The sequence below is a fragment of the Mauremys reevesii genome, linkage group 5 (assembly GCF_016161935.1).
Source record: "Mauremys reevesii isolate NIE-2019 linkage group 5, ASM1616193v1, whole genome shotgun sequence".
NCBI classification, from domain to species: domain Eukaryota; kingdom Metazoa; phylum Chordata; order Testudines; family Geoemydidae; genus Mauremys; species Mauremys reevesii.
In genome coordinates, this window is record NC_052627.1 from 79,672,140 (window position 1) to 80,753,518 (window position 1,081,379).

A 1,081,379-nucleotide genomic window follows, 5' to 3' on the forward strand; every position below is an offset into this window, starting at 1 on the left:
AGACTGGCTGCAGACTCAGACAACCATCTCTGGTTTGGTTACACTGGTCATTTTCAAGCTTTAAACTAGAAATGAGGACATTTTATTCAAAATGAAAGTTGAGGATTCTGACATTCTCAAATAAGTCTGGAAGCAGAGACCAGGTTTCATGTATTTGCACATTTTAATTTGCCTGATGCTATAGTTTATAAGCAACACTTGTTTCCCAAATGGTCAGATAGGTCTTCAGTTTTTGCAGGAGAGTATTAACAGGAAAGACTGAAGATACAGTCTTGAAAATATTCAGACTTCAAGGAGTGTATTCATAATTTTGGGAGGTGCTGTGAGTTCTGCATAGGTACCAAACAAAAAATGTTGTTTTGGCTTCTGTTGAATAAAAATGCATTGTGCATACAGTTCAAGTTTCAGATGCTCCACACTCCTACAGAAAAAGTCTAAAATTATTAGAATACTCACCTTTATGCTATATATAAACCAAATGGTAGTGGAGAGAAGCACATGTCTCAGGCACTTTACCTTTAATTCATATTTTGAGAACAAGACAGGAAATGTTTGGCAAGTGGTTTCTCACATTCTTAAAAGTAATAGGGAAAGAATCTGCTTTTGAAAGAAAAAACAGCTTTCTTCCAAAAGGAAAACAGGGAAGATTTTCTGTGGAGATAAAGTGAAAGAGACTATCTAATAAAGAACACTGAAAATGAGGTGAAAGTTTGAAGTGGGACTATTACTATAAATATCCCAAGGCAAAAGGATTTCAACCAATGACCCAGGGCAACAGATGTCTGGGTCATAGCTGAAGATTTCAAGTTTAAAAGAAAAATCCATAACAATCTCAGAGAAGTCTAAGCAGAACATATGGTTTCCTTCATCAATGAATGAAGGGAAGTTATATGGAGAGGTACTACTGAGAAAGTGTTCATCATGAGGAAAAATTCCCTTTAGGATAAAAAGGGAATTACATTTAAACTGCCTGACAGACTATTACCCAGGACCTGCCAATAAACCTGGTTTTAAAAACAATCATCCATGAGTGAAAGAAAGAATCACAAAGCTCACATTTGATGCATTTTTACACTCATTTCACTAGTTAAGCTGTGATAAACAGCCAATTTCTCTCAGTGTCCTTTACAGTTGCTGGATAATAAACGAACATAAAATGCTTTAAGAATCTTATGCAATGATGAACACACATAATTCATGTTAAATATTTTACTTCTTACAATTTACAAAAGGAGTGACATACAAAACTGACAAGTTCCCCATACCAAATTAAATCTAAGCAGCTGGGATGATTAAAACTAAGCCCATTTTGTTAGTATCTTCAGAAAAAAGAATTGCTATAGGAACACTCAAAAGTGCCTAGTGTAACCTTGATATTGTAGTTTAACTGTCTCTCATTCAAAAACAAAGACTTTAAATGGCGAATAATTTTAATCAGCACAGTTATACAAATAATTACAGCAATACTATTCAAAGAACACATTACAGTAACAATGAAAGAACAATAATTTCAATTATAGCTTTTTTCCATACTACTGTTTAAAGTTAAAAACTGTTAAAACATTGTCAAGCATATAAAAATTTAATCCACAAAAGTCAGCAGGTTCAGAGGTAAAACTTCTTTAACCCATACAGTTCTGTCAAGTTATCAGAGAGGACCAAAGAAACTAGATGATCCTGTGTGCCAAGTGTATCACAATATTAAATATTCAAAAACTTATGCCATTGTGCTAAACACGGAGGGAGAAAATGGATCTGACTTTTGTAGGTCTAGGTCTCAATACTATTTAACAAAGCTTTTTCTTTATGTTTAATAGAAAGACCCCCCAGTAGTTCTGCCATAAGGGAATCAGGACAACAAGCAGAAGTACAGTAGTAACTATGGATAGCAGATCATAATTCATGCTCTTTATGAAAGAAAATCCTGCGGCCAGTGACCAAAATGCCTGCTGCAGTTTAGATATGGAAATAAACAACATCACATACTGCCTTCCATTACCACTTACATAATAAATGTAAGATTTTTATGGAACTGGAAACTGGTGCTAAGGTTGGTCTGAAACTACTTAAGAGATCTAGTATAAAACATAATATTAAAAATATAAGTTAAAGATGCAAAACTTCAGATTTATCCTTATATACTCTACTTTGTCCTCTTTTCTAATCCTGGTTGACAGCATCTCTCAAAACTTGAATGTTATACTACTAAATTTGTGTCCCACAGCTCCATCTGTTCCCACCAGTGAGCCAGGGCAGAGGTCTGCAAGTAGTGCCATCACTAAAGGCAATGGCTATTAACCCAGTTTGGGGAATAGTTGAATTTTCTGTTTTTATTGGACCTCACATTAGAATTTCATTTCACATTTATTCTCCTATCCAACAAACATTTCCACCCAGTACAGCAGGTTCTTTTTTCCTCATGTGTAGGTTCATAAGTCAGGAAAAGACATCACCTCTGACCCAGAATGAACACCACTTCTTTATTCAGCTAGAATGCTCTGCAATAGTTGCAGAACAAGACACTTCCTGCATCCTCAACATTTTAGCTCACTCACATGAAAGGAAGTGCTACTGCTGTGCAACCAGAATGGCTTTGTTGCTGCTACAAGGTAGATTTCCTCCACTATTCTGCACAACATTCAGATATTTATATACCCTCTTCCTGCATCAATAAGAAAAACAAAACATATAGATCTACTTTTTATCAAAAACATTTCCACAAACTGTAATAAAAAGAAAACCCTTTGAGCCATTATTGCATGATCTAGAAGTTCTGAAGATCAAACAAGGATGAGAAATTAGGACCGTTTACAAACTAAGCACATGCTTGAAAGTTTATTGCAAATTAAAAAGATTTAATTAAAAACTTAAATTTTTACATCTTGGAACCAAAGCACAGCATTTCCATCCTTCACAAGTCTGAACTTCATTTGTGCTTTGCAAATAAAAATAATTTGCTATTTCAATTTTCACCTCTCTTTTATAAATACATCCTCTCTCAGGAAACACTGATTAAAGTGAAATTGTCCATTTAAAACCAAGTTACAAGAAATTACACCACATAGCAGTGCACTTTAATCAGCAAACAACGATGACAATATTCTTGCACAGAGATAATCTACAAAAGCAATAGAAATATAAGTCTGGCGATCAAGTAAGAACTTTGGGCAAAGTACAAACAATTTATAACCAAGCAGCACGAACATTAGTGGGCTTTGGTCTCCGTAACGCCCCACTAGATGCATCAGAAACTGGTCTCTCAGTCCTATGACTGACTGTACTGGATGCACTAGATGCTCTTGAAGCGCCTCCTATTAGAGAGTATAAGGAGAACATGTATTAACAAATGATCTTGTTATCTTGGATCAGGGGTCGGCAACCTTTCAGAAGTGGTGTGCCGAGTCTTCGTTTATTTACTCTAATTTAAGGTTTTGCGTGCCAGCAATACATTTTAACATTTGTAGAAGGTCTCTTTCTATAATCTATAATATATAACTAAACTATTGTTGTATGTAAAGTAAATAAGGTTTTTAAAATGTTTAAGAAGCTTCATTTAAAATTAAATTAAAATGCAGAGCCCCCCGGACTGGTGGCCAGGACCTGGGCAGTAAGAGTGCCACTGAAAATCAGCTCGCGGGCCGCCTTCAGCACTCGTGCCATAGGTTGCCTACCCCTGTCTTGGATGCTTGGATAAGGTAGGAGGCCCTATTGCTTCCTTTCCCCCCATACTATCCCAAAGAACTGTTGTCATGGTTGTTCTAGGGTTTGGGGGCCAATGCAGACCAATGAGGGGATGTGTCACTGCCTGGTCTGTAAACCTGGGTGCCTCAAAATGCTTTACTGCTGTAGCTCCAAACCTGGGCTGCTCACAGTCAGCCTACTAGCACGCAGATCACACCCTAAGTGTCTGTGTGCTATACAGCCCTAGTTCAGCAGCTCTGACCCCAGCAGCCTCTCTACAGCCCCACTCTGGCTTCCACCAGACTTGGTTACAACCAACAAGAATATGACCCCAATGTACTCCCAGTTCCAAATTTTCCCAAATTGCCCTTGCTTGGACAACTCAGAGAAATAATAAGGTTTGTTGCTCTTGTAAAGAGACAAAACTACATCATATCTTATTAACGTAACTAGGGCCAAGTATACTCCTTCCTTTAAAACACAGCACTATGTTGGTTTATGGTAAAAATGAAATACATTTATTAACAAAATATACATAGGATTAAGTGAGTTCAAGTAAAAGGAATGAAGATAGAAAGAGTTACAAGTAAAACAAAACAAACACACTTCTAACAGTCTAAAACTTAATCTGGCAAGATACACGCTTTCTTCAAGATGGTTTCTCTCATCAGTCATTCTTTTTCCCACCCACGGCTCACTTTCCCTCAGTCAGAACTTTCCATAAGAGTACAAGGTGCTGGCTTCCCTTGTTGTCTTAGGTAAAAGATCTTTGCTGAAGCAGGTTGCTTACCTATATTCAGTTTCCAGAGACTCAACTCCTTCACGATTGAAGGACCCATCTTTCTCAGATCACAAGAGCTCTGTTCCCTTGTGTTTGTTTAGTGATGGATGCCAAAGATGGCTTCTATCTTTGCTTATATCTTTCAAAATTCAATGACTATTTCAAGAGGCTGGATAACCTCATACGATTCATCCCTTCCTGTGGGCTTCCCATTCCCTTGTATGATTTCAATGAAAATGGACCTTCCATTGTTTCTGATTCCACCAGGCTTAATTTACATAAGATAAGTAAATATAACTGACATTTCCTCCTGTCTGGGCAGACTATACTGTTTAATATCAATGAGTACCCATAATTCCTTACACAGTGTTAATACATACCTTTCACAATGCTATTTATCACATGTGTAATTAGTTTTCAAGAAAAGACCTTGCTCTATACACTTTTATAATACAGTAATATTGTATGCAATCAGTTAGTTCAATTGCTTATCACTTGAGATTCAGCCCCCCTCTCTCTTCATAGCTCAGATAAAAGTTCCTCTTCCCTGCTGGGGGTGCAGCTATGCTGTCTCTTCCCCCACTTGTTAGCTTTGTTTATTTGGTATGCAAATGTGCCTCCATTGTGTTTGCCTGACAATCAATCTGGAATAGACATGCTGACCCCGAACCACCTGTGAGCTTTGATGGTTGTTTATTGCACATGTAAATTGCAATCCCACTGTCTCTGGTCAACCCTTCTTCATTTGTATTCAAGACCTGGGCAGACCTATTTCCAATTCCCCTGAACTGCCTCATTTAAACACACTTTAATCATAAATCCAGCAGCGATGCCAACCCTCACCACTGGAAAATCATGTGTCAGACCCCCTCCCCAAAATCATGAGATTAAAAAATATCCTCATGATTTTTAAGCCAATGAAATGCGGGTTCTCTTTATTTTCCTTTAACGTGCTCTCAGGTCACACATCTGGCTGACAGCAGGAGCCCCAACCACCGGGGTCTGAAAGCAGGAGCCTCTCCTTGCAGGAGTCCTGGGGTGGGCTGACAGTGGGAGCTCCGACTGCCCGGGGGGCGGGCTGGCAGCAATTTCTAAGTAAAATTATTAAGGCTGATTCATGATCTTGAGCTAGAACTCTCAAATGTCAGGGTTTTTTTTCTCTCCCCAGCTCTAGCTGACATCCCCCAAAAACAAAACAAAAAACACCCCTGACATTTGAGAGTTCTATTGCGAGATCATGAGTCAGGCTTAATTTTACTTAGAAATCACATCTCTTGCGATTAATTTGTGAGAGTTGGCATGTCTGATACCCATCCCATACATACACCAAAGAAAAGAATTAATGATCAGTAAGTTATTCGTTTTCAAATTATACTCCAACAAGCCATACTTTGTACAAAGATTATTACAAGCATGTGCAGGGTATGAATACAGGGGTTCTTAGTGTCACAAACGTCATTGCCATGTTTGCTGCAGACCCTCACAATAAATTAAAAACAAACCTAAAATGGTTTGAGTAGTTTAAAAGTAGTCTGGACAAACCATTCAAGAATAGTGTAGAACCTCAGGAGTTACAAACACCTCAGGAATGGAGGTTGTTTGTAATTCTGAAATGTTCATAACTGAACAAAACGTTATGGTTGTTCTTTTTGAAAATTTTATAATGGACCATTGACTTAATACAGATTTGAAACTCCACTATGCAGAAGAAAAATGCTGCTTTCCCTTTATTTTTTTAGAAGTTTATGTTTAACATAGCATTGTACTGTATTTGCCTTTTTTTTTTTTCTCTGCTGCTGCCTGATTGCATACTTCCAGTTCCAAAGGAGGTCTGCGGTTGACTGGTCAGTTCATAACTCTGGTGTTCATAACTCTGAGGTTCTACTGTGTTGTAGATAATCTTGTTAATGCAGAATTGTTTAACAAGATGAATTCTTAGAAATTAGATATGGTAAAGAGTAATCATACAGATAATGCATAGTTCATTTATTTTTATATATGAAGAAAATGATTTATTGTTCTTAAAGAAAACTACTAAGATTCTTCCATTCTAACACAAGGGAGAAAAATGGCTCTGGGTGCAAAAATGAAGTATAATGCACACAAATGCCATACCAGGTCCACTTACTTGAAGAGCTAAGCTGGCTTAGAGCAGACTTTCCTCGTCTTGTGGATGGTGAAGAATTTAGATAACCCATATGACGCTGATAGTCCATGAGCTGTTCAGAACGCTTCATACCAACTGTTGGTTTCACTGCTTCCAGTCTCTTTAGAAGAGCCTTAATTTAAAAAAGCCAGTTTTGGTTAAAGAAGCTATAAAGAAAATATTCACAAATTAATTTATATTTGTATAAATCACAACACCCCACAACTGAAGTGTGATCTACAGCTCTACACTCAATAAAAGTTAATTACCAGTGAAGTGATTCAATCTTATTCCACCCATGGGTCCATTCTTTCCCCCTCGCTCTTTTTGTTACGCATGTATTAAACTCAACTTATTTAAGTCCCTAAATTGTGTTTTTCACTGCACACTATATACAAAATGTGTGTCTGTATAGCCATTTAACTGTACTTTGTGTTTCTCAAAAACAAAATTAAATAAACCTATCCCTACATGGGGAGAGGGTAAAAAGAGTGTGATTTTCAGACTAGTTTTCCAGTGAGTGGCATAAGCAAATCATGGAATAAACTGACATACCTAACAAGTGCAATAAATCTATGAACATACTAGAGTTTGCATATGGGAACCTGGAAATGTGCATTGAGAGAGCACAAGAGAGAAAAGACAAGTAGTTTTGGCTTAGATGTAGTATGTCATGTGTTTGCATCAAGTGCCAGTCTGTTCATCATCAAATGGAAATACCTAGGTAAGCAAAAGTCATTGGAAGGACTTTGGCTCGAAATAGCAACTGCTTAAAGCCAGTTGCAAAACGTGAAATGTTAGACTAGTCTCTAAATGTTAGATCCAACTTTGTACATATGATTTTATCACCATCTCCTACACAGCTGCATAATTTTTGACCTGTGACAGGAATTATAAAATTGATCATTCACTAATCCTGAAACTTTGAACTGTAAATTCTCAAGACATTTAATGAAACAGACTACACAGGCAGGCTAATATAATGAACTGATATTCTTCTGTTAAAAGACAAACATATGAATTTACATTCCAATAACTGTATATGGTTTTTGTACAATTTAAAAACCAGGAACATCACAGTAACTTCAAGTATGCCTTACATTTCATAATGACTGTTTATCTACCGGATATGCCCACATTACTCACGAGTTAAGGGAAACATAGGTTTGTTTTTAACATTACATTTTTATGTGTCAAATGTATTTCAAGCTGTTATGCATGTGTTCAGACAGGGAGCAAAAAAGCTAACAATTTTAAAACATGCATCTTTCACAAGAAAGAAAGATGTTATTTTCCAAAAAAATTAAAATGAAGATAGATAAACATTATTGAAAATATTAACCCTTATTAATCTGTATCTGTATCTGAGAGATCAGATACAGATTTTAAAGTGGTACTGGCAGGTTCTACTCTGCCATAAGGGACCCTCCTGTAAGAGATGAGAGAGTAGCCTTCATCTCTATCCTTACTCTCTGCGGAGAATTTAATCAAGGGGCATTATCTGGGGTTTTACAATCTGGACAGCAGTCTTCTGCATATGAAAATGAACCCACCCAAACATTGGAAATGGCAGTCCTGACCTACTGAATCAATGAAGAACTAAGATTCCTTATATTTGATGACCAACAGTGTAAGCCTTCTAGCCCCTTACTAAACAGTTATTTCAAACAGTGATTTTAAGCTGAGTTTACTTTCAATTATTAATTTGAATATCTCCTGATTTTTAAAGTTAATATTTTCTTTAACACAATATCTTAAAATGTTCACTGAATAATGTTATTACTATTCTTACTTCTTCCCCACCCTTTAGTCTCTATGGCTCTGATCACACACCATTCAAGCCAATGGGAGTTTTACCATTCACGTCAATGGTTGTAAGATCAAACCCTATAAAATACGCTTTTGTTGGTATAAGAGATATTTCACTGAATAGGATTTGAGATAAAAACATGGGGCCACTTCATCCCTCATATTTTAAAATACATCAACACCACTCCTTACTCTTAAGAACTTGTATTGCAGCTATCACTTTAGCCAAGATGGACTTTAGAAACAAAGCTAAATCAATTTAAAATAAAATAAAATAAAAATTAGGTCAGTGCTCAGCAAATCAAGGCACCACGCTGTTTCCCCCTCATCTCTGAAAAACAATGTTAATGTAGTACATCTGTTACTGTCCCAGCCTGTACTAGCCCAGGAAGCAAGAGATCTGAAAAGGTTATAAAATGGAATTTTTTTCTTCCCCATCACCATGTAAGATTAAGTAGATTTCAGATACTGGATTTAACATAACAGGAGAAGAAAACAAGTGAAAGTTTTGTTATCTTCCAGCATTACTGCACCTTCCTGTTCACAAAGCCTTACACTGATGAGTAAGACTCTTCCCTTTAGGAACAAGGTCTAGAGATTTCTGAAGAATTTCAAAGCACAAACTGTAAACAGTGGAAGCAAGCACTGGATCACTGACATTTGGAAAAACGAAACAAAACGGAAGCAGTATAAAAGATTAGTGCTGCTTAGTGGCTTAAAATGAATGGTGTTAATTCAACTTCCACCACAGTAAGTGAGCACTAAAACTAGTCTGGGCACTTTCTTTTTTCAAAAATTCAGTATATGTTCTTCTAAAGCCATTCCGGAGTGGGGAGGGAGAAGTCACAAGTAAAATTGAGTATCTAGCTCCATAAAGTTCAGTTTAGAGGAAAGGTTAAGCTACTACTTTCCCTTGTCTTATGTTGCTCTTTGGATCTGTGTAGGCTTCAGTTTCACCATCCATTGAACTCCAAACAGCTGACTGTTGTGCCTCACCAGCTGTTCAAGTGTATTTATATTATGACGTCTCAAATTTCGTTCTTATTAGAACTACACTATTACTTTGCAGAGCAGAGAAAGAACAGAAGGTGCATTTGAGGACAGCTTCTTTTTGTTCCTCTGCGTAGACTAATTTCTAATTTTCTTCCATTGTTAAAGTGGCATTAATTGGCTCTATACTTGTCAGTTAGTTGTAAGTAACTGAACAGCTTCAGAGTTCTTTCATCTATGACAAAGACTTAACGGAACTTTGCTAATTATTTCTGTGAGTAGGAGCCACGTGCAGCTCAATGAAAGAAAGCTGAGAAGATAAACAGCAGCATGAGCGAAAAGGACACAGTTTGAATATCACAAGGAACCATTATTTACAGTATCTTCTCTAGCTTCAGTGAGTCTAGCCAGTCTATAATCATTGTTTTTATTACTGTAACATCTAGAATCCCCCATCCTGGACCAAAGACCCCGCTGTGCTAGACAGGCACTGTACATACACAGAACAAAAAGACAAGAGCCTACAATCTAAGTACATGCTATGATCACAGTTATCCTATTTCATGTCATACCTATTTGCATGGCACAAGCAATAGTGCTAATATCTGTGTAACAATCCAAGCAGCGCTGTAACTATGATATTTTAGCACCCAGGATGAACAAACATATTTGTCCCCCCCTCTGCTTCCCTCCCCTTCATTTCTCTGCCCCATTTTTCCACCCTCAGAGCTTTGCGCCCTGGGTGTCTGTCCCACCCTGGTTATGGCCCTGAATCCAAGAGCCTGATGTTCTCTCCTAGTGAGGGAAAAGTTACTACAGGAACTTCTCTATGTGGCAGGATTTCTAATGTTGGGAACTGCTGCCTGGATCTACACTTGACCTTGGGCTAGATCTGGACTCCTATCACAAGGTTGCCTTTAGACATAGGTTTTTATTACAGTACCAGATTAAAGGAAAACCTAAATATTTTATTTTAGAAAAACAACTGTGAAGCACAAAGCCCTAGGAAGTATCCCCCTTTGCTCCAGCCTCTGAGATTCTGTCTGCAGCTCAGCTTCTGAGCTCCTGCTGTATTCCACATTCCAGGAGACTTTGTCCTACAGCAATTGCATTCGGTTGATCTTTTTCCTTCAAATGGGCTAGTGAGTTAACAGAACACCCTCAGCATTGTTCCTGCTGCCCCTTAAATGTAATCACCAAGGCTAACACTAACAAACAGCCTTAAAAATCTACAGTCCTCTATTTGACATCTATTCCCTCTCCAGCCTACCCAAAATGCTGCTGCTAAAATCATCTCCCACTTCAACCCCATCACCTCAAGTCCTTTCACTAGTTTCCTATCTATTCCTTAGCAAAGGTCAAACTCTTCATCCCTACCTAAAGGGCTCTACACACCTCATCTCAGTTTCTAGCTTCTTGCACACCACATTTTGGTTGCTCCTCTCTAATACTCCTTATGACCTTGTGCCTTTTTCAGGATGCCCTCAGCAGCTGGGACTACCTCCTTCTTGTGCATCAAGCAATCCAACTTTCCTTCAGAAAACACTTCCTCAAAACTCAGTCTTCAGCTGGCTTTCCAACACTTTTCTGCTCTAGCACTATCTACTCACACTCTATCTACTAGAAAAAGTAAATAAAAAGTATCTTACCTGCCTTGTCTCTCTCATAAAGCAGTGCAGCATTTACAAAAAAAGCCAGATTGTATAAAAACACTCTCTCAGCACCTGCTTCTCAACGCCATCATTTCTCCTCACCTGCTCTACCTTCTAACCATCATAGACTATTGTCATCAAGTTATCTACAGTAGAACCTCAGCGTTATGAACACCCTGGGAATGGAGGGTGTTCGTAACTCTGAACAAAACGTTATGGGCTGTTCTTTCAAAAGTTCACAATTGAACATTGCATAGTAACATTTCAAAGCTGTATTAAGTCAGAAAAAAAATGATGTTTTTGATCATCTTAATTTAAATAAAACAAGCACAGAGACAGTTACCTGATCATCTTGTCAAATTTTTTTTTAAACTTTCCCTTTATTTTTTCAGTAGTTTACATTTAACACAGTACTGTATAGTATTTGCTTTTTTTCCTTTTGTCTCTGCTGCCTGATTGTGTACTTCTGGTTCCAAATGACATGTGTGGGTGACTGGTCAGGTCATAACTCTGACATTTGTAATTCTGAGGGTCTACTGTACCTAATTTAGACTGTAAGCATCTCAAGACAGGGACTCTGAGTTATGTGTTTATAAAGTGCTATGCACATTAACTGTACTGTAAAAATAAGGATTCTTACATATCAACAGTCAGCGTTAGTGCAAGCTTCCCTGAACTGCTCTCCTCACCCAATATACTGTAACTGTTCTGGAAGGCATCACCTCCAAAGCTGAGAGGATGGCTCTGACTAGGCCCATTCAGTTTCCTCCAAGGCTTCCAAATGGGCAAACTGATGCAAATTGTGATGGACATTTATCTACCAGGAACTGGGCTGAGTAAACCAGCTCATTTCATGCAGGTCACCTAACAAGTGCCAGATGGCCATGATTAGAAATCATGACCAAACAGAGACACATTTAAAGTAGCGAACTGTGTGTTTATCCCATTACTTTAGAGAACGTGAACTGATTCAGGGACTAGACAGTTAAGTATCTGTATGCTGGTGTTTTAAGTTCTCTGATTTATAGCAGGGGCTGGTAGCACTGCCTAGTAAGATTGCCCAACATTTCCCATTATAAGACCTTGTTCCAGTTGCACGTTGACAGATTTTAACCATTCAGGCTGAAATTTCCCATGACAGGAGTTGGTCTCTGGCTGAATCTTTTTGGAAACTTGCAGCCAAAATGTCTCAGCCATTTCTGAGAATGAGGCTCAGGAAAATACATATTTTTCCAGTGTTAAAAAAATGGGACCACCTTTTCTTTGGAAACCTTTAGCAATCTCCTGCTTTGGAGCAGGGATTTGAAATTTGGCAGGTGCTGGCCTTTGCGTCAGGGACAGACCTTGTGCTGTCCCTAAAAAAATCCACCAACATTTGGCCAAGTTATAAACTTTTTTTTGGGGGGGAGGGGAGAGAAAAATCAGTTTGAACATACTCAGAGACATGTTAGAGCTTAACAGCTAAAATCTGAAGATTTCATCTTCTGAGGATGCTCAAGCTTCTCACAGCTCCTAATGCTGACCAGACTGCAGCTGCACTATCCTCAGAGAGCCTGAAGATGCTCCCGTCAGTCAAGGGCTACAGGGACTCAGGACTTTTCTGTAATTGCTGCTCGAGGCCAGGGATGGGCCAGGCAGAAGAACCTAGAGCAGGGAACCTCTCAGTCCTGTGCACTCAGTGACCGCTGCCCCTCAGGCAACATGCAGGGAGAAGGCATCTGATTCAAATGCAGAGAGCCAGGAGCCAGATCTAGGCTATTGCAGGACAGCAGATTGGGACAACGCAGCTGTGTGGCAGAGTCTGGGACTTGCTAGGCAAGGAGACTAGTTCTAGGTACTGTGGTGGGAAATGGTAGAATCAGGAAACCAGCGAGTGGAGGGAAAACAGATCAGATGAAGAGCCATGGGGGAGACTGGGACTGGCAGGGCAAGATGCCTGAGGGGTGGAGGAGGGAAGGTTGGGCAAGGAGACTGGGAGCAGGAACAGAGGTGAAACCTGCACGAGGAGTGGGGGAGACTGGAGGAGTCAGATTAAGACAAAGGAGGCAAGGAGACTGATTGGGTTGAGAAGCCTGAAGACTGGGATGAACTAGGTGCAGAGAATGGGACTGGACTGAGGAGCAAGTGGTCTAGTAGAGACAGGACTGGGACAAGGAAGAAGGGATGTGTGTCAAGCTTGGCGGGGAAATGGGTAGAAAGAGAGTGTGCCTACTAGAGAACACTCCCTTCCAGAGCCTGGAATGGAACCAAACATTCCTGATTCATCATTTCTCTGCTGTCAGCAAATACCTGCGAAATCCACTGGTAAAAAAGGTGTCCCATCCCCCTCTGGTGCTGGTCCATATGAGTCTATGAGGTGAACCTATAGGTTCCAACCCTGCTGATGACCCATGTCAATATCAATATGATGCCACATGATGGAATCGGGGGGGAGGGGGGGCCGCGGATGTCTGCTTTTAAAGCCTAGGAAATTATATACAAAAAGCTATGTTAAAAGGGACATTATGAAGGTTACGAAGTCAAACACTCAAAAGTTAGGACGTGCCAGAATTAAGGTTGCCTGTGCAACCTTTATTTGGCTCCCATGTGCATATGCATTATGATACAGTCTTTAATTGCATGATCATATACTATTTTTCCCCCCACCTGCTCTAGGGATGAATCAGGGTTGTGTACTGAAGAAGACTGTCTGTGGGACCCCCGCAGAAGTTGGAAAATGTGTAGTGAATAAGGCAGGAGATTGCAGGGAGAGAGGGGATAGTCCCACGGTTAAGGCAGTTGAATGTGACCTGTAGAACTGGATTCTACCCCTGCCTCTGCCACACAGTAATGCTAGGCAAGTCACTTAAACCAAACTTTTCACAAGTGATCACTAGCTGTGTGTTCGTCATTTTCTGGGTGTCTGACTTGAGACCTGGGGTCTGATTTGCTTAAGTGCTGAGCTCTTACAGCTGCAACTGAAGTCAATGAGAGCAGTGCTGTGAATATCTGAAATGCTATATAATGCTAAACACTCTAAAAAATCTGGTCCTAGATATCTCAAATTGGGCACTCAAAATTAGTGGATACTTTAGACCTTAATCTCTTTATGATTCAGTTTGCCATTTGTAAAATGGAATAATAAACCCCCTCGACTCCAGCATGTGTTCTGAAAATAAATTCATTAATGCTTGTGAAGCATTCAGATGCGAGAGTGATGAGGACCATAGAAAAGCCTATGAGGAAATTAATAATTCGGTCTTCAGAGCAGGGTTTGAAAAATGTGCAGTAAGCACATGGGGCCAAACACCCCGAACAATGAGGAGAAAAAAAATATTGAAAAGTTGCTCATTAAGTGAGCACCATCCATTCTGTGCACTGATTGAGCTAAAGGTCCTGTACAAAAAGAAACCAAAACCAATATCTCATAATGCATACATATAAGGAGGCTGCATTAAGGTTGCACAGGCAACCTTGATTCTGGCATTTCCTAGTTTTTGATGCTTGACTTTGGAACCTTAAAAATGTTCCTTTAACATAGTTTATGCAGACTAGTAGTTTGCATAGTAAAATAAACTTCCAACTCATAAGGTACTTTAGGATACATTCCAGCCTATAAGCTTTAGCATGTTGACAATTGTGTACTATGATTATATTCATACCACATCTGGTTTAATCTGTGTCAATACAGACTGCGATATATGCCTTCAGAATTTAAAAAAAACAACAAAAAAAACCCCAAAAAACCCCACAACATAGCAGCAACATTTGTTCCACATTCCATTAGGAAAAAATAGGTTGGCAGAAAAAAGAATATGCCAGACTTATTTTAGAAGGATAAAACATTTTGTGACTCAATAGTATCCTCTACTGGTCAGTTACATTTTGTTCTTGCTATTCAGATAACAGCCTATAACCTAAACAAAATGATCAAACTTTCCTGCTTACAAAAACAAAAATTAAAAGAAATAGCCAATGGGAAAAGTTTGACATCTATGAAGAATCAAATTGGAAAGAGGTAGTCATAAAAATGTCCACAGTAAGAAAGATCAGAGGGCTGTATTAGTGACTGTGATGAAGTGGGACTGTTCTTAATGTTTCCTCTGACTACTGTGTGGGTGCCTCAATTTCCTCTATGCATTTCTTAAGTCTCTAGTGGGTGAGAGTGTTGCAGAGCAAAGGGTCAGTGCACATAAATGGCCGACACTATCTCCTGGCAACTAACGGCCGGGGCCCTTCCCCACAGCAAGGAGATAGCTAAAGATGTTGGAGAACAAAGATCAGGTGACCTCCTGGCCCAGGAAAGGAACAAAGCCCAGAGGAGTGGGGGCTGGAAGGTGCGTCAATTTGGAGCTAGCTGAGGACGAGGAGTGAGTGCAGACGTGGGTGTCTGGCTCGCTGCCCCCCAGGATGGACCCGGTTACAGGAAATTTTTTTTCGCCAGACAAAAGATTTTATTACATACATACACACATAGTACAAGTTTTAAACAAACAATTTAATACTATACACAGCAATGATGATTGTGTAGCTTGGTTGAGGTGGTGAAGTCAGAGGGTGGACTATTTCCCAGGGAATGCCTTACTGCTACATGATGAACTAGCACTCGTCTGAGCCCTCAAGGGTTAACACATTGTTGTTAATGTAGGCTCACACTCTACAAGGCAGCATGAATGGAGGGAGGGGAGACAGCATGGCAAAGAGAGACAGAGGCACGCACTGTGTGTGAAAGAGAGGCACATTGCCCCTTTAAGTATGCTGACTCCACTCTAAGTACATTGCTTTTTTAAGTAAATCAGCAAGTTGAGACAGGAGCTGCTGCCAGGAATCTCCCTCCATCCTGAACCCTGTTGTGTCCCCCACTTTCCCCCTGCTCTATCGAGATGGGATACAGGAGCAGGGGGGAGGAAGACATCCTGACATTAACCCTCCTCCTCCTCCTCCCCGTGCACAGCAAGCAGGAGACTCCCGGGAGCAGCTCTAAGGCAGAGGGCAGGAGCAGCACACGGCAGTGGGGGGAGGGACTGCTGAACTGCCCGGCAATTGATAGCCTGCTGGACGGCTGCCACACAAGAAACTTAGGGGAGCGGGGAGCTGATTAGGGGGCTGCCGGTCCACCCTGGTTTCAAGCCCCCACCAGCTAGCTCCAACAGACTGCTCTTTCTGCAAGCAGTGGACAAAGCGGGCGGCTGCCAAACAACATTATAAGAGAGCATTGCGCAACTTTAAACAAGCATGTTCTCTAATTGGTCAGCAACGTAAAAATGTTAACCGGGACAACTAAGTGAGGAGTTACTGTATATAGGTTCAACATAATGGGACAAGCCGAGAGCTACAAATATTGAAAGTGATGGCAGGTTATACACAAAGTTATTTCTGATTCAGTTTATGTCATACGATTTATTCTTTAAAAGCAGCAAAGAATCCTGTGGCACCTTATTCTTTGCTGCTTTTACAGATCCAGACTAACACGGCTATCCCTCTGATTTATTCTTTGTGTATGTCTGTGTAGATATGGTTTCCCCTCCTCTTAAAACCAGGCATGTAGAAAAACTAATATGTGCTGAGTTAGTTTAGTCTACTTAATATGTCACCCAGAATGGAGGGTACATTAACTAGATTTAAACAGAAGCTGTTTCCCTCAAGTGCAACATTTCTACAGGAAAGAAAAGCCATATCGTTTTAAGATGATATTTTTTCTTACAAATATATGTACATACTGTGTGTTCAGATACTACAGAGACTGAGGCATACAAGTACCTAGGATATTAAAGCTGTTTCCGTTTGACTGTTATCAGCACAAGCTAGGCTCCAGGCAGCCAAGAACCTGCTGCTCTGTACCTTTACATACATGCTCCTACACTCCCTTGTCCAGTGATAAAGTATATAGTCAGGGAAGTCCCTTGTGCCTAACTGCATAAGGCTGTCAGTTATTTCAAAAACATTAATTCTGGCCTTAATATAATAAAGTTTAAAAAACTAAAGAGACACTTCAAGTGCTGTCTTATCAGCTTGGCAACCATTCAATAGTGGCCCATCTGCTACCAAGCAGCCTTTCCCTCTATACTGATCCAAAACAATACTTTAAAAAAAAAAAACTTACCAGATTCTCTCTTTCAATCCTTTGCTGCTCCTTTTGCCTGTTGAGAGCACTATGGTACAACTTAGGTGGCAGGCCAGCAGGTTTCTTCAGAGTGGCACTTTTGCTCCTTGGCTTTGCAGATTGTCTGGACAATTCTTTTAATAGCCTTTGGTTTTCCCGATCAATTTGTCTTACTTCCTCATTTGTGAAAGAGTAATTTTTCCTTGACCCTGGAGCAGGCTGATCAATGACGAGTTGTTGCTGTTCCTTTTTCTCCAAATGTAGAAAAGCTTTAAAAACATAAAAGCACCACGTGCATATAATTTTATATTACTATGATTTATTGATAGAGCTAAAAAAATAAGTCAGAATTTTTGAACATGTGGGCCTGCAGTTCAGCATTTAGACACCTAAATAAGTGGCCTTATTTCCATTACTGTCAAGCACCATCAACATATTTTAATTGGAGCTGCCCGGTACCTCAGCAAATCATGCCACTTGTTTAGTTAGAAAATGTTAGCCATCATGTTTTCACCCCCTCTGTTTTAAACTGAAGAAGAGTCACACTTCGGACCTGTGCCTGAAAGTTGTTAAGCACCTGTGACTCCTACTGACATGGGGCTGAGGCATGCTGAGTACTGTAGTAAGTGCAGGCCCTGATAAAGGCCCAGTATGAGGCCTGAACTAAAGTAATGGTCAAGACTTTGCTAACATAAAGCAAAGTGAAGCTGTGAGCCAGAGGCAGGCCCTGCTCACAGGAGCTGGCAAGGAAAGAGCTGATGCTGCAAAAAGATACATACCTAAAAGGTACTGGACACCAGAGATCAGAACATTCACACACTTTCACATTCCACACAGATAACAAAGAACAGGCTGGCCCATCCCAATGACAGGGGCAAAAGGGTAAAATGATGGATAGAGTTGTTTTGATCGAACCAACATGTACAAGGTAAAAGGCGGCACCTAAATACGTAGAAAGGTTGAACCTTGCTACGTAGAGGGGTGGCCCCTCAATACCTCAGGTGTGATGTGTAACTTGTTTGTATCTGTGTATAAGAATGCATCCCTGGGGAGGTGTTTTTGTCCGGCCGTAGGGGGAGTGGAAAGTCTCGCCACTAAGCCGGGTCCTTGCCAAGAGGCACTTTCTTGTAGTATGCTCTGAGTTAGGCTAAGAAACCTACAGGGAACTGCAATTGTGTCCGAGGTCGCAATAAACCTAGCCGACGTGGCTTTGCATCTTACTGGACTCTGTGGTTATTGGGGATTCTTGTCGGGTCTGCTGTGTCAGCTATCTGCAGAGCTGGGGCAGCACACAGAGGGAACTCACACACGCAGCCGAGTGATATCAACAAGGAGAAAGCAGAGCACCACACCGGTACCGCTCTGACAACACTGGTGACCCCGACCGCTGATCTGGTGAGTAAGCGAACCTGCCGTGGTAAGAATCGCAATCCAACATGGCAGCAAACCTCGTGCTAGGGAGCCCCCTGACCCCCTCCCTTTTGAGCCCCACGGAGTTTGATAACTCTTGGACCCGATGGATTGCCAGTAAAGGGGGTCCATATGAATTGAAAAAAGAGAGTGGGGAAACATGGACTGGCATATGTAGAGCGACGGTACAGACCGAGACTCTGAGAAATAGTAATAAAAGTAAAAAAGCAGTGAAATGGCTTAAACAGCATGCTGGCCAAACAAGTAACAGTAACAAAGAAAGAGTTAAAAGAATCAAAAGAAGCTACACAGCCCTGGAATGCTCCCACCCCCCTTGCAGGGTGGCAAGCAGCCCAGAGACAACCAGTACAGGAACAGAGTGAAACACTGGAAACAGCTGTAAGGAACCTACAAAATATACCTGTGCCGTCCCCTGTTATAAATATAAATATTGGTGGTAAACAGCAGGCTTCAGGTAGCTACTCTCTGCCTGAAGAATGGGGACAGAAATGGAAAAAGGTGACCCTAGTAAAATTAAAACATGAAACAGGGTCCACTGCATTGCAACCATCACCTTATGATAAAAGCCAGGTTCCAGTTAAACTTAAACCGGAACCTAGACGGGTGCCTGTCAGAATGGGACAAGTAAGTGTACAGAAGGAAAGAGTAGGAAACAATACTCTCACTGAATTGGTAAATCAAATGAAGGAAAAAATGGAACAGTTCACAGAGCACATTAGGAGACAGGAGCTGCAACTCGATCGCAGGGGAGTAAATAAAAAAGAATTTCAAAGTAAAAAACTGAAATTAAGAGGGTTAACACCTAAAATTAATGCATTAACACATGGAGCTGCCCAGAACCAGTTAACTGCAGCAAAAAAGGGCACTCCCACTATCCATTTGGCATGCACACAAAAGCAACAAACACTGGGGGAACAATTATATCCATATAATTCATATATATTAATTAATTGGGAGTGCCTCTAAGGCTCAATCATAATATTACATTCCTCAGTCATGGTCCCGGGCCTAACATTCCCAGGTCCAACATAAGGGACTAAAATAATTGGATAATAAAGTCTGTCTAATAGTCGTACAAGGGAATGTGCAGACTAAATGGACAGATGGGGCATAAGTGTATGCATGGTAAAATAAGGTAACCACATAACAGTGTTTAGCCCACTGGGTTATCTTTAGTCCGTACATTATGCTTTTCCGGGACGATGGGTAAACATCCTCCCCATAAAAAGACAAAAAGCGGGGGAATGTAGTAAGTGCAGGCCCTGATAAAGGCCCAGTATGAGGCCTGAACTAAAGTAATGGTCAAGACTTTGCTAACATAAAGCAAAGTGAAGCTGTGAGCCAGAGGCAGGCCCTGCTCACAGGAGCTGGCAAGGAAAGAGCTGATGCTGCAAAAAGATACATACCTAAAAGGTACTGGACACCAGAGATCAGAACATTCACACACTTTCACATTTCACACAGATAACAAAGAACAGGCTGGCCCATCCCAATGACAGGGGCAAAAGGGTAAAATGATGGATAGAGTTGTTTTGATCGAACCAACATGTACAAGGTAAAAGGCGGCACCTAAATACGTAGAAAGGTTGAACCTTGCTATGTAGAGGGGTGGCCCCTCAATACCTCAGGTGTGATGTGTAACTTGTTTGTATCTGTGTATAAGAATGCATCCCTGGGGAGGTGTCTCTGTCCGGCCGTAGGGGGAGTGGAAAGTCCCGCCACTAAGCCGGGTCCTTGCCAAGAGGCACTTTCTCGTAGTATGCCCTGAGTTAGGCTAAGAAACCTACAGGGAACTGCAATTGTGTCCGAGGTCGCAATAAACCTAGCCGACGTGGCTTTGCATCTTACTGGACTCTGTGGTCATTGGGGATTCTTGTCGGGTCTGCTGTGTCAGCTATCTGCAGAGCTGGGGCAGCACACAGAGGGAACTCACACACGCAGCCGAGTGATATCAACAAGGAGAAAGCAGAACACCACACCGGTACCGCTCTGACAACAAGTACTTACCTCTCAGGTTCAGGCGTTAAAACATTACCTTAATATTCAAAAGAGCCAGCAGTATGCAAATACATGCAGTATATGCTGTAGATACTTTAACAAGGTAGAGCAAAGAGCAAAGTAGACTCTGTTATGGACACAAATCAGCTGTGTGCAAAGCTTTTTCCGTTTGACTGTTATCAGCACAAGTTAGGCTCCAGGCAGCCAAGAACCTGCTGCTCTGTACCTTCACATACATGCTCCTACACTCCCTTGTCCAGTGATAAAGTATATAGTCAGGGAAGACTTTAGCTAGAGGAACAACTATCTTCGCTTTAGTTATTGTGGCACCAACAATCATCACAGATGTCACAGTAATCACATATATGCATGTGTGTCTACTGTTAATAGCATACTACCATAGCACTGAACACAGGTGATTAGTGGCACAGCAGTGCAGTATCATTTGTGATACTAACATAAGCCTCACAGAATTTTCTAGCAGTTGTAATACAGTTTCAGGAAGGCGAGGGCTAGAAACTGCCCCATGGCACCACTGATTAAGCTAAAATGAAGTTTTAGTTGTTGACAGAGTGTTTGCTCCCAACATGTACAAAGTTCTGTAAAATCTCAGTCCCAAATGTGCAATTGGGCTAGAATCACATTTTGGATACAGGAGCAGTTGCCTTTGTGAGGAATACAGGAACTAAAGAACACAGCACTGGAACAAGGAGACAAAATGTATTTCCGAAGATTACTATGAATTTGGAACAGGATTCCCAAATAGAAGAGTTTTACAAAGGTTCCTTGTTGGAGAGAGAGAAATAAGTAAATAAATGTATGGCCATTTTAAAACAAATAATGGAGAAGAGAGATGAACCTGGCCTGGAAGTATTTAAATAGTCAATAAAGAATTATGGCAGCATAGAGCAAAAGTGAAGCTTGAAAACACACACAATTTACACCTCAGAGTACTTCAATATGCCAAGGCAGATTTGGCATTTTTAAAATAGGCAATTTCTTGGATGGGAAATATTTGGTTCCAGGTGAAAAGGTAATTAACATTAAAGGCCAAGCCTCTCAAAAGTGATTATTGGATGTCTGGTTCTTGGTGCCATTCCACACAGTTTCAAAGAGCATGATTTTCAGCAAATACTGAGCACCACCTTTGTAAAAAAAAAAATCAGGCTCCTTTAAGGTATTTCAAGTTAGGTTCTCAAAAACTAACGCACTCAAAATCCCTAGTCACTTTTGGAAAACTTGGCATAAGTGTTAACACTCGCAATGAGCCAGAAAAGCGTTCATTCAAATCCAAACAGTTCCCATAGGAACAACTGATCTTGACCAAGCCAGAAGAACCTCCGATAAATGTAAGAACTGAACTTTGGCAACACTAACTGCAAGACAGGTCACATCAGGAAAGACAGTTTAGTCAACTTGTCAAGATGGTATGCAAATGACCATGTAATATATACTACAATGCAAAACTAGTGAAGACCAAGTGTGCACATAACACATTAATAAGCTTTGAAAAACATCTTTGCAACTTAGTATTTCATTTATAAATAGAACAAAAGTACAATCATTTACTAAAGTCATTCAAAGATACAGATCTGGGATGTGACTCATCCAGACAAACCTACAGAAGACAAAAAGGAACAAACTAAGAATACCTAGGCTACATGATTCATGTGGAAAAATAAAGTGGCAGTGCTCTTCCTTAACACAACGATATCAAATATATCCCTGTAGGAACATGCAGCGCAAAGGCTGCAGAACATGAAGGTACTTGGAAGAGAGAGACACTAGTCACTTGGAAAATAGTTTGTAAAAGAGATTTGTTACATATCGTGCATGACAAACATACAGAATTGCTAACTTTATTATTCCAAAGCTGTTGAAGACAAATGATTTCACCTACTGCTCCTTATCCCCGACAGCCATACTTCTTATGATTTCATAAGGTAGGCAAGGTCAGCACTTGGATGGGATCCAAGAGGGAAAACCAGGTTACTGTGAGAAAAAAGTTTTCAACTGATTCCCAGAAGAGACCATTCAGCCCCTGAATACTTCTTACTGAAGATCCCACACACTTCTCACACAGGAAGGAAGTGTTGTTATTGGTCTACTGCTCAAATTCCACTTTGGTATTTTCAATTCCATCTCTTACCACACTGCTCCAATCATCCTTGCTCAGAGATGAGTGATTACACCTCTAGAGTTGCTGGATAGGGGACGCCTCACTGCTGCTGCTGCTTTCTCTGTGTTGTCTCTCACCACCACACTGTATTCAGCCATGTTGCAGACTCCAGGTTCTGAGGCTCCACTGTCCAGCCCAACTATTAGCAATTTTAGCCAACAGTTATTTTCACTGGGTAAGAGGGGAACTATGCCACAGCCGATTCCTTTGCATCATTTCTCATTGCAACCCCGCTCGTCTCTGATCAGCCCATGATGCTAGCCCAGTGGTCCCCAATCTTTGTGTGTCCAGTAGCACATTCATGTTGCCAGAAGAGTGTAGCAGGCGCCAACAATTTTTCAAGGCTTATTTTGTATTTGTACATTAAATAATATGGAAAACATATTTAATATTACATACTATATGAATCCATAAGATAAAAAGGGTAATTTTACATGTAAAAGGTATTAATTAAATTATTTGGCAATTACTCTTTCACCTTACCATGTGAATTTGCTCTTTTTTATCTACCTGTAAGAAAAATTAAGGAGGTTTTACTAAATAAATATCAAATAGTTTTCATCTTATGTATTTTAAAAAACATTGTTTTTTTTTAAAACATAAAAATGTATTTTTTAAAAACATTGTTGAACTGCTGGTCCAAATATATTTATTATTCTCACTTTAACATAGAATGAAGCCTGCAGCCCTCTGTCCCCAGCAGGCACAGGGCCGCGGTTTCTCTCCGGCTTAAGCCACAGCCCCGCACATGCCGGGGACAGAGAACACAGGTGCCCGCAGCCCCAGAGAAGCCGCGGCCCCATGCCTGCCAGGGACAGAGAACGCCGGCACGCACAGCCTGCAGCCCCGGAGTACTCTGTCCCCAGCAGACGCAGGGCCCCGGCTTCTCTCCTCTGCTGGACACTAGGTGGGCCCCGCGCCTGCCAGGGACAGAGAACACCGGCGCCCGCAGTATGAGTTCTCTGTCCCCGTCAGACGCGGGGCCGCGGCTTCTCTTCCGTGCTGGGCACTAGGTGGGCACACATAAATGCCCCGGCGGGCGCCATGGTGCCCACGGGCACTGCGTTGGGGACCACTGTGCTAGCCTCTATCACTCACTTGTTAAATTTTCAAAACAAATATCCTTGTGCTTTCTCTCACGCTGCCCCTCCTGCTTGGGAGGGGCTCCCTAAAAGTATCTGCAAAGCTACCTCATTATCAATCTTTAAAAAAAACTCTTCTCAAAACTCTCCTTTGCTGCAATGCCTATAACAAAACCTGACAACAGTTAGGCTCTTGGTGCGCTGAGACCACGACCTATCACGCCGACCAATACTGTTTCCTTGTACTCCCCTGTCTGTCTGTATCATTGTTTCCTTGTAATCCCCCACTTCTGTCTGTATCCATCTGTTGTCTCTTGTCTTATGTTTAGATTGTATGCTCTTTGAGGCAAGGACCATCTTTTTTTGCTCTGTTGTACACAGGGGCGGCTCTAGGCACCAGCGGGCCAAGCGCCCGCTTGGGGCGGCGTCCTGGGGAGGGCGGCATTTGGCTCCGGTGGAGCTCCCGCCGGCATGCCTGCGGCAGGTCCACCGGAGCCCGGGACGAGCGGACCTGCCGCAGGCGTGACTGCGGCGGGTCCCGTGTTCCCGCGGCTCCGGTTGAGCTCCCGCAGGCATGACTGCGGCAGGTCCGCTCGTCCCGGGCTCCGGTGGACCTGCCGCAGGCATGCCGGCGGGAGCTCAACCGGAGCCGCGGGAAGAGGGGACCCACCGCGGGACCGGGGAAGGGCGGCGCAGCGCTCCGCGCTGCTTGGGGCAGCCTACTTTGTAGAGCCGCCCCTGGTTGTACACCACCTAGCACAGTGTGATCCTGGCCCATGACTAGAGCTCCTATTATGATAAAACAAGTTATACCATAATTAAACACAGGACTCTTCACTTCATGTCCTAACTGGTATAGCAGAACACAGTAATGCTACATAACATTTGTCACAATTCACACCAAAGATGGCTGTACTCTAACGGAGAGTAAAGCAATTCCTACATATATAGTTAATAAATTTCATCAAGCTCTTTGAGATCAATATGCATAAGTCTCATTACTTCAGTAAAGAGATCTGTGAAGGCAGAAGATAAGTGCTCTGATAAATCGTTAAATGCATAAGGAATATAGTGGTGAAAAAAAGTAATGAAGGTATGAGGTGGCGCAAATACCAGTCTTGGTCCACTTAGTACTGGTCTGCAAATGCTTTCAGGATTGCCTTAGGGGATCCAAAAAGCCTCTCGACCAACAGTTTACATGGAAGTGGTATGCAGGAGCTGCATCACTCTGTATTTATTTCAGAAGTCCTATGGAGGCAATAGTGTGCAACTTCTACAGCACAGAGCTGGACTGGCATCTTGCTAGGAACCCTGGGGCAACTAATGCATATTTACATAAATGTACATGCATTGTACCAGTTTGATATCCTCCGATGGATTTATTCATCTCTGTTTCATTTACCGGTTCATTTTACAAACTATAAACCCGTTTTCTTCCTTTTCAGTTTTATTCTCTTTTCTCTTTCTGTCATTTTCTTTTTTGTGCCTTTTTCCCCTCCTCTTCTCTCCCTGCTTCTTCAGCTTCCAGTCACTCCCTGCCTCTTTTCTTCCATTCCTTCCACTGTATCCTCCTTTCATCCTTCTCCATTTACATCATCAATGCCTTGGCCACCATCACTACCTCACCATTAACATGAGCTATTCCACTTGCAACCTGAAGAGAAGCTCTGCTCCACTCCCCCAGGCTATTGGATCTAGGTGGTCTCACTATTACTACTGCTGTAATATGGAGCTCAATTCTGTTACCAGCCTGTTGATGACTCTTAAGGATAATAGGTGGCTGACAGTAGTATAGCAGGTGCACAAACACTGGAAAGGAACAGCTAGTGACCCAGAAAGGGGAAAAGCTGTGGAATCTCACTAGGGAAAAAAGTTCTGCTATGAAGTGCTAACTCAGTATTGCCTCTTAATGGCAGACTTTTGGGCTGCCAAAAACAAACCAACCATTTTCCACACCTTGACATGTTGAGCCGCACAAGGTCCATGAGTTTTGCACTAGGATTCAGAGCTGGTAGTGTCTGTGCTGCAATCAGACAAGATTTCCTCAAGGAAATCCCCTGTCTTAAAATCTTTTGCTACTCAGCCATCCTTTTTTCTGTGGAGGATATCATCACAAACTCATGGCTCTTAGTTGTCTATGACCAGTGTACATTTCTTCCCAGTATGGCTTATGGTGTGGCCTGCACAAAGAAACACAACTGGGTTAGAAATTTCAAAGTTAGTTCTCCCATTCATAGTTGCTAAAGAACAGCTTGAGTCACTGTCAGATTGAATGCACAATCTACTTAATTTATTGAGTAATAAAATAACTTCAGAGCTCTTTGCTAATGTAAATTTTGGAACCCACTAATACCATGATAAATGGCACTTACGCATCTCAACCCTTCATTGATTGAAGCCTCTACACAGAGAGCATCTTCTAACTGAGAGTGCCTTAGTTTCTTGAAATGGGTAAATAATCCCAGTCTTGTTCTATTATACAGTCCCTATGGAGCACAGTAAAGATTAAATATTTAGTCAAGGAAAAAATACATACATGTTTCCTCACGAGAGCAAAACATTAGCAACCTTAGCACTACAAATTAAATGGTTGTCCCTACCCAACCAGAAAATACAGCATAATCTCACTAAAAAACAAACAAAAAATACACACCTTACTAAACTACACTGAAAATCAATATGGGGAGGACCTATCTAGTGAAGTACAGGAGGAGGGTTGATAAAGGTGACACAATGTTCCCATGGGTCAACTGGGGTTAGAAGCAACATATCACACTTCCTTTCCCCTCTCCTGGTACCCTGTTCTGCTCTGCACACACTCCCTGAAGGTCTGGTACAGGCCAGACAGGATACTGTGCTAGATAGACTCTTGGTATTACCCTGGATGGCAGTTCTTATGACTGTTTATTCAACCAGCTGTATAACTGGTTGAATACATTTATCTGAATATTTAATAAGATATTTGCAGTTAACATTTAACCAGATAAGATTTCAATTTATTACAAGTTTGTGATATGCCCCGCTCACTACTCTTTTCCGTAACTTCATTCTTTGGATGATTAGAATGACAATCCACTATTTTATACTATACAGACCGGTGCAGTAAAGTCTGATATAGGGCTCAGATCCTTCACACCAATCAAATGGGTGAACCCCTACTTCAAATGGCATTTTGCAAGGCATAAGGGTTCAGTTGAACTAACTCCATTGCAAGATCAGGGCCTAGGTTATGACCAGAGTAATGTCCTCTGTTATATGACTACCAATAGGCAGAAACATGAAAACCAAGGCTTTGTTCCTTGGGGGTGGAGAGGAAAGAGAAAATATGAAGGGGGGCGGGAAGAAACATTATAGGGCAGATGACGGACTGGCAAGGAGAAATCTGTGGTTGTCAAGGGAGATTCTGACAGAAAAACAAAGGGGTGTTGATTATTATAGGTTTTTTATGGTGCTCATAAAACATAAATTTAATTAACCTTACAATAGTTCTGTGGGGTACTGAACAAAAAAACCCACAAATTAAATTATCTGATCAAGGTCATACAGAAAGTCTGTAGCAGACTCAAATATAGAAACCAGATCTCCTGAATCCCAGTACAGTGCCTTAACCACAAGAATACCCTGCTCTCCATGGGAAGGAGCTGAATGGAAAGGGTGCAAGAAAAGGGAATGCTGAAAAATAAATTACTAATGGTAGAGTGAAAGTGAAAAGGGGATTTAAGGGAAAGGATTTAATTTAAAGACAACACTGTGAAGGTTCATTGAGAGGCTGACATGAATGAGATCATTTTCTCCATAACATGATCCACAGGAAGATTTTTTGATAGGCCTGTTACTGATTAACAAAAAGTGAGCCTATCAAAAAGACATCTAGGTACCACAAGTGGCCAGTCAGCATGGCCTCAAAATGTCAGACTCTCTTCCAATCCCCTGCCAATTAACCAAAAGTTAGGTTAAACAAATTTGCCTTGCATGATGCCCCAAAGGTCATCAAATTTTGGCTTTGATGGACTGTAAACAGGCGTTCCAGAGATAGTATCCCTTTTCATTCACTTCCCTCTCCGAAGTTCACCTCTAGAGACTGACAGGGCTTATCCACAAACAGAAATTGTGCCAGTTTAACTACAGGTGCAATGTTGCATTGATTTAGTTAAATCACTGCAACTTTATTTGAAGATCAGGCTTTACAAAATAATACTAGTGCTCAGACATGAGAAACAGAGCTCCTTAGAGACAAGCCTACTCACCTGATTTCTTAATCTGAATAACTAATGATTGCTTTGAGACCTTTTCTAGACTGAAATGTATTTGTGTAAGATGTGTAAAGGTTAAGGTGGTCTGAAAAGATTTTTCAATTTCTGAAATTTTGATATACCCAGCGTAGTTTCTGATTAACAAATAGCAGTACTTGCATATATAGAGTCATGCAGAGTACATTTCTAATTTCCTCTTACAGGTGAAACACTGAAAGAGATGTTTTGGTAATAAGTGCCTTCAATGGTTTCCATGAAGAGAAGGCTGACTTTTAAACCTATAAGCACAGATAATGATCACGATAAACAATTCAGCAACTCTTAAACATTTAGATGATCTAGCAGAATAAAAATCCAACCTCTTAAATAAAATATAGGAAATAATTATTGAGTCTAGCGAGTTAGAGTAGGGTGGTAGGGTTGGATTTAGATGTCTTACGTGATTTAAATTGCCGCCTCAGCACAAGAAAGTAGCTCTCCAGTCCAAGTAGGGGATTACGTTGCATCAATGCTTGTACCAACACTTGTACCTCAGGACTTGCCAGGTATTCTATTTTACTCTGTTCCATTGTCATATGTATAATATAAATTAAAGGATATACAAAGATTAAATACATATCCTTCATAAACATTTGATCCTATCAGTCTAAATCCATACTTCTTGTAATAAATCAAACAAAAATATTTTCTAGACAATTGATTTTATATGGATTGTATCAATGAAAAAAGGAAATGTGTTCGAATGATAAACCTTGCATGATTAAACACCTTCAGAAACAAAGTTGATGTTTATTCATTTATCTTACAAGGAAGACAATAAAAACCCTTCAGACATCAGAAAATATGCATCTTTCCATAGATTTTTAGGGAAGTCTACATTTCCTTCTTTTAAAATTTAAGAAGAGATCCTAAAGTTCTTAGCTTTTCAAAATATTCATAATGTAACCTGATGAATGCCCTTTTGCCTCCAAGCCTGCACAAACCTGATCTGATGAAACTAGTGATTTTTAAATCTAAGAGTATATATTTTTTAATGGTCTGTTTTAATTTGGATGTAGGAATGCTACTCTTGCTTAACAGACTCAAACCACTAACATCCAGCAAATGTACTTGCTCAGCATGGCTGGGAACATCTATCATATACATGAATGGAGAAGCCCTAGGAATAGGTCTTGAACCTTTGATTATGCAAAGATAAATTCTGTTTTCTGGAGAAGAAACCACAGCAAAGAGTAAACACAGTTGCAATGTGTTCAGCGGAATGTAGTCAAGTTTGCACCACCTTAGTTTTCCATACTAGTTTGTTTGAAACTAGTGGGCTGTTTAGTTACGTAGTAATGATACTAAGATCAGATAGTGCATTATGAGTATTGTACATATAATCCCTATTTTACTGAGGCAGAGGAGAAATTAAATGACTTGCCAAAGGATATGTAGCAGATCAGTGGCAGTACCAAGGATAGAGTCCAGGTCTCCCAACTGCCAGTTCAATACCCTATTCACTGCATCATTCTGTGTCCCATACTAAGTTGATAGAGAATACACAAGAAGGAATTTCTTGATTAATCCTCACCACAACTCAGTTGGTATCAACCTGGTTTAGCAGATGAGGAAACAAAGGGTCAAATTCTGTAATGTTTTACCTCATTACTATTTCATTCATGAGATTTCAGTGGAGATACACCTGGCATAAGTCAGCACAAACTTTGGCCTATAGAGGATCAAGTGACTTGCCTCAGGCCATAGAGCAAGTCAGTAGTATAGTGGAGGTTAGAACTCTGAAGTTCCTAGCTCCCACTCCTGTGCTCAATTCATCTCTTATCTGTGGAATCTTAGTGCCTTTCACTGACAACTAACACTAGATATAAGTAGAGTCCAGAAAACTAGCACAAGATGATATAATAGGCATCACAGAAACCTGGTGGACTGAGAGCAATCAATGGGACACAATCATTTTGGGGTACAAAATATATCAGAAGGACAGAACAGGTCGTGCAGGGGGAGGAGTGGCACTATATGTGAAAGAAAATGTAGATTCAAATGAAGTAAAAATCTTAAGGGAATCCACATGTTCCATAGAATCTCTATGGATAGAAATGTCATGCTCTAATAAAAATACAACATTAGGGATCTATTATCGACCACCTGACCAGGACAGTAATAGTGATGATGAAATGCTAAGGGAAATTAGAGAGGCTACCAAAATTAAGAACCCAATAATAGTGGGGGATTTCAATTATCCCTATATTGACTGGGAACATTTCACTTCAGGACGAAATGCGGAGATAAAATTTCTCGATACTTTAAATGACTGCTTCATGGAGCAGCTGGTACGGGAACCCACAAGGGGAGAGGCAACTCTAGATTTAATCCTGAGTGGAGCGCAGGAGCTGGTCCAAGAGGTAACTATAGCGGGACCGCTTGGAAATAGTGACCATAATACAATAGCATTCAACATCCCTGTGGTGGGAAGAACACCTCAACAGCCCAACACTGTGGCATTTAATTTCAAAAGGGGGAACTATACAAAAATGAGGGGGGTTAGTTAAACAAAAGTTAAAAGGTACAGTGACTAAAGTGAAATCCCTGCAAGTTGCGTGGGCCCTTTTTAAAGATACCATAATAGAGGCTCAACTTCAATGTATACACCAAATTAAGAAACACAATAAAAGAACTAAAAAAGAGCCACCGTGGCTTAACAACCATGTAAAAGAAGTGGTGAGAGATAAAAAGACTTCCTTTAAAAAGTGGAAGTCAAATCCTAGTGAGGCAAATAGAAAGGACCACAAACACTGCCAACTTAAGTGCAAGAGTGTAATAAGAAAAGCCAAAGAAGAGTTTGAAAAATGGCTAGCCAAAAACTCCAAAGGTAATAACAAAATGTTTTTTAAGTACATCAGAAGCAGCTAAACAACCAGTGGGGCCCCTTGATGATCAAAATACAAAAGGAGCGCTTAAAGACAATAAAGTCATTGCGGAGAAACTAAATGGATTCTTTGCTTCAGTCTTCACGGCTGAGGATGTTAGGGAGATTCCCAAACCTGAGCTGGCTTTTGTAGGTGACAAATCTGAGGAACTGTCACAGATTGAAGTGTCACTAGAGGAGGTTTTGGAATTAATTGATAAACTCAACATTAACAATTCACCGGGACCAGATGGCATTCACCCAAGAGTTCTGAAAGAACTCAAACGTGAAGCTGCGGAACTATTCACTAAGGTTTGTAACCTGTCCTTTAAATCGGCTTCGGTACCCAATGATTGGAAGTTAGCTAATATAACGCCAATATTTAAAAAGGGCTCTAGAGGTGATCCCGGCAATTACAGACCGTTAAGTCTAACATTGGTACCGGGCAAATTAGTTGAAACAATAGTTAAGAATAAAATTGTCAGACACATAGAAAAACAAACTGTTGAGCAGTAGTCAACATGGTTTCTGTAAAGGGAAATCATGTCTTACTAATCTATTAGAGTTCTTTGAAGGGGTCAACAAACATGTGGACAAGGGGGATCCGGTGGACATAGTGTACTTAGATTTCCAGAAAGCCTTTGACAAGGTCCCTCACCAAAGACTCTTACGTAAATTAAGCTGTCATGGGATAAAAGGGAAAGTCCTTTCATGGATTGAGAACTGGTTAAAAGACAGGGAACAAAGGGTAGGAATTAATGGTAAATTCTCAGAATGGAGAGGGGTAACTAGTGGTGTTCCCCAAGGGTCAGTCCTAGGACCAATCCTATTCAATTTATTCATAAATGATCTGGAGAAAGGGGTAAACAGTGAGGTGGCAAAGTTTGCAGATGATACTAAACTACTCAAGATAGTTAAGACCAAAGCAGATTGTGAAGAACTTCAAAAAGATCTCACAAAACTAAGTGATTGGGCAACAAAATGGCAAATGAAATTTAATGTGGATAAATGTAAAGTAATGCATATTGGAAAAAATAACCCCATCTATACATACAATATGATGGGGGCTAATTTAGCTACAACGAGTCAGGAAAAAGATCTTGGCGTCATCGTGGATAGTTCTCTGAAGATGTCCACGCAGTGTGCAGAGGCAGTCAAAAAAGCAAACAGAATGTTAGGAATCATTAAAAAGGGGATAGAGAATAAGACTGAGAATATAGTATTGCCCTTATATAAATCCATGGTATGCCCACATCTCGAATACTATGTACAGATGTGGTCTCCTCACCTCAAAAAAGATATTCTAGCACTAGAAAAGGTTCAGAAAAGGGCAACTAAAATGATTAGGGGTTTGGAGAGGGTCCCATACGAGGAAAGATTAAAGAGGCTAGGACTCTTCAGCTTGGAAAAGATAAGACTAAAGGGGAATATGATAGAGGTATATAAAATCATGAATGATGTTGAGAAAGTGGATAAGGAAAAGTTATTTACTTATGCCCACAATACAAGAACTAGGAGTCACCAAATGAAATTAATAGGCAGCAGGTTTAAAACAAATAAAAGGAAGTTGTTCTTCACGCAGCGCACAGTCAACTTGTGGAACTCCTTACCTGAGGAGGTTGTGAAGGCTAGGACTATAACAATGTTTAAAAGGGAACTGGATAAATTCATGGTGGCTAAGTCCATAAATGGCTATTAGCCAGGATGGGTAAGAATGGTGTCCCTAGCCTCTGTTCGTCAGAGGATGGAGATGGATGGCAGGAGAGAGATCACTTGATCATTGCCTGTTAGGTTCACTCCCTCTGGGGCACCTGGCATTGGCCATTGTCAGTAGACAGATACTGGGCTAGATGGACCTTTGGTCTGACCCGGTACGGCCTTTCTTATGTTCTCATGTTCTAAGAAAAATCCCCCAAATTCCAGAGCTAGTTGGGGCATGGAGAGTAGATATGCAAATCCTTTTTCAGACAGACAATGCTGAAAGTATTCTTGCCTATCAATTTTGTCCACAGTGTATTTTATTATTTCTGTTTGATAAATTTGTTTACAGATTACTCAGACTACAACAGAAAAGATAATGCATCTCACACATTTATGGTTTCAAATTTTAAAAATTATAGTATTATACTTTACATCTTATTCTAATTTTCTATAAAATATTTAAGATTACAGTCTGATACATGAGCAAAACAGAAGTAAAGTCCATGTATGAAACTCTTATACAGGAAAACTATATGTACTATGCACTATGTAATGTTGGAGCGGCGTAACGCTATTTGCAGAATCACAAGCACTGTCACAGTGAATACTGCTTCCCCATGGAAAGTGAAGAAAATGACATACAAAGAAATTTACTAAGCTAAGATATTAAGTATTTATATCAAGTTAGCCTCAAAAGGCCTCATTCTTGAGTGGGTCCCTCTTGGGCTGGCCACTGTGCAAACAGAGGTTGAGAGTTCCTGCCACAGAGTTCACAACCTCTAAATTTGGCCCAAACAATCACAGCCCCATTTTATATTAACATGTAGATGAAGACCACCTGTTTGAACTCCCATATTTCCCCTCCTACCTAGGTTATGGGTTTATTTAAAAATTCTGAAATATGATCAATTTGCTCTCTCACTTATTCTCCTTCAGTAGCGAATGGCCTGGGATCTTCTTCATACCGATGTATTTAAAATCTCATACAGTATGGACATGATCTGTCCAGCACTGAAATGCTAATGGTGACTGTTACACTCAGCATGTCATAATGGATAATCCGCATAATGACATCAGCACTGCTTCATAATGGAATGCCATAAGTCATCTCAAATGTGAGCTGAATTTTTTATATTTATATGCTACTATTTAGCATTTATATAGTGCTTTAGAGAGGTGCTGCCAAGTGAAAGTGCACTTGGACTCACTGGAGGGCAGAAGGAGCGTCAAGAAAGGGGCAAAGACTGCCCAAAAAAGTCTTCTGACAAGGTTGGAGTCCTATGTCTCCTTCCACTCCCTGCCATATATAACTTGAGAAAGTGGGTGAGTCTTGAAATTTTACCCAGTTCATCCTTGAAGACATCAAGAAAAAATTTGTTTTTCTTATCAGAATTAATAATCCTGATTTTAGACAGATCCAGCCCTTATTTTTTATATTTATTTTACCCATTTCTATAGTACCTGCTGCAATGGTTACAGAGATTAACACACAAATCAGATGGGCTATCTAGAAAGAATAAAAAAACATTAGACCATACAAACAAGACTCACATAAGATCACTAGACTCTAAAGGCACAGGGTTCTCAAATGAGACAGCCCAGCAGCTAATCACATAGTGTTCATACTTTAAAAAATTAGCTAGAAGATCTTTGCTGACATAGAAATTGGGTACTGTCTCACATAACTGGATTCCACACCATTCAGGACTAAAGATCAATGACAGAATCTTGAATATAACCTGGAAACTAATAAGAAATTGATGCAGATATTAAGCACAGATTTTGAATTCACACCGGCCAGCACCACTCAGGAGGTGGACAAAAGCATTCTCCAAACTACAAACTGAAGGTAAGGAGTAGAAACGTAAAGGCAAATTTTATCCTTAGTTGTAACACCAAAATTTTTATTTTAAAAAAAGACTGGTTAAGATCTCTAACCAGTCTTGGTGATTGTAATAACATGAGTCTATTTTAAATTCCATGAGAGGAGCTAGAGGGGGACCAGAATTATTTCTTCTAACTTCTCAGATTTATTAGTATTCTCAGTCTGAGAACAAAGTGATGAACTCTAGTTTGAGCTTGGTTTGCTATTTAAGGTTACAAATTGTTTTGAGGAAAAATATATGTAGCAAGGATTCTTTAACTCTACTAAGAGCAGCACTGTTGGTCGAATGAAGCAAGGCCTCACACTCAACTTCATGGCACCTCTGTTTGTCTTTAAGGAATAACTTTGGAATACCACATCCAAGCAATTCCAGAATTTCATGGAATATTTCAGGCATCATGGAACCAGTTTGATTGAGAAGAAGGTCAGGACCCCCAACTACCTGGTGATGTCAGTGGAGGAGTTTTTCTGACACCCCCTACTACTGCTTAAACATAGCAAATTGAGCTGTCATCTCTGATGTGTGGGGAGATTGTCTTCTAGCCTGGAGTCTAACAGAAACAAGAGAGTCTTAGAAGAGGGGAAGGGGATGTGGGGAGACTGGAGAAGAGTGCAAGCATCAGGGACCACAGGGATGTGGCAGTTGTGGTGAGGGAAGCTGTTATAGCAGGGGTAGGCAACCTATGGCATGCGTGCCAAAGGCGGCACACGAACTGATTTTCAGTGGCCATCACACTGCCTTGGCCACTGGTCTGGGGGTTCTGCATTTTAATTTAATTTTAAATGAAGCTTCTTAAACATTTTAAAAACCTTATTTACTTTACATACAACAATAGTTTAGTTATATATTATAGACATAGAAAGAGACCTTCTAAAAACATTAAAATGTATTACTGGCACGCAAAACCTTAAATTAGAATGAATAAATGAAGACTCGGCACACCACTGCTGAAAGGTTGCCGACCCCCATGTTATAGCTAAGTTAAAGAAGAAACTGCCTGTTCCATCTGAAAAGGAAACTATTGTTAGGCTAGTCTGCACCGGGTGCTTTGGATTGCTAATGTACAGAAGCCTGGGTTTACTGAATTTGTTCATAGACTACTCCATTGGAGATGAGAGATAGATTGTCTGGGTTGGTCTTTTTACAGCTGCCAGTAAAATACCAAGATACCTTGCTATCATGAGATCTAATCCTTGCTAACGCATCTAGAATGAAAAATGCCCATCACACCTTTCTGTTGAAGACGACAGACCTTTCCAAGGGAAGTCTGGAACATGAAAAACAATTGAATTAAAGTCTAATTTATATTTGGGAGTGAGATGAAGCAGGAATGAACAACAGGACAAACTCAAAAAAAAAAAAGATTATGCACTAATACACAAAGGTTAAGGCTACATATATCAGAATATATACAATAAAAACTCTGACTGATGGGGCTTTAAACAGGCTACTTCATCTTGAATGGAACCTTGAAATATGTGTTATTTATGCATGTTAAACAATCTGTTTCATATTGTATTTAGCCGTGACACTGATTAAGTTTCCCAGACGTGAAGAAGAGCTTGTGAAAGCTCAAAACTTGTCTCTCTCACCAATAGAAGTTGGTCCAATAAAAGATGAGGTGGGTGAGGTAATAGGTCATTAACAATTTAAACATTTGGGAAATGTATGTTGCTTGGACAACACTTCTACCCAATTTCAAGTAAAATCTTGGTTTACTATAATCCTAATACTGCTGTGGCTTCCACTTATTTAGATCAATTCCATTCCTATCACTTGACAAGCAGCTGACCTTGTTATCCATATGACCACTAGAGGCCGTATCACAGCTTGCCTAGCCATAGGTAGTGCATTTGTCAGCAATAGACTATAGTACTGGAATAAAGTGACTTACAGGGTACATCTACACTGCAATTAAAAACCCATGGCTGGCCTGTACCAGGTGGCTCAGGCTCATGGGTCTCAGGCTAAGGGGCTCTTTAATTGCAGTGCAGATGTGCAAGCTCAGGTTATAGCATGAGCTCTGGCGCCCGAACATCTACAAAGCAATCAAATGGCACCTTAGCCTGAGCCCCAGGAGCATGAGTCAGCTGGCATGGGCCAGCAGCAGCTTTTTAATTGCACAGTAGACATACCCTTAGATGTAGTCACCTGTTATCATCCATCGTTCCGAAGTTCTCTCTCATTCATAATTCTGGCCTCTTATTAAACAACATTTTTTTTAAACCAGTCATAGAACTGCCCAATAGTACCTGCCTTAAAGTTCAAAAGCAATTGAAACAGGGAGAAAGTTGTATTTTCAGTACAAATTATTTTGTTCTGATTTAATTCCAAGTGCATACATTAAGTGGAAGAACTTAAATATTTAACTACTTAAACATTGAAAATTGTGTTCCTATAGCAAAAAACATTACAGATTTGAGAGACTCAAAAGATTTATTTTACTGGATAAATGTGCTTTAAATTAAAAATTATAAATATTTTTCCAAACTATAATAGTATGGAATGGTCTGCCTGTTTTATATAAGCACATACTAACTCCTCGCTTAACGTTGTAGTTGTGTTCCTGAAAAATGCGACTTTAAGCAAAACGATGTTAAGTGAATCCAATTTCCCCATAAGAATTAATGTAAATGCGGGGGCGAGGGGGTGTGTGTTAGGTTCCAGGGATTTTTTTTTTGCCAGACAAAAGACATTATATACATTTACAGTATAAGTTTAAAATTATTTTAAACAAACTATGTAATACTGTACTCACCAATGAAGATTGTGAAGCTTGGCTGAGGCAGGGCATAGTGGGGTCGGGCATGGGGGCTTGCCCCACTCCACCCATCCGCTCCCCAGCTGGAACGCCAGGTGGGCAGAATGGGGCAAGCTCCCATTCCCTGACCCCACTCCCTGGCTGGAACGCCGGGTGGGCGGAGCAGGACAAGCCCCCGCACCCCAGCCCTGCTCTCTGGCAAGAGTGCTGAGTGGGCGGGTGGAGCACGGCAAGTCAAACAACCTTATAATGGAACATTGTGCGACTTTAAACGAGCATATTCCTTAATAGATCATCAACCTAATAACGAAACAATGTTAACCGGGACGACTTTCAGTGAGGAGTTACTGTATGCTAAAAATCCTTGTCAGCGGCTATAAATTTGTGCCAATAAACACATTGTTCTATATGCTCAAACTGAAATAGAGTCATTTTAAACCATAAAAGTTATTTTACACTTTACATACACACACACACACACCACAGGATGTACACGCCACGCCACTCTCTTCACTTACCATCCAATACAGCTGTTTGTTTCAACACAGTTTACTCTTTGAACGTCATGTTCTTTTTATAGTTTTCTCCCACCTTTTCTCCTTTAGTACTATTACATGCCATTCTATCTTCATTTTCTCCCCATATCAAAAAAGATACTTTCAGGTTACCACTAGGCTCAGTTCTGCAAGGTGCACTGTTGAATGCCTCCAGTGAGAGGCAGATCACCCACAACTACAGTATGAGCTGGGGGTACATTCACCTCAGGGAACTGTACTCATGTAATTGTTACATACACTTACTCCCGGGTATACTTGTTTCCAATATTATAGCATCATCCTTTTTATGTTTTATTAGTAAGGTTTAATAAAATTGTATTAAAAGCATCTCTGATAGTCAGATGTCCGATAGTCACACAGCGCTCACATTATGCTCATAATAAAGCAATTCTTATGGTTAAACATTTGTGTTGTCCATTTCTGTTCTCTCAGAAAAATTATTTTCTCCTGCCCTCATTTTGTGCATACTGAAAAAGCTGAAAGGGTAAAAATTAATTATGGAATAAAAGTGTCTGTACTCCCAGAGAAGCCACTTTCCAAAGGTCAATATCTTATCTGCTTTAATTTTTGAATTACCCAAAGTAATCACAGCATCTTATGCTTGCCAGTTTAATTGTTCTAGACTGAAGTCATTTGGAAATTATGTAAGTGTTAATGAGCATCATTAACTGGTAAATATACCCAAATTCCACTTCTTGCCTCCTGATTTGTATTATTTAAAGATGGCAATGAGTAATTGCTTTTCAGTTTTGTGGAAACAAACTTGCTCCTTATATTCACGTCCTTGGAGAATATTTTTATTAAATTATAGTTCCTATTGTTTTATGCATGTGACAAAGTTTGGGCACCAAACAATTCCAAGGTCCCCTTCCCCATGAAAAATCCAGTTTGATTTGAACTGAAACAAGTTTTTTTGTTGTTGAATTGAAAAACAAAAGCCAAAAAAAATTGTTTCAAAAATTGACCAAAATGTTTTGAGTCAACCTGAAATTATTTTTTTCATTTTTTTTAAATTTTGAATTTTCCATTTGATTCAGCTATTCCAGGTGCATTTTACCTTTTTTTTTTTTAATTGGCCAAATTTGAAATAAAAAACACCATTTCAAATCGAAAAGCCTAAATGAAATGTTTCAACTGCTTTAAAAAAAGTTTTTTCAGCTGAAATATTTGCTCAATTTGATGAATAGTTTCATGCCCCTTTTGACCAACAAAAAACAAAAACAAAACAAAAAAAAAACCTAATGTTAAAAACATTTCACCCGGCTCTACCCAGAAGTTTAGTTACCTACCAATACTATGTACTAACATAATGCTTTGCCGAGTGCATGAAGTCACTATTAAGCAGAGCTGCTAGCGCATAGGAAATAACAGATAAGGGCTAGGGAAAGCCTTCTTTTCTTCCCCACAGTGCAGCTTCCAAGCATCTAAAAATTTGGTCCATTACACCATGAGAGGAAAGGGAAAAGGAATCACTGAGCAAAGAAGCAACTCCTAGTTTATATGTGCTCACTGCCTGATCATCTGATGCTCCCATCCCACTGAGGAATTTTGGGGATAGGACAGCAAATGGGACACCAGGCTCCTTCCCACCAACATTAAAAGACATTTCATAAAGTTACTGGGGAAGGAGACGCTACAGTTTAAATTAAAACCTCTCACTAAAGACTATTTGACTGTTCATTTTTTTGTTGTTAAAATATTTTCATCATTCAATATTTAGAAGGAATTTCAAGTTCATTTGATTTGTTCATTTATCATAAGGGCACCAGAAGTTAAAATGTATTTATAAAATGTTTGCTCTTTATAGCTGTGTTTAATTCTGAGTTGCATTTTAAAGTTGAGAATGTCCATAATTTGACATGCGTCTGACGAACGTATTCACCCACAAAAACTTATGCTCCAATACTTCTGTTAGTCTATAAGGTGCCACAGGACTCTTTGTCACTTTTTACAGATCCAGACTAACACAGCAGCTCCTGTGACACTTGACATAATTTGATAGATTTCCCATATTAAAAGTTTGGGGTTTTTAAAGAAAATTACTAGTATTTGCTATTTGAGTTATTAAATGGATCATGATTTGACAAATCAAAGTATGATGTCAGTGGATTTGTGAAAATATCAATCCCTATTTGGGGATTCATCACATGGCTACTTATCCCTTTACCTATAAGAGTTTATTAAAGGAGCACTTCCATTAGTCTACTGATGTACCAGCGTGTTATTGCATAAACAAACAAAACCACAAGGCAGGTTTAAAACTGATGCATCTTGGTCCGAAGCCAATTTTAAAAGAAAAAGCAGCTCACACAATGACCCCTAATTTCCATTTGTGCTCAATGCCATAGCCCCTCTCAACACAGAAAACGTCACACTTTGTAAATAAGTTTGTAAAAATTTTGTTTAAGAAAAATCACCTTTCAAAAGCTGATTCAGGTCCACAGCATCATGCAAGACCTTTTGATTATGTCTGCGATCAAACTCAGCATCTAGTGAGAAAGATACAGATGTAAGACTGGGTCTCAACTTTCCATTTTCTAGTCTGCTAGGCTTTACAAATTTTGTATTGTACTTCAATTCCTCAAAATTACCCTGTAATTCTTGGCTCACATGTTCTTGTCTTTTTACTTTCAGTTTCTTATCATTTGATGCTGCAAGTTCAAAAGATTGGATAGGACTGATGTCTGGTGTTGACAGAGGTGTTACATCAGTCACTGTATCTTCAGACTCCTCTGTGTATTCACCAAGCTTTGGTTTTACTTCCACTGACTTTATTCCTGGCCTGAATTTTTGTCTTGGAGATAGAAGAGCCAAGTTACATATACTTCTCTTTGAGGAAGAGTGTGATGAATCTGATATGCAGCTATCAGAATCCATATCTGAACCATCTGTATCTGAACTTGAGGAGGAAGAAGAGGATGAAGATGAGCTAATATTGGTATACTTTTTGTTAACTTTCTTTATGCTACTGGATTGCTTAGCTGATTTAGGTCTAACCCTTTGTTTTCTGCCATCATCACTACTGTCTTCTTCATCTGTATAATAATCCTCCTCACCTTCTCTAACTATTTTGGGGATCCCAGCTGGAATGTTTACACGTATTCTACTTAGAGCAGAATTTCTACCAGATGTACTTGCATTTTCTGAAACTGACTGTGATGAAGCATTCCCACTATGGTCAGTGCCACCATTTATGGAATGTTCCTTTGGTGACTCTCTCTTTTTCTCTTCACTTTCATCCTCAGCACAGTGTTCTTGCCTGAGTTTCGTTTCCGATTCTGAGTCTGATTTGGAGATGTGTATACCTCCTTTTTCTATGAGCTCACTATGTTCTTCGCCATTGGCTACAACAGGGTTTTCTTCTTTCTTTGGCTCTTCCTCAAAATCACTATCAAAGAAAGAGTGGTCCACTTCACCCTCTGACACATCTTCATACCGGTCCATCCCAAAAGTTATTGTATAAATTCCAACTCCTGGTCCTGCAGGTGTGAAAAAGGGTTTTCAAAATATTAACAAACAGCAGAGGAACATATACCCTCAGTATAATTCTAGGTTATATTATTATTATACTTCTATGATATAATTAAATAGGTTATGGACCAGGTAAGTTAAATATTTATTTATAATTATATATGGGCCAGATAATATGGTAAGAGGCTGCAGACTTAACAGAAACAAGCTCAAAGAAAGGAGAAGCGGCAGATAATTGGAACTAGGAGAGTGGGGGGGGGGGGGGGAAGGGAAGAATTTTGAAGTTCATAAATTAGCATAAGTTTGGGGCAAAACTGTACTGCTTCTGGACTCTGCAAGGCAGTTTAATGAGTAGGAGACCAGGGGAAACAATCAACTTTTCATAGTTCTTAAGCTGTGCAAGGCAACAGAACCACAGATCTTTATCGGGGAAACTTTTACACTTGGCATGACACTATTGATACTAGCACTGAGCGCACTCTTGCCTCAAGTACTTTTTGAAGCACAGAAATTCCACAGGGCCCATCGTTCCCAGTTCTCTCCCCACTTTTCAACTGCTCTGAAGCTTCAGAGTTTTCTAAATCATGCACCACTACATGAAGAGAAATGGACCACATGAAGTTCAAAAGCAACATACAGCAGCGTAAGTAGTAAGAAACCAGGGATTCTACTGAGATCCAAAGCTTCAAAGAGCCAATGAAGCAAAAGGAGACCTAGTGAGCTGGAAACCTTGCAAAGTTCCTAAGCACTGCAGGGCAACAGAAGTGGAAGGAAACCTGGGGAGCCATCAACTCTGCACATCTCCTAAATTCCTCCACAGCTGTAGATATAGGGACAGAGGGAAGCAGGACAAGACATGCTCCCCCCCCCGCCCTCCTCTTAAAAGTCCAGGGTGGAATTTGAGTTTTGCAGTATTTATCACTTCTTGTGTCAACTGGCTTCAAATATCCTGTAGAATCTGACACCCAGCTCTCAGAGGGATTCCTAAAAATAGCCTAAAAGGAAATGTAATGCTAAAAAAGCTTTAGTATACAACTTTATTATAAAGTAAATATTAAAAAGAATGAAAAAAGGCAAAGTTAAAAACATCTATATATTACATACACTTCCCTTTTTCTTAAAAATGTAAAACTTCTATTAGATATTCCCAGAACAATCTTTCTTGGATTCAGGGTGGATAAAAATCAATGATTTTTCTTTTAAAAAAATCCATTTTTTTAAATTTAAATCAGGTTTTTCCTCAAAAAGCATTTTATCAAAAAAAATCCATCTAAAGATAGTTTTAATTAAGATACATTATAGCTCAAAGATATCTCATCATGGAATAGGGATTATAAATTCTAATTCTATAGTATGAGACAACATATTCATGTAATGCCTAAGAAAAGTTTTGTAAATGAGTTCCAATAGTTCACGGATTACGGACCCAATTTTATGGGATTCCAGGGGCTTTTTTAAAAAATAGATTATTTAGGTTAATCTTTCTATCTACTCAATGGGGCTCAGTCTAGAAGTTACCAGAGATGCTTAGTTTTGCAGTTCTCAAACTGTGAATTTAGGTCTCCAGAGATAACATGCTTGTTAACAGGAAAAATGTTTTACATAAATATACAGAGGTGAGAAATAACAGACCTCAACTCTATTGTCCCCTCAGCAAATTTGTGTACACAGAGTCAATCCCTTACCTTTCTGTAAAAGTGCAAGTTTCAAAAAGTTCATTGAATAGAAGATTTTGGGGGCGGAACAGATCTGGACAAGGAGAAAAAGTCTGGATATAAATGTGAGAAGAGAGGGATAGATAGTAGAAACAAAAGTGAAACTGTTTGAGCAGCATATTCCAGAAGTCTTGAGGTCGTTCTGAGTGTAGCCTTCATTGATTTGAAAACTGCCATATCATTCTTTCACTAGAAGGGAAACCTATAATGGCAGCAGGCCATAAAAGAGACCCAGTTTGGGAATATCTGAATGAAGTTCCTCTACCAGTGGGTAAGAAAAGCATGCGTGCAAAATGCAAACAGTGCAACAAAGAAATGCAAGGCCTGGTTGCCCGAATGAAACAACAACAACAACAACATCATGAGAAGTGTTCCTTCTCAGGAGGAAGCCGCGTTGAAGATGATGAAAGGAACATGTCTGAACATGCAGGATCTTCAGGTTGGTAAACTTTTCTATTTCATACTTCTTTCTTAAGGACTGCCTGTCTTCCTTCTGGACTATTCTTGAATTCTCATGTTTGAGCAAAAAATATAGTTGTTACTCTATGGTACTATCATTTTAGATGCAGTTGTGATAAAAAATAAATAGCTAAAATAGGCAGATCTTAATTTTACAATTTCACCTTTAAAGTAGTACTGAGTGTCAGTGAATGCAATGAATACTACTAAATGAGTAGTATGGTAATAATTAAACAACTGCATTGACTTATTTTGTTTAGGAGAATCCATCCTAAACATACAGGATTCTGAAGACTATCCATCTTCAAGATCACCATCATTTTCTATAGGTTCAGCGTTATCTGCCAATGATAGCGTTTCAGTCACATCATGTATGTCACATAACCACAGTATATCACCTGTAGCAAAAAAAAAAAAAAAAAGTTCCATCATCCAGAAACAACCACAGATAAGTTTGTGATACGAACCAGCAGATTACAAAAAGAGGTAATTGATGAAAAAATTGCCCGGTTCCTTTATGCAACAAACTCTCCTGTCTGTATGACTGAGAACCCACACTTCATTAACATGGTTCAGTCATTAAGACCAGGATACAGTCCATCCAACAGAGCAGATGTCACAAGCAAATTGCTGGATAAAGTGTATGAAAGAGAAATTGAGCAGTGTGCAAAAGGTCTAAAGGGTGAAATTGTTAACCTGAGAGTCTTGATGGGTGGAGCAATGTCCACAATTATCCTGTTGTATATGCTTGTGTGACAACAGAAGAAGGGAATGTCTTCCTTACAGAAACAATTGATACATCAGGAAATGCACACACAGCAGAATACTTACAAGATGTAGCAGTAACAGCTATAAAAAACCTTTAGAAAAAAAATCAAATGTCTAGCATGCAGCTTGATCACAGACCATGTTGCAAATGTCACCAAGATGAGAAGAAATTTAGAAGAGAGTCCCAACTAATAACATATTGTTGCAGTGCTCATTTGATGCACCTCCTAGCCAAAGACTTCAGTGTTCCAGAAATAAAGGCTAATGATGTTGAAATTGCAAAATACTTCCATAACAACCACTTTGCAGCAGCTGCTCTGAAAAAAGTGGGAGGAACCAAGCTAACTCTCCCACAAGACGTGTGATGGAACTCCATAGTGGACTGTTTTGAGCACTAGATCAAGAACTGGCCTAATCTGATGACAGTTTGTGAACAAAACTGTGAAAAAACAGATGGCACTGTCACAGCCAAAGTTCTCAACATTGGGCTTAAGAGAAATGTTGAACACATGCTGAGTACCTTGAAGCCTATTTCTGTAGTCTTGAACATAATGCAGGGAAATAGCTGTTTTATTGCTGACGCTCTTGAGATTTGGAAGGGACTGAGTGAGATCTTAAAAAGGGAAATGTGCAATGACAGAATTAAATTACAAACATTAAAAGAACAAATGGGACAAGCACTATCTCCAACTCATTTTCTTGCAAATATTCTCAATACTCTGTACCAGCGTCAAACCTTAACTGCTGAAGAAGAAGAGTTGGCTCTGACAGGGACATCCAGCAATCATCCCTCCATAATGCCAACTATAATAAACTTCAGAATTATGTTTGCTCATGATGTTTTAAAGAAAGTCACACCAGTGAACTGGTGGAAGTCACTTAAGCACTTGGATTCAGAGACTGTTGAAGTGATAATCTCACTTTTAGCAGCAGTAGCTTCTTCTGCCGGTGTAGAAAGAATATTTTCTTCCTTTGGACTAATTCATTCCAAATTGAGAAATCGTTTGAGACCTGAAAGAGCAGGAAAGCTTGTTTTTCCTTTTCCAGATTATGAACAAACAGGAAAATGAAGGTGAAGACGACTGAGTTAGCTGCAGAAGCCAATATTTTAAGTTTCTTATGTTGACCTGGCTGACATAATTGATTTTTTTTAAATATTTCAGTTAAAAACAACTTTTAACAAAAACAAACCTGATTTTAAAAAACGTGAATGTTTAAGTCAAAAATTCATATTTTTTTGTTAAAATATTATATGTTTGTTGTTTAAGAAAAAAAATCCAGAATACATAACGTTGTTGTTTTAGCTAGAGAAAACAATTTAAATGTCTGTCTGGTGATGTTCTCCTCCTAATATAGCATGGCAAGAAAATCCTCCAAATATCAATAATTAACCTGTTGAACTGGAGATAGTTCACCTCTCAATGACTTCATAAATATTGGCTTCAGTTACCTTTGGTAAATGAAATAACCAAACAATCATTCATTTTCTGATATAGCTGTAAAACTAATCTGAAAAGTTTTCAAAATAAATCACTTAAAAAAAGTATAGTGTGTACCTTCTAAAAATGAAACCTACACCTATATCTGAGTTGTAAAAAATATGTATTAAGGTTATAACAATGAACAAGAATGCACTTTTCTGTAGAAATCCATGATTAAATCGAGTCTTCGTGACTAGCAATTTAAATAATTATTTAAATCTATTTGATTTAAATCAAATCCACTCTGCTTGGATTCCTCTTACCTTGGGTTCAGCTTTCATAAGACCCACAATTATGGAACTACCTGTTTAATAGTTGTCATGCATAGGACATCGGCTTTATAAAGCTAAGTAATAAACTTTAATACTATATGTGTTGTAACTATAAATCCTTTACATGACAGATATAGAAGAGGGTCTTTGTGTCAGTAGTTGGATGACTCTACTTTGTATCTAGATGCGAATGAACCAATAACTAAATGACAGAACAGTGTTCTTGCCCCTATTATCAGACCTCAGTATTGTTTGCCACATGGAATTTACTTACATCTGATTTTTTTTAATTGTCTTATATAAATGGAAGAGTGAAATTCTATAGGTCACAGTTAAAGTTGGTTTGGGGCAATTTTACACATTTTTTCTTAGATTAGTTAAAAATGTATATCTATATTACCTTTTCTGATCATTTTCATCCACTCACATTTAAGTGTTAACTGTAACATTCTTGCAAGTTTTTGTATCATTATGTTCTTAGCAACCAAGACTACATTAACAATATTTTAGTGTTACTGGTTATATTGTAACATATGGCCATGCTAGGTCTTCACAGCTATCACTATGCTGCACAGTAATGGCTAGTCACAACTAAGGCTATGGCTACACTTAGCGCTGCACAGCACTGCCGCAGGAGCGCTCCCACGGCAGCACTTTGAAGCGCGAGTGTGGTTGGAGCGCTAGCGCTGGGAGAGAGCTCTCTCAGCGCTGTCCGTACTCCACCTCCCTATGAGGATTAACGTACAGCGCTGGGAGCCGTGCTCCCAGCACTGGGGCTCTGATCACACTGGCGCTTTGCAGCGCCGCAACTTGCAGCACTGGAGGGGGTGTTTTTTCACACCCTGCTGCAGCGCTGCAAATCTGCAAGTGTAGCCAAGACCTTAATGGCAACAATGGAAACAGAATTCGAGCATCCAAAATACAGGTCTTTTTGAACTACAAAAGAATCATTTGTTAGCACTCTGTGGCCTCTCAACACACAGTTCAACAACTTTGATTCTGCGCAGCAGATAATGATGGTAACATTAGCCACTTCACTGCAATATTAATATTAATATTTTATTCATAACATTACCTCTTTCATTTTTCAGGCACAGTCCCTTCACTTTGTAATCTTTACATTATTAAAAAACAGATGTGCTGCTTTGGTCAATTTCTCTCAGTGACATTCTTGGTGCTTCACAAACTATACATTGTTTTAATAGTGAGTATGAAAAGAAATTAAACGAGAGGAATTTGAGTCTCAGTTGGTACTTTTGTATTTTATTCCCTTGTGTGTCTAGGACACGAGACATTTCTTTGAAAAGTGGGATTTGCCAAATTATTTGTAGTCAGGGATTTTTCAGGAGAATAGCACACTACATACATGTACAAAATCTTTTATTATACTGTCTGTAGAAAGTACAGATTTTTAGTATTTCAGTTCCTAGAATATGGAATCAACAAATGAGATCATGCAGTCTTAGTAAAAGCTGTCACTGATCCAAAATACCTATCCCTAACTTCTGATTTTAATAACCCTCTTATTTACACATTCAAAGAAAACATGTTTCCTGCTGTATACGCTAACAACTGTCCATCTAGAAAATTCTTACCAAGCATCAATTACTTACCTAAGCCCCTGTCTTTTCAACACTTACACATATGCTTAACTTTACTAAAATAAGTAATCCCACACTGAGGTCAACAGTAAATTATGAACATAAGTTTTTGCAGGACTGGGACTCTATGGAATATCCTCAAGAATACACTAGCTAGCTGGTGGTAGTAAAACAGTAACTATAGGTATACACTACCAGCTCCCAAGTTTATTATTATTTGTATTATCACAGCACCTAGTGCCACAGTCATGGACCAGGACTCCACTGTGCTAGGCGATATATAAACACAGAAAAGACAGTGTCTTTAAAGAATGAGGACCAAAACCTTGCCAGGCCTAAAGATTTCTTTAACAAAAACCAACAACAAGTCATAGTATAAACCACATAAACTTAAAAAAACACCCCACAAAGCTGCTACCAACAGTACCCCCCTGGAGATCAGTTTGGAGATGGGTTGTAGTTACAGGCCCTCTGGACATTATTGTAATATAAATATCAAATAATAAGACAAAGGTAGGATCCCCTACAAAAAAAAAAAACCTAGGGTGAAGGCACATATTAGTGGTTTGAATGGATGTTAGGATTCAATGTTAAGGTTAAAACAGAGTTAGAAACCCAAAGTATATAAAGTATGGAAGTACATAGTTAAAGCATCTAGACTAATTTAACCAGTCCCTGGAGTTGTCCTCCTACCATTTCATTGAACATGGAGCACTGAAGCAAACATGCATCCCCAATACCAAATGTGCTGATTTACCACCACACAAACGTCCCATCTTTCATTACAATTACTCCAATTTCATGATTGGGACATATGGTGTTTGTATATGTAGAGTTATTTAAGTTAAACCCCTATGTGGACACAAGAATAAATGGCCATAACTTGCTATCAACAAATTTAGGCTTGAAATTAGATGAAGGTTTCTAGCCATCAGAGAGTGAAGTTCTGGAACAGCTTTCCAAGGGGAGCAGTGGGGGCAAAAAAAACCACAACCTAACTGGCTTCAAGACTGAGCTTGATAAGTTTATGGGATTGCCTACAATGGCATGTAGCTGATCTGCAACTGCTAGCAGCAAATATCTCCAATGGCTAGTGATGGGATACTAGATGGGGAGGGCTCTGAGTTACTACAGAGAATTCTTTCCCAAGTGTCTGGCTAGTTGGTCTTGCTCACATGCTCAGGGCCTAACTGAACACCATATTTGGGGTTGGAAAGGAGTTTTCCCCCAGGTCAGATTGGCAGAGACCCTCAGACTCACAGACTTTAAGGTCAGAAGGGACCATTAAGATCATCTAGTCTGACCTCCTGCACAATGCAGGCCACAGAATCTCACCCACCCACTCCTGTAACAAACCCCTAACCTATGTCTGAGTCATTGAAGTCCTCAAATTGCGGTTTGAAGACCTCAAGCTGCAGAGAATCTTCCAGCAAGTGACCCGTGCCCCATGCTCTGGGGGTATCCTCTGCAGCATTGGGTACAGGTCTCTTGCAGGTTTAAACTAGTGTAAATGGTGGATTCTCTGTAACTTGAAGTCTTTAAAATCACGATTTGAGGACTTCAGTAAATCAGTCAGAGGTTAGGGATTGGTGGGTGAGGTTTCTGTGGCCTGAAATGTGCAGTCAGACTAGATTACACTAGATGTACAAGGAGACATGCTTTTTGTCTAATGACACTTGAAATAAATTACCAGCACGCAGAATGATTAGGTTTCATATTGTGAAGTGTCATGCACCTCCTGTAATGCACTGAGTGCTCTCAGTACCTCTCAATATTTGGGACTTTAAACAGAGTTGGGAATGAGTCCCTTCAGTATGTTGCCTGTCATATCAGGAATCTGTAAAATTGTTTTATGTCTATTATGCATCACTAGGCCACAAAGCAGCATAGCCAAGATTTTAGTTTTTGTGGTCCTTATTTAAAAAAAATGGATAAGGTAGTATAACTTTCTGATTTACTCAGGTCACTGCTAGGGGAAAAACAGTAAATACTGTGTTCGAAAGCTTGGTTGGTTTCTTTCAAGTTTAACTAAGAATTTCTACTGTTTGGATTTTTGGTGTGGCAGTGAGTGCAGGTTATTAAACTAAACCAATGTTCTTCAAGAGTAATATACACAAGCCACTGAACTGTGCCTGTAACGTTAATGGAGATTGTGTGGGAATCTCCTTAGTTTTTTAAATAGCACTAACATGAGACTAAAAAGCTAAGGGGGCTTTTGAAAGAGGGGGGCATGTGGAGTGCTGGGAAAATTACTTGGATAATACACAGTTCAAGGTACCTTAGGAGGGTACACACGAGTATGGCTTTGCTTGTGTAAGTGAATCAAGGCGAGCTAGGTTAGTTAGTTGGTTTATCAGGCCAAAGCCACCTCCAAGCTTAGTTTTCTTCTGACACAGAGGTCCCACAGCAAAGTCCCCTGTTCTTTGCAAACAACTCTCACCACCTCAGATCTCTCAAACTTACTACACCAGACACGTCCTCCAGAATATTTATCCATAAAGAGTAATATGTAAAGTATTTACAGAAAGCTTGTAACTTGTCAAAATTCATAATCATTGCAGGTAATATTTAAGGAATTATAGAGAAAGAATGCTTTATGGACTTGGAATAAAAGTCACCAGGGGCTAATGCATCTCAGTGATGGCCAATTTGGGTAGTGAGGGAGTTGTCATCCTGCCCTGTGTAGCCAATGACATAATGCAAGGCTCAGCTGTGTGGCCTTGCACAATACTAGGACTTCCAATGGAAAACAATCAGAGGCAACTGAAAAAAAAAATCAAATCCACTTGAAGGTAAAACAGGAACTTTACAACAAGACAGGGGTTTGCCCTGTCTGTGAATTGGGGTGGGGGTGGGTGGCTGTTTTCAGTATAACACAAAGGAGTGAGAAGCACTCTGGATCCATTCGCTGAAGGAACCCCTGTGGTGTGGGGATGTTTTCATGAACATTTGGATCCTGGTTCTGGTGAAACCAGTCTGCTCTGCAACACACTGAAATTTGAGGGGGAAACCTACTTTATTGGATAGGAAAGGTAACTATAAGTCTAGACCAAGGTTTGCATTTGGTGATTGTTTTGTATTGTTACCGTTGCCATCACTCCCTCGTTTCTACTTTAATCTTAATTATTTCTTAAATAAGCCTACTTTTGTTTTATTGTAAGGGCTCATAACTGCTGTGTGGTTTATGGGAGTGGGGGTTTAGGGTAACACCAGTAAAGTGGGGTACACTGCACCTTTGGGTGCAGAGGATTTGGATTTTCTGTGAGTAGTTAGTGTCAGCAGCTGGATATCACAGGGGACTAGGGTGCATCAATTGTTAACCTGCAAGGTGAATACTGGGCTGGTACAGTCCTAAGGAGAGTGCTTGAATGGCTAAAAGAATGGCAGAATTAGGTTGCTGATACCGCCCCACCCCACCCCAAACCAAGCAAAGGCAAGACTCCCTCATGCTGGAGGCATGGGGTTACAATGTGACTCTCAGTCCTGGTTGCCCCAAGAAAAGTCATAGGCTTCCCTGCTGTGTGGACTTTCAGAAGCTTGTGAAACCCCTCCTCACCGCTACATGTCTTAGAAGACTCTCTGGAAAACTTCTGAATGATCTTCCTGTTAAGCCCTAGATGGCAGCCCTTCCCCAACCATCTCTAGATCGGTCAGTCTTCTAATGAATCAAATAGGCTCAGAAGACTAAAAAAAAGCCTACTAAGACTCATGGGATGGAGTGTGTCAGGATGAACCTCCTAAAACGCATGAATGAGGAGGCAATGAGCCACCTAAAATTCACTGAGGGTTCTGCATGTCTCAGGAAATACACAACAAAGGAGAGGAACAGCCCTCTTTATCCCACAAATGCTCTCTTAAGTCCCCATATCTGCAGGTTTTCTAAGGTCCATAGTGAGGGAACCCTACTCCTGGAGACCTCAATGGAAGCACACCTGTGAAGAGAGAGAAGGAAATGGGTTTCTCATGGGCTGGGGCAGACAGCAGAGCAGGGAAACATTCCAAGAGCTGAATCCAAACAACTGAAGGTTTATTTCCCAGTCTCCATTCTGAAGCTAACATCTAGCAAGAAAATGCTTCTGATGTTTAGTATCTGTAACAACCATTTTAGTGCATCTTACCTTACAAGCAGCATATCTGATTAATTTCATTTTTGGTGGAAAGTGCCCCTTTCATATTGACAACTCTTCCTAGTTATTGATTAGCATTTTAAGGCTTTTCTATAGGAAAAGGGATTAGTTTCTCATGAAAGCATACATTTGCACCAGTTGTATGACACCCTATATATGCATCAGAACAGACCACAGAGACTGAAAATAAATAGCCAAAAGAGATTGCTCTGTTTTTTCACTCCATAACAAAATACTTCTCTTGTTGAGTAGTATGCTCTCATGGATACATACATTCAACACTTTATGGAACTATTTATATATCTTTCTATCCATGATTGTCCAAATAAGAACTCTGTACATGTCATAAGAGTGACTAAATTACAGTCTTTTTAAATAAATGTAATAAATATAAGTGTATATTTACCTTCTGGTTTGGATGTAGTCATCTTGTAAATGTTTACCTAGTTGATGTTGTGCTGTGGATTGTTTGACAAAGGACTAACAGTTCTGTGATGAGCCCTTTACATGTTACCATTAAGCCAGTTTCAGCAAAACTCTGTTTAACAGAACAACACTGAAGAGGAAAACTTCTAGCAAGGCCTACATGCTATTATGCAACATGCCATAAAACAGTTTCATAGATTCACAGATTCATACACTTAAGGTCAGAAGGGACCATTATGATCATCTAGTCCTGCACAATGCAAGCCACAGAATCTCACCCACCCACTCCTGTAACAAACCCCTAACCTATGTCTGAATTATTGAAGTCCTCAAATTGTGGTTTAAAGACCTCAAGGTGCAGGGAATCCTCCAGCAAGTGACCCAGACCCCATGCTGCAGAGGAAGGCGAAAAACCTCCAGGGCCTCTGCCAATCTGCCCTGGAGGAAAATTCCTTTCCCAACCCCAAACATGGTGATCAGTTAAACTCTGAGCATGTGGGCAAGACTCACCAGCCAGCACCCAGGAAAGAATTCTCTGTAGTAACTCAGATCCTACCTCATCTAAAATCCCATCACAGACCACTGGGCATATTTACCTGCTAATAATCAAAGATCAATTAATTGCCAAAATTAGGCTATCCCATCATACCATTCCCTCCATAAACTTATCAAGCTTAGTCTTGAAGCCAGATATGTCTTTTGCCCCCACTACTCACCTTGGAAAGCTGTTCCAGAACTTCACTCCTCTAATGGTTAGAAACCTAGTTGTTGCTGTGTGAATTCAAACCATGTTGACCATATTTAAACCATAATAGCTTCCTTAACAGGCTTTGAGAATGTATAGACAGTGCTTCATATGTGTGGTATGCACTGCCTTATATTATGTAATATCCCCTGAGATGCCCAGCAATGCATATCTAAGATCACAATTTGTATTGTTGTTCTTTATTTTGTTTGGTGCAGAAAGAGTATACATACTTCCAATGTATACAAAGTTTGAGCAGGTTACAACTTACTTTAATGGATTTATAGATCCCACACAAAACATGAGTAGTTAGTTGTCATACAGATTTGTATTAATATTGATAACAGGAAAGAAAATAGAATTATGTAAAACAAATGGCTAGAATTATTTAATTCCAAGGAAGACACTTTAAAGACCCTGGCCAAATGTATAATATTACTGAGATAGTATAATTCATTCATAAGTGTTATACTACAATTATGTTCTAGTTTGCTGAGTTAAGACATTTTTGCCAAATGTATAGTACTTGGACCCAATGACCAAACTCCATTACATACAAGCATAATGTTTTAATATCTTTACAACATATTTTACTAAGCACTATTAAAATGTCACTCTTCTGTATTTTCTATCCTATCACTCCTATCTCTTTTTCTAGACCAATTAATTCAGCAATACTGCAGTCCAGTGGTTGACACAAAAAACGGTCAACTATTACATAAAGAATCCTGTTACGGACATTAAACTGAGGTACCAGCAGATGAATAAGGTAGTTGGATGAAACATTATTTAAAGGAAAGGACTTTGATTTCCATACAAATACCTTGCTGATCAACACAGGTGGGGAGGGGGAGACACAGAAAGTTGGTTAATATGGATATTTAATTGAAACATGATTTAATTCAGGTTTTCAGTGAAGAAGAAACTCTCCAAATATAGTTCAACCAACCTCCACACTAAACAGACACCTACATAGGTGTCACTCAGGCAGGGACTCAAGTAGCAAACCAGTAAAATCCTTGTCGAGGGTGCAGGGGGGGAAAGCAACCTCACTAAAATATAATACAAAATATATAATTAAAATCTCCCATTTTCCAAGGCCTGCTAATTATACGGTGCCTTTGCCTGCCCACTCGGGGGTGCTGGAGTAGAGCACCGCCTGCAGCTATCGTTCGCCCCTGGCAGGGCAGGCACACCCGGAGGAACAGCCTGGGTGCATGGGGACAAGGGCAGGGGGGAGGCGGAGCGAGGCGAGGGCCCCCGGGGGCTCTAGCCGCAGGCATCGGCGAGGATGCTCGGGGGAGGGGGGCGTACAGGCGGCAGGTTTACCAGTCCCACACCGCCGCTAGGGCCGCCCCCGTCCGTGCACGCCAGCCCCGCCGCCTCCGGGGAACCTGACGCCAGGGTGCCCCGGGCAGTAGCCAAGCTCCCGTCGCCGTTACCCTGGGTCTGAGCTTTGTGGTCGGCACAGCCGGAGCCGCCCGTAGCGCCGGGCGGACGGTGCCCAGGAGCCTCCTCCCCCCGGCCCGGGCCCGCGGGCGGATACTCACGGAGACAGCTGCGCTGCAGCAGCTCAGCTCCGGGCCCCGCGCCTTTCGCCCGGCGCCAGCAACAAGCCCGGCCCCTGCGTCGCCGGGGAGGGGGTGGAGCTCCCGCTCGCTGGGCGCTAGGGGGCGGCCTGGAGCCCCTTACTGCTGCCTCCGGCGTGGGGAGAGCTGGGGCAGGGCAGGGCAGCTCCGCCCTTGGCAACGCGCCTTGTCAACGTGCTGCAAGGCCGGGCCCGGCGCCCTGCGGGGAGATGCTCGCGGGCGGGACTGGCGCTGTGTAAATACCGCGGGGCCCTACTGCGGCGCGGAGCCGCGGGGCCAGACTGGGCAGCGGCGCCCGTCAGTGCAGAGCGCTGGGAGCGACTTAGCACGAAGGGAATCGAGTCTTTTATTAGAGTAATTTTGGCCTTTGTCTTTGTAGCCAAGTAACTGAGAGCAAGGACTGGATTGACTTTCTGTGGCGCATGGCGCGGGGGTCGGTCCCCGGAGCGAGGGGCCGGCCAGGGGCATGGTAGGGGGCCCCGCAACACCAGCTGCGTCACGGGCGAGGGCACGATTTACAAGCGGGCAGTTGCCAGATGCACAATGGCCCATTCGGCCCTGCTGCCAGCACGTCCCTTTCCCTGGGAGTCGGGTTGCCAACTTTCTAACTGCACAAAATGGAACATCCTAGCCCCGCCCTTCCCTGAGGCCCTGCCCTCGCTCACTTTCACTGTGCTGTGGGCAGGAGCAGCACCAGGGTTTTTGGTGCCCTAGGCGGGGGTCCTTCCACGCTCCCAGTCTTTGGGGCACTTCGGTGGCGGGTCCCGGAGCGAGTGAAGGACCCGCCGCAGAATTGCCGCCAAAGAGCCGGAGTGCGGAAGGACCCCCCCCTGCTGCCAAATTTCCGCCAAGGGCAGCAAAATGCCCCCCCCCAAATCCTAGCACCCTAGGCGACCGCCTAGGCCTAGGTTGCCTAAATGGAAGTGCCAGCCCTGGCTGTGGGAGGGGGTGTGGGCTCTGGGGTGGGGCTGGGTATGAAGGGTTTGGGGTGCAGGAGAGGGCTCCAGGCTGGGGGGGGGGCAAAGGATTTGGAGTGCAGGTGGGGCTGTGGGTTGAGGCGGGGGTTGGGGTGCAGGAGGGGATGAAGACTCTGGGGTGGAACTGAAGATGATGGGTTCAGGATGTCGAGGGGCTCTGGGCTGGGGTAGGGGGTTGGAGTGCAGGGGGGTGAGGGCTCTGAGTGGGAGTCCGGGGTTTCGGATACAGGAGGGGGCTCCAGATTGGGGGGGCTCAGGGCTGGGGCAGCTCCAGGTCAGCGGCGCAGCTGCCTGTCCTGGCTCCATGCTGTACCTTGGAAGTGGCCAGCAGGTCCAGCACCTAAGCGAGGGAGCCAGAAGGCTCCGCACGCTGCTCTTGCCTGCAGGCGCCGCCCCCCAGCTCCCATTTCTCCCATTTGCAGGGACCTGCACCAGGACAGGTAGAGACTAGCCTGCCTTAGCCCCGCAGCACCACCATCCGGACTTTTATCAACCTGCTCTGCCGTGCTGCCAGGAGCTGCCAGGGTGTTCCCTGTCTTCATTGAGTCGCTTTCTGTTAGTGCATTGTACCATAAACTCACAGGTGATCTCACCCTTCTTCACAGTATTTTAGAACTAGAGAAGGGTAGGACTGCACTCAAGGCAGGACTAAGTATTATCTAGACCAGAGGTGGGCAAACTATGGCCTGCGGGCCACATCTGGCCCGTGGAACCCACCTGCCTGGTCAGTAGCGTAGCTGGGGGTGGGAGCAGGGGGAGCCGCAGCTCCCCCAATGAGCACAAGTGGCGCCTTTTTAATTTTTACTCTGAACAGGGGGGCGGACCTAAAAAAGCGCTTGGACCCACTGCGGCGCTTGTACTCACTGGGTGGCGCTTTGGATCTTCGGCGGCACTTCGGCGGCAGGTCCTTCAGTGCCACCAAAGACCCGGAGTGCATGAAGGACCCACCGCCGAAGTGCCCATTGAAGACCCAGAGTGCCGCCTGGTGAGTACAAGCGCTGCAGCGGGTGGCACCTTTTTTTATGTCCGCCTCCCCGTTCTCTCCACCTGGCTACGCCACTGCCGGGCCCCTGAGCTCCTGGCCCAGGAGGCTAGCCCCTGGTCCCTCCCCTGCTGTTCCCCATTCCCCGCAGCCTCAGCTCACTGTGCCACCAGCGCAATGCTCTGGGTGGTGGGGCTGCAAGCTCTTGCCAGGTAGCACAGCCGCAGAGCCACGGCCTGACCTGATGCTCTGTGCTGCGCAGGGGCATGGCTGGCTCCAGCTAGACAGAACGGCTGCCTGTCCTGGTGCTCTGGGCGGTGCGGCTGTATCGCCGCCAATCATCAGTGCTCCACGCAGCGTGGTAAGGGAGCACGGAGCAGGGGCCTGGCACAGCCTCCCCTAAGCAGCCCTCCATACAATTTCGTAAACCCAATGTGGCCAAAAAGTTTGCCCTCTCCTGATCTAGACCATTCCTGACAGGTGTTTAGCCACAGGCACCAGCTTCCTCCAGGCCCTGGGGGTGCTCAGCCCCGCCCCCACTCTTCCACAGGCCCTCCCCACTCCTTTCCTTCAAGACCTCATCCCTGGCCCACCTCTTCCTACCCCACTCTGCCCAGGCTTCGCCCCTACCCCTTCTCCCAAGCCCCCAACCCCACTTCTGCTGCACCCCATCCCACCTCTTCCTGCCCAGTTCCGCCCTACCCCCTAGTGTGCCCTGTCCCCACTCCAACCCCACAAGCACCTCCTGCAGGCTACGGAACAGCTGACTGCGGTGAGTAGGATGTGCTGGGAGAAAGAGGAAGAGTTGATCAGCAGGACAGCCAGCGGACAGGAGGTGCTGGTGGGGGAGAGAGGGAGCTGGTTGCCAGTGTGTGCTAATCACTCACTAATTTTTTTACGTGGCTGCTCTAGGCCTGGAGCACCCATGGAGTCGGCTCCTATGTGTTTATCTAACCTACTCTGAAAAACCTACGACAGAGATTCCATAACCTCCCTAGGCAATTTATTCCAGTGCTTAACTATCTTGATGGTTAGTAATTTTTTTCCTAACATCCAACCTAAACCACCCTTCCTGCGATTTAAGCCCATTGCTTCTTGTCGTATCCTCAAAGGTTAACGAGAACAATTTTTCTCCCTCCTTCTTGTAACAACCTTTTATATACTTGAAAACTGTTATCATGTCCCCCCATCTTCTCTTCTCCAGACTAAACAACCCCGTTTTTTTCAATCATCCCTCATAGGTCATGTTTTCTTGATCTTTAATCATTTTTGTTGCTCTTCTCTGGACTTTCTCCAGTTTGTCCACATCTTTCCTGAAATGTAGCACCCAGAACTGGACACAATACTCTAGTTGAGGCCTTATCAGTGGGGAGCAGAGCAGAAGAATTACTTCCCATGTCTTGCTTACAACACTCTTTCTAATGCATCCCAGAACGATGTTCACTTTTTTTTTTACAAGTGCTACACGATTGATTCATACTTAGCTTGTGATCCATTGTAACCTCCAGATCCCTTTCTGCAGTACTCTTTCCTAGGCAACCATTTCTCATTTTGTATGTGTGCAATTGATTGTTCTTTCCTAAATGGAGTACTTTTCATTTGTTCTTAGTGAATTTCATCCTATTTACTTCAGACCATTTCTCCAGTTTGTCCAGATCATTTTGAATTTTAATCCTATCCTCCAAAGCACTTGCAACCCCTCCCAGCTTGGTATTGTCTGCAAACTTTATAAGTCTACTTTCTATGCTATTATCTAAATATTGATGAAGATATTAAATAGAACTGGACCCAAGAATAATCCCTGTGGGATCTCACTCGATATGCTCTTTCAGCTTCACTGTGAACCACTGATACCTACTCTCTGGGAACGGTTTTCCAACCAGTTATGCATCCACCTTATAGTAGCTCCATCTAGGTTGTATTTCTCTAGCAAGTGAAAGACAAAAGTTTTGTCTTTCAGAGGTGTTAAAAAAACGCACCCCTCTGAAAGACAAAAGTTTTGTCACCGACAAGTGCTGATGTGAACAGCACTTTGTCAGCAGGAGTGCTGTCCTGCGGACAACGCTGACAACACTCGTTGAGGGTGGAAGATTTTTGTCATCAGGGAGCTCTCTCCTGCTGACAAACAGAGGCTACACTGCAATGCCTTTTAGCGGCATGGCTGCAGCGGCACAACCATGTTGCTAAAAGTTGGAACCATGAGAATGGTGAAGATTTAATGACAGTGACATTTTAAAAGGTTTAATGTTTTTTGCTGCTCAATTATATTAGGTCCAGATCCTGCAGGCAGAGTATGTCTTCACTACCAACAGCACTTTAATGTGGCTGTGTAGTTGAGGCACCAGAGTTGGGAGAGAGCTCTCCCAGTGCTGTAAAAAAACCACCCCCATGAGGGGAGTAGCTACCAGCACTTGGAGCTGGTGCATTGTCTACACTGCCACTTTATAGTGCTGAAACTTGTATCGGTCAAGGGGGTGTTTTTTCACACACTAGTCCCATGTGTTTACTCACAGTAGCAGAGTTAAGCATGTGCATGTTTGTAAAATAAGGGCTTAGATTATAAACCTTTTAGGGCAGGGATTGCCTTTTACTCTGTGTGTAACCTTTTTTAAAAACATTATTAGTGATTTATTTATGTTTTGTTTTATAACTTTATGATGATAATTAAGGGTGTGACAATAAGGAGACTATGTATTTTGTATTATAATCCTATTTATTGTACAGTGCCCAAAGTGTACTTGGTGGGTTCAGACCTGTAGGAAGTCAAGGTCCTTGCACTGAGTTTACAGACTAAGGGTATGGCTACACTTGCAGCTGTACAGCGCTGCTGCGGGAGCACTCCCACGGCAGCGCTTTGGAGTGCGAGTGTGGTCGCAGTGCCAGCGCTGGGAGAGAGCTCTCCCAGCGCTGCAGGTACTCCACCTCCCCATGGGATTAGTTTACAGCGCTGGGGCAATGTTTACACTGGCGCTTTGCAGCGCTGTAACTTGCTGCGCTCAGGGGTGTGTTTTTTCACACCCCTGAGTGAGAAAGTTACAGCGCTGTAAAGTGCCAGTGTAGCCAAGGTTTAAGACTCTAATTCTGCAATGAGATGCTCCAGGCTGGACTCCTGTGTCTTTGGTGGCGCTCTACGTCCTCCCTGCTGACAGAGCCATTTGCAGATTAGGGCATTAAGTGCCAAATGATGGCTGTAGTTATACAAATGTAAATCTGGAGTAACCCTACTGATTTCAGTGGATTTATATGAGTGTAAATGAGATCAAAGTAGAAAACAATTATGGTGGTGGGGGGAGAGAAATATTTTTCTTTTTGGTTCGATTTTATTCATGTATTTACTTACCTGAAAAGAGTTCCATTACAAACAGAGTGTTACGTAAACACCCCACTGAAACACACACACACAGCTGCCCAGAGGATTCAAGGGGCCTGGGGCAAAGCAAGTTTGGGGGCCCCTTCCATAAAAAAAGGTTGCAATACTATATTATGTGGAGGCCCCTGCAGGGCCTGGGGCAAATTGCCCCACTTGCCCCTCCCCCCCGGCGGCCCTGAACACACACAGTAAAATCCATCCCCAGCATAGGGCGATGCCTTAAAGCACTCCCCAGGGGGCGAGGCTTTCGGGCTGGGGGGGCCAGGCCGCGAGGCCTTGCTGCGTGGAAGCAAAGCGTTGAAGACAGACCCGCTCAGAGTGTGGCTGCCCCTCCTTGCCCGGCGAGAGCACATGGCCCCTGCAGCTGTCACTCAGGCGCCTCCTTCTCCTCCTCCTGCTGGACACGCGCGGGCACGGCGCGGCCTCCCCCTGCTCTCACCGAGCGCTGGGCCACCAGCGGGGAGGAGCTGCCGCTGCTGCCGCCGGAGTCGGCGGGGAGGGTTGGTGAAGAAGTGGCCGGCCCCGCTCCGCTCCTGTGCTGGTGCCGGGCATGAGCCCCGGCTCCCTCTCCTGCCGGTGCGGTGCCAGCAGCCGCGGGGCTCGGGGAGAGGCGACCTTCCGAGGAGGCCGCAGGGGCGGGAGATGCGCTTGTTCCCAGCGGCGCCAGGAGCACTATGTTCCCCGATGCCGACAGCACTAGCAGCAGCGGGCAGCCCGAGTCGGCGGGCGCCGCCCTCTCCGGCGCCCCGGGAGCGCACAGCCCCGGCGGCCAGTCCTGCCGCAGCAGCGCCCCCGCGGCAGCCGCCGTCGCCGGCGGGGAGGAGGAGGCGGACGACGAGGAAGAGGAGGAGGATCCCGGCTCGTCCCGCCTGATGCTGGCGGCCGGGCTGGGGCTGCTGGCGGTGTCCGTGTTCCACCTGGGGCGGGCGGAGGCGGGGGACGGGGGGCAGCCGTGCCTGGCCCTGCTGCTGTTGCGGCTGGCCCTCTACCTGGGCTGCGCGGCGGCCGCCTTCCTGCTTGGCACCTTGCTCGCCTTGAGCTGCCCGACGCGCGGCCGCCTCCGGCCCCCGCCGGACTTCCCCGCCGCCTGGAGCCGCGAGCCGAGGGGGGACAATCCGCTCCTGCGGGCAGCCACGGTAAGTGACACCCCAGCCTCTTCTGGCTGCTGGCCAGCCCCTCCCGCCGATCCCTTGCCTTGGGCCCGGCAGCACAGAGGCCCCGGGCACATTTTGAACTGCGATTTCTTGCTCCCTCCTGCTTTGGATTAAATCCCCTCAAAACGCAACAGGGAGGGGCTGCGATTCCTGTCCCCCTTCCCAGCGCAGACAGAGTCCCGGGGGGATTGTGTGTGCCCGAAACCACACGGGGGGGGGGGGCTGCTGTGGAGTTTGCTGGGTGTTAATCTTACGATTCGTCTCTGACAGATGTTACGTTGCAAATGCTCTGCGTTGACAGCGCTGCTGCAATTCAGTGTTGTTGGCTACAGCTCAGTCAGGGGCTTGCTCCTGATCATGCAAACTTGTCCCCGGTAAACGTTGTATGCTGACCCGTTTTCCTGCAACAGTTGAAAATGATGTTTATTCAGGTCAGTTTAGCTCTGCTTAACTGGCACAAGTTATGCAAGTTGCTAAAGGGTATATTTAAATCGAGAGTGCCCTTAGGTAGCCATCCAGCATTCAGGAACAAATTCGTGACAATGTATTAAAAACACTGGCGCACATGTCAGTCTTCTTGCCATTCCTTTATTTAAAAAAATATTAGGTGATGGGGGGGAATAAGATACAAGATATTCATGTTGCTTCAATGCAAATACAGCTGCAGGGAGTGCCAAAGAACTGTCCTTCAGTAAACTTTCTCATAATACCTCCTTGAACTCTTACACACCTGCAAGATGAACTTGGGAAAGACAGGTATCAGAGGGGTAGCCGTGTTAGTCTGGATCTGTAAAAGCAACAAAGAATCCTGTGGCACCTTATAGACTAACAGACGTTTTGCAGCATGAGCTTTCGTGGGTGAATACCGACTTGCATCCGAAGAAGTGGGTATTCACCCACGAAAGCTCATGCTGCAAAACGTCTGTTAGTCTATAAGGTGCCACAGGATTCTTTTTTGGGAAAGACATGCAGCTTTATATTCTGTTTACCCTCCAAGGTTAAGACCCCCAAATATAACAGTTTTCCCTGCTGAACTCCAAAGGCCAGTAGTGTAGAGGCAAATCCTGTGTTAACACATCTGTAGACTTGCAGACTTAGTGAGAAATGTTAGTCAAAGTAACTTATTTTAAGCATTTCCTGCCCCAAATAAAAAATCACAGGACTGAGAAAACTATTGCTTGACAAGAGGAATGTTTTCACTCCAATACTGCATACAGATATAAAGGATGTGTAGCCTGCATCTGACATTCCCAGGTAAGCTCAGTATAGCTGATAGGAGACGCATGTTTGTGAACTTCATATTTCCATGAAAATATAGTGTAGGTAAGTGAAATACCACAATAATAAATAATGCACTTTGATATAATGCATTTCATTAATAGATCTCAAAGTGCTTTACAAACGAAGGGTAAGCGTTATTAGCCGCATTTTGGTATAAAACGTAATCGTTAATAGGATCGTTAGTCATGTTTAATGCTTTAACTTTGGTGTTAATGGCAACTTGAAAGTGTTGTCATTTCTGAATTTCCAGGGTGATGTCTGATTCAGCTTTTGACACCAAGGGCCTTTGAAAGGGAGAGAGCAGAAAGCTTGTTATAATTCACTCAATAGCATAGTGTGCCATTCTTTCACCTTTCCCATCAAACAAGCTAACACAACTTTTGGGAGAGGACTTGTTTCTTCGACCTATTAGTCGTTAAAGAGGGAGTAGTAGGAAGGAGCTAGTCTGTGACTAGAAATAAATTACCAGGCCTTGTGAAGACAGTTTTTTTCCCCTTCTCCTGTACTCTCTTTCTATTTTCATTAACTTCCATAATGGATGAAAAAAACATGCAGACCATTCATGGCAGTAATACAATAAATAAAACCAATAGTAAACATTTAGTAATAAGAGCTAATATGTATAGACATACCGTCCTTTCTCACAAATTGTAACATGTATGGTTCTAGGCTGTATTTGGCTTTCAGTCCTTTTAACATAAATAGGAAATATTCCCAACACTTAGCAGGAATTGGTGCTAGACAAGATGCCAAAGGACAACAAAGAAATATAATGTCCTAATTGTACTCTCTTCTAATCAAGTACCGGTACGTATCAGAGGGGTAGCCGTGTTAGTCTGGATCCGTAAAAAGTGACAAAGAGTCCTGTGGCACCTTATAGACTAACAGACGTATTGGAGCATAAGCTTTTGTGAGTTTATGCTCCAATACGTCTGTTAGTCTGTAAGGTGCCACAGGACTCTGTGTCACTTTCTTCTAATCAAAACTCTTAAAATTCCCTGGGGATATTTACTTACCAAACACAAACATGCCCTGTATTTCGCAATGCCTTGGGTTAATCAGATGTACTAATTTGTGTTAATAGTGTAAGAGATAATTTTGACTGATTTTAAAAAAGTCCCTTGAATGGATAACTGAAAGGGGGAAAAATAAACTTGTGTGTTCACAGGTTTCTCTTAATGTAGCTCTGTGAACTATTTGCCAGGAACTGGGAGGCCACAGTAGTGCTCTTTTTCCTTTCTAAATTGTGTTTTGATACCGAGTCACTTTAATGACTCTTAATTAGTGGGTTGAGTTGCCACACTCACTTTGAGAAATACCAAAACTAAGATGGATGAGATGCTTATTAGAGTCAGTGACTGTACATTTAGTTGATATGAACGATCCTTTATAGAGAGTGGTTTATTTAATCTAACTTGAACTAACAGAAAGGAGAATAAAAATGTTTTCCAGCAAAAAATATGTATTGATCAGAACATCACCCCCAGATTCTGGAGATTAGTTGTTTTACAGTTTTAAAGCACATAAAAATATTCTCATGTACACACATGCCCAGCATTGAGCGTCTCTTGAAAATTTAAACCTGATATAGTTAGTCACTTTTTTTGTTTTGAACTTATTTTAGGAAAATATCGTTCACATATACTTAGCAGGATTTCCTTCTTCAAAACTATTTTCATACAGTTATTCTGGCTGAGATTTACATGGCTCTGTTTCACATTCTGAGGTGGTCAGCTTTTCTTTCAGTCCATATGGAATTTAGGTATAATGGATAATGTTATGCACATGCGTCCCTTGTGCAAGAAAAGAAGAATTGCATTTCTTCCTCCCCAGACTACCTAACTACCGCCCAGTCTTTGGAGCTTCTGGGGTCCGGGAAGATGAGTTTTATTACTTAAATTGTAGAAAAATCAGTAGAGAGATTATTGGAAAATAGCGAATAGTCCCTTGTGGATCAGACAGGATAGCTGGCAGCCGCCCTAGACCAATCATTTGATATGGTGTAGAAAGCTGAGCATTCTTCCCTCTTCTGATGGGGAGAATCAAATGTGGGGGTTGGAATGGTAAATGGCAGGAGCCACAGCAGCCATCAGAAGAGGTACACCTTTGCGTGTAGGTCTCTTTTCTAAAATGTGATCACAGTCACTAGATGGGGGAGGGAGAGCTGGGCACAATGTGGAATGGCAGGAACAGCATCCTATGCATCTTTTGGTTAGGTTCGTATATGTTATTCAGAAACATCCATACTTATCCTAAAAATTAGTTTTTTCTGCAAAATCTACCTGCTGAAGCCTAATTTATCCCCCCTCCCCCTGATCCTTCAGAGAGATATAGAAAATCACTGATCCTTAAGGTGTCCTTCTATCCACTTCTGTCCATATTGAGAATATGCCGTTTGCTGTTCTGTCACCACTGCTTTTTGATCATAGGACTTCTGATTTCAGAAACCAAGAATTCTGGACTGTCCTTGTTCAAGATTGCTCACCAGTTTCTCCTCTGCATTTTGACATCTGGAGATGTGCTAGTTTGTCCTTATTTAAGTGATTTGTTAATCTCCCTTTAATGATGCAGTCAGCTAACTTTCCTAATGCTGAAGTGAATCTTATTAATGCATAATTCATTAAATAAAAAAAAAAGCTGCCATCATACCATCTGCCAATCTTCAGAAGTATTTCTAGATTTCTAAGGTTATATTACATAGATCCAGTCCTGCAATGGGAGTTCCACTTGCAGAATTGGGGCTATGATTTTGATAGCTCTGCTAAGTAATAATTGTTATTATTTTCTTTTACAGCTCTGTTGAATACTCTTTGCCCTTGGGGATTTATGGCACTTTCCTTAGAACTAAAAATCTGACAGGATTATGCCTTGATGAGTTGCAAAATGTAACCTTGGGATCGTAACTTCTTCTTCAGTGAAGGCTGATGCAACGAAATTAAATTCTTTTGGAAACTCCATCTTATTTATTTGCTCCCATGACTCCTTGGTGATAGAGTGGCCTTCAGACTTGCATGCAGCTTTCTTGTGTTAGACACATTGAAAGACTTCCTTGTTGTCTTGCTTTGCCATCTCATGTATCCTCTTTTGTCATCTTTATCTCTGTCTCACAGCTTGCCTGGCAGTTCATTTGGATAATATTATTTAGACATTTAATATTTGTTTTCAGAAATCATGTTGGTTTTGGGGGTGTGTGTTCATTTTAAAAGAAGTATTTTATGACTGACAGAGAGAACATAAGGAAAGAGCAGCTTCTCTCTTGACAAGTGAAAGCCACATTGCTTCAGTAATTTAGGAGGCCAAGTGCTGGGATGGCCAGATTATCACTATCCAGATCTTTGGCAGGGAAGTCACAAACTTGGGACCAAAACTCTGTTGGAAGCCCAGTGAAAAACAATCCCCATTTGGATTGTGTATTCAGGATATGCCTTGGAATTTAGAATGCTCTCTCTGAAACACTTGATCAGTCATAAAGGTTCTAGAGAGAAACTTGTTTTGGGCCTCTTATTATTACTTGATTTTTGTCACCCTGTGATTTGCAAAGGGGAGCAAACCCACAGAAGAAATTACCAGCGGAAAAGACAATTACACACTTTCTCCCTCCTCCTTCTCCTCTGGTCTGGCTTGGCTGGCTATGTGTTATTCACAAAATAGCTGCATGGTCCATGGGTCATGTGGATAAAGAAGGTGTGATGATGGAAGCAGAGGATCCTAGGGGCAGCCATTCTGTACTGTATTTCCCCAAAGAGAATGCTCACCCAGCATAGTGGAAAAGGAGCAGAATTAATGCTGATTAAAGCAGAATTCCTTCTCTGTGTTCTTCTGTCCCTCCCATTAAAGGAATCAGAACACAGTGTCTTTGCTGTAGAAGGAGGCTTGAGGTCAAAAGGCTTGGAGATAAATGCAGAGGGATTTTCTCTGTAGTAGGTTAAGCTGGGGTCCATGATCTGTGGAGTTGAGGCCTGGGTTTTTCCCAAACCTTAACCTATTCAGATCCTTCAGGTCTTGAATTTGCTGGGACCTTTGGGTTTGAGGGCTGATCGTTTCTTTCCATACATTCTCATAAAGGAGGAGAGCATGGGCATAGGCGGCAGGTTTGTATAATTTTTGGTGGGGCCCAAAATGGTGGTGCCCCTCCCACTCCCGCCCTGTAAGCCGATATAAAATGAAGCTACAATGCGTCAGTGCCACAAGATTACAAGGTTGGAGAAGGGGTAGGTGGTTCCAGGGGCCAGTCAAGGGACAAGGAGCAGGGGGGGTTGGATGGGGCAGAGGTTCGGAGGGGCAGTCAGGGGACAGGCAGCAATTGGATAGGCATGGGAGTCCAGGGGGTTTATCAGGGGACAGGTAGGGGGTGGGGTCCTGGCGGGAAGTTGGGTGGGGTCTCAGGAGGGGGCAGTTGGGGACAAGGAGAAGGGAGGCTTAGATAGGGGCTGGGGTCCCAAGGGGCAGTTGTCTCGGGAGTGGGTAATGGCGGACAAGGACCAGTGGTACTTAGATAGGGGGTGGGGGTCCGGGGAGGGGGCAATCAGCAGCCAGGGGCTGGGATTCAAAGGGCTCTAAGCTGCTGGCAGCCGCGGGGAGCCCTGAGCCCTTTAAATCCCAGCCGCCGCGGCTGGGATTCAAAGGGCTCTGGGCTCTCTGCCCCTGCGGGCAGCCCAGAGCCCTCCGATTCCCAGCTGCGGCTGAGATTTAAAGGGCTCTGGGCTCCCCGCGGTTGCAGGCAGCCCAGAGCCCTCTGATTCCCAGCCGCGGCTGGGATTTAAAAGGCTCTGGGCTCCCCACCGCAGCGGGCAGCCCAGAGCCCTCTGATTCCCGGCCGCGGCTGGGATTTAAAAGGCTCTGGGCTCCCCGCAGCAGCGGGCAGCCCAGAGCCCTCTGATTCCCAGCCGCGGCTGAGATTTAAAGGGCTCTGGGCTCCCTGCCCCAGCGGGCAGCCCAGAGCCCTCTGATTCCCGGCCGCGGCTGGGATTTAAAGGGCTCTGGACTCCCCGCGGTTGCAGGCAGCCCAGAGCCCTCTGATTCCCAGCCGCGGCTGTGATTTAAAGGGCTCTGGGCGGCCTGCAACTGCGGGGAGCCCAGAGCCCTTTATCAGCCGTCCGGGAATCAGCGGGCTCTGGGCTCCCCGCCGCAGCGGGCAGCCCAGAGCCCTCTGATTCCCAGCCGCGGCTGAGATTTAAAGGGCTCTGGGCTCCCCGCTTCTGCCAGCAGCCCAGAACCCTCTGATTCCCAGCCGCGGCTGAGATTTAAAGGGCTCTGGGCTCCCCGCTGCTGCCAGCAGCCCAGAGCCCTCTGATTCCCAGCCGCGGCTGGGATTTAAAGGGCTCTGGGCTCCCTGCCGCAGCGGGCAACCCAGAGCCCTCTGATTCCCGGCTGCGGCTGGGATTTAAAAGGCTCTTGGCTCCCCGCCGCAGCGGGCAGCCCAGAGCCCTCTGATTCCCTGCCGCGGCTGGGATTTAAAAGGCTCTGGGCTCCCCGCGGTTGCAGGCAGCCCAGAGCCCTCTGATTCCCGGCGGCGGCTGGGATTTAAAGGGGCGAAACCTAGCTCCAAATATTGGTGGAGTAGAGCCCCTGATTTTGAATATTCCTGGGGCTTTAGCTCCACGAGCCCATATAAGTTGGCGCCCATGAGCATGGGGCTATTCTGTAGGCAGGGAATCCTCTGTTAACTCATCGTTATTCTTATGAAATTGTGCACAAACATTTGCTCTGATTCTGAGGGCTTTTTTTTTCATATTAAACATGTAATAGAACCACTAATGGATGAAAAAGGATTATTGCTTTGTAAACAAGCATTGAAATGCTAACATTACTTAGACAAATTAGAAATAATCACAGGATATGGGGAAAGATAGTACATTCAAAACATTTTTTTTTCTCAAACTGAGTAGTCCTGTCTGTCTAATTTGATACAATTTTAATTAAACTTTCTATAAAGTTGTTATTGTTGGAAACTCCTAGTTGTAGAAGCTAGGGCTTGGTTATCTGCTTTTATTTATTTATTTGTATCACTTCAGCTCCATCAGTTTAGAAACCAATACAGTTAAAACAGTACAGTCCCCTAGCATGGACACAGTTATGTTGTAAATGTATGGAAATAAGATATACCAATATAAGCACTCTTTTCCCTGGTATAGCTGTTCTCGGAGCACCCAGGCCTGTGATTCACTTTGTTACCTCCTGCCTCTATTGTGAGGGAGTCTTGCTTGTGTCTGGCTGGGTGTCAGCTCCCTAACACCAACAGCCTTTTGTGCCCTCTCCTTGGGGCTGTGGCAGCCCTGTCTTTGCCTTGCAGGTTAACAATAGGTGCACCCAATCCCTGAGTCCCTTTGAAATGTTCCCCTGTGATATGCAGCCCCTGATACTGGCTATTTACAGAAATCTCAGATCCTCTGCTCCCAAGGGGGCAGTGTAGCCCAGTTTACTAGTTTTACCTTAAACCACCATTCCAGTAAACCGCACAGCACTTAAAACATAAAACAAAAGTAGGTTTGTTTAAGAAAGAATAGAGCTTCAACCTGAAACAAGAGAGAGTGATGGAAACAAATGGTTACAACACAAAACAAAATCATATGATGCAAATCTGAATCTATACTTGTTAATAGTTACCTTTTCTGTCTAATAAAATAGGTCCCCTCCTCCCAAAGTTCAGTCTATTGCAGAGCTAGCTGGCTGGCTTTATAGGAACCAGGATCCAAATTTTCATGAGAATTCTTGAGGGGTGGGAACTGTCTCCCCAGTGAATGGATACAGAGTACATTTCCTCACTTGGTGTTATAGTGAAACAATCTGTTGTCTTTATTCACATGCAGGCCAATTCCCTGTCTGTTTTAATGTTCCTTTTGAACTTCTAAGTGGTTTCAATTATTTGCAATTGTCTATGAAGATTTTCCACTGAAAGTCATGGGATGGCACAAGGGTAGACAATTGAATCATGGATTACATCTCGGACTAACCAGGGTGGGGTGGTTTCCCCCTCTACTTGAGTGGGCCATCACTGAGGCATATTATCCCCTGGTGACTTAAGTTTTAGTCCAAGCCCATAAAGCATACTTTCCCTATAATTACATTATTTCTTAAATATTACCTGTACGTACATACATCTGGCAATGGTTATGAATCTTGACAAGTTACAAGTGTTCTGTAGATACCTTATATATTGCTCCTATGAATATCCTGCAAGACGTTTGTTTGGTGTAATGGGTTTATTGGGTCTGAGGCTAGAGTTGTTTGCAAAGAACAGGGGACCCTTTGTCAAATGGCCTCCGTGTCACAAACTGTGACCAAGCTAGGGGGTTACACTGTTTTAACTCTGTTTGTTTCTAAACTGAAAGTTAAAGTGATACAAAAACTGTGTGTAGACCAGTCCTTAGTGTGACTGATATATAACTTCTTTAACATCTAAAATTGATTTTAAAATATCTTAAGTTTCTTAGAAGTTTGTGTGCGTCTTTTGTGACTGAAAAAATGCTTCAGTACTGTTCATAAGGTATTTCTAGTAGGAAAATTATATATCCTTCTCAGTTAAAGCTGAACTCACGGAAAATCTACTAAAACATTATTAGAAGCAACAACTCTTGATTACCGCAGTTCAGTACTAGTGTAGTAATGTTCATGTACATCATGAGACTGACAACTAAGATTTGTTAATAGTTACAATATTGGATAGCACAAACAGGTATGAGTCATTTGATATTGGTTTTTGTGTATTAGTCTTTTGCCTCATAGATTAAAATTGAAAAATGCTTTGCACAAAGTATAGGTATATTATGTACATTGTATTCTGAGTTCTGTACTAGTTTTATTTTATTGCATGAGTGTAATAGAAAAAATTGCTAATTTTCCTGTGCGTGTGGTGTGGCACTGCTGCATTGTTGATGACCTTCTACACAGATTCCTGTGTCACTCTGCAGTATTTCTAAGAAAATTCAGCATACTGTGCAGCTTCCATACAATGTATCTACATTGCATCCTTTAATAGTTGTGTAGTGTGCCACCAAATAGATAATTTTTTAAAAGTTTTTTTATCATCCTTGTCACTTGTGATTTCTTACCCAGTTCCTCCTGATCACCCCTTTTGTTCAGACATTTTGCTGCTGAATATCGCTGTCTCTCAGTTCTTGTTGGCCATGTTTGATTCAACAAAGCACTCCTTACCATTTAGAAGATAAAACTTGCAAATTATAAACAATAACATTCTGTAAAATATATTTTTATGAATTAAACAGTGAGTTTGCAGTTGCTTCAGTAAAGTACCCCACAATAAGGGCTTTTGATTTCTAGGTTTTAACTCTAAACACAGATAGAACACCACAGTTTAATTAAAAAAAATCAAATTGATGTTTTATCCAATAAACACTGGAAAAACTTTGGAAATAGTTACTTGTATCTAAGTGCTTGTCTACGTGGAGCAGTAATGCAGACTACTAGGTGTGATTTCTAAAGTGCACTAACATGTTGGTCGGTGAAGACCCTGCTGGTGAACACTGAAGATTCCCTAAAGTGCTTTAACATAGTGCTATTTGAAACAGTACTATATTAAAGTGTACTAGGGAACATTACTCATTACTGTAATGAGTGAAGTACCAGTATATAATATGTTACTCTGTAAAGTACAGTCGAACCCATTTATCTCGACCTCGGTTAACTTGCCAATCCTATTAAGTCGACGTTTTAGAAGTGGAACCGCCAAACTCCCTCTTTGTCTTATGGGTTTCTCATCCGTTATGTCGATTCTTTAATCTCGCCGAACCCTAATATCTCGAGCCCGGCTCCCCGCGCCCCGACCCACCGTGTCCCCAGCCGCCCGCTCCCGGCCGCTCCCCCCAGCCGCCCGCTCCCGGCTCCCCAGCCGCGCGGCTCCCAGCCGCCCGCTCCCGGCTCCCCAGCCGCGGCTCCCAGCCGCCCGCTCCCGGGCGTCCCCAGCCGCGCGGCCCCCAGCCGCCCGCTCCCGCTGCCCCCAGCCGCGGCTCCCCAGCCGCCCGCTCCCCGCGTCCCCAGCCGCCCGGCTCCCCGCGTCCCCGACCCACCGCGTCCCCAGCCGCCCGCTCCCGGCTCCCAGCCCCGCGTTCCCAGCGTACCCGCCCGCCCGCCCCGCATACCCGGTCCCCGCTTCGCCTGCCACCCGCCCGCCCGGCCCCGCATACCCGGTCCCCGCCGCGTCCGCCCGCCCCGCCGCCTTGCCGCCCGCCCGCCCGCCCGCATACCCGGTCCCCGCCGCTTGCCGCCCGCCCGCCCGGCCCCGCTTACCCGGTCCCCACTTCGCCGTCCGCCCGGCCCCGCTTCGCCGGTCCCCGCTTCGCCTGCCGCCTGGCCCGCATACCCGGTCCCCGCTTCGCCTGGTTTTTGTTTATCTCGATCATCGGTTATCTCAACGCTTTTTGGCAAACCCCTAGGCCAGCGACATAACAGGGTTCAACTGTACATACAATGAGATCCTTTTTTTGGATATCTACATAAAGCTGAAAATTCTCCCCCCCCACCTAAATGAAATTAATAAACCCTGTCAAACAGAAGTCTTACCCTCAGTCAATAAGGAGGCACTGCTCTTTCTGTTTAAGCATAGGACTTTTAAGACTGAAATATGAAAGGATCAAATTGTGCAGTGAACTCACTTTGTAGAATTGTGTATATTGGATTATAGTGCCTGTGATACGGAGTAATTCGTGCTACAGGAAGGGATCTACTCTTAAAGTATTGAGCTGATGTCTTTTCCTCTCCTTGTTAAGGAGGCACTGAGTTGAAAAGAAGGAAAAAGTCCTATGATATGAGGCAAAAATAAGTGTTTAATATTTTTAGTTCCTTTGTTCTGGATTGCATTAAAACTAGTTTTGAATGTAGAAATTTGTGGCAAATGCTTCATTGGAATCCTTACTACTCTAGAACAGGGAAAAAGATACTCAATGCAAATATTTAATATAAGCAAGTATGTGTGTCAGAGAATGATCCTAGTGGAAGACTTGAATGGCTTTTGTTTGCAGAACCCTCTGAAGTATCACTCTGTTAAATTTCTTTAGAAATTTAAGTAGAATATTTTATGCAGTGGACTCTCTCCCCATTTCTTTTTAAATTGAGAGATTGTGCATAATTTTATTTCCCTCCTGTGAATAAGGCACAGAAATCCTGAAGTAATCCCATGACTGGCATTATGAATTTGCTGTGTGAAGCAAATGGTCTCAAAAGTGACAAGTCATAATCCTAAAAATATTTTTGTTAGTATTTTTCAGGCTCAGGAGAATGTCTGTCTAGAAAACCCTCAGCTGTCCAAAACTATCCTTTTTGCTTGAGGGGAAAGAGAAATCGTCTTATATATGGTGTTCCAAATCTGTGGAACGTCTTACCTGGTTATGATTCTAGCTTTTATGTGCTAGGAGACATTCATATGAAAGAACTCTATGAAATAGTGTAAGGTTAATTCATTGATGGTGCTATGATTTATATAATTATTACTACAGTAACTCCTCACTTAAAGTCAGTGGTCCCCAACCTTTTTGTGGCCAGTAGCACATTCATGTTTTCAGAAGAGTGTGGCAGCAACCAACAGTTTTTCAAGGCTTATTTTGTATTTGTACATTAAATAATATGAAAAACATCATATTTAATATTACATAATATATGAATCCATAAGATAAAAAGGGTAATTGTACATGCAAAAGGTATTAATTAAATTATTCAGCAATGACTCTTTCACCTTAGCATGTGAATTTGCTCTTTTTTATCTACCTGTAAGAAAAATTAAGGAGTTTTTACAAAATAAATATCATAAACAGTTTTCATCTTATTTATTTTAAAAAAGTAAAACATTGTTGAACTGCTGGTCCAAATATATTTATTATTCTTACTTTAATATAGAATGAAGCCTGCAGCCTTGGAGTTCTCTTTCCCCGGCAGGAGTGGGGCTGCGGTTTCTCTCCGGCTTAAGCTGTGGCCCTGCGCCTGCCGGGGACCGAGAACACCAGCGCCCGCAGTCTGCAGCCCCAGTGTTCTCTGTCCCTGGCAGGCGCGGGGCCACTGCTTCTCTCCGGCTTCGAAGCCAGAGAGAAGCCGCGGCCCGGCACCTGCCAGGGACAGAGAACACCAGCGCCTGCAGCCCCAGAGAAGCCGGAGAGAAGCCGCTTCTCTCCCATGCTGGGCACTAGGTGGTCCCCGCGCCTGCTGGGGACAGAGAACACCAGCGCCCGCAGCCTGCAGTCCTGCAGTTCTCTGTCTCCGGCAGGCGCGGGGCCGCAGCTTCTCTCCCCTGCTGGGCACTAGGCGGGTGCACATAAAAGCCCCGGCGGGCGCCATGGCACCTGCGGGCACCGCATCGGGGACCACTGCTTAAAGTCACCCCGGTTAACGTTTCATTGTTACGTTGCTGATCAGTTAGGGAACATGCTTGTTTAAAGTTGTGCAATGCTCCTTTCTAATGTCGTTTGGCAGCCACCTGCTTTGTCCACTGATTGCAGGAAGAGCAGCCTATTGCAGCTAGCTGGTGGGGGCTTGTAACCAGGGTGGACTGGCAGCCCCCCATCAGCTCCCCTTTCCCCTAAGTTCCCTGTGCTGCAGCCAACCAGCAGGCTATCGATCGGCAGTTCAACTGTTCCTCCCCCCATTGCCATGTGCTGCTCCTGCCCTCTGCCTTGGAGCTGCTCCCAGAGACTCCTGCTTGCTGTGTAGGGGGGAAGGGGTGTGTGTGTGTGACAGGTTAGATCACAGAACCCCCCTTGGGAGCTGCCACCTGATGTGCCAAGGCTACCTCTGCCCCTGCCTTCTTGCCCTGTCAGCTTAGGACTTCAGTGCCCTGCCTGGTTTGAGCCAGACTCGCTAGCCTGCTGCAGACCCAGACCCAGGTCTGAATCACATCCCCTAACCACTGTAGGCTTACCTGAAAGCAGCTAACAGAAGTGTTCTTGTCTTTAACACTCAGATGCCCAACTCCCAATGGGGTCTAAACCCAAATAAATCCATTTTACCCTGCATAAAGCGTATACGGGGTAAACTCATAAATTGTACGCCGTCTATAACACTGATAGAGAGAGATGCACAGCTGTTTGCCCCCCCCCCCAGGTATTAATACATACTCTGAGTTAATTAATAAGTAAAAAGTGATTTTACTAAATACAAAAAGTAGGATTTAAGTGGTTCCAAGTAGTAACAGACAGAACAAAGTGAATTACCAAGCAAAATAAAATAAAACACGCCAGTCTATGTCTAATACAGTAAGAAACTGAATACAGATAAGATCTTCACCAATTCCAGACTGCTTCCTTTTACAGACTAATCTCCTTTTAATCTGGGTCCAGCAATCACTCACACCCCTTGCAGTCACTGTCCTTTGTTCCAGTTTCTTTCAGGTATCTTTGGGGTTGGAGAGGCTCTCTCTTTAGCCAGCTGAAGACAAAATGGAGGGGGTCTCCCCTGGGCTTAAATAGACTTTCTCTTGTGCAAATTCCAGCTACAAAATGGAGTATTGGAGTCACCTGGGCAAGTCACCTGTCCATGCATGACTGAGTTCCTTACCAGCCAAGCCACATTCCTGGGAAAGTCCAGATGTGGACTGGTGTCTCCAAGTTAATTGTTGGCTTAATATTTCTTGATGGGGCACATACTGAGAATAGTCTTTTCTCAGGAAGCTGACCAACTGCTTCACTACAGCCTACTTAGTCAAACAAGAATGCAGCCAATATTCATAACTTCTAATACAAAAATGATACATGCATACAAATACGATTAATATATTCAGTAGATCAGGGCCTTTACAGAGATATGTTACATGGCATATGTAGTATAAAACACATTCTAGTTATGTTACTTACACACACACACACACACACACACACACACGTTTCCATAAAGCCTTATGGGTGGCACCGTCACAGGGGGGCTAATGTCAGGGTGTCCCCTTCCCCCCTGCTCCTGCACCCTGCTTGTTCTCCATATAGAGCAGGGAGGGGACACGGATGGAGAGAGACAGCGAGAACTTGAGGCAGCAGCTGCTGTCTCAACTTCCTGACCCACTTAAAAAAGACAATGCACTTAAGAGTGCATCAGCTTACTTAAAGGGGCAGTGTGCATTTCTCTCTCTCTCTCTCTCTCTCCTACGCACAAGGTGTGTGTCTGTCTCTGTCTACTATGCTGTCTCTCCTCCCTCCTGTTCGTGCTGCCTTCATGAGAGGCTACATTAACAACAATGTGTTAACCCTTGAGGGCTCAGCCAAGTGCTAGTTCATCATTTAGCAGCAAGGCAATCCCTGGGAAATATCCCTCCATCTTCCACCCTCTAACTTCACTACCTCAACTAAGTTTCACAATCATCATAGTTGTGAACAGTATTAAACTGTTTGTTTAAAACGTATACTGTGTGTATATCTATATAATATATAGTTTTTTGTCTGGTGAAATTTTTTTTCCTGGAACCTAACCCCCCTCTATTTACACTAATTATTATGGGGAAATTGGATTTGCTTAACATTGTTTTGCTTAAAGTTGCATTTTTCAGGACCATAACTACAATGTTAAGCGAGGAATTACTGTATAATGGTAGCACCTAAAGGCTCTGATTGGGGATCAAGAACCCATTAAAAGTGTGTTGTGCTAGACACGGTACATGCATCATAAGAAAAAAAGTGTATTAATTGCACTAAAATGCACTGACCTGTCGGACTCTTTTTTAAAATCAGGTTACAGTTTTGGCAGATAGAAGTTCTAATACTTCATTTGTGTTTGGAAGGGAGACTTCTCCCCAGATTCAGAGGAAAGATTTTAGCACATTTTCCCCCTTCCTTCAATAACTTTTACATTTACCAGTAGCACATTTTTAAAGAGCTATGTCTTCAGCAAGGGACTGAACCCTTTTCTGTATTTAAAAATTGTACTGGAATAACATGGGACTCAAATGCAAATATTTTGTCTTGCATCCGTGTACAAATTCTCTCCCATTAACAGATCTGTGCGCTTAAGTCAACATAATTAGTCTGGTTTGCAATCAATGCAACTCCATTTCTGTTGGAGTTAGGTCAGTTTGGCAGCAATGTGGCTGCATACCACTTCCAATGTAGTCAAGGCCTGAATTGCAGATCCTGCCTGCTCCTTCTGGACATACTTTTAGAATCACGCTCTAGTGAGGACGTCCTATTCCATCCCTGCTTTGGTGCTGTAGAGCAGGGATTGGCAACCTTTGGCACGTGGTTTGTGTACCTGCCATGTCTGCAGGTTCGGCCGATTGCAGCTCCCTCTGGCTGCGGTTCGCTGTTCCAGGCCAATGGGGATGCAGGAAGCACTGCAGGCCGAGGGATGTGCTGGCCGCCGCTTCCCGCAGCCCCCATTGGCCTGGGATGGCGAACCATGGCCAGTGAGAGCTGCGATCAGCCGAACTTGTGGACGCTGCATGTAAACAAACCGCTTGGCCCGCCGGGGGCTTACTCTGGTGGGCCGCGTGCCAAAGGTTGCCGATCCTTGCTATGGAGGCGAATATCTTAAAATTAAAAAAATGCCTATTTAGGTAAGCAGCTTAAAAATAAGTAGTCATGGATGCTCACGGCTAGCACTTTACTTAATTGTAAAGTGCTTTGGAAAATTTAAAGGGCTTACGTTTTAAAATGCTTCACAGGGCTGAGCAAAACCTGTTTGACAGAATGTTCTAATGATTTAATGTTTGCTACTGGCCTCTCACTGAGGTGTACCAAGGTGCAACATTTATCTTTGTATCCAAGGGAACTTCTGGTCCAGGAATTTTGCTTCCTGAGATTTTGTAAATCTATAAAAATGTTACACTGTTTACTAGAACATTTTTTTAGTTGCTTAGAGTGCTGGACCTGGCAAGTGTCCGACTGTTGACTGATGAGATTGTAAATAGGAGACAATTCCCTTTACCAAATATAATGGAATTATTGCAAATCAGAGAATTTAAACCCCAATATGTCATAAGATTCTCACTTCAAGCGCCCATTTCAACCTTTTAGGAAAATGCCATTGATTTTGTTTTAATAATTTGGATAGCAGGAGTGTCTTGTAAAAAGCCGGCAATTTTACTATTATCTTGGCTTTATTTTTTCTCTTCTTTCTTATGCAGCTTATTCCTCTATCTTTGGTAATAGATGTTCTTTTATTTCAGAGTCATTTGTCTGGAAATGCACATGAATCGCTCCAGTCTAGGAGGGTGGTCATTTCTCATAACATGGATAAAGCTCTGAAAGAAGGTAAGTCTTACCTGGGAGCATGAGTTGATAGATTGTGAACCTCTACTCAGATTGGAGAACAGTTACTTGCAAAAGTAATCCCATTTACATTTAGGGGACTTCTTGCAAAGTGAGATGCTACTCAACAGTGTGTAAAGATATCAGAATATGATGCAAAATTCTTCAGATACAACATATTTTGTCCTGGATTAAAATAATGGTGGAAGGAAGGGAATCTTCACAAGATGTAATAATTCTATAGACAGTAGTAAGTCGCATCATGTAAATGTTGCACTATAACTGGCAGCTCTTCATTTTAACCATTGTAAAAGACAAAGGAAAACTCAAATGTAGTTAATTTCAACAGGATTAGTAGATAGAAATGATCTAATATGATGATGTTTGAGGTTGTTATAGTCAATAATACATGTTGCTTTCTTGGTCTTTATACTTGCTTCCTTGTGTGCAATTGAGATACATCTGCTCTATTGACCAAAACAAGTTTCTACTATTATTGGTGCTGTTCAGCTATGGAGGAGCCCAAGAGCTAGATCAGGGGTCAGCAACCTTTCAGAAGTGGTGTGCAGAGTCTTCATTTATTCACTCTAATTTAAGGTTTCACGTGCCAGTAATACATTTTAATGTATTTAGAAGGTCTCTTTCTATAAGTTTATAATATATAACTAAACTATTGTTAAAGCAGCAAAGAATCCTGTGGCACCTTATAGACTAACAGACGTTTTGCAGCATGAGCTTTTCACCCACGAAAGCTCATGCTGCAAAACGTCTGTTAGTCTATAAGGTGCCACAGGTTCTTTGCTGCTTTTACAGATCCAGACTAACACGGCTACCCCTCTGATACTAAACTATTGTTGTATGTAAAGTAAATAAGGTTTTTAAAATGTTTAAGAAGCTTCATTTAAAATTAAATTAAAATGCAGAGCCTCCCGGACCGGTGGCCAGGACTCGGGCAGTGTGAGTACCACTGAAAATTAGCTCACATGCTGCCTTTGGCATGCGTGCCATAGGTTGCCTACTCTTGAACTAGATGCTACAGGTATTGGTTCATTAGAGTGCTTAGGTTGGTGGGAGTTAGCTGGATTTTATTCTGCATCTTCAGCAAACTTGTTGAAAATTAGAGTCGTAATTGATAGGTTTCAAAATGTAGTTGTAAACGGAATTGTCATCAAGGAGGGTGTGTTTCTAGTAGGATTATAAGGGATCGGTTCTTAGCCTTACACTGTTTAACATTTTTAACAATGAACTGGAAAAAACATATAATAATTGCTGATAAAGTTTGCAGATGACACACACATTGGCGGAGTGATAAATAGCCATGAGACCTGGTCACTGATACAGAGCGAATTGGATTACTTGGTAAGGTGAGCTCAAGCAAACAATATGCATTTCAATACAAGCAAATGTAAGATTACGCATCTGGGAACAAAACATGCAGGTCATAGTTAGAAGACTCAGGATTCTATCCTGGGAAGCAGTGACTCTGAAAAAGATTTGGAGGGTCATGGTGGACAATCAGCTGAACATAAACTCCTAGTGCGATCTTGTGGCCAAAAGAGATAATATGATCCTTGGATGCATATCAGGGGAATATTGAGTTGGAGTAAAGAGGTTATTTTACCTCAGTATTTGGCAGTGTTGTGACAGCTGCTGGAATACTGTGTCCTGTTTTGGTGTCAACAATTAAAGAAGGATGTAGGTAAATTTGAAAAGGTTCAGAAAAAATCCTAAAGGAATGGAAAACCTGCATTATATGACAGACTGAAAGAGCTCAATCTATTTAGTTTATCAAAGAGAAGGTTAAGGGGTGACTCAATCACAGTCTTTAGGTACTTTGAAGAGCCCTCTATTATCAAATTTCTGTTCTCCATTAAGCTAGCAAAGATATGACAAGATCCAATGTCTGGAAGTTTATGCTAGATAAATTTAGGTTGGAAATAAAGGTTAACCAACCATTGGAACAATTTACCAAGGGCTGTGGTGGATTTTCCATTACTGTAAATTTTTAAATCAAGAATAGATGTTTTTCTGAGAGAGATGCTGTAATTCAAACAGGAATTAATTACGCAAGAGGTCAGACTAGAAGATCACAGTGGTCCCTTTTGACCTTTAAAAGCAGCAAAGAATCCCGTGGCACCTTATAGACTAACAGATGTTTTGCAACATGAGCTTTCGTGGGTGAATACCCAAGTCTTGCATCCGACGAAGTGGGTATTCACCCACGAAAGCTCATGCTGCAAAACGTCTGTTAGTCTATAAGTTGCCACAGGATTCTTTGCTGCTTTTACAGATCCAGACTAACACGGCTACCCCTCTGATACTTGACACCTTTGACCTTGTAATCTATGAATGAAAAATTAAGGATTATTAATGCTCATTTTTATGCTGCCTGTTAATACGTATGCAGACAGCACATACAGTTGTTCATGAGCAATTGGAACACAAAGGACCAGGTCCTGGGAGGCACCAGGCATCAGCAACTTCCACTGATTGAAACAGGAGCTTTAGGTGTTCATAACATCTCAAGAAAGGCACAAAGATCTAGTGATATGATTGTACGCACAAAGGGTCTGAGCTGGCTTCATTACATTTAGTGGGAAAACAGTTGGAAGCAGTATTGGGCCCAATTCTGCAACATCCTGAGCAACCAGGATACTTAGCTGAATTACAGATTTGAGTGTTAGAGAGACAAGATGAGGGAGAGATAATATCTTATTGAACCAACTTCTGTTGGTGAGAGAGACAAGCTTTTGAGCTTACACAGAGTTCTTCTTCAGTGGTGTTAAACTAACTGTAATAAACCTCTAATGATCTCTGCTAGTGCTGACATTTGTTTACTACCTGTATCTGTATCGATACACAAACTTCAAATTTTAAGGATATTTGTAAGCAGATGTGATAGGTTCTGTCTTCAGGAAATGATTATGAGCTACCAAGAGCTATTATGCCCATGCTTTCTCTCCATCTTCCCCCAGAAATTAAACAGTGTCAGTGTTTGTTCTATTCCTTCCCCTCTCTCTCTCTTTCTCTTTGACAACATAATTCTGATGTGGAACCTTTGGGATTTGATCAGATGGATGCTTTTTAACTTCACATTGTAATGCCTGGAGGATTGTGCACTGTAGCTCAAAAATAGTACTAATTAATGGCTACCTATATATTAGGATTTAGGTTTTCTATACAAATGTTATTGTTATATATTGAATCATAAAAAAAATTGTTGAAAATTGAAAGGGGAAAATTGTGTAAGACAATTAGAGTGATAGGCTCTTGGGCTGTGGAGTAATGAGGAAGATTAGTTTAATTATTTCTTTTTAGTAATAATTTATTTGTATAACATCATAAATGTATTGTGTTTTTGCAAACCCAGAGTAAGATGTGCTCTTTATCCCAAAGAGCTCACAAGCTCAGATAGATGAATCAGGGCAGTAATGCAAATCAGGGAGGGATGTAGAGATGATTATGAGGAGAGCAAGATAGGATAAATGCCTTGGAGAAATAAGTTTCAAGGAGGGGAGGGCAGAAGGAGGGTGCTTAGCAGAGTAAAAGTGGGAGTTGGTTGCAGGCTGTAGGTGCAAAGACAACAATGGGAGAAGGAGAAGAAAGCAGTAAAGAGTGGGGATTAACAAGTGTGGGGGAAGGGGAGTGAGAGGCAATGAGAACAGAGGGGTAGACAGAGTTACTGTAACAGGGTGGCTTATCCTAAGGGAAAGAGGCCTGTCCTGGGGCCAGCCTATCCTGATTGGTAAAGAGAGCAATCAGGTGATTTCCATTATAAGAGCACCAGGAAGCTGCAGAGGGAGGGGGAATCTAGGAAGTTGTGGCAGAGACTAGAGAGAGAGCAAGGAAAGGCACCTGCTGGGAAGACCCTGGAACCAGAGGAGTTGCTGCAGGTAGGAGGAAACACCGGGGGAGTTTGGAAGTCAGAACCTGAAGGCTGAACTCCAGCCAGGTAAACCCTGTGGGTGGTGATGGAATTGGAATCTGGGGACCCCCTACCTCAGGAAGATGGACACTGAAGACTTTGTAAGGACTAAATAAATGGGACCCCAGGAGGAGAATGTTTTAAGTTCCCTTTGGATTGGTGGTGGTCAGTTCTGAAGAGGGGCACTGAAGTGGGGAAAAATAGAGACAGGGTACTGCAAAGTAATTTCTGGCCATGAGGGGGCATCAGAAAGTGGCCAACCCTGTTACCCTTATATTTATGTATGGCCTAAAAGGTGAGGCTGAGGCACTTTAATTAGAGAGAGGCAGTCTTGCAATTGTAAACTGATCATCAAACTTAAAACTAACAAGTAGCTGGTCTCTACTTCTGCAGCTGGAGATTGAAGGGGGAGTTAAATATGCTTTGCCTATCATCTATCCTTTCTTTGTAAAATTAGTGAGTTATGGTTGGGTATATCCTTAAGAACCCGGTTGATAACCTCAGAAATCCTTAGTCCAGTCCTTTGTATGACTGTGTGATAATGTTGAACAGAAAGCGGGTGCACTTGGGCTTGTGGGTGTGGCGCTGGTGTGAGCTAGATGGACTCTCTAGTTTGGGATGGAGAGTTTAATTTCATATCATCTTAGCATGATTCTCTGTAAAATTGGGCCAGAGACTGATTTCTTCTTTAAACACATCATGAAGTATTATAATTGAAAAGCAAACAGCAATAAATAAATCGCTCCAGTATCTGCAGTTTTCTTGAGACTGGATATACAGAATCTATAAAATTGTAAGGAACAAACTAATACAGTGACAGTAGAGCTGATAATTCCATCACTTTTCCACTTGCTCCCAAATAGTTCATTTTTGCTTCCCTTCTTACCTTTCCTCCCCATGCTCGATGTTAATAGTGCCTTGTAATGTACTAAATTATAATTTTATTCCCTAAGGTGAAATCACAAACAAAAGGCTCTTTTTGTCTATTACAAAGCAGTACACAATAAGGTACACTTTAATAAGTCATCTTTTCTTTGTTAGTGGTCAAGGTAACCCTTCTATTTCAAATTAATTTTGTTTCACTATGCTATATTTCAAAGCAAAATCTTGTTGCAGCCTTAACTATGGAGGCCATATCATTGCCTCCATAATAATTATCCCATTCATTTTAATGATTCCCAACTTAGTTTCATTTTAAAAATAATACTGACAACCTATTAGTTTAGTTTGTCTTAGTTAAAATATCATCGCTATTAGACAAATTATTCAGCTACTGTTCTATGAAATGAGTGTAAAGGTCAGAGTTAAGGCTGTATTGGGAATGTCTTTATCTGTGTTTGACTATGTTACCTACAGTATCAACTTTTTAAATTTAAAGTTGACCAAGACTTGTCAACTTTTGATGTGTTATTTCTAAGAAATATCTTATGGTATAATGAACATATCTAGACTTAAGCCATAAAATTTTACCCACATAAACCTCTATGCACTTGAAAGACTTATCTGGCAAGTTTCCAAATGACTAATTAGTCTTAATTCCTCTTTTTTTTTTTTTGGTAAAGGTATCTCTCATTGGGCACCCAAAAATTGAAGCACTCCCAATCACTAGTCATTTTTAAAAAATGAGGCTTTAATTGATTTGTGTTAGGCTTATAAGCAAAACTTAAAAGTTCTCTATTCACTCCCTCAGATCATACTAGTCCTACACTGACTCCTGTAAACGTTGGTCTTCCTATTTAGTGCATTTCATCCCATCAAAATGAAACCTGGAGTTATGGTTTCGCACTTCCTCCCAGCTGCTGTAATCTATATGAATTTGACTGTGGATCACAAAACACACTTACTAATATTTTAGTATATAAAATGTCAAATAAATAGTGATCATATATAAGCTGGGACCTTGAAATTACATTAATTGAATGAAAATATTTTTAAACTAGTTAGTTAATCTGTGCAAAATAAAGGAGGATAACTACATCTTTTTGCAAATAGTATAAGTAAGCACGTAAGGGTGGTGCAAAAATGTATTTTTGCAACTTTGTATATTGTCAGTGTCAGAAACAAAATGCTTTTGATGTGTCATTCAAAGTGGTATACTAGTCTGGAACGGGAGAAGGGAATCTTTTTTTCTTTTAAATATATATTTCTATAATATATAGAAAAGAATGTACTTAGAACATTGAACCATGCTAGCATACAAGTTCTAACAATTTTTTGGTAATCTGAAATGCCATGGGGACTGCATCCAATTTGTTAAGCGAAATAGTTTCACTGACATGACATCTTACCTATCTATTTTGTGCTTCTTCATTAGTTCTCTTTCATATACAATATTTTACAAAGTAGGGCCTGATCCTGCAAACACTTATGCACATACTTAAATTTATATGTGTTAATAGTCTTATCAAATTCACTTAGCACTACTTGAGCTTAAAGTTAAGCATGTGTATAAATGTTTGCAGAATAGGTGCCTAAAAATCTAAAATGGGTATATTTTACATGCAATAGCATATTCCCATTTCTGCTAAGGTGTATTCAAAGGATGTTACACAATATATTTATTTTCAGGCAACATTGCTACCATGAGACTGTTTAATGGTCTGTCAGATCCTAGGGTTTCCTAATGTCGCACAGTGGAACAAAGACCACAGCATGTACTGTACAAGCATGCCGAAATAATTTGGTTTGTTCCCTGAAATCTAAGGCCTTGATTCAATAAAGCACGTAAGTACCTCCTTAAGACCATTCCTGTTCAGCACAGCTGAATTAAAGGTAACCATGTGCTTAAATGTTTTGCTTCCTGATTCTGGACCGAATACTGTAACAACACCGCTTATGAAATTCACCAAGGGCAAGTCATGCCTGACTAACCTAATTGCCTTCTATGATGAGATAACTGGCTCTGTGGATGAGAGGAAAGCAGTGGATGTGCTATTTCTGGACTTCAGCAAAGCTTTTGATACAGTCTCCCACAGTATTCTTGCCAGCAAGTTAAAGAAGTATGGGCTGGATGAATGGACGGTAAGGTGGATAGAAAACTGGCTAGATGGTCGGGCTCAACGGGTAGTGATCAATGGTTCCATGTCTAGTTGGCAGCCGGTATCAAGTGGAGTGCCCCAAGGGTCGGTGCTGGGGCTGGTTTTGTTCAATATCTTCATTAACGATCTGGAGGATGGTGTGGACTGCACCCTTAGCAAGTTTGCAGATGACACTAAACTGGGAGGAGTGGTTGATACGCTGGAGGGTAGGGATAGGATACAGAGGGACCTAGACAAATTAGAGGATTGGGCCAAAAGAAATCTGATGAGGTTCAACAAGGACAAGTGCAGAGTCCTGCACTTAGGATGGAAGAATCCCATGCACTGCTACAGACTAGGGACCGAATGTCTGGGCAGCAGTTCTGCAGAAAAGGACCTAGGGGTTATGGTGGATGAAAAGCTGAATATGAGTCAACAGTGTGCCCTTGTTGCCAAGAAGGCTAATGGCATTTTGGGTTGTATAGGTAGGGGCATTTCCAGCAGATCGAGGGATGTGATCATTCCCCTCTACTCAGCACTGGTGAGGCCTCATTTGGAGTACTGTGTCCAGTTTTGGGCCCCACACTACAAGAAGGATGTGGATAAATTGGAGAGAGTCCAGCGGAGGGCAACAAAAATGATTAGGGGGCTGGAGCACATGACTTATGAGGAGAGGCTGAGGGAACTGGGATTGTTTAGTCTGCAGAAGAGAAGAACGAGGGGGGATTTGATAGCTGCTTTCAACTACCTGAAAGGGGGTTCCAAAGAGGATGGATCTAGACTGTTCTCAGTGGTAGAAGATGACAGAACAAGGAGTAATGGTCTCAAGTTGCAGAGGGGGAGGTTTAGGTTGGACATTAGGAAAAACTTTTTCACTAGTAGGGTGGTGAAGAACTGGAATGGGTTACCTAGGGAGGTAGTGGAATCTCCTTCCTTAGAGGTTTTTAAGGTCAGGCTTGACAAAGCCCTGGCTGGGATAATTTAGTTGGGTTTGGTCCTGCTTTGAGCAGGGGGTTGGACTAGATGACCTCCTGAGGTCCCTTCCAACCCTGAGATTCTATGATAGCTGTTAATTGAAAAAGTGTTCTGAATTTTGGAATGCAAATTTAGAATCATAGAATCATAGAATTCAAGATCAGAAGGGACCATTATGATCATCTAGTCTGACCTCCTGCAAGATGCAGGCCACATAAGCCGATCCACCCACTCCTTAGCAAGTGAACCCTGCCCCATGCTTCGGAGGAAGGCGAAAAACCTCCAGGGCCATAGCCAATCTTCCCTGGAGGAAAATTCCTTCCCGACCCCAAATATGGCGGTCAGCTGAACCCCGAGCATGCGGGCAAGACTCTACAGCCAAACCCTCTTGAAAAGGTTACATCATACCAGGCACATAATTGACCTATTGACTAAGCCCGTTATCCTATCATACCATCCCCTCCATAAACTTATCTAGCTTAATCTTAAAGTCGTGGAGGTCCTTCGCCCCCACTGTTTCCCTCGGTAGATTGTTCCAGTATTGCACTCCCCTGATGGTTAGAAACCTTCGTCTAATTTCAAGCCTGAATTTCCTGACTGACAGTTTATATCCGTTCGTCCTCGTGTCCACATTAGCACTGAGCTGAAATAATTCTTCTCCTTCCCTGGTATTTATACCTCTGATATATTTAAAGAGTGTAATCATATCTCCTCTCATCCTTCTTTTGGTTAAGGAAAACAAACCGAGCTCCTCAAGTCTCCTTTCATACGAAAGGCCTTCCATTCCTCGGATCATTCTAGTGGCCCTTCTTTGTACCTGTTCGAGTTTGAATTCATCCTTCTTAAACATGGGAGACCAAAACTGCACACAATACTCCAAATGAGGTCTCACCAGCGCCTTATATAACGGGACTAGCACCTCCTTATCCCTACTAGAAATACCTCGCCTAATGCAACCCAAGACCGCATTAGCTTTTTTAACGGCCACATCACATTGCCTACTCATAGTCATCTTGCGATCAACCAGGACTCCTAGGTCCTTCTCCTCCTCCGTTACTTCCAACTGGTGCGTCCCCAGCTTATAACTAAAGTTCTTGTTAGACATCCCTAAATGCATAACCTTACACTTCTCACTATTGAATTTCATCCTGTTACTAATACTCCAGTTTACAAGGTCATCTAAATCTCCCTGGAGAATATCCCGATCCTCTTCCGAATTGACAATACCCCCCAACTTGGTGTCATCCGCAAACTTTATCAGCCCACTCCTGCTCTTGGTTCCCAGGTCAGCAATAAATAGATTGAATAAAATCGACCCAAAACCGAGCCTTGAGGAACTCCACTGGTAACCCTCCAACCGGACAGTTCCCCTTCAATACTACCTCTGCAGTCTCCCTTTAACCAGCTCCTTATCCACCTCTGGATTTTCACCCGATCCCCATCTTTTCCAATTTAACCAGTAATTCTTCATGCGGTACCGTATCAAACGCCTTATTGAAATCCAGATATATGAGATCCACCGCATTTCCCTTGTCTAAAAATCTGTTACTCTCTCAAAGAAGGAGATCAAGTTGGTTTGGCACGATCTACCTTCGTAAATCCATGCTGTAATCTATCCCAGTTGCCATCGCCTCATGCTCCGAACCACTCTCTCTTTAAGATTTTTCCATGACTTTGCATACTACAGATGTTAGACTAACAGGCCTATAATTCCCGGTCACTTTTTTTCCCCTTCTTGAATATAGGAACTACATTAGCTAATCTCCAGTCAGTCGGTACAATCCCGAATTTAGGATTTATTAAAGATTATCGCTAACGGGCTAGCAATATCCCTCGCCAATTCCCTTAATATTCTAGGATGAAGATTATCCGGGCCCCCCGATTTACTTCCGTTAAGCTGTTCCAGTTTGGCTTCTACCTCAGCTACCGTAATGTCTACCCCCATATCTACATTCCCATCGGTCCCTCTATCACTATTCCTTAGCCCTTCATTAGCCTCATTAAAGACCGAGGCAAAGTATTCGTTCAGATATTGTGCCATTCCAAGATTATCCCTAATCTCCACTCCATTTAAAGTTTTAAGCGGTCCCACTTCTTCTTTCTTGGTTTTCTTCCTATTTATATGGCTAAAAACCGTTTGCTATTGGTTTTAATCCCCTTCGCTAGATCCATCTCCACTCGTCGCTTTGCCTTTCTCACAGCTTCCTGCACCCTCTGACCTCAATAAGGTAGGTTTCCTTGCTGATCCCTCCCATTTTCCACTCCTGGTACGCTTTCTGCTTTTTCTTAATGACCCCTCTAAGACGCTTGCTCATCCAGCTCGGTCTAAAACTGCTACCTACGAGCCGTTTCCTTCTCGGATACATGCCTCTGACAACTCCTGCAACTTCAACTTGAAGTAACCCCAGGCGCCATCTGCCCTTAGATCCCTAAATATGTTAGCCCAGTCCACTTCCTAACTAGTCGCCTTAATTTAGTAAAATTAGCCCTTTTGAAATCATACACCCTAGTCTCAGATGCACTATTGATTATCTTCCCATTTATTTGGAAACGAATTAGCTCATGATCACTCGAGCCAAGGTTGTCCCCTACAACAATGTCCTCAACAAGGTCCTCGTTACTCACCAAAATCAAATCTAAAATGGCATCCCCCCTCGTCGGTTCAGCAACCACTTGATGAAGGAATTCATTAGCTATCACGTCTAGGAAAAGCTGAGCCCTATTATTATTACTAGCATTTGTTTCCCAATCTATATCCGGGAAGTTAAAGTCCCCCATGATCAAGCAGTTCCTATTAGTGTTTACCTCCTTAAAAACATTAAAGAGCTCCCTATCCATCTCTAAGCTAGATCCCGGCGGTCTATAGCACACCCCAATCACTATCCTGGATGAGGCTCTGGTAGTTTTCTTCCCCAATGTGACCATTGCCCAAACAGACTCTGTATTGTCCATTGCAGCGCTAGTTATCTCATTACTTTTTACCTCATTATTGATATACAGTGCTACTCCCCCACCTTTACCTTTGCATCGGTCTTTCCTAAACAGCACATACCCTTCCATACCTGTACTCCAGTCATGGCTACCGTTCCACCATGTTTCTGTTATTCCTACGATATCCGGTTTCAATTCCCGGACCAGGAGCTCCAGTTCCTCCATTTTGTTACCTAAGCTTCGCATTGGTGAACAAACATCCTAATTTTTCCTGTTGGGCTCCTCTCACTCTTTTTACCCAACTCGGTAGGGACACAGTACTTCCAATATGACTTGTAGATCTAGAATCTGTCCCCCCACTCTTCCTTACATGTAACTGCCCCCCTCTGGCTATATCTGTTATCTTGTTGTCCTCACTCCCAATGTGAAAATTTGGCGTGGAGAGCACCAGGACCTCTCCCGACCGTCTCCCCCCAGTGTCTAGTTTAAAGCTCTTTTAATCAGATGAGCCAGCCTCCCTCCTAGAAGTCTACTTCCTTCCCTACTTAGGTGTAGCCCATCCCTTGAGAACAGTTGTCTGTCCCCAAAAGCCTCCCAGTGCCCATACATCCCAAAGCCCTCCTTGTAACACCACTCCCTCAGCCAACTATTAACCATCACGATCCTCTCACCCCTTTGGCGCCTTCCTAGGGACAGGTAGAATCCCACTGAAGATCACCTGAGCCTCAATTTCCTTGAGCGTCTTACCCAACCTGGCATAGTCTCCTTTGATCCTCTCTAGCGAGAATCTAGCTGTGTCATTCGTTCCCACATGAAGGATGATCAAAGGGTTCTTACCCGCTCCTCTTAGGATCCTTTTCAACCTCAGGTCCACATCCCGTATTTTAGCACCCGGTAGACAGCACACCCTTCTGTTCTCTGGATCGGCCCTGGTCACAGGCCTGTCCAACCTTCGCAGTATGGAATCCCCAATCACGTAGACCTGCCTTCGCCTGGGGACAGCACGGTCCTCTAACCTATCCCCCGTTCCCCCTGGTCGCAAGCTCCTTCCATTCCTATCGTCCCTTGTGGTTCCCCTTAAGCCATCCTGTATCTTCCCTGGGCCCAAACTCGGTGCTACTTCCATCGACTCCTCCCCTTTATCTATGGGACTGGCCGCTCGCCTCTTTTTCTTTGGCCTCTCACTGTCAGTTACCACTTGCTGTACCCCTTCCTCATTCTCCAAACCTTCAAACCTGTTCCTTAGCTCAATTTCCCCCTCACTGGCTCTCCTTTTCCTTGGCCTGCTTCTCACGGTCACATGCTTCCACCGCCCATCTTCCTCCTCTGGTGGTCCCCCTTCCTTGGCCTCAGCCCCTGCTTCCCCCTGTGCCCCTGGGCGTTCCCCCTCAGTTACTGCTTGCCATTGCTCCATCAGCCTCTCAAACCCCCTTCTATTCTCTATCAGGGTTTCTACCTGCAGCTCTAGGCCCTGGATCTTTTCCTCCAGCAGCTCTATTAGGCGACACTTCATGCATATATAGTACTGGTCAGGGTCCCCTGCTAGGACCAGGTACATACCGCAGCTGCTGCATGCTCTCATCCTTGGTGTGTCCTCCACAGCTTGGCTCATGGCTGCTGGCTGCTGCTGTCTTGGCTCCGCTTGGTGTTCTTCCCTGGGGGGCGCGGGACCTCCCCTTCCAACTCCCACGCTAACTCCCCTGTTGGCAGCCCTGTGCCGCTGCTCGCAGCTGTGCCGCTGCCTGGCTGGGCGGCCGCTTTTATAGGCCCCTCCTGGCCTGGCTCCTCCCCCTACTCAGGGCTCAGCCAATCCTGGCTCAGCTGCCCCTTCAGCAGCCTGCCCCTCTGGGCCTCTACAGCGAGATACAAACACTACACAAACAGACGCAAAGACACTCACCTGCTCCTCCAATGGCAACTCCCACGCTAACTCCCCTGTTTGCTGCCTCCTGTGCCGCTGCTCGCAGCTGTGCCGCTGCCTGGCTGGGCGGCCGCTTTTATAGGCCCCTCCTGGCCTGGCTCCTCCCCCTACTCAGGGCTCAGCCAATCCTGGCTCAGCTGCCCCTTCAGCAGCCTGCCCCTCTGGGCCTCTACAGCGAGATACAAACACTACACAAACAGACGCAAAGACACTCACCTGCTCCTCCAATGGCAACTCCCACGCTAACTCCCCTGTTTGCTGCCTCCTGTGCCGCTGCTCGCAGCTGTGCCGCTGCCTGGCTGGGCGGCCGCTTTTATAGGCCCCTCCTGGCCTGGCTCCTCCCCCTACTCAGGGCTCAGCCAATCCTGGCTCAGCTGCCCCTTCAGCAGCCTGCCCCTCTGGGCCTCTACAGCGAGATACAAACACTACACAAACAGACGCAAAGACACTCACCTGCTCCTCCAATGGCAACTCCCACGCTAACTCCCCTGTTTGCTGCCTCCTGTGCCGCTGCTCGCAGCTGTGCCGCTGCCTGGCTGGGCGGCCGCTTTTATAGGCCCCTCCTGGCCTGGCTCCTCCCCCTACTCAGGGCTCAGCCAATCCTGGCTCAGCTGCCCCTTCAGCTGAGCCAGGATTTATCATATTTTTATCATGCTTTCCTCAGACTTAGGTAAATTACTGACTAAGCCAACCTTCTTATCTTGTCACTTGCACTTCTCCCTCCAACGGTTCATTCCAACATGGATACATTTAAATGTAAGCATATCCCATCTCTGGAAAGTGCCTAAGTTTATCTAGAAAACCCAGAATATATGTGAGCAGGATGACTCAAACAAAAAATGTGCTTTTTTTTGTTGTGAGGAGGGGACTGATCTGTCATCTGAACATGGAAGAGACACAATCCTTGCCGTATGACATAATTATGAAATTTGGATTTCAGAATTAATCCCACTAACTCTGCATGTATTTTTTACATGTATAAGGTTTGTTCATTGACAAGTTATTTTAAACAAGACTACTGACAGTAATACAATTAAGATTGCTATATTTAAACTCCTGCGTAACCTCTCCCTCAAAAAACAACTTTGGGAACCAGTTTTCACTGAATGTTTCAGAGAATGTATTAACTCCAGATTCCAAATATGAAGTCATCACTTCTCCTGCTACCACATGTAGTTATTAAAATAAATATTCCTGCCTTTTTAAAAGGACTTAAAAAACCCTTGCTTTTCACTAAGCAATAGAAACTGGTGGGTTTTTTTCCTGATGGATTATTCTTAGTCCACAATACTTAAATAGGATCCTTGATTATAATCAGAGTAATGACACTGAAATACAGCAGTAGGTACAGTTCTAGAAACACTTTTGTTAAATACCAAATGTATATATTGTTCATTCAAAACAATATTTGAAAAAGATTAAAAATATTTTTTTAAAAGGAATTTAAGACATGCTTAAGGCTATTATGTCTTGTTCCACAAAAACAATATTTTGTATATAATGGACTCAAGATAGAAAGCCCCCTCTTTAAATTTCTATTTGCTTCTGTATAATATTGATAATGTGCCTGATGCTGTACAGTACCCCAAGACAGACTATCCTTGTCCCAAAGAATTTACAATCTGAAAGTAATAACATGTTGTTGTGTGCAGGTGCATGATGTAATATACATAGACTTATAATAGGGTGATAGATACACTTAACTTCCATGTATCAGGAGATAGCCATGTTAGTATCCACAAAAACAGCTAGGAGTCTGGTGGCACCTTAAAGACTAACAGATTTATTTGGGCATAAGCTTTTGTGGGTAAAAAAATCTCACTTCTTCAGCTCCATGTTTCACTGAGCTAGAATCATGACCTCTGATACAATTCTAAAACTTTAAGATCAACCTGTAGTGAAGGAGTGTATCAGTGTAACTTCAGTGAAACCACTCCTGGTTTACACTGATGTGAAAACAGAATCCAGCCTCTTCCTTTAATTTTGAGTATTTGATTCTACATGATTTATATTATATAAAGTTCATCCAAGGTATATTATGGTTTTAAATCACTCTACATGTGCTTTTCCCATTTTCTTTGTTTTGATTACACTATTGCCACTATTTCCTGAGCATCTCTTCTGTCTCGCATGACCACATATCCTGTGCAGCATTGTATTTTTTTAATCCACCCCCCAATTTATTCTAGCTTCTTCATTTAGGGTGACCAGACATCCCAATATTAGAGGCTTTTTCTTATATACACAACTATTACACCACTCTCCCCCAAAAAAGTATCCCGATTTTTCACATTTGCTAACTGGTCACCCTAACTTCATTCTTTCTTCTTTGATGGCTTTTTGTATAGTGTCCACTTATGTTTCCCTTACTTTGGCAACTAGCTTAAATTTCAACTCACAATTTTTTCTGTCCTCCCAACTAATACACCAGTGATGCTACTACTTGGTTGTAGTTCATTGTATTATTATTTTCAGTACCAGTTCAGGCATCAGTCTAATTTTAATATCTTTAAAAAAAAAAAGTCTTACAGTACTGAGATGTATCTTTTGCAATACTAACATGCTAATAACTAATAGTTACATTTGGCTTGGCCAGTGTCATCTCACCCCAAAGCCAAGCATAACAAAAGAACTAGGTATTTAATGTCTACACTGCCCCTGAAAGGTGTGATTCCCAGTGTGGGTAGACAGACTTGTGCTAGCTCAGCTTGAGCTAGTGCACTAAAAAGAACTGGTGTTGCAACATCCACATTGCTCTTTTTAGTGCGCTACCCTCAAGTGGAGCTATCACAAATCTGTCTACCTGCACTGGGAATCACACCTCCCAGCTTCAGTGTAGTCATATGCTGTCACAAACTAAATCTTGTTTTATTTATATTCAGTACTCAGGGCCAAGTTGTCTCCTGATCTCCCCTGACAAGTAGTAGCATGTGTGCAGCTCTGTAGCCATATTGGTCCCAGCATATTAGAGAGACAAGATGGGTGAGATATCTTTTATTGGACCAACTTCTGTTGATGAGAGAGGCAAGCTTTTGAGCTTACACAGAGCTCTTCTTCAGATCAGGACTACTGCAAGTTGGTCCAGTAAAAATTTTTACTTCACCCACCTTGTCTCTCTAATACAATAGCATGAAGACAAACTCTTCAGAATGCTTTCTTCCATCCTTAATTACAGATTATTGTTACAAGTAACAGAAACAAGGTGAGGGAAAATTACAAAACAAGCTTGTTAGATATTAAAATAAAATACTGTGTGCTAGGTGTTCAAAATGAGAACAAGAACTAAACTATATACATAATAACAAGGAAATTTACTGTCCTTGTTAACAGGAAAAATGCTCTTCAACCCCAAAATGCTGACCATTTTTGTAACTACGCCAATCTCTATAAGACTTTGTTAGTTAATAATACCTTGGATCATTAACGTTGAAATGATTTTTCAGCCTTTACCATTGATACTGATTGTTTTGTTTGCACTTCATTCATCTTATCAATGAAAAGACTAGTTTCACTACTAATTATAGACCTTTTTTTTTCTAGTCTCTTTCACTGGCTGATTCTCAACCACTAACACAACACTCCAAAATGTGGGCGAAAGACAATGCAAGTAGTTTAGAAACAACATTACAGCAAGACTCAACTGGGATAAACATGGTTTTCAGCTATTTGGGGTTTTCTTAAACCCACAACTAACAGCTCTTGGCTAGAAAAAGAGTACCTGGATCATCTTAATTATGTACACAATAGTCATATTTATAGTGCTGAAGAGAAACAATAACTTGGCAGAGTTTGATCAGTGCAGAATGTGAGCAAGCACAGAACCTTTGATAATTTTTGAGGCACAATTTTTTTTACAAGAGATAATCAAAATCTAACATCACTCTCGATGTCGCAGATAACTATGGACTGAATCCAAAGCCTGTAGAAGTCATTGTGAGTCTTTTCATTGAATTCAGTGGGCTTTGAATCAAGCTCTAGATGAAGATCCAATGTGCTTTAGAAACACTAAAAATTATAAGCCATTGCTTTTAGGCTATAGAACAGTGGTTCTCAACCAGGGGCCTGGGGCCCACTGAGGGGCCCCGAGCAAGTTTCAGGTGGTCTGCCAAGCAGGGCCGGCATTAGACTTGCTGTGACCCAGGGCAAAAAGCTGAAGCCCCACTGCATGGAGCTGAAGCCTGGGGTTCCAAGCCCCGTCCCAGGGCCGAAGCCTGAGCAACTTAGCTTCACAGTGCCCCCTGTGGCTTGGGGCCCTGGTTAGTTGCCCTGCTTGCTACCCCCTAATGCTGGCCCTGGCTTTTGTATGCAGAAAAACATTGTGGCACAGGTAGGCCATGGGGGCACGTTGGGGAGGATAGGGGGCTTAGAAAGTAAAAGGTTGAGAACCTCTGCTATAGAGGAACATACAATAAATTCTAACATACAATAAAAACAATATTAGAATGCACCCTTTTAAATGTAAAAATAAATCCTCTGGGAGGGTACAATTTTACATATTCAGAATTTTCCGCTATCCTCCTTGAGCATCTGTTTGATACAGATCTAACAGAGAAAAGAAAAAACAGAATGTTTTAATGTGACTTGAAGATGGTTTTAAACAGCTTATTTTGGGGGGAGAAATAGTGACAAATATCTAGTGTGTTACATATACTGTTGACTTATTTATTTCTATGTTCTTGTGAGTCATTTAGATAGTAATGTTTATAAAAATTCTGCTCTCAAAATACTGTAGAGCTCAGCATTGTTGTACATTTGAATGTTGTGCCAAATTGCTGTAAATAGAAGGAGAAAGTGAATGTTGTGGATTCTTATGATTGTGGAGAAAACTAGGATCCCAAGTTCATTTTAGAAAGGTTTTGCCATGAGGGTAATAGTGAACTAAGGACTAATGCACCCTTCTTTTTGAAAGCGGTTAGGGTATTAGAAGGAGATAGTGTTTCTCATATTTTATAGTTATGTATGTAGGGAAACTTAGCCATCGCTCTTCACTACTGCGACTCTGCCTCAAAGGCAGGTTCCTGAAGAATACAATACTTTGACCCATTGTGTTAATTTTGGGACAGAGAAATGCGTCAACAAGAGAATTCTCACACATGGTTCAGAACAAGAAGTAAGACATTGCCAGTTACAAACAATGACCACAAATATCATAACACGGTGCACTACTGTTATTTTGCAGCACCCTAAAAGTATTGGGTGTCTTACTTACTAGAAGAAAAGAAAAGAGCCCTGTCCTGAAGAGCTTACAATCTAATTTCAGAAATGACACTACAAAGAGGAATAACAAAACAGTAAGAGGAGGAAGGTTGAGGAACGAAAGAGGTGACAGTGAAACAAATATAGTTACTTATACAAGCGCACATTGTCATGGTAGAACAATGTATCTGAAATTACCCTATATCAGTCAGAATCCTGTTATATTACCCCAAATTATCCTCACATGTACTGAGGACAGTTCTTTACCACCTTTATCAGAAGGCCTCCATCTTTGAGTAACCATTGTTGTCATGCTCTGGAGTGGTTGTTTAAGGCAGGTTTCACTATAATATACTTTTTTTCTGTTTTTTCTTTTTGTTGTATTTGATGGGCCAGATACTAGTCAAGAATACTAGGTTTAAGTTTAATATCTTTCCATGAAAGTCTTTATTCCATATAAAATAGAGAGGATGGATTGTCTTGTGATTAAAACATAGGACTGTGTGACACAAGTTGTTCCTCAGACTTCCTGTCTGACCAGGGGAAAGACCTTTAATCTCCGTGCCTCAAATCCTACCTGTAAAATGGGAATAATAATAATAATACCTACCTCAGAAGGAGTGTGGCTAAATTCATTAATATATATAGTATGCTCAGATACTCAGAAAAGCCTCTTAAATAGAGCTGGTTAGAACTCTTTATGTTCTGTGCAATGGGAAATTCTGACACTTCAAAATTTCCTTTAATCTCAAATCACAACAAAAAGTCAAAATTTTGAAATTTCTTATAGAACAAAATTTCCATAAAATTTAATTTCACATACTCTTCTCTCCCATAAGAACATAAGAACGGCCATACCGGGTCAGACCAAAGGTCCATCTAGCTCAGTATCTGTCTACCGACAGTGGCCAATGCCAGGCGCCCCAGAGGGTGTGAACCTAACAGGCAACGATCAAGTGATTGCTCTCCTGCCATCCATCTCCATCCTCTGACGAACAGGCTAGGGACACCATTCTTTACCCATCCTTGCTAATAGCCATTTATGGACTTAACCACCATGAATTTATCCAGTTGTCTTTTAAACGCTGTTATAGTCCTAGCCTTCACAACCTCCTCAGGTAAGGAGTTCCACAAGTTGACTGTGCGCTGCGTGAAGAAGAACTTCCTTTTATTTGTTTTAAACCTGCTGCCTATTAATTTCATTTGGTGACCCCTAGTTCTTGTATTATGGGAATAAGTAAATAACTTTTCCTTATCCACTTTCTCAACATCACTCATGATTTTATATATACCTCTATCATATCCCCCCTTAGTCTCCTCTTTTCCAAGCTGAAGTGTCCTAGCCTCTTTAATCTTTCCTCGTATGGGACCCTCTCCAAACCTCTAATCATTTTAGTTGACCTTTTCTGAACCTTTTCTAGTGCTAGAATATCTTTTTGGAGGTGAGGAGACCACATCTGTACATAGTATTCAAGATGTGGGTGTACCATGGATTTATATAAGGGCAATAATATATTCTCAGTCTTATTCTCTATCCCCTTTTTAATGATTCCTAACATCCTGTTTGCTTTTTTGACCGCCTCTGCACACTGCGTGGACATCTTCAGAGAACTATCCACAATGACTCCAAGATCTTTTTCCTGACTTGTTGTAGCTAAATTAGCCCCCATCATATTGTATGTATAGTTGGGGTTATTTTTTTCAATATGCATTACTTTACATTTATTCACATTAAATTTCATTTGCCATTTTGTTGCCCAATCACTTAGTTTTGTGAGATCTTTTTGAAGTTCTTCACAATCTGCTTTGGTCTTAACTATCTTGAGTAGTTTAGTATCATCTGCAAACTTTGCCACCTCACTGTTTACCCCTTTCTCCAGATCATTTATGAATAAATTGAATAAAATTGGTCCTAGGACTGACCCTTGGGGAACCCCACTAGTTACCCTTCTCCATTCTGAGAATTTACCATTAGTTCGTACCCTTTGTTCCTTGTCTTTTAACCAGTTCTCAATCCATGAAAGGACCTTCCCTTTTATCCCATGACAGCTTAATTTACGTAAGAGCCTTTGGTGAGGGACCTTGTCAAAGGCTTTCTGGAAATCTAAGTACACTATGTCCAGTGGATCCCCCTTGTCCACATGTTTGTTGACCCCTTCAAAGAACTCTAATACATTTGTGAGACATGATTTCCCTTTACAGAAACCATGTTGACTATTGCTCAACAGTTTGTTTTTCTATGTGTCTGACAATTTTATTCTTAACTATTGTTTCGACTAATTTGCCCAGTACCGATGTTAGACTTACCGGTCTGTAATTGCCGGGATCACCCCTAGAGCCCTTTTTAAATATTGGCGTTACATTAGCTAACTTCCAGTCATTGGGTACCGAAGCTGATTTAAAGGACAGGTTACAAACCTTAGTTAATAGTTCCACAACTTCACATTTGAGTTCTTTCAGAACTCTTGAGTGAATGCCATCGGGTCCCGGTGACATGTTAATGTTAAGTTTATCAATTAATTCCAAAACCTCCTCTAGTGACACTTCAATCTGTGACAATTCCTCAGATTTGTCACCTACAAAAGCCAGCTCAGGTTTGGGAATCTCCCTAACATCCTCAGTCGTGAAGACTGAGGGCTTGTCTACACTACAGGACTATTTCGAATCTACTTAAGTCGAATTTGTGGATTCGACCTTAATAAGTCGAATTTGTGTATCCATACTAAATACACAAATTCGAACTTCTGAGTCCACATTCACGGGGCCAGCTTCGACTTTGGAAGCGGTGCACTGTGGGAAGCTATCCCACAGTTCCCGCACTCCCCGCTGCCCATTGGAATTGTGGGATTTCACCCCAATGCATGCTGGGGGGAAAAATGTGTCGTCATTGAACCGTCAATCCCGCCCTCCTCTCTTCCTTGAAAGCGCGGCGGAAATCTGTTCGCGCCCTTCTCTGGTCGGTTACAGCGCGGACGCCACAGCACTGCGAGCATGGAGCCCGCTGCGATCATCGCTGCACTTATGGCCGTTGTCAACTCCTCGCACGTTATCGTCCACCTCTTCCACAGTCAGATGCTGAGAAACCGGGCGAGGAGGCTCCGGCAGCACGGTGAGGAGAGTGGCGCAGACCTCTCACAAAGCAGGGTACGCCGGGCAGTGGAGATCATGGTGGCAATGGGTCAAGTTCATGGTGTGGAGCGGCGATTCTGGGCCCGGGAAACAAGCACAGACTGGTGGGACCGCATAGTGCTGCAGGTCTGGGATGACACAGAGTGGCTGCGAAACTTCAGGATGCGTAAGGACACTTTCCTTGAACTGTGTGACTTGCTGTCCCCTGCCCTGAAGCGCCAAGACACAAGGATGCGAGCAGCCCTGACTGTGCAGAAGCGAGTGGCCATAGCCCTCTGGAAACTTGCCACGCCAGACAGCTACCGGTCAGTAGCGAACCACTTTGGCGTGGGCAAATCTACCGTGGGGATTGCTGTCATTCAAGTAGCCCACGCAATCGTTGAGCAACTGCTCTCAAAGGTAGTGACTGTCGGAAATGTCCAGGCCATCATAGATGGCTTCGCGCGATGGGATTCCCAAACTGCGGTGGGGCTATAGATGGGACTCACATCCCTATCCTGGCACCAGCCCACCAGGCCAGCGAGTACATTAACCGAAGGGCTACTTTTCAATGGTGCTGCAAGCTGTGGTGGACCATAGGGGACGTTTACCAACATCAACGTCGGGTGGGCGGGCAAGGTTCATGACGCGTGTGTTCAGGAACTCTGGTCTGTTTAGACGCCTCCAGGCAGGCACTTTCTTCCCGGACCACAAAATAACGGTTGGGGATGTGCAGATGCCTACAGTGATCCTCGGGGACCCGGCCTACCCGCTAATGCCCTGGCTCATGAAGCCCTATACAGGCGCCTTGGACACTGAAAAGGAACTCTTCAACTACCGGCTGAGCAAGTGCAGAATGGTGGTGGAGTGTGCTTTCGGACGTCTCAAGGGAGATGGCGGACCTTACTGACTCGCTCGGACATCAGCGAAAAAGAATATCCCGTAGTTATTGCTGCTTGCTGTGTGCTCCACAATCTCTGTGAGAGCAAGGCGAGACCTTTTGGCCGCTTGGGAGGTTGAGGCAAATCGCCTGGCTGCTGTTTACGATCAGCCAGACACCCGTGCTGAGAGAATATCCCAGCGGAAGCGATATGCATCAGGAGGCTTTGAAAGCGAGTTTCCTGCAGAGCAGGGTAACCTGTGACTGTCCACTTGATTTTAAGAGAGCCTGATCATAAACCAAGTTTTCCCCACTTCCCAAGGACGTTTTAAAACTAAGGACATGTTTTAGTAATTAATAATAAATCTTTCGTTGACTTTTCATTTCTGTTTATTCGTTGAAACATGGAAGCATTCTGTGCTGGTTAAGGTGTGCACTGATGGGTGGGTTTGCAGGAAGGCGAGGGTGCCGTCCTTGGATAGGGGTTACCATGACGGCTGTGGGTTTGGGCGTTGGAAGGTGAGGGTGTGGGGAAGGGTGAGTATCTGCCCCTGGATGAGGTCTATTTTTGGGGCTCGGGGCACCGGGGAGGATCGTGACTACGGTCCAAATGCATGTGAAGGGAAGCCTGCCTTTACATTCGGGATGTCAGGCACCAGGACCCTGCACAAGCATACACCTCAAGGAAAGACCGGGGCAGCATACATCACACAGACTGTCCCTGGTGCCTAGTGACTGCAGTCTGTGTGTGCCCTGCAGTTGACCCTGCAGCCAAGTCTGTAGCATGGCACTGTGGGCTATGCAGTGACATTACAATTACCCCACAGAACAACAGAAAGTCTTCTGACACCAGAAACGTGACGGAAACAGTCAGTAACACCAAACCGCTTTTAATAATGTAATACACAGTGGGGTTTGAACTTGGAGTTGGTACTGGTTGATGCTGTAAAGAAAGAGCTTGTACAAATTTACAGCGCGACAGTTGTCTCTAACATTATCGGTGTGCTGCGGTGCAGGGACAGTTCTCACGGCCCCTACCTCCCCTCCGTCTTGTCACTTTGGGTGAGGGGACAGGACTTCTTGGCGTTGGAGGGCGGTTGCAGATGCACTGCAGGGGGCTCTCTCCTCCTGACTGCGGTCTTGCAGAACATCTACAAGGCGCGGAGCGTGTCCGTTTGCTCCTCATTAGACCAAGCAGCGTTTGAGTCGCCTGCTGGTCTTCCTGCCGCCACCTATCCTCCCGTTCCAGGTGTGTGCGATGCTGCTGACACAGGCTCTCCTCGACTGTCTCTGCTCTGCCGCCTCCGCTCTGGAGCTGGCCATCAGTTCCTGGAACATGTCGTCCCTTGTCTTTTTCTTTCTGCGTCTAATCCGAGCCAGCCTCTGCGAGGGGATGGCGGGCAGTCCGGGAAGGAGCGAAGCTGTGTGATGTGAAAAAGTAGGTGATTTCCTTGAACACATACATGTTTGCCAACAGTAAACACAGTCTAGTCAGTTTCAGTGAACAAGACCAAAGAGGGAACCAAGTCTCAGGAGATCTCAGAACTAGTCCGAGATTTCGAATACGCTCTCATTGGCGGCGCCATTGCACTGGAGAGCGCACAGCGAGAGAGACAGCTGCATCCCTCTTGCACAAAGTCCTGGTAAGCCTTACAGTACAGAGTGCTTATCAGTTAGTGCTTAGCTGTGCTCTCCTGCTGGAGGCAATGTGCAAAGCAGAAAAGATGAGCGTTATGCGGCATCTCCCGCCAGTGAACGGAAAGACCCTGTATGCTTTTCCTCTGAGGCCTGCCACAAGTGGCTGTTAAGCGAGGTCATTCTTATGCAAAGTAAAACTCTGTTAAGCGAGGTCATTCTTATGCAAAGTAAAACTCTGTTAGCGAGGTCATTCTTATGCAAAGTAAAAGTCTACCATGCACAATAGTAACAGTACACTAATTCCACTAATTAGATGCAGCACTTCCACAACGACATCACCCTGAGGCGTGTCAGGCGCACACAGAGAGCGGATGTTAATAGAAGCCCTGCACAGACCAAGACCCTACGCTGCCATGCTCGTAGGCGATGGTCCCCTCTACCTGAGGATGGCATGGCGCGGAAGAGTGTGCTTCAACGGAGCACCCAATAAAGCACCTCTCCCAAGAAACCTCTTGCTGAGGCTTTTCCAGCTGCTCTCTGAGATCTTTTTTGAAATATCCCCAGAGGACTATTGCTCCATTGCTGTTTGTGTAGACATGCTGTTTGTTTAGTTTCATATTTAAAAATGTTTATATAGTATTTCTATTTTTATATAAATCCCTGTTTCTTAAAAAATAAATGTTTCCCTGTTTGTAGCACTTACCGCCTGATCCTTCCCTGATTCCGAGTCCTGGTTAACGGGCGGGACGGTTGGTAGGGGATCTCTGTGAGGGTGATGAAGAGATCCTGGCTGTCAGGGAAAGCGGGAGTGGGTTCGATGTCGCCTGCGCCGTCCTCTAAAGACCCTTCCTCATCTTCCCCATCGGCGAACAGGGAGGGGGAACTGTCCCGGTACACTATTCCGTCCTCGGAGTCCACCGTCACTGGTGGGGCACTGGTGGCAGACCCACCTAGAATGGCATGCAGTGCCTCGTAGAAGCGGCATGTCTGGGGCTGGGCTCGGGCGTCCGTTTGCCGCTCTGACTTTTGATACCCTTGTCTTAGGTCCTTCACTTTCACGCGGCACTGCATCGCATCCCGGCTGTATCCTTTGTCTTTCATGGCTTTAGAGACCTTCTCGAAGGTCTTCGCGTTCCGCTTGTTGGAGCGCAGCTCCGAGAGCACAGACTCCTCGCCCCACACAGCGATCAGATCCTGGACTTCCCGGTCAGTCCATGCTGGGGACCTCTTTCTAGTCTGGGATTGCCCGGACTCCTCTGCTGGAGAGCTCTGCATCGTTGCAGGTGCTGCGGAGCTCGCCCCGATGTGCAACCAGAACGTCAGATTCAAACCGCCCAGACAGGAAAATGAATTCAAATTTTCGCGGGTCATTTCCTGTGTGGCTGGCCAGAGAATCCAAGCTCGGACTGCTGTCCAGAGCGTCAACAGAGTGGTGCACTGTGGGATAGCTCCCGGAGCTGCTAAGTTCGATTAGCATCCACACCAAGCCTAATTCGAGCTAGCAAGTGCGAATTTAGCGTTACTCCACCTGCCGGGGTGGAGTACCAAATTCGAACTAAAGAGCCCTCTAGTTCGAATTAAATGGCTTCCTGGTGTGGACGGTTGAGCGGTTAGTTCGAATTAACGCTGATAAATTCGAATTAAAGTCCTAGTGTAGACCAGGCCTCTAGCAAAGAATCCATTTAGTTTCTCTGCAATGACTTTATCGTCTTTAAGCGCTCCTTTAGTATTTTGATCGTCAAGGGGCCCCCCTGGTTGTTTAGCAGGCTTCCTGCTTCTGATGTACTTAAAAAACATTTTGTTATTACGTTTGGAGTTTTTGGCTAGTCGTTCTTCAAACTCCTCTTTGGCTTTTCTTATTACACTCTTGCACTTAAGTTGGCAGTGTTTATGCTCCTTTCTATTTGCCTCACTACGATTTGACTTCCTCTTTTTAAAGGAAGTCTTTTTATCTCTCACCGCTTCTTTTACGTGGTTGTTAAGCCACAGTGGCTCTTTTTTAGTTCTTTTACTGTGTTTCTTAATTTGGGGTATACATTGAAGTTGGGCCTCTATTATGGTGTCTTTAAAAAGCGCCCATGCAGCTTGCAGGGATTTCACTTTAGTCACTGTACCTTTTAACTTTTGTTTAACTAACCCCCTCATTTTTGCATAGTTCCCCCTTTTGAAATTAAATGCCACTGTGTTGGGCTGTTGAGATGTTCTTCCCACCACAGGGATGTTAAATGTTGTTATATTATGATCACTATTTCCAAGCGGTCCCGCTATAGTTACCTCTTGGACCAGCTCCTGCGCTCCACTCAGAATTAAATCTAGAGTTGCCTCTCCCCTTGTGGGTTCCCGTACCAGCTGCTCCATGAAGCAGTCATTTAAAGTATCGAGAAATTTTATCTTTGTATTTCGTCCTGAAGTGAAATGTTCCCAGTCAATATGGGAATAATTGAAATCCCTCACTATTATTGGGTTCTTAATTTTGATAGCCTCTCTAATTTCCCTTAGCATTTCATCATCACTATTACTGTCCTGCTCAGGTGATCGATAATAGATCCCTAATGTTATATTTTTATTAGAGCATGACATTTCTATCCATAGAGATTCTGTGGAACATGTGGATTCGATTCCCCTTTCCCCCTTGTTGTTTAGTTATCACTGTGACTGTTATGGACTTTTTTTGTATTTTGCTTACATCTGTGGTCACAGCTGATATGCAGGCTTCTTTGAGCTTCCTCCCGAGCAGTGATGACTAGTGTATAACACTTCAAGCCTAAATGACCATCAGCAAAATAGTGAAACTAGCTATACACAAAGTGCTGTCAAAATACTGACAATTTTTTTCCCTAATTACTTTCATTTATAGTAATCTTAGCTGTTGCTTATAACTATAGTTCAGACTAGGGATCGGCAACCTTTGGCCCGCAGCCCACCAGGGTAAGCGGGCCGGGCCGGTTTGTTTAACTGCCATGTCTGCAGGTTCGGCCAATTGCAGCTCCCACTCGCCGCGGTTTGCCATCCCAGGCCAATGGGGGCTGCTTGAAGCGGCGACCAGCACATCCCTCAGCCCGCGCCACTTCCCGCAGCCCCCATTGGCCTGGGATGGTGAACCGCTGCCAGTGGGAGCCACGATCAGCCGACCCTGCAGACGCGGTAGGTAAACAAACCGGCCCGCCAGGATCCTTACCCTGGCGGGCCACATGCCAAAGGTTGCCAATCCGTGGTTCAGACTTATGGAAATGTTTAATTTTTCAAGTTTATGGTGTCTCCTTAAAATATTGTAATAGTGATTTCCTTTCTCTAACTACTATGATGTTATAATGTGGTTCAAAACTGTCCTTCACCTAGGGGGGGAAAAATGCTGCCTCTACATGTTTTTTAAATGTGTCTTTGAAATCGAGTATCAGAGGGGTAGCCGTGTTAGTCTGGATCTGTAAAAGCAACAAAGAATCCTGTGGCACCTTATAGACTAACAGACGTTCTGCAGCATGAGCTTTCGTGGGTGAATACCCACTTCTTCAGATGCAAGTCTTGCATCTGAAGAAGTGGGTATTCACCCACGAAAGCTCATGCTGCAGAACGTCTGTTAGTCTATAAGGTGCCACAGGATTCTTTGTTGCTTTTGAAATCGAGGTTGTTTAGATGCATGTATAAAGAACAAATTGTGTCAGTCCTCAGCAGACTTGGGAGATGCAGATAATTTACTAGTTCATGTAATAAAATCCATGTTTTGTGATACAGGTATCTGTTTGAGATTTCTGTTTGACCAGTAACCTGACTGTCTGACCAAATCCACTTAAGGGTTTTGCATGGTGACCTCTGGTAATCTCCCTTAGGATCAGATTTCTTCAATATAACATTGCTACGCTTTCTTTCTTTGAAGAGAGAGAATTTAAAACCCAAAGGAGAAGATAGTTTTTGTACTATCCCTGTGTGTTTTCCCTGTATTAGACGTTGCTATTTATTGTTTTGTTTCTCCTTGTAGTGTTTGACTACGGCTACAGAGATTACATTCTGTCCTGGTATGGGCACCTCAGCAAAGATGAAGGACAGCTATACCACCTGCTATCTGAAGATTTCTGGGAAATCGCCAAGCAGCTGCGACAGAGGCTGAGTCACATTGATGTAGTGAAAGTTGTCTGCAGCGATGTAGTGAAAACTTTACTCACACACTTCTGTGACCTTAAAGCAGCCAATGCCAGGTAAAACAAACAAACATGAATGTTTATCCCCTGTCCTTCCAGTATTTTAGTAGAGTTTTCTGCTTGTTACTTTCTTTCCTTTTGGATGAACTGCCTTGAGGCAATAAAGAGCTTACAATTGAGAGAGAGAAGCAGTAAAGACAGGCAACATATAAGTAACATTTATAGTCCATACTGTTGATTGTGAGACACCCACTATGCTTTTGGGCACTTGGGGGAAAGGAAACACTCATGTTTCTTTTTCAGCTAAGTCAACTTCATCACTCTGTTTATACTCCTGTTCTTTAGTCACCATGCAGGAAGGTACGTGAGTAATCTCTGAGGGTGCCATGAGACTAGCAGGATTTGGAAATGACAACAAAAAGCTATGTACATTCTTTCCAGAAAAGTGCAAGTGTTAATTCCATAATTTCCCCCACCCCTCGCTTTCTCCTCTGGTATCAGGAAGCAAAGCCCCATGGTTCCTCTCTATCAAAAGTCTCTCTTAGTCAAGTTGTTGGGCCAGGTTTTTCTCCTATTACGAGTCTTTTCTTTTAGAGAGTTCTCTTTATACGCGCTGGGGACTATAAGGTATTCTCCTCTTAATACCTTGATTGCACTCAATCTGATACTTGAAAATGGCTAGCTGTACTTTTATCTGGCCATATGCATATACATTCCTTGATCTGAGTGTACAATATGAACTTGAAAATTAGGCACATTTGTGCCTGTCTACTTCAGAAAATTGCTTTTAAAATTACTCTAATTGAAATATTCTTTGGCTCGTGTGATGAGACTTTGTACCTTCAGGTTGTTTTGCTCACAGTGATATCCATTTGTGCTCTTTGCCCACAGTGACGTCCACAGGTCTGTTTCTGATATTGCTCCAGGGAAAAGACTTCTTTCTCTGTGTCCATGACCAGTCTATATATTACCACTTTCTCTGTCTCCCTGAGCAGACAGTCTTAGTGTTTTACTGGCAGGTGTCAGCCTGAATTTTCCCCAGTACATAACAAGCGAAGCCAAAGAGAGATTTACTGGTGGTCACTGTTGCAGGGGAAAAAAAAGAAAATAAACAGGTGATCGTTATGTACCTGCAGTGGGGCATATATAAAATTCTCTCAGTTGGCCTTTAATTTCAGTTCCAGAATATTTGCATGTTACTTGTTTCTCAATAATGGTCGATGTCTCTTGGCTATGTTCTCTGAGTGTGCTACTGTAGTTTGTCACTCTGACTTTTGAGCACAATGTGAGCTCTGTCTAGAAGAAAAGTTAGATATCAACTATCTTTCCTTTTAGTTCAGTTAAAAAGAAGTTGGAGACTTTTTTGTTACTATTTTTTAGGTATCACAATACTCAAGTTGTGATTAACAAAAGGCCTCCAATTTGAAATTGGGGAAATATTCAAAACTGTCATTTCCTCCTGTCTCTTTCTATAAAATTCTGACTTTTTTTTTTTGCTTTGGATGTCTTATTTCCTGTTTATAATTATGTCCATTTCAACTGGATCTTTGTTTTTGGGTTGGGTCATGGCATTTTTGCTCTCACTATACTCACTAAGAGAACCAGTAATAACTAAATCCTTTGCTTATTTTCCATTTACTTTTTTTGCTTTGAGTTGATCATGCATCTTTGAGAACACCTGTGAAGGTTGGGACATTAACATGCAAATGAAAGGGTCATCCCAGAAATCCATGTGCTCAATGATAATCACATTTCTTAATTTACAGATCAGTATTCCATGCAGATTTAAAAATTCCTAAATGCAGGTAACAAAAGATTAAAACTGGAGAGGTTGATTACTCTTGCCACAATATAAAATCCTGATACTGGTTCTTAGAAGATCCTTTTTGGTTTTAGGAGCATTCTGAGTTTTTTGTATTAAATTAATTGTCCAGGACTGTTGTGACTACTGTGAATCCCTTATACCTCAGTGGTCCCTTAACTTGGGGAGTATGAATTATCTCACTTCTCAATCTGAAGCTTGAGCACCACAAAAATCTTTCCAGCTCACAGAGACATTATAATTTTTAAAAAGCAACACCAAATTTGGGAACAAACTGTGTTACAGAATTTTGAATCGATATCTCTAATTGATATAGTATGGCTCAGAGTCTAAATTTTGAAAAGTATGATAAGTTTAGACTGAAACTTGGATGTTTTGTCTTTGTGTCTATGATACAAGCCTGTTAATTTGGGTGAGTGAAATCACGGAATCATTTCCTGTTGTGATACTCACACAAATGCCTCCCGTGCATTGTAGTGGCTCCATGTAATTTTGTTACATATTATGATAGCAAAGAGAGTTTCATCCTTTGGTCAAGTTCAGTAAGTGACCTAGAGAATTTTAAATACATTTTGTTCCATTTTTAGAGAGGATGTTATCCAGGTATCCGTGCGTAGGGGCTCCCTTACTCTGTGTGACAAGGCTAGTAAGGGTAGGAAGTGTTCTCATCTCCATGAGGCTAAAGACATTAATTTCTTCTATGTGAAGTTCATAGGGTTTTGCCACCCACTTCACTCTAGGTCACCTTTTAAACTCATCCCTTTCCACCTGCCTTGGCTAATAAAAGAAACAAGGATGGCTAATTCTTCCAGTCCCATATGGAGCCTTCTGAGATGCTACAGTGCGGGTAAAGGGGTAGAAAGAGCAATACAAGCTCTTCCCTTTCACATTACTCACCCAGAGAGTGACATTGGTCCAGCAGGAACTGGAAAAGATTCTGTCACTCTTAATTTCCCCTGTAAAATTTTTACAGTTTATTTGTCTGTTAATGTTTTCCCAGAGTATGAAAGGGGTTAGATAGTTTGATCGTGGCAGTTCTTGGTCACATGCATGTAGTTAACTGATTTCCACGTTTGAGATTTTGCCCAAGACATATTGGCTGAGGCCTTAGTGATTCCCCCCCCCCCCTTCTCTGAAGCATTGAGCATGAAGTGCCTGTTTACAGGATGAGATGAGTGTGTTCTTCATGATGGATTTGCTGTAACTGCAGGGGGTGGGAATTGGTGAACCTCAATTCTTCTTGTGTTCTGCTTGTTTTTGTGTGATTGTTCCCTTAATGTCTCATCCAAATAGCTGGTTTTGGTTTGAGTAAAGCATAGAAAAGCTGAATGCTAGCCACGCTCTTTTATTATCTTAGCTGGATCGTGAGCTGAAAAGGATGGTGAATAAATCACTGGAAATTTTCCTAATAGATCTGTTGGAGACACCATCTGTCATAGCAGCATACTTTAAATTCTGACTATGTTAGAGAACAAAAAGCACTCCAATGCCTGGAATTCATTCTTTGTGTCTCATAATATAAAATATTTGTTTCGCTTTAAAGTCAGAAAGGAAAAATGCCTTTAGATTAAATTACATAGTCTGAGATTGTAGGAGTTTGGCAGAGTAAGGCCAGATTCTAAGTTTGGAGATAGTTACCCCTCACCCACTCTTGGGCCTAATGAGAGCAGTGCCTTTTGAACAGGTGTAAATGCACTGTTAGTGTGATCGGAGGGAGTCTGCATTGTGGGCTTCTTATATTGTCTCCAGGCTGTGAGTAAACAGCAGACTTATTCTTACATAAAATTATAGATTAAAAGTGATGAATCTTGATTTAAGAGTAAAACATTTTTTCCCCAAATAGGAATAGAGCGCGACGGGCTGCTTTTTGGTAAAACAGTGTTGCAGGTTTTTGCCATTAGATCCACAAGGCCAGTCATGAATTAGTGACATTGATCCCTTGAAGCTGCTGAGCATGGAGTTTTAGGGCAGTGTCTAGCTCTTAGCAAACTTAAAGGGAAAACTGTCTTATGCATATTGCTGTCTCTTCCTGGAAACAAACAACACAGGAATTACATCAAGTTCTCATTACAAAGCTATTGGTTAGGTTTTTTCAGTAGTAATGTGTAGCTTGGTTCTCAACTGTGGTGGCTCTGTGTGTTTGTATATTACATATAATGTGTGTCCTTATGCTTGCTATACTTATTACAGTGTAAAATAGAAAGAATTGTTACCATGAAGTCAGCAGGAGCTGGTACAAAGAGAACTTGAGAACTAGATTGAACAAAGCCCCAAACACATCCAACTTTAAGGAATATAGCTCCCAATGTTTCCTTTTTCTTTTATAATTCCATTTATATCTCACAGTTTAAAAATGTCAAGAACTGCTTATCATACTAACCCTCTGAAAACTAATATCAAATAGATTAACGTGAATTTGAGAGGTTGTTGCAATGAGAGCAGATATTTGGAAAGGATGATAAAAAAAAGTTACAAAATAGCCTTTAAATAAGTATATTATTAAAGTACCTCTTGCTAGTGCCAGTCACTGAAGTGTTGGGCTTTTGTGAATGAAGCCTTTGCAAGAAGAATTCATGAAGTTCTAATTTTCTATTATTTGTAATACAGTAGACCTAGAGGCTTCAATCAGGATCAGGGTCTCATTGTGCTTGGTCCTCTACTAGCATAGTGTTTTTAATCCATTTCATACCATCTTTGATAACAGACCCAAAGTCCATTGTAGAGTTCTCAATCTTGCAAGACCAATGCATAAGCTAATAACTACACAGTGAAACACATTCGAACACATGTTTGAATAGTATGTCTTTGTTGAAACAACACATGCTGTTAAAGAGGTTCAAGACACTAGATGATGTGTCTTGATTAAATGGGTGCTATGAATATTTTGGGATTGACTTTCTTCTGACTGTGGATATATTTTTTATTGCCTGCTTTAAAAGACAGTTTACTTTTTGTCTTTACTGTGATGCTTTCATATACAAGTCTAAATCAACTTATTTCATTTCTTAGAAGTTTCAAACAGATCAAGCAATTTTAATTCTGCTACACTGTCAAGAAGTTTAGAGATCTCAGGGAGATGCAGGTAAAGAGATGCAGGCTGCATGTTGCCCCTGGTAGTTCCCAGGGCTGCTTTGTTGTAAATGTGTGCTGAATACAGAATGTGCTATGGAAATCTTTTATGATTTGTTGCATGCACACTTGAGCTCACCCATTTCACTGTCAAGATGATTAAGAACTAAATATAATTTTGTGGGACTTCTGGGATTGTAATTAAAGAAATAGGAAGACCAAAAGGAATGATTTTCCAGATTTCCATGGAAAAGGCTATTACTGATTTCTGTGGAAACTTTCTTACAGCCCCCACTTCCCATGCAAATAAACAAAACACTGTCTTATCTTTAAACTTGTCTCACACTGTAGGCTTTCTGATCTTTACAGTGTGAGTTTTCCAGTCAGCCCCTACAGGGTAGTTATGGGGTTCTCAGAAGTTTTCAAGCTTTTTGGGCTAGGAACACACGTATATAAAATGTGTGTGTGTATATATTTTAATGAAAATGGATTTTCACATAATCACATGTCAGGAGTTGGGGCTTAAAGACAAACCCCTAGTATTGCAAGACTTATGATAAAATAATGAGAGTTGGCAATACTGGAACCAGTGTCAGGAGGTCATGGCCACTGTGCCCTTGCCATATTGCTGTATAGGAGAGAGATCCTGATTAGATTCTGGCTAACTGGAAGTGGGGTGGGTCACAACCTAGTTGAATGACTCTCCTGGGCACTCACCAGTCTGCTGTGAGGAAGCCATCCACTGGATTCCGTGAGCTTTAAGCCTCCAAAGTCTGAACAGAGGTTAGGGGCTTGTCTCTAGGCATAGTCATAGGGTGAAAATCCTCTATCTAGCACCCTCTCCTGAGAGCTTAGACCGTGCAGTCCAACTGCCAAGCTCCTAGAATTAGTGCTGACCACTCAGACTTCCCTGTAGCTTAAAGAAACCTTCTTGCAGAACTCCAGCCATATGGATGCTCTGGTGTCACAGATTAACTCCTCAGGGGCATGTGATAGGTGTAACCCATGACCAGTAGCTACAAGCTCATGAACTCAGTTTTTGCACAGGATTTGAAAACACTATTGCTCTGTACTTGATACACAGATCTATTAAAAAACAAAAACAAGAAAACACACCCTCCATGCATTTCTCTGCCTTAGTTTCCGCACCACTCCAAAGCATTCTTTGGGCAGGGGTCAGATCCTCTGGGGCATCCAAGTTCCTTCTCCTGCAGTGCATGGCTTGTCTTCTCTGCCGTGCGGTCCCTCTCTCTCTCTCTAGATTGGGGTGGACAAACTTTCTGGCCTGTGAGCCACTTCGGGTTCCCAAACGGTATGGAGGGCTGGGTAGGGAAGGCTGTATCTCCCCAAACAGCCTGGCCTTTGGCCCCTGTCCCCTATCCACCCCCTCAGAATCCCTGACCCATCCAACCCCCCCTGCTCCCTGTCCCTTGACTGCTCCAATCCCTATCCACCCCCCCTCCCGCCCCCTGACAGGCTCCCCGGGACTCCCACGCCTATCCAACCACCCCCTGCTCCCTGTCCCCTGACTGCCCTGACCCCTATCCGCACCCCCACCCCCTGACAGTCACCCCCCGGGACTCCCATGCCTATCCAACTGCTCCCTGTCCCCTGACTGCCCCCCGAGACCCCCTGCTCCCTTACGATGCCGCTCAGAGCCTGGCCGGAGCCAGCCATGCCACTGCGCTCCCCGTCAGCAGCTCGCAGCCCCGCCGCCCAGAGCGCACAGTGAGCTGAGGCTGCGGGGGAGGGGGAACAGTAGGGGAGGGTCTGGGGGCTAGCCTCCCCTGCCGAGATCTCAACGGCTGACAGGATGGTCCAGCAGGCCAGATGTGGCCCGCAGACCGTAGTTTGTCCACCTGTGCCCTAGATCATCTTGTTTCTCTGGCCTGATGGTCTCACAGCTAAACTGGGTATCCCTTGCTACAAAAGCATGCTTGTACCTTCACATCTCCTACCCAAAACTTCCTGTATGGCTCTGTGGGCATGTCTACACAGCAAAGAAAAACCTGCGACTGGCTGTGCTAGCCATCTCGGGCTCGTGGGGCTCAGGCTGTGGGGCTGTTTCATTTCTGTGTAGATGTCTGGGGTCTGGCTGAAGCCTGGGCTCTAGGACCCTCTGGAGTGGGCGGGTCCCATAGCTCCAGAGCCCAGAAGTCCACAAACAGCAATGAAACAGCCCCTCAGCCAAAGCCCTGTGAGCCGGAGTTGGCTGGCATGGGCCAGCACGGATTTTTCTTTGCTGTGTAGACATATCCTGCGAGTCTTTCCTGACCCATGGAGCATTTGTAGTTTTTTAAATGCTAGCTAGTATCAGTACATTGATGTCTGTCTTTGTTCTGTATTTGGAGATTTTCCACTCTCTCCCCTTCACCAGCTCCCTGCAGAGAGGTAGGAAAAAATGGTTCTTGTAGGCTTGAGCTAACCTATTTTCCCAAGGTGCTTCCATCCGAATAGGCGGCCATTGAATTCTAATGACCTGCCATTGTACTTGGTATGAGAGAGACATGTCAGCCATTATCAGCAAAGGTGGAATTCACATATATAGAGAGGTATGCAGTGATACAGCAGTTTTCATAGTAAAAATGTCATAATATCAAACAGCATAAAATTGTACAGATAGATTCCCCAAAGTGTCACAGGGTCCTAGTATGGAGAAGGTTGAGACCCTTGTGTCAGATAATGGTCCAGTACTAGAGGATTGTGGTAGATGTTACATTTGCTAAAATGCCAGTGTTGTTAGTTTTGGGTTTACAATTATTTGTTCATAATTGGGAAAGAAAATTGTATTAGCTCCCTGCAAAAGTGGTTTTTAACCTTTTAACAGCCAAGAACACCTGTGGTAAGGTTGCTGAGTGTCCTGTACGTCCCCATCTACACACATCAAAAGAGATTCTGCAGTTATGCATAGTCATCTTTTTTCTTAAAAGTTTTTTGTTAAATTTTTTTAACGTAATGTTTTCCCCATTACAATCCTCTTAAGGAATGGGTGAACCAGTGGATTTGTAGCATCAGGTCATTGTGGTTGATGACAGACATTTGAATACAGATTCAATATTCGCACTGAATAGATGAATGCACCCTTAGACTGAGTATCACTTGCCACTATTGCGAGTACAACTTTAAAAAGTATTTCATTTGGGTCCAGAAATGATGAACCAATTGGAATAGGTTTGTTTTTGGTTTTTTTTAAATTGTTTTGCCTACCCATGCTTACTAATCTTTCCTCTAAAGGTTATATTTACTAATATTTCACTCATTTTGGGATAGCCAAAGAAAAGTCCCTTGCTTTCCTAAGCAATTGCACTGTTACTTATCTGCAGAGAATTGAATGCATGTTTGAAGAACTTGTAAGATGGAACAATGTCTGAAATGAAATTAATGAATGATTGATGTTGGTTTCACTTCACAAGGAAGAAAAAAGTAGTAATCTGTAATGCATGCTGTGCAATCCACAAATGTTACAAATACTGTCTGTATGAAATCACTTTTAAGTCAAATGCATCTTGATATACCAGTATATGTCACTGTCACTAAAATCCTAATTGTTGGCAAAGACACAAATGAGTTAAATTGCCACTTGTCACTGTTTGTGTGATTTGAAGCTTATGAAATAATGTGTTGGATTAAAAGGCTTGTGTGGTACCTATTTTGGGAGCTACTCACTACAGTTTGAGATTTATATTTCAGTTCACTGAACCACTGTTTTCAGAATTTATGGATAATCAGCTGAGTTTTCAAAAAAACATTATGCATAAATCATAGAATCATAGAAGATTAGGGTTGGAAGAGACCTCAGAAAGTCATCTAGTCCAACCCCCTGCTCAAAGCAGGACCCACACCAACTAAATCATCCCAGCCAGGGCTTTGTCAAGCCAGGCCTTAAAAACCTGTACAGATGGAGATTCCACCACCTCCCTGGGTAACACATTCCAGTGCTTCACCACCCTCCTAGTGAAATAGTGTTTCTTAATATACAACCTTGACCTCCCCCACTGCAACTTGAGACCATTGCTCCTTTTTCTGTCATCTGCCGCCACTGAAAACAGCCGAGCTCCATCCTCTTTGGAACCCCCTTTCAGGTAGTTGAAGGCTGCTATCAAATCCCCCCTCATTCTTCTCTTCTGCAGAGTAAATAAGCCCAGTTCCCTCAGCCTCTCCTCGTAAGTCACGTGCCCCTTGATCATTTTCATTGTCTTCTGCTGGACTTTCTCCTATTTGTCCACATCCTGTCTGTAGTGGGGGGCCAAAAACTGGACACAGTACTCCAGATATGTCCTCACCTGTGTTGAATAGAGGGGAATAATTACTTTCCTCGATCTGTTCGCAGTGCTTCTACTAATGCAGCCCAATATGCCATTAGCCTTTGTAGCAACAAGGGCACACTGCTGACTCATATCCAGCTTCTCATCCACTGTAATCCCCAGGTCCTTTTCTGTAGAACTGCTGCTTAGCCAGTCGGTTCCCAACCTGTAGCAGTGCATGGGATTCTTTTGTCCTAAGTGCAGGACTGTGCACTTGTCCTTGTTGAACCACATCAGATTTCTTTTGGCTCAATCCTCCAATTTGTCTAGGTCACTCTGGACCCTGTCCCTACCCTCCAGTGTATCTACCTCTCCCCACAGCTTAATGTCATCTGCGAACTCGCAGAGGGTGCAATCTATCCCATCATCTAGATCATTAATAAAGATGTTGAACAAAACCGGCCCCAGGACAGACCCCTGGGGCCCTCCACTTGATACTGGCTGCCAACTAGATATTGAGCTATTGATCACTGTCCATTGAGCCCAACAATCTAGCCAGCTGTCTATCCACCTTATAGTCCATTCATCCAATCCATACTTTTTTAACTTGCTGGTGAGAATACTGTGGGAAACCACATCAAAAGCTTTGCTAAAGTCAAGATCTATCATGTCCACTGCTTTTCCCTCATCCACAGAGCCAGTTATCTCCTCATAGAAGGTAATCAGGTTGGTCAGGAATGACTTGTCCTTGGTGAATCCATGTTGACTGTTCCTGATTACCTTCCTTTTCTCCAAATGCTTCAAAATGGTTTCCTTGAGGATCCGCTACATGATTTTTCCAGGGACTGAGGTGAGGCTGACAAGTCTGTAGTTCCCTGGGTTCTCCTTCTCTTTTTTTTTAAAGATGGGCACTACATTTGCTTTTTTCCAGTTGTCCAGGACCTCCCCTGATTGCCATGAGTTTTCAAAGATAATGGCCAATAGCTCTTCAGTCATATCAGCCAATTCCCTCAGCACCCTCAGATGCATTGGATCTGGACCCATGGACTTGTGCATGTCCAGCTTTTCTAAATAGTCCTTAACCTGTTCTTTCACCACTGAGGGCTGCTCACCTCCTCACCATACTATGTTGCCCAGGACAGCAGTTTGGGAGCTGACCTTGTCTGGGAAGACTGAGGCAATAAAAGCATTGAGTACGTCAGCTTTTTCCACATCATCTGTCGCTAGGTTGCCTCCTCCATTCATTAAGGATCCCACACTTTCCCTGACCTTTTTCTTGTTGCTAACATATCTGTAGAAACCCTTCTTGTTATCCTTCACATCCGTTGCTAGCTGCAACTCCAGTTGCGTTTTGGCCTTCCTGATTACACCCCTGCATGCTCGAGCAATATTTTTATATTCCACCCTAGTCATCTGACCAAATTTCCACTTCTTGTAAGCTTCCTCTTTGTGTTTAAGCTCACCGAAGATTTCACTTTTAAGTCAAGCTGGTCGTCTGCCATATTTGCTACTCTTTCTGCACATTAGGTTGGTTTGTTCCTGCGCCCTCAGTAAGGCTTCTTTAAAATACAGCCAGCTTTCCTGGACTCCTTTCCCCTTCATATTAGCCTCCTAGAGGATCCTACCCATCAGTTCCCTAAGGGAGTCAAAGTCTGCTTTTCTGAAGTCCAGGGTCCATATTTTGCTATCTCCTTTCTTCCTTTTGTGAGGATCCTGAACTCAACCATCTCATGGTCACTGCTGCATAGGTTGCCACCCACTTCTACTTCCCCTACCAATTCTTCCCTGTTTGTAAGCAGCAGGTCAAGAGGAGAACAGCCCCTGGTTGGTTTCTCCAGTAGTTGCAGCAGGAAGTTGTCCCCAACACTCTCCAAAAACTTCCTGGATTGTTTGTGCCCTGCTGTGTTGCTCTCCCAGCAGATGTCAGGGTGATTGAAGTCCCCCATTAGAAATATCTGTGTGTAGATTTAGTTAGGAATTTTCAAAGATCAGTTTGCCTTTCTGTTTGGAAAATCCAATCTCGTAGTCATAACAACAGATACTTGTGTGTTCAGAAGTTGAGACAAAGTGGGTGATGTAATATCTTTTATTGCACCAGCTTCTGTTGGTGAGAGAGAAAGAAAGCTTGTGAGATAACATAGAGCTCTCCTTCAGGTCTGAGAATTGTACAATGTTATAGCTAAATACAAGATGGAACAGGTCATTTACCATAAGTAGCTAACATATTTCCCGAGACCATCTGAAGTGAAGTTGCCAGTTAACAGCTCTCCTGACATGGGCTGCGGGGGGCGAAGCTGAGGGGAGGGAGAGAGGTAGTGGGTTTTAAGATTGTTGTAATAAGCCATAAATCCAGTGTTTCTATTCAGTCCATGATTTTTAGTGTTTAGCAAAGTTATGAATTTATGTTCCCAAACTCGTCTTTTGAAGGTGTTGTGCAGGTTTCCTTTGAGGATGAGGACTGAGAGGTCACATATAGAGTGATTGCTTCGTGAAAAGTGTTCATCCACAGGTGATGTGGTGTGTTTGGTTGTTTTTTTTGTCATTTTCCTGTGAGAATTCATTTGGGAGCACAGTGATTCTCTTCTTTCACTCATATAGCTGTTGTTGGGACATTTAGTGCACTGGATGAGGTACACCACCTGCTCTGATAGGCATGTGTATGACCCATGGATCTTGAAAAGTGTGTTGTGGGAGCTGAGTAGACTAGAGGGCTGCCTCATACATGTGCACCTAACGGGGATATTCAAAAGGTTTAAGGGAAGTAATTTATACAGCTATAAAAGTTGATGTTAGAAGAATTTAGTGGCACTCTGTTTATGTGTGCATGTGTGGGTGTGCATACTGCAGTTAAGTTGCCTGTTTTCTCTGATGGTTACTGCAAAATAAACAGTGCCTTTACTTTGTTCCAGTTTTGTTGCAAATGTAGGAAAGTGGCCTCAGATAACTTTCCTGCTAATTTTTATTTGCTGCCTAAAATGTTGTGTGTCATCAGACCTTCTTGATACCTTCCCAAAGTTCATTCTCACAAATCTTGTGGACGAGTTGCAAAAAGAACTCCAAATTTGGGCTCTGGGATCAACTGCCATTGTACAATGATGAGAATTTTATCCATCACTGCATGCATGCTTTTTGCTAAATTATTTTGTTGGTAGATTGGTGGGGGGGGGGGAGGGGAAGCAGGAGTGACACGGAATTCTGTTTGCTAGGCAGGCCTTGTGCTGATTCACTGTATGTTTCCCTACAGGCTAATGAATACTTCATAATGAGACTGACAGAAATGGAAACCCTCAGTTAATCAGTCCTCTTGCAACAAGAGAGATGCTGTTCAATATGTTTTATGGAAATCCTGAAAAGTATGCACTGGAGCTGTTTAAAAGAATAAATCCAGATGTACTTGCCACTTTGGAGAGGGATAGTAACATATAAAAGGGCAGTCACTACCAAGAAATAGGAGCATTCTTCTGGATGATAGGCTTATGGAAAAGTTTGCTGCTTTGCTACCTGAAGTTTGGAGGATGATCAAAGCCAGGATCAGTGTCTATATGATCATCAGCAAATTGGTTCACCCTTAGCTGATGTTCATTTTTCTTTTCCCCTCCTGTTTTCAGTCTCCCCCTTATCTTTCCTGGCTCTGTTGGAACAAGTTACTGGCACTGATACACAGATGCTTGCATAGGACTCCTGCAGAGAGAGACTTGGAAGATTTGTCCCTTAGACTTTTGCAAAGACATCCTCATCATGTTCTCCATGTATCTGCTGGAGGAAGGGTCTCCTCTTCTCAAGACCCAAATCGGGTTGAGTAATGGAGAGAACCCATCTCATTAGGTACATGTCAGAGTGTATGTAATCCCCACAAACAGCAACATACTGGATGAATTAGGATGGTGAGGGCCAAATATTTACCAATTGGTTTATTCTTTCCATTCTGTTTCGGTGATAGACCCATCTTGACTGTGTGCCATTAAACTCCTGGAACTGGCCCAACTCAGCTAAGCTGAATTTATTGGCTGAAACTGTGAATTCCAGATTTGTAAGAGACGAGATGCAGACAGACTATGCAACGACTTCCTCTGAAAGGATGTAACCGTAGGAACAGTTAATGCTCCAGAGAGATTAGGAATGTAGGCTGCAGTCCCAAACAGGGATGGGGTTCCTGTGGAGACTACACTGATCATGGATGGTATGGAGAGATAAAAGGCAAATTTAATCTCAGCCCAGTGGAGTCAGAATGCACTGTTGATCTGTGCTGTTCATCCCTTGCTTGTATCATGAAAGTATGCTCAGCCATAAATAACTGCATGGACATTCCTTAAAAGGAAAGTGGTTGAGGCCTGTGCTAATACTATCTGAAGCTATGCGCTTGAGTGCCCAGAAAGAGGGGGGTTTTTTGTGCGCGCATGTGTGTCTTCAGAGCCAGATCATCACTGTCTTGCCCAACTACTAACACAGTTTTTTGTTTTCTTTTATCAAAAAGAAGGTAGAGTTGGCCAGTGTTAGACTGATAGTGATTCCTTCTGGCTTTATAATCTATGATCATCTAGTGAGTCTGACCCCTGTATAACACAATAGGACTTCCCTGAATTAATTCCTGTTTGAACTAAAGTATTCATATTATGTGGTTCTGGCCCCATATATTACTGCCCTATACATGTTATAATCTATTAGTACAGGTGACTCGGGGGGAGGGGGAGGCATGCAGGTCACAAGCCCCCCAGATTTGCTGCTTGGCTTATACTGAGCATGCGCAATAACACCATTGAAGCTGGCTGCCCTCACTCTGCCCCCCCCACTGTTGGCAGGCACAGGTCATCTCTGGTTAGTATAAGATATTCTGCTCCCAATCTAGGATTTTTAAAAGATACTAGCTGATACTCGGCGTCAGCTGCTCTCAGGATGTTGACACTTAGCTCTGGGTGGCTGCTTCATCAGACCAGTCCAGAAGAGGAAGGCTAACTTTCACAAGAGAAGATCAAAATTCTTATCTAAATGACCCAGGACCTCTGCCAACCTGTCTGGGGGCAGGCTTATGTAGATAGATAATGATCACCTACAAGGAGAGCCCAGGCGGGGATCTGGAGTATACTAGTATGGAAATGCTCAGCAGTGCACTGCAGAAGACAGCGAAACATTCAGAGACCAGAGAGAAGAGGAGGTTTGACCCAAGAGGAGAGACACCTGCTCTAGCACAGGCTGCAGGAGGCCTTCCATTGTGATGGGGGCTTGGACACCACCCTCACGAGCCAGTGCTCTCCAGGTGAGTATGCAGGGTATCTGCATTCCCAGCCGTTAATCCCCACTATAAGGCAACTTTGCTTTGTGCACAAAGAGAAACAAGTATATTTCCTTGTGACTAGTGCATATAGCTGAAACCTCTGTTTGAATATGTATGGAGTTTGTGGGACTTTTGTCCATTTTTCTTACCCAGAAATGGCAGGACAGGAGCAGCCCCCTGAGTAATAGTTGGTTGCCGCCAGCCAGGACCTGCAACAGCAAACTATCCCTGGAGAGGAAATGGATGGTGGAGGATGAGGGAGAAAACATTTGTGTGAGGAATAAGCACAGCTGGGCCCTGACTCAAATCTGACAGGCTTCTACTGGACTATAATTCCTGCTTCCTGAGAAAATGACCATAACCCCCCCAACCCCAGGTGACACAACAACCCTTCCACTGTACCTGCCAAGAGGGGCACCTGGAACCAAGCTATGTACAGTCTCTTTCCTTCCAGACCAATGCTGGAAGCATGTGAGGCACCTGGTCCTGCATCCTAGAGCCGCTTGCTTACACAGAGGGGGAGCTGCTGACTTGCAACCAAGAGTCACTGGAGGAAGTAAGAATAATGGGATATGCACATGCTGCAAGGTCCAAAGAACAGTTGGCACTTGCCAGGGAAAGAACTGGGTCTCCTTGAGAACAGAATGTCAGAAAACGGAATCTAGCTCCCTGCATGCTTCAGCAGAGAACTGGCTAGAGTGGCTGATTCTGAGGGAGTCCGCAACAATACAGACTTCTTTGGCTGTTTGTTAGTATATCTGGATGTAATTATTACACCAGGCATAGCGTTGACTCCTAAGACATTTGGCAAGTGCTTCATGCTCTGGTGGCAGCACAACCTCCCAAATAACTAGCCGCCAGTGCAATTGTACAGCCTCTCTTTACCCCACCACCTCCACAAAATGAACCCCTACCACCAAGAGTGGGAGAGCCTAGTTGCCTGCCTGCCTGCCTGCCAGCAGGAGGAGGTTTGGTGGGGGTGGCGGGAACCTCACCATGGTACACCAGGGAATGATCAGAAGATGGCTAGGCTTTGTTACCCCTGTGATCTCTTTCTAATTCAAAGATCCATCTTTGCAGTTCTCCCCCCATTTTTCTTTGTGTACCCTTCCTCACACTTTTAATTAGATAAAACTGCATCAGCATCACATGCTTTTGATTGTGTTTCTTTGGCCAAAACTCTTTCCACTCTCTGCAGGTATCTGGCATTTCCTAACAGGCAGCCTCTGCAGAACTGACCCTGGCACCCAAGGTATGCCATGGGATGACCTAACATTTCTGTGGTCAACTCTTATGCATATGCACATAATTTGAAACTCCCTTCAATGTGGCTAGCCTTCTGGCCACACTAGCAATGGCCCCCAAAGGTGCACCCTCTCCTCAAGGTACATAGTTACCTTGTACACCCATCAGTCACCATTTGGAAACCCCCATGAGTGATTCTTTAACTAAGGTGAATAACTCAGTGTTTTGGTACCGATCAGGATTCGGAAGTCCCAGACGGGATGTTTTGGAATTGTCTTTATAGTTCTGATTGATTGAAGTGAAAATGGTAGTTTCTTTAATGAACTGGACGTGCATGATATTTTTCTTCTTCTTATAAGGTACATGAAATTTACAAATTTATGACTGGTTGAGAGAAATATGTGAGAAGAAGTCAATAACTTACAACATTTCATCATAAGTCAATTATTTTGATGAAGTGGCTGGTATCTAGAGTTCAGTGAAATTTTTCACTGCTGTGTCAAAGATCCTACATCAAATAGTTTATTCTGTAGTTGAGGTCAGGTAATTAGTTATTCTCGACAATAATGTTTTTATAAGGCATAAGGTTTAATCTCAGGCATAAGGTTTAATCTGTAAAAGATTGTTCCATGCTGAGCAGAATGTTCTTTATGTACTTGTTCTCTCTAGTAGACCTATAAGGGTGATGGAAAGGATGTTTCCATTTAGGAACATAGAAATTGCTATACTTCATCAAAGCAATGGTCCATCGAGTCCAGTGTTCTGTCTCTAAAGGTATGTCTGCACTATAGCAGGGAGTGTGCTTCCCAGCTCTGGTAGACAGAGGCACTAAAAATAGCAGTGTAGCCAGAGGCAGCATGTGTGACAGTTTGGGCAAGCCATCTGAGTGCATACCCAGGGGTTCTGGGTGGGTTTGTACTCAGGCAGCTCATCTGAGATCCTGCCCATGCTCCTCTGGGCTACATTGCTATGGTCTACCTGAGCTGGGAACCATACTCCCTGCTGTAGTCTACACATACCCTAAAAGTGGCCACCACCAGATGCTTCTGAGGAAGGTGTAAGAAACCTTTTATTGGAGAATTATGGAATAACCTGCCCATAGGGAATATTTCATCTAAACTCTCATCAGTAAAGTGTTTGGTTTAGACCATGAAACATGAGAATTTATGCTGTATTAAAATAATAAATTATTCTGTGTATTGTAACTGTGGATGTTCTCTCTGGATCTCCATGCTTTAATTGTATTATACTTTGGGGCTCAATGATATCTAGTGGCAATGAATTCCACAGAAGAACCATGCACTTTCATCTTTTTGTCAGTTTTAAAATTTGCCTTTCAATTTTGTTTCCCCTTGTCCTGGTATTATGAGAGAGGGTAAATAGGAGTCCATGTTTACCTTCTCAATACCATTCAGTATTTTGTTACACCTCTACCATGTCCCCCTTTCATTTGTCTCCTCTCAGAACTAAACAGACCAAGTCTTTCATATCTCTTCTCATATGGAAGTTTCCCCATGGCTAATTTTGCATTCCCTGTTTCTTTAGCCCATTCTGCTTCTGCTAACCTGTTTAAGACAAGGTGCTCAGAACTACAGTGTTCCAGATGAGAGAATTCCAGTGATTTATTTAATGGTATCATAACATTTTTTAGTATTTTCTATCACATTCTTCATACATACCACACTTGTTTGTTTGATTTTATTTTTTCCACTAGTTATATTGTAACACTGAAAATTCTCAGACGTCTAGCTATTAAGTGATTTTTTTGTCTGGAAGAATTCACTTGACCTTTCCTTGTTTGTTATTTTCTACAAAAAGTCAGAATAAAGAGGCTGGCAGTTTTCTGAGTGACAATTCAGTAGTTGATCACAGATGTAGAAGATCACATCTGTTCCACCTTCAGTGTCACAGCTAAATCCATTTCTCAGTAATATTCAGTCCCCTGCTTAAATAGTCATACAATTATAGTACAAGTCTACCAATTAGTCTGCAGCAGAAGGGTATGTTTGCATCTCAATCCTTTGCCTTCTCAATTATTTTGGAAAAAATGGATTAGGTTCCGTGTATGTCAAGGGAAATGACTAGAAAACAAGCTTTTTATTCAGCCTTCTCCCTAGGGGTGTGCTCTGAACTATAATAGCTTATTCTATATGGCTGTGGTTTAAAAATGTTGTATTTCTATTTGTACAGGTATAGAGAAAAGATAGGGCAAGGGATTGAAATGGGGAAAATGTAGGCTTTCCTTAATATAATTAAAAATAAACAATAGATGAAGCATAGTTTCTGTTTAAAATGTTTCTTTGCTGAACATTATGTCCCTGATATTTTATACATTTCTGGTATAGTAAGTAATGACTAAAGATGTATTGTAATTTCAACTGAAATGCTGGTACCCTTTTTAATAGGCAGGAGGAGCAGCCAAGACCATTTTTACTCCATCCATGCTTGAGGAACTCTGACGAAGAAGTAAGATTCCTGCAATCATGTTCTCAAATTCTGGTGTATTGTCTCCTACCCTCAAAGGATTCCCAGTCTCTCAGCTTGCGCATAGTCCTTGCTGACATACTTGCAACAAAAGGTAGATTATAGATCAGAGATAATTAATGACTTCTTTACTACAGTACTGAGATTACAAACCGTTTAATATACTTGTATTGATATCACATTTTAAGTTCTAAAGTTAAACTTCTGTCACAACCTGCACATGCAGAGACTGGTACAGTTAGTATCTTATAGACGTACGAGACACTTAAAAATTCATAGCATTAGCTAATTAAGGATAAGGCACTGAGCTCTCTTGTGCTGATTTAGCAAGGCATTTCATTATGTGTTTAAGCACATGAAGTCAATAGGGCTACTCGCCTGCTCAAAATTAAGCCTAAACTTACGTGCTTTCCTGAATCAGGGTCAGAGTGCTCAGCACCTTGCAGCATGGAGCCATTCCATCCTCTTATTCTGTCCTAGAGGAAACCAAACCTTTAGCCTTCTACACTGGAGGGACCATCTGGAGAGCATTTGAGTGGTCCTAGACTTTTATACCTTACTCAGCTAAGTAGAATTCTAGACTAAGGATGTGAACATGACTGAAGCATGGTATAAAATCTTTAAAAAACAACAACAACCCAATAACTATCCATTTATTTATTGAGAATTTTAGTTCTTTTTATAAAATGCACTTTTAATTGGATGATGAAACCACTAATCACTGTCCTTTTTTGAATTTGGAGTTGGGGACAGTTTTTGATGCTGCAAAGTCCCAAGTAATCTCAGTATAGTACAGTTCATTTTTAATTCGTAGTTCTGCACCTTCCTAGGCTCTAATGTGTAATGTTCTCTGAGATACACAGGAAGAAGAGCAGAAACAGACACTGGAAATGTTGCAATTTAGGTTCAGCTGCTTTAACATGTGTAAACTTTTTAATAACCTGGATTTCCAGTTTCCTGAATCCCAATGACAGTTTATAGTAATGAATAGAGAAAATAAAAAGTTTAGGAGAAGGATAAACTTCAGTCTAAAATGAGTGATACACTATGTGGTCTGGGAATTACATAGTAATTCCTTGGAATTTTATCAACCTACTTTGTTTCAATTTGTGTCCAAAATGTTACACTGAGTTTGTGTTTGAGTTTGAAGATGACATTTGCTCTTTTGCACAATGATTTTGTTCTTAAATTTCTTCTCCCAGTACTGAAGCCAATGGTGGAGCTGCTGAGTGATCCAGATTATGTCAACCAAATGCTGCTCAGCCAGATGGAGTACAGAGAACAGGTGAATGAGCATCACAAGAAAGCCTACACATATGCTCCTTCTTATGAGGAGTTCATCAAGCTCATTAACAGCAACTCTGACGTTGAATTCCTGAAACAACTAAGGTATCCGATGTTCAATTATAGAATGTTCAAAACTAAGCATGCTTCTCCTGCCAGTCCATTGCTGAGACCTGAGTGAAGTATGATTTCAGTGAAGCGCAGAGAGGAAATACAAGCCTTAACATTTAATAAAGCTGCAAAATAAGCTGCTTTCCCTTTAGTCAGCAGGAAATATTAAAATTACTCCATTATAACTGGCTGGTGTATACAGGGGCGGCTCTAGGAATTGCGCCGCCCCAAGCAGGGTGGCATGCCGCGGGGGCCGCTCTGGCGGTCGCCGGTCCCGCGGCTCCGGTGGACCTCCTGCAGACATGCCTGCGGAGGGTCCGCTGGTCCCGCGGCTTTGGTGGACCTCCCGCAGGCACGCCGCCCCAAGCACGCGCTTGGCGCGCTGGGATCTGGAGCCGGCCCTGGGTGTATATTAAAGTCTCCTCAATTATTTAAAGACATATAGGAACCTTCCACGCAGCATGCCCTGATCAAGGGAGTCAGAGAGAAATAATGTGTTGACTTTCCATCATTATGTAATGTCTTTTTAGTAAATTGCATCTCTAACAAATACATCAAGTCCTTCCTTTTGGGCTGGTCGATTCTGTAATGTGACATTTAGGGGCTGGGCTGTAGTGTGTGTGTGATGACCCCCTAGGAGGTTTTGAGGAATTCTTAGAAGCAGATGGCTCCCAATCATTCCCTCTTGAATATATCTCAGGTTTTGAGTTTGGAGGCCATCCTCTTACTCGTAAAGAATTAAATAAAATAAGATCTTATATGGAATGAATATTCCCTTTCTTAGTGTTCTGTGCTGTGATACTAAGGCATCTATGTAATGTTCATCTTTAATACCTCCCCATTTTTTTCTCTCCCTCTGCTTCCCAAAACTTGGAGCATGGCTTCTCTTTTCACCTATTCCTTCCCTCTTCCTTCATGATACAAGATAACTCCCATATTCCTAACCTGCTTGTAAGCACCAGAAGAGGGATCCCCAGAAAGAGCCAGCAGTCTCCCACTTGCCTAGAACAAATGTCTATTCCAGGTTTCGTGTTAGTTCTTCCCCATCTGATTTGCCTCCCTCTTGTTGCTTTCTGTTTTGAGGAAAGAGTTGAGAACCAACAGCAAGGGTAAATGGATTATGTTGGAACTGCCTGGTGTTCCTGGCATTGTGGAGGGCTGTGTTTCTGGCCTTTTTAGTGTTGCAACCTGTCACACCTTCCAGTGCCCAGATGTCTTTCCCAGCGTGGTGCTGTGTATCAGTATCTCCAGGTGTCGGAAATAAGCCAGTTCCCAGGTTTCATTCTACCAAGAATTAGCAAGTTTCCTAAGGGTGTCATCACTGTCATCGTTGCCGAAAATATTTTTTTTTTGAACACCCAGATTTTTAAACCAATTGTCACAACTTGTAGCCTACAAGTGATTCTCTGACTACGCCAATGAACAAGGATGATGGTAAAACTAGGTTAACGCAACAAATAGTCCTGCAAAGATGGAAAGAATATTATGAGTCCACATGTAACTATCCTGTAGCAACTCAATGTCCAGATCTATATGCATTAGCAATAGATGCAGTCCCTGGCCCTGAAACTTGTGGCGATGACCAGGTTGGAAGAGATTTGCTCAGCCATATAGAAACTGTGAAGTGGGCATGCTGCTGGACCTAACAGCATAACACCCAAACTTTTAAAGTGTACCATTGAGCCCATTATGCCAACTTTTTGTCCAGACTTGGACTCCTGGGAAGGTACCAGCGGAGTGGGAGGAAGGGATCATTATCCCGCTCTGTAAGGGGAAAGACCCATGCACTGAATATTGTAGTTATAAGCCATCTGATGGGTGCAGCCAGCCAGACATCCTAAGGAGAGCTGGTTTAGCTGTCTTAGCCATGAAGGACATGCATAGGGTCTGATGGCAAAAAAAACCAAACGTGAAACGGTACAAAAGTACGGATTTATCAAACCTGCGTAGTTTTGATTCTTTTATATGAATCTGAAATAATGGATGTTGCTTAAAACAAGACATCAGGAGGCTGGAGGCATTTCATATGCATTGTCCGTGACAGCTGCTGGGTATAAGATGGTTTGACTTTATCAGTAATAGGGATGTATCAGTGAGAACTGGCCACCAGAGTACTGAGGTCACCATTGGCTGCTGCTGGCTGGTCTTTTTGGTCATGTTGTATGTCTCAGAAGCAAAGTCCCAGCCCGTCTATCTTCAGAGTTCAGCTTCATGGTCAGGAGAGGACACCTCCCAGTCACTGACTGGCAGCAGTCATGCAGTCTGAAATTAACTTGGCTTCACCAGCTCAGCAATACCCTGTAGAGCTCCTAGATGCCTGGAATAAAATGTGTGGTCATGGACACTCGGTGCTACAGACCTCCTCTGTCTAAGCATGTTGTTGTTGATTATCTCCCCTTTCCTGTCGTTCTTGCACCCTTTTCTGCCCTAATTTGGATGTATTTTTTCTGAATTACTTTTGTTTAATATTGGGTAGCACATCTTTTCTTCTGCACTTGCAATGGTGCTCCTATAGCAGAAGCTAGCTGTTTTTGTTTGTGCTTTAGATTCTCTCTGCCATTTCTATTGACTGAGCAAACACTGTCTGCTTAAGATAAGGACATAGTTGTCATGTGACAACCACCGTGAATGGAAGCATTACTTTGAAAAGACTAAAGCAGGGTTATAAATGTACAAGGGGCGATGCCTCCAGAGGATATGGTCCTACTGGGCAAATACATTGCTTGACCCAATAGTAGGGCCAAGCTTGTGGGGAAATGAAATGTCTAGAGAGGCAGAGTTAACCCACTCTCTGCACACAGGCACCCATTTGCTTGCTGTACACATGCACGCACCCCTCATACTGGGTTTCTTGAAGGGATTCCCCCTCTCCTCTACTAGGGCTGTCAAATTTAGGGGGTTCCTCTCCCACTTCCCTTCTCTGCTGGGATTCTTGGGAGTTCCTCCATATACACACCATATGCCTTGTAGCAGTGGCTTCAGGAGAGTGGTGGATGGTTGCTGAAGAATCCAGCAAAGGCAGCTGTATCTTCCTGTGCCCACAGAACCCTCTGCAGGGGAAGAAGAACTAGTGTTTCTGTCTCTGGGCAGTGATCAAAAGTGGAGGTGAGCAAGGAGATTTGGCAGCAACTGAGGATGAGAGTGGGATGGAGATTGAGGTGTTAGGGAGCAGCCCCAGGGCAGGCTGTCTGGCTATCTTGGGTACTTCTGTGGCTCCCTGGTAAGGAAGCACTGTTATCTCCATTGTACAGATGCAGAGATGTTGCACAGAGAGACTAAGCTGTTTGCCCTGGTCACACAGGAAACATTTGGAGGAGTAGAAAATAGAACTTGGGTCTCCCACTTCCCAGGCCAGCATCCTAACCACTGAACCATCCTTCCTCTCTCTCTTATCTTCATAGCAGAGCCATCGTGAGAGCATTAAAGTGTTGGAACACTGCAGAAGCGGTTTCCATGAGGGTGTGGGTCCTGATTTGTGACTACTAAACACACCTCCTGTTAGATCCATCCCCATCAGTCCATGTGCTTGGGGCTGAATAAATAGCTTTTCTTTTTTGTTCTCGCTTCATTTCCACACCCTGCTCTGAAACAGCTTATATTTCCAAAGAGGAAAATGCATTAGGTGAGAGAGTGAAATGATTTTGTTGCTTGGCTACATATTGTTCATCTGCTGTAAAATTTGCTCTTTACTCCAGGCCAGCATGCTGTGCTACTGACAGTATAAATTACCCCTTATTAGACTGTTGGAAACCTAAATAGACATGAGGTTTATTAGCGTAATAACACTAACGGAGCTGCTTGCTTCAGTTGAAACGTAACCCTTTTGTTGTTGTTCTGGTACAATTAATGTGCACTGTATTCTCTTACTAGCTCTCTAGGTCTCTTTAAATTGTAATATTAGAAGGCAAACTCACTGTATGAAGTACTGTGTTTTTTGGCTACATTTATATCATTATGTTCACTTTCCAGTCTACAGAGTGGTGGACTTACCTCGAGCTGTGATATCGTAAGCCCCAAGCAATGTTGGGTCTGATCAGAACTTGAATGGAAAGTCTCCAGGGAAATCTCAGGATTCTTGCAGGGACATGGTGTTTGTGATTCAGCAGGTGATACTGTTTCCTCAGGATCTGTATAATACCAGTATCCCAGCTTGGTGTCCAGGTAGCGCTGTGCTGCTGGAAGTGCAGTCTCCTTGCTATGTTTAATTTATCTGTCTGTTCCCATCCTTGTGGTGTATGAGCATCTGTGGAAGAGACTCTTGTGGCCATGTAAAGATTCAGTGGCACATTTTTCAAAGTAGGGTAGTGATTTGTCTGTGAATGTACTAAGGGTTGAGGTTGGGGAAACCACACAAAGGTGTGTCTGTGGATGAACAAAGTAAATGACATTTCATGTTATATTTAGCGAGTAAACCACAGGAAAGTATAGAGGAGAAGGGAAAATAAGCTCTTGAATGCTTACAACTGGGAACAAGTTACTTTGCAGTGGGGAGAATTTTTCTGATTACCTCCCTCTTACAAATAAATCTCTGGCATACAGGTATCAACCCTAGTTTCCTGGTCAAATTCCAATCTGGGTAATAGCATTCTGCTTACCTAAAATTCCCTGTATCCCATAATTTTAGTTGGAGGACACTCTTCATTCCTTGTCCTAGAATGATGTGTAGCATTTCTGTGCACTTTTTTTTTTAGGCTGTTAATCCACAAAAGTCAAAAATGGCAAACTTTTTATTTTAATTTTGTTTATATTGAAAATAAGCTAACTGAGATCGCTTCTTGGTAACCTCTAAGCCATCTGATTTAGATAGTAACAGTTTTATAGTTCAGACTATTTGGCTATTGAGGAGAATTATCCTAAGAAATTATAGTTAATGTGAAACTCAGTATTCCTTTGAAACATCCAAATGGTGGTTTGTCATTGGAGAAGAATGTAATTACTTCCCATTTCTTGAGATCAAGATATTATATCACTGCACTGAAGGAAGTCTCCAGGTATTGATAGATAATTCCTCAGATTCTTGATTCTCACTGCAGTCAAAGTAGTTCCAATTCCTAAGAAAAGTGAAATCCTCCATAATATATATGGATACACAACTTTCTTTTTCTGAAATCTCTCTGGGCTTTCTATTAGACTGATTTTATTAACGAAGTTTTGATAGGACTTAAGGTGATTGGAACTGGGTACTTCTTGTTTGGGTAGGTGGAAGGATCAAGAGCTGGGAAGATAAAAAATGAGGCAAGCAGTTGGGAAGGGGATCATAGTGCCTGGGATGTGGTCTGACCCAGTAGAACCATTCTTATGTTCTTTGCAAGAGAGTTAAAAGCTGGGTGGGGGTTGGATGGGCTTGAAATCATTTACTGGTAAGTGTGCTAATCTTCATGGTTCCACATAGCTGATGGGATTTCCCTTGTAATAAATCAGTTTATGCTACTAGTATTTTCACTCCTTAATTATTCAACATGGACAATAGCATATGCACAAATTCATTCACAGCAAGGCCCCTTGAACCTTATTTTCTATCCAAAAAGACACAAGTCCATACAGAAATTGTGACTGGGCCTACATGCCCTAACCCAGAGCTGACTGGGAAAGTGTAACGTCCTTAGAGATGGGATCATAACTGTCTGCCCACACTGTGGAGATGTGCAGGATGATAGGGCTGGCCCCACTGTGGAGAGTTAATTTCCCGGGACACTAGAAAAAAAGCAAGTGTGGTTTGAAGGAGGTGGGGAGACAGACACTGAGGCCAGGTGCTTTTCTCCTTGTTCCTGCTGGAATTCTCTGAAGGTCATATAGCCATTTGGGATTATGTAGCTATAGAATGCCTAAAAATACTTATACGTGGCCATTAAAGAGTAGGGTATTTTTTTCTTTACAATAAAACGCATCTCCCAGATTTTCAAAATATCAGGGCATGAGAAACTTTGCACGTGCATCCCCTACTGGCCCACCCTTCATAGAGGCCTGTCAAAGTTCTTTTCTTGTGGTACACTTGGTCAGCCTCTGCCTAAAGAATGGATGGACAAAGAGAAATCCTTGATGGCCCCTCAGTGAAAGATATTACGGACAGTTTAAAACTAAGATGGGTCATTCCACATTCAAAACCTTCAGGATGGGATTTACCATCAAATGCCAAACAGACATACTTGCCAGGCCATTAGTAACCTGTTGGGACAAAAACAAAAGCCCAGAGAGCAGAGTGCAGTGTTATAATTCTATATAACTAGATTTATATATAATATAGCTAGATTTCATAAGAACTTATAAAAGCCTCTTAAAAAAATGTCTACCTCACGAGAGTGCTTGGGGGTAGGTAGACTGTTCAACTCTTCAAAAGGTTAAGAAGTGGCATTAAAAATATAACAGCAACTTTTAAAAATCTCTTAAAGAACAGTCACTTCCCTAATATTTACCAATGAGCACAGTAGTGCTAATATGAGGGTGGAAAGTAGTTGTTTAAATGTCTCATTTAGTGGGTTGTTTTTTTGGTTGGTTGGTTGGTTTGTTTGTTTTTTGTTTTGTTTTTTGGAGTTACATTGTTTTAAAGCCAAGTGTATAGACAAAGTTAGATATAATTTGTAGGGAGTGGTAGATTTCATGGCCATAGCCTTTTGCTTTTAAAGTGGGAGCGGGGTATCTTTTATTATTTATTTTATTTTATTATGTTAAAGGCAACTATGGATTTTGTGGATTAGGAAACTATCCAATTAGAACTGTTTGGACTGTTTCCTTAGTATTCTCCTGCACTGCCTACGTAAATTGGCCTTGATTTGGAAGGTTATGTTAAATCCTTCTCTATACGTGTGTAGTTGACAATAGCCAACACGACAAAGCCATGCCCTTCACAACATTTCCACATCCTCTATGTGAAATATCTATCATTCTTAAATCTTATTGCTGAGACTTCACATCTTGACAAGAATTCCTTATTGGCTTATCTTTGATAGAAGGAGTCTAAGTTGAGAAGGCCAACTCTCCCCTCCCCTGCTCCCTTCAACTTATCATCTGTCCTGTTTTAGGTCTTACATTATTCTGTGTGTTGTCTGTACATATTTTCTTTAGAGTTCTTTTTAAACAATAGAAGAACTTTGTTTCTTGTTGTTAGTGTTTGAGAGAGACTTTTCAAGTCATAGTTTATTAGTATTAATAATATAAATCCAATTAGTTCATAATTGGATCCCTAGTGAAAACTTGTTCTCTTGCTACCTTTCAGTGCTGTTTCGTTATTTTGGGGAAAGTTTTGACTCCTGTTTTTGTGAAGTAGTTACAATATTTATATCCTTATTTCCTTTCATCAAGGAAAAGGGTCTTACAGATTAAATTTTCTTCATAAGGATGTGAAAACCTTAAGAGAAAACTGTTTGCATTTTGCACATACGCCTGTCTTCTACCCACAGATAGAAGAACTTCATTCAAATATTCCCAAACTGGGTCTCCATTTATAATGGCAGCAGGCCATAGGTTTTATGTAGAAATCCATGACAAGAAAGTAGGCTATATGGACCATTGTTCTGACCTAGCATGGCCATTCTTACGTTTTTCACTTAGGGAAACCAAAGGGATGTGTCTGCCCAGCAAGAGAGAGGTAGCTATCCTTCGAAGGCCTTGAATTTCTTTGTTGTATAAAATGTGTACATACAGAGAGATCATGACAATGTGACCCGCAATCCTTGAACTTCCCTTCTTCCCAAATTTAAGGTATTGTGGAAAGTTGAATGAGATTGCAGAGAATAGGGAAGGAAAGGAGAATCCTTACATATGAGGTCTGAAACCAGAGGTAGTAGTTTTATATAGTGTCATAAGTTTTTGTGAGATAAAGAGGTTGAAATGGCTAAGAATGAAAGATGATAAAGAGAGGAAGCTGATGGTTAATTTTCCCTCTGATTAGCAGCTGTGATGTAGGTAGAGCAGTATCACAATTATTATTTTATTTATTTGTGTAGCACCACAGCTACTAGATGCTTCATTGTAAAACATAGACTACAACCCCTGCCACAAAGCTTATTTTCTTGCTTTAGAAGTGATGAGAAGAGTAAGGATAACAAACAGTAGGGAAAAGGGACTGGTGCAGGGAAAGACAGGGGTACCAGCAACATGAGCCTGTGTTCACACAGTTTACAACGTGTACAGCTCTTTTTAAAAAAAAATGAAATGGAGTAAGCTAAAAAGAACTGAAAAATAATGGACTCACTTATGCATTAGTTTATTTTATTCCCAATTACCCAGATAATTTAATTTTTTTCTTGCCACTTTAGTCCTATTAGGATTGCTTAAATGCGTTCACAGTTTAGATATTCTAGGCATCATAGCACTTCTAATAGTTAGGACTAGAGTGGCAAGAAATAAATAATTTATCTGGGTAATTGGGAACCAAGTATGTTATCTGTGGTACTAATTTGGCTACCTTTTACCATAGTATCTGAGCACTCACAATGCTTAATGTAATTATACTCACCACACCCCTGTGTGGTAGAGAAGTGCTATTACCTCCATTTTTATAGAGGAGGAGCTGAGGCACAGAGAGAGACTAAGTGACTTTCCCAGGGCACACAGGAAGTCTGTGTTTTATAGCAAGGAATTGACTCTAGTTCCAGGCTAGCACGGTGACCAGTGGGCCGTTCATCCTCATAGGTATTTTGAAAAGCATGTGCTGTTGGGTGAAATCAACTGGGATAAAGTAATGGCAGAAAAAGTCCAATGCAATATGGAAGGTGTTCAAAAACAAACGTATGCGTAAATTTACAGTAGCCATAAAAACTGGTTCGGCACATTTTCTGAGACTGTTAGAAAAGTTCAGAAACTATTAGTTAATCCTCATCTCCTCACTAATATATTCAGAGGAAAAGTGTTGAATATCTCTGTGTGACAGAATAATTAAAGTTTCAGTTAACCAAGGAGTTTATGAAAGCCATAAAGACGAATGAACAGTAGAAGTATCTTGAATAAAAATATCACCACTTCTTAACTATGTTATCTTCCAACTGCTGTTGCTGTGTGCAGTCTGTTTTTTGCTTTCTGTATAAATGTATCTACCTCCCAAGCTTCAGATATAGGTCTTGTGTAACTCAGGTCAGGAACAAGGACAAATGACCAAGCAGCCAGGTTATTAATTATAAGGACATAACTTTCAGTGACTGCTTCTTTTGGTTAACTGTGGTTCTTACTCTCTTGCTTTTTCTGGGGTAGGAAAAGGGATGGCAGAGGAAACCCCATCCTTCCCTTCCCTTACTCTGCCACTCTGAGCATGTCTGTCTCGGGAGGGGAGAGGGGGGAGGAGGGATGGACAGCACAGTGTATTTCCCTTTTCAGCAGGGTTTCTCAGGGACTTGCAGTTTACTCGCTGATTTGAGTAACCTTGAGTCTACTACACCTCATTCTGTACATTGACTTTGTACAAAGTAATGGATTTTGGTTTTAAAGCCTTAAAAGATACATACCCTGACTGCATCATCCTTACAGCTACCTGAATTCCTTCCCCTTTGAATACTACAGTTGCATGTTACATCAGCAAACAAGTCTGCCTTTGCTGTAGGAGACCATTGCACGTGGAACTCTCTCCTGAAATCTGTCTCAGTTTTACAATGAAGTCTTAATTATTCCCTCAGGCATGTTTTTAATTTCATCACTCTGCCAAGTTTATTACATTTCAATCTCACTCGGTTTGCCAACATTACTTTGTTTCACCTTTGAATTTTAAGACCATGGTTTTGTATTACACTTTCATTAATTTTATTGAGTTTTTTAAGAACCTGTCATACAGTATTCCAAGGGTTTCAGTGGAGACAAGGAGACATCCGAATTATTGCTGTTTTTTTGGATGATTTTCATTTTTTGTTTGTTCCATCTTTGAGAATTCTCCTCTCCCACTCTGTTTCCAGACATACTCTCCCTGTGAATGGGAATATGAGTTTGTTCTGCATTTTTACTTCTAAAAGTGTGCGATGTAAACAGCAAATTTATAAAAGACTATCTTTTATTTTTTTCTCCCCTCTTAAAACTAGGTATCAAATCGTAGTGGAAATAGTTCAAGCAACCACAATCAGCAACTTTCCCCAAATGAAGAGACAGAAAGGTAACAATGCATTCTGTTAAGAGTTTTAATATACTAAACATGATATCTGAATGTAAGACATATACATAGCTGAGTCTGTGTGCACAGCTTCTGGACAGATTTTGAGAATGTGCCTTCCAACGTTAGATTTTAATATTCCAGTTTGCACACTGTGATGGGTTGGATCTCTTGCTGAGCCAGACACGCCCGTCTGCTCCAATACAGACCCAGGGTCTGAACTGCTTGCCCCAAAGCTGCAGACTTAACTGAAAGCAGCTTACAGAAGTGTTCTTGTCTTTAACACTCAGATGCCCAACTCCCAATGGGGTCTAAAACTTAAATAAATCTGTTTTACCCAGTATAAAGCTTATACAGGGTAAACTCATAAATTGTTCGCCCTCTATAACACTGATAGAGAGATATGCACAGCTGTTTGCCCCCAAGTATGCAGCCAATATTCATAACTTCGAATACAAAAATGATACATGCCTACAAATGGGATTAATAGATTCAGTAGATCATAACCTTTACAGGGATATGTTATATGGCCTATGTTGCATACAACACATTCTAGTTATGTTATATAATACACACACACACGCGCACACACGCACACACGCGCGCACACACACACACACACACACACTTCCATAAAGCCTTATGGGGGGGCACTGACCATCACACACACACTTACCAAAGAAGTACTTAGTTTTGTTTTACTTGTTCAATTGTGGTTAAAATTTATTTGCCAAAATCTTACTGTTTCATTGTAGACAAGGTTCAGAAACTAAATAATATCTGTCCCTGGTACACCTACCCTTGTTCTTTTAAGGTTTTTGCAATAACATGGTATTTTACATGGTACAGTACAACCTCTTATATTACTGAATTTCACGTATTTGTTGGCTAATATTTGTCATTGTATAGCTGTTCAGAATTAACCCTCTAATCCAGTCTTATAAAAAAATTCTCCAGTATAAACTCCACTTGATACTCCCTTGCACCAATATTATTATGTAGGAGTTTGGGTTTCTCTGATCTAAATGACAGAGAGCACTGTGGGGTTGATCCTAATAAGCTTGCGAGAAAGGAGGACATTTCGAGGACACATTCAAAATATGTTATGATTCATGAAGCTGTGTCTCAGTCTCTGTGAAGCTGTCTGGTTTACCAGTTAAAAGTGAAAGGATTACAGTTCTGAGGAAGTGCATTACTGTATATTGAAAGGGTGGGGTGTGGGAAAAGGGGTAGGGACAGTGTAACACAGAATGAAAGGTCAGGTGAAGGGGCCAAAGTTTACACTGTCTGATTCCGATTTTCCTGCAGGTTCTCATCAATATACTGTGATGACAGGCCTCAGTACAATAGCTACTTTCCACACACAAGAATACACATACAATGAAAGCTGGCTGTAAACTTGCCCTGCTAAGTGTTTCAAAAGAGGCAGCTCCCCCCACCCCCATCATTCTTCACCTTCATTTTTGTGATAGATCAAAGAAAATTCCAGTTCTCACGCTAGAATGGCTGGGCTCATTCCCCATCATCTCTTCTAAATTTACTGAAATTGTGATCTTATAATTGTTGAGGCTTGTACTATATGAGCAGTTAAATTAATATTGTCCTTTTCTTTTTATATGCTTCAATACACCCCTTCTCCAATTTTTAAAATATCTATTTTATTATCCTTTCAAGATATATGCTGTCTATGTCTTAAAATATTTATATTCATGTACAATTTATGCTCCCACTTATGAGTATTTTATTTGACTTTGTTTACTTTTTCTCAATAAATGTTGATTTCTATGTCTGAAAGAAATTGTGGTGATAGTAAAGATACTGGACACAGTTATCATGTGGGCAAGGACATATATTTTTTAAGGTAACGGAAACAGAGAGTATTAGTTTATTTGTCTGTAATCTAATATGGAAGAGAGACTTCTAAAGTGTGTAGTGGAGATGTGTCTGAGTTTTCCTCCAGGCTTTTAAAATAAAATTCCAGTGTCGTTAATTCTTGCATTTTTTTATCGTGAGTCTTGCAATATTTGGTTTCTCAGAATCCCAGGTGCTGGAATCAAAAGATTGCATGAGAAACTGTTTTCATTTAAAGAAAATAAATTTCTAGTTCTAATGCATGCAGAGGAAAGCCTTAAAAAATTACTTGAATGCACCCTAAAGGTTCAGGAAACCCCCAACATTTATCATTAAACATTTTTTTTCAAGCCAGTCTTGTGTGTTTTGGAGCCTGACTCATACTTTTGAATGCTTGAAGTTGGCACCCCTGAAATTCCTTTCTTTTATAACATAAAGTAGAGCTAACTAGCTGCTGATTCATAACAAATTGCTTGTACTGTAACAAAGCAAAAGGAAACCTGAAAATCAGTGTTAGGCTCACTGTCCATTCGAGAAATGGAATATTTAATGTACTTCATATGAAAGGTTAATATACTGGAAAGAGTTTTCCTCTTTCTTATTTTATTACTTTATAAAATAAACTCATGAGTCCATTAAAAAAATCAATTTTTCCAAGTGTATGGTTGCCTACGGTTGCCAGTATTAAGGAGCTCTGTGCTTTGTTGTGACGACTTGATTTATGGGACAATTTGTACAAAAATATTGTATCCCGAAATGCTTTACAGAGATAGATACTATTAAAGTTTTTCTCAGGTCAGATTAAAAAAAACCTAACAAGCAAACTAGGGCTGTCAACCAATTAAAAAAATTAATCAGGATTAATCGAACAAGTCAGAAAATTAATTGGGATTAATCATGCTGTTAAACAATAATAGAATACTATTTATTTAAATATTTTTGATGTTTTCTGCATTTTCAAATACATTGATTTCAGTTGCAACACAGAATACAAAGTGTACAGTGCTCACTTTTTATTTATTTTTTATTACAAATATGTGCACTTTAAAAATCAAAAGAAATAGTATTTTTCACTTCACCTAATATAAGTACTGTAGTGGAATCTCTTTAACATGAAAGTTGAACTTACAAATGTAGAATTAGCTACAAAAAAACTGTGTTAAAAATAAAAATGTAAATCATTAGAGCCTGCAAGTCCACTCAGTCCTACTTCTTATTCAGCCAAAAGTTTTACATTGTTTTGTTTTTAAGTGCAGTTATGTAACAACAAAATTTCTACATTTGTAAGTTAAACTTTCACAATAAAGAGATTGCACTACAGTATGTGTATGAGGTTTTCTTTCTTTTGTTTATCATTTTTACAGTGTACGTATTCGTAATAAAAAATAATATAAAGCGAGCAGTGTACACTTTGTATTCTGTGTTGTAGTTGAAATCAGTATATTTGAAAATGTAGAAAAACATCCAAAATATTTAATAAATTTCAATTGGTATTCTGTTTAATAGTGTGATTAAGACTGTGATTAATCACAGTCTTAATTTTTTTGAGTTAATTGTAGTTAATCGACAGCCCTAAAACAAACCCTAACTCCCCATATAAATAATGAGATTCAGGAATGTGGTTCCTGATGGGAGGAATGTACATAATTACCAAGTTGTAATTTTGCCTTGGCCAATGCTCCTATTACTTTTCAGTTTATATAAATATATCTAATCTACCATTCTAGGGTCCCTTAATTGAGGAATTTACTGAAAATACCTATGCAAGTATTGTGGATTAGAACAACAATGATAAACTAAATAATAATTAAAACTTCTAAGGCTATGTCTACACTATGAAATTATTTCTAATTTATAGCAGTTGATTTTTAGGAAGCAATTTTATACAGTCGATTATGTGTGTCCCCACTAAGCGCATTAAGTCAGCGGAGTGCGTCCAGAGTACCGTGGCTAGCGTCAACTTTTGGAGCATTGCACTGTGGGTAACTATCACACAGTTTCCGCAGTCTCTGCTGCCCATTGGAATTCTGAGTTGAGCTCCCAATGCCTGATGCGGCAAAACCATTGTCACGGGTGGTTTTGGGTATATGTCATCAGTCGCCCCTCCCTCCATGAAAGCAAAGGCAGACAATTGTTTTGCGCCTTTTTTCCATGCGGACACCATACTGCTTTTAGCAGATGGTGCAGTAGGACAGCTAACCGCTTCCACTGCAACTCTGCTCTTCTGGTGCCATGAATCGATCTTGTAGGTCCTCTTGTTGTTCTTTATAAATATCTATTCTCGTGGCATCCCGTTGTCATCCACTGCTTCTGCTGCAACTCTGCTCTCCTGCTCGTGTCTTGATAGTGAATTTCTCCATGTTGTCTGTCATGGGCTCCCAGGAATGTGTGTTCTTCATCGGGAAATGTGTGTGGTGCTAACTGTCATCCTCCACCGCTTCCGCTGCAACTCTGCTCTTCTGCAGATGCCATACCATGGCAAGCATGGAGCCTGCTCAGCTCACCGCAGCTGTTGTGAGCATTGTATACACCTCGCGCATTATCCTGCAGTATGTGCAGAACCTGCAAAAGCAAGCGAGGAGGCGATGACAGTGCGATCACAATAGTGATGAGGACATGGACACAATTTGGACATCATGGTGGTAATGGGGCACTTAGGACAGAAGAATCCCATGCACTCTACAGACTAGGGACCGAATGGCTAGGCGGCAGTTCTGCGGAAAAGGACCTAGGAGTTGCAGTGGATGAGAAACTGGATATGAGTCAACAGTGTGCCCTTGTTGCCAAGAAGGCTAATGGCATTTTGGGCTGTATAAGTAGGAGCATTGCCAGCAGATCGAGGGATGTGATCATTCCCCTCTATTCGACATTGGTGAGGCCTCATCTGGAGTACTGTGTCCAGTTTTGGGCCCCACACTACAAGAAGGATGTGGAAAAATTGGAAAGAGTCCAGCAGAGGGCAACAAAAATGATTAGGGGGCTGGAGCACATGACATATGAGGAGAGGCTGAGGGAACTGGGATTGTTTAGTCTGCAGAAGAGAAGAATGAGGGGGGATTTGATAGCTGCTTTCAACTACCTGAAAGGGGGTTCCAGAGAGGATGGATCTAGACTGTTCTCAGTGGTACCTGATGACAGAACAAGGAGTAATGGTCTCAAGTTGCAGTGGGAGAGGTTTAGGTTGGATATTAGGAAAAACTTTTTCACTCAGAGAAAAACCTCAGTCAGGAAGCTCCTGGCTCTGTATTCACTCACAGCTCTTAACTCAGGTTCTGGTGGTGGTTTTAGTCCTGGCATCTGTGAACTCCCCTTCCCTCCTCTTCGGAAGACTGCCGCAGCCCTTATTGGAGATGGCTAGGTTTGCTTCTGCAGGAGCACAGTTTCTTTGCTACTTGGGCAGCTGTAAAGGCAGAGGATTGGAACAACTAGCACCACATGACCAGCAAATGCTCCACAGACCAATCAGTTGCAAGTGTTTTGTTAATACATAATGGCAGACACTTTGCTAATACATGACAACCAGAAAGAAAAATTGACCAGCCTGGTTTAATTATGCAGCTGATTGAATAGCAAAAATTAACAGACAGCATAACAAATGAAAAATGGGCATGAGACTTTTAAAATTCTTTTGTTGTTAATTATCTGCTGTTAGTATCATTTGTTGCCTAGATAGCTTGGTGACAGGGTGGTTTTATTAAATAGATACAGTACTGTAATTTTAAAAAGATTTTTATCCTGACATTGTTCCTACTGCTCTAAGCAGTGAAACATGGTCTGTAATATTATTTCTTTTCAGTTTCACATTTCTTGAATCTTCTGGACCATAGGGGCAAATATGTCATCGGTCTGAGATGTAGGAATACTTTGAGAGGTTCAGTGATTCACAGTAGTGATGCCTGTTGTGGATGATTTAATTTCTATGGCCAGGAGAGTTATTTGTGGTAATCACTAACATTTAAGTGACAAGAAACGTAATGTAGCATCAAATGCTTTCTGAGGTGTTGACTTTTTATTTTTGCATCGTGCAGCACACTGAATAGATACTCTAGTTTTAAACACTTGCATTGCAGGTTACTTTCCTCATTTTCCCAAAGGATTTCAACTATGACTGGTGGAGGAGGAGTGCTTTTTTGCTCATCTTGTGTTTTTGTATGCTGATTTTTGGACTATGCTCTTCTCCATTGCAGCTTGTGCTCAGGTCAAAGAATTCCCATCTTTCTACAGTTAGTATCCGTTGTAAAACTCTCTCATCATTTTGTCTTTCGATAAGAAGTGATTGTTTACTGAGAAAGCATCAGGTCTAATTTGGTCACAAATTTAGGTTTAGTAAAATTCAGTTTTTTAAAAAAACCTAAGACTGGTAGAAATCTTTCTGTGAAATTCTGCTTCTTTTATTCTAATCCTAGCAGAAACAGTTTGTAAGATGATATATATTCCTCTGCAGTATTTTAACATAGGCATTTTAGCATTATGTGAGTGGGAGAGAACCAGAAACTGAAATTGACTAGAAACTGGCAAGAGACAAAAATAAAACTAACTTGTATATTTTCATTGTCCAAATTAGAAGAGAGATTCAGAAAGTAAAGATAGAGTAAAATTGCAAATAGTAAACTTTTCAACTGATTTCTGTTAATAATCTAATGGGTGGTTCATAATCTAAAAATGTGTTGTTGTTTTTTTTAAAAGTACAACTCTTTTACTCTGCCAGTTCAGCATTTTTGTTCCGTTATTAATTATTATTATTGTAGTATTACATTAGTGCAAAGAGGCCCAAACCAGGACCTGGGGCACCTTTTTGCTAGATGGTGTACCAACCAATATGAAGATACAATCCTTGTGCCAAATAGCTTACAATTAACTGGATCTCTACTTACAGTTTTTGCCAACAGCCCAGCAAGGCTCGTAGCATCACCCACCAATTTTCAATTCCCTGCCTTCCACATAATTCTAGCATGAGCAGAAACATCCATCCTAGGAGGACTGGAAAAAACTCTCTCATTAGAGCTTTTCAGACACTGCATTTTAATTGTCCAAAAGGCATCACAGTTGACAAAATCACTCCCTTCCAAGCAGGGAGTGAGAAAGTTGGCCTGAAAGGGAACTGTGCCCAAGAAATCCTTGGTGCAGAACAAGATTTCTCAAGGTGAGCATTCCCATCTAGTACACCTCCACCTTGAAATAATGCTGTCCTCGGAAGCCAAAAAATCTTACCGCGTTATAGGGGAAACCGCGTTATATCGAACTTGCTTTGATCCGCCAGAGTGTGCAGTCCCCGTCCCCCCCGGAGCACTGCTTTACTGTGTTATATCCAAATTTGTATTATATTGGGTCACGTTATATTGAGGTAGAGGTGTATAAAGATATTTGTATTTATAGGCAGAACTGAAGACTAATGGAGAAGCAGAACTGTTGCAACAGAACTGTTTGTGGGGAGAATTCTTAAACAGCCAGCTATAAAAACATCTTTTAGACATCATTTACCCTGAAGCTCAGTCTTCAGTCTGACTTGAAGTATGTACTTTTTTTTTTTTTTTTTTAAAGCCAGTAGGTCAGCCGGTAATATCAGTACTCAGATAGCACTTTATATCTTCAGCACAGCATAGGCACTATTGGATTTTAATTCTAACAAAACTCTAGCATGAACCCCTCTTTGTTTCTGTATCGGTGATAGGCTGAGCTCAGAGAACTATGGTTGTGCTAGCACGGGTACTACTCTCAACGCTGTATGTAGAGAGAGAATAGTTCCTGCAGGTCAGGGTTTGGGTTATAGTGCATCTGACCTAGGCATACCCAGTGTTGGTTCTAATTCACATTTCCAAAAGCAGTTTCACTGAATCTTCTCTTTCTTCCTGACTGAGATCTTCCAAACATGCTAGTGGTGCTAATGGAACTTGCTTTTCACTGTTCAGTTGGACAGATGCCTGTCATTGGGCACATGCACACATAACTTCTGAGGTGAGGAGTTCCCACCGTGCTCCAGATGGAGGATATGCGTGTTGGATGCTCACTGGAGAATAGTGCAAACTCACTCCCTTTCAGAAGTTTGCCTTTATTGCTCACTTAAACAACAAAACTAATATTAACCTAAGTTTTCTCCCCTACAGTACCTCTCTCTGTGTTTTCACTGGAGTTACTTAGGTTAAATTGACAGGAGTGTCAGAAGATTCAATTAGAGTCCTGGAATTTGCCACCTTGTAGGGAATTGTACATCCTAAAAGCTATGTAAAAATCAAGAGTTTCACATTCACTTAATCCAATATCCTGTCTTTGATTGTGACATGTACCAGGTGCTTCAGGGGAAGGTGTAAGAATGCCTGTACTAAAATTCATATGAAATCCTGGAATTGCATCTAAGCAGGTTTTCTTCCTAATCCCGGTCAACTACAGGTGGTGGAATTTACTGGAGCATGAATACTTATATTACTTTAATAAGTCTCGTGCTGCTGTAAAAATGCTTTTTGGCTATATAAATCTGTCCAATCCTTTCTTGAATCCCACTAAACTCTTGGCCTTCATTATGGCTTGTGGCAGTTAGTTTTACAAGTTGGTTACGCATTAGGTCAGGGGTGGCCAACCTGAGCCTGAGAAGGAGCCGGAATTTACCAATGTACATTCCCAAAGAGCCACAGTAATATGTTAGCAGCTCCCCCTGCCCCACTCCCAGCGCCTCCCACCCACTGGCAGTCCCGCTGATCAGTGCCTTCCCCCTCCCTCCCTGCACCTCTTGATCAGCTGTTTTGTGGCGTGCAGGTGGCTTGGAGGAGGAGGAGCAAGGGCATAGTAGGCTCAGGGGAGGAGGCGGGAAGGGGTGGAGTGGGGGCAGGGCCTGTGGCAAAGCCAGGGGTTGAGCACTGAGCACCCGCTGGCACATTGGAAAGTTGGCGCCTGTAGCTCCAGCCCCAGAGTTGGTGCCTATACAAGGAGCCTCATATTAGTTTCTGAAGAGCCGCATGTGGCTCTGGAGTCACAGGTTGGCCACCCCTGCATTAGGTTTAAAATGTGAAAAATAGTGTTCCCACTTGTCAGTTTTAAATTTCCATCCCCATTCCCTTGTGAAATGTTTACTATGTATAGTGCCATTCTTGGAATCCTTGATTTGAAAATTCCCCTTATATAAGTATTTTCTATGATTAACCAACCAGTGGCAAGTGCTTATAAATAAGAGTAATTCTCTTCCTTAACCTCAAAATAATTAGTTTTACTTTTATTTTAGCTGTTTTGTCATGGGCTTGTGAAAGAACCCTGTTTACTGTACTTTCCAACTTGAGGTCAATTTGCATTTTCGGGATTAAGCAAATACTTTTCTAGGCCCAGACAGGCTTTAAAAATGTAAAGTTCAGTCTCAGAGAGTTTACAGAGGTTTATGATGATCCGTAAATGCTTCAGTGAGGGTTAGTCACTGTTGACCTTCATCTTAAAATGTTAAGCAGTTTTTTTGCCACTTATATATTTCAGCCTGGCATTAAGTAAGCACTGCGTGTGCTCAACTCTAGATGTCTTGCAAAAAATACATACAGTGCTGTGCGTATATGAAACTTCCAGATTAGCTAGTTGGGTTAATACCCCAGAAGCTGCAGCTGATGGTGTCAGTAACAAATCCACTAGTTTCACAAAGCACTGTTGTGAAAAGCAAGATTTTTTTTTCCTTTGGCAATATAATCTAGTAGTTGTATACAGACACACCTTTCCTTTATGCTATTTCTGTCAAGAGAAGCAAATATTCATTAAACAGTAGAATGCAGTTTAGTTAATGTTTTTGTAAGAACTACATATCTAATTTTATCTGTCTTTATCTAGGTCTTTATATTGCATCCATTGCTGTGGTATCTGAGTGGTGGTATTAATTGTCCAGATTTTACTTACAATATTATTGTTCTAAGGGAGAACACATAAGGAAATAACAGGAATGGTGGGAGTAAAGTCTGCTATTTGCTGACATAGCAGACTTGGACTTCTGTAAGGCGTTTGACTTAGGGCACATCAACACGAAGCCGCACTGCACGCTACAGGAGTGTGATTTCTGAAGTGCACTCACGTGTTGCACACTGACTGGTCCATGTAAACCCTGCTGGCATGAACTAAAAGTTCCCTAGTGTTCTTTTAATGTTTCCGCTGTTGGAAATGTTAATGGTAGGACTGTCTGACTTTAAGAATAAAAAATAATTTTGCCTAGGATGGGTAAAAAGAGTGGGGAGGGTGAGGTGGGAGAGAGGGAAGGAGGGGGAAGTGCCTCATTGGAATGGCAGCAGTGCCTGGAGTAGTGTATGGGAGCACTTTTCTGTGGTAGGGGCAGGGGATCCTGGCACCTCAGCAGGGGAGGGAGTCTGGGATCCGTGCCCTGTGGTCCACCTGAAGGAGGCAGCAGCCAGAGGTGGCAGGGAGTGCCTCGAAGGTCCTGTCCCTGAACTGCCAGCCCCATACTGCTATCCCAACATTGGGCTGACTCCACAGACCCGGCTTCCTTGTGTGCCCAGGTACAGCTGTCAGTACCTTGTTCAGGTCTTTTCCTGGAGGTGTGGTACTGGCTGTGGCTATGCCTGCAAGCTGGGAGGGAGCAGGTGAGTGAGCTTCTCTCAGTGGGGCAGGAGAGGGAGGAGCTGCAGGCTCACACTGGGGTACTGGGGGAGTAGGTGGTCGTAGTCCAAGAAAGTGGAGGCCCGGGAGCACTTCCACAGCCACTTCAGGAACAGCAGAAGAGGTTCCTGAAGTGATGGGCTGATGCTACAGCCAGCTGGTTCCCACGGCTAGTCTGGCTGAACAATCTTCCCCTGGTTCCACCCAGGGAAGAGGAGGAAATTTCCAGGCATCCTAGCCAATCTCCTTTTCTTAAAGTTGGTTGTTTGGTTTATATGTACCTCCACCCAACTCCTTCAGTCCCCAAAATAGTTGTTTGTTTACTGTTAGAATAACAACACAAAGTAATAAAGTAACTGTTTCTTTGTTACATGGGAGCCAGGGCCTATAACGCCACTTCCCTTACTACTACCGCGCAGTCCTCCCGGTTGCACATAGTACACATCTCCATGTGTTATATTACTGATACCGACAACACCACAGCTGTGCTTTGTTTAGCATTTCCTCCTTTTCCTGCTTTGGGTGCGCATGGGGTGTTCCTGATCAACAGACCTTTGTTACATTTCAAAAGAAACCCTTCTGGAGTCAGTTAATCATTTTTAACAAACTTATGAGGTCATGTAGATAAACTGAACTGATACGCACTCATTGAGAGAAAGAACATGTGCCAAGTGTGACCAGCACTTGTCCTGCACTGAAATGGAATTTTCCAGCATTAAGTAAAATGAAACAGGAAAGTCTAAATTAAATGAAATACGTTGTTTTTATTTTGCTTAGTTCCAAAATGGCTTCATTGAAATCAAAAGGACTCTGTAAGACATTTAGATTTTGATGAATTGGCAAAGTCTGATGAAAAAATACTTCGAAAATTTTCCAGCCACCTCCACTTCTTTTACTTTTAGTTCCTGCTCCACCACCCTTTGCATATAGAAACACGGCACACTTGTAATCCTGTAGAATTGACAACATTCACCCATATTTTCTAAAATAAAAAGCCTTCAATTCCTTTCACTTTCACACGCATTGTGTGCTGTTAGGGGCAGGGATGGGGCAAAAATCTTTCAAGAGGAGTACTTGAAACAAACATGTCTTTCTTTCCTTGATGTCCCCATGTGGTCATTGACCTTTTGCCTAATTATAGGCAAATTTTAAGTTGTTTCTTTTATGTTCAACTATATATACATTCTGGAGGAGGTAACTGACATTTTGTAATATGGGACTCTCACTTTCTGTATTTTAAACTTTTGAAAGGGGAAGTCTCCCTTTTTCTAGACTGCAGCATGAATTTTTGAGTGCTAGGTTCTCTCTGAATTGTTCCCAGAGAACCCCACAAGATCAAGATATCTGCCAATTGCCCCTAAATGATAGGGCAGAAGAGAAAAAGCACAAGCCACGAGCATATGGTGATAATGGCTTCATATCTTACTGTAGCCTACTTGGGTTTTGCCATCTGTATCCATTTTAATGTCTCTTTCTTTGGAATGTTCCACCATTCACATACAGACAGAATAGAATATCTCAGGCAAAACTGCAACTGTTCATATTAGTTATATCATCCATGCAAACTGTCTATATTAGTAATTATTTCAGACACATTTTTTCCATTTCCCCCATTTCCTATCCCTTCTTTAAAAATGGTAGATATCCATATAATAGGAATTTGTACCTTAGGGTACGTGAGCTTCCCTATCCCAGGCATAACTGTTCTTCTGTTCCTTCTGAATCTCTCATACTACTAACTTACACCTCTATTAATTAATGCTCCTTTTGTCACTTCCCATTCAGGACACCACTCCGCCTCTCCCTGGCTTACCCCAGTGCTCTGATCCACATTCTTCAAATCCTTCTTCAAAACACTACTTTCCACCACTTTTCTGCCACTCTTCATTCTGTCACTCTCCATTGAGTCTGTCTTCCAACCATGCTAATACTGTATTATGAAACTGAACATCCCAGGAAGTTAACCTAAGACAACTCAAGGTGAATGCACCCTCTGAATTCCTTTGTCTGTAACACATACACAAAATACAAGTATAGCTATTCCTGCAAGAACTTTCCTGTTTTTTCACCCCACTATTTCCTCCTCCTTTGCCCATTTATGCATTTACTCTGTATGTAACCTATATACATAGAATATAAGGACTTTGTTATCAAGTGTCAGGCAAATCTATGATGCCATGTAAATAGTAAATTATAGCGATGATACTCATTCAAGCAGAAGACAAAATGAGTTAACTCTCAAAAATGAGCCATCTGTCTCCTTGGTGTGCAATCTTATCTATGAGTCAACAGAGCATTTAATGTATTGTTTCACTCTCCTGGCTAAAAGTTGCTGCATATGTGAGAGAAAGGGAGAAGTGGAGGAGGGGAGGGGGGAAAAGACTTGAGGTACAATATGCCCCCCTACCCAAATTGCAAAATGTACAACGAACAAAGAATTTTGACAGGCATTGGGAGGTGCCAAATTAAAATCTATCATTTGCCATTCCCACCGCAAGTCATAAGATAAAACAAAAACATTCTGATAATGACAGTTTGAATGATTGCAGCCCACATTTTTTGTGTCAAACACCAAACCAACACCAATATTAAACAAAAATGCTTTCCCAAAAGGCTTCCTGCCACCCCGTTTATTAATGCTCTCCCTCCATGTGCGCGGGCCGCTCATTCTCACACCCTCCCCTCCCCATCCCTTTTATTAATGCTCTCCCTCTCTGTGTGTGTGTGTCTTCTCTCTTTCTCATGCACACAGTTACAGGGCTAGCTGCTCCTTTGTGGCCTCTCTGGTGCACCCTCTCATGAATTTAGCCTAATGTGTTTACCTATCCTATGGTGGAATTGCACAAGTCTCACACTCTTAGACTAGGCTCTGGGCTACAGTACTTAGTATCCAGCATTTTTACCAAGCAGATCCTTTGAGTTTGGACATGTGCATTTCTTCCCTTCGGGAGTCTGTGGCCAGGGGTATACTATGATCAGACAGCTTCCTTAAAGCCAAAGTATTATTTATCTTAGCAGTAGGAACAAAATATTAGAGGAAAAAAAGGATTTCAATCAGGCTACATGCAGGTCAATCTGACCTAGCACACTACCATTCCGTGATGGTGACCTAGACAATGGGTCCCTGTGTCTTTATCAGGTTCCCCGAAATAACTGATTTCTTGAGACAGCAGCCCTTTAAATCCCATTACAGTTATATGTTCCTGGGCCTCTTCCTGTCCTGGTCAAAATCAGCTTTGTAGGTTGGCTTGAGGTGGAGGCAAAATCATCAAAGCTAATAGTTCTCATGCTGTTCCTTAACAACTACTAAGGCCTTGGCTACACTTGCAAATTTGCAGTGCTGCAGCAGGGTGTGAAATCACACCCTCTCCAGCGCTGCAAATTGCGGCGCTGCAAAGCACCAGTGTGGTCAAAGCCCCAGCGCTGGGAGTGCGGCTCCCAGCACTGTCCGTTATTCCCCACAGGGAGGTGGAGTACGGACAGCGCTGGGAGAGCTCTCTCCCAGCGCTGGCGCTTTGACTACACTTAGCGCTTCAAAGCGCTGCCACGGCAGCGCTTTGAAATGCAAGTGTAGCCAAAGCCTAAGTGTTTGAGAGATGGCTGTCTTGAGCCATTCTTTTCCTTCCTGCTTGCTTGGTTTTTTCCCCAGAAAGACTCCTGCTGAGATTAAACCAACATAGTCAGACAGAAAACTCCCCAATAACCAGGCAACAGATAGTGTTCAGACAAATTATTATAGAGCAGCTCCAAATCTGTGGCTGCCTGTCTCTGTCACATACATGGATGCATATGTGTATATATGTTTGGTTAACCCACAAAAACAACAAGGAGTCGGGTGGCACCTTAAAGACTAACAGATTTATTTGGGCATAAGCTTTCGTGGGTAAAAAAACTCACTTCTTCAGATGCATGGAGTCCGGTTAACCCAGACAGCCTCCCATCCACCATCACTATGTGTATATGTAAATATTATTATATAATGAAGGTAGATGGAAGGCTTTCTTTAAAAAAAAAGTAGACAAAAATAGTACCCAGATTGTAAGATGAATCTTTAACATATTTGAAACCTAATTGAAAATGTGAGTTTAAAATCATTCATGTTGGCTTTCCCTGTAGCACACTTGCATGTATACGTATTCCCATGTGGTTATTTCTTTGAGGCAACTGTTTTTAAAAATAAAACACTATATTCATGTGCATAACTGGATTTTCTAATATTTGCACGTTATAAAAACATGGCTAAATGGGTAAAGATCTGACCATTCATCGCTGAATACTGGCTTAATCCGGAGTTCTGTACAACCTGAATTGTCCATGTAGCTTGCTTGCAGAGCTCATGTTACATGCCTGTACAAGTATAAGAAGTTTTGTGATTGAGCAACAGCATTGTACTACCTTTTAACAAACAGAATGGATTTGCAGGAGTTGTTCACGTTCAGGCATAGTACAGGAATAATTTTCAGTGCTGCGTCTTTTGGTTTTTATCTGTGTTTTTAACTAGGCATTTTTAAAACTATGGAGAAGGTCCAGTGGGGAAGTGTGGAAACTTGAAGCACTCTGATTGCCTATGTTTTATGCACAAGCCTCATTCTATTGAATTTTTAAAATATTTTTCTAATGTCATCACAAATTTAACAACATATTGTGCAGTCTTGGTATAGTCTTAAAGGACTGTTGTTTTGAGTGGATTTCATCTGGCTCAAGTCCATCTCTTAAGTAGATACTGGAATAACAGGGGCACAGTGCTGGACAAGGTCAGATGACAGATATGTGGGGAGCTGTGTTTAAATACTTTGTATATTTGCATGATTTTTCTCTTAACTATTTTATATGTACACTTGCTGTGTTAGTGGAGATATCCCAGATATCCCATACTCTATTTGCTTCCAGAACAGACTGGTGGCTTTTTTACTTCAATGTCCAGTTGTATGTTGAATGACAAACACTTCAGAAGCTTGTAATCTGAAGTTTTCCGTTGTGAAAGATAACTTCTTTCTTCTCTGCTGTTTATCATAGATACTAAAGGTAAAGAAACTGCTGCAATGAAAGCTGACCTCTTGAGGGCCCGCAATGTGAAAAGGTACATTAATCAGCTGACTGTGGCAAAGAAGCAGTGCGAGAAGAGAATAAGGCTTCTAGGAGGTCCGGCTTATGACCAGCAAGAGGATGGTATCTCTGATGAGGGGGATGGCCCTCAGAGCCAGAAGGTAAGTATTACATAGTGTGTATAAGGCTAGAATGAAAATTTTCCAGGTGTTAGTATTTGATCACTTTATACTTCACTTTTAATTATGAATGAGTATTATCCAAGAGAAACATGTTGGTGCAATTGTTTCTCATTCTATTCGGTTCAATGTTGGGAAATTATGGCAATAGTTACCTTGCAAAATACATTGTAATGTGTTAAATACACGGTACTGGTTTTGTCTGTGTATAGAACTTCATAAAGGGTTCTTCAACTCACGAGTTTGCTAAATTTTCAGACTTGCCATATATAGTAGACCGAGACACACTTACAGTGGTGGTCTTCATAAGATTACCTCCATATCTGCAATATTCCTTGGTCCTCCCTATATTTATTATAGGAAATATCGCAAATATTTTAGTTGTCTAAGGCAACTGGCATTTTTCAATGGCAACTACTATGGAAGAGGTTCAATAAGACTATTGACTAAATCAGTAGGTCTTGGAAATATATTGTTGCATTAGCCAACAGTTGCAAAAATGAAAATTCCAGTTAATTATCTAAGATAATAAAGTGTAATAGAGCTAATAATTTATGTACTCTACTTTCTGTGCCCTTTGGACTAAGCTCAGTAATTGGAATATTGCAGTTAAAAATAAAATGCTACATTTTTTACATAGGTGAGAGAGAAATGATAGTCTTTATGCAGGTGTCGTTTTTTAAGTTCATTAAATCGTTGTAATAATTGTAATGTGGTTGAGAATCAGAAAAAAAATTCCATTGCTGGAAAATAATTCTTACTGAAGATGGCAATATACCATTTTATAGTAAGTATAGAAAAGTAAAAAGCTAAAGTCTGAGAGGAAAAGGGTTTGTTTTCTTTTTCCTTCCTTTTTAAAATATGTTTATATAAAAGCATCTGTCATAGGAAGTGCTAGGCCAGTCTTGATCTATTTCAGAAGCAGAGAGATCCTGTTGTTAATGTAACCTGTCTTACAGGCCCACAAATCACTTCTATCTCTTCTAAGGGGGTGCCCTATCGACAGCTGGGTATTGTTAACTGTGAGTCAGCTCCTGCAAACAATGAACAATAAAATGAGACTGCTCACATGCATCATAGATTCTATGATGCATGAATTCATAGAATCTATGATGCATGTGAGCAGTCTCATTTTATATTAATGACTCTACTCACAGGAGTAAAGCTACTGTCAATCATAAGTATTTGCCATGTTGGTGGTGGCAGCAGCTGTACGAGAGGTGAACTAGAACTGCCCATCTCTAAGCCTTTGATATTCTGAAAGGACAAGATCCAACAATCTCTCATCTCCCACCCCCCCGTCTGTTTCTCCGAGAGCAGGGTTTGGAAAGCGCTTCCCAGCCTTACCCCCCATTCCCTGTGAGCGGAGAAGAAGAACACAAAGCTGGGCAGAAGAGAGGCATAGCATGAAATCGTTGATTGTAGATCAGATGCCCACTGGTGGGGTTAGACTGCGTAGCTCAGCTCTGGGAGGGAGCCCACTTTTATTGGCAGTGCTTCCCGGTATGCTCTCCCTGTTTTAGGGTACGTCTACACTACCCGCCGGATCGGCGGGTAGCGATCGATCTATCAGGGATCGATTTATTGCGTGTAATGTGGACGCGATAAATTGATCCCCGATCGCTCTCCTGTCAACTGCTGAACTCCAGCTCAGCAAGAGGCAGAAGCAAAGTCGACGGGGGAGCGGCAGCCGTCAATCCCGCGCCGCGAGGACGCGAAGTAAGTCAATCTAAATCGATCTAAGATTCATTGACTTCAGCTACGCTATTCTCGTAGCTGAAGTTGTGTGTGTTAGATCGATTCTCCCTCCCCCCCCCCGCAGTGTAGACCAGGCCTTAACAATAGCAGCAGTCCAAACTTGTATTTGCAAGTAGCCAGCACTACCCCAGATATTGGTCCAGCCTCTGCTGAGGACATAGGTAGAAATCTCCAACATGTGGCAGGGCTTCTCTTTGTTTTATTTTGTTTAACAAAATGAGTTAATATTGGCTTATTACTCCCTGTGGCCCTCACCTTTTCTTCAAAAAAAATAAAAATAAAAAAAATGAGGCTGGTCATTCCAGTAGCCCTTTAAGATACTACATTGTTTAAAGAATAGCTAATAAATGTATATGAAACACAATATTTGCTTTTCTCCTATTATAATGCATGAAGTATTTAAGAACAGACATTTATTGATGTATTTTGGGTAATACTGAAGTCTGTAGTAGATGCTTGAACTAGTCTAATGGATTTGAGGAGTATGTGGTACTATTTAAATGAATAGTGAGTTGACTAATAGCTTAGAATTATACTTTTGTCACCGCCACACATACTGCAACCTTCCTCTTTGGTTGGATAGAGGTGTCGTGTTTCCAGTAAATGTCCTCATTTTAATAAATACTTCAGTTATAGAATTAATTTGGAAGTGAAGTCAGGGTTCCTGTTCTCATATTATAGATTAAAGGCATGAAAAGCTAAGAGGAAAAAATTATGCTCAGTTCTTTCACAGCAAAAGCAATGCTGGTTATAAAACAGCTGCATCTTACTTTTAGGTCAATATACAAACTAGTTTTATTTTTTTTAAAATACTGTTGCATTTAATTTTCATCTTACTGCATGGACCTGAATCTGATTGCTCTGGGTAGGCCCTGAATTTAAAAGTAAACAGGTGTGTTTTTAACGAGATGTCTAATAAAACTGGCTATTGGCTGAATCAATATTTTGTAGTTAGCTGGGATACTGACTGTGACGGGTTGGACCCCTTGCAAAGCCACCTGATGTGCTGAGATACCACTGAGTCTACCTTTTCTGCCAGCCTGGGCCCCCTTTTACCTGTCTTGCGGAGCCAGGCTATTAAAGCCTCCTCTAACACATACACAGACAGGGCCACACCCAGCTGCAGATCAGCTCTGGAACAACTCAGCTTAAGGGACTTGCTCCAACACTGTGGTGCTCGCTCCTTTTAAGGGGTACAAACCCAAAGGTTTTGTGACATTCGCCCCCTCCCTAAATGCAGAGAGAGGTGTGCATAGTTCTTCCCTCCCCCCCAGTTAGAAATTACAGAAACTGTGTTTGTGTTTAAACCAAACACATTTTATTAACTATGAAAGGCAGATTTTAAGTGGTAAAAGGGGTAACAAACAGAACAAAGCAGATTGCTAAACTAATGAAATCAAACATGCACCACAGCTAGTTTCACCAAATAAATTGGTAACAAATAGTATTTTTCACCCCAGATATTGTTGCAAGTAGTCTGCAAAGTTTCTGTAGTTCAGCGTTCCAGTTATATTCCTTTTCAGACTAGACCCCTGTCTCAGTCTGGACTCCCCCTTGCCTTCCCTTCAGGTGGCTTTTGCAGTCTTTCTTCTTTGGCAGATCGGCTATGGAGAGTAGGAGTCCCCTTTGCATTGCTCCCACCCTTAAATAGGATTTATATAAGGCGGGAATCCTTTGTTTCTCAAACTTGACCCCCCTTCCCTTCCAGTGGAAAGTTACAAAAAGTCCCAGGTAATGTTTAGTATCAGGTGACAAGACCACCTGACTCTGTAGTATCACAGTGTCCGTGAGTCAGAGGCAGTATGGAGCATCTGCAGGAAGGCCAAGCCTTTTCACAGTCCATTGTCCTCGCTGATTGACCATGAGCCCTGTCTGGCTTTTTCATTGTTGTATCTGAAGTGTTAGCAGTGGGCGTCACCCAAAGTAGCATAGTTGAAATACAGATAAATAGTCAATATTCCTAACTTCAGATACAGAAATGATACAGGCATACAAATTGAATAATCACATTCAGTAAATCATAACCTTTCCAATGACACCTTACATGACTGATATTGCATAAAGTATATCTGTTAAGTTATATTCATATCATAAGCATATTTGCATAAAGAATATGGAGTGAAACATCACATTGATCCTTATGCTATATTGGTTATGATATTTGGTTCCAGAAAAGTATGCCCCTTGAATTAAGGTAGAATATAATGCACCCTTTCTAATCTATTTAAGATCTTTATGATTTTTCTTAAAAAAAGAATCACACCTGCACAGCAGTGCAGTAGCCTGATCAAGTTCCTGTTGTCTAGTATTCATTGAAGAAATTATTTACATAATCTGTAAGCTGGTGCAGTTACATTATCTTATCTATAAGGAATGTTGTACAGAGTCTTTAGCTGATTGGTTCCCAAACTGTGTTCTGTGAACAACCAGTAGTCCGTGGAGCACTTGCAGTCTTGATTTCAAAGGGAAAGGGCTTAAAACTCTTATCCCTTTCCCTCCCTCATTGCCGCTTGTATATGCTAAAGTAAAAAAGATCATGGCAGATAAGTAATGTGTTAGTCTGAAAGTATGCATTTTACTTGGATTTCTTCCCAGAGTAAATGGTAGGGAAAATAGCCAGAGCTCCTTAATGATAAATGCTCAGTAATCCTTGATTGCTAGTCAGTATGGTGGGTCTATCTATTGCCACAAAGCCAAAGGCCTTCCTAGGTTTTTAAGGTACTGATGATTTGTTTTTTTAAAAAATGCATTATTGTAATCAAGGTACAAACAGTATCCTTTACATGGGATCATGTCATGGGGATATCTTTCCAGTATCATTCACTTTCTGCTATTTTTCTGTTTCCCAAAAAAGGAAGGGTATCAAAACAGAAGTCCTCTTACCTGAATCTATAAATACCATCCTCCTATCAGAAAACCCTCATAGGAAATAGATTTCAGTTCACTAAACTCTCCTCTGGTAGCACTCTTTCCTGAGCTATAGCAGATTTTGTGCTTTAGAAAACAGTTACTAGCTATATATCAGTGTTTCATGAATAGGTCAGTGTGTATGTGGGGAAACCCTGGTCTATTATGTAATAGTACTTGTATTATAGATTAAAGGAATGAAAAAAATGAAGATCCAAAATTTATGCTCATTTCTCTGACAGCAAAAGCAACGCTGGTTATAAAACAGATGCTTTTTACTTGGAGGTCAATATACAAACTTCAGAGAATCTTAAAGGTTTCTAGTTTTATTTTATTTTTTAGATACTGTTGCATTTAATTCATAGTATAGAGCCCTACAAATAGCACTGGGCAGGCCATTGGTGTGTTGGATTAACAGTTCACAATAAAATAATGATTTCACATTTGTCTCACCCACTGTATAATCACCAGGGCTTGGATTGCTCAGAATTGTGAGGGACAAGAAGTTCTGTGTACTTTACTTTAACCATTGTCTTCAAGCAGATAAAGGTTGCTGCTTAGTTTTCTCCTCAACCTTGAAGCAGCTTCAGAGTTTAAAAAGGCTTAAAGGGTCACTGTTGAGGCCAACAGTTCTAAGATTAGATCTACTCAATGTATGTTGGTTTGAGGATGTGCACGTGATCCAAACGTGTATGTGTGCCAGAGTAACTTCCGTCTGTCCTCTAATCAGGGTTGATAGTGAGCAACAGTGATACTGAAACGTACAGGAATCCTTCAAAGAACATTTCAAAGCAGGGTTCAATATCCTGCCTCTTCAAAACAGAAGGGTAGTGTAGTGCGAACTCAGCAGTGTAGGTCTTGAATTGTATGTATGTTGCAGTCCAGTCCTGCAAAATAATCATGAACATTTAGGTCAGTCATAAAATATACTTCCTTGTCATTTATTGTGATGATGATTAAAATATTGATATTTTTGTTCACCTTTGACTTTTTTTAAAAAAGCTCCTTTACTGATGCCTTATGAAAAAATTGAATATCATTCATCAGTATCTCTTACCTTATTCTTTAATAAAGTGTGCATTTTCATGCGATCTGTTTCTTAAGATTTAAACTGTCAGTGGTTCTTTTTTTTGTTTTTGTTTTTTTTCTTGAAGTCCTAATTTTTTATGGCATCATGACTGATTTGCTGTAGAAATTATTATACCATGAAGGAATTACAATTTAGAGAGGTAACATGGTCCAGAGGATAGATGGGCCTGAACTGGGAGCCTAGTCCTTTGGATTCTAGTTCCAACTGTACCAGTGACTTCCTCAGTGACCCTAAACAAGTGACTTCATCCTCTTGGCCTCCGCTTCCCCATCTGTAAAATTTAAATCTTTGCAATCTATAGATAGAAACACTACGCCACAGGAGAGCTAACTGTTATAATTTAGTAAGAGACCAAGCGTATATAGAAACTGGTTCATTCTTAAGGAACAAAGGGTTTGGCTACACTTGCTGGTGTGCAGCGCTGGGAGTTACAGCTGTCTTCGTACAGCTGTGTAGGGAAAGCACTGGAGTGTGGCCACATTGACAGCTACCAGTGCTGCAGTGTGGCCACATTTGCAGCATTTGCAGCCCTGTTGGGAGTGATGCATTATGGGCAGCTATCCCAGCGTTCAAGTGGCTGCAACATGCTTTTCAAAAGAGGGGGATGGGGTGGAGTGTGACAGGGAGCGTGGGGGAGAGAGAGAGTGAGAGAGTGGATTTTTGGAGCAGACACTGTGTCAGCTCCCTGCCTTTCAAATTCCTACCACTTCCCCCACACTCTTAAATGCAAATAGCCTTCAGACCAAATAAGCAGCTGCTCCGTCGGACTCTCTCTCTCTTCCCCCCCCCCCCCCACCATGCTGTTTCTCTCCTCAAGCAAACACTAGCTGTGGACATTCATCCCCCTGCCTGCCTCATTCACAGCAAACAGTAGCTGTGTTTGTTTTTTAGATAAGCTGCTCCGGGAGCCCCGAGTTCACAACAAAACAAAGAGAGGCATCATAACAAAACAAAGAGAGTTCTTTAGTTAAAATCATTATGGGAAAATTCTGGAGGTCAGTTACAGCGTAGTAATATTAATCACTGTTTACACTGGCACTCCAGCGCTGCAGCACCAGCGCTGCAGTCGTTATTCCCCAGGCAGACATGGAGTACAGCCTGCGCTGTAGCCAGGGAGATACAGCGCTGTATGTGCCTTGCAAGTGTGGACAGTGAGTGAGTTGCAGCGCTGTAAAGCCACCACCAGCGCTGCAGCTCTCCAGTGTAGCCAAGCCCAAAGATTGTTCTTTCATTTGTATACCTTCTTTAATAAGGAATGAGAAAAGAGATCAAAAACACAATAGGCACATTGTTGGTTTGAAGTAGAATATGAGGTTTCATCAGATCTCTTAAACTTCAAGAATTTTCTCTAGTAGTTTTGATTATTAAAAACAAATAATGATCTTACCTTTGTGATGGAAGAAGTGACCATGTGTCTTACTTAACAATATTTAGCTCTTATGGCACCTTATATTTACAAAGCAGTTTGCAACTAATCTGCTGAACAATTGCTCTGAGGTTGGTTGGTAAGGATTATTCTTATTTTAAAGGTAGGTAAATAGAGGTAGCAAGATTAAGTGATTGTGATACAGAATGTCATTGATGGAGTGATTAGAACTGGGGAACGCTCATTCCCCTAGACCATATTTCTTATCAGTGAAATATTTGTAATGAAATCTAACAACGCACTGAAAATTTAAGACTGATCTGCTTTGGAGGATAATAATTTTTTGTGGTGTTAGGTTGCAGAAGTGCAAATCACAATCTAATATATAACGTTTGACTAGCTTTCTTCTGACATTAAATTATCCCCTTGGCTTGGATTATGCCCCAGAATACTTAGAAGGATCTAATCAGTTGGGACAGTAATGGATTACTGAATTATTTAAGTAGCAGATAAAATGCACAGTGTGTTGATTGCAGGATATTCCAGATGGTTAACCCCCAAAAAAAAAAGGAATTCTTGGAAAGGAAAAGTTATTTAAATATCTCCTCTTGCCACAGAAATAAAACCCGATAACTGACTTTTTCTAAGTAAACACAGTTAGATTGTATTAAACACACAGATGTCATTTTGCACTTTCAATTGCTAATTACAAAAGTGCAATCTTCATAAATAACTGAATAATTAGCACATTTAAGATGACAACAGCTGTGGAGTTGTATGCAAACTAGCAGCGGCGGCTCCAGGCACCAGTGCTCCAAGCATGTGCCTGGGGAGGCAAGCCGCGGGGGGTGCCTTGTCAGTCCCTGCAGGGGTGGCAGTCAGGCAGCCTTCAGCGGCTTGCCTGCGGGAGGTCCGCCGGTCCCGCGGATTCGACGGCAGTTCGGCAATGGGTACACCGAAGCTGTGGGACCAGCGGACCTCCCGCAGGTAAGCCACCGAATCTGCGGGACCGGGGACCTACCACAGGCAAGCCGCCGAAGGCAGCCTGCCTGCCATGCTTGGGGCGGCAAAAAAGCTAGAGCCGCCCCTGCAAACTAGTGTCAAGCTGACATAACTGCCACTGTGAAAGGATATTTATTACAACAGCCTGTCCCACTGCAGAGCTGTCAACTACTACTTTCAAGTTTTAATGTTTAATAATCAGCCCCATTGCTGTCAATTTTAGCAGACAGGCCAATGATTGGATGAACATACGAGACTGAATTACTCTTTCCCTCCAGAGGGGTTCCACCAGGTCAGGGTTGAGGCAGCATTCAGTGTAACTTGCTGCCTGTGCTGTACCGGTAGGGTGACCAGATGTCCTGATTTTATAGGGACAGTCCCAATTTTTGGATCTTTTTCTTATATAGGCTCCTATTACCCCCCACCGCCATCCTGATTTTTCACATTAGCTGTCTAGTCACCCTACGTACCAGCTTCTAGAAATAATTCTGGAGAGAGTGAAGTTCTGTTTATTTTTTCAGCTCAGCAGCTTCAAAAGCACCAAATTCACACACAATAGAAATAATAATTAAAAAAAATAGAGGGAATGAGTGTCTGTTTTAGGGACTCTAATAGAAGAGAACTTATTTTTTTTGGATGGCATTTTCTCCCCATTCACTTCTGAATTCTTGTTTACGTCCTGTAGGATTGCTTGCTTTTCATACCCACGTTCCTTGCTCTCCGATTGCAGCCACTGTCCGTCTAGATGAAAGAGATTGGAGGGGCATGCAATATGCCAATGCAGAGCACTACAGCTGAGCCCACGGACTAGTCTTAGAACTGTCATTTATGTCCTCCTGCTGGATACTCTGATCACCATTACTGTAATAAACGGTGTAATAATAAGCCTTTTTCGACAGAAGCAAATGAATTGTTGTGGATTTACAGTGTGACCTCAGAGACAGCAGCTCACTAAATACACAAGCAGGTTTTTTTTTAATGTAAGTAGAACTAGCCAATTCCAAAAGATTATGGTGTGAAAAATAGAGAGAAGCCATGGCACAGGCTTATCAGCTAGAAATTTTTTGAAAATGAGACTAAAAATAAACATTGCAACTAAGGCAAACATGAAACACTTGACTGTCACCCAAAACAAGTGGGCTTGGTCAGACAAAAAATTGGGCTGATACAGGGTACTACATTGCCTAAAGGACCTTTTTTTTTAATTATTTTTTATTTTTTAAGAGGGGAACCTTTTGATGCTGGAGGTGAGATGTGAAACAAAGATCCTGACTGCTTCTGATCATTAAAGAGCCCGATTATGCTCTTTTTTATGGGGAGCGCTGATAACCCCAGTACCCTGGCAAAATTCAACTCGCTCTACTTACGTTATTCTTCAGGTTTCAACTGGATTCAGTATTTTTAATGTCTCTAAATTGTGTGCTGCTAAACACATGCTACATTCACATCGGTGGGCTAAATGATTCCTATATAAATACAATTTAAGTGCTTTGGGATCCTTTCAGAAGAAAAGGTGATAACTAGCTTATCAGTAGTTTGCATGGTATTCCTCCAGGGCCCTGCTTAGGATGATGGCATGTACTGTACATATGTACAGGTGGTTGTTTTTTTTATCTCCTTTGTTGGTTTCCTTCCTCCCACTTCTCACCATGCAGCAGAAACACCTTTAAAAAGTCTTTTAAATCTTGTGACCCACACTCAGCTACTTGCCTCATTGGTGCCTTGAGGCAGCCAGGCTTCTTTTAAAGTTTAGATTTGACTTACACTGCTCCTTAAGTAGCTTTTTAAATGCTTCTTAAGTAAAGGGAAAATTTAAAAGTAGCTTGGTTGCCTGCATGTCACCGCTGAGGTCAGCGAATGAACTAGAAAAGGAATGTTGCTTTTCCCTTTGAAAAGCACTTCTCAGCTCTGTTCTTGTCAGATGGCATTCTTCAAGGAAGCAGCAAAGAATCCTGTGGCACCTTATAGACTAACAGACGTTTTGCAGCATGAGCTTTCGTGGGTGAATACCCACTTCTTCGGATGCAAAGAAGTGCTTTGGGATCCTTAGTTAGATTCATGTTAATCTACAAGGTGCCACAGGATTCTTTGCTGCTTCTACAGAACCAGACTAACACGGCTACCCCTCTGATACTATTCTTCAAGGAAGACTCCTGCGCTTCTTGCCCACTGTGGAGACAGCGCTCATGAATGCCCTGGGTGCAGATGGACTTGTTCTGAATCTCTCTGCAAAGCACCATGCACTGTGCAGGGTGGAAGGAGGAACACTGTGCACAGCCACTACTACGGTCTTCTTGGAAACAGGTAGCCAAATTTCAAAGGGAAAAAGCATCCTCCTTCTGATTCAAGGAGGTCTTACCATTGGGGATCTCAGACACAGCTGGGCCACTCTTTCATCTTACTTAAAAAGCTGAACTGAGGCGATTAAGTAGCTCCCAGGTGGTGTCATATGAACAATATGCATTTTAATACAGCCGAATGCGAGGTCACTACTAGGAACAAAGAATGTATTCACACTTGCCAAATGGGGGACTCTATCCTGGAATGCAGTGCAGCTGAAAGGGATTCAGGGGTCATGGTAGATAACCAACTGAGCATGAGCACCTAATGTGACGCAGTGGCTAAAAGAGTAAGTGACTGTTCCTGTAGACTAGCTATTCCTATTGTTACGTCTTTAAAAACGGCTTCTCAAAGAATTGCTGTCTAATGAAAATAAATATTTTAGCAATACTGTGTGAAGATGAAGAATAACATTCAATTAACTGCTGTATTTAAAGAATAGGTTAAGAATTATAACCCAGCCTAAAAGTGATTGCTTTTGTTCTGCTTATGAAAGGTATGAATATGTTTTTTGCTGAATGGCAAATTCAAGAAAGCCAAGAAAGTGAGCTGTGTATGAAGCACTCAGCATCCAAATTTAACACTTTTTCTGAGAAACTGGATTATGGATTATAAAATAAACTTCCTACAGACTAGCCAGCTATCAGAATATTTATTAAAGCTGATGTTAAATTATATAATACACAGGTTCAGAAAAGAGTGTCTGTACACCTGGGTATAGTGCTTAGATTATCCTAAATACAAAGTTTGTTTTTAAAAGTCATATGATACATATAGTACATAATCAGCAGTAACCCAAATTTAGATGAATAAATTTAAGAATACAGTTTAGATATTAGCATCCAAGTATTTAGGTACATTACTCATGAAAAGTTGTGCAGAGATTTGGTTGTGGAAAGCAAATATAGGAATGAGTGTAGATTGTCCCTCAGTAATTGAGCATTTTAGGGTAGATTGTCCATGAGGAAAGTATTTCAGTTACTTTCCCCAGTGTGCTTCTCATTGGCACTCCAGCTCATCCCTCCTGGTATTGCTGATGTCCGGTGATGTGTTCTATGTAGATGTCCCCCGACCACCTGATGGTGTCGGACCTCATGAGTTGCTGCATCAGCCAAGCGTAGCGTTGACTGATTCTGCATTCTCTCAGCACTTGCTCGTTACTGGGGTCCTTACTGAATGGGGGAGGCAACTAGTGACAGATGATGTGGAAAAGGCTGAAGTACTCCATGCTTTTTTTGCCTCAATCTTCACAGACAAGGTCAGCTCCTTGACTGCTTCACTGGGCAGCACAGTATGGGGAAGGAGGTGAGTAGCCCTCAGTGGTGAAAGAACAGGTTAAGGACTATTAGAAAAGCTGAACATGCACAAGTCTATGGGGCTGGATCTAATGGATCTGAGGGTGCTGATGTGATTGCAGAGCCATTGGCCATTATCTTTGAAAACTCATGGTGATTGGGAGAGGTCCCGGATGATTGGAAAAAGGCAAATATAGTGCCCATCTTTAAAAAAGGGAAGGAGGAGGATCCGGGGAACTACAGGCCAGTCAGCCTCACGTCAGTCTATGGAAAAATCATGGAGCAGGTCCTCAAGGAATTAATTTTGAAGCACTTAGAGGAAAGGAAAGTGATCAGGAACAGTCAGCATGGATTCACCAAGGGCAAGTCATGCCTGACTAACCTAATTGCCTTCTATGACGAGATATCTGGCTCTGTGGATGAGGGGAAAGCAGTGGACGTGTTATTCCTTGACTTTAGCAAAGCTTTTCATATGGTCTCCCAGAGTACTCTTGCCGGCATGTTTAAGAAGTATGGGCTGGATGAATGGACTATAAGGTGGATAGAAAGCTGGCTAGATCATCGGGCTCAACAGGTAGTGATCAATGGCTCCATGTCTAGTTGGCAGCCGGTATCAAGCGGAGTGCCCCAAGGGTTGGTCCTGGGGCCGGTTTTGTTCAGTATCTTCATTAATGATCTGGAGGATGGTATGGACTGCATCCTCAGCAAGTTTGCAGATGACACTAAACTGGGAGGAGTGGTAGATACACTGGAGGGTAGGGATAGGATACAGGGGGACCTAGACAAATTAGAGGATTGGGCCAAAAGAAATCTGATGAGGTTCAACAAGGACAAGTGCAGAGTCCTGCACTTAGGAAGGAAGAATCCCATGCACTGCTACAGAGTAGGGGCCGAGTGGCTAGGCAGCAGTTATGCAGAAAATGACCTTGGGGTTACAGTGGATGAGAAGCTGGATATGAGTCAACAGTTTGCCCTTGTTGCCAAGAAGGCTAACGGCATTTTGGGTGTATTAGTAGGAGCATTGCCAGCAGATCGAGGGACATGATCATTCCCCTCTATTCGGCATTGATGAGGCCTCATCTGGAGTACTGTATGCAGTTTCCACTACAAGAAGGATGTGGAAAAATTGGAAAGAGTCCAGCGGAGGGCAACAAAAATGATTAGGGGGTTGGCGCACATGATTTATGAGGAGAGACTGAGGGAGCTGGGTTTATTTAGTCTGCAGAAGAGAAGAGTGAGGGGGGATTTGATAGCAGCCTTCAACTACCTGAAGGGGATTCCAAGGATGATGGAGCTAAGCTGTTCTCAGTGGTGGCAGATGACAGAACAAGGACCAAAGGTCTCAAGTTGCAGTGGGGGAGGCCTAGGTTGGATATTAGGAAAAACTATTTCACTAGGAGCGTGGTGAAGCACTGGAATGGGTTCCCTAGGGATATAGTGGAATCTCCTTCCTTAGAGGTTTTAAAGGCCTGGCTTGACAAAGCCCTGGCTGGGATGATTTAGTTGGGGTTGGTCCTGCTAGGAGCAGGGGGTTGGACTAGATGACTTCCTGAGGTTTCTTCCAACCCTAATCTTCTGTTGTCAACAAGGGAGAATTCTGCTTGTGTAGACCAGGTTTGAGTGTGGCAGGCACACTAAAGAGTTCTGCAATACTGTAATTCAGCGTGACCATTTCAGCACGGGGATACATTAAACAGATTGCACTTTAACTGTTTACGTCAAGTGGTTTCAATATGAATAGTTGTTAAATCTCATTTAGTTACTTTTCTGGGTTCTATACTTGATTTCTCCTTTACAGATTCTTCAGTTTGAGGATATTTTGGCCAACCCATCCTACCGAGAGCACTTTCGACTGTACATGGAAAGGATGGACAAGAGGGCTTTGATTAGCCTTTGGGAGTCTGTGGAATATCTGAAGAATGCTAACAAGGTAGAAATAGTGTGAAGTATATGGGGGCTTGTTAATAAAACTGAATCTTTATATGGTGAATTTTGCTGCAGAATCAATATGTGAAAAAATTCTATATTAACATTTTCTTTTTATAGTCTAAAAAATGAGCACTCGTCCTTTAGCACAGAATGGTGCTAGACATTTCATTATTTCAACTTATTTATGTTGCCTTGGTCTTCTGATAACAGGGCAGAATTTAAAAATCATTTACTTTTTGAACAGAGAGGAGGAAAGAAAAGGAGTTATAAACTTAAATGATGATAAAATGAGACATTGGACCATTGATGCTTTTCCAACATCATCCCATACAACTGCCCATTTAAAAGAGGCAAAACCAGTATAGCGTTTTTTCTTAACCCACTGAGAAATAATTTTTAGTAATTCATTGACTTTTTAATAGCTACTCTTACCTTATTACCAAGTAAAATTACTGTGCAATCCCTCATCTTGCTGCTCGACACTTTTCAACTGGGTAGCTACTGCACCTGCACTGTTCCTTTTTTGCTACCCCTCCTGTTGGGATTGATGCAAAGCCCATTGAAGAGTATAAGGCGTCTTTCCTTTGATTTCAGTGAGCTTTGGATCACAAGTTAAAAATACTTAAGGAGATTTTTTTTCTTTAAGACCCCTCTTCTGCTAGTTCAGAACACCTTTTGGCTCCAGAGTGATACGAGTAAAGTCATTAAAATTTCTCATTGTAGAACACTGTACTTTATCTAGTGTGAGAAAACACTGCATGATAGGATCTGCCAAAACCAGATGGGTAAGTGGGTTCAGAAATGGGGGTAGAAAAGTATAATTTAAAGCTGCAAGAAACAGCTCTGAACACTGGAGGGGGTAAGCATGCTGCGGACACAGGGAGGACATATTTGTTGTTTGTGAATATTCGAGTAGCCAGAGGTTTATTTGTGAATATATTTGGTGAAACTTTCTGGATTTCCCTTAGAATGAAATCCCAATTTTCATATTGAACATCAGTTGTTATTCATGGATTGTCATTTATTCTCTTTTTTTAAAAAAAGAGAATATTTTCATCAAATCAGGGAACAGGAACAATACCTCGTCATGACTTAGATGACAAATTACACACTATGAATAGTGAGCAGTAGAAGATGTGGTCCAAGTGAATGATTAACAAACACCCACAGGCTCATATTTAGCTACTAATCACTCCATGACCTATTACTAGGGTTGCCCTTCGTATTTTCAAGAGTGATGAGTGTCCTGAGTCATGTTTGTCATTGTTTTAGCAGATGTTCTGTCATCTCATGCTTATACTGCTCCATGGAATTCTGCCCCTATCTGATAGACATGGGTCACTTGATATACTTTTCTGGGAGATTGTCACATATATTGAGCATTTTCCTTATTTTATTTAACCTTTTCCCTCATTTTTTGGGTGCAGATTTCATCCCTATGTCCTTTTTGTATACATGGTGAAATATGTGTGCATTTTTGTTTTGGTGTTGTCGCTCACTAAATTATTAGATTGGGTACAGTCCCATTTTATAAAACAAAAAATTTTCTGCAAAGAGAATTTGTACATCTGGTTAAAGCTGAGAAGCCTGACATAACTAATACTCCTCTGAAATTTCAATTTAGAATGGGGAGCAGAAAGCCACTATCATGTTCTCTTTCCGTCTCAATACAATACAAAAGCTGGTAAAGAAAGATCACATATTAGGCCTCAGTCATTTCCTTGGGTATGCAGACTTCCATCACTTTATATCTTGTAAAACTGACTATTATGCATGGCTGCACAAGCATGGTAGTTGATATTAACATGAGATATAGAGATGTGCACTCGCATATTCAGGCACAAGAGACAGCCAGTTCAACCTTTTTTAAATTAAATCCATGAGGATTGTGAGAAATGGTCCTTTTTTACATTTATTTTTCTTTTCTCTCACCCATCTCTACCGCCTTATTTTCCAGACTGAAATACCTCAACTAGTGAGTGAAATTTATCAGAATTTCTTTGTGGAAAGCAGAGAAATCCCTGTGGAAAAGTCACTTTACAAAGAAATACAGCAAAGTCTTGTGGGCAATAAAGGCATTGAAGTTTTCTACAAAATTCAGACTGATGTTTATGAAACACTAAAGGACAGGTTCTACCCCTCCTTCATTGTCAGTGATTTGTATGAGAGGCTGATCAAGAAGGAAGAAGAGAGAATTGCAGTTCAGTTGACTTCTGAGGACAAGGATGAAGTGGTGAGTCAAATCTACAATTCTTGCTGCTTTTATCACCGGAGGATGATCTGAGTGAAAAGCTAAAGGGCACTTCCTATTCTCAAGCTTTGTGCTTATTTTACTACTATCTCAGATCTTTGTTATTTACATCTCCTGAGCTATTCCACCAAACACCACAAAGCTGATCATATTCCATTTTTTCAGTTTTTACACAGGTCTCTAATAGTATGCATATAGCAAAGAGGCACTTTGTCGTCTTCGGTTCCAGGGATGCAAAGTGCTTGCTGTTGATGAAGGAAGGATTTTGCTCAGCTCTGCTAAACTATTGAGAAGCTGCTTAGTCTCTTCTGAGAAGACTTGAAATTTCAGAGTTATCTTTTTACTTCATAGTTACAAAGAACAATTTGCATTCTTTGATCCGAGAAGAGTAGCTGCAAGCATGTCTATGCTTGGATCATCACTAGAGTGCATGGCATTTTAAAACCAATGTACAAGTGCAATACGATTATTATAGTGGTAAACCTCGCCATTTAATTTTTAGCTTTCATTTTTACATATCTCCAGTTGCTTACATGTTGGGTGTTTGCTTTATTGTGTGATCATAATATGATGTTGAACGTATGATGGGGGGTTTAAAAAGATATTACCCTTAACTGATGCATGATTTCTTTAACATCAAATGGAGCAAAATGACTGATTGGTTGAACTTTGTTAAAGTAATTACGAGTTTATGAGGTTTGTAAAAGCTTTCAAATACCAAGCTTTACTCCATGGTGAGTATGTCTATCATTCTGCTCTTTAGATCCTGAGCATTTTGTTCTAGATATCAACTCATAAGCTTTGCCTTTTGGTAAAGGAAGTGGAAGATGATTTTTTTCAATTATTTATTTTGTTTTGTTTTCAGCTGTTTACAATTTAAATTGACTTAAACAATTATTATTTCAGTCTTGAGTTTGTACTTATCACATATATTGATAAAACTAAAATAAATTGAAATGAGAGGAGAAAACAATTATCTACATTTTCTGTAAACTAACTTCCGCCCCAGTGAGCTCTAATCTATAAAGCCTCAAACCCCTACTGAATATGTACTGAAAGCAGTATAAAAGGGAGTTGGGAATGATTTTCAAGAGCTTATACAGACCATTTCTTAGATGAAAAGAAAATATTATTGTGTATTCAGAATCTTAGTACTTTTTATTAATTTACCAAAGAAATTAACTTTTATGCTATATTGGAGGATAAAGCTGAAAAACAAAAAGTACAACTTGACATAGAGATATTAAAGATGAAGTTCAAAATATTATAAGAAGACTTTCCAAAGGGCAGCTCTCCAGGGCCAGATGTCTTTGCAGGCAAGTTCTATAAATCTTTTCAGGAGCTAGATCAGAGGCACTTATTTAGCTACCCTTTTAACTAAGGATCTCAAAGCACTCTACAGGCATTAATGAATAAAGCCTAACAACTCTCCAGCAAGACAGATAAGGACTAATATCTTTGTTCTACAAGTGGGTAAACTGAGACAAGGAGAAGTTCAGGGAATTGCAAAATGTCACACTGTGAGAGGCAGAACTGGAACTAGCACCCAGATATGCTGACTCACACTTTGCAGTCTTAAACACTAGGAAACAGTAACTCAGGATCTGAGGTTTTCAGATTTAATAGTTAAATATGATTGAAAGGTCTTCAAATGAAACTTTTTGGATTCTATCCATCCCTTGTTCTCCACAGATGGTTTTGAGAGGTGAACTAGCCTAGGGAAATACTTCAAACACACAGTTTTGTAGCATGTTTCCTCTTAATATTAGCTCTTCTGTTAAATGGTTTTTTTCTTGATAAGGGATTCCAGGATCCTACTTCTCTTTCTATTAGTCAGCTACATATATTCCAAATCATAAGGAGACAAAAGGCACCTCAAAAATTTGTCCTTCTGAGCCTTGCAATCAATAGGTCTTTCAGGAAACACTGACTTATTGCCCAGAAGTGGCAAACTATTAAAAAAAAAAAGTTGTGAGATTTTGATTTCCTTATATATGTTATCTAGAGCCTGACACAGATAACATTTTCCCTGAAGAAACTGATACAACATTTCAAGAATAGCTGTTGGGGATTTTTTTGGTCAAATAACATTTATCTTGGACTCTCCTACAGTCATCAGCACCGAATTCTTCAGCATTACCATCAGTTATCTTTCCTTTAAATCCTTGAGGGAATATGTGCAGATTTTGAAGGCTATACTTTGGTCTTTGCAGGTCTCATTCCATCTATCAACAACTCTGCAGTGTGGATAAAGATTTTTTTTAAACTGTTTATCACAAATTGCTAATGAAGAGTGTACAATTAGAGCACTTTTTTCTAATACAGCAATGCTAATTGCTCTATGTTGAACCTCAACGGGCTTTGAACTGAGCACAAGAAGAAGTGAATCTTGTCTGCAGAAGCTTTCATAGGCTTTCAGATATGGGGGGAAATAATACTGTTGGCTAATGGTCGTTCAGTTTCATATATAGCAAAAGATGCAACTAAGAAATCATTTTCCTCTGGCTTAGTTATATTTCTGGAGGGTTTGTTTTTGTTAGTAGAAAGGTATGGCTTGATTACCACCACAACAGCCTCCCCAGTGGTGCTCAGCACCCACAGTTCCCATGAGGGGGTGGGAGCCAGGGGTACTTGGCACTTCTGAAAAATCAGGCTAAAAGGTTTTGTTACCTATCTTTAGAGGCAGAGCTGTGAGGGGAGGGCAAGAGTTGCACCATCCAGCTGACCCATAATATCTCCGGAGATGCTGGCTGAGGGAGCTTGCTGGACAACGAAGCTTGTTATAGCTGTACAACGGATAGAGTGAGCACTCCCCTTCTTCCATAGTTTCCACTCTTGTGCACTAGTGCCAGCACATAGGGAGGAGTGGGGCAGTGGCCCTGCCTGTGTCACAACCAGACATGCTCCCTGGGGTTAGCCAGTGCTTCTGGTATCACTGCCTGGACTTCCCTTGCACTTCCCACCTGCAGTCATCTCGTATTTCCCCTTCCGAGAGCTTCTTGCTGACTCCCCAGTGCACCCGTGTTGGAGTGGCCATAAATGTATGGCCTGTAATATTCTATTCCTGACTTTTGGCCTACTCAGATAGGTTTCTGTCATAGGCCTCATCAGGATGCATGGTTTTTTTGTTTTGTTTTGAAACTCATCAAGGACTGAATCTTGCAGACCATACAAGACATTTTAGGCTGGTGAGAGCTTTTCCTGAATAAAGATTGGAGGATTTGGCCAGTTAGTAAAGGAGTTGATGCCAATATGTTAATATTTACTGTCAGACAGGCAAAATAGTTATAGTAAGACCTTTCCATAGGCCTTACTGACAACATTCCAGCAAAGATGACTGTAGTAATGCAGAGATCAGTGAAAGTACATTGTTAAAGAGCCATACAATGCTATTGTGTAGTTTGCAAATAAATGAAGGCATGAGTAGATTATTTTGAATTTATGGGGAGATTATTGTGTTTCTCTAAATCACTCAGGAATTACCATTTCTCTCCTTAAAGAAGACTTCCTTAAAAATGGAGTAAATCAAAAACTGAAGAGGAGAAGATGTTTGCTTTAACTCTTTGACAAAAATTGCTTTGTGCTTCAGGCTGCTACAGGCATTGTACTACTAAAATAAATCACAAGCCCAGGTTCTGGATTACTAATGTGCTAATAAGAACGTAACTGTTTTTAGCATTTGAAGTTAACAAGTTTACATGATCACTGTATTCTGATCAGCAATTAATTGTAGTCACCGTTTTGATTATCTTGTAATTTTTTAAAATTATTAATAGTCATAATTTTAATGTATTATGATGGACCTAATTATTCTAGCAGTGTTTTCTGTCTAAAAATGTCTCAAATGATAGGTAAACATAAATGCTGACAACATGCAAGGAATCTTACAGCATTTCCCTAAGAATGCAGCTGTTGGTTTTTAATTAAACACAATGCCTCAAAAATGCACTGATTACCAAACCAAAATTGATGACATGTTTTTTTGTTCATTTTTCAGTACTGAAATTGTTTCACTTGCTTACGTTCTCAGGCCTCTTCAATTCTTTTTCCTGTCCTTTCTGTACTTCCCAAATACTGCTTTACTTTATGGTAATGTTCAAGGGGCCCATAAATAACATTCTGTATTACTAGTATTTCTTATTGGTATTATTGTTGCAGCTCCTAGAGCAGGGCTGGGCAAACAATGGCCCGCAGGCCTGATCTGGCCCATGGGATTGTCACCCCCGTGGCGCTGTGGGACTAAGGCAGGCTCCCTGCCTGCCCCGGCCCTGCGCCACTCATGGAAGCGGCCAGCACCATGTCCCTGTGGCCGCTAGGAGAGGTGGGGGGCAGAGGGCTCTGCGCACTGCCTTCGCCTGCAGGCACTGCCCCCTGCAGCTCCCATTGGCTGGGAACGGGGAACCGCGGCCAGTGGGAGCTTCTGGGGAGGTACCCGCAGGGCTAGGGCAGTGCGTAGAGCCCTCTGCCTTCCACCCCCAAGGGCTGCAGGGACGTGGTGCCGGCCGCTTCTGGGAGCGGCGCAGGGCCAGAGCAGGCAGGGAGCCTGCCTTAGCCCCACTGCGCACCGCTGCCACCCTGGAGCCACTCAAAGTAAGTGGCGCTGAACCCTTCTTGCACCCCTGCCCTGAGCCCCTAACCCCCTGCTCTGAGCCCCCTCGTACACCCTGCACCCCTCCTGTGCCTTAACCCCTTGCCCTGAGCCCCTTCCTGCACACCGCACTCCCCCCACACTCCGCACTGCTTCCTGCACCCCAGCCCCTTGCTCCAGCCCTACATTCATGGCCCTGTATGCAATTTTCCCACTCAGATGTGGCCTTCGGGCCAAAAAGTTTGCCCACCCCATTCCTAGAGGAACCAGCCAGGCCTCACTGTGTTAGATGCTGTACAAATACATAGTAAGAGAGAGGCTCTGGCTCAGAGAGCTTACAATCTGCATGGACAAGAGGATGTGAAGAAAACGGGCACAGAGAGGTGAAGTTTATTTGCCCAACTTCACAGCAGGGGAGTGGCAGAGCTGGGGATAGAAATCAGGTCTCAGCTCAGAACCTCTAACCACAAGAGCATACAGAACAGCACACCCTATAGAAAGTGTTGCCTCTCATTTTAAGGATCAAATTAAGGATTGCTGATCAATTAATTATTGTTATTATTTTATCCTTTCTCATCCTTCTAAGACGGAAAAGTCCTGTAGAACTTAAGGATGAAAACAATGGTGTTCTGTAGAAATTCCTCCAAAAACCTATTGAATTTAATAGAGAATGACATGTTTTCTATAGTGTGTGTGTTTTTTTTAATTTTTTGTTTTAACCATACTTTCTGGAGACATAATTCTTTATTGAATTCAATAGGTTATTTTCTATTTCCAGTATCCATAAAGAGTCCATCTGCATTGCTCATGAAGTTACTTTCATCAGATCTGGCCACGAGTGAATTAAAATATATGGGGCCCAGACAAAGTTCTATATCCCCTCTAATAACTGGGCGGGGTATTGGGCCTCTTGGAGGGAGGATGTTAACAGCTGGCAAGGGGAGCTGATCTAGTTGCTTGCCTCTGTTGGATCTCAAGCCCATTTTTCAAGATGGGGACACCGCAGCAAACAAGGGAAGGTTGTAGGTGTGAGATTGAAAAGTGTATGAGTGGAACAGGTCTCCCAAAGGTGTGGGGTTGTTTTCCCACCTGTGCGCATTGGCGCAGAGGTTATTACCCTTGTACTGATTCATTAAAATAGCTAGGAAAAAACGAACCAGAAATTCGAGGTTATTTGTGTGTACTCAGCATTTGGTTGTCTTAAACTTTTAAGATAAAATAATTAACTTGTAAAACAGAAGTAAAATCCAGTCATAAAAATAAATGAAGTGAAAAGGTTTGATTTGGTTCAGTGTTTGAAAATCGATGTCTATAAAAAATGCAGCAATATATTTTTACCGTCTTCAAGACTCAGAGCTGCAGTGTTTACTCCGTGTGTGGCTTTTAATATTAATTATAACCACTAACTTGTATTCTGCTCTTATATTCCAAATGTTGAACCTTATTCTCACTTACAATAAAGTTCCATTTTAAAGTCTGTTTATACTACCAGAGCATGGGACACAGTGTAACTGAGAATAAGGCTCTTTGTCAGCTTACTGCTACATTACATGATAGATGTGGAAATAAAAATAAGAATCTATTATAACTTTTGCACCACATGCCTTTTTATTTCGGGATTTGTCTATACCAGCGGTTCTCAAACTGGGTCGGGACCCCAAAGTGGGTTGTGACCCCATTTTAATTGGCTCACCAAGGCTGGCTTAGACTTGCCGGGTCAGGGGCTGAAGCCAAAGCCCAAACCTACTGTCTGGGGACAAATATCAGGGGGTAGCCGTGTTAATCTGTATCCACAAAAACAACGAGGAGTCCGGTGGCACCTTAAAGACTAACACATTTATTTGGGCATAAGCTTTCATGGGTAAAAAAACCTTACCCTGAAGAAGTGATTTTTTTTTTTTACCCACAAAAGCTTATGCCCAAATAAATGTGTTAGTCTTTAAGGTGCCACTGGACTCCTCGTTGTTTGTCTGGAGACGCAGCCTGAGGGCTTCAGCCTTGGGCAGTGGGGCTGAGATTACAGGCCCCTGCTTGGAGCTGAAGCCTTGGGCTTTGGCTTTGCCCCCACCCCTGGGGCAGTGGGGCTTGGGCTTTGGCCCCTCCACACGGGGAGGCAGGGATGGGATGGGCTCAGACTTCAGTCCCCCCTTCTGGGGTCGTGTAGTAACTTTTGTTAGAAGAGAGTCGTGGTGCAGTGAAGTTTGAGAACCCCTGGTCTATACTGAGATTAATTGTACATAGACGTAAAGTGTAAATAATGAAGCATGCATAGCAAACAGGTAACAGATTTAACTTAGTTTGCATCAGTGACATAGACTTCTTAATAACTAACATTTTTATTTCTAGAGCCAAGGTTGCGAAGAAGTTATTGGTGAATGCAGCGCAAGAATTAATGAACAGGCCAATTATGCTGTAAATAAACTTCGCCAGCTAAATGACAAACTTGAATATAAGAGACAGGCTCTTAATTCCATATGTAATTCACCAAAACCTGACAAAAAGGTAATGCTTTCAGTAGTCTCAGTCTGAATTTATTTTACTTATTTGCGTCTGTGATACCAACAGGGCGTTAGCTATTTTCCAGACAGGTATAAAGACAAGGTCCCTGCTCTAAAGAATTTACAATTTAAAAGAGCATCAGAGCCACTTCCATAAATATTTCAAAAATGAATGTAAATGTCTCTTGTTCCTTATAATTTATAGTACCCTTTTAGAACCCTGGAAATGTTTCCCCAATAGTTTTTACCCTCTTCTGTTTTGCAAATACGATTTCTTCCCTACATCTGTATCTGCTTCTTCCAATTGAGTTGTTATAGCAACCCAAGCCAACAAGACTGCTCTGTATACTCTTCCTCATTGCTGCTTCAACGGCATTGCAGCTCTGGGGATCAGATCTGTCAGTAAACCTGCGCTCTCTCTGCTGGCCTTGCAGTTACAGAGCACAATGCCTTGTAGCTCCCGCAATGGTGATAGGTTTACTTAATTTTAAAAAAATTATCCAAGCGAGTGGCTAAATTTCTTTACGAGGAGCTATTTAGAATCCTAAGGGCATTATTTCACCAGACTGTAGTCATTCTAAGATAGGTGAAAATTTTAACCCTACAGTATTGGCAGGGCCGCCCAGAGGGGGGGGGAAGAGGGGCAATTTGCCCCAGGTCCCGAGCCCCACAGGGGCCCCCACCAGAGTTTTTCGGGGCCCCTGGAGCGGGGTCCCTCACTCACTCCGGGGGGCCCAGAAAACTCGTGCGGGGCCAGGCGCAGGAGCTTCTTCAGCTCCTGGTCTTCACCAGCGGGGGGTCCTTCCGCTCCGGGGCGGAAGGACCCCACGCTGGCGAATTACCGCCGAAGACAGAGCGGGACCCGCCGCCGAGTTCAGCTCGGTCTTCGGCGGTAATTCGGCGGCGGGGGTCCCTTTCCTTCCGGGACCTGCTGCCGAAGTGCCCCTAAGACCCGCGGTGGGGGCCCCCCCGCCGCCGAATTACCGCCGAAGACCGGGCTGCACTTCGGCGGCGGGTCCCGCTTCGGCGGTAATTCGGCGGCGGGGGGTCCCCGCCGCGGGTCTTCGGGGCACTTCGGCGGCGGGTCCCGGAACAGAAGGGCCCCCCGCCGCCGAAGACCCCGGGCCCCTGGAATCCTCTGGGCGGCCCTGAGTATTGGGACCAAAATCATACCCTCACTTTTTGCTCTTTAGAATACGTTACACCATTTGCCGTAAAATTATTATTTTCGAAATGGGCTGGTATGGATCTGGATTAGGATCTAGCTAAAGTTCAGGTTTAAAGATGATTTAGTGCTGTAGTGCAGCTATGACTGAGTCAAAATCTTGAGTTCTTGTGAGATTTTGGCCCCAAACAGTGGAGGTCTTTTGAAGTCAAGCTATTCTTGCAAAACTCCAACAATCTTGAGCCAGTTCTCCTTTTGATGAGACCTTTTCCACACTGGGGAAGGCTCAGATATAGATATTCAAATCCAAATGTCCTTCTCCCTGGAAATTTCAAGGGTAGTATTTTCAAATTCAAGGTATTAGTTCTGATCCTTTACTGACTTATTTTGGTGAGGATTTTCTTTCTTTTTAGCCTTTTGTTCCAGTAACTCTGGCCACAGAGTAGAAAGGATATAACAGAAGCTGATGCTGTGTTGAAAGTCAAGTGGTCTGATTTTTTCTTCAGAGATGCTGAGCATACACAGTTCACACTGAAATCAATGGGAGCTGCAGTTTCTCAGCTGCTGTGAAAATCAGGCCACTGCTATATTTAATGAACAGCAAAAGGAAAATATTGGTTGAAACATTAACAAAACATTTCAGTAAGTTCTTTCCTCAACTCTGTTAAATTGGATGAAAATCAGCAATTCTTAATTTGAAAAATGGATCCCTCATTCTTTCAACTCTTAAAATGTTGAAATGAATCTCTCTAAGGATCCGAAAGGGAGAACATTAAAAAAAATTAGATAAATAGTTTAACCCTTTAATTTTTCAATGTATTTAACTGCCCTTTAAAAATGTTTGTAGTCCGAGAGAATGACCTGCAGATTTTAAATGACCTTTTAGATTTTAAATTACCTTTTAAGAATCTAAATCTGCCACTCAGTTCATTTTCTTTCTTTACAAATCACTACTGTCTGTTTCTATATAGATCTCACAAAATGTGTGAACTCATCATAGGTTTGTAGCACCAATAAATTTATACGCTAATTCCCCAATTGGTGCTTATATCCTCAATGATGTAAACAAGGAAGAAAGCAGCTGTTACTTTCAGAGCCATCAGAAATGTGAAGAAGGGATTAATGATTGCAAATGGAAAATAGCAATCTGTAGAGAGACCTCTTTAATTTCAGTTATCTTGGGAGCAAACAGCAGAGCTCACACAAAAATATAATGCTAAGCAGTGTTTGGCAGTGTCCTTTTAAAAACAAAAAGCACTGCCATGCAGGATATCTCAACCGTTGTCTTTGATTATATGTCATTGTGGATTCGTGTAGTTGTGCATGTGCCTCGTGTGTGCAAGATCAGAGTCTTCTGAATAGCAGCGTCCATTAGGGCTGTGCATGTGCCCTGTGCCATCTCATGCTTCCTTGTGAGCATAAAGGGAGGAGTGGCCATGACCCTCTCTGTTCCCTCTTGCCACCCATGGCAGCAAGACACAACACAGTGGTCTCTGACTCACCACTCTCTTTAGTGCTTCATTCTTCTCATCTGCTTTGGCCTGATTGGACTCGGAAAGGACAACAGCCCTGTACAGTGGGGTAAGGCACTTTGCATCAACCTCTGCACCTAATGGCACACTCCAAACCATGATTATTTAAATGCTTCCTGTGTTGTGATAGACGAATCCCACTCACAACTGCTGCTTGGGCGAGAGCCAGGTTCCAGACAGATGCAGAGCTTGCCATTCTTTTTTCTCCAAGATGTGTAAGTCCAGATAGAGTCTGTGAGAATCACTTTTGAACTGGAGCAAATGGCAACACCGAACAGGAGCAGAAGGAGCCATCCTTGGGTAGTGTCTCCTCCAGCAGACACATCATGCTGGGATCCAGCACTGAGAAAAATCCCAAAAGGTGCAGAATGCACTGGCACTGACAGCCCTGGAGAAGAGGAATAGTCCAATACTGACTTTGCCACCGGCATCGAGGCTGGCACTAAGGACTTATCCCATCGTGGTGCTAAGATACATTTTGGAGGCAGAATGTATATTTCCACTTAGGACATCCTCCACACCAACACCACTGCTGGCACTGGATTGCCCTACCCAATGGTGCCACCATTCAATGAGATATACTCAGTATCACCTTTGCCATCCCATTCGTTCTCACTGAAAAGAAGCTGTGATGTGTCTCCCCTGCATTCAGGAGGGGACCATGCAGGAGGCAGTGGAGGCTCCTTGTTTACAGCACAAATACAGGCAAAACGCAAGGGGTAGTGGGTAGGTCATCCTCAATTTCAGTGTCTGATGACTTCATGGTTCTCCAGGATTTGCTAACCCAGATCACTGAGACCTGGGACACTGAAACCTTGGTAATCCAGGAAAAGTCCTGTAAACTCTGACCTCCTGAGCTCCTCATTCCCAGCCACAATTGCCCTCCCCACCAACAAGGGTATGTGCAAGCTGGTGAAGTGACTTTGGTAGACTCCAGCTATAGTTTGGTCTTCATCTAAGAGGATTTGAAAGAGGTACCAGGTCTCACAAAAGCATTTGAGGCATTTCTATATCCAGATCCCTGGTGGCGTTAGTGGTACGAGGTGTTTACAGCCTTTTTTTTTTAAAGTGCACCTTGAAAGAGGACACTCAGAAACTGGAACTTTTCAGGCACAAGCTTAGTCCTCCATCTAACTACAGCTCTGCATTGTGAGCTGTCAGGCCTTGTTCTTGAAATATAGTTTTCTCACCTGGGAGAGAGTGGTCCCCTTCCTACAAAAAAATCTCACAAGATAGTAGGGAGTAACTGAGAGATCATGAAGGAGGGCCAAATGGTCATAACGTCTGCCTTCCTAGCAGCTATGGATGTATTGGACACAACTGTCACATTGATGGCCACATGAGATGGGCCTTTTAGTTTCAAGCATCCAGCATTATTAAGGAGATGCAGTGCATCATAGAGGATCTGCCCTTCTAAGGGATGGACCTCTTCAGTAGCCAAACAAATGATGCACTCCACTCCCTTAACAATTCTAGGGCTATGCTGTGATCACTAGGGATGTACACCCCAGCCCCCTACGATAAACCACACTAATAATCAACCCCAAGAACATGAGAGAGCTCTCTCCTCTTCCCAGACTACTTAACCAGAGTACCCTTCACAAAACTGGGTACTCCAGGAGACAGCTGTTATCCTCCTCTTTTGTCATGTACCCAGCACTGTTCCAGAGGCAGCAGATTTGGCAGGAATGTGGGATCCACACTGACACATGCTTGAAAAACAACGTATGGTTACCTACCCCATAGTAACTGGGTCTTTGAGATATGACCCACCCTGCTTTTCGGACTCATCAGCTATCATGGGCTTTGAATTGTGAGGGAGCTGTGAGAAGTCACAACCACTCTACTCTTTATACCCTTACACGAGAGTCCAGAGGGGCCCCGGGTGAATGTGATGAGGGTGTGGAAATAAAAGGCTGATGTGACTGGTTGGTGGGAGAGGGCAATTTGAGTGGCAGTGTGACTGGTGTATGCTTTTTGGGGGAGAAAATGTGATAAATCGGAATATGTCACTATTCTTTCCCTCAACCTTCCAGACTCTTCTTGCAGATTCCCACCTCCCCTTGCTCTAGAGCAGTGGTTTTCAAATTGCAGGTCGTGACCCGGTACTGGGTCGCGGAATAGAAGGCACTGGGTTGCGGTGGCTCTGGTCAGCACCGCTGACTGGGCCATTAAAAGTCCCATCGGTGGTGCTGCCCAGCTAAGGCAAGCTAGTCCCTACTTGTTCTGACACCGTGCTGCGCCCTGGAAGTGGCTAGCAGCACGTCCAGCTCCTAGGTGGTGGGGCCACGGGGCTCCGTGCATGGGTCTCGGCCAATGAGAGCTGGGGGGGTGTCTGCAGGTGAGAGCTACGTGGAGCTGTTGCGTGCCTTCGCCTAGGAGCCAGACCTACTGCTGGCTGTTTCCAGGGCGCAGCATTGTCCATGGTGCCAGGACAGGCAGGAAGCCTGCCTTAGCACCCCCGCTGCATCACTGACAGGGAGCCGCCCGAAGTAACCCCGTGCCCCAATCCCTTTCCCCAGCCCTTAGCTCACCCCAAACCCAGAGCCCCTTCCTGCACCCCAAAATCCTCATCCCTGGCCCTACCCCAGAGCCTGCACCCCCAGCCCAGAGCCCTGACCCCCTCCCACATCCCAACCCCTGGGGGCCCCAGCCCAGAGCCTCCTCCTACACCCTAGAATCATAGAATCATAGAATTCAAGATCAGAAGGGACCATTATGATCATCTAGTCTGACCTCCTGCAAGATGCAGGCCACATAAGCCGATCCACCCACTCCTGAACTAATTCTCTCCCTTGACTCTGCTGTTGAATGCTCCAAATCATGATTTAAAGACTTCAAGAAGCAGATAATCCACCAGCAAGCGACCCCTGCCCCATGCTTCGGAGGAAGGCGAAAAACCTCCAGGGCCACTGCCAATCTACCCTGGAGGAAAATTCCTTCCCGACCCCAAATATGGCGATCAGCTGAACCCCGAGCATGTGGGCAAGACTCTCCAGCCAGACCCTCTGGAAAAGGCTAACAATATCCCAACATTGACCCTTTGTACTAATTACCAGTGTGGCACGTTATTGACCTATTGACTAAACCCGTTATCCTATCATACCATCCCCTCCAGAAACTTATCCAGCTTAATCTTAAAGTCATGGAGGTCCTTCGCCCCCACTGTTTCCCTCAGTAGGCTGTTCCAGAATTGCACTCCTCTGATGGTTAGAAACCTTCGTCTAATTTCAAGCCTAAATTTTCTGACTGACAATTTATATCCGTTTGTCCTCGTGTCCACATTAGCACTGAGCTGAAATAATTCCTCTCCTTCCCTGGTATTTATCCCTCTGATATATTTAAAGAGTGCAATCATATCTCCTCTTATTCTTCTTTTGGTTAAGGAAAACAAACCGAGCTCCTCAAGTCTCCTTTCATACGACAGGCTTTCCATTCCTCGGATCATTCTAGTGGCCCTTCTTTATACCCGTTCCAGTTTGAATTCATCCTTCTTAAACATGGGAGACCAAAACTGCACACAATACTCCAAATGAGGTCTCACCAACGCCTTATATAATGGGACTAGCACCTCCTTATCTCTACTAGAAATACCTCGCCTAATGCATCCCAAGACCGCATTAGCTTTTTTAACGGCCACATCACATTGCCTATTCATAGTCATCCTACGATCAACCAGGACTCCTAGGTCCTTCTCCTCCTCCGTTACTTCCAACTGGTGCGTCCCCAGCTTATAACTAAAATTCTTGTTAGTCATCCCTAAATGCATAACCTTACACTTCTCATTATTGAATTTCATCCTGTTACTAATACTCCAGTTTACAAGGTCATCCAAATCTCCCTGGAGGATATCCCGATCCTTTTCCGAATTGGCAATACCTCCCAACTTGGTGTCATCCGCAAACTTTATCAGCCCACTCCTACTTTTGGTTCTGAGGTCAGCGATAAATAGATTAAATAAAATTGGACCCAAAACCGAACCTTGAGGAACTCCACTGGTAACCCCCCTCCAACCCGACAGATCACCCTTCAATACGACCCTCTGCAGTCTCCCCTTTAACCCTGTACCCCTCATTCCTGGCCCTACCCCACAGCCCTCACCCCTGCATCCCAACCCTCGGCCCCAGCCCTGAGCGCCCCCCCCACACACACACACCAAACCCCTCATTCTCTGCTCTGTTGGGTTGCAGGCATCAACAGTTTTCTTCAACTTGGTCGCCAGAAAAATGTTTGAAAACCACTGGTCTAGAAGGTCCCCTAAGGTTCCTCTCCTGCCTCCTGTCTTATCTTTAAAGTCAAGCCGTGTGCAAACTCAGACTCTAATGTATCAGTAACTAGCTTGTCACTTGTCAAGCAGAGCAGCCAACTGCTCTTTGATGTTGCTGAGTTATAAGCAAGGGAATCTAGGACGTTATCCGAGACCTAGTAGCATGGCAGAATGAAAGGATCTGGCAGGTAAACGCAACTGCTAGGGCTGACTTAAAAATTAAAGTGGTAAGGAGGTAGGAAACCAGATGAGGAGCAGAACCCAGAGATTACAGCAGAGGTGATGGGCAGAAATGGCGGAATGTTGTTCTTCTTAGGTTTGTCCTGGTTTAGAAAAAACTACTGGCATATTTAGACTAACTGAGACAGCGTCTGACTTTTGAAACCAGGACTATATATTTAACAACATAAAGGGAATTACGTGAACATAAATGTGTCAGGATTGATAAATAGTATCAAATATGTCATGACACGAAGACCATTTAAGTCAGTGGGAGTTTTCCCATTGATTTCGTGAGCTTTATGCCCTGCCCACATTCTCAGGGTTTAGCTGATAGCTATATTTGGGGTCAGGAAGGAATTTTCCTCCAGGGCAGATTGGCAGAGGCGCTGAGGGTTTTTCGCCTTCCTCTGCAGCATGGAGCATGGGTCACTTGCTGGAGGATTTGAGGACTTCAGTAGCTTAGACATAGGTTAGGGCTTTGATACAGGACTGGGTGGGTGAGATTCTGTGGCCTGCGTTGTGCAGGAGGTCAGACTAGATTATCATAATGGTCCCTTCTGACCTTAAAGTCTATGATTCTGTGAAAATACTATCTCTTTGTATTAATATGAAGTTTTAGTTACCACGCAACAGAGCCCTCCAGCCCACTCAATCAAGAGTATGGTATTTGTTTTGTCCCCTTCGCAGATGGCTGTTTCCACACAGTGAAAAGATGAACGTTTAAAGGTGAACTGCAAACTTTAAACTGAAAGTGAAGTTTGTTTGCTGAATAACCTGATCACCAGGTTGTAGCAGGGCATTCAGCTAAAATTTAAACTAAACTTAAAATGGTCCTTTAAATCTTCCATGATCTCTTCGGTGAGCAAGGAGGATTTTAGAGAGAAGAAAAAATGACTTCTAGTTAAAGATGCTCTCAACATGAATTAGGCTTCATATTTATACAAACATAGTTTTACAGAACAAAATATCACAAAAATGTTTCTTTTGAGTTAATACCCACTCAAAAATTCCACTTGACACTTGTTTGTGTTTGGAATTATTCTTCCAGGTTGTTTGTCTCCCAAACATTGCAGTTTAGGGCTAGTTTGAGAATCAAAGTAAAACTCACCCGTCCTATTTTGTTCACTAGACTGTGAAGAATGCAAAATGTGAACAAACAGTATAAGTGATTTAAAGGTAAATTTGCTTTTAACAATTTTTTTCATTTTAATAATATGAGAAGATATTAGTGATGCAGGTAAGGAAATCTAGTTACTTTAGAAATACAGAAACATTTTCTGTTTATTTGCTTAAGTGTCATCAAGAATATAGAATGATACATTTTCATGCAAAATATTACACACTTTACAGTGGTATAGCATTTGAGTGCAACAACAGATTTGTTTCTGTAACACTCTTTACTATATAATCCTAAATATAAGAAAAACACAATTGTAAATCATAATAAAAATGTGTGTATATAAACATAGGAACACATGCACTCAGATGGTTAGCTACAAAATACTCAAAATTGTAATGCTATTTGAGAGAAGTTATATACAATTTTATTCCTATTTTAACTCATTGTTGATTTAAGTAGCATTACAGTTTAAGGTTATGCTTCTAATATCAGTGCTATCTGTATAACCAAACCATTATGACATATTATATTCATGTATGAATCATTACTTGTTATCTCAGCTTTAACTTGAGACTATGATTTATTTACCCATGCATGCATGCACTCACTTTTTTTTTCTAATGGCAATGAAAAATATGGAGAGAGATTCATTATGTCTTTCTGCATTGTTCACATTTTGAAATGTGTTTAATAAAATTGAATCAATAGTGGTATAGAGTCTTGGTATTTTGTTATGTAAGGTTAACAACTGTTTACCTGTAGTCGCACCATACCAATTTCTGTGGATCTATTCATCCTTTGTTGTTGTCTGACTTTTTCCATGATTTCACTGTTACATTCTTAGTTGCCAGAATAAAGTCATTGCAAAGAGATCTGTATGCAGGTAGTCCTGGAAAATATAGATGCTGTCCCAAGAAGGATGATAGCAGTTTGAAGAGGGAGTTGTATACCTGTAATTTTAAATGATCCTTCACTTTACAAGAGACCAAATATTTAATATATAGAGGCAGAATTGTTGTAGATTTATAAATGTGACCACCAAGTTACTTCTTCCCTGGTACAAGTTGGTCAAGGAGAACTTTAAATTAAGCTGAGTTTGTGTGCTATTTCATAGAAGTGAAAATATCAACTTGTTTTCTTAACTGTTTCTAATCACACATTTTTACATATATTCCCAAATTTTCTTACAATCATCTTCTGTAACAGTAATTTGCAAATCATTTTACCATTTATAAGATACAGATTTCTTTCTTTTAGAAGATGATCTCTTTGAGAGTTATGTCCAAGCAAGAAAGTCTTTTAAATGTATATTTTCCAATATAATTAATGCTATTTGGATTTTTTGGGGGCCTATTAAATTGTAGCTCCTTAGAATGCTTAGTTACATAATTAAGACACAAGGAATGAAAACTATTCACTGGTTGTTCAGTCATGTTAAGTATTTCCTAAAGGGAGAAACTCGTCAACAGAGAGTACCTCAACGTTTATATAATCTTTAACTTGAAAGTGTTCCGTTAAAAATATTTCTGTACTGATTGCCCCCTATAGCCTGGTGAATGGTGATATTCAGCATGTTTTTCTGTGCCTATTTCAGGTTTTTCTTTTAGCACTGCAAGTTGACTTTTAATTGATACAGTGTATTCTACCAATCTATATTAGACTGCGTAGATTGTACAGATTTGGGATTTTTTGTAATGAGTTGTCTCACGGGATTAGTCCTTTTTCTCTCCTCTCCCCTTCACCCTTTCCATCTCTTGAATATTATAACCAAAGAAAGCAGTTTCCTACCAGTTGTAATTCCTATATTTTTCCTTGCCAGATTGTTTCCAAATTGAAGGATGAAATTTCTCTGATAGAGAGAGAACACAGTGACCTTCGGTTGCACATTGCAAGAACAGATTGGTGGTGTGAAAATCTTGGCATGTGGAAAGCCTTCATAAATACAGGCGAGGTATGTTTTTGCTGTGTTTCTATCCTCTGGTTCAGTTCAAATTCTCAGTGTATAAAGAAAAAGAAATGCTGACATTCATTTTGTTAGAGTTTATTTAAAACAACCTCATCAAGCTCACCCCTCCTCCTCCCTCGCTATTCACAAACACGTCTCATCCTTCAGCTCTGTTATTCAGGCGCTATAGGAACATCTGTAAATATATTAGTAGGTTCAGGCATAGGATAAAGTGGTATGGTGTCTAAGGAACACCGTTGTGCATCAACAATGAGCACATTAAGATCTGTGCCTTGTAATCTTATGATGCTGATTGACTGAGAGACAGTGCTGTTATTGGCATGCATAGTGTTGGGGTTCCCCTGAGACCTCTTCCACTCAGCTCCCCCAAGAACTCACTTGGAATCCAGTCTTGTCACTCAGTTTCCTTTATTTGGCATACAGCAAAGCTACTTTGAGTTGATCAGGCTCAACAGTAGGGCGTGGATATAGGGAGTGTACCACACATCCAAAGTTACACAGCAAACCTCTTCCTTCATACATATTTTCACATTACATTGCATTTACTATATATTGCATCACACGGTTTGGGATTGACTTGGTCACTTTGTAGGAACCAATCCCTATACAGCATGCTCTGTCCATTCACCATCCATGTACAACTTACTCTTTACCTCATCTTATGTTCTAGGATTATCTTGTCTATTGTAAATGGCTCCTTGTGTGTTTCCCCCTTATCTTGGCTAGTACAGATGTTCTTTTTCCAGCCTACTGATCCGTTTACTTATCCTAGCACAAATACTCTGTTTTCAGCATGCTAATCAATGTACCTCCCTACTCCTGTCTTCCAAGAAATGAGGCCTTTCCCATGTTTAATTACTTATATCACACCAGGCCTACATTGCTACACATAGAAGACCCAATATTTGCACTTGCTATATTTCATATTATGATCTTCTATACCAATTAAGTTTTAAGGGACTGTTAGAGATACTGGATGAGGAGTAGGAAAGCCAACTTACAAGGTGAAACACTCAACAGGAATTTCTGAAGTACTTTATGTCACTGGGTGAACCTTAGAGGAAAGTGCGATTCTTCGAGTAGCGTAGTGTCCCTGTAGGCATTTGTAACTCCATGTGTCCAGTTGTTCATGAGATGTTTGCAGATGTGGCTTATGTCCTGGTGCAGATTTGAGTGTTCCTTGAAATAAAAAAACCAAAATTAATTTCAAGTGAAACAAAATGTCTTGTAGCCATAACGCTTCTTTTTTTGGCGAGACCAACGGAAATAATTCAGTTTTAGTTGAAACCAGATTTTCTTTTGAAAGTTTTCAAACTTTCGCTCAGCTCTAGTCATTAGCTCACTGTTCAGTATCCTGCCGCTCAGATGGGTTTTTATAGAGAATTGCTTGGGTTGGAAGGAACTTCTAATGAGTCATGCAAGTTTGTCCTTCAGCATAGTGGCAAAGCTAATTGTATTATTCCTAAATCATCCCTGATGGATGTCTAGACTAGCTCTTAATATCTCTAATTATAGGGATTCAACAGCCTTGTATTGTCTGCTTATTACATTATGTAACTCTTATTAGTTCTAAAGTTTTCCCTGATACTTAATTTAAATTTTCCTTACTGCAGTTTAGAGCCATAACTTGCTTTGTGCAGTAATTGGTTCCTGTTGACTTTATAACACTTCTTTATATGTTTGTAGATATTATGCCTCTTTTAGGTCCTCTCTGCAGTAGAGTTGAACATACCAGTTTTCTAAACTATTTCCTCATTTTCATTACTGTCCTCTGAACCCTTTGTAATGTTTACTAATGTGGTGCCTGAAATTGAAGCCCACACTGCAGCTGAGACGTACCCTCTTTTGTAAGAAAGAGGCTGGGAGAACTCGTGCCCAGATTTCTGGACTAGGTGCTCAATGATAGACCATACACTCTGCAATAATGATTTTTTGCATTGTCCTGTGGCTGCCATATAACTGTCATAAGAGAAGAATTAAGAGTCTGAAACCATCTAAATCTCTTAGGTACGGAGTGCTGAGTCTGTCCTCTTCTCCAGAGCTAACTATGTGTAATGTGAAAAACTCTTATTTAAGCCAATGACTCTGAGTGGATGAAGGTATGAGTAGGGTATGTCATGAAAGGAGCTGTGGGGTTCAGCCTTAGACCTAATTCTGAGAGTACCCTGCCATCCCAGTGAATTCTCAATACTATGCCCATCACTGTGGTATCTGAACACAGCCTTCAAGCTTCCAGGTCCCAATTTTAGGACAAAGATTCAAAATAATATTATAGCAAAAACCATGAAAGGGTGGGGAAATTTTCTTATGTTTTTCTAGCTTGTTTTAGGATTCATTATTTCTGATGGGTTTTTTAAATATAAAAAACAAATTAACAAAGGAAACCATAAAAGTGAGAACACTATAGGTGAAAGTAAATTTGCATTTAAAATGAGAAGTCCGGTATTCTAGTCATAGCTCACCTCTATCCATTTGTGGTTCCGTTTCAATGGGGAGTTGATGTAAATTCTTACATATAGAGTCCAGTGAAATATTGTGCTGCCTAGTTGCTAGGTAACATGCTAGTCCAAAATAGCAAATGTACAAGTACTTCAAATGATCATAACTTCCCTGTGCTCAAAAAGGGATTATGAAAGCTATCAAATATTTCATATGGGTGACTGGAGTGAACTTTAAACTTAGGTCTCCATTTAATAGTTATTCTCCCTATGCAGAACCATGTGAATAATAACTTGAAAATAGAATGAAGGCCAGTTTTAGAAGACCTAGCTTTAAAATGTTTCCCCTGCTTTGAATATATTCTAAAAGGTCACCAAGAAGGAATAATTAAAGTAACAGGTAGAGATAATTTCCCCATGGATCACCACTCGCTGGTAATTTTATTCAGATGTGCCTACATCTCTGCAAGTGATTAGTCTTTTGAAAAATGTGTAATGCAGGAAAGTCACTAACAATGATCACTTACCATGAGCCCCTCCATCTCTGATCTCCCAACCCTCATAAATCCATGTGAGAGAGAGGCTTTGCAATGTGTCCTAAGGCACAAATCCAGGCTTTGCCAGACCAAGGAAGGAAAAGAGTGTGTAGTTAGACCAGGGGTCGGCAACCTTTCAGAAGGTGTGCGCCGAGTCTTCATTTATTCACTCTAATTTAAGGTTTCACGTGCCAGTAATACATTTTAATGTTTTTAGAAGGTCTCTTTCTATAAGTCTATAATGTATAACTAAACTATTGTTGTATGTAAAGTAAATAAGGTTTTTAAAATGTTTAAGAAGCTTAATTTAAAATTAAATTAAAATGCAGAGCCCCCCAGACTGGTGGCCAGGACCCGGGCAGTGTGAGTGCCACTGAAAATCTGCTCACGTGCCGCCTTTGGCATGCGTGCCATAGGTTGCCTACCCCTGAGTTAGACTCTCACAGAAAACACCCTTCCACCAGTTCCTCCTTCTTTGCGTCACGGGAGTTTCAGACCAAACACCTGTGCTGATCTCAAACATGGAAGCCTGGCATGGGAAAGAAAGGTAGTCCCTTGGGTAGCTATGTTTGAAACCATGTAGGGTTTTATAAATTAAAACTAGCACCTTGAATTTTATCTGGAAATTCATTGGGAGCCACTGAAATGCTCAGTTATTGGGGTTGTACACATTCGGCACTAGGCTGCGTTTCTTAATGGTCCTGTGTGCAGCCCAGGAGCAGCATATTACAACAAAAAGTAAGTTTATAAGGAGACATATTTTAATGAAATGTCACTTACAGTGATGGTATATCGACTGTTAGAATTGCCTGCCACTAGCATAAATAGACATGACCAGACTTTTACAACCCTCCCCGTGGATGTTGTCGTCATTTGAATTTTACGGTTTATCCTGACTGTAATTGAATTGTTTAGAAAGTACCTCCTTAGCGAGCAAAATTGCCTAAAAAGCCAAAACAAACCCATGCCAGCAAAATATATGAAGACTGCTTCCTTCAGAAAGATAGTCTCTGAGTTGTGTGCTATAATTCCTTTTCAGCCTGTTTTCCATAGGTAATTTAGTTAAGACAAACATTTTATATTAGTGATTTTTCTTTACAGACATAAAAGGCATAAAAAAGGCAAAATATGTACCTTGTATGGTGCCATCCAGATCTTTAAACAAAGGCGGTAATCTGTTAATCTGGTATTTCATCATATCTTCAGTACTGTATGTTGGAAATATTGATTTCATTAGGGGCTTATTTAGCAAGGAAAGGGCCTTATACTTGAGCTGTTTGTCTTGTTTTGCTCTGTTAATCCATTTTACAGTCTTCTGAAGAAAACTGTATTGCACTGGGGAGAAAGGGTGACGTTTTGGTTGAGACCTGAGATTAGGATCTTGAAAGATCTGAGTTTGATCCTTGGCATTGCCACAGACCACCTCTGTATTCTTGAGAGAGGCTTTTAACCTCACTTTGCCTCAGTTTCCCCCATCTGATAATTTACAAGAGCTATGTGAAGTATGTGTTTTCATTCGTTGATAGTTGTAAAGGATGTGAGAGCCTCCAATGGGAGGCAGCTGTACAGGTGTGAAAAGTACTCTCAAATGCAAGTAATGAATGGAGAACTGGAATGGCAACCCGATAACTCCAGCTAGCACAGTCCTCAGCTTAAGGATTGCTATGGCTTATGTATATGAATATCTATATCTTGAGAGAAGACAAGGTTGAAAAGAGAGACCATGAAGAATATGAAACTAATCAAGAAAATTCTAAGAATATAAAGTACTGGTAAGCAGTAGGAGAGGTCACTGTTTTTTAAAATGGAATTGAGCCTGAATGCAGAGACTCTGGTTATCAAAACAACGTGAGAGCAAGTCCCCCAGTTCCTCCCTTCCCTCTCTGCACAGAGAGGTTTTTTTTAACAACGTTAGAGTGACAGGAGTGACCCATGGAGCAGCAATAAGGTGCTTAGGAAAGAAGGTAGAGCAAAAGTTAAAACCTGTACAGTAAAATATGGGAGGATGCATGCCTGTCACCACAGAGAAAGAGAGAGAAAGGAAACCAATCTAACATGAAAAAAACTCGGAAAATTGTAAAAGCCGAATGACTGTATCCCAAGAAGAGATTTAAAATGGATTCTATTGATGTAGGAGGTGTTGCAAGGCAATCAGTGAAGATGAATGTATTAACTGGAGAGAAATTGCAGGACACACAGTATCCTGGTCAGATTTACTCCAATAAGCCAAAGCTTGGTATGAGGCCTTTATGCTACAGCAGAGAGAATGAAACTGTGGCGAGGATCATGAATCTGTATGAAAGTTAGTAAAACGTTATAAAAATTATCTATTTACTATCTCAGTAATATACATTCCCTCCCCACCCCCAAGGTTGTAGAAGAAAATGGGGAACAAGTGCCCTGCTACTTTGTCATGGTGAGTTTACAAGAAGTTGGTGGAGCTGAAACTAAGAACTGGAGAGTTCCCAGAAAGCTCAGTGAGTTTCAGAATCTACACCGAAAACTCAGTGAGGTAGGAATACTTTTTTGTGTGGGGTTTTTCATCTTTTAAAATACTGGACACACATTTAGGGGAAAAAAGTACATAAAAGAAAGTTACCATAGCCACCTCTAATCTATGTGAAAAATATAGAAAATAGCTTAAATATGAAACCTTTGTTTAGAAAGTAAAACAAACCAATTCTGTTGTTAGCAAAAACTGTATCAAAGTTGGATGGAAATGGGTTTATAAACCTCTGGTGTTGGGCTCCAAAGTTGAGGTTATTAGCTTCTTAATACACAAGTACCTCTTGATGGCTACTTTACTGAAGCAACAGGACAAAGACTTGGTGGAGATAGCTGCTTAAAAGGGACAATAGGAGACTGATAATTTTCAGAAATGAAGGAGGTAGGCAAGAGTGCATAGAGGCTGCCAATTTGGCAGGGGGGATTTGAGGGGGTGGGGGAAGAAATCTTAGTGGAAGGGGCCTGGAGCCTTTCTCGGGTTCCCTCTGTGTGCTGCAGTAGTAAACTTGTGGAGGGAATCACTCTGCTGCAGTTTATTTAATCTGAAATGAAGGGTGGAAAGAAAACCGGAAGAGGCTTAATTTGATGGAAAATTTGAATCCCACCACTTTCACCTTTGTCACCCTTTTTTGCTTTAATTACAGTCTTCCTTTCAACCTTTTATCTCCTTGTCAATTTAATTGGACTTCCATGACACACCTGCTGCTTCCCCGTGTCTCAGCTGGCCTTTGTGTCTTATGCTTTATGACTAATGGACACTGTTCGTGGCAAGATGGGTTTTCTGTCTCCGCCTCTTCTCCTCTCTCTTTTTTATCTATTGTCCTGCTTCTTCTAACTCATTGTCTGCTACTCCTTCTCTATAACAGCCCCTCCTTATCACATATTGTTTCCTGGTCAAGAATATAGCGGGCCCTCTCTCTGTATTGTACACTATCTGTCCAGCCCTCCTTTATATGTCTAGTTACATTAAATTGCACTTTCCATTTGCTTAAAACAGTGGTTTTCAACCTGTGGTCCATGGACCCTTTTGGGGGTCTGCAGACTATGTCTAAGGGGTCAGCGAAAGCTGACTATGAAAATAAAGTATCAGAGGGGTAGCCGTGTTAGTCTGGATCTGTAAAAGCAACAAAGAATCCTGTGGCACCTTATAGACTAACAGACGTTCTGCAGCATGAGCTTTCGTGGGCGAATACCCACTTCTTCAGATGCAAGTGGTGGAAATTTCCAGGGGCAGGTTTATATATGCAAGCAAGAAGCAAGCTAGAGATAACGAGGTTAGTTCAATCAGGGAGGATGAGGCCCTGTTCTAGCAGTTCAACTGCTAGAACAGGGCCTCATCCTCCCTGATTGAACTAACCTCGTTATCTCTAGCTTGCTTCTTGCTTGCATATATAAACCTGCCCCTGGAAATTTCCACCACTTGCATCTGAAGAAGTGGGTATTCGCCCACGAAAGCTCATGCTGCAGAACGTCTGTTAGTCTATAAGGTGCCACAGGATTCTTTTATGAAAATAAAGTTTCAGATCCCAGAAAAACCATTCTGTTTTTCTGATCAATAAAAAGTATGTGAATACGCACAACTACAGGTCAAAACCCGGAAGTGTTGTCGTTATCATAGAAGCCCACAGTTTAGTGCCATTTCTCATGCTATGTCAAATGCCGTGCCAGCCCATTAATTGAATTCTATTCAGTCAGTTTTCAGTCTGACTTCTATGGGAGGGGTTTGTGGACCACAGATTGAATTTCCAAAGGGGCCTTCACCTCCATTTGAAATTTTTTAGGGATCCGCAAATGAAAAAAGATTGAAAACCGTTGTCCTAAAACATCTAAATATTCCAGAATCTGGTTATTCCTCATTACTGTGTTTTCAGACCAGCTGCTGTTCACAGCGTCTTGCCTTTTTGGACCCAGATTTCTTTCTAGCAGCCAATTTTTGCACTTGTTGACAGATTGCAAAAAAGTGTGTACTTGGCCTTTTCTTGTTCAGTAATGAATTGTGTTTGCTGAGCGGATCCAGTGTCCTAGTGGCTTCTGCTCTGTATTGCCATATGAGCCCGTTTTGAGTTCCAGGCCTGGTCTCTGGCTCCCAAGGCAAGTGAGGGCTTGACAACCCTTTGGGAAAGAAAGTGCTTCATGTTATTCTGAAGCAACTCTTTTAGCTGAGGTAGGATTGGTAGTGATCGGGCTCCAAAGGAGGAGTTCCTAACCGATGTTACCTATGGGTGGGCAAGGGAAGGAGTTCCTGAGGACACTCAGAGGGGTGTGGAAGGGAGAGGAAAATTAGGGGATGTCCTTGCACCTCCATTTATACCCATACCCCTTTTTGCTCCATATGTGTATTAAAAATGTGATGGAATAATCTGTTTTGTCCTTTCTCTGCTCAGTGTTTTCCATCATTAAAGAAAATCCAGTTGCCTTCTCTCAGTAAGCTGCCGTTCAAATCTGTAGATCAGAAATTCATGGAAAAGTCCAAGAACCAGTTAAATAGCTTCTTACAGGTAAGAAAACAAAGATTGAATGCTCTTAAACATTCTATTCATTGTAGAGTCTAGCAGCAAACTGGCTTCACCTGTTCTGTGCTGCTGGGGTCTGGAATCCACAGTAGCTTGTCTGCATAAATGTGTTACACATTTTCTCCCAATCTTCAGAAAAAAATCCTATCTCTGTGTCTTTAGTACTGTTCTTCAAGCACTGTTTAGAACAGTGGTCACCAACCGGTCGATCACGATCAACCGGTCAATCCTAGAGGCTCTCCCAGTCAATCACGATCTCCAGCGGTGCAGTGTGGCTGCCGCTAAGGCACACTCCCTACCCTGGCCCCATGCTGCTTCCGGTAGGGGCCAGCGCAGCCCTGGGGGCTGGGGTCGCCCTCTGTGCACTGCTCCTGCCTGCAAGCACTGCCCCCACAGTCCCATTGGCTGGGAGAGCTGCGGGGGTGGTGCTTGCAGAGAGGGGCAGTGTGTAGCGCCACGTGCACCCTGCCCCTCCCCAGGGGCATGTTGGTCCCTTCTGGGAGCAGTGTGGGGCTGGGGTATGCAGGGAGCCTGCCTTAGCCTCATGGCACCCACCGGAGGTAAGTGCTGCCCAGCGGGAGTCTGCACCCCAGCCCTGAGCCCCCTCCCAGAGCCTGCACCCCAAACTCCCTTCTGCACCCCAAGCCCCAGCCCTGACCCCCCTCCCAGAGCCAGCACCCTGTACTCCCTCTGTACCCCAACCCCCTGCCCCAGCCCTGACCCCCCTCCCAGAGCCAGCATCCGGTACCTCCTCCTGCACCCCAGCCCCCTGCCCCAGCCTGGAGTCCCCTCCTGCACCCAAACTCCTTCCCAGAGCTTGCACCTCTCACCCCCCCTGCACCCCACCCTCCTACCGCAGGCTCAGCTCAAAGCCCCCTCCCACACTGCAAACCCCTCGGCCCCAGCCCAGAGCCTGCACCCCCTGCCAAACCACAACCTCCTACTCCAGCCCTGTGAAAGTGAGTGAGGGTGGGGGAGAGCGAATGATGGAGTGAGAGGGGAATGAAGTGAGTGGGTCGGGGCGTTGGGGAAGGGGCAGGACCTTGGGGAAGGGGCGGGGTAGATCCTGGGTTGCCCTTAGATTCAGAAAGTGATCTTGGGCGTAAAAAGGTTGGAGACCATTGGTTTAGAAGGTCGTGCTGCAGTCACTGCTCCTCCTGCCACAGGCACCAACTTTCCAAAGTTCCAGTGGGTGCTCAGCACCCACCATTTTTTCCCCATGGGTGCTCCAGCCACAGAGCACCCACAGAGTCAGCACCTATGCCTCCTACTCTGGGAGGACCAGGGAGAACTCACACCACTCATTCTTCTGTGAATTTCTGAAAGTTTGTACTTTAGACAGTCATTATGTTCTCTTCTCTTGGAGAGATTTCAACGGGTAGTTGTGGGCAGTCCCCCCTTCCCAAAGAGCTGTCAAGTGTGCAGTGCCACAAGGAGTCATTCTGTTACCTCTCCTGTTCAATGTGTGCATAGGACTGTTGGGAGAGCTAGTAAGGGTGCATGGGGTTCAGTGTTTTCACTGTGCCAATGACATCCAGCTGTTTGCCTCTTTCTCTTCTGATGTGGTTCAGCACCTCAGCCAGTGTCTAGATGAGACTAGGGCATGGCTGAGAGCAAGCTGGCTGATGCTGAACCCAGCTAATGTGGAGCTGATGATGGTGGGTTGAGGGAAGCAGCTGGAGGAGATGGCAGAGGTAATATCAGCCCCTTTGGTTGAGGGAGTATGTCTGACATTGGTTAATAGTGCTCACATCTTATGCGTGATGTTAGATGCCAAGATGCTGTTTGAAGATCATAGTACAGTGGTGGCCCAGTCAGCTTTTTGCCATCTATATCTGGCTGGGAGGTTGCAGCCTCTTTTTTCTGATGTGGACCTTTCCACTTGTGTCCATGCTTGTGTCACCTCAAGATTAGATTATTGTAATATGGTCTACATGGACTACACCTACAACCATTCAGAGGCTGAAGCTGATACAGAATGTATGTGCTTGCTTAGTGAGCAGGACATCTCACTGAGAGCACGTGACCCCAGTGCTTTGGGATTTGCCTGGCTGCCTGTTGGTCTCCAGGTGGAACTTAAGGCATTGGTCATGACCTGTAGACTATCAAGCCCTAAATGGCCTGGGACTGGCCTAGCTTAGGGTCCACTTCTCCCTGTGTCCTTCTGCCACAACTGTGGTTAGCAGGGCGCTTGGGGTGGTTCTCTTTGTTATAAAAGGTTGGGGTTGCTGGCAGGGCATTCTCTATTGGGGATCCAGACTCTGGAACTTGCTCCCTCATTTGGTCTTATGGAGCCTGAATTTGGTGACCTTCCAGGTATGCTGTAAAAGACACCTGTTGAATAGGGTCTCAGAAGGAGGCTGAAGGTGTGCTTCCTAGATGATGAAGGGAACAGGTGGTTGGCTGGCCAAATTCCTGTGGAATCGATTTCAGTGCTGCTGAGGTTTAATTTGATAGTATATGTTGTATGATTAATTATATTAGATTGCCTAGAGCCTTGGCTAGGCATCATTATTATTTTAAATCTAAATAAATGAATAAAAGGTACGGTTTAGATAGGACAACCTTTGAAGTGGCTGTATTTTGCCCCCAAAGGTGAAATTGTATTTGGCCTCATGTAGCACCAAACGGGAGACATTATACAATTTACAGATACAGCAATAGGGTTTTCAGGGCCACCTTGGTTTAACATTGCTGTTTGTTTAAAGCAGACTGTGTAACAATTAAGAAAAACTTTTGTAGATTCTGAAATTCAGAGACTAATAGACCACTGCTGAGTCAGTAAAAATTAAACTAGCGTATTCATTTATATGAAAAGTAAATTGTTTGATTTTAGAGTAATCTTTTTCCTAGACAGCTTTTGTTTGTATTCCAGGTACTATAATACAACCAAAAGTTGCTGTAAAACAGCAACGTATGTTTCCCTCAGGAAGTCAAATAATGATATGTATGTTCTCTTTCAAGAGTAGAATGTTGCTAAAGTGGACCTGAGCACCGTTAATATTTCATGTACTTTTTTTTTTAAATGGGGGATATGATTTCAAACCTGAATGTTTGCCATTTCATTGCTGTGCTTTTCAAAGGTATCATAAAGAAGTAGCAGAAATGTATTGAAATATGAAACCCAATTAGCAGTTAGATATGCAATAATCTATTTCTTGGGTACTGTACTATCCTTAAATAAACACTTAGGATTTTAAGCAACAAACTTTAAGACTTTCTTTTTTCCCCTTCTGTGTCCTCTTGTCCCTTTCTGTTTCCTGCTGTTCTAGATTCCCTTCACTCCCAGCTGCTCATGATCAGAGGAACCCCCTTTATTTGGTGCTGCTTCTCTGGTGCTCAGAACCCAATCTTGTTTATCTGCATCTTCTTTCTGCTCCAGATTCCCTCTTTCCACACCCACAGACCAAGCAAAACAGCTAGTTCTGTGCTGGTTTCCTTGCAGATGAAGTAAATTAGGTAGAGAAAGTATAGTTTGAGGCAATCAAACTGTATTTTCCAGTGAAAAATAAAAATGACACTTGGGCATGACTACAGGGGAGAGCTTAGTGGATGGGCAATTATAGCAGTGCCTAGTTGGGAAAGAATTACTGGCAACAATCTGTGACAATCAAAGCACATGCAAAGCCTTGACAGAAGGGAAAGCTATTATCAGAATTTTACTGGAACTTTGGGTATTGTACGAAAAGTGACTATATAAAAACAGTTCCTCCTTACTCAACAAATATGTTCCCTGTGTATTTCCTCTGTGTGTGTCATATTTGCATATTTTACTGTCTAAAATGTATTACTTTTTACTACCAAATAACTGCAGAGCCAAGATGACCTGGATTCTGTTCTGGGTTATTCATCATTTTACCAGCATTCTTATCAATGAACCTAATGCTCCTCTCACTTATACTGGCCTAAATCAGGAGTAAATCCATTGTAACCATTAGTATATTACCAGTGTGAGAGCTGAGTCAGTCCTTGTGTTTAAGTCTTTATTGAGGATGGGGGGTGTACAAGCCAAAAAGAATACATCTTGAGTTTAGATCCCATGTTGAGCTTGTGGCATTGGCATTTAGAAAAGCCATCTCTCTAGTGGTAAGTCAGTTTGATCTTAGAGTGATTGTGAGACCATGAGCTTGGAACTCCACAATGCCATTTTCATAGTAGTTTTAATTTTCCACGTTTAAATAAATAAAATTTTAAAACAAATTCTCTACAAACTAATGTGCATGGCATAAGGACATCTCCTTTAAAAAAAAGTTTAACACTTAAAAATGCTATTCATTTAGGAAATGTTACTAAAATTCAACTCTCCAAGATGTGATGCACACTCCCCTTATTCACTAATGTTAGTCTCACTATGCACCTGATTAGTGTATTAACCAGCTGTACTGAAGAGTTTATTGCACTTTATTGCTTAAATAATTCATATTTAATTGATATGTTGTGAATATTCTTCATTCTGTTTTCTCCACAGAAGCTTCTTTCTGATGAAAGACTGTGTCAGAGCGAAGCACTTTATGCCTTTTTGAGCCCATCCCCTGAGCACCTCAAAGTTATTGATGTGCAAGGAAAGAAATCTGCTTTTTCACTGTCATCATTTCTGGAAAGACTTCCTGGTGATTTCTTTCCTCATCAAGAGGTGAGTGGTAGAAAAGTAATTTTCTTAGATTTAAATATTTGTCCAATATAAGCTGCTAATACAACACATTTGAATGGTAGTTAATACTGGAGGTGTTTGCAAAGATGCTGTTCAGTTTACTGTAAGCAAACCAATGGTGAGATATTAAAGCTCTCTACTAAATTTAATGCAGTTTGCTAATAAAACATGTTTTACCTCTGTGGAAAATATATAATATAGACAGTTGTAAAGACTGCGTATTCCAAGTTAATGAAATGTGAACAGCCTGGGACACTCTTTGCTAGCAAAATGTCTGACCTTTCAAACGTTTAAACATAAAGCCTTTATAGAGCTGTCCAGGGGTATCTCTGCTGTTTTGTGATCGTGAAGCCCAGAGTGGGGTGTGGAGGGGTATCTCTTTCATACAAAGGCTTTTCTTTTGTTCTGCTTCTCCACATCCACCATGTAATTTTCTGTATGTACCTTTCATCAGCGTGGTTTTCTTCTGTATAGTATTGAAATTAGACAACCAGAAATAAGTGATCCAAATTCACTGGCCCTGATCCTCCTCACCATATGTCCCTCTTTCATACCATTCATGTAATTCTTTTATGTGTGACAGAAAAAAGCTTTAGTTGGCTAGGGCAAAAGTTAAATATTTTTGTCTTATACCATCTTTAAATTTATTTTTGCTTCTTTCAATTTATAAAATGTGCTTTTACGCTCTTCAGAATGGGGACTGTTTTCTCCTATGTGGCTGTACTGTAATATAAATCATACAAAATAATCTAAGCACTTAGACCCTCACAAAATGCCGCTGTTAGTAAGCATCAACATCAAACAACAACAAATAATCTCCTCCTCCTCCTCCCTTACACTGCTAGGTCAACTTGTCAGAAAACTGACAAGTTGACCTAGGACTAGGACTAGACAAGTAGACCTAGGACTAGGACTTGTCTAGGACTATAACAATGTTTAAAAGGGGACTGGATAAATTCATGGTGGCTAAGTCCATAAATGGCTATTAGCCAGGATGGGTAAGAATGGTGTCCCTAGCCTCTGTTCGTCAGAGGATGGAGATGGATGGCAGGAGAGAGATCACTTGATCATTGCCTGTTAGGTTCACTCCCTCAGGGGCACCTGGCATTGGCCACTGTCGGTGGACAGATACTGGGCTAGATGGACCTTTGGTCTGACCCGGTACGGCCTTTCTTATATTCTTATGTTCTTATGTAAAAAACGCCTGGAGAAACAGGCTTTACAGTGTCCCCTGAAACTGTCAGATCCACAGACTGAAACCACGGAGGGAGGAGATTCCAGAGCTGAGTGCTCCTCTTCTAAGAATGTCCTTTCCCCACTCCTCCAGACAAGACATCTAATGCCTGTTGGTTCCTGACTTGGCAGTAACCCTCACTGTTCCAATGTACTCGCTTCAAAGGCTGGTAGATTGGTTTGGTGGCAGAGCTGACAGACCTGCTTCTCTTGTTTCCCCCAGTTGGCTCCACCTCTGCTCCCTGATACATGGGCATGTGCAGGTAGCCCTGAGCTGGCTCTGCAGTATGTGAGGGGTACTGATCACTACCGCTTTCCTGCACAGGCTCTCCCAATCCTGCCCCCAAGCAAGCAAACTGCATTAGTTCCACTGCGTGGCTGTGGAAGAAGAGCTAGGATTGTGCCTGTGCATGCACTCACCAGGGCAGCTCCATGGATGCCAGTACCACAGCTTCTCTGTGCTTCAGAACAGAGCCAGGGCACTTCCTAACTCAGAATAAATACTCTGTGGGTCTGAAAAGATCAATTCATTACCTCCAACAGTGAATGCAGTTTGGTATAAATCTCTGAGGCAGTGGTCACTGAATAGCTAAATAGTGCCTCTGAAGCCTTTGATCTTCCTGAGACCCTTCCAAATCACCACCTTCCCAAAAGGTGCAAAGTGTTGGTCAAGTCAGGTGGGTTCTCATACAGTAAGTTTATATATATATATATATATATACACACACACACACACGAAATGGAAGGATAAAGAGATTTAAGCAACATGGGAGAAGGAAGGCAGGAACATAATGGAATGAGAGAGGAAGAGAAATGAGGGGGTGGAAAAATAACAGAGACTGAAAAAAATAGAGGAAAAGACAAAGCAAAAGATACACCAAGATAGAATCATAGAAATGGAGGGCTGAAAGGGTCCTTGATAAATCATCAAGTCCAAACTCCTGTACTGAGACAGGACCAAATAAACCTAACAGGTGTTTGTCCAACATTTTCTTAAAAACTTTAAATGATGGGGATTCTGGAATAGGCTTCCAAGGGAGGAATCTTTGTAGAACTTCAGTACCCTTATCGTTACAGTATTTTTCCTAATAGCTAACCTAAATCATTAGTCATTAATGAAAATATTGAATAGTACTGAACCCTGGACTGACTCTTTCGGGACCCCAGTAGATGTGTCCTCCCAGTTTGACAGCAAACCACTGATTACTACTCTTTGAGTATGGTCTTTCAGCCAGTTGTGCAACTACCTTCTCAGTAATTTAGACAGCATTTCCTTAGTTTACTTATGAAAGTGTCATATAGGACTGTGTAAGAAGTCTTTTATTGAAATCAAGATATATAATGTCCCCCTTTATTCACTAGGCCAGTAACCCCATCAAAGAAGGAAATTAGGTTGGTTTGGCTTGCTTTGTTCTTGACAAACTCATGCTGGCTATTCCTTATAACCCTATTATCCATTAGGCGCTTACAAATTCATTGTTTAATAATTTTTTCCAGTATCTTTCCAGGTATCCAAGTTAGACTGACTAGTCTCTAATTCCCCGGGTCCTCTTCTCCAGTCCTCTGGGTCCTCACCTATCCTCCATGAGTTCTCAAAGATGATTGCTAAGAGTTCCCAGATTGCTTCAGCTAGTTCCTTAAATATCCTAGGATGAATTTCATCTAGCCCTCCTGACTTGAATACATCTAACTTATCTAAATATTATTTAACCAGTTCTTTCCCTATTTTGGCTTGCAGTCCATCCCTCTTGTTGTTAATATTAATTGTGTTGAGTATTTCATTACCATTAACCTTTTTAGTGAAGACTGTAGCAAAATAGACATTAAACACCTCAGCCTTTTTTATGTCATCAGTCTCTCCTTCCCCACTAAGTATAGGGCCTGTGCTTTTATTTGTCTTTCTCTTACTCCTAAAGATTTAAAGAACCTCTCCTTATTGCCTTTTATGACTCTTGTTAGGTGTAACTCGCTTTGTGGCTTAACCTTTCTGATTTTGCCCCTGTATGCTTGTACTACTCTTTTGTATTCCTCCTCAGCAATTCATCCGTGTTTCAACTTTGTTAGGATTCCTTTTTGATTTTCAGGTCATTAAAGAGCACCTGATGGAGCCATATTGGCCTCTTACTATTCTTTCTATCTTTCCTTTGCACTAGGATGGTTTGCTGTTGTGCCTTTAATATTGTCTCCTTGAGAAACTGGTAGCCCTCCGGAATCCTTTTAGCCCTTAGACTTTCTTTCCATGGGCTCTTACCTACCAGTTCTCTGAGTTTGTTAAAGTCTGCTTTTTTGAAGCCTATTTTCCGTATTCTTCTGCTCTCACACCTTCCATCCTTTCCTTAGAATCATGAAATCTATCATTTCATGATCACTTTCACCCAAATTGACTTCTACCTTCAGATTTGCAACCAATTGCTCCCTGTTCATTAGAATCAAGTCTGAAATGGCTGTTTTCCTGGTTATTTCCTCCACTTCCTGAAACAAAAAGTTGTCCCCAGTACACTCCAAGAACTTACTGGAACTTTTGATTTTTGCCATATTACTTTTCCAACAGATATCTATGTTAAAGCCCACCATTACCACCTGGCGTTTTGGATATTTCCAAAATGCATCCAGTGAAGTGGGTTCTAGCCCATGAAAGCTTATCCCCAAATAAATTTGTTAGTCTCTAAGGTGCCACAAGGACGCCTCACTGTTTTTGCTGATACAGACTAACACGGCTACCACTCTGAAACTTGGATATTTCTGTTATTTATTTTAGAAATGCCTCATTCACCTGCTCTTTCTAATTTGGAGGTATATAGTAGACTCCTACCATGACATCACCCCTATTTTTTTATCCTTTTTATCTTTAGCCAGAGACTTTCAACTGGTCTGACTCTCACCTCCCTCTGGACCTCAGGACAAGTGTATATATTCTTGATGTATAATGCAACACCACCTCCCTTTTTATTCTTCCTGTCCTTCCTGAACAAACTATACCCCTCTTGACCAATATTTCAGTCATGAAACGTATCCCACCAAGTCTCTGTAATGCCAGTTAAGTAATAATTTATTTTATGTACTAGCACTTCCAGTTCTTCCTGTTTATTCCCCATACTCCGTGCATTGGTGTATAGACATCTATGATGCTGAGCAGATTCCTCCACTAATTTCCCTGTTGTTGCTCCCATGACCCTATTATAATTTTCCATGTCCCCCCATGCCAACATCTAGCCTCTGTTAAGGTTGCCTTTTTTATGCTTACCTATGGGCTTTTGTCACCTGCCCCCTTAGAACCTAGTGTAAAGCCCTCCCCAGTAGATTGGCAAATTGGTGCACAAAGATGCTCTTCTCCTTCTTGGTCAGGTGGACCCCTCTCTTCCCAGCAGTCTTCCTTCTCGGAACAACATGACACGGTCAAGGAAACCACAGCTCTCCTGTTGACACCAGGGGAGGGATAGCTCAGCTTTGGGGACAAGTTGCCAGTACTGCATACAAGTTCTTGACCTCACTGGACAGGGGGCCTGGGTGGGGGTGGAGCTCTGGCTATTGCCCCAGGTGACCAACAGCCAATCACTTCCCCATAGAGCAACCAGTTCTCCTTTCTCTGCTGGTGCTGCTGTAGAGCATCCTCTGTCCCATGTGTGTCCTGCCAAGGAAGTCCTTATGCTCCAGGATGCTATGCAGATGAGCCACCTCCTCTTGCAGCTCTTATATGCTTCCTGGGGGACTCCAACAACAGACACCGGTTCCTCCTGCTGGCTTTCCTCAGCAGGGACATGCAGGTTGCATTCCCAGCAAGTTGAGACCCGGGCCTGGGTGGAAGTATTTCAGGGTATCATTATGCCTGTCTGTTGCGGGTGAGACCACAGGGGCAGGCAGAGGAAGAGTTAGCAGTGGTGTTGGCAACAGGCTGTTTTCCTCCCATTGCAAGTCCTTCCTTGTAGTCTACCTCCAAGTTAAGAAATAGTGGGGGAGGGGAACCCAACATACCGCTCTACCTCCCTGCCCTCCTCCGCTGGTGAACTCAGCTGGCTAATTCCCTTGGTCTCCCAGCTACCTTCGTTTTACCAGCCATGTGGATGGTAAACAGGGGAGTAGCTCAGTGGTTTGAGCATTGGCCTGCTAAACCTAGGGTTGTGAGTTCAATCCTTGAGGGGGCCATTTAGGGATCTGGGGCAAAAATTTGTCTGGGGATTGGTCCTGCTTTGAGCAGGGGGTTGGATTAGATGATCTCCCATGGTCCCTTCCAAACCTGATAGTCTATGATTCTAGATGGAAGGAAAGAATAATGGTGGAAGGGGATGGAGAAAGCAGAATGTAATATTTTTTCTGAACTCCTTTTTTTTGTTTCAAAAAAGTTGAGGGAAGGCCATTGTGAATGGATCCAGACCAGTGCTTCTGCCGAAACAGCCCAAGCTTTCAGTGTATGCTACAGCTCAGCTATTGCCCAAGGGCGCAGTCTAGGCATATTTGCAATTAAAGCTTGCTGCATGTTACATGTTCACTTGTTAAAAAAGAGTTTTTTCATTTTATTCCTTGATTTGTAATTTCTAGAGGAAACGCTCTCAGTATGTAACTTTTTTTTCCATTCTAGGTCACTCCTCGGGTTCTTCAAATATGTTAGGCTAGGAATATTTATCTTTATTACTGTTTTCAAAATGATATATTGCAGCTGTTTGAGATCTGTATTTTTATACAACTCCTTGGAAAAGACTCTATACATTTTAGAATACATTTCTTAGCTGTCAAGACCAAAACCAAATCATAGGAAAAACAGAATTATTAGTATTTTGCACCATTACAAATGAGAAGTGGTTCAGGTTCATGAACTAAGTAGCTGGGAGGGAAATGAGCTCTAAAATTAATATCCCTTAACAACTCTCTTCCATACTGTAACTGTATTGCTCTTTTAGGAGGAGACAGAAGAGGATAGTGACCTGTCAGACTATGGAGATGAAGTGGATGGTAAACGAGATGCTCTTGCTGAGCCGTGCTTCATGCTGATTGGAGAGATTTTTGAGCTGCGAGGAAGTAAGCTTTGAACTTGCGTGCTCATTAGTGGATTCTGTTGGTCAAGAAAAAAAATAGGAAATACTGATTTTCAGACATCAAAATGAATCTGTTTTCCTACCATTTAAACGAGTGGAGATATTTTTGCAATGTAAAATACTGATTTCTTTGGAAATCAATAATGTTTTTTAATTTTCTGATTCTTCTGGGGGTAACTTCCCAATTATAGCAGTGCAGTAATAATGCTACAGTTTTGGAGCTTTGTATTAAATATTTGTAAGCTTCACCTCTGTTTAAAAATGTTCTATATTTCCAAAACACGGGTAAAAATCAGAGTATGGTTTTGTGTCAGGATACTGCATTTTACAGTGAACTAATCACAAAGAAAAGTAGTTGGTGTATCATATTGAATGTGCACGTGTCAAAGCAACATAACTTCCACGTCCATTATAAAAAAGTGTATTACTCGAAATATAACTAAACTACATAGTAGACTTGAAGCAACAAAATAGTAGAATTATTAACTTATTTGGTGCTGGATCTTTCATACCTTACATGTCTGAGTAATGGCTGTATGATCAGGTACATGGACAGAAGCATCAAACAGAACTATTTTGTGTCCACTAGAAGATGCATCTGAATATAGCCAAACATAGTGGTTGCTTAAAAAATATTTTTATCAGAGCAAATCATAGAATATCAGGGTTAGAAGGGACCTCAAGAGGTCATTTAGTCCAATCCCCGCTCAAAGCAGGACCAATCCCCAGACAGATTTTTTCCCCAGGTCCCTAAATTGCCCTGTCAAGGATTGAACTCACAACCCTGGGTTTAGCAGGCCAGTGCTCAAACCACGGAGCTATCCCAGCCCCCATCAGTGCTATGTATGATTTCTGCAAAGTGGGATTAGATAGGCGTGAGCGTATGGGCCTTTGCTTTAGGGAGCTGCCTGCACCTTAAATGGAAAATCCCTCCTTCTAATGGAATGAGTTCTGCTTCTGGTCTTTATTATTAGATCCTGTCTTCAAAATAAACTCCTTTGTTTCTGAAAAAGCTTAGGTCATCTGCTCACTTCCAACCTCTAGATCGAGGGAGCATTTTTGGTTTTTTACAAAAACAGAAAACACACACTTACACATTATTAACCTTTACTATCACGAATAGCTCCATTGATTTCAATGGAGCTACTCATGGTAGTAAAGTGGAGCATACATGTAAACATTTGCAGGATCAGGGCTCTCATCAATAGCTAAAGAACTAGGAGTCAGGAGAATTCTAAAATATCACACTTTTCAAAGTGCTGTAATTACATGCCCCAATTGGAGATCTTTGCAAATACAGATCTTTCCCAAGACACCATTGTTAAGAGAGTGAAAATTTACTGAGGATTTGACAGTTAGGAGGGAATATTCAAATTGTTTCCTTCAGTTATTCTTGATGACAAGAAGCTGCCTTTTTTCTTTTTGCAAATGTATCCAGAATGTCAGTGCCATTGATGAATACCATATATCCTATTGTTAGAAATACGAGTGCAAAAAAAGGCTTAGGGAGTAGTGCTGGGCCACAGTTAATGGAAACATTAAGGTTATGTATTCTTAAAAAAAGAAACCCTTCCAATACAAACCAAAAATTAACAATGTAGATCTTCACCTATATCTAAAAAGATTTTTTTAAAAGTGGAAATGGTTTAATAATTATTATTTCTACTCCTTCCTATGATCTAAACTTCTCCTTGGCTATCCATAAAGAATAAAGAGAAACATATCATTGGAACAATCACAGTTCATCCTTTCTGTCAGAAGGAAGAAAAGTCTAATTCTTCATTGGCTTTGATGTTTGTAGTGTATAAATCCACTAGACATCATGTTCCAGAATATGAACTGTTTCTTCCTATTTTTCTGTTTCTGTAAATTGAAAACTTGAACTAGTGATTCCAATTTAACATGGTTCTTCCTGTGCTATTGCCAGTTACACCCAGGCTATTTTTGCATGTATCTTGTTCTTGGTAACATATGATTTTCCTTATTTTTTATTTCTATTTGTGAACTTACACTTGGTGGCCCCTGATAGGAAGGTGGCAAAGTTGAATCAAGTCATGCAAAGTCTAAGTGCAGTCTTAGGCCTTTGAGCACTTCCATTGTTAGTCCTTGTTGGACAAGAGTAAACCACTATTAGTTTACTCTTAGTAGGGTTACCAGATAGCAACTGTGAAAAAATGGGACAGGGGGTGCGGCGTAATAGGTGTCTATATAAGAAAAAGTCTCAAAAAACGAGCCCGTCCCTTTAAAAATGGGACATCTGCTCACCCTAACCATTATGCTCAACATTGTCCTATTTCTGTTCCCATTGAAGCCAATGGGAGTTTTACCACTAACTTCAGTAGGAGAAAAGTTAGGCCAACAGTGATTACTACTGAATATCCCATACTGTGTTTTTCTTTTCTTGCTGGCCAAATTGGGATAGCAGTAAAAGGCCCTTTATCAGACAATAAGCTACAGTGCTACAGCATTCTGTTTCTGGCCAGTCTAGCTTTTGGGGATCTCTGGGCAAGAAAAGCTCCCATAGTTTACCTCCAACATGGTCAAATCATGAAAAAAATAACTAACGTAATGATTGAACCTAATGACTGGAAGACTCTAAATGAAAGGGAAAAAAGTAACTATAGAACTTTGTTAATTGTGCTACTGATGCACATTTTGAAGAGACAGTCCCATGTGGCTAACTTACTCATTTCTGGTGTAATTCACTTTCTGCAGAGGAGAACGTCTAATTAATTTTTGAGATGCAGATCAATAGAGGAAAGAAGTGACCAAACTTTGTGAGAAACTTGAATGGTTTCCATGGTGTCCAGTTTGCTGAATGGGTTTTTAAGGCTTTTATTTCTCTTTTAAGTAGCACAGGGTAGTTCAGGCTTATTCAGAGAAAAAAACTCACTGCATTTTCAGTCTACATATAGAAAAAAATATAATAGTTTCTTCTGCTGCCTTAATGTTTTCTGGAAAATAAGGTGTCCCACAGTACTTACAATATCAGTGCTTACACTGTTCCAACCCACTGTGTTAGATATTTGTTTAATCTTTTATTAAAATGAAAGTGCTGAATTACAAACACTGCCCGCAAAAGTCTCCTGTATTCCATGAACTCTGGGCAGCAAGCTACACAGGTTTACATTAAAGAGGACGTGAACCACATCAGTAACTCTTAATATGTGGCTGGGACTTAATCTCTAGTTGAAATGGAAATGCTGCTATCAGATACAGCAAGAACAAATATCCCAAATCTAAAAGAAGTGTGTTATTTCTTGCAATCCCAGTCCAGTCACCCTTATTCTTTCTAGAAAGTTGAAGGCGCTAGTAAAGTAACCCAAAAATAACAGTATAGTAGGACAGACAGGAAAAAGAAAATCAGAAGTGAAAGAACTATGTATGTAAAACTTGAAAAGTGAAACCTTAATACAGATAATAGTATATAAATGTATCGTAGTTTCTGGGTTATGATTGTGGAACCTAGAGAGTTACTGAATGTCTGGTCTTTCTTTTCTTTCCTTTTTCATTATTCTAGTGTTTAAGTGGGTCAGAAAGACACTAATTGCACTAGTACAAGTCACTTTTGGAAGAACTATCAACAAGTAAGTAGCGGTTACTTTAACTCTGATCCTGGAATCATTGCTGTATGAATAACTAACTGAAAGCAGACTATTTGAAAATCTCTATAGACATTCTGTTCATATAGTTATGGCTCAGCCATTGTTGTCTTACTGAAACTTAAAATTAAGTTTATTCTCATGTTGATCAGAGGGGAATCTAATACAGACATACAAAATGAATCAAGAAGGGGCTCCCAAGGACCCAGGTCAAGGTTTAAATTAATGAAATTGGAGAGCCAGGGACCAGTCATCCCTCCTCCTTCTCTGGCTGGCCAATGAGTGGGTAGAGTCTCTAGAAGAATAGGGGCCACCCTGCATTCCCCCAGCATGTGCTCTCTTCCTCCCCCTTTCTACTGGGGCTGCCCAAATCACTGCTGGTTCCATCAAGTTTCCCATCCATTGAGGCAAGTGTGTGGCATTATGGTTGTGCTCATATAATCTGTACCACAGTTCTGAACTCAGGATTGTTTCACAGGGATTTGCCATTTGTGGAATTAAATTAGAAAAGAGCAAATATATTTCATTGGTGAGAAGTTGGCATGCTATAAAAATGGTCTGCTCCTTTTTCCTTAAGAGTGAATTAGCACCTCACAGCTTATCAGATGCTATCCTGTATTTTCTGAAGGAGTTAAACATTATGCTGATTTGAATGGCTTTTATTTTCTTAGTCTATCTGCTCTCTTAGGAACCCACAAAGACTTTCCCTAGAGCTAAAACCTAGATTTTTGTTTTAAGCTGTTTCGTTGTACAAGAGACTGTAAATTTACCTAAGTGACAAACAATTTTAAGTAGACAGTATGAGTGTGATTTATTTGTAAGGTAAAATAGCAACATGTAACTATTCCTGTGCAAGCCAAAATGTCAGTTTTTCATTAGCATGGTTTACAACTCCAAGAAGACTTTTCCATGTTGTCATGAGGTTTAGGCCTGCAAAATGTGGCCATCACAGAGCTGGGTAAAAAGCTGGAAATCTCTTCATGAAAATTGTTGTGGAAAAACTTATCATTTCTTGGTTGAAAAAATGTTGACTAATGTAGCTCTTCTGCCAGGTGCTAAGGCCTGTGGTAAAATAATTATTCGACAGAGCAGAAATTTGGTGTCAAGGTATTTTGGTTTTTCCTTTCCATGGATCTTTGCTTGGTTTCATAACCAGAGCAGGCTCTAGAAAAGCTTTTTAAAACTACTTTTTAAAATGAAACATAATTTGTTACTCTCCATTGTCACAAACTTTTGAAGCTTGAACACTACATTTAAATGTCTGTGCGATACAGGAGGTAGGGTGACCAGATGTCCTGATTTTATAGGGATGTCCAGATTTTTGGGACTTTTTCTTATATAGGCTCCTATTACACCTACTCGCCCCCGCCCGGTTCCAATCTCTCATATTTGCTATCTGGTCATCTTAACAGGAGAACCAGGGAGCAGTGGGAGAGTGGGAAATATATAAGCCCTAGGCTAATTAAGGTGTGGTTCCCTGTAGACTAGGGAGGGTTGCTACAGGTTAATTGGAGCACTTGTAGTCAATTAAGGCCCTGTCAGGAACCTAATAAAATCCCCTGCTTCAGGCAGTCGGTATGTGAGGGAGGAGAGAGAACTGGAGCTTGGAGGTGTGTTGCTGAGACTTGAAAGACCACAGAATCAAACTAAGGGAGACCCGGCAGGGAGACTCCCTCCCCCAGCATCTGAGGACCAAGGGTAACCCTACCGAAGGGGGAAGAGGGGAAGAAACCTGCAGGGGTTGAGAGGAGCTGGGGCTCAGAGTGTGGAGTAAACCCAGACCCCTCCCTGCTTTCCTCCTCTACCACCTTCCTGGGCCACTAGCAGAACCCTCAGCGCCCCAAGAGCAGGGGCAAGGAGTGGCGTCTTAGCTCCCCGCCAAGAAAAGTGCGGGACCCACCATACCAACATCGCCCATTTTGGCACAGTCTGTTATCCTGTTGGTTTGGGGAAAGGTGTTGGTATAAAGCCAGCAGAGAGGACACAAGCAGACAAATTCGAGTAAGTCAAAAGTTCTCAAATTGTGGACCCTAGTGCGCTTGCTGGTGGTACATCAGTAGCTGGTTGGCCACATTGTGCTAGCTCTCCTCCTTGGTATCCGTGCTAAATTGCATTAAAGACAGCTAAGCTACAATACGGGTGAGAGTCTGTGCTGCGCCTCTGAAAGGTGCTTCCCAGGAACGATAGGGGGCGATGGTGGCTTTAAGCTATCTTTTTTACCCACCCAGTTCTGAGCTGCTCCATGTATCCTGGCATAATTTAGATCATATTGGAAGTCTGCCTGAGTTACAGCAGCTTCGTGAGCTGCTTTGTTGGGTCATAGCTTTGCTTGGAATCTCTTTGGCACTGCATGCTGGGCCCCCATCACTGGTACACCACCTGCGCCGGGGCTTGACAGATGGTCCTCCAGAAGGCAGCCTTATGACAGTCTTCCATAGTCATTTTGCTGGGGGAATCCCCTGTGGCCAGACTGTGTCACTTTGTCACTTTACCTGTAAAGGGCCAGAGATGGGGTAGGGACTTTACCCTAAATATTTCTTCAGTAATTACTTTTCTGTGTAAACAATTTCTGTAGTGGCTAAGAGATGTTAGGCAATAGTGAATAGAAGGGGAGGTAGTTCATGGGCTGTTCTCTCTTTTTAGATGAGGTCCACACTATGAACAAGTTGAAGAACGCCTGATATTACTCCTATATAAACCTGAAAGTCAATGGGAGTTGAGTGACTAGCTCCCATTTATGCCTCTGAAAATCTCCCCCTAATCTCTGAAGACCATAACTCCATATTAAAGATGAAGGTGTTGCAATCTGCTCCATCTAATGCTAATTACATGTGCTCCTCAGGATACTGGCAAATTACCATTTTGGAAAAGTTTGAGCACTGGGAGTTTGTATTATAACCTGGCAAAGAGTTCTGTGGCACCTTATAGACTAACAAACGTATTGGAGCATGAGCTTTCATGGGTGAATACCCACTTCATCGGATGCATGTATTATAACCTTGGAGAAAACCTCCATAAGTCAATCAAACCAAATATTTGTAAACATCAGAATTACTGTAATGTGTTTCCATGTCAATGTATGTTAACTCTTATTCGTAAGTGAAAAATCTACTCACTGACAAATAAATTGGGCTATTTGTCATATTGCACTTCCAAAAGTCTGTAAACTTCAATTATTTCTGCAGTACTTTCACCCAGCTGAAAGATCACTGAGAATCTGACAAAGCAATATTTTATCTTATTTTAGCGGCGATGCTGTCACACAGGTAGATAACACATCCCAGAAATCAAATAACAGTACAGGCTGGTCCCCTCATCCTTTCAGCAGCTCAGGTTGCATATGCCAGAATTGCTTTAACAGCCTCCCACAGACATGGAAAATCAGACAAGAAATAATGGCAAATATTGTGGTTGAGCCCTGATAGACTAATGGCCTGTGACAACAGCTACTTACTGAGTTTTAAATTGATTTTTTTCCCCGTTGTATTTTCACATAGTGCAAATAGGTAGCAAGAAAAATGTTATCCCTGAGAGAGGGAATGTATTTGTGTGCGCACACTTTGAGTGGGGTTTTGTTATTGTTGCGGGTTTTTTGTTCACACGTCTATTTGTTTGTTTTTAAGGACTTAAACTGTGTTATGATTTTTAAATTGTGGTGTTATAGCAAAGCAGTTAGTATGGTAGGTCATTGCTCTGGAGCTGGTTTTATATCCCAGAACTTGTGTTCTTTAAGCGAAGAGTGCTTGAGATGATACAAATAGCCATAGGAGGAGGTGACCAGCTCTATCAGTCACCATGGTTACAGCACAGGCTATGAAGAAGCTTCCTGGGTACATTTCTGGAAAAGCTTCATCCTGTTTTATCCAGCTGGAACATATGCCCATACTATCAGGGTGTGGTTCCCGACTACCATTTTACTCCTCAGTGTGGCTCTTCACCCTCCTCAGCTTTTCCCAAGCAGTGAGCCTTTGTACAAGGCCCCACAGTGTGCTGCTACCGTCCGCTCCTTTAAATGTGTGTGTTCCTTAAATTGCATTGAGTTCCATCTTCTTCACACCCCAGTATCATACGTTTGGAACAACCCAAGCCACGTTTCCAGTAAGAGTGCATATAGCTGAATAGGAAGTCGGGGGCACTGGCCAAATCATCTGATATCATAGACTGATAAACTGGCACCATTTTATGAAGTTTGTCTTGTCTTCCACCATTTGTTTGTGTAAAATCTGAAGTATGAATTATGACACATTCCCCTTTACATTTCTTTTTAAAGACAAATACGTGACACAGTAAGCTGGATATTCAGCGAGCCAATGCTTGTTTACTACATCAGTGTATTCCGAGATGCTTTCTGGCCAAATGGAAAATTAGCAGCCCCAACAAGATCCAAAGGTGAAGAGCAAAGTCAGGAGACAAAACAGAGAGCACAGCAAAAACTACTTGAAAACATTCCAGGTGAGAACATCAGTGTTTCTCTACATAACCACATATGAAAGAAGTAAAGGTTAGCCCAACATTTTTCTTTTTGCAGTTTAGATCGTACTTTCTAATGCTGAAAACAGGCACAATCTTGATCTCAGCCCTTATCCCTAGTGCCTCTGGAAAGTAAATTGCAGCACTGCTCCGTGCGGAATGGGACTTATATGCCCATGTCTAACACAATTAAAAAACTGGTAGCAAAGTCAGTAGAATCTGACTCTTCTCTTCTGGCTGAGATTTCAGAACCAGCTTCTCCCATCTCGCATTCTATCCTCATATTTGATTTTTACCTCTAAGCTTCAAACACTGCTTTTAGTTTGAACCCTTTCATGAGGGTGTTAGATCAATTTTAGTGACTGTTCACAGTCATTCCTTAGTGTCTCATTTGACCTTTGAAACTAAATAGATAATAATCATTTTTAGAATAAGATGATAAAGCTAATGCAATTTAAAGAAAGTAAAAGAAAAGCAAACAAAAAACAATACTTATGTGATTTGGGGGCATCAAACTATGCACATAGCTGGCATATGTACCTGTGTGAACTGCTTCCTGTTATTCTTGTCTGTAAGATGAGAGTTTAAGTAACTTTTTTCCAATGTAGAATACAACAATTTAGGCATAGGACCAGGAAAATAACCCAGAATTCCTGTCTCCCAGTCCCATGTTCTAACCACTAATGAGCAGCTTAGCTGAATACACTAAGCTGTTCCTACAGATTTACATCTCTTTTGCATACATTCAAAACAAAGAACGTTTTAGACCAAAATTTTCATACTCTGACTTACAAGCTTCTATATAGATTTAGGAGCCTAACCTAAGTGGCCAGATTTTCAGAAGTGCTGATTGCCCATCAGATCTCTTTAGCTTTATTTCGTAGACATGGTGTCTGCACACTGAAGCTGAGCTATATGTTCCTGGCTAGATTCTAACTGCTGTTAATATAGTTCCAGGTAAGCTTAGCTTGGCACAGGTCTCCCAGAGTGGAGTTCTGCAGAGGCAATCTATTCAGAAAACTCCATTAGTGACAAATACCTTCATTTTTTTCCCCCATTTATACTGTGCTGAGAATGTTCTTCAGTTATTTGGAGCTTGCCTCTACACTGTTGTTGTTGTGCCTAGGGTGACCAATATTTTCTTCCTCTGATCTGGTCACCCTAGTTGTGCCACACATACAGCATGCCAGTATCATTTGGCTGTAGGAATAACCCCTACAAACTGATACTCTTCAGTGTCTAGTGGTCATAAAACACTCATCCCTGTAATTTTCTTTCTTATTGTTTCAGTATCCCTCTTTATCGGTGGAAAAGGTAGCACTGCCTGCTAAGGTTGCCAGATACTTCCCAGTATAACACTGTGATTTCAGTTGCTTATTACTTTGCCAAACTTTAACCATGTGGTCATAGGCAACCCTAATTCTGGCATTTCATAACTTTTGAATGCTTGATTTTGCAACCTTAACATTCAGTTAATGTTTTTGTGTGTAATTAGTGTGTACTAAAATCAACCTTCTCTATATTTTTAGACCTACTATTGTTTTATCAAGAAACCAAAAATACAGAAATCTTCATTTATCTACTCAGCTCAAGCCAGTCAATATCCTCCCACTGAACCCTTTTCTCTTACTTTTATATTAGATGTAAATGGTTGATTATTCTGTTGACAGGAACTCATAAAACCTGTATGCTCTTGAGTTTGTTTGCAGGGTTAAAACTTGAGTGAGTCTACTATCACCATCATACGAAAGCCCTGCACAAAATTAGAGCACACACACTTTCCCCAAATGAAATTATTCTTTTCTTTGAAATAATTAAATATAAATAACACAATATGCATTCACTATCCATATGGTATCAGCAATTTGCAAGGAATTGCTTGAAGGCTTGATTTGAGCTTTAGGGAAAAAATGGTTAGAGGTTTATCCACATTTACTAATTTGCCACTTCCTAACACATTCCCACACACCCTCAGTGGATAGTATTAATGTTTTCAAGCCAATACTTGTAGCTTCTTCCTCTTTTGAGGATTACCTAAGCATTTCCACCTTTCTGCTATACCATATTTCATTGTAGGCGAAGTTAAGGTAATCTTTTCCTCCTTTATTCAAGAAATGTTATCAACTTTCGGGATTTGTTCCTGGCACTAAAGCTCAGGAGATGTAGCTATTTGTTAAAGTTTGTGACTGTCTTCTTCCAAAGAAGCTGAATATCTGGGAATATACAAATAATAACCATATAGTTTTCTGCCAGAAAAACATCTTATAACTAGTGACTAGGAAATTAATAGTAAATCAACTGATAATTGTGAAGGTAGATTTCAAATTTTACCTAATATAACTTGAATACCCTACTACCTGATCTCTCCATCACCTGCATAGAGCAGGATTAAATTATATATTTGACTGCTTCACTAAGCTTTTGAGTAATTTGTAATTTGTGTTCAACAGGCAAAACAACACAAGGTGTGCATGGAAAATATTTGACATATAGTATAAAGCACATCATAATAGGTGTTTGGTACATTATACATACTTGTCTTAACATAACTTGGCTTACTTGGCTTCTTCATGAAAAACACAGGATGTCTAGGGGCTTATTTTTTATGTAGCAAATTTTTTTATGTATGCTGCATGTCAACCAAAAAAGCCCTAGTTTTTCCTTCCTAATAAGACTTGTTTAATTCAAATTGTAAATAATTTATCTAGAAATTTTTTCACTGTTCTCTTTATTTGGGGATATGTAGGCTTTTTAATTTAGAGAGGCAGCACTGTGGCAAAACTCTGAGCTCATCTCTCTCTCCTCAAGTCACTTGTTCAGATGATCAGAAACTGATATTTTCAACTACTTTAACTAATTGTATCCCTTATCTACTCATGTTGTGTATGTGAATATTTGAATAACATGAGAATACAGGCCTGATGCTCTGCACTGCTAAGCACCTAATATGCCCTGTATATCTTTGGGAATAGCACTCAGAGAGTGTTGCCAAAACAGCATAAACAAAATTCTGATTTTAAAGATCTTTGATGCAGATGCTTAAGCATATGCCTAATTTTAAGCATGTGAGTAGTCTCAGTGACAGCTCATATGCTTTAAGTTAAACATGTGCTTAACTTTCTTGCTTAATAGGAGCCTGAATATATAACTCTAACCCCCTGTCATGGTATGTGGTGTTTTCTGGTGCACTTGCCATTAAGTAATTGTAAGCAGATATGTTTTATCAACATCATTATGAAAATGCAATCTAAAGTGTTTGTTGCAGATACTCTACAGAGCCTTGTTGGACAACAAAATGCCCGTCATGGTATAATCAAAGTGTTCAATGCACTGCAAGAAACTAGAGCCAATAAGCATCTATTATATGTGAGTAACCAGAATGTTATCTGTTAATTTTATTATCTTATTAAGTTCTGAACATTCTAATGGCTCATTATTAGAACCTTTCAGACTGATTTTTTCTTGAGTTTGTACAGTACCTGGCACAATGAGGTCCTGATCCATCGCTGGGTCTCTAAGGTGCTATGACAATAAAAATAATTGGTAGGCTCAGAAATGTCAATATGCCGTTTTCTTGCTGAGATTTCTTACATTTAGAAGGTTTTTCAAGGTGTTTAAGGATTTCTTTTCAACTAAAGGGAAGTTGCAAAAATCTGCATTTACATTCTCATTTAGCCTTTCTAATTTTGCATATTGAACAGGTGTTTAAAAAAAAAGTAGTTTCTGCTTGAGACAGAAATGCAACTTTGTACTGCTTTCTACACCTAATACAGATCCCCTCTTACTGTATGTCTACACTAGGAAATTAGGTCGAATTTATAGAAGTCGATCTTTAGAAAGCAATTTTATACAGTCGATCGTGTATGTCCCCACTAAGCGCACTAGGTCGGCGGAGTGCGTCCTCAATACCATAGCAAGTATCGACTCATGGAGTGGTGCATTGTGGGTAGCTATCCCACAGTTCCCGCCGCCCATTGGAATTCTAGGTTAAGCTCCCAATGCCTGATGGGGCAAAAACATTGTTGCAGGTGGTTTTGGGTACATGTCGTCATTCGCCCCTCCCGCCGTGAAAGCAATGGCAGACAATCGTTTCGCGCCTTTTTTCTGTGAAGACACCATATCACAGCAAGCATGGAGCCCACTCAGCTCAGCGTCACCACTGCTGTTGTGTCCTGGGTGCTGCTGGCAGCAGACGGTGCAGTAGGTCTGCAAACCATCGTCATCCACCGCTTCTGCTGCAACTCTGCTCTCCTGGTGCCATGAATCCACCCTGCAGGTCCTCTCATCATTCGGTATAAATAGCTATTCTCGTGGCATCTGTCGTCATCCACTGCTTCCGCTGCAACTCTGCTCTTCTCCCTCCTGCAGACACCATACCACGGCAAGCATGGAGCCCGCTCAGCTTACCGCTGCTATTGTGAGCATTGTAAACACCTTGTGCATTATCCTGCAGTATGTGCGGAACCAGAACCTGCAAAAGCAGGCGAGGAGGCGATGACAGCGCGATCACAATAGTGATGAGGACATGGATACAAACTTCTCTCAAAGCACAGAGGCCCTGGCAATTTGGACATCATGGTGGTAATGGGGCAGGTTCATGCCGTGGAATGCCATTTCTGGGCCTAGGAAACAAGCACAGACTGGTGGGACCCACATAGTGTTGCAGATCTGGAATGATTCCCAGTGGCTGCGAAACTTTTGCATGCGTAAGGGCACTTTCATGGAACTTTGTGACTTGCTTTCCCCTGCCCTGAAGCACAAGAATACCAAGATGAGAGCAGCCCTCACAGTTGAGAAGCGAGTGGTGATAGCCTTCTGGAAGCTTGCAATGCCAGACAGCTACCGGTCAGTCGGGAATCAATTTGGAGTGGGTAAATCTACCATGGGGGCTGCTGTGATCCAAGTAGCCAATGCAATCACTGAGCTGCTGCTGTCAAGGGTAGTGACTCTGGGAAATGTGCAGGTCATAGTGGATGGCTTTGCTGCAATGGGATTCCCTAACTGTGGTGGGGCGATAGATGGAACGCATATCCTTGTCTTGGGACCGGACCACCTTGGCAGCCAGTACATAAACTGCAAGGGGTACTTTTCAATGGTGCTTCAAGCAATGGTGGATCACAAGGGACGTTTCACTGACATCAACGTGGGATGGCTGGGAAAGTACATGACACTCGCATCTTCAGGAACTCTGGTCTGTTCGAATAGCTGCAGGAAGGGATTTACTTCCCAAACCAGAAAATAACTGTTGGGGACGTTGAAATGCCTATAGCTATCCTTGGGGACCCAGCCTACCTCTTAATGCCATGGCTCATGAAGCCATACACAGGCACCCTAGACAGTAATAAGGAGCTGTTCAACTATAGGCTGAGCAAGTGCAGAATAGTAGTAGAATGTGCATTTGGACGTTTAAAAGTGCGCTGGTGCAGTTTATTGACTCGGTTAGACCTCAGCGAAACCAATATTGCAATTATAATTGTTGCTTGCTGTGTGCTCCACAATATCTGAGAGAGTAAGGGGGAGATGTTTATGGCGAGGTGGGAGGTTGAGGCAAATTGCCTGGCCACTGATTACGCGCAGCCAGACACCAGGGCGATTAGAAGATCACAGTAGGGCGCGCTGCGCATCATAGAAGCTTTGAAAACCAGTTTAATGACTGGCCGGGCTACGGTGTGACAGTTCTGTTTATATCCTCTTGACGAAAATCCGCCCCCTTGTTTCACTCTACTTCCCTGTAAGCCAACCGCCCTCCCCCCTTTGATCACCGCTTGCAGAGGCAATAAAGTCATTATTGTTTCAAAATCACGCATTCTTTATTCATTCATCACACAAATAGGGGGATAACTGCCAAGGTAGCCCGGGAGGGGTGGGGGAGGAGGGAAGCACCGGGCAGAGTGGTGAATGAGGGGAGCAGGGAAGGACAAGGCCACACTGCACTTCAAAACTTACTGAATTGCCAGCCTTCTGTTGCTTGGGCAGTCCTCTGGGGTGGAGTGGTTGGGTGCCCGGAGCCTTCCTCCCCCCCACCCCCTTTCTTGGGTGTCTGGGTGAGGAGGATATGGAACTTGGGGAGGAGAGCGGGTGGTTACACAGAGGCAGCAGCGGCGGTCTATGCTCCTGCTGCCTTTCCTGCAGCTCCACCAGATGCCAGAGCATATCAGTTTGATCCCCCAGTAGCCTCAGCATTGCATCCTGCCTCTGCTCATCGCGCTCCCGCCATCTCTCATCTTGCTCCTGCCACCTCTCATCTCATTCGTCCCTCCTGTCCTAATGTTCATTTTCTGCTTTCCAGGACTCTGCCATTGTTTGCCTCCACGTATTCTACTGAGCCCTTTCAGTGTGGGAGAACTGCATGAGCTCAGAGAACATTTCATCGCGAGTGTGTTTTTTTTTTCACCTTCTTATCTGCACTAGCCTCTGGGAGGGAGATGATAGGAGTAGCACTGAAACATTTGCAGCTGCGGGAGGAAAAAGGGGAGAGGAGTATTTAAAAAGGCACATTTTAAAGAACAATGGGTAGATTCTTTCACGGTGAACAAAGCTGTTAACATTACATAGCACGTGCTTTTGCTACAAGGTTGCATTTTGCCTCTTATATTGAGGTCCTGCCGGTTTGGTGTGAGAGATCACACACGCAGGGCCAGGCAACAGGATTTGGCTTGCAGGTAGCCATGGTGAGCCACAGTCTTTCAGCTTCTTCAACCTTCATAACATGTGGGAATAGTTTCAAACAGCAGCGCCCTCCTTTCGCATACCAAGCACCCGTTGAGTTGGCCTTTTCTGATAGCATGGATTCATCTCCCCAAACAGCGATCAGATCCAGTACCTCCCATTCGGTCCATGCTGGAGCTCTTTTGCGATTCTGGGACTTCATGGTCATCTGTGCTGATCAGCTCACCACGCTGGTCAAACAAGAAATGAAATTCAAAAGTTTGCGGGGCTTTTTCTGTCTACCGGGCCAGTGCATCTGAGTTAAGAGTGCTGTCCAGAGCGGTCACAATGGAGCACTCTGGGATAGCTCCCGGAGGCCAATACGTCGAATTGTGTCCACAGTACCCCAAATTCGACCCAGCGATGTAGATTTCAGCGCTAATCCCCTCATCAGGAAGGAGTACAGAAATTGATTTTAAGAGCCCTTTAAGTCGACAAAAATGGCTTCATCGTATGGACAGGTGCAGGGTTAAATCGATCTAACGCAGCTAAATTCGACCTAAACTCGTAGTGTAGACCAGGGCTTTGATATAGTGGAACAGATCCTTAGCTGATGTCAATTGATATGGCTTCAGTAGAGTTGCACCAATTTACACCAGCTGAGGATCTTGCACATTATGTCAACACTGACCACTTCCCTCCTCCAACTTCCTTTTTCATATAATCAGAAACTGATTTTCTATCATCTTTTTGAGAAATCAGTTTTGGGGTAATGCAGATAATACCATGCTGCATGATTAGATAGTGGCACATGGGAAATTAATGATAGTCCCATGTAGGCTGGACTAGATGAACCAGGTGATCCTATTATTTGTGATTATCTGAACATCTCAGAAAGGAGGTAGAAATTCTTATTTGCTGTTTACATTAATCTTAGTAGTTTTCCTTTTCTTTTTCAGGTGTTGTTGGAACTGCTGCTAACTGAACTGTGTCCTGAGCTAAGAATTCATTAAGAGCAGCTTAAAGCTGCTCATGTTTGAATCTGCACAAGTGAACCACTAGAGAAATGTCTGTGTAATAATAGACATGAAACTTATCTTCCTCTTTTCCACAGAGGGCTGACTGAGGACTATAGATTATTTTTTAGTTTTCTTTCTCCAGTTTTATGTGAAGTAAACAGACTTGAAAAGATCTGATGCTGTAGTAGGGTAGAAAAACAATGCTGCATAGTTGCCAGCTTTATTTAAATTGTTATATTTGAATACTTTTCAGTTTAAAATACTGACTGAAATATAAATGTTAATATAAGTTGTAAGAATCTATAAAATATTTTAAACATTTATCAAAAATGAAGTTTTGCTTAATAGTGGTAAACTAATGAATGTTGTACAGTTAATTTCCTCATTGAGGATTTGAACACTCCGTTATTGTGTATTGAAGAGCCTTGTTGTGCAATACTTCATGTAAAGTTATTGTGAAAATTTTATCTATTTTATTTTTACCAAAATTGAAGCATTTGTAAGCAATAAATAACAAAAGTGGATTATGGTACTTGATGATAATTAGTAGTTAGTGGATGAGTTTGACATCCATAGTTTCAGAGGGAATATTTTCATTGTATTATAGTCTATGTCCAACATGCGTCACATAAATTAGCATGTCATAATGGAAAGCATCTGATCAATCATTAATTAGAAATTGCTTATCTCCTTGATTAGCTGACATTCAAACCTCTCTTGTTGCACTCCGACATTATTCAGGATTCCTGTGTTTAAATGCACGGAACTTTTAAATCTATTCCTGATTTTATACAATGGAAGTAAAACAGATACTTCTTTCTAGAGTGCTTTTTCATTCATGTGTAAAAACACTTAAATATTATTTTAATGAACATGTTAATAGCTGAACACCATCAAATGTTTGTAGGTAACATTCATTACTTTCTTTTAAATTAAGTCAATATAATTGTGGTCTCTTTGAGAATGACCGCGCTGCACTGAAAGCAGGGGGGCCATTGTCCCGGCTTGCCGGATGAAGACGGTAGTGCTTTATGGAATGGGGGAGAACAAGATCAGAAACTGCTGCAAAAAGGTGGTGTTGGTCAGCTTTGCAGCACTGACTCACCCCCTTGGAATGTAAGGGTGGAAGGCTTTAAAGGTGCAAGCTTTGGTGTTGGAAACCCCTTTCTCCAAGCAGCAGGCAAGACAGCAGCAGGCAGCAGAGGATGCAGGCACGCTGGGCAGCATGGCTCCACATGGTCACAGGATGGTGAGAGCACAAAGACGATTGGGAAGCTTACCACTTCCCCAGAGAGGGACAGGCTCATTCCAGGTAGGAGGTGCTTGCAGGGAGGCAGTGCGGGGCTTCCAGAGTGTACTGGGCTGCCCAGAACCACGATGTTCTTCTACACTGAACCCAGGAGGCTGATTCCAGGAGTGAGTGTGCTTTGCAACAGACAGATGTTGGGAGGACAGGTGGCACAGGTGATATCCTGCCTTGCAATGTGACAATGTGTGGTGGTTGCACAGGCCTCAGGGAGGTGCAGGATCCGGGCTCCAGTTGTCCATCTAAGACGGTACTTGAAGGAGTGTCACGGAGTCCCCGGGCGATGCTCTGGAACTGCTCCCTACGAAGCCAGTCAGGACTCTGGTGAAGTCTCCTCTCTGAGCAGACTGTCTTCAGGGCAAGAAGCTCACACAGCTTCCACCCTCCTGGCTCTGACCTTTAGAGCATTCAGCATCCTCTGCCTCTCCAGGTGCTTCCCACAGTGAGTCTGCTCACGCGGGGTCCTGGGGAAGCCAGAGGGTCCTGCACCCCAACTTCGCAGTTAGACGTGACTGTTAGCCAGCCAGTAAAACAGAGGTTTATTCGATGACAGGAACAGGGTCTAAAACAGAGCTTGTAGGTTCAGAGAACAGCACCCCTCAGCTGGGTCCATTTTGAGGGACAGTGAGCCAGACACCCCCTGTCTGCACTTCACTCCACGCCCCTAGCGAGCCCCAAACTGACTCCCTCTCCAGCCCCTCCTCCTCTGGGCTTTGTCCCTTTCCCGAGCCAGGAGGTCACCTGATTCCTTTGTTCTCCAACACCTTTAGCTATCACCTTGCAGGGGGGAAGGGCCCCAGTCATTAGTTGCCAGGAGATAGTGTCAGCCATTTATGTACACTGGCCCTTTTCTCTGCAACAATTACACCCCCTTATTCCACAACCTAGAGACTTAAGAAATGCATTGGGGAAACTCAGGCACCCCTACAGTATTCAGAGGCAGTGTTGTAACAAGGGCGAGGCGAGTGAGGCACTTGCCTCGAGCACCCAAAGCTGAGGGGCACAGAAAAGCCCCGGAGCATCCCTGCTGGAACGAAAGCTGCTGCTGCCTTGGCAACAGGATGCCAGAAGGCAGCCGGCTGAGGGGGCACACACGTGCTTCGCAGCCCTCCCCCCTGGCACCAATCTGGAGGAGATGCTGAGGGGGCTTCTGGTGGGAGACAGGATCATCTGCAGCCAGTGGACCTCACTCACCTGAGCAGCTGCTGGGGCTTCGGTGAGTGTTTGACCCTGTGATCCCTCCCCACCCCCACAGCCACCACTCCTGCAAATTGGGCAAGGGGCAGCCCCATCCCCCACCCCCAGTGAGGCTATGGCGAGGGGCAGCAGGGGAGGAAGGAAGCCACATGTGATGGCAGTCTCCCCCCACCAGCACCCACCACCCCCTTCCAGAGCCCACACCCCCTCTCTGGCTCCAGAACTCTGTCCCAGAGCCTGCACCCAGCCCTCAGCATTCCCTCCCAGAGCCTGCACCCCACCCCGTGCCCCAGCCCGGAGCCTGCACCCAAACTCCGTCCCAGAGCCTGCACCCCGACCTCTAACCACACACCCTCTCCTGCCCCCAAACTCCCTCCCAGAGCCTGCACCCAGCCCTCCGCACTCCCTCCTAGAGCCTGCACCCCCCACCCATCCTGTATCCCCAACCTGTGCCCCAGCCCGGACCCAGCACCCAAACTCCATACCAGAGCCAGCACCCCAGACTCCATCCCAGAACACCTCTCAACAATCCTACACCCAAATCCCCTGCCCCAACCCAGGGCCTGCACCCCAGACCCCCTCCCCCCACCCAAAGTTCCTCACAGAGCCTTAGGCAGGTGGGGGGCAGAGTTTGGGGGGGTGAGCTCTGAGCATTCTGGGCACCACCAAAATTTCTACAAACTTGCCGCCCCTGATACTTGGAGGGGTGGTGAGGAGGTGAGCAGTGAGTCGGTGGATGGAGGGGGGCATCCATTTTCAGTATTTTAATTTTTGATACTGCATTGATTGACTGCTGTGTGCATTAATATAGTGACCCCCTGGGTCTTTGCATGAGGCTTTATACTTGGGGGTGGGGGGTGAGGAGCCGAGCGGCTAGTCGGTGGCTGGAGCGGGGCAAATCTCCCAGACTGAAAATCTGGGACTGTCTGTTGGTCCTTTTTGCTGCTTTTCTCTGGGCTGGGGGTTGGTACAATGCTGCAAAGAGGGTGTTCCCAAAGGAAGGTGCTTGTTTCTAACCCCCGAGGCCGAGGCCGTCAGTATGTCTGCTCTTCTCTAGTCAGCCCACTTGACAAGTTTGGTTGTCCTTGGTCTGGCTCCCAGCCCCTCTCCAAGGGTTGCAGCTGTCGAGATGCTGCCTTCCACCCCGTCCTCATTCACACCTCATTCATTCAACAGGGCCCTTGATTACAAAGTGGGGGGAAGATCTTATTCTACTTCTAGCAAAAAGACATTTTTCTTTTACCTTAATTATACTACCTTAGGGGCCCTCTATAACATATTACCGGTTCAAAACAAAGTCATGTAAATGTTATACAAAAATGCATAATGCAGACATTTATCTACAACTGCATTGATTGACTGCTGTGTGCAGTAATATAGTGACCCCTGGGTCTTTGAATGAGGCTTTATACTTGGGGGGGCGGGGGGGCAAGCAGGTGGGCAAGTGGTGGGTGGGCAAAGAGGTGAGCAGTGAGCCAGCAGGAGTTCTAGGGACAGGCATGGGGGTTTCTGGCAGGGGAGGGAGAAGGTGAAAGGAGGCGAGTGGTGGGTGGGGGACTGATTAGGAGGGATGCAGCAAGCCAGCGGGAGGGTTGGGGGTGAAGAGGGGTGTGATGGTGGGGCCGAGCGGGGAGGGGGTGGGTCCTATTTTACTGCTGTGATCTGGTCACGCTATGCATGCCGTTTCTCCCACCCACCACCTTCCTTTTCAGCCCACAGCTGTTTTGGCGGGGTGGTGCTGGGGAAGGAGGGTTTGTTTCTGTGGGGCGGGTGATGCTGGGGGCGGTGTTTCTGCGGGCGGCGCTGGGGGAGGTGTTTCGGGGGCGCTGGATGGCGCGGGGGGGGGACAATTTTATATTCTTGCCTCAGGCGCAAAAATAGCTAGTTACGGCTCCCTTCAGAGGAAACATTAAGAACAGTCCCACTTCATCACAGGGGGACAGGAGTGAGCCTTGCAGAGTAACAAATAGGCCAGGGCCAGGAATGGGAATACCGGACTCCATATCAGACCCATCTGGAGGATGCACCCCTGCTGGGGACACTAATGATTTTGCGCAGCTGTTGCAAACTAATCTGCAGTTGTTGCACCAACTTCAGGCATCTGTGGGTGATGGGTCTGCCTGGTTTCTGGGGAGGCCCAGCATGGGCACGAGTTTGGGAATCGGGAGACAGGTGGGGCAGACCCCCTGCACGCGCGGGGGGCAGTGGTGTGGTTGAAACCCCATGGCACATGTCAACTCATATTTGTTAAGACCTATAAGCTTCTGGGCTAGAGTTGAGCTTCCTGGGGGGGCTGTGGGGAACAGGACACTGATGTTTCCCCATCAGTCTGTCCTGAGTACGGTTATGCTGGGGTTTCTGACCCGATGGGAATTCACCTGCTTAGGACAACTAAGGATAAAATCCTGAGAGGGGAATATGTGGACATATTATCCCTCTTGCACAGCGAGGTGTTGACAGAGAGTAAGCTGGGAAAGAGCAAACAGAATAAGGAGTTGCCCAAGCGGCCAGGGGTGCCTAAAACATGGGAAAATGAGGAGGTGGCCTTCCTTATCTCTGCAGGTGTGATAGTACAGGCTTACCCGGAGAGAAGCTCAACCTTGTTTAAGTATATGGATATGATCAGGTGGGCACATACTATGTTTGGGGGGATGAGTTGATTTCATTATGATGAGCAGTTTCAATTAAGGGCAGCAACACAAACGGATCTGGTGGGACATACCACATCACACACTGTGGTTAGAGTGGATGACTCTGCGGGGACCAGGAGTTCACACGGACAGTGGCCTGTTCCTTCCCCTACAAGTTCAGGCGGGGCACGAGTCACATAATATTTGTTGGGCATTTAATAACAATGGTTGTTTTTGCAGCCCCTGTAGATTTCAAGCATGTGTGCGAGATATGCTTTGGGATCCATTTGGCCCGTTTTGCCAGAGCGGTAGGGAACAATCACAAGGGAAAAACAGGATTGGAGTGGGTGGAGTGCCAGTTGCAGGTTTGGCTCGGCTGAGACAGGTCATGAGGTGCAGAACACAAGCAGGGTAGGGGGGCAAAGTGGGGGCGGTCCAATGGGCACAGGCACCATTACCAGTTAGGCTTAAGGTGTTCAGGGTTTCCTATGATATTACCCTAATAAAGCACATATGGCATATTTGGGGGGTGGGGTTAACTGGGATTTTTGGATCCCCTTTTCGGGAAATAGCACCCATGTAAGGTAAAAAAAAAAAAAATCAGTTGCCGATAGGGAACCTAAGGGTGTCCGTCTCCCCCTTCTTCCCCCCCGCCCCGCCCCCAGGTTCAGTCCCCAACAGCACTGCAAGGGAATATCGAGTAGTACTTCACCTTTCATACCCACAAGGTGGTTCTGTTCACACTTTAATGAACTAGGTGGCCTGCCAAAACATTTGGGGGTACCCCATGCAGAAGACGAGATAGCGGGCCCCTTCCACTACATTAGCATACCTGGGTATCGAGTGGAACACAAAGGCAGGCATATTTCAGCTCCCTCCCAATAAAAGTGTGTGCTTCTGGTATGACAGCATGGCAGGTCAAACTTCCACCTCACACAGGGTTATGAAGTTAGTGAGCGAATTTGTATCAGTGTCTGAGTCTTAACATCTCTTTTCCTTCCAAACATGTGCCTGCAGTTGGATGATGGCATAGCGGATGCCCTGTCTTGTTTGCAGTTCAACAGTGTGCAGAGGCCTGCACCAGGAGCTAGCGACCAGCTCAAGTAGATGATGCTGGTGCTATGGAGCTATGGCATATGAGGATCTGGGAGACTGGTCTTCTATATGGCCCATCAGGAAGGGAGGGGTGTTGCAGTACATGGCATTGGCAACCCAGCTGCGGGAGTCCTTGATGACCCTTTTGTAGTGCAAAGGGCAACCGAGTTCATTGGGAGGAAGGGGAGTTCACCTATAAAACTTGGAGGTAACATGGTTTTTGGGATGCCATACAAAAGGCCATTGGAAGATGTCTGGGACCCTGAATAAGTGTGGCGGGGAGGCAGCAAAGCTAATTGCTGGCGCCTCCTTGTGGTGGATGTCCAGTGCAGGTACTCCATGGGGAAGGCATCCAGTAGGAGGTGCCATTTAAGGGAACGGAATGGTTTGGGGTTTGGGGCTCCTATAGTTGGAAAGGCAGGGAGCCAACCCCCCTTTCTCATAGCTCATCTTACCCCTTCTACGAGGTGGGATAAGGGTAAGGTCCTGGCAATGGATTTGCTGGAGGAACCTGGATGGAAAAAGGGCGGGGAGCTGGTGGAAGCCCCCCTCCCGGGTAATTAAAAAACAAACAGGGTTTACCTGTATTGTACACTTTTATCTGCCGGGTAGTCCCAGACATCTAATAATAAAGTTGCGGTCTGATTAAATCCATATCAGGAGTCTCCTGTCCTTCTTTCAGTATAGCTGGACAAACCGCAAGTAGCTTACAATTTAGACTGACTACAGTCTGAAACCAAAACCCATATACTACTGTGAAATTATTGCAACATTAAGATTTCTCTGACAATACAGCCTTAGATTTTCTATTCCATAGCACAGCTTAAGAAGCAACCGAAATTCTCTTGGCGATGGAAAGCTATATAAATAAAGACTTGAAAACGTAATTATAATATAGCAATCAGTGAGTCTCACTGGGGAGAAAGTATCTTATATTAGATACGGCTCAATGGTGTAGCCTATGGCTACTTGTGGGGCCTGTTGAGATGTCAGTTTGTATTAGTAAGAATAACTAAAAGTCCTATATGGACAAGGATTAAGAAGGATAGTCATGGTCTAGAGGTGTATACTCTAACACTTCACTAGCGTAGGTGTAGATTTTTTCTATAATTAGTTTCTATGAATAGGATATCCCAATACTGGAAGTTGGTATGGTCTACAGTGTAAACTAAGTATCTACCATCCATGCAAGTTTCCAACCCTCTACTGCTACCATCTAACAGTGCAATCTTTTTTAAAGTTGTTGCATTTCAGAGATATGGAAAAGGGCAAAGGAAAAAGATTTAAATGTAAAGGAAGCACTCACCTTCAATTATTACCCCAGTACAGAATATTTTATTTAAATGTATTATATGACTTGTAAATAGAATGTATATGAAAAGAGGACACTATTTTTAAGCACAGGTATTTCAGAAATCTTATAACTTTGCTGACTCTGCAGATCTTTAATATTTGTAAGTAAAGGAAATTGACATTAACAATGATTTCTTTTAACAAGTTGATTTTAGTTTGATTTGTATACCATCTAGAGCAGAGTTGAAGTAAGAAACGCAGGTGGATTATGTCAGTAAAGTGCCCAGTTCATGATGATTAAGCCTTCTGTATAATGAAAAAAGGAAGATAATCTGTCTCTACAATGTGTAAGTAAAGTAAGGGTTGTGAACAAAATATCACTGTCAGCAAAATGTTCTTTGTTCTAATCAACAAAAAAATGCATACTTCTCATGATTTATAGAAAGCTGAAAAAAACAAAGAAATAAGTGGTTATCTACCTAGCTGCTAAGGATAAACATTGCCTACTATGTGAAACACATTATACAGCATTGGAAGCAGCTGGGATTTGCCTAAATGTGAAATGTTCTAAATTCTCCCATGATTAGCTGCCAATTCAAGGTCGGAAGCTACATCAGGATCCAGGAGGCATGCCTTTGAAAACAAACAGAATAGTGAGTTATATTTTACAGCCAAAACTGGAATCTAACCTAGTTTGTATATGTACATGTTTGAAAATGTAACAGACTATATAAACGCCAAATATTACCAAAATTGTTTGAGAATGAGTTTAATAAATACACTAAAACAAACTTTAACCTTAACCCTTTTTTCTAACTCTACTTAAAAGAACAAAACTGGTATGCTGTATGTAACCAATACACTGAAGTTGAGGATTGTTTCAAAAACCTGGACAAAAGCTACTTCCCAAACAAGTTTTAGTATGGCTTATGCTGACACCTAAGCCATAGAAGTAAATCAGTTTGCCAGGCAGAGGTTTCCTGAATCCAGTTCATTTTCTGCTCAGCACTATGTTCTATTCATATAACCTCTGTGATCCCTCTCTTCTCTCCTCTGCAAAACTTAGTGGGCCAAATGTGAACCTGGTTTATCTATGTTAAAGCACATATGGTAAAACAGGCAAATTGGGTTTTGATATGTTTCACTTTAAATGGGAGTAACTATACAATTAAATTACAAAATGGCTTCCAACCACAAAGCTAAAAGAAATAAATGATGCTGATCACTGTCCATAGGGGAATACATGGTGCCAAAAAACTGCCATTGGGATATAGGGCCTTTCACTTCTAGGTCACTGACTCACATCTGCTGTAAGCCACTAATGACTGAAAGTTGTTACTACCTGATGGCTCTTTAATGTGAAATGCGGTGAGGGAATGGATGCCCACCTTTTCATTTGGCACCCTTGTTGGCAATCTGATCAGAGATGGAATGGACTGAATATACAAGGAGACTGAAATACTTTTTCACTTGAACAGGTGTGAAACAATGAGGGTCAATGTGAGAAAGCTTGCACTGATCCTGCCCTGATGTACCTATTCTATGGAAAGATAGTGACCACGCTTTAAAACTGCTTGTCCAGCACTTTTCACTACATTTTTTTAAAACTTCGGGGGGTTTTGTTTGGTTGTTTGTTTTAAGTGTAGCTGCTTTTCACAGAAGGAAATAATTGAAAGATTACTGCCTGTTCTGCAATCCCATTGACTTCAATGGGATCATCTGAGTAAGGAGCCACACCTGATGTTCATTTTGTTAGTAATTTAACTTCTGCATAGTTCCCACTTACTTGAGTTTTACAAAAGTGGACACTGCTGTCCTGTTCCTGGCCTGAAATTTGATTTTGCCCTCTAATGCAATCAGATTCTAAACCAATGGATTGTGTCTTCCTGTGTGTTTGTAGTGCCTATCTAGAGCACAATCAGGTTCCCATCCTGTGACACTATTGCAATACTAATATAGTCATCTAATGAATAACATCCACATAATAAATCCATAAAAAAATGTTCTTCACACAAATTTTTTAAAAGGGGCATTTGTTTTATTTAGGACCCATAGTGTGCTCTCCGTGCAGCAACACTTGGCTAATCAACACTAGCCCCAGAGCTGAGATTATATCAGTGACAGCACAGATAAGTAAAAAAAGTAGTCGTGATCTTCTCAAGTATAAATAGAGAATGCTGGGATTTAAACGAGGGCTGTCGATTAATTGCAGCTAACTCACACAATTAACTCAAAAAAATTAATCGTGATTAATCATAGTTTTAATCGCACTGTTAAACCATAGAATACTAATTGAAATTTATTAACTATTTTGATGTTTTTCTACATTTTCATATATATTGTATTCTGTGTTGTAATTGAAATCCAAGTGTATATTATTTTTATTATAAATATTTGCACTGTAAAAATGATAAACAGAAGAAATAGTATTTTTCAATTCACCTCCTACAAGTACTGTAGTGCATTCTCTTTGTTATGAAAGTGCAACTTACAAATGTAGATTTTGCTGTTACATAACTGCACTCAAAAACAAAACTGTGTAAAACTTTGGAGCCTACAAATCCACTCAGTCCTGCTTCTTATTCTGCCAATTGCTAAGACAAACAAGTTTGTTTACACTGACAAGAGATACTGCTGCCTGCTTCTTGTTTACAATGTCACCAGAAAGTGAGAACAGGCATTCACATGACACTTTTGTAGCCAGCGTTGCAAGGTATTTACATGCCAGATATGCTAAACATTCGTATGCCCCTCCATGCTTCAGCCACCATTCCAGAGGATATGCTTCCATGCTGATGATGCTCGTTAAAAAAATAATGCGTCAATTAAATTTGTGACTGTACTCCTTGGGGGCAGAACTGTATGTCCCCTGCTGTTTTACCCTCATTCTGTCATATATTTCATGTTATAGCAGTCTCGGACGATGACCCAGCACGTGTTGTTCATTTTAAGAACACTTTCACTGCAGATTTGACAAAACGCAAAGAAGGTACCTATGTGAGATTTCTAAAAATAGCTACAGTACTCAACCCAATGTTTGAGAATCTGAAGTGCCTTCCAAAATCTGAGAGGGATGAGGTGTGGAGCTTGCTTTCAGAAGTCTTAAAAGAGCAACACTCCGATTCGAAAACTACAGAACCCAAACCACCAAAAAAGAAAATCAGCCTTCTGCTGGTGGCATCTGACTCAGATCATGAAAATGAACATGCATCGGTCTGCACTGCTTTAGATTATCGAGCAGAACTCGTCATCAGCATGGACACATGTCCCCTGGAATGGTAGCTGAAGCATGAAGGCACATATGAATCTTTAGCGCATCTGACACATAAATATCTTGCAACGCTGGCTACCACAGTGCCATGAGAACACTTGTTCTCACTTTCAGGTTACATTGTAAACAAGAAGCGGACAGTATTATCTCCTGCAAATGTAAATAAACTTGTTTATCTGAGCGATTGGCAGAACAAGAAGTAAGACTGAGTGGACTTGCAGGCTCTACAATTTTACCTTGTTTTATTTTTGAATGCAGTTTATTTGGTACATAATTCTACATTTGTAAAGTATCAAAGGGGTAGCTGTGTTACTCTGTATCCACAAAAACAAAGAGGAGTCTGGTGGCACCTTAAAGACTAACAGATTTATTTGGGCATAAGCTTTTGTGGGTAAAAAAAAAAACAAACAAAAAACACTTCTTCAGATGCAAAGAAGTGGTTTTTTACCCACAAAAGCTTATGCCCAAATAAATCTGTTAGTCTTTAAGGTGCCACTGGACTTCTCTACCTTTGTAAGTTCAACTTTCATGATAAAGAGATTGCACAACAGTACTTGTATTAGGTAAATTGAAAAATATTTTGTTTTTTACAGTGCAAATACTTGTAATAAAAAAATAAAATGAGCACTGTACACTTTGTATTCTGTGTTGTAATTGAAATCAATATATTTGAAAATGTAGAAAACTACATTTAATATTTTGGATTTCTGTTATTAACAGTGTGATTAAGCATGATTTTTTTTAATTGCTTGACAGCCCTAATTTAAAGGCATCAAGGTTTTGCAAAGAAATAAGTTCTGCTTTTGAGTTTGAGGCAAGTATAAACAATGTAGTAACGAAATCAGTGCTATTTATCACTTTAACCATCTTGGGAAAATTGTCATGAAAGATTACCAGCCCAGGCACAGGTTCTACTCACCTGCCTTTGTTGTGGTGATTATAATATGAAATTTTACTTGCCTGTCAAAATATATTACTTGCCTTAGGTGAGTAGAACCTTGAGAGGCTGTTTTGAATAGTATGAGAGGATTTACTTCAGTATATTTTTTTTAAATATAGAATATTTTTATGTGATAAATGTAGATAGTAAATGTTGTTGGAGCATTTAATGAAACCATATAGCAAGTTTAAAAACTTAAATTCAAATTATCACTTATCTTATACTAAATAAGTTAATTTGTAGGGCCGCCCCACGCTTACCCTAGAATAATAATTTTTAGCTGCAGCTTGATCTTGTTGTATGCCTAGGCCAAGCTGGAGACATCTAGCCAAGTAGAAAGTAGCCATAGCAACCCCTTTGGCTATGTATACAGGAAGGCAATCGGTTATCTTTGCTAATATATCAATGTTATCGTTTTCTGCAATCCTGTTGTAAAATTTACAATATAAGGTTAGAGGTGAGCATTTCAAGCTTTGAGAGAAATCAGCTATATGAACCATAAAGAGACAGCGTCAAAACACGCGCTTCGTGCCCAACTTCAGTTAAGTTGGGAATTCTGTTGATAATGGTATGAACTTAAAGCCTTTCTAGCAAAACAGGTTTTAAATGTACATACAGACTTGAGCAGTGAACATGATTCTCCTGTTTTGAGTAACTTGATTCATATAAGAATTAGTGAGCAAATACACTCTCACTTCGGTCATTTTCACCACAACTGCACTAATTATAACAAAAGTGTTTCACACAAATTGTTTGTTTCTTCCAAACTGTTAACAGTTTAGTGGAAATTAAAGTAAAACTTGAGTGAATGGCCAAGCTTTACAGTTTTAAAAAAAGTATCATTCCAAATCATAAATGTGGATTTACCAATACCTTGTTATCTGAAGATCTAGGGCAACCTCTGAAAACTTCAGATAAAGAGGACTTTGGATACTTAAGACCATCACCTTCTAGAGTTCCCCAACAGACATTACTAACCTTTAATGCACTGGAATTCAGTTAGTCATGGTTTTCTAGTACACTCAAAGGGATTTTGAGTTTTCTTTAAGTTAACTTTTTTAAAGCCTCAAATTTGATACAGCACTTCTTAAATAGTAGTGCCTGAAATATATAATATATAAATAAATCCTATCAGTGCATGTATCTGCCTGCTGCCTTCTCAATATCAGCGTCGCTGTTACGGGTAAACACACTCTTGAAGAGTCTGGGGAAGAGCGTGCACATACGGTCCCCAAACCATGTATGAGAGTGATGTCATGCTAATACATTCACCGCTTAAAATATACAAAAAAAAATGAGTACTACTTCTGTCTACTCAGCAAGGATTCTGCTTTTTCTTGCACTGTAAAATATTAGCAGTGTCAAACTGTTGCAGGGAAAATACAAAATCCTGAATTCCAGCCTCGGTAGGAAAATGGAGAAGCTTTATTCAGTTTTATTTTAAACTATGAAAGTGCAATAAAGTTAAGCCTATAGACTTATGAATCACTATCAGTGAATCTGATTCTGTTTAATCCTCAACAAATCCTTGCCTGCTAACTAAATCATATGCATGCATCTGCAGTAATGTTCTTCCACCTAATTGTGATCACCTTTAGCAAATGACAGCTAAAACAAGGAGATATGGCGACTCATTAAAAATTAAACTAGTATCAAGAAAGAATTTGGTTCTTGCAGCTTATATTTAATGTCCTCTGATAAGAAAAACAAGGGAATGTACTTTTGCCCTCCCTTTCAAAATATAATAGCCTACCAATGCAAATAATAGCCAGTAACCTTAATCAGCATGCACAGACAAAGGACTTGGTGATTGGCACAGTCTAGTGAGTGTTTTGTTAAAGGAGATACCATGGTGATGAGCACAGTTTAAAGAAAACTATATAGAACAGGAAGACAATTCTTCAAGGCTATAGTATACTCATGGCCAACCCCAACTCCAAACATAAGGCGTTAGCCTGAGGGCAAGTCTACATGACAGCCCAAGTCAATATAACTTAACGGCGCTCAGGGGTGTTAAAAAGCCCCCTCACCCCCCAAGTAATGCAAGTTTTGTGCTGTCCACACCGGCACTATGTCGGTAGGAGATGCTCTCACCAGGGTGGAGTAATGCCAATGGGAGAGCGCTCTCCTGTTGGCATAGCACGTCTTCACCAGACGCGCTACAGTGGCGCAGTTGCCTTGGTGCAGCTGTCCCGAAGTACTGCTGTAGTGTAGACTTGCCCTGAGATGTGACTGAAAATAAGTGGATAACACAGAGCTCTCTTTTATGTTGGTGGGAGTGATGTAAGACTGCAAAGGGGAAATTTGTCATGATCTGATTAAATAAATGTCCCAGATTTGTATGGCAATTAGGGCATATTGACTTGGAGGTTACAAAAGTAGTGTATCTGTTTATATAAAGTGCAGCAAATTGGTGTACAGAAGGTACATGGGAAAGCACAGGGACAGGAGCAAAGAAGATGCTGATGCCTGACGTGACAACTATTTGCGCTGCTGGCAGACTTCTGGCCCTAGAACATCTACTGTTCCAGTGAGATGGGATTGCTTTGAGCACAATGACAATATATTTTCCTTCAGAAGTTATTTATGGCTATAACCTATTACGGCTTCTTTGTGAAAAGATGACTACAGCTAACAAGGTGCACCCTTTCATTGTCAGAATAGCCTGCTGGACCGCAGTGGTTAAAGGACAAACTCCAACTGATTGATATGGCCAGTGGATGGCTACCATTCTATCTACACTGCATGTGAAAGAATGGGAGCCTAGGCTCAAGACCAGCATGATTTTTGGGGATTCAGTGGTGAATAAAATAGAAGGTTGTTTGGCTAACATCTCAGTTTCTGGACTGTCAGAAGTTGAACCTGAAATCCAAATCTTGAAATACTGCCACTCCTAGTTCTATGTAATTTTCCTTGGCAGCATCCCTTTGTTCTTCACTCCTTAGATGCTTTACAGCAGCATCATAAATAGATGCATTTTTTACCACCTGAAGGATGAGTTTTGTATATAGCTTGTAGAGTCACTTTGCTTGTCTCTTTTTCCTTTAGAAACTTAATGATCTGACTGATGGGTTAAATCTGTAATGGTAAGGCTTTGCTAGCAAACGTTATATTTGGGGGGTTTATAATGGGACATTTGGTTACGTAGAAATTGTAAAACTGAGGCCAACATAATTCTCTCCAGTGTGTTCTGGATTTCACACACTGTGTAAACAAAACAGACATCAGTCAACTTGGCCCTCAGCTCAACCAGAATGTATTCTTGAACCTAAACCATCATGGCAGGGCAAATTCTTCGATTGCACCTTATCCGGTTTGCACAGACAAGCAAAATGGTATTTCTGAATTGAGAACACATTATAATGGTGTACTGTAAAGTACTACCACATGAAATCTTAGAAGTGCCAGATGGATCAGCAGTGGGATCCACAGAAACTCTTAGATTTTCCTGGGGAAAAGGAGACAGTAAAATGCTGCCTATTAAAAAAAAAGTGAGGAGATTGAGGGGAAGTGGAATAGATCTGCTGGCTAGTAAAACAGCAGAATGGTGGATATAGATAACTTAGCCACCCCTAAAGAAACCTGATTGAGGAAGACCAGAAGGCCATGGGGGGTGGTGTCATCTTTCCCTGTTCCCAGAAGAAATCCCTAAAGTATTGGAAATATTGAGATCCATGCGCTGTTGACAAGTAAATGGACGGCTATCTGGGCAGTGGTTGGAACTCTGTTAGGGAGAGAGGAGGGCCATTTTAATATTCAGACAGGTTTTTGGCCAGCTGGAAACTGGAAGTGGAGAGCAGCACTTCTCTTCTTCTGGATGGAAATAAGAGTCAAACCCTTATGTAAACACTTCAGAAACTCAAAAGAAAGTTCACTTTGGATTTGGAGGGACTTTTTATTCAAGTCATTGATTTGTCTGTCTCTATGTATGAAGCCACTTCCAGTTTCTATGTATTTTGGTAAAGATGGAGGATGGCTGCAGGCTATGAGAAATGACTGATTAAATCACAGAGACAGGCCTCTCTTTGTTGTTCTGCTCATCCACTGCATGAAGCTTTGGCAGCACTGAGACAAGATACAGAGTTGATAGAGACTGGATATTTTGTACATTACATCCTATATCATTTTACATTATTTTCTACGGGTCACACACATGGTATAAGCTCCTGTCTCATCCTTTGTGTACCTGAGTTAAAATGTACTCAAATGAACTTGGAGAAATGCTAATACTTTTCAATGTACACTTGTTTTGATATTTCAATCTCAATTTCTTCTCCAGTGATTATTTCTGCTTCCCTGTGATCAAGGAGGACAGAGTTGAACTGAATAATAGAAGGCTTCATAATCATTAGGGTCTTAATTTTGGCTAAGTTCTGTCATTCACTTTTTAAAGATTAAGTATGGCAGTTAAATCTGATACATCTCTGGTAGGGGAATACATGCTTGATTAGCATGAGTCTGAACTTGATCTAAAAGAATTTTTATCTTTAACTTCTATGATTTTATATCAAGAATTCTAATAAATTTAACTAATTCACCTTCTGGCAAATGCAGCAGCTTTTGTGTAAAATTTTCTTTTGTAGTAATACTCCACAAGATGGCCTTGAGCATAGATATTTCCACGTTCTGCTGCTTCCTTCAGGCACTCCAAAGCAGCCTTTGTATTTTGACGTATGCCTTGTCCATAGAGATACATAACACCAAGTATACCCTGTGACTCCAGACTTCCATTGCCACAAGCTTCTGAATGCCAGAAAAATGCCTATAGAACAGGCACAAAGTTCTTGTCATTTTTGAAATATTTACATAACCCTTTGCTTCTAGTAAAAATAAACATTCCCTTATCTAGACTACAGCCTAACTGTCTAGCATACAGTCTGTTTTCTTTAAAGCTCTTTTATCTAGCAGCTGGAGAGAGGTGTTTCAGAGCCACTCCAAGACTTACATTCATTTCCTTTACTCATGCTCTCCTGTGCCGCGCCACTACCATTGGTTGTTTCTTAAACATAGTGAGAACCATAAATCTTAATCCCGCTTTATAATGCTGATTCTTGAGTTTCAGATTTGATGCTCCCACCTCCTGCTAATTGTTTCAGTAAAAAAAATCCTGGTTACCAATGCAGGGCCGGCTCCAGGCACCAGCTAAGGAAGCAGGTGCGTGGGGTGGCCAATAGAAAGGGGCATCACTCTGTTCCTGATCGGGGTGGCACATTCGGGTCTTGGGTGGCAATTCAGCGGCGGGTCCCTCATTGCCTCTCCTCCTCTTCGAGCTGCCGCCGAAGTGCCGCTGAGGAGGAAGAGAGGGAGTGAAGGACCCGCCGCCGAATTGCCGCAGAAGACTGAAGCGGACCGATTCAGCGGCCGCCGAAGTGCCGCTGATCGGTTCCTTCCCCCCCCCGCCGCTTGGGGCAGCAAAAAAGCTGAAGCCGACCCTGACCAATGTCAAGGGATTCAAATAAGAAATTTTCTTTCTGTATATATGCCAGTTTGGGGCTAAATGGGTGAAAAAGTCTAGAAATAATAGAGCATATATTGTTATAAATAAGCTACAAAAGTCTCTTTCTGGAATGCTTCACAGATTCAGAATGAATCTGAGCATTGAATCATGATATGGAAAAGGCAGAAATTGGCATTACCTTTTTCAGATCTTTTGGATTTGATGTAGAATAAAACATTCCCAGGGTACTTTGAGCCTTTACACTTGCCTTTGGATTCCCATGGTCTGCAGCTATAATCCACAGCCTAAAAAAATAGGGAGGAAATATAAGTAACATTACAAAATGGTATTTTATAAATCATGGAGAAATTGAGATTAAATTACCTTTCAGCTTCTTTATCTGAATGCTTAACACCACATCCTTCAAAATAAGATCTGCCAAGATTGTATGCAGCAGCATATTTTAAATGTCTTGCTTTAGGGGAGTTAGAGTTGATGATTATTTTCATATACTCCACTCCTTTTTCCTTTGAGAGAAACAGATTTTAATCATAATTGCAAAAGGTAAAAAGGACAAACATTAAAATTCCAGGTAACGTAAGTTACATATTACACACAAAGAACTTTTCAGTTCTAAAACTCTCTAAATGTTAAAAGGTATGGATGTGATCAGTTAAGGTAGTGTAAAGAGTCCTATTCTTACATTTTAAATACTTTAATTTCTAAAAAAGCAAAAACTAATTTTCATTATGCTTTATTTTTGTGAAAAAGTTGAACTACTTGTCTAAAAATTGATATCATGTGGGATGTCAGTTTGATAAGGATGACACATCATAAATCCTTCGTCTAGCTTTCATTGTACCAACTGTGGACCATCATTCAAGATCAGTTTGCCACCTACACCAGGTTTAACAATACTACAATTATTTTATGAAATTAAAGCCATTCCTTATAAAATGAGAGCACTGAACAAAACTGGATTTACTCTGTTGTGCCAAGTTTTGTAGCAAACAACACTACACTCTCATGGGATAAGAGGGAAGGTCCTCTCATGGATCGGTAGCTGGTTAAAAGATACGATACAAAGGGTAGGAATACATTGTCAGTTTTCAGAATGGAGAGAAGTAAATAGTAGTGTCCCCCAGGGGTCTGTACTGGGACCAGTGCTATTCAACATACTCATAAAGAATCTGGAAAAAGGGGTAAAGAGTGAGGTAGCAAAATTTGCAGATGATACAAACTTCTCAAGACAGTTAAGTCCAAAGCAGACTGCAAAGAGCTACAAGGGGATCTCACAAAACTGGGTGACTGGGCAACAAAATGGCAGATGAAATTCAATGTTGATAAATACAAAGTAATGCACATTGGAAAACATAATCCCAATTATACATATAAACTGCTGGGGTCTAAATTAGCTGTTACCTCTCAAGAAAGAGATCTTGGAGTCATTGTGGATAGTTCTCTGAAAACATCCACTCAATGTGCAGTGACAGTCAAAAAAGCTAACAATGTTGGGAATCATTACGAAAGGGATAAATAATAAGACATGGTATGCCCACATCTTGAATACTGCATGCAGATGTGGTCACTGCATCTCAAAAAGATATATTGGAATTGGAAAAGGTACAGAAAAGGGCAACAAAAATGATTAGGGGTATGGAATGACTTCCATATGAGGAGAGATTAATAAAATGGGACTTTTCAGCTTGGAAAAGAGATGACTAAGGGAGGATATGATAAGAGGTCTATAAAATCATGACTTGTGTGAAGAAAGTAAATAAGGAAGTGTTATTTACTCCCTTAATAACACAAGAGCTAGGGGTTACCAAATGAAATTAATAGGCAGCAGGTTTAAAACAAACAAAAGGAAGTATTTCTTCACACAACGCAGAGTCAACCTGTGGAACTCTTTGCCAGAGGATGTTGTGAAGGCCAAGCCTATAACAGGGTTCAAAAAAGAACTAGATAAATTCATAGAGAATAGGTCCAGCAATAGCTATAGGCCACGATAGGCAGGGATGGTGTCCCTAGTGTGATAAACTCAGGACAGACAGTTGCAAGGGGGAGGTAGGAGTCAGTCCCAGAGGGTTAAAAGGCCCTCCTTATCAACTGAGAGACAACTACAGGTCAATCAGGTTCAGCTGAGAAAGGGTTACCAAGGTAGCAAATTAGAATCAGCTGAGGGGGAGCTACCTGAAGGTAATTAGGACCAGGTGATTCCAACTTGGGGCTGCCTGAGACCTTTTTAAATCCCTTCCTGGGAGGAAGGAGGGGGGAAGCAGAGAGAGAGAAGGAGCCTGGCTGCCAGGAGTGTTGGAGCAGCAAGCCTCCCCAGGAGGAGCGGCAGTACGCTCTCCCACAAGGCAGGAAAAAATTACTTTAAGTAAGGCTGGTGGGAAGACAGGGAACAGACTTCCCCTGAGTCCTAAGGGGGACTGCAATTACCCAAGCCTGTCTCCCCAGGGCTAAAAACAGCAGAGGCTGGGGAGACTGAGAAGGTACTTTGCCACATGTGGTGTCAGGAGTGGGATGTGAGCGAGACTTCATGGCAAACCATCTTGGGGCCGGGTAAAGCACCCCCCCCCCCAAAAAATGGAAGATGTAGTGAAGGCATTGGTGCAGGCCACTGTGGCCCAACAAGAAGCTACTAGGGTGCAGATGGCTGCCCAGCAGGAGGCAGTGCGAATGCAGCAGGAGACAAATCAACTCCTGATGAGCCAGGCAGCTCAGGATCGTGCCACCTTGCATGAGGTTGTGAACCAGCTAAAGGCCCTGACCACCCTAACGCACGGCCCCCATGGGACTTGGCCACTGCACGCAAGCCGCTACTTACAGAAGATGACGATGGATGATGACGTGGAGGCATATCTCCTTGCGTTTGAGAGGACGGCCCGGCGGGAGGCCTGGCCCCAAGACCAGTGGGCCAGTATCCTGGCACCTTTTCTGTGTGGGGAGGCACAGAAAGCATATTTTGATATGACAACAGAAGCAGCTTCAGATTACTCCCAGCTAAAAGCGGAGATCCTGGCGAGGTGTGGCGTGACGACAGCTATAAGGGCGCAGAGGTTCCATGAGTGGAAATACCGAGCCAACAAAGCCCCGAGGTCCCAGCTGTTTGACCTGATCCATCTGGCCTGGAAGTGGCTGTGCCCCGAGACCCGCCGGCTGGAGGAAGTCGTGGAAACCATAGTTGTGGACAGGTACATGAGAGGGCTACCGCCCAACATACGAGGATGGGTCAGTCAGAACGATCCCTCCTCCTATGATGAGCTAGTTGTCCTCGTAGAGAGACGCTAGCAGCACAGGAACTCTCTCGGACCACTGGGGAAGGGAGGCGCCAGGATAAGAGACAAGTCTATGTACCAAGGGCCCGAGTTGCCGTAGCTCCAGGCCGAACTATGGCAGGGAAGAAGGAGGACGAAGAGCGGCCAGAGTACTCGGGAGGGACTTGGGGACTGGGAGAGAGAGACTCGGGGGGGGGGGGGGCGTAAGGCCTCACAGCCCAAAAAATAAGGGGCTGCCCCGAGGGTACCAATGCTATGCATGTGGAGAGATAGAGCATATAGCTGCCCAATGCCCAAACCTAGAGGAGCCCATGCAATGCGACCTGGGAAATCTAGAAGAGCCATGTGACCTGATAAGTCTAGTAGGGGTAGCGATGGTCCCTCATAGATATACTAGGCAAGTTAAAATGAATGGTATAAAGACCACCGCGTTAGTAGACTCCGGAAGTGCAGTCACGCTGGTCTCGGGAAAGCTGGTCGGGTATGATCAACTATCCTGGGCCAAGCGCACAGGAATATCCTGTGTCCATGGGGATGTCAATTACTACTCAACCATCCCGGTGAAAACAGAGGTCCGAGGAAACCCCACGCAGGTGAGGGTGAGGGTGGGGGTGGTCCCGAAACTCCCCTACCCAGTCCTTATAGGACGAGACTTCCCAGGGTTTGGTGGTCTACTTCCTGGAGAGGAGTCAGAAGAAGATAACACCCCAGAGAGCAATGGGGTGGACTCAATAGTTAGCAACCCCCCAGCCTTCCAAGAATTTGCCCAGGATTTATTCTCGCCTCCTGGGAAGACCAGGAAGACTCGGCGAGAAAGGAGGGCAGATAAGAGGAGGGGAACGAGAATCTTGACCCAGAACCAGAAGCCTATACTCGTAGGGGAGAGTGCGCCCGACTGACAAGAGGACTAGGCAGGAGGTTGGGGAGCCAGTAGCCAGGCCCAGTTCCCCAGGGACCTCCCGTGAGGGGGAGGGGGAAATAGAACCCCCTGAATTTGGGCAAATTGGACCTTCGTTAGAGAATTTTGGACAGGATCAGGCCAATGATCCAGTATACCAGAACATTCGCAAGGAAGTAGTTGAGGTGAATGGAGTCCCTGTGGAAGGGAGAGCCAAGGGCCCAGGGCCGTATTATATGATCAAGAAGGATCTGCTGTACAGAGTAGTCCGTATCCAAGAGCAAGTCGTAGAACAGCTCCTAGTACCACAGAAACATCAGAGGGGCATGATGGAGCTAGCCCACAGCCATCTGTTCGGGGGACATCTAGGGGTAGATAAAACCCTGGATCGGATTCTGCAGAGGTTTTTTTGGCCTGGAATATATGTGGCGGTCTGACGATATTGTGCCTCCTGTCCGGAATGCCAGTTACATGGGCCCCGACCACGCTTAAGGGCACCGTTGGTACCTCTCCCGATTATTGAAGTCCCCTTTGAGCGAATAGCTATGGACCTAGTAGGGCCATTAGAAAAATCAGCCCGAGGCCATCAGCACATATTGGTGGTGCTAGATTATGCCACCCGATACCCCGAGGCCATTCCCCTACGGAACACTACGTCCAAGACCATAGCTAAAGAATTAATCCACATTTTCGCTAGAGTGGGAATACTCAAAGAGATCCTGACGGATCAAGGAACTCCCTTTATGTCTAAATTAATGAAGGATCTATGTGCAATGCTCCACATACGGACCCTAAGGACATCAGTCTATCATCCGCAGACCGATGGCCTCGTCGAGCGTTTTAATAGGACATTGAAGAATATGATACGAAAGGTGGTGAGCCGGGATGGTAGGGACTGGGACACCCTGCTACCATACCTAATGTTTGCGATCAGGGAGGTGCCTCAGACTTCAACTGGGTTTTCCCCGTTCAAACTGTTATATGGTCGGCACCCCCGCGGCATACTGGACATTGCCAAAGAAAGTTGGGAAGAACAGCCGAACCCAGGGAGAAACCTCATCAAGCATGTGTTGCAGATGAAAGACAGGATAGCCCAAGTCACTCCCAAAGTGCGGGAACACATGGAGAGGGCACAAGGGGCCCAACAAACATACTACAATCGCCAAGCAACGATCTGAAAATTCCAGGTGGGAGATCGGGTGATGGTACTCGTACCCACAGCGGAGAGCTCATGGACAAACTGTTGTGCCCACATGGCAGGTATGCAGCCGCCTATCTTGATGACGTCATTATACATAGTCCGGATTGGGAGACGCACTTGGGGAAGGTGGAAGCAGTCCTGGACACCTTGAGGAAGGCGGGGCTGACTGCAAATCCCTCCAAATGCGCAATTGGGCTAGCAGAAGCCAAATATCTTGGGTATATAGTGGGGAAAGGTGTGGTGAAGCCCCAATTCAACAAGTTAGAGGCAATACAGACTTGGCCCCGACCTGTCCGGAAGAAACAGGTCAGAGCATTCCTGGGGCTGGTGGGGTACTACAGGCGGTTCATCCCCCACTTTGCCACCAGGGCATGCCCACTAACGGACCTAACAAAAGCCCATGGCCCGGACATCGTGAGATGGTCTAGCGTGGCTGAGGAGGCTTTTGCAGATCTGTGGACCGCGCTCTGCACCGACCCAGTGCTGGTAGCTCCAGACTGGGAGAAGCAGTTTATCTTGCAGACGGATGCCTCTGAGGTTGGGCTGGGAGTGGTGCTTTCACACCTGGTTGGAGCGGAGGAACACCCAATCCTGTTCCTCAGTAGGAAACTCCTGCCCAGGGAACGTAAATATGCCATAGTAGAAAAGGAATGCCTGGCCGTAAAGTGGGCCATAGAAAGTCTTCGCTATTACCTACTCGGATGGCGGTTTACCCTCGTCACGGACCATGCCCCTCTGAAGTGGATGCACCAAAACAAAGAGAAAAATGCGAGAGTGACAAGGTGGTTCCTGTCACTACAACCCTTCCACTTCAGAGTACAACATAGGTCCGGAAGCAAGCATGGCAACGCGGATGGCCTTTCAAGGGTACACTGTTTGCCGACCCAAGTAGCCCAACCCTGTAGTGTTGCGCCGGGGCGGGGGGGGGATGTGTGATAAACTCAGGACAGACAGTTGCAAGGGGGAGGTAGGAGTCAGTCCCAGAGGGTTAAAAGGCCCTCCTCCTTATCAACTGAGAGACAACTACAGGTCAATCAGGTTCAGCTGAGAAAGGGTTACCAAGGTAGCAAATTAGAATCAGCTGAGGGGGAGCTACCTGAAGGTAATTAGGACCAGGTGATTCCAACTTGGGGCTGCCTGAGACCTTTTTAAACCCCTTCCTGGGAGGAAGGAGGGGGAAGCAGAGAGAGAGAAGGAGCCTGGCTGCCAGGAGTGTTGGAGCAGCAAGCCTCCCCAGGAGGAGCGGCAGTACGCTCTCCCACAAGGCAGGAAAAAATTACTTTAAATAAGGCTGGTGGGAAGACAGGGAACAGACTTCCCCTGAGTCCTAAGGGGGACTGCAATTACCCAAGCCTGTCTCCCCAGGGCTAAAAACAGCAGAGGCTGGGGAGACTGAGAAGGTACTTTGCCACACTAGCCTCTCTTTGCCAGAAGCTAGGAATGGGCGACGGGGGATGGATCGCTAGATGATTACCTGTTCTGTTCATTCCCTCTGTGGCACCTGGTGTTGACCACTTTCGGAAGACAGGATACTGGGCTAGATGGACCTTTGGTCTGACCCAGTATGGCCATTTTTATGTTCTTATGGTCACTCTCCTGAATTCCTTGGCTAGATGTAGTAGGCCCCACTTCTGTTTCACTTTCTAGGCATCAGAGGTTTGGGTCCATCTTTTGCCAGCAAAGAATGTTACACTCTTAAAATCTGTAATGGCTGCTACATCTGAATACTGTAATATTAATCAATACCTATACACTTCTGTACCTATAGTATATCTAATCAAGCTAAGCATTTATATAAAGATCAGCCCCCAATATAGGAATTTGCATCAACAATACCATCTTAATAGATACTTATGGGGCTGGATGGCTTAGGAGACTGGTAACAGGATAATGGAGCTTTTCATATAAGTTACCTATTCAAATGCAAAAATTACTGCTCTCTTATGGTGTTTCATGCCTCTGAAATGAATTTGGTGGTCACAATCCGTATTATAAAATTGAATCTCCACAACTGGTACACTTATTAACTTTCATAAAAGAAGCTATGCACTGACTAGAGAAGAAGACTGAGCTACTCTTTTGCCCCCCCCTCCCCCCGAAGTTGGTGCCTCCAGGAAATGGTTGAGGCATACTGGCAGGATAATGTATGGAAATTATGCTTCACTGCCCCTCAACCTGAACCTGTGCTGTGGTTTAATGGAGGACTCCCAGAGTTCTTAAACTAGCACATTTCTCATGTGCTAAATTCTCTTACAAACACACTTCTGCATAAGAAAAACAAATAATTATTACAAAATTTAAAATGATAAAAGGACTTGTACTTGCATTAGATTTAGGACAATTTTTAATGTATTAAATGTTCCGTTTTTCTAAATAACTTTTCTTTAACATGCTGTTCCTTAAATCACAAAGTACAGTTAATGGAAGTACATGATTTGGTATAAGTATATAATATCAAAACGTAACTATAGTGTCCTCAATAACAATCTCTGAGAGCAATGTTGAAAAAAATATGTCAAGGTACACTGGAAAAGAACAGCTGAGTCAGTGCCAGCTGTCAGCAGCTGCACAGTACATCATCCTAAGCATTCAGTTAGTGGGCAGTCGAGAAATGCTAGTACTGCAAGGATTTAATAGTAGATACCACATGTAAGTATTAAAAAGGTGTATATAAATAATCCTCTGTTAAAAGGAAGGCCAGCCATTCACTACTCCTATTACCAAGTATAAACAGCCAAAGAAAGCCAGCCCTAAGCTTTACTCCAAAGTATACCATAATGGATCTAACTCAGGCAAAACACTAAAAAAATAGAAACCTGAGAAAAAGCAACATTGCTCTAATCTCACTAAGCAATAAAGGTAGTAGCATCCTTTCCTCTCTGATAACTGGCAGTTTCCTCTACCCTTCTCTCTCAGCACCTCCACTGCCAGCCATATTTTCCCTGCCCTCCATTCTCATCTCCACCCTTCCCTTCCTCCTCTTCCCATTCTTTTCTTTCCCTGTATCCCTGTCCCTTCATGTCTATGCCTCTCAATAACCAATCCCTTTCTTCTCCTACTCCCATGATCCTAGCAACTCATTCCTCCCATTGTCTCCTTTTGCTTCTATACTACACATAAAGCAAAATCAAGCTAATGTGGAACGAACAAACATTTTCAAACCATCACTCCGGTTGGCTATTGCATTCCTTAATGTTGTTTCCATTTAGACTGTAAACCCCATGGGGCTGTACTTTTATTGTAACTAGTACAACACAATACTGATTCCATTAAGAGCCTCTGGGTGCTAATGGATCTGGGCCTTCATATCTTCAAGGACGATATTATAAATGTGCTAAACTAGGAAACTGCAAAGATAACTCTGGAATTAAGTTCTGCAGTGATAATAGCTGCAGAAAAATTGTCAATTGTATCTTTAGGTGTTATAAATATATCTGACAATATGAAAGCCATAAATTTAAGCCATCTTTTCTAGCTCACTGAAGGAAAAGAACAAAACAAAACAAGAAACATGCATTTTTTAAGTGACAAAGTAAGTAAAGTGGTTGCAATAGCAGGAGGACATATTTGTTTACTTAAATGCCACTAGAATTGACAGTTTTATTCTCATGGAAGAACACTTCTCAGGATTATTATGAAAGGGGATTAAAAAATAAGATGCTTCAATTTTAGTATGAAGCAAATATCAAAATGCAGATGTAGAGAAAAAAGCATTTTCAGTTTCACTTAGCAAAAGTAATATTTATTGTATCTGATACATCTCTAAGATGTGCCTTGTTATTTGTCAAATTATATCAATAGCCTAATTAATAAACCCAATCATCAGAAAATATAGGATCAGAGATGTAATTCTCTCCCTAATATATTATGGCCTGGTCTACACTAATAAGGTAAGTCTATCTTAATTACGTAACTTGTCAATGTAGCTTAGATCGACTTAAAGCAATGTCTATATGTCGACAGGAGACGTTCTCCAGTCAATGTAGCTTCTGTCTCTTGGGGAGGCGGAGTACTGAAGTCAATGGCAGAGTCTTCACTAGATCTGCTAAATCGATACCTTCTGCATCAAGCCCAGCAGTGTGATTTAGCTGGTAGTGAAGACAAGCCCTAAGACCCCAATCCTTCATGTGAGTAACTTTATGCCTTTTAGTAGTCTAGCTGAAGTCAATGGGACTATTCATAAGCATAAAGTTACAAGTGTGGCTAAGGATTTGTAGCATCTGGTCCAGAGACTTCAACATTGCAGTGTACTAGGCCAAATCCCACTGTGTAAATAAAGCAAATAAGATTCCTTTATGTGGCGCCTTAAAGCACATATTAATAGAATACAGGAGAAGACACAAGAGAGATGACGATTCAGAGGCTGGACAGGACCATATTTGACACTGAATGGTAAGAATCCAATGAAACTTTTACAGTTTAATGGACCATTTTCTGATCTATGCCTAAATATCTCTGCATGAAGCTAGTTGCAGGACTCAGGGCCTTAAAGAACAGACGTTACTTCTCTTGTTGACTTGGTCTTGAATATGAAATTTAACCAATGAATAAATTAAATAGTAATTTTTACAGTTTTTGTGGTGCAACCCTTGACTGAAGCTATTAGAAAGAGGGGAGTCATGAAGAGGACTCTCACCTTTCCACAGCCATACACTGTCTTGTAACACATTCCCAGAACCACATAAGTGTTAGTGATGTGTTAATGGCACTATTCTCTGATCAAGAGTATAAAAAGGTCTTGGGACACAACACTGGCAGGGAATTAGCAATGGAGTTATGTTACATTTACTTTATTGCTTTACCTAATATACTGTTTTTGACTGACCGAAAAATCAAATGTAATCTTTTGCTTGTACAATTTAACAATATCCCTGCCCTCTAGTGCTAGAAGGGAGATTTTCTGTAGAATTATTATCATTATTTATTTGTATTCCCACAGTGCCTCAGAGCCCCAGTCATGAACCAGGACCCCACTGTGTTAGGCGCTACAAATACATGTGGTTTGTAAATTCTTCAAATTATGTCTTTTCTGTAACAGATTTTTTTTTAAAGAAAATTTGTCTTGTGGCTTGAAACCTTAGAAATTGTTTCTTGACTTTTATTTTTACTGGGTTTAATTTCTGTTTAAATGTAACTTGAAAATTACTATATATTATTTGCTTTCAACATAGAGTGAACCCCTTGTGCTTTCCAAACGACGACATAGTTCTTTGCCATTGAGGACAGAGACTAATATATTGAGTTGCAAATGTATTAAAATAATACTGTTCAAGGGAAAATATTTTATGAGGAAATTTTTAACCTGGACCATTACACCTACTCATTAATGGGCCTCTGCCTGAGCACACAAAGCTCTGCCTGCATGGAACAAATTGCAGGATTGGGACCTCACTTTAATATGTTGAACTGATTGTTTTAATTTTTTAAGGTCTATTAAATATGGAAAGGTATATAAGGGTCTATCTAGTAAGGTTAGAAGAAAAACTAAATATACAGCTGGATAATGACTTACTGGGTCTTCTTTGGTCCCCAATCCATCATAATACATTACACCCAGCTGATACAGAGCTTGAAAATCCGTCTCCTTAATTTTTTCAAATTGTGCAAGTGCTTCGTCATACCACCCCTGAATGAGACAGTGAGCAATGAAGTAGTACATTATAGTGTATATAACAAATGAACTCTTCAGTATAATTTATTTTTAAACTAGAGTATTTGCTCAGTGAACATGAGAAAAATCATATAGTAGTAGAAAGGAACAAAAAAGTATTTTTATATGGTTAAAAAAGTCACTCTGAATACACTTAGTAATTGGGATAGGTAAGGTCAACTTCAGAAAATAATGAATCAGAAAGAAACACCTAGGACTTCCAACCAAGTTTTGTTACTGTATATGGGTATGTATACACACAAAAAATTAGCATAGCATATGTATCAGTTTACCACACTGCACGTCACCCTAAAAATGCCACTATTTGTAATCCAAGGAGCTAGTGCCACAGCAGAAACAGGAAAAATATGTAGATATTTTCAGATAGTCTTATTTCTTCCTAATTAATCTTCCAATTTAACTGTCTATCCTTATTCCACAAAGCACATAAACATACTTAATTTTAAGAATGCACTTAAATCATATTAATTTTTAAATAATTGATTTCAGTGGGACCTAAGCACATGTTCAAAGTTAAGCAGTTGCTTATGTGCTTTGCTGAACAGACATAAAAATGCTTTGCTAAATTGGGGCCCACAACTCTGATCTCACGCCAAGACTTCACTACCACAAATGTGTGAGTGCTTTGGGTTTGTTTTTTTTTGGGTTTTTTTTTACAGAAAGATGATAAATGAGTGGTAGGAGTCTACACTGTGAAGTTGTTGACAAAACTTTTGTCTTTCATAGGTACTTAAAAAAAGCCCCTCCCCCCCACAAGTTTTGCCAACACAAGTGGCAGTGTGAACGCGGACGAAACTAACGCCGCTTGCAGGGCTGGAAGTATTTTGTTGGCAAAAATGTCGACAAAGTACCGACAAAGAGTGTTTACACATGCTGACTTCTAGCGACAAAGCTGTGTCAACACAGCCTTGTTGCTAAAAGCTGTGTGGTGTAGACACTCCCTTTAGTGGAGATAAGGTACTTGTAACGTTTACCTTTTACTGAGAGGTAGCTAGGTTAGTTCCTCACCATACACGCTCCTCATGCCTGTATCTGGCCTCCCTTTTTGCCTCTAGTAAACCTGAAGTTCCTAAATTCCACTATATTTTCACAGCAGGATAGCTAATGCATGTTACTTATCCAACATTAAAAACACACCTTTGTCAATAAAGAGACAGAAATCTGTTTATGGTTTTCTTAAGAGTTCAGGTGGCAAACTTTACAATATTTGTTACTTCAGTAACTCAGGAAGAAAACTGTTTTTAAATACTAAAAACAATGACAGTAGAATCCTGTTAATTGAGGACTCTGATATCCTGATTTAAAGGTGCCAATTTTTTTAATTTAAAAGAAATTGGAAAAGACAATGAAATAAAATACTACACTAAATAAAAACTATAGTTAATGTATTTCCTCATTTTTATTTTACACTATTTGGCAACAACAGTTTAGAATTTAACAGCTTCTTAACATGTGGTTAAACAGCCTTCAGCTGGCTCAATGCCTTTGGCTAATTCTGTCCTAATTAACTATTAGTTATTACCATTTGCCTAAATCAGGTCCCTTGGGAGATGTCTCAAAGCAGCCATCCTAAGTGATTATACCCCTTTTAAAAATAAACAAAAAACAATTGGGAAATAGCAATAGCCTTTTACACCTACCTGGTATATGAATCAGAAAAACTAGAGCTGCAAGATGCAAGCCTCTTAAACCACTCTTTTATAGGTTCAAGGAGCTGGATCAATGGAAAACTGTGCAACAACATACAAAACTATATAGATTTAAAAAACTCTTTAAAACCTTTACTATACTAAACTACACTATAAACCCCAACAACCTACATGCAGGTGGTGGGTATAAAAGACCAGGTCAGGCTAAGCGTCCTCTGACCCAGGCTGTGGACCTGCCTATGTTCTGCCCTGAGGCTCCGCGGCCCCGTCCCTCTTGACCCTAAAGCTGGCAGGGGCTCACTCAGCTCCAGTCAGCAGCCTGGAGCTCGGGCCCACCGGTGGCCCGGGGTAACACTGGGGCCAGCCAACTGCTGGGGCCGGCAACTTGGCCTGGTGCTGGTGCCAGCCCAGTGCTAGTGGCTCAACCTGGTACTGGGGCCGGCCTGGTGCTGTGGAGGCTGGCAGCTCGGGCTGGCACTTGGGGGGCCCAGAGTCACAAAGATACTAAGGTACTTAAACCTCAGACTTAGGTGGCTGGGTCCTAGTTTCAGCTCCACTGCAATCCACAGAACTCCAGTGATGAATGCTGTTGGTGCCTAAGCTCAATTGCTGCCTACGTTTTCAGGGTACAAGTTCCCTAGGCACCTATGTTTCTGCCTCTGTGCATGCACGCTACTGCCTCACTCCATGCAGCTGGACACCTGTCACTAAATCCACAGAGTGATTCACAAACTGGGGGAAGTTCAAGAGAGGCATTTAGCCACTTAAGTTGTGTGAGGGGTGCAATTCGGTAGGCATGCTGAGGTTACCTACCAGACCAGGTCCCATTCAAAACTGGCCAAAGGAGGAAATGATAGTAGTGCCTACATTATTACCTTTAGCCCAGTGATTAGAGCAGTCACCTGGAATGTGGGAGACCCAGGTTCAATTCCCCCACCCCCTTTCTATCAGAGGGGAAGAAAGGATTTGAACAGGGTTTTCTCACCTCTCAGGCAAGTGCTCTGACCACTGAGATGATGTGGGGCTCCCTCAGTTTCTCCTGTTGATGCTGTTGCACTGTGGATAAATAATTAAAGAGTTATTGGAGCAGGGTCTCCCATCTCCCAGGTGTGTGCCCTACACCAGTCTACAGTCATTGTCTCTGGCCCAATGATAACTTAAGTATTTCTCCATAGTAGAACTGGGGGACGGGAGGAGAGGAGAGAGTGAAGCCAGTGAGGGCCAGTGGTCAAGGCGTCCACCTGGGAGACCCAGGGTCAAATCACTCATTATTTATCCACAGTCTAACAATTTCAACAATTGGGATGGAGGGAACTGCCCCTCCCCAATTAGAATATCCCATAGCTCAGTGGTTAAAACACTCTCTTGAGAAGAGACCCTTGATCAAATCCTAAAAAAAAACCCTCTCCCCAGCAGAGAGGGGGGAATTGAACCTGAGCCTCCTACATCCCAGGTGAGTGCTCTAAGCATTGGGCTAAAAGTAATAAGGTGTGAACCAGCTCCTCTTCCTCCAGCCATTTTTTGTGAAATGAGGCAGGTGCCTAACTCAGTGGGTCCCAAACTTATTCTGCCACTTGTACAGGGAAACCCCTGGCGGGCCGGGCCACTGCTGCTGCGTCCGCAGGTTACCTGCTGCGTCCGCAGGTTCGGCCAATCGCGGCTCCCACTGGCCGCAGTTCACCGCTCCAGGCCAATGGGAGCTGCTAGAAGTGGCAGCCAGTATGTCCCTCGGCCCACGCCACTTCCAGCAGCTCCCATTGGCCTGGAGCAGCGAACCGCGGCCAGTGGGAGCTGCGATCAGCCGGACCTGCAGACATGGCAAATAAACAAACCGGCCTGGCCCACCAGGGGCTTTCCCTGCACAAGCAGTGGAACAAGTTTGGGAACCACTGACCTAACTCATTCCCACAAGAAAAACTTTAGGCGCCTAAACTGCCTGACTCCAGGAGCTGGTTTCCATTCATGGACTGCTAAGCAGAGATAGGTGCTTCCTTATAGCCTGGACTTGGGTGCCACTCTCCAAGGCGGGGACTAAGCACACACTCCTCTCACTGGCATCTCGCACTACTTAGTTTAGGTGGCTTCCCACCTAGCATGCTGGTTTTTTGTGGATTGCATTCTAAGGTGCCCATCTCTTTCCCCCTTCATTGTACAGGGAGCTTAGGCACCTAACTTGACTTTTAAAATCACAGTGTTGCTCCTGTGATTTTTCTAGGTACCAGGATGCTCAGCATTGCAACACCTAAGTCCCTTTATAATCCCACCCCTGATTGGAAGCAGGCTTCAGGTACAGAGACAGAAACCATCCTCCGCTCTTCAACTGACCATAGAAAGAGCCTATCACACTGAAGTTGTAATAGTTCTCTTTTTAACCCTGACAGTCATCATTAGGATGTTCCCTTTTTGTTGTATGCTCCATAGACTCAGCTAAAACTGATCAGTATTTTATTCTGGAGGAAAAAAATCTACAATAAATATAATTAAACTAAGGCGAATGCAGAGCCATATTCCTTTATATAACCTTACACTGGACACTGAGTGTTACAAAACAGCACTCGCATGGCTCTCAACAGGTATAGCTTTAAAAGAGATTTCTGAATTTTGCAGCAGCAAGAGGTGCCAGAGCAGTCAATGACATTACGCAGAGACCACCTCAAAGATGTGAGTATTAGCATGTGTCTAGATATGAAGATCTGGTTAAGACTACACTTCAATACATAACATGGATATCTAAGCTCCAGTTAGCCAAGGAACAGTCTGATATTACACTAGATGGGTCCAATCTTACTCCCACTGAAGTCAATAAGTGTTTTGCCACTTACTTCAGTGAGTACAGGACTAGCCCCAATAATTCTGCTTTCTATGCAGTCAGCAGGACTTCTGGCAATGACTACAGTCAGAAGCACTAAACCCAATTTCTCAGATTTGAGAATTTATGAAATAATAATGTATCTGTAACTTTATCCTTCTCCCTCCCTGCCTCTCTGAGTCTCATTCCTTCTCATGGAATCATGCTTCCCACTGTTGCTCCATAATTCTTGTTTGATTCGGGTTTTTTTTATTTTTTACTTATTTTACTTTGTATGTATCTTCGTTTGTAACATTTTCTAGTGTTACTTATTGCATGTGGAAATTGTACTGAAAAGTGTCAGTTTTATAAAATGTTCTAAAAAGTAAATAGTAAAGTACAACCTCTTCAAAGTACAGCTGCCCTTGTAGAAAATATGCCAGAGGATCTCCATCTATGATCCTCTTCGCCAACAGCTCCTCTGCCCTTGCAAACAAAGCGGTATGGCTATAGTTCCCTGCTAAAAACAGATATATATGTCTAATCACAACAAACAGAATAATATTGTAAGTACACTATCACACTGAAGTTGTAATAGTTCTCTTTTTAACCCTGACAGTCATCATTAGGATGTTCCCTTTTTGTTGTATGCTCCATAGACTCAGCTAAAACTGATCAGTATTTTATTCTGGAGGAAAAAAATCTACAATAAATATAATTAAATCTTTATGAAACAGTTTACTTTGCCATAAAAATGCTATATGTATTTGTATGATGAAAACCTGATCTCAGTTGGTGGAAAACCAGAATACAAATAACAAGTTCCCTTATACAAAGATTATCCACACTGGAAACATTAATTGCTAATGTTTAGAACAGTTTAAGATCTAAGCTAAACAACAGAAAATATCAACGGATTTAAAGATGATGAAAACTCCTTTCAAAACTGGCAGCCAAATCAGGGAATATCACTTTAAGCCCCGATCTTGCAATCTGGTGTCTGGGCTCCACATAGGCACAATGGTCCACCTACTTACAATGACTTGCAGGAGCTGGGCCTTACAGGAAGGAGAGACATTGTTTCATATGCTAGGGCAGTGTTTCCCAAACTTGGGATGCTGCTTGTTTAGCGGAAGCCTCTGGCGGACCAGGCCGGTTTGTTTATCTGTCACATCCGCAGGTTCGGCCGATCACAGCTCTCACTGGCCACAGTTCGCCGCTCCAGGCCAATTGGAGCTGCTGGAAGCGACGGCCAATAAGTCCCTCAGACTGCACCACTTCCCGCAGGCCCCATTGGCCTGGAGCAGTGAACCGCAGCCAGTGGGAGCCTCAATCAGCCGGACCAGCGGACGTGGCAGGTAAATAAACCGGCCCAGCCCGCCAGGGGCTTTCCCTGCACAAGCGGCGTCCCAAGTTTGGGAAACACTGCGCTAGGGCATGGGCTACCTAAGTGGCTGACCTGATTTAGATGCCTAACTCCAGGAGAAAGTCTGCAGCTGGGTAACCCAAGCAAAGGGAAGTGTCCCACTAGCCAGGTGCACCAGGTCAGCTGCATATGTGCCTATGACCCCTTCTCAGCATTTCTTTCCTGGCTAACTTATGTGACTCCCCACTCAGCAGGCTGGCTTTTGAAAATCGCTTCCTTAGGGAACTCTTTCAATATATTTTATGGGGTGCCTAGCTCAAGGCTGAAAATTCCACTGGGACACAGCATAGGGGGATAAGTGTTGCAATGCCTAAGTATCACTGAGGATCTGAGCCAGTCACTTTGAAAATGAGACTCAAGCGCCAGATTTTCAAAGGTATTTATATGCTTAAACATACGGATATGCACCTACTGGGCTTTTAAGGGTCTAACAAGTTATGCACTTAAGTCCTATTTAAATCAACAGGAATTAAGTGTCCCCCTGCTTGGGCACTTTAGGAAATCACACTAGGTGCCTATCTGTATCTTCATGAGCCTAAATACCTTTGAAAATCTGATCCTTTGGCAATTAAGTTACTTAGCTGCTTTTGAAATTTTTTCCCTAGGTATGCCACTGACTTGCTATATGACCTTGGGTAAGTCATTTCATTTCTGTGAAGTCTATGTCTAATATGGGAGTGATGATAACACCAAGGTTATTTTGAGACTGCACTTAAAAAGCATTTCGAATTTGTCAGGTGAAAAGGGCAATATAAGTGCAAAAATATTTTTATTAATAAAATCTCAGCCACAATACTCTTATTAGTGCCTTTTAGGATTTTTTTCCAACTGAGTAAGATTCTTTTCTGATGATAGTAACATTTTGTGAACAAGCTGAACTTTTAATCAATTACATTTCACTTTACTAATTATAATGGTGAAATCTCTATTTCTGACTTAACAGAAAATGGAAGAATCAGTAGACTCAGAGGACAGGAAGGGAACAACAAAGAATGAGAGGCAGCAAGAACAATCCAACTAGCAAAGGGAAAAAGAGGAGCTAAGTTAATGTGCTTAAAAATGGGAAGAAGAGGGACCACATCAAACTGGAGCAGGAAAAGTGAGGGGAAAAAAAAGAAATATGAAGACCGGACAATGAAAAAATGGCTCTATTTCCCTTGAATATTCTGCCCCATTTATCTATTTCCAGAACCTTCATATTTTCTGCAAACATTTAAAGTGAAAATGGGGAACAAACTCACACCAACATTGCCAAGCTAAAAGTCTTCAAGAACTGTCAGGCCTGCTTAAGTTTATTAGATTGGCTTAAAAATAATGAGACTTTAAAAAGCAATACACTTTGTGTTCTTTTTATTTTATATATTGGTTCTGATTCTTAAGGCAACACTCAATTCAAGTTACCATGCTTTCCCATGCAATCATGAGGTCTATACATTTTTTTTTCTTTCAAATGAAGGCTGAAACTCTCCACTCCAGATTGAGGGGTTGAGGTAAAAAAAAAGAAACAGTAAATTTTGCAGACTGGTAGCACATTTTTTAAAAGGAAAAAGGTAAAAATTAACAAAAATCTAAAAAAATTACATTTAAAAACTCTCTTTGAAAAGAACATTATTTATGTTGCCAAGTTAGGAAATGCCAAGTTTATAGCTGTCATGTAATTTGCTGCTTGTGTGTATGAATTAAGTGACAGTAGTTAATTACTTAATTGCACAATATTTTTTCCAGCAGACCCCACCTCACTGAGTGCATGGGCCAGTGGTGGGCAACCTGCGGCCTACACGCAGCCCATCAGGGTAATTTGCTGGCAGGCTGCACGTGGCCCAAGGGCTGCAGATTGCCCACCACTGGAATACACACACAAGAAGTACAAGAAAGGTTACGCCGGAAACAATAAACTGGCATTTCCTAACTTTGGAGTGCTTAACTTTGCAACCTACATAATGTTCCTTTACTGTCGTGTATTTGTATGTATTATATTAGTCGTCAACAAACCGGTGATCGCTATCGACTGGTCAATCCTGGGGACTCTCCCAGTTGAGCGCAATCTACGGCAGTATAGCGGGGCTGCTGCTAAGGTAGGTTCCCTGCCTGCCAGTGCCCCACGCCGTTCCCTGAAGCAGCCAGCATGCTCCTGCAGCCCTGGGGGGAAGGGGTCTCTCCGTGCAGCTCCCCTTGGCTGGGAATGGGGAACTGTGGCCAATGGGAGCTTTGGGGGAGGTGTCTGCAGCGAGGGGCAGCATGCAGAGCCACGTGCCCCCTGACCCCGCTCCCAGTAGATGCAGAGGCGCATTGGCCCCTTCCGGGAGCGGCGTGGGACCAGGGCAGGCAGGGAGCCTGCCTCAGCCTCACTCTGCCACTGCCCGGGAGCCGTCCATGGCAAATGCTGCCTGGCAGGAGGCTGTACCCCAACCCTGAGTCCCCTCCTGGAGCCAGCACCCCATACCTCCTCCTGCACCCCAACCCCCTGCTCCAGCCCTGACCCCCCCTCCCAGAGTCAGCACACCACACCCCCTCTTGCACCCAAACACCCTCCCAGAGCTTGCATCCATCACCCCCTCCTGCACCACAACCCCCTGCCCCAGGCTCAGCCCAGAGCCTCCTCCCACACTGTGAACCCCTTGGCCCCATCCCAGAGCCCGCACCCCGGGCCCTCCCAAACCCAACCCCCTGCTCCAGCCCAGTGGAAGTGAGGGTGGGGGAGAGCGAGCGACGGAGAGAGAGAGGATGGAGTGAGTGGGGCGGGACTTTGGGGAACGGGCAGGACCTCGGGGAAGGGGTGGGGTAGATCCTGGGTTGCCCTTAAATTCAAAAAGTGATCTTGGGCGTAAAAAGGTTGAAGCCCACTGTACTATACAGAGAGTGACTTTGTGCTTTAGTGAATATTGCCACTGATTTCTGTTTCACTTCAGTCAACATTAATCTGGTCAATGTTAATCTCTATTGACAATAAAGTCTCATGCTCCTCAACACTGTAGGTGATGAAATCAAGGTTAATCAAGTATCTGAGGCTACGTCTACACTACCAGCCGTATCGGCGGGTAGCGATCGATTTTTCAGGGATCGATATATCGCGTCTCATCTAGACGCGATATATCGATCCCCGAACGCGCTTCTATCGATTCCGGAACTCCACCGCCCCGAACGGCGGTGGCGGCGTCGATATGGAGAGCCCCGGACATCGATCCCGCGCCGTGAGGACGGGTAAGTTATCGATATAAGATACTTCGACTTCAGCTACGTTATTCACGTAGCTGAAGTTGCGTATCTTATATCGATTTTTCCCCTTAGTGTAGACCAGCCCTAAGCCATTTGATGCTTTAGTGAAAATGCTACTACACCAACGGGAGAGCTTCTCCCATCAGTTTAGTTAATCCAAATCCCCCAAACCTGGTCTACCCTACAGAGTTAGGTTGACGTAAGGCAGTTTACGTTGACCTAACTCTGTAAGCGTCTACAGTACAATGTTGCTCCCGCCGATATAAGTCACCCACCTACACCAACCTAATAACTCCACCTCCACAAGAGGTGTAGCGCTTAGGAGGATGTAGTTAAGACAATGCAATGTCTGTGTAGATAGACACTGTTGTTTACATCACCAGTTCCTGCCTTTGAACTGTCAGCCCTGCCGCCTTGGGGCTGACTGCTGGACAGGGGTGTAGCTATGGGTGGCTTCGTTCCACCCACTTAGCATCCAGGCCAACCCCCTCAGCCCTGGCTCTGCTCTGGCCCCAGCACTAGCCCCACGTAGACCTGGAGGATGCCTCACACATATCCAGCCTGAATGGAGTGGGGAAGGGGGAACAGCAGCGGCACAGCAGACGAGTGTCTGATGATCGCGGTTCACACGCTGCAGCTGGAAGAGGCTGGCTGGCTGGCCTGCCCAGCACTGGCAATCATCAAAAAATGTAGGCCTGCTGCCTCGGGGAGACGGGCCTGGCGTGGGGCAGTGTAACAGGGTCTGGTGCTGGAAGCCGTGCACGCAGGAGAGCAGCGTCTCCTCCCACAGCTAGGTGCATGCACGGGGCCCTGGGGGAACCTGGCCAGAGTACCCATCACCCCCTGCAAGGCCAGCTGGACTGGAGAGGGTGGTTGGAGGCAGGCCCCCCCGCAATCCTTCCTGCCTCCCCTCCCCCATCATTGCCCCCACCTGAAGTCGGGGCACACCCAAATGTCCCATGCTAGCTACGCCACTGCCACTGGAGCCCTGCCACTCCAGGGCTGTAGGCTTCAGGAATCATCCCAGGGTGGCGGGACTCTGGCAGTCAACCCGGCGCCTGACTGATAGCTCAGGATGTCAACCCCCCACAATGTCCTATTTAAGTCAGTGCAAGCACTCCTGATGAGGATGCACTCCACTGGCAAAAGGATAGTGTGGACATGAACAGCCAATTTAATTACTGCATTGGCTGTAGGTCGACTTAATTTAAGCTGACAATTTTATAGTGTAGACAAGCCACATGAGCTATGTCCACGGGAGAAGCTGTCCTGTTAACATACTGCTGTCTACAAGGGTACATCCACACTACCCACTGGATCGGCGGGTAGCGATCGATCCCCAACGCGCTCCCCATCGACTCCAGAACTCCACCAGAGTGAGAGGCAGATGCAGAGTCAACGGGGGAGCCGCGACTGTCGATCCTGCACCGTGAGGACGGGAGGTAAGTTGAAATAAGATACGTCGACTTCAGCTAAGGTATTCTCATAGCTGAAGTTGCGTATCTTATATCGACCCCCCCCCACACACACACACAGTGTAGACCAGCCCCAAGGCAGGGAGGCGGAAGGTCGGTATAACTATGTTGCTATGGGGTGGATTTTAGTTATCCTGATATAGAGCTCTAGTGTAGACCTTGTGTAAGAGCCACCAGCAAGTCACTGGGGGACTGAGGATCGGACTCCAGGAGTCCTGTCTCCCGGACCTTTGTGCCCAGAGCGAATGGCCCAGGATAGAAGACTATGGAGATCTGTTGTTGGCGGCCTATACCCCGGTTGGGGTGACGGGCATGAATGAATGATGAATGATGTGGGATGGCTGGACCCTGGTAAACACGCTGCCACTGAGTGGCGCCTGGGCATATATCTGCTGGGTTAGGGCGCTAGTGCCAAGCGGCGGCTGCGGGGCACTGACTGGAGAAGCAGCTCCCAGCACCAATGGGGGGTGCGGGTCTTTACCTATCTCCGCCCCTTGCTGCTTGTTCAGCTCGGAGTCGCTGAAGGTCCTGGAGATGGTCTGCAGGACAGGCTCGGGGCTGCGCCTCTCGGGCAGCGCCTCGCTGCTCAGCTTCATCTCGCCCTCAGCAGCTGCGCCGCCTCCCCTGCAACATAAAACGGGCACCACCGGTAACGCTGCCCCCCTCTCCCGCGGCTCGCTGCGCAGCCTGCAGGGCCGTCCCCTGCACGTCCCGGCACCGCAGCGAAGGTGCCGGGCTGTCCCGCGGCCGAGGACCGCGCTGCGAGCGAGGGCCCCTCGGAGCCCGGCCGGCACCCCCAGGCGGGGCCCGTCTCGGAGCCTGCGGGGTGTCGCGCGCGGCCGCCCGTGTGTGACTCACTGTGTCCGCCGCGGCAGCCCATCGCGGCCGCCGCCCGCCGGCTCCCCTCGCGCCTCCCAGTGACTCCGGCCGCTTCCCGTTGCCAGGTAACGATTATCCGTGCGCCCTCGCGCGCCCCCTGGTGGTGCTGAGCTGCCAGCGTGGGGGGGCTGCCGGACGGGCTGGAGCCTGGCGTGAGCGCGCCAGTGAGAACGCTCCGGCGGAGGGGGGTCGGACCCCGCCCCCTCGCGGCTCTGCCTCGCGCTCGCCCTAAACCAGGGTTCACATGGGGGGGAGAGTGACTCACCAGATTCAGCCCACCTGAGAGGACGGACAAACAGAGCCCCTGCTGGGGGGAGAGGGGCCCTCTGCCCAGCTCAGGGGAGCAGCACAGACTGCCAGGCAGAGCCCCCCTGCTGGGCCGAGCTGGGGGGCCCCTCCCCAGAAAGGTGCTGGGGGGATTGGCTGGTTGCCGGTGCGTGCAGCAGGTCACATGTGGGAGGGAGGCTGTATGGGAGGAATGTTGATGTGATGCACAGCCACACTTTACCTTGTGGGGCCTGATCCGTAGGGAAGGGAAGGGTGGAGAGCCCACCCAGGTGTCAGTGGGTGTAGAGAATGGTATTGCATAGCTAAGCAGTAGAGAGTTCAATTTTATGTGTTAAAAAGTTGACTGATGTTGACTGATGTGGGGGGAAGCAAGGAGAGGGCCTGGGGGGTGAGAAAAGTTTTCTCCTTATGGGAGAAAGTGAAAATGGGCTTAGCTGCTTAACAAGTACCCAAGGTGGTAAAGAGAAAGGTTAAGAGGCACTGCGGTCTTTGCTCACAGAGCTGCTATGGATGGTCTGGTAGTGCTGACATAGTGAGTCCTCTGCCCAGTTACTGTTGCCAGAGATGCAGTGACCTATTGGCTATGTTGTAGGTTTCATGCTAAATTGTCATCTTGGCAGATTATGTTCCTATTCCACCTCTATATTCAGGGGCGTTGGAACGATTTTTCTAGTGGGGATGCTGAAAGCAGAAACCATGTATTTGGTTGTTATTACTACTTCAAGCCAGGGGGTGCTGCTGCTCCCCTAGTTCCAGCACCCTGTCCGTTTTAAAGATGAGAGCAGCTGTATGGATATGTTTGCATTGCAATATAAACCGAGGTTCACAATCAGCCTTAAGCTTACTACCCCTTCCATCTACACTAACCCAGGGACCTTGGTCCCAGGAGCCTGTGGGAGTGGAGGGTCAGAGCCCAAGTCAAGCCATGACTCAGGTATGAACCCTATTGTTTTGCAGTGTAGATACAGCTACGCTTGACTTGCATCCTAGGAGTCTGCCAGAAGTATCCCAGAACATAGGCACCGACTCCATGGGTGCTCTGGGGCTGGAGCACCCACAGGGAAAAATTAGTGGGTACTCTGCACCCACCGGCAGCCAAGCTCCTCTCCGCCCCACCTCACCTCCGCCTCTGTCTCCCCTGAGCACACCGCATCCCTGCTTCTCTGCCTACTTCCCAGCACTTGCCACCACAAAACAGATGTTTCGCAGTGTAACAAGCTCTGGGAGCGAGGGGGAGGAGCAGGAACATGGTGCACTCAGGAGGAGGCAAGGCTGGGATTTGGGGAAGGGAGAGGGTGGAGTCGGGACGGCAGAAGTCAGTGCCTATGTCCCACAATCCCATGCACCTACTTCCTTAGTCCTCTCTATCCCAAAAATCTGTAGTCTGGTCAATTGAAAATGGAAGCCACTTCCCCTTGGCATACAGCAGCAGCTCAGTGAGTTGCCATTAATCCTTCCATTGTCTCCTAATCACTGAGCTGCAAAAAGACCATTGAAGAGCCTTTTTGCATTTTCAGTGGAGACCAAACAGAACAAGCATACTGCTTCTTGGTCATGCGAGCACAAAATTCACAGATTTTGGTGAATTTCTATTGCAAGGCCAGTAAAACTGTGGACTATAGCAAAAATACCACAATGACCACATGTACCAGCAGATAGCTAAAAAGCTGGTAGTCTTTAAAATTTTCCAGACTGGTGACCAGTGCAGGGAGCAGATTAAACGGCTCAAGAGTAAGTACAAGAAGAACAGAAACCAGAACCACACCTCAGGCAATTCAGCAACTTCATGCCTGATTTATGAGAGGTTTAACCAGGTGCTGGCACTGTGCCCAGCATAGAGCTAACTGTGGTCAGCCAGGATGGTGCCTTCTGTCCCCTGAATCCAGCATGGGAACTGATGTGACCCCTCAGTAGGCTCCAAGTGAGGAGCATTAAGTGAGTGTTTATTAAACCAGTCCAGAGCAGGCTGTGGGACAGGATCAACACCAAATTCTGGGTCCATACTCAGAGGAACTGTTTGATGCCCCCCACCCCTAAGGAACACCCAACTGCCAAGCTTGCAGAAAAGACAGAAGCCACCCCTGAGCCTGGTAAGTTTCCAAGTTTATTGCTACAATAATGGGAGGGTTTTCTACTCCAAGGACCAATGCAACAATTATGAGAAGGCCCAGCTACCTGTGGGTATCTGCTAATGGTGGATTGTATCCCTGAGCCTTGGTGTCCCCCTCCCTTGCCCCCTTCCCACCACATGGAGTTCCACATCCCTGAGTGATGTAGTTATACCAAACTAAGTGCCAGTGTAGACAGCACTAGCTCTCCCGCCAATAAAGCTACCGCCTCTTGTGGAGATGAAATTATTGAGCCTATAGGATAGCTCTCTCCCATCAGTTTAGAGCAACTTACCTTACTCATGTTCTCTTAGAGGAGGGCAAACTGTGGACACACGAGTCCCATCAGTGGCACTGGTGCAGTTAGGAAACCCCATTATCTCAAAGCCAGCAATTACACCGCTGCCTCAATATAACGCCACCCGATATAACATGAATTTGGATATAACGTGGTAAAGCAGTGATCCGGGGGGCTGCGCACTCCGGTGGATCAAAGCAAGTTCAATATAACACAGTTTCACCTATAATGCGGTAAGATTTTTTGGCTCCCAAGGACAGCATTATATCGAGGTAGAGGTGTACCTCAGGAATATCTTTAATGCCTGCCACCTTAGGGTAAACCACACGCCCGATTGCTTGAAAAACCTTGGCTGCCACTTTAACCACAATTGACTTTCCTACACCAAACTGGTTGGCTACAGAAGTCTGAGGTGGCCAGTTTCCAGATGGTTATAGCAGCCTGCTTGTGGACAGGCAAGGGTGCCCTCAAGTGTGTGTCTTTACACTGGAGAGTTAGGGTAAGCTACTCACAAAGATCCAGAAATTTGTCTTTCTTCATGCGAAAGTTCTAGACCCACTGCTGGTCATCCCATTGCTTGCCGTCTGCATGATAATTTGATCTCACCAGTCTGTGCTTGTGGTCCTGTTCCAGAAGTGCTGATTTATGTAGGGGGCATCAGCAGCTGTGATGATTGTACCGAGCAGCATCTGCCAGTGCAAGTCTGCTATGCCATAATATTCTTCCTCCTCTGCCTACTCCTCCTCTTCCTCCATCATGAAATCTACCTTTGATAGGACAGAAGATGCCGCCAAAATGTCCACTAACACCTCACGGAAGCTCTGCCCATTTCATGACACAGCAGTGAAAGCACAAGCAAGAGAAGTTACTCAAAAGGTGTCTCTTCCATGTTGCTGGCTCTAGTAGCTGGGAGCACACAGACCAAAATGATTGCTTAGCAGGCCATTCAAACTTCTTATAACATGGAGGGTGGGCATTTTTTCCTCACAGTCAAAGAGCTAGAGCAACCACATTTTGGGAGGTGCTAGAGGCTCTGGAATATGGTTGGTTTGACTCAGGTCAGCATGCTGCAGTGTGCTTGACTGCCCCAGATTTGAGCCTGAGTTAGAAAAGTCTCTTAATGTAGAGTTAAGAATCAGCTTAGGTGCTCAAGCCCAGAGCTCTCTAACATGGGTCAGCTTACTGAGTCCCACTAAGCCTGGGCTTACATTGCAGTGTAGATAAACCCTGTGTGACCTGTGGAGTGGCAAGAGTTTGGCATTCTCTTTCCTAGGCTTGCCTCACTGACCTTTAAACACAGTAAGTTATTTATTTGCTATCTCAGAGGTAAGCAGACCAATGTATTGGATCATTGAGAAGGTCTCTTGGTAGCTTGATATTCTGTTTCTAAATAAATCCATCCACTTTGTGAAACTAAAGCTCCATTGTATCTTGAGGTTTTGGTAACACTGACAAATGAGTCAAGGTTTGCTCTTTGTTTATGATGTCCCCTGAATCTCTTTGTTGATTTATAGTCCTTGCTGTATGTAGATGCTATCTATAAAACGAGCATTTTAAAAGGAGGTATTAAATTGTCTGACAAAGGTTCCAACGATACTGGTAACCAGTATAACTGCATATATAAATACTTATTTGCAGTGTATTTAAATACTCTAGCCAAGTCTTTGGGTCATTACTCCTATGAAAAGGCAGAGACAAAAATGGTGGGAAAAATAGTTTTAAGATGTTTTCCCTCTGTTTTTTTAATAATATATTTGTTTTCCAGTGATTTAAAACTGCAAGTTTTGAAAGTGTGACTGGGGAAAAATTACATCTGAAGCCCAGGGGCGAACTTTGTAACGGCAGCGCTTTAACGTGGCTTGTTAAGGGCCAGCTACGAAGGGTGTGGCTACCAGCGCTGGGAGCACTGTCTACACTGGCACTTTATAGTGCTGAAACTTGCAGTGCTCAGGTTGGTGTTTTTTCATACCCCTGAGCAAGAAAGTTGCAGTGCTGTAAAGTGTAGACAAGCCCTAAAATGGGAAGAGTGGCTCCGCCCCCACCCATCCAGGAGGGCTATCAAAATTAAGTGGGGCATTATAGGACAAAAGCTTTGTTAATTGCCTATCCATCCATGGAGTAAGAAGGCCTCATCCCATTGGTTTAAATGCTGGAAGAAGTAAATAAAAATAGTGAACAAGATTTTTCATCTCTTTGCTATTTGAACTCTGACAAGGGCCGACACTAGAAACAAAAGCAGAGATCCCCAGGGTCAACCTCGTATTAGCCCTAAAAGAGATTCAGTTCTGACAGATTTTTATATCTCTGTTACCTTTTGGAACCATAGACTGAACTCATTTGTGCATATATGTTGCCTGCTTTAAACTGTAGATAACGCTCTCATTTTGTTTTCCTAGTTAATAAATCCTTATTTAGATTACGATAGGATTGGCTATCAACATTGTCTTTGATGTGAGATCTAAGGTACAAATTAATCTGGGGTAAGTGACTGGCCTCTGGGGCATGAGAGCTACCTGAATATTTTGTGATTTTTGGTATAAGTGACTCAATGGTAAGACTGCTACAGTGATCTAGGAGTTCCCTTTTGTTACTGGTGAAATCTAATTATAGAATATTCACCCAGTTTGGGGTGTCTGCCCTGCTTTTGACAGTCTGTCCTGTGGTTGGGATTCACAGTCATGAACCATTCCAGACAGTGTTACAGGTGCTTTTAAAATAATCACAGTTTCAAAACTCCCATTTTGTCCTCTTTTTTTCAAGTGATGTTTGAAAGCTCCTAATTCCATTTTTGGCAGTGCAATCTGTTTCCATAGCAATGGAAAAAGCAGCCACCAGTAGAAATATAAGAGGAATGCTTTCACATATATGTGGCTAAAGCTGAGGGCTAAATATTTTTTTTCTTCAGTAGCTCCAACAGATTTTAGGCTCCAACAGACTTGTAAAAATTCACCTCCATTAATTTTGTTAGAGTTACTCCAAGGAAGAATATGGTCACATATGTCTAAACATACTTTGAAAATTTAAGATTTTGTTAAAGAGGAGTTTTTTAATACATCACATTAAAGACTTTAAAAATTATTTCATTTGATAAATGGAATATAAAGAACATTCTGCAAAAACAACAACACACTTCAGGAAAGTCAGCTATACCAGATTCCTATACTTCTTGGGTAGCTGAAGGGATGTGTGTGGGTATAATATAAAACTGCACAACATGTCTTATGCTATTTCTTATGCTCAGTCTCATTTCTTTATACATATAAAAATATGTAAATACAGTATTATAGTTGAAATTGTCAATGCATAAGAATTTTTAAAAAGTAAGTTTCCACATCCACTGTATCTTGGACTTGTAATTGTGAGGCATTTTGTATTATTGTATATAGAGTTAGAATTTATGTAGGAGTGGATTAAGATAGAACCTTGGTATCCATGTTTTACGATCAGTGACTGGGAGGAGTACAGCTGACTGATGCAAACCTGGTGTCTACTGGGGTGGGCTGGGCTTGGCAGGAAGATCAAGAATTTGTAGGTAGAGGAAGATAAGAATCAATCTGTTGTACGGGTGGCCAGTCTGGGAGAGTGAGATATTTTGGGTGAGGTTTGGTTTGAAGCCAGAACCTGTAGGGCAATGCAGATGTATTGGGGGCCTTAAAATGTGGGGTGATCCACGCCTTATTTAGCCTTATATCCAGAAGTGAATTATACATCTGCAGTGTAGTTATGATTGCTGTGGAAACCATAATTTTGATTTTTCAGGTACTTGTGCATTTGAAATCCTAATTGTTTTTTGGACTGAATTTGCTTGGTTTTGTGTGTGGGAATAAAAGACTGAATACAGTAATTGCACAGATGAGTTTATTTCAGTCTGAAATGAGAGAAGCAAAAAGGTTCACACATTGAAATAAATGCACTAACTTGGTATATTATGTGTGGATCTGGAGCTCTGCACCTATTTTGCATACCTTGTTTATTTCAATATGTGATTTACTTTTCTAAGTAGAAAAGGGACAATGAGAGAGTATATATTAAAAATAAATGCATTGGTCTTGTAAAACTAAACTTCTCTTAAAGGAACATTGTTAAGGTTCGCAGGGATCAAATTTAACTTTTTCTTTCTAAATCTATTTACCACGTCCATTCAGTTTTTCCAAAACAAATGAAACAGTGATCTTTATTTTTTTTAAATTATGCCAATAGTGAGGAGTAACTTCCATAACAAACAAGAATGCACGTGTCATGGTGTCAAAAAAAAACTTGCTAAGGAAACAGAATTCATTTTAAAGTTTTATGACAGGAAAAGTTCCAGGATATATTACAAATTGGAGACATAGTTAAAACAGAGTTCAGTTCAGTCTGTACTGTAAAACTATTTTAAATACTATAGAATCATAGGACTGGAAAGGACCTTGAGAGGTCCTCTAGTTCAGTCCCCTGAAGGGAAACTGCCATGTAATTCAGTCTCCTTCCACAGGTGATTTAATAGCGTAGACAAGACAGGAAGTTACTTTGAAACATGAACCTAACAAGTATTTTGTCCATACTAAACATTTTGACATGGCTGTATTACAAAACTGTGCTAAAATAGGCCTATGACTGGGCAAGTCTATAGCGTTGTTTCTTCAAGTATGATTGTTTTAAAACAACAAAACCATGTCCACCGCAGACACTGGAATTGCTCAGAGAATGCTAACTACCTCCATGTTTGAAAATGGTTGTCAAGCAATTGTGCTTGATAGCAACTATTTCTGAATAGGTTGTAGATATCTCTGTTCTATTTCAGTGGAGTCAGGTCTATATATATTTTTGTCTGTGTGGCTTGTGACAGCATCTGAACCTCAATGGCTTAGTAACTGAGGATCTGAAAATAAAACTTCTATTTTTGCTAGATTTCAGAGTAGCAGCCGTGTTAGTCTGTATCCGCAAAAAGAACAGGAGTACGTGTGGCACCTTAGAGACTAACATTTATTTCAGCATAAGCTTTCGTGGGCTACAGCTCACTTCTTCGGATGCGCAATCTGTGTGTTCCATTCTATACATCCGAAGAAGTGAACTCTAGCCCACGAAAGCTTATGCTGAAATAAATTTGTTAGTCTCTAAGGTGCCACAAGTACTCCTGTTATTTTTGCTAGAGTTATTTTTAATAGAAATTAATTTGCAATTAAGGATTGGAACACAGTCCTTTCCATAGGTCACCAGTACAAACCCAGCCCAGGTTGGTAATAACTTTGCCATAATTGTTGGCAGTATCAACACAGTCCAATGACAGACAGGGCCCATTGACAACTACTATCTTCTTCTAGAGGCAGTGCTTGAATTGAGAGATAGAAAATGATCTTGTTAATAGCCTGGCTTCAGTTGGTTGAAAATGATGGGTCATATCAGTTTTCCCCTAATTCAGACCTGGAGAGGTGATCTCTCCACAGCAGAGTTGAGAGGCATTGGGAGGTCAGCATGGGCCAGCTTGTACAGCTGTAGCTAGTTATGCACCTATTCCATTTGCAAGCTCTAAACTCACACATACGTTTTCAAAATAAATGAATTGGGATAAACCACAGCAGATAAGAGAAGTGTGGGCCTTGCTTAAACCATTCACTTCTGGATGAGTATGACAGCAAGTTTTGAAAATCCTTCTCACGGGGAGGCTTTGTTTCATGCTCCCGCATACGTGCATGAAGAAGCATATGTCTAGCTATCTATAGCTTCATAGAGAGACCAATAATTAGTCTAGAGGAATTGTTTTTCTTCCTTCCTCTCCTGCGGCTGCAGCAGAAAGCGAAGGGGTGTGGATCTGCGTGTGTGAATGTGTGTGATACGTGCCTAGCTGCACTATGCTCTATGGCCGCCCCACCTGCCACAAGCCCTGGGCTGCCCCGCCCTCCTTTGCGCTGTACACTGAAACACGTGCTAGGAGAGCTCGCCCAGGACTGCTGGAGAAAGCATCAGACGGAGCCAATCACCGTGCAAGAAGGCGGGTTGAACTGCATGTGCTCCTGTTTGTGTACGTGCAGGAGCTGGTTCCCGGCACAGTGGGAGGGGAGTTCAGCACGGAGGTTCGCTTTTAGAGCTTGCACGGTGTCAGACGTGCTACATGCACTAGGCAGAATCGGGGACGGGCGTGCTGGGCTTCTCTATTCGCCCCACCGCAGCAGCCGTCCCAGAACATTGGGAGTAAGTAGTCCTCAGCCGAAAAGAGACAATGTGGATGATGCTGGATTGCAGCTCAGAGGTGAGGCTGAGGAGTTTGCACCGTTGTTTCCGTGCATTGTTAGAAGTCCAGGTGTTGAGTTGTTTGTAATATAGTTTTACCACTATTATCTAAACCCAAATCCCACTGATGTCAGTAAGATTTTGCCAGTTTCTCGATTTGGTGGTTTGCGTTCCAACAAAGCCAGTAGCCTAGTTCTTTCAAGTTGAAAAGCCTATGATAAAGGGGCATAAACATTATGAAGGGGATGGTGTGGGATACCTTCAGATTTTTCTGCTACCGTATAAATTATCTTTCAGGTCTAAGAATAACGTGAAGCTAAATGTATTTTTAAAACACTTGTTCCCCCCCCTGTAGTCTGACGGCTTGAGCCTCCTGCTTGAGGCGGGGACTGGGGTGAATGCACCCGCAGATGCGTTTGGTCAGTCCCCAGCTCACTTGGCTGCTTGTGGAGGACAAGCTTTTTTCCTACTCTGGCAACTGCAAACAGGCGCTAATCTGAACCAACAGGTACAAGTAATGCCTTTTTGTTACTTTTGGACTGCCTTATTCCAATAAAGCATGTTATTTGTATGAAAGGTATATTTATGTAAATCTTTAGTTGTCACAGATTTGATGAGATATACAGACTAGTTGCCTGTGACGATTTGTTGCATCTCATCTATACAATTTATTACATGAAAACAGGGGTCCTTTGTATGAAACATCTCTTCCCCAGTCCTTAATCAGTAATCAGTTGTAAACACTTTCAAAATAGACTCTTCCTCATGTAAAATATACTTTAAAATTCATTCTGGTTATTGTGTGTTCAGATTGTTTTATAGCTATATAGGACCCCTGTCGAACCTGAAACTTTGTCTCCTGATTTTGCACATGGTAGAGAACTTTAGTATCCCCTTTATCCTGTCAGGGTCCTGGGAATGTTCACATTATCTCCTTCAAATATATATCAAGGTCTGTTACAGAGTCACACTTATCTCAGTAGCAGAAAATTTTGGTGATTTGCTTGTATCTCTGCATTTTGCTATGAATGGTGCTGTTACCTCCTAACTCTGTTTTGCTGTAAGATCCTGCTGCCTTGATTAGTGAATGAATGTGGATATGTAGCGGAGGTGGGTTAGAAACTGTTGTCAGATCCCTCAAATATTTCCAAGTGTTCAAATTTTTTTTTCCTCACTCAGATTATGATGAAAAGTCAATCTCAAATTTTCACAGACCAAATTGTTTTCAGATCAGGTCAGTGTTTTGATAACTTCAAAACATTTCACTTTGATTTGACCTTTTACAACTTTTTTTTTTAAGTTTAATTAGCTTAAATTTCTACAGGGAAAGTCATGTTGAATTGGAAAAACAGGAATTTTCATTTTGGAAGTGTCAAACAAAAACATTTTGTTAGTTTCTAAACTTTGAGATTTGTCAAATCCAAATCTGTTTTGTGAACAGTGTTGGTTTTGATGAATTGGCATTTTCTGATGTTGAAAAATTCCCAATTAGCTCAGAGTACGCATTTTGTATAAAAGCTATTCTAGGAGATAACGGTTTTGCAACAGATTTTGCACGTAATCTGCTAGCATCTTATTATATGAATAAAGAGTATTCTAAAATTACTTAATAGCAGCTGCTGTTTGTATTTAACTGAATATATACTTTCTGACCCACCTTTCTGACTTGCATCCAGATTGTGTCTCACAGAGTTTGAGCACCATCAGAACTGGTTAATCTCTCCCTGCCACCTTATTAAGTGATTTATGATATACTAAGGGTGAAATTCTATTTTATGTTTTTAGGATTGCCATGGAGAAGCTCCTATTCATAAGGCAGCTAAAGTTGGGAGCTTGGAGTGTCTTGCTCTACTCGTTGCCAGTGATGCCAGAATAGAGTAAGCCAAAAACTACATTTAACTAATTCAAATACGAGCCCTCAAAGAAGTTACTCATATAACTTATTCTGCTATAATCTTAAAATATATGAACATGAAATGTATGCTAATACAGAACTTTGTTTCCTGTACAAACTATATTGTGGTAGTTAGAATGCAGTGTGCATGCACATATTTTTTAATAAATATGGTGCAGCCATTACAAGTATGTATCATGATAGTCCACGTACTGTACAACTATACCATTGTCTTTCAGTTTTGGTTTAGAGAAAAACCTCTTTATGATAGCAGCTAAGAGGAGCTTACTGGTCATAGCTCCTGATTGGAGGAGCTTTCCATTTCCTCTATTGGTTATACTATTCTTACATCTTATACTTGAGACAACTTCTTTGGTCTTGATTTTTTGGTAGCTTATTTCTCTGCTTCAAATATTTTTACACTTGAAATAAAGATATTTTACTGAAGAATTACGATGACTGCCTCATCTTGCATAGTGACGATTTGAAATTAACTGTATGTTAACTTTTGTGTTTCAGTTTGTGCAATAATGATGGCCAAACAGCGGAAGATCTTGCATGGGCTTTTGGATTTCTGGAATGTGCCAAGTTCCTCACAACTGTTAAACATACTCAAAATATGAAGCTAAGAGAACAATCTAGCTGCTCACTTAAGGACAATTGTGGTTTGCCAAGAGAGGCTTCATCTGGACAGAAACGAGTATGTGGAATTATGGGATCCACAAACAGAAAGAGGAGGAGATCAGATGGTACGTAGTTGATGACAGTTTACAAATTAGACACTTAGCTAGGACTGGTTTAATACATATCAGAATATTTTTAAACCACAATCTCAGACTGTCAGTATTTAAGTACATTACCTGAATTTGTCAGTAGATATGTAGTAGCGGTGGTGAGGCACGGCCTTTCAATGCATCCACATATACCTACGTAGTAAGGCTGCTATTCAGTCAGAATATTAATGTTGCATAGAAGAACATGCTCCCACAACATATGTATGTTCTAATAAAGGGCCAAATTACTTTTGTGCATTGGGTCAGGGTGGATTGATTTAAATCAAAGCTATTTAAATCACTGATTTTAATAATTATTAAATCAACATGAAGGTACGGTTTTAAATAATATCTTTTAATTATTCTTAGTTATTTTCCTTAAGAAAGGTTTATTCTTATTCATAGACTTACAAGGTGCAGAGAATCCTCCAACAAGTGACCCGTGCCCCATGCTTCAGAGGAAGGTGAAAAACCTCTAGGGCCTCTGCCAATCTTCCCTGGAGGAAAATTCCTTCCCAACCCCAAATATGGCGATCAGTTAAACCCTGAGCATGTGGGCAAGACTCACCAGCCAGCACCCAGGAAAGAATTCTCTGTAGTAACTCAGATCCCACCCCATCTAACATCCCATCACAGGCCATTGGGCATATTTACCTGCTAATAATCAAAGATCAATTAATTGCCAAAATTAGGCTATCCCATCATACCATCCCCCCCCATAAACTTATCAAGCTTAGTCTTGAAGCCAGATATGTCTTTTGCCCCCACGACTCCCTTTGGAAGGCTGTTCCAGAACTTCACTCCTCTAATGGTTAGAAACCTTCATCTAATTTCAAGTCTAAACTTCCTAGTGTCCAGTTTATAGCCATTTGTTCTTGTGTCCACATTGGTACTAAGCTTAAATAATTCCTCTCCCTCCCTGATATTTATCCCTCTGATTATATTTACAAAGAGCAATCATATCTCCCCTCAGCCTTTTGGTTAGGCTAAACAAGTCAAGCTCTTTGAATCTCCTTTCATAAGACAGGTTATTGGTTGGTAACCCCTTAAAACATGTTGATTTGCAAGTAAATATAGTCTTTTTGCTAACCAGGAGAGAATGCTATATTTATACATATTAATTTAAGCAAGCATAAACCTTAACTTCTTACCAGATTTTTTCCTTGTGATTTGTGTCAATCTCTACTTGGATGGAAATTTCAAATTCAATTAAATGCACAAAACAACATTTTAAAAAATTTAAATACAACTACCTGGGTTTTAGGTAGAAAGAGAGAGGGATGCATTAAACAACCATCCTATACTATAGCCAAGTGGTTTGATAAATCCAGATGTATACTTCTGTTTTGTAAAGTAAGCTCTTTTTGTTTGAACAGATATCACGTCTTAGACTTCAAGTGGGAAAACCTGTAACCCTGTAAAGAATCTGCAAGAAGACTCTGAAATCTGCAAAAACAACATTATTGGTCTATGAAGTGAGATGCCCAATATTTGATGTCTGCTGTTTCCTTCTGAGAAGGAGAAAACCTTGGTTACTTTTGCTTCTTGAAGAAGACATTTTTCTAGAATACTTGTATTCAACAGCTCTGTGTGTGTGTGTGTGTTCTATTGTAGACTATGTATAATAGGGCAGTCTCTTCTCCAGTAAATAGCAAAACAAAGTTGATACTTAGCACATACAGTGTTTCTCTCTGTCTCCTTCCATCCAAAGTGCTGTAGGAGATTAACATCTTGTTAAGTGGCATTCCCTGCCTATCACGTTGTGTGATATTACTGGCTGCTGTCAAACAAACAGTTACCACACTTCACTACAGAGAGGGCTCTAGGAAGCCCTAAGGATAGTTTGGGTCAGTTTAAAGTCACATTTAATTCTGCACATCTTACTGACAAGAGCCATCTTTGCTTTTATGAGCAAGAGGTGCTTACATGAGTAAATGTTAAAGGACTAGCCCCTAAATTTGTAAAGCACTTCAGGAGCCTTCAGAAAGCAAAAGACATTACAAATATTAGATTATCTTAATTTTGGCAACTGAGATAAAGAAACTCCTTTAATTAAACTTGTCTATACAAGAATGCAGTTGAATGTGATTTACTCTTCTTCCATTTTTGATGATTTTATTTAAAAAGACATTTTATACTTAAATTGCTGTGTAAAGAATTCAACTAGCATTTTTATTTCAAGTACTTTTGACTGACAAAATACTTATTTTCAATTTAAATGGTAAGTTTTCTAAAGCTTATGCATGAGACAGCTCTGTCTATATCAAGTCTTAAATTCTGGATTAACATGATTTTTTGCAATTGGAATTTAAATAGTTTTTGGTCGTTGAGGTAGGCAGAGGTTGTAATAAGCATCTTTGCTCCAAAAGTCTGGGCCCTTCCATCCACACCAACCCTGTACAGGAAAAATCAAAATAAAGCCATTCTGAAACAGTTGTGCTTAGCAGATTTGGTCCATGAGTACTGTCATGCCTGTCAGTTTTTGTAGTTTTCATAATTCAGTATATGCATAAACAGAACAGGCTCCATTTTTTGACTCAAACAGCTAGAAATTATGCTGTTAACATTGCTATTAGACTTCAATTTTATCTTCTGCCTTATGTTTTGTAGTGTTTTTATTCTTAATCACATCAATTATAAAAATACAGTGTGAAGTCTACGTTTTACAAAATAGTGCATACACTTAGGGTGTGTTCTTGGAACTTTACAGTGTCCCAATTTAGACCCCAATTCTGCAAACATTTATGCACATGCTTATATTTATCACATTAATAGTTTTATTCAAATCAGTGAGACTGCTCAGGTGCTCAAAGTTGAGTGCATTTGTAAATTTCTTCAGAAATTGACAAGTTATAAGAGTATGTGAAGTTTCAATTAACTGTAGAGTTCTATTGATATGACTAGACCAGTCTTAGGACTTGAAAAATTACCAGAAACCTACCATACTAATCTGAGGCAGATGCAAAAGTAAAAGGGCTACCAGAATAGTTCAAGGACAATATCCAACCTCATCTACTGGGAAGGGAGAGCATGCTGGATGGAATTCATACCAACGTGCTTTCCCACCAGTCAAAATCAGCCCAGGTTTAGTAGATGTGATAAATCTGAAGCTGCTTTCCTCCTGCCTGGCTGTTAAGAAGGAGCTCTGTCTTCCCAATCTCAGAACCTACTGCTGCCTTGGTATCTGGTATTCTGCAACTATGCCATTCCTAGAACCTCACAATTTTTTATTATGAGATATCCTTCCTCTCTGAATAGTTCAAATTTCTACCCCTCCTGCTGCTGACTTTCCTGGAGCAGCTGGCAGAATGAAACTGATACAATTCACTGTCCTCAATTTCATATCTTCCTATAGGATAAATAGAACCTGACAAGCCTTATTAATTACACTCTGCTACTGCTTGGCTTTACTATGAGCAAAGCAGAGGAACTGGAGCCATCTATCTGCAGATTCAGGAAGATGGAATTGCATGGTTTATCTTCCAAACTATAGACACAGAGCCCAAATGTATCCCCAAAATTTGCATGTATTCCTTTTAAAGGGATCCTGACAGCTTTGGTCTATATCAGTACACAAGATATTTACCTAATTTCATGGAAACTCTAAAATTTTGATATTAACATGTATATAACCAGATATAAACAACTCTGTACTAGACACAAGGTGGTGGCATCAGGGATATTCAGTCCCAAGGCACGTAAAGAGTATTCCTTCTTACTGTAAAAAAAATAAAATAAATAAAAATTATGTTCTCCCAGACACTGCACCTCTTCAGTCATTAAATTCCACAGGCCAGATGTAAGGGTATGCTGTACTGGTACATTCACCTGGCCTCTGGGCTGGTCACCAGGTGGGATCCGCATTTTCCTTGCAGTGATAGTGTCCTTCTTCAGTCCAGGGACTGAGCAACCTCATTAGGACTGAATTATATATAAACTGACCCTAACCTCTAAGGGGCTGAAAGAAGTTTGCTTACATGTGAGAGAGAGAGAGAGAAAGAGTGTGTGTATGTGTATAAAATAAGTAGATATAAATAAATCTACATGTTTGTAAAAAAGATTACTTTTAAGATAAATTAAAATTATGCAAGTAAAAAATAATTCCAATGCTATCGCTTCAACACTGGTTATGCCATATAACCATTTATTAATGTCGTAAGTAGAAACTAAATGAAGTTAAAATCTCACCTTTTCCAAGATAACATGCAGATCTTCTGCACCAGTGTAATGTGGGTCTAGAATAAGAAATTTAATGTGTCCTGTAACCTCATTCCATGCCACTCCTAGTATTGTGTGAGCGAGAACACCTCCACCTGGATTGGAGAAAATATATGCCCTTTCTAAGACTTTGTACAGTTTGACACTTATTTTTTGCACCCATACATATGTCAATACTTTCTATTAGCTGACAGATCTATGAGTGAAGTTTCATTCTCTAGGCTATGAAAAATAGTAGGGTAACTGCATCATGTAAGATCCTTCATGGAATAGGATCCCAAAATAAGGACAAAGCTGTAAAATCTGAGTAGTTATTACCACAAAGAAATTTTACTTAACTATTTGATCTCTGTCTCTCTCCCAATTCAGCAGTGAGTATTATGATTCCACACCACCAGCTGAAGACACAAACATTTTGAATACACCAGTTATGTCCAGTCTATATAGAAATGATCAGTTATAGAAGACCTCAGTCTAAGAAACTTCCCAAAAATAAAAAGACTAAATAAAAAAAATATATAATTGGTAATTTGTGAGCAATAAATCAAAAGAGGAGAAAAAGAAGGGATACGGTATGTATAACCAGAGCACAACAGTTTAGTTACTAGATACCAAGATTAACATACACAAGTCTAAAATGTTAAAACTCTGAGGATTAGGTGTAAAAGCCCATAGAGGTAAATACCACTTGTCTCTTTCTCACCTCTCCAACACAGGCTACAAGCTGGGTGACTAGACTGAGTTAAGTAGGGACTAGAAGAAACCAAATAATATATAAGTATTTCCTCTCTCCTACATGACCCTGGTCATTCTGGACATTAAGAATTTCAAAAGCAGTATTCAAAATCAAATACATTAGAGCGAATACTGAGAACCACTTGCCATGGTAACCCTTGAAAAATTTTCCTGATTGCAGCATACCTCCTCCAAAGATGGTATCTGTAAATGCCTCAAGATTTCCCTATAATAGCAAGAAAGGATTTTTAGGTGGCCTTGTATAATCTCAATGGGGAGGCACCTCCCTATCTGGCCAAAGGTACATGATCCAAGACACCTGGTGGAGGGGCACCCTTTTAGCTTGGTAGCTTTCCTTAATTAATTCTCTCAACAATCTTGCCACAGACGCTTTGAAAGCCATGAGCATCTTTTCTTAGTATCTCTATACAGGATGAAAATCACTAGACAGATGTAGTTTAGAGGTGGTAATAAGTTTCAGAACCCATCTACCCATTACTGTTTCCATAGGTTCTCTGAGGACTTGGGAAGTAGCTAAATTTCTGAGCCAGGATGTCTGCTGTTTCCCACTCACTAGCTCAATGAAGATTAGGTGCAGGAAGAATGGTTTCTGGCTTTTCTTACTCCAGCCTGCAACAACGGGAGGGGACCTCTTGCTGAGCTGGCCCTCAGCTCTACATGCAACTGGTTGCCTTGAGAGGACCTGATAGTCCACTTTCATAGAATACTGCTCTGATGGTTCAGTGTGGTGGGACCAAAGAAACTCCACAAAAGGGAGTATAAATGAGGAGAAGCCGCACAAGAAAGGGTGGGGATATCAGTATGGGGGAGGGGAAATGATAGAACTTTCAAAAATTGCTTTATTTAGGGTCCTTGAAAGCCTGCAGTTAAGGCAGATGGGGCCTTTGGTGCTTCCACTAACAAGGCCAAGCACAGTGCACATCCAGATGGAAATTCCTTGGGATTTCTGAAATTTAACCCAATAAAACTAATCCCCCAGAGGAGAATTAAAAATGGTGGTGGGGGTTTTGCAAGCAGAAATGAAGTTCTCTCAGAAGGGTTTACACCAGGACTGGTAAAGCCACACTAGAATCAAAGGAAAATGTAGGCAGATGGGATATTAGTTTTCACAAGACGAATTGATATGGCTGGGAGATGCAGATTACAATGAGCCACATGCATTGAACCTATCTGAGATTCCTGAGGCTGGGGCCCTTGTGAAAAGCTCTCATACTGAAGCTTCTGAAGAAAAACACAGAGATTTAAGACTGAAGATTATAAATTTATAGAGCAATTTCTATGTGCTGCTGATTAGTGGGTAGCACTTATGGACAGCTCTAGATGCAGCAGGGAAAGAAAGATTAAAATACCAAAGGAACTTCTTACTACTGACAAAGCAGTGTCATATTCTGTCAGGTCAGAAAGGGTGAGAAGAAGGTAAATGCCAAAAATCAAAGCAAAAAGTATAGTTAAAAAGCCATATAAAGAAGTTTATGCCAGCTAAGATATGGGCAACTTTATCTGTCAGCCAGAACTGACCCTCTTCGAGGGAGCTGAGGCAATACACTTTGTTATAATTTTCTCTACCTCTATCTTATGGCATGGTGGTCAATATTATCCAGAGTGCAGACATATATGGATGACATTATAAATCCTTGTCCATAAATATGTTAGGATGGGGAATATAATTAAAATGAAAATAAGATATTTATATTAAGGCTGATTTTTAAAAAATGTTTTTCTCTACTTTTTCAAAGCAGCATTCCCCTTCAGGACAGTATCAGTAAAAATCCAAATGTTCTTAAAACCCAAATTTCCTTACCCATGTTACCAACGTTTTAAACTATTAAAATATTTCATCTGGTTTTAGGAAAGAAATTTTTGCTAAGGAGCGAAAGCCAATAAATTGCTGCTCTTTAATGCTCAAGGGAGTTACTGATGAGCAATACAAAATAATTCTCTAATAGTGTTGCTAGTGTGGGGAGCAGACTATTTTGTAAAATCAGAATAGCTGGCCCATCAACCCTAGAATGAAAGCTTCAAATCCTATGTTAGCCTCTTGAATTTAGAGAACATCATTCAGACTGACCTCAGCAAGCCTGCTCTATACTAAGTTTGGGGACCTAGATCACCATCAAAAGACACCAGCCAAATCAGCTTTTTATGGTCCTTCATCTTAGAGCAGATAAAAGACAATACTAGGGTGTGTACCTGAACTTCGTTAATCTTGCAATCTCCCTTACTGCAGAGCATGTGAGGGAGATTCCCACACCTGAGACATTCTTTTTAGGTGACAAATTGAGGAACAGTCCCAGATTGAGGTGTCGATAGAGGTTTCACAACAAATTGGTAAATTAATAAGTCGATGGTATTCACCCAAGAGTTCTGAAAAACTCAAAGATGAAATAGCAGAACTACTAACTGTAGCACATAACCCATCACATAAATCAGCTTCTTTACCAGATGACTGGAGGAAAGCTAATGTGATGCCAATTTTTAAAAAAGGCTCCAGAGGCAATCCTGGCAATTACAGGCTGATAAGCCTAACTTCAGTACCAGGCAAACTGGTTGAAACTATAGTAAAGAAAAGAATTCTCAGACACATAGATGAACATGATTTGTTAGATAAGAGTCAACAGGGCTTTTGTAAAGGGAAATCATGCCTCACCAATCTATTAGAATTCTTGGAGGATGTCAGCAAGTATGTTGTCACGGGTGATCCATTGAATATACTGTACCTGGACTTTAAAAAAGCCTTTGACAAAATCCCTCACCAAAGGCTCTTAAGCAAACTAAGGAGTCATAGGATAAGAGGGAAGGACCTCTAATGAATCAATAACTGGTTAAAAGACAGGAAACAAAAAGGGTAGGAATAACTGGTCAGTTTTCAGAATGGATAGAGGTAAATAGTGGGGTCCTCCAGGGATCTGTACTGGGACCAGTGCTATTCAACATATTCATGAATGATCTGGAAAAAGGAGTAAACACTGAGGTGGCAAAGTCTGCAGATGATACAAAATAAATCAAGACTATTAAGGCCACAGCTGGCTGTGAAGAGTTACAAAAGGATCTCACGAAACTGGGTGAGAGGGCAACAAAATCACAGATGAAATTCAATGTTGAGAAATGAGAACTAATGCATATTGGAAAACATAATCCCAACTATACATACAAAACGATGGGGTCTAAATTAGCGGTTACCACTTAAAAAGAGATCTTGGCGTCATTGTGGATACAGTAGTTCTCTGAAAACATCTGCTCAATGTGCAGTGGCAGTCAAAAAAGCTAACAGACTGTTAGGAACTAATAGGAAAGGGCTAGAGAAGACGACAGTAAATATAATGCCACTATATAAATCCAGGGTACAACCACACCTTGAATATTGGTCTCCTCATCTCAGAAAAGCTATATTAGAAATGGAAAAGGTACAGAGATGGGCAGCAAAAATGATCAAGGGTATGGAACAGCTTCCATATAAGGAAAGATTAAAAAGACTGGGACTTTTCAGCTTGGAAAAGAGATGACTAAGAGGGAATATGATCGAGGTCTATAAAATCATGAATAGTATGGAGAAAGTACAGTAGAACCTCAGAGTTATGAACACCAGAGTTACGAACTGATCGGTCAGTCACACACCTCATTTGGAACCAGAAGCATGCAATCAGGCAGCAACAAAGACAAAAATAAATAAAGCAAATACAGTTCAGTAGTGTGTTAAACGTAAACTACTAAAAAAATAAAGGAAACTTTTTTTAAAAATTGACAAAGTAAGGAAACTGTCTTTGTGCTTGTTTCATTTAAATTAAGATGGTTAAAAGCACATTTTTCTTCTGCATAGTAAAATTTCAAAGCTGTATAAGTCAATGTTCAGTTGTAAACTTTTGAAAGAACCACAACATTTTATTCAGTTATGAACATTTCAGTATGACGAACATCCTCCATTCCCAAGGTGTTTGTAACTCTAAGGGTCTACTGTACGTATGGAAGTGTTACTTATTCCTTCACATAACACAAGAATCAGGGGTCACCTGATGAAATTAATAAACAGCAGGTTTAAAACAAACAAAAGGAAGTACTTCTTTACACAATGCAGTCAACCTTTGGAACTTATTGCCAGGGGATGTTGTGAAGGCCAAAAGTATAACTGGGTTCAAAAAAGAATTAGGTAAGTCCACAGAGGATAGTTCCGTCAATGGCTAGAGATGCTATCCCATGACTGCTGCCAAATGCTGAATCATGCAATAACTGCCCTGTTCTATTCATTCCCTTTGAAGCATCTGGCATTGATCACTGTTGGAAGACAGGATACTGGACTAGATGGACCAATGGACCCAGTATGGCCATTTTTATGTTCGGGTTGTTCTGGATACCTAGAAGTTCATCTGTATACACTCACTAAATACTGTATATGGAAATAAACCTTGACAGAAGTGACCAACAAACATTCTTTGGCATTTTTGAATAGTGAAAGGCTTACCAATCATAACTGGAGTTCCTTCAGTCTTGAAATGATTAGCAAGTTCTCTTCCCTGAGAAGCTAGCTCAGAACCCTGGCTGTATAAGAAACACAGCATTAGATTATCTTTATTAGGTTTAATTTCCTATTTATCTCTTTCACTATTTAGCCACATAAATTTGTAATTCCTATGCTATATAATGAGAATTTTAAAAAATATATTTTATTACATTCCCCTCACTCCCCCTCCCCTCTCCCCGAGAACACTGTAGCAGGACCAGGAGTTTTATAATATAGGAAAACCACACTGGAGTAAAACTTCACATTTGTGCTCACACAAGGTGGTGCAACCACCCAATATAATGTATAGAGAAGATTATGATCAGTTCTATCCAATTCAGACAGTGTCATTGAAGGATGCCTATTGGGAGCTGTGCCTCACAGTGAAAAGAAAGATACCATGACAACAGCTTTATGGTGGCTTCAAACTGGAGATTTAAGGGAAAAGGTTTAAAAACCTCAGCTAAACAGCTCCAGGGTTCTCTCAGCCAGAGAGAAATCTACACTGTTATTTAATGGCAAAAAAATTTGTTAACAAGGAGTTAAAGTTGCCTGGTGGCTCTTGCTGGCTCCAGGGGGGCAGAGTTAAGGCTTGGGCATTTACTATAACTCTGCATTCCCTGGTTTTTAGAAGTTTGAGTTTTGCTAAACTTGACGTTCTGGAAGGGCACAAGCTATCACTGGGCAAGCATAACTCTGTGTTAATGAAGTATTTGTCTTTTAATCTCCTTTAAGTTTTTTAACTGAAAGAGAAATGTTTGTTGGTAGGAGTTAATGTTCATTTAGGCAATGATCGTTTTCACCTATGTTTGCAGTTGATGTGCTACTATGGCTAGTAATAATCAACAGACCTAGCTTTTATACAGTGCTTTTCATCAGTAGATCGCAAAGAACTTTACATCATTATCCCCATTTTTGAGATGGTAAACTGAGGCACAGAGCGGGAAACTGATTTGCCCAAAGTCAACCAGTCCTACGGTCTCTGGGCCCCGCAGATCCTGGCAAACACATACAGATAGAGAGAGGCTCAGACTCTGCCAAAAGAGGCAGCCCCAGATCCGGGCATACACATGGGAGGGAATGTGGAGCTGCCAGGATTCTCTGCCCCTATTCCCTGCAAGTCCCCCATCACAGTCCTATGTCTCCCTTCCCAGTCTCCCACTCCTCCCCTCATGCTGCATGTAGCCCCCATTGCTCCCCCTCACCTGACCCCCAAACCCTCTCCTACCCCCACATCCTCAATTATTCCCATCTCCATAATTTCCCCCTCCTTGCTGAACCCTAAACTCCTCTCCCCTGATTCACACCTACTCTTCCACCCCAATCACCCTCCCTTACCAGTGGGCATTTGCATGTGTATTTATTTTCTTTTCAAAAATAGTTTCAGTGACTTTCTGAATATTCTGCAGTACTCAGATTATACTTCCCAAAACAAAAAACCCTTGCCAGAGTCAGACTGGAGCAACATGCCTCCCTTTTATTTCAGATTTCTGCTTAGAATTGGACTTAAACTCACAGCCTGGGCAGTGCTCAGGTTCGGTGCCTGCAATATTCCTCCTTGAGCCACTCAGGTCTTATGAGGCATAGCTGACTTTCAACTCCCTTAGCTTATTTCTCTACACGTGTGCAGTGGAATCCATTTGGTGCATGAGCACCTATAGCCTGAGTTCAGTGCCCAGGGTACCAACTCCCTTTGCACATGCCACTAACCAATTTGCAGTCATTACAAACTGTTGACTAACATACACTGGCTACCAAACATATTCATTATGCTGATTATAACCAATTGCAATAATATGTATACTTATGTTTAAAATATATGTAAGTATTACTGTAGCAACTATATAACCTAGATTGTTGTAATTCTGTAATTGTTAAAGCCTGCACCTTTGTTATAATCCTGAACAGTTATGCTAGGTATCCCATAACAGCTTGCATTAGCTCACATAAGCCTTGGATTGAATAGCTAGGAAAACTCTAAAGTATCAGGAGGGATAATTATTTCTTTATAACAACAGGAAAAGAGCTGTCCACACAAGTCCATTAAGTGCCTTCCTCCCCCTTAGTACCTGGAATGCACTCAAAACAAAGATGAGAGTGCATCATAGCCTAGAACACATTGGGCACACCATGGTACCAAAACAAACAAGGCAAAAAGCTGACTAACTAAATGACGTATATGGTATACTTTTCTGGTAAACATGTAGGGTATAAAAGGATGGCTTTAGGGGCATAGCTTTGGAGAGCACCCTCTTAGCGTAAGGTGAATGTAACATTGCTGCATGGGACTGCTCTTCAGAGACTGCTATCATATAGAACCTTTTTCCTGTACCATATTAATAAACCTGACACTGGTTATTAGATCTCCTGAGTATCTCTCATAACGAACCAAAGTACGGTCAAGCAATTGACTATACAATTTATCAACAAAACTTAGACCCAATCCTGCAAAGACCTCTGCACAGACCGATCTCCTGTGCCTTACTTCAGTGGGGTTGGATGCAGGGGCCACCTGCAGAAGGTTCTTGCAGGATTGGGGCTAATATCCTATTACTACTAATAGTCTCTTAAGTGATCCATTCTTCACAACACTTTCCCCAAATAAAGAATTAATCACTGAGACAACATTAACAAATATTAATTCTTACCTGACAAACAGTATTTTTGAAGTTATTCCTAATAACCGGTTCAATACAAGTTGTACCTCAATAGAGCCAATCCACTGCCGCGACCCAACAAATGCAGCTGGTTTGTCTTCAACATCAACAAGTGCCTTTGTAACACACACCCCATAAAGAAAAAAAAACAAACAGTATGTAATGGACATTTTTACAGTTTCTACCTATAATATCCACTTAATTCACATATACTATAATATTTCTGGAACCTAACTTGTCAAAAGCAGGCAAACATTTACTGAATGCAGGTATGATTGAATATTTAATGAAACAAAAGATCCTGTTTAAAAATGGTAACGTTTTTTCTGTCCATGTTAGAAATATTTTCTTTTCTCAAACACCAGCTGGGAAATAAATGTCACTAAATGTAGCTTGAATAAAAAAATGGTCAAGAAGAAATATTACTATTTTCTTAATTTTTGCAAAATTATAATAGCACTACAGACAATTATTTCAAACAAATACTAGTTATATATTGGGTCTAACTTCTTGTTTACATTTAACACACTTTTCCTGGAACTCTCTTCAACACGCTTATATCTGTTAGGAGAGTATTTATAATATATTAGAAATTCTGTGCATATAACCAATTATAGTTTGATTTAAAAATCTTAACTGTATGCTTAATCTACAACACTTGTGATTTTTTTATTTTACATTCACTAACTTTATTCAAATTCTATTTCTTACATAAAATCCTGAAAATTATGTACATATCTTGACTTTATTTCATTCTCAAGTGGGTTAACAGTCAACATTTTAGCTACCTTCTACTTTTTATAATCTGATAAAGATTCATATAGAAAGCCCAGTATAAGTGCTAAGCATTATTGTAGTCTAAACACTTTCAAAATCACTATGCTGCTAACATTGTTAAATAAACAAATTAACCCAAAACACTATTTTCACAAGACACTAAGATAAAAGCTGAGAATTTCTGCTGGATGTACAGAATGTGCTAATCAAACATGCATTGTTTCTCCAATGGTACTAACATAACTGAAAAATATAAGACACACATGCATACCTCTCACAAAGAAGAGAATGTTCATTTCGGGAACATTGCAAAGAGAAAAATACCCTCATGCTCACGCACACATGACGTCTGCCAAATGAGAAAGGACTAAATCAGTCCTTATTAATCTGGGGCCTGATCCAACTCCCCTGATGTCAGAAGGGAATCTTTTAATTTACTTTAATGGAACTGGATTGGGCCCTTAAATCTCTCTAATTTGGTAAACACTGTGAGTGTGTATTTTGGCTATGTTATGATTTGAGATTCCAAGGGAATACCAACCAAAAGAACTTATAATAAAAAATCTTATTTCATGGAACTCTTTTGAAGAAAAGGAAAACTATTTTAATGCCAGTCATTTAATGTACATAACTGGAAACAGAATCCATTTCAAACAAAATGTTCTAGAAGTGATACTCAGAAGTCTTACAGATAAATGTGAATAGTAACTATGAATGGATCAGAAAACAGAAACATAAATTAGATTTTTTTTTTAAAAAAAAAAGGGTTTATTCCATAAAGCACATTAAAATCAATGGAATAGTACTTTTAATAATCAGTTCTATAGCATTGATTTTTCTAGAGAAATACGGTAAATACACATGAAATGCAGTCTGTTTCTTTGTCCGGTACCTGTTGAATCTCCTTGTGTGTAGGTATAGATTTCTCTGTGTAACCCTGATGTTTGAACCATGAACAGATAGTCTGCAGAGACCGGTAGGCACATCCCCAGCCATTATCATCTATCCGATCCTGCATATAGTGATGATAACTATATACACCATGTACCAAATACACCTGAACAGAAAAAGAAAAGACAAAAAAAACCACATCTATCTCAGGAGCTGTTGTCTCAGAAGCTGAATATTCATTATTTGATTTTGACACTTGCGATATGTTAGTTTTCTAATAATTGATTATGATTCATGAGAGAAATAGCTGTGTGACTTCTTGCTTCCCCGTGCCCAAGACAAAACTTGAAGGTTTTGGTTTGTTTGTTTTTTTTAAAGAACAAGGGAGAAATCCTTAAAGTGCATTTTTACAGTTCAGTCATCACTGGACTTGTAAGCAATTTGTAAGCAATTTTCTGTAAATTCAGGGACACAGTTAGAATGTTTGACTTGGCATATTGATGACTCATGTTAGGGCATGAATTCAAACTTAGCGAATCCTAGAGGCCAGTGAAGTGGTGGTACAGAAATTTCGGATCATGCTCTAGCTAGAGTATGGGTGCCGAATGCAGTGTTGATTGAATCACTGTGAATTAAATTAACAGGTCACAGTAACATCTAGTTACTCAGCCAATTAGATCACTTGCTTGAATGTTTAGCCCCATGCAGAGGAATGGCTATCAGACCACATTAGTAAAGATGTTTGTCCGATCTGGTTACAAAACACGCTATAAGTAAATACATAGTCAGATGTACATATATATGTAAAATAGAGCTGACAGAAATTGGAATAGATGAAAGATCTGCAAAAAAATATAAGAACGGCCATACTGGGTCAGACCAAAGGTCCATCTAGCCCAGTATCCTGTCTTCCCACAGTGGCCAATACCAGGTGCTTCAGAGGGAATGAACAGAATAGGTAATCATCAAGTGAGACATCCCGTCGGCCATTCCCAGCTTCTGGCAAACAGAGATTAGGAACACTACCCCTGCCCACCTTAGCTTATAGCCACTGATGGACCTATCCTCCATGAATTTATCTAGTTCTTTTTTTAATCCTATTATAGCCTTGGTGTTCATAACATCCCCTGGCAAAGAGTTCCACAGGTTGGCTCTGTGTTGTGTGAAGAAATACTTACTTTTGTTTGTTTTAAACCTGCTGCCTATTAATTTAATTTGGTGACCCTTAGTTCCTGTGTTATGAGGAGGAGTAAATAGCACTTCCTTATTTACTTTCTCCACACCACTCATGAATTTATAGACTTCTATCATATCCCCCCCCTTAGTCATTTCTTTTCTAAGCTAAAAAGTCCCAATCTTATTAATCTCTCCTCATATGGAAGTTGTTCCATACCCCTAAACTTTGTTGCCCTTTTCTGAACCTTTTCCAATTCCAATATATCTTTTTGAGATAGGGTGACCATATCTGCATGTACTATTCAAGATATGGGTGCACCATCAATTTATATAGAGGCAATATGATATTTTATGGCTTATTATCCCTCGCTTAATGATTCCCAACATTCTGTTAGCTTTTTTGACTGCCACTGCACACTGAGTGGATGTTTTCAGAGAACTATCCACAATGACTCCAAGATCTCTTTCTTGAGTGATGATAGCTAATTTAGACCCCACCATTTTTTTATGTTTAGTTGAGATTATGTTTTCCAATGTGCATTACTTTGTATTTATCAACACTGACTTTCACCTGCCATTTTGTTGCCCAGTCACCCAGTTTTGTGAGCTCCCTTTGTAACTCTTCACAGTCTGCTTTGGACTTCACTATCTTGAATAGTTTTGTATCATCTGCAAATTTTGTCACCTCACTGTTTACTCCTTCTTCCAGATCATTTATGAATATGTTGAATAGTGCTGGTCCCAGTACAGATCCCTGGAGGACCCCACTATTTACCTCTATCCATTCTGAAAACTGACCATTTATTCTTATCCTTTGTTTCCTATCTTTTAATCAGTTACCGATCCATGATAGGACCTTCCCTCTTATCCCATGACAACTTACTTTGCTTAAGAGCCTTTGGTGAGGGACCTTGTCAAAGGCTTTCTGAAAATCTAAGTACACTATATCCACTGGATCACCCTTATTCACATGCTTGTTGACCCCCTCAAAGAATTCTAGTAGATTGGTGAGGCATGGTTTCCCTTTACATGTTGACTCTTCCCCAACAAATCATGTTAATCTATGGGTCTGATAATTCTGTTCTTTACTATAGTTTCAACCAGTTTGCCCGGTTAGGCTTACTGTCCTATAACTAAAAAAATGGTGTCACATTAGCTAACCTCCAGTCATCTGGTACAGAGGCTAACTTAAACGATAGGTTACATACCACATTTAGTAGTTCTGCAATTTCACATTTGAGTTTTCAGAACTCTTGGGTGAATACCATCTGGTCCTCGTGACTTATTACTGTTTAGTTTATCAATTTGTTCTGAAACCTCCTCAAATGACACCTCAGTTTAGGGCAGTTCCTCAGACTGTCACCTAAAAGAATGGCTCAGGTTTGGGAATCTCCCTCACATCCTCAGCCATGAAGACCAATGCAAAGAATTCATTTAGTTTCTCTGCAATGGCCTTATCATCCTCAAGTGCTCCTTTATCATCTTGATTGTCTAATGCCCCCACTGGTTGTTTAGCAGGCTTCCTGTTTCTGAGGTACTAAAAAATTATTTTGCTGTTATTTTTTTAGTCTTTTGCTAGCTGTCCTTCCAATATTTGTTTTGGCCTTCCAAATTATATTTTTACACTTCATTTACCAGAGTTTATGCTCCTTTCTATTTTCCTCAATAGGATATAGCTTTCACTTTTTAAAGGGTGTTTTGCCTCTCACTGCTTCTTTTACTTTGTGGCACTTTTTTGGTTCTCTTACTATATTTTTTAATTTGGGGTATACATTTAAGTTAAGCCTCTTTTATGGTGTCTTTAAAAGGTTTCCATGCAGCTTGCAGGGATTTCACTTTTGGCACTCTACCTTTTAATTTCTGTTAAACTTCCTCATTTTTGTGTAGTTCCCCTTTCTGAAATTAAATGCTACCATGTTGGGCTGCGGTGGTGTTTTCCTTCTTACAGGGATGTTAAATCTAATTATATTAGAGGAAGACAAACAATTTCCTTGCCAACTACAGTACTGCTCACAGCAGTTTCTACAGGCAAAGCAGCATAGTATAGCAGCAGGAGCAGCAGAGAAGCAGGAGGGAGCAACAGACATGGCTGCAGAGATACAGAGTTTTAGAAAACTCTTATTCTAACACCAAGATCTGTACTATCAATAATACATTATAATAATTTCATTTATCCCTATCCAAAGGCCTCTGGAGCACCTTAATGAAAAGGTAAATGCAATACTTAGTCCCTTTCTTTTAATGTTGTCCCCTTCACTGCCTGAGGTCTCATACAATTATTTTTTGCAGTATCTATTTAGACTGTAAAGTCTCTGAGGCCAGGACCTGGTCTTATGTCTGTAAAGTAACATCCATACACCAAAATTAATAATAAAAGCAATAACAGAATTAAAAACAGTGTACTGTACCCTAACATTTTTCCAGAGCAGATCTAAAGACACTAATAAACCCCACATCATTCTCTACTACCAGATATTAAATAAAAATATACAATGGAAATAAAAGACAGTCTTGAGCCCGTCCCTGAAGGATTTTAATGACACATTTACGTGTACCTAAAGATAATGGATGAGACAAGGAAGAGAATTAAAGAGCCACAGTCCTCTAGTCCCCCCACAAACTCCTCTCAAGATTATAATTCATGAAGATTACCAGTGCCATTGTTGAGACACTCACCTGTCATCACAGGACACTCAGCAATATAGTCCCTCAATTTAAGATTGTTGCTATAAGGTCTTACCGGACAGAGCAGATTATGAAGCATGAGAATAGAACTGCAATTCTCAACTTTTTCCATATTTCGGATCTTCTTTTCTATACCAGGATCATCCTAGGACCTCCACTTCCCTCCAACTGGGATCCATCTCCATTTAACAGTATGAGAAAGGATGGGGTGGTCACCAATCTCATCCTGAGAATCCATGAGAAAGGCCAAAGGTTCTCCAGCTTTTTCATTCTACAGACCACTTTGTCTGAGAGAGATTGTTTCACAAACTCTCTTCAATACTTGGTTCTCAAAGTGTTTTATTTTGTAGACCCTAGTTTGAGAATGTTGGCAGAGACTCTTGAAGACCAAATCCTTTGACTGTTGTGGTTCAGCTGTAGCTGTCAAAATGGCTTGTAAGAATACACTCACATTGAAATGTTTGTCATAGCTTTAGTTCACTGCAGTTAAGTCCACAGTTTCCAAATATTTTAAAAATAAAATGAATTTCTCCTTTCTATGACTGAAAAAAACTGAGCTTCCAGGTTCCAACTTGTGAAACTTGTCAACCTATCTAGAGATGACAGCATCTCTAGAAAGGGTGCACAAAGAATGAGAGCCTGGATTAATTTCCCTACCTTATTCAGTTTTAGTTTTCAGTATTTGTCTTACATACAGTCAGAAATTTTAGTCAAGAAAAAAGATTACCATGGCGACTACATGGAATGGAAATGTAGCATTCGCTATGACACCAGATTTGTGATTATCAACAAGGATTTATGTAAAATAAGAAGCATTTTCCTATAAATGCCACACGTTAAACTTACCATGCCGGCCTCTATGCCAGGTGGATTGAGAAATATGTGTGGATTTCTGAGATATCCATCTTTACATGGTTCATCTGGAAAGCGATAAGCATTCGCTCTTCTTAAATATGGTCTATCAGAGGGCAGATGGAACAGTTCATGTAATTCCTACATGCAAGTCAGAATCAAAATGAAGGGATAACGAACAAGAGAATAATTCAAGTTTCTTTAAAAAAAAATTACTCCAAATGGTAGTTAAGTTTTCATAACCAATATTGTTTTTAATATAGCAGTTTAGAAACTGTTGCATACTAAAACCTCTAGAATAATCAATATTGAATGTATGTGTTTAACACTAACACGCCAGTACTGCAAAGACTCATTGAAGTGAACGGGACTCAGCAAGAAACAAGACTCTTTGCAGGACTGGGGCCTCAATTACAAATAGATGTATGGCAAAAAGTGCAATCAAAAAGAGATTAATTTTATGAAAATAATAAACAATGTTAAATAGTACTGAGAATAAAGAAACAATTTGTCTATCTGATATAATGTTATAAATTAAAGAAAATGAGCTCACATTTTAAGCAAATTCTATTTTTTTTTTTAAAGTATGGTATCTTAAACACCATCTGGCAACTGAGTGAAAACACAGTTACACTGAGAAAACGGACCAATCCTTATACAAGTACACGTACATGGAGACCTTCACTATTTTAATTAATAAATTCCTGTATAAATCTATCAAGGCTGAATTCCCCACTCTGTCACTTTGAGTGCAGACGGTGGGGGCCTGCAAGGATTCTCAAAATTAATACATGCCACTCCAGGCTTGTATTAAATTCCCAAGGTTACAGCTTTTCTCTGACCTTGGCTTGGTAAACGCTGTCACCACCCAAATGCAAAAACAAACAAACAAAAAAAACCTTTGGTCCCAAAAAGGAAACTTGGGAATTCCTCCCTGTGCGGTACCCTCAGGCCTTTTCACCCGCCACCCCACCTCCACCCCAGGGAAGAGCTCAGAAAGAAAACAAACGAAATTAGCTGTGCTACCAGCTAATCAAACAACATGCACAAGCCTCTTAGGACACCAAAAATCCAATCCTGTTCTTAAAAAAGGTAAATTTTATTAAAAACAAAAAGGAAAAAAAATACATCTGGAACTTGGGCTTTTGCTAGATTTTAAAAGAGCAATTCCAAAAATAAAGCACCCAAAATAGCTTTCTTGTGGGGGTTCAGATTAAAGGTTACAAGCAAGCGAAAGCATCAAGGGTTAGCACAGAGGAGATCCACAAGCCAAAATAAATAAACCTGATTGTGTCTGTCTAAACATTCCCTATCCAAATAATTTCTTCTAGGTATGGAAGATGAATTTTCATACCTGATTCAAACCTTACACAGCATTCCTGCTATAGCATTGCTGCCCCATGTTCCTCCAGCACAGAGAACAATGGACAAAGGGAAAGTTTCTTTCACAATTTTAAAAAGTTCTACATTCCCATTGGCTCTTTTGGTCAGATGCCCACTCCTTTTCTTTTACCTCTAGGCTCGTTAACCCTTTACAGGTAAATCAAGCAGAGAACAGATACCAAGAGTGATTTTACAGCTAACTGGCTGGCTGGGTGTCCATAAGGGAGCTCCCCCGCCGCTTCAGTTATCACAAATCCACATAGGTTCTCTTATACAAATAACCATAAACTTCTGTTTATGAAGAAAAGTGCCTGATGAACACCTTAAAAATATGTTTCATTAAACCAAATATATATATGTTCAGTATTCTGTTTTGGTCATAATTACAAATCATCATCTGTCAATATTTGGTCTACAGCAGCCAACTTTACCTTTCTGTAAGTCTCTAGCTGATTATCTAAAATGCCTGTAGGATATGAAATTGTTACAAGGTGCTTTTTTCCTGGTAGCATGAAGTGAAATTGTTCAGGTACCACAATAGATGTTCCTTTCATATATTTCAAAATGCATCTTTCCATATCAGATAGTTGCTTATGAATTGCATTCACCAGGAGATTTCGTACACTATGAGATATAAGGGAAAATATTTATGAACTAGCACACCAGCAATGCTGGCTCATTCTCAAAACTATACCCACCTCCACAACCAGTTTAATGCACCTGCTGCTCTTATCCCTCCTTCAGCCCATACCAGCAGATGTGAGCAGAGCCTTGTCAGGTGTTGCTCACAACTCATATGTACAAAGATGCTACACTCCAATGACTCAATCCTAGAAAGTACTGCATATTTTGGCCTCAATTGAGCAAATCACCCAAGCCGAACTGGAAGTACTCATGTGCATAAAGTTAGGCATGTGCCTAAATGCTTTTCTGGATTGCAGCCACTGTATTCAGCACGTTTCAGGATGAAGCCCCAAAGAAAGAGTGCTGTGGATATCACTTCTGTATTGTTTTCCACCTCAGCCTGTTTAGGTGCATGTGTGACTTCCTGAGCGCAGTACTGAGACAACAAGCATTTATCAAAGATTCCTCTCTCTCTCACACACACACGTATCTGTGTGTATTTACTGTAATTAAAAGAATCTGGCATAATATCTTTTGAATATTTTCCTAGCAATCTGCATTTCTTTTTGAGTGACGATAAAGAATTGGCATAATTATCAGACATTATGTTAAACAACAATTTGCTCCAAAAACCCTAATAAACATTAAATCACATAACGCTAGGTGATAATAAAACCCTATATGTGAAATAAAATGTAAATATACCACTACCACTTCCATGACTTTCTGTGACCTCCATGACTTCTGCAACTGGAGCAGCCGGTGTGGCTGACCCTGGGGCCAGCTGCTCAGGCGCCCTGTGGCCAGCCACACTGGCCACTGCTGGAGCAGCCACATCAGTTGCTGCTCAGGCGGCCCCGGGCAGTTGGCCCCAAGGATCGCCCGAGCAGCAGTGCTGGGGGCTATCCCAGGGACCACCCAAGAAGCAGCGGTCACAGGGGCGGCCTGAGCAGCTGCCCCGGAGGCCCTCAGGAAAGTGGTCCCCGGGGGCCTTGGAGTAGTGGGCCACTTGGGGCAGTCAGCCCCCACTGCTGAAGCAGGGGGCCCCCAGAGCAGTGGGGCCCTAGGAGCAGAGATTTCGTTATAATGGGTATTTATAGTAAAAGTCACGGACAGGTCACAGGCTGTGAATTTTTGTTTATTGCCCGTGATCTGTCCACCATGACTTTTACTAAAAATATCTGTAACTAAATCTTAGCCTTAATCATAAACTTTGAATTCATTATAGATAATAGGGATGGTCACAAGATCACACTCATTAAACCAAGGAATATCTATTGTGAGGGCTTTCAAACACTCTAAAAAGATTTCAATTTTATTCCATATTCCACCTATATTAAAAATTGCTAAATTATAAGCTGATGTAGCTTTAGTATCCACAATTTTATTTAGAAAGCACAGACAAAGAACAAACTAAAGCGAACTCAAAAATACAACTCAAAGATGTATTATACTTACTTCCTCCATGGCTCTTCTGGAGAAACAGATACAACAACATCAATTGGTAAGGTCATGTTAACATAGTGGTGTCTCTTGTTTTCCCTTTCAATGACTGGGGCTACAGCTGCCAAAGGAGATGTCATTTCCAACATAAGGTCTACATTTACTATCTGCTGCTGAAAAGAATAAAGACAGTTACATGTACCAATAATACATGTCCAACAATACATGCACCAAGAAGGGATGGAAGAAAAAAGTAGATTCATAAGACCCATGAAGGTGAAGGGGCTCCAGAGACAGGGAAAGTTAAGAACCCCAAAACAGGCCCTTCACAACCCCAATTAGATGTAATGAGAGACAGATGAAAGGAAGATGCATTTTTGAACAATGTCAGGGGCCAGAAACAAATAACTAGATAAGATATCTAACTGTATTAAAGACTATGGGCCTGCTTCTGCACGCTCATCTGTGCAGGTGGATCTTTGCATTCATGTAGAGCACGGTTGACTTCAATGGCGTTCTCTGTGGGTGGAAAGGTTTGCCTGTGTGGATCAGCTTGTGAGAAAAGAGCATTTGCTTGTTCTAAGCTGTTAAAATGGGTGGAATATATACCGTATCTTGGAACTTTTTATCCTTCTTTTTTGCAAGTTTTCTTTTAGTCTCATCTTCTTGGTCAAATCTGCAATATTAGCAGAGAGAAAACAATAATATGAAATTAATCTACTACAAAAATTATGATATACCCATTGTTTCAAATATACTTACTGAATAAATCGTATTATCTCCTTACAAACAGAATTATCAGTCAGTTCTGATGGAACTGTGTTCATACTGCTGTTAGGCCATACATACACTGAACTATGGCAAATTCTTAATACCAGCACATTGGAAGACAGTTTGGTCGACAGATCATTGAAAATGTATTTTACTGCCTTTTTCGCCGAAGTCTCTAAAACAGAATGAGGACATAATTAGTGTTATTCAAATAATTCCCTAACTTTTATTACAGCTTTAAATTATTTAACATTTAAAGTTAAAATGTTTAATTTTGTCCTTGGGAAAAAAAAAGAGGAAGTTTTGCTATAATCAGACAAATGGCTATGTGAAAATAGTGAGCAAAAATCCTGGTCCCACTGCAGTCAATGGCAAAACTCCACTGAAATCAATGGGGCCAGGATTTCATCTGGCTTCTTTTTACTTACCAGATCTACTCCAACTACATACAAAAATCATATCTGCTTACTCTAGTGCAGGGGTGGCCAAACTTACTGACCCTCCGAGCCACATACACCAATCTTCAGAAGTTTAAGAGCCAGGATGCCTGTCTGAGCTCAGGGCTTCAGCGCTACAGGGAGGGAGGTCTTGGGGCTTCAGCCCCGAGCCCAGGCAGGCGCGCTGCATGGGGTTGAAGCCCTGAGACTCCTCTCCCCACTGGGCAGAAGCCAGAGGTGATGCATGGGGGGGGAGCACATGGGGTTATGTTCCACTCTCCATTTTTGCCAGGGTTTGCAGGCCCCGCATGGTCACATGGTGCCGCAGGGTCCCCTCCCTGCACGGCAGCTGCTGGAGCCGGCAAGCTGTGGCCTGTGGGGAGAGGCAGTGGCAACCAGCTAGGAGCTGCAAGAAGAGCCACTATTTTTTGTTGCTGCCTCTCCCTGCAGAGCTAAAGCAGCAGCCCCTCCCTTCAGCTCCCAACTGCTTGCTGCTGCCTCTCCAGGAGGAGCTAAAGGGAGGGGGTGCGGAGGTAAGAGGAGGAGTGTGCTTGGTGGGTGTGATTCAAGCTGTTGGGTGGGGGCCGAACCTTTAAATTGTACCCCCCTCCCCCACCATAGGTACCAGAAGCCTCTACCCCAGCACAGGGCAGAAGCCCTGAGCTCTCCCACACAGTCTGGAAAGCACAGAATGGGAGGGGCGGGGGGCAGAAAGTGTGGAGGGATCCACAAGTTGCACTTTATAAAAGAGCCACTTGTTGCTCATGAGCCACAATTTGGCCACCCCTGCTCTAGTGCTTGAACAAAATTGTAATATTGCCTTTTATTTCTGTTACCCTTGCAGAGCCAACATGCCTAGAGAAGACTGTGCTGGATTATATTCTGGTTCACACATCAAAAACAGCATTGTTAATAGGGCTGTCAAGCGATTAAAAAAAAATCGCAATTAATCATGCAATTAAAAAATTAAGAGATTAATAGTGTGATTAATTGCATTGTTAAATAATAAAAAAATACAATTTAAATATTTTTGTTTTCTACATTTTCAAATATATTGATTTCAATTACAACACAGAATACGAAGTGTATAGTGCTCACTTTATATTTATTTTTTATTACAAATATTTTCACTGTAAAAAACAAAAGAAATAGAATTTTTCAATTCACCTAACACAAGTACTGTAATGCAATCGCTTTATCATGAAATCTGCACTTACAAATGTAGAATTATGTAAAAAGAAACTACATTAAAAAATAAAACAATGTAAAACGTTAGAGCCTACAAGTCCATTCAGTCCTACTTCTTGTTCAGCCAATATCTCAGACAAACAAGTTTGGTTACAATTTGCAGGAGATAATGCTGCCCACTTCTTGTTTACAATGTCACCTGGAGTTTTGCTGTACCTGAATTCATTGTAAGTAAGTGTCACTCTAAAACAATTTTTGATTTTCAGGGTTTCACAAAGATTTTAGGGAAGGGTGGCGTAAGTCAAAAATGGTCCCAATGCACATCCCATAAGTGGTATAAATTTGGAAATAAAAAAAACACCAAAAAAAGACCTAAAATTACTGATTTTGGTATTGTTTTAAACTAAAAAAAAACAAAAAAAAGGTGTGTAGTGAAAGGGAATAAGTTGTCAGGAAATGAAACATGAGAGGGAGGTCAAAAAATGAAATCAACTTCATACACTGATCCTTTACGGTTTGGAGAGAAATCCTAAATATTTGGTGAGGAGGTGACAAAATTATTATATCCACTGCGGTGAGTTAATTCTCTTCTATTCAGACTTTACACTCTTATGAGGTGATTCTATGATATTCATATAGACACACCATCAGTAGTATCCAGCTGAAATGCAAGATCCAGGCCTCCTCTTATTCTAAAGAGTATGTCCATAGTTTCCAGAATTATCTATAGAGAAAAAAGAAGTTGAGTTATAAAGTTAATAGAAATGAGTGGCATAAGACAGTTACTTCAGTAATGTTTCCCAAAAGTTGCAATGAGAACATGGCTCATTAAAACAGGATTACTTTTTATCACACAGGTATTAACTGCATACTTTTTTTAAATCCAGGAAGTGTTTTTAGAGTAGAACTCCAGCTCCTTTAAATTTGTAATTGTTTGGTTTTAGATTCCATTTTGTGTTTCCCATCTTTGCCTCTACTTCCCAGCTGAAGGCAGGACTGGAACTGCTCTGCTGATTAATTTGGCAGATTGATGGGGAGTGTCTCCCATCTGCAATGCTGGGACACTGCAGCAGGTAATAGGAAATTTCCTCTCTACTATCTTCTTCAACAGCTCATTTTGGAAGGGCAGCAACAGTCTCAGCAACTAATAAGGAAGAACTCAAAACTTCTGGACTCATGAGGGCTCAGTGAACATACAGAAGAGGATTTGCCAGTTAGCTGCTGCTAAAGAGCTGCCAAAGTAAGACCATTTGCAAATACAGAACTATCATCACATTTCTCTTTGGTGACAAAGTGTGGGAGACTTCTGGGTTCAATGCTAGCCCTGTATTTTGATTGTTTTATTTCAATTCCATGTATAACACATATTTGACTTCCATTAAAAACATTCTAAATAGAAACATGAGAAGAAACAAACTATAGAAAGATAATGTGCACATGGGAAATGTATCTGAAGTGTCACCACCACTTGCACTTTAAGCAGTATCAACATGTAGTTAAGCTTTAAAGTTGGGGTGGGGAACCTTTTTTCTATCAGGGGCCATTGACGCACAGAAAAAATCAGTTGCAGGTCACACACAGCCCCATGGGGGCATGTAGAGGCTTGGGGCTTCCCCTAGGCTCCAGTCTGGGGCCAGAAATGTGGGGTTCAGGGTGCAGGAAGGGGCTCTGGGCTGGGGTGGGAGGGGGTGAGGGCTCCAGCTGGGGTGTGGGTGGTTTGGGGTGTAGGAGCGGGCTCAGGGCTGGGGTGTGTGAGGTTTGGGGTGCATGAGGTTTGGGGTGCAGGCTCCAGGAGGGAGTTTGGATGTGGAAGGGAGCTCAGGGCTGGTGCAGGGGGTTTCGGTTGCAGGCTCCGGCCGAGCGGTGCTTACCTCAGGCGGCTCCCAGTTAGCAGTGCAGTGGGGCAAAGGCAGGCTCCGTCTGCCCTGGCTCCGGGCTGCTCCTGGAAGCAGCCACCATGTCCGGACCTTAGGCAGACGGGCCAAGGGGCTCTGCACGCTGCATGCTGCCCATGCCCACAGCTCCCATTGGCTGCAGTTCCTGGCTAACGGGATCTGCAGATCCTGCACTGGGGGCTGGGGCAGCGCACAGAGCTTCCCTGATTGCCCCTGCTCCTAAGGGCTGCAGGGACATGCCTGTCGCTTCCGGGAGCTGGAGTTGACCCTAGCTTCCCACCACAGTGGGGCGAGTTGGTGCTTGTGTCTCCAGCCCTCCAGAGGGACACCAAGGCTTTTGGCCTGCGGCATCAAGACTTGCCACTGGCAGGATGAAATGAAGCAGTGGGCTGCAGGTTCCCCACCCCTGCTTTAAAGCTTCCAGTCTTTCCATGAAGCATGGACCTGCCCAATAAAGTACAATAAAGTAAACTTCTTGATAAAGTTACATCTAAACTACACGTTCATTATATTGGTGGTCATTTCAAAAAAATCCTTTAAAAAAAAAAACCACACCAAAATTTGACCTTTAAGTAGCACAATTTATTTCAACAGTGGACTCAACAACACACATACACATTTATATGCTACCAGGTGTGCAAAACACTTTCAAACATGTCATATGACAAAATCTCTGTCTTGAGGAGCTTACAGCATAAGGGCTTGTTCCTGTAAAGCATCACACAGGTTTCTGAATTCAAAGGGGCAGCCCGCGAGAGGGGGGGGGGGGGGGGGAGGCGTCTGACCACGTGGCGCTCCATGCAGGGCTGATGCTTAAATTCGCTGGTTACAACATCACAAGGAGGAGGCTCATAACTGGAGGCTGGGAGGGGCCCCAGGGAAGGTGATTTACCCGGGCCCAGGCTCACCCGCAGGCAAAGCACGGAGGGTGCAGCAGGCAGGGACGGGGGGGGCAGGAGCCTGGCGCTGAACCAAGGCGGGAGCGGTGATGCGGGGCGAGATGCAGGCGAGCACAGGGGCTGCGCGTGCGGGGGTGGCAGCCCGCGCGGACGAAGCTACAGGCTGGCGATGCGGTGGCACCAGGGTCACTCCGAGCTGCAGCCCCTCGAGAACGGGCCGGGCCGCGATCGTTCGCCCCGAGGCGACAAGAATTCGACGGCGAGCCCCACGTGGGAGAGAAGCTCCCAGCATGCACCGGGCCGGCTGCCCCCTCCCCGCACAGCAGAAGCGCCCTGGCCCGCTGTTTTGCCCACCCCAGCGGCGCGGACTCACCACGTCTGTCAGCACCGTACTCATAGTCCGCACACGCCTCTCCCCCGCCCCGACGGGGGTTGGAACAGGCCGGTTCCCTTGCACGCGCCGCAAGATCTGACGTGTCACTCCAAGCAAGAGAAACGCGGCAGGCCAAGAACGCCAGGGCAGGTCATCTGAACGAAGGCGTTGCAGGAGGGGACTACAATTCCCAAGATGCAGCGCGGATGTGCGGCGCGCGCATTCTCTGGACTACACCAACGGGGCTCGACCGATGGGGTGGACAATACTGAAATGCTGTTCCTGTGTTGTTGGACTTTCCGGAATCCAGAGCAACTGCATCAACAAAGAGCCCTGGGTAGAGTCCCGTCCCGTCCCGTCCCTCTCAGAAGCTGCTGCTGCCGCTGCCGCCTGGGGATGCAGAGAGGAGGGGGCTGCTGCTGCTGCTGACCCTCTGCAACACATCTGTTGGGTTGGTGTGAGGTGAGTGAGAAATCAGTCCAGACGTCCTCCTTAAAGCGTGTGCTGCTGCTGCTGCTTATTCCCTCTCTGTGCGGCTCACTTCAACCACTGCAATTAACAGTCAGTCGTTACTGTCAAGGAAGATTTCATGCAGATTGTTTAATCATGCAAATATATGCAATAATTTATGCGGTAATGATATTTATGCATCGATTATTCATATGTTGATGTAATTATAGTTACGAAAATATATTTACATGTATGTAAACTGATGCAATTATATGTGTGTGTGTTTATGTGTAACTGGTGGTTACATCATCATTTTAAAATCAGTTTTTACTTTCTTAGCAGTACATTGCGCTTCTGAAACATCTTCCATCCAAAGAGCTTTACCAATATTAATACATTAAATTGATCAACATCCCTGAGAGACAGGTAAAATATTTTATACCCCTTGAAAAGTTACACACCATATAGTCTTAATGCGGTGCTCAGTGGTTTCTTTGTATGCTGATTAGGGGACTGATCCTGAGAAGAGCTGAGCACCCATACCTGCCATTGACCTCAATCATTTACATTTTTGAAGTCAGTGGGAATTGTAGGTGGTCAGCACTTCTCAGGATCAGGATTTAGATTACCACAATAAGGATCCCCAAACTCCTTCACATCTCCTTGCACTACCCCTGCCCATTGTTAACTAAAGATGACTACAAAGCACAGCTGAAGGTAATCTAGAAAGCAAAAGGAGATGCTGTCCTGCATATCCTTACCAATGATCTGCACTACTCCGATCCCTGATCTCAATATTTTAAGGGTACTTATTAGCAAATTTGGATCCAGAGATTTTAATAAGAGTTGAATGCAGTTACATCAGAGGTGAATGTGGGCCCTATCTCTTTCATATTGTTTTTTCCAAAGGACATGTGATATCAGGGTTGGAAGGGACCTCAGGAGGTTATCTAGTCCAACCCCCTGCTCAAAGCAGGACCAATCCCCAAATTGCCCCCTCAAGGATTGAGCTCACAACCCTAGGTTTAGCAGGCCAATGCTCAAACCACAGAGCTAACCCTGCTGGCTCTCTCTCATGCTGTCTAGTTCAGTCCTCTTCTCACCATCACCACTCCAGTTATGACCTACAGTAGCTCCTCACTTAAAGTCATCCTGTTTAACGTTGTTTCGTTGCTGATCAATTAGGGCACATAAAGTTGTGCAATGCTCCCTTACAACGTTGTTTGGCAGCTGCCTGCTTTGTCCACTGCTTGCAGAAAGAGCAGTCTGTTGGAGCTAGCTGATGGGGGCTTGGAACCAGGGTGGATCAGCAGCCCCCCTATCAGCTTGCCCCCCCGCCAAGTTCCCTGTGCGGCAGCCACCCAGCAGTTTATCCATTGCCAGGCAGTTCAGCTGTCCCTTCCCCCACTGCCATGTGCTGCTCCTGCCCTCTGCCCGGGAGCCTCCTGCTTGCTGTGTAAAGGGGTGGAGGGGAGAGAAGAGGGGTGCTAATGTCAGGGTGTCCCTCTCCCCCCCACTCCTGCTCCTTTACCCCGTCCGGCCATCTCCACAGAGCAGCAGGGGACATGACAGGGCTCAGGACAGAGGGAGCTTGCTGACAGCAGCTGCTGTCTCAACTTGCTGATCAACTTAAAAAGGCAGTGTACTTAGAGTGGGGTCAGCGAACTTAAAGGGGCAATGTGTGTGTCTCTGTCTCTCTCTGCATGCTGTCTCCCCTCCCTCCATTCTTGCTGCCTTGTAGAGTGTGAGGCTACATTAACAACAATGTGTTAGCCCTTGAGGGCTCAGCTGAGTGCAAGGTTCATCATTTAGCAATAAGGTATTCCCTGGGAAATAGCCCATCCTCTGACTTCACCACCTCAACCAAGCTACACAATCATCATATATATATAATATAGTATTTTGGCGAAAAATTTCCCTGGAACCTAACCCCTGCTATTTACATTAATTCTGATGGGGAAATTGGATTTGCTTAACATTGTTTTGCTTAAAGTAGCATTTTTCAGGAACATAACTACAACGTTAAGCGAGGAGTTACTGTACTTTATAGTAATGTTACATTCTGAGTACAGTAGAAACGTAAAGGAACTGAGTGCTAGTACTTTTGAACCAGAGAATCTCAGCACCATAATGGTACATTTTATTTTAAACACTTAAAACTTGTTGCAGACTTTGACTGTAACTCTGTTTGTACATTTTTGCAGTAAAAGAAGTGAGCATAAGAAACATCTACATTTTCTAGTGTAGTGAACTGTCACACACAACCAACCATGCCTGCAGAAGGAAAAACTGACATGGAGAGGATTGGCCTCTTCAGTGAAATGGAGTATGTTACCATTGGAGATAAATATGCCTCACACTATATGCGTAAGTATATTTCATTTTAGTAATAAAGATATTTCCAATAGCTGTCTAATCTGCCTTTCTACTGACTCACTGTTTTCTGTTAGTCCTTTTAGAGACATCTGGGGTTTTTAATAACCAAAAATCTCTCTGTCTGTGCTCAGTGTGGCATAATCATTTTTAGTAGAGGTCTGCTTAATATATCACAATAAATGCAAAAAGGGCATAAAAGGTAAATATTTTTCAGTTTAGCTGAGTTTTATGTATTAAGATTAATAAAAATATATATGCTGCATTTTGTTGTCCAAGTTACAGATAAAATATACTATTGAAATGACTGGTGTGTCTTTACCTACCAGCTGGTGGGGAGTAGGTGTCACCTCCAATGACTCATCCTCCTTCTCTGCCATAATTGTGGAGATTTCCAGGGGCTTCTTCTCATCACACCATGGGATGTAAGTGGTGGTAGGGTTCCAGGTGCTCCATGCAGAGACATTGCAAGTGACATTTTAGACCTTTGCGATAGTACATATTCTTTTGGCTTTTCATATTGGCATTCTTTCCCTTGGAAATGTCAACTCACAGATTGTGTAGCCCTCCAGCATTTGCACGTCCCAAATGAGTGTAGCATTTTTTTAAAATGTCCTTATGATTCAAATTTTAAATTAATAGCTGTGAGTTTTGAGAAGGGTAGATAAATTATGTAAAATTAGGTTAACAGGTGACCAATTAAAATTTATGAAACCCCTGAGACAAAGCAGGTAAAGTAGATTACTTTATAGGATATGTATAGCATTTAATTACTTCTTTGAAATGAACATTTTAAGAAATTTGAAACTGTTTCCCAATTGTGCTGAAAGAAAACAAAAAATGGGACACCAATTTTCTTTCAGTCAATATACAAATTATCTTCATTATTTTGAATATTCTGCTAAGAGACTCAACTGCAGAACAGCATTAATATGATGACTTAATCCAACAACAAATCACTCCACAGTTTTTTGCTCCTCGGTTATCTTCAGTTTTAACATTACAAATGTAAACAAACTGGCAATATGGAAAGCCTTATCTTCCCCTGACATGCTGATGCTGAGAGCAGGTAGTTTTTTCTGTGTGGCTGCTCCAACTGGCACTTCTGTTGTAAGATTATGTTTTCAGTACTTTACATTTAGTGGTAATCTTTAATTTCTTTGCTCATAGTTGACCAATGTACGTAGGAGATGTATTTATTTATTACTTAGGGCTGGATTCTTTCATCCTCACTCTTGATCATTGGAACTACTCATGGCATTACTCTTGATGAGTAAGGATGACAGAGTTTGACCCTCAGTAAGAGTCAGCCTTTGTGAAGTGATGTTCATAGATTCCAAGACCAGAAGGGACAATGTGATTATCTTGTCTGACCTCCTGTATAACACAGGCCATAGAACTTCCCCAAAAATAATTGCTACATCTTTTAGCAAAGCATCCAATTTTGATTTAAAAATGGTCAGTGATGGAAAATCCATCATGACCCTTGATAAATTGTACCAGTGACTAATTATTCTCACTTAAAATATCATGCCTTATTTCCGGTCTGAATTTGTCTAGTTTCAACTTCCAGCCATTGCTAGATAACTTCCATACCTTCCTCTGCTAGATAATGCTAGATGTTAGTGCTGAATAGTTATGGCCTCCCTCCAAAAGGTACTAATTGCATTGGTATTTTTGTGTTATGGATGCATGCCACTACAAACTTGACTGAGTCAAACAATTCATTTTCCATATATTAAGTTACTGAATAGTTGCCATATAGTATCAGCAATCTGTCACTACCACATGTGACTTATAGGTGAAAGGTTCTGTATTGCATTACCAGTCCCTTTGAACCATCCATACTCAGTCTTCATTTTTAATTTCTAAATTTAAATTAAGAGAATCTGTGGGGTTAAGTGAATATTTACAATGCTTACTTGTTTTAAAGGCCCTTTCAATGAAGCTGCAAGCAAGAACAAACAAATGTTACCTGGGGGTACCAAAATGCTGTCAGCTCTTCAGGCAGGTTACTTTGAGCCTCAGTTTGTGAGGGTTTTCGAAGGTGAAGCCTACTCAAACCCTGTGCAACTAAGGAGGCGATATAGACTGGTAGAGTCAAAGAAAAATGTGGGCAAAGCTTTCCTTCCAAGCAATGGAGTCAAACTGCCGTAAGTGTTGGGAAAGGCTTCCTTTTTGTGTGTGTATATGTGCTGCATTAAAAATAATTTGTCACAACTTTTTTATAAAAGTTAACTGTTAACCAGAGTACGGTATTGTTTTTATGAGAAGATATGTACAACATATGATAACGAAGCAGTGTTAAAACACAGTATTGCCATCGTCCATACACCTGATAACCAACATAAACTTAGAGAGAGAGAGAGAGACATTAAAGATCTCAAGCAGAATATTGTGTGAAGCTAAGAGTTCTGCATCCTGGGAAATGGGACTAACAGAATCCGCTATCCTGAATTTCTCTATTTCCATTGCCAGAGTTCCATTACCTTGGATTTTTAATAATACCTGATCAGTCCACAGTGCTGGAGACAAATGGGCACTACCAGGATAGAAGTACCACCCATTGAAAACATCATGGGGTGACACCTCTGTGACTGAGTTGGTCAGAGGATACAGAGACATAAATAGCCTACAGTGCGTTTGACCTTTAGATGAAAATATTTATCTGTCTGAACAAAGATCCCATGTAGCGTCACATAATTACAGTTAAAGCAAGAGTTCATGTAACTGTTATTGGACTGAGAAATTTTCTTGCTTTTGGGGCTTTTTAATTAAAATACAGACAGGCAGGGGAAAAAGTCTGTTATATTTAAAGAAATGTAAGATGTCTAATCCATTTATTAAAACACAAGGATTGTCTTAAAGGGATATTAAAAACTATGGGCCTGACTCTGGCAGGTATTCACAACCAGGCATAATGTCCCCACTCTGCTTCTGTGTCCTCAAATGTACACTTATTCTGTATACACTGTAATGCAGTGGTCCCCAACCTTTTCATCTGGCGGGCACCAGACAAAGGACCGTGGCGGCGGTGGAGCATCCGCCGAAATGCCGCCGAATTTCGGCGGCATTTCGGTGGTGATGCCTCTCGATGACGTCACTTGTCGGCGGCAAGTGGCGTCAGCGAGAGGCGTCACCGCTGAAATGCCGCAGAAGTTCGGGGGCATTTTGGCAGATGCTCCACCGCCGGCCAAGACGTGGGCGCATTTAGATGCCCCCACAGGTGCCAGGGCGCCCGCGGGCACCACGTTGGGGACCCCTGCTGTAATGTATGTGTGTCCATAATTAAGGCTAAGATTCTGTCTCAGATATTTTTAGTAAAAGTCACAGACAGGTTACGGCCAATAAAGAAAAATTCACAGAAACCTGTGACCTGTCTGTAACTTTTACTAAAAATACCCCTGACAAAATGGGGAGCTCAGGTATGGGGTCTCCACACCACCTGCAGAGGTTGGGCAGCTGCAGGGGCTGCTCCAAGCTCTGAGGGTCCCTGCTGCCCTCGGTGGCTCAGAGCTCCTGGGTGGCTTGGAGCTGTGGCCCCACTGCCTGCGGCAGCTTAGAGCTTGGGAGGGGGGGGATCCTGGCACCTATGTTGGTCACGGGGGACGGACGGACACTGCCCCCAGTGGCGGAGAGCTGCGGGGGGACCCCACTACCCAAGGCAGCCGGGAGCTCCGGGGAGAGGAGGGGGTACCACTCTGTGGCTCCTAGCTGATAGGGCTGACTTCCACGACCTCCGTGAAAAAATGGTAGCCTTATCCATAATATATAGGTGATTTTGCACCTCACACAGCGCCTACACCACTCTCTTCTTACTAGGAGTAGAGATAATCTTTGAGGGTGAGCTGTTTGCAGGGGATATTCAAAAGTCAAGGAATGCATACGGAATAATAGACAAACTATCATGTCTTTGCACTCTATACAACATTAATAATATGAGGAGAGCACAAGGACACAGTTGGATTCTAAATAACCATGTTTACTAACTATATATAAAAATACAAAGCCTAGCTACATATATACACTGCTGCTTTGCCAATGATCTGGAGGCTTGTGCAGTATTCACTACACCGGCTATGTCTATGGCTATATCCAGTCATCTCTCTGTGGCTTGGGCTGCGAAGAGCTTGGAGAGTAACCTCTTTGTTTTTTTGAGGAGCTAGGATTGGCCATTTTCTGCCACATGCTCTAGAAATACCATGGGTGTATATGCTATTTTGTTGATGCATACTTATGCGCATAGGCAGACAGAATTTAGCCATATAAGTAGGGCTATAATTTCACTTGTCTGTAGTAGGATTTCCCCATTTTTCAAATGGAAGATTGCTAAAAAGTATCTGCAAGAAGTCAGAAGGTTTAGAGAGCAAAGGGGGCTTCTTCAAACAAAAATCATATGGGCTGAGACTCTGCTAATGGCTATGGGGTCTATTGGGAGCAGTGTCCCTTACTTTCTTTTCCTGCACATTTCAGTATGCTTGAAAATCTGTTCATCATATACTTCGGTCATTTGTCATAAATATCCAGGAAGTGGCCCCTTTCATATACCATGGACTGCCTCACAATGAAGTAGAAGGCCCAGATCCTGATCTGTGTCCAAGCTGAGCTCTGCTATGTGTGCACAGAGGTGGTTTTAAGCCATCTTTATGTCCCATTCCTCCACTGAGTTCTGAGTCCATCCTGTCCCCAGTGCAAAGTAGATCAGCTCACACCATACCCCCTCCACTGGAGAGGTTGGAAATCAGGTGGTTGTAGGAGCCTGTACAGAGTCCTTCACTGACAGTTGAGCAGCCATAATGGGGATGTAGGAGCTGGTGTGTATATGCCTGTGCTATCTTTGGTGGGCAGAAAATGGGTAGGCGAGTGCTATCCCACTATAGTTAAGGGAGACCCACTCACTCTCAGAGTACGTCTATACTTACCGTCTGGGTCGGGGGCTAGTGTTCGACTTCTCGGAGTTCGATATATCGCATCTAATCTAGACGCGATATATCGAACTCCGAACGCGCTCCCGTCGACTCCGGAACTCCACCACCGCAAACGGCAGTGGCGGAGTCGACGGGGGAGCCGCAGACTTCGATCCCGCGGCGTCTGGACGGGTGAGTACTTCGAACTAAGGTAGTTCAAGTTCAGCTACGCTATTTGCATAGCTGAACTTGTGTACCTTAGTTCGACCCCCCCCCCTTAGTGTAGACCAGGCCTCAGATACTTCTGTTACCTCTGCTATATTTTCTATAGAAACCAGTCAAACTACCCCAACCCAGTAGGATTTAATTGCCATGCATACCTAGTCCCAAGCTCAAGTCTACTGAAGTCAGTGGAAGGTTGCCTGTGCTACCTTAATTTGGCCCTCTTGTACATAGGCATTAGGGTACAGTGTTTATATAATCACATTATTTTTCCACATGACCCCTGCCTCATTTAGTGCACGAGATGGATGTTGCTCACTTAAACCCAGAAAATGAGAAACACATAATTAGTGATTGTCTTTGAAAAGTTTGGTTTAAGTGACTTGCTTAGCATCACCCAGGAATGCTGTGGCAGAGACGGGTTAGAATCCAGTTCTTCTGGGCAGCATTCAGCTGTCTTAACCACAAGACCCTTCATTTCTTGCTTGCTATTCCTTGCCTCACTCACTACACAACTTCTGCAACAAATGAGAAAGGGGTCCTACAGACAATTGCATCCCTTACTACACAATTCAGGTTCATTCACAAAGCAGATCCATCTCTGTACTCAATCAGGCAGGGGTCCTATGTTAAAGATAATACGCAATCATATAATTAAAGACTGCACAAGGAAATGAATTAAAGATGCACAGGAAACCTTAATTCTGGCATTTCCTAACTTTTGAGTGCTTGACTTTGCAACCTTAATAATGTTCTTTTAGCATAGCATTTTTGTGAGCAATTTCCCAGGATTTAAAAAAAGCAAACTGCAAAAATAAAATTCCACCATGTGGCATAACATTGACCCAGGTGATTCCTCAGCAGGCATGGAACCTTTAATTCCACCACGCAGATCTCTGCCACTTGAGCTAGAGGGAGATAAGACAAACATTTTGTCAGTGGGTTTCGTGGGTATTTGCTGACAGCAGCGGAATCTTGGGTTTCATTCCAGGTTCTGGAAGGGAGTGTGCTCCAATAGGCACAGATGATTCTCTGCCTGTTTCTCTCAAGCTTGATCTCTTCTTCTCCATCCCATTGAACCTGTCCTAGTCCCAGTCCTGTCTCCTCCTCATCCCTGCCTCCTTGTCTCAGTCCCATGCTCCTTACCTTTCCAGCCCCAGTCTCCACTCTTGAGATTTCTCATCCCAGTCCTAGTCTCCCTGCCGAGACAGTTCTGCTCTTCTCTCAGTTGGCTCTCCAAATCCAAGTCTTCCTCCAGACTTCCAATCTCTCCCACTCCCAACACCTATTCAAAACTGCTTGCACAGCCAGTCCTAGTTCCACCACTCCCACCCCAACAACTTGTCCCCAGCAGGGCCATCTCTAGGGGGGTGCGAGCCTGGGACATAGGCACCCAGTTTCTGTCTGCTGGGGGGGTGCTCCCCTGGCTCTGCCCAGGCCCCACCCCCACTCACCCCTTCCCCCAAGGCACCATCCTGCCTCTTCCCCACCCAGTTCCGCCCCCTCCCCTGAGCATGCTGTGCCCTCGCTCCTCTCCCCTCCACACCCAGCGCTGAGTCCAGATGCCACAAAACAGCTAATCAGCAGTAGGCGCTGGGAGGGAGGGGGAGGCACTGATCGGTGGGGCCAGCTGGCAGGCAGGAGTCACTGGGGGCAGGGAGAGGTTGGTGGGGGGCTCCACCTTGCCCCCTGCCCGTCAACTCCTGCCTCGCCTCCCCGCCCACCTCAGGAAGTGCGGGGCCCTCCAAAGCGCAGGGCTTAGGGCAGTCACCCCAATTTGCCATACCCTAGGGATGGCTCTGGTCCCCAGTTTCCTTGCCCAGTCAGGCCCAGTCCCCACCACACCCAGCTCCTTATCTGATTTGGTCTATCTTTTTCCCCCTCCCCCTAGCTCCCTGTCCCAGTCTCCTTCCCTGGGCTCTTCATCCAGTCTCAGTCTCCCCCCACATTCCCTCCCTGTCTGCTTGTCTTATCCTCTCTACCCAGCCAGTCCCAGTTCCTCCCTCCCCCGCAATTCCTCATCTCATTTCAGTGTTCCCCACTCCCCAGCCAACTGGCTTCGTTTTCTTCCTCCGTTTCCCTTACTAGCTTCCAGTCACAGCCTCTACTTCCCCACTAGCTCCCAGTCTTCTTGCCCAAGCATTTCCGGTGCCCCCAATTCCCAGTCCCATTCTCCTTGCACAACCAGTCCCAGTCTCTCCCTCCAACTCCCTGTCACTGTTTCTCCCCCCCCCCCCCCCGCCCTTCCAGTCTCACCAATGTTCTTGCTCTAATCTAGTCATCCCCATCCCTCCTGGCCTGGATTTTCTCCTTCGTGCATTAGAATTAGATATGTTCCCCCACCATGTCTGGGTGCCAGCGGGGGGGGGGGGTGATCAAGAGCTGAGGAGAGACTGCCTACTGCTCTCAGCTGCAGTGCCCAGCCCCGAGCAACTGGGAGCAGCTGTTACAGGGGAAGTCTTTCTGAATCCCTGTAGTTCTGGGCTAGAGCATGCTCAATTGCTCTGTGAGGATGGTGCATGTGCAGTCCAGTAAGCACTAGGAGCTGTAAAAGGCTGAGTACGCCCAGGGAGGATGGAATCTTTGGAGATTTTACCTGTTTATCTTTAGCTAATCTCTACCGAGCATTTGCAAACTGTAGTTTTTTTAAAGGTTTATAAATGACCAAATTCAATTCTTTTTGTATGGGGACAACCAAATGTCCATTCCTGACACAAAAGCCATCCTTTGCCAGATTTCAAGTCTCTGCTCTAAAGCAGTGGTTCTTAACCTTTCAGGAAGCCGATTTGTCTTGCATACCCAAGTTTCACCTCACTTATAAATTACTTACAAAATGCCCCTCTGCCATGTATATTGGCCAAACTGTACAGTCCCTACGTAAAAGAATAAATGGACACAAATTGGACATCAGGAATGGTAACATACAAAAGCCAGTAGGAGAACACTTCAATCTTCCTGGACATTCAATAACAGATTTAAAACTAGCCATTCTTCAACAAAAAACACTTCAGAAACAGACTTCAAAGAGAAACAGCAAACTAAAATTAATTTGCAAATTTAACACCATTAATTTGGGCTTGAATGGGGACTGGGAGTGGCTGGCGTACTACAAAAGCAATTTTCCTTCTTTTGGTATTGACACCGCCTCATCTATTATTGGGAGTGGACTACATCCACCCTGATCAAATTGGCCCTGTCAACACTGGTTCTCCACTTGTGAGGTAACTCCCTTCTCTTCATGTGTCATTATATAATGCCTGCATCTGTAATTTTCTCTCCATGCATCAGAAGAAGTGGTTTTTTACCTACGAAAGCTTATGCCCAAATAAATCTGTTAGTCTTTAAGGTGCCACCGGACTCCTTGTTGTTTTTATAAAAATACAAAAGAGTCACAGCACATTATTACTGAAAAATTGCTTACTTTCTCATTTTTACCATATAATTATAAAATAAATCATAACTCCAATTTTGAGAAACACTGATATAGTATATAAAGCAGGATAAGCAAATAATTGTCCGTATTAAATTCTAATTTGTACTGACTTCTTTTCATGTAGGCTGTTGTAAAATTAGGCTAATATCTAGATGAGTTGATGTACCCCTACTTCCAGGGGTACGCATATCCCTGGTTGAGAACCACTGCTCTAAAGCATGGGGGCACCAGAGCATTTCAAAGAAAAGGTAGCCAGACTTTTTTACTATGGGCAAAACAACTCTCCTCCCGCCCCCAATTTAAAATTAATTTGTTCTGAAGTATTTTTAAAGAAATTGTAGTTAGGAAAATGAGCTATTTATCAAAACAATTTATCTTTCTTTAGCCTCATTCTCCAAATAACTCAACCATTTTGGCTGAAATGGTACAGGAAAAAAATCAGCTTCAAACAGACACTCAACATGGAAAATGTCATTCTGAATGTTTAAAGTTTGGCAAAGATAGAAATATCTGAAAATGGGTCTTATAATTGTAGTTACAAAAATGAGCTATTTATCACGTTTTTAAAGTTCTTCCAACTTTTGTTTTCTATAACAGCAAAATCTCAAATTTGTTTGCCGTTGCCTTTGATAATGAGCAGTGCCTTTCACTAGTTTGGGGGGCACTGATGGAAGTTTTTATATATTAAGATTTGTTTTCATATGCTTACATGGCTGATGTGGGCTGTTATAAAATATGTGTCAGAGCCTGCATGCTCTTTGATAAAATGCATATTGGGGACATGAATAGTTGAAGCTAATCCCTGGCAGAGATCCTAAGCCCCGCATCAGGAAATTCCTCTGAAGACCCTAGCTACCTGGTCCTGAGAGTACCTCTTCATTCTTAAAAAATGTTGGAAAAACATACAGTAGGAAATTCAATACAAAAATATTGGTAAAATATTGTTAAGGTTGTAAATACCTAAAAATACCCTTAATATAAGGTTGACATAAAAACAACAACAGTGAAAAGCAGGTACACGTTAAGAGAAAATTTAAAGCAAACAAACCAAAAGCCAAACATTGACGAGTTTGGACATGCACAACTAAGGTGCCCCAAAACTTTAACTCTGTCCCCTCTACTCCTATTGTGTGCCTCTACCACACTGTGCATAGGATCCGAAGAAGTGGGCTGAAGCCCATGAAAGCTTATGCTCAAATACATTTGTTAGTCTCTAAGGTGCCACAAGTACTCCTGTTCTTTTTGAGGATCATTGTTGTACATGTGGAATAAACAGAACCTCAAGTTTTATATGTTTAGTCCAAAAATGTTAGTTGCTTGTTTTTCAATTAATATCATTCAGAATTTTGAAGCTGTATAGCACTGAATGGGTACTAATTATTAATTTATTATTATTAACAATAATTACTATATTATGTGTTTATTTTATATTTCAGATGTGGAATGGGTACCTATTATGGAACTATAGGTGGTCCATATCCATTCTTCAGTGCACAACTAAGAGGGAAAACAGCATATGCTCCTCCTGGAAAGAACCTTTACACAAGTCCTGGAAAGAAAGGAACTGGATATGGGTAAAACATTCAGTATCATTTCCTGTATAGTATTTCATCAAATGCTGAACTTTGAGGTCACCATTATTAATTTTCTTTACACAGATATCCAAATCTTACCATAGGCAAACAGTATCCACACTCAAGTGATGTGTATGAAAGCGGAAAAATGAATGCAAAGGTAAAATTATTCAGTAACTTTATTTAATCAGTATTTGCAAACAGTTTACCTTTCCTGTAGTTTTTCTTTTAGCCTAAAGCAACCAGTATTTATTTATTTACCAACTGGACTGCAGATAAATTGCCTTTTTTTGTTAAATATATTATTCCTTTCCCTCTTAACTCACCCCAGCACAGAGTCCTATTGCTTAGGCTGTGCAGTGGGCTAAGGATTTGACCCAAAGTATTGAATTGAGAGAGAGAGAAACCCAAATTAATTATTATTAATTATTATGTATTTATTTGTTTGTTTGTTTTTATTTGTATTGTGGTAGCTCCTAGGAACCCCAGTCATGGACTGGGACTCTATTTTATTAGAGGTTGTACAAACACAGAGCATATCATCTGTATTTCACTTTATAACTTAGTAAATATGAGAAGGCTGCTCTATTTATGTGTGTCAGTCTCACTAATACTGTATATTTTTAATCATATATGGGGAACAAGGATAGCTGAAAGAGGGCTTTTTTGCCATAGGAATAAGTATTTTGAGCTTTATATTTTTACCACAAACTAATATCTGTTTGGATTTAAATTGAGATTTTGAGGGGGAAAATACAGTAAAAGCTGTTTTGTCTGGCATATTGGGGGAATTGGGGTGCTGGTAAGTAAAAAATGCCAGTTAACTAAGAGGGAGGGAGTTTGGGTGTGGGAGGGGGCTTAGGGCAGCAGGTTGGGGCACGGGAGGGGTTTCGGGTGCCAGATCCAGGGGGTGCTCACCTCAGGTGGCTCCCTGTCCTAGCCACTCCGAGGCAAAGGTGCAGCAGGCGGCTCAGTGCCTCCGCCTAGGAGCAGCCGGGACAGGTCGCCGCTTGTGAGGAGCCACCCAAGGTGAACAGCCCCCAGATCCAGCACCCTGCACCCCCAAACCCTTTCCACACCCAAACTCCCTCTCAGAGCCCACGCTTCACACCCCCTCTCATGCCCCAACTCACTGCCAGCCCTGTGCCAAACAAACTATAAACCAGAATTTCAGTAAAGATCAGAAATGCCAGTTTATAGAGCTTTCCGGTTGGTGAAGTGCCAGATAAAATAGCTTTTACTATACATATATTAAAAGTTTCAGCATCAGGATTGGGGTTTTGTTTGCTACTAGTTCACATTTGGGTTAGAAAAGGTTAATTTTGTATTAGTTTGAATGACCCAACTTGCAAATTTTTTTGGTAGTTTGGGCCCAAGTTGCAAAATTCAGATCCAGAACTGAACTCTGTGAAGTCTGAGGGTGTTTAGATTTAGGGTTTGTTTGGAGCTCATCTGTGATTAGAAGCATGTAACATAATACAAGTGTGACCACAAATAGGGGAGGAATGATCCAGAATGACTAAGGGCTTGTTTACACTACCGCTTAAGTCGATGTAACTTACGTCGTTCAGTGGTGTGAAAAAACCACCCCCCTCAGTGACATAAGTGACATCGACATCGGCTATATTGATGGGAGACACTCTCTCACCGACATAGCTTCCACCTCTCGTTGAGGTGGAATAATTACATCGATGGGGGAGTGCTCTCCTGTTGATGAAGCACATCTTCACCAGATGCAGCTGCACCGATACAGCACAGTAGTGAAGACAAGACCTAACACAGTCACCACACTATGGTGGACTCCAGACAAGTTCTCTGCTCAGCTCTTCAAATAAAACACAAAAGAGAAGTATCAGACACTGAATGGACTTAGAGAATGAAGTATCCTCTTGGCTTTAGAGGTGGTTGGTCTCTACAAGTCAACCCATAGCCAGTCATTGTGGTGAAGCTGGAGGATAAATAAAGGACCTAATTCTCCTGGATTGTCAATCTGGCACATTTTGCAAGCTCTAAATTTAAATTAAAAAAAGGTGTACCACCAATTGTATAACTCCCCAAATCCTGCCTTCTCCTCATGCAGTAGAACCACATTGTTTTGGTTGCCACAGGTACCTCTGTCCTCCGGAGTAGGGCAACATTTGTTTCTTATTCATTAAGCAGTTCCTCCCCATCATTAGCATGAATTAGCAAGGTTGTACTGTATTTGTAATGTTAAAGTCCATACATGTACCATGTGTCCATTAATAAATTTGAGATCTTAAAGAGTTTTTAAATTTACTTATTTTAAGAAGTCCTTAAATTCTTCAAGAGTGTCATAGTTTCCTAGCATTTGTTATGCTCAATGGATTGTTTTGTTATGCATTATGTAGTGCCTAATGTATATGTGGAAGCCAGAATTAATATTAGCAGAGGAAATGACATTAAATACATGGCTAAAAGTAAGTTTTTTTCAAGACTGAATTTAAATCTCTTTTTATTTTTTTCTAATCAGAATAATCTGAGGTAAAAATGCCCAAGGCGATACCTTTAAAACTACTTATTTTACAGAAGGTGCATGAAGACCATCTGCGTTTGGTTAAAGGAGGGCCTTTCAAGTTAAATCTCTATCCTCGGGAGTATTTTGACTTAAATCCATATTATGATGATAAACCTTTGCCACCGGCTAAGAAACCAACCCCAGAAAAGCCAGTTGCACACCCCTTTAAACCAAGTTCTCCTGCTAAAAAGGTGAGTCTGCTCTCCAACTAGTATAGCAAAAAGTGACAATCCAAATATTTGGTGGTGGTCTTGTAGAAAGTTTAAATCATATTGTATAGAAGACAAAAATTGTGAAAGAGTAGGATTGGAAGGGACCTCAATAGGTCATCTACTCTAGTCCCCTTCACTCAAGACAGGACTATGTAATAACTAGACCAGAGGTTCTCAAACTGTGGTCTGCGAGCTCCATTCAGGTGGTTGCCATAGTCCCCTCTAAGGTGTGTGCCTGGGAGGCCGCACATGAGAGAATGAAGGGCCGCCCTCTTAATTAGTGGAACCACGCAGGCATGGCTCCACTAATTAGGTGTCTGGAGAAGACGCACATGTAAGGTGAGGTGGTGGCCTTGAGGGGAATAGGGGGTAGATGGGTGAGGGCAGTGGGGTGAGAAGAGGGGGTGGGGGGACTTTGGGATGTGCAGAGCTGGGGCGGCCAGAGAAAGAGGCGACTTTGCTCAGCTCCAGGACTGCGGCTGCTAGGGAGAGACGGCCTCCTTCCCAGCCCCAGCTCGGGGTGCTGCCGTGGCGGGGGAGAGAGTGCACATCCATCACATTAGAAAGATAAGTCTACTGATATTAAAATATGAGTTGTGTGCTTTTGTTTGTAGAACAACAAATATGAATTATTATAAAGGTTTTTTTACAATAGTTAGCTAATGGTAAAAACAACATTTGGAAAGATCATTAAGTGGTCCACTGAGACCCTCAGCAATTTTCAAGTGGTCCGCGAAAAAAAAGTTTGAGAAGCACTGAACTAGACCATTCTTGTCAGGTATTTATCTAACCTTTTCTTAAAAACCTCCAAGGATGGAGATTCCACTACCTCCCTAGGCAATTTGTTCCAGTGCTAAGAAAATCGCAGGCCAAGATTTTGTTGTGGAATCTGCAACTTTTTATAATTGCTGCAAATTTGGGCCAGGTGGCAAGCCACTCTCTCACATTTGGTCTGACATGATGAGACGGGTGGATGGACTATATTTGAGTGAGTGGCATTGTGACCTGGCACAAAGGGTTGTAATGCAATTCAAATTTGGCCCAGCCACCTCTCTGTCATGCTTGTCTTTGAGAGCCAAACAGGACATATAGTGTCTCTTCTGTTGCCATGTTTTGGAAAATAGACTGCATGCTCTGAACCACAACTTTAACAAACTGACTACAACTTTTGAACCAAAACCCCACAAATTTCTTAGAGTCTTACTCATGAGTAAATGCTCACCAAGGTGAGTAAGGGCTGCAGAATCAAGCTGTAAAATTACTTTAAAAAGTAGTTAAGTCTATTTCTAATCAATTAATATACAGCAGTGGTCTCCGACCTTTTTACGCCCAAGATCACTTTTTGAATTTAAGGGCAAACCATGATGTACCCTTCCCCGAGGCCCTGCCCCTTCCCCAAATCCCTGCTCTACTTACTCCAACCCCCTGCCCTCCATCACTCGCTCTCCCCCACCCTCATACACTTTCACCAAGCTGGGGTATGGGTTTGGGCTGGGGCCAAGGGGTTTGCAGTATGGAAGGGGGCTCTGAGCCTGGGGCAAGGGGTTGGGGTGCAGGAGGGGATGAGGGGTGCAAGCTCTGGGAGGGTGTTTGGGTGCAGGAGGGGGCTCTGGGCTGGGGCGTGCAAGAGGGGGAACAGGATGCTGGCTCAGGGAGGGGGGTCAGGGCTGGGGCAGAGGTGCGGGAGGGGGTACGGGGCACTGGCTCTGGCAGGGGGTTCAGTCTGGGACACAGTGTTGGGTGCAGGAGATCCTCTAGGATCAACCAGTCGATCACGATCGACCGGTTGGTGACCACTGCTATACAGTATTAATGAACAAATGAGTTATTTTAGCTCTGATGCAGAAGTGGGTATTAAAAAGTCTTAGTGCTTCTTCCTACTGTAAGGAACTCATGCAACCTGTGCAGCGCGTCTAGCTAAATGAGCATAAGTAATGCCCTATTGGTCGTTGCCCACCTGAAGCCCCCTACACTGGCTATCTAAGAACTCAGTGAGTACCAGTCCATATCGCTCAATGCAATGGTTTCCTGGCTCTGGACCTCAATAGGTACTTTTCTCAGAATAAAGCCTGATGCTACTTCAGCTGAACCTGAATATGTTGAGAGTGTTATTTTGTTCTATGACACCTGCTGTAAAATAAACCCTCTAAAATCCATCATAGAAATGAATCATAGAAGTGTAGGGCTGGAAGAAACCTCAATAGGTCATCTAGTCTAGTCCCCGGCACTCAAGGCAGGACTAAGTAATAACTAGAACATTCCTGACAGGTATTTGTCTAACCTGTCCTTAAAAACATCCGACAACAGATTCTACAACCTCTCTAGGCAATTTGTTCCAGTGCTTAACTACCCTGACAGTAAGTTTTTCCTAATGTCCAACCTAAACCTGTTTTTGCTTCAATTTAAGCCCATTGCTTCTTGTCCTATCTTCAGAGGTTAACGAGAACAATTTTTCTCCCTCCTTGTAAAGTACTTGAAAACTGTTATGACCCCCCTCAGTCTTCTCTTCTCCAGAGTACACAACCCATTTTTTTCTATCTGTCCTCATAGGTCACGTTTTCTAAACCTTTAATCATTTTTGTTGCTCTTCTCTGGACTTTCTCCAATTTGTCCACATCCTTCCTGAAATGCGTCACCCAGAACTGGACAAAATAGTCCAGCTGAGGCCTTATCAGCACGTAGGAGAGTAGAAGAATTACTTCTTGTGTTTTGCTTACAACACTCCTGCTAATAAATCTCAGAATCTTGCTTGCTTTTTTTGCAACAGTGTTACACTGTTGACTCATATTTAGCTTGTGATCAACTACAATCCCCAGATCCCTTTCCACAGTACTTCTTCCTAGGCAGTCATTTCCCATTTTGTATGTGTGGAATTGATTATTCTTTCCTAAGTAGAGTACTTTGCATTTGTCCTTATTGAACTTCATCCTGTTTACTTCAGATATTTCTCCAGTTTGTCCAGATCATTTTGAATTTTAATTTTAAAATGCAACCTCATGGTCTTTTGTTGCAAAAGTTCTCCTATGTCAGAAATACGAAAGGTATGATTGAGTTTTTTTTGTCAGTTGTGATTGTAATTTACAAAGCAATGAAATCTAGTTTGATTCTATACAAAACCAGAGACTATAAATAACCTGTGATGGGGTGTACATATCCTGCACCAGGAAAAAAGGGGTTAAAAGTAGCTTTGGGCTCAGGGCTTGTGTACTCTACAGGGGTTACAGTGTCATAGCTTCGGAAGTTACTACAGGAACGAAAGGGATTCTCCCATTGCTGTAGTAACTTGCTGTCAGCCTAGTCACATCTACACTGGGGGGTTAGGCCAGCATTGTTGTGGCATTCAGGAGTGTGGATTTTTTCTAAATTTTAAGTATAGACTGGGCCTCAGGCACCAGCGAGGCGTTCCAGTCTCGGAGGAAGAGCCTTAAAAGGGAGATGCCCCTTGGACAGACCTCTCCTCACCAGCTCCTAGGAAGGAGCACTGCAAAAGATGAAGCTGGCAGAGGCTTCCTATGAACATTGAACAAGAGCCTTGAGGATACTGAGCCAGGCTATGGCTTGTCAGGTATCTCCTAAAAGCAAGGAAGCTTGGATCACATTTGGACTATTTTTGTGTTGTGACTTTCTTCTGTTACCTTTCCTTTGAGGCCTTAAGAGGGCTGGAGAAGAAGGCAAAAAGGCAGGCCACAGAAGGAAGAAGCCCAGGGAATAAGCAGGAGAGGTCTGAACAGGGCCAGCTCTAGGCTTTTTGCTGCCCCAAGCAAAAAAAAAATAAAAAACAACCTCCAAGAGCGCAACTGCCGAAGCAAAAAAAACCCAAAAAACCGTGACCGGAATGCTGTCCCTGAAATTGTGCCGGGAACCCAGGGTAGAGGTTGAGATTGGGTTCCCCTAGACAACCAATGAAAATCCTGGTGAAGCCCCTGGACAAGGGTTGTAAGGCCAAGTGGGCCTAGAGTTGTACTGTTATTGGACTGAACTCTGACTTACCACCGAAAGCGGGAGGCTAAAAAGTGACCTGGCTGGAGGGCTAAGTCACCAGACTAAGGACGACACTAACGGATCTGAATGGCGGGATCAGCAAGGTTAGAGAAAGGAAAACCCTGACAGCGCTGCACCCAGCCACAAGGTGGCGCACTGGCTGGAAAGTCACTTTGTCATATAACCATATTCTAAATAACTTGAAAACAGCTTATCTTTAAAATCAGCACAGAGCAATTGTTAAAATTTAGTTAATCAAATGTATATGTAGAGTTGCCTGTTTTAGACCATAGCAGCTAGTCAGAGTTTGAGGCTCTGGGGATGTTCCAGTTGGAAGTAAAAATTGATGGAGTCTGGTATTTTCCTTGATACGCTCTCGTTTATTTACAAGGAATGAACAAAATCCTGTGTCTCTGAACGCAGAAGGAACCAAGAACAAAAGGAACAGTTTCTTAGCTTACAGCCCCCAAGCCAACCCCAGACCCAAAGCTCACTCTCTAGCTTGTTCTAGAGTCGTGCTGCTTACAGACTCCTGATTGGCTTTCTTGCCTTTCCTTCTCTCTGTGTTCTTGTCTGTCCTTTATTTCTATGCTCTCTTCACACACACTCTCTACTCAAACAATACTCAGCCAAAAGCTTCTGGGCAGGTTCAAACACACCTTTTGTCTTGGGTGGTGGTTTATGCCTACAGTTATGTTAATTGAAGGGTGAGTTCACACCTATCAATCTGAATGAGGTTTTAACTCACCAGTAACAAGGTTTCACCCAGTTCATAACAGTAGGAATAAAATAAGGTAACTCTTCCACCTAGCACTCCTCTGGAGGACTCAGAACTGTACAGGGCCCTGAAATCTGAGAGCACTAGGATGCAGAGGTAACACCCCTTCCTGACCCTTGTTACTGCTGTTCTAGTGGGAGGGCTGGTAGAGACTAGCCAATGGTCTACCACCATATGTGTAGTGCTCTGGGCATGGTTAGGCAACATGCTGATAATAATGCTTGAATCCTGCCACATGGTACCACTATTGGTACCACCAGTGGAACTGTACTGATGGGAACCAGTGGTGATTTTTATCGGTTTCATTTTTTGCCACAATAAAATCCTACATTTAATTTTTTTTACAATACCCTTTATATTTTTAAGATTCTTTCCTCATAATCCAGGATACATACAAAATAATTTGTCAAATCAAATATTCACCAATGTAATTATTTAAATGTTCCTAACCGTTTCCTGTTGACTTTAAATACACGTGGTATGTGGTTTTCTGATATGTACATAATATGATGCGATTTGCCATGCAGTGTTCTGGGTTACCTTTGTATGGAAAAATATAGTTAAAGCAATTATATTGTAAATTAGCACTTTGACACTTTCCTTTTCTTTTCCAGTCAGGGGGCATGAAAGCAGGAACATTTGATTCTTATCCTTCCCATTCTGCTGAGCCCTATGTGGTTAAATATTCTAAGCCCATCACAACTAATAAAGAAGGACGGATTTTTCATCCTCCTCCTGGATCAAAAAGCAGGCCCTCTACAAGTATAATGGCTTTAAATGTTACAAGGTAAGCACTTGACATTTACTTTGATATTTCATGTTTATAGTTTATAAAATACAGCAGTAAGAATTTTTTAAATAAATTAAAAATTAAAGTCAGTAGTGTTTCTTTCCCTTCTGAACAATTAGTTAATGACAAAAGGATAAGAAATGTATAGATGAAATAATTTTCTGAAATTGTTCCTACTCTTTTGTATATTCAGATTAATTTAAAATGAAATATGTACTATTGACCTTAAGAAGCTGCATGATATATCTTTGACCTGCTGTGTTCTGATTCTTTTGACATCCTCTGCCCTTGCTACAATGTACAAAGAACCAGGAGCATATCTTTATTAAAAATAAAACTGACTTTTTTGTTTCTATTGTATATGTGAAATAAAATTGACACCCTCTGGTGGCCAACATAAAACCTGTAATAATGGCTAATCAAAGCCAGTACAGCCTGGAGCATGGTATTTAAATTGGGAGTCTGATAGTTGCTAATGTCTGAGTGCTTTCCTTTCCAACATTAACATTCTTTTAGCATAGGTTTATATACAGTCCATTTCTTAAAGTTTTTGTGTTATGTTGTTTATATTTAGAATATATTTGGTCTCAGTTCTCATTTGTCAAAACTTGAGAAGTGACAGTAAATAAAAAATTAGATTGTTTTCTTTAGATTCTCTTAGCAAAATATTTTCAAGAGCAGGCACCAAATATTTGCGTACAGATCAATTATATACATGCAAATATTATTTTTGCATGCACACTTGTGTAGTGCAAAACATAGTAGGGGAACTCCAGGTTAGCTGCACATTCTTGAAAATTTGACACATAGGAATGTGTTTCACATTTGTGATTTAGATCTTTTTTTAATCTTCATGTTGAAAGTATATAATATTCTTCCCCATCCTGTCCGCCACCGAATGTTCTTCTAATTGCCCTCCTTTTCCCACCATGCCCAGATGCTGTAGGTGAGCAGTCCTGTTACATTGCAGAGCCAGCTTTAAGTTTTTATTTATACCTATAAGTTTATTTTATTTAAACAAGAAGCTGCTTGATGCTCCACATTAACCTTTATTAATTATTGAAACTAAGGCCTGTCTAGACACAAAAGTTGTACTGTTTTAAAGTGGTACACATCCTTTTCCACTGTGGATGCAGTTATACTAGATAAAGGTGCCCTATACCAGTATATCTTAATCCCCTTTCCATAAGATAAGCTGTTATAAGGCACCTTTGTACTGGTATAACTGTGTTCACACTAGGGGTTCTACCAATATAACTATTTCAGTAAAAAGTTACACCTCTATTTGAAATAGTTATTCTGGAACAAAAAACATGTTTAGACTAGGCCTCAAACTTTAAAGATGGGTAACTGTTAGTAAAGTGCCATTCACTGCAGCCAGACACAGTCAGAATGGGCTTGTTGGACAGATAATAGACAGAAAGAACTATTAAATCTGATATAAGCACTAGAGAGAGAAATGGAATATAGTATTTCAAACTATCTCCCATGTATTCCATCCTAAAGAAATCTAAAGAACGCAGTTTAATTTATTGTCTCATACTATTCTCTTGAGTTTTAGGAGGTAATGGTGATTCCAAACTTATTCTATGAAAATCATAGCTCATAAACACTAAGAAATGCAATGAACAATGTTTTATCAAAATATCCCCTTTACAAGTCTTTGTTTTTTCCCTGAAAAGCTAATGCTCTGATATTTAGACCATGATCCTACAATTGAATTTGCTAGGAATTCAGAGCCTTATTGAAATTAGTGGGACTTTCCATAGGTGCAGGGATCCATGCTTGCGAATCCTGCTGCAGGACTGGAGCCACAGTTTGTTTGTTTTCTTTTAGCAAAAGTTGTCTTTAGATCTAATATATTTGTGATTGGCACATCTAATGGAAGCTTTGTTTCACTTAAATTTCAGATCACTAAATGTAATGAACTACAAGACTACACACTTGATATATTAGCTTTGAACAGTGGGATAAAGATTACACTTCTTGGATTTTGTAAACTGTAACAATTCAATGATTAAAGGGCATTTGAAGTAAATAAAAGTTTTGTTGAAGATAGAATTCAGTCAAATAAGGCAAACCCAGATTTCAATTGTATCCTAGTTGAGACTTTATTTTATAAATATGTAAACAAAATAAACACATACATTATGTACAAATATATGTTTAAAGTGTGAAATTAAACTATATTAATACAAATTTTATAGTTTACTTGTATTGTTGGAGAGGTTTATACATCAAATATACACACCAAAAAGTATTTTAGATTTTAAGTTTTTATATAAATGTTATGATGGTGGCATCAATAAGTAGCAATTACCACTTCTGAGATGAACATCAATATTTATTAATCAGAGATAAAATATTGCCTAAAGGTAAGGTATGGTTTCCCTTTAGAAAGAATAAAGATTGATGTTCATCTTAACCAAGCCAAAATACATTACTGTATTTGGATTGTCTTCTTCAAAAGAATACGCCTTCCGTTAAGATGGCCTTCTCAAAATAGACACCATCTCCCATTGTTTACAAAAGGGACTGAGGCCACAACCTGTCATAGCAAACATGGCCACCATCTCCATTCATCTGCACTTCACAGTGCTCCTCTCTCTGCCTCTTGACAGCATAAGGTGCTGTTATCTTTCTTAAGGGCAGTTTGGCTTCACTTCCATTAAGGGGAAAAAACTGAAAAAAATCTGTTGTGTCTTAAAAAATCAGTTTCTTATAAACTGAGACCACACAAACTTTAATCCTTTCTTAACATAATTCACCTGGAATTGGTATAAGGTCCAATGCAGTGTAGCCATGTCAGTCCCAAACTATACGTGAGACAAAGCGGGTGAGGTAATATTTTTTATTAGACCAACTTCTGCTGGTGAGAGAGACAAGCTTTCGAACCACACAGAAAGCTTGTCTCTCTCACCAACAGAAGTTGGTCCAATAAACGATTATTTCCTCACCCACCTTGTCTCTATAAGCTCCCAGGTATAGAGCAGTTTGTAAGTGTATCAAAGTTAAATTATTACAAAAATCCACAAAGTATCCAACTTGAACATTTAGATATACAAAATTGTTACACGAAGATAATGTTTTTATGTTAACATGTATTAGAAGACTCATTTTAGTACCAAAAGTATTCTTGGGCTATCCTACTACTTTGTTATTCACTGAGTAATAGCTAAAAAAAAAAAAAAAAAAAAAGTAAATAAAATTGAGACCGAACATGACGTTTTTCAACATTTAATAGTATGCAAATGAAAAGTAATGTATTGGCCAGGTCTTTCAGTCCTTACTTAGGCAAAATAACCATTGAGATCAATAGAGGCTTTGCCTGAGTAAAGTTACTGTAGGACAGAGCCTCCTAGTATTTATACATTTTAATTGATATGGCAGTTTTGGTATTTTCCAAGTCCACAGACATCAAGCATGGTTCATTTCTTTTTTAATTTCGAAGTTTTTATATTATTGAACAAGTATTAGTGATAGTGCTGTCCTTTGACGTTTTGGTATCATCTTCATAGGAAATATCAGAAAGATATGTGGCCAGTAATTTGGAGGCATTCATCATTGCTGAACTCTCTAGATTCAAAATCACTAGATAGCAGAGCAAACTGTACTGTATGTCTTCTTGACTGCAGTTCTAAAACTTGACTCCATGATTACAGATGTAGTGCAGCTGACTGAAATAGCACTATAGTGTTTCTTTACATCCCTGTGCATCTTATCTTTTTGTAACTCTTCCTCTTCTAGCTTCTTTCGTATTTCAGCAATCTTTCCATTCTCTAACAAATTGGAAACATTGGAGATTTAATTAAAACTTTTAAAGCTTAATTTAAAAAAAGATCTATTGAACTTTGTTAGTAGGGATTTTCAGAGCTGTCAAGAATGTGGGCCAAGCTGATGTGCTTCTCATGGGAGCTACTGCCTTTCCCCGTATACTGTAAGTTGATTGGGGCAGGAAATGTGTGTGTTCCTATGTTTCTGTGTTGTGCCTAGCACAGTGGGGTTATTCCTGATTGCCAACCATAATGGGGCCACTTCTGGTTAGAGCTTCTGGATGCTACTGTTTATTATACAAATAAAAAGTCTGTAGCTTGTCTTTTCCTAGCTTCATGGTACTTTCTCTGGTAGAATGCAGGACTTCCTCGGAGGCTACCTTTAAATTGTGCTCCATTAACTATCTAGTACAGTAACTCCTCACTTAAAGTCGTCCTGTTTAACGTTGTTTCGTTGTTACATTGCTGATCAATTAGAGAACATGCTCGTTTAAAATTGTGTAATGCTCCCTTATAATGTTGTCTGGCAGCCACCTGCTTTGTCCATTGCTTGCAGAAAGAGCAGCCCATTGCAGCTAGCTGGTGGGGGCTTGGAACCAGGGTGGACTTGCAGCCCCCCTATCAGCTTCCCTAAGATCCCTGTGCGGCAGCTGCCCAGCAGGCTATCAATTGCTGGCAGTTCAGCTGTCCCTTCCCCCACTGCCATGTGCTGCTCCTGCCCTCTGCCTTGGAGCTGCTCCCGGGAGCCTCCTGCTTGCTGTGCGGGGTGTGTGTGTGTGTGTGTGTGTGTGTGTGTCAGGGTGTCCCCTCCCCCTTGCTCTTGCACCCCACTTACCCCATCTCTATAAAGTGGGGGTGGGGGACACAACAGGGTTCAGGACAGAGGGAGATCGCTGGCAGCAGCTGCATCTCAACTTGCTGATCTACTTAAAAAGGCAATGTACTTAGAGTCGGGTCAGTGTACTTAAAGGGGCAATGCACATCTCTCTCACACACACACAGTGTGTGTGTCTGTCTTTGTCTGCCATGCTGTCTCCCCTCCCTCCATTTGTGCTGCCTTGTAGAGTGTGAGGCTACATTAACAACAGTGTGTTAACCCTTGAGGGCTCAGTGGAGTACTAGTTCATCATTTAGCAGTAAGGCATTCCCTGGGAAATATCCCATCCTCTTCCACACTCTGACTTCACCACCTCAACCAATCTTCACGACCATCATTGCTGTGTATAGTATTAAATTGTTTGTTTAAAACTTGTAGTGTGTGTGTGTGTGTGTGTGTGTGTGTGTGTGTGTGTGTGTGTAAATAATAGTCTTTTGTCTGGTGAAAAAAAATTCCCTAGAACCTAACCCCCCTATTTACATTAATCCTTATGGGGAAATTGGATTCGCTTAACATCGTTTCGCTTAAAGTCGCATTTTTCAGGAACATAACTACAACGTTAAGCGAGGGGTTACTGTATAGAGAAGACATAAGGTGCCACAGTAATACAAATACATAGTAATAATAATGTCATTTTCTCTGCTCCCTCCCACTAAAGACAGAGCCAGTCACCTATCCACTCCACAATATGGCCCAGATTCTGATCTCGATATCCCAACTATAAATCTGGACCAACTCCATTGAAGTACATGGAGTTACTCCATATTTTCACCAGAATTAAATGTAATCAGCATCTTGTCCTTTCACTTCAGTAACTCAAGGACTAAAAAACCTAACGTCACTGCTGAGTTTGGGTCTTCTGTGTGGTGGCATAATACCACTGTCTATCAATAGCAAAATTATTCTTTTAAAACATGCTGTTCTCGAAATATTTAACATCAGAACAGGAAGACTTTGGGCTTGTCTACACACTGAAATAAAGTACTCTACTGAGCACTAACATGTTGTGCATTAATTGGTCTGTCTAGACCAGCGGCGGGAAAACTTTTTGGCCTGAGGGCCGCATTGGATTTCGGAAACTGTATGGAGGGCCGGTTAGGGGAGGGAGTGGGGGCTGCCCCCTCATATGTCTCCCCCCGGGACCCTTCCCCATCCACACACACCCTGCTCCCTGTCCCCTGACCGCCCCCAGAACCGCCGCCCCTGACTGCCCCCTGCTGCCCCATCCAACCCCTCCTCTCATTCCTGACGGCCCCCCCAGGACCGCTGCCCCATCCAAACACACCTTCTCTATGTCCCCTGACTGCCCTGGGAACCCCTGCCCCTGACTGCCCCCCGCCGCCCCATCTAACCCCTCTCATTCCTGACTGCCCCCCTGCCCCCATTCAATTCCTGTTTCCTGCCCTGTGACCACCCCAACCCCTATCCACACTCCTGCCCTCTATCCAACCTTCCCACTCTCTTACTACACTGCCTGGAGCACCGGTGGCTGGCGGTGCTACAACTGCACCGCCCAGCTGGAACCAGCCACGCCATTGCCACTGCACAGACAGAGCACCGGGTTGGGCTGTGCTCTGCAGCTGTGCTGCCCCAGAAGCTTGCAGCCCCGCTGCCCAGGGCATTGCACCGATGGCAGAGCAAGCTGAGGCTGCAGGGGAGGGGGAAGTGCAGGAGAGGGGCTGGGGTAGCCTGCCCAGCTGGGAGCTCAGGGGACGGACAGGAGGGTCCTGCGGGCCAGATGACCACCATAGTTTGACCACCTCTGGTCTAGACCATGCTGGTATGCACTAGAGTAGAGAACCTTTAGTTTCAAACAGCACTACATTAAAGTGCACCAGCAGGGTCTGCAGGGACCAATTAATGCACAACATGGCAGTGCGCTTTAGAAATCACAACCCTATAGAGTGCATTACCCTACCATATAAACAAGGCAAGCATTTTAATCCACTTTTTAGTCAATCATTAATTACTGTACTAGTATTGTATATAAATAAAAGGAACGCTAAAATATATTTATAGTATAGTATTATATATCAGGTATATAAATGCTCTTTTCTCACATTCAGCTCCAAATATTGGGGTGTGGTGGTGGCAACGAACACTTATCTCTAATGGAATTCTCTGAACAGGGATTTTTCTGAACAGGCAATTTCTTCTATACACCATTAGATTTGCACAACTTTGAATCATAGGGAAAGTCAGGGTAAATGGCACATTGGGTTAGTGAACTAGCCTTTCACTTCTGGAGGCCTAAGTTCAGAGTCTTTGATTTAGGTTACCATTATTAGTAGTATCTATATTACAGTTGTGCCCAGCAGTGCCAGTCAGGACAGGGATTCATTGTGCAGTACAAACAAATAAGAAGATAGTCCCTACTCTGAGAAGCTTAAAATGTGAGTGAATGTCACATTCGTCCTTTAGTCCTCAGTTGTCCATCACACCATTTGAAATGAGTAGCAATCTCTGCACAAGTGGTTCAGAATAGCAGGTGTGTTGCTGGTCAGGATTAAGCTGTGGTAATTGAATTGTATTATGATGTTTGTACAGCACCTGCCTACACTAGATCTTGCTCAGGACAGATCTGTTAATTTCTCATTTTCTTGGGAAGTAAATCTACTCATACACACACAAAGAATCACTATATCTCTTGATACATCTACTGAACATTAGGTGTCCTCTCTCTCATTTCTGTGCTCTGTGGTAGATGGAAAGAAATGAGTGCCACTTGCACTACATGAGGAAATGGTATGGTAAATATGAGTCTCTGGAGGGAATTGACAGGACTCCAGTTTCTAGTTACCTTGCTTTATTTTTCATTCAGGGATTTATTTCACAGAACCCTATTTATTGGTGACTAAAAATAATCCCTCAAAAAATAAGGTCTAGTGGGCTAAGAATGTAAACTACAGCCCTCCCATCCAGGCTGTAGAGTCACTACTACACAGATACTACTTCAGCCCCATAGCTGAAATAGCCAGTGTGTGGTATTTCTGTGACACTCTTCCCTCTCTCAACTCCATGGGCTATAGTAACAGGAATATCCATACAGTAATAGAATCCCACAGGCCCCCTCCCTTCTCCCTACATATCTATGGCCCTCTCTTGGCATATATCTGCAGCAGGAAAATGAAATTTGCTAGCAAATGTATCAAGACATATTTTAACTAAATCATTAAAAAAACCATTAGAATCTAATGTAAACAAAGCCATTGCTATTTAAAAATGATAGTTGGTCATTGTTAACCATAAAGCAAGACTGGATATCTTTCTAAACCATATGTTCAGATGAGTATATAATTTAAATTCAAATCCTTGGGCTCGATGCAGGAATAACTGGGTGAAATGCTCTGGGCTGTGTTAGGCAGTTTGTCTAATGAAAGATTACAAAAATCAAGGGGGGCAGATCCTCAACTGGGGTAAATTCTGATAGCTCCATTGATTTCAGTAGGGCTGTGACAATTTACATCTGCTGATGATCTGCCCCAGGGCTGCCCGGGGGGGGGGGGGGGGGGAGAAGTGGGGCAATTTGCCCTGGGACCCGCAAGGGCCCCCATGAGAATATAGTATTCCAACTTTTTTATGGAAGGGGCCCCCAAAATTGCTTTGCCCCAGGCTCCCTGAATCCTCTGGGCGGCCCTGATCTGCCCATATGAATCTATAAAATACAGCCAAGGGTCAAGTGTTCAGAAAATCATACGGGAAATTTCATATTGTGAAACTTCAAACAAAAAGGAGCATTTGTGGAAGTGACAACTGAAAACTGAAATAAGTGAACAGCAGAATTTTTAATTGGTTTAAAAGAAAGAATGTTTATTATAATTTCTCTGAAGCAAGACTGTTGCAGTTTAACTGGAATTGCCTGGAAAAGAAAGACAGTTTTCTTTAAAAAATAGTGGGAGTAATTCCTTTTAAGAGATACTTCAGGACAATTAAAAAAACCAAGCACAACGTATCACTCTCAAGGTTCAATCCAGAGCTCATTAAAGTAAATGAAGTATGCCTTCAATAGGCTTTGGATCAGGCTCTCCTTGAGGTTTTGTTTTATTATAATAAAAATCATGTGGGTGTTATGTAGAATCTCCTTTTTTGGAAATAAAAAATTCTTAAATTAAGCAACCAAGACTTAACTGCTTCAGGCTTAAAAAAAAACCAAAATACCTAGAGTTTTCCTAAGCAGGGAATTCAAACCAATGTACAGCGTGGTAATGGTTTTGGTAAGTAATTTACCTAAAAAGTTAATTGGTGCTCAAACTGGGTAAATTAAATTAAAACAACACTTGTGCAGTAAGATGTTGCAAAGTACAGCACATACCTTGTGGATTGGATTCTAAAGCTGTATACCTGTAATCAGAAATTTCTTCACAAATTTCAGTGGAATACATGGAGTGATATTTTTCCTTGCCTGAAATGTAACTGTGTTTATGCTGCTCATTAACCAGAACAGTAATTTGGTCCCTTAGATTAACATAATCCTTATGGAGATGGCGAAATTCAAACTGTAATACATCCCTTTCATTTTCTATTGTCCGCAGATGGTTTTCCATTAGTAAATGGTCTTCATTCAATGTTCTGATGTTATTTTCATATTTGTAAGTATCTTGTTTACATTCCTGCAGGTTTTTTTTAAGAACCTGATTGTCCTCTGTGATATTTGCCACCACTGTTGATAAATTCTCCCATTCTCTGTTCATGTTTAACAAGTTAGTCTTCAAAATATCCCTTTCCGCTTTTGTATTTTGAAGTTCGGTCAAGAGTTTCTCCTCTGTGTAAGCTTTATCTGACTGGACCTTCTCAAGAGCCTGCTGCATTGTTTGTCTAGCATTAGCACATGCTTGCAATGTCATTTCAAGATCAAGCTTTTTGTCTTTAAGTGATTGCATTATGTGAACAAGAGTCTCCTGTTCAGATTTCATTACATTTTCTTTTTCTTTCAGTTGTTGTATTTCAATCTGATTTTTTTCAAGTACTTTTTCAAGTGAGTTCTTTTCTTTTGCAAGCTGGGATGTTTTTATCTCTAGTTTCTGATTTGCTTCTTGCAACACTGAAGATTCCTTTTGCAAAGATTCTAGTTCCGCAAAGAGCCTATCTTTTTCACCGATAACAGCAATCATATTTTCTTGTGCTTTCTGGTTATTAATTTTGAAGTCATCTAATGCTTGCATCATACATTGGTTTTCACTACAGAGTTCACTCCTCTCTCCCTCAAGAGTTTTCTTTTGTTCTTGAAGTTCTTTGCATTTCTTTAACAACTTTTTCACTTCTTTAATACATTCTTTGCTGTCTCCTTCTGATTTAACTAACCTGACTTGCATACTTTTCTTTTCTTCAACTAAATCCTTAATTTGCTTCTCATACTGTGAATTTCTCTCTCTTAGAGACCTTATGATAACAGTAAGAGGTTTCATTTTTGACTTGAGAGTTACATTTTCATTCTCAAGTTCCATCACTTTCTTTTGCAAGTGTTTAGAATCTTTCAGGGAATTTTGTAACTCTTCCATTTTTGTGGTGTACTCATCAGCTCTGATTTCATAGAAGTTCTGATTTCCAAGCTTTAGTAACCTTTGATTTATGATTTGCAGCTGCTTTTCTTTTTCTTTCTGTAGTTTCTCTATGTGATCGAACATTAGTAATTTATCTTTTACTGTTTTAGAAATGACATTTAACTGGAACATGCCAACACCACTGTCAGTGCTATGCAATTCTTTGTTTTTATTCTTGGTTTCAGTTTCTGTTTGTGTACTGCATGTAGTTATATGTGAAGAATTCTGTGAGCTGTCACATTCAGAGTCTTTATTAAATTCTTGACCAAGACTCAGATTATTTCCTTTAAGGGAAACCAGAGCAACATGCAAACTGTCTGCCGATTCCTCAGATTCTGAAATTTTCCTTGATGTTAAGTCCACATGTAATTTCTCTCTAGATAAAAAAAGAGCAGATTTTTCTTGGTCTTGTTCTGACATATCATCAAAAACATTACTTTGACTACAAGAAATATTCTGATGTCCAAATGCATGTGCTAGTTCCTGTTCATGAGACTTTTGAAGTTCTTCTTTCAATGGCTTGATAGAATAGCTAAAGTTGTCTATTAAATGATGTTCATCACTATATTTGAGAAGAGGCACAGGAGCTTTAGATTCATCCAAAATTACTTTCTCATTAGGAGGCACCATACTTTCAGCCTCCAAATTAGTACAAGGTAGAAAACATTCATATTTGGCATAATCCTTCAATTTACAATCATTTTTTAGAGCAATCATAGTTTTGTTTTTAATTGGTTCTACTGAGTTTTCAATCTTTCCAGTTGTTACAGCTTTTAATGAAATCTGATGTGAAATATTTACATCACTGACCACATTTCCAAAGATAATATTAGAATCTGCTTCCACAGATTGAGTGCTACAGAGTTTCTTATCAAGATGAAATTTCTTCTTAGACAATGGTGTTTCTGGACTCCCCGTAGGCTACAAAAACCAATAACAATCATGCTATAATGGCTATAGTTTTTCACAGTACTGGAGGCACAAGACAACAAATTTGTTGTAAAGACTATGTATCATGCAAAACTGGTAGAGATTTTATCTGCCAACAATCTTTCTGTCTAACATAAGGAAAAATATATTGTGACTGTTAATCTTTCCAAGGGAATTCAAAAGGGGAGATCACAATACTCCAACAAATTGAAGAAATTGTATTGTGGGCCGCATTTCATTTGTCAGAGTCTTCTGTTTTCTCTCTGAAGCCTACTAACATTGCATACAACACATAACCATTTTTCCAGAAAGCAAAGCATCCTATTAGCTATGAAGAGGAACACTATTTTAGAAAAGGCCTGTTCCACAGCACAGGGAGTCAATATGTCTTTTTACTGACTTCACTGCATTCTGGATCAGGCCCGAAGTGCTGACTCAGCATGTTGAGTCTTCTATGAACATTTGCAGCAGGGGAAAGACAAGCTAAGGGCCAAATCTTACACAACTAGTCCCACTGAATTGCCTACTCAAGTAAGGCAAGCAGGACTTGGGGCTAAATCTGTGTGTAAAAATATGTTGTTTATCAGCACTTCACAGGAGTGAGACAAACTCTGCCCTCAGACACACATACAAAACCCCATTGCATTCAATAGGAGCTGTTCCCTTAATACAATCTAAAGCTTTAGCATAGTTTGGAGGCCCTGGTTGAAATCTTATTTACAGTAAAAAAGAAACAGTGCTTTAACCATACTGGTGGACAATCTTGTGGTTATTAGGTCCCCCAACATGTCTTGTTGTAGGCTTCAATTAGTGTTCTCTTAAGATAGAATTATGGTGAACTTGTACTATAAATAAGACCATTACTTATGTTAGGAAGGAAATTACCATGGGCATGTTTTGTGCCCAGAATGTCCCTTTGCTTTGATTATGTTTTACCAAAAACATACAGTTCTCAGGAACAGCAATCCAACAATATATTTTAATGTACAACTCAACTGTAGGTAAGGATTAAGTAACATACCATAGCCATCTCAGGAGGTGTGCTGGTCATCAGAAGCTTGTCTGGGCTACACTGTGGAGTTTTGACGTCAATTATATTTTTATTCAGTATCTCACTGATTTCAGATTGTACCTGAAAAGGATGTATGGAGACTGTTAATCTTTCAAAGACATCTACAGAAAAGCATATAATCATATAATCACAGAAATGTAGGACTGGAAGGGACATTGACAGGTCATCTTGCCCAATGCCCTGCATGGAGGCAGGACTAAATATTATCTAAACCAGGGTTTCTCAACCTGGGGGTCAGGACCGGGTTGCCAGAATGTTTCAAAGGGTTGTGTGACAGCTCCTGTGCTGGCTGGGCTTGCCTCCATGGTCCAGGCACTGCAACCTTTAGGGTCCCAGTGCCCAGCCGTCATGACGACGGGAATCCAGGTAGGCCAAATTTGAATGAGTGGCACTGCAACCCCATGAGCCATGTCACGACTCCACTCACACAAATTTGGTCCAGTCAGAGGGGCGGGACAAACTGGAGTGGCACTGCAACCCTGGAGTGGAGAGCCAAGCCCAACCAGCCCCACAGCACAAGAGCTGCAGGAACCGCCACTGTGGAGTAAGTGCCCACCAGGATCTGACCAAAATCACCCCAGGCCCTCCACCCCCAGACTATTTACTGGTTGTGACACTCTGTACTTCAAAGCAGCACTGGAACCCCCATATTCACCACTGTCATATAATTATGATATGTTTTGTATAAAGTATGCCTTGTGAAGTATCATTTTAAAAGTCTGGATCTGTTGAATGTTAATATCCTGTTGGATTGTATGTGCTATTATTGTATGTGAAGTTATGAAGTTTTGCTACATGTGTGTTACTGAAATATGTTGTGAGGTTGTGAACACCCACAACCAGTCTTTCAGGTACAACAATGGAGTAGCCAATTATGCTGATGTCCGATTAAAGGGAATCCACACTCCCAACAACCATCCCAGAAGACTTCTCAGAGAGAGCATGTATACAATGGAGATCGCTCGACCCATGTCATAGCAAAAGATCTTTCCAGCAAGCTGGAAGAAACTATAAAGGAGGGGATGTGACATCATGACTTGGCCCCACTCCCACCACAACTCAACACTGGAAACACATCTGAAGGACAAAGACTTTGAACTAGGGAGGGTTGTCCCAGGCTATGTATTAAGGAACGATACCATCTGTAAGGGTGAGACACTGCTTGATTCAAATACTGTTTAGTTTATAGAATTCATACTGCAAATTTAATTTAATTTCTTAGGTAATTTCTTAGGTAACCAACACTCCAGTTGAGGCCTTATTAGTGCTGAGTAGAGTGGAAGAATTACTTCTTTTGTCTTACTTACAACATTCCTGCTAATACATCCCGGAATGATGCAAAAAAAGTGAACAACAGTATTATATTGCTGACTCATATTTAGTTTGTGATACACTAAAACCCCCAAATCCTTTTCTGCAGCATTCCTTCCTAGGCATTCATTTCCCCTTTTTGTATTTGTACAATTGATTAGTCCTTCCTAAGTGTAGTACTTTGCATTTGTCTTGAATTTCATCCTATTTATTTCAGACCATTTCTCCTATGTGTCAAGATAATTTTGAAGTCTAATCCTATCCTCTGCGGTCCTTGCAGCTCCTCCCAGCTTTGTATCATCCGCAAACTTTATAAATGTATTCTCTGTGCCATTATCCAAATGATTTATGAAGATATTGAACAGAACTAGGCCCAGGACAGATCCCTGCGGGACCCCACTTGATATGTCCTTCCAATTTGATTGCAAAACATTGATAACTACTCTCTGAATATGCTTTTTTCAAACAGTTGTGCACAGCGCACCCACCTTATAATAGGTTCATCTGGGCAATATTTCTCTAGCTTGTTTATGAGAATGGCATGTGACACAGTGTCAAAAGCCTTACTAAAGGCAAGATCTATCACATCTACTGCTTCCCCCTATCTACAAGGCTTGTTTCCCTGTCAAAGAAGGATATTAGCTTGGTCTGCCATGATTTGTTCTTGACAATCCATGTTGACTGTTACTTATCACATTTCTGTATATGCAGAAATATTGCATTTTTGGAAGAGACACAGTTGATGAAGGATTACTCTCTCCACATGAAAACAAGACTAGACGGCTAAGCTCATCTTTTCCCCAAGCCTATGCAAATGGATGCAGAGACAGGGATTAGTAGTTCCACTATCAACGACAGTGTATAAAGTTAAGTATATGATCAGTTCTTTGCAGCATCATGACCTTATTTTTTTACACTAGAAAGTGATTTGAAAGAGGGCAGAACACTGTTCCTGAAAAGTTAGCCTAGCATTTTTGGGTAAGTAGTGTTTTAAAAGTCTGGGCCAAATTCTGCTCTCTCTTAAACTGATCAGGAATAACTCCTTTGAAGTCAGTGGAGTTATTTCAGATTTAAACCACTGTGAGAGAAGACTTTGGCCCCCCTCTCTTTTTCTAATTCAGCTCCTTTTCCCTTGCAACACAGCCTGTTTTGAGGTCCTCCTTGGCACTGTGATTGGTGCAGTGCAAGAATCTAGCTAGAATGTATAGAATAAACTACCTTATGAATTATTTTATTGTATATTGAGTAGCAGATAAAACACATTATTTAACATGCACGGTAAGCTAAATATAGCTTTAATAAGCTAAGTAACTGTAATGTTCTTTTAAATTGTGTATAATAAAAACAGGATCCTGATTCTTAGGATAAAATATATTTCAGCTATTGGCAATATCAACAGCTTAAATGGTCATATCTGTTAATTTTATAAGAATTAGGAAATTCATTTTCAGAGAATCAGCATAATCTTTGATTTTTAACATAGACTACAGTATTAACAGAGCTATTGGTTTGTTACATCAAGTTTTGTGCAAAATAAAGTTGTTTGGTTTGAGACTTTTGTTAAGATACTCAGGTCAGTACCTAAAAAGTTGGTGCAGGAGATTGTTGGGTTTTTCCTTTTATTTTAGGAAAACTTAATTTCTGCTCTTACCATATTAACATTCAGCAAAGTCTGTTGCCGAAGTGCCTGAAATGATTTCAGCTGTTGTTGAAGGATCTACATTTGTAAAATTAATAATAGAAAGCTGTGAGGTTTGTACAGATTGAGATGAGTTAGAACAATTCTCTTTATTGTACGTGCATTTTCCCTTTCAGTTCTAGATTGCCAGTTTGGACCCAGCCTCACGGACTAGTGAGAAAAAGTTTTTACTGTCCAATGGCTATTTAGTGGATTATCTGAAATGAACTGGGAGTTTCCAACACCTTTCCTATTCAGATTCATTTGGAAAAAGAATTCCTGTGTGAATGAATCTGAACTGGATCACAAACACAATGAATGCATGAGCTAGAGGAATGAATATAAATTGGGCAAAAATGTTCCTAATTTGCACACAGTTTGCTTAGGAAGTGTGTTCCCAACTAGTGGAAGAAGGGGGAAAAGGAGGTAAGAGACATTTTATGGACATACTTAAATAAATCAGGTTAAAAAAGGTACAAAACTTGTTTATAATTAAAAGAAAACTGCAGTTGAAAAGATATTTAGTGGCAAACTCCATGGCCTCAGACTTCATCAGCAAATTGGTCTTCCTGCTGGAAATTTTAGCACTATATACCGTTATGGATGTACTGAAACAATCAGTTTAGTTATTAAGCTTCAAAAATGTTTTGTGCTAATAATTTGGATCAAATTAGCATACTTTTAGTGCTGATTGCGGTTGGATTTGACCTTCTGTTCCTGATGTATAATTATCTGAAAAATAAAAGCATCAAACCCTACAGTTATAGTATCTATAATTCACAGTTAGAAACCTTAAATGTCTAGTAAGAGAGCAATGAGAGAGAGAAATCAGCTCTGCACTGGTGCTTAAACTGTGGAGGAGGGGGAAAAGTTTGTTCCTTCCCTATCCTGGCACCTGCTGATGATTTAATGATGGCTTGGCTATTTCCACAAGAAAACGATTCTCAGCCTTTGGACGGGCAGAGGATGATTCTCCCTTCCAATCCCACCTCATTCAAATGGTGAGACACCTTCCCCAGACCACACCATGCTAACTTAAATTTCTCTTGGAAAAGCTAACAATTGTGTTTGTTAGTGTTGCCAACTCTCATGATTTTGTCTTGAGTCTCATGATAATTATTATTTTCCTTAAAGCCCTGGCTCCTAGAGTCAAGTGGATATGTGATGATTTCAGCCTTTATTCCTAAAGAAAAAGTAAGTTTCTAGCCTTCGTGGCTATGGAGAAAGCTTCAAAATATGACCCGAGTGTACTCTAAAAGCTCAAAAAGCAGAAGGCAAATAAAAAGAACACCAAATCTATTATTTTTACATAAGCTCATGATTTTTGGTGAGCCTGACTCATGATTTTTTAACATTTGGGATTGCAGTATTGGTGTTAGCTTACTCCTGGGGGACCCTTCATCCTATTGCATGTGGCCAAGTGAGAGCACTAGGCAGCAGAAGAATGAAGCAGGGCCAAAACCGTTGTTTTAATCCCGAGAGTGTGCCTTTAGGCCCTTGCCTGTTTCATTCTAGTCCAGTGGCTTTCAACCTCTGGTACATGGCGCCCTGGGGATCTGCAGACGTCCGTACCTCCATCCAAAATTTTTTAGGGGTAAGCAAATGAAAAAAGGTTGAAAACCACTGCTCTAGTTCATGAGGAATGTCACTTCAAAACATGCTTCTGAGAACTTGGCTGCTAACTTATCACTTGCTTTTCATTTGCACCTAAACACCATGAGTTCCTCCAGTCCTTCAGCACAGGGCCCCCTTCAATTTGTGAGGAATTTAAGCTTTTGTTACAAAAAATAATTCTAGGTTGTGAAGAACACGTTATGACTGCTCCCACATGCAGCAATGCCTTACTGGGTATGCATGCAGCTTGGGACGCTAGCAGGGAGAGGTGTGAACTGCTCCTATTCATCTCCCTGGTGTGTTAACTCCGAAGACCAATGATGAAAATTTAAATGGCAACACTGTTAATTGTTTCACACTGCGAGGATGCAATGACATCACACTGCAAGGATGCAATGACATCACACTGCAAGGATGCAATGACATCACTGCACATCATGGTTTACCCCCTCCCCCAGGCAGATGCCAATGGGGATCCTGCATTTTGGGCAGAGGGGGAATCGTACCCTGTCCTGCCTCCTCGCAGCTGGCCAGGGCCCCGGAGATCGGCAGGGGGTCCGTCTCCTGCCCCCTGCTCCCGCCGCTGCTGTCCCCGCAGTCCTTCCCTGCAACGCAAACAGAATCATCATTTTCTGTAACTGTTTGCGCCCGCCCGAGCAGTCCCCCGACCCGGCCTGCGCGTGTGACTCACTGTGTCCACCGCCTTGTCTCATCTTGTTCTGCGCCCGTCCGCACTCGCCTCTTCCCCCTCACAGACCCGGACTGCCCAACCTGTTCTGCCTCCGTTCGCGTTGCCAGGTAACGGTTCTCCCGGAAGCGGAGGCGGTGCAAGGCAGGCAGACGTTGCTCCCTGCTCCCGAGGCACGCGCGCCCCCTGGAGGCCAGGCGCCCCTCCAGCTGCTAGGAGCCTCGCGCCGCCTGGTGGCGCAAACTCCCGTGGAGCTTTCGGTTAGCCGCAGGGAGGGAGCTTGCTGGCAGCGTCCGGCGCGTGGGGGGCAAGGGAGGAGCCGGGTCTGTACTCTGTTAACGGCCGTTTGTGGAACGGAGGCAGGTAACGGTGTATGGCGCCCTGCACAGTGAGGGCTGGTGCAGGAGGATACGGGGTGTGGGGATGGGCAGTCTGGGAATGCACAGAGAACAATCCAGCTGTATTGCACTGAGCCCCTTTGGTGCAAAGCACATCCCTTGCCCTGCAAATCGTGCCCCCTCTCCAGTCCTTGGCAATTCCCCCTGCACCCAAACCTTGCCCACTTAGCAGGACCCCACTACTGCCAGCTCACTCCACAGTGGGTGCTTTCCTGAGAGCCCCAGCTGCTGCAATCAGGTCACAGCTTTCCTTAAAAGCCAGCAAGCTGCTAGCTCTCATGGTGCAGAGAAAAGCTTGACTGGGACCCCAAAAGGCTCCAGCCCCAGCCAGGAGGCAAAACAAAAAGAACCCAAGAGCTATTATTTTGTATAACTCATGATTTTTGTCGATAGTTTCATGATTTGCTGGGACTTGACTCACAAACAATTGGGGTTGACAATACTGCAACACAGTGGGGCAAGTGAAGATGTTTATTTCTCTACACACACGTGGGGATTTTCTCTCCCCCACTGCCCTTCCTCTGCCCAGGCCAAGCACTGGAAAGCATGCTGTCCTTGTACTTTTCATACATAATTTTTCACACCCTGTTGTTGATAATAAGCCCTGGGAAATTTAAAACAAATGTAATTCCTTGTCAGTTTCTTTATCTCAACTGCTCCTACCTCACTGAACTGTTACCACAGCAGGCAGGCTTGCTTTAGCAGTGGTCGGTACTGAGACTGACTTAGTAATGCATGTTTGTTTGTTTGTTTGTTTTAAAGAACTTAATCATATTTTATTTAAAGAAATAACTTAAGAAATTAATCTGAACTTTGATTCACTTTCCTATCTCTCTGCCTATTTAAGGATATTATATGGCTCCAATTACTGTAATATTTATGTGCCTCCCAATCTTTAATGTATTTATCCTTACAACACCCTTGTGAGGAAGGGAAGTGTTACTGTCCCCATCTTACAAATGGGAGCTGAGGCACATACCGGCTAAGTCCTTGATGCTCAATGGCATTCAGGTGTCCAACTCCCACCGAGGATCAGGACCTAACGGTATGTCTATATTGCAGCTGGGAGTGAGTTTTGCAGTACAGGTAGACAGAGTCACGCTAGCTGGGGTTGAAGTAGTGCATTAAAAATAGCAGTGTGGATGGGGCTGTCAAGCCTACCATAGGTCTGAGTTCAGGTTACTAGTCTGAGGCTCGGCCAGAGGCACAATGCTGTTTTAACCCCAATAGCATGAGTCTGTCTGCCTGGGTTGGAAGGCTTGCTCCCTGCTGCAGTGTAGACATACCCTAAGTGACTTTCCCAAATGTCACTAGGGAAGTATATGGTGGAGCAGGGACTTAAACCCACGTCTCCCAGGTCCTAGGCTAGCACCATAAACACTGGACCATCCTTCCTCTCTCCTCACAAAAAATACCCCCAAACTAAAAAAAATCAATAGAACTGACAACATATATACCAAACACTGTTCATTCAATTGCTTTTGTTGTTTCCTAGTCACTAACCTTTATCTACATGTTTTCTACTTAAAATCTGATCAATAACCCTTATTCACATGAATAACCTTTATTCATGTAAGTAGTAGTCCTATTGAACTAAGAGACTACTTGTGATTAAATTACCCATGTGAATAAAGATGTGAGGATTAGGCTGTTAGACTGTAAATTTTTTGGGGCAGAGATATTCTTTTTACTTGTTTATAAGACATAGGACACTTTTGTTGAATATGTTTGGGAACCATTGGCTTAGGCTGATGACAGTGGTGGAATTCACTATCTTAATAATGTAAAGAATAATGTGCAGGCTTAGTTGCTCCAGGGTTCTTATATGAATGTGTTTGAATAATGGACATTCCCCAGAACATTTAAGTTTTATCATCAGTGAAGGTGATGACACAAAAACCAGTTAAGTTCTCCCACTGATGTAAGTAGAGGTTTACATATACACACTTCCTAATATTAGTGGGAGTCTGCATCTAAATCACAAGTGTATCAGTCAATAGGAGAATAAATCCCTTAGTAGACTACCAGTTTTAGATCATCCAAGACAGATGTTACAAATAAGAATATTAAAGACCCATTGTGAAGTAGAGCAGTTCCTGGAAGAAGCCTCTTCATAAATTTAAGAAACATCTCTCCAATCTAGTCCATCCAAGAGGTGATTATTCTTCTGGTAGAATGATCTGAAAAGGGAATAGAGGGCCAGATTCTTAGCTGATGTGAATTAATGTAGTTCCATTGCCTGTTTGCAACAGCAAATGGTCTGGCCTGGAATATTTTATGAGATTCCCAATCCATCAGCGTAGATATGCATATAAATAGTAGCATTTTATTGGATTCCTGGAAAGACAAAGAGGCCTGTTAGATATTCTAAACCCATATGTCCTGGTTAAATAAACTTTCAAAGCTCTAACAAGGTCAGCCTTGTAATACAAAATATAAGATTGAGAAATACAACTGCTTCCTAATGATATAATACAAGTTAATCCCAAAGTTAACCTGAAAGGAGAAAGCATGAACATCCTGGCAGAGATAGTGTCCTCTCTTGATGTGTATATAAACTAAAATAAAGCCAATACAGCGGAACCCTGTTTATCCAATCTAATTGGAACCAGGGCCAGATTGGATAATCAGAAATTCGGATAATCAGGAGAATGGGCAAAGAGCTTTCTATCCATTATTGGGGGATGAGGGAGGCTGCACAGGGCACCACAATGTCTAGGCTCAGCCCTGCTATAGAGTAAACATTTTAAGATGTGAGAGACGTTAATTGAAAATGCAGGTTAAAGCTTTTGTACTTGAAGACCTCTGAGAGATTGCTCATTCACCATGGGCTCCTCCAGTTGATTACTCCTATAAGAAGATGGATAAGATTAGGAGTAAAAGGGTTAGGTAATTAGGGGGCAGGAATAGCTCAGTGGTTTGAGCATTAGCCTGTTAAACCCCAGGTTGTGAGTTCAATCCTTGAGGGGGGCACTTAGGGATCTGGGGCAAAATCAGTACTTGGTCCTGCTAATGAAGGCAGCAGGCTGGACTCAATGACCTTTCAGGGTCCCTTCCAGTTCCCTAAGATAGGTAAATATGGCCTTTTATATGTTTGGGGTGAGCATATTGCATCTACTTGTTTTACTTATTCCTAAATCTGCCTTGAGAGATCTGAAAGGGTCTGAAAATGTTATCATTTGGTCAAGGCAAAAATTGAACTTTCAAAATCTGGCAAAAACTTATGACTTGTCTTCTCTGCTAAAGAAGCTGCATTTTTTACCTTGAGTTAAAAATAGACTGATGACCAGGCACTTTAGTTTTACTGCAAGGAAAACTCACTGAGGACTTTCCTAAAAGTTTACCTCATGGTATAACTTACAGCTTGGAAGCTGAACAGGAACAAATTCTCTATATATCTGAAGAGTACACAACATATTCAAAAGAACTATTGGCTATTTTCAACACATGTTTGGGAGTAATTGGTCTTTCCTTATAGAAAGCCTGTACATACAGAAGGTCATCACCAGAGTTCCCTAATTGCCTATTTTTTTTTACAATAAAAACAAATGATAATAAATAGAATGATTCTCTAAGCTTACAATATCAGATGCCAAACTGGCTTGACATATGCAGTGTTGTTGTAGCCATGTCAGTCCCAGGATATTAGAAAGACAAGGTGGGTGAGGTAATATCTTTTATTGGATCAACTTCAGTTGGTGAGAAAAGGAAACTTTAAAGCTTATGCAGAGCTCTTCTGGAAAAGGTACTCAGAGTGTCACAGCTAAATACAAGGTGAAACAGATTGTTTAGCATAAGTTGTTAACATATATTTCAAGGGACCATTAAAGGTGAAGTGGCCTGTTAACATGACACAAGCTGCACTTCCCCCCACGCCACCTTCTTTCTTCCCTATGATTGGAGAGGAGTTAACGGGCCTTGACTCGTCCCTTGAAATATGTGTTATCTACTTATGCTAAACAGTGCATTCCACCTTGTATTTAACTGTGACATTCTGAAGTTTCCCAGACCTGAAGAAGAGCTCTGTGTAAGCTCAAAAGTTTGTCTCACCAACAGAAGATGGTCCAATAAAAGGTATTACCTCACCCATCTCATCTCGCAAACTGTCTTGATCCTTTTTGTGTGTACAACCCGGTGAACTTCTCAAGGGGGAAGCTGGTTTAAACACAAACAGCTCATTACATTTGCCTTGTCCTTTAACATCACAGACATAATATTATAATCAGCTATATGGACAGCTGTCACATTCTGATTATTGTAAGAGGATGAGCATGAGTGTTCTGTGAACCTTTGAACAGGTGCAACCTAGACAGGTTTATTAAAATATAAAAACAATAAAGATATAAATATGTTAGGCAAAGGGGACCTATAAGTAGTCCTAAAAAGTTTAGAAATGTCTGTATGGTATTCTGACTTGCCTGGCAAATTAATGGCTAAGTAAGTCAGGATTCTATGAGTAAACAACGGAAAAATAAAAAATGAAGGCCAGTCTCTGTTTACTTAAGTTGAAGAATTTTAAATAGGTCAGAGGTGTCAAGGTCAGAGTTATTTGATGGATAAAATGAGGAGAGTTACTTTTGTTGTTCTTGTGGCCTGTATCCTATCTACCAGGGTGCAGATATCTAAGATCAATCATAAATCTTGTCTGGCTGAGGTCAGGTGAAGAGAGACTGTCATAGTTTCAAATTCTAGGAAAGGCAATCTCTCCCTGTGACACACTGAACACCTTGATTTATATCTGTATCCATATCTGAAGAGTAACAACCGCAGTAGATGGCATGGTTGAAGCACACTGTGAGCCCTTTCAGCATCTAGGCTAAGAATGGATTGTCTTGGGAAATTCCGTTGTAGGGAAAGACTTTCTATCAGGTTGTAGTGGAGCCCCAGCCAACACCAAGGCATAGGCCTGGAACTGGCTGCTTCAGAGACTGTTTTTTCTATTCTTCATACACAACAGTGGAATGATGATGATGATAGACTGTTTTGAGAACTTGTTGTTAGCGCTGTTAGAATCTGCATCAAAATGCTTGTAACTCAGTCCTTGCTTTTGCCAATGGTAGGACAATGGCCAATACCTATATCGTACCAAAAGGCAGAATCTGCATTAGATGGCTTTCCAGAATTGGACTGCTGTCCTGACAATGAATGCCTTCCAAGGTACTGGTTCTAGAATCTCACCACCTTAGTGCCTTGGTACCATGTGCTTACTAGAACTTACAAGCTTAATGGCTAGATTTTGGCACCTAATTAGCTCCTGCTATGGGGCACAAGGAGGAAGAACAACACTGCAGGGGGAGGGATAGCTCAGTGGTTTGAGCATTGGCCTGCTAAACTCAGGGTTGTGCATTCAAGGTGGCCACTTGAGGATCCTGGGCAAAAATCAGTACTTGGTCCTGCCAGTGAATGCAGGGGGCTGGACTCAATGACCTTTCAAGGTCCCTTCCAGTTCTAGGAGATAGGTATATCTCCAATTAATTTTTATTTAATTGAGTCTCAGTGCCTTTTGTGCAATATCTCTGAAGAGTGCACTATTGTGGTGGCAGGTATATAGAAAAGGTGATTCACAGATCCACATCAAGCATGTGTGCATAGGAAAAATCTCATGACAAATCATGCTGAATAAGGGAAAGGCTACATGCTTCCTAGACTGAGGTGTCAATAGAGAAGGTTTTGGAACAAATAGATAAATTAAACAGTAATAAGTCTCTAGGATCAGATTGTACTCACCCAAGTGTTCTGAAGGAACTCAAATATGAAATTGCAGAACTACTCACTGTGGTATGTAACCTGTTGTTTAAATCAGCCTCTGTACCAGATGACTGTTGGAGAGCTAATGTAACACCAATTTTTTTAAAAGGCTCCAGAGGCGATCCTGGCAATTACAGGCTGGTAAGCCTAACTTCAGTACCAGTGGCCAAACTTACTGATCTTCCAAGCTGTGTATGATCGATAATTTTTAGAGGTTTTAGACGTTTCAGAGCTGGGCACACCTGCCAAGGCTCGGGAGCTTCAGTTCTCGGGAGCTTCAGCCATGTGGGGCACACCTGTCAGGGTTCAGGCCTTGTGTCCTGTGGCAAGGTGGTGGGGCTCGGGGCTGAAGCCACAAGACTTTACAAACAGAATGTTCTTAAATCCATTATAATCAAAACCTTCTGCTCACTTCCAGCAGGAAAATATGGCTCTGGGACTCATTAAATTATAAGGTTCTAGTCAGTGGGCCCTTACAAGAGTGGGAAGTCAGCTAGAATTTTTCCGTTTCTTGACTACATTTGGGTTCAGGGATTTGGCTGGAAGGGGGTGAGCAGGGTGGGGGAAGGAAGAGAGGAGGGAGACAGTTGGGAGATGGCAGGGCCTGGGAAGAGTGGGGGCGGAGCAGGAGTGGAGTATGGGTGGGGCCACAGGCAGAAGAGGTGGAGCTAGCCTCCCCAAGTGGCAGCTTCATCCACCACCCGTGACAGCAGGTAAGAGCAGGTTGGCTCCCGCACACCCAGCATGCACTGCAGTCTCCTTAGGCTGGGGCCATATTCCCAGAGTCAAATGTGCCTGCGCCGCACATTCTGCATGAGGGAGATGATACAGGGATCTCTGCGGGGAACTGTGACTCCGCTACCACAAGGTGGGCCAAGTGTCTCGGTACTCCTTGCTGCCTCGTCCCTTCCCGCCCCCCCAGCTGCGAGCCTGGGCTGCCGTCGGGCATAAGGGCACCAGTTTAATAATATTGCGTAGGGCCCCATAAATCCTAAGGACGGCCCTGTTTATGGTCCTTCTCTTTGGCCTGTCAACAGCCCCATGAGTGTTCACCAAGTGCATATCGGTCACAGCTGCCTTCCTACGCTGGAGGCAGGTGCAGGTTTATCCATACTTCGAGGACTAGCTACTCAGGAAATGTTCCAGGGACCAGGTGGAGCAACAAGTCAGCTTTGTAAGATCCACCTTTGATAGGTTGGGTCTCCTGCTCAATGAGCACAAATCAACCCTATCTCCGACACAGAGGACAGAGTTTATCAGAGGAGTGTTGGACTCGGGCCAGGCCAGGCCAGGCCAGGGCATCCCTGCTGGAGGCTCGCTTTCGGTCAATGTCAGACATCATACAAAGCCTTAGATGGTACCTTGCTACCACAGCAAGGGGTTGCTTGAGGTTCCTTGGCCACATGGCAGCTTGTATGTATGTGCTACAGCACGCGATGCTGAGGCTCAGGCCTCTCCAAGCTTGGCTGGCGTCAGCCTACCGTCTGGGGTGTGACAGTCTGAACAAAGTGGTCACCCCCCCGGTGCCAGTTCTCTAGTCTCTCCACTAGTGGCTCAACCCACAGGAGGTATGCGAGGGAGTCCCCTTCAACAAACTCCAGTTCTCTCTGTCCCTGGTGACACATGCATCAGCATTGGGATGGGGTGCATACCTGGGACAACTCCAGACCCAGGTTCTCTGGTCACAGGATGAGCTTTCACTTCACATCAACGTCAAGGAGTTGAGAGCGGTCCGGCTGGCATGTCAAATCTTCCAGACCCAATTGCAAAGGAAGTGCATGGAGGTCATGATGGACAACACAACTGCGATGTTTTACATAAATAAACAGAGTGGACTGATTCCTCTCCCATATGTCGGGAAGCCTTCAAGCTGTAGGACTTCTGCATAGCCCTCTCCATTCACCTGGAAGCATCTTACCTCCCAGGTTCTCAGTCTGCCATCTCATTCTATCTCAGCAGATCCTTCCACAATCACGAGTGGTCTATCTGCCCAGACGTGCACAACATTTTCCAAAGGTGGGGAGTTCCCTAAATTGACCTGTTTGCTACAAAGAGCAGCAGCAAATGCCCCCAATTCTGTTCCTACCAGAACCACAGCCCAGGCCCTGTTGCAGATGTGTTTCTCCTCCCTTGGATGGACCATCTGTTGTAAGCATTCCCACCGATTCCACTCATCCACAAGGTTTTTGCTAAAAATCCACTAGGACAAGGCAGAGGTTATATCAGTAGCACCGGCTTGGCCTCGCCAGCACTGGCATACCATGCTCCTGGAGCTGTCAATGGAAGCTCCAATCTCATTGCCCCCGGTCCTGGACCTGATCACTCAAGAGCATGGTCACCTTAATCATCCCAACCTCAAGTCCGTTCACCTCACCGCTTGGAAGCTTCATGGCTAAACCCAATGGAGCGCATGTGCTTTGAGCAGGTTAGGGAAGTCCTACTTGGTAGCAGGTAACCCTCCACCAGGGTGGCTTACCTGGTCAAGCGGAAGAGGTTTGTAATCTAGTGTTCTCAGGGTCACGCTCCTCCATTGTAGGCACCCATACCGGTTACTCACTGGTTATTCTGGACTATCTACTGCACTTAAAACATCAAGGCCTCTCGGTATCATCTCTCAAGGTACATCTGGCAGTCATTTCTGCCTTCCACTTGGGAGCGGCCAGCCGTACTGTCTTCGCTAACCCAATGGTCAGTCATTTCCTGAAAGGCCTGGACAGGCTATACCCGCAGGTTAAGAAACCAATCCTGGTGCGGGATCTCAACCTTATCCTTTGCAGACTAATGGGCCCCCTGGCAACTTGTTCGCTGTGCTACCTGTCATGGAAGGTGGCCTTCCTAGCCGCAATCACCTCATCAAGAGAGTGTCCGAGCTTAAAGCTCTAGCCTCTGACACTCCCTACACCATTTTCTATAAAGACAACATGCAACTGAGACCACACCCAGCCTTTCTCCCAAAGATTGTGTCCCAATTCCACTCCAATCAGGACATTTTCCTACTCGTCTTTTACCCTAAGCCTCACGTGGATAGTTGAGAACAAAGGGTTGACTCCCCTGGATGTTCGAGCACTAGCCTTTTACATTGAATGCACAAAGCTGTTCCGTAAGTTGAACCAGTTGTTCGTGACAGTCGCAGACCGGTTGAAAGGCCTTCCAGTCTCATCACAGAGGATTTCATCATGGATTACATCCTCTATCCAGGCATGCTATGATCTGGCAAAAGTACCGGCTCCTGAACTAATGGCACATTCCACAAGAGAGCAGGCCTCCTCTGTGGTGTGCCTAGAACAGGTCCTGATCCAAGGGATCTGCAAGGCAGCGACATGGTCCTCGGTTCACGCTTTCACGTCTTATTACACGATTACCAGTACTCCAGAGAGGATGTAGCATTTGGCAGAGAGGTGCTACAGTCACTGATTCCATAAACTCCAACCCCACTGCCTAGGTAAGGCTTGGGTGTCACCTAATTGGAATCGATATGAGCAAGCACTTGAAGAAGAAAAACGGTTACTCACCTCGTAACTGTTCTTCGAGATGTGTTGCTCATATCTATTCCAAACCCTTCCGCCTTTCCCTCTGTCGGAGTAACTGGCAAGAAGGAACTGAACAGGTGGTGGGTTGGCAGGGACCTATATTCACTGTCATGGAGGTGCCACTACAAGGGGCTCCATGGCCGACCTGACGGGTGCTGCTAGGGGAAAAACTTTTCAACAACTGTGCATGCGGCGCACACACACCTAATGGAATGGATATGAGCAACACATCTTGAAGAACAACAGTTACGAGAAGGTGAGCAACCATTTTATTGTTGGGGTTATTTTGTTACAGTTGCAGGTACACATTTTTCAACTGCTAGTGTTATTTAAAAAAAATAATAAAATTCATGGCGTCTACGCCGAAGAGCTCAAATGAGTGACTAGAACTAAGATCTCTCTGCTGTTAAGGATTTCCACACAGAGTGGAAGCTTGTGTGCTGAAAGAGGGTTCACTGCACAGGTTTGAATGGCTGTAAATCAGTGCAAGTTGGTACCTTCCTGAGGCTCTTGTTATCCTTAAGCTGCCTCTATGCGATAATCCATGCAGGAGGTTGTGATGTCAAATAGCTCAAGCTAGGCTCAGTCTCTTTATTAAACTCTCAACTAGTAAGACTTGATCTCACAAGTATCAAGTGCTAGTACAAACTTCTGGCACATACAGAGATGTTTCACATGTCATTCTCTGACCATGTACCTCTGAAGAAAGAAAGCTGTAGTTTCACTGTCTTATGACCTCCCTCTCAGGATCTGCTTTCTTTCACTGTTACACATGTTTCTTTCACATGTTAAATAGCTTCTACTCTGTAAGGTTATCTACATGGGAACCTCTCCCAAGGTATGGTCTAGAGTTGTTCTTGGGTTCTCTGATATTATTAGCTAAGAGAAAAATAATGGAGACTAAGCCTACATCAAAGGGAATATACATCATTTAGTAGTCTCCTGTGTCATTCATTCATTCATGCCCATCACCCCAACCGGGGTATGGGCCGCCAACAACAGATCTCCATAGTCTTCTATCCTGGGCCATTCGCTCTAGCTGGTTCCAGGTATAGCCCATTTTTTTGCTATCAACCTGAAGGTCGCGTCGCCAGGTATTTCTTGGGCGGCCTCTTTTCCGCTTGCCTTGGGGGTTCCACTGCAGTGCCTGTCTGGTGATGTTGGTTGGCTGCTTGCGTAGTGTATGTCCTATCCAGCCCCACCTTCTCCTTCTAATTTCTTCCTCTGCTGGGAGTTGATGGGTCCTCTCCAAGAGGTGGATGTTACTGATGGTGTCTGGCCAGCGGATCTGGAGAATCCTTCTGAGGCAGCTATTAATGAAGGTCTGGATCTTCCTGGTGGTTGTTTTGGTTGTCCTCCAGGTTTCAGCTCCATACAGTAAGACTGATTTCACGTTGGAGTTGAACAGTCGAATCTTTATTGCCAAAGACAGCTCTCTGGAGCTCCAGATGTTCTTGAGCTGTAAGAAGGCTGCTCTTGCCTTACCAATCCTTACTTTGATGTCTGCGTCTGTGCCACCCTGCTGGTCGATGATGCTACCTAGGTAGGTGAAGGACTGCACTTCTTCCAGGGGGCTTCCATTCAGTGTGACTGGGTCGTTGCTGATGGAATTGATCCTAAGGATCTTGGTCTTGTCCTTGTGGATGTTGAGGCCAACCTGTGATGACGTGGCTGCCACTACGTTGGTCTTCTCTTGCATCTGCTGTTTACTGTGCGAAAGGAGTGCAAGGTCGTCGGCAAAGTCCAGGTCATCAAGCTGGGTCCACAATGACCATTGGATTCCATTCCTACGCTTGTAAGTGGATGTCTTCATAATCCAATCGATGACGAAGAAGAAAGAGAAGTGGTGACAACAAGCATCCTTGTCTGACTCGGTTCGCACCTGGAAGCTGTTTGTGAGCTGCCCTCCATGGATCACTCTACAGTGTATGCCGTCATGAATTCTTGATCAGGTTGACCACCTTTGCTGGGATGCCATAGTGCCGAAGGAGCTTCCAGAGGGTCTCTCGATCCACGCTATCGAATGCTTTCTCATAGTCAACAAAGTTGATGTACAACGAGGAGTTCCACTCCATAGACTGCTCGACTATGATGCGGAGCGTTGCTATCTGGTCCGTGCATGATCTGTTCTGCCGGAAACCTGCCTGTTCATCTCGTAGCTGTGGATCGACGGCATCCTTCATTCTCTCTAAGAGGACTCGGTTGAAGACCTTCCCTGGCACCGACAGGAGTGTGATTCCTCTATAGTTGGCACAGTTGCTGAGGTCTCCTTTCTTGGGGATTTTGATGAGATATCCCTCTTTCCAGTCAGCCGGAATCACTTCTTCTTCCCATATTTTCTCAAAGAGGGGGTACAGCATTTCCACTGAGGCATCCAGGTCTGCTTTCAGGGCCTCTGCTGGGATATCGTCAGGTCCAGCCGCCTTCCTGTTCTTCATCATGGTGATGGCTTTTCTGATCTCGTCTCTGGTTGGTTTATCACAATTGATTGGGAGGTCCTCGTTGGCTGGGTCGATGTCTGGTGGATTTGGTGGTGCTGGTCTGTTCAGTAGTTCCTCAAAGTGCTCCGCCCATCTGTTCATCTGTAGTTCTATTCCTGTTATAGACTTTCCCTGCTTGTCTTTAACGGGACGTTCTGGCTTGCTGAACTTTCCAGACAGTCGCTTGGTAGTATCGTATAGCTGTTTTATGTTTTCGCTGTATGCTGCTTGTTCTGCTTCTGCTGCCTGTCCATCCACATAATCTCTCTTGTCCTTCCTAATATTCCTCTTCACTGCTCTGTGGGCTTCAGCATACTCTTTTGAGCTTTGGCCTTTGCTGCTCTAGTCCTGCTGTTGTTGACTGCTGCCTTCTTCTTCTTTCTGTCTTCTATCTTTGTCAAGGACTCTGCTGTGATCCACTCTTTCTGCTGGTGTTTCTTAATTCCAAGCACTTCCTGGCATGCTGACCTAAGTGTGTCTCTCACTTTCTGCCATCTGTTGAGTACACTGTCTTCCTCTTCCTCAGACCGATCCTGTAGTACTGAAAACTTATTCTTCAGCGTCAATCCAAAATCTTCCTTGGTCTTATGGTCCTTCAGAAGGTTGACGTTGTACTTCGCTCTTCTGTCTATCCAGTTCTTCTTCAGCTTCAGCTTCAATCTGGCCACCACTAAGTGATGGTCGGACGCCACGTCTGCTCCTCTTCTAACTCTAACGTCCTGCAAGGATCTTCTGAACTTCTTGCTAATGCAGACATGGTCGATCTGGTTTTCTGTCATGCCTGCTGGCGATACCCAGGTACTCTTGTGGATCCGCTTGTGAGGAAAGATGCTGCCTCCTATGACCAGATTGTTAAGTGCACACAGATCCACAAATCTCTCTCCATTCTCACTCATCTCTCCCAGAGCATGGGTCCCCATGACTTGTTCGTATCCTGTGTTATCAGGTCCAATTTTGGCATTAAAGTCTCCCATAAGGATGGTAATGTCTTTGTCTGGGAGAGTCTCTAATATTTTCTGGAGTCTGTTGTAAAAGTAGTCTTTGTCCTCCTCTTCACTGTCATTGGTTGGAGCGTAGCACTGAACAACATTCATCTTAATCCTCTTCATTTTAGTTCTGAAGGATGCTGTGATGATCCTGGGACCATGTGCCTCCCAACCAATCAGTGCTCTCTGTGCCTGCTTGGACAACATGAAGCCTACTCCCTGTGTGTGGTGTGCGTCGCTCTCTTCATGTCCTGAATACAGCAACAGCTCTCCTGTCAACAGTCGTCTCTGTCCAGCTTGTGTCCATCTTGTCTCGCTAATGCCTAGTAGGGTCAGGTTGTTGCTCCTCATCTCTGCTGCAACCTGCGCCGTCTTTCCTGACTCGTACATGGTCCTCACATTCCATGTGCCGATGGTAATCCTCCTGGCTGCAAGAAGGGTGATCGGCTTAGTGGCTTCCTCGCGGCTTTCACCACCCAGCGTCATGCATCTTCGAGTTGAAGACCCTTCTTTTTCCAGGCTAAAAGTCTCTGTTAACTCTATTGTTGGCGTTTCTGTAGCAAGCTGATTTTTACAGGGTGGAATTGCTAGCCCCACGCCCAACCCTCCTCCTTTACCCTGACTTGGGACAGGCAGATGGCCCCAAAGGACCTCTCTGGTGGAGTTGTCTCCTGTGTGGTTCTGTCGTAAAAGATTTCAAGGATATTGAGACTAAGGCCTGGTCCACACTAGGACTTTAATTCGAATTTAGCAGTGTTAATTCGAATTAACCGTGCACCCGTCCACACCATGAAGCTATTTAATTCGACATAGAGGGCTCTTTAGTTCGACTTCTGTACTCCTCCCCTACGAGGGGAGTAGCGCTAAATTCAACATGGCCATGTCGAATTAGGCTAGGTGTGGACGGAAATCGACCTTAGTAGCTCCGGGAGCTATCCCACAGTGCAGCACTCTGTTGACGCTCTGGACAGCAGTCCGAGCTTGGATGCTCTGACCAGCCACACAGGAAATGCCCCAGGAGGGAGAACCTCTCTCAGTACCAGCGCTCACACAGCGAACGGGAGGACAGGTGACGTCAAGAGGACCAGCAGGCGACTCAAACGCTGCTTGGACTAATGAGGGAGCAAACGGACACGCTCCGGCGCCTTGTGGATGTTCTGCAGGACCGCAGGCAGGAGGACAGAGCCCTCCTTCAGTGTATCTGCAACCGCCCTCCCCCGCCACAAAGTCCCATACCCCCCTCACCCAAAATAACCAGAAGGAGGGGCGCCAGGGGCCGTGAAAACTGTCACTGCACCCCAGCAGAGTGCTCAAGTACCCAAAAGCTCTCATTCCCTAAATTTTGAGAAGTCCTTCCCTTCCTGACTCACCCAAGCCCAAATCCCAGTTTCATCCCCTAACTGTCTAGTTAATTATTAAAAATATTTTGCTGTTAATTACTGTTTCCGTCATGTTTTTTTACAGAAGACTGTGTTTGAAGGGTGGGGTGGGGAAGGGGGTTGGTAATTGCATAGGACGGTCACCTTTACCAGGGTACAGACACGGAGGCAGGATCAGCAGCAGGTCACACACACAGTGCAGTCAGTAGGCACCCATGTCAGTATGGGAGGTGGTTTCCAGGTTCTGTGTGGGTGGGGGGGGGATGTGACTTTGTAGCAGGGGAGGGCGGTTACAGCTCTTATGCAGCGGTCCTTGTCCTGGACCGCAGAGTCACGCAGCAGAGGAATCTGTATCCGTCCTCCTCTGCCACAAGGTCACATAGCCCCCGCACACAGAATCCCAAAAAGGAGGGATGGCAGGCTCCGTTGAAACAACCAGTCTTGCACTGCGGACCGCTCTAGGAACAGGAGCCTGTCATTCCTCGAGTTTAGAGGCGGTCTTTACATCACTGCACACCCTACGCAGCACAGTCTGCGTCCCAGTTTCAACCCTTTAACGCAAAGTCATTAATAAAGAAATGTTTGTTAAGTAACAATGGAACATGTATTTTATTTTTACACGTGTGTTGGAAGTGGGGGAAACGGGGTGAACGGGGTATGTAACTGCAGAGGATAGTCAACAGTAACTGGGTAAAGAAACGGGGAGGTTCAGCTTCTCTGTAAAGAAACTGAACAGTCACAGGTCACGCTGCTCGCTGCTCGCTGGTACTTGAAGAGTTCCTTGTTGCTGTCCAAGGCGCCTGTATAGGGCTTCATGAGCCAGGGCATTAGCGGGTAGGCTGGGTCCCCGAGGATCACTATAGGCATCTGCACATCCCCAACAGTTATTTTGTGGTCCGGGAAGAAACTACCTTCCTGCAGGTGTCTAAACAGACCGCAGTTCCTGAAAACACGCGCGTCATGAAACTTGCCTGGCCACCCGACGTTGATGTTGGTAAAACGTCCCTTCTGGTCCACCAGTGCTTGCAGCACCATTGAAAAGTAGCCCGATTTCTCAGCAGCTGACTGTGGAAGAGGTGGATGATAAGGTGCGAGGAGGTGAAAACGGCCATAACTGCAGCGGTCTCCATGCTCGCAGTGCTGTGGCGTCCGCGCTGTCACTGACCAGAAAAGTGCACGAACAGATTGCCCGCAGGCGCTTTCGGGGAGGGTGGGCGTGATTGACGGTTCAATGATGACAGTTACCCAAAACCACCCTCGACACATTTTTTCCCCCAGCAGGCATTGGGGGCTCTACCCAGCATTCCAATGGGCACCGGGACTGCGGGAACTGTGGGATAGCTTCCCACAGTGCACCGCTTCCAAAGTCGACGCTGGCCCCGTTAGTGTGGACTCACAAAGTCGAATTAGTGTCCTTAGTGTGGATACACAAATTTGACTTCGTAAGGTCGATTCCACAAATTCGAATTAAGTTGAATCGAACTACTCTTGTAGTGTAGACATACCCTAACTAAATCTTCCTCTCACCTTTCCACACACATACACATGCACAGACGGTTCTTTATGGAAACTCAAACATTCTCTGTTGCTCTGCCCCATCTCTGTATGTCTGCTGTCCAGTATTTCATTTGTATTTTTTGTAAGAAACCCCCATCCACAGAAACAATCATTTGATTTTTGCTGCATGTCATTTTCCTAATGAAGTATAGTGGTGTATATTTTCCTTGTGACTGTACGCAGAACTAAATTCCTGCGGTTTACTTGTGTGTTAGTTAGTTTACTTTTAAAAATATTATGAGGTATCAGAGAAAGAAAAGCAGACCTTTTACATTTGCATTAAAAATATATCATGATCTGAAAACCAGAGGCCAGTTTGAAAAAGATATAATTAATTATTTTAAGTGTCCTAAAATCAAAAGGACTTGAAATACACCTCTACCCTGATATAACGCTGTCCTTGGGAGCCAAAAAATCTTACTGTGTTATAGGTGAAACCGCGTTATATTGAACTTGCTTTGATCCGCTGGAGTGAGCAGCCCTGCCCCCCTGGAGCACTGCTTTACTGCATTATATCCGAATTCATGTTATATCAGGTCGTGTTATATCGGGGTAGAAGTGTATATATACAGTACAATTTGGGTTGAATTATACCTTTGCCCTGGGCTTGAAGCAAAGAGGAAAGGGTTGTTGCATTGCCCTTGGAACAGGCTGGAAGGCAGATTGTAAGTCTAACTACGGAATTTCCTCTTGCTCCAAGTGGGAAGTACGCTGTGCCAGATCTTCATGCATCATACTCCCCTGTAGTGCTGTTGCAACTATAGTGGCCAGCATGTTGATGCAATGAAGCCAAGGCTGCCCCAGTTTCTTCCCTCATGCACAGTTGAGGGAATAACGACTCTTCCCTATGGCTGCTACCCACAGTGAGGGCACACCAGGCAGGACTGTAATGGGTTGCTTTATGTTGCATTACTCTGTTGCATGGCCATGAATACTAGCCACAGTATGGCCCTCTGTATTAATATAGAAACTTCTTTTTGGATTGACTGTGTTGGCATACAAAAGTTGACAATTATACATATTTTCATTATTTTTTGCCTTTGATTCTTCTGTGTAAGCCCATTTCTCCATAGCCTACTCTGCTCTATTTAATATCAGTTTCTTGTAGGCAGCTGAGTTGCTTACAAGATTCTTAAGAAAGGTTAATTCAGGCTCCTGACTAAATATTTTTTAACAGAAAAAGAAGGTTGAAAGCAGACCAGAGACCTCTAAGAAACTGTTTAAAAGGCAAGACAGACACAGGGCGTGGGAAGGTGTGTGTATATAACACACAGAATATGACAATACTTTGTGTATAGTCATTTTCACTTTTCACATCACCCTCATCCTGTTTGTTTTTCACAGATTAACAAGGGAAAAAAAGAAAATTTAAAGTAGACATATGTGAATGTAAAGCTAAACATTTAATGGGAAATTGGAAAGAAGGCCTAGCATCTTTTAACAGATTATATTAAAATGTTTTAGATTTCAAATAATCAGTGTCCCTTTAACACAAAGTGGATTTGATTTAAATCACTAGTCAGGAAGACTCGATTTAATCATGCATTCTTGTTGGTTGTTATAACCTTAATACATATTCTTCACAACTCAGAGATAGATGTAGATTTCATTTTTAGAAGGTACACACTATACATTTTTAAAGTGATTTATTTTGAAAACTTTTCAGATTAGTTTTACAGCTATCTCAGAAAGTGAATGATTGATTATTTCATTTACCAAAGGTAATTGAATCAGATATTTATGAAGTCATTGGGAGGTGAGCTATCTCCAATTCAACAGGTTAATTGTTAATATTTGGAGGATTTTCTTGCCATGCTGTATTAGGAGGAGAACATCATCAGACAGACATTAACGTTGTTTTAGTTAAATAAAACAATTTAATGTATTCTGGATTTTTTTCTTCAACAGCAAACGTATAATATTTCAACAAAACAAGCATATGAATTTTTTAACTTAGTTAAACATTCAAGTTTTTTAAAATCAGGTTAGTTTTTGTTTTGTTTTGATCTAAAATAGTTAAATGAACTATTTCAAAAAACAAAAAACAAAAATTAAATCAACTATGTCAGCCAGGTCAACATGAGAAACTTAAAATATTGGCTTCTGCAGCTAACTCAGTCATCTTCACCTTCATTTTCCTGTTTTTTCATAATCTGAAAAAGAAAAACAAGCTTTTCTGCTTTTTCAGGTCCCAAACGATTTCTCAATTTGGAATGAATTAGTCCAAAGGAAGAAAATATTCCTTCTACACCAGCAGAAGAAGTTACTGCTGTTAAAAGTGAGATTGTCACTTCAACAGTCTCTGAATCCAAGTGCTTAAGTGACTTCCACCAGTTCACTGGTGTGACTTTCTTTAAAACATCATGAGCAAACATATATTTTTTGAATGGTTCACCCTTAGCTCTGAAGTTTATTATAGTTGGCATTATGGAGGAATGATTGCTGGATGTCCATGTCATAGCCAACTCCTCTTCTTCAGCAGTTAAGGTTTGACCCTGGTACTGAGTATTGAGAATATTTGCAAGAAAATGAGCTGGAGATAGTGCTTGTCCATTCGTTTTTTTAATGCTTGTAATTTAACTCTATCGTTGCATATTTCTCTTTTTAAGATCTCACTCAGTTCCTTCCAAATTTCAACAGTGTCAGCAATAAAACAGCTGTTTCCCTGCATTTTGTTCAAGGCTACAGAAATAGACTTCAGGGTACTCAGCATGTGTTCAACATTTCTCTTAAGCCCAATGTTGAGAACTTTGGCTGTGACAGTGCCATCTATTTTTCCATGACTTTGTTCACAAACTGTCATGCAGATTAGGCCAGTTCTTGATATAGTGCTCAAAACAGTCCACTACTGAGTTCCATTGCACGTCTTGTGGGAGAGTTAGTTAGCTTGGTTCCTCCTACTTTTTTCAGAGCAGCTGCTGCAAAGTGGTTGTTATGGAAATATTTTGCAATTTTAACATTAGCCTTTATTTCTGGAACACTAAAGTCTTTGGCTAGGAGGTCCATCAAATGAGCACTGCAACCATATGTTATTAGCTTGGGACTCTCTTCTAAATTTCTTTTCATCTTGGATACATTTGCAGCATTGTCTCTGACCAAGCTGTGTACTAGACATTTGATTTTTTTCCCCACAGTTTGTTACAGCTTTTACTGCGATTTCTTGTAAGTATTCTGCTGTGTGTGCATTTCCTGATGTCACACCTTACAGAAACAATTGATACAATAGAAGAAGGGAATGTCTTCATGCACGTATGACAGGATCATTGTGGACATTGCTCCACACATCAAGACACAGGTTAACAATTTCACCCTCTATACCTTTTGCACACTGCTCAATTTCTCTTTCTTACACTTTATCCAGCAATTTGCTTGCAACATCTGCTCTGTTGGGTGGACTGTATTCGGGTCTTAATGACTGAACCATGTTAATGAAGTGTGGGTTCTCAATCATACAGAAAGGAGAGTTTGATGCATAAACAAACTGGGCAATTTTTTCATCAATTACCTTTTTTGTAATCTGCTGGTTCTTATCACAAACTTATTCTATGGTTGTTTCTGGATGGTGGAACTTTTTTTTTCTTTTTGCTACAGGTGATATACTGTGGCAATGTGACATACATGATGTGACTGAAACACTATCATTGGCAAATAACGCTGAAACTATAGAAAATGATGGTGAGCATGAAGGTGGATAGTCTTCAGAATCCTGTATGTTGAGGATGGATTCTCCTAAACAAAATAAGTCAATGCAGTTATTTAATTATTATTACCATACTGCTCATTTAGTATTACTCTTTGCATTCACTGACACTCAGTATTACTTTAATGGTGAAATTGTAAAAGGAAGATTTTCCTATTTCAGCTATTTATTTTTTATCACAACTGCATCTAAAATGATAGTACCATAGAGTAACAACTATATTTTTTGCTCAAATATGAGAATTCAAGAATAGTCCAGAAGGAAGACAGGCAGTCCTTAAGAAAGCAGTATGAAATAAAAAAGTTTACCAACCTGAAGATCCTGCAGGCTGTCTGTCAGTGAGGGTTGGCTTGCCTCCCAAGGCCTGTGAGACTGGGGGATTGTTTACTACAAAAGCAATTTCTCCTTTCTTGGTGTTGACACCTCCTGATCAATCATTGGGAGTGGACCACATCCAACCTGACCTAATTGGCCTTCAACACTGGTTCTCCACTTGTAAGATAGCTCCCTTCTCTTCATATGACAATATATATTTATGCCTGTTTCTGTAATTTTCACTCCATGCATCTGAAGAAGTGGGGTTTTTTACCCATGAAAGCCTATGCCCAAATAAATCTGTTAGACTTTAAGCTGCCACCAGACTTGTTGTTTTTGTGGATACAGACTAACACGGCTACCCCTCTGATACTTATTTTGTGTTTTAATCCAAACCAGTGTGCGTTTGACTAAAGTGTTTGGGGAAAATCTCAGCTTGGCTACCACAAATGTGCATGGTCCTTTTCACTTTGAGGGAGAGGTGGACCAGGTATTAAACCCATGTGCTGGCCAGATTTGACCAGAGCAGGACGGTACTGCACTGGGGTCCTAGGCTGGGAGGCTGGTGGTTAGATAGTCTGAATGTGACTGCAGAGGGGTGTGTCCCTACCTGTGTGAATACTGGTGGAAGTGCAGGCTGGAGGGCTTTGCAACTTGTTCTAGCAGCACAATGTGAGAGGGAGCCCAGGGTGGTGGGTTACAGGGCTCAGTGGTACCCCAGTTCCAAGTGGCACCCCGGGGGGAACCCGTCACACACACTTTCTCTCATTTAATACCAGAAAGGCAAAATACAAAATCTTGATTATATAGATTTATTTCTACTTTCAATTTTTATTAATAAAGAAATGAACATTACAAACTATGATTTTAAAACATAGATTACACTTAAGCTTCTCAGAATTGTACGTATTCCTTGCGTTCCTACTTTCAAAAGAAAATTTAGATTTACTTTACAGAATTTCATTAATGGAAATATGTAATAATGCATATAGTCTTCCTGGTGCTTTGGAAGCACTATTTTGAGGGGTTTAAAATTAATTAAGGAGCCATCTTTATTTAAAAAGTCATATTGTGTATTGTTTGTATATGCACACTCTTGTTATATTTAATATGTGGTGACATGGACAAATTTTATAAACATTTAAACATTTAAATTTTGAAATAGTACATTAAGGAACCTTGAGAATTGTTGAAATACACAGACGTTAGGTTTCAGATTTCAAGGTGCAACTTTAATGGGGTTTTTAGTATGTGTTTAAAACATACACACTATGTTATTTTGATTCAGTGTTCTGCATGATTTAAGATCTTATGATAGAATTGGGAAAATATTTAGGGGCTTTCTGTGCTCAGTTTTTCATGTCTGTATGCTTGATGTGAAAGTTTAATTTTTTATAGCATAAATTGTATTTAAATACAGTCATAAGCAATTTACTGTGGTTTTGATACTTACTGTAACACTAAGGCTCAATTTTTCATATAGGTGCGCACCTAAGTGTACATGGACTTGTACACATACCTATTGGAGGCACATAGTTCTTCAGATGCACATGTGCAGAGTTGTGTATCTACACATACCTATAAATGCACACAACATTGGAAGATAGGCAAGACTAAGACAGGCCTGAGTAAAAGTGCATACATATTTAGACATACTCCTGATTGAAAATTTGGTCCTTAGTGGTTTTCAGAAAATGCTCAGCTGTAAGCATTTTCTTTGGCGTTCACCAAGTATTTAGTGCAGGATCTTTCCTTGGCATATTTTAATTCTCAGTAATTATAAATGATGCTGAAGTTTTTTAAATTTACCAAATCTAACTTCATTATGACCATATCTGCCCATTTTTGCTATTTGTATGTGTGTGTGTGTGTGTTTGCATTTGCATGTCTCCATCAGAATTTCTTGGAAAGTAAATGAAAACACACACTCATTGTAGTTTGCACTCTGTAGTTCACTGAAATAATATGGGACATGCATTCTACTCTACTATAAGCAAGCTTCACTATGCTTGCTGTTCTATTATATAAAATTAATATCAGTCTTTTATTACATTTGTTGCACCAGGAAGTGTAAATAAATAGACTCTCAAATATCAAAGTAAGGAAAGCAAAGCTTGTTTTTGTGGGTAATGATAGTTGAATGATTTTATGGCTGAAGCAGACATTGATAACTGCAGTTTGATAATATAGGTGTAAAATTCCTGCGTTTTTTAGTGGACTGACCCTTTGAGGGATTGAGTTATAGGAGTTGCTGCCTTATACTCCATTAAATTACACTGGCAGCTTCAAAGATAATTACTTTGCAAAATGTTACTGGTATATATGCTATTGCTGGCTAATGAGGCTTCTGCATCACTCCCACCTCCAAAAGAAAATGTTTAAAATCTGCTACTTTGGATTAAGGCAGTAAGTTCAGTCAGTTGTATTGTGGCTCTAAGCTGATAATGTCTTTTTGTGTGCATGCGTGTGTGTCCGTTAGCATAGGACTAGCACTTTGGATAAACGGTAACTGCTTCATATCCCTCTGGTGGCCTCATGCGGGCTCGCGCATGAGTTTCACAGTATAATTGTCCCTCCACAAAGAAGTAGCCCTTTTGTTTTAGGTTGGTATTGCAGTCAGAGCACACAAAGCATTCTGGGTGCCGGTACTTGTCACGTGCCTTCACCACTGTACCACTGTTTATGAAAATAAAGAAGAGAAAACTAGATTAATAGAGGAGAATGAATTTAGAGTAGGACAGAAATGCATGGCAACATGACGTATAAAATAAATACTGTTTCTCTATCATAGGGGGCTTTTTGGTAATGCCCGTGGAGTTATGTGCATGTTCTGCCAAGTGCTAGGAAAATATTTTAAAGCTGGAAGTTGACTCTGAGCAGACCTTTTCCTGTGTAAATATAAAATGCCATATGGAAGTCTCAGAACTCCACTGGAAGATCAGTACTTCAAAGACCACTGCGTCTTTCAACTATCATATACAGGGTATAATGTAGCCCAGCAGCCAGGGAGTGAAAAGAGTTTAGAAAACGATTCCTCTGACTTAGCCACCAAGACCTGAGTTCAGGATTCTCTGTATCCCTGTTTGGAATTACTGACACCATTGAGATCTATGGCTGGGAATTTCAAAGGAGCCAGAAGGAATGAGAACTCCCATTGAGTTGGATACCTTACTCCATTCGGCAGCTTTGAGAATCCCCGCCTGATACAGTACAGGCTATGCGGCTGCTCTTTTCAGTATATGTATTAATGGTAGAATGTGGCAAGAGATACCAAGAAGCTTGAACTCAGGCCTCTACAAGTGAAAAATAAGTTATATTTGAAAAGTGATCTGAATGTACAGAAATGTTTAAGACATTATGTTAATGATTTTGGACAGTTTATTTTTTTAAGCTTTTCAATGCACCTGTAATTTTTTTGATTTTTCTAAAATTACAAACAGAAAATTCCTTAGAAAATCCTCCTGTATTTTGTAATCCCTTTTCAAGATTTATGCTATAGCTATAACTTTATTAAAATTAAGAAAAAACAACTTACACAATGCCATTTCCACATTTGTCACACAATGGCACTTTTTGTACACTTCCTGCACCAGAAGGCATCTTTGTTTCTGGTGCTCTCACGCTCCTGGTACCAACGGGACGTCCATCTGAGAAACAGAACATTCTCATTTATTTACAGTATAATACAGAAGCATCTGGCTATAACTAAATGCTTGCTTGAGGGTATCCACTTCATATTGATTTATAAGTAAGGCCCTGCTTGAATTGCAGGACGATTGTCAAAAAATTGCTGCTGAGTTGCGGACAAGCCATGGAAAACTGTGGAAAAGTAATAATGGACCTTATTATTTGTGGTAATAAAGTCCATTATTATTTTTCTGTGATTTTTCTGCTGTCAGCCATCAGGTGCTGAAAGCGGCAGCCCCCCAACTGTCAAAATTGTGGTGGAAGCGTAATATTGCTGAATCTGCAATTTCCATAATATCGCAAGTTAAGTAGGACCTTATATATAAGCTTTTGCTTTCATTAAGTAATGTTAGAGGTTCAATAACCTTTTTTTTTTAATTTTGAGGGGCCAAATCTTGCCTCATCAATGTTAGTGGGAATATTGCTATTAACTTCAGTGGGAGTAGGATTGGCCCTGAGTGGTGTTCTGTGTTAAAGTCAGCTAATGAAAAGATTACTTGTCATTAAGGCTACGATTTAGTCATGGGTATTTTTAGTAAAAGTCATGGACAGGTCACGGGCAATAGTGACTTTTGCTAAAAATACCCCTAAATCTTACCTGGGGGGAGGGGCAGCCCAGGGCCCCGCTGCCCTGCTTCTGTGGCCTTGGGCGTGGGGTGGCCCATGGCCATGCTGCCGCAGCTCTAGGCAGCGGCAGCCTGTGGGCACTGCTGCTGTTCCTGAACCACTGCTCTGGGGCAGCGCCCGGAACCAGTTGCCTGGGAACCCTGAGCCCAGACCAGCTGCTTGAGTGGCCCTAGAGTCAGCCACTGTAGCTGCGGAAGTCACAGAGATCCTGGAAAGTCATGGAATCCGTGATCTCCGTCTCCAATCTGGGTGGTCCAGGGCCCCGCTGCCACTGCTCTGGGTCGGGGGGCGGCCCAGGGCCCGTGAAAGACTCGCATCCTTATTTGTTATCTATAGAGTTAACCTTCAAATTCATTCTGAAAGATTGATAACACAATATGAATAAAAAGTCATATAAAAATTTAAGCAAAAATCTATTATGACATTATACATGCCTTTTCTTGTAAACTCTTAATTTTAGATCAATTTTGTTTAAATTCTGCTCATTATATTTAGTACAGATATAATAAAATTGTCAGAATTTCATATGCTTTTTCCCATCAGTTTTATTGTGAAAAACTCATCAATTATAGTATTTTTGATAGAGTATAAGTAAGGGAAAATGCAAGGGCAAACTGTATTCTTTTCAACCAATTTTCAAGCATCATTTTGTTTTTTTTATTTAGAAGTGTGTGCAAGAGAAGAAACTTAATTGAGGAAAGAGTTTAAAATTCTTCCCCCTTCTTTTCCTGGTTTAGAAAGAGATGGCCAATTTTCTTTTCCTGTTTCAGTGGTATTTTTATCTCATCCCAAAACTTTTCTCATTCAACATTTTTATCATTCAGTCAAAACATTTTTACACATTATCAGTCTTAAAAACCTGACAAGAGAGTCTGAAAAATGTGATTGATAAATGGAAGTCTTAAGGCTAGTTAATTGTCATAGCACATGTTAAATATTTAATAAAAGGGGTAAAGCAGTAAAATGTGAAATTGAATTTTATAGCTCTAATCCTTGTATATCTTCTTTTCAGGTTTTCCCCTTTCAACACATGGAAAAAATAGAGTGCTGGGAACAGATATATACAGTAAATTGCTGCTAACCAGAATCCTCGGAGACTAAATCCTGGAGCACCTTAAATGAGCCAGATTGACGTGGTTGACTGGGCCCTTCCGGATTGTCATGCAGCATCCTGTACACATCAGATTGAGGTACAGAGGTTGGTACTGGTTCACTGCAACATAGGCAAGGGATGAGCAGGTAAAGAGAGTTAACCAATATAACTTTAAAGCAGTAGAGCTACCAGACATAAGAGTATGATTCAATAAACAAAGTTATGATAAAAATCAGTTTACAGAATCATTGAATAGACCTTTCCCCCCACCTCACCCCACTAGATTGGCATGCTTTGTACAGTGGTGAAGTTTTGATATATCTTTCTTAACTAAATGAGTATGCCTGTTATTGCCGCACAGTAGTCTCATAAGCAAAGTTCTCATTTTACAAATAAATATCAAAGTTTATTCAAGCTCAGAAAAGTGACTGTTAAAATGGCACCTTCTGATTAAGCAACATATCCAAAGACTGTGTCTTTGAGTCCGATTTCTGCACTTTACTGATAAATCCAGTTTTAGTACTATTAGCCCAGTAGAGCAAATACAATCAGGGGAGAGTAACCTGGATTTCATATAAGTGCTATTTACTATTCTATTCTACCTTATGCATCAGCTACATTTAGAATGCAAAATCTTTATTACTGATGATGCTGAAAAGACAGAACTTAGCTTGATTTTCAGATCCTAGATTTAGTTTATGGGACTGGCAGTTAGAAAAGTCATCTCTTGATTTATAAATTTAAAAAATTAGATGTAGAAGTTTAGCTAGAGAATAAATATGATACCTTGTGATATTATTTTTACAGTTACTTTTCTGGCTATAGCTGCATTGGAAATGGGCCATTGCTTGTTTTTACCCTCAAAACAGCTGCAGCCCTATAAGTCTGCAGCCAAGTCACCAGCTGCTCTTTGACCTAATTTCCAGAATACCATTTTCAGGTCAAATAGCTTCTGGGGTAGTATTAAAACATGATATCACTCACACTATTAAGATAGATTTGCAGAAATCGGAACAACCCAGTCTTTTGGCAGGGCATCATCAGCCAATCACTAGTTAATATATTAATTATGATAAAATAATAGTCATTGTGATTTACTTAACTTATGTTCATAGGAAAAGACAATGAAACAAATGTTCCAGTGGCAAATGTTTAAAAACCTAGCTTTATTAAATGAAAAATCTGTTTTGTTTTGTTTTGTTTTTTTAAATTAAATAAAATTGGTCTGTTGCTTACTTTTTGAAGTGGCTGCCTTAACAAAATAAACACACAGGATGAAAATCAGGCCCCAATTAAAATCAATGGCAAAATTCCCATTGACTTTAGTAGGGCCAAGATTGTATCCCTAATATTTCATAATAGCTGTCTTATATTAAGCATTATTACTAACAAGATATACAGGTATGGTGAAGAACGGACACCCTGGATGCATTGTGAAGAATTAGGCTGAAGACAAAGGAGTTTCAATTTTTTGAGTATTATGGGAACTAAGTAGAAGCAGTATCATATACTTTTAATGAAGCATATTACTGCATTTATTCAGAGATAAATGTTAATGTTAAGTCTCTCATTATGAGCTTGCTCCTACTCCCAACCTTATGCTTGCAAGGGGGTTGGATTGGGCTTTGTGTGTGTCCATCTGTCTTGAGTTTCTTGAGAGTAAGGTTTAGAATATGAAATGGAATAGAAATAGACCCAGGCCTGGTCTACACTGGGGGGTGGGGGTGGGATCAATCTAAGTTATGCAACTTCAGCTACGTGAATAATGTAGCTGAAGTCGATGTACTTAGACCTACTCACCACGGTGTCTTCACTACCGTGAGTCAACTGCTGCCACTCCCCTGTCAACTCTGCTGGTGCCTTTTGTGGCGCTGGAGTAGAGGGGTCGATGGGAGAGCGCTCGGGGGTCAATTTATTGTGTCTAGACTAGACGCGATAAATTGACCCCCGCTGGATTGATCACTGCCCGCCAATCCGTCGGGTAGTATAGACATACCCTGAGTGACTGGTCAAAAATCTTTTATCCTGTGTTTGCACGTTGGATGCCTTGATTGTCTATAATCCTAATTTGTGGTCAAACTGGGAGGTCATATTCAGTGGGGGCCTAGAGAGGGCTGTCCCAGGTCTGGTACTAGTTATTGTTGGATAATGAGAGTATGCTTATGAAATTTATGGATGACACCAAGTTAAGAGGGGTTGCAAGCACTTTGAAGGAGAGGATTAGAATTCAAAATGATCTTGAGAAGTTGGAGAGTTGGTCTGAAATCAACAAGTTGGAATTCAGTAATGGCGAAGGCAAAATCATATGTACAAGTACAAAATGGGGAATAACTGGCTAGGCAGCAGTATTGCAGAAAAGGATCTGAGGGCTATAGTGGGTCACAGATTTAATATGAATCAATAATGGGATGCAGTTGCAAAAAATCAAGTATCATGCTGAAGTGTATTAATACGAGTGTCATATGTAAGACACAGGAGATAATTATTCTACTCTGCTTGGCACTGTGTGGCCTCGGCTGGGGTATTGTGTCTAGTTTTGGGTGCCACACTTTAAGAAAGAGGTGGATGAATTGAATAGAATCCAGAGGAGAGTAACAAAAATTTATAAAAAGTTTAGAAAACCTGACCTGAGGAAAGTTAAAAATAACTGGGCATGTTTAGTCTTGAGAAAAGAAGACTGAGAGGGGACCTGATAACAGTCTTCCAATATGTTAAAGACTGTTATAAAGAGGACTGTGATCATTTGACCTTCATGTCCACTGATGGGCTTAATCTATAGCAAGGAAGATTTAGGTTAGATATTAGGAAAACCTTTGACTTAAAGATAATTAAGTACTGGAATAGGTTACCAACAGAGATTGTAGAATCCCTGTCATTGTAGTTTTTAAGAACAGGTTAAACAAACATCTGTCAGGGTTGGTCTAGGTGTATTTGGCCTTCCTCAGGATAGGTGGGATGGAGTGGATGCCCTCTTGATGTCCTTTCCAGCTCTACATTTCTGTGATTCCCCAACCAGATATCTCTGAGCTGTTTTTAAAACAGTGAACTAAATATCTTTCCTCCTCAGCATACTACTTTTTACTCTCGGTGAAAGTATTGTACATAAGACATATGCATTGTTATTAAATTTACTTTGGCGAACAAAGACTGCAGCAAGTCAAAGGAAAAACCTTCATTTAAGTTTAAAAAAAAAATCACAATTTTTTTATTCCTACTAATCGTTGATTTTTTAACTCCTTACCCGATTTACTAATTTTTAACATGTTCCCAAGAAAAATCATAAGTAATGGTTGTAGAATTACTTGTTACCCACAAAATTTACTTACGAGACACAAGACTTTAAGATACCTTTTCCAAGTCCATGCATAGGGAAAAGTAACCCCCAACAGTTGGAACATTTCAGGGCTCTGTGCAAGGTCATTTCCCAAACTGGGAATGCCCTTGCCCGCTATGAAACCTGACTTTTTAGACTTAATCCAGGATTCCACAGGGGGAGAAAGCAAGTTGGCTTTTAAAAAAATTGTTGATGATGATGGATAACCAGGCAGTAGGGCAGTGGTGGGCAACCTGCGGCCCGCGCTGCTACTTGTGGCTCCCATTGGCCGGGAACAGCGAACCGTGGCCACTGGGAGCTGTGGGCGGCCGTGCCTGCCGGACAGTCAGTATAAATGCTGTCTTGCGGCCTGCCAGTGGATTACCTTGATGGGCCACAGGTTTCCCACCACTGCAGTATGGCAACACTGTTACTCCACAAAGCTCTTATAGAATGGAATTTTGTTTCCATCAGATCATCATGAACTTGGCATATATGCTTTTGGATAAGTATGATTTTTATAGTTAGTAAAGGCCCAGTCCTGCAATGTGCGGAGTGACCTGAACTCCCATTCAAGTCCGTGATTGAGCCCTCGGATTGAAAATATTTGTAATAGTTTAAATGTGGATACCACAAATATTGTAAATGATTAACTTAAAATACTGTTAGTAAAACACAATAAAAAAATAAGTTAAGTGCAAAACAAAGGAGAAAGCAATGTAAATAAATTATTAATGATAAAGCTTCTGTACCTTGAAAAAGAGTTGTTTTCCATATGAAATATTACAAGCTTGACTGTAAGTTAGTTTTGAAGTCTGCTTTTTACCACTCTGGAGTTATTCCCTGGTTGTCCAAGGTTGTCTGTAAGGGTTTTTACTATACTAGTACTCTGTATAAAACTCTTAACTAACCATTCCCCAGACATGAAAGAACACTGTAGAAGTTCTGCACTCAACCCTGCGCCCCAAACCCTGAGGTCTGGACTGAAGCCCCGAGTCCTGAGAGTGACTGAAGCCCTGAACCCCATGCCCCGAGGGGGGCTGAAGCCCCATAGCTCCCAGCCCTGACTCTATATTTGAAAATATAGAAATTCCCAACAATATTTAAATAATGGTATTCTAATATTGCTTAACAGTGTGATTAAAACTGCGATTAATCACGATTAATTTTTTAATGGTGCGATTAATCACAATTAATTTTTTTAATCACATGATTAATCATGATTAATTTTTAATTGCTTGACAGCCCTAATTAATAGTATTTTAATATAAGCTTCAAAATCTTTAGTTGCAGTTTAGATGCCTTTTAAAATTTAACGTAGAAACAATATGGAAATTGATAATGTTAATGCTTTAGCAAATATATTCAGTGCACATGCTGGCTCTGATTACCTCATTGAGGGATTTTCCCCCAGAGCTGTAGAAACTTGGCCCTGCAGTGTTTCCATTATATTGTCATCTGAGTACATCTGCAGAGGTGTATTAAACTGAGCATGTACAATCTTGACACCAGGAAGTTCCATTTCCAAGGGAATGTTAGGGGCCATCTTAGCTGCAGCTTTCAAGTCAGTAGGGCAGATAGTGCTAACAGAAGAGGGGGTACTACGTCCACTGCCACCATCAATACCGGAAGGAGTACTGCCTCCACTGTGTTAATAGCCAGTTTACAGAAAGGTGTGCAACACATACCCAAAATAAAGACAAAATAAACAAGTGTAGAGATGTTAACATGACTGTAAAGAAAGAGATGAAATCTATCAAATATAGAAAAGCAAAAGTATGTTTAATCTAGTCAACTTTACTTCCTTAATTCCCCCCCCCCCAAAAACCCCACAACACCTACAAACAAAACCCAAGAACAATCAATTAAAACCTCTGAATCTGTGAAAGCCCGGTGTATAACTATATTTTCCCCTATCACTGACATTAAACATAACCTTCTGAAAGTTCAGAGTACTTGGAAAATAATATTACTTTGTACTTTTAACATTGTGCCTTTTGCAGAGGCTTAATGAAGCCGCACCATACCCCTCTGATCTAGGTAAGCATTACTCCAGCCTCACAATGGGAAGTGGAGGCATTGAGAGGTTAAGTGACTTGCCCAAGGTCACACAGTCAGTGACAGACCCAGAAATTTAGAACCCAAACTCTTCATTCTAGTATGTGACCTAAACACTACATTACATTTCCTCACTTGAAAGGGTTATCTATAAAGAAAACTTAAAATAACGTATGTGACCTTTTTAGATTGTCCTTAATACTAACCTAAAGTATTTATTACACCTTTAAACATATTTCAACAATACATTTATTTAATACATATTTTTCCATATATTTTGTTGAAAAGTTAAAAATGTTAAAAAAAATAACTGGACATACTTTTGCCATTCTAAATTATAACAATTCCAAGCAGAATGTAAAATGGCCCTTCACAAAAACAGAATAGATTCTCAAAGAATGTGAAATTAATCTTGGCCACTGTTGCTTTTAAATTTGATCTTATTTTTTATTTAGAATGAAAATAGGATATTGGCTACAACTCCAGTTTTAGAAAAGCTGTAAAGCCTCAGGGCATTAATATGGGCAAAACCTCAGGAAAATGGTTAGCCGAGTAACGTAGTGAATATTATATCAAAATGTTTCTTTTCAGTGTCACTGGTTTTACCATTCTTCCCATAGCACTTAGGTCCTCTTCAGCCTTAACTGGACTCAGAGGGTTTCTTTTTCGAGGGGACAATTTTTCCAGGAATAATGCATAATCCAGGAATTCCACAGTCATCTGAGACCAATTCCTTCTCAGGGCCACAGTCACATATATATGGTAATCAAACTCTTGGGAAGGATTGTGATTCAATCTGCTTCCCTCAATTTACATGTTTGTGTACTGATAGGTTCTTTCCTGGCTGACTCCTGAATAAATCAGGGAGAATTTTATATTGCTCTCAGTTTGGAGATACAATACAGTGCTTGCCTGACAGCTACACTTCAGAACTCTGCCATGGAGAGGAAGAGAGGCTAAAATGACCCAAAATTATTCTTCCTTTAGTTCTTAAGTGGAATTTGTGCAGGACCACATTCTGAAAGTTTAAAGAGAGAAACATTCCTTACCATCAAAGGGAAATTAATTCCAAAAAAGACAGGCAAGTTCCCAAGTAAGTATGCTGTCCCAGCATGCCCCAGCCAAAAGCCCATAGTAGGGACCAGTCACACATACACATGCCAGTGCTTAGAAAAATCAGGATCACACTTTAGAAGATTTGGTTCCTGTGGCAGAGCAACATTTGTTAATGATGAGTTTCAAAAAATGGAATACATTGAGAGAAGGCCAAAAGAAGCATAGCTATTGCTACCAGCAACAAAGAGAGGCAATGCTAAGTTAGTGTAAAGATTTCGTACATCTGTTAATTAGTTTTGTCAGTATGAAGTCTATAATTGTGCCTAAAATTTCATTTATTGGCCAAATCCTACAGTAAATACTTGGTTCTTATTTTGGCAAAATTCCTATTGAGAGAGGACTGTAGGAGCTGGCCTTATATCCTGAAGAGAGATTTACAACTGAGATGTGTTATTACTGTATTTAATAAAGGATAATATGAATGTAACCTGTTTTGGGATGTAATCTGCAACACTTGCTTTGAGAACGTCAACATAAATAAATTAAAATTTCTCTTTTGGCAAACGTGACCTTAGGTACCAAAATAAGCAGAATTTGCTTAACATATATGTTCAGTCCAGAGGGTAAAAAATTAACTGGCAACCAATACTATTGCTGCTACTTTGCAATTGCATAGCACCATTCATCTGAGGCTAATAAATAATACTTGCAATTTGAAGTATACAGAACTGTCCATTGTCAAAGCACTTTACAAATATTAACTAATTAAGACCAGAAAGCTTGATCACCTTTCTTATCAGATTACTCTAATTTCCCATCTGCAATCCTGGAAAATGGTCATTTGTTTAAATATGTTCACTGAAAATGACAAAGCATTGCTTCATTTAAAAAATGAATTTTCAGAACATACATTATGAAACAATCCTAAATATTCAAGATTATATAGAATGAGAGTGCTTACTGTAAGAAGAATAAATTCAAAAATATATAACCTTTTATAGACAGTGCCAACATTCAACTAAATGAGAAAAGGTGATATGAATATAGTTGAACCTTGTAAATTCTCACTGTGATGGTCTACAAGTCCAAAATTGTCACAAAACCCAGTTTCACGCCACTTCTCTGCAAAGATTTAATAATAGAGTGCTGTAGTGGGATCCCACGTAGATTGTGACATGTCTTTTGTGCCAACACAAGGGAGTAAGGGGGCATAAGCTACACTCTGACTCTTCTGTGCCAGTGCTCTGTACTGGCATTTCTTGTGCATGGAAGGGGCAGGCCCCACAGAGTAGAGCTGCTGCATCCCCACCTCCTGCAGGTGAGTGGGAAAGGGTGGAGTGGACAGACTGCAGTTAAACTGACACATTGGAAATCATACACTACAACAGATCTAGACCCAGTGCTGTTTACTTCTTCTCAACAGCTATAGGGAGACTGAGGGAGAAAGATGGACTCCCTGTGCCAGAATCTCCCGACTAGGGCCCCCAAAGGGCAGTGCAACAATGTGCTGCCTCTTGCAATGCACTATATCATAATCTGATGACCTATCCCTCAGATTGTAAACTTTTCAGGGTATGGATCTTTATTTTTTTAATAATTGGAGATATACCAATCTCCTAGAACTGGAAGGGACCTTGAAAGGTCATCAAGTCCAGCCCCCTGCCTTCACTAGCAGGACCAATTTTTGCCCCAGATCCCTAAGTGGCCTCCTCAAGGATTGACCTCACAACCCTGGGTTTAGCAGGCCAATGCTCAAACCGCTGAGCTATCCCTCCCCCCTTTGTATGTGTCTGTGAGATGCGTTAACAGCTGTAGAAATAATAACAACTAAGAATATACATAATTAAAACTAAACTTAATTTGTCAAAACAAATGAACAACACCCTTAATCTTTTTAATTGTACTGGTTCACTAACTGGACAGTTCACAAAATTTGATAATCTGTATGTGTCTTCCCATTATGAATAGGATATCAGTGAGGTTCTTGCCAACTGCTTTGACATCTCAGACTGCTGTATCAGACTTTAGTTGCTGGAATTATGACACAAATATTTTTTACTTTGAAAATAATGTACAGAACTGAAGCCACTGGTAGTAACAAAATTCCTGTACCGGAAGGCAGCGTCCATAGAAATTGAGCCACTCAAGCCTGTGGGGCCTCCTAGCCTATGTAGCCAGAGAGGCTGCCTTTGATCTAGAAGGATACTTTCCCTTCTATTTTGATCAAGTAATATTGTTTCAGGCATTATAACGCCCAATTATATGAGAGAGAAGTTAGATTAAAAAAAATGGAGCTCGTGTGTAAGCTCTTCCCTTTTCTGATAGTTTTGCAACTCTGTGGTGCTCAGATTTTTATTTTATTAAGTTCCTCTGCAGCAGATTGCATTGTGAATAGGTCAGCCTGCTGTAGAGTGATTAAGTGTGGCCTTTGCAATCTACATGGTTCAGAGGATCCTGATATGACAGGTTGGATTAAATTCTTTATTAGCAAGTTTACAAGTCATACGGATAGTGGGACTAGAGAATTTCACAGCTCCATAAACTTGTCAAGGTCAGATCCTGATCTCAATTGCACTGATATAAATGTGGACCAGGTCCATCAAGTTGAAGAACCTTCATTGGAGTTATTCCAGACTCTCACCAGTGTAACTGACATCAGAATCTGGACCCTATTCCTTTAGGAAATGGAAGCCTGAGCTCTGCAAAGCATGCATTTTATTTTTTAAAAGCTTTAAAATAAGCTTTAATCACATAAAATAATTTCGAGTGCATTAATATCACATTTTCATATGAATTGTGAGTATGCATTAAAAAACCCATGCATCCAACACATCATACAGCTAGAGTTTATAACCTGCTTCGGCCTGAGACTATGAAAGGTTTGGGACGAATATTATGCTTGTGTTCAAAGTAGTTCGTATCCTGTAAAAAAAAGAAAGGATTAAAATAACTTCCTTCAGTTGATGAATATTTATTACTTGGTAAAATTAGCGTCCACAAAGGTTACAAATTGTTACAAACCAACTATTTTTATGTTGCATACTAGTGGTATTAAAACACACACTTCCTGTTATAGTCAGAAACACAGAAGAGTACAGGGTAGTGTAAGGGAGAAGGATGGTGTGTAGTATCGCAGCCAAACCCAGTGAAGGGGAATTTTTAACTATCTGCATTATCGCTACTTTTATAGCTGAATGTTCACTCCTGGATGTTAAAAGGAAATTGCTTCATTTATCACCATTTTTGAAAAATATGACAGAAGTTTAGAGTATTGGAAAAGAAAAATAAAACAGCAAGAGCTGGACTTTTGAATGGACAACAAAACAGACAGTAGTATTGCCACAAAAGACCATGTAATGTAAGTAAATACCAATACTTACTTTTGAGGTGAACTAGGAATTAGACCCCTCAGTTGTCCCTGAAGAGCGTCTTGAATATTGCCAGATGAATACAGCCCAATTGGAGAATTATAGGAGGAACTCACTACCTGTCTTTTGTCATCAATGTTTCCTGCTGCAACAAAAGGCTGGGCCCTTCTGTTATGAGCTGTACCAATAGGCTTGAATTCCTGTACGTAATAGGCAGACAAAATACACAAAGCTACAGTGCACACTGAAGCTAATAACAAGCAAAACTGACAACACTGGAATTTGTTAATCTCATCTTTAACAATGGTTGTTAATCTCATCTTTCTCCACTGGAATTTAAAGACTTGATTAAGTAAACCCAAAGGTTACACAGACATTCTGTGTTTATCCATTAAACTTTCATGCGCTGTGTAATCCATGTATATTCAAATATTATTTGTATGCTTTGTGAAGACAAATAGAATGAGTGGTATGTTTGCAAATATATGTAAAAACTTCAATAATTTAGTAATTGGTATAAGGGTTGCATATAATCATATACACTTAAAAAGTATTTTTCTCTTTTTTCACTGTTTGCTTTATGAATTTTGTCTATAGTAAGCTTAATTGTTTATCTTAATTGTTAGCTAGTCCCTGTCCTCTGTTTGTGTGCGTTTGTCACACAGCAATAGGGGAGAGAAACACATTTTAAAATAGAGAAATGAGATTGTAAAGCCAAAAATTTGGCAGTGGACCACTGGGAAAGGCATAGCTCTTGAAATTATTTTTAACTGAAATAGACTAGATTTCATTTCTAGGTAAGAGGTCAATGTCAGATCTTCTATTAGCCCTTAAAAAAGAAAAATCATAGATACATAGCGTGCCTACCAGAAGAGGCAAACAGGAAAAAGCAGTTCTATTAAAAGAGAAAGTTAAGAAATAATGAACCGAAGAAGACTACAAAAATAGCACATAGGTAAATCAACATAGAGAAGTTCATTTGCAGTTTTGTGTTGCTGTACATTGTGAAGGGGATGCAATGTAAAAGTGTATTAGTAATTTGATATCTTTTACTATAATTGAGGATCATTTCTAATTTATGTAATGTATTTGATTCACAATATTGGAAATTGATTCAATTCCCTCATATACATTTAGGTCACAATAAGCAAATATTAAAAAACCCTAAAAATTGTCATTTCATCTAATTTTTAATTGTTGTTGACAAATGAACAGAAGACATGTGACATCATAATAGCATCTTCACAATGTTACAATGATGAAAGGTGTGTTTGCATTGTTGCAATTAGTTATACTTAAATTTCCTTTTCTAGGAAAATCATAATGTGCACAAAATGTCAACGACAAAACATACAGCAGCTTGTTAAAACAGTCCAGCTCTTGTGTTTATCATACTTAAAACTAGGAAAGTTGTTCCTTTATACCAGAAATTTAGTAAGATCCAAGAGCATTCAAAGTCAAAACAGGAATAAGAAGGAATTACAATATTTAATGATGTTGTTATAGCTAACAGATGACCTTCTAATCAGTACAGGGCTAAGTCATTTTCATGACTATGTTCATGTCAGAAACAGGGAAGGTGGCTCAAGCAGTTTACATGTATGAACAGTGCTCATAGAATGAGTTCAGGACTGGGGCTACATATTAATTAATAATATATTATTATTGATGTTGTATACTTTAATAAAAAGTACATTATTGTTTATGTTTTGGAGATGTCCTAACACTGAAAAACCTTTAGTTTAACTCATAGCACAATGTTGGGAGATGTAAATTGGTGTCAAATGAAGGTATGGGAAGGGCAGAGACTCATATTTTAGCATAATTATCATGCTCTAAAACTTGATTGCAATTACTAATACATTCTGATCATATATGTGATAGTGATTATTGGATTCTTTTTCTGGTTTTGTTTAGATTTCTACCCTTAGCTATATAATAATAAAATTAACCCTGTAGGGAAAGTATAACATCTTTCCTATTCAAAAATCAAATCACACTGAACACCATATTTAAAATGACAGGAAATCCACAAAGTAAGGCAGAAGTAAAATATAATTAAAAAAAAACTACTGTAAGAAAAACAAACAGTCATTTTAGCCGAGGTTAAAAAAGGGAAAAGGAGAAAGAAAACTGTATGTTATACAGCACTGTTTCACACTGCTAGTAGAACATAAAAGAACAAACCAAAAGAAGTGTTTATTATAAAAGCAACATGCATTAGCCATTTTAGGCAGACTTATTTTCTCTGACTGTTTAAAGTAGTGGAGATCCTTATGTTCTAAATTGCTTTGTTACATAACACTGTGTTTGGCTGTGTTACTAATACTAATAAAATGGTCTATTTCACAATATTTATCCATCATATTACATCATATTTCAATAGAAATGAAAAAGCTGGCTATTTTCTATCAGAATCAACCAAGGTGGCCATCAGGAATAGCTCTCAAGCAGCATTTCTTATTGTTAAGTAGTATTTCTGCCACAGGCTTCACTGTTTGCCTCTGCCCGCAGTTCTTCCTTGGGTAGGAGGAGAAGGTGTGCTCACCACAACTTGCAGTTAGTCCTTGTCCAGCTGGCTAAAAGAAATGAGGTGGTTCCAGCTGGCTAAAAGAAACGAGGGCTCTCTCTACAGCTAGTAGCAGAGGTGGAAGAAGGGAGAATGTCTACCTGCACAGAGTGATAAGAAGCAGGAAACAGCTGAACCAGGTTGTGGGGGAGGCATCAGCCTTCCAGCTGACCAAAAAGGGGGTTGGTGTTTATACCTTGTGCAGTCTCAGTGAAGCCCTCTTTCACCTTTATTGGGCTGGCAACACCCACCCTCGCATCCTTAGATTCTGAAAAAGGACTGGATTCTTTCATGATCCACTGTGGGCATCACACTACCCCTTTTTCCTTGGGGGCTTTTCCTTCACCACCAGATTGGCTGATATTGGGAAGGTTTTTTTCACCTTCCCCACAGCAAGGTTAGGGTCTGTCAGGGTGAGGCAGTGGGGTTAGGTTATAAAGTCATAACTCAGTAAGTAGAACTCGTGGCAGATGTCCAGTGCAGGTACTCATTATGAAAGGGATATGGTTATGAGATAAAATTGATTGGAATAGGATGTAAAAGAAAGCATTCTTTAGAGAGCTGAGGAAGGGTGGGTGTTTGTTCAGGGCTCCTATGTCTCGTATGGCAGGGTGCCAACCCCCCCATCTTTTTGTAGCCTCTGGATGGTGGGGTCCAGGTGAGTGATTATGTGAAAATGATTAAGGGAAGGATGATGACCTGCACTGTAAAATATATTACCAGGTATTCCCAGATATTTTAGGTGAATAAATTTGTGGCCTAATTATACCACATCCATTGCCTCCTTTGTTTCTTTCTATTGTGGCTGAACAGTGGGGGGGGGGGGGAAAGGGGGGGAGAGGGGACAGTATTCAGTGCTGTATGTAAGAGCCTATGAATCTTCTAAACTTTGTGAGACTACTTAGCCCAGGGGTAGGCAACCTATGGCACGCATGCCAAAGGTGGCACACAAGTTGATTTTCAGTGGCACTCACACTGCCTGGGTCCTGGCCACCGGTCCTGGGGGCTTTGCATTTTAATTTAATTTCAAATGAAGCTTCTTAAACATTTTAAAAATCTTATTTACTTTACATACAACAATAGTTTAGTTATATATTATAGACTTATAGGAAGAGACCTTCTAAAAACGTTAAAATGTGTTACCGGCACGTGAAGCCTGTAATTAGAGTGAATAAATGAAGACTCAGCACAGCACTTCTGAAAGATTGCCAACCCCTGACTTAGCCTATTTTTTTCTTATGCTAAAGGTTCCTAGTTGAAGTTCCATGATTGGAACTAGGTGAATTATTTTTATTTTTTTTTAAATTTTTATATGGCCTCTTGTGAGCTTCTGGAGAATGGCTGTGCACCTGCTGAAATTTAAATTAAACTGAACTCTCTGCTAGCATGCTGGAGCAGGAAATCACTTATGTGTTTTACAGCTCTTGTTATTTGTAATTGTAATTTTAGAACTCTCAAACAGAAGTAATACATTTCTCAGAGTCATTGATTGTCATGTAGATTTTTGCTCGGGCATGCATGAATCTTTGTATTATTATTTATGTACTGTTTAATGTTCAGTTTTAAAAAAGAGTAATTCTTGATTTTTTTAATGTTTATGATACTTTACTTACTGTAGTAAACATTAACTTTATATTAACAAAGATTTCTGTCTGGCAGAGAGTCAAAAACTGGCTGGATTTTGAAAAGGGTCCTGTGTTTACCACAACTATGACCTTTGCAATAAGTTCAAGAGAGACTTAAGAACAGGAAATTCTTTTAATAGAACTTGATGATTTCCTGCTTTTGCAGGCCAACTCATGGATGGACAAGCCTTTTAATGTAGTGAATTTTGAGTTTAAAGGAAAATACAGTGCTTTGGGATTTTTTCACTCATCTTTGCATTTAAGGCCTTTATTTAATTCAGGCATTGCATCCATCTTTCTCTCAGTTTTCAACAACCTTTAACCAATGTGACTTAAACCAGCATTTATTATAAATGCACTATAATTCACCAGCTCAGGCTAAGATATGAGGAACATTAAGAATTTTTCCACTATATTTCTTTTAGTAACAGAACTTATATGGCAGTCTTCGGGTGTTGTGTTTAAATATGCAGTAAAATCTCCTTTAATTTAAAGGTTTCAGAGTAGCAGCCGTGTTAGTCTGTATCCGCAAAAAGAACAGGAGTACTTGTGGCACCTTAAAGACTAAATAAATTTGTTAGTCTTTAAGATGCCACAAGTACTCCTGTTCTTTAATTTAAAGTTTCACCTATTTCAGAAACAGAATTAATAATGTCATTTTTGTGCAGAGTAGATCAGTATGATGGATGATCTAGAAGAGTGGTGGGCAACCTGTGGGCTGCATGTGGCCCACGGGCCGACAGTTGCCCACCACTGCTCTAGAATGATAGTACTGGATTTCAAATGTAAATACTCCCATAAATGGTTCATCATATTTGCTTACAGGCTCAACTACTTTTCTGAAGACCTATCTGTTGCTGAATATATATAAACGTTTATTATTTCCCTTTTAATGGAAGAAGTAGACATGTAAATGAATGTTGACTGTTTAGTATAGCATTGTGGTTTTCAAACTTTTTTCAATTGTGAGCCCCTTAATAATTTTGAATGGAGGTGCAGACCCCTTTGGAAATACTAGATACGGTCTGAGGACCCCCAGGGATCCATGGACCACAGGTTTAAAACCACTGCTATAGCAGAAGCAGTTTTTCTGATGACAGTAATGGAGATAGCTTTTCAATAACTTGCTGCCAAATAGTACTTAACTGTTCAACTACATTATGTGTTTTTAAAAAAACTGTCTCCTTTAGGCATAGAATTATAATGGTGTAGGCTTATTGTCACTCAGATTTTTGTTTTCTACAGCTTTTTCTATTTGGAGGAAACCCTGACATTACAAAAGCCTTTTCTTCTGTGTATGTCCTAGATACCCCACAAAACTATGCATTTAAAATGGTTTGCATTTAATATGCATTTCTTGATGCCTGGTATCATACTACTAAAATTACTATACTATTTTTGCTAAAATACATTGTACTAGTTAATACAAAGTTTTGTAGGATATTTGGAAAAAATAGGTAGAATTGGAACATTGAGATTATATTCATGTTTAAAAGCCTGTCAGAGCAGGATTGAATCACTTATTTCATGGAATTCACTGGGATGGAGTCTGTTCTTAAATTTATTGTGGAATAGAGAGTCATGATAATCTATCATGGAATAATATATTGAAATATTTGTTTTGATGCTGTCCTGCCAGCACAATAATAATCATTTTTCAGCTAAGATTGAAATAATACTATTTATGTACTAAGGCTAGAGAATATATGGCAAATGGAACGAAGAACTATGAACCACATGCTGAAATCTATCCCCTACAGCCTCTAGAGCTGCAGTTAAAGTGGATAGTTATAGATTGATCAGTGTGGACCTGGACATCCCTCCCACATGCAGATCTGTACAAAGACTTCTATATAAGTTCTAGGCAGGGGAGAATTCAAACTGATTTAATTTACCTTGCACGTATGCAGGGATAAGGACTTTACCTTTCTTAGTTACAGATAGAATACTCCAGTTTATGACTAATCCATTTGATGGCTGTCTGAATAGTTTAGTCTTCCACAAATTCAGATTTTGCAATTTTCTAAACCTCTGTGGCTTTGTGTGGTGCCACAATTGTTTATTGAGTTAAAGATACACAACCTTACTGGACCACGCTGTTCAACTGACTGTCACGTCACAAAGACTGCTATGGTATTATAACTGAATAATTTTTATATATGAGATTTAGTCCCATCTGAAGAAATTAAAAATATGATGGATGAAATATCAAAAAGAGATACAGCAATTTAAACAACATTAGTATCAAAGGAGATATTTTCTTTCCATAATAAAACTATAGTGAAGTGTAAAGTTTTGAGAGAACGTTTGAGACACTCTGCAGTTTTTCCACAAGATAATTTTAGGTTTCATTTAAATGTAAATGTGAAATTTAAAATGTCAATAGTTTAAAATTATGTCCATTTATTTAATACATTTTATGATTTATATCAAGTTAAGTAGACAGTGGAGGAAATGTGCTATAAAGTATTATAATGACAATGAATGAGACAATTTAGAATGTGAAAAGCAGTATTGAAGTATGTTGGTGACTTATAAAACTTCTTACCTGTGGATCAGCTTCCAAATTTATTTTAAAGGGATGAGCTTTGCCATCTTCTGAAACTTGTGGAGACCATAATCTACTTTCTGCCCTATTAATAAGAGAAAAAAATCCCTCCCATAAACATGGCACATATACAGGAAATATATACACTACAAACTTAAAATCTGAAGTTTTAACATATAAAATTCTTTTGAATGTTTTAACATATAAAATTCTTTTAATGACTTGGACTGAATCTTGTGTTGTTTTTGTGAATTTGCTAGTCAGAAAACTGTAAGTTATACATGAACATACACTGTACTAAAGATTATATATGGCTGTATAATAGTTTCTTCTTGCGTTCAGGTTTCAGAGGGGTAGCCGTGTTAGTCTGTATCAGCAAAAACAACGAGGAGTCCTTGTGGCACCTTAGGGTACGTCTACACTTACCTGCCAGTTCGACGCGGAGAGTTCGACTTTTTGGAGTTCGAACTATCGCGTCTGATCTAGACGCGATAGTTCGAACTCCGGAAGCGCCGCGGTCGACTCCGGTACTCCTCCTCGGCAGAAGGAGTTGGCGGAGTCGACGGGGGAGCCGCGGAGTTCGACCCCGCCGCGTCTGGACGGGTGAGTAGGTCGAACTAGGGTACTTCGAATTCAGCTACGCTATTCACGTAGCTGAATTTGCGTACCCTAATTCGAACCCCCTTCTTAGTGTAAACCAGGCCTTAGAGACTAACAAATTTATTTGAGCATAAGCTTTTGTGGGCTATAACCCACTTCCTCAGATGCATGGAGTGGAAAATACAGTAAGCAGGTATAAATATGCAGCACATGAAAAGATGGGAGTTGCCTTACCAAGTGGGGGGTAAGTGCTAATGAGGCCGGGTCATTGCTAACAAGGCCAATTGAATTGAAAGCTTATGCCCAAATAAATTTGTTAGTCTCTAAGGTGCCACAAGGACTCCTCATTGTTTTTTCTTGAGTTCAGTGATACCAGGAGCAGGCCTTTTGTACCTTTCACCTGAATTAAGCAAGCGTGAAAAACAACCATGTGAAGTTATTACTATTTCAATCTTTTCAATTGGGAAAATGCAGAGTCTTATGGCCTGTTTTTCAAAATTAGGTAAGTGCAATTGACATATGTAAAAAGCATAATTTGAGCATGAATTGTTACAGTTTTGTATGCAGATTGGGTAACTGTGCAAATGATCTTTTGCATCCTATTTGGCATGCATAATAGTAGTAATTACGCGTGTAAATTTAGAATTTTTACATGCTTAATTACACATATCTTACTCTGAAAATCAGGCCCTAACACCGACATACATCAAGTCAGTGAGAGAGCCTTAAATAAAACGTAGATTCTCTGACTCCCAAATCTGTGCTGTAGCCACAGTACTCTCTCCAATAAACATGTTTCTTGACATGAAAAGGAGAACTGCAGTAATATGGTCAGCATATTTTAAAAATTATCTCTGTGGCAATGTAATAACTGAGTTAAATTTTCATCTGTGGCTCATATATTTAAAACACTGATAAATTATGGATTGAGTTTACAGCTGCCCCAGGCACAGAATTTTCATCGACCTTAGTAGAAATGTTGTGAGAACTACAGCTGCAGATTCAGGCCCAGAAAACATAATTTTATGAAGCACCTTGCATTCTTGTGATCCCAAAGCATTGCGTAAAGGAATGAGTCATTTCTTATTATGCTATCTGTTTAATTTAAACCTTGATTCAGGAAAACACTTAAGCATTCACTTAAGTTCATGTTGACTTCAAATTTTAAAGGTAAACACATACTTAAATGCCATCCTCAATAGGGATGCTTTCCTGAATTGAGGCTTTAAGCCATGATCCTGCAACTAGTTTTGCATGTGTTTAACTTTACTACCATCTGTAGTCCCGTTGATGTGAATGGTACTACTCATGTTAGTAATGTTAAGTATGTGCATAAGTGTTTGCAGAATTGGGGCCCTAGATTGTAATGGCCTGATCCTGTGAGATGCTGTTCCCATTGAAGAAGAGATGGTCAGCACCTTGCAAATTGGACCCCTGGTCTCGTGTATGTCTGTAAAGTTCCATGCTCATTAGTGGTGCTACAAAAATAATATTGATAGTGCAAGATTTATAGACATGATCCACAGCCCATTTAAATCAATAGACAGAAAGTGTAAAAATCCTTATGAATTCAGAAATATCATACACAGAATCTTAGATGCTGGTATCTGTTTAATTAAGAAATGGAATACTATCAATTAAATCATTCCTTATTCTTTTTTAAAGGATCCATGGAATATGTAATGTCTACCTAGACAGTCATCGGATAAGAGGAAAAAAGACCTCAGTTTCTTAACGTCTCCTCCAAAAGTAAATATGATGTTGTGGTCCATACATATAATGAAATACCTCTCAATTTTGAGACAAAGTTGATGTGATGCTGCTTTAATTCTCTCTTGTGCATCATTATGAGTCATGTTCTCTGTACCATAGCCATCAATAGCTAGAATGACATCACCAGGACTTAAATTGGCTTCTGAAGCCTTGCTTCCTGGAGTAATCTAAAAGATATAAGAAAAACACAATTTATTTTTTACTAATTTTTTTAATTAAAGCACATCCGTGAATCTCCCTACAAAACAGTAATAGTAATTTTCACTTTTTGAATACTCTTTGTATTTTCTAATATTTTACCAGGTTTGAGACTAAAATGTAATGTAATCCCAATGTTAAAAACAAAATTTACAGCAAGAATATCTATGCTTTCTCAGAAACAAGCAAAAAGGAGTGCACACTTTGTCTCTAATTGTTCACTTCTCCTAATTAATTCTACCTGTTGTCTTTACAGCTATGCTGTCACCACTTGGTTTTGAAAAGAAAATAAGATTTTTTTTTTAATGCACATTTCCTAAAAAAAAATCCAGCTGCATATCGAAACGTTTTCAGGTTTTATCTGTTTTCCTCTGCATCCCCTTTGTTTTTCCTTTATTTTTGTGTGCAGCTGTTATATTTTTCTTTGCTTTTTACAATGCTTTTTCTGTGTAAAATGGTTTAAATATTTATTAATCTAATAAAATATAAATCCAGACAGAATATTTGCATATTTGCAAACAGGAAAGGCTGGCAGCTATAATTATGACCTAAAAAAGGCCACCCCTCACAAATTCTGGATGTCGTCCCTGCCTGTGAATATGAGATTTTACACACTTCTAAATTGACACTACATTTCTTTACAGGCCCTCTAATTTACAAGAAAAATATTATGGTGACATTTAAAATCCAACCAGATATGCCATTTTACACCAAACCAGCATTTCATTTCAACAGATTTGTTAATTCACAGCCTTTGAAAGACAAGATTGTACCTTTTAGACACTGACCATCATTGAGACTGAAGCAGAGCTACCCCTCTATCCTTACCAAAAGATCATTCTCAACTGCTGGGAAAGAGAAAAACCAGCTTTTAATGGGAGAAGAGCAATTTGTTCCTCCTGTTGGCCCTTTTCAACCCGAGCAGCTAGTCAAAGTTTGGGTCCCTCAGGATGTTCCAGTTGGAAGTAGAAATTGATGGAGTCTGGTATTTTCTTTGATGCAATCTTGTTTATTAACAAGGAATGTACAAAATCCTGTGTCTCTCAATGCAGAAGGAACCAAGAACAAACGGAACATTTCTTAGCTTACAGCCCCCATGCCTCTTTAGGCAAAAACAGACCCAAAAACCCACTCTCTCGTTTTTTTCCAGGATCACATTGGGTACATCTACTCTGAAAACAAACGAAAAAACAACCATGGCAGCGAGTCTCAGAGCCTGGGTCAACTGACTCAGGCTCATGCTGCAGGGCTAAAAATAGCTCTGAAGATGTTCCTGCTCAGACTGGAGCCTGGGCTCTGATACTCGCCACCCTCACTGGGTTTCAGAGCCCAGGCTCCAGCCTGAACAAGAATGTCTACACTGCTATTTTTAGCCCTGTAGTGCGAGCCCAAGTCAGTTGCCCAAGGCTCTGAGACTTGCTGCTGTAGTCTGGACATGCCTATTGTGCTTACAGGCTCCTGCTTGGCTTTCTTGCCTCTCCTCCTCTCTCCCTTGTTATCTGGCCTCTGTTTCTGTGTATTTTCACACCCTTACACACAGCTGGTCACAATACCCAGCTGAACCCTTCGCTCACACACTGCTAGTTTCTGAGCAGACTCTCTTAGGCTTTGTTTTAGTTGTGGCCCCTTAATTGTCTTTTATACTATCTTAAATGGAGGACTTGTTCATACATCAGTTTGAATGAATTTTTAACTCAGCCCATAATAAGGTTTCACCTACAATAACTCCCCCCACTCACCTCAGCCTTGTCTGTCACCCCAGTGAGGCCTAAAATGACGATACCCAATTACCCCATCCTAAACAGAAAGAAATTATTTAACATATTGCTGCTGATACAAGCTTAACTATTTACTTTTCTACAGTATCTTTCTGTCAGCATAGTTTCACATCACCTTTCAGTCAGCTCCTGAGGAATGCCTATTGTTTCTGCTGAACTTGCTGGCTGAAGCAGACCCTGCCTGTTCTATCTGAATGGGGAATTCATCTCTGTAACAACTCAACTTCCACAGCTACATTCTCAGATTTGTGGGGGAGGTGGTCAGGCAGGCAAGCTGAAATTCTGTCCGTCAAACTGTAAGAACTAGCCTCTGTGTCCAATATGAAAGGGGATTTGAAACATGGATAGGCCAAGACAGGAACAGTCACAAAAGCCTTTTTCAGTGTGCTGATCACTTTCCCTTTTTTTCTGCTTGCTGCTTGTCGGAAACATTCGGCAAACAAACTGGGATCAGTTTTTATTTCAGGTTCACAAGAGCTTTAGCAGCTAAGGATGCCCTGAGACCCTGGGTCTCAAAACAGATTTCAGCCACGCTCTCTCTCTTTCCTTTTTTGGAAAGCTACCAAAGCATGTAGCTGTTATAATGCCCCCAGGGGCAGGACAATTTTTCCAGTGCAAACCAATTACCTACAAATCATTTATCCCACCTGGGCCATATCTTTAAAGGGAATTTCACAGACTGAATTTGCAAGACACCTTTCCTGACATTGATTATACAGTTATTAGCCAAGTATCAGAGGGATAGCTGTGTTAGTATCCACAAAAACAATGAGGAGTCTGGTGGCACCTTAAAGACTAACAGATCTATTTGGGCATAAGCCTTCATGGGTAAAAAAACACACTTCTTCAGATGCATGAGTGAAAATTAAAGATACAGGCATAAATATATTGGCACATGAAGAGAAGGGAGTTACCTTACTAGTGGAGAGCCAGTGCTGACGAGGCCAATTCAGTCAGGGTGGATATAGTCCACTCCCAATAATTGATGAGGAGGGGTCAATACCAAGAGAGGGAAAATTGCTTTTGTAGTGAACCAGCCACTCCCAGTCCCTATTCAAGCCCAAATTAATGGTGTTAAGTTTGAAAATGAATTGTAGCTCTGCAGTTTCTCTTTGAAGTCTGTTTTTGAAGTGTTTTTTGTTGAAGAATGGCTACTTTTAAATCTGTTATTGAATGTCCAGGGAGATTGAAGTGTTCTCCTACTGGCTTTTGTATGTTACCATTCCTGATGTCTAATTTGTGTCCATTTATCCTTTTACTTAGCGACTGTCCAGTTTGGCCAGAGTACATGGCAGAGGGGCATTGCTGGCACATGATGGCATATTTCACATTAGCAGATGTGCAAGTGAATGAGCCCCTGATGTTATGGCTGGTGTGATTGGTTCCTCTGATGGTGTCACTAGAGTAGATATAGGGACAGAGTAGGCAATGGGGTTTGTTACAGGGTTTGGTTCCTGGGTTAATGTTTCTGTGGTGTTATTAACCATACTCCCATTATTGTTGTTTGACTGCCAAGATGTAAACAAAATCTGTGGGGTTGATCCTTGTATCTCCCCTAACCATTGCCCCTTCAGGTTGGTGTTCCTTCATTTCCTGAACTGGGGAAGGAGCTTTCACTAGACACTTGCAAGAGTCTCTCTTGGCCTATCTTATATTGATAACAATCCTTTCTGTGGCCAATTTTGTCACAGTACCAACGTTTAACTGAACTGTTTCCTTTAATTTTTGCATTATTGCCAATTTCCTTTGTTTTATACACCAAATTTATCAGTTTTTCTTCTTATTCAATAAGGTCCTGAACCAGATTAGAATCTCTTCTGTCATCATACATATGGAACCACAAAGCTGTATTTACAGGGCTCATGGTGATCAGCTTCCATCTTCTACACTAGCAGCTACATTCCCTTCTGGACACTGTTACAAGAAAAGATTCAAGTTCTGTGGACAATTGGATTCCTTTTGCTGATTTTGATCTGCAAGTCCAAGTCCAGCTGAGCATTTATAAATTGGTCCATTGTCAGTTTAGTGTTGAGAGCCTTGATGGTATCTGGCGACGCTCAGAACATAAGTCTTTGCAGGTTCTCTGCCAGCTCACGTGGAATTTCTTCATTCCTTCTACTTCTAGCTCTAGCCTCTTAGGTGTACCTTGGCCACATCAGATTGATGGCTAACTCCAAACTGCATGTCAAGGGCTTGTACCAGGTCTGGCTAATTCAGTTTTTTTTTTCTGTGGGTAAGTTCTGTAGCACAATTAGAGCTGGGCCACCCAAGTTGGCTGATAGTAATCCCCCTTTCTGTGTCTCCTCCCAGCCATTCATTTGAGCTATAATGTTGAACTGAGCCAAATGAGCCTCGCAGCAGAGATGACCCGTGCTTGCTGATGATAGTGGGGGAGGGAGGGCGGCAGAGTGAGGGCAGCCAGCCTCAGCAGTGTTACTGAGCATGCTCAGTCCATGTGAGCATACTCTGTATAAGCCAACCAGCAAATCTTGGGGGGGGGGGGGGGCATGTGACCCCGCATACCCTTCCATGCGTCACCTCTGCCCAGGGGCGGCTCTAGAGCCCAGCGGGGCAAGCACCCGCCTGGGGCGGCCCTTTCCCAGGGGGGCGGCAGGCTGGTCCGGTGGACCTGCCGCAGTCATGCCTGCGGGAGGTCCACCGGAGCCCGGGGACGACCGGACCTGCCGCAGGCATGACTGCGGACGGTTCGCTGGTCCCGCGGCTCGGCTGGACCTTCCGCAGGCATGACTGCGGCAGCTCAACCGGAGCCGCCGGACCCGCGAACCGTCCGCAGCTGCGGGAGGTCCAGCTGAGCCGCGCGACCAGCGGACCCTCCGCAGTCATGCCCGCGGCAGGTCCGCTGCTCCCGCGGCTCGGGGGCGCCTCCCGGGCATGATTGCTTGGGGCGGCCAAATTTGTAGAGCCGCCCCTGCCTCTGCCAGGAAGTTTTTTCATTATTTGAGCTGGCACAAACCGACTTGTCCCCTCTGAGCCTCTGTGGGTTACAAATGGGGCAGAAAATTGTTGTAAATGTCTGGTATTACCCTAGTCCTCTGGCTGGCTCAGTTCCTCATCCAGACAGCTATCTTCCACTGTGGTCTGTGACCCTTTGATTTCCTTCTAGACCTGAATTTTCAACTCAAGTCCATGCTGAACCTCATCTCAGCAAGTTCCAAATTGGCCTAAGTCTGTTTGATTTCCACTGCTTCATGGAAAAACTTTAGTCAGATTGTTGTTCACCTCATCAATCTGTTTTACCATTCTAGTCCGGGTGTGTTGCCAATGGGTTTCCCAGTCTGTCCAAGTGTTTTTTAGTTGCAGCTCCATACAACAAACTCATCTCAACATGCAAGTTCTCTCTGAGCCCTTTCTGGGAAACCTCCAGCTCTTGTTTTAGATCTTGTTTTAGGTCTTGTCTTAATTACTTTTGCGAAGTCTCCAGGTCCTATTTGAGGTCTTGTTTTAAATCCTGCTGTCCATTTTTTATTTCTGCAAGAACCTCCATTATTTGTTGCATCTTGGTTCAACAGGAATACCACCAGCTCACAGTCTCTCTACTTGGAAACTAGATCACACTGCTAACACCAGTGTTACCACTTTTTGGCCTGAGTTGCTTCCTAAAAATTCAGTGTCTAGTAGGTTGCTCCAGTTGGGAGTAGAAATTGGTGATAGTTGGGAATTTGTTTAATGCAATTTTGCTTATTTACAAAGAACATACAAAGTCTTGTGACTGTGAATGCGGAAGGAATCAAGAACAAAAAGAGCAGTTTCTTACCTTACTGCCTCTTCAGTCAACACAAGATCCAAAAGATTTCTTTATTTTTTTCCATGATCACATGTGCTTACAGGCTCCTTCTTGGGTTTCTCCCCACTCTCCCCCCTGTTCCCAGTTCTTGTCTGTTCTCAGTTTCTGTGTGTTTTCACACTGCCATGCACCTGTATGAACGTGACCCCTCTGCCCACATGGTACTAGTTTCTGGGCAAACTCTATTAGGCTTTGTTTTCAGTGTGGTCCCTTGACTGTCTCTTACAACAGTCTTAAATGGAGGACTTGTTCATACATCAGACTTGTTCATAACATTCTCAATAGTATTTTGTCATGGTTTCTTCCATGGTAAAGGAAACATGCTTTAAAACCTGTGGTAGCCAATCAAGAGTTTCTCTAGTGACTAAAAGCAACTATTTGCTGCAAAGATACAGAGACATTGTTTCAACCTGAGACAGTGTTTTTTAGAAATTCTGTTAGGGTGACACACGGGAATGCTTAGCTACCACAATTTAGCCCTGTGTTAGAAAACTTAGAATCATAGAAGATTAGGGTTGGAAGGGACCTCAGAAGGTCATCTAGTCCAACCCCCTGCTCAAAGCAGGACCAATCCCCAGACAGATTTTTACCCCAGTTCCCTAAATGGCCCCCTCAAGGACTGAACTTGCAACCCTGGGTTTAGCAGGCCAATGCTCAAACCACTGAGCTATCCCTCCCCCCCCCACTGGCTCTATCATCTGTACCACAGATTTTTCATAAAGCCAGAGAGAGACTGATATGCATCCTTGGACCACCTCACTTCTCCCCACTGGCCTGCCAAGTCCCCATTCATTATTCTGAAGCGGGACCCTGTGTGGAGGCCTCCACAAGCCAAAAGCAATGAGAGAAAACAAAATGGTGCCAACAAGGAAGACCAGACCCCCCTTCTGCACACAAAGCTGGGGACAGTTATATATATTGTGTCCTCTCCATGCACAAACGTATCCAAGGTCACACAAGTCTGTGGCAAAGTCATGATCAGAACCTGAATCAGACCCTAAACCCTTAATTTAGGTCCAGTGCCTTAAACATTCCCGCTTTCTGGGTCTTGAAAAATCCAAATAGCTATGCATCAGGATCGTTTTCATGGCAAGTAGTGGTGGGGACAAAGACAAGTTCCTGCAGAATTTAAGCTTTAATTTAAAAATAATTGGTTTCTACCTCTTATGGTTGCAAAGATAACCAAACTTGCCCACATTAAGAGCATTCATTTATTATATATTTCTACAGCACCTCGTACAAAAGGGTCCAACTTGGTTGTGGCCTATGGACACTACCACAGTATGAATAATAATAATAATTAATAAAATCAATGAATAAGTACCAAAGTGATTCTAGTTTCTCACTCTAATAAGAGCTTTAAATTTAAGCTTTAGATAAATAAATGAAAGAAAGTGCTCCTAATTCAGTACTTTTGAAAATGTTTCCTTACAAAATGCACCATCAGCTGTTTTCAGGTATAACACTATTTACAGCCAGCCCTGTAAATGAGTTAAACTGATAGGTCTGTAAAGGATGTTAATACATTTGTCTTGGGGTGAGGCATGATTGTGATAGAGTGATCACAGATTCTTAAATCTGAGGAAAGGACAAGAGCAAAGGCCCAGATTCTGAAAGTTTTCAAATCAGTAGGAGTTAGGTACCTAATACCTTTGAGAATCTGGGCCAACGTTCTTGCAAATATGAGGGGGGCAAAATATCTGAAAAAACGATTGTAACAAAACTTTGTATTCTTTTACTAGCCCAAGGTTTTAAATTTAGTGCACAATAGCACGCTTTTAAGCAGATTCCAGTGTTTCCTCTCCCCTTGATATGGTAGAATCCTACCTGGCTGAACAGCCAGTGCTCTACAGGCAGAGCCGACTCTAGGCACCAGCGTTCCAAGCATGTGCCTAGGGCGGCCCTTTTCAAGGGGCGGCACTTTTCAAGGGGCAGCACTCCGGCTTTTTTTTTTTTTTTTTTTTTTTCCTGCTTCGGCGGCAGCACTCCAGCTTTTTTGTTGTTGTTGTTGCTTGGGACGGTAAAAAACCTGGAGCTGGCCCTGTGTATAGGGATTCTTGCTCTCTGCAGATCAGCTCATTAGTTCTCTGGAGGCCTTGTGGAAAAGAGAAGCTTCAGATTAATCTCTTCTCCCTGAGGCTCAGAAGTAGTTGCTGATGCAATCCCATGTGTGTGCTGGTGGGGCAAGAGTCATCCGGGTTGACGACTGAGGGTATGGCTACACTTAGAGCTGCACAGCGCTGCCGTGGGAGCGCTCCCGTGGCAGCGCTTTGAAGTGTGAGTGTGGTCGTAGCGCCAGCGCTGGGAGACAGCTCTCCCAGCGCTGCAGGTACTCCACCTCCCCATGGGGATTAGCTTACAGCACTGGGAGCCGCGCTTCCAGCGCTGGGGCACTGTTTACACTGGCGCTTTGCAGCGCTGTAACTTGCTGCGCTCAGGGGGGTGTTTTTTCACACCCCTGAGCAAGAAAGTTGCAGCGCTGTGAAGTGCCAGTGTAGTCAAGCCCTGGGAGTCTTTAGCCCTGCCCCTTCAGCTCTTTAGAAGTGGCCTGGCCATATCTCTCAACTTCACACTGTCCCAGCTGTTGGATCTTACTAGGGTAGCACTAAATTGATGGAATAGTGTCATGTAAAGACCAAGGGACAGGGGAGATCCCGGGATGAAGGATAAACTGTATTGGGGTTGCCAGTGGGGAAGTATAAGTGGAAAGCAAATACATAACTTTTAAAAAATTAAATTTCCCTGCTACAGTTTTTGAATCCCCAGTCCAGTGGTTCTCAACTTTTCCAGATTACTGTACCCCTTTCAGGAGTCTGATTTGTCTTGTGTACCCTACTTGCTTACAAAACCAGACAAAAAAAGTACAGTGTCACAGCACACTGTTACTGAAAAATTGCTCACTTTCTCATTTTTACCATATAATTATAAAATAAATCAATTGAAATATAAATATTGTACTTAACTTCCAGTGTATAGTATATAGAGCAGTACAAACAAGTCGTTGTCTGTATGAAATTTTAGTTTGTATTGATTTTGCTAGTGCTTTTTATGTAATTTGTTATAAAACTAGGCAAGTATCTAGATGAGTTGATGTACCCCCTGGAAGACCTCTGCGTACCCCTGCTTGAGAACTACTGCCGTAGTCTGTAAGAGTATTGGGGAAGGAAGATCCCTCCTCTCAACAACAGTGAATATAAAGCCCTTCAGCCTTGTTTTCTCTGACAGTATGTGTCTCTTGTACATGGTTTTGGGCTTCCAATGATCTGTAGTTTTTTTCAATGATATTCCCAGGCATCTTTAGTGGTCTTCTCTCTGCCTCTTTAGGACACTTGTTTTTACATTACATTACATCCTTCCCGCACCAATGTTGGCACACAGGGCAGACACTAGTCTACTTCGTACCTCCCGGTCATTTGCTATTGCTTTCATATGGTGTGGACAACAGCTGTTCTGCCCTCCCTATGAAGAGTTCTCCTTAAGAATTCTCTTAGGTACCCTCGTTTTCTCACACCAATTGGTTTCCACTTGACAACTTTGTGTAGAGGTCTGCATATTGGCATGTGATGTACATGCCCCAGATATGTTTAGAGATTTCTTCTGATTCTGGTGGAGATGAGCTGCTGGTTGGTGATTTCTCAGATCTCTTTGTTGGTGTTGAAGTCTTTCCATTCAGTGTCCGGAATTTTTTATAGACACTGATTTTTGAAGTTGTCTTGTTTTCTGTCTCACTTTTTGGTAGATCCCCAGCTTTTGCAGCTCTATGTTAATACTAAGATTATTTTAGTTGAAAATTTTCAGTTTTCTTCTGGTGCTGTATATCCTTGATTTTGATACCTTGTTGAGTTTGGTGAATGCTGTGGATGTCTTTCCTATTATTGATGTCACTTCCTTCTTGAGGTCTCCATTGGCTAGTATGGTGGTGCCTGGGTAGATGAACTGTTCTACTTTCTTGATGTTTTTGCTTTCTAATGTGATATTATTGCTCGATAGCTAGCCTTTGAGGCTATTTGTTTAGATTAAGGAGAGAGACTTAACATTAAAGCAAAAGGATGACTTGGAGGACTGCTACTCTAAACAAGTCTAAAAATTCGTATTTTGGAAGTTTATCCTAAAGAGAGTCTCATAACACTGATTTGGAAACATGGAATTAAAAACCCTGCAAGAGAGGTTACAAAGATGCATAATTTGTCTGCCTACCTATAGTATTTCCTGTCCGAGGGCAATGTGCATATTACTCACACCTTCCTCAAAAGGAATATCTTTTGCCTTTCCCAATACAATTCCAGTCTATAAAGCTACTATCTTCTAGAAGTCCATTTAATTTCCATTGAACCTTTGATACAGGAGTACTTTTTTACTTACATGATAAAACAATATAACACAAACTACCAAATAGCAAAGTGAATACATTACTGGCACAATTCATCCTCATGGAATTAAGTCCTTTTGAAGCTGCCTGTAGAACGTGATAGGAGGTAGAACCATGTCATCTCTCAAATTTGGAATTCCATTATTTCTCTCACTATTTCTCACACAAGTGTGTATGTACACATGTGGTGTATGTACACATAAGCAAACACATGATAGAGATTTAAAAATTTCAGAGACAGATGTTTTATTTAGAAATGTCTTTCTTACAACATCCAATTATTTCTTTTGCTGTTTAACTCCTCTCCCTTCCCCCCAAGAACATTGTTCTGCTGCCTAAAGCTCAGGCTTCTTGTCCTCACCTTCAAGGCCCTTCAAAATTCAGGCTTTCCTGCACCTGGTCTTCTCTTATCATGTCACTGCCTAGGCTGCTCATTTATCTTCTTCTCTCATAGTCCCCTTTGAAAATTTTCCCTTATCAGCTCTTTCATGGAATGTCCTCTTGAACTGATCCTTAAGATTACTGCTTTCTCCTTTGACAAATCCCTCTTCCTTAGCACAGTGGAATAATAATAAATTATGAAGTGTAGAATCGTTGGCTTCTGAATTCCATTTCCTGTCATTGCAGCCAGCACTGATGACTCGTCAGGCAGGTGGTATCAGAGCCAAGGGCAGCTCCAGGCCCCAGCACGCCAAGCGCGTGCTTGGGGCGGCAAGCTGCGGGGAGCGCTCTGCTGGCGCCGCGAGGGCGGCAGGCAGGGTGCCTTCGGTGGCTTGCCTGCGGAGGGGCCGCTGGTCCCGCGGCTTCGGCGGACCTCCCGCAGGCGTAGCCTCGGGACCAGCGGACCCGCCGCAGGCAAACCGCCGGAGGCAGCCTGCCTGCCGTGCTTGGGGCGGCAAAAAGCCTAGAGCCGCCCCTGATCAGAACCAGTATTATTAATTCCTTCAGATACAGAATAGTCTCTCCAATGTGCTCTGAACAGACCATTATATGTAATTTTTGCCTATCCATTTCCAAATATTCCTAGCTTCCACTGCCAGGCAGTGTATTTATGGGAGATTACTGCACTTTCTAGTACTTAAGACATTTATGCTTCTGTGGTATTTGAAAGCATTCTGTAACTTCCCAGAAAAACATTGCACTCTTTCTTAGTTCTTAAGTATTACATCACATATAAAATTGCTCACTGAGATTTTAATTTTTTAAATACATTTTCCCAGGAAATGACAGATTAACCAAGTCTTGTATTCTTGAAGAAAGAAAGATTCCATTAAAAGCATGGAATGTACCAATACCACTGTGACAATGCTAATGAAACTGTCTCTTGTATTGTCTCTACAGGTATTACGCTGCTACATTTCCATGCATGGCAAGAAATATTTTATGCATACTTTATTACTAAGCTGTGGAACTCAAAACCACAGGATATAATTGAGATCACTGACTAAATAAGATTCAAACTGTTTCTGCTCATAAATAAGGATAAAATCTGCAGTTACACTAGTTAGGATAAAAAATGTAAGGGCTATTATCATGCTTCCAAAAAGCTGACTTTCAGTTGTGGTCAAGAAAGAATCTCCTCCCATCACATTATAGTAATGAACAACTAGTGCATTTGGGAAGATTTCATCTTCCTCTAAAGCGTCAGGTAAAGGCCGCTGCTAAAGAAAGGATATCAGATTAAATGGACCATTTCCCCATTCTGATATAACAAATCCAAGGCATTAAATCTATTCTCTATCACATAGCAGTCTCTGTCAGAGATAACTGTCAAGTACACAGCATGTGGAATTAATGTTCGTAGCAGCACAGGTGCAGTTCTTCACTGTGGCATTTTTCTGCTCAGTCATTTGAAAAATGCATCAGGATTGGGGAAGGAAAGGAAAGACAGAGTTTCTACATTTCTGAACCAACTTTAAATTCCTAGCTAAGGATACTTTAGGTGTGATCCTCTGGGTTAGAAAAATGGGTTTTTAGTAGTCAGATGCTCTATTGCCCCCTCCAACATAAATCTCTCTCCCCCAAAAGTATGAGCAAGAGTAGAGTGAAGCCACATAAGAACGGCCATACTGGGTCAGACCAAAGGTCCATCTAGCCCAGTATCCTGTCTTCCAAAAGTGGCCAATGCCAGGTGTCCCAGAGGGAATGAACAGAACAGGTAATCATCAAGTGATCTATCCCCTGGCACCCATACCCAGCTTCTGGCAAACAGAGGCTATGAACTCCATCCCTGTCCATCCTGGCTAATAGCCATTGATGGATCTATCCTCCATGAATTTATCTAGTTCTTTTTTGAACCTTGTTATAGTCTTGGCCTTCACAGCTTCCTCTGGCAATCAGTTCCACAGATTGACTGTGCGTTGTATGAAAAAATACTTCCTTTTGTTTGTTTTAAACCTGCTGCCTATTATTTTCATTTGGTGACCCCTAGTTCTTGTGTTATGAGAATGAGTAAATAACACTTCCTTATTTACTTTCTCCAAACCAGTCATGATTTTATAGACCTCTATCATATCCCCCCTTAGTTGTCTTTTTTCCAAGCTAAAAAGTCCCATATTATTAATCTCTCCTCATATGGAAGACGCTCCATACCCTTAATCATTTTTGTTGCCCTTTTCTGAACATTTAGCAATTCCAATATATATTTTTTGAGATGGGGCAACCACATCTGCATGCAGGACTGGACCTAGTACAGAGCTCTGACCATTTATTCCTACTGTTTGTTTCCTATCTTTTAACCAGTTACCAATCCATGAGAGCACCTTCCCTCTTATCCCATGATTGCTTACTTTGCTTAAGAGCCTTTGGTGAGGGACCTTGTCAAAGGCTTTCTGAAAATCTAAATACGCTATATCCACTGGATCCCCCTTGTCCATATGCTTGTTGATCCCCTCAAAAAATTCTAGTAGATTGGTGAGGTATGATTTTCCTTTACAAAAACCACGTTGACTGTTCCCCAACAAATTACATTCATCTATGTGTCTGACAATTTTGTTCTTTACTATAGTTTCAACCAGTTTGCCTGGTATTGAAGTCAGGCTTAGTAGCCTGAAATTGCCAGGGTTACCTCTGCAGCCCTTTTAAAAAAGTGGCATCACATTCGCTATCCTCCAGTCATTTGGTACAGAACCTGATTTAAATTATAGGTTACAGACTAGAGTTAGTAGTCCTGCAATTTCACATTTGAGTTCCTTCATAACTCTTGTGTGAATACAATCTGGTCCTGGTGACTTACTACTGTTTAGTTTATCAGTTTGTTCCAAACCTCCTCTAATGACACCTCAATCTGGGACAGTTTCTCAGATTCGTCACCTAAAAAGAATGGCTCAGGTTTGGGAATCTCCCTCACATCCTCAGCTGTGAAGACTGATGCAAAAAATTAATTTAGTTTCTCCGCAATGGCCTTATTGTCCTTGAGTGCTCCTTTAGCATTTTGATTGTCCAGTGGCCCCACTCGTTATTTAGCAGGCTTCCTGCTTCTGATGTACTTAACATTTTTTTTGCTATTACTTTTTGAGTCTTTGGCTAGCTGTTCTTCAAATTCTTTTTTGGCCTTCCTAATTATATTTTTACACTTCATTTGCCAGAGTTTATGCTCTTTTTCTATTTTTCTCACTAGGATTTAACTTCCACTTTTTAAAGGATGCCTTTTTGCCTCTCACTGCTTCTTTTACTTTGCTGTTTAGCCACGGTGGCTCCTTTTTTTGTTCTCTTACTATGTTTTTTAATTTGGGGTATACATTTAAGTTGAGCCTCTGTTATGGTGTCTTTTAAAAGTTTCCATGCAGCTTGCAGGGATTTTACTTTTGGTGCTGTACCTTTTAATTACTGTTTAACTAACCTCCTCATTTTTGTGTAGTTCCCCTTTCTGAAATTAAATGCTACAGTGTTAGTGTGCTGTGGTGTTTTCCCCGCCACAGGGATGTTAAATTTAATTATATTATGGTCACTATTACTAAGTGGTCCAACTGTATTCACCTCTTGGACCTGATCCTGTGCTCCACTTAGGACTAAATCAAGAATTGCCTCTCCTCTTGTGAGTTCCAGGACTAGCTGCTCCAAGAAGCAGTCATTTAACCAACGAAGGGGAGAAATTATTTTGTAATGAAATATAAAGACAGGAAATCTGTTGTTGAAATTTGAAATGTAAAAGAGGTATGAAATAAAATAAAAATTTCCTAGAGCAGAAATTCTGGTGATAGTGGCAGAAAACACCACTAAATTAATCTAAAGTATGAGTTTTCCCTTGGAGCATATGTACAAGCAACAAACCAAAAAAGTAAAGAAATAGTCTCATAATTAATGTATACTAATATATGTATTGTTGATATTTCCAATGCACCTATCACCATAGAATCTAGGGCCCAGATTATTTTGAAAGGTATTTAGGAATTGTTCCACTCAGCATTGCAGGACCTAAGAGGGCCGGGTTTTAATAAATGGATTGAAATCAGTGGGAGTTAAGTGCCTAAATACCTTAGCCTGATATAGATGACTGGCACAATACATTGGATATATCAGTAGACTAGATTTGTAGTAACAGAATCTAAAACCCAATGTATGTCACTCTTAATGTTTTTATTTATTGAGATCAAAGTCTATAAAACAGTGTGCCAAATTTTTCAAAACCTGCCATCTAAACTATTTATTTAACCAATATTTGAACATTCAAAGGGCATTTAGGTTACAAATCCCCATTTTGCATGTGTAAATGGGGGATTTGTGAAGCATAATTCTTGCATCCAGTTTTAAACATCTGGGCTGGGATTTTCAAAGGCACTCAGAGTAGATAGGAACTCATTTCCCACTGAATTTCAATTGGAATTGGGCGTCTAGCTTTTTAGTCCCCTTAGTCCATAGTATTGTGTGTTTATTGGTCTAGTGTGTTGTGAATCTAAATCTCTTCTCAGATTTAAAAAAAATAAAGAGGAGGAAAATAGGGACATGTATCAGATATGCAAACATTTTGTGGATTAGATAACAACTTTACTCATGTGGAGTAATTTTCTTCAATTATATGATTTTGAGAAAAATATTTTCTTTCTGCAGTGCATTTATTCTGTATATTGATTTGTAAATTGCTTTGGGACACTGAATTATGAATACTTCATAATCCACCTCTTTTGAAGAGAATAAAAAAGACAGTCTTTGCGTCTGTGTTACAAAAAAATGTATATAGGTGAAACAGAAGTAATGTGTGTATACATAGTGAGGAACCATTCAGCTCTATAGCAGAACATTAAGACTGTGAAACTCTGAAGTTGATGAAGGTATCTCCTGCTCCCTCAAACATTGTTTTTACACTTATCCATAATTATTTTGTTTAAAGGGAGTTAAATTCTTAGAATGCATTATTCTTTTTATCTCAACTGTTCCCTCAACACACAGACACTCTCTCTCTCTCTTCCCCGCTTCCACCCAGGCACATTCAAGGCCTACTCTTAAGCAAATTGAAATAATTTAATTGGCTTTAGTCAGTGGGCTTTGGATGGTTCCATAGACATAACATAAATGTAGGTAAGTTAAGCCCCAAAAATTTCAGCAGTTGTTTTCATTTTTCTTATTAATTTTTTGCTTCTTGCTTTTTATGTCGTTATGTCCTGCAAATAAACACATTCATTTAACTTCTATATTTAGCCCTTCCCGAATATCATACTCTGTGGTTTTACGTTTGCTTGAAACACTCAAGAGGATTGTCTTACTGTGTTTGGTTAGGTAAATCACGCATGGGTTTTTGAGATGACCTCTGTTCTCTAAACAGGTGTACGATTATCCCTGATAGCCTTACACATCACTCTATTACACCACTAATAAAGGTTTTCTCTGATTGAATAAGGATTATAGCCAACTGCTGTTACATCTGGCTAAGGATTTTAGTCAAAAGGATAATTGGAAAGATTCAATAAACTATCAGTTTCTGCTTACTAGGGCTGTCAGGCGATTTAAAAAAATTAATAGTGATTAATCGCTCAATTAAAAATTAATAATGATTAATCGCACAATTAATCATGCTGTTAAACAATAAGAGAATACCATTTATTTAAATATTTTTGGATGTTTTCTACATTTTCAATTTCAATTACAGCACAGAATACAAAGTGTACACTGCTCACTTAATTTTTGAATACAAATATTTTCACTGTAAGAAACAAAGAAATAGTATTTTTCAGTTCACCTAATATAAGTACTGTAGTGCAATTGCTTTATCATGAAAGTTGAACTTAAAAATGTAGAATTATCTATAAAAAATGGATTAAAAATAAAACAATATAAAACTTTAGAGCCTACAAGTCCACTCACTCCTACTTCTTGTTCAGTCAATTGCTCAGACAAAGTTTGGTTACAATTTGCAGGAGGTAATGCTGCCCACTTCTTGTTTACAATGTTACCTGAAAGTGAGAACAGGTGTTCACATGGCACTGTTTTAGCTGGCATCTCAAGATATTTGTGTGCCAGATGTGCTAAAGATTCATATGTTCCTTCATGCTTCAGCCATGATTCCAGAGGACATGCGTCCATGCTGATAGCGGGTTCTGCATGTTAATGATCCAAAGCAGAGTGAACATGTTCATTTTCATCATTTGAGTCAGATGCCACCAGCAGAAGATTAATTTTTTTTTTGGTCATGGTGGTTCAGGTTCTGTAGTTTCCACATCGGAGTGTTGCTCTTTTAAGACTTCTGACATCATGCTTCACACCTCGTCCCTCTCAGATTTTGGACGGCACTTCAGATTCATAAACCTTGAGTCGAATGCTGTAGCTAGTTTTAGAAATCCCACATTGGTACCTTCTTTGCATTTTGTCAAATCTGCAGTGAAAGTGTTCGTAAAATGAACATGTGCTGGATTGTCATCCGAGATTGCTATAACATGAAATATATGGTAGAATGGGGTAAAACGGAACAGGAGACATCCAATTTTCCCCCAAGAAGTTCAGTCACAAATTTAATTAACACATTTTTTTTTACCAAGCATCATTAGGATGGAAGTATGTCCTCTGGAATGGTGGCTGAAGCATGAAGGGGCATACGAATGTTTAGCATATCAGTCACATAAATACCTTGCAACGCCGGCTACAAAAGTGCCACGCAAAAGCCTGCTCTCACTTTCAGGTTACATTGTAAATAAGAAGGAGGCAGCAGTATCTCCCATAAATATAAACAAACTTGTTTGTCTTAGCAATTGGCAAAATAAGAAGTAGGACTGAGTGGACTTGTAGGCTCTAAAGTTTTACATTGTTTTTGAATGCAGTTATGTAACAATTTCCCCCCTTTTTTATGTTACATTTTCATGATAAAGAGAATGCACTACAGTACTTATTTGAGTTGAATTGAAAAATACTATTTTTTTATCATTTATACAGTGTAAATATTTGTAATAAAAATAATATAAAGTGAGCAATATATACTTTGTATTCTGTGTTGTAACTGAAATCAATATATTTGAAAAATGTAGAAAAACATGCAATAATATTTAATAAATTTGAATTGTTTAACAACAGTTCTTCAACTTGAAACATATGATTAATGAGCATTGACATCTTGCTACAAACCAGCAGCTTTTTTGTCTCAACGCACTCTGTAGGTATGATGATGAGTCAATGGCAAAATTATTTATTCCTCAGAAAATTACAATAAATGTAATTTATCTTTTGTTAGTATATTTTTAAACCTCATTACACTTAATCTAAACAAAAGGAAAATATAAACCAGACACTGCTAAAATATTTTTCATTAGAGATAATGGAAACTATTTTCCCCTTGTAAGTCCATAAAAGGCAATGAAAGTCCCAATACATCTATAAAAGCAACAAAGAATCCTGTGGCACCTTATAGACTAACAGACGTTTTGCAGCATGAGCTTTCGTGGGTGAATACCCACTTCTTCCCTTGCATCCGAAGAAGTGGGTATTCACCCACGAAAGCTCATGCTGCAAAACGTCTGTTAGTCTATAAGGTGCCACAGGATTCTTTGTTGCTTTTACAGATCCAGACTAACACGGCTACCCCTCTGATACTTGACACCAATACATCTAGACATTTTTCACTCTTTTTATGCAACATATTTTTTTTTCTCCAAAATTTTCATGTCACATTCAACAAACATTTATCATATAAATTTATATAACATCAAGCAAATTAAGAGCATTATCTTTTAAGGGCAAAAGTGGATCTCAGTTATGGTGGTATAAATGTGGAGTAACTCTATTGACTTACATGGAGTTACTTCAGATTTATACTAGGGTAATTTACAGTAGAATTTTGGTGCTTACCATTTCCGCAAACTCCTGTTTGACTGCATGGCATCATCAGAGGTATATATTCTTCAAGTTCTGACACTTATGTAATACTGCACTAAAATATTGTCTAAATTCTGAGTCTCAGTGCACTACTTCCAAAACTATGTTAGTGAGGTGGAAGAGAATAATGAAACATGCTTTCAGTATGTGCAAGTACCGTAAACCGGCAGAAAATAAAGAATGCTTATTCTGGTATTTGATGTATGTCACGTAAAGCCCTATTCAGCAATATATACTTAAACTAAGTTTACCTAATGGACAGAAAATATGTTTTGCTATTGCTTTAAGAATGGAAAATAGATTTTTGTGTGTTGCAGTTATTAAGTGACAGCCTCTGAAATAAATGCCAGTTTTCAGGATAATATCTTAGAATACAGAAAAAAGAGGAGGGATTGTGTTCTTAATCCTCTTTAAACGTGAAGTACTATAAGAGATTAATATTGACTATCACTAAAAGCCACTAGTTAATGCATAGGATTTTTTTCTTGCTTGTTCATGATAGAATAACTTTGTAATAAATCACTGATGTAAAATAAATGAAAAAACAGAACTGTACATTTGTAGGAACATGGCCCCACTGCCTTTGCTTACAACACACAGATCTTGAATTAGATAAAGATATGTATTACAAACTCCTCTTAACTCAAGCTGACATGAAGATTAGTGTACAAACATCCAGCCACAAGGAACAGCTGCTAAGTCCCCCTCTCCCCAAGGATAATATGGGCCAGTTACTGGAACTGATGAGAGCTGCAATATGGTCAGTATCTTAGGCTGATCTCTGGCTCCCTGGGGGGTCCGAAACTGGAAAGTGAAAATCTCAGTGCTTTGGGAAATCACGCTGTCCTCTTCCTTTGCCAGTGTCCCCTTGACATGGGAATTTCATTTTGGAAGTGTGAGAAGGAGTCGAATGAAGCCCTTTTTACCTGATAAAGCAGTCTCTTTAAAATTCACACACACACAAATCATTTCAGAATTGTTAACTTTCAGCAACTCTAAATTTGAACAACAGTAATAAATGAAACCTGCAGCTAGTTCACTCGTTTATTGCTTCACTCAAGAAAAGTCAAAGAGCAAAAACTAAAACAATGTTAAAAGTAATAAAAGGGAAATGGAAAAGAACACATACCCTGGTTATGATCAAAGGCTGGTTAAAATCTATCCCTCCTGTCAGCCTGAATCCCCAAGGAGCAGGTCCTGGGAGAACGACGTTCTGTGGCATTGTACACCAATCTTCTGACAGCTATTATTACTGGATTATTTTTCTTTTTTCCCCAGCTTGGTAAAGGGAGCTGAAGGCTGAGCTGTAGGAATAAAGATCCTGTCAGCAGTGTCTTTGCTGGACAGGGCAGCAGATCCTTTATACGCCTAAGAAGTTTTTTCTCATCCCACAGCTGCAGAAACAGCACTTTATCCCTTCTCCTGTATGACGTCACCCGTCTCTTGTCTCCTCCACCCACGGGGGAGTACCAACTTTGGTAAAACAGTCTGGATGCTCTGTGGAGTTTACAGCGAATAGATTTACTTTATTTGCTGCCTCACAGTGTACTGCCCAGCCCAGCATTCAGTAAGCTTCAGGTTACAACTTCCTATTTCTCTCTTAAAGCAACCTGGTCTCACTTTTGATGATATGATTGTATTACAGCACTGTCTTTGTTTTAACCATACCACAGCATCATCAACATTTCACCTAACAAGAAATATTTAACATTGAGCTTTTTCCCTCCTGAATGATCATTTTGCATTTCAGTCAGCTTGTGATACAATCGTTTACTTGACCACAAAGTCTTTCTAGCCCTTCATTTGAAGTTTTCAGCTATATTAGGGGTTCTCAAACTGGGGATCGTGAGGTTATTTCAGGGGGTCATGAGGTGTTAGCCTTCCAGCATTTATAATGCTGGTGTTAGCCTTCCAGCATTTAAAACACTTCCAGCATTTATAATAATATTAATTATAAAAAATGTGTTTTTAATTTATAAGGGCAGGTTACACTCAGAGGCTTACTGTGTGAAAGGGGTCACCAATACAGAAGTTTGAGAACCACTGGGCTATATGTTTTGTACAGTGTACACATATAAAATGTTTGTGGTCGCTTGAAAATTTTTACCAGTGTCATAGATACATAGACATTTCTTATACATAGACTTGGAAACAAAAATGCAACTAGTGTAATAGATAACCACTTCTCTTTCTTTTGGCATTGTCTTGGACTCTGTAGCTCTTATATAGGTACATTCAGTTTGTGCTGCTCACTCTGGTTCCCAGTTGGTTCTGTTGCAGCAGCTGATGTTTTCTTTCCATCTTTCTGCTTCATCTTGACTCACATTTCTTTTGTATCTGACTGTAAAAGAGACATTTTCCAGTGGTGCTGTTCTTAGATGTTTCCTTTCCTATTGTACTGGAATAGTTCCCCATGAGTATCTTAGGCCTGGTCTACACTACGCGTTTAAACCGGTTTTAGGAGCGTTAAACCGATTTAACGCCACACCCGTCCACACTAAGAAGCCCTTTATATCGATATAAAGGGCTCTTTAAACCGGTTTCTGTACTCCTCCCCAACGAGAGGAGTAGCGCTAATATCGGTATTGCCATGTCGGATTAGGGTTAGTGTGGCTGCAAATCGATGGTATTGGCCTCCGGGCGGTATCCCACAGTGCACCACTGACCGCTCTAGACAGCAATCAGAACTCGGATGCAGTGGCCAGGTAGACAGGAAAAGCCCCACGAACTTCTGAATATCATTTCCTGCTTGCCCAGCGTGGAGCTCTGATCTGCATGGGTGGCGATGCAGTCCCAAATCCAAAAAGAGCTCCAGCATGGACCGTACGGATGTGATCGCTGTATGGGCAGACAAATCTGTTCTATCAGAGCTCCGTTACAGAGGATGAAATTCCAAAGCATTTTAAAAAAATCTCCAGACAGAGGGCACAGCAGGGACTCAGCACGCTGTTGCATGATAAGCGTAACGGAAAGCCAAAGAATCAAATGGACGCTCATGGAGGGAGGGAGAGGGGACTGAGGACTCCAGCTATCCCACAGTTTCTGCAGTCTCTGAAAATCATTTGCATTCTTGGCTGAGCTCCCAATGCCTGTAGGGTCAAACACATTGTCCGCAGTGGTTCAGGGCATAGCTCGTCAATTTACTCCCTCCCACCCACCCCCAGAAGGAAAAGGGAAAAAAATAGTCTCTTGACTCTTTTAAATGTCACCCTATGTCTACTGAATGCTGCTGGTAGACGCGATGCTGCGGCACTGAACTGTAGCATCCTCGCCCCCCCTCCTTGGTGGCTGATGGTACAATATGGCTGATATCTGTCGTCATCATCAGCCTTGTGGCAGATGGTATAGTGCAGAAGGACTGGTATCTGTCCTCATCATCAGCCCATGAGTGCTACTACTTCCCAGTAGATGGTACAGAACGGCTGGTAACCGTCTTCATCATAGCAACAGGGGGCTGAGCTCCATCAGCCCCCGCCCTTCATGTGTAAAGAAAAGATTCTTGACTAGAATCTGAATCCCCTCTCTTGGATTTTCCACTCGCCATGAATATGTATTTTACCATATATATTTACTCTTTGTTTGTACTCCATCAATCAGTTTTAAGTCCACAGGACAGTGCTCGTATCCAAACTAGTTCTAATCCATTTCGTAAGAGATTTTTTTAATGTATTAGATGTTTTACTAAAATACCAATATATTACATCTACTGTGTTTCCTTGATGCCATAATTTTGTATTTCTTTTAGAAAATCCAGTTTTTCTTGCAAGATGTATTATTTACATCTGGTTATTGCCCATGGCTTCATTAAACTTTTGATGTTTACACATTTTCTATTATTGTTTGTTGTTATGCTAGAGACGAAGATAGACTTTGGTCATTGTCAGGATCACTCTTCACTTTTTTTTACATATTTTTTCCAACCTTCTTATAACTCTCCAAATCTCCATGACTTGCTAAAGAATCTGCTCAACAGATAAAATTTCTCTGATGAATGATTTGGTTAGTTTATTAGTTGATTTGCTTAACATTTCAGGATGCAAATAGTCATTTTGAGTCACCAGAGTCAAGGCAGCTTCCGTAGTCTCACTTCATGAGGTGCCAGTCATTGACATCTATTAAGTAGCACTATGGACCACTGGCCATACTTTCACAAGACATTGTGCCCTAGTTCAGTGGTGTAATCAGGGTAATCCGCTGGTGAGCCACCAGATGTTTTGTTTACATTTGCATGGCTGCATGCAGCTCCCAGTGGCTGCGATTCGCCATTCCCAGCCAATGGGAGCTGCGGGAAGCGGTGTGGGCTGCAGGGAGGTACTGGCCGCAGCTTCCCGCAGCTCCAATTGGCTGGGAATGGCGAACTTGCAGCTGTGCAAATGTAAACAAACTGTCTGGCGGCCTGCCAGCAGATTACCCTGATGGGCCGCAGGTTGCCCACCACTGCCCTAGTGCAAGCCTCTGCAGTTGATGCATCCCTTTGATTTGGTGGTCCTTCAGTCATCAGTACTGCAAAGATCCTCACACCCTCCTCATTAATAAGTACTTCTTGTCAGTCATCCACAGTGCCTGGGGACCAGCACTGGGGAAAAGAAAAAAGGTTACTTATCTATATAGTAACCGAAGTTCTTTGTGTAGTCCCTGTCTCTGTTCCACTACCTGCCCTTCTCTGCTTCAGATCCTTTACTCATGATTTGCAGTAGAGAAGGAACTGGAGCGGCACTTGGTCCACACTTCCCCTTATGTCCTCAGTTTGGAGCTTGAAGAGAAGAAGAGTGCAGGTGTGGACTAATGGACCCTAGCAAAAAAATTTCAGTTTCAGGTGCATGGAGCACATGTGTACTCCATAGTGGAATACAGATATGGACCACACATCTCAAAGAACTCCAATTACTATATAGATAAGTGGCTCTCTTTTTAGTGCAATAGCTTTTCTTGTTTTCTTGACGTCATTAGTATTCAGTCTTGGAATATAGCTTCCCTATCCATAAAAGTGCAATCTTTTATTGTCATGACTGTGTCATGTGATTGCCTATTAATAGCTTCCTTTGGATCAAAGTATGTTTTCTTGGATTGCAGTTTGCTTCAAACATACCAGCTTTCCTGTTTTTCTGACTTTGCTGGGTAGTCTTCAGTTTGATGCCTGTGCCAAATAGATGTCTCTTCTGTCAGCCCAATGCACATTTGAAGATGTGATGTAGATCATATTTCTTCTTCTGAGCCTGCAAAATTCTGTTCTATCAGTTTTCAGAGATATTTTCCTGTATCAAAATCCATAGGAGGCACATGTAGAGCACGTGATATGGTCTTCTCATTCTACACCAGGAGTTGGCAACCTCTAGCACACGGCTCGTCAGGGTAAGCACCCCGGCGGGCCGGGCTAGTTTGTTTACCTGCCACGTCCGCAGGTTCGGCCAATTGCGGCTTCCACTGGCCGTGGTTCGCCACTCCAGGCTAATGGGGGTGGTGGGAAGCCACGGCCAGCACATCCCTCGGCCTGCACCACTTCCCACCGCCCCCATTGGCCTGGAGCGGCGAACCACGGCCAGTGGGAGTCGGGATCAGCCGAACCTGCAGACGCGGCAGGTAAACAAACTGGCCCGGCCCGCCAGGGTGCTTACCCTGGCGAGCCGCGTGCCAGAGGTTGCCGACCCCTGTTCTACACCATGCCTGAACTGTAACAAACTTCTATCCTAGTTGTGAGCTTTACCTGTTAGTCATGATAAATTCCTAAACTGAGTCAATGTTTGTGTGATTTGACCAATAGCCATCTGGGAATATTAACCTGAGATTCTCAAAATAATTTATATGTGTGAAATAGTATGTATTTTAAACCCAGATTTTAACAGGTGAAAGGCTAGAATTTTCAGCCAGTGCATAACATATTTCCTGCTTCAGACTTTAGAAACATTAAATATATCTATGTTCTCTCTAAAATATTGATTAGTAAGTGTTACTAAATTTAAAATAAACTGTGACTCTTCACATACAGTATATACAGTTTTTCATAATGCCATAGTTAGAGTGCATAACTAGTTAATAACTTGGATCCTGCTGATCTTTTATATCAGTCTTTGGTTAGTGGGTGCCTGATAAATCTGAAGTACTGTCTGCTCTTTCTCTTCCCTGGTTGAAGTGAAGGAGGGGAGCTCTGGTACTCTAGTCATGCCCTTGTGTGAGGAGAGGGAGGGTGCTGAGCTTTGTGATTGTACACCTCCCCCAGCCACTGGCTGTTGCAAGTGCATATGTGGTTGGGAGGGAGAGGGGGAAGGGATTCCGGTAATTTTCTCTGACATGTGTGAATGTGGGTGGGACTCAACTGCAACACCCCTCTGTCAGGGCATGTCTGCACTACAGATTTAAGTCAACCTATGTTAGGTTGACTTATAGCCACCGCAGTAATTACAGCAGTGGACCACACTGTCCTCCTTCTGTTGGTGATGTGTGTCCTCACTAGGACACCGATTGAAGTGTGTGTGTGGGGAGGAGTGGGGTGGGCTGAGAGCCAGGGCTCTTAGCTCAGCACAGCTCCCTGGCAGTAGCCCACCTGGATTCTCAGCTCCTGGCTGGGAGCGGGGGCCAGCTGCCCAGGCTTCTCAGCTCCCTGAGCTGGGAGCCTCCAGGCAGCAGCTGTGAAATTGACAAGACAGCCAACAGACAATGTAAATAACAGTGTTTACACAGACACTGCGGGCTTGTCTCCACTTATGGGGGGATTGACGCATGGCGAGCTACCCACCAGGGCTTGTTTAGCAGATCTTAAATAGACCACCAATCGCTCTCCTGTCAACTCTGGTACTCCACCAGAACAAAAAGCATAAGATAAGTCAATGGGAGAGTTTCTCTCATCAACCCAGCGCAGTGTAGACACAGCAAAAGGTAAGCCTAAGCTACATTGACTCCAGCTACTTTATTCATGTAGCTGAAATTGCATAACTTAGGTCAACTGAGCCCCAGAGTGTAGACCTACCCTGCATTGCCCTAAAAAACCCGACATACGCCTCTTGTGGTGGTGGAGTTGGAGTTATTATGTCTGTCTAGGAGAGCACTTACATTGGTGGGACAAGGCTGCCTTACGTCAACCTAACTATGTAGTGTAGACCAGGCCCCAATCTCTACTTTTCCTGTCTTCCCCCCTTGTGCATAGCTCCAGTGCTTCCTCCTGCTACCCAGAGATTCTGAACAGCAAGACTGAAACTGATCAGATTCTTATTAATTTCATTCTGATGCTGGAATTCACTGGAGCAGTCTGTAGGAAGACAGCACTATATTGGTTTATATTTGGCTCACCTTTGCAACCATAGGGGCTAGATTTTTTTCTTAAAATCCTGCAGAAGTTGAAAACGTAACCCCTCTCTTACTTGTCGTGGGAAGCGTGTCACTTTGCAGTAGTGAGTAGGTATCTTGGAGTTTTTTAAGGCCCACATTAAAGGTCTGTCATAAATTAACAAAGAAATATTAAATACAAAAATAACATTTTGCTGACATGGCATTTTTTGTAAATTTGTGAAATATATTATTTCTAAGTGATTTTATTCTAAACAACTGAGAAGCTGGAAATTGAATTATTAAAATAAACCTAATGTTGCCTTTCTGAGCATGCTGGGTTTTTGTAGGGCTTTCATGTTGTCTGAGATTTGGACATTGATTTTTTTAAATATCTTTTTAAAAAGAACACTGAAGTGTATGGTGAAGGAAGGGAAAGAGGCACATGTAAAATATGGCTGGGATTTTTAAAGGTCCCTAAGGGAATTAGATGCTTCACTCACCTTGAAGTTCATTGGCATTTAAGCACCTAATACCCTTAGAGCCCTTAGACTCCTTTGAAAACCCAACCCTTCCTTGTGTTTGCAAACAGATATAAAAATACATCAAATATCCATCTATCCATTCCATTATCATAGTACTGACTGCCTGAAATTTTGAATCTACCAACCCTGACAGTATCTCTGTTGTGCCTTTATCACGAGTTAAGGATATAGTTATAACATTACATGGGAATTTCCTTTCTGTTGTTAGTTTGTGTTTCAAACCTGGCTTCATTTAAATGTGTTTTTTGTATTTAATAACTAAGTTACAAAGTATTTCTATATTTTCGATTTAAAAGGGAGATGTGTTTCTACAAGGTGTAGGTTTTCTGAATGGAAATTACATTCTTTATCTAATTAGTGTATTGAAATGTACCTGGAAGTTTTGTTTTTATGTTCTGACAGAAAATAGCAAATTTGATAAACTGTTAGATTAGGACTGTAACACTCGCTGGAAGTAAGGAATCATGTGTCCATTCAGTCATACAGTCATCAGTGGCTCAGCTCCATGTTAATAACTAGAATCAAACGTCATCTCCAAGTTTGGCAAGCTGCTGCCTTATTTGGTTTAAAGTTAAAGCCCATTCTGGCACTGGAAACTGAGCAGGCTCATTCCAGAAGAGTTAGTTTGGAATAAACTAGCAAGGGCTTGTGCCTGGGCAACAGATCAGAATAATGTCTGATATTACTTTGTATGCTCAGAGAATTAACATTCATACACACACTTTTTAAAATTATGTAAGGAAGCTATTAAACAGTTCTCTAATAAAATGGTACTATGAGAACTAGAATATCTCAATGTTAATTTCTATATATTTGTCTTTCAGTTATGTTAGGTTAATCTATTACATAACTTACTATAGAGGTAGGTAAAAATTTTCTTGAAAAGTATTAAAAATAATTCACTAGACTCCACTTATATTGCCTGTTGTTTTCAGCAAATGTACAATAACATTTATAAACAACTCACTTGTTTTTGATAAAATTGCAGGTTTTTATTTGTACACAAATTAAATTTAAACCAAGTAATGGGAGTAATTGTTCACTCTGATATATGATTGTTTAGTCATTTGTGTATAATATACAGTGATTGATCCTGGCTGGATTTTGAAGGGTAGAGATATTTAGCATGTTTACAAAAGGGATGCTAAGGAAGGTTTGTGAGCTCAGGGGGTTGATTGATAATAACCTTACACTTTTAGGTCACCTGTTCTAATCCAGCCTGATGGGTAATGAGGGAAAATTACTCTCTGATGATTGTGCATTGATGAATATTATTGTGGTTGCTATTATTTGGTCGACCACCACCTAGTGATGGATGAAGACCAGGGCCAAGATTTTAAAAGATATTTAGATGTTTCATTCCCATTGATTTCAATGAGAGTTAGGTGCTTAACTGCCTTGAAAAATCTGGCCCCAGATGGTAGTATTATGCTCTGAGTTCTCTTTAATTCCATGGGTCAGGAGGTGGAACTGGCTTGCTTGTGGACCCAGGAGCGGCACCACGGTTTTTGCTGCCCTAGGCGGCAGTGCTCCTCCTCTGAGCATTTGGCGGCGGGGGTCCTTCTGCTCCACGTCTTCGGGGCACTTCGGCGGCGGGTCCCAGAGCAAGTGAAGGACATGCCGCCGAATTTCTGCCGAAGACCCAGAGTGGAAGGAATCCCCGCCACCAAATTTCCGCCGAGGGCGACAAAATGCCACCCCCCAAATCCTGCCGCCCTAGGCGACTGCCTAGGGTCGCCTAGTGGAAGCGCCGGCCCTGTGTGGACCCAGTGGGAGTGGACAGGTCTGCTCTTCTTTTCTCTCAGTGAGATCTCAATAGGTAGTTTTGGGCTACTGCTCTTCTTTCTAAAGAGCTCAAGTGTGTGGTGCTGCAGTGTGCTATTGTCACCTGTGATGGGGTGTACAAACTCCACACTGAGCAAGAAGGGCTTATTTTGGGCTCAGCCAGCCATGCCCCACCGCACTTGCTCCATCTGCTGGAGGAATTAAAAAGGCAGAGAATTAGCTCATTTGGCGAGCAGAGCTGAAGGTGAGCAGACCTGCAGCCCATAGCTCTAGGGTGACCAGATGTCCTGATTTTATAGGGACAGTCCCAATTTTGGGGTCTTTTAAAAATTTTTTTATATAGGCTCCTATTACCCCCCAACCTGTCCCGATTTTTCACACTTGCTGTCTGGTCACCCTACATAGCTCCAGCAGAGCAGAGCAGAGGGAAACCTAAAGGCTCTAACACAGTTGCCCAAAGGAGCCCTTCTTGAGGGAAGGGAGGACCCTCCGCAGAGACAAGCAGAGAGGGACGTATCCTGTGGCCATGGACAGTGGCAACTCCCTCTTGTTTCTGTTGATTTGGATTTTCCAACCAGGCTAAGGCCTTAGACTGAGCTGACCCCAGAGGGAAAGACGAGAGGAAGAGGCCCAGAGAGGACAGCCTTAATTAGCCTTGGATGCTAGGTTACTGGTAGCCTGAAGGGCCCTGGGTTAGGGCCCAGTAGAGTGGGAGGGCCCGGGCTCCCCTCCCCATAACCCCCTTGTCAGTCTGGGGTTGTGGCCATGACTACTAGGCCATGCTTCCCAACCAGACCCTGACTGGGGACCATTACCTTACCCTTCCTGTTCAGTGTGAATATAGGGTTGTTAGGAGGGCAGTGATGGGGTATGTGGCTTGGTGTTTTCAGTATGCAAATGACATCCAGCTGTATATCTTCATCTTGTGTGATTCAGATGATGTAGTTCAGCACCTCAGCCAGCTAAAGCTGAGTTGATGATGGTGGATTGGACAAAAGTAGTCAGAGGAGTTGGCAAAGGCAATATCAGCCACTTTGGTTGAGAGAGTAAATCTGCCATTAATTAATGGTGTCCACAAATCAACGATTTTAGATATGCAGACACTGTTTAATAATCATATTACAGTAGTGACCCAGTCAGCTTTTCACCATCTGTGTCTGGCTAGGAGGTTGTGACCTTTTCTTTCCATAGCATACCTTGCCACTGGTATCTATGCTTTTGTCACCTTAAGATTAGACTATTGTAATGTGGTCTGCATGGGACTACACCTTAAAACTACTCAAAGACTGAAGCTTGTGGCTGAATGTATATGCTCTCTTATTGAAGGGGTCATCTCACTGGGAGCACATGACCCCATTGCTCTGGGACCTGCACTAGCTGCCCATTGGTCTCCAAGTGGAATTTAAGGTGTTGGTCATGATCTATAAAGCCCTAATGGCCTAGGACTGGCCTAAACCATTGGCTCGCCTCTACCATTGCCATACTGTCATAGCTGTGTCCAGCAGGGCTGTTCAAGCTGGTCCCCCTCATTATAAAAAGCTGTTAGAGCATTTTCTATGAGGGCTTCAGGACTCTGGAACTTGCTCCCTCACTTGTTCTGAAATAACCCAAATTTGGTGACGTTGCAGGCACACTGCAAAAGATAGGGTCTCTGGAGAGGGCTAAGCATGTACTTCCTAGATGACGAAGAGGGCAGGTGGCTAGCCGGCCAAGGTCCTGTGGAATTGATTTCAGTGCTTCTGAGGTTTAATTTAATTGTCTGTATTGTATGATTAATTATGTAAGGGCACCTAGGGATAGGAATCTTTATTATTTTAAATTTAAATAAATAAAATGTTTTGAATGCTGGCATTTGTGGCCCCACATACATCTATGACATAGGTCCTATTAAAACATGTAGGTAACTTTATGCGTATGTGCAGTCTCAATGAATTCCGTGTGACTATTCACCAATGGGACTATTTGCATGCATAAAGTTAATCACGTGCATAACAGAGGGAGGGATCAGGATCTTAGTCTCTATCCCAAGACATTTATAATCCAGTTCCAAATGTGAAATAGTAGACTGACAGTTGTGACCATCTGAGAACTGTATTTTGGCCTGTTTGAAATAAATTAGTGGTTTAAATCCAGATCCCAGTAGACTGATGGCTACATCACAAAATCATGATTACCTTTGGCGTTAACTGGTACTGTTGTTGATAGTCTCAGCAAAGGGTTGACAGAGCATAGAGACCAAGAGCATGGCTACACTAGAGAGTATACAGTGGCACAGATGCACCAATGCAGCTGCGCCTCTGTAAGCTCTCTAAGCCAACAGGAGAGAGCTCTCTCATATGCTTCACTATTTCAGTCCCCATGAGCAGCAGAAGCTATGTCAGCGGGAGAAGCTTTCCCGCCGACATAGTACAGTTCACCCTGGTTTAACTTATGTCACTCAGGAGGGTGATTTATTCACACCCTGAGCAACATATGCAAGTTATGCCAACATATGCTGTAGTGTAGACATAGCCTGAGCTATCCCAGGTCCTGGAGATGGTCACTTCAGGTGAGAGCTGAGTGAAATTGGTGGGGCAGCATGGGGAATTTATAGTGTCAGTATACATGCTCTATGTCAGGGGTCTCAAACTCAAATGACCCCGAGGGCCGCATGAGGACTAGTGCATTGGCCCGAGGGCCGCATCACTGACATGCCCCCTTGCTGCCTCTGGCCCCACCCCCAATCCACCCCTTCCATGAGGCCCCGCCCCTGCCCTGTCTCTTCTCCACCTCCTCCCCTAAGCGGGCGGCTCCCCGCTCCTCCCCCCTCCCTCCTGGAAAGTGCTAAGCACCACCAACAGCTGTTTGGTGGCTTGGCAGTGGGGCACTTAGGCGGCAGGTCCCGGAACAGAAGGGGCCCCCCACCGCCGAAGACCGGGCTGCGCTTCGGCGGCGGCGGGTCCCTCTTTTCCCCACCCCGGCCGGTCCCGCTTCCCACCCCGGCCCCGGCCGGTCCCGCTTCCTCCCCATCCCCGGCCCGGCCCGGCCCCGGCGGGTCTCGCTCCCCGGCCCCCCCCCCGGCCTGGCCCGGCGGGTCTCGCTTCCTTCCCCACCCCTGGCCCGGCCCGGCGGGTCTCGCTTCCCTTCTCCCCCACCCCCCCGGCCCGGCCCGGCCCCGGCGGGTCCCGCTTCCCACCCCGGCCGGTCCCGCTTCCTCCCCACCCCCGGCCCGGCCCGGCCCGGCGGGTCTCGCTTCCCTTCCCACCCCTGGCCTGGCCCGGCCCCGGCGGGTCTCGCCTCCCCACCCCGGCCCGCCCGGCGGGTCTCGCTTCCCTTCCCACGGCCCGGCCCCGCCCCGGCGGGTCCCGCTTCCCACCCAGGCCCCGGCCTGGCCCCGCGACTCCTGCTCCCCGCTACCCGAAGGCGTCTCGGCGAGGCCTGCGCTTCGTCCCGCTCAGAGCCGCGTGGTGAGGGGGCGGGGCTGGGAGCCCCACGCCGAGCACCGCGCTCAGCCCAGAGCTCCCAGCCCCGCCCCCTCCCCACGTGGCTCGGATCGGGGCGGGGCTCAGGCGCTCGGACGGAGACTCGGCGCTCTATGCGCCGAGGCTCCAGGAGAGGGGCGGAGGCGGGAGCCTCCGCTTTTCTCTTGGGGGCCCCTGCGGAGCCCGGGGCCCGGGGCAAATTGCCCCCTTTGCCCCCCCCTCTGGGCGGCCCTGGGGAGCTCCGTGGGCCGCAGGGAAGAGCTCCGCGGGCCGCATGTTTGAGACCCCTGCTCTACGTCCTTGTGGATGGAGAGAGGGCTTGGCAGGTGCTTGTCTGACCTGCTCTTAAAAACATCCAGTGACAGAGATTCCACAGCCTCCCTTAACTATCCTTATAGTTAGAAAGTTTTTCCTAATACCTAATCTAAATCTCCCTTGCTGCAGATTAAGCCCATTATTTCTTGTCCTGCATTCAGTGGACATGGAGAATAACCAACCGATCACTGTCCTCTTTATAACAGTCTTTAACATACCTGAAGATTATCAGGTCCTGTCCCCCCGCCTCCCACCCCCCAGCCCCTGCAGTCGTCTTTTCTCAGGAATAAATGTGCAGTTTTTTAGCCTTTCCTTGTAGGTCAGGTTTTCTAAATCTTTTATCATTTTTATTGCTCTCCTCTGGACTCTCACCAGTTTGTCATGCCCAAAACTGAACACAGTACTCCAGCTGAGTCCTCATCAGTGACTAGCTGAGCAGGCCAATCACCACCCATGCTTTATAGATGACTATGGAGATCGATCTCCATAGTGCCACCCAGTGTTTGCACAGGGCCTGGCAGTTTCTCGTCTTTCCTGGCGCCCCATGTTGATAGCTATGCTGGTCCTGTGGTAGTCAGTTCCTTCTGTGACTCAGCCCTCCAGCCAGGACGTGTTTAGTTGCCCTCTGGGTTAGGAGAGGGGAGCCCTGAGTCTCCCCATGGGTTGAGGTATTGGAAATCAAGCTGGTTAGGCACAATTTGTTCTTGGTAAATCCATGCTGGCTACTAGTGATCACCCCTTCATCCTCCAGGTATTTGTAAATTGAATGTTTTATGTTACATGTTTGTGCTGTGCTTCTTTTGTGCTACTCGTTAGCAGTTTGTCCATGTTTCTACTTTTTGTAGGATTGCTTTTTGATTTTCATGTAAATAAAGAGCTCCTGATGTAGCCATATTGGCCTCCTACTGTTCTTCCTATCTTTCCTTCAAATCAGGATAGTTTGCTGTTGTGCCTTTAATATTGTCTCTTTGAGAAACTGCCAGTGCTCCTGAACTTCTTTTTCCCTTACATTTTCTACCTGTTTTCTTAGTTTCTTAATGTATGCTTTTTTGAAATCCATTGTCCTTATTCTGCTTAATTAATGATCCTTAATTAATGTTTATAAAGTACTTTGAGATCCTTAGATGAAGGATTCTGTATACGAGCAAACTGTTGTATTATCATATACCCTTGGTGGTGCTATGATATTTCCAGTAGATTTACTGTGACAAAAGGAAAAGCTGTCAATGTGCACAAGGCAAACCGTATTTACTGTACAAAAGCTACTGAAAACTTATTCCTTAACCTCTTAATCTTAGAAATACTGTAATTTAAATATTCATACTTTGGACTAGCTGTTGAAAGGTTGGAAGTACTAACTAAACTGTTCAGTCTGTCCCAGCCTGTTTTATTTAAACTGAGTCCTGCAAAAAGAGTTCTGTTTACTGAAGTTACGAGGACAATAATTGTGCTTGCCAAGATGACTGACTTATACTGTCAGCACTGACTTGTTCTAGTTCTATACATGAGTGGAATTAATTCTATAAATATTGAATATATCATTTAAACATAAGTTCCTATAAATTTACATGGGCTTTCTTGGTAGTTTTCAGTATTCTTTTGCAGGGTGAAAAGAATGTATCTTCACTGTAAACAAGATAATTTAGTCATGGCATCTCTTAAATGTAACATTAATCAACAACCATGCCACATCTGCCAAGAAAATAATACTTCTCTGCTTTAATTGATATGGTGATCGCCATCCCTCTTCCTTTCATAGCTTCTTGTTACAGGAATTTACACCTACTGTATCTAATATGCTGTAAGTGGCAATCTGCATTTTCTTTGTAAGAGAATCCCTTAGTTATCTTTTAGTGGAGGGCTGTAACAGATTTTTTTAATGTGCAGTGAAACACAGGACTTCTCCAGAACATACAATAAACTCCTGGATTTATATTTTCATATATATCTTGTAGTCTGACATGAGACCAGACTATATACACAAACAAATATTGTGATCATTTGTATGATTGTCTTCACTTGCTGACAGCAATGTGAGAATTTTCTTATTTTTTTCTCCAAGAGGCAGGCATCAGGAATTTTGAAACTTGCAGTTTTCGTTTCATCTTTCATGAACAAATGGCTAATGAAAGCAGTAGTTTTTCTTTCATCTTGTGGTTTTGGTCTAACATTTTAGCAGTGGTTACTATGGAAGAGTTAGCCATGTTTATTGGGTCCTAACAAACAGCAACAGCTGAAGGACAAATATGGCTTTCTGTTTTCAGTATAAGAATGGGATGCAAGCCAGTTAGCAGCAGACACAGAATATAACTAGTCACACAAACAAGTAATTGTGCATCTCACAACTGCATTTGAAAATGTAGGTTTTTGTGAATGCAGCAGGGTATGTACATTTGTAAGGGAACATTTGTTGCTTCACATTTGAAAATACTTGTTGAAATAAACATAAGTATGTTTTAAAAAAAACAACCCAGCATCACTGTCAAAAGCATTTTTAACAGGCTGTCAGGATCTGCTTAATTTCTGCATCCCAAATTCTTCATATAAAATTATTGCATGATAGATATACATATACACATGAAAATGTGTTATGAGATTATAACCAGTGTATGTGTATATACATCTGTGCACACACAAAATATTTAGACCAAAAATTAATGCATTTATATCTGTTAATGAAAGGTGTCTTTGAGGATCTGGGCCTAGATCGTTAGAAGTAACTTTCCAAAGCCATAGGATATACCTGTGTATTCCCAATTTGAGAGTCTTGTGATTATCACTCAACACAAAAATCTGAAGTTTTAGTTTTCTAATGCTGTTGAATTCCAGATAGGATAATTTTGGACTTGAGTAGGGCTTTTCACATTGAATGTCCATTCTTTGAAATGGAGAAATTTGAAGCCCTGTTGATTCATATAAGCATTGCAACTTGTTATGCTGCAAAATTCAAGAAAGCTACTTCTTAGTGAAATCCCCCTCTTTAGGAATATCTACCTCCTTAGGAAAGGAAAATTTGGACACTAGGTTTAGAATAGTCTTGCTCATATCACACATTCAAAAAACTTGGTGATTGGGTTTTGCTCTAGTTTGTCAGTAGCAGCATAGGCATTAGAATATACAGTGGATATTCTTGACAGAAGAGCCACAGATTCAGGCCTTCAAATGTATACTAAGGCATGTTTTAAATAATTGCACTGAGTGTTTTTCCACTGGTAAATGACTCTGAACTATAAAGAATTCAATACACTCTTCAAATTATCCAAGCATTCAAACATTCGACTACAGGTCCTTACTACTTTCTGATTCTGACAGGTTCCATTTCTAATTGTCTCATAAATTCTGAATGTGCTATGAAGGGTAGAAGATATACACCAAAGGGTATAGCTCAGGCTTTGGTCCCCCTCCTGGGGTCTGTTGTAATTTTTTTTGTCATAAGGGGGTCATGGTACGATGAAGTTTGAGAACCCCTGAAACAATGTATTCCCAATTATTTTTACTATATTTTCATATATTGTATTGGGGTGGTAATTGTAAAGGTGTATCTGATTTTAGGAAAGGGTTAATCTTGTGTTTTTGAAATTTGTATCTTTTTTGGAGTTGTGTTGATTTAAAATTTGTATTTGTTTGTTTGTTATGCTCAGTGGTCTACGGCTAAGATGCTATATTAATAAACTTCTAATTTCGTGACTTCAGTGGAAGGTGTGGGTGCTTGGTACCTCTGAAAATCAGACCACTGGCTTAAGTGCCTAAATAAGGATTTAAGTATCAGGGGGGAAGCCATGTTAGTCTGGATCTGTAAAAAGCAACAAAGAGTCCTGTGGCACCTTATAGACTAACAGATGTATTGCAGCATAAGCTTTCATGGGTGAATACCCACTTCGTCAAATGCATGTAGTGGAAATTTCCAGAGGCAGGTATAAATATGCAGGCAAGAATCAGTCTAGAGATAACGAGGTTAGTTCAATGAGGGAGGATGAGGCCCTCTTCTAGCAGTAGATGTGTATATATATGCCATCATGTGCCAGCAATGCCCCTCTGCTATGTACATCGGCCAAACTGGACAGTCCCTACGTAAAAGGATAAATGGATACAAGTCAGATATCAGGAATGGCAATATACAAAAACCTGTAGGAGAACACTTCAACCTCCTTGGACACACAATAGCAGATTTAAAGGTAGCCATCCTACAGCAAAAAAACTTCAGGACCAGACTTCAAAGAGAAACTGCTGAGCTTCAGTTCATTTGCAAATTTGACACCATTAGCTCAGGGTTAAACAAAGACTGTGAATGGCTAGCCAACTACAAAAGCAGTTTCTCCTCCCTCGGTGTTCACACCTCAACTGCTAGAAGAGGGCCTCATCCTCCCTGATTGAACTAACCTCCTTATCTCTAGACTGATTCTTGCCTGCATATTTATACCTGCCTCTGCAAATTTCCATTACATGCGTCTGACGAAGTGGGTATTCACCCACGAAAGCTTATGCTCCAATACATCTGTTAGTCTATAAGATGCCACAGGACTCTGTTGCTAAATGAGGATTTGTGTCCTACATTTTGTTTGAAAATGTTAGCCTACTAGTAAATATCCCCTGCTGTTTCAGTGGGATATGATATTCCTCACTTTCTCTCTCAAAAAGTGTGTAGTGTTGTTTTGTGCTATTAAATGGCTGCTGCCTTCCACCTCAGAGGTGGCTTCATTTTAGCAGAGGAGAAAAGGATCCCCTGTGGATAGTTTGTAGAGCTCTTTGGATGAAAGGTGCTATATAAATGTCACTCATTCTTTTTATTACTTTACTACCTCAGAGACACATTTTGGACACATTTATCATCTTTTATGGTCTTTTTAAGGAAGGAAGGGACTGATGCTCATCTGTTCACATATCTCCAGTGTTTCAAGTAAAAATACCTATCTATAACAGATGAATCAGTGTCAGTGTAAGAAAAAGCAACAAAGAATCCTGTGGCACCTTATAGACTAACAGACGTTCTGCAGCATGAGCTTTCGTGGGTGAATACCTTGCATCTGAAGAAGTGGGTATTCACCCACGAAAGCTCATGCTGCAGAACGTCTGTTAGTCTATAAGGTGCCACAGGATTCTTTGTTGCTTTTACAGATCCAGACTAACACGGCTACCCCTCTGATAGTGTAAGAAAAAACCTTTAGCAGGTCTTGAGCCAGGCAGTATTGGTACATGCTTCGTATTTCAATCCAGTGTGCTAACCCTAGACCACTACTCCACACTGAAGGAAACCTGACTCAGGGTCATTAAACACTCTGGTTTTCTCAGTGAATCATAGCTACAGATATACTTGTGTTAAATATTTCTGTGGTGATCTAGCTAGAACAACATGTTCAGTAGCCTCCATTGTTTCTCATTTCGTATCTGTCATGCTGTTCTCTAGTTGTTCATTTAGCACTAGTCTAACATGTGGAGGCAACCTGATTAAACATATGTTTTGATATATTTTTATTGACTTGATCTCTCTATTTTACTGTTTATCAGTGTATATTTTGGTGTTTCTGCACTGATGTTGGGTCATTTTTAAAGGGGTCAAAATAGGATTTTAAATGACTAGGAGCATTGTTAAAGAATGGTTAATGGATGGGATTTTAAAACGTACCTAATGATTTAGGGGCACAAGTTTCATTTGACTTTCCGTGAGACTTGTGTTCTTAAATCACTTAGGTGGAATTTCTAGAGGTGCCTGATATCTTGCTTACTTGCTCATGCTTTTGTTTTCTTTTGCCCCATGTATTTCACTTGTGAGTTTACTGGCCTAGATTGTTCCCTGCCCTTTCTCATGGTTGACCCATGACAGTGGGCTAAAGGGAGAGACAAACACTGTGGTGGGAGGGAGGGGGGGGATTTTTGATGCTACATTCCCTCCCCAATCTGTGGCTAAATAAGACCCCAGGGAAAGGGATTCCTCTACTATGTGAAGCTCAGAGCCATCCTACAGACACAGCAGTTACTTGGTGGCCTCCAAGACACCTGGCAGTGAGGTTCCTGGTAGACCCATGCTGCTGTCACTGTGATCCACTTGCAGTCACAGTGGGGGCCTATTGAAGAGTAATACATCTCTTGAGTTGCATTCCTTCACTTGTTTTATTTGAGTCCAGTGCTGTGAAGTGCAACAACTCTTTCTCTCTATCTCTTTTATGTACCCCACCTTCAAAATGTGCAGTTCTAGCATCTGTGGGGGTTCCCTTGTCCCCTTCCACGTGAAAGAGAGTAGTTCCGTGCTCCTGTGTGTAGATCTGTATAGATTGATCTGTGTGGATTGATCTGAACCTAGCGCTAAGAAGTGATTTCAACTACCTGACATATCACCCACTGGTGGTTATTTAAATATTCAAAGGCCTCCAAACTTTCTGTGTTACCTAAAGCTTGCCAAAATGCAAGATTTTGTCACTTTAGTTTTTCAGCATGTATAATGTTGCTTCTTGGGTTGTGTTTTCAGGTTACTTTCTCTGTTACTGTATTCACTGATATTTTGTTAATCTTTTCTTATTGGAATACCACCAAAAATCCACCAATTATTATTTATTATATACATTCCAATAGCACCTAGAGACCTCAACTAAGATCAGTGTTTGTCTCAAGAAGCTATTTTGTTCTATATGGTGACCAGGTGTCCAGTTTTCGACTGGAACACCCGGTTGAAAAGGGACCCTGGTGGCACCAGTCAGCACCACTCACCGGGCCATTAAAGGGCCAGTTGGCGGTGCTGCGGCGTTAAGGTAGGCTAGTCCCTACCTATCCTGGCTGGCACCGCGCTGCGCTCCAGAAGTGGCCAGCAGGTCCGGCTCCTAGGTGTGGGGGCCTATGAGGCTCCATGCGCTGCCCCTGCCCTGAGCACTGGCTCCACACTCCCATTGGCCAGTTCCCGGCCAGTGGGAGCTGGAGGGCAGTGCCAGCGGCAGTCAAGAGCAGCGCGGAGTCTCCTGCCCCCCCCACCTACTAGCATCGGACCTGCTGGCTGCTTCTGGGCGCGCGCAACGCGGTGTCAGGACAGGCAGGCTGCCTGCCTTAGCCCTGCTGCGCCACCAACCAGGAGCCGCCCAAGGTAAGCCCGTGCCCCTGCCCCAGCCCTGAGACCCCCCAACTTGAAGCCCCCTCCTGCACTCCAAAGCCCTCATCTCTGGCCCAAGCCCAAAGTCTGCCCCCCAGCCCAGAGCCCTCACACCTCTCCACACTCAACCCCTTTCCCCAGCCCGGAGCCCCCCCAAACCCAGAGCCCCCTCCTGCACCTCCAGCCCAGAGCCCTCACCCCCCCGCATCCTAACCGCCTGCCACAGCCCAGAACCCCTTTTCACACCCCATACCTGGCCCCACACCAGAGCCCTCAGCCCCTCCGGCATCCCAACCCCCTGTCCCAACCTGCAGCCCCCCCTGCACTCTGAATCCCTTGTCCCCACCCACAAGCCAGAGCCCTCACCCCAAACCCCTGCCCCAGCCCAGTGAAAGAGGCGGGGGACAGCAAGCCATCAGGGAGGGGTAATGTAGTGAGCGGGGGGCAGGGCCTCATGGAAGGGCCAGGGTAGGGGGGTGGGGTCTCAGAGAAGGGGCAGAGCTAGGGTTTTGGTTTTGTGTCATTAGAAAGTTGGCAACCCTATGGTTATATCTCACACAATCCATGTTTACACAGTCTGTCATACACTCATAAAGGTGAAATACTAGATATACAATGTCTGCTGGTATTATAGGACATCATTAATGATAGTAAGCCAAAAATGTAACCTAGCTTGCCTTTTTTCCTTTGTTTTAGTTTCCACAAAACATGTAATTTTTAATTTGTGTGTTCGGTTTCATAACAAATGTTGTTTCTAAAATATAAAAATAGTATCAATGCCAGCAGACCAGATGTTAAAAATTGGGTTTCAAACACAATACAAAATAAAACCCAGTAAAGAAAGTTCTCAAAGGATTAGTTTCTTTGCAATAGTTCTCAGTAGGCTGTATTGTGTAGTAGCTTCATCTGTATTGTGCAATAGCTTTATTTGCATCCAGATAGTTTGCATAAACCACCTACAGGCCATTGACATGTTAGAATAATTCCTGATAATTTGATATCCGGGGGGCATACAAGCATTAATCATTCCATCCACGGGTGCATATTCTGCGGATAATCTATTACATTCATGCTGTAGAGCTGATAGGAAAATGATTTTTTTGCCCCCACAGAAAATATTGACTTTTCAATGAAAGATCTAAACCCCCCAATTTCATCCAAAAAATTAAAACCAAAAAGTTTGATTTAAAAATGCCACCACAGGGTCTCACAGGAGTTGTTGTTTGGGTGTCTCATGACTCATTCTTTTCTAGGTGTGGGTTCCACTTCCTGGCCAGATTGGGTTTTCTGCTGCAGTTTTCAGGTATTTGTTTTTTTGACAGAAATTAAAATTTTCCACAGAAAGCAAACACCTTTCACCAAAAAATCATTTTGTAAAAAACAATAGTTTTCTGTCAAAAAATAGTTCTAACAGAAAATTCTTGACTAACCCTATCACGTTGGGCTTTTATAGTACCCCAGCTGCTACTGTTGCATTTGCTGAAGATTTAAAATGCTTCCAAGTGAGTGCATGAACTTTCCTTATAAAGGAAAACTATTACCTAAAACAGTAAACTTCATCTCTGTCTTATCATTCCCACTGTTCATTGCAATTATATATAACTGTCTGGTAATTCATCACTAGTAGAAGCAGAAATTTAATATGTACTTTCATTAAATTGTTCTTCAGGTATTTGTTAAAATAATGTGTGTTACATCTTCTTTGCTGGAGGGAAGACGGAGTAGGATTTCCTCTGTGTGTGTTTGTTTTTGTGAGTGTGAGCAACTTGCCTGTCTCCTGGAAAATTGTGCACTCAAAGTTCTCAAGTTATTTTCACTGGCAGCAAGAGACACACATGGTTGAGGTCTAGCTATAGATATCCTGGAACAAATAGTCCTATTGTTCATCTGAGTGTCTGTACTGAAGATAAACCTAACACCACATTCCTGGTTGTCAGTCAACAGTTTTTTCTGCCCTACTATTTGTGATGTAATGCCAGTCTGTTCAAGGGGAAACCTTCATGTATCAAAATCCTAATTAGATATGTCCTATCTGTGGAATGGCTGTTCCTAATGAGCCCCCCACTACAGTTCTTCTGTGCATAAAGGCCATTCATTTAATATAACCAATGATTACTTTCTGGTGAGGTCTGTGCATTCTTCTGGTTTTTGATATTATCTGATTCATATTTGCTACCATGTGCAAATTACACTTTACTCTTTATATGACTCATGGAGGTGGAGGTGTTATATATAATGCCAGAAGGCACAGTTCTGTAAATTGCTTCACATATGGAGTGCGCAGAGCTGCTAAAGATTTGGGCTTGAATGCAAGCAACAACCAGGATTAGACCAACAATTACAGCTTGATGATGTTCATGCTCTTCACTGATTTCATTATTTCCTCTAGTGCTCACTAAACCTGGAAAGGTGCTGCATGAATGTGTATAGTGTTCTTTTGGAGTTTTGAGGATGACATATAGCTTATGTATATGCCAGTGCAGAACACTTTCTTTGGTTTGAACAGCATTTGACATGTATAATAAGACATCTTTAGAGACACTCATTGCCTAAACTGAGAGAACAACTTTCCTCTTGAATAGATTTTCACTCTATTCTCAGTGGCTTTATCGAGAAAGATATTGACTGGCTAGTAGATGTGATTCAGAAGACTGAACCACAGTAATAGTAATAGTTCCAGGGTATTTATAACCAGGATGTAGAAAAGTACTTCTTTGGCCAACACCAAACAAACCCAATTACTGTCTTTGCATCCCAACAGCTAACCGGTTTAAGATTGCTGTAGTGCTTTATAAGAAATCTACGTCTTCTAAATATCCATTTACAAGTTGGCTGCTGCCTGCTTATTGCCTGCTGACATGCTGGTGAGGCTTTCTGCTCAGCTACTGTTCAGCTCTGATTTCTAGATCTTAGTATTGGAGTGTCAGCCTCCGTAAAATGACCTTTCTTGGTGGATTCAACTCTTGATCTAATTTATATTTATTTCTTATCTGAAACACTTTTTCAGATTTGTAAAAGCTATTTCCCACACTGAGGTCTTGATCTATTGGTATTCTACAATTACTTAAGGGGTTAGTTATGATAACGTGGCTTTTATTTGTAATATTTAAACAGATGTCAGTCGACTCCAGGAATTGATACTGTAGTATGCAGTAGGAGCAATTAAAAGAGGAATCGCTATAATGAACAGATGTGCATTGTTTAGCTACTTCTATTTTCTGTTTCAGTTTTCTTCAGGCTAAGACAGAAACTTGAATACAAATTCAGTTCTATGGGTGAAGTCTTCGCTCCACTAAAGTCAATGGGAGTTTGACATTTGACTTCAACGGATCCAGGATTTCACCCTTCGTATCTATAACTGCTGTTAGGGAATATTTTTAGCAGTTATCTAAGGTCCTATTACAGCTGCTTACCTAATAGTTAGCTGATAGTTCTCATCTATTTCACATTAGGTAAGTGCAATGCTTTTTCGAATGTACAGGAAGCACCTTATGTTCCTATCACACTTTGTACATGGGCATTTAAAGGCAAGTAATAAATACCAAACATTACAAAATGGCATGACAACATGCCTTGCTTCAATTGTTGGCAACAGTGTCTTAATAAACTGTTGAGCACATGTTCATATGCTGTCCCTGTGGCTCAGGTCAAAATATACCATTACTTGAAATTTCAACCCACATCCTTTTGTTTTTACATAGCCTGTGCTTTCCACACAGATGATCACAACAAACTCATAAAACTATTATATATAGTTTCACCATATGCTGAGACCTATTGGGTACTTTGTGGTTATATATTTGAAAACAGAGAATGGAGGGTTTTATTTTGGACTCAAAGTGTGAAATTTACCCTTGCATAGAGAGTCAGCATGCTTAAGTTCCACTTAAGCACAAACTGATTTATATTCCTTGTGCAGATGTTCTGCAAAGGGGTCTGCAAGATGCGGGTTTATCATTTCTGTGGAGTCTTTTCTTGGAAGAAGTTTTGGAAACTATTCAGAACACATAATTGGCAATATTGGCAGAGAGATTACATGTCCTCCCTGGATTAGCTGTCCACCTCTCAAACTGGCTTCTTTATCTCAGGGTTGAATTATGATGTTCAGGCCATAGCTGCTCTGTGGACAGAAGATTATTTTAGGTTGCCACGCCTATTCCCAGAAGCTGGGAATGGGCCACTTGATGATTACTTGTTTTGTTCATTCCCTCTGGGGCACATGGCATTGGCCACTGTCGGAAGACAGAATACTGGGCTAGATGGACCTTTGGTCTGACCCAGTATGGCCGTTCTTATGTTTTTAAGTGTCAGAAGACACAGATGTCCCTTGCCTGGCTGCTAAAATTTGCAGCTTTCCTCTGACAGCTTCTACATGCATTTTCAATATTAAAATCTGCAGCATATTGAAAATTAGGGCACAGTGTAAAATAAACAGCACAAGAGTTACTGTAGTATTGGTACCATACTGGATCACAGAGGGGGCAATGAGGACTATAGGTTGTCGGGCACCCTGCTGCCTAATTCAGGTCTCCTGTGTCACAGGTTATAGGGCCTTCACAATGGATGATTATCAGGATTATGATTGCCTTCAGATGAACAGGATGCATCTAATCGACAATCAGATGATGTGATCCAAGGAGGAAGGTTCTTTGATATGCTTAGCGTGATAGACCATAAATTTAGGAATCAGTGAATGCAGTGGATACTTTGTGTACTTATATTATCCCCAGCTGTGTCATTTGCATATAGAGTAGTGGGCCAGAGGACAGACACAAAAATGTAGGTTTCAGAGTAGCAGCCATGTTAGTCTGTATCCACAAAAAGAGCAGGAGTACTTGTGGCACCTTAGAGACTAACAAATTAATGTAGCTATCCTACTGCATTTGTTGATTTAGGGTGGGATTTTCAAAAACTGCCTATGGGTACGTCTGCACAGTGATAAGACCGACAGCACAACTGTGACTGGCCCAGGCCAGCTGACTTGGGCTGGAGCCCAGGCTATGTGGGTCTCAGAGCCTGAGCTCCAGCCTGAGTATCTTATACTGTAATTTTATAGCCCTGCAGCCCAAGCCCTAAGAGTCCAAGTCAACTGACGCAGGCCAGGGGGGAGGGATAACTCAGTGGTTTGAGCGTTGGCCTGCTAAACCCAAAGTTGTGAGTTCAATCCTTGAGGGGGCCACTTAGGGATCTGGGGCAAAAATTGGTCCTGCTAGTGAAGGCAGGGGGCTAGACTTGATGACCTTTCAAGGTCCCTTCCAGTTCTAGGAGATTGGCATATCTCCAATTATTACCTATTACCTTACCTTTGCCAATCATGTTGAGTCTTTTATTGCAGTGTAGACAGAACCTAGAAGATGACTTTGGATATTTGTATTTCTTAGGCATTTTTGAAAATCTCACTCTTAAACAATACCAGTTGAGGTTCTGGGCATTTTATAGAGATTAATGAATAGCAAAGGCCTTGTCTACACTAGAAAGAGTTATAGTTATATTGGTAAACCCTCCTAGTGGAGGCACATCTTTTACTGGAAAAACAAGTTGTTTGCGGATATAATTTATACCAGTTCCCAAAAGGAAAAAAAGCGATACCAGCAATAGGACTTTTTTTGCCAGTATAACTGGATTTATACAACAGCCTTTGCTGCAATGGCTATAGTAGTTAGGGGTGTGACCATAGCTATGTCAGTATGCAAGCAAAACTTGTAAGGGTATGGCTACACTTGCAGCTGTACAGTGCCGTGAGCTAAATCTGCCTTCGTACAGCTGAGTAGGGAAAGCGCTGCAGTCTGTCCTCACTGACAGCTGCCAGCGCACTGTTGTGGCCATATTTGCAGCTGCATTGGGAGCGGTGCATTATGGGCAGCTATCCCAGCATTCACGTGGCTGCAACGTGCTTTTTAAAAGGGGTGGGGTGGAGTGTGACAGGGAGTGTGGGGGCAGAGTGGGTTTTTGGAGTGCTGAGAGTGTGTCAGCACGCTGTCTTGTAAGTTCAGACCCCTGTCCCACCTGCTTCTCTCTCTCTCTCTCTCACTCAAAGCAAACTGCAAAATGTTTGCTTTTTCTCTCTGAAATGGAGCTTTGAAACAGCACTTCCGCATTCCTGCAGCTGATCACAATGAGAAGAGTGGCCACTGGATAAGGGGATTATCACAGCACAGTAAGTTAACTCTTCATTCACACTGACACCCGGGAGTTGTAGCCAAGGCACAGCAAATGTTATTCCTCTCGGGGTGGGGCGGGGTGGAGTACCAGCAGCACTGTAGCCGCGGAGATACAGCACTGTATGTGCCTTGCCAGTGTGGATGGGGAATAAGGTACAGCGCTCTGGGAGGCTTTATTGCGCTGTAACTCACAAGTGTAGCCAAGGCCTAAAAGTGTAGACCAGGCCTAAGAGAATTAATGACCTACAACAAAGCCTGGGTGTTTTTCAGAAAACTTCTCATTGTACAAAGTGTGTGTGTCTCCAAAACAAAGACTGATGTGTATGTTGGGGGACAGCAGGAGCAAAAAGCTAGGTGTGTCAGTAGTACTACTTACATTGTGTTGAGGTGGGAGCAATTCATACCTCTTCAGTTCAAGGTGATTGCTGTTCCCAGTGGAAGCAGTCAGGTCAGGTCTCCACAACAAATTTCTGGGGGCATAGCAATGTTGGCCAGTAGTGCGATTCCTGACGGATAGCGTTATGCCTGCAGAAGTCTGTAGGATGGATGCAGTTACACTGGCTGTCGTCAGACGCTACCAGTATGGTGCTCTGCTCTGTTCAATGTTGATATCAGTCGGCTGCATATGTGTGTTCCCTCTATGTGCTGACCCGACTCTGCGCAGATAGCAGACCCCGAGAGAACCCCCAATGACCACAGACTCTAATAAGGTACGAAGGCACCTGGGCCAGGTTTATTGTCAAATGAAGCACAGTAATAGTTTCCTATAGACTCTACAGGACATACTACAAATTTGTGCCCCCTGGCAATGGACACAGCTCAGTCAGTGGCGGGACTTTCCACTGCCCCCTAAGCTGGACAAAGACATCCACTTAGGGATGTATTTTTAGACACAGGTACAAACAGGTTACGCATCAGTGAACATACTGAGGTACAGCCCCTCTGTTAGGGGGTTGCCTTTCTCTTGACACAGGTTGGTTTGAACAAACTATCCAGCCATCATACTATTTATCCATCATATTGTTCTTTCATATTGTCTATCCATCATATTGTTCTTTTATACTGTCTTTAGGCTAGGTCTACCTGTTCCTTGTTATCTGTGTAGGATATGTTTGTACCCAGCTGTTCTGGTGTTGTCTTGGCACATGTTCATTTTATTAGTGACTTCTAGCAGCCCTCTTCTTGCCAACTTCTGTGAGTGGGACCTGCCTCTGGCTCACAGCCCAGCTTTGCTTAACAATGTCTTGACTATTACTCTAGTTCAGACCTCATACCAGGCCCTGATACCAAGGGTTTATGTCTCATGGACTCATCTTACTACACTGGCAAACTATGCTTTTTACCTGAATAGCTTGTTTTGCTGGTAAGGGGTGGTTTTACTATACTGGTACAAAGCCCAGCTTTGTCAGTATAGCTGTGTCTACACTAGGAGTGCTTTGCTGGTAGTGTAGAATCTAATGGTATTCCCATAATGGTAAAAGTGTTCCTACTGTAGGCTTCGAGTTGGTCTACTTATTCCCAGAACAGAAGAGTGCTTCTGTTGACATACATTGTGTCTTTGTTAGGGGACTATGCTGGCATAGCTGTGCCAACATAGGTGCTATAGTGCAGTAGTTCTCAACCAGGGCCAGTATTAGACTTGCTGGGGCCCAGGGCAGAACTCTGAAGCCCCACTGCATGGGCCCTGGCTTTTATATGCAGAAAACCTGTTATTGTGGCACAAATGGGCTGTGGCGTTTTCATAGGATGTTGGGGGAGAGGCTTAAAAAGAAAAAGGTTGAGAACCTCTGCTATAGTGTAGATAAAGCCATAATGCGTCGGGTAGGAGAGTTTAGTCTTTGCAGTTGGAGTGTGAAACCAACTTTATATATAATTTTGTCATCTTTAAGTAAAATTACTGTGGTGTTTTTTCATTTTACCGGATTGGCACAGTGTTGGCTTATCTAAGTTAGTGAAAGGAATTAAATGTAGGAATTTTGGCCAATGTTAAAGGTTTAGATTGTTGTTTTTGTATCCCCTTACACCAGCATGCTCCTCAGAGGTACAGGTAGTTCTATTTTAGGAGATATTATTATGAGTAAGGGACATTAAAAGCTGGCAAATTCCTTAATGTAAATTATCTGAAGTACCAGTATGGAACAAGACTGAGAGCTCTACATAACTAACATCAGGGAAAAGCTATCTGAGTGAAATAATGTCTTTTTAAAAATCTAACGTGTCTGAAGCTGAAAGTGTAGGATTATGTAAATTGACAACAAATACTATGTTTGGTGGCAGACAAACCTCTGTGACTGTGTCCCCAGATAAAGCTGGGTTGATGGGTTCATTTCAGTTCAAATACAAAGAAACTAAGGATAAAAATGTGTGATGGTGTAAATCAAGAAATAACAAGAAGAAAAGCTGAAGTGTACTCCAAGCAGAATTTATTAGAAGTCTATTCAAGAAAAAACACAGACCCTTTGCTTATAAGAATTTAAAGTCAATTACCTGAAAGCCAGGTATGAAAAACTTGTATTTTTAAAAATCAGTTACAGAGTAGAAACAGTACTTTTTTAAATATCACAGGCAACAGATATTTGTCTTCCATCATAAATGGCATCAAAGATAGGTATGAATCTCACAGCAAAGCTGCATGCAGATCTAAATTAAAATTGAAAGCTTTTGAAATATAAAGCTTTTGCCATGAAATTTCAGTAATAAAGGTATGCTGCACAAAGATGTTTCTTTACCTTTGTCTTAATGACATTTTTCTGTAATAAAGTCATATGTACATTTAGATTTGGCTAGTAAAACCATTAATAAAATTTTGCATAAAATGCTATTTTACAGAATTGCACTATCCAGGTGTGCTTATGGTAAGAGGGGCAAGTAAAGATGTTCTGTATTATGAAAAGGGCAAAGATCAAATGAAGAACTCTGATTTTTTTTTTAAATCAACACCAAAATGGTTCTGTACAAAAAAGTACAAAATGCTAGAGACTACTTACATAGTGATAAGATCAACCCTTTATCTCAAGAAAAATGCAATAGAAGCCTTTACCATCTATAAGGTGCTGAAGAAACCAAATTTGAATTGTTTTGTATAAAGCCACAATTATCATCCTGTCTCATAATTTCATATTATTTTTGCTTACCTTCGCATAAGGAAAACGAATAGTGTGTTCAGATATTTGTTTCATTCAGAAAAAAAATACTAAAATGTAATAGCTGTGACTTTGTTTTTGTGTGTACTATATTCCTAAACAAGAATTCAGATTTTGTTAACATATATATTTATATCTAGTGAAATAAAATCAGTACATCTGTGTATATTTTTTCAGGTGGCTATCTTAGAATATAATGTTGCACTAACACTGTTTATTGTTCTGTAAGCTTCATCTGATAAATAAAAACACTAACCTCTCAAATTTCATGTTGCTGATTATTACAACAAATTTAGATATAGTCATGTAATGTTAGACATCAGTAGTTTGCTATTGTTGTCTATCTTCATAGCTCATTGTCTCATCATTATCCACAAACTCTCAAGATTTCATGCCTCTTGCACTTCTTTAGTTTTAACAGAAAGCACTATAGCTTATTTGGAAAAAATAAGATTTAACCAATACGATCACACTCATCCAACACACTTGCAGTTCCCCCATTTTAACTACTCTTGCTTGAAATTTTACAATCGCTGTGTATATGTTACAACATATAAGTGCAGGCAAAAAAAATATCTATATTATAATGGTCATATATCGTAAACCAGTAGAATAGGCAAACTTGTGATAGAGCAGAGTGAAAGCAACATAGGTTGCCAAGCTAAAAAGAATGTGGACACAACTTTTTATTTTTTTTAAAAAGTAAACAACTTTCTTTTTGTACCAGGTGGAAGCTAAGAATCAAATTTTTGCATAGCATTTAATGCAAGTACCACAAATGTCCCAAACAATGCAGATTTTCCCATGGTGAGTCACCTGTGTACCTTCCATCAAGGTTTTCCTATTCCTTTGTTTCTAATGGGGGGAGGGAGGGAACTAAAGCAGGAAAAAGTACTTAAATGTTGAAACGATTCCTCTTGTTTCATAAAAGCTTAGTTATTCACACACTGTAGTCGTTGCTGTAATACTGCTGGAACGGTTTGGCAGATGAGGATGGGGATGATGATGAACTAGATGACCTTTATTTGAGACTGCAAAGCAAGAAAACAGAAGGCCTGTTGTAGCATGTTTTCTAGCAGCTTTATGCAGATGTGTTGCAGAGATGCAGCATAAATAAGTAGGGGGAAAAAATTCACAGCCTCTTGACATAGTTTCCAGGGAAAGTACCAAAGAATTTGGTTCTTCTTGAGGTTCCTGAAAGTAGAAGTAATAAATGAAAGATGATAGTAACAGTAAGAAATCACTATGCATGTGTGGCCTTTAAATTTTGTTTTCAGTTTATCAAATTTCATTAGCACTACAAATATTAGGACAGGAGAGACTTTTTATGCTTGTAGAAAGCCAAACTGACCCTGTTCATTGCATAGCTTGATGAATTACATTTCCCAGTCGCAAACTGTTATCAGCTTAAAATATGATGAAGGGAAAAGCAACTACAAGAGGCATAGTTGTTATTTTATTTCAATTATGTGTATCCAGATTATAATTTGTAATAATTTTAACATATTAAAATATTGACCTAGTAACTTTGAGAGTTATTTAACAATATTAATTGTAATGAAATAATCTGACATAAGGGTGGATGTCATCAGCAGTTCTGTGGGATTTCCAAAATAATTTAGGATTAGCAGGACAAGTATAAAATATTTTTATAGTTTATGTAAAATGTTTGGAGTGATCAAGTCAACTTTCTTTGGTCCCATTTCTGAAACCCTTACTCACAGAGAGTAATACTTGCTTACATGAGTAGTCCCATTGAAATCTATGGGATAATTATGTGCATAAATTCCACTCACTCTAGGTGAAGGTTGCATGATAGTGGGACGCAACCTATTGACTTCAGAGGGCTTTGGATCAGGCTAGTCCCCAAAGACTTCAGCATAATCAGGGTTATTATGAGTGCCAAATTACAATCAATTTGCCACTTAGAACGCATCAAATTATACAATTATCTAAATATAAGAAAACGATGAGGGCAGCAAATATTTCTGAAATTAAAAAAAAACAAACCAACCAACCAAAATAAAACATACCCACAAACCATCCATCATCACACTTTTCCATCACATCAATGATATCTCCCTCTCTGAGCTCCAATTCATCTTCGTTCCTAGGAGTATAGTTATATAGAGCCTGAAACCTTAAACAGGACAAATAGTGTGTTTTAAAAAAAATAAGTTCTTTTCACCTTTACTTAGCTCGAGGAGCTTGTCAAACATTTAATTAACTTTCAAAGTAACATACTCCACTAAAAACTACAACACTGCATATTGGAAAACAGCAATGCAGGAAACTTTTGCCTGCATAAGTACTTATGGGACTAGGTCCAGAATGGAATTCAGAGCATAGTTTATGTAAAAGACAACTCATGTGAGATTACTAAATTGTTTACAGTGGGATTCATACAGCTATGCAATCTAACTGAAGATGCTAACGCACAACTCCTCTCAACTCTATTCTGAGAAGGGGAGAAGCTTTTGAGAAAGATTTAGGTTGGAAGAGAAAGATAGGGGTGTAGTAGCCATGGCCTAAAGGGGAGGGGGGAAAAGAGTAAAATGATGTGGGGGAGGGGAAGAGGAAAGTAAGATGCTGGTCCCAATATCTTAGGAGATAAACTAACTTCTCCTACTTCCTCCTGTGGTGTATGTCCCTTTTGCACCTCCTGGATTCTGGGTCTGGCTAGCCATGTACTTGGCCCTCACTGTAAATTAGAGCAGCCTCAGAGGCTGAACAGATAAAATAAAAATAGATGGAAATGGAGAAAGTGGGAGAGAAAAGGAAGGGAAAAAATGAAAAAAGTACTGTATATCCCTGGTAGAAAAGAGACGCTAAAAGGAAGGCACATACTAGGAATGGGTGGAACATTAGACATTTCACCTGGTTAACTTATTGTTTTACATTTATGAGTGAACTCAGTTGTCATGAATGTGATAGCTTGAATCAGGCCGTACGTAAGACAAACTGTGCTAGCTTTCACAAACAGGTTTTTCATTCTACTGCATTTCTACCTTACAGTACGCTCTACTTTTTCAATCCTGGCCTTTCAGTTACATGATGATGTGTGTGATGGATAAATGGCAAGAGAAATGAGACCTCCAAACTCATTTTCTTTCAGTCCCTGTGTTAGAGGTGAAAGAATAGTGTATTAAGTTATTAGGGCTAGATGGTGCCTAAGTCCTGCATAAGGAGTCACATGTAACTGCAGCAGCCGAGGAGCATCCCAGGGATGGAATTCCTTCCTTTCTTCTCTACACTCTTCTTTCTCCAGGAAGGGGAACAGTCTCCTATTGGTCCACCCCAATAGCAAATTACAACAACTTTTACTGTGCCAGTTGGCATACTGTGGGGGTGTAGTCAAGATCCCCCCACATTCCACTATGCTTCTTTGCCCATTCCCTGTCCATCTATGCAGGGCTGAGCATACAGCTTACCCCTCTGGCATACAGTAGAAATGCAGGGATGCTACACAGCAGTATGTGTGTAGGTTTTTATGTTCCCTTATGCGGAGCTATAATCTGGCTCTTTGGATGATATGAGTGCCTAAAACTTCCTCCAACCTAACAAAATTCCCATTGGCTTCAAGGAATTCTGAACTGGGTGATTAATTCTTCTGGTGGTGGGGTCTATAGATCAGTGCTGGAAATAGCCAATTAACGGAATAATGCTCTGCCTGAACAGATTGAAATGGGAGTTAGGTGCCCTGGCACTAATAAAAACCCTCTAGGTGTCTGTGCGCATCTTTAGGCTTGTAAAAATGTTGCCCTTTGGCACTTCAGGGCTTCAGTCTCATTTCATTGCAAGTCAGTGAGACTTAGGCTACCTGGGCCTGATCCAAAGCTCTTTTTGAAGCCAACAGAATGACTCCAATTGGCTTTGGATCAGGACCAGAGGGCCAAAGTCACTTTTGAAAACTGAATTTTAGAGCCTAAGTCACTTAGATGCTTTTGAAATTTTTACTCTTTATCTAGTTTTATCACTTGCTCATGCCAAGTTCCCTTGTAAGATATGATGTTGCATTCTTGTTATCGACTTCATTCACTTCCTACATTTTGCTCACTTTCCTAATCCTGAAGGATCCCTTGACAAACAATAATTTACAGAAGATAATTCAGGGCCAGTGTAGCAGACAAGCTGAATTATTATTAAATCTTTATAACTGGCATTCTGCTCAAGAAGTCTGAAAATGAAGGAATCACAAAATGACCATGAACTGGTTTTTAAATTAATTTCCATCTTAACTGTAAAACATGGAGAAATGTAGCAGTTTTTGTGTGTAACTATGCTATAGTACATTTATCTTCATTTGTGAGATAATATCCCTTCATAATTCAGTTTTGCCATCACGGATTTCCTGGATGTCTTCCAACATTATTTGGATAACTGTGTTATCCTATGATTCTACTAGCTAGTTTACTGATTCCTTAGAAGATATGCTGGCTATTGTTCCCCTTCTTTAAGTGCCAATGTTATATCTCTGGTTAAGTAGATAAGAAATATACTTACGGTTCCCCCCCACTGTGTATGTTTTCATGAGCAAACACAGGGCGCTGTGGCTGTAATGAAATGATTTGAAATGTAATAAAGATTTAAAATTGTTACTAATTTAAGTATAATTTGGATACTGGCATGATACATATTCTGTTTTAAAAGATAAAGAAAAGAGCAAGCACTAGAACTTTTACAGGTTTAAAGACTAGATTATTTTGAAGGACATAGTGAAAATTAAAAAAAGAACAGCCTTTAATTTATCCAGTCTAAATCTTTTCATGCTGAAGGAAAAGGTCAGAGTTGAGCCCGATTACTTTTTCAAATATCACTAACAGTGCAGGAATGGAGATACCATGAAACTCAAATGCAAATAATGCCTGTTATACAATCTTTGCCTGAAGTGTGTTCTCAGACAAAACAGGAACCAAAAATCATTCTTAACAGTGAAGTATGAGCATCCATTCATTATGATTTATCTAGACAAACAATATTCCTACATACACTTTTAAAAGAATCAAACTAATTATGTCAAAATGTAACATTTTTAGTTTAGAAGGGAAAAGTTGGTAGATATTTCCAGTGCAATGACCTTTTAAGAGTTACCTTCCTTTTTAAATTAGCACCACCCCAATCTGTAACAGATGCTTTTAATATTGGAAGTGAAAAACCTTAACTTCCTAAAAAAAGCACACCATGTTATGAACAAATAGAAGCCATTTGTTTATATCTATCTGTATCTATATCCACATTAGACTCAATCCAGAAAAGATGGAGGACATGCTGGTTGGAAGAGGAAAGTAGTAATTAGGATTGTGATTATGCTGTCTATTAGTGGAGGCTGCCCTCCCCTCACAAAAGAGATCTGCAGTCTGGAAGTACTTTGGAAACCTTAACTGGTCTTTGATACCTAGGTACCAAAAATAACTCACACCATATGTTCTCCTATGATTTAATTAAGAGTTAGTGGACTTTTTTTTTTTTTAATATCATGGACGTTATCATATTTGTCCATACTTGTGTCTTCTCTAGGTTTGACTATTCCAGTCCACTTTATTTTAGGTTACTCTTGAAGCTCACTATGAAGCTTCAAATAGGGAAAAACAATGTCTTGTTTACTTGCACTAATGAAGAAACACAGTATGATGTCATTGCTTCTGTGCTCTGGAACTGCACTGGTTTCTCAACTGCTCCTGATGAAATTCAAGAGGTGGTCTCCTTTCTATAAATGGTTACATATTTAGGGACCTACCTACCTGAAGTGACTACTCAAGCGGCCAACACAAATTTGTGCTTGTTAAAGATGGTCTTCCAATAAAGATGGAATAGAATAGTACACAGTAGTTTTAAGGATACCGTGGGATAGTCTCTAATAACAAGTGATTGCCAAATAAGAGAATGACATCTTGTCCAGATTTCAGTGTATCTCAAAAAATTGGTAATTTTAAAATGTTTATTCTGATAGGGTTGCTGCCTCTCAACAGCTACATAAGCATCTGGGGCACTAAGGAATAAAGCCATGGGAGACAGTGCCTTCCTGATGACTCTGTAGGTGGGGTGGTATCCTCCCCAGCAGAGTGGGCAAACTACATCGCACGAGTTCACTGCCGTCAGTTTCCATATGGGACTATTTCTAATTATAATGGACACAGAACCCCGGCAACCTCCTACACCACGGCCAACTCCTGGAACAGGCCAACGTGCCCCTGTGGGGGCCATGTGGCTCTACGCACTGCCCCTCTCTGCAGGCACTGCCCCCCACAGCTCCCATTGGCCACAGTTCCCTGTTCTTGGCCAATGGGAGCTGCAGGGGCAGTGCGCGGTGACCTCTTCCAGGAGCAGGGAGCCTGTCTTAGTGGCAGCCCTGCTGCACCACTGTACTTTTAGCAGCTGGAGAGCGTGATTGACTGGGAGAGTTTCCAGGATCTACCAGTCGATTGCTATCGACTGCTTGGTGACCACTGCTTTATACACTGACAACTCTCAATCTTAATTCATTACTAATAGTGCTGCCAGAGCTACGCAAATCAAACTAAAGGGTTCAGAGACAGCCAGCCACACACCTTTTAAAAAAGATAAACTACTTCAGTGTTCTCCTCTCACAGAGTTTCCTCACAGCCATGTCTAATTTTTCCATCTGATTTAAAAAAAACCACCAGCAAAAACATGCATCACTAGGTAATTTTAAAGCAAGCTTTTAGGTTAGGTAAAATGATGGTCTATCACTCTTGAAAGAGTCCCCTTAGCCAGTTTTCAAACTGGAATGGTCCTATGATTTGACAATTGCATCTATAATAGAAACTGATCCACCACATGAATATACAAGATTTCAAACAAAATAGTTATTTAAAGGTGGTGGGTTTTTTCCTTTTCTTGAGGAGCCCGCTGTACCTTGGGTGGCTAAATACAAATTCTTCCCTCTACAAACACTTTGATCCATTTCAAAGCCCCCACGCCTTGTCTACCATCCTTATTGTTGAAGAAGACTGGACAAAACTCTCTTTGCAGCCCATTTTGTCATGTGATTCTAGACAACTTTCTCCTTTGTTGCTAGGCACATGACTGCCTGAGTATTTTGCAGCACTCCCAGTGCAAAAATCATAACATAAAAAACAAATTGATAGGTAGTGTTGCTAGCTGTCCGAGTGGAATACATACAGATTTATACTTAAGCTAACAAGTTAAGCCACATTTTGATTAAGGGTTACTAATTGCACATTTTAATCATCACAGTTTTTCATGTAGCTAAAATTACACCATGTTAATGTTGCACCCAAGGTTATTTTTAAATTAGTGCACACAATTTATTGCAGAGAACATTAGAATCAGTCTCAATTTCATGTTTATAGAGTTTATGGGCCAGATTTTCAAAGGTATTTAGTTGCCTAAAGAGACAGCGGCATCTAGTAGATTTGCAAAAGTCTATCTCCCATAGGAGTTAGACACTTAGGACTTTTGAAAATCCCACTAAGCACATAGCTGCATATTTAGATGCCTAAATATCTTTGAAAAATCTGTCCCTACATGTCTGTCTATCCTTCCTGATATAAATTCTGTTTATGTGATATGCATAAAACATTCTTAACGTATCTTTGTTTTTATGTCATCTAATGGTGAGAAATTCAAATGATAAAACAAAACATATTATCTGACTGTGGTAAACACTCATCAAAATCTGACTGATCAAGCAGAAATGGGAACAGGTATTGGGACTGGATTCAATACGTGCTCCTGACCTATGCTCTATCTGCCCTTCCGCAAACCCTTGAATGTGATTTGAATACCAGTGGCAGGCTCCATGTACTTCTCTTTTAAACTCCTATTGATGGGGTGTTATTAATTTGTTTTGGGTTTTTTTTTTGCAAACAATAAAGGGTAACATCCTTAAAAACAATATTATAAATGACTGAATACCTTGAACATATGCCAAAAGAGGAAGAAATGAGTCAAGCAATGTATAATACTACTGTGCTCTTCTCCATGTAATTCCAACACTTCTCTGTTAAATATAGTATCTCTGCTTAAGTCAGATAATGTTGACAAGACAGAGTGTAAAATGCATTGGTACTCAAGGCAAGAGATAATTTTACATTCCAGACTTAATTAGAAATAATAGTATTTAGCAAATACATAATACTTTACATATTCACAGAACTGTAGAAACAATTAATAAAGCATCACAATGCCCTTGCAAGGTAAATAGGGACTTTGATCTCCATTGTTTAGATGCAGAAACACACACAAAGGCGAGGCAGAGACTAGTCTATGTCAGGTCAGGAGCAGAGCTGGGATGACAACCCAGGAAACCTAGACACTCAGGGCTTGGCTACACTTGTGAGTTGGAGCTAATTAAAGCAGCCCTGGGCGCCCTAACTCACGACCCGTCCATATGTCTACACTGCAGTTAAAAACCTGTGGCTGGCCTGTGTCAGCTGACTTGGGCTCGCAGGGCCTGGGCTAAGGGGCCACTGTTTCATTGCAGTGTAGACTTCTGGGCTCATGGTGGAGCCTGGGCTCTAGGGCCCTCAAGGTGGGAGGGTCCCAGAGCTTGGGCTCCAGTCCCAGTCTAGAAGTCTACACTGCAATCAAACAGTCCAACAGCCTGAGCCCTGCACACCTGAGTCAGCTGGCATGAGCCAGCTGCAGATTTTTAATTGCAGTGCAGACATACCCTCAGGCAATAGAGTGATTGGGGTCACAGAGGGACTTAGGCCTTGGCTACACTTACACGTTATACCACAATAAAGCCTCTCAGAGCGCTCTACCTTACTCCCTGTCCACACTGGCAAGACACGAAGAGTGCTCTGCCTTCCCGGCTGGAGCACTCCTGGTAGTCCACCCCCCCAAGAGAATTAACAGTGTATTGGGTGAGATGCTTCAGTGCCAGTGTAAACGAGAAGTAACATTTCAACGCTCTAGTTGACCTCCGGAAACGTCCCATAATCCCCTTAACTGAAGTGGCCTCTCTTGTCTTTGAACTCGGGACGCGGAAGTGCCCTTTCAAAGCTCCGTTTCAGAGTGCCGGCTGCTTATCTGGTCTGAGAAAAAAAACAAACAACTAATGTTTGCTTTGAGTGAGTGAGAGAGAGGCAGGGGAGGGAGAGGGGGTCTGAACTTCCAAGACAGCGTGTTGACACACACTCAGCACCCCAAAAACGCACTCTCTCCCCCCTACACTCCCTGTCATACTCTACCCATTTGAAAAGCACGTTGCAGCCACTTGAATGCTGGGATAGCTGCCTATAAATGCACTGCTCCCAATGCAGCTGCAAGTGCTGCAAATGTGGCCACAACAGTGCGCTTTCAGCTCTCAATGTGGACAGACTGGAGCGCATTTCCTAGTGCGCTCTCTGAAGGCTGGTTTAGCTTAAAGCGCTCTACAGCTGCAAGTGTAGCTAAGCCCTCAGAGTTTCTAGATTCCAATTCCCGTGGCTCAGTTTACTAGACCATATTGCCTCCTGTGTAGGAGTAAAAGATTTAGGACTTTAATTTCAACAGTGCACAATCACAACTGTGTGCATGAACATATACACAACTGCACATCTCATTTGCATGTATGGTTACTGCAACTGTGTCTGCATGTAAGGCATTTTGGCATGCTGATGGCTAATTAGGGCACATATGGTAACTGACATGCAAATTAGGTGTGCAATTGTGGGTGTCTAGTCTGGGAATTAAGCCCATAAAGAATACACAACACATACTGCCCAGTATAGCATCCTTTTATTGTTTTTTGCATCCTATCATGTGGAGTAACATAGGATCTAAATCTTCTCTCTACTTTAGTGGGAATGGAATCTATCCCCTAATTTGCCTCCTAACAAGCAATATCACTGCCCCCTACTACCTAATTTCTGGTTTGTCTTTTTGTGATGTCTCTGGTACATACCAGTTCAATGGAAATAGGGTTGCCAACTGTCTAATTGCACAAACCCAAACACCCTTCCCCAAGGCCATGCCCATGCCTCTGCCCCTTCTGAGAGGCCCTTCCCCCACTCATGCATCCTCACTCACTTTCACCAGGCTGGGGCAGGAGGTTGGAGTGTGAGAGGGGGTGCGGGCTCTGGGAGGGAGTTTGGGTGTGGAAGGGGGCTGAAAGAGGGGGTTAGGGTGTGGAGGGGGGTTCGGTGGTGCTTACCTCGGGTACCTCGGGGGGTGGCATGTCTGGCAGCAGCTCCGAGGCTCACGGGTGGCCAGGTGACTCTGCATTCTGCTGCTGCCTGCAGGCACCGCCCCCACAGCTCCCATTGGCCATGGTTCCCCATTTCCGGCCTATGGGAGCTGCAGAGTCGGTACTTGGGGCGGGGGCAGCATGTAGAGACCCATTGGCCACCCCTTCTCTTGGGAGCTGCTGTCGGACATGTCACCGCTTCCAGGAGCAATGTGGAGCGAGGGCAGGTAGGGGGAGCCTACCATAGCCCCGCTGCACTGGCAGACTTTTAGCAGCCTAAAATCTCCCAGATTGGCTTCAGTAGCCTCCGGGAGATCAAGCCCGATTCTGAGAGACTGCTGGCCAAACTGGGAGGGTTGGCAACCCTAATGGGAAACAAGGATCCAGCAAAACAAGGGAAACACGAATATCTTGTCGGGGGAGGAGAATACACCTCCCCCACACACAGCAGACAGAGGGAGGGAGACAAATGTAAAATCAAAGGGCAACTGCACAGCAAGAGATCTCTATGCAGGGCCAGCTCCAGGCACAAGCGAAAAAACAGGTGCTTGGGGCGGCCAATGGGAAGGGGTGGCACATCCAGGTCTTCGGTGGCAATTCGTTGGCGGGTCCCTCAGTCTGTCTTGGAGTGAAGGACTCGCCGCCAAATTGCCACCAAGGAAGGAAGCGGCGCAATTGAGCTGCCGCTGAAGTGCTGCCGATCGTGGCTTCCCCTCCCCCCACCCCTTCATTGCTTGGGGCAGCAAAAAAGCCTGAGCCGGCCCTGTCTCTATGCTCCCTTGCAAATCCATTCTGCTATCAACAGTAAGAGGCAAAAGCAGTCTCAGATGCTTTTGAGACAAAGCATACTGAATGTTAAGATACACATGTAAAGCATTTTGGTCCTAACCCAAAAAACCCAGCATACTATACCATAAACTATATTTTCATTTAGAATCTTCTTGAATATTAGAGCACAAAATATAAGACCAATACATACACTCTGTAAATAATTTGATCTTTAGGTTTAATACAATAGATGTATTATGTATAATGACTTAAGGGAAACGCTGAAGAGAATCACAGTTGCAAATAGCAGTGCTGGGGAAAACATAATATCAAGTCAGTGCAGCGCACACATTGCTATGGCAACAAAATATTTTCAAAAGAAGAATATGAATGCAAAAAAATCAAGGAATATTGAACACATTACAAAAGCCATATTACATGCAATAAAGTCTAGATTTTTTTTTGGCTATAAAAAGGACATTTTAATAATCTGGAAATGCTTTGAAACAAGAGGAGCCATTTAGAAAAGAGTTAGAAAAATAGACTAAATTGTGTAAAGAATTCTGTCATTTTTGATGTTTTGCGAACACTGGGCAATCCAGTGGAGATACAATACACAACAAAACTGTAACATAAGGTGCTGTCCACAAAGAATTTCATTATGATTTTATGCAACTCATGTTTGTAGTTTGACAGCAGCATTGCAGCACAGCAGGAATGAAACACAGCGTACTGATAGTATTCAAACATATGTTATCAAACAAAGAACGGGAGACTAGCTATTTAATTCTTATGCTAGGGGAGAATGCTGACATCACACACTGGGCATTCAGTACCATACCCTGTGTGAATAGCTGTGACCTCTGACAGGTGAGTTGCAGGATCTCTTAGTCATCACAGGGCTACGAGGAGGTTTACCCATAACAAATATCTCTCTTTTTAAATCAGCCTGGAAAAACCATAAAAATTGTATAAGTTCATAGCTTAAGTACAAAGCCCTACAGGGGATTTTTGCTGCTTTGTTTGCGCATACAAATTGGACATGCTAATTTTTTAATTAAAAAGGACCATGTGTTAAAATGCAAAGAACAAGCGGATCTGTTAGTCCAGCACACCTGTGCTTTTGCTATTGTATCACCTGCAGCATTGTTTAGTTGCTCTGGCTGTTACATTGACATTTACAGCTCCAACTTGCAAGATTATTCACCCATGACCCTTTTTGGGATATGATCTAGCACTGCAAATTTAAATATTGAAGTGACTATTAATAATATAGAACACTCAAAAGCACAAAGCAGAAGGTTCATAGCGAACAGGGAAATACTAACAACTGATATTATAGCCCTTTGACATTAAACTGAAAGCACTGCTGACATCTGACTTGCTTTCTGAGGGTATGGCTACACTTACGGTTTGCAGCGCTGGTAGTTTGCAGCGCTGGTCATCCAGCTGTGCAGGGCCAGCGCTGGTGTGTGGCCACATTTGCAGCATTTGCAGCGCTGTTGGGAGTGATGCATTATGGGCAGCTATCCCAGCGTTCAAGTGGCCGCAACGTGCTTTTCAAAAGAGGGGGGTGGAGTGGGGTCTAGTGTAACAGGGAGTGGGGGGAGAGAGAGAGGGGATTTTTGGAGCCAACACTGTGTGTTTAGCTTCCTGCCTTGAAAAATCAGAACATGTTTCCGACCCCTTAGTCTTAACTCTTAATTGCAAACAGCCTGCAGCCAACACGACTCCCCGCTGTTTCATTCACTCCCTGCCTCTCATTTGATTGTTTACAGCCAGGTACAGATGATCACAGCAAACAGGAGCTCTGTTTGTTTTTTAGATAAGCAGCAGTGGCAACGGAGCTCCGCGCGGAGCTCGTTCATAACAAAACAAAGAGAGGCTGCATAACAAAACAAAGAGAGTAATTTATAAAAGCATTCTGGGATACATCCTTATACCCTGGAGGCCAATCACAGTGCTGGTGTGTGGCCACACTTGATGACCAGCGCTGCAGCACCAGCGCTGGAATCCTTATTCCCCATGCTGAGTGAGGTGTACGGCCAGCGCTGCAGCCAGGGAGTTGCAGCGCTGGAAGTGCCCTGCAGGTGTGGCCACTTACTAATTGCAGCGCTGGTGGAGGCTTTCCAGCGCTGCAACTCGCCAGTGTAGCCATACCCTGAGTGCATGTTTAAGGCAGTGGAGGATGATAAATAAAAGGATATCAGTTAGGCTGGTGCCTATGTAAATTAGCTTTCAAAGCTAATTGTTTCATGGAAATCAAAACTTGTAAGACAAAGGGGATGTGAAGAAAATGAGAATTATTTGTGAGGAAATGGTGAAGTGTAATATCCTAATTGGAAGCCTGGTCCTTTGGATTTTGTGAAGAGTTGTCATTGAAATGTTTGTACATGTACTCGGAGTGAACAATGGGCTCCTTTTACAAATTGGAAGAGTGAATAACAAAGAAATGCAAAAGAAGCCTTAGACAGGGGCCAAGAAGGGAGAAAAACACCTTAAGATTCCCTTTGTGGGGTTTCTTCTGATTTCTTCCTTCAGAAAATGAGGTTTTCTCCACCATGGAAGAGTCTCGGGTTTGTCTTCCAAGCCTTATGGATATCCAAGGATCTGCTGGAAATCTCGCACGAGGCCTGGCTCCCTTAAAGGGGGTTCCACAGTGTAACAGGTTCACTGCTACATACTGTGGATGTGGAGGATGTATTGCATAATGTTCTCCTTGCCCCCAAGCCTGCCCATTGCTTGGGCCACATGCTCCCTGCTCTAACATCCAGGACTAAGAAACATAGTGCTGCTTAGGAAACTGACCTGCCTCTCACTGTGCGGGCAAGGGGGGGATCAGTTTGTCAAATGACTTTTCCATGTGTGGGTCAAGAGGGCATATGCTACCTTTAAATACTTACATTCTCCCTGCAAGATATAAGGCTCTAAAAGAATGAAAACATTAAAGACTTAAAAATCAAAGAGTTAAAATAAATGTTCTAGTTTTGTATATTTTTAATGAGACTGGCATAGACTTGATTTGACTTTCCACTGTCATCTCCCCAATGCTTTTATAATCACACAGGGAAGATTTTCAAAGGACAGATAGGCACCCAACTCCCACGAAAAGTTGGAAACCTAAGACACAGAGGCCTCATCTTCCCTGTGAAAAAAAGATGCGTCTTTGAGTTTGCTAACACATGCGAACTAATTCAAGGTAAAATCTTAGTGACTACATAAGACAATTTGTAGTTTTCACACAAGTTAAGGCCTATGGGGGAGCCTCTTTGAGTCAACCTGCTAACTCATGTGAAAACTACAAACTGCCTTGTCTTCACTAGGATTTTACCTCAATTTAGTTAATTTGTCATCTAACTTGAGCTAAAACTACACCTTTTTTTCCAGTGATGGCAAGGCCTACTGCCCCTTTAAAAATCCTACCTAGAGTTTCTTGTATTTCACTGTCCTTAGTCTCATCTAAGGATATTGACAAGCTTCTACACACATCTGTGAACCAACCCTTTGTCTGACATGAGCAAAGTTATCACAATATCAATCCTATTATTCCCTTTACCTTGTAGGGCTTTCCCATCTTGAACAACTTTCCCTTATCTTGTGTATTTTAGTTTTGTACTCTTTGATGTAATTAGTTGTTAAGAGACTTAAATGCCTGGCTTCTTAATACAGTAGCCATGCAGTGTTCAGCATGTTACTCACTGATATACACAAGTGGAATGGGAATATAAACTACCCCTTCTTCTGAAATCCAATTCACAGCCTAGAGATAGGAGGATTGTGCAAGCCAAATGGATCAGTATAATGGTAAGCATTATACTTTTGACTTACTAAGAGTTGCTGGGATGTTAGTTCACCTGCCCATTGCTGTGCTCAATCTTTGCTGCTAGACATAGCAGACATTGCCTGCTTATCAGAGGCAGGAAGTGTTGTCTCCAGAACAGATACAGAGGGCTGATCAAAACTCATCAGTCAATGGGAGTCTTCCCATTGGTTTGGGCCTATGCTGATGACATTCACAGGGGGAATTGCTCAGTGGCCTTCAAAGATAATCTAGAGTATGGAACAGGCAGAGAACGGGAGATGATCAAAAAAAGACACTGAAGAGTTGTGGATAGACCTCTGTAAGAAAAAAGAAACGGTTCTCTAGTTCTTATCATTGCTTAATCTTCATTGTCTTAAAATGAGACAATAAAATGTCCCTCTCTTGATAACTTACACTTCTTACCCTTCACCACTTCCAATGAAAAGCAACAAAATAAAATCCAAAGTCAAAATTCGTGCCCTGAGGTGTATGAACTTTCAGCTTCTTGTATCATTTAAAAGAGTGCATATTTGTATTTCCTTTCATTTTGGATTAATTTGCCTGTTAGGATTTATTGATGAATGCTCAAATAATATGAAAAATCTCAAGATCCCCTAGAGGTAATTTCAAAGACTTTATGCTAATCGGTAACATTTCCTGAATTTTATTTGTTTTGATTTAGAATAAGTAAAAGCATTCATCTGTAGGCTCTAAGTGCCCGGTCAGTTATTCAAAATTATATAACCAAAATGCAATACGATTAGTTCACCCCTTCTAGAAATGTGCAGCACATGCTCAGTTATTATCAACCACATACTATGGCCACTACTACAATCCTCCCACTTCTCTTCAAAACCAACAAATGGCCCTTTTAGCATGCCCTCAAAGTAACCAAATCATGGCAATTTTTAGACCAGACAGGAGATTATTTCAGAGTCCCTGGGTCCTGAAGGAGTACACCCCAACCTGCAACTTCCTCTCTATTATAGGAAGGGGATCTTGCAACAGCATCTCTACTTACTGCACATACACTAGGTAGTGTATCACAGGGAGAGAGGTGGTCTCTTAGGTGAGAGAGCTGAAGCTGTCAACAACATCTCTTTCTCAGTGGGGGGAAAATGGAACACCTTAAATCTTGTTTAAAATCAATCATAGTGTTTTTATGGTGATTTTTCTCTTTTCTGTTTAAACCAAATGTAATGCTCATGAAATGAACATCTCTGGAGCTTGACTCCTTCTGTGTACCCACTAAAGATCTAGAAAGCAAGTGACAATTTCAGACTTCTCTGCTATGCCCCGCCACAGTGCTTCAACCCTCATCTGGAAATATGTCTTGAGAAGAGAAAGTTCCCCAAACTCTATATCTGTTCAATTTTTGGCTAATGGGACTGACAACAAGAATGCTACTAATGGGTGATAAGTGTGATAGTGGTTATTGTGAAGTACACATCTGCCCCTTAGGAATTGGACTGAAACTACAAACTCCTTTAGCACAACATCTGGTAACTTTTCAGTGGCCTAATGACCTAGAGCCTGATTCATCTCCTATTGCCGTGATCAGCAACCACCCATTGAATTCAATGAGAGCTAGATCAAACCATTAGTGTGGATTCAGACACATGATCTAGAGAGTAAAAGCTCCTACATCCTATACCTGAGCTATCCAGCTAATCCTTCCCTGAACTATCCAGTCCCTTCATGATAGTTTTTTCTTACTTGACATTGTTATTGAATCGGAAAAGGCACTACGCTGCTTATAACATTTGAGCTAGCTACATGCTTATGCTACAAATATTAGTAACTCAGAAATTATATTTAAAAATGTAAAAAGATCAATCTCAGCATTGTTCCTTCTATTTGTCAAACACACATGGAGACATGCAGCAATTCACAGTCAACAAGTGCAGTTACCTTTAACTTTGCTGAGTTTATCTCCTGTCGGTATGAAAGTTTGGAAAGGAGAGGAGGTGAATGGGGAACAGCAGACTGGGAAGATGTGGAGACAGACTGAGAGGGAGGTGCCTTGGCAGAGTGAAATGGAGGACTAGAAGGAAGATGAGAAGGAGAAGCAGAAGGCCCTTGTGTCCCAGAGGAAAGTGGGGCTGGCTTAAACATTTAAAAAAGACAACAAGTAATCATGCTGTACAACCATCAGTGAAGAACATAAAGTGCAGAGAGAGAAGTAACACACCACTAACAAGCAGAGACAGAGAGACCCCTAACTGCTGTACTCAGGCTGATGTTACATTCATCACAAGTCAGTAAATCTAATATTCTGAGGAGAAATCACTCATAGTCTTACCATATTCTACTTACTTCCTACTACTACCCTGTCTTTAGGCTCATTCATTTGAAAAACACAAATATGGGATGGGAGTCAGTGTATTTCTTGTAATTTCATAACTGTATTCTTGGAGGCACCCTAATATGTCTTAGCCTTGATTTTGCAAGTGCTCAGCAATGAAAGTCGAGGGTGCTTAGCACCTCACCCAAGAGCTCAGTATCTTGAAAGATTGGGCCCTACATGAAGGTCTGTTAAAACTTCAAATGAAACCTGCCTTTAAATACATTATTTATAAGGGGCACTGTTGAGTTAAATTAAGTCCAAATTTTAAATGTTATCCAAAGAAACTTTTGCAAAACCTAATACTTTATGTTTTTCAGAAATTACAATTAAAGCAGTTCTTAGTTAAACATTCCCTCAAATATCCGTCTCATTGAAACAAAGAGAACTATCATTCTCTGTTACATGGTACCCTTATTTTCTCCAGTTTTGCTTTCTCTGCTAGATAGCTGCCATCACAATCATTCTGACCTGAAAGGCAGAATATGTGACTTTCTTCGTTGGCTCACTAGTGCTACCCTTTGAATTATTTGACAGAGTGGAAGCTCTCAAACATTGCAGAAATAAGACCCTGAACAAGACACTGCCTATAAAACAGAGCTCAGACTGAATCAACTAATTTTCATTGTGCAAATCAAAAGAAATGCAAGGAAGTGAGAAAAGAGGGTACACTGACAAAATTGAATTTTTTAAAAAAATCTTACAATTTTAATAATGTAAGTGTTATTAATATCTTAAGTAAATGAATGTGTTTGTTAACAGCTATAATTTTTATACTGGCAGTGTCCCTTGAAATAACCACAGCAGCTTGTTCTCAGGGTTACAATGTAATTTTTAAGCCATGAGAACAAGTTATGAGTGCTGTAAAGTGTTACAATCTATCAGGGATCACCTATTACCCATATATCTGTTTTATAGATTGGTTTTAACCAGATTAACTGCTTGAACGGTCTGACTGTTGAAACAAATCTTATATATATATATAAACAGTTACTAAAACTTTGCTTAGAAACATTAGAATTAATTTTATATAAATGTGTTAATTAATTCAGGGCCATCTTGTGGCATTTAGACATTGGCATGCATTAGGGGCACTACAGAGTTGTGCTGGTCCAGGGGGACCTGTGGGAGGGATCATGCCTTAGAAAGCACACATTTCATGGCCAAACTTATTCTGGCCCCTAGTTATTAGTCACATTCTTGTGACATGAACACACTATAATTAGTTAGATGGCCAAATGATAGATCTATTGCTGAGTCTCTGTAGGCGATTCCTCCTCACACTTTCAAGAATGTGTGGATAGCCCTGCTTTTGGGAGCTCCCATTCTGTCAGATAATTCAAAGAATAGCACTAATGGGCCTGTGAAGAAAGCTGTGCATTCGGTCTTTCAGGTCAGAACTACTGTAATGGCAGCAGAGAAGGGAAGACTGGAAAACAAGGGCACCATGTAACCTAGAATGGTATTTATTTCAGTTTCAGCAAGAGAGAGATTTGAGATGGGAGTGCCATTTTCTCTAATATTAAGAATATCATATATAATTTATGTAATAGAATACAACCCTAATTATAATACTGTATGTATATGTATAGATACACAAAAATATGTTAGAAAAGACTAGACTAATTATACTAGGAGTGAACTGTATGAATGTAGAAGCTAAATCTTAAGAAATTAAAATACCTCTTTATTGATACTTGATGAATGGTGTCCTTCATAAGGTATCATAGGCTCGCTTTTAATTACTATTGGAGATTTTATTCTGTCATGTCTCATGTCCTCTATATACAGTCCTGGCATTTGTTCAGTTACATCAGGTGCACATCTGTAGAAATATGAATCTTGACATTTTGGCTGACCCTCTTGGATTATTGACAGGTGCTCCTCACAGATTTCCTCTTCCTGTTCATCAATTGCTGCTAGCATTCTGGGTAGGGAGCCACATTTAGAAGACTCAGAGACAGCAAAAGCAGTGATCATGGTTCCATGTGCTTTTGTAGAATCTGATAAGCTTCTTGTTTCTTTAACAGTTGGAGATCCAATAATCTCTTTCAGATCTTTATATTTTCTTTCATTCATTTTGATACCATTTGTTATGGGCTTATGTGCTGTGTCCTGAAATTGGATTGTTGGAGGAAGCGATACAAAAGTACATGCAGGGAAGGGCTGAAGAAGAGATTCAGAAGACCTGAGAGAGGTCTTTGGTGACATAAATGGAACAAAACGATCATCCTTAACTTGGCAAGTGATATTAGCAGGGGGCATTGGTATAGACTGGGATGCTGTTAATGCCAAAGAGTTGAGTTCCTCTAGATCACAATGAAAGCTGTCAGGAAAAGGTGGAGGAGTTGGGGCAGGCATGCTTGACGGTGGAAAACCAACAGTCAGTGACAACCATTCATTGGTGACAGCCTGGAGATTCCCTTTATTAGAATCTGACCAAGGAGAGGAATGATATCTGGGAGGTGGGGATGATGCTTTGGAAGCCAACTTTAGAAATAAGGAAAAGCATAGGAATTAAAAATAAATAAACAAACAAAATTGATATTGGACTAAGATATGAGTAGCTTAAGCAAAAAAAGTTATGTGCCATCTTCTGGATTATAGGATATTATTTCAGTGAGCACAAATGTCTGAAATCATTACTGCATGAATCAGAATAGCTGAAAAGATATTTGAAAAGTGAAACTGTATCAGGTTCTGGCCTAGGGCTTAAATGTCAAACATCAAGACAGATCTGAATCACGGAGTATGAAGAGAGCCTAAATTTGATCTGCTAGGATTATGTTATTTACTGCTCTATGCAAGTGAGCCTATCACAAGATGTTATATAGTACACTCAAGTCAGCTTTGATTTCCCCAAACCATTATTTTCAGAATAGTCATACTGTTAAAAGCACCTTGCTCACTGGGTTCCATTAAACACTAATACAAACAGAACAAACCAAATAATCTCTAATTTTCCTAATGTTAAATGTTTGCTGTACCTTCTTGTGGTGATCTTAAAGAAACATCTTAAATACATTGCATACTTTTATTAAGGCATCAATAGCTACACAATGCACTTTTTATTTAAAATTGATGCAATTGTGAACAAATAAAATTACATTTTTAGTTAAGGTACATACACTTAAATCTAATAGAATGTAGACAGTAAACAATCCTTTTTAAGATGGTGACAGCACAGTACATAGCAATATATTTTGAGTAGCATTACATAATATTGATTGAAGTATCCTTCTGGTAAAAGAAAAGTCCTTTTGTAAGAATGATAGACTGGCGAGTCATACGTACACTGCATCTGTAGATATCCATTGCTTCAGTAAATACTGAAAATGTATTTTTTGTTACTAGTAATCCTCAAAATTAAACTGGCATGAAAAAAATATTTTAATTTCCTTGTTAGAATAATCTAAAACAACTCTAGATTGCACATCTATTTAATTATCTGGCTACTTTAGATTTTAAATATTACTGTAAGAAAAGAAAATAAGGCTTTATTACTTATACAGAGTTTGAACCGGAGAGTCATAGACTGGGGAGAAGAGAGCAAATTACTTACCTCCTACTGAAGTTTTCTCAAGGTAGATGGCTTTATTTTTGAGAAGTTAGATAATTCTTTGGTATAGGATTTCCTGATATCAAGTCCTCTTGCAAAATTTAATAGTTTTGAGTTCCTTTGTTTTTGACAATGAACAGATCCCACATAATGCAAAGACTATTGAATTATCTCTCCCCACCTCCCCCACCCCCAAACAACTGGAAGAGCCTCTAGAGGCAGAAAATGATATAATGGGTAACATGTTATATATATGAATAGGAGGAAGAATAAGTAGAATCCTGAAGTGAAGCCACTGATCATGCTAAACCCTAGTACTCAGTTGGGAATGCTTAAGTTTACTAAAGCCTCTTCAGCTACTGTAAGAAAAGAAGACTTAAGACACTTTTTCCACACATGTAGCCTCTTCTGAATATATAGAAGAATTAATGGATGAGAAGTTGGCTTGAGAGATTTCAGTACAGTATTTTTTCTTCCATTTGTGTCAGTACAGCAACTGCTGCAGAAATTCCCTCTATCACATAAAAGACCCTTGATTTTTTTTCTTAGAAAACAGATACTCACTGACATGCATGTGTGTAGACATCTGTTTTAGACTCTGTGGGCCTGATTCTTCACTTCGTTACAGTTTTATAAAGAGGTAACTGACAGAATATACCCATGTTCTCACCCTACACACTATTGAAATAATCGTTGTACAAAGTAAGGTATCATTTGAAAACTCACAATTTGCTCGTCAATATTGTCCTGATAAAATATGTGTGGTAACATTGTATGTGAAGTTATAAGATTCTAGTGCAGGGGTCGGCAACCTTTCAGAAGTGGTGTGCCAAGTCTTCATTTATTCACTCTGATTTAAGGTTTTGCGTGCCGGTAATACATTTTAACGTTTTTAGAAGGGCTCTTTCTATAAGTCTATAATATATAACTAAACTATTGTTGTATGTAAAGTAAATAAGATTTTTAAAATGTTTAAGCAGCTTCATTTAAAATTAAATTAAAATGCAGGGGCCCCCAGACCGGTGGCCAGGACCTGGACAGTGAGAGTGCCACTGAAAATCAGCTCGCGTGCCGCCTTCGGCATGCATGCCATAGGTTGCCTACCCCTGTTCTACTGCATGGTGTTATTAACACATATCCAAACCGAGGTTGGCAAACGTGTCTGTCTCAAACAAAGGAATGTGTGCTCTCCTTCATTTGCATTTAAGCAGTAAACAGAGTCATCAAGCAGGAAGTGGGAGATAAAGGAAGCTCAAACAGGTGAGAAAAAAGAAGCAGGGAAACGTTCCACATAAACTTTTTGTCTCCTGGTACCCAGTTGGAAATGTTTTTCAAAAGGAGGACTAAAAATCTAAAAAGGAAGAGCAAACACCCCAAGGTACCCCACCTCTCTACTTGCCCATTGATTCTCTACACCTGACACACCAAAAGAAGACTTCATTGGATTCTGGGAGAAGGGGTCCTGACCTAGAGGGTTTGGTCAGTAAGACTTCAGAAAGCATATGGTGAGAAACTTTGCTTGAATCTGATATGGTTTGTTAAGTTATGCACCAGTAGCATTTTGACTTTATTTTCTTGTAACTATTTCTGATTTTTGTGCCTCATTACTTGTACTCACTTAAATTCTCTTTCTTTGTAGTTAATAAACTTGTTTTATTGTTTTATCTAATCCAATGTGTTTAAATTGAAGTACCTGGGAAACTACATTTGCGGTGGCAAATTGTGTGCATATTAGTTCTATTAAAGTAGTAATGGACTTTATATAAACTTGTATTATCCAGCAAAGAGTCCGGTGGCACCTTATAGACTAACAGAAGTTCTGGAGCATGAGCTTTCGTGCGTCAATACCCACTTCGTTGGATGTATGCAGGGTGCATCCGACGAAGTGGGTATTCACCCACGAAAGCTCATGCTCCAGAACTTCTGTTAGTCTATAAGGTGCCACAGGACTCTTTGCTCCTTTTACAGATCCAGACTAACACGGCTACCCCTCTGATACTTGTATTATCCAGTTGATGTCTGGGCAGTACAGGACGTACATTGCTAGGGGATAATCTAAGACTGAGAGTCTGTTGGGGTCACCCTGCAGTATAACCAAGGCTAGTAAGAGCCATGGGGTGTCTGGCTGGTTGCAGCACACAAACAGATGTAGTTGGGAGTGACCTGCATGCTGGAGGCTGTTTGTGAGCAGTCCAGGCTAGAGGCTACAGCAGAAAAGTATTGTAAAAGGTACCCCAGGTTAGAGGGCAGGGTGACACAGTGCTCATCAGTCTGGACTGTACCATTCTATGTCACAGTAACTACATTGATATCACCATAAAACTGGTCTAACAGAGTGGAGAATAAGGCCCAGTGATCCTTATTGTTATATCAGAAACATCAAGTGCCTCTTTCCTGAAACTTAGCCATTTTTAATTCTCCATATTCTCAGAGATTTTGTCAAACCTGTCCATTGCTACCTCTCTTGTCAAACTCCTATGAAGTCATTAGGAGAAAGAACATGTGGCATCTCTAGGTGCCCTGTTCCTTCTTGGTCAAGGAAAGATGCTTTATTGGAGCAGTCTCAGGGGAAGATCTTCAGCTGGTGCACATTGCCATAGTTCACTGGCACTTAGGGAGCTATGACATTTACATCAGCTGAGGATCTGCCCACTGCTATGTTTAGTTTTCTATCACAACAAAGATAGTTTGAACTATCCAGCAACTAATATGAAGAAATATAGATCAGGGACAGACATTCTGTTTTTTTCTTCAAGCTCCGAGAGATAGAGATCCTTCAATACATCCTCCAAACTCCTTCTGATTCCAATCTCTTCCCCAAGAGTTGGTCTTTTCAACTTGTGAGGGAAGATGTAAAATATTTAAATATCAAAGAATTACTGGGTGATTTTAACTTAAACGTGAGTCTCTCATGAACTTATGCTTTGAAACCACAGCCCAGCTCTCAATGGAATGATGAGAACCTTAGCAATGAGTTATGTGATAAAGAGTTGGAACTAGGGGGATTTGAAGATGGCTAACTACTATAAAACTTAAATTGTTGCTACCTCCAACCCAAAACTTATTGGGTGGGGAAAAAATAGCAGCTGGCATCCCTGTTGACACACATTTGAAGACCAAGAACCATCTCCTGATCAAGAAAATCTCACATTTGATGCTATTAGTGTTTATCCATAGGCACAAAATTCAAAGGTCAGGCTTGTCCATCAGAGACACATTTTGGTAGCAGTTGGAAATCTTTAGGGAAAGTTGCGAAGCTTCTCCTATTCTAACATTGTAACTTAGCACTAATATATGAATAACTGTCAGAATATAGATGAAAAGGAGCAAGGTAATATATTAGTGACATCATGAAACAAAAATACACCAATAACTGAACAAAGAGAGCTTACAAACTGCACACACAAAAAGAACATACTCTAAAGAGATAAACAACTAAGAAAAATGAACATTTGAAGGGTTTTTTCCCTCCTTGATGTTCAAAAGTTTTAGACTGATAACTCTCATTAACAGTAATTGAAGCCACATACAAAAATCTTCATGCTTTTACTGCCGTTAAAGAGACTGTGTGCAAATCTTTGTGAGAGGGTAGTTTCAGCAACTAAATAACTGATCAAAGTCTGCTCATCATCAGAAAAGAACAGAACTTTCAATGGAAACCAATTTTTCTCCCATCAGCCAACATAATTTGTGATGGTTGCATAGATTGGGATGGAAGGGTGGTTCAAACACTCCTGAAAGGTTTGAGAGTGTTCATGACTAGGTGTAAGAAGCTGTAAAGAAGCTTGGTTTCAGGTTATAGCTATAAAGATCTGAACCTGAACTGTATTGCAACGTGATGACATTTGCATCGTTATAACTTAACACAAGTGCTATCATAAAAGCAGCAAAGAGTCCTGTGGCACCTTATAGACTAACAGAAGTTTTGGAGCATGAGCTTTCGTGGGTGAATACCCACTTCGTCAGATGCATGTGTCCATACATGTATACATGCATCCGACGAAGTGGGTATTCACCCACAAAAGCTCATGCTCCAAAACTTCTGTTAGTCTATAAGGTGCCACAGGACTCTTTGCTGCTTTTACAGATCCAGACTAACACGGCTCCCTCTCTGATACTTGACAAGTGCTATCATGTTACAAAATCACCCCAAGGAGCCGGCATTATGACAAAAATCAATTTCTGGAGGGTGGGTGGCAAAAAGGAGGCCAGTGACAAAAAAAAAAGTCATTGGCTGACTCCTTCTCCTTTTCCTTGCACCCAAGGATGGACAGGGACTGAAAGATCTTCTGCGTGGTGTCATTAAAAAAGATGTTCATATTGCAACATAACAGTCCACTGAACATAACCCACAATGCTCCAATCTGTTCCAAGTTGCCAAACATGTTTTGTTCTGGTGGGATTGATTTGCTGCCCAAACTCTGCCTGGCCATTCTCTAGATAATGTAATAGTTAATGTCTAGACTTGCGGAGTTTGGGATCTACGAAGGATATTTAAAACATCTTTGGAAATTAAGCCTTTTATGTCCTAGGTTTTACACTTTGAATTTTATAGACTTAGTGAAAACCAGGAAGAGGCTTAAATGCCACAGCGTATACTAAAAAAATGTAAAAAATTAAGTTGTACAATGAAAATTTGGCAATGCAACTCTATCTTCAGAAAAAGATTGAGTATTAAATATGATTTCTGTGGGTGGGATGCATGAGTTGTTAAAAAATTTATATTAAACTATTTATTGGTTATTTTACCAAAGATTTACAAGATTGTATTAACATACTCTAGGCATGATGGAAAAACAAATTGTCCTTACCTTAGTTGAACTTAAATGGTGTATTCTATCACTAGAATAGCTTTGGGGTATTGGAGGATCAGGGTAGTCACCAGCACCTTTTGATGCATTCTTTTTGATGACTTCTACATAGGAAACAGGGAAGATGCCTTGTCTGTTGGTTCCTGGTATTTTACCTTCATACCAGTTTTGATCAACTCGCTTAAGAAGAATTACTCTGTCTCCCTGTAATGCATTATCAAAATTAATTATCAGTGGACAAGTGATAACTTTATTTTCTGAATAGTTTATATTTTTATCTCAACATATCACAGTATTTTTCATGGGGGTCCTTTGTGGCCCTGGTCAGAGCCTTCAGAATCTCCCCCACTTTCCCATTAACTTCACATAATGCTATCGTTCCAGCAAGAGAGGGCCTGTGTTGGTCTATGAATGCCATTCCTATACCAGATACTAAACAACAATTGAGGTGCACTTTGCTCTGCTCAGTGGGCATCTGAGTTCTGAATTCAAGCTCAGAACTTAGATGCCTACATGGCAAAACGCCATTGTTCCATTAGATCACTGACCTGGCCCCTTCCTGCAGTCAGTAATAGTGACTGTTGTATTAATTTAAATGTCTTGCTCATCACATTGTTTGGTTTTGTATTTTTCTTGAAAATCCAGTAAAGATTAAGAAAAAGGCCATACTAAAGTACTTTTCTCCTTATTAAAATTTTATGGACTCCTGTTTGTTTTATGTAACATATATTTTATCATGTCTCCTGCAGGACAACTTTTTTTCAATCCCCACCCTCCCATCTCAAAGTCCTCTTAGTTTTATGTGATTTTGTTTCTGTTGTTGATTTGTGAGTACCATAAAAGCATCTCTAATTGAACAAACAAAAACAAACAAGTGCCAGCTACTCTTTCATCAAAACCAGGCTCAACTCCTGTGAATATAAAATCCAGGAGTTATAAACATGAATGTTTACAATGTTTATAAACAGAAGTTCACATTATAATGCTCATGTTTAATATTCACATTAAGAAAATTAATCCTTCACTTCCGTCTTCCTGATATTAGGGTATACTAAACATAGTATGGGCCTGATTCAGCAAGACCGAAGTAAATGGAAAGACTCCCAGCACCTTCAATGCGTGCTGGATCAGTCCCTGAATCACCATCAATAAGATCATGTCCTGGGCTCAGTCTTATCAGATGAAAAATAGATCAGTGTATTCCTTCCTACCAGACCATCTGGCATCAGCCTTTTTTCACCAGGAAAGTGTGAATGAGGCAGAATTGCCCTATGGATACAAATTTTTCTATGTGTTACCAGTACAAAATCTTGTTTTGTTTGAATAGTCCTAATGGCAAATGTTTTCAAGCCTGCATACCTAATGTTAAGCATCTGGATAAACAACTGATTTGAAGAGATACTGAGCACTCTTCAGCTCCCAGTCGCTTCATTGTGGGTTATGAATATCACTATCATTTATTTTCGATGCTAATCATGGCTTGTGGTACCAAAATTTAGGAACCAAAGTTTGAAATTTTACATTTGCTTTACTAGTCAGTGCAGTAGGTTTTACATGGAAGATGTTTTCATATCCATATTTTTGTAATCTTTGGTCTGTGTATGAATAATGCCCTTTCATCAACAGATCATCTGGGGATTAAACATCTTATGATAAAGATGTATCACTTGGTGAAATACATTAATATTTAATATCTTGCTATGCCTAATTTGGAATTATTCCATAAATATGGTTAGATGTGTAGATTTATGTTTAAGAATACCTATTGTAAATTACAATATGTTGTTGAAACAGCAAGAATTAGTATTACAATTAGAAAGAAAATATTGGCGTTAAATCCAAGAAGAAATATTTCTTTAATTAGAAACTTGCACCAACTATCTTACAGCCATGATAGTAGATTCCAAACAGCACAAGTCTGTATTATAATAAAACTTCTTAAATAATACCCAAGTGTGTGACAATAATATGAGATTCAAACTTGGAATTATGGAATAGTATTTATTTAATAAATTGCTGTGACATTCAGATTCCAGACAACCCAAAGGGAGAAGGTGTCTGAACCCCAAAGAATAAGCAACTGAAGTGGTTGCATATAATGTTATAGTGTATAATTAATTATATGTCAAGTAAGATCTTTTATGAAAGCATCTAATGTTCTGAACTTGATGGCCATTAGGAGATATTTATACAGGTTATGTATATGTAGAACATTGTAACTATAGCTAGGATGCAACTATAGCATCACTTCACAATGGGGGGTGGGGTGAAGCCAGGAGGTAGGGAGGGGCACCTCTCAGGCTAATTGTTTACATGAAACTAGCTCCAAGCACCTAGCATTGTACAACTCAGGGAAAGACAATGGTAGTCTATTTAAGTTAATGGGAAGACACTGACATTGAAAAAAAACCCCAGCCTTGGAAAACTCAGGCCTTGTCAACACTACACTACAGGCCGACTTACAGCCACTGCAGTAATTACTGTGGTTTTTCCATGTGCACGCTACCCTCTGTCAGTGGCACGTGTCCTCACCAGGTGCGCTTGCACTGACTTAAGAGGAGCCGTGTAGAGAGCAGAGAGCCCTGGCTGCAGCCAGGCTCCAGTTGGGAGTTCTGCAGGGAGCCCACAGCCTGGGCTCTCAGCACTACTGGGGTTCACAGCTGGAACACCTTTCCCTCATCCCCCATCCCTCACTTCCCCCTACCCCCGCCACACTCAATTTAAAAAGGAACCCTACCAGCAGTGAAACTGACACCAGGGGCGGCTCTACCTGTTTGGCCGCCCCAAGCAGTCATGCGCGGGAGGCGCCCCGGAGCCGCGGGAGCAGCGGACCTCCCGCGGGCATGACTGCAGAGGGACCGCTGGTCGCGCGCGGCTCGGCTGGACCTCCCGCGGCTGCTTACGGTTCGCGGGTCCGGCGGCTCCGCTTGAGCTGCCGCAGTCATGCCTGCGGGAGGTCCAGCCGAGCCGCGGGACGAGCGCCCCCTCCGCAGTCATGGCTGCGGCAGGTCCGGTCGTCCTGGGGCTCCGGTGAACCTCCCGCAGGCATGACTGCGGCAGGTCCGCCGGACCACCCTTTTGCCGCCCCCTAGATCTTGCCGCCCTAGGCACCAGCTTGTTTTGCTGGTGCCTAGAGCCGCCCCTGACTGACACTCTTGCTAATTTCAGAGCTCTGGCTGTCAGCCATTCTGACAGCCAACAAGTGATGCAAGTAACACAGTATCTATACAGACACTGCATTGCACAAACTATGTTGACCTAAGCCTTATGCCTCTCGTAGAGGTGGATTTACTAGGGCGACATAGTGGGAGGAACATTGTAGTGTGTATGTTTACACAGTTAAGTCAATGTAAGGTGCCTTACGTTGACTTAACTTCGTACTGTAGACAAGCCCTAAGGAAGAAGGAAGTTTCCCTGCACTTTGTAACCATGAATTACCACAGTCTGAGAGAAAGAAGAAGTAAAAACAAACCCACCAACCCTGCAAATCCTGTTAAACAGTAAGGGGTTTGAAGTGAAAGCTATCCAGAAATGGAGGTCCAGCATCTAAGTGGGGTACTGTGATGAAACACTGGATCCTCTCTATGGCAGGGGTTATGCGGGGAAACGTCACAGAGGCAATAGGTAACTTGTATTAGAAAATGGAATTTAGCTAACATAGAAGCGTAAAGCCTGAGATTGTGTCTTCCTGTTTATTTTCTGTGCAACTTGTATTCATTTGTTCTCCCTTACTATTTAATCTTTGACTTTTCTATTGAATAAACTTTTTCTTTATTTTTACCCCAAGCAGGTCTCTGGTATGCAAACTGTGTGAAGTGTGTGCGCCAAAGTGAACTGATTGCTGGGGGCAGGTTTTACTCCTTCAGAGGTGTGAAACCAGAGAGGGAAAGTCTGAGTATCTTGTAGTTAAGAACTCAGGGAGACAGATCTGCGGGGACTTGGGATCGGAAGGGGTTGCTGAGGTCATCCTGCAAAGAGTAACTAGGCTGGTGGAAGGCAGGGTTGAGACCTATTTGTAGGCTGTCAGGGTTCTGAGTCATAGCAGAGTAGTATTAAGGAACCCAAAGTTATAAGGCAGGCTGTGACAGAACTCCTTATTGGCTTGGGTAATCCATAAAATGTCACAGGGGCTTCCAAAAATGTCCATAGACAAGCCATCAGAGTTTTAAAAATCTCCTATTATATACCCAAAACAGTGGGCGCACCTATAAAATTGCAGGCCCCACAATTGTGGTTGAGGAAAGAGGCAATTGAAAAATGTGTAGATGGGTAATGTACATGCAACTTGGGCAATTAGGCACCCAATTACCTGATTTGTACATGCAACCTGATGTTTGCATGTGCAAATCAGGCAAGTACAACCTAATTACCTGTTTTGCATAACACATTTACACCATTCACAAATGTAGAGATAGATACCTGGAGATATGAAGCAAAGAAGGTTAATTAAGTTCTCTGCAAATATCCCACTACTAGTATTTTGTTTTGTGTGTAGCCTTTCTGTGATTTCAGAGTAGGAGAAACAATCACATTTACATTCAAGTTTTTAAGTTTTATTTATAAACAGTTATTCAGTGTAGATGTTTTTCACTGAAGATAACTCTAGATGTTACCTTTCTCAATGATAGTTCCACATTTGTGTCTGCACTGAAATTATATTTGGCAATAGCTTCTCCAATCTCTCCAACTTGTGCTGGAGGAGGTGGCCTGGCAGGCTGTGCTTTTTCTGGGGGAGAAAGTTTCTGAAAGGAGAACATGAATTTTTTTTGCATTATTTCCATGTAATTTGTGCATCTATTTTAAAAACTAATCCCAGAAATTAAAACAACAGACCAACCTCAACATAAGAAATTGGGAAAATTCCAACTCTTCCATAGTGCTCTCCCTCATACCAGTTTTGATCTATTTTCCTGAGGATATAGACAGTATCTCCTTTCTTAAAGGACAGTTCCCTGTAACAGATTTATTTTAGTCAGACATTTTCAGATTTGTGATTGAGCAGCTTTAATTGCTTCAGAAGTTCCAGTGCTGTTTACACATGTAATTTAACAACAATTATCTGAGGAAGGAGCATCATAGCCATACTGCGTATCCCAGTGGGTAATATATAATAAAATAATTGTAAACTGCAGATTGGCACAAGCAGCAATGTTTGGATTCAGAATCAGATCTGAATCTGAAACTTGGGGTATTTGGGTTTGGATTCTGGTTTTGGTTCACTAAAGAGATAGGCCTGATCTACATCATAGCCCCAAATACATGTGGATCTTCATGCAAGTTCGGTGTCTTCTGTCCCTCCTGTGTGGATGCTACTTCAGCTGCTGATCGATAGGTGGATAGGAGAGCCTTTTGTTGCTCCCTTTTATAAAAGCAGAAAGGTTCACTGCACTGCACATTCCTGCCATATCTCCATGAATTACCCTACCCTACCCCAGCAAGTTGGCTCAGGCACCTTCTTGCCCTGACCCACTCAGCCCACTCTGCATGGTTCACTAGTGTAAAGGACAAGATTATGTTCTGTATAAACAAACATTCAATTTACTGTGCATGAAGATTCAGTCAATAGCTATCTTTGTGTGAATTACTAATACAGGTGCACATAACAGTCCTTTATGGTCAAAAGGGCATCAAAAGACATGATGAGAGGTCTATGTCATTGTTTACATGTAAAGGGTTATTGTCAGGGTAGTTTTTGAATAGCTTTTGATCTCAGCTATTTGTAATACTCTGAGAAATATGAAATAATTTTCCTTTCCCTATCAAATTTGTCTTCTCTTCTTTAAATACAAGTTCAAATTCTATTTTCATTTACACCCACTTAACTCAATGAACTTCAGTGGAGTTCTGTTACTATTAATGAGAGCAGAATTTGGTCCACTCTATCTTTTTTGGCTTGATTCTCACAGAATATATCCCTTTGAAATGGGTCTATGTTGAAAATCTTGGTCAAGATTTTAAAAGCTGGCTAGTGATTTTGGTTGGCTCAGTTTTTGGTGCCCAAATTGGCAAGTGCTTAGCACTTTCCAAGAATCAAGTCCCTTTAAAGTATCTCAAGTTGGACACCCCAAAATTCAGGTATCCAATATCACCAGTGACTTGAAAATCTTGGCCATTGTCTTCTCTCCTATATTATCCCTCTACTTTTCAAGCTCCACATCCCCTAACCTACTCCCCACACAGTTCCAGATGCCCTTAAGTTTAAAGACCAGGAGCATAATTTAGGTGACAATGTTAGCCCTTCATTTATGAAAAAAATGGGATAAACACTGGGGATCTTATGGGACAACATGGATGATGGAATGTAGGTGCTCTTTTGGATCTTTTATAGTTCACAGCAGGGCTCAGCAACCTTTCAGAAGTGTTGTGCCGAGTCTTCATTTATTCACTCTAATTTAAGGTTTCGTGTGCCAGCAATACATTTTAACATTTTTAGAAGGGCTCTTTCTCTAAGTCTATAATATATAACTAAACTGTTGTTGTATGTAAAGTAAATAAGGTTTTTAAAATGTTTAAGAAGCTTCATTTAAAATTAAATTAAAATGCAGAGCCCCCCAGACCGGTGGCCAGGACTACAGGGTAAAAATGTGTGCTGAGGATGCATAGCCACTCCCACATTTGAACAAATATTAGTGTTTCATCATTCAAACATTTTAAATATGAAATGGCTTCTTACACAGCTTACTTATTCATGGGTTACTGCTTAGGCAGAGCAGAGTTCTGGGTAGCTTCTTGAGGCTGGTATCCCTCAACAGAAATGACCTGCTGACACTGTCACAGTCTTTGACCATTGGTTGAGACAGGTGTCTGAGACAGGTATGAAAAAGGTTGCCCTTGCATTCATACATACTCTTAACTAACAAAACTTTAATACTTACTTAGAGGTCTGAGCCTTAAAGTCATATACAGCTCTAGCTGGCAGCCTCTGAAAAGCAGGCAAAGTAATTAATACTTACATGTAATATTATCATATTATAAAAATAATGTTTAGCCTGTAAAAAAATAAACCAAGATTTTCAAAGATGGGTGCTTAAAGGTTACACTTCTTTTAAATCCATATTCAAACACTTGCATGCGTGAGTTTATTTTCAAAAGCATGCAGTTCCCTCTGAAGCAAATGGGAATTGCTGAGTGCTCAGGACTTTTGAAAAGAAAACCATTTAGTTAGGTGCCTAAAAATAGATGTAAGAACCTAACATTAGGCAGACATTTTTATCTTTATATTTAAAGTTAGCAAAGTCAGCATACTTATGCAATGTTCTACTTCTCTAATCTTTTTCCGTTAGAGTCATCTTAAGGGTTGCTTATAACATTAGTAGTTACATAGTTTCAGACTGAAATGTGATTTTCAATTTGATTAGGAAGGAATAGCAGAACATTGTCCCTGCACTTGGAATGTGCCTGTTTTCCCATTAATTAGTTCACACTGTGGCAATTTCTTTCAATGAAGGACAAGAACTAGACTCCTCTCTATTTCTCCCAATAGGAGTTACATAATAGTGTTATGAAATCTAGGACCTAGTAGATCTGATCTCAAATCTGCTAGGTAATAACATTATATGCTACCATTAAACCAGCAGATTGGCCCAAAGCAAAGGTTCTTAAGCTATGGTCCCATGACCATTCATTGCCTTTGGAGAGCTGATTGACACCCTGTGACCAACTCACCTTGTTCTTGGCTACTAAATTACAATACAAGGCAGTTTAAAATAAATTAAATACTTTCTTACTACTAGTCTCCCATGTCGTGAGAGGGAGAGAACATGGTCTGTCTCATTGTGAAGGACAAGGTAGTCAGTCTGTGAACTCATGAGTGAGGGGGAAGATGATACACAAGATACATCTCTGTATAAATGTGGCTCTATGAAAAAGTTGAACAACCTCTGGTCTAAAGACATTGTTTGGTTTATGAGAATTTACCCGCCTCCATTGCAATGGGAGAAAAAACCTCAAAAAAAAGTTTGAAGAGGTTCTTGGTTCTAGAACTAGAAAAGTTCGAAAATAGACTACATAATACATTCCAGGGTCTCCCATTCCTTCTACTATGCTGGCATTTCATGCTGCCTTTATGCTTTCTCTCTCTTTTTAAGGCTTTAAATTTTTTTGTCTGAAGCATAAGCAATAGCATAAGCAATCACTATGTAATTAGAATAATCAATCAAAAAATTTTGCCATAGAAATTAGGGACAGTGCTCAAAGTACTCAAACAGACTCTTACATAGGAAAAAATAGAAGTGATTTTGGAGCAGAAATCTTCTTCCTGGCAGCCCTAAAACCACCTGAGACAGGATACTAGCCTGCACAGTCATTGGTTTTCATCAGAGCCTTCACAGCTAGAACTGCCATTTTCCTCTAGATTATTGTCCCATCTGCCATCTCTCAGTCCTTTCTGACATAAAATATCAGCAGACCCCCTGCAGGAGTGTCCTGGTCTATTTAAACATCAGCAGAAAATACAATTTCATCTTAAGTACTAATCATTACAGAAAGATAAATATGTTGTTCTTCATGCAACATTAAAAACAATTTCTATTACCCTCTCTTCAGGACTGGTTGTCTAAATGCTCCTATGATTGTCATCATTACAGTTTCTTAACATCACACAAAACTTTATCTTGTAAATGTTATTGGATTGTCTCAGAAATGCTCTTTTGGCTTTGGATGCCGCTCAGTTATTCATTCCTGTTTAACTACCTCTCTGTCTGGAATTCCTCTTCTCTCCCTTGGAGTACATCGACCCACATCAGTCAAAGCAGAAGAATAGCTCCCAGGAGACTCCTGGTCTACTGCAAATAAAATGTCATTGCATGAATCTCAAGTCGGAAGCAAGTTAATTCTGCGGTGCTGCTACATTTTATTTAAAGGGAAACTTACACCTAGAAATGGAGTGCTTGGGTCTATTCATTTCCCTTTAACAGAAAAATTACATGACATTAATGATTAAAATATCCTTTTAAAAGGGAAAAAACAGACAATAAATCCCTACCAAAAATGTTCATCTGACCCACAGTAGAGAGGGAGTATAGTTTCTGCACTACCAACATAAACAAATACATCTTGGGTTCAAATACAGAAGGGTTCAGGAAACATGTCTGAGTGACGACAATGTAAACACATAATTACATGCATGGACGGTGTTTAAAGCATGCCACAATGAGAGAAAGATTAACAAGATTTTTTTCTGCAATATGGATTTCCCTTTCACCTGAGGCATTCATTAAGTTGCACGTGGAAAATTAAAAGTCTGTTATTGTCATAAAATAACTTTTTATGTTAAGATACGGAGTATAAATCATTACTTACCAGTCTGAGTGGCATATTTGCTGTAAAGCACAGTTTGCTATTGTCATTAAGTGCATATTTATTTTAATACATTTTGAAAAAATAAAATAAAATGAAGAGTTCTTAAATGAAAGTCTTGCACTCAATATGGTCCTGTGGGCTGCTTGTGTGAAATTAAAACAAAGGGAATTATTTCAAGCCTATGGAAATTTTGGAGATTGAATGAACCATCTCCTCTTACTCATGAGAATTCCTCTACTGTATTTTCCTAGTGCCACATTGAAATCGGCTAGTGAAGAGAACAATAATAATGTTTGCTTCTCTTTTTTCAGTTCACATGATCTGTTCCTACCCAGCCTATCCCTCTGTCAAGAAGTACTACTGGGAACAAAGAACTGAAAGCATTTAATTCATCACTTTGGGGTCAAACTTTTGACTCTTACAGAAAAACCTCAATGCTGGTGTAATGCACTCTAAAAAGCATAGCTCTGAGGCGACTGATGTATAATGGAGGTTTGTAGAGCAGTGATGAGGAGCAGAAAGGTGTATTAATTGCTCATCATAAACTTACTCACAGCAGCAGGTACATTGTGGCAATTCTGGAAATCTCTTAAACATGCACAAGTGCTTTCCTGGATTAGGGGTACTTTCCTGATTGTGAGCCCATGTTCCCTTCACAGGCATAAAGTCTCCAGGTTTGGGATATATGCACTATATCTTTAAAACTATAGTAGTAAGCCAGGTAGGAAGGGTACTGAGAAGGTTTTGGCCAGAAACACTGCAGTGGAGCAGAGCAAACACTGCAGCTTAAGGAATAACATAGTTTAGTTTATTTCACTAAAGCTCCTTGTTCTAAGTTATAAGAAGGCCTTCTGTGATTCTTTATGACATGACACCAGAGACCCCTGCACAGGTGTTCTCTTCCCTTTCTTTCAGTGCAGCTATGCCTCACAGAAACACAACTGGTCCCACAAGATATAGCATGAAACGAAGCACATATTAGCATAATGCTTTGGTTATCATCAGCTTGGGTATGAGGCCAATGGAACATTCCACTAACATGCATTGTATACTATTATATTAAGGAACTGAGTGTCACTGCAATACTTCCATCTTCATCATATCAGGTCCTGCATCGTCACTGAAGCCATTATACGCAACGGTTATTTTTTAAGTGTGAATTTCCAATCTGTTAAGGTTTGGATTGGTGGTCATTTTATTTAAGTAACCATAGCAGTTACACAAAATAGCTTTGGAATTGTACACATCTATCAGTATTAGTAGGAATTTCTGTCTAATCCATACAATGGGCACTGAACTGCCCTTGCTCTTTTGAGTCACCTTTGTGTGTCTCCCCGAAGGGGGAGCAAAGCAGTAGTAGCCAATGGGAGGGTTACTGAGCCATTCTACCTGTGCAGGGAAAATTGCTGGAGGGGTTAGAGGCAACATGTTGAGCAGTTACTTCTTACTGCTGCTCCAAAATGGAGTGGTGTGTGCTCTGTAAGGGTCGAGCTGCTGGAGGGCTGAGCGTACCCCCAGGGGCTGGAGACACCCTTATAGTGGGTTAGTCAGTTGGCAACCAATATCTTGTCCTGTTCCTGCTCTGGTATTCTAGGGTGCTCCCTGTCCCCTCTTCACCAATATCACATGTATGAAAGACAAGCTATAATTTAAATCTCTCAATATTATGAGGGAGGGGAGACAATACCTGATAGGTCATGTTTGATATGACATCCTGTTGACTAGGGCAGGATTCTAAATGGGGACTGAAACACTATGGAGAGACTGTACTTTGCTGCTTCTCAGAGCAAGGAGAACAGTACACACCCAGCTATGCTTGCCAGTGATAGCAACATGCTTGCTAGCTGGCTGGGCTGCTGGACATGCCCCTCTCCCTGCAGTCAATATCCTATTGCAGACATTATGGATGGACAAGAGGGCTAGTTGTGATACCTCCTACTGCTCTCAAGTCCTGGGAGAGATCCCTCTCTCCTGCTTTCTTTGAGGATAGACGCACCATAGATCCTTCCCTATCCTTGGGCAGGATTTTGCTGATAATCTGAAGTGTAGAATTTCAATATCAATATATTATGAAAAGTGCATTTCATATAAAATGTATAGCTCAGCTAAAAATAATGTGGATTGCAAAAAATTATTTTAAGAAACGCACAAGTACAGGACACAAAATGGTAAAGTTCCTGAGATCATTATTTCTAGAAGAAAACCTGTTTGGAGCTATATTTGAAAAAATAGGGACAGATTGAGCTCTCACTTACTTCAGTGTAAATCTGGGGTAAGCCCAGTGACTTCAAAGTAGTTACTTCCAATTTGTGCAAATACAAATGAGAGCTGCATCTAAATCCTTTTATACACATTTCTGGTTCTGTTTATAATGACTCATTATGATTCAATGCCAGTAAATAATTAAAGACATTTCAAAACCATGGCTGATGAAACTAATGATGTTTTGCAAGAGAGGTTTTACTGACTCCATTGTGTATTTTATTTAACTCGTTAAGATAACGCAGCAGTCAGCAGAATACACTTGATATTTTTTGGCAAATGTGGCACTAGCAAAAATTTCAGCACAGGTCAAGAATGTTAAAGAAAAAATAAGAGGAGTATACTCCACAATTTATATTAGAAAGCCATAGATTTCCCCTTTCTTCAATTACATGATTTCAGGAATAGCCTTATAAAGTGATCATCATAATAACTGAAGAGACACCTTTAAAGAGGGTATGTCTAAAACCAGAATTCTTTGGCAGTCCATTTTGTCATTCTTACCTTGAGTAATCTGATCACTTTTTAAAATAAAAAGCTCAGGTTTGAAATGTCTTTACAAAAGACATTCAGCTCTCTGCGTCTGCCAGTAGATAAATCTGTGCACACATGCTGTTACAGTAGTTTGCTTATGGGGAATATCACGGTCAGTCAAACTTTAAAAAATATTTTAAACTCAAGCAATGATTAAAAAAAAAAAAGAGAGAGAAACAGAACAATAAACTCCTCATGGTATGAACTTTAAAACAGGATCCCTGTCAAGAGAGATCAGTTTCTACTCGTATTCACCTTGACAGTATCCTTCAAGTTTTGATTATTTTCATTTTCTGTTTGCCATTTCGAAGGGATAGTGTCTCTCTCAAAATTTAATGGAGACATTTTACATTCAATACTTTTGCTGCCATGGAAATTGCAAAGTGTATCATTTGAGCAGTGGAAATGGAACCTTCACTAAAAATAGCCTAGAGTTCTATTCACAAAAATGTTGTGTTGCTCAAAGGTAGCATAATTTGTGACAGAACTGAATACAATTTTATAAAATGGACAGAATTCATTATAAAATGTTCAGATTTTCATCTGTTGTACATAAAAATATTGTTAGTATGACATTATTTATTAATATTATTAATGTGCAGTGCACATTTATTATAAACAAAATGGAAGAGCTACTGCATTTTTTTCCCCGTAGTCATCACATTATGATGCATATATTTATTATACCATGAAGCCCTTTTAATTATCAGAAAATCTTTGTCATTGTAAAGCTCCAATTATTGAAAACAGGGATTCTCCCTTAATTTTTTTATTTTACTGCATTATATTACTTTGCTGTATTGATCACCTAATTGTAAAATAATGCTGTCACCATTTGATAACCAGATTACTATACTGTTGTGGATAGACAAGTACTCTATCCATCTTATATTATTTATCACATATAGCTATGTAAAAATAATACCCTTTCTTCATCATGCCCTTTATATGGTAAACACTTATTCTAAACTGCATAAACAAATACTCAAAAATGAAGTGACAAAGGGTTGGAAATGAAAGGAACAAGGGTGAATGACTCAATCACAAGAATAAAGGAAAGGAAGGTAATCCACCTTGGAAACACAGTGCACTATCATTGTCTTGCTTGTTGTTGTTGGTTGTATCCATGTCTTGAAAAGAGGCACTAAGAGGTAGTCTTCCACAATCATTTTGGTACAGTGGACAATGAATGGCACCATCTTGAGGCAGTGGATGAAAAGGCTGGTGCATGGGACTTTTTTTAAGAGCTTTAAGAGACGAATTCCTTTCGGGTATATCTGGGAGCAATTCAGTAATAAGTCTGTGTAATATACTGTTGTCAGGCAAGCTTCCCCTTCTCTTTTCTGCTTTAATTTGGTCACAGATATCTTTAAGAGCAGAATCTAGTGCCTCGAACACAGATGATTTGCATTTAGTCTTCTCAGTCTGTTTTTTAGGGGCTGAACTTTTTTTCCTCCGGAAAGGCACTGGACTGACTAGGAATGCTATCTTAGAGAGGCCAGATTCTGCTTCTTGTCTCCTTGGATCTTCAGTACTTTCCTGTTTAGCCCTTTCATGCTTTAACATGGTGGTGAAGCGGGTGTAGGATGCTGGGCATCGCCCCTTGCAGGAGCTGATGAGATGCTTGTGGTGGTGGTGGTGATGGTGGTGATGATGGTGATGGTGGCCTGATCCATAAAAACTCTCAGAAGACGTAAAGGAAAAGTGGTCAAAGTCACTTTCACTACAAAAGGATGAGCCTTCTATCTGGATAAAGTCACTGAGGTCAGAGACCACTCCATCTTGATCACTGTCAGAAAACTCCAGATGGGATCTTTGTGGTTCATCACTGGTCACTTCAATATGAATTGGCACCAGAGTTTTAGGCTTGCAGTTGCGTTGTACTTGAATGGCATGTCTACCTTGATTTTCCTCCTCCAGCAGGGACTCGATAGAAAATCGCCGATTTGAACATAAGCCATTTTTAGGAGGCTCTAGTGTTACTGTTGATAAAGCTTCATCACCTAAATTCGGCATTGATTTTGATTTTTGAATTAATTTTTCAAATTCGGATATCCTCGTAGGCACCATGTCCCTGGGCACCTCTTCAGTAGAAGACTCTCTCCAGCCCTGAAGCATACCTTTGTGCTGTTCTTTTTCATACTGTAATATTCTGGACTTTACAGAACAAATCACCTCAGAATTCATCAAGTCCTTGCGATTGATGCGGTGCATCTTCTTGTACATTTTTAGGAATCCTGGGGTATCATGTGCAGATCTATGACGAATTCTTGACCGACTAGTACTGCGGCTCTCAGGAACATATGGGGAGGCCCAGGTCAATGAGCAACTGCCTTTGGAATCCTCCTCGCAAATGAGAGATACCATACTTTCAGACTTGGCCTGTGCATCAGGAAAGCTATCATGATCATCTGTTAACAGATCATCGCAGCTACGAGATTTCCGCTTGGGAGAGGCAGTTTCTTCTGTGCTGCTCCAGACTTCTGCATTCTGACGAGTCATTTGCCAGCCATTCTTATAATGGATTGCCCTTCTTGAATCACTTGGAACAGCCAAATGCTGTCTATAAGAGCTACAATAATCTAATTCATTTGAAGTGTTGTGGTTGTGCACTGAATAACTGAAAAGGGATGGATACACTTGACTAATATCTCCACCTTTATAATCCATTGAGCAGCATGGTAAAAAAGAGACATTGCCAGAAATTAACAGGTTCAAAAAGTTGGAAATAATGTCAGTAAATATCAGAAAGAACAGAAAAGAGAAAGCAGCTGGTGTATCTGATCTAGCAATCAAGCACAACATACACATTCCTAAAGATTAGAAGAGAAAAGCAAATAATCCATGCTAAACAATTATTTAATTTTCCAACTGTAAAAATGTACTCTATATAATTCAAACATCAGAAAGGATTTAGTGCCATATGTTTCTATTAATAATAAAACACATTTAAATACTAGAGCGTTAAGACAGTGCACATCTTTACATTAAAAGTACAACATATAAAAAGGTGCCATTGGGTCTGAGGCTGGTAGAAAGGCAATACAACTACAGAAGAGGTAGAGATGGGGCCAAACCAAAAGTCTGGATCTGAAGACACCCTACTTCTGGGAAAGCATGAATCCAGAGGCAGAACTGAACTTTGTCTCAGGCCCGTCTCAGGGACAGGAACCATAATCTATTGTTTGTACAGAACCTACCACTATGGCTTTCAATCTGATCTGGCTTTTAGATACTACCAAAATATAGATGTTAAAGAATAACATAAAAAACAGATGCCAAAAATGAGCAAATGTAAATTTATGTTTGACAAAAAGTTCTTGTTGTACACTTGGATTTTGACTTTTGCACACATTTGTGTTTGGTCTTAGACGGGGGTAGGCAACTTATGGCACATGTGCCGAAGGTGGCACGCAAACTGATTTTCAGTGGCACTCACACTGCCCAGGTCCTGGCCACCGGTCCGGAGGGCTCTGAATTTTAATTTAATTTTAAATGAAGTTTCTTAAACATTTTTAAAACCTTATTTACTTTACATACAACAATAGTTTAGTTTTATATTATAGACTTAGAGAAAGAGACCTTCTAAAAATGTTAAAATGTATTACTGGCACATGAAACCTTAAATTAGAATGAATAATTTCTGAAAGGTTGCCGACCCCTGGTCTAGGATGAAAGAGAAAACAGTGTTGTGTATGCAAATCATTTAGCACAGCTGCACATTTAACTATGACGACTTAGAAAAAATCTCTATATACGAATGGATGGGAGATTTCTGGTCTCTCAGGTAGCATATGTGTGATGAAACTATGTGATGAATGGATCTTGAATGGACTAGGAAGGAACATTACAACATAATATGTGAACAATGCAGCCGCCTCACTAGACACATTTCTATGTGTACTTGTGGGTGTGTTTCCTGCAGAAAACGTCCCAAAGTTCCAGCCATTTTCCCTTTTATTTCTCCTACTTAGCTGACTGTGCTTCTGAGTGAAGCTGGATATGGCTGTCTCTGGAACCCATCAGTGTTGCTCCCCAGCTGTCTGCCAGGTTCACTCTGCAGTGCTCTTGCCCAAGTAATGATCTGAGCTTGAATCCCAAATGTGGCCATCCACATGGCACTATGTGACAACTACCTTGAGATGCTAACCTGTTGTTAAGCTTTCTGATTTAGAACTCCAAAGTGCAACTTCATAACTCATGCCTTTTTAGAAAACCGACTTCTTTGCTATTAAGAGCAGCCTCTGTAACAATGGCTCCTACTTACTCAACACAACACATTTACATCCCTATCTGCTGTAGATAAAATGTTTTTACTAATTTTTTACTCTTCTTACACTCATAGGACCAATAGAAGAAATGAGCTGGATTCTACTTTGTTTGCATTATTAGCAGAAATGATAGCTAAATTCCAAATGAGATATTTTCAAAATGCCCAAGGACTTATAAATAAAAGTCAATGGAATTTGTGCACCTAGATGGCATAAGTGCTTTTGAAAATCTCTCTCCAGGCTGAAAGGCCAGTCATTTATACCTCTGAAGCAACAATGGAGCCAATGGGTTTACATAGGTGTCACTAAGGGCATAATCTAAAAACAATAGGGTGCATTGCACTGGTGTAACTGAAGATATAATTTAGCCTGCAGAATCTGGGGATGATGGGCAAGAACCAAAGAATTCAACTGGTCTTTCAGCTCCAGGGTTGAGTTTTCAGGCTGAAAGTCAGAAAAGCCATACTTTTACTTCTAACCTGGAATTCACTAAGAGACAAGTCAGAGTCACTTTTCACAACAGAAACGCTCTTTGAGTAGAAATGAGCTGAAGCTACAAAATTCAGTTCAGGATACAGATTTCAAAGAACCCATAGTCTGGGTTGGTCAAATTTGAACAAAACAGAAATCACCTGAAAAATTAAAATCTGGATCTGGATTTCAAACATTTGCAGAGGTCAGGCTGTTTGGGTCTAGGGTTTTGGTTCAGACTTCTCTCCACTCATTATTTTTACCTAAAATACATTAACTTCATATGCCTTTTAAAGATACAATCTGAAATGATATGTTGATCAAAAATCTTACAACACACTTTTTACTTGAAAGAGTACTTGACTTCAGGAAATGTAATATTTTTGTAGCGTTTCATTTCTTTATGAGACAATGAAATATAGTGTTGCTCCAGGCTGGATACCCATATAAATAATACTCAATTTTGTGGCAAAATACTCGTACCTTAATGCGTGCTGTACTTAGCTATTCTTGCTTTCCTATTACTCATCCTCCAACATCTTCCCTACTATTTGTTTGCCTTGTCATCTGTTATGTTTGGTTGTAACCTAGACTGTAAGCTCTTATGGGCTTTTAGAAGTTTATACAGTGCCTAGCACAATGAGGCTCTGATTGGAAATGTTAGTCACTACTGTAATGCAAATAAATGAATAATAAGAAGAGGATTATGAGGGAGGTGCAGAACTGTATATTTACTCCCAATGTAAACAATCACTGTTGTACCTTGAAACCTTTTGTCTTACTTTAGAAAACAAAACCTGTTTACAGGTAAGAAATACTAGACATATAAGGAGGAGAGCTTTGAGTGACTGGCAATTAAAAAAGAACCATCTTACATAAGAATCAGAAATTACATGGGTTGTATCCCACCCACTATTGAGTTTTTGACAAAATCTATCATCTCAATTTCATACTGGGGCACTTTCTTTTTTGAATTAGATTCCTAGAATTTATCAGCTGCCAAGAATCAGAGGTTTGAAGGAGGAAAGGAAAGTTTTAAGGATTTATTTGCATGGCAGTGATCTTGAATGCTGTTTCTCTTACTCCCCTACATACTGGAAGAGTTTTAAAAATTACAACAATCTCATAAGTGCTGGCAAGAAAGCAATGTATGAAATGTAGTTTTATGAATTTATGTAAAATTTTATATATCACATTCTTTTTTGACTGATTTTCTTTGAATAAATATAGATACTCTATATGAAAAATAAATCCAGGTTTGAATCAGCCTGAAACAACACAATCAAGAATGAACAGGTTAACCTTTCATTAGAAACTATAGGCTGTTGTTTTTTCTTTAGTGAATTGTGTCCGAGCAACAGCATATAGTACCTGGCAGTTATGACTAACTGCAATAAGAACTCAGTATTAAACAAGGTTATTGTCTGTTCGCTAATCTGCTTGTCTCTTACCTTTTGCTCTTGACGGAGAAGAAGGAGAAGAGCTAGTTAAAGGCTTTCTAAGGGTAGTGTATGTGCCCTGCATATCTGCATGGCCCAGGCTAGTCCTGTTTGCATTTTGATCACTGTGCACCCTCTGATGACTTACAGCAGGCTCCGACTTCCTCCTTTTTCTGTAGTCACTTGCAGAACTAAAGAAATAATCAATATTAGTGCCAGTCTAAACCCTGTGAGCAGGGCTCATTTGAATACTTTCTCTTCAGGGATCAATAAGCAGGCCCCTTAGCCATGACCCATTTAACAGTCCCAACACCGCGTGAATGAATAGACTAAAAATATAACAGGACAAGGCACTGTTCGCAGCTCCCCCAAGAACTGCACACTTCGCAGAGTGAAGCCCCATTTGTGCTAAAGCTGACTAAAAAATGAAAATCTATTTTCAGGAAAATTTTCAGAATTTTGAAGCCATTTCACCTTTACAGGTTTTGAAAAGTTTGACCCCTTCTTTTTTTCATCCAAAATTTTTCACTTTCTTCCCTGATATTTTTTATCTAAAACATTATCAACACAATCAGAATGTTTACTGAAACATTTCCATAAACATTTCAGTGTTTTCAAGGGATTATTTTGAGACACTACATTTTTCACAAAAATGTAAAATTTCAACATTGTTGACAAGTTTTTGCACAAAAGGTCATGTTTTGACTGAAGGACTTTGTTTCAAAAATTTCAATCTCTAGTTTTGGCAGTTTGCTTCTTCCCAGGCTTTGCTGCTCTGCCAGAGACACAGGCAGCTTTGCCCCTGCAGCCTCTCTTGGTACTGGGAGGCTGCCCTGTGAGCTGTCTGTGGCACAAGAGCTACATCCACTATCTGATCGTAACCCAGTCCTTCATCTTATACCAGGGATTGGCAACCTTTGGCACACGGCTCATCAGGGAAATCTGCTGGTGGGCTGGGATGGTTTGTTTACCTGCAGTGTCTGCAGGTTCGGCCGATCGCAGATCCCACTGGCCACAGTTCGCCGTTCCAGGCCAATGGGGGCTGCGGAAAGTGGTGGCCATCACATCCCTCGGCCCGTGCTGCTTTCTGCATCCCCATTGGCCTGGAACAGTGAACCACGGCCAGTGGGAGCTGCTGCAGGTAAACAAACCGTCCCGGCCCACTAAGACATTTCCCTGATGGGCCATGTGCCAAAGGTTGCCGATCCTATACAATGATACAAATGTTAGCTTTCAACAGGGGATGTGGTTGTATGTCCCTTGATTCCCTCCAAAGAAAGCTCTTCCCTCTACTGCCTGGATGGGCACATTGGCTTGCTCTGGCCTCACTCAGTGTCTCTCTTTGTCCCCACCCCTTTGCATTGTCCCACCCTTAGTTTACCATGCCTGTTCAGAACAAGTGAGCAGAGGAATGAACTGCTGGTGGCACTGAAGCAGCTGTAGGCAGTTCCTGGGCTGTGTAAGTGACTCTGGCCCTGCTTGGGATAACTGTCTAAGACAGCCTGTAGACTTCAGCACCTGCAAATGAACAGTCCCCATGCTACACAGGTTTGAGATAACTAAATTTCCCAAAGGGAAAACAGGATGCCATGTGGTGCAGGCCTGAGTCCTTCCCTCTGTTTCCCCCCCACCCCCCGCCGCCGCGGGAATGGCCCAAGCCACTCGCCTGAGCCCACCCTTCCCATGCATGGGGCTGGCACAAGCCCCTTGCCCGAGCCCCGCTGCCTGCAGGGGAGATGGGGGGGGACGGACAGACAGGGCTCAGGCGAGCAGCAATGCACATACTAGATAGGATGACTGTATTTCCCAAAGGCTGGGGCTGGTGTCATCACATGAGCTATATCTGCTCTGCCCTCCCCCCATGTGAGGCTGGGGCTGGTGTCGCTGCCCTGCCTCCCCCCTCCTGTGGTGGCTGGCATTGCTGCTAGACCCCCCTCCACCGGCATGTTCCTTCACACCCCACTTTTTTTTGACAAAAGTGGACATTTGTCCTATTTGCTCTTGCCAACTGATCAAGTCCGCAAGAGTCAACGGGACAAATGTCCACTTTGGCCAAAAAAGTTGGGACAGCTGGGTCAGGGCTTAAAAAAGGGACTGTCCCGGCCAAAACAGGACATATGGTTACCCTACACAGGCTCCTTGCCTGCACTGTGCTCTTTGCCCTATCACTCCCCCACCCTTCACTTTTGCTGCTAGCAATGAGGAGCACCAAGGTGCAGTGATTGCAGCAGCAGTAATCAAAGTTCCCATGTGAATAGCACAATCCAGCCCAGCCAGGAAAGCTTCAGATTTCAGAGCCAGTGACTGGAGGCTGGAGCAGACTGCCAGGTACCTGGAGCTGAGTACAGCTACAGCCAGCAAAAAACTTTCCCAGGCTGAATGCTGGGAAGGGATGAGGGGATTGCGGAGTTCCTTTAGAGCAGGAGCAGTGGTAAGGATATGTGAAGTTATCATCCACAAGAGATATTATGTTATTGTCATAAACAGTTAGTTAAGGGTTAAGGTTTTTGTCTACCTGTAAAGGGTTAACAAGCAGTACCTGTGGACACCTGACCAGAGGACCAATGAGGGACAAGATATTTTCAAATCCCAGTGGAGGGAAGTTTTTTTCCTGTTCTTTGTTTTTTAGAGAGTCTCTCTTGGGAATTAAGAGAGTCCAGACATCTTAATCAAGTCCTCCCAGGTTTCTGCAATAAATTCTTCTATTCAAGCTAGTGAGTATTAGCAAGGAACTAGTATTCTTATACTTTTATTTCTGTATTTGCAATTCTGTGTTTTGCTATAGAATTTCTTTAAGTCTGTACTGTGATTGCTTTTACTGAGAAAGAAGGGAGGGGGAATTCTCTCCAGAGATTGATAAGTTTAGACCCTGTATATTGTTCCATCTTGGTTACAGAGACAGTGACTTTCTTTTTTATTCTTTAATAAATTCTTTTCTATTAAGGACTTGGTTGGTCTTTCCTTGGGTGGATTCTCAGGGAAAGAGGAGGAGGGAGATATCCCTCTGTAGTTAGATCCCGGTGTCTCTCCTAGGAAAAGGGAGGGGGGAGGAAAAGGGGGGAATGGTTTATTTCTCCTGGGTGTAAGAACTCCATGGATTTGGGGCTCTTGGGATCCCCAAGAATTTTGGGGAAGGACTGTGTCCCAATCCACGTTCCTGATTGGGTGGTGGCAGCTTTACCAGATCTAAACTAGGATTTTAGTTTAGAAGAAGGATTCATGCAGGTCCCCATATTGGAACCCAACAGCTCTAAGTGGGGGTGAGACCTATGACAGTTATCATCATCCTCCACATGAGCCTTAGACCCAGTGCAGACCTGTCTTCGCCTCACATTTTCGCTCTTTCCTACACATTTTGGCAAGCCCTCTATATATTTGGTCTCTATGGCAGGGCTATACTAGAAAAAATTGCTGGCAAAAACTGTAATGTAAATGCAGTTATACTGGCAAAAAAAATATACTAACAAAATAACTCTTTTGCTGGAATAAACTGTGTCTATACGAGGGGGGTTTGCCAGTATATTCTACAGTATATTTATACTGGCAAAGCCTGTTTAAGAATAGATAAGGCTTAGAAAGCTGAGCTATGATACAGGAAATAAATAGCAGCCCTGGGGTACGCCTAAGAAAGGACAGATTAGAGGAAACCTTTGAAAAAGGTCAGTAGAAAAGAATGGGGTCTCATGCACTCAAGTGCACATAGATCTTGCTTCGGGATCCTATGTCAGGGCCTAAATAGACAGATGTATCAAACAGCCACAGGTTGTTTTGCATGATGAGGAAAAAGTTAATATAAGGTATTGCAGGGTTATTCTTTTTTTCATTTTTAAATTAGGTAATAGATTAAATTTAAAGGTTAATACAAGTAGGTGTTGTGAAATACAGGCATTTTGAATGAAGAGCGTCTGGTACCTTTGCACACTGGGATGTGAGTTCCAAGCACAAAGACGAGAACAGGGAATCATATGAAGATAGAAGTGAGGTTGGATGCTTGAGTGAAGCAAAGAAGAGGCGTAATAAAAAATGAGTGCAAAGATGTTGGGAGAGGTGGAGTATTGTATGCAGTGCATTGAAAGTGAGGGATAGCTACAAGTTAATACAGAAGGGGAGGGATGCCAGTGGAGGGCTTTGAAGGATTGGGTGACGTTCTGAGTAGCAGGCAATACAGCCTTCTAAAACAGAAGGAAGAACTGCAAATCTCAAGAGAACCCACATGATATTTTGTCATTATCCCATATGTGGGATGCTGTAGGCTGTATACCAAGAAGTGCGCCCTCAACTCCCATTGACTTCAGAATGCTCAGCAGGCCTGTACCCTCTGTGAGGACTGGTCAGCTTGTCTGTTGCAAGGACACATCATGTTTCTTACCTAGAAGGTCTGTCCAGGCCTTTGTCTGGAGAAGGGTGATATAAGGAGATCTGTGAAAACAAATAGGTCAATCCGTTAAACTTTTGCACTGGAAAAGAGTGTGACATTTTCCAGGGATATTATCTAGGACCATTCATTAAATTAGTGACCCTAAGATGAGCCTCATAAAAATCAGACTATCATGATTAATGTCCTATGCACTGCAGACTACAGGTTCAATGATATTTCAGAACAGAATTTATACCATTTTTAAAAGAGCTCCATAAGATTTCTTACCACACTTTCAGTTATATCTTTCAATTTAAAATACCAATCCAGGACTTTCTATTTGCTTTTTCATAATTTGCTACACTGTAATTGAAATTGATTAAAAGTGGAAATATATAAAATCTAAAAAGAAAATTTTCATCTGCATATAAAGACCTGCAGAATTTCCTCCAATTACTCACCAAAGTATCGATGTGAATTAAAGCTGGAAACTCTTCGAAAAAGTAGCTGAAAGAGCCATCATTTTTGTGCCATTTGCTGGCCACTCTAAATTCATTTTAAGAACCGTTCTTTTCACAGAAGCCTAATGCCTTTTCATTGCTTTAACAGTAGCTATTGCATGACACCTGAAAGATGGAATGCAGTGCTACCCTGAAATATTTTAACTTGTCAACGTAAATTCAATCTTAAGTGACAAATACTTTTAAACCATTCACTTAATAGGTTTCAAGACTGCAGCCAGAATTAGAGTTACGTAGCACTAGATTGTGGTCGGTAGAAAAGGCATTGTCTTGTCCCCATGGTGCCTCTTCATGGGCACAAAGCTAGGTCAATGAAATGTTAAACATTTCATGCTATATCATTTCAAAGATGACCCAGTGAGCTGTAAATAGAATCTTCACATGGCTTTATATGCTGCAGGATCCACTTTTTTCTGTATAGAAAAAGTATAGGGTGTGCTGCAATCATATAGAAAAATTATGGTCTTCTTCAATGCTTTGTCATTGCATATATCAATTTTTAATAAATGATTGGATTCAAAGTTCAAAAAAAAAAAGTACAGTCAAACTAATTTTTAGTAACTGACATGTAATCACACCTCTAGAGGTCATCCTTGGTTTAAGAAACATTTAGGAATAGATTTTGCATTACCACAGACATTCAGAACAGCATGAGCATTCTATAATCACAGTCAACAATACCTAAATATAATGGGTTCTATAAGGACCAGATATACCCAAGATTCTTCAGAGGCAGCAGTCTGAAATTAGTTTTCAGTAGTCCTCATTCTTTAAAGATTCAGATCACATACTAAACAATTCCACCAAACACAAATGAACATAATTTACTAGATGATTCACTAAACGTTATTACATTTTAAAAGTGGAGAAAGCCACACAAATTTGGATAAAATATGAACATAACATTGCCTAAAACTCGCAACTGATCCCAAATTTTTCTAGACATTTTAAACAGCTTCGTTAACATGATTCAGAACTTTTTGGTTTTAGATGGGAATGGAAGCTGAGATGAAAGTAGCTGAAAATAATTGCAATATCAGTTTCAGAGGAAAGAGCTTCAGATTAGCTCTGGATGAGGACCAAAACTTGTGGATGTTTATCTGAAATAAACTTTTTGCTTTACTCATCAATATTTATTTGTATTCATTATTATTATTATTATTAATAAATACCTATATTACTGTAGTGTCCAGAGTTCCCAATTGGGATCAAGGTCCCATTGTGCTAGGTGCTGTACAAACATATCAAAACACAGTCTCTGCTGCACAGAATTTACAAATTGAAGACAAGGATGTAGAGAGAGGATACCATCTACTATGTACATTTTTTATGCATATGAAAAAAGTTTTGATTACTACAAATACATAACCTAAGTGCCAACTATCATCATCTTGCCCCACAACCAATCAACAATTATTGATTTTACTTTTATATGCATGATGGCAGAACTGGATCCAGTGGAGATCTTTATTATTTACAGTGTATAATCTAAGGGCTGTACCCTGCTATCAGTTTTTGCATGCTGCTCTTGGTCAGCTGATTTCAACTGGGAGCTCCACAAGTGGATCAGTGGCAGGATATAATGTTAACAGACATGACTGTAGCAAGTCTGAGGTTTCACTGGAAGATAGTATAGCCTCGTGGATAAGGCATTGGCTATAGACTCAGAAGACCTAGATTGTATTACCAGCTCTGCCACTAGACTGCTGTGTGACCTTGGGCAAGTCACTTCTCCGCTCTGTGTCTCAGTTTTTCCTATCTATAAAACTGGGATAAAGATAGTAAGTATCTTTGTAAAGTGCTTGGATATGTACTGATGAAAAGTGCTATAGAAGAGTTAGCTACTGCTATTTCTAGTCACTGCTAGATTTTAATATACTTATCAGCTATTGAGCTGAACCTATTCAGACCAGGTTGAACATTTTTCTCAAACTTTTTTTTTTAAATGAAAACTGGCTTTTCAAAGGAAAAGAACATATTTGTTTTCTTCACAAATTTTCTGATTTTTCAGTGGAACATCTAAAATTGAAAATTTTTAGCAAAAACAAAAAAGGTTTTGATTTAAAGAAAAAAATCGCCCAAATTTGCAGAAAATTGAGGAAGAATTTTTAAAATTTCCCATTCAAAATGTACACGTTTGACTAGCTTTCAAAATATATACAGCTATTCTCATTTTGTTCTCTTCCAATTCATTCTGAAATGAAATGGGCTGTGGGACTAAATTGTGTGAAGCGTGGGAATCTTCCATGAAAACTGTTCCATTTCAAACTTTTCACTATTTCTGTATTCACACCAACTAATCTTGCCATCCAGGCACAGGCAAAAAATACTGCCAAACTAAGAAAACAAGTTTTCTACAGGCCATATGTTCCTACACTGGGGTACTCTTGGGGACTCCTTGGAGTCCCTTTGTTAAAATTCTGTCACCGCACTGAAGGGAGACCTGGGGCAATTTCATTATTGAATCCACTACTCGGGATACTGTTATAGTATCTCAACAAAGATGATTTCTCCCTAGGGCTCTTAAACTGCTTCGAAAGAGCAAATTGCATACTGTTGACATGCACCAGATTGCACCTAATGGCAGGTATTTTCATTTATTTTAAATTGAAGGGGGAAAAAAAAGAAAAAAAGGAACTGAATCCTTTGTCCCTCATCCTTCCTCTCTGCAGTGCATGCAACATTGGAAAACAAGGTTTATCAGACTAAGGGGAAATATTTTTGTGGAATACCATGTTAAAATACTGGTGGCATACCACTGTGCTCCTGGGCCACAGAGAGAAGAGGATAGCTGAAAATGAAAACAAAATAGGATGCCTATGCACTTGTGCTACACAAAGGGCCTTGTTTGGGTGTTATGCCCAAAACAACCCCAAAGCATATGCAACAAGAGAGCATGATGGATGTACATGCAACCACAAAGTGCTGTCTGATACACAATAGGAAGAAGTAGGTGACACCACTGATACCTGGAGTAAGTTATTACAGGAGCTAGGCTTTGCACATTAACATTGCCTCAGGCAACATTAACTTGCAATGTGTGGCTTATACATATAGCAGATTTCTCTATTCCTCATCCATTGCTCCTACCAGCTTTGGTCATAAGGCACTGTGCTGAAGCATACACGTTCATGGAACGATGGATGGTGTGGACCAGTGTTCCCAGAAGTATGGGTCTGTCCACATGGCATGACTGCTTTAGCAATGGCCCTTTCGGTGGAAGACTGTGCCACTATTGCTGGCCATGCGCCCGGCTTTTTCTAACATTAGGAGCTTACATCAGCAAAGATGGCTTGCTACGAATTGTGTCCTTTTCCCATGAAGCTTTTTCTGTACCCCATGTACACCCTTTCCCATGAGAGGAGAGCTTTCAGCTCTTAGAACATAGTCCTTTTTGGTTGTGACAATACAAATAACGCTTTAAATTAGCTTCTCTTTTGTTTCTTACAGACACACTTTTTTTCTGCTAACAACGGAAAGACATTGCTTGCAGGTTTCAATGTCTCAGAGAAAGATGGGTCTCCAAATCTTTTTGTCATCTGGCTTGGTAATGTGTTAATTCATTACTTTATATTATTGCCTGCTGCTAGCTGATTAATGTAATGCATTTTGGAAGAGATAAAATAATTAGTGAATTGGATTAAAAAACTGAAAAACAGAAATAGATGAATGCAGACCAAAGTCTCTGAGGCCTGATAACCCATATGAAGAAATCATTTTATCTGCAGATTAGAGTGAAGCTTACAATGAGAAACTAGTCCCAATAATCCATGTTTTGCAGGGAATAAAGCATCACAATACAACCTCTCCATATGCTGCTGAAATAGAGGACTACGTTTTTGAGCCAAATCTATTACCAAGCTCTGTTAATAATACTTTAGTGTTTTCATAGATATTAAACCTTTTTATAGATCTCAGGAAATTGTCCTTATTTCATTTTCTAAAGATTTGGAATTAATTTAGGGCTGATGAAGAATGCCACCCTAGCATGTTCAAAAATCGTGAGTCAGACAGTTTAAAAACATTATAAATCTTGACTGCTTTTTATTTGCTCCCTGGTTTTTGAGCCTTTATGATTCATGTTTTCAAGCTTTTCTCTGCAACCATGAGGGCTAAAAACTTAGTTTATAAAAAATGGAGATCGAGATTCTCAAATAAAGTATCTGACTCCAGGAGCTGGGATTCTAAGAATATCATCAAATATTGCAATGCATGGAATACAATTGTGAGAATTTGCCAACACTGAGGAAGTAACACTGACAGGCACAGAAAGCAAAGTTCTCTGTTTATTTGCATAACATAACGGAGCAAAGTCCTCAGCAGTTTTGTATGCTTTCCCATACTGTCCCACTGACACATGTCAAGCATGTGGAGGAACCACATTTATATGATGTAAATGTAACTTAGCTCCCACACCCAGTCTTGGTCTCAAGACTGACAACATGTGGCTGTCTAATCTATATTGCACCAATCATAATCATAGGTAGGCACCAATACAAGAGTTTGAGCTTAAGTGTGGTCCTAGTTAGAGCTATGTTCACTACCATAACAGTTGCAGATTAATACCAAAGGTGGATTTTCTTATGATAGCCACTTTCCTCTAGAAATCAGAGTGAGACCATCAACTCACATGGTATTAGTCACCAGACACAGAGAGCGATGACTTTAGATCACTTGTAGTGGCCCTTCAAGGACTGCAGACTGTGGGGACTACAGTGCAAACTCCAGCCAAACCTGAACCAAGGAGGACAGAGCCCATTACAAGTGTAAAGAACTATTATGTCAGCTGAGGCTGGTAGTTGAACAACGTTTTTTGCTACCCAGCATTGGGGCCAGACTGCGATTGGATGAGACGTAACCTCTCACCCCCGCCTTGGTCCACAGAAGGGCCCATCACAATAGCAGTCCCTGTGAGTAGGGACTGTTCAAGTCTTTGTTCTTTCCCAGGAGCAAATCATCAGGGCTCGAAGTAGGGAGGAGGTAGGGTCTTGTCCCCCGGTCAGCAGCCCAAAGTGCTTAAAGTTAAGCATGTATCTGATTGTTTTCCTGACCAGGAGATGTTTTGCCAAATCAGGGCCTTTATAGTGACTGATAACAGAGCTAGGAAAAATTGGTGAAAGTTTTTGTGTCTCTCCATGAAAATTAGTGTTGATTTTTGGCCATTCATTTGGCATGACTTTGCTCCCCTGAAATTTTGTTTAATCCACTAAATTTCACAAACATGGTATTTTTGAACAAAGTATTGTTGTTTTAAATATTTTCACGAACACCTAAAGTGAAAAATATTTGAGGAAATATTTTTTTCAAGAATCACAGATACTCACTTTAAAAAACAGACATGTTTTGTAAATTAAATATACACGAAACCAACACATTAGTTATAAATATTTTACCCAGCTCTACTGGACACAAACTCCAAAAGATCATATTCTGGGTAATTTAAATGGCTTCCTCTGTTATCGACTGAGTGCCCTCAAGACAATCAAGAATCATGAATGACTTAAAACCACATTGTGACAGGACACTGTCTTGTGCTCAAGTACAACATGACATGGGACCAAAAAATGAAAATCTGGATCTGTCCCATTTAGTGCAAGGCAATGGCAGTCAGTCCTGTACTTAATTCTGATGTTATTTAATCAGAATCATGACAAATATCTATTCTTCAGTTACTAATTTACAGCCACAATTCATTGCTGGTTTTCCTGGCTAGGAAACCTAATTATAAATATTTCAGTGAAAAAAAGCTCATCCAACATGACTTTCACTTGAAAGCTATAATTTGCCACCAGATATATTAATCACAAATCCTGTTCTTTTAGACTGGGTTAACTGGTATCTAAAATCAATGCATAACTGAGGAAGTGGGAATATATCAAGATTTAGAAATGTATGGTTTATTTTGCAATTTTGAATGCGACTCTCGCGGTTTTGGAACATGGACTCACTTTCTAATGTAATAAGAACAACATCCATATGTACTAGTGATCTGGAAAGATATAAAGACAAAGATAAAATGATACCAAATTATGAATGGCCCAGGAGTTATTGGTAGGAAACCACTAAACATTAAACTCAGATATGACTAGTGAGTGTCATGCTCTTGTTTCTCAAGCAAATCGTCTGAACAAGAAAGAATGCTTCATTTACCTCATTGGAAACAGCGGGAGAATTGTCTTGAACATAGTCCAAAAGCTTTTTAGGAGGCTGCACCATATAAGCAGAAGTGTAGAGATGAAATGGAGGAGTATCAATGGCAGCAAGGAATGAAACATGTGGAGAAGGTGACATAGTTAGAAACTGAGTGTTGACAGCATCAGATACAAGAGTGACACATATGCAGCAAAATGGGAGTTCACTGGAAGGAAGAGCGTGGTACAATAATTTTGCAATAATATCAAGCATCTTAATAAAATGTTAGTAATTTTAGCGAGTAAAACTTCCAACTTAAAACGTGAATAGTTGTATTAATACTAACAGTTTAAAAACTGGTGAGACAGAAGAATGTATAATAAAGGATTGAGTATTTATGGCCTGCTGGTGAAATTTCTATATGGACTTTACCGTATAGAGGATAATAATGACAACTAGTGATATTTTTGTCTCTAGATAGAATTTTTTTTAGCCTGCCTACGTCTTGCCTACATATGGATGAATGATGATAAAAAGAGTTTTAAAAGCTAGATAAAATGAAGTTAAAGTTAGTCTGTTTGATGAAAATATAAGGATGTATTGCAGACTGTTGGATTACAAATTAAAAAAATACTTAAATATCTAATGCATTGTTTCAGTGAAAAATTAAAAATAGGATTACATATCTAAATAATTGAATGGTTTGTATTAATATATATGGGTTTGCATATATATATTGTCAGTTGCATATACAGGGCTTGCTTCTGCTTTCATTGAAGTCAATGGGGGGGTTGTTATTGACTTAGTGAACACTGGAGCAGACTCGAAGAGTGTGCAGTTGCAAGTAGATGTCTAGTTTAAATTAAAACTAACAACACCTTTTTAAGTATAAAATTATATATCCTGCATGTATGTGTGTGTGGGCGAGAGAGAGGCACACACAGATAAAACAGGCACCATTTAAAAATGCAACATTGGTGTATTTATCACTGTAACACTGCAGTTACTGTAGATGCCTGTGTCAATAAATGTCGAATCCCCCCCCCTTTGAATCCCAACCCTCCAAAAGTCAACACTTATTGCCACAGGCACCTGCATTAACTGTAGTATCTACTATGCTTAGGATGGAGATTCCATAGTGACAAGCATACCAATGTTGAGTTTCTAAATGGCGCCCATTTTCTGTAGGTGCGTATGTGTATTAAAAGTAGACACATTCCTTCATACAAAACTGAGTGCTTTTGGCTTTGGAATCTATAATTTTAAAAAACTGTCTTCTACTCTTGATAATTTAATCAATCTAATGCAAAAATTTAGTAAAAGTAAAAAACAATTCTGTTTTATATACAGCTGATATTACACTTAGCAACAAGTATATACCACTTATTCTATGTAGTCTATGCACCTTAATTAGTGATTAAAATCAATGTTTTGGCAGATTAAGCACTCAATAAAGAAAATGGCCGAATGTATACATTGGACCCAATTCTCAGGTAAAACTCCTATGGACTTCAGTGGGCTATTTTCCTGAGTTGTGAATCAAAAATTGGGCCCATATTATATAGAAACATGTTAGCATACACTGATGAAGATGTAATACTGATGATGAGTTTAATGTAATAAGGAAGATAGAGGCACATCTGTTTGGTATTTGGTGAATTGTATTTTAGCAATATATTATCCTAATGTTTAAATATTAATATTCTATCCTCACTTACCGGACATCCAAACTCCAGTTCTGAAAAGAATTTATACCAGGGTTCATTTTCTAAATCTATGTCATCTGGGTTTATGTGATCAGTCTGGAGCCGTTGTGAAGGAAAAGGGAAGGAAAAGGCACACACTGAGCAAAGTGCTGGAAATGTCATGTCACATTAACACCACAAACACACACACACACACACAAAACAAATAATAGGGGGAAAGGGAATGAAATAAAACCAAAGAATGAAGATGGGATTCCATATGGAACATGTTTTTGTTCAAGAGCAGTCACAGACTAGCTGTTTTAAAATGCCTCCTTTTTCAGCTTGCTCTTCCAGTGGTAGTTGCATAATGTTACATAGAATATGGAAAATATCAAGCACTTTAAAAATAATTTTTCAAAAGCTGAGTATTATCTTTGGCAGCATGAACAATTAGGATCTAAAACCTATTATGTGTCCTGTAAAAGAAAGGAGCATAATTATAGAACAAATGTAATGGCTGTTTTCTTTAGAGTATACAAAAAAGTGCCCAAGCTGACTAAGGGGTAAATAGACACACATGATTTTAGCCATGTTGCTTTCAGCCACTCTTGGTCTTCTTATGAAAGAAGGCATGTTAATTCTGTATCTTTTCAACCTGAAGCTAAGCACACAGCACAGATAAGCAATATGCATCATGCAGGCATGATTATGTTAAAAAGCCATTTCAGCCTATGTAATGAAACTGCCATCTATTTAAATCATCTTGTTTGAAATTTATATTAGTAGTAATTATGGATTCTGAGTGCTTTGGGTTTTATTTTAAATCTTTTGATTTCATTATTTTTATATTGTCGATGCATTAATTTTCATATGAAAATGTTCACATTTTGCAGCAAAAAATGGGAACAAGTATGAATTACAGCTAGTGGGCTGCCACCTTGGCCAACACATCTGGGACCGAATTGCGGATCTCCAAAGTTAAATACATGAGCTGCTACAGCTTGAGCTAAAGAATCATGGCTCTGTAGCTCGAGGCTGTATCACCTCATGTCCTCTGTGGATTGGCACCGAATGGGACCCTGTACCACGCACACCAGTGGTATAAAATAGCATAAAGCACGGGTCAGCAACTTTTCGGAAGTGGTGTGCCGAGTCTTCATTTATTCACTCTAATTTAAGGTTCGCGTGCCGGCAATACATTTTAACGTTTTTAGAAGGTCTCTCTCTATAAGTCTATATTATATAAATAAACTATTGTTGTATTTAAAGTAAATAAGGTTTTTAAAATATTTAAGAAGTTTCATTTAAAATAAAATTAAAATGCCGATCTTATCAGTTTAGTGTGATCCTTTTCCTTGCTGAGTTTTCCAATGTGGGCTACAGCAGGGAGTGGCTGAGGCCAGGAGCACAGTCCCGGGCTGGCTACCGATACCCCAGGCCAGCAGTGGGTTGAGCGGGGCTGGAAGTCTGGACACCAGCTGGTGGGGGGCTGGTGGCCGGAACCCCAGACCGGCAGTGGGCTGAGCCTCTCAGCCTGCCACTGGCCCTGCTCAGTCCACTGCTGGTCTGGGGTTCCGGCAGGGGTAAAAGTAACTTAAATTTCTTACAGGTACTGTTGTATTACTGGGACAGTCCTGGTTGCGGCTGGGTTACCTGGATGGTGGATGGGTCCCTGCCCCACGCTGTTCCTGTTTCTGCCAAGGGAGCTGTGGGCCAGCTGTGTGGGGGCACTGCATCTGCAGGCAAATGGGGGGCGGCGGCAGAAGACCAGGACTGGCTCCAGGCACCAGCCCAGCAAGCAAGTGCTTGGGGCTGCCAACAAAGGGGGGGCACGTCCAGCTCTTCAGCAGCGGGTCCCTCACTGAGGGAAGGACCAGCTGCTGAAGACTGAAGCGGCGGTGGTAGGGCTGCCGCAGACAGCGATTGTGTCTTTTATTATTTTTTTTTGGCTGCTCTGGGTGGCAAAAATGCTGGAGCCGGCCCTGCAAAAGACCCTCTGGCCTGCCACTCCCTTCCCCCAGGGGGCTGCAGGGACGGCATGTGCCTGCAGTGCCTTGGTGTCCAGCCACAATGGCGAGAGAGGGGCAGCAGGACAGGCTGGGACATGGACACCTCCACTGCGCCTCCCGCCGGCCCCTTTCACTTGCCTGACTGCCTATTGCTTCGGCCGCCAGTGCCAGCCTGCAGGAGAGTTCCGGCAGCCAGCAGCCCCTGAGCTGGGAGTGCGCCACGCACTGTGCCCCAGCATTGTCCGGCTCTGAGCTCCGGCTGGGTTTCGGTTGCGGCTGCTGGCCCCTGGCCAGCCGGGGTCTCAGCCGCCGGCCTGCTCAGCCCACTGCCAGCCTGCAGTTCCGTTCACCCAGGCTGAGTGGGGCCGGCGACCAGGACCTCGGTGTGCCATAAAAAAATCGGCTTGCGTGCCACCTTTGACCAAATGGGACATATGGTCATCCTAGGCATAGCGCTATTTTTTTCCATTAAAAATAGCACTGTGGTCTGGACCATTTACAGTAATTAAACATCCCATGGCATTTTTCTAGCAGAAACCCAAAGGGTTTGATTTAATCACAACAGATCACCAATCTTAATCTGTTGAACAATTAACAGCACTATTGCCCTATCTTGATCTAGGTATTTATAAGATATTACTATAGCAACTGAGCACTACCCAAGACTACAGATTTATCCTCACAGCACTCCTCAGATGTAGGGGAAACGTTATTCCAGTTTTACAGATGGGGAACTGAAACCCAGAGATAAATTACTTGCCTATATCACGTACCAGAGAAGGAAGTGATTTCAGATCTCCTGAGTCATACCCTTAGACTCCAACCATAATCATCCTTCATCTCTACAATATTTGTAGTTCATTACTACTATTGGCAATCTGCTGCGATTCAATACAACATATCTTCCAAGACTTTAACAGAAAACTTGCATTGAATTTGGCTTCATGAATTGCCCAGTCCAGATTTGCTACTTTATTAGTCTTGAATTAAATATGTCTATTTTAGAAGAGCACATAAACTACATTAGTCTAGTATATGATAACTGAAGACAGATGAAGACAATACAAAGGAAAATGCCTGAAAAAATCATGAATGCAGAGAACTAATCAGTAGTACATCCTACTCTTCAAAATACAATATTTAGACTATTCCATTTTTTGCACACCTTTTTGAAACACACCATGATTCTGAACTAGATAACCTGGGAAAAAGATAAAAAAATACTGGTTTGTCCTCATTCCCATAGACTAAAGGCTTGTCTACGCAGTGGGGTAATGTGCTCTATAGCAGTATGGTTGCTAAAGTGCACTAACATACTGTGCATTAACTGGGCCATGTAGATCCTGCTGGTGCTCTAACACAGTGCTGTTTGAAACAGTACTATGTTAAGGTGCACTAGGGAACCTTTAGTGCACAACAGGAGGGTCTGCATGGACCAATTAATGCACAACATGTTTGAGCATTTTAGAGAACACACTTCTGTAAAGTACATTATCTCATGGTATAGACAAGCCCTGGGTTACACTATATTTAAGACAGAAGAGCACTTTATATAGATTTTCATACCAAAGAGGGCATTTTCCTTAAAGTCTCATTGACATATGGAGTAGCTTAATAGTTGGTTCAGGAAATCATAGAGCTAACCTACAATGAATCAGTGTGCCCTGGATAACAACATTTCCGGCTACACCAGCAAAGAAGTAGGTGGTGTTCCTTATAGAAAATGAATCAGACAGACACTTGGGTTCTATGCTGCATCTTCTGAAACAGGGTGGCAAGAGAGGGCAGTGTGGGGCCACATATGCCAGTCCAAAGCAGCTTCAGGGATTGGCTTCCAGACTGTTATGACCCACCAAAGCAGCCCGTAGGGATTGAGGTGGAGCCCAAAATCTTACATTCCTTCTCATCATCCTAAAATGTCTTGATTTAGAAACAAATAGAAGACTGTATTTCTGCTTGTTCAGAGAAAGCTGGAAATGACAGATTTGTCTGGAGTTTCATAGTCTTTGAATTGTTCAGGACCCTTATACAATATCATGTGAAGAACAGCATGGGTACACAAAGAACTAGAATAACACGAGGCTTTCTTCACGCGGGTAAGACACATTGTTTTGTTTACATATTCAGCAGCAGAGGGCAGCAAATTTAACCAAAAGGGCATGGTGCAAGTGGTGAAACTACAGCTAACATGGTTATAAGTTTTTTGTAGCTATCACAGTGAGTTTGCTGGATGCTGTTCTCTGCCTCTTTTCAAGTATTGAACAGAGCTTTGGCCACACGACTCCAACTGACTATAATGGGAATCATTTGTCTGAAAAGTCTGTTCAGGGCTTTGAAAATGTACATCTTAAACTACATCCTGCATTTCATGTGTTAGAATCATGTAAGGCCAATTGCTTTCACCTGGCTGTCAGTACCCCCTCTGCTGAACAGACCTTTTTTTCTTTGTTCTTCTCACTATGATTCTTAGAAAGGCAAATCTATTTTGACAGAAGAAAATAAATGTTGGCTTTATCTCCTAATTTAGGTTTGAATAGATCCAGGGGCATGTAAATCCTAGAAGGGTGCTATTCCTTTTATGACATGCTAGTTAACACAGACAACATTCCTGTACCTTACACTGTAACTTACTCATTCAATACATTTTTAATTACTTATAGCAGGTTGAGAATTTCTCCCACAATGCATAAACATTTAGGAAGAATCTTTATTCTTGTGCCCTTTACAAAGAGTATTTAGCAAAACATTCTATCAGTGTATTCAAAACATAGGAAAAATTACTGGACAATATGGACTGCATTTTCAAAAGTGGCTTCTATATTTTCACTTGGAATTTTGCCTGGGTGACTTTGATCTATATAAACATGCATTTACAGGCACAAACCACATGTATATGTGAAAAGTGTGTAGCTAAATGGCTACTGACCCAATTTCCTTGGATGGATGGAACCACATTCTGTGGATGGATATTCAGAGGCAAGGTTAAGGTCTCTTTGGAAACATGGCCAGTGTGTTTATCATGACTTCGTCTTAATTTGCCCCTTCTATTCTTGGTCCCTAAAAGGAATCTCTCTTTCTACTTGTTTTCTTATGGCTGTTTTGGCTCCAGGTCCATTACAGGTTGGTTAGTTCTTGCGTCTTTGTGACAACAAAGCATCTCTTTAATGTGCTAGAGAGTTGAATTTCTAATTCCAGCTTAAAGGAATTTAAAATAACATTCCTGGCTGACACAAAGGGCCATTCCAGTTCAAACACTGATTTTATGTGTTGCAATTACAAGCTTGTAAAGTCAGAGCCAAACAAATCTGCATGCTGTAGGTTAAAAAACAGCCCCAAATTTCTCAACACAGGAACAAAAAAGGTGACTACTCCTTGCTGTTACTGCTAAAGGACATATAGTAATACTTTTGTATTTCTGCCCTTATTAAGATTAATTGGTTCTTCTGCATATGAAGTCAATGTGAATTTGCATTTAAAACAACTGCAAGATCAGGCCCAGTGTGAAAAAGTTCACACCTGAAATTGATATAACATGAAATTATCAAACTTTGGTGTTGATTGCCCTTCTATAATGTGTATTAAATACCTACTAAAAATCTACCACTTGTCACATAACATTTTTTTATAAGCACCTTTTTTGTAGGACCACCAAAAACTTTCTTTGTTGGCTTTATTGCAGATGTAGACTAATACAATTTTCTTAGAACTAGCATAACATGAGTGATGCTGGTGTACAAATAAGCAAAGAACATCACCTTTAGTTCCATTAGAAACCTGGGAAAATATATTTGCCAAATGCAAAAGGATGAATTTGGTAGAGGACAAATTTTTAAGTTTATAAGAGTAAAATAAATCCAAAGTATTAAATAGTAATTAACTATCTTATTTTAAATTCGTAAGTGATAATTCTATGTACTTATTAGGCTACTGAATAAGATACTACCTTACCTGCTATTTAGCTCCCACCGCCTCTGCTGGAAGACTATTCCACAGCCTAATACATCTCACTGTCAAGATGCTTTTCCTAAAATTCAGTCTAAATGTGCCTAGAATTGAAAGCAACATGCCAAGTATGTCACACTAGAGTCATACAGAATGAACCTATTACCTCCCTCTTTGGTGACGTGAGGCTGTTGCACATATGATGCTGCAACCTTAAATTGCATTGGCCTTTTTGTATCCATAGCACATAGCAAATCAGACATGATTTTGCAATCTATCACTCATAAATCTTTTTCAGCATTCCTGTTTCCCAGGCTGCTCCCTATTATTCAGTACATGGCCTCTGAATTATTTATCTGCAGACATATTAGTTTGAATTTTTCCAAGATGAATCTCATTTTGTTATTTTCTTTTTATGTTTCTAATCTCTCTAGGTCTCTTTGGAATGGTCACAATTTAGTATCATCTGAGAATTTCACTAGCATTCTGTTCACTTCCTCTTCTAGATCACTGAGGAAGATGTTGAATAATACTGACCCTAACATAGATTTTAGCAGACTGTTCTACTCTTTCTTAACTTGATACACTGCCATGTATAATTTTCCGTTGTCTAGTCTTTTAGCCAGTTTTCAATTGAATTTGCCATTTAAGATTTAATGAATACAGTATACAATGCTTTATACAATATATTTAGATTTAATTATTGCATACTGCCTTTCCTTCATCCATTAATATTGTAATTCTGCCAGAAAAGCAATATATTACTTCATGTAACTTAACTTTTATAATCAATAGCAGTTACTCTCTGGAAATTTCTAAACTGATGTTGTGCTGATAGCCTAGCACTGTGTTAATGGATTTAGAAGCTGCTCAAAAGGAAGCCATCTTAGGGGCAGCACACTATATTTTGCATAAATTCCTCATTACCATTTTGAAAACTGAAATACATAGCATTGAAACATTCCCCTCCCCTGAATTTATTAATACTGTAGTTCCACTTTCCCACTTTGAGAACACTTGCTGTGCAAAGAGATGATTGTCTGTAACTACATCAGCCATGTCTGATCTTGCAATCTTTTGGAGTAGTTCATTGACTGCAAAGAGTCTGTATCAGTGAGTAAGGATTACTTGCGGAAGAAAAGGTTGCAGGATTAGGCCCCAAGTCCTCCCCATCCAATCAGAAAACAAGAAAGCTTTTCTACTGGAAAAGCTTATTTTATTTGCTTAAGAAATTTACAGCAATGGTCAAATATTTTTAGTCAAAAAATCACAACTTATTTCATCGTATCTCTTTAATAAAGTTGAAAAATTATATTATCACATTCCTCAGCATTGCAGGTCAGTATGAAATTACTCTTGTTGTTTATTTTTCATATTACAAAGTCAAAATGTATTAGAGATGTGTGTCCTCACATGAAATAGCTCTGTAATTTTCAAAAAGCCAGTTTTTACCTTCAGCCTGCCACCTCTCACTTGCTGAAGATTGTTTGCAATTGAAATGGTTAGTAAATGACCCTATCTGTAATACAGCCACTGTGACAGAAAAATCATTCAGCAAAAACAGAATTACTTTTTCACAGAACTGTTTGTAAATTCAGCTAGACGATAAACTACCAATTCTCATAAGTCAGAGAGATTTTGGTAAATCATTAGAACTATTAATTAGTTCAGTCAATTTAAATGGCCTGTGCTGAAAAGTGAAATTTCCCTTTGAAAGAAAGTCCCAGTTCTGTAAGAGCCCTATTTCATAGAATCACACAGCTTGCTATAGAAGCTAGTTAACCGGACCCATATTATTACATAAACCATAGAAAAATATGATGAAACAGAGCCATCAGTGCAATTATTTAACATACTGTTGACATACTATATATGCCACAATCCATGCATGCAATACATTTATTTATTTTTAGATTAATAAAATGAGCCCTCTGAATTTATGTATAATAATACTAATATAATACTGATATTATAATATTGTAATACTATGTATAATAATTACATTAACTCCCCCTTTAAAAATGACTCCATCAACCATTCCATCTTGCGGAAAAAAAATAACATGATATGCATCAATCTCCATAAATGATGGGGTATTGGAACCAGCAGGGGCGGCTCCAGGCCCCAGCACGCCAAGCGCATGCTTGGGGTGGCATGCCGCGGGGGTGCTCTGCCGGTCCCCGGGAGGGCGGCAAGCAGCCAGCCTTCGGCAGCATGCCTGCGGGAGGAGGAGCCTGCGGGAGGTCCACCGGCAGAGCGCCCGACGCGGCATGCCACCGTGCTTGGGGCGGTGAAATGTCTAGAGCCGCCCCTGGGAACCAGGGTACAGTAGAAGAGCTGGTTGCATATGCCTTTTCAGTGAATGGAAACTTAGATTAGTGATCATTTTGCAAGCATTAGATTTCAGCCTTATTAGACATGCTTATGAGGAATATCACAACTACAGACATATGGCTCAGAAAACAGCAAGAAATTTTTTTTAGTCACAGGTTAGTGTATAGGAAACCAATGTTCTTGAGATGATACCATTAGGCACATATCCAGAAAACACATTCTAGGATTTTTTTTTCTGGACTATCTAGTGACATGCCACCACAGGCACGTGCATAACTCCTATGTTAATCATATGTGTTGATAAAATTATTGTAAACAGGTGGCAAAGTGACTGCTGGATATGCATTCAAATTGCAACAAGTAGCTTCCATGAATTTACATCTAACATGTGAAATCTAAAAGGAGTTTAATTTCTCACAGTGATTCTTTGACTTCTTTTTAATGCCAAAGAAGCTAAATTGAACAAGTAAATCAAACCAATCTCAAATTATCTACACAACCATCCAGGAGGATCAAGGCAGAATTTACCACGTGAGCTGATCAAACTCCAAATACAAAAATGGATATTCAATACTAACTAGTTATAATTTGCAGTTAAAATAATAAGCAAAAATTTAACCCTCACTAAGCCTTTTGTTGTGGGAAAACATTTCAAATACACCTCTTACCGGTCTTTCATGTTCAAGAATTGATGATTTCCCCGGCTCGTATTCAAAAATACTTCTTGGTTCAGAACGGAATTTGCGGGTATCTACTTTTCTGTCAGGAGGATCCCAGTCATTTCTAAATAACAAATATAAACAGTTGAGTGGGATTGTCTTTTCCATCAACACTGCAGCTCTGTAAAAGGCATATACAGATGTCAGGAGTTACATTGCACTATACAATTTGCATGAATAGAATATTAAGACAGAGACATAACCCTCAGGGGAAGGAATTATGAATTAGGCAAAGCTTAGCCCCCTTAACTTACTCCATGTGTCTATGCCTGTGTCTGCACTAGCCTTTTTCTTTCCTACTATTGCTAACACTGGTGCAGTTTTACCGGTGATAGCAATAGTGGGGATGCTAGTGAAATGTTTGTTCCACAGTAAATCTGAACTTTATATAGAGGTTTTTATGCATTTGAAATGTACATTAAAAGTAGCAAACATTACTAAATCTCCTTACAATATTATTATAGATATTGATTCAATTACTGATATACATTTCCCACCACTGCTGTTCCATATGTCATAGCAATGGTGGGAGTGGTAATGTAGACAGGATACAGCCAGTATTTTTACCACTGTATTGGGTGTACTAGCTCTGAGCAGGTTGAGATGACACGTGGTTAAAATGCTGGTGGCCATCAGAAGCATTTATTTGATCATACATACAAATCCAGTAAAACTTAAAGAAATGTTAATTGTGTAGGTAACGCTAAATGCTTTAGTCACTGGACAAAGCTTTCATAAATACATACTGATTAAATTATATAGTTAGCAAAATGTTTCATGCAATATTTAAAGAAAATAGTATAATGGATGCTTTGTATGCTGATCTGTAGCTGTATTCTTCTCATTTGTTTGTGTCCAGATACACTGTTCAACTGGAAGTTTGCTTAATCAAATAAATGATCATTTCAGTTAATCTTTATAAGCTCTTCAGGTCAGGCACCTTGAGTGCAATTCTGGGCCTACTTATTCAATGGCAGTTAACTTCAATAGAACCAAGATTTCATCCATTATCTTCATAACTATAAATTGCCTAGCAGCTTGTTGGTGCTATCCACTAAAATCACTTGTATTCTATTTTAATTAGTTTCTTATATTGCATCCCTCACCATAATATCACAGCACTTATTTGGACTACATTTCATTTGTGATTGTCACCTAGTTGTTATAATGGCAGGAACTTTCATTTCCGGGCAGTTTTTGCCATCACTAGCCTTATTGTATTTAGGATGACGGCAGCCTACATGTCTTTTTAATTAGAAATGTGGCAAATGGCCCACCAGTAACTCATGGGGGAGAGTCGCTGGTAATTGCTGCATGTGTTCACAGTAGGAGCTAGCAAATCCTGGTAAGTTATGTCAGCCTATGTTACATCATATGATGTGACATAGCTTGAAGTGCCCTGACATTAAGCAAAGCACATGTCATGTTTTATCATGTGCTTAAAAAAAAAATCTATACAGTAGCTTTTCTGTTGAAAGTGCACAGCACAGGTATGTTTGTAGGAGCAAGTGCTGGGATACAGATATCTCTGCTGTTGGACTGCTGTACTTTTTAAGCAAAGTAAAACCATTTTGTTCACATACTTTATATTTTAGCTGGGAAGAAATTATGGTTTCAGAGCAGAAAACTGAAATTATGCCTCCCACGAATGAATGAGAATATGGAACTGTTTTGTATAGGCTGCATTTTATTCAAAATAACTCAGAGAATTTAATTTTAAAGACAAAAATATGTCATTAAAATTTAGATTCATACTCATTTTACTTCATTTACAATTTTTAGCCCTTAATCCCTTATGTGCTGTGACTTCTGGTGTCTGAATGATAATGTGAAGCATACCATATCTTGCCTCCCAGCTCCAAAGATGTGATGCATGTGGACCCTAAACCTTCTTAGGTGAGGGTTTAAATGCTTTAATTTCATAGACAATTAAAAATATCCTAGTCGCAAGAAAGACTCACTCTTTTAATGCTGGTGCCATGGCCGACTGGGCATTACAGCGGTCATGAGTACACAAAGCTAAAGACTTCAGAATTCCCCAATCTGGAGAACTTGGATTTCTTCTGTCAGTCTTGTCATCCAGCAGAGTAAAATAGATAAAATGGCTGGAATGGTTTCCTCCAGGCAGAATGAATTGGTTCCTGGCTCCTAAAAGGATCTTCACTCTATCTGGCCAGATGGCAGGACTATCACCACAACTCCAGAATTTGGGTAGAGGTAAGCAGTTCTACATTTCTGTATGGCATGCTAACAAAAGCCTACACTGTAATCACTAGTATAGGTTCTTATCTTGCCCTGGCCAACCAGACCATGGCAACAGCCATCAAGCTTAAACTTGGGAAAAACTAAGGCCCTAAGGTACAGAAGACAGACAGGAATGCACAAGTAATGTATTTTCACCTGATATAAGACATTTCTTAAAAGAGAAACCAAACTTGGGTTCGAGTGCTTAGTCCTGAGTGGTTCATTCGAGCTGTTAGAATCATTATTATATGATCTTAGAGTATTAGACTATTATGAGATTAAAATATATTACATTCCACTCCTTGCTCACATTGATAGTAGAGTAAAACAAATTAGTTATCCTTTGGAATGAATTTATATACAGATATTTTGAAACGCTGCAATGATAGGATCAATTGGTTGAATATTCAAAAGCTCCTAATTTTCTCTTCCTAAAATACATTCTGTAGATTACTAAGGGATTTTTTGTTTGATTGCCGTTTTTCAAATTCAGCGTCTGATAAAGTTTATTATTCATTGCATAGCATTCCTGCTATCAACAAGACAGAATGGGCCAAATTCTGCTCTCATTTATATGGTGCATCCAAGATACTGGAAGCTGCATCCACAACTTGGAGCAGAATTTGGCCCATTTTGTTTTCTTAAAACGCATTGCTGTCAATATTTAGAAATAGTTAATGTAAAACTGGATTTTGAATTAGTACCCGTAAATTTCTAGGGTCTGCATGTATGAAAATAAAAAGTTTGCTCCCGCACTGGAACTTGTAATTGCAATAAATAGTAAAGCACTTTTCATTTAATCTGATCTCCTTTGACTAAAGGGATAGGGGATTCTTTCCTGAACAAACAGGATTTAGCTATTGGCGGGCTGAGTATTAATTCCAACACTAGGATTTGTGCTACTGCAGCAAGAGAGGCAGGAAAATGGGGAGAAAATGCCCAAGTCCCTTCAATCAGAAACCCTTCTTCTCCTTCAAAAGAAGAGATAGGGAAGTGGGAGGAGGAAATGGAATTTTCCTCATCATGTCTCCAAAGATGTGCCACACAAACATCTCACATGGGGCTGGTCCACTTACTGTACTGTGTTACAATTTTGCTTGCAATTTGCAAAATCACTTACATCCTGCTCTCTGCTAGGAGGTTTCATAAAAGGGCTTTCTATATGTTTACGCGGGGAAAAAAAAACCCCACAGCAGCAAGTCTCAGAGCTTGGGTCTACAGATTTGGGTTCCCACAGCTTGTGCTATGGGGCTTAAAAATAGCCATGTAGACATTTGAGCTTGGGCTGGAGCTCTGAGTCCCACCCATCTCACCTGGTTTCAGAACCCAACCTCTAGCCTGAATGGGAACATCTACACAGCTATTTTTAGTGCTGCAATGTGAGCCTGGTGAGCCAGAGTCTGTAGACCCAGGTTCTTAGACTTGCCATCACTGGTGATTTTTTGGAGTGCAGATGTACCCAAGGTCTCAAACTACTTTTATGCATCAGCACAAAGTCATAGTGAGAAATGGTCATTGCAGCCTGGATCATTCTGAAATACAGGAGGCAGGATAGTCCTATGGAAAAGAGTGGATGTTCAATCAAGGTATCATTGGCATGAGACTTCCTAGGTTCCTTAAGTACCAGTGCCAGACAAGACAGCATCAAGCACAGTGCCCACACTGAAGCAATAACATCATTTAATATCTGAATGCCCATTGAGTCATGACCTTGTTTTCATAAGAACATAAGAATGGCCATACTGGGTCAGACCAATGGTCCACCTAGTCTAGTGACCTGCCTTCTGACAGTGGCCAATGCCAGGTGCTTCACAGGGAATGAACAGAAAACAGCAGTTTATCAAATGATCTATGCCCTGTTGTCCAGTCCCAGCTTCTGGCAGTCAGAGGTTTAGAGCATGGGGCTGTGTCCATGATCATCAAGGCTAATAGCCACCGATGGATCTATCCTCCATAAATTTATCTAATTCTTTTTTCAACCCTGTTCTGGTTTTGGCCTTCACAACATCCCTTGGCAACAAGTTCCACAGGTTGACTGGGCATTGTGTGAAGAAATACTTCCTTATGTTTGTTTTAAAGCTACTGTCCATTAATTTCATTGGGTGATCCCCGGTTCTTGTGTTGTGTGAAGGGGTAAACAACACTTCCTCATTCAATTTTTTAATACCATTAATGATTTCACAGACCTCTATCATATACCTCCTTAGTTATCGCTTTTCTAAGATGAACAGTTCTAGTCATTTAATCTCTCCTCATATAAAAGCAGTTCCATACCCCTAATAATTTTTGTTGCCCTTCTGTGTACTTTTTTCAATTCTAATACATCTTTTTTGAGATAGGGCAACCAGATCTGCATTAAAGGTGTGGGTGTACCATGAATTTATAGTGACATGATGATATTTTCTGTCTTATTATCTATCCCTTTCCTAATGGTTCCTAACATTGTTAGCTTTTTTGACTGCCACTGCACACTGAACAGAAGTTTTCAGAGAACTATCCACAATGAATCCAAGATCTCTTTCCTGAGTGATAACAGGTAATTTAGACCCCATCATTTTGTATGTATAGTTGGGATTATGTTTTCCAATATGTATTACTTTGCATTTATCAACACTGAATTTCATCTGCAATATTTTTGCCCAGTCATCTAGTTTTGAGATCCCTTTCTAATTCTTCACAGTCACTGTCCCCCGCTTGGACTTAACTATATACATTTATTTTCAATCATCTGCAAACTTTGACACCTCTAGAGCCTTTTTTAAAAACCGGCATTACATTAGCTATCCTCTAGTCATCCGGTACAGAGGCAATATGTAAACTATCACAGTTAGCAGTTCTGCAATTTCATATTTGATTTCCTTCAGAACTCTTGGGTGACTAACATCTGGACTGGTGACTTATTACTGTTTAATTTATCAATTTTTTCCAAAACCTCTTCTCTTGACACCTCAGTCTGGGGCAGTTCCTCAGATTTGTTACCTAAAAAGAATGGCTTAAGTGTGGGAATATAAAAATAGGCAATATTTAGTCAGCTCCCTTCATGTGATGTAATTGAATGGGACTCTTTTTCATTTGACTATTTTTCTTCAATTCCTGCCTGTATTTTATCAACTTCTATCCAGTCCTCTCTAGTAGGATACAGAATATGCCCTTTAATAAATCCCCTCCTAAGAGTGTGTCTGTTTGATTCATGTGATCCTCCACACCAGTCAGCTTTCTCCCAGCTGTCTACAACCTTTTTAATTTTACATACCAGTAATCTGGTTCCATTTTGGTTTAGGTGGAGCCCATCCTTCCAGTACAGGCTGCTCCTTTCCAAAAAGGTTCCACAGTTCCTAATAAACCCAAATCCCTCCTCCAAACACCATCATCTCATCCACATATTGAAACCCCGCAGTTCTTCTGCCTAACCAGCCCTGCAGATGGAACTGGAAATGTTTCAGAGAATGCTACCATGGAGGTCCTGGACTTTAATCTCTTACCTAGTAGACTAAACTTGGCTTCCAGGACCTCTATCCTCCTTTTCCTATGTCACTGGTACCTACATGTACCACGAGCAGTGACACCTACCCTGCACTAAAAAATAAGTCTTTCTATATATCTCAAGAGGACCACAACCTTCGCATCTGCCAGGCAATTCACCATGCAGTTCTCCCAGTGATCACAAACCCAACTCTCTCATGCTACTTCTACATCCATTACTTTTATTAGTTGATTGTAATGTTGTATTTACTGTAGACTGTTTCCCCCTCCCAGTAAATCTGCTTACTTTTCAGATGTAGACCTCTCTCTTGGACGAAGTGGTGGGACCGGAGGTGGTACATGTGGAGGAGGTATCGGGGAAGAGACCTTAAAGGCATCAGTGCCATTGTCAGAAATGCTTTTAGACAATGGTTTGTATGTCTGTGTCTTTGCAGCAGGGTGTGACTGAGCGGGGAGGGATGGGCTGTAACTACCTAAAGTAAAACAGAACACAGAAACAACCAAAATGCATCTCAGTAAAATACCAAACATTCATTTAACAAATCTGGGACATCAAAACCTTGTAAATTTTAGGAACACATTGGTGAGTATTGTGTACATTTTCAAATAATTATTATAGATCTAAATATATGGCCCTTCTTCCCTGCCCCACTCCACAAAGGCTCAGGACATTTCATGGGAATTAATCACAAGCTGGGGGGAGATAATGTCTGAGGTGCAGCTCATTGCAATTAACTGCAACCTCTTATTAGTCCCCCAGAACTGTCCTGCCCTCAGCTGTTATTGGTGTCATAGGCTGAGAAGGAAAAAGAAATAGACACACCTTTTTCATTCTTTTTAATGAATGTTCTTTGGGTTTGTATGTAAGAGCATCTCTACGTAATTAGACTTGTGGACAATTACCCAGACAAATTTCTTGACTAAGATCTCAAGAGTCCATTTGGGTCATGAATCTTGGATATACACACATGTTCTTGATAACACACAAAATATCAGCATGGGAGCCCCATTGAAAGCAATATGAAAATTTAAATTAAAGAACTCTTAAAAGTGCTTTTTGCATAGCACACAATACTTTGTATTGTACATTTCATTCACATGATAAGGAGTTTTTGTACTAGTTAAATATCACTGCAGTATGATTTCTTTCTTCTGAAAGATTTGAAATTTATACATCTGTCATAGGAATAATATTTTACTTTTTTAGTGCTAAATAATGTCAATTCAGTATGAAAAATTAACAAGATCACAAAATAGAAGCATCATAACTAGGTTTTCTTAATGTAGTATAATCTAAAAATATGGCAGTTGTATACAACATACTGCACAATGCTTATCTTCACCTGTATACGTAATTACACACTTTCATACTGCACTTTACTCTTTAGTTTAATATTCAAGAGTCAAACTATACACTATCATTAGTGAAAATAAATATAATTTAGTCAGAGATTACAACATTACAGTATATCCCATCTGCACTGAGAGGACATCTGCAGTATATGTCTGATTAATTCTGTAGTAAGAAATAAACCAAAATGAGGCTTTGCCACATTTGGTGAACGAAGACACAAACAGAGATCAAAAAAGAAAGATGACATTTGATGACAATGATGACAAACTTAATAAAAGCAGGCCTGAGTGGTTAGCTACCATTGTTGCTCGCTGACACTAACAAAAGATTCATTGGAAGTGAGGGAATAACACCTACCAGTATTATATGCATATGCAGCATTATACATGTCTGTGCCGTCATCTATAAAGAGAAATATATATGTTACAGTAGTGCACTAGCTGTCAGTATATCATAACAAGCAGCTTTGTCTTTGCAAATACAAACAGAAGATTAGTAGGCAATCAGCTCTCAGCCCTCGTGTACATGTTTTCTGGAATCTGTCTTTGCCCTTTACACTTATCATGGGCTATTTTTATCATCCTATTATGAGTGGCATATTGTTGCCATGATACCCAGATTGCAGAGTTAGTGGTTCATACCAAATTGTGAGTTATTACTCATTCTTTTCTATTCAACCCTCATCTCCTCCCAGCCATTCCCTCTCCTGTCTGTTTCCCCTTATTAGAGGACAGTAACGTATCATTCCTACTATGAAAATCAACTTCTTACATCTAGCAATGTTGTCCAGTGGCTAGAGCAAGGGACTGGGAGACATCATTTTGGTGTTTTTCCATTCTTGATTCTGCCATTGATGTCATGTATGACCATAAGCAAATCAACCTAGCTACATCAATTTCCCCATCAGTAAAACTGGAATATCATCAACTCCCTCCCTCACTGAGGTATAATGAAGCATAATTATTGTTGTAAAGTGCCTTGACATCCTTGGATGAAAGGGAGAATAAGCAAAAATATGATTATCAGTAAGACTAATAATATGTCAGAGGTTCCTTTCCTTCAAAAATAATTTATACAAATTAATAGGAGGAGAGAGGAAAATAAGTAGGGGCAGCGTATTTCCTCATTCAGTAGGCTTCATTGTCCTAGCGCACAGGGGCTCTGTAGTAGCAATGACCACCCTGCACCCAGCCAAGTCCTGGTCACTCAGACTGAAGATGGGTACAGGCAAAGTACCTTGCTACTCAGAACATCTCACTGATCTCTTGTGCTGTACATGATCAGATATAGGCTTTTATCCTTTATTTTTTGTTAGTAATAAAAATAAGTCCATCAGAAAAGTATGTAGCCTTTTGCTGGAAAAACACTTCTGCTGTAATAACATTTATCACATCAACTTAGCTTGGAGAAATTCCCATTGGGCTCTATTCAGTATCTACAACTCAGTGATCATAAGCTTTGTTATGATCAGTGAGCAAACCACCAGAATGCAGGGAAAGTGCATTTCTTAATGCCACTATGAGTTATGTAACAAACAGAAAAATGTATACTTACCAGGCTTGTGAACCATATGGATTTGCTTGAACATTGTCTTATACCAATCCTTTGGCCGGTCAACTGTCTGAATAAAGTACAGTTTACAACAATTAGCTAAAGAAACAAAAAGATCAGTGGTGACATATTACAGCAAATTCATCCTTGCTGTAATTCCACTGACTTGTAAAGAGATTCTGTAGAGATGAATTTGGCCCATTGTGGTCAGTCCCTTATTGATCACTCCCACACACACTCTTGCTCATTCACTCTACAGCTGCAAGGTCTCCTATGAATCTTTGACTCAGCCCTAAATATCTTTCAGAGTTTGGAATCTGCTCTTGGATACAAAGACAGTATTTAAGAATATAGGAATTGCCATACCGGATCAGTGGTCCATCTATTTAATGCCTTGCCTCTGACAGTGGCCAGTACCAAATGCTTTCATAGGTAAGATCCTACCAAATTCACAACCGTGAAAAACGCATCATGGACCGTGAAATCTGGTCTCCCCTGTGAAATCTGGTCTTTTGTGAATGTCCACCCTATACTATACAGATTTCACCGGTGTTTCTCAAAGTGGGGGTCCTGACCCAAAAGGGGACCATAGGGGGGTTGGGAGATTTTTGTAGGGGTGTTGCAGCATTGCCACCCTTTTGTGCCGCCTTTAGAGCTGGATGGCCAGAGAGTGACGGCTGCTAGCCAGGCGCCCAGCTCTGAAGGCAGCGCTCTGCCAGCAATGGTGCAGAAGTAAGGGTGGCAATACCATATTATGCCATCCTTACTTCTGCGATGCTGCTGGGGACGGCGCTGCCTTTGGAGCTGGGCTACCGACCAGCAGCCATCACTCTCTGGCAGCCCAATTTTGAAGGCAGCGGAGCCACCACTAGCATCATAGAAGTAAAGGTGGCAATATCGTGATCCCCCTACAATAACCTTGTGAACCCTCCCCCCACACACAAACCCCTTTTGGGTCAGGACCCCTACAGTTACAAAACTGTGAAATTTCAGATTTAAATATCTGAAATAATTAAATTTACAATTTTAAAAATCCTATGACCACAAAATTAACCAAAATGGACCGTGAATTTGTTAGGGCTCTATTTATAGGAAAGTGCAAGAAACCTAACAGTAGGCAATTACCAGCCCACAGGAACATTTCTTCCTAACTCCAGGCAGTTAGTGGTGAACATGAAATTATCTTAAAATAAAATTGCTACTGAATGCAGCTGTAGAAATTTTCATTACCTGTATAAATGTCTTTTTTTAATACTACTAGGAATTTGACCTTCATGACATCTTGTGGCAATGAGTTCCATATCTTACTATTTTTACATAATGCATAATTGTTTCCTTTTATCAGTTTTATATTTGTTGCCTTTTAATTTGATTGAATTTCCCCTGGTCCTTGTATCAGGAGAAAGGATAAGCAGGAGCATTCAATTTACCTTCTGAATACTACTCATTATTTGGTACACCTCTGTGACGTTTCCTCTGGAAACTGAATAGTCCCAATGTTTTCAATCTTTTTTCTTATGGAAATTTCTCCAGGCCTCTAACTACTTTCACCACCCATCTTTGAACTCCTTCTATTTCTGCAATATCTTTTTTGAGATAGGATGACCAGAACTGAAACAGTATTGTGAGTGAGGAGAGATAACTGATTTATATAATAGCAAAAAAATGTTTTCAAGGTTATTTTCTATCCTGTTCTTTTTATATCCTAGCATTTTGTTTGCTTTTGGTTACCACTGCTGAGCAGTGAGCAGAGCTTTTTATTCAGATGTCCGCAATGAAGCCCACATTGTTAGATGAGTGGTGATAATCAATGTAAAGCCTCACAATATATACAAAAAGTTCAATATATACCTTGCAATGCGCATTACTTTGCATTTGCCATTGTTGAATTTTATCTGTTATCATGGTGCCCATTCACATTCACCTGCTGAAGTTCCCCAAAGTCTTCTCTAGTCCAAATTAACCTACAGAATTTGGACATCTGAATATTTATCACCTCACTGTTCACCATCTTTTCTAAGTCACTAATAAATATTTTAAACAGCAGTTTGCTTACCTATGTTAAAAGAGGCACTTTTTTGTTATTTTAAATGCTCCTTGCTACAGTCATTACCTTATATTTCACTCTTCTATTCTGTTAACCCCTAAAACTGCACTTTGAGGAGCTATCATTATAATAACTGGACAGAAACTGCTCCCTATCAAAAAACTTGTCTGCAAGACTTTTCGTTAAAAAAACATTAGGTCTCACAAAATTGCTAATTTATGGCATAAAATACCACTGTATATAATAGGCCAAATCACTCTCTCTAGTTTTTGACCTGGAGATGAAAAGAGCAAACACTCAACTGAAAAGGCCAGAAATCTGTTGGAGGGAAAGGAGTTGACCCTAAGCCACAGTAACTTCTGCCCCACCTCTGAGTGCAGGGAGTTTATCTGACCTGAGATTTGGGCTGGTTGGTTTGCATGGAGTGGAGATGCTCAAGGAAAAGCTGCTCAGTGTGGCATTATCCTCCCTCCAGTCCCCATCTGCAAACTCACAGAGATTAATTCTGATCTTGTTAACATTAATTCCCAAGGGTTGGTTATGTCTCTGTACTTGCAAGACTCTGGGGAGGGATAACTGAGCTTGATTTATGAAGAAGCCATTGGATCCATACTACCAACGTCTCCCTGCTTGTGATGGGCCAGAAATGATCCTCCAACCAAGTTTGGATGTGTGGTGGTGAAAATCTATGGGAATTAATGCAAAAGTGTCAACATTAATCCTTATGGTTATGTCCTCACAGTTTGCCAGAGAATGAAGGTGCATAGATGTCTCCAGGCCCAATTCCCTTGCTGACAGTCACATCTCCTCCAAATCTATGGAAATCCAATCATGCAGAATACATGTGGAGAGGCTTTCATGGGGCCAGCGGAGTGAGGGGCGGGGGCAAGCATGATATCATTAAGTTTCAGTTCTCCTCTCCCAAACATATTTTTGTACTTGAGTAGGTTTTGCTCTTCAATTCTCTGACCCTGTGTTTTGGGCAATATTTAATGAGTTGAGGAGGGATAAATCAATTTTTTAAAATATAGTATTTCAAATTACATTAGCTAACTCCATAAGCCATCCATTACACTGCGAATTATCCACGTTCACGCATGCATCTGGTCATTTTAGATACCATGCTGATTCACGTGGACTACATTTATTGCAATTAAATGGTGAGACACAGTTATTATATTTGAATGAATAATCAGGGAAAAGATAGTAAAAGAGAAAAGAAAAATCTGCAAGTAGTACTTGGGAGACTCTATAATCAGGCATCTATGATTCTCAGTGGAGCTTTTATCATTTTGCCCTACATTCTATTTCACATACGAAGCAACCCATAAATTAAACAGTGCTTTGTGTTAAAATGTTTCCTAATTAACAGTGGGTAAAATCCATTAAAAGAAATCAGTTCTAGCTGGAATGTTACATCATCGCAAAAGGAAAAGAAATCTGGTCAGACTGCATTTTGTTATTTACACACAAAAGAAAGGCCTCTTTAGTATTCAGAATAATTTTATAGTTAACTGTGAAACAATTATTTTGGATACTATAGTTAAAATATGCAGTCACACTACATTTTAATGACTTTTTTCTTGGTTAGATCCATAGTAATGGTATTTAAATCTAGCAATGTCTAGTACAGTACTTTAATTTCTGCTTGTGGATACAGTTGATACTGCACATATAATATTTATTACTGTATTTAGGAAAATAGCCTAATTCACTTACTGCTTGATTTAAAAGTTCTGTTTCTTACTGACACAGAATAATTGCATTTTGTGTTTGTAAGTTCTTATTCCCAAATATTGGTATTTTATAGAAGCAGAAGAAACAGATTTCCAACAACATAGCTAATGCTCAACTTAGAGGACATACATGATTAGATTCTTACAGCTCTCTTGTTTTTCCACATCTTTGTAAAGATTCAAAGGCTTAGCAATAACACCGTATAGATACTATTTTGCTCCCAAACTAGCTGGAAAATTTGAAAATTGGATTAAAAACACAGCTAATTTGACTGAAAACTCTTCTGAGAGAGTTCCAATTTGATCATTCACTTCCAAAGTCCAATTTTTCTGCCCTGGCACTTCAAAATGCCTGGTGCTATTATGCTGGTAGTTTGGTCGTATTGCAAGGGTCTGAGTGACAGACTTTGGCTTACTCCCGTGCTTCCTGGTTTGTCAGGGGCTGAAATACTATCGAGGCAACAAGCTCAGATGCTGGGAGTAAGGAGAGCTTTGCAATGACTACTTCCAGTTTGAGAGACAGAAATATTAAGGATGGATTTTGAAGACAGCTCCAGCCAGCCTTTCTTGGCAGGACAGCACTGAGCTTTGAGGACTGGGGCGTAAAGGAAAAACGGGAGGAGATCATCAGCGGTACATGCTGCAAAAAAAGTTTGTTTCTAAACCCTCAGTTGAAAGCCTCTCTTTGTGCAGCACAGGGTCTCAGTATGCAATAGTTATGTTATTTACAATGAAGTGCAGTGGCTGAGTGGTCAAGGTGCTTGATTACAATCCTGGAGAATGTGGGTTCAAACGCACACTGAACGACCCTCAAGTTCACCCAGCTACAAAATGGATACCTGATCCATAGGCTTAGAGAGACAAGGTGGGTGAGATAATATCTTTTATTGGACAACTTCTAACCATAGGGTTAAGGAAGTCAAAGATGGTTGGATGCAAGGCTAGTCACATAACTCCCTTGTGTACTGTTAGCTATGGAAACAGATACAGATGTGCATTAAACCATGTCAGCGTGATGAGCCATCTGTGGCTTGGAGCAGACCTTTTTAATGTTATCTACTACACTGGAACTCACGTTTACTGCACTCTGCAGGCAGCTGTCTTTTTAATCTGTACAAGAAACTTGGAAACTTTCATTGTATTGCTGAGATGAGCTGAACTGAAACACCCAGGTCCCTCCAACAGAAGACTGAAGGGTGAGCTGGATATTTGGGTGCTCAATGACCCTTGGAAAACAGAGCAACTGCTACTCTCCTGTTTTCCCTTGCTCACTGAAAACGCTGCTGTGGCACTTCTGTATGTTCCTGGATGGTACTACATTTTTGAGGGATGGGATGGTGCAGCATGTTTGCTGACAACACCATCACCTTTCACTCTCTCACTGCTGGGATATGCTCAGATCTACATATCAGCCTCACTTTGTTTAAAGTGTATGCTCAGATCAATACCTTGAGAACTGAAACTGTGGGGTGTGAGGGAAGTGGCAACACACACACACACACACACTCTCTCTCTCTCTCTCTCTCTCTCTCTCTCTCACATGGTATATTCCTAGCATACCATAACTTTTAACTCACTCTGGTCATGAGACTCATTTACATAACAGTAATATTACAAGCTGCATAAGGTTTTGATGCAGCAGCACAGAGCTGAAAAGAAAGCAATCCCAAACTGGAAAAAAAAATCCAAATGGCATACATGAGTTTCAGAGAAAATCATAAGAGACTGACACTATCCCAGATCTGGAAGTTAAATATACTGTTGGCAGCTTGCCAGCCACATTAAATACACTTGAGGGATTTCAGTTATACTCTTATATAACTAATATCCACCCTACGGAATCAATCTGCTATTCTTAAAAAAGCACAACAAAACAATAACTTCCTATACAAAAGGCAGGGCTGTCTGCTTAGCAGGAATGGGAAGTTATAGCTTAGTTCTAATGCGAGTTACTCATTTTTTAAAAGCTTTCTATTGTATCATTTGTATATGCCAAAATCAAAGGAAAGGAAAGCAAGAAATGATAAGAGTTTCCTCCCACCACCTTATTCAAAGTATCCCAATCTTACCACTTATTCTGAAATCTTTCCTATTGCTTTTCTCCATCAATTCCTGTTTCCCCCCTAATTTTTCAATCCAGTGAAGCAGCTCTTGGCAATTACACAACCCCATATGTCGGTGTAGGCAGGCAAAGTATATCCAACAGCTGCTACATCCTTGCACCTCACAAAGATTTCACCTGCAACGGCTCTGCTGCTTTCATCCTGGCTCCCACTCTTCTTACTCTCGCCGTCTAGCACAACACCTCTCCTCCAGCCAGGAAGGCCAGTGAGCTGCTCCTTCGTAGACTCACTGCTACTGTCTGGACCAGCCAGAAGGGGCTGCTCTGACAGCAGCGTGGAAAGAATGCCTCAGCATAGTAAAAACAAAACCCTTCAGTCTGACATCCTGGGACTGCTCAAGCAGTGACTAGTGGCAAGTCATCAAAACCGGACTAATCACAACGAGAAGGTTTCCAGGCTGCTCATTCAAACATCATGAAAAAGCATGGAGGGTCCGTGATGCATTTCATTGGGATAGCAGTCAAACAGGTTATTATTGAAACAAGTCTGTTAATTTCAATACAGTAGCCATGGGAAAAAATAGGCACCTGAGGTTTATTTGCTAATGGGAAAAATTAGCAAATTTTGTAGGTTTAGAAGGACAAGACAGACAGTAAATGAAATTACAGCAGACCACCACAAAGGCCACGGAAAATAGTAGAAACAAGAATGAAAACTGCAGTTCTGACTATTACTATGGGGTTGCCCAGTTATGCTTCCTGCAACATACAGTATTATATTCATGAGCCCTCTGATTACACATGCTCTATTCCACATTATATAAGACTAGAAGAATGTGAAAAACCCATTACCGACAATCAATTCATTGTCTGAGTTCTCTCTCTGTCACTCTCTCTCTCTTACACACACACTCCCTGGCATTTCCTACCGTTCTAATTGCTGTTGGGATTCCAGATTCATCTACCGGGCCAATCCCTGCATAATGTGGCGCTCTAATGACTGTGACTTTCTTCTCTTCCTCTGAAGATCTACAGATTGGTATTGTACTGGGAATGGTGCTGCTGCCAACAGACTGACCATACTGTGAGTACATCTCTGTGGAGTCTGTAAAGATAATGCGACAGAATGCTGTATAACGATAGAATAATCATACTTAGCACCTATAGCACACTTTACATTTTCAAAGTGCTGTACAAACATTAAAGGAAATTTGATAACCACATACATACAGAATACCTGATAATACTACACGTTAGCCTGAGCAGCTGGGTTTAGTAGGATTTCCACTGCAAAACCTTCTACTCAAGGAGTTACACATATGTGGATTATTTTATTAACCTTTGTGCTGAGCTCAAAATCTCTCAGGTTAAGAGACTTAAAGAAAATGTACAACATTTGAAAACTAAATTTGCTTTTCTGCTTTTAAGGTCTGGCTGAGGGAAGAGAGACAAACACACAGACAAACAAAAGTCTTAGCAAAGCTAGTGGAATAGACACTTTTTTTCTGTAAACTAGACTTGCCACTTTGCCATCCATACTACGAACGAGTGCTCTGTGGTAATGTGAACTCTTCTGCTCCCAGAAGCATGGAAGAGTTGAAAATTATTTCTATTCTACATGTGTAGTAATGAATTTACTCAAACATTCCACAGAGATTTTCAGTACATATGTTGGATCCTGCTTTTATGCTGTGAGAGTGTTACCCAGGAATCTCCCTTTAACGTTACCAGTTTTGGAACTCGGATGAATTATGAGGTCTATTATGTATTTTACAGATTCTTTTCATCCTTACATTTATATTAGTACCTTTATTTAAATAGCTTTATATGATTAATATGCCATGTGCACATCAATAACTCTGCCTCTCCCCGTAGCAGGCATGCCAATGGGCCACCTACATTTATTGAGGTGAAAACTGCAGGCTACTACGGGTTTTTGGTGCGGCGGATAATTTTGCAACTTCCTCCCCAACTCTTCTTTTAATTATTGAAATTAATACTACCTACTACTACCTACCTCTAAAATTCACAGCAAGTCATTAACAAAAAGACACAATGTTAAGATGCTGGGACATGCCATATGAAGCCTTGTACTGTCATAAGGTGATGTGCTTAGATGTAATTTTGCATACAGAAGAAACATAATAAGATTCTCTAGTCATTCAGGCAACAGATTTCAGTGGCTAATTAGTGGGCAGTTAAGACTATCTAAGCATGGTTTGCAACAGCAGGTACTGTACTACCCACATTTCTGCTGCAAGATGGCTGAAATTAGGCATAAAGCTAGATTTCTGGCACTGCTGGTGGAGACTATGATTTCCCTCCAATGCAATAGGTGTTACAGTCTTTAATGTTTAACTAGAAGAATTGTGATATACCGCAACAAAGGAGACTGATGATTTGCAACTCTGAGTGTAATGTGAATATTTTCTCTCCCTGTTTATTGAAAAGAATTTGGATTTAACACAACCTTAATGCTAAATTTAGAAAACTTTTGAAATCTGATCTTATGCTCCTTGCAGGGCCCAATCTGCTGGCATCAAAGGGTTTTTGAGTGTACAAGGAATGTGAGATCTGGCCATTGTTTTGTAAATCTCAGAAACTCAGAACCACCCTGAGATAATGCTCTTAAATATCATGTTCAAAAACGACCGGGTAGGGACAATTTCTGAAGCATAGTTAATAAAGACTCGATCTCTAAATCAGAGATCAGGTGTCTTTAAATGAACCTGTATTTTTGTCTGTGCAGATACACGTGCTCAGTTTTTGCTCTTATCACGTGTACACAGATAATATACCATTTATACAATTCATAGATTTCAAAGTGAGAAGGGACAATTTTGGTCATCTAATCTGACCTCCTGTGTAACACAGGAGCAAACTCATTATGCATATTCAAATGTTTTTGTGCATATAGATTCTGAGTATGCAAATGTTGATGAGAAAACTGGAAAACCCATGTGATTGCACATACAAAGATTAATGGAGAGACATTATGTTTGGTCTTATATGTGCTTTTTTGAAAACAGAAATCATTTTAGACTATATTCCATGGGGCAGAGATCTTGTCCTTATATGTTTGTAAAGTGCGATCTATTCTTATGACCCTCTAAAGAATACATATGAAATTTTATTTGGCAATGCTTTAAGCTTTTAAAATCTCAGGACCTCACAACCTGTGAGGAGATGACTTCCACTGCAAATTGAGGGACCAGTCACTCAGCACCATGCAAAACTGGACCCTAATGCCTTAATGAGGTTGAGGAACACCTAAGAGGATTTTGATCCACATTCAGGAATATCTGAAAGTCATGCAGTTTTAATATATGATTTCACTCTCAAGCTAACTAGTGGAATGATTGCAAGAGGTCATTCACATATGTAGAAGAATCTTGCTTTAAAGTAATAAGACTGTAGTAAATCCAGTTTAAGAAAGTTATTGTGTCTAACAATAAATTATGTTGTTGCTTGTAATTTTCCCAAAGTACATGACTAGATAATACCTTTATTTATGTGGAATGCTCCATAACTGTTTGCAGTCCTTGCCCCACAAATCAGAACATGTTGCATGATGTATAAAGTAAACATTATGTGAAAGGCTTACCCATCTTCCTGCCATGCTGCATGATAATGTTTGAATTGAGTGAAGCTGGTGGAGAGTAAGCTGAAGAAGGGGAAAAAGGTCTTTGAAAGTGACTCATTGGACTGGCAGCAGTGCCAGAGTTCCCATTCACTGTTATCTGGGCCTGAGAGAAACAAAACAATATCCCATTAAAGTACACACAAAGTTCTCTGAATATCTTCGCAAATAAAGGGTGATGTAAGACCATCAACCACATGACAATGCCCAATTGTCAGGTACTTAACCGCAACAGGAATCAGTATTCACTGAAATACAAAACTCATCACAGGAGTGCAATGTGCTCCGTATGAATCTCTGCCTCCTCCTTTGTCCTTATAAAGGTCTTGTATGAAGAATGCTGGAGTCATGGGAAGGGAACAGCAGGACCATGGTCAAAGCAGCAGGATGAACTGCATAAAAAATATCTGTATGGATCTGACATCAGTATAAAATGAAGGTGGCAGTAAAATTTACTCTCATCATGTAACAAAGGCTGCCTTAGATCACTCACTTCAAAGGGACACCTCATTCCACATAATTAGCTCCGGCTGACATTAATGGAACTGTGTGTGCAGACGGAAGGGGAAAGGACATAGTCAGCTGAAACATCTTTGAAAGGTGGCACTTAGCACATGGGCAACTGTGAGATGTTTGAGTGTAATGCATATTATAGCAAAAAAAGGTGCATCAATGTGTCTTGTAAACAAAAACGGAGAAAGCAGTACAACAACGGATTCTGTTGACATCACAAACCACTTGAGCTCTCAGAGGGTTTCTCTAAGGCAAGGTGTCCTATCCCCCCCGCACCACATGGCTTTAGATCCCCACAGCTGGACTGCCACACCACAGTTGGAGAGTTCTACAAAGATTATAGAGTGGAGAATCTGAGAAGATAAATCCATTTTTAATATCCAGTCATTATTTTCATTTAAAAAAGATGGCAAGGCTGCAGTTTTCTGTCTCTTTTTCCTTGCAATTATTTTTAAAACTCTAAACAAAATTATGAGCATTGAAAAACTCCTTTGTCTAGTTTTGTATAATAAAAGAACAATTGAAGAATGGATTTATGTTATACACCGCTACCCTGCTATAACGCAACCCGATATAACACAGGTTCGCATATAGCGCGGTAGCAGTGGGGCTCCAGCGGCGCTTTAAAGGGTCCAGAGCTCCAGCTGCTGCGGGAAGCCCAGGGCCCTTTAAATCACCGCTGGAGCCCTGCCGCCGCTACCCTGGGGCTCCGGCAGTGGGGCTCGGGCAGAGCTTTAAAGGGTCCGGGGCTCCGGCTGCTGTGGGAAGCCCTGGGCCCTTTAAATCACCACCAGAGTCCTGCTGCTGCTACCTCGGGGCTGCGGCAGTGGGGCTCGGACAGCGATTTAAAGGGCCCAGGCTCCCCGCAGCGGCCGGAGCCCTGCTGCTGCTACCCTGGGGCTGCGGCAGCAGGGCTCTGCCACTATTTAAAGGGTGTGGGGCTCCCTGCGGCTGGAGCCCCGGGCTCTTTAAATCACTACTGCAGCCCTGCCACCGCTACCCCAATATAACGGCGTTTCACTTATAACGTGGTAGGGATTTTTGGCTCTCCACGACCGCGTTATATCGGGGTAGCGGTGTACTTCTGTTGAAAGCTGTAGTTATGAAATGTGAAGGTAAGGGTGTGAAGAAGAAAAGCAAGGAACAAGAAGCCTCCATTTTAAAAAGAATGTACATTATTGCTAGACTATAAATGAAATGTGGTTCACTCTCTTCTGTGATATTAGAAGTGATAGGCTTCACTCCTGTAGTTTAAGAAATGGGTATTTTGGGGATGAGGAATTTTAGGCTTGTTTTTACATCTCACACCCCCATACCTCCTACCACCTCAATAAGCAGGGCCGTCTCCAGACCCCAGCGCGCCAAGCGCGTGCTTGGGGCGGCATGGCGTGGGGGGCGCTCTGCCTGTCGCCGGAGAGCGGCAGGCGGCTCCGGTGGACCTCCTGCAGGCGTGCCTGCGGAGGGTCCGCTGGTCCCGCGGCTCGGGTGGACCTCCCGCAGGCGTGCCTGCGGATGCTCCACTGGAGCCGCGGGACCAGCAGACCCTCTGCAGGCACGTCTGCAGGAGGTCCACCGGAGCCGCGGGACCGGCGACCGCCAGCGCGCCCCCCGTGGCGTGCCGCCGTGCTTGGGGCGGTGAAATTACTAGAGCCGCCCCTGTCAATAAGAATTGCAGTTGTGTAAGAAAAAGAAGATCTAGCTCCTAAGTATATGTCATCAGCACTCCTGAATGCATTCATTTTATGGATATCTTTTAGAGGTGAATTGAGTAGGTATTTGAACTTAAGGTTGTGCCAATGTGTCCATTAGAGCTTGCCTGCTCAGATCTTTTCCTTTAGAAATGCAGGAACAAACATTTAAAGAGATTTTTTTAAAAAATGCATTTATATATTGTAAATATGTTTGCTGCTAAATTCTTTAAAAATAGTTAAAATGAAATAACACAAATAAAGGTCTGATTTTCAAAATATCAAAATCCTAGTGCACATGTGTGCATGCTTAATTTGAACTCACAACTGTCACATTTATTCACACACGTCAGGGGTTTACACATGCAACTGTCCAGTAGGGTGTCTGCCCTTTTATTGCCAGTTGTCAGGCCCCAACTGGCTGAGATGACCATTACACATTCTAGTATCACGTGCATGGCATTGTGTTTTAAAAAGAACCTGAATATTTTCACTGGGATATAGGCCTTTATAACTTTACGGAAATGCTATCTATCAAAAATGTCCACAGACCCAGCAAATTGTAGCCCAACTCCTGACAGGACACCTGAGCAATAGTATTTCACATTGGTGCTTCATGCCATTCACTGACTCTTGATAGGACTTCACATTCAGGCTAAGATCCTACACCTGAGCTACTGAAGAGCTGTCTCACTCTATATAATCCTCCAAAAATACTTCTAGGCATAGGAACACAAGATCTGGATGAGCCCAGGGAGACTATTTCAGGAGCTAGGAAATGGTTGTTTTCAGCTGAGGCCCATTGGATGTGAGGCACCTTCCTTGTTCCTAAAACCAGAGTGAGCCCAATCTCTCCTCTTATAGAACTAAATGCAACTATCTCTTTGAGAAGACCTGTTCCCAATAGCAAAGGGTATGCACACATACACATGCCTACAAACACCTACACCATACACACTTCATAAGATTTTCTTCCTTTGGTTGGAGGAACAGAATTAACAGATCGTTTGTGGACTGGAAAAAATTATTCCTTTACATTTTTCTACTAGACACTTAGGTTCTAGAGTGATGGACACTTTACAAATGCCTGTGACAGACAGTGAGAAGACAGATTGGACAGATGCCTCAATACTATTTGTACTCAGATATTATGATAGGGGGCTTACTTAGCCAGACAGACATCAGGAATGACTGTACATGACCGACATAAAAATGTGACATACTTGTTCCATTGTTACCAAGGAAGGTGGTTGCCTTGCTGACATGAAACATCAAATCAGCAAGGCTATTGGTGTTGTGGAAGCTCTCTGGAAGCCTCTGTGTCATCAACACCACATATCAACTTGGATAAGATGTGTATCTATCAAACAGCACTGGCTTCTGTCCTTTTGTATGGTTCTGAAACCTAGGCCACTGCAGAGATGCAAATGGGCCAGCTGGACATTTTCAAAATGAAACAGTAATGATGTATTGAAGACATATGGTGGTTTCATTACATTATGAATGAGGATGTCGGGCTTTGGACCAACCAGCTTCCAATGTCTTCCCGGGCCACTCAGTGCCAGCTCAGATAGCTTGGGCATCTGTTTCATACGTAGGAGTTCATACCAGCCTGCCAGCTTTATGCATTTGATCCAGCAAAAGCTGGATGGAGAGGACATTGCATATGCTGGAGGGATGGCATGGCTTCCATCCTTGCCCGCCTCAGCCTTAATATAGAGCAGGCTGCAACACTGGCAGGAAACCAGGCTTACTGGAAAGGGGTGATCTGAAGTATACACTCCAACAGCAGGAGAATGAATGAATAAATTATTGTTCTTTAGTGCTAGAAATCTTACAGGATATTAATATTTGCTTATATCCCTGAGCTAGAACTACTTGCTAGTGATTAACAGAATTTTCCTTTGAGCAAATACAATGTGAACATTACCATTGCTATTGGGCTTCAGCGTCTGATGCATCTTATACCCATGAGAGGACTTGTTTTTTAAAAGCTAGCTGTGAGAAGTTGTCAGTCAACAGTGCTCTGCCCTCAGAATCACTGAGTAACCAACGAGGCTTTTTCGGATATGATGCTTGTATTTTAGGGCCTAGTCCTGAGTGGTGTTGTGTGCCCTTATCTCCCATTTAAATAAAAATTTGTGTATGCTGTCTGGTAAATTTTAGATTTTGTTCTCCTACGTATTTTTTTAAGAAGGGTGAAAAAGGCAGAGAAAACAACCAATTTGTCACCAAAATACAGAGGTAGCTGGGGCCTGCTAGAATCCCATATTCCAAATTTATCTCAAAATTATGCCTTTTCTCACTCTCGCCCAGTTCACTCTTTGCCCCCTGACACTACATCTGGGCTCTCCTTGTGGAAGAGCTTTCTACTTCTGTTGACTGGGAGCCAAACTACCTAGGTGCAGGAACCTCCCAACTAGGAGACAGGGCAGAAGGCTGATCTTCTCTTCACCTCTCCTGCCCCGAGCCAGGCACCTGCATTAACTCTTACATTCAGTAGGAGCAGCTGCCTTCAATTCCCACTCAGAACAGCTGAGATGGAGCCAGGTGGGACAGGAGCTACCTGCTGATTCTTAGGCTACGTCTACACTACCCGCCGTATCGGCGGGTAGCGATCGATTTTTCAGGGATCGATATATCGCGTCTCATCTAGACGCGATATATCGATCCCCGAACGCGCTTCTATCGATTCCGGAACTCCACCGCCCCGAACGGCGGTGGCGTCGTCGATATGGAGAGCCCCGGACATCGATCCCGCGCTGTGAGGACGGGTAAGTTATCGATATAAGATACTTCGACTTCAGCTACGTTATTCACGTAGCTGAAGTTGCGTATCTTATATCAATTTTCCCCTTAGTGTAGACCAGCCCTTAGAGACAGCCAGCAAAATGAGAGAAGACTTGATTACAGAGGTCTGAGCAGCTGGAGAGGTGTGCAGCACTACTATAGCCAACCCCAGCATCCAGGACATTGGCTAGGATTGAAAATACTCAGGATCAATTCCCTAAGCCTGGGATAGTCTTAGCTAAACTGGGTTTTTAGCAGCTACGGTAAGATACAACTCCTCTCATACATGTCACTTATGATTTCTTGTGTTTTCATATTTTAAAACTACATAAACAAAAAAGATTCTGTGAAAAGAACTTTAAAGAGAAATCTTTATAATAGGATTAAACTTAAGAGAAAATTTGCAAAGCTGTTTACTTTGCCAGTTATTCTTTGTATTTTTTATTACAATTCCAAAATATGTGCACTTGAATAAGAGCTTTGCTTTACAACTTGTCTCTTGCCTCAGGTTTTCACAAAGACCTAAATCAGTGGCTAAAGCAGGGGTTGGCAAGCTCTGGCACGCGGCTCTCCAGGGTAAGCACCCTGGTGGGCCAGGCCAGTTTGTTTACCTGCCACGTCGGCAGGTTCAGCTGATCGCGGCCCCCACTGGCTTCGGTTCACCGCTCCAGGCCAATGGGGGCTGTGGGAAGTGGCGCAGGCCCAGGGATGTGCTGCCTGCGGTTTCCCACCACCCCCACTGGCCTGGAGCGGTGAACCACGGCCAGTGGCGACCGCGATCAGCTGAACCTGCCGACGTGGCAGGTAAACAAACTGGCCCGGCCCTCCAGGGTGCTTACCCTGGCAAGCCGCGTCCCAGAGGTTGCTGACCCCTGGGCTAAAGCAATAGTTCTAATTTAGCATTGTGTTTGCTGCAAGTTTATGTAGTTAGAGAAGACAGACTATAGGTGAGAGATGGTCCATATTTAAATACAATTATCTTTGAAAATGATTAGCAAAATAGGCAAAGAATAGTTATTAATAAAGGAAGAAATTCTCTATTTATAAATATATGGTCATCATTAGCCAGTCATTGTCAATAGGAACTACTCTCTGGTGTCTGAGGTACTAGTTTTTCACTGTACTTTGAATAGCAAAATAACTATGGTATCTGCTGGCTAATATGGACTTTATAACATTGACCACTTTAGACTTAGTGAGTGGAGGAACAGGTTCAAGTAAGATATACAGTGGTCACTATGAATGTCTGCTTTGCCAACAGTAGCTATACAATGGTGTTTGAGATATCACAGCTTTTCACTACATGTAGAATAGGAAATAACTGTGCTTTCTCAGAGACCGTTTTGTGGTAATGTTGAGTAAATGCTGAACATACTGGAACTGGACACAGCAGCTGTCAGAGAGCTACAAAACTTCTTGTAAACTGTCAGATGGTGTAAGACTATCCAGGCCCTACTGTTCCTCCAGTGATCATCTCCTCCAGGAAAGAAAAGCAATCACCCTTGAGCAGGTTAGTGTCCCCACTTCGGGGGATGGAGTCACTGCCAGAACACCCATGCCTGCCACCAGCCTTCCAATCAACTTCCCAGCTCCTGGAAACATTTGCAGTCATCTAACCCTCTTCAATAGGTGGAGAAAAGGGGAGGAGGAAAGGTTGGTAACAGAAGCAGTGGCTCCTTGTCATCTCAGTAGTGGCTCCTTGCAGCAGCCCGCTCTCCATGTGGGGCTCCCAGACTGGTTCTTCTTTATGTCCTTCAGAAGGAGGCTCCTTCTTCCCCCTTCCCCACTAGGGATGAGTAATTTTTGTTGGCAGTTAAAGGGACAGATGGCACTGAAAAGATGTCTATCCATCTGGCCTCATGCTAACAAAGATAACTTTGGCTAAGGGTGGAAGTGGCTGCCAGATCACAGATCTCCATGAGGGGAAATTGGCCAAAAAAGAAGAGGTGGTAGGGCTAGCAAAAAAACCAGATCATGATCTTTTTAACATACCAACACAAATACAGTTGTTTGCACACAGATAATGTAGGCACCTGACATTCTCCTGAGTTGGTTGGTTAAAGCCTGCGTTGATGCTGTTTTATCTGTGCATTGTCTAATCTTTGCTTACAACTAGGAGGCAGTACACAGATTTGTAGTTCCGATGCTTTGAAATTTTTTTTGTTTCATGGGTGAGAATTACTGGTTTTACTTGACAATGCCCATAATTTTGTCACATAATATAAAAAGCATTTAGCACAGTGAACCTCTACTCTTCAAAGTAATTATTTACAACTTTGGGGTAAAAACGTTCTTAAAAAGACATATTTTAGTTTTAAAGTTACATTTATAGTAAGTTAAAATTTGCTGTTGTAACTACATGTAAATGATAAAACAAAATCTTTGGTCAAAGTTATAAATATGGCAACGTTATGACACAGTAGAGCTCTGGTCTCAGCTTATCATCATGTCAGAGAACCCCCACAAAGAATATTTATAGTTTTGTAATTCAGTGATCTGTTATTTAATTGAAATATGGGACCAATTCTGACTCACCTTAATCATAAATGCAGTTCCCTGGAAGTAAACAGAAGTACTCACATGGGTAAAGTGAGCAGAATTTGACCCATATTCTATATCTTTTAATCGATACATATATAAATATACGTATACTATACATTCTATATAAACACATATGTATTTAGACTTGGTTATTTTCCTTGAGTTACCCAGAGAAAGTGCAACCCTGAACAAATAACAGAATTCCTAGGATCCAAATCCAAGATTATTTATACAGTTAATTCCTGTAAAACGACTGTGCTTAAGAAGGGGAACTGTTAGTTAGAGGAGATAAAACAGAAACAGCTTCATGCAGTCAGTGGTCATGGCTAGCAGAAAACAAGGTTGTGTTAAGTATTCTCATCAACCCCATTAATATGAATCTATGAGGTATATTAGTGCCTGACATATGTACCTCAATGATAGCTGAAAGCTGGTTTTCAGCCTCTCTCAAAATTCAATCTATGCATTCTTTTTGTATGGCAACTAATTAAATATTTTAAAGTAGATCAGATTAAATTCCTCAGTCTGCTTTTCTTTAACATATTTGGACTAAGTGATGAGTGAAACTGGCCATTAGTTGTAAACAAACTGTTCACTATATCGTAGTTGAAGTTAGAGTTGCACAACACATTGCACAATTTTGAATAGCTTTATGGAATCTGTTATTACTGTAGTAAATTATTGTAGTAAAACATATTACCAGACTCTGCAGAACCTGAACAAACAACTGACACCATGCTCACATGAGTAATGAGACAAGACAAGAATTAGTTCTTTTCCCCTTTGGCAACCTGTTTGAACAAACTGGAGGAAAAAGGAAGGATAATTACATGAGAAGCGGCAGCAGTGGTGGTTAAGGTGGTGCCATTTGACACAGCAGACATCTGGCTCAAGGTTGGGGAAGGTGTTTCAGAACAGTCAGTAGTATCATAGTTACAAGTCTGCAGCTCATCTAGAATGGCTGTTGAGGACTCACTCACTGTGCGAGAGGAGTACTCACTCATGGCAGAGTCTGTGATTACAGAGGCTGTTTCGTTCCTGTGGATAGTATTTTCAGGAGCTAGGAAAGGGTATTTATATGAAAAATGTGAGAGGGCCAGGGTTTTATAAAAGCGTGAAGGCAAAAAATCATCAAGCGTTGGCAAAATAAATGATGCTAGGTGGGTGCCACTGTCTGGTGAGAAAGAGGTTCTGTTAACTGGTACCACGGAAGGAGGAGGCAGTGAAGAAACTTCTGTTGCTGTTTGTCTGTGTGTCTGTGAAGCATTTACCTCCATCACATTGGCAGTTATTTTCTGGTTTCCAAGCTGAGTTATGAGAAAAAAAATAAGAAAAGAAAACATATTACCAAATTAATAAAAACTTTCCCTTTGCCTTTTGCTGTGTGTAGGCAAGCTGCAAAACACATGCTTTTAGCTGTCCTAGGAAGTTCACATTCACATGGATTAGGAAATAAATCAACCACACTCTATATTAACGAAGGAAAACATGAAGGAAATGAACCTGTCAAGTATTATTGGAAGCAAAGCCAGTAACCAGAGTGTGCTACGATGAATATTCATAATGTGTTCTATATTTTCAGTTGAGATTTGAATAGGATCATACTTATATACATTGGAAAGTGTCGCTGTTAATTAATCAGCTTGTTTAATGATCATAAAATGCATCTTTCCTCCTCTGCAAATAATAAAGGTTTCCATCGGATCTTTTTGAAACAGGGTATAATATGGATTAAAAGTGGATAGAATTAATTCAAACACTAATATCAAACATTCACATTAGTTGTGAGAAATGGATTGTGGAGTTTTTGCTTCTTGGAACCCATTACTTTTTTTTTTCTCCCCACTGCCTCACTGACAAAAATAAATTTTGATAGTCCTTGAATATCAACCCTGGAGGCACCCTGTAAACCTACTGGAACACCACATGTATGAAGGAAAAGAGCCCAGTTGTTAGGATTATCTGGTTTAAATGCGAGATGAAGCAAGAGGGAGAGTGAAAGAGAGTTGGACAGGGAAGGTTTAATATCAAAACAAATATATTGCTTGGTTGGCTTCAAAATTATAATGGTGGTGTTCTTAAGAAAACAAGGGAATATCTTTAAATGACAGTGCTTCTGAAAATTTGCCACACACGTGATGAGCTTTGTTTTCTGACAATTGGTAACATAAACAACATATTGGTCTTGAACTAATCCAGAAACTCACATTTTGTACCAGCTTCTCCCCTCTCAATTAAAGGTGCATGAAAATCATACTGGCAACAACCCCTTGTTAAGCGGGCATACAGTACCTCTCCATGCTGTCTGCCAACCACACATTTTCTATAAGTTAGTGACATATTATATGTCAAACTGAAACTTTTTTTTTAAAATGCTGCTTTTTTCAGCACTAATGATTTCATTTCTCAGAGGGCTAAGGAGCTGCTGAATCACTCTAGAGAAGAGATGCTGAGGATATCCAAACAATATAAATTTTAGGACAATATTATACCATACACTGATTACCATTAAAAAATAATCAACAGTGACCACACTGTTGTCAGAGATACCACAGTTATTTCCTATCTACAGGCATCTGTAACTCATCTTTTGAAAATGTTTTAATCAGGCAGATTTTCCTGAGCATTTGAAATGGCCCTTTAATCTACAGTCTGAAAATATCATTTAAAGCCTTTATAGCATATTTGGTACAAAACCCAAATTGTGCTGCTTATGAGAGTTCATTAAACGTCCAGTTTTAAGAGAGGAAGTTACTCAGTTTGTGCAGTAACAATAGTTCTTCAAGAGATGTGTCCCTATGGGTGCTCCACTGTAGGTATATCTGTGCCCCCTGCGCCTCTCACTGGAGAATTTTGGTAGCAGCGTCCGTTCGGCCCATACATGCACCCTCCCTACTTCATGGTCTGCCCAGAGGCTAACTAGTGCTGTGCTGGCAAACCACCCTCAGTTTTTTCTCCACCACAGAGCGCCTTGTCAAGAACTCTGAAGTAGAGGAGAGGACGACGGTTTGGGACGCAACCATAGAGAGACACATCTCGAAGAACCAATCGTTACTGCACAAAGTGAGTAACTTCTTCTTTGAGTAGTAGTATCCCTTTGGTTGCTTCACTGTTGGTCACTCCACAGCAGTAGCTCCCCTGGAGGGCTGGTACTTCGGAGTGGAGTCTGTTATTGACAACAGTATTGTGGAGCAGAAATTGGCATCAGAGGCAGAGTCTCAAGTAATTGCACAGTGTTCTGCGAAAGTTTGGACAGTGGCCCAAGTTGCTGCCCTGCAGATTTCTGAGATGGGAACATCATTAACAAATATGACTGGCGGTAGAAACGGATCTCAGAGTGCATGCAGATTACTGATGGGGGCAGTAGGTTACGCTCATGTTAACTGTGATTAATGCAACTGGAGACTCATTTGGAGAGTCTTTGAGCTAATATTGTGTAGCCTTTGGATTTTTCTGAGAACAAAAGGAAGAGTTTAGGGGACTTGCTAAAGTCTTTAGTCCTGTCCAAATAGAATGCTAGGGTTTTCCTAACATCAAGCAGATGAAGAGTTTCCTCCCTGTTGTCACAATGTAGTTTTGGGGAAAAGGTAGGGAGGTGAATGAGTTGGTTCATATGGAAGGACAAGGTTATTTTGGGGAGGATTTTCAGTTTTGGTCTCAGGGTGACTGTCTTTAAAAAAAGGCCATGAACGGTGGGTGTGCCATCAATGCTGCTATTTCTCCTATTAATAGGATCACAGAATCATAGGACTAGGAGACCTCAAAAGGTGATCTAGTCCAGTCCCTTGATCTCCAACCTAAACTACCCTTGCTGCAATTTAAGCCCATTATTTCTTGTCTATTCATCATACAGAGGTAATAGCCATTAGAAATGCTGTCTTCATGGACAGGCGTGGAAGGGAGCAAGTGACCATCGGTTCAAAGGATGGTCTAGTTAAGGTTTTTAGAACCAGACTGAGATCCCACATTGGCGTGGGTGGTCTAATGCGTGGGAAGAGGTTTAACATGCTCTTAATGAATCTGTTGTTGGATGGGAAAATACTGAGCATCTGTCCACCTGATAGTGGAAGGCTGTTAAGGTTGCTAGATGTACTTTTAGTGAGGTAAGAGACACCAGTCCTTCTGAGGTCTAGAATAGTGTCTAGGATCAAAGGGAGAGAGGAAGATGTCAGAGCCACTGGTTTGGAATTGCACCAATTTTGGAATTTTCACTTCTGCAGGGAAGTACAACAAAGCAATTTCCTACTGAGCAAGAACATCTCTTTCACCTCCTTGGAGTATTCACTCTCTAAGTGCTGGAACCATGAAGAAGCCAAGCCTGGAACCAGAGGTTGGGGTAGGTTGTAAGTAGGTTGGGGTGAAGGATCCATTGGTCGTTTTGGTAGAACAGGTGAGGAATGGGTCGAAGAGGAATTGGAGGACATACTGCCAGCTGTGCAAGGTATTGGTACCACAAGGTATGGGTTCCACACTTGTCTTGGTCAGGAGGGGGCAATCGGTCTGTCTTTTGCTCTCTCTTGCTGTATTTTAATAGGACCTCTGACATCAGAGGGAACGGAGGAAAGGTATAGAGCATCTCCCTGCCCCATGGAAAGATGAAAGCTTCCCCTAGAAACGGTTTCCTCAGTTTAACTCTGGAACAGTAGTGGAGACATTTCTTGTTCTGGTAGCTAGCAAATAGGTCTATTGTTGGGGTTCCCCATAGGTTGATCGCTATGAAGCGCTGCTGGGTTCAACTCCCATTTGTGGTCATAAGAGAAATTCTGATTCAGACTGTCTGCTGTCACATTTTGTATCCCTGGCAGGTAAGTGGCTGAAATGAGCACATTGTGGCAGATGCACCAATTCCAAAGTTTCAGTGCTTCCATGCAAAGGGAGCATGATCTGGCACCTTGGTTGGTGATTTATGTAAAACATGCATGCTATATTCTCTCATGACTTCTGTGTGAGTATCCCTGATGAGAGGGAGAAACTGTGCACAGACATTTCTGACAGCTCTTAGTTCCAAAAGATTGATATGGAGGACTGATTCTGTGTGGTACTGCTTGCCCTGGATGGTGCGGTTGTATAGGTGGGCTCCTCAGCCTATAAATGAGGCATAAGTTAGAATCAGTGTTGGTGGGGGATGCCTGTGCAGATGTTGGATGGTTCTTTCCACCAATCCAGGGAATGTTTGACCCTGGAGGGCATCAACAGTGGCTTGTTCAGCCCATCCTTGTTTAGAAAGTAGACAGATCTGAGCCATATATGTAAAATCTCATACAATCGGGTGTGTGTGGGGGGGGGGGGTTAGGGATAGCTGACTGAGAGATAGCTCAGTGGTTTGAGCATTGGCCTGTTAAACCCAGGGTTGCGAGTTCAATCCTTGAGGGGGCCATTTAGGGAACTGGGGTAAAAAATCTGTCTGGGGATTGGTCCTGCTTTGAGCAGGGGGTTGGACTAGATGATCTCCTAAGGTCCCTTCCAACCCTGATATTCTATGATTCTATGAAATGTGCATGCCACCATGTGCCCGAGAAGCTGGAGACAATTCCTGGCTGGTGGTTGTGGGCTGGCCTGGATTGTGTCTATAAGACCTGTCAGTGTGTTGAATCTGTGCAGTGGGAGGAACACTCGTGTTTGTACTGTGCTGAGTTCGGCTCCAATAAATTCCAGATGCTGTATTGGGGTCAAAGTCGATTTCTAAGTGTTGAGCTGCAGACCCAGTTGTGCAAATATATGCATGGTCCTCCGGGTGGCTCGCAGGGCATCTTTGAAAGAACAAGCCTTGACAAAGCTGTTGCCCAGATATGGGTAAAGGATAATCCCTAATGTTCATAGATGTGCCGCTATGATACAGAGAATTCTTTCCTGGGTGCTGGCTGGTGAGTCTTGCCCACATGCTCAGGGTTTAACTGATCACCATATTTGGGGTCAGGAAGGAATTTTCCTCCAGGGCAGATTGGCAGAGGCCCTGGAGGTTTTTCGCCTTCCTCTGCAGCGTGGTGCATGGGTCACTTGCTGAAGGATTCTCTGCACCTTGAGGTCTTTAAACCACAATTTGAGTGAGGACTTCACTAACTCAGATATAGGTTAGGGGTTTGTTACAGGAGTGGGTGGGTGAGATTCTGTGTTCTGCATTGTGCAGGGTCAGACTAGATGATCATAACGGTCCCTTCTGACCTTAAAGTCTATGAGTCTATGAGAGGACCTTGGAGAATACCGTGGGTGTGGAAGAGAGGCCGAATGGGAGCACTCTGTACTGATAATGGTCCTGCCCAAAGGTAAAATCGGAGGAACCTCCTGTGGGATGGTCAAATTGAAATGTGGAAGTAGGCATCTTGTAGGTCAAAGGCTTGCTCCAGAGATGGCAAAATGGCTGCTAGTGTGACCATCTTGACCATTTGCATCTTCACATATCTGTTTAGTGCCCTTAGATCTAGTCTGGGTCTCCAACCTCCATTTCTCTTGGGAATCATGAAATATCTGGAATAAAAACCCTTACCTCTGAGGTGAGTAGTGACTGTTCCATAGCCCTGCCATAATAGTCTCTCGCGAGAAGGGTCCCTGAAGGAGGAGGGTCAGGAGGACAGAGAGATGTGAAGTGACTGGAGTAGCTCTTGAAGATATTCTCCAAGAACCATATTTTTCTCCACGCCTGTGGAAGAGTGTCAGGTGACTTCCAAAGGGATGTAGAAGGTCTGCATGTAGCAGCTGTTGTTGCAAGGAGTGGTTGCTCAGGGCCTCGACCAAAGCATCAAAACTGATGTTTTGAAGAGGATGGTTGAGACGCTGAGGATTGGGAAGTGGACAATTTCTGTTTTTGCATCATGGGTCTTTTACGCTGTGGCTCATAATACCACAGTGACAGGGGAAACCAGGGTGGTTACGATCTGTGAGGTGGTTGTGAACTAAATTTCCTTTTCTGTCCTGTTGTGTAGATTCCTAGAGAGCACAGTGTGGCTCCAGAATCCTTTAAAGTGTGGAGGCCGTAGGAGAATGTCTGGTGGGCTCCCTGTGGGAGACACTAGAAGAGCGAGAAGTATGGGGCCTATAGGCTGCTCACTGATCCCAGTATGGCCACTGGTAAATGGCATGGGTGTGGCACCCATGGATGACCATATTGGGAAGACTGGGGATCAGAGCGTAGGTGTACCTGAGGAGGTCCCAGATGCCATAATGGCAGGTTGTGATGTAACACCAGAGAGAAACTGTCATCCTGGTCACTGTCTGACTTCCCGCTGGAATAGGGTGGGGCGGACGGGGTCGCTGGAGGTGAGGTCCCCACTGCTGATGGTGATGCTGGGGAATGAGACATGGTTGGTACTGGAGCTCTGGTACTGAGCAGCAGGGATTCTAGTTCCTCTGTGATCATAACGTCCCTAGAGAAGCAGGAACTCTTGCAGTACCACTGTTGCGCTTGGTGTTGTTAGTGATTGCCAATGCTAACTCATCAGCACTGATCTTTTTTTATGGGAGGCATGTTCCAACAAGGGCTGCTTTGAAGCACTCAGTGCCAAGGATGTTTTTGTAGGTGCTGATTTAGTAGAGTTGGTATGGTCTCTATTCTTGTCTCTGGCAGGCAGTGATGCTGCTTCAGAGCCTTTGCACCTCAGATCTTTAGGCACTGTGGCAGAGCTCACACCTGGGGGTCTCTGTTTCTTTAGGGTCCTGAGCCCCAGAGCCATCAGTGCTGCAGTGACCCAACATGCCAGGGATCTCTCTGGCTAGTCAGGAGCTCTGTTTGGGGGCTTGCAGCCCTTTTTCTGGATTCTCTGTGGAGGGAGTCAGCTGACTTTGTCTGCAGTTCTCCATCTCTGGAGGTTGATGGGTTTGGGGACGAGTCTTCTACAGGATGCAGATCAGAACCAGGGTCAAATGTCCATTTAAGAGCACCCTCCACGAGGAGTTTCAGCTTTAGCGCCTTGCTCTCTAGGGAACTATCTTTCAGCTGCTGGCAGAAGGTGCACTTCTGTGGGATGTGTCCCTCTCTGAGGCACTGGATGCAGCGAGAGTGTCCATCCACCACAAGAGTTGCCTCCCTGCAGGAGAGGCTCCTTTTAAAACTGGGAGAACCGGGCATGCCCCTAGGGGGGCAAACCCACAACAAAGGCGGGAAAATGGGTCAAAAGATTTTTTTTTAATTGAAGAACAGAAACTTTAAAGCTACTGCAACAAAGAATGGAAACACTAAAAAAGCTATAAATTAACACTATCCAAATATAAAGTAAGTGAATAAACTGGACTGATATTTGCTCCGTCTCAGGCCAAGGACAGTCGAGAAGGAACTCAAGGTGGATCGCCCATGCAGTGCTAGATAGCCTTGAGGCAGATCACGAGGGAGGGAGGGCGCATATACGGGCCGAAGGGACACCACTATCAAAATTCTCCGATTAAAAATGCAGAGGCACCAATACACCTACAGTGGAGCACCCATAGGGACACTACTTGAAGAACCACCCTTATTCCCCCTGAGAAGAACTTATATGAGCAGTCCCACTAAAGTAAATAGAATCACTCCTATGAGTGAAGGTTACAGAACAGACCCTTTAACAGGTGAATAGAATTTACTTGTTCCAAATGAAAAAATCATTTGCCATTATTGGATTAATGGTACATACAAAAATAAGGAGTTATGACAGTGGAGCACTGCATCATATGAAATTAAGAATCATAACTTATTCTGAGTGGTATTTCAGGGCTACACTCTAAAATGAAATCAAAATTCTTTCACTTAAAACAGAAAGGTTCCTATATAGAAAGTCCATGGCTTGCTGAGTGACCAAAGAGAAACTTGATTTTTAGGGATGATTGATTTATCAATGAAACTCTCTTTCTCGCTCTTAAAAAAAAGGGGGGGGGCAGCCAAAAGAATAGCTAGGGCAATTGTGAAGATTAATCTCTATTAACACCCTATCCCAATAAAAACATTCACAAGCAAACCCAAAACAATATGTTACATAGCAGAAAAATTTCAGGTGTTTAAGATATATAATGGTTTCATTAATCAGTTTACATAGTTTTCTCCATGTACTGTTGGATTCACAGGTAATAATGGAAAGACAGATCCATCATTAGTGCTGATGAATACCAGGCAGGTCAATTCAAGACCCTTCCGAAAATTTAGGTAGAAGAAATAATAAATCTTAAGGCCCTGAAAATAGGGAGCCCTAAGGTCCATGAGATTAGGTGTCCTCTAAGCAGCCAAAGCAGAAGAAATAGTTAAATGTCTTTGTGAGCTAAAAGGTCTACATTACAGTATAGGAGATAAAGGCAACTAATCAAACTAGCGAGTCTTCTGACTCCTAGCTGGGATCACTACAAGCATGCCTGAGAAAAGGAGAGGTCATAGGTGGACGACACAGGGAAAGACATTCAGGGTGCATCCAGAGAGAAGATGAAATCGGTTCCAAAAAGTTAAATTGCCTGACAAAAATCATAGATTTCATGAAACAAAGATGTAAATATGACTATGCTATCAAAGAACATAATGGTGTCAATCTAACACCACTGGGTGCAGAAGGAGTCTTGGAATTCTAAGCACTGCTCTTTAGTGAATTCTCCCATTGTGAAGTTTCTCAACTCTGTTAATGAAAACATTAATGTTCTGATCAGTACCAGAGTTCATTTAGTAGGGATAGCCATTACCCTTCCTTTTAAAATGTATCTCAGCTGATATAAAAAACATTATTTTTGAAGATGGACCAAAGAATTTCTAAAAGTCACGAATACCCCTCAACATGGAGTGTTGGTAAACTGTAAATATTTTAACTACCCAGATTACTACCTATCATCTTTTTCTGTTCCTTCATAGCTTGTGGACACGCTCCTAAAAGTACTATGTTGAAGACAATACTTCAGGAAATTTGTATATACTGATTTATTGATTTGGACTATGGATCAGGCCCATTATGGCCATATCCAAGAAGTACAAGAAGAAGTTCAGTTGGGTCTATCAATGGGCAGATATTTTGAATATGTAAGTTATAGATGTTGAAAAACTGCATGAGCAGAACAAGATATCATGGGTTGTGGAGCTACTAAATGTGATCTTCACACTACTGCTACTTGTGAAAGAAAAAGAAATGAAACATATTCCTCCCCTTCCCATTAAAAGTCCCAAATAAAGTGTTTTTTACATTTGTTCACATGTGTTCACTCTACATGGCTACAGCAGACCACCTATATAAGAGTAATAGATAGCAAAATGTCAGGCATGAAATCTATAGCATTTCTATAATCAATATAAAATAGGCAGATGACAACTACAGTATACTCTTTGAAGACAGTCACCTGGTATTTCAAAATGAGTTTTTTTGAATGGTGCAAGTTTAATGACGCCAAATTGCTGGCCTTGGCTCAACAGTCAAGACACAAATGAGAAAACTCAAAGATAAGTAAATGAACTCATTCTGTTAATAGGTAGAAGAGGATAGTACACAAAAATCAAGTTACACCCATACTCTTACAAATGGGTAAAAATACCTCTTATTTTTAATTGTTAAAAGCTGAGGCCAAAATTTCCAAACTTGACTGCTGAAAGATAGGCTCCTAAATCCATATTTAAACACCTAAACTAAATGAGAATTGTGTGTGCTAAGCACCTCTGAAAATCAAGTCAGTTATTTAGGGATCTCAATATGATTTCAGGCACCAATTCTGAAAACTTTGGAGACACATTATATTTGAATGATTTTTGCAGAATTGCTGCTAAACATCAAGGTAAGTGTTGCCATCTGCAGTTAAATGCATTTTAAAAAGCAAAATCTGATTGGCGGTTTAATTGTAATAAAACAGTTATTTTAATCTACTTTACTGTAATCGGAATTCTTAAAAATTACTGATTGTGAAGCAGTTGGAGATCTACTCATGGCAAGCACTACATAAAAGCTAGGAATTACTATTATTGTCATGCATGATTTTGAAGGGATCATTCTCTACACATGAAACATTTAATCATATTCAGGAGCAGTAGTCAGAGCTGTGTGAAATTGCCAGTTGTTCCTTGCCAAATTGCTACTGCAAGAATAGTGAAATATTGCTTGCATGATCCTGACACCCAGTGTAAAATTTTATACCTTAAGACTGGTAGAAAATTTTCTGTTAAAATTGATTTTCAACAAAAAATTGGGCTTTTAACCAAACTGATTTTTTGGGGCAAAAATTGTTTGATTTCCATCGATTTTTTTGTCCAAAACCTGAGCTATTCTGATTTGGAATTGCTGCTGCAGTGCCTCATAAGAGTTACAGTTCAGCTGACTACATCTCCCATGATGCACCATGGCCAGGGTCTCCAAACACTGCACTCCTTTCCTTCTCCAAGATGCAGAGACTATGGTGCATCAGGAGAAATACAGTCTTACCATTTACCACCCTACAGTGGAGACTGGGCGCATGACGCACTCAAACCACAGCTCTCGTAAATCACTGCAGAAGCATTTCCAAAGAAAATATTTCCATTTTCAATTTTTTGCTAAATAATTGTAATTTTCCACAGGAAAGATACTCATTTTCTGACTAGCTCTATTATACATAGCCTGGGCTTTATCAGCCTGTTAAGACATGATGCTGAAGAAAACTTTTAAAATGTTAAATCTTCTCTGAGCACCTTGTATCATCCGAAAGTCCCAGTTTAGTCACAAAGCATCCTTCTGGGCTAGTTGAGTGTGTACCACAACAACACTGAAGCCAGTAGTTTAGCATGGAATTGTAATTCAATTTCTTGCAAGTCTTTACTTCCAGGAGTCTCAATAAATGTTTAAATAAATGAAACACTCTCCTCCATTGTGCCACATTTTTTGTGTCATCCTCCAACTTCCTTTCATCTCTCTCATATAAAAGGATTTGTGATGCTTTCTATGCGTGATGCCATATACTGTTAAATTGTTGAGATGGTTGAGAACTACAGGAATTTCACTCAATAGTTTCTGCATCAAGCCCATAACTTCTGGATAAGCTATAGCTTATCTTTTAGAAAGACAATTTTCTTACAAGAGGAAGGACGGTGGGCCTCAGAAAACCTGGGCTCAGCTCCTTGCTTGACCAGAGACTTCCTGTGTGATATTGGGCGAGTCACTTATTCTTGTTGTGCCTCAGTAAGATAGGGACAGAAGCACTTCCCTACCTTACCAAGGCACTGAGGATAAATACATTAAGGACTGTGAAGTGATGGGGCCAGATAAGTATCATAGATATACAGGATTCTGATTTAAAGACTTGAAGTGATGAGGAATTCACCCTAGGATGTTCCAATGGCTAATTATGCCTACTGTTAAAAATGTTCACTTTATTTCCATCCTGAATTTGTCTAACCCATGTTTACATTACATTGTGGTAAGGGCCCTCAGGTTGTAAATCTGCTATGTCTCTGCACTTCACAGAGGGAGGCCTGATGGGGCCATACAACACAAAGAAAAGGGTAACCACATATACAACTAAGACAAAGGAAAGTGGCTGCCCAGAAAGATAGAAACGATGCACACGTGCGCACACACATATTTTATGAACATCTCCATGCATATGCAAATTGTTGGCATGCATGCACTCCCCACATGCCCTCCATGCATGTATGCACACATGTACCCTTATACTCTGTCCCGGACATGTATACTCACATACCCTTATAGATACTTGCACACACATGCACATGTTCATACCTTTGTCCGTGCACAGATTCACCTTGCTGACTCTCCCCTACCCTCCCAAAATATTAAGTTTGAGATCCTTTTATTTTCTTCTTTTACTTGTAGGTGTAGCACTCCTTTGCTTGCCCAGTAACTATGTAGAACAAGGGCCTTTGGGGAAGTAGCACTACTTAAGCTAATATTTCACCTTCACTCTATTTGCCCTCTGCCTTTGGTTAGTACCATACCTTTTCTGGCTGTCTAGTCTTGTCATCAACTATGTCTACAAAAATGTAAATCACTGGAGATCAGTATAAAACTGAAAATTATACTTCCCTGTGCTGCAACACAGAAATACACAAAATGCTATAGTCATCATCTAACACCCTTTCCAGGAGAGAGACAGATGGTATTATCTATTTAATCATAACCTTTACAGCTGGATAGTGGGGCTTTTTGCAATGTGATTCCTTGGAGTGAACTGGACTCAAAACACACCCATTACAAATTGCTGGTGCAATTTAATAATGTACAATGAGCATAATGCAGCCCACAGGAAAATATGGCTTCATAGTAACTATCCTGAAAAATAACAGATGATACCATGAAGTTTGTAGTGGTGGATGGTAAATACCACACACCCCTCTTGGGGAATACAGCCATACAGGCCATGGATCAGATCAGTGTGCAGTGTCAGAATTTTATTTTTGCAGTACAAGAAGCAAAAGAGGGAGTCCCATGGACAATTGAGACCATTTTAAAAGCACATGGAAATGTTTTCAAAGGTGACAGTTGCCTCAAAGGGCAGCTGCAATTGGAAGTAGACCTCAAAGTAGAGCCTGAGTGCATACCGTGAAGGAAAATTCCAGTGTCACTACATAATCCAGTATGTAGAGAGCTCAAAAGTTTGCAGAGTAGGGGTATTGTAGCACCTGTAGAGGCCAATACTGCCTGGGTAAGCAGGTGGTAAAGAAGTCATCAAGCAAATTATACATTTCCATAGACCCAAAGCCAACTGAACCAGGCACTGAAAAGATCCACTGTCCACAATTGATGACCTCTTGCCAGAACTTTCCAAAGTCTGGATCTTTATACTGTGATGTGAGGAGCAGGTTTTGGCAGATAAGCCTGGGAAGAGTCCAGCCTGCTGACAACCTTTGCAAACACCATTTGGTCCCTACAGATAGTTGTGCATGCCAATGGGCATAAGCCTGGGACTAGAAATGTTCCAAAGGAAACTCACCCAAGTGCTTGAAGGACTGCCTGGGCTGAAAATAACTACAGCTGATATCCTCATTGTAGGTGAAGGAAGCAATGATACAAAATCTGAACAAGACCATGAGAGAAAACTACAAGCTTTTCTACAGAGATGCAGAGACAAGAACACAAAACTCAACCCAGAAAAAATGCAACTCAAATAGTGCGAGGTGACATATATTGGACATCTATTCACAGCAGAGGACTGAAAGCAGATCCCAACAAGATCAAAGCAGCCAAAGACATGCCAGCATTAGTGGAGGTAAAAGGGGTGCAACGCTTCAGAAGAATGATAAATTTTCTGTCCAAATTCTGTCCACACCTGGCTGTAGCAGCAGAACCCAAAACAGCTCACAAGGCAGGATGCTGAGTGGTGCTGGGCAGGTCCTCAACAAACAAGCATTTGACATGCTGAATTAAATGCTAAGGGGTGCCCCGGTCCTGAAGAAACGGACTCCAACAAGAAACTGCAGAACTGGAATTAATTTGCAAACTGGACACCATCAAATTAGGCCTGAATAAAGACTGGGAGTGGATGAGTCACTACAAAAAGTAATTTCCCTCTGCTGATACTCACACCTTCTTGTCAACTGTTTGAAATTGGCCTCATTAGCACTTCAAAAGTGATTTCCCCTCCCTTAGTATTCACCCTTTCTTGTCAACTGTTGAGAATAGGACACTTCCACCTTAATTGAATTGGTTCATTAGCACTGACCCCCCCACACTTGGTAAGGCAACTCCCATCTTTTCATGTGCTGTGTATTTATACCTGCCTACTATATTTTCCACTCCATGCATCTGATAAAGTGGGTTTTAGCCCACAAAAGCTTATGTCCAAATAAATTTGTTAGTCTCTAAGGTGCCACAAGGGCTCCTCATTGTTTTGACACTCCACTGTGAGGCATCAGAGAAAGGAGTGGATATAGTTCTTCTGCAGGTGCAGCTGGACATTTACGCCAGCGGAGCCCCATCAGAGACCAAACAGGGATACACACAACTAGAAAAAGAGTTTCTGGCTATGGTATTTTGAGAGGAGCAATTCCATCTGTACACCTATGGCCATTCAGTGCAATGAGACCACAACCCCTAGAGAAAATCATGGCAAAGCTCCTTCTTAATGCTCCAAAGAGATTACAGCATATGTTGCTACTCTTCCAGCGCTACTGGGTAGAGATCAGATATTGTCCAGGATGATTACTGCTGTTAGCTGACACCATGAGCAAGGCACACATACCCAGCATCAGTGAATTGGAGGAAGGTGATCAGGACTTTTAAATCATTAACATCCTGCACTATCCCACTTTCTACAAGAAAGCTGATGGAAATCCAAGGGGCTACGGAAAAGGACATCCAACTACAGACTGTCAAGAGAGCAATATCAGCAGGGTGGCCAGAAGACAAAAGCCAAGTACCAGTAGGAGCAGGACTACATTTTCAAATTAAAGATCAGCTGAGTGTGCAGGATAGAATCATTTCCAAGGACACAGAGCAGTTGTCCTCACCTCATTATGTAAGGATGTCATGCAAAAAAGACATGCTTTCAGTTGGGCACTGACAGCTGTCTTATAAGGTTTGAAGTGTGTGTTTACAGGCTGGTAATGAATACACAAGTCTGTTCCAGTGATACAGCTGCTGCTTGTGTGATAACCACCAGCAGAAAAGTACTTATGTGACCTACCCACCCAAGCATGGGAAAGGTGGGAGCAGACTTACTAACCTTCAGTGAAAAGCAATACCTGATTACAGTGGGCTACTATTCAAATTTTTGGGAGGTGGATGTTCTGCTTCACACAAGAAACAAGTCAGTGATTGGCAAACTGAAGGTCCAGTTTGCTAGAGATGGCATCGCAGACACTGTATTCCCCAACAACAGACACCAATTTGCCTTGGAAGAATTCAAGGAATTTTCACAGAAAATGGGAGTTTGACCACCATACCCCTTCCCCTCCCAGCACAGAGTAATGGTAAGGTAGAAAAATCAGCTGTAGAAACATCTAATAGACTGTAACCCAAGGCTGGCTCAGATGCTGTGTTAGCATTTTTGGCAAAGAGGAAAACACCATCACAGGGATGCCAAAAATGTCCAAAGACTATTTAACCAGCAGAGTCGGGGGGGGACAAGACTTCAACTTGGCTATGTTAGTAACCTCTAGCCAAAGGGACTTGAGATGGGGATCTGGGCCTCAATTATTTGTTTTTAATGTTTTTATTAAAATGTTTGTAAAATAGGGAAGTTGTATCATTATCAGTGGAACTGGAGTCAGAAGGTCCATGTTCCCTGGAGGGACAGTTATTGACAGGACACTGTGGGAACAGGGAACTAGTAGAGTTAGACTAGAAGCAACTGAGTTGAGACAGAGCAGTCCACAGGGTTTAATATAATTATTTGTTCAGCTTCACACTGTGAGAATAAAATACTATAACTCTACCTTTGGTTTTTGCTTAGTCCCTGTCCCAAAGAAATTACAGGCTTACAGTGTGTATCTGTCTATCTTGTCTTGTACAGTGCTTGCTACATTGTCAGTGGTTAACAAATATTAATGTCTCCATTTTCTGAAACTATATAGAAACATTTTTAGGAATTCCAAGTTCATTTTCCCATGCGGAAGACCTACTTACATAATGCTTTGAAATGTTTTCACCAGAAAAAAAAAAAGAGCACAAGAGTTTTTATTCTACCATGACATTGGTACTAAGCATGTTATTGGGATTAGATCTCAGTGGGATTCAAACAAATAAGACAACTTGTTTTTGGATTCAGTTTTGCAGACCATACTCTATGCACTTAAGTTTTTTGAACCAGTTGTAGAACAATGAGGGACTGGGCACAAAATGAGGACTTCAAGGATACACTTTTCATATTCCTACCTCACAGGTGAGAAACACATAACACTTTGTCAATCTGGAGCAATGTCTCTCAATGCTTAACCACAAACCCTGATTTGCTGTCTCCCTCTGCTGCTCTCCTTTAGCCTGTAAACAGTTTGGACATAAGTAATGTACTTTATCTCCAAAGGTCAGCTCTTCAGAAATCCTGAGTTCCCTATTAAGATGGAATAGACAATTTTTCCCCTTAGATTTTTTGTTAGTACCCTTTGGAGCAGCAATATCTTTCAAAACATTCTACCAGACGAAGGCCGTAAGGAACGTAAAAAAACAATACTAACCACCTGGAATGCTTCACTTGTTACATGCTATATAGCTATATATTTTTGAGGAGTTTAACCTTTCTCTGAGTAGGTGTGTTTATAAAATGTCATTCAGTGAGTCATACCACACTTCTGCTTGCTCTTAAATTCTAGCAAACCAGCCTTGAAATGAAGTGTGAATAAAAGTCCAGACGTAACAATAAAACTTTGATATATTCTGGCTTACAGCAAAGCTGTTGCGCATCACTCTTGGACAACATGGGACTGTCTCTTATTTACACTCAATCATACTTTTCCATAATATGTGACATCACATGTAATCAGTACTTAGTCTACACTATCTCATTTGGCATCACTTAGGAAGTTTTGACTACCCCACTCCCATGCCCACCTCCACTTCACTCTCCTTCACATGCACAAGATTAACTGTAGGATTTTGCAATGCTATATAGGATGTGTTCCCTCAGGAGAATTCCTGTGGTAGCTCTGAACATTGCTCACAAAAAGCTCACAAAAATCTCCAAAAGCATGTCAGGTGGACTTAATCTGATGAGAAGCCATTTCAAGTTGGCACCTGTGAGCTAAGTATGTATGAAGGAATTTGTGCATTTTATGGTTCAAAATCCTGTAGAATCCACAAGTCTATCAAACTTTTAAAGTGATGTTGCTGCACTGCATATGCATGAGTTTTTTGTCTCTCTCAGACACTTGCTTGTGAACTATAATACCACCATAAGGTCTTGTTGTTAAAAGCATAGGGTGAGATCCTAGCCCCACAAAGTCAATGGGAGTTTGGTCACTGATTTTAATGGAGCCAAGATTTTACTAATAGATTGTTTTATAAGAGTATTTTAACATCAATTTCCCATAGCAATCTAGGTCAACTTGCCTCCCAAAGCATATCCTGGAGTGGGACTGATCTACACTAACCCTCACATTGGCTTGTGCCTCAGTTCTACAGCAGTACCATATATACAGCTGATGAAACTCACACAGCTTACGAGTCCCGACTACACACCCAAAAATTTGAGGAAGTGATAAATAATGAAGAACACAGGTCACTGTAGAGAGTAATCTGGATTGTTTGGTAAACTGGTTGCAAGCAAACATTATGCATTTTATTCATGTATTCATCTAAGAACAAACAATGTAAGCCATAATTACAGGAATGGGGGACTCTATCCGAGGAAACAGTAACTCTGAAATAGAATTGTGGATCATGGTGGATAATCAGCTGGAACACAAGCTCCCAGTGTGATACTGTGGCCAAGAGAGCTAATGAAATCCTTGCAGGCACAGACAGGGGATCTTGAGCAGGAATAGAGAGGTTATTTGACCTCTGTATTTGGCTCTGGTGTGACAGCTGCTGGAATACAGTGTCCAGTTCTGGTGCCCACAATTCAAGAAGGATGTTGATGAATTGGAGAGAGGCCAGAGAAGAGCCACAAGAATGATTAAAAGATTAGAAAACATGTCATAGCTTCATCTATTTAGCTTAACAAAGAGAAGGTTAAGGGGTGACCTGATTACAGTCTGTAAGTACATACATGTGGAACAAATATTTAGTAGTCGCTCTTAAATCTGGCAGGGAAAAGCATAACACAATCCAAAGGTTGGGTAGGAATCTCCATCACTGACAATTTTTAAATCAAAATTGGATGGTTTTCTAAAAGATCTGCTCTAAGAATTATTGTGGGGAAGTTATATAGCCTGTGTTATACAGGAGGTCAGATGAGATGATTAAGCCGTCCCTTCTGACTTTGGAATTCATTAATCTATTATTCCAGCGGTTCTCAAACAATGGGGTGGGCCTTCCAAAAGAAGTGCAAGCTGTGTGCAGTTTGTTTTGTTTTTTTTTTTTTAAATAAAGAACTCTGGCTGTCAGCCCTGGGTGGCTGGGGCTCGTGCAGAAGGGCCATGCACACCTAGGAGGCGGGAATAAATGGGACAGCTGGAGCCCCACCGCCACGGGGCTGACAGCTGGAGTCCTGTCACCTGGAAGCAGCCTGGGCTCTCCTCCCACCTCACCCCTCCATTCCTCACTGGAAGGCAGCCTGGAGGTGGCCGGGCTCTGGCTGTCAGCCCCAGTTGGCAGCAGTAGGGCAGAAGTAAGGGTGGCAATGGGATGCTGAGTCTTCTGTGAAAAGTGATATTGACATGTCACTTTTCACATTCATAGAATCATAGAATCATAGAATTCAAGATCAGAAGGGACCATTTTGATCATCTAGTCTGACCTCCTGCAAGATGCAGGCCACATAAGCCGATCCACCCACTCCTTAGCAAGCGACCCCTGCCCCATGCTTCGGAGGAAGGCGAAAAACCTCCAGGACCATTGCCAATCTTCCCTGGAGGAAAATTCCTTCCCGACCCCAAATATGGCGGTCAGCTGAACCCCGAGCATGCGGGCAAGACTCTCCAGCCAAACCCTCTGGAAAAGGTTATATCATACCATTGACCCATTGTACTATTTACCAGTGTGGCACTTAATTGACCTATTGACTAAGCCCGTTATCCTATCATACCATCCCCTCCATAAACTTATCTAGCTTAATCTTAAAGTCATGGAGGTCCTTCGCCCCCACTGTTTCCCTCGGTAGGCTGTTCCAGTATTGCACTCCCCTGATGGTTAGAAACCTTCGTCTAATTTCAAGCCTGAATTTCCTGACTGACAGTTTATATCCGTTTGTCCTCGTGTCCACATTAGCACTGAGCTGAAATAATTCCTCTCCTTCCCTGGTATTTATCCCTCTGATATATTTAAAGAGTGTGATCATATCTCCTCTTATTCTTCTTTTGGTTAAGGAAAACAAACCGAGCTCCTCAAGTCTCCTTTCATACGAAAGGCCTTCCATTCCTTGGATCATTCTAGTGGCCCTTCTTTGTACCTGTTCTAGTTTGAATTCATGCTTCTTAAACATGGGAGACCAAAACTGCACACAATACTCCAAATGAGGTCTCACCAACGCCTTATATAACGGGACTAGCACCTCCTTATCCCTACTAGAAATACCTCGCCTAATGCAACCCAAGACCGCATTAGCTTTTTTAACGGCCACATCACATTGCCTACTCATAGTCATCCTACGATCAACCAGGACTCCTAGGTCCTTCTCCTCCTCCGTTACTTCCAACTGGTGCGTCCCCAGCTTATAACTAAAGTTCTTGTTAGTCATCCCTAAATGCATAACCTTACACTTCTCACTATTGAATTTCATCCTGTTACTAATACTCCAGTTTACAAGGTCATCTAAATCTCCCTGGAGAATATCCCGATCCTCTTCCGAATTGGCAATACCCCCCAACTTGGTGTCATCTGCAAACTTTATCAGCCCACTCCTACTCTTGGTTCCCAGGTCAGCAATAAATAGATTGAATAAAATCGGACCCAAAACCGAGCCTTGAGGAACTCCACTGGTAACCCCCCTCCAACCGGACAGTTCCCCCTTCAATACTACCCTCTGCAGTCTCCCCTTTAACCAGCTCCTTATCCACCTCTGGATTTTCATTTCGATCCCCATCTTTTCCAATTTAACCAGTAATTCTTCATGCGGTACCGTATCAAACGCCTTACTGAAATCCAGATATATTAGATCCACCGCATTTCCCTTGTCTAAAAAATCTGTTACTTTCTCAAAGAAGGAGATCAGGTTGGTTTGGCACGATCTACCTTTCGTAAATCCATGCTGTAATCTATCCCAGTTGCCATCGGCCTCATGCTCCGGAACCACTCTCTCTTTTAAGATTTTTTCCATGACTTTGCATACTACAGATGTTAGACTAACAGGCCTATAGTTCCCCGGGTCACTTTTTTCCCCTTCTTGAATATAGGAACTACATGAGCTAATCTCCAGTCAGTCGGTACAATCCCCGAATTTAGGGATTTATTAAAGATTATCGCTAACGGGCTAGCAATATCCCTCGCCAATTCCCTTAATATTCTAGGATGAAGATTATCTGGGCCCCCCGATTTACTTCCGTTAAGCTGTTCAAGTTTGGCTTCTACCTCAGATACCGTAATGTCTACCCCCATATCTTCATTCCCATCGGTCCCTCTATCACTATTCCTTAGCCCTTCATTAGCCTCATTAAAGACCGAGGCAAAGTATTCGTTCAGATATTGTGCCATTCCAAGATTATCCCTAATCTCCACCCCGTTTAAAGTTTTAAGCGGTCCCGCTTCTTCTTTCTTGGTTTTCTTCCTATTTATATGGCTAAAAAACCGTTTGCTATTGGTTTTAATCCCCTTCGCTAGGTCCATCTCCACTCGTCGCTTTGCCTTTCTCACAGCTTCCCTGCACCCTCTGACCTCAATAAGGTAGGTTTCCTTGCTGATCCCTCCCATTTTCCACTCCTGGTACGCTTTCTGTTTTTTCTTAATGACCCCTCTAAGACGCTTGCTCATCCAGCTTGGTCTAAAACTGCTACCTATGAGCCGTTTCCCCCTTCTCGGGATACATGCCTCTGACAGCTCCTGCAACTTCAACCTGAAGTAACCCCAGGCGTCATCTGCCCTTAGATCCCTAAATATGTTAGCCCAGTCCACTTCCCTAACTAGTCGCCTTAATTTAGTAAAGTTAGCCCTTTTGAAGTCGTACACCCTAGTCTCAGATGCACTATTGATTATCCTCCCATTTATTTGGAAACGAATTAGCTCATGATCACTCGAGCCAAGGTTGTCCCCTACAACAATTTCCTCAACAAGGTCCTCGTTACTCACCAAAATCAAATCTAAAATGGCATCCCCCCTCGTCGGTTCAGCAACCACTTGATGAAGGAATTCATTAGCTATCACGTCTAGGAAAAGCTGAGCCCTATTATTATTACTAGCATTTGTTTCCCAATCTATATCCGGGAAGTTAAAGTCCCCCTTACTTCTGTGGTGCTGCTGGCCACACTGGGGCTATGCTTGGAGAGTGGGGGAAGGAGGGCATAAACCATTATAGACACAAAAAAGAGAGGCCTGATCAAATAAGTTAGTGAACCATTGTATTAATCTAATAAAAATCTCAGGAGGAGCAAGTATGTGACCATGCTCGCTACACAGTGAAGCAAGGAGAAGGCAGAAAAGGAAGAAGGTAGAATTATCAGACCAATATAAAAGAACACTGCTTTTTATGCTTATATTCTTTGTCAGCCCATCATGGATGACAACAACAACAACCCCAGAACAAATTCTAAAATTTTGGACATACTGCGAAGTCCATCTTTTCTGACTGTGCTTAGCAGGTGAGTTATTATGGGTAATTGTGATTATATTTTGGACAAACATTATTATGGATCATTTGGGTACAGACTATTTAGTGTAATATGTTTTTTAATTGTCTGAAGAGCACGCTGAGTTTAGGTGAGACTCTTCAATTTACCTAAATGAAAACATATGATGCATCAGATATTTAACGGTGTGAGCAACTATGATATAACAGTGAGAAGAAAAATGTATAGGGACATAATTTGTATGGTCCACTTTGATACATATTCCAGTGCGTGATGGTATTTTTTTATATAGATTATAAAATTGATAAAAAATTTCAACACCTTCCTGTCTCTTACAATTCTTAGGTTTAGCTATATCAGATGCTGGTAAAAGCTCTGGCTCAATTTCCTTTATTGTCCTTGACTTGTTTCTTCATTTTTGGTGTCACCTAAACTGTACTTACTCACTTAGATAAAAATCACTAAATCAGAGCCTGACACTGTTAGAAGTATCAGCAATAAGGTATCAGCAGAAGCTGCAGCAGTGAAGTATTGGTGAATCAATGTACTAATACTGTGACAAAGTTCCTTCCCTACCTTGGTGGGTCCTGCACTTATTGGCAAATTTGCTCGCCTCACAGATTCACCCTGTGGGTCGGGAAACAGCCCAGAGACCTTCCCCTCTGGTAGAAGCCACAGTCCAGGTCAATTCCTCCTGTGTTTGATCAGGAGTTGGGAGGTTTGGGAGGAATCCGGGCCCACCCTCTACTCCGGATTCCAGCCCAGGGCCCTGTGGACTGCAGCTGTCTAGAGTGCCTTCTGGTACAGTTGCACGACAGCTACAACTCCCTGAGCTACTTCCCCATGGCCTCCTCCCAACACCTTCTTTGTCCTCACCACCAGACCTTCCTCCTGATGTCTGATAATGCTTGTACTTCTCAGTCCTCCAACAGTATGCCTACTCACTCTCAGCTTCTTGCACGCCTCTTGCTCCCAGTTCCTCACACACACTTCCTCTCCTCTGGCCTGACTAGAGTGAGCCCTTTATAGCATCAGAGGGGCCTTAATTAGAGTCAGGTGCTTAACAGCCTCACCTGACTCTTAGCAGGTTAATTGGAGTCAGGTGTTCTCATTAGCCTGGAGCAGCCCCTGCTCTGGTCACTCAGGGAACAGAAAACTGCTTATCCAGTGGCCAGTACATCTCCCTTCTACTACTCTGCTGGTCCCCGCGGTGCGCCAGAGGCTGGTCTTGGCAGGAGTCACCAGGGTCAGAGACCTCCTGGACTACGACCGGGGAGACTGGCTGGATCCCCTGACGCTCGCTCAGCGCATGGGGCTCTCCAGCCTTCGTACCCCCCGGCGCGTACTTCAGGAGGTGAAGGCCGCTTTACTGCCCGCTGCTCGGGTTTACCTCAACCGGGTCCTGCGAGAGGGCACGCCCCGACCACCTTCCACCCCGGGCCCTGTGGATCTTTTTATCGGGCCCCTGCCCCGTGGCCCCACTCACCCCCCTCGCCCTTTCACTGCAAGCCGGCTGCCCGATCTGCAGCCGGTTTTGTTCCAGACCGCGCCAAGGAAACATCTGTACACGCTCGTGCTCCACACGCTTCACTACCTCACCCTCGCGTCCCGCCCCGATACGAAATGGCGGGACCTCCTGCCACCTCTCGAGGGTGAGGAGCCCCGGTGGGCCAGCCTGTATTCTGCCCTGGTCCCGAGGCCCGCCGGGGATGTCAGTTGGCGGCTCCTTCACGGGGCCGTGAGCACGGGCGTGTACTTGGCGCGATTTACCCTGTCCCCAAGAGCTGCCCCTTGTGCGGTGTGAAGGAGACCCTGGCACATGTTTATTTAGAGTGCGCCAGGTTGCAGCCCCTGTTCCGGCTCCTCTTGGATCTCCTATTGCGTTTTTGGTTGCACTTTTCCCCTCACCTGTTTGTCTATGCACTCCCTATCCGTGGCCCCACGAAGTCGCGGGATCTCCTTGTCAACCTCCTCTTAGTCCTGGCCAAACTGGCCATCTATAAAACCAGGGAGAGGAGGTTGGCCGATGGGATTTCCTGCGACTGTGGGGCCTATTTCCGCTCCTCCGTCCGTTCACGCATCCGGGCGGAGTTCCTCTGGGCGGCGTCCACTGGCTCCCTTGACGCCTTCGAGGAGCAGTGGGCGTTGTCCGGGGTTCTCTGCTCGGTGTCCCCATCTGGTTCCCTTCGTTTAGCCCTGTGACCTCACTCCCGCTCCTGTTTTTTTTCATTAGTTGTCCCACGTACTTACTTAGTGTCCCGGACCTGTGGATCCTCTCCTTAGGCTGGGGGGAGGTCCTTTAGTAGTGGGCGGGCTTTGCCCGCCCACTTCCTGGATACTAATAGGACTACTCTGCTGGTCCCCGCGGTGCGCCAGAGGCTGGTCTTGGCAGGAGTCACCAGGGTCAGAGACCTCCTGGACTACGACCGGGGAGACTGGCTGGATCCCCTGACGCTCGCTCAGCGCATGGGGCTCTCCAGCCTTCGTACCCCCCGGCGCGTACTTCAGGAGGTGAAGGCCGCTTTACTGCCCGCTGCTCGGGTTTACCTCAACCGGGTCCTGCGAGAGGGCACGCCCCGACCACCTTCCACCCCGGGCCCTGTGGATCTTTTTATCGGGCCCCTGCCCCGTGGCCCCACTCACCCCCCTCGCCCTTTCACTGCAAGCCGGCTGCCCGATCTGCAGCCGGTTTTGTTCCAGACCGCGCCAAGGAAACATCTGTACACGCTCGTGCTCCACACGCTTCACTACCTCACCCTCGCGTCCCGCCCCGATACGAAATGGCGGGACCTCCTGCCACCTCTCGAGGGTGAGGAGCCCCGGTGGGCCAGCCTGTATTCTGCCCTAGTCCCGAGGCCCGCCGGGGATGTCAGTTGGCGGCTCCTTCACGGGGCCGTGAGCACGGGCGTGTACTTGGCGCGATTTACCCCTGTCCCCAACACCTGCCCCTTTTGCGGCGTGAAGGAGACCCTGGCACATGTTTATTTAGAGTGCGCCAGGTTGCAGCCCCTGTTCCGGCTCCTCTTGGATCTCCTATTGCGTTTTTGGTTGCACTTTTCCCCTCACCTGTTTGTCTATGCACTCCCTATCCGTGGCCCCACGAAGTCGCGGGATCTCCTTGTCAACCTCCTCTTAGTCCTGGCCAAACTGGCCATCTATAAAACCAGGGAGAGGAGGTTGGCCGATGGGATTTCCTGCGACTGTGGGGCCTATTTCCGCTCCTCCGTCCGTTCACGCATCCGGGCGGAGTTCCTCTGGGCGGCGTCCACTGGCTCCCTTGACGCCTTCGAGGAGCAGTGGGCGTTGTCCAGGGTTCTCTGCTCGGTGTCCCCATCTGGTTCCCTTCGTTTAGCCCTGTGACCTCACTCTCACTCCTGTTTTTTTTCATTAGTTGTCCCACGTACTTACTTAGTGTCCCGGACCTGTGGATCCTCTCCTTAGGCTGGGGGGAGGTCCTTTAGCAGTGGGCGGGCTTCGCCCGCCCACTTCCTGGATACTAATAGGACTACTCTGCTGGTCCCCGCGGTGCGCCAGAGGCTGGTCTTGGCAGGAGTCACCAGGGTCAGAGACCTCCTGGACTACGACCGGGGAGACTGGCTGGATCCCCTGACGCTCGCTCAGCGCATGGGGCTCTCCAGCCTTCGTACCCCCCGGCGCGTACTTCAGGAGGTGAAGGCCGCTTTACTGCCCGCTGCTCGGGTTTAGCTCAACCGGGTCCTGCGAGAGGGCACGCCCCGCCCACCTTCCACCCCGGGCCCTGTGGATCTTTTTATCGGGCCCCTGCCCCGTGGCCCCACTCACCCCCCTCGCCCTTTCACTGCAAGCCGGCTGCCCGATCTGCAGCCGGTTTTGTTCCAGACCGCGCCAAGGAAACATCTGTACACGCTCGTGCTCCACACGCTTCACTACCTCACCCTCGCGTCCCGCCCCGATACGAAATGGCAGGACCTCCTGCCACCTCTCGAGGGTGAGGCGCCCCGGTGGGCCAGCCTGTATTCTGCCCTGGTCCCGAGGCCCGCCGGGGATATCAGTTGGCGGCTCCTTCACGGGGCCGTGAGCACGGGCGTGTACTTGGCGCGGTTTACCCCTGTCCCCAACACTTGCCCCTTTTGCGGCGTGAAGGAGACCCTGGCACATGTTTATTTAGAGTGCGCCAGGTTGCAGCCCCTGTTCCGGCTCCTCTTGGATCTCCTATTGCGTTTTTGGTTGCACTTTTCCCCTCACCTGTTTGTCTATGCACTCCCTATCCGTGGCCCCACGAAGTCGCGGGATCTCCTTGTCAACCTCCTCTTAGTCCTGGCCAAACTGGCCATCTATAAAACCAGGGAGAGGAGGTTGGCCGATGGGATTTCCTGCGACTGTGGGGCCTATTTCCGCTCCTCCGTCCGTTCACGCATCCGGGCGGAGTTCCTCTGGGCGGCGTCCACTGGCTCCCTTGACGCCTTTGAGGAGCAGTGGGCATTGTCCGGGGTTCTCTGCTCGGTGTCCCCATCTGGTTCCCTTCGTTTAGCCCTGTGACCTCACTCCTGCTCCTGTTTTTTTCATTAGTTGTCCCACGTATTTAGTTAGTGTCCCGGACCTGTGGATCCTCTCCTTAGGCTGGGGGGAGGTCCTTTAGCAGTGGGCGGGCTTCGCCCGCCCACTTCCTGGATACTAATAGGACTACTCTGCTGGTCCCCGCGGTGCGCCAGAGGCTGGTCTTGGCAGGAGTCACCAGGGTCAGAGACCTCCTGGACTACGACCGGGGAGACTGGCTGGATCCCCTGACGCTCGCTCAGCGCATGGGGCTCTCCAGCCTTCGTACCCCCCGGCGCGTACTTCAGGAGGTGAAGGCCGCTTTACTGCCCGCTGCTCGGGTTTAGCTCAACCGGGTCCTGCGAGAGGGCACGCCCCGCCCACCTTCCACCCCGGGCCCTGTGGATCTTTTTATCGGGCCCCTGCCCCGTGGCCCCACTCACCCCCCTCGCCCTTTCACTGCAAGCCGGCTGCCCGATCTGCAGCCGGTTTTGTTCCAGACCGCGCCAAGGAAACATCTGTACACGCTCATGCTCCACACGCTTCACTACCTCACCCTCGCGTCCCGCCCCGATACGAAATGGCAGGACCTCCTGCCACCTCTCGAGGGTGAGGCGCCCCGGTGGGCCAGCCTGTATTCTGCCCTGGTCCCAAGGCCCGCCGGGGATATCAGTTGGCGGCTCCTTCACGGGGCCGTGAGCACGGGCGTGTACTTGGCGCGGTTTACCCCTGTCCCCAACACTTGCCCCTTTTGCGGCGTGAAGGAGACCCTGGCACATGTTTATTTAGAGTGCGCCAGGTTGCAGCCCCTGTTCCGGCTCCTCTTGGATCTCCTATTGCGTTTTTGGTTGCACTTTTCCCCTCACCTGTTTGTCTATGCACTCCCTATCCGTGGCCCCACGAAGTCGCGGGATCTCCTTGTCAACCTCCTCTTAGTCCTGGCCAAACTGGCCATCTATAAAACCAGGGAGAGGAGGTTGGCCGATGGGATTTCCTGCGACTGTGGGGCCTATTTCCGCTCCTCCGTCCGTTCACGCATCCGGGCGGAGTTCCTCTGGGCGGCGTCCACTGGCTCCCTTGACGCCTTCGAGGAGCAGTGGGCGTTGTCCGGGGTTCTCTGCTCGGTGTCCCCATCTGGTTCCCTTCGTTTAGCCCTGTGACCTCACTCCTGCTCCTGTTTTTTTCATTAGTTGTCCCACGTATTTAGTTAGTGTCCCGGACCTGTGGATCCTCTCCTTAGGCTGGGGGGAGGTCCTTTAGCAGTGGGCGGGCTTCGCCCGCCCACTTCCTGGATACTAATAGGACTATTCTGCTGTTCCCCGCGGTGCGCCAGAGGCTGGTCTTGGCAGGAGTCACCAGGGCCAGAGACCTCCTGGACTACGACCGGGGAGACTGGCTGGATCCCCTGACGCTCGCTCAGCGCATGGGGCTCTCCAGCCCTCGTACTCCCCGGCGCGTACTTCAGGAGGTGAAGGCTGCTTTACTGCCCACTGCTCGGGCCTACCTCGACCGGGTCCTGCGAGAGGGCACGCCCTGCCCACCTTCCACCCCGGGCCCCGTGGACCTTTTTATCGGGCCCCTGCCCCGTGGACCCAATGGACCCCCTCGCCCTTTCTCGGCGAGCCGGCTGCCCGATCTGCAGCCGGTTCTGTTCCTGACCGCGCCAAGAGAACATCTGTACACGCTCGTGCTTCACACGCTTCACTACCTCACCCTCGCGTCCCGCCCCGATACGAAATGGCAGGACCTCCTGCCACCTCTCGAGGGTGAGGCGCTCCGGTGGGCCAGCCTGTATTCTGCCCTGGTCCCGAGGCCCGCCGGGGATATCAGTTGGCGGCTCCTTCACGGGGCTGTGAGCACGGGCGTGTACTTGGCGCGGTTTACCCTTGTCCCTGACACCTGCCCCTTTTGCGGCGTGAAGGAGACCCTGGCGCATGTTTATTTAGAGTGCGCCAGGTTGCAGCCCCTGTTCCGGCTCCTCTTGGCTCTCCTCTTGCATTTTTGGTTGCAATTTTCCCCTCACCTGTTTGTCTATGCACTCCCCATCCGTGGCCCCACAAAGTCGCGAGATCTCCTTGTCAACCTCCTCTTGGCCCTGGCCAAACTAGCCATCTATAACACCAGGGAGAGGAGGTTGGCCGACGGGATTTCCTGCGACTGTGGGGCCTATTTCCGCTCCTCCGACTGTTCACGCATCCGGGCAGAGTTCCTCTGGGTGGCGTCCACTGGGTCCCTTGACGCCTTCGAGGAGCAGTGGGCGATGTCCGGGGTTCTCTGCTCGGTGTCCCCATCAGGTTCCTTTCGTTTAGCCCTATGACCTCACTCCCGATCCTGTTTTTTTCATCGGTTGTCCCACGTACTTAGTTAGTGTTCCGGACCTGTGGATCCTCCCCTTAGGCTGCGGGGAGGTCCTTTAGCAGTGGGCGGGCTTCGCCCGCCCGCTTCCTGGATACTAATAGGACTACTCTGCTGTTCCCAACTGGCCTGGGTCTATCACAATACCTATTACTTATTAAGAGCAAGAACGTTCTAGCCTAACCCCATACAGTCCAACAAGCAAAGTTGAAGCCTAATGCTCAAATATAAGAGAGCTACTATACATCCAACTGTCCAGTCTATACCTACATAGCCACCACAATCCTCGGGATATGGGTCACCTAAAAAAAAGCTGAGAGACTGATGCATTCAAAGCCAAGCATCTAACATTGCCCGCAATTTCCTTATACCCATATGGATGTAATGGCAAATAAAATCATATTTTTAGAACTTGTGTGGCAAGTTACCAAATGAGGGGAAATCCTGCAAAACCCAACAGTTTTGCTCTGAATTGTGGAACAGAAAAATGTTGGCATTCACACCTCATTTTTTTCATTACTGTGGCAAGGCAGTGATTCTATGCAGAAAAAATGGCCACTCTGCCTTGCTAAAAAACTGCCTGTGTCGCAGGCTTGAAGATGACAAATTTTTGGGATGGGGAATTCTGAACCCTGTAGGTCTTACTATTTGATCATTAATTATTATTATTTGTTAAAGGACAATACTGTACTAAGTATTATAAAAGCCTTGTGCTAGACCTAGCTTGTTCTTCTAGCCACTTCTGCATCTGTGACAGAGTTTGTTTAATAGCATGCCTGGAACAGTCCCTGCTGAGGATGATATTAAGCTTTAATTAAGTCTCTTAATGTAGACACAGGAGAAAATGCTGGAAAACTAAAAAAAATTCTCTGGTGTATCTAGTCCTCATCTGAGTGATGAATTACACCTTCTCCAGGATAGAACAATGTATTCTTCTCAAAGGCGCCCAAAATCTCACTTAGGCTGGTAGGGCAGTGTATGACATCTGTTAGATCACTATTTCTGCCCAAGATAGCCCACAGGAGCCCATCAGTCCTATACCTCATGCACTGTTTGGGCTGGTCTATATGGGGAGTACTAAGGAGGAGGGTTTTCAAAATGTTGCCATTTTAATGTCACAGAGCTGTATTCTGCATACAACTTTTCTTTTAAAAGCTCCTACAGCTAGTGTAGGTGTTTGGTGCGTCCAGAGGCAAAGATCTGGTTAAATGCAAAGTTCTGAAAACATGACAATGTCAAAGAATAGTATGGTTGTGATGGATGAAAAGTACAGAGTTGTCTGGGAGCTTCAAGTATGCAAGATATAGAGCCATTATTTATCCCTGGAGTAACTCTGTTGACTTTAGTGGATTTACACCTGTGATGAATGTGGTTCATAATGTGTAAGGTTAATTTCCTTTGTTTGTTCTAGAAACCTCACAAGTTTGTCTCTACAGAGAATTCAACTTTTAACAGTGATGGGTCTGAGCTGCATTATTTGGATCTGGACCGGGACTATTCTTTATTCAGTGATGTCTGGGATCAAGGGTTTTAATTAAGGTGCATCTACAGTTTTTAATGGTTTCCACTGTGAATGCTGAAATGGGTTTCACAAGCGGATAGCGAGTCTAAACAATGATATGCTGAAATATATATATAATTCAACCAGCATAAGCCATAATAATCTGTTTTAACAATATTTGGGGTGGGGTTTGGTTGGAGGAGATATTTAGGCATAAAATCAATAACATTCCACCTGCAGGTTTTTCACCCATGAACCAGTAATAAGTGCACTCTGTAATAAGTACACTGTGTCCAATCATAATGATATATAATGAAATTGCATGGAGTGCATTCCCTTGTTACCCTTTATTTATTGGAAATCTACTCTCATATGTTGTACATAGTGTACTGTAGATAGTTATGTCAAGTTATTATGACTGATTTAAAGTCAAATGAAAATACAGTACGTTTGGTATTGGGCAAGATCTCTTCTTGTCCCTAATGAACCGTGTTCTATTAAGAAGAAACAATGTGCCAAAATGAAGCAGAGGTTTAGATGATTCCAAGAACTCTCTGAAATGTTTTATACCCTTGTTTTTTAAACAAAAAAAGAAGAGAAGGAAGAATCTCCTTTCTGGGTTTTGTAGCACATGATATGGATTCACGTGTACCACACAGCCTAAAACGGGGTACACTTGCCCAGATACTTGGGGGAAAAAAAAAGTCCAAACTCTCAGATCTACAAAAGTGATCTCAATATTATTATATTTTTAGCATCCAAAAATGTGCTTACATCTGTGATACTCTGCTCTTGCCATTTGAAACTCCCATGCATGCTAATTGGAACTGGGATCCATGTGGGTTTGAGAAAAGAATTTCAACCTCAATAAACAAAGAGAAATTAGGAAAATGAGCAACTTAGAATATGTAGGTCCATATCATGTCTCATCCTGCAGAGAGGATGCAGATGGCACAAATACTCCTTCCCACCCATCTCTTGCGCACAGGGCAGCTGTAATTTGGTTGCCAGGAGCTGGTGAGTACAGAAAATCAGCATTGCTGGAAGCCCTAGCTGGTCCCAGAGGAGGACGACTTGGTGGAGTGGGGTCATACCAGCACATTGACAGAGCTGCACTTATAGGAATCCTACTGACATCTTTTCAAAGATGCACCAGAAGCCAGTTCCTAGTACTTCCTTTCAACATGAGTGGCAGCATACTACCTTTCAAAAGTAGGATCCCAGCAAGCAGTGCCACTTAGGGTACGCCCATACTACCTGCCCTGGTCGGCGGGTAGCGATCAACTTCTCGGAGTTCGATATATCGCGTCTCATCTAGACGCGATATATCAAACTCCGAACGCGCTCCCATCGACTCCGGAACTCCACCACCGCGAACGGCAGTGGCGGAGTTGACGGGGGAGCCACGGCCTTCGATCCCGCGCCGTGAGGACGGGTAAGTACTTCGAACTAAGGTACTTCGAGTTCAGCTACGCTATTCACGTAGCTGAACTTGCGTACCTTAGTTCGAAACCCCCCCCCCCCAGTGTACACCAGGCCTTAGGAGGTGCACCACTAATATAATTATTAATCACATTTATTATGGGAGTGCCTAAGGGCCAATCATGAGCGGAGCCCCACTGTGCTAGGCACTGTACAAACACAGAGAAGTACATGGGCCTCCAACTCACAGCACACCTTTCCTATTGCACATAATTTTACCATCTGTATAATACGATGAGCCAGATAATTTACTTTCAATATGTAACTTAAACCCACCTCCCAACTTTAACTGGATCCGACCTTTTTGCAATACCCTTTTGAAAAATATTAAACTGTTCATTTCTACTTTGAATAGTGCAACAGGTAGTTTTACCCAGAAAACACAAGCTGTAATCATGGTAATGTGAGTATACTAACTAGAAAAGTGTTAAGTGATTCAGGAAAGATCTAAAATAAAAGTTGGAAAAGTTTAATATACCACACTGCTTTCTGTGGACTGTGCAGAAGAAGGAGCTGTAGACTTTTGTCCCACATCTTTTGGAGGCATCTGTGGATTGTCTGGAAAAAGCCTAGGTGGATGTTCTTGGATTTCAGGCTCTGCTTTATTGTCAAGGAGGGGAGCTATCTGAATGGAAAGAGATGCTGTGTGTATCTCAGGCACAGGGTTACAGGTGGGTGAAACAGGCCTTTGTGAAAATGTTGGCTCTTCATTAGACTTGGGCTGCTGCTGTGTATTATGAGGAACATTACTCAGTGAGTCTTGTGTCCGGGTTAATTTCAGAGTAGAAACTCTGCGTTTTTTAGATGCTTGTCTGTGGCCTTGATGAAGAGTAGCTCTAATGCCAGCTACTGCTTTTGTGCTTGTGTTGGAGACTGAGGCCAGTGGTTTAGTAATTCTTTGTGCATAGGAGATGCCTGTGTTAGATTTTTTAGAATACATTGTCCTCTGGATAGCCTCCTCGTTAGTACAGTAGACAGTATCTGAGGAGAGTTTTTTAGTTGGCTTGGTCGTTATTGACTGGAAATTAATTTCATCCTTCATGTGATTAGTTATTCCAGATCTATGAAAACTTTCTTTTCTAGGGGGTGGCAGAGGTGCCTTATTTGCCAAAAGCATCCACACACAGCAAAATAACATTGAAGAGAAACAGAGAGAAAGTAAATGTTAGCAGAAAAAGTAACTTGAGTTAGACTCGTAACTTCAAATGAAAGAACAAGGGCCTGATCCAAATTCAATACAATGGAAAGACTTTGGATCAGATACTGCACTGTACCTGATAATAATATTGTATTTTGATGTCTAGGAAATCACAGATTCCATTTGTTAATTAAAAGAGTGAATTGTGATCCAAACTGAGTCCATAATATCACATATATTTTATTTTGCACCGACACTACTGTTTGAGAATTATCACCAAATTTTAGAGATTTAAATAGTTCATAAAATGTACTTGACATATCATTTTAGCCGAAAAGCTACTATTTATGAGTAACATACATACATATTATACACACACACACACACACACACACACACTTTCTCTTAAAGCTTTTGGATTAAAATAGTAATGCAAATACTATTATAAATATGTTTCTGAATTAAGCCATATTGTTTTGTGGCATTTTCTATAATTGTTATATAGTTTAGCAAAGTTAGTTGAAGAACAATACTCCTGGTTATTCTTAAATTAATCTAATTCAATTTTACAATCAGTTATTATTTGTTCCATAAAGAAAGTATTTCTTTGGAGTGTAAAATATTAATCAATACTCTTTGAAGTCCGAATACAATTATATAAGGGTTTTGATTGAACCTGGCCTATTTTTATTTGCATACAGCCTTGCTCTTTGAAAGTAGTTTGTTGTGTTACTGAACCAGCTGACTTGTATAGTGTATGTTTATGTGTACAGCAGAAACAGATAATACAACACGTAATAAAAGGTGCAGGTGCTACCAGGAACACATCTGGATAATGCACTATAGGGTATCACAACTGCATATAATGCACTCGTAAGCTAACACTTATACTTAATACCAAAGGATGAAACTGTGTGTGTGAAGGTTTACCTGAGTTGGCGACTTCTTTTCTTGTAGGTTTGGCCGGACACTTCTAAAGCCTTTTGCTGCAAGAGATGAACTACTAGCGTCTCCATTCAATGTCTCTCTACTTCCATCATTGTAAGATGTCCAAGCTTTTGTGAGGAAAAAAATCAAAACAAATTTTTGGTAAATAGTCCCTATGTATCCATGGTACCATAATAAATCTACCTATTGAACAAACTGTTGAAATTACAGCTTTCTAGTCAGTAGCTACAATTACTATCGACAATATATACATCAAAAGGAGAGTTAAATGGATAAGCCTGAAGCTACAACTTCTCAAACTGTGATTTTTGTCAGCTAGATGAGCCTAGATCAGTATTGTTACTATTTTACTTATATTGTGATAGCTCCTATGATATTCATGGATTCATAGACATATAGATTTTAAGGCCAGAATGGACCATTGTGACCATCTAGTCTGACCTCCTGCATAACTCAAGCTATAGGACTTCCATTCATTCTTGCTTCAAGTCCAATAGCTTTGGTTGAATTAGAATTCCTTTTTAGAAAAACATCTCATCTATATTTAAAAAGAGTTCCAGTGATGGTCAATTGTTCCAATAATCTGTTCTTCATTTATAATCTGAATCTGTCTTCCAACTTCCAGTCTCATAGACTCATAGACTTTAAGGTCAGAAGGGACCATTATGATCTTCTAGTCTGACCTCTTGCACAATGCAGGCCACAGAATCTCACCCACCCACTCCTGTAACAAACCTCTGACCTATGTCTGAGCTACTGAAGTCCTCAACTTGTGGTTTAAAGACTTCAAGGTGCAGAGAATCTTCCAGCAAGTGACCCGTGCCCCACGCTGCAGAGGAAGGTGAAAAACCCCCAGGGCCTCTGCCAGTCATGGGATCCTGTTATTATACCTTTGTCTTTTTAGACTCATATTTCTGTTCCTCATAGTCTAGTTATTGTCCAAATATAAATGAAGACACATTCCTGACCTGAATATGTGATAGACTGGAAGATAAGATGAAGGGTAGGGAAAAGGAATACAATATGCAAGCATGGTTCTCAGGGTAATGATTGGGATATGTATTCCCTGTATTTGCATGGTTGACTTCAAAAGAAATCTTCAGTGCTATTGAAATGCATGATGGTGAATCAGTAGGTTGCATCCTTCTATCTGAGTAAGTTTTTAGCCAATACTATTGTATTACACTACTGTGCTGCTGGAAATGCTATCTTTTGGATGAGACCTAAACCTGAGGTTTTAATCACTTGTAATTATTAAAGATGTAGTGGCACTTTCTTTAAAAGTAGGTGTTAGACTCAGTATTCTGGATAAATTCCTCCCTGTATTCCTTCCCGATAATTTCAGTTTGATAAGACATTTATCACTTTCTGTCCTGATCTGTTGTGATGCATTGTTAAACCATTGCTGCATTTCAGTCTAGAGGTGGCTGCACTAACTAGTGAGCATTCTGTATTACACATCCCATAGAAACAGGAACAAAAGAGACTGTATGGCATATATGATATCTAACTAACTGTTGGACAAAATTGTCCTGGAAGCCTTGACGTCACTTCGAACAGGTGGTTGTCTGCTGGAGGTTCTCAGTCACAAGTTTCACCTGAGATAGTTTGCAAAAATCAGTAAGGCCTGTAAGATGAACTGGGATCCATTTGGATGCATGATGCTATATAAATGGAAGATTGCTATAATTCATACATATACAATACCAGTACACTTACGCATAAAGAAAATAATGTTTTATTTACCTGAATCTGGAGACTGAGAATCAGGTCCTAAAAAAGAAATAGCAAGTTAGTGTGTGCTGGAAATTAAAATACTGTAGGCAATTCTGTTAGCCTTTTTGGTGATGGAACAGTATGCTGCCTGTGACACTGGGTCTGGTTCTACATTCCTTGCACACTCAGACCTCATATTGACTTTGGGGAAATTTTAAGATATGCAAGGATTGTAGAACTAGGCTCACAGTATACTTTGATAAGAACATATATTTTTTAAAAAGACAGCGATTTTGATCAAATTGTAGTAGGTTGGGTGATTTTTTGATGGATGTGTTTGTTATTGTTCTGTGTATGTGGTGCCAAATTCTGTACCGATTTATACCCACTCTGGCCCAGCAAAATCACTAGGGATGTGCAGTGTAACTTGGTCAGAATTTGATCCATATTGTCTTATCAGGTGAAGCCATTTTCTTAATAATCAAAATCACCGATCCTAACAATATTGAATCATTCTGAGTACTGGGCTAATTAAATAAAGGTATCTGAGAGAATCTAATGGAAACTCAAGGATAATAGTGGTGGTGGTGCTTTTTAAAGTCTGCAGCCGCTGCTGCTACCAAGAGAATTTAGCCATGAGTTAATCACACACTCAGTGAGCCTCCACCACAGTCAAACTAGCCTTGTCATAGAGAAATGGATTTTAAGCTATATATCTATCTATCTATCTATATCATTAGTCGTTTTTCCCCACAACTTTAATTGCCTATGCTTCAATATGCGAGGATATTTTCTAAATGCATCAACGAGTCTTCTTTGTACTGAATTAAGATAATTTCATAGACCATTTTAAAGGAGTTGATGTAACTGTATGTGTAGAAATTAATCTAATTTAAGGAAGCTCAACAGTAATTGTTATAGTCTCAGAAGAGCCAGTTTACACTATACAGAAAAAAATCGTTTCTAATAAATTTCCTCTGATCTTGCACAATTGGGAAAGATCTATATAATAGGTACTAACTGTTTTATTGAAATTATATACTCACAACTTGCCCTCTGTTACCTATATATACACACACCTCTGAATATTGCACTGTAAGTAACCAATGTTTACTGCTCAATTAAATTACATTTTATCAAGGATTATATTGTGCTATGACAATTACTACACTGTGGTTATTTAAATCACTGCTACATCAGACAAGGAATAAAACAAACAATATTGTTGCCTGGTTTTTCAATAAACTCTATAATTTGTCTTATTAAATCTAGATACCAGAAGAAATGACACTGTTTTAAGAGGGCATGGAGAAGCTTCATTCAAAAATCAAGGGGGCTATACATGGGTGATGTGAGATTTTTGGATGGTGCCAGAATGTGGGAAACTGCAGGATGTCTCTAGAGTGTTTGGCAAAGAGAAAGACAGAAATTCTGTCCATATATACAGTATATTGGCATGGGGTACGTTTGGGTGTGTGATATTAGATGATCTAAAGGAGACTAATTTGAAAAATGTTATCCACATGTATGGAATTCTTTTTCCTTTGGAAAAATTTCATACGGATTCTTCATGTGCGACAATCCAATCCACTAGGTTAGAATTGGCACTATGGACCATCACTACCTTTATGGACTATTAAGTACAGTAAACAAGACCTTTTAAAGTCTCAGTTTGCAGGTTTACATGATAAACCATACTGACTTTGCAAGAGGTGTTTTGAAACATCAGGCCAATAATATGCATTTTCTGAAGTCTATAATGGATACACACAAAACAACCCCCTAAAAGCCCAATTCTGCTACCCTTATTCACACGGAGTACCATCTTATTTTGAAGTAGTCCCACTCATTTCAGTTAGATTCTTGTCCTTGTGGATTAGATGCTCACATCTGGACTTCTTGTGAAATTTATAAAAATAAACTTTTCCTATTTTGTATTTATTTTTAGAGCTAGTCCACAATTTAGACCATCTATAAACAAAGCTAAAAATACCAAAAGCTGTTTGTGTGTTGGAATTGTAAAAAATGACTGTTCTTTATTTTTTGTGCATTTTAAACACTCCAGAAAAGCTGACAGGCTCACAGTTAGCATAGTAAGTATCAGCCAGGAGTGAAATTTCATGGCCAACCTAGTATTTATCTCTAAATACAGAGGTTTACATTTTCTGACAGCCCTTTAACCAGAGCTGTGCAGATGGAGACTCTTCAATTGAATGTGCTAGTATGCATTCAGGATGATATATATTGTAATTGCTATAGTAGTATATCACTTTGGTGACAAAGTGTGAAAGCTACTTTTGAAAATCTGTTGAAACATCAAAAAGAACAGGAGTACTTGTGGCACCTTAGAGACTAACTAATTTATTTGGGCATAAGCTTTTGTGCGGTCCAGCCCACTTCATCAGATGCACAGAATGGAACATATAGCAAGATGATATAGATAGATAGATAGATAGATAGATAGATAGATAGATAGATAGATACACATACACACACACACACACACACACACAGAATATGAAAAAGTGGAAGTACCCATACCAACTGTAAGAGGCTAATTAATTAAGATGAGCTATAATAAGCAGGAGAAAAAAATGTTTGTAGTGATAATCAAGATGGCCCATTTTAGACAGCTGACAAGAAGGTGTGAGGATACTTAACAAGGGGAAATAGATTCAATATGTGTAATGAACCAGCCACTCCCAGTCTCTATTCAAGCCCAAGTTAATGGTATCTAGTTTGCATATTAATTCAAGCGCAGCAGTTTCTCGTTGGAGTCTGTTTTTGAAGCTTTGCTGTTGCAAAATTGCCACCTTTAAATCTCTTACTGAGCGATGAGAGAGGTTGAAGTGTTCTTCTACTGGTTTTTGAATGTTATGATTCCTGATGTCAGATTTGTGTCCATTTATTCATCAGTATATATTATGATAAACTCCTAGGTGTTGTGAAAAATTGTGCACTCATTCTGTGAAGAATCTTTACAGTTCTACCCTCAAGGTTTTTGACAATTTTTTCTAGTTGAATGACCACAATGATGCAATGGAACACTGGAGTAAATAAAATGGGGATCTTGCTGAGGGTTCATCTTAGACCTCTCATTCCCTCACTCTTCTGCCTCCTTTGTGTATTACACTTGTTTGGAACAGCCACTGAATGCCAAACTAGTGCAAGGTAATCACATAGGTTTTCTGCCCTATTTATACCTAGCATGTAATTTACACTGTGATTTAAGTCACCACTGAATACGGTCAACAGATATGCATTCAAGTTTTACTTCCTTAAACTAGCTCTCAATATAGTCCTCTAATTAAGAAATAGTTTTGCCTCTATTGAATATTTTCTGTGTTTTTATTCTGTTTTTAAATGTCTAGAAACATTCTCTTAAAAATAGGATTTTTGTTTCATAAAAGTATTTGGCTCCTATTACTTATTTCACAACTGAAATTATAATCTTCCATTTGTGATAGCACAATAGTCTCAAACTGGTTGAAACACTGGGAGCAGAGAATTATAGCTTTCACAGAAGCCACTGAGATATTAAGAAACAAACCCCAGTTTTCATGCAAGTTCTCCTATTAACAAAATAGGGGACTAAGATTGGGCAGGTACGAAGAAAGGGAAAATACCCAAAATACTTGTCAGAGAGGCAAGATTATTATTTTTTAAATTAAATCAGCTTTTCAAAATTTCCCAGGAGGTTTCACCTATCCTTCAATGACCACTACATATAGCTAGATGAAAAGTAAGATTACATTTTCAGAAACAAAATACGTTCAGAGATGTTGGCTTCATGAAACTATATAAATTAGACCTTGCCAGTGGAGTAGCCATTTTGATTACCCTTCTGGCAAACTAATTCTACAGAAACATATAATGTTACAGAAAGCCGTTCAAGTGTGATATCCCACTGGTTAGTTATACCTGAAGCCAATAGGTTTGGAGAACTTTGAACTCTCTTCACAGCTGTTAATGTGACAGACATTGCAGCACGTTTGCGAGCACAGCCACCGCTATCTGGAAGCACAAAACGATATAGACACAGGCCCAAGACAAAGGAAGCAAGCACATGCAACATATTACATGGTGTGAGATATGCCAAACGTACATCAAAAACATGTGCAGTTAGGAATTGCTGCTGATAGTTGTGTGTTTTTAAAACCCACAGATTAGCAGAATACACTGTAGGTTACCTGGAGCTCAGGATATCTAATATGGTAAGTATTCAGTACATAATACATTGTGACAATGTGTGCATTCTGGTGCCAGAAGGGCTGCTTATGCGGAGTAAGGCTACGAGTTGGTCAGAGAGGTCATGGATTCTGTGATTTGATGTGATCTCCACGAGTGGCTGAGGGGCTCAGGCTTCCGTGATATATTGTTTATTGCATACATCCTGCCCATGACTTTTACTAAAAATTGACAAAATCTTAGCGTTATGTATAGCTAATAATGCACAAATAGTTAATCAAGATGATGGATTAAAAGCTGCATAATACTTGTCAATAATCAGCATTGTAAAGCCATTTTATTGTTGGCACAAGAAAGGCATATTCACAAGACAGGCTTATGTTTTATGGCATGACAGTGTTTTTGTAGTGTACTTTTGATCTATAGAGGATATTTTAAACACAAGTGACAAAAATTTATCATATTTTCCTAGGTATGGAAGAGGAGGGAGACTATATCCCTGTTCTTCTTTTTAAAGACTCCTCATTCTGGCAGCTCTTCTTAATGGAAGATTGACGTTCTTGCCTCTGGAGCCCAGTAATGTCCTGGGAGAATCAGTGGAGATTAACGCAAGGTGCTCTCTCAGCTATGACACAAAATAAAAGTTTGGGACAGATCTAAGATCACTGTGAAGAAATCAGAACACACAATTGTCTCCCTCCTCAGCACTTGAGGAGTTAGGGGAAAATCTCAGATCATCCTTTTCTTCTCCATTTATTCCCCTCTTCTTTCTCTCCTACTGACTGAGGGCTGGAAACAGTATGGAGATTCTGTGCCCATTGGCACTGTATCACTGTTATTGGCAGCAGTTAGCATGTCATGGGATTGGACCTTTCATTATGGGGCAATCACCGTTCTCTATCATATTTGCAAAAACAGTTCAGAAAATATTCTGCTTGGGCACTTCTAGTTAGAATCAGCTTTTTCTCTGCTCTTTGCTAATATTAAAATTCTTTACCTTATTATTCTTTTTGGCTGAAATTTTCAAAGGAGCTAAAGTCAATGAGACTTAAAATCATTGGGAGTTGGGTGCCTTAAAGCCTCTTGGAGAATCCCACCCTACAATTTTCAGAAAAGCTCTGTGATAGACAATAATGTTTAAACATAAATGATATTTATCTATCTGAGATTATTATATACATCAGGTGTGAGCTGAACCACAGGGGCATCTTTAACCTAGGTCAAAAGGTTAATGCTCCAGGTATCTGTAAACTAACTCAGACATTCCAATGGAAATTTCAGAGTGTATTGGCATTGAACCTTGTGGCATGTGTGTTAAACTGTTGCTGATGCTGACAAATATCTGAGTTGCTGTCCTCAGGTTTAAGTCTATCAAATCACCTCCAGTTCTGAGACATGAGGCAAAAGGTCAAGTGATTTCAGCCATCTAATAAGTGGAATAATCCTAAACAATGTATTGCTTGGAATTAATAATTTGTATTATGCATCTGAAAGAAAGGGAAATGGTCATCACACCTGCACATTTGCTGGAAATTACTGACATAAATATGACAGAGACATAATTTACTATAACGTTTCTCATTCTTGTCCTTTCCCCTCAACTAACATGAGATGACAGATCTCATTGCAACTGCTGATCATAGAATTCAAAGAGTAATACAGTAAGTCCTTATTATTTCATTGCATCTTCATTACCATATTGTATTCATATCTATTTTTCTCTAATATGAAAGTATTACAAGTATCATGTTGAAAGAATACTCTATTTGATTAGTAAATGCCAATAGTCTGGTATTTGATTTTGATGTGTGTTGTCACATTGTCTAATCAAATGGAATACAAGCTTTATTCTATTTTTCTAGAAATGTTTTAATTTAGTTTCAGAGCAGGAAAAGGGGAACAGGGATGTAGACTGCCATTCGGGGAAAGACACAATGCTGCTGACACTGCATGAGAATGAGGCAGGTTGGACCACTACATCTCCAAGCCAAAGTAAACTCAGCAAATAATTACAACATGTCATTCTGAACAAATATTTCACTATTATAATTTCAAGAAACACTATCCCAAATACATTCCTTGTAGAACTTACACTCATAGAATTTAAGGCCAGAATGGACCATCATGATCATCAAGTCCAACCTCCTGTACATCATAGGCCACAGAACCTCACCCACCCCCTCCTGTAATAGGCACACAACATGGGGCTGAGCTACTGAAGTCCTCAAATCTTGATTTAAAGACTTCAGGTTATAGAGAATCCACCATTTACTCTTGTTCAAACCAGCAAGTGACCCATGCCCCATGCTGCAAAGGAGGGTGAAACCCCAGGGTCTCTGTCAATCTGACCCAGGGGAAATTTCCTTCCTGACCCCAAATATGGCCACCAGTTAGACCTCTTGAGCATATGGTCATGACCCATCAGCAAGACATCTGGAAAAGAAATCTCTGTCTACAAAACCTTGGCAGAATCAATGAAGTTATAAAGCAGGGCTCTATTTGGCCCATTATCTAATGACATGCTTGACATTGCCTCTTACATATCCCATCATCAATAGGAAAATGTATACATTGCAATATACAATGTATGTATATGACATGTATCTATATAAACACAGATCTATTTACAGGAATACACTGTGCATATATACATAAGCAACATTGAACTAGATATTGACTAATGTTGAATACATCGAAATACAGTACAGATATATATTCTACATATTTGTATCATATTAGATTTTTAAATATTTTTCTTTTATTCATCTTAGACATAATCTTGCATTCCATGCTCAGGGTCTCTGACTGAATTCAATGGGAATTTTGTCTGAGTGAGGACTGGGGGAACAGGCTACTTGTGTATGACTTTCAAATTATACAACTATCAAACAGCTCATTCTCATCTTCTAGGCCCAACATTACTCCACCACGCCTACATCGCAAAACTTATTTCATATTGCATCATCCCACACGTCTCTGCTCCACCAGACATCCATAAACATTTTATGCACCAATAATTCTGCTTATGGAATGCTCGTGTTTGTTGGATAATTCGTAATTACAAATTTATTTATAAAAATCTAAGTCTCTGCAGAAATTGGTGGAAAATTAAGCAACTGATTCAAGTCAAAGTTTGGCGTAAGAAATGGTATGTGGAATCACCATCACTTTTCATCATATTCTTAAATTGGATGTTAAAAATGGTAGACAAGTTGAAGGGTGTGACATTGGGTGATCTAGAGTTATGCTTTTCAATTTATGCAGATGACATTGTGTGACTGGCATCCACATTTGAATTAATGATGATACTCTTCACAACCTTGGAACACTGGTGTAGTCAACTTGGATTTACAATAAATGCCAAGAGAACAAAGTGGTTGTATCTCGGAAAAGTGCTGAAATGCAGCAACAGTGAAGTTGTAGAACAAGTAAAATCTTATGAGTATCTAGGAAGCTTGATCAGTGCCGACAATTCCATCAAGAATGAGGTTAAAAGGAGATGTGCTTTAGTTACAAGTACTGTAGAGGAATTGATGAAATTATGGACTGATAAAATCCTTTGTTTGGTACCAAAGTGAAAATTTATCAAACCAGTGTACTATCAGTATTATTGTATGGACTGAAAGCAGCTACATTAGATGAAACAAACATCAGAAGCCTGGAAGTGGTAGAGATGAGAGTTTTTTGAAAGATGGTACATAGAATGTGAAATGAGTTGAAGACAAATGAAGTTAGAAGCAGAGTAGGATGGGAAATCACGGTACAGGATTGGCTGCAATGGAAAAGATTACAATGGTGGGGACACTGTAGAAAACAAACAGATGATAGGATGCTAAAGAAAATAATGAAAATGCAACAAAAGTCAGTCAGACCTAGAGGCCGACCACTGACTAAATGGTGGGACATTGTACACAAAAAGTCATGATCTGGCTGGGCTTAAAGGAGGATCAAGCCATGGACAGGAATGAATGGTGATATTGTACTGCTCCCCAAATCTGTAAAGATGCTTTGGGATGAGAAGAAGTCTCTTTGTAGTTAACTCACAAACAGGAAGACAGGCTTAATTCATTGATTGATTACCCATGTCTGCTGTAACCCCCATACTACTTAACTTCTACGCTGAGGGGCAAATGAGGATATCTGATACTTATATACACCTATTTAAAATGTTTATGTGTGTATAAAATTATACCCACGTATATTTTATTTATATATACAATTTCCATCTTCTCAGTCCTTCATGTCTCTTGTTTTCTTATAAATCCATTGGGTGTAGCAATCATATCTTCTACAACACCGACATAATGAGCCCTGATTCTGATTAGGCTTCTAGGCACTAACACAACATAAACATTAAGTAGTAATTCATAACTGGATAACCTATTCACTGAATAGTATGCTCAGCTCTGATTAGGATGAGATCCTATCCCATTTTGATGAGATGCTATCATAGGCTCTTACAAACCCTCTGGACATGCCACTCCCATTGAAAGAGGAGCAGACAAATAATCAGCTTTAATAGGTATTACAACTTTGGGGATGGGAGAAAGGAGAGTGAAAGATAGCTGGTGGCACCCCTCTGCTCCCTTGTCTAGCTCTGTGCAAGGATGGCCCTCACTTTCCTCTGGGAGCACTAGGATCCATGTTGCATCCCCCTTTCCTGAGTCATATGGGCTGTGGGAAGAAAGAAATTCTAGGCAGAAGCCAGCCGCTAAGGGTCAGAGAAACAATGGCTGGTGGGAGCAGACACAGAAGCAATGGCAGCAGATTCTGTAGAAGGAACTGTTGGATATTGATGATGTTATTAGACTGTTTTCGCCAGTTTTTGCTCTGGAAATTGACTGTTTGTTCCAGCCCCCCACCCACAGTCTCTTCATCATCTCAGTCTTACTTTACCTGCTCTGAGTGCTCCCCTCCTTCCTTCCTTCAATCCCTCTTCTCCCCTTCCTAAGCCTCCCTCCTCCTTTCCTTTGCCTTTCTGTTTAGCTAATCTTCCCTTGCTAATCCTCCACCCAAAGAATTAAAAAGAAAAAACACCCTAGCCCCACCAACCTTCTCTCCCCAAAATAGTGGCCCTAACATGACATTTGCCAGCCATCACTCTGTTCCTCTACTTGTATGTTGCATCCCTTTTCCTCCCCTTGGTTTGTCTTGTCTATTTAGATCTTGAGCTTTTTGGGGTAGACACTGTCTATTACTTTGTACAGTGCCTAGTGAAATGGGGCCCTGTTTTGAGTTGGTCCCTAGGTCCTACCAAAATACTAATCATAATTATATTAAGTTCTATAGAAGAGGGCTGACTTAGAGGATCAAGATAATATAATTTTCTTCATTTAACCAAAAGTGACTTTATGGCTGAGTCAGAGACTCTACAGGGACCAAGTATTTCTGTTCTTGTCTCCCAGACAAATTGGATAAATTCCTAAGAGATACATCATGTGATGACTTACATTAATAAAGTTAATGCACCTATGTTTTGCAGCCTTCCAGAATTGTGTACTCTCTTCCCCTGACTGCTTTTTATGTGCTTCATTTGCTAGCAGCTGACTTGTTCAATCATTTTAAAATTAGATGCATTTACCAAGCATATTATCCCTGTAAAACTCCTGACTAAAATATTTATGGGTGGACACCAAGGATTTGTTTTTGCAAATTAACTTAGACCATTCATTATCCATCTGTGCCAAAAGACAATATCAACATTTGCATACTGCTATGAAATATGCGATATGTACATTTATTCACTCTGTAAATCCACAGCAGTTCAGCCTTTGTTTTCTTAGGGAAAGATTTCACCCCGACCTGAAAGAAATCTTTCATGAACTCCCCCGCTCCGTCCCCCCCTTCAGGCCTTCAAACAATCCCTCAATTTCTCCACACTCATTATTAGAAGCAAGATCTCCTCAGAGCAGGACACACCAACTCAAAGCATGAGCAGACCCTGTCAGAACAACAGACCCCAAACCTGCAGACATATTTCCACTGCTAAAATGATCAGCACCCCACACAACCAGAATTGCTAACTTTCTATTAGAGAAAACCGAACACCCTTGTCCTGCCCCCCTACCCCACCCCTTCCCTGAGGCCCTGCCCCTTCTCCGAAGTCCCGTCCTCATTCACACCATCCTTCCTCCCTCCATTGCTCACTCGCCCCACCCTTGCTCACTAGCCCATTTTCACTGGGCTGGTACAGGGGGTTGGGGTGCGGGCTCCGTCTTGGTGTGTGGGGTCTGGAGTAGGGCCAGGGATGAGTGGTTTGGTGTGTAGAAGGGGACTCCGGCCTGGGGGGGTGGGGCCGAGGGGTTCAGAATGTGGGAGGGGCTCTGGGCTGCAGCAGGGGGTTGGGGTACGGGCTCCAGTAGGGAGTTTGAGTGCAAGAGGGGATGAGGAGTGCGGGCTCTGGGCAGCACTTACCACAGGCAGCTCCCGGAAGTGGTGACCTGTCCCTCTGGCTCCCAGGTGGAGGGGTGGCCAGGGAGGCGCTGCGTGCTGCTCCCACCTGCAGGCGCTGCCCTGCAGCTCCCATTGGCTGGAGACACATGCCGCTGCTTCTGGGAGCCATGCAGAGCTGGGCAGGGAAGCCTATAAGCCACGTTGCGCCGCAACTGGACTTTTAATGGCCTGGTCAGCGGTGCTAACCAGAGGCACCAGGGTCCTTTTCAACTGGGTGTTCCAGTCAAAAACCTGGCAACCCTACCCACAACACAGCTTTCAACATCCATGAGTCCTACACATACCTATCACAACAGGTGGTGTACCTCATCCAGTGCACTACATGCCCCAATAACAACTATGTGGGTGAAACCAGACAATGAATGAACTCACACAGAAAATGATAAAAGACCAAAACACCCTATTACCTGTGGGTGAACACTTGTCACAAAGTGAACAGGAGGACTTGTGGCACCTTAGAGACTAACAAATTTATTTGAGCATAAGCTTTCGTGGGCTACAGCCCACTTCTTCGGATGCAAGTCTGTCTGTTTCTGTACGAGTTTTTTCATGAAGTTGATGGATTTCCACTCCATACAGCTAAATGCAGTGCCTTGCATAATGACAGGTTTCAGAGTAGCAGCCGTGTTAGTCTGTATCCGCAAAAAGAACAGGAGTACTTGTGGCACCTTAGAGACTAACAAATTTATGCATCCGAAGAAGTGGGCTGTAGCCCACGAAAGCTTATGCTCAAATAAATTTGTGGATTTCTTTTTGTGGATACAGACTAACACGGCTGCTACTCTGAAACCTGTCACAAAGTGATCACTCTATCTGACTTCTCAGTCCTCATCCTCAAAGGAAACCTTCACAACACTTTCAAAAGATAAGCCTCGGAGCTTAAATTCATTACTCTGCTAGACACCAAAAGTCATGGACTGAACAGAGACACTGGATTTATCTTTTATTACAACAGTCTGTGACCCACTATCCCCCTCTTTTTTGTCCTATGACTGGAGAGGTGTTAATGGGCCACTCTCCTTTGAATGGCCCCTTAAAATATGTGCTAACTACATATGCTAAACAATCTGCTCCATCTTCCATTTTGAGACACTGGCAGTTCCTTTTCTAGACCCGAGGAAGAGTTCTGTGTGGCTCTAAAACTTGTCTCTCTCACCAACAGAAGCTGGTCCAATAAAAGATACTACCTTACCCACCTTGTTTCTCTCATATAAGGATAATGACGCTTATCCACATTTTTAAAGCGCTTAGAGATCTTTAGATGAAAAGCACTTCATACATTTTAAGTTATCATTAATATTCTTCTGATCACTCCTGTTTAGTGTGAGAGAGTTTAAGAAAGCACACATTTGATTAGCAAGCTACCCTGGGGAACATGGAGATGTTCTCAGCTTTACACAGATTTGCCATAATCAGAAGAGAATGTTGTCATAAGAAAACATTGTTCTGAGGCAACATATCCAGGATCTCTCTCAGGCAGCTATTTTGTTCCAGTCTTCACAGAATGTAAAGAGAGAAAATACTCACACAGTTTCTCATAGTCTATAGTCATACATTCTGAAGTGCTTGGCCATTATTATAATGGTGGGCGGGGTTTTTTAGGGCATTCAGTGGTGCCCTAACTCAGTTCCAGTTGAAGTCAGTGGGATTGTTATCAATGCTGAACACTTTGAACAATCCCACCGTACATGGTAAGCGACTGGTAGGCATTTTAAGAAGTTACTGAGCAGCTGACTTGTGAATTTAAAAAACAAACAAACAAAACTATTATTAGTCTTAAATATAGGTGAAGTAACAATGTAATTACTTCCATCTAGGAAAAATTCTCTCTTCGGCAGATTTCATGTGAACTCTGAACACTACTTAACTTCTTTTTAGTCCAGTATAACAAGAAAAATAAATAAAAAATAACACTGCATGCAATTTTGCATACAATTTTTTTTAAAAGATCTTTTGTTTTGCCTACATACATCTCAATCCTACATTGTTTCCAATTTTAAGAATTTACCACAACACTATTATTATCATCAATATAGTGTCACAGGTGTGCACTTGACTTAATAGGCACAATATAAAAAATATGTCCTTACACTGGGACTATTGCAATTTAATTAACACATAAGTATTTATCCCCCTAGATAACATAGTGAGCGATCACTTATAAATAATCTAGATCAGGGGTAGGCAACCAATGGCACGTGTGCTGAAGGCAGCACGCGAGCTGATTTTCAGTGGCACTCGCACTGCCTGGGTCCTGGACACTGGTCTGAGGGGCTCTGCATTTTAACTTCATTTAAAATGAAGCTTCTTAAACATTTTAAAAATCTTATTTACTTTACATACAACAATCGTTTAGTTATATATTATAGACTTATAGAAAGAGACCTTCTAAAAACATTAAAATGTATTACTGGCACGCGAAACCTTAAATTAGAGTGAATAAATGAAGACTCGGCGCACACCTTCTGAAAATTTGCCAACCCCTGATCTAGATGTAGTAAGTAGATAAAATAGGTAAAACAATTGTGTAAGGACATCAATCTGAAAGTGGGTTTAATAGGATGATAAAACAAGGGGTGAGAGGAGGACGGTTCAGGGGAGAGAACTGTAGGTTTCTTCTATGCCTTGTGAGCAGGAGGTGGTTTAGGATGATTTGATTTATGCTAGCTTCTCAGATTTTGTAAACCTGTAATAAATCCATTATGGGGAGGTGTGGGAGTGGCCACAGGGAGCACATGATTGAAGGTTAGTGGTGGAATGCTATCTTGCCCTATAAGGAACTCAGACATGCACTGGGGTATCTGTGAGAGTGGTTAGAGAGACTGAATCTAAGTGAATTGCACCGATCGCTAGCCCCAGAAGTGGAGCAAATACCACAAGGGGTGGCACAGATGTAGATATTTTTCTCTGTATACATTATGGAGAAGTTTGAAAACCAATGAGAGTTGTGTGTGTAACTCCCCTTCGTGCCTTTGAAAATCTCCCCCTACAACTTGTTTATTTCTTTGCTTTTTACAAAAATGTTTTGTTGCCTTTAGCTGTTAAATTTGGGAAGTTGCCTTTCTAGCATTTGGTAAAGAATTAGTATCAAATACAATAAACAAACAAACAAACCATGTTTGAAAGTAGAAACATGGTAGAAAGTGAAAATTGAACACACACTTTGCAGACTAATATAGCTTCTGGCGGAGATATCCTGCCAAGTCTGGACCCACAGGGGACACTGGACTGGAACACAAGAATGGCCTTACTGGGTCAGACCAAAGATCCATCTAGCCCAGTATCCTGTCTGCCGACAATGGCCACGCGCCAGAGGGTATGAACAGAACAGGTAATCATCAAGTGATCCATCCCCTGTCGCTCATTCCCAGCTTCTGGCAAACAGACGCTAGGGGACACCCTTCCTGCCAATCCTGGCTAATCGCCATTGATGGATCTATCCTCTATGAATTCATCTAGCTCTTTTTTGAACCCTGTTATGGTCTTGGCCTTCACAACATCCTCTGGCAAGGAGTTCCACAGGTTGACTGTGCATTGTGTGAAGAAATATTTCCTTTTGTTTTAAACCTGAGGCCTATTAATTTCATTTGGTGACCCCTAGTTCGTGTGTTATGAGAAGTAGTAAACACTTTCTTATCTACTTTCTCTACACCAGTTATGATTTTATAGACCTCAATCATATCTCCCCTAGCCATCTCTTTTCCAAGCTGAAAAGTCCCAGTCTTATTAATCTGTCCTCATATGGAAGACTTTCCATACCCCTAATCATTTTTGTTGCCCTTTTCTGAACCTTTTCCAATTCCAATATATCTTTTTTGAGATGGGGCGACCACATCTGCACATGGTATTCAAGATGTGGGCATAGCATGGATTTTTTTGACTGCCGCTGCACATTGAGTGGATGTTTTCAGAGAACTATCCACAATGACTCCAAGATCTCTTTCTTGATAGGTAACAGCTAATTTAGACCCCAGCATTTTATATGTATAGTTGGGATTATGCTTTCCAATGTGCATTACTGTGCATTTATCAACATTAAATTTCATCTACCATTCTGTTGCCTGGTTTTGAGAGATCCTTTTGTAGCTCTTAGCAGTCTGCCTGGGTCTTAATTATCGTTAGTAATTTTATATCATCTGCAAATTTTGCCACCTCACTGTTTACCCTTTTTTCCAGATGATTTATGAATATGTTGAATAGGACTGGTCCCAGAACAGACCCCTGGGGGACACCACTATTTACCTCTCTCCATTCTGAAAACTTGACCATTTATACCTACCCTTTGTTTCCTATCTTTTAACCAGTTACCAATCCACGAGAGCACCTTCCCTCTTATCTTGTGGCAGCTTACTTTGCATAAGAGCCTTTGGTGAGGGACCTTGTCAAAGACTTTCTGAACATCTAAGTACACTATATCCACTGGATCCCCTTGGTCCACATGTTTGTTGACTCCCTCAAAGAATTCTAATAGATTGGTGAGGCATGATTTCCCTTTACTAAAACCATGTTGATTCTTCCTCAACAAATTATATTCATCTATATGTCTGACAATATTGTTCTTTATCATAGTTTTAACCAGTTTGCCTGGTACTGAAGTTAGGCTTACAGGCCTGTAATTGCCGGGATCATCTCTGGAGTCCTTTTTTAAAATTGGCATCCCATTAGCTATCCTCCAGCCATCCGGTACAGAAGCTGATTTAAATGATAAGGTTACAAACTATAGTTAGTAGTTCTGCAATTTCACATTTGAGTTCCTTCAGAACTCTTGGGTGAATACCATCTGGTCCTGGTGACTAATTCCTGTTTAATTTACCAATTTGTTCCAAACCTCCTCTAATGATACCTCAATCTGGGTCAGTTCCTCAGATCTAGCACCTAAAAAGATTGGCTTTTTGGAAAAGGTTTGGGAATCTCCCTCACATCCTCAGCCATGAAGACTGATGCAAATAATTAATTTAGTTTCTCCGCAATGGTCTTAACATCCTTGAGTGCTCCTTTAGTACCTTGATGGTCCAGTGGCCCCACTGATTGTTTAGCAGGCTTCCTGCTTCCCATGTACTTACAAAAAAAATTGCTATTACTTTTTGAGTCTTTGGCTAACTGTTCCTCAAATTCTTTTTTGGCCTTCTAATTGTATTTTTACACTTCGCCAGTGGTTATGCTCCTTTCTATTTTCCTCACTAGGATTTAACTTCCACTTTTAAAAGGATGCCTATTTGGCTCTCACTGCTTCTTTTACTTTGTTGTTTAGCCACAGTGGCTCTTTTTTGGTTCTTTTCCTATGTTTTTTAATTTGGGGTATACATTTAAGTTGAGTCTCTATTGTGGTGTCTTTAAAAAGTTTCCATCCAGCTTGCAGAGATTTAACTTTTGGTACTGTACCTTTTAATTTCTGATTAACTAACCTCCTCATTTTTGTGTAGTTCCCCTTTCTGAAATTAAATGCTACAGTGTTGGGCCACTGTGGTGTTTTTCCTGTCACAGGGATATTAAATTTATTTATATTATGGTCACTAAAACCCAAGCAGTGCAGGTATATTCACCTCTAGGACCATATCTTGTGCTCCACTTAGGACTAAATCAGCGTTTCTCAAACTGGGGTTGCCGCTTGTGTAGGGAAAACCCCTGGCGGGCCGGGCCGGTTTGTTTACCTGCCCCGTCCACAGGTCTGGCCGATCGTGGCTCCCACTAGCCACAGTTCGCTGCTCCAGGCCAATGGGAGTTGCTGGAAGCGGCGCGGGCCGAGGGACATATTGGTTGCCACTTCCAGCAGCCCCATTGGCCTGCAGTGGTGAACCGCGGCCAGTGGGAGCTGCGATCGGCCGGACCTGTGGACGGGGCAGGTAAACAAACCGGCCTGGCCCGCCGGGGGCTTTCCCTACACAAACGGCGACCCCAGTTTGAGAAACACTGGACTAAATCAAGAATTGCCTCTCCTCTGGTGGGTTCCAGGACCAGCTGCTCCAAGAAGTAGTCATTTAAGGTATCAAGAAACTTTATCTAGGTATCCTGTCATGAAAGAGTCTACTCTAAGAAACAGGCCTACTTTCTTTTTTTTAAGCTTAATTTGCCCCAGTCTAATGACTTTACAGGATTCACCAGAGCTACAGAGGACCCATTTATCCTTCAAGTAGACCAGTAGTTTGTGGAATGACCCAGTTTTTACTAGACAGCGGTGACAGCTCTGTAGTACCTAATACCTACAGCTGTGTACATGCACAGACTCCTGCTATGAAGCATTAGTAAATCCACAGGTCCAAGATGGTCGCTGCACTATTATTTTGGTTTAACAGCACTCAGGGTGCCATGTGTAGGAGGGTTGGGAAGCTCTATGTAACCAAGTACACTATGTTGAGTATCGCTTATCTCAACCGCTCTCATGCTTAGTGGAAGTGATGTCTCAGTATCCTACTCCTGGGGCTATGCCAGGAATAACTCTCAATACTTATGCTTAATCCAGCTTGGTTTTTTCATGGGGTTGCAGACTACATCAATAGAATTAAATGTGAACTATTACTTTATCTGGGTATAACGGGTTGTGCTCACCACCGTGGCACCTCCTGCTGATTGCTCTGGGAATTAGCTCTGTCCATCACCAGGGTGCTTGCCTCTTGTGGTGTCTCACTCTCCATCACTGCTTCTCCACCCTCTCTGCTGTCTGTGGGGACTCACATCACTTCCTGACCACGGCATCCTCTTCAAGGCACGGCCCTCCGGCTGTGCCCCAACTCCGTTGTCTCCCCACTTCCGGGGGAACCGGCAGTCCTTTGCCTGGCCTATCACCGCAGTGGTGAATTCCAGCCTCTAGTCCAGCCCTTCGCTCAGGGGCAAACTGCAGTCCTTTGGCTAGCTACTTCCCTCAGCAGCCAGTGGGGCAAAGAAGGGGGGGCCCAGGCCCACCCACTATTCTGGGCCATCACTCAGGGACCCTATAGCTAGCAGCCACTCACTGCCTCACCTTCCCCTCTCTGCCATTACCTGCTATCCCTGGGCCACTTCCTTGTAGCCCCAACACCTACTCGGCCCCTGTATCAAGGTCTCAGTCTGGGAGCCAGTCAGGCGGGAGTTCCGCTTGCTCCCCGACCCTGCTCAGCATTGCTCTGTCCCAGGTACTTCTCTCTACAGGCAGCCAGTCCTTCTCCCTCAGCTTCTCTCTGCCCTGCAGTCCTCCTTAAACGACCCAGCCTGGCCTGATTGACTGCTTCTAAGCCTTCCTCTGGTTGGCTGGGTTCTGCGCAGCCACTCTAAGGGCTACTATTAATCCTTTGCCAGCCAGTAAGGGGCAGCTGCCCTGTCACATTGGGTGATTTCTTCTTTTAGTGGAACTGGTAATTGTGGACCATTGCTATCGATGGTCACAAGTAAGTGATGTGCTCCTGGATTTGTAAATGTGCAATAGGTTTAAGTTCAGCTAAGTTAATGACGATATGTTTATTTAGGCAATCCTAGGAGGTTTCAGTAGATGTTATCAAAGTGTGTTCTGGAGGCAATAGGATTAAAGTCCAACTACATTGAAACTTGTAGCAAAAATCTCACTGGAAGTTAGAACAACTAACCCATATGTCATAGCTATGATGTCATGAGGAGGCTGTAAGTCACACTTGTCATATTAGAGCAATGAAATGTGACATTTTTATAGGGAGAGAGATCCACAAAATAATATTTACTAGATTTGAACCCATGAGACTGCAATATGCAATCGAATTGTAGTTATATGTGTGATGATGATTAGCTGAGTTACCTCTCATCATAATTCCATCAGCTAAGGAGTGATTCATAACTACCTTAATTTCAAAAAAATATATAAATATATGGGTATAAATTTCTACTGTAACTTCAGCTCTCACAAGAAAGCAACTATAAAACTGGGCAGAGAAAAATTCTGAATATTCTTACAATAGTATCTTCCTTATTAAACTCTTGTGTGACCCACCAGTTACTGAATATAAAACAATACAAGCTTCAGATGAATAAAAAGTTACTTGAGCTGATTTGCTCATGATGCTTATTACTGTGTTCAGAGAATCCACTCTCTCTAGTATCATACCAAAGAGTAAAACTGATGGTGTGGTATTAGTTATTTATATACACATTGGGTGAAATCATGGCCCCATTGAAGTAACTATAAATTTTGCCATTGACTTCAATGGGGCCAGGATTTCACTTATCTACTGTACAGGTCAATCCAGCCCCTATTTAAAGATAGTGGCATAACTCCCATTGACTTCAATAGTGTAGGATCAAGCTATAGTTTTTCTTTGTACTTTGTAATAGACCATAAAACAAACATTCTACAATTTGTGTTTTGGTTAAGCCCAGATTTTACATTTCTACCATAGCAGCCTGAAAAATAATGTAAATGTATATGGAATCATAGAATTATAGGATTGGAAAGGACCTCGAGAGATCATCTACTGTCCATCCCCCTGTGCTGAGGCTATACCAGTGGTGGGGAACCTGCGGCCTTTCAGGGTAATCCACTGGTGGGCCACGAGACAGTTTGTTTACATTGACTGTCCGCAGGCACTGCTGCCCAGAGCTCCCAGTGGCCACGGTTTGCCATTCACAGCCAATTGGAGCTGCAGGAAGTGGCGCAGGCTGCAGGGATGTGCTGGCGGCCACTTCCCAGGAACGGCAAACTGCGGCTTCTGGGAGTTGTGGGAGGCCGTGCCTGCGGACGGTCAATGTAAACAAACTGTCTCGTGGCCCCCCAGTGCATTACCCTGACAGGCTGCATGCAGCCCGCGGGCCGCAGGTTGCCCACCACGGGGCTAGACAGTCCCCGACGTGTGTTTCTTGACTCTATTCCTCCAATGAGAGAGATTTTACAACATCCCTTGGTTACCTTTTCCAGTACTTATTTATCCTTATAGTTTTTCCTCAAATCTAACTTAGATCTCCCTTGCTGAAGATTAATTCGATTACTTATTGTCCTGCCTTCAGGAGACGTGGAGAATAATTGATCACTGCCATCTTTATAGCAGCCCTTAACATATCTGAAGACTGTTACCAGGCCTGTTTTCTCGAGATTAAACATGACTAGTTTTTTAACCTTTCCTCACAGACCATATTATTTAAAACTTTTACAATTTTTGTTGCTCTCCTCTGGATTCTCTCCAATTTGTCCACATCTATCTAAAAGTGTGGTGCTCAAAAACTGGACACACAACTTCAACTGAAGCCTCACCAATGCCAAGTAGAGCAGAACAATTACTTCCTATGTTTTACATGTCTCCTGTTAATATACCCCAGCCTGTTTTAAAACTGCATCACGTTGTTGGCTCATATTCAATTTGTGATCCACATAGCCACTAATTTATTAAATAGCAATCTCTTTTTATATTCAAACCCACCTAATAATATACCATGATAATAGGATATCTACAGAAAAGCAAGCATTATAGTACTGTTTTCCAGAGATAAAGGGATGCTATTTTCCCTTGACTATTATGTATGCCGTTGTGCTGCAGAACGTATATATGCATGGTACAATTTTATATATATTGTATATATTTACATAAAATATACATAAACACACACACACATATATAACATATACAAACATGCATATTTCATATATACACACATAAACATGTATGTATATTTTATATGCGGTACATATAAATATACAAACACACTATTAAAACAACATCCTGTTTAGTTTAATTTCAATATCAGCTTAGTGTAATTTGTGCATGAACATTTAATAATTTGGGCCCTAGTTTGCTTATTAAATAAATGATATACAAGTAAAGAAAAATCTCACAGAAACAGCATACCTGTATTCATTTTGACACTGGAGGTTTTGTTATAAAAGTCTTCAGTTTTCCTGCAGAAAACAAAATGATCTATTAATTTGTCACAACGCAATGGTATGTGGTACAAAATGTCATCAGTATTTTTGGAGGGTGGGGGAAGAGGGAGACACTGGTGAATCAATGTCATATCAAGGCTAGCCCTATTTTAAACACAGGCTTTAATTAAATTGGCATCACTTGTGCCTGCCTCTAAAGTTAAAGTTGAGTCAACACTTCCATTATAACCTACCCTATTTTCAAAGGTTTAGTATCTCAGCTGTAAACATTTGCATTGGCATGATATTTGCAATTGATTTTTGGTCTCCAGATTATCAACTAAAAAGCAGCTCACTTAAAGAAATTTATAAAATAAAAAAGCTGTTTACCGGTTTTATTTGATATATAGACTAGGAACACTTTTTTTTAAACAGCCAAAGTTATTAACTCTTTCCCCCTAGCATTAATGTGCTAGAAGTGTAGCTTTATTCATAATTTAATATGGATATTTTTACTGACATTGTGATTTTCACCATTGGTTGCTGCAGTACTAACTTCTGACTTAGGACCTGTTTCTGCTCCCATGGAAATCAACGGTAAAATTCCCATTTACTTTAATAGATGCAAGATCAGGCCCTAACACAGGAAGGTTTCCAAATGCACCCGGCTGTGCAGAAATAATACGCACAGAAATAAATTATAAATACATTAATCCAGAAAGCAGGAACAGTTTGATTGTCTTGGGCTTGTGTATTCTTACTCTTTATGACATTTAAAAACAACCAACCAAGAGAACAAATATCAACAAATAAAAACAAGCAAACAAACAAATATTAAACAAGGAAATAACAACCAAAGAGAAGAAAGGACATCCTAAATTAAATCCAGCATGTTGCCCTTAACTCCTGATGTGGTGCCTGTGTTTATCACACTGATCTGAGATAAGGACAAACTTAAACTGAATTTCCCCAGTACAGACAGTTTGTGTCACAACTGTAATGTTATTTAATGGTTGAGGGGCTAGTCTCTCTTTTCTGTCTGGTCCATTCAGGATGCTACACAGGCACCTGAAAGTGAGAACAGGCATTCACACGGCACTTTTAAGACTATAAGAACGGACACACTGGGTCAGTCCAAAGCTCGATCTAGTCCAGTATCCTGTCTTTCAACAGTGGCCAATGCCAGCAGGAATGAACAGAACAGGTAATCATCAAATGATCCATTCCCTGTCGCTCATTCCCAGCTTCTGGCAAACAGAGACTAGGGACACCATCCTTGCCCATCCTGGCTAATAGCCATTGATGGACCTGTCCTCCATGAATTTATCTATTTTTTGAACCCTGTTATAGTCTTGGCCTTCACAACATCATCTGGCAAAGAGTTCCACAGGTTGACTGTGCGTTGTGTGAAGAAATACTTTCTTTTGTTTAAATCCGCTGCCTATTAATTTCATTTGGTGACCCTTAGTGCTTGTGTTATGAGAAGGAGTAAATAACACTTTCTTATTTACTTTCTCCACATTCAGTCATATCCCCCATTAATCATCTCTTTTCCAAGCTGAAAAGTCCCAGTCTTATTAATCTCTCCTCATACGGAAGCCGTTCCATATCCCTAATCATTTTTGTTGTTCTTTTCTGAAACCTTTCCAATTCCAATTCTGTAGCCAACATTGCAAAGTATTTATTTGCCAGATGTGCTAAACATTCGTATGCCTCTTCATGCTTCAGCCATCGTTCCAGACGTCATGCTTCCATACTGATGACACTCATTAAAAAAAAAAATGTGTTAATTAAATTCGTGACCGAGCTCCTTGGGGGAGAATTATATGTCTCCTGCTCTGTTTTACCTGCATTCTGCCATATATTTCATGTTATAGCAGTGTCGGATGATGACCCAGCACATGTTCATTTTAAGAACACTTTCACTGCAGATCTGACCAGGGCCGCCTCCAGGTACCAGCGCAACAAGCAGGTGCTTGGGGCGGCCAAGGGGAAGGGGCGGCACGTCCGTCTCGGAGGGAAAGACCTGCTGCCGAAGAAGAAAGTGGCATGGTGGAGCTGCCGCTGAAGTGCTGCCGATCACGATCGTGGCTTTTTTTTTTTTTACCCCCCTGCCGCTTGGGGTGGCAAAATCCCTGGAGCCAGCCCTGGATATGACAAAACGCAAAGAAGGTACCAATGTGAGATTTCTAAAAATAGCTACAGCAGTCAACCCAAGGTTTAAGAATCTGAAATGCTGGCTACAACAGTGCCATGCGAACGCCGGTTCTCACTTTCAATCACATTGTAAACAAAAAGCTGGCAGCATTATCTCCTGCAAATGTAAAGAAACTTGTTTGTCTGAGCAACTGACTGAACAAGAAGTAGGACTGAGTAGACTTGTAGGCTCTAAAGTTTTACATTGGTTTGTTTTTGAGTGCAGTTATGTAACAAAAAAAAATCTACATTTGTAAGTTGCATCTTCATGATAAAGAGATTGCACTACAGCACTTGTATGAGGTGAACTGCAAAATACTATTTCTTTTGTTTATCATTTTCCCAGGGAAAATATTTGTAATAAAAATAATAATATAAAGTGAGCATTGAATACTTTGTATTCTGTATTGTAATTGAAATTAATATATTTGAAAATTTAGAAAAACATCCAAAAATATTTAATACATGTCAATCGGTAGTCTATTGTTTAACAGTGCGATTAAAACTACGATTAATTACAATTAATTTTTTAAACCACAATGAATTTGAGTTAATCACGAGTTAACTGTGATTAATCAACAGCCCTAGTAATGGTCATTTATCACTACTTAAACACACTTTTTTTCTTTTGGGATGAAAAAGGTAGATCAGACAAAATATTCACAACTATTATATACAACAAACAAAAACCCTGTTCCCTATTAGTGTATCACTTGATGGATCAGTTACCTGCAAAAATGTGTTCTTGGTTTTAAGAACCCAAGTGAATTGTGTGAATCAAATACTTTCTCATAAGCATTCAGCACTATTTCCACAAGATGGATGGATGCCACCCAGAAATGTAAGGGTCTGATGCTTTTTTCATGAGTTCAGATACATCTCTCTGATTTATCCCCTACCCTTCTCCCAGAAGTGCAAAAATTAGCAAACAGAAAATATGATTTTATGGCAGACAATTTATTTTCATCACGTGAATTCCAGAATGCACCCCCTTTATAGTCATCATCACTATAATGGATTCTTTACCTCCCCCGATTCCACCAAAACCATCTTCGGTAAATGAAGCAACAGCCACTTACTACTGGTTGCAGATGGCTAAGCAGCAGTGTACATACATGTATGTGATCTGGCAAGCAAGTGATTTATTTTGTTTTTGTTAGGTAGTCAGCAACATCCAGATGTTTGAGGGGTGGGTGGCGAGGGAAAAACATCCAGATTTGTGAGAGGAAGGGGGAGTCAGATCTGCATTAATCTTATTTGACAGATTCACCGCTTGAGCTCCTACCAAGGACTGTAGCCTGGTGGATAAAGTATCTCCAGAACCGGGGGGAGAGAGCAAATTAATCACTGAATTTACACCCTAGGAATAGGGTAGTCAAAATCAGTTCAAATACTGTGGAAGCTGTTCTACTGCACTTTCTCTCAACATACTTGAGTCACTACCAGGTGCTCAGAACCCTTTTTGCAAATGAGGAGGCAATTGTTTTAGTGGGGATTAAAGAGTCAGGTAATTCTCCTGGCCTTTTCTCTTCAATAGCTGTATTATGGTTTGCCACTTTATATATTTAATGGAGGAGAAAGAAAAAGTGGGAAATGTGAGCACTTTCTAAAAATCACTTTTTTTTTTAATATCAGAGACTAGATAAATAAGATATTTTTTAATTGGACCAACTTTTGTTGGTGAGAGAGACAAACTTTCAAGCTTACACAGAGTGCCTCTTCAGGTCAGGGAAATTACCTGAAGAAGAGCTCTCTGTAGGTCAAAAGCTTGTCTTTCTCGCCAATAGAAATTGGTCCAATAAAAGGTATTACCTCATCCACCTTGTCTCTCTAATTGTCCTGGGACCAACATAGTTACAACACCACAGCATACAATAATGTTTTTAATCAGGCAACTGCAGTGCACTAAAACCAGTTATTTTGCTGGACTGTATAGCAGTGATGGACTTAGCACTAGCAATAGCATCAGAACGTATAAGTAGTGCCAATTGGTGCTTCCATTTCAGGTTTTGCTGGTACCCAGAACTTGCGGAGTCAAAAGTCATGGGAAAGGGTGATGCCTGTTAATTTTATTTTCTTCTTTTAGGTTTTTCCATAATCCTCAAAAGATTTGTTTCAGACCCATAGCCAATGGCAGAGGGATGGGGGAGATGAGACCGCAGCGACAGGTGGCACAGAAAGTAGCATGACAAATTGCAAATGATAAGACCATGTCAGTGGCAACTCACATATGAAGCTGTGAAGACAAGAAATCCCTGCCCTGCCCCAGTCCTCAGAAAATAGAGTGTACAAAGCTATGGTTTATATGAAAATGCATTTGATAGTGAGCTCACAGGCATACCACCGTCATCCAAACCAAGGCAAGAAAAAACATTTCTATGGATTTTGTTTATGCATGTGTATAAGTTAACAAAAAATACTGAAAATGATAAAAATATGAATGTCATAAGAAAAGGTACAAAGAGGTTTTGTTTCTTCATTTGGATTTAGTTAATGTACAGTGTAGTTACACTGCAGCGATGGGACACAGAGGGCCTGTGTTAGGCCCCAATGAAGTAGAGCATTTATTTTAAGCACATGCTGAAGTAGATCCTGGGCCTACTTAGGTGCTTAAAGTTCAGCATCTGCTTCACTGCTTTGCTGGCCCATGGCCATATTGTCCAGTCCTGCAAAGAACTGAGCACTTCAACGCCCATTAAAGTCATTTGGGCTAAGTGGAACCAAGTAGCCAAAGTATCACAAGAAAATGATCTAATAGGTTTCTGTTATTTTAGCTTTCAAATTCTGACTGTGGGGCCAGTCCTCACAGCTGTCAATTTTTGCACAGCTTCATATGTGATTTTTATGCAAAGTATTTTGAAATATACTAATAATGTAATGAAATAACTGAACCACAAGCAAATAATTTGTATATTACCATAAACTTAAATTTAAGGTCAATAAACTTTGTCCCAGGAAGTGGTGGGAGAAGAAGCTGCACTAAGTTGGCAACTGTGGCAGATGCCTGGGTATGGAAAGGTGTATGGTGAGTAGTTGCATCCCGAGTGGGGAAAATTGGGGCAGCTGGGTTTGTCGGGGTATCTGGGCAGATGATGCCAGCAACTAGAAATATTGGGGGTGAGGGGGAGTTGTTGATATATCTGGGGGTTAGTAAAGGGAAATTGTGTTTGTGTAGATGCCTGGAGGTAAAATAGGAGCAAGATCAGTGACTGGGGTTAAAAGTTGGGGTGAGGGGAAGCCGAGTTTTGTGGGTATGTCCAGGAGGTACAGGATGGCGGTGGCTGAGGGTATCAGTGGTTGTGGAGGGTGTCTGAGTGTAGCTGGATAGCTTAGTAGAGAAGCTTGAGACAGCTAGGTTTCTGGGGAGTATCCATGGGGACAATGGGAATGGGGGAAGGGATTTCTGGGATCTGAGTGGGGAAGGAGGGGTAACTTATGCAGAGCTAGGTGGATGGCTGCAAGAAGATGAGGGATATCTAAATTATATTTGTATTATTTTTACTAAATTACAAGACAAATGAGAATAAAAACCTGAGATGGCCTAGTTGTTAAAGACAATACTAATAATAATGACCTGTTTTTTTCCTATGACACTATCAAAATGCAAGACTTGAATAGCATGTATATGTTATTTTTTTCCTTTCCCCTCACAGCAAAATGACTGACCAAGGATTTTTATTTTATCCACAACAATTGGTTAATAACATAGTAATCGTATCCTGACTGGTTCGTAACTTAGATTGGTTAATAGTTAAATCACACAGTGTGTGAATATCATTTAATTTAATAATTGGAGAAATACCAATCTCCTAGAACTAGAAGGGACCTTGAAAGGTCATTGAGTCCAGCCCCCTGCCTTCACTAGCAGGACCAATTTTTGCCCCAGATCCCTAAGTGGCCCCCTCAAGGATTGAACTCACAATCCTGGGTTTAGCAGGCCAATGCTCAAACCACTGAGCTATCCCTCCCCCCATGTGCTGCAAAGAGCCCCAGGAGACGCATTAAAGAGCCACTTGTGGCTCGAGAGCCTCAGTCTGAGTATCACTGCTCTAAAGAATTGTAGATGGGAGGTTTTCATCCAATACCATCAGCTTAACGTGCTCTACTTCATGGAGGAAAGACAGCACATCATTCTGTAGATACACTGTATCAGGCACAATGAAAGTGGTTTCTGAAATGTGAAAATGTCTTTGAGGAAGGAAGCCTTCCCTTCCTTACATATATTCTGTCTCTGCAGTAATTGTCTAAACTATAATTTCTAGCTGAATGTAGAAGTTAGTGGTTGGCAAAACACACAAAGTGTCCCTCTAAGGAAGAGAAACAAAAAGCAGGGAAGCAGAACTAAGCTGTAGTATATTCTGGAAAAGGAACTTAATAAAGTGTAATCCCTTTCTTCCTCCCCCCAGTCATATGCTCTTTAGAGGAAGAAGCATTGCAAGGCTAGATTTCCTCCTCCCATTAGCAAGATCTTCAGCAAGACCAATAAGACCCAACTCTTCCCCCACCCAGCAGAGCAGTTCTTCTGGAGGAGGAAGTTGATCACTATCTGAATCTAGGGGAGTGGGTATGTGAAGCAGGGTTTGGTCCTTGTTGGTGGATTAGCTATTCACATTTCAGGAATCATTTCATTCAGCTCTCTCAGAAAGCAACGTGTAGCCCCAACCAGAGATTCCACACAGGACACCCCTCATCCTAACCATCTTCTCGCTGGCACCCTTACCTCCTCCTTTTGGTGATTCTTCCCTAAACCAGGGACCAGGAGGTGGAGCTAAAACGTGACTATCCAAGTGGGATGAGTGTAGAAGGGAATTAGGAATTCAGGGCCGGATCCTCAGCCCCTGCTCCAACTGCTTAGTGCTGCTCAAAGCAGCTGGAAGGCTATATTAACTGGCTATTCCAATATGAAGGAATCCCTGGCTGTCAGTGTTGGCATAGCTGACTCTTACATCATCCTCTCCCAACCCCTGATGAAGTGGATGTGTTATGGGCTAACTGGGAGAAAGTCCCCCCTTGCCCTTGGGGCCATAGCCAACTAACATTCAGGAGTAGCGAGCCAAGGATCCAGCTAGCACAGAACTGATCTCAAGGTTGGGGTCCTCCTTTGTACCCCATCTCCAGCTGTGCCCACTTTTGGGACACAATGAGAATCTGGGCCTCAATCTCTGCAATGAATGGCCTAGTGCTGTTGGAGTCACACAGTACAGCAGGCAGGAGATATAGGGTGACACGCTGATAACTGTGTGATATGGGACCCCTAGACAAGCAGGACTATATTTTACTGCATAATCACATAGGTGTTAGGCAGTGACAGTGTAGAAGCTTCTCATGAACACATTTACTGTTGAAAGTCACTCTTTTCCCCTTGACTACTTAAATACCATTTATGGGGGATTCTGTACTTTGAGATTCAGTGAAAATGAATTGACTATCCTTTTGGTATTACCCTGAATTGAGTTTTTAAAGGACCTCTAGGTAAGTTGGCTTATTTCAATTACAGTATACAGTATCACTTGCTAAACAACCAACAACCACAAATGCCTCAAGCCATTGCATGGTGCTGATGTCAGAGGTTTGTCTTCTCACCTCCAGCACTTTATTTGCACTTAAAAGAAAAGTTTAACAAGGCATTTGACTAGCTGTGCACTCAAAAAACAATTTGATCTTGACCTTTGTACTTAAATTCAAAATCTGCAGTTACTGTCTCCCTTATTTCCCCCCCTCAAGATTTATCTCAAACACTTTAAGTAACATGGGGAATTTCAGGATGTATTTCTGAAAATAAACCATACACAAGCATGAGGGAGAAAATTTCAAAACAGCTATACAAACTGACAGGGTTATGTGCAATTTACTGACTATTTTTATAGATGCAGAAGGAAACAGTGACATGAATAAAATATTTTTTACATTCAGAGTCTGCCTACAGCTTTCCCAGTAAAGGAAATTTTATTTAGAAATTCAGTCAGGAGTTTTATGGTGTTAGTGCTTTTCATTATTTTTTATTGTTTGAAAAATAAATAAAGGAAACAAAAAAGATCTCCTTACTTTATTGGCTTGAAATATTGTTCTATATTTCCTTGCCCTTTTCTATTTTGTCATGCTCCCATTATGTTTTTAATTACACAAAATTCATACATTCCCAGCCCTTTAAAAATACTGTGTATGTGGTTTAACAGGAACTGACTGTTGGTCAATGGAATTCACTCTGCAGGGCAGGAAATCAGCTATAAGACTGGATGTGTAGGAAGGTGGGGGTGTTTAAAGGGCTTTAAATGTAGGCACCTATCTCTTTTACAAATGAATAGAATAATATTAGCAGAGGGAAGGATCAGCATTGTCACTGACAAGAAACAACCAGTCTTTTTGAACCCTTTTCTGGAATGCCAAAGAAATTATCAAAGGGAGGTGATTTCTCTTCTTCAAGTTTTAATTAATTAAATACACTAAACATCTAGGGCCTCCTCAGCTGGTGTAAATCATCACATCTCTGTGGACTTCAATGGCACCATGCCAATTTATACCCGCTGAGAATCTGGCCCATAATTTAATATAATTTCACTAGGATTTAATAAAAAGCAATGAGAAACAAAACAGTCCAGCATATTTAGGTGGCATGGGTCCACAAGCTCCTGGGTCCAAGCTATTTCTATGTCCCTCAAGAACACAGGCTTAATATCAGAATAAATCCACCATGAGAATGCAAAAGAATCTTCAAGAGTCTTATATTGTACCAATGTGTAAGTAAACACCTCACAAAAAGTGTAGGGCTGAAAGTGTTTTGTATGTTGGAGAACTATGTTTAAAATTAACAGGTAAAATTTACAAGGTGTTTCAGTGACTTAGGAGCCTAAACCCCATTGACTTTCATTACTTTTTGAAAATTTCACTTAACATGTTTATTCCCAAAAGTCTAAATAAAAGAAAGACATCATACAACCAATTATTGGGCAAAAATCAATGTAGCTACACCAGGGTTAAAATTCACTACACAGAGGATAATAAAACTGGTTCATTGGCTCATAGTAATGAGCACAAATAGTAGGAACATAACCGCTGCTTATTTGCATCAGTTGTATACTGGTATTTTGCAAACAACCGGCCATTTCCAATTCTCATGTATTATCAATAGGCGTTACTGGTAGTTTCAACATTCATGTATCTCAGCGTACATTGGATTGGGGCTCCCTCCTGCAGAGTATGGAACTGATAAAACATGTGAAGATAAAACACCCATAAATAAGCATTTCTAGTTATAACAACTCCTCTCTACAGACATCTTTTCGTTTCACTATTCACACCACTCCTATGAGGACTGATGGGAATGATGTGCTTTCACCAAGACGTCATTAAAAGGTATTACTTTCTCTGTCCCTCTTTGCCATTACTATACAAAATACACATGTCCCTAAGTCACTTTGGGTAGCACTAGCTCCATTCTATAGAGTTAGACCAATATATGTAGGGTCAAGCACACTTGCACAATGAAAACTCAGCTGGCATACCATGGTCACTAAGAAAGTGACAGGTTTTTACTAACTAGTCCATAAAAACAAAAATGATGTATGTAAGATTGTTATTGTATTCCACAACAGTCAAATGTGGACAGTTAATTTATTCAAAATTTAGCACAAATCAGCTAAGATTGACTTAGTCGACATTCATTAGAATATTTGTATATTCTCTGCCTCCCACCCTTTGATCTTTCTTTCCTTTTTTATATAGTCTAATGTCCATTAACAAAATAGATTAGCTATATGGAATTGTGCTTTAATACAAACAAACATGATCTATCAGGGGTTCCTTTCAGAACAATAAATCCTGTGCTCTTAAGTTAATGCTTAGCCCATGATACCAGAATGAATCAGATTGTGTACTCGGATGTCTAAATGTAACTCAGATATCACAACTTCTGTCTTCCTTTTGTCAAGCTCAATTAAAAACACTAAAAACATTTTTAAATATTTATTTGTATTGTATTGTCATCAGTAGCTCTTAGCTTGTGTTGTGCCAGCTTTAGAGAATCATAAGTGGCATTTAGCACAAGTACTGTACCACTCAAGATACTTGAATTTACCTAAGTGTTGACAGAAAGATGATGGAGAGTTTAGCAACTGTAACATAATCCTCTCTCAAGACATGGATGAACCTCTGATACACAATACACAAAAATAAAACGTATGTTTCATGTAATATTAGTTTTGCAACTTATTCTAAAAGTGTTTACTACATCTTCTGGAAACACTCAGCAATGCTATGTAATCTCCAATTTTCACTTTAATACTAATGGTCTATTTGACCCCATTTGCTCTTTTGTTCCACATAAGGCCACTCAAAATGACCAGGCTTCTACTGTTTACACAACTGGTATGCACTCTGCTGTCTACTGGTTTCATACCAAATATAGTCCTACATGCCTCACGCCTATTTAAAGCAAAAGAGCTACTATTCTTCCCCAGTATAAATAGCCAAAGAAAACATAACTCAGAAAATTATACTTGGCACAGTGGTTAAACTCACATGATAAACAGTTACTACTAACTACTTATACTTGCTGCATGAACCTCAAAACTTTTTGAGCTTTGGTTTGATTTTAAGTCTTAATGCTTTTAAGGTCTCCCTTTCTCCTATTCTTTAGTCTGCTCATCTCCTACCTTTTAATCTCCAACAGTCTCTTTTAGGTTCCCTCCTATTTAACATCTTTAATGATCTGGAATAAGAGGTAAATGCCATGCAGATGACATTAAACTGAATAGTATTTTTAACACCAGTGAGGCCAGAGAAAAGTAATAAGGAGGGACCTGCCAAGACTGGAAATCTGGGAAATAAACAACAAAGTGCAGTGCAGCTTAGAAAAATGCAGGGTAATCATCTGAGGAGAACAATCTAAAACTCAGATACTGAATGAGAATGAGGCACCTGAACAGCACAATTCTGAGAGCAAGGGATGACAGAGAACTGAGAAATAGATATGAATCTTCAAAAGCAATGTTGCAGCAAAAATATTTGGGGCTGCATATAAACGTCATGGAGCAGGAGGGTGATAGCCTCTTTCTGTGTAGTTCTGGTTTTAACTGCACCTGGATCACTTCAGAGCAGGGACTGTCTATTACTCTGTGTACACAACAAAATGGGGCCTCAATCTTGGTTGGGGCTTCTAAGCACTCCTGTAATAAATGATAATAAGAGGTAGATGCACACTGTGCCTCAATAGGCTGCTGGTGTGCTGAAACCACTGCCTATCCTGCTTACCAACATTGTCTCATGGTCTCCTTGTATTCCCTCATAGGTCTGTCCCTATCTGTTGTCTTTTATCTTATAGAAGGGGACTATCATTTGTTCTGTGTTGTACAGCACCCAGCACAATGGGGTCCTGGTCCATGATTAGGGCTACTGTGCATTACAATGATAACAACAGTACTAAATAATACTTTAAGAAACAATGGAACTCTGGAAATTTCAAAAAATAGCCAACCCCACAGAGATTGCCTGGACAAATAAGATTTGTTTCAATCAATGTATAAAGTCTGGTTGGGGAAAGGAGAAAGGGTTAGATAAATGATAAAAGGAAAACTATATGATATGGGATAGAATGAGGGAAAGGACATCATATTCAAATATGAGAGAAAGAGATGATAAATTTCCACCAAGGAGCTCATTACAGCCTTAATGGTATTTGCTTGCCCTTTCAGCCACAAAGAAAGAAAGAAATCTACCAGCTGGCAAAAGAAGGGAGCAAAAGATCACAGGAAATGTATTATTGCGAGTTATAGACATATGAAGCGCTGAGAAAGGCCTCACGATTACTCCCTAATGCAGGGAGGAGATAGTGGTACAATATCCCTCAGATCCTAGACAAAGTTCAGGGAGAGGCCTAATATGATTGACATGTGTTATGACACCCTCCCCTCACTGATGTATGCCAGTCCTAGCCCACAGAAATGAAAGGGTAAACTTATAAACAATCATTATTGTTAAGTACTAATTACTGCTTTTTTACTTTAAATCTCTAGGAATGTACCTGTTGGTCAACCGAGAGAGCTGATACCTCATTCCCCTGGACCCCAAAATTAGGATTTAAACTATATACTTTAATAGACATAGTTTTGGGGTAATTACCTGTGTGTCAGCAATATGATAATTTGGGCCATGGGCGGAGCCATTATGTAATCTTTTAGAGAATTGGCTTATTGTGCTTATCTTGTCTTGCTGCTAGAACCTATCCAGGGGGTTAGAAAAACCCATCCCCATCACTTCTCTCTGCCCAATGAGCACCATATATAATCTATAGTAATGAACTGTTTTGCAGTGTCTCTGAGCCTGATAAGCAAAGTGACATTCCGCCAGCGCTGTGCGTAATAAACTCCCGTGCTTGATTTTACACGGTGTGGATTATTGTTCCTTCAAACTAAAGAAGAGCTCCTCTCTCCATTACTTAGACTACACTGTCTCCAATATAGATCAGTTTCTTATCCATGTAACTGCTCAAGATCTCCACACTTTTATCTTGCACTTTCTATTCAAAAGTAATGCTTACTAAAGCATGTAAATGAATGTGAGCCAACATGATAATTATCACATTTATTCTTACTGATCAGAGGAATTTACACTCTCTCTTATTTCTGATTTCTCCACCTGTGAGAAACCATAATATATTTGTACAGAAGGGGATAAATGTTTTATCATCTTATTTCATTCTCTCTCTCCATCTTTTATATAAAAACACTTGAATACTCTGTTCATTCATCTGACTTGCTGATTATTTCATTTTGGAGGATAGAATGGCATGCATGCCTCACTGAGTTAAAATACTAGAATGCACACCATCAGTCTTTTCTTTGTTAACAGCTCTTAATGTTCTTAAAAGGTGGGAAGAGAATCTGTTTACTGCATCGGCTCAGCATTCCAGACAGCCAAGGTCAGAAAGAAGTTCATCCTTTACTCTGTCAATATATTATCTCCTTCCCTGATTCTGAATGTGTAATGACAATAGGTTGAATAGTAAATTACACTGAGCAGTCATATCATATTTATAACCACGGGACCATTTCAATGGAATTCCTCTTGTCCAGATCTAGGAGCCCTGTTAAAGTGCACCTATCTTTCACATTTTGTAAACCAACTGTTCTTGTCTGTAAGGACTACTCGGTGCTTGAATCAGGAATTTTTCAACTTGAGCCATCTTTGGCTGAAGGTAAATTGGTTTTGGAGTTTAGTCATTAGAATAAAAAAATTTTTTAGCACCTCCCCAGGTACTCCTCAGGTGAAAAAGTGTATATTTAGGGTATGGCTACACTTGTGAGTTGCAGCGCTGGTGGAGGCTTTCCAGCGCTGCAATTAGTAAGTGGCCACACCTGCAGGGCACTTCCAGCGCTGCAACTCCCTGGCTGCAGCGCTGGCCGTACACCTCACTCAGCATGGGGAATAAGGATTGCAGCGCTGGTGCTGCAGCGCTGGTCATCAAGTGTGGCCACACACCAGCGCTGTTATTGGCCTCCAGGGTATAAGGGTGTATCCCAGAATGCTTTTAACTAAATTACTCCCTTTGTTTTGTTATGCAGCCTCTCTTTGTTTTGTTGTGAACCTCCGGAGCTCCGTTGCTACCGGAGCTGCTCTACCGGAGCTGCTTATCAGCTCCTGTTTGCTGTGATCAATCTGTGAACAATCAAATGAGATCCGCCTCCCTGCGTGATTCACAGGGTTGAGTGTTTGCATTTTGCTTGACCAGCAGCGAGAAAAGGAGTCATTCACAGGGGTTGAGTGTTTGCTTTGCTTGAGAGAAACGGGGGGAGGGGGCAGGGGGGGAAAGAGAGTATGTTGGATGCAGACTGTTTGCAGTTAACAGTAAGGGGGTGGGAAAATTTTCTGATTTTGTACAGTGTCAGTTCCAAAAATCCACTCTCTCTTTCCCCCCGCCGGTCCCTGTCACACTGCCCCACACCCCCCTCTTTTGAAAAGCACATTGCTGCCACTTGAATGCTGGGATAGCTGCCCATAATTCATCACTCCCAACAGCACTGCAAATGCTGCAAATGTGGCCACACTGCAGCGGTGGTAGCTGTGAGTGTGGCCACACACCAGCGCTGGCCCTGCACAGCTGGACGACCAGCGCTGCAACTACCAGCGCTGCAGATTTGTAAGTGTAGCCATACCCTTAGTCTCAGTCCCCTTTGCTGTCCTCCCAACTCCCAGGCTTCTCCCACCCCTATTGCTAGTTTCAGTTTCCCTTTTCCTCTCCCACCACTCTCCATATCCTCAGGCTTCTTGTCCCAATCTACTTCCCCACTTCAGGTTCAGCTCTTGGTCCCTCTGCATTCAAATCAGGTAGCTTCCTCCTCCATGCTGCCTGGGTGCCAGCACAAGGTGCACTGAAACACAAGAGAAACAGGCTGCCAGTTTTTCAGTTCTGGCTCTGGCCTCAGCACAGCCGACAACAGCAACTGCAAGGAAAGTCTAGATGAGTCCCCTGAAGCCCTGGGCTTGAGCATGCTCAGCACAGATGGAACGTTCAGAGAATTTTAGACGCCAAACTCTAGCATGTGATTTTCCAGATGCTCATAACTTGACCAACATTTTGGCAGATTTTCACAGGGACTGGAAAAAACACACCCTGATACAGAGGCTGTGCCCCTGCCAAATTTCAAGCACCAGCTCAAAGTGTGTGCGTGAGCGGGGCACTAGAGCTTCTCAAAGAAAGGGTCACCAGAATCTTTTAACCAAAAAAAGCTTATTTTTTCTTTATTTTTATTCTTGGAAATGGCAGAGATTTTCCAAAAATATTCAGCATGAGACAGATACATGGAAAATTTCAGTCGAAACTTAACATTTGTCAAAAGTATAAGCAACTGAAAACAGAGTCTTACAATGGGAAATCCTGGGCAGCTTCAATAATAGATGGTGCTCACAGCCCCACCCTTAATAAATGAAATACTCTCTCTACCTTTTAATTGACTATGTAATAAAATGTCTTACTAAATTTTAAAACTTTTATGAAAGCATTGTCTCTGTTTGTAAAGTGGCACTGTATTATGGTACTTGCTTGTTTTGCATTCAGAATGATATCTAGAAAATCACCAAGGCCATGGTCTAAAGTGCCCTGAAGTCACTGGGAGAATTCCATTTACTTTAATGGGTTCTGAATCAGCCCCAAATGAAATGAAATTTCAAGGATGTCAGATTTGTCTAAATGTACTTCCAGTTCTTTTCTTCTTTTAATACACACATAAGTGCCATTTAAGGCCTTACTGTTTTGAATGTAACCATCATTGAACTAATTCATGTGGCGCTTAAGCATTAGTTGGAATCTGTTGCAAGAAAATGCGTAGATCAGTCGCATCTATATTTTCAACACAAGCTGTTCACCCATATCAAGTGCAAGGTGCATAATGAAAGAGGGGGTAACATAAGGGAATATTACAAAATGTTTTTGTTTATTGGTTACCCCCTTGTTTATATAACACAGAGGGCATATTTTTAATCATTAATCTGGTCAAGATGTTTTTATGAGATTTTTACAACATGTAGTTTTATTTTTAATTTGGCTGCAGTGTCATCCCCATAGCAGATGTTCTCAGTTCCCACATACCTAATTATAATTTTATAACTATACAGTCACCTACACTACTGTGCATTGTAATGTGTCATTTAAAATCCACTGGTACTTGCACATTAATTTCCACTACGTTTTAGAGCACATCTCTATTTTCAGCTGTATACAACTCAGATATATGCAGAAGAGACAGGAAACCAAACAGAATCTTGATACTGTAACCATGAAGATATTGTTAAAACACGTTTAAACCTATGTTCACAAATAGGAATTAAAACTAAACTGAGATAAATGCTTTTGAGATAGAAGTGCTATGATAGAACATAGCAAAATGACATACTATTTGGAAGATACGATATCTGATAAACACTGATTTGTAATATGGCCCCACAGTTCTCCCATTTTATGAAACAAGGCTTTGATGCTGCAAAACCTTGTGCACATGATTAACTTTATACATGTGAGAACTTCCACTAAACACAAGCTTTTTGTTTAAATCTTTGTGGGATCCAGTACCAAGATTCCACCCAGCAAGTATTTATTGCCACCTCTCAGGCAACAGAATTAAAGAAGAGTATCAGTCGCAGGATGTATCCAAGCATATAGCTAGGCTCCACGCTATTTCTTCCAGTCTGCTTTGACTGGGCTCATTCTAGCCCTTTATTCTGAAGTCATTGTGTGGAACATCCCTGGTCCTTGATGTAACACAAGGCTTGGGACATGCCATAGCTAAGGGACAAGTTTATTTATCCCCTGTACAAGGGATTGGTGAAGGGCTGAGGAAAAAAAATTGTCAGCTGTTTTCCCATGGAAGTTCTCAGCTCATAATTTAACAGTAACAGTGCTCAAAGATCTTTGCTTTTCCGATTCTCTAAAAATAAGTTAGAAACATTTATTTTGGCAATATATAAATTGATGCATTTCTTTAATTTTGTCATGACAGTAATTTATGGTGAGAGTCCTACAGAAAATACAAATTATACTTGAAAAACTGGGACCATTCAAAACCTCTTGTAGACAACCATTGCAACAATATTCTTTCTGCTTTTAACTAATCCAGACATTCTTCCTTTAGGTTATAACATACTTATTTCATCCAGTTATGATGAAATAGAAAAGTGACCCAATGAATACATGGATGAAGTTTACCATCTATGATTCTATTATATTTTAAACCTTTAAAATAGATCAATTTCTTGTATTAATTGTTTAATCTATTCATCTCTTTGGATTGACATTCTTTTGAGAGGACTTTTTTTGAGATTTGGAGGATGTATTTATTGGGTCAGTTTTCTACTATGTGTAAGTGGGGGAACTAGAAGTTTATTGTTTTAACAGATTTATTTCTTTATCAAGACAGAACTATGTATAATGTTCTGTTTAAAAGGTTTCAGTGTATATTTGCAAATATTCTGGTTTGGTGAAATAAAAATATATTCCGTCTGTTTCTTTAAGCAATTTTGTTTCAGACAGCTCTATTCTATCATGTGAGCACAATTATACTCCTGCAATCTGCAAATTCAAATGGCCTAAACATATTGTGGCTGTCTGCTGTCTGGTTTAGATTGATTAGTCCTACTGCAGTAACAGACTGCGGTGGTAGAAAAGGGTTCCAATGGGATAAGAAATCAGGTAAGGAAAAGATAATTTGATGCATTCAAACTGTATAACAGATGCAATTTTGAATTAAGATATGAGAAAGCACTAGTCAGCAAAACAAAACAGTGGGATAGCAAAAGGATTTTAAAACACCCGTGCCAGTTCACTCTAATTAGATTTAGCTCTAAGGTATCGATGACCAGGAAGGATTAAAAAATAATATTTTAGAAAATTTATCTAAAACTTGTCTTTTTTGGTAAATTCTCTCAGGGGTTTTTTGCCCTAGATGTTATCATATAATTTAGAGATTATTTTTATAATATGCTTTGTGTGTCATGGTTATCATTTTGGTATCTGAGCACCCTACATATGTTAAAGACTTTATCTTCAAGCAAGCTGTTACGTAGGAAAGTATTAAACCCAATTTTACAAATGGAAACTGGGAAACAGCAAGATTAAGCTGAAAATTTTCAATCCTGGATACCTAAAGTTAGGCATCTAAATTCATATTTAAGGACCTAAATAAACCACCTCATTTTCAGAAGTGCTGGGCAAACACAGCTCTCACTGAAGTCAGAAGGGCACATGGAGGCAATTGGAACTGCCATCTACTCAACATTTCTGAAAAATCAGGGCTAAAGAGGTGCACTCAAATTAGAAATGTTTTAAGTGACTGGCCCAAAGTCTCAAAGAAAGGCTTTGGGATAGTAAGAACCAGAACCCAGAACTTGAGTCACATTCTAGCAACTTAGACACAAAATTATCCTTTGTGCTAACTACAAAGCTTGATACTGAATTCAAACATTTCCAAAGTTGGGAAATGACTGGAGCTGGGGTTTGGTTCAGCCCATTATAGAGACAAGACCAGCTGTGAGGTTTGTTTTCAAATCCAACCTCTATCAAGATTTGGGATATTCAAATTTTGTGCATAAGCACATATGTTTAAATATAATGAGCGAGATCCTCACCCCTATATGACCCCTATGCACTGCCATAGCAAGGCAGAGTGTCAGTAAATGTGTCATAACCAAACAGCTGAAGATTTTTCCATTATTGGGGCATCTGAGGAGTTACAGAACCAGAATAGGTGGCTCTATGCCACCTACTCCCAACCTAGGGATAGGGGTCATATTGAAGTTTTGGTAGGGAATGAGCACTGCTATGCTCTGGCAATGTCCGGCTGGCATAATACCCTAATGGGGCCATTACTAGTAGGCCTAAATTAGAACACACTTAAGGCTGAACCAGTCTGTGGCATGCCCGGTGACCAAGAAGAACAAAGAAGACAAACAGCTTAACCAAGCCAAAGGGTGGGGTGCAAGATCTTTAAAATTGCAGAAAAATCCGACAGTGTTGTAGATGCAAACACATTTTCAAAAACATAGCAGTAACCTTAGGGGGTGATCCTGCAGATACTTCAGCATGTGTTTAGCCCTTTGCCTGAGTATGCGCAGGATCTGAACTGTATATTTCTTCGGAACTACAGTTTCGAAGTTTCCACAACCAGTGTTAAATATGAAATTTAAAATATATGATTAATAATAGCGATGAAATTAGCTCTTACAAGAATGTGAAATGATAAACACATGGAATTTTCAATGAGAATACTGAAGTCAAATGAGGCCTTTTTAATAAAGTTCTAGACTTCCTTTGTTCTTGCAATTTTATTTTAATCAGTTTAAATATCTGATTAACAGCTATGTAAGAAGTATTTGGAATTTTGTTATTTGAATTGATTATGCATTTTTGCTGAACCGACGTGGATGAATAAGGACCTCAAAAGGATAAGTAAGCAGAAAACACAAGGAATGGAAGACGGGACTGATCAGCAAAGAAAGCTGCATATTGGAGGTCAGAAAGTGTAAGGATAAAGTGCGACTTGCCAAGAGTCAAGGTGAGTTAGACCTTGCAAAGGAAATTAAAACCAACAGTTCAAGGTTTTTAGCCATATTTATAAAAAGAGACCAAGAAAAGAAGTGGGACCACTATGCAATGAGAATGGAATAGAGAGTAAGGATAATTTAAATATGGCCAAAAAATTTAAACATATACTTTGTTTCTGTCTCTAATGAGGATCATAATGTAGAACATAGGAGCAAAGACAAGATGGCTAATGGAAATGAGTGCACAGAAATGGAAATTACCCACATCCCAGGTGGAAGAAATGCTCAAAGAACTTAATATGCTCAAGTCATGGGGTCTGGATAACCTCTATCCCCCGCGCCCCACAAAACCAAACAACCCCCAAACAAAAAACAACCTAGCACATGAAACTGAAAGTCCACTAGTTGCAAGGATTTTTAATCAATCAAATCAGGGGTAGTACAATATGACTGGAGAATAGCAAACATAGTACCCATATTTAAGAAAGGGGAAAAAGTGATCTGGGCAACTACAGACCCGTTAGCCTGACCACACTTGATATTATGCATGGGTTTAGAACAAATTTTGAAGGAAAAAATAATTGAAGACATGGAAGTAAATGGAAAATGGGATTAAAAAACCATGAGTTTACCAAAGGTAGATAGACTAACCTGATATCTTTCTTTGATAAGATGATTTCTTAAGGGAAATGTGGTAGATCTAATCTATCTGAACTTCAGCAAAGGATTTCACACGGTACCAGAAGGGAAATTATTAGTTAAGACAGAGAAAATGGGGATAGGTACAAGAATTGTAAGGTGGTAGGAACCGGCTAAAATTGAGATGACACTGGGTTGTACTGAAAGAAAAGGCATATGACTGGAGGAGGTTACTAATGACGTTCCTGAAGGACTGATGTTGGGATTGATCTTATTTTAATTAATGACACTGGCACAAAAAGTAGGAGTGGGCTAATGAAATTTGCTGATGAGTAAGGGTACGATTTAGTCACGGGATGTCAGTGAAGTCACGGATATGACTCTATGACTTTGGCTTCAGCTGTCAGTGGAGGGGGGAGGGAGGGCAGAGCCGGGACTGTGTGTGGTTGACCCATAGCTTCGGCCAGGGCCGGAGTCAGGCTTGTGTGTCTCCCCTCCATCCCCTGCAGTGTCGTCCGGGTTACCCTCCCTATCCCCCATGGCCTCGGCCAGGACTGTGCGCCCCATGGTTGTGGGGCTGGAGCTGTCAGTCCCCCCCCCACCCCATGGAGATCCAGGTGTCATTGCTCCCCCTTTTTTCCACCTATTAATTTTAGTAAAAGTCATGGACAGGTCAGGGCTCCTGTAAGTTTTGTGTACTAAAAAAAGATCATGACAAAATCTTAACCTTGCTGATGACACAAACTTAAGAGGCGTAATCAATAGAGTATCAAACTTTTATATCGGAAGAATCAGATGACCTAAAGCACTAGAGTTATAGAAATGGGATGAAATAGTGAAAAGTCATGCATTTTGGGATGAATACTAAGAATTTCTGCTACAAACTAGGGCTCAGCAATTGGAAATGACAGATGAGGAGAATTAGTGTATTAGTTGATCACAGGGTACCTATGAGTCACCAACATGATGTGGCTATGAAGAACGCAAATGTGATCCTAGGATATCAGGCAAGGTATTTCCAGTAGATACAGGAAAGCAATAATGCGATTGTGCAAGGCACTGGAAAGACTTCTGGAATACTGTATACAATTCTGGTCACCCATATTCAAGAAAGATGAATCCAAAGTGGAACAGGTGCAGAGATGGGCTGCTAGGATGACTGGGGAAGAGAGACTATTTTACAACAGACTTGTTTTGCCTACCAAAATGAAGGCAGAGAGATGATAGGATTACTCTCTATAAATACATCAGGGAGGTAAACACTAAGGATGGAGAAGAGCTATTTAGGTTAGTGGACTATGTTAGCACAAGAACAAATGGATATAAAATCTGACCATGAATAAATTCACACTAGAGACTAGAAGAAGGTTTCTAGTCATCAGCAGGGTGAACTTATGGGAACAGCTTTCACAATAGGAGTACTGGCGGATAAGCCGGAGCTTGATAAGTGTGTGCGGGGGAAGGTATGATGGGGTTGCCCGTGATATCAGGGGACTGGACTCAAAGATCCAAGAGGACCCTTCCAGTCCTGTTCCTATATAATGCAACAATTTTTGATGATCATTTCCAATTAGTCAAAATATATGGATGTGCATGAAACTATGAAATAGATTTCTACAGCAGACACATAGAAACACATTTTCCTCTTGTAAAAAAAATAGAGGATAAATGCTCAACATTTTAAAGGACCACCATGAAATTGGATGTCTAGTCAATTTAAAAATTAGTTAAAAGTAGTTGTGGGTATTGTACTTGCCAATTTTGTGGGAGAATTTAAACCACTGTTTAAAATATTTATTTCCTTTCTTAAGAGTTAATCAAACAATAAGCAAACTATTATATAGGAAAAACTGTGAAACTGACTATACACAAAATGCAGTCAAGTTAATAAACTGAAGATACAGAAACTGTTATTCTCTATTCTTTTTCAGATACAGTAATCTTAGATGTTAATTAATAGTAAGAACAAAACAAAAATCAGACAAAGGTGTTAACTGAAATAGTGTTTCTTTAATGCCCTGCTATGTAAATCAAGTTATAATTGGCTCTGAGTGGTACTCACAAGTTGTTAAATTATTTACCTGTCACTTATGGAGGTGAGAAATTCTTTCCTGCTTTTGAAATCAAAGTCAAGAAATCATTTCCATGCTGGTCCTTAAGTTACAACTGAAAACCCTACTAGTCAGTACAAGTGATGAGAAAATGCATACACAGCAAGAGCAGCTGGCTTTTGGAAGGTAGTTTTTTATCAAAATAGCTGAGCGTTCACTATAGCGACCAGTAGAACAAAATACCACTCTGAAACTGTTAGTCCTCAAATATGCTTTAAATTATCCCTTACTATTTAATAATGATGTAGTGATTTTCTTATTAATCTAAAATAAATTCATGAGAGGCATACATGGCAAGCAATTTACATAATCTTAACTCAATTGTCTCATATGTTTGTGGGAAATATCGTCATGATTCTAAATTTAAAAACATAAGTTTCATAACTCTGACCATAAAGGTTTTCAAAACAAAATGTGATTTGTTTTGGAGCCACAAAAACAAGAACACAGGTTGTTGGTTCTGCAGCAGAAAGTATCTAATAATTAGAGCACCTCGTGGAGCTCTTACTTGTGTAGACAGCCCCATGCACTTCACTGAGAATACTCCCACAAATAAAGCTGTAAGAAAATCACAGGCCAAGATTTTCTTGTGGAAACCGCAACTTTTTATACTTGCTGCAAATTTGAGCAGTGTGAGACCCTGTGTGCCAGGTGGCAAACCACTCACTCAGATTTGGGCTGGCATGATGGAAGGGTGGATGGGCCATATTTGAGTGAGTGGCATTGTGACCAGGCAGATGGGGTTGCAATGCCACTCAAATCTGTCCCGGCCACTTCTTTGTCATAGTTGTCATTGATAACCAAGTGGAACATACAGTCTCTCTTCTGTGCTGTTCTATGTTTTGGACGATAGACTGCACACTTTGAACCACAACTTAAACATGCATCCGACGAAGTGGGTATTCACCCACGAAAGCTCATGCTCCAAAACGTCTGTTAGTCTATAAGGTGCCACAGGACTCTTTGCTTCTTTGCAACTTAAACAAACTGGCTGCAACTTTTGAAGCAAAACCCCCACTAATTTCTTACAGTCTTATCCATGAGTAAGTGCTCACCAAGCTGAGTAATGGCTGTAAAATCAGGCTGTAAAATGACTTTAATCAATTTATTTCTAATCAATTAATATACAATATTAATGAACAAATGAGCTATTTTAGTTCTGATGCAGAATTAGGTATTAAAAAGTCTTGTTGCTTCTTTCTACTGTAAAGAACTCATGCAACCTGTGCAGGACTTGTAATTAAATTAGCATAACTAGCACCCTACTGGTCATTGCCCACCAGAGGCCCCCTACACTGGCTAAGAACTCAGTGAGTACCAGTCCATATCTGCCTAATGCAATAGCTTCCTGGCTCTAGACCACACAAGGTACTTTTCTCAGAATAAAGCCTGATTTTGCTTCAGCTAAACCAGAGTATGTTGACAGTGCTTTTTGTTCCATGACACCTACTGTAAAATAACCCCTCTAAAGACCATCGCAAAAGTGAATCATAGAAGTGTAAGACTGGAAGGGACCTCAATAACTCACTCCTCCATCACTAACAATTTACACAGTCTGCTTCAACTGTTGTTTTATTTACAGTCTTCTACCAGGTATAAATTCCATACTATGGGCTCTATTCATAGAATCATATGACTGGAAGGGACCTCAAGAGGTCATCTAGTACAGTCCTCTGCACTCAAGGCAGGACTAAGTAATAACTAGTCTTGAAACATGTTTGTCTAACCTGAGACAGTATCAAAAGCCTTAATAAAGTCAAGATATATCACATTTATGGTTTCCCCGCCTCATCCACAAGGCGTGTTACCCTGTCAAAGAAAGTTATTAGGTTAATTTGACTTGATTTGTTCTTGACAAATCCATGTTGAGTGTTACTTATCACCTTATCTTCTAGGTGTTTACAAATTGATTGCTTGATTTTTTTTGCTCCATTATTTTTCTGGGTACTGAAGTTAAACTGACTAGTCTGTAATTCCCTGGGTTGCCTTTATTTCCCTTTTTATAGATTGGCATTACATATTTGCCCTCTTCCAGTCTTTCAGAATCTTTCCCATCTCCCATGAGTGTCCCCCGTTCATCCCCTGCAGTCTCAGTCTAATGGCTCAGGTATCTTCTCGGTCAGCTGTTTGAGCATTCTAAGATGTATTTCATCAGGCCCTGGTGACGTGAAGACATCTAACTTATCTAAGTAATTTTTAACTTGTTCTGACCCTATTTTAGCCTCAGATCCTACCTCATTTTCACTGGCGTTCACTATATTAGACATCCGATCACTACTAACCTTTTTGATGAAAAGGAATAAAAAAAAAAGTCCTTTAGCACTTCTGCCACTTCCACATTTTCTGTTATTGTCTTTCCCTTCTTATCCCCATCCTTTCCTCCACTCCTTTCACTTTCCTCCTTGCTCAACTCTCAGTCTGATTACTGTAACCTCTTTCTTTCTTGTCGCCACTGTGACGGGTGGGATCACAGAAAACCTATTGGGAACTGCCAACTGATGTGCCAAGACTACCCCTGAGCCTGTTTCCCCTGGCAGCTTGGGACTTCAGTGCCCTGCCTGGTTTGAGCCAGACATGCTAGCCTGCTGCAAACCCAGACCCAGGTCTGAACTACATCCCACAAACTGCAGGCTTACCCGAAAACTGCTTAAGAAGTGTTCTGTCTCTAATACTCAAATGCCCAGCTCCCAATAGGTTTTCCATGATCCAACCCATCACAGTGGTGTAGCAGGCAGGATCTGTGCACAGCTGATTGCTTTGAGATACTGGTAGTGATTTTAAGTGAGTTTTGGGTGTGGTGGCTGGAGAACAGATAAAGTGGTGACTGGTTTGTTATTTTCTGTTTGCTTATTTCAGGTAAGGGAACAGGGACAGAAAAGTAAGAAAAATAAGTAAGAGTAAAGATCAGAAGAAGCTAGAACTTCACAGGTTGCAAATTGCCCAGAAAGGCTGAACACTGGGAAAGTCTCTAAGAAGCCCCTAAATGGAGTGCACCCCAGTTTCAGTGAACTGCAGAGGGGGCCAGCAATAGACAGCAGGAAAATGACTACCAGCGAGGCAGCTACTAACTAGAGCTGGCCAGACTGGAAGCAGAAGAGAAGGCAAAGGACCGGGAGTTTCAGTTGAAGCTCAAAGAAGCAGAGGCAACTGCCCACAAAATGGCTATGGAAGCAGAGGCAGTCAGGGACAAAGGAGCCCTGGAATTAAAAGACAGAGAAATACAGGCCCAGATTGAGGCCCAGAAGCATGAACTAGCAGTTAAGGAATGGAGGAGACAAAACCCTCCAGCTGCTGGCTCCTCTTCCCCAAAAATCCACAAATGAGAGAAACTGTGTCCACGGTATGAAGAATCCAGCGATACTGCCAAATATTTCATCACCTTCAGATTACACCTGAAACCTACAGGGTTAAATTCAGGAGTCTTAAAGGGGAATCTGGATTGAGTAATGTGGCTTACATTCCTCTATATCCTCTCTCAGAATTGTACCCTTTGGTCTTGTCTTTGCTACTAAAAAAAGGATGTATTTTTACTGCATGAGATATCCCATGGCAAAAACAGTCAAGACAAGGCACTTAATTTTACTGGAAGGTAAATTAGGCAAGGTCAGCACTATACCCCCACCTTGGGTGAGGCTCACCTAGTTTCTACCTCATGGTAAAACTAAACTTTTTTTTGTTTAAGCAGTGAAGACAAAGCCCTTGTCTCTTTCCCCCATTCTTGGTTTCACACCACTCTAACTTGCAACAGCCCATCTCCTCTGCTTCAAGTGTTTCAAATTCCTCTTTACTCCACTTCACTTGTGAAGCCTTTCTATACTGGTTTCATTGGTAATGTGTTCTCACCCTTCTTGCATTCGATCTCTTCTTCTTGAATCATATTTGTCTAACATAGACTGTGAGCTCTTTGGGGAAATACTTTTGTTTTCTACATGTTCTCTAAAGCACCTTGTAAATTTTCAGCACATTATTAATTATTATTATTATTATTCATAAATGGTCTTGGAAAAGCCATAGTTATTTGGATAATGTTTCATTATTTCTTTCTAAAGAGTCAAGGTGTACTTGCCATTTTCCAGAAAATGAAAAACCTAATGACTTCCTTAGTGCTTTGAATATTTCCACAAAACATGACTTAAATGATGCAGCATGTGTAAATTTCCAGCAAGGACAACATATACTGCATAGGTAGTCAAATGCTGGTATCTCAAAACAACAGTGAATTATTTTGAAAGCCACCAACATGATCAAGTTGAATCATGAAGAGGAACAGATATTGGGAAAATTTATGCATTTTTAGTTTGATGTGACAACTACTGGCAGATTTTGATGAATTAGTCATATTACAAAGCTAGACAACACTGGTACATAAGTTTTTCAACAGGATGAGAAATCTGATATAAAGTCAAAAACAAAGCAGAATATACATTAAATTATTAAAAAGAGCAGATGGTAGTATTTTTTAAAAACTTTGCAACTATTATATTAAATTATTCTTAGTGTGATAAGACAAAAAGAATTGTATTATACAAACACATTATATATCTTGTCAGCCAATGTGTTTTGCATATTTTATATATGTACTGTAAAACACCACACAGTGCCACAGGAACTCCAGATATTTTCCACTGAAATCAATGAGACGCCAGCTTCCCTCTGAATACTGAATAAGAACAACAAAGAACTCAAAATATCAAGATATGTATCCAGTGTGTACACTCTCTTGGGGTTGCTTGCACAATGGTTTTCTTACTCTCCCTCAGGGGTGCTGCAGTAGTATGTGAGGAAAGTTGTCATTGAAGTATTTTACATATTTTCCTTTCTTTTTTGGGAGTAGGGTCCTGGCAGCTCAAGTCCTTTATTTATACACAGGACAGGTTATTCCAAGCAATGGTATTGGAAGCTTCCCCGTTCTCTGCCCTGGTCTCAGCCCTACTTACAGGGATTGCCTAAGGCAGACTGAAGTACTTTCTTGCCATGCCCATTCCATCCTTGGCCTCTCTGCTGAATGCCATTTAGTTGCAATCCTGGTTTATGAGACTGGTATTTTGCTAAGCTCTCTGCCCTTAGGTTTTATGTGCTATTCTGCTTCTCCGGCACAGTAACTTCAATATTTTTGATTTATGCAAAAGCTATGTGACAAGTAGCAGCACTGGAAGCCGGGGCCCCCCAAATGAAGGAGAGACGGATTCACTCTGCAAGCTCAGCAGATGAATTTTGAATGACAGTTACAGTATGCACAATTTGCCCTCAAGAAGGAACAACAGAGGACCTGGGTCTCTGGACAACAGGGAGATGTCTGCTTCACAATACTGCACAATCTGAAAGAAGGTGACAACAGCCAACATTTTATAAAGCCTAGACATGATCTACCTATAAAGGGAAGCACATAATCTCAAAGAAAAATGACTGTTTATGAAGTCCCCTAAAGCAGGAGCCCGTTACAGGACAATCACAATTAAACCAGAAAAAGAACTGCAATTCAGGCATCCAGCCACACAAATGAGTTTAAAATACTTGCCTTAATAGAAGCAAACCTATATCCTCATAACTTGGCATAGAAACAATCCAAGATGTTTGGGTTTAACATTCTACCCCATTAGAGAGAAGTCTAGTAACAGTTTTATATAAAGGTTGCAATTAAGAATGCAACATTAGGGAATGCTGGAGGAGATGCATTTTAAAGGCAAACTATGGACTGGTTCTACACTCCTTTTCACTACTAGATTCAATGGGGTTACACCAGCATAACCCCAGCATAGTGATGCAGAATGGAGGATTAGGCCATATAAGTACTTTAACAATTAATTTTCAACTGGGCACCTAGAAGCAAAAAATCCCAAACCAACCCAACCTTCCCAAATGGGCTGAGGAATCCAAATGCTTCTGAATGTTGAATGTGCCAGAAAACAACTCAAGTATACTGATGTCACAACTCTGCCCCCTCTCCACAACTCCCTTCCTCCCGTTCTAGACCCAGCAGGCCATTTCCTTTTGTGGTGCACGTGATGGTTGCCAAGTTGCTTGTAATTCTCCCTTCCATCCTGCCTGACATCTTAATTGTGTGGGTGGCCCACTTTCTCCTAGGTAAGGTTGATACCCTCCAGTCAGAAGGAAGATGCTGGCTCATGTGTCAGCCACAGCCTCCTTCCCAATTATGTAGTCATGGAAGTAGGAAACTATTTTCTCCAACATGTGCTTTACTATCTGTGAATAAATCTGAATCCGATCCTGCGTCTCTCTTGTGAGCAGTCTTACTTATATAAGGGTGCCAATGGGGCTACTTGCTTACATAAGGACTATTTGTTCCAGAAAGTGTTGCAGGATCAGGCTGTTAGCATGTATGTTTCTCCAGGCATGGACCCTGTATTTATAGATGTATGCATAGAATCATTTGCAATGTTTTGTGAGAGCGCTGTATGGCATCCTGATGAAAGTGAAACCCAGTCAGTGCTGTGAATAAATGAAAGTGCACAAGGACTTACTAGGGATAGGAGAACGAATTTGGATGGAATAAGAATCTGCGCAAAGCTTTCTCAAACACTCAGAGTGAACATTTCCCCTTCTAGTTATATTTAATCTTCTTCTGTGTCTCCACTTTCCATTTTTCTTATACTTTGGATAATTTTTTCTCACCGCTTAACACAGTAAGGAAGATCAAATAGAGACACCCTCTGGTTCTGTAGAAACAGCAATTCAAGCCCCAAGGGACTATGTAAATAAAAACTGCTGATATGTTAATAAATCATATATGAGCACCCACTGTACAACAAGACTATGGTTAATATCCTTGGGTAAATCACAATTTGTAATGGCCTGTCAGCATTGTATGGAGAGGAGATTATGCTATTCTATTACAGAGCAGCAGACGGCAGGCGACAGAACAGCTGTGATTGTGTAGAAGTTATATCTTTGTACCCACAGAAGGCTGACACAGGATGTATATATTACAGTCTGAATATTGTTGGAGAACACGAGAAGCTTGCTAGCTGAAGCACTAGGATGCAGTCACTCACCATTCATTGGCTCCAAAATAGTTCTCAGATCCTGTCAGCTCAGAGAATTTACAATTTTGATTTGTGTGACAGGCACAGTTAGCACAAGATTGACATTACATACCTCAAATTATTTTCTTCAGTGCAGGCTCAGAGATGTATGAGACAAGTAGATTGCTGTGTTTATATAGTGTATGTTAGGAGACTTCAACATATCTCTGGCCACCCAGCTTTCAAAGATCAATACTTCATTACAAGTGAGAATGATTGGGCTGTACCTTGTGGGACCAGATGAGCTGCTATGTATACAGAAATTCTGCTATCCTACTTTTCCATATTGATGCTAATATTTAAACATAGCTTATAGGAACAAAATATGATGCATACATTGTTGATTATCAAATGAAACAAGGAGATTTACTACAGCATTAACTTAATTGGTTTGATCTTTTTCCATTACATAAGAGCCAGCTCCAAACTGGTGAAAACAACTAATGGCATGGTGCTATTTTTGAATGGTACAATAAAGCTTTGTTATCCAGTATGTTGGGGGAATGGAGGGTGCCAGTAAGTCAAAAATTCTGGTCAACTAAGAGGGAGGAAGTTTGGGTGCCAAAGGGGGCTCAGGGCTGGGGGTAGGTGAGTGCCAGATTTGCACCCCGAAACACATCGCGCACTCCAAACCCCTGCCCTGAGCCCCTCCCACACCCAAACTCCCTCCCAGAGCCTGCATCCCACACCTGCTCCCAAAATGCTGGTTTCTAGAGCTTTCCAATTGGGTAAAGTGACGGATAACACAGTTTTTACTGTATTACTTTAACCTACCTTAAAGGTAAAAGAAATATGAATTCTGCTCATGTAGGCTCAAAATCTTTTAAAATCTTTGCATTCATTAAATATGGAATAAATTCCTCAACTGATATGTTGTACTCTATCTTAGGGCAAGCAGTGTAATTTGTTTATTTCATACAATTAATTTAAACAGACATAAAAATAAGCACCTGATTCAACCATCAAGCTCCGTACATTTTTGTACTTAATCAACAAGCTTCTCAGTGGCTGCTTTTTCTGCCAAAAACACCTCATGAGCCCTCACATACACAGAGACACACTTTTCAAGGAATCAACGTTATCTGCAGAACTAGAAATTTGACCGGTCTTCGTGTCTTGAGGAGCAGTGAATTTAATAGTTACAAATATTATTCCACTGAATCAACCAAGATTAATCTATTAGCCTATTTATATAAAAAACAAACAGACCATGTACAAGTAAATGGAACTGTTTCTGGGACTTTTTGTAAGCAGATAGGAAAAAAGTGATTAAATAAACCCCAAAGTACCCTGATCCCTTGAACTACCTTTAAATCAGCATAATACACACAAGCCAATAGGCTCTTTAAAGACTTTGCTGTGTGATTGTGCCTGATCCTATTATAAAAGCCAAAGAACTCACCAAACAACAAGCGAGGTGCAAAATGAAATCATACCTGTGTCAAAACTGCAGTTTAGATTTTCTATTACTTTTTTTGAAATATCTAAGTGCCATAGAGTTTGCAGTTTCTAATCCATCAACAGGTACCAAAAAGACTAGAAAACCTTTTGCTTTCTCTTCAAAGAATGCCACACTATAGAAAATGCAAACTGAATTATATTGAACCACAGCACTCAGATGCCCCTCAGCTGAGTATATTTAGTAACTATTTGGTTTCACACTGTTTTGTTTCTATGACTCACACACAAAGTTTATCGGCTTTAAATGTAACAAGTTGTGCTGTTTACAAGAGCCCACTACTGGACTTGCCGCAAAACACTTGCAATAACTGTTGTGCATTCTAAATGCAGATTTCCTTCAAGTATGGCTGGAGGAAATAACAATGGGTGCAACAGGACAGCCATTCATTGTTTTTAACTTCCACTGGATGCAGTTACCAAAAGGTTTAGAGGTTAAACTGATTAAAGATTCCCTGTCACTGAGCACAGCTGATCTCTGTTGCATGCTTGCATCACCTTTCACAACTTTGGTGATGATTGTTTTCAGGCAGGCACACAGGAAATGTTTCAATACTAGATGAGAGAGTGGATTGGTAAGAGCCATTGTCTCTGCATTTCTGTACACAGGAATTTAAAAAAAAAAACCTATACAAAGTAGCCTTAGGAATTCTTCCCTGGTGAAAATTTGTTTGTGAAATTATGAATTTTTAAAATCAAATCACAAAGACCATAAATGCTAACATCAGGAACATACAAGGGAATTTTACATTGGGTAAGTTCTGAGTGTTAAGATTTTTATTAAAAATAAAGAGAAACAATGCATTCATTTATTACTATATTTTAGATCTGTCATAATTATAACAATATCAGAAAGTACCTGTGCTTAAAAGCCCATAGCTTAGTTTCATTTATATTTCCAGATTTATTTCCAAGATTACTCAGGCTATCGTAATAATTTAACAGTAAAAAAAGTAGAGTATGTCCCTTTCAACTACCAGCAAAATGCCTAATACTTGTAACTTTCATTTGCTGTATGTGCCTGCTGAACAGAAACATAGTTGGGGCAGTGTCAGCGTGTAGTCTAAACTCTGCTAGGTTTTAAGCATTTCTGTCTTTGATTTTGTGTTGTACAGTACTAAGCACATTTTCACTGGTTAACAAATAAATACTGGAAAAGCAAACTAATCAGAAGAAAAGACAGAAATGACATGAGGCTTTATTTGGCTGAGGAACAATGCCCTGGTGGAGAAAGGTACTTAAGCACATGCCTAACATTAGGCCTGTGAGTAGTTCTGTTGACCTCACATACCTGCACTTCAGTACCATGCTTAATCAGGCTCTAACAGACCAAAATAAGTTAGTGAAGGGAAAAAAGAAACTTGGAATCCAATTTAGAAGCCAAGGAGCCAACTGAAAAAGTGTATGCAAAAACCGCACGCTGTATGTGGGGACTGAGAAGGAGATGGTAGTGGGAGGAAGTAGTAGTAAGAGACCAGGGTAAAGTCCTGGCCACTGAAGTTAGTGCGAGTTTTGCCATTGACTTCACCCTGGGCACTGCAGCAGTAGTGAACAATGGGTGATCTTACATAGAAGATCAGCTGTTGTATGTGCCTATAATGGGATGATAGGAGAATGGAATTTCAGCCTTAACTTGGAATGTCTTTGTTGTTTTCAGGTTTAGGTTAGATTTTTAGATTAATGTAGGGTGACCAGATGTCCCGATTTTGGGGGCTTTTTCTTATAATATGCACCTATTACTCCCCACCCCCTCTCCTGATTTTTCACACTTGCTATCTGATCACCCTAGATTAATGCAACAATTTATCCTGGTTTAACATAAAGCAATACATTCATATAGGCTTGTTTCTTTACCCTCCTGTTTGCTTTTTCCATTTATTAAATAGGGTTTCTGTCTTTGAGTGAAAAAATGCTGGCCTAAATGAATTATTATTACTAATCTCATGTATGATGCCAAAAGTTTCCATAATGCTGGAGAGTGGGAGGTCAGTGCAAAACAGGTAACCGGTTCCCACCCGAGATGAGCGTACAATGTGAAAAGTAAAGTTGGTAGAACACAGAAGACAGAACACACAAAGTGGGGTGTGATTATTAGAGCTTGACTGCTTCAAGGAAGAAATGCTGGGAAATAGAGGGAAACCTTGACATGTTAATTTAGAAGCTGTGCTCCATATACTGGGCATCCTAAAAATGTTACCTGACGCTGCAAAAATACATACAAATTACATTATAAAGACAAAAGGAAACAAATCTAGCCATTGCATTGATTAACATTTTATTTACTAGCCAAATGGTAATGATACCAGCTGTGCCACTGAACACATTAAAAACTTCAAAGCTACAATGATATTTCGTCCCAACAGGCACAAGCCTCCCACTTGAGATGAAGGGTTTTGACTGCTCCTCATGAACATGCTAATCATAGAATCATAGAATATCAGGGTTGGAAGAGACCTCAGGAGCAGGGGCGGCTCCAGGCATCAGCACGCCAAGCGCATGCTTGGGGCGGAAAGCCACTGGGGGCACTCTGCCGGTCGCCGCAAGGGCGGCAGTCAGGCTGCCTTCGGCGGCATGCCTGCGGAGGGTCTGCTGGTCCCGCGGCTTCGGCGGACCTCCCGCAGGCATGCCTGCAGAGGGTCCGCTGGTCCCGCGGCTTCGGCCTGCGGGAGGTCCGCCGAAGCTGCGGGACCAGCGGACCCTCCGCAGGCAAGCCGCCGAAGGCAGCCTGCCTGTCGTGCTTGGGGTGGCAAAATGCCTAGAGCCGCCCCTGCTCAGGAGGTCATCTAGTCCAACCCCCTGCTCAAAGCAGGACCAACCCCCAACTAAATGATCCCAGCCAGGGCTTTGACAAGCCTGACCTTAAAAACCTCTAAGGAAGGAAATTCCACCACCTCCCTAGGTAACCCAGTCCAGTGCTTCTCCACCCTCCTAGTGAAAAAGTTTTTCCTAATATCCAACCTAAACATCCCCACTGCAACTTGAGACCATTGTGCCTTGTTCTGTCATCTGGTACCACTGAGAACACTAGATCCATCCTCTTTGGAACCCCCTTTCAGGTAGTTGAAAGCAGCTATCAAATCCCCCCTCATTCTTCTCTTCTGCAGACTAAACAATCCCAGATCTCTCAGCTTCTCCTCATAAGTCATGTGCTCCAGCCCCCTCATCATTTTTGTTGCCCTCCGCTGGACTCTTTCCAATTTTTCTACATCCTTCTTGTAGTGTGGGGCCCAAAACTGGACACAGTACTACAGATGAGGCCTCACCAATGTCTAATAGAGTGGAATAATAACATCCCTCGATCTGCTGGCAATGCCCCTACTTATACAGCCCAAAATGCCATTAGCCTTCTTGGCAACAAGGGCACACCATCGACTCCTATCCAGCTTCTCGTCCACTGTAACCCCTAGGTCCTTTTCTGCAGAACTGCTGCCTAGCCATTCAGTCCCTAGTCTGTAGAGTGAATGGGATTCTTCCGTCCTAAGTGCAGGACTCTGTCCTTGTTGAAACTCATCAGGTTTCTTTTAGCCCAATCCTCTAATTTGTCTAGGTCCCTCTGTATCCTATCCCTACCCTCCAGCATATTTACCACTCCTCCCAGTTTAGTGTCATCTGCAAATTAGCCGAGAGTGCAGTCCACACCATCCTCCAGATCATTAATGAAGATATTGAACAAAACTGGCCCCAGGACCGACCGTTGGGGCACTCCGCTTGATACCGGCTGCCAACTAGACATGGAGCCATTGGTCACTACTCGTTGAGCCCGACAATCTAGCCAGCTTTCTATCCACCTTATAGTCCATTCATCCAGCTTATACTTCTTTAACTTGCCGGCAAGAATACTGTGGAAGACCATATTAAAAGCTTTGCTAAGGTCAAGGAATAACATGTCCACTGCTTTCCCCTCATCCACAGAACCAGTTATCTCCTCATAGAAGGCAATTAGGTTACTCAGGCATGACTTGCCCTTGGTGAATCCATGCTGACTTTTCCTGATCACTTTCCTCTCCTCTAACTGCTTCAGAATTGATTCTTTGAGGACCTGCTCCATGATTTTTCCAGGGACTGAGGTGAGGCTGACTGGCCTGTAGTTCCCCAGATCCTCCTCCTCCCCTTTTTTAAAGATGGGCACTACATTAGCCTTTTTCCAGTCATCCAGGACCTCCCCCGATCGCCATAAGTTTTCAAAGATAATGTCCAATGGTTCTGCAACCACATCTGCCAACTCCTTTAGCACCCTTGGATGCAGTGCATCTGGTCCCATGGATTTGTGCTCATCCAGCTTTTCTAAATAGTCTCGATCCACTTCTTTCTCCACAGAAGGCTGGTCAGCTCCTCCCCATGCTGTGCTGCCCAGTGCAGCAGTCTGGGAGCTGACCTCGTTCATGAAGACAGAGGCAAAAAAAGCATTGAGTACATTAGCCTTTTCCACATCCTCTGTCACTAGGTTGCCTCCCATATTCAGTAAGAGACCCACACTTTACTTGACTTTCTTCTTGTTGCTAACATACCTTCTTGTTACTCTTAACCTCTCTTGCTAGCTGCAACCCCAAGTGTGATTTGGCCTTCCTGATTTCTCTCCTGCATGCCTGAGCAATATTTTTATACTCCTCCCTAGTCATTTGTCCAAGCTTCCACTTCTTGTAAGCTTCTTTTTTGTTTTTAAGATGAGCAAGGATTTCACTGTTAAGCCAAGCTAGTCACTTGCCATATTTACTATTCTTTCTACACATCGGGATGGTTTGTTCCTGCAACCTCAATAAGGATTCTTTAAAATACAGCCGGCTCTCCTGGACTCCTTTCCCCTTCATGTTATTCTCCCAGGGGATCCTGCCCATCAGTTCGCTGAGGGAGTCAAAGTCTGCTTTTCTGAAGTCCAGGGTTTGTATTCAGCTGCTCTCCTTTCTTCCTTATGTCACGATCCTGAACTCGACCATCTCATGGTCACTGCCTCCCGGGTTCCCATCCACTTTGGCTTCCCCTATTAATTCTTCCCAGTTTGTGAGCAGCAGGTCAAGAAGAGCTCTGCCCCTAGTTGATTCCTCCAGTCCTTGCACCAGGAAATGGTCCCCTACACTTTCCAAAAACTTCCTGGATTGTCTGTGCACCGCTGTATTGCTCTCCCAGCAGATATCAGGGTGATTAAAGTCTCCCATGAGAACAGGGCCTGAGATCTAGCAACTTCTGTTAGTTGCCGGAAAAAAGCTTCGTCCACCTCACCTCCCTGGTCTGGTGGTCTGTAGCAGACTCCCATGACAACACCCTTGTTGCTCACACTTCTAAACTTAATCCAGAGACTCTCAGGTTTTTCTGCAGTTTCATACTGGAGTTCTGAGCTGTCATACTGCTCTCTTCCATACAATGCAACTCTTCCATCTTTTCTGCCCTGCCGGTCCTTCCTGAACAGTTTATATCCATCCATGACAGTACTCCAGTCATGTGAGTTACCCCACCAAGTCTCTGTTATTCCAATCACGTCATAGTTTCTTGACTGTGCCAAGACTTCCAGTTCTCCCTGCTTGTTTCCCAGGCTTCTCCTGCTTGTGTGCTTCCTCCTGGTTTTCGCCACTTACATCAGGGCTTTGGTCTCCTTCCCCCGGTGAACTTAGTTTAAAGCCCTCCTCACTAGGTTAGCCAGCCTGCTTGCAAAGATGCTCTTCCCTCTCTTTGTTAGGTGGAGCCCATCTCTGCCTAGCACTCCTCCTTCCTGGAACACCACCCCATGGTCAAAGAATCCAAAGCCTTCTCTCCAACACCACCTGCATAGCCATTCGTTCACTTACACGATTCAACGGTCTCTACCCTGGCCTTTTCCTTGCACAGGGAGGATGGACGAGACCACCACTTGTGCCTCAAACTCCTTTATCCTTCTTCCCAGAGCCACGTAGTCTGCAGTGATCCGCTCAAGGTCATTCTTGGCAGTATCATTGGTGCCCATGTGGAGAAGCAGGAAGGGGTAGCGATTTGAGGGCTTGATGAGTTTCGGCAGTCTCTCCGTCATATCGTGAATCCTAGCTCCTGGCAAGCAGCAGACCTCTCGGTTTTCCTGGTCCGGGCAGCAGATAGATGACTCAGTCCCCCTGAGAAGGGAGTCTCCATAAGCAGAAGAGCACCTATTGCAAGCTGAGTGTATATTGGAAACTCCTGACTTTATAAGAAAGATGTGATGCCACATTCTCCACAATCAAATCCTTAACCATGTGACTGGGGAATGTCTACATTGGCATAAAGAGGTACCACACCTAAAAACAAGCACATCAGAGAGTTGGGGGAGAAGATAACAACCCTGACAGAACCACACTACTGTCCATGGTGCACTTGTAACCCACACACCTCCTGGGTGTGATATTTTGTCTCAGCTAATGGCACCAGACCAGAGAGAGAGAGAGAGAGAGAGAGATTAATGAGTCTGCTCTACAGCCTTAGCTAAGGGCTGTATGGCTTTTAGCTCATGCACTAGAGGCTCATGCACCAAGCTTCAGAGGCCCAGGTTTGATCCCACTTGCCAGTGACCAGGTCTGTCAGTGTTACACACTCATTTGACAACTGACACACCTGTGCTACAATAAGTCACTCCAGCTTTGAGAGCCTTGCTGTTTTGGAAAGGTCATACTAACATCTTGTCAACCCTGCAAAACCTTAATGAAAATTTACTAGTCCAAGGAAATCATCTCTTTGCCAGCCCTTTACCATGACGATTGATAATGAAAATTTAATATTTTACTTATCCAGCTGAGATGCTAGTTGGAGAGCAAGGGAGATGTTGGTAACCCTGCCAAGTTAATAATGAATAAAGAGCAGAATTATCTTTATTCTTATTTGTATTATCACAGCATTTAGGAGCTCCAATCATGGACAAGGACCCCATTGTTTTCAGCATTGCGCAAACACAGAACAAAAAGAGAGTCCCTGTCCCAGTGAGAATAAATGGACACAAATCATCTCCCTGGTCACTCGATTACAGACCTAAAAGTCGCAATATTACAACAAAAAAACCTTTCAAAAACAGACTCCAACAAGAGACTGCTGAATTGGAATTAATTTGCAAACTTGACACCATTAAATTAGGCTTGAATAAAGACTGGGAGTGGATGGGTCATTACATAAAGTAAAACTATTTCCCCATGTTTATTTCCTCCCTCCCAGTTCCTCACACCTTCTTGTCAACTGCTGGAAATGGGCCATTTTGATTACCACTACAAAAAGTTTTTTTCTTGCCTGCTGGTAATAGCTCATCTTAACTGATCACTCTCCTTATAGTGTGTATGGTAACACCCATTGTTTCATGTTCTCTGTGTATATATGTATCTTCCTACTGTATTTTCGACTGCATGCATCTGGTGAAGTGGGTTTTAGCTCACAAAAGCTTATGCTCAAATACATTTGTTAAGTCTCTAAGGTGCCACAAGTACTGCTGTTCTTTTTGCGGATACAGACTAACATGGCTGCTACTATGAAACCAGTCTAAGGTATAAGGCAAGAGACAACAGATGGATACTACCAAATAGAAAGGGGAATACAAGAAAACAAGGAGATACCAAGCTCTTAAATGACAGCTGTGACACCTTTACTGGAGTATTTTTTTTTTGGGAGGCGGGGTGGGGGGGGTTGTAGTGAAAACATTGCACAGACATTTCAGCAATTTGCAATAACTTTTGTCATGTAGCAATTTGCAGCTGCAGCCTCCCATTGTCAATACATCATATGAGGAGGTCACTGAAGTTCTTCAGCGCGAGTGCAATATTTCCAGAGGTACCAGAGATTTCACTATAGGATTCTGTGCAACAGAAAGGGGTGTTGACAACAGAAAGGGGTAAGGAATAAAATGTTCTGAGCTTTGGTCAGTTTGGATAAACACTCTGTATTGCATAAAGATCTAGATGTTGATCCAAACTTCACTGAACCTTTAGTGGCTTCCCTTCCTCCTCTTCACATCAGCCCTTCTAAGTACACTATTAACCACAGAACACAGTCCCCGAACTTGTTTCATCATCGCTAAACCTAACATCTGGGACCACTCACACATTCCAAGAATCCTGATATTCTCAACATTTACGATAGAACACCAGATAATCCTCCTTTTCTCCCTCTTCCTACTCTGTAACCCTCGCCTTTCCCCAAATAAGCTCTCTACCTTTCACGGGGCCATATCCTACAATCCTTATGTCACCGACAGCCCCTGTCCACTCGTGTCCTTGGTCTCAAGGTTTCTCCCCTGCATTTAACTTTGCTTTGCATGTCCATTCCTCTTGACTATATGAAATCATATCCTCATACTTAGCAAATCCAATTCCTATGTTAGCTAATCACAGAGGTAGCATAGATTTGCCTCTTCAAATCTGTATCACATTTTTCCCTGCCAAGAAATACAAGTGTATTGACTGATGTCAGGTCCTCTATCACACCATAATAGCAGTCCTTGTTTATTCAATGAGACTAAAATGAATATGGATTACTCTGATGAGTACAGGTTGCAGCATTTGGCCCCTTATATTTCAATCTTGCACACTCAGTTACTTCACCTTTCACAGGTATGCACAATGCAGGTTGGGCTGCCTGAGTTTGGAAAGCCCCAGAGTTCATAAGACTTGAATAGCACATCCAGCTGTGCCCAGCAGGAGACTGCAGATCTATGAACACTGATATACCATCGGGAAAAGAGGAGGACTGATTGGACACTGCCAAGAGGAAGGGCATAAAATGACCCCTGGTGGATAGGAGTGTGCTTGGAAAGGAAATAAATGGGATTAGAACTTTCCAACCTAGAGTGAATTTCAAAGTAGTGTCTCAGTCTATATAGTTAGGTTGAAGGTGCCTGTTAGGGATAAGAGGATGCAGTAAAAAAGATAGTTACAGTATTTTACATTGTTCAGTTTAGTATACATTTGACAGGCTTTGTAAACAGGAAGTAGACGAAACTGTGTATATTGGGATCTGGTTTTAGTATCTTGAGACAAAAAAATCTTTAAATGTAAACAAGCACAGTTTTGGCAAGAACTACAGTCTACTGTGGTTTGCAGTGGTGTTGTACTCATGTTGATCCCAGGATATTAAAAAGACAAGGTGTGTGAGATATCATCTTTTATTGGACTAACCACACACAAAAAATTGGGGTGTGTGTGTGTGTGTGTGTTGGGAACACAACCCTTTTGATGGATTCAGGCCTCAGTTAATCTTAATCTGCTCCAGAAAGATTACAACAACAACAACAAAAAGTTGTATGCAGTATTGTTGTAGCCATGTTGGTCCCACGATACTAGAGGTCTGAAGACTCTGAACAGCCCTGTGTAAACTCTAAAGCTTGTCTCTTTCACCACCAGAAGCTGGTCCAATAAAAGATATTACCTCACTCACCATGTCAGTCTACTGTAGGTAAGACTATTACATTATTTTTTTAGAGCTGTCGTTGAATCCAGCCAGAGTGACTAAACAGAGTGCCCTATAAAGATGACTGTAAGAACTGTAAACAAAGGAAGTGAGATTAGTGATTATAGTTTATCTTCCTAACAGACTATTAACCACAGAATACAGTCCCTGCACTTGTCTCATCATCACTAAATATAACATCTGGGCCCACTCACACATTCCAAGAACCCTGATATTCTCAGCATTTACAATACAACTGCCACATGAATCACTCATCCCAATGCAAACTAATGCAATCACAGTAGCTTCATCAGAGAGATTTCTAGTCTCTCTTTATAAGGTGTGAGTCCGTTAATTGTGTCCACAAATTTGCAATAAAGATCCAGCACTCGTGTCTGTACAACTATAGATAATCAAGTAGGTGTCAAAGCTAATATAAAGTGTTGATGACTCACAATGAGAGTAATGACTTCCAAATGCAAATGAATGTGATCAAGAATATAATAAATACCATAATTAGCTTTTTCCTATACAGTTGTACAGAATATTTGTAATTAAGGAGCTTGTTTGATTTGACAATGTCTTTTTTTTAATTCATTGATGTGACAGAAGAAGCAAAAAATTAGCAAGTTCATTGCTGATAATAGAACTAAATCTTCTATTGAGGCAATATGTGAATAAAACAGGCCTGAAGTGCTTCTCTTAATTTCAGTAAGCATAGCTAAACCCTTATTAATTACAGAACAAATTGTAATTATCTAGCTTGTTAGAAAAAGTCCATTAAATTGCTTTCAATGGAAAAAAAATCAGTGCAATTCAATTGCTCCTGTTTGCTAAAACAAACACCACTTCCCTTCTGAAGATTAAGAAAGAGTAAACATATCTGGTATTATCACTTAAACCTGAAATTGGAAAGCAAAGCAGCATGTGGTTATATTGTGATCCTTCTGCAAGCGTTCTGTAACTTTCTCTCACTGATTGTGCTAAATGCTTGTGGAATACCCTAGCTGATGGCTCCTTTACTTATTAACTGGGCCCATAGTTTGTTTATTGTTGGAACTATTTTTTGTGTTTTGTTCTTTCACAGAATAATTTTCTTGTTCTATGTCCCATTCTTAAAGAATCATGTTCTTTTGTGGCTACTAAAGCAGTGTTTTTCCTTTTATATAGAAAATACATATTCAGTGGTCACCATTAAAATCTTGCAGCATGAGCTTTCGTGGGTGAATACCCACTTCGTCACTTGCATCCGACGAAGTGGGTATTCACCCACGAAAGCTCATGCTGCAAAACGTCTGTTAGTCTATAAGGTGCCACAGGATTCTTTGCTGCTTTTACAGATCCAGACTAACACGGCTACCCCTCTGATACTTGACATTAAAATCTTGACATTTTCCTCTCCCAGAAAGAAAAGGAAAGCTACTGTGCTACTTGCAGGACTCCCTATGCTCCATAAAAGGAATTCAGCAAACACAAGCAAACCAAATATTGCAGTGGAGTATGTTTCAAGATTTTAAAATGATACATACTTTAGTCTGCTGTTTATGACAGATGGTATCACAATATTGAGTGAGACCCTCAAGTAAGGTTCAGCACAGCCCATTTATAGGACTCAGGCAGCACATAGGGGTCATCTACACTAGTTGGGTGCAAGCCTCCTAGACTGGGTAGACAGACTTGCACTAGCTCAGCTCATCCACACAGCTATTTTTAATGTGCTAGCTTGAGATAAGCTGGCAAGCCTCTGTCTACCCAGGATGGGAGGCTCGCTCCCAGCTGTAGTATAGATATACCCAATCTGGCAACAAATTCCCAGTTGAGATTTCCTCACATCTGTTGAGTACTGGATCTGGCTTCTCCCTTCCCAACCCCTGGCAAAGAGAGTGTGTTGGGGTTGGGGGGAAGGCGTAGCAGAGGGAGCTATACTACACCAATTTTCCATCAGTGGGATCCACTAAAGACTCTTCAGCAGTGGTACATGTTAGAGTTGCCCAGCAGCAGTTCTAGGTGGTGCCAGCATCAGGACTGCCCTCAGAATCAGGGAGCCAGAACTGTCTCCTTGACATTCTCCCTGTCTCAACTGCATAAAGCAGAGCTCAGGCACAGGAGAGGATCTGGACAAATATGTTTGTTTCCTTTTGGTATACACAGCATTGTACTTAATCTCTCTCTGCTATACGGATGTACCTTCTCTCTTTTCCTCTCTTCTCTTTTTTGTTGTTCTAAGTCTACTTTATTACAAGCTAATAATATATTACAGAAGCTGTGATTGCTGCTTCACTGAATGACCAGCTGATTAGTGTTTCAGTTCTGGGAAAATGATGAATCACAGTAAGATTACCATGGAAGACTCAGTTCATTCCTTAATTCTAACTCAGTTTAAAATACATGATGGCTTGGAAACCTGTGGTGGTAGTGGTGGTCTTTTCTTGGCCATTGGTGGTTGTACAATAGAGTTCATATAGCTAGAAAAATAAATGACCCTAATGAGATCATACGCACTTGAGTCTTCAAAGCTCTCTAACTGCACCAACTGAGCATTGAGGGCATTTCTCCCATTCCTCCTGGGAAATAAAACTCCTTTTGTTAAAGCTCCTAACAGAAATCTGCCTAACACTAAAATAGCAATCAATGCCATTTTTCCTTATTTGCAGTTCTCACCTTTGGGCTGAGCACAATAATCTGAATTTCTCTAAGAAAGAGAAATTCATGACTCAAAGTGAGTTTCAGCTTTCAAGTCAAGCTGAGAAATCAAAAGAAACAAGTAGAAGGCCATATCGTAGATTTTGCTTTGATGTCTCCCTTTGTCTTGAAGTATGGGAGTCGTCTATACAGTCTCAAAGCTGTTCCATTATTACACCTTTAAGGTAGCCATTACTTGATTTGGCTTCTAGCTCAAATACACTAGCATTTTTTGAGTCCATCCAGGCATTTTGATTTTTACACTCTAAACCCTATTATTTTGAAGTGCTTTTGGCTGAAATGTGCACATTGTACAATGCAATCCATTAGAAGCTGTGGGCCAGATTTTTAAAAATATTTAGGTGATTGAAGATGCAGAAGGGTGCACAGTGGGGTTTTCAAAAGTGCCTAGATGTTGAAGTCAATGGCAGTTAGTCACCTATCTGCATCTATAGGTGTCTAGATATCTATGAAAATCTGCTTACAGCATCAGAAAGTTTTTTTAAAAGTTAAAACTATTGTAAGCTTCCAAAACATTTGTTCCACATTCAGTTTAAGATTCTGCTCAGAGGTTCAGCTTTTATATTTCCTGAAGTGGTTTGTAATGTCATGTAAAGTCTATTTATTCATGTCAGGACACTGGTGACATCATAGCAGAATTTTCAGAAGACTTCTCCATTCCTTGCTAACTTGGAATACTCAAAAGCTGGCCTCCTCCAGTGATCTGCCGCACACCATCTCTCTCTCTCCTCAGTGTTTGACCCACACTATGATGACCCACTACCATTCATTCCATGAAAACTTTCTCAAAGTTGTTTCCATTTCTCCAAAGTACGTAAGTTTGTGCCTGTTGATTTTCAATAGCAGAGTCCACTTCTCTCAAATAATATTTCCAACGTAAGTGTTCATCTTCTTTTCCATACAGGAGATACGCAAAAGTCTTTGCCAGTAACTCATCTCAAATGCTTAAATTTTCCACGATAGCAGCATTATTTACCTGAGTGTCACATCCATAAGTCGCTGAAGTTGTTTGCCATTCTTTAATTAAGAGTAAGCTTATACTTGGTGCATGTGCACTAGGGTGTATGTATGTGCATGTGCACCTACTTTAACAAAAAATGTGAGGTTAGGAACCCACATGAAATTGCAAGCTCTCACATATTTAAATGTTTCCATTAAAACGTTAGAGGGTCTTCAGTTTTCCTGTCAAAGCCCCAAGGATCTCTTCTACTCCACCTGTTACTATAATTTTGAGTATACTTAGAGGCCCTTTGCCACTCTTCAATTAGATGGTGTTGTCACTGTTGAATAACATAAGCCACTTCTTTCTTTAGAGGATAAGCATAGTGCCCACCTGAGGAGAAAGAGACTCAGCTTTTCTCCTCCTTCCTAAGCCCTCTCCTCTCTCTACCATTGCCACCACAATCCTCCAAGTCACACAGGCCCATAATCTGGGAAATATTTTTTGCCTCTGGTCTAACTAAATCTTTACACCTTTTCTTCCACAATACCTCAAAGATCCAGCCTTTTCTATCAACCCACACAGCTAAATCTCCCATCTTGACTACTACAACCTCCTCTCCAGTCTTCCTGAAATGTACCTTACTTCCCTTGGGTCCATTTTAAACACAATTGCTCAAGTCATTTTCCTGATCCATTGCCTGATCCATTGCCTAACCCCTCCACTGAGTCTCCACTGGATCTCCCAACTTCCCACCTTGAAAAAAGCATAAGCTTCTATCTCCCCTCCCCCCCAACATATCCACTATGGTATTTTATGTCATTCTTCTTATGTTGCCAAAAATGCCAGCCTTTATCATCATCCACTTATCTTCTCCCACAAGCACTTATGTTTTCTTCACTGCAATCCCTTGGAAATGGAACACAGTTCCCCAGCTAATTCACAAAGCAGCAAAATGTCCCCCTTTGAAATATCCTCAAGACCCATTTCTACTATGTTGCTTATGATAAATTCTCAACTGCTAACAGATAGGCAGGAGGCCAGCAATGATTACTGAGATTAAAACAGTTGCTTTATCTATATCTCTCTGTATATATTTCTTTAAAAAATCATCCAAGCCCTTCAAACCTAGAAACAAAGTGAGCACCCACAACCACAACCACACCTTCTCTTACCCTTGTCCTCCCTCCCCTACTACTTACATTTGTGTTGCATCAAATTGTTGCATCTTGTCTAAATTGAGATTATAAACTGTCAAGGGCAGCAGCAGCCTATGTGCAGCACCAAAAAGAATGGGGACACCAATTTAGATTGTAAGCTGTTTGGGGCAGGGTCTCTTTTTGATCTGTGTTTGTACAATGCTAGTCCCAGTTCATGACTGGAGCTCCTAGGGACTTCTACAATACAAATAAATAAATAAATAGACTGGGGCCTCTTGGCTCTAACAAAGTACAAATATGATTGCTACACCAGAACCAGAAAACAAACCTAGCTCTCTCACATGGCAATGCAAAGCACTAACTGCACCCTGAGGATGCCCATATGTTTAATTAGATCAGAGGTCACTGTACAGATGTAAAACCACAAATCATGTCTGTAAGCAAAGCACTTTTTTTTAAACCTTGTACCATTCCATAGCCATTGCCAGCACATTTAATTTTACTGCCCAGGAATAAAATCTTTTTTAAAAAAAATCTTTTAATTTTTAGTCTTCCTATATCCAGATTTCACCACGTAATCAGAAACACAAGAGCATTTTAGGCAGGCATTTCAGAAGAGCCCTGTGCTATGCAATTATTTATTTTTTTAAGGGAAAATTTTCAGCAGGGATCCCTTGTCCTTGGATAAGTCCTGAAAATACTACAAATGCCTATTAATACCATGCATGTCTAATTATTTGACCGTGGATCCTAGTCAGAAACATCCCTAGCTCGCTTATGTGCAAATATTTTTGTATGTAAAGAAACTGGTTTGGCAAGAGTCATTAAACCCATTCAGTAAAAATCTTTTTTGGGCATAGCAGATGGAAATGCTCAATTCACAACCTTGAAGTGTTCATAGGAAAGAATCTAATACTTAGAAGTCTTAAGTTTATTCAATTTAAGAATTCTGATGTATAAAAAGATAAAATACAGAGGTTTTTTCCTCACATAAATGGATGCAGGTAGTAAGTCAACACAGAGCAAGGACAGAGGCAGCCAGCAGCAAGGAACACTGTAGTAACCGTGCTGAGATGTATATGCCAGTTAATGATATATGAATTCTTTTCCTTGCCACACTAAACTTTGCATCACAAAATGAATGTTATAGTCTATACATATGGAGCACCTTCTAAAAGGAATCTAGGCAACTCACTATGCCATCTGATTTGCTTACCAGTGTTTTGAAGAAGAAAATACTTTACGACTGAACAGATTAATAGATTTTATATTTAATGTTAAATTTCATTGGGCAACATTAAATTTAATAAAATATATTTTAATATTGAGCCAGTATCAGCCAAAAGCTCTGAGATGCTAGATACGTTTTAGTACATACCTGAAGAAAAAACTTCCATCCATTTTTCAGAAGGTTGGAGCTTTAATTTGTTCATGGATTTCCTTTATTCTAAATTCTGTAGATATTTCCATCTTCCCTGCCTTTTAACAGTTTAATCCCTATAAGGCTGCCAAATAAGGAGGCTTCCCTGTAAACTACAACCATGAAAGCAGATGAGGGAGAAGAAAAAGCATAAGAATGTGATAGAGAGAGAGAGTGAGTAAATCAGTGCGGTTTGCTTTGGGAAATGTGTGTCCTCTTTCTGTGTTTTCTTTTACTTTTCTCTCCTCATGCTACTCTCAGTGAGCTGATCTGCCAGCTCAGCCTGAAATAGCCCAAGAGAATGTGTTTTTTACAGTGATGGTGTCATAAACAGATAGTTAAGGGTTAAAGTCTCTCTTTGGAGCTAAGGGAGTCCAGACATCTTAATCAAGTCCTCCCAGGTTTCTGCAATACTTTTCATCTATTCAGTCTAGTGAGTATTAGAAAGGCGTATTAGTATTATAAGTTTATTTCTACATTTGCAGTTGTGTGTTTTGCTGAAGGAATCTCTATTTCTATTGCTGTTACTTTGCTTTTACTGAGAAAGAAAGGGGGAGGGGGAATTCTCTCCAGGTTTGTAGGTTAGACTCTGTGTATTGTTCCATCCTGGTATTACAGAGATAGTGTACTTTCTTTTTGTTCTTTTAATAAATTCTTTTCTTTTCTTTGGACTTGGTTAATTCCTTCTCTTGTGGAAATTCAGGGGAAGGGGAGGGGGGAAGAGTGAGTTCCTCCTGGGTTTGATTCACGGAGTTGAATCGGTGTGTATCTCTCCGGAGTAGGCTAGGAGAGAGAGAGAGGGGGGAAGTGGGCTGCTTCCCTTTGTGTTGAGATTCAGGGAGATTGAATCTGTGTTCCCCAGGGAGAGTTTGGGGGAACAGGCAGTGTGTTATCCACTTTAAACGTAACTGGTGGCAGCAGGACCAGATATAGACTAGGATTAGTTTAGAGGAGCTCGTTCAGGTCCCCATCTTGGAACCCAAAAGCTCCAAGTGGGGGAGAAAACCTATGACAGATGGAAACTGAATTAATGTCTCAATGGTAGAGGACTGGATTTGAAAGTCATTGTAAAATCTGGATATACTTGCCTTGCCACCCTATTTAATTTTGATGGGGTGATCATGTTTCCTGCAAGCTATACCTCAAAGATACCTAAAGGGTCCTGACATAATCTCTGGTGTTCACATGTTATCAAGTTATGATACTGTATTGCAACTTGCAGGCACACTGTTATATTGTGATGGTTATACTCTGGCATGCAGCATTATGATGCCACAAAATAAACACAAACATGCCAAGACGGTCACGTTTGGCCAATAGCAGAAGCAGCTAAAAATGGTAACATCATGTAGGTTTTGAACAAGTTCCATCAGGTACCTTGCTTTTCCACTCCATTTAGTCTGTCAACTGCTTTGCACAGTATGCATAATGTATATAGAAGTTGTATGCAGAACTTTCCCCCCTAGAGCAGTAAATGGTTTTGACAGCATGAAGAAACTCTCTACTTACCACTTTGGCCAGCAGTAAACTAAATGTTTATCAATTCTATAAAGAGATCAAAAAGGTAATTGTTCTGTATTAAAGGCAGTTTTCACAGACATCTTTATAAGTTATGGCACAATCTGTGATTAAAAAGTTAAAAATTTAAGAAACTGTAAAAATACCAAGGTATAGCCATAGTCTTCAGATGAAATCTTGACTTTTTTTTAAACAGACTCATAGCTGATATATTTATTACACAGTACAAACATTCAAGCAGTGCTACTTTTGGTAGACATAAATACTGTGCATATTGTAGAAGAAGGAGACAGTTCTGATTTACACTTTAAATATCTATAATAAGTGACTGCTTTTAAAGCTTTGTGAATCACAAAAATATGAGGGCACTGATTTAGCAAAACACTTAAGCCTGTTCCGAAAGCTCACTGACTTCAAGGCGATTTAAGCATATAAATGTGAATAAGGATGGGATTATTCACATGCTTACATGTAAGCATGTGCTTTAGAACTTTGCTGAATTGGGGCCTAGGAAAGAATTATGCAATACAATAGATTTCTAACCCAGGGTTTGAAGCCAGTGGTCAGAAAGCAGATTTTTTCTCTTGCACGTAGCTTGCTGGACAAACAGCTAAAACAGTTATCTTAAAGTTTAGACATTTTTTCTAATTGCTGTGGGTACTGGAAAAGAAATTTCAACCCTGCAGTTTTGCAACAGGGCCAATTGAAAGATATTTTTATGCTTTCTGCTTTGCCAAGCATTTTATACACACTATTTCCTTTTCTTAATCCATTCCAAAAAATGTCCACTCCAAATATTTTTTCCCATACCTAGCCACATGATGGTGTTCCTTTTCTAAGAATAAATAAATTATTTCAGTTTATAAAAATGCCACTCACGCTATTTGACATGAACATATCTTTATATAGTAAAAGCACCCAAAGCATTCTCTCCGGTACGTTGTTACAAAGGGGCAGACTTATTAGGTGGGAACCTATTAAGTGAGATTTTCCTACACATCTGATTGGTCATAGATACTGAAATTCCCAAAGGAAATCACAAGATTGTTATCCTTCTTTCTCCATCTTTCTAAATGAGAATTCATTCTTATCTTAGACTTAATAATACATTGGCTATAATTGCTTATGCAAGGGAACCCTATTAGTATGATACTGTATTTGCATATTCAGCTGGAGTCAGTTTCTAATACTCTGACAGCTGAATCCTCTGTAACAGGGGGTGGGGTGGGAGTGTGAGCTTGCAAATTAGCTGTCAAGTTTAATAAAAAGAGAATAATTAGCCAAAAAAGCTGGCAGCTACCATACCTAGTGCATTACTGAGCTTGCCTCAAGGTAAAGTTCAAATTCTGAGGAACACTGAAACAGTATTGCACTTTGCCACAAATATAATAAGCTAGGCAAGCAAAATGTTAAATAATAAAAAAGCAGGCCCTGATGCAACTCTGAAATTAAAATGCTGTACACAGGCAAGATGTTCCTTTTCTTTGAAAGCAATAAAAATGCTATGTCTTAAATGTGAGACATTTCCTGTAAAGCTCCGCAATAAATTAATGTTTGGCACTTGGTTCTGAAAACCACTGAAGATTTAACCTAATAAACAATGTATAAAAACTGACACTTTGTATAATTGTTGGCCATTTGCGATGTGCTCATAACTATTCTATGATGATAATCAAAAGAATTACTATTGCATTTGGATAAATATTTAAACTACACAAGAAATAAAAGGAAAGATATATTAAATTTTATTTGACTTCTTATATTAGTGTAATTTTGCTTACAGGCCCCTGTATACACACAAACCCTTCCCCTACTAGTTTGCATGCTTCTACCTCAAATCCCTTTTCTTTGCACAGTACATTAGAGATTAAATTTATGGTAATTGAAACAAAAAACAACAACCCCCCCCCCCAACCTACACATGCAGACGAGGGTGACTGGCTGTTCTAAAGAGCTCGCTCACACACACACTCACCGTTTCACCTCACAAACAAAAACCCAAAGAAATCAAACTATCGGAAACATCAAAGAAGCCCCCACATCAGTGACCAAATGAGAAGCCTGCTGTTGAAGGATGGTTTGCTAACATCCAGCATTTTCTCTGCCTTCAAGAAACTGTGCATGCTAAAACTGTTTTTTGACCCATTCCCTTTTATTCAGCTTCATAATTCTGTCCTTTTCCTGATATGGGAGGTAGTCATGACTCATATCTTTAAATGCCAGGCACTGGAGACACTTACTGTATGCTGATTGAAGTCATTTGGGCTTAAAAGAAAAAAAAAAGTTAGCTGTATCCATTTCCTTAGCTACGATGAGCAAGCATCCTGATGGGTGTAAGAACAGGAGAAACAAACTTTATCCTCTGCAATGGGTTCAGTAACAGCACTTATAAAATATAGATGGTAGAAAACTGAAGCCCTTGACAGAACTACCAGTCAGCATGCAATGCAATACACCTCTACCTCGATATAACGCTGTCCTTGGGAGCCAAAAAAATCTTACCGCGTTATAGGTGAAACCGCGTTATATCGAACTTGCTTTGATCCACTGGAGTGCGCGGCCCCGCCCCGCCCCCTGGAGCACTGCTTAACCGCATTATATCAGAATTCATGTTATATTGGGTTGTGTTATATCCGGGTAAAAGTGTATTTGCAGGTGTAATGCACAGACATACAACACAGATGCTGTGTACACGTATTTTATGTAGACAAGCAGAGACTATATAATCTATTTTAACACACAGTGGAGAGCAAAATACATGTGCTTAATTCAAGAGGGCAGGGATAGCTCAGTGGTTTGAGCATTGGCCTGCTAAACCCAGGGTTGTGAGTCCTTGAGGCGGCCACTTAGGGATCTGGGGCAAAAATCAGTACTTGGTCCTGCTAGTGAAGGCAAGGGGCTGGACTCAATGACCTTTCAAGGTCCCTTCCAGTTCTAGGAGATAAATAAATAATTGGAGACATACCTAAGAAAGAAAAAGAAACTCTGCTTATAATATGACATCATAATAATAGGTAATGTACAGGGCTGCAGTTTTCAGCTTTCTATGAGGAAAGCTCCTTATGCTACACATACTTCTGCTTTTTACACACACAGACTTGGAAATTTGTGACCGTCAGGTGGGTTTTAGGTTTATGAAAGGAACTGAAGGGAATAAATAAAAATGCCAAGTTCTGATGAAGAACATTTGCAGAAACAAATTAAATCTAGAACACGAAAACTGAAAACAACAAGCAGGCAAAGAATTCAAGCAAAGCTCTTTTCAATGGTAACAAAGTTTATGGAAATAGTTACCAAGAAGAATTAGGAAGCACATCAAGCAATTTTAAGTGAATTTCTCCTTATAAAGAGAAGTGCACATTAATGGTCACATCTGCTATCAAACTCCATACTGCCAGTGAAAACAAGTGTAATTTTGTACAAAAATAAATGGTAGGATAAAGTGTATAGATTGAGATTTGAAAAGCCTCCTAGGAAATCTGGATACATAATTCCCATTGATTTTAAGGGACAGGACATTTAAGTCACTTAAGACAGCTTTGTAAAACCTCAGCACCAGAATCCTATCCACCACAGGATATCTGTGGTCATGCATATTGAGGAAGGTCACAGATACTGGGGATCCATTTATCTTCAGGCATAATTTTACTGAAGTTAATGGAGACAGGTTAGCCTGTACAACAGAACAAAAAGAAACATTAAATATGCAAAAATCTTCATTAATATAGAATTACGGGTGCCCGGTGATTGCTCATGCTCTTCCGGAATGTTATGCTCAGCGAAACTCAAACTTCCTAAAACCAGGAAATACATCGCTAAGGAAAACGTACATGCAGCTTTAACTCTGTCCCCCTGGAGCTCGCAATAGCCACAGGAAATTATCCATACACACTTTCGTTGGATTCATTGTGTTGGGGTAGCTGTACTGAATGGTGGAGAAATAAGTTGGAGTACCTTGGAAGAGCTGTGATTATGATAGAAGCTGATCTGGGTCCCCACATGGGTGTTATCAAAGGAAGAGGTGCATGTGTACCTTGAGGTTCTAGTCTCCATCATTCCAATACAGAATTGTGTAGGCTGTTTCAACAGCAGGGCACTGAGGTCTTCTTGCCCTGGGTACTGTTAACTGTTAACTTGAAAAGTCTGTGGCTTTAATGATGGGTAGGGGAAAATATAGGTTTAGATGGTTTGCTGTGTGCTGACGTGAAGGGTTTAAAAGGATATGAAGTGGTTGTTGGAGTAATCTGACAGGGGAGTAGGCTCAGTGTTTGAGCATAGGGTAGGTGCAGGTAGCATTTGTTCATTACAGTGAAAGGTACAGCCCTAGTATGTGTGTAATGGGTGTTTTGGGGCATCACTTGAAGAGGGCAGAATTAAGGTTGTGTTGGTGTTTACCTTAACTCTGCATTCCCTGGTTTTCACAAGTCTGGGTTTTGCTGAACTCAACATTCTGGAAGTGCACGAGTTATTACCAGGCAACCTTAACTCTGTGCTAATGACTTTTTTTTGCCATTTAATTTCCTCGTTTTTTAAGCAAAAAGAGAAATGTTTGTTGGTAGGAGCTAATGGTTATTTCGGCAGTTGTAGACCTCACCTACATTTGGAATTGATACATTACCGTAACTAGGTAATAATCAATAGACCTAGCTTTAATATAGTGCTTTTCATAAGTAGATCTCAAAGAACTTTACAACATTATCCCCTTTTAGAGATGGTAAACTAAGGCACAGAGAGGTGAAGTGACTTGTCCAAGGTCACCCAGCATGCTAGGTTCTGCTAGGAATAGTCTCAGTCCAATGGGCTTTCCACTAGGCCACAGGGTTGCTATGTGATTCCTCAATGCTCCTCCCATCTCCTGTAACTTTTGTTCTAGTGGAATGGGGATGATGTCATGCTTTGAGATGTTTGCAATGTGTTTTGACAATTTTATTACCTGGGTATTACAATAACTCTAAGCGTATAAGAGAAGACTGCTGTGTCTGTCTGCTCCTCCACTCCCTGCCCCAACATTTAGCCACCCCCACCAACATTTCTAGCTCCCTCTCCTCTTCCCATCCCATTAAGCCATTAATTGGCACCGTACAAGCCACTTCCGCTACCCATAACCAATTGGAGTCCTGCCTCTCCTCAGCCAGACTTCCCCAGCCATGCCCCACATCCACCCTGTCTGCCTCTCCTCCAAACCTGGTCCCTCCCACACACACTGTTCAGTCATCCCCACCGAACAGGGGTGATGTGTGTCTTAACTACTCATTTTCTGGATTTCAGATGTTGAAATCTGTGTTACTTTCATTCCCTCTCACCCCAGATCCCAGCTCTCATGGAGGGACAGGGAGAAGAGCTCAGGCACCCCCAGAGGAGCAGGGTACCCCAGAACCCAGCCCACACAGGGAAGGGGAAAGTTCAGAGCTGACAGTCCTCCCCTCTTAAACCTTCAACTTCTTCTGCTGCACCTCACATTCTTCAATCCCTTCTGTCTCTTCCTCTCCCATTCCCCCAGCGCAGAAGGGAGGAGAAGAGAACATGTCAACAAGCTCCATGCTTCCTGCACACCACATCTCCTAATCCTGGGCTTGGATTTCTCTCTCACACGTTCTTCTAGCTGGATCATACAACACTTAGGAATTCCTCCCCGCACTGGGAATGAAGGAACTGCCATACGGCAGGAGACAGACATGTATACTGATCTCAATTAGCAAGTGGGAAGTGTAAAAATATATAGAGTTACATGTTGAGAAGCACCTCTCCCGTGACCAATCACGGGAGAGTATGGGAACTCCTGATCCTAACTACCAAGAAGGTTCCTTCATTCCCCTCACTTTTTTTTTTTTTTTTTTTTTAAAAGGTGAGGGTATACAGGGTAGGATTTGATTTTAACCCTCTAGGCCATGCCTAATTGTCCCTAGATAAGCACCAGTGTTTGGGCTCCCAATTGTCCTGCCAATATGTCCAGTGGAGACCTCTAGTTACATTTTCATAAAGGCCGAGAGCCTACATTTTTACTGAGATTGTGGCACCGCTGTTGGTGAGGGAGATCATTTTCTCCTCCACAAAAAATATCAACTAGAAAATGGACTAAGACCACAAACATATAGTTAAACATACATAACTTTCAACTCTCCATAATACAGCTGTCAGATATTAGCAACTTCTGTCTCTTAATGCTGTGGGACAGATTTCAACTAGGGCACTCCATTAATAGAAGTTATGCATGTGATTATAAAACATATCCACACACTTGTAAAGATGGCAAACAATTAAAATCTTCAGGGGTGGAAAGAATCTATACCACGGCCTATACACTAAATTTTGCATTAGGGCTTCTGATTTCACTAAAAATATAAAGTCATACGCAGCAAGAAAGCTCTCTAAACATTTGCAGATATTCAGGAGCACTAGTTATTTCAGTATGTGGAATAAATTATGCTCAAGACATTTACTCCACATATGTTAGTTTCAGATGGTAGAATGTGAAGATTTTATATATTCTGTAAAATCTTACTTTTTGATTTAAATACCAATTTTTGAGAGGAATATGCCAACATAAGGATTCAAGATATACAGATCTGGTCTAAGGCATCTTTTTAGTGCAGGGCAGAATCCAGACAGGAATAACTGGTCACCATACAGCCTTCTGTCAGTTACTCAAACACATGCATTATTTCACTTTTAGAGATACACAGGGCAGATCACAAAGAAAAGTTGAACCCCTGTGCAGAAGCTACCAAGGAGTCACACATTTTAAATGACAGCAGAAAACTGGACATTATGCCTGTGGCTTATGATGACTCTTTGACAAACTCTAGTTTCAATACATACAGTATATCATTTAGAACACAATCCTAAAAGTATGAAGGGAAATAGAGACAAAGACTAAATAAACATAGATATTTGGTCTTGTGGTAAATTTTATGAGTGTGATCTACTGCTCAGAGAAGGAGACTAAGTCAGAAACTTTGGGTTCTATTCCTGGCTCTGTTACTGACCGACTCTATGAACTGGGCACGTAAAATAAAATGCTAATATCCTCCATTTACCTAAAGTACCTTTAACATGCGTATGCTACAATTGACCTTACAGAGACATTGTGAGTTTAAAATGATATAAATAAAACATTTTGAAATTTTCAGATGAATGGCCCTATAGAAGTGTATTAATTTAATTAATGCAATATTAATAGTCCTTAGAGATCTTCTGTGATACCAATATCACAGAAGTTGAGGTATTTTCATAAACTTTATTTACTTTAAACTTAGTATTTAATCCCTGTTATTGCACTGTCCTGTCTTTCTGATTATAAGGCTTACATTTAAAAAAGGCTAGGGATAAAATTTTCCAAAGCACTTCAGTGATTTGCTGAAGTACCTAAGCTTCTTAAATACCTAACTCACTTTTTAAATGGGGTTTTGGCTCCTAAGTCACTTAGGCGGTTTTGACAATTTCAACCTGGGTCACTAATTTCAAAATGGAAAAAATTAATATTTCACTTCTTATAATCTGAATACTTCAAAGATGTTGAACTATTTACCATAAAGATTCAGAAAATAAAAATACAACAGTTAGAAATCACCATTTTTCATATGTCAAACATTACTTCAGTTAAAATAGAAAACAGTCTTAACTTAAGAGCGGATCAAAATCATTTTACCAGAGAAGTGTAAGAATCCTTTAAATGGAAATATACCTCACTTCAGTCAGTCTTCATCGAGTGCCTTACTGTACTTTATTTCCTAATCCATTCCTGATGTTTTCATTTAGCTCTAGAAATTATTTTAAGAGCCAAAATAAACCTCTGTTTCTACACCATGTATGCTACTGAATTATGTTTTATTCCAAAACAAATTTAAGCCAGGCAATATACACATTTTAAGAGTGATCGATTGGTCATTTTACTTTTCAGCTTCTATGTATTTGTATGTCTGGGAGGATAACACTTTTGGAACCATGCTGGATTAGACATTCTACTGACTCCTTATCCACTATGCTGTACTAATCTTGCAGCACAAAGTATGTCAAGGTCACATAGATGGAACCCTTAAACTGGCATGCAGAGATTGATGATCAGCCATGTTCAATAGCATGGCAATACACCACAAATACCTAGTTAATGAAAAATTAGCTTTAAAATCAGATGCTGTTTCTGGATTGCACAAAAATAGAGGAACAAACCTTTAACCCATTTCATAACAGCATTTTCTGTTGTCTTTAATATTTTGTACAGTGGTTAATTTGTAATTCAGTTATTTGTTCTTCTGTAACCAGAATATTCAGGTTTAAATTATAAAACTTGTGGTGCATCTTGTAGGGTTTGCATACACGGAAAGATAATCTGGAGTAAAATAGGGTATACATTTAAAGCAGATTATTCCTGGTTAACTATGTGGGGATGTTCTTATTCCAGAAAAAGAGTGCTTTATACCAAATTAGCTGAATCCCATAGGCCTTTTTTCTGGACTAATCATGAACCGTTAATCAGGAACAGCTACTCCAGAATAACTCCTCCTGTAGGCAAGGGCCAAGATATTATTTTAGGTCTAAATCTTCAAAGCAATCTCCATCCACCCTCCATTTTAGTGTGAACAATTTCACATATGCAATCACTTATTTGTGTTCTGTTTTTCACATAAGCAACAGTGCGCACAAGTGATAAAATTTATCTACACAAAATCCATTTACATGTTTAATCTGTAAAAATGAATAGGAATTTACTTATTTATATGCTATTGTTATGAGTTGGGTAAAACTCACAGGGGAGGGATAGCTCAGTGGTTTGAGCATTGGCCTGCTAAACCCAGGGTTATGAGCTCAATCCTTGAGGGGGCCACTTAGGGATCTGGGGCAAAAATTGGTCCTGCTAATGAAGGCAGGGGGCTGGACTCGATGACCTTTCAAGGTCCCTTCTAGTTCTAGGAGATTGGTATATCTCTATTATTATTTATTCTGGAATTAGGACTAAAGTGCGTGTAAACCAGGTATGTCAGGGGGAGGTCCATCCTAAACAAAGGAATGTGTGTTAACCTCAATTTACATATAAGCAGGAAACAGGACCATCAAGACAGCAGAGGGAGGAGATGGCAGGAAACAGAATAATTTGCATTTCAGCAAGCTGGAGAAGAAAGAACATGGAACAGGTTGCCTTCCCCACAGCTTGAATAAACTTTCATTTGAGAGGTAACCTTCAAAAGAATCCATTTCATAGGCTTACTGGTTTATAAAGACAAGGAGATGAACCTCAAATGATAAGAAACTGAATCAACTGATTGTATGCAGTATTACTGTGTATGGAGTGAGGTCTTTTCTGAAAGCTAATGACACACTGGTGATTAATATCACTGTGAAATGTATATATTAACACTATATGAGGAAATATGGATACTTAATATTATATTTTAAAGTCTGTGGCCATACGAGGAGAAACAGGTTCCTTCCTGGACAGGAGAGAATTTACCTCTCTCATGCAAATTAAGCATGGTGGAATCAAAATGATGGAAGTTCCATTTATATATAGGTGGGATAGGAAGCCCACAGGAAGACAAGAACAGCATAAGATCATCCCACCTCTTGAAACAAAGTGAACTTTGGAAGATATAAGTGAGGATAGAAGCCATCATTGGCATTCATCACTAGATAAACACAAGAGACTAGAGCTCTTGCCAGCTCAGAAAGATGGATCCTTCAACCAAGGGGGGGGGGGGGAAGGAGTTGAAGAGAAATATCTTAAAACAAAGCCTGTACCTTGCTAGATTATGTTTTAGACTTTCAAATGCAGGTTTTCACTTTTATTTGCTTGTAACCCTTCCTAACTTTATTCCTTTAACTTGGCATCACTTAACCTATGTCCTATTGTTAATAAATTTGTTTGACTAGTAATTTAAAGCACCAGTGCTGAGTCTGAATTAAAGTGAATGTTAACTTCAGTTAATAGGGAAAGCTGGTGTATTTTGTGTCTTTAAAGGGAACAAACAAACCTTATTTCCCTGAACTGTCCAGGAGAGGGCTGGACATTACAGAGCACATGGTTTTGGGAAAACTCGGGACTGGAAATGTGTTGGGGTTACCCTCTAAGTAGTAACCAAGGCTGGTGGAAGCCAGAGATGAGCTGTAGACAGGCTGCTGGGGTCTGGCAGTCCTGATTCAGCAGTTATAACCACAGACACTCAGGGTGTGACCTGCATGCTTGTAGGCTGGATGAAAGCATCCAGGTTGGGGGGCTACAGTAGCAAGGCATTGTAAGGCACTCAGGGTTATAAGGCAGGTGGTGACACAACCTCTCACTGGTCTGAACTGCACCCCAGAACGCGAGTGTTCTTCACTTAAGTTTGTTGTATGAGACAGTTACAGGGCCAATTCCTAAAACAAGGCATAATGGAGTCTGCTCAGAAACTAGCACCATGTAGATGGAAATTTCCACTGGGTATTATTCCTACCAGACTGGTGGATGCATATGTGGGAGTGGAAAAAGTCCAGCTGGCAGGGGGCAGACGAGGAACTGGGAGAGACTCAGTGGCAGAGCAAGAAAGCCAACCAGCAGCCTGTAAGCACAGTGTATAACCCTGGAAGAAGCCAAGAGAGAGCTTTTCAATTTGGTGCTGGCTAAAGAGTCTTGGGGCAGTAAGCAAAGAATCTATTTTGTGTTTGGCTCCTCCTGGATTTGGAAAAGTAGGACTTTGTTGCAGTCTTGTTTATTTACAAGGTATGTACAAAGAAAATCCAGATTCCATCACCAATTTCTACTCCCAACTTGAATATCCATAGGGTCATGAACTTAGATGGGTTGAAAAGGAGCAACACTATGATTTGGGCACAAGGGACAATGCACCAAAGGGCTCATCTGTACTGCAGCTGGGAGTGTGTCTACCCATGTTGCAAAATACACATGCTAGCTAGTATGCTAAAAATAGCAGCTCAGACAGAGTAACATCGGCAGTGATTCACTGGGTAAGTACCCAGGGGATCCTGGTTGGTTTGTATTCAGGTGACTAGCCTGAGTTTCTGCCCCTGCTACTCTGGCTACACTGCTATTTTTAGCATACTAGCTCAAGCATTTGTTTACCTGTGCTGGGAAGACACTCCATGCTGCAGTGTAGACATACCCCAAAATTGTGCATGCAATCACTATCACACACACAGTGGAACATATATAATTATAGGCCATGTTTTGAAAATGTGTCTCCACACAAGTATACTTCACATATTGCTGCAATTGCTACCTACCTACAATGACCTGAGACATTATATACAGCAGTCTACTATACAGGAGTGTGTTCTGTGTTCACTGGTCCAGTTGTCGTGATTTTCGCTTTCTGGCCATCCCTCTCAGATGTTCGTCAGCAAAACTTCTTGCACAATTTAGTCTATATGCTGCTGGTGGCTTCACTTCTATACTTCTCATTAGTGCAATGTTATTAAACAGCAGCCATTTCGTAATTATGATAATGGTTCATCATGAAAAGAAAAACTGCAGGCGATTTTTTGTTTGTACAATTTTATAGCAAAACTTTTAAGATTTGTATAACAGATCTCAAATCTGACATCTCTTCCTACATGCACAAATCTCAGAGATATTAATGGAAGCTCTCCATATGTATGCAAGGCGCAATACTGGATTTGAGAATAGAATTTTCCCCTTCTTACATAAATGACTTATTATTCTTTTTGGAACTGGAACATGGAGTTTTAGTAACAGCTATTGATTTTCTATACTTATAGAAAAATGTTATTTCAAACAACAAATAAAGTATCTATCTTCCAGGCATTTGTATGGTACCTATTCACCACTGTATGTAACTAACAGTCCCTGTGGTATTTAATACTATACAATTCGAGAGTTATGCAAATTGTCATTAAAACTATTTATTAAAATTATATAGCCCAAGGATAGTTATGCCAGTTATCTTTTCAAATTATACAGACAGACTATGTCTACCTGCAATCCCCACCTGAATCCAACACACTGTTCATAATGACCTCAGGAAAATACTTGTGTACGTTTCTATTTTAAACCACAGGAGAAATTTAATGGCCACAAAATTTTAAAATTGCCATTTGCATGTCATTATCTTTACCACTGTATTATCCATACTAAGTACCGTATGGGGTTTACTGTGGTAATATCAATCATGCAAAATTTCACAGTCAGACCTGAGCACTGAGCATAAATAAATACGAGGCAGAATATAAAGCACAAAGACTTTTTTTTTGCCTGAAAAACTACCTTGCTCAAAACTATGGTGAAGTCTTTCAAGTCTGGATCCTCTGCAAAATTCATACCATAGGTAAAATCCTGACCCCATTAAAATCCATGAGAGTTTTGCCATTGACTTCATTAGGGCCTGGATTTCACCCAATATATTTAAAAATGCTTCCTTGGGAAGCAGTGTGCCATTTGTTGGCTCCTACCTAGTGTTTTGTGTCTCCATCCTTCTCCTTTACACTCCCTTTAAATATAATTGAAGCTGGTATCTTGTGGTTCCAGCCCTTAAAATAATTAAAGTTTAAAAAAAAAAGAAAATTAAAAAAAAAAAAAAAGCTCTGTGCCCCATGCTATTGCTGAGGTATTATACTAGCTTCTACATCCAGCTTCTAGCCTGCTACATTCATTGTGCTGCTGGTCCCAGTGATTGTCTGGAAGTGAGTGTTCTAGAACTACCTTTAAGGACAATGGCAGGATCTCAACCGAGTCTCAAACAAACTTTCCTGGGAAGCCATCTGCCAACTAGTGTATGCCTCAGGACTGAATGTACAAAAGGTAGAACCTGGGGAGCTGGCAGAATTAGTACTCCAGAGAGGAAGGAAGCCTCTTTCATAAGATTTATCTTAATAAATGTTAGAGGGAAGGAAGTCTGCATATAAGGCCTTCGGCATGAAAACTCAGAGACTTCCAGATGCTAACAAGAAAGCACAGGGGACAAATGGATCTTACAAAGAGATTTTGTGGCTTAAAACAGACCTGGAGATGGTGGGCAGAGTGTACAGAATTTCTAAAACCTGGCAAGCTTCCCAGACCTAGGAATCATAAAAGGTGTTTGGCCAGGTTGAGAGAGAGAGCAAACTTCTGGGCAAGTGACAGTCATATGATTCAGATTTAAATATAAGCCCCAAACCTTAACAAAAATAGCAGCTTCAATGCACAGCCCTAATATATAACAACTCTCCCTTCTACCAGTCTACCCTTACTCTGCTTAATCAGTTTTCTTGGCATACCGCCACACACCTACCTTCAACTAACACAGTGGCTCTCAAACTTTTTTTTACTGGTGACCCCTTTCACATAGCAAGCTTCTGAGTGTGACCTCCTTATAAACTGAAAACACTTGTTTATATATTTAACACCATTATAAATGCTGGAGGCAAAATGGGGTTTGGGGTGGATGTTGACAGCTCGCGACCCCCCCCCCCCCATGTAATAACCTCACAACCCCCTGAGGGGTCCTGACTCACAGTTTGAGAACCCCTGAAACAGCGGAAGTAAAAAAACAAAACAAAAATATTTTCATATTTTATGAAAAGATTTCCCCATTTTTTGTTTAAAACATTTTTCAGCAGTTTCCTAACTGGCCATAAAGCAATTATTTTCCCCATTTTTAATTGAAAAAAAAATATTACAACTGAAATTTTCTGATATGCTGTAATTCTGATATTTTGATATCAGACAAATTGGTAGACTAAATGAGTGCTAAAGTGTACACATCAATTGTATTCAGGAGTCCAGCTTGTCAGGACAGAAGGTATAGCCCCAAAATCTTGGCCCAGGCTGAGTCTTCTCAAGCTTCTGGAAACATTTAATTAGGAATGGGAATCTTCAGAGGCTTAACACAGACATTCACATTCGGAGTCATCCTCATGCTAACATATCACCTGTCCTTACACTAAGTAAAGGTTATCAGATTGCATATGTTTTGGGGACACTAATGTAAGCACCTGCACTCAGCCACTAATTGCGACCAGGCCAAGTGTCCAGTAAACAGTGAGAAATATCTATTACTGGTACACATTATAAACTTTAAGGTCAGAAGGGACCATTATGATCATCTAGTCTGACCTCCTGCACAACGCAGGCCATACAATCTCACCCATCCACTTCTATAACAAACCCCTAACCTATGCCTGAGTTATTGAAGTCCTCAAATTGTGGTTTGAAGACCTCAAGCTGCAGAGAATCTTCCAGCAAGTGACCCGTGCCCCATGCTGCAGAGGAAGGTGAAAAACCTCCAGGGCCTCTGCCAATCTGCCCTGGAGGAAAATTCCTTCCCGACCCCAAATATGGCGATCAGTTAAACCCTGAGCATGTGGGCAAGACTCACCAGCCAGCACCCAGGAAAGAATTCTCTGTAGTAACTCATATCCCATCCCATCTAACATCCCATCCCAGACCACTGGGGATACTTACCTGCTGATAATTTGGCAATCCCATCATACCATCCCCTCCATAAACTTATCAAGCTTAGTCTTAAAGCCAGATATGTCTTTTGCCCCCACTACTCTCCTGGGAAGGCTGTTCCAGAACTTCACTCCTCTAATGGTTAGAAACCTTGGTCTAATTTCAAGTCTAAACTTCCTAGTGTCCAGTTTATAGCCATTTGTTCTTGTGTCCACATTGGTACTAAGCTTAAATAATTCCTCTCCCTCCCTGACATTAATCCCTCTGATATATTTATAAAGAGCCATCATATCCCCCCTCAACCTTCTTTTGGTTAGGCTAAACAAGCCAAGCTCTTTGAGTCTCCTTTCATAAGACAGGTTTTCCATTCCTCGGATCATCCTAGTAGCCCGTCTCTGAACCTGTTCCAGTTTGAATTCATCCTTCTTAAACATAGGAGACCAGAACTGCACACAGTATTCCAGATGAGGTCTCACCAGTGCCTTGTATAACGGTACTAAAACCTCCTTATCTTTGCTGGAAATACCTCGCCTGATGTATCCTAAAACTGCATTAGCTTTTTTAACGGCCATATCACATTGGCAGCTCATAGTCATCCTGTGATCAACCAATACTCTGAGGTCCTTCTCCTCCTCTGTTACTACCACCAACTGGTGTGTCCCCAATTTATAAGTAAAATTCTTGTTATTAATCCCTAAATGCATGACCTTGCACTTTTCACTATTAAATTTCATCCTATTACTATTACTCCAGTTTACAAGGTCATCCAGATCTTCCTGTATGATATCCCGGTCCTTCTCTGTGTTAGCAATACCTCCCAGCTTTGTGTCATCCGCAAACTTTATTAGCACATTCCTGCTTTTTGTGCCAATGTCAGTAATAAAAAGGTTAAATAAGATTGGCCCCAAAACTGATCCCTGAGGAACTCCACTAGAAACCTCCTTCCAGCCTGCCAGTTCACCTTTCAGTACGACCGGTTGTAGTCTCCCCTTTAACTAGTTCCTTATCCACCTTTCAATTTTCATATTGATCCCCATCTTTTCCAATTTAACTATTAATTCCCCATGTGGAACCGTGTCAAATGCCTTACTGAAATCGAGATAAATTAGATCCACTGCGTTTCCTTTGTCTAGAAAATCTGTTACCTTCTCAAAGAAGGAGATCAGGTTGGTTTGGCACGATCTACCTTTTGTAAAACCATGTTGTATTTTGTCCCAATTGCCATTGACCTCAATGTCATTAACTACTTTGTCCTTCAAATTTTTTTCCAAGACCTTACATACATTAGTCTACATACATAGACAGTCTATTCAAAGATAATACCTGCACCAAGACTACTCTTATATCACCTTTAATCTTATTAGACACAAGAAACTACAGATTTCTCTTTTCTGGAAGATTACTTTGCTGTTGAATACGTTTGGTAATGCTGCTGCACTTCTTGGTGGTAATGAATACGGGCTGTGTTTGTTGACATGTGCATTCATTGAGGGAAATATAGGCTTTTATTTTGAGACAAGATATTCACAGGCAGCCCTTTTATGTTGTCTGTATGCCCCCCTCAACTTGTTCCACCTCATCATTTTATGTTAAGTGGCTAAAGTTACCTCTCATTACCTTTTTAATTATAATTGAGTAGTGTTGAGGATAGGGCCTACCCCATTAACATCTTGCACCTATACCAATCAGGCTACTCTCAGACTGTGTTCTTGCATTCTGTTACTATTGCTCAGTTTTTGCCATGTAGAACCCATCATCCTCTACAGCTGCAGTCATTATTTTAGGACTAAGAGTCTAGTTAGCAAATAAATGACCTACTTCCCTGCCTCTATCATTTACATTCAATGATCTGGCCACTGGCTGGGTTGCTTCATTTTATCATGGTTAGGTTCCAAGGATAATTTCCTTGTGGTTTGGGGATTGCACACAGCACAGAAACTAACTCTCTTTGAGTCATGCTTTGTGTGTGTGTGTGTGGGGGGGGGGGGTTGGAAGAGAAAGAGAGAGAGGAGAGAGCAGCTCTAATCTCTCTCGCTCTCTGTTTTTATCCAATTGTCTCGGCGGGGACACAATGTTCATGGTTATTGATCTGGAGTAATAATTCTGGAATAAAGTGATTTTTATTCAGGAATAGAGTATCCACAAAGAGGGCTGTTCTGTAATAGATAATGTGGAATGGTTTATTCTGCAATAACTATGAGGGTCAACTTCTCTGTGTAGTATCCTGGTAACTACCAAGAGAGCTTTACAGAGCTGACCTGGATCATTTCTTATTATACTTGGAAGAGCATCAAACACTTGCTGCCTTTGATAGGTTTTCTCCACTAATTTTATTTTTTTTGTCTACTTTCAGTTAACAGTTTCAATTCTAGTTGCCACCTGCTTTTATTTAAGAGACAATGATTGAGCTTGAGCTTCACTCAGCTAAGCTTAGAAAATCAGACACTGGTTCTGAAGGTCACAGAATCCGAGGAGAGACTACCCAATACTATAGGAACCCCCCACCCCCATGCACCAGTAAGAGATAACAGAATTACATCTACAACCAGAATTATTGTTCAAATCACTTTCAGAAAACCATTAAGATATCTTGTCTGTCTTTACAATGAGCCTTTGGAGCAGATGATGGGAGGATAGCTAATGTAGTGCTGGGTTTTTTTTTTTGTTTGAGTTTAAAAAAAAAAGGCTCTGGAGATGATCTTGGCAGTTGCAGGCTAGTGAGCCTAACTCCAGCACAAGGCAAATTGGTTGAAACTATTGTAAAGAATAGATTTATCAGACACCTAGATGAACACAATATGTTGGGGAAGAGTCAACATCGCTTTTGTAAAAGGAAATCATGTCTCACCAATCTACCAGAATTCTTTGAGATATAGTATGCTTGGGCTTTCAGAAAAGATGGTTACTCACCATTGTAACTGTTGTTCTTCGAGATGTGTGGCTCCTATCCATTCCAGTTAGGTGTGTGCGCGCCGCGTGCACGTTCGTTGGAAGATTTTTACCCTAGCAACACTCGGTGGGTCGGCTGGGCGCCCCCTGGAGTGGCGCCGCTAGGGCGCAGGATATATACCCCTGCCGACCCGACCGCCCCTCAGTTCCTTCTTGCCGGCTACTCCGACAGTGGGGAAGGAGGGCGGGTTTGGAATGGATAGGAGCAACACATCTCGAAGAACAACAGTTACAACGGTGAGTAACCGTCTTTTCTTCTTCGAGTGATTGCTCCTATGCATTCCAGTTAGGTGATTCCCAAGCCTTACGTAGGCGGTGGGGTCGGAGTTAGATGTTGCAGAATGCAAAACTGCTGAGCCACAGACTGCATCAGCTCTGGACTCTTGGCCGAGGACCAGGTAGTTGCACGACACATCCCCTGAAAGGGTATGTGAGCCAGGAAGGCAGCAGAGAAGCCTGAGCCCTGGTGGAATGTGCAGCAAGGTGGCTCTATGGAACATGGGCCAAAACACAGGAGGTGCAGATGCACCACGTCATTGAAGATGAAATCCTCTAGGAGGAGACAGGTATGCCCTTCGTCCAGTATGCCGGTACGACGAAGGTTTGGGGGCGTTACGAGAGGGCTCTGTCCGCTAGATATAGATTGTGGACGCCCTACGGACGTCTAGGGAGAGCAATTGTTGCTCTCCTTGCAATGAGTGTGGCTTCGGAAAGAAGACCGGAAGGAAGATATCCTGGTAGATATAAGAGGCCGACACCACCTTAGGGAGGCAGGTCGGACGTGGTAATAACTGCCCTTGTCCTTGAGGAACACAGTATACCGTGGGTCCAGTGTGAGAGCCTGAAGCTCGGAGACTCGTCTGGCCGCTGGAAAGGCTACAGGGAAACTGTCTTCCAGGACAGGTATATCAATGAGTATGTTGTCATTGGCTCGAATAGGGCAGTCATAAAACTGGTTAGAACCAGGTTGAAGACCCAGGTTTATGGCGGGGCCCCACTGGGGGGGTATAAACGCTCCAAGCCCTTGAGGAACCTAGAAACCACAAGGTGTAAGAATACGGAGCGGCCAGTCTCCGCTGGGTAGAAGGTAGAGATGGCTGTCAAGTGTATCCTTAATGATGATCGCGCTGCTGTTTGAGAGACCAGAGGTAGTCCAAGATGGAATAGATCGGGACCTCGGCGGGAGAAACATTGCGTGTTTCGAAGCAGCAGGAGAAACGCTTCCACTTGGCCAGATACGTTAACCGAGTGGAAGATTTTCTACCACCCCGGAGAATCCTGTAGAACCGAGGCAGAACAACATAACTCGGATCGGTTTAGCCACGCAGCAGCCATGCTGTGATGTGCAGGGATTACAAGTCCGGGTGGTGAAGCTTGCCGTGATCCCACGTCATGGGGTCTGGGCAAAGGGCAGGGGAAGAGGGTTGGCTACCGACAGGTGTAGCAACGTGGTGTACCAGTGCTGCCTGGGTTACGCTGGAGCGATCATGATCAGGTGCGCTCTGTCTCTGCGGAGTTTTAGCAGGACCCTGTGAACCCGCGGGAACAGTGGAAAGCGTACAGGAGATGGCTCATCCACGGCATCAGAAAATCTCCAAGACCGAGCCTGGGGAGAGGCCTTGGAATGAGGAGAACGTCTCTCTCTTTTTGTTTTCGCGAGAGCGAAGAGGGCTATGCGGGGAAGTCCCACTTCCGGAAAACGGAATGGATAATGTCCGGAGGAAACGACCCCTTGTGAGACAGGAGGGATCTGCTGAGGCGATCTGCCAGCTGAAACGCCTGGTATACAAGGCAGACTGCTCTCAGCTCTCAGACATTGATGTGTAAGGCCAGCTCTTGCGCTGACCGAAGGCCGAGTGCGCGAAACTGCGCCAGGTGAGCACCCAGCCAAGAGATGGGGTGTCTGTCATGAGGGACCCCGAGGGGTGAATAGAACAGCATCCCTGGATACACCAGGGAGGGCGCTGACTCCCAGTCGAGGGAGCCTAGGATGCTCGGGGGGAACGAGACGACCATGAGTATGCTATCCCTGCCCGGGTGGTACACCAAGGTGAACCACGATTGAAGTGGACGGAGGCGAAGCCTGGCATGTTTGGTTACAAACGTGCAGATAGCCACGTGACTCAGGAAACCTAGGCAAGTGCGAGCCAAAGTTGACGGGAAGGTCCGTAGACCTTGTACAGTTGTTACCATCGCCTGAAACCAAGGCTGAGGTAAGCAGGCTCTGGCGAGACTGGAGTCCAGGATGGCCCCAATGAATTCTATTCCCTGTGTGGGAATCAGAGTGGATTTTTCTATTGATCATCAGGCCTAGACACAGGAATAGGTCCGTGTCGATGCCCACATGACTGGTAACTTGGGCCCGGTGGTCCCTCGAATGAGCCAATCATCTAGATACAGAGAACGTGTATCCGACGGTGGCGAAGAGAGGCGGCTACTACAGCCATGCACTTTGAATACACTTGAGCTGTATAGAGGCCAACCAGGAGGGCCGTATACTGGGAATGACGATGGTAGGCCCCAACCCGAGGGTACCTTTTGTGCGGAGGAGAAATGGCGATGTGAAAATACGCGCCCTTCATATCGAGGGCGGCATACCAGTCTCTGGGATCCAAGGGTGGGATGACGGTCCCCATGGGTACCATGCGGAACTTATCTGCATCGTGAACTTGTTGGGTTCCCGCAGGTCTAGGATAGGTCTGAGACCTCCCTTCGCCCAGGGGATTAGGTTTCGTCCTTAGGTACCTCCTGTATAGCTCCGATGGAGAGGAGCGTCCGCACCTCTTGCAAGAGGAATTGCTCGCGAGAGGGGTCCTTAAGAGGGACGAGGATGGGTAGGCTTTTGCCCCATTGGTGGTTAGAAGGACCCTAATTTCGGCTCCTTTGGGGTCCTGATTGACGCTTACGACTGCGTAAGCCGCGCCCGCTGGCAAAGTCCTGTCTTTGTCTAGGCGCAGGGTAAGAGCGGTGAGGCTGGGGATGGAAAGGTCGGCGCTGAAGTCCCGGCGTGTGCATGCCGAGAGAGAGAGCGCAAAGTGACCCTGCTGCCCTTTAGGGTTTGCAGCCTAGGGCTAGTGTTTTCAGAGAACAGGCCTTTGCCATTGAAGGGCAAGTCCTGTATAGTGTGCAGCAGCTGCGAGGGAAGGCTCGATAACTGGAGCCATGAAATGCGCCTCGTGGCCACACCCGAGGCCAGAGTCGTGGCAGCGGAGTCAGCTGCATCCAACTAGGCCTGGAGGGAAGCTCTCACTAGCTTCTTCCTTTGCTCCAGGAGGGCATCGAACTCTTGACGGGAGTTCTGAAGAACCGACTCTGTAAATTTGCCCACCGCCACCCATAGTAGCGGCTAAGCAGGGCTTGCTGGTTTGCTACACAAAGTTGCAGGGCCCCCGCCGAGTACATCTTACAGCCCAGTAAGACCACACGCCTAGCCTCCTTGGATTTAGGGGCTGGTGCCTGCTGGCCATGGCGTTCCGTCCCATTGAGGGACTGGACGACAAGGGAGCGGGGGGGGGGGGGAGAAATGTACATATAGGTACTCGTACCCCCTGGAGGATACCATGTACTTGCGTTTCGATGAGAGGAGGGCCCAAGGAGTATGTTCCTGCCCCCGCCTCATCTGGGGAGGAGGAAGAAGAAAAGGCTAGGGACAAGCGGGTCCTGTGTGGGCTCGCGCTCCTGGACGACCTCCTGATCCAGTGGGATCTGGGAGCCCGGTGGCTGAACCGGGGCTTGCTCTGTACCGGTCGGAGGGGGACGGCTAATTGTCGCCTCTGGCGCTCAGAGCTCCGATGGAACGGAGCGAGATGGGACCACCGGCACGCCTCTGGCGTGATAGTACGCCCAAGGTGACTAGAATGACCACTGATAGGTCTCCTGGAAGTCTCTGGAGGGCACATCAGAAACAGAGTACTGCGTATATGAAGTGCCCGCACGGGACAACACTGATGCGTGGCTGGATGGCCCTGGAGGAGCTGAAAAGCCCTTGGTAGTGTCTCCCTCTCTAACTGACGTCGCTCGACGCGGCACCGGGGATCGGTACCGGGAGACATACCGGTACCTGGAACGGGACCTGCCACCGGAGCTGTGCCGGGCGGTCGACCGAGAGTGCGAGGCTCGATGTTCGGGAGTGGCTACGGGTGTCCCGGTGCCTGGGGCGGTGCCAGAAGCTGGATCGGTGCTGAGTGTACCGGACCGGCGAATGGGACACTGACCGGTGCCGCGAGTACTACTGGTACCAAAATGGAGAACGGTGCCGAGACTGCGAGCGGCGTCGGGACCTCGATCGGTGATGGGACCGAGAACATCTGCGGGACCGCGATCGTGAACGGTGCCGCTCTGCGGTGCCGACGGAGGGTGGCCTGTTCAAGGCAGGCTTGCCGATTGACTATGTAACCCGCACCGGCGGTGCCGGGGGTTGAGGCAGCGCAGGCTCTGCCCTTGCCATCAACTCCCTCGCTGTGGAAATGTTTCCGGTGTGGAGGGAATAGTGAACTTGACCAAAGCTCGCACCGGGGAGCGTTCAGGCGCCGGACTCGACGGCTCTTGCGTGGCCGGAGTCTACGGTGCCGATACTGTCGGTGCCGCAGCAGGTACAGGTGCCGGCAGTGCGACGTAGTAGAGCGCTTGGGCAGCGGAGCAGGCGGCTCGGACGCAGTGTCATAGCGAGCTCGACCACGGTCCGTACCGGGGAGCTTTCCAGCACCGGACTCGACGGCTCTTGCCTGGCCGGAGTTAATGGTGCGGATATTGTCGGTGCCGTGGCAGACATCGGTGCCGGGCGATCCGACTGAGCATAACGCTCGGCTGCGGAGCAGGCGGCTCGGACGCAGCAAGGATATTGTGCCTCTTCATCCTCCAGGAGAGGGATCCATGCCGAGGAGACATCGGAGCCAGCGACGGTCGGTGCCGAGAGGTCTTGGCGGTACCGGCGATCCGGTGCCGAGGGAGCGCTCCTTGAAGACTAACCAGCGCTCGGCGCCGAGAGCGGAGGAGCAAGAGCTGCCTCCTTCAGGAGCTGTTTGAGACGAAAGTCCCACTCCCTTTTGTTCTCGGATTAAAGGCCTCACAAATGCAGCACTTATCTGTGAGGTGAGATCCCTCGAGGCACTTAGGAGAGGATCTCTTGTCGGCAGCAGCTTGCGGCCGGCCGAGCCTTATAAAACCCTGTGGACCGGTCATCGGACCCGGCACCGGGTGAGGGGAAGAGGATAAACCCCGAATCCCTGTGAAATAAATACACTATACTATACTACAAACAAATAAAGTTAACTACAACTATAAACATCTGAACTATATACTTAACGAGAGAAACTACGAGTAGCTAGGGAAGTGGAGGTCAGCTAAGCCGCGCTCCACTGTTCCAACGACCGACCCGGGCGGTAAGAAGGAACTGAGGGGCGGATGGGTCGGCAGGGGTATATATCCTGCGCCATAGCGGCGCCACTCCAGGGGGCGCCCAGCCGACCCACCGAGTGTTGCTAGGGTAAAAATCTTCCGACGAACGTGAACGCGGCGCGCACACACCTAACTGGAATGCATAGTAGCAATCACTCGAAGAAGAAAGCCTTTTACAAAGTCCCTCACCAAAGGCTCTTAAGCAAAGGAAGCAGGCACGGGATAAGAGGGCAGGTCCTCACAGATCAGTAACTGGCTAAAAGATGGGGAACAAAGGATAGGAATAAATGGCCAGGTTTCATAGTGGAAGAAGTAAATAGCAGGGTCCTCTGAGGATCTGTACTGGGACCAATGCTGTTCAACATACTGATAAATTATGCAGAAAAGGAGTAAACAGTGAGGTGGTAAAGTCTGCAGACAATACAAAATAAATCAAGATAGTTAAGTCCAAAGCTGACTGCTAAGAGTTACAATGGGTTCTCAAAACGGAGTGACTGGGCAACAAAATGGCAGATGGAATTCAGTGTTGATAAATGCAAAGTAATGCACATTGGAAAATATAATTCCAACTATACATACAAAATGATGGGATCTAAATCAGCTGTTACCACTCAGGAAAGAGATCTTGGAGTCATTGTGGATAGTTCTCTGAAAACATCTGGTTAATGTGCAGCAGCAGCAGTCAAAAAAGCTAACAGCATGTTAGGAACCATTAAAGGGATAGATAAGAAGATAGAAAAACATCTTAATACCACTATATAAACCCATGAAACACCCACATCTTGAATACCATGAGCAGTTCTGGTCACTCCATCTCAAAAATGATTTATTAGATCTGGAAACAGTATAGAGAAGGGAAACAAATAATGATTAGGGGGCATGGAACAGCTTCTATACATGAAGATTAAAAAGTCTGGGACTGGTTAACTTAGAAAAGAGATGACAAAAGGGGTATAAGATAGAGGTCTATAAAATCATGAATGGTGTGGAGAACATGAATTTACTCCTTTGCATAATACAAGAACCAAGGGTCACCCAATGAAATTATTAGGCAGCAGAGTTGGCTCTTGTCTTGGTTCATCACCACAACTTACTTTATCAACAGAAATGGTAAAAATGCCAGGACACCAGTTCCTCATACATGTAGGTGGTTTCTCAATGTCTCGAGAACCAATTTACATTTTTAATTACTTACTGCTTTTTCATATGAAAAAGCAAAGTTAATAAACCATGTGGGTTCCATTTGGACTCTTCACCAGCCAATTTGACTAATACTTTTGTATTAAAACAGTGCACACATACTAGCCATCTTATGAATTAGTCTTTTAAAATAACTTTGATACAGATATCTGAGAATGGTGGGAAAACGACATGCTAGCTAAGTACATAAAACATCTACTTAGATGAAAGACATTCCACAGAGGGGAAAAATCTCTGTGCAGGTTTAGTCAACCATGCATGCTTCATGTGTAACTAGTACAGCACATTACCCACAAACAATTTCTCCATCCACTGTAAGTACACTAAGTTCAGCTACCAGTGCTTAATAAATATTTGATCCTAATTAGACCTAATGAGTGTGTTTGTTTCTCTGCCTCTGTGATGCTACTGCAAATCAACAACAAAAAAGACTCTGCTCCTCCTCCCCACTATTTTTAATGCAGTGCTTCAGTTGAAGAGAAACTCAGAGAACTCAGAAGTTCTGTTCCATTTAAAGTTAACCTCAATATTTAAAAATACATTTTCTCTATAGAGCTGTTAGACCAAGTGGTAAAATAGTTATGCAAAGTAATATCTCATTTATGAAAACTTCAGCAGAATCCACCTGGCCACCAAAAATGTACAAAATAGGGTCCAAGGACCTCACTCAGACCTGGGATGACTTACTTGCATTAATTCACTCATATGTATGTGTTTGCAAGATCAAGACCCAAATAACCTTTCAATATTCAATATACTTTATTAAAAATCTTGAACAGAAGAAACAATTGGCTACTTAACATTTGATTAAATTGCCCCATTTTTTTTTAAATGACAGGTAACTTTGCTATAGCCTTGCAGAGACTGATAAGTTTCCCTCCGGAAAGGAAAACCATTCAGCAAAGATAAACACACATCAGATTTGTCTTACTCAGCATTCTCAAAAATTAATGAATGCAAAAGTGTCTACTGAAAAATGCTAATAAAATGCTTTGAACTCTTCCCAGTGATGGCTTAAGCAAAATAAAGCAGGAGAGAAGTTTGATTTACTGGAATTTACAAAAGTTGGGCACTTTTTTCCAAGTAGAACAACTTTAATCTTTCTTACATTAGTTCTGAAATTCACATGCATTCATTATTACTTGTATTTCACAGTCATCAGATTCATAACGTGCTTCATTTGAACAATTATGGGCATTCTCCTGTTTTCAGTACAAAAATAAATATTGAGTTTTTAATAATAAGACCAAAGTTGTGGAGTGAGTTTTGTGGTCTCAGTTGATTTTCCAAGTAAATGAATAAGCATCCACATTACAAAGAAAAGGCATCACAATTGGCACTAATTGGTACCCATGTCAACAGTCCTAGCAGAGAAGTCAAGGATTAAATGCACGCATACAGACAGACAGAGCTTCCCTCATACTCCTAGAGGTGGTTCCAGGACTGAGTGAGACAATGGTGAAATACAGCATGTAACCTTGCACTGTGACTTCCAGAGCTGCACTCTATTTTATTATCAAAGAGAATTTTTGTTTTCAGGAATGTCGACTAATACCTTTTAAGCCCTCTAAATTGTCTTTAAAATACATTTTTCCTCTAGCAGGTTGGGAAATGAGTGAGATTATCACGTTTATAGATCTTAAAGGTCTAACATTCCCATAAAATAATCTTTGATGCACGAGCCAACATTCTCAAATAGGTGCCTAAAGTTAGGCCACTAAATCCATATTTTTAGGTGCTTATGTAAGTGGCCTGATTTGACTTAAATGGGAGCTGTTGGGTGCTCAGGCAGGCCATTTATTGCATTATTGCCAACTCCAAGCATGCAAAAATAATGAGGTAGGTCTCAAAAATCATGCAATTGGCTTAAAAACTACAAGATATTAAAATGTAGTACATTTAGGCTTCTCTTTTACTTTGTCTTTGGGTTTTGGAGCCTTTAGGATACAATTGGGCCACATTTTCTATCTTTCCCTGCAACCACAATGACAAGAAGTTTAATTATTTTAAAATAAAAGCTAAGATTCTCATGTAATCAACTGATTACAGAAAGTGTGATTTTATATAAAACCCAAATATTGTGAGAATCATTTTAAATGCACATTAGAAACACTGATTTAGGTGCCTAAATATGAACTTTAGTAATAAATTTTTCAAAAGCATCTAGGTGATTTAGGATTACTATTTTCAAAAGTGACTTAGGGTATGTCTTCACTACCCGCCGGATAGCAATCGATTTCTCGGAGTTCGATATATCGCGTCTCATCTAGACGCGATATATCGAACCCCGAACGCGCTCCCGTCGACTCTGGAACTCCACCGGAGTGAGTGGCGGTAGCGGAGTCGACGGGGGAGCCGCGGACGTCGATCCCGCGCCGTGAGGACGGGTAAGTAATTCGAGCTAAGGTACTTTGACTTCAGCTACGCTATTCATGTAGCTGAAGTTGCGTACCTTAGATCGACCCCCGCCCCAGTGTAGACCAGGCCTTAGACTCTTTAAATCAATGGAAGTTCAGTGCCTTTAATATCTTTAATAATCTGGCCCTTAGGAATCTCATTGAAAGTCAATGGGAAATAGACTCCTAAGTCACATAGGCAGGGCCGGTGCAACCATTTAGGCGACCTAGGCAGTCACCATGGGCACTGGGATTTGGGGGATGCCATTTTCTTCGGCAGCAACCATGGCAGACAGATCTTCGGCCATCCCAGTCGCCACCCGCATTTAGGCGGAGGGAGCTGGGGCAGGGGAGCGCGGGGAGGGCCACCTGCAGCAAGTAAGAGGCGGGGGACAGCATGCAGGGGAACTCCCCGCCCCAGCTCACCCCTGCCTTAGGCGCCGCAAGCCTGGGAGGCGGGAGAAGTGAAGCAGTGACGGCTTGCTTGGGGTGCTCATGCACAGAGCAGGGACGAGCTGGGGCGGGGGTGGTGCCTCAGGGCAGAGGGTGGGGGATGGGGAGCTGCTGCAAAGGGGGGCGCCTCAGGGTGGAGGTGGGGAGCTGCTGTGGTGGGGGCACCTCAGGGCGGAAGAGGGGGCACAAGGTGGAAGTTTCGCCTAGGGCGAGAAACATCCTTGCACCGGCCCTGCACATAGGTGCTTTTGAAGGTTTTACTCCTTAGAGTAAAAAGAACGGGTGTACTTGTGGCACCTTAGAGACTAACAAATTTATTTGAGCATAAACTTTCGTGGGCTACAGCCCACTTCATCGGATGCATAGAATGGAACATATAGGGAACATACACATACAGAGAACATGAAAAGGTGGGAGTTGCCCAACTTAGAGTATAACTGTAAGCAGTAATTTTTAAAAAATCTAGGTCTTAGACCTTTCATGAGTAACACAATGCCCTGCACCAGGACACACAGCTCGTTCAATGAGGGTTTAATATTTAAAGCTGAGAGAATGAGCAAAAAGAAAGCTGAAATCTTAGTGTAATGGTGTATAGAACTAATAAAAAGCTATGCCACTCTAAAGGGCCCATTCTCTAATCCAGTGGGGCTGGATTAGGCAGAGTTTAACATCAGAAGAAGTTTTGTCTGCATAGAAGTTTCAGTACCACACCTCTAAAGGGGCCTCGGCCATTGGTGGCATCTCAGTCCTCCCTGTTCTCTGCCGGTGGCACAAAACAGTTCAATCTCCTGACCAAAATGTTTTAGTTTAACTAAAGTCATTAGGCTCAATAGAGGGGTATTGGGGTGAAATTTAATGGCTTGTGACATATATGTGGTTAGAGTAGATGCTCTAATAATGGTCCTTTCTGGCCTTAAATGCTATGAAATCTAGGAAAAAAAGGTATTGTTTTGTAATGATTGGGACACTTGACAACTGCAAGATCAAACAATGCAGCTAAATTAATTTTTAATTGTTTTTCACAGTCATAACCTTTCAAGTAATTGATGTATGCAAACCTGTGATTTATAGCTCTCTGGTAATATAATTGTGTGTGTTTACAGAGGTATACAAGCACCCATATGAAGCCCATTGGGACTATTCACATGCATACACATTAGCAGGATTGGGGCCAATGAATGTACCACCAATTGTATTTTTCGTTAAACATAAAAATAAAAACAAATGTTTATTAAAAAACAAACAGCAGCTAGGGCCCTGACCCTGCAATGAGCTCTGAGTGACTTCTCTCCCTTCATGGAGCCCATTGTAGTCAATAGGGCTACACATGGGTGCAGGAATAGACTTGTTTGTCTTAGATCCTGCAATGAGCGCCAAAGTATAACACTGGAGGTGTGGTTTCTAAGTTGCTTTCTTCTTTCTAATGTGTGTTGTTGCTTACTAAGAAAACTTGTCAAATTGCTGCTGGTATGTCTGTTTCCATATAGTCCTGTCAACATGACCATGTTTTCCATTATTTATGCATATTAGCTCTTTTTCAATGTAATGTTTCATCCATTGTAGTTGCCTGCATTAAGTCTTTTATTCACAGCTTATTTTGGGGGGCAGATTTCCTTATCCATTTCATTGCCAATCTTTGTCAATCCAATAACATTGCCAATGGCAAAAAAGGCTCTCTTATTACGACTGGCATCAGTAAGTAAATTTAGAATTTATAGCTTAGGTGTAAAGTAACTCAGTGTTTACAATATGTAACAATGCTACAGTAGAACCTCCGAGTTATGAACACCAAAGTTACAAATTGACAAGTCAACCACACTTCATTTGGTACTGGAAGTATGCGATCAGGGAGCAGAGACACCCCAAAAAGCGCAAACAGTACAGTATTGTGATAAACTATTTAAAAAAAAACCAGCATTTTTCTTCATAGTAAAATTTAAATGTTCAGATGTAAACATTTTTTTTTTTAAATTCCAGAGTCAATGTATATTTTCTGTCATGGTACATTTTCAGTTTGGAAACTCAGATCCTGTTAGCCTTCATTTTTTATTGGATAGGTAAATTTACTTTTGGGTTTAGAATGATGTGTGTTATTTTCAGTGATCCAATACTGGGTACTATGTCTACAATGGCTATTTAATCATATTGAGTTGCTCTTTCATCCATTTTGTGTAAATTAAGTATGGCAGTTTTTATTGGAGAATAAAAGATTGCACTACCACCACATGCAGGAGCTGCATATTATCAGTTAACCACATAGTTAGATATTATCTGAGTAGTTCAGTTATATAGTGTGATGATAGGGGTAGCTAAACCACTTTACCAATAAGACTGCATAAGCACGGCTAAATTGTGGATTTGCTGCAAGGCTTGTTTGAGGCAGTACTTAGTTGGGTGGCCCTTAGAGCACATGGTGGAAATATACCGGTACCAGCCCTATACCTGGTGCAGTGTATGTACCCAGGCACACCATATGCCTCCTTACTCCCTTATGCAGGCATGTAAGGTAGGCCACAATCTGGACTGTAACATGCAGTACTCTTCCCTGCTTCACATTAGTTTACTCAGAAGTGAGATGACCTAATTAAAGGAATTGCTTGGGATGGCTCCAGGCACATGTTGCATTAAGTACAACAGTTTAGGGAGTATTACAGGGGTGGGCAAACTTCTTGGGCCAAGGGCCACATCTAGGTGGGGAAATTGTATGCAAGGCTGGGGGCAGGAGGGAGTGCAGGGTGCAGGAAGGGACTCAGGGAAGGGAGTTGGGGTGCAGCAGGGGTGCAAGGTGCAGGCAGGGGGCTTAGGGCAAGAAGTTGGGGGGCAGAGTGCAGGAGGGGTTCGGGCTCTTGCCTGGCACCGCTTACCTAAAGCAGCTCCAGGGTGGCAGTGGCATGCACTGGGGCCAGGGCAGGCTCCCTGCATGCCTGCCCTGTCCCCGGCCCTGCGCCATTCCAGGAAGCGCTGTGGGCCCTGGAGGAGAGGGGGCTGAGGGCTCCACGTGCACTGCCCTTGCTGCGCCTCTAGGTACCTCCCCCAAAGCTCCCATGGGCCACAGTTCCCTGGTCCCAGCCAATAAGAGCTGCGGGGGACGGTGCCTGGAGGCAAGGGCAATGCACAGAGCCCTCTGCCCCCCACCCAGGGGTCGCAGGGAAGTGGTGCCAGCCACTTCTGAGAGCGGCATAGGGCCCATGGCACCACAGGAAGCAATCCTGTGAGCCGGATCCAAAGCCCTGAGGGGCTGGATCTGGCCCACGGGCCGCAGTTTGCCCACCCCTGGAGTATTACCATCTTGATTACCCCCTGTCCTGCCTATTAGTTATAGGAAGCTAATCCAGTGCAATCTTTTTGTTCAATATGTGAGGACTTTAAAGTTTTAATCAAACTCAGCCTAAAGCAACAGCAGAGAAAAACTACATAAAAATATAACCAGGTTTCCCAGGATATTCTTATGTTCCCCTTTAATTTTTCTTGCCAAATATTATTGTAATAAATGCTTCTCCACAATACATGGAAATCTTTCACTCTTACAAGATTCTGCCTTTGCACATTGCAGTGCTGTGGTGACATCAAGTAATGCTCAATAATTCACGATTGCCATATTAACATTTTTAATGAGTGCTTCCAAAGCTGACAAATAGGTAAAGGAGAAGCTCAGCAAATCTATCTATATGACCATCACCACTATGCCATCAGAATACCATCCCAGGAATTGATGAAGTTGGGGAAGTATTATCTTCTTTTTACAAATGGTGAATTGAGATACAGGAAAATAACTTATCCCAGGTCACACAGAAAGTTTATAATGAGAACAGGAATTGAACCCAAATATCATGCGTCCCAGTCCAATAACATAGTCCTACATACCCTCCCACATTCTTTACAGCAAAAGTCCTCATATAACTTTGACTTTTAGAAAGTGGAAACCTCATTTTTTTTATTCACTGTATACAGACGACCATTTGGGTTGCATTTTATGGCATAGGAAGAACCCTATTAATGATCACATACATTTCAGAAAATAAAAGCTACATTTTGGAAGATGGATGCTGTAAATAGGATAACATATGGGTTAAAGGTATCAGAACTTTGTTTCTCCTCTCAGTATTCACAGCGTGTCAACACCAGAACTTGTATCTTATACCGATGTTTATCTGAGTCTCTGCCTGCCATGCGTTATGTTCTGCATCACAGACATGTTAGTGTAAATGACATATACCAGTTGAGCTGCCTCCAGTCTTTCAAAACATCTATTTACCTTTCGGTAAAGGGAAAGCAAGGACAGAAAGCTGGATGTGGTGCATCATGTATTGGTACTAAAATTATCATCAGGGTAGAGTGCTAAAATACTATTGTAATATTTTACTCTCATTCCTCATCAGGAGGGTACTGTAGGTCACCCTGGTGCAGGGTGGATAAAAATCAATTAAAAAAAATTCTGCTAAAATGCTTTTTGAGGAAAAAACCTATCTAAAGATAGGTTTAATTAAGATACATTATAGCTCAAAGATATCTCATCATGGAATAGGTATTATAAATTCTAATTGTATGAGACAATAAAGTCATGTAATGTTTAAGAAAAGTTTTGTAAAATGAGTTCCAATAGTTCATGGATTAGGGACCCAATCTTATAGGGTTCCAGAGGCTTCTGTATAGATTATTTAGGTTAAATCTTCCTACCTACCCAATGGGACTCAGTGTTCAGTCTAGAAGATGCCATCAGAGATGCCTAGTTTTGCAGTTCTCAAACTTTTGTGGATAACATGCTTGTTAACAGGAAAAATGTTTAAATAAATAAATATATAGAGGTGAGAAATAAGAGACTTCAACCCTACTGTCCCTCTGCAAATTTGTGTACACAGAGTCAATCCTCTACTTCTCTTAAAAGTGCAAAGTTTCAAAAAGTTCAATGAATAGAAGATTGTTGGGGGTGGAATAGATCTGGACAAGGAGAAGAAGTCTGGAGATAAATGTGAGAAGAGAGGGACAGGTAGCGGAAACAAAAGTGAAACTGTTTGAGCAGCATATTCCAGAAGTCTTGAGGTCTTTGAGCGTAGCCTTCATTGATTTGAGATCTATCATACCATTCTCTCACTAGAAGGGAAAACCTATATGGCAGTAGGCCATAAAAGAGACCCAGTTTGGGAATATTTGAATGAAGTTCCTCTACCTGAGGGTAAGACAGGCATGGATGCAAAATGCCAACAGTGCCACAAAGAAATGCAAGGCCTGGTTGCCCGAATGAAACATCATGAGAAGTGTTCCTTCTCAGGAGGAAGCTGCGTTGAAGATGATGAAAGGAACATGTCTGAACATGCAGGATCTTCAGGTTGGTAAACTTTTTTATTTCATACTCCTTTCTTAAGGACTGCCTGTCTTCCTTCTGGACTATTCTTGAATTCTCATGTTTGAGCAAAAAATATAGTTGTTACTCTATGGTACTATCATTTTAGATGCAATTGTGATAAAAAATAGATAGCTGAAATAGGCAGATCTTCCTTTTATAATTTCCCCTTTAAAGTAGTACTGAGTGTCAGTGAATGCAATGAGTAATACTAAATGAGCAGTATGGTAATGATGATTAAATAACTGCATTGACTTAGTTTGTTAAGGAGAATCCATCCTCAACATACAGGATTCTGAAGACTATCTACCTTCAAGATCACCATCATTTTCTATAGTTCAGAGTTATCTGCCAATGACAGTGTTTTAGTCACTTCATATATGGCAAAAAAAAAAAAAGTTCCATCATCGAGAACCAACCATAGTTAAGTTTGTGATAAGAACTAGCAGACAACAAAAAGAGGCAATTGATGAAAAAATTGCCCGGTTTGTTTAAGCAACAAACTCCTTTCCATATGATTGAGAACCCACACTTCATTAACATTATTCAGTCATTAAACCAGGATACAGAGAAATTGAGCAGTGTGCAAAAGATCTAGAAGGTAAAATTGTTAACCTGAGTCTTGATGGGTGGAGCAATGTTCACAATGATCTTGTTGTATGTGCTTGTATGACAACAGAAGAAGGGAACTTCTTCCTTACAGAAACAATTGATACATCAGGAAATGCACACACAGCAGCATACTTACAAGTAGCAGCAGTAAAAGCTATAACAAACTGAAAAAAAATTCAAATGTCTAGTACCCAGCTAGGTCACAGACAATGCTGCAAATGTATCTAAGATGAGAAGCCATTTAGGAGAGTCCCAACCTAATAACATCTGGTTGCAGTGCTCATTTGATGCACCTCCTAGCCAAAGACTTCAGTGTTCCAGAAATAAAGGCTAATGTTGTTGAAATTGCAAAATACTTCTATAACAACCACTTTGCAGCAGCTGTTCTGAAAAAAGTGGGAGGAACCAAGCTAACTCTCCCACAAGACATGCAATGGAACTCCGTAGTGGACTGTTTTGAGCACTAGATCAAGAACTGGCCTAATCTGATGACAGTTTGTGAACAAAATCGTGAAAAAACAGATGGCACTGTCACAGCCAAAGTTCTCAACATTGGGCTTAAGAGAAATGTTGAACACATGCGGAGTACCCTGAAGCCTATTTCTGTAGCCTTGAACAAAATGCAGAGAAATAGCTGTTTTTTTGCTGATGCTCTTGAAATTTGGAAGGAACTGAGTGAGATCTTAAAAAGAGAAATATGCAATGACAGAGTTAAATTACAAGCATTAAAAAAAAACAAATGAGACAAGCACCATCTCCAGCTCATTTTCTTGCAAATATACCTCTACCTTGATATAACGCTGTCCTTGAGAGCCAAAAAATCTTACCGCGTTATAGGTGAAACTGCATTATATCGAATTTGCTTTGATCCACCGGAGTGCGCGGCCCCCCCACCCCCCGGAGCACTGCTTCACCGCGTTATATCTGAATTCGTGTTATATCGGGTCGCATTATATCAAGGTAGAGGTGTATTCTCAATACACAGCACCAGGGTCAAACCTTAACCGCTGAAGAGGAGTTGGCTATGACGTGGCCATCCAGCAATCATTCCTCCATGATGCCAACTATAATAAACTTCAGAGCTAAGGGTGAACCATTCAAGAAATATATGTTTGCTCATGATGTTTTAAAGAAAGTCACACCAGTGAACTGGTTGAAGTCACTTAAGTGCTTGGATTCAGAGACTGTTGAAGTGATAATCTCACTTTTAACAGCAGTAGCGTCTTCTGCCAGTGTAGAAAGAATATTTTCTTCCTTTGGACTAATTCATTCCAAATTGAGAAATCGTTTTGGACCTGAAAAAGCAGGAAAGCTTGTTTTTCTTTTCAGATTATGAACAAACAGGAAAATGACAGCGAAGATGACTGAGTTAGCTGCAGAAACCAATATTTTAAGTTTCTCATGTTGACCTGTCTGACACAGTTACATGAAATATTTTATTTAACTATTTTAGTTAAAAACAATTGTAACAAAAACAAAACCTGATTTTAAAAAATGTGAATGTTTAACTAAATTCAAAAATTCATATGCTTGTTTTGTTAAAATACTATATTTGCCGTTGAAGAAAAAATCCAGAATACATAACATTGTTGTTTTAGTTAAATAAAATTTAAATGTCTGTCTTGTAATGATCTCCTCCAAATACAGCATGGCAAGAAAATCCTCCAAATATTAATATTACCCTGTTGAATTGGAGATAGTTCACCTCCCAGTGACTTCATAAATATCTGCTTCAAATACCTTTGGTAAATGAAATAACCAAACAATCATTCATTTTCTGATATAGCTGTAAAACTAATCTGAAAAGTTTTCAAAATAAATCATTTAAAAAATGTATAGTGTATACCTTCTAAAAAATGAAACCTACATCTATCTCTGAGTTGTGAAGAAAATGTACTAAGGTTATAACAACCAACAAGAATGCACTTTTATGTAGAAATCCATGATTAAATCGAGTCTTCCTGACTAGTGATTTAATCAATTTGATTTAAAATCAAATCCACTCTGCTCTGTTGTGAGGATTCTCACCATGAACCACACTCCACAGAACATGTATATTTAAATTTAATTACTTGAAATTGCCACAGCTTGTTAAATAAAAAATAGTGCATAAAACATATGTACAAATTTTGCTTTTCTCTGAAAAGCTATCAAGGCCATTGTTGTTATGCAGGTTCACATGAAATCTGGTGGCCTACAGAGATGAGCAGTTCACTACATTTCAAGCATCCAGGGCTTATCACAGTCTATTTTTGGCTAAATTTAATTTTTTAGAATACATTTCACTAATTTAATTACATTGTAGACAGAATAAGCCAGATGACTGGGCAGCAATACTGATGCCTTTTTGAGGCCTAGTTTCAGATATGAACCTCATACCTTTCCTCAGGATCCAATGAGAAATAATGGTCACTTTGCACGCAAGTGGCTCCAGGTGTTTGGTCACTGAAATGGTATTGGCTTTGGTTTTGAAGTGGATTGCTCCTCTAACCTTCCAACTTGATGAACATGACCACAGTTGAAACCATCAATCAATAATTGCATGTTGCCAGACAAGAATCTCTCTCCAGTACAATCCTGCATGGTTTATAACTTAAAACAAATAGCAACAGAGGAGGGAAAGCACAACTACCATCACCTCATACTTATGCTCTATAAGAAAGCAGTTCACTAGTTTACCAGATTTAAGGAGGGTAACAAATTTGAGATTTTTTTGGACTGGGGCTGAGTCACTTACATAGCTGATTTTTCTGCACATCTTCTCCAGTGATGGAGTGGAACACAATCCAGAACAAACAGTAATGTTATAAACTACAGAGGACTATACTGAAAATCAATATTCATAATATTCTTACAAGGCACAATATTTTGGTAAGCTAAAAAATACGTTCAGGAATATAACAGATAGATGTCTAGATCTAACTATCTAGATTCAGTGTAGCTTAAGAGCAAAAAAATACCTGTGGTTCTAGATCAGTACAAGCCCAATTCTGCCACATTTACCTCAGACCAAGAGCAGCTTCAATGAAATCAATGTGACTACTTGTGAAATAAGGTACTACACAACACAAAGACGGCAGAACTGGACCATATATTACTTGTTATAGCTGTGTTGCAAATTCCAAGGTCCTTAATGTGTGTGGCTGATCTCTTCTTTTCAGTACTAAGAAATTCTCAGTTTTCATTATTCTCACTGTGGCTATTGGTACTCCTTTAGCCAAAATTTCAGTTGTGTAATGAGGAAGAAATAATTTGGAAAAGGGACAAAAATGTAACTAGTAAGACATCTGCCCTGTTAGCTACAATATTCATTCCACTTAATGATTCACTGGAAAGAAATGTCACAGTAAGAACCCAGTTGCTCTGCCAATTAATTCATGAACATATTTGGACAAATTGGTGGGACTTAAGGGAAAAAACACCCTTAATTTTAGAGAAACTAAGTGAAGTGTGCAGGTCTCTGTCTGAACTTTGAAAATAATCCAAATGAAGAAAAAAAAGGCAACTTTGGGCAAAGCCAGGTGAAGGATTTACAGCAGCCGAGGGAATGACAGACATTGTTTCCATTAGTTACATGTTCAGCAATTTTGTCATCACAGCAATGTTCAAAACATAGAAAGCCTATTTCTGATTTTACTTTCCCCACCTTTACCCTGGTCTAACTCCTTTGACTTCAGTGGAGTTACTCCTGATTTACACCAGTGAAAGCAGAATCAGGCCCATAACATTTACTATTGCTGGGCTCAATTATATTTTTAAGCTATTTAGGCACAACCTGCTATTGCAATCAGCATAGAACTATACTGTCCAGGAGGGATTATACACACTCAAGACAAAATGTCTCATGGCATTTGCAAACAAGCATGGCCTGTATGTCTACTGCACCTTTAAAAGGGTCAGTTTTTGAATGAGGGCTAAATAATACAATATGTCAAAAATGGTTTATTGTGAACAAGGATTTCATCTTTGAGATTACACTGACTGAAAATATAACTCACCAATGCTGTAATAAAGCCAACTGCAACCTCTAATATATAAAGTGACTTTAAAAAAAACAAGTATAAGCGAAGTATCTGTCAGACTGGACCTTACTTATTCGTTTGATATTAACAATGAAATTCACTATTAGGAAACAAGTCCAGAAATCATTCAGCTCAGGATCAAGGGGGAAAAACACACACTATTTTAACTTTCCTAACACTTACACATTTGTGCTATAAACTATTCAGGGATATGAAAGTCAGTATTATTAAAAATGAATATTCTGGGTATACATAGGGCCAAATTTTCAAGGCAGAATGACATACATGTTTTATGGTACCATAGACATAATAATTATACAATCAGGACACATACATCACTGTACTTGCAAAAGCCATGCATTTGCAAGCACTAATAAATAATACTTTGCATTACACATCCAAAAATCTCAAGGCACTTTATGAAGATGAATATAATAATTATTCCCCATATTCAGATATGGGGAACTAAGGCACAATAAGGTTAAGTGAGTTGATTACAGTGACAAAGTGAACTCATGGCAGAGTAAAATCAGGCCTTCTGTGCTGTAACCACTAACACTAACACCAACACCCCCCCGCCCCAGTTCTCTCATTTGTATGTAGTTACTGATCTGGTACGTGGAAATGCTTGTACATATGCACAAATGCAGAGCCCCAATCCTGCCTAGGTCTGGGCAGCTACAACAGGTACACATGCTATGTTTTTACTGTCCTTCTACAAACAGAGCTTCATGAGTTATTTTTGTTCTCCTTCCCCATTCATTGACTGCAAAAATAATGCTGTGTTTTAAGACTTAAAAGGTATATTTAAAACTTGCCTCCTGTATATGCCTCGTACTATCCCCGTGGATGGTTTTTGTAGGATCTTCTATTGATATTGCTTTGAAGCATACTTCATAAATGGATTTAGACTCCAATGGCTGCCACAAGATGTGACTCAATCCCTGAGGGAGGTGGGAGCTACCTTTCTTCACTTAGGTAGTACAATATGTGCTTTCTTAGGCAGAGTTCTAGAAATTTGCTCTATAGCCCTCGAACTGTCAGGCAGAGAAACTGCCCTGAAAATGCAGGGTCACTACACCAAAGCCCTTGCTGAAGCAAATGAACTTCTCTGCCCTTTCAAGGAGGTTTTTTCCCCCTATATCCTGTCAATTAACAAGAAGAATATTTGAGCTGCCTTCATGGTGAAATTTTTAGTTCAGTGTTTCTCAGGGTGGACTTTTGTTACAACAAACAAACAAAAAAGAGAAATGATTCAGTAAAAAATCTCTACTCGCTATACCAATTGGCCTAAGATAAAAAGAATCTCTCAGTGAGAATAGCAGCAAAAGTTCCCTTCCCTCTGCATGGACATGTAATCATCCTGTTTTATAATTATAAAGTTACTAATATTAACAGACCTACCAAGTCTCACTCATCTTGCTGGAGTTTCTCTTAATTTTTATTATTTTAAGGCAGTTTTTACAGCACCACACCTGTTGTTATGAATGTGTGTGTTTCAATTGCAAAACCGGCTCGAGCCCCCACCCAGTGACTTGGGACAATTACATACCACCCCCCAAGGCACCTCTAGGAGGCAATACTTCCCCTCTCAAAAGCACAGAGTCTGAGTGTAGCAAAATCCTTTTAATAAAGGAGGTAAACAATGTGGCATCATATTGGGGAAACACCACAAACAGGATTCATAACATAAACCATGAGCAAAAGACCCACCAAATAAGTTTTGGCAATGTCCTTTTCCCCTTAGGGTCTTAAGTCCAATCACCCCAAAGTCCAAACCCAAAAGTCTCTGTCCCTGGGCAGTACTGCCCCAGAGTTCAAAAGTTTATCTGCAGAGTTTTACCCTCCCCAGCCTGGGTGGAAATGCGGGGGGGAGGCACACAGGGTAGTAAGGGGCACCATACGTGGGCCGGGGCCGACTGCCCCGCCTCTCCGTGGAGTTCTGCTGCAACCTTCACCATGACCGGCTCCACTCCACTAGCTGCGCTGCTCCTCCAGCCGTTCCCGCAAACCACTGCACATGCTCGCTCGCTGTTCTGTGGGCCGGTCCACAAACTGCTTCGCTCTGCTTCACGGGCCGCTCCAACCGTCCCGCAAACTGCTCAGCTCAGCTCCGCTCACTGTTCCGGGGGCTGCTCCAACCGTGCTGCAAACTGCTCCGCTCTGCCAGCCACTTAGCAATAGATCTTCAGGCTCTCCCACTAGTTAACACAGCACTCAGTGGTCTCAGCTCAGTAAGTTTAGCTCTTTTAGTGATTTCAGCTCTTAGTGATTTCAGCTTGTAGTAGGGGAGCCCCAGTGCTGGTGCACCGTTGGCCCAAAGTGAATTCAGCTCAGCAGCCTCTACATGGACTCCTAATGGAATCAAAATTAGCTCTGCTCTTCAACAATGGAGAGAGGAGGAAGTGCAATTAGTGTTCCAGGCCCTCAAAAAGGGCCCATACCATCAGTTACACACACCAGTCCCCAACCTCTCTCATTTCACTGGGTTTTGGCACCCATGCCCCTTGTCTAGCGAGTGCTACTTAGTTGATGGTGAGATCCTCTGTCATAAAACAGGTTCATAGTCCCTCATTCACATAATCAGGGTAACAACACTTTATTCTTCCTGCCCCAATAACAGAGAAATTGGGGATCCCACAGCTGTCAAAGTTACCATTTTAGGCTGCCGTGGGCTATGCTAAGCAGGGTGGGTGTGCCTATGCAAACAAGATCAGCTCCTGAAATTCTTTTCCACTCTCGCCATAATTCACCACCAGATGTCAGGGTGGAGCTCATCCTGACTCTGCTTACATATTTTATATATATATATATATATATATATATATATATATATATATATATATGCACTCTCACTAACTACATAAAGTTCTATATAAAATATTAAAAGCTAAGCCAGAATTAATGTATTTTAAATACATTTAAATACAAATTGTTATAAAAAGAGTTAATGAGACGTTAATCCATACAGACCTTTGTTATCAGTTTATCTCACCTTAGTGAAAAAATTATCACTGTTTTCAGGTAGGAATTTACAAGTGTTAGCCATCAGTGTGTGTAATTTCACACAGCAGAACATGAATAGTGTTTGCACTGAAAGATTATATAGCAACGGCTTTAGAGAAAGAACTGTGTGTTAAATGAAGATGTGCTGTTAAGCTCTCAGTCAAAAGGAAAAAAAATGGAAAAAAATACAAGTGGAAAGACTATTGTCAGAAAATCTATCCATATGTGGCTAACTGCATACGCTGCCTACAGGGCATTTTGTTTTGTTTCGTTTCCATTCAATGCCTTATTTTAATACTCAGTTTTTCCTCTTGTTCACTGTGGAACACAGCCTACTATCATCTGATGTGAAATTAGCCAGCCTGGATATCACAATTGTTATGTAATTTGTCTGGGTGCATAAAGACACTAATGAGGAATTTGAAGGGGGCGGAATGAGTTGAAATAATTGAATATATGCTTCAGCAGTGATGTAAATAAGGCAAGATACCATTCCACTCCCATAATGCCAGAATCAGAGGGATTACTGATGCAGGCATCAGATTTTATTTTTAATAATTTATAGAATAAATGGCACATTTCAACTTTAATATGTAAAAATAAACAGCCAATTGTTGGTGGTAGTCACTAAAATTTGACATTAATTGAAAATAGATTCTGAATGTTGATATTGGGATAAGATCAGCACACCATGAATGCTAAAATTTATCTCCAGAGTGTTAGTATGTGCCATTTTCTATTCATATAGCCAATGATCTGTGAGCCCATAAGTTTCATATGCCAGAAGACAGCCATTGGCGTGGTGAAGCAGCTGATTATCTCCTTCAGGTTTGTAAGGATGGTCTTGGTGAGCACAGTGTTCTTCTTGGTCAGATGGAGCTGGATGTCTAACGCCTACTATCCAGAGTTAGACTTCTGGAACGTGAGGTCTTCTGGGCTGGTTTCACAATATGATGACATCACAACTAGAGATGGGTGAATAGTGGGAAGATATACTTGTAATATGATCCAATCATGTAAATATCCTTCCCTATTAGCTTTTCCACAGATGCGTGTGCAACTTTGTTATGACTTTGTTCATAAAATGTTTGGGAAGGAGGTTTTATTTGAGTAAATACAAATATACTTTTGGGAACTATCTTTTATATATATATAAAATAAAAGAGTATTTGATCTGGAAATGCATGTCTCGCCGTCAAATATATACATCACTCATACACACATGGTGGAAGTAAGAATAATAAATAATAATAAAAAACAAATAAGAGAAAACTAAATGAGAAATCTTCAAGACAGCCAATAAATCTGACTTATTTTTCTTTCTCTGGGGTCTTTATAAAAAAATCCAAAAATAATATTCATTCTTGTGCTAAAGGAGAAAAGGAAAGATTTTAAATGATCTAACATATCCAATATTTGCTTATTGCCTACAGTGTGACACTCTGCTCTCTCCTCAACAGACTCAGTGTCCGAATGATTTCTTCAGGTACTACTTCTCTTCACAAAGATTAGTCCAAGCTAATTAGGGGATGGGAAAAGACTGACTTTCCTGTATAGTAACTGTTCTTCCAGCTGTGGATGCAGATGTGTATTCCACTCATGTGTGTGTGCGCGCGCCCAGTGCATAGAAGCTGGAGAATTTTGCCTAGCAGTACCTGTAGAGGCAGTGCTTACAGCCTGTGGCTCTAGCCTCATCCCACCCACCCGATTATTTAAGAGCAATGTTGCCTTGATCTCCCTCAGTTATTTCACAAACATCAGGAGCAGAGACCCCAAAGCAGAGGGGATGGAGGGTGGGTTGTGGAATAAACATCTGCACCGACATCTCAAAGAACAAAGTTACAACACAGTGTAGTAACTGTCTTTTCTTTGAGTGGTTGCAGATGGATATTCCACTTAGGTGACTCACAAGCAGTACTCAAAGAAAATGGGGTTCAGAATCTGCTCAAAGAATGGCTGCATGACTGCCTTCTCAAAGTTTACATCTGACTTAGATATAGTAGTAATCACAGTGTCTGGTAAAAGCACATATAGAAGATCAGAGAGCAGCCCTGCAAATGTCCAATACTGAAACATCACTGAGGAATGTTATCATCATCAAATGAGCCCACAATCTGTGAGGGCATGGTCTGAACTACTTCATATGCTGATGTAATGAAGTTATCCACTTGGAAATCATTTGCACAGAGACCACCTCACCGCTCATCCAATCTGCACAGGAGATAAACAGACAAGGCAATGCCCAAAAAGGCTTAGTTCTGTCCAGATAGTATGCCCAGAATCGACTCACACCCAAGGTGTGAAATCGCTGTTCATGCACATTGAGAGTGCAGTTTAGGAAAGAAAACTGATAAATCATTTGTTAAGAAGAAACTGCAAAACCATTTTTGCTAAAAAATTTGGATATGGCTGTTTGGCCACATTGTCCTTGAAAAACTGTACACCAGTGGCTCTGCCATTAAGGCATGCAGCTCACATACTTTCCTTGCAGATGTTATAGCTACAAGATAGGCTGTCTTCTGGGACAGGAGGAACAGAGAACAAGTTGCCAAGGGCTCAAACGAAGGACCCATGAGGGCATCCAGGACACTATTAAGGTCCAGCAAAAGAATCTGCTCTTACAGAGTCAGGTAGAGACAACTGATTCTCCTTAGAAACCTCACCACCATGGTTGCGGTCAAGTGTATCTTCAATATGCTGAGTGAGAGATCAGAAGACTGAAGATGCAGGTACTACAAAATGTCCTGAATACAGGCAGGCCAGCATTAGTTTAATTCCCTGAACAAGTGAACTAAAAAAATGTTCCCACTTGGTCAAATAAGTCATCCCACTAGAAGACTTCCTACTGTTAAGCAACACTTGTCGAACAACTTCTGAACATTGTTCTTCCTCGTTTAGCGATGTAGCGTCCATGCCGTGAGATGTAGAGTGTTGGATGCAAAATTTCACCATGGTGCTGAGTTAGTAGGTTGGACTAAAGAGGAAAAGCGATATGGGGGGGGTGTCAAATTGACAGACTTAGAAGGTCAGAGAGAACAGACATTGCCTTAGCCAAACTGTAGCAATGAGAATCAGTTTGATATGATCTAACCTCATCTTGAGAATGACCTGTGGGATGACTGGGATTGGAGGGAAGGCGTACATCAGAGTTGATCTCCAGCTGAGGTGGAAAGAGTTAGTTAAGGAGTCTGAACTGAGACCCGCTCAAAAGCAAAATTGATAACACTTATTCTCTCTCATTGCAAAGGGATCAACAGTCAAAATGCCCCATTCAGCGAAGATGTACCTGAGCACACTGGACTCCAAAGACCATTCATGATTCTGGGAGAAATTCCTGATGAAGTGATCTGTTCATTGGAACCGGACCCCAGTTAAGTGAGTGGCTGTGGGAGGTGATGCTCTCCTTGCTGCAGAACTGCACAACTTTGTTGCCTCCTGACACGGCTGGTTGGCTCCTCGCTGCTTGTTCACATAATACATTATGAACATATATGAACCACCCTGCCCCCGTTTTATTCCAAATAGGCTCAGCGGGCATTGTAAATGGCTTAGAACTCCCAGACATTGATATGGAGGAAAGCTTCTTGTTCTGACCACAAACCCCTAGATGTGCTATTGAGGAGACGTCAGTGACAACAGTCCTGATTGGTGGTGAATGTGTACAGGGAAGACTCTGGCATACGTTGCTCTCAACTCTCCAGCACTAAAAGGAGCCCAGGATCTCTGTAGGCACTCAGACAAGACTTTCCAGCAAAAGACAACTCAGGTGATAGACAAACTTCAGCCACACTTGAAGAGGGCAAAGGAGTAGCCTTGCATGCTGGACAACGTAAGGGCATGCAGCCATATCACCTAGTAGCTTTAGCCGTACTCAGACTGTAGTTTAAGGTTGAGATTGTAGTGCCAGAAATATGTGCTGAAGTGTTTGAAATCATTAGTTCAGCAGAAACACTCTTAAACTGGTAAAGTAGTAGGGCCCCAATGAATTTGATTTCTTGAGTTGGTGTTAATTTCTACTTTTCTCTGTTCAATATCAGACCCAGAGGATAAAAGAGATGGTGTGAATTGGACATGGGAGATGTCTTGCTTCTCACTAAACAATCATCCATAGGAAACATGAATACCTCTTTTTCTGAGGTAAGCTAGGCATTTTGTAAAAACACAAGTTAGTAAGGACAGACTGAAGGGGAGCATAGTGAACTCATAGTGCTGATCTGCCTCAACAAATCTCAGAAAACTCCTGTGGCTTGGAAGATAGCCACATGGAAATAAGCATCCTGAAGGTCTAGGGCAGCAAACCAGTTACTGGGTTCAACATGGGAAGGATAGTTGCTAGGGTGATAATTCAGATACATGAGATTCCATATGATCTATGAAGATTGTGGAGACTGAGGATAAACCTTTAGATTTGGGGACCAGGAAATACCCAGAATAGAATCACTTTTCCCATGCTGTAGGGGAACCTCCTCTGTAGCTCCAAGTACAAGCAGAGTTTGGACCTGCTGAAGGACCAGTGTCTTGTTAAGAGGGGTCCCTGAAGAGGGACAGGGTAGGGAAGAGGATGCACAGGAACTGTGTGCCATAACCTGGTCTCATGGTGCTTAGGATCCATTTGTCTGTGGTGACTGTACCCCCCAGCACAGTAAAAGTGAGAGCCTGTCCCCAAACCGAGGAGACAGAGACAGAATGCCCTGACTCCTGCTGAGGGTGGTGAGAAGGAACTGAAGAGAGTTGGGGCAATGCTGCCCTTATGTAGCCACAGAAAAGTCTAGAACCACAGGGAGCAAGCACCGACACTATAGGTACTGCTAGGCAAAATTCTCCGGCTGCTGTGTGCCAGGCACATGCACACCTGAGCAGAATACATATCGGCAACCATTCAAAGAACTACATTGTGTGACTTAGCTGACCAGTCAAGCATATCAAATTCAAAATATTGAGTGTATTTAAACATTCACTAGTTTGTGACAATCCAATAGACATAAATATATTCTTTAAAGTTTTGTTAGAACAATTATGAACAAAAATCAAGTTTGTTCAAGTCATGATGGATCCCCAGATAATTCACAAACAAACAAAAGCCAAACCCCCAATAAATGAATAGCTTGAAACAAGTAGTTCTGCCAGCTGATTCCAAGGCTCCCCAAACCTGCACTGTCATGTTAAATGTTTGGCAGGATCTGACAGGGCATATTCAGGTGGGCACAGATTTCCAACAGAAACATTTGTCCAGCCCTAGTTAATTTTTGGCCAAGTTTGCATAATTATTAGTAACAGGCTAAGTTTGAAAGTCTGAAGTTCCAAAGACTGGCACCTCTGCTTCCGGGTCTAACTGGAACCTGGAAGTACAAAGGTTTGTGAAAACAAAAATAAGAAAAATAAAAAACAAAGATCTTCACATATATCCAAACTATTGAAAAAGGTCCTGTTTGGGTGCCATTAGAGTTCTGGCTGAAGGTTTAGGTCAGTTTGTGTTTCACGTTATCTGATACACCTATTTCCAATTATTATGTTTGTCAAACATTTTTTGAATTTCTGATCACTTCCTTTTACAAGCATTTATTAGGCACCTGTCACCATCACTCCCCACAAACTGCAGGAGGCTCATCAGGGCTCTTACATGTCTTTCTCCAAGACCCTCTGTCTTAAGGGCACTCTGTTGGCTCTTAAGTGACTGGAGTCCCTCTAGAGGTAAGAGTGTTTCCCAAGCCAACGGGAGATGAGGGAGAGGAAATATGTCCTTTTCTCCCACAAGGCAGTAATGGGGAACGAGAAAAAGGGGAGCCCCTTTCCCAGCAGCCAGCATGTAGGGAGAAAAGATGAAGTTCTTACATAATATGCCATCATGTCACAATATTACAGCTCTACATAATGATGAGTTGCAACAGTGCAACTAGACAAAGTAAACAAGATGATGCTACATTAGGACATAATTTGTGAATATGTGACTTTATTAGATGACAAATAGCTGCTCAGCTGTTGAAGTCAAATAGCACAGCTCTATCTGGTCTTCATTCAGTGCTGGACTTTTCCATAACACAAGTGAATAGAAATAAAGAATAGTGAGCATGATTCTGTTCTCACTTCCACTGTGGTGTGAAAGGAGAATCAAGTTTACAAATCACTTAAGATGAAATATATTCCACCTACATAAAACCTGAATGTTCCAGCTCTATGTAAGAGAAGTGCCACCAGTGCACGGCTACTAGCTCTCTGCAGCTGCTATCCCTACTCGACTACTAGGGTGCAACAGCAGCCTCATCCCTCTCCACAAGTTGTCTTGGGTATTAAGGCAAATTGATCTATGTCAATGTTGAACCATTGCCCCGGGCTTGCCCCAGAACTATCCACTGTTACCCTCAACCTTCTGTGCTGATCTTTGTAGGCCCACTGTGGAGACTACTTTTGTGGCTTGCAGTAAGTAGTCAGACATGCTCAGCCAGTTGACCCTGGTGCATCTCCCGTCTGATCCTTAAGTAATAAAAAGGGCAGTGTGCTGCCCTCCACACAATGGATGAATTTCAGCCATCCTGCATACTTTGTTCTACCATTTTTAAATACTCTTGTTTTCGGTTTTTCAACATGGTCACATAGTTTTAAACAACATTCAGTTAGAACAAATACCCACTAATCTCTGCTATTGATAAGTGTGTGTAACTCACAGTAATCTCCACGGGAGATACCCAAGCTCACCGATGGCAGAACAGATGTTGAATTCAAATTCTTTATCAGCATGAAAAATTCTTACTATACAAGTAATCCTAGCTATCAGGATAGAACCTTAATTGTTTCTAGAAGCAACACATCCTGAAAGCAATCGCTGTATTTGGAAAATAGACCTGTACATCGGGACCAAATCAAGGAAATTCTGAGATGTCCTATTTGATCAGACGTGTAGGTTCCATTATCAAAAGTTTACACATACTTCCCTGTTTGAATTTATACAGACAGCAGTGACAGGTCCCATTTGTTTATTTAACCAACACTGACTGCTCTGAGTGATCCTTTACTCTCCAAACACATTGCATTACAAGTAACAGCGCTAGACTATTCAGGACTTACAAGGCTCCCTCGGAGCAGATCAGTTAAGTAAAATAAAAAATGCAAACCAGGAAGTTTATTATTTTTTCACTGACATATTTGACATCACCTTTGGAGAGTGAACAAAGACACACTGTCAAAGGGAGAAACCTGCACAAAACGTTACTGTGTGTTCTTCATGAATGCAGAGGTATATTTAAGCAAAGAAAGACATTCCACTGCTCTCCTGAGACTTCCTTCATTCAGCTGATTTATTTATAGTGCCACATTCACACCACTACAATTCAGGTTGTGTCAGCATTTCACATACCGACTCCTAATTGCAGGAGCTTATTACTTGATCATAAAAATTAATGCTACCTTGAAATTTAGCATTATTTGGTCTCAGTTCCAGAGCAATTTTATTTGACTATAATTTTTTTAATGAAATGTTTCATCATTTTAAAATGGAAAAAGTGGAAAATTCCCAGTTACAGATATTCCTTCACCCTTACTTTACATAACTCAAATATTATTCTGATAAAAAATAATATTTGGAAAGTTTTGCAAATAATATAGTTTTGCTGTATTTTTTTCCTCCAAGAGACTCTGTTGGACTGCTGAGAATCACACATTTCTTCCAAGCATGTGCCCACTTCACCGGGGGCCACATTGCAGCAGCCAATCTTCTGTCTAAACAGTATTCCTTTCAGAGACCCTTAAAAACCTCTTCATAATGGACATCCACAAATGGGCTATAGGTGATTCACCCTACCTAACAATTATTAGCAGAGAAGACAAGCAGTCATTGCTGAACGGTGGAAAAGCTGGGTACATCAGTGAGGAAAGAGTGCTCAAGCTGGGGGAAGAGGAAGTGGGGCCTTTTGGTGAGTTATCAGAAGGCAACAGGCTCATTGTTCAGGAAGACGAGCAGGTAGGAGAGAAGAGCTCTAGATGAGGAGAAGAGGCGGTTTATGAGACGTGGGTGGAAGAAGGTGGCTGGGGTGGCCCAGCACTGAGGCACAAAGGAGGACAGATGGTTGCGGAGAGGCACCGGCCAGTTGATCCCTTTTGGTCAGAGACCAGAATGTCAGCTGACAAGGTGGTTTAGTCATAAAATTAAATGGACAAAATAACCAGGTCACTGGATGATTATGCGTCACCTCACTAGCTGTCTGAATGCCCTTATTAGGTGAGGAAGAGTCAATCAGCCAGAGGTGTGTCTGCTGAGTGATGCAAATCCTACACAGCTCTGAGGTTGCTACCTGCCCAGAATTATCAACATGTGGTGGCCTGGGGGAGCAAGAGTCCAGAAATGGGATCCAGGTGTTCCATAGCAGTGGGAAACACTAGCATAGGGCTCTGACCTAGACCTGCATTTCTGAACAAATATCACAAGACACCCAAGATATTAAATTTTATACAAGTCTATATTTTTTACCAAAATATATATTATACAATACAAACTATATACACGCTTTATAAAACTTTATGTGAATTTTTCTTGTATAAAAAGTAAACTGAAAAGCCCCTCTGTAAAATTAAACGAGTTAGGAAACCCAGTCACAGCTTTTCAATAAGAGAATTGACCCCGACAGCTTTCCCCTCATGAAAAGTTTAATACAGAACAATACTGTATTTTTAAATGTAGATTTGCTTTGACGTATGGCCCAGTGTTTCAATAAACTTTTTTTTTAAAATGTGAACGCTAATTCCAGGATTTTTCTATGGCAAAGTTTGAAAAACCAACTATGCTGAACTGAGGCATACAGTACACAAAAACATAGTAATTGTGGTAAGCCAGTGGTCCACAGTGTATGTGAGCCGATGGACTATGTCTGTGTAAGCTGTCATTTAATGCTAGCTTCTTGCTTAGAGAAGTTATAGCGTGCAGCAGGAAGCTGATCATCAAAGCTCGAAAAAGTGATAGATCTCAGAAATGGAAGAATTGGATTTGCTTTTTTAGACATTTTCTTCATTTTGGTCATAGTAAGGAAGAATACAGGAATGTTGTAGACAAATCAAAGTTTTTATTCAGGAGGTGTTGTCATTTCACCATAGCAAAACATTTCCCCCCCCAAAGATACGTTAACATCCTATAATCAAAATAAATGTTATGTTGGAAGTACACAGATCAAAGTACTTTGGAAACGATAAGCCACATCAAATATCCTTATAATGGAGTAAAGGGCAGTTACAGAAATAATTTATGAGTAGGTTAAAGAAGCCTGCTGGTAAACGTGCCAACACCACAGATTAACTAGTGCATACATTAACATCAGGGAAAGAAAAATTAAATCTTACACTGAACGTGTCAACATTTTAGATTATCTATTGTCTCTGCACCACATGCAACAAGCAAGCAAACTAGCCAATCAATGGGAAAGATGGTTTTTAAACACTAAGGATTTATGTGCTATAATTGAGAAACTCTCTTTACTTAGATAGTTGGTTGTATTCTACTAACTTTCAAATACTAAAAGCAGGAAGAAATCAAAAATACAGTGACCTGGGGTTTTGCTTTAGATCTTCTCTTATGATTTGGATACAACAACTTGAGAGCTAAATTATTAAAATAAATTTAAAACCCAGCCCCTTCTAAAATGTAGTGCATATAACTTTAGATGAATATTTCAGAGAGCCTCAAAAAAGGGTCAGTAAAGCAGGACCTAGACTCTTGTTCTGCATAACATAACTGGGTTTGCACTTATACACAGAAATAGAACATATAGCTGAGAAATACTAGTAATAAGTGGCAGGTTCTCTCTGAACATTCGCTAGACCATCAGGAAGGTCAGTCATGAGTGCAGTAAGAAAACACAAAACATATGTTAAACAAAGAAAATATATGACTTACCGGACGGACCAGCTTGGCTGTTTCTCAAGTGCAGAGGAAGTAAGTGCTTCTGCCCTTGTACATGCAGATCTTGTTTATTTAGCCTTTTTTGAAGGTTTGCACTCCAAAGGTTTAAGTCAAATCCAGGAATCTGTAGGGGAGAAAGAGGGAAGGGGATAAGAGTAAATGAATCTCAGCTGCTGGCTGGTACTACTGTTCTAGGAGCATTTGAGCTATTTTCAGCAGCGGACGGGTTTGCCTACAATCCGGATGAAAATGCAAAACATTCACACACATAAAAATCAGGAAACCCACAACAACAACTTTGTGCATTGTCCAAATTTTCATTTAAAGAAACAGAAGGAACAAGTAATATTGATGCAGAAAAATAATGTAACACACACATCTGTGGCCTTTAAGACTATATTACCTCTGGGCTCAGGAAATGAACCACTATATTTTCTTTTAGCATGGAAAAGTAGTTTCAAGTTTAATCACCACTGAAGATGCTGTGCCATCTCCACAAAAAGTGTTTCTCTCTGAGCTGGAAGCGCTTTCTCATTTCCTCATTTTGCATTCAAGTTTTTTTGATCTAGGTGATGTCAGTGTCTGATGGCAATCCAGTCTCCCAGCAGTTTATTTTTAGTTTGCATCTAAATTTTCAGTTTCAAGTGTGCTATTTTTTGAATGTCTGAATATTTTGAACTGCAGCCTGAGACTGTAGCTCATCTTAGTAAGGACCAGGGACCATTCAGTGACATGATGGAGTTACCCACATACCTGTCCCCACATTCTGAAAAAAATGACAAGGAAAACAAAGCATTTACTCAGGTTGGGCTACTGATCACAGAAAAACTTAGCTTCACGCTCATGCTCATAGGGTGCATGAAAGCCAGTTTCTTTGGGGCTTACAGATAACAATAGTGAACTGAAATCACTTATTCCGTCATGTGAAGCAGCTTTTCAGGATGTCCTCTATAAATCTTTTCCTACCAACTGTGACAAGCAGATTACTGTGCATCATCAAGACAACTTCTCACATCCCACCAAATCACTATGGACTGCCCTTCACAAGGCTGTTATTTCCGTCAAAAGGAAAAAAATAGTGATCTGAAGTTACTTTCTAACCTGAATCCGAAACAAATCCATGCTGGGGTAGATTATAAAATGCTTTATTATATCTTTAAATCTAGCTCAGATTTTTACTTAACTGGTTTGTTTATTTGGATAGGTTTTATGAGCTCAATCATTGCACAGCTTCAGCTTCTGATTTCTTGATGTATGGCATGAGAGTGGCTGGTATTTGAGGAATGTATTCCCTGATGCCTGAATCAGGATATCAGACAAAAATACAGCAATCCAATAAAGCACCAATGTGGTTAAGCAATTTTATATTGGCAATTTAAACAAAAATGTGAATGAGCAAATGTCCAATTAAAAACAACATGCTCACAGATCATAATGCAGGAGCAATCACAGTGATGAAGTTGTCAAAGTTTGAAAATGAAAAAGAACCTATTCTTCTATGTAAGGGGAAGGATTCTCACAAAATTTATCCTCACCATTGTAGTGCCCCATTAAGAACAATTGTTAACAACATAACCACTAAATATTTGACTGCTAAGTTAAGCATTATTGTTGCTTCATTCCAAGTTGTCAGTTCCTATTGACACACACATAATAATGAAGGAAATATTACAAAAAGGAGATGCCCAATCACCTTCTCAACTGTTTGAATGTCAGCCAAATCAATCTAGGACCACTATCTTACCACAAACATTCATCCATAGAAGTACAGAAGAGTTCAGCTCTATTATACTATACACTGGTATCACTGTACAGACTAAGATTTAAGAACTCCCAGTTCTTGCTTTTTACATTTCTTTTTTAAACTGGGTTAACACTCTGAATGCTGGATCAGATACAAACCTGTGACCCATTAAGGGCATGTCAGTTGGAACAGACAATCTAGATTGTAAATACATAAAACAAATGCACTGGGCCACTAATGTGTCACTTTTCTAGTCATCACATACTCAATAATACATTCCTATGGTAGTTAAGAGGTCAAACCACCAAGTACGGATACATACAGATGAAATCCTGATCTCACATGTATTCCCAAAAAATTAGACACATACAACATTTAAGCTATGTCTTAATGTCCAATTATTACTGAAGTAAGATTATCTAATGTCTGCTACTGCAGTGCTATATATCTTTCATGAAACAATTTTTCTCAGAAGACAGCCATTCACTACATTCAGCTCCCTGATTTGCCATCAGCACATATTCCATCTTGGCACCTTAAACTGTTTATTATATGTTCTTTGCAATTTATTTTGTGTCAATCATAACATACCTGTTATCTTTTATAGTATTTTATTATCCCTGCTCAGTAGTACTGCTTTGGTATATGTTAATCATTCATTTCAGCTACTGGATATAAATCTTATCAGATGATGGTTAGTTAGAAATGTGTTATACTCTGTAAATATTACTAAAAATGTACATACCATCTGGCCCTCTCCAGGCCAGATCTGATCATCCTTATGTTTGTTAGCAAAACAGACAAAAAGCACAGATGCAGAAGTAAGAAAAATCATAACCAGATCCTTGTCATCATTGCAAAGACTGTTGCCTTACACTTTTCAGACAATATTATTTGCGTTATTTGCCTTTTCAGTAACACTAGCAACTCCAACACAAACTCATTTGTATAACGGTTTTCTGGAGCATTATGATTCTATTGAAATCAGTACAAACAAATGAAAACTAACGAAAAATAATAAAAATACATGTTGAGCATAGACATGTAGACATCCTGTTCAAGGCTTCATGCAATTCCATATTTGGATAGTGTTGGAGAAAGTCTGACAAGCTATTCCAGGATCTTAAATTTACACATTAAGAATCTGGATAGATTAAAACTGTAACATTGGGTCACCACAAGAGAAAATTGTCTCTTGAAAATATCTACATACTTTCTATTAGTGATAATGGGAGTTTGGGACAGTTATTGAGGGAAACATATAATAATTGTAGGAATTCACCTGAAACAGTTTCCTAGGCCTACTTCTCCAGCCACTGCAAATGATCAACTCCGAGACAAATCAATGGGAATTGTCTGTATGCAATGGCTGGAGAATTGTTCCTCCTTTGGAAAATTTCGCAGACTAGTTTGAAAGTTGTTCAGATCCCATAACTTAAGCACAGTATAACTGGGTGTAAATTAATTATTATTATTATTGTGAGTGTTACTTCTACACAACTTTATGATCACCCTTGGAGTGCTATTTCTGACATAATTCTCCTATATTGACAGCCTCATTTTGCTGTATGAATGATTACAGAAAAGAGTTTTAAAAAAACCCATCAACAACCAAACAACACTGGGGCAGATCCCCTCCCCAGTTCTGTGCCTTTGTGCTACTCTGACGACAGTGAACCAAATAAATTCTCATTAAAAACCCAGAGAGAGGGCCCAACCTTGCTCCCTTTAATGACAATGGCAAAAAATTCCAGTGATTTCAATGGGAGCAGAACTAGGCCCTGGAGCTTATTTGCAAGAGTAGATGATGATGTGCAAGGAGCTCTCTCATACATAGAGACTGGCTGCTATTCGAATCCTCAATACAAGTCTATCTCCAAAAGGGCCACTGTAAGGTACAGCTGGGGCCACCTCTCTTATCCCTTTCTGAAAAAAGAGAGAAGAGCAGAGCAAGAGAGGTGGAGCCCATACTATACCCTGTAAAAGGGTGCCATAGCGCTCTCTCCTGAACTGAGCTCTCTTTTCGCTTTTTAGCCAAGGCAGCCAGAATGCCTCTGAGGTCCCTTGCTGCTGCCCAGTCTCTCCACATATGCTCCACCTCAATACAGCCTGTGGTTGAAGAGTGACAATATAATAGTAACTACAAGTTTATGTATAGGAATAGCACCCTTGGGATAATGTGCAAGCCCTTTGAGAGTCATGGAGGAAGCTCAGGGGGGTCATAGGATGTCATACAAAAACAAACATTTGGAAAAAAGTATAAATACATTTTTGGTAATAAAAAAATGTATAAACAATGTCAGCTCTGTAACAGGATATACCTTTAAAGACATGCACCATATTGTTTTAACCTGAGAATTCCAGCTAGTGGATTAGTGTAGTCCAGTGAAAGATGAGAGAGTATGCAGCAAACTGCTAGAGCTTCAGCTAATACAATATTGAACCTGTATCTGCATATGTTCCCATCTGTCTGGATTTCCTTATATAAAACAGAAGTCCCATACAAAACATTTTATATATAAACAACAAAAGTGCAAATAAGGACAAGCCCTGAAGAAACCTGGCACTGAATTGGACACCGGACAGTTAAGATGTAATGGTTAAAGAGTAGTGCTAAGCCTTACACAACTGAATTTCATGTATCATTCAGTCTCTGCTGGAGCTCAGGGGTAATTCAGAAAGGTGGGTCATTTAGTGAAAAATGAGTGGCCAGTTGTTCCAGCTGCTCAGAAAGAAAAGAGAAAACATGGAAATACAGTGACAAGTATATAATATATAATTCTATATCAATTCATTCAAAACCACAGGCAGGGGTCAGCACTATCTGTTGCATGACAGACACTTGACAAAATTACCGTATCTAGTGACGGACATTAGGGGGAAGGGGCGGGTTATGTCATTCAGTTATTAAATTTTTTGAAAAATTTCCAAAGACCTCTAAATTGCTCCATAGGTTTTAAAAAGCATAGGGCCTGAACAGCTACTAAAGAATACCTTTTTCGAAATAGTACCATTATGTACTGCTGTGCAATCAACTGATTTGATTCACTGGCTGATCGCAGGCGGGAAAATTGGAAAAAAACAACTAATTTTTAAATGTTCTTGCAAACTGAAAAGTAAAAGTTCTGTTTTTGATTGAATGAAACACTTTCTTTTTGAGACTTTATTTTACTTTTTTTATTTAAAAAATGGAAATATTGCATGTTTTAAAATTTTATTTTTTTTAATCCACCCCCAACAAAATAATTAGACAAATTTGAAATTAATTCACAAAGTGTTTTGGTCTATCCAGATCTACTTTTCTCTGCTAAAAAACTTTTGTCCAAAAATGTTTGCTATGCTTTACTCTTTTGTACCATATTAGTGATATGGCTGAGGATGCCCAAAAACTTGATGAATTAAATGATAACATAAGAACATAAGAATATAAGAACAGCCATACTGGGTCAGACCAAAGGTCCATCTAGCCCAGTATCCTGTCTACCGACAGTGGCCAATGCCAGGTGCCCCAGAGGGAGTGAACCTAACAGGTAATGATCAAGTGATCTCTCTCCTGCCATCCATCTCCACCCTCTGACATACAGAGGCTAGGGACATCATTCCTTACCCATCCTGGCTAATAGCCATTAATGGTCTTAACCTCCATGAATTTATCCAGTTCTCTTTTAAACGCTGTTATAGTCCTAGCCTTCACAACCTCCTCAGGTAAGGAGTTCCACAAGTTGACTATGCACTGTGTGAAGAACTTCCTTTTATTTGTTTTAAACCTGCTGCCCATTCATTTAATTTGGTGGCCCCTAGTTCTTGTATTATGGGAATAAGTAAATAACTTATTTACTTTCTCCACATCATTCATGATTTTATATACCTCTATCATATCCCCCCTTAGTCTCCTCTTGTCCAAGCTGAAAAGTCCAACCCTCTTTAATCTCTCTTCATATGGGACCCGTTCCAAACCCCTAATCATTTTAGTTGCCCTTCTCTGAACCTTTTCTAGTGCCAGTATATCTTTTTTTAGATGAAGAGACCACATCTGTATGCAGTATTGAAGATGTGGGCATATCATCAATTTATACAAGGGCAATAATATATTCTCCATCTTATTCTCTATCCCCTTTTATATATCTGGTGCTTCATACTGCCTAGTGTTGCAAGGTATGTTTCCAATTGTTTATTAAAACCGACACTCTCTTATATACAGCTTTGCTAGGGCACACAACAAGAGACTAGTTTATTTAAGACATTGCAGGAAGCAGTCCAAGATTTCCACACCCAGTGGGAGTGGTGGATTGCAATCTGCATGGGTGGTGCCAAGGTACTGACAGATAAGAATAGCAGACAAGTCACACGGATGAAAAACACTACACATAATGCCTCACAATGTTAGTTTATGTGCTCCCAAGCTCTTCCTGCCTAGATGTCTGAAATATACTGTTTTTACAGAGGTTATAAAGTAGTGAACTTCATTAAAGGCCATGCAATGTATTTTTGATTTTTTTAACATTGCTCTCATCATGGATTCCTCTGACAACCAACTCCACTTTCCAGATGAAGTGAGATAGCACTTCACCTCAGGACAGCTAATTCATCTCTTCATATTAAGAGCAGAAGTGAAGGTTTTTCTTAATGATCAATCTCCCTTTATGGATTCCATCAATAACTCAATTTGGGTGTTATTGCTTAGCCTGCCTTGTTGAACAAGCTGATCTCTCTTTGCCAGGGCTGGAACTGGAATGTTCTGTCCATGCAGGATTCGTCAGAAAACTTTGTATTTGGTCTTCCTGAGCACAAATAGGAAACTTGTAGTAGTTTCCTCTTGGCTCAGATTTTGTGGAGGGAACTGAGGAGCCAGCCAGAAATTATCAGGGAGCATCTGACTATTGAGAGTGAGTGTCTGAAGGAACTGCAGGACCAGCTGTAGTACTATTTTCCCTAATAAATCCTATGTGAAAGAAGAGGATCAGGCGACCCCGCATCCAAGATGTTACTGACTCATCAGCTCTGACTGGATCATTGCAAGACAAATTGACAGGTATCTCTCACGAAAAAATTCTGTAACTGACTTTCTCTAGTCACCTAGCTTTACTTGCAGATGCCTTGAAAGTTCGATTCTCATTTTCCTCCTTGTATCGTGAGGAGACAGTTTTCTCTTCAGTGCTTGCAATAAAAATTAGATATTGATCATCAATTAAAAATGAATTAAGTCTGTTATTTCCTCTATCCAATCTTATATGGAACAGCTTTTGTCTATAAGAAAGACTCATCCAACATATTGTTAGTTGGCATCTCCTTTATAAAATTTGCTTTTCAGACATCATACTTAACAGGTATTGTCATAATTACAAAATTTCACCTGCTCACAGTTTGGATTCTTGTTAGACACACTCACAAAAACATTCTTAATCTGGAAAGGAGTCATCAGCTCTGAAAGCGTGGGAAACTATTCTTTAGCTTTAGTGTCTAAGATCTCACACATTACAACATGCACTGGGTCCCATGGAAAAAAACCCAGGCCATTTAACAAACCAGCATACTTTCGGCATCCCAAAATCCTAGGCAAGTACACCTCTAGTCCAGGTGGAAGAAACAAGTCTTATGTCACCTTTGATATGAGTAGCAGAGAACTCCAGGCTCCCTGCCAATCCCGTTCTCAGAAAACCAGGTCTAGGGTGAAATCTTAGCCCCATCAAACTCTATGGAAAAACTTTCATTGACTCCATGGGATGAGAATTTCACTCCTGATGTCTAAGGAAGTGTGAATGACATTGTTCAGTCAGGCTGTAGATCTACTGTACTAGATGTTTCTGATTATTATTAAACATATTATGATACCTTCATTCTGACATTACACGAGGATACCATCCTCCAAAAATTTGTGATGTCATTACTCCCGCCATATAAACATACATGAATGCCAAATAATTGCATTAAATCAGGAAAGGAAATTCTCAGGATCAAGAGAAATACCTTTCAAAAGGCTTGTTTAAACAAACAAAAACATGTTATCTACTCCAAAAATGTATTGTTGCTCCTCAATAATATGTGTTAATCCACATCCAGCATCAATTGCATTTAACTGGCATCAGTCTAATTATCCTTATTCTCATAAGGTAAAAAAGCTGTGTGAACAGCAACTTCAACTGATAAATTGTACAGACATAATATTCCAGTTATGTTGCTAGTAAAACAGACTTGACTCTGCTCGAATGTTAATTTCAAATTATTACAAAAATATAGAGAGAGCATAAATTATAAATATAGAGAGAGCATAAAAGGATTTTGCAGGAAATACAAATCAGGAGTCTATTGTTTATCAAGTTCTGTGTGTGTACTGCCAGCCCATTGTTTCAGGAACTTTGTACAAGGTCATTTTTCTTTACACGCTCTCTTTACTGCCAGAGCTGTGATCACTTATTGTGTTTTTTAATTACAGACATAGGCCCTGAACCTGTGAGGTACAGTGAGAGTGCAATAGGAGCACTCTCACTGGCTGGGCCCATGGTAACTTGGGGGCAACATTCACCTTTGTGCAGGAGGCTAAACATAAGAGATTAGCCCCATTGTGTGCATAAGTGGGATCAAGGTGGCATTAGGCCATGTGCTGGCCCTTTACATCAGTGTGAAAATTACCTCTCTGTATTTACAGAAAGCAATCATGTCCCCCTCAGCCTTCATTTTGTTAGGCTAAACAAGCCAAGCTCCTTAAGTCTCCTCTCATAAAACAGGTTCTCCATTTCTCTGATCATCCTAGTAAGCCCTTGTCTGCACCTGTTCCAGTTTGAATTTATCTTTCTTAAACAAGGGAGACCAGAATTGCACACAGTATTCCACGAGATCTCACCAGTGCCTTGTATAATGATAATAATACTTCCACCTATAATGCTTCCTATCTCTACTGCATTCTAGGACTGTACTAGCCTCTTTCATGGCCACATCATATTGGTGGCTCATAGTTATCCTGTGATTGACCAATACACGCAAGTTTTTCTCCTCCAACGCTTCCAGCTGGCAAGTCCTCAGCTTATAGCAAAGACTCTTGTTGTTGGTCCCTGAATGCATGAACTTGCACTATTAAATTTCATCTCATTTCTGTTACTCCAGTTTTCAATGTCATCCAAATCTTCTTGTATGACATTCTGGCCTTCTCCTGTATTGTCAATACCTCCCAACTTAGCCATCTGCAAATTTTATTAGCACACTCCTACTTTTTGTCCCAAGGTCATTAATGAAAATGTTAAATAAGATTGGGCCCAAGACTGATCCTTGAGAAACTCCACTAATAACCTCCCTCCAGCTGGATAATTCATCTCTCAATGTGACCCACTGTAGTCTCCACTTTAACCAGTTCCTTACCTACTTTTCAATTCTCATATTAATCCCCATCTTCTCCAATATAACTAACAATTTCCCATGTGGAACTGCATCTAATGCTTTACCGAAATTGAGGTAGATTAGACCTAAACAATTTTTCAGACAAAAAAATGCAGTATCTTTTCAAAGAAACAAATCAGGTTGGTCTGGCATGATCTACCTTTTGTAAAAACATGGATTTTATCCCAATTACTGTTTACTGCTATATCTTTAATTACTCTCCCTTTCAAGATTTGTTCTAAGGGTTTGCATTCAACTGAGGTCAAGCTAACAGGCCTGTAGATTCCTAGATCAATTTTTGTTCCTCACTTAAAATAGGTACTATATTTGCAGTTCTCCAGACATAAGGTACGCATCTGGTTTTCAGTAAGGCCCTGAGTTTTCACTCAATTTCCTACCTTGGTTTGATTGAAGCACAAGGTCAAGCAACTTCCTCAAGGTCAAATGAATCACTGGCTTAGCACAGGCTAAAAGAGCTCAGGATCCTCCTAAGTCCCAGTCATTGACCTCTAAGACTCTTTCACACTACACTGTCTCTTTCACACAATCTAAGCATGCAGTCATTTACCCTCCAGAGTCCAGGAAAGATAGTATATAGGGCCTGGTGAGCACAGATAATTGGGAGGTAGCCATAAAGAACAATCAAATGTAGTACTACCACAATCCTTAAAAGGCAGACTTGGACTAGGTCTGCTTTTTGCAACTCAAACTATTCAGTGATACTTACATCCGGGCATGTTTTCTAAAATGTTCCAGCTAGACTTTGGACTCTTTGGAAGCCACATCAAGTGTCTCCAATGTTTATATGGTTTTCTTCATAATCAGAGAAGCAACACCCCTAAATGAATTATTATAGCAGTAGGGAGCTCACTAATTTTCTCAGCAGGGAAAATAATTGTAAACAGGATTTTGTGGCCTATGACTTCTGGGAGGAGCCCACTTTTATGGGCTTGACAAAGGGAGTGTCCATCAATTACATGTCATGAGAGATCTCTTATGGTAAGGTGAGTGATTTGTTAATGTTATCCGCCTTGACTTTTGACAAAGTTTAATTGAACCAAATCTCAGTGTTAATCCACAAAAAGTTAAAATAGGATGATTTATGCCAAAATAAAATATCAGCAAATCAAAACAAAAAAGATGCTTTGTGACATCTGAAATAATGCATCACTAGTGACTTTAATGGAAATGCTAAGCATCAAACTAGTCTTTTTTCTTTTCCCATGTTAATACTTACGTATACCATCCTAGTTTTTCTGTTGGTAAAAACAGGTTCTATAGATATAGACACAGCCATACAGTGAAGTCCCCTTTTTCCTTCTCCCTCAAGAGACCCATAATCTGCTGAAGGTTCTGTGTTTCACTCTTGAGTTTCTACTAGATGAAACTTGACCTGTCAGCTTCACACCACTGGGAGGTACACACTTGACTTATGTGATGGCAGGCTTTCGCAGTAATAATAGGTAACAATAAATTAGACACAATGTAGACTTACTATGGCTGCAGACAATATGAAGTTTGAAAGCTTCAAGACAGCACTAGAGGCTGACTGGAAAACTTATGTCAAGAAAATAATTATCAGAGTCAACGTTGTTCTAACTAGAAATACTAAGCACAGCAAGACAATAAAAACACTGGACTGATCACCCAGAATAGGCATAAATAAAATCATATTAAGAAATATCAGATTGTTGGAACGGAGAATATGTAATTTCATCTGTAATAGGTCACAATATAATTGTCAAAGGACAAATGCTTCAGGATGCTATTACTTAGCAGTATTATTGTAATTATCATACTATAGTATTTGGCCTTTTATATTATTTATTAGACACAGACAATGGACTCTGGTCCCATTCCCTGAGGAGCTTATGATCTAAGACACACATAGGGAAGGGAATAGCTTATTGGTTTAGTTTTATTAATATTACCATTAATTCTAAAGAAAAGAATTAATTTAAGTAGAAGGATGGGACTGAACTTCAGCTCTGTTTCTAAACTGAACTTTTGATTAAGGATTCCCTGACACCTCAGTTATGACATTATTGGGACAAGCTACACAAGAGCTGTTTCCACTTCCCATAACCTGGATCTACTCATCTGTCCATTGAATGTAAGCTTTTCAGAGCAGGGACAATAATTCCAGAGTGACTGCAAAGCACCTAGCACACAGTGGGCAGTATTTAAATACATAATAATAATGATGGTTCTTTTTGGAGATGAAGAGACCAAGAATGCCTCCTCTTCTTCTGCAGCATTATTCTTAAGCCACAGACAGTCCTCAAGCGAGATACCTGCTCCTCTTGTGTCAGATTCCCCTCTTCCTGGCAAGTCCTCCTGGAAGTGCTAGGGAAGGAAGAGCTTCTAGGAAGAGCTGAAGTCCCCTGACATTAACCTCTAAAATGAGTTTATAAAGTATTGATGTGCTCCAACTGCCATTATAGTTACTGTGCAATCCTTGGCCCTTTGAGAGAGTGACTCAGGAAATCAGTGCTGAAGTCATTTTTGTTAACATATAAACATATTAAATATTTACGGTAGTAACTTATCACATATTACTTTGATGTGAAAATGGCTTTACTAGTGAAAATGGCTTTTGTTTGCCAGTTGAGTTCCCCACTGTACCATTAACTGTAGTACAATCTTTATTGGTTTGAAACATTTGTGTAAAGTATATAGTGCTTTTCTTGGCTGAGGGAAGAAAAGCTGATGTTCAGAGCATATGAGGCGGCACAGGACTGTAGTTGCATTGCTAGTTAATCACTTTCTGCTCAATTATTTTGACATCCATTTCCTAATCCTCCTCTTTTGGCACACTGTACCTCTTTCACAGTCTTTTGATACTAATCGACTTAGTGACATTCATTATTTAAAAAAAAAAATAAAGAAAATTAAGAAACAAAAAGCACAACTGTGTATTTCCACCATTCGGTTCCCTGTATGGGTAATCTCCTCTACCAGTGACCATGAAGAGAAGAATATATGGATACCATTTACAAAAGTGACTAGGGCTTCTGGGCACCTTGGTTTTTGGGTGCTCAACTTGAGTCACGTTGAAGAGGGCCAATTTTCAGAAAAATTGGCACACCCAATTTCTGGAAATCAGGCCCCTTTAAGATATCCCACACTGGACACCCAAAAATGGAAGCACCCAAATCACTAGTTCTTCTAAAAATCTCATTTTATGCTAAGACACTGTAATGTAACAAAAAAGATTCAGCTTTTCCCTCTTTCTGATCCAGATTCTTGGGACCTGAAGGATACGCCTGAAGTGGGACCTCACAGTGCTCCTTTACTAAATCATCACTTTACAACTTTTAAACAAGAAAGGATAAACTATGTCTAATTCATTTTTTATGAGATGTATCACCAGAGTACTGGTCTGCAAAAGACAGAAATACAACACAATTTTACTTTGTGTTACACCTTTCATACAAACTATCTCAAATGCTTTACAGCTACAAACAAACCGAATGGCAGACACAGCAATTATGAAGGAACCAATAGAGAAAATGCACAGCATGGGACACATCCACCTTAGCAGGTGTACAGCCCAAACATTGGATGAATCCTGAGATGCTCTGCAGGTAGAGCCAGAAGAGAAGAATCACCTCTACTCCCCAACATGTAGGAAGGCTGCAAAAGTCTCTGCAGCCATTATCTGCCAATTTGTGGGGAGCTAGGTGAAAACAGGATGATCCACACAACAAGGGATTCTCTGATGCTGCCCTCCTCAATGTGAGGATGTACAGGCAGCCTCCATGAAGTAGAGCATTGTGCAGTGCAAAGTGTGTGCACCTCAGAATCTGGCCCCTCCATTGTACAGCAGAACCCACATGAGGGGGAGGGATAGCTCAGTGGTTTGAGCATTGGTCTGCTAAACCCAGGGTTGTGAGTTCAATCCTTGAGGAGGCCACTTAGGGATCTGGGGCAAAAATTGGTCCTGCTAGTGAAGGCAGGGGGCTGGACTCAATGACCTTTCAAGGTCCCTTCCAGTTCTAGGAGATTGGTATATCTCCAATTATTACTATGATACCACTGGCAGGAAGCCCCTGCAGGGACAGAATTTGGCCTTATGTTGTTTTCAGCAGAGATTTGCATTGAGATGATGGGTCAATGACTGAAGTAGAAAGGCAGAGGAAGGGTACTTCAGAAGCTGCAAAAAAGAGAGCATTCTCTCTTATCTGCTCACAGCAATGAGATTGCATGGAACAGAGAAGAGGCCACTGCCAGGATTCTCAAATTATGAGACAGTGGAACCCTTTGAGGCTTGAGATGATAGGGCTGTGCCTCCTTATATATGGGGAACAGTCAGGCAGCAGCATTCTGCACATACTGGAGCCCAAAGAGCTGACATTCAGGAATAGAGTTATGATGAAGACTAGAGGAGAGCAGGGCATGGATAGAGATTTCAGTATCATGCACAGGCAGTACTGCAAGTGTGATGACAGGCAGATGTAAAAAAAATGTGAGAGATGAAGAGAACCAGAGGAGAGTTCAGAGTAAAAGATGATGTTAAGGTCATAATTTAGGTGAGACATTGCCCTGAGTATGTCTATAGATTAAAATTTCAAAATCACAATCAGGAAATTTCCTCTCTTTTTGAGGGACAAACAAATGGAAAGGAGGGATTTCCTTTACTAGAAACAATGTTTACTTTCTCAGAATTGCCACATCCTCTACACCAAAGTGTCCCACCCATCATCAAAAGAGAGAATCTGAACATGTGTTTTTGCTCCAAGTCTTTTTAATCTTTCATGAACCTACTCATGCCCAAAACAGAACTAAACACTTCCAATCCTCAGGCAAATATCACTGCAATGAACAAAGGACTAGTGCACGTGGGCACTTGAGAAAGCAAAATGGCCAAATCAGTAAACTTTTTTTTTTATCCACTACTACCAATATCCTCAAATCCAGATTTCAAGAGCAAAGTAGTGAACATCAAAAATTAAAAGTGGAACAACTAAGTATAATTATTCACAATTAAATCTAACCTAATGAACAACTAAATGTCCTTACATTTCTCCCACCCTGCATTACAAAATTAAGGAGAATATAGAGTTAAAGCAAATGCTGTATTGTAAAATGCTGCATATAAAACATTGAAGAATGAAATTTGTGTTCAAGTACAGACAGACAATTTGTCTGGTGGAGGAATTAGTATTTTATTATATTAGTGCCCAAAGTGTGTTGGACCTTCATACAACACACAGAAAGCAAGGTCTCTGCCCCCAAAACTTGCCACATAAATGTGTTTATCTCATCTTAGATTGCAACTAGAACAATTCCTTATATAGAACATGAAGATTAAAATATTTTAATGTTATTTTTAGCTTTTTTTAATGGAATATTTCAGGTCTAAATGAAGAGAGTTTAACATCACGTGACCAACCAGCTGTCCATGGAGCACCAACAGGTCATCCATGGACCACAGTTTCAGAACTGTTCATGTACAGTAACAGGGATGTGGTAACAATAATTTTACTTAGCACAAACACAGCTTCAGATTCCTTAAAAGCAAAACCAGCCAAAGACCAGAAGAATGAGCCAGAGATGCCAAGCTCAGATCTGAAACCGAATTTTTCCCAGAGTTCAGAATATTTAAAATCCCGGTTATATTGTCTGTAGTTTGATGATAGAGATACTACTAAGATGTAATGCATATAAAGGAGACTTTTTAAAATCAATGATGGCATATCTGACAATCTCTAATAATAAAAATTAAATAATAGATGTGAAATCTCCTCTTTTCATGACGTAATGTAACACTGAAGTATTAATTCTACAGTTACCAAAGAGCAATGGTGAAATAGAGCTGTCATCTTTACACCTATTTATGAAACTAATGTATTTTACTTTATGTTTAGATGGAGATAACCTCTCTTGCTTTCAGAGGTCATTTAGAAAATTTAAAGATTTTTTTTTTTTAATACAGAAAGACAACGATGGTTCGTATGTTAAGTGAGCATACCGCACCTAAACTGTATTGCCCTAATCTACAAAAATGACTAATATTTGTGAGTGCCCAATTTAAATGACCACAAATTGTTCTGAATCTCAAAGTGGATGCTCAGCAAGTTCTGAAAAAAAAATCAGGTCCTTTTAAAGTGTCTGGGCCTGAAAAATTGATTGAGGCACCCATAATGATTAGTCACTTTTGAAATGTTAGACCGTTATCTGTAATTTCTGTATTTAATACATTGTTGCAAATAATCTGTGCATACCTATCCAGATTTGCCCTCCCTATGTACACACACAACTCACAGAAATCAATGGAGTTAAACCCAGTATCTGAATGCAAAATATGGCTCCATTAATTTACACGGTAGCAACAGTGATACAAGTAATTAAAATGTGTCCATCTTATATTTCATTGATCCTTCCCCTAAACCACCACCAAAACATACAAAGGTCCTGCATTTGATAGTAGCTTCTGAATGAAAAAGCCCCCATAAGACTGGAAATGTATGAAAGGACTAAACATTAAACACTGTGTGGGATTTTAAAAGTGCTCAGCATTATTTTAACTCTGCTCCTATTGAAGTAAAGGGGAATTTTACCATTGCCTTCAGTAAGAACACAGGCCACCGATGTGTACTTCTGAAAAATCAGTCCCACCTTTTAAATCCTTGTTAGATTTACAACTTAATGCTGCTGAATTTATCTGTATGAATTTGGTGCCAAGGAATTTCCCTTGCTTGGAAAATTACTCCTCTAGTTTAGTGAAGTGATCAGAGAGTCCTTTTTTATTATTCTAACTCTGAAAGAGGCAACATCATGACATGGATTGGTAGAAACCAGTGTAGAAAAGTACACATTTGATATGCTTGAACAACCATCTGAACAGAAAGCTGACCCCAAGTGTGCTAGAAAAGAAAGGCTAGGAAATTCTGATGAAATCTTATTGCAGTCTTTGGTACCGTACAGTTCAACAGCCATTTGAAAGGATTATAAATCGGGAAAGTTAATAGTGAAGTTATCCTTCTAAGGAAAGTTCTGGCTCTTTCAAGGTGCCTTTATAAAACGTCAATAAAAGAACCACCTAGTTTTATCTGCAAGAGAATGCTGCAGACAACACAGCAGAAGAGATGCTAGTACAGCTCTACGTTGTTTCTCAAGCCATCTTCAATCTTCAGACTCAGTTTAATATTTCAATATGAAGAATGTATGTTGACAAATGTGCATATGCCATACTCCAAGTATGGAGTTAAACATTTCTTCCCCCACATATGATATATGGGTATCAAGCAGAGCAAAGGATGAGCTGACCAAGTGCTACAAACAACATCCTTTCCATCCTAATCACTCTCAAAATGCTTCCCTATACAAAGCCCCACATGTAGCAACATTTTATTTAAGCCTTTTAAGAGACAGCAAAACACAACAGATGACAGAACCATCTGAGTGTGACTAACAATACAACAAATGCTGTATATGCATAAATGCCACATATAGAACTGAGAATAGAGGAATATGCAGGGAAAATTTGAAGTGTACAGATATAGCACAACAGTCCATCATAATAAAATTAAGCACTTTGGTTTTCTGTTATTGTGTTCACGATTTGAGAAAGAAATGAAAAAAATAATTCCTCCCAAATGATCTGTGGGGTTTTCCATAAATTAGATTACTATCCTTCAAAACCAAGTGATAATAGCTGTGGGCTTTTTTATAATATTCTGCTAGAGCACTGGTTCCCAAACTTTTTGGCATCACACCCCCTTTTTAATTTTTGAGAAACCCTCACGCCCCCCGCCTCTCCTTTATCATCATCCAACCCCTTTTTAACAAATTCAATTCGTAATTTCAAATTAAAAATAAAAAACAAAGTTTTTCTTGGCACAAAAATTTAATAAAAATGTAACTTAAAATAAGAAATAGCTTAAACAAAACAAATTTAATGTGAAGGATGATGCTGTATTTTCTTCATGAGTTGGGAAAGCCTAGGTTTGAAAGATGAAAGTGCGCAACGCAAATCGTTTTTGACATCCAGTCAATTCCTTTGTTTCATTTTTATTATGACTGAACTTGAAAAGCTTTTTTCCCCATAGAGGTACGTCGACAAAAACGGAAGAATAATACATAGCGCTTCTTCTCCAACTTTCGGGTAAATTGGAAAATATTTTATCCAAAATTCCTCCAGGCTTAAGTTTTCAAAAATATCTTTCACATTTGAATCATATTTCATTTTGAGTGTTTGTTCTTGCAAAACTTCTGGCAATGAATCAACATCAATGTTGAATGGATTACATGCTAATTTATGAACAGGATTGCCAGAAAAGTTGGAACGCTGGAAAATAGCAGATGAATTCATCAGCAAGGAAGTCCAGATGAAACACAATTTTGTTCTTCACATCCTCTTTATGAAGAAGTTCTTGGAAACCTTCATTTTCAGCAAAGTGATGAAAAAGTTGGAAAAGATGAAAAGTTAGGCATCTGAGCTTGTGTTCGATGTTTCCAAAGCTTGATTTTTTCCATAAATGCTTTGATGGCATCGTGGTACGCTATGATGTTTGCAGCATTGTTTCCTTGCAGCTTCAAACTGAGATTGTTCAAAGATTAAAAAATGTCCACAAGGTACGCCAGTGAAAGTTGTGCCATACTCTAGCACATCAGTTCCCAAACTGAGGGGTACACCCCCCTGGGGGGGCATGAATAAACTCCTATAGAAGCGCGAGGATGTGAAATTTTCATAAAATTTTTATCAGCGTAAAATTTATTTATTTAATAGACCGACAATAAATTATATATATTCTGTATACATAGTAACTATTCATAAAATTGTCCAATTACAGGCCTATATTATTTAACTACAATGAAGTATTAACAATCTTCTCATTTTTTATTATGAATATAAATAGACAAGAATAAAAGTATAACAAAGTACAATAAAAATACAACTATAAATAAAAGTATATAACTGCAATGTTTTCAAATTTCATACCACGAAATGTGAATATTTTTTATTTTTTTTTGCCTTTCGACGTGTAGGAGTGCCATTTCGGTCAGTGGGGAGGCCGAAGAACAATGTAGAAAGCGATGGAACTTTTTAAAACTTCCTAGCTCGCTCGCAAGAATGTTCAAGACTGTTCTATCGTGGGAGTGGTAGCTTCCTGGCTTTACCCTAACCCCACTGTTCCTTCTCCGCTGGGCTCCTCCATCATTCAGGGGATTACTTAGGGCCACCTGATTCCTCTCAGCTCTGGCCTATCTGGTTAATTGGTCCCTTCTCAGGCTCATTAACCACTCCTAGGCTAGTGAAGGGTGAACACCCCACCACAGTAGAGAAGAACAGAACACTCAAATCAAACTCCATCATGTCGACTGGCATACAAATAGGCATATCATCAAAAAGACATACAAAACATTTGTAAGAAAATGCAAAGCTATTTTATATTAAAGAATTTCCATATTTTGTTATAAGCACAAAGAAATCATATAGTACAGCATGTGAATTTTTCAAGCAGGAACTGGCTTGTTTTCCTTTCATTACTTGAGTGCAGATTTTTGCTCTCTCTCAAAAAATAGCATGCTGTGATCTCTTCTTCCACATTTCCAATGTCTGACCTTTCCTTTTGGTTCTTAACCACAAAGCATATGTCTACACTGGAGCTGGAGGTGTAATTTCCAGCTCAGGAACACACACCTGTGCTAGCACTGATCAAACTATTATGCTAAAAATAGAAGTGTAGTCTTAGCAGCAATGGCGGTGGGAAAAGCTATGTGGTGGAGCAAGTACCTAAAATCCTGGGTGGGTTTGTACTTTGGTGGCTAGTCCTGTCCCCCTGCCCAGGCCACCACGGCCACACTTCTATTTTTATCATTTTTAACAATTAGAGCTAGTACTGCTATTCTACTCAGGCTGGAAATTACACTTCCAGCTGTAGTGTACACACCGAACACTCTTGTTCAAGCCCTCATCACCTCCTACTTTGACTACAGTAACAACGTCTTCTCTGGCCTGCCTACATCCCTTCTCTGGCCTGCCTACATCCACACAGATGCTTGCAATCCATACAAAAGGCAGCTGTTGAGATATTTCTGTTCATTGCTTTGTCCCTCTCACTCCTTCATCCCTCAATTTTTGAATCCTACCACTGGATTCTTGTTTTCCATCACACTGATTCAAGTTTCTTTTCCTTGCCTGCATGTTTATTTTCTCTTGTGTACTCCCACTCCATCCAAGATGCCAGTTTAGAACACCTATTTGTCCACTTCTTCCACAATCATCTCCATCCTTTCTTTCTCACTGCCCTTCATGCTTGAAGTGATATCCTTGAACTAATCTAAATGGCTATTATCTTCTCCTTAACATTCATTTCTGCTCCCTATAAGAAATCAATAGGGATTTATCGCAGTTAACTCACACAATTAACTCAAAAACATTAATCGCAATTAAAAAAATTAATCATGATTATTCGCAGTATTGATCACATTGTTAAACAATAGAATATCAATTAAAATTTATTAAATATTTGTGGATGTTTTTCTACATTTTCAAATATATAGATTTCAATTACAACACAGAATACAAAGTGTACAGTGCTCACTATATATTATTTTATTACAAATATTTGCACTGTAAAATAAAAAGTAACAGTATTTTTCTATTCACCTCATACAAGTAGTGTAGAGCAAGTCTTTATCGTGAAAGTACAACTTACAAATATACATTTCTTTTTGTTACATGACTGCACACAAAAACAAAACAATGTAAAACTTTAGAGCCTACAAGTCCATTCAGTCCTATTTCTTGTTTAGCCAATTGCTAAGAGAAACAAATTTGTTTACATTTATGGGAGATAATGCTGCCCGCTTCTTATTTACAATGTCACCGGAAAGTGGAACAGTCACTTGCATGGTACTTTGGTAGCCGGCATTCCAAGGTATTTATGTACCAAAGATGTTAAGCATTTGTATGCCCCTTCATGCTTCAGCCACCATTCCAGAGGACATGCTTCCATGCCAATGACACTCATAGAAAAAAAAATGTGTTAATAAAATTTGTGAATTAACTCCTTGAGGGAGAATTGTATGTCTCCTGCTCTGTTTTACCTGGATTCTGACATATATTTAATGTATTTAATGGATGATGACCAAGCACATATTGTTCATTTTAAGAACACTTTCACTGCAGATTTGATAAAATGCAAAGAAGGTACCAATGTGACATTTCTAAAGATAGCTACAGCACTTGACCCAAGGTTTAAGAATCTGAAGTGCCTTCCAAAATCTGAGAGGGACAAGGTGAGGACATGCTTCCATAAGTCTTAAAAGAGCAACACTCTGATGCGCAAACTACAGAACCTGAACCACCAAAAAAGAAAATCAACCTTCTGCTGGTGACATCTGACTCACATGATGAAAATGAACACGCGTCAGTCCTCACTGCTTTGGATTGTTATTGAGCAGACTCGTCATCAGCATGGACACATGTCCTCTGGAATGGTGATTGAAGCATGAAGGGACATATGAATCTTGCCAACTAGGAGCTATCACAATACAAATAATTAATAAATAAATAGCAAGACATCTCATTATTAACTGGAGTACAAACTCATAGCACTCAGACCTGTACAGTGGTGTGTTTTAAGATGACTGATGATTAATTTACATATTGACAAATGAAATGTATTTAAAATTATTGAAATATTAAGTACTAGAAACAGTAGCCAATGAATTACCCCAGGGATTAGTTTGAGTGAGAGTCTTTACAACCAGTTTAGTCCTACAGTCATGAGAATTCTACTGTATTTTATAGCAGTTAAGTTGGTAGCATTTCACTATGCTAACAGTGTCTCACACTGGTATATGTTCGCTAGAACAAGTGCAGATCTCCAAAAGAACATTTTCTTAGGGCTAATAGTTTTGACAGTACAGTATGTGTCCTGAATCTGGCCTTTGTTCAAATGCAAGGCCATAAGTCAGCTAGCAAATTCATCTGTGAATCAAATGACATTGTTAAAACAGAGAATGTGTGAATCTGCAGCTCTGCAAATGGGGAATTAAAAACCTTTCCCTTGGGCTTGTTTAAAGGCTGGATGGTAATCTGTAGTGCTGATCAGGTTACAAGATATCTGTGTCTGTAAAGTGACCCCTAAAGAAAATATGTTTGTTAAGACATTCAATTTGCCTGGTTATCTGAATGCATGTCACAGCAAAGTCTTAGCTTTGGATCTTATTTTACTGTCAAACTAGTCAACATCTCACTCCATGATTATGCAGTGGCACTTTCCTTTCTTTGATTTGCCTTTCTTCAATACTGTACATATTCATGGCAAACCAATTGCTAATATCACTTTTAACTTCCCAAGAGATTCCCTGGAAATATCAATCTGTCCTAATGAAAATTAATACACTGAAATTTCCATGGATTTGAGCTATATGAGAGAATTTCATGGCTGAGAACCAGCAGTTCACTGGAAATTTAGTAGAAACTGAATAGACAAACTTTTAAAAACCTGGACTGACATTTGATGGCTGGAATTAATATTGTAAAATGGCATGACTAGCCCTGAAGCAGCAGTCTATTGATATGTGTGTAATGAATGACCCCTCCTCAAGGAGACATACTGAACATTTTTCAGTGATGGGATCTTTGGGATTCTGCTGATTATCAAGCCATACAAAGGTTTACTACATCCTTCCGAAAGAGCAAAAAAAATAAAAATCTACATAATTGACATGAGGCAGACAGTACCTGACAAAACTCAGCTCTTCAAAAATGTCAAAGCGAGCAACTGCATAGAAGACAGTGTAGCAATATGTACATGGAACAATTTTTCACTCAAAAGGTATATATTGCGATCTCTGTGTTCAGAAGGGAAGGACCTATTCAATTACATCATAGGAAGGCAGACAACTAAATATTGACAAATTCTATAAGTGCTTGTATACAAATGCTAGAAGTCTAGATACTAAGATGGGTGAACTTAAGTGCCTGGTATCATATGAGGCTATCGATAGAATAAGCATCACAGAAACTTGGTGGAATGATTATATCAATGGGACATGGTAATACCAGGGTATAAAATATATAGAAATGCAAGAGTAGGTCATGCTGTGGGGGAGTGGCACAATGTGAAAAAGCATAGAGTCAAATATAGTAAAAATCTTAAATGAATCAAACTGTACCACAGACTCTGTGGTACAAATTCAAGGCTTGAATAATAAGAGTATAGCAGTAGCACTATACTACCTGTAATTAAATTTAAACATGCTTGCAGGGAGGAAAATACCAAAGAAGTTCACCACAGTAGCACTTATCTTCAAAAAGGGGAACTACACAAAAAGGAGGAAGCTAGTTAAATGGAAATTAAAAGGAACAGTCACAAGAGTGAAATGCCTGCAAGTTGCATGGAAATTTTTTTAAATCATCAAAATAGATGTTCTAATTAAATGTATGCCCTGAATAAAAAAAAAAAAATACTAAGAGGACCAAAAAAATGCCTAAATACCACAGTAAAAGAGGTGGTTAGAGGCTGAAAAGCATCTTTTAAAAACTGGAAAATCATATCTTGATAGCAAATGTAATGCCAATTTTTAAAAAAGGCTCCAGAGCTGATCCTGGCAATTACAGGTCAGTACGCCTAACTTCAGTACCAGGCAAATTGGTTGAAACTATAGTAAAAAACAGAATCATCAGACATACAGATGAACACAATTTGTTGGGGAAGAATTAACATGGCTTTTGTAAAGGGAAATCATACCTTTCCAATCTATTAGAATTCTTTGACGGGGTCAAACTTATGGACAAGAGTGATCCAATGGATATCGTCTACTTGGACTTTCAGAAAGACTTTGATAAGGTCCTTCACCAAAGGCTCTTAAGCAAAGGAAGCAGGCACGGGATGAGAGGGAAGTTGCTCTTGTAGATCACTAATTGGTTAAAAGATGGGAAACAATGGGTAGGAATACATAGTCAGTTTTCAGAATGGAGAGAGGTGAATAGTGGGGTCCCCCGAATATGGGACCAATGCTGTTCAACATATACACAAATGATCTGGAAAAGAGGTAAACAGTGAGGTGTCAAAGTTTGCAGACAATACAAAATTACTTAACATAGTTAAGTCCAAAGCAGACTGAAGAGTTACAAAGGGATCTCTCAAAACTGGGTGACTGGGCAACAAAATAGTAGATGAAATTCAATGTTGACAAATGCAAAGTAATGCACGTTGTAAAATATCCCAACTATAAACAGGGCCTAAATTAGTGGTTACCACTCAGAAAAGAGATCTTGGAGTCATTGTGGATAATTCTCTGAAAACATCTGCTCAATGTGCAGTGGCAATCAAAAAAGCTAACAATGTTAGGAAACATTAGGAAAGGGAAAAGATAATGAGGGGAAATATAATATGTCACTACATAAATCCATGGTACATCCACACCTTGAATACTGTGTGCAGTTCTGGTCATCGCATCTCAAAAGAGATATTAGAATTGGAAAAGTACAGAGAAGGGCAATAAAACTGATTAGGGGTATGGAACAACTTTTATAAGAGTAGTGGTTAAAAAGACTGGGATTTTTCAACTTGGAAAAGTGATGACTAACGGGGGATCTGATAAGTGTATAAAATCATGAATGATGTAGAGAAAGTGAATAAGGAAACATTATTTACCCCCTCACTTAACACAAGAACCAGGGGTCACCTGATGAAATTAATAGGAAATAGGTTTAGAACAAACAAAAGGAAGTACTTCACACAATGCACAATCAACCTGTGGAACTCATTACCAGGGGATATTGTGAAGACCAAAAGTATAACTGGACTCAAAAAAGAATTAGATAAATTCACGGAGGATAGGTCCATTAATGGTAATTAGCCAAGATGATCAGGGATGCAACCCCATGCTCTGGGTGTCCCTAAGCCTCTGACTACCAAATGCTGGGACTGGACAACAGGGATGGGGATCACTTGATAATTGTCCTGTTCTGATCATTCCCTCTGAAACATCTGGCATTTGCCTGTTGGAAGACAGGATCCTGAGCTAGATGGACCATTGGTCTGACAAATTATGGCCATTCTTATGTTTACCCTCTCTCTATTTATAGTATGCTATTCACTGTGGAGATGAGTCCTTTGGAAGATCTAATTTCAGAAAGCTCATATAACTCTTTAAAAAAATATAGATAGATAGATACTTTAGTGGTTTCATGGTATTTTGACAAGAAGGAGAGGAAAATAGGAATTGCTATACCTAATTGGACCCAGGGTCCATCTAGTGCAGTGTACTTTCTCTGACAATGGCCAGTACCAGATGCTTCAGACGAAAGAGCAAGAAACAATGTAGTGGACAAATTAGGGAATAACCTGGGTATAAGCAATTTCTTTCAAATTCTCATCAGTTAACAATTGACTTATGACCTGAAGCATAAGGGTTTTATATCCCTTATTAATTTTATCATAGTTAAGAAACCGTTGATCTCACAACCTAAATAAATGTCTCAAGCTGGAGTTTTCAAAGGTGATTACGGGGAGTTTGAATTTCAATAGAAGTTGGACACCTAATGCCATCCCCCACCCCCAGAAATCCTAATTCCACTGATCTCTTGATTTCAATGATATACTGTGTCAATGAGTTCCACAGGTTAAGTAAAAAAAAATCTGTTTAAAATTTTTTGCCTTTCAGTTTGATTAAAAGACCCCTTGTTCTTATGTCATAAGAAATGGTAAATATGAGAGTCCCATTTAATTTTATCCTTCCTGCAGTTCCACTCTGCTAGGTTCTGGTATGATTTCTCCCTTGAGTATGTTGAACTTAATCACACTGGGGGCAGTAGCTCAGAAGCTCACTCAGAAGCTCAACTATAATTATTTCTTGAACCAATTCTTCAGCATTACTTAGGACTCAGTCAAGACTAGCCACTGCTGTTGTGTGTTCTAACACTAGCTGTTCCAAGAAGCAATTTTATGGTGTCAAAAATTGCTTTTCTAAACCTTGATCTGTTCTAAGATTCAATTGGTTTATACATGGTTAGTTGTAATCAGCTGTTAGTACTGTTTTCTAATATATGGAGATATACCTATCTCATAGAACTGGAAGTATCAGAGGGGTAGCCGTGTTAGTCTGGATCAGTAAAAGCAGCAAAGAGTCCTGTAGCACCTTATAGACTAACAGACGTATTGGAGCATGAGCTTTCGTGGGTGAATACATGCATCCGATGAAGTGGGTATTCACCCACGAAAGCTCATGCTCCAATACATCTGTTAATCTATAAGGTGCCACAGGACTCTTTGCTGCTTTTATAGAACTGGAAGGGACCTTGAAAGGTCATTGAGTCCAGTCCTCTGCCTTTGCTAGCAGGACCAAGTACTGTCCCTGACGGGGTGTATTTTTGTTTTTGTTTTTTCTTCCCCCAGATCCCTAAATGGCTCCCTCAAGGATGGAGCTCACAACCCTGGGTTTAGCAGGCCAATGCTCAAACCACTGAGCTATCCCTCCCCCCAATTTTATTAGACTTAGTTGCTTTTTTGATATCCCTTAATACAATAGACCAATATTCTTTTTCTGGTCAGGAGGCCAGTAGAAAAATCTTGACATTATATTTGTACTTGTAGTTTTGGGGATTTGTGTCTCTACAGATTCTGCTATCCAGTCCACTCCATTCATGTATTAATCTCATTGGATTCTATAGAATGTGTTAAATCTAGTCCTACTACTCCACCATTACACCCTAATCCAACTTCCCTGTATACTTTATACTCAAGGCTCGCAGTATTTCATTGCTTTATGTCATTTTACCCATGTTTCACAAATGCCTGTGTCAAGGTCTTCTTCCACAGCTATTCATTTTAGTAAAATCAATGGGAGTCAGGCACCTACTCCATTCAGGTGCTTTTGAATATCCCACCAGGTGACTAAATATCTTTGAAAATCTGGCACCAGGTGCATATACATACAACACTTGACCACAAGACAAACCGCTGTACATTCTGTACCGTCGTCACCCACTGTTGACATGGATGTAGAAATAAAGGGCTGTGCTACTTAAGAAGGCTGCTATCTGCTATCTACAGCATGGGTTACATCAAGATGACATAACATCCTACGCAGTGTCTTATCTATGCCTACTCCATGGAACTTTTCACGTATTTCTACTTGTCCACCCTTCTTTCCATGAAAGTGGAATATATGGCACAGTACTCTCCCCAGGGGTCCTGCCTGGGCTACAGCAGCTTTATGTTCAGTCTGAGGTTAAGTATAAGCCCTCACCCTCACTGAAGACTGCCCAGGAGATACACCAAATAAACACATTTCACAACTAGCTTGTCCTTGCCTCTCCTTGATCTACTGTGTCCTCTTTATGAGCTGCACTATACAATTTTGAGCTGCCTAGTGAGTTACAGCTGGCTTGCATCCTGAATTTCCACTACTGAAGTCCCATTACCTAGATTCTGCTGGCAGACCCTGGGCAGGGAATTGGACCTGGTATATATTCAGTGTTTCATTCAAAATTTTGAAACAATGATTGGAAGTGTCCTTGGACTTCCCATCTATGTTGACCTTCAGCCCCGGCTGCTGATTTTCTGTTAGCAGAACTGTAGGCCCAATACATTAATGGATCTTTAGATACTGATTCACGTTACGGTTTTATATGCCTACAGGGGTTTGGTTCCCTTTATTTTCTGGTATGAACATTGCAGTTATTGATTCTGCTCAGCAGCTACAGCACTTTTTCTTCCCCATAGTTTCCCCCAGGCATATCTGCCTTTTCATGGGGGTACTGGTAAAGTGAAAGAGTATGTCAGAAAATACCATTTGCAACCTAAATAACCTAAACATTGACTGCTGATAAACTATTCAATGTTTTATAGGAATGATTGATATGGGGCTGACTGATTTCTTAATTGCTTTAAAACATCTGTAATAGTAAAACAAAATTGCTTGTAAACCTTGAAGAATAATATTCAAGACATAACAAACATGGTGCCTTATTAAAAATAAAGTTTTCATTATTCCAAGTTAATTCACTGATTTTTTAAAAAGCCATTGTCATCTAATGAAATGATATATTGACCTGATCAAATCTGTTGGCCAAAATATGACTAAAGATTTTTTTTTTCATTTTTTTTGCAAATTCTTTGAGCTCTGAGGGCCTCAGTTTTAAAAAACAGTGCTACAATATTTTGTTTTTAAAGGAGAATTTTTTTATCCTAAAAAGAAGCCTAGAGACTCCATTGGAGACATCAAAACTCAGCTTATAGTCATAGCCAAATCTGTGCTCTTCAAGGGAAGCCCCTTATTGAGTAAGGAGGGTGAGGTTTTTAAGAGTGCATGAACCAGAACATTATCCAGACTAAGGCCTGGGCTACACTAGCGGGGGGGGGGGGGGTTCAAACTAAGATACACAACTTCAGCTACACTATTCGCGTAGCTGAAGTCGAAGTATCTTAGTTCGACTTACCTGGCCGTTCTCACGGCGGTGAGTTGACTGCCGCGGCTCCCCCGTCGACTCCACTTACTCCTCCTGTCTAGGTGGAGTATGGACGTCGATTAGCGGATCGATTTATCGCATCCAGACGAGATGCAATAAATTGATCCTCGATACATCGAACGCTACCCGCCGATCCGGCAGGTAGTATAGACGTACCCTTAGCTCAGAAAAGATGACAAAATAACTGATCTAGAGCAAGGAGCTGGAAACAACAGAAGAAAAGTCTCTCACTTTGTTATTGAATTTCCTGTTTCACAGTAACATTAGCTATGATGTGTTTTGTCATGGCACAATGTTTGAACAGAAAAACCACTGTATTTCACAGTCCTAAAATACTGAAAGAGTTTTACTGTTGTTCAAGAACCATGTCATTTAAAAATGTTGTTTCATTCAAAAACTTTCTTTGCTAGTCCGCCTCAGGACTCTTTTTAAGTGTTTACTTCTCTTTACTCTCACCTTATAGTCCTCCCCCATTCTCATACTTCATGAACTTCTATATCACATAATTCTTTAGAAACTAAGCTAAGTGCTTTTTAGCATTCTGCTTTATTTTACCTGCAGATAGAGTTCTACAAAATATTGCATATAAAATCTCTAATTTCCAGAACTGACAGAAAGAGATAAAGACAAACATTTTTGTGGCATGTAAAACTAGTCAACATTCTTCATGCAAACATTTTTTTGATGAAAAAATAGCAGATTTTGGAAAATGAAAATGGGGAAATACAGATTTTTTTTTAAAGACTTCCCCCCTCTCTTTTCCCTTTCCCCTTTACAGTGACAAAAAGAGAGAGAGAGAGAGGGGGGGGGGAAGGAAGCTTTAATGTTTGGGGAGTTAGTTTTCAACAAATCAGAACTTTTTGAAATTTTTCACAACAAATGGGAGAAAATGAAAATATTTCACAAAACACTAATTTTTGTACTTTTATTATAGCATTTTGAATGGGAGACAATTACAAGTCTAGATGCCATTTGTTGTAAAAATGTGCACTAACGATGAAGATCTGTAAAAATCTACTACTAAGGTATGTTGCACATGTATGTATTATGCTCAACAGTCTTATAAAAAAAAATGTAGTAGCTGGCCGTGAGTGCAACAGATGTTAACACAATACCAAGATAATGGCATTGGAAAGAATATCTATACAGAGCAATGCAACAAGAAAAATATCAGTACTATCCTTAGACCCAAATGACCACATTAGAAGAGACTCTCAAATCATGCCCCAATCAACATTATTACATAGACACTCTTGCTGGAATAGAAATAGGGGTCAATGATGAAATTTGAGACACTTTGCCAATTCAAGAACCCCATCATCACTGGTGTGTCTTATTAAATACCTGTTCTTATTGGCATATTGGACAGGAAGATACAACTAGGCTAGGGATGGTGTTGCACAGTATGAAGTTTGCAAGATGTGCTGATTCTATTATACTGATGTTTGAGACTAATCTGTATGCATGTGCTGTTATCCATCATCATTCATACTGGCACTTTCCTTTGCCCTGTTTGCATACATACTGTGATTCACATAGCTACGCAGTCATTTCTTTATGCTGCGTGTGTACAAGATGCAGTACATGCATTCCCCACCCACTATGTTACGGTATTCCATGGTCCACAATGGGGCCTGTTGCTAGTTATTATTGTTTTGGTCAAATCTAATGATGTTTTCAACTTGCAAAACACCAAATGATTGCCCTTATTTGATTCTGCTCTTTCACTTAGCCATTCCAGTTTTCCTCCCTTACATTATTCTTGCACCAGCCACGGTTATGGCATCCTATGTTTGGACAAGGACTTCTGATAAGACTCATTTATCTGATTCTATTTTGTGTTACTACACTATTCATGACCACACCACTTAACTAACGGGGACACATGGGACATTCTGGCTCACTCTGCTAAGAAGAGCATCTATACATTATTGTAGTTTGATATCAGCATATTGGGAAAATATTATGATTGATGTGATTGACACCACTGCGGATGAAATATGGCTCCTATCACTTGACACACTATCTACAGACACGCAAAATCATTTAAACCTTGGGTGAAGTCCTGGCTCCACCGAAGTCAAAGGCAAATCTATTAACTTCAGTGAGGCCAGGACTTCACCCCTAGTTCCTATGTGCACTGCTACTGTTTCCCTAAATGCAACATTCAGGGCAAATTGATTCCTTTTTAGACACAAATTTTGGCAACTAAACTCAACAGTGGCTTTCCTGATTTGATTTTTTATATTGAAGATTGAACTCTCTCATCATTTTATATCCACACAACACATAATTTGGTCTATTTGCATATAATGTTTAGTTGCAGTTCTTCCCTCTCTTCATTTAAATTCCTCCTGAATAGACACTTCTTCTGCAACACCTACAAGGCACTAGCTGACTAAGTCATCTACTTATCTATTTCATTTATGCATCTCCTGAGCAAACTGCTCATCAGTGTCGACAGAGGGGGTTGAAAGTCAGCAGGAAGGGATTATATGGACACCAGGAACTAGTGTGAAGGAAAGCAAAGCTGGGACCTGGTGTGGGGGGAAAGACATGAGGAATAAATTTTTGTGGAAAAGAAATTTAGTGTTTAAGTTTTTTCTTTTTAAATCCAACAAATATGTAATTAATCAGACACATGCCTATCATGATCACACTTTGTTATATTCTGTCAGCCTTCGTTTCTCTTTGTCTTTTGTTGTATTTAAAAAAAATGTTTATATTTTGCATGATTAATTTATCATGATCACCCACAACATTTTCTTTAGATGCTTACAAAACATTTTACAAATATTAAGCTCGACCTATTTTCCACCCCTTATTTACCTGGCTGAAGTAATCATACACACACATCCAGTTAATTATAAATACTTATAAAGCACTGTAAATGTGTATGGCACTTTACAGACATAGAAAAAGACATGGTCCCTGCCCCCAAAGAATGTACAGTAGGATGCCTACAAAACTAAACACAGAACAGTAGTTCAGGTAAGGGAGGTGTTTCAGGGATAATTGTTGGTGAAGAGATAAACTCATAATTCATGGAAGATGTGTTTTTTCTGAAGGAATAATTTAGAGGAGGCAGGTGGACAAGAGGTTCCATTTCTGTAGCAGTGTTTTCAAATGTAACATTTAATTCTGTATGCATTGGCTGGACATGCTCACTTTGAAAACCTCTTGGACTTTGGCTCCCAGTTACTGCACCATCTTATACAATAGTGACTTGTTACTAATTTACCTTTGTAATTATGTACTGGGATTTGTAATGATTAATCTCATGCCCAGTCTATTGTCTAAGTATATGAGGTAGCAAGTGAGATTTAAATCTGCACAACTGTTAAATACAAGTTAATGCAAACACTGCATTAACACATTTTACAAGTGTAAACATAAAGAATCAGAATTCCTGGTGGGTTGTCAATAGTTTTAATCCATTTCAGATGTTCAATGTTATTATGAGCAGTCAGAAATGATGGTATTCAGTAAGAGAGTTCTTAGATTACGAAGGCTGAAATGCTACCGGTCAACATAATTTAAACATTTTCAGATCACTGGCTGTGCCAAAGGATTATGGTTTTATTGACCAAGTTCAATCCACATAACTGCTGTCTGCCTCTGAGACTGTCAGTCAATCAGATTATGTTTTACTTGTCAAGGGGCAATTAATTTTGGAATTGAGAGAGTCTATAATTTTAGCACATAGCCATCCACAAGAACTATCATATACAAATATTTCTGTGCATTTGTCTTAGCATTTTTATTTTATGTAGCATTCATCGCAGCTAGCATACCAGTGAGATTGTGCAATACAAGAAGTTTAACCATCTTATACTAACTATAACTATACTTGTGCTCCATGTGGAATGCGGGCTTCCTTTCTTTTCCTGAACTCCTAATTGAGGGACACAATGAGTGTGTTGTGCTCTGTGCTAGCACGGTATGCATGATATCTTTGAAAAGGAGGTGTGAGCAGCAGCTATTACCTAGACTCTTAATAGTACAAGTACCAGAAACTAATCAAACATAGCACTGGGGCATGCAATTCATAAAAACTAGTGCAAAGCCTGCTCTCTATTATGACCTACATACTGCACAGCAGCAGTTGGACAGTTTAAATCTAGTTTCATTATTAAGGCAGAGCACAATGCATGTACTGCAATACTGAGGGACTGAATGATTTTAAGGTTTTTCAAACAAAATAGTCACAAGTTCCATAATGTTTCATATCCCACATAATTCCTACAATACAGGTCACAGCAGGATACAAAAAATCTCTATTGTATGTGGGTAAAATGTGTATACATGACTTTGTGAACTATTCAAAATGAATTATTTCAAAATAATAAATATTTGGAAGGGTACATTACAATATTTGACACAAATAATCTGTAAAATGATCAGTGTAATTCAAAAAAGGTTCTAAACAAGTCACTGCCCAAGTCACCTTTTAATGGTAAATATTTTGTAGATCAGTTTCACTTGCATGAAGTTTTGCTCAACGTATTTACAAAACTGAAAACAAAACAAATGCTTACCTCTTTCACATAAGCTGAGATGTACAGTATCCTTCTAGGAATAAGTCCATAGGCAGATTCTCCTAAGCCAACAATCTGTTAATAGGACGCATGTAAACCTGGTTTGTACAGCCTACAATACAGAGCCCATCTGAACTGCACACCTGCTTCTTCAGCAGCGCCTGCTCATATAAAACAGCAGTGCACAAGAACAATGTTGAGAGAGGGCAACACCCTTCTTTTGGGTCAGCAGCTTTCACTCTGAGCAGCTAGCGAGCTGTTGAGATAACATTGCAGAGAAACCTTGCCTTTACAAGTCAAAAATCCTACTCCGCTGCTGTTAGCAGATATGCAGCATTATCACTCTGCATTCCACCCTCTCAGATCAGCTCGTGGCAGCAGCAGCCACCAGCTTGTCAAAATGGCATCTTGAGGGCATGCTCAGCTGTAATAATTATTCACTAATATGTCTGTTTCTTCTGTTTCCTGCGAATAGATTTTTGTTTATTCTGTGGGAAAGCACAGCATAATATGTCACACTGTTTTCCATAAGCAAAATGGCTGGTCCTTTCAGCAGTGCTGCAGACAGCTTATTGGGTTCCACTGGCTTTTCGTAGCCATGGCAACAACCAACAGACTTATCCAGCAAGCATGGCTGATCATGTGCAGATCTCCAGCACAGAATATTAATTTATGGGTTTTTTCTTCTGTACTGCCATTATTTTAAATTTCTGAACATTTTATGGAAACATTCAGATGTCTCATTTTTACCATTTGCTTTTGGGGTTACACAGAATTTTTGGAAAGTACTTGAAGAGCTATATGCATTATACAAAATGTTTGTAAGAAGTGAAACCTCATTGCCTTTTATTTGCCTGGGATTATTTGCAAATTGTCATATGAAATAAACCATTGATTAGAAAACAGTCCTGTATCTTTGAGACTCAATCTAAGCATGGAGGACATTTGAAGATACGAAAAGCAATATGTAGTTATGACAAGTAATCCTTTAAAGGCCACTTTATTAAAAATAAATTTGGAATTACTGATATGCACTAATGACACGATTCATGTCTGCCACCAAGAAGTCAACGTTTACAACCATTTACCACCAAGAATAGCCATTACAATCTTTACAAATTGTTCTTGGTATGTTTAACTAACAGTGTGGATTTTTTCTATCCTAAATAGAAAAAAAAATTAAAGTGGTAACCACTGTACCCAAGGTACCACAGTAGTATCCTATAATTAGAATAGGAAATAAAACTATACACTTCACTATGCCTCAGTTTCCCCATGCGACTAACGATACTTAGAATTGTGAAACTTCTATCTACAGATAAAAGAACAGGAGTACTTGTGGCACCTTAGAGACTAACAATTTGTTAGTCTCTAAGGTGCCACAAGTACTCCTGTTCTTTTTGCGGATACAGACTAACACGGCTGCTACTCTGAAACCTATCTAAGATAAAATGTGATATTTAAGAGTGAGATACCATCATCTCAGATACAATTCTGTAACATTGACAAACATTGGCTTTCTAGTGGTGACCACTTCATAACTAGTACCCTTCATCCCAATTTATTTATTTTAAAAAAACCCAAACATCTACATAATGTATTAATAATACACACTGTATTTACTACATCATTACACACATTTTCCATCCCAAAAATTCTAGATATCTAATTACAACGTGTATAAGAGTTTGTGGCATATAACATTTACCAGGGTCAGATTCACCCCCGTCTGCAGGTGCAAACTGCAGCTGAGCTGACAGGAGAATAACCCTGAGAGAGGACATCTGGGGTATTGTTGAACTCCCACGTGCATTTTGTTTGAAGGCGGCAGCTTTAAATCCCATTCTAGTTTCCAGAGGGCACACTGAGGCTGCTCAGAATGTGCTATGATTCTCAGCATTTCCCAGGTCAACCCCATGCCCTTTTGTGGCTAGAGCAAGTAGCTCCTTCTGGAGAAGTGTAACTTGCAGACAGATTGCACTGCTGCACCTCTACTCATAGTGGCGCTTCTGCCACTGGGGGCCCAGCTGGGAATCAGTCAGTAGAATGCAAGCAGGGAAGCAGGCCCAATGTGTTTGATTTCAGACATTTCTGTTACCAGAAGCCTGATTTTCCCCTTTTCAGGGTAGAAATATTCCAACTGAGTTCAAATGTTTGACTTCAATGGGAATTATATAGTGAAGGTGAAGAATGGACCAAGGGGACTAGTGATCTTCTTTCAATACTCTGCAGCTTGTCCTTTGCTTTTTATGACTGCTACAAAGAGATGCTCTGTGTTTAGAAAGAATGCCAACGTGTCAGATTTCAAACACATTCTAGCACATTTGAGTAAGATGCTGTAACAGATATAATTGACCATATTTCTAACATCAGTCCTGGTTTACTGATTTTTCACCTTCTCCATTAGCTTTCCAGAATGGAGGAAGAGTCCTTTGCTGACATTTATTTATCAATATATTCCCTAGGAAACAACAACATCCGATGCTAAGGATCAAACTGTCTTCAAGTGAACAGCGTCTCCAGCTACCAAGCACAGATTCTTGGTGCCATGACTACTGTCCAGTGCTGCTCTGTTTTGAGCAGAAAGAGAAGCAATTTGCTGATTTTCCAACGGATTTTAAAGCTGTTGGCTGGGAAACATTAAACCACCTGAACAATTTATTACTGGTGTGTACTGAACATTACAGGAAAATTACTTTGCATCACTAAGATACCATTTCAGTAACTTTTTCTTTACTGGATAACATAATGTGGATATTGGGCCTGATTCTCCCTTTACAGTTGTTTAACATTGATGTAGCTCCACTGACACCAATGGAGTTGCTCTCAATTTACAGCACAGTAAGGAAAATCAGAATCAGGTTGCTTTTCTACTCCATATATGTTCATGCATTGACTCATTAGATCATTTGTAATTGCTACCACATTCATTAGCATTTATATAGGCTGCACTGTAAATAAATGAAAGAAGAGTTTACCATCCAAATTTTAATCCTTTTGATCTGATGCCCATGGGTATCTTAAACCCAGAATGGAAGCACAAGGCTTTCATACAAAATTTATTCTTTAGGTTAAAGAATGCACATATGGGATGCAATCTGCAGCATTCAAGGTTAAGCGTCCAACCCTGTATTCCTCATGGAGGCATAGCTACAATTCAAATCACTGTGAGTTTTGCCTACACAAGGAGTACCAGACTAGGCCAAATGTGGCTATGTGCTTTTTGTGTAGTTGTGGAATAACTGGTTAGGTGGAAGGCATGGTGGGAAGCACAATATAAGAACCTGAATATGGTCCCAATCCAACAAAGCACTTAAGCACCAACGGTGAGATCCTTACCATCACTCAAGCCCCTGTATGCTGGGTAAAAAGGCTGCAGTAGTGTAAAGATGCCTTAAAATCACCATCTGGACAATGGAGGATTTCTGTAGTGAGACACTATGGAGATAGCCGTAAGGCTGCCTCCTGGAGACACCCTCACAAGACCAGTGTAGGTAGGGTTGCCAGACATCTAGTTTTTGACCGGAATGCCCTGTCGAAAAGGGACCCTAGTGCAGTTTCTCTCAAACTGGGGTCGCCGCTTGTGTAGGGAAAGCCCCTGGCAGGCCGGGCCCAGTTTGTTTACCTGCCCTGTCCGCAGGTCCGGCCGATCACGGCTCCCACTGGCTGCGGTTCGCCGCTCTAGGCCAATAGGGGCTGCGGGAAGCGGTGGCCAGTAATTCCATCAGCCCGCGCTGCTTCCTGCAGCCCCCATTGGCCTGGAGCAGTGAACCGCGGCCAGTGGAAGCCGCGATTGGCCGGACCTGCGGACAGGGCAGGTAAACAAACTGGCCTGTCCCTCCAGGGGCTTTCCCTACACAAGCGGCGACCCCAGTTTGAGAAACACTGCCCTAGTGGCTCCGGCCATAAAAGTCCAGTCGGCGGCACAGCAGGGCTAAGGCAGGCTCCCGGCGCGGCTCCTGCAAGGGGCTGGCTTGTCCCTGAGGCCCTTAGGCAGAAGGGCAATCAGGGAAGCTCTGCACACTGCCCTTACCCCCCAGCACCGCCCCTGCAGCTCCCATTTACCAGGAACCATGGCCAATGGGACCTCTGGGTGCAGGTAGCACACAGAGCCCCCTGCCCCTCCACCTATGAGCTGGACATGCCAGCTGCTTCTGGGAGCCGGGTGGAGCTAGAGAAGACAGGGAGCCTGCCTTAGCTCAGCTGCGCCGCCAACTGGGAGCCACCTGAGGTAAGTGCCACCGGGCTGGAGCCCACAGCCCCTGCCCCAGGTCAGAACCTCCTCCCGTACTCTAACTGCCTCACAGAGTCTGCACTCCAATCCTCTGTTCCAGCCCTGAACCCCCTCCTGGAGGCCGCACCCCGTCCCGCTCCCCAACCCCCTGCCCCAGCCCTGAGCCCCCTCCTGCACCCCAAACTCCTCATCCCTGGCCCTCATCCCCCACCCCAACTTCCTGCTCCAGCCTGGAGCCCCCTCCCGCACTATGAATCCCTCATTTCTGGCCCCACTCAGGAGACCCTACCCCCTCCCACACCCCAAACCCTTGCCCCAGCCCTGTGAAAGTGAGTGAGGGTGGGGGAGAGTGAGCAACAGAGGGAGGGGAGATGGAATGAATGAGGCCAAGGCCTCAGGGAAGGGGCAGTGCAGGGGTGTTCAGTTTTGTGTGATTAGAAAGTTGGCAACCCTAAGTGTAGGGATAAGCCTGTAGGGATAAGCCTCAGAACACAACCACAGCATGCAATGCTATTGAGATTTCAGGCAGCCTGGAGTGCTGCAGTGCCTCTCCAATCTCTGGAACAGTCCAGATACGAGAGACTGCAAGGATGGCTTAAAGGTACCTTAGCTGGCCTTGTTCTGTCACCCCTCCCCTCCCCGTGATGAAACTTCCCTGCTGCCCCAAGTAGAGGCACAACACAGACTTGCATCCAAAGTACAGTCATTTTTGACCACAGGGGGACTACTTGTGCCTAGTGGACATTTATTCGGGTCAAAATCCACCACAATTTGTAAAGAAGCTAGCAGACGTTAAATTGTGCCTGTTCCTTCATGCTTTACCTAGTAGTGTGCTATGACATCTCACTTTCAAGATATAAGTGGCAGGCATTACTCATAGCTTTAACTCAAGAGAGATACCTCACATGCAATGTTGTAATTCTCCTCCTCCAGTTGCCATTTTTCCTCCACAAATAGTAGCTTCCAATTGTCTCAGACCAGCATGAGTTACAGCACTTACAAAACTATACACCTTCCTTCACCAACATAGTATGTTATGTTCCTGGTTGCCTTCATAAATTAGCTCACCAAGGATCATCTTAATTCATTTATTCATTGTTTTTCCACACAGCACAAGTTTAAAATTTAGCTTCCACATTTAAAAACCATAATAATTGTTAATTATAGTGTATTCTTAAGTTGTCTTTATAGCCATAAAACAAATATGAACTGTATCAAATTTCAGATGCAGTTGGCACCAAAGGACAGCAAATGTCACAAGAGCAAATCCCAGTTAAGTAGCAATTACAGGAAAATAAAATTATCCTTCTTGATATAGAATTGCTATAATTATTCCTGGATGTAATTGAATATCCAAATAGAAAAACAAATTAAAAAACATCCCTGAATATCATTAGCACAATTAGAGAGCTTTTTGACCCTTTTTCCATTTCCTTAATAACGTGCATTATAGGCTTACATGAAAAAAAGTCCATGCACAGATAGTTGGGTTGCTTTGATAGACAACATGGTTTCTCAGTTTACAATGAAAATAGAAGTACTTTGTTAACTTTGCATCTTTACAAAAAGATTTAAACGCACTTTATAAATATGAGCTATTCAATTCCGAGCTCATAGGGCAGTAGGTAAATATCGAATCATTTATAGATATGTAAATTGAAATACAGATTATGATTCTTCCCAAGGTCACACAGGAAGTCAGTGAGAGCCAGGAATAGAATCCTATAGTTTGACCCACATTCTTGCCACTACACAATACATGTCTCATAATGCAAAACACTATCATAATTAATTGTACATTATATCGGTTTCCAAAGGGAACTGGAACACTGCAGAACTAGAGTTAATTTTACGCAGTGCCAGACTTGTTCACAGCTCCTGCACCTGTTTGATTATTCGCTCTACATATTTTCAAGTTCCTAGCAGCAACATCTCTGAATTAGAGATTGCTTTCATAGTCACTTCCATCAGATAACTTGTGAAGGTGTTCTGATAGGTGTTACTATATAGATTGTGCAGAGCATATACAATAATAAGACAGTTTAAGAGCTTTTTAAACTGCATGTGTGGGTTTAAATAAAATACCCACAAAATCACTTCAAAAAAACATTTGCTAGAGGGCATTTGAGGAAAAAAGAATTGAAGGAAAGTTACCCTCTTTTTAAATATAATTATATGGATCACAGCCAACTTGCCTCTAAGGCAGGCAGTTCATACACAGCACTGGGTACAAAACCATGGTAAAAAGGAGTAGAAATCACTGATCCTATTTTCCCCTTAAAAGTTTATAGGATTTTCCAAGACGACCTCCAAATTACCCTTATAATAAAGCAGCAAGGCATTTTAAACTAGCAGTTCTAAAATTTTGTACTACTTTTTCATTCATTTCATAAATTGCAATGATCTCCTTGTAGTAGTCTGGTTCTACTGCATCAATCACGGTAATATACTTACGTAAAATTACAGTCAGCATCAAAACACTGCCATAAATCTAACTGTGCTACATTTTATCTTATTTCTAGAAATAGATAAAAGTCCCTTAAAATGTAGTTATAACTGTAGTTAGAGCACTTTTTCTAGACTTCCATCAGTGCATTCAGCGAGTTTATGGGATCTGATAAGGTGACTCAGAATCCCAGGGAAGATAGTGTCATTGACAGAAGAGCTCTATAATGGAATGGAAAGCTGTGATTGAGTCAATGGTAGATACACAGCATGGTTTCCCATCTCTACTGGAGTTCAGCAAGGTTGCATTCTGTCACCATCATTGTTCAGTACTGGCACTGCCTGGCTGATGGACAAGCTTGAAAAGGCAGCAGTTGGGGGCACTGAGCTGAACATTCTGCATTTAGATCTCAAGTATGCCAATGATATTGTGGGGTTTTTTGGTTTTTTTTTTTAAGTCAGTTTGGTGAATTGCTGCACTGATGTCTGATCTGGTTGGGCAAACATTGGTGTGGTTATCAATCCAGATAAAACTAAGTCCCTGGCATTACCATCAAGCCTTGAGCTCCAGATTACAACCAGGTCAGGATTAATCCATCCAGATGGGACATTGAGCAGGTGGCAATTGTTAAGTATCTAAGCAATCTCAGACTGTACTGGATGATACTCAAAAGCTGTGGACACTTGTATAGCAGCAGCTGCTGCCAAGTTTTGGGCCTATGAGTGCCTTAGTTTACCCAGTGGTCTCTGTGGGACTGTCATGACATCAAATTTGCTACAAAGCAGCAGATCTATGGAACCATGTTTATACTAACTCTGTTGTATGGAAGTGAAACATGGGCACTGAGAAAAGCTGAAGAACACTGGATTAAGGTTTTCAGTTCTCATTGTCTTCCTCGGCTGCTCCATATCAAATTGCAGGACAAGATCAGAAATGAGGATATTCAACACTGAACCAAGAAACCCAGCACTGGTTCGGTTTCAGCAGTTTACTTGTACGGTCATATTATTAGAATGGAAGAGCAACAAATTCTGAAGTGGGAGTACTACACAGTCAGCTATCATGTGGGCCTTAAGGTGGTGTATTTTTTGATGTCCTCCTTAAGGACCTAGTCAGAGATCAATTCCAGTGACACTTGATCCACAAGGAGGCCATGTCCTTTGATGAAGCTATAGCAGGGAGAAATATTGAGAGAGGGGCTCAGAATTTTCTGACATTACTTTGCCAGTTATGAATCTTATTTATGAAGTAGTGATTTACCACAATGGCTTGTCTATCTTGTCATCACAGCAGTCACTCGTCACAACAAAATGTCTGATGTTTTATTATATCAAGCATATATCATTTACAGGGGCGGCTCTAGGCCCCAGCACGCCAAGCGCGTGCTTGGGGCGGCATGCCGTGGGGGGCGCTCTACCGGTCGCCGGGAGGGCGGCAGGCAGGCAGCCTATGGCGGCATGCCTACAGAGGGTCCGCTGGTCCCGCGGCTCCGGTGGACCTCCCGCAAGCGTGCCTGCGGAGGGTCCGCTGGTCCTGCGGCTCCGCGGCGACCAGCAGAGCGCCCCCCGCGGCATGCCACCGTGCTTGGGGCGGTGAAATGGCTAGAGCCGCCCCTGATCATTTATGCGAACGGTGGAATAGATCAGTGATCTGTTTTCAGATCTCCGTGATTGAATTTTGAAGAGAACAAGAATAAGTATGAAATCACATAGCCATACAAGAGGAGACTTGAGGAGCTTGGCTTGCTTAGCCTAACAAAAAGAAGGATGAGTGGAAATATGATTGCTCCCTATAAATATGTCAGAGGGATAAATAACTCCTGTCTCTCCCGGGTGTTTAAGTTAGGGGCCTATTTTGGCTCAAGAACAAATTGATATAAAACTGACCAATACATTTAGGATTGAAATTAGATGACTGTTTCTAACCAGCAGAGGAGTGAAGAGCCTTCCCAGGGAAGCGACGGGAGGCAAAAAAACCAACTTGTTTCAGATCTGAGCTTGATAAGTTTATGGAGAGAATGGTAGGAAGAGATTGCCTACAATGATGTATGGTGCATACGTGACTGCAATTGGCAAATATCTGCAATGGCTGGAGATTGAACACTAGATGGGGAGAGCTCAGTTACTATAGATAATTCTTTCCTAGGTGTCTGACAGGTGGTTCTCACCCACATGTTCATGGTTTAACTGATTTGCATACTTGGGGTCAGGAAGGATTTTTCTCCCAAGTCAGATTGGCAGAGATGCTGGGGGGTTTTCACTTTCCTGTGTATCATGGTGTACACGTCACTTGCTGGTTTGAACTAGAGTAAAAGGTGGATTTCTCTGTGACCTGAAAGATTTGAAGACTTCAGTAACTCAGTGAGAGGTTAGGGGCCTGCTACAGGAGTGGATGAGTGAGGTTCTGTGGTCTGAAATGTGCAGGAGGTCAGACTAAAACAGCATGATGGTCCCTTCTGGCATTAAAGCCTACCATATAGTATAGAATACTGATATACTAGTCTTTTTCCCCCACCATGCCCCAAATGAATACTTCAGATAAAGTTTCAGTTTAACCCAAAATATAGCAAATTTTCAGAACAAAGCTTCTTCCAGGTGAATGAGTGGTTCTAATAAAACAAGAAAACATCTTCTTATGCCCCCTCTTCCCCCTGTCCCCAGGATTCCCAATTGTCACTAAAACAAATCTGAACATAAACCAAACCAGCTATGACTAGAAACAATCACCAAAATACTGTAATAAAGGCTGTTTTCATGTTGTTGCCAGAAAGATCAGACAAAACTACGAGAATGTCTTGTGGGACAGCCTGCCTTTGTAAGATTTCGAGTCCTGATCTGCACAGCAGAATACATAGGCTAGTTCTCTTAACCACCCAACCTTGAAGATTCTTATCTGAAGTAAAGAGAATCTTTGAACATCTTGAGATTTCCCCATCACTTGTACCTCTTGGGTGAAATCCTGGCCCCACTAAAATCAATGGCAAAACTCCCACTGACTTAGTCAGGGGCAGGATCTCACTCCTTGTATCTTGTGCAATGGATAAAGGAGATATTTATGTCATTTTGGATATTTTTGCTATTTTTAAACACTTAACAAGGTTACAGTACATTAGCGAACTTTGATTAACTTCAAACCCACAGACACACTCCCCAAGGGTACTCAGAGTTATTAGGCACATTATCACCACTTCCTCTTGGTGTGAGGAAGTCTTGTCTGTGCCTACTGTGGATCCACGCCCAGAAATTGGCAGTCTCTGGCAGCACAGTCAGTGCCTTCCAGGCCTCCGCAGGCCTTGCTCTCTGGTGTGATATGCACACACCAATCCCACAGCCCCTGCAGTGTCCAGCCCAGAGGCACTGACTTAATCAGATACTGGGGGTGCTTGACCCCCGGCTCTGCCCCGGGTCTTGCCACTTCCTCCAAGCCCCAACCCTGCTCCAAGCCTCCACTCCCACTCCTCCCCCACCCCCTTTCCCTGGCAGTGCCTTCTGCACACCACTGAACAGCTGATCCATGGCGGGTGGGAGGCTCTGGGCGGGGAGCAGGGCTATCAGTGGGTGCTGAGCACCCACTATTTTTTTTCCTGTGGGTGCTCCATCCCCAGAGCACCTATGGAGTCAGTGTCTATGGTCCAGCCCCTTATCGACTGAACGTGCACAGAATTACCTGGTCTGCTCTTCTCAAAGGAACAGTACACACCAGCTTATAAAATTCAACCCAGGATCATGACTTTGCTTAACACCACAGCACTTAGATGTATTTATAATGAACACAGGAATACATTTATCTTCAAGAGAGCATAGATTCAAGTGACAGTGAGTAAGGATACTGGAAAAAAATTGTTACATATAAAATAAAATCATAACATGCTTTCCAAAGATTAACTAACAAGTTATCCTCTTGTTTAAAGCAGCTTATCTCACCTAATGTTCTTTCCAGCATTTTCAAACAAGTCTGGGTGAGATCTTGCTTTCATGATGTAAACTTGCTGTCCATTTACTTCCTAGCTGAAGGAAGGTGCTCTCTTTGTCTCTCAAATATACTAAAGTAAACCTTTGATGTGCACCTCAAGATCAGGTTCTCCAACTCTCCTCCCTCCCCAGTATTTTCTTCTTGTTACTTTTCTCTCTATGAAGTTTTCACAGTCCTTTATTAACATGAACCATTGTGAAATATAGTACTTAGTTTACATGTAAACAGCCAGATAGATAAACCTTTCTTGTCTGACAGAAAAATCTGTTTGTCACCTTTGCGGGTAACCGGTCCCTAGACAGGCACTTCAAGAACAGAGTTTTCAGTGTAGACAACTACTTACACAGCATTTACACATGAATTTTGCGATGATACTGATGACCAGTGTGACACTGGCTTTTATTTGAGACTTCACATGACACTCTTTGGTGAACCCAGGAAATCCCTGTAATCCCCTTACCAGTTGGGAGTAAGATTTTTGAGTCACACTCACTCAAATGTTGTGGGTTTGGAAGTGAAACTAGATCTCAGCAAGAATGGGTTGGATTTTGCCTAGGATAGACTGAAGAAAGAAGCAGAGAGAAATATGGTAGTGAGAGGAAGGCAGAAAAATTCTAATGAAGAAATAGAGCTTTAGCTCACCCTACTCATAGAAATTTGGGGTCAGTCCTAATGCTAGTCGGCAGCATGAGCTGCTTTATAAACACCTGACCATGTACCAGGACCACTTTCTGTCTCTCACAGTGACAGCATCCCCTCTCCACAGATCATACCGGCTCAGGAAAGTTTCCTTCCTAAACCTCAAAGACTTCTAAACCCTGTTACACAGACCAGACATTTTTAGAACTATTCAATTAGTATGCTATTAAGGGGCATCTGTATGGGTTCCTTTGTTTGGCTTTCTTGTGTCCTAAGAACAGTTCCACAGCATAATGATCTTGTTTTGTGACCTCAAAATCTGCTTCTTGGTGAGTCTGCAAAGCCAGGCTGAGTCATGTATAACAGACACAGGTGTGAGCTCAGTAGCAACAGAACCATATCTGTTCATCAGTGGCAGATGGTACAAAGGTAGTTCTTCTCTTGCCACTTACCAAAGCAGTTTTCTCCCCAACTAGGAAGCAACCCCTGCCCTGAACTCAGAATTACTTCCTGAGACAAGGGTCCATCCCACCATTTGGAAGAGGCCACACTTTCAGGGTCTGTCTGTGGGAATGCCAGGAAAAATTCAGCACAAGAACTCTCTTACAATCTGAAAAGATCCATTTTCTATAATCAGCGGAATAGACGTGTTAGTCTGTATCCACAAAAACAACGAGGAGTCCGGTGGCACCTTAAAGACTAACAGATTTATTTGGGCATAAGCTTTTGTGGGTAAAAAAAGTGGGTTTTCTACCCACGAAAGCTTATGCCCAAATAAATCTGTTAGTCTTTAAGGTACCACCAGACTCTTTGTTGTTTTTATTTTCTATAATATTTTGCACAATCCAGTGCAATACATTAAGGATGCAATAATCATCTCCAAAAGTCTGTTTCTGATTACTTTGGACTTGTGTACTAGGGTGTCTTTCCAATGGCCTTCTGTGACATGTCTTCTAGAACTTTCCCAGGATCTCCCTTAGGAAACAAAATACCTTTTGCTCTTGCCAATATGGCAAAGTAGTATGAGCATCTGTGGGATCTGTTGTCTTGCTTCCTTTTCTTCTTGGAATACTGAGATTTTCAGGTTTCTGAGGATGATGCAATGGCTAGAGAAATCTCCAAAATTCCTCCTCCTACACTTGTGAATGCTTTAAGACTCCTTTTTCATAACAGTGTGCCCTAGTTATTTTAGTCCCTTTCATTCTATAAGGACCATATTGTCACTTTGGTATTCATTTTGTTTTACTCTCTGAATGTCAGATGGAATATTTAGTAGCTTTCTTGACTTTGTTGCAGAAAACAATTGAAATGATCCAATATTTGTTAGTTAAAATCAATTAGCTGGATTGAATCAGAAAAGAATGCCCCCTAATATAGCTTAAACCAAGGCAAAGAAAAAAAATTGTATTTTTATTATAGAAAGACCAGCAAAATTCATTACATTTCATAGGTCTCCCTTCCTGCCCCCAAATTATAGCTATTTCCCAAGATAATATAGCTGAGATTTCTTGCTTGCAGTGAATTTCAGTGATTAATACCATGGTTACAAAGGAAATCAATTTGTTGAACACAGGAATCACTCTCTCTGCTTCGTTTAAAAAAAGAAAAAGAAAAAGAAAAACAGAAAATATTTCAAAAAATAAAAGCCTGGCACTCTCCATTATTGATATAGGCAACACTTTAAAGTCTGACTAGGATCATTCATCATGAGAAAGAAAATGTCCTAGTTATAACTGTGCCACCATCACATTCAGAATAATGACACTGAGCTGGCTTGGTGAAATAGAGCCAAAGTGAACAGGGTCAATTGGGAAACTCAAATTCAAGAGAGATTAGGTTCTGAAACCAAAGCCAATGACAACATTTTATCTCAGGATGATGTGAAAAACATTAAGGGGTCTTACTAAATGATCCAAATATATCGCTCACCTGAAAAACAACAAATTCCCCACCATATAGCTAGAAACACTATGCAGACTGACAGTAGCCCCAGATATGGGGGGGGGGGGAACCCTAGTAAATTAGGGCTTGTCTACACTTGCAATTAAGGTTGAGCATGAATTTAAAGCACAACCACCATTCCTACATAACTCCATATGTGGCACTCTTCTACAGAAATAGGAGTGCCTTGCTCTTGTTTAGCTTAATACACTTTGCATTATGATAAAGAGAAACAAGGCACTCATTCCAGATTAAGTGTGTCCACAAATGGAGTTACTCTAGAATAACTACTCAGGAATAATTTCATGTATAGTGTGACAAAGTCCCTCTTCTACCTTGGTGGGTCCTGCGCTTCTTGGCGGATTTGCTCACCTCAGTGATCTTCTCCTCTGGTGGAACCCACAGTCTGGGTCAACTCCTCCTGTGTCTGATCAGGAGTTGGGAGGTTTGGGGGGAACCTGGGCCCACCCTCTACTCCGGGTTCCAGCCCAGGGCCCTGTGGATTGCAGCTGTCTATAGTGCCTCTTATAACAGCTGCATGACAGCTACAACTCCCTGGGCTACTTCCCCATGGCCTCCTCCAAACACCTTCTTTATCCTCACCACAGGTTCTTCCTCCTGGTGTCTGATAATGCTTGATGGTATGATAATTCCTCACTCCTCCAGCAGCACACCCTCTCAGTCTCAGCACCTTGTGCCTCTTGCTCCCAGCTCCTCACACGCACTTCTCTCCTCTGGCTCCTTCCCCCTAGACTGGAGTGAGCTCCCCTTTTTATACCAGGTGCCTTGATTAGCCTGTCCTGATTGGCTGCAGGTGCTCCAATCAATGTAGCTCTCTCCGGTGCCTTCTAGAAAGTTCTTAATTGGCCCCAGGTGCCTTGATTAGCCTGGAGCAACTGCCATTTTGGTTCCCATGGTACTAGGGATTTGCTTAGCCTGGAGCTAACATACCTGCTCCTCAGTACTTTCCTGTAGCCATCCGGCCTTGCTCCATCACATATCCCCCCCCTCTGCTCAACACCATAGGGTTGGGCAACTTGTGACGCCAGGCAGTGTGCTCGTGAAAGACCATCAGCGTTGCCGTGGTGGCATCCAGCCCTATGCCGTATACGGAACTGGAATGGTTGGAGGGATAAGAACCACCTGGTGACCCTTGCATTCTTTTCCTTATTTCTCTGCATCCACTGGAGGGGTGTGTGGTCCGTCACAAGAGTAAATCGCCGGCCCAAGAGGTAATAACGCAGCGTCTCCATGGCCCATTTGACAGCGAGGCATTCCCTCTCGACTACTGCATACTTCTGTTCTCGTGGGAGCAGCTTTCTGCTTAGGTAGAGAATCGGGTGTTCTTCATCTCCAATCATTTGGGACAGAACTGCCCCCAACCCCACCTCAGAGGCATCTGTCTGTAAAATAAATTCCTTGGTAAAGTCCGGGGCTATGAGTATGGGGTCATTACAGAGGGCTGTCCGAAGGTCTACAAACGCCCCTTCTGCAGCGTCGGTCCACTTCACCATGTCTGGACCTCGAGCCTTCACCGGATCCGTTAGAGGACTTGCCCTACTGGCGAAGTGGGGAATAAACCGTTGGTAGTAGCCTACCACGCCTAGGAATGCACGGACCTGCTTCTTCCGGGTCGGCCGGGGCCAGTTTTGAATCGCTTCTAGTTTATTAGTTTGGGGCTTCACTATACCTCTTCCTACAATATATCCCAGGTACCTAGCCTCTGCTAGTCCTATGGCACACTTAGCAGGATTAGCGGTGAGGCCAGCCCGCCTTAAGGTGCGTAGCACTGCCTCAACTTTCTCCAAGTGGGTTCCCCAGTCTGGCGTATGGATGATGACATCATCTAGGTATGCAGCTGCATAACTAGTATGGGGGCGCAGCAGCAGCTTATCCATGAGGCGCTGGAATGTGGCTGGGGCCCCATGTAACCCAAACGGGAGAACAGTGTACTGGAATAGCCCGTCTGGGGTGGAGAACGCTGTCTTTTCTTTAGCTTGTTTAGTCAGGGGAATCTGCCAATACCCTTTTGTCAGATCCAGTGTAGTCAAGAATCGGGCACTACCCAGTCGGTCAACCAGTTCGTCGATGCGTGGTATGGGGTATGCATCAAATTGGGATGCTTCATTGAGTCGGCAAAAGTCATTACAGAATCTCGTGGTACCATCAGGTTTGGGCACTAGAACGATTGGACTGCACCACTGAGTGTAGGATTCTTCAATAACGCCTAATTCTAACATTTTCTTTACTTCGGCCTTGATTTCTTCTCTTTTGGCTGCTGGGATTCGGTAGGGTCTCAGTGTTACCTTGGCTCCAGGGATCGTGCGGATATGGTGATAGGTCTCAGTCGTCCACCCCGGTTTTGTAGAGAACACATCTCGATTGCGATTAATCATGTCGGCTGCCTCGATCTTTTGGATTGGCGTCAAGTCGGGTGATATCTTCACTTGCTCGTGTAAGTTATCCTCCTGGGGAAGGGTCTCCTGGGTGACTAAGCATGCCTCTCGATCATGCCAAGGTTTTAGAAGATTGATGTGGTAAATTTGCTCCGGTTTCCTGCGGCCTGGCTGCAGCACCTTATAGTTTACCTCTCCCACGGCTTCAATCACTTCATAGGGTCCCTGCCACTGGGCCAACAGCTTGCTTTCTGCTGTGGGCACCAGGACCATTACTCGATCCCCTGGTTGGAACCGTCGAAGCTTTGCTTGGTGGTTATAATGGGTCCGTTGGGTCTCCTGTGCTTTCTCCAAATGTTCTCGTACAATGGGTGTAACTCGGGCTATCCGATCCCTCATCTGTATTACATGCTCGACTATGTTCCTTCTGGGATTTGGCTCCTCTTCCCAGGCTTCTCTGGCTATATCCAATATGCCTCGGGGGTGGCGCCCATATAGTAGTTCGAATGGAGAGAAGCCTGTGGAGGCTTGTGGAACTTCCCGGATGGCGACCATGAGGTAAGGCAATAGGGTATCCCAGTCTTTCCCATCCCGGCTCACCACTTTCTGGATCATGGCCTTGAGGGTCCTATTGAACCTTTCCACAAGGCCGTCTGTTTGCGGGTGGTATACAGAGGTCCGTAGGGCTTGTACATGGAGCAATGAACAGAGATCTTTCATCAACTTAGACACGAAAGGTGTCCCTTGATCAGTCAGTATCTCCTTGGGTAGCCCAACCCGGGAAAAGATCTGTACTAGCTCCTTAGCTATTGTCTTGGAAGCTGTGTTGCGTAGGGGGACGGCTTCCGGGTATCGGGTAGCATAGTCTAGTACAACCAGCACATGTTGGTGGCCCCGAGCTGTCTTCTCTAGGGGCCCAATCAGATCCATGGCTATGCGTTCAAATGGTACCTCTATTATTGGAAGAGGTATCAAAGGGGCCCGTAAGTGTGGGCGAGGGCTATGTAGCTGACACTCTGGACAAGAGGTGCAGTATCGCCTGACATCTTCATGTACTCCTGGCCAGAAGAACCTCCGCAGGATCCTGGCCTGGGTTTTCTCTATCCCTAAGTGTCCTCCAAACAGGTGACTGTGGGCGAGGCTCAATATGGCTTTTTGATGTTTTCGTGGCACCAGAAGTTGATGCATCTCCTGCTCCTGCATTTGCACCACACGGTACAGGAGATCTTTCTTCACTATAAAATAGGGTCCTGGACCTCGGACCTTCCCCTCCACTGGTATCCCATCTATCTCAGCCACCTCTTTCCTGACGTTATCATATCTGGGGTCCTCTGCCTGGTCCCGTCCGAATGTCTCTCTCCCAGGACTACCCTGCCTGAGCTCCCAGGGGCCGGCTTCTGCTTCTTCCAATGGCCTGTCGCCATCATGGCTGGGGCCAGCCTCCGGCTAACCTTCCATGTTGGTAGTTTCTCTGTTGGCTGCTCGTGCCCATCTGCCTACTAGCGCAGTCTTCTGGCCCTGGGTCAGGATCTGGGTTCCCAAAGCCTTCGCGGCCCTCCTTTCTTTTTTTTTCTTCCGGGCCTTTTGGGGGGCTGAGAAAAGATCCTGAGAAAACTCAGAAAACATGGGGGGTTGACATTCCCCCAATGATGAGTCGCTGCCAACAGGGTCTCCACTTCCCTGCAGCCTCTCAGGGGGAAGTAAATTATCAAACCCTGGATAGTCTCTCCCAATAACTACAGGACATGGGAGTTTAGGAACAACGCCCACTGCTTGCATCCGAAGAAGTGGGTATTCACCCACGAAAGCTCATGCTGCAAAACATCTGTTAGTCTATAAGGTGCCATAACGCCCACTGTCACCTCAATGGGGTTCCCCTGAACCTCTATCTCCACTGGGATGGTGGGGTATTGGCTCATGGCCCCATGCACACATGTCACTGCTACACGTTTGGCTTGTAGCAGCTGGCTACTTTTTACTAGCTTACCCGATATAAGGGTGATAGCACTCCCTGAGTCCACCAGTGCTGTAGTCTCTGTTCCATTTATCTTCACTGGCCTGGTGTAGTTATGTGGGGCTAATGCAACGCCCGCCAGGTGGATAAGGAAGCATGGGACCTCCCAATCCCCCAAGTTGCATTGCATAGGCTCTTCAGTGCTGGGACACTGTGCTGCTATGTGTCCCCACTCCCCACATGCATAACATCTATAACTGTTTCTAGTCAGTCTCCCATCATGTGGGCTAGGGGGTTTAGTCCCAGGGTTTCCTCCACTGAGGCCAATCCCTTCCTTCTGGAGTCTCTGTGGGTTTCCAGCCCACCTCTTCCTCCACCTAGGACTCCCCAGGGGTTTGGCTGTCCCTCCTTCCAGGGTTGGGGTTGGGTGTTTGCTTCGGAAGGGGTTTTCCTTGCGTAGTTGGGTCAATTCTCTGTCTGTCATGCGTCTTTCTACCAGCGTGATCATCTCGTCATAGGTGTATGGATCGTTCTGGCCTACCCATTTGTGAAGATCTGGTGGCAGGGCCCTCATGTACCGGTCGATGACCAGAACCTCTAGTATCTCTTCTGGACTCCGGGATTCTGTTTGCAACCACTTTCGTGCGAGATGGATGAGGTCATACAATTGGGACCGCGGGGTTTTGTCTTCCTGGTACCTCCACTCATGATACCGCTGGGCCCGCACTGCGGTCGTTACCCCAGATCTGGCCAGGATCTCTGCCTTCAACTGGGAGTAGTCTGCTGCAGCCTCTTCAGGCAGATCATGGTAGGCCTTCTGGGCCTCCCCATACAGGAATGGGGCAAGGATGCTAGACCACTGATCTCGAGGCCAGGCCTCCCGTAGGGCTGTCCTCTCAAAGGCCAGAAGGTATGCCTCTACATCATCCTCCCGCGTCATTTTCTGCAGCCAATGGCTAGCCCATATGAGCTGCGTCCCATCATGGCCACGGTTCAGCTCTGTAAGGGTCTTTACCTGGCTTACCAGTTCCTGCAACATAGCTCGGTCTTGAGCAGCTTGGTCCATCAGCAGGTGATTAGTCTCTTGCTGCAGCCGCACTGCTTCTTGCTGGGTGGCTGCCTGGACACGGGTAGCCTCCTGCTGGGCCGCCGTGGCTTGTATCAGTGCCCGCACTACGTCATCCATTGTGGTGACAAAAAAAAAAATTAACCCTCTTTTAAAAAAAAAAAAAAGAAAAAGAAAAACACCCTCCTTCTTCCGCCGCGCTGTGCACACCAAATATCCCACTCCTGACACCAGTTGTGACAAAGTCCCTCTTCTACCTTGGTGGGTCCTGTGCTTCTTGGCGGATTTGCTTACCTCAGTGATCTTCTCCTCTGGTGGAACCCACAGTCTAGGTCAACTCCTCCTGTGTCTGATCAGGAGTTGGGAGGTTTGGGGGGAACCCGGGCCCACCCTCTACTCCGGATTCCAGCCCAGGGCCCTGTGGATTGCAGCTGTCTATAGTGCCTCTTATAACAGCTGCATGACAGCTACAACTCCCTGGGCTACTTCCCCATGGCCTCCTCCAAACACCTTCTTTATCCTCACCACAGGTTCTTCCTCCTGGTGTCTGATAATGCTTGATGGTATGATAATTCCTCACTCCTCCAGCAGCACACCCTCTCAGTCTCAGCGCCTTGTGCCTCTTGCTCCCAGCTCCTCACACGCACTTCTCTCCTCTGGCTCCTTCCCCCTAGACTGGAGTGAGCTCCCCTTTTTATACCAGGTGCCTTGATTAGCCTGTCCTGATTGGCTTCAGGTGCTCCAATCAATGTAGCTCTCTCCGGTGCCTTCTAGAAAGTTCTTAATTGGCCCCAGGTGCCTTGATTAGCCTGGAGCAACTGCCATTTTGGTTCCCATGGTACTAGGGATTTGCTTAGCCTGGAGCTAACATACCTACTCCTCAGTACTTTCCTGTAGCCATCCGGCCTTGCTCCATCACAATAGACAATGCCCCAAAGAAAGGCTATGCTGTCTTTTGTTCATGTGCATTATGTCTGAATGTATATAGATTCATAAAATTAGCATTATAAAAAGTAAGGATCTGCCTGACTGGCCAAAATACTATCACACCAACACAAAGTCCAAGTAATTGCAGTTTTCACTGGGGAGCTCCTTTGAGGCTTGAGATTGAGGAAGGAACTCTGAGATCAGGCCATTGTGTGATTGCTACTTCAATTTCAAGGCTGGAATAGCTTTTGTGACTCCTGCATGCACATGATAGGGTGGACAAAGGCTTGTGGATCCACACAGTGACAGACCAAACCAGCCTCAATCTGCCCCAGAATCACCACTTGTAGAAGAAAGCAAGGACTCTCGATGGATTTGGGCTCCATGGTGCAAAGAGGTTGTCCACCCACTGTGTGGGCTCCCCCAAATCCTGCCCCACTACATGTAGAAGGGATGTATCAGTTCTGCTGGCCAGCCACATAGATTGATGTTTGTTATTCAGTTTGATCTCTGAGAAATCATTATGAAGGGGCAGAGGAAAAATAAAATTAGTGAAAATATTTCCCTACTCTCTTCATAATTATAGATTTGGCATAGTAGAGATATCCCTCATAATAAAGTAAGGGGCATATACCATCTGTACTATGTCCTCTACAGACTTCGCCATATCTATCAGTCATCAGTTCTCTTGTCTGAAGCTTCATCCAGATGCTTCTGTTCTCATTCACAAGATGCCTGTTATGTCTAAAATTCTGTACGAGTTAGCCCACAAGAATATCAGTCATGCTCCATTGATAGTCAACATTTTCATCTCTCGCTAACCTTGGGTCTACTCTGTAACATATGTATTGTGTATGGGAATGGATGGTTCAGGATGCGCCATATACATAGTAAAGGACAAAAGAAAACATGTCCTACTAAGCCACTGACAGAGTAGCCCACTGGCTATTCAGAATTCTCTCAGAGATGCCTGAAACCCAGCCATCTACTTGGCCAGGCCAGAATCAATTATGCCCTGACTTCAGTTTAGAAAAGATAAGCATCTTGTGTGTGTGTGCACGCAGTTCTCATTCCTTTAATCTCTAAACCCAACCCAATAGTGATATTGAGCATGCTGACCTACTGTATAATGTTTGGTGTTGATACAGAAACCACACCTGGGTTAAAATGTCATGTTTCTCAACATAGCATGAGACACGTGGGCCATAATCTGCAGGAAAACAGAAGTCAACAAGGACAGTTTAATCGTGATAGTTCTAGCAGAAGCCAGACAAGTATTTGCTTAGTTTGCATGGGAAATATGAAGATTAGCAGGGCAGCCTAACACTACCACAGTTCCCAACTTCATTTTGTTGTGGGACAAAAACAAGGGAGAACACACACAGTTTTGGGACAGGACACTTCCTACATCAAAAGGTCAGATACAAATGACTCAGCTACATTACTACCCAATCTTCCCTTAGTAACATGGAACTGAATACCTGTCCTGAGAAAAACTGGGCTAGTAAAATGTACACCTCAATCACTGGACAGAGAGACAAGATAGACGAGCTCTGTGTAGCTCGAAAGCTTGCCTCTTTCACCAACAGAAGTTGGCCCAATAAAAGGTATTACCTCACCCACGTTGTTTCTCAAGCATCCAGGGACCAACACAGCTACAATAACACTGCAAACACCAGTTGATTATAGTATGATTTCATCAGGCATAAGATGGGTTGGTCCAAGTCACTATTTGGATAGGAGGTTTCCAGAGTACCCTAAAATGCTGCAGGAAATAACACTCAACCAATATGATTGGATGGAACTATAGGACATTGTTTCTGGAGTTGCAGTCTTCCAACTGAGATGTTAAACTGCAGTCCTCTTTATAAGTATGTGAGTTAACCCAGAAAAATTACAAGCTGGGTAAATATATTCTGTCTATTTAAAGTTCCATATGCAGTTTCAGTTGGATATGAAATAGTCCACTTAATTTACTGTCCTAAATCGTTACGATGTGTTGCAGTGCACGGTTAAACTTTTATTGCATTTGAGTGATTTTAATTCAGTTGTGGGTGGAGGTATCTCTGCATAGTTTGTAAAGAGCTTTGGGATCCTTCTCTATATTAAACATACATACCACTGAGGATTCATAAATGACACATTTTATGTCCCTGAAAGAGCATAACAGCCTTGCTAGACTGCAAGCAATAGGTCATCCACAAAGAGGAATGCAAGTACCCTCTATCAGTGTTATAACATCCATTGAATCTATAGGAGCAGTGTACATGGGTTGAGGGCAATATATATGGAGATCATGACCCAAGTTTGGTCCTTAGATATTATCTGCAATAATTATTGTCTGAAAAGGAAGCAGCATGAGTCTACTAAAGTGACTGAAATAATTTCTTATACAAAATACACTTTTTACAAAATCCATTTTCAGGAAGAGATAAGCAAGCTTTAGTTTTTTCTCTTGGGTGGAATGACCTGACAATTCACTCATGATTCTTATTTGCTCTTCCAAATTGAGATTTGTGTGATCATCTCAAAATCCCAGAAATAAAGTGCCTGATTATCCTGTCAGCTGCATTCAAAGTGACTTTACACATGACTAGTGGGATAGTCAGGCCAAAGAAGCTTTTGCTCATTTTGCTGAATTTCTTTACATCCAACCTACGACAAAACATTTCATTTGTATACATATTCAAGGATCTAACTTTAATAGACAATACAATAAAATTGCAAGGCCTGGTGCCCCTTCCCTACTTAATTTCCCCATTTGTACCTTGTGCTAGATAAGATGTCAGGAGACTCAGCGCACTATGACTAGTTCTCGCTCTCTGCTCCTCAAATCTTGGCCAAATTGAGTGTCTGTTCAATGAGGAAGAAGTCTATACTCTGGAACTCTTATTTTATATTCTGCACTTGTCCATGTAGGAATGCGTTCTGTGAGAGGGGACTTTTCTCCGACTGTGCTACCATCACTTGAATACACTAGGAGAAGTTAACAGTAAAAGGAAAAGATTTAAATGAAAATTGTATTGATTTTTCAGTAACAGGTTTTTGCATAGTTTTTTTTTAATTATGGTACATCATGGATAATATAAATGAGAAAACTGAAATGTAGGAGAAAACTTTTCCACTAGCAATATGTTAGGTACACAAACTATTTGACCTATAATAACTGAATGACACATTACTCAATTATGTTAGACACAGAAAGGTGCATTTAATGAGCTCCCATTCATCTCACCCTCCTGTTTTTCTCTCCTGCTATGCCAGCACTCCCAGTCCTTTCATCTCTCCCTTTAACTCCGTGCTCACCAGTCATTGTCTTTCTTTCCTTAGCCATGACCTTCTGTCTCCTTTTCCTCTGTCCACCCTTCTTTTGAGTTCCATCTTCTTCTGTGACTCCCTGACCTCTTTTCTGTACCTGGACATTTTAGTGTGTTCCTTCCCCTCACACAGGTTTGTACTGTCAATCCATTATACCTCTACCCTGATATAACGCTGTCCTTGGGAGCCAAAAAAATCTTACTGCATTATAGGTGAAACCATGTTATATCAAACTTGCTTTGATCCACCGGAGTGCGCAACCCTGCCCCTCCATGCGCTGCTTTACTGTGTTATATCTGAATTCATGTTATATCGGGGTAGAGGTGTACTTGAATTCCACCATGATTTCAACAGCTTCCACCCCACCATCAACCTCAGCCTGGACCAATCTACACGGGAGGTCCACTTCCTAGACACCACAGTACAAATAAGTGATGGTCACGTTAACACCACCCTATACTGAAAACCTACCAACCGCTATGCCTACCTTCATGCCTCCAGCTTCCATCCTGGACACACCACACGATCCATCGTCTACAGCCAAGCACTGAGGTACAACCGCATTTGCTCCAACCCCTCAGACAGAGACCAACACCTACAAGATCTTCACCAAGCATTCTCAAAACTACGATACCCGCATGAGGAAATAAGGAAACAAATCAACAGAGCCAGACGTGTACCTAGAAGCCTCCTACAACAAGACAAGCCCAAGAAAGAAACCAACAGAACTCCACCGGCCGTCACCTCCAGTCCTCAGCTTAAACTTCTCCAATGCATCATCAGCGATCTACAACCCATCCTGGACAATGATCCCTCGCTTTCACAGACCTTGGGAGGCAGGCCAGTCCTCGCCCACAGACAACTCACCAACCTTAAGCATATTCTCACCAGCAACCACACCTCGCACCATAACAACTCTTTCTCAGGAACCAATCCATGCAACAAACCTCGATGCCAACTCTGCCCACATATCTACACCAGTGACACCATCACAGGACCTAACCAGATCAGTTACAACATCACCAGTTCATTCACCTGCACGTCCACCAATTTTATATATGCCATCATGTGCCAGCAATGCCCCTCTGCTATGTACATCGGCCAAACAGGACTGTCCCTACGGAAAAGGATGAATGGACACGAGTCAGATATTGGGAATGGCAATATACAAAAGCCTGTAGGAAGAACACTTCAACCTCCCTGGCTACACAATAGCAGACGTAAAGGTAGTCATCTTACAACAAAAAAACTTCAGGACCAGACTTCAAAGAGAAACTGCTGAGCTTCAGTTCATTTGCAAATTTGACATCATAAGCTCAGTATTAAACAAAGACTGTGAATGGCTAGCCAACTACAAAAGCAGTTTCTCCTCCCTTGGTGTTCACACCTCAACTGCTAGAAGAGGACCTTCACCCTCCCTGACTGAACTAAAGTCGTTATCTCCAGACTGATTCTTGCCTGCATATTTATACCTGCCTCTGGAAATTTCCATTACATGTGTCTGACGAAGTGGGTATTCACCCATGAAAGCTTATGCTCCAATACATCTGTTAGTCTTTAAGGTGCCACAGGACTCTTTGTTGCTTGAATTTATCTGTCTCATTACCATTCCAGTTTCACTGAAACTGCCACAGGAAGTATGGAAGGAAGAGATTAACACAGAAAAGGGTCCCCATTTGCTCACCTTTTAATTTTTTTTCTTGTTTTCTTTAGAGTTGCATGATACAAAGAACAAGATGATAACCGATCAACTCAAAATAGAGAGCAGTTTCCTAGACACAGCATCATAATTGTGGCTCAGAACTTGGAAGCTTTGCTATTTGTCTGGTTAGATTAGCCAATTTAGTGATAGACGATTTCTTGGGCCAGTCCTATCAGACTAATACCTCTGAAAGTTAACTAAAGGATATTTTTGATTAACTGCTATATTAGAAAATTTCCCACCAGAGTTTTCTGGATGCTCACAATTTATACTCAGGCATCCTGTGCTGTATTTTTCAAAAATACTAGTCAACAGTTCAAATAAAAAATATTTAAAAAAAAAACAGTATCAGCTACAAAGTATGCAGTCATTAATCATTAGCCTAAAGAACAAGTGGGTGAGTGAGTGTACAGGTGCCAAATGAATACTACAATGAAATGTATTTTCATTAACGTTGTTTGCTGGACAAGGCAAAACAGTAGTTTATAATGATATGATCCTTATTACCTAGCTTCAACATGGTTCCAAAGTATTTTGTGGAGGAGACATTTTAAAATAGTGAATTTCTTGGGATTAAACTTTATTCTCAGTTCTAAAGAATGGGCAGCAGCTACCTCTGTCAGATGAGGTCACAGATCAATCTTAAAACACTTCTGTCTGAGTATAAATACCACCACACAGCATGTCTAAGTAATGCGAACATGTCTGGCTGGCATAGCTACAATAACTAAGTTGATAAGGTACCAATCAGCTTATCCACAACATTCTTTTCATGAAGAGGTCATTGCTCCTTTTGTTCCACAAAGTGCAACAATGCTAACACATTCCACAAGCTTCTTAATCAAACAATATTAACAACTGTATTTACGTCACAGTTTCGGTAGCTTAAGTTCTTTGAAGTGGCACCCCACAAAAGTTTTTGTTGAAAAATGGTGCCTATAAAATACTTTCTGTGCCATATCAGTTGATCAATTTATTATGGAGACTTTCAGGTCCAAACTTACTTTCCATTGCAAGCATGATTGGGGGGTTCTTTTAAATTTAACTGTGAATTAAAAAAAAACCCCACAAAACATGTTTTATTTTTAGCCATAAGTAACTGTCATCAGTCTTACCTCTAGCTTAACTAAATTTCTGTGCGTCTTTGACGAGAGCTAGACACAATACAGGCACTGTGAAATTGGATGTTTAAAATTTTTTTGCAGCCAAATCCTTCTTAAATGCAACATTTAGATTTAAGAAAATTATGGTGTACTTCCATCTTACATATAGTTTGCAATCTGGAACATTCACAACAGAAAATTTGATTGGCATTTTAAATAAAAGGGCTCTGCACTTGTATTTGGTATAATTGTAACAGGTCCAAATGTGTCTTTTTTTTTAAATAAACATAAATTGAAAATATTAGGACTTTTTCTTCTTTGGCCTCAAATATGATTTGAATAAGGCCATACTCCTATCAGGAGAAGCACTACAAGGAAAGCAATCTCATTGTTTCCAGCACGAACATGAACAAAATACTGAAGTATCCCAGTATTTGGCTTATGAAATGGCAATGATTAGACTGTTCAGCACCATTTCTTGGAGGTGGCTGCAGACAAAGTACAGTATAGGAGCAATAGAGAAGATATTTATGTGCATGAGTGAGGGAAGAAAACACATACCAAAACCTCAGTATATTCAAGATTTAGAAGCCCAAGCCAGTGACATTGTTTCCATAGTAACTAAAGTACTTCAAAGCAGGGGAAAAGCAAGTGAGATCTTAAGGATGGAACCAGAGGCAGATTCAAATACAACATATACCAGTGTGAGGGTCAGGGCCCCAGGATGAGATATTTGCATAATATATGGGTCTGTAGATCCAGGAGCTTCACTGCTTAAGGATTTTAGGTCCATTAAGCCTCTGCTACCCACCAAAACTATGGATCAAAAGGGAATGAAACACAGAACCAGACCATCATGGCAGAACCCCTCATGAGCTGTCCATCATTTGCTCTAAATGGCCTCAACACCCCCCCCCCCCCCGCAAACTCCCTCCCCTCCTCCTTAGCTGACTATTGCACAACAGATTGTTGATTGTTGTTCCAAGACATGGAAGAATTTGCTGTTAGTCAGTGCTGTTCTTCCACCCATTGCATTGGCCAACCATAGTCAGAGAAGGTGACCAGCATACATTTTCTCTCAGAACATGTTATGTGATATGAGTGACCCAAGTGAGAGGGGTTACAACAGACAGCAGCCAGCACAATGCAAACCACTGAAGCAGCAGATTGAACCCAGATATCTCAAAACCTAGACTTATGCTCAAGGACTGGACCTTCCTTTCTGAATGAATACATGAATTCAAATCTTGTATACTCTGGGGGTACTTAGTACACATCGTATAGCCAAGTCTCTTGAGGTCATTAGTTGTGGGTCCAGCTTTTCACACCCACGTGTTACTATGTCACATTTGAAAATGGGTCATAAGTTCATAAGCAACATAATAGCTCTTGAAAAACAGTACTTTTTGTGACTAGCACAAAGGACTTGAATTTTTTTCCCTGTCTTGCTTAAGGTGACAAAGCAACTCTATGGCAAAGTTACAGTTTATATGAACCTAATTTTTCCCCGTCTGTAAAATGGAGTTAGCGATATTTATCAACCTATCACTCAGGGGAATTGTGCAACTAAATCAATTAATGTCTATAAATCAGTAACAGATCTTCAGACAGAAAGTGCATTGTATTTTTCTTAATTAATTGTGCTTAATATAGTCTTTAAATGTTATGTCAATAAATAACTGTTCAAGTCCAAAGAATATTTTAGCTGACATTTATGTTTCATTGAGGATGCGTTTTTAAGAATTCCTCTCCATAATGTTTCCTGCCAGGGCTTCATGAAAAAAGCTACCTTGTAAGTTTATACTGTGCCACCTGCATAAGATTATGGACAGGATGTAAAATATGATTTTTGGTCTTTACTGAGTATCTGTTCCCCTGCAGGAGGAGGAAAGAAGGAGTTGGAAGAGTACAGAAAGTCACTAGCAATTTGTAGGAAAGGTCAGTGTCACCTTCTGCCGGCTGCATGAGGCAGCCGATTCCCTATCTACACATCCCATCTCTGGAGCATGCAGCCACTAAAAAAATCCATGACTAAAGGACATACAGGCCTTGGCTTGAAGTCAAACTGCCCTTACAGAGGAACACATTACATCAGGTGACTGTTTTAAAGGTAAGTTGTAATGTACCAGGTAAGGTAATTTCTTCATCTTGGACAGAAATTTAGATAAAGGTCAATGGTTAAAGGTTTATCAGATGACCTTTAGTAGCAAGTGATATTCTGCTTTTAAAAGTAGTGAGATTTGAGTCATAAAATTCAAACCCAGTTATGAATTCCCATCAAGATATTCACAGGAAGGATTTTAGCGTGGCCTAACCTTTACTCTAAGCACTTATAATCAAAGTTTTCAACACTGAACACAAAACAGCACACGGAGGTCAGACTAAATAATCACAATGGTCCCTTTTGGCCTTATGATGTGTGAATCTAACGTGAAAGACTACTATAAGAAAACATTTGTAAACCAAAAGAGTAGAAAAATAATATTTTAAAAACATCATCCCAGCAGCTGGAACGCATTGCTTGCCAGTAGAACTCACTTTTTAAAGACAATGATCATGCTGTATTACTGCAATTGGATACTTATCACTAAATATATATTAACTGATGTTGTATTAGATTTGTGTAACATACCTGTGAAGTCCATTGGTCCATCTAGCCTGGTATCCTGAATTGACAAGTAGGATATCCTTTCCTTCATGAGAACTACCAGCAATTGCTGTAGGCTTTGCATGAAAATGAATACCCCTATAAGTTTTCAACCTACCATAGAAGGCATAGCCATAAGTGTTACTTTTATGCATATGTATATGTATCGTGTGTATACACACACACCCCTCTATTAAACAATTGGCCTCAAATGATTTTCTGTGACACTGAATGGTGAAATCCAGAGGTCAACTATTTGTTTAATAACATACTTCACTAATTCATTTTTCCCCCCCATTTTAAATGTGTTGATTTTATAGTTTCCTTTACTGGGATCTTCCTCCCCATGTACTGTAATACGGTGCAAGTGCATTTCATTTTTACTAGAACTGAAACTTGTAAGTTTTCCAAGTAAGCACCTAAGTTAATTATGGCAGCAATACTAGAGCTTATAGCAGGCTTTATGCTACACATTGAATATATCCACAATAAAATGTTAAAAGGATTTGGAAAAATGTAAATGTTTCTGAGCTGACAGCATGCAGATTACCTGTTACTTACACATACACGCAGCACTGTGCTCCAAACAATATCAAAAGACAGCATTTCATAAGTACTGCCCGAGCTATTCTGCTATGTCTGCAGAATAGCATATCCAGGAACACTACTAGCCACTTCCCATTTTCAATCCTTTAAATTCTTTAGATTACTACTCTTGGGAAGGTCCTTCTAAAAATGGTGAATAGCCATGTGGCAAACAAACTGGTATCCAGAGTACTAGTCTTCTAGTCCTATTTGCTTTGTAGAGAGGAGTATGAGAATCAACATAAACAAAGGGACTGTTAAATATGTCTGCACGTCTGATGTTGCAGGAAGCAAAATCAACATGATAACAGCTCCATGTTTCTAAGAACACCTTTGCTAGAAAGTGTCAAATATATGTGCCTTCTGGATAATGTACACAATTTTGATTAGTGAACCTTTAAGATAGCAAAATGTCCAAGGAGCAATATAATTCTCTTAAATAAACTAGTAATTATGATACACATTGCTTGTTGGTTTTGTTCCCTTTCTTGCCTGGGTATAATGTATAGAGCTGTTTAAACTTCACAGAGTGCACTGTGAACTTTGATTCATGTTTTTGCAAAAAGTTATCACAGCACAGTTTGCCACATGATACCCATTAATGGAAGCACTGTACCTTCTGTTCTTATTTCTGTTCAACTGAGATTCAAAAAGCATTTGTGACCAAGCCCAAAGCATTTGTTTTAAGTGGAGAGCTCAATCATTGCATACATAAACTTGTTGAAAACAACATGAACATATTGTAGCATTCATAACAGGCTATCTTCTACAGCTCTAACATGGCAGCATTCAAGTCATTTGTTTTATAAAATATCTACTCTTAATTCAAATGCTATGAGGGTCCAATGCATAATTAAACTCTTCTCTCTAGCTCTATTACTCTTCCCTGGAAGAATCTCTGATGGTTTTCTGCTTATTTTAGAACATGACAGTAGCACAGCATGCATTTTCATCATGGGGCAGGCCTGCAATTTTACCCTTCAAAATACTAAATTAGCAACCGATTATTTAAATTCCGTTGAATGTGTCTGAGCAAAGAGGAATTGATTCCATCTGGTCCTCTTCATAGGGGATCACAAAACAGGAGAGGCAGAATAGTTGATATTAATGTACTATTTGAACAGCTTAATTTCATTGGCGCCAAAATCAGTGGATAAGCATATGGTTGTTTAAATTACCTGGCAGGAGAACAATTGGGGAGGAGATGACAATCAGTGTTAAAGGGACAAGATGTCTATGCTACTTTTTATATTAGTAAGGTTGCTGTTGACAGCTATAAGAATTGCACACATTTTAACCATTCCAGATAAACTAGATAGAAACCTGGCTGTGAATTTTTCTGGTTTTGATTAGATCTCTGAAGGCTTCAGTTGGACATGAATAAAAGCAAACAATGTTTTATTTGCTAGTATGTGTCTGTACATGTGTTTCCTTTTTCCAGATGTGGGTATCTAACTTTAGACACCCAACTTTATATTTAAGATGCCTGACCTGGAGTTTCCCATGCTTCTGCAGCTCCCATTGATGTGAATGGGGCTTGTGTGTGCTTAGCATCTTTAAAAATCAGGTCAGTTTTATTTAGGGTGACTACATAGGATGCTGGGTAGGCTAAGTTTGCAACAAGTCGTTAGCACTTGTATAGGCATGTGACTTCTTCAAAGCACAATGAACATTAATTAAATCCTCAGAATGCTCCTGTGAGGAAGGTAATTAAGTATTGGTCTCCATGTTATTGATGGGGAAATGGAGAGACAGAGTTTAAGTAATTTGCCCAAGGCCATTCTGCAAATCAGTGGCAGGCAGTAGTAGATGCTAGAGCACCTGGTTCTCAAATCCATGATCTCTCTACTACCCCATACTGTCTCTGGTAATGTAGGTCAATGATTTCCAGTTTAATGCCATGCTCCAACTGTATAACTCAGGTAGTTAAAATGGATTTATATTTAATATGACTAAAGTATGCAGCAAGACCCGCAAATCTGATTACAGCTTAAATCAAGTTTGGGATAACTATTGTCTCCTATTGAGTTACTTATTGAGCCATCAAACCCAGGCTGATGAATGCAAGTCTGTGGCACCCTTACCTCCCAAATACATAAAAGGAAGATCATCACTACCATACATTAAAAATAAATACATTTGCCAATTTTTTCATGTCCTCGAGCCAAAAATAAAACTTAAGAGATGTCTGCTCTAGCGAAGAGCTACCTGGCTCTGAAAGTGTTTTTATTGACACAGTTATCCAGCTCCTGCAGAAACCATGTTAGTAAAGTCAGCATAGTCCCCAGGTAGTAGGTGACCTATTACAGCACAGTAGAGATTAAGGGTGGGATTCGGAAAAACAGGTAAGGGATTTAGGAGCACCAGTCCCATTGATCTTGTTGGAACTGATGATCCAAAGTCCCATAAGCACATTTGAAAATCTCCCTCTTAGCCCTCAACCCCTTGCTTTCCTTTTAGTTCTCATAGGATTGGCATATGCTTTCAAAACTATGTTCTACAGTGATATATCTTGGCTCTCCAAAGTCACTGAGAGTTTTGCCATGAACTTCAGTGGGGCCAGGATTTTACTTTGTGCCTGCAAGTGCTGTGACCTCATGTTAGAAAACCATTGTGAAGGAATTTAACTGTTAAAACTGGTCATGTGGCCAGCCAGAGCTTTATGTTTCGCAAATTCAAGCATTTATTTTTGAAATGCTTCTACTGGTTAGATTTAGGCTAATGGAAAATTGACACACGTTCTCAAAGATGCACTTCTCTATTTTTTAAAATTGTTTGCTATTTTTGGAGGGGAGATGAGGAGATAGAGCATTTACTGTAGATGGGTCCAAATTGAAACAGAATATAAAGCATCCCCCCCACAGGTTTGGGAGCGTGCTGCTGGTTTGGACTGGTGAGTTGGATCCAGGCTGCTCTCTGCAATTTTGTAAATACCAGTCCAGAACCATAAGCGGCTCCTTCCTACTTATAGGTTTTGGGGAAGGAAATAGTGGAGAACACAATTCTTGCATATTTCCTTCCCCTTAGGCCCTGCCTCTGGTCCAATCCACCACTCCTACCACCCAAACAGGTCCTACTCATACCCACAAAGGCTAGTAACCATTTTTGGGGGGGTTATAGTGCCTGGTAGACATCATCCCTCTCCAACCCTTTCTATGCTCTTCAGAGGCAGAAGAGAAAGATATTAGATAGCCACTCCCCACACTGGAGTGTGAGAATGTGTTGCTAGGTAAGGGTAAGACCTGCTTGCCCAAATTCAAATGCTCTTCTGGCAGTGGGGGCTGGTATACAGGCTTCCCAGGCAGCAGGGAGCAGTTATTTGCTCATTGATCTGGCCACCATCTTTATCAAAGGGGAAGTCCTCCACTTTGGTCTGCAAGTCTCTGCAGATACCGGATGCAGACAGCCAGGAAGATTTGCGCATAACCACCACAGTTGCGGTAGTGCGGGCTGCTGTGTCTGCCATGTCTAGAGATGCTTGTAGGACCGTTCTGGAGACCAACTGGCCCTTGACACAGATGGACTTAAAGTGTGCTCTCCTGTCCTCTGGGATATGAGAGGTAAAAATCAAAGAGTTTATTGTAATTGTCGAAGTCGTAGCTTGGAAGTAGGGCGGAATAGTTTGCAATTCTGAATGGCACAGTGGAGGAGGTATAAACCTTTCTGCCCAAGAAGTCAAGGCATTTGAGGTCCTTGTCTTGCGGGGTGGGCCAGTAGTGTGGCTGTTTCGTCCTGTGTGTCGCTGCATCCACTACAAGAGAATTCGGTTGTGGATGGGAGAATAAGAAGTCTATGTCCTTAGCAGGAACACAATATTTAGGTTCAGCCTTTTTGCAAGTTGGTAGGATAGAGGCTGGGGTCTGCCGGAGAGTGTCAGTTGGTTTTAGGAGTGCTTCATTTATTGGTAGCACAATCTTTGAGGGAGCAGAGGGTTGCAGAACTTTGAGGAGTCTGTGTTGTGTCTCCTAGACCTCCCCTAAAGGGATATCCTGGCTGAGTGCACTCTCTTGAAGAGTCCTTGGAATTGTTTAAAGTTGTCCACCTTCTGTGGAGGCGGAGAGTTAGGAGTCAGTGAATCAGGGTATGGTCCATAGCCCACCTCCCCACGGGGGGGGGGGCATGTTCAGGTGCTCTAGAAGTAGACAGAGCTGGAGATAGAGGCGCAGAAGGATCTTGTGGTCTGGTAGAAGAAGCAAGAGGGCGAGTGGCAGCAGGAGCTGACCAAGGGTACCACTGAGGCCAACGCATGGGATAAGAGAAGTTAGGTGCCACCCACAGGGGGACAAAGTAGGAAACTGAGGCTGGTGGTTGTGAGCCGTGACCTGAAGTGCAAAAGTTCCAGTGGAGGAGGAGGAGGAGGTGGTGGTAGGTGGGGAGAACTCCGCCTGCTGCTCATATCAGGCTCACTGTCAGTAAAGGTAGCCAGATCATGTGGGGTGAGCGGCTGGTCAAAGAGTGAGCACTGTGTGTCAAGGAGCAGAGAGTCAGGCTGAGGGGTCACTGAGAGGTCGTCCTGACTTAAGAATTGCTACTGCTGCTCCCTGGGATGTGATCCTGCTGAGCACGATCTGTGCTCAGAAGTGTGCATGGACTTCTGTTTAGGCCCGCTGCGGCTGCTGGAGTGACAGGCAGCCTCAGTGCCAACTTTCTTGTCCGCACTGAGTCTATTTTCGGAGCCAAAGGGACTGGTGCCAAGGAGACCGCCCTGGTATGGGAAGTCAGGTCCCTTCCTCTGCACTCCACAGGAGCTGTGGCTGAGGTGCTGGGACAGTCAGAGGCGCCTGCCTTCGGCGCTGTCGCAGGAGACCCTTTACTCTTTGAAAGTCTCTACACAGAGACAGTTGGGCTTCCTGCCTCTTTGCCTGAGAGAGTGAAACTGTGCTCCCAACTGGTTCCGACCTGGCCGGGGAGCGTGAGGGAGAGTGTCTGCCATTGCCTGCCTTCATAGGTGGCTGTAGGGATTTCTTCATCAGGAGCATTTTCAGCCCCAGGTCCCTGTCACAACGAGCTCTGGTTTTGAGGCTCGTACAGTGGACACACTTGGCAGGGACATGTGTCTCGCTGAGGCACTTCACACAACATGAGTGTCCATTGGACCTTGGCATAGAATCTTAACAGGAAGCACATTTCTTGAACCCTGAAGACCCTGTCATTATTGCACTAGGAATACCAGAGAGAGAGTTTCTCAACGGCAAACAAACCTAAGGAAAAGAAGTTTTTGTTTGTCTTTTGTTTTTAAACTAAGTAACTATTCTAAAGGAAGGGAAATAACTGGGATGTTACTAACTATTTCTATGTCTTTGTACTTGTTTCCTTCAGAGACCAAGGAAGAGGATCAGCACTGCCCCAAGTCCCATCTTCAGATGAGGACGGTTGAAAAGGAACTGAGGGGGTTGTGGGACGTGTGTGCTCAGGCAGACTAACGAGACCACGAGACAACAGCAGGCACTGCTACTGAAGATCTCTGATCAATGGCGCTGGGACGCACCATCACCTGGAGTGGAGCACCCAACGGGGCAGCACTCGAAGAAAAATAAAAAGTTCATGTTAAAGGAGTTTTGTTGCATGATATTATCCACATTTTCGCAACACTGAGGATTGAGATTTTGCATGCCCCTGCATTTACATGGATGTATATTGAGAGATGGGGCTTGTTTTTTTTTTATTCCTCTCATAGCTGTAGAAATTGGGCAGGAATTATTTGAAGAGGAAAAGGAAGTTATCTTAATATAGCTACCACAAACAAGCAGAGGTAATCTGGAAAGTCTAGAAAACTTTATATACCTACATGCCCACACTGTGTCCTTGTAAAACCAAACCACAATAGTTACAGGTTTGCCAGAATGAAAACATAGCTGTTCACGTCATTATGATTTTTACTGAATAAGCCAACCGTGAAAAGAAAAACTCCACCAGAATGCTGGGATAGTAAACTTTTTAACACTTAATAATGAATCTAAGTAACAGACACTATTTTATATGGGTCTTGGTTTGTTTCTCTGGCCAGAACCACCAGAAAAAGCAAGAAAACTGGAAAAAAAAAAAAAAGATCAGAAAAGACTGACCACCACCTTCAGAATGAAATGTAGGCCCTGAACAACCGCAAGAAACAAACACCGCCACCACCTATACCACACCTCTTCCTTGTGGCTAGCACACTGGTGGGCTAATAGCGTGCATTTTAGAGAGTCAAGAGGGATGAGGTGATATCTTCTATTGGACCAACTTCTGTTGGTGAGAGAGACAAGATTTTGGGCTACACAGAGCTCTTCAGGTCTGGGAAAGATACAAGAGTGTCACAGCTAAATACAAGGTCAAGCAGATAGAATATGTGCTATGTGCTAAACTAAGAGGCAATTCAAGGTAAAGTGGCCTGTTAATATTCCTGTAGTCATAAGACAATGAGTGGGCTTTAGTGGGTTACAGAATTTTATAATATAATAAAATAAAATAAAATAAAATAAAACAACAAAGAAAAAGAAAGCAGCAGCAGTCACCGCCACCAGGATCTTGATTAAGACCATGATTTTTAGTGTCTAGCAGCTCTCATTTTGGTGTTCTTGCTCGGCAGGGCATGGGACAGCTCTGCACAAAGTTCAAGGAAGGTGTCTTTGCACATACAAAAGTTCTGCAGCTACTGCTCATCATCCCATACCTGCAGCACAATCCGATCCCACCTCTCAGTGCTTGTTTCCCTGAGTCCAGTAGTGACAGGCCACTGTGTGCAGCTGCTCCATGAATGCCAACGTCAATCTCAAATTGCTTCTTCTCATGGCATACAGCAGGGCAGACACTATAGATTCCTGTTCAGATTTGCAACTCATAAAATACTGCAGAAACAGCCACATTGGGTTCAGAGCTCTCATCACAAGACCGGCGAGCAGTGCAGGATCCATGCTTTCAGGCAGAGATGGTGGGTGCAACGTTTACTGGGGGAGTTGAAAAATGGCACAAAACACAGTCAGAAGTCCTTGAAATTATGGGATGCAGAAAACTGCATCATGGTGGGGTGATCCCACCCCCATCATGCACTACGATCCATTTCTAGAACTCTCAGTTGGAGAATATGGTGATTTGCAGAGTGGGATCGGTACCAACAGTGCACTGCTCTCTCTGTCAGTGATCAAGCACCAACTGTGGATATGCTCCACTGACACAAGGAGCATTGCGTGAACATGCACAAGCAATGTAATTAAAGTGGTTTATGACCATCAATGCAACTTAAGTCTACTTAAGTCTGTAGAGTAGACATGGCCTTAGAGGCTGCTGTGAAATGCATATTTTATTATTGTGAAACTGAGCCAGAAAGGGTTAAGCAAGTAGCAGGTTACATGACCCAAATCCAGCCTTTCGAGACATATTTAAAAGTATGTAAATGGTAATTAAGGCCATTCCATGTTGGATAAACTAGAGCTTTGAAATGTAGAGTTGCATTGTTAGAGAATTAGAAGATAATTATTGTATTTGTCTGTGTTTATCTATATCTTGTTAGAAGTTAACAATGTAATCAGACAGTTCCTGTCTGTCACTGTTCTATTGCAGGCGTTGGCAACCTTTGGCACATGGCCCATCAGAGTAATCTGCTGGTAGGCCGTGAGACATTTTGTTTACATTGACCATCCATAGGTATGACCTCCTGCAGCTCCCAGAGGCTGCGGTTCACCGTTCCCTGCCAGTGGGAGTTGTGGGAAGCCATGGGCCGCAGGGACATGCTGGCCACCACTTCCTGCAGCTCCCATTGGCCGGGAACAGCAAACCGTGGCCACTGGGAGCTGCAAGGGGCTGTGCTTGAGGATGGTCAGCGTAAACAAAATGTTTCATGGCCTGTCAGCGGATTACTTTGATGGATCATGTGCCAAAGGTTACCAACCCCTGTTCTATTGATTCAGAGATCAAAAGGGAATATTAACTTTTGATGAAGCTCGGGTGTAACAATATCATTGTCTATATTTCTCTTTGAAGTTTGTAGTAAACTGTCTATGAACTGTTTAATGGATAATTACCTTATGCTGATGAATGCAACTAATTTCCTGTGAATACATAGAAAACTCTACTTCAAAGCTACAATACTTCACCCAAGGAATACCTGCTGTCGAGAGGCTGCCAGACAGGGCCGCCCGGGGGGGAGGGGCAAGTGGGGCAATTGACCCCAGACCCCACAGGGGCCCCGAGAATTTTTCAGGGCCCCTGGAGCGGGGTCCTTCACTTGCTCCGGGGTCCCCGGAAAACTCTTGCAAGGCCCGGGCCCCCGGAGCTTCTTCCACTCCAGGTCTTCAGCGGCAATTCGGCGGCGGGGGGTCCTTCCGCTCCAGGACCCACCGCCTACATGCCCCAAAGACCCACGGTGGGGGGTCCTTCCGTGCTGGGTCTTCGGTGGCAGGGCGTCCTTCTGTGCCAGGTCTTTGGCGGTGGTGGGGGCCCCCCACCGCCGAAGACCCCAGGCCCCCTGAATCCTCTGGGCATCCCTGCTGTCAGAGAACTATAAAAAGAACTCTTAGGCCCTGATCCTGTTATCTTAGATCTGCTTAAGCTTTGTCAGGGGAAGTTTGAGTCAGAAGACTAAGGTCTCCAGCTCCAGTCTGGATCACCCTGATATTGGACATTGGACTATAATCTATGGAACTAATTCTGAAAGAACTCTTTCCAACTTTGAAACTCACCATCTCTCCCATCAAACTGACCTAAGAAATGTATTCAAGTCTGTATATAGATATCTTTTAACCAATACACTCTTTCTTCTTTTAATAAATCTTAGTTTAGTTAATAAGAATTGGCTGTAAACATGTATTTGGATAAGATCTGAAATATTCATTGACCTGGTAGGCAACATGAATGATCTTTTGGGACTGGAAGAACTTTTTATACTATGAACAAGATTTTCAGTAATCCTCATCATATTTGACTTGACTGTCTGAGTGGGAGTCCAGGGATGGATTACTTTAAGGGTGCTGTGGTTTTGGCTTCCAGGTAACCAGTAAGGTATTGTAGAAGGTGTTTTGTTGCTGGCTTGGTGAATCTAATTATTAGAATAAACCACTGGTTTTGGGGACTGTCTGCCCCAATCTTTGGGGTTTGCCCTGATTGAGCAATCTCAGTGTGGTGCCCTTGGGACTCCAGTCACAATTATTTATCACACTGCTTCTGTACTAGAACTTCAACTAGAACTACCAATGCATTTTACCAGGACAAATAGTTGAGATATATCATCATGTTTTTAATCTAATCTTAAGTATAGGGGAAGTTTATTCATTTACATTTACTTCTGGGATTCATAAAATTGAAATTTGAATATTTTCTTATTAAAATCACCAGAGGGAATAGGATATGAAAAGCATGATTCACATACTAGTGAAGTAGCTTGAAAGCAGTGGTTTGATAATTATTTTGTTTTTATTCGCTATGAGGAACATTTTCAAAGGGTGTGTGGGAGGTAAAAATTCCCTTTACTAACCTCAAAATTTACCCCACACTCTACAGATTCATGAAGAATTCATTCAGTTGTTACAGAGATTTCAGGGCAGAATATGCTCCAAAAATGTGGAACATATCAAATGATCTTTAAGTAAATCCTCTGGGTAAAACCCTTCTTAACTTCTCTGAAAGTTTGCTTCTGTAGGATTAAAAAGGTAAATTTTTTGAGCTAGTAAAAATCAAAATCAGAATTCTAACTGGATACATGCTTTGTTTTCATGTGCAGAGCAGTTTTGTTTAAATATCTATATTAATTAGATAGCTTTTTGTTGTGCTTTCAGTTGTGTTTCAAAGAGTAGGATTTCCTCACACTGGGTTTTCCTTGTTCTGTGTTTCTAAATGAAATATGAATTTTTCAAGAGACTCCATTTTCTCTGTCCAAGGCAAATACAAGTATTCTGCCATAAGAGCCATTCTAAAGGATTCCCATAGAATTACCAGGGATATTTCATCACTATTACTATATGTCTCTGTCTATGAAGTATATGAATTGTGCATTTCCTGTAAGTCAGTTAAGTTGCCATAATGTGGTTTAAGGTCTAGGAGTTACCAGTAGGAACAGCAGAATTGGGGAGGGCTAAAAAATAAAGGAGAGAAAAGATATTGCATTTTAAGGACCAAATTCAACTTTGCAGGTGCAATTAGCTCCTATTAGAGACAAGCTGCTTTAAAATCCATGTGGGGCTCCATAGGACTGCTGCTGATGGGACTGCCCTAGGAAACGTACTAAATCAATGTACCTTCTGGCTAACCTGATCCCTTTGGACCCCACCTACTTTATGAGACACATTGCTGGCCCTAAACCTCTCAGCAAAACATGGTTTATGGATGGTTTACTCCATTGCATTACCACTTCTGCAGATTTTCCACTACTATGGACCTATAACCTGGATTCTACTGTCTGTTCTGGAGATAAAAAGGTTTATCTTGTAATAAACCAAGCTTTGAGAATGCTGTAGCAGCAAAAACTTTCAGAAGTTTGGCAGTAGGTAGCCATTTGGACTCAAATGGGAGTTGGATAACAAGGGGACTTTCAAAGCTGGTGTCTGAGTGCCCAGTGGCTGCCTTGAGCACGCCAATAGGGCAGAGTGGGGACGTGGTCTCAGGGATGGGTACACAGAATTTGGAGAAGCATCCAGCGGCTTGTATTATTTGTATTATGCTAGCACCTAAAAGCCCCAAACAGAGTGGGCCCCTTTCGTGATAAGCTCTTGTCACTGGATCTCTGGTTGCAGCCTCCCATTTACCAACTGACTCCTTTAGCAAGTCTAATTTGGGCTGGTCACTGCAGGCAACTTTCTTTCAGGTAAAATGACCAGTGGCTAATTAAAGTGACTCAAAACAGTGTTTTAAAACAAACATATTTTCTATTTACCCAAAGGTACATAACAAGCAGATAAAAGGATTAAAACAAAAGGCCTACACCACAGGTCTTACCTAAACCGTATATGTTCCATACAAGTTTTAGTAAGTTCTACTTAGCCCAGGTACCTTGACTTTGGGGCTGGAACGAACAGGCTGCTCTACTTCAGGATCTTGGTTTCTCTATCCTGCAGCATTTACCTCCAGCAGTCATGGCCCACTTACCCTTCTGTCTCTCAAGGCAGGATTCATTTAAAATGTATTTATTTATTACCATTTAGTGTCCTTTTACTTTTGGCCCCAGCTGGAGCTGGGAAGGTAGGCATTTCCCAGTTAATAGCCCAATCACTGTTCTCTTAAGGGCTCTTAGTATTTGCCATGGAGATCTCATCTCTGTCATGATTTCATTTCCTGTTTGCTATTCCTAGCAGCTCCAGACAAAATAATATCAAATAGGTAATAGCAGTACATGTAGTAGTCATAAAAATATATATAGCTAGGTATCTCCCTCATCCTCCATAGCTGTCTTCAAGCATATGAAGAAAACTTCCCCTGTCCTAATAATGTTACAGTGTAAGACTCTCAAGGGCTGCTCCAGGTATCCAAACTTAGTTGTGTTGGCGGAATTATTAGAACCAGGAGATAGAAGTTAAAGGGCTCAAGCAGCAACCCTCACTGGCTGTTATGCATCCTAGGCACCCTTAAAAACCCCACAGAACAGAACAAGGACCCACGCACGCACACAAAAGAGAGAAATAAGGAAAAAGAGGAGGGGGGGAGTTACTGAGGGTTAACAGAATTAATAAGGAAGGAGGAGGAGAGTAAGAATTAGGATCGAGACTAGGAAAGGTGGAGGTAGAAGGAATGAATTGGGGCACACAGTTGTATTAATTTAGTTGGACTATACATGCCAAAGGTGTAACATAACCCACTTACTGTCCAACATTAAACAGGGTGAAACAAAGTCTAAAGTTTCATATAGAGAGAGCTTAGCCTGCTTAATACCATGGCAAACATCATAAGATTATGACCGAAGGTTAGAAATGTATTGATTGATTCTTTCCCTTGTGTGTTTCAAAACAAGGTGACAGAGCAATGAAACTGAAACTGATTACGAAAAAGAAAATTATAACCAATACTTTTTTGTTGTTGTTGTTGAGACAGTGAATATTGGTTAAAGTCTCATTTAAACAGACTTTTTTGGTGGTGGAGAAAGGGATAATTCTATTGTTTATTTTTGAATTCAGAATGATAGTCACAGAAGGGAGAAAGAAGATTTTGTTGGAGTTGGTCCTGCTTTAAGCAGGGGGCTGGACTAGATGACCTCCTGAGGTCTCTTCCAACCCTAATCTATGATTCTATGATGAAGAGATAGGATGGATGGCAAAGATGGGGGAAATATGGCTTCTGATGATACAGAGTGGCTAGTCAGTCACGGATGGATGCTTTAGGCTGGCAGGACAGCCAGGACAGCTGATACTCTGGAGGCCAGTTTACTGTCCCAGTGAGGGACATCGGGTTAGGTCCTTTTCATTCACTAGGAAGAACTGATATCTTGTCTTACTCTGCAGGTGCCAGGCAGTATAGTTGATTTCAGGATCAGATGAAAAGGGGTGGGAAGGAGGGAAGATGGGGAGGGGGCAGGAGGAAGATTGGGAAAGAAAAAAGCAAAGAGCAGGCTCTCACGTGCAACAGGTTGGGTTCTGGTGCACTGATGATGGTCAAGCACCACCCCCAAAGTCTGGTGTCTCAGCAACAATCCTTCCACTGCAGCCATGGTGATGGTAAAAGTTCTTAATCTGTTCTCTCACGTCGTCTCTTTTAAGGGCCCCAAACATGCAAGGGATGGAAAAAAATCCATCCTTTCATTATTTTGTCCATCTGTTAGGCCTGAATTCTTACACCAATTTTGGTTCCTTGATTTCTGCTCTTCTTGTTTACCCATCATAAAAGGTATCAGTAGACCTTTTGTTTAAATTAACACATTGTGTCTCCTTCTCACATCTTTACTTAAGCAGTTTTATACAACAAATCATTGAGACAATTCATGAGCCTTTACCCCCTTGTCACCAGTTGAGCTTACAAATTAGGGCAGACCTTTAGGCCCAATTATCACAAACACATAATAAGAGGGGAGGGGTTGACTAGGACAGCTCACAGACCCTACGGTGCAGCACTTAACTATATTATGAAGATTCATGAAGCAAGTCAGGGAAAGGAGGTAGTAGGGCAGAGAGACAGGACTCACAAAAGCAGGACAAGGTGCCCAAACCCTCCTGAATATAGTTGTTTTTTAGGATATTAGTTGGTGTATTTTACAATATTAACATGCACATGAAATTGCATTTTTCAACTGCACAAGAACAAACCACCACAAGAGTTGTAGATTTGATCAATCAATCAATGCCCTTGGAACAATGTGATTTATGAATTGGCTTCTTAGGTGCTAATCAGTGGATGATTAGCCTTAAGCAATAGATTACTGTCCTGGTAACGGTATTTATGCTAGTTAGAACATTCTCTAATCTTGTTCGTTATTCTAACACATCAATGGAGAGATTCCCCATTATTCACTCTAAATAAACTCATACTCTGAAGCATTTAGGAAGAACTAGGGGAGAGACAGTGAGAGAGAGAGCGCGAGCACTGCTTGTAGAACAGATGTTTTAAGCATTCACACTGAATTCTAATGAGATGGGCTGAGGCGGTGATCTGTTCAGGCTAAGATTCATGTTGAAGTCAAAAGCAAAACTAAGCTTTGGGTTCATATTCAGTGAAATTTTAAAGAGTTCTTCCATCTAGGCCACACCAAACCTTATTCATATATATATATATATACACACACACACACACACACACACACACATATACATATATATATACATATACATATACACACACACACACAATAAATCACAAAGTAATGTAAGCATTACAGACTTCACACACTGCTAGCATGTTTGTGATTGCTCCAGAAGCCCTGGCTCTAGTGATAGAAGGTGAGAACAATATAGTTTCTATTTTTTAACCTGTTGCTAATTTTAGCAGGCTTGCAACATGTGCAGCGTTGGATGGACATGTTTGCTTTTGGAGGTATGAATGCAGATATGTAGATGTGTAAGAGTCTTCCCTTGGGGATGTGCGGTGGGGAGAGGTTGATTTTTTCACTCAATCATTTGCAATACCTTTAAAGCTAAAGAATTTGTGGCCCTGTGAGTTTCAAATATGGGGTGCAGTACACACTGCCATGTATATAGAATGTGCAGAAACTGATTATACAAGTTGGTGATCTGGGACAAAGATGAGATATTTACTATAGTATACTAAGAAGCTGGTATGGTCCCGTAGCTAGGGCATTAACCCAGACTTAGGAGACCTGGGTTCAAGTTCCTGCTGTGCCACAAGCTTCTTGTATGGCCTTGGGCAAGTCACATAGTCACGGTGCTTCAGTTTACAGATTGTTACCTGCTAGGCAAGGTTTGGACAGACAGACAGAGCCATGAAGAGTTTGGTGGTAGGGCAGAAAAGCTGGTGTGTCAGGGAGCTGAGACACAACTTAGCAACTGAGAGGTTTGCTGTTGCTGAGTTTGGGAAGGTAACACAGTAACTCATATTTCTGGGAACCCTAGCAGGGCATCGCATTGGCGTAGTCAAACAGAATTTACACACAGCTTGCCATTTGACTGAGGTTTACACTTCAGGCACTGGTATAATAGCTTGAAGTGATTCTCAAATGGGAAAACTGGTTCTAGTCCAAGAAAGGTTACAGTTTTATTATTTCCTTTTTATTTTGGGTACAAGAAAATAGAACAGCAGTAAGGATGAGATGAGCAAAGAAACATATGCCAAATACACCAGAACAAAAGAGAATCATACTCAGATTGCTGCATATTCTATATAGAGGAAAAAGGCCAGATGAGCTGAAAAAAATCTACTCAAAGAGGTCAAATGGCTTCCTGGGATACATCTGAGGTCCCAGAGTTTAGCGCTGGAGAGAGACTGCAGCTAAAAAGGGTTCAAATCCAACACAAACAGGAAGTGAGGGGAAAGGAATGCTACCAGGAAATCAAGATGTGGGGACTAAGGATTGACAATCAAGCAATAATCAGTCATACCCACAGAACACCCAGCTGGGATAAGTTGTGCCCTGCATGCACAAAAGCTGACTGTATAGAAGGATATCTTATCACTTTTGAAAGGCTATGAAAAGTACATAAAGTACCAGAGGACAAAAAAGTCCCCACACTGATTGCAAAGCTGTCTAGTAAAGTGTTGAATGTATTTAATAAAAGGCCAATTGAACAGGCTTTGAAATACGAGTTTTAAAAGGCTGTATTGCAGAGGTTTCAAATTACTCCTGAAATATAGAGAGTAAAATCTAGAGGTCTCAGAATGAATATGATGAGTCAGAGAACATACGTATAAATCATGCGATTTGATGAGAAAGTGAGCCAAGTGGAAGGGGACAGAGAATTATGACCAGTCGTTTGAGCTCTTTGTGCAGGAATAGTTCCTTAGAATATCTTCTGAAGAGATCAGGCAAGCTCTTTGGGATAAACCCCTGGATTCTGTCCCAAAAGCAGCAGATTTAGCTGATGCCTTGTACAAGTGAAGGTGCCAAGTGAGCACAAAACCCAAAGGGAGGGGCAAAAGCTCAATGTAAAGGGGGACCTTATTTTACCCCTGGAGAAAAAGGAAGGTGGTTGGGAGCCCAGGCACTCACTTCCCCAAAACAGATCCCCTCTTAGGAATCTCACTAGCAGAACCCTTGAGAAAAAGGAGGATCCCCAAAGAGCCCAAGGCACTAATTGCTTCTCAAGTAATGGATAACTTAGGGGTTCACACCCCTCCTCTCTACAGTCCAGTCAACCTTTGAAATGTACCCTTCTGAAATGTATCCCCAGATATAGTTCTGTGCATTCCATGCTGTTTTCTCCATGCTGGACATTGTAGGCCCCGTGCTGTGTCCTACCAAAAGGGAGAAGAGAGAATCTTGATTGTACTGGATTTTGCCAGTAGGCATCCAGAGGTTGTAGCTTTACCTAATGTAGAAGTTGACTCACTATTTTCAGCGGAGTGGGTTTCCCTAAAGATATTTTTAATCAGATCATAGGTTAAATTTCACATCCCAGGTATTCAGTGAATTATGGAAGTTGTGTGGAGTGAAACAACTAAAAGCTATCTCGTATCACCCAGAGACAAATGGTTCAGTGGAGAGGTCAATGCTGGGGATGTCTGCAAACAAGAGGACCCAGACCTATCTGTTATTTGCTTATACAGAAGTGCCACAAGCATCAACAGGTTTGCCTCAGTTGATCTTCTATACAGAAGAAAAATGAGGGGACCTCTGGATCTCAGAGACTCTTGGGAAGAGGAAACTGAGACAGAGGATATATGAAGGTTCAGAAAAGAGAGTTAAGACCCATGATGGATGTGATTCAATTTAACCTCACTAACAGCCAGATCAAACAAAAGGCTTGGTCTGATAAAAATGCTTGTGAATGCTCTTTTGAAGTAGAGGACTCTGTGCTGCTGCCAATCCCTGTGAAAAAATACAAAATGCAAAACTCATGGGAGGACCCTTTAGAAGTGATTTAAAAGGGTGAATGAAAGCACATATGTAAAAAGAGCTCACAGTAAAGCTGCCACAAACGGTATATATTACTAACCTTAAGCTTATAATAGTGAATAAGCAATGGTAAACAGTTTGTTGTTTTGAAGGGGAAATTGAGGCATCAACTCATGGATTTGAGAGCTGGATGCCAAAATGACTCATCACTTGAATGCACTGAGGTATGCAGTGGGTTAACGCACACTGAGAAGCAGAAGTATGTCTCTACTGCAAGCATGTATTCTGCACTAAGCCAGGGAGGACTCAGTGATGACCCATAAAATCATCACTGTGGGATCCCAGCCTGCACCAGTTGGACCTACCATACCACTGGTAAGGTGCAAGAGCACAGTCATACATAAGATACAGAGCATCCTGTATTTAAAGAGTCTGACAGTTCCTGCGCATCACCTCTTGGTCCCTCAGAACGATAACACTAAGATTTTGCATTGCGTATGGAAAATTCAATGTTGTCACTGTTCCAAATGCTTATCCATTGCCCAGAGTTGATGATATGCTTGATATCTTCAATGCTAAAATATTTTGAGCAGAACTTGATCTTGTGAAAGGTTATTGGCAGATAACCTTTAAATGAAAACGCACAGAAAATAAATCTGCTTTTATTATTGATATGTGACTGTAGGAGTTTGAAATGTTACCTTTTGGATTAATTAGCGTTTGACCAGCCTCCAAAAAGTGGCTCCATCAAATGTTAAATGGATTTTAACAGTGGTTCTCAACCAGGCCATGAGCAGGTTTCCCGGGGTTCGTCAAGCAGGGCCAGCATTAGACTCTCTGGGGCCCAAGGCAGAAAGACAAAGCTCCACTGCATAGGGCTGAAGCCCAGGGCTCTGCACCCCACCACTCAGGACTGAAGCTAAAGCCTATGAAATGTAGCTTTGTGGGGGACCCTGTGGCATGGGGCCTGGAGCAACTGTCCTGCTTGCTACCCTCTAATGCCAGCTCTGGCTTTTATATGTAGAAAAACAGTTGCTGTATCACAGGTGGGCCATGGAGTTTGTATAGCATGTTGGAGGGGCCTAAGAAAGAAAAGGGTTGAGAACCCCTGGATTACAAGACTTTGCAAGAGATTATGTTGATGACATTGCAATATTTAGCAACTCTTGGGAATTGTACTGTGAATTCTCCGAGATGTAGGTCTGATTGTTAAGGCCTCTAAATGTAAAATTGGAGCAGCCAAAGTTCCTTATTTGGGACGGGGGTAAGGGTTGGTCAAATCTCACCTGACCCTTTGAAGGGAGAAGCTATTGTTAATTGGCCTGTGCCTCAGACCAAAAGGCAAATCCAATCTTTCATAGGCTTGGTTAACTACAACTGCTGATTTCTGTATGGGTTCAGTGAGGTTGTATCTGCAATAACAGATTTGTAACAAAAAGATAGAGCCAAACAAGTGGTGTTCTGGCTGCTGATCAAGAGGGTTTTGATAAACAAAATCTTGTTAGAAAAGCTTGTTCTGGCCAGTCCAGATTTTGACAAAATGTTTGAGTTCTGTACAGATGTATGAGACTTTTTTTCTGGCGCAATGCAAAACACCCCACACACCACTGGGGGAAGAACCAGCATGGAGTCTATACTAGACAAGGCTTCTACACCCAGCAAGGGAAAGGAACTTTATCTGGAGATGACCTTCAGAAGAATAGATTTCAAAGGTTTACTAGACTATAAAGAGAAGTGGCTTGAACCTGTACATTATTCTTCACCTGAGGAGACAAAGGAACTGAGCACTCTGATCAGCCATGCTGGAAGAAAGGCTGGTGAGAAAGATGTCTTTGAATAAAAGGACTTCAGTCTAACTTACCAAACTAAAGTCTTAGAAGTGTAGTCTTACTTTTGTTTGTAACCATTTCTCTCTTTATTCCTTATATTTGAGATCATTTAAACCAGTGCCCTTTTATTAATAGATGTATTTACCTTTTCTATAAACCAGCTCAGTGCTTTGATTGAAATAGAGTAATTGTTAACCCCAGTTAAGGCAATACTCTGCGGTGAACTGTCTTTTTAAAGGAGCAGCAAACTTCATAAAGTTTTGAGAGCGTTATGGGAAGAGGGAGCTGTGCACTGCAGAAAGACTTCTCTGATGAATTTGGGAACTGGGATTTACTGATTTACCTGCTAGGCAAGGTTTGGAATGGCAGAGTCCTGAGGAGTTTGCTCACAAAGCAGACAAGCTGGTGTGGACACAGCCTAGCAATAGCAAAGCTCTCACTTGCTAGGGCTGAGAAGGATAACATACAGTAATTCACAATTCTGGGAACACCAGCAGGATGACCCAAGGGCTATGTAAATACCTTAGGTGCAAACATGCAATGGTTTAGATGTTTTTGATAAGTTTGCTCAGTAGCTACTTGGTCCACTTGCTTAGCACATTTTGCAGGTTTTCAATTTCATCCTTTGTTCTCATCATTTAGCTTTTGTCCATAGACTCTCAGTTCAAAAACAGCAATCACCACCCTATGGGCTCATTTACCAGGATTTTCTTTTCAAAGCTTCATTAGCTCAAAGGAGTGGCCAACTCTGAAAACAGTTTTTTGTTTTGTTTTTTAATACTAGCATCACATTCTCCAGCACCATAAAATGTTCTTTTGTCCTTCTGATGAAGTCTCTCACTATGTGGTGAGCAGTGAGTGACTTGAGCCCTTGTGATGCAGCAAGAGCAAGAGACTACGAAAAACAAAAGTTGCTGTTTTTAATATCGAGAACAGCAAAGATTAGGGCAGACAAAAAACAACATCAAGAAGATCTGTTGTGGCATTTTTCACATTACTGTCTGCTATGAATGGCTTCAAATAGAATCTCTCTTGATACTCACATATATCTCTCTACTTAAAGTTTGATCTTTTTATGTACATTGTGTACTTGGCTAAACCTCTGCCTGAAACGATCAGTAATTTTCAGTTTAGTTATAATCCTCACCTGTTACTTGATTATGGGATTCTGGTGCAGATCTGTCCAGGCAGTTTCAAAATGTATGCCAAATTGTATTTTTAATCAAGTATCAAATCTACAACCCAATTTCCACATAAAGTTATGCTGAGATGTGTAGGTTTGTCTATTATAGGGATTCTAGTGCATTTGGTTCTCAAAATAAACCAGCTGTCTCGTGTACAGTTAAAAAGGCATATTTATGTCTAATGAAGGGCTATTGTACTGCACCGATGCTAATATACATTCTTACACACTTATCTGCTGTCTTTTGATAGTCCCCTGTGTCATTAGAGTCTGAGAACAGAATTTTTCCAGTTGAGTTTTGAAAGCTGTGCAAGACTTTGAATTACACAAGCATTTTCTGTCTGAAACAACTATGAAGGTCCATATGTTAAAGATCTTTGTGCAACTATGAATCCTATAGGGTGTCCTGATATGATCTGGAACAAGTAGCATATGCGATTAAGATAAATGACACTAATTATGCCACTCATTGGGAGTCATAGTCAACTATTTTTATTATTGTAGCTGCACAGGACTTCACAATTGATAATGCAGAATACACAGTTCAGAAACTTTTGCTTAAAAAAAAAATCTTACAAGACCTAAAACCTGAACTGAAGGAGAATCTCCTTCAGCTGCTATATAGCATATATCCTTAGTAGCTGCCAGGGAGCGACATGATTAGACATACTTGGACAGGTCTGACATACTTTGCAGTAGAGAGCAATGTGCATATACACATGCTAACCTGAGAATCAGAAGAATTTAGTTCAGAAAAGTTAATACTAAAAATGGCAATGGATTGATTGGTTCGGTTCATATCTACTAAAGATGAGAGAGTGTCAAATTGTTCAGAGACCACATTACAATACCTTAATTTGTAAGTTATATATTAAATTTCAGAAATCAAACTGAAAGCCTATAATTCTGATTTCAAGGTCTAGGAAAGAGTTATTGCTCAGATATTCATTCAGGTATTAGATGCTTTTGGGTATGAAAACAAATTATTAATGGTTTCATTTCTGTCAAAAAAAACTTACAACAAATGCACAAAGTATCAGTTGACTTACAATAAGCCTTACAATAAGTATATATTTTAACTCTTTAATAAAATTCCTGTTACTAACAGTTCCATACATCTTTTCTCTCTGTTGGTAGCAGATTACTTCCCAAATACTAATGAATGAAGAAATAGCTATTGTAGCAATAGGCACCTTCCAAATATCCAAAATAGATTTAAAAAGCAGAGTTGCACATTTTTGATTCTGAGGTAAGTTTTACTTCTTTGCAGAAACTGACTTTTCCACATAATCTGAAAACCAGCGAAAAATTAGAAATGAGACAGCAAAAACATGATGTTGAAATGCTGCGCCCATTGAAGTCAAAGGCATATATCCCATTGACTTAAGTGGGGCCAGGATTTCGCCCCATTTTTTCCATGAAGGCTTCCTTTCTCCCCTGCCACTACACTGGTTTTAACAACTAGTAGCTTAGTATAGTGAGGTTGTCAAAGGTCTAGTGTACTGATGAGATGAGATTTTATACGATGATGGAACAGTTAAAGGCATATTGATACTGTATTCTCTCCTCTGAATATAAGATTTTGAAGAGTCAGTTGAGGTGGGCCTGTTGAATAAGTAGATATTTCTCAGGTTTAGGGGAGTATCCCAATGACATGAAATCTAAATTGTAAATCTAAAGAATCTTCAAGGATGCTAAAGTCTGGCAAATGAGAGAGTAGCAAATTCGCCAAGCTTTGGAAAAAAAGTGTCAGTTTTATGGAATCACCCATCCTCTTATTCCCCAGAGAGGCTTGTTTCTCCCCAGGAAAAACACATTCTTCCTGTCCACATTCCAGACCAGGTAAAAGTTCTTCAAGATGACATCTTTTGAATGTGCTAATGGAATCTGTAAAGCTGACTTGTTACTGCCAAAACCTTGGAATGTCTAACAAATGGCTATTTCTTTTTGATCCATTTAATATGCTAAAGGAAGACGATTTCTCTTGTCTTGTGCTCTTAAAATCCTCAGCTAGGCTGAATCTTCATTTAAAAATATTTGCTTTCAGTTCTTGCAGCACAGCTGCTTTTGAAAACTGCCTGGAGAGCCACCCTTCAGTGCATTATACCCATTAAGTATACCCCAAATGGTACAACTTTCCCCATATTTTTGGAATATAATTTCCATTATGCACTTTAATAAGAAGACACTTTATCAGCAGACCCTCATTGAGTAAGTGACATTGTCATTTCTTTGAGATCACATGAACTCTAATGATTTATAGTTTATGAAAAATTTCTGTCCGTTTTAGGCAGGTTTTGGAGGGGAGGGGAAGCCACTCAGGGAGCTTCTTCACCTCTAGTGTGCTTACCTCCAGTAGAAGGTAGATGTCCCACTTAAAGAAATGCTAGTTGGGAGCCCAAACTGCCTGTCTAGTTCACCATATAAAAGTTAAACCACAAACATTGAGAAATCATATTCTGGAAGACTTAATCCCTGAGGTTCAGGTTCTTCCCTAGAGGTCAGATTTTTAAAAGTATTCGTATGTGTTGTGGCCCTTGACCTCTGCAACTTCGAGGGACTTGGGCTTGATCTACACTAAAATGTAGGTCTACCTAGCTACCTTGCTCAGGGCTGTGAAAAATGTTCACACCTTGAGCATCGTAGCTAGGTCAACTTAACCCTGGTGTAGACATGGCTGGGTCGATGGAAGGATTCTCCCACTGACTTAGCTACCACCTCTTGGAAAGGTGAAGTAACTACATTGACTGAAGGGGTTTTTCCATCAATGTAGGAAGTGTCAACACTACAGCAGCATAGCTACAGCACCATAACTGTGCTGCTGTAGTGCTTCTAATGTACCCTCAATAGTCCTAGAGTCTTCATACCCCACTGTTAATTGATTTTATCATCTCAAATTTCTTGTTGAACACAGAATTTTCCTAACTGAAGTGCACCATTAACCTCATCTATAATTTCTCTTGCTCAGCAAAGTAAGAACAAGACCAATCATTTCCTTTTATTTGACCTCCAAGTCCCATAATTAATTTACTCCCTTCAGTAATCTTAGAGGAGTGCAGTGTCAAATTTGCCTTTCACAATTTCATGTCAACTAAGACCCCACAGTGGTGGGCATAAAATGTAGAAACTTGGGCAGTAAAACACTGTGGATAGATGTCTGAAGATACACTTAACATCCATTTTCCAAGTCAGTTGGTGGAAATGAGGGAAATGCTGTTGTAATGGGTCGGAGCAATAGAAACATGTTATCAACCATTAAGTGCCTTCTTTACAGCTTTACATTTGTACATGTGTTTTATTCATTTCTTGAAACTCTGGGTAAATACAGAAGCGTACCCATTTGCCTTCCCTTATTTGACAAGCTCCTGGATTTGTAAATTCTTAGGAGAATCACTTTAAGATCAATTGCAGAATTGGCTTGAAGGATTAGTAACAGGTTATTGACCCTCTCCCATCTAGGTTGTCAACGCAAATCCAGCTCAAGTCAGCAGTGACTAAGAGGTATTATCACTGAACCCTGGTAGATTTGAAAAAGAGTAGTGAGTGGTTTCAACCCAGATCCTAGTGGACCCCTTTACCAAAACCACCACCACAGCTGGCACTGCTCAGCTTGCCTTTCTCAGAAGAAAGGCCATAGGCACCAAACAACTTATCCTTGGTTCCTGCTGTTCTGGAGGGTGCTGCATGGATATCTGCTGCCTATACTGTATTTGTTCTGTGAACATGGGACTGCATGGTCTAACAGGCATTTTTGCCTTGTTTTCTGCCTTAGGATGAGATGAATCGTTTTGAAGTGTTATATACAATAATCAATACAGACTTTGTTTTGAAATAAAACATTGTAAGACTAGGTCTCTAAAGGTTTAATGAGAGGCAGCCTCATAGATGACCTTATTCAACAGCAATTCTTGTACTGTTTCATTCTATTTGTTTGGTGCTACAGGATAAGGCAATGCCAACACAGTGGTAACCGCTTGTGCTGCTGTTAATTTTAACCACCCTATCAATAAGCAGCTGCCTTTCAAGTTATAAAAAGGATTCCATTATCATCAAGTCAAGAGAATGAGATCATTTGTACTAGTAGTGCTATGAAAAGCTGTAACATGCTAAAACCTGACAAGCTTAAAACATACCTAGAGATGAATTTATCATTGTACAAGAAACGAGATAATAAGAGCCTCTTTTAAGTTATTAAAATTCTAATGGAAATTGACCACAACCACTGTTAAAAGCTGTAGCTCCCTAGTAAAACAAACTACCATCACAGTAAAAATAATTAAAATCAATCAAGAATCTGTCAGATAAAGACAAGGACATTTTGAGAGAAGACTGGAATCACTCATAGAAGAGTTTTACTGTGAGAAGTAGCTTTGTAAGTACTGCATTGTGGGTTCTGCATTTACCGTGTCTCACTGATTTTCATATCAACTTTGCTCAGTTTACCAGTAAAAGGATGATCTTTCTAACTGCCGACTCTTCATACTCACCTTGAGTCTGAAAACAAAGTTGTGATCTCTCTAAATCTTGCATGATCACTAGTTACGAAGAGTGGGATCTCACAAAAGGTACTTCGTCACATAGACCTGAGGTTCGGCACGTAAATCTCAGATTTAGGCTCTACTGCAATCCACAGAACCCCTGCTGAACCTGTAGGTGCCTAAACTCACTTGGTGCCTAAATTTTCAAGGAAGAAATTCTCTTGATGCTTCATTCTAGGCATCCAGTTGTTTATCTCCCACCTAAGTTCCAGAGTGAATCATGAACCCAGGGAGGAGAGGCATTTGCCCCCAGTGTTGCATGAAGGGTCCGATCCAGTAGGCGTACTCAGAGGCTGCCTCCCAGATCAGCTCTCTTTTAAAATCTGGAGGAGGAACTATTGGTCATGAAGCTCACCTTTTAAACTTTCAACCCAGGTCTTTAGAGCACTCACCTAGGATGTGGGAGACCCAGACTCAACTCTCCCCCTCTCTGCCAGAAGGGTCTCCCACATCCCAGGTGAGTGCTCTAACCATTGGGATGGAAGTTATAAAGGTGGGCTCCATCACCAGCTCCTCCATCCATTTTTGTGTGGAGTGAGGCAGGCACCTAACTCATTTCTGAAAAAAACAGCTGAGGCACCTAAACCTTCTGACTCCAGGAGATGGGTTCTGGTTCATGGATTGCTAGCAGAGATAAGCCCTGCCCCTCACAGAGAGGTGCTTAGCCAACTTGCCATGGACATCTCCCATTGGCTAGTTTAGGTGGCTCTGCACCTAGCATGCTGGCTTTTATGGTTCACATTGTGAGGCTGCTCTCTCTGCCCATTCATTGTGTAGAAAGCATAGGTACCTAATTCAGGCTCGATGAATCACAATGTCGTGCCTGTGGTTTTCTAGATGTCTAAAAGTTAGGCATCACGACACTGAGCATTGCAAAACCTAAGCACCTTTGTGGATCTGGGTCAAATTCTGTAGGCAAAATGCTTCTCTCAGTTCAGTTTGCAACCTCATTGTCTTTAGAGTGTGCCCTGAATTACCTATTGCTTTAGTGGAATGGCATAGATGTAACTGAGGGTATAATTTGAAGTTAATGGCATTGTACAGGTATCAATGCAACTGGAATTTAGTTAATTTTATTATGTGAGCCAAAAACATTTCAATTAATTTTACCCTCCCAGAGTAGCAATAGTTCTGCAGGGATGAGGAAAAAAATTTATTTGCATCACTAAAGCAAGCAGACATGACTGGGTAACAAAGAACAGATTTGATAAGGAAGGAGTAATTTTTACATAACCATTTTAAACTCATACTTTAAAACCACCCCCTTGCAGAGGTACAGCAGCACATATGATATGAAAAACTCACCACCCACTGTTTGGACAAGCCTACAATATCCACGCACACAGAGTGAGTTAAGGATGGAAATTCAGCCTCAACTCTGAATTTAATTGCATTTCTAGTTTTATGCAAAGCACTTAACATTAATTTTTGTTTAGTTTAATTTCTTGAGATTGTGATTTTTTTAAAGGAAAAAGGAAATAGAAGAAAATGATTTTTGTGGGAACCTTTGAGACACTTATGGTTTTTTTTCCCCTGGCGGTAGAATCGGATGCATGAGAGAAAAACATACATTACTAATCTAAATATACAAGACATATCAAATATTCAGAGGGGTAGCCGTGTTAGTCTGGTTCTGTAGAAGCAGCAAAGAATCCTGTGGCACCTTATAGACTAACAGACGTTTTGCAGCATGAGCTTTCGTGGGTGAATACCCACTTCTTCAGATGCAAGCAGTGGAAATTTCCAGGGGCAGGTGTACATATAAACAAGCAAGAAGCAAGCTAGAGATAACGAGGTTAGATCAATCAGGGAGGATGAGGCCCTGTTCCAGCAGCTGAGGTGTGAAAACCAAGGGAGGAGAAACTGGTTCTGTAACTGGCAAGCCATTTCACAGTTTTTGTTTAGTCCTGAGCTGATGGTGTTAAATTTGCAGATGAACTGGAGCTCAGCAGTTTCTCTTTGAAGTCTGGTCCTAAAGTTTTTTTGCTGTAGGATGGCCACCTTAAAATCTGCTATTGTGTGGCCAGGGAGGTTGAAGTGTTCTCCTACAGGTTTTTGTATATTGCCATGCCTAATGTCTGATTTGTGTCCATTTATCTTTTTCCTTAGAGACTGTCCAGTTTGGCCGATGTACATAGCAGAGGGGCATTGCTGGCATATGATGGCATATATTACATTAGTGGACGTGCAGGTGAATGAACCGGTGATGGTGTGGCTGATCTGGTTAGGTCCTGTGATGGTGTTGCTGGTGTAGATATGTGGGCAGAGTTGGCATCGAGGTTTGTTGCATGGGTTGGTTCCTGAGCTAGAGTTACTATGGTGTGGTGTGCAGTTGCTGGTGAGAATATGCTTCAGGTTGGCAGGTTGTCTGTGGGCGAGGACTGGCCTGCCACCCAAGGCCTGTGAAAGAGTGGGATCATTGTCCAGGATGGGTTGTAGATCCCTGATGATGTGTTGGAGGGGTTTGAGCTGGGGACTGTATGTGATGGCCAGTGGAGTCCTGTTGGTTTCTTTCTTGGGTTTGTCTTGCAGTAGCAGGCTTCTGGGTACACATCTGGCTCTGTTGATCTGTTTCCTTATTTCCTTGTGTGGGTACTATAGTCTTGAGAATGCTTGGTGACATATCATCTTGAGACATATCAAAGAGCATTTTAGAACTCATTATGTAACCCTTATGCCTGTTGTCGTCAGCAGCCACAAAGGCTAGGTTCAGATAGTTTTTAAGAGGAACACCTACCTAACAAATACCACTGGCCCATGTGCCCATGCAGAATTTCTGCAGTCACTAAATACCCTCCCATGACACCATTAATAGGCAATAGCTTCCCCATTTGCAAGCACAGTGTCTGTGTACGAAACAAAGAAAATTTTATTAAGGAGGAAAAAAAGATACAGCAACAATCTATATGAATGATAAATAAAACATTTTCCCATAGTAACTTTGACCATACTCCATTAACTCCACCTGCTGTCACAAACATCCAATAGGCAAATGTCCTTTGTCACATCACTTCCACTTTCCCCATCCACCAAAGCTCATTCACAGAGTTTGGTGTCAGAATCCTGAGGTGTACTCAGGCAGGCTTGTCTTTAGTCTGTTTGGAAATGCTGCCTGGTCCTGTCTTTAGCCTCCACCACGCAGCCTAGCTATAGGAATTTCAGCTTTATTTAATGTAAGTAGGAGAGGCCTCCCCAGAGCTCACCCTACTCTGTTACTGTCCTCTGTGGTTTCAGCAAAGTGCCCTCTCTCTGCACCATCTCCCACCACAGTCCTCCCAACAGTGCAGGATCCTCCATGGAAGGGAACCAGTGGCACATAGATAAGCTTGGCAGATTTTTTTTTAGCATAATTAATAGATATCAATATTTATTTTAGATACTTTTTCAATGTTTATCCATTTAAATTCACAGTTGTGAAAAATGATGATTTTAATGCTTTTTTCCTATTTTTATTTATTTAAATTTTCACAGTTGCAGAAATTATTGGGAGGTCAGATAACTAATGTCAATAGATGTTGAATTTAAACAAATTAAAGCTTTACAACTGTTAAAACACAAATTGTAAACTTCACATGTCAAAAATATACAAAGCAAGTATCCTTAAATAAAATTCCAATACATTCTTGAGCAACTTTAAAAAAAAAAAAAAACTTTGCCTACCTGTAAATTTATATCATCAATAGAATTATTTTTTAAATCAGTGTGTGTGTGGCTGGTGAAGTAAATGTTAATTAACATTTACCAATAAAAACTGAATCCTTTCTAGCCTAACTATAGATCTCTTGAGCAGAGTCTTTACCACAAATTAGGAGTCATTTTCCCCATCTTCTTTTTCAGTTCAGTTCTAATACCCAACCATTTCTTGGTTTGTGTACAGTTATGGTGATTCAGAAAATGTCACTTAAGGAATTCTGGGTAGAAAGCCTATGCAAATAAAGCTCTCTAGCCACACTCTCCTCTGTTCATCAGTAGGTGAGGCAGAAAATTCCTTCCCCTCTAGAGCTTCAGGTCAGAGGGCTTATGGTGTAATGATGACCAATGTGAATATGTTGCTGCAATCTAGCCTATAAATGTCTATAAATTTTTCACAACATATTTTATTGTCAAAGGCTATAAGAGATCTTTGAGAATCTGTACTCTGTAGGAAATTGGTTAGTCCATGGTTTCTTGACTCTACTTCAGTAACCCAATTATAGTCTAATCTTTCATATGGCAATAGTAGAACAGTGAAGCAACAGCATGACCACAACTGGTCTCTTACTCAGGCTAGAGCAGAGGGGTAGCCAGATTTGAACCATTCTACAGTCCAGCGATTCCCTCACTTTCCATCTATGGAGTAAATATGCACATCCAATGAGATGTGGTGGCAGTTAGGGAGAACATAAAGATCATGGCAAATACCTCACTATTGCTCCACCATGACCTAGAATACACACCCTGGCCACCAACTAAAAACTAATAATTAAAAAAAAAAAATCAAGAAAATCTTTCTGGTCTCATGCCACAGCCCTTCTTGCAGAAGATAAGGATGTTCACAGAAAATGGTCTGAAGCCTGCGTGGCTTCTGACGTACAGAACAAAAAAAAACAAAAAAAATCTAATCAAGGACCCAACTGTGTAAGTGCTCAGCTTTTCCTCCCCACAGCGCATAGGGACACCTCTAAACCATATCTGCACCCAACATGAAAGATGTGCATACTTTCTGATGTAACAGATTGTGCTGATTCTGTCAGTCATTACAGATCATGTCACTGTGGCTGCCACCCACGTGAAAATCTACTGTAATCCTATAAGACTTTTGTTACAAAGCCTTTCCTACACACCTGCAGTACTTGCTATTCTAAATGAATTCCCTGCTTTAGTGAGACACTAAGCCATGTTTCAGCCCAGTGTCAATTTTTATGGTTGAGATACAAGTCCATGGCAATGTAAGCTTTTAAACAGAGCAATCATGAAGACCTCTATCACCACCACCTCATGTTTATAGTAAAATACTATTTTGGCAGTTTTTCAAACATTCATGATACAATATCAACACTTCTGAATGTACTTCAGCATTTTTCACAATAATGAAATTCAAACAGTAGATTAGAACCCACACTTCTCTACATTGAAGGGATCAAGTCTCTATTGTTTTATACTCATTCATAGAATCTGGCCATTCTGATGTTGTATAAGGTGCTGAGCAACATCAACTCCCAATGAAGTTAAGAGCTGAGGGAGTTCAGCACCTTACGGGAAGTATTCAGCAACTTGGAGGGTCAAACTCTGAGTGTGTAGCAGCATGGCACATTGATGGCAGGCCTGGCAATATGCCAGTTTAAGTTTGCATAATGCTCCTGCGGTATTTTGCACTATGCACCCTGCTGCACAGTCTTTTCATGTGGCAATTTTTTTTTTAAATGATCCAACAAACTGCAAAGCGAATTGCATGAATGATGCTGAATGGCCTCATGACCACTAAAATGCCCACGTACCTATGTTAATCTAGCCTTTGTGGTGCAGGGGTCTATTCTACCAGTGAGTCTGTCACAGCACTGGCCAATCAACATTCCCAGCTAAATAGTTTATGAATGGCATTCTTGGAAGTACAGTTTTTAGGGTGGCAGTTCTGAGCACGAGGGCAAACACATGCCAGGTTTCATAGCAGGTAGTCACAGACACAGGCGGCAAATGAACTGCTGTGCCTATGAGCTCATGACCACCACCCATGTTTGGGTAGACTGGAATGTTTCTAGCATGTTTTGCCTCTCTCTGGCAACTGTAATAATTCAAATTAGAACAGCTTGGTAAGAAATGAGTTTCATGTTATTATATCTGTCCTTTTCTGAAAACTTTGCATTGCTGTTGTGTACTTCATTGCATAGCAGAGCTACTATGGTTTCCATCCTTTTTTTGGGGGGGGCGGGGGGAACAGCACATAAAATATTCACATACACAGGAATGGTAATGACCACACTTCAGCTAGACTATAGGTAGAAAGATACACCATCTACTCAGAGGACATTTTTCTAATGTATTAAGTCCATATCTTTCTTTAGAATTTCATGTGGAAATTCAAGTAATGTCTTTATGGTTTATAATCTATTGAGTAAAGCACAGTAGTCAATGAAAAAAATGCTTAATTTTGCATCTTAGCAGCTAGCAATAGAGAATGTAAGCGGGATTCAGTGGATTTTCAGCAAAGTTTGGCACATCATAATATTTTTTCATTGCCATTACTAATATATCTTGCGCTCCCAGCTTCATTAAGTGCATCTTCTTTAGATTAAGATTTTCTTCCTAACTGCATGAAAGGTTCCACTTACAGGACTTTATTAATTACTAACAGTAAACAAAGATAAAAGTCGAGAATTAAAATGCTGCCGCCATTAACATCACACACACACACACACACGATGCATATATTATACACTGATATTATACTGCTAATTATTAACAAGAAGTTTCCAAAAAAAGACAGCCCCTCCCTTCATTCTTTCCTCTGCATAATTGAGTGGGCTGGAAGTTTGGTTTCAGGACAGATGTTGGCCATTCTGCTGCCACACATTGAGGGAAAACTTGCAAGATGACATGCTTCACACATTGTGCCCTAAATGTAGCTAAAAACTTATAAGCATTCTGATCTCTGGCTGTAAAGAGTTCCAAAGCTTGAGGCCTGTCCCTACGCTCCTTCAGTAGCAAGCTCTAAGGGGCACACTTGTCATGGGGGACTGGAAAAAGAGAATCTGTGAGCTGGCCAGGCTCTTGCTCATTGTGGGCCTTAAAGACGATCCCCAAGACATTTAAGATTGGTGATTAGAACTACAAAAGCTACCTTCATAGGAGTAAGATGGGCATTGGAACACACAAAATAGGTACCTGCACATGTAAATACCCATTTAGATGTGATTTACCTGTACAAATTAGCCTTTGAAAGGGTAGCATAGGTGGTCATTTTTGAAAATTTAGTCTGTCAAATGTAGCAAATATGCTTTTGAAAAGTCAGATGGTCAGATCATTTAGCAAAGGAGTCTGTGAGAAAACAGTCTGCATAAAACAAATATCTTCAGAATCTTCCCTTTTTCTGTACAAGTTTCAATCACATTACTTATTCTCTTTAGATTAGGTCACTCACCCATTGATAATATTACTTTGCCCCTTGAAAATATTTAAAAGAAGAAAAAACAAACAAAGATTTTTCAGGCACCCACTGCTGCCAGCAAAGCAGGTTGTATGGCATGGCTGGGCTGATGCCCTGGAAAGCCTTGAGCTGTCAAAATCCAAGTAACAGGATTAGGAAAGTACTGCCTTCAGGCACAGGCACTACTCATAAAGGCAAGTTCATGGCAGACAGTGGGTGCGGATGACAAACAGAACCACAAAATATTTATCTGACAATACAAAACAGCTTGTGTACGTGCTTTGAGAAGTAAGATACCATAAAAAATATGAGACAAAAACAAAAACCCCATAGTGCCTGTTAAGCCTAAGCAGCATTCCTGATTTTCTGGGATACAGGCAGCAGAAGAAAGTATCAAAAGATATATACATTGCAATAGACTCTGCCCTGCTTTTTCCCTGACCATAGAAATAAACAGCACAGAAGCATAAACAAATTCCATGCCTACAAAATCCTAGAAAGGATAAGACATAAGAAAACAACCACTAAGCTCTAAGGATTGCACTCTCTTTGGACTGAAAAGAAATGAAATGCCCTTCAATAAAAAACAACAAAACAAACAAAAATAGCACCGAAGTGTAAACATAACATACTAACATATCCAGATGAGGTACCCAAATGGAAATATTACATATACATGTATACACACATCTTTATATCATGCTGCTCAAAATACAACAGGTTTAGACTACATTGGAACTACATACTCATATTTAAAGTTAAACCAGTGCTTAAATGCTTTGCTGGATTGGGGCTGTAAGAGATTCACATAGATCACCTGCCACCCACAGCCTCAGGTACAATTAATTTATAGCTAAAAGGAGATATACCCAATTTGGGAACTCACAGAAAGGAAAACAAAACGTCTGGTGCCTGGTTACGTGCATACAACTTCTATTGAAGTCAATGGAGATTTAATGGTAACTTCATGCACGCAACTCATGGGATGATTGGGCCCACGACAGAAATTAAGTATTCGGATTCCAAGTAATCGCAACCTTGTAAAAAAACCAACCAACCAAAAACTTGCATACAAATGGGCAAATTTCTTCAAGTAAAGTATTTTAGAGAGAGAGAGAGAGAGAGTCTCTCTCTCTCTCTTATTGATGATTTGTCTGCTTCTGAACTGGAGGATACCTGTTGAACCAGACACAATGTGGGTAACAGATATTCATGTCTTTTCCTATCATTTGATTCCTAATGCCTGTTTGGGTGGTAATTTCTATTACATGCTGAGAGCACACTGAAATTCTCTGCAGAGATGGGCCTTCTGTGGAAGATTATATAACTGCTGCAGAGGAATCTAGCAGATTTGCTTTTCAATACATTGGGTCAAGTTCACTACTGGTAAAAGCAGTGCAATGGAACTCAATTGAGTTGTGCTCTCTTGCACTAGTGGTGCATTTAGACCCTTATATCCTGTAGATCAGTGGCTCTCAAACTTTCCAGACTACTGAACCCTTTCAGGAGTCTAGTGGGAGTTTTCTATTGGCTTCAGTGGGGCCCAGAGACTTTACAGATCACTCAATCTCACAGAGCACATAGTTTGTCATCTGCTACCAATATATACTGAACTAAATGCATCCTATGGCTCTCCACCAAAACTGCAGACAAATTTATCAAAAAATAATTGGAGACCAAATTATAGCTCCCACAGAACTTCTTACCTGAACCTGTCAGAGCTGCAGTGATAATAATTAGGCTTCTAACAAGACAAAAGGCACTGGCAGCATCTGCAAACCCAGCTCCATGTCTCATTAAGGTCAACATACTGGTATAGTACTTTCATTGATCATTCAGATGTAACCAATGAGGTCTGTCACAAAGGCTTTATGTTCAGATGTGACAGCTTCCAACAACCTATTAGAAGGGGAACTATATACTCTCATTCTCCAGGGCAGTTTGAGATGTGTGTGAGTGATGTGTCTCTTGCTCCTCTCATTGCTGGTGAATGCTTAATTATTCTAAACAGATTCCATCTTTAGCTTTTACTTCTCTTTCTAGGGAGTAGAACTGGGTTGGTAGATGACAATTGTCAGGAAAATTAAAGCGTTTGGTAAAAGCAGCATGTTTAATGAATATTCACTAGCCAAGACTGAGAATTTAAATACTAGATAAATAATATATTTTATAAAATGGTTTGTATCCATGTGGTGATCTGGCTGGCTCAAGACAAACAGAACTATGACATACTACATGATAGAGACAATAGAGGGAGGATTTTCAAAACTGGCAAGCATTAGGGTAACTGCTTCCACTGAGGTCACTGGCAAAACTCCCATTAACTTGACTGGGAGCAGACGTAAGCTGACACTGTGTGGTACTGACAATCCTTTCCTAAGGCTATATAGCCTATTCACCAACTGATTCACTGTGCCACATTCTAGTAGGTTTTTGTTTTGGGGTGGAGTTGTTTTTTGTGGCTGTATCAAATGTACACATACGTAAGAGTGCTAAGGAGCCCAAAGAACTGTCATTTAGGTCAGTAATAATCTTTCTATTGACCTCAATGGGGTTTGGATGGATCCATATTTGTTTTTAAGTTCCATCAAGACCCCACTACCTCCCAGCACGTATGGATATTGGCTGACAGTTGCACACCCTGCCATATGCTCTCTTTTATGTATACAGTCCATCAATTTATCTGAAAATTGAGTCAGAAACTGCCCTCCTGGATTCAATACAGACAGGGCTGTTATCTTGGGAAGACAACTTAATGACAACAAACAGAGCAACTGAATGTATTTCATCTATTGAAAAATGCCTGTGACCTACTGGTGGTGGTTTCACTTGATGAAACAAGATTGTCTATCTTCCATATTTTATAGAAGTTCAACTTTTGCCTCAGTTTTATACGATGGCTTAGTATGCTATTAAATAGTCTCCAGCAGCAGTTTTTGCTAACATTATCTACACTTCCATCTTTATTCACATTAGCCTAAGAACAAAGGCAAGGCCTCAGTTTCTCTTAGCAACTGAATTTTCTGTGAAGACTGATTGCATTAACCTGAATGCCACAATGCTCAGAGGAACGATTCACATAATGAAATTGCATTGCAGGCAAAAGATGTCTCATTATTCATAAGGCAAACTGATATCACTTTTTGCCCAAAATATTAAATTTTAAGCAGCACTTGCAAATTTCTGGGCTTGTGGCTAATCTGCTCAAATACAACAGTTCTGCTTAATTAGAGTTCAGTATGATTTCAGTCCCTTCTCCCCCCAAGCCTCTTTAAGCACATGACCAGTATAACCCTGATCCCCAAAGATCCTACACAACAATACAAAGTTCAATTGCACAATTCTCATTCAACTCCTTTCAGACAATTTGTGGAGAACTCACACTTGAAAACAGACTCTGGACTAGAAATTTCTCTATTGCAAATTGTGGACTAAGTTCTGTTCTCAGTTGTACTGTTGTAAATGCAGAGTAACTGCAATTAAGATAACAGATGGCAGAATTTGGCCCTTTAACACTACATTTTAAAAATACTCAGTTTTTTTTAAGCATGCACACATCCTACATCTGTAAGGAAATGTCATCTTTAGAATCCCCCCCCCCCCCCGGCACTCTGCAGTCCCAGAGTTTGCCAAAACATCCACCTTTTGTCCACCCTTTTTTCACATAATTGTACTCCAGAATCAAAGTTTTCATTAGAAAATTGTTTCTATCCTTCACGGGTTGAAGAAAACATTTAAAATATGAACCAAGTATAAACTAATGCAGAGTTGTTTTCTAGAGTCTGCAGGAGACTTGAAACAGTAGCCCTGAGATGTGTGAACTTTTTAACTGATGATCATTTTAGCAGAAGAATTCAACTAACAGACTTATCCCACAGTATTAAAATGCTTCCCCAACACCTTAAGTACCAAAACACCAATTCAGCTGTCAAAGGCCTTCAGCTTCACCTCTGACATGGTGTAATTACACATTGTCAATACATAGTTCAGCAATATGTTGAAAACTGAAAATGTGATATCAAAACAAACAAGTTACTATTGTGCTGATTATTGTATTTACTTTCATATTTCATTAATTAATATAGTCATGCCTAAATTTAAATGAAGCTGATGTAGAATTTCCAGGCTGCTGTCATAGAATGCTACAAATCTAGGGAGGTTTGACCCAGATTGCAGGTTCACAGAGTTCATGGGGCTATGCTTTATAAGGAAGCAATAGTTGGCATGGCTTTATAAGAAAGGATGACGTTACCGTCACCTGACTTCCAGGCAGCATAAACTCTCCATGTTTAATTTAAACAAGAAGAATGATTTTGGCACATACTGCTAAGTCGCATCCTAGAATCAGCGTTACAGGGATGTTTGCTGTGCACCACAGTTTCAAAAACAAATTAAGTTTAGGTAATCTAATCTAACAATAGCAAATATTATACAACGTCTCAATTTGGCAGAAGGTGTGTAGAAAATCTCTCCCCTTTGTGCTCTGATCCCACTCTGGTGTGTCTTATTAATTTTGAAGTCAGACCTGGAATGTTTAAAAAATTTGGACAGGTGAGAATTTGATTATGACAATGACGCATGGTGGTAAAGGGCTGAAAACAATTTCAAGAGCATCCACTTCATATTTTTTAAACAGACACTGACTATATATCCTACCTTGAAATGCCAAGATCCTCATTCGTCAAGATACTGTGAAGCATATATGAGATTCAAAACAGTTTAATCATTTGACTGTAAAGGTCATTCTGAATGGTTTAGGAGAAAAAGGAAAAGCAGGATCTGTGTCATGGTCAAAGAGTGATTTCCAGCTAAGACAGAGCTTAGCAGTTCTACTGGCTCATTAAAAAAAAAAAAGCAGCTCCTGAATTGAAAGTGAGCAATGCACAAACTACACATATAAGACTGGCCCTCACTAGGAAAAAAAGCTATTGCTGGGCGTTACCAATGAGTACAGCTGAATCATAGAAGAATAGGGTTGGAAGAGACCTCAGGAGGTCATCTAGTCCAACCCCCTGCTCAAAGCAGGGCCAACCCCAACTAAATCATCTCAGCCAGGGCTTTGTCAAGCCCGGCCTTAAAAACCTACAAGGATGGAGAACCCAACACCGCCCTAGGTAACCCATTCCAGTGCTTCACCACCCTCCTAGTGGAGCAGTTTTTCCTAATATCCAGCCTAGACCTCCCCTATTGCAACTTGAGACCATTGCTCCTTGTTCTGTCATCTGCCACCACTGAGAACAGCCTAGCTCCATCCTCTTTGGACCCCCCCCTTCTGGTAATAGAAGGCAGCTATCAAATCCCCCCTCACTCTTCTCATCTGCAGCTAAACAGGCCCAGTTCCTTCAGCCTCTCCTCACAAGTCATGTGCCCCAGCCCCCTAATCACTTTTGTTGCCCTCTGCTGGACTCTCTCCAATTTGTCCACATCCTTTCTGTAGTGGGGGCCCAAAACTGGATGCAATACTCCAGATGTGGCCTCACCAGTGCTAAATAGAGGGGAATAATCACTTCCCTCAATCTGCTGGAAATGCTCCTACTAATGTGCCCGATATGCCATTAGCCTTCTTGGCAACAAAGGCACACTGTTGACTGTTATCCAAATTCTTGTCCACTGTAATGCCCAGGTCCTTTTCTGCAGAACTGCTGCTTAGCTAGTCGGTCTCCAGCCTGTAGCAGTGCTTGGGGTTCTTCCATCCTAAGTGCAGGACTCTGCACTTCTCCTTGTTGAACCTCATCAGATTTCTTTTGGCCCAATCCTCCAATTTGTCTAGGTCACTCTGGACCCTCTCTCTACCTTCCAGCATATCTACCTCTCCCCGCAGCTTAGTGTCACCTGCAACCTTGCTGAGGGTGCAATCCATATCATCATACAGATAATTAATGGATGTTCAACAAAACCAGCCCCAGGACTGATCCCTGGGACACTCCACTTGATACTGGCTGCCAACTAGACATTGAGCCATTGATCACTACCTGAATCAGTGCTGACTACTGTTTTGCTACAACTGTAGCCAAAGAAACTGTGTGCAGCACAGTTTTAGAAACTATAGTTAAAATCTGGTCTAAGTTAAAATGTTATCCTCATGTTAATAGGCAGCCAATAGAATTATAGTAGGACTAGCGCTCACACATTGAGGAATGGGGGATTTTTTCATGCAAGTAGGCTTTGGTGGGACAAAAGGGAGACAGACTTTTTAGGTCTTTTCCACGTACAACTTCCATGACTCTAGGACAAAAGAATGCAATGTGTTTGAATACTTATGTTTTTTCCCCCTTGTGCATGGATGGTATGTTTATAAATCATCGGCTGCTTCCTAGAATGCCAGCTACCACTCCCAGGGGATTAGAATTAATACTAAATCCTCATCCTAGCTGGCTCTTGAAGGTACCTGGGAATAGAACTCCTGAAGAGAATCTCCTCCCCATCTTCAGCTTGCCTGAAGCTGGCAAAAAGCAGCTAAATCTCACTAGTAAATCAAGAGATTTGGCCTCATTACCTTAATCCGGCCAACTGAGGTTAAAAAGAGAAGAGAGGCAGACAGTGAAACAGGAGAACATGTCCTTGAGATGGCTGGTGCCTAGAAGCAAGAGCCCATGAGCTTTATGAAAGTGGAGCCTGAGCTTTGTGTATATTTGTTTCCCATACAGTAGGAGTAGGGTGACCAGATGTCCCAATTTTATAGGGAGAGTTCCGATATTCAGGGCTTTTTCTTATATAGGCACCTATTACCTGCAACCCCGTCCCAGTTTTTCACATTTGCTATCTGGTCAATCTACATAGGAGTGAAAATATGGGCAATGTCTTTGAACCGTGTTTAGAGTTTGACTCGGAACCAGAAAATAAAGACAGTCTCACCCGCAAGAGGTACATCTGTTTGAGTTTTACTCTTATAAAAGTATATTTATTTGTGCTGACCCCTGATTTTCCAGTCCCATTTCAGAAACATCTGAGCATGCAAAAGTCATGAATTTCTTAAGTTCTCCAGTTTATGTCCCCTTGTTATTTACATAGGATTGTCAACTGTCTAATTGCACAAACCCAAACACGCTTGTCCTGCCCCACCGCCCCTTCCCTGAGGCCACACCCCTACCATGCCCCCCACTCACTCCATCCCCCACTGTCCCCCATCCTTACTCACTTTCACCAGGCTGGGGCAAGGGGTTTCGGTGTGGGAGGGGGTTGGGGTGCAGGAGGGGGTGCGGGCTCCAGTTAGGTGGCGCTTACCTCAGGCAGCTCCTGGTCGGCAGTGCCATGGGACTAAGGCAGACTCTCTACCTGCTCTGGCCCTACCCGCTCCTGGAAGTGGCTGACCCATCCCTGCAGCCCCGGGGTGAGGGTGGGGTGGGGGGGAAGGGGGGCTCCATGCCCTGCCCCAGCCCACAGCTCCCACTGGTCTCAGTTCTCATGTGCGGAGACCCCTGTCGCATCCTCTCTCCTGCACATGGCCACAGGGATGTGCTGGCTGCTTCCGGAAGTGGTGTGGAGCCAGGGCAGGCAGGGAGCCTGCCTTAGCTCCACTGGGACAGTGGACTTTTAGCACCTAAAAATCTACCAGTTTGGCTTTAGTAGCCTCCGGGAAAAAGAGCCCAATACCGGGAGGGTTGGCAACCCTAAATTTACAAGGTGTAATACTGTAACCCACTGTGGCATTTCTAGCTACGAAACTATGACACATTTTGTTTTCTGTGTGCTGCATCTTTAAGTTTCTAAGCACACTCCCCATTTTATAAACACTCTGTTTTTGTGCTCAGAGTACTACACACTCTCAGTGCAGAGTGCTGTGCTCTCTAAGAGACTTTTCTATTTTGTTGTTCTGACTAAAACATATGTTTCTTTTTATTGGGGGAGGCGGTTGATGACCCAAAGAAAGTCAATTATAAGGAGGTCCAGAAGAAGGGGAACTGCTCAGGGTAGGCTTTGAAAGATGTCCCAAAATGGTGCCTAGTAAGCAAAGCTGGAGAAGCAAGCATCTATAAACAGCCAATAAAGGTGGGAGACAAATCCACCCTCTTCAAACCACATTAGAGTTTGATAACAATTAATACCTGCAATAGTTAGCCAATCCTCCTTCCCACTTCTTTGTTCATATTTAAGCTTCCACTCTCCAAACAGAATTGGTTCCCAGCCACCGAAGGCTCCCTGACTGCTGCCCTCACGACGACTAGCACACTGCCCCCCTGCCGGCTTGCCGCCCCAGGGACACGCTTGCTGCGCTGGTGCCTGGAGACGCCCCTGATCCCAATCCCACTTTGATGATTTCCTACCTGTGTTCTCAACACTTGCCTCTGGGATGCAGTAGCACCACTGGTGGTGGCTGGTGAAAAATGAACAACAGAAGCTTTAGAAAGAACAGGAGTACTTGTGGCACCTTAAAGACTAACAAATTTATTTCAGCATGAGCTTTCGTGAGCTACAGCTCACTTCTTCGGATGCATAGAATGGAACACACAGACAGGAGATATTTATACATACAGAGAACATGAAAAGGTGGAAGTACGCATACCAACAGGAAGAGTCTAATCAATTGAGATGAGCTATCAGCAGGAGGAAAAAAACCTTTTGAAGTGATAATTAAGCTGGCCCATAGAAGGTGTGAGGAGAACTTAACATAGGGAAATAGATTCAATTGGTGTAATGACCCAACCATTCCCAGTCTCTGTTTAGGCCAGTGTTAATTGTATCTAATTTGTATATTAATTCGAGTTCAGCAGTTTCTCTTTGGAGTCTGTTTTTGAAGTTTTTTTGTTGCAAAATTGCCACCTTCAAGTCTGTCACTGAGTGGTTAGAGAGGTTGAAGTATTCTCCCACTGGTTTTTGAATGTTATGATTCCTGATGTCAGATTTGTGTCCATTTATTCTTTTGCGTAGAGACTGTCCGGTTTGGCCAATGTACATGGCAGAGGGGCATTGCTGGCACATGATGGCATATATCACGTTGGTAGATGTGCAGGTGTACGAGCCCCTGATGGCGTGTCTGATGTGATTAGGTCCTATGATGGTGTCACTTGAATGGATATGTGGACAGAGCTGGCATCAGGCTTTGTTGCAAGGATAGGTTCCTGGGTTAGTGTTTATGTTGTATGGTGTGCGGTTGCTGGTGAGTATTTGCTTCAGGTTGGGAGGCTGTCTATAAGCGAGGACTGGCCTGTCTCCCAAGATCTGTGAGAGTGAGGGATCATCTTTAAGGATAGGTTGTAATTCTTTGATGATGAGCTGGAGAGGTTTTAGTTGGGGGCTGTAGGTGATGGCTAGTGGCGGTCTGTTATTTTCTTTTTTAGGCCTGTCCTGTAGTAGGTGGCTTCTGGGTACTCCTCTGGCTCTGTCAATCTGTTTTTTCACTTCAGCAGGTGGATATTTTAGTTTTAAGAATGCTTGATAGAGATCTTGTAGGTGTTTATCTCTGTCCGAGGGATTGGAGCAAATACGGTTGTATCTTAGAGCTTGGCTGTAGACAATGGATCGTGTGGTGTGTCCGGGATGGAAGCTGGAGGCATGTAAGTAAGTATAGCGGTCAGTGGGTTTCCGGTATAGGGTGGTATTTATGTGACCATCGTTTATTAGCACAGTAGTGTCTAGGAAATGGACCGCTTGTGTGGATTGGTCTAGGCTGAGGTTGATGGTGCGATGGAAATTGTTAAAATCACGGTGGAATTCCTCGAAGGCTTCTTTTCCATGAGTCCAGATGATGAAGATGTCATCAATGTAGCGCAAGTAGAGTAGGGGCGTTAGGGAACGAGAGCTAAGGAAGCGTTGTTCTAAGTCAGCCATAAAGATGTTGGCATACTGAGGGGCCATGCGGGTACCCATAGCAGTGCCACTGACTTGAAGATATATATTGTCCCCAAATGTGAAATAGTTGTGGGTGAGGACAAAGTCACAAAGTTCAGCCACCAGGTTAGCCGTGATATTATCGGGGATACTGTTCCTGATGGCTTGTAGTCCATCTTTGTGTGGAATGTTGGTGTAGAGGGCTTCCACATCCATAGTGGCCAGAATGGTGTTGTTAGCTAACATATGGTAACTAACAAGGTAAAATCCTAGTAAAGAGAAGGCAGTTTGCACTTGTGTTTGCAGATTGAGGTAGGAATAGTGTAAACATACCTTTTTCCCCCCCAGTGAAGGCAAGGCCTAAGAGACATCAGCAATGCTGGAAGCTGGCTGACAGAGTATATCAAATCTTTACTTATATTTAAGCTTTGCATTAGGGATGGGGCCGTTTACACACACACACACACACACAGCTAGTGACTCACCTGGTGGGATGCCTGCAAAGTCCTTCTTTTAAGATGGTTGATTTTTACCCTAATGAAGTGTTTTGATCAGAAGCAATTGGCCAGTAAATTGCTTACAAGGAGAGAAACTGCTGCTATCTTACAACTCAGGGAAATGGCAAGATATAGAAAACCTGTCTTCACACTACTGCTCCACACATCTTACTAATGCTATTAGACACTTCTGTGCTTCGGTTGTATGTGTCTGTCATCTCTATTTAGAGCACAATGTCAGATTAATCACCAACTCATGATAATGTTATATTGAGCTGAAACCAATTACAGCTGGATAGCTGGCATGCTTTCGCTCATCAGTTTAACAATTAATACATTTTAAATATAATTAAATAGATGTTTAAATATTGTGTATATAAATTTATGAAAGGCACACTGAAGTGACAACAAATTCTGGAAAATGAAGCCTTCTGGCTTGCCAGGTGTAGCATGGGCAATAGCATTGCAAGCTTCCCTATATCACACCAACCAATCTTCTTTCAACCTTCTCTGTGCAGGACTTTTCTATCACACTCATCACCCTAGTATCCGAGCACCTGGAGGGGTCACTGTGGACTGGACTACATCTACCAAATGGCCATCAGTTGGCAATAGCTTTTAGTCATCACTGTCCTAGGCTAGAGTTGAATCAACAACCTAGGAGCTAAAAGCGTCACCACATGCATAGTATTTGAGCTATCCAACCCTGTCACTTCTGGTATTTTATAAGCTAAAGCATCTTATTGTTAAAAATAAAAAAATGTTTACCTTGGTACCCATTATACAATAGGTAGCAGTACTGCCAAATGAAAGTGTTCAAAAGTCATGAATTAGAACTCCCCTCCCCATCATGAAAATGGCTTTAAAATGAGATTTTTTTTTTAAATGTTGATTCTTTTTATTTGGCTTTTCTATGTTTTAGGGGTTACATTTTCAAGCTTTTTTTCCAATCTTACATGGGTTAGAAACTCAGATTTCAAGAGGGTGGGGGAAGGGAGAGGGAGTATTAAAAGAAAGCTGAGATTCTCACAAACCATATGAATCCAGGAGCTGGGGCTTCAAAAAGAATAAAAATAGTAAGTATTATGAGGCTTGTGATAAAAATCACAAGAACTGGCAACACAGAGGAAGTGTCTGTAAAACAGCATCAGTAGTGAGGACTGAAGAGCTCAGATGGGACTGGAGCCCTAATATGGCCAAATGACTGACGAACTTTATGAATAAAAAACTGCCCACCACAGAACATACCATATAACAGCAGTTCTCAACCCGCAGCTCAAAGGCTGCATGCGGCCTAATTTGCACACAGCTGCATCCCAGCTCAGATGTGTCCTAACAGCCAGCCTGCATGCCCGGGGTCCACCGGGTTCCCAGCTGCTTGGTGCAGAAGGGTCCGAGCTGCCAGACCACCCTGCATGGCAGGGTTCCAGGGCTCCCGGCCTGCCCCCCGAGCGCTGGAGTCCAGGTCTGGAGTGGCCACCCAGCTCCGTGAGCTCTGGGGTCCGGGTCTGGGGCAGCCTACAATGTATAATCAGTTGAGAACCACTGCCATATAATGTCCCCCAGGTGGTTCAGTCCTAGATGTCACCAGTTAATAAATGTCATTGGGACTCCAGGTGAAATTAGACAGCAGTATATGATGCTATTAAGGGTCATTTGAAAGTAGGCACTTCTGTTGTACATGGATAGCATGTTCCTTATATTGCATAATTTAGAAGTGAAAATATTTGGCGGCAGAAGATGTTTAAATTTAGGATGCATGAACCAAACACATATTAGGTAGCTTATGTGATTCACGGGGAAAACAGTGGTATAAATGTTGCAAGCGTTTGGAATGGTGAGGGCCCTAGTAATAATCTTATACAGATTTGCCTCTGCCATTTCCAGCTTATTGTTTGTTTGTTACAATCCTTTATTGCATCAGATTGCAATTTAAATTGCAAGTTCTTCGCAGCAGGAATTGCATTTTCTTATGTGCTTGTACCCAGCTCACAGGTTCCCAATCCCGATTGGCACCTTTGGCTAGTGCATAGAATAAAGTAGTATCCCTTTAAATAGTTTGAGAGCCCTTTACTGGGCCCTCACATCTTCTGTGTTTCATAAGCCACCAGAACAGCAGCGCGTGTGTGTATAGATAGATAGATATAGAGAGAGAGCGCGCTAGCATCTGTTGGATGTTTTGTGAGACAAAAACACATCCCACAATATTAGCTTTTTTTGCAACTACATCACATTATTGACTCATTCAATTTGTGATCCACTATAACCCTCAGATCCTTTTCAACAGCACTACCACCCCCAACCATTTATATGATGTGTCTTGCTCTTTACACAACATTCAACAAGTACTATCAGAATATAAATGAATGAAACAAAACACAAAATTGAATGGGAATTTAAGATAGAATCCTGGTGGTAAGGGTTCTAACAATGGGTCTCTATATTAGAGACATTGAGAGCATGGACACTGGAACTTTTTGTTCTTTTGTTGGATAACTAAACATACAGGAACATAAAAGCAGGTAATTAGTACTTGATTACTCTAACATTTCTTTCTTAGGTGTTTCTAAGTTATCTTTCATGCTGATATCCATGGGCCTGTGGAAAACAACTGTGCAATGTTGTCAAGTTAAAAACATTGTCTCTGTTGCAATGGATACAGAGAGATCCATGGCTGCATTCCTCTCAACAACTGAATTTAGATAAACAGCTTCTAAAGAGTGACAAGACTCAAGGCCATTTTTGCCCATTTATGTGAACTGCTCATATACAGATAACCGTGATTCAGACATTTATAATCGCAAACAGGAAATGTACTAATGAAAGTCACTTTTGCCTTGCACTAGAATATACAATAAATCTTCAGTTGTTTTCACGGGAACACATCAATTGTTTACAAGTGGTTATATTTTGGGAGTTCTGTTTTCTAATTGATTTAGAGGCTAGAGTCATACTTCATACTGTACTGTATAGTTTATTGCAGTAATTGATAAAGTTTAGAAAACACACCAGCTTTTACCTTTTATATATGTTTTCATAGAAATGTTTATTTGCAGATTTGTTTAATTTAGGAAAGTGGATAGGCTGATTACATTTACCTGGAGAAATGTTTGTATCTAAGGCCCAAATCCTACAAGCACTTATGCACATATTTAAACTTTGCTAATGTAAATAATCCCATTGATGTCAATGAACAAGATCTAATTTAAGATATTTACAGAAAGTCTTAGAGCTATTTTAGTAATTTCAATTAATAATATGTAAATTATTGTGTAGTATTCTTTTGGAGGGCAGCTGTAGACATACTTCTGGCACACTGAATGTTTTTGCAAAAGAAACATTTGCTAATCTAATTTAGTCCATAAACATGCAGTTTGCCAAGAAAGTTAATACTTATCTCTGCATGTTACCTTTCTCCTAAAATAATTTGGTTTGCAAACACACAGATCTTTTATGGATTAAAGCATATTGGCTTACTAACTGGCTTTATAGTAATTTATTTGATCTTGTAAATGAAAGCCAAACTGGTTCCTATAATACAAAGAACCAAGCAGTATGATAACCTATCTCAAGAGCAAGAATTCTCTCTTCTTATTCTGCTATTACTTCCTTTATGCATATAGTACACACAATACTATGTTAAACAGTTGGGAACTGATGAATCATTTATAACTATGTGTTAATTTCCATCTAGAATTACAAATATATGAAAAGGGACTAGGGCAATTCCTTAAATTCACTTTATGTCAAGTGCACTAATAACCATCGATAAATAGTGTCCTAAGAAATAGAAAGGGAGCAATATAGTATTATGGTATTCATGTGTCCCCTGAGTACTAATTGAAAATTTGAATAGTAATTTGTTCTGAGAATATGTCTATAAATTATTCATGAGATTCTCTGATGCTTGTAGTCAGACTTCTAAAATCCAGTAGTTTAGGAGGTGATGTAAAGGTCCCTTATCATAACTAGTTGTGTTTAGCTTACTGCAGAAATTTTAAGGGAAAAAGGGGAATTTCCACTCTGAACCCCATGCAAGGGTCTGAGAATTTATTCCCCAATATGTATAATATTTCATATAGCTGAAGAAAAGCACCTAACTCAAACATAATGGGTCCCTTTCTCCCATTTTAGTCACAGCCATAGTACCATTCTATTTCTAAACCCAAAAAGGGCTGTAAGTGAACATCTAATTGCTTTCAACTTTTTAACAATGATACACTTAATTACATATCTCTGGGAATGAATGATCAGATTTATGATTGAATAGACAACTTTCTGATTGCAATCAACTTACCACATCTCCTCTGACCTCTATTTTTCTTTACACACAGACAACATATTACCCTGTATGCTCAATTGCTTGTGAAGTAATTTTCTGAGGGCTACTATACTTCTAGACTTGGTGTTTATTACAATCTGTATCTTTGACACAAAGATCTACAAGCATCTGTTTCCAGATGCCATGCTCAACTTCTGTTATCCTTGAAAATATGGAGGATCATTAAATAACTAAGGGATTTAAATTTAGAAAACCATTTGGGGGCCTGGAACATGGGTCTCCTACCTCCTAGGGGAGTACCTTAACTACTAGGGTAAAAGTCATAAGGCAAGCAAGCCAAGCACTACCTCCTCCTCTTCTTCCTGCTGTTTTACGTGGGGTTGTGTGTGCTCAGAGCACACCTACTGGATTGACCCCCAAAGACAAGATAGGTGGATAAAGCCCTAGTTTGTGAATCCCACTCGGACTTAGGAACAAGGAAGGGCCAAGCTACTGGCTGATATCAGGATGGCAGTGGCCATTTGTGTGCCCAGCAGATGAAATTTTGGTACTTAGAGGTCTTCAAACATGGAAATGTAGGTGCCTGGGGACTTTAGGTGATGACAGGATTAGGCAGCAGCAGAGCAGAGGTTTTGTAAATGCCAGTGGTACCAAAGTGTTGAACTTAGGTGCCTAAGTCCCTTTGTGCTACTGGTACCCCTTTTGAGTACTGGCATTACATAGTGTATGCAAGCCATCAGAACATTTATTTGTGTTTAGGTTCACCGTCCACATCATACTCATTTTAGGTCATCAGTTAACACTACTGAAAGGGAAAAGGGTCCATGCTTTCTCATGCACATTATCCTGCGCAACCACATACAACAGACACTGCATGCTTAATGACAGTTTTAAGAATGCATGATATGATGTCACTACCTATAAAAATAATACACATACACGTATAGGCGGCGAGTTATATGGACCCATGTTGCCTGTGCTCCACCAATATTTAGAAATGTGGGTCTGGCTCCACCAATGGTTGACTTACTATGCTTTGCGGGGGGTGGGGGGGAGAGACGCTTCAGGGGAACGTGGGGTCCAGGGCATCCTGAGGTTAGTGGGGATCCTGGCGCCAGCAGCAGTGAGTGACCCAGCCCACCCCACTCTGCCCCACCGGCATCGCTCGGGGGAGGGGACGGAAGCTGGAAAGAGGCAGAGCAGGGGCTTGGGGAAAGGGGTGGAATGGGGGTGGGGTGGGGGCAGAGCGCGGGGCCTCCTAAAGCACAGCACTCAGAGTGGTTGCCCCGGTCCGTCCTATGCATGGGATGGCACGGCTCTGCTTGGACCTATTCTGGGCACCACCAAAAATTATACAAATCTGGCAGCTATGCATACATGGCACCTATGAATACTACCATCTATTGAAACGTGTATATACCTTTTGAAGGAAGACATTTTCTAGGGCATTTATTTCTATACATGCTCATCCACTAAAAACTAAACATATGACTAAACACAACAGAATAGATTTGTTTCTCATTGTACAATTTCTACCATAGATCAATACCTTTTTATGTTAAAATCCAAAAGCTGCAGAAGGCCCTTTTTTATCTAATGAATGGTTTTCTATACGGACTTTAAAATGACAAACCTCTATCTGTGTATCAAGACCAACAGATGTAACAGTTGACATTGACCTAGAAATGCACTGAAGATGTTCAGATTAGAAACAACAATAAGCCCATAGAATCTTTCTAGAAGATATTCTTTAGTTAACATGAGCAGGGTTGAGTAAGATGCACTGTCCTGTTCTTTTCTGGGCACCATTTCTAAAGGTACCAGTGAAGTCTCTTTAATGAGACCTTCAGTTTCCATGTAAATTATTGGGAGATGCAAGTGCTCAGCACTTCAAGGACTGTGCCTTTTCCTACCAGTGACTCTCAAAAGTGCAATGGTTTACCTAGTCTGTAGCCATGATTATGGAGGTGTATAATTAAAATGACAGAATTTTGTGATACTCTGCCAATAATTCAATTTGCTGAGGGCCCTAGGTCATAATTTCCAAACTTGGGTGCTTAAATATGGATTTGGTGCCTACCTTTAAGTACCCGAGTAAGTTGCCTGATTTCAGAGGTGCTAAGAATTAGAGTCAATAGGAGCAGAGGGTGCTGAGCACCACTGACTGAAGATCAGGCCACTTACTCAGATGAATAATTATGAATGTTAGATGCCTAATTTTAAAGCAGCCAAGTTTGAAAATGTTGAGCCTAGTCCTTAACTATCATGGAATCATAGGGCTGGAAGGGACCTCAAGAAGTTAGTGTCCAGCCCCCTGTGCTGTGGCAGGGCCAAGTAAACATAGACCATCCCTGACCGGTGTTTGTCCAACCTGTTTATAAAAACCTCCAATATTTTGCAGGTATTTATATAGGGATATCTGGTATCCACACATGTAGTTTTGTGTTATGTTGATAACTTGTTGATGAATAATTGTTCCATTTAAAATTGGCTGTTCTGGTTTAGTTACACTAAAGGAGAAGATTAGTCTGTTAAAATCAAGACTAATTTACCAAAGTGCTCAAGGTCTATGAAATAAAGGGTCATAGCTTCACTGGAAGAAAAATGTATTGTACTATTGAATTCTTCACTCCTTAGGCTGTAATTACATTCCTCAATAAAGATATAACTGAACACTGTACAAAATCCAATTTTATAATTCCTGGAAAAACTTTAGTCTGATTTTATTAGGAATGCCAATATAATTCACATTTGGCACAGTTCTGATATTTGATTCTTTTAAAACTATTCTGATAATATAAACTGAATTTCTTTAACAGGTTTATACTTTATTTTTTTATGGTTTTGTCACAATTCAGCAACATTATCCTGCCTATGCAAGTACAGCGGTCTTACTAAAAGTTTCTATATAAGTGTTCACCACTCCTCCACATCCTGTGAAATAGTTGAAGTGAGATTGCTGAATATAATCCAGTAGAGATGCAAGATCTTGAGCTGGTGTACATTTGGCTCTATCTGGCTCACAGTTTTTAAAATCTAGAGTTTCTGGAGCTCTCTATTTGATATTTCCCTCCATGGAACTTTTAAAGTAAGAAGGAATCTTGAAGAATATTTGTAGATCCTCAATAGGATACCAAAATCATCTTTTCTCAAATTAGATTTATGTCAGGAAGCTAGTCTAGACTGTTGCACTTCGGAAACTAATGACACTGTGAAACAGGCTTCACCTCAGCCTGAGTAGGGTGTGTGTTGGAGGGTTGGTAACAATCAATGTTTATGGTTTAAAAATAAATAAATAAATAAATAATACCCCACCACCACACACACACACTTTGGTACTATGGGATGAACTGATGCATGAGAGAGCTGGCACATTCTGAATTAAGTGAATTCTAACCAGTTATGTGTTGACCAGATATATGGTTAACCCATATTTCTAGAAACTCATCTACAAAAGTAAGTCTCCAAGAAAGCATTGGGGTAGTTCCTTCTGAATATGTGAAAAACCCAAACTAAAAACATTTGAATTGTTTGAAGTAACTTAGGAATGACCTACATTGTGGATGCTCAGCAGATTAATTCAGTAGGCATAGAAATGTGCTGTTACTAATTACAGGAATTGGGAGAACAAACCAACTGTGTCCAAGAGAATTTGGGATGGTGATGGCAACTCCTCAATTCAAATACATAGGATGCTTGTGTGAATAGCACATGCAAATATGTAAATTTATATCTTGCAAAATAAGTATATACTATCTTGCACAAAGTAGTGTGGGGAAGGAAGTAAACCAGCTGGTTTGGGGATTGTGAATGTCTGCTTCATGCTACTCACACATGTGGGGAGAAAAAAAAGGGGGGGGGGAACCCTGCTTTTACAATCCTAAGTATCAAAGACAAATGAAAGTTTTGCATGAGATATTCCTCGTCAATCAAGCAATGTATCACACTGTAGCATTTACTATGCAAGAAAGGATGTGCAAAAATTTTAAACCATAGAAATGATACATGTATTTGTACACATCTGTGAACAGAGGTATAATCTGGGTAAAAATAAACCCCCCCAAAATGAGAGGGGGAAGTAAAAAAAAAGTAGTGAGGCAAAAGTTAATATATATAATTATATATATAGTCTATGCTTAATTTCAAAAAGAAGATGGTTCTTCCAATTGGAAATTAGTATTCATAAATTTTTCTGTCCCTGTTGACTGTCTAATTAACCATGCACTCTAATTAAATGACTGCAGGCAATTAAATTTTTGGATACTACTGTTCTGCTGATTAGTAGAAAATGATATGGATACTGCTGTTTTGAAAGCTACTAAAAAGGGAAGGATAAACTAACATATTCAAGGACTATTTCATTGCAAAACTGGCAAGTTCCACTGTGATAGAATTAAATTTCACAAAGAAGTTTCAGATGTGTGAACCTAAAACTTCAAACAAACTTTATGAGGTGAAAGCTTCTGCAACCCAAACCCACTAAAAGAGTGATAGCAACCGAACAGGTTTTACACATGACTCTAGTGATAATGTTGATTGCAGAAGAGTATTCAGACAATAAAAGTTTTTATGTAGGCAATTAAATGGCCAAGTGAAGCTTAGGCACTTGACAGCTGAAAAACATTTTTATGGGAAATATGCCAACAGCATGAATATAATTGCTATTACTATCACGCTAATAGAGTGACCAGATGTCCCAATTTTATAGGGACAGTCCCGATATTTGACACACCCCATCTTCCAATTTCATACTTGCTATCTGGTCACCCTGATGCTACATAAAGATTCAATAAGTCACAGCATTAAAAATATTTTCACTGCCTGTAACAGGGTTCCCATTCACTACTAGTGTGCCTTTGTGTGTCTAAATCTGGGAAAGTAGCTCTTGTGGCTTTGGGTGCCCCCTTCTGCTCTCTGCTTGCTCTGCAATGGTCTTTTTGTAACTTGGCCTTCCAGCCAAGTGACTATTTAGTCCATCCCTTCTGGGGTTGCAAAGTCCAACAGGGCCACTGTCCAAATGCCTTCTCAGCATGGTGTTCAGCCCCAGCATGGTACCTTTATACCAGTGGCTAGCAGGGGAACGTGGGCCCACCCTCAGGTTCTAGCCTAGGGACCCTATAAACAGCAATCCCTGAGTCCCCATCCCTGCTGCTGTTTCCCTGGGCTCCTTCCTACCCAGCCTTTTTCCTCTTTCTTTGCCTGTTTCTGGGTTTACCATGGGAGCCTACTGTATTCCCCATGACTACTTTACCGCTTCTAGCCTCTTGCCAGACTCCTCACCCCAGGCCAAGATCTCAGGGCTTACTCTCCTCCCGGCCTCCCTCCTTGCTCCTGATGCCCTCCCTCATCCCAGCCACCTTCCCCTCAGCCAGATAACCTAACTGGTATCTCAGGCCCTCGTAAATCCTATCATGGCTTGTGTGTACACCTCCCATCACACTGTCTCAAGTGTTTCATAGTTCAGCACTGCTGTCATCTTTTGGATATATCCCTGATTTCACTGGAGGGAATGGCTGTAGATAAGTAATTTGAATGTGGGGTAAAATATTGATTATGCAAAGGAATGGCTTGTGCCGAAAAGCAGAATTAAATATTTCTTCACATATTTTGTTTTGTTATGGGTCCAATCCTGCAAAAATGATGAATACCTAAAGGTGTTGAGCAGCCTCTTTGAAATCTGTGGGAACCAAAGACATTCAGGGTCAGATTTTCAAAGCTGCCGAGACACAGATACAGAGAGCCACCTGTGGGGATCACTGGTAGTTAGGTGCTGCTTAGGCACTTGTGAAAATCTCAGTAGGCAACTATCTGCATCTTTAGACACAAACATATTTAAAAATCTGGCCATCAGCACTTTGCAGAATTAGATCCTATTTGAACATTCACATTGCTGCATCAAATAAGCTGTGACTTCAGTCAGCTAAGTGGAAAGTAAATGCAGTCAGATTTATTTTCATTCACAAAATGGGTATCATTTTGTTTCAAGAGGAATCAATGCTATAACTGAATCTGTTAGAGACTAATGAGTTCCGATTGCCAGTACTTCTATATTAAATTAAACTAAACATTTATATACATTTAAGAGCCTGAATCTTTGGTTTACAATTAATTTTAAAGCAAGTTCTTCAACAGCATGTGCAATTTTGTTTTAGCCAGGTGGGTCAGAAGCCCTTCATCATTTGTGCTAAATAATCATTATGTGATGCATATTATTGCGTATTGACCATGTGGTTGAAGCTGCTCACAAACAAACAATTTGGTTGCAAGTCCCATGGACTTGCAGACTAATCTTGACAAAGCTCAAACAGACAACACAATACCAGTTGGCCACAGAATGTCCACAGTCAAGAACTCTGCAATTTTTTCCTCTGTTTAAAGGTGTATTTGTGGTGAATTATCACTCAAAGGATTCATGGCAGTAGTATATTTTAAGAAAGAATTTGAATAAAGACAGTTGTCAGGCATACAAAAAGATGAATGTCATAGGTAAAAGGGATAACATTTGAGAAGGCTATGAAGGGAGGAGTTAGGTAGAAGACAGGAGCAGTACAAGGGAATTAATGGTGAATTAGGAAGCAAAACACCCAGATATGTAAATAAGAGCAGAATTGTGGAGAAGCTTGCAGTTTTCAGAGATTCATGTATTTAAAGGCCAGAAGGGATCATTATGGTAATCTAGTCTAACCTCCTGCATAAAATTTAATGAAGTGGCTCCTGGAACAAGTCCCTAATTCTGGTTGTACTACAGCATTCTTTTTAGAAAGGCACCCAAGGTAAAGATCACAAACATTTTGAACAAATATGCTCCATTTATACTTACAATATAGGGGGATTTTTTCTGCCCATAAGCATCAGAGACCACCTTTGATGCCTTTTTCTAGGCTAAGTTTCCAAGGTCATTTTTATGATGAGTTTACACATTTACATTTCCTTGCATCTTATATAGGTTTACTTTAGGCATGGTGATTTTTTATGGCTGCATTTCTTTCAAGGCTCAACACTGAGTGCCTACTGAATATAACAAAGCTATGTTTGTTTCCTTTGAGCAGGCATTTTCTGTTTACTGAGGGTCAGATTCTGTCACCCTTATTCATATTGAGTTGTACCAGAATAGATCCTTAAGTAGTCACAAGCCATTGTAATAGCACCAGCAGCTTTTCCCCCCTCAACCAATTTTCTGATGTCCCTGAGGATTCCATCTCCTTCTCTCTTCTCTCCAGTCGCATACATTTTCCTCAACTTTCAGCACTTCCCAGATCTCCAGGAGGCTACCGTTCTACCAGTGAAAGATACTAGATGAGACTCCTGTGAGACTTGGAACTTATCAGTGCCACCCTAATTGGATGAAGGGGCTGGTATTGGGTGATACACTTGGTGCTCCCTCTCTGTCTTCTGAACATCTAGGGTCACAGGGTTATATATTCACACCACTTCCAGCCCAGGAAACAAGAGACAGGGACTAGGAATGTTAGTAATAACATAGGTCTGACAGTCTGGTGTTTAAAATCACATTACTACAATGTTGCTTTAGTATTTTTACTCAGGTAAAGTGCCCAATGATGTCCATGGGAGTTTAGCCTGATAAAGATCTACATAAGCACTTCAGGATATGACCCAATAATAGCAGTGCACCCCCCCCCCACAATTTTGTGTTAGAAAAGATGGATATCCAAAGCATGTGTAATTACTCATGCTGCATGGGCTTTTCAAGCCATGTAAGGCTTTCACTGATCTCAGATAAAGCTCTCATCCTCTAGCACAGGGTTTCTGAATCCCTGGTCCGGGAAGCAAAATTGGGTCACCAGAATGTTTCAGAGGGTTGGTGGCAGCTCCTATCTCACAGGGCTGGTGGGACTTGTCTGCCCGCTCCAGGTACTGCAACCTCTTGGGTCCCAGTATTACTCAGGATTAGCCCAGACGTCATGACTATGGGAATCCGGGTAGGCCAAATCTGAATGAGTGGCACTACAACCCCATGAGCCAGGTCACAGCTCCACTCACACAAATTTGGTCCAGTCAGGTGTGTGGGGCCAAAACTGAGCAGCACTACACCCCTAGAGGTTGCAATGTCCGGAGTGGAGAGCCAGGCCCAGCCAGCCCCACAGCACAGGAGCTGCCACTGTGGGGTATGTGCCGGGCAGGGCCCAACCCCCCTGCCCCCGGAGGTCAGGATCCAACTGAAACCATCCTTGGGCCTCCACCCAGAGACTATTCAGTGGGTTGTGACATAAAAGGTCATAAAACATCTACAAATGGGTCCTGAGCCCAAAAAGGTTGAGAACCACTGTTCTGTCACATACCATAGAACTGGCTCTTTTATCCGTTCAGGAATTTAAATTTCACTTGACATGTTACCACTGAAACATTTTGGTTGCACAGTTATCTCTTTTTCTAGGTCTTCTGTCTTACTGATTCTCCCCCTCCAAGCCCTAGGCTAAGCAAAGAACTCTTTTGAACATAGGAAAGAGACCAACATGAAACAAAGACACAAACTTAAGGTTCCTACTATCGTTGACTCTTTTGGGTCAACACCACGAAAGAAAACTATGGGGACATTATACATATTGTTATGTTTACACACACAAGGAGGAGTAGAGAGATCAAGGTCATAAATAAGCAAAAATGCATAATTTATGCAGAAACTTTTTTTTCTTTAAAAACTAGTTTGAAAACTCTATATATTCAGTAAAAAATGTTCATGAATTAAAGGTTTTAAACTGTCACAAAGAGCCACTTGTTGGAAAAGCACTGCTCAATTAAAGACATCAGCATGGCTTTAGGAAGGGGAAATCACACCTAATTCACCTGATTTATAACCTTCTCCAGACTATTAAAATTCTTTAAAAAAGTGTAGTCTGGGACTATAAAAACATCCTGACTTTGAAATGGAAAAAACTTTAGAATAAAGGCTCTGTTCTGTGACTTTTTAAAATTTTTAAATTGGTGGTGGCAATTCTAAAAATGATAATATTGATATATGCAGTGTTGCTGTAGCTATGTTGGTCCCAGGATATTAGAGAGACAAGGTCTGTGAGGTAATATCTTTTAATAGGACCAACCACTGTTAGTGAAAGAGAGAGGCTTTCAAACTTCTAAAAGCCTGTCTGTCCCACCACCAGAGGTTGGTCCCACAAAAAAAAGATATTATTTCATGCACCTTGTCTCTCTAATATTGATATGTCAGATTAAATCACTTTAAATTATTAAATAGCACAATAATACACAGAATCAATCATAAAAGTAGTTCAGTGCAGAACAAGAGACGTCTGGTGTCTCTTGGCAATGAAAAGCACAGGATATAGTATCTATCAAAAAAGCAATTCCCTTGATTAGAAATAACCACTGTTATTAGTCTTTGATTAAATGGGCCCTGGAAGTTCAACAAACATGAATAATCAAATGACCTTGTTAATTACAAATGGTCACTAGACGTAAACTAACTATGAAGGTGGCCTATTGCTGCCAGATGTTTGTAATTTAAAACATAATGTTTATATTTTGTCCAAGCAGAAATATTTTTAAAACATATCTATACTTTGTGTGTGAGCGTGCACTTTCTTCCAGATACAATTTTCCCGGTTTAAAATCAGAAGCTTCTTAAATTTGGCTAAACAATAGTATTTAGCACTTTATTATATAATGCGTTAAGATTCTAATTAATCCCCAAAGCCACAGTCAGGTATGTTACAGATTGTGAGGTGGAGGGGGGAAAACAGTCCAGAGGACCAGTACCACTGCGAACCATTGCATGTTTAAATGGTTAACGTAAGTGCACATGTATATTGAATAATTGTTTATACAAACTTTCTATTTCCATGTGCCAATATGCAATTTGCATATACCGTATAATGCCTACACAAGAAAGGCACAAATTATTGTACACACTTTTACATACAGCTCTGAGCTTCACTGCATTTGAGATACCAGGCTGCCATACAGCATTTCTAGTACAACCTAGTTAAGGTAAGTTTAGAAATGCCTAAAGTCTTTCTAGCAGTATGTCATTATCTCCATTTACAATCCTGGTCAAAACAAGAAAGTAGAGAAGCACACAAATGAAATATTTTTAAAAGGCAACTTTTGAGTCTCAACTGAATTGTGACCATCATATTATATAAAGAGAGCTGATTTAAACAATGTAGTTTTGCTGCTAGAAAATGCTTCTATACATTAATTTAAGGCCAGAAGGGACCATTATTCTCATCTCGTGTGACCTCTTATATAAAAGGATATAGAATTTCAAAAAAAAATAATTCCTGCATCTAGCTCAGCAACTTGTGGTTGATCTATATCCTCTCTTAGAAAGGCATCCAATTTTGATTTAAATTCTTCAAGAGATGGAGGTTCCAGCTGTTAGAATCAGTAATGCTTCTGGTTGCTAAATTAATGAGCCCTTTATCATCAGCTATTACTTCCCTATGTCAGTACTTATAGATTACGATCAAGTCTTCCATAAGAAGCGTGATCTATTTAGTTAAGTGTCTCCCTGTAGGATTTCGTCCCCTCTCCTCCCCTTCACCCCTTCCTCCCCTCCCCCCAACAGATCTTGAAAGATTCTTCTTCTCTAGACTCCATGCTTTAAAAAGGATATTGAAAAATGGGAGGGACACCAGAACTGGACACAGCAGCCCAATAACAGTCTCCGCAATGCTGTAAGCAGAGGTGATTATCACCTCCCTGCTCCTACTCTATATTTTCTTGCTTATATTGATTGTATTAGCCTTTTTACCCACATCATTGCACTGGGAGCTCATGTTCAGTTTGGTTATGCGCCATGACCGCCACGTCTCTTACAAGGTCACTACTTTTTAGCATACTATCTTCAATCTATAAATCTGGCCTATATTCTCATTACTAGGTGTATGTCCTTGCATTTGACTGTATTAAAATGCATATTGTTTGAATGCACCCAGCTTAGCTTACAAAGAGATTTGATCACATAGCAGAGTGATTTGGAGACATCTTGAGGACCATCATGACACCACCAGTCTTATGGTATGTTTAATATACAAACCTCATCAGAAATCAGCCATTTCAAAGTCATTGAATTTTTAGATTTGATGAGAGAATTTTAATTGATTCCTTATGTTCTTTTCTTTAATTTCACTTTATATAAAATTGCATCTGTTCCCCATCCCAGTCTGATTTTCATTTGTTAAAAAAAAAATGTAGAGTTGTACAGCCCAAAGGAGCGGATATGTATATATTTTATGATGTTGCCAGAGCTTTGCTTTCATTTACAAATTAGAACTAGTCTCCTTTCTTGCTGTTGTTTTGAGTGGTATTTAGCTTTGCACATTCTTGTCAATATCAAATAAACAATACAGTAACAAAGCAAATGGCTAAACATATTGGAAACGTACTAATTTAACATCTATCAGGGTCACAGGGCCCCAGCTTAATTGCCTTTCTGTCAGATACTATACATCTCACAAACATGCCTCAGGGAGCAAGACTATTTGAAATCAGTCCAATACAGTATGTTGGTTTTGTTTAGTCTGTGCCAAATGGATAAAGTTCAATGCTGCTTTTGTTAAGAAATCTATACAGTGTTTCCATGCTATAGCTGAGAAAGACAAAAGCTGTCACTTCATACAATGTTTGTTTTTACTTTTGTCCCATTTCATGAATTCTTAGCTTACGTCACACTTGGAGCTTGTTAAGACGTCTTTCTTAGGCACTGTGATACCATAATGATTATTGTAGTATTAGAACCTAATCAGACAGGCACTGTTTAACAATTTTTTTTTATGGCTTTCAGATGGACAGTGGTCATATGTTTGCCAGGAGTTCCACTACATCTGAGTAAAAATTGCCAACAATTCTGAATGTTTGAAAGAGTGTTTTTTGTTTTTAGTTTTGTGTCTAGCCAAATCTGAACAGAATCATTATTACTACTATCAAACAGTTATATTATGGTAGGACCCAAAGGTCCCAAGCAGGTTTAGAACCCTTTATGTTCGACATTCCACAGGAAACAATCCCTGCCTTGACATGAAAAATCCCTTGCCATTACAGCATTCTTCTCTACAATATGCATTTCCTAGTATTTCATCCATTGTACTTTAAGCATCCCATGTGATAAGGCTTCCACTGCTACTTTGAAAGACCATTGAAGGTCAAGTAATACTTCTCCATCTTTGATGTTCACAATCTTAAAATATGTATAAATTGATATTCCCCCCTCCTGTATCATAAAAAATTCTGTTTCCTTGTAAATCATGCTAGCAGCCCCCTGGTTATTTTTGTTCCTTTCCTTGAACTACTTCCAGTTTATCATTATTTTTCTGGCAATGTGGTGTCATATTCCTGGTCCAAATCACACTATAGCCATACAGAGGAAACATTATATCCTATTTCCATGATGTGCATGTATCCCCAAATTGTACATGCATTTTTGAACAATGATAGCTTCCAGTTTGGTGAATCACATTCACCAGAATTCTAACACAGATAAAGAACAAAGTTACTGATCTATGAAGAAAAATAACTTACACTCTTAAAAGCAGACATACTTCATGACTTGAGGATGGTCTTTTTGATGCCATCCTTAAATCCACTAAGAATAATAATGGGAATTAGCTACTACAGAGCCTCAATTCAGTACCAGAAAAACTACTGGGGGGGGGGGGAGGAGTAGGCACGGGAATTAAGAATAAATTACTTTGATGAATAAATTTAATGGGGAAAAACAGCACACTTTTGTAATGATAAATTATGTGCCTCTTAAATTGCTTAGCATTCTATGAGAGAATTAATAAAATGCAGGCTAGAGAAGAATTTGTGGATCTAATTTTGTCTTCCAACACAAAAAAACACTTTTGATAAAATCTGTCAGAGGCAATTAGAGAAAAGTAGAAACCACAGGGCAAAGAGATAAAGTTGTCATGGACTTCAGAACTAGTTCAGAGATAGGAAGCAAAGAATGGATGATTTCCAGAGTGGAAACAAATTAGTAATTGGTTATTCAAAGGATCAGTGCTAGGATCAGCATTGGTTAATGCATCTAACAGTGACTTTAAAGAGGAGATAAATAGCAAAGAGGTAAAATATGCTAAGAAGAAAAATGTACTTAGATCAGTAAAAATTTACTGAGTGTTGAGCAGTCAAAGAGGTTTCATTAAAAAAAAAAAGAAGCTTGGATAACATGAAGGCAATTAAAATTCCATGTGGCCAAGTGCAAGCAAACTGAATGAAATTAGTTACACTTTTTATAAAAACTATTTATAAATGGTCCTTTAATATAAAGTTCATAAATGATTAATAGATGTTTTAATCAACTGTTTTACGTTCCAACAGGTTCCTTGTAATCATGTGCAACACTGATGCACTTACAATATATAGTACTCTTGTCAGTACATGTTCATATTATCAATTTATTAATCCTTTATATTAAGGGTACATAAACAGATAGTAAAGTATGCACGAAATACCACCTCACTTGTTATTACCAGCATTCATAGTACTCGCTCACCCCATTTGCAAAAGGCAAGGTAAATAGATAGATTTTTGTAATGTGCCATAAAAAGAACCCCAAAAAGATCTGGGTTATTTTGGTTCAAGACAGGAGTAAGTTCCAAAGTTGAGGACTTCACATGGAGAATTTCCTGCCAGCAGATCACTACCAAGATTGGCCCAGCTCAGGTTGCCACTGATCATAGCTGCAGGTATATAGCTGAGTGAGACTGATCAGAGTGTAAATTCTAACAACAAATGGTAGTCAGATATCACTATCACTATTTCCCCCCCCCCCCTTCTTCTACCTACCAGTATCACTTTGTTTTATCTGGACAGAGTCTCAGCCAACTATCCCCAAGATCGACAAGACACTGGGCACGATATTTGACGATACAGTCTGGGTCAGATGAGAGTTAGATGTCATATTGAAGGCATTGTAGCTCTTGCATTCATCTACACATTGAACAAGACAGACAAGGCGGAATCCAGTAAAACCCCATTTTAGGTGTGCCCTCAGGAATGATGACTAAAACCACTCTCTGGCCTTACTTATATTTCATGACAGCAAAATAGACTGGAAAATTTTCAGTACATTTTTTCCAGGGGGGGGGGGGAAATAAAAAAATAATTAAAAAAACTGAAAAAGATGCCAAAACATTTCACTGAAAATGTTTACTCTCTTTCAATCAGCTCAGAAAAGAATCTGCATGAGTAATATTCCACATAAATACATGCATGTGAGAAAGCTGTGCAAAGAAGCCCTTCTCTTTACCCCACCCTAGAAAATGACGCAGCTTCTAGATGGTGGTTCTACAACGTGATACTTCCTGTATTTTCTTGCAGCAGCAACCGGGAAGAGGACGATTAATCCTTTGTTTACAATCTGCACTAATGTCTTGAATGCTAATCATTTGACTAGCAAAAAGAGGATGACAGTTTGGAGGACAGACAGAGCACAAAATTGCAGCTGAAGTGTCACAGGTCCAGAAGGTAAAGCAGCCATTTTCTCTGGCAGGTGGAATATTTCTGTAGCACATGACAAACAACAAGTTTCACATGAGATTCTGCAGCTCTGGAGCTACAATGCATAAGAGGCCTTCCGTAAGGAATTTATTGTGTGTGTAGATATAACCTAATAAGGCAATTTTATAATGTTATTTATATATAGTGCTTTTACTGTGTGTATTTAACATATGTTCAAAGCGTAGTACAGGGCATTGGTTTGACATTAGCATTTGTAAGTACTTTACTTTGTTTGATATCTACAGTATAGTGTATATAATCATAGTTTAATTAGTATACAAGTACACAAGAAAAGGCACCCTAATAGCATTAAATACCTATAAATGTAGTTTGATATTATGGTTACATTTTCTATCCCACCATTCTGTTAAAAGTCTAGTTAAAGTGATATATATGCTACACGGATAGGTATATAAATGTTACACATTAATGAAGTAATTTTGCAATGGTGCCAGTCTTTAGAAGAGTACATGGTCTTGAGAACAGATACCTCAGATAAATACAAGCACTAAAGGCTTATTGTGAAGTGTAAATGTAGTAAAAGGATTATGATGCTGACGACTCAATTCCTGAAACACCTAATTTCACGTCATTTACATCCATGTGTGGCTTGTCTTGTTACAAGTGTGATACTTGACCTACTTTTCTGCACTAGTCCCTTGGTATCAAAATACTTTCAGTTCCACACAAAAAAATAATTAAAACCCTTCTCTTATAAAGATGAGCAAACAAAAATTCCTTTTTAAAAAAAACAGACCACAGCTGCTTCTTGTCCGGGGCCTCACAAGGGGAGAGGCAACTCTTGATTTAGTCCTAAGTAGATCACTGAGTCTGAGGTCAAAATAGCTGAACTGCCCAATAAGAGCGAACATAATGTAATTAAATTTAACATCCTTGTAAGGGGCGGAAAGCCAAAGAAACCACCACAGTAGCATTTAACTTCAAGAAGAAGAGCTATACAAAAATGAGGAAGCTAGTTAAACAGACATTAAAAAGAACATTCACTAGGGTGAAATGCCTGCAAACTGCATGGAGACGATTAAAAACACCATAACATAGGCTCAAACTAAATGCACATACCCCCAAAAACAAAAACAGTAAGATGACCAAAAAATGCCAGGCATCCTTTAAAAATTGGAAGCTAAATCCTACTGAGGAAAACAAAAAGAAGCATAATCTCTGCTAAATCAAGTATAATTAAGCACACCAAGAAAGAATCCGAAGAGCAACAGGCAAACAGACACAAAAACTAATAGCAAAATTTCTTAAAGTACATCAGAATCAGGAGGCCTGCCAAACATTCAGTGGGGCCACTGGATGATCAAGGTGCTAAAGGAACAGTCCAGGAAAATAAGTGGAGAAGCTAAGTGAATTCTTTGCATCAGTCTTTACTGCAGAAGATATGTGGGAGATCCCCACATGCAAGCCATTCTTTTTAGGTGACAAGACCAGATGGGATTCACTCAAGAGTTCTGAAGGAACTCTGATATGAAATTGCAGAACTAGTAACTGTGGTGTATAACTTATTGCTTAAATCAGTCTTTGTACCAGATGACTGGAGGATAGCTAACATAACACCATTTTTTAAAAAAAGGCTACAGAGGTGATTCTGGCAGTTTCAGGCCATTAAGCCTAACTTCACTACCAGGCAAGTTGGTTGAAACTATAGTAAACAGAATGATCAGACACAGATGAACACAATATGTTGGGGAAAAGTCAACACTGCTTTTGAAGAGGGAAATCATGCCTCACCAGTCTAGCAGAATTCTGACAGAGTGAAGAAGCACAAGGACAAGAGTGATCCAGCAGATACACTGTACCTGCACTGACCCACTATGGCCATTCTTATATTCCTTTGTAGTGGCTCAGTGCAGGGGGCCCTCCCACTCCCCGGGAGGCCACCCTGCCTCATTTCATCACTGATACATTGGCTGCCATGGGGAACAAAGCGGTCTTTGCTCCCAGCTGGGGTCAGGCCTGTGCTCAGGCTGGCGGGAGGGAAACAGTCAATTGGCCTCAGCCCTGGATCAAGGCAGAGCTACAAAGAGTCTGAGGCTCAGGCTTCCAGCCTGAGGAAGGGGAGATTGTCACCCCCAGGTTGTGGTGGCGGTGGGGGGGGGGGGGGGGCCCCACAGGTCCACACCACTCCACTGCATCCTGGCCCAGGGCCCTAGCAGTGACAAAATGCTTTGTCACTGGGTCAGCAGATATCCACTCCGCAACACGCTGACTCACCCTCTGTCAGTGTTGTAGCCAGACAGGGGTCTGCTACCCCTGGGCCACTTCCACACTCCCCTTCTTGGTGTACCTGTTGCTGTGAGGATGGGGGAGAGGTTGATGGCAGCTTCTGGGACTGTGAGCAAGTCTTTGGGAATCTGGTCTGTCGGTGGTCCAGGCCAGTCGTCCTCTCCCTCCAGGGTCAGGTCTGACAGCAGTCTGGGTGGTCCAGGCCAGTTGTCTCCAGGCCCCGGTGGCCCAGGCCAATCCTCTGCTCCCTCAGCACCCTCCGCCGCGTCCCAGCTTGGGAGATCACAGGAAGTGTCTGGTGCCTCCGGTGGTTGCCTCCCTACTGAGCTTGTTGGGCCATCTTTTATACTTCCCACCCCTCCCACCCACTTCCTGGGGGAGGGGCAACTAGGCCCTGGTCCCTCCCACCAAGGCTCAGTGCAGGGGCCCTCCCACTCCAAGTCCTCGGGAGGTCACCCTGCCTCACTACATCCCTTATTCAAAAGTCAGACCCGTGTCCCTTGCTTGCAACTGGGTCTGCATAATGTGCAAGATGATAGCTTGTATCCCCTTCCCAAAGGCACCATCTGTTGGAGGTTCACTACAAAACTTAACAGGTGCATGGGGGCGGGGAGGTAAGTAAGTATTCTACCCACAATTGCACTAATTGGTAAGTTCTGAAAACTTTCCAAACTTAAAGTGTGCTGTGAATACAAGCTACTTCTAACTATCAAATATTATAGAAGCATTCAATTAACCATAGAAAGGAAATCACTTCAGTTTTTGAACACTTCAGTTCTCTCACCCACGGGATGCTATGGATGTGTCTGAATCTCTCTCCACATTTAAATTGCCTCCATAAGATAGACCTGTCAGTGTACTAGTGTTATAGGGTGATGCCCAAAGATTCTTTATGGTTGAAATTCACCCCAGTGCAGAGGACCTGTCCAAATCTCACATTAGGGCCCTTCATGCCACTTAAACCCTTAAATGGGTCCTCTTGTGCAAGGATGATTTCCACCCTAAGTGCATAGGAGCAGTATGAAGGGCTGCCTCCTAACATCAAGACTTCATGAATCTACTTATTGCAAGTAGGGAACTCCCCCTGGTGATGGGGCAGGGCTTACCCATCAGCCACTGCCAAATAAGTAAAACTCCAGCTCTCATGGTTATGAAGTTTATATTCATCCAGCTCATTTTTGGAGGATTAACTGATGCAGCATTGCCTCCTGATTCCACAGAGACCATAAAACAATATAGCTGTGTGACTTTTCCAAGATCAACTCCTGGCCTAGCCCCAAGACACAGCACAATCATCTAGGCTGTGCAGACACCTGCCTATGAGGGTGAAATAAATCCTGAGAAATATATGCATCAAGTGACATAGTGAGCACCCAACTACTCAACTCCCCATCAAATCCATCAGCCCCCTCCCCCAACAAAATGATCAAATCAGATCCACAGGAATATATCTGAATCCACACTATTTATTCCCCTATCGATCCACCCTCTGTGAATTTTACTCTCCCTGCAATCCATTAGTTTCCCCTCTTGCCCAGTCCTTCACACACAGATCGTCTTTTCTCAGCAGCTGAGACTGCAGTGGTACCTCTTCCCTTTCCTTGCTGGCTGTTTAGCATTCTCTTTCCTCAGCTTCCCCTCTCTCTCTCTGTCAATTGGCTGGCTGGGATTCTCAACTGTCAGCTCTACCCACCTGGTCAGCCAGCAAAGAAACCTGGAGACCCCAGAGTGAGCTGGAGAACAGGGCTGGAATCTGGAGCTTCCAGCCAAGAGTCAGATAGTAGGCAGGCCTCACTGTTATTGGAGAAGTTACTCTGAGGCCACTGAAAGATAAAGGATTCCCTCACTCCAGATTACTCACCAGAGGTGGAAACAGTCTATGCCTGCTTCTGTGTCAGGACTAGAGTGTGTCCAGGTGGTATCCTGACAATATAAATCAGCTTAGCTCCAGCAGGTAATATTCCTTGTGTTGGACAGGTGTAAGTTGGCTGATAGGCTTTGCCCCAGAATTAACCAGCATGAACTCAGTAGACCAGAAGCAGTAAAGTGAGGTGTTCTGTGAACACTCGTTGCGATAAAAGATCGGAGGTGCTGGAGCTCCATATGAATTCTACAAGTTTCAGGATCTCTTGAACTTTCTAATTTGGGGATCATGTGCTTTTAAAACATTTTTCATTGTTTATGCTGTTCTGATCTTTTTTGCTCTACAAACACTTGTGCTTCTTCCCAAATATATGGAGGTCAATTCCATGTACTGGGAATGCCCCTGAATCATGAAGTACAGTTACACCATTACATCAGGGAGCTTCACTATTATGTTTTGATACTGCATGAGAGGGGTTAAGACAAACAAGGAACTATGCTAGAGTCCAGATAGTTGGAGGTCTGACCACCTGCCTCAAACCCCTAAATAAAAAACATCTATTCCTACAGAGTGCCATTAACGTTGCTGACTTTGGTGGTATGCCATGAATAAATGATCAATTTGCAAGAACACAAACCTGACACTTCTGCAAAGTCAGTGAAATTCCCTAGTCCTCCTTTCACACTGCAGTATCACTATTCTCCAAAGAGTTCTTCCTTCTGAGCATTGAGCTAACGTCACCCTCAGTAGTCTGCAATTAAAAGGAAAACCCAGAGTAGTACAGCTACCCATATAAAAATATTTCACATAACATGCAAGGGGGAAAAATTACAATAATTTTGAAATCTTCAGTTGCTTTTTATTTATAGTCAAACACAGGGGCGGCTCTAGACATTTCGCCGCCCCAAGCACGGCGTCATGCCGCGGGGGGCGCTCTGCTGGTTGCCGGTCCCACGGCTCCGATGGACCTCCCGCAGGCGTGCCTGCAGAGGGTCCGCTGGTCCCACGGCTCCGATGAACCTGCAGGAGGTCCACCAAAGCCGCGGGACCAGCGGACCCTCCGCAGGCATGCTGCCGAAGGCACCCTGCCTGCCGCCCTCCCGGCGACCAGCAGAGCGCCCCCCCACGGCTTGCCGCCCCAAGCACGCGCTTGGCGTGCTGGGGCCTGGAGCCGCCCCTGGTCAAACACCAATTTGCTTTAAAATATTTTTATGAACAGAAAGCAGTGTTAATTTACAAACAATATATTTTCTGTACATTTGTGTAAGAGACTGCCTGATAGAAATATACAATTAATTGCAATGTATGTTTAGGCACTCTGTTTATACATATCCTCCATTTCTTCAATTTATCAGACAGCCCTTTTTCCCCCTGCATGTTTGCAGGTATAAGGCAGCAAACTAGCAGAGGGAGAGCTGCTTGAAGTTTATGCAGTCATTCAATTATCTGTGTACACACACACACAGGCACACACAGCATGAAGGGGGAAGTGATGTATTAAAGATATGTATAATTTATCACATGCAATAAATCTGTTGGCATATCTGTGCCATTTGTCACATGCCTCTGACCATATTACCTGCTCCTGGAAGGAAGCACTGAACAGAAATGGCCCTCTTCTTGCTTTGTTCCCGCCATACAGCCACTGAAATGCCCACTGCCACTCTGCCCTTTTGCTGGTCCTTTCCCTTCACTTCAGGTGCCATCACTGTGACTATACAGCATACATTTATTCCCCCAGAACTCTCTTGCACTGAATTGATGATAGACTAACATGATTAACCAGTACTTCTCCATCTCTCCTTTGCCCCCCCCCATCCTTTGTTTAAGAACACCCTCATGAGAAGGTGAGCTGAAGCACACAATCCCCCAAATTCTGCACTCTTCTATACAGAGAGAGTGCACACTTTCTTCAGTTTTCATTTAATATGGAAAATGCATGGAATTACTATCATCCATTTATATTTCAGTTCTCCTGTGGCCTTATTATATTATCCCAAGTCAGTGATAGAGTACAGAATTATCTCAAGCCATGTCTTTGCATGCCCTATTAAATCTCCAGTGCCTAGGAGCATTTAAAAAGTGTTTAGTGACCTTCTGTACTGGAAATTTGTCTGATGGGAATGGGAAAGGCTTTTTCTTACTCTAGCAAGTAAAGTTTTAGAGCATGTTGCCGGTCTTCTTGTTCCAGAGCGTGCAATGCGTAAAGTGCAGTGTAAAGAGGACCTAGAGTCAATTGTTTGGGGAGAGTCTCTCCCTGTCCCCCATTAACAACAACATGAATAGACTATGTTTAGAATGCTCCCCCTGCCTGTGAAGCAAAACTAACATATTCCTGAGCACTACCTAATACTGCTGTTGACTCTTACTTCTCCATCACAATGTAGCTGCTCAGCCAGCATTAAGACTTGTGAAATTTGCTTGCAAGAGCAGAAGAAAGGAACCTTTGTGTCTGTGGACCACATTCTAACCTGTCTCTACCTCAAGGGACTTAATCTGAAAACCAGAAGTGGTAGGCAAGCATTAGCATATAGATGTAATAGATATGGGATGAAAATTCTGACAACACACAAACACTGAAGAGCTGTGAAAAATGTTCATTTACACCATACTTAAAAAACAACAACAACAACAACAACAAAAATCGCTGAACTCTGTCAGTGAGCTCCAAAGTAGCTAAAGATTTTCCACTCTGAAAAATAAAAATTTAGTATGCAGCATGCAAATTAAGTTAGTTTTTTATCATGAAATAAAAACAAAAAAAAAAGTGTAATTAAAAATCCTTAGGGTAATTACAATAAAATTCTCATAGAATATCAGGGTTGAGAGGGACCTCAGGAGATCATCTAGTCCAACCCCCTGCTCAAAGCAAGACCAATCCCCAGACAGATTTTTGCCCCAGTTCCCTAAATGGCCCCCACAAGGATTGAATTTACAACCCTGGGCTTAGCAGGCCAATGCTCAAACCACTGAGCTATCCCTCCCCCCGCATCTCTGGAACCTCGGCCAATAATTTATGGTTTAAAAATGCACTATGGTTTTAAGATATATTTATGTTGCAAGTAAAACACATCAAGAATTTTACATATTTTCCTTTCTACAAACAATCATTCAATCACATTTTTCCATGATTCTCTCTCTTATTCAGGCTCATAAAATACCTCTATTTAAAGAAGAGCTTTCTTCCTTACAGACATTGACTACTCCTACTTGATGCTGCAGAGAGGTTATAATATTGTCTACAGGACATCATAATTATTACAATGGCAGTACACTGTCAGTGCAAACACACAATTATGATCTCATGCAAGAGCAAGCAAGAGAGCTTGGCTTGTGATTTGCTTTCAGATTCACGTCTTCAATAATAGCAAAAGGAACACATAGCAAAGAATTCCTTCATACATATAGATTATGTGCTTTCAAATTTGTCATCTACAACCTATCCTGAAGGATGATCCCTCACTCTCACAGATCTTGGGAGACAGGTCAGCCCTTGCTTACAGACAGCCCTCCAACCTGAAGCAAATACTCACCAGCAACCACACACCAAAAACACTAGGAACCAAGAACCTATCCTTGCAACAAAGCCCATTGCCAACTCTGTTCACATATCTATTCAGGGGACACCATCATAGGACCTAATCACATCAGCCACTATCAGAGGCTTGTTCACCTGCACATCTACCAATGTGATATATGCCATCCTGTGCCCCTCTGCCATATACATTGGCCAAACCGGACAGCCTCGACACAAAAGAATAAATGGACACAAATCAGACATCAAGAATTAGAACATTAAAAAACCAGTTGGAGAACACTTCAACCACCCTGGTCACTGAATTACAGACCTAAAAGTCGCAATTATTCAACAAAAAACTTCAAAAACAGACTTCAATGCAAAACTGCAGAACTGGAATTAATTTGCAAAATGGACACCATTAAATTAGGCTTGAATAAAGACTGGGAGTGGATGAGTCATTACACAAATTAAAAACTATTTCCCCATGCTAATTTCCCCCTACTGTTACTCACACCTTCTTGTCAATTGTTTGAAATGAGTCATCCGGATTATCACTACCAAATTTTTTTTCTCCTACTGATAATAGCCCACCTTAATCGATTAGTCTCATTAGAGTTGGTATGGAAACCCCCATTTTTTCATGTTCTCTGTATATATCTATTATATATCTTCCTAATGTATTTTCCACTGCATGGATCTGATGAAGTGGGCTTTAGCCCATGAAAGCTTACGCCCAAATAAATTTGTTAGTCTCTAAGGTGCCACAAGTACTCCTCGTTCTTTTTACTAATAGGAAATGCATTCATTTACGTAGCTGTCAATGTTTTGGTTAATTTTATAAGATTGCAATGTCACAGTTGAATTTTAGACTTAGTTTCACAAAGAACAATTCATTTAACAAAAAGTTTTATTCCAGTCTGAATTTTCACTCCTCTCCTCCCTGCCTGCCTTTAAAAAAAATAAAAAAAAATTATTAAAGACGACATTGTTAACCTCTTTAGGATATGAAGTGCGCCTCCTCCATAAAGGAAGAAAATCCCAGTCTCTAACTTCAAACAACAAGGCTGCTGTTTATATGCAGTTTGTGAGATGCTATTATTAAACCCTTCTCACACAGGTCACGCTCAAGGGATGCTACTGCACTAAGTTAAATGCTTTTCACCTAAAGGACACCTTCTTAAAACATCAAAGCTCAGGGGCTCAGAAGTGAGCTCTCCATATCTTTTTAAGATCCTTAACACACAATCAGTCAATGGTAAAGAAAACTGAACTAAGCCTTCTTACCAAATCAAAATCATGTAGTTTCTTCTCAGGACACCTTGTACTGAGAGAATCGTGCATTTGCTAACTTTACTTCCACATTTCTTTTTTTAAAACATTGTATCACATGCAAATAAAAATTCTAAGCATAAGAAGTTAGTTCATTAAAGGGTAAATCCTGACCCCACCTTCACATCCACAGAGGGACCCTGGCTGCAGAACAGATACTCACGTGCTGTTCAGCTGTGCCAGCCGCTATCTTGGCCAACACATCGAGGACTTCCAGTGCTAAAAGCATGAGGTGTTAGAGCTGGAACTAGAGTTCCAAGGCTCCCTAGTTGAGGCTATAACAGATTCATATCCTTGGTGTAATGGCACAGACAGGGACCCTATCATGCACTCACATGTGGGGTACACAACAGAATTTGGAGGACAGTGCAGAGTGCACCCACTGACGTGGAGTTCAGCTCTGCAGCTGGACCATTTGTACCAGTGTGTAGAGGGCAGGGTATAGTTGAGGTTATATTCATCATCTTGTCCATCATCATCATCAAGAGGATGCGTTAGGCTCCAGAAGCTATTCCTCTACATCTTTACATTATGCCCTTGTGGAACAGCTAGTTCTAGATTACATAAAGTGAGAGGCTATTCTCAGTTTGTCCTAAATAGGTGTAGGAGCTGGTTCAAGCTAATCAGCTAAATTATGACAACCAGAATATAATTAAGGTCAACATCCCTGCAGAAAGGGTTGTCGATGTCTATATATGTTTGGAAAGATTTCCCTCCCACCAAAGTTTTAAAAAAAAATCAGAAGGGATAGGCTGTGGTAAATATCATAGGGCTAGAGTTAATTTATGGCAACTGTACTAGCAAATAAATAAATTGATGGACAGAAGAAAACCAGACAGCAATAAAGAGAGAGACCAGTGGAAAATGAGAAGTCAGTGCAGTATGATATAGCAGGGGGGAAAAGGCCAATGTAAAGCACAAATGCAGCAATTCAGAGAGCATGGAGAGGATTGCCTTCTCTAAAGCCCTAGCATGATGGCACCCAACATACGGTTTTCATGACAGTTCATGTCATTAATTACAAAACAGTGTTATATTAGAGGGAATTCAGAAAAGTGAAACAAAAATTATAAAGGAGTTCAAAAGAATCTCAAACTTGCTGCTATTAAAGTCCTGTGGCTGACCTACGTTGCACCTAGCAGGCCTAAGGTTGCAAAAGGTGGCTTAAAACCATCTTCTCCCCCTACCCTCAGCATCAAAGAGCAGAGCCCTGGGGTAGCAGATGATTTGGCCTTTGAATTTTCACTACATAGTTCAAATATTCACTATAGATATTGTCACTAAGACTTAACCTATAAGATAATTTTTTTAATCACTTGACAGCCCTAATTAAAACTAATTATGATTAATCATGCTGTTAATAGAATACCATTTAAATATTTTTGTATGTTTTCTACATTTTCAAGTATATTATTTCAATTACAACACAGAATACAAAGTGTACAGTGCTCACTTTATTACAAACATTTTCACTGTAAAAAGAACTTTGATTCATTGCATTGAAGTACTGTAGTGCAATCTCTTTATCCTGAAAGTTGAACTTACAAATGCAGAATTATGTAAAAAAGAACAATTGCACTTAACAATAAAACAAATGTAAAACTTAGAGCCTACAAGTCCACTCAGTCCTATTTCTTGTTCAGCCAGTCACTCAGATAAACAAGCATTCAGTGTTGGGGAAAACCGGGGAGGAGCGTGAGTAAGCAATAACTTGTGCAGGAGGAGGGTGAGGATGGAAGGCATTTTGCTGCTGCTTCTGGTACCGGGCTCACCAGGCTCACTTCCTTTTACTGAGCGAGGTGGGCTCCCTTCAGCAGAGTGAGCCCTTGTTTGCAAGAGAGGGTGGATTTTACCTCAGGGACTAGTCATACTGCAGGGGAGAAGAGGCTGGTGCAGGGAGGCTGAGCTCGCCAGGCCATGTTCTCTATGGGGTAACCCCAGAGTGAGCGGCTGGCTAGGGGCAATGGGGCACGACACAGGGGGATTGGTCCTGGGAGTGAGAGGCTGGTCGGGAACAATAGGGCCCGGGCTGGTTAGAGCGCCAATACCTCCCATTTTGGCCAGGACAATCCCCTTTTTCAGCTCTGTCCCATCTGTCCCTACTTCTTCACCAAAACTGAGCATTTGTTCCAGCTGCAAGGCACAGCAGAGAGAGGCGGCGGCTGCTGCCTGGTGATCAGCTGAAGGCAGCAAATGCCCACCAACAGGAGCGTGGAGATATTTGCTGATGGTGGGCAATGCTGGCTTCAGGGTGGTGCAGGCAGCACATGGTTTGGGGGCGGAGGTCAGCCCTTGAGCTCAGGACAGGGGTCAGTCCCAGCCACGGGCAGCATGGGGTGAGGGTGGGGGGTCTGCCCCTGAGCATGGGATGGGAATCAGCCCCCAGTTCCAAGGGGCACAGGGCTGGGAGCGGGGAGACCCCGCGTGGGCCCCAGACCCGGGAGGCATGGGGAGGGCAGTTCGGACGAGCCCTGCAAGGTGTGTGTGTTGGAGGGGAGGTGTGCTCCTGCGAGCCCCTGGCAGTGCTGTTATCACTTTAAAAACGCAGGGGTGAGACCTACCTTACTTTCTGTAGCCTCTTCTCTTCCCGCCCTCTGGTGGCGGCTTGCGTTACTGCGCCTGAACAGACAGGCTTTTCCCCGAGCAGCTCATGCTGCTCTCCCGCCCAGAGGCTCTGCGATTAAAGCGCGTTAAAAAAATTAACGCGTTAATTGCGCTGTACATTAATCGCAGGCGTTAAGAGCAGTTAATGGACAGCCCTAATTGTAATGTATTTTCTGTATTTATTTAGACAAACTGCTTACAACAACCTAAGAAGTTCTGCTGGCAATAAATGGAAGCGTTGCTGAACAGTTTCACTGGTGCTTATGGGCAGGCTATATTACCCTTAGATCAGTACTGTTTCCCTCTATTTTTGTTACACCATCCTAATTAATTCACATAGTTCTGTATTCTGGTTCTCAAAAATTCTGAACACACTGATCACCATCAAGCAAATTGGAGCTCCTCTCTCTCTAAAGCCCTCCTCTCTCTCTCTTTTAAAAAGAAGAAACACAAAACATGAATAGGCTAGATAAAAATCTGAATTTAAGCCAATTCCCACCATTCTGATGTTAGTTCAGGTCCTGTGTACTGGATAATTTAATGGAAGCCCGTGAAGATCAATTTACTGTAGCACAGAACATCTTCTGTCACTGCATCTGTGCAACTTCATTAGCATTGTGTCTTTGCTATACATTACATAGTTATTTGGGGTGTAATTGGACTCCAACACAGCACAATAGTGTTGAAAGAAATGTAATATTTTCAGCCCAGGAACTTTGTAACACATCCTCCCTTGCTTAATTGCAGCAAAGAAAATACTTGCATACAACAGACTGCCATTTCTACCTTTGATATAATCCATGGTGTCTGAAAGTAAAAGAACCATAGAAAGTTGTTACAAAGTGGTGTGTGTACTAAGACATTCTGTACTCAAGACAGCAAGCACGAAACATTTGAAACTCTAGAATTAGACAGAGCCAGGTTAAAATTCAAGTCTGAAATAAGTTCTTGAGTTACTAAGAACTGTTTAGATTATTAAAACTGAAAAATAAAATCTAATCGAATACTAATTCATCATGAAAATTGTTCACTTTTTCTGCTATTTTCAGCTTGAACAATGAAAATAGATTGGAGACTTGCATTTTGTTCAAAGCAAGTTTCTAATCACAATCACTGTTTTGCTTTGAACACATAGGCAAGCACTGCAGCATCCTGCCAGTATTCCTGTGCAGTATTATCCCTTTAAAAACAAATGGTTACGTGATTTTTTTTAAATAGTAATATTTCTATTGATATTAAGTTCCATAAATGCTTGCATTTGCAAAACTTAAGTCTACCTATTTTCCTGGCCCTCCTTATTTTAACCTCAGCACCACAATCATTAATGGATTTTATCCTCAGATAACAACCTTGTGAAGTAGGGATGCATTCTCTCTATTTCACAAAGGGGGTATATTAGCATAATCAATTTTAGGACCAGAAGAGACAACTGGATCATTGGCCACCAATGCTGCCCATCCATCACCTGCACACTAATGCATAGAATCATAGAAGATTAGGATTGGAAGAGACCTCAGGAGGTAATCTAGTCCAACCCCCTGCTCAAAGCAGGACCAACACCAACTAAATCATCCCAGCCAGGGCTTTGTCAAGCCAGGCCTTAAAAACCTAAAAGGATGGAGATTCCACCAACAGCCTCGGTAACCCATTCCAGTGCTTCACCACCCTCCTAATGGGACAGTTTTCCCTAATATCCAACCTAGACTTCCCCCACTGCATCTTGTGACCATTGCTCCTTGTTCGTCATCTGCCACCACTGAGAACAGCCGAGCTCAATCCTCTTTGGAACCCCCACTTCAGGTAGTTGAAGGCTGCTGTCAAATCCCCCCTGACTCTTCTCTTCTGAAGACTAAATAAGTCCAGTTCCCTCAGCCTCTCCTCATAAGTCATGTACCCCAGCCCCCTAATTATTTTCATTGCCCTCCGCTGGACTCTCTGCAACTTGTCCACATCCTTTCTGTAGTGGGGGGCCCAAAACTGGATGCAATACTCCATATGTGGCCTCACCAGTGCCGAATAGAGGGGAATAATCACTTCACTCGATCTGTTGGCAATACTCCTACTAACGCAGTCCAATATGCCATCCTAAGTGAAAGACTCTGCACTTGTCCTTGTTGAACCTCATCAGATCTGCAAACTTGGGATGGATTGCACCATCAGCATCACCCAGATCATTTATTAAGATGTTGAACAAAACCAGCCCCAGGACCGACCCCTGGGGCACTCCGCTTGATACCAGCTGCCAACTAGACATCGAGCTATTGATCACTACCCATTGAGCCTGATGATCTAGCCAGCTTTCTATCAACTTCATAGTCCATTCATCCAATCCATACTTTTTTCCCTCTTGCTGGCAAGAATACTGTGGGAGACCGTATCCAAAACTTTGCTAAAGTCAAGATATATCACGTCCACCGCTTTCCCCATATCCACAGAGCCAATCAGGTTGGTCAGGCATAACTTGCCCTTGGTGAATCCACGTTGACTGTTCCTGATTCCATTTTGAAGCACTTGGAGGAGAGGAAGGCATTCTTTGAGGACCTGCTCCATTATTTTTCCAAGGACTGAGGTGAGTGACTCAGCTGTAGTTCCCCGGATTCTCCTTCTTCCCTTTTTAAAAACCCAATAACCAAAATGAGACCAAATATTACAGCCCACAGGAGAGTAGACTTATGTTCCTCAGAGAGAGAATAGGAGGGATTGAGGCAATGACATGGAAATGATTAAGTGAAATATACCCAGATAATCCTGGCAAGTGACTTGCACCCACATGGTTAACTAAGGTCACACAAATGAGCTGTAGCTCTGAACCTAGGGCTTCGGAATTCCTCTTCAGTGCCCTATCCTATTCCTTCCTAAATTGATTTTAGTATCCTTTAAATACAGAGCCCCCAAATAGCATGTTTATTCAACTAAAATATAAACATCTTAATCTTATTTCACTGAATGTGTTGCACATGCTTAAAAACGTTTGTCTCTTTGATATTTGTTTATAGTTTGTTTGCTTTAAATAGTGGCCAATAACTTCTGGATAAAGGGGGAAAATGCATGCAATAGGAAATACAGGGGCGTGGAGAATGTAAATGAATGGCTTTAAATACCACCAAGTATTTTTGTTGCATTTTGTTTTTGAATTTGCTGGCCAGAAGAGTTTTTAGCTTTTGTTCGTGACTGTATCCTGGAGTAATCCTGAAATATGCAAGTCATATCCTGGGGCAAGGCAAAAGAGCTGGTTAAAAGGCTTAGAAATCTTAAAGGGAGTTTTGATCTTATTAAATGGGTATTATATCTGAAGAGTAAGGAAACTGAGAGATTAATTAATAAAATAAGCAGCATATTGTGCTACTGTGATGAATGCAAAGAGCTACTTTAAAAAAAAAGTTACCTTGTTCTGTTTTTCCTTTTGCTTTGTTTGAGTTAACTTGTTTACTTATGCAACACAGCCAACGAGATAGGAAGCTATTACTTACCATGGTATTGCCTGCTTGCAACTTGATGCACCTTAGAATGGAGAGGCAGTTAAGGTGGGGGTTCTTACACCTCTGAAGGGAGTGTGAGCTTTGATTTTAGCACTGTGGTCTTTTGAGAAATATAGTTTAGTAGCTTGACAGCCATTTTGTTTCAGACATCACTTGTCATTATACATGTCATTTTAAATAAGATTTTAACAACATTAATGAGTTGTACTGTAAACAGGCAATCACATTTAAAAAGTAGTGTAATGCCTACTCTCTTTTACTATGTGCATAGATTATAATACAAATATTTACTCTTGCGTGTGGCCTAATGGAAGGAGCACTGGACTGGTCTCTGGAAACTATGGGTTCTACTCCTGGCTCTGGTCTACTGTGTGACCTCAGGCAAGTTGCTGCCCCTCTGTGCCTCAATTTCCCCATCTTTAAAAGGAAGTAAGTATCTATTTTAAAGTGCTTTGAGATCTACTGAGGAAAGCATTAGAAGAGCTAGATAGTATTTTGTTCAACTGTTTACAGAATTAAAAAAAAAAAAAAAAAAGAGCATCATTTCTGGGCCTTAAATCTGCAGTGGTCACACTAGTAGAGCCCAGTGTAGGACTGTGGCCTTAGAAAGTGATCACTTGAAATTGTTTATAGTAACATTTTTATGAGCTATGTGGATTTTAGCTATTAATACCGTAATTTTTTTTTTGGTTAAGTCCTAGTTAGTTACAGAACTTTTGGTAAAGAATGCCACAATAATTAAAGGCTGTCAATGTCAGCATGACAGAGCCCTATTTTCAAGATTTTATAGCTCATATGTAAACACACGCAGAAGTATAACTTGGCATGCATTTGTATGTCATACTGGCTAGTGTTACCAGAAGCCACATTTCTATGAGAAAAAGATTAGAAGAGAATTTATGGTGATTATCCAGATAACTATACATCATATCATGTGTATAGGTGGGTATATAAAGCAGAATGCAACATTTTATATATCACTTCTAGTGTGTGGAAAAAAAGATTAAAATGCAAAAAATCTTGGCAAACAAACACTTTGATGGTGCTTAATTAACAAAGAAGGCAGCATGATACCACAGAACCTGGAGATGCTCATGTCTATTTTTGTCACAATGGATTGTTAATTGCTCCATCTGAAGATTATTCATCTTCTTTCCTCCTAGCATCCTTCTCAAATTGGATTCAGCCATTAATAACATTCACCAATTTCTTCTGGAGAGAGGCTGGATTTGCAGACCAAAACAATGTGCTTGGTTATCATAGTACAGATACTATGGTAGCAGCTGAGTCGTATAAATGCCTAACATAACCAAGCAAAATTATTCTTTTTTCTTTATTTCTATACATTGAGAGCCTCAGTAATCTCTCACATCTCTAATATGGATAGCCATGTTAGTCTGTATCAGTAAAAACAACGAGGAGTCCTTGTGGCACCTTAGAAACTAACAAATGTATTTGGCATAAGCTTTTGTGGGATATAAACCACTTCATCAGATGCATGGAGTGGAAAATACAGTAAGAAGGAATAAATATACAGCACATGAAAAGATGGGAGTTCCTTATCAAGTGGCGGGGGTCAGTGCTACGAGGCCAATTCAATTTTGATGGATATGGCCCATTCCCAGCAGTTGACAAGAAGGTGTGAGTATCAGAGGGAAATTTTTTTTTTTGTAGTGGGCTGGGGCCGGGTCGCTCCACTTCCCACCACCTGGTGAGTGTGGGGTGTGCCCAACCCCTGCTGCAGTCCCCTGGGACGTAGCTCAGGGGAAGGGGTGGAGTGGGGGCGGGGCTGGGGCAGAGCAGGGTAGGAAGAGGTGGGGGATTTGGGGAATAGGCAGGGTGGGGGCAGCTTTCCTGGCTGGGGGGATCTGACTGGTGGCTGGGCAAGCAGCTGCGTAGGGCACCAAAATTTGTGCCCCAAATTTCCTGGTGCCCTACACAGCTGCTTAGTTTGCGTACAGGTAAGGGTGGCCCTGCATAGCAGTGCCATGGACTTGAAGGTATAAATCAGAGATCTCAAACATGCGGCCTGCGAGGTTATTTTCTGTGGCCCACAAGCTCCCCGTGCCCCCTCCCCCCCAGTGTTTATCTAGAACGGCTCTGGCCCAGTGCATACTGGGGGCAGGGCAGGCTGATTCTGTTCTGTCTGTTACTACTTGGAACCACTTAAATCCTACTTTCTGCATTTAATAAAATCACTTTTTACTTATTAATTAACTCAAAGTACGTATTAATACCTGGGGGAGCAAACAACTGTGCATCTCTCTCTCTCTCAGTGTTAGAGAGGGCAAACAATTTATGAATTTACCCTGGATAAGCTTTATACAAGGTAAAACGGATTTATTTGGGTTTAGACCCCATTGGGAGTTGGGCATCTGGGTGTTAAAGACAGGAACACTTCTGTTAGCTGCTTTCAGGTAAACCTGCAGCTTTGGGGCAAGTAATTCAGACCCTGAGTCTGTGTTGGAGCAGACGGGTGTGTCTGGCTCAGCAAGACAGGGTGCTGGGGTCCTGAGCTGGCAGGGAGAGCAGGGGTAGAAGTAATCTTGGCACATCGGGTGGCGGCTCCCAAGGGGTGTTCTGTGATCCAACCCATCACAATCATCATCCCATCTGTTACTTAGAAAGAGGGTAGCATATGGACCTGGGTCTGAAGTAGCATTGTGAAGGGTAAATATACTTGCATAGTGTCATACTATGGCACCGCTACCTCCACCACCAGTCATATGTGACCAGTACACTACACACAAAAGTGGGTTGTTTCCAAGCAGAAATAAGATAAAAAACTAGCCACTCTGCATTCCATGTCTTGTGTTTCCAGAGGAATGAGGCAGCAAAACTGGTTCTATACACAGGGAAGGTGGAGAACTTAAAATCCAAAAATCTCCACATCCTATCTTTCTACTTGAAAAAGGTTATGGTCCATTATCCTCATCCTAAAGTTTCCAAAATACAGTACATCTTACATAGCACTTTTTATGCTTTAATCATACTACATGACTGGATTTATATGCAAACTAGAATATTCAAAACCTTTAAAATGTGCTTGCATTGATATGTCTCAATTAGCAACCACAGAGTTAAGGGTTGGTTTGAAAGAAGGTCAGGATAGGAAGACAGCTCACTGCAACCACAAGAAAACCAAATAAGCAACTTGTACGATAGATGAAAAGAAAAGTGGGCCTATAAGAAACATTACTACTCAGTCCCTCTCCTCCCGATTCTCTTCTCTTAGTTCTACTTGGGAACAGACCTGGGAGAACTAGAGAATTAGAGGTGAACTAAATCTAGATTTTTATGGCTGGATTCTCCATCACTTGACGTCTTAAAATTGAGACAGAATAACTTTCTAAGTGATGTGTCATTGCTCAAACATACCTTCACTGTAACAGGGAAGTGAGTCTCCCACATCCCAAGTGAGGACCCTTTACTACTGAAATATAGAATCCCTCTTTTTTTAGCCCAATTAAATATTTAACACAAAGTAGAACAGCTATAAATAGAAGAAACTAACATTCACCCTAAAATTCCCCACAGGCCAGTGTTTGGGGCAGTGGCCTGGGAAAGGGGAGATCCTGGGTTCAGTTTCCTGCTCCACAGCATGCAGTGGGAATTCAAAAGTGGGTGTCCCACATCCTGGGTGAATGCTCTAACCATTAGGCTATTCGATAAATGTGGGGCAACTCCACCAGCTATGCTGTGAGTGTGACCTGATCTGGTAGAAATGAACCCACTCCAAAAAACACCCCAAAACACATATATATTTTTTGCCGACTGCCCGTCTGTAGCAAGCTTTCTTCAGGTCCAACTTGTACACATGGGTTCATCTTCACTCCCTGGCAGAGCAAGGGAGAAGGTGTAGTGGGATTCACCACCACATCTTTCCTTTGTAGCATGGGTTGGGGGGGTGAAGAGGAACCGGACACTATTGATTATCTCCAGAGGAGTGACTTGCCTGCTGCCACTGCTCCCTCACACTGCTGTTTGGGTCTATGTTTTAGAGCATGCTAACATGTGCTCTGCACTGCAGTACAGACAAAGACAAGGTCTCTCCTTACCTGGACAGCTTGGAGTCAACATTTGCTATTGCTCTCTTACCAGCTGATCCAAAGCTCAGTGAAGTCAGTGGGACGCCAATGGGCTTTTGATTAGAGCCCTGCTCTCTTGTTTCCTGAGTCTTTCTAGGACTCAGCTCCACTGCTCTTGTTGTACTGAAACATTCCTAATTCTTATATGATCTTGTTAAAATTAATAGGATATTTCCCCCAAAAAGGTTATTTTTCAAGAAAATGAAGTCTTAGATGCAGTGTTAAGATTGGGAAGTAATAGGGAAAAAGACATTTTATAAGATTATGTATGGTCTGACTTTTTAATAAAAAGCAGGGAAAATTCAAACAACAAAACCCAACACAACTAAAAAAAGGCCTTACCTAAAACCATTTTAACTGCCTTATAACTGAAATTTGTTGACAAACAAGAAAGCTGCTTTCTATTATTTCACTTGCAAGTAAAAAAGCCTATTTTAAGGTAAACTAGTAACCATGGCAACATTCTACCACCTTCCTTGCATAGTGGGCACAGACATACAACAGTTCTATGAAAGTTATCCACAAATATCTTTGAGAGCCTAGAGTTTCTATTAAATGCCAGGGCTGGTCTAAAAGGATACCTCCTAATTTTCTCTTTGGATACAGTATGATGGTAACCGTCCGGCTGAGAACATTCAGTCTGAAAGTTTCAAATCACTATTTAAGGATTGCATCAGGTTTGAAGCCAGAAGCCCAATCCAATATCCACAGAAATCAATGGAAATATCCCCACTCACTCTAATGGACATGTGATTAAAAAAGGTTCCTAATTGTTAACTTTCGTAGATTATCTTTCAACTTTTGCTAATAGTTGTCAACTTTTTGTAAGATTCCAAAAAGGAAAAAAGAGCTACTATGGCCCACTGGGTAAGGCACCAGTCTGGGATTCAGGCGGCCTGGATTAAATTCCTTGCTCCACCACAGAATTCCTCTGGGACCTTGGGCAAGTTAGTGTGTCCGTGCCTCAGTTCACCATCTGTAAAATGGGGATAACAGCACTTGTCTCTCTCACAGGAGTGTTGTGAGGATAAATGCATTAAAGATTGAGAGAGATTCAGATATCATCAGGGCTACACACACACAGCTATATAGCGGATGATTCAAGATGCAACTAGTACAGTAAAACCTCAGTTAACACCTCAGGAACTGAAGTGGTTTGCATCTCTGAACAAAACGTTATGGGTATTCTTTCAAAAGTTTACAACTGAACATTGACTTAATACAGCTTTGAAACTTTACTATGCAGAAGAAAAAATGCTGCTTTTAACCATCTTTTAAATGAAACTAGCACAGGAACAGTTTCCTTATCTTATTTGGAACCAGAAGTACGCAATCAAGCAGCAGCTGAGATGGGGGGGAGGGAGGAGCAAATACAGTACTGTGTTAAATGTAAATTGCTAAAAAAAGTGAAAGTTTTAAAAAAAAGATTTGAGAAGGTGTCTGGCTGACTGGTCAGTTTGTAACTCTGGTGTTCGTAACTGAGGTTCTACTATACTTCTTAAACTACACAGTTTAGGGGAGAAGTCTGAGGAAGATTTCTCAGGATCCCACACAGGGATCTTCAAGCACTCCCAGGTAGTAGAGGGTCCTCAGAGGACATAAATCCCAGAATGGTGCAGAGCTGTGGGGTTTCCTCCCACTACCCCACACAAAAGTCACTGTGTTAGCAAGAGGACAATGTTCCTGCTTCCAGGAAAGATTTGAAGAATGAGAGGTTGTGGGCATGATGGATAAGTTCAGGGAGGATGTTACAGGTATCATTTAATTCAATAGTTTACAAAATCATTTTGCATTGCTAGAGGGATAGTCTAGATTACCCAATAGGTATTTTCTGTCTCTAATTTCCATAATTCTAGGTTACATTTTCAAATAATTCCCCATAATAATGGCATCTCCTACTAGGCTTATGCAATTTCTTGTTGCCTACTTATGGCATTCTAATTGCTAATTACAACTTCTTGTCATGCCATTATTTTTATTGGACACTCAGAGTACAGCCAAGCCATCAATAATTCCCTGTGTAAAAAATCTGTTTCCCCTTTGTTAGTGTAAACTTGTAACCATGGAAACACTCTAATGCCTCTGTAATCGTTGGAGCCCTTCAGAACATTCATCATCATCTTATCCTTGTGTTTTTAGCTTCCCTGGCCTTTCTTGCTGAATCACTGTTACCTGTTTTGAGGCTGGGTCTGCACCTTGCAGACTGAGTACGCTCTTATCTTAAGAGATGTTAGTGAGGATTCACACTGCTCTGAAGTGGTAATATCTGAGTGGAAAACCATGAATTCTGAACATCCAGCTGCTTTATTTTTAAAGTTATATCATACCACTGCTATTTTAATTAAAGAGAAATCACTCACTGCAAAATGGCTGTTAAGTGCTAGACAGTGGGGGCTAGATTCACAAAGGGGGATTTAAGTGCCTCACTTAAGATCCTGGGTTAGATCATGCAAACCCTGACACTGCTGACACTTAACCCTGAAGGCACCTAATTCCCTACCAGTCTGTGTTTTCACTGGCTAAGTCCCCTGAATTTCTGCCAGTGGAGATGCACACAGCCACCAGTCCTGACACCACCAGGCAGTTTGGTGCTGAGCTCATGACTATGCCCTGCAGAATTCACAAAATAATCATTCCCCCATCTATCTCACCCGCAGGACCCAATGCAGCACATGTGCTGTGACTACCCTGAGCCTACTAACTAACCCCCACCCCCCCACACCACACCCATAAAATTAAATGTTTAATGGGGCAGTTGTGAGGTGAGGAAGGGATTACTGGCCAGGAAACAGCAGGCCGATGGTAGCAGGTGACATAGGTATGAACAGGAAGAAAAAAGGGGCAGAGAAGAGGGCATCAAAGAGCCCGTGAGCAAATGGGGAAGGATAGGTGTGGACCAAGTGGCCAATCCGGAGAGGGGATGCTCCTTGTAAATTTCTTGAATTAGGCTATTGGTCTGTGGCTCTCATTAGAGCTTGAGGGAACCACAGCAATAAGCATGGAGTTTGCAAAGTCCACAAAGACTTCATTCACCCCCATAAAGGATGGGCTGCACCTGTGAACCTTGGAAATGCCAAAAGCAACACTACCTTGATACTCTGCAGAAGGGAGTATGGCACTTGCAAAGTCTGCAAGATACTAGAAATTCTGATGTATATGGAGATGTTATTTCTTTTCAGGGGAGATCTATGTATAAAATGCGGTTTTTAAGTCAAGCTGTTAGTGAATTATGTAAAAAAAATAATTTTTCAAAACTTACACATCACTATTTTCTGTAAGACACCAATAAAAACCATCTTGTTAATCAAACTATATCAAAATAATCTGGACTAAGTCTAAGCAATGTAAGTGTTGTTGAAAACACACATTTAGTGAAAGATGGGAGGGATGTCAAAATCAGGGTTACAATGGTTACAGATTGCAACCTAGAGCCTAGTCCTACAAAACTGAGGGAAAAGGCACTGAGCACTTCCCAGGAAATGTTCAGCACCTGCTAGGAATGGTTTCTAAATTAATGAGTGGCTACCCTGGCTCCATGACAATTGTTCTTTATTTAAACCATCTACTTATGAATACAATACATGTGCCAAACCAGACCACACATTACATTCTAAACTGGATTGACAACATATTACACCATTAGGTTGTAGTGAACTAGACAGGATTAACACAACAAGATCAACTGTATTGCAGGCTTTGCAGTTTTATGCATGGAATCAGTATTGCAATTCATCCATCCTTTCTTCCAACCCAGAAAAGCTGGTTATGTGCTATTCCATTGACTAATTGGAGGTATAAATTGAGGAAACTGCAAGAAACAAAAGTCTTACATGGGATAAAAATAAGATGCAGTCTGCAATTTGACAATAAGATTGGAACTCAGATTTGCCCCTTATCACTTGAATGCACTGGCATTCTATATTATGTTACTATATTACACCTGCTTTCCTACCCACCAGCCTCACTGCAGCAGACTTGTGTTGCCCCAGATGGCATAGTTGTTTATTATGAAATTTTAATTTATTGAGTCACATCACACCCTATTGATTACATAATGAGTTATGATATTGCCTTTATTGTAATTAGACATGTAAGCAGCTTAGAATTGTTCTCATAAAATGAATACTACTAAATGTTCAAACCCATTGTTAATCTCTGCTGATAGCTGGGTGCAGCAGATAAGACAAAAGTGGACACTGGCTACAGGAAATAAACACTCCATAAACACTCACATGCCTGGCCAAATACAATTCTTATGGGTCTTTAATAGACCTGGGCAAAAATTTTCAGACAAATAAGGTATTGCCAAAAATGCAGTTTTGGATCAACATAAGAATGGCCATATTGGGTCAGACCAATGTTCCATCCAGCCAGTATCCTGTTTCCGACAGTGACCAGTGCCAGATGCGTCAGAATGAACAAAACAAAACAGGGCCGTCATCAAATGATCCATACCCTGTTGTCCAGCCCCAGCTTCTCGCAGTTTAGAAATTTAGGGACACCCAAAGCATGACACTGCATCTCTGACCATCTTGGCTAATAGCCATTGATGGACCTATCCTACATGAATTTACCCAATTCTTTTTTGAATCCAGTTACTTTTTGCCTTCACAACATCCCATGGTACTTCCTTATGTTGGTTTAAAACCTGGTACCTATTCAATTTCATCAGGTGATCACTAGTTCTTGCGTGATGTGAAGGAGTAAAAGAGGACACTTCCTTTTCACTTTCGCTACACCATATATGGTTTTATAGACTTCTTCATATATCCCACATTAGAAAAAAAAAGGGGATGACTAAACTGAACAACCCCAGTCTTTTCAATCTCTCCTCACATGAAAGTTGTTCTATCCCCCTAAATCATTTTTGTTGCATTGGAACTGGAAAAGGTACAGAGAAGGGCATCTTTTCATACAAAATTTGCAAAAACAGGTTGAATTCTGTAATATCTTCAGTCAATAATGTTTAAAAAAAAAAACCACCCAAACACAAAAAGACTTCAGGTTGAACAAAAGCATCTCATCTGACTCAAAGTGAAAGGTAATGTTTGACCCAAACAATTTTTTCCCCTGGTTTTAAATTTCAGCAAGAATAACTGAAATACTTCCATTGTAGGTGAATCCAAATCTTTTTCCCCCCAGTTTGGTCAACAAACTGATGTATCAATTACTTCCTCAGCCCTAGTCTTCAGTTACCTTGTTTGATACTGAAATATCCTGTCATTTGTCCTAGAAGCTAACAAAAAAGTATTCCCAATATGCTGATGGCCGCTTGCTCAATACAGCATTGGATGATAAATAAGGCATTGCAATCCTTGTACACAATAGTAATATTGGAGTACAGGGCACAATGAAAATAGCCCATTTTCATACAACTTCTGCTTGTACTGGTGTAAAGCATTATATGCTCCTTAGCCTTTAGTCTGCAGTTTGCAGTCCTTCAGCTCAAAGTTCTTTAGGTTCACATACATTGCATCTATCAGTTCTGAAGCGTGCTATGCTGTGTTATAGGTATTGTTTTCTTTCTTATTTTGTTCAGATTTAAGCAGATACCATTGATCTCATATACAGTTGCACACATAACCAAGTTATAATGGGGACAGCAGTAACAACAAAAGACCATGGTGATATACCAGCTTGTTGTATCTGCAAATGGCCAACAGATTACAATAGCAAATGTTAACAGCAGAAATACACCACAGTTCTACAATGTTACAGTTTAGACATTTTTAAAACTGACAATTAGGCTAAGACTAGGATAAAATTCATTTAGTCTCATGCATCAGCACTCTGCTAATCCCTGTAATTCTGCCACCTCGAATGAAACAGACAAACAAACAATGAAAGGAACAGATACCTTGAAAAGAGAACATTCCAGCATAGAAATGTTGTAGTCAGCTTGTCAGATGCTGTATCATGTAATGAGTTACATGGCATGTGCTTATACCCTGGCAATGCTGCCCCTTCTGAGCAATCTGATCTGCTTAGCAGCCTTTGCCAGTACTTGAGGCATTTACAATATGTATGTTGTATTCATACACAATAAGGAAGCATAATCAGTGCACTCTACCATTTGTCTGGAGGCATCAGATTTTAGAGCTATCCGAGTCTGATTGGCTGGCTGCTGGGCTCACTGTACTTCTCTTGCCTTAACCTTAGGCTGTGTTCAATATGTTTCCCAGGGGATACTTACAGAGAATTGGCTGTTAGGGGAACAATAGCAGGTTAAAAAAAACAAACCACCAAACAAAAACAGCTATTCAATGGACAAGGGTAATATTTAGTTTTCCAAGGTTGTATGCATGTTAAACAAGGGCAAAACTAACAATGGATAACTTCACAATAGCAAACTTTGTGTTTACAGACTGAAAATACTATAAGCTGCATCTGTTTAACACTGCTGAAGTGGTCAGGTGGTTTCCAGTTTTAAGGAGAGCTAGTATAATCAGCCTTAAATCAAAGCAGATGGGAATGACAGAATATATTAAGGAGGTTATTAAAAACCTTAGAGGATACAGTTAAATAAGGTTACCTAATCCATCTTACAAGGAAGGGTATTATGAATTGCATCACTTAAGCAAGAATAGCCCTCCTGGTATCTATTTTAGATTTTACAAGGCTGGGTAAATGAAAACAAGACTGGTAATGATTTTTTGGAAAATGTGAAATATTTAACAATCTCAGATTCATGCAGTGAAACAACTGATGTATAATTACCTATATTAGTGAAGCACAGCAAATGTTTGCATCTTAAAACATTATTTTATTTAACTATTCCTGTCTCTGCATCAGAGGCCACAATGACATTTAAGCTCAAGAAATGTTTTTTCAATGTATATTCCTACCATCCCAAAGCAAAATATTAAGCTATACATTTTTTCACGAGTGCTTAAGTGACTTAGGAGTTTTCAGTGACATTAAGGCTCTTAAAAGACTCTCACTTTTGGAAATGGGTCTTAGTCACTTAAACACACTTGAATTTTCCCCCAAAACATGGTCTCTGTCCTAGCAGAGATCATATGTGAATTGTACAAAAACCTTTATTTATGACACACAGGTCAAGTATCCTCTGAACTCTGCTATACTTCACGATCCTGAGTTGAAATGACCAGAAAAAGCAGCCCTACTTCTCCCCTTCCTCTAAAAGAGGGATTCTGAAACATTTTTGTTATTCCAAATGACATTTTACATCTTCTTAAATATAATTTAGGGTATTAGTTCACCAGGGAATTTTCCAGGAGGTATGATACATTATGCTGTGTTTTTTGAGCCAAAACAGTTTCAAACAAACACACACTTTCCTTAGTTGCTTCAGATGAAGCTGCAGGCATGCCAAGAACAGCTACACACATTCTAGCATCCATGAGGATTCAAAAAGCTTAGGTGAAATTTAAAATTCACTACACTTCAGTAATTAAGGAGCCAGTAATAAAAAATATATTACCATTTGCGTTCAACTGCTTAGATTTTTTTTTTTTTTTAAGAATTCAGTGTTATAAATCTATTTGGGAAAAATAGATTTTAATTAAAAAGAAAAAAGTCTGATACTGCAGGGTACATAGTTGAAATATTGTTTCAGTTTTAGAATACTTCCTGCCAAAGCAAACATACAAAGTGGCTGCACAGAGCATGCGTCTCAGGTACTACATGCATGGCATTTGGTCTTCTGTCAGTTAGAATTTTACAAGCACATGAATTCACAAGGGCCATTTTCACCAAATAGAAATGCAGTATTTTCTAAAATAAGAGGCAATTTTCATCTACACAACCCCACTGCTTTACATCATAGCGCAGAAAACAAAAATACTGGTGTGAGCATGCCACATTTGTCACTTTCCATGGCTCTAATGAGATGATAATGTAGATGAAAAACCAATTTCTTTTGGCCATAGCTGTTCAAGATTCAATGTATAGATCATGTCTGAATACTCTGTTTTTATTGGTAGACAAGTTAACGCTATCACAGGCATCCCATACAGAAACAATTCTTTGGAAAATGTTAACAGAAAGATGTTAGGGGGGGGGGAGAGGGGTAGCTTTTTTGTTTTTGTTTTTAAAAACATGTCCCAAAAGGAAGAGAAACTAGTCTCAGGAAGGTTATTCCAGACACCCTTTGAGGTTATTTGGGGAAAAACACATTTACAAAATAAATCATACCCCCCCCCAAAAAAGTCAGTTTACTTGCCCAGTCTTTTAGGAAAAAACCACCTGGGCCACTTGTGATTTGAAGGTAGGAGGTTATTTCCATAGTTTCCCCATCCACCCCATTTCCCGTAAGGCCTTACAAGAACCCAGAACTATGGTTACCACTATGGACTAAACTTCCCAGCCTGCTCTTCTTTCTGGGATCTCAAAATGACCATTTGTTAGCTACCAAGAGCCAGTCTTGGATTTGTAGTCCACCTGGTGCAAAGGAATGGGGCATCAGCATCAAGGTGGATACAGCTATGGAGTGTGAGTCCTGGACCTTGACATGTGCCTCTCTCCCCCTTTAAACACAGCTCTAGTGCTGAAAGAGTTGGGGGAAGGGAAGAGTTGAAATTTGACAAAATACTTCTCATTGAAGAGCAGTATCTGGGTATGTAATGGTGAAAAAATTGCTTTGATCTATCAGACTTCACAGCCTTTGAAAATCATTTTGTAAGTGCAATACTATTGATATACTCTTGTAACTCAATTTATGGGAAGTGTTCCGAGTGAAGGTTGAGTGGCACATAAGCACATTGCTGTACACAAGAGCAGAGTTAAACTCAGTACAGCTTGGGGGTAGTCAGGAAAGAACATGCTCCTCTTTTGCACCTTCTAAATTCTGGAGGCACGTGAGTACCATTACAGTCCCAGGGGCTGTAATAACTTACCCTGCTGGCAATGGCCCCTTAGAGAGGCGTCCACCAGCACAGAATAGGCATGGTGCAGTCCTCTGGCCTTGCCCCTTGCACACACTACACAGACCAGAAGGATTCCTCCTAGGGTTGCCAGACGTCTGGTTTTTGACCGGAACACCTCATCGAAAAGGGATCCTGACAGCTCTAGTCAGCACAGCTGACCTGGCCACTAAAAGTCCAGTTGGATGCAGCAGCCAGCTCATCTCACTGGCTCCTAGGCACAAGGGCAGCCAAGGGGGCTCTGCATGCTGCCCTTGCCAGTGGCAAAGACACTGCCTGACCACCGTCTCCACAGCTCCCATTGGCTGGGAACAATGGGCCAATGGGAGCTGTGGGGGTGGCACCTGTGAACAGGGCAGCATGCAGAGCCCCCTGGCTGCCCCTACACCTAGGAGCCAGAGGGACAGGCTGGCCACTTCTGGGAGCTGCCTAAGGCAAATGCTGCCTAGAGCCCACACCCCTAACTCCCTCCCACACTCCTCTGCCCCACCCCACAGCTTCTTCCTGTACCCCAAAACCCTCATCTCCAGCCCCACCCCAGAGCCTGCATCCCCAGCTGGAGCCCTCACCCCCTCCCACACCCCAATCTCTTGCCCCAGCCTGGTTAAAATGAGTGAGTGAGGGAGGGTTGGGGAGAGCTAATGATGGAGGGAGGGGGGAGGATGAAGTTAGCGGGAGTCAGGATATTGAATGGGCAGGACATGGCAAGGGTGTTTGGTTTTCGGCTATCAGAAAATTGGCAACCCTAGTTTCTCCCCTGAATGCTAGAGGGTCAATATCTCCCATCACATCTTCTAATACATACAAGGGACTTGATTTTCAGGTGCACTAAAATAATGAGTGAGGGGGCCATGATAAGCTGCTAAAAATATAATTTCTACAGAGCAGCACCCCATTTTCCATTTAGGAACAGCTCTGCACTGCAGGATACGTGAAGCCATATTCACCACACAAGATACTCCAGGGTGTCTACTGGGGAGGAATACCACCTTCTGGAGCTTCCCAGAGAAAACCAAGAGCATGCATACTCTGCTACACTCCAAGACCCTCCCTGCCTGCTTGTAAGAAGCTGGCTAGAGACATGGTGCCACCTATTCTCCACCCTTCCCAGTACCCTTTGGGGCAACACCTGGGGAGTAGCAACAGAGAGCAAGCTCTGTGCTCCCCTAAGTGCTGGGTCTACAACTCTGCCTGGCCCTTATGTGGGCTGTGCAAAGGTAAGAGGCGGCACCCTTTCTCCCCCACCGCCACATCAGGCCAGCTTTTTAAAAAGAGCTTAGGGTTAGATTCTCAAGGGTTCAGCACCCGCTTCTAGGGCCAGAGTTTCAAGAGAGCTCAGCTCTCATTTAGGTACCTGATTAAGAGCTTTATTTTCAAAATTGCTCAGCACCAAGAGTCCCCACAGGAGCTGCTACTAATAGATTTTTCGAAAGATCAGCATCCGTTGTTGCTGTAGGACCCAGGAAGAATACAGTCCCATGTGTTCCCACAGAAGCACCAAGTACACTGGCTTCCTCAGGGTGACTAAGAGTGACAGGATCAGGCTCTAAGCAATGAACCGGACAGATGAAAGAATAGCGAAGAGGGAAAGACAGACAAAAAGTTACAAAAAATTAAGAGTATTCACCAGCATTGCCAATCCCAATTATTCAAAATTCATTACCCTCACCCCCCCCCCCCGAAATCCATGAGATTGTGAAGCCTATCCAGTAGGGATTTGGTTTCCCTTCCCTTTCTGTTTTCTGAGCTTTTATGGTGCACTCAGGTTCACATTTTCAGGCTTTTCTCCACAACAATAAGGGCTAGAAACTTTGCTTTTGAAAAAAGAAAAGAAAAAAAAAAGCTGAGTTTCTCAGGTATCGCAATTTCAGCAGCTGGAGATTTAAGAAGAAAAAAACCCTCCAGTTATGGTGAGATTCCATAAAATCTCCAGAAATAGCAACACTGAATTGAGTTTAAGAATTGATCTGCCACAGTGAATGTTGTAGTGGAGGTTGGGGGGGGGGGGGGGAGCATCTATCTGTGTGTCAATGAGGGGCCAGGGGGAAGGCAGGGGACATACACACAGGTCATTTTAGAAGAGAGAAGCTGGGGCCAGCAGGCTGCTACTGAGGCTCCAATCCTGTGGTTGGAGCTGCACAGGCAGAAACCTGTGTGGAGCCCCATTAACTTTAAAGGGATTCTGCACAAGTGTAGAAGTCTGCCCCTGTCAAGCCAGTCTACTACTCCCAAGTCTGGATGCATTAGGGGTCACTGTGGGAGCACGGAAGGAAGGGGATTGGCTTTTGAGGAGAGGTCTGCTACATTACCAATACCTGCATGTGCATGTTTGCAGTGGGGAGTGAGGTGAGTGATGCGACTATTTTCCTTCCCCAGATTAGCCTGGCTCATACCAGGCTTAGGCTAGGAAACAGAGGTATATAGTTATTTTTAAATGGCACTCTTTCCTAAACTGGTTCTCACGTATTTTCACAGCAAAGCAACTGCCATTATAAAATTAACTAACTGCTTGAGACTGACAGGCATGCTATTGAAACCACAATCAGCATTTCTGTACATTATTCATAGAATCCATTCTTACAATGGAGCACACACCAATCATCACCCAGGCCAGTGCCAGATTCCAACAACACTGAAATGCAAAGCTTTCTGCAGAGATGAATTTTAGCATCATAAACTCCAAAATCCAAAAAATCAAATCACAAACACCAGTGAACAAAGAAATAAAAGCACAGCCTTGAAATCTATTAAGAAAAAATTCTTCAGGGGCAAAAAAACCTCTATAATGGTTTAATCTTGCAGAGGCTGTCACTTCCTTCCTTCCTTCCTTCTTCCACGCTGGTGCACAAAACTCTATTGGAGTACTGTGGCCTTATGTCTATTTAATAAGGCTGATAAGCAAATTGAGAAAAAGCCTAAGCAGCTCATTTTGCATGTATAGACATTTTCTGTCAGAATACACCATAGAAATCCAGTTTCATAAAAAAAATCCAGTTTTCTGATCTCCATATCAAAGGTTCAGCAGATATGGAAGGTGAGAGAGCAGACTTTGTTTAGTCTATTATTCCAGGGTTTTTATAAAAAAAGAAAGCCCCCCTACAATAAAAAGGGACTTTCAAAACTACTGATTAGTAGGGAGTTGCAATGGCATTAGTGTGTTTTAGTTTATAGTTGCAATAAGATGATATCATGATTTACCTTGTTTGGTGTACAAGCTTCCAGTTCTTTCAGCCATCCGCCTCCCCCATCCCACTTGCCTATTGGTTAACAGTGCTTCAAAGAGGGAAGGAAGTGCAGCAAAGACATTGTGGGGACAACAGGTGTTCTCTGGGGCACGCTGCTACCAGGGGCGGCTCTACAAAGTAGGCTGCCCCAAGCAGCGCGGAGCGCTGCGCCGCCCTTCCCCAGTCCCGCGGCGGGTCCCCTCTTCCCGCGGCTCCGGCATCCTGGGGAGGGTGGCATTTGGCTCCGGTGGAGCTCCCGCCGGCATGCCTGCGGCAGGTCCACCGGAGCCCGGGACGAGCGGACCTGCCGCAGTCATGCCTGCGGGAGCTCAACCGGAGCCGCGGGAAGACGGGACCCGCCACAGGCATGACTGCGGCAGGTCCGCTCGTCCCGGGCTCCGGTGGACCTGCCGCAGGCATGCCGGCGGGAGCTCCACCGGGGCCAAATGCCGCCCTCCCCAGGATGCCGCCCCAAGCGGGCGCTTGGCCCGCTGGTGCCTAGAGCCGCCCCTGGCTGCTACCCAGCTGTTTTTTGATTGGCATGTACAGCTTTAAAGCATCTCTTCTCCCAGATCACCAAGGAGGATAGTTAGAGATTTTCCTGTGTGTAAAACAGAGCTAATACAACTTCCTTGCTACTACCCTTTGTCTCGTCATTTTTGACTGGTTCTTTGAAGTAATGATGCTCTTATTTTATGGATGTACACTGCCTAGCACAACAGCGCCTTCCACTCAGTTGCGGTCTCTACATGCTATTGTAATAACTTGATGTGTATTATTTCTCTTATCTAATAAGTACCGTAACTCCTCACTTAAAGTTGTCCTGCTTAACATTGTTTCGTTGCTGATCAATTAGGGAACATGCTTGTTTAAAGTTGTTCAATGCTCCCTTCTAACATCGTTTGGCAGCCGCCTGCTTTGTCCACTGCTTGCAGGAAGAGCAGCCCATTGCTGCTAGCTGGTAGGGGCTTGGAACCAGGGGTGGACTGGCAGCCCCCCTGCCCCAAATCAGCTCCCCTAAGTTCTCTGTGTGGCAGCCGCCCAGCAGGCTATCGATCAGCAGTTCATCTGTTCCTCCCCCTATTGCCATATGCTGCTCCTTTCCTCTGCCTTGGAGCTGCTCCCAGAGACTCCTGCTTGCTGTGCAGGGGGGAAGGGAGGGGCTAATGTCAGGGTGTCCCCCCTCACCCCCACTCCTGCACCTCGCTTTCTCCATAGAGAGCAGGGAGGGGACACAGATGGAGAGAGACAGAGTGCTTGGGGCAGCAGCTGCTGTCTCAACTTCCTGATCCACTTAAAAAGACAATGCACTTAAGAGTGGGTCAGCTTACTTAAAGGGACAGTGTGCTTCTCTCTGTCTTTCTCACACACAAGGTGGGTGTCTGCCTCTGTCTGCTATGCTGTCTTCCTTCCCTCGTGTTTGTGCTGCCTTGCGTGAGAGGCTACGTTAACGTGTTAACCCATTAGGGCTCAGCTGAGTGCTAGTTCATCATTTAGCAGCAAGGCATTCCCTGGGAAATAGCCCTCGATCTTCCACCTAATAATAATAATAATAATAATAGGAGATATACCAATCTCCTAGAACTGGAAGGGACCTTGAAAGGTCATCGAGTCCAGCCCCCTGCCTTCACTAGCAGGACCAAACACTGATTTTTGCCCCAGCTCCCTAAGTGGCCCCCTCAAGGATTGAACTCACAACCCTGGGTTTAGCAGGCCAATGCGCAAACCACTGAGCTATCGCGCCCCCCTCAACCAAGCTTCACAATCATCATAGCTGTGAACAATATTAAATTGTTTAAAATGTATATTGTGTGTATATCTATATAATATAAATTTTTTTGTCCAGTGAAATTTTCCCTGGAACCTGACCCCCCCCAAGTTTACATTAATTCTTATGGGGAAATTGGATTCGCTTAACATCGTTTTGCTTAAAGTTGCATTTTTCAGGAACATAACTACAACGTTAAGTGAGGAGTTACTGTAGGATAAAGTTACTGTACTATGAATAAACTGTGTGGGTGCTGAAGCTAGTTCTCACAAGGACTCCATAGAAATATAATTAACAAAACGGAAAATTATCCAGATTCAAGTTAACATTTATAATATTCCTTAAAGAGGGCACTATGGTTTCCATCTAGAGGAGGCAAATCAGCCAATATAGTTAGAAGGTTGCTGCATAATTACTAGCTTTGTGGGCATTCGGTCATAACCAGCAGTGAATAGCAGAAGGAAACACAGACTTTAGAGACACTGAGAAATGGACTGCACTCTCTGCCTTTATCTACTTCAATAAATCCCAAGAGGAAGCCATGGTCAGCAGATTACAGAGCCAGACAAGAGAAAGACTAGAAGTTGGCTGGGGTTATGGTCATCTGTATGAATCATCCCCTCCTGTTATTTGTTACTTGAGAAATGTAAGATTTGTTCCCCCCCCTACCAGCTAGAGGGGCAGATATTGTTAGATAAGTTTACAAGTGCAGCAAGAAGCTAGGTATGGATAAAGTGATTATTAACAATAACTATTGGTATGTGGATGTGTTGTATCAACCAGGCAAGGTACTAACAATTTCAACAGGACTTTATTTTTTATAGTGGAAACCTCTGTACCAAGCTGCTGCTGCACCCTCTAACTCTCACTCAGCCTCCTCAACTTCTCCCCCTTCCTTCCTGTTTCCTGTCCTTTCAGACTCCCAACAGCCAGTGCTCCCAGTTCTAATAATTACAAGCACATCTAGACACCACAGGATAGTGGGATTTGAGAGAGTTTGAAGTCCTTCAGGTGTGTAGTTGTACAATTGTCATTTTGTAAAAATCAGTTTTGTTGTTCAGATGCAAAATATCACACTTAAAATTGCTTTTTGCAGCATGTTAGCTGAAGTACCTCACATGGTTGTGACTGTCTGTACCCCCATGTTCATCCCTTTTACAAGGCTATGATACATTCTGTACAAAGTATGCCTTGTGAGATTTCAAATGATACCTCACAACTTACTGATCATTATTGTCCTGGTAAAGTGTGTGGCAAAATAAAAAAGATATAAAATTCTATTCTTTGACATTGAGACATGTTCCAAGTTTAGAAAAGCAGCCACAAAACAGTTCCTTAGAGATGAAAGGCAAACTGATGCCTCAGCCAGGTGTCAACAAAATGAAATGGACTATCACCTGGGTAAGCACTCATTCTTTGGCAGGAAAAGTGAGAGAGTGAGAAATTTATACATTGGCAAACAACTGGACATTGCCATCCCCACAGATGGTCTCCTTAACCCCAGCTGGAGATGATTCTCTAAGAAGAGAAAAAAAAAGTATAAGAATGGGGAACAGATTCTCAAAGTTATTTCTCCCTACCCAGAGCAGCCATAACACATGAGGAACAAAGAAATAGCTTCAGATTGATGGAGGGTTCCTATCTGAAAGGAGTTCAGCCAGTAAGATTGCTGGAGCATGTGGCTAGAGACTTTTGCTTTGAATTCAGTTAGTTTGTTAAGTTAGGTATAGTCGCATTTACTTTTATTTTCTTGTATCCAATTCTGACTTGTATGCCTTATTACTTGTAATCACAATCTTTCTGTGGTTAAATTTGTTTTATCTAAATCAATGTGCTTGGATTGAAGTTTTTGGGAAACTCCATTTGAGATACAGTAGAACCCTCAGAATTACAAACTGAACAGTCAACCAAACACCTCATTTGGAACCGGAGGTACATAATCAGGCAGCCGCAGAGACAAAAAAGGCAAAAAATAAAAATAAAGGGAAAGCAGCATTTTTCTCCTGCATAGTAGTTTCAAAGCAGTATTAAGTCAGTGTTGAGTAGTAAACTTTTGAAAGAACCACCATAATGTTTTGTTCAGAGTTATGAACAACCTGCATTCCCCAGGTGTTCGTAACTGAGGTTCTACTGTAATAGAATTTGTGTACATCATTTTCTATTAATAAAATGACTTTATATGAGCTTGTGTGGTCCAGGAGAGGGCTGGGCAGTACAGGACATTTGCGGGGGAAGTCTGGGAATTTGCTGGTGTTACTCTGTAGTGTAATTCAAGAGTGACTGATCACAGAACTCATACAATATTAGCTGGGAGTAATTTACATGCTGGAAAATGAGTGAAGCAGTATAAAAGGCACCCCAGGTTGGAGAATTGAGGGGACACAGCTATTCAACAGTTCACATTGTATCCTAGGTAATGTCACAAGAGGCACAAAGACCTAAAATTGTACCCATTCTCCAAGAGAAAGCTGAATGTGAAAGAAGCCCTGAGCATTAATGACACCCTGGTACCCTCCTCTAAGATACTGAACTTGTGGTTTAAGAAGGAAGGAATTAGTGTATATTTTAATTCTATAGCTAAGTTTTTGGATCTAGGGCATTTACATCCTTTGTTTTTTGGCAGTCATACTAAAAAGACTCTTATCATTAGGAATGTATTCGTATTGTGTTTATTGGCTGTCCTGTAAGGTCTAAAGTTTGGAAGATAAATGTTGCAGTAATTCAAGACCTCGTCTAGTCTAGGTAAAATAGTGTTTAGTCATGTTAGCTAAACCTATTTGAAATACCACTTAGAGCTTAAGGTAGATACAAATGTAACACCTTTAAATCTGGGCTAATTTATGGGTTGACTTTAGTGAGGATTTTAAAACCAGTAGCCCTAGTTTTAAAGGCATTCCCTGCATCTAGAATAGGTGCTAAGTGGTGTTTCAGGAAGGCTAGAAAAACCATTTTACTGCTCTCCCGCCACCCGTCAACACACACACCATTTTTGTTTTATATTGGAATGGCCTAACTTTATGATACACCTGGTGAAGTATTGATATGCCACACCACTTTTGGTGACCCTAAAGGGTCAGTAACATACCACCTGCATTTCCAATTTCTTCCCAAAAGAAACTAAGGGAAACTTGCTGTAATATTTGTGTAAGCTATTCAGGCCTGACAAACTGGCTTGCAAAATTAAGGCTAATTTGGAAAGCATAAAATTAATGGAAAGCAAAACAATAACTCATCCTGGTCTGCTGCTGAAATGAAGGCAGAATTAAAAAAACCAACCAACCAAACCCTTGATATAACACACAGAAAAAGGGGAAATAAATAGAAATCAATATTAATTAGAAGTTAAACTTAAATGTAGAACATTGAAATGGGAAGCTTATCGGGGGAAAAATATCTATGGATGGCAGGACTGAGTATAATGAAGAGTTCATTTTTTTTAAATGAAAGAAAACAAAAGAAATCCTAGCAATTGTTTAGGCTCATTAATAGAATAAGATGGGAAAATGGTCAGTAATGCTGCAGGAAAAAAAGTGTTCAGTTACTGCTCTGTATTAAGAAGCAGAATGATGAACTTATATCACATGAGGACAAAGTACTTTAACATCCTCCTTTAATTACTAACAGAATGGAGACAATATCTGCTAAGCTTAAACATTTTTAAGTCAGCAGGCCCACATAACTTGCACCAAATATTCTTAAACTGTTGGCTGAGAGGGACTTTGGCCTAGTGGAGTTAATTTTTAATAAATGTTGGAATACCAGGGAAATTCCAGAAGACTGGAAGAATGCTAATGTTACGCCAATATTTAAAGAGAGCAGGTAGGATGACCTGGGTAACTGTCAGCCAGTTAGCCTCACCAATCCTAGGCAAAATAATGAAAAAGGCAGATATGCGATTTGTGGACAGGAGCCATCCTGGGTTGGCCCTGTGGACACCTGCATCAGTTTCCTCTGAGATTTCAACAATAATTCACTTTATACCCACACTAAGACCAATATTTCCTGTTGCTTGATGCTAGATCACATTTTAGATCAAGTTTCACAACCTTCCTTCTTGGGGATGTGCGCTTCTAGCACTGGTCTGTAAGCTTTCCTCAGTTCCAGGAGTTGCACAGCCCTCTTTCTTGAGGCTGTGGCAGGGTAGACTTCTTCCTTTCAGCAGCTTCCCCCTTGACTGGACTTGGAGCCTCCTTGAGGCACCTGCCCAGTCACTTATTAATTGCTTCAATAACCCAAGCACTCATCCGCTCTGGCTGGAAGACAAGGGAGCCTTGCCCCACCCACTGTACAAGGCTCCTGGTCCCAAGCACTTTAAAGAACAATGGAGAATCATCATTGATGGGAGATTTTTCTATTAGGGTTCTACAGAGATTGGTACTAGGCCAGACACTCTTCAACGTCCCCAGTAACATTTGTATATGACAAATGGTGGTCCAGTAAAAGATGTTACCTCACCTACCTTGGTCCCAAGATATTAGAGACAAAATCTGTTTGCAATGAACACCTGAAGTTTAACCCAGAGAGATTTCTAGGCAAAATTCCAAAACTGGGTAACTTTAAAACTTCATAGTGGACTTTCACTTAATCATAAACCCACTGTTCTAAAATACCAGCAAATGGGTTACTTTAAACTGATGAAATCATGAACTGTAACATCAATTCTCTAACAGTCAATATTTCATTTGTCAAAATTCTTGGTTTCCTGCATCAGAGCTCTGCTTGGCACAGGAGACAGGGATAGGGGACATCAGGAACCTGATTCTGGCTCCCTATTTCTCAGCAAAATTAATGCTGTCTCATCCATGTGACTGCTTACAGAAGTAGAGTCAACCCCATGGACAAGTGTTTGTCCTTGTCTCTATGATCTCAATCCTACAGATATCTCCACTTTTTTTTTTTTTTAGTTGGGGTGGAGGGGAAGAATGTGTCTGTCAGTGTTCTCAAATATGTCCTGCTTTTTTCCTGAAAATTCAAAGTGAGTTATTGCAGAGAGATGGTAATTTTCAATCTTTTGAAAAAAAAGTTATTTTTTGGAGGAGGAAAACTTTGTCCCCCATTTCTCTGCCACTGAAAAAGAGGGGGAAGGGAAAGAAAACAAACATTGTTCTTCATTTAAAAATTAGAATGTTTTAAACAGCAAATTTTCAGCAAAATTTTTAGAAAGGCTTTTTTTGTCAAAAGAAATTGAATGAAACATTTTGACCAGATGTACTCCCAGCCAACAGAAGTCAAAACTGTATAACTAATTCCATTGGTGGTTAGGGATCTGGCTAGCCCTCAGTGGTTCCAGCCAGTCTCCCCCCAAGAGCTAGATGCCTGATCCAAAACCCAGTGAGTCTTTCCATTGACTTCAATGGACTTTGGATTAGGTCCCAGCAAAGCAAGTAGGCTGGCAAACAGTCTACCGTGTAAGCTATAGTATCTGTAATTTTAGCTTCTGTCAAGACAGCCTAGGAAATAAAGGGAACATATAAACAGTACCTTTGCACAAGAGAAAAATATCTGGAGGAAACCATGATATTTCGATGGTCCCTCTTGGAAAACGCAGGCCAGGAGCCCACTTCCCTTACATCTGCACCAATTAGAAACTATAAATATAGTCAACTGTCTCTTTTCAGACAGTTTAAATGAATATCTCAGGTAGGGGGAGCTTTCTGTTCACATTCAAGGGTTTGTCTTGTTTGACCTACAACACATAGATAGTTGTGATGTTCTCTCTGTACAGGAATGGCCATCATCTGGCTCCAGATCCCCAATGTGGGGTACCTGGACCGCGTGTCCCCATGCCTCACTTCATTTTACATAGTGGTAGTAGAGACCATGGAAAAACCTTTTTTCCTAGGACTATATTATTTCTCATTTTGACATTGCTTATTGGAGAGGAGGATCCCACTCTGACCCCTGCATGGAATTTGGATTAAGAGAGTGTAGTTTCCCCATGCTAGGCCATTTCTCCCTGCAACCAAGACAAAGAGGATGACATTCTTGCCAGCTCTTTTCCAGTTCAGCATTGGGGTCCAAGAGCAAAACCTACCTCATCTGCTATAGAGCTTGCCTAGAGATCTACAGGTCTATTGAGAACTATGCCTCTAGGTCAGTCAGCTCATCTAATTAGTACAGCTTGGGTTAGAATCCATCTCAGTGACATGCCAGAGCATCATTAACTAAGCTATGGTACCCCCTAGGAACACCTAAAGGAAACAAACAACTGCTCTCACTAGGACCCCTTTAAAGATGGGTGCTGATAGCAATGGGTGGTATTAGACACATGCAACGGTATCAGCCCTGAGGCAGCAAGGGGGGCCCATGCCATGGTGACTGACTCCGTTATTTGTGAAGGTGGGGCCCCAGGATCTAGAGCAGGGCAGATGGCATTAGCAGAGGAATAGCTGGTGCAGCTGCTCAGGGGCCATGCACTTTGAGGGCCCTTGTAGGCTCAGGGCTGCTTGGCTATACAACATATCTGGCACAGGCTGCTACCATTGTTTGTGGCCTGCTGGAACCTCTAAGAGCAACATGTTGCTCCCCACTGCCCACATTTCAATTTGCCCAGGGAGGAGGCCTCCAAAATGGTAGCTCTGCCATGAACTCTGGTGGTAGGCCTGCCAATGGCAGAGCCTCCATTTTGTTCAGAGACCCCTCCTCCCTTCCCACAGCCTTGGCAAAATTCCAGTGCCTGCATCAGGAGGAAATTCCAGTGCAGGAACCAACATGCTGCTCTACCTATAGGCTCAGATTTTAACTCTGGTGGCAACAACAATGATGGTTTGCTGCTCTGGCTCCCGTGACAGCAGTCCTGGCTTTAGTAGGAGCAGTGGAGATGGCTCCAGTGACAGAAGTACTGTTGCAGGGCCTGGGCTAGAGGGAACAGATGGCTCAAAATAGAGTGGAGGGGGAGGGGACTGGGAAGAAGAGAAGTCAGTTTATATGCATGTGAAGGCCCACCATAAAAGTCTGCACTGGGGCCCACCTTTTGTTCCTCTACCACTGGGAGAGGGAGACAAGGGCAGGCCCAGATCAGGTGGGGCCCAGTCAGCAAATGCTGACTGTTAAATTTGCCACTGCTTACGCCTGTTCTAGCAAGGGTTCTTTTTTCTTATCACCTGGTGCTTGAAAGGTCAGTTTTACACATCAGTCAGTGACTACAAATGTAACCATGGTTTAGGTTGACATCTGGTTGGTATTTGAATGGCTTGGCTTTTAAACAAAAAAAACAAAAACATGAAATTTAGGAAAACCTAAACTGAAGCTTTTTTTTTTTTTAAAAACACATTTCTTTAATAAGTGAAAATAGTTGCTTTATATGAATAAAAATGTAAGGATCTCAGTGGACATTTTAATGCATCCAAAAATAGTGCCATGTCTCTGCCAAAGTTAATATAGTCAGTTTCCATGAAAAGTGAATGTCCATGGGGGATTGTGCCTGGGAGATGGAGTGGGAAAGGAGCTTGTGCAAATAACTCTCTGAGGCTTTTGCCACCTAGTAACAAGCTGCTTGGTTCTAGTTTGACAAAAGATGCCTGGAAATCATAACTGCTATTTAACAAATAAATATTCATATTGGAGGTCAGTATAACTACAGGCCTAGTATATGAAAGCCACAGAGTAAAGGTCAAATGTTTTACTGAAAGTTTTTAGCCTAACTTTCCAAACCACTCAACTCCCACATTCACTGGAAGAAGTTATAATCATCTGCAGTAAACTTTAAAACACATGTAAAAAAGAAAATATATAGCTGCTCTCTTCCGGTTGTATGGAAACAGCAACAATGCAGGGTTAATGCTGGCCCAGAAACCCCAACATGCAGAGCTGGCTTGAAGTATGAGGACAAGGAGACTGGCGTTCACTGTAACTTTGCCTTGTGCCCCCTTTGATAGATTACAATGTTATCTGCACTATATTCTCACTAGTGCAAAGTCTAATCTTGCTTTGTGCAATACTTTCCATTCAGCACTTGGTGGAGTGAAGATATGATAAGAGATATTTGCGTGACCTTGTTCCATTGACATGCTGCATAAAAACCAGCAAAAGGGACTCTCAAGAGACAAGAAGAGAGGTTGAAAGGGAACCTAGAATTTGGCTCTTTGGGCTTGTCATCAGTTGTTAATATTGTTTATTGAAAGAAGGTAATGATTTTGGAGAGAAAGGGTGTCTACACTGCTATTAGACATCTGTGGCTGGCCTAAATGCAGTGTAGACATTTGGACTCAGGCTGGAGTCCAGGCTCTGGAACCTCCCAGCCTGAACATCTACACTGCAATTAAACAGCCCCTGTCTGAGCCAGCTGGCACAGGCCAGACACAGGTTTTTAACTGCAGTGTAGACATGCCCAAACAGTTTAAGCACCTAGGACATCCTGAATGCTACCAATAACTACTACCACCTACTAATAGTCTCATCGATTAGTTATGTAGAGAGGTAAGGCAAACTAGGGCTGTATTTTAGTGAAAAAAATGGAACTCCATAATTATGAACACCTTAATTGTCTTCTCATAAACTAGGGATGCCTCTAAAATGTTTGAGAACTGAATGGATGACAGATTCAAAGACAGACAGGTAAAAGCTAGATTTTGACGTTAAAGGATGCTGGGGGTGGGGGAGAAATCTGTGTACATAGGATTATATGCCTGTTGTGTAGTTAAAATGATATAGTCCAGAATACAGAATGTGAATAAGTAAAAGGCACCACCAAGAACAAACAATAGGTAGACACAAAAACAACACGGAGTCCGGTGGCAGACTACCAGATTTATTTGGACATAAGCTTTTGTGGGTAAAAAACCCACTTCTTCAGATGCAATAGTTAGACAGATGCACAAGCATAGACAAGCTGCATGGCTCCATTGCATCCTCAAGTTATTATTGTTTCATGGAGACACTGGATAAATCCCCAACAGAAGTTTTTTTACAATTCATTACGATTTGGCTATTTAATTAAGAGACTGTAACAACAGTGCTGCCTGCTCTAACAATTAAAAGGCAGTAACTACTATTATTTTAATATTATTTTAGGTAATATTAATGCAGTAACTTAAATCTGATAAGTCACCCACAGTTAGAATTGGCTCCATTTCTAAAGAAGATGTATGACTTTAGATCAGTGGTTCTCAACCAGTGTTATGCACATGTCTGGGAGTATGCAGAGATCTTCCACGGGGTACATCAACTCCTCTGGATATTTGCCTAGTTTTACATAAAACTACATAAAAAGCACTAGTGAAGTCAGTACAAATTAAAATTTCATACAGATGAAATGTTTATACTGCTCTATATACACTAAAATGTAAGTACAATATTTGTATTCCAATTGATATGGTAAAAATGAGAAAGCAAGAAATATTTCAGTAACAGCATGCTGTGACACTTCTATATTTTCATATATGATATTGTAAAAAAGTTGTTTAAGAGGGATAAAACTTGGGGTACAAAAGACAAATCAGACTTCTGAAAGGGATAGAGTAGTCTGGAAAGGCTGAAAGCCTTAGATCATAAAATCAGCAGCAATAGTAAAGTACAGTACCAACTATTAAAGATGCAGATTCAGGGTCAGCTATAAGTTCTCATGCCTTTGTGTGAAGACATTAGACATGTTAGGTATGTAAGCAGAGTCTGGATGAGCTCTCCTCTGACATCTAGTGGTGAGCTGTGGACAAAGACTTCAGAAGCTGATCTCATTTGCATGGACACACACACCCTGCCTAGGGGCTCAGCAGGATGGGATTGCTTGCCCAAATGATCACTTGTGGCTGGTTTTGCATCCCCAGTCTCCTTGTTATTGGGGCAGGAGTAAAAAAGGGTTGCTATCCTTATTGTGTGAACTGAGGGCAGCAGAACTGTACCTGGCATACCCCAATGGAGGGACTCACCCTCAACTGAACAGCAGTCTCTCTCTCACAAGGGACTGCCCAGTATGCACCACCAGTGAGGCTCCCCCACCAACAGCTGAAATTACTGAGCTATGTTGGGTGTGTGTGGACCCAAGACATCTTCGTGATCAGAGAGCTGATGGAGAGGCATAGCAAGTGGCCAATAGGGAGGCTGGCAGAGAGGGCCAGAGCAGAGCTCCCCAGAGGCATGACAATCAGCTGTTGGGGCAATGAGTGAGTGCCTGAGCAGTGCAGGGTGTAAGGTGCCTCCTTTCCCCTTGCCTTCCACACAGGGTGGAGGTGAACTCTGCAGATGAACCTCTGAACTCTGGGCTGCACTGGCCAAGGACAGTGAGTGAGTTGGGTACAGAGAAGGGAACGAGCACATTAAAGGGACTTTGGGGTTGCTGGACCTAAGACCCTGAAGGAAAAAGGCCACTGCCCAACTTACTTGGGGATAGGTCTTTTGCTCATGGTTTGTGTTTATGAGCCCTAGTTGTGGTGTTTTCCCAAATTAATGCTGAGTTAATTCCCTCCTTTTATTACAAGTTTTTGCTATACTCAGACTCTGTGCTTGTGAGAGGGGAAGTATTGCCTCTTAGAGGCACCCAGGGAGTGGTTGGTAATTGTCCCAGGTCACTGGGTGGGGGCTCAAGCTGGTTTTGTGTTGTATTGTTGAAAAGGAACCCCTAGATACTGAACCTGGCCCTTGTTGCTGCTGGCTACACTTGGCAGAAGGGTTACAGGTACATGGGACTCATTACCATAGTATGTGACACCCCTCACAATCTTTAATATATTAATCCTCAACACCTGTGTGAGGTAGGGAAGTACTGCTGTCTATTTTACAGATGGAGGGAAAATGATGCAGAGACAAGATGACTTGCCAAAACTCACACAGGAAGACAAAGTAGGCATTGAACCCAGTTCTCCCAAGTTCCATGTTAGTGCCCTAATTACTGGGCCATCCTCCCACCTAGACAGAAATTTTAAGACATATTGCACACTATGTTTTGGGCCTGATCCCAAGCCTCCTGAAATGAAGCGAATGGGAGTCTCTATTCAGTGGAGTCTCTCACTTCACTCAATTTTGTACTAGGCCAAAGCATTTGTATAAGGTACAGGAACAGCATGCCTTGAGACTGAACAAGAATTAGAGCAGGCATGGGACAGCCACATTAGTACTAGACTCCTCAAACTACATCAATAATCCACTTCACCCCTGTGAAGCAAGTGACTTTAGAGATGAAAGAGTAGACCATGCCCATTCAATCCTATTCCTTTATGTGGAGACTGACAACCGCAGCCAAGCATGGCAGGCACCTATCTATTAGAAACTACATAGGCCACAACCTTGCTTCATTTAAGTCACTGAACAATTTCATTTGGGAATGACTCAGGCTACACTTTTGTAACACCTGTCACTACAATCACAGAATCTGATTTTCATGGTTTGAAAAAATATTCAAGACTTAACATTCTGAGATGTGTGTCAGTGGGTGGATGTGATGGTAAACAGTTGAACTAGTTTCACTGAGAACACCAAGTACTGCCAAGTTAAACCCACTGCAGCACAGTGGGCTGAGAATAGGGGCTCAACAACCTTGCAGTTATGCAGTGAATTCTCACTGGGAGTTCTAATTCCTCTGGTAATTGGGAGGTTTCACAGGTTAAGGTTAAAAGACATCTTAAAGAGTTGTTTTCAGGAGAACTAGGAATTAACCCTAGTTTATAAGACTTAACAGTGGTCATAACCAGAGCTAATACAAGAAGTGGTTGATACTTCACTTCTCCACACACATGCTATTCTCACAGCTTTAGCCTTTCATCATGTTAACATTGTCTTGACTTTTTGTAAAAATTGTCATAAGAAAAGTGAAAGTCAATCTTCTTACCAATCTGTCAAGCTATTCACTAGCTTTGCTTGAAATACATATTCCATGCCCCATATAGAATACAGTTTCACAGACACCAGGAGACAGGCTGTCTCTTGCAGGTGGTGGCATGGAGCACATATCTTCAGTGAGTATAAAGTCTGTGTATTCTCAAAACAGCTTACATTCAGTACAACTCTGCTCAACACAAAGTTCTCAGACTTTTGGGCTGCTTACTTAGGCCTTGTATACACTGCAGGGAAAAGTCGATCTAAGCTATGCAATTTGGGTTATGTGACTAGTGTAACTCAAGCTGATGTAGCTTAGAGCTACTTACTGCAAGGTACACACTGTGCAATGTTGATGGGAGACACTCTCCCATCCACTCTCCATACTCTTCTCGATCTGGTGGAGTACAGAAGTCGACGGCAGAGTGATCTGTGGGGTCTCCACTAGACCCGCTATATCGACTGCCGATGCATCAATCGCCACACATCAATCCCCCAGTAAGTGTATACAAGCCACACAAGAGAAAACCAATCATAAACCAAAACAGTCTGAGTCCTCCCTCAAGTGGAGAATTGTTTCTCTCTAGAGCAGCAGCAACTTTCTGCCAAGTTTGCCTCTGTATAGCTATTCCTAGGAGGGAAACTACTCCCTTGGGCTAGGGTTCTCCTTGCCCAGGCAGGCATTAGCTGTTGTGTAAGGGAAAATGGAATGTGTTGGGGGAATCATCACTCTCAGGACTGCATTTTGATTTTCAGAGGGTCTGTACCATCCAGCAGACCTTGTAATTGCATGCACCATAACTAAGCGCAACTATTGTACTTGACTTTTCTGTGCAGGCAAAAAGTGTCATGGATTCGGAGCTCAGGATTATACCTCTATTCTCTCTACTCACTTGGGCAATAGCTTAGTGATGTTTCCTCACTGCATCTCATTTACAAAAAAAAAAACAAAAAACAAAACAAAAAACCACACAAACAACTTACAGTATCTGAAAAAGCCAGTTCTTAATGCTTCTCTCTCTTGATTCCTATTCCTTCAACTGTACAATTCATAACCTACTTCTACTGAAGTTTTGCTCTGTGTGAAATAAGTGATGTTACAAATGCTTGAAATTAATATCTTGTGTGCACATCAATGTTCTATAGAATTAAATGGAGCAATTTTTGGCACCATAATGTATCTTTGAGCTGACAGAATAGATTTAATTTCCAAGGTTTAAGATAGCCAAATGATGCACTGGTTAGTGCAGTGTACATTTCCACACACAATTCAATGTGAAGATTAGCTAAGGTATGTGCATTAATAGAAGTTGTTTACATGTTCAGCTGTGTGAGAGACAATGTGCATTGAACTGCTGAAAATCTGGCCATTCGTGTTTTGTTAAAGGTAAGTATGCAAAAAACGTTAGGATAAATTTTAAATGCAACTAAAGCAACTTCAGACTAATTCCTCTTAATTTGCTTGCAAAACAATTTCTAGGCCAAGTTTAAACCTGGAAAGTAGCTCTCTGGTCAGCTGACGAGTATTTGGATCATTCTCTCTGTGACTAAGAGGATATAAATGTCTATGTCCTCCTTTAGTGCTGTAATGGCAGCTTGACAAAGACAATTACATTAGTGACAAGTAATTACATTTGGGGTATAAGGTTTTCTATGTGCAGTGCTATAACTGCTTTTAAGTTTCTAGATAGAGAAAAGATGTAGACTATAGCATTGCAAATATTTAGGTTCAGGTCATGACACTACATGTTTATTATACTGTATCCAGGTCTTGAATTGGGCCACCTTGTAGAGTGTGGGGGGAGGGGTTGTTTAAAAAAAAATCTCTAGTCTTAGCGCCTATAGAGAAAAATTTCAAACTATGAACCCAGCATAACTGGAGCAGTGACGTGCCTGAGAGCTTGGAACAATAGCTCTGAGAGGTATGATTTGCCCTTGTTCATCTAATTGAGGCACTTATGATTTTAAATGAATATATTATTTAATTGTTGACAAAAGTACAGAGGAGAGGGGTGATCTTATTCTAGAATGATGTTTCAATTTGCCTTTGAGTGGGTGGCACTTGGTAGACCACCACCACTTAATTCCCCCCGCCCCCACAAACCCATGGAGCCAACATGGCAGAGGGGAGAAGCCAAACCCAAGGGAGGGCATCTGAAACTCACCATGGTGGAACCATTCCCACGTAGCTCAGCAGGGCTGCCCAGAGGATTCAGGGGGTCTGGGGCAAAACAATTTCAGGGGCCCCTTCCATAAAAAAAGTTGCAATACAATAGAATACTATATTCTCGTGGGAGCCCCCACTTGTCCTCCCCTGGGGCAGCCCTGGAGCTCAGTAAGGCATCTGAGCCTCCTTGAAGTGGAGGTAAGATTAAGGAGCCCAGCAGTGCCCATGTAACCAAAACTCATTTAGGGAATACCAAATCTGAGTTGCTTAGAAGAGCACATATGATCATGTTTTGAAAATCCAGACAGTCACCTGTGAGTGGCATATCAAGAGGGCAGAGCAAAGAAGTGTACCACTGCTCTCTTTTCCAGTTTGACTACTGACTATAGTCGAAGGGGCCATATATAACAAGAAGGGTTCCAAGCAGTTATAAGAGTACACATGGGGGAAGGAAAAGTCTTGGTGAAATCCTGACCCCACACAAGTGAGTAGGAATTTTGTCATTGACTTCAATGGAGCCAGGATTTCACATTCTATAGTCTCTTAATTTAAAGAAATCTTAAAAACAAACAGATCAAAGAGTGACTCACCAGTCAGCACACCTCCTTATGCTCTTCTAGCATCCCCTGCTGACAGCTACTCCAGCTCTGCAGGGATCTGTTTCTTCTATCTTGGCCCTCCGGGCAGGTCACACTCAGTCCTGCCCCTTTAGTGGTAACAAAGTCCTAACAGATAGGTGCTGAAGGCCTGGTGTAAGAGCATTGAACTGACTCTAGGCCCAGTGTTCTTTATAGCCATTGCCTCAAAGCTACTAATAGTCCTTGCCTCTTTTATCCAGAGCGGGTGCAGGGCACCCTTCCTTCCTCCATGGTCTGCAGGGGAACCCAGGCTCTCCTTTTACTGTGGGTTCCAATCCACAAATGTGATAGTGATCAGCCTAGGTTTTCAACCTTAGATGCTCCCCTAGACTTCTTCCTACCTCAGCTAGTCTCCATGCCCTTTTCCAGGCTCTGAAGAGTCCTTTCACTCCAATAGTAAGCAAACTCCCCAAACTGTCTCCTCAGAGAGCCAGTTCCTACCCCTTTAGGAAGGGGCACTTCATCCCTAAGGTTTCTCAGTACCTCTCCAACTCTATTTTCAGAGCTCCTGTCTCAAGAAAGAATCCCAAGGCATACTCTCCCCGTAGGCTAAAGTTCTGCCCTGAAGCCCTTTCTTTACATTAACCACCCAGGTCCTCTGTAGCTGAATCCTGACACCTGTGTAGTTACCACCAGGTGCCTTCATTGAGCTCTCCAGCTCCACTTAACCCTTTCAGTACCAGTGTGTGTGAGTGTGAGAATACATTCCATCACAGAGGTATATCAGATATGCTATATTTGCCCTAGGGATACCATATATTGTACCAGTACAGCCAAAAGGCCCAGATTTACCTCTGCAGGGGAAGGGAGATACAAGTTGCACTTCAATGCCAGCGAAGGCTGTAGTGACCAGGGGTCATTTGCTTTTTCCAATCACTGCCCTCCCACTTTGAGGATATGACTGCTATAAGTTCTGCTAGGAGCACAATAGTTACCCTGCCTTAGGAATCTTTCAAGAGGCCATGAATCAGAGACCACCCCAGCCCCCCCAATGCTCTGATGAGTACCTACGCTGGATGGCTGCAGTCTCCAGCAGAGGAGAGGCTGAGGAAGACTTGTGCCACTCCCAGGCCTGGATTGAAGTGAATCTAGGTCAGAGTTTAAACCTATTGGTATAAAATGTCTCTCATCCCAGTGCTGCCTGCTGGCTAACAGCATGTAAAACTAGGGGCACTCACTATCAGGCTATAGGTAACCCTGTAACTGTCACTTGTTTTATTTGGTTTCATGTAGAGGGAAGAGGAACAGAGGGGAGACACAAAGAAAGGGAAGAAAGGAAGAGAAAAATCATGAAGTGAAGAGGGAAGGAGGAAAAGAGGCAGTAAGGGAAATGTGTGATTGGTACGCTACTGCTTTGATTTTGTTGCAAAGCTGAACCCACCAGAAATGTGTCCCTCAGTACTATTGCTAAGGCTTTTCTGTCAGATTAGTTTCAACTAGTCTATCTATGCTGAGGCAGTATCTGTAGCGCAGAGGTTCTCAAACAGTGGTCCACAGATAGTTCCCTCTAAGGTGCATGCCAGGGCAGCTGCACATGAAACAATGAAGGGTCACCCACCTAATTAGTGGAGCTGTGCAGGTGTGGCTCCACTAATTAAGTGCCTGGACCCTGGAGAAGACACACATGTAAGGTGAGGTGGTGGCGGTAGATGGGAGGGGACAGTGAGGTGAGAAGAGGGGGTGGGGAGAATTTGGGACATGCAGGGCTGTGGTGGCCAGAGATTTTCCCCAGCTCCAGAGCTGCAGCTGCTGGAGAGAGACCCACCCCACCTTTCGGGCTGCCATGGCAGGGGAGAGAAAGGCTTTTATTTGTATTAGAAAGGCTTTTAGTTGTAGAAAAAATGCTTAAAGTTTTTTATATTGCATTTTTATCCAAAGTGCTTTACAATAGCTAATGGTACAGACAACATTTGGAAAGATTAAATGGTCCACCAAGACCCTTAGCAATTTCAAGTGGTCCACACAAAAAAATTTTTGAGAATCACTGCTCTAGCTTACAAGTTAGAAGTGTTGTATAATGGATACTGGAGGCCAGGCCAGTCTTACAACGTGCTAAGCATGACCCTGACAAGCACCAAAAACCCTCTACTCCAATGGAAATTTCAGCTGCTCACAGAATTAGCCCACAATAAACAATTTGTGTTAATTGCACAATAGTTAATGATTAACAGGCTGGATGCAACAGATTTGAGTAAGTTCAGTTGTAATTACTGGAGTCATTTTACAGACACACTGCACCTGATACCATACTCCTAACCATATGCACAGCAGTTCCTGCAAACTTAATTGCAGCAGATAATGTTATAGCGCAGATACTAGTAAGGCATACAGTGTTTTTTCCCCCTGAGCAGTTCTCTCATTCACTCCCACAACCCCCTAGTCATCTGACAAGTAATAGAAAGAACAAAGCAAAGCAACCTGTCCCCTTCACATTCCTCTCCACAAGGGCTTAAATATGTCAGGTGCAAAACTGTGAACCTTATTAGGCTTGGGGGTAACCTTCACTGCTATGAAGATAGCAGTCAATGTGGAAGACTCCATGGAATCAGAGTAAAGAGCAGCTTAGAGAAATGAGATACTGCAGCTCCTATAATGAGTAAGGAGTCCTGTCATAGCCTCTAGCTCATAAATGATATGTAATCACTGTTTATTATTGGAGGACTGCAAATGCATTACCATTTCTCAGTTCCTAAATACACACCACTAACTTGAAAAAACACACTGTGTCTCTCCAGAGAAGGGTGAGGGCTCCAGTGTTTTATTGCCGCAATGCCTGAGTCACAATAATAAAGTGTGCGGTACTGTTGGAAAACTTTAAACTGTGTGTGCATATTGAGGAAACAGCTGAATTGTTCCCTAGTGATTTATGCCACCTCATAGAAATTTACATATTCTCTCTCAAAACATCATGATTCATCTTAAGATTTTTCTGGAACTATCAATTGACTTGTCAAGTGTGTAAAGTCAGGGTCTGTTGTTTTTTATTTATATAAAATATGAAAAAAAATGTTTCCTCAGTGTACTCTTGCCCTCCTTTGACTAGAGCAGCTAGTCAGAGTTTGGGACCATGGTGGTGTTCCAGTTGGGAGTAAAAATTGGTGGCAGTCTGGCAGTTCTTTGATGCAATTTTATTTATTTATGAAAAACAGAGAGTCCTGTCTCTCTGAATGCAGAAAGAATCAAATAGCAGCAAACAGCCTCTTCTGCTCACAGCACCAAAAGCCCTCTTTTCAGCCTGATTTCCTGACCCAAAAAACTTCTCCCCATGTTTCTTCCAGGGTCAGCCACATACTTTCAGCTGCTCCTTCAGCCTGTCTCTCTCCCTAAGTCTACTCTGTTCTCAGTTTGTATGTTCTCCTCCCCATCACAATCCCCAGCCTGTGTGCACCGGATGCTAGTTTCTGAGCAGATTCCATTAGGCTTTGTTTTAAGTGTGGCCCCTTAACTGTCTCCTACAACTGATTTAAATGGGGTACTTATTTGCATATCAGTTTAAAGAGGTTTTAACTTAACCCATAAGCTGGGTGAAACAGTATATAGCAGTGCAGTAACTCTGTGGTTGTTACTTTCCACATATGCAGTAGATAAGTTTCTGGGGGAAAAGGGGGAAGGTGCATTTGGGCATCTTAAATTTCACCAAAAACAATTTTTTTTCCACAGCCTGCGATGTTTTGCTTAATCCACTTACACTAAGGATCTTGGATGGAAAAAATGATTGCCCTAAAATGCTCCTGTATCATTTTCAAATTGAAGTTTTTATACAACAGTTCAATCACACTGGGCTAACAGTTTTGCCCATTCTGTGGGTGTTTAATATACAGTTCCCCATATGCACAACTGGCATTTAGTTTCAGCCACAAAATTATAAAATCAGTGACATATCACATTTACTGTCTACTTAATAGCGACAAGAGTCATTTATGTCTCATCATTAATAAAATATCCTGCATGTATAAAGATCTAAGGTTTGATAATTCATTTCATAACAATGGGAAGAGTGCAATAATATATTCTAATTATGGACAATATGCAGGACATGTGAAAACACTATGTTAGAAATAACTAATCCTCTTCATTTGAAATCCCAGAAGGCTTTTCTTGCCCCTGAAAGCAATTGCCCCCTAGTTTGGTCAGTAACAGGAGAAGTATGCCTGAGAGTCCCTGGAGGGAGAAAGAAAAATATCAAGCTGAGAGTTAATGCTTTAATTGCTGCTCCTCTTCCAGCTTATCAGTTGTGCCTCTTTCATTGTCTATTTCCATTTCCTTGAAAACAGTGGTGAATTCAGAGTGTCCCTTCCATGTTACTGAGGTACATGTGGAACATAAAATACTCAGCAGAATCATTTGAGAAATTTAAAGATGAAAGTGGCTGTGGCATTGCCCATTTGTTTAACACTCAGAATTGTTTATTAATATTCATCAGGATATTAGAGTTACTAAGCCTAAAGGCCTAATTCCAAATATTCTGCCAATCTCTCTCATTAGTATATGATGTATTACTTGCAGTGGTGCTAAGACAGTAGGGTGAGGAATCTGAAGAACAGGGTTAGTTACAGTTTTTTAGGCTGTTTTAGATTGTAATTATATTTCAGGTACAAACAATTCAGTTCTGAAAAAAAAATCTGAACAAGCTTAAAAATGGACACAAGAAGCCACAAGAGGTACTGATAGCTCAAGATAGAAGTCCTCAAGATAGAACCACCAACCCAGTCCTGCCACTACTGCAATCAGTGAAACTGGTACCATTGGCAAGGAGTGGTAGAGCATTGGCACTGGAAATACAAACTCCCACACATTTGTCAGGATTGTTCCACCTTAATGATAAGATCAAGAGAGGGGTCTATACTCCGCTCTTCATACTACTGCTAGGTTTTTTACATTTCTGATTGCTTTTTCACCTACATTCCCTTCTGCCTGACTCACAATATCACTAGAAGATAATATCCTCCCTCACTAGTCAAATAATATCTGACAAGAAGCTGGTAAGTTTATTCTTGATTTTTTTATTTGCTTGCTTTTTGCTACAGGAGGATAAAAGCAAGCCTAGGACCTGATTCACTAGGACCTGACTCCAGTTTTATGCCAGTATAACTGCATTGATTCCCCTGTGCAGAGGGCTTGCAGTATTGGCCCCTTATGGGAAAATCAAACCCTAAATGGATATTAATCTCTCCAGACTACCAAAGCATAGTTCACTTATGTATTTCTAGTAGCAAATATCGCAGTATGTAGAAATCAAACAAACTCTGGACTTAGGACAGACTTCACAAGCTTCCTTCTTTCATGTTCTGTGTTCTTATTCCTTGGCATTCTTCCCCCAACCCCCTGAGTAACAGCCTCCATTGTAGCCATTAGCTAGCATCACTACAGCCAGTCTTTTACCAAATACCATACAGTTTAAAGTAGGGCTGTCAAGCAATTAAAAAAATTAATTGTGATTAATCGCACTGTTAAATAGAATATCATTTATTTAAATATTTTGGATGTTTTCTACATTTTCAAATATACTGATTTCAGTTACAACACAGACTACAATATATATGAAAATGTATTAAATATTTTGGATGTTTTTCTAAATTTCAATTGGTCTTCTATTGTTTAACAGTGTGCTTAAAACTGAGAATTTTTTGAGTTAATTGCAATTAATCGACAGTCCTAGTTTAAAGGTATCCAGCTGACAACTCTCCCCCCCCCCCCGCCCCTACAGTGGCCTTTTTTGGGTTAATTTCTGTCCTTGTCCATGGTGTAGTGAACACCAGGGATTTTAGTTTTCCCTGTGATAAAAACCACAAAATTCTGAGATAAAAACAAAAATATCCATTTTCCCGCAATTAAAATACAACACTCAACTTAGTTTCCCTATTCTTCCAGAGCTGGGTAGCTGGGGAGTGGCAGCTGCTGGCTGGGTGCCCAGCTCTGAAGGCAGTGCCACTGCCAGCATCAGTGGAGAAATATGGGTGGCAATACTATACTATGCCACCCTTACTTTTGCACTGCGTTGATAGCAACGCTGCCTTCAGAGCTGGGAGCCTGGATTCTCCGATTCTCTGTGAATCAAACACAAACCAGCAAATTCCGCATATTCCCCCCATGGCAACTGGATTTCTAGGATCCCTGGTGAACACTTAATGCTTGCTCTGAGGATGCCTATGTTTTCCCCCACCCCCTTACTGCTACAAGCAAAATAAATAAATAACTAAAACCCATAATTTAAGTTTGTTTTTTGCAAGATGTGTGGAAATTCTTAAACTGTCACACTTTCCCAAATGTGTGTGGCCCAGAACATCAGGAAAAATGTCTCAAGATTCCATTGAAAAATTCAAATTGATGGCTGCCACAATATCAAGCCAAAATATAAAACTCATTTAAAAAAAACCATTTTCTCCACTTCTGCTTCAAACCCTGTGAATAGAAAAAAAAATTGCCTCTCAGGAAAACTCTTTGGAGCAGTTTGAGAGTCTAGAAGCAGCGGTGTGAAGTGTACACACTACTCTGCAGGGTCGAGGCTCCAGAGATAGAGATTGGTGTTCTGCAAAAAAAGTGAATGATTTCTGTATTACTTGAAGGGCTGGGTTTTGTTCTTTTTAAGGATATGGAGTGGATTACTGTTTAGAATGTGCCATATTTAACTAATATGAAAACGATGCTAATTTAAGGGGGGAAATGCAGAGGCAGAAAGACGAGCTTAAGGGGAAAGGGTAAACGAAGGATATGCAAGAAGTAATATTTAGTAAGGACTCAGAACTGAGGTTTGTTAGAAAAGAAGGCACAACACTCGATTAAATGCATGAGCATTCAGTTCAGACTTGAGTCTTTTCAGGTTTCTAGAAGCCATCCAGCTCTGAGGCTAAACAGAAGGATTAATATTGTTAGTCCTATACCAATTCTGCATCATTTGAGGCATTCAGATACTATTTATAAGGATGTGGAATAAAAGTATAGATAGTACTTATTTGAAATTCATTCTCATACCAGTAATTCATAGCTTTCCTTACACTAGAGAGAGAATAATGGTGTTCACAAGCCACTTTTCTTAATGCTGCCATGCACAGTGAATGGAATTTATGCATGTCACGAGTTATGTGAGGTTATTATTTGCCTTTCAGTGATCCACTGAGCTAACCTGATTTATTTATTGGAACTGAATTTTCCCTGGTGCTCTCTTTGCATCCCTTGCTTCCGTCCTATATTGCAGCAAAGGACCCTATACAAAACAAAGTGCTGTCAAGTTTTACAAGTCAGATTTTCTTTAAACCCTCAGACTCATGCCCCATTTCCAAGGAGAATTGAGATTAAGGATGCATCCACACCAACTCTGTTGTGTGTAAACTCATCCTGTATCTCAGTAAGTCTGCTTTCAAAGTGAGTTTAAAGTTTAAAATTCATTAAAATAGCAGATGAGTTGCAAGACAATGTGAAATAACTCAAGTTCACTTGAAGCAGGTTGTGGGTTAAGGTGAACCCCAACTCATCTAAACACAAACAGAATTCCAGGTCCAGTCCTGCTGGGGGTGGGGTGGAGTGAGGTGAGGTGAATGGTGGCACAGTCTCCTAAACCAAAATTCATGGCTGCTGAGAGATCTCCTCATAGGAAGAGCATGCCCTACTCTGCGAGACATCAAGCTGTACACACCGTTTTTGAAGTGATATCACTATCACTTGGAGGTTGGGTTGTTTTGGGGTTTTTTTGCTTTTTTTGTTTGTTTGTTTTTTTAACACAGAAATACAGCTCCTAGTAGGGATGCAGTTATACCAATATATCTTATTTCCTTTCTTGTACAGAAATAGCTATACCTATATAAAGCACTGTTATAGTAGCATAACTGCATCCACAAAGCCATGCTACTTTGTGTATTTACAAGCCCAAAGATTTTCTCTGAACTTCCCTGCCCTTCCCTCACTGCCTTCTTTCACTAGAGGCCTGATTCTGCAAGGTATCAAATGTCTCAGCTCCCAGTAGAGACAAGTCAGCAGAAGTTGGTACTCAGCAGCTTGCAGGACTGACTCTCTGGAGGGGACCTTTTGCCTCAAGAGCAGCTCATCCGTAGTGCCCTAATATATATATATATATATATATATATATACACATACACACACACACACACACCACTCAAGAATGGAATGTTTTTTTCCAATTGGAAAAAAAAATATGCTTCACCATAACAGCTAGACACTTTAAAAAAATGAAAGTTGATATTCTACAGAACAAGAGTGTCTTCAGAGGAGTGCCAGTACAGTATGTGGATGTATGCAGTTGTTTCTGAGCTCTGCTCACATGCGTTCCATTGACTTCCATGGAAGTACTCAAGCATGGTTTGGTCTAATATCGACCAATCTGAATCAGTACTGCAGGTAACTTGGAATTAGTGGTTAACATTTTAAACCCTACTATTAGAGCTGGTTGCAATTTTTCATTTAAACATTTGACAGAGGAGGGGCAATTTTTCCTCAAGAACATTTTTGGCAGAACATTTGCTTTGGTAGAATTTTATTCTGAAAGAAAAAGTGAGGGTCTGACAGGGGGGAGGAATAAGAAAAAAGAATATTGGTTTTCAAAAACTAAACCCCCCAACATTTTTTGAAAACTGAAATTTTCTGCTTAGTCTTTTCGACAAAGCCACCCTGAGGATTCACTGGACATTAAAAAATTAAAGTCATACAGAAAATAATTAGTAGAGCTGGTCAAAAAGTATTAAATTCAGGAATAATCTAACTAGTTTTACAATTAATGGGGAAACATGAAGTTTATGAGGGGTCCAATTCTGTTACTCTTAAGCCTTGTCTACACAAGAAGGTTCTATTGCTTTAATTATACCAGTATAACTTGTATAAGTAAAGTAGACAACCCTTCTAGTGTGGACACAATTATACCAGGATACTTCTTGTGATGCTGTATGGCATCTGGGGGACACTTGAGGATATTATCAACATCAATATTATAAAATTGCAATGAGTTATGCCAGATATGCCATGTAAGGTATCTGCAAATATGTTATAATTTGCCAGATATGATAATCTCATTTATGTGTTTATCACCTTTGTATTTTGGGTTATAGATATGTATGTCTATTTCAAACGTGGGCTATGCTTCTGGGTGACACCCCCAGAGAGTTTGGCATCAGCACTGCCTAGCATGCTAGATGTTCCATTAAGAACCATCAGCTATACAACTGACCCATTGAGAGAAGGCAGATATACCTTATGACTCAGCAAGGCATGCATGGGCATGCCTATGGACAGAACTCCAAGTAGGGTGACCAGACAGCCAGTGTGAAAAAATCAGGATGGAGATGGGGGTGAGGGGGTAATAGATGCCTATATAAGACAAAGCCCTAAATATAGGGACTGTCCCTATAAAATCAGGACATTTGGTCACCCTACCTCCAAGCCATGTGCTGGGCAGCTTGTGTTTGAAACAAAGGAAGCACAGGTGCCATGGCAAAAGACTATAAAAGGCAGCTGCATCTTCTCCATTTTGTCTTCAGTCCTGCTTCTTACCTCTGAAGGAACTTTGCTACAAACTGAAGCTCTGAACAAAGGACTGAATGACCCATCCAAGCTGTGGATGTATTCCAGAGGGACTTTCAGCAATCTCACCAATACTGCTAGGAACCTGATATATGGACTTTGAAATGTGTATATATGCAGGGCCGCCCGGGGGGGGGCAAAGGGGGCAATTTGCCCCGGGCCCCGGAGGGGCCCCCAAGAGAACAGCAGAGGCTCCCGCCTCCGCCCCTCTCCTGGAGCCTCAGCGACCAAGCGCCGAGTCTCCGCCGGGGCCCCTGAGCCCCGCCCCGCTCAGAGCCGCGTGGGGAGGGGGCGGAGCTGGGAGCTCAGCTGCCTCCGCTCGGCGTGGAGCTCCCAGCCCCGCCCCCTCCCCACGCAGCTCTGAGCGGGACGGAGCTCAGGCCCCGCCGGCCACACACTGCGGCTGTTCCGGCGAGGCGCTGAGACTCCGGGAGAGGAGGGAGCCGGGGGTAAGAGGCTGGGGCCGGGGGGGGGGGGAAGCGGGACCCGCCGCCGAAGCGCAGCCGGGTCTGCGGCGGCGGGGGGCCCCTTCCGTTCCGGGACCCGCCGCCGAAGTGCCCCGAAGACCCGCGGCGGGGACCCCCCACTGCCGAAGACCGGGCTGCACTTCAGCAGCGGGTCCCGCTTCGGTGGTAATTCGGTGGAGGGGGGTGCCCGCCGCGGGTCTTCGGCGGCGGGTCCCGGAACGGAAGGGCCCCCCGCCGCCGAAGACCCCGGGCCCCCGGAATCCTCTGGGCGGCCCTGTATATATGTATGTATGTAACTGCTTTACTATTTAACAGCTCTCTTCTTGTTCTCTCTTTATAATAAACCTTTAGTTTTAGACAGTAAAGGATTGGCTGGCAGTGTGGTATTTTTGGTAAAATTCAAACCTATACTGACCTGGTAATGTGGCTGACTCTTTGGAGTCAGAACATTTTGTATATGTGAGCAGGGTTTTTTAAATAACTTCTCACTGTGCTGGACTTAGGTGCTGACTGGGGACCAGAGAACTGGAATGCAATAAAGGGGGCTGTGAGATTTCTTTTTTGCTTCATGATAACCAGTGGGGGCACATCGGGGAGGGAAGATCAGAAGCACGGTTTGTGACTGGTTGGGGAGTTTAACTTCAATGTTACTCCTAAGACTGGTGGATATCTGCTCTCCCTTTTGCAGACTGCCCTGATGCTGGCATTTCCAAGGCTAGGCCGGAGCACTCCAGGGAAAAATTGGTGGGTGCTCAGCACCCACCAGCAGCTCCCTGCCCCATCTCACCTCTGCTCTGCCTCCTCCCTTGAGTACGCCACATGCCCGGTTTTCCCCACTAGCTCTAAGCACTTGCACCGCGAAACAGCTGTTTTGCGTGACTGGGAGGGAGGAGGGATGAGGGAAAATGTGGCACAGTCGCCGAAGATGCGGGGCTGGGGATTTGGGGAAGGGGTCCAATAGGGGCAGGGATGGGGTGGAGTTGGGGCAGGGCTGGGGGGGCACGAGCAGCCACTGGTGCCGAGGAAAGTTGGCACCTATGTTCCTGTACACAAACGGGATTAAGCTAAACTGCATCCATGCTAGAGGTTGTGCCTGTATAACTACTTTGATTTAAAAAACAAAACAAAACATACAAATCAAACAAATAGTTATATCAGTACTAGGTGTGTGTGTGTGTTGACCTCGGCTTTCTGCTGAGCAGTAATTTACCTTGCCTCTAATCCCACTGAAATCAACTTGAGTAGAAGCAGCTGACCTGGGCCATAACCAGAGTACGATTCAGAATAGACTGCAAAGTTTTCAAATAGGTAACTGGAAGTAGTGAAGCTGAGAAATCACTAAGGGCCAGGTTCCTTGTTGCAGATACTAGCATAGTAAGAAGAATTTCTCTTGCAAGGACATTCCAGTGCGGTGTAGTATTGAAAAATAAATAATTTTTGTGCAGCTAGTACCTTGACGACAACAATACTGCTTGCTGTATAGAAGACCACCCTTTAAGGCTAAAAATTCCTTAGGGTCTTTCTGCTCAGTTTGCTGGAGTTCAGATTGAACTGAAATGATTCTTGGGTTGTTTTGGTTAGGATTTCTTCATGCCTTTGGTTCAATTTGATATTTCCAAATTATATTGCTAGTTACAGATTTAAGTTTAGAAGTTTGCTAAATGTTATTATATGAGCAACCAGGTTGTGGATATATCCATGACAGATAACAGTGACAGCTTCCCCAAAAGCTCTTGGGACTAAATCCTAATGCATTTTTAGGGCAAGCTTTTTGTTACAGTGCAGTTTCTGGTTACAGCTTCTTTTTCAACTTCTAAAACAAGTCTAGTTTGGGAGATGACCTGGTTTATATTTGTTGTATCTAACAACATTCAATAAAATGCTTCTTCTGCATGAGACTTCATTGTTTAATAAAGTTTTTAGACTTAGCTGCTTACAAGTAAGTTTCTATAATACAAATATTTCTGCAAATAGGTAAATAAAATGGCATATCTGTAGGACAATCATTTCTCTCTATGGTAGATCATCAGATATCTCCATGTTTGGAGGCACCTGTATTTCTGAGGCACTTTGTATTACATCTCTATTCTACAGTTCCTCAAATTCCTGAAAATCAAGCAATTAAGCTTTTCAAACAGAATCCCTGGTAACAAATAAGGAAGAAAAAAAAAATCAAGGACTTCCTTTCTCTCCCTCGCCCAAAAAGCTTGACAAAGGCTACAAGTTTGAGAGATGAATCAGAGAAATTGGACAACAGCCAGAAAGTGAGATTAAGAAAAGAAGGAATCTTAGTCTCTGACAGCAGCATGAGAGAGTCATTTCTAGGACTTAATCGTATGACACCAGCAAGCCTTTTAGTCCTCAAATCTGCCACTGTGTTTGTTAAAATGGAATTAACTTCAGTTTTGTTCACTCTACCTTATGTTGTGTGCAGCAAAGGAGTGAGTCACCTCTAGGAAGTAGATTTGGTCTTGAGACGTATACAAGATTTCTAGACTTGAGCTGAACAATTTAGCCTAGACTAGTCAAGAGAACAAAAAACAAAATAGACCCCTGAGAAAGTTCTCAGTTGTTGTTGCTAGTCAATTATTTGGAGCCAAATCCTTGGCTAGCATAACTCCACAGAGTATGCTGAATTACACCAGCTAAGGATCTGGCCTTTAATATATTAAAGGGGGAGCTGGTAGCAGTCCCTATAATTAGGTTGCCTAATACTTTCCATTAGCGAGGATTCCTGGCACATTTTCTTTGAGAAGCTTTCACATCACTAGTGTGTGCAGCAGGCCTTTGATATTCAGCAAGCGGAATCCCCTGAGCTACAACAACAGTGCCTTTCCTTTGTCCCATGAAATTCCATTCAGATTTGGCTGAGTTATAAAAATTAAAAATTGCCACTCTTGCCTCTCAGTAGAGTTCAAGAAAATGTTGGCTTTCTGTCCAAATAAAAAAAAGTCACTGAACATTCCAAGGCCAGGCTCACACCACCACCGACTGCAGTAGGAATACCAGTGAGCTGCCAGAGCGACCGAGCAGGGGGATTGAACAGGAGTAAGAGGTAGAGACAGACTTGACCCCTTCCCCACCTAGAAATCCCCAGACCCAGTAGATAGTCCCACGGGCTCATCCTCCACCACATTGTCCAGGAGTTCCTCAAACTTCCAAGCAGGTTAAGAGAGACGAAGGCTGGGCTCCACACAACCACCCCTCTCAGCTACACTAGAGGGAACCAGTAGTCTAGCCCTTTCACAGGGGGTATTTTTCTCTTCAGGCCACCGGAATGCAACAGTGTCAGTCCCCTTGAACAGCTTATCAACAGGCATAGTATCATAGCTTGACTTCAGTGGAGCTATGACACTTTACACCAGCGGAGGGTCTGCCTCTTTATATTTAGATTCAAAGTTCTTTATTCTGGGTCTGAAAACCCAGAAATAATGCATCAGAAACCAATATACATCCCTAATTGAAATCTGTTATAGAAATAAACAATATACTGTTTGCACCACTTTAGTCTACTGCAATACATATCCTTTGCCTCAGACCTACTTAGGTTTATAACAGGTTCCTTTACTTGCTGGGGCTTCTTTAGCTTACAGCGGCACTGTGCAGAGCTCAAAGTAATAGGAGAACTCAGTTCATGGATTGTACTGTACAATATAAAGGTAAGCTTGAATTCAGCTCTCATTTGAAATGTATCAGTGGTTTTCTTTAAGCAGTACAGTCAAAGATGTAACTGGATGGGATTGTTTTGTGTGAGAAAAGGAGTTGGCAGGAGTTCCCAAAGTGGACAAACTGAAGGTCAGTGTTTTTTCTCTCCCTCCCCCGGCCCCACTTCAGAGTAATGTTGATTAAAGAAAACATCCTTCTGTTCTCTTCTCATATAGCTATTGAGTGATAAATGTATTTGAACTAAATTTCTTTTGGCTGAGGCTCAGACATAGTGAATGATTTCCAGTTGCACTAACAGTGAAAGTAATTGGTTTCCTCTGACTTGGAGAGGAGAGCTATCGCACTCCCATCAGTACCTGGCCCAGATGGGGGAAGCTAGTGATCCAACCAGTGGACCAAATTCAGTGATGAATTCTGGTCACGTGCCACATGAGTCATGTTGTGGATATGCTAAGGAGAAAACCTCTGAACAGCTTATTTCCTCTAGTTCTAAGCAGAAGTCAAGAACTAGACATGGTATTTTGTTAGAGGAAAAATTAAAAAACTACACTTTAGAAGAAACAAATAATCAGAGTAATAACAATTGATTTGGCCCCAGGTACATCAAGATGGAATGATAGAATCAGGTTTACTAGGCCAAAAAACTTTCAGCTTTGGGGAAAATTAAAGACTGAAAAGAATAGATCAGCCAATTGCTGGCCCTCTATATACAGTTGTATAGAATCTAAGATTGTGGGTTTGAGCATAGAGTGGATGTGCAACTAAATTTATTGTGCATCTAATCAATGCATCTCAGCAGTTACATCATCCTCCCTTTATACTTTTATTCATCCAGCTCTGTTCCCATAGGATGAGGTATTTGGGTGCTGACTTAAGGTCTTATACCAATTGTAAGTAAGAAGCCTCTGTCACTTCATTTTCTGAAATCAACTTTGGACAATTCAACAAGTGGACAGCATTGGTGGCATTATTGTGTTCCAATTCTTGCCTTAGTTTTTGGGAAATCCTTTCAAGCAGCAGGATTAGAGGAAAACCCTTCAGTTAATTACTACTTCTCCTATACAATTCATGTGGAGGTTGTAAACTGTGGCTCTAACACCAGTTTAAACTTTTCTCATGCAAACTAATCAGACCTTTTTGGACAATATTAAAATCAGTTTTTGATGCATGGTGTTCTGCTTCCAAATAAATAATGAAGCTTGTAACAAGTAGAATTGCAGTGGCTCAATATTTCCTAAAAAGTCCTCTCCTCTTAGAATGGATTGCTGAGTTTCTTTCCGGTGTTGTTTTCATGTACATACGCTGGTATAATCAGGTTCTCATTCCTTCAGGTTTTTAAAGAATTACATTTTGTAAAGTGCGAATTAATCTTTTTCTTTGGGAATGTTCTTGTAAGTCATCTTTCATGCAGCTGTCCTGTCATCAGGTTAGGATATATTTCCATTCAGACTTAGCTGGAAAGTTATTCCAATCTTCACCTTCCATATTCGTATGTGCTGACTTCTGGTTGTTTTCTGTACTGTGTACACACACTTGTAGAGTTTTATTTAGCTTTTTCTTGTATTAGTTCTTGAGGCAGGCCAGAATTCATCTGTTTGGTACCAAGTACACATTGCATTAGCGTCATGAATGAAAGCATTCTTGGTCATCTCTCATCCCACTGTTTCACAAGTTACATGCTGAACAGAAGGTGGTGTTAAAGAGATAGGGCTCGATTACAAGACTCACCACCTTGAAGTGCATCCCCTTACAGCAAGGCCTGGGGTTGTGGTGCACTGCCTCAGTCTCCCCTCAAGAACCTTTGGCCTGCTCCAGCCACAGAGGTGACTTGGCCTCTGACTAAGCAACTTTAAAGTGTTCTACCCCTTCTCGGGAGGACAGTCCTTAGTCCAAGTCTGAAACATCATCAACACATCTTCAGCCCCCAGGTTTTAGACTTCGGCCTCTTTTCTTGGAGGTGGGCTCCCAGCAGCAGTGGCATCTTATTGTCTCAGCATCAGCTCTTGAGCTCTAATGATCAAAGTCAGGTCTACCCACTCTCAGCCAGTTCCTAGCTCTAGCCCAACTTTTTGCCTTCCATCAAAACAGCCTCCTCCTGAGCCAGCCCTTAGCTGGTATCACAGGGCAGCACTCACTGAACAGGGCAGAGTGGCCCAAGGCTTCCTGGCCCTTAAAGGGGTAGCCCCTCTGTTACTGACCCTATTCTTCCCTCTGTCTAGAAAACAGAGCTCAGACTAAATGACGCACACCCAATATTTTAATTACAGTGCACAGAACACATTAGCAACCCTTTTGCCCCCCAACTAAGGTCCCTGGAAAGACTGGAGGCTGCAATGGGCATGGTCTGCTGCAGGATTTGTGATTTACTGCAGATGAGGGGGAGGGTCTGAACTTCTGAAAAGTCCTCATAAACCCACAAACAAGAAGCACCATTGACAGCCAGGGTACACTGCTGAGGAAAGAACTTAGACTATTAAGCAAAAGTTAGCTGCAATAGTAAAGGAACTGCCCTTGTGGTAACACCACTGCCATGTTTCCCTCTAGGCTATTTTCCCCTGTGTTGGCTCATAGCTACAACTAGCTAAGGGAATTATGGGTTTAACTCAAATGGAAGAGACCTGTACTTTGGAGCTAAAGGCCTAGAATTCCTCTCCCCTGACAGTCTGCAGCAGTAGGGTTACTACACCAGCATAACACGGACATTCACTGAGGAGGAACGGTGCCTCCGTTCAGCAAGTGACAGCAGCTTTCCAAAGATGATTGCATTGCATTGCATTGCATTTCCATTGCATTGCATTGTATCCATTCTACCACACTTAAGTGGGTACTAACTAGAATCATTGCTATTGGCAAATCTGGCAGGTTGGTACTGCACAAGACATAGTGGCTATCAGGGCCTCCTCTATGCAGCCAATTTTGGCAACATGGGATCTACTCTATCATGGGCTCCAATCCTGTGACTTGGCGATTGCATATTATCTAAAGTGCCCATGTTTCCTTATCCTCTTCATGTTGCATATAATCTGCCATGTACATCTGTGATTGAGCTACAGATGCAGGGGAATGTGCACAAGTTACAACTGCTGGAAGCTGCTATAATGGTTTCCTGTGAATGCACCTGTTTTATATGGCCTATGGGGGCATGATTCAGCACATAAGGCTGCCCCATATATGCCTCCTTTTTGCAACACACCACCACTGCTGCCCAGCACAGGACTCATGTAAGCCTTGTACATGCCTGTGGCTCTGACTTTCCAAACAGGATCATGGAGGTGCAACGGAATTAGTGTAATATAAACTATCAGACATTTTGCTGCTCTGAAAGTACTGTTTGCCAGTATGACAGAGAATGTTTGTGCTCCTGTTGTGTTCCAACCCAGAGGTGGTACATTATTCCTGTGCATAGTATGTGCAGAGTACTGTATCAGTTTGTACATTTTCAGTGAGGATATGAGTGCCTACCCTGGGAGCCAGATAGCTTTACCATAAGTTAAAAACCAGGTCACACAGAACAAACAGCCTGTCTTCATTTCGCAAACCAGAAACAGAATGAAAACCCAAACAATATCCATATCACCACAAATGCCATTCCCTCCTGCACCAAGACTGTGGAAAAATATAGATGAGCCTTGCAGTGTGCAGTCATCATGTTTATTTTGGACCAAGCTAGGACTAAGTTCCAACCTTGCCAGAACCTCCTGGAAAATGCCCAGTACCTGCCATATTCTATTGATCTTTGTGCAATATTTCCACAGAGTTGTGTAGTAGGGTAGACTATAGCTCATACACATTCTGTGATACCGCTGAGCCTATAACAAGTAGCTACCTCCCACTCACCTTCTGCTGAGAACAGAGGCCTTTAAAGTTCTGCATAATAGAGCCTGCCTTAAGATTTGCAAGATAATTTTGCTTTTTCATCTTCACTGTCTCACTATGCCTTCAGTAATTTCAAATTGAAAACAAAAGGCCAGCATTTAGACAGATGCATATAGTTTTATTAGGTGAGGTGAACAAAGGCCAGGACAAACGGCCGAAGTTCACCTCCCTCCTTTTCTTCCCATCTCTACCTTACAAATTATGGTCAGAAAAGGAAAGAAAGAGAGACTAAGATTTCTGACATACATTTAGCACTCGTGTGTGTGTGTGTTTGTGTGTGTGTGTGTGATCGATCAAAATAGTACTCACAAAAAGAACTACTGTCCCCATCTTTATCTGGCCCCTTTGGATCTATATGTATTAGAGATGGACCCAAACTGCAATTCCAGATCCATACAATCCATATTCTGGGAAGTTGAGATCTGGATGCAAATTTTACAGTCAAAACTCATTGTTCATTGACCATGTTCTATACTGAAGTTAGATCAATGTAATACCAGTGACTTCACTGACTAGGTTGTACTTTTCCAGTATAAAAAGAGTCGGATATCCAGTAAGCCCTGTACGTTGTCCATATGTAACATACCCAGTTTACAGTGACCATCTGAAAGTACTGAGACCAGGTCTAGTAGATAACTGACATTCAGGAGTGGCTCCAGGCACCAGCGCAGCAAGCGCGTGCCTGGGACAGCAAGCCTTGGGGATACGGGAGGATGGCGTGCCAGTCGATTTGAGGGTGGCACTCAGGCTGCCTTCGGCGGTGTTTCTGCTGTCGGTCCGCCAGTCCCACGGCTTCTGTGGCAATTCGGCAGCGGATATGCCAAAGGCGCAGGACCAGAAGATCACCCACAGAACCACCGCCGAATCCATGTGACCGTGCTTGGGGCAGCAAAACACAGAGCCACCCCTGCTGACATTTGCTGATCACTCATCACAACTTTCATGCACTCAATGAATCTGAAGCTATGCTCTATATACTGCTCTATATTCTTTCAACTCATTAAATATTATTTCAGTTTATCCAAATCAATGCTTATCTATATTTGAATGTAGATGAGCTCCAAAAGTCCTGAACAAGCAGTTCAGGGGATTTTTACAAAGCATTTTTACATTGATATCAGTAGTTAAAGCTGACATTTTAGATTTTTTTTACTTGAAACAAGTATTAGTTTTTTTCCTTTAGTTAAAAAAAATAAACAGCATGTGAGTACAAGGTCAATCAAAGATTGTGTTACTCACAAACAAGTTGTACTCTCTGAGATGTAATTACAAGAAGAGCTGAAAACAACTAGAGTGCTATACAATAAACAGGGAAATAATTGCCAGGGATGAACTGCATTCTAAATGATCTATTTAAATTGGCAAAAACATTTCTGTGGCTGGATTTAGTTACTTGTATTTATCAGAGCTGTTATCGTTTTCCTGCATAAATCATTATGATTAATTTTTAATGTAACCTAGATAAACAAAATTACATTGTATGTTGTAAGGAAGCACAAGTTGACTTACTGTTGCATGAATACCTGTATTCATAAGCCATACAGACATCAAAATACTGGTGCTTGTCAGACACTACCTCAGGGTTTCTAAAGACAAACTTGGAAAGGTATCCGTGAGAAACACGTACTGTGAAACCTGGGTAGCAAATTCTCATAGCATTCCTACAATGCCAGGGAAAAATATGCAAATCACTTCAAAACCAGACACTTAAGGCACAGCTTACAAATTACAGTCTTTTCTGCATAAACCCTAGCTCAATAGCTTAATTATTCAACTGTAGTTTTGTACTCCTCTTACAAAAAGAAGGAATTTCAAGCATGTTGTTTTGGAGCTGCTTACAAGCCCTCCTCTATGAACCTTGTACCTTCTGCTTAGCTACTGCGATGCAAGCAGAGAAAACACCATGGAGAAAAGTTTGAAGCATTATGTTAATGAATAATATGATCACTTTATTAGAGAGCTCTTCTATGAGGTGTTTCCAGGGACTATACTATATTATTAAGAGAATGTGTTTGTGCACACTGAAGGTTTTGTTCATGTAACATAACAAGTCACTCCAATATTCCTTGACCTTTTCTCTTGTCACCTTTTCAAAGTTGTTCATTTAAAACTTCTTTGGAGTGGGGCAGGGTGGTACAGGCAGAGAACAGCATTTAAAAACACTTGTAGTGGATTTTAAGAAGAACTGACCTGGTGTCCAGTTGATTCCAAAGGCCTTTTCTGTGTAGTAACATTAATCATTCCCTGAATTACTGCCCTGGACGTCTATGTCTATATATGACCCTGGTATCTCACATTTTAATGTGACTAGAATGAAAGTGGCTACATATATTTTGCTCTATTCTTCCTGCTACAGTTCCCAGTACACACTGCATCACAGGAAATATGGAACATAGGTGGTGAGTAGCATATGCAAAGTGAAGGGAAGAAAAGAACTAAAACGAGGTTTCATGTATTTTCTTCCCTAAAGCGTGTTGACAACTTGGAAAAATTGGGGACACAGTTGAAACAGCCCATCCAGGCAGCTGTAAATTGCCTGACCAGCATTTACTCACCAAGTCACTTCTCTGTTGGTACTGACAAGGAGTTAGAGATCCACATGGAAGAATTGCTCTTGAACAATTTCCCTAAAAATTAGAGAGAAGTTAATCTGTGCCTAACTGGAGGCCTGAATACCTGTCAAGAGTATTTATTATGGCTCTGGTGTTGCTGACTCATGATTTTAATGACAATATTTGGTGTTTTTTTCCCTAAAGCCCCAGCTCCTGGAGCCATAGGATTACATGAAATTGGTATTTTATTTAAAGAAAGGTACTAGCCTTCATGGAGAAGAACTTGAAAGCATGAACACTAGTAGCTGAAGAAACAGAAGACAATACCTGCCCCCTCCCAATAAAATCCAATGATTTAAAGCCAGACTTGTGATTTTAAGGGGATCTGACTCATGATTTTTGAATGGTTGGGGTTGACAATCCTATGACTATTGCCAGGAAAACTCTACCCTGCCCCCACTCTTGCAGCAACATCCAGTGTTAGCAGTTGGAGGTTTTTTTGGCATCCATTTATCTTAATACCTCATTTCAAAGGATATCACCCATCTTAGTCCCAAAGCGCCTCATGTTCTACACAAGTTTGTGTCCCCCTCACTTTTATTGTTGAAAATTTATATAGGAAATAAAGAATTATGAAACTCGGTTTATAGACAGTAATTTATACCAAACATTTGAATCCAAAGCCTTTAAAGTCTCTTGCATGAATAGTTTGTCATCCCCTACCCTCATTGTGGGTCTTTGTATCTCATTATGTCCCACATTTGGGCCTTGCCTGCTTTGGAGGTATGGGTAAAATAGCTTTAGAGTTGCACTACAAATCCATTCAGTAATTCCTGAAGGAGGGGAAGAGAGTTATCTGTAATTTGAAGATTTGCACTTTGATTGTCCCATTCTTTCCTTAGGAAGTATAGCATTGGCAGCTGCAGCAGGAGGCAGCCTTGCAAGGCTAAGCACTGCAGCTGCAAGCAACACCTTCACTCCAAGCATTCAGTGGTGTGGACTGATCATCTTGCTTTGTTTAAACTAGTGCAGTGTCCACACACAGCAGTCCCTCCAAGCATCACTGTACTTGTGCATAGTGGCTGGAGATCATTGGAAATTTGTCAAAAACTTTGTGGGAATGTACCAGTTTTGACAGAACTTTCATCAGGAAATATCTCAAGGTCAGGATGGGCTGTCAGATCAAAGTGAGATGAAGAAAAAAAGAGACCAACCACTAACTTAGTTGTTAGAGAGGTCACCCAGGATGTAGCAGACCCAGAGTCAAATCCCTACTCTGCTTGATTTGGAGGAGGGATTTGAGCCCAGGTATCACATCCCAGGGTGTGCACCCTAACCACCAAGCTATTGGATGGGTCCCTTTCAGTCCCTCATGTTGAAGCTGTTCCACGCCGTATAAATCAAATTGGCCCTTCCCCGACTCCTGTCCTAAAAATCAAATAACATCCTAAACTAAAATAGTCTTTCCATTTTCAGATATTTATTATTATTTTGGAGAGAATGATTATAGCCCTGTAGCACTCATTTTGACAAAAGAAACCACCAAAGCCTGGAAAGATCTGTTTTGTACTGGTACAGAATGGAAAAAAAATATTGAAAACTTGGAAAAATGTTCATAGGATGGGAAAACCATTTCTCACCAGTTCCAATTGTGGCACCTATCCCATCATTTCAGGCTTTGTTGCATCATGCTGTCCCCTTTCTTTTACATTTTAAATTTTGAAATGTTTCAAACAATGCTAGTATTATGCCAGAAGCACCAATAAGGATGAAGCCCCAGTGTGCCAGGTGCTGTACAAACACATGAAGATACAGTCCTGTCCCAAACTGCTTATGATCTAACTCAGACAAGATCCAACCGGATAAAACAATTGGAAGGAAAGAGAGAGAAGATGAAGAAAACAGTAATAAGAAAATAAGCAAAAATGATGCCAGCAGCCTTTTAAAGGAGACCATCAAGGTTACAAGCCTTGAAATTAATGTACCCTGACAGCTATCCCATTTAGCAGCAAAAATATATATAGCCAGAGGGGAAGAAAATCGCAATATTTTACTTTTTGCTGTATCTTTGGAGAATGTTCAGCTTTCTGTTAGACACACACATCCCTCATCCTGGCTAGGCAACAAATCTATCTGAGGTATTTCTAAGGCATTTATCACTTATCTGTGTGCTGAGGACCTAAGACAGACCCAGGTCCAAAGCTAGTACTGAAATGTAAGTAGCCTAAGGCCTTGTCTATACTACACAATTTTGTCAGCAAAAGGCAGATTTTGCTGACAAAGCAGTGGAGACACTACAAAGCTACTTCTGGTAGCAAACTCTGCTGTTTTGCCGACAAAATAAAACCACCTTGACGAATGCCGCAAAAAAGCTTTTTGCCAAAGTTAAAGCAAGAAAGCATCAGTGTAGACACTGCTGTTTGTTATGTCGCCATAACTGGCCTCCCCCAGTATCCCACAATGCTCACCATGACCGTTCTGCTGACTGTTTTGAACTCTGGATGCCCTGCATCTAGCTAGGCAGGCATGCGTCCCTCCCCTTTCAAAGCTCTGGGCAGCTTTGACATTCCCCAGAATGGAAAGCTCACAGAACTGCTGAGGATACCGCTCCTTGCAGCTGAGGAGGCTGTGGGGGAACTCAGAGGGAATCACAGAACCATTAATATGGAATCAGCAGTCAGGCAGAACAGGTTGCTGCTGTGGGTGTGGGTGGGGGTGGGGGGAGACCCCCAAGATTGGCTGCTCAGGCTGTGGTCTGGACTTGGGTGACAGTGTGTCGGCATGGTGTCTCTAACACACACACTGTCTCCCCCTCATCCCACACATGCTCCCTGTCACACACTGTCCCTCCTCCCCCTCCAACACTTTAGTTAAAAGGCAGCCAACAATCTAGAAGGATGCCCATGGAACAATGGGATTGAGAAATCTGCATCGTTCATGTAACACTGTACTGCCCCATGAGGCATTGCATACCCTTCCCAAAGCACCCTGAGGCTAGTTGCACAGTAGCAATAGTTATCCACCATACACTGCTCTTGTGTTGATGCAAAAGCTGCTAGTGTGGATGTGCTTTGTGACACAGCATAGTGTGGACATGCAACAGTGGTTTAATTAGAGTGCTTTTATTAAAGCGGCATAACTTTTGTCTACATTAGAGTTTTGTCAACGAGGCTAAGGGTGAGTGAGGAATTTCTGCCTTCACAATGACTTGTGAGAGGAAGAGTTTTGCTTTTCACCCAAAGGAAGCCAGGAAAGTAGTGACTAGGCAAAAGCAAGGTGACAGGGCATACAGAAGTCAAGCCCATTTTAAAATGGAAAATTGTTGTATTGGTCAGTTAGTAACAAAAGTTGCGGCCCTTTGTAACCATATAGACACAGAATTCAGTATTCTCTACAATAGAGATAATAAAACCTTGGATCTGAACGTTCTTGGGTATGGAATTTCAATGACCGGATCCAAATGCAAAGTTCCCTGAGTAGTATGATGTTCAATTTTTCTGTTTTGATTCAACAGTTGTAGGATAGATTTGGAGCTGACTGGAGAATAATGGTTCAAATCTGAAGTTTGGTTCTAGTCTGCCTGTTTTTCCATTCTGCTTTAGGTGTAGCCAAAATTTGAGACCAGCCAGTCACACTACATTGCAGCACAAAGTGACAGAAATCTCAGAGAAAGAGCTATCCGAATGACTAGTAAGAGTCCAATGAGGTTGTTTCCAAACTCAAATGCTGAAGTACATAGGGTTTCCTATCTGTAGATCTCAAAACCTGCTTTCAAATGAAAAACTAAGTAAGCTAAGCTAATTCCTATTCTGCAGATAAGAAAACTGAGGGACCAAGAGGCAAAGTGACTGCCTAAGGTCACATTGCTAGTCAATGGTGGAGAGGAGATAGAACCCAAGACTCTTGTCTTGCACATTAGTCATTGGATCACAATGCATCCCTAGCACAATTTCAACTCAGCCCTATATCCTCCCTAACATTAGCTGGTATTTGAACACTGCTACTTCAGCTCATGTTTGATGAAATGTCAAGGTAGTCCTGAAAAGCTAGCACCAAACACTAGAGCCGAATCACATCATCTCTATCATTTAGTGAACCAAAACTACAGATCAAAGCATGCCTACATTTAATTGAAGGGGTGTCAAAATCCAGAATCAAACATGAACTTTCCAACTTCAGGGAGGTTCACATTTGGTGTCCAGATTTAGCCAATTCGAGAAATAAGCATCAGCAAGCAACCCAGATCCCAGGAATTTGAGACTGTCATCTTTTCAGCAATAAGCAAAGGAAAATATGTATGGGGGAAAAACACTGCCAACTGAAAGGGAGAACGATGCTTTCTCTAATAGCTTCCTAGTTTCAAAGTGGTCGCTTTTGGGCTGCAGCTGTCTGTGCCAAATTTAAAGGCCAAGCCCAAGAAAGGCATGCTAAGAAAAAGTTTCAATAGGAGGACAACCTGCAGGAAGTTGTCAAGAAACATCTCCTGGTGTAATGGGGTGTTCTACTCACCACTGGACGGCATCTCCTCCCTCTGGTTCTGGAGATTAGCTATGCCAGGCCAACACCCCTTCCTGCAGGTGCACTCCAGAGAGGTGAAAGTAACCTGGTACAACGTACCAGCAAGAGCCGGTATGTCGTGCCAGACTGGACCAGCTTCTCTGGTGGTGATTTAAAGGGCCCAGGGCTCAAGCCGCTGCAGGAGCCCCAGGCCCTTTAAATCACCACCAGAACTCCAGCAGCCAGGGATTTAATGGCCCCGGAGGGGAGCCCTGGGCCCTTTAAAGCACTGCCTGAGCCCTGCTGCCGGAGCTCCGGCAGCACTTTAAAGGGCCCAGGGCTCCCCACAGCAGCCAGAGCCTCTGGCCCTTTAAATCACCACCAGAGCCCTGCCACCCAGCAACAGCAGGGCTCCCAGTGATTTAAAGGGCCTGGAGCACTGCAGCTGCCAGAGCCTCAGGCCTTTTATTTCATCCCTGAGCCCCGGGGCTCCTAGCCACCCATGCAGCTGATACCTCTGGGGTGATTTAAAGGCCCGGGGGCTCCCAGCCAAAGCCAGCGCCCCAGGGCCTTTAAATCTTGAAAGACCCCACCTCTTCCCATTGAGGCCACACCTCTTCCCAGACTGCAGCATACCAGTAAGACCTTTAAGTTACTTTCACCCCAGCTCACCATCTCTCTCTCTAAATATAGAGCTGTGCCTGCCCTGCAGCCTCTCTCATTCTCCAGGAGCTACTGCTTCCTCTTCATAACTTGACCCTCCAGCCAAGTCACTCAGCAGTTTCACCTTCAAGGGTGGTCTTTCAAAAGCTGTCTCCACAAGCAGCATCAGGCAGCCCTTGTACCTGCTGCCCTAAGTATGTCTTTCTAGAAATGACTCCAACAGCCTTTGTATCCACTACCCTTAGTGATACCACTTTTGCTGTGGCTAGTGGGGGGGAGGGAACTCTGGCCCAGCCCAATCCAGTGCCCTGCAGTGAAGAGTTAAGGTCTCCACTTACACCAAACTTGCTGCTCTTACCCCCTAGACACCTTCCTACAGTGATACTTCTCCCTTACTTCAGGCTGACCTCCACTTTGTTGTCAGCTTCCTGGCTTTATAGAAGCCTGGGTTGTTCCCTCACAGGTGAGCTTCCTTCTAATTAGCTCCCTCCACACAGCCTAAATCTCCACTATTTGCAGCTTAATTGGCTCATTGAGCCCACTTGGCCTAATTCAGCTCCTGCAGGGCCACTGTAGGGAGTACACCCCATCACACTTGGATAATGAGCTTTGCCACTGTCATAATGCTGGTATAACTCCATTGATTACAGTGGAATTACACTGGCATAAAGCTGTTAAAATGGAGCAGAGTCAGATTCAGACACTTGCTCCTGATGTCATTCAGAGAATGCTCCCATTGACTCCAGTAAGAGTTGAGTGAATGAGGAGTGCAATATTAGGCCCAGAGTCTATTGATTTGAGGACAGTCTTTTATTCTCAGCTGTGGTTGACTACAATCTCTTCTGCTTTTCTATATGTTAAATGCATAGTTATTAAAAATATTCACATGGATTTTCTTTGTACTTTCACTAATATTTCAAAAAATTAAGGCCCTAATCCTGCAACTGGCCCAATGCTGAGCCAGTTGCAGGACCAAGGCCTCAGACGCTCAGCTAACTTGGTTATTGTTCGTTTGGGATTTTTTGGTTGTCTTTTGGACTCTAATTATATATAACCCTCATCAGTGCTCATTTGTTCTAATCATTTTGGCCATCCATATTGTATGCAAAGTTAAGAATGCCATCTAGTGGTAGTTTGTCTGAATAGTGGCTTGCCTGTCAAAGAAAGGTCTGCTTTCTTAATTAACAGATTGACCAATAAAAAGCCTAACTGTTACCACTAACACTGCACAGAGAATTCACTTTCCAAAAATAGATAATATGTGACATTTTCTATAAGAAATTATTGTGTGAAGAATAGAGAAATATTAATACTGGGACCAATAACAATGCTGTGTCTTCCACATGGTTTCATATTGTGTAGTCTTGGTCAAAATATATTCATGAAAAAGTAATTTAATGAAAATAGAATTTGTTAAAAATAAAAATTTTAACAAAACTTATTTTTGTTGGGAAACTGCACACCAAAAACTACAAGATATTTGGGTAAATAATCAGGTTTGGGTACAAGTTTTTGTTTAAAACAAAGATTTTGTTCCCAAAAAATATATTTTTGGAAAATGAATCTTTTTGGTTTTGTTTTTCATTACAAACATCAAAGTATTTCCAGGGAAAATTTTAATAAAAACAAAATTAAAAAATTACAGTTTCCAATGGAAAAATAATTGGCATTTTTTGACCTGCTCTAGGTCTTGTCATTTGTTAAACACAAAAGGATTTTGAAAAATTCTAGACATATTAGCTTTTTTTTTTAAATATAACACAAATTTTGTTATTGTCAGTACAATGGCTGCAAACTATCAGCAATATCAGAGCAATGGCTGGTAGATAGTCTCTGATCTCCAATAATTAAAGGAATTTTAGATGAGCCCTTGTGACAGAGTGCAGGGACTGAATACTTATTGAATTCCAGAGGTGGGCAGGCACAAGCTTGCCCTTGTCTGAAGCCCTTCCCCGCCCCCATCCTAAGGGGAGGAGTGACTAAACCCGAGGCCCAAATGATTTTGGGTTACCATAAGAAAACAATGACAGGAGTGAAGTTGTGGGGCCATAAACAGGGAACTGGAAGGGGACACAGAACAAAGAACCCTGGACAGCGCCCGGTGCTCCTCAAAAGTATCTGAGGAGCCAAAGGACAAGGCCCAGAGAAACTCTGCCTGGCTGCAGAAATAGGCCCCAAAGTCACACAGCACCTCCCCGTCCAGCATCCTTTTCCTGGTTTTATAGATGGCCCCTTTGATCAGTTAGGGTGACCAGGTGCCTGGTTTTTTACTAGAACACCTGGTTGAAAAAGGATCCTGGCAGCTCCAATCAGCACCGCTGACTGGGCCGTTGACTTGTGTATTATTGTGCAGTTTATGCAGAACCAGAAGCTGAAAAACCAGGCGAGGCGGCGACGGCAGTGCGGTGACAAGAGCGATGAGGACATGGACACAAACTTCTCTCAAAGTGCGGGCTCCAGCAATGTGGACATCATGGTGTTAATGGGGCAGGTTCATGCCTTGGAACGCCGATTCTGGGCCCGGGAAACAAGCACACACTGGTGGGACCACATAGTGTTGCAGGTCTAGGATGACTCCCAGTGGCTCCGAAACTTTCACAAGTGTAAGGGCACTTTCATGGAACTTTGTGACTTGCTTTCCCCTGCCCTGAACCACAAGAATACCAAGATGAGAGCAGCCCTCACAGTTCACAAGTGAGTGGCGATAGCTTGCAATGCCAGACAGCTACCGGTTAGTCGGGAATCAATTTGGAGTGGGCAAATCTACTGTGAGGGTTGCTGAAATGTACAGGTCATAGTGGATGGCTTTGCTGCAATGGGATTCCCTAACTGTGGTGGGGCGATAGACAGAACCCATATCCTTATCTTGGGACCAGACCACCAAGGCAGCCAGTACATAAACCGCAAGGGGTACTTTTCAATGGTGCTGCAAGCACTGGTGGATCACAAGGGATGTTTCACCAACATCAACATGGGATGGCCAGGAAAGGTTCATGATGCTCACATCTTCAGGAACTCTGGTCTGTTTAAACAGCTGCAGGAAGGGATTTACTTCCCAGACCAGAAAATAACTGTTGGGGATGTTGAAATGCCTATAGTTATCTTTGGGGACCCAGCCTACCCCTTAATGCCCTGGCTCATGAAGCCATACACAGGCACCCTGGACAGTCATAAGGAGCTGTTCAACTATAGGCTGAGCAAGTGCAGAATGGTGGTAGAATGTGCATTTGGACATTTGAAGGGGCACTGGTGCAGTTTACTGACTCGCTCAGACCACAGCAAAATCAATATCCTCATTCTTATTGCTGCTTGCTGTGTGCTCCACAATCTCTGTGAGAGTAAAGGGGGGACGTTTATGGCAGGGTGGGAGGTTGAGGCAAATCGCCTGGCCGCTGATTACGCACAGCCAGACACCAGGGTGATTAGAAGAGCACATTAGGAAGTGCTGTGCATCAGAGAAGCTTTGAAAACCAGTTTCATGACTGGCCAGGGTACCGTGTGACAGTTCTATTTGTTTCTCCTTGATGAAAACCCACCCCCTTGGTTGACTGTAATTCTCTGTAAGCCAACTGACCTCCCCACTTCAATCACAGCTTGGAAATAAAGTCACTATCGTTTAAAAACGTGTATTCTTTATTAATTGATTATAAAAATAGGGAGATAACTCACAAGGTAGCCCGCGTGGGGTGGGGGAGGAGGAGGGGAGGAGGGAAAGAAAAGGCCATTTCAAAACTTGTTGAATGACAGCCTTCTGTCCACTGGGGTGGAGTGGTTGGGTGCCTGGAGCCGTCTCCCCCACCCCCCTCACGTTCTTGGGCATCTGGGTGAGGAGGTGGCTATGAAACTTGGGGAGGAGGGAGGGCAGTTAAATAGGGGCTGCAACGGCAGTCTCTCCAGCTGACGTTCCTGAACCTCCACCAGACACTGGATCATGTCCGTTTGTTTCCGCAGTAGCTCCAGCGTTGCATCCTGCCTCCTCTGATCTTCCTGCCGCCACCTCTCCTCACATTCACTAGCCACTTTCCTGTCCTGTGCTATTGTGTCCCTCCACACTTTCTGCTGAGCTCTTTCAGTGCGGGACGCCTGCATGAGCTCAGAGAACATTTCATCGCATTTGCGTTTTTTTCACTGCCTTATCTGAGATAGTCTTTGGGACGGAAGAGGGAGGCTTGAAACATTTGCAGCTGTGGGAGGAAAAAAAGGGAGAGAAGTATTTAAAAAGATATATTTTACAGAACAATGGGTATAGTCTTTCATGCTGAACAACACTATTCACATTACATAGCACATGTGATTTCGGTACAAGGTCATTTTTTTGCATCTTATATTGAGTGCCTATGGCTTGGGTGTTAGAGATCAAACATGCCGGGCAACAGAATTCGGTTTGCAGGGGGCCATAGTAAGCCATAGTCTTTCGGCTTCTGCAACCTTCATAACAGCAGTGCCCTCCTTTCCCATACCAAGCAAAGCCCGTTGAGTTGTCCATTGAGGGCTGTGGTTTTTGTGTTAACGTGCAGCAGTAGAAACCAAACTAACCTCCCCCATCCTTTTCTCTGGGATGACCGCTTTAACCCTCCCCCCACCGCACTGCGTGGCTGGTATCAGGGAAGATCCCTGCTAGCCAAACGCGAACAGCTCAGCGTGAACCCCCCCCCATCTTTTTCTCTGCGATGATCGCTTTAATCATCCCCCAACCTCATGGCTGGTATCAGGGAAGATCCCTGTTAGCCAAACGTGAACAGCTCAGTTCCAATGCCCCCCCTTCCCCCTCCCACTTGGCTAACTGTGAGGAGGATTTCTTTTCAGCCACAGGCAAACAGCCCAGTAGGAACGGCCACCTATGAATGTCCCCTTAATTAAATTCCTGTATTTCAACCAGGTTACCATGAACGATATCACTCTCCTGAGAGATAAAGAAGGGATGTTACCTGAATGCCGGAAAACACTGGGACCATACGCAGCTAGGATTTGTCATGCAATGATACCAGATTACTTGCTACTAGCATGGCATGGTAAAGTGTCCTACCATGGAGGACGGAATAAGGCTGCTCTCCCCAGAAACCTTCTGCAAAGGCTTTTGGAGTACCTCCAGGAGAGCTTCATGGAGATGTCCCTGGAGGATTTCCGCTCCATCCCCAGACATGTTAACAGACTTTTCCAGTAGCTGTACTGGCCACGAATGCAACCCAAGTCCTCAGGGCAAATTAATCATTAAAAAATGCTTGCTTTTAAACCATGTTTTATATTTACAAAGGTACACTCACCAGAGGTCCCTTCTATGGCTTCATGGTCTGGGATACTGCCTTGGGAGGGTATTTCAGTCAGGGTGAGAAAAAGATCCTGGCTGTCGGGGAGAACGGTGTGTTGTGTGCTCTCCTCAACCTCGTCCTCCTCCTCCTCATCTTCCCCATCTGCAAAATCCTCAGGCATGGCTACTGAGAGTACCCCATCATTGGAGTCCACGGACAGGGGTGGGGTAGTGGTGGTGGCCCCCTCCTAGAACTGCCTGCAGCTCAGCGTAGAAGCGGCATGTCTGCAGCTCTGTCCCGGAGCGTCCATTTGATCCTTTGGCTTTCTGGTACACTTGTCTCAGCTCCTTAAGTTTCACATGGCACTGTGTTGAGTCCCTGTTGTGGCCTCTGTCCATCATGGCCTTGGAGATTTTTTCACATGTTTTGGCATTCCATCTTTTGGAACGGAGTTCTGATAGCACAGATTCGTCTCCCCATACAGTGATCAGATCCAGTACCTCCTGTACGGTCCATGCTGGAGCTCTTTTTCGATTCTGGGACTGCATGGTCACCTGTGCTGATGAGCTCTGCGTGGTCACCTGTTCTGATCAGCTCTCCATGCTGGGCAAATAGGAAATGAAATTCAAAAGTTCGCGGAGCTTTTCTTGTCTACCTGGCCAGTGCATCTGAGTTCAAATTGCTGTCGAGAGCGGTCACAATGATGCACTGTGGGCAGGGGCGGCTCTAGAGCCCAGCGGGGCAAGCACCCGCCTGGGGCGGCCCTTTCCCAGGGGGGCGGCAGGCTGGGCCGGTGGACCTGCCGCAGTCATGCCTGCGGGAGGTCCACCGGAGCCTCGGGACGACCGGACCTGCCGCAGGCATGACTGCGGACGGTTCGCTGGTCCCGCGGCTCGGCTGGACCTCCCGCAGGCATGACTGCGGCAGCTGAAGCGGAGCCGCGAACCGTCTGCAGCTGCAGGAGGTCCAGCTGAGCCGCGCGACCAGCGGACCCTCCGCAGTCATGCCCGCGGCAGGTCCGCTGCTCCCGCGGCTCGGGGGCGCCTCCCGGGCATGATTGCTTGGGGCGGCCAAATTTGTAGAGCCGCCCCTGACTGTGGGATAGCTCCCGGAGGCCAATACCATCCAATTGCGTCCACACTAACCCTAATTTGAACTGTCAATGTCGATTTCAGTGCTACTCCCCTCGTCAGGGAGGATTACAGACATCGATTTTAAGAGCCCTTTATGTCGACAAAAATGGCTCAATTGTGTGGACGGGTGCAGGGTTAATTCAATTTAACGCTGCTAAATTCGACCTAAACTTGTAGTGTAGACCAGGCCTAAGCATAGGAACCTTTCAGATGAAATTAAGGAGTGATTGGTGAATGTTAAGAAATAACCCTGACCTAAAAATGTTTGTCATCTACTGTTTCTCTGACTTGTCATGATTTAGATCTTTTGTGAAAGATCTCTACCAAAAGGAAATAAGAATTATCTGCAATTCTTTATACATAATTATTTCTCAGCATACCCTGTGAGATAGCTAAGTATTAACATGGTTTTACAGATGGCTAAAGTGAAGAACAACATTTTCAAACTTGGTTGCCCACAGCTGGACACCTAAATCCTTTCCTAAACAAGTGGTCCAATTCCCATCCCCCCCAATCAAAAAAGAGCTTCCAGTTTATTTGGTTATTTATAAGTTACTCTACAAGCAGCAAAGAAGAGTTATCCCTTTTAATGCTTATATTGTAAGACCCTTGAAGCAGGGATGGTCTTTTTGTTCTGTTTGTACAGGACCTAGCACAATGGGGGCCCAGTCCATATCTGGGGCTCCTACGCACTATGGTAATATAAATAATTAATAGCAGAACAGATAGAATACATGACCCGACATCTGACCACGACAGATCCTGCATGTGAATTTCTTTGGATACGTCTACACTGTAAAAACACACACACACTGTGGCAGTACGTCTCAGAACCTGAGTCAACTGACTCCAGCTCCCACTATGGGGCTAAAGATAACAATGTAGACATTTCTTCTCAGGCTACAGACCAGACTCTGAAACTCAGCTAGGGGAGTGGGTGTCAGAGCCCGGGTTGCAACCTGAACGAGAAAGTCTACACTCTAATTGTAGCCCCATAGCATGAATCACCTGAGCAGAGTCATTTGGCCTGGGCTCTGAGACTTATTGCCTTTTCTTGGGGCAGAGCAGCGTAGACGCACCCTTTGAGGTCAGAGATATATATATGTGCAAAGCACATGCTGCAGCGACATTTTGAAGCCACGAGATGGCAGTATATCACATAGGGTTGAATATTCTATTTATCTTCCAAGTGTACAAGGGTACATATTGAGGAATACTCTAATATTAATGTAAAGCACTCTTCTTTAATAAAGCTATTATATGTACATAATCTTTTGCTGTTTGTAATATGAATGTCAGTGTGTGAGTATTTTATCATTTGATTTATTGCTGAGGAACAAGAGATTTTATAAAAAGCAGTTTATTTTCTTTTGTTCTGTTTGTCAGTTTTCTGCCACTAGATTGAGAGTCCACAATTTCTTCTGACTTTAGAGTCATTCAATTAATAATTTCAGTGAAAATGCCTCACTCAGCAGCTCCTTTGCAGGCAGCTAGTGGCAAGTATTCCATATGCAAAATGGGAGCTGTTTTGATTAGGCAGAGTTCACGGGGCCAGGGCCGCCCAGGGGGGGGGGCAAGAGGGTCAATTTGCCCCAAGCCCCGCGTCCGGCAGGGGCCCCCACGAGTGTTTTCCGGGGCCCCTGGAGTGTTTCCCGTCTTCCCGCGGCTCCGGTTGAGCTCCCGCAGGTCCACTGGAGACCGGGACGAGTGGACCTGCCGCAGGCATGACTGTGGAGGGGGCGCTCATCCCGCGGCTCGGCTGTACCTCCTGCAGGCATGACTGCGGCAGGTCAACTGGAGCCGCGGGACCACGGCACCATGACTGCGGGAGCTCAACCGGAGCCGCGGGACCACGGCACCATGACTGCGGGAGCTCAACCGGAGCCAAATGCCACCCCCCAGAGAAAGGGCCGCCCCACGCGCCTGCTTGGCGCGCTGGGGTCTAGAGCTGCCCCTGAGCGGGGGCCCCCCGCCGCCGAAGACCCCGGGCCCCCGGAATTCTCTGGGCGGCCCTGCATGGGGCTTGTTTTTCTGAGGATAAGAATCAGGTTTCAGGGCTTGTACTCATGGAGGCTGAAATCATCAGTCATTTCCTGAAATACATGCTTCAAGTTCTTACTAGTGAACTTATATTATTTAATGATGGAGGGGGCTGGGGGATGAGCCAAGGAAGGTGATAAACCTTAGACAGTAATCATCTCTCCTATATGTCCATTGTATCAGACAATGTAGAAGCGTGACTCACTACTGGCATGCCCATGCTCATGGGATGGCTGGATGCTCAGCTACATCCCCTACTGACAGCCACGTCAGCCCTGTGTTATCTGCCTCTTCTCATTAGCTCTTCAGCCAGGTCATTTAGAGTCATCCCTGTACCAGAGGAGCACAAAATCCAAACAAACAATAATCCCTATGGCTTTAAACCAGGTCCCAGCACAGTAATCCTTCAACCACTGGTCTGCAGAATCTTCACACCACCTTTTTTCCAGGTGCCAGTAGGGGAACCAAGGCTCCCCATCTTCTTGGGGACCCAGCTCAGGCACTTAGCATTTAGCATGCAAGGTCTGTCTGCTCAGACCCCCTTCTTCCTCGTTGTGGGACTTCCTACCTCAGCCATTTGTCCACCTTCCCAACAGCCCCCTTTCCAGGCTCACCGTGTAGCAACACTCCTGTCAAACTTCCTAAGGTCTCAGCTTTCACCCTTCCTTCAGGGCTACAACTTAAAGGATTCCCTCTGGAGTTCTCCAATAAGTCCCCAACCAAAAGTGTAAACTTAAATAACTTCTGCCCTCCCCAAGTTTGAACTTTAACCCTTCCCAAGTACTCTGTTCCTTAGTTGAACACAGGGCCGCCCAGAGGATTCAGGGGGCCTTGGGCAAAGCAATTTTGGGGGCCCCTTCCATAAAAAAAAGTTGCAATACAGTAGAATACTATATTCTCGTGAGGGCCCCTGTGGGGCCTGGGGCCTGGGGCAAATTGCTGGGCAGCCCTGGCTGAACATCAGCATCCCCGGACTGCCTCCCCAGAATCTTGCCCTTATTTTGAGACCCACCACAAGAGCTAACTCCCCTCCTCTGGCTTTTTCTCAATTCACTTGATTGCTGTCAGACCATCCACAGAGAGCAGAGACACCCAAGCTTCCCCTTTCCTGGGTCTGTCCCTTTATGCTCATCACTTGACCCAGCTCCTCCCACAGCAGCTTCATGTTCAGATAGGGCTGGCCCACCCTCCAGGTGCACTAACTGCTCTCTGTCTCCAGTTTACTCTATGTGGGGTATGTACATACAAGGATGGATATCAAAAGCTAAAGACCTCTATGTCACCTAGTCTATCCGACTCTAAATGCATGATTGTTCCTTGCAGTACATTTTCCAGTGTTTTCTCCAGTCTAGTTTTAAATGTCCCACATGATGAGGCTTCTTCTATCCCTTTCCTTGGGAGATAGTTTCAGTGAGATCTATTAGGCTGGGGAACAAAGTTTTCCCTTTCTTAATTTCATCACAACTTCTGTCAGAGTTTCAACCACACTTCTTCTCCTTCCTTGGTGTTTTGGTATTGCTAACTCCAAGCTTTCAAAAATGAGTCAGGCCCCCCAGAATCATGAGATTGGTTTAAAAATCGAGAGACCCTAAAAAAATTGGGATCCTTTTTACTTTTGTTTTTTGAGCCTTTCTGGTATACATTTCCAACCTTTTCTCTACAATCACAAGGACTAAAAAATGCTTTAAAAAGAATGCTGTGATTCTCACTAAATAAAATGACTCTAGGAGCCAGGGCTTTAAGAAAACACCAAATAATGAAAGACTCTCAATAATATTACAAGAGCTGGCAACACTGTATCTACTACTGTTATATATCTCTAGACAATTAGAATTTTCCCCATTTGTCTTTGCTTAGTCAAGCCACATATATTTAGCTTTATAACTTTCTCTTTCTGTTACCCACTGGGGAAAATTTTGAGCCACAGGTGCAATGGATGTGCTTTCAAAACCCAGCATTGGCATGCACAAGAGCACATTTGGCTAACTGAGCACTTAACTATCTCTGTGCATGGAACTATTCAATTTTCATATACAAATACCATGTTGCATGCACAGAGATGTTTTCATATGCACTTTTGTGAGGTTAGGCTCTGGACCCCACGTGAAAAATTAGGCCCTTTATATCTTGTAACTAGGGACCCAGTCTAGAACTCTTTGAGTGTAACAGAAGGGCTCTGACTTGAGTGGGCTCATTTTTATTTAATACTAAAATCAATATGATTCTATTGTAGTTGCACTAAGACAAACTTCCCTATTTTGAGCCTCTGCTATTTTGGTCAGGAGAAGGAACTGAAAGATGTTATTCCACAGTTTATAGATTGAGAGCTTCACACAATCTTAAACTTCCATTTGGCACCAGATATTTTCAGCTTTGAACATGAACAATTAGCAAATGTCTAAGGCATCAGTGTTGGAATTCAGCTGGCACAAGACCTAACTGGGACAAAATAGGCCAGCTTCATTTAGTCTCTGATTACCCATTGGATACTTCAGATGGAATCCACAAAGGGACTTAGGCATTGCAATGCCGAGTATCACAGCACCTAATTGTTAGGCACCTAGAAAATCACAGAAACAACTATGGGATCCACAAAGCCCAGTTAGGCACCTAGACTCCTAGCCAATAAATGGAGAGCGATAGGCATCTAAGAACATAATCCAAAAAAGCCAGCAGAATAGGTGGGGAGCTGCCTAAATTAGCCCATGGGAGATGCAGACGAGACAGGTGCCCAAGGCTGGGCTGTGGTTAGGTATGTAGCTCTGCGTAGCCATCCACAAGCAGAAGCCAGACACCTGAAGTCAGATTAAATCATTTGTTATGGGACCCAGTTAGGTACTCCACATAGAATGAGGAGAAAGTGCTGCCACCCAACTTATACTTTTAGCCCAGTGATTAGAGCAATCATCTAAGACGGGGGAGGACCCTGATTCAATTCCCTCCACTCTGCCAGAAGGGGAGAAATGATCTGAACAGGAGAATGCTCTAACCACTGAGCCAGGGAGCATTCTGATGCATGGCTCCCTCAGTTTTTGATGTTGTTGCATGGTGGATAACTAATAAAAGAGTCATTGGAGCAGGGAGACGGGATCCCAGGTCTCCCACGTGTGCCCTAACTAAGGTGACCAGGTGTCCGGTTTTCAACTGGAACACCCAGCTGAAAAGGGATCCTGGCAGCTCCAGTCAGCACTGCAGTGCCGCACAGTGGGGTTGGCAGGCTCCCTGCTAGTCTCTGTGACACATGGCTCCCAGGAAGCAGCTGGCATGTCCCTACTCTGGCTCCTACACATAGGGATAGCCAGGGGGCTCTGCATGCCACCCCCACAACTCCCATTGACCATGGTTCCCAGCCAATGGGAGCTGCAGGGGTGGTGCCTGCAGATGGGACAGCATGCAGAGCTGCCTGGCTATGCCTCCACGTAGGAGCCAGAAGGGTGACATGCCGCTGCTTGAGGTAAGCACTGCCCAGAGCCTGAACCCCACCCCCCCCTGCTCTCATCCCTTTCCTGCCCTCCAAACCCCTTGATCCCAGCTCAGAGCACCCTCCTGCACCCCAAACCCTTCATCCCCATCCCCAGTCAGAGCCCTCACTCCCCTGCCGAGCCCTTATCCCCCTTGTGCCCTCCAAACCCCTTAGTCCCAGCCCAGAGCACCCTCCTACACCCCAAACTTCTCATCCCTAGCCCCACCCCAGAATCTGTATCCCCAGCCAGAGCCCTCACACCCCCTGCCCCCCAACCCCCTGCCCAGAGCCCCCTCCTGCACCCTGAACCCCTCATTTCTGGCCCTACCCTGGAACCTGCACCCCCAGCTCAGAGTCCATACATCCACCCACACCCCAACCCCGCTAGGGTGACCAGATGTCCCAATTTTATAGGGACAGTCCCGATTTCGGGGTCTTTTTCTTATATAGGTTCCTATTACCCCCCACCCCGTCCTGATTTTTCACATTTGCTGTCTGGTCACCCTAACCCCCGCCTCAGCACAGAGCCTCCCCCCATACTCTGAACACCTCAACTCCACCCCCAGCCTCTTCCTGCACCCCAAACCCCTCATCCCTGGCACCACCCCAGAGCCCACACCCCCAGCCAAAACCCTCTCTCCGCCTCTCACATCCCAACCCACTGCTTCAGCCTGTAGCCCCCTCCTGCATTCTAAACTCTTTATTTCTGGCCCCAGCCAGAGTCCTCCCTCCCACACCGCAGCCCCCTGAGCCAGCCTGGTGAAAATGAGCAAGTGAGTGAGGGTGGGGAGAGTGAGTGATGGGGTGGGGAATGGAGTGAGCAGGAGGCAGGGCTTTGGAGAAGGAGCAGGGCATGGGGCAGGGCAAGTGTGTTCGGTTTTGTGTGAGCAGAAAGTTGGCAACCCTAGCCCTAACCACTGGATTACAGAGTCATTCTCACTCACGCTCTCTAACCCTTTGAGGATAAATATAACTGTCATTGGACCAGCGGTAGAGAAAGCAAGAGCATATAAGAATGAATCTGTAGTCCAGTGATTGATGCATATTCAAGTATACTTATCAGCTTGTTCTGATTTGTTGGTTTCTCCATAGCTGGAAGTAGAGATGGCAACTGTTTGCAGCTGAAGCACAGAACCCCAGAAAGTGCCTTACAATGAAAGGAAAATGAGGGAGTATCCCTCCCTATGGATGAGACTTGGCAGTTCTGTTTATTTTACCCCAGAAAAGAACCGTCTGAGGCAAAGCTCTGTTGTTCCATAGGCTGCTCTGTGTTATTGTTTGCTTTTGTGGTAATGGTAGAAAGAAATCAAAAGGCATAAGGAAAGGGTGCAGTTCATGCTCTCTAGAGGAGTTGCTTCTGCTCTCTAATTAGTTGGCAGCACAGCCAAGGTGCTGTGCAGTGTGTGGGGGATGGGAGGGAAAGTGCTTGTATTTGTTCACTTTCTTTCTGCTGTCCTTGCCCCTGTTATGTTCTGTGGGCTCCAGGTAAATCAGATTCCTCCAGGCCTTCACCACACATTGAATGGTGCAGAAAGAAAGTTTGTAAATGGCTAAAGTGTGAGGATGTAATTATTGCTTTTCTATTTCACTAAACTGAGGGATCAAGCTGGAAATTTAATGTGAGTAAAACTTTTATTTTTAACATGGTTCAGCTTTAGAAGCTGGATACATTGTTCTGCTGCCCCTTAAGGCATTGTCTACACTGGAAAAATGCAAACTAGTATTCCAGCACCAATGCAGCTGCACCAGTGCTAGCAATCATGTAAGCACTAGTGTGATCTGGGTGCTGGCATTTTTACTGTTTTATCATGAAAACTTGTTGTGACCAGGGTAGTAAAAACACCCGTGCCTTGTCTGCATAACACTCAGCACTAGTTGAACTGCATATTGCCAGAATAAGGGTATACATTTTTCTGGTGCAGTGCAGACACACTCTTAATGGGAAAAATTAAGCTGAACTGAGCAAAAGGAGAGGGAGAATAGGGCAAAACGAAGGGATTAAGAAACCAGGCAATTTTGAAATACTTGGAAAGATAATGGGGATTGGAAACTACTGCAGGTTGAAAAGAGTAATAATGCTTAATGTCTTGGAGTAGTTGTTAGAAATGAATCCAGGGTAACCTCAAGGCTTATGGAGGCTGCTGTCTCTTTAAATGGAATGACCTTGCAAGATGCACTGAAACAGGAAGAGTTTGTTAAAAGCAAACAGTGAAGGATCGGAGAAGTGGGACGAGGGAGAGCATTCTATATAGCTACAAACAGGACAGTGTAGCTTCTCCTTTTGGTACTTTCTTCAGCTTTTCCTGTATGACACAGATTTTACTTAGAAGGTTTATCGTGGTGAAGTCCCCTTTCCTAAGAACAAACCAGCAGAAAAAAAGAGGGGAAACCAAAAAAGGGGGAACTTTCTATCCTAAAGCAGACATTGTCTGCTGGAGTCCGGTGAGTGGAAAAAAAATCCTATTTTTAACAACATTAAATTAAGGAAAAACTAGAGTGGGTTCTCAATAAACAGAAGTTAGCAATAAAATGTTGGCAAGTATGCAGCAATTACAAACTTAAAAACCCGGATGAGGATATGCATAAGGATATGCATATAACCTTAAAACACTATATTTGTTAGCCCCAGGTGTTATGCTAATTTTTCTCTCTGACTCCACAGAGTTAATGGCTAATTATTCAATTTTTCATACAAATAATGTAAATTTTCAAATCTCCAAAGAGTCTGTGAGATAATATAATAAATTGAGAAACTATTCTCAACCTATTCTTTAAAAAAAAAATCATATTTGTTACAGCAGAAAACGCCCAGAGCATATGCACTTTCCTCCTGTATCATGTTTCAAGGGATCTTTAAGACTGTGGGGCCAATCCTATAGATGTGAATTGCTGCTTGGGAAGCACTAAGCATTCTCAGTTCTGAATGTCACTGGAAGTTGGGAATGTTCAGTACCTTCCAGATGGTGCTCATGACCATGCAGGATTGGGCCCTAGAGCAGATTGAGTGGATGTTAGGTGATTTTGGTGAGGTTTGCTTTGTTAAAATCCTGACCCTCTTGAAGTCCAGGGGAGTTTGCCATTGATTTCAGTGGAGCCAGGATTTCACCCTATATTTTTAAAAGGAGAGGAAGTTAGGGTTTGCAAGATCCGACCCTTATTTATAAGAGTAAGGCTTACATAATGGGGATACATGCATGAGCAAAGGTTACTTACAGGATGTGCTCCATAGAGCTTACAGCAAGCTTTAGAGTTGTATTGTAGTCTTATTAGGAAGAGGATCATCATTTTCTTGTGGTATTGTGAAATGTAAAAGCAGAATCCTGTAGTCAGGGTGCTGTGCTAGCAACATCAAAGGACTGCTTTGCACAAGTAAGGGCTTGATTCCAACTGGATTGCTGTGTTCTGCAGTGTGTGTGTGTGTATACAGAATGTATTCTTATCACAGGGGACCATATATTCTTACATAATAGATCTGATGGAAAAATTAAAAAAACCAGATACAACATAACATGGGGCAGGGGAAAGCAGAAATGGCACATTTAACTGAAGTTGTGTTGCGCTTAGCAGAATGGTGCTTCTGTTAGGCTGGCAGCAAACACAGGCTCAGATTCTGCAGTAGGATCTTTGTGGTCAGATCCTTGCAATTACATGAAGTCCCATTCAGTTTAATGGAGCTGTGCTTGGGTTCAAGGGTCCCCCCCCCCACATCTGATTAAAGGAGTAGGACTGTAGGTGTGTGGTCCACTTATGGTAGATTTTAAATTTAGTCCATAATCCAACAGTATATAATATTTAGCTATATCACATGGTGGGAATATGGGAAATGGAAGAATTTAAAAACTCAATGCAAAAATCTGTTAGTGGTTCATACAATGTATCAATACGTTAATTGAACCAATGGTCATAATGGGTCAAGTTCTTCTCCTTTATAGAAATGTAAATACAGAAGAATTCCACTGAATTAGGCCTGTAATAAGATCTATAAGAGTTTATTCTTGTTTAACTTCAAGAAAATCAGAGCTTTCATGGAGCAACAAGAGAGAGAAAGATTTAAAATATTATTGTAAAACAATTTGGCAGCAGAACATAGGTATAGAAGCTGTACCTGTAACTTAATTTGCTTTTTGAAAGAACAGGAGTATTTGTGGCACCTTAGAGACTAACAAATTTGTTAGTTTCTAAAGTGCCATAAGTACTCCTGTTCTTTTTGCTGTTACAGACTAACATGGCTGCTACTCTGAAACCTTTTTGAAAGACTTATTTCTACTGTAAAAAAAAAAAACCCCAACAACTTTGTCTAACATGTTTAAACAAATTTATTTTTAATATAGTATCTTTTCAAATGAGCTAACTGAATATTCTATAGAAACTGACCATCTACTGGTAGTCTTTCAAAAAGACTTTTAAAAAAAGCATGTTCTGTTGTATTGAGAACAAGAATCAAAAAGATATCTGACTTCAGAATACCTATCCTAATAAAGCATTGGAAACACTCTAAATTTGAAAGTGTGTAAATAATATAAATGGGCAAAATTCTGCTCTGAGGTCTATCTGTGACTTTATTTAGCCCCTGATTCTACAAAGCACTATGTATTTTAATCATACATACATACATACATCATATTTTAATCCCTAATCAGTATGGCACACAGGCACATGGTAACTAAGTGCATGAGCAATCTAACCAATGGGACTACTCGTGTTTAAAGTGAGGCAGGTGCTTAAGCACCTTACTGAATCTGGACCTAAAATCATTGTGGATACATGGGTGTACCTAATTGCATGATTTGGTCTGATATACTTGCAAGATCACAAATGTTCTTATCTCTATTGCTAGTAACATCACTGGTTAGTCAGATGAAGAATTTTATTTAAAGGTAAAAGTTACCACTTCTGCATTTTATTTGTCTGGTGCTCTTAACTTAGATTTTGACTCTTTAGTTTCACTTTCATCCTGATGCAAGTCAGGACAATGCTGAAATATTTGGGTTCCAAAAGGGGATGTTTAAAGAAACATTCTTAGTTTAAAAGACTAACTGTAAATAAATCTCTTACTAATACATTAGAATATTAAAAATGGAAAAATGTTAAAAATCCAATATACCCATCACTAACTTGCTTTTTATATTTCTCTCAACTTGGACAGAGAGAATTAAGTCAGTTTCACTACTGGATTCTTAAGATTGAGGTTTCAAAGACTACAGGGAAGTGTTTATTTTTTGTTTGTAAAAACAGCTGTTTTAAGAGTGCTATTTAAAATATTAGGTTTCAGAGTAGCAGCCGTGTTAGTCTGTATCTGCAAAAAGAACAGGAGTTCTTGTGGCACCTTAGAGACTAACAAATTTATTTCAGCATGAGCTTTCGTGAGCTACAGTTCGCTTCTTCGTATGCATAGAATGGAACACACAGACAGGAGATCTTTTCATGTTCTCTGTATGTATAAATGTGGAAGTTGATTAGACTTTTCCTGTTGGTATGCATGCTTCCATCTTTTCATGTTCTCTGTATGTATAAATATCTCCTGTCTGTGTGTTCCATTCTATGCATCCGAAGAAGTGAGCTGTAGCTCACGAAAGCTCATGCTGAAATAAATTTGTTAGTCTCTAAGGTGCCACAAATACTCCTTTTATTTAAAATGTTGGAACATTTCAATTGGTTTTAGGTTTTATTAAAAATCCCCCTGTGATAAGGTGACCTCATCTGAAGCATCCTCCAGCATCAGGTTGCAGCAGAACAGGCACCCCTGTTTCAGCATTCCTCCTTCAGAGTCCCCAGTAAACCACACAAGTTTCTCTGATTCACTAGTCCCCTCCAGGGGCAGGCAGGGGACAATTTACTAAAACCTAAATGAAATAATCCATAGCAAAAGCCCCAACCAGTCCATTTCTCACACCCAGTGATATAGTTAGTAAAATCCTATAGGCTCTAGTAGTCCATCCCCATAACACATACCACACAGAGGCTCTTCTTCAGTCATCTCTTGTCCTTTTACCACAACAGTCACCCCAGCCCTTCTAGCTAAAGTTAAACCCTACTATTCTTCAGAGGAATCCCCACAGCCTCTCTGCTGGGAGTTCATCTTCACTAAGGTAGCATCCCTTACTTCCCCTAACCTTCTCATTGGTCATCTGGGCCCAGCTGCCCATGCATGGAGACACCAGTAAGACCCTCTGCTGTTCCCTGGCCTTTCACCTTCTGGCTTAGAAGTCACAAGCAAGTCCCTCTGGCCTTCAACCCTCTCCAGTCCTGGGTCTTTGGCTTGGGAATTCACCCCTCTTGTTACTCACCTATCTTCAGGAGCTACCTAAAGCTTCCTTCACAGACCCTAGCAACTCTCATCTGTCCTGACAGACCTTTCAAGGACCTCCTATTTATAGGACCTAGGTGCCCACTCTTAAGCTTCACTTAGGAGGCAGCTGGTGAATCACAGGCACACTGGCTTCTTTCTTCTTTAGGGCTGGTACCACTCTGTGACACCTTGATTTTACAAAATTTTAATTTTGGGCCAAGTTTAAATAGGCATTTAAAAAAAAACCACCCCGTTTTCACTGAAATAAAAAAGTTGACACATTTCCAGTCAGACTTTAAACAACAAAAACAAAGTTTAAACAAAACCTAATTTTTTGGGATGTGATTTAATTTAATTTTTCAACAAGGTATTGCTACTGTATGGGAGGGGTGGATTAAATGTTTTAGGTAATTTAAAATTATCAAATTGTGTTGTAGTGTACATAGCATAAGTGAGAGTACTTGATTATAAGTCTGTCTTACTTTACAGTAAATGTTAATGTACATACTTTACCAAAATGATTATAACTGGTACTGTATGTGTTCATTTTTCTTTTGTAGATAGAACAATGAGAGATCCCCTTCCCAGCTGGGCCTGCTTGTCTTACAGCCTGTTCACCTTCTCCTTGCTTTGTGTAACAGCTGAGAACCAATGTAAGATCAGAAATCAAGTGGCTGACTGCAGTCATCTAAAGCTGAAACAAATTCCTTCAGATCTCCCAATTAATATAACAGCGTTGGACATTTCTCATAACCAGCTAAATAAGCTACCACCTGCAAATTTAACAAAGTACAGCCAGCTTATTTACTTGGATGCAGGATCCAACACCCTCTCTAAACTTCAGCAAGAATTGTGCCAAACTTTGCCCCTATTGAAAGTTTTGAAGCTGCAACATAATCAGTTGCATGAGCTCACTGACAATGTTTTTGCTTCCTGTTCCAGCCTCACTGAGCTCAATTTAGGGTACAACATAATAGAGATCAAAAGCAATCCTTTCAAAAACCTGAAGGTAAGATATATAGAAATATTTTTTCTCTTCCCTTTTAGAAAATGAAAAGCAATTACTGAATTAGAATCCAGTGCATCTCCAGAGCAGGTCATGGTCCTCATCTGGGAAGGTCCAATACACTTAAAATCCAATTTTTAATTTTTATAATTTTGTCAGCTAATACTGATGTTTATTTTTAAGCATTTTATTATTTTTATCAGTTTGAATGTTCACAGCTATGGGAAATTATGGGTGAGGCCAGACAATTATTTAATGGCAGTAGATGTTGAGATTCAAAAAGTTTAAACTTTATAACTGTTAAAACACAAGTTGTTAACATCATATGTCAAAATATACAAAGTAAATAACCTTAAATCAAATTCAAGCAGCATTTTTCTTACTTTGTGTATCTGTACATTTTTATTATAATTGATGGAAATATTTCCATCAATCAGTTTGTGTGTGTACAGTGAAATTGATGTTTATCGACATTTACCTATAAATAGCTATGCCTTCTAAGCCTAAATATACTCTTTTTCATTGTCTGGAGAAGAAGCAACCTATTGTTACTATTAACTTCTTTAGCCCTTTTATTTTCCCAAAGAATGTTCGAGACAAGGCCCACTGGATTAGAGCAGAATGGGGTCTCTGCCACCTCTGTGGGGTCCTTCCCTCTATCCCCTTCTTCCTCTTCTGAGGGCTCTCTGTATACAGGGTCCATGGTCTGTGACAGGGGAAGAGTGGCGAGTGGGCAGGTCTGGAGAGGTGGGTGAGGTGGACGCAGAGTTTGAGGTTCCATATCATTCCCCCTCAGCCCCTGTGGAAATAAGAGAAGATAATACAACCTGAGGAAAATGAAAAATCAGATAGGAAAAACAGCAAAATGTAAAATGACTTAAAATCTCCTAAATTTACTGCAAGTTTTTCTCCTTTTTGGCCAAGTCTAGACGGTAGTATGTTTTGTGTGTCAACTTTTCATATTCCAAGCATACACATTTGTGACTTTCTTTACCAAGCTGAGAGGTTACATTCTTTCCTTTTTCAGGCCTCTATGAGCTTTTGAGGCCTATATGAATTTGTAGCTGCTAGCCAACATGGTCATCTGCTTAGAATTTGTCAGCATTCTTCTGCCTTGGGTGGTTGTCAAAGTAACCACAGTTTATTTATCAGTAAACTGATCTTCAGCAGCTCAAATGAGTGTTGTGGTTACCCTGACCAGATAAGCAGTCTAGCCCAGGGGTTGGCAACCTTTCAGAAGTGGTGTGCCAAGTCTTCGCTTATTCACTTTAACTTAAGGTTTCGCATGCCGGTAATACATTTTAATGTTTTTTTAGAAGGTCTCTCTACAAGTCTATATTATATAACTAAACTATTGTTGTATGTAAAGTAAACAAGGTTTTCAAAATATTTAAGAAGCTTAATTTAAAATTGAATTAAAATGCTGATCTTATGCCGGCGGCCCACTCAGCCCGCTGCCGGCCTGAGGTTCCGTTCACCTAGTTCGGCAGTGGGCTGAGCAGGGCCTGCAGGACCCCAGCTGGCAAGGGGCCGGCAGCCAGGACCCCGGGCTGGCAGCGGGCTGAGCGAGGCCAACAGCTGGGACCCCAGACTGGGGATGCAGGTGGGAATGTGTGTGTGAGGGGTGCAAGAGCTCCCGTTGGGTGCTCAGGGTGGGGGGTGGCAATGTGTGTTGGGGGGGTGCAGGGGTCAGGGCAGAGGGGTGGAGGTGTGCGAGGGGGTGCATGGGTCAGGGCAGAGGGCTGGGTGTGTGTGGGAGGGGTCAGGGCAGAGGGCTGGGGTGCTCACGGCAGTGGGCTGGAGGGGATATGCCCCGATTCCACCCCTTTCCCCCTGGCCCATCCCCACCTCTGCCTCCTCCGCAGAGCAGTGAGCACGCTGCGGCTCTGCTCCCCCTCACTCTCCCCCTTGCAAGGGCGATCAGCTGATCAGCGGCAGGGGAGAGGGAGTGGGAGGGGAAGGGGCAGGAAAGCATCACACTGGGGGAAGAAGCAGGGGAGGGGGGAGCTTGGCTGCTGGCAAGACCAAGCTTCTGCCTCCTGCCCCTGCAGGAGAGAGTGGTGGGCGGAGGGGCTAAGTGGGGCCGGGACCCTGGCAGGCAGCAAGCAGCAGCGTGCCATTAAAAATTGGCTCGCGTGCTGTCTTTGGCATGCGGGCTGCAGGTTGCCAACCCCCGGTCTAGCCTTAGCTAATACTGTGAGGCTGGTAAAATAGTATTCTAATTCTCATTTTTAATTTGAGGAAATAGAGCCTCAAAGATATTAACAAGCTTGCCCAAGGTTATAAGTAATTAGAATTCAAGTCTAACTGTGAAGACCAATGTTTAATGTACTAACATACAGTGCCTCCCAGTTTACTTTATCTCTCTATTTGACCACTTATAAAAATAGGAATTGTAGTCTCAAAGGACATAGCAAAAGTGGGTAATAATTATTATCTACATTTTACATGTGGGCTAAGTGACACAATAAGGAGAGTTTTGTGTGGGAGTCCTCCAGGTGAAGGAGGAGTGATTATGGTTGGGGTAAGTTTGTTGTCTGTAGCATGTGTGTTTGTGCTTGTGGTGTACTTGCTGCTTGACTGAACTAGACCATGTGTCTGTTTGTTTGGGGGACTGTGTGCTGACCGTGTGTGTGTGTGTGATGAGCCTAGTGGCCTGCTAGGCAAAGTTGAGAGCTTCTTAACGAGGCTTTGATTCCTAAGCACTTTAGCACCCATCAACCCTTAACCACGGGGCAGGGCTACTCAGGAAGACCAGGACTTTAAAAAGCCCGCTCCCAAGCGACCAGAGGAGCTAGTGACCAGGAGCAGCTAACAGAGTTTCACGAGGGAGTTTTTAGAGGAGGGAGTGTGAACTGAGGGGCTAGATACACTTAACGTTCTTTAAACTTAAAGCCAAGAACCCCCTGATAATAACAAAACAACAACAAAGGAACTAGCTGCAGGAGTAAAAAGATAATAGAGGCACAAGTCCAGCAACAGACTGGGGGCTATCCAGTTTATTGTACCCAATGCAGCATGTATAATTACCTGCCCTGTGGGCAGATGGTGTAAGTGTGCATTTGGTGCAAGGAAACCATATATAAGCTTTGGAGACCAGAGTGACTGAACTGGAGGAGCTAAGGGAGACAGAGTGGTATAGAGACAAGACTTTCTGGGACACAGTAGAACGGTCCCACCCCCCAGTCTGACAGCCTCTGTGCTGCGGAGAAGGATGAAAGTCTCAGGGAAAGAGAATATCCAACTGGAGCAGAGGGTAATGATCCCATAGTTGGGACCCTCGTTTCAGATGATGTCGTGGTAGTCTCACACACTGAAGATACCTCTCTATGGCAGGGAACTCCAGTTAATAGGAAGAGACAAGTAATAGTTTTGGGGGATTCAATCATTAGAAATGTAGATAACTTGGTTTGAGATGACCGGGAGAACTGCATGGTGACTTGCCTGCCTGGCGCAAAGGTTGCGGATCTTTCGGGGCATGTAGATAGACTTATGTGTAGTGCTGAGAAGGAGCCGGTGGTCATGGTACATGTAGTGCCAACAACATAGGGAAAGAAAGGAGAAAGGTTCTGGAGGCCAAATTTAGGCTGCTACGTAAGAGAGAGAAGTCCAGAACCTCGATGGTAGCATTCTCTGAAATGCTTCCAGTTCCGCGCGCAGGGCCACTTAGACAGGCAGAACTGCAGGGTCTCAATGCGTGGATGAGACAATGGTGTAGGTAAGGAGGAGGAGTTTAGATTTATTAGGAACTGAGGAAACTTTTGGGAAAGGGGGATCCTATACAGGAAGGATGGGCTCCACCTAAACCAAAATGGAACCAGATTGCTGGCATTTAAAATTACAAAGATTGTAGGGCAGATTTTAAAATAAGGGCTAGGGGAAAGCCGACAGGTGCGGAGGAGCACATGGTTCGGACAGTGATATACTTAGGGGAGGATCTACTAATGGAGATTCTCTATATCCTAGTAAGGAGGAGAGAATGGGAGATGATAAAATACAGGTAGGATTTGATGAGAAACAGTCAAATGAAGAAAAGTCCCATTCAATTACATCATGTAATGGCAGACAGTTAAAAAGTGACAAGTTTTTAAAGTGCTTATATACAAATGTTAGAAGTCTAAATAATAAGGTGGGTGAACTAGAGTGTCTCATATTAAATCAGGATCTTGATATAATAGGCATCACAGAAACTTGGTGGAATTAAGATGATCAATGGGACACAGTCATACCTGGCCACAAAATATATCGGAAGGACAGAACAGGTTGTGCTGGTGGGGGAAGGGCACTATATGTGAAAGAAACTGTGAATCAAATAAAGAAAAACCTTAAATGAATCAAACTGTACCATAAAATCTCTATGGATAGTAAGTCCATGCTCTAATAATAAGAATATAGCAGTAGGGATATATTACCGACCACCTGACCGGGATGGTGATAGTGACTGTGAAATAATCAGGGAGATTAGAGAGGCTATTAAAATTGAAAAACTCAGTAATAATAATGAAAGATTTCAATTATCCCCATATTGACTGGCTACATGTCACCTCAGGACACAATGCAGAGATAAAGCTTCTTGACACGTTAAATGACTGATTTTTGGAGCAGCTAGTCCTGGAACCCACAAGACGAGAGGCAATTCTTGATTTAGTCCTAAGTGGAGCACAGGATCTGGTCCAAGAGGTGAATACAGCTGGACCACTTGGTAATCGTGACCATAATATAATTAAATTTAACATCCCTGTGGCGGGGAAAACACCACAGCAGGCCAACACTGTAGCATTTAATTTCAGAAAGGAGGACTACACAGAAATGAGGATGTTGGTTAAACAGAAAGGAAAAGGTACAGTGCCAAAAGTGAAACCCCTGCAAGCTGCATGGAAACTTTTTAAAGACACCATAATAGAGGCTCAACTTAAATGTATACCCCAAATTAAAAAAACATAGTAAGAAAACCAAAAAAGTGCCACCGTGGCTAAACAACAAAGTAAAAGAAGCAGTGAGAGGCAAAAAGGCATCTTTAAAAGGGGGAAGCTAAATCCTAGTGAGGAAAATAGAAAGGAGCATAAACTCTGGCAAATGAAATGTAAAAATATAATTAGGAAGGCCAAAAAAGAATTTGAAGAACAGCTAGCTAAAGACTCAAAAAATTTTTGCTATTACTTTTTAAGTACATCAGAAGCAGGAAGCCTACTAAACAACCAGTGGGGCCACTGGACGATCAAGATGCTAAAGGAGCACTCAAGGATGTTAAGGCCATTGCGGAAAAAACTAAATTAATTCTTTACATCGGTCTTCATGGCTGAGGATGTGAGAGAGATTCTCAAACCTGAACCATTCTTTTTAGGTGACAAATCTGAGGAACTATCCCAGATTGAGGTGTCATTAGAGGAGGTTTTGGAACAAATTGATAAACTAAACAGTAATAAGTCACCAGGACCAGATGGTATTCACCCAAGAGTTCTGAAGGAACTCAAATGTGAAATTGCAGAACTACTAACTGTAGTCTGTAACCTATAATTTAAATCCACTTCTGTAGCAAATGACTGGAGGATAGCCGATGTGATGCCAATTTTTAAAATGGCTCCAGAGGTGATCCCAACAATTACAGGTCTGTAAGCCTCACTTCAATACTGGGCAAACTGGTTGAAACTATAGTAAAGTGCAAAACTGTCAGACACATAGATGTACAAAATTTGTTGGGGAAGAGTCAACATGTAAAGGGAAATCATGCCTCACCAATCTACTAGAATTCTTGAGGGGGTCAACAAGCATGTAGAAATGGAGGATCCAGTGGATATATTGTACTTAAATTTTCAGAAAGCCTTTGACAAAGTCCCTCACCAAAGGCTCTTAAGCAAAGTAAGCTGTCATGGGATAAGAGGGAAGGTCCTCTCATGGATTGATAACTGATTAAAATATAGGAAACAAAGGGTAGGAATAAATTGATAGTTTTCAGAATGGAGAGAGGTAAATAGTGGTGTCCCACACTGAGCCCGGTCCTATTCAACATATTCATAAATCATCTGGAAAAAGGGGTAAACAGTGAGGTGGCAACATTTGCAGATGATACAAAATTACTCACGACAGTTACATCCCAGGCAGGCTGCAAAGAGCTACAAAAGGGTCTCTCAAAACTGGGTGACTGGGCAACAAAATGGCAGATGAAATTTAATGTTGATAAATGCAAAGTAATGCACACTGGAAAACATAATCTCAACTATACATATAAAATGATGGTGTCTAAATTAGCTGTTACCACTCAAGAAAGAGATCTTGGAGTCATTGTGGATTGTTCTCTGAAAACATCCACTCAATGTGCAGCAGCAGTCAAAAAAGCGAAGAGAATGTTGGGAATCATTAAGAAACGGATTGATAATAAGAAATAAAATATCATATTGCCTCTATATAAATCCGTGGTATGCCCACATCTTGAATACTGCATGCAGATGTGGTTGCCCCATCTGAAAAAAGATATATTGGAATTGGAAAAGGTTCAGAAAAGGGCAACAAAAATGATTAGGGGTATGGAACAGCTGCCATATGAGGAGAGATTAATAAGACTGGGACTTTTCAGCTTGGAAAAGAGACGACTAAGAGAGGATATGATAGAAGTGTATAAAATCATGACTGGTGTGGAGAAAGTAAATAAAGAAGTGTTATTTACTCCTCCTCATAACACAAGAACTAGGGGTTACCAAATGAAATTAATAGGCAGTAGGTTTAAAACAAACAAAGGGAAGTACTTCTTCACACAAAGTACAATCAGCTTGTGGAACTTCTTGCCAGAGGACGTTGTGAAGGCCAAGACTATACTAGGTTCAAAAAAGAACTAGATAAGTTCATGGAGGTAGGTCCATCAATGGTTAGTAGCCAGGATGGTGTCCCTAGCCTCTGTTTGCCAGAAGCTGGGAATGGGTCATGGGATGGATCACTTGATTATTACCTGTTCTGTTCATTCCCTTTGGGACACCTGGCATTGGCCACTGTCAGAAGACAGAATACTGGGCTGGATGGATCTTTGGTCTGACCCAGTATGGCTGTTCTTATAGAATCCTAGAATATCAGGGTTGGAAGGGACCTCAGGAGGTCATCTAGTCCAACCCCCTGCTCAAAGCAGGACCTAATCCCCAACTAAATCAGATTGTTTTTATAAGCTATGGCCTACTGTGTAGAAGACAAAAGACTTTATTCTCCATTTCATTTGTTTAATGCAGCACAGGGGAGCAGGGCTGGCCTTACCATGAGGCAAACTGAGGTGGCCGCCTCAGGTGCCAGACTTGGGGAGAGCGCCACTAGGACCCAGAGTGTAGAAAATTGTGTCTGCTGCTGGTGCATATGCATTATCTGTGTTCTAGATGCACAGAGATGGTGGAGTGCTGTGCTGGAGGAAGGAGGGCACAAGAGGCATAATAGGCAGGCAGGAGAAAAGGTGAGAGGGGAATAACAGAAAGCAGCAGGAGCTGCAGGGAGAGAGGAGGAGGAGGAGCCTCTTATGTACCTCTCTAGCAACCCCAGGAGCCTGGACTGATTAACACCAGCTTCTCGGGGAGCTTCCTGTTTCCTGCTGCTTCCCTGAACCCACTTGAGGAGAACAGGCAGGCAACTGAAGTAGTAGGAGCCAGTTAGGCCCTTAAGACGCTGATATCTTCCCTCACTCAGGCCCTGCTACCCGCCTGCTTATTTGTCCCCTTCAATTGAGTGTTGAGAGCCACTATAGCTGGCACAGAACAGCAGTCATGAGTGAAAGAAGAAAACGCCCCTCTGGGACAGCATTCAGAAAAAGAAAGCATGCAAAGGAAGCTTTTCTATCTAAGCAGGAAAGAGCTCTCCTGAGATGCATAGACACAACTGTTCATGGTGAGCCTTCCGGCCCCAGTGAGGATGTGAGTGGTGAGGAGATGCCTGATCTTCCAGTTAGTGTGCAGGTGACCTGGCAGCTACTGCAGCATCCATATCTCCATCTCAAATGGATGTAACCATGCACATTCCTGAAGAAAAGTGTAGATCAGAGAAGAGTGTAGCCTGGTCTACACTAGGCGTTTAAATCGGTTTTAGGAGCGTAAAACCGATTTAACGCCACAACCGTCCACACTAGGAGGCACCTTATATCGATTTTAATGGCTCTTTAAATCGGTTTCTGTTCTTCTCCCCGACGAGAGGAGTAGCGCTAATATCGGGATTAACATATCAGAATAGGGTTAGTGTGGCCGCAAATCGACGGTATTGGCCTCCGGGCGGTATCCCACAGTGCACCACTGACCGCTCTGGACAGCATTCTGAACTCGGATGCACTGGCCAGGTAGACAGGAAAAGCCCCGCGAACTTTTGAAATTCATTTCCTGCTTCCCCAGCGTGGAGAGCTCATCATCACAGGTGACCACGCACAGCTCATCAGCACAGTTAACAATGCAGTCTCCTGAGAATCGAAAAAGAGCCCCAGCATGGACCGCTCGGGAGGTACTGGATCTGATCGCTATATGGGGAGAGGATTCAGTGCTAACAGAACTGCGTTCCAAAAGACGAAATGAAAAAGTATTTGAAAGAATTTCTAAGGCTATGACGGATAAAGGCCACAGCAGGGACTCAGTGCAGTGCAGAGTGAAAGTTAAGGAGCTCAGACAAGCCTACCAGAAAACCAAAGAAGCAAACGGAAGGTCCGGGGCAGGTCGAAAAACATGCCGCTTCTATGCTGAGCTGCATGCAATTTTAGGGGGCTGCGCCACAAGTACCCCACCCCTGACCGTGGATTCCGAGGTGGGGGTTGTAATCTCTGCCATGTCTGAGGATTATGCAGACGGGGAAGATGAAGAAGAAGAGGAGGAAGACCTAGCAGAGAGCACACAGCACTCCGTGAGCCCCAGCAGCCAGGAGCTTTTTATCACCCTGATGGAATTACCCTGCTCCCAGCCCTCACAAGCAACTATCCCAGACAATGACGCCATGGAAGGGAGCTCTGGTGAGTGTACCTTTGTAAATAGCAAACATTGTTTTTTCAGCAAGCGTTTCTTAATGATTGATTTGCCCTGAGGACTTGGGATGCGGTCACAGACAGTATAGTTACTTAGAAAAGTTTGTTAACATGTCCGGGGATTGAGAGGAAATCCTCCAGGGACATCTCGATGAAGCGCTCCTGTAGGTACTCCAGAAGCCTTTGCAGAAGGTTTGTGGGCAAGGCAGCCTTGTTCCGCCCACCATGGTAGGACACTTTACCACGCCATGCATGTAGCAAGTAATCAGGTATCATTGCATGGCAAAGCATAGCAGCGTATGGTCCCGGTGACTGCTGGCATTCAAGAAGCATCCATTCTTTATCTTGTTGTGTTATCCTCAGCAAAGTGATATCGTTCAGGATAACCTGGTTAAAAATCAGGAATCTAAGTAATGGGGGTGGCCATTTTTCTAATGGGTTCGTGGACTGCAGCAGCTTAAAAAAAAAACTTTCCTGCACGTAGCGAAGCGGGGGGAGGGGAGGAGTGAAATGCCGATGATCTTTTTTGTGTTTGGTCACCGGCGATCTTCCCCAAGCTACCAGCCACGCAGTGGGTGGGGGGGTGGGAAGGTTGTTGATTAGCGGGGAGCTAGCGTGGTATTAGCCATGCGTTGGGGGGGAGGGGTAAATCACTACAGAAGCCGAAAGACAGTGGCTTACCATGGCCGCATGCAAGCTGAATTCTGATGCCTGGACCTGTGTCTGTGAGATCTGTAACTCCAGAGCTGCAAGCACTCACTATTAAGATGAAAAATGCGACCTTGTAGGGAAATCACATGTGCTAGGTGAATAGTGCTGTTCACTGTGAAAGAGTATAACCATTGTTCTGTAAAATGTATCTTTCTAAATATTTATCTCCCTCATGCAGCTGCAAATTTTTCAACCATCCCTCCTCCATCCCAAAGGCTAGCACAGATAAGGCGGAGGAAAAAGAAGACGCGAGATGAGATGTTCTCGGATATTATGGAAATTACACGCAATGAAAGAGCTCATCTGAATGAGTGGAAGGACGTGGTATCAAATTACAGGAAAGAGGCCAGTGAACGTGAGGACAGGAGGGATGAACGTGAGGACAGGAGGGATGAACGTGAGGACAGGAGGGACAACCGAGATGAGAGGTGGCGGCAGGAAGATCAGCGGTGGCGGGATGCAACTCTGGGGCTGCTGCGTGATCAAACTGATGTGCTCCGGCGTCTGGTGGAGCTTCAGGAACGGCAGCAGGATCACAGAGTGCCGCTGCAGCCCCTGTGTAACCACCCTCAACCCTCACCATGTTCCATATCCTCCTCACCCAGACGTGTAAGAACGCGTGGGGGGAGGCTCCGTGCACCCGCCCACTCCACCCCCGTGGACAGCCCAACCAGAAGGCTGTTGTTAATGTGAAATTTTTTTAATGGCCTTCTCCATCCTTCCTATCCTCCTCCCAAACCACACCCTTACTTCTCTCCCTCTTTTTATAATGAATTAATAAAGAATTCATGATTTTTAAACGAGAGTGACTTTATTTGCATAAGTAAGCTGTACTCGAAGGGGGAGGGAGAGTTGCTTTCAGGGAATGAGTCAATCAAGGGGGGGGTGAGTGTTCATCAACAAACACAGCAGTCACACTGTACCCTGGCCATTGATGAAGCTCTTTTTCAAAGCTTCTCTGATGGGCACCGCTTCTTGGTGTGCTCTTCTAATCTCCCTGGTGTCTGGCTGCGCGTAATCAGCGGCCAGGTGATTTGCCTCAGCCTCCCACCCCGCCATAAAGGTCTCCCCCTTACTCTCACAGAGATTGTGGAGAATACAGCAAGCAGCAATAACATAGGGGACATTGGTTTGGCTGAGGTCTGTGCGAGTCAGTAATGTGCGCCAGCGCGCCTTTAAACGGCCAAATGCACATTCCACCACCATTCTGCACTTGCTCAGCCTGTAATTTAACAGATCCTGACCACTGTCCAGGCTGCCTGTGTATGGCTTCATGAGCCATGGCATCAAGGGGTAGGCTGGGTCCCCCAGGATAACGACAGGTATTTCAACATCCCCAACTGTTATTTTCTGGTCTGGGAAGTAATTCCCTTGCTGCAGCCGTTTAAACAGAGTAGTGCTTCTGAATACGCGAGCGTCATGAACCCTCCCTGGCCATCCCACGTGGATGTTTGTGAAACGTCCCTTGTGATCCACCAGTGCTTGCAGCACCATTGAAAAGTACCCCTTCCGGTTTACGTACTGGGTGCCCTGGTGCTGCGGTGCCAAGATAGGGATATGGGTTCCATCTATCGCCCCCCCACAGTTAGGGAATCCCAGTGCAGCAAAGCCATCCACTATGGCCTGCACGTTTCCCAGAGTCACAACCTTTCGTAGCAGCAGCTTAGTGATTGCTTTGGCGACTTGCATCACAGCAGCCCCCACAGTAGATTTTCCAACTCCAAATTGATTCCCGACTGACCGGTAGCTGTCTGGCGTTGCAAGCTTCCACAGGGCTATCGCCACTCGCTTCTCTACTGTGAGGGCTGCTCTCATCTTGGTATTATGGCGTTTCAGGGCAGGGGCAAGCAAGTCACAAAGTTCCATGAAAGTGCCCTTACGCATGCGAAAGTTTCGCAGCCACTGGGAATCGTCCCACACCTGCAACACAATGCGGTCCCACCAGTCAGTGCTTGTTTCCCGGGCCCAAAATCGGCGTTCAATGGATAGAATCTGCCCCATTACCATCAGGATCTCCAAAGCGCCGGGGCCCGCGGTTTGAGAGAATTCTGTGTCTACGTCCTCATCACTGTCATCGCCGCGCTGCCGTATCCGCCGCCTCCTAGCCTCGGTTCGAAGGTCCTGGTTCAGCATATACTGCACGAGAGTACGCGAGGTGTTTAAAACATCCACGATTGCGGTATTGAGCTGAGCAGGGTCCATGCTTGCTGTGCTATGGCGTCTGCACAGTTCACCAAGCAAAAAAGGCGTGAAACGGTTGTCTGCCACTTTCAGGGAGGGAGGGGTGAGGCTGTACCCAGAACCACCCGTGAAAATGATTTTTGCCCCATCAGGCACTGGGATCTCAACCCGGAAATGCCAAGGGGCGGGGGAGGCTGCGGGAACTATGGGATAGCTATGGGATAGCTACCCACAGTGCAACGCTTCCGAAATCGACGCTAGCCTCGGACCGTGGATGCACACCACCGATTTAATGTGTTTAGTGTGGCCGCGCACAATCGATTTTATACAATCTGTTTTACTAAACCGGTTTATGTAAATTCGGAATAATCCCGTAGTGTAGACATACCCTGTGGTGGAGGTGCAAGAAACAGCTGCTTTCTGAGTTTAGTTCCTTAAGTCTAGATGATCCAGGACTGTGGACCCAGTTGAGCAGTAGCCTGAGGGACTTCCTTGTACTGCATGGGCCATAGCAAATGGAAAACTTCATGTTCCCCAAAGACAATGAAAACAGAAGTTTCCATCCAACATGTTACTGGCGTGAAATCCTCAATGGTGACAAAGTGGAGAGGCCATGGCTTATGTACTCAAAAACTCAGAATGCTGCATATTGTTTTTTTGTTGCACACTGTTTGAAATAAATGTTGTAAGCAAGAGACTCCAAGGTGTTGACCTTGATATATCTGAAGCAATGGAACAACAACAATGAAGCAAAGTCATACCTACAGTCTTACCGGTTAGATGAGGGATTTCAAAACATTCTGAAGAGTGCACCGAAGTTGGCAGAGGAGCTTCACACTGAAGCTATTTTCCCACCCATTCAAGAATATAAGAGTCACCGAAGAAGACATTTTGATTACGAGGCTCGGGATAATCCCATAAGAGACCCCAAACAACAATTCAAAGTTGAATTCTTTAACCAGGTGCTAGATTGTGCAATACAGTCAGTTGAAGAACATTTCATTCAGCTCAAGGAACACAGCCGTATATTTGGGATGTTGTACAATATTCCAAAACTCCTCACTATACCTGAAGAAGACCTACGCCAGCAAAGCAGGGCACTAGAGACAGTGTTGACACATGATGACATGCACAGTATTGATGCGAGTGATTTAGGTGATGAACTGAAAGCCCTTTCAAGATACATTTCAACAGGATCAACTCCAAAGGCTGTTCTGGAATATATGTGCACAAATAAGATGATCACCCTCTTTTCAAATGCTTTTGTTGCTCTGTGCATACTTCTAACACTTCCTGTAACAGTTGCCAGTGGAGAACGCAGCTTCTCCAAGCTGAAGTTAATAAAAACACATCTACGCTCCACAATGACACAGGAGAGGCTGTTTGGCCTTGCAATCATCTCAATAGAGCATGAGCTGGCCCAGACTGGGGACCTTCAGCAGGAAGCAGTTCAAATCTTTGCAACCAAGAAGACACAGAAAGCACCACTTTGATTATTCAAACAGAAAAAAATACCAGTGTTTACTATGCAGACAAGAACAGTTACATTTGCTGTTCAGGCGTTTGAAAGTTAAGTGTTACTTAACATTTTTGGATGAGGCATTTTAAGTTGTTAGATCTCCTTTATTGGGGTAGGTAGCAGAGCAGTACCATGAGAGGAGTAGAACAGGAGGAAGGCAGAATTGAGACCTTTCAAAGTTTTGGCCCAAGTGAGGAGGAATGGAGTCGTCGTTTGAGCTCCCCGCCTCAGGTGCCAAAATGTTGTGGGCTGGCACTGCAGGAGAGAGTGAGGAAGGCCAAAATGGTTCTAAGCCTCATTTGTGCTAGTTCCTGCTGTTCTGGCTTGGCTGAATAACGTCACCTTACTATAGCATGGGGGGTCTGTGATAAGAGTGAACATAGGGCTATTCCACCAGCTCAGCATCAATCTGGGAGCTGCATAAAAGGGCCTTAGAACAACAGAGAACTGGGCCAATGGGTAGGTTCTAAACACTTTTCTCACGTTGGTTGGCTGCCTTAGGCAAGTCTGAGCAACCCCCTTAAACTCTGTGTTCCAGTTAACTGCTCTGTAAAATGTAGATACTTACTTACCTCATCGGAATGTTGAAATGCAACTAAATAATGTTTACTAAGTAAAAGGATTAAGGCCACTCAGAGGGAGTGGAGAGAATAGAATTCAAGTCCTGGGCTAACTGTTTGCTGTCCTTTAGGCCTTTAGCAGGAGGAGGAGTTTTAAATAAGCAGCTTGCTTTTTACCATGTCATGGCAGGTCAAGATCACCCAGTGGTTGAGGCTGGAGGTAGCTCGCTATGTGTGATGTCAAGGGGCTTTCTCCTGCAGGAATCTGGAGGTTGGCAGCCTGCAGCCATGTTGGTCATCTAGCTTAAAGATTCCCATAATGGGTGACATCTGATGTAGACAGACTATTGCCTTCCAATGTATGTGTTTCTCCCTGTTACAATTCTTGTTCTATTGCTCTTCTAATTGTGATAATGTGACCAATTTTTAACCTCAGAATGGCTAAAATAATTCCAAAGGTATCTAACTTGTTACTGTATTTTCATCTGTTTTTTCTACCCCCAGAATTTGAACATACTGGATGTATCTCATAATCGTTTGCTTTCTACAAAATTAGGAACCCACCAACAGTTGGAGAGCCTTCGTGAGCTTGTGCTGTCAGAGAATAAAATCACTGAGTTAAAAAAGGAAGAACTAGATTTTCTTAGCAACACTTCCTTAAATAGGCTTGACTTATCATCAAACCCACTGAAAGAGGTAAGAAATACAAGATCACATCCTCAGCTGGTATAAATCATTTACACCAGCTGAAGATCTGACCCATAATTTTTCTATTTTGCAGTCACTGCTAAAAGAATAATATTCATTTTGGTCAGGGATAATATTGTTCTGTTGTAATAAAATACACATTACTTTATTCTTGATATTGTGAGTTGGTTTATTATGTAGGTGAAGTAAGATTTCTGATGCACTTAACTACTCATTTCCTTTTATTTAAGCATTTGGGATTTGGGATATTGTTATCACTCAGTCTTAACTAGTAGTAAAGGGCATGACCCAGCTTCCTCTGAAATAAATGGGAGCAGGATCTTGTCACAATTAGTAACCAAAAGTACATCTACGCTGCATTTTAAAACCTGTGGCGGTGAGTCTCGGAGCCCAGGTCTAGAGACTTGGGCTTGTGCTAAAAACAGCTACGTGTGGACAAAGGGTTCAGGCTCTGAAGGTTGGGTTGGGGAGGGCTTCAGAGCTGAGCTCCAGTCCAAGCCACAGCTTCTGCACTGCTGTTTTTAGTGCCATAGGTCAAGGCCTGTGAGCTTGAGTCTATAGACCAGGCCTCTGAAACTTGCTGCTGTGGATTTTAAAATGTAGTGTGGACATATCCTAAGAAAATACATTCAACGTTGGTAGCTAGAGAAGATAAGCAGCAACATTAATGTACTATGTGTGCTCAAAATAGCCATTTCATCTCTTTTCTCCCCCCCCCCCCCGACTTAGAGATGTCGGCCTTTTTCCACAATATTGTCTGTCTTTTTTCATGTTTCTCCCTAGTTTTTTCTTGAAAAGAAGCATCAATTTTCCTTTCCCTCTTTCTCCTTTGCATGTATTCTCTTCCCCATTGCCCTTCCTTTGTTCACTGTCACCCTCATTCCTGGCTTCTTACCTGTGTGCCATTGCCCATTTTCGTTTTGCTGTTTCTTGTCTTCCTTTCTTCTCTCTCCTGCGTATTTCTTCCCCCTCCTATGGCATCTTCCCTAGCATCACATCACCTCTCTGACTCTTTTAACTGAAGTTCCAATGGCTCTGGTTATCAGTGCATTGTACAAGAACTGCCAACATCTGGGTTTTATTCCTAGTTCTGCCATAAACAGTCCTCTGGTATCTTGGACAAACTAGTTAATCAGTCTGTCCCTTCATTTCCTAACCTTTACCTAGCTCACAGAGATGGCGTTAAGCTAAATTCGTTCATGTATGCAAAGTGCTCAGAGACTGTGGAAATGAGCACATAGAAAAGCATACAAATAGATTAAAAAGTGGATGTCCTCTATCCAAGTTTACTGCCTGCATGCTATTTTATGTACTACACATGCACACTCCAGTCAATGCAGCATTAAAATATGGTTCTGCTCTGAAAAGTGATTGCAAAAATGGCATTGTTGAGTTCTGAATTTCTCTCCCTGACTTTCAGGATAAGTGTACTCATTTCACAAGTAAATTGGTGTTGGTTTTGTTTTGTTGTTGTGTCTCTCCCTTCAACCTCCCTGTCAGCTCTGAAAGTCAAACTATGTTCTTTCAGACTCATGTACTAGCACAAATGAGTACTTGTGCCTATCACTCATCAATTCTGATAATGAATCAAAAAGAGGGGCAAATATTCTGATTTGTACCTGCCATTCATTTTGTGGAAACAAATGTATGGGCTCTAGTTTCATGAGTGCATATTGGGCCCACAAAAAAGAGACTGAGTTCATCTTGACTGTTGTAGGCCTAAATACTATTTTTTTCCCCCTCTTTTTTTTTCCAAAGTATTCCATGTTCTCTTTCATTTAGTGCCATTTTGACACTTCTTGACAATAAATCAGTAACAGGAAATAGATGGCAGAGAGATTTGTTATATATATTTCCAAGTTACCTCAAGATTCAGCGTTAAATCAGAATTAGACACAGAATTTCAAATCACTCTCATGTATCTACTGTAAAAGTAAGGTAGGTTTTTTCATTACTGATGCAAAATATTAATTTTCAAGGGTATTACTACAGTGTTTTGAACCATTACTATAGAAATATAACACATTTTAAAACAAAGTTTGGTTAAGTCCTGTGGAATTTAGTGAAAATCTATGAGTTAATTTAAATTGTGTTCTTCATCTGTTGTTGTGATTTGAAGAACTTTCCAGGTTTTGGCTTTATGGAACAACTTTCTTAGGTGATTTTTTTTTCTTTTAATGTCAAAATCATTAATTTTTTTTCACTTCTAGTTTCACACAGGCTGTTTACATGCAATTGGAAATCTGTATGGCCTTGTGCTGAACAATGTTAAGCTTGACGAAAATCACACAGAGAAACTTTGCTTGGAATTATCAGGCACAAGAATTCAGAATCTGTCACTGAGCCAGGTCCAGCTTTCTTGTATTTACAAGTCAACCTTCCACGGACTGCAAACAACAAACATCACAGTTTTAAACCTTTCCAAAAATTATTTGAGCGTGATAAAAAATGACTCTTTTACCTGGCTTTCAAACTTAGAGAATTTAAACCTAGAGGATAATAGGATTTCTCACTTATTTTCTCATTCATTGTATGGATTGTCCAGTGTCAAATATTTGAATCTGAGAAGGTCACGTGTCAGAAAAATTGATGATTTCTCCTTTCGTTGGCTAAGCCATTTAGAGTATCTTCTTATAGATGGTAATAATTTTCAAGAAATTACTCCCAATATGTTCACTGCCTTGGACAATCTGAAATATTTGAGTCTATGTAACTGGACCAATGGCTTACAAATAATAACTAATAAAACATTTTCATCACTTGCTAATTCTACTCTTCAGTTTCTTAATCTTACGAAAAGTAGAATCACAAAAATAGAAAGTGGTGCATTTTCTTGGTTGGGACACCTAAAAATTCTTGATTTGGGACTCAATGAAATAAACCAGGTGCTTACAGGTCATGAGTTTAAAGGTCTGCAAAATATTGAGGATATCTACCTTTCCTACAACAAATGGTTGACTTTGACAAGTGAATCGTTTGCTTTTGTTCCTAGCCTTAGAAAACTGATGCTACGGAAGGTAGCTTGTAGCAATCTGGATCTCTCCCCTTCACCTTTTCACCCTCTACGGAATCTAACCATCCTGGATATCAGCAACAACAATCTAGCTAATGTAAAAGAGGATTTGTTTGATGGACTTCACAAACTTGAAATTCTGGATTTGCAACATAATAATTTGGCTCGACTTTGGAAACATGCCAATCCAGGTGGCCCTGTCCTTTTTTTAAAAGATCTTCTTAACCTGCATATACTTAATTTGAAATCTAATGGCTTGGATGAGATACCAGTACAAGTTTTCAAGGGCTTGTTTCAATTAAGAAGCCTGGATTTAGGATCAAATAATTTGAACTTGCTTCCAGCATCTTTGTTTGATGACCAGATATCTCTGAATTCATTGATCCTTCAGAAAAATCTTATAACATCTGTTGAAGAAAAAGTGTTTGGGACAGCTTTCAAGAATCTGAAAGAACTAGAGATGGATTCCAATCCATTTGACTGCACCTGTGAAAGTATCTCCTGGTTTGTTAATTGGCTTAATGTGACCCAAACAAACATACCTGGATTAGATACCCATTACCTTTGCAACACCCCACCTAAATATCATAGTACTCTGGTGATGCATTTTGACATTTCACCTTGCAAAGATAGTGCCCCTTTTAAATTATTGTATATAATAAGCACCACTGTGATAATGCTCCTCATCTTTATTGTTATTCTTATCCATTTTGAAGGCTGGAGGATAGCATTTTACTGGAATGTGTCAGTAAATCGAGTACTTGGTTTTACAGAAATAGACAGGCAACAGGAAGAATTTGATTATGATGCCTATGTTATTCATGCAAGAAGGGACAGGAATTGGGTGTCCAAGAACTTCATTCCTCTGGAAGAAAATGATCAATCTCAAATTAGGTTTTGTTTAGAGGAACGAGACTTTGAAGCAGGCATATCTGAATTTGAAGCCACTATTAATAGTATAAAAAGAAGTCGGAAGATTATCTTTGTTGTCACTGAACATCTCTTAAAAGATCCCTGGTGCAAAAAGTGAGTATGTGCATGCGTGTACGTGCATGTGTGTGAATAACACTTGTTCAGCAGATCTTTAATGCAGTCATCTCTAAGACAGTGGTCTACTTTCTTGAAAACAGAAAGTCCAGGGCAAATTATACTTTGTGACATGAGTGTAACTGTCTGACATTTAATGGAGATACTCCAGATGTACCCCAGTGTAACTGAAAGCAGAATTTGGCTCATAATCTACCTGCTTGTCTAGTCAATCAAACCATCATTTCCCTTCAGATGATCTTCCCTAAAAATAGATGTTTGAGACAAGACAGTGATTGGTGAGGTTGTTAACATACAAAGATCATTTTTTGAGCCAGGGTCTTACCACTGCCAGTTTGGGTGGCTGACAGACTAAAATTGAGACCGTTAACTTTGGGTTAATTTCTTGGAGGGCAAATTATTTTTTTTAGTTAAATTAAAAAATGAGTGATTTATTTACGTAATACCAGTATTATCATAAAGGTTAAATGTTAAAAACTATATACAAATTAAAGCCCTGATTCGGCACTGACCTTTGTGAGGCTATCACAGAAAATTATTTGATGTCACTCATCCCTACGTAAGTCAGCTGATTCAATCATTCATCAGCTCTGGGTTATATAGCATGTACTTTCAAGACACCAGTTTTTAATTGCCTTATTTTTTGCTTAAGGTTCAAGGTGTACCATGCTGTCCAGCAAGCTATTGAGCAAAGTCGGGATTCCATCATACTGATCTTTCTTCATGACATTCCAGATTACAAACTGAATCATGCACTTTGCTTGAGAAGAGGAATGTTCAAATCTCGCTGCATCTTGGATTGGCCAGCTCAGAAAGAACGTGTCAATGCATTTCATCAGCAATTAAAAATGGCACTTAAATCTAGCAGCAACATACATTGAATTTCTAAAGTATAATATTGAACTGTTAGGACACTTCATTTCAGACTGACTAAAGGACAACAGTTCTTATGGGGAAAATTAAACCAATCCACAGCAACTCCTCTATTTTTCCTATTATGTGTTTTTAATTGGTAATTGTTCTTATCCTTCATATATTGTTTCACCTTTATTCTGAGTTTATAAAATGGTCATGATGAACACAAAAAATAGGACCGACAACTCTTTCAAACTGTGATCATAAAGAATCAGCTTATTTAAAATAGAGCAGAAATAGAGTGAAGAAAGGGGTGGGGAGAATGAGTAGTGGCATGGTAAATTTCCACATAAAGGGGTGCTGAAAAGACTAGGACTGTTTACTTTAGCGAGGAAATGAATAAGAGGGAGGAAATGTGATACAGATATACAAACTAATGAATGCTAGAGTGGGAGTATGCGCCTGGACATGTAGACCTCATTTGTTAATTCCTTCAATGTTGGAGAGGGCAGTGTGCAGGTCTTCTGGCTTAAGGTGAATTTTAAGCAATGTGTGAGGATCCAGAATTTCTCTCCTGCTTCCTAATTCTAATAGTCTTCTATCTAGATACCTCCCCTCTAAAATAGCTTGAATTTAGGGCATCCCTAAAGGAAATGTTTTAGTATTCTATAAATTCAAGAACAGTAAATTGATATTTCTAGTCCCTTAATTTTTTTTTCAAATGGAAGATGCAGTCTGATAAATATTGCTTCCATAGCAGATAGCTATTATCCAAAATACATTTTCTGGGTATAAGGACCTTACCTTGCAAAGTTCTAAGCACCCTCAACTCCCATTAAGTTCAATACATCACAGGATTGGGACCTAATTGCCACAGGTATAGTGCATATAGTTCTAATTCCTGAAATATTATGATTACACAGAACTTTTTGTATATAAAACAAATAATATTAGAGAAGAGGGGACATCCTGGCTCCCCTGAAGTGAGTGACATTTTGCTATTGCCATCATCCACAGTGTCTAATCTTGCTTCAATTCAGTGGGAGCGGATATGGATCAAAGAAATGAAATGTGCTTTGTTTTAATCTTTTGTATCATGTATGCAGTATGGATGCTTCTATTGTGTAGCGTGTATTTTTAGTGTCTCTTAGATATTATGTAATTTTTTTTTAGTTCTACCTTTTGGTTTTTCCACTTAAAATGAGTTGAGTTGGAAAACGGTGTTTAAATAAGAATGGCATACTGGTACCATGTGTTCTGTAAACAGTACAATTAATAGTCAAAGGGAAAAAGAGTCTTACCAGTGACTTGACTAGAGTGCACTCACAGCTACCCGTAGGACAGAATTTGATGGAGGAACCAGGCTATTGCTCTGACAGTATCAAACAGTGAGGCCCTAATTCGCCACTCCCTTGTACCAGGCTACTATTCTGATTTGGTGAAGTTTCAGACTCATTTGACACATGTATAAATGACTATACAAACTGCAAGGCAGTGAAGAATCAGTCCTTAAACCTTTTAAACCCTTTTAGGGACAAATCTTCCCTCTCCCATAATGGAAGTCCCCCATAAACTGAGAAATTGGTATGGTTCTGCTGTGTTGGGTGCCTAGACCATGGAAGTCTATGCAAGGGGTATATACCTTCTGTGGTGCTACGAGTCCAGCTTCCTAGCCCTGTGGACAGGATTCTTTCTGCCTTGGTCTCCATGGCTTTCACTGATATTCAGCCAGCTAGTTGTGCTGTGCACTAAATGGGGCCTGTGTGTTTTTGTACAGACATAATCATATACTATTTGAAATGCAATATGTCTCTTTAAGAGTGTCATAAACAGATAGTTAAGGGTTAAAGTCTCTTTTACCTGTAAAGGGTTAACAAGCTCAGTAACCTGAGGAACACCTGACCAGAGGACCAATCAAGGGACAGGATAATTTCAAATCTCTGTGGAGGGAAGGCTTTGTCTGTGTTCCTTGTTTGCTCTGTGTGCTCTCTTTGGATCTAAGAGAGGCCAGACATGTCTCCAAGTTCTCCTGGAGTATTTCCTACTATCCAGTATAGTGAGTATTAGTTAAAAAGGTGGATTAGTCTTTTGAGTTGCTTTCTATATTTGCAATTGGGTGTTTGCTGAAGGAATTCTTTATTTCTGTTTGCTGTTACTTTGATTATGCTGAGGAGGAGGGAGGGGAAGTCTCTCCAGTTTTTATAAGTTAAACCCCGTATTTTTGCATCCTGGTAATACAGAGAGAGTGTACTTTTTTTTCTTTCTTTAATAAAATCTTTTCTTTTTAGAACTTGATTGATTTCTTCCCTTGTTTGGATTTTCAGGGGAAGGGGAGGGGGAAAAGTGAATCCCTCTTTGGTTGATTCAAGGTGTTTGAATCGGGTGTCTCTCCTAAGCACTAGGAGAGGGGAGGAGGGAAATGGTTTGTTTCCCTTTGTGTTGAGATTCAAGGTGTTTGGATCTGTGTTCCCCAGGGGAAGTTTTTGGGGGGAACAGGGAGTGTGTCAGACACTTAAAACTTGACTGGTGGCAGCGAGAACCAGATCTAAACTAGGATTTTAGTTTAGAGGAGTCCATGTAGGTCCCCATCTTGTGAATGCTAAAGTTCAAAGTGGGGAATAAACCTATGACAAAGAGGTTGCCACTTTACCTAGAAATCTATTACTAAAACATAGGAAAATTCTTGTGGATTATATCAATGAAAGAAAACCAGAGCATCCTGATTTGCATGACATTTTACATGCACATAAATCTTAGTGTGAATGACAGCAACAGTCAGCTCCCCTTCTGCTGCTGCCAGCTTCCATCAAATGGCAGATAAAAATACATTCCTATTTAAGTGTGTAATTTCTTTGTTTGCCACAGGGAAACTATGGGGCTATGACTAGCAAAGGAGGTGGCTTGTATGATAGCCAATGATAGAGGAGGTGGTCCACATCACAATCTTTCTATTGAAATTTGATGATTGTTAGGGGCAGGGGGAACCTTTGAGGAACCCTGAACTAAGAAACAGACTGGTTGAAATGTGTAGACTTTTATGTAGCAGGGTGCTGGTGCATAAGCACCTAATAAGCCCCTGCCCAGTCAGCTCCAATCAGGAGAAAAAGATTGGGACTGATGGAAAAGGCCTGATGCTAGCCTGAGTATTGGCAACACCTGCTGGCCTGACAAGCCAAGAGCTATAAGGGCTGTGAGGGAGCCAGAAGGTGGGGGGCAACCAGGGAGATGGCTGGCTGGACCTGTAAAGGAGGTGATTAATCCTGCAAGACTTGTATATAGCTAGTGGTGGGAGTACCTTATATAAATAAAGACACGGGTGTTTCACGACCCTGAAGCCTCTTTGAGCCTTATTGGGGGGCAGCAAGCGGGCCCCAGGAAGAGGGGTGGGACTTGAACCCTGTTACAACTTTACATTGGAATTTTAACTCTTTTTTTCCTTGTAGTTTTCAGATATCTATTTTTCTTGGTAAGATGTTGCAAACTGGAGCTTTGCAAATCCTCATGGTTTTACAATTAACACTGAGATGTATTTAATTCAGCCCTGAGTTTTTATATTTATATATATATACACAGTTCACTTAGGTTTTCCTCCTTCAATGAAAACTGTTCTAATATGCATTAAACTCTACAAGCAAGATAAGAAATAGCTGCTATTTCCCGTGATCAGCTGAATAGACTACTTACCAGAAATCAATATCTAGTTAGAGAATGAAAAAACCCTATCATACTATTTAACCAATATTACTATTATTTCTTAGTGTTCCTAAAAAAATATTTATAGGTACCCATGTCTGGCTCTGCAGTTCTCTCCCAATTAGAAATAGACAACTGAAGGCTTCTCATATTCATCCATCAAATCCTCAGCCCATCTCCTCTTCAATAACCTGAGAACAGATAGGTTCTGTAGACTTCCCAAATACAGGATCTGGTGGACCAAAGGGAAAATGGGTCCCAAAGTGGAGTACCCTTTTCAGAGAACACCCTGACAACAACTCTCTTTCATTTACATTGAGGGTGCTGAGACATGAGTATTCATGTTGATCTCTACAATGGCTTATGGCAGGGAAAGAGAGGTGGTTTCTCAGGGTAATTGTGTCCCAAGCTATTTATGACTATAGGTTAAAACCAATACCTAGAATTCCACCTAGAAGATTATTGTGAGGCAGCAGAGATCTTGGAGTATTATTTAATATGCTTTCAAGGTGCAGCTCCACTGAATAAGTGGCCCACCACATTGTGCATTAGCTTCAGCTTCTGACTAGTCCTAAGGTAACCTCCCATACCGCATATTACAGCAATTTAATCTTGAGGTGACAAAGGCATGAGCAGCAGCACCAGAGAGGAAAGGCTGCATGCGTCTCACCAGGCTCAGACAGAAAAGTGCCCACGGTTGCAACCACTATCTGAACATCCAAGAGCAACTCAGGATTTAGCAACACTTTTACAAATGATGGTCACATTCCCTCGGTGATGGGGTGCTCATATAAATTCTGCTAAGCCATATGGCTGTTTTCCCCAAGCCCACCCTCCTATCTGTGTCTTGTCTAGATTAAATCACAGACAACTCTCTCTCATCCACATCCTAACTTCACCTGAGATATTGTGTAATTCACTGGGTAACTTATACTTGGCTGGATCATTCATGACTGAGACAGAGAGCTGGATGAATGCATTGTGGTCTATATCATATAGCAAGAAAAAATCAATACTAAATAGGGTGACCAGACAGCAAGTCTGAACAAGCGGGACGAGGGTGGAGGGTAATAGTAGCCTATATAAGAAAAAGACCCAAAAATCGGAACTGTCCCTATAAAATCAGGACATAACCTCTGCAGGAAACTCCTCATAAATATTCTCCTGAGAAAAAGATATTCATGGGCAAAACAAACTCCCAAAGCAAGCATATGGAAGGATATTTTCTTATGATCATAATTAAGAATTTCTATGAATTAACCTGCTTGGTTGAACTTCCTCCCACTCTGATACCAAAATGTATATGAATATAAATTGTCTATATACAAAATGTACTAGAAAATGTTTTGTGGGCGGCACCTCTGCTAGTCTACTTGAGCTCAACATGGATTGAGGATCTCCCAAAGATTCTGAACGTTTTTTTAAATTCATGAGTCAAAATCGCATTTGATTTTATAACTGAAATATGACAAACATTTTCTCTCATCTGTAATAGAAATATCTTTTCTATTTGAAAAATAATTGTCATTATATTGCAATATAAGTATGTGAGCAAACTAGTGGAGTCAATTAAACTTTAGCATTACTCTGTGGGTATGTGTATATATTCAAAGTAATAACTGCTTAATTTAGGGACTAAAGTGAGGGTTTTGTTTTACTCCTGGAGATCCACAAAACTAAGAATAAACCGAGTTTTATTCTTTCTTGTAAATCAAAAGAATTGTTCACTAAATTGCAGTTACAAGGCCCATCAGTTATATCTATACAAACCAAATGAAGGCAGTGAAGTTGGACAGGGGTTGCTGTGGGATCTCTCTGCGTCAACGGGCACAATTGCATCACCATTACCTTTATTACCGATGAAACATGCAAAGGAAAGAATTCAGGATAGCTGACTTGAAGAACAGCAGAAATAGTAATTTGTGTTGCCTGTATAAACATCTTGTTAATATTGTAGCTGAAGACTATAGAGCTGTAGATGTGAGTGGAGAGAAAAATCTTAAAAGTAAATTAACTATCCAGTTGTTTGTGCTATTGACTTTTGCTTTGGATCTCTTTCTTTTGATACATAATCTTTTTTTTCCCTTTGGCAGAAGGAAGGGAAGAATTATAAAGAATACTATAATTCAGCTGGGTGTGTACTGAACTCATTTATTTCTGCTTTAATTGTATGACTTTTACTATATGTATAGAATCCACACAAATATGGGTTAGCTGGCTTCAGCAAAGCATTCAGGCTCAAATCCTGAAAGGAAGCTAGGTATTAAACACCAGATTTAGGGGTAGGGGTCAGAGGACATCCATTCCCTTACAAGCTATAGCCTTGGGTACTTATCTGGGTGTGGGAAACCTTGGTTCAGTTCCCCCTTCTGCTTGAAGAGAAGAGATTTAAACACTCTCACTGATCTCTAGGAGATTCTGTTTGGGGGCTCTCCCAGTTTCTCTTGTTGAAGCTTTAATTGAATAATTAAATATTAAGTGGGCCCAAGAAAGAGTGAAAACCCCTCTAAAGCTCAGTAGTTAGAGCAGGCACCTGAGATGTGGGAAATCACTGTTCAACTCCCTTCTTATGATGTAGAGAAGGGAATTGAGCTAAGAACACTGACATCTTAGGTGAATACCCTAAACACTGGGCTAAAGGCTATGAGGAAGGCTACCACCTCCACTCCCCCGGTCATTTTATGTGGACTTAGGCAGGCACCTAACTCCTTCTCACAAGAAGTGGTTTAGTGGCCTAATTCACCTGACTGCAGGAGACGGGTTCTTCTTGGTTGTGGATTGCTAGCAGACATAGGCACCTCCCTGCAACCTGTACCTAGGTACTGAACTCAGAGACAGGGATGGAGCTTTGGACACACCTTTCTCATCAGCTTCTCCCATTGGCTAGCTTAGGCAGCTCTGCAACTAGTGTACTGGCTTTTGTAGATCCCATTCTTTGGAATGTCTCTCTCCCTATGCATTGTATAGGGAGCTTAGGTGCCTAACTCAGGGTTTGTGGAGTCCATTGTTGTTCCAGTGATTTTCTAGGCAGCTAAAGTAAGGTGTTGCAATACTGAGTGTTGTAATGTCCCAATCCATTTGTCGACCTGGGCCGCTGGCAGATGCATAACTCTGGAGGGAGTTGGGAATTGGCAAAGCCCCCACAAAGGGGACTGTTTGACTACTCGTGGACTTCTGAGTTAACCATTTGTTTTACAGTAACAAACTTCTTATGTAAATAATAAAGCTGTTTTGCCTATAAAATGTACGCCAATTTGTAAAAGCATCAGTTTTAACAGCTTTTTCAAAAATGCACCTATTCTCTGATAATAGATGCCATATAATAAAGTTTAGCTAAAGAGAAAAAAATAACAAACAAAAACAAATAGACTTTGTGTGCATTGGTAGAGATTGAAGGATACATACAGCTGATTACAGAAGACCTAACATGAAAATAAAGGGCTTTGTTTACAGATGAACTGATATGTGATGATTCCTTAATTACAGTAACAGGATTATCCTCATTGTGATGCTCTCATCTCATCTTTCTCATCGTCTTTTCAGTCCAAGCGACACATTCTCTCTTCTTGTTTAAGCCATGAAAGTTGAGGAGGCGAGGCTTTAAAGATGTGGTGCCAGGTTTACACCATGTCACTTACACTTTCCTCTATTTAAAGATTAACTTGTGGAACATTCCTTGTGCGTTCTCTAAATCTTTACTGTAATGAAAAACAATAGCAAAATTAGACTTCTCATCCCAATTCAATATAACATGCTAACAAATGTTAGCTATTAACATGAGTAATAAAGGTATTAATTGTGAAACAAAGACTAAATATTGTGTGTACTTCAATATTTACAAATTAAAATTTTCATAGAGTTCTTCAAAAATTGTTTGTTCTACAAAAGGGATTTCAAGGAAAACATCAAGTGCTTGAAATGACAAGTAAAATTATTTTAAATAATCAATACATTAATACTGTTTTTATATTATCATAGGGCTGGAGGGGACTTCAAAAGGTCATCTAGTACAGTCCCCTGCACTCATGGCCGGATTAAGTATTATCTAGACCGTCCCTGACAGATGTTTGTCTAATCTGCTCTTAAAAATTGCCAGTGATGGAGATTCCACAACCTCCCAAGTCAATTTATTCCAGTGCTTAACCACCCTGACAATTAGGAAGTTTTTCCTAATGTCCAACCTAAATCATCCTTATTGCAATTTAAGACCACTGCTTCTTGTCTTGTCCTCAGAGGTTAAAGAGAACAATTTTTCTCCCTCCTTGTAACAACCTTTTATATACTTGTGGTTCATCCTGTGCACTCATGCAGGGCAGCTACTCTCCTGCGCAAGTGTACAGGATGAACCACAATGTGCCCCATACGTAGTGATTTTCCTGCACATGGTTGTAAGGCCAAATATTTCAGGATAGAGCTATTAGAGTGAAGCTCTACTGTCTTACTCACTACTGTTATAAATTGAGAGAGGTAAAATACCAAGAGCAGTTTTAAATAACAGTAAACATTTAGTTATGTTATTTATTCTTAGAATATTATTTATTTTTAGAGTTATGAACTAAGGGCCTGAGCTGATGGACTATTCCCACAAGGAATACTTACTTAGGTAAAGTGTTGCAGGATCAGGCTGAGAAATATCTGCCCCACAACAATGGTTAGAGATATGGAGAAGGGGGCATCTTTCCTACAAAACTTTTTTCCCTCCCCCTATTGTTACTTGTGACAATACCATTGATATTCACTGACAATAAGGCCCATAACTTCAGTCATCTTTGACTCCTTTTTCTCTTGCCCCACTGTAGTCGTCCTTCGCTCTCCAGTGGGGAGGGAGGTCGCTCTGCCTCGTTGTAAGGGGCAGTAGTCTTTGGGCTCGGGCCGCACCAGCGGGTCCAAGCCGTATGCAGTCTATGGTTCTGGGTCTGGCTAACAAAGGCAAACACACACCAATATCTGGGGCTCTTGTCCACACCCTTGGGCGGGGCCATGCCCAATATAGTCTTAAGCTTACCGCCCCTCAGCTGGGACTGACACCAATTAACTGTCTGGGGCCCCAGTCCTTGGGCCGGGGCCGGGCCAGCAGCAGGCTATAGCCTAGGCCTTCAGGCCTAAGCAGCCAGCAAACACATAGTCTGCCCTCTGGGCAGGCAGATCAGGGAGCAGGCTTTAGCCTAAGCTTGTAGGCTCAGGCAGCCAGCAGGCAGACACACTTAATAAGCTCTAGCTCTTTGGGGCAGGGCAGAGCAGGGTTTAGCTTAAGCTTGTGGGCTCAGGCAGCCAGCAAACATGGACAGACTTAGGGTTCAGATAGGGGTGAGCACCCACACAGTCTAGGGGCTCCAAAGGGGTTGAGCACCCAGCAGGCAGTCTAGGGTGCTGACAGGAACATTCAAGAGTCACGGCCTCCTGGCCTAAGGTGGGGAGTCGGCCACCCCAGGGTTGGGGTGGCAGGGAGATGCGGGCCCGCCCAACTCCCCCACTACATCCCAGCCGAGGGCCCTAAGAGTAGCAGAGAGGTCTGCCACTGGGACGGCGGGGATACAGCCGCAACACGCTGACCTAGAAGCAGTCAGCCTGGTAGCTGGACAGTCATCGGCTGCCCCTGGGCTACTTCCTACCTCCCCGGGTTTGGTACCTCTGGCATCCACCAGTCCTCGGGCTCCTCTGGGTAGACAGCCAACAGTAGTCCCAGCATCTCCTCGTCTGGGTCCGTCTCCTCCAGGGGCAGTGTGCAGCAGAGTGTAGATTCAGCTCCCGGGCGCCGCAGCAGGGCAAAGGCGTCCGTCTGCTCAGCTGGCTCCCGCTCACCTGAGCTGCAGGGCCCTCCCTTTATACTTCCTGTCCCGCCCCGGTACTTTTGGTGAGGGGGATGGGGCAGGTTTGTCTCTGCCCACCAATGGGAGTGTAGTGGTCCCTCACTCTGCAGTCCGGAGGGAGGCCACCCTGCCTCACTACACCTCCCCTTCAAGTCTGTCTCTGGGGAAGGCAAGGTCTCCTTCCTCCAACTGAGAGATGTTGTCAGCCTTGGTATGGTCTCTACCTGCTCGATGATGTACCGTGAAAGCATACAGCTGCAGGGCCAAATACCAGCACATTAGTTGCAGGTTCATTTCCTTAACAGTGTTCAACCATTTAAGGGGGGCATGGTCAGTCCCTAGCATAAAGGGTGCCCCTAGGAGGAAGTATCTCAGGGCATCCACAGCCCAACTTGACCACCAGAGCTTCCTTCTCAACAACCGAGTAGTTCCATTCTCGGGGTAACAACTTGCAGCTGATATATAATATGAGGTGCTCATCTCCATTTACCTCCTGGGAGAAGACAGCTCACAGGCCCACCTCCGATGTGTCCATCTGTAACAGAAACTCCCGGTTAAAGTGCGGGCTGAAGAACATGGGCTTTTGGCACAGTTGGTCTTTTGAGGGTTTGGAAGGCCCATCTGCATTCGTCGGTCCAACACCCGTGTCCGGAGCTGTCCTTCTTCAGGAGCTCTGTCAGCAGTGCTGCAATTGAGACAAAGTCAGGGACAAAGCAGCGATAGTAGCCTGCTATCCTAAGCAATTGCAACACCTGTCTCTTTGTGGTAGGGGCCTGCAGCACCAGGACCTTCACTACCAGGAGTCGTACTTGGCCTTGTGCAAGGGTGTACCCCAAATAGGTGGTTTCCTGCCAACCAATTTCACACTTCTTGGGATTGGCAGTCAGGCTGGCATCCCATAAGGCTCTAAGGACAACAGCTACCTGGTTGAGATGGTCCTCCCTGGGGCTGCTGTAAATCCACTATGTCATAGAGGTAGGCTGTGGCGTAGGCACAGGGAGTCTGTAGGATCCGGTCCATCAGCCACTGGAAGGTGGCCGGGGTCCCATGGATACCAAAAGGCACCCAGGAAAATTGGTACAACCCGGTCAGGGAGGCAAAGGCAGTCTTCTCCCAGGAGATCGGGTCCAGGGGAATTTGCCAGTACCCCTTTGTGAGAATCAGAGTACTGATGTATTGGGAATCACTGAGGTGGTCTAGTAGCTCATCAATCCATGGCATTGGGTACGCACTGAATTTTGAGATGGTGTTGACTCTCCAAAAATGGTCTGGACCTCCTTCTCCACTATTTCACCGGTGTGGCTAGGCAATGGCCTCGTGGTCTGTCAGATGACTTCTTCCAGGTTTGTCAATATTCTATGTTGAACTAGCGTGGTGTGCCATGGCTACATCATGAAGGTTTTGGGGAATGACTTCAACAGGCTCCTGGCCTGCCTCAGTTGCTCCTCAGTCAGGTATGCCAGACTTTGTGCCAGCCCAACCACTGTGGTCCATGTCTCCCCTTTCACAGTCAGGGTGACCCAGGTCTTGGGATAGAGCTTCACATCCCCGTGGATGCACTGCAGCTGAATGACACCCAATGGCAGGTCTGGACACAGGGTGAGATCCTGGCGGATTAGAGTCTGCCTGCACTCCTAATCAAGGAGAGTGGATATCTGAACTCTGTTCATACTAAGGGGGATTTATCAGCTTATCCATGGGCTGCTTATGGGCCCGGGGGCTCCCCAGAACAGACTTGGCCAAAACTGCAGTCCATCATGGGATAGTCTCACTTGAGATGTCCAAACTGGCTGCAAGTGAAACAAGGGCTGATCTCGGGGTGACGGGGCCAGTCTGTAGAGCTGGGTGAGGGCATTGGTGTGCCTGCAGTCTGGGCCTTCCCCATGACGGTGCTGTAGAGAGTGGGCATTGGGGCTTACTGACCTCCCATCTCTCAGAGTGTCTCCGGGTTGGGGTTTGCTACTTTGGGCCCTAGTCTTCTCTTCCTGGTTCAACCTCATCAACAGGTTCACAGGCCGAGCCCCAGGCCCAACAGTGGCCTCTGCCACCAACAAGTCATCCATCAGGGTCTCGTGTTGGAAGGATATGTATCAATTGTTTGAGCACTTTTTCAGTGACTTTGGCCCCCATTGGGCTGCAGCCAGCACCAGCAGGCATCCTTCAGCTGCTGGGCTGCCGCCCTCGGTTGGGCCCCAGGAGGGTAGCTCTTCTCCTGGAGTCACCACCAAAATGTCTCTGGTGTGATCTTAAGTGCATCAAGGATGGCAGCCTTCAACTACCCATACTCTTGGGCTTCCCTACCGGGAGCCCCCAGTAGATGGCCTGGGATGAGCCAGATAGGATGGCCCATTTCTCCTGTGTAGGCGACCCTGCCAAACATGGTAAGAAAGGCTTTGGGATCATCCTTGGGGCCCATTTTTGCCAAGCGCATAGGCACCGTGTGGTCAGCCGGGGCTGCAGCACCCCTGGAGTTTTGGGGGTCGGCAGAAGTGCTGCAAGCACTGTTGTTGTTGCTCACAGTTCTGGGCCTCCAGTTCTCGAATCAGTTGCTGTTGCTGATTCCTGAGTTGTTGCAGCAGTTGCTGCTGCTGCTGGCTGTTGGTGAGCCATTTAATCAACTTCTTGACCTCCATCCTTCCTAAACTGAGGAAGGGTGAATGGGTTCTGTCTACCGCTGCCGTTGGCTCATCCCCTTATCTCAGAGGAGGAGGCACTACCTGTGATCTCCACCAAGTGTAGTGGTCCCTTGCCCTCCCGTGGATATGGGAGGGAAGCCACTCTGCTTCACTACACCCACACTCCACTTTGTGTCCAAATCTGCTGCTTCTTTTGCCATAGAGTTTCTCTCTAGTTTCATATTTTTCTTTCTATTTGGCTGCCAAAAGTCTTGTGCAGGCTCATCTCTGGTCTTGACTGCTGTACTCTTTTTGACTTCTCCCTTGGTCCAATCCTAAATGAATCTTCTGGATGGTATTTGTATTACTAATTCTTATTGTCATTAAGATTATTATGATTGTTTATTTGTATAGTGATAAATATTCATAGTAATAACCTGTTTGAAATATTTCCCCCAATATCTAAACTTTATTCAGATATGCATATTTTCAAAATGTCTCTTTTGTTGAAAATTTATTGAAGAACATTAAGATAGAAATCAACTGCAGTTTGATTTACGGTAATAAATCATAATATAGACTATTTAGCCTCACCAAGGAGACTCCCTGATGAGTAAACTGTAACTATCTAAATGATCTCACTAAATACTTTAATGTTTTTTCTTTAAAAAAGGTAGATCTTTATGCACAAGCAACAGTATTAAACTAGTGTGTGAGTGCGCACACTCAAAATGGAAGAAAATTTTCATAATTTTAGTTTGTGATACCCCTTGAGAGGCACCAATCAATAGTGAAACACCTGACCGGACTCTCTGGTCCGACCAGGCTGTGGCTGACACAAAATGAGGGGTGATGTGCAAAGGTGACTTCCAGATATCTTTGTGGCCCCACATCTTGGGGCAAAGTGTGCAGATTTGAAGGCTACTCTAACTTATGTTGCCTGCAGGTCTTAAGGGGAACATTCCAAGAGCCTAAAATCTCCAAGCCACATTGACTTGCAATCTGCACTAGCTGCAGCTTCAAACAGTAGTCTTCAGGTGTTCTAGCCAATAAAGCACATTGCAATAATCAGAACTGAAACTATGGCATGGATAACTGTGGTTGTGAGGTCTGCATCTTATAGGAAAAGTTGCAATGTCTCAACCAAGCACAAATGTAAAACTGCACTCTTCATTATTGCTATCCAAAGATCCATGAACAATTGAGAAGCCATTTAGGCTTCTAGGCCCCACTCTTGAAATGTTTAGCTTGCAGATGGACTTCTGTGCCTGTGCAGAGCCTCATTATGCAGTTATCCACCCAAGTGTTAGGAGTGGTGTTCTACCTTAATTAAAGGTCCCTTTCACCTAACCCAACATCTCCAGATTTTGCACGATTGAGCCTAAGCAGCCAGCTTTCATCCATTCGTCTCAGGAGTGATTTGTCACTTGGCCAGAACACCTAACACCTTTTACCACAAACCCTTGTTTGACAGACTCGCCTAAGAGCTGATTTGGCTGGGATTTTAGCTTTAAGAATTATGTTCCTCATTCCAAACAGAGTACATTATTTAAAACCAAAAGCCTTTTCAGAAACATGCTTTGTTTGCCATGCAGAAATAGTTCCATTTTCTTTTGCACGTTCCCCTTCCCCGCCTCCCACAGAGCTCTTGCTTTGGCCAGCCAGGAATTGTTCCAAGGGGGTTTGTTCAGCTCCAGCAGACTCTTTTTGTCCAGCCTAGATGATGTATAATTTGGACAGGTCTGTTTCTTCAGCAACAGTTCCCCTGTTCAGGGCTATGCCGGCTGGAGCTGTGAGTGATGCACACTGTCAATTTCCACGCACGGCCCAGGCCCCGAAGCTACAGTCAAGCGCCCAATTACCGCAGCTCCTCGTTTTTTGTTTAGCTTAGCAACCCCCGCCCCTTCCCTGCTGCTTCTCTCTCCGGCACCTGCGGCAACCTGCCAGCCCGCAGCCCCTAGCAGCGAGCGCGGCCGGCACCGCTCGCCAGTGACTGGGGGACACCCCGCCTTGGCCCCGGGCTCGGCTGGCCGGAGGTGGGGGGAGGAGGCTCAGCCCTCCGCGCCCCGGGCTCTGCTTTCGCTGTGCGCGGGACCGCGAGCGGCTGCAGCCGAGCGCGCAGCCATGAAGGTGGCGGTGTTGGACCTGGGCACCATCTTCGCCAGGCTCTTCAAGCCCTCCGCGGCTCCAGCCCCGGGCCCCGCCGCCTCCTGCTCCCCCGTGCCAGGGGCGGCTCCCGGCTGCCCTGCCGCGTCCAGGGCGCTGCCTCCCCCGTCTCCCCTCCACCCTCTGCCCGCCCCGTCCTTCCCCCGCGCTCCCGTGCCCTGCTCCCTGCCCGCCAGCCCCCGGCCGCTCCCCCCACTAGCGGGGCTCCCGGCTTCCGCCGCCGCGGCGCTCCCGGGGCGGGCGGCTCCCGGTGGCGGGGCTGGGGTGGCGCAGCCCCCGGGCGGAGGCGGCAGCTCCCCGCGCCAGGCAGCAGCTCCCGCGGACAGAGAGCCCAGCGCCTGGGCAGCCCCCGGCGCCAAGCCGCTGCTCTTCGTCACCCTGCCCGACATCGACGAGGAGGGGGTGGCCGAGAGCGACCCCGAGGGCGGAGCCTGCGCCCCTGGCGCCACCGACCTAGCGTGAGTGGGGAATGGCTGGGGTGGGGGGCTGTGTCTGGCTCTCAAATGGCGCGGGATTTCCCCCTGCCCAGGCAGCCAGGGGGTGGGGGCGTTGGGAGAGCCTGGCTCTCTGGTCGAGGAAAGGCTCAGCTTTGTGTGTGGCGGGGGGGCGCTAGGGTAAGGGGTGTTACCCTCCCTTAGAAGTATGGAGCTTGCGTCCTGCCCACCTAATGGGTAACCTAACCGCCCCTATCATGCAACGAGCCCCTGGGGTGCCCAAAGCGCTAATGAACTTTCCCCTCCGGGAAGGACCCATGTTTTGGGGGAAAGGTTTAAAATGCTCCTGTGCAAATCAGCTGTGCTCCTAGGGACAGAGGCCTGGATTTTGCACTGGGTTACACAGGTATAATTAATCCAGAGCAACTCTGCTACCATCAACAAGGCGACTGGATTTATGCCAGGGTAGCTGAGATCAGATTCTGTCCTCCCAGGATGTGTAATACTCTCCTAAATGAAGTTCCACGTATTTCTTTTTAACTTGGCAAGGTAAAATCATTCTGTTAGAAATGGGGCTTAGCAGAGAAACCAGCTAAGGCAAAGGAGAGAGTAAAAGGGCCTGCTAGTTTAAATGAAGAGGTGTTGCCATACGATTATTTTTACACTTGTGCTCATTGTAAAAGGCTGCTTCAACATGCCTGCTGTGTGTTGAAGTATACATTTGAATTATATTCATACATATAATCTAAAAAGATACTTTAAAACCGATTGGAAACTTTCTTTATATCTGAACTTTTCCAGCATTGAGTTTGAAAATGTTTGACTTTGACTATAGTTAAAGACAACTACACATATCCAACAACTTAAATGTGCATTTTGTGGGATGTTCTGCTTACAGAAAGTTGTGCCACATTAGAAAACAGGGCAGTTTCTCAGCTGATGTAAAGCAGCAGAGCTCCAATAACATCAAGTCTAGCTAAACCAATTTGGCAGCTAATTACCTTGTCTACAGTTTTAAAAGAAAAATACATGCTAAAATTATAAAGTTATGGATATTATATTATGCCCATATCATGCTTCAGTTGTGGCTAAAGTTAGCACAGTTATGAACAGAGAAAAACAAATATTTGGTAATGCTACTAGTGAGAACATATTTTAATTGGGGTATTTGAAAACAGCTTTGTGTTGCAAAATATGTGTCTGGATTTCTTTTAGACCTTAATATATAATATAAAATTGATATGTGAAATCTACTATTATTTTGATGTGAAAATCATGCTGAACAAAGCTGTAACATTGATTGCTGAGGTCACTTATAATTTCAATTTTCTTGACTTTCTCAGCATAAAAATTGAATATATATCAATGTGATACTATATTAATATTCATAACTTTTGGTAATTAAATATAAGATGGGACCATGTGGAGGAGGAGAATGTGCAGTGTTCTGAAAGTAAAGTAACTCGAACTTTGTGAGGTAAACAGGAATTCTGGAAGTACAGAAAGTCACACTGGTAGAAAAGGCAGAGGAGTGTCAGGGTAATAGGGTTTTAAGTAATCGCCAACATGGATTTGTCAAGAATAAATCATGCCAATGCTATCTATTTTCCATCTTTGACAGGGTTACTGGCCTATGGGATAGGGGAAAGATGTAAATGTGATATATCTTGATTTTAGTAAGCTTTTTGCAATAGTGCCTCATGACATTCTCATAAAGAAAACAAGGGAAATGTGGTCTAGGTGAAATTATAAGGTTAGTGCACAAGTGGCTGAAAGACTGTACTCCAAGAGTAGTTATCAAGGTTTGCTGTCAAACCAGGGGGGTGCATCTAGGAGGTTTTGCAAGGGTCTGTCCTGGGTCTGATAATATTCAATATTCCATTAATGAAAACTTGTATAATGAAGTGGAGGACTTGTCTTCTTTGATTCCTGTCTGTCAGCTCAAAAGCAACAATGGCAAGAATGTTCAACTCTGTCTTGAAAAAAGCTGTGAAGCTGGTACATCTTGAAATCTTTTTGTTCTATATCAGGGGTAACCTTTCAGAAGTGGTGTGCTGAGTCTTCATTTATTCACTCTAATTTAAGATTTGCAAGTCATACATTTTAATGTTTTTAGAAGGTCTCTTTTCATAAGTCTAAAATATGTAACTATTGTTGCATGTAAAGTAAATAAGGTTTTAAAAATGTTTAAGAAGCTTAATTTAAAATTAAATTAAAATGCAGAGTCCCCCCGGACGGGTGGCCAGGACCCAGGCAGCGTGAGTGCCACTGAAAATCAGCTCACGTGCCGCCTTCGGCACGCGTGCCATAGGTTGCCTATCCCTGTTCTATATCATTCTTCATCATATCTATCCAACACATCCTTGGTCTTCCTCTTATTTCCAGTTTTTGCACTGTGGTATGTACTGTCATGTATGGTATACTTTTAAGCTGCAGTCTTGAACACCTTTCCAAACCACCACAGTTGTCTTTTCTGAATCTTCTGTAATAGCATTATTTCTTGCTCTATCCATTTTCTTATCTCTTCATCTTTTTATTTTCTGCAGTTTTGAAACTGTCAGTATTAACCCCGAGCCAGTTAATTTCTGCAATCAAAATCTTTCATTGTCAGATATACTCGTACTTCAGCATTCTGACCCCATAGAGCATTACTGGCATGGCAGTTGTCTGGTATATGCTGATTTTTGTTTTTATTGAAATGTTTTTAGCCTTACAGCTCTTGCAGAGTTTTGCAAATGCAGTAGGGCCAGTCTGATTTTTCTTTTTATGTCATCTTCACAATTCCCATTCTTTGATAGAGGTATGTAAGCTATGCACATTTTCCCACTTGTTCTAGTTTTTTGTCTCTGAGTTTAATCTTTACCTCTTTCTCTTGTCTTCCAAGTGCCATAATTTTCTGTGTTCTCCATGCTGATGTTCAGTATGCATTTTCTGCCTTTATCATCAACTTTTGTCATCGACTTGCATCCGAAGAAGTGGGTATTCACCCACGAAAGCTCATGCTGCAAAACGTCTGTTAGTCTGTAAGGTGCCACAGGATTCTTTGTTGCCTTGTCAGTTATGCTCTGTAAATCCTTCTTGCTCAGTACCATGAGGTCAATATCCTCTGCAAATCTAAGGCTATGCACTGTTGTTCTACATGTAACCCTTCTGCCGGGCTGAAACGATAGCAGCAAGGGCCGGGTTCAATACATAGGGGTCCCTTCCCCACAACATAATGCAAAACCAGCTCGAGCCCCCACCCAGTGACCTGGGAAAATCTTACACACACCCCTGGGCGCCTCGAAGAGGCAATACTTCCCCTCTCGCAAGCACAGAGTCTTGGTGTAGCAGAAAAGGTTTAATTACATGACAAACAACAAGCATTAAATTGGGAAAATACCTCAGCTAGAGTTCATAGGTCAAACCGTGAGCAAAGACCCACTCCAGCAAATTGGGCCAGGTCCTTCTCTCGGGGCCCTTGAGTCCAGCAACCCCCAAATCACCCACAGTCCCAAAAGTCCCACAATTCAAAAGTCTCTGTCCCGGGTCAGTGCAGCCCCAGAGCTCAAGAGTCTCTCTGCAGAGGTCCCCCTCCCCAGCCTGGGTAGAAAGAGGCACCTTACGTGGTTTCAGGGCCAACTGCCCTGCCTCTTCATGGGGTTCTGCTTCCACTAGTCATCTCCACAAACAGCTCCACTCTGCCAGCTGCTCTGGTCCACCAGCTGTCCTGTGAGCCACTCCAGCCGTCCTCGTGAGATGCTTGGCTCCACTCACCCAGTGGCTGCACAAACTGCTCCACTCTGCTCTGCCAGCTGCTCTGCTCCACAGTATGGCTTCAGGCTCCCGCACTCATTAGCACAGTACTCAGTGCTCTCAGCTCAGCAAGTCCAGCTCTTCAGTGATTTCAGCTCTTCAGTGATTTCAGCTCATAGTAGGGGAACCCATTGCCCATGAGTTCAGCTCAGTAACTGGTATCTCGATTCTTAAGGGAATCAAAAAATTAACTCTGACATTCCACAGTGGAGAGAGGCATAGGTGGAACTGGTGCTTCTGGCTAACACAAGGAGCCTGCACCACCAAGTACAGACATCTGTCCCCAGCCTCTCTCTTTTCAATGGGTTTTGGAACCCATGTGCCCCATCTAGCAAGCGCTATCCAGCTGACAATGAAACCCCCCATCACAAGACAATTTTGTAGTTCCCCATTTACCCAATCAGGGTGACAACATTTCATTCCTTCTGCCCCAGTAACAAAGAAATTGAGGATCCCACAGCGGTGAAAATAGCCATCCCAGGCTGCTGTGAGCTATGCTAATGGGAGTGGGAGTGCCAATGCAAATAATTGAAATACCAATGCAAATACATGAAACTTCTTTCTGCACTCCCCATAATTTACCACCAGATGTCAGGGTAGAGCTCATCCTGACTCTGCTTACATCCTCCCCCCAGCCGAGAATTTGTCACATATTAACATGACTCTTCCCATTTCATCTATCAGTGCTACAGCTATTACTGCTTCCAGTACCAAGTTGAACAAATCTTGTGATACCATTCATCCTTTTGTCGCTCCTCCAGTGATACCGAACCATTTCATCAGCTTCTTGTCTACTCGCTGTAGATGTTTTCTATCAGCTTGATCAATTTTTCAGGGATGCCATACATTCTCATAACTTGCCATGAGAATGGAGTGGAGAGTATGATTGTAAAATTTGTGGATGACACCAGGTTGGGGGAGTTTGCTAGCACTTTAGGACAGGGTTAGAATTCAAAACTACTTTGACAAACTGGAAAATTGATCTGAAGTCAACAATATGAAAGGCAATAAAGACAAGTTCAAAGTACTGTGCTTAGGAAGGAAAAACAAAAACAAATACACATATTTACAGTGGATGGCAAATTGAATATGAGTGAGCAATGTGATGCAGTTGCAAAAAAGGCAAATATAATTCTGGGGTATATTAACAGGATTGCCATATAGTAAGACACAGGAGGTAGTTGTCCTGCTCTACTTTGCACTGGTAAGGCCTCAGCTGCAGTACTTTGTCCAGTTTTGAGTGCTACACGCTAAGAAAGATGTGGACAATTTATAGAATCCAGTGGAGAACAACAAAAATTATAAAAGTTCAGAAAGCCTGATCCTATGAGGACAACTTAAAAAACTTGGCATGTTTAATCTTGAAAAAAGACTGAGCAGGGCCTGATAAATCTTGCAATGTGTTAAAGGGCTGTTATGAAGAGGTTCAGTTATTCTACATGTTCACTAAAGGTAGGACAAGAAATAATGGGCTTAATCTGCAGCAAGGAGATTTAGGTTAGGTATTAGCAAAACATTTCTAACTGTAAGGATAGTTAAGATCTGGAATAGGCTTCCAAGGGAGGTTGTGGAATCCCTGTCATTGAGGGTTTTTAAGAACAGGTTAGATAAAAGGTCAGAATATACTTGGCCCTGTCTTAGTGCGGGAAGATGGACTAGCTGACTTCTTGAGGTCCCTTCCAGCTCTACATTTCTATGATTTTTGGGAACAGTTTTGGATAAGAGAGCTGAAGGCTACAGTAGTCAAGAAGAGAGAAAAACTAGGGTATGGGCTAGTATATTGGCAGTAATCATAAAAGAAGTGGCAAAGTTTGGTATTGTAGAGGAAGAAACAAAAGGACTTGGTAAGGGCCTAGATAGAAGGGGAGGAGAGGCTGTTGAAGATGACTTCATGGGAGTTGATGATGACTCATGGTTATAACTCTTGGTAATAACACATAGTGGTAAAATCAACAGAAACGGAGAAAGGGATAGAGGAAAAGATTTAGGAGTGAAAATAAATCAGTTTGATTAATTGAGTTGAGGTTCTGGGGAGAGATCTGGGGGAAGTGTTGGAGAGAGGCAGGAGTATAAGATGAGAGGTCAAGAAAGGAGAAGTGGATTTGGGAGTCATGAGCATAAAGACAGTGGTTGAAGTCAAGGGAATGAATGAGATGACATAGTTGAACAGAGTGTAGTATGAAAAAAGAAGGGACAGTGGATGGATCCTATAGGACTCAGACTGAGCGTGCACTAGGGACACTTTGCTGGTATATGGATATACACAGATCTACTCCGCTTTAAAATGGGAGAAGATTTAAGTATACTAGGGAACTTACAGTGTGCGGCAGCAGGGTCCGCAAGGACAGGTAGAATGTGGGAGGCCAATGCCAGGTAGATTTACACTCCAGCTTGTTGCAACTAAGTGTTCCTATAGACATGCCCTGGCAGAAGTGCAGTTTTGGTAGTATAACTGCATCTGTAGTATGGGATTTTGTCGGCATAGCTGTCAGTCAGAGATCATAGCTCACCCAGCTCTGACCAGCATAGCTATTCTGGCAAAAGTTTGTAGAATAGACTGGGCTCAAACAGATGTGGAAGAAGAGATGGAGCCACCAAAAGAGACATTGAAAGAACAAGCTGTAAGGTAAGAGGAGAAGGAGGAAAGTCCTGAGTTGAGAAAGGAGAGGTCATGAAAAAGGGCAAAAGAATTAGAGGCAAAGCAGCAGAAAGGTCAGTGAGAATGAGACTTACACTTTGCACATTTTTTTAAAGGAAATTAGAGAGGACTTGGAACCTAAGTGCCAAATGCCCAAAACAAGATTAAAGCTACTCTTAGTTGGAATAGCCTGTGCTCTGTATTATACAGTTGTATGACGAGCTGTGTGTTAGAAAATTTCCTCTGGCATAACTCCTGAAATTCCTGTTCATAATGGTTATGTTTGGACTTGAGCGCCCACATAAATGCTGTTGCTGTAATAGAAGGCTGTAGTCTTCTTGCCGTGATTGCTGTGTGTTGCAAAACTTGGTCTTTACATGAACAAAAAGAGGCCTTGGTGAAAGAATAGACTTGGTGTTATCCACTAAAATTATGAACATATACCACAGCATTGTAATTGAATTTATCATGGTATTTGTGATATTTCCCTTTTAAAGCAGAAAATATCATGTAGGTGATAAAAAGGTGCTTATCTGTAATCTGGAAAGTCCATTTGGCAAGTACTTAGGGTTTACACTTCACATCCTGCCTTGTGCTTTTTGCTTTGTTGCAGTGGGATGCCTTTGAAGTTAATGTTATTTCTGGGGACCTTTTATTTGGTATGCATTTATGCAGGGATGGAGTAGTAATCGCAGTGTTGAGAACTGTATTACAATAGACACGACTGACCATCCGTCCTTTAGGATAAGAAGAAAAAATATTGCTTATTGCGCAGCTAACCAGCAGTAAGTTTTAACAACAGCACCCTGTCATGTGGATGACATGATCTTAATGGTATTATTTTAATCCAGCTAACAGTTTCTGCTTATCTAAAAAATTGAACAGTAAAGTCTCCAACACTATATTTACTGTGATCTGATTTTCTCTCTCTCTCTTTTGGTCTTGTGAGTCACATTTGATCATTAGTAGATGTGATTTTTATCAGTGATACTACATTTTTGGGGGGTGAAAAGCACTGTCAACACCAGTTACTAAGCCAAACTAATTTAAAGCTTTAATAAGCATAATTTATATTTATTTTATATTTTAGGACAATAAATTACCATCTTAATCAAGCATAAAACATAAGTAAAGCAGATAGAGCAAGGTACCATAATGTGGCACAGGTAAGCCACTTGTCATCATAAAGGTGGTCTGATCTGGATTGTTCCATCCCCCTCTCCATTAAACACACACATCCTTTATCTTGTCTTGTAACATTGCATAGGTGCAATTTATTAAAACTACCTCATCTGTAAATAGTTCATTCTAAATATATTTTCTAATATGTTTTTACTTATTCTGCTAATGCTCTGATTGGTGGCTCTTTATCTTTTTTTAACTCATTGCTTTCATTTATTCATTATTTCTTACAACAGTTGTCTTATTGTTACTTATGTGCTTCTTATGGCCTTGGAATTGCTGACTAGTATTGTCCAGTCAGTGATTATCCTCTCTAGTCATTCTTCCTTGCATCTGGCTAGTAAATTACATATTGTCTGTTTCACTTTGCCCTGTTGTCTACATAAGCCAAGAATCCACTGTAGAAAAGACAAACTAACTTTCTAGCTTTTTTAATGCAACCTTTGAAAGCTGTGTCAATAACGTACACAGCAAAAAAAAAGTTTTTACATTTTCTTATAACAGTGTACATTTATTTCTTTACACTTTAATGACCTTGTCAACTTTGTGTCTATTTCAAAGGTTAGATTTTTCAAAATTGTTATGTAGTTGTCAAAATCCAAATTCAGTGTTTTGGGCACTATGCAATGCAGAAAGTCTGATCAGCACTATATACACACAAGACTTGCAACTAATTATCCTTTTATTGGATTGTATCAATTAACCTGAACATAGTCTTCCATCTTTTTAAAAAAATAGGAACAGAAAGTAACACACACATTGAATTATTATAACCAAATATAATTATGAAGACATTTAGTATCTCAGAGGTTTTGGTAGGGACATCTTTTTCCATTTTATGTATGTATGTACAGTGCCTACTATGGTGGGGGCCTGATCCTTCACTGAGGCCTCTAGATTCTACCATAATGCAAATAATAATTAAAGACTTTCTGTTTGCTTTTTAGATGCTCTAGGGTTACACTAGCAGAAGAAAACAGGGAAGGATTTGTGGCCATTAAATGAGCAGTTTATTAGGTGGGGATACTAACCACCTAGGACTTGATTAAATTAGTGTCTGATTCAGTAGTCATTGAAGCTGTTGAAAGACTCTCATTGATTACAGTGACTCTGGCTCATGATTTTAGGCCCTGATTCAGTGGGACGATTTGTATACTTAAAAACAAGCATTTACTGAAGTACCTTGCTGAGTTGGGGCCTTTGATAGTAATAGCCCCTGTAAACAAAAGATTTCCTGAATTACCTCTTGGGGCTAGAAATAAATTATGGAAAAACACTAGAACATATATGAACAAACCCTAAAAATAAAAGACTTTGCTAATTTATCGACTAAATGCATAGTTTTAAAATCTCACCTGGCATAATTTAAGCCAAGGGTTTGGGAAATGCCAGCAGAAACACTCAGGCTAAGCTACCTATTCATCCCTAACAAGTCTAATAGCTATACAAAATAAAACTAAGCTCTATTGAGGCAAAGCAAAAATAAATGTAAGCTTTCAAAATGATAGATATTACTGAAGCTCCTATTAAAAAGTTAAAATATATCCACAAACACAGATAATTGTAGAGGAGTTGTATAAAAATGCATATTATCAAAATGCCAGTATCATGTGCTCGGTAGCTTCATAATCCAGTTACAAAGCATTCATATTGAAGAAGAGCACTCGGAGAATGTCAACAAATTTTGAACAATTGAGACATCTCTAAGATCACATTTTCCCACTCTTTCATCCAAAATGCGAGTTTGGGCCTCAGTGTGTTTCGGGTGCTCTCCACATACATAGGACACTTCTAAGTGTATTTGTTAGTACAGAATATAGCTAGATAAAAAGCAAAACAAAAACAACCCATAGTTATTTATTAGAACCAAAACAACACAGATGATTTGGAACCTAAAAGTTGTGTAATAGCTAACGGTGGGGTGATGGTTGGGACTCCTTTGAGTCCCCACCAGATTCCAATTCGAGTTGTTAATGGTGTCCTTCCCCTGTTTGTACTGTCAGGAAGGAGTTAAAATTTAGCCAGCAGAAAAAACCAGAAGCTGCTAAGAAGCAAGGATATAGTTTCTGTCAATACATGATAATTTAGCTAACAGCTAAGACAAAAAACACAGAACAAGCAAGAATATTTCAGTAGCTCAAAAGGCACTGACAACTGTAGACAATTAATAAGCTTATATGGTCAATGCCCTCCCAGTAACTCAGTTCTTCGAACAGAATAAACCCTCCCGTCACAGCCCACCAGATATCTGTAAGTACTTATCCTTCCCCCCTCCCATCCCACCTCCTTCCCCCGCAAGGTAGTCATAGACGTTTCATGCAATTAGGGTAACCTCTATATGTATGTACTCTTCTTATTTTTTTTCTTTTTTCAAGGTTCTCGCTTGACTTATAACAATATCTGTCTTTGTATGTACAGATAAATGCAAACGAATTAATAAGAGAATGTATATAACTGGCCACTAGAGCACCTTATTTTTGAAGCTGATTGTCAGTCTTCCCGGTACCGTGAATAAACCCCCATCAGTATTGTCTGTGGTTGCCTGATTCTTGGGGAAAAGAACCTCTTTGCCTAACAATTTCGCAAGGGAGTTCTCCAAAAAAAATTTTAAAAAAACACAAACAAAAGAAAGGTCTTTTTTTTCCTTAAGAGAGAGGGGAATCAGAGTAAAAGAAAAGAAAGGCAAAGGTGGTTTGTCTCTTAGGTAGTCAGTCTTTTTTGGGGGTCATCCCTCTGGGGCTTGGTTTATCAGCAGGTATATCTGCCTCCTGCCCCTCCTCCTGGGGGCACCTTGCTTTAAAGCTGGTCCATGTAAATTCAGGGGTGGTAAGGCCTGCAACTGTCTTTCTGTTGGCTTAGCTGTCTCTGTGCTCAGTAGTCTCTGAGGTACAGCAGTCATCTTCTTGTTCACCACCCCTTCCTGTGGCAGGTTTTCCCTTTTTAAGATCCTCTTCCAAGCATAGCAAGCCTTACAGGTGTGCCTAGTTATGCTGAAGAAGCACAGAAGAGCTTGTTAGTCTCCACTATACTAAAGTGAGGGTGTGCCCCTTCACACTAACCTACATAAGTGTATGGGTCTATCTTTATGTCTGATCCTCCCTGCCCACTTCCCTTCCTTTTTTGTTACATTGTGTCTTGTTTCAAAATAATTTGCAAGCTTTTTGGGGCATTGCCTGTGCTCTCTATAGGTTTATACAGAACCTGACTCCTAGCTGTGTTACTGCAATACAAATATCAATAATGGTTAAAAATGAGTGTAGTGGTCTGATCCTCATCTCCATTTGTGCACATCACAAAAGCTCAGATAATTGCACAAGTGCATGACTTTCACTCTGCTCAAAGAAGGCAGGACTGGCATAGCAGGCTTGCTGTAGGTCAGAATTGAGGTTCATCGGCAGAGTTGTCTGAGGAAGGCTGTGCAGTGCCTGCATACATCATGCCTGAATCAAGTCAATGCTGTGTGTCTAATTTCATGAATACTAAAGTTATCCTTTTTTTTCTTTTTTGAGTAAGAAAAATAAAGCAGAATATAATGCAATCTGAATTTATTTTCCTAGTGAAAAGTAGAGGATGTAATTTATTAGACAAATTAAAAGACAGATCTGATTATTGTTAGTTAATTGTTGAAGAGAAATTGCTGCCTATCTTACAAGGGCTGATCAGTAAACACTTTGAAATATACTTTCTGTCATTTAAAATTGGTTGCGTATTCTTGCTAAGATCTAAGATAGACATGCACTACAAAATGCTTGCTTCCTTTTATTAAACTATGTCCTTCAGAGTTCAGACCCCTCTATTTGATATAATTTATGTTCTTTGTGTATTTTTAATAGCAAATCAAATATTTTATTCATACCCACAAAGCATGTAACAAACATGTATTGTCTGTCTTAAAAAGAAAAAAAACATACCAAAAAGGTACACAGCAGAAGGAATAAGATATGGTACTTGGAGAAGGAAAGTCTATACCTCTACATTAGCATTTTTTTAATTAGATGATTCCACTTAAGCTTTTAGAAGCACCCAAATTAAATATTGATAACTATAGTCCTCCTTACCTTGAGTTCAGATTTAAGTTGGTCTAAATTACAAAGTATATTTTTTTCGCTTAGTATTTAAGCACATGAGGTAGTTTTCTGCTCATCCAAACATAAAATCCTTTTCCATGAGTTTTTTTAATATTAAAATGTGATTGGTCTTTTTAAAAAAACATTTATTGAAAAGTAATCATTCAGCTAAATAAGTATTCATATTCTACTTCATTATAATTTTCCTCAACTACTTTAGCATGATTGCATCCTGAATAAATTGAAATACCAAAAAGACACACAATCTGAAATTCAGTTCTCCCTACTGTATTTACATAGGCTGAATATTGAATATACCAATCACTCAATTCCATAATAATCAGAGAACAGTCTGAAGCACTGGAAGAGGTGTGGTCAAAAAGGATTCCACCCTTCCATCCCCACTGCCTGATTGGCTAGTATATAATGAATTCCTCTCCAACAGGGTCCAAGAATGATAATATGCAATTGTTTGTCTTCCTCCCCCCACCCCAACCCCTCTCCCCCAACCCCAAAACAAAGCACCCTCCCCTGCAGATTTCTGTAAAATCTATCCTGCTCTGCACTATTCAGTATGAAATTATTTGGAAATGAGATGCCATAGACTCCACCATCAGCAATACACTAGTGACACCCAGCTGTATATGTCCTCTTCCAGAGTTGCAACCAGTGCTATTTTAAGGATGAAAAATGCCTAGAGGAGATCAGCATATGGATGAAGAACAGCTGGCTCAAACTTAAAGTGAACAAGACAGGAGTGATATTGGTTGGAAGAGGGAAATACTTTGAAGAACTTATTGAGTCACAGCCAACCTCCCCCTTTTATCAAAAGCATCTGCCCCCATTTGTCAAAGTGGTACTAAACCCTGGAGGTCCTGTTTAACTGTGCACTTAACTTTTCATGTTAGAATTTAGAAGATCAGGTTCCATCCATGATGTCCTCTTCCACCTCCAGTTTGTTCCCCTTAGTCTTGGCTTCAGCATTCAAAATCAGTGGTCACTTTGAAAAAGGGGGCATAAGTGACTTGCGGAAGGTGACAGAGTGAGATGGAAACAGAATCCTAATCCCTTGAGACCCAGTCTCCTTTTCCAAGTGCTAGACAATTAACATATATCTTTTTCACTCTAATGTGTAGTATCCTATACATAACATTATAGTGTCACTTAAAAATACTGTTGAAGAAAGCTTTAAAATAATTTGTGGTGCATTGGCAGGATAATTTTGGATTTGGGATTGAGTGAAAATATATCAGTAACAAAATATTTAGTGCTAAGTCCTTTAGTGCTAAATCCTAAGTACACAACACCTCCGAAATCAATGGGAACTCTCCTTTTAACTTGCCTGGGACTAGGCTTTGCTCCTATATAGCTGTTCTTTGGATAGTGCTCTTCATGAAAAGAAGGTTTGGTCCCCGGGGCTACCTGCCCAGGGCCACCCGAACAGCAGCCAGTCTGGCTGGCCCTGGGGCCACTCAAGCCGCCGCTGGTCCAGCTGGCTTTGGGACTGCTGGTGCAGCTGGCTGTGGGGCTGCTCCAGCAGCAGCCAGCATGGCTGTCCCCAGAGCCACCTGATCAGCTGGCCCCAGAGCCAGCTGCTTGGGCAGCCCTGGGGTCAGCAACGCTGCCTGCTGCAGAAGTCACAGAAGCCAGAATCTGGGCAGTGGAAAACAAGCTTAATGCCACATTTTCTCCTTTTCCCCCTGAACTGTGCCTTCTGAGCCTCTTAAGATATGTCTGCACTGCACACCACTGGCGGCTCTGTGTAGGATGTATGTAGCAACACACTGCAGTGAAAAGCAAGCTATGCCCACATTGTGGCATTAATTACATGTGTCAATGAAAGGCTCTGGTGCTGGGGCAGTAGCGGGGAAAGCTTCTGGCATCTCCTGTGGTGGGGAAAGGCTCTGGCAGTGGGACACAACACTGCTAAAAATAGCAGTGTAGACAGGGGAGGCACTGCTTGAGTGTGTAGAGAGCCATGTAGGGTACATACCCAAAGGTATTCGCATAAGCAGCAGCTCATCATCTACACTGGTATTTATACCTGTGCTGGGAAGTGTGCAGTGTATGTACTCTAATCGCCACCATAAAGAGGGTGTAGTGGAGACGTACCGTCAGGAAGGGCAGCACAGAACTTGCTGTCCCTTGTTGGATTGAGAGGATTGTGTTCCATTTATCTTCATGTGATTTCTCTGGTATTTCAAAATGTGGGCACGGGTGTATAATTTACTCCTTCTCTGTACAGAAAAAAGACAGTATTAGATGAATTTCCAGTGTTGTGTGTGTTGGTATGCATAGGCTGTAGGGAGCGAGGGAAAGTACTTCACAGCATTTTGAATATCGTGGCTAAGAACTATAGCAAACTTTATATCCTTCTAATAAACAGCCCTTTTTATTCTTTCTTGGCTACTAATTTTGTACAGATCATATCGTTTTTGGTTTTTTTTAGCAATAATACTTACACACTCTTAAGACTGGTATTTCTATTCAATTCTCCTCCTTCTCCTTTTGTGCCAGAAAGCTGATTACAAAACAATAATATATAACTGCGTAGGTGATGTCACTTGAAATACTGATGTCAAAAAGTTTGGAAATGCTTGAGAGGAGTGGTCAATATCTTATGGTTTCAAAACTCCTACCCAGTTTGTGATGTAGGATTTTCTTTTAATTTTAACCTCCTCTCTTTTACTTTTAAAGGTGACTTTTGTTTACAGTAGAGCTGGGCAAAAAAGTTTGTTTTTGTGTGTGTGTGTGTGTGGGGGGGGGAAATTGCAAAAAAAAATGGTAAAAATTATTCACAACTCTAGTTCACAGTAAAAGAACCATTTTCCTCATTGCCAGTTCAGCATCTTCTCCTTGGGAAGGGGTTTGGGGACATGAAAGGGAATAGAAAGTGCATTTCAATTTGTGCAGTATAAAACTGATCATCCCATGGAAAAATGTGGTTTCTCCTACTCTGCTGAATGATCATGAACTTTGGCCCAAAACATCCGTTTTAAGAGAATTTGCACCAAACCTTTAGACAACCAAGGGGGCTTTAACTAGTACATGTGTGGTTTCTAGACACTCCATCTGTAACCCACACACCTTGTGGGTATGGTGTTCTGTTCCATCTAGTGGCACTGAGACCACTAAGAGAGAGAGAAAATGAGTCTGCTCTACAGCCTTAACTAACTGCCTGTTGGCTTTTAGCTCATGCAGAAGAGGCTCACGCAGTAAGCTCCAGAGGTCCCTAGTTTGAGGGGGTCTGTTGGCATTACGCATGCACAGAAAGTGACCACATGATTTGGGATCCTTCCTAAGATCTGGAAATCAAGCTATATTCACACATCAGTAATAAATTTGTGTAATTTAGCACTTAGTTAACAATTATGTTGATGATGCATGAGCCATAAGAGAAGCCAGCTCAATTCCCATAGCTGGATGAACTCCATAGTGTTAACAGGAGTAAAAAAATTACTTTTTGTCACTAAAGTACAACAAACAGATACAGTATGACTCATAATAAAAGGATCTGTTGGAAGGGAGATATTTTTTACATGGCCACTTTGCTGCCATAACTAAAATTTAAATAGAAAAAATACCACTACAGTGTGCAGCCAGGGGCGGCTCTACATATTCCGCCGCCCCAAGCAGTCATGCGCGGGAGGCGCCCCGGAGCCCCGGGAGCAGCGGACCTCCCGCGGGCTTGACTGGTGAGGGTCCGCTAGTCGCGCGGCTCGGCTGGACCTCCCGCAGCTGCGGGCGGTTCGCTGGTCCGGCGGCTGCGGTTGAGCTGCCGCAGTCATGCCTGCGGGAGGTCCACTGGAGCCGCAGGAGGAGCGCCCCCTCCGCAGTCATGCCTGCGGCAGGTCCGGTCGTCCCGGGGCTCCGGTGGACCTCCTGCAGGTGTGACTGCGGCAGGTCCGCTGGCCTAATCTGCCGCCCCTGCCGGCAAGTGCCGCCCCACGCGCGTGCTTGTCGCGCTGGGGTCTGGAGCCGGCCCTGTGTGCAGCTGATTGCAGCATCCAGGGCCTGTCTGACAGAACTGTCAAAGAGTTATCTTTGCCTTGATATGGAAATTGACTCTGAAACTGAAGAATTACAGCCAGAGTGAATTTGGAAGGAAGCCCATTGCTGGATTGTCTGTGAAACATACTGCCTTTAGGGAAAGAAAGTTTTATACTGCTAGTTTGAATGTTTTTTTCAGATTCCCTTTTTTACTTCTTGATGGTGTCTGTATTAAGTGTTGCTATTATTTTCTGCATATATTGACCACAAATACCTTGTCTGTGCTTTTTCATATTTAAAATCTTTCGGCCTCCAGTATGTGGTGTAGCTTCATTTGCTCCATTTTTACCAAAAATTAAGGTTTTTCTTCTGATCAAGATGGAATGTTGGTAAAACCCTGCTCTTCACATGGCCACATTCCCCTGCTTCTGGAAGGAAGAAATACAGGGTGCTTCTGTTAGATGACCACACAGATTTTTTTCAGTCAAGCTTCTGTATGGTGTGGAATTTTGCCATGGAAAGGGAGCATTTGTTGCTGTGGCTGCAATTTATGGATTGGGGAAAAAAGTTACTTTGTGAAAAATATATTCCTGCAATCTGATTAAATAATTCTCCTATCCTAGAATAAGATGTAACATAAATTTCACCTCATTATTGTTTTTATATTGAGCTCATCACCATGATATCTGAGCACTTTACAAGCTAATACATCTGATATATGTAAAAAAACAAAAACAAATTCCCCCTCTTTACAGTAGGTTTTTATTTTACTTGTGAGACAGCTAAACTCAAGTAAAAAAGTTTTACGTTTTGACTTTCCCTTTATAGCTCATTCAGTATTTCTGTAGTGTATTTTCAATTGTTTCTTCTAATAGCCTATTCTGAAAAGCAGTAATACACTTGTATTTATGACCTTGATATGGCAGAGTACAGTACAGAGTATATAGTCCTTCTAGTTTCTGAGGTAGTTTGTTGGTAATGGCAGGGTTACAAAATTCAGTTCAATGATTATAAGAAGGGCATTATGAAGATATACTTTATTAATTTGGCTGAAAATATACTGCAGTGAGGTGAACTATATGAATATCATGCAAATAACTGATATAATTACAGTGAAATGTATTTATTTACTGCTGGTAATGCTACTCTTGAGAGTCTCCATTCACCATAAACAAGTATTGTACAATTTGTCAGCTGAACATATCAAGACTGAACACGTGGTGATTTTTAAATGTAACCCTTTTTCCCCTCTGAGTTGGCAGCAACAAGGGCTGGGCTCAGTATCCAGGGATTCCATTTTAATAACACAATACAAAACCGGCTCGAGCCCCCCGCCAGTGACCTGGGACAATTACATACCACCCCCCCCCCCGGGGCGCCTCTAGGAGGCAATACTTTCCCACTCGCAAGCACAGAGTCTGAGTGTAGCAAAATCCTTTTAATAAAGGAGGGAAACAATGCGGCATCACATTGGAGAAACACCACAAACAGGATTATAACACAAACCATAAGCAAAAAACCCACCTCCAAGTACGTTTGGCAATGTCCTTTCCCCCTTAGGATCTTAAGTCCAATCACCCCAAAGTCCAACAACCCGAAAGTCTCTGGTCAGTGCCACCCCAGAGTTAAAAAGTTTATCTGCAGAGTTTTACCCCTCCAGCCTGGGTGGAAATGGGGGTGGGCACACACAGAGTGTTAAGGGGCACCTTATGTGGGCCGGGGCCGACTGCCCCGCCTCTCCGTGGAGTTCTGCTGCAGCCTTCACCACGACTGGCTCCACTCCACCAGCTGTGCCGCTCCTCCAGCCGACCCGTGAGCCGCTCCAGCCATCCCCGCAAACCGCTCCACTCCGCTCTGCTCACTGTTTCGTGGGCTGCTCCAACATGCTGCAAACTGCTCCGCTCTGCCAGCCGCTTAGCGATAGATCTTCAGGCTCCCCCACTAGTTAACACAGCACTCAGTGATCTCAGCTCAGTAAGCTTAGCTCTTTTAGTGATTTCAGCTCTTAGTGATTTCAGCTTGTAGTAGGGGAGCCCCGGTGCTGGTGCACCATTGGCCCAACATGAATTCAGCTCAGCAGCCTCTAGATGGACTCCTAATGGAATTAAAATCAGCTCTGCTCTTTAACAGTGGAGAGAGGAGGATGTGCAGTTGGTGTTCCAGGCCCTCAAAAGGGGCCCATACCATCAGGTGTACACACCAGTCCCCAACCTCTCTCATTTCACTGGGTTTTGGCACCCATGTCCCTTGTCTAGCGAGTGCTACTTAATTGATGTTGAGACATCTCTGTCATAAAGCAGTCTCATAGTTTCTCATTCACATAATCAGGGTGACAACACTTTATTCCTCCTGCCCCAATAACAAAGAAATTGGGGATCCCAGAGCTGTCAAAATAACCATCCCAGGCTGCTGTATACTATCCTAGGTGGGATAGGTGTGCCAATGCAAATACCTGAAATTCCTTTCCACACTCCCCATAATTCACCACCAGATGTCAGGGTAGAGCTCATCCTGACTCTGCTTACATAAAAAATTAAAACAATACTGTCTCTTGATTTGGTTGCTGCGAGTTAAGACTTTGATTAATAATGTGAGCTTTGTTCAGGAAATATTGAACCAGAGTATTATAGGTATCCCCACCAGCACCATCCTTAATTAAGGTAGCCTGATACTTCTGTTATAGGCAACTGAAAACATGACCTTATAACTCTGCCACACTTCGTTTAGGCTGAAAATTTCCATACTTTGTGCCAGCTGTATTTGTCTGGAAAATTTCAGCAAAAATGGTTCAGCCATTTCTGAGAACAATATTAGAAAAATATTATTTCTCCCATGTTAAAAATGTTTACAATTGTTTTTATTGAGAATATCTAGTGCTTCCATGCTTTGGAGAAAGGGCCTGAAATTTGGCTGGGGGGTTGGGTTTGTGTCAGAGTTGTGCCTTTTGGAAACAGCATCCAAATGATAAGCCTTTGAAAAATCTCAATTTGAAAATTCTAAGTGGAGACTTGTTAGAGTTTGCAGCCAAATTCTCAAAAGATTAATCTGTTCAGAATTTCACAGCAACCAAGGACTGTAGTTGCTGACCAGGACTTTCCCTGCAATTGCAACTCCTGGCTGCAGTGGTTTTGGGTACTGGACCAGTAAGAAATATATTTGATATGACTTGAATATTATCCAAGAGTAGCAATTTTAATGTGGAACAGAAGAGTTGTTTTTAAAAATCAGTAATAGAGGCAAATTTGTAGAATATACAATTCGTTACCAATAAATTGTGTATGAACATGTTTTGCTTTATTGTTCTGTGCAGATTCATGTTGGCAAAATCTACATAATTTACAATAGCAGAGGTAAACTGGAGTATTCAGGCTTTTTAGTTTAGCAGACTGATAAAACTGTGAACTTCAGCAAAATTATGATTTACTAGAAATAAAATAAATGTAGTAAGCATTCATCACCTAAAATTATTATCTAAATTTCCTTAATATTGGTAGAGTCAGATGTGTTAAGTAATCTTGTAAAATGTTTCTGTCAGCGTGAAATTGAATTAAAAGGAATGCATACTTAAGAATATTTTTGAACATATTGCTGGTATTGTACAAATATTCCCATATTCCAGCAAACTTTAAAAAATAAATAGAGCCAAATTGTACACTCATTCCTTGCACACAATTCTCATTAATATTAGGAATTATAAAGAAACAGATTTATTTCACAAAAAAATCAATTTCTTAAACATTATTTTTTTAAAAAGTTCCTCCTGGAAAACAGTAGAACTATCAGAGTGCTAAAGGAAGGATATAACTTTTATAGGGATATCTTTACTTCCCTCATTTTCTGGAGAACCCACTGATTTAAAGGAATTTGCCCTTATTTGTGTTTCAGTGTTTGGACGTGGCAAATGTGAAATTTCTCCATGTTCTAACTGTGGCCAAGTTTACACTACAGAGTTAGGTCGACAGAAGGCAGCTTACATCAACCTAACACTGTAAGCATCTACACTAAAATGTGGCTCCGACTGACGTAACTCATCTACTACACCGACTTAATAACTCCACCTCTGAGAGAGGCATACTGCTTTAATTGATGTACTTAGTGTAGACCAGGAATCGGCAAACTCTGGCACGCGGCTCGCCAGGGTAAGCATCCTGGCGGGCCAGGCCAGTTTGTTTACCTGCCGCGTCAGCACATTCAGCCAATTGCGGCCTCCACTGGCCGCGGTTCGCCGCTCCAGACCAGTGGGGGCTGTGGGAAGCGGTGTGGGCCGAGGGATGTGCTGGCCGTGGCTTCCCACCACCCCCATTGGCCTGGAGCGGTGAACCGCGGCCAGTGGGAGCTGCGATTGACTGAACCTGCCGATGCGGCAGGTAAACAAACTGGCCCGGCCCACCAGGGTGCTTACCCTGGTGAGCCGCATGCCAGAGGTTGCCAACCCCTGGTGTAGACACTGCATTGCTTACATGCACTCCATCTGTAACCCACACACCTTGAAACCATCCCAAAATACCCAGACTGGCAGTTAAATCAGTATAAGTGCTCCTGGTGAGGACATGCGCCACTGACACAAGGAGCGTAGTTGGACATGTAAAACCCATTCATTTACTGTGGTGCCTGTATGTCGACATAACTTAGACTTGCCTTGTGTGTGGTTAAATCAAACCCTTATCTTTTTAATATGCTTTCTGTAATTGCCTTACTCTTCATTGTAAATCATATCTGTTGAATGATGCACATTTGTTCAAAAGTGTTACGTAGAGCTGGTTGAAAAACAGGACACTTTTGGGGGGGGGGTGGAGTCCCTGTTTTTGTGGGAAAAGTTTGAAATTTCAAAACTGAATATTTTTTTGACCAGCTCTACTGTTAGATTACCTTATTATAAACTGTGAAACAGTTCTTAACAAAACAACAGCTCCTTTGATTTTATTAACTGTATTATAAAAATGATTAATCCCTTTCTTTCTATTAACATTCTTTTAAAGTAACTAGAATGTTTTGCTAAACTTGAAACTTTGCATAGCAGGTGCTGTCTACCTGGGGTATATCTGGAATGTTGGAGAACAGTCAAGTAGTTAATCTATTAGTAGATGGTGTTATGAAAGATTCCTTGATCATGATTTCCTCTAAGATATGTGAGTTAGTGTGTAAGAAGTATGTTTTACTTTATAAAGCCTATAATGTATTTTCAGTTGCTGATCAATGTGTAGTGTTTGTGGCTTTAGCTTGCTATTCATAAAAATAAAACATATTGAGTAACCAACTAAAGTTTTGATAAACTGTGATAAGATGTTCCCATAGTACCAGGCATATAAACAAAATGGAATCAACTATACTACCACTACCACCACAACAAAAAACACGTAGGGAATTATATTTTAAAGGTGGCTTTCATTTGTGTGTGAGCCGTATCGTAGGTGCACACACCTGCATGTGCATTAGTTTATAACGTTCACTAGAATACTCTAGTGATAGTGTAGAAACAATGTATGTGCATGCTTGTGCACAAAGTTGCATGTGCCCAGAGAAAAGCTAGGTTGGAAATGATGTTGATAATCAGGCCCTTTATTTACAATGTTTTAAAAGCTTTGTGAAGTCAAACTGATTTCTCTCTGAAAGAGAAATTTGCAATAAAATTCAAATATGGAATGCATATTTATTAATGACTGCTTCACATGTTTGTTTAATTTTTACAAATTTTATTAAAAAAACATGGAACTATGTTAGAATCAGCACTAAATTTTTGCATGAGCTAGATCAAGCTATATTAATAATTGAATAAATATCATGCACATTATTCTGATAGAGCTTAAAGTGTAAAAGCTTATATTCTGTAAGCTTTAAGAGTGGAATCTTAAATACAATACTTTGAACAGCACAACAGAATATCTTGCAATGAACCAGTTTAACTATTTCAGAGAATATTGTTGTGGTGTTTCCATCCAGACTGAAACCTTCATCGTGAGACAAAAGTTAGATATAGCCTTCACTAAGAAGCCCATATAAAAGTGTTTTAAAATTTTAATGGTTTAAAAGTATCTGGTTACATATGTCAAGGCTGAACAAGTTCTAGTTTATTTTATCAGCAGAACTACAATAACTTGCACTAGTCATTCTCTGGAACATGTTCAACTACCTATGTGATGCAGAAAGAAAACATTAAATAATGCATAAATATTGAGGTGCAGTAAAAACAGGTCATGTGTAGGGTTTGAGAGAATACATGTTTGCAGTTCAGCAGACAATTAAAAAAGACACCTAGTTCATGACTGGGAAATGAGTTTTATTAGCGTATGGTTGGAGATACTAGTTGTTCAAAGCCATGGGTTTGTTTAGGGTGCTTAGGCTTTTTTGGTGATGGCACAACCATGCACCAACTCCCAATAGAACATAACTAGGATTTCATCCCTCTCTCCCTTAAAATAAATACCTGCAGCTCTAGCAAGCACTCCCTCCTGGCATCCACTTAGGACTGCTTTGAGAACTATCTGGGTCTCTGTGCTGTGGATCTCTTGGGGTGTGTTAAGCTTCTAGAGCGTCAACAGATTGCAGCACTGGCCTTTCCCTTGGTCTCTCTGGCACGTTTCCTGGGCACTGGCTCTCAGTCTGTTATTACTTCTTGGAAATGGGTCTCCTTAGTCTACGTGCCCTAGGCCCTGGGACCAGTGTTGACCCTGAAATATCTTCACTTACTTAAATGGACCAACACTCCACCCCAAAAGTGTCAAGCTTCTGGTTTACACTTTAACTCTCTTGGGGCACCCAGTAGTTGTGAAGCATATATACACACAGACTTTGTATGCTGTAAAACCTTTATTCTCATTTATACTTAATCATGTAAAACAGGAGAATACAGATCAAAAATAATGAACATCTCAAACTGCAAATGTCCTTCACTTTCTAGATTATCTGTCCCTTGTGAGTTCTTGGGGAACAATTAGGGTCCCAAAAGGCAGATAAGCAGGATGTTCCCTCCTCCTTCAGTCTGCTGCATGCTAGCTTGCCTCTCTCCCTCATGAAACCCTTTATCCAGCATCTGTGATCTTGCTTTCTCCTGCCCCATGCTGCTTGTTCTGTTTCTGTGTGTGTTCATATATTTTAAACCCCGTCTGGTCTCCTGGCCTCTTTTGTTCTCCTCAGGGTAACTTCCACTGCTCACCTGCCCCCTTCTCTTCAGAGGAATCAGCTAAACAGGTTTCTTGAAGGATGCAGATGCTTTTTTTTTTTTTTTTGCATAACCTTGTGCGGTCTAAGTACTGTTGTTAACCTTAAGTGTTTCTCTTTGTGTCTGTCTGGAATGTACATGCTAAAGGCACTGTCAGCAAAAGATGGATTCACATACATATAGGCACTCACAATAGAACATTTTTTTTTCATAATACAACTTCACAATATCCGTTAGAATTCATAAGTGGTATAGACATAGCCCCAGTTAATTAGATATGGGTAAAAATATAAGAAACTGGAGGAGAAGAAAAGATATTTACTATTATCTGTTGCTCTCTATTAAAAATCTATTTACCACAATGGCTATAATATAATACCCAGTTTTCTTTTATTTTTCCCCTTTAATCATCCTTTCTCCTATAGCCTTTCCCAACTATCTGTACCTTGGCCACTAAGTCCTTTCACCCTTAATGTTCCCCTTCCAGGCCTTGTGTTCTGGGCTTGTTTAAACTTTTCACCTTAAGAAACTGAACAGAGAACCCTAAAACAGCTACCTCTACTTTGATTGGCTGCTAGCCTCAGAACAGCTCATCTCAATAAACGTGGTCCCCATAGCTTCTGATAGACTCTCCAACCTGTCACCATCTTTCATTGCCCTCTTTACTCTAAGATAGCGTTAGGATGATATGTCTACACTGCAACTAGACACCCACAGCTGGCCTGTGCCAGCTGGCTGGGTCTGTGGGGCTCAGGCTTCGGGGCTGTTTCATTGCTGTGTAGACTTTCGGACTTGGGCTGGAGCCTGATCTCTGCAACCCTCCCACATTGCTGGGTCCTAGAGCTCAGGCTCCAGCCCGAGCCCAGAAGTCTACACAGCAATGAAACAGCCCCACAGTCCAAGCCCCGTGAGCCCACGTCAGCTGGCATGGACCAGCCATGGATGTTTAGTTGCTGTATAAAGGTCCCCTTTCTTCTACTCAGTAAGAGAAATTCCTTTGTTAATCAACTTGCATTTAATATCTGGGAATATAGCTTCATTATTTCTGTTGCAACTTTTACAGTATTTAAATGTCAGAGGAGTAGCCGTGTTAGTCTGTATCCACAAAAACAATGAGGCGTCCGGTGGCACCTTAAAGACTAACAGATTTATTTGGGCATAAGCTTTTGTGGGTAAAAAATCCACTTCTTCAGATGCATGGAGCAAAAATTACAGATACAGGCATAAATATACTGGCACATGAAGAGAAGGGCGTTACCTTACAAGTGGAGAACCAGTACTGACAAGGCCAATTTAGTCAGGGTGGATGTTGTCCACTCCCAATAATTGATGAGGAGGTATCAAGACCAAGAGAGGGAAAATTGTTTTTGTAGTGAGCTAGCCATTCCCAGTCCCCATTCAAGCCCAAATTAATGGTGTTAAATTTGCAAATGAATTGTAGCTCTGCAGCTTCTCTTTGAAGTCTGTTTTTGAAGGTTTTTTGTTGTTGAAGGATGGCTACTTTTAAATCTGTTATTGAATGTCCAGGGAGATTGAAGTGTTCTCCTACTGGCTTTTGTATGTTACCATTCCTGATGTCTGATTTGTGTCCATTTATTCTTTTACGTAGAGACTGTCTGGTTTGGCCAATGTATATGGCAGAGAGGCATTGCTGGCACATGATGGCATATATAACATTAGTAGATGTGCAGGTGAATGAGCCCCTGATGGTGTGGCTGTGTGGTTGGGTCCTCTGATGGTGTGGCTAGAGTAGATATGGGGACAGAGTAGGCAACAGGGTTTGTTACAGGGACTGGTTCCTTGGTTAGTGTTTCTGTGGTGTGGTGTGTAGCTGCCGGTGAGTATTTGCTTCAGGTTGGGGGGCTGTCTGTAAGTGAGGACTGGCCTGCCTCCCAAGGTCTGTGAGAGTGGGGGGATCGTTTTCCAGGATAGGTTGTAGATAGTTGATGATGTGCTGGAGAGGTTTAAGCTGGGGGCTGTACGTGATGGCCAGTGGTGTTCTGTTATTTTCCTGGTTGGGCATGTCCTGTAGCAGGTGACTTCTGGGTACCCGTGTCCCTCTGTCAATCTGTTTCCTCACTTCCCCAGGTGGGTATTGTAGTTTTAAGAATACTTGATAAAGATCTTGTAGGTGTTTGCCTCTGTCTGAGGGATTGGCGTAAATGTAGTTGTATCTTAGGGCTTGGCTGTAGACAATGGATCATATGATGTGTCCTGGATGGAAGCTGGAGGTGTGTAGGTAAGTATAGCAGTCAGTAGGTTTCTGGTATAGGGTGGTGTTTATGTGACCATCACTTATTTGCACTGTAGTGTCCAGGAAAGTGGATCTCTTCTGTGGACTGGTCCAGGCTGAGGTTGATGGTGGGGTGGAAATTGTTAAAATCCAGGTGGAATTCTTCAAGGGCCTCCTTCCCGTGAGTCCATATGATGATGTCATACATGTAGCGCAAGTAGAGGAGGGGCACTAGGGGATGAGAGCTGAGGAAGTGGTGTTCTAAATCAGCCATAAAAATGTTGGCATACTGTGGGGCAAAGTGGGTACCGATAGCAGTGCCACTGACTTGAAGGTATAAGTTGTCCCCAAATCTGAAATGGTTGTGGGTGAGGACAAAGTCACAAAGCTCAGCCATCAGGTGTGTCATGACCTCATCAGGGATACTATTCCTGACAGCTTGTAGTCCACCCTCATTTGGAATATTGGTGTAAAGAGCTTCTACATCCATGGTGACCACGATGGTGTTTTCAGGAAGATCACCAATGTATAGTAGTTTCCTCAGGAAGTCGGTGGTGTCTTGAAGATAGCTAGGAGTGCTGGTAGCGTAAGGTCTGAGGAGAGAGTCCAAATAGCCAGATAATCCTGCTGTGAGAGTGCCAATGCCTGAGATGATGGGGCCTTCAGAATTTCCAGGTTTATGAATCTTGGGTAGCAGATAGAATACCCCTGGTCGGGGCTCTAGGGGTGTGTCTGTGTAGATTTGTTCCTGTGCTGTAGCAGAGAGTTTTTTGAGCAGATGGTGTAGTTTATTTTGGTACTCCTCAGTGGAATCAGAGGATAGTGCCCTGTAGAATGTGGTATTGACATCTCGTCATCAATTACTGGGAGTGGACCACATCCACCCTGACTGAATTGGCCTTGTCAACACTGGTTCTCCACTTGTAAGGTAACTCCCTTCTCTTCATGTGCCAGTATATTTGTGCCTGTATCTGTAATTTTCACTCCATGTATCTGAAAAAGTGGGGTTTTTTTTACCCATGAAAGCTTATGCCCAAATAAATCTATTAGTCTTCAGGGTGCCACTGGACTCCTCATTGTTTTTGTAGTATTTAAGTGCTGACAATAGGTGGGAATGGGGTCAGATATTGATGTGGCTTTGTTTCTGGCTTCTGGATACAGAGTGGTGAAGGCTGCATCCAGTGAGAGAGAGGGATTTGCATAATCACAAGTGATTATTGCTCAATAACCATGCAAAGATTATGCAGATTAGACTCACATCAACCATTGTGCAGGGAATTGCATAACTGCAAAATGATTGCACATTTACAGTCAGTAACTGTACATCTTCCTTTCACTCTGGCTGAGACAATTCCATTTCACCATAATGAAATTAAGTATCAAACAGATCTGATTTTAAAAATGTATATGTTTTTGATGCAGTGTTTGTGAAGGAGAGGTGTTTCCTTACACAAAGGGAGAGCAGAATATTGGAGTAAAGATTTGTCAAGTAAATCCAAGAAGAGAACTTGCTCTATGATTAGAATTGAGTTAAGAGGCTCTGGAAGAAGAGTACCTCTTAACATCAATTTCAAAGTATACTCAGGCCTGTATTATGTCCATGGCAATTGCAGAATTTAAATTGGATTCTTAGTTTTAGTAGTAATTGTTCCAGAGATGGGCGGATTAGGAAGATGTGCTTGTGCTCCTTCGTAAAATGTAATATTGTGGAAAAGGAATTTTACATTCATTGAAGCTTGATATTAAAAGTACTTGTCAACTCAGCAGACAGAGTATTATTATATAGTAGCCTACAATAAACGAAAGCAAGGATATGCTTCTTAAAAGATGACAACTGTACCAAGGTCCAATCTCTATCAGTGTTTTATATTTCCATTTGTTAGATGCCTCAATATTCTCAATAGATGCCTCAATAGACATAAAGTTATTGAACAAGTTTACCACTTGAAAGAAAATTAGTACTTTGTAAGCTGACAGACCATAATACTGAATGGTGTTTTTGAAAATGAGTACACGAGTGCTGTGAAATCCAGGAGTTTCAGAACATAATTTTTAAGAAAATAGAGAGACAAGTCAGGATGTAGTTTGTAACCTTTAGCAATTTTTCAATTGAAAATTATTTGTCTTAACTGTCGTTTTGTTGTTTTTATGTGTTTTTAAAGAATGAGGGCTCTAGCAAACTGCCAAGAAGAAAACAGAATTGAAGCCTTTATCACCAAATTATAGTTTTCCCACTACCTCATATTACTGGGTAGCAACAAGTTGAAGAAGTTTACTGAATGACATTTTTTGCCTCTCTGTGATAGGTCATCTTGTGTTCTATTTGGAATTGGCTGGTGACAAGAGTGCACTTGGATATTTGACTCAGAAAGGATTGGAATGTTAATGTTCTGGCACCACTCACTGTGGAAAAGGTTAAAAAGAGAAATAACTAAATAACTAGTACTTCCCTCACAGACACCTTTGCCATGATCCTTGTGGGATGGGGGAGCTATTCTGAAATTCAGCTGCCCTAGAGCAGAGAGGACTTTCCTTGGCAGCTGACTCTGCAACTTGCATAAAGAATAGTGTTCTTAACATTTTGCTTCTGTGGCCCTGTACTGGGAACCCCATATACTTTCTGGTGGGTCTATATATGAGTTACATCCATCAGGCCTACCAGCAGGACTCCCTGAGACCTGGTTGTTGATTGTGGAGTGTACCATGGGGTCTCCTTCATGGATTTTTTCTTTTTTTATATAATGGATGATTAAGGAGACATAACAACAGGCATCCCCTGGACTTCTCAGGATATGCTGCTGCTATCTTGTGTCTTGGGCCTTTGTAAATAATGGTGGTAAGTTGAGAGACTCATGCATGGCTTTCTCTGTAAACATCTTTCACCATGGCCTCTGCTCCACCACTCACTAACAGGACCTAGCTCTAGAGTGGTAGAGAAGAGACTTTGAAATCCAAGCACTTTTCAGGATGATAGCCATTGAGATTCTTCTTGGTCCCTCCACTCACTACAATTAGAGACCTCTGTACTGGAACAATAACTGAAGCCTATGGCCCTCCTGCCACTAAATCCATGCTAGACAGCAGAACCCAAACACCCAACTTTCCCATAAAAATTAATAAATAAACATTCAAACATGGCAGGCACGCCATCCTGATAGCAGAAGATTATTGATCTTGGTGTGGGGTGTGGGTAGCATATTATGTGTGAGTGAATTATTTTCAAGTGTTTATGTATGAAAGCAAAGTGAGTATCTGCTAACAGTGACCGTATTCTTGTGTTTATGCAATTTAATGCAATGTTTGTGACCAGGAAAATTTTATCCATCCATAACTAGATCAGGGAAGTGACCCCAGACTTTATATGTAAAATTGAGAGCTGAACAAATGAAGTTATTAGCTCTTTGTTATATTGGCTTTCTTCAGAGGAAAAATAAGAACCACCACACTGGATCAGATCAATGATGCAGATAAACTAGTGCCCTGTCTCCAGCACTGGCCACTATTAGATTCATAGATTGTAAAGGACAATTCTGATAATCTAGTTTGATCTTCTGTGCATAGAACTTCTCCAAAATAATTCAAGTTTGAAACAGAGGATTTCTTTTAGAAAAACATACAATCTTGATTTAAAAATTGCTAGTAATGGAGCATCCACTATGACCCTAGGGAAATTGTCCCCATAGCTAATTATGCTCACGTGTAGAAATTTACACCTTATTTCCAGTCGGAATTTGTTAGCTTCATCTTCTAGCCATTGGCTCTTCTTTATACCTATGTTGCTAGATTAAAGAGTTCATTATCAAATATTTGCTCTCCATGTAGGTAGTTCTAGTCTGTGATCAAGTTGCTCCTTAGCCGCCTTTGTGTTAAGCTAAATAGATACAAAATCGTTTAGTCTATCATTATGAGGCATCAAAGAATCCTGTGGCACCTTATAGACTAACAGAAGTTTTGCAGCATGAGCTTTCGTGGGTGAATACCCACTTCTTTCATCCGAAGAAGTGGGTATTCACCCACGAAAGCTCATGCTGCAAAACTTCTGTTAGTCTATAAGGTGCCACAGGATTCTTTGCTGCTTCTACAGAACCAGACTAACACGGCTACCCCTCTGATACTTGACATTATGAGGCATGTTTTCCAATCCTTTAATCATTCTCATAGCTTTTCTCTGAACCCTCTCCAGTTTATCAACATCCTTCTTTATCTGCAGATGCCTGGACTAGAAATCATATTCCAGTAATGATTGCTCCAGTGCCAAATACAAAGGCAATAATACCTCCTTGCTCCTACTTGAGATTCCTCTGTTTTATGCATCTAAGGATCACAATAGCCCTTTTGGCCACAGTGTCACACTGGGAGCTTATGTTCAGCTGATTATCCACCATGACCCCCAAGTCACTTTCAGAGCCACTGCTTCAGGATAGAGTCTCCCATCATGTAAGTGTGGTCTATTTTCTTTGTTCCTAGATGTGTACATTGATATTTAGCCATATCAAAACATGTTTGTTTGCTAGCACCCAACTTATCAAGCAATACAGATTGCTCTGTATCAGTGACCTGTCCTCTTCATTATTTACCACTCCCCAAATCTTTTTGTTCTTTTAAAACTTTATTGGTGATTATTTTATTTTCTTCCAAGTAATTGATAAATATTTTTAAATAGAATAGGGTCAAAAATCAATCCCTATGGGACTCCACTAGAAACATACATGCTCCATGATGATTCCTCATTTACAATTACATTTTGAGACCTTGTATTTAGCTAGTTTTTAATACATTTAATGTGAAGCATGTTGATTTTTGTTTGTTTAATTTTTTAATCAAAATATAATATGGTACCAAGTCAAATGCCTTACAGAAGTCTAAATATATTACATCAACACTACTGCCTTTATCAACCAAACTTGTAATCTCATCAAGAAAGTTTGACAGGATCTATTTAAACCCATGTTGATTGGCATTAATTGTATTACCCTCCTTTAATTCTTTATTAATTGAGTCCCGTATCACCTACTCCATCATTTTGCTTGGGATCGATGTCAGACTGACAGGTTTGTAGTTACCCAAGTTATTCTGATTGCCCTCTTTAAATATTGGCAAAACATTAGCCTTCTTCCAATCTTCTGGAACTTTCTCAGTGTTCCAAGAGTTAGTGGAAAGCAACATTAATTGTCCAATGAGCTCTGGGGCCAGTTGTTTTTAAACATTTGGATGCAGGTTATCTGGACCTGCTGATTTAAAAATCTCTAAATGTGGTAGCTGCTGAGATGGGGGGTGGAACAATATACGGGGGGGGTGGGGTGCTGAGAGCCGTTAAACCGAACTGTAAACCCTGTATATGACGGAAACCCCTTCAAGCCAGGGGCTGCGGTTGCACACCGACAACCTAAGCTGAGATAGTAGTGGAATGGGAAGAGTTTATCATCATATGATATGACTACATCACTGTTTTCCCCTGGATTTAGAACAACAAAATATTTATTGAACACATCTGACTTTCCTGCATTATTACTGATAATTCTACCATTTCCATCTAGTAATAGACCAATACCATTTTCAGGATTCATTTTGTTCCTAATGTACTTAAAAAATCTTTCTTAATATCCTCAACTCTGCTGGCCATAGCTTTTTTTTTTCCGTGTGTCCTTTGCTTCTCTTACCAATTTTCTGCAATTCCTAGCTTCTGATTTATATTCATTACTATCTTTACTTTCCTTCATTTGTTACATATATTTCATTTTTTATAGCTGCCTCCACTTCCCCTCTAAGCCAGGTTGTTTTTTTAAACAGTGCAGACTTCTTTCTTTGTTGTTGCTTTTTGAGCATCTAATAAACCATTCACAGATATTTGCATTTTTCTCTCTAAATTCTCCCACCTCCCTAGCTGATTTGGCTCATAATTGTTTTCAGCTTTGTGAAATTGGCCCTTTCTAAAGCACCCAAATCCTTTAAAGAAGGTGTCAATCCCCAGAATAGGCAAACAGTAGTATGCCTGTGGGGATAGTTTTCAGTCTGGTATTTGGTACTATATGAGTTGCAAGAAGGTCAGGGACATCAAATGTCTGAGGCATCACACATTAAATATTGATTTGTTGGAGTATACTCACCTTGTGTGCATGTCTTGGGATAGCTGTTGCTCTGGGGCACAGGCTGTCCTGTTTCACCTCTGAACACCCATCCAGATTAAACCAAGTTTTTGTCTGGTCTGTTGCTGCACACATGTTGGACCAAATAACCCCATGTGCTGTTGGTGAGACTGGTACAGTGACCAAGGTATGGGCCTTCCTGTGCCCTGACTGCCAGGGGCTCCTTGCACAAGTTAGAGCAGACTCTTCCTCTGGCCTGCTCCAAACATAGCTTGAGCACTCCTGCTGTGCTCAGACCTCCTGTGAGTGGTGGAGGTTTATTTGAAACAATGCAAACTCTAAAATACACCCTTATCTTAGCTGCTCAGTAGTACCTGATATACAGTAGATCAAATAGTTCTGATGGCTGTATTATCAAGGATTTTTGGGTTAAGAAAAAGAGAAAAGAAAGATTTACTGACCACTTTGATATAATCATTATGTTGATAAAAGAAATCTGTTGTATGCGAAAATAATAGTAACTGTGTTTTCCCTCTATTTTATCATTGTATTCTTATTACTGATGTGCTTTAAAAGCCTTATGGACCATTTCCAAGAATTTTATTCAACCTTTTTTTTTTGTTCCTTCTCCCTTCAGTTCCAGGGACACTTGATCCTGCTGCAGTAAATGCTTCCTATCAGATCCAAAAGAAAAAAAACACCTCTACCAAAACACTAATTAGCTTTTTTATTATTGTAGTTAATCAAGATGATGGCATTTTCTTGACATTAATTAATAATTTATGTAAAAATATGATAAAATGTCAGATTTGCCTCCCAAGATAAATGAACTCCTAAGTATGTATGTCTTATCTCAGTAGCTTTCAGAAGCTCAGTCTAAGAAATAACGTATGTAATACATCATCTGACAGATGACCCTGTTGCTTTGGGAAATACAAGTTTTTTGCACCAAGTCGAGATAAAAAATGCATGAGTTAATACTCAGCAAATGCTCAGGTTATTGCATGTTATAGTTTAGTATTTGCTTTCAGGCAGTTTTGTTACCAAGTTTTTTGTTTCCCAATTTCTATTTTTGGGTAATGTTAGATTGAAACCTTGTACAGTACCTCAGGATGATGTCCAAAATTTGGGCAGTCATTCAGCTGTGAGAAAGGTTTCAGATACTATTTGCATAGAATGTGAATGAGGGCATGCAGGATTAGGCCATAATTGTGAAAGGCTAGTGCACTACTGACAAAATAAAACAAAAGACAATAAAAATAGTTCAAAAGTATAAGCTAAAATCAGATGTGTTAGTTGTTGCTATGCACTAGAAAGGAAGGAACTTAAGTTTACATTACAGGTCCCAAGACCTAGTGCTTCTGCTTGAGGAAGTGATCTGTAAGCACTTACTATCAGGTATGCCACTCATTACCATGAGTAGTCTTATTAACTTCCTTGAGACTACTCATAGTGAACATTACACTTAGCAAAGTGATTCTGTGAAATAACAAACATACTTTTAATCGGGTAAACCAAAACAAACAAACAAAAAAACTGGGTATCAATATTTATTCTTCCAAATTAGTGTCAAAGGATTTTTTTTTCAATATTTAGTCTCCTCAGATAGATTGTATATATTGCTTTTATGTTAAAGACATTGTGTGGTTCATTTGTTCAGCAAGATGACTAAGTTTCAGAGTAGTAGCTGTGTTGGTCTGTATCAGCAAAAAGAACGAGGAGTGCTTGTGGCACCTTAGAGACTAACAAATTTATTTGAGCATAATCTTTTGTGGGCTAAAACCCACTTCATCAGATACATGCAGTAGAAAATACAGTAGGAAGATATATATACACAGAGAACATGAAAAAATGCCATACCATACCAGCTGTAACGAGAGTAATCAATTAAGATGGGCAATTATCAGCAGGAGAAAAAAAACTTTTGTAGTGATAATCAGGATGGCTCATTTCCAACAGTTGACAAGAAGGTGTGAGTAACAGTAGGGGAAAAATTAGCATGGGGAAATAGTTTTTACTTTGTGTAATGACCCATCCACTCCCAGTCTTTATTCAAGCCTAATTTAATGGTGTCCAGTGTGCAAATTAATTCCAATTCAGCAGTTTCTCATTGGAGTTTGTTTTTGAAGTTTTTTTGTTGGAGAATTGCGACTTTGAGGTCTGTAATTGAGTGATCAGGGAGGTTGAAGTGTTCTCCGACTGGTTTTTGAATGTTATAATTCTTGACATCTGATTTGTGTCCATTTATTCTTTTGCATAGAGGCTGTCCGGTTTAGCCAATGTACATGGCAGAGGGGCATTGCTGGCACATGATGGCATATATCACGTTGGTAGATGTGCAGGTGAACGAGCTTCTGATAGTGCGGCTTTCATTCATGGATCTCAAAGCTCTCTATAAAAAAAAAGTCTGTGAGGCAAGTAATAGTAATATACTCATTTATTATGTGTATAAAATGAAGCACAGAAAGAGACAGTGACTTTTCCAAACTTACATAGCAGGACAGTAAAAGAGCTCAGAATAACACTCCGTGTTACTGACCTCTAGTCCCCCTGCTATAAAGTAGAGGCACATGATAGGCCTGAAAGCTGCAAAATTCAGATCTAGATTTTGACTCCCCCTTTTACCCCACCCCACCCCCACTGAAATTTTGTGGGAAGAGGGATCAGATCCTGGGTTTGGATGCAGGTCCATCTCTAGTGGAGAATCAATATTTCAAGCATTTTAGTTTCATCACAGTGTTCTGTGACAAGTTAAATACTGTCATTGTATTAAAGTTTCCTTTTAGCCATGTAGATGTTACTATGGAAGACATCCATGAATTTCTCGAGTGAAATGTCAGTGCATATTGTTACTCTTTTATGGAACAATAATGACATCTAGTGACCATCTAGTTTTGTAACTATAACTGCTAGATTTCGGAGTGGTAGCATGTTAGTCTGTATCAGCAAAATAACGAGGAGTACTTGTGGCACCTTAGAGACTAACAAATGTATTATACAGTGCTGTATTCTACACATAAACAGAGGTAGTTTTCAGCTAGTGCAAATTGGTGTAGTTGCATTAACTTCAGTAGAGCTGTGCTGACTTAAACCAGCTGAGAATCTGACCCAGTATCTTCATATTGAGTATGCATACAGTTTGAAAACTGGCATCGGGTATCAGCCATGCGCTTTCCTGTTATTTAATGTAATAAACATCTTTTTACAAATGCAATTACACTTCTCCTGAGTTTTCCCTTCATTTAGAACCCTGATATGACATCCAGACTCAGAGAGAAAACTCATGAAATGTTCAATGGCAAGATAACTTTCCCTTTTCTTTCTCTGTCTATGTATTTCTAATCTGCTTATCACTCTGGGATGTAAGTGCTAAATACTCATTTAAAAACATTAAATTTCATATGTAAGGGACTGCGTTCTCCGTCTCTCCTTTATTCAGATGCTATTATGTAGAGTTTAATTTTATATATGTATCAGGAATTATGCTAGGTTCTTAAATCCTCACTATTGAGAGAAGGCTTGTGAGGGGGAATAAAAACCCAGTTAAGTTTAAAACAAACAAAATTGTTGGTGGCTGAGTGGTTAAGGTGCTTGACTAGAAGCCTGAAGATCATGTGTTTAAATCTCCCTTGATATTACACTGAACGGCCAGCTCCAGTTCACCCAGTTGCAAAATGAATACCTGATCCATTGGGTTAGGGCAGTCAAAGGCAAGTGTAAGGATATGTGGGACTAGAACCTAGGTCTGCAGAGTCTGGGATAGCAGATGTTTCCACATCACCAGAGAGAGACCATGCAGAACCTCATCCAAGGAACACTGTGAAGCTTAGGCGCCACAGGAAATACCACACAAAAGTTCCACAGTGAAAGCACCCTGTGGCCCTCTGATTGGCCCATGATCACTATTTAACCCTGGAGAGTGTTCCAAGAAGTTGTCTGGGCAACCATACAGATTTCTGGCATTGGCTAGCCAGAAGGAATTGCTCCTAAGCTTCCCAAGAAAAATGCAGACATGCTACATCTGCACTGGGACTATGAATACCCCTTAGACCTGCATCCTGTGATGAAGGTCCTTTATGGATGGGTCTATGCAATGTCTGAGCCAGAACTGGCAGCCCTTTGTTCATACATCCAGGAAAATCTGGCCTAGGGCTTCACCTGGCACTCCACCTCCCTGCCAGGGGCTCCGGTCCTTTTTGTTAAGAAAAAGGATGGAATGCTACGCCTCTGCGTACACTGTCGGGCCCTAAGCCACGTGATGGTCTGACACCAGTATCCTCTGCCCCTAATCTCAGAATTATTAGATCATGTATGGTCTTCCTGAATTTTCACCAAACTCGATCTCTGGAGGGCTTACAACCTAGTGTACCTTAGAGCAGGAGACGAATGGAAGATGGCCTTTTGAACCTGCTATGGGCACTACGAATATTTAGTAATGGCATTTAGTCTGACCAATGCTCCCATAACCTTTCAACATTTCATTCTGGGCCAGTATGTAGTCACCTATCTTGGGGTCATACTTGTGTTTTCAAAGAACCCTGATCAACGTTGTTACCATGTTTGTTCCATCCTCAAAAGACTACGGAAGCACAGATTATATGTGAAACTGGAAAAATGTACCTTTGACCAGTCCTCCTCAGAATGTTTGGGTTATATCCTTTCCCCAGAGGGCATTAAGATGGACCCGCAAAAGGTGGAGGCCATCTGCAGCTGTTCCTAGGTCCCCCTGGGAGTTAGAGAGCTTTCTGGACTTTGTAAATTTTTAACCGATAGTTCATTCCAGGCTTCTCAGGGCAAATACCCACCATGACAAACCTCCTCTGGAAAGCCATCAAATTTGTTTAGATGCCTGAAGCTCGCCATGCCTTTGAATAGCCCAACCCACTTTTATAACTGCTCCTGATCTAGTACATATGGATCTGTCCTAGGCATTCATAGTGGAGGCTGATGCATCCAATGTTGTCATTGAGGCCATGCTCATTCAGAGGTGCAGGCTACAGCACGTGCTGTACTGCTGCTCAAACTCCTTCCAAAGACTCACCTCTGCTGAATGGAATTACGAAATATTAGACAACGAACTGCTTGCGATTAAATCAGCCTTTGAAGAGTGGTGCCATCACCTCAAGGAAATCTGACACCTGATGCAAGTCTTTTCTGACCATAATAAACTTGATTAGCCTCATAAGACTTGAACCTTGAACCAAAGACCGCTCAGATAGGCATTGTTCTTCTCTTGGTTTGATTTCATCATTACCTATCACACAGGAGCCAGGAATGGGAAAGACGATGCCTTATCCCAAAAGGGTGAATGCTACCAAGAGGATGAGGAGGCACCCTATTTCCTAAAAGCTTGCAATTTCCTTAGTGTTGCAATACACAAGGCCCTTATTGGTCTAATCTGATCTGCTTTGTGGGATGATCTGTAAACCCAGGAGGTGACGGAACAGCCTGAACAAATGAGAGCCAGAACCAAAATGCAATGATTCACATGGAATACAATAATATAACTCAATGTGCATATTTACATTCCACCAGGGCATCCCAGGCTAGAAGTGCATCATATGTGCCATGACATTCCATTGTTGGGCTATTTTTGCTGCCTTAAGACTTCCCACGTGGCTTTCCATTTCTTCTGGTGACCCCATATACAAATTGAAGTCTGGGATTATGTTGATTCTTGTGACCTGGGTGCACACACCAAGATACCCTACGCTAAGCCCATTGGCATTCTCCTCATCTATAACCTGGGCCTTGATCACCCTGGATTTCCACGAACTCCCTGACTCTGATGGCCACATAGTAGTCTTGACCATTGTGGACTAAGTGAGCAAAATGATGCCTTTAATCTCCTTTGGTGCCCTGCCCTTTGCTGAAGCAATGGCTCAACTGCTGGTGGTTCATGTTAATCCATCTTCATGGTCTTCTGGACTGTATTATCTTGGACCAAGGTCAGCAGTTTGTGTCATGCTTTTGGCGTGAAATGCTCCAGTTACTGAACATTTGCGCTTTTACCTCCTCTACATACCACCTTCAGACAGATGGGCAGACAGAGAAGGTGGATCAAGTACTAGAGCAATACCTAACGTGCTTTGTCAACTACCATTCTGATAACTGTTCTCCCCCCCGCCTTATGCTGAGTTCTCATACAACAATGCTGACCATGCCTCCACAGGGCAAAGTCTCATTTTTGCAAATTATAGGTTCCACCCTCACTTCCACCCAGCTTTGCCGACAGCCTGCCCAAACCCAGCAGCCACTGACTGGATCCAATGAATTAATCCTATCCAGGAGGAGCTTAAAGACCATCGAGGAAAAGGACTACAAGTGGTATGTGGACTGTTGATGCCAGGAAGGCCCAGCTCTCACAGTGGGCCAAATAATCTGGCTTGCAGCAAAACATCTTTGTATGAACAGGCTGATCTGCAAGCTAGACCACCAGTTACTTGGACTATTCTGGATTTATCAGCAAATCAACCCTGTAACCTTCAAACTGCAGATTCCTCAATCCCTTAAGACATACCATGTTTTCAGTGTATCCCTCCTGAAGCCTGACATGGAGGACCCTTTTCCTGACCAGTCCAAACAGCCACCCCCACCATTCCAGGTCCAAGGGCATGAGGATAGTCCATACGATCCCATACTCTAAACTGCAGAATGGGAGACTGTACTATCTCAGTGACTGGGAGGGTTATGATCCTGAAGAGCATTGCTGCTGCCCATGTCATGCCCTGACCTGGTGAAAAGGTTTCCTCAAGACCAGCTGGATAAAACAGGCCTGAGGCCAACCCAGAGGAAGTGGGGTGTGTGTGTGTAATGTATTGATCCATGTGACTAGAACCCAGGTCTGCAGAACCTGGGACAGGTGATGTTGCACCAGGAGACCATGCACTGCCACATCCAAGGGGCACTATGGAGATTAGGTGCTGCCAGAAGTACTGTCCAGAGTGACAGCAACCTACGACCCTCTGATTGGCCCATACTCGCTATTTAACCCTAGAGGGTACAACAGGAAGTTGTCTGAGTAACTACACAGATTTCTGGCCTGCTGCGACTCCAGACCTCACTATCTTTCTGATCTCCAGTCTCCAACCCCTGCCTGACTCTCACTTTTCTTCTTGCGTCCTGATTCCAGCCTAACTACCTCTGATCTCTGGCCTCTGACCCCGCCTTGACTCTGACCCGGACTCCTGCTTATTGATCTTGTCTCTAGTGATTATTCTGATCCCTGCTTGCTGACTTCTGCCTTGTAGCCATCCTTGACAGGTGGGTTGGCCCAGCTGTGACTTCTAGGCAAGACTGCCTATGCCCTGATCCCTTACAGTCAGACATGATGTTGGCCACGTCACTCCCCTGTGTACTGTTGACTATGAAACTGACCTGCCTTCACTGTGTCAGCCCAATGAACCATTGGCTTGGGGGAACTTTGACTTAGGCAGTGTCAATGACCATACCCTTAGTATTGCCGAAGTGGGGTACCCTACATCATCCTCCCCACATTGTCTAAATCAAATAAGATGGTTGCTATTGTGATGCTGTCCACCTCAAGCCATTCTTATCTATTCCAGTCTCTTTTCTTGAATTTAAAGTACTTCCTCCTTTCTGGTCTCCCTGATTATTCTTCCTCTTTAGTTTGTCCAAAATTAGATGGGAAAATGACCTATCTCTCTTATTATGACGTTCAGTCACTCTTCACTGGCTTTCTCTTGCTTTTTGTAACAAATTCAAACTCCTTTAAGGCCAGGCACAACTCAAGCTAAGTCTACACTAGCAGCGCTTTACTGGTCTAGGAATACCGGTATACTACACTGACGAAGAACTCCTAGTATGGCTACAGCTATATTAGCAAAGATGTGCTTTATACCAGTATGGTAAAACCACCCCCTACAAGTGAAGCAAGCTACACCAGTAAAATCACAGATTTACCAGTATAACTGTATCTATGCTACAGATGTCTGTCAGCATAGCTGTATCAGTCAGTGATCACACCTCTTCATGCCCCAATCAACATATATCTATACTGGCAGAAGTCTGTAGCATAGACATAGTCTTAGCTTTTGCAACTCTCTCCATTTGCGTTTATTTTGATGCTCCTCCCCATCCTCTTCACTCTTCCCCTCACCTCTTCATTCAGCTTAAGCCACAGTTTTAATAACCTCTTTCATTTCTTCCTCACATGTTCTTGTCCTCACTTTCTTTTATGTGACTCCTAAGTCTGGAACTCCTTTCTTGACCCTCTCTGCCATCTCTCCACTCTGTCAAGTCCCTCACATAGTGTGAGATCTATAAACCTTAGTTTTCCCTGCTAAGCAGTGACATCGCAGAGGAATCATGAAACTCTCAATGCTATATGCATTAATCCCTAAAACAGTAATAATGTGATCTTACTGTAATCACTCTCATTCTCTCTTCCTGTTCTCTCACCTTCCCCTCACTGCCTAGGAAGAAGTACAGAGGAAAGCAGTCTGAGGATTATAGTGAATCACAAGCTAAATATGAGTCAACAGTGTAACACAGTTGCAAAAAAAGCAAACATAATTCTGGGATTTATTAGCAGGAGTGTTGTATGCAAGACATGAGAAGTAGTTCTTCCACTCTTCTCCATACCGATATTGCCTCAACTCCAGTATTGTGTCCAGTTCTGGGTGCCACATTTCAGGAAAGATGTGGACAAATTGGAGAAAGTCCAGAGGAGAACAACAAAAATTATTAAAAGTCTAGAAAACATGACCTATGAGGCAAGATTGAAAAAATTGGGTTTGTTTAGTCTGGAGAAGAGAAGACTGAGAGGGAACATTACAATAGTTTTCAAGTGCATAAAAGGTTGTTACAAGGAGGAGGGTAAAATATTGTTCTCTTTAACCTCTAAAGATAGGACAAGAAGCAATGGGCTTAAATTGTAGCAAGGGAGGGTTAGGTTGGACATTAGGAAAAACTTCCTAACTGTCAGGGTAGTTGAGCACTGGAACAAATTGCCTAGAGAGGTTGTGGAATCTCCATACTTGCATGTTTTTAAGAACAGATTAGACAAACACCTATCAAGAATGGTCAAGTTATTATGTAGTTCTGCCTTGAGTGTAAGGGACTGGATTAGATGACCTACTGAGGTCCCTTCCAGTTTTACACTTCTATGATTTTATGTATGTGTACCTGTGCTGGTCAATTTCTTCTTAACTTAGGTAGCAAGCTTTTCAGGGGAGGGACTCTTTTGTCCCCTGTATTGCACTGCAAATATTTATTGTGTAAATTATAATGTACTGAGCCTAACTTAAGTTTTAAATACAGTTGTGAAGGTTTTGCATCTCTGTTGGGACTGTAAATTCAAGTGGCATTCCCATTTGCATTATTTTTTGGAGTGTTGATAGTGATTTTGTGCAATATGCCCCCCCTTTTAAAGGAAGCTTTGTTGAACGGTTTGTTACCACATGCAATCTAGGTCATACTGTTCTTTGTTAATAAATGTGGTAAAATGGCCATTCAACAAACTGCATGGCTTTAGAGAAATAAAAGGAATTAGCATCTGCAGTTCTTTCTTTCTTTCTTTCTTTAAGTTTTCACATAGTAGCTTTATAGACAGCCTTTTTTCACTTCCCTTTTCCATCTGTAATTCTCCATATCTTGAACTTCCTCTTTGGGTTTTATTGCCTTTGGCAAACTAGAGCATGTATGTTACAGCCTGCAATAAATCATATTAGAGTCACTAAATATTTTTCTTCTAATAGTTTGCTTCCTTTGGCACCCACTTGTTCAGCTGATATGACAGTCTATCATTTCCATAATATTATTCTTCTTATTTATTTTTTGATGTAACAGAGTTGTAATTTACAATCTTCCTTCTAGAAATATATTTTCTTTAGATCTTTGCAAACCACTATAAAATGCATATTTTAAGGCACAAGATATAACTTGAGAGGAGGGAAAAAAGGAAGTTGAGGTGACTGCAGTTGTCATTTCAGGCATGGAAGCTTGCCACTGATTTCTTCTTAGGGTTTCATTTTGTAGCATAGTCAGTTATCTAACATCTATTATAGTATAGACTCTGAGGATACAGGAGTTTAAACAAGATATGATATTGCAGTTATCCTACATTTGCCGCACCTGCAGTTTCCCTCCCCATCACATTCCCACACACACTAATAGTTATTTCCACAGGATTCTCCCATCAGCAACATTGTATTTGTCCTCCTGCAGAGTATTATTTCCTCAGATGTGCTTGCAGCAGCAGCTTTGATTAGTCAAAACTAGTTTAATTTACACTACTAGTTTAATTTATTACTACTACAGTGCTTCTGGGAAAATATTGCTCAAGACTGTATTGGGCAAATTCGTGTTGATTGTTAATTTTTTTCTGTAGCTTAGTATGCTGTAATGGAAGGGAGAAATGGGTCAGAAAAGGAAGAAAGAGACAAAGTTGCCTTGCCCTTTAAGGACAGTCAGTGTGCTCTTGAATTCACCTGTAAAGACCTCATGTTGCCACTTTTTCTCTCCAATGTGCTTTACCACCACTCTAAAGATTGCTTGAAACACTGTAGTTCCTGTATATCCAACAACCCTAATTTTAAAAATGTTGTGCTCCTTTGTTTACTTTCCTTTGCTCTGAGTATCCATTTCTCTTGGAGATCACCCATACACTTCCATATATGCTCACTGTAGAAGTTCCAAGTCCTTTTTGTACCCTTCCTCTAATGACCCCAATTCTATATCACAGCCATACACTTCTGTTAATTCATTTGAAAATTTCAGTAGTCTGTTTTCCTGGTTAGAGACCTTGAAGTGCTCCACAACTTTCCCCTAGAAACTTTTACCACACCTCTCTTATAGAGATACCCTATGTTCCTCTATTTCTTTTTAAATTCTTGATGCTTTTTGAACACCATTTAGAAGCCTTCCTGTGCACTTCAGCCACATTTTCAGAGTTCCCTCGTGTAATTCAACATCCCCTGTGAATACCTCTTCTGCACCCCTCCTGTTTAATACTTAATTTAAGTGCTCCAGCTTTGTAGATGCTCCTCAGTATTTTCCTGAATATGTCCATTTCCTAAGGTTCCTATTATGCTCACAAACCTCCTTTTAGAGCAGGGGTCAACAACCTGCAGCATGCGGGCTGATTTTTAGTGGCATGCTGCTGCCAACCAGGGTCCCAGCCCTGCTCAGCCCACTGCCGACCTAGATGGACGGAACCCAGACGGCAGCAGGCTGAGTGGGGCCAACAGCCCAGACCCGGGCTGAGCGGGGCTGGCGGCTGGAACCCCATCCACTGCTGGTCTGGGGTTTCGTCTGCTGCCTGCACAGCCGGTCTGGCATGCAAAACCTTTTACTGGCACGCGAAACCTTAAATTAATGAAGACTTGGCACACCACTTCTCAAAGGTTGCTGACACATTTTAGAGATTTTTGAGATATTCCCACATTCCCCTAAAGTGTTCCCTTATGTGTTCCCAGACCTATTTCATAGATATTATTGTATTGCATTTGTAGCACCTAGAGGGATCAGTCATAGACCAGGACTCCGTTGGGCTAGGCATTGTACCAACACAAAAGGAGACAGTCCCTGCCTTCAGGAGTTTATAATCTAAAATACCCTATGTAAAACACAGCAGTTCTGTACTCTTTTATACAAACCTCTGGTGCTTTCTTGCACCCTTCCTATAGAGAGCCCAGTATTCTCTCCTGAGAACTCATAAATTCTTCCATGAGTACTTCAGCACCCTCTGTGCAACTTCTTTGGCATTATGCACTACCATATGCTTCTGCTCTCTGATTTGAGGCCCTATATTCTCCTCTACGTCAAGGTGTTGAAACAAAACAGAGTAAAAAAGAACATGGATGGGTTCTAAGCCCATGGGTACAATGGAGTCTACACAAAATGCACTCTTCATTTTCTCTGAGCCAGCAAAAGGCGCTCTGCACCAGCTCCGTACAGCTGGGCTTCAGCTAGCATTCAGGATACATACTGAGGATGGAGCCGTGGGGAAGCAATCACTCTATGCAGAACACGCTACTCCAACAGTGAAGGATATTGAGACAGGAGTTAATGATGCTTCAGTCTGCATTGACTTCCACACCAAACTCCTTCCACTTGGAGGGATTGGTAGAAACTCTTGACAGTACGGGTCATGAAAGAGATGCTGCCTGGTGAGTGGCTAGGAAGCAATGAGAAGGGCCCAGCACACTCTGTAGAGGCCTCAAGAGCCATGCATTCTCTCTCTCTTTCCTTGTTTAGAGCAGGTTGTAGCCCTTAATGACCACTGAATGATACTGTATTTAACATCTCATCCCTCCTTGGGAAATTCACTGCACCTCAACCTGTGCAGATGCTTCATGCCCTGCCTTCCTCTTTGGGTGAGGGGATTTTTGTCCTCCAAGCCACTGTATAAGTCTCCTGTGCAAAACCCTTTTACTTGAACTCCATGTAGGGGATGAAAATTTGGCTCTCTGTTAGCCACAATCCTGTCCTCTTCCTAGTCCATTTCATAAGTGTTTTAAGATACCATGGTAACCATGTCCTAATTGCAGCTTTCACAATTGCTACCACTAGTGGAGCTCCACATTGGAATTATGACTTTAGTGGTTCCTCCCTTTGTGATCCATCTGATTCAGCTTCCCCGATTCCCCTCAGTATTTGTGATATCCAAGTAGAGTTAAAAATAATGAGTTTTACCTGGTGAAAATCCCTCTGTCCCCAGTATCTCAGGCAACCAAATGGAATTTTTGTCAAATTTTCCTCATAAAATTCATCACTAGACTGTGACCAAATATGAAAAATGTCAGCCTTAGGTTTTTTTTTTTTTCAAGACTGTCGTAAGGACCTGTAAATTCGGGTCTTATAACTGAAGTGACTTGTCCATAAGGGCTGCTGTATTGTGGTGTTAGTGTAACACTCTGATAAACAAAATAGCCACTTAGTGGCACTATAAAACTACATTATAGTTTAGAACAATGCAAATATTTCTCATTTATACTCAGATATACAGTGTGCAGTTCATAAGTTGCATTTGTTAGTGTCTTTATTCATAGTGGCTTACAATTAAAATTATGTTGCAATGCTCTTTTGTGCTTGTCTGGATTGTGTAATGTGTTTGTTATTATTTAGTGTTGTAGTGGTTCAGAAGAATGTGTAAAGTAAATGTTTTTCAATCTTATCTGTGAGTATAGCTGTATTTGTAAACATTAGAAATATTTCTGCATACTTTCCTTTTCATTCCTTTTAAAACAAAGCAAAATAAAAAACCCTATAATCTAAATATTACATTTTCAAGATTTAAATATTATTTTAATATAGCTTAGCAAATTGTTATATATTCCTCCTATTTTAGCAGTTTATTTTAACTCCCCTGAGACCTCTCCCTTTCCTGGTAGTATTTATGGAGAGATGTATAGTATTTATCTGAGATGTACATGTTTTGTTGGAACCTGTACACTGGCAGCAGTGGGAAGTGCTCTGGAGTAAATATGCAGTCACACACATTCCCCCATTGCCCGTAGCATGAAGATTAGCTATACTTTAAACCGGGATAGTGGAGGGGAAATTAACCCATACCAGTTTATCTGAGATGGCCCTCCTCCTACCCCCACAGCAGGATTTTGAGGGAGAGGCTACTAGTCAACTCTTTGCTCTGGATTGACTTGTTTTCCCAAATTCATTAACCCCTGCAAAGGAAAGCCAAGGCCTGATGTAGTTGTTACCTGGTGTTTCGCCTTTCTCTTGCATCAAACCAAGCATAAAAGAATTGTTTCAGAAACAGCTGGGGAAATGAGGGTAGGAGTGGGAGTGTGTGGAATTATTTAATAAGGCATATCATTAGGTACAGAGAAATTTTTAAATGGTACATTTAGGAAATACTCAATAGGCTACACCTGCCAGGACCATGGGCAAGCACAGGAATTTTGTAGTAAATAAACTGCATTAGAAACTCATTTCTGAAATAAACCTTCATTTAAAGTCAATTGGTGGAAATCTCCCTTGGAATTTCTTTATTAAATGGTGCTTTTGAAATAAAAATTCTAACACCTGGACAAAGGAGGAATCACCATCATTCCCCAGAGTGACACTAATTATCTTCTTTTCTCCATATATCTATGATTTACTGTGCATCAAGGGTGTGCATACATTCTTGTTGCCTGGACTGATGCTGTAGCTCATTCCAACCCTATGCCTGGTACTATTTCCAGAACAGGAGTATTTTTAACCACTGTTTCTGGTAGCAATTGTTCCTACCTCTGTTGCTTTTTGTTTTATTTTTGCATTTCTCCCATCCAAATAAGGTGGGCCAGATTCAACCACTAGTATTCAGTGAGTAGTACTTTTCTTTGTGAGTAATCCTGTCATTTCAGTAGGGTTAGGAGGGCAGTAAAGTGCTACTCAATGCTGGCAGAATCTGGACCCGGGTGAGCAGTCCAGCAGCAGCCATGCTCTGAAAATCCTGTGAAGAAGGGGCAGAAGGGAGATAATGGACTTGACCCGCACAGGTTTCTGTGAGCCACTGGTCTCCTTAAAACTCCTCCCTACTCCCCCCCCCCGCTTGTGGATGGGAACCTATTCTGATGTCATGTGGGGTGGAAGGACTTGGCAGGTGTGTGTTAGGATGGTGAAAATGGCTTTTCTTATTGGCTAACACAAAGGTGGGGGGTGGCATAGGTTCTGGAACTGGGGGAGCTTCAGCACCGCCTGGTTTGAAGTGGTTTCCATTATATAGAGGGTTAACAGTTTGGTTCAATGGCTCTCAGCACCCCCACTCTACAAATTGCTTCAGCACGCCTGGGGGTGGCTAGGGCTTTGTTGGGTTTAGGGGGCATTGGCATTAGGGCATTAAGGCTCTTGGTCCTGGAAGGAGGGGAATAATTGGTAGGAAGGAAGGGACGGGTGTGGGGGGGGGGGGGTGAAGGGGTAGTGGTCAAGGCTCTCCCTAGGGGTGAGACAGGAGGGCAGGGTCTGGCAGCTGGATGGGTCGGTCACTTGGATGTGGCGAGAGTTGCTCGGGCAATGGAGGAGGCTGGCTAGAGTGGGGTTTCCTGGCGCGTGGGCCCGCGAGCCACAGTATCTGCCCGGGGCGAGCCGCGCCCTGGACAGGAGCCGCCCGCCCGGCTTACTGCAGCTGTTGCGGAATTCCGCGCCCCGCCACCTGCGGCCGGCGCGAAGGGGCGCTCAGAGCCCGCAGCGAGCGGAGGGTGAAGCTGCAGCGGCTCCGGAGCAGCCCGACCCCGCAGACCCTTCCCCACCCGCCCTGGCCTCTCTCCCGACGGGAGATGGAGGGTCACAATGAGACATGACAGGGGGGCGCTGCTTGCAGCCGCGTCCGCGCTGGGGCCGCCAGGAGGGGCAGGGACCCTGCTGGGCTGCTGCGAGCCCGGGCGCCGCTCTTCTCTGCGCCTTTCATGCGCGTGGCTAGCGGGGTGCGGCGCCCCTGCCCCCCGCCCGTGACTTCCGACCCGCCGCGGCGTGCCCCAGATCCAGAGCTGGTGGTCATAGGGTAAGACTGGAAAACAGGGGGGCTGCGCTGCGCGCGCTCCCCGGGCCTCGGGGCTCCCTCCCTGCAGAGACACCAGCCTCAGTCTCCGCGCGTGTGCAGGCGGAGGTCAGAATTCTCGGGGGCAGTGCGTGTGCGGGGCTGTGTTACACGTGTCCAGTGTGTGTGAGAATATGGAGTGTGTGGACACGTATGCAAATATGGATAGTGTGTACAGTTTATTATGAATAGGGTACGTGAATGGTGTATAAAATACATGATGGGGTGGAGTGGCAGTAAGATGTATTGGTGTAAATTTGGCATGATTGTATTACTAACTATAAGTCATTCCAGAGGATCACCGGTAAAACCTTTATAGGATACCACCAAGTGTTTTTCCTGGCCAAAAAGCCTGTTTTAGAGCACTTGCATTTTTTTTATTGTTACTTTTTCATACCTCAGCCTGTAGCTCCAGGCTCTCCCAGTGCCAGGAGAACAACTCACACAGACCTCTGAGGGAGCGAGAAAATCTCTTACATTAAAAATTCTGTACAAATAGCTTTTGTTTATTAATACAGATGTCATGATTTCCAGTTCAGTATCTCAGCATCTTTTGGATTGTCTGCTTTTGAAAAGTATGAGATTCTTTTTCTAGCATTCAGGAGGCACAAGATATCTGACCATGAATACCATCACCATTGTAGACTGACTGTTGTCCAACTGGGGCCTCAGGTTATTTTAATCATAGGCGTGTAAGGTGTGAGTTTCAAATCTGGGAAGAAAAAAAAAGGAAACATTTTTGTGGCCAGTGGATTTAATTAAAGTAATGGTGTCTGTTTTGAAGCTGTTCAGAAATTTGGAATTTTAGAATTCGCTGGGGAGATGGAGTAGAGGGCAGAGTGCGGCTGAGGCAGTCAAAGGTGCATAATAGATGCAGGATTAAATAAGAATGTACAGGTATGTAATGATAATTTTGATGTCTGAGTAGTGACTTAATGCTGTATTTGACCTTTGTTTTTTAGAAATAAACAAATATGTACAATTGAAATCAGTGCTCATGTCATTCTTCACAGAACTCTTCTCATAACCATAGACAGTAGCTTTATGGATTGCATTCAATCTCAGTCAACACTAAGACAAATTGGAAAATAGTATGGCTGATCATACAATCTTTACATGGGTATTACTTAAGTAAGTAATTATTCATCTCAGAAAAGGTTGCAGGATTGAGTCTATATATTGTGTTTACAAATGCATGTATTTCTAATTACAAATGCATGCAATCCTAAAGAGATTTCTTTCCATTTTTTTTCTGAGCAAGATGATTTCTCTAAAGAAAGCTATTTTGTAGTATTACATGCAGTGTTAGAGTTAGGAGCTTAGGGAATAATTTATGTTGGGGAGCTCATGAAAACACCACAGCAGATCCTAATAAATATCAGAGTTTAGTTATTTGTATATATTTATTTAGCTCATTTATTTTTATTATCTAAGAAAAATGCCTAAGAAGTATCTGCATCAAAATAGAACACAGCTGTCCCATCAAGCTACCATTCAAATAGCTTCTCCTATTCAAATAGAACCCTCTCCTGTGTCTCTGCAAAATATTGTATGTGTTCTGAATATATATTTATACTTCATAAACTGCTATATAATGATTTAACAATACTATATTCAATAGAAATTGTGTGTTCAAATTTAACTAAAACTAAGTATCAAAAATTAAAATGTTATCTGAGATTATATTATCATGGCAATATAGGAAAAAAATTAGTATTGTGTTTGATAGGGTTTTTGGTTATATTACTGTGTGTGATCTAAGAGTGAGATGCTTTTCTGGAGTATTTCTCGTTTTATTGTCTGCTGGCTGAGGTAAATTGTTTCATGAATTTGACTATTTAAGGCGCTAGTTGGCAGAGTAATGTTATTTGTATATTAGCAGTAAGGTCGCTGGGTGATTGTCATAAGTCTAACGATTGTCAGGGTACTCTTAGAGCTATTATATGGGAGTTTTCAGTGTTGTATGTTCTAAATGGATGAGTTTAATAATTGCACAACTGAGTTAGATTATAGCCTTTTAGGATTGTAAACTAACAACTACTCCAGTTAAAAAATACTAACTTTTCTCTCCACAGTAAGATATTGTAGTAGAAATAGCAATAAAGCAATGGTAGAGTTTTCCTCATCTGTGTATTTTAAAATATGTACTTTAAGGTTTATAGACTTTTTAAGTTATTGAGGGTGGGGACATTGAACTACATTTTATAAGAAGCAATCAAAATGAGTCAGAAGATCAGTACTTACATTTGTTACATTGGAAAGGGCAGAGTAATGAAAAATTTTATGGCCTATTCCCTAATGCAAATGATCCACATTTCTTCAGAACTGAAGTAATGGTGCTTTAGCAGCTCATGGAAAATTTTGATATGTGCACGTATCTTGATATTTAACTAGCATCTCAGATTTCCTAATGAAAATGTTAAGTTGACTGTTTAAAGACTCTGAAAAGGCCCTATTCCACTTAGTAGCATATTTGTAACTTCTTTTCCTGCAGACTTTACAGGTGGTGAAACCAGCTGCAGGTTAATGATTGAACAACAACATTTATTTAACTAAGTACTGTGTGAACAATTACTGTTTTGTACTTTTGAAGTACCTCTGGTGCCGGGAGGGAATACTGCATGAGTGTTTTTCCTGTGGTTTCTGAACTGCAAAATACAGGGTAAAGAAATGTTTGAAGAATAAACATGTAGATTTCTGTACAGATTAATACCACTCTTAAAATAAGCCTTTAATTCCATTAAAAGTACACTCCGTTTTTTTTTCCTCAGGAAAGCTCTTGTAAATTGACTTACTATATCTTAAAATTGTTTGAGCAAACATTTTTGTTAATTAACACTTTTAAGGAGTTGGCCAAGGCGGAAATTCAAGTAATTGTTCTGAATTCATTGATCAGATACTTTTCAGCCAATGTTCCTGTCTAGTGGTGAGAGAGGCTTTATTCTGCAATCGTACAGTCGTCGGTCCAGATCCTGCAAATATATTGTTTGAGTCCATAAAAGCAGCAAAGAATCCTGTGGCACCTTATAGACTAACAGACGTTTTGCAGCATGAACTTTCGTGGGTGAATACCCACTTCTTTGGATGCAAGCCGAAGCATCCGAAGAAGTGGGTATTCACCCACGAAAGCTCATGCTGCAAAATGTCTGTTAGTCTATAAGGTGCCACAGGATTCTTTGCTGCTTCTACAGAACCAGACTAACACGGCTACCCCTCTGATACTTGAGTCCATAAAGAAAAACAGGTTGCAGGAAGATGAAAAATAATACTGTTTTTTTCCCTATAAATGGACTAAATGCAAAGCTAATTTATTTTCTTTTTTCGTTGCTACCTTGGCACCCAGTCCTCCAGTCCTTTAAACGAATAATCCCATTGACTCTGATGATTGTGTGCAAAAGGTTTGTAGGATCTCCTCTCCGATCCCTGATTATAGTACTAGTTCCTAGGCAGAAGCCTTCGTATTTGCCAGTTTGGGAGTAAATTCATTCTGTCTTACAGCGCTGTACTACCACTCTCACCATAAGTGCACATTCTCGAGTGTTGTACAGGAATCCAGAGTTCTCTTCTTTCACTTGTGACTGGAATTTACATTATCAATTCCAGTGTGAAAATCATTTGCTCTGGACCTCTTTTAAATCAGATCCGCTCTTGTCATTTGGCTATACAGTAGTCTGCTGTACCAGTAGTTAGTTTCTATCCTTTGTTTTTGATTGTGAGACATGAGTTATGATTATGTACAGACTGTAGAATAAATACTGTTTTCTTGTGGTGTTTTCAGGAAGGGGCTGTCCAAAGGATCTACAGATCATTGTTTCCCAGGGAAGAGTGGAGATCTTCCAGCAATTTTTATGAGAAATGTGCAGGATGCCATTGACAATTTTACCTGGTATGCATTAACTTCTGAAATAGTACTTATTAATAATAGAACATTGGGCTAAGTATGATAATATAATCCATTATAGCTAAATATTACAATGTATCTACAGCAAATCTGGATAATTAACAGGTTGCTTTATTATTTTGGAAAAAAAGTGGCTACATTTAATACTATGCTTTTACACAAATGTAGTGCAGTTTCTTTTCACTAAAGTACCTTCTCTAACATAGTTAAAATGAATGTCATCAATCATTTTTCAGTAAATTTTTCCTGCAGGAGTAATGGATCAAGAAACATCATCTCTTAATTCTAGTGATTATTTTCAGATTACCTCTTGGATTTCATTGGTCATTTCCAGGTCATTTTCATGGATAACAGGTGTTAAGTGAGGACTTCAGCTTTCCAAATAAACATTATGCCATGCAAGGGAAGCAGCAGTTTAACTAGCTGAGATAGCAAGTAAATTCACCTTTTTATTTATTAGTCTGCTTAACTCAAAGTTTGTCTTCTCTGCATTTCAGGCTGATCACATTTACCTATGGTCTGCATTTTCTCCAATGTACTTAATATTTTGTACAACTAAGATTCTTTGCATCTCAGAGTTTATTTTTCCTTTCCGCACCTCTGCCCCCACTTGCTGAGTAACATAATCCCACATTCTTTTTTTTTTAATAAAACTATTATTATTGTATCTCAAAGCATTTAATCTAGGAACAGAAACACACAGGCTCTGTACTGCATAAAATACAAATAACCCTAATTTACCCAAGTTCTCGTTAATCAGAGCTCCTGTAAATATCTCTGGGTTTGAACTATGCTCTTGGACTCCACAACCTCAGAGCAAAATGAACAGGCACCAGCCAGCATGGAGAGTCCAGGTTGAAACTTCAGAGTTCAGTGAAGAAAAAGCTAACTGTTTTTGTAGATCAGCTAACTTTAAAGAGGCCTCACTCCAGCTACCACTGCCTAGAAGTTGGCTGGTCTGCAAAGATGACTGCCTGGATCTTCACTGCATTCCAGTGTTGGAGGATCCAGAGTATAGCCATTTAAAAGTCTCCTGACAAACTAAAAACCCATAACTGAAAGTTTGCAATGGGCTCTGTGATGTTTCACTGCATATTCTTTATGAAAATATGCTTATGATATGAATGTGACATAACTGAGATATACTTTATGCAAGATGGGGTGTTCTAAGGTGTCATTGGAAAGGTTATGATTTACTGAATGTGATTATTCAATCTGTATGCCTGTATCATTTCTGTATCTGAAGTTAGGAATGTTTACTGTGTATCTGTATTTCAACTATGCTACTTTGAGTGACACCCTCTGCTAACACTTTAGGTATGACAATAGAAAAGCCAGACAGGGCTGATGACCCATCAACGAGGACAGTGGATTGTGAAAGGCTTGGCCTTCCTAGGAACAATCCATACTGCCACTGACTTATGGACACTATAACACTACAGAGTCAGCTGGTCTTGTCACCTGATACTAAACATTACCTGGGACTTCTTGTAACTTTCCATTGGAAGGGAAGGGGAGTCAATTTGGGAAACAAAGGATTCCTGCCTTATGTAAATCCTATTTAAGGGTGGGGAGAAAGGCAAACGAGACTCCTCCTCTTCATGGCCTATCTGCCCAAGAAGAAAGACTGCTAAAGCCACCTGAAGGGAAGGCAAGGGGGGAGTCCAGACTGATATGGAGTCCAGTCTGAAAAGGAAATATAACTGGAAATCTGAACCACAGAAACTTTGCAACCTGCCTAAAATAACATGTAGTGTGAGAATTTACATTTTGTAACGTTTCTTAAGTATATTGAACTTAGCTTATGTACTTTGTTTTATTTGGTCAGTAATCTGCTTTGTTCTGTCTGTTATCTCTTATATTCACTTAAAATTCACCTTTTGTAGTTAATAAACTTATTTCTTGCTTAATATAACCCAGTTTATGCAATTTCTATCTGGGGGGCGGGCAAGAAGTTGTGCATATCTCCCTCCACATTGAGGGAGGGGGCGAATTTCATAAAACCTTTGGGTTTGTACCCCTTAAAGGGAGTGGGCACCAGAGCGGCTCTCTGTCTCTCTATGCAGGTGGGTGTGGCCCTGCCTGTGTGCTTGCCTGGAAGAGGCTTGTGAGCCTAGCCCAGCAAGGCCAGGTAAAGGGGACTCAGGCTGGCAGAATAGACTGACTCTGGCACCGCAGCACATCGGGTGACACCTCAAAGGGCCCAAACCATCATAAGCCCACTCTCTGTATGAGTAAAATATAATACATAGCAGTAAATATAATAAAGCAATACTAATTGAAACTTTTATAATTTTAAACACTTTACTATAAGAAATAATGCAGTTTCTAATAGATCTTGAAAGATTTACTTGTCTATAACTTGTACAGTTTTGGCTGCACTGACTTTACTGTGAAGAAGGGGACACATTCTTTCAGCACCTTTCACATATTTAGGATGTATGCATGTACATGGGTGCATGTGTAAAGTAAATGCCTATACACATGTTCTGGGTGTCCTGGTAATAGTTAAAATGATAATCACCCAGCAGTGTAATATGGTAGAAAAGTTAACCTATCAGTAGGGCCCTACCAAATTCAAAAAACCATGAAATCTGGTCTCCCCCTGTGAAATCTGGTCTTGTGTGTGCTTTTACTCTATCCTGTGCAGATTTCACAGGGGGAGACCACAGTTTCTCAAATTGGGGGTCCTTATCCAAAAGGGAGTTGGGGTGTCACAGGGTTATTTTAGGGTGCTCACGGTATTTCCCCCCCTTAATTCTGTGTTGCCTTCGGAGCTGTGTGGCTGAAGAGCAGCAGCTGCTGACTGAGGGGCCAGCTCTACAGCAGCAGCGTGGAAGGAAAGGTGGCAATACCATACCATGCCATCCTTCCTTCTGCACTGCTGCGGGAGGCGGTTCTGCCTCCAGAGCTGGGCTCGTGGCTAGCAGCTATCGCTGTCCAGCTGCCCAGCTCTGAAGGCAGCGCTGCCACCAGCAGCAATGCAAAAGTAAGGGCAGCAGTACCACAAACCCGCCCCCCCAAACTCCTTTTTGGGTCAGGACCCCTAAAATTACACCACCATGAAATTTTAGATTTAAATAGCTGAAATCATGAAATTAGCAATTTTTAAATTCCTATGACTGTGAATTTGACCAAAATGGACTGTGAATTTGGTAGGGCCCTACCTATCAGCCTTTGGGTGATAGGTATGATTGCAGCATACACCCATCCCACTCAGCCTAAAAACCAGTACCCATCTCATCACTCTTACCTACAGATGGATTTCACAGCATGTTCTGAAAGTCACGTGTGTCACACACTGGCATACATCGCTACCGTATATATGGTATGAATATGTGCAATGTTACTTTTAGTATGTTTGTGTAAAATATATTTGATTATTTTGTTGCTTTCCACAGTGAAACTGTTTCGTCACTGTCTTCTAGCAGTCCTATAACACCAACAGACTTGAATAATTCTTGGTCTGGAATACAAAGCTATACTACTGGTTTGTCCACTGAAAGAAGCTCAATTTACTCTTGGAGGGATGATGTATGTCACAGAATTTTTTATTAATAGTACTTTTTATTTAATTTATTGATGAAAGATTAAACTGTTTTACAGAAAACTAAGTTTTTGAATCGTCATATAGCACATGACTTGTAATCGAAAAGTTACTTTTTTCCAGTGCAGGACAGCTGCTTTAGCAGTAAAGAAAACCAAATTAGTAACTAGGTCATTTGTTAACTCAACTGTATCTCCAGTGACTAATAATAATAATAATTATAATTAAAAATATTAAAAGGTTGTATATTTTATATGGTTATCATTTTAAATGTATTTCCTAAATATAGTCTTATAATTTGTAGGAATTTGACAACGCTAATACACAAAGAGTGCATCAGTCATTCTGGGATGTGGATGAAATGTTGTTTGAAGGAAAAGTGAGTTCTCAAACCCAGAGTCTGCAGACAGAATGTAAAGAGTGGACCAAACGGTCTCTTCATCTGAGGTAAGGGAATTGCTTACTAGAATTAGTTCTAAGCTATGAGAATTTTGTTTGATTAATTTATTTATTTTCTAGGTATCTTAATCTGAGCTGTTCTTATTGGCTTATATTTGTAGTATTAATTTCAGAATTGTGTTCAAATTCATCTGCAGGTCAGTGGTCAAACTGTGTGTTAGTCCTTCGCCATGCATGGGCTCTCAGCCCTCTACCTGCTCATGATATTCATCCTAAGTAATGCAATAATTGCAAAAGATTTTATATTAATGCAATATCATGAGAATAGTCGTGTGAAAATTAATATGAGAAAAGAAGAAACATATATCAGTAGTGACTTTTAATATTTACAGAATATATCTAATAGTGCAATTAATACTATATTTATAAAAACTAACCTCAGTGAAGACATACAGCAAAATCCTGACTGCCCTGAAGTCAATACAACGACACTGCCCTTTGAATGCTGTCTTTTTTAGGAGTAGTGAGGAAAAGAGTGTCCATAGGCTGCAGGAACAGTGTTTGGCCATGGTGATGTCACCATCCTGGGTCATGTAAACCAGTATGAACCAAAGTGAAATGTTAGCAAAGCAGTAAGTAGTTCTATAAATGGAGAAATATGTACTTAGTGAGAAAGTGTCCTTGGCTCTTTCATGGTGGTGCAAGGTGCCTGCGGAACACAGGGACTGCTCTTTCCTTCGATCCCTAGCACAGCAAACCACCCAACGAGGGCAGGGAAGAGAATTAGCCATGGGATGATACCCTGTTATGTGCTCAGAGGGTCACACAACATCATTAAAGTGGTACTGCTTTGTGTGCGCACATATGCACACTCTTATGGTCATAGGGTGGCTCCACCCATTCTAATGTGAGCCTATGTGTATCTGGACAACCTAGCCCTTAATCTTTAAAAGGATTTTAGTTTTAAGATTCCAGACAATCATAATTACAAAATGTCAATGAAAAAAGGTTTAGAATGTATTGTTAAGGTTGACAATAATAATAACTAATAAATACTACAACCCTTTATGTGATTCAGGATATGTTAAATACATAAACTTGAAGCAACATTTCCATAGTGTTATACAAAATCTTTCCTTTCTTTAAATGCTATAACAGTTCACAGGATATGCAGAAATCCAGCTGTTTTGTAGAAGTGTAGCTAATTCAATATATTCATTCTCAGCTGATTATATTTTTACAGTATTTTCAGTGGACTAGATTTCATATGAAAGTTGGGTACTTATGATTTCCTGGCTTAGCTCTGATAATGATGGTAAAAAGTAAATGGAACTTATTAATGAGCACCAGGAAATAGGTAGATTGAACCTGCCTACGGTACATGATTCAGGAGGGAAATATATTAACTTAATTTGAGCCAATTTAAAGATTATAGACTAGATAGTAGAGAGGCAAGCTGGATGAGGTAATATCTTTTATTGGATCAACTTTTGTTGGTGAGAGGGACAAGTTGGTTCAATAAAAGATATTACCTCACCCATTCTGTTTCTCTAATATTCTGGGACTGACATAGCTACAACACTGGGTAGACTAGATATAAAATTCTAGTGAGTGTCATTAACTATTTTGTTAAGTTATTTTGAAAAAAATATGGGTATAGTAGAAAAGTAAGCTTGATACTGTGGTTCTCATTTTCTTCTCTAGTCTGGGTTGTTTCTGTATGCTCCATTTCTTTTCCAGTCACCTGCCAAACCCTCTTGTTAAGGATTGCAACTGTTTGTCAGGACTGGGGATGGAGGTTGGAAGCAGTTGTTCTGAGTGACTGCCTCCCTTGGGAACTTGGCAGATTTCTGCTTGGAAATTTGTACAAGTTAATGAGTGAACCAACATTAACTTTGCCTCTGCAACCTAATACCCTGTCAAATGCGGAATAGTGCCACAGCTCTAGCACTATAGCAACATGATTTCTGAAGGAGCCATCCTACTAGGGGAGGTGATAGCAAGAGAGCCACACAGCACTGTCGTTTTAGATACTTGAGAGTCCATTGCATTGGCCCTTCAGTTCTCTGTGGACTTTGGGCTTCCAAGTTCATATCCCCTTGTCTTTGTCACTTGAGTGGAACATTCTTACAAACTCTTGCAAATTCTGTCATGTAGATTTTTCAGAGCTATATCTCCCCTCCACACACACAGATCATTTTAAAATCAGGTTTGGATGTTTTTCTCAAATATCTGCTCTAGGAATTATTTTGTGGAAGTTCTATGGCCTGTGTAATACAGGAGGTCAGACTATTTGATCACAGTGGTCTCTTCTGGCCTCGGAATCTATGAATTACTGGAAAGGTTTGGAAAAATTCTAGTGATATAGAAAAAGCCTGTCTGACATGAATGTCAGCTTTAGAAGAAAAATTTACAGGTACGAGAAGTTATGTGAACATTCCAATGCTGAATTACAGGTGCTAAGCAAGATTATTTTAAGTAATTTTGTACCACCTGATATTGAAAAATGCATGGTGTGCCATGTACAAAAATAATTAACTCTGAGGTTTAAAAAAAACCCTTAGTCCTTAGTTAGGGCTAGATTGTGAACACCTTTACTCACATTGTTGAGCAATTACAGGAGTTTCCCCATTGACTCTAGTGGTACTGCTGCTGTGAGTAATTGTTCCCCAGTGTGAGTAAGAGGTTCACAATCAGTCCTTCCATTTTCTGTAAAATAGGTAAGTCATACTGGTCTCCATATGAACAGGTAAACATATTTAGTAGCTAAGACTGGGTCTGAACATTGCCATTGATTTCAATAGGCACGGGATCAAACCTATTAAAAGAAAATGCCTTTCCTTACTGAGTCAGTTTATAAAGTAGAAAATTTTTAATGATTAATGAGTTAGTGACTAATGAACATGACTCAGAACATTCAGTGAAAAAGTAGAAGTTTCTCAAGGAAAAGTTTCCAAGTATTTGAAAGAACCTGAGAATCTCAGATTGAAATATACAAGTTCCTGCTTATTACCTGTAGACTCCCCTCAAGAGCCCTTGCAAATGTTCAGTGGAAAGCAATGCAATAAGTAATGAGCATTAATCAGATAATGATCTGAAATTTTCTATTTCACAAAGTGATTGTGTATATATTAAAAGAAAAATAAACTTTTTCCCCCAATTGCAACCTACACATTGAAGCCTTATCTGGTCTCAATTTCAATATCGTACATTAGCAGCCACCTTTATAAATATTTTGGGTCAGAACCTTTGTCCCCATGGAGGTCACTTTTGTGTTACTAGAGTTGTGCAGAGTGATCTTAAAGTAACCCTATTGGAATTGTGTTCTCCATCTATTTTAAAAAATTCTCTTTCTATGTCGTCTGATGGACTATTGATATGAGAGAGAGTTTTATGTTCTGTATGCAAATCAACTTTTATAACATAGTTCATTTAGCTAGTGTGGGTGTTATTTGTTGTCCTTTCATTAAATGCCTGGCTATTTTTAAAGCTTACAGGCCAGATCCTCAACTGGTTTAAATTAGCATAGCTCTACTGGTATCAGTGCAGCTACACCACTTTACATTATCTGAGGATCTGGCCCCTTATATCCATTAATTACTCAGAATAAATGTATGGGAGCTATTATTAAATTATTTCTACCTGTTTGTTTGTTTGTATTGCAGGTGTCTGTGTTTTTCACATTGTTGCACATCCTGTTATTCAGATTTGATTACGTGTAACTACCTCACATTTTATATTTTGCAGGATTTTAGGAAAACAGCTCCTTTTTCCTAGAGATGAAGGCTTTCAGCATTTTCAGAACCAAACGACTTGCTCGGTGTACACCAAATCTTTACTTGGCCTCTGTGAAAGCACTAGCAACACAAAAGAGTATGTTAACATTTTCATATATGTTACTTTTTAAGCATTTCTATTGACATTACATTTTTTTCATATATTTCTAATATTTACAGCAACTAAACTGTAACTACATTAACATGAAAAACCTCAGTCACAAATACATAAACATTACCTCTTATAGATGATCAAATAAGTGAAAAGTTTGTATGCTATATCAAAGAGTTTCCTTGATTGTGCAGTAATTGTACTGTGGGCTTTTAAGACCTTATTAGGCTATCATTTCAGTATATTGTCTTTGTGTAATGGAAATAAAATTTACTTAGTAAAAGCACTTCACTTTGATCTATCATATCTTTTCATAAATGTATACGCATATTATTTTAATAACCTTAAAACACCTCAGTATAATGCAGAAGCTGCCTATTTACACTTCTTTCCATGTATATTTAATTCTAATTCTTTTGTTTCAGGCTGTGCATTTCGGGATCTAAACTAGTTCCAGTAGCATCCCCAGTACACAAATCATTAGACTGTGGTTCCCCAAGGATTTCTGTTTCTGGCTCATCTGAGTATTCATTCCTGGAAGAAGAAATCTATGAGGTCGATGGAAAAATTGAAGAATATCTTGCTTTTGACAACAAGGAGCTGTAAATAAATTATATATTTTTTGAAGAATATAATGAGAAACTATCATGAAATTGCTTAAAACCTGTGCTTTGCTTTTCTCTAAACCTACTTCCAATTAATTTAGAAAATTCTTTAGTCCTCACTCTCAGCTGTGGTTCAGAAGTATACCGTGTAGCTCAAAAAGGGGAGATGCAAAAGTGATTTTAAGCCCCCTTTCTGTTCCTCCCAACCCTGGGCTACCTATGTGTCCCCCAGAATAAGTTAAAGCAGCCTGAAGATGGTTGTGAGAGTGCAGGGAAACCACATCCCCAGCGCTGGCTGTAAGGTTGGGAAGTTATGGTAAAGGGACCATTGTGCCTTCTCCACAAGAGAGGATCCCCTGTTCCTGAACTAGTTTGATCCTTCTGGGGCCAGCTACACCATTTTTAGCGTCACTTTCCACCAGCACATCTAGAATGCAGCCAAGGATGGGACCTTTCTGAATTGAGATTATAGAGATTGTTTTTAATATATTTTTTTTCATTTTCTTAAATTGTAATATGATATAATGTTAGAACAAGCATAGAATAAAATTTAGTTGCAGAAAGTTCTTTTCATACTAAGTGTATCATGAGGCAGTGAGTAAGGGTTCTGTGATGCACCTGTTCCCCAGTCCAGGCAGGAAGAGAGAGAAATAAAGAGGGGTGAAAATGTCCATATAATAATATAATGGAAGGGTGGGTGTGGCACATGAGGTTACATGGTCCCCTGCTTCTGCAAAGCTGCAGAAATCCCTCCAAGTCACTCCACATGGTCATGGCAAATGTGTCTGGATGAAAAGGATGTAGAGCTAAGAATCTGCTCTACACAATATTCTCCCCTTCAAAATTGGTGGAATGGTATTTTCCTTAGGTGGTGGTGAGGTAAGGGGGTGTGGGATTCTAGCCCCAAATGCCCAAGTCCATCAGTTTTGTCTCATTCCTGCTATACAATCTATGTGTATGGCTGCTATATCAAGAGTCTCAAAAATTACTTGCTATAATGCCCCAGTTTAATTTTTCATGTTGCTACCACCGCCATTCAATCAGCAAGAGGCAACAAAGCAAAGTAAAACCAATTCATAATTTCAGTTTGGAGCAGTTCTGTTTTCTTCCGACAGTACTTGGATCATGTATAATATGAAACTTGATCTTTTAAATATAAATCTATTTTATGCTTTTCTGGACCCATAAGAAAGTATGTTAGATTCACTGTTTTTGTTAACAAAAACATGTAGAACTTGTTAATAAAGCTGAATTTACTTCAATCATTAGTGATGATGAGACTTTGGAACAAAAGAAAGCCCAGCTTGCTCGAAAGAGGAATAAACGTGGCATTCCTCCTGTTTCTCCCAATGCCTGTATCAAAGATGCAGTGGCTGCTGAAGTGTTTGATGGTGTCTGGAGCAATATAGTTGAAATATTGGAGGAGCTGATTAGAAAAAACTGGGAAACTGCTATCACAGGTACGCAGAGTTTTTGTAGATGGCATTTATAGAATTGAACTTGGAACAGTAATTTAGTGTTAATTAAATATGGCTTAGCAAACATCTTTATTCTTCTTAAATATCACTGTGTGTTTACATGGCACTTTAAAAATGCATGCACATGCTCCCAATGAAAACATTCTTACTGACTTCAGTGGGCTTTGGATCAGGCCCATAAAGAGAGGAGGTCTCTCACAAGAAGTGCTTCAGTGCAAGTAGGCACAAAGAGATCCTTGGTGCAATATGTAACATGATGCCCCTCGGAAGCTCTTCAGCAGTAGAGATTGAATCTGAGGCCTGGGTATCTAAAAGCTCCTTCTAGTGTTTAAGCTAAAAGACCCGAGTTTGTTAGCAAAATCACAGTATAGACTCATCAAACTCTGTGTGGTCCAGCCACTAGAGGGAGAGAGAGAGCCACACTGACTGTGGGTCATGCAGCGATTAACACAGGATGAAAGAACATAGTTCACTGTGATTAAATTTAATTCTTCCTGGTGTTTTTAACAGACTGTTGCTCAGAAAAGCAGAAGGTAAAGAACTAACTCTTGGTGAAATTTTGTGCTTTGGCATGTGCATGGGGTTGCCTTTAGAAGCTAATGGGATCTGCATTGTTTCTTAAAATGTGTATTAACAGAAGAAACAATGCCAGAAAAACATACATAAAATCAATCTTAAATAAAAAGGAAAATATATAAATGGAAACTAGTAAAATAATCAACTTCAAATTCATTTTAAAACTATGGCTGGTCTACACTTAAATATTCACAGCCCTGAGTGGTGTAGCTATGCAACCTAACCACCGGCATAGACACAGCTAGGTTGGCAGAAGAATGCTTCTATTGACCTAGTTACTATTTCAGGAGGAACATCACCTCCCTAAGCAATGTAGAAACCCATTCCATTGCTCTAAGCTGTGTCTACACTATGGAGTTATGCTGGCATAGCTACAGTGCTGTAGTGCCACTATAGCCCCTGTAGTGTAGACATGATCTAAGCAGAAGTTAAATATTTGCAGTATTCTATGCTGATAGAACTGAGTGTTGCATGTGTTATTGCCAGACTACACAAGAATTGTTCAGGCCTCAAGTGAATTGTTTAGCTCAATATTATGAATTAAAGAGGAGGAGATTTAGGTTTGCTACGTTTTCCTCTAAGAAGGACATCCACTTGTGGAGAATAGGATGCCAAGCAAAGAATGTGGGCTAGGACCGTTGAGAAATTTAAGGGTATGATAGAAATAATGGCTTATACTCACTGGAAAGGTAGCAATGCAGCTTTTGGCAGGCAGGAATGGACTAAGAGGATGTTTGGTTGCTTCTGTTCATACGTTTTTCTGTTTCTAACACACCTTACATGAGAATGTTTCAATAATGTTCCAGTTGTTTTACCAGTGTTTTCTAAAAAATAAAAACAAATTACATTTCTTCCACATACATGGCCCAACTGATTTATCATTGACAGAGAAAATAGTCATTTTGAAAATGTTTTTAGAAATAAATGCCTTTAATCTGACAACTAGTTTATTTTTAAATGTCATAAAGACTTAAACTAAAATGATTTAAGACAAAATGTCATAACATTTATAATAAATGTTGAATACTGTTTATCTAGCAGATATGTCAAATCTGAGTCACTGATATTTTCCTACTATCAGTTTGTATAACTGCAGAAAATTTTGTTTCTTAATCACTTGTATATTCTACACTGGTGCAGAGAATGATAAGCAGGTGGAGAAATTGAAAGCTATTACAAGTAAATTGCCACATCTACTAGTCTCCCGTATTACAGCAGATACAGCAAGCGTCCCCCCATCAAGAGGCTCTGAGGCACGAAGCACATCTTTTGGTTCGCATTTTGTTCCATCTCAGGTAAAATATTGTTCCACAAAACAGAATTCTATTTTCAATTGGCCTAGGCCTTTTCTAACTTAAATCAGAAAACTTTCCATTTTATTGATTATGCATATTTAAGGTATTTAGTTTGACTTTCCACCTTTGAGTCTGGTTTTTAAAAAAACACAAGTCTACATCATTGTTATAACCACTTTTTATTTGGACCCCAATTAGAGCCCAAAGACCCCAATTAGAACTGAGACCTTATTGTGTTAGGTGCTATAAAAACAGATCACAATATTCCCTATTCTTTCCCAGAAAATCATACCCTTTATATTGAGAGACAACCCTTCCCTTTCAGTAGAACCATGAAAGAACTCTTCCTTGCAAGGTGCATGTGAAGTTCCAGCCTAACTCCCCTCGTTCAAAACCCCTAACATCAGATTGTCTTAGTTGGTCCTCTTCTCTCTCCGCTTCCCACTGCATTATGGGTTGGTGGACAAAGAGACTTGTTCAGTGTCTGCCTCAGTGTTGGAACTTGGGAATCTTGGGTTCTGTTTGAGTTTCTGGAGGTGAGTATGCTCTAGCAGTTACATACGCTTCTGCCTCTTTCCTCTGGCTTGTCCCTTTCTGACTCTGTCCCCTATGCTTCTGTTTCCCATAGCCTGTCCCTATTCCATCCATCATGTCCCTGCCCCTGCATTCAAGCAGCTTTCTTATTCTCCTCCATGCTTCCTAGGCATCCACAGGGGGAGCTTTGAGAACATAGGAGAGACAGCTTCTCTGCTCTTAGGGCTTGTCTACACTTAATGGGGGGATCAGTGAATGGTGATCGATGCATCAGTGGTCGATTTAGCGGATCTTAGACCCGCTAAATTGACTGCAGATCACTCCTCTGTTGACTCCTGTACTCCACCGGATTGAGAAGAGTAGGGGGAGTTGACAGGAGAGCATCTCCCATCGACATCGCGTAATGTCGACCCTGCAATAAGTAGATCTAAGTTACGTCAATTTGAGTTACGCTATTCACGTATTTCCCCTGTAGTGTAGTTCCAGTGCTTGGTACTGTAGTGGCCCAGCAGCCAGGAGTAAATTGCAACCAAAAAAAAGTCCTGTTCAGCCCCTGCAGCCTTGAGCTTGAGTATGCCCAGTGAAAATGGAATATTTTGAGAATTTGGCTGCCATCCTCTAACAAACATTTACTGAAGCAAATGCAGACAGCAATGGTCAGAGGTTTATAATGTAGCCAAATTTAGATGGATTTTCATGGGGGCATTTCAAGTCACCTTTCTGTCCCCACAGCAACTCCTCTGCTCAATTTTTGAGTCCTTACTCCAAAGCATGGTAGAGCTTCTCTGTAAAGTGGTTGTAAGAATTTTTTAATATTAACAAAACATTTTTCACTAACCTCATTCTCAGAAATGGCTGAACCATTTTATCTGAAACTTTTCAGAAAGTAACCAAATAAATTATATATAATAGCCTGAAGTGGACACATAATAAAAAAAAAATTAGCCTGAAGAAAAAACTTTAGGCAAAGTTATAGGGCCCTGTTTTCAATTACGTACAATAGAATGGAAAAGCAACCTTAATTATAGTCATTGCTGCCAACTGTGCCTATAGTAGAAATAAATAGTGGGGTACATATTACTTATGTTTACAGTGATAATACTAAATAATTATTTCTTGTAATATTCATTGTTAGTCTTAGTTTTCAAGCTTTGTTTTGTGGAGTATTGACCCTTATTTGTTTGCATTTTATCTTATATATGGGAGAAATGTTCCATTGTGATCTGAAGTGGGATTTCTCTTGCATAGTTTTTAAGCATATTTTGACCTAACTATGTGGGTTTTGGGGTTTTTGAAGCCTTGCTTTGAAGAAGGTAATGAGACTGAAAGGTTAAATGCATTTATTTTTTTGCTCTCTTTAGGTTCACCGTTTCTCCAGCAATTTTTATAGTGATTTGAATGGCGTCATGACAATTCAAGCTAAACCACTCCAACAGAGGCATGCAAGCTTGGCAGACAAGATACAGTAAATATTGATATGAAAATAGTATATTTTTTATGATGTACTTTGTCATTTTGGCCATATAAAATATGCTTTGGGATTTCAAAAATGTAATTAAAAATGCAGACACCTTTCTGTCAATAATAGATATGACTGAGTTTTAATTTGTATAAGTAACAATTATAGTCTTCTAAAAAGTGTGTGTTTGTTTTGTTTTCTCTCTAGGAATGAACAAGAAGACAAACAACATAGCATAGGCTCCAGTGTTCTCAACTCAGTGCGGAATCGGCGGGGGCGAATTACTGATAACAGTATTCTCTCATCATCTCGGATACTGCTGGCATCTTCTAGGAAAATGCCAACCCATCGTAGGCTACCATCTCTCACTTCAGACCCACTATGTTCAAAGACTCCTAATGTGTACAGCGATGAAGTCCTTAGGGGAACTAAACTGTGAGTTTTTAGTTTCACTTTCTTCTTCCTTGAGGTCAAGACCTTGTTGAACTTGAACAAGAGCATTCATTGTTACAGGGCTTAGTGAAGAACTGTAAAAGATTTGGGAACTAGCCCTGAGATTTCTGAAAGATTCCACACTTCATACAGAAAAATGAAGCAGAATAAAGCATTGTTCTGAGAGCTGCCGCTGCATTAAGTGTTCTGCTATTTACAGTAACTTAAATGTATTAAGAAATGTTGTCCCCAGTGTATCAGATGGAATATGAAATCTGTTTAATTTGAATCCTACAGGTATACTGGCTTAGATCGCTTGTCCTCTCCTATTGTACATACAGCCCGGAACAAGTTACCACCAATAAACACAGAGACTGTTGAACAGTATCTTTCAGTACCTGGATCACGGCAAGGCTTTGTAAGATGTGTACTTGTTAATATTGTTAAAGAACATCAGTAACTTGAACAAGACAAACAGACAAAAAAATTCCCCAAACCCACTTTGTATCACTATTTGAAATTAGTACTTTGGGAGAATTGCATTCAATCATATTTTATTGTGATACAGGGCCTTAACATATGTGAGAGTTTATAGTTACATTTGAAGGGACGTTGCAAGGTATTTTAGGCCCCAAATGTAGGTCATTTTAAAGACATTTTTCTAAAATAATTTTTTCTTGAATTTTTAAAGAGCAGATATAAATTAATTTTGTATTTGTGTTTTAGATTTATATATTGTCTTGCAGTGTTTTGTTACATTGTGCTAGTGTGTGAGAAGTAGAAGTAGAAAATGAAATTGACTAAAAGTGAATATAAATAAGTGTCCAAGAAGCATGAAGTACAAGAAAAGAGAAAAATGATGGAAGTAAACTAGAATTTTGAAATTATTTCAGTTTGAATAATATACTTCCCAATATTTTTAAAATTATAAATATGGACATACATGAAGAAACCCATAACCTTTATGGCTTTGTATGTTCTTATGGTCCTTTATGAGAGGAAGGATGGTGTAGCAGTTGGGGCACTATCCTAGGACTTAGAAGACCCTGGTTCAAGTCCCTACTCTGGCAAAGACTTCCTGTGTGACTGTGAGCATGTCACTTAGCGTCACTGTGCCTCACTTCCCCATCTCTAAAATGGAAATAATAGCACTGCTGTATCTCACAGGAGTGTTGTGAGGATAGATATGTTAAAGATTGTGAGGTAGCAGCACCTAGCACTTCGCATCCTGTCGCCTAGTGGAAATTGCAACCCTAAATTAGGTGCCCAGATTCCCTATACAATGCCTGGAGAGAGTTAGATGCCTAAAAAGGGATTCACAGAAGTCAGTGAACTGAGCAGGCGCTGTGTAACCTAGCCAGTAGAAATGTTGAGGAGAGGGGTGAGGTCTAAGCTCTGCCCCTCAAAGGATGTTAGGTGCCTAACTTGGTGCTGGGAGGGAGGTGCTTTCCTCTGCTCAGGATTCCTTGCAGTAACCTCTTTCCTGGAAATAGGCATCATCGCCAAGTCAGTCCTTTCTCATGAAAAGTGGTGGTGGTGTTCCTGCACCCCCACTCCTTCTACTAAAAACCTAGTAGTTAGAGGACTCACCTGGGAGGTGAGAGACCCTCCTAGCCATCTTTTATCATAGGTACAGTGGGGTCTAGCATAACCCTCTCAAATTATGTAGAACATGAGACATAGACAAATGCTATTAACACAGCTATAATTCTTAGTCTTAAATAAAACCTCTTGCAATTACACTTACCCCTCTCCTACCCTCTCTATAAAACATGTTACCTTAATTTGTAGACACTTGAAATCCAATTGAAAATCCCAACCTAGTAATTTTAAAAACTCTTAACTGAGCCTTTTACTTAGTGGAGAATTAGCTCTTTGCTTTTTTCTTCTCTTTTAATTAAAGCAAAGGTCAAAAGGATTCTTATTTTAGCTATGCCAATATTTGCATTTATTTCAATGCTCAATTTTCTTTTTCTCTTTCAGCATAGAGGGCGATATCCTCATAGTAGAGTGTCAAGCGCAGTACCTGACAGTGCAGAGCGACGACCATTTAGAGAACGAACTGTCCTCATTGATCAGTTTTCAAGACCCAACACAACTCACACATTCAGGGTGGGTTTTTGTGTGATTAGAGATGTTGGGCCAGACATCTGTGGAAGGCTGGGGCAGAAAGAGATGCAGGACACCTGCCTCCCCGCCGCTGCCACCACCACTTTTGTATGACTGCAAAACAGCCTCCCACAGTAGCAGACTTTATGATCTCAGAGAGCGGGATGTCTAAAAGAGGGTGGGACCACGTTCCTGCACTGGTCTGAAGAGTGGGGTTAGTGTGCTGGGAAGAGAGATCTGCTGTATCCTAATGAATGAAGCAAATTGCACCGCCTCCATATGCAAGAAAGATGCCTGTGGAGGCACAATTTCTCTTATACTCCTTCTAGAGCAGTGCAACTCCACCACTGACCTCTGTGCTGGGCTGTGGTGCGAAAGTCACAACCAAATCCTTAATCTGTGAGAGAGCCATAATGAACAAAAATATTTTCTCCCTTTTTACAGTCAGACACCCCTCATAAAAGGTCATTGACACCTATGGATTTTGCAAACAATACATGGACAGGTCAAGGCTTTTTAACAGGTAAGCAAAACCAAAAGATTAATTTTAAAAAAGCTGTACAGCACAGAACTGCTGGTGAGGGGGAAATTGGGGGAACCTGGTGTGGGGGAGCACACAGAGCCTCTGACATGGGGGGGAAGAGGAGAAAGGAAGGCATGGAAGAAGTGGGAATGGTGGGGATAATGGGGACGCTGGTATGGGTGGAGAGGGAAATAGGCACACAGAGCCCCTGGCAGGGAGAAGATTGGTGGAGTTCCTGAAATAGAGGGGAATGGGCGGGCAGCAAGCAGGGAGCTTTTGTGGGGTTGAGATGGGGGGCGTGGAGGAATGCATGGAGCCTCTGGTGTGTATAATAAGCTCGGCCTACAAAAGCAATGAAGTGTGCAACCCCTTCATTGTAGGTGCCATATAAATGGCAACAGTGGCAGTGTTTGTTTATAAAACTTTTCAGACACTCATAGATGTGTATTGCACATGACATTCCACACTAGATTATAAAATGTCTAAACATACTCCATATAATTATGCTTTTTCATTGGCTGAGATTGAAAAAACTTTACACCCAACTTGATGGCATTTCTCTGTTTGTCTGTCTATGTAATTCGAAAACTTTTGAACACTGAATCTAATGAATTCCAAAATATCAGGGTTCCTTTTAAGCATCAGTGGCCAGAACCCTATTGTTTTTTGGGGGGAAATCAGAACACTGCAAGGGAGGAAGTGTGGGCACTGCCATCTGTCTAGCACAGACACAGCTTCAAGCACCTCTGCAGTTGTCTGTGGATCAAACATCTGGTTGATGGCACCCATTGGTACCTTCCTGCATCACAGTACTCCTGCTCATCCTCCCAAGAGAGTTTGACACATGATTGATGTGGGGAATGTGGGTGTTCACACAGAGCCCCTGCCACTCAGGGGGACCCTGGTATAGGGCAAGAGAGGGAATGGGTGGCAATTGGTATGGGTGGCATGGGGGAAAAGGTGAAAGATTTGCAAGCAGAGTCCCTGCCAAGGGGGATGGGGAGAGTGGGGGAAACCTGGTGGTGGGGGGGATATTTGGGAGCCCCTTGCATGGGGGGAAGGAGGGAGACAGACCCTTTGGCATAGGGAGATGGGGGGAGGAGTGCATGGGATGAAGTGGGAATAGGGAGGCACAGAGCCACTGGCATTAGCGGGTAGAAAGGGTTGGCCCTTACATGGGAGGAAGGGGAAATTGGGGGCACACAGAACCCCTGGCAGTGAGGAGATTGGGGGGTAGTTGCAGGGAGTCCCTGAAAAAGAGGGGGATGATATGGTGACACACAAGAAGCTGGACGTGGGAGGAAATGGAGGGATGCAAGGAGCCCCTGATGTGTGTGATAAGCTTGGCTTACATGAGCTACAAAGTGTACAAGTCCCTCATTCATTATTAGTGTATTGAACTTAATCAAGTAATTTTAACGTGAAAAAGAAAATGGAATTTTTTTGTTTATAATGTTCTTTAAATCAAATCTTAAATTAAATCATTGTTGGATTTCAGCTAAGGTCTTTCCTTTGCTGTACCAGCAAAGCAAGCAGGTACTGGATGTGGAATTCACTATTCATATGGGGCTCTCTAACTTCTGGGATAAAGCAGTACTTTTTATGTTAGTTTCCATTCAGCTAATGAAAGTCTGCCATTCCATACATTGTGTGTCCATTCTCATTTCTGAGAATTGTAGGTTTTCCTGAGTTTTGGATAATCCTTTAGTTAAAGCATTGTGCAGAGAAACTAATACAAACCAAAAGAACTACTTGAATAAAAAATGGTGACGTGTGAAAATACAATCAGCTAGTAAATGTTCTTCTAAAGGAGGCCTATAGAAGCAACCCAAATACAGGGTTGGTGTGACTTTTGGTTATAGTACACTTACCAAATAATGTTTTGTATTTTCAGGCTCACAACATTACTCCAAATCCTTTCAAAGAAATCCATCCACTTCCAGGAAGAGATTTCAAGTAGCTTCTTAATACAACTTGGAAAGAGACAGAAAATCCATGGCACTAAATGGAGTACTATACTTCTTGGCCTACTAGCTATCGTCACAAAGAATAAAGAAAGAGTATTGCAGCATACTGTATGCTGCTTCGTCTTCCAGTCCTGGGCATATGTGTATGGCCTTGTTCAAAAGTAGCATCAGCAGAGACTGGATCAAAATGAAAGAAAAAGAAAATAAAACCAATGGTTTAAATCTGGACTGTAGGGATTTGGTGTCTTTCCAGGGTAAAGATGAGGCCACTGTCTCTTTCACACACATACACTGACTTAGTCCTTCATTTGGGAAGCAACTTCATAGTTCTGCTTCTCTGTTGGCAGAAGCAAGTAACAACCTGCTTAAATCCCTGTAGCTGTATTCCCCTTCCCCTCTCCAGTGTTACAGGCATTTTGGATTGTCCCTGCACTGATTATGTACAAAGTTAACGTCTTTTTAAATAAGAGTTTGTACTACCCTGTGTTTATCCCTATTATGCCCTTTCTCTTTTTTAGTGTCAGACTTTTCCTGTTGCTCTTTGTAAAAATTGCCTTTCCCTAGCCTTTCTTCCTTGTTTAATTTATCTTCATCTGAACAGTGATTAGAGAACTGTATTTCATTCATTTTTAGTAATTAATCTGTTCAGTATGTTAAGTGTTCTGTAGCTCAAATGGAATTGTTCTCAGGAAACAACAGTTGTCTTGTCAGGCTGAATTATTCCATACATTCTCAAGATTTGAACCTGCTCGCTGACCTGTGAATAAGACAGTTCTCACTTACCAAACCAGTTATTATTGAAGTTTTTTAATGTCACATACTAATGTGAAACCTAATAAAAAATCCTGTATCTAATCCTTCAGCAGATTTATTTTAACATTAAAATATTTACTTAATGAATAGAGGCAGCATTTCATACTCCTTGCATCTGTTTAGACCATACAAAAAAGTAACTTAAAATTTTTTGTTATTTATTATGTGTAGTGCAGTAGTGCCTAGAGTGCACTGGCAGGCTCAGGGCTCCAGTGTGTCAGCCCTGTACATACATACAATAGGTGACAATACCTGCCCCAGAGAGTCTACAGTCTAAATAGACAAGACAGACTAAAAGTTGTAGGGGAAATGGGCACAGAGAAATGTAGTGACTTTCCCAAATCACCCAGCAGGTCAGTAACAGAGGTGAGAATAGAATCCAGGTCTCCTGAGTCCCAGTCCTGTCCCCTGTTCATGGAACAACACTACTTCTTATCAGCCGTCACTGCTCAGGAAATTGTCATGCAGCACTGTGGGCTCTTTGCTTGGCACAGTTTCCAGCAGCCAATCTGATTGCTTGTAGAAGAGGTAGGGGACGCTGATGGGGAGTGCTCTGAGGTGTGGTTAGCACCCGTGGTTTGGCAATAAGTGGTCTTCAGCTGCTTAACTGGCTCCCGGTATTGATCACATGCTGGTGGTTCCCCAACGCTCCCAGGTTTTCCAAGATACTTTTGTACCCATGATCATTTCTTGTGCTCTGGTGAAGTCAGATGTCTTGCTCTCCTTCCACTGCAATTTTACCAGAATCTGGCTGTGTTCCTCTGGTCAGCTAGCAGTGTGCTTGATGTAGGGTTTCTTCTTAGTGACGGACATAGCTAACACACAGTAGGTTAACTGTGTTTACAGTTGAGCAGTCTGTGTGGAAAGGATGGTTAAACACAGAGAGTTGTGTTTGAACCAGGAGAGTGCTTCCGGTTCCTGGGAATCAAGTGTTAAGTTTGGGGTAGAAGGGTTGGGGGACACAAGCCTAGGGGATTGTGAGATAGTGCTGACGGACTCTCTGGATGTGAGCTTGGCGACCCAGGCATCAGCTGTGTCCACACTGTAAAATGACTCGCTTTTACCCATGCCACAGTAGGACTCTGGCTTGGATCCATATGCCTGGGTGAGGCTACAGGCCTGAGAGGTTTCTGGCACAGGTCATAAGGCTTTGTGTGTGGACAATGGAGTTTCGGCTTAAACCTGAGTCTGAGCCTGGGATCACTATGTCGTGTATGGATCACTAAAGTGTCTGGGATGAGAAATAACAGGGAATGGGCCAGGGAACTGGTGAAAAGCCAGTATGGAAGGAATTAGGTGGCTGATGGAAAAAGAACAGTGGAGAGGAAGCTGAGTTGGTATGTATTTTTTGACAGCAAAAGCAAAATTTGTTCAACAAAATGGCAATCTTACTGACACAGCATGAACACCACTGGTTGGCTGAAGCAACACTAGTCACAGCTGTAGAGGGTGAACTGTCTGGGGGGGCAAAACTTCTCCTGAGACAGAGACTATACATGATTTAGGGAAACAATACTATGCTAACAGAACTAGTGCTGTTTTATTAAACCACTTCTGAAACTGGGTGGAAAGTAGAATGGGTAGGAGTCTTTCAAAAATTTGACCCCCCAAAAAATAAAAAATTGAGCAAGTCTAGCTGAGGGTAGAGTCTATAGTACAATCTGTTACAATTAAAAGAGTGTCTACACTTATAGTGCCTTTTAAAGTAGCAAGTTTTACGGGAAAATAACCTTTTTAATGAGCATTTCTAAGTATTAAAATATTCTAAGGCAAATATGTGATGATATTTAACTCATAAGAGGAGTGTTGTGTTTATCTTGGATATGGTGTTTGAGTGTCAAACTCAATATTATGCCTGTGTTAAATTAAGACACTTCTTGAGTACTCTACATCAAGTTAAATATGTTTTCTGTTGGATTCAAGATTGTATAAACATTTCCAAACAGACTAGCAAGCAATTAGCCATAAGCTCCTTAATACTTTTTGCTCTTTCCTAGTGTCTGAAGCCTTGGAGACAGGTCAAATGGAGAAATTTGTCTAGGTCTTGCTCTAAAAGTCACAAGGCATCGCCTCCAAGTGAGATGGAAACACAAGAACCCAGATTATTGATAGAAGAGGCCATGTCTCACAAAAATATAGATTAGTTAGTATTAAGATTTTGTCCCAGTTTTGCTAAAAAAAAAGTCAGGGACCGCTCACGAGCAATTAAAAATAAAAATTAATGGAAGAAAAATAACTGACAAAATGGGACTGATGGGAGGAGGCCTGAGCCCTACTTTGGAAGGGGGGTGTCCAGCGCCTGGGGTGGCTGGGAGCTCTGGGGTCCACCCGTGGCAGGTCAGAGCTGCAGTGACTGGGAACACCAATGTCCCTCTGCCACCCTTAGTGGCTCAGAGCTCTGGGTCCCCCTGCCACCTACTGCGTCTGAGAGCTGTGGGGCCCCCACCTCCCATGATGGCTCAGAGCTCCAGGGCCCCCACTGGCTGACAGCTCTTGCCTGCCACCCTGGGGCTAGAAAATGTCATGGAGGTCTCTGAAAGTCACAGAATCCGTGACATAATCTTAGCCTTAGTTAGTATTATATAGTATTGCTTCACTGTATGAGACATAGAATAGTGGAAAATAGAGGTGAAAAAGACCCCAACTTTATTGTATAAGAGGTGTGTGTGATGATTCTCAGAACACCCAGGCCTGTGAGTCACCTTGTTCCCCCTGCCTCCAGCCTGAGGGAGTCCTGCCTGCCCCTATCTGGGTGTCAGCAGCCTAACACCACCAGCTACTCAAGCACTCTCCTCTGTGCTGTGCCAGCCCTGGCTTTGACTTGCAGGCTAACAATATATGCAAACCAGTCCCTTGAATCTTTCTCCTGTGATATCCAGTCCCTGACAGTGGCTATTCACAAAAATCCCAGATCCTGTGCACCTAACAGTGTTGTGTATCCTTTTACCAGTTTTACCTTAAACACCCTCATCCCCTCCCGCCCCCCAACTCTGGTGTAACATATAGTGCTTGTGAGCACTTACAATAAAACAAAGTAGGTTTATTTAAGAAAGGAGAGTTAATTAGAAAAAAAACACAGAGAGTGATGGAAATAAATGGTGGTAATACAAAACAGTAAAATGCAAACCTGGGTCTATACTTATTAATAGTTACCTTTCCTATCTAATAAAGTACAAGTGGGTCATCCCCCTACTCCCCCCGACCTCCGCACGGTCAGTCTCTTGGAGACTTGGCTGGCTTCACAGGAACCAGGATCCAGTTTTTCTTGAGAACAACACTGATCCCCAAGATGTCACCAGTGAAAGGATGCAGAGGGTCTTTCTTCACCACCCATATTCTGAATCAGTCTTTTTTGTCTTTATTCACAGCCATGGCAACCCCCTGTCTGTTGCAATGTTCCTTTTTTACATCCAAGTGGTTTCGACTGTTTGTAGTTGTCTCTGATGTTTTCCATTGATAGTCTAGGGATGGAGCAAGGCTAGAAAACTGAGCCTGGTATTGCATCACTGGCTAACCAGGGCAAGGTGGCAACTCCCTCATTCTTGAATGGGTCATCACTGAGATATATTATCCCTTGATGACTAACTTTTACTCCAAGTCTATAAAGCATACTTTCTGTATAGATATATTATGCCTTAAATATTACCTGTACATACATCTTGCAATGATTATGAATCTTGAGAAGTTATGAGCTTTCTGTAGATACCTTACATTTTACTCTTTATGGATAAATATCCTTTAGATGTCTTTGGTGTAGTGTTCATCAGGTCTGGGGTGAGAGTTGTTTGCAAAGACAGAGGGGCCCTTTGGCAAGGAGTCTTTGTGTCACAGTGTGATATAGGAGAGTCCCAGTAAGATTCATGAGTGATGTGGAGAAAGTGGATAAGGAAAAGTTATTTACTTATTCCCATAATACAAGAACTAGGGGTCATCAAATGAAATTAATAGGCAGCAGGTTTACAACAAATAAAAGGAAGTTCTTCTTCACGCAACGCACAGTCATCTTGTGGAACTCCTTACCTGAGGAGGTTGTGAATGCTAGGACTATAACCGCATTTAAAAGAGAACTGGATAAATTCATGGTGGTTAAGTCATAAATGGCTGTTAGCCAGGATGGGTAAGGAATGGTGTCCCTAGCCTCTGTTTGTCAGAGGGTGGTGATGGATGGCAGGAGAGAAATCACTTGATCATTGCCTGTTAGGTTCACTCCCTCTGGGGCACCTGGCATTGGCCACTGTTAGTAGACAGGATGCTGGGCTAGATGGACCTTTGGTCTGACCCAGTACGGCCGTTCTTATGTTCTTAGTACAGCTATTGTAGAACTTAGTTAAGAATCCTGACAAGTATTCTGAGGAAAAGGAGAAATAATATCCTAGGTATCTTCTTTAAGGAGGTCTTGGTAATTGTTTCCACTTCATGTAGAGAATAGACACAGGCCAAAGCAAATGAGATTTGAGGGGTGATGAACTCTGGGAGTTCAGAAATAGGAAGCCACAAAAGAAGATTGTGTTTGTGAGGGGCAGTAAAACTGTAACTTTAAGGTGGTAGAAATCCTAGGGAAGAATAAGAAAGAAATAAGGATTCCTAAACAGTTTAATATAAGTAGGAACCTTTACTAGATTCTATCCTTTATCATGGATAAAGGAGTAAGAGACGGAAAATTATTCTGTCTGTTAGAGGCTTCCTTCTGGGTTCAATACTGAATAAGTGCTGGATGGTAAAATACATGATAATCACAAATAGCATCTTTAATAATAAATAAAAATAATAATAAAATAGCTGTTTAATAAAATGGGGACATATTTGCATATATCTACAAACTATTCACTATGATTGTGGTGTATAGAGCTCACACCTACTTTCCTAATCCCCTATGTTTCTTAGAACATAAGAACATAAGAATGGCCGTACCGGGTCAGACCAAAGGTCCATCTAGCCCAGTATCTGTCTACCGACAGTGGCCAAAGAGAGGTGCCCCAGAGGGAGTGAACGTAACAGGCAATGATCAAGTGATCTCTTTCCTGCCATCCATCTCCATCCTCTGACGAACAGAGGCTAGGGACACCATTCTTACCCATCCTGGCTAATAGCCATTTATGGACTTAGCCACCATGAATTTATCCAGTCCCCTTTTAAACATTGTTATAGTCCTAGCCTTCACAACCTCCTCAGGTAAGGAGTTCCACAAGTTGACTGTGCACTGCGTGAAGAAGAACTTCCTTTTATTTGTTTTAAACCTGCTGCCTATTAATTTCATTTGGTGACCCCTAGTTCTTGTATTATGGGAATAAGTAAATAACTTTTCCTTATCCACTTTCTCAACATCACTCATGATTTTATATACCTTTATCATATCCCCCCTTAGTCTCCTCTTTTCCAAGCTGAAGAATCCTAGCCTCTTTAATCTTTCCTCGTATGGGACCCTCTCCAAACTCCTAATCATTTTACTTGCCCTTTTCTGAACCTTTTCTAGTGCTAGAATATCTTTTTTGAGGTGAGGAGACCACATCTGTACACAGTATTCGAGATGTGGGCGTACCATGGATTTATATAAGGGCAATAATATATTCTCAGTCTTATTTTCTATCCCCTTTTTAATGATTCCTAACATCCTGTTTGCTTTTTTGACCGCCTCTGCACACTGCGTGGACATCTTCAGAGAACTATCCACTATGACTCCAAGATCGTTTTCCTGACTCGTTGTAGCTAAATTAGCCCCCATCATGTTGTATGTATAGTTGGGGTTATTTTTTCCAATGTGCATTACTTTACATTTATCCACATTCAATTTCATTTGCCATTTTGTTGCCCAATCACTTAGTTTTGTGAGATCTTTTTGAAGTTCTTCACAGTCTGCTTTGGTCTTAACTATCTTGAGCAGTTTAGTATCATCTGCAAACTTTGCCACCTCACTGTTTACCCCTTTCTCCAGATCATTTATGAATAAATTGAATAGGATTGGTCCTAGGACTGACCCTTGGGGAACACCACTAGTTACCCCTCTCCATTCTGAAAATTTACCATTTATTCCTACCCTTTGTTCCCTGTCTTTTAACCAGTTCTCAATCCATGAAAGGATCTTCCCTCTTATCCCATGACAACTTAATTTACGTAAGAGCCTTTGGTGAGGGACCTTGTCAAAGGCTTTCTGGAAATCTAAGTACACTATGTCCAGTGGATCCCCCTTGTCCACATGTTTGTTGACCCCTTCAAAGAACTCTAATAGATTAGTAAGACACGATTTCCCTTTACAGAAACCATGTTGACTATTGCTCAACAGTTTATGTTTTTCTATGTGTCTGACAATTTTATTCTTAACTATTGTTTCAACTAATTTGCCCGGTACCGACGTTAGACTTATTGGTCTGTAATTGCCAGGATCACCCCTAGAGCCCTTTTTAAATATTGGCATTACATTAGCTAACTTCCAGTCATTGGGTACCGAAGACGATTTAAAGGACAGGTTACAAACCTTAGTTAATAGTTCCGCAACTTCACATTTGAGTTCTTTCAGAACTCTTGGGTGAATGTCATCTGGTCCCGGTGACTTGTTAATGTTGAGTTTATCAATTAACTCCAAAACCTCCTCTAGTGACACTTCAATCTGTGACAGTTCCTCAGATTTGTCACCTACAAAAGCCAGCTCAGGTTTGGGAATCTCCCTAACATCAGCCGTGAAGACTGAAGCAAACAATCTATTTAGTTTCTCTGCAATGACTTTATCGTCTTTAAGCGCTCCCTTTGTATTTTGATCGTCAAGGGGCCCCACTGGTTGTTTAGCAGGCTTCCTGCTTCTGATGTACTTAAAAAACATTTTGTTATTACCTTTAGAGTTTTTGGCTAGTCGTTCTTCAAACTCCTCTTTGGCTTTTCTTATTACACTCTTGCACTTAAGTTGGCAGTGTTTGTGCTCCTTTCTATTTGCCTCACTAGGATTTGACTTCCACTTTTTAAAGGAAGTCTTTTTATCTCTCACTGCTTCTTTTACATGGTTGTTAAGCCACGGTGGCTCTTTTTTAGTTCTTTTACTGTTTTTCTTAATTTGGGGTATACATTGAAGTTGGGCCTCTATTGTGGTGTCTTTAAAAAGGGCCCATGCAACTTGCAGGGATTTCACTTTAGTCACTTATACATATGTTACCCGTGGGGGGATTCTGCATCAATGCAGGGGCGCAGAATTCATATGGCTCACATTTTTCTGTGACCCTTGTGCAGAAAAACCAAAAAAGCTCTGCGGGGGGACACGTGCCTCTTCCCCAGAAGCACGTCTGTTCCAGTGGGCTGGAGGTTCATGCCTGCATGATCACCGTCAGGGGCAGGGCTGAGTGTACATGCATGCCAACAAGTGAGAGAGAGAGAGAGAGAGACTCTTCCTCCTCCTGGCTACTCAGGAGCGGCGCCAGGGTTTTTGGCGCCCTAGGCGCAGGGCCGGCTCTACCCATTTCGCCGCTGGTCCCACGGCTCCGGTGGACCTCCCGCAGGCATCCCTGCGGAGGGTCCGCTGGTCCTGCGGCTCTGGTGGACCTGCCGCAGGAGTGCCTGCGGATGCTCCACTGGAGCTGCGGGACCAGCGGACCCTCCGCCAGCACGCCTGCGGGAGGTCCACCGGAGCCGCCTGCTGCCCTCCCAGCAAAATGTCGCCCCCCCCAAATCCTTGCGCCCTAGGCGACTGCCTAGGTCGCCTAAATGGAAGCGCCGGCCCTGTGGCTACTGCAGCTCACTGTAAGGGTAGGGCTTTTTATTATTCATGAAGCAGGCTGGAGGCACAATTATGTGACCAATAGTTTTATGACAGACTTAGTCCTGTATTCCTGTTTGGTTGTTCCATTTTCCCTCATGTTATGTAAGAATCATAGAAGATTAGGGTTGGAAGAGACCTCAGGAGTTCATCTAGTCCAACCCCCTGCTCAAAGCGGGACAAATACCAACTTAAATCATCCCAGCCAGAGCTTTGTCAAGCTGAGCCTTAAAAAGCTCTAAGGATGGAGATTCCACCACCTCCCTAGGGAACCCTTCCAGTGCTTCACCACCCTCTTACTGAAATAGTTTTTCCTAATATCCAACCTAAACCTCCCCCACTGTTATTCAGGACAGCAATTAAGTAGGGAGGAAGATAACTACTGTGATTGCCCTTGAAACAGAGTTACAGGGATTGAGGAAGTTAGGCTGTAGCCTCAGTTTAATATTCAGAAGTAATCAGAGTTAACTGTGACATCAACATACCTTTTACCAAGCTGAATCTCATTTTAGTTTATGTTCTTGTCTCTAATCCCTCTAGCTACTATCAGTCTCACAGATTATTCCTGTTCCTTCACCGGTATTCTTAAATCCCGAAGGCACAGAAAGGGTATGTGATTTGCCAAGGGTCACAAGACAAATCAGTGGCAGAGCTATGACTAGAATTCGTATTTCTTGACTTGTATTTCTGGACCACACCAGCCGTATTACTGACTTGATGTGAGACCTTCAGCAAGCCACAGGCATGGTGATTTTCAAAAGTGGCAATTCGATCATGCAGCAGAGTGTTGAAATGCTCAGTTAGACCCTTAAAATAGGAGAAATTTTTAGAACTGTGTCAGTAGCAGCCCAGAAGTTTTGAGTGTGATGAGCCAGGAAGATAATCCTAGCTGGAACACTTTAAATGGCTTTAAGATGGCAATTTGTCTTGCCTCAAAGCCAGAGAAAAGTAGATTATAGTAGTGAAAGTGTTAACCCTGCAACGTTAACTATGATGGTGAAGATGCTATAGGCCACCTATACCTTGCAGCTAATTAGCAGGATCTTGGCCCCTTATGCTGAATAGGGAAAGATAGTAATGCAAATGGATAAAGAAGAGAGAAGAATAAAGTAAACAGATGACAGCTTTTATTTAGAACACATAACTTAATAAGAAACAACAGCGAGATGTGGTTTGACAGTTTGGATTTAAAATCCAGGCCCAACCAAACAGATACCCTGGCAATAAACAAATAAACCTAAAACAAAAATACCCCAGATACTCCACCATTTCTAGGTGTTGATAGGCAGTAGATGGTACGACACCGTTGTCACAGTCAACTGATGGACCATGGGTCTCAACCGCTTCTTAGTGGGAGATCAACAGGATCTGCTGATGCTGAAAAGAGCCCTGGCTCTGCGATCACGCACAGGTGAGCAATCAACAGGACTTCTGTACCTTTCTCTGAAAATAATGTGGGGTTCATAGAGTGGTAGCACAGTTACAGTTTTTAATGCTGATGTCTTCAGATGCTGGTCTTCTGGTCCATGTGGCCACACAAATACAACGGTACCGTGGCTGCCTCTAGGACAGACAGCAACTAGGCCGCGGGCGCTCAGAGTTTATATAGGAACAAGCGCACCAAAGTTCTGAAGTAAAACTGGCAGCTCCCCTGCTGGAACCTGTTTGAACCAATTCTGTGCTAACCATTTACTGCCTTTCCCGCCAAAGTTCCAAAAGGACACGAAAACTTCAACAAGAAGCTAAACAAAGATGGAGTCGAGCTGTTTGGCAGACACACCATTTTGAATTTCAGACTCCATGTCTAATACATGGTCAACTACCTTAACCAAATGTAAAGGCATAAAGTACAACTTATTCTAAAGCACAAAACAACTTATATAACTTATTTCATATACAAAAACATGTTACAAAAGCATGAGCTGATGAAGGCCTGAACAACAGCCTTGGCAATCCAGAGAGACAGAAAACGGCTAAAACTTTGAAATATTATGCAGACAGAAGTGGTGATACTTGGAGATTCTCTAGACACACACACATCCAGGGTGAGGGCTGAGTCAAAAATGACATCCAGATTATGGACATGAGTGACTGGGAGGATGGTGGTGTGATCCACTGTGATGGAAAATTTGTGAGTGAAGATGGTAAGCTCAATTTTGGCCATGCTGAAGATAAATTGCTAGCTAGGCATCAACAAGGAGATGTCAGAAAGACAGGCTTAAATGTGCGTTTGGATGGAAAGAGACAAGTTTTCATCACGGAGGAAATGTAGCAGAGTTGGCTTCACTAAGGGCATTGAAGGAGGGATCTCTACCTAATGTACTAAAATATTGTTAAGTTACTTGGATATGCCAGAAGCTGTGTACCTCAGCAACAAGGACTAGACTAAGATTGGAAAGAAAATCAATAACTTTGAGAAGTTATAGATTTTTAAGTCCACAAGGGGTCATTATGATCATCTCTAGTCTGACTTCCTACACAATTTAGATTAGTGTTTTCTAAGCCAGTGGCTTGTGATCCCCTTGTGGAGGAGTCACAAAGCATAAAATTTTTTATTACAATCTATTGTAAAGAAAATCTCACTCCCCACACATCCTTACCATATAACATCAAGTATTCTATGGCAACCTCTGAAACCACGCACCCAAATAAATTATAAAGTACATAGGGTTATGATTGTTACTATCTATATATTTTTTACTCTTACTTTTTATAGTAAATGTAATGGAGTTGTGAAAAATGTTGACTTCAAATAAAGGGTTGCCAACCTGCAATGTTTGAGAAGCACTGATTTAGGGTATGTCTACACTAGAAAGTTGACCTATATTCGGCTGACTTACAGCTGTCATCAAGTGTCACCAGCGTGGTGGTCTGCTCTATCCAATATCTATCTATGTTGATAACAGTCAGTTATGTGTTCCCTCTGCATGCTGCCCCGGCTCTGCGCAGATAATTGGCACAGCAGACCCCGAGAGAAATGCCAAGGACCACAGACTCTGATAAGGTATGAAGGCAGCTGACAAGGTTTATTGCCAAATGAAACACAGTCTCTAGCTCCCCGGATCAGATGTCTGCAGTTCTGCTAGTACATATGTGCTGCCTGACAACGGACCGGCTCAGTCAGTGGCGGGATTTACTACTGCCCCCTAGGCCAGACAAAGACAACCCCTCAGCGGTGCATTCTTATACAAAGGTGCAAACAAGTTACACCTCACTCCTGACATATTGAAGTACAACCCCTCTACGTAGTAAGGTTCCGCCTATCACCTTGTACATGTTGGTTCGATCAAAACAACCCCATCCATCATATTACCCTTTTGCCCCTGCCTTTAGGATGGGTCAGCTTGTTCCTTGTTATCTGTGTGGAACATGCAAGTATCGGAGTGTTCTGGTACCATCCTGGCACGTTTATATCTCTAGTGTCCAATACCTTTTAGGTATGTGTGTGTTTGCAACATCAGCCCTCTCCTTGCCAGACTCTGAGCGGGGCCTGCCTCTTGCTCACAGCTTAACTTTGCTTTATGTTAAAGTCTTGACCATTAGTTTAGTTCAGGCCTTAGGCCTCATACCGGGCCTCTGATACAAGGGTTTATGTTTCAGGGCCTCATCTAACTACTTTTTACAGTACTACAACAGCCACCGCAGTAATTTCTGCACTGATTCACATCCAGCTACCCTCCTTGAGTCAGTGGTGCGCATCCTCACCAGGAGTGCTTCCACTGACCTAAGAGGGGAGCCAGTGGGCTTGGGCTCACAGGTAGGGCTGCAGGGCTGTTTCATTGTGGTGTAGACTTCCGGGCTTGGGATGGAGGACCAAGCTCTGGGACCCTCCACCTCACAGGGTATCAACTCATGATTACACTTGGTTGTAGTTTGTCCCTCTTCCTGTTCCCCTCTGTAACATTGCCTGCATCCTGAACGTATTCTCAGTGTTGCCCACAAGGCTGGGAGTTGTGCTATGTGTCCTGCGCCCTGCAGTAGGCGAGTGAAAAATGGTTTCGCCCCTCTCACTATGAGCAGCAGTAGTTAGGGTCACTGACAACTACGGAGAGACCTCACCTGACCCTCCAAGTTCAGATCCCAGTAGGGTGACCAGATCACAAGAGTGAAATATCAGGACACATTGGGCGAGCGGGGGGGGGGGGGGGGGGAAGAGACGATGACGATAAACACAGGTGCACAGCCCCGACCAGAGCCATGAGAGGGGGCCCACAGCCCTAGGAAGCTGTGAGAGGGGTTGTACAGCCCCTGCTGAAGCCCACACCACAAGCCACATGGCAAGGACTCATGGCCCCAGCTCCAGCCCCCAGTAGAAGCCATGGGGCCAGGGGCACAGGGTTCCAGCTCCAGCCCCCGGCTGAAGCTGCAGGACAGGGGCACAGAATCCTGGTTGCAAAGTCAGATCCAGTTGCAGGGCAGGGGAGCAAAGGGTCCCGGTTCTAGCTCTGGCTCCAGCCGCAGTCACAGAGGGGAGGCCCCCAGTCCTGCCTTCAGCCCCAGCTTCAGCCACTGACAGCTGAAGCAAACTACATCACACAGGTCTGGAATCAGTGAGTCTAAATTATAGACTTAGTCATAATACATATTTAAACATACAGATTTATTTGTACACTAAACAAACAACAGGGGTAAAGGGCCGGGTTTTTTATTCAGTCAATAAATCAACTTCCCAATTTGCAGACCTCTCAGATATGCCAGAAGTCTAGTACTTCTTGGATGACTTTGCCATAGTCATGACTTGCTTCTGGGCAATCACAAAGCTGTAGAAGTCCTTGCAACTCATCCGGAAATTCATTTTGACAAGGGTTTCACTCCGCACCAAGTCTATGCTGCTTCGATTCCGGACATCAGTCCATGCACCTTTCATGACTGAAAATACACGCTCTGAGTATGCATTGCTTACGGGTATACTGAGCACGTATGACACCAGCTTTGCCATGTTCAGGAATTCAGTGCTACTGTCCTTGTTTCTCAGCACTTGAGACCAGAGTTCCCCAACTGAATAGTTTCCAGGCTCCAACTTGGAGTTGATGTCTTTGATGATACAGTATTCATCATAGGGCTGATCAAGATCCACTGTTTTCTGAAGGTTTACAGCTGTCACGGCCGCAGATAGATCCTTGTATTCGAATACCCTATTAACTTTGATGTTCAAGCACTGGGTATTGAACAAGTAGCCAGTTGTTGAAAAATCAAACCATTTCCCAAATATAGGATCGACACATCGTAAAATTTCATGAAGTCTTTCTGGAGACATGCAGCAGTGACAGGCAGCATCTCAGTTAATGCACTTTCAACTTTGGAGCCAAAGAATATGTCATTTTTCCGTTGCTGAAGTTTAATTCTCAGAGTATTCATTATGGCATACACTTCGCAGGCTATCATACTCTCATTTTCCAAACAGAGCACAGTATCATTGAAGATTTTCAGGACATTCTGGAGGAAAAACAGTTGAACCTCAACTTTGCTAGGCCCCTCACCTTGTTCACCATTTTCCCTGTCTGAGAACAGCATCCATAGAAATTTTGGGCACTTCTCACTGCCCAGAGAAACAAAGTAGCACTTAACAGCCTGCCACATATTTACAAGCCTGTTTACAGCTGGGAAAAGACTCAACCAGCGCGTCGGAACATGGTGCAGTAAAGTGGCATACTCCATATCCACAAAGTCAAACATATCCTTCAATGCTGCTACTCTCTTAGCGGAACTGCTGAAATGATTGAACATCTTAATCACCAGAGTCTCAATGTCAACTTGTAGGGTATTGCTAGCATGTTTCACGGTGTTGTGCACAACATGGGCAGGGCAGTTTGCTGGCAAGATATTTTCATTTTGTTTTTTTAAATTCTGGTACACGGATTGTCGCTTTCCATAATTCACGTTTGCATTATCAGCACAGTAGGAAGACACTTTGTTTAGGTCTAGTTTGTGTGTCGCAAGTTTTTCAAGTAATGTGGTGCTTATTGCCTCTGCAGTCTCTTCACTTTGCTCATAGAAGTCTAACAGTTTATCTTGGACCCCATGTTCAGGTGTCCAGTATCTCAGTGATAAGGGGAAAGTTTTCACATTGCCCTTGTTAGATGCATCTGTGGCAACTGAGAAATAGGGACCATCTGGTTTGCTGAGGTCTTTTAAAAATTCTGTTGAGAGCAGTGACAGCACATTTTTGATCAATGCCTCCGCTTTAGTCCGGCCACAGCTGACGTGCTTCGCAATCGTTGAATCTGGATACAAGGTAGGTGCCAGTTTAAGTTCACAGTCACATGAGCGATAGGAGTGTTGATGGACTACTGTGTGGTAAACTTGAGTTAGCTCAGTAGCGATAACCTTGTTATTGAAGGATTCATTTGGCTTGCTGAAAAAATGTGAGACCAGGGTATTGCTCTTGTGAGTCTGGGTGTTTTGTCCATGATTTTTTGATTCAGCATGATGCTTAACAGCAGACTCACCACCATGGCAAATGCTAAATTCCTTCCTGCATGCTTTACAAAAGGCTTTTGTATCACACTCATAGGATTTCCGAATCCAGGTGTAAGTGGCTTCCCATTCTGTCCTGTATCTGCACTGTCTTTTTTGTTTTTTGGTAGTTCGCTCCTCCCTTGCCGTTGCCATTTCAGGTGGGGTTTTCGGCTGAAGACCGTTAGCTAGATAGCTAGCCACTGAAAAGAACTGAGCAGTCTCTGTGCTTCTTACGTGTTATTACGTGCTCACTGTAGTTTGTCCTACGGTATGCACTGTGGTTCAGAACTGTAAACTACATATTCCTACTGTAAATTTGTGTTACACCGGAAAACAACCTGAAAAACCAAAATTGCCAGTAGATAACCGATCACAATCGGGTTTAATGGGACATTCCCAAACAACTAATTTTCTATTTCACTACCAAATGTAAAATTTTACCTGAATATCGGGACAAATGGCGTCCCGATTGTACATCAAGCAGATGTACGCTGCCAGGTGCAATCCCTGCTTGCTAATGTGGGTAAGTGAACTGGGCAGCAGCTTAGCAGTTCTCAGCCCCAGCCTGCCCTGCGTAGAATCAGCATGTGCAGAGGCAGGTGCCTCCTTTCCTTAGCTCTGCCATGAGCAAGGTGGACCGGTCTGCACACACTCTGCTGGGGAGGAGGATGCAGCCTCTGACACTTACCTCAGGGACCTGCCGGCCGTTTCTTGGGAGCCACCTCAAGTAAGCACTGCCGGGACCCACGCCTGCATTCCCTACCCCCGCCTTCAGTTGAGGAGGTGAGCAGCAGGAAGGGCAGGAAATGGGGCATGCATGGCGTGGCCAGAGGCACACTGGTCCGGCTGGCCCTGTGCTACCAGCATGCCCCTTCCTGTTGGGGGTGGGCCCATGCTGCGCCACACAGCTCCCCTGCCCAGTGCCCCCTGGATCCATTATGTCTTGCACCCCCTGAACCCACTATGCCCAGAGCTCCCCCACAACAAATGCACAGTGTTGTGCACACCACCACCCTTACCCAGCAGCCCCCCACCCATAGCCCCACCACAGCTGCCCAGCACCCCACACAGAACACCCCCACTTGCTAGTTTCCCAATACATACAGATTTCCCCTCCCTCCCTCCCTGTGCCCTTCCCCACAGCCCCACCACCACAACTACACAATGCCCCACACAGATCCCCCCTGCCCAGTGACACACACAGATCTCCCCCACTTCCCAGCACCCCAACAGGCCCCCACTGCCTAGCACCCCAAAACACACAAACCTCCCCCACTGCCCAGCGCCCTCCACACCCTCACAGCCCAGCATCCCCACACACACCTCCCAGACACTCACCATCACACCCTGCCCCCTTCCCTGGCTGCACTCACCAGCCCTGCTGGGAGGTGTCTGGCTCCTAGGGTGAGAGCGGCAAATGGAGTCTGCAGACTCTCCACGTGCTGCACCCGCCACAAGCACGAGCTCCGTGGCTGGTGGCTCCCATTGGCCAGGAAAGGCGCCAGTGGGAGCTGCTGGAGCCGCGGAGCGGGGCTTGCAGGCACCAGCATTATGCAGAGCCCCTCCCTCCCTCCAAGGGACCTGCCAAGGAGCAAGGTGAGTCACAGCGGGTGCTTACCTGGAGTGGCTCCCGGGAAGCATCCGGCAGGCAGGTCCCTCTGGCTCCTAGGGTTGTGGGTCAGGTCGGGTCGAGGAGGGAAGGCGGGGCGGGGGAAGAAAGCGGCGCGGTGGAGCTGCCGCCGATCGCGGTCGCGGCTTTTTTTTTTTTTCCCCCTCTCCTGCCGCTTGGGGTGGCAAAACCGTGGAGCTGGCCCTGCTGCTGCCGGCGCCTGCAAGCCCCGCCCCCGCAGCACGCGGCGGAGACCTCCTCGCCTGCCTGGGGCTGCACTGCAGGCTCCTGCCGGGGGGCGCGCGCGCCGGGAGCTGCCCCAGGGAGGTGAGCCAGTGGCGCCGGTGGCAGCTTGCAGACGGTTCTAGCCAGACGGTCCCGATATCGGGACAAAGTGCGTCCCGACCGATGTAAGGTCGGGACGCGGGACAAGTCCCCTAAAATCGGGACTGTCCCGATAATATCGGGACGTCTGGTCACCCTAGATCCCAGGCTGCACAGGCTCAGGGGTATCACATTCAGAGTTGGGGCTCCTGGTCCACGGCTGCTGAAAGCTGAAGCATTTACTCCTAGGGCCACACTTTGCCCTTTGCTGCAGGCTTATGACCTAACTGAAGCTGAGGGAGTTGCATGGGGTCTGTGCCTTCGCTGCGTCTGTCCGCCCTGATGCTTCCCACCTTCGTGGACTTTCCCCTGCCGTGTGGTCGTGTCACCCCCTGCAGATCCCAGGTTACACAGTGAGAACAAGAGCAGCCACAGATCACAGCAGCGTTTCCTTCCTCTGCTGCTACAGTTGCTGCTCTTCTCCCTCATTCAAACTTCTCTGGGGATCCCTCCTTCCCTGCCAATCCTTTGTCCCCGGCCTCTTCCCCTCGGGCTCCGCCTCCGCCTCGTGGAGTCCCCTGGCGCAGCACCCCAGCTCGGGGGCGGGGAGAGCGGAACTGTTCCCGGGACTGCGGCTCAGTGCAGGCCCAGCGGCCGGGCTCGGGGCAGCGATGGGGGCTCTGCAGCTGGCTCAGGAGGGGGACCGGCTGCTCTACTGGGGGGCCGGAGTCATCACTCTGCTCTTCACGCTGCTGGCAGCCTTCACGTGCCGCCTGCTGCTGGATTACCTGGGGAAGTGGAAGGCGCTGAAGCCGATTCCGGGGGTCAGCCCCTGTTACCCTCTGCTGGGAAATGCTCTGTTCTTCAAGCGCAAAGGGGAAGGTAACGGCCGCCCAGACACGTAGCGGTAGCTGCTTGCAAATCCCTCTCCCTCCTGCAGCATCCTCTCTCCGGGGTGACCGCAATGCCCCTGGGGATCAGCCCCGGCAACCGGGCGTACAGCGGTGTAAACATTTGTAAGGTGCTCGGGAAGTGGCTGGGGATTTCCGGGGGCTGTATAAGTAGGAGCTGGACTCGCCCCCTCACTAATTGTTGTTGTAGAATAACAGAGTAGGAGTGAGCTGTTCTTACGTTTTTCCAAGCTGCAAACAAAACCAAAACAGTTTAATACTCAGCATCCTGCTGCATTTCTAGATCCAGGCAAAACAGCCAGGCAGTATTTCCGAGACTCTACTTCAACCAACCAAAACCTCCCCCAGAAACCTCTGACAAGTCTTTATGGTTCCTGGGGTATTTCGCGAGCTATTTCCAATGAGTTTATAATTTGATTGTTGCTGACTCAAAGAGCCCGAGGCGGAGCAACAGTGGGGGTTCGTTGCCCGGTGTGCGTAGCACTAATTATCACACCAGGGTGGAGAAGCAAAACCAGGTTTATTTAAGCCCAAATAGGTGCCAGGGAGAAAAGCATTCTCAAATCCTGCACCCCGATACAAGCGGTTTTCCTCTCTTTATACAGAACTTCAGCTACGCATTCCCATTACCCCCACACTCCTCCTCTCCCCCCACCTTTCATTCCCATGCAGCAAATACACTTTGCAATAGCAATCACATGAAGCAGTTAAGTCATACTTGGCAAAAAACCACCTTAGCTCGTTAGCAACTTTTCTGTGATCAGTTATCTGTACTTTCCCACCGTGGGGGCTACGTTCTCATGCATATAACTTTAATTACAGCACCTGCTTTCCGCCTATCTTATTTAATATTGGCTACATCTAGTATCAAGCAACCTTACCACTGCAGTAATTAGCACATAACACAAAAGGTTACAAAAGTTTAGTAAGGCTAACAAAAGCACTTTACATAAAGGTACTTTGGGTCACATAGGCCCAAAGTCACAACTTTGGTTTACTCAGGCCTAGTGGCACCAACATGATTATAATTTGTTTCTTGAAAACAAGCTCTTAATTGTGATGTCCTGTCCCTTTAACTATTTGAGCACTCCCCTCTCCCCATTGCAAAGCCTCTGTTCTGTGTTACTTTCTCTTCTGCAGCCGTAATAATAGTTACTATGGCAGACAGCTGTGTTGCTTTCAGCTCCCCCTGTGTCTTGGTCCAAACGTAACATTATACTTGGACGAATTGTTTGTTTTTATTTTTACCAAATATTTCCTAACTGATGTCAAATATTTTTTAACATTCAAGAGTTCAAAAGGACATTTTGAAGTTTGCCTTTTTCAGAAGCTGCCTTTCCACCCCTGTATGCTTTGAAATCCATTTCTTGTCTTTCAACTAAACTTTAGATAGCCCTTGGTCAGCCTCTTCATGGTTAATGCGTTTAAAAACAACTGCCATGGTAGATGTTTTCCCGCTAGATTCTAAGGTAAAGGAGTCATGCTAAAGCGCTGGATAGTTACATAATTAGATGAGCCTCTTATGTTCCTAAGAATTATTGTTTCAGAACAAACTTTCAAAGTGTAGGCAGTATTTACTCCAAACTGGAACAGTTCCACATTACAGTGTTATGAATCCTTCATTATGCTCCTGTGGTTTTCAAGACAAATCAGACAATACTAGTTCTTTTTGTACTGTGAGAGTTTTCTATATTCCTATGAGTCTTAGTAAGGTGCTGAAGTTATTGTGCCTTTCTCCACAGTGAGATAGTAAAAATATCAATCTGCATGGATTTCTGTGCTTATTGTACCTGTGCAAATATGGGCTTTTGTGCTGTATTATTGAGCCTTGATTTTTTTTTTAACAAAAGGGCTCTTTCAGGTAAGTTGTACACCTCTACCCCAATATAACGCGACCCGATATAACAGGAATTCAGGTATAACACGGTAAAGCAGTGCTGCAGGCATGTGGGGCTGCGCGCCCTGGGGGATCAAAGCAAGTTCAATATAACGCGGTTTCACCTATAATGCAGTAAAAAAAATTTGGCTCCCGAGGACAGTGTTATATCGGGGTAGAGTACCTGAAGTGGAATGAAGAAAAAGGGTTATTTAGTTGCTTTAACTTTGCTGCAGGGTGGGTGTGGTGGTTTTACTGAAGAAGACAATACTATAAATGCACAGGGCCAGTTTCTGTCACAGACTTAGAAACAGGCAACTATTTTTGGGAGACCAGGTATGATTGTGACAGAGGACTGTTTGTAGATATCCTTGTATTGTCAGGAAGTTGCACACCCACATTAAGGTAAGTCACAAGACCTCGCCCCTTGGCTTCAGATTGTAGGCTCTGAGGGGCAGGGACTGCCGTTTAGCTCTGTTTGTGTACAGTGCCTAGCACAGTGGGGTCTAGTTCCATTACTAGGGCACCTGGGTGCTATGTTAATACAAATGTTAATACAAATAATAATAATAATTATTAATGTGCCCAGTCATCCCTTTATCCTTTGTAATCCTAGAAAAGCAAATCGAGGTTGTATTTTAGTCTTGTCAAATTGTTGTTTACATTACGACATTATTAATATATTGTTCTGTTAACATCAGCTTATTAATAACTGTCCAAAGTTCTAGGTGTGTTGCAAAATTTTGTAGGTTTAATGCTCTTGCTGGTGAAGTTTTTTCTTGTTGATGTCATTTGGGAAAACAGTAGGCCAGATCTGCAGCTGTATTCAATGGAGCGCTGCTGATTTACAACAACTGAACATCTAACGCAGTGAATTTTATTTGGTGTCTGGATATCCCAGCTTTTTGCTAAATATACAGGCTCAGTCCTGCCCTTCTCACACTTGTAAAATTTTCATTAAAGTATAGATTAAAATATAGTCTTGCATCTTCAAAATGCTTCTGTGGCAAAACAGAACTATAGTAGATGTACTATAGGTAAGAGAGAATTTTCCATTTGGCTCTGTTGCCAGCAGTTGCATATATTGGACCATGAGCTGCAAGCCGATCTCCTAGACAGACTCTAAATGACTCTGCTTTCTTTAGATGATATAGAAATAAGAGGGATAGAATAACTTAGTTTCAAAAACTAATATGGTTCTAAAGAGATATTAATAATGTTATAAATTGTGAGCTGTATTTCACGTTGTGTTCGTCTATCTGTAAAATATGAAGTCCACATTTTATAGAACTAAATAACTCCTGAACTTAGTATCTTATGTAATTATTTTATGTGTAATTAACATACATCTGTCACAACTCTCTTACTAGAGAAACAACAAAGTCCATTTATAGCACATTATAAATAACTGTTATGTAACCTCTTGGACCCTTCCCTATCTCCTGGAGCTAAGGCGAATGCAGCCGGGCACATTGGCTCCTCTCAGCACCTCCCACTCCATGGCCCCGACAGCTGCCACCACAGGCCTTCTAGATGTGGAGCTTTAAAGTTCCAAGCTGCCCCAGAGCTCTTTGCCGCAGTACAGCTACCATGAGAAACTACAATGGCCTGGACCTTTACACTTGGGCAGGGAACCCATCTAGAGACTCTGGGTCCCAGTTGGTGCACAACTCCTCACAAAGAGCAGCTTCTATTAGCCACCAGGCCAGCACAGGTCGTCTGGGAGTGGAGCTTTGAAGCACCAGCCCCTCAAGAGGCCTCAAAGACCCAGGGGCCCTTTATCCTTTAATCAAACTCCTGTGAGGGCCAATTAAAACCATGAGCAGACATTCCAGCTCAGAGCCCCGTGTTGGGGCCCCTTTAGATGAACCTCTGCTTGGGGTAGGTTGTGGTTGGTGGACTTGGCATCCTCCTCCCTGAATCCTCTGTTGCTGTGGCAAGAGACACTCTTCTCCACAGAACTGTCTCTAAGGGGCAATGAGGTGTTGTTGATGTCCTCACCTACACCCAAAGAGCCTTTTACTTGGGTGGTTGAATGTTCCCATGGACTTTTGCTTCAGGAGGTAAGACTGCACTCAAGCCTCTGTTCCAGTAGGTGGAAAGTGCAGCCCTTCTACATACTCATACACACAGAACCCTGCTCCTAACGGTAGCAGCTGTTCCCCCTTCCAAAAGCCTAACTGGCACAATCTCTCGGTTGATTTAGAAAGACCAGGCAGTGCTGCATCAAATCATACTTGGGTCAGGTTTGGAAGGTTATCTTCACAACCACAAGGAGCAGAAAGCATAGATTCTACAGAAACCAATAGCTCTCACTTAGGGAAGATTCCAGGTTTTCCTCTTTGAATTCCTGGCCCAGGGCCTGGAAACCAGTTATAGAGCGGACAGGTCTCCGTTTTGGAAATGTTATAGTATTTTATTTGGAAAGCCAATGAGTGTCTTTAAAAGCAGAATTTTGTTTTGATCAGGGTAAGCATAAATAATGCTTCTGTAGGAATGTCTTGCCAGTGCCAGGGAAATTTTCAAGGCTCTGGGTTGTTTAAATATGTTTATTTTGCATCATACATTCTGATGAAGATCTAGTTGTCAGAATTGCTCTTTTTACGTCATTTCTGACTTTGTTCTATGATATAAGTGGGTTAAAAAACCATACACGAGGGCCACAATCCTGCCATTTGCTCTGAACAAGTGCAGGGGGCTGCCTGTGTGGAATTCCTTGCAAGTTCAGGGCCTAAGACAGCATTTATATCTATCCCACACACACATTTATTTTAAAGGAGTCTTATGAAGGTTTCCAAGTCAAGCACTCAAAAGTTAGGAAATGCCAGCATTAAGGTTGGCTATGCAAACTTAAAAGAGCTCCTTTGTGTGTATGGATTATGATATAGACTTTAGTTACATGATCCCATACTATATTTTCCATTGGATCCTGGCCTCATTCTGCTGTAGGATGGACAGTGCTCAATTAATGAGCAGCTGTTCAATGTTTTATTTTAACCACACAGTTCAGTATGTTGCCATAGGCCGTATTTACTGCATGCTAGTCAAACTGTGATATGAAGGGGCTCTTCTATGATACTGATCACAGTAGTATCCATCTGCTTCCCAAACATTAATTAATTATTTTTTTGCATCACCACTGTGAAGTGAGAGGGTATTATTATGAGGAAGTGAGGCACAGAGAGATTAAGGTTAAAAACGTCCACTAATTTTAGGTGTCCAATCTGAGATGCTGAAGACGTGATTTTTTTATAGTACTTAACAATGTATCACCCTTTATATATTCAAGCACAGCTCTTGCTGACTTCAGCACTTCTCCTGAGCAGGCCTCACTTGGGCCCCCAGAAAATGAGGAACACACAATTAGTGACTACCTGTGGAAAATTTGGGTTAAGTGACCTGCTTAGCATCACACTATGTGGCAGAGGCAGGGATAGAAGCCAGTTCTCCAGGGCAAAATTCCACTATCTTAACCACCAGATACTCCTTTCTCTTCCTGCAACCCCCTGCCCTCATTCACTATGCATAGGGCCCTACCAAATTCACGGCCATGAAAAACGCGTCATGGACTGTAAAATCTGGTCTCCCCCCATGAACTCTGGTCTTTTGTGTGCTTTTATCCTATACTGTACAGATTTCACAGGAGGAACCAGTGTTTCTCAAATTGGGGGTCCTGACCCAAAAGGGACTTGCAGGAGGGTCGCAAGGTTATTTTTTTGGGGGGGGGTCGCGGTATTGCCACCATTACTTCTGCGCTGCCTTCAGAGCTGGGTGGCCAGAGAGCAGCAGCTGTTGGCCAGATGCCCAGCTTTGAAGGCAGTTCCCAGCAGCAGAGCAGGTAGCAGTACTGCAAACCTCCCTATAATAATCTGGTGACCCCCCCAACTCCTTTTTGGGTCAGGACCCCTATAGTTACAACACTGTGAAATTTCAGATTTAAATAACTGAAATAATGAAATTTATTATTTTTAAAATACTCTCAGCATAAAATTGATCAAAGTGGACCGTGAATTTGGTATGGCCCTACTATGCACCTTTCAACTTCTATAACAAATGAGGCACGGATCCTATAGACAGCAGATTCCTTCACTTACGTGGCCCTGAATAATCCTCAGAGCAGGTCCATTCCATGCACTGAATCAGGCATGGGGCCCATGGAAGAAATATGTGATCATGTAGTTAAAGACTGTGTCATAATATATATTCTTAAGGATACACAGGGAGCCTTAGCTCTGGCATTTCCTAACTTTTGAATGATTGATTTTGAGTCGACCGCAGAGTGATTGGGGATCGATTTTATCGCGTCTACACTAGACATGATAAATTGATCCCCAATAGATTGATCACTACCCGCCGATCCAGTCTAATTTCTTTCCACCTACCCCAGTTCCTTGTCAGATCTGTCTCTTCTCTCACCTGCTCCCATTTCCCCCTGGTTCCTTGTTTCAGTCTTGTGGCCAGAGAGTCCCAGGTTCCCTCCCTCCACTCAACCCTCCAGCTAACTGTATCCTAGTCCCCTATCTTCTCATTTCTCTCAATGATTCCTTGTCTCCTTGCCCAATTAGTTCCTGTCTCCCCACTTAACCAGTCTTAGCCTCCCCACCCAACAAATCCCAACATGCCCTTCCTTCCCTAGCTCCTAGTCTCCTTGCCCAGTCTTTCCTGGCCAATCCCAGTCAGAGTTTCTCTCCCCCCCTAGTCCCAGTTTCATGAGATCTCTTGTCCCAATCTACTCTTTTCCTTCTCTTCCCCCCTACCCCATTTGACTTTTGTCCCGTCTGCAGCTTCCTCCTCCATGCTGCCTGGGTACCAGCAGTACGGTCATGGAGAGCACAGAAGAGAGAGGCTCCCTGCTCTGAGTTATGGTGCCCAGTTGCACCCTGGGCTGAAGCAGCCATTATGGGTAAAGTTCTTTTTAGCCTCCTAACCTGTGGCTGGAGAGGGCATGTGCAGTCCAGTCCCATGCAGGAGCTGTTGAGGGGATGGAGGCATCTCAGTCACTGTGAGGATGGCACATGCATAGTGTGGTCACATGTGAGGGCAGGGAGGGGATGCAGCATAGCCAGTTGCTCTGTGGACAGGGCACATGTGCAGTCCTGTCACATGTAGGAGCTGTGAGGGTGGGGGGAGGAGGCTCAGTTGCTCTGTAGGGATGGCACGTACACAGTGTGGTTACACAAAGGAGCTGTGAGGGGATGGAGGAGGCTGGTCTGGTCACACACAGGAGCTGTGAGAGACTCAAGCATGTTCAGTGAAGAAGGAATCTTCAGAGATTTTTAGCTGTTAAGATCCAGTAAGTCTTTACTGAACACAGGGGCGGCTCTATGTTTTTTGCCGCCCCAAGCACAGCAGTCAGGCAGTCTTCGGTGACGTTTCTGCGGGAGGTCCACTCCGGTCCCGCGGATTCAGCGGCGGTTCTGTGGGTAATCTGCCAGTCCCACGCGTACGGCGTGCCCGCTGCCGAATTCCTGCTGAAACCGTGGGACCGGCGGACCTCCCGCAGAAACGCCACCGAAGGCTGCCAGACTCACGGCGACCGGCATGCTGCTCCCCCCCCAGCTTGCTGCCTCAGGCATGCGCTTGCTGCGCTGGGGCCTGGAGCCACCCCTAACTGAACAAATACAAAATGTGATTTTTCAAAGGCTAAAAATGATCAAATTTGGGTGGATTTTTAGTTGGATGGCACAAGGTACATTCCTGACACACAGTCCACTCCCCTGCGTGGAGATGTTAAAGCATTTAAAAGTAAAGGTCTCAAGATTTTTTTTAACATGAGCAAAACAACATATTTTTACTTAGCCTTGTCCTTGAAAACAACTGAATGGTTTTGGCTGAAATTTGGCTTGAGGTGAGCACCTGGCATGGGAAATTGCAACCCAAACTGTTAAAGTTTGGCAAAATTATAAGCAACTAAAAATGAGGCCTTATGGTGGAAAGTGTCCGGCAACGTTAATAATAGGTGGTGACACTCTGGTCTTTTGTGTAGAAATTTCTCTTGAATGTGGACTCTAGCATGATTGTGGAATGATCTATTAATCTGCACAATCTCATTTCCCCTTTTATCTCAGATGCTCTTGGTGCCATTTTAGAGGGACTCAGTTAAGGTCTTTAAAGTCAATCAGTAGAGGTTCTCTTGTACTTAATAGATGATCCTAAACCCCAAGGATTTATATTCCATCTATCATGTTGTTCAGAAAAATTAATCAGCGTGAGGATGGGCTTGTGCTAATGCACTGGGCAGGGAATCCGAAGAAATGTATTTAATTTCTAGCTTCGCCATAGATTTCCTATGTGACCTTGGGCAAGTCACATAGTTTCTTTGTGTGTCAGATCCCCATCTGTAAAAAGGAGATAAAATATTTCCTTTATACTCTCTTTCATTTGTCCTTTCTATTTAGGTTGCAAGATTCCTGTGTCTGTACAGTGCTTATCACAATCTCGACTGGAACCCCTAAGTGCTACTGTAATCAAAATAATAAATAAGTGCAAAACATACTTGTTTTGTCACAGTAGCAAAACTAACACTGCAGTGAACTCATGATCAATTACATGATTACAGAACTTCTGGGTTTGGCCCATTCAAATTGATTTTTCTCCCCACAGATTTCTTTAAACAAATAGTAACCAACTTAGAAGAATACAGGAATCTACCCCTGCTAAAACTTTGGATAGGACCATTGCCTTTTGTGATTTTATATCATCCAGATGCTGTGGAGGTGAGTGTTCCTATCTCATGTTTAATAGATTTGTTTGTACAAGTTAGACAATTTATGACAGTTATTCCCTAACCATATTTATACCTGCCTCTGGAAATTTCCATTACATGCGTCTAACAAAGTGGGTATTCACCCACGAAAGCTCATGCTCCACTACATCTGTTAGTCTATAATGTGCCACAGGACTCTTTGTTGCTTTTTACAGATCCAGACTAACACGGCTACCCCTGTGATACTTGATTCCCTAATTTAAAATTTTGTTTTTGTTTCATCTCCAGGTTTTATAGTAAACATTGAAAATGGCTGGTCATGAAGGGCAGATGACAGTCACCAAACTTCTTGTTACATCTAGAGCAGTGGTTCTCAAAGCCGGTCCACTGCTTGTTCAGGGAAAGCCCTTGGCCAGCTTTTTACTTGTTCAGGGAAAGCCCTTGGCCGAGGGACGTACTGGCTACCGCTTCCTGCTGCCCCCATTGGCCTGGAGTGGCGAACCGCGGCCAGTGGGAGCCACGATCGGCCGAACCTGCAGATGCGGCAGCTAAACAAACTGGCCCGGCCTGCCAGGGGCTTTCCCTGAACAAGCGGCGGACTGGCTTTGCGAACCACTGGTCTAGAGCTTAGGCTTCATGCAGGTCTCCTCCTCCTCCCTGCCTGCCCTCCCTGCCTACTTTTGTGCAGGTGCTTTATAACTCTAGGCACTCGGGGAGCACAGGGACTGCATGCCGGATGTTCCTCCCAGTGGTATGTTGCATGAGCTAAAGGGATGACACAAATCACTCCCTGTCAGTGCAACTGAGACACAATACCCCTGGTGTTCTCTTTGCAGGGGTGTGAGGGCCATCCCCTTTACTATGACAGCATGCAAATAGTGCAGTCTAGCCCTGAATGGTTTGTAGTTTGCTTTGAGATAAATTCAGAATTTCTTCTTCTGTGTCTTTTCATTGATTAAAAATGCGTCTATGATTCTTGACTAAGTGAGAGGAAATGTTTATCCAGGTTTTGGACTGTGGAAAACCTTGAACTTCACTTCGCATTATCAACATAACAGGTTCTGACAGCAGATACTGTGTTAATGATCCACTAGTTTAAAATGTCAGTGTTGTGCTATTATCTTCAAGGTACAGTTGTTTTTTTATTAGCAAGTGATATACGGGTGAGATACATTTTAATGTATTTATTAAATAAAATGCATACAAAAATCTCTCAACAGGACTTGAGGACTGATGGAAATGATATAATTTGCATCAATCAGATTAAAACTGAAAAAAGTGTTTTAATTAAAACCATAGGCATTATTTTATAAAGGAGGATGCATTATTTAGAGTAGTCTTAAGGTAACTCTGTTGTTCAGGTATCTCTTCTGCCACTGATTATCAGGACATCTGTTTATGTATTAAAATGTATAAAATGTGCCCACTACCATCAGTCTCTAGGTGTGTATATAATTCAGTCTTTAAATAGATGCCCAAGAAATTCAGGTTGACCCAGTGTCACCCTGAGACCCTTCTACTCTATGATTGTAAATGGGTGGTCAGGTTTATAGGAGAGCAGTCATAGCTTTGAATATATTTTGCAAATATCCCCCTCCTAAAAAATAGAATGAGTATACAGTGTTACCAACTTCTTCTTTTAAAGAGATATTTCCCCTCTGTCTTTTCTCCTGCTGGTAGGTTGTTCTAAACAGTTCAAAGCACATAGAAAAATCTTTTCCGTACAAATTTCTACATCCATGGCTTGGCACAGGACTTCTAACAAGGTATAGTAATATATAAATAGAGTCATGTACCTTTAATGTTATGCAAAGTTAAATTCTAAGATATAATGTATATTTACTGCCTGAAGACTAGAATGTGTTATATTTTATTTGCTAATAAGCAGAGTAAAAGCATAATTATGGTCTGAATATTAGAATCTAAAGTACAGACGCCCAAAGAGCATTATATTGAACTTGATTTGATCCACCGGAGCACGCAGCCCTGCCCGCCCCCAGAGCACTGCTTTACCGCGTTATATCCAAATTCGTATTATATCGGGTGGCGTTATATCATGGTAGGGGTGTAGAAACAACTTTTAATTCTTCAGCAAAAGAATATCAGTCAATTATAATCCAGCAATATCAAATATTCTCTCCACACAAATGACACATGTAGTCTTATTGATGTACCCCTCAGCTGTCCTCAGACTCAGCTTCATGAACTTCAAGGCGAGCCATGTGCAAGGGCACCCACTCGAGGCTCCGAACTCCTCACCCATCACCGTTTTGTGTCTCTCTCCTTCCTGATGAGGTTTTTCTAGGCTGCACAGTTCCCTGCCTATACTGTGATATTCCCAGCAAGCCACAACTGCCTGAACAGGCCAGTGTCTGTATTTTGCTTTTTCTCCAAAGGCTATAGACAGTTGAATTGCACACCGTTCTACGTTCCCACACAGCTCTTTCTAAGCAGGCACATTTATTTTTAAGGTGAAAGGATTACAGGGAAAACATATTCAAAAGAATAAAAGAACCTACACACATGCTGAAAAGCTTACCAAAGATGACCCCCACCGTGCCCTACTCCAGCAGGGGCTTTGGTAGGAATCAGTCCTTCCAATCCCACCAAAGGGTTTTTCTGTAGTGACAAGTTCATTACAGCTTTTGCTCAGAACAGGCACAGCCATGCATAGGTTCATCTTTCCTTTACACAGCTTGGTCCTTTGATTTTGGGATTCAGAGATTAGGGAATCAGCTGATGATTGTCCTGTCCTTAGGGTGCAGTTGCATAACCGTGGGGGTGGGGGTGGGGGTGAAATTTGCATTCACCTCCCCCCTAGATATTTCCTAGGAAATCCATTTCACTGGTATTATCCCCAAAATCCATTTTTGTCTGCCACTTTGTTCAATATAGTCATTTGATCATCCAAGCCCACCACCATTCATTTAATGCAATGGACCCTAAAGATATGTAAACTTAATTCACTAAGGTCTCCCAAGTATGTTGCGGGAAATTGCCATATCTGTCACACTTGGGTTAAACTAAAGTATGTCAGTCCTCAGGAGACTGTTGTATGCCAGAGGCAGAGAACAAGAAAGACTGACCAATACCCAAGGCCCTTGCAATGGCAGGGAATTGATTAGGTAAGCTATGCACAAATGATCTTCGTTGGTGATCCACACATTGTGCTGTGGAGGATGGCAAAAATGCCCAAGTACCTTTCCCATCTGACTTGGTGATTCTTTCCTGACCCCAGATCTGGTGATCAGTTTGACCCTGAGCTCGGGTGCAAGACACACCAGCCATTGTCAGAGAGAGGATTTTCTGTACGACTCAGACCAGTGGTCCACCCAGTCTGGTGTGTTGTCTCCAGTAGTGGCCAATCCTTGATGTTTCAGAGAAAGGTGAACCCTCCCTCCCCCACCATACACTACAAGAAATCTGGCCAATTGTGCATTGGGAAAAAAATTCCTCCCTGATGATTACAGGTGACTGGTGAAACCCTGAAGAATGAGATTTGATTATAATCATTGTCTTACTACAGAGCTGCAAGTGTAAATGAATATGCTGAGGGCAATGCAGACACACCTGTTTTCCCCATGGTCCATGAAGAAAAGGGACGAAGGGTGGGATTCATAAATTCACAGATTCTGAGCCCAGAGAGCCCACAATGACCATCCAGCCTGAAGGTGGATTAAAACATATTTTTTAGAGAGCTATAGAATCTCATTTTAAAGACTCCAGGCAATGGTGAGTCTACCACCTATGTTGGTAAATTGTTCCAAAGTCTAATTACCCTCACGGCTAGGAAATGGCATCTTATTTCAAGGTTGAATTTGTCTAACTTCCAGCTATTGGATTGTGTTCTGCCTTTGTCAGCAAGGCTGAAAAGGCTCCCCTCTATCAGATATCTTTTCCATGTGTAAGTACCTGTGCACAGTGATCAAGTCACCTCTCATCCTTCTCTTTGATAAGCTGAGCAAATTGATCTCATAAAGCTTCACATTGTAAGTCTTGTTTTCCAGCCTCTGGTTTATTTTTGTGGCCCTCCTTCAAACTGTCCTTTCCCTCCTCTTCCTCCTCCTCCACTTGTATTATCATAGTGCCCAGGAGCCCCCGTCATGTATCAGAACTCATTGTGCTACGTGCTGGGCAAACATACAATAAGAAGACAGCCCCTGCTCCAAATGTCCTTCTTGACATCCAAGGATCATACTAATCCTTGTTACCACAGCATTGCACCAAGAGCTCATCTGGAGGTGATTTTCTATGATGACTGATAAGTCCTTCTCAGAGTCACTGCTCTCCAGGTGACCCTCCTGTAGGTATAGCCTGCATTCCTTGTTCCCAGAAGTATTATCTTTCATTTGGCTCTCTTAAAACACATTTAGTTGGATTATGATTACTCTGTAACGGTAACCTGTCTGCCTGATTATTGATGACCCTACCAATGTTTGTGTATCTGCAAACTTTACCAGCAAAGATTTGATATTATCATTTACATCACTGATAAAAATATTGAATAGCTGTTGACCCAGAACCAATCTCAGGGGTCTCAGCTAGAAATGGTCTCACTCACTAATATATCCCCATTAGCAACTACATTTTGAGATGTCAGTGAGTCAGTTTTTAATCCATTTAAAGTATGCCCTGTTAATGTGATATTTTTAATCAGAATGTCACGTGGTATTAAGTCAAATGCCTTGGAGAAATCCAAGTATACTATATTAACATAGTTGCCTTTGTCAACAAGAACTGTTCTCTTAAAAAAAAAAAAAAAAAAAAGACAGCAGATTATTTTGATGAGACCTACCCTCTATGAAACCATGTTGACTGCCATTAATTATATTTGTAGCCTCTAATTCTTTTTTTAATAAGAGTCCCAAATTAACCATTCCATCATTTTATCTGGGATCAGCATTAGGCTATCCTGTGTATAGTTCCATGGGTGATCCCTTTTTCCCTTTCTAAATACTAGAACTAGGTTGGCCATGCTCTAATCCTTTGGCATTTCCCCTGTTCTAAGATTTGTTAAAAATTAACATTAGTGGTTGAGAGAGCTCCTCAGCTAGTTTATTTAAGGCTCTTGGGTGTAAGTTATATATGGATTTGGAAATGTTTAATTTAAGCAGATGCTGTGTGACAGGGTAGACTAGGCCCAGAGGCCCCCTGCTGGAGGCCTTAGGGTCCTGCAACACCCTGTCCCAGAGAGGAGCAGAAGAGAAGTGCTGCAAGGGAGGCAGTCAATCAGAGTCTGCTGGAGCAGCCAATCCGGGGCCAGAAGGGCAATATAAAAAGGAGCAACAGGCCCAGAGCAGTCAGCTGCTGCGTGGACCTGTAAGGGAAAGGACTAGGTTACTGGCTGTCTGAAAGTAGAGCAGGACCACAGACAGCTCAGTTTGGGCAGTGCCTGGGGGCAGGGGCGGCTCTACCGTTTTGGCCGCCCCAAGCAGTCATGCGCGGGAGGCGCCCCGGAGCCGCGGGAGCAGCGGACCTCCCGCGGGCATGACTGCAGAGGGTCTGCTGGTCCCGCGTGGCTCGGCTGGACCCCCCGCGGCTGTGGACGGTTCGGGGATCCCGCGGCTCCGCTTGAGCTGCCGCAGTCACGCCTGCGGCAGGTCCGGTCGTCCCGGGGCTCCGGTGGACCTCCCGCAGGCATGACTGCGGCAGGTCCGCCGGCCCAGCCTGCCGCCCCCTAGATTTGGCCGCCCTAGGCACCAGCTTGTTTTGCTGGTGCCTAGAGCCGCCCCTGCCTGGGGGAGCTAAGGAGGAGCTCCTGGCTGGCTGCTGGGACTGAGCCTGGGGAGGGCTGCAGGAAGATAGTGTCTTAAGGGAGGAAGCCCTGGGGGCATGGCCCCATATCAGGGCCGGGACTACTTAAAGATTGAGCTTGGGGAGGGGTAGAGAGACAGGCCTCTGGTGGACTGTATATCCTAGAAAGGGTCTGTTCTGATTCACATATAGACAGTGAGTGACTCGGCCAGAGGGCTGAATCACTGGAAAAACCACCTGAGAAGCCACCAACAGGGGCCACCAGAACTGAAAGACTGCAGACACATCCAACCAGAAGAGAGTGCTCGTGAGAGGTGAGTGTCACTGCCTCACAGCTGCTGCATGGTTCCAAACACAGAACAGAAATATCTGTTGAACATTTCTCCCTTTTCTGCATCAGTATTTACAATTAAATCATTTACATCTAGCAATGTTCTTATACCTGACATAGGGTTGTTTTGCTCCTAATATGTTTAAAAACCTTATTATTGTCTCTAACCCATTTGGACATTGATATTTCATATATTTCTTTATCTTCACATATCAGTTGCCTACATTTTTAACTTGTATTCATTGCCATTTACTTCCCCTTCCTTCTATCCTTTAAATATTTGTGTGTGTGTTTGATTGCTACTTCTACTTTCTTCTCACGTTTTTCGCCTTCCTCCGAAGCATGGGGCAGGGGTCGCTTGCTTAAGGAGTGGGTGGATCGGCTTATGTGGCCTGCATCTTGCAGGAGGTCAGACTAGATGATCATAATGGTCCCTTCTGATCTTGAATTCTATGATTCTATGATCACTTTTAATTTGTAGCTCTCAAAGAGCCTTTAAAATAAGGGTAAATATTATTCTCATTTTACATATTGGGAAAATGAGGTACAAAAAGGTGAAGTGACTTTCCCAAGGTCATCTAGCAGAATATTGGCACAAAACTCCAGGTCTTCTGACTCCTATTCCAATACCTGATCGGCTGGACCACACTGCCTCTCTGCAGGACTACCAAGCAGCTTAGATGCAGAGCAAGTGGCACAATAAATAGCTCATTTTGAAACCCTGGGGCTCAAAAGAAGGAGAATAGTGCGCATGTTGAGCACTACTGTATGGGGGATTGGAGCAGGAGAATCCTTCCCCACCCTTCAAAGCCGCAGAGCAACTCCTTAGCCACCACCGTAACATTGCATTCATTATTAGGGCCTTTTGTTCTTTGTAGCAAACTAGACCTAAATTCTGCACAAGGTATCTGAATTCAGCACCTAACTCCCCTTTGGGAAGCACACCCTGAGCACCGTGCCAGTTATCTGATTCAGAATTATTAATTTCTGCCTTCATTTATGCTCTTAGAACTTTATTGTTCTTAGAACTTTAGTGTGGCTGCTGATGTGTAATGAAAAGCAAGCTTGCAGACAGAATCTGACTCACAGTCAGCTTGGATTTATGTGCTATATCAAATACATAAACACACCACCTTTATCAATTATACGCACTTATCACCTCTGCTGAAGGGATAGTCTCCTATTATTATGAATCATGATTATTAGGGTAATGCCAAGGGAGCAACCAATATCAGGGCCCCTTTTTGCTAGGCACCATACACATTCACAGCAGTAGATACTCCCTTCCCCGAAGATGAGCTTACAGTATAAGTAGACAAGACAGACACAGGGTGAGGGAAAGGGATGTAACCCACAAGCAAAGTGAATAATGTGGAAGCACAAATGTCATACTAGTGCTATAATTTGTTCTGAAGGAGGCTAGGAGGAGATTCACACAAGGAAAAAGGCAGGAAAGGAGAGTGATGAGAGGGATAGAGCAGATGAGAAGAGGGAAGGGAGAAAGGTATATGGGGCAGGTGAGATGTGGAGGGAAGCTGAGGTATAGAGACATTAGCTGTTTGCTCCAGACCCTTCCCCCAGTCAGCACAAGGCAAAGAAAGTCCAGTCAAAGCTGTGGAAAATATTATCAGTGTTCATGGGTGCCTGCTTCAGTTGCTTCTGCTGCTGCTCTGCTGGCTTAGGTCTCTGGCTGGCTCCTCTCTGCTGTTTTTTTCTCCAGAGGATATGTGCCTGAGGAGGGAAGGCAACTAATGTCTACTGTGGATGTCTCCCCTGTACAGTTCTGGGGATGGCATTCATGAGGGAGGGCTGGCCCTGGCTAGGCCCCACTTTACTCCTCCCCCAGTGCAATAGTACCCACTTATGCTATTCTGGAAGCACAAGTCTAATATAGGTATCTGCCATTTCTGATCTTTTGTAAATATTTTGGAGATTATTTCCCCCATAATGTTTTGCTGTTTAGAAACTCAGAATGAACTAACATTGTGGCTGGATCTCAGCAATGCTGCATTCCTGACTTTCACTCTATAGACATTTAAAAAATAGGAGATTTTGGGCACGGGGTCTGGGGTTGTGGCTGTGAGCTCCCCTGCTTGAAACAGGAAGATGATGTGTTCCCTGCTGAAACCATCTGAGACACAGGCTAGGACTCCTCTTAAGACTGCAGCAGGGATTCAGCATAAGGAGCAGACAGGCTAGAGTAGCTGAGGAGAGAAGGCCCACTGGCTCCTTTGGCCAGGCTGTGTTGTGATGGTGCAAGATCAAGCACATCCATACCTCAGAGACTAGCAGTAGTTGGGAGAGGGGACAGGAGAAACATCAGTGACACCCACTAGACACCCCAGCAGGAGGTGGAATAGATTTGGCCCACCCCGGAATGAGCGAGATGGCTTTGGAGGCTGGTATCAAGCACCCTGAAAGAGCTTTATGGGAGGAGGGAGACTAGTTGGTCTCATTGCAATAGAAACAGCTATTTGCAGGGGACAGGGACCACAGAAACATATACTTGGACAGTCATAAGAATATAAGAACAGCCATACTGGGTCAGACCAAAGGTCCATCCAGCCCATTATCCTGTCTACCTACAGTGGCCAATGCCAGGTGCCCCAGAGGGAGTTAACCTAACCGGTAAATATCAAGTGATCTCTCTCCTGCCATCCATTTCCACCCTCTGACAAACAGAGGCTAGGGACACCATTCCTTACCCATCCTGGCTAGTAGCCATTTATGGATTTAACCTCCATGAATTTATCTAGTTCTCTTTTAAACCCTGTTATAGTCCTAGCCTTCACAACCTCCTCAGGCAAGGACTTCCACAGGTTGACTGTGCACTGTGTGAAGAACAACTTCCTTTTATTTGTTTTAAGCCTGCTGCCCATTAATTTCATTCGGTGGCCCCTAGTTCTTATATTATGGGAACAAGTAAATAACTTTTCCTTATTCACTTTCTCTACACCACTCATGATTTTATACATCTCTATCATATCCTCCCTTAGTCAGCTCTTTTCTAGTTGAAAAGTCCTAGCCTCTTTAATCTCTCCTCATATGGGACCCGTTCCAAACCCCTAATCATTCAAAATGTGGGCGTACCATGGATTTATATAAGGGCAATAAGATATTCTCCGTCTTATTCTCTATCCCTTTTAGAATGATTCCTAACATCGTTTGCTTTTTTGACTGCCGCTACACACTGTGTGGACATCTTCAGAGAACTAGCCACGATGACTCCAAGATCTCTTCCCTGATTAGTTGTAGCTAAATTAGCCCCCATCATATTGTATGTATAGTTGGGGCTATTTTTTCCAATATGCATTACTTTACGTTTATCCACATTCAATTTCATTTGCCATTTTGTTGCCCAATCACTTAGTTTTCTGAGATCTTTTTGAAGTTCTTCACAGTCTGCTTTGGTCTTAACTATCTTGAGCAGTTTAGTATTATCTGCAAACTTTGCCACCTCACTGTTTACCCCTTTCTCCAGATCATTTATGAATAAGTTGAATGGGATTGGTCCTAGGACTGATCCTTGGGGAACACCACTAGTTACCCCTCTCCATTCTGAAAATTTACCATTTATTCCTACCCTTTGTTCCCTGTCTTTTAACCAGTTCTCAATCCATGAAAGGATCTTCCCTCTTATCCCATGACAACTTAATTTACGTAAGAGCCTTTGGTGAGGGACCTTGTCAAAGGCTTTCTGGAAATCTAAGTACATTATGTCCACTGGATCCCCCTTGTCCACATGTTTGTTGACTGCTTCAAAGAACTCTAATAGATTAGTAAGACATGATTTCCCTTTACAGAATCCATGTTGACTTTTTGTCCAACAATTTATGTTCTTCTATGTGTCTGGCAATTTTATTCTTTACTATTGTTTCAACTAATTTGCCCGGTACTGATGTTAGATTTACCAGTCTGTAATTGCCGAGATCACCTCTAGAGCCCTTTTTAAATATTGGTGTTACGTTAGTTATCTTCCAGTCATTGGGTACAGAAGCCGATTTAAAGGACAGGTTACAAACCATAGTTAATAGTTCCGCAATTTCACATTTGAGTTCTTTCAGAACTCTTGGGTGAATGCCATCTGGTCCTGGCGACTTGTTACTGTTAAGTTTATCAGTTAATTCCAAAACCTCCTCTAGTGATACTTCAATCTGTGACAATTCCTCAGATTTGTCTCCTAAAAAGGACGGCTCAGGTCTGTGAATCTCTCTAACATCCTCAGCTGTGAAGACTGAAGCAAAGAATTCATTTAGTTTCTCCGCAATTCATTTAGTTTGCATCCCATCACCTTAAAAGCTCTGTGGGAGATGAATCCTCTTCTTTGAGAAACGTTTGGTAGATGACACTGATGTAATAAACTGAACATTAGGCAGTAACTATCCCTAAACCTCACTTTTCTACATAGTGGAAAAAGGGGGTGTAGCATGGGTGCGGCTCCCTGGCCCCATCCCAAAAGGGACAAGTTACCCTTACATGTCCACACTGCCCACAGGTGTAACACGGCTGGTGCTCTACCCTGGGCCTCCTGGCCCCAGCGCTGGGTTTCTCCCACCAGTCTCAGCGATCTTTTGGGAACTCCCTCCGCAGGAGTTTCCCCAGGGCCTGCTGCCCCTCTGCTAGCCGCCCCAACTGTGTTTTCAAAGTCCACTGTACCTCCCACTGTCTCTGCTGAGTCTCCCTGAGCTCTTGTACAAGTCTCTCCAGCCTCTCAGGCTGTCGGAATGCCCCTTTCCTCAGGGGACCAGACCCGGGAGCCCAGCCTGGAATGGCACAGGAACCCTCTGTGAAGAATACCTCTGCTTATCGGGGATTCATCACCCCTTTCTTCTCTCTGCTTGGCAATCGTCCCAATCCTTGCCTTGCCCCTTATATCGGGGCGGACTGCACTTGCCTGCATTCTCCACCACTGTGTAGCAGGTGACGACTCACCAGCGCGGCACCTCCCGCTGGTCGTCCAGGAAATTAACTTTTTCAGCCTTGGAGCGCCCTCTGCCGGCTGGTATCCCGCATGCCTCAGACCCCCGTGTCCCTCCGAGGCCCTGGTGCCCCTTTATCATGGGTGCTGACCCCTGGCAGTACCCCCACTCTCTGGGTCTCTCCACCCAGGGGAACCCCCAACCCTCTATCCCAACCTTGCCTCAGTGTCTACTGCCAGTGACCATCTAGCCCCTGCACACTGGGGCAGACTGCAGTCTGTAAACCACTCACCATCAGCAAGGGGTGGGGTTGGACCTGCTGCCTTTGCATACCCTGGGCTGCACCTCTGTAACCCCACTACCCTTCCTGGCCTTTACCAAGGCTTGCAGCCTGGGGGTTTTCCAGCCTGGAGCTCCCCAGCTCCTCTGGCCTTTCCCCAGCCCTGCTCCACTCTACATACCCTGCTGAGCTCCCAAGCAGCTAGGCCCATTTCTCCACAGCTACAGAGACACTCTCTGAGCTCCTGGCCCACAACCATTTATAGGGCCAGCTGTGGCCTGATTGGGGCGTGGCCCCAGCTGTGGCTGCCTCCCTCATCAGCCTAGTCTTTGGCTTGCAGCCCCAGCCCTCTCCCAGGGCTGGCTGTAACCCTTTCAGGGCAGTAGCGGGTGACCATCCCGTAACAGGAGGGCAGCCACCATTTACGATTATCAGTGAAGATGGGCTTACCTTAGCCGGAGCTAGGTTGCTAAACATTTAACAAGGGACTTCTTATTTACCCTTCTCCTCACCCACTTACACCCAAAGTGCCTTCTCAATGTGAGCCCTTGCCTTAGGGTAACTTTTTGTTCACCATATTTGTCTTGCAGCAGCTACAGTTAGCACCAAGCTGTTAGTAGCACTGTATGATTACAAGAGTTTTGTAGCAAAATGTACTTCCACTTTGCCCCTTATGGTGAGCGGTGCTGGCTGCAACTACCAACATTAATTTATATATGAAAAATGTTACAAGTCATTAGAGCCACTCTTTACTATCATCAGTGAAGACGGACTGACAAAGACTACGTGGTCTACTGGCAACATTTGAAAAGATTATCTGTAAGAATCTATCTACCAGTTGTAGCTACTCTAGTGCCAGAAATTGTATATTCACTGATCACTTCCACAAGCAATTAATTGTTTCCTTTTTGATGAGGTTTTTTATACTTAATTTCCAACTCTTTATTTTGTAGCACTGGAGATAAGTGGCGTTCCAGAAGGAAAATGATAACTCCCACGTTCCACTTCACAATCTTAGCTGATTTTCTAGAAGTTATGAACGAACAAGCCAATATTTTGGTTGATAAACTTGAAAAGAATGTTGACAAAGAGCCCTTTGATTGCTTTCTAGACATCACTCTCTGTGCCCTGGATATAATCTGTGGTAAGTCCTGGTGATGATTCAACAGTTGCTATAGAAGTGCTGTAAATGAGGACGAGACTACAGCTGTCCACAATGCTACAGTTCCATTTGTTGAGATAATTGACATAAAAGTCCTGCTGGTCTTCCACCACTATTTTTGTATTATCAACACTGAACACATCTTTTCTGTTTTAATTATGTTTGTGTCTATCTGAACAATCAAATATTGTGTTATGGAGTGGAACAGGGATATGGAATCTAACTTGAGGGAGAGTTAAAGGAACAGGAATATTAGGACTAGACTCGCAAAGAGAGTACACATTTTTTAAAAAGAGAAACGCCATGAGATGAGGCTGTAAATGGCTGCAATGCTTTCATGCAACACCTGGCCATATGTTCGCAATGTACTTTTAGCTTTTCACCCAGCTAACATATTCTTAATAAATTTCTCTTTTCTCTTTCTAGAAACTGCGATGGGCAAGAATGTTGGTGCGCAGAACAATAGGGATTCTGAATATGTCCGTGCTATTTATAAGTAAGTCTAGATCTTTCAAGTCTGTCTTATAGTTTTGTTGGTGTAGGATTGAGAATGCCACTGTCAGCTATAGCACCTCAAATCTTTCTAAAGCAAAATCTGGTAGGACAACCAGGCCTGCACAAGAGCAACAGTTCACCTACGCACAAGGCCCACTGTGCAAGTTAGGTCTTTCATTGCCCATGTGTGGGGATGAGGGAGTGTATATGGAGGTAGAGTGGCAGGATGATGGTAGAACCTATGAAGGCTGTACGTGCACAGAAGAGACCTCTGTAATGGCTCCACAAGGCCAGCTGCTATAACATGTGAACAGGTTGCAGTTGCAAATTGGCCTTTCCATAGCTAATATTGGCTGGACTAGTCACCACAGCTCCTTTGAGCCTTCTTTGGTGGGGGGGGAATGGGGAGGAGGGGCGACACTGAATCTGTATGGCACATTGAGCCCAACTCACCGTTGATTTGCACCTTGTATAAACATTGACACAATGCAAAGTGGGTGTGAAATGATGTCAGGTTAGAATGGTAATGTTTTTCACTCGTCGTGCGTTAGTGTAAAAGACTACAGGAGGTGCAACACAACAGTGAAGTGAGAATAAATTAGAGTCACACCATAGCAGTGTAAAGTGACCTTACATTGGGTGTAAGTGTAATTTATTCTAATTCCAAGGCCCCTTTTTATTGCCACAGCTGTATAAAAGCGCCTTAGGCCTGGTCTACACTAGGGTGGGGGGTCGAACTAAGGTATGCGACTTCAGCTATGCGAATAGCGTAGCTGAAGTTGAACTACCTTAGTTGGAACTTCTTACCTGTCCAGACGCCATGGGATCGAACTCCGCGGCTCCCCCGTCGACTCTCGGCGGTGGAGTTCCGGAGTCGACGGGAGTGCGTTCGGAGTTCGAATGATCGCGTCTAGATTAGATGCGATAGTTCGAACTCCGAGAAGTCGAACGCTACCCGTTGACCCGGCCGTAAGTATGGACGTACCCTTAGTGACCATAAGCATCAGACCATACAGGTCTACATTAGATTATATTAGACCAAGCATTGCATTGGTAATACAATGGTTTGTTTTGTGACTGATCCTATTGCAAATGCAGATCAATATTGTGGACTTCAGTAGAGTTATTCCAGATTTACATTAGTGTGACCAAGGGCTTGGCTACACTTGCAGATGTGCAGCGCTGGGAGTTACAGCTGCCTTTTTGTAGGGAAAGCGCTGGAGTGTGGCCACACTGACAGCTACCAGCGCTGCAATGTGGCCACATTTGCAGCATTTGCAGCGCTGTTGGGAGTGGTGCATTATGGGCAGCTATCCCAGCGTTCAAGTGGCTGCAACGTGCTTTTCAAAAGATGGGGGTGGGGTGGAGTGTGACAGGGAGCGTGGGGGAGACAGAGAGAGTGGATTTTTGGAGCTGACACTGTGTCAGCTCCCTGCCTTGCAAGTTCTAAGGACTGGAAGATACACAGCACCAACCTTCAATCATTTTAAAAGTTTGGACCCCTTCCCCCACCCCTCTCTTATTCACTAAATGCAAATAGCCTTCATACCATATAAGCAGCTTCTCCAAAACGGACCCTCCCCCCCCCCCCCCCCCCGTGTTGCTTCTCTCCTCAAGCAAACACTAGCTGTGAACATTCCAAAAGAATCCCTCTGCCTGCCTCTGCTGGAGCAAACAGGAGCTGTGTTTGTTTTTTAGATAAGCAGCTCCGGGAGCCCGGAGTTCACAACAAAACAGCAGAGTGGCTGAACAGGCATTCTGGGATACCTCCAAATACTTCGGAGGCCAATTACAGCGCTTTTGGTGGCCACACTTGCGGAGCAGCACTGCATCACCAACGCTGCAATCCTTATACCCCAGGCAGAGCAGGAGTACAGCCAGCGCTGCAGCCAGGGAGATGCAGCGCTGTATGTGCCTTGCAAGTGTGGACGGTGACTAAGTTGCAGCGCTGTAAACCCACCACCAGCGCTGCAACTCTCCAGTGTAGCCAAGCCCCAAGAGAAAAAGTTGGCCTTAGGGTTTTTTTTCATAGTGGCAAACTTCTTGGATTAATACTGATTTGTATGGGAAAATAGATTTCACTGGACAGAATAATTTCTATAAATAAAAATGTGAAAAGTATTATAGCTGGTACTGAGCATTATAATTAATTAAAAGTGGATTGAGGGCATCCCTAAAGATTAGACAAAATGGTTTGTGTCAGCTACATCAAGTGGTACTTGCATCATCCTGTCCAGGACCAGGAAATTTAGACCCTATTAGACTCTTGTGGACATGTTGTGAATATGTTTTTAGAAATAAATATTATAATGCTATTTTTGTTACCCTAGGATGAGTGACCTCATTCATCATAGACAGAAGTCTCCTTGGCTTTGGCCTAACTTGATGTACCCTATGTTCCAAGAAGGAAGGGAACATAATAGAAGCCTCAAGACCCTTCACAGTTTTACTGACAACGTAACCAGTTATTCCTTTTTCTATTGTGTTCCCAGCAATGAAGAGAAATAATGTAGTAAATCTAGAGATTCCAGATTGTGAATGTGGTGACAGAGAATCAGCCATTGGGAACAGCGCCTTATCTGTGGTACATATATAATAGGAGAACTGAATGTTTATGATATTCAGTCCCTAAAGAAATCCTCTGAAGAGGAGAGAGAATGTGACTTAGAACTTGTTCCTTGAGTGTGGGTTTTAGCCAATGGGTCCCCCTCACATGGTAATAGTATAACTTAGTTGTAACTGGTGGTTTAAAAAAAACAAAACCCCCAAAACAAACCTAGAATCATTCTAATTGCGTTAACATACAATGTTCTGAACATTTTTAAATAATTGTAGCACTTCACCCTAAGGCCTGTAACAGCTAAAATATTTTAAAATGGCATTCTGCTTTGTTCTGGTGCTTTGTCCAGTACTTAAATATTTCAGTTCAGATCTGGAATTTTGAGAAAATGATAGAAATTTGGACTGCATGGAAAACTTAAATATAAAAACCCCAATGAATACACTTCAGGAAGGAAAAAATACATGGAGATGACCTATTTTTTATAAAAGTCCACTAGTTTCTCTTAATTTTAAATCCATAGAAGTAACATCTGATTTTAATTCATTTTCTCCAGCTATAATGGTGTGCTTAACATGGGTTACCAGTCAAATCCTGTCTTTCTTTCTATAACAACTTGATGCTGATTTGCATTCTGTGTGAGGCACTATCACTGTACAGTATTATAATATTGCTTACTACAGACACGGTGTTGAAGACTCAGAATCAAAGCAAAGAGCCAGCATGGACCTAAAAACTCAGATTCTACATGATTCACAACCCTGACCTGTGCAAACTCAGTGTACAATAGGAAAACAAATACTAAGGGGGTGGATATAGATGTCGCTTAATATCGCCAACCAGCGCATAGTATGGAGTCAGCGGTAGAGTCAGTCTTTAAATATCTGGGATAAAAGTTATTTTAAAGTATGTATATTTTAAAGTACCTGTATTTTAAAGTAGTGGCCACACACTTAAATGGTGGAATCTAAACTGTTGAAAAAATAATACACTGCTACCTCGATATAACGCCACCTGATATAACACCAATTTGGATATAACGCGTTAAAGCAGTTCTGGGGGAGGGGGCTGCGCACTCCGGTGGATCAAGGCAAGTTCAGTATAACACGGTTTCGCCTATAACGCGGTAAGATTTTTTGGTTCCCAAGGACAGCGTTATATTGAGGTAGAGGTGTATATTGATTTATTTATATCTAAGGTTATTGCAGAAAAAGCCCATGAAATAGAGAACCACACACAACAGAAAGATGACTTTGATGACAACTGCGAACAAAGTGGGCCCAAAAGGAGAAGGGTTTTTCTTGATATGCTTCTCAGTACAACTGATGATGAAGGGAACAAACTGAGCTACATGGATATTCGAGAGGAAGTGGATACTTTCATGTTTGAGGTACTCCAACTAAACTGAATGGTCCCAATCTCTTCCCACAATGAATCTCTTTATACTTCTAATCACTTTTGTTAGCTGTCTTTGGATCCTTTCCATTACACTTATATCGGTTGTGATACAGGATGAGTGGAAATGATCACACTGCATCTGGTTCCCTGCTGTACTGCTCCAGTTTTCTGCTGGTGTAAATCTGTACTCCTGGAGACAATGGAATTAATTTTACTGTGGTCACTATTATTCTATGTCATAATTAGAGTACATTTGATTAAAATTAAGCTTGTACTAAAATCTGTTGCTAGTGAACATTCTCTTGTTTTCTTTAGCATATAGTACCTGAAAGGCTGAGTTTTATTTTTGTAATATATAATCTTAGCAAAAATTAAATTGCTTTGCCCTCTTCTGATAATTGATGTTAATACTGTATATTTTATCGTGGGATAGGAAAGATAGTGAGTAACTAAAAAGTCAGGTATACTTACATTTCATTGTAAAGCGGTGAAGAAGTGCAAATGCCCTTCCAACAGATGACTGAGGAAAAAATAGTGACTTTAAGATTGCTATATAGTGTTTAAATTATTGTGACTGTTGAGAGAGATTTAGTGGGTCAACAAGTTTATGTCTACAAGGAAGCAATAGCAAACCTCTTCCTCATAGAGACTGAAAGTGGAGGAAGACCCTTCACCCAGCCAACATAGAAAAGCTAAGTAATAGAAGAGGGCTGGCAAACGGACTTCTGATTATTAATTATTATGATTTGCTTCAGTTTTTTTCTTATCTTAGTCTCCATCCATCCTATTACATAACTGGTTATTTCTTGTTCAGTCTTGGGTACCAAATTGTTACATGATTCATATTGTCTTACCCTTTCTTCTGTATCTGTACAGTTAGGCTACACCACTATGATATCCCTAATTCTTTGTATATATTTATCTTCATATGCATGAGGACAATGCAGATCTGAACATCTGAGTAAATCTGTACTTCTAGGGGCATGATACAACAGCTGCTGCTATGAACTGGGCCATCTACTTACTTGGATGCCATCCTGAAGCCCAGAAGAAAGTTCACAGAGAATTGGATGAAGTGTTTGGTAAGTTTCTACTCTTTCCTTGGATGTGGGTGTGAGTTTGCATGGTACAGGATATGGTTTACATATTCATTTCTGTATAGAGGTTTAAAAAGGCAAATAAACCACAGAACTGCCACTGTATGTGCTGTAACTCTTCTGCGGAGAACTCAATGTCACTAGGAGTTGGTTGGATGCTAAGGGAGTGGTGACAAATTTCAGTACTCAGATTGTAGGCTTTTTGGGGCAAGAACCATCTCTTCTATCTTTGTACAGTGCCTAGCACAAAGGGGTCCTAGTCCATGACTGGGGCTCTTCAATGCTATCTCAATACAAACAATACATAATAATAGTTTAAGGACATCACAAGAATGAAATAGAGATAAATGATTCAAACCCATAAGTACAGTGGGGCAGTTATAGTTTGGTCGTTGTTAAAGATAGCTGTGAGCCTCTTAAAATAGCTTGTGTGTTTAATCTGATTAGCACAGTTGTTTCTCACACCCCTATTGTGATTCTGATCAGGGAACTCTGACCGGCCTGTCACAATGGATGACTTGAAGAAGCTCCGATATCTTGAGTGTGTTGTTAAGGAAGCCCTTCGTCTCTTCCCTTCTGTTCCATTCTTTGCCCGCACCACAAGTGAAGATTGCCATATTAGTAAGTAGTTCTCAGCCTTTTGTGTGTATTCATCATTTTAGGTATGATAAATATCTGCTCCATCAAGGTGGTGCCCGCATCAAGAATTGGTTTTGAGTTTTGTATCCATTTAGAGAAAGCCACTTACTTCACTGGCATGTTGATACTATTTTTGCAGGAGGATTTAAGATACCAAAAGCAACAGAGGTAGTTGTGGTTCCTTATGTACTGCACAGAGAACCGGAGATTTTTCCAGACCCGGAAGAATTTAGGCCTGAGCGATTCTTCCCTGAGAATTCTAAGGGAAGGCACCCATATGCATATGTGCCGTTCTCTGCTGGACCCAGAAACTGTATTAGTGCGTAGTAAAGTGTAATAGGTCCCATATATGTTTATTTTCTCACCGCTTAGGTGAAGGTGCCTTTGCTGTAGTACGCACAACAGAGCCTATGAATTTGAATGGAGATTTCAGGTCTCTGTGGCTGATAACTGCAGTAGAGCAATTTTTACCAGGATCTCACATTTTCATTGTCGCAACATTTTCTCTCTTCCTGTGGGGTTCTTCAGGTGATCTTATTTCTTATACCCATGCTAATTAATTATTGTTTCTAGAGCACCCAAAGAAGTCTGGACGCTTTGGAGACATAAAGATTCCTGCCTAGATAGATGGCAGTCTGAATAATAGACATTGTACAGAGAAGGGGTTGAGGGAATGGTGAGATACAACATAAGGCACCTTTTTTAAATCTACATCTCTTTTGAGTTAAATCTTTGGCTAAGGGCTTGTCTGCATTTGAAACACTACAGCAGCGTAGCTGCAGCATTCTGTGTATACACTGCGTTTGCTGATGGGAAGGATTCTCCCCTTAGCATAGGTAATCCATGTTCCCGAGAAGGGGTAGCGAGGGCGACGGAAGAATTCTTCCGTCGACCTAGCACTGTCTACCCCGGGGGTTAGGTTGGTATAGCTGCGTTTCTCAGGGAAGTGGATTTTTCACACCCCTGAGAGATGAAGCTATACTGATGTAAATTTCTAGTGTAGACTTGGGCGAATTGTCTGGTCCGTGACCCTTGTCAATTTGCTTAGTTCTTTTTTTTATTTCTATTTTTTTGACTCTCCTCTTTTCTCGTAAACCTTTGATCATCTGCCTAATTCCTCCCCCCTCTATCACACCAGCACACTCTATTTTTAGGATTAATAAATAGACATAATTCTGTCCTTCCTCCTGTGCGTGCACATCTATTCAAACCTAAATTTGGCCCATATTGGTTTATAATCTGTGACACCAGATGCACAGTTATTCCCATGCTGCATTTTGTGGGAAACCTTTGACATGCAATTACGAGTACTAAACTACTACTGTTTCTGTTCCAATTTAACCTGAAGGCCAACGCTTTGCACAGATGGAAGAGAAAGCTGTTCTAGCCATCATCCTACGGCACTTTTGGGTGGAAACAAGTCAAGAACGAGAAGGGCTTGGCCTCGTGGGAGAGTTAATACTTCGCCCAAATAAGGGCATCTGGATCCAACTGAAGAGGAGAAGAGAGTGTGTGTCATAAGAAGAAAGCTCACAAGGATTTTAGATCTTAAAACATGCTATAATAATCTCAGCTAGCAGCTGATTCTTCTTGAGATTTATGTAAATCTCTGCATTTTAAATGATTGTAACCATTTATAAAGGAACTCAGTATCAAATTACTAGAAGGGGTTTTTCTTGTTCAGTTTCTGTTTCTGGCACTTTGTTCACACAGCAATCCTCACCAAATGAGCTTCTTTCCTTAGGATGCAATGAAAACGGAGGTAGTGTCGATCATAACCTCCCTCCCTTAATAGAGCAGGTACTGGAGAACAAGGTGGGGATTCTGTATCTGGCTGGCCTGTGCACAAAATGAGAAGTTTGGTTGCCAGCACAAATAATTCTAACAATTTAGCATGCAGGGCCAAAATCTCTTGAGATACCCAGGTCCTGTGGAAAAACAAGTATGTTGATCATGTAATTAAAGACAGTATCATACTTAGAGCTGCATGAATAATGGATTTGTAAGTTTGCTGGCAATTCAAAAAAATAACAAAAAACATTTTGTTTTGGATTGAACCATTAATGAAATTATTCAGCGTATTGAACAGTCAACAAATTTTAAGTTGGGCCAAAACAAAATGTTTTGAGCTGAAAATTTTCATTCTAGTTTTGGGCCTTTTTATAAAAACAAAGCCTGGATTCACGAGAGGGGGTGGGAAAGAGCTTCCTAGTAACCTTTAGACGAGGGATTTGGGTACTTTTGTAGGATGTGGGAGACTCGGATTCATTTCTCTCCCTCCCTGATCATAGAATCATAGAATATCATGGTTGGAAGGGACCTCAGGAAGTCATCTAGTCCAACCCCCTGCTCAAAGCAGGACCAATCCCCAACTAAATCATCCCAGACAGGGCTTTGTTAAGCCTGACCTTAAAAATCTCTAAGGAATGAGATTCCACCACCTCCCTAGGTAACCCATTCCAATGCTTCACCACCCTCCTAGTGAAAAAGTGTTGCTAATATCCACTCTAAACCTCCCCCAGTGCAACTTGAGTCCGTTCTTGTTCTGTCATCTGATACCACTGAGAACAGTCTAGATCCATCCTCTTTGGAACCCCCTTCCAGGTAGTTGACAGCAGCTATCAAATCCCCCCTCATTCTTCTCTTCTGCAGACTAAACAATCCCAGTTCCCTCAGCCTCTCCTCATAAGTCATGTGCTCCAGCCCCCTCATCATTTTTGTTGCCTTCCGCTGGACTCTTTCCAATTTTTCCACATCCTTCTTGTAGTGTGGGGCCCAAAACTGGACACAGTACTCCAGATGATGCCTCACCAATGTCGAATAGAGGGGAATGATCACGTCCCTTGATCTGCTGGCAGTGGCCCCACTTATACAGCCCAAAATGCTGTTAGCCTTCTTGGTAAAAAGGGCACACTGTTGACTCATATCCAGCTTCTTGTCCACTGTAACCCCTAGGTCCTTTTCTGCAGAACTGCTGCCTAGCCATTCGGTCCCTAGTCTGTAGCAATGCATGGGATTCTTCCATCCCAAGTGCAGAACTCTGCACTTGTCCTTGTTGAACCTCATCAGATTTCTTTTGGCCTAATCCTCTAATTTGTCTAGGTCCCTCTGTATCCTGTCCCTACCGTCCAACGTATCTACCACTCCTCCAAGTTTAGTGTTATCTGCAAACTTGCTGAGGGTGCAGTCCGCTCCATCCTCTAGATCATTAATGAAGATATTGAACATTAATGAAGATATTGAACAAAACCGACCCCAGGACCGACCCTTGGGGCACTCCTCTTGATATTGGCTGCCAGCTAGACATGGAGCCACTACCTGTTGAGTCCGACGATCTAGTCAGCTTTCTATCCACCTTACTGTCCATTCATCCAACCCAGACCTCTTTAACTTGCCTGCAAGAATACTGTGGGAGACTGTATCAAAAGCTTTGCTAAAGTCAAGGAATAACACCTCCACTGCTTTCCCCTCAGCCGCAGAGCCAGTTATTGATATAGAGAATGTATTTAACTTCACAGATACTCTCCACATTCAGGGAAGTGTCCTAGCTTCTGAGCTATGGTGCAGGGTTTGGGCTATGGGGTCATTGTCTGGCTTTTCTCTAGCCTATGATTATCCATTGTCATCATGAATGACTAGGAATTGCAACCTGTCTTGACACAGCTGAGCAGCTGGACGTCTGAACCCCAGCAGGAGCCTCAGTCTAGGCGGTCTCCCTCCTATCTTATCTGATCTGGTAGGCATGCTTACTCACTGTCTTCCAGATTGTACCCCACACAAAACACAGCTGAGGGAGGTGCTGCTGCCCCCATCCCATACCCTAAGAGTTAGAGCACTCACTAGAGATGGGGAAGATATGGATTCATATCCCCACTTTGCCTGCTTCAAAGCAGACATCTGAATCCCCCCCCCTCCATTTCTCATCTTGTAGGTGAGTGCCCAAAGCCCCAGGCTACAGGGTAGGGTATTCTGGTGAGGTTGTCTTTCAGTGTCTCCTGATGAAGCTGTTCCACTTGTATAACATACTTAAGTATTCATTGGCGCTGGGACTGTAGCTGGGGTCACCCAGGTGAGTGCTCTAGTCCCTGGGCTATCGAGTCATTCTCACTGTCTTTCAGGCCCAATATCCCTTTAAGGGCTGGGGACTTAGGCATTTCCCACTGGCTTGCTTATGTGGCTCCCTGCTCAGCTTGCTGGATTTTATGAATCCTCTTCTTAGCCACTTAGCTCTCCCCAGGCATGAGGTGGCAGGGCCCTAAACCTCAGGCATTGTAACACCAAATCTAAATCCCCGTATTGAACCTAGGCCCATATCTTCAAAAGTATTTAGGTACCTAATTCTAACTGATTTTCCTGAGAGTTAGGCAGCTAAATATCTTTAAGGAGCTGGTTCCTAGCCCCTACGTGCCACCAATGGGTGTGAGTCTCCTGCAAGAGCGAGGAATCATTTAGGTGAGTTGTGCCAAGATAATCTTAGCAGGCAATCCACCCCCTGTGCTGCAGAGGAAGGCAAAACCCCACCAAGGTCCCTGCATATCTGACCTAGAGAAAATTCCTTCCTGACCCCAAATGTGACAATCAGTTTAACCCTGAGCCTGTGAGAAAGACACACCAGCCAGGCAGGTGAGAAAAAGGATTTTCTCTGTACCATCTCAGATCACTGGTCCAACCTGTCCTATGTCTTGTCTCCAGGTGTGGCCAATTCTTGATGCTTCAGAGGAAGGCATAAAAAACCCCAAAATACATCTGGCCAACTATGCATCAGGGAAACAGATTCTTTTCTGGCCACAGTAGGTGACCAACTGTAAACATGAGAGCTGATTATAGTCATTGTCTTAATGCAGAGCTGCAAGTGTTATGAGCATGTTGAAGCAGTGCAGTAATCCTATTATTTTCATGGCCCATAAAGGAAGGGCATGAACCAGGGCATTCATAAAATTCATAGATTCCAAAACCAGAAGGGACTACCATGACCAAGCAGCCCACCCATTCAAACACATAGGCCATACAATTTCTCCCAGAAGCTGGACTAAAGCATATCTCTTGAAAACATGTCTAATCTCACTTTAAAGACTAAGTGATTGTGAATTGACCTAAGGAATTGCATCCTATTTCAAGGTTAAATTGTCTCACTGCATTCTAGCAACTGGATCTTGTTATGCCTGTGTCAGCATAATTGAAAAACTCCCCACTATCAGATATCTTTTCCATGAGTAAGTACCCAAGCACAGCCATCAAAACACTTCTCAACCTTCCCATCAAAAAGTTTGTGATAGGCAGAGCCTGTCTCAGGGGTCACCCTCAGGCAGTTTCAGAGCCCCTTTCCCCTTTCAAAGGTCTTTTTGGGTTTTGGTAAAGCTGTGTGGGTGGCAAAGGCTTGCCAGCTGTTTCCCTCCCAGTTACTCTGTAATGAGAGTCAGCTGCTTCTAAAGCACAGTTTCTTTATTCCAGGTCGGGGTGACCCGTCCATATAGGTGAACTAGGCGGTGTCAAGTTAAACAGGGTGCCAAATTCGAGGAAAAAAATCAAATAAAGAAAAAGAAAAAAAAAAGATGAAAAAATACAAATATAATAACAAAGATGTCATGATTTCAATTCCTGTGCGCAAACGGAGGAATATGAATTATAATTCATTTCTCTACATTTCTGAGAATTTATTAATATGTCAAATCTTTTATTTACTGCAAAAATAAATATTTTAGCGTTTTTTTTTCAATTTGCAATGTAGGGTCAAGATGACCCACTCTGCAATTTTGATAAGCAATAACTCAGCCACAATGAAACACATCTGCCAGCAGCAAGAGCTGCAATGCTAGTGACATCTAACTCGAATATACATCAAGGTCGCATAGCTGGAAATTCATGTAGAGCGGAGATATTGCAAGTTGATACATGTCAAACGGTCATTTTAACACGCGTCACAGGTAGATGGTTAAGAATCAAGTGAATACTGTGGAAAATTGTGTTTCGTGCCAAAGAATAAAGAATAACATCTTTTAGCATTATAAATCCAAAATGTGAGTACTTTAAGCATTATTAAACCTTAGTATTATTATCAGGCTGTATAATTATGAACTTTTCTTTGTTATACCTGGTTCACATGTAATTAGGTCCATACAAGAAAAGTAACAGCGTTAATGCTTAATAGACTACGAAAGTGATGGTGTCACACTCCAAGCAGGTAACCATGAGGAAGGGGATTACTTTCCAAACAACTGGTGTCGGGTTATAATGTTGAAAAAGGTCATTTTGTTTCCATGTAAATGCGGTAACTAACTGTTTTAAATAGGTAAGTGAGTGTATGTTACTAATCATTGAACCTTTAAGGAGTGAAAAGACATGTTGGGATGTCTGCAATGTGGTCTAAATCGCCAACTATGTGATGGGTGTGTCAGCCATCCTTAACGCTATAATGCTTGCAGTCGGGAGCACAGTTTTTGGTACATCACTTACTGAAAATGTTTCGAAGGACTGGAAAAGCATATCTTCAATTCTCTCTTCACATGAAACGAGTACAGAACATTTGGAATGTTTTCAAAATTGGAAAGAACTTGAATTATGATTGAAAAAAAGGAAAAACTATCGATGAAGAAAATTTATGTGTGATCAAGGAAAAAGAAGACTATTGGCAACTGTGATGGACTCAGGCCAGAAGGATATAAGAGGGTAGTGGAAGGCGGGTATATCAGCCTCAGAATGAGCAGGTCCCCATTCCCTGGATAGCCAAACAAGGGCTACTCCAGGCCAATCAAGACACCTGACGCCAATTTAACCAGTTAAGGTTGTTAGGCTAATGCCGGCACCTGACCTCAATTAACTGAGAAAGAGTCAGTTAAGGCTGTTTAGGCTAATGGAGACAGCTGGAACCAATTAAGGTCCCACTTATACTGCTTTAAAAGCTCTCCTTTCCAGTTCTCTCGAGAGGAGCCCAGGTGAAAGGAGCTGGAGGAGAGGAAGCATTACTGAACCCTGAGGTAAGGGTGAAGCTTGGAAAAGGGGAGCACGGGGAAGTGACCCAGGGAATCAAACCAGTGTCAGTGAAGGAGGGAAGCTTATAACAGATGCTACCATTAGGGTCCCTGGGCTGGAACCCAGAGTAGAGGGTGGGCCCGGGTTTCCCCCGCCCTCCCCACGCATGATCTACAGAGATCCCTTTCGAAGGGGAAACAGACTTTGGTCCAAGCAGGAGACCAAACAGTGCCTACGGAGCTCTAAGGAGCAACAGAGACTCTGGGTATCCCACCTTACCACCTCCCATACCGGCCTGTGATGAAAATAGCTCAATAAGTTGTAACCTCTGCCACCATACCGGGAGAGGGCGGTCATCTTGAGGACCTTAGTGAGTTTCTGCCAGGAAGCACGGGACCCACCAATACAGGCTTGGAGCTTTTTCACACAACAAATATTAGAGCGTCTGATTGCTTTAGTGAGAGTTCTCGGTGGGCAAAATTTAGCATTCTGCGGCCATGGTATAAATGAAAAATTATACACACCAGGTAATGGAAACTTTTTAAAATTTGTTGAATACCTAGCTTTGTTTGATCCAGTCATGAAGGAGCATCTACGTAAAATAACTGATCATGAAACACAGGTTCCTTACTCAGGAAAAAATATGCAGAATGAACTGATTCAAATCCTAGCAAATGCCATTAAAAAGAAAATGGTAGAAGCTGCCCATTCTGCAAAATACTTTTCAATAATACTGGACTGTACACCAGATGGGAGTCATGTTGAACAAATGATGATGATCATTCATTTTGTGGATACGGAAAAGTCTGCAGATGAAGATAATGTTGAAGTGCTCATAAAGGAACAGTTTTGTGAAGGAGACCACTGAAGGAGACGACAGGAGCATTTATGACTGAAACTATTCTACAAAAGCTTGAAACAATGTCATTATCTGTTGAATACTTATGTGGCCCAGGTTGTGATAATGGGAGTAATATGAAGGGTAAAGACTGGTGTGCAAAGGAGAATGATGGAAATCAGTTCTAGGGCCTTTTTTGTTCCTTGCACTGTGCATTCTCTGAATTTGGTTGTCAATGATGCTCCTAGATGCTGCTTGGAGGCAAGCAGTTTCTCTGACCTGGTGCAATGTGTTTATGTGTTTTTCTCAGGCTCAACATGCCGTTGGGAGATTCTGACTCGCTATGTGAATTCTCTAACTGTGAAACCACTTAGTCAGATAAGATGAGAGAGTCACAGAGATGCTTTGAAGCCTCTTCGATATGAACTTGGAAACATTTATGATGCCCTAATTGAAGTTTCTGATGATACTACCTTTACTGGATCATCTGGCAATACGGCACGTTCAGATGCAGAAGCTCTTGCAAATGGCCTTTCCAAGTTCAAATTTGTGACTTCACTCATTTTGTGGTATAATATCCTTTTCAATATTAACCTCACTAGTAAGCAGCTTCAGGAAAAGAACTTGAACATACATTCTGCTATTCAAAAACTGCAGCAAACTAAAAACATTCTGGAGGAATTCAGAAGTGATGAAGGGTTCAAAAGAACACTGGTAGATTCGAGCTTGAGCCAGTTTGCACTCGACAAAAGAAATAGCAGTTTTTGTATGAAGGACGAGACAGAGCCATTCAGAACCCAAAACAAAGGTTCAAAGTGAATTTCTACTTTGTAGTCCTTGATACTGCTTGGTTTCACTCGGTTGACAAAAGATTTCAACAGATGCAGCAGCTAGAGTCAGTATTTGGCTTTCTATATGATATCCACAGCTTGCAAAAGAAAACAGCAAAACAGATAAGAGAATTTTGTATAAAAATGGAGTTGGCATTGACTCATGAAAATCCAAAAGACATTGATGCTACAGCTTTGTGTAGTGAGCTTCAGGCTTTTTCAAGACGACTTAGGAAACATTCCACTCCTGAAGAAGTACTGAAGTTTGTTTGTGAAAATAAACTCTCAGACAGTTTTCCAACTTTGCTAGTTTCCGTAGCTAGTGGGGAATGTAGCTTCTCAAAGTTAAAATTGATAAAAACATATCTGCGTTCAACAATGGTGCCATAATGTCAATAGAGTATGAAATAGCTGGAAAACTGATTCTAAAAGAACTAGTGACAGAATTTTCAAAACTTAAAGCAAGAAAAGTCATGTTTTATGAGCACAGAGTGTTTTTTATTTGGAGTGTTTTGTAAATACAGGTTAAAGTTCATTGAAGAGTTTTCTTATTTCTTTCTATATTGGATGTGGTGGTTTTGGGAGTTAAAGCAGGATAGTGTAATGGATGATTTTGGATTTGTAATAATAAAAATTATAATCAACATTTTAATGCATTTTTATTTGAAACCGGACTGAAAAATCATCTAGCTGTCGTGTACAAATCTATTCTGAACATTTCATGTCTCTATTTTATCTGATCTTAGAAACATTGGTTGGACAGATAGACAAACCGAATAATTAAGCCTCTATTTAAAAAAAAAGCTTAATAAACATTAAAAGGAAAAAAGGGGCAAAATGTTTCTCAGTTTATCAAAAACCTGAGCCTTTATCAGCCCGCCGCCCCTCCCGAGCGCCACGCCGCCGAAGCCCCCGCCCCTCCCGAGCGCCGCGCCGCCCAAGTCCCCACCCCTCCCAAGCGCCACGCCGCCCAAGTCCTCGCCCCCTCAAGCGCCGCGCCGCCGAAGTCCCCGCCCCCCTCCCAGCACCACTAGGTCGTGCCTTCCATTGACTTCAGTAGGCTTTGGATCAAGCCCAGTGAGCACACTGTAGCATTTTATCCCAAATACGTTCCATTGGCTGCTGTTGTACTATTCTGTATAATGAGCGGCTGGCAATAACCATTGTTTTATAAATCAATTGCATAGAATAGGAGGTGTACCAGGTGCTTTAAAAACATGTAAGAAGACATGATTCCACCTCCAAGTACCTTACAGAGCTAAGGGCTAAATTGTCACTAGCTCTAAGTGCCTGTGCATAGGTGGAAGGGAGTGTAAGATAACATCTTGTTCTCTTGCATGGGATACTTATTCCACTAGTTGCAGCCCAAGAGGGAAGCAGGAGGAGGTGGGAAAAGGTCAGGGACTTGACTATGCACCCTAAATGCACTGGCCAGAGTGGTTGTTAAAGAACGCTGCACCAGTTGAGGCCTGTCATAGTTTTCTACTTCCCTGGAGCAGAGAATAGCTCAGAGGCCTGTGATATGCAAGAGGTCAGACTAGATGATTTAGGCTTAAACTCTATCTTGGCCAAGATTTTCCAAAGCAATTTATGATTTTGGTTGCCTCAGTTTTTGGGGCATGATTTCAGAGTGCTCAGCAGTCTATGAGAGTCAAGCCCCATTTAAAGTGTCTCCAGCTGAGCTCCAAAAAGTTGAGGCTATCATGACTTTGTTTCAGTGCGACCTATGGAATGAAACTTGCTCCCCTTGGCTTGGGTCTCAGCCCAGCCCATCCCGCTTTATATATTCTTTTTGCATTTAGACACATGATTTTTTTTTAAGATACTATTCTAGTCTCCTTACCTTTGTGTGTATGCATTTAATTTGGCTTGCACTAACAATTTCCTCCTATGGAGAACTATAAGAAGTATGCTTTGATGAGGATCCCAATAAGCATCTTGTATCTTCTGGGCTTAGCTATGCAGTGAAACCAAGCCACTAACTTTAATCATTAGCTTCACCTAAGCACCCTAGTCTCTTCTCTTCCTGTTGGTAGAACATGATGTGGTACATCAAAGTGTATTGTTGAAAGGAACCCCACCAAAATGAATCTGGTAAGGGTAAGTGCTAATTACCCATGTCGTCTTTCAGGCTAGTGTCACCATGCACATTGTTTGTTTACAGAAGTGGAATGCAGAGAAGAGCTTGGATCAGATTTTCAGATGTACTGAACTCCGGGAGCAAGTGGCTGCCACCAAAAGGTCAAGAGTGGGTGTCAACAAATTTTAAGGGATTTTGAATGGCCTTGACATGCAAAAAGTTTAAATTTTTTTGGTTAACATAATAATAGGTTTCAACAAGGTGGGAAAACTATGGCCAGTTTTGAGCCCTTCAGTTCTCACAATAGGGTCCAAAATTCTGATGACTATTCAGGCATATTTTATAACATGTTGTTTTACAATACACTGTTTCAGTAGGTTTAATTGTTAATATCCATTGTGAAGAAGCACGTTCCCTCTGCAAGGGGCTGATTCCATTTTTGACACCATCTCCCGCTGCGACCCTGATGGAGTTCCCTAGGCAAAACTTTTCAAACTGGGTGGCCTAGAGTTAGGCACCTAGTTCTATAAGGGCTTGATCCTGTGCAGATTGAGGTCAATGGGAAATCTTTCACTGACTTTAATGGTGCAGGATCAGGCCTTAAGTGCTGAGTACCCGTAGCTTTCACTGATTTCTGCTTAATGCCAGTTGCAGGATTTGGTCAGTGTAGGGAATCCACAAAACTGAGAACATCCATAGCAGTTTAAAATGCCTTTTTTGTCACCTTTTATTGAGCTCACTAACTTGCAGTGGTTTCTTTATCCAATGGTAAGGCGTGTGCAATAGTAATGAGACAAAAACTGATGCACTTTTGAGTACAGATACTCTATAGTGATCTGCATACTTTATAGAGGTGCCTACAATCATTAGTCTCTTAGAAATCTTGGCTGTCTATCTTACTCAAAAGCAATCGATACCACACCTCACAGAAGGGGGGAAAGAAGAATATATGTTTGGAATCCAAGTAGCCATAATCCCTTGGGTAATGCTGGGCCTACGTGCTCCCATAAAAGAAGTATTATGCTGAAGCAGGCAAGATTATGTGAAAAGGAAAATATTGTGTAACTGGGTCACCAGCTTTGATAGTCTGTTGCACCATCTTTCCCTATAGAATGCTGGAGGCTGTCACATGTAGGGATCTGTGAAGTTAGCATGTCATAACACAAATGACAGGATGACTTGCATATGTCCCATGTACTCACTATTTTGTATTAGCAGATTGCATTGCTGTGGAATGCAGACAACTAAACTGCAGTGTGTTAATGTGTTAGTATACTGGGATAAAGTAACCAGGTGAAGAAATTTGCCTTGCTGATCCTTTGTTGCTGTGTCTTTGTGCCTTTTATGGATGACTGAATAACCTTTGTTGTTGTATGATCAAACTATTACCTTCATATACTGATATCAGAACTGTGTCTTAACATTCAGGTAATGCCGCTAACTGCATAAAAATAGTTGATATGGGAACCCTGTACAAATAGAAGCCACTAAAAGTTGCTCTTATGTCAGAGAGTGATACTGTGTTTAATCAATGCTCCATGGTCATCTGTCCGGTGGGAAATGTTTATAGGTTGGGAATTTTTGGGTGTTTCATGATTAATTTGGTGTTCTTATGTTCAGGGACCAAACGGAAAACTGGAGAACAAAAATTAAGGTTGGGTCAAACTGCAGCTTTTCAGGTTCTCAGTTCAATAAGAAAAAAAAATGTGTTTGAGAAACACTGCCTGGTGGTGTTTCCAAAATGAAATGTGCTTCTCTGGACCAGCAGCTGCTGAGAAAAACTGACAGGTCTGCCAGAAGATACAATTTCTACACTGTCACTCAGATATTGGTCATAACTTTCCAGGGTGGTTATGACTGCCTATTACAGAAGCACACATAGCTTACAGTTGTTTAGAAATGTGATCACAAAAAGCACAAAGATGCTAATCATATACAATTACATCTTGTACCTGTGGAGCCTGCAAATTCCCTGTCTGTGCTAGAGAAATACTTAGTGAATATTATTAGCTCTGTGCTGTTGGCATTACATGTATTACTGTTATAGCCTTCTCAGAATAACCAGACAAACTCTTCCCTTATTGTCATGCTTACTGGAGGTACTGAAATGCAGGTGGAGTCAGGTTAAGGATCCTGGCATCCCTTTATCTCTGTACTTTCAGTGGCAGAGTGGGTGCAGACTAGGACCTTGCAACAGCAACACATGGTGTCATGACCATCCCCAGGTTCCATCATTGTCATTCTCTCTTAGCAGGGCTTCTGACATTGGATCCCTGTTACTACTGCATTCTGGAAATTTGTTTGTTCACTGTTATGAGCACCTGGGAGCATAATATGCTTTAGCTAGCGAAGGGCCCTGTAGGTGCCACACTTGCTCCTCATAGCTGCCCCTTCCATCTGCCCCAGCTTACAAGACTGTCTACCTTTGGCAGACTTAACTATTCTCTCAGTCACACCCCAGCTGCAGCTCCCTGCCGTCTTTTATATTGGAAGCACCTGGTTTGTATCAGCTGGGGCTCATTTTGTAACGAGGGCTCACTTAGGGGCAGGGGGCATTGGAATGGGGGAAGGGGAGGCAATGGCCCTCCCACTTCGTGTCACAGTCCTGTGCCTCTCCTCTTGGTCCCCAAAGCAACACCCTCAGGCCAGGCTGGTTTAAGAGATACATGGGGAGCTGTGGGGAGCCATGGACCCTCCACCTGCCCTGGGCTGGGGGGGACCAGGGACAGAGGGTGGGGGCTGCTCTCGTGTACCCACACCCCAGTCAGGTGGAGGAGCCCAGGTTCCCTGGCGTGGCTCCAGCTTCTGGCTTGGGTCAGGCATCTGGGGGAAGTGAAGAGGCAGGGATTGATCCCCGTCCCCCTTTTAGGAAGAATCCATTGCCGCTGCACAATCCCGAGTCCCCCAAGTCAGATGGCCTGGACCAATTGCAGGTTTGTCATTGCCGTGTAGAAATACCCTCCATGGCATTTAGGCACCTAAGTCCTCCTTGTGAATCTAGCCCCACAACTCAGAGGAATGTCTACAGGTACCAAGCGACAACAATAAAAGTTAAGGGGCCAAATTCATAGGTTTAACTGCAAAGGTGTCTGTGGAGTTACACAAGGGATGATTTTGGCATAACGTGGTTCAAGGGGACGTACAGGGGAAGTACATGTGGTGACTGGAAGATGAAAGGTTGGAACAGTTGACTTGGCTGAGCTGGCAGCAAGCTGCCTAGCTTTTCCCATCTTGTAAATAAGCAATAGTTGCTACACACCTAAAGGATGTGGCTGCATTATTTCATTCAGGAAGATTTGTTTCCTCTCTCTGTCTGAGTTGTCTGACTTTACACTGTTGTCTCACAGGAGTCTGACTTGGCAAACCCTATGGGGAATCAGGAGCAACAAACACTCCCCAGCCCTCCCAGATGGTGCAGTGGCAGACAGCTCTGAAACCTCCTCAGGCAGCAAAGGCAACAGCACAAGTGAGTTATGTGGCAGCAGTTCACACCTGCTCTTCCCAGTCTGATCCAACAGCTCCCAACTGACTGACTGCTCCTTTCTCACATAAGCTGCCTTCAGTCACCAGAGCCTTCTTCCCCAGTCCCTGTGACTTCACTCCCAGCTGTTCCAGACAGGCAGTCTGCCTCTTATAGAGGGTTGTGCTACTAGGTCTGTTTGCACAGGGCCTAGCACACTGGGCCCACTCTCGCCTGGGGTGTGTAGGCACTGCTGTAATACAGTTAATACTCATACACACAGATGTGTGCTGGTGTACTTGGAGGTGCTCAGGCAATGCATGGCTACCCCCTGCCCTGTTTGGCTCCTGTACCTATGCTTGTCTCTGCTTGCTGTGGCTCCTTTGGCTGTGTGGATCCATGAGTTATGACTAGGCATTGAACAATGGATGCTGGATCCAGAGAAACCAAGCTGGGGTTAGTGACACATTTGGTACAGGTATCTGGCCAAAGTCTTCATTGGTGTAAAGTGTCACAGCACCACATTTCACCACCAGAGAATTTGGCCAATAACGGTGGCAACCTGCACAGTCTCTCTTCCTGTGCACCATCACTATAGTCCTCTTAATTCAGCCTTTCTGTAACAAGGCCCTGGGCAGTCACAGTTGTGGGACTGAGCTTATTGGTAACAGTAGCACTTCATATGTACAGCTCTTTACATGTGTATGTCTGGGCTATGTGGGGTATGCAGTGGAGTCTACAGGTGATGCATTTGTTTGGTTACAGCCAGTGTTTGTTGGCCATGCTGGTGGCTCTGTGTGACAGATGGCTGGGGTAGTCTCCTCCATTCCCATGGATCCAATTCAGTGTGGTTGTGTGTTGTTCCTTCTAGAATGTGTATCCCAGCTTTTCATACTTGTCCTGATTCTTCTTGGTTGTTGTGGTTTGTCTCTCCTCCCCTCTGTAATATTGCCTGTGTCCTGAATCTGTTCTCCATGTTGCCCACAAGGCTGGGAGTTCTGCCCTGGACCCTGCAGTAGGCAAGTGAAAAATGGTTTCACCCCTCTCACTATGAGCAGCAGCAGTTAGGGTCACTGACAATTACAGGGAGACCTCACCTGACCCTCCAAGTTCAGATCCTAGGCTGCTTAGTCTAATCCTCCTGCAGATCCCCAGTTACACAGTGAGAAAAAGGGCAGCCACAGATCAGAGCAGCGTTTCATTCCCCAGGGTTGCTGGAGCAATTTGTAGGGGGGTGCGGGTGCTGAGAGCCATGGAACCATCTGTTAGCCCTGTATGTGAAGGAAACCACTTCAAGCCAGGAGGTGCAGCAGCTCCCCCAGCACCTACGCCTTCTGCTGCTCTGCTCCCTCCTCATGCAGCCTCTGGGGATCCCTCCTTCCTTCCTACTCCTTTGTTCCCAAGCCTCTCCCCCACCCCCGCGCGCCCCATCCCTGGGCTCCGCTTCCCTCGTCTGGAGTCGGAGCCCGGGTCCTACACTCGGTGCAGCGTCCCGGGACCGCGGCTCAGTGCAGGCCCAGCGGCCGGGCTCGGGGCAGCGATGGGGGCTCTGCACCTGGCTCAGGAGGGGGACCGGCTGCTCTACTGGGGGGCCGGAGTCATCACTCTGCTCTTCACGCTGCTGGCAGCCTTCACGTGCCGCCTGCTGCTGGATTACCTGGGGAAGTGGAATGCGCTGAAGCCGATTCCGGGGGTCAGCCCCTGTTACCCTCTACTGGGAAATACTGTGTTCTTGGAGCGCAAAGGGGAAGGTAACGGCCGCCCAGACACGTAGCGGTAGCTGCCTGCAAACCCCTCTCCCTCCTGCAGCATCCTCTCTCCGGGGTGACCGCAATGCCCCTGGGGATCAGCCCCGGCAACCGGGCGTACAGCGGTGTAAACATTTGTAAGGTGCTCGGGAAGTGGCTGGGGATTTCCGGGGGCTGTATAAGTAGGAGCTGGGCTCGCCCCATCACTAATTGTTGTTGTAGAATAACAGAGTAGGAGTGAGCTGTTCTTACGTTTTTCCAAGCTGCAAACAAAACCAAAATAGTTTAATAGTCAGCATCCTGCTGCATTTCTAGATCCAGGCAAAGCAGCCAGGCAGTATTTCCGAGACTCTACTTCAACCAACCAAAACCTCCCCCAGAAACCTCTGACAAGTCTTTATGGTTCCTGGGGTATTTCCCGCGCTATTTCCAATGAGTTTATAATTTGATTATAATTTGTTTCTTGAAAACAAGCTCTTAATTGTGATGTCCTGTCCCTTTAACTATTTGAGCACTCCCCTCTCCCCATTGCAAAGCCTCCGTTCTGTGTTACTTTCTCTTCTGCAGCCGTAATAATAGTTACTATGGCAGACAGCTGTGTTGCTTTCAGCTCCCCCTGTGTCTTTCCACCCCTGTATGCTTTGAAATCCATTTCTTGTCTTTCAGTGAAACTTTAGATAGCCCTTGGTCAGCCTCTTTATGGTTAATGCATTTAAAAACAACTGCCATGGTAGATGTTTTCCCGCTACATTCTAAGGTAAAGGAGTCATGCTAAAGCGCTGGATAGTTACATAATTAGATGAGCCTCTTATGTTCCTAAGAATTATTGTTTCAGAACAAACTTTCAAAGTGTAGGCAGTATTTACTCCAAACTGGAACAGTTCCACATTACAGTGTTATGAGTCCTTCATTATGCTCCTCTGGTTTTCAAGACAAATCAGACAATACTAGTTCTTTTTTGACTGTGAGATTTTTCTATATTTCTATGAGTCTTAGTAAGGTGCTGAAGTTATTGTGCCTTTCTCCACAGTGAAATAGTAAAAATATCTATATCATATGCATGGATTTCTGTGCTTATTGTACCTGTGCAAATATGGGCTTTTGTGCTGTATTATTGAGCCTTGATGTTTTTTTAACAAAAGAGATCTTTCAGGTAAGTTATACCTGAAGTGGAATGAAGAAAAATGGTTATTTAGTTGCTTTAACTTTGCTGCAGGGTGGGATGTGGTGGTTGTCCTGAAGAAGACAATACTATAAATCTACAGCGCCAGTTTCTGTCACAAAACTTAGAAACAGGCAACTATTTTTGGAAGAACAGGCATGATTGTGACAGAAGGCTGTTTGTAGATACAAAACATTCCATGCATTCTATGATCCATTCTATGCATCTGAAGAAGTGGGCTGTAGTCCATGAAAGCTTATGCTCAAATAAATTTGTTAGTCTCTAAGGTGCCAGAAGAGACCTTAGAGACTAACAAATTTATTTGGGCATAAGCTTTCACATCTGATGAAGTGGGTTTTATGTCCAAATAAATCTGTTAGGATGGCACATACACAGTGTGGTCACACAAAGGAGCTGTGAGGGGATGGAAGAGGCTGGTCAAGTCACACACACGAGCTGTGAGAGACTCAAGCATGTTCAGTGAAGAAGGAATCTTCAGAGATTTTTAGCTGTAAAGATCCAGCAAGTCTCTACTGAACAAGTACAAAATGTTTTTTTTCAAAAGCTAAAAATGATCAAATTTGGGTGGATTTTTAGTGGGATGGCACAAGGTACATTCCTGACACACAGTCCACTCCTCTGCATGGAGGTGTTAAGTTATTTAAAAGTAAAGGCCTCAAGAATTTTTATAACATGAGCAAAACAACAATAACATATTTTTACTTAGCCTTGTCCTTGAAAACAACTGAACGGTTTTGGCTGAAATTTGGCTTGAGGTGAGCACCTGGCATGGGAAATTGCAACCCAAACTGTTAATTTTTGCCAAAATTATAAGCAACTAAAAATGAGGCCTTATAGTGGAAAGTGTCAGGCAATGTTAATAATAGGTGGTGACCAGGGGCGGCTCTAGACCCCAGCGCGCCAAGCAGGCGCTTGGGGCGGCCGTTTCCCGGGGGGGCGGCATTTGGCTCCGGTTGAGCTCCCGCCGGCATGCCTGCGGCAGGTCCACCGGAGCCCGGAACAAGCGGACCTGCCGCAGGCATGCCTGCGGCGGGTCCCGTCTTCCTGCGGCTCCGGTTGAGCTCCCGCAGGCATGACTGCGGCAGGTCCGCTCGTCCCGGGCTCCGGTGGACCTGCCGCAGGCATGCCGGCAGGAGCTCAACCGGAGCCGCGGGAAGAGGGGACCCGCCGCGGGACCGGGGAAGGGCGGCGCAGCGCTCCGCGCTGCTTGGGGCAGCCTACTTTCTAGAGCCGCCCCTGGTGGTGACACTCTGGTCTTTTGTGTAGAAATTTCTCTCGAATGTGGACTCTAGCATGATTGTGGAATGATTTATTAATCTGCACAATCTCATTTCTCCTTTTGTCTCAGATGCTCTTGGTGCCATTTTAGAGGGACTCAGTTAAGGTCTTTAAAGTCAATCAGTTGAGGTTCTCTTGTACTTAATAGATGATCCTAAACCCCAAGGATTTATATTCCATCTATCATGTTGTTCAGAAAAATTAATCAGCGTGAGGATGGGCTTGTGCTAATGCACTGGGCTGGGAATCCGAAGAAATGTATTTAATTTCTAGCTTCGCCATAGATTTCCTACATGACCTTGGGCAAGTCACATAGTCTCTTTGTGTGTCAGGTCCCCATCTGTAAAAAGGAGATAAAATATTTCCTTTATACTCTCTTTCATTTGTCCTTTCTTTTTAGGTTGCAAGATTCCTGTGTCTGTACAGTGCTTATCACAATTTCAACTGGGACCCCTAAGTGCTACTGTAATCAAAATAATAAATAAGTGCAAAATGTACTTGCTTTGTCACAGCAGCAAAACTAACACTACAGTGAACTCATGATCAATTACATGATTACAGAAGTTGTGTTTTTGACCTGTTCAAATTGATTTTTTCCACCTTACAGATTTCTTTAATCAATTAGTACACATCTTCAAAGAATACAGGAATCTACCCCTGCTAAAACTTTGGATAGGACCATTGCCTTTTGTGATTTTATATCATCCAGATGCTGTGGAGGTGAGTGTTCCTATCTCATGTTTAATAGATTTGTTTGTACAAGTCATACAATTCATGACAGTTATTCCCTAATTTGAAATTTTGTGTTTGTTTCATCTCCAGATTTTATAGTAAACACTAAAAATGGCTGGTCATGAAGGACACGTGCCAGTCACCAAACTTCTTGTTACATCTAGAGCTTAGGCTTCATGCTGGTCTCCTCCTCCACCCTGCCTGCCCTCCCTGCCTACTTTTGTGCAGGTGCTTTATAACTCTAGGCACTCAGGGGAGCACAGGGACTGCATGCCAGATGCTCCTCCCAGTGGTATGTTGCATGAGCTAAAGGGATGACACAAATCACTCCCTGTCAGTGCAACTCAGACACAGTGCCCTCGGTGTTCTCACTGCAGGGGTGTGAGTACAGCATCCCCTTTACTATGGCAGGTGCAAATAGTGCAGTCTAGCCCTGAATGGTTTGTAGTTCGCTTAGAGATAAATGCAAAATTTCTTCTTCTGTGTCTTTACATTGATTAAAAATACTTCTGAGATTCTCGACTAAGTGAGAGAAAATGTTTATCCAGGTTTTGGACTGTGGAAAACCTTGAACTTCACTTCGCATTATCAACATAACAGGTTCTGACAGCAGATACTGTGTTAATGATCCACTAGTTTAAAACATCAGTGTTGTGCTATTATCTTCGAGGTACAGTTGTTTTTTATTAGCAAGTGATATATGGGTGAGATACATTTTACTGTATTTATTAAATAAAGTGCATACAAAGAAATCTCTCAACAGGACTTGAGGACTGATGGAAATGATATAATTTGCATCAATCAGATTAAAACTGAAAAAAAGTGTTTTAATTAAAACCATAGGCATTATTTTATAAAGGAGGATGCATTATTTAGAGTAACCTTAAGGCAACTCTGTTGTTGAGGTATCTCTTCTGCCACTGATTATCAGGACACTTGTTTATGTATTAAAATGTATAAAATGTGCCTGCTACCATCAGCCTCTAGGTGTGTATGTAATTTAGTCTTTATACATCCAAGAAATTCAGGTTAACCCAGTGTTATCCCTAGGAGCCCCGTCTACCCTCTGCCATGGACTGGAGTAAATCTGCCTCTTCAGTATGCTCCCCCATTCCTCCTGACCCCATGGAAATACCTCTGGGAATATATCAGTTCTGTGGAGTTAAGAGGGGTAGTTGAATAAGCTGCTGAGGAAGCTGCTGGAAGCACAGCACCGGCTTAAACCTGCAGAATTCCTATAAAAATCTACTAGGCCAACTAAAAATCCAGGAGGCTGACAAAATGACTTACCTTACTGGTAATAAGAGTCTGTGTTTGTCCCCCACCCTTTCCCAAGAAAACAATCCATTTTTTGCCTCTGAAAAGACTCTTCTTCACAAACTTGTGGTTATCGCTCTCAGCTCCACTTCGGAGACTGACCTCCCTTGGGTTTGGGAAGACATCGCTGCCTTAGTGTAAACAGTCCAACCAGAAATCAAGTTATCTTCACAGCCCGAAGGGCTAGAAACTTAACTTTAAAAATGAAAGCTTAGATTCTGCACAAGATGGTGTCATTCACCCAAGAAAGACTCCTATTCTAGTTGGCAGGGGTGGTTCCAGGCCCCAGCACGCCAAGCGCGTGCTTGGGACGGCACGCCATGGGGGGCGCTCTGCTGGTCGCTGGGAGGGTGGCAGGCGGCTCCAGTGGACCTCCCGCAGGCGTGCCTGTGGATGCTCCACCGGAGCCACGGGACCAGCGGACCCTCCGCAAGCACATCTGCGGGAGGTCCACCGGAGCCGTGAGACCGGCGACTGGCAGAGCGCCCCCCCCATGGCGTGCCACCGTGCTTGGGGCGGCAAAATGGCTAGAGCTGCCCCTGCTAGTTGGGCAAAGTTTGTAGATGTATTACATAAATAATTATATTCTGTGTCTCCTGTTTAATATTACTGTTAGGAAGATGTACTTTACCAGTACATGAGAGAGACAGAACCTCTGTTAAATAAATAAAATATACTGATCTCATGGAACTGGAAGGGACCCTGAAAGGTCATTGGTCCAGCCCCCTGCTTCACTAGCAGGACCAACTACTGATTTTGCCCCTAAAGTGGCTCTCTCAAGGATTAGAGCTCACAGCCCTGGGTTTAGGGGACCAATACTCAAACCACTGAGCTATCCCTCAGTTCAGGTTGTCAGTCCAAGCATCCATCTTACCTTTGGCCTGGGCTATATTGCAATACAATAATAAGGAATGTCACATTCATACTATTGACTATTACAATCCATCAGAACATTTTCCTGGTCTTACAGTGTAGTATCAAAGTGATGTATTTTTATTGTGATAAATATTTCCTTGTTAATGACCTCTCCTGTACCTCCATGGTTTGTAAAGTTGACTGAGCAATGCAAAGCAATCTCTGATTGTAAATGAGTGTTTAAGTTTATAGGACAGCAGTCATAACTTTAAATATATTTTACAAGTGCCCTCCTCCTAAAAAACAGTGTTATCAACTTATTTTAAAGAGATATTTCCCCTCTGTCTTTTCTCCTATGGGTAGGTTATTCTAAACAATTCAAAGCACATAGAAAAATCTTTTCCGTACAAATTTCTACATCCATGGCTTGGCACAGGACTTCTAACAAGGTAGCGTAATATATAAATAGTCATGTATCTTTAAAGTTATAAAAAGTTAAATTCTAAGATATAATGTATATTTACTGCCTGAAGACTAGAATGTGTTATATTTTATTTGCTAATAGGCAGAATAAAAGCATAATTATGCTCTGTATATTAGAATCTAAAGTACAGATGCCCAAAGAGCAGCGTTAGACCCACGTATCACCTGCAGGGCCATAAAATGGGGTCCTACAGCCACCATCTGGAGTCTAGAAAGGATCAGTTCTTGAAAGGATCATGTTATGTGAGGAATGTGAATGGGACTTTAGAGCAAATGATTGTCTGAGAGAGGATTTTCTGTACCACTCAGAGCAGTGGTCCACCCAGTCTGGTGTGCTGTCTCCAGTAGTGGCCAATCCTTAATGTTTCAGAGGAAGGTGAACCCCAGACGTGAAAGTAAGCCAATACGGTCCAGTACTGCATACACAGTCGACCATACTGGCAGGGGGCAGCTTCTCTGCCTGGCAATTTAAAAGGGCCCTGAGCTCCGGGCAGCAGCCAGAGCCCCTGGCCCTTTATATCACCACCAAAGCCCCGCTGCTGGAGCCCTGGGGTAGTGGCTGTGAGGCCCAGGCAGTGATTGAAAATGGCCAGGGGCTCTGCTGCTGTAGTGGCGGCCGGGAGCCTTGGGTCCTTTAAATCACTACTAGAGCCCCAGGGCCCTTTAGATCGTGATTTTAAAGGGCCCAGGGATCTAAAGGCCCTGCCCCTTCCAGTTGAGGCCCCTCCTCCTGCTCAGGATCCGGTCCCTGCATACCAGTAAGTCCCTTAAATTACTTTCACCCCTGGTGAACCTGCACCATCCCCCACAAAAAATCTGGCCAACTGTGCATTGGGGAAAAAATTCCTCCCTGATGCTTTCAGGTGACTGGCTGAAACCCTGAAGAATGAGTTTTGATTATAATCATTGTCTTAACACAGAGCTGCAAGTGTAAATGAGCATGCTGAGGGCAATGCAGACACACCTGTTCTCCCCATGGTCCATGAAGAACAGGGACGAAGGGTGGGATTCATAAATTCACAGATTCTGAGCTGTTAGAGCTTTATTGTTCTTAGAACTTAAGTGTGGCTGCTGGGGTGTAATGAAAAGCAAGTTTGCAGACAGAAACTGACTCACAGCTTGGATTTATGTGTTATATCAAATACATAAACACACCACCTTTATCAATTATACGCACTTATCACCTCTGCTGAAGGGATATTATTATTATTATTATTATCCTATTATTATGAATCATGATTATTAGGGTAATGCCAAGGGACCAACCAATATCAGGGCCTCTTTTTGCTAGGCACCATACACATTCACAGCAGTAGATACTCCTTTCCCTGAAGAAGAGCTTACAGTATAAGTAGACAAGACAGACACAGGGTGAGGGAAAGGGATGTGACCCCACAAGCAAGGTGAATAATGTGGAAGCACAAATGTCATACTAGTGCTATAATTTTTTCTGAAGGAGGCTAGGAGGAGATTCACACAACAGAAAAAGCAGGAAAGAAAAGTGATGAGAGGGATAGAGCAGATGAGAAGAGGGAAGGGAGAAAGGTATATGGGGCAGGTGAGATGTGGAGGGAAGCTGAGGTATAGAGACATTAGCTGTTTGCTCCAGTCCCTTCCCCCAGTCAGCACAAGGCAAAGAAAGTCCAGTCAAAGCTGTGGAAAATATTATCAGTGTTCATGGGTGCCTGCTTCAGTTGCTTTTGCTGCTGCTCTGCTGGCTTTGCCCTCTGGCTGGCTCCTCTCTGCTGTTTTTTCCCCAGAGGATATGTGCCTGAGGAGGGAAGGCACCTAATGTCCACTGTGGATGTCTCCCCTGTACAGTTCTGGGGATGGCATTCATGAGGGAGGGCTGGCCCTGGCTAGGCCCCACTTTACTCCTCCCCCAGTGCAATAGTACCTACTTATGCTATTCTGGAAGCACAAGTCTAATATAGGTATCTGCCATTTCTGATCTTTTGTAAATATTTTGGTGATTATTTCCCCCATAATGTTTTGCTGTTTAGAAACTCAGAATGAACTAACATTGTGGCTGGATCTCAGCAATGCTGCATTCTTGACTTTCACCCTATAGACAAAGGAGGGTCAGTTCAAGAAAATGCTCAGTTTGGGGACATTTAAAAAATAGAAGATTTCAGGGGGAGGGGCAGTTGTGAGCTCCCCTGCTCGAAACAGGAAGATGCTGTGTTCCCTGCTGAAACCATCTGAGACACAGGCTAGGACTCCTCTTAAGAGTGCAGCAGGGATTCAGCGTAAGGAGCAGACAGGCTAGAGTAGCTGAGGAGAGAAGGCCCACTGGCTCCTTTGGCCAGGCTGTGTTGTGATGGTGCAAGATCAAGCACATCCATACCTCAGAGACTAGCAGTAGTTGGGAGAGGGGACTGGAGAAGCATCAGTGACACCTGCTAGACACCCCAGGAGAGGGAAAGGTGGAGTAGACTTGGCCCACCCCAGAATGAGCCAGATGGCTTTGGAGGCTGGGATCAAGCACCCTGAAAGAGCTTTATGGGAGGAGGGAGACTAGTTGGTCTCATTGCAATAGAAACAGCTATTTGCAGGGGACAGGGACCACAGAAATGTATACTTGGCCAGTCTCCGTCCCATCACCTTAACAGCTCTGTGGGAGATGAATCCTCTTCTCTGAGAAACATTTGGTAGATGATACCGATGTAATAAATTGGACATTAGGCAGTAACTATCCCTAACCCTCACTTTTCTACATAGTGGAAAAATGAGGGCAGCCACCGTGGGTGAAGATGGGCTTAGCTGGAGATGGGTTGCTAAATATTTAACAAAGGGCTTTTTATTTACCCTTCTCCTCATCCACTTACACCTCAAGTGCCTTCTCAATATCAACTCTTGCCTTAGGATAATTTTTTGTTCACAGTATTTGTCTTGCAGCAGCTACAGTTAGCACCAAGCTGTTAGTAGCATTGTATGATTAGAAGATTTTTGTAGCAAAATGTACTTCCACTTTGCCCCTTATGGTGAGCGGTGTTGGCTGCAACTACCAACATTAATTTATATATGAAAAATGTTACAAGTCATTAGAGCCACTCTTTACTGTCATCAGTGAAGATGGACTAACAAAGACTACATGTCAAGTATCAGAGGGGTAGCCGTGTTAGTCTGGTTCTGTAGAAGCAGCAAAGAATCCTGTGGCACCTTATAGACTAACAGATGTTTTGCAGCATGAGCTTGCATCCGAAGAAGTGGGTATTCACCCACGAAAGCTCATGCTGCAAAACATCTGTTAGTCTATAAGGTGCCACAGGATTCTTTGCTGCTTCTAAAGACTACATGGTCTACTGGCAACATTTGAAAAGATTAGCTCTAAGAATTTCTCTACCAGTTTTAACTACTCTAGTGAAAGTAATTGTATAGTCACTGATCACTTCCTCAAACAAAAAACTGTTTCTTTTTTGGTGAGGTTTTTTATACTTAATTTCCAACTCTTTATTTTGAAGCACTGGAGATAAGTGGCGTTCCAGAAGGAAAATGATAACTCCCACATTCCACTTCACAATCTTAGCTGATTTTCTAGAAGTTATGAACGAACAAGCCAGTATTTTGGTTGATAATCTTGAAAAGCATGTTGACAAAGAACCCTTTGATTGCTTTCTAGACATCACTCTCTGTGCCCTGGATATAATCTGTGGTAAGTCCTGGTGATGATTCAACAGTTGCTATAGAAGTGCTGTAAATGAGGACGAGACTACAGCTGTCCACAATGCTACAGTTCCATTTGTTGAGATAATTGACATAAAAGTCCTGCTGGTCTTCCACCACTATTTTTGTATTATCAACACTGAACACATCTTTTCTGTTTTAATTATGTTTGTGTCTATCTGAACAATCAAATATTGTGTTATGGAGTGGAACAGGGATATGGAATTTAACTTGAGGGAGAGTTAAAGGAACAGGAATATTAGGACTAGACTCGCAAAGAGAGTACACATTTTAAAAAAAGAGAAACGCCATGAGATGAGGCTGTAAATGGCTGCAATGCTTTCATGCAACACCTGGCCGTATGTTCTCAATGTACTGCTGGCTTTCCACCCAGCTAACATATTCTTAATAAATTTCTCTTTTCTTTTTCTAGAAACTGCGATGGGCAAGAATGTTGGTGCGCAGAACAATAGGGATTCTAAATATGTCCGTGCTATTTATAAGTAAGTGTAGATCTTTCAAGTCTGTCTTATAGTTTTGTTGGTGTAGGATTGAGAATGCCACTGTCAGCTATAGCACCTCAAATCTTTCTAAAGCAAAATCTGGTAGGACAACCAGGCCTGCACAAGAGCAACAGTTCACCTACGCACAAGGCCCGCTGTGCAAGTTAGGTCTTTCATTGCCCATGTGTGGGGATGGGGGAGTGTATATGGAGGTAGAGTGGCAGGATGATGGTAGAGCCTATGCAAGCTGTACGTGCACAGAAGAGACCTTTGTAATGGCTCCACAAGGCCAGCTGCTGTAATGTGTGAACATGTTGCAGTTGCAAATCGGCCTTTCCATAGCTAATATTGGCTGGACTAGTCACCACAGCTCCTTTTGAGCCTTGTTTGGGGTGGAGGCAGAGGAGGGGGGACACTGAATCTACATAGCACATTGAGCCCAACTCACTGTTGATTTGCACCTTGTATAAACATTTACACAGTGCAAAGTGAGTGTGAAATGATGTCAGGTTAGAATGGTAATGTTTTTCACTCATCGTGCGTTAGTGTAAAAGACTACAGGAGCTGCAACACAACAGTGAAGTAAGAATAAATTAGAGTCACACCATAGCAGTGTAAAGTGACCTTACATTGGGTGTAAGTGTAATTTATTCTAATTCCAAGGCCCCTTTTTATTGCCACAGCAGTATAAAAGCGCCTTAGTGACCATAAGAATCAGACCATACAGGTCTACATCAGATTATATTAGACCAAGCATTGCACTGGTAATACGATGATTTGTTTTGTGACTGATCCTATTGCAAACACAGATTAATATTGTGGACTTCAGTAGACTTATTCCAGATTTACATTAGTGTGACCAAGATAAAAAGTTGGCCTTAGGGGTTTTTTTCATAGTGGCAAACTTCTTGGATTAATACAGATTTGTATGGGAAAATAGATTTCACTGGACAGAATCATTTCTATAAATAAAAATGTGAAAAGTATTATAGCTGGTACTGAGCATTATAATTAGTTAAAAGTGGATTGAGGGCATCCCTAAAGATTAGACAAAATGGTTTGTGTCAGCTACATCAAGTGGTACTTGCATCATCCTGTCCAGGACCAGGAAATTTAGACCCTATTAGATTCTGGTGGACATGTTGTGAATATGTTTTTAGAAATAAATATAATAATGCTATTTTTGTTACCCTAGGATGAGTGACCTCATTCATCATAGACAGAAGTCTCCTTGGCTTTGGCCTAACTTGATGTACCCTATGTTCCAAGAAGGAAGGGAACATAATAGAAGCCTCAAGATCCTTCACAGTTTTACTAACAACGTAACCAGTTATTCCTTTTTCTATTGTGTTCCCAGCAATGAAGAGAAATAATGTAGTAAATCTAGAGATTCCAGATTGTGAATGTGGTGACAGAGAATCAGCCATTGGGAACAACGCCTTATTTGTGGTACATATATAATAGGAGAACTGAATGTTTATGATATTCAGTCCCTAAAGAAATCCTCTGAAGAGGAGAGAGAATGTGACTTAGAACTTGTTCCTTGTGTGTGGGTTTTAGCCAATGGGTCCCCCTCACATGGTAATAGTATAACTTAGTTGTAACTGGTGGTAAAAAAAAATCACATAGAATCATCCTAATTCCTTTAACATGCAATGTTCTGAACATTTTAAAATAATTGGAGCACTTCACCCTAAGGCCTGTAACAGCTAAAATATTTTAAAATGGCATTCTGCTTTGTTCTGGTGCTTTGTCCAGTACTTAAATATTTCAGTTCAGATCTGAATTTTGAGAAAATGATAGAAATTTGGACTGCATGGAAAACTTAAATATAAAAACCCCAATGAATACACTTCAGGAAGGAAAAAATACATGGAGATGACCTATTTTTTATAAAAGTCCACTAGTTTCTCTTAATTTTAAATCCATAGAAGTAACATCTGATTTTAATTCATTTTCTCCAGCTATAATGGTGTGCTTAACATGGGTTACCAGTCAAATCCTGTCTTTCTTTCTATAACAACTTGATGCTGATTTGCATTCTGTGTGAGGCACTATCACTGTACAGTATTATAATATTGCTTACTACAGACACGGTGTTGAAGACTCAGAATCAAAGCAAAGAGCCAGCATGGACCTAAAAACTCAGATTCTACATGATTCACAACCCTGACCTGTGCAAACTCAGTGTACAATAGGAAAACAAATACTAAGGGAAATACTAAGGGGGTGGATATAGATGTCGCTTTATATCGCCAACCAGCGCATAGTATGGAGTCAGCGGTAGAGTCAGTCTTTAAATATCTGGGATAAAAGTTATTTTAAAGTATGTATATTTTAAAGTACCTGTATTTTAAAGTAGTGGCCACACACTTAAATGGTGGAATCTAAACTGTTGAAAAAATAATACACTGCTACCTCGATATAACGCCACCTGATATAACACCAATTTGGATATTACGCGTTAAAGCAGTTCTGTGGTGGGGGGAGGCAGCGCACTCCGGTGGATCAAGGGAAGTTCAATATAACACGGTTTCGCCTATAACGCGGTAAGATTTTTTGGTTCCCAAGGACAGCGTTATATTGAGGTAGAGGTGTATATTGATTTATTTATATCTAAGGTTATTGCAGAAAAAGCCCATGAAATAGAGAACCACACACAACAGAAAGATGACTTTGATGACAACTGCGAACAAAGTGGGCCCAAAAGGAGAAGGGCTTTTCTTGATATGCTTCTCAGTACAACTGATGATGAAGGGAACAAACTGAGCTACATGGATATTCGAGAGGAAGTGGATACTTTCATGTTTGAGGTACTCCAACTAAACTGAATGGTCCCAATCTCTTCCCACAATGAATCTCTTTATACTTCTAATCGCTTTTGTTAGCTGTCTTTGGATCCTTTCCATTACACTTATATCGGTTGTGATACAGGATGAGTGGAAATGATCACACTGCATCTGGTTCCCTGCTGTACTGCTCCAGTTTTCTGCTGGTGTAAATCTGTACTCCTGGAGACAATGGAATTAATTTTACTGTGGTCACTATTATTCTATGTCATAATTAGAGTACATTTGATTAAAATTAAGCTTGTACTAAAATCTGTTGCTAGTGAATTCTCTTGTTTTCTTTAGCATATAGTGCCTGAATGGCTGAGTTTTATGTTTGTAATATATAATCTTAGCAAAAATTAAATTGCTTTGCCCTCTTCTGATAATTGATGTTAATACTGTATATTTTATCGTGGGATAGGAAAGATAGTGAGTAACTAAAAAGTCAGGTATACTTACATTTCATTGTAAAGCGGTGAAGAAGTGCAAATGCCCTTCCAACAGATGACTGAGGAAAAAATAGTGACTTTAAGATTGCTATATAGTGTTTAAATTATTGTGACTGTTGAGAGAGATTTAGTGGGTCAACAAGTTTATGTCTACAAGGAAGCAATAGCAAACCTCTTCCTCATAGAGACTGAAAGTGGAGGAAGACCCTTCACCCAGCCAACATAGGAAAGCTAAGTAATAGAAGAGGGCTGGCAAACGGACTTCTGATTATTAATTATTATGATTTGCTTCAGTTTTTTTCTTATCTTAGTCTCCATCCATCCTATTACATAACTGGTTATTTCTTGTTCAGTCTTAGGTACCAAATTGTTACATGATTCATATTGTCTTACCCTTTCTTCTGTATCTGTACAGTTAGGCTACACCACTATGATATCCATAATTCTTTGTATATATTTATCTTCATATGCATGAAGACAATGCAGATCTGAACATCTGAGTAAATCTGTACTTCTAGGGGCATGATACAACAGCTGCTGCTATGAACTGGGCCATCTACTTACTTGGATGCCATCCTGAAGCCCAGAAGAAAGTTCACAGAGAATTGGATGAAGTGTTTGGTAAGTTTCTACTCTTTCCTTGGATGTGGGTGTGAGTTTGCATGGTACAGGATATGGTTTACATATTCATTTCTGTGTAGAGGTTTAAAAAGGCAAATAAACCACAGAACTGCCACTGTATGTGCTGTAACTCTTCTGCGGAGAACTCAATGTCACTAGGAGTTGGTTGGATGCTAAGGGAGTGGTGACAAATTTCAGTACTCAGATTGTAGGCTTTTTGGGGCAAGAACCATCTCTTCTATCTTTGTACAGTGCCTAGCACAAAGGGGTCCTAGTCCATGACTGGGGCTCTTCAATGCTATCTCAATACAAACAATACATAATAATAGTTTAAGGACATCACAAGAATGAAATAGAGATAAATGATTCAAACCCATAAGTACAGTGGGGCAGTTATAGTTTGGTCGTTGTTAAAGATAGCTGTGAGCCTCTTAAAATAGCTTGTGTGTTTAATCTGATTAGCATAGTTGTTTCTCACACCCCTATTGTGATTCTGATCAGGGAACTCTGACCGGCCTGTCACAATGGATGACTTGAAGAAGCTCCGATATCTTGAGTGTGTTGTTAAGGAAGCCCTTCGTCTCTTCCCTTCTGTTCCATTCTTTGCCCGCACCACAAGTGAAGATTGCCATATTAGTAAGTAGTTCTCAGCCTTTTGTGTGTATTCATCATTTTAGGTATGATAAATATCTGCTCCATCAAGGTGGTGCCCGCATCAAGAATTGGTTTTGAGTTTTGTATCCATTTAGAGAAAGCCACTTACTTCACTGGCATGTTGATACTATTTTTGCAGGAGGATTTAAGATACCAAAAGCAACAGAGGTAGTTGTGGTTCCTTATGTACTGCACAGAGAACCGGAGATTTTTCCAGACCCGGAAGAATTTAGGCCTGAGCGATTCTTCCCTGAGAATTCTAAGGGAAGGCACCCATATGCATATGTGCCGTTCTCTGCTGGACCCAGAAACTGTATTGGTACGTAGTAAAGTGTAATAGGTCCCATATATGTTTATTTTCTCACCGCTTAGGTGAAGGTGCCTTTGCTGTAGTACGCACAACAGAGCCTATGAATTTGAATGGAGATTTCAGGTCTCTGTGGCTGATAACTGCAGTAGAGCAATTTTTACCAGGATCTCACATTTTCATTGTCGCAACATTTTCTCTCTTCCTGTGGGGTTCTTCAGGTGATCTTATTTCTTATACCCATGCTAATTAATTATTGTTTCTAGAGCACCCAAAGAAGTCTGGACGCTTTGGAGACATAAAGATTCCTGCCTAGATAGATGGCAGTCTGAATAATAGACATTGTACAGAGAAGGGGTTGAGGGAATGGTGAGATACAACATAAGGCACCTTTTTTAAATCTACATCTCTTTTGAGTTAAATCTTTGGCTAAGGGATTGTCTGCACTTGAAACACTACAGCAGCGTAGCTGCAGCATTCTGTGTATACACTGCGTTTGCTGATGGGAAGGATTCTCCCCTTAGCATAGGTAATCCATGTTCCCGAGAAGGGGTAGCGAGGGCGACGGAAGCATTCTTCCGTCGACCTAGCACTGTCTACCCCGGGGGTTAGGTTGGTATAGCTGCGTTTCTCAGGGAAGTGGATTTTTCACACCCCTGAGAGATGAAGCTATACTGATGTAAATTTCTAGTGTGGACTTGGGCGAATTGTCTGGTCCGTGACCCTTGTCAATTTGCTTAGTTCTTTTTTTTATTTCTATTTTTTTGACTCTCCTCTTTTCTCGTAAACCTTTGATCATCTGCCTAATTCCTCCCCCCTCTATCACACCAGCACACTCTATTTTTAGGATTAATAAATAGACATAATTCTGTCCTTCCTCCTGTGTGTGCACATCTATTCAAACCTAAATTTGGCCCATATTGGTTTATAATCTGTGACACCAGATGCACAGTTATTCCCATGCTGCATTTTGTGGGAAACCTTTGACATGCAATTACGAGTACTAAACTACTACTGTTTCTGTTCCAATTTAACCTGAAGGCCAACGCTTTGCACAGATGGAAGAGAAAGCTGTTCTAGCCATCATCCTACGGCACTTTTGGGTGGAAACAAGTCAAGAACGAGAAGGGCTTGGCCTCGTGGGAGAGTTAATACTTCGCCCAAATAAGGGCATCTGGATCCAACTGAAGAGGAGAAGAGAGTGTGTGTCATAAGAAGAAAGCTCACAAGGATTTTAGATCTTAAAACATGCTATAATAATCTCAGCTAGCAGCTGATTCTTCTTGAGATTTATGTAAATCTCTGCATTTTAAATGATTGTAACCATTTATAAAGGAACTCAGTATCAAATTACTAGAAGGGGTTTTTCTTGTTCAGTTTCTGTTTCTGGCACTTTGTTCACACAGCAATCCTCACCAAATGAGCTTCTTTCCTTAGGATGCAATGAAAACGGAGGTAGTGTCAATCATAACCTCCCTCCCTTAATAGAGCAGGTACTGGAGAACAAGGTGGGGATTCTGTATCTGGCTGGCCTGTGCACAAAATGAGAAGTTTGGTTGCCAGCACAAATAATTAATAATTTGGCACGCAGGGCCAACATCTGTTGCAATACCCAGGTCCTGTGGAAAAACAAGTATGTTGATCATGTAATTAAAGACTATATCATACCTAGAGCTGCATGAATAATGGATTTGTAAGTTTGCTGGCATTTCTAAAAAATGACAAAAACCATTTTGTTTTGGATAGAACCATTAATGAAATTATTCAGAGTATTGAACAATCAACACATTTTAAATTGGGTCAAAACACAATGTTTTGAGCTGAAATTTTTCATTCTAGTTTTGGGCATTTTTATAAAAACAAACCCTGGATTCACGAGAGGGGGTCGGGGAAAGAGCTTCCTAGTAACCTTTAGCCGAGAGCTTTGGGTACTTTCCTAAGACGTGGGAGACGCGGATTCATTTCTCTCCCTTGCTGATATAGACAGTGTATTTGAAATTCACAAATACTCTCCAGATTCAAGAAAGTGTCCTAGCTTCTCAGTTATGGCATATTTAGGTGCAGGGTTTGGGCTATGGAGTCATTGTCTGGCTTTTCTCTAGCCTACGATTATCCAATGACTAGGAATTGCAACCTCTGTCTTGACATGGCCGAGCAGCTGGACATCTAAACCCCAGCAGGAGCCTCAGTCTAGGCGGTCTCCCTCCTATTTTATCTGATCTGGTAGGCATGCTTACTAGCTCTCTACCAGATTGTACCCCAAACAAAACACAGCTGAGGGAGGTGCTGCTGCCCCCACCCCATACCCTAAGAGTTAGAGCACTCACTTGGAATGGGGAAGATATGGATTGATATCCGCACTTTGCCTGCTTCAAAGCAGACATCTGAATCCCCCCCCTCCATTTCTCATCTTGTAGGTGAGTGCCCAAAGCCCTAGGCTACAGGGTAGGGTATTCTGGTGAGGTTGTCTTTCAGCGTCTCCTGATGAAGCTGTTCCACTTGTATAACATACTTAAGTATTCATTAGCGCTGGGACTATAGCTGGGGTCACCCAGGTGAGTGCTCTAGTCCCTGGGCTATCGAGTCATTCTCACTGTCTTTCAGGCTCAGTATCCCTTTAAGGGCTGGGGACTTAGGCATTTCCCACTGGCTTGCTTATGTGGCTCCCTGCTCAGCTTACTGGATTTTATGAATCCCCTTCTTAGCCACTTAGTTCTCCCCAGGCATGAGGTGGCAGGGCCCTAAACCTCAGGCATTGTAACACTGAATCTAGATGATCTGGTAGTCCCTTCTGGCCTTAAACTCTATATTGGCCAAGATTTTCCAAAGCAACTTATGATTTTGGTTGCCTCAGTTTTTGGGGCATGATTTTCAGAGTGCTCAGCAGTCTATGAGAGTCAAGCCCCATTTAAAGTGTCTCCAGCTGAGCACCAACAAGTTGAGGCTATCATGACTTTGCTTCAGTGGGACCTAGGGAATGAAACTTGCTCTCGTTGGCATGGGTCTCAGCCCATCCCTTCCCGCTTTATAATAAATACAAAGAAGGCAAGCTTCTCTGGAAAGGTGCTTTTCTTATGATTCTGATCTTTTCGGCCCCAAATTTAGGACTTTCTCTTCCCCCAGCTCTCGTTGCCCCATTCTTTTTGTATTTAGACCCGTGATTTTTTTTAAGTTACTATTCTGGTCTCGTTACCGTTGTGTGTATGCTTTTACATTTGGCTTGCACTAACAATTTCCTTCTATGGAGAACTATAAGTAGTATACTTTGATGAGGATCCCAATAGGCATTTGTATCTTCTGGGCTCAGCTGCGCAGTGAAAGCAAGTCATTAACTTAATCATTAGCTTCACCTAAGCACCCTAGTCTCTTCTCTGCCTGTTGGTAGTAAATGTGGTACATCAAAGTGTATTGTTGAAAGGAACCCCACCAGAATGAATCTGGTAAGGGTAAGTGCTAATTACCCATGTCGTCTTTCAGGCTAGTGTCACCATGCACATTGTTTATTTACAGAAGTGGAATGCAGAGAAGAGCTTGGATCAGATTTTCATCATGTACTGAACTCTGGGAGCAAGTGGCTGCCACCAAAAGGTCAAGAGTGGATGTCAACAAATTTTAAGGGATTTTGAATGGCCTTGACATGCAAAAAGTTTAAATTTTTTTGGTTAACATAATAATAGGTTTCAACAAGGTGGGAAAACTATGGCCAGGTTTGAGCCCTTCAGTTCTCACAATAGGGTCCAAAATTCTGATGACTATTCAGGCATATTTTATAACATGTTGTTTTACAATACACTGTTTCAGTAGGTTTAATTGTTAATATCCATTAAGAATGTTGTGGAAAAATTGACCACACCGTTGATTTTGGGTCAGACACACACTGAGGCACCTTTATTAGGGTACACAATACATTTATGCATAAAGGGAAGGTCGGCGTATCCCCAAGCAAGGAGGGAACAGCCGTCTTGCATAAACCACACAGCTTTAAGCTTATAAAGGTAAAAACCGCAACGCGTAATCATGCATTACAAATCTTATCAGCCTTATTTGGTATTTTTATCAGCAAGCCAATCAGAGCCCCTCTGGGGCCGTGACTCGGACCCCCTACCATCTAGGGGTTTTTTCCTGTTGACTCTAGAGGCTCCTGTCTTTCGCCACGTCCCCCCTTGTTGCGTTGCAGTGCCTCTCAGGCGGGCACGGACAAAAACCCAGCAATCAGTGTGATTGGTAGCAAAAGTCATTTATTTCCCTCCAGCATGCTCTTATATACAATTATGGCAGGCAAATCAAGCAATTGCTAATTGGTTAATAAGATACACACAGGCACGATTTATTATCCTGTTTACTGCCTGCTGGCAGATGAGAAACAGCCCAAGGCCAACATCTCACTGCACAATTCACAGCCTAATTAGCCCCGTCCTTGAAGTCTAAACATTTCGGCTTCTCACATACCTATCTGCAAATTTCCCACATCTGCCCCCTCTATTCAAAATAAAAAAAAAGAAAAAAAGAGAAAAAAAAGGCATTAGCAAAACATTCCCAACTCATAACATAACACTACATTCTATCACAAACCAAAATTAACTCTATAAAGCCTACCTATAACCATGCAATCCTTAACATATAACACCAACAACATCAAACAAAACAAAACAAAAAAAAACAAACAAAAAAAAAACATAATAAATGGTGTAAATTCTGCAGGGTTCCCCCCTATTCTATTGTACACCAACCTGTGACAAATATCTATTACCAATCCATCCCTCATGTGTCAGGTGATCAAACTGACACTGGGGGGGGGGGTTCACAGCAGAAAAACACAACATAAACCACATAAACATCTTAACAACACCACAACAATTCTGGCCAGAAAACACACACCACAAACAAACATAAAACATAAATTTAAACTCCATAATAAATGCATGGTACATTAAATGCTATACAGGTAACATCAATTTTCTAAAAATATCCAAAAAAACAAAAACACAATTACCCCTACTAAACAATCAATCATTACTTAAAATACACAAATACCCTATACATTCGGGCAAAGCAAAAAATTATCTCAATCAATAAATCATTCACGGAGGATCAAACAGGAAGGATCCTGGCATAGCTAACAAGCAGTTGTCCTCCAGGGGCTCAGGTTCCGCGGCGTCCGGGCGCATCTCGTGTGGCTCTTCTGGCTCTGCCTGTTGTCGCGCTCGAGGACGCAGCCAAGGCCGGACCCACTTCGCCGGAATCCACCTGGGACCTGCATCAGTGGCAACACAAGCATAACCCCTCCCCCACGTTAGCAAGTCAACTGGTCCTTTCCATGTTTGCTGCTGATAATCAAACCATTTGACCGAGGGTCGGGGGGCCGCACCCTGCTCCTCCCCGGTCATCCCGCTGACATGTTTAATCGCGGGGGGTACTTGGCTGTCTTTACCAAGATGTAACCAGTTAAGCACGTAGAGAGCTTTCAGCAACCGAGCGGCAGGCATCTTATCCAAGGCGTCTGCCCGCTCACTCCGAACTCCCCCCTTCTGTTTCAAAAGGAGCGCCTTCAGAGAGGCGTGGGCACGCTCAATAATAGCTTGTCCAGTAGAATTGCCAGGAACACCCGTAGAATGCTGCACACCCCATTGGGAAAGAAACTGGGCAGTGCGGTGAGAAACGTAACCCCCGCCATTGTCAGTCTTAATAAGGGCAGGAACCCCCATAACAGCAAAGCAGGCTTGCCAATGTTTAATCACATCACGGGAGCTAGTAGAGGTCAATGCCGTCACCCAAATAAAGCCAGAAAAGGTATCAATGGTAACATGAAGGTTGCGCAAGGTGCCAAACTCAGCAAACGTGGTAACATCAGACTGCCAAATTTGAAGCGATGAAAGGCCACGGGGATTAACACCAGATACAAGGGGCAAAACATGCTGTTGACAATCAGGGCAGGAGGCCACAATAGCTCGAGCATCAGTAATAGAAATCGCAAACTGGCGTGCCAAAGCACGGGCAGACTGGTGAAAAAATTCATGGGAGACCCGTGCCTGGGCAAATGAATTTGGGACTTGGGCAGCGCCAACCAAATGATCGATTAGGGCGTTGCCTTCGGCAAGACCATCCCGTAATCCAGAATGTCTCCTAATATGCATAACGAAGTAAGGGCACCGTCGAGCATTTAAAAGATGCCAGAGCTGAAAAAGAGCGGTCCACAAAACAGAATTTGTAACACGTCCCAACAGGGAGCGTTCCAAACGACAAAGTACACCCACAGCATACAAGGAATCACTGACAATATTCAATGGGGTATCGGGCCATTTTTCAAAGGTTCGAACAATAGCACGAAGCTCCAAAACCTGCAAGGAGCCATCAGCAAGGACAAACTCATGGTGCCAGCGGTTGTCAGCAAACCAAAGAAGTCCTGCACGCTGGGCACTGCCGCTGGCATCTGTAAAAACGGTGAGGCCGGCAACAGGACTGGACCGTAACATCAGGGCCTTCTCCAAAGGAAGCGTAGTAGCAAAAAGCCGATGTGAGGGAAAATGGCTACTAAATCGACCGGCATAATCCATGGTGGCAAGTGCAAAGGGAAGGTGAGTAGCAAGCAATTGAGTCACGGTAGCATCATCAAAGGGTAAATAAATGGTATGAGGATCTGTGCCTGCAATTGCCAACAAGCGCCACCGAGCCATTCGAATGAGATGGGCAATCGCATCAAGCCGCGTAGTTACAGTCGTGGCATAATGCGAAGGTGGAAAAAGCCATTCAATACCCACCAGTGGATCCAAAAGGGCTTCATGCCATTGAAAAAGCAAGGCCTCCAAAAAGGCATCTTTAGAAAAAATCGCCAAAAAGATGGGTAAATTCGGATAAACACGCCCCGAATAGCGGGTGGCTAGTTTACTTGCAATAGTTTGTAAGGCCACCTGGTGTTGGCTCTGCAGCGAGCGAGGCTCTTCCGGAGCGCGCCCGCCCTTAAGTAATTGAACCAAAGGCGCAAAGGCGTTATACCACAGAGACCGCGGACCCACTGCAAATCGCCCACCAAACGCTGAACATCATGCAAATTATGAATATCTGTCCGAATAGTCAAATTCTGCGGTCGTACAATCGAATCTGTTATTTCCATGCCAAGATACCGATACGGGGCTCGCTGCTGAATCTTTTCTGGGGCAATCACCAAACCAGCCTTTTGCAAAACAGAATCAATTTCAACGATGGCCGCTTCCATTGCAAAATGGGCGCTAGTAAACAAAAGGTCATCCATGTAATGATAAATAATCCAATCAGGGTGTGCCGCTCGCAGGGGCGCTATAGCCCAAGCAACATAAAACTGACAAATGGTAGGAGAATTTTTCATACCTTGTGGCAAAACAGTCCAGTGATACCGTTTGGCAGGTTCAGCCTTGTTAATCGAAGGCACAGAAAAGGCAAACTTCTCTCGGTCCGCAGGATGCAAGGCAATGGTAAAAAAGCAATCCTTAAGATCAATAACAAGTAAAGGCCATCCATGCGGAAGCATAGTAGGTGTGGGCAGCCTAGGCTGGAGGGCGCCCATGTCCTTCATCACAGCATTAACAGCGCGTAAATCTTGCAATAAACGCCAGTGCCCAGACTTTTTAGGTATGGTAAAAATAGGGGTATTCCAGGGGCTAACAGAAGGTTCAAGATGACCCTTAGCCAGTTGTTCCTGCACAAGTTCATGTACTCGGGCAAGCTTGTCTTTGGGCAGCGGCCACTGAGCGACCCAGACCGGTGTGGTGGTTGTCCATTCCAGCTGTAGGATCGGCCGCCCCTCAATGGCCGCTAGGCAAAAGGTGAATTTTGCAGCACAACACCCCACTGGCTTAAACAATCTCGACCTAAAAGCCAGATCGGAGCCGGCATCACATAAGGGCGAACCTTCGCGCTCGTGGCCGGATCTTCCATATCAACAATGGTAATAAAATCCACACTAATGCGAGTCAGCTGAGTTCCACCAATTCCACTCACGGGCGTGGCGGCTTCCCGTAAGGGCCAAGATTCCGGCCAAAACTGAGCGGGGATTATAGTCACATCGGCCCCCGTGTCCAGCAGGGCTTCATGAATGATTTGCCGCCCATCGGAGCCCTGAAGCCGAACAGTTCGGATGGGCTTACGCGAAGTAATGTCCATAGCAAAGGCAATTTGGGGCGGGCCGGTGGATCCAAACCCTCGAGATCCGCGGTCAATCGAAGTCGATCTGGGCACACATCCCTTGAAAGGTATCAACTGAGCAAGACGCGTACCAGCAGTTATAGTTACAGGGGGACAGAGGGCGCTTACCATTATCCCAGTATTCCCCGTATAGTTGGCATCAATAAGGCCAGGCAAAATACCTTTTTTTGATGTTGACGAGCGGCCAATCAAAAGGGCACTCAATCCAAATCCTAATGGGCCATCGGTGTTGGAAGGAAGAACTTGAACCTTGTCAGTCTCCAAAACTACATCTGTCGCTGTGGCCAAGTCCACTCCGGCACTGCCACGGGTTGCTCCGGTGAGGCGTTCCAGGAAGCCGGGTTGCTGGTTGGAGGCACTTGTGTCGTCGCGCTCCTCCGAGGGGCGCTCCGCAATCTGTTTCCCGGCAGCGGTATTCCATCCCTTTTGTAGCGTGACCAACACTCAGCGGCGCGATGGCCAAACTTGTCACATCGCGTACAAGCGCCACTAGCGGCTTGAGGCGACACATCAGAAACCCGTTGCCCCTTTTTCACAGGGCAGTCCCGCTGGAGATGTCCGGGTTTCCCACAACCATAACAGGGGCCACTTGGCCGGATCTGCCTTGCATCCCCCCGCTTTCGCCCAATCAAAGGTTGTAACGCAGCGGCCAGTGCAGTGGCATGTGCTTTAGCATGGATTGCCGCCTTATCCGTTTCCTCAAACATAGCGGCCCTATTACATGCCTCAATCATTTCCATCAGGGACGCGGTCTTGGGCAAAGTGGCTAATATACGGCGGCAGGTAGAGTTGGCATTCTGGGTGGCAAGATCAAGTCCCACTGCGGCTCTGGCTTCCGGTGTTAAATTAGGAGATCTATCAATAGCCTCACGAAGGCGATCCAAAAAGGTGGAATAAGGTTCCGATGGACCCAGCTGGAAAACCTTGCATTTGATCCAACTTGTTGTGAATGTCCTGCAACTGTTGACCCTGGCGCTCCATCTCTTTATAAAAGGCATCAGACTGGGTAAACTGAGTAAACGTAGTCAAATCGGGATATACCTGTGATGGCACATGTTCCACCCGAGCCTTCTCTGCTTCCCCGCATTTGTGACACCCCCAGGTCCCGTGGACACGGCATGGCTTTGGAGGGGGTGCATACGGCAAGGCTGTCTCCATAGGCTCGGGCGTATCGGGGGGTAGCGGGACTGTAGCAGGATCAATCATGTCGGGGCCGAGGGCCACATTGGAGGGTGGTGGAGCCGTAACAGGGGCAACATCAGCCAGGTCGGAAGCCAAAGGTATCACCGTATCCTCGCCACCGAAAAACTCCCTGGCTCCAACCGGCAACACAGAAGGCATTTCGGGCGTTGGGCGGAAAACCTCAAAAAGGGCCGCCTGCACTCCTGCCTCGGCCGCGAGCGTTTCTACTATCTCCTTCGTCTTATTCCATACTGGGCTCAGGGAAAAGGCCTCCTTATCGCCCTGAGCCACCGACTTCCAAAGCTCGGAGCCTAGCCGCTCCCACACAGTTTTATCGAAAATTGTACTTGGTTTAACAAAAAGTCCCCTTTTCTGTCCCCACCGCAGCAGGCGGGATAACGTATCAGAGGGGAGCTTCTCTCCCTGCCGTTCCGCGATGCGTATCAAATATTCATGTACCGTTTTTTCTTCCGCTGATGCAGCGGTTCCCATGTTAGCTGCTCTGCCCTTCCGCTGCGGCTTATAGCCGCCCTTCTCCTCCGCGACTTATAGCCGCCGCTTTTCTCCGCGACTTATAGCCGCCCTTCTCCTCCACGGCTTATAGCCGCCGCTTTCCTCCGCGACTTATAGCCGCCCTTCTCCTCCGCGACTTATAGCCGCTCTCCTCAGGGCTCAGGTGCGCCTCTCTTTTCGGACGCCCGGGGGCTTCTCCAGCACTCCCCGCCGCAGCTCCTCCGCCTGGAACAGGTCACCGACACTAGGCCACCGACACTATCATCATTCGATTCGAATCACATCGGGGTCACCATTTGTTGCGTTGCAGTGCCTCTCAGGCGGGCACGGACAAAAACCCAGCAATCAGTGTGATTGGTAGCAAAAGTCATTTATTTCCCTCCAGCATGCTCTTATATACAATTATGGCAGGCAAATCAAGCAATTGCTAATTGGTTAATAAGATACACACAGGCACGATTTATTATCCTGTTTACTGCCTGCTGGCAGATGAGAAACAGCCCAAGGCCAACATCTCACTGCACAATTCACAGCCTAATTAGCCCCGTCTTTGAAGTCTAAACATTTCGGCTTCTCACATACCTATCTGCAAATTTCCCACACACCCTGTCTTGTGATACCTTCTCTTGCATATCTTGCGTACTAAATTACTTAATGCAATTATTTTCCAATATAGTTGTACAATAAGCACTTTTCTAACTGGTATGCACACCTATTTGCGGTTTTCATTGTACAAGACTTTTCTGCAATATTGATTTTTCCATAGCTAACAAGCTGTTATTTTAGGTCAAGTTACCCAATTACCAGTAGGCGTGGGTTCCTCTTTTTCTCCTGTTGGCCTTTTGATTATGCCACACAGGCTTCGAATTGTGTCACACAAGCTCTTACAAATCTTACTAATGCCTTAAGGTCAAATTGGCCTGCAGTGGCCTTCTGTTACCTATGCTCAGCTAACTTAGCTTGGGGCAGACAAGACACAGTTTCAGGGTAAACTCAATCTGGGGTACGGGGGGTCCCTGAAAATCCCCATCAAGATGAAGCTCACTACCATGTGAGGAAGCACGTTCCCTGTGCAAGGGACTGATTCCATTTTTGACACCATCTCCCCCTGCAACCCTGATGGAGTTCCCTAGACAAAACTTTTCAAACTGGGTGGCCTACAGTAAGGCACCTAGTTCTATAAGGGCTTGATCCTGTGCAGATTGAAGTCAATGGCAAACCTTTCACTGACTTTAATGGTGCAGGATCAGGCCTTAAGTGCTGAGTACCCACAGCTTTCACTGATTTATGCTTAATGCCAGTTGCAGGATTTTGTCAGTGTAGGGAATCCACAAAACTGAGAACATCCATAGCAGTTTAAAATGCCTTTTTTGTCACTTACCTTTTATTGAGCTCACTAACTTGCAGTGGTTTCTTTATCCAATGGTAAGGCGTGTGCAATAGTAATGAGACAAAAACTGATGCATTTTTGAGTACAGATACTCTATAGTGATCTGCATACTTTATAGAGGTGCCTACAATCATTAATCTCTTAGAAATCTTGGCTGTCTATCTTACTCAAAAGCAATCGATACCACACCTCACAGAAGGGGGAAAAGAAAAATATATGTTTGGAATCCAAGTAGCCATAATCCCTTGGGTAATGCTGGGCCTACGTACTCCCATAAAAGGAGTATTATGCTGAAGCAGGCAAGATTATGCAAAAAGGAAAATATTGTGTAACTAGGTCACCAGCTTTGACGGTGTGTTGCACCATCTTTCCCTATAGAATGCTGGAGGCTGTCACATGTAGGGATCTGTGAAGTTAGCATGTCATAACACAAATGACAGGATGACTTGGAATATGTCCCATGTAGTCACTACTATGCATTAGCAGATCACATGGCTATGGAATGCAGACAACTAAACTGCAGTGTGTTAATGTGTTAGTATACTGGGATAAAGTAACCAGGTGAAGCAATTTGCCTTGCTGATCCTTTGTTGCTGTGTCTTTGTGCCTTTTATGGATGACTGAATAACCTTCGGAACAGCACTAAATTATGTACCTGAGTTGTAGTATGGTCAAACTATTCTTATTATATAGTGATATCAGAACTGTGGCTTACAGGAGCCACTAAAAGTTGCTCTTATGTCAGAGAGTGATACTGTGTTTAATCAATGCTCCATGGTCATCTGTCCGGTGGGAAATGTTTATAGGTTGGGAATTTTTGGGTGTTTCATGATTAATTTGGTGTTCTTATGTTCAGGGACCAAACAGAAAACTTAAGAACAAAAATTAAAGTTGGGTGAACCTACAGCTTTTCGGGTTCTCACTTCAATAAGAAAAAAAATCTGTTTGAGAAACACTGCCTGGTGGTGTTTCCAAAATGAAATGTGCTTCTCTGGACCAGCAGCGGCTGAGAAAAACTGACAGGTCTGCCAGAAGATACAATTTCTACACTGTCACTCAGATATTGGTCATAACTTTGCAGGGTGGTTATGACTGCCTATTACAGAAGCACACATAGCTTACAGTTGTTTAGAAATGTGATCAGAAAAAGCACAAAGATGCTAATCATATACAATTACATCTCGTACCTGTGGAGCCTGCAAATTCCCTGTCTGTGCTAGAGAAATACTTAGTGAATATTATTAGCTCTGTGCTGTTGGCATTACATGTATTACTGTTATAGCCTTCTCAGAATAACCAGACAAACTCTTCCCTTATTGTCATGCTTACTGGAGGTACTGAAATGCAGGTGGAGTCAGGTTAAGGATCCTGGCATCCCTTTATCTCTGTACTTTCAGTGGCAGAGTGGGTGCAGACTAGGACCTTGCAACAGTAACACATGGTGTCATGACCATCCCCAGGTTCCATCATTGTCATTCTCTCTTAGCAGGGCTTCTGACATTGGATCCCTGTTACTACTTGTCACGGAGTCCCTGGGCAATGCTCTGGAACTGCTCCCCACAAAGCCAGTCAGCCAGTCCTCTCCTTTGGAGCAGACTGTTTTCAGGGCAAGAAGCTCACATGTTTTCACCTCCTGGGTCTCTCCTTGGAGCATTCAGCATCCTCTGCCCCTCCGTGCACTTCCCACAGCGAGCCCACCCCGTCGGGGTCCTGGGGAAGCCACAGGGTCCTGCCCCCCCCACTTCACAGTCAGACGTGACTCTCAGCCAGCCAATAAAACAGGTTTATTCGATGACAGGAACACAGTCTAAAACAGAGCTTGTAGGTACTGCAAACCGGACCCCTTGCCCGGGTCCATTCTGGGGCTCAGCGAGGCAGCCCCCCACGTCTGCATTTCACTCCCCATCCCCAGCCACCTCCAGCCTCAAAACCCCCCTCCAGCCCCTCCTTCTCTGCTCAGTTCCTTTCCCCGGGCCAGGAGGTCACCTGACCTCCTTGTCTCCAACACCTTCAGTTGGCACCTTTGCAGAGAAGGGGCCCAGGCCATCAGTTGCTAGGAGACAGAGTGTCAGGCATTTAGGTGCACTGGCCCTTGCTCTGCAGCAATCACACACCCTTATTCCACCACCTAGATACATAAGAACTGCATAGGGGACACTGAGGCACCAACACAGTATTCAGAGAAAACATTAAGAACATTCCCAGTTCGCCACACTACTGCATTCTAAAAGTTTGTTTGTTCACTGTTTTGAGCAACTGGGAGCATAATATGACCACTTTATGGTCTTTATGGCCCCTTAAGAAATACAGTGATTTAATAGATTGTAACGCCAGAGGGGACCTGTAGCACAGTGGCCTTTTTCTGCCTCCCAAGCACCCCTTTGTGGGTAGAGTTGCCTCGGTAGCCATCAAACCTCTATTTCCCCTTCACGCAGACCCCCATAAGAACTCATTGTCCCCACTGATCTTCCAAACTCAATCCTTTAATTCACTCTTCACCAGCTCTCCTCAGGCTAGCAACAGAGTTTATCAAAAATAGAACTCAAAAGTCAAAACAACACAAAGTTTTCAGCTCATCTTCCCTCCTATTCAGAGGCTTTAGCTAGCTAGGGCCCTGCAGGAGCCACACTTACTCCTTATAGCTGCCCCTTCCATCTGTCCCAGCTTACAAGACTGTCTACCTTTGGCAGACTTAACTTTTCTCTCAGTCACACCCCAGCTGCAGCTCCCTGCTGTCTTTTATATTGGAAGCAGCTGATTCATCTCAGGTGGGGCTCAGGTTGTAATGAGGGCTGGCTTAGGCCCAGGCTCTCCTGGGCATATGCAAGCCACCTTGTTACAAGGTCATTTGATCATTTAGTTTTAACTTCCTGCACAATGCAGGCTATAAGAGTTTTTTGAATTACTTCCTGTTTGAACGAGAGCATATCTATATCCCCTCTATACAAATTGTTCCAGCAACCCAACCTTTAACCTTCTCTTTGATAAGCTAAATAGATTGAACTTCTTGAATTTTTCACAATAAGGCAGATTTTTTGATCTGTTAAGCAATCTTGTGGCCCTTCTCTGGATCCTCTCCAATTTATCACCATCTTTCCTGAACAGTGACACCAGAATTGGACACAGTAGCCATTGTACCAATTCCGAATTCAAAGGTACTAGAACTTTTTCACTCCTACTGTATCTTCCCCTGTTTATGCATTTAAGGATTGCATTTGCCTTTTTGGCTGCAGCATCGCACTGAGGGCTTGTGTTCAGCTGATTATCCACCATGACCTCAGTCTTTTTCAGAATTGCTGCTTCCCAGGATAAAGCCCCCCCCCCATTTTGTACATCTGACCTGCATTCTTTGTTCCTAGATGTGATTTCATATTTAGCTGTATTGAAACACACATTGTTTGCTGACACCTAATTTACCATATGAGCCACGTAGTTTGTCTCCTATATTTATCACTCCCTGTCACTGGGCCAGGCTTTGCCCCACATCCAAAGCATGCACTGCTACACCCAATCTTTTAGTATATTTTTCTAAAGAGAAGTTAGTGAACAGACAATCAGGGTATGGCTGCACTTGAGATTTGCAGCGCTGGGAGTTACAGCGCTGGTCGTACAGCTGTGTAGGGACAGCGCTGGTGTGTGGCCACACTCACAGCTACCAGCGCTGCAGTGTGGCCACATTGGCAGCATTTCCAGCGCTGTATTGAGAGGTGCATTGTGGGCAGCTATCCCACAGAGCACCTTGTCCCATTTTGGCGCTGAGTATTGTGGGAAGGGGAAGGAAGGGTGCGGGTTATTCCGCTTCCTGTCCCAACGGCCCATGGTGCATTGCTTCACATCCCAGCAGTCACAGTTTTCCTGTCCACGTTTCTTGCCATTGTGAATGCAGCACAATTTCTGTGTGAAATGGAGCCTGAGCTGCTGAGGACTTTGCTCATGAGTGTCGCCAGCACACCACGTTTGGCAGTTGAGCTATTCCTTCAGCTCTAAAGTGACAGTGAGGAGTCCGACGATGATCTGGAGTCGCCTGACGCGTGTGACATGAAATTGCTTGTGGCGGTAACGGAAATGCTCAGCACCGTGGAACGCCGCTTTTGGGCTCAGGAAACAAGCACTGAGTGGTGGGATCACATCGTCATGGAAGTCTGGGATGACGAACAGTGGCTGCAGAACTTTCGCATGAGAAAAGCCACTTTCATGGGACTGTGTGCTGAGCTCGCCCCCACCCTGCGGTGCAAGGACACGAGATTGAGAGCTGCCCTGACAGTGGAGAAGCGTGTGGCTATTGCAATCTGGAAGCTGGCAACTCCAGACAGCTACCGATCGGTTGCGAACCAGTTTGGAGTGGGAAAGTCGACCTATGGAATCGTTTTGATGCAAGTTTGCAGGGCC

At 41.9% G+C, this 1,081,379-nt stretch overlaps 13 protein-coding genes and 4 long non-coding RNA genes across 49 annotated transcripts; 10 read left to right on the forward strand and 7 right to left on the reverse strand.

The window, feature by feature from the left end:
* Positions 1 to 936: 936 nt before the first annotated feature.
* On the reverse strand, positions 937 to 54,666 carry CFAP97 (cilia and flagella associated protein 97). 2 transcript variants are annotated; one of them, XM_039540200.1, is made up of 7 exons: positions 54,510 to 54,666; positions 53,909 to 54,011; positions 40,486 to 41,373; positions 40,312 to 40,383; positions 17,142 to 17,410; positions 6,591 to 6,741; positions 937 to 3,311 (listed from the first exon to the last, which is right to left on the reverse strand). In XM_039540200.1, exons 3-7 carry the CDS (start codon positions 41,336 to 41,338, stop codon positions 3,184 to 3,186), a joined length of 1,473 nt encoding a protein of 490 aa, XP_039396134.1. In that variant the 5' UTR covers positions 41,339 to 41,373; positions 53,909 to 54,011; positions 54,510 to 54,666; the 3' UTR covers positions 937 to 3,183. The 2 variants fall into 2 exon arrangements, with proteins under 2 accessions (XP_039396134.1, XP_039396133.1); XM_039540199.1 differs by lacking the exon at positions 53,909 to 54,011.
* Positions 25,786 to 33,731, reverse strand: LOC120406044. Its single transcript, XR_005599050.1, has 4 exons — positions 33,613 to 33,731; positions 28,524 to 28,644; positions 26,204 to 26,317; positions 25,786 to 26,011 (listed from the first exon to the last, which is right to left on the reverse strand). It is a non-coding gene; the product is annotated as an uncharacterized LOC120406044 (long non-coding RNA).
* On the forward strand, positions 33,816 to 36,021 carry LOC120406043. 2 transcript variants are annotated; one of them, XR_005599049.1, is made up of 4 exons: positions 33,816 to 34,013; positions 34,396 to 34,539; positions 34,913 to 35,025; positions 35,724 to 36,021. It is a non-coding gene; the product is annotated as an uncharacterized LOC120406043 (long non-coding RNA). The 2 variants fall into 2 exon arrangements; XR_005599048.1 differs by lacking the exon at positions 35,724 to 36,021 and having other exon boundaries at positions 34,913 to 35,088.
* A 5,612-nt stretch (positions 54,667 to 60,278) lies between the features above and the next one.
* Positions 60,279 to 218,975, forward strand: SNX25 (sorting nexin 25). The gene is made up of 19 exons (XM_039542197.1): positions 60,279 to 61,013; positions 77,404 to 77,488; positions 105,053 to 105,269; positions 123,270 to 123,442; positions 124,551 to 124,737; positions 134,745 to 134,815; positions 150,254 to 150,444; positions 164,019 to 164,150; positions 166,107 to 166,382; positions 173,335 to 173,490; positions 183,612 to 183,743; positions 189,104 to 189,244; positions 191,622 to 191,735; positions 196,219 to 196,383; positions 202,530 to 202,647; positions 206,185 to 206,251; positions 210,537 to 210,718; positions 214,002 to 214,102; positions 218,344 to 218,975. The coding sequence occupies exons 1-19, from the start codon at positions 60,552 to 60,554 to the stop codon at positions 218,395 to 218,397; spliced, it is 3,024 nt and encodes a 1,007-aa protein (XP_039398131.1). The 5' UTR covers positions 60,279 to 60,551; the 3' UTR covers positions 218,398 to 218,975.
* Positions 218,976 to 226,115: 7,140 nt separating this feature from the next.
* Positions 226,116 to 258,180, reverse strand: LOC120405890 (LRP2 binding protein). Of its 5 annotated transcripts, none has more exons than XM_039539802.1 (9): positions 258,039 to 258,180; positions 257,662 to 257,804; positions 251,468 to 251,580; positions 246,468 to 246,581; positions 235,957 to 236,099; positions 235,772 to 235,877; positions 234,674 to 234,897; positions 230,396 to 230,561; positions 226,116 to 226,557 (listed from the first exon to the last, which is right to left on the reverse strand). In XM_039539802.1, exons 2-9 carry the CDS (start codon positions 257,774 to 257,776, stop codon positions 226,492 to 226,494), a joined length of 1,047 nt encoding a protein of 348 aa, XP_039395736.1. In that variant the 5' UTR covers positions 257,777 to 257,804; positions 258,039 to 258,180; the 3' UTR covers positions 226,116 to 226,491. The 5 variants fall into 5 exon arrangements, with proteins under 5 accessions (XP_039395736.1, XP_039395735.1, XP_039395738.1 ...); XM_039539801.1 differs by having other exon boundaries at positions 251,468 to 251,583; XM_039539804.1 differs by lacking the exon at positions 230,396 to 230,561 and having other exon boundaries at positions 251,468 to 251,583.
* An 8,089-nt stretch (positions 258,181 to 266,269) lies between these two features.
* On the forward strand, positions 266,270 to 271,703 carry ANKRD37 (ankyrin repeat domain 37). Its single transcript, XM_039539809.1, has 5 exons — positions 266,270 to 266,982; positions 267,319 to 267,471; positions 268,749 to 268,840; positions 269,377 to 269,606; positions 271,007 to 271,703. Exons 1-5 carry the CDS (start codon positions 266,953 to 266,955, stop codon positions 271,018 to 271,020), a joined length of 519 nt encoding a protein of 172 aa, XP_039395743.1. The 5' UTR covers positions 266,270 to 266,952; the 3' UTR covers positions 271,021 to 271,703.
* Positions 271,704 to 271,896: 193 nt separating this feature from the next.
* Positions 271,897 to 297,325, reverse strand: UFSP2 (UFM1 specific peptidase 2). 5 transcript variants are annotated; one of them, XM_039539795.1, is made up of 12 exons: positions 297,151 to 297,322; positions 294,629 to 294,707; positions 292,350 to 292,533; positions 292,197 to 292,263; positions 291,603 to 291,757; positions 289,952 to 290,144; positions 288,132 to 288,278; positions 283,426 to 283,590; positions 281,748 to 281,872; positions 279,061 to 279,137; positions 273,819 to 273,943; positions 271,897 to 272,025 (listed from the first exon to the last, which is right to left on the reverse strand). In XM_039539795.1, exons 1-12 carry the CDS (start codon positions 297,172 to 297,174, stop codon positions 271,939 to 271,941), a joined length of 1,428 nt encoding a protein of 475 aa, XP_039395729.1. In that variant the 5' UTR covers positions 297,175 to 297,322; the 3' UTR covers positions 271,897 to 271,938. The 5 variants fall into 5 exon arrangements, with proteins under 5 accessions (XP_039395729.1, XP_039395728.1, XP_039395730.1 ...); XM_039539794.1 differs by having other exon boundaries at positions 291,603 to 291,760; XM_039539796.1 differs by lacking the exon at positions 297,151 to 297,322 and adding an exon at positions 296,570 to 296,759 and having other exon boundaries at positions 291,603 to 291,760.
* Positions 297,326 to 297,456: 131 nt separating this feature from the next.
* C5H4orf47 (chromosome 5 C4orf47 homolog) lies at positions 297,457 to 320,530 on the forward strand. Of its 3 annotated transcripts, none has more exons than XM_039539805.1 (9): positions 297,457 to 297,612; positions 297,940 to 298,026; positions 299,805 to 299,967; positions 301,907 to 302,126; positions 309,972 to 310,109; positions 310,194 to 310,269; positions 312,657 to 312,836; positions 318,231 to 318,403; positions 320,317 to 320,529. In XM_039539805.1, the coding sequence occupies exons 3-9, from the start codon at positions 299,871 to 299,873 to the stop codon at positions 320,360 to 320,362; spliced, it is 930 nt and encodes a 309-aa protein (XP_039395739.1). In that variant the 5' UTR covers positions 297,457 to 297,612; positions 297,940 to 298,026; positions 299,805 to 299,870; the 3' UTR covers positions 320,363 to 320,529. The 3 variants fall into 3 exon arrangements, with proteins under 3 accessions (XP_039395739.1, XP_039395741.1, XP_039395740.1); XM_039539806.1 differs by having other exon boundaries at positions 297,470 to 297,612; positions 297,943 to 298,026; XM_039539807.1 differs by lacking the exon at positions 297,940 to 298,026 and having other exon boundaries at positions 297,463 to 297,612; positions 320,317 to 320,530.
* A 6,391-nt stretch (positions 320,531 to 326,921) lies between these two features.
* CCDC110 (coiled-coil domain containing 110) lies at positions 326,922 to 336,015 on the reverse strand. Its single transcript, XM_039539830.1, has 6 exons — positions 335,893 to 336,015; positions 335,708 to 335,806; positions 334,267 to 334,319; positions 333,561 to 333,626; positions 330,548 to 330,658; positions 326,922 to 329,517 (listed from the first exon to the last, which is right to left on the reverse strand). Exons 1-6 carry the CDS (start codon positions 335,912 to 335,914, stop codon positions 327,322 to 327,324), a joined length of 2,547 nt encoding a protein of 848 aa, XP_039395764.1. The 5' UTR covers positions 335,915 to 336,015; the 3' UTR covers positions 326,922 to 327,321.
* Positions 335,866 to 484,641, forward strand: LOC120405904. 6 transcript variants are annotated; one of them, XR_005598976.1, is made up of 6 exons: positions 335,866 to 335,999; positions 361,309 to 361,535; positions 380,192 to 380,275; positions 449,075 to 449,146; positions 480,538 to 480,634; positions 483,203 to 484,641. It is a non-coding gene; the product is annotated as an uncharacterized LOC120405904 (long non-coding RNA). The 6 variants fall into 6 exon arrangements; XR_005598977.1 differs by lacking the exons at positions 335,866 to 335,999; positions 380,192 to 380,275; positions 449,075 to 449,146 and adding exons at positions 336,123 to 336,252; positions 367,381 to 367,522; positions 371,007 to 371,174; XR_005598972.1 differs by lacking the exon at positions 335,866 to 335,999 and adding an exon at positions 336,123 to 336,252.
* On the reverse strand, positions 358,213 to 400,260 carry PDLIM3 (PDZ and LIM domain 3). Of its 4 annotated transcripts, XM_039539833.1 has the most exons (9): positions 399,877 to 399,942; positions 381,271 to 381,342; positions 380,315 to 380,466; positions 377,927 to 378,011; positions 370,671 to 370,738; positions 366,094 to 366,348; positions 361,379 to 361,509; positions 359,518 to 359,629; positions 358,213 to 358,658 (listed from the first exon to the last, which is right to left on the reverse strand). In XM_039539833.1, the coding sequence occupies exons 3-9, from the start codon at positions 380,380 to 380,382 to the stop codon at positions 358,469 to 358,471; spliced, it is 909 nt and encodes a 302-aa protein (XP_039395767.1). In that variant the 5' UTR covers positions 380,383 to 380,466; positions 381,271 to 381,342; positions 399,877 to 399,942; the 3' UTR covers positions 358,213 to 358,468. The 4 variants fall into 4 exon arrangements, with proteins under 4 accessions (XP_039395767.1, XP_039395765.1, XP_039395766.1 ...); XM_039539831.1 differs by lacking the exon at positions 381,271 to 381,342 and having other exon boundaries at positions 399,877 to 400,258; XM_039539832.1 differs by lacking the exons at positions 366,094 to 366,348; positions 370,671 to 370,738; positions 381,271 to 381,342 and adding an exon at positions 371,197 to 371,384 and having other exon boundaries at positions 399,877 to 400,260.
* On the reverse strand, positions 427,741 to 861,942 carry SORBS2 (sorbin and SH3 domain containing 2). 6 transcript variants are annotated; one of them, XM_039539827.1, is made up of 28 exons: positions 705,185 to 705,756; positions 695,920 to 696,088; positions 673,087 to 673,216; positions 575,861 to 575,910; positions 559,362 to 559,454; positions 555,471 to 555,497; positions 553,707 to 553,831; positions 552,117 to 552,737; positions 520,391 to 520,867; positions 511,993 to 512,134; positions 509,318 to 509,493; positions 502,547 to 502,613; positions 501,350 to 501,394; positions 499,925 to 500,111; positions 493,861 to 493,975; positions 484,938 to 485,021; positions 483,238 to 483,294; positions 476,579 to 476,628; positions 472,222 to 472,400; positions 467,102 to 468,685; positions 462,624 to 462,715; positions 460,808 to 460,854; positions 458,770 to 458,884; positions 458,546 to 458,674; positions 453,933 to 454,136; positions 432,996 to 433,045; positions 430,526 to 430,632; positions 427,741 to 429,686 (listed from the first exon to the last, which is right to left on the reverse strand). In XM_039539827.1, exons 4-28 carry the CDS (start codon positions 575,868 to 575,870, stop codon positions 429,625 to 429,627), a joined length of 4,845 nt encoding a protein of 1,614 aa, XP_039395761.1. In that variant the 5' UTR covers positions 575,871 to 575,910; positions 673,087 to 673,216; positions 695,920 to 696,088; positions 705,185 to 705,756; the 3' UTR covers positions 427,741 to 429,624. The 6 variants fall into 6 exon arrangements, with proteins under 6 accessions (XP_039395761.1, XP_039395760.1, XP_039395759.1 ...); XM_039539826.1 differs by having other exon boundaries at positions 695,920 to 696,212; XM_039539825.1 differs by lacking the exon at positions 695,920 to 696,088.
* On the forward strand, positions 719,601 to 739,611 carry LOC120405905. Its single transcript, XR_005598978.1, has 3 exons — positions 719,601 to 719,648; positions 732,764 to 732,992; positions 739,434 to 739,611. It is a non-coding gene; the product is annotated as an uncharacterized LOC120405905 (long non-coding RNA).
* An 18,440-nt stretch (positions 861,943 to 880,382) lies between the features above and the next one.
* Positions 880,383 to 907,689, forward strand: TLR3 (toll like receptor 3). 3 transcript variants are annotated; one of them, XM_039542370.1, is made up of 5 exons: positions 880,383 to 880,397; positions 885,762 to 886,210; positions 900,651 to 900,842; positions 903,065 to 904,893; positions 905,567 to 907,689. In XM_039542370.1, exons 2-5 carry the CDS (start codon positions 885,770 to 885,772, stop codon positions 905,793 to 905,795), a joined length of 2,691 nt encoding a protein of 896 aa, XP_039398304.1. In that variant the 5' UTR covers positions 880,383 to 880,397; positions 885,762 to 885,769; the 3' UTR covers positions 905,796 to 907,689. The 3 variants fall into 3 exon arrangements, with proteins under 3 accessions (XP_039398304.1, XP_039398303.1, XP_039398302.1); XM_039542369.1 differs by having other exon boundaries at positions 880,397 to 880,531; XM_039542368.1 differs by lacking the exon at positions 880,383 to 880,397 and adding an exon at positions 880,633 to 881,354.
* A 12,182-nt stretch (positions 907,690 to 919,871) lies between these two features.
* On the forward strand, positions 919,872 to 990,550 carry FAM149A (family with sequence similarity 149 member A). Of its 5 annotated transcripts, XM_039542687.1 has the most exons (15): positions 966,972 to 967,103; positions 967,924 to 968,036; positions 970,918 to 971,025; positions 974,442 to 974,574; positions 974,892 to 975,034; positions 978,734 to 978,859; positions 979,300 to 979,476; positions 980,749 to 980,939; positions 982,674 to 982,828; positions 984,724 to 984,827; positions 985,029 to 985,256; positions 985,551 to 985,671; positions 987,237 to 987,365; positions 987,807 to 987,885; positions 989,780 to 990,550. In XM_039542687.1, the coding sequence occupies exons 2-15, from the start codon at positions 968,029 to 968,031 to the stop codon at positions 989,851 to 989,853; spliced, it is 1,776 nt and encodes a 591-aa protein (XP_039398621.1). In that variant the 5' UTR covers positions 966,972 to 967,103; positions 967,924 to 968,028; the 3' UTR covers positions 989,854 to 990,550. The 5 variants fall into 5 exon arrangements, with proteins under 5 accessions (XP_039398618.1, XP_039398617.1, XP_039398620.1 ...); XM_039542684.1 differs by lacking the exons at positions 966,972 to 967,103; positions 967,924 to 968,036 and adding an exon at positions 919,872 to 920,511 and having other exon boundaries at positions 982,749 to 982,828; XM_039542683.1 differs by lacking the exons at positions 966,972 to 967,103; positions 967,924 to 968,036 and adding an exon at positions 919,876 to 920,511.
* A 16,854-nt stretch (positions 990,551 to 1,007,404) lies between these two features.
* LOC120405535 (cytochrome P450 4V2-like) lies at positions 1,007,405 to 1,036,580 on the forward strand. 2 transcript variants are annotated; one of them, XM_039539173.1, is made up of 11 exons: positions 1,007,405 to 1,007,677; positions 1,016,186 to 1,016,298; positions 1,017,969 to 1,018,054; positions 1,028,526 to 1,028,716; positions 1,029,161 to 1,029,230; positions 1,031,560 to 1,031,686; positions 1,032,988 to 1,033,179; positions 1,034,167 to 1,034,269; positions 1,034,771 to 1,034,905; positions 1,035,063 to 1,035,242; positions 1,036,272 to 1,036,580. In XM_039539173.1, exons 1-11 carry the CDS (start codon positions 1,007,467 to 1,007,469, stop codon positions 1,036,442 to 1,036,444), a joined length of 1,581 nt encoding a protein of 526 aa, XP_039395107.1. In that variant the 5' UTR covers positions 1,007,405 to 1,007,466; the 3' UTR covers positions 1,036,445 to 1,036,580. The 2 variants fall into 2 exon arrangements, with proteins under 2 accessions (XP_039395107.1, XP_039395108.1); XM_039539174.1 differs by lacking the exon at positions 1,035,063 to 1,035,242.
* A 14,060-nt stretch (positions 1,036,581 to 1,050,640) lies between these two features.
* LOC120405610 (cytochrome P450 4V2-like) lies at positions 1,050,641 to 1,067,077 on the forward strand. Its single transcript, XM_039539249.1, has 11 exons — positions 1,050,641 to 1,050,851; positions 1,053,917 to 1,054,029; positions 1,056,577 to 1,056,662; positions 1,060,161 to 1,060,351; positions 1,060,796 to 1,060,865; positions 1,062,061 to 1,062,187; positions 1,063,487 to 1,063,678; positions 1,064,664 to 1,064,766; positions 1,065,268 to 1,065,402; positions 1,065,560 to 1,065,739; positions 1,066,769 to 1,067,077. The coding sequence occupies exons 1-11, from the start codon at positions 1,050,641 to 1,050,643 to the stop codon at positions 1,066,939 to 1,066,941; spliced, it is 1,581 nt and encodes a 526-aa protein (XP_039395183.1). The 3' UTR covers positions 1,066,942 to 1,067,077.
* The last annotated feature ends 14,302 nt before the right edge of the window (positions 1,067,078 to 1,081,379 follow it).

Excerpts from the sequence above, each read along its gene's own strand:
- UFSP2 (XM_039539794.1), bottom strand. The coding sequence starts at position 297,174 with ATGAGTACGGTGCTGACAGACGTG. Across the intron at positions 292,534-294,628 it reads TCAGCTGGATACTACTGATG|AGACTTCGGCGAAAAAGGCA; the intron begins GTGTGTCTATAT and ends ATTCTGTTTTAG. Across the intron at positions 288,279-289,951 it reads AGCTAGAGACTTACAGAAAG|GAATTACATGAACTGTTCCA; the intron begins GTAAAGTTGGCT and ends ACTTGCATGTAG.
- CFAP97 (XM_039540199.1), bottom strand. The coding sequence starts at position 41,338 with ATGGACCGGTATGAAGATGTGTCAGAGGGTGAAGTGGACCACTCTTTC. Across the intron at positions 17,411-40,311 it reads CCTGAATCAGCTTTTGAAAG|CTTTTCTACATTTGGAGAAA; the intron begins GTGATTTTTCTT and ends ATGTTTTTAAAG. Across the intron at positions 3,312-6,590 it reads AAGCCAGCTTAGCTCTTCAA|GAGGCGCTTCAAGAGCATCT; the intron begins GTAAGTGGACCT and ends ACTCTCTAATAG.
- CCDC110 (XM_039539830.1), bottom strand. The coding sequence starts at position 335,914 with ATGAGACAAGGCGGTGGACACA. Across the intron at positions 335,807-335,892 it reads GAGACAAGGCGGTGGACACA|GGAAGGACTGCGGGGACAGC; the intron begins GTGAGTCACACG and ends TTTGCGTTGCAG. Across the intron at positions 330,659-333,560 it reads CTTTGCTGAATGTTAATATG|GTACAATCTGAAATCAGTGA; the intron begins GTAAGAGCAGAA and ends CATCCTTTTCAG.
- PDLIM3 (XM_039539831.1), bottom strand. The coding sequence starts at position 399,969 with ATGCCACAGAACGTCGTTCTCCCAGGACCTGCTCCTTGGGGATTCAGG. Across the intron at positions 378,012-380,314 it reads CTTTGTCTCAAAATTGAGAG|GGCAGAAAGTAGATTATGGT; the intron begins GTATTTCATTAT and ends TCTTATTAATAG. Across the intron at positions 359,630-361,378 it reads TTTAGTCTCCGAGGATTCTG|ATGGACGTCCCGTTGGTACC; the intron begins GTTAGCAGCAAT and ends TCTGTTTCTCAG.
- SNX25 (XM_039542197.1), top strand. The coding sequence starts at position 60,552 with ATGTTCCCCGATGCCGACAGCACTAGCAGCAGCGGGCAGCCCGAGTCG. Across the intron at positions 77,489-105,052 it reads GGATAAAGCTCTGAAAGAAG|TGTTTGACTACGGCTACAGA; the intron begins GTAAGTCTTACC and ends TTCTCCTTGTAG. Across the intron at positions 196,384-202,529 it reads ATTTCTTTCCTCATCAAGAG|GAGGAGACAGAAGAGGATAG; the intron begins GTGAGTGGTAGA and ends TTGCTCTTTTAG.
- SORBS2 (XM_039539825.1), bottom strand. Across the intron at positions 485,022-493,860 it reads TTCTTGAACATGAAAGACCG|ACTGATCACATAAACCCAGA; the intron begins GTAAGAGGTGTA and ends CAACGGCTCCAG. Across the intron at positions 472,401-476,578 it reads GGCCTGGACAGACCTTCTAG|TTCTGCAAGTGACTACAGAA; the intron begins GTAAGAAACATG and ends TTATTTCTTTAG.
- ANKRD37 (XM_039539809.1), top strand. The coding sequence starts at position 266,953 with ATGTGGATGATGCTGGATTGCAGCTCAGAG. Across the intron at positions 266,983-267,318 it reads TGCTGGATTGCAGCTCAGAG|TCTGACGGCTTGAGCCTCCT; the intron begins GTGAGGCTGAGG and ends CCCCCCCTGTAG. Across the intron at positions 267,472-268,748 it reads GCGCTAATCTGAACCAACAG|GATTGCCATGGAGAAGCTCC; the intron begins GTACAAGTAATG and ends TTATGTTTTTAG.
- C5H4orf47 (XM_039539805.1), top strand. The coding sequence starts at position 299,871 with ATGCCTGCAGAAGGAAAAACTGACATGGAGAGGATTGGCCTCTTCAGT. Across the intron at positions 310,270-312,656 it reads GCGGAAAAATGAATGCAAAG|AAGGTGCATGAAGACCATCT; the intron begins GTAAAATTATTC and ends CTTATTTTACAG. Across the intron at positions 312,837-318,230 it reads CAAGTTCTCCTGCTAAAAAG|TCAGGGGGCATGAAAGCAGG; the intron begins GTGAGTCTGCTC and ends TTTCTTTTCCAG.
- TLR3 (XM_039542370.1), top strand. The coding sequence starts at position 885,770 with ATGAGAGATCCCCTTCCCAGCTGGGCCTGCTTGTCTTACAGCCTGTTC. Across the intron at positions 886,211-900,650 it reads ATCCTTTCAAAAACCTGAAG|AATTTGAACATACTGGATGT; the intron begins GTAAGATATATA and ends TTCTACCCCCAG. Across the intron at positions 904,894-905,566 it reads AAAGATCCCTGGTGCAAAAA|GTTCAAGGTGTACCATGCTG; the intron begins GTGAGTATGTGC and ends TTTTTGCTTAAG.
- LOC120405890 (XM_039539800.1), bottom strand. The coding sequence starts at position 257,776 with ATGAAGCTGAGCAGCGAGGCGCTGCCCGAGAGGCGCAGCCCCGAGCCT. Across the intron at positions 246,582-251,467 it reads GGCAGCTGTACTTTGAAGAG|GGGTGGTATGACGAAGCACT; the intron begins GTTGTACTTTAC and ends TGTCTCATTCAG. Across the intron at positions 236,100-246,467 it reads TGGGGACCAAAGAAGACCCA|GAAAAAGGAGTGGAGTATAT; the intron begins GTAAGTCATTAT and ends TTTCTCTCAAAG.
- LOC120405610 (XM_039539249.1), top strand. The coding sequence starts at position 1,050,641 with ATGGGGGCTCTGCACCTGGCTCAGGAGGGGGACCGGCTGCTCTACTGG. Across the intron at positions 1,050,852-1,053,916 it reads CTTGGAGCGCAAAGGGGAAG|ATTTCTTTAATCAATTAGTA; the intron begins GTAACGGCCGCC and ends TCCACCTTACAG. Across the intron at positions 1,065,403-1,065,559 it reads AAGTGAAGATTGCCATATTA|GAGGATTTAAGATACCAAAA; the intron begins GTAAGTAGTTCT and ends CTATTTTTGCAG.
- FAM149A (XM_039542683.1), top strand. The coding sequence starts at position 920,012 with ATGAAGGTGGCGGTGTTGGACCTGGGCACCATCTTCGCCAGGCTCTTC. Across the intron at positions 978,860-979,299 it reads AGCACTAGCAACACAAAAGA|GCTGTGCATTTCGGGATCTA; the intron begins GTATGTTAACAT and ends CTTTTGTTTCAG. Across the intron at positions 985,257-985,550 it reads GTCCTTAGGGGAACTAAACT|GTATACTGGCTTAGATCGCT; the intron begins GTGAGTTTTTAG and ends TGAATCCTACAG.
- LOC120405535 (XM_039539173.1), top strand. The coding sequence starts at position 1,007,467 with ATGGGGGCTCTGCAGCTGGCTCAGGAGGGGGACCGGCTGCTCTACTGG. Across the intron at positions 1,016,299-1,017,968 it reads ATCATCCAGATGCTGTGGAG|GTTGTTCTAAACAGTTCAAA; the intron begins GTGAGTGTTCCT and ends TCCTGCTGGTAG. Across the intron at positions 1,029,231-1,031,559 it reads TATGTCCGTGCTATTTATAA|GATGAGTGACCTCATTCATC; the intron begins GTAAGTCTAGAT and ends TTGTTACCCTAG.